General features: G+C 40.0%; 1 protein-coding gene and 3 non-coding genes across 11 annotated transcripts; 1 reads left to right on the top strand and 3 right to left on the bottom strand.

The window, feature by feature from the left end:
• Window positions 1–190,030: 190,030 nt before the first annotated feature.
• On the bottom strand, window positions 190,031–190,164 carry LOC142447651 (small nucleolar RNA SNORA42/SNORA80 family). The gene has a single exon (XR_012784316.1). It is a non-coding gene; the product is annotated as a small nucleolar RNA SNORA42/SNORA80 family (small nucleolar RNA).
• A 69,894-nt stretch (window positions 190,165–260,058) lies between these two features.
• Window positions 260,059–1,120,693, top strand: RBMS3 (RNA binding motif single stranded interacting protein 3). 8 transcript variants are annotated; one of them, XM_075547113.1, is made up of 15 exons: window positions 260,062–261,126; window positions 461,334–461,506; window positions 528,162–528,220; window positions 633,992–634,083; window positions 807,582–807,739; window positions 838,371–838,450; window positions 950,657–950,763; window positions 972,996–973,042; window positions 993,553–993,649; window positions 995,923–995,973; window positions 1,032,998–1,033,108; window positions 1,041,306–1,041,353; window positions 1,101,891–1,101,971; window positions 1,107,746–1,107,873; window positions 1,114,254–1,120,693. In XM_075547113.1, the coding sequence occupies exons 1-15, from the start codon at window positions 261,052–261,054 to the stop codon at window positions 1,114,258–1,114,260; spliced, it is 1,314 nt and encodes a 437-aa protein (XP_075403228.1). In that variant the 5' UTR covers window positions 260,062–261,051; the 3' UTR covers window positions 1,114,261–1,120,693. The 8 variants fall into 8 exon arrangements, with proteins under 8 accessions (XP_075403233.1, XP_075403231.1, XP_075403229.1 ...); XM_075547115.1 differs by lacking the exon at window positions 260,062–261,126 and adding an exon at window positions 261,419–261,517; XM_075547116.1 differs by lacking the exon at window positions 1,041,306–1,041,353 and having other exon boundaries at window positions 260,060–261,126.
• LOC142447466 (U6 spliceosomal RNA) lies at window positions 383,102–383,208 on the bottom strand. Its single transcript, XR_012784166.1, has one exon. It is a non-coding gene; the product is annotated as a U6 spliceosomal RNA (small nuclear RNA).
• Window positions 1,120,694–1,121,323: 630 nt separating the features above from the next.
• Window positions 1,121,324–1,121,459, bottom strand: LOC142447695 (small nucleolar RNA SNORA21). Its single transcript, XR_012784355.1, has one exon. It is a non-coding gene; the product is annotated as a small nucleolar RNA SNORA21 (small nucleolar RNA).
• Between the last annotated feature and the right edge of the window lie 31,974 nt (window positions 1,121,460–1,153,433).

Raw genomic sequence — 1,153,433 nt, 5'->3', positions numbered from 1 at the left:
GGAGAAAGAATTACTCTAGGGAAGGTAAGTGGCACATGGAGATGGAGATATATGAAAGCCAAGGACGGCCAAGAAATGCCAGAGGGTACCATATGCTTGAAACGCAAAGGGAAGACTTTTCCTCGGGGGAAAACAGAGACCACAGTCCTATCAAAGCCCCGAATTCTGACTTTGAGAGTCCAAACATATAAGGTAATGCATTTCTCTTTGTTGATGCCACCTTTTTTTTTTTAATTGTAGTCAGCAGAATTTAGACAGGAGAAATTATTATCATTTTTGTCATGAGCTTTATGGTAAACTGAGGAAATATTGTCATTTTTCACTCATTCCAAGTACATATCTGTATTGAAATGGGGCTTTGGAGTTTCTCATAAGAAGCATATTCTAATTTCCTATCTAGTTAATTTATACAGACTTGATTTGGTCTACAGAAGTTATGCAGAGCCGTTTCATAGCTTTGGCCTCAAGAGACCTTTTCCCTGTATTATTTTGCCTCCTGGAGCCCTTGCTTAGCCTTAAGAAAAAGCCCACCCCTGCCTTCTAGAGGATGAGATAGCATGTTTTAAAGACTCATTCACCCGAACTGAAGCACTCCCATACCCTCCCATAGGCACCAACCTGTCAGCCAAGAACACTGGAGAGAAAACAGCAGAACTGCCCAGTTGGCCATGAGTCTCGTGAAAAAGAACTCCTGTTTTATTTTTATAAATACCTTCTTGGTAAACTTGGACAGATGAAGACAGTTTTTATTTAATGTATTCTCACATTCATCTCTTTGTTTGCTTATTTTTTTTATTTTTCTTTTTAAAAAAAAATTTTAAAACATTTTATTAGGGGCTCATACAACTCTTATCACAATCCATACATATACATACATCAATTGTATAAAGCACATCTGTACATTCTTTGCCCTAATCATTTTCTTTTTTTTCCTTTTCTTTTTTTTACATTTTATTAGGGGCTCATACAACTCTTATCACAATCCATACATATACATATATCAATTGTATAAAGCACATCCGCACATTCCCTGCCCCAATCATTCTCAAAGCACTTGCTCTCCACTTAAGCCTTTTGCATCAGGTCCTCTTTCCCCCCCCCCCTCCCCGCTCCCTTGGTAATTTATACATTGTTATTTTGCCATATCTTGCCCTATCCGGAGTCTCCCTCCCCCCGCCCCATTCTCTGCCATCCATCTCCCAGGGAGGAGGTCACATGTGGATCCTTGTAATCAGTTCCCCATTTCCAACCCACTCACCCTCCACTCTCCCAGCATCGCCCCTCACACCCTTGGTCCTGAAGGTGTGTTTGCTTATTTTTATATTTATTTCTTGTTTATTCACTTATTTTCTCCTTATTCATTGTTTAAAATTTTGCTTCCCCAAAATACCAGAGTTTGCGGTGGTTTGTTAACTGATATGCAATTGAAGCACATCATCACTGGATTGATTCTTTCTGTGTCAATGTGAAAGAATGGGCAGTGGTGTACACTCTGTAGATTAGCCAACTACATCATAAATCTCATAGACTGTCTCTCAAAATTAGCATGTTCTCCAGTTACCAAATTTGGTCCTCATTTTTGGCCACTGTGTTATTTTCTGTTGCTCTTGCATGTAAGTTTTGTGACTTGCAATGCATATTTACTGTATTGCAGTTCCACAGCTGGAAGTCCTAAAGTCAAGAAGCTTTGGACAGAAGGATAGGTGGAGAATAACTTGTTAAGTCCCTTTGTTGTTGTTATCGTTTTGTTTTATTTTTGCTGAAGAGTTCTTCCCCAAACTCAGCTCTTCTTTTGCCTCTCTGTTATCTACAAAAGAGAAAACACAGTCCTCAGCAAAATATCCAAGTTTATTACTTACAGGTCTGCTTTCAACACAAATTTAGGTAGCTATGCAGCTAAGATTTCTGCCTCATATACCTGGATCCATTTCCAATGACCTAGTCCTCATTTCCTCAGAGTCATTACCAGCCGCACATTTGAAGCCCAATTTTCTACCAGTAATCTAGTTGTGATGATTTGCACTGCACACACTGTAATCATAACTACCTTCTGAGTTTTCATACTTTCATATTTGTGTGAACAACCAAGAAATTTAGGTCTTTTCTATTGTGTACGTCAACATTTCTTCCAACCTCCCCCACCCAATTCCAAAGCCACGTCTACTTGTTTAGGTATTGCCACAGCTGCACCCATCTCTAGTACCAAAGTCTACTGGTTTCCTATTGCTGCAGGTTCAAATGACCTCTTTGGGTGGGTTTCAAAGCAAACAATTACAGGGTCTCACAATCACAGGTGTTCAGAAGTGCCAGATTCAACAGTTGGCTTGTCTTCATTTCCTCTAGAGACTCCAGGGGATAATTTGGCCCCTTCCTTATTTTAGCCTCCAAAGGCCTTCTGCATTCTGTGTTCCTTGACTCCTTGGCTCTTCCTCTAAGTTCTCAGCTAGTGGTGCAGTATCTGTAAGCCCTTTCTTTCACCCTCTCTTACCTCTGGCTTTCTTATCACATCCCCTGCTCTGACTCTGGCACCTGCCTCTTTTTAAAAACATTGTTTTGATGGCATGTCATTCACCTAGCAGACTATTCCACCATTAAATCATATCAAGAAGAGTTGTACAGTCATCACCACGACCACGTTTCGGCCATTCCCTTCTTTCTTGTCCTCCTGGACTCAGTCACTAGCTTCTCTTTCCCCACCCAACTTCCCTGCCATTCCGCCAAGAAGCTATCATCCATTGATTGTCACTATAGATTGACCTAACCAGGACTTCACATATAAACATATAAACCATATAAACATACACCGTCGCACACGCACACAAGCTAACAACAATAACAAAGCAAAACATACAAACTCCAATCAAAAGAAAACAGAAAATGCTAACAACTAGAACAACGTTAAAATGGGTGAAAAGAGATCAAATATTAAGATACTTAATTTAATCCAACTATATGTGCATTAATCCACATCCCAAAATACTCTGCATGATTCAGATCCCTGGTCCACAGTCAGAGGAAATTCACAGGAGGTTTAATCCATGGTATTTCCCCTTCACTTAAAAAAATTAATTAAACTATTTTAAAATGGGTAAGAAGGGAGATCAAAGGATAAGATATTACTTTTCAACCTAATTATATTATATCGATAATCAACTTAACAGTGCTCTCTCTCTGATAACAAGGCTGATTTGCAGAAGGCTATGGATGACAGTGGAAGCCCAACATCTCTCTTCAGGGTCCACACAGGGGTTAAATTCCCAGAGAGTCCCCTCTGACCAGAGCTCAGGGATGTTAGGAACCAACCTCCTTCTTATAAAGATCCTTTTGATTCTATGTGGCCCATTCAGATAATCTACAATAATCTTCCCATTCCAGGACCTTGAGCTTCAGAAATCTGCAATGTTCCTTTTGCCAGGTATGAGTATAGGTCAAAAAATATTGCTACAAAGCCATACAAGCATCTTTTGCACAAAAATATCCAAATATGGAGCTACTTTTCTCAACATATTCTCCATATAGGTCTCGGTGTAGACACTGCTTGAGGCATGGTTTCCATCTCTTGGACCCATTCCCAAAGAAGTCTGTGTCCTCCTATTTGCCCCACGTCAAGATGGCATTTGGGGCATTCTTAAGGGACTCAAATAGGATTAGTTTTAAATATTCTTGCTTTTGGAGAACAAAAAGAAATATGGAAATTCAAGATTAGATGAACTCATTTTGGGGGAAATGAGGTAAGGTTTTCAAATTAAATTACTATAGATAGTGATGAAATTAATGTAACTTAACCAGTTCACTACCCTAATATTTGTTTTGAGTGTTAAAAAAAGATATACCAATAGGTAGTACAGTTAATACTTAATGGGAACAGTAAACAAGGAACACAAAACTAGGTTGTGCTATAAGAAACAGTTTTAATATGTTAATTTAAAACATTAAATAATACTTGACACCCCAAAATAATGAAACTGTTATTTAAAATATTTCCATATTGCTACTTGTTTGGCATCCTCACTTGCATTTTTCCTTGTTTTTATCCAAGCATCATTGGCTGTGTGAGTTATTCTTAGCCATATTTCACTGTAGGAAAAGGATGTCATTCCATTAGACAGTGATTCTCAGCCTTCCTAATGCCATGCCCCTTTTATGCAGTGCCTCATGTGGTGGTGACCCCCCAACCATAAATTATTTTTCGTTGCTACTTCATCACTGTAATTTTGCTACTGTTATGAATCGGGTGACCCCTGTGAAAGGGTCATTCGGTTGAGAACTGCACTTTAGAGGTAGGCCAATTAGACACCAGCCACTGTGTTTGATATATAGAAACAGTTAACAAATTTCTCTTCCCCAAACATATTTGTTCATGTTTGAAAGACCTCTTTTTTTCCTGATGAACTTAAAGCAATTGTTTAGACAATAATTTTAGCTCTTTGAACATTTTCAGAGTTGCATAATTCATAGTATCTTATGGGAATTGGGGTAAAACAAAGCTGAGGCAAACGACAGCATGTTACTCATTGACTTTTTGCAACTTTTCCTCTTACTGAAGTAGCAAATGCAAGGGAATAAAAATGTAGTGTTTCATCAAAGTATAACAAGTTTTATGAAATGATTAAATAAATATTACAAGCATGTCTATTTTTTGCCTGTGGACAGAGTAAACATTACTACGGTGCTTAGAGTAAACTGTTGTGCAAATAAATATTGTAAAAAGAGTACGGAATGTAAATTTCTGGTTTCCACATTGCGCAGCTGCCCAGCTCTGCCCTCTTAGAGAGAACTCTGATGACAAATGCCGTTTTAATAACCAGTACCCTGAACTCAACAAAATAACCGCTATAGGTTCTACCCAACCAGGGCAAAGCAGCTGAATCTCACCACCGATCTTTGGATGGCTCCTTACTACCCTTCATGAGGTAGTAAGAGGTTGTTGAGACGACCCAAAAACCTCATCAGCACAACTTTGTTGGCCTTTTCCTGATCAATGTGTGTGTAATTTTCTTTAAAATCTTCATAGTATGGGCCTGTGATCCTCCTCTACCCTTTGTCTATTGTTAAGTGCCATGGAATTAGTTCTGGCTCAGAGTGGCCCTATGGACATCCGAACAAAATTATCACTCAGTCATGTTCCATCTCACAGTTGAGCTTGTGTTTACGTCTATTATTGCAGATACTGTGTCAATCCATCTCATCGAGGCCCTTCCTCTTTTTCATTGACCCTCCACTTCAGAAATCACGATGTCCTTCTCCAGGGATTGTTCTCTCCTGATATCATTTCCAAAGTGTGTGAGACCAAGTCTCCCCATCCTTGCCTCTAAGAAGCATTTGGGCTGTTCTTCTGTCTGTTCGTTTTGAGTCCAGGTTACTGGCAATATTCTTTGACAACACCACATTTCAAATGTATCAGTTCTTCTTCTAAGATCTTCTTTACTCAATGTCCAGCCTTCACATGCATATGTAGCCATTGAAAATACCGTGGTCTGGTTCAGGTATAATTTAATCCTCAAAGTGAGAACTACCCCTTTTTAAGGCCCCACAAAATAGTCATCATGTTTCCTGAGCTTCTCTCTAAATTGAACTAGTTTAGCAGATTCCTTCAGAAACTGCTGCTTTGACTGGGTCTGTTTTGTTTTAAAGACACCTCACCAAACAAGACAGTGTATTTCTGAGAGAACTTGTCAATGGTAATCCATTGATCACAGAGACTTGTTTAAATTCTTCTTTGGGGGATAAACCCAGGCAGAGGTGAACTGGAGTCCTTGTAGCAATGCTTTTTTTTTGCTTACCCTTGCATAATGAGTAACATATTCATGGGATATGGAACAAGGTTATGGACACCTGTCTATCCAACCTTCCCCCTCCCACCCCCCGATGGTTTTCTTTGAATATCACACCCAGATCTAAAGTGTATAATATTCCTTCTGGCTATTGCAATGGACATGTGGTTCAAAATTAAGACACCGAAATAGCTAGAAACTCTTATCATAAATTGATATACAATAAAACATAAAGCAAGCCCCAAGAGGAAGTCTCTTTATATTCTAAACTACTCCTGAATAAATCATAATTGAATTTGTTTTGACTAGTATTTATAAAGAACAATGCACCCTCAAGATTTTAGGAAGACTCATTAATAACCTGCAAACTTCATTGAAGCAACCGTGCTTGCTTTAAAGGAAGATTTGCAGCATTAAATGATGAACGTCAGTGACTTGCAGTAAGAATAACACATGAGTGTGAAATAAACAATATTATGATAAAAGGGGAGGGGGAATAGAAGTTGAGAAGGAATTCATTCTACTTGGGCCAACAATGAATGCCCATGGAAAAGAAGTGAATAAAACTAGGTATATTTTATAGTGAACACACACCTGCTATAAAAAGTCTCTTTTGAAGTTTGAAAACTCAAACATGTTACTTTGATGGGTATTATGTGCCAGACTCAAGTTATTGTGTAACTTTGTATATATGTGAAAATTAGAAATGAAGACAAGAGTTATGCATTTACATTATAATGTTGAATTCACCATGGATTTCTAAAGAATAAGGAAATCTTACTTATTTTCTAAGACTAAGTCAATACAATCAGAATGCTCCTCACAAGTGAATATAGTGAGATTTCCTTTTGTTTATTTGCTACTTGTCAACAGAAAAGGCTCATCAGCTGAAAAGGGCATCATCTTTGGTCAAGTAGAAGATTAGCAAAGACAAGAGCAATACTCGGTGAGATGGACTAACACAAATCTCAACAATGGACTAAAAATACCAATGATCAGAAATTGGAAAGGTGCTGGCGATATTTTATTCTGTTGTCCAATTTGAAGGCAACTAACAACAACAACAATTTTTACTAGGAAGGCTATTCTTGAGAGAAGTCTGTCAACAAAAATCAAAGAACAGTTTTAGACTAATGGAAAGATAGAAATTCTCCATGCTATACCTAGTCTGTGATGGTTAAGCTTATATAATCTGCCCTCAGATTTGGTAGTGCAGGCAAGTAAAGTGATCTATGGAATCTCTGGGAAGTCTATGGCTTAGTCAGAAGGCTGGTTTATAAACAAGGCATGCAAGCTAACCAAATATTTCAAGATCTTTAAGGTTACTTGTCCATACTTTAGTTTAGGAGTTTGATCACTCTTCATTGAGCTATGACATCATCATTGCTACTGTTGAACTTAAATTTATTCAATGGCTTATTAACTCTATGGACAATAGTTGACATCCTGACCTCTTACAGCATTGAGTGCCAAAAGAGAAGAAACATTTTATTTTATAAAATTGTACCTATTTTTTTCCATGGAGCCTAGTTCTTGCATAAATATAAGTCAGATACCTGTTTTATTTTTTAACTATGGTTCTTGATAGTATTAAAATAGTTCTTCTTGATGTGTTTCATTAGCTAAAATGAAAAAAAAATATATTTGTCATTTCAAGTAATCCAAATGTATGGCCTTGTGTCCCACTGTTCTTCATGGAAGGCCGATGGATTTTGTTCTAAATATCACTCATTGTAAAGAAAAAGATTATTTACCTTCATTCTGAACTGATTCACTTCTGGTTCTAAGGCAAAAGCACTGAAATGAAATCTAATTCTCTAGCATGATGTTAGGTTTTCTCTGTTTTCACATTCCACCAAGCATCCTGTTTGCTTTTCGAAAATTGGTTTTTCACGGTGAAGAACATCATCAAAGTCACTCCAAAATAACTCAAACGATTTTTCTCCATATAACATTTGGTCAGTTTAGAGCCCAGCTGTTGACAGATGCAAGTTACAAGGGAAAAGTTATCTTTCTGATATGTACTCCTTTACATTTACATCGTACGCTCCTATGGCAGTGAAATGCTGTGAACTTTTTATAATAAGGTAAAAAGAAATTCAAATTCCACACCTGAAAGTTGATTTGATGTTTTGCCAACATGCATGAATTCTCTCCTGAGTTAATTTTCATCTGCCATCAATCTGCCTCCTTGCTCGATGCCTTGGGGTCCATCTGGAGTTCCTTTACACCGTCTGTTTGCAGGCTCCCCTCCTATCAAATCAAGGCAAGTTAGCATCATCGGAAACCTTCCAGTCACCATCTGCCACCTTTCTTCAGGTCTGGAGATGCCTACGGAATTCACAAGTCCTAAAACTAGTCGTGGTTGCCTCGAATATTTTTCACCTGAAAATCCTTAATGCTATCATTAGGTATTGATGCATTTGCTAGCATTTGCTTTGTATCCGTGTGTAGCTATTTATTTAATGCACAGCTTGACCTAAAATAAAATGTGAATTCCAAACTGTGGAAAATTCTAAAGAAAGCAGCATGGTTAAATGAAGGTTTAGGAGATCAGAATGTCTGAACATACATCATGATCCATGACTTACTGATTTTCACTCCTTAAGCAATTTATCTTTTTTGATAAGGTTCAATCCCCGCCCCTTTCAAATGGTGACAATGAAAGTGCCTCCGGGACAGAGATTTTTGATAGGATTGGATAAAATCCAACAAGTAACACCCTCAATCACATTACTTGACAGGTATTTGTGCTCTTAGTAAAGACATTGTACAAATGTTTAAGAAATCTCCACCTGAAATAGAAATAGGATGACAATTTTTAAAAGATAATTGAGGTGGATATAAAATCAAACTCTCTGCCTCAAAGGGATGGAGAATATAGCAGGAGAGGCAGGGGAGAATACATTTTTCCAACAAAGGATGCTAGCACAACTATAATGCACAATTACGATGAAGGCATAAGCAAGAAAGAGGAGTAAAAATGTTACTTCCCTACAATGATGATAACAAGATGGCAAGAAGTTCTTCTTGAGGGAAGTGAGCTCAAGGTGGAGAAATCAAAGCTCATCAGGTGAAGGGGAGGTTGTTCTAAGCATAGAAGAAAAATGACTCAATGTAAACCTAAAGAGTTAGATTAAGGCAAAGAACTCAAACTTCATGTTTATGTCCAGTGTCATACATTTGTGTGCCTTCAAAATATAGTTAAGAAAGCAAACAGCTGATGGGGCAGGGCTCAATAAAACTAGGGTCAGTAGCTGAGTTGATTTCAACTCTTGAACCCAAGAGTTTAAGAGTAGAGCTGGGCTCCGCGGGGTGTTCAATGGCTGTGACTTCTTGGGGACAGAGTGCTAGTCCTTTCTACCAAGGAGCCTCTGGGTAATATTCAAATTCTCAATCTGTGGTCAGTGGTCACATGCTTAACCATTGTGGTCGCTAGTCACATGCTTAACCATTTGAACTAGCCAGGGATTTCTAGGTCTCATTTAACTAACGCTCTAAATAGCTGCCTTAACTTCTATCATTATACAAAAGTCAGTGAAAAATAACAACTATGGTTTATTTGGCCAGTCTATGCTACTTGAGGACATTGTTCACTTCATTAAATATTGTCTTTCTGGTAAATTTAATAGATTGAAGAATGAACACAAAATTAAGAGACTGTAAATCTCTGACTACCAAGAACCAACGTTGCAATTTATTGATCTCGTGGTCACTTTAAACTATGCAGTTATCCTCTTGTGACATAATTTGAAATGTAGCTTATCTTTACCCACTAGCTTTCATTCATTCCCTTTCAAGGAATAGTGTGGAAGTTCCCCTTCTATCAAAGCCTTCTGATGAAGGGGGGAGGGGAGGTTTCCAGAAGGAATTGCATAAGATGGTTAGAAGCCCACAGATAGCACAAATAGTCAACTGCTAACAACAGCAAAGGCTACTTGAAGATATGCAATGACACCTTGGAAGAACATTTAGAATCTACTTCTGAAAGATGACAGACATCAGAACGTTCTATTACTGGGCAGCTCTACTCCAAACTCCACAGGGGCCCCATGAGTCAACTCTTGGACAACTAGCTGGTTAGTTGGTCCACCCCAGAGAGCATTAGAGAAATAAGACAAAGAATTGGAGCTGCCCTGTAATTGTGGTCAGTTATGTCGAATGTATAAGGGACTGCATCCTTGATGTTGTTTCCCTTTAGAAAGAAAGAGTACAGGCTGTACCTATAAAGTAAATGGAATATAAAGAGCCTGACTAACACTGCTGGACCCCTTGCTAGGATGACTTCGTTCGAATGCCAATGCTCTTGAAACTTTTGTAAACATTACTCAGATTCCTTATCAGCTGCAAATGGAAATTAAGCATCTTTATGAGTATTGACCCTCTAGGGTGCAGTTGCTTCCAGTGCTCACAGTGGATGCAACATGTATACTATTTCTAAAAGATTTAATTGTGATGGATTGAGCTAATAAAATATTTAAACAAGTGGTGCAGTTGGAGATTCAATTGTCTTAGCAGAATGTCCCTGCATGCCTACATCTTCCAGGAGCTTACTATAAACACCAAATATAACTCTAGAACCTTGATCCTGGCTCGCTGACAGCTTTTCTTCGAAGGACTCTACTGCTCTGCCTCTTCGGGATGAGAAAGGCCAGGAAGAAATGTATGACAAGGACAGCAAATAGCTAGCTCCCCACCTCTTACTCACAGAAGGCATCGTTCAAGGACCAGTTGGCCTATTTTGTTGAGCTGAGACTTGACTTCAGAATCTTCTTAATCTTTTGATCCTGATAGTCCCTGTTCTAGAGCTTAAATTCCGAGTACCTGATTTGCAGAAAGATATGGATAATAGGGAAAGCCCCAATTCCATTTTCAGAGTCCTCACACGGGTTAAGCCTCCAGAGAGTTCCCTTTGACTCTAGGCCTGTGAGCTGCCTTGCCCTCCAGCCAAGTGCATTACAAAGTGGGTTACCCCTACCCCCTGACAAGCATATGGGTGCAAAATCTCCATAGAGGCTTACCTGGATGTGTCCCTGACGGCGATCACCAGACAGGGGTATCATATTTAAGAGTCATGACCTGACAGCCTGGACCTGAATGCCGGAGACAATCTTGTTAGCTCTTTTATGTCACACAATTTCCCATCCTGGTCCCATTCCCACTTCTCTTGACCTGCCTGTAACTGGGATGTATTGGTTTGCTACCAGTTATTTTTTGTGAGTTTCCTTTGCTCTAAAATGTCTTTTTTAACGTCTCAGAATCTCTGCAAACCTTCAGACACTATTATGATCTCTCTCAATTGGATGATGTATCTTTTGTTTTGTCTTGTCATTGCTTGTTTGAGACTTAGTGACACATTCTCCTTAAATTCTATTTGAGATGTGGGGTATCTCATTATGCTCTGGAGGAACCCCGATGGCGTAGTGGTTGACATGGTAGACTGCTAGTCGACCAGTAAGCACTCAATGGCCACTTCACAGGAGAAATATGATTCTCTCGACCCCCATGAAGATTTACAATCTCAGGAACTCACAGGGGGCACTTCTGCTTTGCCCTGTAAGGTCATTCTGAGTTGGAACCCACTTGATAGGCAGGAGTCTGTAGTTTTCTTTTGGGGTTCTAGACCCTGAAACACAACTACCAATGAAAGATGGGTGACAGATGAGATGGACCAGTTGGTCTGTTCCTCAATATGATGGTTTACTTTCTTAAATTTGAAGAATCAAGTCACATTGGAAAGGTCGCTTAAATTCTAAGTAGGTAATTAGAAGGAAAAACCTATTTGTGTACGGTTATTCGTTTCTGTAGCTATCTAAATGTTTGGGATGGAGTCATTGTGGCAATAATTAAATCGCTTGGATGCTAACGAAAAGGTTGGTGGTATGAACCCTCCAGCATCTCAATGGAAGGAATATCTGACCGCCTACTCTTGTAAATATTAGACTGAGAAATCCGATGGTACAATTCTGCTCTGTCCTATAGGCTCACGATGACTCAGAATCAACTTGACAGCATTCTGTGAGTTAATTGCCTTAACATCAGTGAGGTTTTTTTTCTTGTTGTTGTTGAGATTTTGGAGGGGAAGCAATGTGGTTGAATATGTTGGAAAGCTATAGAGTAGAATACTGATTACGAATGAACAAAAATAACTAGGGATGGGTGTGTGTAAAAATTTCATAATCTAAAATATTAAATCCACTTAATATCTTATAGAAACTAATGCATTTATGATAGTCTTCATTATCCATATTAGCTATTAGTAGCTAAGAAGTGCTGTTTAAAATTGGCTTCCTTGCAAAAGTAAGGAATGCTTCCCTGTCTTCATGAAAAAATTAGCCTGCAACAAACTGCAGAGATTTCTGGTTGGGAGCCCTGACCCGTCTTATGGATTTGCAGTGTAGAGAATGTCTCTCATTGATTTGGCAATCAAACCAAAGTAAGCCAACCCTTTGTGCTTGTCATCGCTGTACAGGAAACACAACGATGGGTTAAGAGGAAAGTTGTTATAGCCTGGTGCTCCAGCACCGGCACAAGTGGATGGTTCTCTCTCTTTTGCTTTTGCGTTTCATTCAAAGAGGAGAGTAAAAAGGTTTTACATCACTGTAGGTCATATCAATTTGCTTAGCACTTTTAAAGTGTTTCTACATAGCTCGAAGTCATTTGAGCATCTCATTTCTAGTAAAGGTTTTCTGGGGAGTCTTCAATAGATTTATTTACCACTTGTTCAGTACATTTTCAGACAGGAGCATTTAAACTATCTGTCTAAAGTTTGAATTAATTCAGCTGAACTCCAACAGCTAAAAACAAAAAAAAAATATTTTGCTGCTTTTACTTCATGGGGAAAAATCTTTTACCTCTTTTTCTTCATGGAAAATTTTTTATATTTTATATATATATATATAAACTTTGGGAGAATCCTAGTACAGTAATTGATCTTTTTAAAATGCTTCAGGAACTTCTTCTTCCTCTCGATGTTATTTGTAAATAGTCTTGAGATCCAGGAAGTCCTCCTATGGCATCCTTGGGATACAGATTTGATTTTAAGTCTTGCACTTGTTTTCATTGTTCAAATGATATCATGATTAGATGAAACCCTAACCAAAAGAAGATTTCTACAAAGTAGGCAGAGAGGCCTGCATTTCAACCGTGTTTTTGTAAACTACTAGGAAAGAACAGGTTCTCCTAGAGAAAGAATAACTTCTGTCAGTATCTTCTCCTGGAAGAGGGTTTTCCATCAGCTCCATGGTCAATCTCCATGGAAAAACCATAGCTCGTTTGAACAGCTTATTGCTGTTGTGGTTGCAAGGCTTCCTAGCCATTTGCAATTGTAGGTGCTGTGATTCCACGGGACTCAGTGACAACCAGTAACATCCTTTTGTCAAGCTGTGAAAGAAGATCTTTAGAAAGGTCATTTAAAAGTAACCATATATATGGATAGTGATAAGAATTGTACCAACCCCCAGTAAAATGATTTTTAAAAGAATAATAATAAAAGTAACCATATATTAAAGCATGTTTTCTAGGGAATTTTAATGTCAGTCACAAATTTTAGATTTCTCATTACCCTAAAATGTCCAGAAAACTGACTGAGCAAAGGTTTGGGGGAGGAAGAAAAGGAAGTGGTAGGTAAGAAATCCCACCATCTTTCATTCTGGCATCTTCATCTGTTTACAGAATTGAGAATATACAAATTTTGGGTTTGGGAGGAAGATGGACTATGTAGAAGAAATGGAACTATAAGAATTTCAACTTCCTTCTGGAAAAATATAGTGCCAAATACAGATTTTTACACCAGAACTATAATTAGCATGTATGTCAACCGACTGTGGGATTCTATATATTAGAAAAATGGAATGTGGTTGCTCTGTGTTCATTCTAAGCCACAGAAGAGGGTAAGCATTAGATGTTTCCCCTATGTTCATCCTTATTTCCTTGTTTTTTGTTTTCTCAAAAAATAGATTCGATTGGGTTGGAAAATGATGTTAATAGAATTACTGGCACTAATAAAATTTTGATTTCATAAAACATAATATTTATGAAATTAAAAATTTCATCTGAAGTAAAATCATGTGGCATTTTAGAACACTTTGGTGATCTCTACGCTTGGAGTTTGTTTCACAAGAGAGTCAGGTCTTCTGTAGGCATCCTGAAATCAAGGCATGAGCAAAATCATGACTCTGGCAACATTCTGTGAAAATTTCTGAGCGTCGACAATCTCTTGCAGTGTATGACACTAAATAACAGGCTTCCTTGGTTTCCCTGGCTGAGTCACATTCAGTGACTAGATTAAGTGCACCAACCACTCTTTTTTGGTTGTTTTTTCTTTTTGCTGTTGTTATTTTTAATTTTCTTAGTCTGTTCAGGCAAATTCCTATTACTTGAGTGTATAAATGGTATTCTGTATACCTTTTTTTAAGTATAAAAATAATGACACTGAAATATCATCTCATATATTTTTAGATCTACTTACTTTTTTACATCTTTTTAATCATTTATTTGGAGCTCATACAACTCTTATCACAATCAGTACATCCATCCATTGTGTCGAGCACATTTGGACAATTGTTGCCATCATTATTTTCAAAACATTTTCTTTCAACTTGAAGCCTTAGTATCAGTTCCTCATATTTGCCCTCCCTCCACCATGAATCCTTGATAATTTATACATTGTTTTTATTTTTTCATGTCTGACACTGACCGATGTCTACCTTCACCCCACTTTTCTGTTGTCTGTTCCCATGGGAAGGGGTTATGTGCAGATCATTGTGATCAGTTTCTACTTTCTCTCCCCACCTTCTCCTTACTGTCCTGGTATCCCTACTCTCAATATTGATACTGAAGGGTTTATCTGTCCTGGATTCCTTATACATGTAAATGTATTTAAGTAAATATATTTTATTACATATATTACAAATGCATTCATATTTAAATATATTAAAGTATAATATATTTAAATATGTTATATATTTAAATATAGTAAAGTATAATATATTTAAATATGTTATTGCATATATTGCAAATATATGTAAACATGTACAAATATATTTTTATATGACAATAGGGAAATAGATCTATGAACATATATTTATAGTTTTAGTTTTAAGGTGGCAGACAGACATTGGGCCACTACTCGAGTACTCCCTCAACACAAGAGCACTTTGTTCTAATAACCTGGCATTCCGTGATGCTCACCTTTCCGCACAATCAATCACTGAAGAGAAGATGGTTGCATAAGCAAATGTGGTAAAGAAAGTTGATGGTGCCCGGCTATCAAAATTATAGTGTCTGGGGTCTTAAAGGCTTGAAGATAAACAGTCAACCATCTGGCTGAGAAGCATCAAATTCCACATAGAAGAAGCACACCAGTCTATGTGATCATGAGGTCTCCATAGGATTAGTTATCAGGCATCAAAGATCCGAACAAAAAAATCATATCATGTGAATGAGGGGGAGTGCGGAGTAGAAACCCAAAGCCCATCTGTACGTAACTGGACATCCCAGTACAGAAGGGTCATAGGGAAGGAATGAGCTAGTCAGGGTGCCAGTATAGCACCGTTGAAACACAGAACTTTCCTCTAGCTCTTTAATGTTTCCTTCCCCCACTATCATGATCCCAGCTCGATCTTACAATTCCGGCTAGACCACAGCATGCACATGGGTCCAGATAAGAGCCAAAAACACAGGGGATTTCATATTTATTTAATAGGAAAATTTTCTGCTTAGTATTAATGCAGTAGAGGCTCTGTTGTTTAGCAGCTCTTGATACTTTATAATGCCCTCATCTTAATTTTTGTCTAATTTTTCAAATTCTTGGGAGTTTCATATGCTCTGTGTCATTGTTATCAAACAGACTGCTCAGACCTGCTTATGAAATCAAAAACGGTGATCAGTAACTCTAATAGCTTTTAGGGCTTGCTCTTGTTTCATATACCTTAGCCACATTTTACAACCGTGCTGAAAAGAAACTCACTGCCACTGAAAAAATATTGGCCAATCCGAGAGATATGAAAGACCACAAAAAGTGAAGTCTCAGCAATAACTCAGATAAAGGAAAACACTGTATCAATGATTTGAGATCCAGAGATTTAATACTATACATTATTCAGTCATGTCAGCTTAAAACCTACTAACAGTGCTTAAGGATGCAACTAATTTGGTAGATGGTGGGACTAATGACTCCTAATGAATCCAACCCACTCTTCCTGTCTGCACATGCTGGGAATAGTCATTTCCACATTGACTCAACACTTGGCCACATGACTTAATTCAGCCCATGTGACTTTAGCAAACGTGACACAGAGCCTCAGACAGCACTTGTACTGGGGTCTAGCTTTTTGATAGGGTTTCAGTCTTGTGATGAAATCGGAGCTAAACTCTCAGAGATTCTGGGGCTAGCTTACAGCCACCGACAAGCAAAGTTCATTTTGCCAGCTGACGATGGCTATACAAGTGACATGGTGAGTCCAGTACGAATAAATATATGAATAAGTAGATCACAATGAGTTAGTACTGAGGAAATACGGATTTAATTCTTTTGGTCATTCTTGTAAACTGTGCCTGACAATAAGTGGGAGAGTAGGTGTTCCAGAATTGATGCAGGGACGAGTGAAGCCCACCAGGAGCTTGCTCTGCCTGGTGTCTTGTTGCTCGTGGCAAGATGACTGTACTGATTGCGGATATCCCTTCAGCACTCAGGGTAGAAAGAAGGGGAAATGACTTTGCTGCTGCTTTCATTTCACTAATTAGGGAAGCAGAACGTCATATATATCCCTGGAAGATTTTTAGCTCTGTTCCAGAGTGCATCATCCAAACCCTTCTAGCTGTCAAGGTAGTGGAGAAGAGACTACTTACCTTTATCTTTCCCTTTAGTCGAAGCAGCAATATAGTTGTGGCAATGGCTGTTGTGTTAGCCAGCTAATAATATCAGTTATGAATATATGTTCATTTTTCTTACAATGCTTTTTAAAATTTAAGCCTCTGAGAAAACCATATTTCAACCTATGCACTAGTTAGATGACACTTCTTGAACCGGAATATCTTTGTAGGTAAAAGGTAAAACAATACTGCGTACTTCAATAATGAACTTTTTGTATTAAATTATAGTATCAGTATTCATATAGAAACACAGTATCAATTCTAAGTAGGAGAATTTAGATACATTTTCTTTCATCCAATTATGTTATTCATAATGAATACTGGGTTCCGATGTTCACATAGATACATAAAACTTTTTAAAAACTAGGGTATTCTTGGCTAATTAGAATTAAACTCTCTTTGATAACCAAATTAATCTTTCAATCCTGGAGCACTTCTAACTTTGAGTAAAAATAGTTTGGGCATGAGAAAAATTAATTCATTTTGCTTGTTATTTTCAGTGTATAAATTTAGGAGGCTTAACGTTTTGGGTAAAGAGATGATTTACAGTTATGAATACAATACAAATTAAGTGATAAGTCTTTGGGGAAAAGATAGAAATATACAGACAAATATCTATTTCTCCTTTCAACCTACTTCTCCCTACCTTTGGCCAACTGATAACACAGGATCATTTTAGCATAAGTACAAAAATATTACCAATAAATTACTTGAAGATTTGTGAGGCAAACATCCTGTATTTTAATTTGCATTACCTTACAAATTTAGTAATCAATACTATGAAATAAAGAGTTGTTTTACTCAGAGCTTGTGGTAGAAACAAATACGCTCATAAATCTCAGTGGCCTCGCACAATGCATGCTGTTGTATGTATTGTAAAGTATTAGCTTGATCCATTGATACCCATGAGGTGACTCGGGGCTCCAGGAAGCTTCCATATTCTAATACAGCCAACTCAGCATGGTCATAATGAACAGGCAATGAGAGATGCTGAGGCACATTAGTTTGACTGTATTTGACCTAGAATACTACTTGCTACTCTTGATCTCCATCTACTATAGAAAAATGTCACATAACCCAACACAACTGTGAGGGCAAAAGGGCTTAGGACATATGTGCTTATTTGGTGAGCTTTACGCATCGTTGGCACAGCAAAAACCTCCTTGGTTTGTTGTCATAACTTTGAGGATTAAATTTGATGAGCTAATATTTGAATCATGTCTGGCAGAATATCTGGCTTATCAGCGATAAAGGGTTGTATGTTTTTTACAAGACCAACACTAGGCACAGTGTTTGGCAAGTAGGAGGGAGTATAAAGTGAATGAATGATGAACAATGCTAACTTTATTCCAACAGTGTTATGTTATATTTGCAAACAGAAAATGACATTTGCAATTTTGTGACTTCATAGTTGATCAGAGTATTCCTCCAATAGTTATGTGTTCAATAAATATTTGTTGATGATGAGCTTGATGGTAAACAGGTAAAACAATTGTCTTGAGTAATTTTCTTACATTTCTATAAAAAGTATTAACTTTTTTTAATAGAAAGAACTATGTCCTCGCATGGCAGTTTGATATATATATATATATATATATATTTTTTAAAGTAGAATCTTGAAAAATCCCCTTTAAGTTTGAAATATGGGGACAGACATTCACCATGTGCTGCATGAAGCTTAAGGCATTTAATATAACTTCCTTGTTTTTAGCACATAGCTTTTATTTTTAAGCAACATAAATTTGCTGAGATGGGCCTTTGAGAGGTATGGTTTGTTGACACGAATTCAACATGATCCCAGCCTGCAGAGTAAGAATGTTTTCATTCTTTTGCCAACTTTGATTCCTCCGCCAACTTTCATGGACCATGCTTTTTAGTATTGGCAACCTGCTGTATATTAGCACCCTCATTCCCTCTAATTTCCAGAAAGAAACGTTATTTCTCTTTACCCTCATGAAAGTTACACATGTAAAATTACTATGGAATAGCAGTTTTCATTTTGATTTGTTTTTCCTGAGACCGAGGATTGTTGAAAGTGCAGACTGGGGCTAAGTGGTTCTCTGTCAGTTAGCATTTGTCAGAAGTTTGATGTTTCGCCCAATCACAGCAAACACAAGTAGCATGTAGCGATTCGTTTCCATGAAGACCTGCCAGACACCTTGTCATTTCCACTCACAAGGAGATGGAGACCCTAGATAGTTGTGGAAATCTACATTCCTGAATTTGAACCTGAGAACAGGAACTGGAAAAAGCATTAAAACATAAGCTCTTGTTACTAATGCCCACCGAATTAGACCCCCCACCCTGGCAGATGAAAAAAAATGATATGAGGTGTATAGACAAAGAGCCCTCAATGTTACCACAAAATTATGCTGCAATTTTGTAACTTGTTTGTGGATTTGTTAAGTGATTTTTAAAAATTATTAATTAGGTAGGGGGTTTTGGCACTTAAGATCATCAACTTGCATCCACAGGTCAGACCATTCACTCATCAGTCACCCATCTATTTCACACCCACTCCCATATTCTCTCTGACCGCCTCCCCTGATTTCTTTGCTCTCCTTATTGACTTCTGTATTTCTTTTCACTCAAGTTAATAGCTTTGCCCTCCCACCTTTGCCCTTCCACCTTTGCCCTTCCTCTTTTGGAACCTCCCTTTGATTTGTTCTCTGGGAATTTTAAGTCTTCTTGCATTTATTTCTATGGTACTGGTCTCATACAAGATTTTTTCCTTTTCTTATTGACTGACTTCATTCAGGACAGTATTCTTTGATTCCATCTCTGTCATGAGCTGCTTCATGATTTCATCATTTTCAGTGATGTATAATATTCCAGTGTGTGCATGTTTCATTGTTTGTATGTTGCCTTCTTCTGCTAATGGGCATTTGGTCTATTTACAACTTCTTTCTACTGTGAGCAGTGGTGTGATGAATGTAAGAGTGTATATAGATCTGTTCATGTACTTGTACTACCTTAGATTATATACCCAACAGAGGTATTACGGATCATACAGGTTTTCTACTCACAGTTTTAGGTAGCACCTCATTGTTTTCCGCAATGGTTGTATATATTTACAGACCTACTTGCTAGCTACACACGAGAGCTCTGAAATCTACACACCCTCTCCAGCATTGATGGCTTTCTGAGTTTTTGTTTTGTTTTAATTTGACTGCCATTATTGGTGTAGTATGATGTCTTGCTCTGACTTGCCTTTCCAGAATGGTTGATGATCACATGTCTTTTTTCATATGTATGTTTGAAAATTGGATGCAATTTTTGGTAACTAGTCTGTGTCCTTTGCTGGATTGTGCGTCTTGTTTTTTTATTGAGGTATTACCGTGTTTTAAAGATTAAAAAGATTAGTCATTTGTCCAGTGTGAGATCCTTAGAGATTCCCCTCCCCAGTCCATGGGTTCTCTTTTTACTCTATTAATTAAATCTTTAAAATCCCATATGTGTATTTTTATTAATAAGGCCTAGTCATATATTTTGTCTTCTGTGTGCAGTTCCTTCTTTATGTTTGGCAGTGTGTCTGTGTCCTATAGTAGGGCCCTTAAATGTGTTACTATTTTATCATCTTTATATCTCTATTCATCTGATCTTGATAGCTCTGAGTTTTACATTTCAGTCTTCTCTACATGTTGAGTTCATTTTTGCTCGTGGGGTGAAATATGGGTCCTGTTTCATTTTTCTGCAGATGGAGATCCAATTTGGTCAGCAAAATTAGTTGAAAAAAAACTATCCAATTTAATGGGTTTTTTTAAAAAAATCTTTGTTGAAGATCATTTGTTTCTAGGTGGATTAATTAATTTATTTTGGGTTTTCTGTCCTGTGTCATTGGTCCATATACCTACCATTGTGCCCAGTAGCAAGTTGTTTTGATGACTGTGGCTATGTAATAGACTTTGAAGTCAGATAGTGAGAGGCCTCTAATTTTGTTGTTCTTAAGAAGTCCTTTTCTTTTCCTGGGTCACTTCCCTCTCCACATGAAGTTAGTAATTAGTTTTTCCATTTCTTTAAATAATGTAATTGGAACCTAAATTGGATGGCATTTTATTTATCAATTGCTTTGGTCAGAGAGTTTGGTTTGTTATTTAAGTAGTATTGACGTTTTCACAATGTTAAGCCTTCCTACCCATGAACATAGACTATTCTATAGGTCTTTTTGTTTCTTTTAATAAGACTTTTTGTTTCTTTGTATATGTCCTCTGTTTCTCTGGTTAGGTTTATTCCTAAGTATTTTCTCTTTTGTGCAGCTATTGCAAATACTATTGCTTTCTTTATTTCTTTTTCAGACTGTTTTGTTAGTAAACAGGCATCTGATTGACTTTTGTGTGTTAATCTTATATCCTGCCATATTGCCAATTTTTCTATTGTTCCCAATACTTTTGTCAAGTCCTTGGGGCTCTCTACATATCAAATCATATAATTTATAAATTGAGTTTTATTTCTTCTTTGTCCATTTATACTTCTACAATATCTCTTTGTTGTCTAATGGTTCTGGCAAAGACTTTCCAGCATAGCGACAACCAACAAGAGAAACAATTAGAGCAAAACAAACAAATAGAGAAACAATATTGAATATTTTAAAATTATGTGGTACTATATGTTTCATTTAAATTCCAGAGCAGGAACAAACAAAAAAAATCTTTAGAAAAAGTAGTACTACAAGAAATCCTGAAAGAATACTTCCCTGATACCCTAAAAGAGAACAACTGTTCAAAAAGCTAATAGAATTATAAACAAAGCACAGCCTTAAAAAACTACATTATAATGTATTCAATTTTTAAAATATTAAATACATGGGAAGAAGCCTGAGAACAGCTAGAGAGAACAAAAAGAGACCAGTTACCTACAAAGGAAAATCATGAAGTATCATTTCAGATATATCAGCAAAAATCATGTCAGAAAGAAGACAATAAAGTGTCATATATAAAATCTCGAAGGAAAAAATAATCTTGCAAACCAAGAATCTTACATACAGAAAAGCTATCCCTAAAGTATGTGAGGCAGGTAAGTGTATTCCCAGATGAAGAGTAGTGAAAGGAATTTGTTAAAATAAGATCAGCATTATGAAAATTATTGAAAGGAACCCTGGAAAATCAACCAAAACAGCAGGCAAACCTGAGAGCCACATACAGAAAACAATACTCAAAAAAAACCCCAGAAAGCTAGGAAAACCAAAGAAACCCACAGAAAAGCACACATACCCCCAAATTACAGCAACTAACCCTCCTATATCAGCCATGACAATACACCTCGCAAGAGACAGAGAGTAGCAGGCTGGATAAGGAAAAAAGACCTCGCTAAACATTGCCTACAAGAGACACACCTTAGATACAAAGACAACATCGATGAGACGTCACATGACAATGAAACATTACCCAAGCTAATGACATCCTAAATGAAAGCGTGAATGGCGACATTAATCTCCAGTAAAATAGGTTTCAAGGCAAAAACCATCATGTTAGACAAAAAAAGGAAACTACATAATAATTACTAAACAATAAAATGGCAGGACATAACCATACTTGTGTATTCCTTTGATGTAGAAAACAATGGAAAATTGTGTAAGCATGTCTATACCTTCTTATCTGCTTTAGTTCTACCACATTAGCAATGAGTGATAATTTGGCTAGCCCTAAATTATTTACGAGGAAGACTCCCAACAAACTAGATTGATACAGTGATTCAAACAATGGGCTCAAGCATGACAATTGTGAGCTGGGCAGAGGACCAAGCGTATTTGGTTCTGTTGTTCGTAGGGTCACTGTGAGTCAGAATGGACTTGACTGTAACTAACAAATGCCAGTGGTTAAGCAATTTGGTGTTCACTGAAATGTTAGTTATTTGAACCGACCCAGTGAAAAGACTAGATTAGATTAGAGCTGGAAAACATCTGGGGACATAGTACTTTGTACAATGGGACTGCAGTGACTGTCAATCAACTCAGTGGCACAGAACAACAATGACAACAGTCATTTATTTGGGGGTAATTTCAATAAAAATGTATACATCCGGTTTTCAATGTGTTAGTTGCTCCAGTGCAGTGATTGATAAACCGACATGTGACTAATCATCTATTGACTGTTAAGGAGGCAAATGAGTGTAAGATTAGTTTGATGTTGGAGAGGAAGGTGTTAGAGTCTCAATGGAATGGAGATAGTGAGGAGGTGGGGTGCAAGAGCAAATGACTTGCAAAGTGGAGAGTTGTGATCTTGTACAAGAGAAGCCTAGTTTTTAGTGTATACAAGTAGGGAGTAGTTGTTACATAAAGAGGTGTCATATTCAGGTTCTCAGTGTTCTTGTAAGAAATAACTGGTTAATAAAGCATTAATACTGAGATATCTGGATAAGCATCTGTTGGTTGAACAAAGAGGAAAATTAGTATTTTGTGATTTATAATCAAATGTCCTAATCATGCCATTTTGGATAAATTTAATATTTTGAGTATCCAAATATGAGGATAGCTTTATAAAAATAAACCTTTATTTTACATTAGTATATTATTGACATAAAACATCAGAAGCACTATGTTTAAAAACTAATAAATTTTAAAACTCAACTACTAATTTTCTCTGTTTTTTGCTTCTGCTTCTTTTGCCAGCTCCTTAGGGACAATTACATTTGAAAATTTCCAGAGTCTCCTTGATGGTGAATGCAATAAATTTTTTTAAAGTACCAATTGCTACTCTTTTTATTTATCACTGTTATACAATATCTGTTAGAGAGATTAGAAATTTATCACAGTATTCATTCTGGGACTCTCCCTATACTTTGCCTAGCTCCTAGTTTTATTAGTAATATTATGAATTATATAAATATTTGCCGATAAACTTTGGCCAGTCTCATTGAATAGTGTAAAAAATTGCATAACCTCTGACTATACTTCTGACCTCCACTTAATATGTAAAATTTTATTTATTTTACATCTTCCATAATTATCCTTTTTCCCCCACAAATAACTTGGGCCTTTTATGTTTGCTTCTTAAGTGTGCCCTTTCCCTGGGAGATATTTTTGTAAGTACTTCTATTCACTTAATTTATTTTTACATATTATAGTATAAAAAATAACATTCTATATTTGATTCTATTTTGATTCTCATTTCTTTGAAGATGCTTGGTTTTACTGATGGGAATACTTAGGATATTCGTTTATAAAGTGGTGAAATTTCCCCCAAATGAGTGTGTTAGAATATTTTTATGTTCTTTTCCAATTTAAATTATATTTTAATGTTTGTGTGCTATTTCTCCTCATTGTCTTGTTTCTTTTTTTCTATAACAATTTATTAAATTTGAGACTACATTCTGAATATGTTCTCTATGTCTTTTAACTTCCCTCCAATATTTGACCTCTCTATTTTTATACCATGCTTTCAGAGTATTCATATTATGCATTACTAATATGTCCTTAATCACCGTGCATTCTGTTGTTCAGTTCTCTCTACAATATTTTATCTTAACATAATTTTATTAAATTCCAAGATCACTTTCCAAACTTTTTTTCCCCAAATTATTTCCCCTTGTCTTTCTATGGTTATCCCATTTTCTCAAATTTCTCTGGGGAAAAATAAATATTATACCTTATAAAGAATTCTTTGTCTTTGCTTATTTCAAACTAGCCCATGTTTCACAAAAGGATTGAAATCAGTTCCAATTTTACTCTTCCTCCGTGCATAACTACTCTGACACTTGGCTTACATCTCCCATGGGGAAGAAAACTGATGGGTTTTCAAGCCAGTCATCCATCGCTCTCTCTTTTCCTTCTGTTGTTTGAGTGTAACAGATACAAAGAAAAGCATAAAACATCACCGCACCACCTATCTCATCAGAAAAGTGACATCAGAAAGGGCCATTTTAAGAGGCCCCTTCCAACTCTCACCCCTCCCTCCTCTCTCTACACCCTCACCCCCAGACTCGCCATTGTTCTCAAAGCCTGTTTATAAAGACGTTCACTTTTCGGCATTGTTTTTGTGTCCTCTGCATGAGTGTGTCTATTGCACACACTGGTTTTCCATTCAAAGTTGACAATATCCTCAACCACAGAAGGAGTCTTGGCTGACTCTCCAGAGTTATGAATGTAAAACTCTAGCGGTAGATGTAGGCAGCAGCCATGGATTTCTTTTATGATCGTGGGGCTCCGGACCACAAATTCTCAAATTTGGACAGTCAGTGAAGGCTGATTCCACATACAGATAATGCTTCTGCCAGTGTCCCTTTGGACTCTGAAATTTAGAGTCAGTGGTCAGAGACTATCGAGGCAGTCCTAGGACCACAACAGGGATCAAACTAAAGATTATTTTTGCTTTGTGGTTTATGATTTTGTCTTATTTTGTTGTGGGTGAGGATCTAAATTGCCGAAGAAAGAATCCACTCCAATTATTTTAACCAGGAAGAAGTTTATTAAGATATAGTAAGCACCTACTTGTTAGAGAGCTGGAGAATCCATCTCTAGAGTCTAGAAGAAACTGCAAGGAAAAGCCAGCTGTTGCCATGACCTCATCGAGCACCGACTGCTGGAAGCGCGGCAGAATGGCTGCCTGGGAACCAGTGTGCTGCTTGACGGAGCTCACATTCAGATTGAAATCCTCATGGGCTACACTTCATTCTGGCAACCAAAGTCACATATTGCATTCTCGTTTCAAAGGACATTGGGAACTAAGGACTTTAACATTTCTGATTTGGAAGGCAATGTTGACCATATGAGAGACCATCCAAAGACAGAGCCTTCTCAAAAGATTCAGTGTAGTCACTCGTCCAAATGCCCCCTATTTGTGGAAACACACTTGTTTCTGTCTCTAGTCCCTGAGCCGGCTGCCTTTTCTCTGAACCCTAATGGCCCAACAACTTGACTTTTGCTTTGCACATCCCTCTGGTCCCCAGTGCGCATGAATAGTCCTGGTACAGATGAATCTTTCTCCTTTGAAAGCCCTAGATGAAGCTGGAAATGGGATTCATTGTGACAGCCAACCAAACAAGAGGAAATTGAAGGGACTGACCAGCCCCAGCTGTGCACTATAAATCCATGAATTAGCTTAATTCCAACCCCCATTCACTTGTACTTTTGGTGACTGCTAGCTTGAAACTTGGAGTTCCTCAGATTTCTACCAGAAGCAATGAGGGCGCCTTTACTGAGTATTCTTGCTGAGCTGGCTTACGCAGCAGTTCAGCCTCTCGCTTCAATCTTGTAGAAAATTGGCAATGTCTGGTTTGCTGATGACATGCGTCTTTCTTTTCCCTGAATTATTACGATTAGATTATCTTTACATGCCCTTACTGTCATTCACTGAGACCTTGGAAGGAACTGGAAATAAATGTGGATGTTGAGACTTTAAAAAAATTATTTTAGACAAAACAAAGCACTCTTACTCCTCTTCTCTGTCTTCCGCCTTGTATTTGCCTCTATACCAGGGATTGAAATTCTCTATAAAAGTCACCTGGTGAATATACTGTGGTCTCTTTTGCAACTATTCCACTCTGCTGTTGTAGTGTAACGTCATAAATAATTTGTAAAGCACTGGGCATGGTTGTGTTTCAATAACACTTTATTTACATAAGCAAGTGGTGAAAATCTGACCAAACACACCATAATTAAATTACCCTTGGCTACATAAAATGTCATAAGATAAAAATTGAATGATAATCTCAGAAAAAGAAATACATATTTGGGCATGCATATTATACATTCAGGTTAAGTGGCGTGTAAAACATCCCATCTTTCATTGTCCACGAGTACTAAAGAGGTTTTGTTAGGAAAACATAGACTCAATAACACACCATCGTACATGAGGTTATTTCATTTTATTATTTCCTTTGGCTATTAAATGAAATATTATCTAGCAGGTATCGTTTTACTTTTGCTCCTCACAATATGAAAACAGCACTTAAAAATGATTTTTTCTGCTGATACTGTTAATGCTTTTCTGAGAAATTAGCATGCTTACGTGCAAAATGGAAGAAAGTTAAAAATCTTAAAATTAATTTTAGAAAACAGGAAGTGTAATGTTGCACACCCATGTGGCGAGTAAGCATGTGTGGTGGCACAATAAGAAGAGGATGCTCTAAATGTATCTGCATCTTCACTTAAAGGGCAACCATATTAATGTTTGGAAGCAGGGGAAGGACATCATGGGGTGGGTAGCTACAGTCTAAGGTATTTTGAAGTGTAAAAAAGGATTCGAAATTTGTTGGAAACAGACTTTTCCCAGACATTTTCTAAAGTAGATTTGTGACAGGAGCAGATTATATTTCCTTCTTATTTAATCCATGTGGTACTTTAACACCAATAAAAAATCCCTTTAACTCTGATGTTCACCTTGGCATTTGTATATGCAAACTGGAGAGAGAAAATTCATCCCTGCAGTTGTCTTGGAAAGAGCAATGAACCTGAAGGGTCAGAGCGGTAATCTTCCAAAGGAGGGACGGCTTTCACAAGGGCTGATTCTCCCTGCTTCACCAGTTACTGCGGTTACTGCTGAGGTGGTTGTTGGATGGCCTGGATTAATTTTCACTCACAGCTATTTATGAGGCAGACCTCACCTTGGGTGTAGCATTTAAGTCTACACTACCAATTTCTGCAGTTCTGTATTCCCACCTGCATCCCTGTCTCAAATATCACTAAGTGACTTTCTGACTGAGAACCCCACAGAACTGGAGTCTATAGGGCTCCTGACTTCTTTCTCACCTGTGACCGTTTTTCACTTGAGAAACGTGTAACACGGGCAAGTGCTGCCAACATCAACTTGGTTTCCTTATGGGTGTGATTTTTAATTGACTTTTGATTGCTGTATCTTCAGAAACTTTTAGCTGTTGCCCAATTTTTTACAGCCTCCTCATGAACGTATTCAATCCCACGTAGGCTTTGATTTTCTTGAGTGTTATTTAACATGTGACATTTTCTTTTCAACTGAAATATTTGAGTCCTAAATTCTTCTGTGCCTTGGTTTTCTTCCTCAACCTCTCCTTTTTCTGTATACTTAGAGTTCTTTCCCTACTATCCTTATTTTGTAAATATAAGGATTTTTTTTCAAAAACACTAAGTTCTTTGAGAATGTGAAGTATATAGTGATTTCAGAGCACATATTCCCACGTCACATCGTCTGGTTTCATGTCCTACCTGTGGGACCTTGGACAAGTCACTGGATGCTGTATGTCTTAGTTTCCCCATCTTTAAGATGGGATCATATGATAATATTTGCCTAATTGGGTTTTAGGAAGATTTACTAAGTTAGACATATAAAGAAAGCAGAATGCCTCAAACTTCAGTGTGTATGTAGGTGAATTAAGACTTTTTATCAAATGCAGATTCTAATTCAATAGTTCAGATTTTTGCTCTTCTTTTGCATGCACATATGTTCATATCTGAAGACGTTATTGACAATATCAAGGTGTTATGCACAGTGAACGTGATTGTGGGTGGTTAGGACATGCAAGTCTGTCCTTCTAACAAACTTCAAGGTGCTATAGATGCTGTTTGTCAGTGGCCCACATGTAAACACCCAGAAAGGAAGGTCAATAAGATTGCCCCTCCGCTATAGAGATGTTAGCATTGTCATTGCTTTCATCACCGTCGCCATAATCATCTGAAGTCATATTTCTTTGTCTCTGAAACATTCCCTCCGGTGCTCATAGTCTCACCCATTTTCATCCTTACAGACTTCCTAAGGACAGGGCTCCCGTGTGCCTTGTTACAGCCCAGTCTTCCACGGATGCTTGTTAAAGAGTAGGGGAAATGTTTCCTGGGGCTACGTGGGGGTACCAGAAAAAACAGACTTTTCCCCCAAAGCTTTGTATTTCATTTTTTAACATAAACCTTTTCACCTTCAAAGTGTTCTCCATGACACATAATACATTTGTCAAATCGGTGGTTCCATTCTTGGAAACATTTTTCATACTCATTCGTTTGGATGGCGGATAGCACCTTCCTTGTATTTTTTCTTTATCTCTTCTAAGCCATCAAATCACTGTCTTTTCATAAAAAGAAGTCACACAGAGGGAGGTCAGGTGAGGCGGGTGCGTGTTGCAAAGAAGGCATGCCACTTTTTGCCAAAAACTGGTGCCCAGAGATGGATGCATGAGCACGTGCATTGTCTTGGTGGCAAAAACCAGGCTCCCATCTGCCACAAATACAAACGAAGTCTTTTTATTCCCACACTATTACACGAGCTTTTCAAACCTCTAAAGAGAAAGTTGATTAACAGCCTGGCCTAGTGGAACAAACTCCAAATGCACTACAAGTTGATGTCTTCTGTTTGGAAAATTGACAGACATCCAGAAAAAAAGTTCATCATCAATCAACATTTCACCTTTTTGAAATGAGCAAATCTCCCATACACTTGAGTTTTTCCCATAGCACAGTCCTTATAAGCTGTGTTTAACGTCTCAACACATTCTGTGTCATTTTTCCAGAGCAGGAAACAAAATTTCACAGCTGCGTGCTGTTCTCTTAAATCAGCCATTACAAAAAACGAGATTCCAGCAAAACCTCTTTTACGAAAAAATTCCTTGTGACCAGAGAATACTTTCCCAGGTGATGCCACTGGGTGCACTAACTCAGAGCGAGTTGCTTGACGCTCACAAGGGGGGAAGCTGCATACTATGAAAGCGGGCCCCATTGTATTCTGGCTTCCAATATATTTACTTACGAAATCTGTTGATATTTTGATTCTTGATATTTTATGATTTTTCTTTTCCTCTGTGGAAATTTTAGGACCTTGAGTGTATTTGTATGTATATATATACCACATGTTGCATGATAAAGATTTGTTTTCCTGTGCTATCCTAGATAATGAGTGGGCCTTTAAATTTAGAAATCCCACGTTTCACTTCTGAATAGATATCTGAATTTTAAATGGATAGTTCCCTCCTATACTGTTTTATTCAACTTAGTTTCACTCTCTGGAATACTTTATTCAAACATTCAGTCTTGTTGATTAATTCATTTGAAGCTTGTATTTTCTTTCCTATGTGAATTTTTCCTATCTTTGCTCTATTTTAAGAGATTTTCCGATCTTGTTTTCTTTCACGTTTGTATTGGTATTTTAATTTCTACTAACGTGTCTTTTCCATCACCTATCTGCCTGTTTTCATACTAGGATGCTTTGTGTGGCGCTGTAAGTCTCAAGGGCATGTCACTGATATTTTAAATGTCAACAGCATCACCCTAAGTGAACAAGCTTTAGCAGAGCTTCCAGACTAGGAACAGATTATGAAGAAAGAATAGGCTGTCACGTGAGTAGAATTAGCAACTGAAAGCCAGATGGCTCACATCGAAATATTGTCAATTACTGAAAACCTAATGACTGGAAGCTGAGCATCGTCAGAGATAGTGCCAGAAGATGAGCCCCTGAGGTCAGGGGGTTCTCAACCTATGACTGAGGAAGAGCTGTCTTCTCAAAGTAGAATGGACGATAATGGCTTGGATGGAGGAAAGCCTGTGCAAGGAAGGCTTTGGGACTTTGATTTGCTGGTGGCTTACAACTCAAAAAGATAAAGAAACAGGCGGAGGCATCAATTAACAGTGGGAGGTTGGAATGCACTAAGTATGAAACTATGAAAATTGGAAATCATACAAAAGGAAGTATGGGTCGTATCCTCTCACCATACATATTCAATCAGTATAATAGCTAATCATTAGAGAAGCTGGGTTATATGAAGAAGAATGGGGCATCAGTACTGGAGGAAAGCTTAGTAACAATCTTCAATATGAAAATAACACAGCCTTTCTTGTTGAAAGGGAAGTGGGCTTGAAGCATTTGCTAATGAAGGTCAAGGATTGCAGCCCTCAGTATGGATTACAACTCAATTTAAAGAAAACCAAAATCATCACAACTGGGCCAATAGGTAACATTATGATAAAAGGAGAAAAGGTGAAGTTTTCAAGGATTTGGTTTTCACTGTATCCACAATCAGGGCTCCTGGAAGCAACAGTCAAGAGATGCAATGAAGCCACGCATTTAGTGAAAATACTGCACAAGATTTCCTTAAAGTGTTGAAAAGAAAGGATTTATACTTTAAGGACTAAAGTGCACTGTCCCAAATCACGGTGTTTCAATCACCTCATATGCATGTGAAAGTTGAACTTTAAATAAGGAGGAATGGACAAGGTTCAATGCCTTGGACTGTGGTGTTGGTGAAGAACATTGAGTGTATCATGGACTGCCACTAGAACAAGAGAACTGTCTTGAAAGGACAACCAGGATGAAAAGACTTCCTTGCATCCCTTTTGGATATATTATCAGGAGAGATCTGGCCCTGGAGAAGGATATTAAATAAAATGAATAATCATAATGATATTAAGTATAAATAGAGGGTCATGGAAAAGAGGAAAGCTCTCAGTGAGATGTGCAGTCCCAGGAGCTGTCAGAAGGGGCTCAAACATCCTTGTTTGAATGGAACAATTGTGAGGCTGGCGCAGGACCAGGTAGGTGGTGGTTAGCTCGGTGGGATACAGGTCGCACTGAGCTGGAAAGACTTGGTATCTCACCACAGCAACCGGCAGGACCTTTTTTGAGAAGTTCGTTTTGGTCCTTGGAATATTCTTTTATAACTTGAGTCTGAGTCAGGGATAAAATAATTCCTGTACTCTTTGGGGCATTATTGGTTACTTTTGATACGTTTTACATCATTAGTATTGGGCCATCATTTTAATTTTTCTGTTTTCCATAATAATATTTTTTCTAAAATATGTGAACAATCCTATTGTTCAAATGAAAGCGTGATACTACCAAGCTGATAGAAAATACTTACATGCAGATGACACCTTTCAAAGGCAGATTACCTGACTTGATATTGGTGTCAAGCAAAAATAAAATTCCGTCAATAACAGAAATTTATTGAAGCTTATTGCCTTTATTATTTGTAAACTGGAGGAACATTTCAATTAGAATAGAGAATCAAAACTGTTGTTAAGAAGAGAGGTGCTGTCAACAATTCTTATACCAAATATGTTGGTCATTTCCATCTAATTGACCCAGCAACAGTGCTTACCTAACAACGCAAGACACAACTTCCCCTCTGACCCGGTTTTTGTTTTTGTTTTTCTTGAAAACAACTGACTTCTTCAAAAGAGCACAATGCTTAAAGCTAAATGATCTTACTAATTAACAAAACTATTGTTTGGCTTGAGGAACCCTGGTGGCGTAGTGGTTATGCAATGGGCTTCAGTCATCAAGGTCAGCATTTCAAAACTGCCAGCAGCTCTGTTGGAAATGGATGGGGTTGTCTACAACCATAATGACTTACAGGCTCAGACACCAACAGGGGACACTCCTTCCCTGTCCTATTGGATGACTATGCATCAACATCGACTCTGTAGTGAGTTACAGTATTAGTTACACAGCAAATAAATACACACAACTACTTTTAGCTTGCCCACGTAATGCTCAAGGTTATTTTATGAATTTTCAAGTATATTTGAGAAGTTCTATGCAATATTGTTCAAAATGAAATTGACACTCCGTAGGCATGTCATAACTTGAAAAATGTCCCTGGACCTTTTTACTGTGTAGATATTTTTAGTCTGTCTTTTATGTAGATACGCTCTTGTCCTGTGTGTGCATACGCGCAGTCCTGTGTGTGCATACGTGTATGCCTGGGTGTGCACGCCTAGTCACTCAGCCAGTTAATGGACTAATATTGCAGATTGTGTATGTACCCCTGGGCACTGCTCCCCTCTGCTGAGTTACCGTATCACTCAGCAGGGTTGAGACCCTGACAGTGGCATAAGTATTATCACTATTTTCCAGAATATTACCATCTGCTCATTTTATCCATTAACCTCCTATTGTACCTCATAAAAGAACATTCTGGCCTGGGAAGCAGCTACACTGCATGCCAAGTCTGGGAAAACATGTTACACACAGTTTGCTTTGAAATCAGAGGTCAATACTTCTCTCGTTTCCTTTCTGTTTCCCGGTTCATTGTCCTTGCTGAAGGGAGGTTGCAGATTGTCCACATAAATGAAATGATGGTGGTCCAGATTGCTTATTTATTGCTACTAACAAGTGGACATGAATCAATTAGCTTTCAGTTTAGTTATTTGGTTTTGTCTAACAAGGGCAGAGAAAAGAAATCACCCAGTGAAGTGAGCATGCACGTGCTGCTCCCGCCACCCCTCTATCCTCCCAAGTTGACCTTTTAAACCTAGTGTGCTAACACTTGGTAATTTTTATTTCTGTCAGTCATATTGACACTCATCTGAGTTTGTAGAAGCTGAAGACTTTTGGTTTGGTGGTTTACTTGGAAGACTTATAAGGGCACTCTAGGCCATCATTTTGTAGTTAATAATTATAGTTGATCATCTTGTGATATACGCTCTGTGATCGCCAGTGTGGTAAGAATTGGGTATATCAATTTATCTAATCATAGCAAAGTCCCAAGAGAGATAGTTTTCCAATTCAAAACAAGAGGAGATACTCAAAGAATTAAGCAATTTTCGGACAGTCATACAGCTAGTAAGTGGTGGACCTAGGCTCTGAAACCACACCCACTGGCTCCAGAACCTGCCTTTTCCTATTACAGGATAGCACGGGAGCTCACTTTAAAGGAGACCAGGTGACCTCGTGGTTGCAGTGCCGGGCCAAAAGGTCGATTGTCAGGGGAAAGCGATGGCACTGTGCTTCCTGGACAGCCCGCTCTGTGCCAAAGGGTCACCATGACTCAGAGGGAACACGATACTACCATGTTTGTTTGGTTGCATTTTGTTTGTTTCGAATTTTCTTCCAAAATGAAATAACACAAGCTCACTTTGACTGAGGCAGAACAGGAGTTTTACTCCTTTTTTCTTGATGTTATGCTTCTGACGGAAAGAGAGGAACCCAGGGGTGGTAAAAGATATTCCATATAAATACGTGGCTGTTTCTAGACGGCCATGATTTCTTTTAGTTTGTGCAATGCTAATCTTAACATTAAGAAATTACCTTAAATTAGTGAAAATTCAAATGATTTGAATAATGGGTACATAACTGTGAAACTTTCTTTAAAGCCAAAGAAAACACCAAACCTCATAAGTACAAATTACACCACTGTGTTAGGTAGAGGTTAAAAATAGGACTTGGGGTTCAATATTCCAATTTAACTTTACAATGCTATTGTCTGAGCATTTTTTAGCCCATTGTTTCTGAATGCAATGCCCTATTTGCTAATGCGCCTGCATTAGTGAAAATTGAGGAAGTCACTGACCCACATTCTTTCCCCCTGAAAGGTAAAGCCTCCTACAGAAAATTGAAAATTAAAAAAAGTAAAAATCAATACGTTCATTCCTCCCAGTCACCTCCACTTCTGTGAAAATGAAATAAACATATACATAGATCTTACAGTTTTATAAATTCATTCCCTCTTATTCCAAAAGAGTCACCAATTTACGAGTTAGTTTTATTATGCAATATGTAGTTCACAAGGTGACCTTTTTAAAATTTAATTTTTTTATTTAAAAATTTTAATTACTTTAATTTTTTAAATTTCATTCTTTATAAAGGAGTGATATTTTGCCTTACACGGAATGCTTCATTGCTGGCCTCATTAGGTACCAACAAGTTGATCCTGGCTCACAGCACTGTGTGTCCAACAATGCCCCTCCCGTGCCATCCTCACAAAGGATAAATTTGAGACCATTGTCGCAGGCACCGTGTAAGTCCCTCTCTCGTACAGTCTTTCTCTTTTTGACTGAACCTCTGTGTTACCAAGACTAATCGTCATTCTTCGGGACCTGTCCCCGGATAATATGTCCAAAATATATGAGACACAGCTTGGCCATATTCTCTTCTAAGAAAAAGTTTGGTCTTGCTACTTCTGAAAGATGTGTATTTATCTAGAAGTCCATAGTACTTCCCATATTCTGCACACACATTGTCATTTAAAAGCATCAATACATTTCTGGTCTTCATTATTCATTGTCCAACTTTTGCAGGCACCTGAGGTGATTGAAAAGACCTGGCTTGTGTCAGGTGCACCATGGTCCTCAGAGTGCAGTATTTGCTCTTTACACTCCATAGAAGTCGACTGCAGCCAATTGGCGGCCAGTGTAATAGACAATTTGATTTTTCGAGTACAGCTTCTATGGGTGTTGATTGTAAATAAGCATTGATGGTGGATAATGAAAAATGGAGTGATTTAACAGGAGCTAATATGACTTGATGATGTTTGAATAGGAAGCAAAATGACTTAATAAGTTTGAGACTCCTCCAAGAGAAAAAGATAATAGAGAAAGACAGTATAGCTTGTCTTCCTTAATTTTTTAGTAATGGTTGAAAAAGAATTGTTACAAAAATTTGGGTGATAATAATGTAATTAAAATGTTTCCGAGACAAATGTACAATCTACACAGATATACAGATAGATGACTAAATATATATGTGAAATATGTGCATTATATGTGAATATATGTATACCTATATATGTATGCACACATACATATACACCTATCATTTAGGATACTGTGTGAGACTTTAGTTTACTGAATACAGTATACCTCTACTGCATTTGTTTTCTCTAAGACTAAAATTCACTGCTCTTTAAATTGTCTTTGTCTAAATCTACCTGATACAAATGATCACATTGATGTTACTTATGAGGCAAACATTCCTACCACAGAAACTACTTGTTCCAACACGAATTCACCCTGAAAACGACCGTGACAGATACTGACCAAGTACACTAGTAGAAAGTGAGCTTTATAAATCTGTATGCATCTCCCTGGTTTTTGAAGGTGTGGAGGATCTATATCAGTCAGTGTCCACAGAAACTATGAAGGCACTTCAAATAGAAGTGATTTCACATAGGCAATTGGTTACAAAAGAGTGAGAAGGGCAGGAGGAATAAATGGGGAACAAAGAAGACTGCTCCATCTTCCTCCAATGGGACAGCTGATGTGCTTCCACTATCAATCTTTCTGTTAGCAGCCAAGTGTGAACCACAGAGCCATCAACTGGTAAACACTGTCTGGTGTGGAAGAGGAGAAGGAACCCCTGTTCTCCAGAGGCCATGACTGCTGAGCTGGCTGTTGAGTCTGTTGGAGTACCTGCTGAGATGCCCATTGGTAATATATATAAGCCATAGTTTCTGTGTTAAGTCTATACTCTTGCCACAGTACTAGGTTTATATATATAAACCATCTTAGACATATATATAATTTTCTAATTATTTACCACTAGTATAATGAAATGTAATCATATCTTTTATTAAGTATCCAAAATATGTTCAACCTTCTTACCAATATTCTAATAATTAATTTATAATTTTTTGGATTTTCCACATACATATTTATGTCTCTTGCAAGTAATGAGTCTTCAATTCTTTGGAAATCTAGTTCATTTTTTCCCTTCCAAGAATTTATGCTTATTGTAGGTTTTAAAATTTGCTGGCTTAAAGTTACGCCCAATATCCTCTAATTATAATCCAATAAGTATATGCAGTGTCTATAGCTATGTATTAATTTTATTCCTGGTGTATTTCATTTTTCTGTATCTCCTTTCTTCTTCACGTGAGATTAGTCCCTATTAGCAGTCACTTCCAAAAAAAATTTTTTTAGCATTTTTCAACCCGTTTTTTCATTAAATTCTGTTCTTATTTCAACTATTGTCATTATTCTACTTTATTTGAGATTTGTCTGTTCGTTTTCTAGGTCATTAAAATAGATTCTTAGCTTATCAATATTTAGCCTTTCCTCTCTTCTGCGATAATCAGTCATGGGCACATACATAGTATTGTGATCATGTGACATGGAGCTGGTTTTTCGCACGTGGCTGGAATGTTCCTAAGAGCTGCTCACCTGGTTGAGCTATGTGCTGCCACTGGGTTGGTTTGAACTGCCAAGCACTCAATTAGCAGCCCGGGACATCAATGTTTGTGTTGCCAGTTATTATCTATGTATATATGTAAAGCTCAGTGTTTCAGCTGAACCTCGGCATCACTAGGACGATTCCCTACTCTCTCTCTCTCTCTCTCTCTCTCTCTCTCTCTCTCTCTCTCTCTCTCTCTTTGAGAACAGCTTAAGTGTCACAAATTAAACGAAAGCAGTTTAGATTTTGCTTTCCTTATTTATATCCACTCAGACCAGTGTTTAGATGAGTAAGGAATCTGGAGAGTTGGTTTATTATTATATCCCTTTTATTTGTGAAATATAAAACATACAAAGAAACATAATATGCAGAGATGCACAGTCCATAATATCAGAACAGGGTCAGTACCCCAGAACATGCCCTTGTGTATGTGATTCTTCTCTGTTTATCCTCGCCCATCCTTCCTCATTCCCTCTTGTCTGTCCCCTCTTCCCCTCCCCCAAGCACAATGTTTCAGTAGAGTCTTCCAAGTCCTTTCCTTTGATGTGAAAACTATTCTTAATTTTTATTTTTCCCGCTTTATAATAATGGAGTCATGAAGTATTTATTGTTATGAGATGGACGAATTTTGCTGAGCACAATGCCCTCCAATGTTGTCCATGCCATGAGGTATTGATAGACTTGTCATTATTTTTTAAATGCCTAATATTTTATTGTGTATATGAACCAGTTTATTCATCCCTCTACAATTTTTTGTTGTTTCCATCTTTTTTGCTATTACAGAAATTGCTGCAATAAACATGGGTGCGCATGTGTCTGCAAACACTTATGTGCTAGCATGTCTTACTATGGTAGCTTGTGTGTTACTGTGATAGTGGAAGGTGTATCACTGGTGTTTTCCAATACTAGCATGGTTATCCAACGTGAACACGTTTCAACAGAGATTCTAGACTAAGGACAGACTACCAAGAAGGATTGGGCTGTCCATGTCAGAGGAATTAGCCACTGAAAATCTTATGAACAGCACTGAAAATTTTTCAGATACTGAAATTCTCATGAAAACTAGCAGCAACATACTATCATATACAATACAAGAAGATAAGCCTATTTGCCCTTTTCACAGGGGTCACCCAATTCATAACAGTAGCAAAATTACAGCGATAAAGTAGCAACAAAAGTAGTTTTATGGTTGTGGGTCACCACAACACAAGGAACAATATTAAAGGGCTGTGGCATTAGGAAGGTATGGCAGCATAATGTCTGGTAGAATACTGTCTACTCCTCTCCAAGGAAATCCAGTCACTAAAGGTATTATGCAAGATCGTACGTGGAACACTGAAAGTAGTGATGAGGAAGTTGAAGGATTGTGCCAATGTCTTCAGCCAGAAGTTGATTGAATATGCAATCAAGGTGCATTGATAATTATTGGTGATTGGATTGGAAAATTTGAAAACGGAGGAACAGTGGTTGGAAAATATGGTCTTCGTGACAGAAATTAAGCTGGAGATCACATGATAAAGTGTTTTAGGACCAACAGCTTTGTCATAGCCAATAACCCTTTTGCAACCACACAGAGGGCAACCATGCACATGGCTGTCTCTAAATGGAATATACAGAAACCAAATTGACTGCATCTCTGAGCAGAGACAATGGAAAAGCCCAATATCAGCAGCTGCAGTGAGGTCAGGGATGGGCTTTGAAACCAACCACCAGCTACTCATATGCAAATTTTGATCAGAGATGAAGAAAATTAAAACAAGTCCATGACAGGCAAAATGTAGCCTTGAACATAGCCCGCCTGAATTTTGAGGACCTGGCAAGAACAGATTTGATTCATGGAACACTAATGACAGATGACCTGATGCGCTGGAGGGGGACATCTGAAACATCACACAGGATGAAAGAAGAAGGTCATTAAAAAGACAGGAAAGAAAGAGAAGATCAACATGTATGTTAGAAGAGACTCGAAAACCTGCTCTTGATTGTCGAGTAGCTAAGACAAAGGGAAGAAGTGATGAAGGCAGAGTCGAACAGACATTTCCAGAGAGCAGTTCAAGTAGAAAAATAAGATATGATGATGAAATATGCAAAGACCTAAGATAAGGAAACCAAAGAGAAAGAACAGACTCAGAATACTTTAAACTGGAAGACTAGAGAAACGATCCAAGCCTCAAGTGTAAATAATGAAAAAATTCTGTGGGCGAAATATTGAACAACACAAGAAGTATCTGAAGAAAGTGAAAATACGGTATAGTCACTGTCCTGCGAAGGACGACCGAGTGCTGAATGGTCAACATGCAGCCGTCTCAAGAGGTAGCATCTAAGCAAGAACAAGTAGCGCTGAAGGAAGAAAGCCAAGCTGTGCTGAAGGCACTACACAGAAGCAAGGCTCTAAGAATTGACAAAATACTAACTGAAATGTTTCGACAAGTAATGAAGCACTAAAATAATTTCACTTGTCTAAGCCAGGAAATTTGGAAGACAGCTATTTGGTCAACTGACTGGGAAAGAGCTGTAATTGTACTCATTTTTAAGAAAGGTGGCTGAAAAAAAATACTCAGACTACAGAACACTATCATTAATATGACACAAAAATAAATTGTACTGAAGATTGTCCAACAAAGATTACAGCAGAATATTGATAGGGAGCTGCCAGAGGCTTATGCTGGATTTAGAAGAAAAGTAGAAAAAGGGATATCATTGCTTATGGCAGATGGATCTTAGCTGAGAGTGGAAAATACCAGGAAGATGTTTACTTGTGTTTCAGTGCAGGAGCATCTGACTGTATGGACCCTAATAAACCATGGATAGATTTGAGAACAAGGGCAGGGCCAGAACACTTCCTTGTGCTTGTGTGGAACCTCTGGCTCAAGAAGCAGTTGTGTGACTAGAACAAGGTTATACTGCATGGCTGATTCATTTTAAAAGGTGAGCATCAACAGTATATCCTCTCACCATGCTTTTAAAATGTGTATGCTGAGCTAATAATCAGAGAAGCTAGATTCAATGAAGAAGAGCTGGCTATCAGAATCTGACGGCTTATTAAGAACCTCTGAGCTGCAGATGACACAACCTTGCTTGCTGAGCCTGAGAAGGACTTGAAGCACTTGCTGGCCAAAATCCAGGGTTGCAGCCTTCAATATGGATTACGATTCCCTGTAAAGAAGACAAATATACTCACACCTAGACCACGGATAGCATGGTTTTCAAGAATGTTTGTCTTGCTTGGACCCACAATCAATGCTCATGGAAGCAGCAGTCAAGAGATGAAAATGGAATATTGCGTTGGGTAAATCTGCTGTCGAAGAACTCTTTACAGTGTTGTAAAGAAAGGATGTTACTTCGAGAACTAAGGTGGACCTGGCCAAGCCATGTGTGTGCAAGCTGAACACGGAAGACCTAGGGACTTGACTGGTGGATCTGGTGGAGGAGAAGGAAGGCACCATGGACTGACGAAAGGACAAGCAAATGGCTCTTGGGAGAAGGGCAAGCACAGTGCTCCTTAGAAGAGAGCATGGTGAGAGTTCCTCTCACATCCTTGGGACATGTTAAAAAGAGAGAGCGAAGTTCCTGGAAAGGACACTATTCTTCTTGATGTAGAGGGTTTGCAGAAGAGAGGGATTCTCCGGACAAGCTGGAGTGCGACGGTGGCTCCATCGATGGGCTGAAACGTAAGAACAATCGTGACAATGGCTCAGGACCGGGTACACTTTCCGTCTCTTGTACATCAGGGCACTCTAAGCTGAAGCCAACTCGATGGCACCTAGCAACTCCTATAGCGTTGATGTTTGCTTGTTTTCCCTATAGTTCTTTAGGCCTATACCAATGAGAGAGAAGATAAAATGCACCCCATTTCCTAACAATATAAATTAGAATACAAGCTAAAATTCCCTGGGTAGATGAATGTTAAATAAATACGGAGAGTGACATCTATACTGTAAGACACGGGCAAGTCAGAAGGTCCTTGAACTGATGAATAGTTTTTATATTTGCTGAGGACATAGTGGATATGTATTGGGCTGCTAACCATAATGTCAGTAGTTCGAAACCACCACCCAGCTCCTTGAGAGAAAGACAAGGCTTTCTACTCCCATAAAGAGTTTCAGTCTCAGAAACTCCTAGGGACAGTTTTACCTTGACCTTTAGGGTTACAATTAGTCTTAATTGACTTAATGGGCTTGCATTTGTGTGATTGTTGTTGTTGATGTTTTAATATGCTGAGAAGGGAGCTCTGGAGGTACCGTTTCTGGTTGCTGATTTAGGCTGGGTTAGCTAGAAAGAGAAAACGACTGACAACTTGTCGATTTATACGGAGAACTGAATATCAAGAAGTAACGTAATATCGAGAAAGTATCACATCCCAGTGCAACTGAAGACACTGAGTTCGATGCTAGCCAGAGGTTTCATTAGCTATAGCCACAGACCATGACTCAAAGGTGAGGTAGGATGCAGGAAGGTCATAGGCTGGTGGGTGTCGTCGTGTGGATTCAAGATCACATAGAAGCATGGCAGGGTCCTGACAGTTCTCAGGTTTGGAAAGCCCACATGGGGCAAGCTCAGGAGACAGACCAGAGTCCCGATGAGGTTCCAGAGAGGAGGAAGGTCAAGGGCAAGAGAGAAGCAGCATCCTCTGTCTCTCACCCTTATGCACAAGGCCACACCCCCAAGAAGGTGTCATTAAGCTACTGCTTGATTGACATTTTAAGTTTCTTTCTTACCTCTACACCAGCCGTTCTCAGCCTGTGGGCCGAGGGGGAGCTCTACGGTATCGATCAGGGTGATGCATTTCAGGCTAAGTTCGGCTGCTAATATAACCTCTTTGCTATGTTCTTTGCATGACATCAGGGCAGTTCGCATGCCTACTCTGTCTATGCTCAGTGGGGATTCACCAGGACCCCGTCTGCGTGTTCATGAGTTGGGGCTCCTACTGTCATCCACGGTGTTCTAAAAACCAAGGTGTTTAGAATTGGGGTTTTTGTGGAGTTCCCTCCTCCAGGCTTGGATCTTTTATTTTGTGGTCCCTGGATCACGCATACTGGTGTGCCTCTGGGTGGACTTGGACGCCTTCTCAATTGCTTGGCTGCTGTTTGGAGTCAGGCCTTTAAGGCCCCACACACTCTTTTACCTGGTGGCTGTGCACCAGCTGACTTCTGTAGGCTTTGCTGTATTTTCCGTGATCTCAGCAGGGCAGATAGCGGGAAGACCATGTCATGCTTGCTAAATTTTCTTATATTGGGCCACAATGAGGTGAGAGCTCAAGATACATGCATGTAACTATGATTGCTATTTGCTCCTGGTTCAGGTTTGGAGACATCTTTCTTATTTTGTTGTAGCACATCATAGACAGTCTTCATGAGGCCTCAGGTAATTCTCTTGGTAGTAACATAACTTAGAACAAAAAGAAAGCAAAAACAATTGTGAGGATGATGCAGGATTGAGCAGGCTTTCATTTTGGAACCTGCTTGATGGTCCCTGTTGCCTTGAAAGGCAACCTAGCAATCTGCTAATGAACGATCACAACCTTGAAAGTTCTAGGCAATATAGTTTTATTCTGCGCACTCTCAGTGGCCTTGAGTGGAAGCTGACTGTGCAGCGACTAACAACAACCATGTAGTCAGTGCAATTATACAGGGTCCCTGAACTCCCAAGGCTATCGCCGGCGTAAAGGCTTACAGAAGTATCTGTCACACAATGGGGTTAATCCCTCTGAAAACAACTCATACCCTGCCCTCCAGTCAATTCCAATTAATAATAATACTACAGCACAGGGTAGAATTGCTTGTCGGTTTCTGAGACTGTAATTTTTTAATGACGGTTGAACACCTCGTCTTCTCTGATAGAGTTGCTGGGTTTTGAACAGCTAACTCTGTGCTCTGTAGCCCCGTTCACAGCCCACTACACTACCAGGTCTCCCTTTGAAAACTAAAGTGTGGATAGAATAGACTTAGGTTTTAAATGTTTTATGTATTCTGAAGACAGAGACTACAGATTTACCATTCTGAGAGAGGTGTTTTATTTTGGCATGAGGTCTCTAGGAGACGAGCACGAGCAAACATACACTTGGTTAGATACCGTTGAGTTCGTTCTGACTCATGGGGCCACACACAGCAGACGGAACCCCTGCAGAGTGCTGGACTACCCGTAGAAGCGTTGCTATTGTGTTGTCTGTTGTCTCAGCCACTGTGTAAATCCAGCTCCTGGAGGACTCTCCTCCTCTTTGCTGACCCTCTACTTCACCACGTGGGATGCCTTTGTCACCATAGGCCCCTCCTGATCACAGACCCAAAGTAAATGAGATTAAGCACCCCCCCCCCCCTTGCTTCTAAGGAACTTTCCAACTATACTGCTTCCAAAATAGATTTGCTCTTTCTTCTGGCAGTTTATCATGTACTCGATATATTTTTGTCAACAGTAAACACTATAATTCAAATGCTTCACTTCTTCTCTAGTCCTCATTATTCATTGCCCAGCTTTTATTTATAGATGAGGCAACTGCAAAGATAAAGAGATATTGTACAACATGTTTGTCCACTGTCATACCGCCATTGACTTCTTGACCAGTGCTTCTGTGGGCACCGTTGTGGGTCCAAGTGCTGAAAACCTTGATGGAATCAAGGTTTTCTCCATGTATCATTATGTTGTATGTAAGCCCAGGCACTTTTGTTGTCTTTATGTTCTGGTGTAATCCATAATATAGGCGATGACTTGGTTCTTCTTCAGTAAGTGCTTCAAGTCTTCTTTACCTTCAGCATGCAAGATTGTCTCATCTGCATATTACAGGTTGTTAATGAGCAGTTCCTCGGTCTTGATGCCACATTCTTCTTGCTATAATCCACCTTCTTTGATTATTTTCTCTATATAGAATTTGAAAAATATGGTGAGAGGATACAACCCTGTTGCCAACCTTTCCTGATTTTAAACCAAGCAGTTACCCCCTTGTTCTTTTCACACAACTGCTCCTTGATCCCTTTACGAGGTTTGCATGTGCACAATAGAGTGTTCTGGAATTCTCATTCTTGTACATAGTCTGCTATGAGCCACACAGTTGATTGCCTTTGTAGTGTAGAAAGCACACACACCACACACAAGTAAATGTCCTTCTTGTATTCTCTGCTTTAAGCCAGGATCAATTTGACACCGGCAATGATATTCCTTGTTCCGTGTGCTCTTCTGAATCCTGGCTGACCTCTGGTAGTTCCTTGTCAATAGACTGCTTCAACCACTGTTGGATGATCCTTAGTACAGTTTTACTGCCATGCAGTATCAATTATATTGTTCTATAGTTTGAGCGTTCTATTGAGTCAGCATTCTTTTGAGTGGGTGCTAATATGGATCTCTTCCAGCCATTTGCCCAAGGAGCTGTCTTCCAAATTTATTGGAATTTATGAGTCCGTGCATTCAAAGTGACATCGGCCTGTTGAAACATTTCAACTGAAATTCTATTATTTCTTGGAGTCTTTGGCTTTAGCTAATGCTTTTGGTACGGCTTAAACATCTTCCTTCAGTACTATTGACTCTTGCTTATAAAGTACATCCTGAAATAACTGAACGTCAAGTAGTTCTTTCTGGTACAGTAATTGACAGTTCTTTCTGTCTTCTTTTGATGCCTCCTGCGTGATTCAATAGTCTGCCCCTAAAGTCTTTCAATATTGCCACTCAAGGCTTGAATTTTTTTCTTGCCGTATTTCTGTGTTTGATAAGCTGAGTATGTGCTTCCCTTTAGGTATTCTGGCCTCTAGGTATTTACATATTATATTATGATATTTTCCTTTGTCTTCTTGACCTGTGCTTTGAAATTTTTGATCCGATTCTTTGACTTCCTCTTTCCTTCCATTTGCCTTAGCCACTCTACAATTAAGAACACATTTCAGAATTTCTTCTGACTTTGATCTTTTCTTTCTTTCCTGACATTTTGTTAAAATACTTTTGGGGCTCTTAAATATCTGATCACAATCCATATATTCATCCAGTGTGTCAAGCAGATTTGCACTTGTGCTGCCACCATCATTTTCAAAGCATTCTCTTCCCACTTGAGCCCCTGATATCAGCTCCTCATTTCTTCCTTCTCCCTTCCCCACCTGTACTCCCTCACAAACCCTTGATAAGTTATAGATTATTATTTTCATATCTTACATCGTCCTCCATCACCCCTCACCCACTTTTCCATTGTTCATCCCTCTGGGAGAGGGGTATAGGTTGGTCCTTGTGATTGATTCCTCCTACTTTTCCCCCACCCTCCCCTAATCCTTCTGGTATCTCTCCTCTCCTTGTTGGCCCTGGGGTGTTTATCTATCCTGGATTCACTGTGTGGTGGGCTCTTATCTGTAGCAGTGTGCATTCTCTGGTCTGTAAGGTTGAATTGAGGTCATGATAGTGGAGTCAAGGAAGCACCAAAGAACTAGAGGAAAGTTGTGTGTTTCATCGGTGCTGTACTGCACCCTGACTGGTTCATCTCTTCCCTGTGACTCCTCTATGAGGGGATGCCCAATGTCTACAGATGGGCATTGGATCTCCACTCCATGCACCCCCTCCCCATTCATATTGGGTATGGTTTTGTTTTGTTCTTGTCATTTTAATGACCTTTTGCTTCATTCGTGTATCATGTTCTTGAAGTTTACCCACAACTCACCAGGTCTTCTACCATTAGTGTTCGATGCATCAAATCTGTTATTGAGATGTTCTTGAAATTCAACTGGGACATACTCAAAGGTTTATGTGGGCTCTTAAGGTCTTAGTTTGATTTTCTTCAGCTTCAACCTGAACTTCTATATGAGAAATCAATGGTCTGTTTAACTCTGACCTCCTGGCCTGGTTTTTGCAGCTGATATTGAGCTGCTAAATTCTGCACTGTCTCCTGTAGTTAATTAGATATTTGTGTATGCCATCTGCCAATGTCCATGTGTACAGTTGTCTTTTGTGTTGTTGAATAAGGGCATTTGCTATGAACAAATTGCTAGTCTTGCAAAATTCAATCTCAAGCCTTGTTTATATCATCAAGCTCATATTTCCCAACTACTGTTCCTTCCTTACTGTTTCCAATTTTGCCGTTAAAGTGCTAATAATCATCAATGATTCTTAATTGAATATTTGATCAATTTCTGACTGTAGACTTTAGTAGAAATTCTTTCATTTCTTCACTATCTTTAGTGGTTGGTGCATAAATTTGAATACTAGTTGTATGGATTACTTTTCCTGGAAGGTAGATAGAGCTAACCCTATCACAGGCAGTATTGTACTTCAAGATTGATCTTAAAATGTCCTTTCTGACAATGAATGCAACATCATTGCTCTTGACTGGGTCCTCCCCAGGATGGTGAACCGTATGATTTCCTGGTTCAGAATGGCCAACACCAGCCTAGTTCAGATCACGAATGCTGAGGAGTGTATGTGGAAGAAAATATAAAACTGTATTGGTGAGAACGAAATGTGACCATTTTCAGTGAGGAATCTCTTCCCATCACAACTATGTACGTACTCATTCTTCAGAGATATAAAGGGCCATTATATGAGAATTTCATTGAGACCCCTTAACCCATCCAACCTCTACTGGTCCTGTTCCTTTTGGTTTCTTTTTGTTCTCTATACTTAGAAAATGTTGAAAAGTAACATAATTTGAGTCTCTGATGGATGTGTTACTAATCAAAGAACCTCATATACTTTGGAGAAGGGTTAGACAGATGAAACACCACATACAGATGGTGATATATGAAGTATATGTTTGAAAACAATAACTGCACATTGTGATAATTTTGTTTAATAAAGGTTTAATAATTTTGACTTATGCTTATATTACATACAAATACACATACGTATAAACTTAAAATGTTATATATTTCAATTGTGTTGGGCTGGGTTGACTAGAGAAACAAATTCAGTGACCCTCATATGTGTGAGAGCTTTATATCAAGAAGTAATTATATTTCAAGCAAACATCCAATTCCAATCCAATTAAGTCCAAGTCCATTAGTCCACAAGTCCCTCTTCAGACTTGCACAGCCGTACACACTAATACAGAATTCAGGAAGATCACAGGCCTGTGAACACAAAGTTGTGTGAATCCAAGGTCACGGTAGCATCCCAGGGTCCTAGCCCCCATCAGACTCAGCCAGCAGGAAGGTTAAAGCAGAGAGGGGGGTGTTGGGGGTGGGTGCTCCCAGGACCTGCTGTGTAAGAAGGCCATGTCTACCAGGAGGCACCACCATCAGGCTGTGACCTGACTGACAGGTTGACTACCACCCCAACACTTGTAGATATCTTTAAGTTGACATGAAATTATGTGACTCTCACAACAATATATTAGGTTTCTGGTTATGCCTTTCATCAAAGTTATCATTTGCCTTTCCTTATTTGATGTCTTAAACTTGCAGCTTTGAAATACTATAGATTTGTTGGCCAGAACAAAATTAAAGTTAAAAAAGCCTCTATCCGTTCAGAAAACAGTTGAACAAATTTCTAATGAGGATTTGGGTTATTAATTAGGCATGTTCGCTAACATTTACTAAGGAAAACTGATAGCAGGGCTCCCAATTTAAATTCATCTTCCTGGCCTCATCCTTCATTTATTCTTGCATATTCCCATTAAGATCCTGCAATATTAATATGATGGACTATATCATTAAGTGCTAATTGTGTGGCACATATCATCAGTGATGTAGGAATTTAAAGGCGGAGAGATATTACCCTTGAGATAGTTTAAAGGTTCTAAGTATGGGAAAATCTCAATTTTGTAGTATTCACTCAATACAAATGTCAGAATTGAGAAGTGCATTGTAAATAAACAAAGGAATTTACTGGAATATTATTTTTCTGTATTCTGGTATGTATCTTGTACTCTAAACACTGAACACCCATCTAACAGGATAATTATGTCCAATTTATCAAATTCTGTACTTTTAGAATTTACCTATTGTTCCAAATAGATCTTTCTTCTAGAAAGTCTCTTTGGTGTCACACTGTGGTCTCTTTGTGGGTTCTGTTGTGGTCAGTTGTTGTCAAGCCCCTTCTTACTCATGGGGACCCCATGTGTGCAGAGAACTGCTCCATAGGACTTCAAGGTAACGGCCTTTCAGAAGCAGGTCGTCACCTGTCTTCCAACACACCTGTGTGGTAGAAGTGGGGTCTCAAACAGCAAGCTTTGAGACTGGCATTCAAATGCTGATTCTATTTGTAGATAGTATATTCCACTTAAAAAAATCATTTTATTAGGGGCTCATCCAACTCTTATCACGATCCATACCTACATCAGTTGTGTCAAGCGCATTTGTACATTCGTTGCCTTCATCATTCTCAAAACATTTGCTCTCCACTTAAGCCCCTGGCATCAGGTCCTCATTTTTCCCCTTTCATGGACTCTTTTCAGTGAAAGATGTTGAGCATTTTTAAAGTTCAAGGGTGGTGGCAGAGAGGCTTATCTCAGCCTCCCTTTTATTTGCCTTTAATATGATTTATTTACATCATGCTCAAATCAGATATTCTTCATAGCATACGTAATTGTTGGTTTGACCCCTTAGGTACGACACAATTATTACCCTTTTATGGTACATAAAAAGAAATCCTGTAACTCAATGTTTGCTTAACATTATATAAAGTATCTGGTGACATGTTGTTAACAATTGATATGAAAATTGCATAAATAGGCGACACAATGGATTTTGTGAATAATTTTGTGGTTAATATATTTCATTCATTATAAAACAAACATTTTCACACCATAACATTTCTAATATGTGATATAACGTCTCTGTCAGTTAGACAAGTAATTCATCAAAAAAAAAGTTGGCTCTTAATTCAGCAAAAAAAAAGTTGGTCAATCGGTGGTGATCTATGGTGATATATTTTGGCAGCTTCAACTCTGCATTTTATCATACATACCAGGAATTAACCATTTGGGGAAATCTGATTCTTGCTTGTTGCTTAAAACCTTCCAAATGATACCTTTAGTCAAGATGTAGAAAGAGTCAACATCAAGACTGACAGAAAGGTGTCAGAAGTTTGGAAGAACCGCTCAGAGACACCAAGAGAGCATCCTTTGAATAAAAGCAGTATGACCAACAATCTTCCTGGTTCAAGAGTAATATTTACACATTAAAATTAGATAATAACTTTTAAAAATAAAAAAATTATATAGAAAAGCAGATTTGGAATGTCATGTTTTGTACCTACACTATGTTCTTCTTCCTATAATTTCACTAGTGTTAGAGTTAATTTACATACATAGACAAGTCTAACTGAGCTCTTTAATTCAGTATGGAATAAATAATCCAAATTCTAAGGCTTTGTGTAACATTTTAATCAGCAGCTGTTGCTATTCATTGACAATGGGATAATGGTGCATGGCAATCGCTTCTTGGAGCAGATAAGAAACGAGCATTCACTTTTATAAGTGCAATGTAGAGTATTAAAATTTTGCTTTTTATTGGAAAATCCCTATAAATATCCATTTTGGCTTTACCTATGGCCTATGAAGGTACAAAGAAGAAACAACATCGGACTAAACATAAGCCAGAAATTGAATCAGAAATTGCTTCTTTTGGTACCTGATAGCATTTCTTAATTTCTTTTGGCCTAACCCTTAATTTCAAGGAGCTCAGGTGGCATAGCAGCGTAATCATCGGGCCGTTAACAAGTTAGGCAGTTCCAACTCATCAGCCATTCGCAGAAGAAATAGGCTGTCTGCTGCCGTTAAGTATCAAAAATCCAAAAGGTCCTTTTAACTCTTTCCTATAAGTTGGCCATGACTTGGAATAGACTCCACGGTGGTGAGCTCAGTTTGGGTTAACATTTAACTCCAGGGAAAACTCAACCCACCAGCCTTCATTTTTTAAATATTATTTTCATCAGAAATTTTATTCTCCTTTGCTCAATGCACATGTTTTATAAAGTATTTAAATACTTACTATAGATAGTGTTTGTCCTATTATTCTTGTGATTTTTAGTGACTTATAGGACATTTATGGGCTCCAAGAAAAAAAGTAGTACAGATCAATAAGGTACTGTCCAAATATCTAAATCATATTATTGTAAGACTTCGTTCTCATAAACCTTGTTCCTTATTGAAACCATCATAAACACTTATAATGGAAAATAACATTTTTTGATGACAGCCTAAGTGTTATCATTTAATATATGCACTTTAAAATGCATCTCATTGGAATGGAGAAGAGAAAATGGGGATATTATAACCCAACACAAAATGAGCCTATGCCTTCTCTATTTAAAATTATTGATTTTAGTTTACCAGAGTATCTGTTTCCCTAGCTCATAAATTTGACAGCTGAATAAGACCTAACAAATACAATATTTCTTTGGGATATTAGAAATGTGAGAGGGATAATGACAACCATTGCATTATCTGGATAATTGGGAAGCAGTTTGTACAAATAACTGGTAGTATTTATCTCATCATGGAATTATTTATGTGAAAGTCTTTTGACAGAACCTAACTGTGCATTTATTTTTGGAAGCCAGGATGTGAACTGTTCCATCTTTAAATCCACAACACCAACTGTCATGCAGGCTCAACTTTAAGTGCTCAATAAATTGCAGGGTGTGGAGCGTAAGTTCCTTCAGGTTATGGACTTTATCTATCTTGTCTTTTTCACCTAATAGGTGTCTACTGAATATCTGAAATAGATGAATTTATGAGGAAAATAAGTTTACATTATGTAAACTTCTGTGCATCTGTGAAACAAATTACATCATAGGAGAGGAATATACATCTAACCACATCTGTGCAGCTCACCTTTCAAGGACTTCCAAGTTGCCTTTCTCACCAGATTTCCCTGCCAAGCCTCCTGTCCTGGCCGGCTGCAGGTCAAGGTAGCAGGCAGGCCGGAAGGCTTGCTCCCTGACCGTGCTTTCCATCCTCTCCAGGACACTGGCAGGCCAGGGCATGGTCAGGGTTTCACCAGGTCTGCCAAGTGGGCTCTCTGGGTTTAAATGAAAATACTTACCATTTAAAGGCTCTAATTCAATCTTTCATAATAGGCTATGTTGAGCTGGCTTTGCTCTGATACTCGGATTCCAGAGGGGGGTGGAAATGATATGTACATGGGAAAGTGTGTTGGGGTGGCTATGCCTGTCCTTAAAGACACAGCTTTCTGGGGTTGGTGGCAGGATTTTAATGTCTGGCTAGTGTTACTGAAACCATATTGCTTGCTGCAATCCTACCTACAGCTGTAAGTTCAGAGGGTTGAAAAGGAGTGTGTGCCCCGGAGAGTAGAAGCATATGGCCGAACAAAGGGACTTGAGTATCTTCAGTTGGAAGCAAAAAATATTTTATAGAGAGTGAAATTTATTTTTAAAACCTTGGCTCCTGACTTTGTACTCCGGTACTTCTATAATTTTGCCTCTTTTATAACAGGGTCCATGACCTACCCCCTGCCTTTTGCACATGTGTTGCTCTCTCTTCAAGTTCTAAGATTTTTCTTTCATTCCCACAGTTCAACAGTGTGATTAATGTGATTTAAATTCCCAAAGTTTGAGGAACTGATCATTTTGAGAAAGAACAGGCATGAGCATTTTAGCCATTTCTATAGGTCAATAGAGAGAGATTTCTAAAAAATAACGCTTCCTTTAAGCATTCTATGGATAGCCGTATCAGATCAACTTCTTTCACTGGTATGACTTGAGTCAATTACCCGGACAGATGTCTCTTTAATTATTGTTAGTGACAAAGTACTCACTCTGCTCAATGGATATTTCAGACAGCAATGGATATTATGTGAGAAGAATAAACAGGATGTATCTTGAGCAAAAATGGAAGGAGACCAATGAATAAAAAGGGGAAAATGAGAAAAACTTATTGACAGCTAAATTGCTCACTCTTGCTTATTCTTTTTTTCTCTTGAAAGGCTCAAGGGATTGTGAGAAAATTCTCAAAGGTTGCATTTAGGAAACAAAGCCCAAAGAAAGAATAAAGGGCTTTCTGAATCAAGAAATAGGGCAAATGGGAGAAAAGATTTTCATTGAATGTGAACTATAGCCAAATAATAGTTTCTATGGATTCCAAAATTTAGATATAAATATCACTCATGTTTAGCATGTATAAGGGAGTTTCAAAAAATTTTAAAGAAATTTAATGAAAAATAAAAAAAATTCCAGGAGCTTTTTGAAGCCCCATTATGACACTAATCAATGAAGCTACCTTTTCTCTAGATTTAATTCTCACATCAACTCTATGAGGTAGGGATTGTTATACTCATTTTTACAAAGGAGAATGGTTGGCCTCTAAAACTTAAGTAAATCAAACCAAAGAAGACATAAGAGAATGAGGACTATGGTGTTGATAACTTATATAAATAAGATTTGGGAATAGAGACAAAGGCAAAAAGTAGATCTTGAGCCAGAAATTTGATTCTTCACAAGGAAAAGCAAGTATGTCCGTATACATACTTTAAATTTCAAGTGTTCTTTGGAATTGTTCTATAGTAGGAGAACATTTATCTACCTTTGCAACATCTAGACTTTACAAGGATCCTAGATCATCAAATGGGGTGATTTTAGAACCCTAAATGAACTTGAATCATACGGTTTTGAATCAACATTTTTTATTCACTACTCTACTTCTAGCATTTTGTTATATTATCATTGGAAAATACTCCAATTACTATATATTCCATTAACATATAAACATGCCATATTTTATTTAGCTTCCTAAAATAGTATACATTTATTTTTCCCTCATATAAAGACAGATATCCTCACATATGAATCAGTGGGCACACCCTTTATTATTTCCTTAGGATAAGTTCTAAGAAGTGGAATTCTTGATAATATTGTATAATTTCTTCTTACGAAAGTTTTGTTAGATTTTATCATCACCAGTGTTGCTTGGGAGCAAATGGTCAGAGAATCTGGATTCTATGAGGAAGAATGGCATATCAGGACTGGAAGAGGCCTGTGAACAACTTGTAATATTGTTGATGGACATCAAGGGTGGAAGCTCTCATTGTGGACTATAAGTCAATGTAAAAAAATCCACACACTCATAACTAGACCTATCAGAAGCAGCATGATAAGCATAGAAGAGATCCATGTTGTCAGGGGTTTTGTCTTCCTTGCATCCACAATCATTACGCATGGAAGCACCAGTCAAGCGATCAAAGGATGCATTGCATGACGCAAATCTGCTCCACAAGACTTCTTTAAAATGTTGCAAAGCAAGGGTGATACTTTGAGCATTAAGGTGTGCCTGCCCAAACCATGGTATTTTCACTGACCTCATATGCATGTGAAAGTTGCATATTGAACAAGGAAGACAGAAGAAGCAATGCATTTGAGGTATGGTGCTCGTGAAGAATATTGAAAGTACCATGGACCGTCAAATGGGCAAACAAATCTGTCTTGGAAGCAGTACAACCAGAAGGCTTCTTAGAGGCAAGGATGGGGAGATTTTGACTCATGTGCAGTGAACAGTTTGTCAGGACAGCCCAGTCCCTGGGGAAGGACATCATGGAAGGGCAGCAACAACAAAAAGGCCCGCAAAAGAGGGATTGACATTGTGGCTTCAATTATGGACTCAAACATAGGAGTCCAAAAGATGATGGCTCGGGATCAGACAGTTTCACCCTGTTGTACGTAAGGTCGTCTGAGTTGAAACAGATTTGATGGCCCCTGACCAAAACAGTGTTGCTTGAAAATGCTCATCTTTCCATAGAATCATCAGCTTGGGACAGATACAAAGGACTATCAAATTGATTTATTTTGTTTACTTTAATTAGTAATAACATTAGTATAAGTGTAATCTTCAAATTTCTCCCATTGGTATATTTTTGGGGAGTTAAGAGACTGAGAAAGAAGCATTAATTGAAGTTTATACCTCAAGTACTCTTTCCAACATGGATATAATCAGTGAAATAGCAATACAAAGAAAACGGTGGTATTTTACTGTCCGATGCATTTAATCACCTGATCCTCTTGATATTGACCAAGAGAGAAGACCAAAAGAAACAAATGTGACATTATGAAGACAAAAGTGGGTTTATAATTATTAGCTGTAATGTTATTTGCTTTGAGATCATCAGATAAGAGACCCCTTGGCTAACAGCAATGGTTTCTGAATACATTCGCTCTGACTTAAATTCTAGTTCTATCATTTTGTTGTTGGACAATTTTGACCAAATCATCTATCTTCACCATAAAATGAGACTAAATAAAGAGATGCTCATGGGATTGACTTGAGCACGAACTAGCCATTAGAAATGAATACACGATTCTTTGAAGAGAAAAGACATTTAATAAATTATAGTATGAAGAATGGCAGTAACAGTTGATACTGATGTGCTGTGATTGCTGTTGCTTTTATGTTTTATGAGGTTGACACAGTGACAAGGTCAACAGTGACCTTCTGGCAAGGATGTGCTGTGACAGGGAAATGCTGTGTGTGCATACCCTTGACAACATCAGCTTCCCTCTCGCCACACCCAGCAGGTCACCATCGGCCCTGGTGGCCTCAAATCTACCTCTAGAAATGTGCTCATTCGCCTTAAACTTTGTACATTTTAACATGGAAAAATCTGGAACATTAAAGTTTATGTTTGTTAGTTTAAATGAATTGTTTATTCATGTATCTTTCGGTGTTAGTTGGTTAGATTCAGAGTGCAAATTTTAATAATGGAAAACTTGAATGCTTTGCCTGCCTGAAGTGGCAGTGAAGAATTATCTATCTTGGGGGTATCACTGACGTGGGAAGGGAGAAAACAAATGGTAGTGATGCATACAAATGGTTCTAAAGGAAACTTATTGTATTGGAATCAAAAATTTATTAGACGTAAGTCTAGTACAGTAAATATATTATGTAAAATTATTTGTTGAGAGGAACCTATAAATTGTATCATTTATTTACAAATTAGTAGGAATCAAATGGATTCTCAACATGAATCCAGGGGAAAATATAATATTAGACGAGAGATACTATAACTAGGGTGAGACAGGACTACCACTATAGCTAGGGGAAAAGGAGAGAGAGAAAGAAAAAAACGAGACAAATCAGAACAGCTAGGTAGGTGTCGATGTTGTTAGTTGACTTGAGTCCATTCAGACTCATAGGGACTCGGTGCCCAACAAAGAAAAGGCTGTCATGGCCAAGTGTCACCATTGCTATTCTTGAGCTTATTGATACTGATACTGTGTCAATCCATCTCAATCACAGTCTTCTTTCTTTGCTGGCCGCCGCCTTACTAAGTATATTGTCCATTTCCAGGGACTGGGCCTTCCTGGCAACATATCAGGAGCACGTGAGACAAAGTCTCCCCACTCTTCTCTCCAAGACATATCTGTTTGTTCTTTTGGCAGTCCATGGTGCTGTCAGTGTTCTTCATCAACACAATAATACACAGGCATCCGTTTTCCAGAGCTCTTCTTCATTCGATGTCCAACTTTCACATACCTATGAGCAATTAATATGACCATGGCATGAGTCAGGCACACTGTAGTCCCTGAAGTGACATATTTACTCTTCAGCACATTAAGAAAGGCTTTAGGCAGCCCATTTCCCAGTGGAATATGCCATTTGATTTTTGACTCTGTTTCCATGAGCACTGGCTGTGGATCCAAGCAAGGTGAAGTCCTGGATACCTTTGATCGTTCCTCTATTTCTCTTAATGTTGTTATTGTTCCAGTTGTGACAATTTTGGTTTTCTTCAGACTGAGTTGTACACCACGGTGAAGGCTGCAGTGCATAATCTTCATCAACAACGGTTTCAAGTCCTCCCGGCTTTCCAGAAGCGAAATTGTACCAACTCAATCACAGGTTGTTTATAAGCCTTCCTCTGATCTTGATGCCATATTCTTCTTCATATAGTTAAGCTTCTCAAACCTCTTCCACTTGTGGTCCACAATGACATCCCTGATTCTACGTTATCTTCTGAATCCAGCATGAGCCTCTGGCAGCTACCTGTTGCTATGCTGATGCAACCATTGTTGAATTAGCTTCAGAAAAATTTTACTTGCATGTAGAATTAAAGGTACTCTTCAGTAAAGTCCACATTCTGTGTGGTCATCATTCTTTTGGGAAGGGATCCAAATATGAATCTCTTCCAGTAGGTTGGCCAGGTTGTCTTCTGTATTTCTTGGCAGAAGTGAGTGATTGCCTCCAGTGCTTCATCAGAACATTTCCATTTGTATTCTGTCAATCCCTGGAGGCTCCCTTAAACCGGTGTTTTCAGTGTAGCCTGGACGTCTTTCTCCAAAACCACCAGTTCTTCATCCTATGCTGCAGCTTGAAACAGATTAATGAGAAGCAGCTCTTTCGGGTGCAGCTACTCTGTGCATCTCCTCTATCCTATTCTGGTGTTTTCTATTTTATCTCATTCAGTATTTTGCTCATAGAATCCTTCAGTGGAGCAACTGAAAGTTTAACTGATTTTCTTCAGTTCATTCAATCAGTTTTGATTTTCTACTTCTAGGTCTTTACATATGTCATCATAATACTTTACTTTGGGTGTGAACATGTTGAAGTTCTGCCATTGGCTCCCTCCATTTGATAATGTCATCTTAATAAAATAGAAGCTCTATCCAGTACAAGTTAGGAGACCCCACGACATGGCCTTTGGAACATATTGGAAGTTTTATGGATGAGGAATAAGATGAGTAATGTGTGAGTCAGCATTACAATGAAATTCATTTTCAGGAGAGGAAAAGGTTCAGAACTTCTTGGGGACACTTCCGACAAATTGCTCACCCCTCTCTCACACTGGAAATTATGTATGCACTGTGGAAATTATGTATGCACTGTGTGATCCCCTGTACTATGCGGACATTTCTCAGAATCCTGAAAGCAGACAGCAGAATTCCTTCTCCTCCTAACTCGTGTGGAGTGTTTCACGGTGCCACGTTTGTGGACAGCGCTTGGTGATGCGCTCTCGTGCCAATGCTGGTTTCCCACTGGCTTACAACCACTCAGCAAAAGTAGCACATTCACAGGGACAAGGATTTTCAGAAACAGAGATGTCAACAAAGTCATCTCCAGAATTATGAAGACTTGCGGTATTTGTAGTGTGTGTGTGTGTGTGTGTGTGTGTGTGTGTGTGTGTGTGTGTGTGTGTAACTTTTACACAGAAACACTGTAGTCACTGTGGATTTCATTTTATTCTCCTGGGAGTACAGTGTGCAATGGTTGCGGGAGTACATTGTCCAATGGTTTCTGAAGTTGGCCTTTGATGATAAAGTTGGAGAATGTGCAAATGCCTATTTAGAATGGCAGCCTCTATTTATATTAAAAGGTTTGGAAAAATAGACACAGCCAGTAAAATATTCTACTTTGAGAAATCAGGTCACCATTTGATATGCTATAAAGCTCATATTAGGGTAGCCACTCTATGTTTCACAATGAATAATTATGACCCAGTTATTTCAAATAATATTATTCAGAGTTCTCCTTTCAATAGTAACTTTTAGAAATCTGAAACTAAAGTGTGACGACTTGTTATTCATAAGAAGGCTCAGTCTTCAAACGTAGCTGCCTTTCGTTAATTCAAGAACTCATTGCTCTGCCCTCAGACTGGCTGTGTCCAATCCTCTTTCTTCACCTCTGTTCCCTCGACCTCTTGCCTACGGCTATGTCATTCCTGCTTTGCACTTTTACTATAAAATGAATCTGTAGAGAAATTGAATGAAAGAATTCATTTTTATTGCTTATAAAAGAGAGTTGATAGAAGGGAGGTTTAAATGAAGAGATGAGATTTAAGCCGCTTACAGATTTTATGATCCTAACCTTGTTTATTGATTACCTACATGATAATAGGTACCATGAGAGATGTAGTTGGTAGAAAGCAGGATCTCTGTCTTCTAAGATTTTGATCTTAAAAAAAATCTATATATAAATTTTGGTATCTTAACCTCTCTGTTGAATAAGACTGATATGCATAAACACATACTCATTAAAATTAGCTCCATCACCAATAAGTCTCATGAAAATAGAACAGACAATATATGATGGAAGATTTCAGTTTAACGTGTATGTGATCAGGAAAAAAAATACTGAAGAACTGGTAATTTTCATTTTAGAGTTATAAAAATATAACACCTGCAGTTATGTTAAATTTCTAGAAGTATTATATATTGATTATACATTTTTTTAAAAAAATGCATAAAAGCCAGGGGATAAAAATCTCCAAATTACTCATCTCCCCACCACCTAGTGAGAAATCCATTGTTAGTTTTATGATGTATATTGTTGTAGACTGTTTTCCCTCTATTGTGCGTGGCTGTTTATTTTTGCATTGCATCAGTCGGGGCCCTAACTGGAAACAGGTGGAATACTCAGGATGTCGGGTTGGGGAGTGCAGGGCAGCCACAATGATGTGGGAGTGACCTAGAACTAGTCATGGCAAAGGAACTATTACCAACTGTAGGATCTTTCTGAAGAGATGAAGCAACGATATGCGTATTGGAATCTAGCAGCAGAGTTAACAGCAAAAGAAAGCCACCTCAAGACCCAGCCGATCCAAACAGCTTTCCATATGATCTGATCACAGTTTTACAGTGATTAGTCTATGGGTGAATCTCTGAGAAGGGAACGTATAACGTAGGCCGGCCGTTCAGAGCATAGGACGTCCCTACCCTCAATAACTTCAGGAGTGAAAATGTGGCCCAAGTTAACGGAATCAAAGTGAAACCTGGGTGGTTTGTTTTGCAGCTCTTGATGGGACTTCGCTCTCTTTCAGTGGATTTAGGAATATGAAGGTGAGATTTGAATCTGCTGTGCGTCATTTTGCCTTCTTTGGCCTGCCTTCATTAGAGAGAGAGAGAAACGAATGTGAAGGGTGGACTGAAGAACTGAGTTGAGAGAAAAGCTGGCCCCGTTCACTTTCTTTATGACCTACATCAAATTGTATCTGAAGTTAAATAAGAAGCTACCATTTCTTTTTCTTTCTTTCTGTTTCTTTGAGTTAGTCTTTTTTCGGCTTCAGTGTGTTTGATTTTGAGTTTTCTGTCACTTTTGATTAAGTGCAGTTGACTACATGTTCTGGTGGTTTCAAACAGCTGGCCTTGCAGCTCTCAGCCCAACGCATAGCCAAACATACACTCCTTGTCATGGAGTCAGTGCTGACTCCCAGCGCCCCCTGGGGTTTCTGAGACTGTAACCATTGGCAGTACGAGACGGTCCTGTCTTTCTCCCTTGGAGATGCTGGGGGGTTCAAATTGTCGACCATGCAGATCTCATGCCTGGAAAAAACATACATGATATATACTTATTTTTTCCATGCAATGTGAGGTTATAATTAATAATTCATAGTTCCCAAGATGGAATTAAAATTTAAAGTCATGCTATTCAATAGAATTTATGAATCAGTAAGCCAGGATGTGTTGTAAATCAACACTGGAACCTATGGACTTACAGACACAATTTCCCATCTCTTATGCAGCGAAATGTTATCAGAAAGCCCTCTCCTTACTGAAAAAGTGGACCTTTTAAATAGATATGTTTGTATGTCAAACGGGAGAAATCCAGAGAAATCTCTTCATTTCATCAAAATAGAATCTTCTGAGGAGAGAGAAACATACTTTTGTTGGGCTTTTTTCTTTCCTTTCATAAAGTTAGAATTTTCTGGTCTGGGTGTACAATAAATCATTTGTGTCTTTCTCTGTAGTCTTTTCGCTCAGGATAAAAGCTACACATATAACTGCCAGCTCCAATCCACTCTCTGTCGACTGGCTCCTGGACTGCTTTCATCTCAGCAGTTGCTAATGTCACAAATAGGCAGACTTTGAAGTCTGAGGGTGGGGACAAAGCAGCACAACTCCTTCCCGGCACAGCCGCCCGGACACTTGTAAAACCGCAATTCCACTGCCCAGTTCACGCTCGGGAGCTCCTGCGTCAAGTTGGAAGGGATCATCGCTGGCAACTGATATCGAAGGCTAATTTCTTCTTGCTTCTCTTAGCCCTGGAGTCACTGGGAATGCATATATTTAGAACACTTAGGTACTAACAGCAAGGTTGATGGTTCAGCTCCACCCAGAGGCACCCATGAAGAACGTTCTGATAATCTACTTTCAAAACCTCAGCCGTTAAAAAGGTTCTGGAGCATAGCTCCTTCCTGATGCACATGGATTCACCATGCAACAGAACAGACTTGATAGAAATTGGCTTGGTTCTCTGTGTGTGGTGTCACTGGAACCCCCATTAGTATATTATTGGGATGAATCTGAAGCAAAAGAGGCTTAGTGAATAAGGATCTCTTGAAGAATCCCTGACCACTCCTGTGGGCATTTATTTCAAACACATTATTTCTATGTGACTTGAAAGAGAGAAAATAGGGGGAAAGGTTTGGTGTTTGCTTTCTTTCCCTTGGTGCATGCTTTTCTGTCTACGTCCTGCAGGGATATGTCAGGGGTCCTGGGTCGGGCAAAGACGTCAACCTCCTGGCAGACGAGATTAGTGTTCATTCAGAAACACCTTGGACGAAAGTCTAGCAATAATGTACTTGAGAAAAATTAGCCATCAAAACCCTAGGGGCCGAGTTGTACTCACTCTGACACGTGAGAGCGCCATGGGAGCGAATCACCAGCAGCAGGTTTAGACAACAGACACATACTTTAGTTTTGGACTGCACTGAGCTCCTGAATATAATGTGGTCATAAGGGGCTCCTGTTGTTTATTTCCTCTGCTCTGGGTATGTGAGAACGAACCTGACATTAAACGAGCAGGTAGAAGTCTTCAAATGTTCATTTTCTTAGGCTTGTCCTCCTTTTTCTCTCCTTTCCACTCCTCCAAATGTGTTGTATGTTGCTTTGCACCTCAGCACAGGAGGCAGTGTGGAGAATTCCTTCTACAAAAGTAGCCTGGTCTGTCCACATTCACTGAGAAAGCCCGTCCATGAAACCTGATCACATTTTATCCTTTCTCCCTCTGCTTTTCCATGTCTCCTACTGCTGTGCCTGATTTTCCTATCTGCTTCTGGTCCTCCCATTCCCTCTGCTTTCTGTCTTTATGGAGTCTTTACAAGCGTACTGTCACAACTGTACAGCGTCACTTTCCTCTCCCTCTTGCTCTCACCACATCCTTCCGTGGACCTTCCCTCCAGATCTCCCTTTCCTGGCATCTTCTGACTCCTAAAACACCGGGCTGCGACAGCCCTGGGAGCCTTAAAACATCTAGAGTCACATTCCAAATTCCGCATGAATGGCTGAGAATCCACAGTGCTCCCTGGCGTGAGCTTTGTCCAGAGGCCCTTCCATAATCTATAATGCTTTCATGCTAAAACTTGAGTTTCCAGATGTGACACTAGGGCTGCGAACTCAGCCTCTCCAACCTATTGAACTTGAGCTGTTCCCTTGAATTTCTTCCCTACTCGTATATGTGTACGCACATGCCTGGCCATGGACGGTGCTCACATTCAAACTGGAAACATGCTAGTTCTGAGTGCAATTGTTCCTTGAACCCACATCCAACAGCCATGCCTTCTCTGGTTTCCTCTCAATGCCAGTGTCAATGACACAGGTGTCGCTTAACCTTCACTTGCCTTTTCATGAGCGAAGCTCTTTCCCCTTCCCAGCTCCTAATTCCCCACCAGGTTGAGTATAATTGGTCAGTGTTCACAGCCCTGGTAACGGGGCAATTTCAAGTAGTAAGAAATAATCACGGAGACAAAAGAAAATCTATTAGGAATAGGAACGCCTAAGAGAGAATATTGCCACGTGGGTTCTGGAAGAAAGTGGCGCTGCCCCTTACCCCGAGGGGCAAGCTGTGGACAGAAATGCGGAGGCTCCCGTTTCAGCTCCGCCACCTCCTAGCTCTGATACTTGGCAAGTAACTGAGAGAAACCTAGCCTCATCTTTACAATAAACTCTGGGGCTACGAATGGTTGTCTTGCAAGTATATTCATAAAAGCACACCGGCCACTATTTGTAAAGTCCTCGGCACATTTGTATCGAAACCCTGTCTACCTGCCAGAGCAAATGCTCAGTACTCTACAAATCCTTACTGCTCCGTCCTGTGAGATAGTTCCCTATTCTCACTCTCTGTCTCATTTTACAGAGAAGGGAACGAATTGCAGAGGGTTAAGGTCACACACGTGAGTGAGCCACAGGGCTTCCAATGGCAAGCGCCTGACCACCAAGACCCTGCCCTGCAACCAAGACACAACCTTTAACCACAGGGTGGCGCCTTCCGCATACATGTTACTTGCCCATGCCAGCCCACAGTCCCATTTTTTTTTTCTTCAAGTTTTCCTGTGGACTGGCTTTTCATTCTGTGATTCGAATATTATGATTTTACCTTTCATGTGACTGTAATTTTAACATTTTACTTCCTGTCTTAAAGTAACTTTTCTTAACCGCTTCTTTCCCAGTGCTCGCTCCTTTTCTGGAAACTTAAAAATGTCCAATCCCCCAACTTATAAAGGTCCAGTTCCACCTTCTTTGGCCAACACACCTTTTGTAATGGTTCATTTCCCCAGTTCCTGGTCCTTGGTGGAGGACTTAAATAGAACTCAATAAATTGCTATAGAACAGATTACAGCATGCATCAAGCATAGAATAGCTTGCATTTACTGCTGCATGTCTTATTTTCTATAATTACAGTCTTGGCTAATGAATAGAGGGCCTGATTGGTTGTAAGATTTTTTTTTTTCTTGCCTTGCTTTTTAAGACAGGCATTCCCATGATAGGAGACTTCCTCCTAAACCTCAAGCTTCTTCCTTTGTGTGCTTACTCCAGTACAGGAAATTGGAACAGAAAATGATAGGTAGACTCAACTTTTAGAATTGAAAGTCCCCTCTGTGTTTAAAAATTGAATGAGGCTCCCTCTCTTAAGGCTTAGTCCCAGGTCCAACTACTCCATGTTTTCTACTTCCCGCCACTGGATTTCTACTTGTAATTTACCAGCCCTGCAGTCCTCTGAACTAGTAATTGATATTTGCATTTGATGCCTTTTGCCTTCTCTTTGCTTTGTTTCTTCTTGCATTGTATCTAAGTTTGACTTCATCATTCATTCATCCCCGGGCCCAAGATGATTCTGACGTTTCCCCACTTCTTGCGTGATTCCTGTCCAACTGCCTTCATTGTTTTGTCATCACTGAGTCCTGACTCTCTCACCTGAGCCCAGTGCCTTTTGGATCCCTCTGCCCTGTTCTCATGGAGCCCTGGTGGCAGTGGTTGGATTCTGCCTGTTCACCATCTTCAGCAGAACCAATACCTAGTTCTGTTGTTGAGTTCTGGGAACCAGTTGTTAAAATGGTACTTACAATAAGGGTTCTCTCTAAGTAGGCGTCTACCCAGGCACCCAATCTGGAAATCACAAATTTACATTCTTTACTCGTTTTTAATGTTCACAACAGCATATTCTAAGTACCCCAGAAATGGCCATTCTCCCATAGGGATAAAAAATTAGATGGACCTATGCTTCTAATATTTATTTTTCATGTCGTAAAACTCACTATGCCTTTGGTAAAATACTACCTTCATATTCCCTGCACTTTCTATTTCAATAAGCAAACATGTAACATCATGAAGTGCCAACCAACCAGAGGGTGACAGGCTCTCATTCATTTCAGCTTTGTGGTGTGCCCCAAGTTCTCACGAGATAATGAAAGTGAGTTGTGAAAATTCTGAAAGTGTTCAAAGAGCGAAAAATACTGTCAAAACAATTGCTGTAAGTTCAGCAGAAATGGAAAGAAGTCTTCCAGAGATGAACATCATATGTTCAGAGAAGAGAAGTCACCTCTGTCTCCAACAGATCATACACAGTGGCTGCTGTCGCACTGGTATAAGGAATAGAGTCTTGCTCCTTCAGGGAAAAGTAGGTGAACGACAAATCCCACAGCCATTGATGCCTGAACAAAAGCAAAGCATTTTGCTGCTGAGGATGCCAATCAAGAACCACTATGAACATATCTTAAATGACAGTTTTATTCGGGTTTTTTTGTTAGGTATTATTTAATATTTTTTCATTAATATTTTTTAAGTCTCATATCATAATCTACTCTTGTGTACTTTTATTGTTCTTAAGTATTTACTGTATGAAATAATAAACTACCTTTCGGTATCTTATTTTTTCATACGTAAAAGTTATTAGTGCAGTGAACTTGTGAAAATATTTTAATCCTACTACTTCCGGGTGGCATTATGGTGAATGTATCTGGCTGCTAATAGCCAGGTTGGCATTTTTGCCCCGGGAAAAATGGACAGCCCCGCCAACACTTTACAAGCTTGTGCTGCATGGAGGCTGCGGGTCTACCGGTTTAGTCTCCCAGCTCCCTCAAGGGCTTCTGGGCCTTTCATACACGGGGGGGGGGGGGGGGGGCTGTTTCCTCTTCTCAGAGTGTCCAGGCCTATGGGCCATATCTTTAGGAATTACACAATCAAAACCAATGCAAATGTCCTACTTCGGGTTGCTCTCATTGTGCTTCCAAGTAAGCAATATGCACATACCCTGGCAGGTATTGAATGTATTTATTTCATTCCCAGAGTACTCTTTGGCTTGTGTAGCAGAAGCACCAAAGAATCCCAGTTCGTTGAGAGTGCTTGCTTGCTAGCTAAACAGTGTATAGTGAAGGCCCACTCAAAGGTGCCATTGGAGAATCCTGGCAGTCTGCTCTTGTAGAGGTTCCAGCTTAAGAAACCCGATGGGGAAGTTCAAGTCTATCACATGGCATCCCCATGAGTTGGAAATGGCTTGATGGCCCATCGAAACAACAACAAAAAGCAGCACTATTAGTTCCTCCTTTGGTCAATTTACTGATGCAGGCATAAAAGCCCTATGCATGGGTTTTGGACTGGGCCCTTCTATATGTAATTTATGCCAAAAAAGCTGCGAGTGCAGGCCCTGAATCACATCCCAGAATCTTCTGGGGACAGGATGTAAATTCAATCCAAAAAGAACTTCTGGCTTTGCTACATTAATGTAACTTTGTTTAGTCATCCTGACAAGGGCAGTCTCTGAGTCCCATTAGTTCTTTAATATCTAACTGGACATTGCCCAGGTTAGCCAACAATTCTACAAGATCAGCCCCCTAGTAAACATAGAATGTTCTCAGTGACTACTGCACAATGTGGGGCAAACATGTTCCACATGAAGCAGAGAGGCATGAAGACAGGTCTCTCTTGAGCTCCACTTCTGAGTCAGGCTGCAGACAGTAGGGGTAGATAGAAGTACACTTGTGAACAGAGATGGTGGTTTCTTCCCAGCACCAGACTCTTGGAACAGGGCCAGCCCAGAGCTGTCCGGATGCTCTGTGAATTAATCCAAATGAACATTTTTATTATCAAAGAGGAAAACTCACCCCTTGTTAGACTGCTGATGTTTACCTTACACTGTTGGTTTTTTGTTTTTAGAGACAAAAAAAATATCCAAAAGTAATTGAAACAAATTTGGCTAGGAAATTACAAAAAATATATACAATTATTCAAGGACAAAATCTTAAAATATCTATCCTTATAAGTAAGAGAACACAGTTATTTACTTATAACTCGATTTTTAAAGGATGGGCAATACATCTGAAAAAAGGAAGTGAGTGACAAAATATGAAGAGCCAATACTGTTTTTTACTGTTTTGAACTTTCTTTGTTTTGAGCAGAAGAATTTATTTTTAAATTACTAGTTGGCCCCACTCTTATAAATATCTGCATTCTGTTGGTTCAACACATGAATCTTTTGTGGTGGTTTGGAGAAAACTCCAGACTTTCCAAGCCAGGAACAGATGGAACTCTAAACCCAACTGCATCTCACAACAGGGACGTGTGTTACTATCCGCCAGTCTGTTTTCACTTTCTGTGAGGTGTTTCATGCTCCAGTCAGTGAAGTTATTAAATGTCGTTGAGAATACAAGCTTTTGAAAGGGAAGTGAAACAAGGTTAGAAGATGTAAGAGAAGGGTACCTTGTTACCACGTTAACAGTCCCCAGTAATTAATAAGACCTTGGGAAAGAGTAAGGATCTAACAAAAGTGCTCTGTACCATTTAGGTCACAAAGCAACACAAACCACACGCACTACCATCACGCAACCTTATAGGGCAGAGCGCAACTTCCCCTTTGCGTTTCTGTGGCTGTAAACCTTTAGGGGAGCAGAAAGCCTCATATTTCTCCTGTGGAGCAACTGGTAGTTTTGAACTGCTGACCTTGTGATTAGATGCACAACTCATAACCCATTATGCCACCCAGGGCTCTTTAGAGCACAGGGTATTATTACACATGAGTCTATAAGATCTAGCGTTGGATGCTTTGTAAATATCTAGATAAAATAACTCATTTAAATCCTAAGCATTGTCATTCCCTTATCGCTGGTTAAAATGGGAACAATGACAGCTAAGAGGTGGTATATGGAGAGTACTGTAGATAGTGTATATTTTTTTATTTTTATAACTTTAGGTTGTATTCACAGATTTCTCAGTATTTGATTGTGAATCATTTCCAGAGCCATCTCTGAGTACCAAGTTTAAAATCATCCTCTATTTAAAGAGAATTATACACACATACACACACACATATTCATGTCTTGTAAATCTACTGCAAAGACCTCTTTAAAGGACTGAAAAGTGAGGATGTCACTCTGAGGGTCGCAGTGTGCCTGCCAAATCCTATTTCATTTTCCATCACCTTACATGTTTGGGAACGTTGGAAAACAAATATGAAAGACTGAAGAAAAAGTGATGCCTTTTTGGCAAAGAATACTGAATATATCGTGGACTGCCAGAAAACGGAACAAACGCAGGGTGGGGGAACCATAGCCGGAATGCTCCTCCGCAGTGCGGATGGTGACAGGGCTTCGGGAAGACCGGTCCCTGGAGAAGAACAGAACGGTTGGCAAAGTCGAGGCTCAGGGAGCGAGAAGGCACCTCAGTGAGATGGATGGACATCAAGGCCATGGCAAAGGAGAGCCCCAGTGATGAAGACGGCACAGCACTGGGCAGCATTTTATTCTGTTAGACTCTGGTTGCTCTGAGGCAGAATTGACTGGAGGGCGCCTGAGAAACACACACATGCGCGCACGCACACACGCCCACACGCGTGCGTGAGGCTTATAAAGGTTTGTGAAAACCTGGATTTAAAAGATTGTGGATTTTTATTCATGATTTAAAAAATGTTCTATTGATATGAATTCGCATATAGCCTTCCATAGTTAAATTGAATAGACATCATCACAATCAGTTCTAGTGCATCATTGCCCCCTCCTGCATTCACTGTTTGTTCCCCACATACTCTCGCCCACCCCACCCCACCCCCATCACTGATTAAGCATTGCATCTGTTATTGCCTCTGTGTTTCCACCCCTTCTGTGCTTTATAAACTGAGGAAACTAATAAATTATTTTAAAAATAGAAATAAATAATATGATAAAGGTAAAAATAAAGCATAAGAAATAAAAGACCACCAGCAATATTAATCAGAGAGGAAATTTCTGTCCTGGAATGAGCAAGAAATATTTAAACCTAGAGCAAGTTCAGCTTGGGTCTAGAGGAAGGTCCATTGACCAGGTATCATATCATATCTTAGTTTCCTCCACCATAATCCAATATAAAATCCTCTCTCTCTCATAGCAAAGCTGTTCATGTTCTTTGATAATAGTCAGAGGGGATATGCCATAGATTTCATTCAACTCGATAGATACTCTGCAGATGGATTCTGGGCTCCCACGGTCCTCCAATTGAGTGTTCACAATTTTCGCTCTGAGACTTTTCCCTTAATCCTATTTGGATTTTGTTATTGTCATATCTGGATAACAAAGGTTGGCATGCTTCCTCTATGTGTATGTTTCTGATGCCTTGCTTAGATGGCTGTTTGCATAAAAGCCTTTAAGACCCCAGGCACCATTGCAGTTGATAGCCGGACATGATCTGCTTTCTGCGCTACGTGTTGCTCATGTCTTCAGTGATCTTTTCATCAAGATGAATGTATCGAGCCGGGCCATGTTATAAGAACTAACTGTTCTTGGGTTTGGGCTAGATTTAAATGGGAGCCAGGATACATTTGCTTGTCTATGGATTATGAATGACTCTGGCTTACTTTATTGGCCTTATTAACATTTTATGACAAAGGAAATTTTTTAAAAACCATCAACCATCCCCCTGGGGTATAAGGCTATTCCCCTGATAACATCAATAATTTATCCAGTGGCCTCGAATGTAAGGTGACCTTGAGGAAAGGAGTTTATGTGAGCAGAGCGCAGCTGTGAGTCACAGTCTGCGAGCTGTTACTCTGTGTTCAACATTGAACTCTAAAATGACTGAGCTCGGCATACACTGAACATGGGGGCTGGTGATAGGGGAACACTGTCTATATAATTCCTGACAAGGGTAGATCCTTGTCTGCCAGATTAATACCTGTCATGTTCATGCAAGGAGGGCATTAAGATAGCAAACACATGGTGGTTCTCGGTTCCCTTTCATTGGACACCCACTAATCCAGGAACCCAAACCCAGGTCCAATGACATCCATTTCATCGAGTCTTGGGCTAGCTGCCACTTGCTTCACTTGCTTCCTCCCCGATCATGGAATTTCAGTCCCAATTCAAGGACGATAAGTAGTTTTGATGTAGGGCCCGGTGTGTTCAGTCATGCTTCCACATCGAGTCCTGCTGGTTTGGCGTGTGGGGGAAGTCACGTTCCCTGGAAGGCTGGTGTTATCACCGTGCTTAGCCCGTGGCCTGGTTCATGGAGGGCTGGATCGAAACACATTCAAACGTATCTACCCAGGGACATAGCCTGTTTGATTCTCCCCGTGGGCCCCCTCTGCAATGATGGTTGAGTGTCCCTTCCCAATGTGAGCCTAATCCTTACCATTTTCCCACCAACCGAAACATAAAAGCCTTCTCTGTGGAGTAGATGCTTCCCTCTCCTGGTCTTCACTTGATTCTCCACTAGGTTCCCCTCTCACTTGTGTAAGCAGGGGTTCTCAAACTTTTTAAACAGGGCTCTGATTCGCAGTCCCTCAGACCCATTGGAGGGCCAGATTATCGATTAAAAAAAAACTATGCACAAATTCCTATGCACACTGCTCATATCTTATTTTGAAGTAAAAAACAAAATGGGACAAAAACACCTGGCAGGCCTGATAAATGTCCTCGGCGGGCCGTATGTGGCCTGAGGGCCAAAGGTTGAGGATGCCTGGTAGCGTGTCCGTTGATTTGCCCCCGCCTTGTCTCTGTGCCAGGTGGCATCAAGTGGAGGCTCTTCTCCCTTTCCCCCTTCTTGAAGCAGCGATCAGCGGCGATGTGGGTGCTCCTCTTTTGAAGGTGGCTTTTTTGAGGCATATAAGGGCTTCGTGGTTCATGACTGGTAGGCAGACCTTCTATACCTTTGTTTGGCAGTTGGCCTCTAAGATTTGTTTAATTGATGTCTCTCCTTTGTTTAATTGATAGTAGTGGACTCATACACTATTTGTCCTTTTGCGATTGACTAACTTCAGTCAGCAACATTGTTTCTAGGTCCTTCCATGTCATGCAAGGTTTCATGCTTCCATCAACATTTTGTTTAGGGACACGTAGCATTCCATTTTGTGAGCATACCGGTTCTTCCGCCGTTCTTCCACTGTTGTGCATGTAGACTGTCTCCAGTCTCTTGCTATTATGAGCCCTGCTGCTATACACATGGGAAAGCACACATCCACTCATGTTGTACTTCTCACATCTTTGGCGGTATATGCATAATAGTAATATTACTGGCTTGGATGGGATTTTAATTTCCCGTTGCTTTAAGTATCACAGTGTCTTTTCTATGGTGTTTGTATGTATACACAAGTATTCCAAATTGGTCATTGTGATGTGGTGTAAAATGAACACGGGTGTTTTTGTTATTGTTTGTTTTGATAAAGCTACTGAGAAGGTGGATTCAAACCACCACCTTCAAAAGCATATACAGCTACGTGGAGGATATGTTGAGAAACAATAGCTTCCCATGTTGATGGTGTAGCAAAAATTCTACTTACCCCTGTATTTCTGCCTATCTATCTATCTGGCTGTCTATCTGTCCAGCTGCCCTAGTGGCATTGTGGGTTATGTGCTAGCCTGCTAACCAAAAACTCGGCAGCTTGAGCTCATCAGCTGCTTCACTAGAGAAAAATGAAACAATCGGCTCCTGTAAAGATTTACAGCCTTAGGAAGGTGAAGGGGGCAATTCTACACTGTTCCATGGGTTTTTCTGAGTGAGAATGAACTGAATGGTAGTGAGTTGAGGAAGTCAAACCAGAATTCCTTTCAAAGAAAGTTGCCTCCATCTTGCTAATCAATCCAAAGCAATATGTATACCTCTGTATGTGCATAGTTGTATCTCCGTTTCTAATGTGCCAAATTTTATACATCAAACAAAAAATGTAATAGCTGTTAACTTTCACTGCCCTGAGAACAGAAGAGTTAGATGGTGCCCGGCGACCAACTACCAGCCACTCTCATCAGTCAGTACCATAGACATCCTTCACAAATGAGAGCAAAATATATAGGAAAACTCAAAATTATAAAAAGGACCAGACATGGGTGTGGTCGTCTGAGACTGGTGACATATTTGAAATTGTGCCTATTAGCCACCTTTCAAAACTGGAGCCAAACTTATCCCTGAGCCTCCTCTTGTAGGCAAACAGCAGAGATGCCTGTCATATGAGGAACGACCGTCACGAGGAAGCGCTTCTTAGAATAACGAACCCTGTGCGACTGAGAGGACAGCAGGTGCCCAACAAACAGAGCTCAGAAAGTGGGAAGAGTGCTGTTACATTGCAACTAATATTATGAATCACAATCTATATTAATTGTTGAATAGAAAAGTAATTTGCTCTTTCACTTACACTATTAAAATTTTCATTTAAAAAAATCAAAGAGCAACTTCTAACTCAAAATTAGAAAGGTAACAATCAAGTGATTATCAGTCTGTCTTGACTATCAAAGACCCTTAGTACCTTTATGATATTTCAGCTGTTAAGCTATCCCCTTTCTGTTATTTCGTGTTTCTTAGCTGGTCCTGAATATTGACTGGGCAAAGTAATCAGTTTCAGGGATGGTGCTTTGTGCACGATTAACTGTCCCAGTATTAATAACTGTTAATTGTTCATATTAATAGGATGCAAATAGGATAACCTTGGCGAAAATTGCTTTTGAAATATGGGAAAAGGGCATAAATGTTTTAGTGAGTTGAAGATCTTAATGAGTCCCTTGCATTTCCCTTGTTCAAGAGTCTAGTCTCTGAAATTGAACCTCTTAAATAATTGCTGTGTCATTACACCTCCACTGTCCTTTGCCTTGCCCTCAGAATGCGCTGACATGTCAGCTTGGATCGGAAATAGTTGGATGAGTCTGTAGGTATGTGTTTGTTGTTGTTGTTTTCTCTTTGTTGAATTTTTTGTAGATGGAGTGTGATAGGGACTCCTGGGTGGAGCCTTAGCCTATGGTTCTTAGCTATGTGGTTGGTCCCCCTGTAACATTTCCTAGGACTTGGGAGTGGGGGAGGGGGATCTGCTCTTTGTCTTCTTGTAATAGAATGGACCATGACTAAACTTGATTGCATAGTAAGTGACTAATTAGATATACATTTTACAGAAGGTTCCAATTAAGCATAATGTGGTAATGCTCATGTTTAGGAGTGGTAGATGAGGGAAATGGATTAAAGAGTTGAGTGCTTTCCTGCTATTTTTGTGTCATGAAAAAAAAGGTTTCTTTGAACCCTTGTTTCTCAAAGTGAAATCTCAGGAAGAGCAGGGTAAGCCTAAACTGAAATGCACTTTTTTTTTATCCCTTCCTGACAAATCCTAAATAGTAAGTAATGCAGAACATGAGGGAGAATCTTCACCCACGTGTACCTTTAGATACCAAGGTGCTATCTGGTCAATCTACTTATTGGGTTGGGAAGAATCTTGTCAAAATTTCTCTCAGCCTGTATTCTGTTATGAAAAAACTATACTTTCATACATTCAATTCAATAGAAAACAATCCTATTTAAAAGATTCCACAGATTTTAAAATATTCTACTTAAAATGTAGCAGCCGTGTTCACCTTCATCATGAATCTGCTGCACAAGATGTCTTTAGAGTGTTGACAGGCAGGGAGATTACTTTGACAACTAAGGTGCACCTGATCCAAGCCATGGTATTTTCAATCACCTGATTTGCCTGTGAAAGTTGGGCAGTGAAAAAACAGAAGACTGAGGAAGAATCGATGCATTGTAATTGCGGTGCTGTTGAAAAATATTGAAGTACCATGAACGCCAAAAGAACAAACAAATCTGTCTTAGAAAAGTACAGTCAAGACTATTAATGCTTTGCAATTTATCATTATTAAGTTATAAATACCACAGGAGCAAGAATTGAAATGTTTTTATTCATTTGTGTATTTCAAGCATCTTGTCGTAGCAGAAATATATCATGTTTTTATAAATATTAAATAAACAGATTAATGAAAATATTAAACATTTTAGGTACAATAACAAAAAAGAAAAGTACAGTCAGAGTGTGCCTTCGTGTCAAGTGTGGTGAGACATCAAGTTACATAATTCGGCATATTTTCAGGAGAAGTCCATGGAGAAGAACATCCTCATTGGTAAAGGAGGGGGCATCAAAAGAGAGGAAGACTCTCAAGGAGCTGGATTGACACAGGAGTTGCAACAAGGATAGCCCCAATTGTGAGGGTGGCGCAGGCCAGGCAACATTTCAGTTTATTGTGCGTAAGGTTGCTCTGCGCCGGAACTGACTCAATGACACCTGACAACAACGACGACGACAACGCCATCTGAAAGTTTTCCAGGGGCTGAAGGGAAGCAAGAACATTTCCTTAAAACCATAATTTTTAAAAAGTAAAGCAATTGCTTAAACTCTTTGGCTTTAGCTTTAGACATTTGAAAATCGTAAGAAAACAGATGACTTACTTTTAGACTTCAAGCTTTTCCATACCACCTTCATTTTGCCAAGTTTATATTTCCAGGAGTTATATGCCATTGCTGTCAGGTGGAACCTGGGTTTCCAAATGCACATGTGTTGAAGCAAAGTTCTCCTGCACGAAAGATAGAAAATGACAGTTCTTTGGGTACAAAATTAGTTCCTTTTAATCCTCCCTAAGGTATACCATTTTGTGCTCCAACTTTTGTGGCCTGTAAACCTTGAGGAATTTTAATGTCTTTGAACATTATCCAGAAAATCTCCTCTAATTAATTTAATCCCTACGGACATGTGCTTGTTGATCAGTATAAATCAAGGCCAAGAATATCAGTCCTGTTTGGAAAGCTTTGCTTTTGGCAGGGAGAATCTTCCCTGAATTGGAAAGTTATGTAGCAAAGATATTCAGGTAAATGTTTGCCCCCCATCACCCCTTCCCACCTCATTGTTTGATGACAATTGGCCAATGCCCTGGTCTTCTCCTATGTGCGTGTCCCTTCTCTCTTCTCCAAATTACTAGGGAAAGTTTCTCACATGTTCGGAACGTTCCTTTGCATCCTAAGCAGGCTGAGATTCCAGAGAATTCGCTTACTAGAGTATATTTTAAAATCAATTTTCCTTTACATGATAGCCATGACTGACGCCACACCAGCAGCTCTAACCGTGAAGAAACAATTGTCTTCATAGAGAACATAGTTCCATGATTAACACCACACTTTGTGAGCAACATCTTCCCAATGTGTAAGCTCAGTGCCATCAACTATGACTCAGAAGTTATTGTTTCTGCCTTGGCTCCTGGGTGCCTGGAATCCCAGTAGTAAGTCATCCAGAATTTTCTCCTCTCTTCACTAAATGACCCTGATGCCCTTCCTCCCTTTCCATTTGTCTTCGTTTCTAGTTTTCTGCATTCTTCTCATTTCAATCTTCATTTTTACTAATTTTTTCATATAAATCAGGCAGTATTCTAGTAGAATTAAGGCCGTACTAACCTGAATGAGTAGAAGGATTGCCTAATAATTCTTAGTTTATTTTTTGTATGTTCTAGAGATACACTATAAAATAACAGAGTAGTGTAAATCCTTTAGGCTTTCTTCATCCTCTTGTTTGTGGCTTTAGAGGCACAGAACTGATGAGTGTTTTGTTGGGTTATACAAAATGTCACTGTGCTTTATATGGACCCCAGGACACCTACCCACAATGTATCTATTGGATAACTGGTCTCTCTCAAGCTTATTTGCCGGCATATATATCATTTTAACAAATCAGTGGAGTTACCACTGTGTCCTTTTTCTTTTTAATGGATTTATTAGCATATACTTCAGATATTGTATGATTTAATTATACAATCATACTAAGAAATGTTGTACAATCATCACCACACTAAATTTCAGAACATTTTTTTCTCATACTCATTGCTGTTATCTCCCCATTCCCCTCATCTGCCCGTGTCATTCTGTGGGCAATTCTCAATCTAGTTATTGTCTCTGTAGATCTACCTACCCTGGATTTGATATATCGAACTTCATACAAAACAGATGCAGGAAGCAGACAAACAAAAAAAAAACAAGGAGTAGGCATAGGATAGAAAAACCTTAATCAAGAAAGCAAACACCATTATACAGAGTAACAACTTTAGAATAGGTCAAAAGGGAGTATTCTAAAATGTAGCCTAACTACAGATGCCATAATAGACTTTATAATTCTTCTGAGAGGAAGGGTATTCACATTCCTAGGCTAATCAGAGGGCACGATTGGAGGCTTAAGCCCAGAGGAGACTGTGAATGACTGTTGAGATTCCACTGTCATCGCATCCTTCTGAAAACCAGGTGGTGTTCACAATTGAAGTTCTGAAGCCATTTCCTCCTTTGAATTTGGATTTTAATTTTTACAGTGTTTGTCTCACTTAGGCTGGTTGGCTTTTTTCCATGAGACTTAGTTGATGCAACACTTCGATGGCTGCTTGTTTGAAGACAAGCCTTTGAGGCTCCAGAAGCAATTCTCTCCTGGGAGCCAGGCATCATCAGGTGCCTTCCCCGCACTTTGCTGTGGCAGCCATCTCTCCTGTCACTGTTTTCTAATATCTCCTCCGGCATCAACATAGGGAAACTTAACCTACTCTGTTCATCACCATAAGAATATCTTGGAAATGTTCAAAGTATGTTGAGAAAGTAAATGGAATGGTTAAGGAGAGGAAGACAAAGGAAGAGACTACATAAAAGTGAAATAATATTACCCCTGCTAAAGAAATAAAATGTATACATGAGCCTTTGGAAGAAAGGATCTTCTATTTGCTCTCATCTCGATTTTTACTTTGACCAATGGAAAAATGTTAAATTGGATATAACTTCTTGCTTTTACTAACTTTTAGTGTTGTTCCAGGTATGTCGGCACATTTTCAGTTTTGTGGCCAAATGTAGATTGACAAACCTGTGCTGTTTTAAAAATTATGTTGCCATAATAATAAAGCTATAGTTCATTCACCCAATAAACACATTGTGTTAAAGAAAGAATACTTTTGCTTCCCATCTAACATGTATATATTGCTTCCACAGGAACATACCTAACTTGTAAATGTGAAAGTTTTATACATGTTTATTATTGAATAGGAAATCTAGAGAAGAGAGCTGAAATGGATCAGAATCAATCCTCTGTAATTGGAAATGCATATCTTTTTTTCCATGGATAAATGCTATTTTCATATTGATAAAGGGCAACCTATTTATAAAATATTCATAACACTATTGGTTCAATATATGATGTAAAATCCAGCATAGTCAATGGAAGTCATATTTTTATTAATCAGTCTTCTGTGAGCATGGCAAGTGTAAAAATACATTGTCTATATATTTATACTTTTCTATACATGTAGCTTTCATTATACTCTTTCATGGGTTTTTTTTTTTTACTTCTGAAAAGCAAAGCAGTTTTGAAAGTTATGGCAATGCATTCCTTTGTGATTTCTGGGGCTTCGTTCCTATTAGTTTGTAATGAGCCACACAGTGCAAATATGTTGGGTTTGTTTTACAAATCAGAAAGAAAACAGGAAACCCATCAGTTATGAGGTGCACAGGGTATTTTGTATTCTGTAACCTGTTACTTCTTGGCTGTGAAAGGGTTTGTCTCCTGAAAGAACAACCCGTGTCCATTAGAACAAGCTGATGAACTGCGCGTTCACAGGCCAGACTTGCTCTCGGTGAGTGAGCGACCAGCTCGCTCATAGATGAGTCAGGTATGCGAGCTGCGGCCACGGCTTTCGTTCCGCACAGACACAGGGTTTACTGAGAAGAGGTTAAATTTATCATTCCCGGGTTTTCCAAATACGCTCCGTGGAACTCCGACTCCATAAGATACAATCAACTAAAAGATCCGTTAGTGAAATTACTTAAAGTGACTCTCTGAGATAGGTTCTGTCACTGAAGAACCTTGGGGAACGTGGCGTGCATGGAATCTGGCTGGTAGCGCCATAACTAGCTGACATCAGGGACACAGCTTGGCGATCACTTACTTCCCTCTGTTCTTTATGACCCGAGCCCGGATGAAGCCCCCACCCCCACCCCCGGGCTGGTGTGGTTGTGCTTTGGCCTGAAACCACCAGCAGCTCTGAGAGGGAGACTGGACTTTCTACTCCCACACACTGTGATAGTCTCAGAAACCCACAGGAGGTCGCTGTGATTCAGCATTGACTCAATGGCAGCAAATTTGGTTTTTCGGTTTGATTATTTAGGAGAATAAAGCTAAGCAGCTTTTTGTTAACCTAATGTGTCGTTTCAACCCCTGACTTCGTTTTAAAAAAAAAAAAATCCCCCACAAGATAAGATCAAAAATAAAATAACTCTTTTCCCCTCTCTAAAACCATCTTTGTTTGCTTGGAGGTGCAGATTTATATAGTTATTCTGCTTTAAGTAATTGAGATCTGGTATTTTCTAAACTTGGATTTTTTTAAGGCTTTTGAGGAACTGGCAGTACAATGAGAAATAAAATACTACCTTTCCAAATTCAAAGAGAACTGCCAACGTGTCTCCATTTAACTGGGCCAGCTCTGAGCGCAGGTTAATAATCCAAAGTCCCAGTTTTGCAATCCCCGATGGTACCTCTGACTGTATTCGGTTATGTTGTAGAAATATTCACTTTTCATTTTCATGTACCTCCACATAAAGAGTGAATACCTATCACTCACATTTGAAAGATATATCTTGAAATGATGAGGTGTGGCAATATCCAAAATAAGTCTGTGGCTCAAAGGATCACCCACACGCTCTCCCACCTCAGCACTGTTACCAATTGAGCCCAGATCATTCCTGGGTGCTTGTGTATGTTGTGGGGAGGAGGCCAGGGCCCCGTGCTTTGTAGCATTTTTAGGACCAACCCTGACCTCAAGCAACTAGATGGCAGTACTCTTCCATTCCCAATGGAAACAACCTCACAGGTGTCTCCGGACATTGCCAATGTCCCTTGAAGGACAAATGCGATGTTGCTGGAAAGTCAGGTGATGAGCAACTCTGCTGTGGGTCCCCTCGGTTAGGTCTGTGCCGAGTTCTCTCTTTCATACAGACTTTCTGGCTTCAGCTTTAACTACTCCTAGGGTGCATAACTCATTCATCTGGAAACTGCATCCGAAGCAAGGCCTTTCAGTTAGGAGCTGCTCTTATTAATAATATCAAACTTTAAATTAAATCTCCATTTGCTATAGTTTACTGCATTATTATAAAATTTATATTTCATATATGGTCCCAGTTTCTCTTACTCATGATATAAGGCTTAGAGCAGGAACAGTTTTGATTCAATAACTTCTAATACAGTACTTAAGTGGTAGGTTAATATGTTTTGGAGTCTCAGATGTCTAAATCCCGATGGTGGGAAAGATGGAAAGAAAATTTGGGGGGAGGCTTCTGAAAAATCTGAAAGTGTGATTTTTATAAGTAGACACTTTATTTGGCCTAGGAATAAAAGCATAAATATAATTCATTATTTTCATAAAGCAAATTCTTTTTCAGATTAAAGAAAATCAATCTCCAAGCACAGTGAGAGCAGTGACAAAAAAGATCTTTTCAATGATGAACTTTTCACCCCAGATTCTTGGGTCTGCATCTTTATTTTCCACTGAAAGAGGTTCAGAAGATTTTTCCCCCTAAAAAATGTGGACTAGAAGGGACAAGTTATAAAATTAATGCTGTGAACCCATGAACTTGGTGAGCTCTGGATTTTGAAAATGACACGAAAGGAGAGCCTGGCAAGCGATTTAGGTGTCTGAGTTGCTTGCAAGGTCATACTTCATGTCCTTTTTTAACCATCAGATTCATCAAATTTCTACTATCACAACAATCTATGTAATATTTAGATTGTGCGTATTTTACAGTTTATTACTTTTTCCTCTCCTCATTATCTCCACCTTTCGATTTTATCCTATTACCCAGGTCAAAAGACTAACAGAGCAAAATGATCTGCTTTTAAAGAAATCCACTGAGCAATCACTGACATGATTATTTTTCACCCGAGGAGGATGTGCATGTGCATACACATCAAAAGGAAGAAAAAAACAACAGAGAGAAAGGGGAAGGAGAGCAAGACAACAAAACAAAGCAAAAAGTGAAGGGATGCTAAACATATGGGGTGTTATCTCAATTAAAACCAGATAAAGAAGAAAAAGACAAGACAGAGCTTTAGTCTTTAATGAGAGAAGATGTAAGAACCTAACATCTGATTCTTCTCTTGACTAGGCTGGGATGATGAAGCACAGCTGCATCATGGACATGGACTTTCAGATGTATGGGTAGAGGGATGGCCTTTGAATCTCATTAGTCTTTAAAGCCCCAGGAGTAGCCCTCAGACTGATACATTGAAAAATTACCAGGCTGGAAAAAGGGTCCCACATTTTACTGTGAACTCCCTTTGAGCCTTGGGTGTCTTCTTTGTTCACTGACCATTTATCCAAGGTGCTGTGGGAAGTTCAATTACTCAAAGGCATCAAATCTTTTCCTTATTCATTGGCGAGCTTTCATATGCATATGAGATGATGGGCCATGGCTTGGGGTCAGGCACACCTTATTCTACAAAGTGATATCTGAGCCTTGTAGCAATTTGAACATTTTTTAAAGGAATCTTTTGCAGCAGATTTACTAACATATAGTAGGAGCTTAATAAATGTTAAACTGAGTCAAGCTAAGAAATGTGATATGTGATTTCAAGATCATTAGAATCCATGATATATCTGTTAATATTTAAAGAATTGAAGTGTCTACTAAAATATGTGTACTAGTAATTAAAAATAGTCCCATTCCCTCTGCCCAACATAGGACAACAGTGGCTCTTGTCACATTGTCTAAGAAGTTAGCTACCTAGCACTACAAAGGAACCGTGAGCATATCGTTGTTAGCTTTCAGAGACGTGCATTGGCTTGCCTATTTCAGTCAATCCCCTTTCCCTTGACCATGGAAGAAAAGATTCTTACATACAGGGATGCCTAATTTTTCTGTTGTTTGTTTCTATCTCCCCTGGTTCCTTAAAAAGTGTCTCAGTTGAGAAACTACCTATAAGAATTAAGTGCCTAGTAATCACAGGGGCTTGAGTTTTCTGGTCTCCTCTGCTCTTTTCTTAATAAGTTTTGCTCTGAGCTGACTTCCAACTCTAGTTGCTAACAACATGTCAGGTAAATAATAAATGAAACAACATATGTATGTCTTATGTGCCATGGAAGCCTTGCTCTGAATAAATAATAAAGCCTTCAGAGGCTAGCAAGAGGTTATGAAGCATTGTTTCCATCAAGCTTTCCAGCCCATCTGGTATATCACAGACAGATTTAAACCCAAACAGTGTCTCTGTCACTGAGAACTGTGTTTCCCCGGTCCTTTTGGGTGGGAGGCATTTTCATGGTAATATGTAAAGTTTACCATTAAGTTCAATTAATGTTGAGGAACGGTAGGAAATTCAAGGAGAGAGGCTCAAAGTTTCTGTTCCTTGGGAACTGTTCCATTATAATGCTTGGATATCTCCTTACATTTGTGTCTTTGTACACAAAACAGGCTGTAAAAGAACTCCACTTGGCTAAATGTTGAATACTTAAAAGCAATATATCATTAAGTTCACCTTCCTAGTACAGTATATGTGACACAGTGGTCACAAGTTGGACTGTTAAGCAAGAGTCAAAAGTTTGAAACCAACAGATACTCTTTGGGAGAAAAATGCTGCTCTCTCCAACTGTAAAAGACTCAGAGTTTCAGAAATTCAAAGGCAGTTTTTTTTCTTTTTTTATATTTTATTAGGGACTCATACAACTCTTATCACAATCCATACATATACATACATCAATTGTATAAAGCACATCCATACATTCCCTGCCCCAATCATTCTCAGGCATTTGCTCTCCACTTAAGCCCCTTGCATCAGGTCCTCTTTTTTTCCCCCTCCCTCCCCATTCCCCCCTCCCTCATGTGCCCTTGGTAATTTATACATCGTTATTTTGTCATATCTTGCCCTATCCGGAGTCTCCCTTCCCCCCTTCTCTGCTGTCCCTCTCCCAGGGAAGAGGTCACATGTGGATCCTTGTAATCAGTTCCCCCTTTCCAACCCACTCACCCTCCACTCTCCCAGCATCGTCCCTCACACCCTTGGTCCTGAAGGTATCATCCACCCTGGATTCCCTGTACCTCCAACCCTCATATGTACCAGTGTACAGCAAAGGCAGTTTTACCTTGTCCTATAAGGTCGTTGTGAGTCGGACCAATTCAGTGGCAGTGAATTTAGTTTTAGAATACTACATAAGGATCCCAAGTGGGACAATGAGTAAGTACTCAGATGCTAACTAATGGGTCATCATTTCAATTCCACTGGCTGTTCCTCAGGTCAAGAGGTACCAGTCTGCAACCTCAAAATGTAGAGTCTTGAAAGTCTATTGGGCAGTTTATGCTCTATTCTACAGGGTTGCTGTAAGTCAGAATTTAACAACAACTGAATATATATTCAATGGTGTCATATATATATATATGTATATATATATCCATGTGTCAAATATATATGGTACGTTTCAATTCAGGGAAACAATATGTGGCTTGGTTCAAGTATATTTTAAACTTTGTAAAATCAATATTTTCTTAAATAGGGGTCAGCCAAGTTTTGCTGTAAATGGCTCGATGGTGACTATTTTAACCATACAATTTCTGTTATGACTACTCACCATTACAGCAAAAAAGCAATGGCACATAATGCAAAGTAGATGTGGCTGTGTCAGAATAAATCTTTATTTACAGGCAGTATGTGCCCCCTCCACCCCGCCTCCCCCCCTCCCCCCAGCATTACAGTTTCTAAATCCTCTTCCGAGAACATTCAGAGCAGGTAATATTCAAGAAAGAAATCGTCCATGTGTAGAAGAGCCAGTCTTGTGTGTGTAAACATGTTTATAATCAAGTTCCATATCCAGAAATGGTGAAATCCCTTGAATTGTCTATCTATTTTGTCTCCTCGGGCTACTCATGAATGGTCCGATTCAAATAAGAAAATGATACCTTTGCCACTATCAAGCATTACCCTCCCTCTCCCCGCCCCCTTCCTGTTAGTGTAGTTCTCTGTTTCACTTCACTGCTTGGTGATAAACCTCACTGGTGAGAAGGGACAGAGGATTTGCTGCCAGAATGACTTAGCATCTTCAGGCCCCTGCCTGCAACTCTTGAAAAAGCTTCCAAGCTCAGCTGGCCGTCTGGGCTGGCGCTCTGCTAGTGTGGGTTAGAGTGGATATCACATTTCTAATGGATTAGCTGACTACTGGGAATGCAGGAGGGTTTTTAAAGTCTCTTAACTTCTAAATGCAGCACATAAATGGAGTTCTATGAATATTTAATTTGAGTGCAAGACCTGAAGTTCTTTGCAATTAGTTTAACTGTTGCTTTCAAGAGAGACGGAGTCTTTCCTTGGAGTGTTTTAGGATTCAGAAGGCACTCTTTCTTTCCCTCATTTCAGAAGTTTCCTTGTGCTGCCTCGTGGCCATTTTTATAAGTGGTCAGAATCCATTTTTTTTCTTTGCTACACCTAGCACGTATCTTCTTTTAGTCCCTGATAGAGAGATTTGTATTTTCAGGTGTGCTGTCTCCTTACATCTTCCCTGGGGGGCAAAGCAGAGCCCAGGGGACTCCGGTTTGTCTGATGGAGAAGCAGTCTCTGCTTTAAACCTCACCTGCTGACTTTTCCCATGGAAGGAGCAGCTTATTGGAAACACAATCTGACTTAAAAACCAAAATGACTTTCTTTTGCCTTTGAATATACAAAAATAAGATAAGAGTGCCTTGGTTCAGCATTAGCCCTCCATAATGCTTATTTAAGAAACAAATCCCCCCATCCCAACCTTAGTTCTTTCTCTAACAGCATCATCTGAGCAACGTGCTGAATATTTCTCAAGTCAGACTGCACATTTAGGTTTCCAGCAGGTGGTTTTGCGTGGTGGTGTTGCGGTTGTGATTGTATGTCTTTTAGTCTGTTCCCATGCACAGTGTTCCTATGACAAAGTAAAACGACCCCAGAGGATTGTCCTGGCCATCATCTTGATGAGAGCGTTCTTCTGCAGCATCTCCGTGTGTGCTCTTAAATGTGAACGCTTAGGTCAATGGTCCAGTAATGTACCATGTGCCACGGGGGCTTACATTTGATCAATCTAAGGGCACACCACGTGACTGGGAACTTAAATGCCACTCTGAAACAGTGGTTCTCACGATTCCTCATGCCGGGACCCTTTCATACAGTTCCTCTTGTGGTAACCCCCAAACATAACATTATTTTCGTTGCTACTTCATAATTTCTACTGTTATGAATCAGGTGATCCCTGTGAAAGGGTCATTCGACCCCCAAAGGGGTTGAGACCCACAGGTTGAGAACTGCTGCTCTAAAATATTGGAAATCATTGATATATGGGAGGCACAGTGTAATTGAAAACACAATAGGAACATAGAAAACAGGTCAGGAAAATAAAGTGCATTCTATAATCAGGAATGTTTGCTGCTGCTCTCAGAAAGGATAGGTCATTTTGAATATGGGAGGAGTTGATAGACCAAAAAACTTAAGTGGATCACTATTAGGGATGTCATTGCATCCCCGTAGAAGACCTGTTGCTGTTCTCATTTCCCCAGCACCAGTATTTATGGTCTTATTTGGATATAAGGTTTTGAGTATATTAGTCAAATCAACATGAAGATATACTGGAGAAGGTGAAGTTAATCAAATTTGACAGGAGTCATCATACAAAGAAGAGACACAGGGACACACAGGGGAAATAATGTCATGGGCAGGTCAAGGCAGAGATGGTACTTCGGCGACTACCAACCCATGGGATACCTGGTTCTACTGGTGGTGGGTGGATGGCGGAGGGTGGGGGCGGGCAGAGAAGAAAAACACATTTCTTTCCTAAAGTCTTTAGAAGGAAAATGGCCTTGCTGATCCCCTGAGTCTGCACATCTAACCTCTAATTAAAACTATGAGATAGAAATTGATGTTATCTTCAACCACATTGCCTATTGTATTTTACTATAGCACCCTAGGAACCAAATGTAGCCACTTCTAAAGGCACAGCATTACTAAAGAGAAGTGGGGAAGCTTCCAGGAGAAAAGTAACCAAAGAAATCTGTTAAGGGAATACACACTCACTCTACATATGCATGGAGGCCCTCGTCATTGCTTGCTCAGACTATTGCAGCAGACTCTTCACTGGTCTCTGGTTCCCAGGTTGCACCTCCTCAGTTCTTCTCCTGTACATATTCCAGAGTAACAAAATCTAAATGATTTAATATATGCATCTTTCCAGGTTAGTTGCAGCCCAATATCTCAGTTCAAAAATATGCACATTTCAATAACAACCCCAGACCTTCTGTTTTTGCTGCCCTGTCATCTCACCTTGACTTCAATAAAGCTGGGAATACCTTAGTCTCCTCAATGTGCCTGATGGCTTCGCACGCCTGGCCAAGGTAACCCATCAATCCCTCGCTCTGCCAGTTCTCTACTTTGCTTGTTTCTTTGACATGCTTCCCGTAGTACTCTGCTGTTATTTGGTTGCAGCAGATGGATTGTTGTTTTATAAGATTACATTAAAGGAAGGCTTATACCATTACATCTTTGAAATAAAAATATCCAGCACACTCTTTGGCACATGGCAGGTGTGCAATTGCTATTCAGTAAATGTCCAGTCCTCTGTGCTTGGATACAAAGCTCACATTTTTGTCCCTCTATAAATAAGAATTGCTTATATTTCCCCAAAGTTTTAATATTGTGAATAAATGGTCTAATGCATTCAACATCTAATGTCTTAGCAATTTTCTATAATTTGTATCCACCTTCTGCAATCTTTGGTGGTGGATTCTGGATGGTGAGTCGTCATTTATTGGAAGATCTGTCTGGATTTAAGCAGCACTGTACTTTTCTTTCCCAATGTTCTCGTTACAACAGCAGGACAACATAAGACCTTCTATAGCAACATCTGTGGAGAAGGAAATCCTTTTGTGTGAGGAAGAATCTGTTTCGCATATATCACTAAATGGTTAGGACAGGCATTTCCCGGTATCTTTGTTTGTTTACCAGAAATGCTTCTATAGTACACAGGGTAGTGGAAGACAGATGACTATATAATAATAATAATAAAAATAAAATACAGTATACTAGAAATAGAAAACACCTCCCATATACACGTGCACTTTAAATAGGAATGGATAGTGAAAAATTTGCCATTGATGACATTCCAAAGTTAAGACCATAACATGGCTTTTTACACATGTACGGTCATTTTATTAACATTCGGTAGGATTTGGAAATATATATATATATATATATATATATATATATATATATATATATATATATATATAACTTCACCATTTACTAATTTTTATATTATTTTAACTAATTTCATTTTTTTACTTTTAGAAATACAAGAAATTATAGTGAAGATTCCCCTTTTCAGCGTCATCTTCCACTTTATGTGTCTCTCCAGACACCGCTCAGCTATGTTTGATACTTAGGCTTTCAGATCCATTTCTAAGCATGAGTTCACATATGTACACATATGTACTCAGAACTATTTTTTAGCAAAGTGCATTAGCATGTGTAGGTCATTTTGAAACTTGATGTTTAACTCATGTTTGAAAGGAACTTGTATATCACTAAATACTCTGCATCCACTCCAGTTTTGCCCTTTTTCCTTTTTTAGCCTCTCAGACCAACATGTAGATCAGAAGTGTAAGGAATCAGGGGGAGTGAAGCTGGCTTTTTACAGTCATCAATTTACGTTAGATATTTTTCGATATCAGTAAATAGAAAGGTATATGAGTCTCTTTAACACCCACTTACTTTTCCAGTTAGTGTACAGGGATACCTTTGCCTTTAAGTAACCAAATCTCTTAGAATAGCAGCTTAAACTTCTTCTGCTTTATGTTGTTTGTTTGTTTGTCCATTCCACATACAGGAAGACTGAAGGTAGGTATTTTCCAGAACTGGTTCAGCTGCTCAACAATATCATCTAAAGACTGTGGTTCTTTTTCTCTTTCTTAGCTCTCTTTACACATTGGCTTTTCCTTCATGATTTCTGACCGCCTCGGCTGTAGACATCTGTTCATATACTGTTTAAAAGTAGGAACAAGAAGTCTAAGAAAAAATAACTTTCCTTTCATCAGGAAACCCATTGCCCTTCCACATACGTCCTTTTTATCTTTGCTGACCAGAACTGGGTCCCACTTTATCCCGACTGCAATAGAAGGCTGGTGCCCAGCAAAGGGCGCACAGTTGTCATCACTGACCTAGACCAATAGCGAGAGAGTATTGCGATGTTACCTGTTAATGCAAATGAAACTGCTGTGATGATAAGGAAGAAGGTAGCAATTGCTGACGGGGAGGCAAACAAGCATAAACTGCCATGAAATATGTATTCGCTCTGTGGAGCACAAAGGATTATCGTTGTATGAGTGAATGTGTTTTCCATATACCTAACACTGTAAAACAAAAACAGGACCCTCAGTGGTGTTATGTTTATGCATTGGGATAGTAACTTCAAGGCCAGCAGTTCGAAATCACCAACCTCTCCTGGGGAGAAAGACAGGGCTTTCTAATCCCGTGAAGCAGGGGTTCTCAGCCTTCCTAATGCTGCAACCCTTTAATACAGTTATTCATGTTGTGGTGACCCCCCCCCAATCATAAAATTATTTTGGTTGCTACTTCATAATTATAATTTTGCTACTGTTATGAATTGAGTAACCCTTGTGAAAGGGTCGTTCAACCCCCACGGGGTTGCGACCCACAGGTTGAGAACCGCTGAAATAGAGAGACAGTCTCAGAAACCCACAGGAGCAGCCCTACCCTGTCCTATGGAGGTCACTGTGAGTCCACATTGACTCAATGGCAATGAGGTTGGTTTGGTTTAGTTTATTAAACTATGTGTTCAGATTCCCTAACATTGCTTATTTGACCTGTCAGCGTCTTAGAAATATAAGTTAAAATTTTCCATAGCTATGCATGTGTCTCCTCTTTGCAATACTCTTCTTTTGCTTTTTAAAATTAATGCCAACTATCTTGTATGCTTAAGGTTTCTAAGATACCATCGTTTGGTGAATCATGTCCTTATCAATTGGGTTTAGCCTTGAGTATCTTATTAACATTGGTTCTTTTGAAAGGCCATCTATGTTTTTCTATTGGTGGACCTTTAGACCAATCACTCACCCTGCTGGATTAAAGGCATAGTGATTTGGGGCAATTCATTTTGCTCTTGAGATTTCCGACTAGTCTTTCACGGCAGGCTGTGTCTGTCCCTCCACATGTGCCCAGAGATAGAGGTGAGACTCATGGCTGGGGAGTGTAAGTTTCTTCAGTTCATCAGGTCAGTAGCAGGAGAGAGGGAATGCTGGGAAGTGGGAAGGAACTAAGGTCAATCGAGTGGAATGAAGTGATCCCATCTTTGTCCTAGGTATCACCAGGCATTTGGGATAAAGATGAGTCTTTCAACTCCCATAAAAAAAGTTTGTCTGAGAGAACCACAGGGGCAGCTCTTCCCTTGCCTGGGGACTTGCTGTGAGTCAGGTGGATTAGTTTATCTTTGGGGATTAGGGATTGTCTCCTGTCCTTCCTATGTCATTGTGATGAAGACAGGCATTTGAACAAGCATAGGCCTCCCTGTTTCTGTATGTACAACCCAGGGCTCTAGGTAAGTTCCTTCCTCACACTGGGAACCCTTCCCTGTGGTCCTTTGCCTTCTCTTTTAAATCAAGCAACTACAGGACTCAAAGGGAAAGTCTCCTTCTTTTAATAAATATGCAATAAAAAAACACTGAGTTGTAGACATTTTTTAGTAGACAGAATCCCACAGTGAATAAGATATCTCAAGTCCTTGCCTTCCAGGAGCTTACATTCTAGTAGAGAAAGTGTAGGAGACAGATTTAAAAAAGATAAGTGCATTAGATAAAAGGGTGATGTATTATTATATTTAAATTGTTGTATAATCAATTACCCCAGATGTCACAGCTTATAATGATACACCGCTTTTATCTGTTGGATTCTATGAGAAGTCTAGCTTGACATACTTGGATTCTTTTTTTAGGAACTCACAGGGCTGAATTAAGTTGATGATCAGGGTTGCTAACTCATCTGAAGTTCATGGTCTATCTCTGAGTGTATCCAGGGATCGACAGAATCTAATTCCTTGAAAACGTAGAAATCAGGTTCCTATTTTCTATTGACTATTGACCATGGGTTATTCTCAGATTCAAAACCAGTGGTTCACAACCTTCCTACTGCTGCGAACCTTTAATACAGTCCCTCATGCTATGTTGACCCGCCAACCATAAAATTACTTTCATTGCTACTTCATAACTCTACTTCATAACTCTACTGTTGTGAATCAGGTGACTGCTGTGAAAAGGTCATTCGACCCCCAAAGGGGCCACGACCCACAGGTTGAGAACCACTTTGTTAGAGGGCTCTGTAGCATACAGGTTATAAGTAGGGAAGAGGGGGAAGTAGGGATATAATGTATAACGGCGAGGATCCGTTTACCAAGCAAATGGCATTTGCCAACAGCTGGGAGATTTCTAGAGGAAGAGTGGTCCAGGATGAGCAAGAACAGGAGTGCCAAGTGTGGAGGCAAGAATGTCTGTAGTGTTTGTAAGAGATGGCAACGAAGTCCCATTGGCTGCAACCTGTAAACGATAAGACAGTGAGAGGAATGCACATCATCCTGGAAGGTTCGGGCCAAGTGAAATCCTGATGGTTATCATAAGGCTATCAAATTTTTAATCCAAAATATTGCATCTTTGTATAACTCACAACATCCACCCAGGTTAGTGTTGTTGTTTCCAAAAGGCTTTATAGAGAGAGTTGAGATGTACTTAGAAACATACATTGGAAAAGTGAACCTTCATTATTGGTCCGTTGCCTGGGGCTGCAAAGTTGTCAGATGTGGTCATGGGCTGGGGGCTGGGGTGGAGGAAGTCTGCAAGCTATAGTCGGTGCTTAAAACAATTAACAAAAGTTGCATGTTCCTATGGTGAAGCTTCTGGAGGAAATAAGCATGCCAAGACTTGCACGCACGCACACAGGCACTTCCACACACATCCACACAATAGTCGCCTTACTTAGTGATCTTTCCAGTCAGGCTAAATATGTAGAACTTTTAATTTGAAAAGTGTTCCAATTTCAACGTTTGAAAACACACTTTCATGTCCTGCTTAATCTTAACCATGATTTACTGTGCGTTCTTTGATTTTTTTTAATTTATAGATTAGATCCTACCAAATTGAGATGCCTGATGTGACAGGAAATATATGATTAGCTTCTTTAATTGAGCCACACATGTTTCCTTTTAAAACTGCAAAACTCACTCTGCTGTATCTACTTAGACATCCTAAAGAAAAAGTAAAAAAAAAAAATCAAGATCAATTTAGCAAATCAAGGTTTCGGCTGGAAAGGGTGACTCTGGCATGCAACATACAAATCCTTTTGCAAAATTGGCGGTTCTCTTGACTCTCGAGATGCAGATAATCGCCATTCATTGTTCTCACTCATGCAGATTTAAAACTAATGTGATGAACCTGTAGGCATTTCTCTGACACTTCTCCTGAGTGTCTCAATGCATTTACCCTTCCTGACGATTTCCTTTTCTCGTCATTTCTTCGCTGCCAACTTTGTTCCCTGCTGGTGGGACACCATCTGCTACATGTGCAGTGATTGTGGCACCATGGAAATTCCACCATCATATTTAGCCCTACATCTAACCAATTACTTGCTTACTTTTTAGTTATTTAGAGTCCCGCTAAATTCCCACATTTGCACCACTTCCCTCATCCTTCATGTGAATATCTATCCCCTCATAGCAGATGGTCTGGTGACAACTTTTCATTGTCTTGCTTTCCACTGCCTTAAGTAGCGATCCACAGGGCTATTGAGTAGCGGTCCACAGGGCAAAATAGATGAAGGGTGTCTGGCCTTAGATGAGAGATACTGATTTTGACAACTAGCTTCATCTATAGCTACCTCTAGCGCCTCATTGGGAGAGCAGGGGCATGGTAAGTGCACACTGGACTGCCAGCCACCAGTCATTAGTTCGAAATTACCAGCTGCCTTTCTCTCAGAGAGAATGAGGAGGCTCTCTCTTGTATATTTCTATTGTATCTACAGCCTTGGGAATCCATAGGGTTTGTTGTCTATCCTCTCCTATGGGGTCTCTATGAGTGTGATCTGACTTGATGCAAATTGTGGTGGTTACATAATCTGGTGTCATTTTGGTACTTCACAGGATTAAGAGGGAAGGCGTGCGTCTAGTCTTTCAATCGGGCCATAGCCAATGAGACCTCTGTGTGGGCATGGCCTTCTCCTGAGAGTTCTGGGAACCTCTGTATTTTCATCCTTGGAGGTGGGAGACACTCTCTCTTGCCTCACTCCCTTGGCGACGTTCTACTGACAAGACATTTGGTGCTACACTGGTAAACCCTGCACCCTGAGAATTGGAGAAGGCACATGGGGACCCACGTCAGCGCTTAGATGCTTCTACCGCCACTGGAACCAAAAGAATTTGCACCCACTGGCCTGTGATCATCCTGCATTCAGAATCACTGCATGTGTTGCATCAGTCTGAAGAGGACCTTATAGATTGGTATTGGACACATGGGCTAATACTGGATGTAGGACTTAATCTGGACAGGGCTGGGCAGTTTCCCAATATTTAATTGCTCTTGTATATGAACCTCTTTCTTTTTCACAGATGCGTGCACATGAATATTTTTCTTTAGTGTATCCAGACTAACACAAAAGTCAGTTTGGTTTGATTTAGGAGTATCTTACACATGGCTGCTATAAAACATTCATTGAACAACAAGTACATGATCCTTTACTATGCTTTCTTTCTCTCCTTTATTCTGTGTATATATCACACATGTGTGCATTTATATATGTATTTGCAGTTGCATTCATGCAAATATGCCTACACACCGATGTATATGTATGTGCCTGTATGTGGGTTGTATGTATACACACACACACATATGAGGGGCCTTCTATCTATCTATCTATCTATCTATCTATCTATCTATCTATCTATCATCTATCTATCCATCTTGCATCTATCTATATGTCTAGCATTGAAGTCCCGATGGGTAGAGGTTACTTATTAGGCTGCGATCCTTAAGATCGGCAATTCAAAACCTTTCTCTGCAGGAGAAAGGTGGGCTGTCTACCTCTTTAAAGAGTTGCAGTCTCCAATGGTTAAAAGCTTGCCAGTTGACCCCTCTTTGATGCACATTAGGCCTGGTCTTCTTTTTTCAAAATTTTCTATATGATTTGGGGTTTGTTATTTTGTTTCTTCATGTTGGAGTTTATATCAGATGTGTTATCTCATTGGGGGTTACCCTCTTGAATTTTTTACGTGCTTTTCAGTATCTGAAACCCAGGGCTGATGCACCTATAGGGACAGCAGGTAGAATAAAGGTTTCTGGGGCTAACAGAGGTGGGGAGGGAGGTCAAAAGGAGCTGATTTCAAAGAGTTCAAGAAGAAAAGGAATGGTTTGAAACTGATTATGGAAATAATTGTTCATTGCTACTTGATGGGATTCAACTATGTGATAATATATTTGTATTAACTCCCAAGAAATGGTTTTGTAAAAAAATAATTATAGTCTCAGAAATGCAGAGGCACAGAGGGTGTTCTGCCTGGTCCTATAGAGTCTCTATGATTCAACATCGACTCAGTGGCAGTGAGTTTGGTTTGTGTTTGGAGGGAAAAATTATATATATAATAATTGAGCTATATATAATTAATAAAAAATAATTGTACCAATTGATTTTCTTTCTTGGTTCTCTTCTAAGCTCTCACTTAAGTTTCATTTATTCCCTGGAGGCAGCATTAACTCCTGAGCAAAAATCTCATTGAATCACATCTAAAGATCAGCCTAATGTGCATTAGAGAGAGGGGTCAATTGACAAAGTTTTAACCATTAGAGACTATAACTCTTTACAGGGGTAGAAACCCCATCTTTCTCCCACAGAGCGGTTGGTGGTTTTGAACTACTGACCCTAAGGATCACACAGTCCAATACATAACCAAAAGGGTTCCTATATATTTAAGAATTGTATATTATTTATAACTACCTATCTATCATCCTTATATATCCCTATACATTTCCTATTTCTTCACATATTTTTAGAATGAACTAGACTGGGGCAACACCATAGGAAAATAAAGTAAGGAACCTTGGACCCGCCTTTTCTTTGGTTAAGATTTTGGAATGAAATATGGCTGCTAAATATTGTAAAGATAAACTTACATTTAATTTGTAAGATATCTTTCAAATACAGTTCACTGATTACTATTACACTAATCCCTGTCTTTGCCCCATCTGTGACAGTCACTTGCCCCTTCAGAAGACCCAGGGTTTTGGGTCTTTATTCTGAGCCTTCAGATACCCTCGCTGCCCTCATCTTTTAAAAACGCGCTCATTCAGAATATAACCTTATAAAAGAATTGAAATTACTTTGTGTCTTCCCCCCTAGCATTATCAAAAATATACTTCTCAGGCACCTGAGGATAATGATATGTCTGTATTTAGACAAAGGAGCATCAAAAAGATTGTAGAAAATTACATTATCCTAGATTCCATGAACTTATTAAGATCCCTCATATGTGCGGTCAATATGTCCATTAACACAGAGGACAAAGTTAGACACATATTTTAGCCGCAACCAACACCCTAGTTCACTGGGCCTTGTAGCTCAGGGTCATCGTCTCAGAGGACACTGAGGTCAACTGTCATAATATATTTCACAACGATAATGTTCTACATTCCACGTTAGTGAAAAGTTAACGCAGTCTTAAAGTTTATGAATAGTCAGTCATCTTAGATGCCACTAGTGATCTCTGCTTATCTGGAGCAAAAAAAAGAAGACCCAAGGAGATGTTTTATCCAAAGAACTAATGAATGAGTTGAAATATAGCCTCTATGATCCTTAGACCCAAATCAGAGAGTTCCTGGTTACTACAGCCATTTATTCTGCAAGAGATCACATTCGTAGCTCTTACATAGATTAGGAGGAACATGTAGAAACAAGCTTACAATTATTATTAAAAAAAAGACCAGGCTTTCTAGTGTGATAGAGACTGGGGGAACTTCAGACAATGGGCCTTCAGCTGGGGACTTGAGACGCAGTACCAGCTTAAAATGGAACTCACGCTCATAACTCAACACTTCAGCAAACAATAGCCGGCGGAAGAGTACTCATCAGAACCATCAGCCAGGGAGATCCAATGGTCAGGATTTGTCCTCGTGTAAAGGGAAGGTGGCGGGATGGAATAGGGATGTAGATAGAAGTGAAAGACAATCACAGGGAGGAAGTGGGAAAAGGTTGTTATATTTGGGGGGTTGCCATAAAAACAAAGTATGCATTAATTCTAGAATGGAAAGCCAATTTTTTTTCCTGTAAACTTTTACCCAAATCAATCAATCAATCTCTTCCCCCCCCCCTCACACACACACACAAGACTGAAAGCCTCATCTACTCTGCGATCAGAAGAACTGTATAGTGTGTGGTTACCACTAATAACCTGTCTTTCAGCAACATAATTGATGAGTCCTCGCAGAAATGGAGAAAAATATGACATAAAACTAGACTTCCTAAAAATTTCCAGACTTCCTGGACTAGTTGAGACAAGGGGATGCTCCAAGACTACCGCCCTGAGATATCCCATAAACCTTGAACCAAAATTACCCTTTGAAGTCACCGTTGAGCTAAAAAATAGATTAGCTCATAAAATATAAAACAAAGAATATTATCAAGATAAACTACGCATCTTTACAAAATCATATAAATGAGACCAAATTGTTAACAATTACTCTAAAACAAAGAAGAAAAGGGAAAGCAATAGGAAGCCAGATTTTTCAAAATGAAAAATGCATAATTCTACTACTAACATATGGTGCAAATGTAACACCCTTGTCTGAACAATTTGTGTTGTTTGGTGCCAGCAAGTCAGTTCCAACCCATAATGATCCTGAGGGATACTACAGCCACACAATTGCTCTTGTGTGGGAGCCCATGCTTGCAGCCACTGTATCAATGCACCTTGCTGAGGGCCTTCCTCTTTGCCACAGCCCCTCCATGTTGCCAAGCATGAGGTCACAGATTGCCAACATAGGTAAGATGAAGTCTTGTGCTCCACTAGGGAGCAAACTATGTAATAATTGTTCACTGTGAATCTAGGTGGTTGTGTAAACTTTCACCAAAAACACTATAATAAAATATTATTAATCAATTCGTGGGTGATATATACACACATATTTCTACAATCTATAGTTTTCAAACATTTTAGACCTATTCATCTTTGCTAATGCAGGTGCTTCAAACTGGATATCTTGGTGATATCTTGCTAAGAATACAGATGAAGATGTGAATATGTTAATGTTGCCCCCATACTTGCATTCTTCCCTCTTATTTCCTTTCCTACCACGATTTAGCTCATTCCATAGAACTAACATCTTGGTGATGTTCGGCCTTTTCTGACTGAATTAAAAATCAATGATTTTCTGAAGTAGGATAAAGAAATTTATTAATTGATCCAAAGTCTTTCTTTCAGTGCCTCTTATTTCATTGTATCATGCTACTTGTTGGAAAGTGCAATAATACATTTAAAATTGGCAATCTAGAACTACACTTGGCAAACTAACATCAGTCAAATCCAACCCTCCAATTCTTTTTGTTAATAAAGTTTGATTGGAACACAGCCATGTTCATTTTTTACCAAAAAAAAATGATAGCTGGTTTCATGTGGCTACATTACATAGCAGAATCTAAAATGCATTAGTGTGTCTTGACTAGCTATAAAAAGACACAGGTCTATAAAAATTATAAAATACGTGTGTATCATAGTGCAGACAAGTGTATGGTATAAACACTTTCTAATAGTGTCACTCAGATACACTTACAGTGAAAAACAAAAAAATTCATCTCAATTTCAAAGGGATGTAGTAACAAATAAATATGAAAAATTACTATCTAGTGAAGGATTATAAATTGGGTATAATTTTACATAGTAGCTTGTACTTCAGTTGTATATTTGAAAATTTATTTTGATAACAAAAGACAAGAAATAACTTCTGTAGTAAACATTTACTGAATACTGCCATGTGAGTCAATTATGGGTCTGTTCATTTATTGTTTTTGTTTATTTATTTCTTCATGGCATAAGGTTCAATAGCCCCAAAATGCCAACCAACATCACAGTCGTACTCATCCAATTCTTTTCAAACTAAGGGTATTTTTCTTAGCCACTTAAAGCCTGCCTTCTTCACAAACCCTCTGAAATTGCACCAGCATCTGCTAGCCTTGAAGACGATAGATAGCATCCTTATTTAAAGGTATCTTAAGTTACTGATCCTTCTTGTAGAGGAAAATGCACATAAACTCTCCCCTCATCCCTTCTCTTGCATTTGCTTTTGTAGCTCTCTTTCCTTAGTGACTGTTCATCTTGCCTCTAGACGACTTCCTGTTGTGGGAGAACGCTCCTCTAAGTATTTTTCAGTATTGTGGCCCTGGAACATAGTATATTGTGCGTGCTTCAATCTTCAATGTCTTACTCACATCCATGCAATGATTTAATCTCTTATGTACATAGACCTATAAAACTCTCTCTCTCTCTCTCTCTCTCTCTCTCTCTCTCTCTCTCTCTCTCTCTCTCTCTCTCTCTCTCTGTGTGTGTGTGTGTGTGTGTGTGTGTGTGTGCGCGTGTGTGTGTGTGTGTGTGTGACTGTTTATCCCTGGTCACTCAAGATTTTTACAACTCACCACAAGTGTCTACTAGCAAACATTCAAACAGAAAGTTCCTCATGGAGACACATTCACTACTTTGTGCCTAAGGTAGGGCCTAGCATTGTACCTTGCACGTAGTATGTTGCCAATAAACATGTTATTTAATTAACTGTAAAAGTAGTATGTGACAGATGCATGAGAAAAATCTGTAGTACAAACTGTGAGCATGTTGAGGCTCATTGTCACTGCCGTTTTGAGTAGGTAGGACAGCTAGAGTACCTTTTTATTTTTGAGATTCATTTGTTACTCTAGGCTAAATTCTCTGACAACAGTTTCATTTTTCAGTCTGTACTGATTTTCATGGCTGGTAAAAAGTACATTGTTTGCTTTAGAATGAAAACTCCTGATTGTGCCCTTTGAAGTAGGAACTCAATAAGTGATACTAATATTAGAATGAGCTGATGCCAAAGGCAGGCTATTTCTGGTACTTTGCCATACTATACAGCATGGAACTGTAATTTTATAAAAATTTCCACTAATAAGTCACTCCATATGTCTTTGGCCTATGGGAATTATGTTTTTGGATTCTGGACCTAATTGAATTAGCTTATCACCGTAAGCTTATACTATTAACTTTGGTGATAGCCTAAAGTCTTCTGCCTTCTCAACTCAGTTAATTTGCATGTTTTTAGTTATTGATGACTTTTAAAGTTCCAGCTAAGAGCTTTCTGCTGAACTCACAGCCCACAACATTCTACTTAGTAGACTGAGCTTCCTTGTAGTGGCAGTGGGGCATTTACATAATATACTGTCAACTTGAGGAAGGGGTGGAGTCTGTCCTGTCAATCAGGTCGCAGCTTGATGAACTCATTTGGAGGCTCAGAGTAGATCAACAGCTCACTGGAGGCCAGATACACTCTCTCCCTGGGAGGCATTCCTGTTGACAAGCCACGTGGAGCTATGCTGATGGAATCAAAGTCCTGCAGCTGGAGGGACCATGTGGAGACCATGCCAGTGCTGAGATGTTTCCACCGCCATTGGATCCACAAGACTTTCCACCCACTGGTCTGTGTTATTTCTGCATTTGGAGTCACTGCATATGTTGCTGAGTCTGAGGAGGAATTTATAGACTGCTATCAGACATATGAGCTAATGTCAGACCTATGGACTTGATCTGGACTGGGCTGGGATGTTTTCTTAATATACAATTATTCTTTATAAAAAAGTTCTATATGATATAAATATAAGTATCTATGAATTTGTTTCACTAGTCAATCCAGAATAACACAGCCCATATATTTAAAATTAAATTTATTAACTTTCATTCTATTCCACTTCCCAATGATGATCATCTTTCTTCAATCTCTTGTCATGGGTTGGGTTTGGTACCCCCCCCCCCCAGACCAAATAGGTGTTAGAATCTTAACCCCTGGTATCTGTAGATTCCATCCTGTTTAGAAATTATATTTTATTTGTTAGGTTAATGAGGTGTGACCTCATTAACATTACATATTAGTTGATAACCCTAATCTGTTTTGAACTGTAAGTAAAGCAGATTAGGCAGAAGGACCTACACATCTGGAGGAAAGCGGATGTCTTGTGAACATTTATTGTCTTCTCCATGGAATCAGGGGTGCTAAGATGGCTAACATAGAAGGCATCCGCACAGCTGAGACTCTAATTTGAACTTATAGCTTCTATATGTAAGAACAATTTTTTTTCTTTGAAATCACCACGTGTGGCCTTTTTCACAGTGGTGTCAGTAGAATTGGCACTACCTAGTACATACTATTCCATGATGTTTCCCAGCCTCATGGACCAACCTCTTCTAGCAGCCCATATGGAATCTTTAGTGATATTTATTTCATCATAAGATAATATTTGATTTTAGAGTTATAAATTTCTGAAATGTAATCTTTATTAGGTTATATGAATACTAACATCAAATGTCACTTCTTATCTGTCGGTTTGTCATACTATGGTAGCATGCGTGTTGTTGAAAGGCTGAAAGCTATGCCTGTAGTATTTGAAATACTATACTAGATAATATATATATATATATATATATATATATATATATACACACACACACACGGTTATACACACACACACACACACACACACACACACACACACACACACACACACACTAAGACAGACTTGGCAATCTACTCCTAAAAAAGATTGACCAACATATTCTTATGAAGAACAGAGGAACAATGTCCAAAATGCTGCTGGAAGATGAATTCCTTAGGTTGAAAGGAACTCTAATGAGGGCTAGGGAGAGCAGCTTCCTCGGGGGTAGTGGCAACCTCAATGACATAGATGGAGGAAAGCTTTTGGGTTAGTCTGGGTAGTCTAGAGAAACAAATTCATAGACACGCATACGTGTATAAGAAAGAGCTTTATATTCAAAGGGCAATTATATATTATGAAAACATCCGAGCCAAGTCCATATGTCTGATATTAGCTCATATGCATTATGCTAGTCCATAAATTCCTCGTAGGCTCACACAGCACGTGCAATGATTTGGAATGCAGGAAGATCACTGACCTATAGGTAGAAGGTCTTAAGAATCCAGTAGCAGTGGAAGCATCTCAACACTGGCACAGGTCTCCTCCAGCACTCTGACTGTCTCCACAGCATGAAAGTGAAGTCAGAGAGGGAAGGTCTAGCCTTCAGTGAGCTGTTTATCTCCATCATGCCTCCAAATTAGGTCATCAGGCTAGACTCCACCCATTCTCCCAAGTTGACAGGCCATTGTTTAACTGCTTTCTAGTAGCATGTGAGTCAGCTTTCTAGCAGCATGACTCAAAGAGATTAAACAACTACAAATATTCATTAATAATTGGAATATGGAATATACAGTATGAATCTAGGAAACAACAGAAGTAATGTGAAATGAAGGTATTCATGAGCTGAAATGGATTGGTATTGATTATTTTTTATCAATAATTGTTTGGTCTATTATGCTGTGAATGGAAAATTAGAGGACTGGTATCACATTTATTATCAAAAAGAACATTCCAAGATCTCTTCTGATATAAAAAACTGTCCATGATAGGCTAATATCTTTATACCTACAAGAAAGACTGGTTAATATGACCAAATGCCTAGTTAAACCACAATCCACTACTACCAATTATGAAGAATATGAAGATCTTTTTTCAACATCTGAAAATAATAAATCCTGCCATCAATTTACATTTCTTGTTACTTATGATTGCAATGTGCAAGTTGGAAATTAAAAAAATGAATGATGGTTGAGAAATATGACCTTGGGAACAGAAAATACATGAACATTGCATGATCAAGATTTACAAGATAACTGCCTGATTCATAAAAATAAAAAAAATCTCTTCAACCACATAAATGTTTACTATACATGTGAAGCTTACCAGATGAATACATGGATACTTAATCAACTTCATCGGGATAGAGTGGCTCAGTATCATCATGAGATAGTGAAAGTTTATTGTGCCAACCTGGCTAATAAACAAATGTGGGGTTAATTGAGGGGCAGAGAGATAAATGGCTCAGTGAGCCTCACCTTTCTTATTCTCAGGCCTCTTGCTTTCTGATAGTCAGAACAGGGTGCAACTGCCTTAGCCAGTTCTGTGCTTCAGCTGGCAAGGCTCACTTCCTGGAAGATATCCCTGAGGAGAAGCCACAGGGACCTCCCCTGATGCAGCCCTGGGTGCTGGAGCAGCCGTGTGGAGACCCCTGCCAGCACTGAGATGCTTATATGTTCACTGATTTAGCTTTCCTCCTGCAGTCGGCATCATTGTGTGTGAGATGGAGGAGGACTTTGTGGATTGGTGTCAGACATATGGGCTAATGTTGGACTTGTGGGCTTGGGCAGCACTGAGTTAGGATATTTTCTTGATGTGCACTTAACCTCTATATAAAACCCTCTCTTATGCATATGAATTTCTGTTGATTTGTTTCTCAAATGTACCCAGAATAACACACATCAGAATAGGGTGAGGGGCTGACAGCACAGTATATGTTGATATACAAGTTGAGGTTGAAAATTTTAAAAATAAATGAATATAAGTCCACAACAGTTAAAGTATTATCTTGATTCCATGAAGAACATTATCAAATATGAATCAAGGAAAAGGCCATTTAGAAGACTTAAAAGAAAAAATAATATGATTTTTCAAAGAGACTGAAGTTTGCTCTTCGACACAGAGTAGCTATAGCAAATGGAAGAGATGATGAAGGGTGTCTCAAGAGACAAAGTAAGTTTCATAATGAAATGTGAAAAGATCTGGAGTTAGAAAACTAAAAGAGGGCACTTCATTCTAATGCTTGAAAAATAGAAAAAAATCAGGTAAAAATGTTGAAAGATTCTTTAAGCAAAATATTGAAAGACAGTGAAAGCATCAAAGAAAAGGGAAGGACTGCATAGAGTTTTACACAAAAAAATTGGTTAACCTCACATCATTTCAGGTGGTTTCATATGATCAAGAACTGAAGGAAGAAGTCCTAACTATACTGAGGCATAAACAAATTTTAAAAAGCTCCCAGAATGGACAGAATGCTAATTGAAATAGTTCAACAATTGGATACAACACTGGAAGAGCTCAACAATTTATGACCCAAATTTGAAGTCAGGTAACTGGGCAACTTACTAAAATATATCTATGTTTGTAGCAATCCTCCCCCCACCTCCGCCCAAATATTATACAACAAAAATGCAGAACATGTTGAATAATATCACAAAGTGTTGAGAAGTTATATCAATGCAAATGAGTGGGGTGGAATGGAGACCCAAAGTCCATCTGTAGACAATTGGGAATCCCCTTACAGAAATGTCACGAGGAAGAGACAAGCCAGCAAGGTTCAGTAGAGCTCAGAGGAAGCACACATTCCTCCAGTTCTTTGCTACTTCCTCCAACCACTATCATGACCCCAAGTCTACCTTCCAAATCCGGAGTACAGATAAAAGCTCTTGAATCCAGGACCCAGAATCCAGGATAAACCCCTCCAGACCAATAATGAAAGTAGCGAAACCATGAGGGTAGAAGGAAGGTGGTGAGGGGGGAGGTGGGGCAGAGGGGTGGGGGAGGGAGAAAGTGGAACCAACACAATGATGTATGTATAATCTCCCCACCCTCCCACCCTGGGGGGACAAACAGCAGAAATATGGGTGAAGGGAGACAGAATATGGTGCAAAATATGAAAATAAATAATTTCTAAATTATCAAGAGTTCATGAGGATATGAAGGTCAGGGAGTGAGGGGGGTAAAGAGGCCTCAAGTACCAAGGTCTCAAGTAGAAAGAAAATGTTTTGAAAACGATGATGGAAACACTTTTATATATAATTCACACATAGGTAAAATTTTGCTGATTCAGAAGAGGACATGGAACAAGATATACCATTGCTGATACATTAGTTGGATCTTGGTAGAAAATACCTAAATGATGTTTCCCTGTGTTTTATTGAGTATGCAAAAGTGACTATGTGGGTCATAAATAATTATGGGTAACACTGAGAAGAAGAATTCCTTTCCAGTAACTGTGCTCAGGCAAAATCTTTATATAGACCCAGTGGCAGTCATCCAAACAGAAAAATGGCATGGTCATTGGTATCAGATCAAAAAAGGTGTGCAGCAGGGTGGTATCCTTTCACCAAACTTAATCCATCTGTATGTTGAACAAATCACAGGAAAAACTGGACTCTGTAAAGAAAAATACATCATAACAATTGGAAATTTGTTTTTGTTTGTTTTTAGCAACTAGCCATATGCTGATGACATAACCTTGATTGTGGGAAGTGCTCTCTGATGACCTGAAGCACTTTCTGATGACAATCCAAGACTACCAGGCTATGATTACAGGCTGCGTTACAGTTCAATGTAAAGAAAATTAAGATTTTCATTACTGGATCAATAGACAATATCATGATAATTGGAGAAAGGATATAAGTTGTTGAGAATTTAATTTTACTTGGGTCTCTTGTCAATGATCATCAAAATAACAGTCAACAAACTACACAGTTCCCTGCATTGAACAAAATCTGCCACAGGTCATCTTTACAGTGTCACAGAGCAGAGAGGTCATTTTGAGGATGGAGGAGGACCAGGCCCACCCACGCCATGGTATTTCCGGTCTATTAATAGGCATGGGAAAGCTGTCTATGGGATAGAGAAGACTACAGAATAATAGATGCATTTGAGGTATGATGTTGATGAGGAAAGTTCCAAGTATTTTGATTGCCTGAAGAGCAAATACATTTATCTGGGAGGAAATATAGCCATAATTGTTCCTAGGAGTGGAGATGGTGAGACTCGATCTCACATATTTTGAGCACTTTATAGGACTCATCCATGAAGTATCATTCCTTGAAGAATAGCCTCATACTTGGTAACGTAGAGGGTCAGTCCCAAAGAGGCCTTCCATGAGATATATCAGCACATTGGCTACAACAACGTGCTCCAATATGTGACTGGGGGTGAGGATGTATATATCACTGTACAGTGTCTTGCACTTTTGACCATAAGGTTACTATGAGTTGAAACCACTCCATAGGCACCCAACAACAACAAAATTGGTTTTTTTAAAAAAAAATTCCAACACTAAATGACATTATCAATCACATTATTAGTAACTGAGCAGATCACTTTTATAATTTTTCTTTCTTTTCCTTTACTGCTTTATTTTCCAAAACAGTGTTGATATAAGTTTATCATCAAAACTTATCGATATATTATAATTAAGACACCAAAATATTGGATGAAATCAGCAACTCTAAAAACACTGGCAGCAAAGGAAACCACAGAGCGTGCAGACAAAGCCATGTGACTCAAAGTATCATTGCAATGAAGTCGTAATGACGCCTCTGGCGGCTCTTTTTTGAGAAATTTTCTTTTTAATAGCGTAGAATGCTAACTTTGTAACTCTATTGACACATAAAAACTGGATTTATGGAAAAAATCTGTTGTTATAACTACCTATAGGGATATTTTTATAAAAATAATAAATTCATTTTGAAAAACTACAAAATTTCGCAGACGGTCATTTTGGTGTTACATCCTCTATGTTGTCGTGAGGTGTCGTCCAATCAGTTTCCACTCATGGCAGCCCTACGCACGACAGAGCAAAACCATGCAAGGTCCTGTGCCACCCTCCAAGTGTGTGCAGGCCTGATCCCATTGATGCAGGCGTTGCGTCAACCCAACTCATTGAAGGCCTTCTTCCAGAGGAAGAGGCTCCTGGACTCCACTCTTGAGTACCACCCAATGTAGTCTGAATCCCTGCACACCTCTAACAAGGCCATTGATTTCAAATATAGCACCAGTAGGTAACTAAGATATCCCTTTATCAGTGAATGGTATAATCTACCAGTGTATTAATCACCATTGATTTTTTTTCTCTCCTCTGACACTATCTCTGACAATGTATTTCTTCCATTCGTTAAGCCTTCTGTGCCTGACAGTGTTTCGAAGCTCTGTATAAGGTTGTGTTTTTTTTTGGGGGGGGGGGGGTGGGGGCAGTGAATATGTTCCTTTTTTTCAAAACTGTATTTTTAGGAAGTTAATACAGATTTCATATCATTCCATAGTTCAATCACATCAAGCAGTACTTGTACAATTGCTGTCATAATCAGTTTCAAAGCAATCTTCTTGAACCCCTTGACATCAGCTACTATTACACCTCCACCTGCACCACCACCAGTGGACCCCCAGAAATCCTTATTCTACTTGCTATCCCTATAGGTTCAACAATCCTGGTACTCATATACTGAAAAACAGAAACACATGTACAAAAAGTCCAGAGGATGATTCCCCAATGACATAACACATCTGAGATAAAATCCAATGTGAACAAACAAAAAGACAACAAACTACAGACAACGTTGAAAACCAGATGAGGCCTAACGTGCATCAGAGGGGGGAATCAACTGGCAAAGTCTATCATTTTGATCTTCCATAGTCATCTCTCCAATGCACACTCTTTGGTATCCACTTTCCTCCCATCCATTGGTTATGAATCAAGGGAAACCACCAGAGGCTTTTCTGCCTCCATAGTTCCCACAGATGTACCTTGGGCTCACACTGTCATTCTACAAACCAGATTCTCAAAATTTAGTCTCTGATACTACCGCTCCTTCAGATTCAGATTATGTGATTTACAATTCTTCGGTCACTGATGTTGGTGTGCTTCTTCCATGTGGACTTAGTTGATATCCCACTTAAATGGTTGATTGTTTGGAAACAAGCTTTCAGATTCTATTTTATCTAATAGCCGGTCATCTAATTTCTTCACCTCACTTTGCTATAGCACCCATATATTTGTCTTCCCTTCCTGTGGGTGGTTATTGAGCAAGGCCAAAATGTAAGAATGAATTGTTCTTAAAGTGGAGTTAGGATTTAGTATGAGCCCCAAGGCCATTCCTAGATCAATGTTTTGCTGTTATTTATTTTTTAAATCTGTCTTTTGCTCCCTTTCAAAACCTCCTTGTTAATTTATGGAAGAGTGTCTTCTCAATCATCCCCATGGGGCATAAAGATCTCCCATTAATATTGTCTTTGATTAGCCCCGGTACTAATTTTTTTAAAGGCCTGTTGAGAGAGAGAGAGAGAGATTGGGCCAATGAAGGCTAACTCTGTATGGGAGTACCTGTATTATTCACTTGTACAGAATCAATTCTTTTGTGGCTGGACACTATTCACACAAACAATGGGAGTTGATTGTCAGGAACATTTTTTACTAATATTCACTGAGAATGTCAGTCACCAGTTTGCCGGACTAGTATATAACTCAGTCCAAGACCATGTTTTTCTCCCTACCAACAGTTTAACAATCTTGATACAGTTGCCTAAAAGATGAAATTAGGAAGGTCCTAGAAACAAATGTGACGATAATACAACATACAAAAACCTATGGGACACAGCGAAAGCATTTATCAGAAGTCTCTTTATAGCAAATAATTAACACATAAAAAAGAGGAGAGAATCATGGTCAATACTTTAACACAACACCTCTAACAACTAGAGCAGAGTCAATAGCATAAACCTTCCAACAGCAAAAGAAAAAAATTATAAAAACTAGAGCAAAGAGAGATGAACTGGAAAACATAAAAACAATGGGAAAAATAAACAAAGCAAAGGTTCTTTGAAGGCATCGACAAAATGGACAAACTGCTAGTAAATTTAACAAAGGCAAAGAAAGAGTAGGCAACAATATGTAGAATTAGGGATAAAACAGGAGGAGTCTCAACAGCTCCAAATGAAATAAAAAGATTAATAATGCAGTATTATGAAAGACTGTATTCCAACCAATGTGATCATTTGGATGACATGGGCAAATACGTAGAAACCATTCTTTCCTGATGAATGCATATGGACGCTAAGGACTTGAGCAGACCCATAGCGAAAGAAGAAATGGGCATATCAAAAATAATGCATCACGACCAAGTGGGATTCATACCGGGGATACAAGGATGGTTCACCATTTGAACACTGGTGAACACAATCCCACATTGATTTTCGATGCCTTTCGCACTCACAGTCCCAGCAGGATTTAATAGCATCTCCTCAGAAATCTATGGGGGAGCTTGTGTTTCCAATATGTCTACTTGCTCCTCCTGATCCAGACCACCACCACTACTTGTCTACATCGCTGAAAAGTCATCCTCAGAGATCCCTGTCCTTGAGCTGTCATGTCATCACCCATTTTTCAGGGGGCTTCCATTGTGGGTGTTGCTCAATGACAACCCCATCACGTCATTCACCTAGTTTCCTTTGTTCTTGGGTTAATGCTTGAACTGGTGAAACCTTTCTGTACATGTGCTCTTTCTGATTTTCCAGGCTCAGATTTTCCCCTTCATCTCCTTTAACTCTTGACTTAATGAAGTTTCCACATGATCCACCTTCTCTCTTGCTGTTGGGAAATCACACCATAAGGGCTATTCTATAGTGCTTTCAGACATTCCTGTTTCCTACCATTTACCTCCTATTGCCTATATCACTTCTTTCAGGGCAAACCCAGTAGTACGCAAATGCCTTCCCTGCCACCAAGTTGCAATAGACAACCCTATCTATTTTCATTTTACTCCATAAATCTCCTTTTAAGTAGTATATCACTATTTTAAAATACTTATTCAAAACACTGCCTTCCTTAAGAATTATTAATCTCTATATAAACCAGATTTTGTGTCTTTCTTTCTTGTGGTGGTTGTCCCAGCCTCTGAAGAATATTGACCTGTTGTAGGTTACATTAACGGATTCTTTAATGAGTGAATTAATGGGCTATTCACACAAAATACCTACTGTGTGCTATCCATGTCGTCTGGTGCAGGGATAAGAAGATTATTACATCCTGACCCAGAATCCTCAAGTTTAGCACCGAAGTACCTATTAAAACAGATATGCCAACTCATCTCTTGATGTTAAGCTATTAAAAGACATATACGAATCTTTCCCCCATTTATCTTATTGTCATTTTTATAGACTCATTTTATTTCAGGGAATCAGCCCATTCTGGTTGCAGACACTCTGGAGCTGTGGGACTGTCCTCCAGGGATGTTCTATGTGCTTCAATTTCCAGCACACTCATGCAGGAACAGTAGTGTGTTTGGGTCGTTGAAAGTACACTGAGCTAGGTATTAGCTGCAAAATGACTTTTAGTGTGAAAAAGAAAAATAAGTATTATAATCAATTACTAAGATATGAAAAAATTAATTTCTGCTAGATTGATTTTTTTCTATTTATGAATAAAGAGAAGTGCTGAGGAGGAAGAAACCTAAGGATAGAGGTGATGAGGGATGGGTGGAAGGCAAGGAATGGAGGAAGGAGGGAATTATAGAAAGAGAGATGAAAGGAGAGGATAAAGAAGAGAGGAAGGAAAAATAGAAGGAAAAAAAGATTAATAGAAGTTCCACAATGGTTATATGTACATATTGTTTCTTAAATAAAAAATAATATACAGTAGCAATTTGTTCATTAAGTTATTAAATCCAGTGTATAAGATCATCTATTAAGTATTTCATTAACCATTTAATTTCAATTATAATCTTAGGAGATAAGTTCTATGATTAGTCCAACTTTACAGAAAAGCAGATTCAGGACCAAGGAGGGCAAAAGAATTTAGCAAACTCATGAGATAGGGGTATCAGAACCCAGTCTTGATCAGTCTGCCCCAAAACCTGTACTGTTAACCACTTTCCCTTCTATTTTCTGTTCTTTCATTTGTCTTTATTTAGTATCGTTTCTGTTCCAGGAACCCTTGCATATCTCATCTCATTTTAACCTTCACAGCAACTCAGCCAGCCAGCCTGTTTAGGCGAAGAAAGAATATCAGATTATGAAGTGATTTTCCAAGATTGTGGAAGTAGAAAGAGAGAGATTCAAAATCCATGCCTAAGAGACATTTGCTTTCCCATCATAAGAACCTTTCCCTAGATAACAGTGTGAAAGCAATGGAAGGAATTTGAAATTTCCCCTCTATTCACATTCGAAGCCCTGAGTTACTATAACTGAAGAAGACTTGATTCCTTTGCATTATGGGGTTGCCAAAGAATATTGAGGATTCCAAGGAATGCCAGTTAATGAATGGATCTGTCTTGGAAGATATACACCCAAAAGGTCCTTAGTAGTGAGTATGGTGAAACCTCATCTCACGTACTTTGGACATGTTATCAGGAGGGATCAGACCTTCCTGCAGAAAGGACGCCATGCTTGATAATTCAGGGGTCAGCAAAATAGAAGACCCAAAGTGACGTGGAAGTGAGAAGACCCACACTGGCTGCGACGGTGGATTCAAATATAATAACAGTTGTGGGATGGTGCAGTGTTGAGTTCTGTTATACATAGTGTTGCAAAGCCAACGCCATGGCATTTGACAACAATCAAACAAACCACAGTGAGACAATTGACCTGTCTTTATCCAAATAGATATTTACAGGTCACTAAATATTGTCTGACGCACAGCAACCCTACAGGGGAAAGTAGATTTGTCCCTTTGTGTTTCTGAAACTCTAAATCTTTACAGGAGCATAAAGCCTCATCTTTCTGCCTCAGATTTGCTGGTGGTTTCAAACTGTTGACCTTGCGATTTGCTGCAGTGAACAGCCAACAATACATGATGAGTCGACATGTACTCCACAGCAGTAAGAACTGTTGCCAGGAGTTAGTGCTAATCCTCGTTTTCCATTCAGCATGACCCTGTGGGATAGAGTGCAACTGTCCTTATGGTTTTCTAGGCTGGATTATCGTGTTTCTTCCTAAGAATTATTGGGTAGATTTGAACCACTAACCTTTGGGCTAGCAGATGAGTGCTTAACTACTGTGTCATCATTGTTTCTTATTCACCAAGTATAGACTGGCGCTGTCAGGTTATTTCAGCTCATAGTGACTCTGTGGGATTGGGCTCAATGGAGCTATCGCGTTTCCAAGGCTGGAATCACTGTGGAAGCGGACGGCCACATCCTTCTCTCACACAGCAGTTGGTGTGTTAGAATTGTCAACCTTTTGGTTTCATCAGCCAAACTCTTAATCATCATGCCACCAACGCTCCACAGCGTCTCTAATTTCTATGAGAGAACACGTTGGCAGGTCAAGATGAGTCAGATAATTGCCTGGACCTCGAATATTCAAATGGAGAAAGTCACCTGGGGCAGAATTGCTGCTCTCTGGATCTCCTTCACTAAAGCCGTGAGAGCATTGAGCTGGCGAGGCAAGTAGGAAGCACATGTACTGGACCAGACAGACGGCTCTGTCACACCTTCCCTTGGACGTTTAGAAATCCAACAACCGCAAACTGCCAGAAAGCATTGTGTTTGATGGTTATTTTGTCAAAAGGGGACCAAGATAACTAAAATCCAGAGATGCTTTATATTACAATTATTTGAAAAAGAAATTTTGTAAACATAAAGACAATTTCCATGTTGCGGCGGGGAGGGTGGGGTGCAACAACAACAACAAAACACCTCTTTTTTCCAGCCAAGACCAAGCAAGAGATTCATTATTTGATGATTGTTACAAAAGATAATCTTTCAAAGAAGAGACAACTTTTGTAGGTTGGGTGAGAACAACTTAAAAGTTTCGACCAATTTCCTAGTGGGTCCTTATTCTTTTTGTGTGCCATGATTTAAATTCACATTAAAAGACTGACAGTATCTGAAAGAACAGACACGTCTTATATCATAGGGTCAGTGTGTATATGTCTCTCACTTTGGGGCTTTTGTAAATGAACAAAGTAACCCCTTGTCCCACACGGGGTGCAAAGAGAGGCTTGGTGTGGGTTTTACTGTCCATTCCAGCTCTGTATTCAGCTAGCTATAAGTGAAATCTTTAGAAACTACACAGCAAGAATCCTGTGCTTGGCAGGGGGTTGGAGGAAACTTTGAAAAACAATGAAACTTTGAGTGCTGTTGGGTAGGAACAATGCTTCCTGGATACCCTTTTCCACAGCATAGGAAATAAACACACACAGGAAGTCATTTAGCCTCTCTGTGAACTTCATGTTGATATTTATCATTCAAAACGTCTAGTTTGGGGTCTTAAAAATATATATGTAGGAGTGTGTATATAAATACATTTATGTTTTTGTGTGTACATACATTGAACATGTGTATAGTATATTCTCCATTCTCTATACCACACTGTCAGTAATGCTTGCTACTAGAAACAAAAATTAAAAGCTAAGTAACATATAATATAGCTGTATATAACTTTTACAACACTATATTTTAGGAGTATAAACTAGATATATATATCCAAACATATAATATTTATCCATTAGCTGACTGCCCTCCCTTAGATGTGCCTTGCAGCAACTTTTACTAACTAGGTAACTAGGCTTAACCTACAGTGTTGTTTTTAAGTCTATGGTAACTGGAAATGCTGATTTAAAAGCCAAACCAGAAGGTCAATAGACACGAAGCTGCTCAAAATATATCTTCAAAAAATTAAAGGGTAAACGTGCCCATATCTAAAAGATAACCACAAATGAGGTGGCCGTGTGGGCTATTTGGTTGTTAGGAAAATAATTCTTAAAGTGGTGCCAAGCAGCCCTGGTGTTTCAGTGCGCTGAATGCTCAACAATAGCCGCACGGTAGGTTCAAACCCACCAACTTCTTAGAGGGACAAAGATGAGGCTGTCAGCTCTGGTGCTACTTGACATTCTCATAAACCCCGTGGAGGAGTTCTGCTGTGGACTGTAGAGTCATCTTGAGTCAGAATAGAATCTATGACGGTGGCGTTTTCTCATCTGGTACACAGCATTTCTTTTCCAGGCTTTCCCATTGAACCTGGGTGTTTTGGGTCTGTCTCCAGCTGTGCCACACATCTCTCCTCTCTATTGTCAACACATCTGTACGTTTAACTGCCTGCTCATTGGTCATTCACTTACACATTTGAGTCCAGATTACCTCAGTAGCAGGAAGAATTTGATATCCAGATACAGAAATATCTTATGGAATTAATTAGGTGTTACAAGACCTAAAAGCCATCCAGAACTGAAAATTTTCCTTTCATTCAATTTGAACAAGACCATCTTTTGTTTCTGGTGGTCTGTTAGTATCTCTTTCTTTACTTTGCTCAGTCTCTCTTTTATTCGCTCATGTATTTGTTTCTCCACTTACCCAAACATATCCCAGCGTTTCCTCTATGTCTTCTCTTAGTTCAACTGCATCTTAAAGACAAATGAGTCCTAGAATGGAAAATCCAGATTTCTGAGGAAATGTCGAGTGAAGCTGATTCAAGGCGGAGTCATCACTTTGAATAACCATGTCTATAGACAGCTAAGAATGTTCCTGGGTAGCAAAAATATCTTGTACTACATTCCTAACCAGAAGGTTCTAACACATCCAGTGGGCCAATGGAAGAAAGAGATCCAATTTTATATTCCAGCCATGAAAACCCCGTGGGCACACTGCGACACTTGTGAGATAGCCATGAGTGGGAATCAGCTTGATGGCAGTGGGTGGGTAGGGGTATCTGGGCGGTGGTGGTTCAGGGGTAGAAATACTGCCTTCCATGGAGGACATCTGGTTCTGATTCGCACCCAGCACCCATCACGCATCACTTGTCTGTTGGCGGACACTTGTGTGTTGCTATGATGCCAAGCAGCTTGCAGCAGAGCTTGCACACAAAGATGAACTAAGAAAAATGGTCTGCTGAAATCAGCCGACGAAAACCTTACAGATCGCAACAGCAACTGTGTATAGGCACAGTGCAGGACCGAGCAGGGTTTCATTGTGTTGTGACTCGGGTCACCATGAATGAGGGGTGACTCAATGACAGCTCACAACAACAATAAAGATATGCGTTAGCAGCACTGGTCAGAGGGGTACATTTGGCGCCCTGACTGGTGAAATATGTCCATTGCAATACTTATACAATCCTTGGTCAGAGAGCGTACAAAACATATTCAATATATTTCAGTGTTATTAACTAGAAAGACATAAATCTCCCTTTATAATAACTTTATATCTTAGATTGACAATAGAATACTCTTAGAATAAATTTATTAAATATATTTCTGGAATTATCTTGTAATTTCTTCCTGCCAAGGAAGACATTAATTGAGCCACTTTTAAAGGTGACAAGTGTGGGCAGTGTGAGTTATGCATTGTGTCAACAATGATAATTAATTAAGCATATGTTAACTTTAATGTATTGCCATATGATAATGATATTATCAGTATGGAGAAATGATATTACTTCATAATGGAGTATTTCTCATGTCTCCATTCTAAAGTCTTTTATTTAATCCCAAACTTTTTATTATGAATTAGGCAGAGGGCTTACAAATCATGCTTGCTTCCAACAATTTAAACAACTTTGCACACTTACAATGACTTTCCCAGTTTCCTCCCAGGCTGCATTCCCCGTCCCTGGCTTGGTTCTCATTTCCCTCTTGAAGATTATATTCCCTGCACCCAAGTTAACATCTGGATAACCTCTGCTTCCTTTACCTTCTCTTCCACCTTCCACCACTGATCACTATTAAAGATTTGTTTCTTTTGGTGTGGATATCTTTTCTTGATTCTTTAAAAAAATATCAGCACGTATATAAAAGTTGTTTGTGTTTGACTAACTTCACTCATGATAAAAGGTGAAAAGATTGAAGTTATCAGCTTTTTTCTTACTTGAAACTATAATCAATGTTTATGAAAAAGCAGACAAGGAATCAAACGGTTCATTGAATCGTGCAGCTCTGCTGCGTAAGACCTCCATAAAGTGGTGAACACTAACGGTGTTTCTTTGACCTCTAAGGGTGCCTGTGAGCAAACCTATGGTATTTTCAGTTTCTTTGTATATTTGTCAACGTTTGACTTTGAATAAAGAAGAACAAAGAATTCATGCCTTTGCATGTTGGTGCTACCAAAGAATATTGAAATAACAGAAACTGCTAAAGGAATAAACAAATATGTCTTGGAAAAAGTAGAGCCAGAATGCTCCCTGGAAGCAAGGATGATGAGACTTTGTCTCACCTATTTTGGACATGGTATCAGTAGAGAGCAGGCCCTGGAACATGACATCGTGCTTGGTAAGGTAAAGTAGAAGGCCAGTGAAACATAGGAAGATCCTTGACAGGATGGATTGACACATGGCTGCGACAATGGGTGCAAACATAATTGTGAGCATTGTGCCGTACAAGACAGTGCTTTGTTCTGCTGCACATTGAGTTCTTATAAGTCAGAACTGACTGGATGAAACTTAACAACAGCAACAACTACACTCAACGTGATGTTCTCCACATCCACCCCTGCCGTGATATGTTTCTGTTTCATCAGTGCGCTTTAAACAGTGCGTTGTATGCCCTTGTGTGTATGCACCAAAGTTAATTTATCCGTTAGCTTGGACATTCCACCTTCTGGGGATGTATTTTCATCCTCTTTCTATTATGAATACATAGAGTATCAATCTAGCTATTCATGCAATGTTGTTTATTTCTGCAATGTACGTACCAAGTAGCTCTATCACTGATCACACACACATGCGCGCACACACATATAATTACCAACTGGTTGAGGAAGCAGAACACCACTTCAACAGCAATTACATTGATACAGCCCCACACGCTTCATCTGACAGTTCATTCTCTTGTCTGCATTTGTGAACCTTACTGTCAATTCTGGAGGGAGGTGGAATATCATTGTTGTTTTGATTTGCATCTCTTAGATGCGTAGCGACCAAGAACATAACTTCATAAATCTTTTGGCTGCCTGGATATCTTTTTTGGCAAATTTTCTGTGTTCTCTTGTCCATCTTTCATTTGGGTTTCACCTTTTCTCGTTGAGTTGTTCACATTTTCTACAGATTAGGCACTGACCTGGAATATCACTGCTAAATATTTCCCCAACTTTTGAGTTTTTTTTTTACAATATTGGTGAAGTATTTTAATATACATAAGTTTTCCATGTCATACATTCTCTCTTCGCTGTGTGTTTTTCATTAGATTAGGTCAATATTTATGTCATAGATTAGCATCTTTGTCCTTAACTGTTCATTGATGATTTTGTCTTTACGCTACCTTTAGTGTTTGATGGAGTGAGGTTTTGGTCTCGATTCAGTATTCTGCAAATGAAAATCCAATGTTGCTATCACCATTTGTTGAAGAGAATACTACTTTCCCATTTAATGTGTTTCAATCCTTTGTTTAAAATAGTTGTCTATGACTCCTAGAAACAGTTTCAGTCTTGGAAGACTAGAGGAGTCATTTTACTCTGTCCTACAGGGTTGCCATGAGTCCTAATTGACTGGAAGCAATGAATTTATTTGTAGGGATTGATTGATTCCTGGGTGCTCTATTCTGTCCCCTTCATGTGTGTATCGCACGTTGTACCAGTGCTGGTCTAGATTAACATCTGTAGTTGTGTGGTGTGTCCTGAGATCTGGAAGTATGAGGCCTGTCATCCTTGGTGGTGTTTTGTTTATCCTGGATCTGTCTCTTTCATTGCCAGACAAAGCTGGTATTTATTTTTTTGCCAATTTAAAGAATGATGCAAAGACGTGGTTCAGAAATATATGTATAGATCAGATTTGGTAGTATTGACATTTTCACAATGCTAAATCTTCCTATCCATGAACAGAACGTGTTCTTCCAATTATGGCACTCGGTTTGGTTTCTTGGAGTAGTGTTCTCTAGTTTTCTTTGAACAAGTCATTTGTTTCTTTGATTAAATTTATTCCTAAACATTTCATCTTTTGGATGACTATTTTATTCTCTTGATTTCCTTTTGAGAACTTTCTTCATTAGTATGCAAGAATCTGAAATCTTTTGTTTTGTTAATCACATTGTGAAATCTTTCAATTAGTTATAACAATTTTATTGTTAATTTAAAATTTTTTATATTAAGAATCAGACCATTTCAAAATAGTACAAGTTTGGATGCCTTTGAAAGCATTATGTTGTCTAATAACTCTGGCTAAGATTTACGGCACATTGTTGAATAAGTGAGGTGATAAAGGGCATCTTTGTTTGGTTTCCATTGACAAGAGGGATATTTTCAGTTTCTTCCCATTGAGCAAAATATTGGCCTTTAGTTTGGCATGTTTCCCCATCATTATGTTGATGAATTTCCCTTATATTCCTATTTTATTAAGTATTTTAATATTATATTTATAGTCATACCAATATATTAATATTAAGACTATTTTTCATATCATTGAATATACATTTCTAGGTTAATTGACATGATTATGTAGTTTTTTTCTTTTCTTCCTTGGTTTATTTATGTAGTACATTAAATTTTTTTTCTAATGTTGAAACATTCTGGAATACCTAGGGTAAACCCCACTCAGTCATGGTGGACTTTTTGTTTGATTGTTATTTGTTGGATTCAATTGGCTAGGGTTTATTGAGAAGTTTTGCAACTATGTTAATAAGATATATTGGTCTATAATTTTCTACTCTGATGATGTTTCTGCCTGGTTTTTATGCCGGTTATGGTTACATCATACAATGAATTTTGAGGTTTCCCCTCCTTTTGTTCTGGAATGGTTCGGGTAGAACTGGTGTTATCTCTTCCTGGTATGTTTGGTATAATTCCCTGGTGAAGCCATATAACCCTGGAATATTTTCATTGTGGGAATTTTTAAATTCTCAGTACAATTTATTCTCTTGTTTGGGTCTCTCCAGGCTGTTTTTCTTTTCAACCTCACGCTGTGTTAGCTTAGGTAGCGAGTGTGTTTCAAGAAAATGTTCAGTTTCTTCTAGATTTCTACATTTCAAAATTCTTACATCTGTTTAGCTCATAATCTTTTTGTCTATGTTTACATTAACCCAGGAGTCTTCTGGATTGTAATATGTGATTATTCAGAAATTGTATTTTATGTCAGGTTGTTAATATAATAATCCTAATGATGTATTCCTTGAATTTGTAATCATCAGTTTGGGATTCTTACTAGCTGGATGTCCTCAGGTAAGTTGTATAATATCTACTAAGTCTCAGTTTCTTTGGCAGTGCACTCTGAAAAATAATACCTATATTACTAGATGGTTCTGAGAACAGACGATGTGTGAACACACAGGGCAGCACCGCTCCATTAACCTTGGTTTCATGACTATCCTCCCTGCACTTGTAAACCTTAGAAAGGTGGTGGTAGCAGCTGCATCTGGTGAATTCAGTACATCCTCTCCTCCCCGACTCTGCTTCCTCTTTGAGGTCAGCTGTAACTGTGGGCTGTCTGACTCTTGTGATACGGACGGCAACTCACCAGAGTGTCCCCGTATCTCTCTCCACTTTATGCCTCAGGACCGTCTCTCACACTGAGAGAGAGCTCATTCTCTTATGCATAAACACTATTAGAAGTAATGGAGGTGATCATTCTTCCAAGAGAAACTCTGAGCCTCTGAGAAACAGAACAAAACCAGTTGACAAGTTCCCCAGCTTCTTTGTTAGTGCACAATTCTGAAAGCCATTGTAAACCTTCTCAGTAATGTCAGCAGAGTCCAGAGGAGTTTACCTAAGAGCGTAGATGACAGTAATGTGCATTCTTGATTTCTTTCTCTTCTGCTCTGTTCTACTCTCTCTGGTCCTTTCCTTTTGTGTTTTGAGACTCTTTTTTAGGAAGTATTCAAACTAAGCAAGTGCTCTATAATAGAGTGGTTGAGAACAATGCTTGGAGTCTCCTACCATCGCATAACACTGTGTTGTTATGATAAATATGTGAGCTGATGAAGCATCTGCATAAAACATTTAGAACAGAGATAGGTCGGGCATTACATGTAGGTTCTAGCTAGCTATTATTAGCTCTCTTCCTCCCACCTGCCCCCCATCACTCCTTTAGTTCTGTCTAGTAAGCTTACTGGGTTGATTATTCCCTTCTTCCTCATTTCATTTTTTTTAATGCAGCCTCCTTCTGTTCCTCCCTTTATGTTCCTTTTGTTTGCTAGTGCTGACTGAGTAGACAGATCAGCAAGTGTTCCCTGGAGCTTTGTAATTTCTGGAAGTATGTAAGAGGGCCTTTTTGTGCTATGCTCCATTTTTTCTTGCTTCAACAGCCCTGACCCCTGATCTTTTGGCAGACACCAGATGATGCTGCCAGCTCTTGACTATTCAAAGGCTCTTTATCCAGACTCTTTGCTCGCTTCTCTGGCTGCTGGCCTTTTGGCTGTGAGATGGGCCCTGGCAATGCTTGCAGAGGGAGAGCCAGGGAGAGAAAAGATAGTGAAACTTAGATTAGCCAATTATAGGATCTAGAAAATTAAGATTTTTGGATCATTGGGTTTCAGTATGCTTATCCATCTTTATTCATTGTTACCATGGAAAATTCAGAATCAGTCATTTACAATGCTGTGTAGCTGTCTTTGATTGCAATATAATTAAGTCATAAAATGCGCAGTTTGATGTATTTTGGCAAATGTATCCATTTACATAATGACCACCCAAAATAAGATAGCAAACATTTCTATCATCTCAAAAAATTACCTATTCCCTTTATAATGATTTCCTCATGGCTTACCTAATAGTGGATTTCTGATCTCTACTGCTTTTCCTTTTTTGGGGGGTGGGGAGTCAATTAAATAATACATGTTCTTTATTTGTGTGCCTGTATTCTTTCACTTGCTTATGTTATTGTATCTATCAGAAATTTATTCTATCCATTTCTGAATAATATCCCATAATAGGCATATGCCCCTCTGTTTTTGTCCAGTCACCTATTGATGGATTTTGTATAATTTCCAGATTGGAGTATTATGAATAGGGCTGATATGTACCAAATTTTGTGCTTTTTAAATTTTAAATTAGGTGAAAGCAGCTAAGTTTTTCATTCAACAGTTCTTACATCTCACTGTTTATTTCATCTCACTGTTTGGACTTTGACAATGAAACATCACTCATCCTAATTCCCTCCTAGTGCATCCTGTTACCATTCTTCTTCCTTTCCTAATTTCTCTATTTTTTACCTTACATGGTTCATTATCGTGAGATTCATGTATCACACTATTATTATAGTTCCACTTTTAGACCTATCTGTTGTTTGACTGAAAATCAAGCCATGGATATAAGTTCATTTTCAGACACAAAGGGGGACTAACGGCCAGAGTGTCAGGCTCTTCACCATTCTCTTTCTGGCCAGTAAGCCTTGTTTTTATAGTGTGGGTTTTTTTTTTTGGGGGGGGGGTGGATTGTTTCTCATTTTCCATTCACTATATTCCAGACTTTCTAATGTTATCCTTTCCATAGCAAGTAGTAGTGGTAGCTGGACACATTCCAGCTATTATGTTCTCAGGCTCCTAGAGAGTGAAAATCCTATGTTCCGTCTGATGTTCAGCTTTTGTGTCAACTTCATATACCTGTGGGAAGTCTGATGGAGTCCAAACTCTCAATCAGGACACAGCCTTCAGGGCACCTCCTGGGGCTGTAGCTTATCGTATTGACAATAGATGCTGTGTAGAGCTGTTCCTCTCTTGCACCTCTTCTTTCTGCTTACCTCGATCCCAAGCCTGGCTTCTGGGGCTGACAGGCCGTGTGCTCCACTGACCTAGGAAACTGTTGGAAAAATGCGATGTTGTTGCCAACCTTGGATCCACATGTCTCTGCAGCCTGGGGCTATGAGTTCCCAGCTTCACTTTCCTGCTCCATTGGGCAGCAGCTGCATTGTTCAGGAGGAGCCTCCAGATAGCATCTGATTCATAGACGAGTTGAACTTGGCTGGGTTGCTTCCATGATTTAAATTTATTTCTTAATATTAAGTATTGTACATATATGATTATCTCTGGTTTTTGTTTATCTAGAAAGCTCAGTTTAACACAATCTATGATTCTATTGAATTATTCCATGCATCTTCAATTTTCTAACATACACATCCTAATAAATATATTTGGACACTATGTTTGCAGCTCTTTTGGGATAATAATGAGAAGAATTGTTGGATCCTAGTATAAAAATATACTTACTTTAATATATATTTATATATATGGTCTTCTATGTCAGTTGTCTCTCTTACCCTGTCAACATCAATGTGTGGAAATCCCAAGCGCTCAGCAATCTCAACAATGTTTACTTGTTAGTTGCTTGACTCACATCCATTCTAATCGACCCAAAGAGATCTGGTGGCACAGTGAGTTAATTTCTACACTGCCAACTGTAAGTTCAGCTCCCCAACACCCCCTTACCAGAATGGTGAAGCCCAACACCCCCTTACTAGAAAGGTGAAGCCCAACACCCCCTTACCAGAATGGTGAAGCCCAACACCCCCTTACTAGAAAGGTGAAGCTGTCTGCGCTAGTAAAGTTTTCATCTAAGAAATTTTACAACACAGTCCTGTAACATCCTATAGAGTTTTTATGACTAGCAATCAACTAGCAATGGAAATGTTTATGGGTTGTTGGGGGGTTTTTTGTTGGGGGGAGGTTGTTTAGTGGGTATGAAATAGTGGTGTAGTGTGGCACAAGTTCAGCTGCTAGTCAAAAGGTTGGTAGTTTGTTTCTACCAGGCACCCTTAGGGAGAAAGTTGAGGCTATTGCGTCTCATAGATTGTCATTCTCGGAAACTATGGAGAAGTTCTACTCTTTCTGCTATGAGTCAGAATTTTCTATACGACAGCTGGCTTGAGTATGAACTGTTATCTTATTGAAGCTTCATTTATTTTTCCATATGGAATTGTGATTTTGAGCTCTTTTAAAGATGCTTACTGGGTCTCCCAATAATTAATTTATTTAAGAGAAAGAGAGTCAAGCCATTCAGGCCAAGATGTTAAGCCCATTCTTAACTAAAAAGGAAAATATGAGTACCTGAGGCTCGAGGGTTGATTCCAAGAAATTACAGAAGTAATTCTTGTAGTATCTGAAGCGCTTTTCCTCTGGTGATACATTCTTGGTACTTACATTTCTAGGGCTTATCAAGATAATTTGGGGACTCTAAAGCCATTATTTTGGTCTATGTGTTGATAAGGCAGAAGTGTGAATGCATTAATTTCCTCAGGAGCAGCTTTTAGCCAATGATAGCTGGTAACTGGAGCAGAAAGACCCTAGATTACTTTGAACATTCTGGGCATGTTCTATACATAATGGAATTGAATCTCTGTTTAACAACCGAGTTGCCAATATTTCTAGGCAATGATGCAAATTATTGGATCTCATCTCTTTCATTCTATATCAAATTTACCAGTCACCTGTGGATTTTCTTTTTTACCTAAAAATTATTTAATTTCAAACAAATTCTTGTGATAAAAATCAGGGACATTTAATGACAAAAATGTATATTTGAAGATAAGATCTGCTGTATGAAAGATAAATTAAGAATTATTCTTTTGCTAATTGAGTTGAGAGTTTATATTTTATAACAGCTCTTCATTTAACAGTTCAAACTACTCATCAATCCACTCACCTCTGTATTCTAGCCTCTCCCACTCCACTCTGAGTTCTCTTCTCTCTCTTGTGCTTTTCCATCCTCTCATGCACCCAAGTCAACAGCTCTCAGTCTTCATGCCATCTTCCTTTTCTTACCCTCCCTAATTTAGGAATCTAAATTGATATGCAAGTCGCTGTCTTGGTTTTATATTCTTGTAGTAGTTGTCTCATACAATATTTGCCCTTGTGTGATTCACTAACTTCATTTAGCATAATGATCACTAGGTTTATCTAAGTCAGCGGTTCTCTACCTGTGGGTCGTTACCCCTTTGGGGGTCAAAGGACCCTTTCATAGGGGTCACCCAATTCATAACAGTAGAAAAATTACAGATATGAAGTAGCAATAATAATTTTAAGGTTGGAGATCACTAAAACATGAGGAACTGTATTAAAAGGTCATGGGATTAGGAAGGTTGAGAACCCCTGGTTTAAATCATGAGATGCTTTATGATTTCATCATTATTTTTTTAGTGATGCATTTTATTCCATCATTTGTCAGTCAGTTTGTCTTACTGTGGTTACTTTTGTGTTTCTGTGATACTGGAAGTTATGCCATTGGTATTTCAAATGCCAGCAAAGTCACCCAAAATAAACAGGATTCAGCAGAACTTCTAAACCAAGTACAGACAATGCAGAAGGAATTAGCTGCCTGCTTGGGAGGAAGAAGCTGTTGAAAATCTTAAGCATAACTTGGAAACATTGTCAAATAAAGAAGGTGTAGAGAAACAGAATGTTCTCCCAGATAGTGCTGGAATATGGGCCCCTTGGGTGGGAAGGTGCTGGAAATGTGACTGAGGAGGAGCTGCTTTCTCAAAGTAGAGTCAACCAGGTGACATAAGTGTAGAAAACCCGGTGGGAATGGAGACTCTGCGATTTACAAAAGCTGATGGGGCACAACGCAAAATGAGAATAAAGAGCTATAAAAATCTACTAATAATAAAAACTTATAGCATATGAATTATGAATCCAGGAAAATTGGAAAAGGTCAAAAATGAAATTGAATGCATAAAGATAAATATCCTGGAGATTGGTTAGCTGAATAGACAGCTATTGGCCATTTTGAATCAGAAAAGTGTATGGTATGCAATTCCAGGAATGAAACAATGAAGAGGGATGGCATTGCATTCATTGTCAAAAAGGATATTTTATGATCTCTCTTGAAGTACAATGCTGTCTCATATAGGACTATATCTGTCCACCTCCAGGGAAATTCATTAAATACAACTATTATTCAACTTTATGAACCAAGTACCAAAGTGAGTAAGAAATTGAAGAATTCTACCAATGTTCAGTCAGAAATTGATCAAGCAATCGAGATGCATCGATAATTATTGGTGATTGGAATGCAAGAATTGAAAACAATGAGGACGGAACAATATTAGAAAATATATTCTTGGTGATAGGAATGAAGGTAGAGATCCCATGAATGAATTCCAAAAACCAACAACTTGTTCATAGCAAATACCATTTTTCAATCACAACAGTGCCTATACATGAAGATATCCCCAGATAGGATGCACAGAAATCACACTGATTACATCTGTGGAATGACTTGATGAAGAAGCTCAATATCAGCAACTAAAGCCAGACCCCTTATTCCCCAGGAATGACTGTGGAACAGATCATCAATTTTTCATATGTGACTTCAAGTTGAAGCTGAAGAAAATGAAAACAAGCCCATGAGAGTTAATTTACAAGCTTTAGTTTACCCACCTGAATGTCAAGGTCAGATTTGGTGTATCAAATACTAATGGCATAAGACCTAAAGAGCTTTGGAAGGACAGTAAGAAGAACATCATTCACGAAGAAAGCAAATGGTCATTAAAAAAAAAACACACTACAGAAAGTAAAGATACAAGTGGATGCTACAAGAGATACTCAAACTTGCTCTTAATCATATAGTAGCTAAGACAAATGGAAAAGATGAAGAAGTCAAAGAAGTAGAAAATTTCCAAGGGCAGCCCATGAGGAAAAACTAAAACAATATAATGAAATGTGCAGAAACAGAGTTAGAAAACTAAGAACAGTCTCAGCTTATCTTAAACTGAAGGAACATATGAAAAAGGCCCCAATTGAAATGTAGAAAGATTACAGGAGCCAAATATTGTGTAATTCAAGGAGCATCAAAAAAAAAGATGTAATGAATACACATTCACTGTCCCAGAAAGAACTAGTTGTCTCTCCACCATTTCAAGAGTTAAGAAAGCACCAATGACACTGACGGCAGAAGGGCAAGCCACACTGAAGGAATGAGCCAAAAACAATCTTTTCAAAACCTCTAAATAGACAGCCTGATTAACAGTCCGACATGGTGGAATGAACTTCAAATACACTACGAGTCGATATTTTTGTCGATTTAGGAAGTTGACGGATGTCCAGAACTAGGTTTGTCATCCATTGACATAGCACCTTTTTAGAAATGAGAAAACATCCCACCCTGACTGACCCATCTCCTCCCGTAGACCCCTCTGTGAGGGGATCTCCAGTGGCCAACAAATGGGCTTTGGGTCTCCACTCTGCACTTCCCCCTTCATTCACTATATTCACTATGGTATTTTTTTTGGATGATGCCTTATACCTGATCCCTTTGGTACCTCGTGATCGCACAGGCTGGTGTGCTTCTTCCATGTGGGCTTTGTTGCTCCTGAGATAGATGGCCGCTTGTTCACCTTCAAGCCTTAAGACCCCAGACCCTATCTCTTTTGATAGCCAGGCACCATCAGCTTTCTTTGCCACATTTGCTTATGCACCCGTTTGTCCTCGGCGATCGTATCATGGAGGTGTGCAGCCAGTGGTGTTAACAAACCCAGGGACAAGGGAACAACATGGGACCCAAATTGGTGGTGAAGGGGGAGTGTTAGCCCTGGTAGGGAATGATCAAGCATAAGGTTATGTAAAGAAGAGGTATAGCTATAACCCAGGTGGGGACAAAGCATGATAGTGGGGCAGGAGGAAAGTCAAGGGAAATAGAGGAAAGAGCTAGGAGGCAAAGGGCATTTATAGAGGTCTAGACAAAGACATGTACATGCAAATATATATATGAGGATGGGGAAATAGATCTATGTGTCTATATGTGTAGGTTTAGTATTAAGGTGGCGTAAGGACCTTGGGCCTCTACTCAAGCACTCCCTCAATGCATGAATACTTTCTTCTATTAAATTGTCACTCTATGATGCTCACCCTCCCAACACAACTGCTGAAGCCAAGTAAATGTGGTGAATAAAGCTGATGGTGCCCGGCTATCAAAAGAGATGGTGTCTGGGGTCTTAAAGGCTTGAAGATAAACAAGTGGCCATATAGCTCAGAATCAACAAAGCCCACATGGACGAACACACCAGCCTGTGTGAACACGTGGTCCCAAAGGGATCAGTTATCAGGCATCAAAGAACAAAAAATCGTGTTTTATTTTTAAGAAGTGTTTTGTTTATCCCTGTCTGTTCTTTCTCTGTATAAAGTTAGTAATTAGTTTTTCCATTTCTTTAAAAACAGAAGTTAGAATTTTGATTGTAATTGTGTAGTTTTTATATATTGCTTTGGGTAATGACATTTTCACAATGTTAAATATTCCTGACTATGAATGTGGGGTATTCTGCCATTTATGTAGGTATCTCTTGATTTCTGGTAGTAATGGGCTAGTTTTCTTTGTACAAGAATTGTTTCTCTGGTTAGGTTTATTTATAAATATTTAATATTTTATAGGGCTAATATAAATGGTATGATTTTCTTTATTTCTTTCTCTTTTTTTTAGTAAACAGGAATCTAATTAATGTTTGTATGCTATCTTGTATCTTTCCATGTTGCTGAATCATTTGATTGCTTCCAACAATTCTTTGTATAGTCTTTTGAGTGTCTTATGTGTAAAATTATATCATTTGTAAATAGTCAGAGTCTCACTTCTTTTCCAATGTTGATTTGTTTGATTTCTTTTTGTTCTCTAATGGCTAAGGCTCAGATTTCAAGTATAATATTGAATAAGGGCCATTCGTTTTGGGTTCCAGATCTCAGAAGGAATGCTTCAGCTTTTCCCTCTTGAGAAAGAGGCTGGACATTGGTGTTTCATATATGGCTTTTATTATGATGAGGAATATCCCTTCTATTCCTGTTTTGTTTATCAGGATGTTTTTAGGTATTGTCAAATTCCTTTTCTGAATTTTTTATATGATCATATGGTTCTTATTTTTGTTTTATGTATGTGGTAGATTACATCTATTGCTTTTCTAATGTTGAACCATCCTGGAATGAATTCCACTTGTTCAGAGGGTATTATTTTATTACTTTGATATATTCATCACCCTCTGATAACTGCTACATCCGTTTAGTTTTTCATATGTTATGGTTTTTGTTCTCAGTTATTTCAAGGAATTTAAAAAATGTCATCCTTTATTTTATCTATTGCCCAGGAATTTTAAAGAAGTGTGTGGTTCGCTGTCTATGCATTTTATCTTTCCCCCTTGTTCTTTCTGCTGTTGATTTATAATTTTATAGCATAGTGGTCTGAAAAGTGGAGTGCAGAATCCCGATATATTAAAATTTGTTAAGGTTTGTTTTGTGACCTAACATGTTCTAGTCTATACTGTGCTGACTTGGGTGGAGTGCTCTCTATATAGCTAGGAGGTGGAATTGTTTTGTTTTTTCCTCTGTCTTCATTGAATTTCTTTCCTGACGTTCTGCCTTTCCTTGAGAATATTGTACTGAAGTCTCCTACAGTGTCTGTCTTTCTTTTCAACCCTGTGAGAGTATGATTAACATATTTTGAGGGTCTTGCATTGTGTGTATATGTTTATTATGGTTATGTAATTATTCCTTTAAACATTTTATAGTGTCCTTTTTGTTGATTGTTGTTTTCTCTGAAGCCTATTTTATTGGCTTACTACTGTCACCTCAGCTTTCTTTAATGGTTGTGATCAGGTTGGTAAATTTGTCTCCATTATTTGATTCTGCCATTGTGTCTAAGACTTCCTTTAGGCAGCATATTGATGAGCCTTCTTTCCTATGCAGTCTAGTGTTTTCTAACACCTGACAGGTGCATTTAATTTATTAATAATAACTGCCATTACTGACATGTGTGAGTTTGTTTTTGTCTTTTTGCTGTGTGTGCAAGTGATTTTTTTTGTTTCTTTATTTGGTCTTATATTTCTGTGCTGGTTGGAATACTGTCCTCATAGTCTTGTTTTCTCTGGTGTTGTATGTTGGTATCAGGGTTGTCTTCTTTTGTTGTTGATTCTCTGTCCAAAGTGTTCCTTCTATTATTTTTTAAAATGCTAATCTTGCTTTTACAAATAACTTTAATTTCTCTTAATTGGAAGCAGTCTGGTTTCTCACTAATATTTGCAGAATAGTTTCACTGAATATAAGATTCTGGGTTGGGAAATTTTATTTTCAGAGTTTATGTATGTTATTCATTGCCTGTATGGTTTATACTGAAATATCTGGGAGTAGTCCTACTTTTTTTTATAAGTGACTTTTGTGCTTTTTTTTTGCCTCCCTGTTGTAACTTTTAGGATTTCCTCTTCATTCTTGAACTTGAAGAGTTTGCTTGTGCTGTGCCGTAGTGGTTTTATTTTGGGGTTTTCTATGTTGGGAGTTCTCTCAGCTTCTTGAGTGAAGCTGTCTTCCTTTCATACTGCATCAGTGAAGTTATCTTCCATGATATCTTATACTGTTTTCTTTTAAATTCTCATTGTCTTCTTCTCTGGAACCCCAATGGCACCTATGCTGTTCCTTTTTACAGTGTCCCCCCCCCCATATTTGTTAAAGATTTAAATTTTTTCTTTGTTTTGTTTTTGTTGATAGTTTCTCTTGTTGGTTGTAATTGAAAGCATTATCTTCAAATTCACCAATTTAGCTTTCCATTTCTTTGATTCTATAACTCTATTCTTACCTTTTTGGCTATTTTTGTTATTATTTATCTTGTGGAATTCTAGTTGGTATAGAGATCTAATTGTTTCTGCTGTTCTCATGAAGATTTCTTACATCTGTTGAAAATACCTGATCATCAGTCTTCTAAATTTGATTTCTGGTGGTTGCAATAACTCTTATTCAGACTATTTTTTGTACTGGGTGTTAGTGAATTGTTTTTGCCTGCCATTTTTGTGTGTGTGTGTGTGTGTGTGTGTGTTTTGGTGTCTGTGAATGTATACCGAGATATAGTCCTATTTTCTTGACATTGTAATTTAGCTGCTCATGTGGGTGTGGTCTAAAGTTGTCAGAAAGGGGGAAGAAGAGACCAAGAAGAGTATAAAGATGAAGAAGAGGAAAGAGGGTGCAGAAAGGGATATCAGAGAAGAAAAATAAGAGAAAAGAGTAAAAGCAGGGACATATGCCTGTGAAAGTTGGACATTGACTATGGGATTGAAGAAGAGCCAATGCATTGAGTTGAGGGCTTGTTGCAATAATGGGCTTAGATTTAGGAATCATTGTGATGCTGGCACAGGGCTGGGAAATGTTTCTTTAGGCTGGGCATTGGATCACTATGGGTCAGAACTGACTTGATGGCATTGAAAGAGAATAAAAAAGGTCACTTGACAAGAATTTTTTAAATGAAAAAAGAAGGATTTTTAAAAAAGGAGGGCTCTGTGTGTGTCAGGTTCACCTTCTGCCCAGGAGCTTTACAGATGTAGACTGTGAGCACATGTGTGAGGAGCAAGATTGTTGTGGCATGAGGCACGCACCTCTAGAGGTCTTGAACTTGTGTGGTGGAGAAAGTGCTGCACCTAGCAGACTCTCCTAGCTTGTGGGATCATCGGCTAGGGCATTGGGCCTAGCTGCATGGGGAGCAGAAAGGGTGCCTAGCCTGGTCTGGTCCTCTTTGCTGACAGGGCACAGAGATCTCGGCCTGGTTTCTGCTGTGGCCCAGAAATAGTTCCTAAACTAGGCTGGACCCTACTTGCTGGCAATGCACACGGAGATCACCTGGCAGGATCTGGTCCTGATTTCTGGTGGGGTTTGGAATGAGTCTCAAACTTGGCCGGGCCCTGCTAACTGGTTGGGCATGGAGGGATGGCCAAAGCTTGTTTGGCTTCTGATGATAGCTGGTGGGGCCTGGGGAGTTTGCTAGGCAGTGTCTGGCCTTATTGCCAGCAGGTCATGGTGTGTGTCTCATGGGATCTGGTTGCTAGAGGGGGTTGAGCCGGCAAGGATCCAGAGGGGCAATGGGGAGCAGAGGAGCTCTGAGTGACTCCCAAGCCGAGTTGCCCTTTCCTCTGCTCCCTCCTGCAGACTCTGAGATTTCAAGTTGCTTTCTGAGATCTCCGTTCACGTGGTCTTTCCTTCTGTACATGCTGTCCTGTTTATTGTACAGGGATCCAGTTGGGTGTGTGTTCAGTCAGCCATCTTACCCAAGAATTCCCTAATTAAGAATTTAATCACCACATGATTTATGCTAATGGAGTTATGAAAATAATTTCCTTGGTGGCTACTGAAATGAAAGGAATTGATGAAAATTGGAAGAAAAACAGAAATTGCATTAAGTAAAAGCAAACGTACTGATGGGCTGATGATTGCATGTGTTGGAATAAGCTTTCCAGAAAATGCAGAGTCTGGGAGGGCCATTTAAATATTAATTGAGAAGAGGAGAAAACAAACAATCTGAGAGCTGGAAGGTTATGATAATGATATTGACAGGTATGTCATATTTCAAGAAATAATATATGTGGCATTCAAGATTATTAGAAAAGGAACAGCAGCAACAACATAAAGTGCCCTGCAGTTTTAGTTAGGAAAAAATTAGACAAAGTCTTAAATAAGATACTAAAGATCAGCCTTTGTTTGAGGGGTAGTGGAGGGACATTGAATTTTTTCAATAGCATGAAAACATAATGAGTGCAAGTTTTAGGAAGACTGACCTTGAGTCCTTAGATAGGGTCAATCAAGGTTTAAAGTAGAATGTTCTCAATGTAGTTTCCATCTCCCTGATATCATCAGATGTATCTTACTGCTATCAAGATGATTCTAACTCACAATGACAGGATAGGGTTGCCCATATGGGTTTCAGAGACTGTAACTCTTTAATGGAGTAGAAAGTCTCATTTTTCTCCCATGGTGCTGCTGGTGGTTTTAAACTGCTGACCTTGCAGTGAGGAGCCCAACTTTAATCACTAGTGGGTATTTGTGATGGGGATGGAAAACAAAACATTACGTCCAAAGCGTCATTAGTGTTGGGTGACTCTTTCGATGGAAGGTGGAGGACTCATAAGTGAATCATGGTGGTCTTAAGACTACAGAACAGTTAACAGCAGTATGAGGGCGTGATTAGCAAAAAAATAAAGCCATTTGAAAGGAAAGAATTTAGGGGAGGACAATTAATTTTGAGTACAATAATTTCAACCTTGATTTCTTTGATGGTGGTTCGTAAAATTACAGCAGATGTTTTAAGATTCAGGACTGCAATGTGAACTGTTGTTTCCGGGAGTCATGTTCATTTATGGAGAAGAAAAGAAACGCAAGAACAAGTAAATGATACAAGAAGGAAAAATGAGAATGATCATGCTTAAAAAGAAAAGATGCTTTCTCCGAGTGAGGTTTATAAATATCAGAGGCCTCACAGGTCAAGCAAGGTGAAGAATCCTTAGTTAGGAGAAAAGTAATTCAGGATCTTGATCTCAGTGGGGTCTCAGCCTCTGAGAGTGCTTCAAATTCTGGGAAATTTCCACTATATTTTAAATTAACTGTCCCATGACCTTTTTAAGTCCCTTGGGATTAAGAACATGGTAAGATGCTAAATAATTTAAGGAAAGTAAGGGGTCAGCCGAAACATCAGGAATGGCCCCACATTGGACGTGAATCTTTGGCATGATCATTGCAAAATCAAACACCAAATCACTGTCACTGAATCCATTCTGACTCATAGCAACCCTACGGGACAGGATAGAACTGCGCCCGTGGGTTTTGAAGATGGAAAACCTTTACTAGTGTAGCGAGCCTCATCATAGAAAGCTTCCCACAGAGTGGTTGATCCTTTCAAACTGTGACCTTGGGATTAGTCATCCCTGTTGTAACCCACTATGCCGACAGGGGAAAACCACCATAAATAACGTTCAAAGAACACACTGATGCCGTTTGGGAGAAGAATTAAAAGATGAGGACATTTACAAATTTACTTAAAGATGCTCTGCTTCCATTTCTAAAAAGTTTAAGGCATCTGGCTTATTTAAGAAGCCCTGTGATCCACAATGTTGGTAGTTCAAAACCTTTAGTCTCTCCTCAGGGGAGCGTCACCGGGGCAGTTCCACCATGCCCTGTCAGGTGGTGTGAGTTGGAACCAACTCGATGGCAGTGAGTTTGGTTTTCTGGGAGAGAATCTAAATGTTCAAGCAGATAAGGGGCTGGCCAACTATGTTGTCTTCAGGGTCATGTATTGAGGGATTACCTACAGAAGTGAATTGAGTTACTGAGAGTTATTTATTTTAAGAACCATAGATATAACTCAGAAACCAAGGCATTTCTAGGCCAAAGGTAAAATTTGTGGTGGATTTATTTACTTTTTGAGGTGGCAGTGCAAGTGGTACATATAACTGAAATTATTATTTACATACAGAGCGACAGTACTTAGTGCCACCCAAATGCCTTATTGTTTATAAAAGCCCATACTTACTTCTCCAGCATGGTTTTGTCCTGGGGACATATTCAGCAGCAGTTGCCTTTTTATGTCCACATCTGTACGTCGACTTAAACTATTCACTAGTTAGTGGGGATACACACATGATTAGGGGGATGATGGAGATGCACATGAAGCAAACCAGACAGCTAGTTACTTTTGCTACCTTAACAATCCTCCCATTAGGAGTTTTATATTTTTAGATGGCTCACTACTGCCAAATTGCAGATTTAAAATTTCTTTTCAAAATACTTTGAGGCTATTGTGAGTGAGCTGGCTCTACCTAATGTGTTTGAATTACTGAGCTGCTTACTTTCATTGGGTTACCACAGGATGCCCAAACCTGACTTCAGAAACGTTGTTCCTCTAAGTATCTAATGGTATCAGACTCTAACCCAATGGGAAACACAATCCCAGATAAAAGTTTCTTCCCCACCGAGTTTCCTGAATATAATGGCAACGAGATTAGCACATTTTCCCAGTGATTGAGTTGGCAGGTGCCCATAGATTTATAAATAGAATTTATTGTGAAAGTTACTCTGCTGCTTGGGTAAGTGGCTACTGCAATTTGATGATAGAAAGTGTTCTCTGAAAAGAAACTATTATATGTCTTCTATGCCATGGCCATCTGAGGACATGGCGAAACAGAAGTGAGTTTTGTTTTCAGTGAATTTTAGCCTATATACAGTTATGAATAACCACATCAGTTTGACACTTGACAAATTGGTTGATATTTTCCTACTCCTGTACTGACCTTTTCATTAACAATGGTAGGGTAGGCTGGGGCTAAATGTTCATTAAAAATGCTGCGGCATGTTGCTGTCTTTAGGCAATGGAATAGTGACGTGTTGGAATGTCTCCAGACTTCTGCTTGGGTCTTGTGTGGGAGGGAAATTGACTCATGGAATCTGAAGGCAATGTAGTTCACCAGGTATCTGTGCTTCCATCCAATCCATATAGATTAAAATTTGTGTTGACTTTATTAAGGTGGAACTAATGGTGGATTTCTAAGGTGAATGTTGTGATGAAAAGGACATTTATATCATTGAACATGTCACTTTACTGTCACCATTACAACATATCTTGTTTCTGAGTCACATATTATATCTAGGAAAAAATATGTGTAGTAAGATCAATTTCCATTGACCTTGGTCCTTTGTGAGTCAGCTTAAATTTTAATAGTGACAGAGCACTCTTGTCCTAGTCAGGTAGTTCGTATTTGGTACTTCTTCTTAAAATACCAGACATTCCCTTTACCAGTTGAGTCTAGTGCCATGATCGTTTAAATGAGATATAGCAGATGTGGGTTTTACACAGACCTGTCTTTACATTGCATTTCTTTCTTCTTGATAGTCTAGCTCCACAGTGAGAGCCTATCCAGCTAGTAAATCCCGAGTGACCATGAGCCCTGGCTTCAGCTCCCAGTGGAACAGCAGCCCACCAGCTTGGAACACATTCGCCTTCCCAAGAGCAAGCTTGCACTACCAGTCCCATGCCAGCTACACCTACTGTGCTGGACACCCTGCTGTGAGTACGCCACTTCCTGCAGTTATTAAATTGGATGCATTTCTATGTCTATTCTGAATGCACAGTTAGTAGCTTGCCATTAATTGGGTTGCTTTTGCAATGCGATGACTCTCCTAAGGCAAGAGTAGGCTGCTCTTGAGTAACAGAACTGAGCAATGGAGGCTGTCGTAAGTGCTTAAATAACATATGTCTGAATGATCTCTGCTGACATTGGTGCTTCATTTGAAGTTATTTCTAGGTGGTGTAGGTTGGCAGAATTTTTGGAATGTGTTGGTATGGAAACCAGTGTATGTATATCTCTGATTTTATTACTCTGACTTCCTCTTGGTTGTGGCTTATGGATTCAACTGAGTTTGCATTAGAAAAGGGGGGTTTTCAAAATAGTTTAGGGGAGAACAGATACTTGGAGGTCACTACCAACATTAATGGCCTTGTTGGGACAGTTATTTAGATGCAGGTGTATCCTCAATAGGGTATTTACCAGAGAATCTGAGGATGTTGTCATAGGTGGCTTAAATGGTGACAGAAAGCAGAGGAGAGAGAGAGAGAGAGAGAGAGAGAGAGAGAGAGAGAGAGAGAGAGAGAGAGAGAGAGGTTTAGTAGGGGAGAAATGAATTCATGAAATTTGAGGACATTTTAGAGTAGAACACCTGTTTCTACTAATATGTTTTTCTCTATCTCAATCTAATCTTCAAAAACTAAGCTTTTGTGTTGTTATGAAGTACATTTTGAATGATTTGAAAAGATAACAATGAATATTACTAAGGAATATCATTGCTTTTTTTTGCCAAAAATTTAAACACAAACGTCCTAAGTAATGAGAGCCTCTCATCGAAACTCTTAGAAATGGTCAGTATATGTAAGCATATATTCCTCAGGCTTTCAGAAGACCCATTGTGGACTTCTGAGTTTTGACAAAGTGCATTTTAAGTGCATTTATGGAATTATATACATCTGCGCTTCAAAAATGAGAAACTGTGTCTCAAATATAATGTCACAGAGTCACTAAGAATATTCAAGAAATCCACTCAAAATGTAAATTAGTATAACTTTGTGAAAAGGCAATTTGGAAATCACAATTTAAATTGCACATACCTTTTGACTCAATAATTAAACTTTTTGGAATTTAATTGGACATGTACAGGGTTGTATGCATAAAGATAAATTAGCAACCCTCTAAAATGACTTGGAAAAAGAGCCCAAATAACCATCATTTATTTTTATGCATCCATCCTTTCATAAAACACTCATTAAGTATTATTGAACATTTGCTATGTTCTAGCAGCTTCACGTGAAGGGGACAGAGGACTGACACAGGTGAAGTCTTTGCTTTCAAAGAGTTTTCATTCTAAATAGTGAATACTTTTGTGAGTGTCAAAGTGTGCATATCAACAATTACAAGAGGCCATCATAAAGAAAATGTACAATAGCCTGTAGTGTTTTGCAGAGACTTAAAATAGGTTGGAGCGACCGAGAAGGTCTCAGTGGCTACTTGGGAGAAAGCACAATCAGCTCTGGAGCCTGGGTTTTCTCTGATCCCTAAAAGAAGGGAGGGTGGGAGGAAGAAGCAGGCATTGCAAACAGAGGGGGAAACGTGAAAGGCCTAAGGTGAGAGCGCGCATGGACGTTCGTGGTGCAGAGGAAAAGGCAATGTGTCTAGAATTCAGTTGGGGGAGAATGAGCAAATTTGAGGCCAGCGGGAAAGTCTAGGGTCAGAGTCATATTTCTGTGTAGCTTCCAGACGAAGAACAGACAATGAAGAAGGATTCCGCTGCCTGAAAATCTTATGCATGGCTTCAATACATTGCCAGATACTGAGGGTCTAAATAATCAAGGATTGAAGCCTCCAGGAAGGATAATGACTCATTATAAAGAGACCCAAATCCTCACAACTGGACCGATAGGTTACATCATGCTAAATGGAGACACAGTGGCTGCCAAGATGGGCTCAGGCATCGGAACAATTGTGAGGATGATCCAAGACCGGGCAGTGTTTCCTTCTGATGTCTCCGTGGGTCAACACTGACTGGATCTCAGCTGACAACAATCTTGCCGACAGACATCAAGAGATGCATATTTGTGCCCCTTCCAAAAAAAGTTAAAAAGCTGGTCCAATAAAATGTGAGAATTATTCAACAGTATCATTTTGATCGCACACAGAGAATTTTTTTTTAAGTTGCAGCAGTGCACGGGCAGCAAGATGCCAGCCGTTCAACCAGATGCAGAACGGGATGCCGATGAGGAGGTCATTGCTGCTGTCGAAAGGATCTAGGCTGAATGCAGAGACTACTACGAAGGGGTTTACCTGTGCTTTATTGATGATGAAAAGGACTTCAACTAGGTTCATCAATCTAAATATTGAGAAGAACAAGAATTCCAGAGCACTTAATTGTGCAGAATTTGTACATAAGCCACAAGGCAGTCATGTGAATATAACAAGGGGGTACTGCATGATTTAAAGTCTCAGAAAAGACTTGTTTGCTTTGACCATATGTATTTGCACTTTAAACTAAGCAAAGAATTGGGCTATATGAAGGGGCTTTTATAAGTCCATGGGGTAATTTACTTATTTTTTCATTCTATTTCCTTGAATGTACTGAAACCCCTTGAATGAAGAAGATTACGGCATCAGCATTGGTGGAAGACTCATTAACAACCTGTGATATGCAGATGACACAAGCTTGCTTACTAAAGGTAAACAGGATGAAGATCAAAGACGATAGCCTTCAATATGGATTATATGTATCTCAACATCAGGAAAACAAAAGTCCTTACAACTGGGAGCAGCAAGAAGCAGCATTGTGATGAATGGGGGGAAAGGTCGACATTGACCAGGATTTCCCTTTCCTTAGCTCCACAATCAGCACTTACAGAAAGCAGCCGTCAAGGAGTACGGTGGCATGTTGCCTTGGGTGAAGCTGCTGCATAAGAGTTCTTTAAAATGTTCAAAAGCAAAGATGCCACTATTACGGGGTTCAAAAGCAAGTATGTATGCCCGATCCAGCCAATGTAGTTGCTTCCTGTGTACGCAGACCCTGGACAATCAAGGAGAAAGAATGAAGACTAACTAATGCCTCTCAATTACGGTGTTGGTGGAAAATAGTGAACGCTGGTGTACAGTGTACTACCAGAAGAAAGAACTACTCTGTGTCACAGAATCACCGCTACCTGTTCCTGGGGGGGAAAGATGGCAAGCCTTAATCTTATGTACTTGGGCATGTATCAGGAGGAACTGGTTCCTGAAGGACTTTCTGATTGGAAAAGGAAAAGGTCAGGGAAAAAAGAGGAAAACACTCAGTGAGAGTGATTGACAAGTGTCGGCAGGCAGTGTTTTGTTCTTTTGTGCACAGGATTGTTATAACTCAGGACTAACTCTGTGATCTCTAACAACAATAATAAGTTTTAGATAACCTTCCGGTCAATAAGACACGGTGTGTGTGTGTGTGTGTGTGTGTGTGTGTGTTTCTGAACAGTGGAGTTGAAGTTCTAGGATGAGAGGAAACCTCTATTTAAAAAAAAATCTTTCATGCTGTTTGATGTAACTTGTTTTCTTAAAATAAAAATGAAGCAAAATCGCCTTCAGTAACTGGTTCCATAAAAAAATGTCTCATTTGCTTTTCACTCCGTCATTATTTGTCAAGCCAGAAGATGACAAATGACGATTTAATGAAGGATGTCCTTATTGGTTTCAAGGTCATCTAAAAGTAGCTGACATTTATTGAACACTTAACAGTTCTGAGCTGTGTACTAAGCACCTTTATGCACATTATTTATCTTTTTTATTTCCACAGTAGCCGTAGGAGGTAGGTACTATTATTATCATCATTTGAGAGATCAGTAAAATTAAGCTCAGAAAATTAAGGACTTGCCCCCGGTTACACAGTTAGTAGTTTGGCCTAAGATTCTAACCTTAGCTGTCTTACGTGCAGTATTTTTTATCTGTTTTATTATATTGCTCCCATGCCGTTGACCCCGTCTGCTTTTATTTACCTGCTGGGGGTAATTACAAGTCGATACCTAAGATAGAAGTGTTTGGAACATCACGGTCTTTCAATGTGCATGTGACTTCTGAGAGAAGCATTCATCTCTGCAAAATCCGTGATCTATGGTTGAGGGTTAAGGTTGAAAATAGATGTTTTACTGTATTAGAAACCACTGGGTTGTCTACAGAATGGTTACCCACCTTGTGTCTCAAAGTCCAGCAGTGGATCAGCAGCGATCCAGCCGTGGATCCTTTCCTTTATCAGACACCTGAGAATAAAATGGGCTACATATGGGAGCTAGAAAAAAAGGTCGCAAGATACTTAAAGGCAGTCATTGACTGAGTTCAAGGATACGATAAAGATCCATTTTAAAGCCTGCTTGACATTCTTCTATTAGTTCAACATTTTAACTTTTCTTCGCTTTCACATTTCTTTCCATATCTCATGAGATGACAGTAAATTCTTGACTGTGAGGTAAGTGTTCACTTAGCTGTACTACGGTTTTGTAAAAAGGATTGCCTCAGGAAAGAAGAAACTAGAGTACTAGTGGAAGGAGACTTCGAGAGGTGGGTTAGGACGACAACAACCAAAAATGTGGGCTAATTCCTAATTTGTACTTGTGCCTACTCTGTGCTTGAGTACGATAGAAATATTTTCTGCTCCAAAATGTGAGAGTGGATTCCAAGGTTTCCATGCACTGTAACAGTGGTTCTCAACCTTCCTCATGCTGCGACCCTTTTGTACAGTGCCTAATGTGGTGGTGACCCCCAACCATAGCATTGTTTTCATTGCTATTCCATAACTGTAATTTTGTTACTGTTAATGAATTGCAATGTAAATCGTAATATATTTTCCGATGATCTTAGGCGACCCCTGTGAAAGGGTCACTCAACCCCCAAAGGGATCGCGACCCACAGGTTGAGAACTGCTGTACTGTAAGGTTAACAGGTTTTGTGATTAAAACCGTAGAAGCTGGCTTCGTGTCTGAATGAATTCCCCATGATGGTCTGGAGTCATATAATTCAGGAGTCCTTAAAGAAGCTACTTGCCTCATGAGACCGTGACCCTTGTTTCCCATTGACTACTCTCCTTGTGGACTTCTACCTCTTTACCTCGTTTCCTGGGATTACAACATGCTATTTGTACAGAGAGTAAATGTAACTTAAGGAATTCCGATAGCCCATGCATGTCATTCAGTTCATTTGAACTTCATTGTATTAGATTCCTTTGGCTGCTACAAGAAATTACCACAACATTTACCACTTCTGGACGTCAGTAAAAGTGAGTTTCACTGGGTCAAAAGCAAGGTGCTTCATTTTTTTATTTTTTGGAGTTACAGCTATCTTCCTTGACTCATAATTACTTTGTCTATATCCAAGATCAATAGCCTACTCTCTTCCAATCCTACTCTGTCTTCTCATGTTTAGTCCACTGTATTCTACCCCTTGTTTCTTCCCTCTTATAAGGATACTTGAGATTACATTTAGGACCCACTAAGATAATTCACGGTACTCAACAAAATATATGAACAAAATCACATATGCAAAGTTCCTGTTGTTATAAAAATAATATATACTGGCCCTGAAGTTAAAGAAGCCTGTCTCAGTGAGAGACATAATGTAAAAAGGGGCTCTTTGAGTTACGGCAAAAGGACCATAAATTAAGAAAAGAAAGATGGAACAGGCCATCTCTGGAAAGCATGAGAGATGCACTGGGAGACACGGCAAAGGAGAGAACATGTGAGGCTGGGTCTTCACTTTATAAACCCTCCTTCCCTGTCTCCTCTCACACCCGCTAGGGGGTGTGTGGTCTTGTGTGTTGGATGGCTCCTAGTGGATGCACTCAGTGTGTATGTGATGTTTAATGTCACTGGTCCTTACCGTGTATGCCCCTTTCCATAGCCTTCTCATGTGTACCTGATGTCTTACCAACTCACTGCCATCTGAGTCATTGCTGCCTCATCGCATCCCCTCGTGGGTTTCTGAGACCCATGACTGTTCCTGTGTTTCTGAACTGTGAATCGCAGCCCGGTGCTTAACCACTACATTGCCAGGACTCCTGATCTCTAAGGAAGCACCCTTTTATTTATGGGGTTGGCTAGTTATGCCTTGCTGATTGGTGGACTTTCAGAGAACAACTCCTTTTCCCCTAAGCTTCCTACCTCTCTCCCCCACTCAAGGAGTAGAACCAAATCATTGGGGAATGGGCAACGGTTTTTTGACAACTTCCTGCTGAACATAGGCACTGAAAGGAATTTTGGCCCATTCCTAACCTACTTTCTGGGTAGGGGTTGCCCATCTAGGGGCCTAGGGTCAATGAAGATTGAGAGAGGATAGATAAATTGCCTTGACTAAATATCATTTCCAGCTTCAGCTCTGGAATAAGCCAGGCAGCTGAACAGTCTAGGTAAGGCGGGGTCAAGAGCTATGAAAATGATAATGCATGAGGATATGTTCATTAGGCTGCCCCTCATGCTACTTGGAAAAGCACTTGGGCACTTAGTAGAGGTTAACAGTAAACACTCTAGTATTTTGATGGGTGCTCCTTGAAAATAATTAATTAGAGTTTAGAAACAAAGAGGGCCCTAATTAGCTCCCATTGTAGTGGGAGCACGTTCTATCAGTTCCTTCTCTGAAGGGCCATGGAATGTTACCTCTTACAGCCAAGCTTTCAGAGTAGTGCCTACACTGGGAATTCAGCTAGTGTTAGCTTATCAGCTCAGCTCACTGGCGCTTCAGTAACCATTCATGTATTAGCCCTCATTAAACGAGGTTCAGACTTTGTTTATGCTTTTATTTTTTCTCTCCTATTGCAAAATTAGTACTGGTTCTTTGAGACAAACGCTCACTCATTATAAATATACATTACAGTGAATGAAAAGCGCTATTTCCTCCATCCCTCACTGTGAAGAGCATTTGTTTACTTTTTCTAGACACTTTGTCGTTCATGGACATTATTGTCCTACAATAGTTTTTAATGTGTCCACCTTTTTATTGTGATTTAGGTGAGAGTTGACACAGCAAATTAGTTTTCCATTCATTCTTCTATTGTCTTTAAATTTATATATAAGAGAGCTTCAAAAGTTTCCCAGAAAAAATGGAATTAAAAGGTAATGGAATTTTCCTATCAACTTTGTAAAAGCCCCTGCCATATATTTCAATATCAATAATTGAGAAATAATTTTTAAAGTAACAGAATGTATAATTCTAAATCTAATAGCTTCCAAAAAACCCCATTCTCAATATTTAGTTATTAAATTCCTTTTGCTATTATTTTTAATATACCAGGCAAACATACATAAATTCAAAAGTTTCCACATGTTCAACCCGTGACTATGATTACATTCTTTTGTGTGTGTCTATGTGGTAGGAAAAACTTATTTATTTGAAGACATAGATTCCACAGAAAATTATGTGTATCCTTTGATAAATTTCAGAGTCCTGATAGTGCAGTGGTTAAATGCTGGACTGCTTCCTCACCAGTCACTCACTAGAAGTTACACGATTACATTCTTGAGCTTTGAGTTGTTCCACCATGCTCACTCTCCTTGTCTGTTAACCAGCCCTCATTTCCATAAAATCACTGCCCCTTTAGTTTCCTATCTCTCAAGTTGCTGATGTCAGTTTGAGCTCATACAAGTTAAGCTAAATTATTGTTTGGTTTTAAGGAGAGTCCAGGGAATGTTTTGGGGTTACAGAATATGGTTTAAAGACTTTCTCAGAGCAATCATTTTAGGGGATCATCTGATCTCCATGACTCCAGAAATTCTGCATTCATGAGAACATGAGATTCTGTCCTGTGTTTTTCCTCTTTGGGTCAGGATTTTTCTGTAGACTATTTGATAAAAAAATGTTTAGTGAAAAGCTGAGCACCATCCATTTTTCCTGGTTTAATGTAAAGTTTTTAAGGAAGACAGCCAGATATTGTCTTCTCTTCCTCTGCTGCTAAGGTAAAGAGGGAACAATTGTCTGATTTCTTTGCATCTTCTAAGACTCCAGTCACTACTCAGCAAACCAGTAGGTAGAAGAGAAGCATTAAGCACGTTGTAAGATCAGTTCATTGGCATGTGCTTTAAACTTTGAACCTAAACCCAAGAAATCATATCCCATGTGTTGTTTGCTTGAATATAAACAGCCTGGCTCTCAGATTCCTCCCCTTTGCGCTGTCATGTTCCTAGATCCTGTAGGGAACCACAATCTGGAATTTTGTTTCAGCGCGTTATTGCCTTTTGTCACACTCATTATCTATTGTCATGTAGCTGATTCCAACTCATAGCAATTTCGGGATTCCAAGACTGAACATCTTTCCTGGAACAAGCAGCATCATTTTTCTGCTGCAAAGCAGCTGGTGGGTTTGAAACACTAACCTTGTGGTTAGGCACCAAATGCTTAAGCTACTATGCCTCCAGGATTTCCATCCTTTATCATCTTATCAGACATTAGATACATCAATATCTTATTGTCTAGTTGTGGATTTAGATAAATGGAAACCATGCTACATGTAATTTTGCGTTTTGTTAAACTTGGCTAAATGTTGTTTATGAGGTCCATCCAGTGTGATGGGATGTCGTCACGGGTTGTCAAGACGATTCCAGGTCATGACAATCCCATGTGTACAGAGCAGAGCTTCCCTGTAGCATTTGCAAGGCAGTAAATTTTCAGATGTAGTATATTCAGTCTCAGTTTTGTGTCTATATTATTATATACAGATATTCTGATTGATATTTCCCCTTTACTTGTGATGGATATGTAGGCTGTTTAATATTTTTTACCATTATGAATAATTTTGCTGTGCCTCTTTCTCTTCATGCAAATACTGCCAAGGAGTGGAATCACTGTGTTGTATAATGTGGTGTGTTCAGACTGTGTAGGAAATAGCAGATATGACTGTACCACAACTTATGACTAATTGTGAGTCTTTCTTATTTTCTCTGTGTGAAATGCTTATATGTCATTTACTGATTTTTTCCCCATCAGCTTATTTGCCTTTTTATAGGGTTCGTAAGGTTTATTTATATAAATGACTTCTCTCAGCTTGTTCTTTATAGTTTTGCTGCTTATATCATTTAAAGGTACACACACATACTTGATTGTAAGTCAATAAAATGAGTCAATCTTTTTTTTCATGGTTTTGTTCCTTTTTGACAAATTCTTCTTCATAGTAGTTGACAGCTGTGTCTTTACTTTTCTGTCCCCATGTAGGAAAATGTTTGCCTTGTTCCTATAAAAAATTTGCTGTTAGTCATCCCTTGTTATTTTTATATTTTAAATTTCAATGACTAAGCATGCCCCCATATTCACAGCATAGTTTGTCATATTTCCCACTCTTTCATCATCTGTTTTCCTCCGTCCTTTCTATGGAGCCCAAGAAGTTCTCTGGAGTAGAAATGTCCCACAGTTACCAGTGCACCCTTAGGACATTAGCTTCTACCCCACTCCCAATATCAATTTATTTCCTTGGAATAATTATACTGGTATCCCTGTAAAAAATCTGGTGAGCTGGAAATAAAGCACAACAGAGACGGAGGTCCAGTATTCTGACTCTTCTCAAATTAACCTTTATTTATTGAGGCAGCATGCACATCCCTCTTTGTTGAAAATATAGACATTTTTCCTTTTAATTGTTGTATAATATATAACAGTAATACAAGTTCACGGAAAATTGTGTGTTTCTGTGTATGTTTACTTAAATTTTATGAGAAGAAAGAATAATTAGAGACCACCTTAATGCTCCATAATAAGCATTTAAAGCATCCTTACTAATGAGTATTTAGGTGGTCTCTAATTATTCTTTCTTCTCATAAAATTAAAATAAACATTGTATAAACGCACACCTATGAAGATTATTTATGAGAAGTGCATTTGCTATGATACCATGGTTTTATGGAGACTGCTAGGTTCTGTTGCTACAAATGTCATTGTGAAGATCCACTTTACCACACGTTAGCCTGTGTTGTCCGCTAATAATCAATTATTGTTGTTAGGTTCCATCAAGTCTGACCCATAGCAACCTTGCACACTACAGAATGCACCAGTACCCAGTCTGCACCATCCTCACAATTGTTTTTGTGTTTGAATCCATTGTTGCAGCCACTGTGTCAACTGACCTTGTGAAGGCTCTTAGTCTTTTTCACTGCTCTCCACTTAACCGAGCTTAATGTCCCTCTTTCCTGACAGTATGTGTATCAGGAAAAGGCTTACCATCCTTGTCTCTAAGATGCTTTCTGACTGTACTTCTTCTGAGACAAATTTGTTTGTTCTTTTGACAGTCTGTGGCACATTCCATATACTTTGCAAGCCTCGTAATTCAAACCCATTGACACTTCCTCGTTCTTCTTTATGCAATGCCAAGTTTCCCACACATACCAGATGACTGAAAATACTGTGGCTTCAGTGAGGCACACCTGAGTCCTCAAAGTAATCGCCCTGCTTTCAACCCTCTAAAGAGGTCTTGTGCAGCAGATTTATTCGTACAACACCTTTTGATTTCATGACTGCTGCTTTTATGAGCATTGACTGTGGAGTCAAGCAAGACCAAGTATTTGACAATTCCAATCTTTTCTCCATGTATCATGATGTTGCCTATTGCTCCCGATGTGAGAGATTTGGTCTTCCTTACACTGAGTTGTAATCCATACCGACAGCTGCAATTCTTGATCTTCATCCACAAGTGCTTCAAGTCCTCCTTACGTTCAGCAAGCCAAGCTGTGTCATCTGCTATCACGGGTTGTTACCAAGCCTTCTTTCAAATCTTGTTACCACATTGTTCTTCATATAATCCTGCTTCTCTGATTCTTTGCTCCACAAACAGGTTGACCGAGCACAGGGAGAGGATCCAACGCTGAAGCTAAACGTTCCAGATGTTAAACCATGCCCCATTCCCTCACTCTGTACTCACAACGGCCTCTTCCTCCATAAACAAGTTTTGCCTGAGCACCATTAAGTGCTGTGGAATTCCCATTCTTCTCAAGGTTAAACATAGTTCGTTATGATCCACACTTTCAAATGTCTCGGTATAGTCAATGAAACACAAGTAAACATCTTTCTGGTACTTTAGTATTCTCTACTTTCAACCAAGATTCATCTGATGTCAGCAAAGATATCCCTTGTTTCATGTCTTCTTCTGAATCCAGCATTCACGTCCGGCAGCTCCCTATCAATATACTGCAGTACTTTTGTTGAATTATCTTCACCAAAATTTTGCTGGCATTTGAAATTAAGGATTTTGTTCTCTAATTTGGGCATTCTGTTTGGTTGCGATTTTTTTAAAAGGGGTTGCAAATATGGATCTCTTCCAGTCAGTTGGCCAAGTAGCTGGCTCCCAAACCTTGGCATAGATGGGTGTTTCATGAGTGTATTGAAATGTTTCAAATTGTATACCACCAAGTCATGGAGCGTTTTTAATTGTGTTTTGCTTTTGTTGGCATATACTTCACATATACAGAATAATCATTCAGTCATATTAAGCAAAGTATGGTGAAAAAACTAGAGTGAGATTGATGATCACAGGGAGTAATGTTTGGGGTCTTAACGGCTTATTTTCAAACAAGCAGCCATTTAAGTGAGATGTCTCTTAAGTCCACATGGAAGAAGCACACCAGCCTGTGTGATCCAAGGATTGCAAATAATATAATCCAAATGGGAAGGAGTGAATATCATCAGAGCTTAAATTGTGAACACCTGTAGATGACAGGAGAAGTCCAAAATCCGTTTGCTGGGTCCACACCTGGATTAAGCCACCTAAGAATCCCCTTCAATCATAATGGGGGATACAAATAGACCTGTTATAAAATCACTTGTAAAATTGATTTTGGCAGATGTACTTATCGCAGGTTAAATTGTAATATCTTTTCATTTGATCTCCCTTTAACCCATTTTAAAAGCTGGTTCAGATTTTTTTTAAAAAAGTGAAGGGGAAATACCCATGGATTAACCCCTGAGGAATCCCTTCTGTCGATGGGCCAGCGGTGTGGATAGCCTTGCTAACATGCAAACTGCATTAGAAAGTGGATTGATGTAGATGCAGTTAGGTTAAAATTTAGCAACTTATCATTTGATCTCCCTGATTATCCATTTAAATTTGATCTAATTTTTAATACATACTGCTTTCTTTTCTATTGAGGTTTTATCTGTATTACTTTGTTATTCTTGTTAGTTTTTGTTTGTTTGATTTTAATGTTCTTGTTAGTTTTTGTTTGTTTGATTTTAATGTTTTTGGTTTATCTCCCTGTCTATGAAATCCAGGATGGTTAAATCTATAGAAACAGCTTGGTAGTTACATAATCTCCTGTCAATTTGAGACTTACAAGTATAGGGGTGGAGTTTAGTCTGTCAATCAAGTCACCACTTGATGACCTCATTTGGAAGCACTAAGGAGATAAATCGCTTGCCGTGGGCAGGACCCATTCTCACTCCCTGGGAGATATTGCAGCTGATAAGACACATGTAGTTATGCTACAGCCCTGGATCTGAAGGAGCCACTTGGAAACCACTGCCAGGGCTGAGGTGATTATAGCGCCACTGGACCCACAAGACTTCCCACCCACTGGCTTGTGATCTGCCTACAGTCGAAGCATTGCATGTGTTTCGTGAGTCTGAAAAGGACTTTATAGATTGGTATCTGACATATGGACGAATAGACTTATGGACTTGATTTGGATTTGGCTGGAACATTTTCTCAATATTCAGTTGCTCTGGTACATAAACCTCTTTCTTATACACATATGTGTGTTTATGAATTTGTTTCTCTAGCAGGGGGTGTTGGAAGCAAATGGCAAGCTAATAAGTAAAAGTATGAAGAAAATGTTCTAAAACTGATTGTAGTGATGATTTTAGACTTATTCTTGACATTATTGAACTATTGAATTGTTTGAAATGTGACTTAAATGCCAATGAAATTGTTGGGGGAATATTTTTAATTATGACTACAGTCATTTTCAGAAATATCTCTTCTCATGCTTAATGTACTTAGCTTCCCATGTTCCCCACTCCTACCCTGTCTTCCAGTTAATGTCTCTGAAGTTCTATCTAATCTTGATTTCATATACAGAAAATCATACAAAATGAGATACAATCACACAAAATCATACAAAGAACACATACAAATGAAAACGAACAAACAAACAAACAAAAACAATGACTAGACAAGACAGAAAAATTTTAATCCAAGAGTAAGCAGACAATGGGAAAGTCAAGTCAGTAGGGAGGAAAAGGAGTATATATGTCTGGGAGAAGACAAGTACATGTCTACTGGTAGAAAAATAGGGGAAGGACCCACTTTCTAATGGCGAAAAATGACTAGCAATAATTTTAAGGGCTCTAAGAGGAAGTATGCCTGGCATTATGAACCTAATAAGTGAGCCACAATGGCTTGAGTTTCTATACACCCCCTAGAGACCCACACCAAGGGCCATAGAACACTGGGACATTGGATCCAGGATCTTCAAGGCACACAATACTCTCAAATGGCCATACATGAGGGATCTGATGTGGGAACCCCACTAAGTGAACTAGACTCTACTTACGTAACCTAAGGATTTAAGACTAAAATCACACGGTGTGTGAAGAAGCAAAAGGCAGCTCTACCAAGAGTATTGAATTGTCAGCAGGCATACCAACAGTGACTTACTATTTCATGCCCTGCTAGCTATATTATGATACATATTATTCTGGCAAACCAATGCCTAACATTTTTGGTGACTATTATGTTTAGCCTGACAATCTACTTCCATCGTTTGTGTAACTAATGTCCAGTCATGTAAGGATTTATTCTGTTACAGGTGCATAATACAGATATTGTAATGTGTAATTTGCCTATACTCATTTGATGTCCCTCACTTATAGTGTCTTAAAAATTACTATAATCAGCTAATCAATAATACTCTATAAACGAAGTTCCTCATGCTCCACAGAGATGATGAATAAAATTTCCTACCATAAATTAGTGAGGATTATTATAAGGTGATCCAGAGGCAGATAAAATACTTCGATTCAAGAATCTATTTGGGGGGCATACTTAATCCTAGTTCTAATCTAAGTACAATTAGTCCTTACATCATAGTTTTTCTTGATACTTTCCCTCATAAAAAGAACACAGAAGATACAGGTGCTCCAGAAAAGTGTGATGAAGAAATTAGATGGGGCCTGACTGTCAGATAGAATAGGGTCTGGGGTCTTGAAGGCTTGTTTCCAAACAAGCAGCCATCTAAGTGAGATGTCACCTAAAGCCACACGGAAGAAGCACACCAACAACCTTGATCCAAGTATTATAAATTATATAATCCAAATCTGAAGAAAGCAATAGTATCAGAGCATAACATTTGAAATTCTGGTTTGCAGAAGACAAGGGATGACAGTGGAAACCCAAAATCCATTTGCAGCATCTACCCAGGGCATAGGCTTACACTGATTTCCCTCTAACCACATTGAGGGATCGGAACCAACTGGCTACCCAACAGAGAGCTGGAGTGAGACTACAGTGAATTGAAGTGATAAATCTGACTTGGACGGTTAAAATCTTGTCCCTTGACCTCCCCTCTTTTGGCTTGATCTTGTTTCTAATATTTTATGTGTTTTAATTTTCTCATATTCAGATGTATCTCTGTTGTATTTTGACATTGTGGGCCACTGCTTTGTTATGTGTTTCTCTCTCTTTTTTTTGGTATATGAAACCAAGGACAGATGAACCTATAGAGACAAAACAGTAATGAGGGTTCCTGTGGGGTATGGTGGGGAAGGTGGGGGCTAAGAGGGAGCTGATATCAATGAGTTCAAGTGCCAAGAAAAGGTTTTGAAAGTGATTTTTGTCGTGATTGTAGACACCTGCTTGATGTAATGGTATGGAATGGTATGATCTCTGGATTACCTTCTAATAAAATGGGTGTGCAAAAAAGAGAGGAAGACGAAAATATTAAAAACTGAAACAACTTTAAAAAGGTCCAAAGGGAGCTCAAATGATAGATTATTCTATTTTAACCTAACTACCTCTGCCATAATTGAAGTGCAGTGCTTTCTCTCTGATATTAAGGCTGTTCACAGCCCTGGACAATGGTCAGAGTGATTCGCTGGAGGCTCAATCCATGGGCGGACCCTGTCTGGATTTTAAGCTTCCACTGTCCCTATCTGAAAACTGGGTGTTCAGGAGCCTAGTTTTTAGCCAATGTTTTCAGTGCAGCTGGAACGTCTTCCTTCAGCCATGGGATTTTGCTCATATGCTTCCTCTTGAAATGGTGGAATAGCGACTAGTTGTTTTGGGTACCGTGACTCTCTGTATTCTTTACATCTACTTTTGATGCTTCCTAAATCATTCAGCATTTTGCCCTCCGACTGTTTCAATATTACAACTCGAGGCTTGAATTTTTTTCTTGAGATCATTCAGGTTCCATTATGCTGAGCATGCTCTTTATTTGTAGTCTTCTTACTCTAGGTCTTTGCACATTTATTCATAATATTTGACCTTGTCTTCCCATGCAGCCCTTTGAAATGTTCAGTCCAGCTCTTTGACTTCATAATTCCTTCCATTTGTCTTTGCTGCTCTACAGTTAACAGAGTTCTCGAGTCTCCTCTGGCATCCTTTCTTTTCTGTCTTTTATATAAATAGCCATTTGCATTGTTCGTGAGTGATGTTCTCGACGTCCTCCTCCAACCCATCAGGTCTTCTGTCATGAGTGTTCAATGCATGCAATCAATTCTTGAGATATTCTTGAAATTCAGGTGGGAAAGATTTAAGGTTTTGTTTGGGCTCTCATAGACGTTTAGTCTTAGTCTCTCAGAGCAGAGTCTTTGGCTCTCATAAACTTTTTCATAGTTTTAATTTTCTTCAACTTTATCCTTAACTTACATATGAGCAATTGATGGCCAGCTCTGCAGTGGGCCCCAAACCTAGTCTTAGCTGCTCTCCATCATCATCAGCCACAGGTTCAATCAATCGAGTTTCTGTGTAGTAAACCTGGAAATGCCCACATGCATAGCTTCCATTTGTATTGGTGGAAAAGATTTTTACTTTGAATAAGCCATTGGTCTTGTAAAATCCTATCATGAGTTGTTCAGCTTCATTTCAAGTACCAAGATTGTATTTTCCAACCACTCTTTTATTTCCAACTTTTGTGTTCCAATCACAAGTACTCCTCAATGTGTTTTGATGGCAAGTTTGATCAAATTTAGATCGAAAACATTGGTGGAATTCTTCAATTTCATCAGCACCAGCATTAATGGTTCATCCATAAATTTGAATAAGTTGTATTGGATTTCCTTAAATTTGGATAAATAAATGCACATAAATTGATTGGAGTTCCTTAAATTTGGATAGATATTATCCTATCACAGACAATATTGTACTTCAAGGTAGATTTGAAATGTCCTTTTTTGGAGATGAATGCAATGCCATTCAGTTGATTGTGCTGTTCCTGGCATAGTAAACCATATGGGTTTCTGGTTCAAAATGGCCAACACTGGTCCATTTTAGATCATTCACAACAATGAGACTAATCTTTGTGAATTCCATTTAATGTTTGATAACTTTCAATGTTCTTAGATTCATACATCCTACACTCCAATTTCTGACCGTTAATTGAGTCTTGAATCCATTTCTTCTCCTTTAATTTGTGTGCCATCAGCAAAGGATGGTCCCGAAGGCTTCACGTCACTCACATCGTATGGTCCACTTGACGTTGAGAAGGCAGCTCTGCCTTAGTCATAGTTTAAGAGCCTTTTCTCATGAGGGTCTCATCTTCTGGCACTATTTCTGACCATTTTCTTCTCCCATTCATTAGCTTTAGTATATGACAATGTTTTGATACTATACTGAAGGTTTTTTTAAAAAAATAATTTTATTGGGGGCTCGGACAACTCATATCACAATCCATACTTCCATCCATTGTGTCAAGCACATTTGTCCATTTTTTGCCATTGGCATTTTCAAATCATTTGCTTCCTACTTAAGCCCTTGATATCATCTCCTCATTTTGCCCCCTCCCTCCCTGCTCCTCTCTTCCTCATGAACCCTTGATAATTTATAAATTATTATTATTTTGTATTATTATTTTGTCACGTTTTACCCTGTCCAATGTCTCCCTTCACCTATTTTTCTGTTGTCCACCCCCCAGGGAGGAAGTTACATGTAGATCCTTGCAATCTATACCAAAGGTTTTCAATGACAAAAGTCCTCTACAGTGGGCAGTCAATTCCTGGTCAGTTCTTAGTCTGGAACTCGGCTGAAATTTGTTCAATTTGGGTGACTACTGGTATTTGAAATACTAGTAACATATCTTCCAACATCACAGAAACACTGTACAACAAATGGACAGACAAGCGGACCCCTTGAAGTGATAATAGACCCAGTTCACCCATTCCTCGAATCCTGAATGTTTGTACCCAATCAGGAAGAGGTAAATACTGTAATGATAGGAATTACTCTCAGTTAAGATGGCCCCATACATTGTCAGCGGCCTCTAAGTTACCTGCAGAATCAGATGAAGAATTGAGAGTGTATATGACTCAGTAATTCTACTCAAAAGCACGTTTGTAAAACGTAAAAAAAAAATTTTAGACAGCTATTTCTTTAATCAAAGATTATATATATATATACACAAACACTCATATATTCTAATAGAGACAATGAGTTTATTAGTGACTCGATGATTTCTTAAATCTCCTAAAATATGATTGGAATCAAAGACTTAGAAAAATGTGATTGGCTTCATGTGGTCTCCTATTGGGAGAACTGGCTCATTTTGAAAGATTAATAAATTTAAAAGCTAGTAATTATCCCTTTGGGACTTAATCATTAAAACTTAAGCATTAAAATAGTCTTTTAAGGAACTTGTGAACATTTTGCTATTGTTGTTGTTTGTTTTTAATGATGAATGCAAATAAAAATGTAGCCTTAGTTGAGGGACATATTTAATGGCTATACTTTTGAAGCTTCCATTGGCTGTGTTTTCACCCTCAGGTACCACAGCAGAGATTCCATCTGCAACGGTGTTCCATTATAGTGGTGTGCAGCACCACTTTCACCGGCAGTTAACATTTATGACACAATTCATTTAGGTTTTAATGAGTCCTTCTCATTCCCTTTATGATCCCAAACAGGAAATGTCAGTGTAGGGAATGAGTGACACTGTACAGCAAAATCTCTTTGATTTTCATTTTAATGTTAATATTCATAAAACCTCTAAACCCAAGAGATGATCTTTCTCATTCTTAGGCATTGTGTATACTCTGGACGTTCTCAAGCATCATTTGAATGGAATTTCTTACTGCAGAGCAATAATGACTTATTCTATCAACTTTGACATAACACTGCTTAGAGACAAGGATATGATTTGGGGAAACTAAATAAAACAAACACACTCATTGCCATCAAGTCAGCCTTGACTCCTAATGGCCCTAAAGCCCGCATAGAAGTCTCCTTGTGGTTTTCTGAGATTGTGGTTCTTCAAGGGAGTAGAAAGCCTCGTCCTTACCCAGTGGAGCAACTGGTGGTTTCAAACTGCTAACTTCGTGGTCTGCAACCCAAAGCTGAAATTAATGGAAAACTTTCTCTCTTTTTTTAATTCTATTTTTGCACAAATCTATTGAAGTCCTGTTATATAATGAAATATAATACTATTATGTTAAATAACTTGCTAATTTAATAAACACTTTTTGCTGATTTCTTGAAGACTTGCTTTGTGCCAGTCAGGTTTCTGGGATCTGTACTGCATTTGGTATTCAGATGACTTGTTGCCACAACAAATAGTCCCCAGTTACCAAAAACTCACTGCTATTGCAGAGTGATCGATTCCAACTCATATCAACCCTATAAGACAGGGTCGAACTGTTCCTGTGGGTAAAGCCTCCTCCTGTGGGGCAGCAGGGGATTTTGAACTGCTGACGTCATGGTTAGCAGCCCAATGAGCACCCAGGATGCCTCCAGGGTTCTTTAGGTTCCAGCGATTACAAACTACTTACTGAGTAAAGAGTTCTACTTTGTAACAACTTAAGTGCTTTGAAAGAGATAGAGAATATGGTGGCACATAATGAGACTGTATGGAACACTCCTAATTGGTTCACTGTAATATGTTACTTCATGTGATACGAGTGTATCCTTGGTAAACTATCTTGTCAAATCAAGGCTATCAACTGATGTGAGGTTGAATAGGGGCTCAGTGGTTTCCCACAAAATGATATGATCATACTTTGATTCTCCCTAAAGAGAGGTGATGATATAGTGTTTTATGCATTAGGCTACTAACAGCAAGGTCAACAGTTCTAACTCACCAGGTGCTCCATGGGTGCAAGATGAGGCTTTCTGCCCCTGCAAAGACTTACAGCTTCACACTCCACAAGGGGAGTTTTAATCTGTCCTGTTATGTCACCATGAGTCACAATTGACTTGATAGCAGTGAGTCTGGTCTTGTTTGTTGAGTCTGCTTCTAACTCTACAATCACAAAAGGTCTTGAAGTCATCTCCAGAATCTTCTGCATCCATCCAGCAAAGAAGGAGGAGAGTTTGAAGGATACCGATTGGGAAGTCTTTACAGATCCAGCATTTAAAGAGTTACGCGTTATCATCACCCATTTGCCATTGGTTGCCAGGCTGACTGCAAAGAAGGATGAGGACCTGTGGCAAAACTATGCTTCTAGGAGAGTAAGAAACTGAGGAAGATCATCTTTGTAATGATTTCTGCAACAATAGACCAGATAGGTGAGGCTCCTTCTTGGAGGGCCTCTCTATCCTGTTATAAGATGGTAGGCAGCAGACATGTTAACCAGGTGGTTATTGTCTATACTAGAATGGAGGGCCATATGAACTGAATTTACTGATAAGTTCAGTAAAGGAAACAAATACAGTAAGGAATACAGGTAATTGGAGCAATAAGGAACACAGGATGAGCAGCAGAGAAAAGAGAGTTCTTTGGGTCATGTGGTCAGAGGAGGAGTCTATTGTAATGATGTTCTCTCAGACCTGAATGTGCATAAATAGTCAATAAGGAAAATACCTACGGAGAACTTTCTTAGGCAGATAACAGGCATCATATTCTCAGATTTCAGAAGGAAGCTGGCGGCTACTACTTGCTGGGTGGAGAGTGGAATGAAATGGAAAAACATGTGGGAAAGCAGGGACCATGTTGTGCAGGTCCTGAGAGCCTTTGCCAATACCATGTATAGAGCTTTGAAAAAGCATTTGGAAGTGTTCATTCTTTCTTGTCAATGTATTTGATAGTTGGATGTTATTGTTCTTTCTTAGAGAAATAAGAAAATGAAAGCTAAGAACATTTCCTTAACAATCTAAGGTCACATAGTTGATTCAAGATAGTGAGCCACATGTACACCTGTGTCTATCTGATGCCAATGCTCAAGCTGCTCTCCCGGATACCGTTATGTTTTTAGCCCACCTCTCAGTAAACACTGGACACTTATGTTCTATTTCATGAGTGAGATAATACAAAGTGATGGTCCAATGAGATGCTACAAAGATGATATATGCTTTCCCACATCTACCTTAATGCTTCTGATAACTCGATACCAATGACATTATTCCGAAGCCAGTGTATATTTAACAAGATTTATTTCAATTTTAAAATCTCCTACCAGGAGTAAGATTGGTTTTTATTTAACAATTTAGTCATTGTCAGTGATGAGGTTATTACGATGAAAGGGAATTTTTGAAATTCAATCTAAATCCTTTCATACCAAAAGACTTTTCAATACATACCTACCATTAGAATGTATAGGGATCGGCTCTGTAGCGTGATAGAAAGCTCATTGAAATTCTAAACTGTATTGGAACCTTATTCCAAATTGAATTCTTAATGATACCCAAAGCATAATACTTTTTTTTAACCTCTAGCTAGTCTGCTGTTTGGGGGTGATATATGTTTAATATATCCCCAACATAATTTCCACCTTCTCTTTCCTGGCCTCAAATTTCCCTTCAATTTAGCTGATTAATTTGGAACTGATTCTGAAACATAAACTAGTAACGTAAATGATTTTCCTCTCATTGTTCTTCAAAATCTCTGTGTTCAGCCAATTGACAATGAAAGCTTGCACAGGTGGCTCTTCTAACACCATCATTCAATTTTCGTCCAGTGCTCTCCCTTTCATCGCTCCTGCTGCTTGCAGCAACCCTTATCTTCCCAAGGAGGACAGGTGCAAGCTTACCCTGGAACTCCAAGACACAAATGTAATTCAACATGAGCCAATTTATGTGGCAGATTAGTTCATTGTTTCATTTTCCATGAACGAGGTGGGTTTGCCAGAGGACAAAGAACTCTGCGAGGTGATGCTGTGTGTGGAAAATATCTACACTGACAACCTCGTTGGTTGAACTTTGAGATTTTGGTATAATGTGAAAACCTCAGGACAGGAAGGCTTCCCTTTGTTCTTCTTCATCTACAGATGTAAGAAAGCTTCACTAGATCTTTTAAACCCTTCATTTATTTATTCATTTTAAGATAGGGAGTACTCCATACTAGTTTTCAGGGGAAGTTGAAGAGATGCAATCATTTCCTAGTATATGGCAGGAAGAATCAAATAATAAATTTTAGGTGGGAACTGAAAGCATATAGACCCGATGATGGGTCTGGCTAGCGCTACCAATTGCTCTCAATGAGAGACCATTAGGACTTCTTCGGTAGAATGGGCAGGAGAAAGATGAGGCTTTCTCCTCTTGGAAAGAGCTACCGTCTCAGATTAGGACTAGGAGCAAAAGGAGCAACAACACTCAAAATCAAAATATAAGCTTTCCAAATGTTCATGCAGATAGGGCATAAAAAGGAAACGGGGTTTTCCTAGAACTTCTGAACCCCTTGTATGTGGCAAGTGCCACAGAAACATTAAATGTGGGATGCTTAGCTTTGCTTTATAATCTTACATACCTTGATGGAAGAAAGAACCCTGTAATGGAGTCTTGCAAAGTAGGCATGTGTGGGAGGTCAGTAACCAAAAGCAAAACGCAAGTGCAAACGTATATTTCTTCATGCAGCGTCAGATTTTCTCAACCCACGTTCATCCACAATATGAGAGTCGAATTAAATGAACTTTCAGACCCCAGTCCATGTTCCATGCCACACACACTTAAGATTCAATGTTGTGCATATTCATTCTATGCAAGGCAATGCTCTGTGTCACCTGTGGAAATATTAGTGCTAGCCTTTAGGAATTTACCTTGTAATAAGACTGGCCAAGATACTTCCCTCCCTTCATCTAGCCAATTGACCACAGCTTCCAGAAAGGCAGTGTTAAGAAGAATTTGGTGATCACGTACAAGTTCATCAAGGAGTGGAGTTGGTATTGATTCCTGCTGGCTGCTCTAGAGGAGACGGAGCAGGGAAAGCACATCCCACACAGATTTCCCTTCCTCATTATCATCTCAAAGGCAAACTTTATTTGCTTGCCCAAGACCTTATTATTACAAGGGAAAAAAACGTGAAAATTTAATTAAGCAAGCAAACCAATAAACAAAAAACACTTACTCTGGAAGATAGTGTCATCGACTGTGGGTATTCATCTCATGCAACACAAAATCCTCAATTTTTATATTGTATGTTTTTAACTCCACTTCAGAGTTTGTTGCCAGTAAAAATGCTTCTGTGTTTGTGAATGTCAAGGACAAGTTCAATATGAACTCAAAAGACAAATTAGATTTCATGTACTCACCTAACAGTAATTAGTCCAGTACAACCCCCTGAGATAGCTCCCTTTGGGGCAGGGAACACCGGACTGACCCCGGGCTCTCCAGCAGTTACTGCAGAGCCTGCACACAGGAAGTGTTCACTGCATAACCGCCATTGGTGAAGAAAACAAGATGTTTTTGAGGATGGATTATATATTTTGAGGCTGTCAAGGTAGACGCAGAAAGTTCATATCTGCAGAAGATAAAGACGAAGTGAGAGATTGTCACCTGTTCTGCTGAAGCCCGCAGCGCATGAGGAAGAGAGGTGTAAAAGTGATGCTATTTCAGACATAAACAGTTATGTATCTTACATATAACCAAATAACAAGCCTGAGTTTTCATTTATACAATGGGAATGAAGTATTCATAAAAACTACTGAGAAATATAAAGTTATTCTGATGGAGTAAAGTTTTAAATGCAAAGAATTAATATATTTCACAGACTCATCTCAGCGTGTAACAGATTTTGCTGAATACAATGTAGACCACAGGTGTAGAATTCATTTATGCAAATTCTTATGGTACAGCCCATTAAAATTTTAAAAATATTTTTAGTTCATGTTTAATAAAAAATTATCATTTCTTTTGTGTCTCTGCCTTTCCATTTTTCTCTTAACCTATTAATACAAGACAGGCAACTCCTATTGTTGGGTGTAACTTTGAGAGAGATTTTATTATTCATTAAATTGTTTAGATGAATGTTTTTATTCCAGGAAGTGCTCCTTTCCAGCTAGACCTCAGAATCTTTTAAAGTTAGCGACGCTTTAATGCTCGTACCACAGTAGAAAAATTCCTATTTAAACCTTCATTATAACACTTTTGAGTGTGAAAACTTCAACTGAAGTACTTATTAATTATAAAGTTAGATCCTTCATCTTCAAAGTGCAGCATAGTACTTCAAATCCTATTGCAATTGCTTTGCAGGAATTCTTCTCCAATTTCCCTTTTCTACAGCAAACCCTGGGGCGGAGTGGATACATATTGGATGGCGGTTCGGAGGACTTGCCCTTCTCAATCCCCAGCCTGTCCACATGAGGAACACGAGGCCTTGCACTCCCGTAAGCAGCTGTTATTAGGTACCAGGGAGTCCCTCCAGACCCACAGTGACATGATGCAAAACAGAACGAAACGCTGCCCTGTCCTGACCTATTCTCACAATTGTTCCTACATCTCAACCAATTGTTCCAACCATGGTGTCAATAGATATCACCAAGGATAATCCCTGTGTCTGGCCGCACCTCTACTTTACCAAGCATAATGTAGTTCCCCGGGGACAAGTCTCTCCTGACAACGTCCACAGTACATAAGATGAAGCCTTGCCACCCCTTGCCTCTAAAACGCACTGTGGTCGCATTTATTCCAAGACAGATCTGGGTGCCCTTGTGGCAGTCCATGGTACGTTCAATATTCTTTGCAAGCACCACAATTCAGATGCATCTGTTTTTCTTCCTGATTCAATGTCCAACTTCTACTCTCATCTGAGGAGACCGAGCATACCACGACTTCAGTCAGGCACACCTTAGTTCTCAAAATAACAGCCTTGCTTTTCAACTCTCTACAGAGGTCTTACACAACAGATTTACATAATGCAATGCTTCTTGTGAACTCTTAACTACTGCTTCCATGAGCATTGATTGTGGATCCACGTAAAACAAAATCGTTGACACCTTCAGCCTTTTCTCCATTTATCATGATGTTACAAGTTGGTCAAGTTATGATGGCGTTGGTGTCCTTTACACTGAGTCATAGTCCACACTGAAGGCTGCAATCCTTGATCTTCATCGGCAAGTGCTTCATGTCCTCCTCACTTTCAGCAAGCAATATCTGCGTATCACAAGCTGTTAGTTAATAAGCCTTCCTCCAGTCCTGATGCCATATTCTTCTTCTTCAAAAAATCCAGCTTCTCTGATGATTTGCTCAGCATGCAGACTGAATAAGTATGGTGAGAGAATGCAACCCGCATGCACACCTTTCCTGACTGTAAACTATGCAATATGCCCTTACTCTGCTTCCACAACTGCCTCCCGAGCCCTATACAAGTTCCCCAGGAGTGCAATGAAGTCTTCAGTAACTCCCATTCTTCTCAAGACTCTCCATAGTTTGTTATGATCCACACAATCGAATGCCTTGGCATAGTCAATAAAACACAAATAAATATATTTCTAATATTCTGCGCTCTCACCCTAGATCTTTCTGGCATCAGCATTGATATAGCTTGCTCCACATCCTCTTCTGAATCCAACCTGAACCTCTGGCAGCTCCCTGTCAATATACTGCTGCAACCACTGTTGGATCATCTTCAGCAAAATTTTACTTACATGTAATATCTATGATATTATTCTATAATTTGTGCATTCTACTGTGTCACCTTTCTTTGGAATTCGTACACATATGGATGTTTTTCCATCAGTTGTCCAAATTTCCTGACATAGATGAGTAACTACTACCAGTGGTTCATCAGCTTGTGGAAACATTTCAGTTGGGATGCCATCATTTTCTCAAGCTTTGTTTTGGGCTAATGGCTTCAGTTCAGCTTGAGCACCTTCCTTCCAATCCTTGGATCTTACTCATTTGAGTCCTCTTGAAATGGACTCGCTCCTTTTGGCACAGGGATTCTGTGTGGGCTTTGTATCTTCTTTGGATGCTTCCTGCATCCCTCAATAATTTGCCCACCGAATTTTTCAATATTTAATTTTTTTCTTGAGTTCTTTAAGCCTGTGCTTCTTTTGGTTTCAAACTCTGGGTGTTTGCCCATTTATTTATAAAATGTGGCTTTTTCATATTGAGCTGTCCTTTGAAATTTTCTACTCAACTCTTTAACATCATCATTTCTTCCATTTACCTTAGCTTCTCTATGATTAAGAACAAGTCTCAGAGTTTCTTCTAGCATCCACTTTGATCTTTCCTTTCTTTTCTATATACTTAATGACCTTTTGCTTTCTTCGTGAATGATGTTCTTGATGTCCTACAGTTTTTCAAATTTTCTGTCATTAGGGTTCAATGCATCAAATTTATTCTTGAGATATTTTCAAAATTCAGGTGTGTAGACTAAAGGTCACACTTTGTCGCTCTTCGTTAGCTTTATTCAGCTTTAAACTGAATTTACAGATGAGCAATTGAAAGTCTCTTCCACAGCACCCCACCCCAGCGTGGTTTTAGCTGTTAATATTGAGCTTCTCCGTCATCTCTTCCCATATATGTATAGTCAATTTTGTCTCTGTGTATCCCATCTATAAACATACATGTGTACAGTAACCATTTGTGTTGGTTAGAAAAGATTTTTGCTATGAAAAAACCTTGGTTTTGCAAAATTCTCATGGGAATCCAGCTTCGTTTCCATCACCAAGTATATATTTTCCAACAACTGTTCCTTCCTCCTTGTTTCCAATGTTCGCATTCCAGTTACCTGTAACTATCAATGCATCTTGATTGTTTGATCACATTCATGCTGAAGATGTTGGTAGAATTCTTCAATTACTTCATCATTAGCTTTTGTGATTGGTACACAAATATGCATCATCATCGTTGTATTGACAGGATTTTCTTCAAAGAAGATAGATATAATCCTATCACAGATAACATTATACTTCAAGAGTGATTTTGCAATGATCTTTTTGACAATGAATGTCATGCCATGCCTCTGGATTGTGTTATTACTTGCACAGTAAACAATATGATTTTTTAAATTCCAAATGGTCATAACCAGTTCACTAATGCTTGTGCTATCGATTTTTATGCATTCCACTTCATTTTGACCACTTCCAATTTTCCTAAATTTATACTTCTCACATTCCATGTTCTGATAACCAGCAGTTTTTCGCAGCTGTTTCTCCTTACCTTGAGTCCTGCCCCATCACAAATGAACATCACAAAGGTTCCACTCCCGCAGGCTTTACTTGATGTGGGTCACCATGGTAGCCTCCACTGAGAGTACACAGCTCCTCTGAACGGGGTGGCCTCAGAACACAGAAGCCCATCCTCTGGCACTATCTCTGAAAATGTTCTGCCTCCTTTCATTAGGCCTTCATTTTCTGACAGTGTTTCAAAGCTAGCCAGAAGATTTTCAGTCTTGGAAACTCACAAGGGTACTCTGAATTGTGCCTGTCTGACAGGGTAGCTGTGCGTCAGCCCAGACTCAATAGCAATGAGAAAGGAGATAACAAGCAAAGCATTTCACAGGGACACCATTTGTAACTTTTCCAGCAAGCTGTCCTTGAGCTGAACTCCATCCCATAGGATGAAGTATAGTGGTGGCACTTTATTATTTCCAAACACACACACACACACACACACACACACACACACACACACACACACACATCTTTGCATGGGTAAAGGTGGAGTAACCTCATTTTGCACTTTTATGTGGAACTGCTTAGATAATTTGAGAATTCTCAGACACCCTATTAGTATCTATTAGTAGCCATCATGGTGTAATAATTACACAAAGGACTGCTAACTGAAGCAATTGGTAAAGTCCACTGCTCTGCAGAAGAAAGATGAGGCTTTCTAGTCCCATAAACATTTAGTCTCAGAAACCCAGGGGGCAGTTCAAACCAGTTCGGTAGGGTTTCCTAGGAGTCATAGTTGACTTAGTGACAGTGAGTTTGGAGTTGGTTTTAGGATGTACTCACAATGAAGCATGCGTACAACTTTTTCTTTTGTTTCGTGCTTATGTCTCATTGTTTGTAATGCATACCACATACAATACCAACATATATTTTTATGTGTAATATTTCTAGCCTTTGAAATGAAAAAGATCACATTTCTAAAAGATGCTGATAATAAAAGGCAGTTATAGTGGAAATTGGAAAAAACAAAACTAAGATAAACAATTTAATGACAGAAATGATGGGTAACTGCCATTGGAATGAAGTGGGCCATGAGACAAATGTACGTATTATTCAGTAAGATTAAAACCAAATAAAATGTTTGATTATTTATTTTGCAGTGTCTTTTAGTCACCAAACCAAAACTCACTGTCACTCAATTCACTATCGATTCTGTGACTGAAATCTTTACAGGAACACGCAGTCTCATTTTTCTCCCCCGGAGAAGCTGCCAGAATCGAACCATGAACCTTGAAGTTAGCAGCTTAACGCCTAAACTGAACACTTTGAATATGCTTCTTTAGCAAATTTGGGGCCGAATCTGTAGAGAGGTCACAGGCAAAATCAGTTCAAGCAAAAAGAATGAAGCAAGCAAGAGAGAATTAACTTGAACAGATATGAACAATTCATTTTCCCACTCTCTCTTCCAGAACTCAAATGCTGGACATTATGGACAGAGATAAGGAGGTTCCTGAGCTTGACTTATTTGAGTTTAACTGACATTGCATTGAATGCATTTCTCTTCTTCCTTCCTACTTTCTTTTTTAAGTGCCTTTCTTTAAGATGAAAGTTGAAGTGTGTGTTTTAGTATAAAATAGCCTAGGAGTCTATGTTGCCCATGAAATCCACATGATTAAACATAACAAGGGTCTGTCTTCCACAGAGTAAATAAGCTCTTTCCCATGTGCATATTGACATAAACTCTCGGTGCATTTGTGTTATGATTTAGCACAGATGGTTTCTCCCTTGTTTGAAACTGAAAAATGGATTTCCTTTTGGCTTCCCTGGAGTTCTTGGTCTTTGATGGTAAGATAGTAGGTGTTAGTTTTATTTTGAAAATCACAATGAATGAAAACAATTGTTATGCTTTTAGTATTTTTAACATGTGTATATTTTTATTTTATTTCATTTTATTTTCTCCCGCCCGCCCGCCCTGGCACCTTGTGTGTGTATATTTTTAAAAGAAGGAATGTACTATTATATCTGTTGATAGCACACATTACAATTTATGAACATAAATTTCCACGATTGGAAAAATCCCCAAAGAGCCCTAAGAAAACCAGGTGAATTTAAGAAAAATCACATCAAAGTATATTAATACAGATGCTTTCCATTTACTGTACTGTCTAATTCATGTATTTTATTGGTGTTAGCATTATATTCAAAGGTGTTTTATTTTATCTGCTTATCATGTTTAGATGGAGATAATAAAATTAATCAAAATAAGTAGGCTATAATCTGAAGCCGTTTAGCAGTATGGCAAAGATATTTAAGTAATTCTTTCTCTGTTTTATCTAAGCTATTCATAATTGCTGGATATGTTTCTAGGTCAATATCATTTCATCTGGCATAAGTAGTTGATATTGTCTAAATTATTTAAAGATATTTCTTTATCATTATCAGAACCATGCCAGTAGATAAGCAGAGTTAATGTTCTTTCCTATCATAGTTACTGAAAAACGGAAGGTTTCAGAGGCTTACGTTACATACCCCAGGATTTAGGGGAAAGAGATAAGTAAATATTAGTTCTTAGTTTTTGCTTGTTTGTGTTTTTGTTTGAGGAAACAATCCTCTCTTCTGAGGCATGTCATTTGACTAGATCTCCAGTTAGCATTGCATGTCCTCCAAACAGAATACTCCTTAGACACAGTCGGAAGTCAGCCATGAATCATGGGCCACGATAGTAGTGGTGCTCATGGTGCTGGTGGTATTTAAAGTTGACCTTGTAGTAGTAACAGTCAAAGAAGTTTTGATGGCATAATTCTTAAAGTTAAGGGATCACTGTTAACAGAAATATGGGACGTTTGAACCCACCTACAACTCCTTGGGAAAAAGATATGATCTATTCCTATACAGATTAGACATTAAAGCAAACAAAACCAAATAAACATAAAAAATCTAAAGCACCCTATGAGACAGTTGTCCTCTGTCATGTAAGGGACACCCTAGTGTCATTGTGGGTTTGATGGTTGACTGCTTGCTATGCTCAAGGTTGGTTGTTCAAACATACCCTCTACTCCATGGGGAAAAAGTGAGCTTGTCTGCTTGTGTAAATACTTCCAGCCTTGGGCATTTTAAATAGGATCACCATAAACCCAAATCAATACATGACACTAGGTTATGAGTCCGAGAGGACTCTACTCAGTATCCAAAAACCTCATAAGAGTTGGCATTTATTGAGTATGGATTATACATGGTTATCCATGTGATAGGCTGTTCTTGTCACTATTTCACAAATGAAGGCACCTAGGTTTAAAGAGTGGGAACCAATCCACTATTATGAAGCTGGATAAGTCATGTAGTCTAACAACAGATGCTCCACTTGCCTCTAATCCTAGACTAAGTTAAAAAGTATTGCTACACACCTGGTTTAAAAAAAAAGGAAAATATTGCTACAGATTTAAAGAAACATTTTTTTAAAATATCACAACAAAACTATTGTTTCTTAGCATATCCACCATCTTGTTTGGTATATTTTTGAAGGCAGTGTTTCCATCTCTAACCCTTCCCTGTGGGCTCCGAGGAAGAACAATTGTGAAGATGGCACAAGGCAGTGTTTCATTCTGCTGTCGATGGCTCTTAGCGACAATAACTTTTCCCAAGAGAATTCTGTGCTCATTGGTTGACACCACCTTAAATCAGCAGTTTTAGCATCCTCGAGGCACGCAAACATGCTCCTTTTCAATGTTTTATTCAGGTTTAGTATTTGGGGGGTGGGGGGAAGAAATCTGAAGATGCGGGCAAGATAAAGGTTACAGTGAGGATGGGGTCAGGTGGTCCAAAGAAATATTGCAGAATAGCCTTTCCTACTTGCTAATAATGAGCAGGTGCATGGTTGGGATGGAAAAGAATTCCTTGGTGCAAATTTTTGGCCTTTCCCTCACCAAGGCAGTTTCCACTTTTTCTTCAAGCTTCCTCGTAAGAAAGTCCCAGAAGAAAATATATCAGAGGTAACCCCCTTGAAATTGCAAAAACAAAATCAACCAACATCACCATCATCTGAACTGACTTGTCAGCCTTGGGTGAAAATGGCTTAGCAGCACATCCATGGAGCCCTAATGGCCTAATGGTGAGGCAGTGGGGACACGGTGCCAGAAAGGCAAGGCTTTCTACTTGTGCTCAAAGAGAAAGTCTTGAAAACTCACAGGGACAGTTCTACCCTGGCCTGTAGGGCCACTGCTGTCAGAATCGACTCGATGGCAGTGAGTTTTTGTTCAGCAGCTCCTCCCAGAAGCCCCTGTGTAAAGGCATCCAAACATGACACAGATACCCACGCTACTGAAAGAACTAGTCTACGACCACTCGCTGTTCTAGAGACGTGTCTACAGATGCTTTGTTTGGAATAAACTGGCATGTGTATGATCTGGAATTCTAGTAGCAATACTTTTAGACGTATGCTCATATACGATGTCATGTTGAACAGAAATAATCAAGACCCCATCCATCATTCATAGGGATATTGTGAAAGTTCTGTTCTAATACATTAAATCATTGTTGAATAAGTATCATTAAGCCGCAAAAGAAAGTCATCGGATTAAGATTTTACATTATGATTTTAATCCTTTTGGGGTTTGCTGGTAGGCTAGAAGCAGAAAGTTGTGGTTTTTGGTTGTTGTTGTTGTTGTTGTTGTTTTAAATATGTGTGGCTTCACAAATCACATGAATTAGCCTTTCTGCTTTGCTGATAGTATATCTACCAAAATAAGGTCACACAAATAGAGAATCCACTTTTTGCAGGTGGATCTTGCTCAAACTCATTTATTGTTTTTCCTGATGCTCTCTGGTTGTGGATAAGGTTAGTTTTCCTCTTTGAGTCTACATCTTTGTTTTTACAATCTATTTGGAGTATATTCATTTGGCTCCACTAGACATCATCTTCAACTCCTATTCACAACCTTATTAATTTAAAATATATGTTTCACCATTTTTATCCATTTCCAAGGGTCTCCAGGGTCTTAGTCCCACTAACAATGTTGCACAATACTGACCACTATTTGTTTGCAAAACTTTTCACCCATCCAAGTTCATTAAGCCATAATTCTCCACTCCCTACCCCCTAAGCCTTCTGTAATCAAGAATTCATTTCCTGTCTCTCTGTGTGAGGCTAAATCACTAAATGTTGCCACAAAATGATAGACATATCTAATAAACAAAGGTATCAAAATGTAGAGCTAATGTTTCTCACTGGCTGTGCCATCTCGACTTCCGGAGGGGAAGCTCTCATATCCCTAAATGTTTCCCCAAGAATTCTGTGCTCTTGGATTTACACTACGTCAAACAACAGTTTTGACATGCATGAGGGACTCGAATCATGTTCCATTTAAACATGCTTTGAGTCTAAGAACACAATAAAATATGAAATGACAACAGCAAGGTTGTTGGGTGATAAGGTTTCTTGATGAAGTTCTTATAGAATAGCCCTTTTACCTTTCACAGAATGAGCAAGTACATTGTTGTGATAGGGGAAAACATCCTTGGCAGAACTTCCGGGGATTTTTATTACTAATGCATTTTTTTATTTTCTTAAACTTTCTTGCTTAGTAGCCCCTGAAATTATGAAGTACCATTAGATGAAATGTGTCCAGAGCACCCCACTGAAACAGAAGACAAAACAAAAATGGTTCCTCTACCTTCTGAGCTGACCTGGCCTTGAAATTAACTGGCCCAGCACATGCTCTGAAAAGACACTGGTTTGATAAGCTTTGCTTTTAAGGTACCCTAGGGTAGGGGTTCTCAATCTGTGGATCGTGACCCCTGGGGGGGGGCGTGGAACGACCCTTTCATAGGGGTTGCCTAAAATCATCAGATAATTTCTGATGGTCTTAGGAACGGAGACACCGCTCCTCTCTCATCTCCAGGTGAGTCCACCCACATGCAGATTCACCTACATACGAGTACTCAGAGTGAAGACTGTTACCCATGCTACACCCTGCTTCAAGACAACATTTCATTTATTTGTCATTAGAAATAAATATTTCACAATATATAATGACATTTGTTTTGTGATGAATCACTGTGCTTTCATTATGTTCGATTTGTAACAATAAAATACATCCTGCCAAATACATCAGATACTGACATTGCAGTTCATAACAGTAGCAAAACTACAGTGATGAAGTGGCAATGAAAATAATGTTATGGTTGGGGGTCACCAGCCCATGAGGAACTATAGGAAAGGGTCACGGCGTGAGGAAGGTGCAGAACCACTGCCGTAGGGGAACTCTTACAATGTTACTACTGAGAGAATTTGCCTGCAGCCACCCATGGAGCAGACAGACATGTTGAAACAGGTTTTGTTTGGAATAAGTTTGTGAATTTGTAAATGGAACTTGAGTAGCGATACTTCTTGATAGACCTTGTTTTTATATATATTGTGTGTTTCCTATAAATGGGATCACACGATATTTTCCCTTTTGTGTCTGTCTTATTTCAGTTAGAACAGTGTCTTAGAGGCCTATCCAGAGTATAGCATGTACTAGAATGGCATTCTGTTTACTGATAAGTTGTGTGTGTGTGTGTGTGTGTGTGTGTAGTTTGTTTGTTGTTTTATTATTCTTTCATTTGTTGATTGATACTGTTTAATTACACCTTTTGGCTAGTGTGAATAATGCTACAATGTCACTTGGTCCACCTATTTGAATCTTCTATATGCTTTCTTATCAACCTGTTCGCTGTCCCTAAACAATCCTTAACAAAGCCTAAACAATCCTTAAGGATTCCAAATGCCACGGGCATGTGATGGGGCAGGGTCTATGGAGTCAGTGAGCACGTTAAAGCCTACTTTAGATGGGTTGTACTTCAGAGGCAGTGGTGGGTGACATGGTATACATGACAAGTTGTGCTGTAGATGAAAGTGAAACGAGCATGTGCTAACCGACTGGACCCCTTTAGTCTTCCTGCAGCTTTATCAACCTCTTGTGTCCTTTGGGTGGTATTTCCTGTCCCTAAGATGGGTACCTAAATACCCCGTGCATTCACTGTGCATACAGCGGGGCCTTTTCCCTACCACCTTAAATTTTTGGATTGAGAATACTTCTGCTCATTTTATTAAGAAGCGAAACAGCTTTGCAAAGAAAAACCATCCATCAAGAGAAAGTAATGATATTTTTGTGTGCATAATACACTGGGGCTTTCTTTTTCTACCATAAGTTGCTCATAAGCCACAAGTACTGTCCTTTCCAAGTCGGCTGAGTTTTATTTGCATTTACTCTGTCACAGAAGAACTCTATCAGATTTTATGATCAAAAGCTCCAAATGGCCTCCCTGGGTGAAATTATATTAAAACTCAAAAATAAAATACAATTTTTCAAAATGAGAATAATGAAAGATTCATGTTTAATGCATTTGACAATTATTGAATTAACAGCTTCCATTGGTTCTGCATGGCGTTGGCAGGGACAGGGACACAGTAAGTCAAAAGAAATAATCCATTCATAGAACAGTCTCAGCCCGGAGAATTTTTATTTTCACATTTCACATTGTTTTCTTATGTACATCTTTCCATCTACATATTAAGCAATGGGTTAATCTGCATGTAATTACATAGAAAAATTATAGCATAGGAAATAAAAAACAATAAGCAGAGTCCCTACTTTCTCCAAATATCCTATTCTATACCCTTGTAGTAAGGGTACCCTATTAATATTTCTGAATGATTGGGGTTTTCATCATCTACATATCTATTAGAGGTTTTTCATTAGTATCTTCTACCACTGTCCCTACTCCCAAATGTCTAACACATATTTGGCTGAATTTTTAAAAACAAACATTATTTCTTTTTTAAATTATATTTGTAAACCTGTTATTGAATACATGGGCAGTTTCTGGAAGTGGAAGGATGGACTTATGCAAGCAGAGCTGTAGCTAAACTTGACGTAAAACATGAAGAATACCTGAAGACATACCTATGATGATTTCTTCATAGGCTTCTGCAAATCTAAGATTGCATTTCCATATAAGTTCCTTTCATCTTCAACTGCGTTTCTTTTGGTACAACTTTGGTTTCTCTCCATATCAAATAGAAAGGAAGCAGCAGTGCTGTCATCAATATCTCAAAGATGCTCAAGCGCACTAAGCTACCTTGACCTTGGGTAAGTTTACTGAGTGTTTCATGATCCCAGAGAAAGAACAATAAATGTTACTCCTCTCTCCATCCTCTCCCTGCATGGCCTCTCCCTTGATTTTCTTTCTTTTCATACCAATAGCAACAAACACATGTGTCTTCTGAATTTCTTCAGAGTAATCAAAACTCTTTTTCAAAACTTGGCAATAGCCTGCAGTTATGCCATAGCAGAATCATCTATCCAACCTGGATGTAGGAGAATATTTTCTCAGAAAAAGCAGTTCTCCAAGCAAGAATTGTCATACTAGCTATTAAAAGAATTAAACTTATAGGTCACACACAGAAAATAAATAAATAAAACTAAGCAATGCTAGGAAAAATAAAAAAGAAATCTTACTGAAGAAAGAGGTCCAACTACACTTATGATATTGGTAAAAACAACAAGGCTCCAGCAGTGGCTGAAATATCAATGGAGATATTTCAACAAATCAATTTGATGCTATATGTCATTTGGACATGAAACTTGGAAGACTGTTACCTTGCAATCAGGAGATGTATGTAGGTGTCATTCCAAAGAAAGGCTACCCAGCAGAATGTAAAGTTATCAAATATCAATGTCAAGGAGCCCTGAGAGAACTGTGAGTTATCTATTGGTCTGTTAACTGCAAGAATGTGAAAACAGCATTGGAGGAAAGCTTATTAACAACCTGGGATATGCAAGCTTTGCTTGCGGAAAGTGCGGAGGACTTGAACTTGTGGATAAAGATTAAGGGTTGCAGCCTTCAGTACGGATTACAAATCAATGGGAAGAAAACTCACATCTTCACAACTTGGCTAATAGAGGTGAACATGATAACTGGAGGAAAGTTTGAAATTGTCAAGGATTTCATCTTGCTTAGATCCACTATCAGTGCTCATGGTAGCATCAGTCAAGAGATCGAGAGATGCATTGCATCTGTTAATCTGCTGCCTAAAACCTTTTTAGGGTATTGAAAAGCAAGCATGTTCTTTTGAGGACTAAGGTGCACCTGACGCAAGTCATGGTATTTTCAATCATCTCATACGCATGTGAAATTTGACATTGAATACAAAAGCCCTAAGAAAAATCAATTCATATAGATTGTGGTGCTGAAGAAGAATATTCAAAGTACGACGGATTGCCAAAAGAGCAAAGCTATCTTGGAAGAAGTACAGCCAGTATGCTGCTTAGAGTCAATGATGGCAAGACTTTGTCTTATATACTTAGAACAGGCGCTCAAGGGAGACCAGTGTCTGGAGGATGACATCATGCACGTGGGGAGGCAGCAAAAGCAGAGGAACATAAATCAAATAAAGAGACGAGGAAAGCCCTTAACCATTTTATTATCCAAGCGGAATGCCCCAACCCTTAGTTAATTCGTGAACCATGCTCCACTTGCTTTATAACATTTATTTTCTGTCCCTTAAAAATCAATCCTATTTATAACTGTATTTTTCACGAACCACTTATCCTGACAAATTACAGAAGAACTAATGATTCCCAAGACTACAGAGAGTTCTTGGGTTGGTTGAATATGACGTGCTGAAATATTTTAGACACATCTACTGATTTTTTCCGTGGACATATGAAAGGTTCAAATCTAAGGAACAGTTACAAATGAATGAGATTTTATTTTACAAAATTAAGCAGTTGAGGTTTGAGAGACCGCAGCTAGACAGTCAAATGTGCCCCACCACCCGTTGTTGTAAATATCGATCTATTGGCACGCGCACACGTCCGTTCACGTGTGCAAGCTCTGTGGCTGATTTGGCACTATGCGGCAGAGTGGAGGGGCTATGGCAGTGATCATATCTTCAGAATGTCAAAATGACGTTCTGTTTTCTTTTTGGCTCTTAAAAAAACTGTTTTCACCCTTACCCCCATTTCAATATACAGAATAACTGAATTTAAGCCTCAATTTCTAATCCTGTAAAAATCGGTTGTGGTGTAGGCATTGTGTTGCCAATACTAAAGTGTGTACTTCAAATCATCCTGCTGCTCCAAGAAAGAAGTTTGAGTGTGTCTACTCCTATAGAGATTTAAAGCCTGAGAAATCTTTTAAAGATTTCACTATTAGTTGGAATAGACACAATGGAAATAGATTTTATAATATTCAACATAAGAGAACCAAGCCTTTTCGGACTAGTATAGTTGTATATATTGAAATGTGGTACAATGAGACTGCCTATTTTGTCCTTCAGTAGCGCTTTATTTATCTGTGGATTCTTTCCCTTCCGTGTACAATTGAAGATTCACTTTGCCACCTCGTTTCAGAATGTTCTTGGGATTTTGATCAGGATTGCAGAGCATCTATGATTGCTTTTGGAAGTGTTAACCTTTCACCGTGTTAAGTCTTCACATCCATGACAAAGTCGATGTTATGCAGCTCTCTGTGATTTCAAGTAGCAGTGCTTTGTAAAGGTCTTCTACATGGTTAGAGTTCTTGTTCAGTGTTTTATATTTAGGGGTACTATTGTAAATGGTATTGTTTTCCGGATATTTTTTTCCACAGTTGTCTTTGCTGTATAGAGGGATTCAAATGATTTTTATGTGTTGATCTTGTATCTTGCTGCTTTGCTGAATGCTTCGATTACTTTCACTAGTTTTCTTGTGAAACCTTTGGGATTTTGTCATCTGCGAAACAGCCTAGTTTTTCTCCATACCAATTTGGATGACCTTTATTTATCTCATTGCTCTAGCTAGAACTTCCCGTACAGTTTGGAATGTGAATGATGATGAAGACATGGTTCTTGTTCTTAAGGGGAATCTCAGAATGCTGTCTGTTGGTTTTAGATAAATACGCTTTATTATTATTTTTGTTAATAGAATTTACCTTCTACACCCATTTGACTGTAAGTTTTATCAGGAGTGAGTAAATGTTTTCTTGTGTGTGTCAATTGAGATGATCATGTGATTCTTTTCCCTCTGGTAAGTTACTTTATTGATTAACTCCTCCTGAAACACTAGCCCGACTCCCACTTTGGCATGATGTGTTACTTTTTTATATGCTGTTATATTTTGTTGAGAATTCTTGTACCTATACTCATTAAAGACATGGTCCATCATTTACCTTTTGTAGTGTATTTTTCTGGCTTTGGTATCTGGACCCTACTCCAAATCATTGGCTTTGGGAGGAATATAATCAAACAATGTAGGTTTTGTCTAAAACATCTAACGAGAACAAGATTAATCTCATGTACTTCACCTTGCCTTAGCTTGTACATTGCTCTTCTGGGATTATCCGAGCGGACAGCGAGCAATTGGAGTCCTAGGCATATCATAGCAGTAGTGTGCCTCTGAATTTTTTTGAGCGTTTATTTTCCCCTACTCTCTGGCACTCAGTTGTCTTTTTGTAATACGGAAGACCTATTACAAAAGCTGCCTGTTATGTCCTGTTTGCCAAGTCCAAACAGCTGAGTTTCAACAATGTTGTGAATCAGTGTGGACAAGGCCTACATAAAAATAAAAATCTTGGTGAACCAGATGATAGCAGAGTAGATGAGAGTTGATATAGCTATGAGGTAAGAGAAAGAAGGTGTATACTCTTTCCCATGACACATAAAAGACTGCCGATCTGTGTCAGTATTAATCAGTGAATAATAAAACCATATATTCAGTAACGAGGCTGGATAAGTTCACCTAAAACATGAGTGTAGACAAAGAAAACTGGAGTAATTACTAAGATCAAATTAACTAAATTTGCTGTGCCCGTAACTGCTACGCTTTCCTGCGCCTCCAACGGGAAGGGGTCGGGAAGGGGTCATCATAGGAGAGATTCAGGTTCCTAATTTTCTTTAATTCCACCTCTGCATTTAGTGCTCAACCTGCAGAAACTAATCTATTCAGAAGAGGGAGACATAGAGAAGTTCTAAACTTGAAGCAATGGACTTAGTTAAACTAGACATTTGCTCGATGGTGTATTGGGAGTCCCTGGATGGTGTAACAGTTAATGGACTTGGTGCTACCACAAAGGTGGGAGGCCTGTGTCAAACAGAGTCTTGTCGGAAGAAACGTGCAGCGATCTATTTCGGAAAAGTCAGCTATTGAAAAGACAGCTTTTCTCTGACAAATGCTTACTGGGTCACAGCTAGATCTGTTTTAGAATTTACTACATGAAGGTATCATTTCCTAATATGAAGAAGCTAATTCTTCCAGTCGTTGATAAGGCCAGGTAATCTGGTTGATAAGAAACACATTCTGTGAAGTCAACCTTTTTATTTTTTATATATAAACAGTTTTATTGGGACACAAGCCAAATATCATACAATACAATAGTTCAAATTAAGAGGTGTTGTACAATCATTTCCATAATCAACCTTAGAACATATTTTTTTCCTGTACTCCTTGTTATTAGCTCCCCATTTCCCTCCAACCTATCTTGGAAGAATCATTAATCTAGTTATTGTCTCTATAGAGTCACCTTCCTAGATTTCATATACTGAAAAACATACAAATATACAAAACAAGGAGTCAAAAAATGCTAATAACAAAATAGATAAAATCCCTGGTTGGGAAGAAAACAAAAAAAGTAAAAAATAAAATTGAACAACTTTAAAATGGGATAAAAGGGAGATCAAATGATAAAGTGCTAGATTTTAAGCTAGCTATAACTCTCATATTCTACTTTTCAATGCATTTGTTTTGATACTCAGGCTGTCCACATCCCTGGGCTATGTCCAGAGGGTATTCCTCAGAGGCTCCATCCACATGTATTTTCCTTTCACATATTTTTTTAATTACTAGAACTTTTAGTTGTATCAAAAGGGAATAAAATCAGATGTTACATTTTAACCTTTCAAATCAGATGTATCATTATAATCTGCCATAATTATCTCTATAATATTCTTTGTCTGAGGACCAGGCTATTCACATCCCCTGACTATGGTCAGGTGCAAATCACCAGAAGTTCAATCTATGTGTAGATCCTGAAAATGCATTTTGGAGTTCCACAGTCATCCATAGCCTTCTGCAAACCCGGAGTTCACAGTTTAATATCTGATACTATTCTCTCCTTTGAATTTGATTTTATTAATTACAATCCTTGGGTTACACAGACTGGTGCTTTTTTGGTTTTTTTTTTTCCTATGTGAATTTAGTTGACTCCTCACTTAGATGGCTCTTTGTTTGAAGTCAAGCCATTAAGACCCCAGATGCTATTCTTTCTGAGAGCCAGGCACCATCTAGTTTCTTCACCACATTTTGCAGTAGCACCCATAACTTCAGTGATCTCTTCATATCAAGCAGAACCATGTCATAAGAGCTAATTGTTGTTAGATTGGGGCTAGAGTTAAGTGCAAGTCCAAAATCCATTCATATATCCATGGTTCATATATGTCTATTTCACTTTAGAGACATACATCATTGTCCTTTTATGTTAGAGAGCATTATCAGTTACCTCCCTTTAGCATAAGGTTGAGAGTATACTTAATTTAGCCAATGGTAAGGAATTGAAAATTTCAATTGAGAAAAGGAGATTATACCGTGTGGACTGTGAATGAACTTGTACCGATTAAATCATCAGGTGACTGGATTCTGCTTACACAAATAATTGTGTGATTAGTAATAAGGCAAAACTGTCAATAATATTACTTGACAGTGGTAGAACCAGGCCTACTAGATTAATATGTATCTTAACAAAACAAGGATGTCATTGAAGTAGTAGGTAAATGCCAGTCTGATGACCACCAGTTCCAAACCCATGGTCTAGTTGTCTTCTGGTTCTTCTCACATCACGTAGCTTTAACTTAAAGCCCAAAGGCGACAGGTGAGTTTGAGGCAGAGCCCCGGTCACTTAGTGCGACTTCTACACCGGGTCGTTCTGTTGTGTCCCACAAAGGATGTTGTGCGCCTCAGAAACATAGGGTCGAAGGTCCCATTGATCCATAGCAGATGATCATGGTTTCAGGGGCTGAGTGAAACTGGATCTCCTGTGCCCAGTAGGGGCATACTAAGCATATTCTCCCCTGGGCTTCCATGGAAGTTTCCTTAAGCACTTTTTTCCTGTTGGGAGGTTGGTCCCCCTAATTTTCTACAGAATTTCCTATGGGATCTCATCATTGGTAAGATTGTCTGTTGATTTGGGGTGACCTTAGCACAGTTTTGTATGGCAGCCACTCAATGGCCATCTTCCTCTCCCTTGAACTTGAAAATCTGACAACTGAAGTGAGGTCTCTTTTGGCATAGTGGTTTATAAGCTTTAGATAGTACGAGTGTGCTGTCTGCTTCCTGGGTGCTAGTCTGTGTCTCTTCTGCTTTGCTTGGCAGGCAGGGTTAGCGGATTGGGAGACCTGGAAGCAGGAGTTTGCCTTGGTGTTTAACCTTTAGTAGGGGACGCAGACCATATTTGTCCTGTTGTGATTGTGAACTGAAATTCCAGGTCTGCTACTTCCTAGCCAAGTTACGTTACACCGGGTCTTAGTTTCCTCATCTCAAAAAGTTTGACTCTTAGCAACGATCTCATAGAATGGTTTGGTAAATTGAATCCATTTGCATGTACAAAATGTTTAGAACTAGATCTGGTTTAATAAGCTCTTAACCAGTGTTGACTCCTATATTCTTTTCATTTTTGGTAAATTTTATCGAGTCTGCCATAATTTTCATGGTGCTTGTTTTGTTTGTTTGTTTGTTTGTTTGTTTGTTAAACCCCCGAGTTGAGGACGGTCTTTCCTTGAGCTTCCTTGTGCTTTATCGTATGTGACTTGCTAGCTTACCAAAGATGTGAGCTTCCGGAATAAATGGATCCAGACAGGATTTATTGATACTCCAAAAGGAGTTATTTTTACCGTCTTTACTTCCTACCTTCCCTCCCTGTTTTTTTTCCTTCCTCTTTTATTTTCCCTTCCAGGAATGTTTTATTTAGCTTCCAAAGTGATTTTCTTTTCTTTTCTTTCTCTCTTCACCGCTTTCTTCTTATCCCTCTTGGAAATGAGGGAATATTAGAATAAGCGACTTTTCACTAGAGTGACTAACTATCCCTGAAATCCCAGGGGCTTCCCACAATGGAGTTTTCCTTTTCTCTGGGTCTTGCTCGGCCTGTTTGTGTGCATTGTTAGGGGCGGTGCTCCACTTTGTATCCTCAAGAACCTGGCTAATCGGAGGTTCTAGCTTCTCAGTAAGTGGCCTCTGTGCTCACAGTACCAGAATAAAGAAGATTTGAGACTATGTTTCTTCCTTTACTTTCTCTGTATTTTCCTAGATTAATTATTTGGGAAAATGTGTTTGTGTGAAAGCAAAATGATTTCATTGAAAAAGAAATAGGCTTCTGTTATAGTGGTATACATACTGAAAAGAAACAAAAGCTTAAAGCTCATAACATCTCAAAAAAGAGCATTAGTAGTAATTAAAAAAAAACCTTTATGATGTTATAAGACTGAAGAAAAAAATCAAGTTATTGATGCTTAAATGACATTTAGTCATGATAAAAGGTTCCCCATCTCTAATACTATATAATACGATGAAACAATGCCAGTATATACAAGAAGAGAAATTCAAGTTTAGTAATACATAAATGCTTGTGAACTTTGAAATTTAAAAAATCTCATTTTGCTGCTCATGCGCAATAAAAGTGCTGAAAAAAATAATGATCTATTTAAGCCTATTTCATTTTTAGTAATGCTGTATGGCCACTCAGAATTATTTTTAATTCAGCAGTAATTCCTAAGTACTTAGATGAAATGCTCTTCCCATACTGCTTTCACTAAGTACTGCCTGGCTTAGAGAAAAATAGATTATTCTTTGTTTACAATCAAATAGCTACCATTAATTTTGGTGGAAGTTCCTGTCTAAGAATGCAAAATGAATTAGAAAACAATTATAAAGAATGAATAAACTCTTGATCTTTTTCCCTGGAGTATTAATTGTACATCTTAGCAGATAGTATATTACTTTTGTATCATTCTTGGTATGCCAAAGAAGCAGGATCCTTAGATTTTTCATTCTGCTGTCCTCAGCAATTACAGACTCCACTATTGACTAATATTTTTTACTTTAAGTGGAGATGTTGAGAATATTTTTCTTTCTTTCAGTTCTTTTAAATTTTTAGTGTAGTTTTCTATGTTCATAGCTAATACAGTATTTCTAAAAGGAAAACTAGCGGAGGTGGCAGCTGATAGCAATCCTCTGTGCGGACCTCGTTGGGGTTTCTTTCTCAGTTGTCTCCATAGTTCTCAATAACGCTATGCTTCTGGTTGAACTTTAGATTCTATGTACTGTGCTTCTGTAATTGAGCCCGCTTTCCCACACACCTATGCACATACTACCCGGTCATGCCTCTTCGATGCTGCCAAGAAGATTTGAACTAATTTAACACTGTAGATTTCAGCTCCATGTGACAGAGAACTGTCCCATGTGTCTCTAGGCTGTCGTCTTTATAGGCGAGGACAGCCACCTCTACCTTCTACAGAAGCCAGGCACGTTTGGATCGATAGCTTTCAGTTAGCTGATGACCACGCCACCATCACGTCACTAGGACTCCTTTTCCTCATCACGTGTCTCTCCATACAGGCATATTTTAATATTTACTTAGGTAATTACGTAGTCCTTAAAGTATTTCAGCACAGCGGAGACATTTTATCATCAAATTTCACCTTTTCTGGGTGATAGTTATCGAGACCTGTCATTAAACATGCCTGTTAACACAGATGAACTATGTAAACACATCACTTTACAGGTAGAGAAGTATACCTGTATGGTAAATATCTCAGAGTAAAGTTAAGGCATATAGTTAACACATTTGTAACTTGGATAGCTTTCTTTTGTTGTTCTTGCTGCTCGTTGTTTTAATGTTGATTGGTTTCCTGGTTAAGCAATTAGATTAGAAAATCAAACTGACATGGGCTCAAATTCTAGTTTAACTACTGTTACCGCTCTAAGATATTGCTACATCTGAAAGTTGGACAAGTTTCACTAACTCAAAGTTCACCGGCTAGACTGGTTGCCATTCAACTGTGGTTGAGATCCAGCATTCCGTTGACGGAAGGTATGGACATCCGTGAGGGAAACTGTTCCCAACGGGTCTGTGAAATGAGAGTCCGGAAAGCACTTGTGACAGATAAAAAGGGGTTCTCAAGAGAGTGCGAGACCCGTTGCTGTTGGTGTCGTGGAGTTAGCTCCTGTTCACAGCCGCCTGTGCACAGCAGAGTGAAGAACCCCCCCCTGCCCTGCACCGTCCGCATAACTGTGTTTAGATCTGAGCCCACTGTTGCAGCCACTGTGTCAGAGCATCGTGTTGAGGGCCGTCCTCTTCTGAACAATGATGCCCTTCTCTAGGCAGTACTCTCTCCTGATGTGTCCAAAGTACATGAGAGGAAGTCTTTTTTAAAACGTTTTTTAGGGGCTCATACAACTCTTATCACAGTCCGTACATACATCAGTTGTGTAAAGCACATTTGTATATTCATTGCCCTCATCATTCTCAAAACATTTGCTCTCCACTTAAGGCCCTGGCATCAGCTCCTCATATTTTCCCCTCCTTCCCTGTTCCCCACCCCTCATGAACCCTTAATAATGTATAAATTATTGTTTTGTCATATCTTGCCCTGTCCGATGTCTCCCTTCACCCACTTTTCTGTTGTCCATCCCCCAGGGAGGAGGTCACATGTAGATCCTTGTAATTGGTTCCCCCTTTCCAACCACTCTCCCTCCACACTCCCAGTATTGCCACTCTCACCACTTGTCCTGAAGAGATCATCCGCCCTTGATTCCTGTTCTTCTGGTTCCTATCTGCACCAGTGTGGTGTAATCTTATCATCCTTGTCTCCTACATAGAATTCTGGCTATTCTCTTACAAGTGATCTTTGTTTAGCTTTGGCAGTCCTGGGTAGCTTCAACATTCTTTGCTAGCACCATAATTCAAACACATCATGTTTTCTTTGGTCTGATTTATTCAATGTCCACCTACTACATGTATATACAGCGATTGAAAATACTCTGCCTTCGGTCAGGCACACCTTTGTCCTATGGTAACCTCCTTGCTTTAAAGAAGCTTTGTGCAGCAAATTTATTCCATGCAACGTGTCATTTGATCTCTTGACTACTGCTTCCATGATCATCGGTCGTGGATCTAGGAAACATGAAATCCTTTCAAATGTGATCTTTTCTCCATTTGAGATGATGTTACCCATTGATCCACTTGTGAGGATTTGGGCCTTCTTTCCATTGAGTTGCATTCCATAGCAAAGGCTGCAATTCTTGACATTTATCGGCAGGAGTTTCAAGTGCTCCTCACTTTCAGCAAGCAAAGTCGTGCCATCTGCATATCACAGGTGGTTAACAACCTTTCCTCCAACCCTAAAGCTGCATCTTCATGTAATCCAGCTTCTCTGATTATTGCTCAGAGTATATATTGAATAGGTATGATGAGGTTATACAATCCTGCCTCACACCATTCCTGATTTCTAACTATTCAGTATCCCTTATTCTGTTCACACAACTGACTCTTGGCCATATACAGGTTCTCCATGAGCACAATGCAATGTTCTGGAATTCCCATTCTTCTCAAGGATATCCATAGCTTATTATGATCCACATAGTTGAATGACTTTACATAGTCAATGAGTCACAAATAAACTTCTTTCTGCTAATCTCCCCTTTCAGTCAAGAACCATCTGGCATCAGCAATGATATCCTTGTTCCACATCCTCTTATGAATCTGACCTGAACCTCTTGTAGCTCCTAATGTACTGCTGCAACAGTAGGAACTTCAGCAAAATTTTACTCGTAATGTTGTGTTAGCAATGATAGCATTTATAATTTGAGGAATCCATTGGACCACCTGTCTTTGGAATGGCTACAAATATGGATCACTTCAATTTAGTTGGCCAAATAACTGCCTTCCCAATTTCCTGGCAATAGATGAATGAATGTTTCCGATGCTTTGTCAGCTTGTTGAAACTTTTGAATTGGTATTCCATCAATTCCTGGAGCCCTGTTTTGGCTAATGCTTTCAGTGCAGCTTGAACACCTTCTTCAGCACCACTGGTTCTTGCTTCCATGCTACCTCCTACAGTCGTGGAATGTCGAACAGTGAGTGTGTATTCTTAACGTCTTTTTTGATGCTTCCTGTATCATCCAATACTATGCCCATAGAATATTTCAGTACTGCAATTCAAGGTTGAATTTTTCCTTGAGTTCTTTCAGGTTAAGATATGCTGAGTGTATTCTTCCTTTTTTGTGTTCTAACTTGGTCTTTGCACATATTATAATATTTTACTTTACGTTCTTGAACTCCCCTTTGACATTTTCTGGTCAGCACTTTGAATTCATAATTCTTTTTCTCTTGCCTCAGCTACTCTAGGATTAAGAGTAAGTTTCAGAGTCTCCACTTTGATCTTTTCTTTCTTTTGCTTGTCCTTTCATGACCTTTTGCTTTCTTTGTGAATTATGTTCTTGATTCCTTCCTGCATCTCATCAAATACTGTGTCTTTAGTGTTTAATGGAGCGAATTTGTTCTTGAAATGTACTTGCATTGCAGGTGGGATATACTCCAGGTTGTGTGTTGGCTCTCATAGACTTGTTTTAATTTTCTCCAGCTTGAACCTGAACTCCATATGAGCAATTGGTATTCTGTTCCACAGTCAGACCTTGGTTTTAATTTAGCTGCTGATATTGAGCTTCTCCATCATCTCTCTCCAATAATGTAGTCAATTTGATGTCTGCGTATTACAATTTTAGAAGTCCACAAGTATTGTCACCATTTGGATTGTTGCAAAACAGTATGATGAACAAATTGTTCTTGTAACATTCTGCCATTCAGTCTCCAGGTTCATTACTATAACCACGATCATATTTTCCAGCTACTGTTCCTCTCTGCTTCCAACTTTTGAATTCCAATCACCAAAAATTTTCAGTGCGTCTTGATGGCATGTTTGATCAATTTTAGACCGAAGACCTTGGTAGAATTTTTCAATCATTAGATTTCGTGGTTGTTGCATAAAATTGAATAATAGTTGTATTAACTGGATTTCCTTGAATGTTAACAGAATCATGGATGAATATAATCATACCACAGACAGCATGCCACTTCAAGATAGGTCTTGAAATGGTTATTTTGAAGATGATTGGAACACTGCTTCTCTTGATTGCTTCATTTCCAGCATAGAAAATCATATCAATTTCTGATTCAAAATGGTGTAAACCAGTCCATTCACTCATTATTACGTGGGATATCAATCTGCATGTGTTCCATTTCAGTTTGAGGACTTCCAGTTTTCCTAGATCCTTACCTCATACGATCCAAGATCCAATTGTTAGTAGATTTTTGCAGCTGTTTCTTCTTAATTTGGTTTGTGTCCTATCAGGAAATTAAGGTCCACCCTATTCATGCCCACTCTATTTACATCATTATTATCAACTCTACTTTGAGAAAGCTGCTCTTCCTCAATCATATTTCGATCAGTTCCTAAGGAGAAAAGGAACATGAAATTACCAAGGGAAAAAAGGAAGGTAGGAACTAAGGAAGAAATAATGGGATCCATTGGACTTGCATTGTTAAAAATCTATTCCTCTTTCATAATAAGAGTGGTCACTGGAGTCAAAGAAAGTGAAACTTGGAGTGGAAGGGTGCTAAACCATTGCCACCTGATGCTTGCAATTATCTACAAGACAGAATAAAGGAGTAAGGTGTTGAGATTAAGATATCAGAAGTTGGACCTTGGAAAAATACCTGTTATTGCAGTGAGAAGTTGAACTGCTTAATCTTTTTAAAAAAGGAGGATGATTGCCTGCTAATACTAGGAGCCTGTTGAGTTTGATCATAAATTTAAAGGATCCAGAAACCCAGCTGTGACTTCAGCCATGCTCAAGTCGTCAGGTGCAGACAATGTTCTATTGGTAGCACATTCTTAGTAAGAAGTTAGGGAGAGCATGACTCTCCAAATATATATTTTGAAATATGGGCCATAAAGTGAGGAAAGAAATAGATTGGAAGAACGTAGAGAACACTGTGACCAAAAAGGAATTTAATAAAGTAAACAGGAAGAACGTGATTTAATAATTATCTGTAGTGTTAAATAAGATGATGAACACAAATCAATTAGAGCCAACTTGTGAAGAAGTTAAATTGCTTAAATATGGTTCTTCTACCCATGTCTTTGTAAGTCCAGCCAAATGATTTGAGTGGGGCCATGCAAATAGGGCAAGCAAAACAGTAATTATTCAGTTTTGTCCTTCCTCGAAGTATTAAGGAGCCAGTTGATAAGTAGGAAGATAGAAAATCATGTGATCATCAAGAAAAAAGAGCCATCAGAAAACCATGTGCGAGATTCCCATCTGAAGATGTGAAGGTACCAGTGACTGCAGGACCAAGATTATGAGACAGGAGAGTTCAAGGTGGAGACCAGCCGGCAGAACAGTGGTACCCTTCCTGGAATGAAGTAGAGGCTAAGGGACTAAGTGATGGAGGGGTCAAGAACCAGAGGGAGACATGACTAAGGAGAGGCATTGCGGACAAAAGAACTGTATCCTTAACATTTTGTAACCTGTTAGCGTCCCCAACAAACCCCATAATCATAAATATTGTCTGTGAATTTTGTGTGGCCATTGCAACAAGTTATCAAAACCAACAGAGAGGTGGAGTGCCTGGAGAGGGATGGCTGGTGTCGGAATAGGGTAATGAAGGAAGGAAGGGGGAGGCACGCCTCATCTTTGCCTTATGGCTATCAGTCTTGGAATGGTGGGGAACAGAATTGTTCCTTTCCTTTGTAGAGTCAGAGGTGATCAGATAATACCCTCATGCTGTCTCTTCACTCCCCTCCCACCTACTTCATGTTCTCTGTCTGTTAGCGGCTGTCATCATCATAAATACACTTGTTTTATACATTTATCCTACCTAGCAGGTCTCGTTGAGTTCAACAGTAAAATTCTCTAAACAGCGAAAGTAGAAGAGTTAGCCTTCAAGCCAGTGCTTATTTCAAAGGTGTAAAATCAATCTACTTTTTCAATCTGACAAGCCGACAGGCCGGTTCATTTTGGTTTTCCTGATTTCTATTGCAAACACGTTGCACTAGCTTTGAGAGTGATAAAAGTACAAGACAAATGAAAGGTGACCAGGTCAAATTGAGCATTTCTGGTATAGCCTGCACAGGCTGCCACAAATTGGATTTCTGATTCAAACATGGCGTGATTCCCCTTCTCTTACCTGCCATCTTTGATGAGGTGGAGTTGAGGAATTGGACACTGGAAAAGTGGAAGAAGATGAACACATGTGGGACATTTGATGCTGCTGGAACTAGGGTCCGTATTGAACAGTTTGGGTTAGTTGACCCTCTTGCAATTCTGCTCATCTAATACATACGAATCCAAGTCTGCGACTTCACGCGGTTTTGCCAAACCTTCTCCTGTTTCCTGGGGAGAAGATGAAGGGCGTGAGGAACAAAGATACAAAGCTGAGCCCCAACAATGAAAACAGGCAACACCGTGGCAATCATCTAATCTGTTATTTACATGAATGTGAACGCAGAATTTTTAGCAGTCCTGCAGGAGAGATTAAAGTAATTCAGAGTGATTTGTTGCAAGCTTTGGGACAGGTCAGCAAATTTGAATCTCATTTGAATTCAAAAATGATCATAAGAAGTGTAAGCAGAATATCTTCCGTCAGCTGTGCTTGTGTTTTATAGGCAATGTAAAAAATAAAACTCTGTTGTCCTACCTGGGTGTAGAACTTACGTTGGTCTGCTGTTTGCTGCTGCATGCTTTCCAGTGGACATAGACTTTCCCTTTTTTTTTTTCTGAAAGTTTTGTTTGTTAATTATTTTCCTTTATTTTCTGATTCCCTTAATAAAGAGCATGGTCTATGTTTATATCGCTCCATTTCTGAGAACACTGTCTAGACTATCTTATTAGGGCTCAATAAATATTTGTTGAAAAAATTATTAAGAAGTGTCAAATGAATGTCTAAATTGTACTTTCATCCTAAAACTAAATGCTATTTTTCAAGAAAATATTTGATTGGAAGTATATATGAAAACTTTGTGTTAAAATTGCCTTTAAACATAGCAATTTAAAAAGATTTATTAGGTAGATCCAGTGTGTGTGAGGCAGAGATCTTGAATCACTGTCAGTGACGTAAACATTTACAAAACTCAACTGATGCCAACAAGCCCAGTGGTACCAGCTGTGGGAATTGTTACCTGGCTTAACCACAATGGATGGTGACACCTTGTTTTAAATGCCTTTAGAGTAAAAATAATCCAAAAGGATATTTACATGTAATTTCTATCATTTGAATATGATCCGGGGGGAGTGTGTTATTCTGCAAATATACAACTTACAGCAAATTGTGATTTCAATTATTGTAGTTATACACCATACATGATTATTTTAAATAACATTACACACATGTATAAGGAGAAGCATTTATTTTTTCTCTCCTAATATTCCTTTCCTTTTCCAGTGAATTCTTGATTCTGTAAAATATCATATCAATCCAAAATCGGTAGAGAGTATGTTGTAATAGTCCTGGTAGAGCTTGATTGAAGGCAATGCAATGTGAGGAATTACTGAAACCCAGACAAATGCTGAGCATGGTAGTGGGACAAGAGGAAAGTAAAAGGAAATAGAGGAAAGAGCTAGGATGCAAAGGGCATTTATAGAGGTCTAAATGCAGACATGTACATATGTAAATATATATGTGATGATGGGGAAATAGATCTATGTGCATATATTTATAAGTTTCGTATTAAGGTAACAGATGGATATTAGGTCTCTACTCAAATACTCCCTCAATGCAAGAACACTTTGTTCTATTAAACTGTCACTCCATGATACTCACCCTTCCCACGTGATCGCTGAAGACAAAGAGGGTGCATAAGCAAATGTGGTGAAGAAAGCTGTTGTTGCCTGGCTATCAAAAGATATAGCATATGGGGTCTTAAACGCTTGAAGGTAAACAAGTAGCCATCTAGCTGAGAAGCAACAAAGCCCACATGGAAGAAGCACACCAGCTAGTGTGATCACAATGTGTTAAAACAATCAGGTATCAGGCATCAAAGAACAAAAATCATATTGTGAATGAGGGGAAGTACAGATTGGGGCCCAAAGCCCATGTGTGGACAACTGGACATCTCCTTACAGAAGGGCCGCAGGGAGGAGATGAGCCAGTCAAGGTGCACTGTAGCACCAATGAAACATACAGCTTTGATCTAGTTCTTAAATGCTTCCTGTCCCCCACTATCATCCCCATTTTACCTTAAAATTCTGGCTAGACCAGAGGATTTACACTGGTACACATAGGAACTGGAAACACAGGAAATCTGGGACAGATGACCCCTTCAGGACCAGTGCTAGGAGTGGCGACACCTGGAGGGTGGAGGGACTGTGGGGTAGATAAGGGAAACTGATTACAGAGATCTACATATAATCTCCTCCCTGGGTGATGGACAACAGGAAAGTGGGCAAAGGGAGACATCAGACAGTGTAAGTTATGACAAAATAATAATAATTTATCAAGGGTTCATGAGGGAGAGGGGTGCAGGGAGGGAGGGGATAAAATATGGAACTGATACCAAGGGCTCAAGCAGAAAGCAAATGTTTTGAGAATGATGGCAAGAAATGTACAAATGTGTTTGACACACTGGATGTATGTACGGATTGTGATAAGAGTTGAACGAGCTCCCAATAAAATGATTTTTTAAAAAGTAAAATGCCATATTTTTTGCACCATAGTATTCTAATATGAGAAGGAAATATGTGCTTATATCTAGCTTATTATTTATTCATGAGCAGCATTTATTTTATACAGAGCATAATTTTTTGAGCATGATTCTTTATTAAGTACTTTTTTTGGTTAAACAAACTGAAGAATCTATACTTACAGATGATTTAAGAAATCTAATAAAACCGGGAGAGGATTGTAAGACAGTGACCACTTTTCAGAGATAAGCTTTGTGATTACACACAGTTGTTATTTTTTCTTTTTAAAATAAATCATTTTATTGGTGGCTCTTACAATTAAAACAATAAATTTTGGGGGTTCATATAACTCTTATCACAATCCAATTATCTATCCATTGTGTTAAGAACATTTGTACATTTGTTGCCATCATCCTTTTCAAAACATTTGCTTTCTACTTGAGCCCTTGGTATCAGCTCTTCATTTTTTCCTCTCTCCCCCATCCTCCCTCCCTCACAAACCCTTGATAATTTATAAATTATCTTTATTTTTTCATGCCGTATACTGATCAGTGTCTCTCTTTATCCACTTTTCAGTTGTCATTCCCCCAGGAAGGAGACTTATATTTAGATCTTTGTGATCAGTTCCCCCTTTTTCCTTCCACCTTTCCCTTTCCCTCCTGGTATCACTACTCTCATTATTGGTGCTGGAGGGTTTATCTGCCATGGATTCCTGTGTTTCCAGCTCTTATCTGGACCAGTGTACATCCTCTGATCTAGCTGGGTTTATATGGTAGAATTGGGATAATGAGAGTGGTGGGGAGGAAACATTAAAGAACTAGAGGAAAGTTGTACGTTTCATTGGTGCTATACTGCACGATGACTGGCTTGACTCCTCCCTGAGACCCTTCTGTAAGGGGATGTCCAGTTGCCTACAGAAGGGCATTGGCTTTCCACTCTGTACTTCCCTTCATTCACAGTGTTATGATTTTTTGTTTTTTAATGCTTCATACCTGATCCTATCAATACCTCATGATCACATAGGCTGGCGTGCTTCTTCCATGTGGGCTTTGTTGCTTATCAGCGAGATGACTGCTTGTTTATCTTAAAAATATTATCTTTTGGTAAACAGGCACCATCAGCTTTCATTGCCATATTTGCTTACGCACCGGCTTTGTCTTCAGTGATCATGTTGGGAAGATGAGCATCATAGAATGCCAGATTTATAGAACAAATGGTTCTTGCTTTGAGGGAATACTTGGGTAGAGGCCCAATGCCCATCTACTTCCTTCATATTAAACCTATAAGTATATGCATATAGCTCTATTTCCCCATCATCATATATAATTATATTTATGAATGTATATGCCTCTATTTGGACCTCTATAAACACCCTTTGCTTCCTAGTTATTTCTTCTATTTCTTTTTACTTTCCTCCTGTCCCATTGTCATGTTCAGCCTTCATTTACATTTCAGTAATTCCTCTCAGTTACATTGCCCTTGATTAAGACCTACCAGGCCTCCTACACCCTCCTCACTGTAGATTTTAGATCACTTGTTGTTCCCTTATCCCTGGGTTTGTTAACACTCACTTCCTTTCTCCCACCTACCCCTCTCCCATGTCCCCCGTAACTATTGGTCCACCTATCTTGTCTATATAGACCTACAGAGATAATAGTATACACAAAAAATAAGACAGAACAAAACCAAGCAACAAAAGAAAGCAAAACAACATAAACCAATGACAAAAAAATGAAAAGCCTATAAATATTTCAAGGTTTGTTTGTTGACCTTTAGGAGTGTTTTCCAGTTGAGTCTGAACGGGCGCCACACGCCTAAGTCTATTTTTGGTATTCCTTGGCGACTTCCTTGCTCTGCTCCCCTTGCTGTTCAGTTGCATTGCCTTAGTGTTTCTCCTCTGTGTGTTGGGGTCATATTGGGCGTAATTCCTGCACTGTCTCCTGTGTTGTCTCATAGTGGGGCCATCCCTATGGTCTTTCTGTGCATTGGCTGCTCTGAGCAGGGATATCTTCCTCAAGGCTTGATGGGCCATGATGTGCTTCACTCTTTCTTCTTTCCCTTAATTTGCTCTTGTGTGCTCTGATCAAACATTCTCTCTCCCTGAGCTGTAGCTTCAGTGCTGTCCTCTGAAATGAATTCTTCTGTGGGGAGCGGGGGGCTGCCCACATAATTGGGATTGGGACCAGCCCCTCAGACCTCTCTATTGGCTCCCTGCTTCTTGCCAGTGTGTTGCATTCACCTCTTGGAGCACCAGGTTGAAATCTGGTCCCTCTTTATCCACATAGTGTCCTTTCTCTGTTCAAGAACACTTTGCCCTTTTTTCTTGTGACTGACCAGTTTTGTGCAAGAATCCTTCATGTAATGAGGTGTCAAATACAGGGTTTCAAAGTGGGGTCCAGATAAGAGAAAGAGCATGATCAGATAGTTTTGACTAATACACAGTACTTCTCTCCATTACACATATCATCCATACTGTATTTCTAATACGAAACCTTCTCCAGTTTTCAGAACCTGTAGAAACTATGTAAGGAACCTTGGTCTCAAAGTGTTAAGACTGGCCTGCTAACCTACAAGATTAGTGGTTCAAACCACCAGAATCCCCTCAGGAGAAGGTGAAGTTGTCTTCTCTTATAAAGATTTCCAGCTTCAAAAACCCTCTGTCTATTGGGTTGCTACGAGTGGGAATCCGCTCAACAATGAAGGATTTTGCTTGGGTTTTAGGTATCTTCTGGATAATTCAATGAAAAAATACCCTGTTCTTTAAGGCATATTGATATACAGGCATAATTCATTTTGTTGTTTTTTACTGGGTGGTGCTTTGCAGCTATTGTATTTTTAACATGTGAAGCTGTGGCAACACTATGTCAACCAAGCCTACTGGGACCATTTTTTCCAAGAGAATGTGCCTACTTGGTGTTCTGTGTCACAGTTTGGTAATAATGCTCAAAATATTTCAACATTTTATAGTGCTATTGCACATTTAATACACTACAGTATAGTGTAAGCTTCACCTTTCTGTGCTCTGGGAAACAGAAAGTCCATGTGACTTGCTTTATTGTAGTATTGTGGCACTGGCTTTATTGTAGCTATCTGAAACCTAGTCTACAGTATCTCTGAAGTATGTCTACATATGAGCTAAACAACAGAACATTATTATTTAGTTATTAATATAAATGTGTAAGATTAAAAAATACCTGTAGAGTACATTTTTATTCATAGTCATATTAGTTGGTTTTCAAAGTCAAACACTTACTACAGTTTATATTTGTATGTATTTTGTGCATCTTTCCAAGTACCCTAGCATCAGTTACCTTCATTTTGATTCTATAATTGAGTTATTTTAGTAGCATTGCTTCCACTTTTAGAACAATAACTTACTTGGATTATTTGTTGTGTTCATAGATTTGAGCAAAATCCCAGTTAAAAAAATTGGCAAATGACTAATCTTGATTTCCATTTTGTTTTATATTAAGGTGTGATATACATAGAACAAGATCTACCATTGTCACTGTAAAGCTCTGTGGGTTTTTTAAAATAATGTTTTAAGTCTAAGTTTACATAGGAAATTAGGTTTCCCTTTATCAGTTTTTATGCAAATTGTTTAGTACTGTTGGTTACATTTTTTCCTAGTTTGTTAGTATTTTTCTATTCTGTTTCCATAGATTTAGCTTCCTTCATCCTTTTTGCCTTTTTGCCTTTGTTTTAAGGGAGCTGTTGCCCTTTGGTCTCATAGAATTGATCAAATTAAAGGAGGACCATTTTATGGGGTGTCATTCTATGTTTTATAAGTCAAGACATTCATTGGATGAAAGGTGAACTCTGGGAGTGGCTTCCATTGAAATTCAAGGGTAATCATAGGGTAATAGTTTAGGGTCCCTCTAGTCTCTATTGGTATTGGGATTCCTCTAGTTTTTAATGAATTATTTTTTTTTAGGAATTTGAGTTTTATTTTATATTTTTCTCACAAACTAATTGAGACTTTGTTTAAGGAGTCTTCAAAAAGGTTTTGGAAAATCTTTATTATCTTTAGTTAAAATGTTCCTTTCTTTTTTTTAACCTCCTTATAATCCTGAACACAATGGTCAATAGAGAATGGCAACTAGGCGCCATCCAGTTCTTTTGACCTCAGGCTGGCAACCACTGCAGGTTTTTTATAGCAGGTGTTCATTCTGTGGAGTCAGGTCTTCCTTCAAGCCGTGGCTTCCTTAACTCCTTTGCCCCAGCTAGACTGAAATCAATAGTTGTACTTAGTAACTCACACCACTTTAAGACCCCAGAAGTTATTCCCTAAAGCATCATTCACGATCTTTATGAAATAAGCGATGCCAACTGGCCAAGATGGTCCCCAGCCTTCAAAATCGGTCTATTTTCAACTCAAATGGACTGGTATGGGCAATCATATAAACTATTACAGTAGGATTGACAACTTTCAAAATAATGATACCACAGTAATTGTCGAAAAAGAACATTTGAAGATATGCCCTGAAGTACAAGGCTATCAGCGATAGTATACTATCCACACACCTTTCTATAAAAGACACCTATCATTAGTGAACAATATGCATCAATTTCTAATGTCAAAAGTGAATAAATATTAAGTTTTTGGTTTAGATCTGAAGTCTGAAATTGTTCAAGCCTGTAATCAAGATGGTGATGATAGTTATTGGGGCTTGGAATACAAAAGTGGGGTAAAAAGAAGAATGATAAGTACTTGGGAAATATAGTGTTGATGATAGAAAGAGTGCAGATTGCATGATAAAATTGGGAGAGACAAATGGGTCTTTCATTGTAAAGACTTAGTTTTTGAACAACATAAACAATGACTATCCTCACTGAATACAATGCATAGCAATCAACTACATATGTAGGAAGAGGCAAAGGAGAACCTCACTATCATCCATCAGGACAAGCATGGGTATTAACTGGAGAACAAACCATCAATTGTTTGTTTTCAAGTTTATATTAAAGCTGAATAAAATTAAAATAAACTGACAGTCATGATACCCAAAGTACAACCTTGACTACATCTCACAAGAATTGATTTTAGACTTGAACACTTGTAACAAAGATGGGATGGGTGGGAGAATGTCAACAAGGATGTTATACGTAAAGAAAACAAAATGGCCATTGACAACACAGTAAAGAAAAGATGAAAATGGATATGAGAAAAAACTCATGAAATCACCCTTGAATGTAAAGGAATTAAAACTCGTGGAAGATATGATACAGTAACACAAAGGCAACTCAAGGAGATGAAGCATTATGATGAAATGTGCAAAGACCTGGCATTAGAAAACCAAACGGGAAGAACATACTCAGCATTTCTCACATGGAAACCAAAGTTCCAACCAAATTCACTGCCAGCGAGGCAGTTTATGTTTACTGAGAAACCCTGTGACAGTCCCTCTTTATGGGTGGAAAGCCCCTCTTTTTCCTGCAGGGTGGCTTGGCTGGTGCTTTCAAACTGATGGCCTTGGGTTACCAGCCCAACTGAGCATCACTGCACTACCAGGGCTCCTAATCAAACGGAATGTACTGAAGACAAAAGTTCAAGACTTGAGGTGCAATATAGAAGGGCTATGATACATGGCCCAAAATATCAAACAAGCCAGGAGTAAGCAAAACAGATGGAAAGAATATATAGGGTCACTGTAACAAGATGAAGTGGTCGATTTTTCAACCTTTCAGAAGATAGGATATGATCAAAAGCCAATTGTATTGAAAGCAGTTAGGCTGCACTTCAGGGACTGGTGACACATCAGGCTCCAGGAACTCACAACACAACAAAGGAGAAGTTTAAACAAAGCAATACCATGCTGGAAGCACTCACTTGTCTATGTCAAGCAGTTTGGAAGAGAGCTACCTGGCCAACCAGATATCTTCCAGATCCATATTTATGGCCACTCCAAAGGAAGGTGATCCTAAGCGAATGTGGAACCTACCAAACCATGTCATTAATGTCACACACCTGTGAAGTCTTGCTGATGATCATTGAAAAGGTCACCAAGACCTGCCATGTCACACATTCCAGCCGGATTTAGAAGACGGCCTGGAATGAGGAAGCAGTGTCATCGTTGGTGATTCATCAGCAGCCAGACGAATCCTGGCTGACAAAATGAGACTGTCAGAAACATGTTTGCCTGTGTTCTATTGACCACAAAAAGGTATTCACCTTTGTGAACAGTAACACATTTTGGATAACTGTGAAGCATGGAAAATTCCAGAACACCTCCTTGTGCTCATGGATGACCTGACATAGACCAAGAGGTGGTTATTTGAACAGAAGGAGCATATATTATGTGATTAAAATATAATCAGGAAAGAAGTTAGATTGGGGTTGTATCCTTTTACCTTTCAATTGAAGCAGAATAGAATGTGACTCTGAACAAAGTGGTAGCAAGAAGTAGTCCACTATTTGATAATTTTGAAGATCAATGTGACAGACTTTCTTGATCTTTGGAATGTGCTGTGCGAAAGAAAGAGAAATGTCAAAGGTCTATGACCTGCATATGACCTGAGCATATTCTATGACCTGAGTTCTTGGAGAGATGAAACGTCCATTCACTCAGGTAATAGTGAAGACATGGGGTGGAACACTTGTTCATTTGGAAAAGTCGACTGGTTCTCGAAGTGTTTAGATGAAGATGTAAAGTAAATATTTGAGTGTGGTTATCAATAGTCATTATAGTACAGCGATTCAGAGTGTGGGATTTTGAGTCAATTTGCCTATGTTCAGAGCTTACCTCTAATAGCTTACTAGAAATGTTACTTTGCTTATTTGTGCTTCCAATGAGCAGTTTTAAAATGATGAGGGAGTTTATTGTGCCAATCTGGCCGATAAACACATGTGGGGTTAATTGAAGGGCGGATGAATAAAAGGCTCAGTGAGCCTCACCTTTCTAGTTCTCAGGTCTCTTGCTTTCTGATGGTCGCACCAGGGTGCAGCTGCCTTAGCAGTTTCCTGCTTCAGCTGGCAAGGCTCACTTCCTGTAAGACATCCCTTAAGAGATGCAACATGGACTTACCCTGATGCAGCCCTGGGTGCTGGAGAAGCTGTGTGGAGACCCCTGGCAGCGCTGAGATGTTTACACATTCACTGACTCAGCTTTCCTCCCGCAGTTGGCATCATCGAATCTGTTTTGTGAGATGGAGGATGAGTTTGTGGATTGGTGTTGGACATATGGGTTAATGGGCTTGGGCAGCACTGGTTTGGGATGTTTTCTTGATGTGCACTTCACCTTTATGTAAAACTCTATCTTATACATGAGTTTCTGTGGATTTATTTCTCTAAAGTACCCGAACTAACACATTATGATACAACATCTGCGTACAAATTAACCCAATGAAGATTCAGAAACCCTCCACCTCAGTAAAATTTATTGGGGTCCAGGTGTGGGGCATGTTGAGGTATTCCTACTAAAGTGAAGAATAAGCTATTAAATTTTACACACACACACACACACACACACATACACACACACACACACACACACACACCAGTGACTAAAATGGAGGCACAATGCCTACTGGGCCTCTTCGGATTTTTAAGGCAACATATCCCTTACTTGGGTGTTCTTCTTCAACCTATTTATCAAGTGACATGAAAAAAACTCCAATTTTGAATGGGGCCCAGGACAAGAAAAGACTCTTCAACAGGTTCAGGCTTCCATGCAAGCTGCTTTGCCACTGGGACCATATGATCCAGCTGACCCTATGGTGCTAGAGGTGTCAGTGGTAGATAAAGATGCAGTGTGGAGTCTTTGGCAGACTCCTATTGGTGAATCACAGCAAATGCAGTGAGGCAATGGGCCCATTCCCATTGAATCCACTGGTGGTATTATGTCCCTCATCATTCTGAAGCTGCTGACTTGATAGAACAATGGAATGGGCTCCTAAAGACACAATTACGCTGCCAACTAGGTGGCAACAACTTGCAGGGCTGGGGCAATGTTCTCCAGGAAGCCGTATACACTCTAAACCAGCGGCCAATGTATGGTGCTGTGTCTCCAATAGCCAGAATTCATGGATCCAGGAACCAAGGGGTGGAAGCTGGAGTGGCACCACTCACTATTACTCCTAGTGATCCACTTCCAACATTTTTGCTTTCTGTCCCAGCAATCCTGTGTTCCTCAGGCCTGGAGGTCCTGGTCCCGAAGGAAGGAACTCTCCCACCTGGAAACACAGCACAGATTCCACTGAACTGGCAGCTGAGAATGCCTCCTGGGCACTTTGGGCTTCTCATGCCTGTGGATCAACAGGCCAGGAAGGGTGTCACTGTACTTGGTGGTGTGATTGGTCCTGATTACCAAGGAGAAATTGTACTGGTGCTACATAATGGAGGTAAAGAAAAATGTGTCTGGAATCCAGGAGATCCCATAGGCTGACTCTTAGTGCTACCATGCCGTGATTAAATAAATGGTAAATTACAGCAACCCAATCCTGACAGGACTTATAATGACCCAGACCCCTCAGGAATGAAAGTCTGGATCACCCAGGGGCAAAAAAACCACAGCCAGCTGAGGTGCTTGCTGAGGGCAAAGGTAATACAGAATGGGTAGTAGAAGAAGGTAGTTCTACCTATCAATTATGACCACGTGATCAACTGAAAAAGTGAAGTTTGTAATTGTCAGTACATTTTCTTTATATGTGCTTATTGAATATCTTTCCTTTGTTCACATATGATATATCAGATACAATTGGATTCAGCATGTTTTCATGTACATGTATGGTAGGTGTTTGATGACAAGTATAAGAATGATTTCATTAATGTCCAGAAAATATTTAAGGCTAAAGAATTGTGTACAGGTGCCAAGTTGGCAAGGGGCGAATTAAGGTAGTTAGTTTATTGTGCCAACCTGGGCGATAAACACATGTGGGCTTAATTGAGGGGCAGAGAGGTTAATGGCTTGGTGAGCCTCACCTTTCTTGTCTCTTGCTCTTGGATCATCGGACCAGTGTGAGGCTGTCTTGCTTGATATTTGCCTCAGTTTATAAGCTACACTACCTATTGGACACCTAATCAGTGGACCGTGTCACTCTAATTTGAGGTTCCTTCAAGACCTGCTTCACCACACCATTGGAATTTAACTCTCATGAGCTGGAGACTGTCGGACCCTGTCATCTGGCTGATGGTTGGTGACCTGCTTTGCTGTTTGCTGCCTGTGCCCAAATAGCCGGAATTGCTCTACAGAGGACTAACTGGTGACAATCAAGACTTGAAGGACTGCCAATGTCTCCCAGATGTCTCATGGGAGTGAGTTGCACTGAGCCATTTGTACTGCTTTAGAATTTAATTAACTGTTTATTTCTTATGTTATATATCAATTTATCTGTATAAATAAATATATAGAATTATTTGCATTCTGGTTTTGTTTCTCTAGAGAACCCTGTCTAACACAAATAATAATACTAATTTTACCTACTGCGTAGGGTTCTTGAACTTTTTTTTTTTTTTCCCATTGTGCAACCCGCTTCAGTGCCTTAAGCCCACCAGGTAAAACCAGGCAATGGTTCGGGGTGACAGTTTGCTTTGGCATGGGACACTGTGAGAGGCCCATGGGATCGGACCTGCCACAAATCCAAACCCATGCACTCTTGAACTTCTTAGATGGATTCATATTCTATAAGAAGCATCACAAATGATCTTCACTAAATATTTTCAGCTTTTATCATCATAGTCATCAACAACATTTTGTTTAGAAGTTTGGAGAGAAGTAGGAGCTGGAGATTAAAAATTTAGAAGACATCTACTCATAAATAATATTTAAGGCTATAGAATTGAATCCTATCATCAAGGAAACTCATATATGAATGTAAATACTATAAAAATTTCACACCTTTTTAATCTAATATTTTGTATCTTTCAAAGTACTTAGTAGCTCTTCTTCTTGTTGTTGTTGTTGTTGTTAGATGCAATTGAGCCCATTTTGGTTCATAGTCGCCCTTTACACCAGGGAAGAAACACTGACCAGTCCTGCACGATCCTCAAAATATTTAATATATTTGAGCCCATTGTTGCAGCCACTGTACTAATCTACCTCTTTTCCAATGACTCTCTACTTTACCAAGCATGATGCCCTTCTTCGGTTAATAGTCCCTCCTGATAATATGTCCCCAATATGTGAGATGATCTCTCCCCAAATACTAAGAAACGTTCTCACTGTACTTTTCCCAAGGCCAAGTTATTTGCTCGGGCAGTCCATAGCGTATTCACTATTTGTCAACACCATCATTCAAAGGCATCAATTATTTTCTGGTCTTCCTTACTCAGTGTCCAGCTTTCACATGCATATGAAACAATGAAATGTACCATGGATTGGGCCTGGCACATCTCGATCCTCAAAGTAACAGTGTTGCTTTTGGACACCTTCAAAGAGGTAGTTTGCAGCAGATTTACCCACTGCAATGCATCATGTGAGTTCTTCCCTTTGTTTCCGACATGTTGATTGTGGGTTTAAAGAAATAAAATCCTTAACCTCTTCAGCATTTCCTCTGGTTGTCATGATGTTGTTTATAGTCCAGTTGTAAGGATTTTTGTTTAAAGAATATTATTGAAGGTCCTGCGTGAATACTCAGTGAAAATGCTTTGATTAGAAAATATCAATTGCCTCAAAAAACTTGGAAATGAATCTTTAATGTTCCTTAGAAAGTCAGTAAAATATCTTGGACACAGAACAAGAGGTCAACAAGTTTGTGGAAAAAGCAGTAGACAGAACAAAATCAATGAACTCCCTGGCAGATACGGTAATTACCTCCTAACTATGTGTATTTACTTCAGTTATTCCTGTCTGTACAAATACATGTAGAATTTTTCAGATTCGGATATATTGTTTCCTACAGACACAAAAGTTGACAGATGAATTCTGTGCTATCAGCAATTACAAGTAACTCTATCATTGGTTGCTGAGCAGCTGCTTAAACTGGGGGGTAGAGGACTAACGCAATATCTCAGTCATAGAATCCAGCTCATGTCCATAGTTAGTTCTATGATTGTCAAACCTTTCCCAACAGTCTGCTCTATAGTCTGCTACATTTTTCCTGGACACAAGAACTTTGATTCTTTATGCATGGTGACGTGACTGATGCATGTCTTGGTCGGAATCGTTCCTTTGGTATCGGTTGATGAATTTGCAGTGGTGTTTTAATTTACTCACATCTGTCCTCAATTCTGGCCAGATACTAGAATTCTCAGAGGATGGGCTGAAGCTAAGAATTTGGTCATCTAACCACAGATCAAAATGAAACTGATTCATTCCTATGAGGCTCCATCAAATCTCATAGCCTGGTCAGACCTATGTTGCAGCCAGCATTCTTCAGTGCTTGAGAGGATACTAGCTCTTTGTGGAATCCACGATTTTCAAAAAGAACACTTAAGAAATTGATATGACTTTATTAACCTCATATTCCTTTTATGAAATTTATAAAAAATAAAAATCCCAAGGTATTATTAATTTTTCTTCTCTCTGACAACATTTTACTAACCACTTCCCATCTATTAACTCACTTAATTCTTAGAAAAATGTTAAGATGTTATCCCATTTTCTCAGTAAAACAACTAAACACCTCAACAGAATTCCATCTGGTCCCATAGCTAGTGTATTAGTCCGGGTTGACTAGAGAAATGAACCCAGGGACACTCATATGTGTATAAGAGAGAATTTTATATAAAAGAGCAATTGTACATTAAGTAAACATCCCAGCCTAGTCCATACTAAGTCCATAAACCCAATATTAGCCCATATGTCCGATACCAGTCTATATATTCCTCTTCAGACTCACATAACACATGCAATGGCACCAAATGCAGGAATATCACCAGCCAATGGGTAGAAAGTCTTGTGGGTCCAGTGGCAGTGGAAGCTTTTCCGTGTTGCCAGGCGTCTCCACATGGCCCCTCTAGCTCCAGGGTTCTAGCATAGACCCATGTGTCTTGTCAGCAAGAAGACAAGCAGAGAGTGCCTATCTATCCTCCAGTAAGCTATTTATCTCTATAATGCCTCCAAATGAGTACCTTCAAATGAGGTTATCAAGCTGTAACCAGATTGACAGGCTAAATTCCACCTCTTCACTCTTAATAGTCTCAAGTTGACACCAGATTATGGAACTACCACAACTAGGCAGAGAAGAATATGGAGTGGCCACACTTTCATGTCTCTCCTACCTCAGAGTCTGGTTTTCTATGGTTATAGGACTCCTACAACCTAACATTTTTGGTCAGAGACCCAGTAAAATTGTACTCCCTCAAGTTGACACATTCTATGATTGAGTTATGGTGGTTAATCTTGGTCCTTTACAAACATGATTTGAAGTATCAATGGACAGCATTCTCCCATGAGATGGATTTTCCCACCCGGGGTTGTCTTGCTAATGTTTATATTTTTTATGTGCTATACAAAGTCCCTATAATCACAAGACTTCCTTGAGGTTGTTTTCTTTGTCTATTCCATTAGTCAGTGTGTCATACTGTACAAAGAGCAGCCAAAAAGATGTAAAGCTTGTACAGTTACATTTGGAAACATATCACTACGGGATTTCTTTGCAAGGTCATTGCTGGCTTTGATATCTGCATACACGTACCATTGTGAATGTATGTGTGTAGATATTCACAGATTCACACATAACCACTTAGGATTTCTGTATCCTGCACACTTACATATGTACTTGTATTTCATTTGGTGAGATACAGAATTCATAAATAAATAATTTCATGCTACCAGTCCTAACATAAAAATATGGAATTATTTCTGTACCTAAGGAAGTTTTCTTTTGCTTTTTCAATCAATATCAGCCCTGCTCCAACCTCCACAAAGACATACACTTGGAATTAACCAATATTTTAACTTCTATCACCATAGATACGTTTTCTCAGATCTTAAGCTTGATATAAATAGAATCATAAAGAGATTCTTTACGGTCTGGCAACTTTGACTAAACCTGTATACGTATTCTGCCATTTAGCATTATTTTTGTTGTTATTATTTGTCCATTGTCTGACTATCCTTCCATTTGTTGATATAGCTTTGGGTTGTAGACACAGATTAAAGTTACAATGGTCATTCTTATCATATGTAGTTGTAAAAACGTAGGCACTATTTATTTTGGTTATGTACATATGAGTGGAGTTGCTGGGTCATAGGTTTGTACTTGTATTTTCCCAAAGTGATTTGGAATGCTATTCAGAGTGGAGGAAGGCAAATCGAATGATTAAAGTTTAGTAAAGGAGTACTGAGGACTGGAGACAGAGGAATTGGGGTGACTCAGGCTGGAAGATAAGGCTCAGAGGTGATTTCCGAATTCTCTTCAAATACATAAAGGGTAATTTTAAGGAAGAAAGGAGCACACTATCAATTTATATAAAGTACAAGATGAGAGAAAATGGGATTAAATTTCAACAAAAGAGTGCTTTGGCAGAGTATTATCATAATTAACATAGAAATAGGTTACTGTCCCCAGGGTGTCTTCACGCATATAATGCTCTTCTTGGGAAAAAGGCTTGGAAGCAAACTTTTCTTACCTTCACATGAGCCCTTATTATTTACGTTTTCCGAAAGACACAATGTTCTTGCGAAGAAGCCTTATATCTAATGAGTGACTATATTTGTTACTGTCCAAGCCAGAATGCTTTCATTCACTACAAATGCTAAAGTGAATGCTATGCCAGGCCAAAGCTTATATGTGGAATAGCCAAGAACTCGAAAGATACACTCACACGCTATGCATGATCAATAGTTTGGGGCAAACCAGTTACACCTGAACACATTTGATGAAAGTACAGCTAAAGACAAATTGTGTTTCCAGTGTGACACCCACTCACTGCCATCAAGTAAACTCACAGAGATCCTAAATGGGTTTCTAAGGTTATCAGTCTTTACAGGAGCAGACAGCCTCATCTTTCTCCGAAGGAGTCTCGAAGATTTGAGCTATTGTCCTTGTGGCTACCAATCCAATACTTAACCCATATTGCCACCAGGACACCTTCCAATATGGCACATTATTGTTTAGGAACCAAAAAGATTCCCTTCCCAGTACATAAAGAAGAGCAATCGCTAGACACTGATAATTTACAGAAAGGAAATGTCTTTATTGCAAAGCTGGGCAAGTTGCTAGGGGTCTATTCCTCAAGTCATCCTCCCTTACACAGTCTCTGGCTTCCAGGGATTAGACAGGTGCGATAGCTAAGGATTTGTGTCACAGCCTAAAACAACAGGTAGATTACGTATACTCATCAAAGGGGTGGGTACAAGTTGAAGTTATGCATGCTTCGATTTAAGGGACTTTGAGCATTTTAACTCACTGCGCAGGCATACAGGAAGCATTCGGTGTTTTGCGCTATGGAAAACAAAGGCCTTTTGCTGGGGGTTTGATATGGTTCCCTTGGTGGAAAGGCTCAGCACAAGTGTGGGAGCCCAAATTAATTGGAGTTTGTTTGGCTTCGTTATCTTCTGGTCATTGCTATTGATATTCATAAACCAGCTAAAAGGGACCCAGTTATTCATGGCAATGAATTAGCACAAAATTGGGCAATATTTGCCCCAGATGTGGTGAATTCAGTATCTATTAATAGACCAATATTTATTATATGTAGGGAGAGAGACTCTGGGCAAATATAAAATACCACCAACTGAAAGCATTGGTAAGAGACTCAAAGCAGAGGGGATTCACAATTAGAGAAATGGAGTTGCCTCGGGTCCATTTCTCACTCTCTTGGCTTCTGCTTGAAAATGATGCTCTCACTGTGATCGAGTCGATTCAAATCTGAAGACTAGATGAAATCACCGGGATTCTCCTCAACTTCCATTCATGCAGAGACATACATTCACAGGGTTTGATGAGAGGGGGAACGCAATGCCCACTTTCCTTTAAACTCTTGGCAATTCCTGATTTTAGCTTTCATTGTCTAGGGCTAGCATAAGCTACCTTGTGATAGAAGTAACAGATACAGTCAATTTACATGCCCAGTGGTAGGTGAGTCAGGACACTGTTAGTATGTATAACCGGCTGTGAGGATTAGAAAGCACTACATTTTGCTTAACCTAACTAGAGCATGTGTTGGTATACAATTTTGAAAAAGATATGTACGTCTACTGCATTGTACAACTACATGCATGCCGTGCTCACAGGGTTCCATATAAATAGCACCTCTTGAAGTTGTGCTGAGCATAATCTATTCAGACATAATATGTTGCTCCTCCTTTATAGGTCGCTAACCTATGACCAAGCACGTGACTTTGTGAGCAGAGTGTAGACTGGGTTTTAGCAACACCTTGTTTGTTAGGCACTGGATGATCTCCGAAGTTGGAATAGGCCCTGTGGGCCAACTTGTTCTTCCATGGCTATGGACATATCCTGTTTCAATTACTCCCCAAGTGCTCATCATGCACCATAATTTCTTGTCCTTTCTTCCTGCTCCCTCTGATTCAGAAGTCTCCCTGATGGTCAAACTTAGTCTGTTAGGGGAACTCACTGCCGTGGAGTCAATGCCAACTCATAGTGACCCTATAAGACACGGTATAACTGCTCCTGTGAGTTTCTGAGACTTTATGGGAGTAGAAAGCCCTGTCTGTCTCTTCTGGAGTGGCTAGTGGTTTAGAACTGCTGAGGTTAAAGTAGCAGCCCAGTGCACAACCATGACTCCACTAGAGCTCCTGTCTGCATGGATGTGGGCATTGAGTAAGTAGTCATATCAGGAGGGATGAAGGTTGGGAGGTAGAGGGGGAGAGGAGGAAAGGAGACAGGTTCATGTAAGATATTGATATAATAATAATTTATAATTTATCAAGGGTACACCAGGGTGGGAGGGCAAGGGAAAGAGGGAAAAAAGAGGAGCTGATATCAATGGCTCAAATAGAAAGTAAATGTATAGAAAATGATGATGACAACATATGAACAAATATGCTTGATACAATTGATGTATGGATTGTTATAAGAGCTGTAAGAGCCCCCAATAGAAAGATCTTTTTAAAAAATACACATTTACAAAGCTACAAGTTGCAACTTGAGCAATGCGCTAAAACAAATTATCCAATCACATATTATTTTGAAGGTTTTTATATATGCTTTCACTACTAAAAATTTTTTGCCCTAATCATTTTCTTTTTTTACATTTTATTAGGGATAAAAATTTTTTAGAATGGAACTAAGCTTCTATTTTTTCATATCCTTGGTTGAAAAATAAAGGCTTTGCATTTTTTGGAAATTCCAAGGTAACAAATTTTCCTTTTGGTCATGGTAACTCATGGCAGACATTTATTTTGACGAGGCTCCCAATAATACACCTACTATGATAATAATATTTATTTATTCTGTATCTAATTACCACTGATTAGTGACTTAAACAATACAAATGCATTCGACTTCAGTTCTATAGGTGAGAAATTTAGTATGGTTCTCACCAAGGCAAAGTCAAAGTCTTAGCCAGCTGCATTCTTTCTTCAGTTTCTACTCATTTTGAATTGTGGAATTTAGTTTTATCTAAATGGCAGACTTTTGTTTCTCAAGTGTGTAGGACTGAGTCCTGGGTTTTCAGTGGTCAGTTGTGAGCCATTGTTAACTTCTGTGGGCTTCCTGTGTGGGGTCCTTTCTTTCTCATGGTGGTCCTCTTCTTTTTGACTTGTGTCAGTCTGGGTAGACTAGCGGAACAAATTCATAAACACTCATATGTGTATAAGAAAGAGCTTTCTATACAAGATCAGGTGAATACTGAGAAAACATCCCAGCCCAGTCCAAATCAAGTCCATAAGTCTGATATTAACCCATATGTCCGATACTAATCTATAAAAGTCCTCTTCAGACTCATCACTCATATAGTGATGCCGAATGTTGGATGATCACAGGCCAGTGGGTGAGAAGTCTTGTGGATCCAGTAGCATTATAAGCATCTCAGCATAGGCAAGGGTCTCCATGTGGTTCCTATAGCTCAGGGTCCTGTGGCTTCTCCTCAGGGATGTCTCCCAGGGTGTCAGCCTTGTCAACAGAGAGTCTCCAAGGGAGTGAGCAGAGAGAGAGAGTGTCTCCTTATTCCAAGGAGGGAAAAAATAGGAGTTCTCAGAATCCTCAGGAGAAGGTAATGGCCACACAGAGGCCTCATTGGCTATGACCCTATTGACACACTAGAAGCCACCCCTTCCCTCTTAATCCTCTCAAGTTCCAAATTAACACCAGATTATATAACTACCACGTAGCTTCAAAGCAACCCAAACCAAAGTGACTGTGAGCAGGTCAATGTTGACCCAGTGGTTCTCCAGGATAGGGTAGAGCTGCCTCGATGAGTTAGTGAGACTGTAACTCTTGACAGGAGTAGAAAGCCCCATCGTTCAAATTGCTGACTTTGCAGTAACTCTAACCGCTACTCCCCCAGACTTCTTCTAGCTTCCAAGCAAGCAACGGTAAATAGAATCTTTCTTAAAGCATATGTCTCCAATTCATTCAGGGGCCAATTGCCCAGTTAGCAATTAAGTTAGCTTACTTACACGTATTTACTAGTGTTTAGTGACCATTTGTCATATGTTTCTCACAATTTACGTGACATTTTTCACTACAGATTAGTACATAACTCAAGTAAGCATGCATTTACCTTGCTTACTAAATATTAGATCTCTTTCAGGGATTTCAAATTTGAAAACCGATTTTAATGATGTAGGAAGGTGCTACCAGGTTGGCAAAGAGCCAGATGCCAGCCATAGCTAGAAGCAGATTCTTTGACATGAAGGTAAAAACAATGTGTAGTTGTCCGCAACATATTAGAAAGATACCACACGTAGTTTTTACCTTGCCCTCTTTACCTTGCTTAATGGATAATTATCAATCTATTGTAATGAGACACTGTACTCAATTTGAGTTTCATCTTCTCTGCATTTTTAAGGACTTCTATGGTTAGCTTGGCCCAAGTGGCCCATCTTGACACAGGATAGCCTTGCCATCACAAGGACCTTAATTTTGATCATTTTTGCAAGTTCCTTTTGCTATATGAAATAACATATTCATCTAGCCATACCATAGACTTAATTTCTACCCAAAGCGACCCAACACAGGATAGAGTATAACTGTTCCTTAGGCCTTCTGAGACTGCAAATCTTTACAGAAGCAGACAGTTTTATCTTTCTTTCTCAGAGACCCTGTTAGGCTTGAACCACCAATCTTGTAGTTAGCTGTCCAACACTTAAATAACAGTGCTCCCAGGGCTCCTTAACAGGTTCTTGGCATTAGGATCTGGGCATTTGGGGTGGATTGTTATTCTTCTTACCACAAGCATGCGGTATTTTGCACTTATTATTTACCACGTACATTGATATGATGAACATTTAGTAAACCCTTAATTTGAGCAAAGAATACAGGGATGTTGAACTTTGATTTTGCTTCCCAGATGCTAATAATCTACTACAGAAGATACTCAGATTCATAGATAAATACTGAATTCATTATAAATGTTAGTTTACCTGGCAGGTTCCTTAATATAATGTTTCAGTCAATGGATGTCCAGTGCCATGTATGTCTCTCTATGTGACACATACAATGGCCTCGCTATGTCTTGTTGAGTTCATTCATTCTAAAAGTATTTGTTAGGCATTTAGTTAAAGCCATCTGCTCTTAGCAGTACTAGGTAAACATTAGTGAACAAAATTAATAAATGCAGACCCTCGTGGCGCTTCCATTCTAGTGGGGAATCTTTGTTCTCCAGCTGAATGTTTAAATGATCAAATATATGAGTGAGGTGCAGTGACAAAATGGATGTCAGCATATCAAAGATTTTGAATCACCTGTTTAGATGCCCGCACTCTATTTGGTAATCAGTGAGACAAGGGGAGGGGATTAGACAGGCCTGAGTGGGCAAGAGTTCCTTCTGGAAGCACCTGACAGTGCAGTGGAGGAGGATGGATGGTTAAAGGGGGGTGTGCTGCAGTAGTAATGTGCTCCATGGGGTTTGAAATGGTTGTGTTTTTCTCAAAAGTAGATCACCAGGCCTTTCTTCAGAGGTGCCTCTGAGTCCATTCGACTCTCTAACCTTTCAGTCAGCCAGTGAACACATTAACCATATGCACCGCCCAGGGTGTCTCTCTCTGTCTCTGTCTCTCTCTCTCTCTTTCTCTCTCTCTTTCTCTCTCTCTCTCTCTCTCTCTCTCTCTCTCTCTCTCTCTCTCTCTCTCTCTCTCTCTCTCTCTCTCTCTCAATTAAACCCTTTCTTCCAGAGATGATCGCTTGTTGTTGTTCTCTTATTAAAGTGTGCATTGTGCATACACAGCATCACCTCAAAGTAAAACAATCTTTTTCCTTTGTATGAGACGACTAACAGCCAGTCGTCTAGTGTGCAGAAGTAGAACATACAGTATCCTTCAACATTCAAACAGGAAATTTAGACAATGATTCTTTTTGAAAGCAGTCGACTTTCTGTGCAGAGCCATCAGAACTGAAAGCTTGACATGGGGAATTTAGCAGCGGAAATGCAACCAAGAGCACATCAGAGGTGACCTACATAAAGAAACAAGAGTGATTCCTCCTTTGGGGAATCTACTTTTGTTCTTTCTTGTTCCATAGGGGCGAGGCAAGAAATCCTGTCAGTGAAAATGCTGAGAAGGAAACTAGGCTGTGGCACTGCTGTCGGAAGCCCATTCGTATTGTATTTGTGGGGTTTTTAAGTTAGGTGTTAAAAATGCATCCTCCCAATCCATGCCTTCTTCACGGATTATTTAATGACAGCTCCTTTTGTGCTGTCTGGCCAGTGTCCTGCAGGTGCAAACTCATTGATCAGGAAGTGCTTCTGCCATAGAAGGATCCCGAGGTATCCAGCAAGTCCACTGGAATCTTTGAAACAGCAGCCTATCTGCTGACCCTCCCCTGGCATTTGCCATCTCTTCACACTGACAGAGACCCGTAGTTTGAACTACAACCAGAAAGGAAGTCACTGTCTCTGGTTTTATAATTGCTGAGGTAAATATACACACACACACACACTCAGATTCAGATATATTACTAAAATTTCACCACAGTACTATTAATGGGGACCCAAATTTAAGGCGCATAAAATATTTCTTCGTGTTATAGTGAATATAATGAGATAATTGCGGTGAACTACCTCAGTCCCCTGGCTAGGAGTTTTAGAGTTAAAGAGCCAATCATCAATAGCATTATATCCAAAGTAATTTTATTGAAGGACATGAAATATTAGGGTTTTACTATTTCCCCCATAATATATTCACATATGTACACATATATGTATATAAAACCAAAAAATCAAGTTCACTGCCCTGAAGTCAATGGTGACTAATAGTGACCCCCTGTGGGTTTCTGAGACTGTATCTGTGTACAGGAATGGAAAGCTGCTTCCTTCCTAGGAGCTGCTGGTGGTTTCAGTCTGCTGACCACGTGGATCATAGCCCAACATGTGTATCTAGTTAAAATATATACACAGACAAATGAAGAAAACAGTTATCATTTTGCAAATTACAAAACCATGTGAGATAATCTCGAATCGTCCTAGCTCATAAAGACACAATATACCCAAAACCTGGTACACAGGGTGAGTAGGAAACCCATTCTGTCAGTTCAAAATAATGGAATTCTGATACTTTCCAGCTGGAAAGGGTTAGTTGAATCCACCTAATCGAGAGAGTCCTATCAAATATTGAGAATCTGTCAAGTGTCTAAAAGCCAAATCCACTGTTACCATGTCAATTCCAGCTCCTAGTGACCCTGTATAGAGTCTCCCACACATAAATATGGAACCAACAGCTTCATTTTTTCCTGAGGAGCAGCTGGTGGGCTTGAACCCCTGACCTGGTTAACAAGCAACCAATGGTTAACCCACAGAACTGTGCTGAGTCAATGGTGATTTACCGTATAGAACAGGGTACAACTGTCTCTGTGAGTTTCCAAGATGTTAGGAGGAACGGAATCATAGTAGTTTAAGGACCAAAATGAAGGGAAATACAAGGATATCTGTCTTCTTGTCTGTCTCTCTTCTGCTCCCACTCTGCTATTCTATTATGTCACTCTGGAAAGTTTTATTCAAATAGATTGTAATTCTAAGTTTCATTATTCTTGAGTAGCAAAACCCCTGGTCTCGTACTCATCACATGATTGTATTATGATAACAAAAGAGCCAATTTTTAAGAGTTGGGGATCCTTGAGAGAAAACTGTATTCAGTATTAAATATTGTATAAATATTGTATAAATGTTTTTCTATTACCTGATCTTAGTGCTTTGAGGAAGATAAAGAGTCAAAATAACCAAAATCAAAGAACCAAAAAGCAGAACAAAGTTCCTAAACTGGGAAGGTCAGGAACATTTCAAATGGCAGGGTCATTTTCTTATTCTCCACAGCTGGCGTTGTGACTGCATTAATCATGAGGTGTAATATTCCTGACTTGTTAGGCAGCGACTGAAACCAAACAAACAGAAAGACACGATTGCACTAAGAAAATATTTACTTGTCCTGTTTCTTTCTCTTAAGTCTTCTACATTGTCTACTTGCCTTAAAAAATATTTTTAGTAGGCATAGTTCCTAAGAAAGTTGAGAATGATGAAGAAATTGCATTGCCTGACAAACTGAGGGAATTTTGAGTCCATTTGGATGTCCCTGCATAAATTGCTGAATGTAACTTTGTTGAAATACTCTCTGCTATTATTTTCAGATCAAAAAGTTAAGGGCTAAATAGATTATAAGCCACTTAAGGATAGGAACCATGTCTTATTCAATTTTCTTTTGTCCTAAGACTTTTATGTAGAATACTCAGCAGACACAGATCTCCTGAGCTGTAACTGGCTTATGGTTCAGTTATAGTAATTGAAAAGAATGTGCACCTACTATTGCTGCCAATTTTTCCATTGCACTCAATTGTTCGGACCAATTTTCAATAGACCATTTCACCAGTCAATCAGTCAATATCTGGATTTAAGTATAGTAATCCATTAAATGTGCTTAACTTAAATGTGCTTAACAATAACAACTAGCTTTCAAGAATGGCTTCCAGGAAGTTTAAATATTATAGGATAGAATCAAACAGAAGGGGCTCTAGAAATTTTTTTAAGTGGGGAGGGGCACTTGAACTTATTAAATAATGTATTTTAACTTATATTGAACCTTTAAACAGTGTATTGTATTTCTTTTTATCATGGATTGCTTATTATTTTCCAGAATGTATTATAGTTGAAAAGAAAGAGAAAGACTTAGGAGTATCTAATTCTGCCTCCTTTTTTGGCAAAATATGAGAGGAAAACAACGGGTTTTGCTCTTCAATATTAAAAAAAATAGTTTTATTGGGGATTTTACAACTCTTATCACCGTCCATCCATCCATCCATCCATCCATCCATCCAGCCAGCCAGCCAGCCAGCCAGCCATTGTGTCAAGCACATTTGTATGTATGTTGCCCTCATCATTTTCAAAATATTTTCTTTCTACTTGAACCCTTGATATCAGCTCCTCATTTTCCCCCTCCCCGACCTTCCCTCCCTCATGGACCTTTGATAATTTATAATTTTTTACCCCATGTCTTACACTAACCCCTGTATCCCTTCACCCACTTTTCTGTTGCCTATCTCCCTAGGAAGGGGTTATATGTAGATCACTGTGACCAATTCCCCCTTTCTTCCCCAACTTCCCCTTCAAGCTCGGGGTATCTCTACTCTTATTATTGGTCCTGAAGGGTTATCTCTCCTGGATTCTCTGTGTTATGATCTCTTATCTGTAACAGTGTACATGCTCTGGTCTAGGTGAATTTATAAGGTAGAATTGAGGTCATTATAGTTGGGGGGGGAGGACATTAAAGAACTAGAGGAAAGTTGTTTTTTCATCAGTGCTATATTGTACTCTGATTGCCTCATCTATTCCTTGTGACCCTTCTGTAAGGAGATGTACAATTGTCTACAGATGGGCTTTGGGTCTCCACTCCACACTTCGCCTCTTTCACATTGATAAGATTTTTTGTTCTGGATCTTTGATGCTTAATACCCGATCCCATCAACAACTCATGATCACACAAGTTTGTGTGGTTCTTCCAAAAAGGGGTTTGTTGCATTTCAGCTAGATGACCACTTGTTTATCTTCAAGGCTTTAAGACCCCAGATGCTAGATCTTTTGATAGCCAGGCACCATCAGCTTTCTTTACCACATTTGCTTATGCACCCACTTTGTCTTCCATGATCTTGTCAGGAAGGTGAGCATCACAGAATGCTAGGTTATTAGAACAAAGTGTTCTTGCATTAAGGGAGTACTTGAGTAGAAGTCCAATGTCTGTCTGCTACCTTAATACTTAACATATAAATATATGTACATAGATATAGACCCCTATCATTATATATAAACATATTTACATATGTACACACCTGTGTTTAGTCCTCTATAAGTGTCCTTGGCCTCCTAGTTCTTTCCTCTATTTTTTTTTTACTTTCCGCTTGTCCCACTATCATGTTTAGCCTTCATTTTTGTTTTAGTAATTCCTCTGTGTTACATTGCCCTTGATTAAGTCCCATCAACATCCTATGCCAGTCTCATCATCAATTTTAGATCACTTGTTCCCTTTTCCCTGGGTTGGTTGACATCTCCTTCCTTTCTCCCATGTACCCCGGGAACCGTCAGTCCATTGTTTTCTCCTCTGAATTGTTTATCCTGCCTATCTTTTCTAGATAGGCATGCAGAGACAAAAAAACATGAAAATAAGACAAAGCCAAACAAAACAACCAAAGAAATCAAAGCAAAATAACAACAACAAAAGAAAAGCCTATATATAGTTCCAGGTCTGTTTGTTGAGAGATAGTGCAGGAATTGTGCCTGATCTGACCCCAAAACACTGAGGGCAGGCAACAGAACAGCAATGGGAGCAAAGCAAGGAAGTCCCTGGGGAATACCAAAAATAGACTTTGGGGCCAGAGTGTGGCACCCATCAGACTCAACCGGAAAACACTCCTAAAGGTCAAAAAAGGACCTGCTTAAGAGCTCTAAAACTTATCCTGAAGCAGTAATCCAGGCAGGCTGGAGAATAAAATGGGGGAAAAAAACTGTTACTGGAGCCCACACTAAGTCAGTAGTAGCTGAAACCACAGAACACTTCATTGTGCTTAAGGGAACCTGGACATGCATCCATAAGCAGTTGTGCAAAGAGAACAAGGACATACTGCATGGTTTAAAATCAGGAAAGGTGTGCTTCAGGGTCATATGCGCTCACCTTTCCAATTAAATTTGTATGCTCAGCAAATGATCTACGTGTTAGTCTGAGTAGAGTAGAGAAACCAATTCATTGACAGTTATATGTGTAAGAGAGAACTTTATGTCAAAGAGTAATGATATATCCCAGCCTTGTCCAGATCAAGTCTATAAGTCTGATATTAGCCCATATGTCAGATATCGGTCCCGAAATTCTTCTTTAGACTCACACACCCACACAAAGGTGCTGAATTCAGGAAGACCACAGGCCAGTGGGTGTTAAGTCTAGTAGATCCAGTGGTGAAAGAGGCATCTCAGCCCTGGCTTGGGTTTCCACATGTCAGTGCTGGTTTAGGTCTCCAGAATCCTCAGGAAAAGCCCATGCCCACACAGAGGCCTCATTGGCTGTGACCCAACTGACAGGCTAGACTCCTTTCCTTCACTCAAGTTGACAGGAGATTATGTAATTGCCACACAGAGAAACTGAATTATTTGAAGACGAGGCATAAGGATTGGATGAAGGCTGATTAACAATCTTGAGATATACAGATGACACAACCTTGCTTGCGAACATGTGGAGGACTTGAGGCATTTGCTGAGGAAGAACAAGAATTTCATGATAAACCAAGAAAAATTGCAGTTGTCAAGAGATTTCATCTTGTTTGGATCCACAATCAATGCTCAGGGAAGCAGGAGTGAAAAGATGGACTAACCTTGGGTAAGTGAGCTGCAGGTGACCTCTGCAAAGGGTTCATCCAGGGATGTTCTGTGCGGACGCAGGATCACCGGAGAGCTGTGTTCACCCGATACTATTCAACCTAAGCAGCCATGAACAGACAGGAAGCGCAGGTCCCATAATGAATCTCCCTCTCTAATGGGGGGTTGGGAGTAGCAAGACATGGCTATGGGGGCGACTGACCAGGGACTTCCTGTACGGGAACCATTGATGGTAGGAGAAAAATCTAAATTTATTCTTAAGTGTTTGTTCCTCAGCACTGCCAGTTGTACTTATTCATATATCTAGAAGGCCAAAAACATTTGAGAAAGCCAAACAGGCTGAAAATCATCGCCAAAATCATGTATTTAGTATGTTCTCCCCCAAGTTTTAAAGCAACTAAACCCTGTGTTTTAAAATTATACCCGCAAAGGTATCATAATATTAAGGGAAAAGTATATTTTCATACTGCTTAAAAATGCAACTACATAATACAATTTTCATCTTGTATTCCCTAGATTGGAAGCCATCTTGTAGTATTCTGGCCCACAGGTATCCAATATTAAGTATGATTACCCCTAGAGAGGGTATATTATCAACTAATCATTGTGCTAAAGCACACAATACGCACTTGAACTCAGGAACTTGTTTGCTTTTATTTTCAAAAAACAAAATGGAGGAAGCCAGGTTGATGCTGCCAAGTCTATAGCCCTGAAGCAATTGACTGGCTAAACTGCAAATGGTGCAGGAACTGAGTCACCAGGTGTATGGACCCTCCCCCAGCCCCTCGCCAGCTGCTCCTGGCATCTTGACACCTGCTCTCACCTCTTTGGTCCTTCCTCTGCGACACTTTGTCATTTCTCCCTTCACTCATCTGATTGCCAAAAGAAAACAGCTGGCACAGTGTCTCTTACCCACCCCAGGAGGCTTTTTTGGAAGCTCCTCTCGTATGTCTCAAATATCACACATGAAAGAAAGCACAACGCAGAACACATCCCGAAAAACAACTCTCCAGAGGGAAGGTACGCACACTGGGCGAAATGAAAATGAGTTCATGTTTTAGGGGCCTGTGATGCTAGGCAGAACAGACAGGATTCCACTTGGGGTTTCAATCCCCCTAGACCCATCAAGTAAGGGGGTCAGGTGGGCTGAGGAGATGCCATTGAAAGAAGCGATTGATCTACTTTGAAAAGAAATAGATTGGGCATATAAATCAAGGGAGGGACGTAGTACAAAATAGTGAGTGAAATATTTATGCATCTCTTGGAAGCATGGCCTGCGTACAAGGAGATGTCCTAGCAAGACGGGTCTCCCTCTTTGTTCTGAATCTTTGTCGAATTGGTCTGAGACACCTTGATTGGCCTTATCATCACTGGAGTCGTTTTTGGTGTTTTTCAAGTCACAGAGGGTTCTCTCAACTGCAATGCTGCTGCATGTCTAAGTCAGTTGGGTCCTAAATCATGTAGCTTAATGCACAGTGCTTATACTTGCATAAACTCTACCAAGTGAGTTTGAAAATGGCTTTCAGATTTATGGAGCATGACTATAATCACATTCACAAGAATGCTCAGCTCAGAGCAGCCAGAGACATGTATTACCTTTGTTTTGCGTGCTTTCATAAAACACTTGACTTTAAGGGAGTAAATTGTTACCTATTGTGAAATGTTTTTGACTGGCTGTTGGATTGATTCAGTGCTTCCAAGAGATAGGGTTTAGTTGAGCAAAGAAGCAGATTCCTGTCTGTCTGAAGGCTAGAGATTTATAAAAGATGGCTAAACATAATAAGAGATTTTCTGCTAAATGTTTTTTTAACCATTATTTCCCTTAATCTTTACAAAGGCCTAACAAGAGGGAGAGAGAGATATGGTGGGTTTCCAGTCTCCATTTTTACAGATGTGGAAATTGAGGCCATATACAAATCTTTCCTGCTCCCCACTTAATACAGATTCGGACCCCAAGTGTGTCCATACCTCGTAATAAAGCATTCTTCTCCCTCAAAAGGAATTCTTCTTAGAGACTATCAGCTTTGGTCTCTGTGACCATGGGAATGGCCTGCCATAGTTGATGCTTCGTCTGTGTAGAGCCATAAGAGACTTTTCCCCAAACAGCAGTATTTCTGCTTGCCTCCCTCAGGTTCCATTGTCCGACTGGCATCTCCAAAGCGTCACCTTGCCAAAAGTACTTGGTTTGTAAACATAGGATAGAAAGTCACCATTTTAATTGTGTCACCAGGAGTGGTCAGCCGAATTAGTACATCATACTTTAGTTGGAAATGACTTTAAAGTGTATGTGATATAAACCCCTCATTCTTTAGGTGAGGAGCTTGGTCTCCAGGGGAGTGAGGGATTAATCTAAGAGTCCCTGGTGATGTCTCAGGTAAACATTGGACTGCTCGTTGCAAGATCCGAAGTTAAAACTCACCCTCTACTGTGTGGAAGAAAGACGAGGTCACATGCTCCCATAAAACTGTATAATCTTGGAAATCCTATGTAAGATCATGATTCAGAATCAATTTGATAGCAATGGGTGCTTGTTGTTAGGTACTGTGCAGTGGACTCTGACTCAGCAATTGTATGTGCAATAGAACCAAGCAGTCCTGGTCCTGCATCCTCCTCGCAATTACTCACGTTTGGGTCCTCTGTTACAGCCACCGTGTCAAACGATCTCATCGATGGCCTTCCTCTGTTTCACTGCTCCTCCACTTGACCAAGCATGATGACCTTCTCTAGGGGCTGGTCTGTCCTGATGACAGGTCTGAAGTCCATGAGATGAGGTCTCACCAGTCCTACCTCTAAGGAACATTCTGGTTGCACTTCTTCCAAGTTGGGTCTGTGTGTTCTTTTGGCAGCCTATGGTATTTTCCATTTTTTTTAATTGTTGAGGTTTTTAGTATATTTTATATATTCCACCCTTGTCAGATATATCATTGCCAATTTTTTAATCCCTTTGTGTAACTTCTCCTTTTACTCTCTTGATCATGTGTTTTGTTTGTTTGTTTTAATATCCCCCTACAGAATTTTACTGACACATAATTTTGATCTCATATAATTCAATAGTTCAATCATATCAAGGTACGGTCACCACCACATCAATCTCGGAGCACCCCCTGGCCCCACCCCTCAATGGATGCACGGTGTTCAACATGAGTCCCGCAATCCCAGTCTGCTCTGGTCTCCCTACCTATTACTACCTTAATTATTTATTCCCAAATATCCTTTTCCTCCCATCGCCCATCCTGCATTCCCTGTAACCTAGTTGTTCTCATTATGTATCCACTTCTGTGCTTCTCAGCTGGGAAACTCAACGGAAGAACAATTTTAAAAAATCATACTAAGGTGGTCGTGCTAAAATCGTAACAGTGTAAAGACAAATAATGCTTCAGAAGGAAAATAATCCATTAACATTCAAAAGGGCAGGGAGGAAGTTGCTGTCATGGACCAAGTAAGCGATACTTGCCCCCAGTACAAATTCAGTTCGTGTCTCTGGGGGTGGGGTGGGGTGTCAATTGCCCATGTATCAGTGTCTTTGAAACTGGCCTTGGGTTAGAATGGATCTGCCAGGGACTCCGTCTGACAAGATACTCTGCAGATGGGTTTCCGGCTCCCACTCTCATCCATAGACTTCTACAAATTGGATATTCATAACGTTAGCTCTGGCGTTTATCTCTTTACCATACCCGAATATTGTAGATATCATCTTTGGATCACACAAGCTGGTGTGCTTCTTCCGTGTGGTATTTTCAACGTTATTTGCCAACACCCGAGTTTAAATGCATTGATGTTTCTTCAGCCTCCTTATTCAGTGGCCAACTTTAACATGCCTGTGAAGCAATTGAAAATATGGCTTGGGTCACTCACCTGTTAGTCCTCAAAGTAACATCCGTGCCTTTCACCCCTTTAAGGAGGTCCCATAGAGCAGATTCACCAGCTGAAGCGTGTCATTTAAACATGCTGTTTCCTTGCGCATTGACTGTGGATCCAAGCAAGACAAAGTCCATGATAACTTTAAATGTTTCTCTCTTTATCGTGATATTACTGATCGGTCGAGTTGTGAGGGTTTTGGGTTTCTTTTATTAACTTATAATTCATACTGAAGGCAGAGATCCAGATCTTCCTCAGTGAGTCCTTCCAGTCCTCTTCCCTTTCAGCAGTGAAGGCGGCGTCAACTAGGCACTGCAGGTTATTAATGAGCCTTACTCTAATCCCCATGCTTCCTTCTTCATATAACACAGTTTCTCAGATTGTGTGCTCAGCGTGCAAACTTAATCCGGATGATGAGAATATAATATTCCAGTCCACACCTTTCCTAGTTTGAAACCATCCGGTATTTCCTCGTTCCGTTCACACAACTACCTCTTGATCAATGTACAGTTTTCCCTGGAGCACAATGAAGTATTCTAGAATTCCCACTCTCTCAAGGCTATATTGTGTTATGAACCACAGTCACATGCCTTGGCATAGCCAATGAAGCATAAGTACGCATCTTTATGGTATTCTCTACTTTTAATGCAGATCCATTTGACATCAGCAATGATATAGATCCCTTGTTCCACATCCTCTTCTGAATCCAGCCTGAATCTCTGGCAGCTTCCTGGCAATGTACTATGCCAACTGTTGCTAAATAATCCTCAGTAAAATTTTACTTACATGTGATGTCAATGATACATTGTTCTATAGTTTGAGCATTCTTTAGGGTGGCCTGTTTTTGGAATGGGCACAAATATGGATCCTTTCCAGTCAATTGGCCAATTAGCTGTTACCCAAATTTCCTGGCATAGACAAGTAATTGCTTCCAGTGCGTCATCAGCTTGTTGACACATTTCGATTGGAGCTCCATCCAGCTTTCTGGCAAAAGCTTCCAGTATAGAGCGCAAGGTTTTTCCTTCGGTTCCTGTCTCTTTAAATGATGGACCATCCATGATTTCTTTATGGCATGGTGACTGTGTGTTATTTCCATCTTCTTTTGATGTTTCCTGCAAATAGCATTCAATATTTTGCACATAGAATATTTCAATATTGCAACTCAAGTCTTGGTATTTTTTCTTTATTCCTTTCCATTTGAGATAGGTGACCATGTTCTTCCTTTTTTTGGTTTTCTAACGGCACATTTTGGTATATTTTACTTTGTCTTCTTGAGCTGTCCTTTGAAATTTCCTGTTCAACAACTTGACTTCATCATTTCTTCCATTTGCCTTAGCAACTCTATGATTAAGAGCAAGTTTCAGAATCTCTTCTGATATCCACTTTCACCTTTACTTGGTGTGTTTTTAATGACTTTCTGCTTTTTTTTGGAGATGATGTTCTTGTTCTCCCAGAGCTGAGCAGGTCTCCTGTCACTGGTGTTTTATGCATCCAATCTGTTTCCTGAAATTAGAGTGGGATACACTGGAAGTCATATTTTGACTCTCTTAGACTGTTTTCAATTTTCTTCAACCTCAACCATATGAGCAATTGATAGTCTTTTGTACTCTCGGTCCCTGGCCTGGTCTTAGCTGCTGATATTAAGCTTCTCCATGGTCTCTTCCCAAACATATAGAAAATTTGATTTCTGTGTTTTCTATCATGAGAAGACCGAATCTATAGTCACTTTTTGTGCTGTTGAAAAAAAGTATTGATAATGAAGACTTAGTCTTGCAAAATTCTATAAAGAGATCTTCAGCTTCATTTCTATCACCAAGTCCATATTTTCCAACGGCTGTTCCTTCCTCTTTGTTTCCAACTTCTGTGCTCCAATCACCCAAAAATGATCAATGCATGTTTTATCTCTCTCAGAATGAAGGCTTTGATAGAAGTCTTCCATATCTCCATCACCAGCTTCATTAGTTGGTGCATACATTTGCATAAGAGTTGTCCTGATTGGATTTCCTTATAAATGGATAGACATTATTATTTTATATTATTATTATAGATAGCATGATACATCAAGTTAGATCTTAAAATATCCTTTTTGAAGAAGAATGCACTGCTATTCCTTTAGATTGCATCATTTTTAGCACAGTAAACCACATCACTTGCTGATTCAAAATGTCCCATTCTAGTCCCCTCCAGCTCACTAACGTCTGGAATGTTGGTATTTGGGTGTTCCATTTCATTTTTAACAACTCCCAATTGTCCTAGATTCATACTTCATACTTTGCACAATCCAATATTAATTGATGTTTTTAGCTGGTTTTTTTTCTTTCTCTCAATTTGTGTCCTCGTCCATCCGCAATTGGAGGTCCCGCGGCTTTGCTCCATGAGCATCATTACGGTCTCCTACTGTGAGAAGGTGGATTTTCCTCCGTCGTATTTCGAGTGTGTCCTGACCTGAGGGGCTCATCTGCTGGTACTAGGTACTAGGCCTCATGATATTGTGCTGCTATTCCTTGGGTTTTCAGTAACGGGCAATGCACTGATGCACTCTGTAGGGTTTTCAGTGGCTCGTCCTTCTGAAGAAGACAACCTATTAAGCTCTGCTGGAGCACGTTTCCTTTGAAATACGTGACAGCTTTCAGCCATGTTAACAACAACACATAAACCACCAAGTGTGCAAAAAATGACAGACAAATGGTGAATTTTTGTCCTAAGATACCTTAAATAAAGATAAGCATATTGAACACAAGAATAGTCATAGTTTTCTTTCTTTTGTTGATTAAAAAAAAAAACGCTTCAATGCTACATCTGTAGGAATTTCACTCAAGAATCCTAAGGCCAAAGCCAGGAGCACGATCCCCTTATACTGTTAGAGTTACAGCAAAGCGCAGTGGGGCTCTGAGGGCGCTGGCATAGCGCATCCATTGACTGTTTCTCTCGCTTTCAAGTGCAGATTCTTAACCCTTCATGGTATTTTAGAATTTGACGTAGGTTTTATTTTACAGCTCTGAAGAAAAATAAAACAAAACAAAAAAGTAAAACACCAAATTCAGATTTAAACAGAAAATTACTTTCAAACATGCAACCTTTATTTCTGGAAGATGCTCAGATACTGCTTTTTACACCTGTTTTGAAGTCCAGGGCAGCAGCCTAGCCAAGTATTATATGTGTGAGACCTTGTCATGGGCCAGACGAAATACTCAGACAATTAGGTAAACCTTTCTGTGTGCATGGCCACTCTCTTACTTTTGCTTTTGAAAATTGGCTACCAAGATGATTTCTTCATAGGAAAAGGTTGTTTCAGATAAGTGATAGGTACAATACCTTTTTTGTAATATGCTGCTTCTATGTTTGAAGTAGTTAGAGTGAAGTGAAAAGACAGTAAGTGTCTTTAAGGGGCTGAGTCCTAGAAGGAGCAGAATACAGAATACCATGCAAGTGAAATCTGGCCTTCAGGGTCCTCCTCCGGAGATTAGGTTTGGATAACTGAATGGAGAGACGGAGAGAGTGTGTGAACATTTCCTCCAATTTGTAATATTGGATCAGGCCCATTTTAAACTGTGCTAATTTATTCTTCATTGAACCATGGAGATTAATTAATCTTTTGTTTTGCTGGATTAATGAGTAATCAATATGCCAAAGGGGGGAAAGGAGAACGATTTTTTCTCAAGGAACAAAGAATTCAGGTAGCCAAGTCATTTTATCTGTTATGTTTACAAAGTACACGACAAAGCTTGAGTTAAAATGTGTGGCACTCAAGGAGATTGAAGCTCTTTTTGAAAAAGCAACAACAAAAAAGCTCAATTCTCTCTTGGGGTACGTGACTTTCCTGTGTGTTGTGAATAGCAAACTCGCTTCTTTGCCAATGGAGAAGCTGGAGGTTTGCATCTCCCTGAAACACCTAGGAAAGTTGATCTGCTGATATCATACTATAAGTAATAAAAATAATAATAGGAACCAAAAATCTTAGCCCTTGACATTCTACGGAGCAAAGGTCTACTTGGCCATACTTGGGGTCATCGTGGGTCAGAGTGTACTCAATTCAAACCGGTTTGGTTTGGGTTATGTTGCCAATCCAACTCCATTCCCTGTAGCTGCAGAGCTAAATCAACTACTCTAAAAGCAAAGAGAGAGAGAGAAAGAGAGAGAGAGAGAGAGAGAGAGAGAGAGAGAGAGAGAGAGAGAGAGAGAGAGAGATGCTGATTTGGCTAAAAAGAGGTTCACCTGGCAATGTATTCCATAACGGAGATTTCTGGAGAGGCAATTCAATTTTGTTCTCCTACCTTGATACGGGGTCCCAGTTGGGCTCTCCAGTCAGTACAGCTTTTGTTGCCGCGTTCCATTCCTTCCACTACCAACATTACATTTTCCTTTCACTCTTTCTGTGGCCTCTTGGACTACATCCTGCGTTTCCCCGAGCCAACAGGAGCGCATTTAATAAGACTTAACCGTCTCTGTGGGGTGATGGGTAGCTACTAAAAGAGAAAACTAGCCAGTCATGGCAAAGAATGCGCTCGGTAAATTGGCCGTTTCCATCTCTACTTGCATGAGGTCTTTGTTGCTGCCCTTGGTGCTGTTGAGTTGACTGACTCCTGGCGACTGTGAACAGCAGAACCAAGCACTGCCCACTCCTGTCCCTGCTCACAGCGCCGCTTATGCTTGAGCCCATGTTGCAGCCACTGTGTCAATTCAGCTCCTCAAGGGCCTTCCTCCTCTTTCCTGCTCCTCCACTCTACCTTCTCCAGAACACTGTGCTTCCTAAGGGACAACACACATAACGTAGAGGCAGAAAAGGGCCTGTGTGCTCAGTCAGACACGTTGGCTCATTTTCCTACTCCAGGCTGGAAAAGCGAAACACAGCATGTCGAGTTTCCAGTCTTTTCAACCGTTTTGTCAGAAAGTCATTAAGCATTCCACATATATTTTCTCATCACATTTGGTAGTTTTTACAAAACAAATTTAGTTGCAAAATAAGATTATAATTACCACGCCTATTTTCCAGCTAGCGTGCACCACCTGTACGGAATCCTGTGGCCACACAGAATGCTTCACCTTTTTGTAACCCCAAGGACCTCCTCGAAAATAGATTGTTTTCCAAGATCCCATGGAATTCACTTCCAGAACATTCTTCCCATTTCCCTTTTCTCTTCTGGTTCAGGGTTCTCCTCTCCCACCGTCCCCTGTCCTGACCTGACTGATCTATCTGTTTCCAGAGTCTATAGGTTCTGACACCAAAGTTCTTACAGGGTATTTATAGTTCCCTGAGGACAGTTTACTCGTGTGTGTGTGTGTGTGTGTTTGTGTGTGTGTGTGTGTGTACTCTTTCTTCTATGAGGACTTGATACCTTGAAGTCCTTTCCAGGCTCTGATCATCCTAGAGAGAGCTCTATAAGCAGGGAAGGGGTGGACTGTCTCTCATCCTGGGTCCTTTCCAGAGCCCAGCCCTGAGGGAGATGGAACAAATGCTGCAATAAAAAACCAACTGTTGGGGATCAATTTGGTCGCTACAAACACAATGGCTCCAACAATGGGCTGCAATAGAAGAACCATGGTGAAGATGTAGTGGGCCTGGGCACCTGTTCCCTTCTGTTGTACATGGGCCTGCTCTGAGTTGGTACCCGCTCAGTAGCCCCTAACAGCAATGGCAACGTGAGTTGGTACCCAGGAACAGAAGAGTCAATTCACTACTTCCAAATTATAGAGAAAAAGAGAAAATTTGATTATACCATCCTGTTTCAAATCTGAATACCTAGAGAAAATACACTTCTTACTTTGGTCTTCACACCCTGGGTGAGTCATGGACAGATGTTTGACATGAACTCACATTTCAAGTTGTTGACCATGAGCAAGAAAATAGAACAAGAAGGTTTTTAAGTCTTATGCCATCCAAAGATCTCTCTGCTTACTAACCAGATAGGGCAGGACCTAGCTTTTTTGGTCATCAACTGCTATGTAGATAAGAGGATATTCCCAGAGTTAGTTCTTCCAGGTGACCCCTGCACTCAACCCACTTGCCTGTAAGCATTTTAGGGAGGTTTAAAAGTCCCATAGATATTGCATTGAGTAATTTAGGCTAATTGAAGCAAGTAAAGTAACTTGGGGTACAGGTATCCTAAATTGTCACAGTTCAATTGAGTATAGGCACCTAAGACATGTGTACCATGGTAACCAGCACAATGCGGATGGGTTTGGGGGCCTGTGGTGACGTGGTGGTTACTTGTTGGACGGCTAAGCACAATGTCAGCAATTCAAAGTCAACAGCCACACTCCACGGGAGGAAGACCCGGGCTTGCTACTCCCATAAAGTGTTACAGCCTTGAAAACCCACAGGGGCAGTTCGACCATGTCCTATAGGGGCCACGGTGAGTCAGAATTGACTCGCTGGCAGTGGATGTGGAGCTTGGGAGGTCTGTATCCAACATTGAAGTCCGTTTCCGCAGCTTTGACACTTTCCTATGGGATGAAATCACCTCATTTCAGAGGCCTTCCACCACCCAGACTAAAGCTGCACATCTCTCCCCACCAAACCAACGAGTGCCTCTCAAACAATTCGCTTGCTTTCGTTTTAGTTCTAATCATTGTGTGAAATTACTTAGGTTATTTATTTATTTAGTTGGGTTATTTATTTACCCGCCAAGGTCCATTGCAGTTTCCAATGTAAAAGCAGGGACTTTGTCAATTTTGTTCAGCGCTGTATTAATGGAGTCCACGAAGAAGCTTTGTCCACAGCAGCCAAGCAATAAATGTGTTCATTGAATGAATGAGCTCATTAGAGAATGGACTTGACCTGGAGCAATGCAAAGACAATGATGTCGGGAACTATATATGACAAACAGAGCATTTAAAGGCTTCATGTTGAAAATATGACAGCACCTGAAGTGGTGCCTGTAAGGGATCCTGGAGGTGTCGTGTGTTGTGCATGGTCTGCTAGCTACAAGGTCTGAAATTTGAACTCGCCAGTTGCTCTGCCACCGCAATAAGAGAATTTCTTCTTCTGTCAAGATTTGCAGTCTTTGAAGCCTATGGGGGGGGGGGGGGGGAGGCAGTTCTATTCAGACCTATAGAGTTGCCGTGAGCCAGGATTTACTTGATGGCAGGAAGTTAGATTTTGAGCTTGGAGGAGCTTGCACTTGGCTTTTTTAAAGAGCCCCGGTGGCCTGGTGGATTTCACATTGAGCTTCTGATAAAGGGTGGCCATTCAAAACTACCAGCCATCCCATGGGAGAACGATGCGAACGTCTGCTCCTGTAAGATATAAAGTCAGGTGAGACAGGTACAGATGTTTTACATGAACTCGGATTTTAAGACCTTGACCATGAGCAAGAAAACTCAGTTTGCTGAATGCAGAAAAAGCAAGAAAAGTTTGTTCTCTCTTCTGGAAGGTCACTGTGAATCGGCATTGAATCGATGGCAGTAGATTTGATTTGTATTTGGTTCGTAGACTAGTGTAGGCCTTCTGCATTCCCCTGTGGTGGGGGTTTTTCTGGGTCATTATGCTAAAATTCCTATTGAAGACCTGGTCGCTTCTTGGGTTATCCAGTCTAAACAGACTTAAGTGTAGGCCAGGGGTGGAGTAGGCTATTGGTGACAGGGGTTGGGTGGGGGAGGGCATGTCTGAAAGGATGGCCTGCTTACCTGCAATTCTCCGGATCCTACCTAGCATCTTCTGCCACTTTCTTATTCCTACTTGGCAGTTTTAATAGCAGAAAGGAAGCCACACCCCGTGAAATAATGCATCGTTAATTTTACAAGGTACATTTTTAATATATATTCCTATAGCCAATCATACTTAGTTCCCTATGTTTCCAAACTGAAAGATTACATATTCTTTCCCCCCCTTTAACATGATTTATAAAACACTTTAATGAAATATAAAAGTAACAAAGGGACTCCCTGAATTTTTTCTACATACATAATGTATTATGAGGGTTTTAAATATATTGAATTAAGATATGTAATCCATTGAACTCAGAACTGGCAAGCAATCTAATATGTCAGAAAAGCATATAAAACCCAAACCCTCTGACATCAATTTAATTCTGACTCATAGCGACCTTATCAATACAAGGTTTCTGAGGCTACACTTTTATGAGGACACATCACCTCCTCTTTCTCCAAAGGAGTAACTGGTGGGTTGCTGAGCTTGTGGTTAGGGGTCTAGTGCTTACCTGACAGTGACACCAGGCCTCCTAGACAAGCAAATATGAGTTCTTTTGTCAATAATCCTAAAATAAGTCCTTTCCAATAAATTTGAAAATGTTCTTTTCATTAGCCGTTGCTTTTGCCATTTCGCTTTAGAATAGATATTCAAATACCTGATTTGATACTTTAATTATTCGATATTTTGCTGCTTACAAGAGTCATTCTTTATCGAGTCCACTAGTGGCAAACACTAATGACAGCTAAAGGCAAGAAAAGCTATTTATTGAAATCATTTGTGGATTAGAAAAACAGACTTTTCTCTAAAAAGATCTAAATGAAGGGCACCTGGAAGAACTGCCAAGGACTCTTTAAGACATCACTGAAAGGTAAACTGTTCTAGCTCATGGTGACCCGGCTATGTCAGAGACGAACTGTGCACCATCAGCTTTTTAATGGATGATATTTCAGAAGCAGATCCCCTGGCCTTTTCCCCAATTGTCCTCTATGGGATTCAAACTGCCAACCTTTCCATTGGAAGCCATGTGAGTTCAGTGTTTGCATTACCTTATCATGTAGAAATACTAATCATTTTCCACCCTGAGTTCATTTTGCCCAAACCATCCTTCAGGAGATGAATCTACTTGGTACTGTTTCCCCTTTGTGCAGGAGGGAAGCATTTTGTTCTCAAATAAAAAATCTTACTGCCATTGAGTAAATGTTTATGAGAGCAGAATGCTTCATTTTTCTACTTTGTAAGGGTTAGTGATTTTGAATTGCCAACCTGGCAGTTAGCAACCCAGCACATCACCTATGCACCACTGGAGCTTCTGCTTAGGAAGCCTTCCCTCTGGGATTCTATAACCTTATTATAAGCTACAGCTTTGGTGGTACTGTTGTTTAAGTGTTGGACTGATAACCACAAGGTTCATGGTTCAAATGCACTAGCCAATGCATGAAAGAAAGATGAGGTTGTTTGCTTCCCTGAAGATTTACATTCCTGGATACCTATGGAGTTGTTGTATGCACTCTGTCCTATGGGGTGTTTATGAGTTTAAATTACATACCATTATTTGTCTTCCTCCCCCAAAGGAGGGGAAAAAAAACATAAGGAGGGTAGGTAAGGTCCAAACCATGGGTATCTCCTATAGTAACTGTGTCTCCTTTTGTTTTCAGAGGTGTAGGGAATAGTCATTCATACTAATCATGTCACCTTGAGCAATGATAAAAGAATAAGCTTAGATTAAATCTTAGTGTTGATTAAAGTACAATACAGCTGGTGCTTTAAGAGACACATTAATTGATGGTGACAAGGTAAGAAAATGGGAGGAAATTAATATTTAGAGAGAGCCAACTGCTATACTAATTGCTTTACATGAGTTTCTCATTTAATATTCATGGTGATTATAGGAGGCATGCATCTTTAAACTCATTTCTTTGATGGGGAAACTGAGGATCAGGGTGATTAAGTGATTCTTTCAAGGTTACATATTTAGTGACCTGAAAATATAACAATTTGCTACAACTCTTATACAAGTCTAACTGTCAATCCAGTTTTAAAGGAAAACACATGTAATTGTTAGCCTGTCTTGCTGATGTGATGTTGTAGTTGTCACAGATAATCACTACACACTCCTCTCTGGAGCACCGTCACAGTATCTGGAAAACAAATAAAATGTAGATGGCCGCTTATTCTGCCAGCATGGTGAGGGCTGTAAGTATGATCACTGGATGGGGTGTGCTGTTCCCACCGTCCCTCCCTTCTTTCTCACTCTTATTCATTAAAACTCAGTTGAGTTTTTATTGGACGCCGGTCATATTGCATCCAACCTCTCTGTTTTAGGTTCAGCGTCCTGAAAGCAGATCCTGAGACAGGGATTGACGTGTCTGTGTTTGTTGCAAGAGTGCTTTGCAGGAAACTGACAGATAGCAAGCAGGGTGGGAAAGAATCAAAGAAAGATGTGCTCTCAGATTAAAACACAGCCATGTGCTGATCCCCAGGGAACCCTGGAGCATAAATTGTATTATAAAACACTTCTTGTGTAAAAAAAAATGAGGTAGAAAATCATTATTCATGAGAAGGACAGCTATGAGCCTTCCACAGGTGAGGCTCACCTGATCTAGGGGATGTCTGACAGCTTGGATCCAAGCAGAGGATATCTGAGCTACTGTACTCGCACGTGACATCCAGGTTGGCACTTTTGCCATCTCCTGCCTATGAACAAAAAGAGAGTAGCTTTTTGCTCCCCTTTTCTCATCTGTTTGTGAGTAATATTTCTACACGTCAACAAGCCTCCTCTCTAACAGGAAGATGCAATTCAAAGCTAAAACTGCGAATTCTCGGGAGAGGGCACCATGTTCTGAGTGCGTAGCCACTGTGCCTATCAGGAAGCCTGGTGACACAGTGGGGTTCACACCGATCTGTTTACTGAAAGGTCCGCAATTCACACTCACCATTCACCCTGTGGGAGAGAGATCTGCTGTCTACTCTAGTAAAGACGTAAAGTCGTGCAGCTCCAAGAGGTGGTTCTAGTCTGCACTCAGGGGTTGCTGTAATTAGAATTGGCTTCCTGCCAGTAAATTGAGTTGATGGTTGAGGTGAGGCTGCTCCTTCATAACTGGTCTCATGCTGTGGCTTCACCAGGAAGAAGCAAGGAGTAACAGCAATGCTGTGGAGTTGGGGTTCATGGCTGTCACTGAGCTCCTGTATTCTAATGAAGAAATCATGTCATAGGGAAATAAAGTGATACAGTGGTTATTCATCTCAACTCATTCAATTCCATGTTAGAACAAGAAAAAGTCTGAGAACGGAACATATTTTTCTTATACAAAATAGTAGAAAACCAAGTGGTATAGAAATAATAGAAATACAAATAATAGAAAAGCAATTGGTTCAGAGGCCCCCAAATTACACTTATCCATTCAGTTTTCCGGGACTTTAAATCACAATGGAGGCTTTTAGCCTCACTTACCACCATCAAGTTGGTCCTGGTTTCTCCCAATTAACAGTGACCTTTCAACCTCTTCAACGATCTGTTTCTTTGTTCCCTGGTTCATGATTTCACAACTTTCACATTATAACTTTAATCACATTTCCTCCCCCAAAATGCTGATAATGTTTACTTAGCCATGTTGTATTCAGCTGACAAATTTCACAATGGTTTCTTTCTTGAACTCTACTGTGGTTCTCACACTTGATTTCTTACCTTTACCGACACTACCAATAACTTTCTTTGGAGCCAAGGTTACAACGTTTTACATAAAGCCCCCAAAAAGCACAGTGGTGAACACACAAACACAAGCACTGTCTCTTGTCTGAGCATGAGTGCCTCTTGGACTGAAGAGTCCCTCTTTGTGTCCACGGCGGGTTGCTAAGCGTGACACACTCCAAACCGGCACTGGTTTTTTCAAGCCGGATTTCCCAGCTACGTTTCAAGCACTAAGCAGGTATTTTTTGTTCAAACGTTGCTGTTTGAGTACTGGAAAGTGGAAAGCGGACGTGTGAATCTGTTTGACAACTGATCTATCACTTTAGTACCTTGGGTTTGCTTGTTTTCTTACGTGATGGACCTAGCCTAACATCTCATAGCTTCGTTTTGTAGTTTAAGAAGATATCTTTGTTGTATTTCCTTCTATCCACTTCCCTCGTCTTCCTGACATTGACGTTTGTGAGAGGATGCGTTGGCACAGCCTCAGACAATTCACTCTTGTTGGAGCATGTTCGTGCTAGCATTTCGAAGAGTATGAGCTTTGGAAAAAGTGGCACAGATAGCAATTTCATACCTCCCTTCACTGTATTTTCAAATGATAGCCAAGTGGCATTTCTTTATTCATTTAAAAATAGTTAATTTTGTTTTGCTGAAAATATAGACACCCAAAGATGCCCCAGTTGGAATCATTTCCTCACGTGCAGTTCAGTTACACAGAGTACCTGTTTTGCATGTACAATCATTTTCCCTCTCCTTTTCCATGTTGTTCCTCCCCCATTAATATAAACTCACGGTGCCTTAAGGTTCCCATCTAATCTTCTGGGTTGCTTTTGTCTCCTTGTCCTCATATCGATAGTTCTTGACAGAGCATGATGTTAAAGAAGACAGTATGTTTGGTTGTTTGTTTACTAAGCGCTTTGGTGTTTGGTTTCAGAGATCTGCTTGGTTTGAAGATGATCTCAGAGCAGTAGTTTCACCTAGTCCCCTTGGCTCCAGCCATCCAGTTCATCTGGTCCCCAGGCAGAGGGGACCCCAGGTTATAGAGACAGTTAGGCACACATTCCATCTCTTCCTAGTCCCGACTCTTTCTAGTTTCTGCACTTTTCTTTTGCAACCAACTCTCTCAATTGTTGACTCTCCCTTCTCCTGCTCTAGACCATTGTCTTACCTTAATCATTTATGCCTTGGCACTAAGGTGATAGATTACTATTTGCTTGTAATTGTGAGGGGCCTTCGTGTAATTCCATTTTTCTTCAACCTTTCTGAATGCTTCTATTGATTTACTGAGAAATAGAAGCAGCCACGTTTCTTGCATATGAATAAAAGATGATGGAGATGGCTGTACACAGCCAGCGATTCAGAGGGATGCTATGCTGATAACAGGGCGTGACAGAAGAGTAAAAACATCACTTCTTCAAGAATTCATCCTTGCCATGTTCGCCACGGGGGATGTACTCACTGGCTCTTCTCAATGTCTTAGAGTTTAGGTATGTGCGGCTTACCCACCAAGTGCAAGAAAGGCCTTATAAACATCGGAGTGCTTATCATGAGAGCACCTTGTGGATCCATTTCTCTGGGTCCTGCATCCTCCAGCTCTGCTCCATTCTTGTCTGTCTTTACCGATCTCATTCCCTGTGGGATCCTCTGCGTTTTCACCCATTCTCCATACTGCCACTACGGTCCTCTATTATTAAATTCAGTTTCTATATGTGTTGTACCTCTTGAATTTTCCATTGGGTAAGCTGTATCAAAAATTAATTAAATAAAATATATACTATGAGTAATTTAAAGTAATTCTTAATTAATTAACTCATTAATAGATTTCCATTTTTTTATGTTAGTTTCTATATTTTCATACCTTTTTAATTTTTCCTGGTTCTTCCTTTTTTAAAAGCTAATTAAGTTTTATATAGATATATCTTAAATTGGCATTTCATAAAGCACGTACAAGGAAAAAATCCTAAAGGCTCAAAAGTAAATTTAGCACTTTATAGTGTTAAATAGCAAAGATATAAATTGGAGGACTAAGGTGCACCTTCCCCAAGCCATGGTATTTTCCATCATCTCATATGCCTCTGAAGGATGTCAGAAGGCAGAAGAATTGATGCTCTTGAGTTATGGTATTTAAAACAAATTTTAAATATACCATGGACTGCCAGAAGAGTGAACATTTTGTGTTGGGAGAAGGAGAGCCAGAATCCTTCCTATAATTTGGATTCATAAGTGAGACTGTGTCATGTCCTGCAGACTTCCAACTGCCATCAGGATGGACCGGTTCATGGAGAGAAACATTATACATAGTGGAGGGTCAGAGATAAAGAAGAAGACCATCAGTGAGACAAAGTTCAGCAGGAGCTGTAGCAATGGTCTCAAAACTAGCAATGGTGGTGAGGATGGCACCGAAAAAGGTGGTGTGTGTGGAATCACTATGAGTAAGAACTGGCTCAAACACATCTAATAACAACAAACGCAAACAAGGGGACATTTAGATTTACTGGGGAATTGTCAACTTTTCATTTTGCTTTACTGCAAGTATTTGAGGCCACCTCATATACAAGGGTAAATAATAATAATTTTAAAAGCCTTGCTCTAAAAATCATACAAATTATTAATAAACAGAAAAAAATGTTAATGTGAAGTTAATCTTTCTTGACGCGTCCTCCACCTAGATCTATGTGCTTCTGAAAGGCAGGCTCCTGTCTCTCTGACCCTCTGTGCGCTCGGATTCACACCTCATCAACACGGCAGGCCTGGCAGCCTCGAGGGATGGAAATCATGCTCCTTGGCAATGTTAATGGAGTTTTGGGGAGAACGCGAAGGCTGAGGAGGAGAGATTGCGGCTGTAGAGGGAAGGAGATAAGGTTATCCGTGATTTTTTCTGAGGCTGCTTCTGCTACCCTCCCAGAAGAACTGGGTAAATTTTTGTGATGGAAAAAACAAATACCTTTGTGCAACTTCCTTGACATTTTACTCACCAATGTGCTTTTCTGTTTATTTAAAACTTCTTCACAGTAAGTCCTTGTGACTGGTTTTCCATAGTAAGTTCCCAGAAACTGCATCAGGAGTACCCCATTAGGGTCCCCCAAACAGTTGTCCTAACTTTGAGAACGGAATTCCCTTCCTTGAGTGGGCCAGCAGACCCCTTCCAGAAATTTCTCTTTTCATCTCACCTTGCTCTCAGGATTGTAGGAGTAGATCCCCAAACTGGTCCACGTTATGCTTTGTTCCACACAGTTGTCTTCATGAGCATCAGTTTTGTTTGAAAGACCCATGGAAAGATCAGCCCATTGAACCAACTGATACTCATTCAATGTTTTGAATAGACCTGAACATTTGCTGAGGCCAAAATGACCGGTCAGTGTAAGAAATGAAAAAAATAATAATTTATAAATTATCAAGGGGTTATGAGGGAGAGAGGGGGAAGGAGGGAGGTGGAAAAAAGAGAAGCTGATACCATGGGTTCAAGTCGAAGGAAAATGTTTTGAGAATGATGATGGCAGCAAATGTACAAATGTGCTTGACACAGTGGATGGATGCATGGATTGTGTAAGAGCTGTACGAATCCCCAGTAAAATGATTTTAAAAAGAAAATGCAAACCCATGTGCAACTGCGACATCAGTGATAATTCTACAGTTTTCTTCCACCAGTTGCTTCACTTCAACCACAGTGTCTTCATTCATGGAGGTTGACTGTCTGTCCTCTCTTGGTTCATCTTTGAGGTCTCTCTTGATCATCTTTAAAACACTATATAGGGCTGCCTTCTATACACCCATTGCCAAGATTCAGTGATTTTGGAAGATGACCATTTGAATTTCATTTAAAATTTGATTTTAACCCTGACCATAAAATTGTCTTTTTCCTTAATTTGATGCAAAATCATTCTTTTTTCTCTTGTTTTTGAAGGCATCTTAATCAGACTAAGACACATAAACTACAGTTCCTGATAGAACTTGTCTGCATCAATCACTGATTATAGAGACATGGTCAAACACACTTGGTTTAGAATACACCTGCACATGTTTCAACTGGAACCTTAGTTAAATCAAAACATGTGGTTTTCTAACTTAGCTTTCACTGGTTCTATTATGTAATTAGCAATTAATAGTTGTGTTAATTGTATGTGTGTTTATTCATAAATAAAGAAGCCTGGGTAGCATGGACAGCTAAGTGGTCAGCTACTAGCTAAAAGGCTGGAAGTTTGAGACTTGGGCACTATGGAATAAAGGTAAGGTATTCTGGTTCCATAAAAATTACAATTAAAAAACCCTATGGGAAGTTGTACTCTGTCATAAAGGATCACTGTGGAAATCGGTTTGATGGTACCTAGTCACAATACAATGCATATTTGGAAAGAGAAGCTATCAATACAAGGAGTTTTCAAAATTTTTGTGGAAAATTACACTGCAAAGATGGTGGGATTTTTACATGAACTTTTGGAAGTCTCCTCGTGTGGGTGATGACCGCACAGTCATGCACTAGTCAGGAGTTGAACTTGATTCTTCTACACAGAAGGTGAAAAATCTGCAATTAACCACCAAAGTCTCCACTTTGATAGAAGGTAAAAGTTCTCATTTGTTGAAAGCCCATCCTTGGACCCTTTGATGCTCTGTCCTGTATTGTCTTCCTATATTTATTTGTGCTTGATTAACCTTCTTCCCAAGGAGCCCTGCTGGCACAGTGCTTACGTGTTGGGCTACCATTGGAATGGTCAGCAGTTTGAAACCACCAGAAGCTCCTAGGGATAAAAACAAGTTTTATGCACATGAAGAGTTATTGTCTGATAAACTCAGAGGGCCAGTTCTACTCTTTCCTATAGGGTCCCTATGAGTGGGTTACTGAGGGAGAAATAACCCCATATGTCTGTTCTTCATTGAACGTCAGAAACTCTGAATATAAACATATTATTTCATGATCGATGACTTAAACCCACTGGTATTGAGTTGATTCTGACTCCTAGTGGCTGTCTTTGTGTCTCTGAGACTTTTAATCTCTACCAAAGTAGATAGTCTCAGTTTTCAATTTGTAGAGCCACTGATTAGCTTGAACCCGCAACTTTCTGGTTAGCAGCTCCATGGGTAACCCACTGCCCTGCCAGACTCTTTGATTTTCTAATGGGAGGACGTAACAACCCCCCCAAAAATGTTTCTTATTACTGTATAACTTAGTACATTGATATTGCTCACTAAGTGACACTTGTTTTCCAACTTGTTTCCCGAGAGCACCAATTAACTAATCAAAATGTGGGCATGAAATCTGAAAATTTATATATGTTGATAGGAAATGAAAAATAGAAGAAATATATATTTAGAATTATGTACATTTCATATCACTGATCAGGTTAACCTTTATGAAATTCTATAATGTGTAATATACAATGATTATTACAGATTGTACTAATATAGTAAAAAGTGTTTGAAAAATTATATGTATTTCTAAATAAATCACAGGGAAATATTTTGATAGATTCTTGATTTACTTTCTGTGATTTTTTTAATTTGATGTAGAAAAACTATATTTTGTTTTTACATCATTGAGTATATTATATGTCTTAATTATGTCTGAGAAGAGATCATTAATTACAATTATCAATAGTTTCATGCACTATTGTGGAATATAAAGCATTGCAATTATGATTCTTGTTCATGTTCTAAAAATCTCCAGCATGAATCATACAACCAGGGAGGCCATTTATAATTTTCAAACTAATTGTAAATAAATGAGGCTAAATCATGGTTAGGTTTGTATGCCATAAAAGCTTCACCTACTCCTCAAGTGCTTCCAGGGCTCCGGCACATTTCAAGAGGTAAAAGCTGAGACCACGACAACCCCAAAGGGATAATCCTTGTGTCTGAGTTGGGGCAATGGGACATTCCATTCTAAATGGATGTTTTTATAATTCTCAAACACTAATGTGACCATTATAATATTAATTATAATATTACTATGAACATTGTAAGGATGAATGATGTTCCCCCTCCCCACCCCCCCAATGAACAGTCTTGGAGTAGCAGCCAAATGAAATGAAACAGCTACACTTGTTATGGTTTGGTTCCATTCGTTAATTAAAATAGGAGAGATTTCTTTCTTTAATCTGTGTTAAAAAGTGCTTATTGCCTTAGCCAGCTAGTTGCTACTACCAAAATTAAAAACTATATAAATTATACAAAGCTATCCACAGCAAAAAAATTACTGCCCCTGCTGAGGACAAAATGATGTCTTTGGTTGAATTGCTAGATAACAAAATAACAGCGAGAGATAAATTATTTTTTGGACCATTACTAAAGGATCCAAAATCTCTGCTGACCAGACTCATTTTCTCTTCTGTGACAAATACAACTTCGCTTGGTTTTGAGTCATTAAAAAAGACGTTTCTGTTACGTTAAATAAAGCTGAGTTAAAAAGAAAGTGACTCACAATTATCATGCTATTTACTGGTTTAGTTTTATCTGTCGTTATCAGAGTCAGCTTTAAATTTATTCTCCAAATTATCAAAATTCCCAATTGCTTTGATGCCTAGACTAATAAAAATACCTAAAAGCAGATCAGGGATCAGATTCAAATCTATTTGCAATCAGATATTTTAAAGTCAAGATTTGAAGGTTTATTTATTTTTTTAAATTTTTGTCACTGGTGTAGGGGTAGGAGACTGGGTAACAGGGGAGAAAAAAGTTCTTATCTCATAGCTTTGTCTTTAAGATTATATATATATATTTTTCTTTTTTTATAGATAGAAGTTTCAATTTTTCTCCCACCCAAGAAATATTTTAGAAGAAAGCCAAAAGGCAAACCTTTCTAAAAGAATGTGAGAGAATCATTCTGCTGGACCACTTGGCTGGGTCTGTGATAGAATTGTATCATAGAAAAATTGAATGCTTCAGATGTTATGAAATCGAGCCATCTCCCACCATTGTGATTGATCAGAAACTACTCACAATTCATGGGAGTAAGGCAACCTACGGAAATCACTGCACGCTTCGATGCACTTTGGGGAGAGTTTGATTAAATGATCGCTCAAATACATATTCATCTTTAGCTTTTCTTTATTTTGAAAACAGAAGAAATGTAGTTTGTTTTCCGGGATAAAGCCAAGAGTAATAATATTAGCAGTACAATATACACTTTCCCTTTTATTCATTCTTATGATTTTAAAACAAATAGGGAATTCTGTTAGGTTTGAAATCTGAAAAAGCGGGCATCACAGTTGTGTCTTTTCACCAGGCTTGTCTTATTTACATGTCGAGCAAATAATTTGAGACAGTAAACAATAAGTCTAAGAATTGACATCAGGCTTGGAGGAAAACTCATGAACAACCTGCGATGTGAACTTTCGACAACGTTGCTTGTTGAAAGTGAAGATAACTCGTTGCACTCACTGATGAAAATTGTAAGGATTACAATTCAACATAAAGTAATAAAAGAAACCCCACACTATTGGGTCAATAAATCTTGTGGTAAATGGAGAAAATTATAAAGTTTTCAAATATTTCATTTTACTTGGCTCCACAATCAACCTCCATAGAAGCAGCAGCTGAGAAATCAAATGATGAGTAGATTTTCCAAAAAATACCTCTTTCAGGTGGGAGTATTACACATATACATATATAGAGATTTTATTGGATATTTATATAACCCTATTTACCTTATATTGTGCCTATATCCATGGTTGTGCTGAAGCATATAGGGAGTAAATTTATGAAAACATCTTAGAAATCACCAGGCATGATGGGGACATGAGTCACTGTGCCAGGTGGCTCCAAACCATGCTAGAGGACACACTAAAGTCCATTGGCATAACATGGTCCACAAAGTCACCATTACTAAGATGCTTCCAAGGTCTTACATTTTGGAGGAGTGTCCATCTAAGGAACAGCTATTAGTTGCTCCCTGTCCAGAGGACAGAAGAGTGGTAAAATTAGAATACCTGGGCAAAATTAGTCCAATGAACTAATGAACATCCAACTCCATGACTCTGAGATAGGAAGAATTAGATGATACTCACCTGCCAGTCTCAACTTTCTAAAAGGGATAGAGTGGGAAAAAATATATAAGGGTAAAAAAACCTCAAAATCATTTAAGAGATCAGGTTTTCTGGTTTGATAGAGATTTGTAGAACCTAGCTCCCACTGTCCTTGGTCATCCTTTGGCTAAAGAACTGAACTCACTTTGGTGGCTCAATTTTTAGCCCCAAACTAGGTCTATGAGGGGGAGGAATAACTTTAGACTATTTTGAAATTGATGAGCAGCATTGACAAAGGACAAAGTTCTGAAGGAGAGGAGAGAATGAGGAACAGCTACAGGCAACAGGAAGGAGTTCAGTTGGGTGATGTTACATGACTAGGTCTACAATGAACACAATGATGCACAATGTATATGAATTGTTCAATGTAGAACTGATGCTATGGTCTATAAACTCTCATTCAATTCACAGTAAAAATGTTTTAAAAACAACAAAAAATGTTACTCTAAGGACTAAGGTGTGCCTGGTCCCTGCCATTTTCAATTACCTCATATTCATGTGAACGTTGGTCAAAGAATCTGGAAGAGTAGCTAAAAATGGGTGCATTTGAAATACGGTGTTGGTGAATAACATCTAAAATACATGGATGGCAAGAAGAACAAACAAACCTGTCTTGGAAAAAATGCAGCCAGAATGCTCTGTAGTAAGAGGATGGTGAAACTGTGTCTCATGTTCTTTGAATACATTATAAGGAAGGAGCGGTCTCTAGAATAGTATATCATAATTAATAATATCCAGGGTTAGTGAAAAAGAACAACCTCAATGGATTGGTAAACATAGGGATTACTCAGAACTCAGCCAAATCCCGTCTGTTGTACGTAATGGAATGGTCATGATGAGTCTACACTAATTCAATGGGACCTCAAAGCACTAATGTAAACATTTCAAGAGGAAAATAAAAATCACTTATGCAGGGTCTAGAACCAATAAAAAGCAAGTAAACTTTTCCAAGGTATCAACTTATATAGGAAGCTGACCACACCCTCAAGGAAACTTCCTGTCCATTGCTTAAGAGCTGTGACCTAAGTAAGAGTGTTGCACACCACCTTATCTTCTTAGGACTGTTTGGCTGCTCACAGCAGAACATATGAGGTTGATTAAATCGTGAAGTTGCATCATGAGAGATTACTAAACCATCACTGCTAAAACACTGAGAATCCCGACCCAGTTATATGGACACACTAATGATCACTGTGTTTATACATATTATATTGAGGTTGTCATTATAAACTACCTCCAAATGTATACTTTCCTCCCCATTTAATGTAACATATATCATGAAATTGGAATATGTGTACTCATATGTTGTTTTAAATATGGGTTTAAAGTCTATGTATGAAAGCTATATAACAAGTCAGACAAATCAAATACATAACAAACTGAAAATTGGGTGAGTTCGGTCCAAGAATGGGTAATGGGTAGTGGCTTGTAGAAGTCTTCCAGTAAGGCATTTGCTGCTGTGTTTTCATCATACCAGTTCAAAGTTACTGTAACTTACCAGATTTTCCAAAGGGTTTCTACATTCTTCTCTGAATGTAGGGTGGGGGGCAGGTGTCAGGGAGCAGATAATCGTTCTTTGGCAAAGTGCCCTGTTCTGAGGTAGATGTGACCTCACTCTCCTCCTGTGTTGGTGACAGGGCTAGTCCCACCGACTGTGTGGCCAGGCAGGCTGGTCACGCTGGTCTTTAGGAAGACGAGTGGACCCACATGTGCCTCTTCCACCATTGTTGCTGCACTGACAGTGGGAGCAATGAGGTGATTCTTCAGGCTCTTTCTATGCTATCTCAGATGGGCACTCCCTCAAGTGCTTGGCTATGGGATCTGGTTGTCTTCCTTTCAATTTAGTACGTTGACTAACAGCGATTGCCATTCATTTCAGGCTTCTATGTGTGTTTCCTTGTGTGTCGTTTTCTAAGTCTAATACCAACTTTTTCCAATTGGCAATTATGTTCAGTTGTTCGTCACCATTTCACCTGGAAATCTCTGCCCTCTGGCCCCTTTTTAATGGCTCAAGTACAATGTTAAATGGAAACTCCAAGTCATAGTAAATTTATTTTTCATATTACTGTTGAGTAATTATGATACCTTATTTCATTGTGGCTTTGAGATATGTTTACATAAGTATTCTGACATGCTACGCACATGTAGATTAGAATTGAAACTCATTTTATAATTAGAGAGGATTATGAGTTTTACTATATGTCTCACTACTCAAAGTTAGGATTTGCCTTCTACTTCTTGTTAAGAAAAATAAGGAGTCTTCAACTTTCAAAATACACAGCACAGAATGTGCTCTAATTTACCCAGATGAAATTAGATAAAAGAAGAAAAATAATGATTTCAGTAATTATTATAAAAAGTTTTTGATACATGAGTAGGTACAATTTGACTTGTGTTTAAGCAAGAGGAAGAAGGCTATCTCAGTTTCTCATCACCAGAATATTTATCTATATGTCAATTAATTCTGCACATGTTTATTGAATCCTTAATATCATATATGATACTATTCTACGTTCAAGGGCACCAGCAGTGAACGAAGTATGGACACCAGTCCAGAGACAATAAAGAAATATATATCGTGTCGGGTAGTTCCACGTGTCCTACAGAAGGTTTCAATGGGGAAAAGAAGATAACTAACCCAGTAAAAGGACTATGTTTGATAAGACAGTTAGTCAGAACATCTTTATTAAGGGGTCATTTGAGTAAAGGCCCATTGAAAATGGGGACAAAAATTATGTTGTTATTTAAGGAAAGCTTATACTAGAATGCAAACTCAGACAAGGCAGGAGTAGGCTGAACTAATGGAGGAGCAGCAAGGAGGTAGTGTGTGGTGGTAACGAGGAGCAGGAGAAGCGTGGTAGGAGATGAGGTAGGAGGTGCTGGATCATTTTGGTCTTGAATTTGACATTACCTACCATTCTACTGAAAGTGTCTTATTTCTGTAGACCTTGAAGAACTTTATATCTCTCAGAGCTTCCTTTAAGGATAGAAAATTCCCCCAAGGAAAGGGAAGACTTTAAGCTCAGTATCACTGTTACATAGTTTTCAGTTACTTTCTTGGAGATTAGTAGATGGTCAGCAAAAAATTTTAAAAAAAGACATTCAGTTGATTCAGAAAAATTGTTTCGGACTGGTGAATTATGTGGAATAACGCTATTGGGAAGAGTGTGATAGAGTTGGTGGAAGAGTAACAAAATAAGTTTGATATTGGAGACAAGAATATTTTTCCTGTTCAAATTAATTCTTTAATTCCCCCATTTTTTATTTCCTTGTGAACTCAGATTTTAGACTAGAGTCGTGTTCCATCTTTCATATATGAAGTTAAAAGAAGGTGCAATCATTTGCTATGAAAAACAGTGATTTTTTTCACTCCAAGACTCAGAGGGTGGGTCTTGTGTTATCTTAGTCAATCATGAAAATTCCAATTACAGACTTTAGCTTGGAAAACTAAAATCAACTAATTATGTCCAGTGAAACACAAGAGCAATGCTGTTGGGGGCGGGTGGCTTCTGACACAGGTGTCTTAAATATTTCCAAGAGTTAACATCTCTAGATGTTGGTGGAAGAGGGTATGGTGCCTGAAGCTGTTGCAACTCTCTGTGGCCTGGAGGCCTGGGATGAACAGTTGCCCCGGGACACTATCTACTGAGAAGTATTTGCCTGTGGATGCTGACTCTCACTCTTTGGCATGAGTCAATTCTGATGCACAGTCATCTGATGGGATAGAGTAGAATGATTGGTCTTTGTGAGTGTCTGAGACTATAAACCCTTCCAGTTGATCCTCACGGGAGTAGAAAGCCTCATTTGCCTTCATGGAGCAGCTTGTGGTTTTGAACAACTAGCTTCATGATTGGCAGCCCAACATGCAACCCACTATGTCCATGGAATCCCAGAGTACACTCGAATGAGAGGAAAGCCCCCAAATTTACAGAAAGGCAGATATTAAACTATTTGTCATGGGGTTAATGAAATATATGGCGGCTCCATATCTGATAGCATAGAACTTTGCTCCATAGATTTTCAATGCCTGATTTCTCAGAAGCAGATTGCCTGATCTCACTTCTGAAGCCACTTTGGGTAGACTAGAAAATACATTATCTCAGTTGAAGCTCCACGTGTTAATTGGTTGAAGTACCAGAGACTTTCATATATGAAGTCCCTTGTATACTAACAAACATGAGAAACCACCACGCAGATCATAAAACAATACATTAAAATACAGGAAAAATGTAAAGGATAAGTGATTTTTCATGGTGTGAATTGAAATCAATGACATGAAAAGAAGTGTATATTAGTGACTGATCTGTTCTATAAGCCTTCACTCAATGCACAAAAAACACTTTTAAAAATTAGGTATCCAATTAAATAGTATTTCCAAAGAAAATTCTCACAATCTGCTCTATGAAGAAATGTTGGCATGCAGGTTTCATATCTATAAAGAAGAGAGATGAGAAAGAAAAGCACACAGAAATATATTAATATGTTCATAGGCAAAAATGAAATAAGCTAAAAAATAAGTGATTACTTCTGGATGATATGCTCGCATGTTGAATGTGTGGGTAGGTATGTATTTCATAAAGATTTGCATTTTGACATTTTTATGTAGAGCTCTCATAGTCAAATTACAAGTTATTAATTCTGCAAAGTTAAAAATAAGCCAAAGGAAATCACTCCCTCCTAATACACACCTTCCCTAATAAACGTTTTTACTGTCTTGAGGTTTTGTCCTTGAAGCTGAGAAACACTAAGACCTTCCATCCCCCTCTGTCTCATTCTACCTCCAGCCTCAATTTGAACAATTCACGTAAGTCTGAGGTCTAGACCCCAGTGCTTTCGAGGGGAACATGGACCGCTATCTACCTAGTTAACTGCGTTTCTCCATCTTAGGGAACCACTGCCTCCGTGAATGGGAGGCTCCAAGCTGTCTGTGGCATCTTGCCTTTAATTTCCTGAGCCACCTAGACATAGCATGAGAGAGTCTGGTCTTCCTCAAACCGTCTTCCCAGGTCTCAGGACTATGCACTGGTGACCTCTGCTCACCAAGGGGGACAGTGATGGGTCCTTATGCAAATGGCTTCGCCAAGATTGCCGCAAAGCCCCAATTAGCATTCAAGTCAGCTTGAGTCATACAGAGGCTTGGGGATGCTAAGCAAATTGATGTGGTCTGTGGAGGCTAAACTGAGGCCGCATCTGGACTTTTTCCCTAGTCATGAGGCTTTGGGAATGATTCCTGAGTTATTGGTAAGATACAGTGTCTGCAGTTAAGTTATTTTAATGTTTCAGAATATACACCAAGACACAGTCTTATTCCCTCTCCCAATTTCCTGTCATAAACATAGCATTAATCTGTCCATCTATACTGACAGATTGGGGTATTCTAGGTATGTGGTTTATCTGCTGCACAATAGAGGAAAAATGGAATGATGGCCGATCAGGTAAATGTTTATGCGATAGTTTGCCAGGATGGTTGTCACTGTGGTTGGACTCACAGTGACAGAATTATCAGAATTTAGGGTACCCCAAAAGCAGAGTCTGAGGCAAAGGACATGGGTGCATCTTATGCATTTCATAGATGATTTTCTGCAGCAGATGGAGAGAATGAGGAAATGTCAATATGATGCTGTTATCAAGGTCAGGGTTACTTTTACTGCGACTCATTTTCATTAAGACTCATTGAGAAAGAACTGATGGAGTTCTAGCATTGTCTGTCTGAAGGCTGGGAGGCAAAAGCATCTATCTACCTGCTCTTTTCCACCACTGGTTTAGTGTTGTCTTGGTAAAATAACTTTGAACTTGCAGGCCGGTTGGCACAACAGCCCTGCCACTTCTGGTTGTACTGTAAGAGAAGGTCCTGCTTCAGAAAGAAAAAGGCAAGTGGAACTTGCTTGAGTCATGAATTGTGATGTAAGGTGTGTTAGTCCAGGTTGACTAGAGAAACAAATTCATTGGCATTCATATATGTATGAGAGAACTTTATATCAAGAAGTAATTATGCATTAATAAAACATCCGAGCCCAGTCCAGATCAAGTTCATACATTTGATACTAGCCCATAAATCCGATGTTAGTCCATGAATTCCTTTTCAGACTCTTGTAGCACATGTAATGATGCCAAATGCAAGATCACAGGCTGGTGGATGGAAAGTCCTGTGGATCCAATGGCAGTGGACACATCCCCAGGACTCTGGCTGCCATTAGTGTGGCTCCAAGTGGCTTGCCAACAGGAATGCGAAAGAGAGAGAGAGATGCTTTTTCTGATGGCAGAATCAAGAGAGAGAGAGGGATTTCTCATAATCCTCGTGAGGAGGCCATGCCCACAAGGAGCGGTCATCAGGCTGTGACCTGATTGACAGGCTAGACTCCACTCCTTCATTCTTCTATCAGCTGACATGAAATTGTGTCACTACTACTACATAAAGCATAGTAGCTGTGCTTGCATGGAACTGCCCTTTCAAGCTGTGGGTGAATTGTAGGTGGTCAAGGGAATGCGACCCGAACTGCCATTGATCCTGGAGCTTTGTAGAGACATTGTGTGTACCTACATAAATAAATGAATGAAATACAATTTTACTTGAAGCCCTTAGAAATAGCCTTTTTATGATAAGGGTTTGAAACTAATTAAGCTTGGCCCATAGAGCCTGTGTTTTAATTTATTTATTGAGTCCCTCTTATATTCCCAAGTGCTAGGGACATATAATGGATAGGACACCTTTTAAGGTTCCAGTATGTCACAGGAGATAAGTTCCTCTCAATTAGATGTGTTACCTGCTTGAATGGTATCCCTAATGAAGTTTCATGGGAAAAGCCATCCTTGTTCTTGATTGAGGATTTAGGTGCTGGGAAGATTCCATAGAGGATGCAGAATTGGAATGCACACACACATGTAAATGTACATGCATATGTGTGTTTATATCCAACATGTTTATGTGTGTTATTTTATACGAAGACTGGCAGTCATGTAAATTTTTAAAAAATTATTTTCATCAAAATTCAAATCTAGAAACCTTTTAAGATTTATGGAGTACAAAGACTAGTTGTAGTGAGTGTGTATTTTTCATATTTATGCTTTGGATACATTAAATTTCTTGTTTTCCAGTTGTTACTTATTTTTATTGCAAAAATAAAAAGCATCCATGAGGCTACTCCTAGGTTAGAATTTATATTCGGCAGAAGAAAACCTTTGCACCTGCCACTAAAATGAAGCCACTTCTCGGGCAGAATGAGCCAGCTGTTCTCCAGTCTCCACTGGCATGCCAGGCAGTGCAGGACCAAGAATGAGGTATTATGTCCCAGGCAGATGAAACTGGTGGGGAAATTTCAAGTCGACAGAATGTAATTACCCGAAGTGAAATTAGGCCACGGGCATATCAGGAGGCCTTGCCCATCTGTTGGGTAAAAAGATCAGCGATATGTAATAAGCAAAAGTGGTCAGGATCTTTGTTCTAGGAATTACTTAAAAGGCAGTAAGGTGGAATTGTCCAGTAAGCAAGTCAGGCAAGGGTTTACTTGTGCATATTTTTAAATTATTTCACATTTGTCACCACATCAGAGATCTACTTCTGGGTATGGCTGGCATCTGTCTCTTTCGCAACCCCCTGGCCCCTTCCTTCAGAATCTGAATCAAAGATTCTTCCCCTTAAAATCCCTGACAGGGAGGGATTGAGTACCTAGCAAGCAAGGTAAGCATGGGCTTACTTGTGCTTAGTTACTAATCTATAGTGAACCTTTTTATATATTTTTCATCACCTCAAACAAGTAAGCTGGTGCTTCCCTGGCTTGCTGTACTTATTGGATAATATGCCTCTGAAAGGCAGACACTAAAAAGAAAACAAAACACAGAATCCTAAAGGAAAACCATACCTGGCCTAAAAATCATATCCCTTCACTGAAAATAAATAACATGAAGGCCTTGAGGAGCTCAGCCCTGCCCTGCTCTGGGAGGAACGAAATGTTTATGGATGGAGAGGTTAAATATTTCTACATCAGCTCCTCTTAGCAAGGACACAGTGTAATGGGCAATTGGTTATACTGAACTGACAAAAAGAGATTTCCCAAACCAAACATATTGAATCCAATACATTTATCGCTGGTCATAATGGATAGAACCTTCCATTACTAGCTTATGGAATGGCACCATGCAATTTTTCTAGGGCCCTTGACACAGTGCTGTTTCTTAACCAGGAAAATAAACTAAGTTTGAGAATTTGCGCAGCAGAAAAATGCTATGGGTGTACCTCCGCTAGCTGCTGTCGGACAATGGCTGAGCAGATCCATCTGAGCCCCGGGTCCCTTTGAGAACGAGGCACCCCCGGCCTGTTCCCTTGTCCCTGGGAAGTTGGATGTGTGTCACCTGGAGGGGTGACTTTCAGGAAGGAAAGAGAAGAATCTGTTCTAGGCTCCAAAGCAGAACACACCAACCAGGGGCACAAACGTCCCACACTCAGGTGGGAGATTAGGGGGCGGGGGTGGGGGTAGGGAGTGGGGAGAGGTACAGACAGATAGGAAGCATAGTGCATCTCCCATCGCAATCCATCCCAAGAGCAAACAGACTGCCTGCCCTATGCTCTTCCCAATACTTGACTTTGAGAACTTAGCTGCTCCAGCCTGAGGCAGGAATGAGGAAAAGGCATTTCCTGCTCCAAATGTCTCCTTTGCAAATATGTGCTTTCCCTGGGCTTCCCACAACCAGTCCTTCAAGGAAGGTACCAGGGAGTGCCCCCTGTCCCCAGCCTTCAAGGCAATAGTTGTGTGAAGGTTGGCAGTCCCAGGAAGCTTGCCCTTGTGTGGTGTGCGCCCCCCCCCCCCCAGGAAGTGTAGAGATAAAGAAAAAGAAATGAGCCTGGCCACTCTCATTCAGCATTTAATTCATGTTTCCTTTGATGAGATGGTTCACTTTTAACTCTCCTTGCTTGCAAAGAGGCAGCCTGCTGGGGAGTGAGAGCACTTGGCCATGGCTGGAAGGGACAGAACAAGGGGAGCTGTCAAAGGTGAAGCAACCCCTTATGGTGGGAGGGAAGCTTCAGCAGAAAGGCCGCTTCCATGCTCCCGGCCATGCCCACCTCCATCATAATTTACACATCCCTGTGGCAGGTAAGGTGGGAATCCATGGGTCACAAAGCCCCAGTGGCTTTTCTCTGATCTCTTTACCATGAGATGCCAGAACTTCTGCCTTATGAGACATCACCACTCCCTGGTGCTTGCCAAGAGAGGTTTACCACTCTACTTAAGGGTCAGGACAAATTTCCTAACCTCTCGGTTTTCATGTCTTTCTCAAAGATGCGTGAGAAACACAGTTATTTTTCTCTCCCAGAGGAATACAGAGAACATACTAGTTCATGTGATAAAATCTGGCATTCGTATTTGGAGGCTTAGCTGATACTAATTACCTCTGAGTTTTACTAGCCCCGATATAACAAGCTACCTTCCACACACTTTATGTAGACAGTGACTTTTTTTTTAGGGGGGAGGGGTACGGAGCAAAGTTGTAGGAGCAGGGAATGAAATAGGTGCTAAGTTTTATTTCCTCCTAAATAATCCTCCTCAAGGTGGGTAAACTTTTAGTCGTTAAATTGCGCACACAAAAAAAAGAGAGAGAGAGAGAATTCTACACTACAAGAACAAATCTCCAAGTGACAATTATTTGTCTGTGTTCTTAGCATTTATGAGTCTCAGTAAACAGTCAGTACATTTATGATCCCCCCATTACCTTCAGCTATAAACTTCCTTAAAGAAAAACGAATGATTATGTTTCCTGACTGCATAATGAGCATCAACATGCAGAATACTGAAAGCCCCTTGGGGGCGGGCGGTGCATCCTGCATCTCCACTGTTTGCCAGGCTCCAGTAAAAGGATCAGGCTGAACAAATGACCCCTGGTGAAGCATTGTTCTTCGTGATGTCATTTCTACGAGGCCAAACAGAGCAACTGTGCTAGTTTTAGCATCTGGACCACCAAGGCAGTTAGCATGGCTGGGGGGTCGCACAAAGCCTCCTGTTCAAGTGTGCTGCTCTCCTTGGGCTTTCCATGTACTCCTGTAACCAAAAAGGTACTCACCCAAGGATATCTCAAGGCTGCCTTGCTATAAGTTTATTCACAGGGTGTTTAATCCACCCCCTGATGTCACCTTGATTCTGGCTCATAGTGACCCTGGACAGGGTTCTCGATGCTAGAAATCTTTATAGTAGCAGGCTGCCTCATCTCCATCCAAAGGAGCAGCTGGTGGGTTTGAACAGCGTACTTTTAGGTTTATCAGGCAAATGCTCATCCCTAGGCATCATGAGAACACCTTAAAATGATACCAGCCTCATCTTATTTCAGTAGTTGCAGCCTGTGTGAATGATTGACATTGTCAACAACCTTGGTGACCAAATTCAAGCCTGCACTTTTCACAGGACCTGCCCAGAGTCACAGGTCCATCCACACCTGGGTTGTTGGCATTCCACACCACCTTCCCTGGGAATCACGAAGGCGGCACAGATGAAAGAGAACAGTGAGCTCAGAAACAGGGAAAAGCAAATGAAGCAAATTAAACTTTTCCTTTGTCTCTCTTGTGCATTTAATTACGCTTTGTATTGCAATCAGAAAACAAATCAATGCAGGCTGTTACTAGAAATGTACAAACGAAAATGAAGGAGAATAAGCCACCTTCTCAGTTTCCAGATTAGCACTTTTCGTGTGTGTGCGCGTGGTGTGTGTGATCAAAGAACAGTTTTTGCTTTTAAAATAAATTACTTCAACGATAATTTATAACAGCGAAAAACATTGCTAGAACAATAAAAAGGCGGATATTGAAATACAGGCCCACACTTGTATTGCTTAGAAAGAAAAGACATAAAATTCTTCAGAAAAATTATCTTAAAGTTGCTCTCCATCCCTGTACTTGTTGGAATCCACTCGATGGCCGTGAATTTGGTCCTTGCTGGTTGTGGATACAGAAGACTCTGTCTCCCAGCATCACTTTTCTGTGGACCACACTCTGAGTAGCACGGCCCCTGATTCTTTTTTGCATTTCTTTGTGTCTTGTGTTTTGCACATCCGCCTGGTTCCCCTAAATTGGATCTTTCTGATATCAGGGATAAGGCTCTCAGTATCTGTCATTCTTGACAGCCACGGTATTGTGTTGAATAACAATTTAAGAAAGTGCTTCAGTTTTCCTCCCCCGGCACTAAAAAGAAAAGTGCCCACTTAGAACTACAACAAAAAAATGAAACTTCTGGATTTCCACACAGATTCATATCTGGTGCAGGACTGTGGTTTTAAGTCTTCCAAGGGGACGTAATGTTGGGACATTTTTGGCTTGCCCAATTTGATCATGAAGAGTGCTGAAAATGTTCATCAGCATCAGGTATCATTACATTCAGACTCTCTTATGAAATCTATATCCTCCAGAAGGTTGAAAATGCTCTCAGTGCATCAATGTGAAGTAGGCTTGCCAGATTTAGCAAATACAAATATAGAACGCCCAACTAAATTTAAATTGCCAACAAGAAATACTTTTAAAATTACAGATGTGTCCCAAATATTGCATAGATCATACGATATGCAATATTCAGGACATGCTTGTACTAAACGTTTGTTCATCATTTGTCTGAATATCAAATTTAGCCAGACATTCTGTATTCTCTTTGGTAATTCCATTGAAATAGCCTTTCAGTCTGTGGTTTTGCAACTCTCGATATTTTCTTTTCTTTTTTTTTTAAACGTTTTATTAGGGCCTCATACAACTCTTATCACAGTCCATACATATACATACATCAATTGTATAAAGCACATCTGTACATTATTTGCCCTAATCATTTTCTTTTCTTTCTTTCTTTTTGTTCCCCCTTTTCTTTTTTTACATTTTATTAGGGACTCATACAACTCTTATCACAATCCATACATATACATACATCAATTGTATAAGGAACATCCATACATTCCCTGTCCCAATCATTCTCAAAGCATTTGCTCTCCACTTAAGCCCTTTGCATCAGGTCCTCTTTTTTTTCCCCCTCCCTCCCCGCTCCCCCCTCCCTCATGTGCCCTTTGTAATTTATACATCGTTATTTTGTCATATCTTGCTCTATCCGGAGTCTCCCTTCCCCCCTTTCTCTGCCGTCCCTCTTCCAGTGGGGAGGTCACATGTGGATCCCTGTAATCAGTTCCCTCTTTCCAACCCACTCACCCTCCACTCTCCCAGCATCGCCCCTCACACCCTTGGTCCTGAAGGTATCATCCACCCTGGATTCCCTGTGCCTCCAGCCCTCATATGTACCAGTGTACAACCTCTGCCCTATCCAGCCCTGCAAGGTAGAATTCGGATCATGGTAGTTGAGGGGAGGAAGCATCCAGGATCTGGGGGGAAAGCTGTGCTCTTCGTCGGTACTACTTTGCACCCTGACTGACCCATCTCCTCTCCTAAACCCCTATATGAGGGGATCTCCATTGGCCGACACTTGGGCCTTGGGTCTCCACTCTGCACTTCCCCCTTCATTCAATGTGGTATATATATATATATATATATATATATATATATATATATATATATATATTCTTTTTTTTTTTTTTTTGCATGATGCCTTATACCTGGTCCCTTTGGCACCTCGTGATCGCACTGGCTGGTGTGCTTCTTCCATGTGGGCTTTTTTGCTTCTGAGCTAGATGGCCGCTTGTTTCTCTTCAAGCCTTTAAGACCCCAGACACTATCCCTTTTGACAGCCGGGCACCATCAGCCTTCTTCGTCACATTTGCTTATGCACCCATTTGTCTTCAGCGATCCTATCATGGAGGTGTGCAGCCAATGATATGATGATTTTTTGTTCTTTGATGCCTGATAACTGATCCCTTTGGGATCACTCGCTCACTCAGGCTGGTGTGTTCTTCCATGTGGGCTTTGTTGCTTCTGAGCTAGATGGCCGCTTGTTTATCTTCAAGCCTTTAAGACCACAGTCACTATCTCTTTTGATAGCCGGGCACCATCAGCTTTCTTCACCACATTCACTTGTTCACCCACTTTGGCTTCAGCAGTTGTGTCGGGAGAGTGAGCATCATAGAGTACCAATTTAATAAACGAAAGTATTCATGCATTGAGGAAGTGCTTGAGTAGAGGCCCAAGGTCCATCCGCCACCTTAATATTAAACCTATAAATGTAGACAATTAGATCTATTTCCCCATCCTCATATATATGTTTGCATGTACACGTCTTTGTCTAGACCTCCATAAATGCCCCTTGACTCCCAGCTCCTTCCTCCCTCTCCCTTGACTTTCCTCCTGTCCCACCACCATGCTCCGTCCCCACCTGGGCTACAACTATACCTCTTCTCTACGCAACCTTACCCTTGATCGTTCCCCATCAGGCCTGTCACTCCCCCCTCACTACCATTTTGGGTCCCATGTTGTTCCCTTGTCCCTGTGTTTATTAACACCACTTCCTTACCCTCCTCCCCCTCCCCCACCTGGATCTGTCTGTCCCCCCGGAACTGTCTGTCCTATTGTTTTTCCTCCAGATAGTTCATCCAGCCTGTCCTATTCAGACAGACCTGTGGAGACACTAACATGCAAGAAAACAAGACAGAGGAAAACAAAGCAACAGTATACAACCAGACAATAAAACAACAAAAACAAACCACTGACAAAGAACAAAACAAAACACTTCACAAGAGAAAGGTTTGTAGTTCTTTCAAGGATCGTTTGCTGGCCCTTAAGAGCGTTTTCCAGTCCAGTCTGTTGGGGCACCACGCCCTGGCCCCAAAGTCCACTTTCAGCATTCCCTGGGGCCCTTGCCACTCCATTCCCTTGCTGTTCCACTGCACTCCCCCAGTGCTTTGCCTCGGTGTGGTGGGATCAGGTCAGGTGCAATTCCCACACTGTGTCTCTGGTGCTGTCCCTGTATCGCCCTTAGTCACTGAGGGGCCTCATGTCTCATAGTAGGGCCAGCCATGTTGTTCTTTCTGTGGACTGGCTGCTCTACTCAGGAACATCATCCTCACGGCCTCGTGGGCCAGGCTCTGTTCCACTGTCTCCTCCTGCACCTTCATCTGCTCCCATGTGCTCTGATCAGATATGTCCATCTCCCGGAGCTGCAGAATCAATGTCATCCTTTGAAACAAATTCTTTTCAGGGGAGGGGCAGGAATCCACTTAATTTTTGGTGCTGGGCCCTACTCCACGCCGGGATATTGCTTTCACACCTTGCGGCACTGGGTTGAAGTCTGGTCCCACTTTCCCTGTGGAGATATAAACAATACCCTCCCCTTGGGTGGATTAGTGCCCCATGCCCCCACTTCCCTTTTCTTCCTTATATTCATCCTTTTATTTTCCTTTCCCCACCTCCTCCACTGTTGTCTACCATGTGCATCCCTGGTTTTGATCTGGTCTCTGCCATACTACACAGTCTTCACCCCAGAAATGTTTGTATACAGTAGCTTTTTACCCTATGCCACTTTTGCATTAAATAAAGTTTTTTTTTAAGATTTTTTTTAATTAAAAAAAATTTTTTTAATACTTACCTCAGCGGGCTCATGTTGTACTTGTCCTTTTGTGCCTGACTTACTTCGCTTAGCATGATTTCCTCCAGTTCTTCCCATGCAGCTATGTGCCTCATACGTACATCACTGCTTTTTAGTGATGCATAGTACTCCATTGTATGTATATACCACAGTTTTTTAATCCAATCGTCAGTTGATGGAAATTTGGGTTGCTTCCAACTCCTTGCAATTGTAAACTGTGCCGCAATGAACATTGGAGCACAGATGTCTGGTCTTGGTTTGTTCCTTGCCTCTTCTGGGTATATGCCCAGAAGGGGAATTGCTGGGTCATATGGTTACTCTATTTCCATCTGTTTTAGGTATCGCCAGATTGATTTCCATAGTGGCTGTACATACTTACAGGCCCACCAGCAGTGGATGAGAGTTCCTGTCTCCCCATAGCCCCTCCAACACTTGTTGCTTTCTGATTTTTTTGAATTGGGCTACCTTTGAGGGTGTCAGGTGGTACCTCATTGTTGTTTTAATTTGCATTTCTCTTATGGCTAAAGATCGGGAACATTTTCTCATACGTTTGTTGGCCATTCGGATTTCTGTCCCTGTAAAATTTCTGTTCAAGTCCTTTGCCCACCTTTCAAGTGGGCTATTGGTTTTTTTCTTTTTGGAAGCTATCAGAGTATTGTAGATTTTAGTAATAAGACCTTTGTCTGATGTGTCATTGCTAAAGATGTTTTCCCAGTCTGTGGAATCTCTTATTACTCTCTTGGTGAATTCTTTAGATGTACACATGTGTTTTATCTTCAGTATATCCCATTTGTCGATTTGTGCCTCCTCTGTGTTTGTGTCCTTCCCTATTTCTGATAGCCTGTGTATTCCCTGTGCCAAAGTTCTCAAATTGGTCCCAATTCCCTCATTGATGGCCCTAATAGTTTGGGGTTTAACTTCAAGTCTGTGATCCACATTGAGTTTATTCTTGTGCATGGAGTAAGATAAGGGTCTTGCTTCATTTTTCTGCATGTGGATATCCATTTTTTCCAGCACCACTTGTTAAAGAGGGCATTGGCTTCCCATTTGATATATTTGGGGCCCTTATCAAAGATCAGCTGTGTGTATGCTGATGCTTTTATTTCTGGGTTTTCAGTTCTCTTCCATTGGTCTGAGTATCTGTCATTGTACCAATACCATGCAGTTTTGAGAACTGTGGCTGCATAGTATGTGCCAGAGTCAGGTAAGGCAAGCCCTCCCACGGTGTCCTTCTTGAGGAGTTCTCTGCTAATTCTGGGTTTCTTCCCTCTCCATATGAAGTTGGTAATCAGTTTTTCCATTTCTTTGAAGAAAGATGATGGTAATTGTATCGGGATGGCATTAAACTTATATAGTGCTTTTGGCAGAACTGACATCTTAACTATATTAAGTCTCCCAATCCAAGAGCATGGGATATTCTTCCATTTGTTCAGGTCGCTCTTGCTTTCTTGTAACAGTGTTCTATAGTTTTCCCTATATAGGTCTTTTGTTTTTTCAGTCAGGTGTATCCCTAGATATTTCAATTTGTGTTTGGCTATTGTGAAGGGTACCACCTTTTTGATCTCTTCATCTGTGGTCTTATCTGATGTGTATAACAGTCCGATGGACTTCTGTTTGTTGATCTTGTATCCTGCCACTCTGCCAAACTCCTCTATTGCTTCCAGTACTCCCCCTGTGGAACTTTTGGGATTTTCCATATATAGAATCATATCATCTGCAAATAACGATAGTTTCACCTCTTCCTTCCCCAGACGAATACCTTTGATGTCACTTCTTTGCCTTATGCTGTTAGCTAAAACCTCCAGCACGATATTAAATAGGAGTGGGGACAAGGGGCATCCTTGTCTGGTCTCCTTTTTCAGTGGGATTGTGTTAGTCTTTTCTCCATTGACTACCACTTTGGCTGTTGGTTTTTCATATATAGCTTGTATTGTCTTGAGGAACTTTCCTTCCATTCCTATCTTCGCTAGTGTCTTAAACAGGAATTGGTGTTGGATGTTGTCGAATGCTTTTTCTGTGTCTATTGATATAATCATGTGATTCTTATACTTTTTCATGTCAATGTGATGAATAATACTAATGGTCTTTCGTATGTTGAACCATCCCTGCATCCCTGGTATGAATCCCACTTGGTCATGGTGAATTATTTGTTTTATATACTTTTGTATTCTGTTGGCTAGTATTTTGTTAAGGATTTTTGCATCAATGTTCATTAGGGATATTGGTCTGTAGTTCTCGATTCTTGTGGTATCCTTGCCCGGTTTGGGTATCAGAGTTATACTAGCTTCATGGAAGGAGTTTGGGAGTTTGCCATCTTTTTCTATGTTCGGGAAAAGTTTATGTAGGATTGGTATTAGTTCTTCCCTGAATGCTTGGTAGAATTCTCCAGTGTAGCCATCTGGTCCAGGGGATTTTTTTTTTGTTGGTAATCCCTTGATAACCTTTTCTATTTCTTCTATTGCTATGGGTCTGTTGAGATTCTTGATGTCCACCGAGGATAGTCTAGGGAGGGATTGTTTTTCCAGGAATTTGTCCATGTCTTCCAAATTGTTGAATTCATTGGAGTACAATCCTTCATAGTATTGTGTAACTATCCTTTTGTTTTCATTAGGGTCTGTTGTAATGACCCCTCTTTCATCCCTTATTCTTGCTATTGAGATTTGTTCCCTCCTTTCTTTGGTTAGGTTTGCCAATGGTCTATCGATCCTGTTTATCCTTTCGAAGAACCAACTTTTAGCGATATTAATTTTTTCCATAGTTTTTTTATTTTCCCTCTCCTGAATCTCAGCCCTGATTTTTATAATTTCTTTTCTTTTGCTATTAGTAGGGTTGTCCTGCTGACTCTGCTCTAGTTTTTGTAAATTTTGTGTCAGCGTATCCATCATGATTCTCTCTTCCTTTCTTAGGTGTGCTTGTATTGCTATGAACCTTCCTCTGATGACTGCCTTTGCTGTGTCCCATAAGTTTTGGTACGTCGTGTGCTCATTTTTGTTGGTTTCTAGAAATTTCCTGATTTCATCTCTGATCTGCACCAGTATGCACTCCTTTTGCAGTAGAGAGTTATTCATTCTCCAATTATTTGCTCTTATTTTCTTTGTATTCTTTTTGTTGATTTCCAGTCTTATGGCACAGTGGTCAGAGAGAGGGGTCTGTATTATTTCAATGTGCTTAAATTTATGTAGATTTGCCTTATGCCCCAGCATGTGGTCTATCTTTGAATATGTGCCATGGGGACTTGAAAAGAATGTGAAATTTTTTTTATTTGGATGAAAAGCTCTGTAAATATCTATTAGGTCAAATTGTCTAATTGTGGAGATTAGCTCCCTAGTCTCCTTGTTGAGTTTCTTTCCCTGTGATCTATCTTTCTAAGTGAGTGGTGTGTTGAAGTCGCCCACTATAATTGTCGAGTCTGTGATTTCTTTCTTAATCTTTTGGAGTGTTTGGTTGACGTATTGAGCTGGTCTCTCATTTGGGGAATATATGTTTACAATGCTTAGTGGTTCATTGTCTATGATTCCCTTGAGCATTATATAGTGTCCCTCCTTATCTCTCTTTATGGTTTGCACTTTGAGGTCAATTTTATCCGAGATAAGGATTATAACCCCTGCTTTTTTTGTATTGCTGTTTGCTTGGTAGGTCCTTCTCCAGCCTTTGATTTTCAGCCTATTTTTGTCTGTAGCCTTGAGATGTGTCTCCTGTAGGCAGCAAATTGATGGGTTGTGTTTTCTAAGCCATTCTGCTAGTCTCAGTCTTTTAATGCCTGAGTTCAGGCCATTGATATTCAGGGTTATTATCTCAATGTGCGGACTCTGTGATGCCATTTTATACCTTTTGTGTTGGGAGTTTTCCTACTTTCTTTTATCATTAGTATGTGTTTTCTGTGTGTTTCATTCTTGACTTCTTTCCATCCTTAAGCCATTGCTTTCTTGGGGCCTGTTTTCTCTTTGTTGTGGTCTGGGTGAAGTTGTTCTATGTGTTGGTCTCTTATTTGTGCTTGGTGAGTGTTGTTCTTCTGCCCATACTGAGTCGGCAAGGATCTTTTGTAAGGCTGGGTTTGTTGTAACGTATTTTTTGAGTTTTTCCTTGTCTGGGAAGACTTTTACTTCTCCATCGATCTTGATCGATAATTTGGCTGGGTAGAGTATTCTTGGCTTTGCGTTGTTTTCCTTCAACTTTTGGAATATGTTACTCCACTCTCTCCTTTTTTCCATAGTTTCTGCTGATAGGTCTGAACATATCCTTATGTGGTGACCTTTATATGTGATTGCTTTTTTTGCCCTAGCTGCTCTCATGATTTTCTCCTTTTCCTCAAAGTTGGATAGTTTAACTATTATGTGCCTTGGTGTTTTCTTCTTGGGGTCCCGTCGTGCTGGTGTTCTTTCAGCCTCCTGGATGGTTGCTTGGTTTTCATTCATTAGGCTGGAGAAGTTTTCCTCCAAGAATTCTCTCGCTACTGTTGCAGATGACTTCTTTGTTGTGTCTTCCTCCGGTAGGCCAATAATTCTAATGTTGTTCCTCTTCATAGCATCAGACATAGCTCTTAGGTTTTCTTCGGCTTCTCTGGTGCTCTTATTAGATTTTTGTTTACGTTTATTAAAGTCTGCTTGGTTGTCCTCCAAGACACTGATGCGGTTCTCTGATTCCTCCAGTCGATTCTCAAGGAACATGATTTTGCTATTGTTTTTCGTTATTTCCTCCCTAAGCTCCTGTATTTCCCTTTGGTGTATGGCTTTTATCTCCTCTATCATTTCATCCTTTTTCTGTATTGTTTCTTTCATATCCTGCATGACTCCAAGCAGCATTCTGAGAGTTTCTTTGTATGGCTTCTCAATGTCTGCTTCTTCTATGTATGTTGCTATGTTCAGCACATCTTCTGCCTTTGTCTTTTGTTTCTCCTGTTTTTTCGTTAAGGTCGTTGGGGCTGATGGCTGTTTGCATTGAATTGTTTTTGAGGGACCAGGTGCCATTTTCTAGTCTCTCTCTGGAAGACTTATAGGAATGCTTCTTCGAATGGCCTACAGCTGATTTTGCTAGGTTATTAACCTACCACTTTATCTTCCTGTGGCTTCCCTATCAGGGGAGTGCCCCGGATGGCAGGTCGGCTGTCTGCCCCAGTGTTGCAGGGGCTGTGCTGAAGTTCCTGCTATTGGTTTGAATATTGATAAGTGTTGGCTGAGCTGCCTTATGTCCCCAGGTACACAGGCAGGAACTCCCTGGTGAGGAGTCAGAGGAGTATCCACTGGAGAGCAAGCAGGCCTTTCCCTAGCCTTGGGCTCTATGCAGGGTGGAGCTCACCTCGCTGGGTGTGACCCAGGCGCAAATGCCCTAGGGCAATGGGAGTGTCCCGTAAATCTGCAATGGTGTGTGAGAGAGCAGTTCAGGAACAAGAGGGGGAGCAAAATTAAACAGTGAGACCAGACTGTGCCGGGGTACAGGGAAGGGAGGGAAGGAAAAGCAACTATGCGGCTGACTCCCACTCCCTGCCTGTGGACCTGCAAGGGGCCACTCCCTGCCCCAAGCCCCAGCGGCAATCCGCAGCTGAGCCCCAAGAAGAGTCACAAGAAAGCTGCTGAGCAGCCCCCAGAGAAGTGGGGGGACAGAGAGCAGAGATGTTAACTGATGCCGCAGTGTAGCTGAAGCTTGATCCCTGCCTATGGAGCTGTAGGGGTTGGGGTTCAGTCCCTGCTCAGCCCACGCGGCGGCGTGGCAAGCTGTGGCTGTGCCCCGAAAAAGCCCCTGCGCAGCCCTCCAAGGCTGCATGGGAATATAGAGCAGAGACGCAAACAGAAGCAATGATGCAGCTGAACACCAATCCCTGCCGGTGGAGCCTCAAGGGCCCTGTCCCTGCCCTGAGGCAGGCAGGGGAAAACTGTAGCTGCGCCGAGGCCAAGCCCTGCTACAGGCTCCAAATGGTCCCGGCTTGGGCAGACATAGTGGCTAGGCTAGGGTCGAGCCCCAGCCGGCTTCCACTGAGGTAAGCCAAAAGCCCCCAGCCCCTCAAAACCCCATGGATCTGAGCCTACTTATCTTTATGATGCGCCTCCTGCGATCCAGTGGCGTTGAATTTCCCTCTGAGCAACTCTCCTGGGCTGGATTCTGCGGAGTCCCTCTGGTATGTGTTACTCCGTCGCCATCTTTCCGGAAGTCTTGATATTTTCTTAGAAGCAGCAGCAGCTACAAGAATTCTAGCCACGTTGACTTAACTTGCATAGCTATTGACAGTTGGAAGCTAAAGTCAATAAAGGGGGATGGTATTCGTTTTAGGGGAAAAAAATGTTTTCCCTGTGACAAAGCAGGTGCACCTCTTTCCTTTTGAGACTTTCATTGTATATCCTGTGCACGAGTCCACAAGGGCTGGAATCATGACAAAGTGTGCTCGTGAGGCCAAAAATGAACCTTACCACTCACTAGTGACCTGGTGTGTTGGAATAGAACCGTGCTTCACAGGGTTTGCAATGGTTGGGTTTCCAGAAATCATTGCCAGACCTTTCTTCCAAGGTGCCTCTGGATGACTCCGACCTCCCATCTTTTGGTTAGCAATCTAGCAAATGAACTGTTTGCAAACACTCACACATACACCACACACCAGCTTGTCAGAGGACAAGCTAATAGTCTAATCTACCAGGTGCAGCCAGACACAATTGGATAAATGGACAGTCCGGTCGTTGTTTGGAATTTTAGTAACAAGAAGGAATACTGAGAGAATGAGGGGGGAAAGTCCTATTCCTATAGCGTATCATAAGCAAACTGTCAGAGATGAATCCGTGTTTCAAAAAATAATTTTTTTGAGAAAATTAAAGTCTGAAGACAGAATTAGTGGATGTAAAAAATGTGATTGATAAAATAATTATTAAGGTTTATTTTAATGCTTCTAAAGATAAACAGACTTAGAGTCATTGATTCAACGCCGTCTCATAGCGGCCCTGTAGAACAGGGTCCAATTGCCCACATGAGTTCCAAGACCTTGACTCTTTGCAGAAGAAGCAGCCCAGCCTTTCTTCCTCTGAGCTGACGGTGGATTCCAAGAGCTGATTGCAGCCCAGTGCACAGCCACTCCTCCACCAGGGCTCTAGAGATATATCCTCCCTCCTCTCCTCCTCACCTACACCGCCCCCCCTTTTTTTTTTTGCTATGGGAAATGTTATTCTTTGATTAAATGAATATACTTATCTTTCAGTTGTGAGACATTTGATATTATTGGGATGTGGAGTTAGTGATCCTAGACTAAAAAACAGACATTTTGTAAGTTGACTTTGATCCAGGTAGGATTCCACATTTGAATTTCTTTTATAGTATGACCCCTGGGCTTTTATAGTATGACCCCTGGGCTGACTGAAGTTTATTTCTTTTATAGTATAACCCCTGGGCTGATTGAAGTTTCCTCTCACCAATACTAACTATATTTACATACTTATGATGTAATATCAAATACAACATAACAGACATTAAAATATTAGGCATTTTAGCTAATGCAATATATGCTCATTTTCAGAAAAATTTTAAATGCCAGAAGTCATCATAAAGTAAGCCACTGATAGTCCTACTACAAAGAAACACTTTAATTGTTGGAATTTTAGTGCAGTTCTTCTATTCACTTCTCTGTGCTTATTTTATATTTGGGAATATATATATATATATTTAATTCTGATTAATTTTTCCATTAAGTATTCAACTTAAAGGGACAGTGGGTGAGGCGTTGCATTGCTAACCAAAAGTCTGGTTCAAACTCACCAGTGACACCACGGAGAACACGGAGGGCATCTGCTCCGATCTGGATTTAGTCTGGGGCAATCAATACCGGAGACAACTCATGGCCACTCAGTGGCATAAGGTTTTTGTTGTCGCTGTTGTTTATTAACTCAATGCAAGCATTTCCCGTATTGCGATTTATTTATGTAATCTGCTTGTGAGAGGGGGGCATTTCAGTTTTTCCAATGATTCAGTCTTAAAATTCTACCTTGATGATCTGCTTAAAACAAAGTCCTAGTTCTGAAAATACCTGGTAAAAAGTATGCGGGCTTATAACTATACATTGTAACAACCATTGGAAAGCATAGATCTTTACTAGGAATCTAGGAGAGTGCCCATCTCACTGGGCCTTCAGCCGCCATGCTTCCTTTCCCTTCATTCGTGTTGTGCATCTATAGAGTGGATGCTGCATGATAGAACATGCATGTTCCTTCCAGTTCTCTCTAGGTTCAATGCCGTATATCTCTTGGAAAACAAAGACTTGATAGCAACAATGATGTAAACATATGCCAAAAGCACAAAGCCACCTCCCACCAGGTGTGTAGTGCTATATATGTGCTTGTCATTTCTGTAACACATTATTAAACAAAGGTATTGAGAACATTCATTTTTAAAAAACAATTTATTAGGGTTCATACAACTGTTATCACAATCCATATATATACATACATCAATTGTATAAAGCACATCTGTACATTCTTTGCCCTAATCATTTTCTTTTTTTCCTCCTTTTCTTTTTTTACATTTTATTAGGGACTCATACAACTCTTATCACAATCCATACATATACATACATCAATTGTATAAAGCACATCCATACATTCCCTGCCCCAATCATTCTCAAAGCATTTGCTCTCCACTTAAGCCCTTTGCATCAGGTCCTCTTTTATTTTCCCTCCCTCCCCACTCCCCCCTCCCTCTTGTACCCTTGGTAATTTATACATCGTTATTTTGTCATATCTTGTCCTATCCGGAGTCTCCCTTCACCCCCTTCTCTGCCGTCCCTCTCCCAGGGAGGAGGTCACATGTGGATCCTTGTAATCAGTTCCCCCTTTCCAACCCACTCACCCTCCACTCTCCCAGCATCGCCCCCTCACACCCTTGGTCCTGAAGGTATCATCCACCCTGGATTCCCTGTGCCTCCAGCCCTCATATGTACCAGTGTACAGCCTCTGTCCTATCCAGCCCTGCAAGGTAGAATTCAGATCATGGTAGTTGGGGGGAGGAAGCATCCAGGATCTGGGGGAAAGCTGTGTTCTTCATCGGTACTACCTCGCACCCTAATTAACCCATCTCCTCTCCTAAACCCCTGTATGAGGGGATCTCCATTGGCCGACACTTGGGCCTTGGGTCTCCACTCTGCACTTCCCCCTTCATTCAATATGGTGTGTGTGTGTGTATCTATCTATCTATCTATCTATCTATCTATCTATCTATCTATCTATCTATATATACACATATATCTTTTTTTTTTTTGCAATATGCCTTATACCTGGTCCCTTTGGCACCTCGTGATCGCACTGGCCGATGTGCTTCTTCCATGTGGGCTTTTTTGCTTCTGAGCTAGATGGCCGCTTGTTCACCTTCAAGCCTTTAAGACCCCAGTCACTATCTCTTTTGATAGCTAGGCACTATCAGCTTTCTTCACCACATTTACTTGTTCACCCACCTAGGCTCCAGCAGTCGTGTTGGGAGAGTGAGCATCATAGAGTTCCAATTTAATAAAAGAAAGTATTCATGCATTGAGGGAGTGTTTGAGTAGAGGCCCAAGGTCATTCCTCCACCTTAGCACTTAACCTATAAATATAGACATATAGATCTATTTCCCCATCCTCCTATATATGTTTGCATGTACATGTCTTTGTCTAGACCTCCATAAATGCTCTTTGACTCCTAGCTCTTTCCTCCATCTCCCTTGACTTTCCTCCTGCCCTACTACCATGCTTTGTCGCCACCTGGGCTAGAGTATACCTCTTCTCTAAGCAACCTTACCCTTGATCATTTCCCACCAGGCCTGCCACTCCCCCTCTCTACCATTTTGGGTCCCATGTTGTTCCCTTGTCCCTGTGTTTGTTAACACCACTTCCTTACCCACCCTACCTCCCCACCCCAAATCCCCCCGGAACTGTCGGTCCCGTTGTTTTTCCTCCAGATAGTTCATCCAGCCTGTCCTATTCAGACAGACCTGTGGAGACACTAACATGCAGGAAAACAAGACAGAGGAACACAAAGCAACAGTATACAACCAGACAACAAAACAACAAAAACAAACCACTGACAAAGAACCAAACAAAACACTTCACAAGAGAAAAGCTTGTAGTTAGTTCAGGGATCGTTTGCTGGCCCTTAGGAGCATTTTCCAGTCCAGTCTGTTGGGGCACCACGCCCTGGCCCCAAAGTCCACTTTCAGCATTCCCTGGGGCCCTTGTCACTCCATTCCCTTGCTGTTCCGCTGCACTCCCCCAGTGCTTTGCCTCGGTGTGGTGGGATCAGGTCAGGTGCAATTCCCACACTGTGTCTCCAGTGCTGTCCCCTGTATCGCCCTTAGTCACTGATTGGCATCATTTCTAATAGTGGGGCCAGCCATGTTGGAGAACATTCATTTATAGTGTAACTTTTCAATTTGAAACATACAAAATGATTTCACCCAATTCTACAATAAAGCATTTAACACCTTAATGAAATGAAAAAAGGTCCAGGCTTTGGGTCCATGTACATCCAGATCATTCCTAAAGCAAGATATAAGTGTTGTACTTGGATGGAGGACTTCACCCTCTCCCAGTCAAAAAAACCAAGTGGAAATTATGAAAAAACTATATTCATGTTGCAGGTGCATTTCAACCAAGGAACATTTATGATCTTCTAGGTCCCTGTGGAGTTCTATTCTGATGTGCATGGGGATCAGCATGACTTAAAACCAGGTTGATGGCAACTGACTCCATTGGTTTAGTACAGTGTCTATTTTGTAGCAAATTACCTATAGCATAGCTAATTTCAGCCAACACTGTCTTTCCTCACTGTCAACCCCGTGCCCCAGCACCTACCTCCAAGTGTCAATGCAGAAAAACCATTCCCCTTTTTGGATACAGGGAAGCCAAAAGATATAATAAAAATAGTCAAAGAGTAAGTAATATTGTATTAGGAAGGTTGTTAAGCTGTGGTAACTGTACCCAAGTGTCAGTCATTTAATATTCCAAGATTCATTTATCACTCAGCATAGTCCAGTGTCTGTACAGGCAGCTAAGGCAGGGGTCTACAGACTTCCAAGATGCCTCCCTTTGAAGGCTCCTGCCTATGAGCTCATACTTCTGCCAGGAGAACCAAACATCAGAAGTTAAAAACATTTACACGCATCACTTCTGCTTGATGTTTTATTGTCAGGTGGCCATGCCTGCTGGCCATGCATTCGAGACACAGGAGTGTTAGTTATTGCTGTGCGAGAGGACCATTCTGTATGCCTACCATGGATGCGCACTATGAAAACATGCATGGAGCGGAACGAGAGATGCATTTTAGAAAGATTTACCATAAAAGCAAAACAAACACGGGACTTCATGTGTATGATTTCTTATGGTTAGGTTAAAGTATGTATTCCTGTGTGGGGAGCAGATCAAGTTAAAATGATTTATTATCTCTTGTTAAAGTTGGCAATCAGAAAGGAAACAGTATGAAGGTCTTTAGTGAATGGCTAGACTTTAGTAACCACTGAGCTTTAAATCTACTTCAGGACAAGGCAATACTATTTATATTGATATCGTCAATTATCTTGGCACAAAGTAGGTGTCCAATAAAACTTCACTGAAGTTAATGCTATCCATGGTTTTACATCACTCTTGCTTTTCTGCTTGATTAATTGTCTCAGATTGCATTCTTTATGAAAATTTTGTCCTGAGGTTGAGATTTTCTTCCGGAAATCCAATTTTATTATCTTTACCAACATTAATACTTTGCATTCAACTAGAACTTAAACCTCATCATATACAATGGAATCACATGCTGTCTCTCTCTCCAAATATTTCTCAAGACTGTTCCTGACTAGGAGTCTGTATTCTGTAAAAGAAAAGAGAGTTATTATGTTACCTTAATCATGAAAATTTACCATTTTGTCTTTAAACATATAATGGTTACGTTTATGTTCAACCCATTTGACAAATTTTCATATTAGAAAATTTCCAAATAATTGAATAAGGAAGGCAGAGGATGCAGTTGGTTTAATTGTCTTTCAAACTTATTCATAATCACATTTGTCCTTTTTACTGAGCATATTACAGTTATATTTTCTCTCTCTCTCCCTAGATATAGATGTAAATACACTGTTCTTTCCTTTTAAGGACTGTGGCAATGAACTCCACACCGACTGAGAGTGACACAGGGTGACAACTTCGAAGGGCTCCGTGAATTTTCTTTTAAAAAAATTAAAAAAAAATTTTTTTTAAACATTTTATTAGGGGCTCATACAACTCTGATCACAATCCACGCATATACATACATCAATTGTATAAAGCACATCCATACATTCTTTGCCCTAATCACTCTCAAAGCATTTGCTCTCCACTTAAGCCCTCTGTATCAGGTCCTCTTTTTTTTTTCCCCCTCCCTCCACGCTCCCCTTTCCCTCCTGAGCCCTTGATAATCCACAGATTGTTTTTTTGTCATATCTTGCCCTATCCGGAGTCTCCCTTCCCCCCCTTCTTTGCCATCCATCTCCCAGGGAGGAGGTCACATGTGGATCCTTTTAATCGTGCAAGCAGAGCTCTGGTCTTTCCTGGTGGTTACTGGTTAGGTTTCAACCTCCAGCCTTTGGAGCCATAACCAATCACAAACTGCTGGAACCATCTAGGGCCTTTCTTTACACAAAAGGCAGTTTCACTTATGGAGGATCCCTGGTGCCATTGTGAACTACTCTTGGACAGCCAGTCTCAAGGTCAGCTCTTCGAACACACTAGCCACTCTTTGGGAAAAAGATGAGGTTTTATGCTGCTATAAAGGTTTACTGCCTCAGAAACCTTAAGGAGCAATTCTGTTCTGCCCTATGGGGGCTCTGTACATCAGAATCAACTCACTGGGGGAGGGTGGGCACTTAGGATACAAAGAAATTAACAAAAGAGAGTAGATGGCTACCCTTGCAGCGGATAGGACATGGGTAGACCAGGCGAGCCATCGTCTTAATGCAATTTGACCTTTCAGAACCAAAGGAATATATATATTCACATATCTAGATGGCATGTCTGGGCCCTTGTCTTAGTCTCATTAGCCAAGAATTTTCTTAACCAAGCGACTCTCCAGCCTAGAGTGTGAATCATATTGAATCTATAAGAACTCACGCCCTTTGATACCATTTACTGTTCTAGATTTTGAACAAAATCTGGTGGCTAGTTGGTAAAGGAGACACAGCTGGCTTTCAATTTAGAGAGTGCTTTCAACTAGTTACCTCCTACCTTTAACTTCAGCATTTAAGTGGACAGGGCTTCTGTTCTCACAGAGCAGAAATGATTTAAAAACTATTTCCGGCATGAGTATCTTGACTTTAGAATTGCCATGACTACTGGTACCTCTGACGGAAAAACAAAATAAATAAAAACAGAGGCTTCACATATCTCAAAAGTGGTAGGACCCTCTTTGAAGGACTTAAAGAAAGCGCTAAATGTGCAGCGAGTGTTCTTCGGCTAATGACGGTTGGTTCTGGGAAGATACCAATAATCCCACGAAGTCAAATAGCATTCCGGAAAGTAGCAATTTGTGTCGAAATTGCTGAGAGCTCCACCATATGCTGAGAACTTTATGTATAAGTGAAAGCCTGGGCTGAGAAGTTATTCATCTGGCCTTTCATTTGCCAATGAGATTATTCTCATCACTTCAAGGAGTATCAGGGCCCGTGAGTAGTATCAAGAATATGGCCTTGTTTTTTCCTCCCTCCTGGCAAACATACAGAAGCAATTTAAGATGCGGCCTTTTTAATTCAAGATGACCGTAATGCATCAGTTCAGATGACAACATTCTATATTTGAAGATAACCAGATAAGGAGTCAATATTTGGATAGAGTCTCTCTTTCCTATCAGCGCTCACCAATTTAATGCTTCATACCACTTCTTCACCAGATTATGCATAGGATCTGGCCCAGGGCACTTCTCCAGCCCCGTTCTCTATTTTCAGCCCTTCATCTACTCCATCGAGCCTCCTTGCCAGTTTTTGTACAGTCGCTGGACACATTGCCATTTGCAGGGATTTTTGCGCTCACGGTTCTCTCTGCTGAAGAAACTGCCTCCCTCAGAACAAACAGAGGATGGGTGGAATATGCCCAGCATGCATCCTGGTCTTCGAAAGGCCTCACGTGATTCTCTTGGTTAATCTTTATGACCACTAAATGCAGTGGGTCGTGCAGCTGCTGCATGAAGTCTGAGAGGCACAGCGGAGGAAGACTTGGCCCGGAGGCAGTCTGTATCAGGACCGAGGCTTTAAAGGCTGATTCTTCTCTCGGGAGCCGGCCATGCTCACCCCTTCTTTGACAAACAGGTCTCTTCTTTGGAGAGCAGTCTCAACGTTCCTGTTGCCTTTCCAAGAACCCATTACTCTGCTTTTCGTTATTAGACTTGTATTTCTTTAGCGTGCTAAATGCCACCTAGTATTGCACCATATATTCACCGTTCTATCCCTTTGTGTATCTCCCCAACTATATGATACCAGCCACAAGAGAGGGTTCCCTTTCTGCTCTTTGTATAATTATATCCCTGGCTGATCTCCGACAAGCACTGGAATGTACTGAAAGAAGGCCATCCATTTGGGTAGAATTATTATTGGGTTTAAAGTACCAACTAAGCACCCGTTTTTTGCACCAGAATCCATGCTGGTCTTTGGAAAGAGGAGCGTGGATGAGAATGATGTGGCCACCTAATCCCCAGGAGTGCCGGACATTATGGAAGAGAAAAAGCAAACATGGTGTGATAAGCGTTGGAATTGACAAATATGAGAGATAGTGGGCCATCGAGTCTCCCAGGGGATAATATCAGACTGAGACCCGAAGAATGGAGCAGGGCATGAAAAAGGTGGCGGTGGCCTATGTACGTACCCTAGAGTCTTAAAAGCAGCGACTACCACAGACACTTGTCCGTCACAGTATTCCTTGCTGCATTGTTCACTAGAAGGTGAAAGCCCCCTAAATACCTCTGAGCTGATGAATTGTTAAACAAAACGTGGTCTCTTCATGTCATGAAACATCATCCTGCCCCAAAGAGAAGCAGAGCCCTGATTATATGTTATTATCATGAATGAACCTTGACAATTGTATGATGAGCAAATAAATCAGAATGAAAGGACACGGATTATGTAATTCTGCTCAAGTGACTGTTCTAGGACAGCCTCATCCAGAGAGACCACCCATTTATGAGTAATTGCCAAAGGTGGGACAAGGGGAGTCAAGTTTAGCAAGTACTGAGTGTCTTTTATTAGTGATAAACATTTTGACCCTGGATACCCCTGACGATTGTACCTATAATGTCATCACTGAATTGCATTTGTAAAAAAGACTGAATGGGTAAATGCTGTGCTATATGTAAATGCTGTGCTATATGTAAATGCTGTGCTATATGTGCTGTTACCACACTGACATGAAAAGGGGGCCAAGGGGGTGAGGGAACCACTCTGGACAGAGGGCATAGCAGGGAGTGCCAAGAGAGTCTGGCTCAGGTGCCGAACAGTGTAGTGCAAGGTTGGAAACTGGAGAGGAAAGTGCCAGTCCCCCAGTTGTCTAGAAAATTATCCCAGGAAGCAGGACTTGATTGAGCAAGAGAATGTCACAAAGGATTTTAAATCAGCATAATGTTTACTATCAGAATTAGTATTTCATCGCTCTCAGTCAGGTACGCTGGCAGTATTTCCATTTTACAGGTAGGATGACTGAGGCTCAGAATAACGCGTTTAAAACTTCACTGGAATTGATTTGATTTTTCCAATGAAAACACTGGCAAGGTGCCTAACTCCTGCTCTCTCACTTGCCGTCCTTCCTTGCTCTGGATTGTTATTCTCGTCAAAAGATCCACAATCCTTGTCGTTCTCCAAGAAGATACTGCAGGCACGAGCTCTGAGATACCACAAGCACCGTGCATGGCCAGTTGGCCCAGGGCTGGTGGGATGTGTTTCTGGGTGGACACCATATACACAGCATGGCCACCACGTGCTAAGCACGTGATTGTGACTTACAGAGATGCTGTTTGGCAGAGCAGAAGTGCCCCATAAAGTTTCCATGGCAGTAATCTTATTGGAAGTAGGCTGCCCATGACCTTCTCTGGCTAGTGGGTGTGAGCAGGAGACCTTTTAGTTCTTGCCAAGAGTTTATCTACTATCATGCCAGGGCTCTGTCACCCTGAGCGCAACGGGCCGGAAATCTCTATTCTTATTGACTGGGACGCTGGATTCAGCCCAGGAACCTTTTATCTGAAAAGTCGGCTGTCTGCTAGTGAGAACAGCGCCGATTTGAGAGGAGCTCAATATTGGTCTGCCCACGCTTTGGGCATGCGTGAACACTCCCAGCAAAACACAGCTGGCACGTCTAATTTTAGCCTTGCCCGCCTCGAAAAGGGACCCTTTAAGGAAATATATTTTCGCTCAAAGAATTTGTATTACAATGTAGCAGCTGATAGACATGTCAGAATATTACTTATTACTGGTGGAGTAGAGAGAAACTCAGTCAAGTAATTATGATTTGTGTTCTTTTTCTTCCTTTGAGATGATATCTGTAACACAATTAAAACACCCCTGAATTAAGACGATCATTATAATGATTTACATGGGGATTTCATTTATAAAGAAGTGATAAACCTGAGGGTGGGAGGTTACTTATGGTTTTGGGTTTTTTTTTTTATAAAATGAATGTAATGATAAGGCTTTTTCTTTCTGATATACTAAGTTCATCTTTGCTGTCTGATGCTACCATGGCTTGTTCATAGTTGTCTGGCATGAACCCAAATATATTTATTATGTAGTGAGCATCCTTTATGTCTTGCAGGACTTACAAGGTGAGTTTCTAAACCAAGTCTTGGGTTCGTCTGGTTTTAGTGTGCTAACAGGTTTTGAAAGAATTCGGGACATTCTTTTTCCATTTAAAGCAGCGAGAATAGTCCCTCTGCCCCTTTGTCCGTCCGCCGCTTCCCCCCGCCCCCCCCCCTCACACACACACTTCCCTGCCTTGCCTGTTCCTCTCTTCCATCTCCCCATCTCCGGTGTTTTGTTTAGCCATGTGGCTTACCTTGGAACTTGGCGAGGAAAGCCAAGCAGGCGGCTCTTGTGTGGAGTAGGTGGAGGGCGGGCGAAGAAAGAATCCACCGCCTGCGTTCGGGTTCCCCAGTTCAGTTCCAGCGGCGGCCGCGGCGCTGCAAGAACCGCTCTGCTATTGGCGAGAGGCCGCAGGGGGAATCGGAACTTTGCTTGCAGCAGGCGGGGAAGCAGCTCTTTTTTTCCCCTTGGAGGAAATACTGCAGCCTTCTGGACTGCGTACGCCGCTCCCCGGAGAGGCTCGCTCGGTTCCACCCACCGGCTAGAAGGAGGGGAAGTGAATGAAAGAACACCATGTCACTCTGGGAGGGAGACGGCAGCAACTAAGCTGTGAAGGTTGTTTTTGGTTTTTTTCCCCCCTTTTTTTTCTTTTCCCATTTCTTTTTCTTTCTTTCCGTTTCTCTCCCTTCTTTCTTTTTTGTTCGGCCCCCACCCCCACTCCCTTTTGCTTTAAGGTGGGGAAAGAGAAACAGGAGACTGGAAGCTGGGCTGCAAGGATTCTGAGTAGTGCTAAAAGGACTTTGATTTTTTTTTTTCCTTCTCCTTTACAAACGCTGGCAATTGACATCACTACAGACAGCCTGGCTGGAGAGAAACTGCTTCCTCCCAAGTGGACCCCGGCAGCTGGGAGAAGACAGGAAGAATTGGGGAGTCCCTCCGTGGGGGTTTCCTTTCTCCTCCAGATCCCACCCGCCACCTTTCATCTTCCTCTTTTTTTTGGGGGGGGTGTTTCTTTTTTAAATTCTTGCTGTGTTGGAACTAGCGAGCGGTGGAAGACGGGGAGTCTCCGGAGCCTCATCAGTCACCAGCACTGTCAGGAATAGTGGTTTAAGCGGAAGCTCGACCTGGGGCACTATACCCTGTCATCCAGTTCCCCGCCTCGGAGATAAAGATTCCAGCTACATGGGCAAACGCCTGGATCAGCCACAAATGTACCCCCAGTACACTTACTACTATCCTCCTTATCTGCAAACCAAGGTATGGCTCGGCGCACAGTCTGGCAGGCAGCGTGCTATCGTCTGCACTTGGGAAGGGAGTCATAGACGGGCGTGTGAAGTGTTATTTCATCCCCCCCTTCCCCCTCCCCCGTTCCCCCCCCCAGCCCCTCTCCCTGCAGCTTTGAAATTAGTAGCATACCAGTGGAGTTAATGAGGTAGAGGAGGCTGGAGGAACGCAGCCGGCACACCCCAATGGTGGCTTTCTCTTTAAAGGAGATAATAGTTTCACTCCACTTCCTTTGTTGTTGTTACTTGGCAGAATAAACCTTTCTGATGCCCTGAAATTCCTTTTGCAGATAGGGAGGGCTGTTAGAAAGGAGCTCACAACAGTGATGATCAGGCACAAGAATGCTGTTTCAGGGGCTTTTCTGGTGAGCTGTTCTGTTTCTGGCTCTCCCAGGGTTTTCCCCACTGGATAGGACACGGCAAGGTGGGGGCGACTCAAACTTTTAATCGCCGAGCGTAGAGTGCCAGGGTGTGCGCAGACAGAGGGCAGCTTCCCGACGCCTCTTGGAGTTTGTTCGGGTGCCTTCTTTCTGCTCTGTTTGCCTTGTGTGTTTTATTTGTATTTAGGATGAGCCGGCTGCTCGGGATTGAATGGAGGGGCTTTGCTGTAGATATGCTTTACTTTCAGAGACTCCTTTTCCGTACCCGTGCCACAAGGAGGCCCAGGTCTTGAAAAGCGAAGGCAATATAACTGATGGTAATGGGACTTGAATTGGTTAAACACTTTAGGCTTTATGTGTCTGAGCTCAAATGGTCGTGAGGGGCTCAGAGGCAAGCCCACATAGCTAAGCAGTGGGCAGTGCCAACCCCGAACTTCATCCTACAGTTGAAAGACTCCGGTGTGAAATCACAGCTCCAATTTGTCAATTAAATTAGATTTGATTTGGAGGCGGGGGCAGGGGGAGGGGGCGCCGGTGTCTTGTTGGTAGAGTTACTACCTTGAGTCCATGGATTATGTTTCTTTACAGATGATAGTACTTCGATTTACATTAGCCAGACTCTCCTGTCTTCTTAATAAATACGCCGAGAGTGAACAAGGCGTGCCGGAGTCATCCGTGCTTGTCACCAGGACTCGTTGATATGATTAGGGTCTGGTAATCCGTGCCCCGGTTCTCTCTCATTTAGTCTGGCTCATCAAACAATACCTATTTGCAAAACAGATCAGGCAGGAGACTTTCAGTATTATACTAAAGACGGTTGCGTTTTATATTGCTGGTGGGTTCCCCCCTCCCCACACCCCCTTCTTTCTTTTGCAATTGCTCTATGATCTGGCTTGCCCCCTCCAAGGTCGACTCACATTGCTTTTTTCCTTTGTGAGCATTTAGTTTGTACGGTGGCGGCGACTGTTGCTTAAATAGAGGAGCCCTTCTGCCTTGAGTTTTAACTCTTTGGGGAATTGGGTCAAGAGGCTGCCTGCCATTCCTCAAGGAGATGGCGAAGCAAGGACAAGTTAAAAAACGGGAAATATATCGTCATTTCTCATCCCCACCCCCACACACCAAAGAAACGAAAACAATAACCCCAAAGGTGGGATAAAAAATATTAGACATTCCATCCCTTTGACTCATTTGCCTAAATTTTTTTTTGCAAATGTTTCAAACATTACACTTTCGTTTTGGGTACTTGGTGGTTTTTTGTTTTGTTTTTTACTATAGAGCATATTCAGAAAGGAAACTTTAGATTAAAAAAATGAATGAAATTATTTGCTCTTCTGCATGAGATTTCTTTTAACCTCTTGCTAGCAGGAAATAATTAATGCTGTCCACATTATATTAAAAACCTAGGGTCTTGGATGACCTAGACTGGCGGAGAAAACTCTATGTGAGTGTGTACATTTTGACGGTAAAGAGATAAAGTGGTGTGGTGCAGGGAAAGAGGAGAGCCTGAAAAACATGGCAGAGCAAAACACACACACCCACATTAGGGTGTCCTCTATAATTTGGTGTTGTATAGACAGGCAGCATCTGTTCCTTGTTACCTTCAAACTAGCCAAAGCCATCAACTTCTGGAACATTTTTCAAGAAGTTAGTTCTATTAGGCATCTTAAACTGATAATCGAGTAATCAGATACCGGGTGGTAGGGTGTATAGGAGGTGCTATTGGGGCCATCATGGTAGTTCTTATTGATTATCATGTTGTAAAGCAGTGCGGTGAAGTTGTTATGGCGGCTCTGAAGTGGCAGATATCGAAAACATTCCTGGAAGCGAAAGATGTGAACATGCGCCCTTTTTGGAAGTTTGGGTACAGGGAGAATGGGAGGAAGGGTTATTGTGAAATTATATTTAAAGTGTGAGGACTTTTTGACAGGTTCAATAACATGTAAAAATTGCTACAATGTACTCCAATGCCCCAGTATAGCAGGAAAACAATTAGAGTATTTTAACATTGTGCTGTTTGACCCCTACGCACTTATTTATAAAATTAAAATTTGTAAGTAAATACATGCTGCTTCCACTTATTTAGTAAGGCTGGGTGGAATTCATAAAAGTCAGTGTTATTTTAGCCTTGCTTGCAGTTATAATCCACTTTTCCAAGCCATTTAAAATGATGCCAATATATAAAGGATTCAGATAGTGGATAAAAATGGAATTCTACGGTTTGTAGCAGAAAGCATATTCTGGTGACATTAAACCTAAAATTGTTCTCTAGGCTCAGATGCATTGTTTCATTTCCCCCAATCCACAAGAGCTATTTGCTGACATTATATTTTAAGAGAAGTTGTTCACGGGATTTTAAAGAATTGCAAAGGCTGCCATTGCATTCATCCAGACAAATTTCTACTTAAATATGAGTATTGTTGAATATCGCTGCTATCTTCAAAACTACACTACACTACAACACAATGAAAATAAGAATGTTGTCAAAGGGCTTTCTCTTTCCACAGAAGGATATAAAAGTTTCAGGGACACTTGTGTCACTTCTATGCCTTCCCTTGCCCTTTTCAATAATTTAGACCCAATTTCTTACCTCTTTTGTTAAAAAAAAAGTGATGTATTCACGCTCCTGTTCTTTGTGTATCTTCCCAAATGCTTGAAATAAATGATCAGATTAGAAAAAATACAGATATGTAATTTTTTTTAAAGACAAGACAAAAAGATGCCTCACTTGAAATGCTCTGCGTACTTTTTAGCACAGTTGTTACAGGGTGTTCCCTCACCCAGATGTTACCCCTCAAAAGTCTCACTCCTCTTCTCGCCCACACCGCCTATTGATTTCTCTCCCAACGAGTCCTTTCAAGAAGGAACATTACTTTTGGTTATGGTATAATAAAAGTGTCCAGTGATGTGTCACAATATTTAAATAAGAGGCATGATACCATTCAAAAATATATATCAAAGTAACTTTGAATTAGAAAGACCACCCAGTATACCCAGCAAATGTCAGGAGGACTTAATGATAAATCTATCTATCTCTCTCTCTATATATAGTATAATAATATAAATATATATTTAATGATGCTTGGGCTATAATCTACATTTTTTTCTACTACTTGTTTTCAGTCTATTCAATACAACCTGTAACTATTGCATGATGGGATACAATGAGAATTTCTTTTAGAACTTGAGACTCTTTATCGTAGGGAAGGGGATTCTTAGAAATACAGATTAGTTGAACTAGGAAAGTCAGATAGAATAAAAGATGGTCACATCCTTCAGAGTTGACATGCTGCACTTGAGAAATTGATGTTGCTCATGTTGGTGATATTTGGAAAGTTTTAGTTATCTTCATAAAGCTGAAACATTGGCTTCAACACTCAGAAAGTTTGTCCTTTCTTCCCTGGGCATATGCTTACCAGTTCACCGTGTTTTCACCCTGACCAGTTTACTCTGGTCTAACCAACCGAGTGCTTAAGCTCTAACCCCATTACTCTTAACATGCATTAACTACCTTGCTTTCTTCAGCCATCTCATTCCCCAGAAGGTCTAGCAAAAAGGGGTTCAAACATGTGTTTCTCGCCTGGTCAGACTCAGATTGCGCTTGGAGCCTGGTGTGAAGTAGGGGTCAGGTGTAAGATGCAATTTATCAAATGCACTCTGATTTCAGGCCGAATTTACAATCATCTGCAGCCTGGACGGCCACCCATCTCTAAAAGTCTAGCTGTAGTCCAATTGATCATGCCATAGACATCGCAAACACTTGAAAACACCAGGGCTGATGAGTAGGTAAAAAGAAAGAGACTCTGATGTGAACTTACAGAGCATCCAACAGCGAAACCAAACAGCTCCTTGAGCAAACTTCTCACACAGGAAAATGTAGAAAATCTTGCAGAGGGAGGGACTACGTTTCGAATGTCCTTAGTACTTCCTGAGTCAGATTTGCATTGATAGCCAGATTTGGTAACTTGCCAGCTGTTTTAAAACAGCCTTGAAAACTCCCAAGTTCTGTTTTCCTTTGAAAGCCTGAAACATACAAGACTGGTTTTCTAAAAATCTTCCAGCAACGGGATTTTTAGGTACAACTTAAAATATTTCTCCTGCTTAAGGGGGGTAACATGATAGCATGAAACTATGATAAATCTTGTTTGCCTCAGTTTTGAACATATGGAACTTTAATTGGTTTTACATCAGAGAAAAAGAGATACAAGAGTCACCATCTCTTCTTCGTGTATTTCTGTTTTGACCCCCTCAAAGCTTTATTCTCAGTGGGCTCTACCCAGTTTTGAGACACATTGTGCAATCTTTCTTACATTGCAAACATTCTTTAACAACACTGAGTTTGGGGCCTCCTTAAAAGTAGTAGACATGTTAAAAAAAAAAAAAGCCCCTGTTGATTTTGCTTTTTTTTTTTTTTTTTTTTACAAATGATTCCATCCCTAAAGGAAACAACATAGATCTCTTTCATCTTCATCATTTGGAACATTTTCCTTTACTTTCGCTTACTGTGCAAGCATAAAAAGTAACAGCATTTTAACTCAAAATGAATCCGATAAAATAATAGTCGATTCGTGTGTTGGGGTGGGGGTGATTTCTCGGCGGGGACTCAAAAGGAGAAGGGTGGATCCAAGTTCATTCCAGGTCTTTCTGGCTCCAGGAATTCTGGCAAGCTTCACTTTTGCACTAATATGATTTTACACAATTCCTTTGGACATTATCAGTCTGGATTTTTTTGTTGTTGTTGCTGTTGGCAGAGAGAGAGGGCACAGTTGCAATTATTCCCACATCGGACTCTCAGAAAAGCAGGCTTTTCCTTTAAAAGAAAACTTGTTTCGCGTGGAACTTTTATTCAGAGTAAATAGTTGATGTTTATCCACAGTTGGCTTAGTGTACTACATTCAAGTTGTGTTTTGTAACAGTCTCATAAGCCACAGCTGCATGTGATTAAATAGTGTAATATCAAAAGCATGTGGGAATGGCCATTTTTATGCTATAGCTGCTGCACAGCGCGAGTGCAGATGGAGCTGAAGGGAGAAGCAAGGGCAGAACGGTCGTCACGTGGTTCAGTGTGTGTGTGTGTGTGTGTGTGTGTGTGTGTGTGTGTGTGTGTGTGTGTGTGTGTGAGAGAGAGAGAGAGATCTGTGCTGCTGCGTTTTTGCTGTCATTGGGGAAAAAGGTGGAACCCTTCTTGATGTGCTTAAAAGATGGGTTTTCCAAAAATGGAGATAAACCCGTCAGACTAATCCCTTAAACAAAAAACATTGTGTGTGTGTGTCATTTTGTCAGAAAACACAAAGGTATTGAAATGTGTCTGACGTCCAAACAAATGGAGAGATCAAAATCCCTTCCCCCGGAGCCCACCTTCCAAAAGCAAAAAGCTCATTTCTCCCGTGTGCTCTTCCAAATGAGGGCAGTTTCTCCTCTCGGTCCCGGGCCACTTTGATCAGTGGAAGTCAAGAGCTACAGGCCAAGTATACTTAGCGAAAAGGAGGGTAGGTACGGACTGAGGACCAGCAACTTTAGAAATTGATGGCTGAGTGTTTCTTCTCTAAGATGGTGGGAAAGAAGCGAGTCCTCTTTTCCTGCCACTGTTCCCGTTACATAGCTACCTACTTTTGCTCCTGTTTCTTTATCCAAGGCGCTGCAGTAAAGAGCTCTCTCTTTCTACTTGGATTCTTACCTGTGGGGCTTTGGAAAGAGTGTTTGCGCATGGCAACAGTCATCTCTAGAATTGTTAGGGTTGTTGGAAAGTGGTTGTTTCCAAGGTCTTGAGAGAGAAAAAAAGCCTACCGAGCCGACAATTAGTTTTTAGAGCTCAGATTTTATGCACTAAAAAGTCATTCTAAAAACAACAACAACAACAACACACACACACACTAAGGAGAGGTGTTTGTTACTATTAAAAAATTTTTTTTTACTTTCAAGCTGGGAGAATTGGGTCTCATGTTCATTTTTTTAATGATAGTTTGTTAGGAAATAGATGCTTTATGAATTTGGATCTATAAAGAAATTTTTGCTAATTCAGAACATCGCTTTCTAATCTGTGCCAGATTTCAAGGAGGAGGAAGGATAAGATGTGGAGTTCGGTGTTTTCTGGGGGGAACTATCTGGTTGATGAGTCCCGGCACGGGTTTCTAGGTCAGGGTCTCTAAGGTTCCTGCCTGGTTTCACATTTGTGACTAACTTCGTGAATGATGAGCCTTCTCTGATATGGTATTGGATTGGGGAGGTGACCTCACTTTTGTGCCATTCATGAGTTTGTGTTGGGCTCCCCAATGTTTTACGCTGAGCAGCTGAAACACTGCTTTGCGGGCTCTGGTGATTTGACAGATTTCCCTGTCTGCATCCTTGGCTACATCTAAATCCAGTGCACCGTAAGAAACGCATCCATCATTTGGGAGTGGGTGGAGAGCAGCTCCCAAGGGTGGAACAAAATGACAGGCATCATTTAATCATGATCATCGCTGGCTTTGTTGTGGTGGCTAAAGTTTTCTCCTTCGAGTGGGTCAAATTAGGGCTTATCCAAAGCCTTCATAGTGCCTTCCTTTTCCTCCTTGAGAGTCTTCTCTGTCGGTGGTGTCAGAGCTGAAAGGTGATGCATGCGTTTGGCTAAACCAGTGGAGCTGACGACTGAAACTGGGCTTCCCAGAGTCCGGTACTGACCACCCTTGTTTCATGACTGCCTAAAGTAGCCGGTGTGAATATGGAAGTTACAATTTGTAGATGAGATGCTAGTTTGACTGGACTTTCCAAAACCTGGAAGGCTTGAATCTAAACCTGGGAGAAGTACACTATCGTCCCTAAATGATGTGGTCTTGCAGGAGGGAAATAACCATTTCTCCAGAAAATGGTCGTTTCCTTTTTTTCCTGCTAAATGCCATATTGTTTCCTCCAGTGCCTCCTGTTAATGGAAGTAATTAAAGTGAATAGACCCCTGAAGCAATTGCCCACATTGTTTTTAAGTGAATGACAACAAAACCAAACCAGGGGACTGTAAAGGGTCAAGGTCACCTTAAGGCTGACCTTTCCTGTTCTAACAGAGGAAAAAACTCCATGAAACTAAAATATTTGGTGACTGCCTTTTTATTCCGTTTGGAGTTAGCCTTCTCACCATCACATGGTGGAATTAGTAAATTGATAGCTATTGACTGAGTGTAAAGATCCCTGATGGTTCGGCATTCAGCTGCAGATGGGACACACTCCAAGAGGCAAGGCATGACCATCGAGTCTACAAAGGTGACTGCCTTGGGGCTCTACAGGTGTACTATATGCTGAAGTGTTGCCGGTTCCGGTTGATTCTATGGCAATGGTTTTGAGTTGTAGAGCATTTAACATGTGAGATACAGATGCATTTTTGGTTTTCCCATTCTTAGCTGACACTTTCCAAGCTGAATACAAACGATGTGTTAAATTTAATGAGGGTGTTTTAGAAGTCTTATTGTTTCAAAATCGAATGCACCGCTGTCTATTTAACTTGTTAATTGATGGCATGCTAACGAAAGGGAAAATAGACCGCTCACTACCTGGTTGTCTGGAAATGGTTCCGGTATCTTAAACACCACTTTTCTTATGTATTTGAATCACGCTTGAGGCTTTTGTTGTTGCCTGTAAAGTCTCATGCTATCCGTGTTCTTAAGCGCCCTCGACTCAGTTCCGCCTCATAAGGATGCTGGGGACAACAGAAGCAGACATTGCCTGGTCCCACCAGCCTCACATGTTTTCCTGTGATGAGGCTATCGCTGCAAGCCACTCTTTCAATCTATCACATGGAAGCTCGCCATTTGTTCTCACTGATTCTCTCCCTTAACAAGCACGGTGTCCTTCTCTCTCAGAACATATCCCTGGTGATCATTTGTCCAAAGCAGTTTGTATGTGGAATGAATTCTTATCATCCTTGTTTCTAAGGAGCATTCGTGCTGCACCTCTTCCAAGATATATTTGTTTGCTTTTCTGGCAGTCAGCGGTACATTAAATATTCTTTATCAACACCGTAATTCACATGCATCAATTCTGCAGCCGTCCTTATTCGTTGTCCAACTCTCACATGCATTCAAGGCAACAGAGAGCACCAAGACTTGGGTCAAATGTACCTGAGTCTTCAAAATTGTCCATCTTTGCTTTGAGAACACTTTTTCAAAAAAATCATTTTATTGGGGGGCTGATACCACTCTTATCACAATCCATACATACATCCATTGTGTGTCAAACACATTTGTACTTTTGTTGCTCTCATCATTCTCAAAACATTTGTTTTCTACTTAAGCCCTTGGTATCAGCTCATTTTTTCCCTAGCACCCCACTACTCCCTCCCTCATGAACCCTTGATAATTTAAAAATTGTTATTATTTTGTCATGTCTTACACTGTCCGATGTCTCTCTTCACACGCTTCCCTATTGTCCATCCCCCAGAGAGGAGGTTATATGTAGATCCTTATAATTGGTTCCCCCTTTCCACCACATCTTCCCTCCACCCTCTGGTATCGCCACTCCCACCACTGGTCCTGAAGGGATCATCTGTCCTGGATTCCCTGTGTTAACAGTTCCTATCTGTACCAGTGTACATCCTCTGGTCTAGCCAGATTTGTAAGGTAGAATTGGGATCATGATAGTTGGGGGTAGGAAGCATTTAAGAATGAGAAGAAGGTTGTATGTTTTATCATTGCTACACTGCACCCTGACTGGCTCATCTCTTCCCCGTGACCCACTGCAAGGGGATTTCCAGTTGTCTACAGATGGGCTTTGGGTCCCCAATTTTCACTCCTTCTCATTTACAATGATATGATTTTTTGTTCTTTGATTCCTGATACCTGATCCCTTCGATACCTCGTGGTCACGCAGGATGGTGTGCTTTTTCCATGTGGGTTTTGTTGCTTCTGAGCTCAATGACTGCTTGTTTACCTTCAAGCCTTTAAGACCCCACATGCTATGTCTTTTGATAGATGGACACCATCAGCTTTCATTACCACATTTGTTTATGCACTTGCTTTGTCTTCAGAGAGCTTTGAGAACACTTTAAAGAGGATTTTTGTAGCAAATTTTCAATTCAATATGCCATTTAATGCCTTGACTGAAACTTCCATGAACATTGGTTTCCAATCATTCAAATTGCATAGTGACACCTCGAATCTAATTGAAAACAAAGTAAGTTAGTATTCAAGTAATATACATACTTTTCATTTATCGAATGGTTTTAAATAAATGAAGTAATTGGAGAAATGTGTACCACACTTGACATAATTTTAGTGACAACATTGCTGCTAATCTATATCATGTTAATTTTTATTTAAAATTTCAGAGATTATTTTCTGGATACTTAAAATATATATATATATATATATATATATATATATATATATATATATATATATATATATATATATATATATACCTTAGGTACTTTATAGATAATGTGTATATTTAGGAGCCCCAGTGGTATAGTGTTTATGCATTGGGCTGAGATCTGCAAGGTCTTAGTTTGCAGATCACCATACCTTCCACAGGAGATAGACGGGTCTTTCTCTTCCCCTGAACAGTTGCAGTCTTGGAAACTCACAGTAGCAGTTCTGCCCTGTCCTACATGGTCACTTTGAGTTGGCATTGACTCGATGGCAGTGAGTTTTGTTTTTAGTCTGTGTTTAATTATTTCTGGAGTTATGAGAACAGATCATTTTTTATATTTATAATGTGATGTGCTTTGAGTCTCTCAAAGGCCCGTGACAGTTCCAAGATTAACCTTGGTCTTGGCTTTCATTGCCTAGGTCTCTTGTTCACTGCTAAGTACACAGTTCAGGCTATATTTTTGTAATATAAGTTATATATTTTTAATCTAAGGTAGACTGGAAATTGTTGTAGGAGGAAAATCATGATGCTTCTTTTACAGGTTGTTCATCTATATTAAGAGCTGAGCTCTGATGCCACAGAGAATTACGCTCTGGGATGCTAACCGAAAGGTTAGTGGCTCTATGGAAGAACAATGAGTCTTTCCACTCCTGTAAACACTGACAGTCCTAGAGACCCAAAGGGGCAGTTCTGTTCTGTCCCACACGGTTGCCTTGAGTCAGAATCTACTTGATGACAGTGGGGTTTTCTTATTATGATGATGTTTTTACTTTTATGGTTCATTATTTTTTCCTGCTTAGGACAATTTTATTTCATCTGGGAAGTGAAGTTTTTCCTATTGCTTCTTGTGTTTACATTTGTTGGTAAACTAGAAAAAATGAAAGGTGAGAGGAGGGCAAATAGATGAGTGAACATGGAGAGATTTCCCCCCAGATCAGTGACTGCTCACAGTGTGGAAAGTTCACTGTCATCGTGTTTTCTAGACTCTTTTCCTCTGGGAGGCCTCACCCCAACCCTGACCAATGCAGTTCAGTGCACCCACATCCCGCATAAAATGGAGCCTCTTTGCAATAAAATATTGAAAGAACTTTAATAATTTTGCTGGTGAAATTCTGTGAGTTCAAATAAATGATCTTGTATACATGGGTTTTCTTGCAAAATTAAAAATATATGCTATAATGCTTTTAGAAATATCATAAATCTAAAAATGTGTTTGAAATATGAATAGATTATTAGAAGAATCAGTAGAACGTGGATGGAATGGAAAATGAGTTATATTTTGTAGCTGTATAAATAAAGGTCTATTTATTTTTACCTTTCAGTGTTCATAGAATTTCAGACTTCGTATTCCCCTAGTATTTGTGTTACTCCTTAAAGATCAGACAATACCTCTTCCTAATTTTTCCTTTTTGCATTTAACAAATCTCTGCATTTTATTAATCCTAAATTTATGGGGAGAGACGTATAACAGAGTATGGGAAATGTCATTAGTGTTCCATCATTACAATATCTCAAAAGCAGACACATTGGATTGACCTTTGGCAGGAGAGAAAATGGGAATTCCAGATTTGGGTACAAAAATTCTTTTTTTATTGGGCAACTGGTGAGGTTGTTTGCAAGAGAAAGGGCCTGAATATAACAGAGGTTTCCCTGGGCCCCATCTCAGGGACCAAAGCAAGAAGCAAATCTATGGCACACTATTGATTGCATACCATAACCATTGTACATTCTTCTATTTCCAAATAAGGTCATGGAGTCTTTCACATGCGTTATATCTGTTGCCTTCCTCTTCCTCCAAGCTCCCCTCATTAGTAACCCAGCATCATTTCTCTTGGTGCCCAGAAGTACCTTTCCGCTTTAAAGCGCTCCATCATCTGTTAGAGAGTACAGGTGAAGTCAACATCGGGCAAGCAAACTTCTGGCTGGCCAGCCATCATTCTCCGTAGGGTTTGGGCCAAACATGATGTCTTCATGCCTGCCTCCCCCTACCTCTCAACTTTTAATTAGAGTCTTGCTTAAAATCAGAATCCAAGACTCAGTTTCTCCCTTTCTGTGTCCATGCATGCTTTCCGCCCTGAAAACTCCCACCGCACCAAGTCCCGGAGGAAGCATTCTCCTGCAATCAGTGCAGGTTTGGATTCTTTGCCTAAATACGCAACTTTTCTCCCCAACTCTCCAGAACTCACCAGATTTCATCTGCATAATCAATACATCAACTGTGAATGATCGCTCTTTTACACATTATGCATGTGTTCCTAGAAACTCTAAGAGTTATTCCAAGTGTGTGCTTTACTCGGAGGCTCGACGATCACGAAGAAATATGGAGTGGTCTTGAGAAATGTGTCTATCCTTTCCAGTTCTGCTAAGCCTTTCCCCGTCTTCCTTACTTCCAGATAGTTGTGAAAGAGCTCACTCACAGCAAAATGTGGGTGACTAACAGTTTTCACTGATGTTCCAGAGTAGTAGCTTCCACTGATTTGAAGTAAACCTGAGTGTATTTAAATATACGGCACTTCCCTTTCAATGATTTAATTTTGTTTTGTTGTTGTTGTCGAGAATAAATATAACAAAACATACCAGCTCGTTGCATTCTTCACGGCGTGCGACCATTCTCGTGTTTTCTTTCTTAGTCTAGCCCGCTCACGTAAGAAACTCACGGTTCCCCGAGGTTCCTGTCTAATCTTTTGAGTTGCTCTTGTCAGTTGCATTCCATACAGATGGCTCTTAAAAGAGCGTGGTGCGGAAGACAGCTATTTGTAACTAACTAAGCTAAACCGTGGTCTACTTTTAAGAAAACTTCAAGGAATATTTTTGGTTTAAGTTTTCAAGATTACTCTAGGGCACTAATTTGGGGGTGTCCTTTTCTTTGGTATGATATTCTTGAAAGCATCTTTCAGAATTGTATTGATTGATTGACTCTAATTTTCCCTAAATAATTTCAGCGTAGTTGTTTATACTGTGGAGAATCTAATGATGCTCAAAGCTTTTAGTGATGAGCCTGTCAACGGCATGGAAGAAAAACAATGAAAAGATGGCAGGGCTACAATTTCCATTTAATCTGTGATATATGAGATATGCCAAGAATAGAAAAAGAGAAGTTAGGATGGCAAACAATTGGATCACTTTGGGACATTTCTAGAAGATGATTATTTATTTATAAACCTTTCCGTAGCAAAGGTTTTGGTTAGGAGTTGATGGGTAAAACAATGGTAGTTTAAAAATGCCTGGGGTGGGGTAGATTGGTGGAAGGGAAGAGGGTAGGGTTAGAGTTGGGAAAACCTTTCAATTGAATACAGAACTGGATATGCATGGATTGTGTATTCGAGATGTTGGGTCTTCTGGATTAAAAAAAAAATCTTATGCTGGCAGTTTAGTGCTTTGTTTTGCTTTTAATATATTGGGGTAATGCCCAGATTTTGCTTTTATGCTTTGACTTATTCATCAGTAGTTCTTAGGGAGGACCTGAATAAAAATGTTATTGGTAACTCTGATCGGAAGTCAAAGTGTTTTTCAAAAAGTAATTTTAGAATAAAATTTAGTATGTATCTTGAACTTTTTGGTATATAGAATGTGCACCGAAACACCCTGAAGTGATTAAAAAATGTAATACTTTTTCTTGGTGCCTGTGGTATTCTGCAGAAAGGATCTGCTTTTTGTAGAGGAACGTAACCAAGTATATTAATTAGGAAACCAGCAAGTTGTATGGGCATGAGCATCATATAGTGCAAAATTCTAATCAAACAGCCATGCTGTTTCATGTTACTTAGAGGCCTAAGATGGGCCTGACCCCAAACCCTGGTGTTTTCAATCAACCCCCAATGCTTGTGAAAGATGAACGTTGAAACAGGAAGACTGAAGAAGAAATGACGTGTGTGAACCGGGGTGCTGGCAAAGGATAAGGAAAGTACCACGGAGTGTTCAAAGGACAAACTGATCCATCCTGGTTGAAGTGCAGCCAGAGTGCACTTTAGAGGTTGAGGATGGCAAGATATCATCTTACATACTTTGGGCATGTTATCCGGTGAGACCAGCTACAGAAGGACATTATGCTTGGTAACGTGGAGAGCCTGCCAAACAGTGGTAGGCCATTGATGATGTATATGAACACAGTAGCTGCAACAATGGGTTCAGACAGAGGCCCAGTTGTGAGGATGGCACAGGACAGGGCCAAAGAAGACCACCAATAAGAGGATTGACAAAGTGGCTGCAACAGTGATGTCAAATACAAAAGCAATAGTGAGGATCACCCAAGACCGGGTGTTGTTTCACTCTGTTGCTCATTGGGTTGCTATGAGTTGGAACGGATTCCACAGCGCCTTACAACAACAGTGTGCCTGAAGACCGGAGAGCGATGCGAACATACCTCTCATTCAGACACGCTCTGAGCTCCCCTAGAAACATACAGCAGAGAGGTGGAACCTGATGAAACAATCTTGATTTCAACATGTGTGTTGAGTAATTTATGTCAGTACAGGTGTAAGAAAGAGTAGCTATTGTTGTTTTTATTCTTCATGGTTCCTCTTTTCTGCCAAGTTCATTTCATGTGCTTTTCCAGGTTGATTCAATTAAAGGTGGCAGTCTAAGTGACCTTGCTTTTACATTATGCCGTCTAAATCCTGTTTTCCAGCATCCTTGCGGATCACATCCTGTTATTCCATGTAATGTAGCTCCTACTCCTCTTACCTGTTCCTGTGTACTCCCTGTCTGCCCCTTCTCAAGTCTCCTTTTATAGATTTGCCTATTTTGCCTCCCTGCCTGCGGATCCTAGACTTCTGCTTTAGCCTTTGTGTTCTTTCAAAGTTCAATGCCCTCCTGCCTTATATAACCATTGCTTTATGTGGTGGTGGTGGTGATTTTGTTTCCTCATTCTTTTCCAAGACAAAATAGAATTAGGTTTTAGATTCTTCTTTCCTTGATTGGTTGTGAATTTATTTTAGACTTTTTGAACATAATATTAGGATCTTTAGGATCACATGTAAGTTAGTCTTTGAACTCTCTGAGGACTATGATTATATAGTCTTCTTCATCTTTACATGTCCTTTGGATGTGCCTGACATAGATGAGTATTTAACAAGTTTTCAGAAGGAATTAATGTCTCCAGTTCTGTATGTCTCATTTCATTATTGTTGAAGAGAATGATTTTCCCCCCCAAAACCAGTTACAGAGCATCATGGTGCTCTTTAAAAAAAAGGCCCATGTCCCAGAAACATTGAACTCTCTCTCTACATAGCCTAGCCCATGCGATTGCTCCATCTCCGTTGTTCTCAGCTTTATACCTCAATTCTCCCCATTCTTTCACTGTCTTCTACATTTTAAACCTTCCGTGGGTCACTAATTCTTCATCCCTTGAGCTTTGGCTGGAGTTAGGTGACATCCCTATCTAATGCGGTGCACTATGAAAACACGAGTTAAGCTAAGTAACTGCAAAAGAAGGGGGTGTGGCATTAAGAAAAAGAAAGGGACCCGCCATGGCGCTGCATTCCCAGATGTTGGCAAGGGAGTCAAGGCACATGCCAGCTCAGGGAGGGGCATCCACGGATTTCAAAACAGCCTAAGTAGCTGTAGCTTGGAATGTGGGAATGAGAGTGAGCAGTAGGAAAACACGAAATGGTAGTGGGGAGTGTGGTTAGGACAGGATTGGAGAGGCAATTCCTGAGCGATTGCCAAGAATATCAGCTTGTGCGTGTGGCTTCCATTCATGGATTGGCAGAGTGCTGGACTTATCAGGAGATCAGCTTTGCTTAAAGAGCTAGGAGGTGCATAGCGTGTAGAAAAAACTTCTTGTCTATTTTGTGTATGCAGGATAAAGGATCATGATCATGCACACTAGTTATTTATCGTTAATGCATGCCAGATACCTATCAAGAACAATGCGTTGTTTTTCAAGGCATAATTTTGAAAAACTAGTTTCGAGGATCACATGAAAATTACAAACTCTACCATTTGCAAAGAGATTCCCTTTACCATCAATTCAGTTTTGCTATGTAGTAATTTCTTTATACAACCAAATACCAGGTATAAATACATGTCTAAAGTAATAATAGATGATACGGTGTGGGTTTATGACAGAAACTTCAACGCTTCACTCACTGAGGAACGTAGGGAAACAATGGCCCACTTGTGGCTAAGAGAACAAACTGTTTTTGGTTTGGATGCCTCTCGGTTTTTCCAAGTTATGTTGATTTTCTTATGTTTGTTCTGCAATTTTCCCCTCTATCATGTTGCTCATTGGCTTCATGCTTCTCATTGCGTTTTGTAAGAAATACAATGTTTGTTCACAATTACTCAAGATTTAATACGTTTTTCTATTACACAATATCCTTTACTCTTTGAATCCAGTGATACATAATCAAAATCTTAATGAGTTCCCTCACACAGCACACCATCTCACACCACTCTGTCAAGAACTATATCTGAAGCAACCATATTTGTGTGTATTCGATATTCAAGTTGAAAGGAAACCCACTTCTTTGTAGAATGAGGTGTGGCTCATTTCCTTTGCAGTGTCTCTCGGTAATTTTCAACGGGGGTGGGGGTGGGGGTTTGGGTTACTCATATAGGTCAATGTCCTTTGTTCGACAACTTTCCTCCCCCGTTGACAGAAGAACATAAGTAACCGGGCCTTTCTGATAGACTAAAATTCCATTAAAACAGTTTTGTCGTAGAGCAAATGTTTCATTGTTCCTAAAGCTTTGGAAATGGGATTTTTCTTTTGGAATTATTACCTTAGAAATACTGCACAACTCTATTGACTGATAGCCCCCTTCTGTCAGACGTCTTTGGTACTACTTAGAAGTACTTCTTTGATAACTGTAGGGGAAGATGCCGTGGCATAAAATTGAACTGGAAAAATCACTCTGGTAAATCAAATAAACCTAGGAGAATATAATTGTATTTCTTCTCTTTTTTTCTATGCGTCTTTTGCTTGTCCTGTTTTTCACTTTCAATGCCAACTTTAATTAAAATAGACCATACAAATGAGAATAATAAAAATAAAGTTTACCTGCTATATTAAAGTGAGGTAAAAACATTTCCTCCCTAAAATCTACCTAGAAGTCAGTAGATCATAAAGTGCAAAATGTTTGTTTTTCCCATAAGAAAAGTTAGAAAAGTGTTTGTATTTCTAATAACACTTCATTATCTCCATAGTATCACATTCCACCACACCTGCAACGTTTAATGGTGAGGTCTCTTATAAGTGTACAGAGCAACATTTGTCATGTGTTCATGAGTTTTCCTCATCTAGAGAGGAAAGCACAGTGGTGATGCCTACGTGCAAAGGAAGTGACAGGAAAGCACGTGGCTGATAACTCCGGATGTACATGCAACACAGTGGTATCGATTAATGTAGAACTCACAGTATAAACTCATACGAAACAATGGACTACCCCAAACCCCAAACCAAGCTCACTGCCATCCAGCCAGTGCTGACTCATAGCAACCCCCTGTGGGTTTCCAGGACTGTAACTCTTTAGGGGAGTAGAAAGCCTGATCTTTCTAAGCTGCTGGTGATTTTGAACCGTTGGCCATGCAGATCACAGCCCAACACCTAACCACCACACCATCAGGGCTCCTATAAATTGAGTACATAAACTCCAGACTTAAAGAGGACCTTTGCTCAGGCCATTCCACATGTCTAAATGCATGATGAGGAGAGCAGTCAGCAGCAGCAACTCACCAGGTGCCTACCTTTGATGCACAGCCTCACAAGGACTCCTAGAGTCTAGAGAATGGGCAAGGACAGCAGCGGCGGCTTAGCTTGGGCTTACTTCCAGAACCTCACTTCCTCCAACTTGACATCCAGACAGTGTATCTAGCACCACACATTGCCCACTGGCTTGAAATCAACATACTGACTACCATGTGTCATAACTGAAAACTGGCACCAAACCATCCAACAGAAATGCTTCTGGTGAACGTTATATCCTCTCTCTTAGCCGGAAAGTTGGAGTGTCCCTTTACCCATCGCCATTAGTGATGCGGTTTGTATTTTCCAGAAGAGAAGAGTCCCGGATTTATTGAGTACGATTTGACAAATGTAGGGAAGGTTTGATTTTTCATTAAACCCGATGTTGTGGAAAGACATAAATTGAGTACTCAGAATTCTTGATGCCCACAACACCCCTCCTGAGTGTCCTCAACAATTGCTAGAGTTGGTCGGTTATATTGATTATAGATAATCTTTATAATCTATGATACAGCATCTCCATATCATATATACATATGTAAAACATTTTCATAGTCAATGATTTTACTGAGCCCAAAACGTCAAAATCAATAAAACATCTATTTGAATATCCCTAATTTGCTACAGAAACTGCTGGTGCCTATTAGAAAGAGCTAACTCAACTAGCTAATCTTTGGAACTACTTTCATGTTACTATAAAGAATTTTAAATGTTATGCATAGAGAGAGAAGATGAGAAGTTGAAGTTGGTTCTTACTACCTATCATTGGGTACAGTGGAAAGTACATATTGGAAAGCCAATATATTATTCTGTAAAGCACCTAAGTAAAAGATAATAAAATTTATATTATATATAATACACACACACACACACACTAGGCTTAAGAAGCCATGCACACAAAAATGTGCTATTAACTTAAACAAGTGATGCTTAAGCTATTTAAATTAAATTAGCAAAATGCAAACCTAATCACAAGGGATTCATGGCACCCTATGAAGGACATAATACAGAAAAATGTACTTAATAACACAATAGATGATGTTAAGAGTAGGCCTAAGGACAACCTCAATAATGTAAATTCCTTGTTAAGAAGGGCCAGGAAAGATGAAGTACTGCCAAAATTGCTGAAAATGATATCATAATTAGAAGAGGACAGACATAAAGAGATGCCTCACAAGAAGAATCTAGATACAGCAGATGGGATGAGACCAGTGATCCCCTCCAGAGTCCCCCACCTGGAGAAATGGGAGATGGTAACTCTCCCTAGTTGTGGGGGTGAGGGTAAGGGTAGGGGAATTAAGTTAGACCTTTGATCATAAGAGAGCAAATAATAGACTATTATCATAGTATAGAACAACCTACGCAAGATATTGAAGGAACTGGATATAGCATGGCAGAAATTACAGTTTGTGAGAACTAATTTTATCCAGAAAGCAAGAATATATGTGGATTGGCTTCTCCATATATGAGATAAAGGAGCCAGGCTTTATAATTAATCAAAAGCAGTCTGGTGTTATATCCCAAGCTTAACATACAATAAATAACCATAACAAAAAAACAACCCATAAATGATAGCATTATGTGACTGGATACACACAGCGTGGAGAGTACATCTATATGTAATTCCAACCAAATTCTGAGATGTGGAAAAATCTCAAGCAAGCACACAAAATCCATGGGAAATTAGTCTTAATTTTACTACAGAACACTACTAAATTCATAAGATTATTTGAAATAAAATGGTGCATGATACTTAAACTCAATCTGAACAGCATTACCCCTATTAACACCATCACAAGTAAATAATGAATTTGAAAAAAAAATTATATGCAGTACTTGGTCACCTAAAACGGTCTTATGCAAATTTCATTGCCATTGCCTGTGCAATGCAGGAAATTCTAGAGGAAGTTAAATACAAAATTAATGGGAGTCAACAGAATATCATCCCCAGTGAAACAAACACTTATTTCCCATGGCAGAATCACACCCTAGAGAAAAATTAAACTAAGACAATTTAAAAAATACTTCTCATTTAAGTATAGCAGATATACAATACACAGTCAGATTTCCTACCTAGAAACCCAAATTTGAATGAAAAGTTTAGAAAACCTAAAAATGAACCAAATCAAACTTATAAAAATCAACCAGAACCCCACGTGACGAAAGGTAACACACCACTGAAAACAATAACAGAATATTACTTAATTCACAAGATTTCCTTTTTCTAAAAGAGAAAACTAACGGAAAAGAGCCGGAACTGATCCAGCTGCCCGGGGACAGTAGCTCCTACTCAGACAACTTACAAGAAAAACACAGCAAACAGAATTCTCTGTCATGGTCCTAGATATTGGATCCCAAATACCAATCTTGAAATTTGAACCTGGAATAAGACCAGGAAGCATTTCAGATAAGGGCCTGGGAGGCCACCCATCTGATGGAGGCCACACCTGTAACTAAAAATGTTACTCTAAAACATACCACAAATATAGAACATTTATATTACTGCACCTCGTTACAATATACCTGGGATGGATATAATACCCAGCTAATATGCTTTTTGGTAATTGTTTTTTAAAAATGTAAAACTATACCGATATGCATCTTTAAAGTAATTAAAATGGAATCAATAATACAATTTAAATTTGGAAAATCATTCAGAACACCATATACATTTAGAAGGAGATATAAAAAATACCAAGCAAAATACATGCACTATCAAAAGAAAACATGAAGATTGACATTCTATAATAGTCCTTTTTTTCGCAATAATAAAACCAAGCTACTCAACATATTAACTGCAAATTATAGAAACCTTTATGTAGAATCATCACACTTTAAAGCATTATGTTACCACTTTCAGTTCAGACATGTTCTTTGAAATACAGTTACTTGAGTATTCTAAGGGGTATACCCCGTTCTCTTGGGACGGAAAACAGTATCGATTCAAGGGACAACCACAAGGATACCTTGACAGCCCAGTGATAGCACACTTAATATTAACCACACATATCAATGCATCCAGATATTTTAGCCTTGTAATCTCAAACATTGATGGCCCCATGGCAGTTAACAATGACAAAACAATGATACAGAAAAAAATGAGTTAATTAAAAATAATAGACAATGAAAATAAAACCACAGGCTAATCAACTGAAGTAAAATTTCTAGGCATATCATGATCATAACAGAAGAGAAAGAGTAAACAGTTGTGGATAATATCCAACACATACCAACATCAAAAACAAACAAGGAGTACAAAGACTAATTGGACTATTTGGTTATTGAAGACAACATATCTTACCTAACAGTAATGTAAAAAACCAACATGCCAGGTAACTAGGAAGGCAGAAGACTTTATGTGGACCAAAACACAAGAAGAAGCCTTTAAGAAGCAAAAGAACACACTAATACAACATATCCTCAACTACCCAATTAAAAACTCAAAATGAAATAGCCTTGCTGTAAATTAACAACTGTTTTATGGGCATTGGGAAAGTATGATAAGGACACAGTTTCTCCCAGTAGGGAGTTTGTCTGACAATAAATACTTGCCATATGAAAACATATATGGCTTATCTACAAGGGATTGAGACGCACAGAACTACCGACTGGTACTCACTCATCATCAGAAGATATCACGCTGGGTAAAAATGATGCCAGAAGAGTTTGCAGGTGTTTAAACAGACCCCAAGCTACTGGCATGGAAATGCTACGTGAAGTTCAGAAACCCGATGCACCAAGGACAACAAGGAGGCCTCATGGAGTAGCTGGCGAAGGATGAGCTAGTACTCCCAGGGAAACTGTGAGTGAAGGGCACGCCCATACACGTCACCTTGGGAAACGGCACCTCTTGACCCCACAACCTCACCCATGCCTAGTTTGCAGAAGCATCAGCCTCTGGCAGCACAGAATGAATTACAGAAGCACCTAGACCCCTGGACTAAATGACACTGACGAAGAGGAAGAAGTCCAAGTCAGAACCACCTGCAGATGTAAAAGCCATAGTCTTAGTAGCAAGACAGTCCTTCAAAGACAAAACCACATCACATACGTACAAAATACACCCTGGACTCATGGGCCATCACCCCTGGCATTGGCCTGTGATCCTTAAAATGGAGAAAAAACAATTGGCAACTAAATGGAAAATGAATATTTTCTCCAGACTACTGGAAAGAATTAGTTGTGGCAAATAAAAACAAAGAGAAGCCCTTGTCACACATCTCTGCCTACAGAAGAGACCATAGTAAAGGAACAGAATGCAATCACGCAGGCCATAAAAAGCTCCGCAGATTGGTAGAAATAGATACACTGGTCCTCATCCCACAGCAGAAAGACTCGGCTTCGGACTCCTGCAGAGCTACAGTGTCTGAATCCTGCAGGGCCAGTCCTCCCCTTGTTCTGCAGGGTCCCTCTGCGTTGACATCAGCGTCTTGTCAGTGAGATGAGATGAATCACATCACAATCAGAGAATACAAAATTAACTGCCACTCACACTTAAATGACCGAAAGAGAATGGGAAATACCACCAGTTCCTCCAATTTATCTTAAAGGAAAAGGAATAAAATGAGAAATAAGAAAGGAGCTTGAACATGTAAGGAGCAGACAAGATATATTGAAATACACACAATAGCAGTACGGCTCCACCTTCATTATTTCAATGGGCTAATGATAGAAATGGGGTAATGATTGGCTTTTAAATGGTGTCAAAAAGAAAAATGTATGTGAACATGGACACCCTCAAACATAGTCATGCACCATAGTAGACATTTACTCCAGAATAGGAATCGCCCCCGCAGCAATGAAAGGAACGGGACACGTAGCTGTCAGGACACTTGAGCGGGATTTAGCTCAGATGGAGTAGCCAAAGGAATAATCAGGTCAAGGTTCAGCAGTTACAGCCAAGTACACCCAGGAATACTCCAAAGAAAAAGACATAATCGAATTTTCATCTTACATACAGGATACACAGAACCATTTAACAGACTGCTTAAGAGGCACTGGGACACCAGACAGATTAATACAAACTTCCAGTCTGGCTTGAACTTTGCGTGTTTTGAATTAAATCAAAGGAGTATACCATATAAACCAGCACCCCATGAACTAATAACTAATGTAAATGTAAAATCAGAAAGAGATCCCTCTCCAAAAGCAAGAGTAACAACCCCATACAAAGTTTCCGTTAAAAAATGAGATAATTCAATTATCTATCCACAGGAATTGCTTGCTTGAGGAGATGGGAATACATTCTGGACAACAGGACAAAAAGACAGAATGGAAGACTGGAACTGCACAAAATACAATATATTAAACCATGACAGAGTAGATTTCTATAAATAGCTTCACATCTTTTTACCGACAGAATCATTCTTGGAACTGCTTCATATTGGGTTTGCTATTTCTGTTGGATATAGTGTACCAATCATACTACTTGCGTAATACTATTATACTTACTCATGTTTGTGCTATTAACTCTAATAACATAACACTGCCATCAAGTCAATGCTGATTCATAGTGACCCCTTGTGGGTTTCCTAGACTTTACTTGTTTACAGGCGCAAAAAGCCCAGTCTTTACCCCGCAGCTACTGGTGGTTTCGAACTGCTGACCCTGTGGATCACAGCCCTACACATAACCACTATACTACCAGGGCTCTAGATAGTAATATATGCTGTGCACTTATTTATTACTAGCAATGATAAACCCTGTAAATCTGCGGACAATCTTAGCTACACTCTTCTTGCTGTTTTCTTCAGAGAAACACAATGTGATCCAAACAGCAATACTATAGTTTCACTGTGAAATCTCGCCCCTCCTCTCCAAACATTAGATATCTATCATGTGATAGCACAGGTAATCCATGTCTAGCACATTGGAATTCAGACTAGACTGGATCTTTGGTCTTGGGTTCCTGATGTAATCAACATCATTGAATGCTACATTCAAAATGAGAACATGGCATTAACCACACTATCACAATACCCCCATTCTTCACAGAGGCTCCAGATCATCAACCAATGGGACTCGTCAGCAGTATCCCTCGACCTGGCACTGCACACAAGCAGGCCAAACTTGAAGTCACACTCACCCAGCTCATGGCTCAGCAGATGCACATACTGAAATACTCTAACAGAATCTGTTCCTCAATACAGCCACGCCATTATCATCGCAAATTAATCCTCTCGCTACATGCCCCTGGTACAATAACTCTCACTGACTCCCCTGTAGCCAGACTCATGAATTCAGACCAGACTCATTTATTCACACCCTTAGTGTGGTCAGACAAATAAAGACATCACAGGACTCACTTTATCATATCAACTAGGACTGTAACCTTAATGTTTAGTGTCAATGTTTCAGGCTAATAGTGTCCAAACTATTTGTGAGGAGGTTGTGATTACCGTATACTTATCAACGTGTTTGAGACAAAGTTTAAAAACATGTCCATCATGATACTGTTTCCTTTTATTATAAGATTCCATCCTCTCTCACCCTGTCATAGACAGACAGACATATCCCATGAGAACTTAGACTCACTTTTAAAAAAGCACAGTCTCAGGCAATAATGCAAACAACAGGCATCTTGCAGAATCACCTTCACTGAACTCTCCTGACCAGAATCTTCACTAGAATCAAACGTAGGCACGAATGCTCACTAAGGTAATAATAGCTGGAATGCCAGAAGGCGAACGAGCTGAGCTAAGAGGCAAGTTGTTACATTTTGAAAGTTTGGTAACTTCAATTCAATGTGGATTTGTGAGCACTCAAGAACAAATTTCCAAAGCCACACTCCAATTAAGCAAATGCCATACAGGCCAGATACACAATACTTACTATAGACTTCTACTACAACATAAAATATAAAAGAAACATACTAAAATGAACTTACTTTCTTACAAGATACTATGGTTGACCAGCAACTGAAATCCTTGTGTCAACAACTACGTTCCCTTCTGTAGGTTGCTAGCAGTTGTCCTTGACTCGGGGGCAGGTGTGAGTCTAACGGCTTGGAACAACATCAAAAATCTAATTACCTTTCGTAAAGGAGCATCAGATGCATCTAGACACTGTGATAGTGTAATTAAACCCAACCATAAATCCGGGTGCGGTGACAATGGAGCATATGAACTAAACCTTACTGAAATCCTGGCATACAACACACTGGCTATTTCTCAAAAAGTAGGAGCGCAATCAGTCATCCCTCTCTCTGCTTTCATTTCTATTGATGGATATTACAACAAGGGAGACATGATAACTTGGCAGTCTAAACAGACTTACTGTACATTCTTACAGGTTACTCCATAACTAATTGAAATACAGACTGGCATCAGAAAATTCCCAAATGAATAATACAATCTTGGTGTTTTCCAGGGGATTAGATGGTGCAGAAACAATATACTGACCTTAAATAAAGAATGTATCAAAAATAAATTAATAAAAAAAGAATATCTCCATCTCAATAATCTGATTAATATCACACACACACAAAACAATACCGCAATAAAAAAGTTATCCATGTACTTCTATACTGTCACCTATAGACATTCCCCTAGAGCAGTGGTTCTCAACCTTCCTAATGCCACAACACGTTAATACAGTTCCTTATGTTGTGGTGACACCCCAACCATAAAATTACTTTTGTTGCTACTTTGTAGCTGTAATTTTGCTACTGTTATGAATCGGGTGACCCCTGTGAAAGGGTCATTCAACCCCCAATAGGGTCGTGACCCACAGGTTGAGACCCACTTCCCTGGAGCATATCACACCAACATGAAGACCACCCCATGGATTGATACTTTACAGTACACGGAAATATAACAGGGAGTATGTATGCACGTTCATAAATGCATAGCATCACCAACCAGAAAATGTTAACCCGAAACAGCAAGAAATTGGTTTCCGAGATGCATTAGCAATCTAGAACACCAATTTGGTAAGATCCAAAAAAAAGAAGAGTTGCCTTCTTGAATCATCCTTGCTCACTCGGCATCAATGTTAGGGAATTTTTAAAGCACCTGAGGGCTGTAAACTAAAGGATCATGGTCACATCGACAGCCTTACTAATTGGATACAGTATGGATTCTAGAATGTCAAAAAATATCTCCTTAAAAATCTATATGCATAAGTAATTGGTTTTTGACCACAAAAACATGAACCTATATTTCATTCACTGCCCTATGGTTATTTCCATTTTTTCAACTTGATTTTGGTTATGTGTGACCTCTTTCTTTTATGATTTGCTTGAGATTTGTACCTTACGATTTGATCTTTGGATTTAACTCCTATCGTAATATTGTACCAGCTACTTGTGGCTATATAACCACTCAGGGACTGGAATCAGGAGACACAATGTAAAGAGAAAACTGTCCTTAATTTTAATGAAGGCTCTTCATCTAAAGAGGAAAACATAGACACCATAGACATATCATCTCCATACCCAAAGGGTATGGCGGGAATTTGTTTCACTTCTAACTCCATCATTAAACACCACAGAATGGTACACACTGAAGTAGGACTTAAGGTACAAATGGAAACAAATTGGCTATGTCAATGCTCAACTTCAAGAGCCTCATTTTCCAGGGCATTGAGAGCAGACAGCCACAGCAGCTCCCTGGAGCTTACCTCTGAATCCACGCTTCTGCCACACAACCCGACAGACCTGCTTCTCTTGATCCTCATCTTCTCTCTCTGCTATGTGAGTCGGATTGACCCTCTACCCCATTTGTTGTCCTATTTGTGTTTTGCGCCACGGAGTAGACCTTGGTTTATTGTGTGAGAGTTAGTAAATGCCACTAAGGTTTGATTCCTCATTGACCTGGACGCTGTATAGAGGCACAAATGGAGTGCCTCCGTATTCTTGACATTGACAGCTATCTACCTGTGGAGTCCACTTGCCAGTAGTAGGTCTTTCTAAAATTGCAGTCTTCTAAGGGAAGAATATGCAAATCTTATTTTTCTCCCTTGGATATGTAAGAAGTGTGGAGGTAAGGAGTTCAGTTCAGCCTGCTCTAGAGCCAAGTTTTCATTTCTTTAAGCAATTGAAGTTTATTCATCTTTTACCCATACTTACAGCTCATGGCTGTGCCCTTATAGAAGCAGATTGCCAGGACAGTCTTCTTAGGAAACTCTGGGTGAATTCTATTGGCCAACCTTTATTTCACATTTACTCTAAACTCACTGCTATCAAGTTGATTCCTACTCACGAGACCTCCCATAAAATGGAGTATGACTGCCCCTTTGGGTTTAGCGCCCTATTAGTCTTTATGGAAGCTGAAAGTCTCACTGTTCTCTCTTGGGGCAGCTGTTGACTCCAAGTGCTGCCTGGTGGTCAGCCGTCAAATGCATCACCCATTGTGCCACCAAGGACCTGTTATTTCATATGTATCACACACACACACACACACACACACACACACACACTTCCACGAAACCTGAATATGAAAACAGTAGATATCCTATATGCCAAGAATGGTTCAGGAAGACTCAATTTCTTGATTGTGAACCTAGTTTCAATGTTGATTTTCTTGGGTTCCGTAATCTTTGTATATATTTGGCTTCTTGATGTTTCTTCCCTCACATGAATATTTAGTTGCTTCCTAAGAATGTCTTGAGGATCAATGCTAAACTGGTAGCAATGTGTTTCAAAGTTTCGCAAAGAATGCCAATACATTCATGTATTAGGAAGGTGATGAAATATGAATAATAACCATTAACTCCAAGAGATTGCTATTAGTGATAATGGTAAGAAGAGGGTGACTGAAAGGCCTGGAATTGACTTGATATGTGAATATAATGGAACACAAATTTTTCTGTTGGCTCAGATCAATGCCATTCATTGAAGACACTTCTTTGCACTTCCAGGATCCGTCTCTGCAATCTGCTGCACTAAAATTTTGTGGAGAGATTTGCTTTCAATATTTACCATGTTTCCTGAATTATTATTATTTTTTTTATTGCTGCTTGTTTGGGAAAGCAAAGAAAGTTTATCTCAGCGCTCAGTAGAAAACAAATCACCCTGCCTGCTGTCCGTGCTGTCCGGGATGAATATATTGGGAAATTGCTTGGTTTTTAAATTGCCATATTTCACAATCCTTGTGTTTTCTTCATCTAAATTCTCAGGATGCCTTTTGTCTCTGAAAGTAACTAAATTAGAGAGGAGTGTGCGTGTTGCTGCTGGCTCACGGGATGTCGGCTCTTGCTCCGCTGGAGCTGGATCTCATGTTTGCAAATGCTGTAAGAGGGGATGGAATTGGGTTTCAGACAAGATGATTCCCCAGATTATACATTTGGGAATAGAGGGATTGGCTTTCGTCAATTTGTTTCTCCAGTTGAACATTGAGCTTAGAAATATGCGTCAAACTGGCTCACATTTAGAGTTTCTAGACTTTAATTTTACTTTTATTATGCATTTACCTTTTATTAATTTCCTTCCAGCTCCCCTTGCTACCCTCAGGGTGTAGCATGTCCATGCACTTACTTCAAGGGCCATTTCACATCCCTACAACCGTGTGGTCCCCTGGCTCCTGGCCCAGGCACATAGTAGGTGCTTTAAAATGTTAACTGACCAAATGTTTCGTGTGCCTACATCTATATTCTGAACTTTTAAGACACCAGATATCAGTAGGGTTTGTTTGTTTGTTTGTTTGGCCTCTCCTCAATATAACCTATTCGCTCCCAGAGAAGAAATGTTTTTGTACTTCATGCTTACATTGCTTTCAGATCATACATCAGCTTGCCCATAATCAGTGCTAGTAAATCTCTCCTGAATGAAAAAGTGGATGATTTTACTCACTAGCCATCTTTTGATGGATTTCCCAAGGTTTAGGAAAGTTTCAAGGATCCCCGGTGGCGCAGTGTTAAAGCTCTCTGTTGCTCAGTGACATGTGGCCATTTGGACCCAGCAGGGGTAACGCAGAGAAAATACCTGGTGATCTGCTCCGTGAAGATTGAAGCCTCTGTGGCAGTTCTCTGTCACAGGGGGTCTCTGTGCATTAAAATAGTTCTCTGTGTTTCTTAGAGTTTGAGCTGTTCCTTTTCAACTCCAAATAGTATTTTACTTCCAATTTCTATAGTACTCACATATAGCCAGGAAAAATGCAAAGGTAAAAAGTCCCTAACGTTTGGAGTGTTTATTTTTTTTTCCTTCCCGTAAAGTATTTACATTCTTGCAGTTTACTTGCATGTTTACTCCCAAGTCAGTGTTGACTTTCCAAAAACTTGATGTCTTAGTACATCTACATTCTTCCATACCTTTGTTTGTATTTTGTCTGAACACACTTTAAAAAGTAAAAGATGATTATTCAGACTTGTGTAAGATTAAAGTTGACTATCCTTCAGTATATTCCGTGTCCATTCATCTTGGATTCTACAGTTATTAAAATTTTCTCATCATGTAATTTTCATAGATGAAGTCACTCACATCTATTGATTAGTACAGGTTTCTGCAGCTTTGCCTTTAGTTTACCACAGTGTCGAAGTATATACAGGGGGCCGGGGACAGGAAAAGCATACAATATGCTTTTTGACCTTCCAAAGCTGGTGATTTTTTTCCCCTTGAAATGGTACATGGAACGAAGGAGAGTAATTAAATACAGGAGGGTGTGCTATTGATGGAAAGTGAAGAAAACAGGCTGTTTGGAACAAGAGTCGTGGAGGAGAGCAAAGTGGGGGACAGATTTGGAAAGCTAGCTGATTGTGTAGGTCATTGCACAAAGGAGGGTGGTCCTGCTGGAAAAGGCGTAGGAACATAAGGCAGACCTGAGGGTAGCTTGGGAATAATGAGAAAGCAGGTGTGGCTAGCACAGAGAATCAGGGGAAGAGAACTAGGTTAACTAGCCAGAGAACAGCAATTACTGAAAGGCCTGGAAAGGTATTAAAAGGTGCATATTTGTTTAATATTTATATAAGAAATAGATTTTTAATTATCATTTCAATGGCATAAACCATAAATAGGAAGAAGTGTAGATTTAAAATTATTATTATTCTTATAAATATCATGCTGTTTTGATGAAAACGATAAATCTTCATCTATCCAAAGGCCCTCAGAATGGAAAATAAAAATCAAATGAAAAATTTATAAATGCTTGTGCAATATATGTAATAAATATTTGATCCTCTCCCCATAGATAGTCATATGTGTAATAAGCTGCTCCAGCTCCAGGTGGGGAAGGGAAAACATGCTAATACCAAAGAGGACACATTCATGACTGACGAAGTAGAAATCATGAAAACACACTTCCAATTTTGAGGGGAAAATCAATCATGAAATATTACTTTCTCCAGCTTATTTGAAAGCTAATCATTTTATAATGCTTGGTTAAGTTGAGTTTGGGAGATACCAACTCCAACACACTGTTTAGATGCAGGAGAATATTACAGGATTGCTAAACCACATCTTAAAATAGATGAATTTTTGAGTCACATGTAAAAGAATATATCTAACACTTAAATGTACATAGACCCTATAATACAGCAAATCCATTTCTAGAAATATCTGCAAGTGATCAGAGGATTCAAAGGCCTTCAAAGCTCACAAGAAACCTTCTAAAGTGCCAATATTGGTATATCCCTGTCCAGAAGGAAGAAGAATGATGAAAATGGAAAGACATATGGAAGCAGTTCCATGGAATATAGAGCCATGCAAACACTGCTCTCCACAACCTTAAATCTAGAAGAACTAGATGATGCACTCACTAACACAACCAACTTCTCTGAAATGGATCACATTACAAGGTCCTTGCGGAGTGGGAGAACAATGCAAAACAGAACTCAAAGTCATCAAAGAGACCAGACCTACTGGTCAGATAGACACCAGTGGGACCTCTAAGACTGTGACCCTTACTCTTCATGTCTAGAACTGGAGCCACGCACCTGCAATCCTTTAAGATCAAAACAAACCCAAAGTGTTTGCCCCAGGACAAAGTTCAGAGGGTAAGGAATAGAAGCAATGCATAGAGAGAAAGTGGGATTAGTAATGGTACCTTGAAGGGTTTATAATGAATGAGTTAAATTAGAATGCATATGAAATGTTGAAGGTGAAACTGTGACCTGCTCTGTGATGCTATGATTTTCATGTGATTCACAAAACTTTATTTTAAAGAAAAATGTGTGGGAAAAATCCATTTTCTTTCAAATCCATTTCCTACAAACTTTTTGAAGCTCCCTCATATCTATATAAAAATACTTCTTGTAGCACTGCTCTATTTGTTGAATAATGGAAATAATCCATCAATAGGGAGCAGATTAAATAAATTAAATTATGCTTACACAAAGTGATACAATGTGGCCATATAGTGAATGAATATATATATATATATATATACAATATATACCAATATCATATTGTTATCCTGGAAAAATCACACAGCAACATTACACCATGACCCCAAATCTGTGTTCATTGTCTGTGCATGTCCATGTGCTTGTTTATTTCTGTGGGTATATGTTCCAAGAAAAACATAGGGAAAATTTTGGTTTGAGGATGAATTGATGATTATTGCAGAAAATTAACATTGGAAAGTAAGTTGCCTTCTGAGATAAATAATAGCAAATTGAGAGATAGTCAAGAAAAGAAGGAAATAATCTTCATTCATTTAGTTGAAGGGTCCCATTCCAACTTGTGTAGTTGCGAGAGGTTACATGCACAGATGAGACAGAGGCTGTTAATCCACTGCTCATATTTTCCATGATGGGGCTCCTACAGCTTATCTGAAAAAAGAAAAGAAGACCCACTTTTCAAGGTTAATTTTTAAAAAGGTTAATTTTAAGATGAGAATGGTACAACAGGCTAAGAATGTGCTAGAGGCAAGGAGACAAGCTGGTGGACACATGAGACAGTGCCAACGGAAGGCACGTAGGTATCACCTATTTAGAGAGTCGTTTAAGAAAATGGTTGTGGGTGAGCACGAAAGTGAGACAACAGCCACATTTGTCGACGTGGGCTAATTTAATGGAGGAAGTAACAAGAGAACTTTATTCTCCCGTTTTTATCTGTGACCTCTTTCTTGACCTAGAGTTTAAGAAGATTTTCCTCAGCATGACCAGAGTCTTTTCAAAGTTGAGAATTACCAACTAACAAAAGTATTCAAGTGAGAAACTCCAGAGAGCTTAGAAAACCCATGTAACAGAGAGGCTTATCAAAACCAACCCCAAACCCTTTGCAGTCAAGTCAGTTGGGACTCATATCAAGCCTATAAGATAAGATAGAACTGTCCCTTGGAGTTCCAAAGTTGTCATTGCTATGTAAGCAGAATGTCACATCTTTCTTGCACAGAGCTGTGGGTGAGTTTGAACTTCACTCAGGCTAACATCTGTACGCTCCAACTCCAGGTTTAAATTTCATCCTTACGTGTAATTGTCCCTAGACATTCACTTCCTCTTTTGTCCAATGATTCATTTGCATGTGTATACGCTTATTTTTTAAATAAGAGGCGGGGAAATGGATAAGAGTAAGTTACATGTATTTCATTTTCTTCCTTTTTTTGTAGGCTTATCTGAATGTTTTGTCAGTTTGTTTGAGTGACCAATCAACTGTTTTATGAAAGAGTAACTCTATGAATTGTATCTTAGGGTGCTGGTACTAAATTTTTGCTATAGCTAAGGCTTCTCTAGAGAGCTTATTAAATCATGGATTTATGTTTATTCCCTCCACAGTTTCCACTCAATAGGACCTGGGTGGGACCCGAAGGTGTACATTTCTCACACTCACCTGAAGGATCCTCTTACCGCTGAGCTTCTAACCACAACCTGAATTTTCCTGGTCTGGGAGATATGATTTAAAAGCTCAGTTCCATTTTCAATTAGCCTTTTTTTCCCCATGAAGATATATAAACTATATTACCAAGTACTCTGTTTAAATTTATTGATGGTGGCATTTTTTGATTATTTATATGTACAGCAATTTGGAGTCACTGGGTGTTGCAAATGTTGTTAATGTGTCATAGAGTCTGTTCCTATTCATAACGATTCTGGGTGCAGCAGAATGAAACAGTGGCCCTGCACCATGTTCAAAGTCAGTGCTGTCTTTAAGCCAGTTGTTGCAGCCTCTGTACCAATCCATCTCATTGAAAATATTCCTCTCTTTCTGTGACTCTCTACAAGTGTGATATGCCTCACCAGGGATTAGTCACTTCTGAAAGCATATTCAAATTATGTTCGATACTGACTCACCAGTTGGCAGCTTGAGTGATGTAAACAATCAACTTACGTGGTTAAAAACTAAAGGACAAGAAGTTCAAGTTACCTAGAAACATCTAATAGTCTACTTAAACACCCCCACGGCCATTGAAAATCCTACTGAGCATAGTTCCACATTGATACCTATGAGGTCACTATGAGTCAGAACTGGCTCAGCAATGGTGGTGGATCTAGCTATTGATGCAGATTACAATTGATCTGTAATTTAAACCATTAAAATTGGTTGAGAAGCTTGCCTTCTGACTTGGTGATTTGATTGGGAAGAGACTTTCAGGGACTCTCACTGAGTGGTCTACGGGATCTGGACAAAACAAGGTATTAATTTGCCTTCTAAGAGTTACTGATTTATTAGGCCATAATGGGGAAAATAAATATTCCAGGTTCATTTGACTCATTATACTTTAAAGGTGTCTGATAAAGGGATGTGTAAGAGGGTGGGCTTACAAATGTAGAAAGCTTATATTGAGTAGAAATTTACTGCCCTGTTCAAGGAAGTAGAACTCTGAATCTTGAGATTCAGTAGAAAGGGTTGCTTTGCTTTGGTCCATGGGGGGAAAAATATCCTTTTTTCCTGTCAAAGGGCAACTGCTCTTTAGGGGCTGTTATTTCTACAAAATGCTGGTTATCAAGAGATCTCTTCTCTACTTCCGCTGGGGTTACCATCATAGACACTCGCAGGGGCAGTTCTGTCCTATTCTCTAGGGCTGCTATGACTAGATGGCAGTGGGTTGGGTTTGGGTTTGCCTCTGAATTCATTGATAAATTAGCCTCCTGTATGATGCATTCGTCTCATGTGAACTGATATACAGCGAGTCTGTCTCCAGGATTCTCACCATTTCCAGGCATGCTGGTAAAGCCCAATTCCAGGATGTCTTAAGATGGAGAGAACAAACTATGAACCGCCATAACTACTCTAACCTGCAGTCAACATGCTACAGTGGACACTAATTCACTTTTCTGAGGCGGTTCACTGCAAAAAAGAACCATCCTATTTTAAAGAGTAGAAAGCAGCTCGGAAGTCATCAGAGCCAGGCCTTTCAGTGTGGTAGTTAACGGCATTACTTTCCGTTAGAATCACATCTCTGAAATTTGGTAATTGACATGACTCCAAAGCTAGGTTCAGGATTGAGGAATCTTCCATTGTTGTGGGTGTTTCTCTGTTGTGCTATCTTAGTTTGAAATGTGGTGCTTAGCATGGGGTTCAGGTGTTGATATTAGAGGGAGAATCCATCAAACCTGAACCCCTCCACCCTTTCCCTGAATTAATTTTACAATTGTGTATCTGCGTATGAAATATGTCTATACTGTGCTCATCATTCCAAGTGGGCTTTTCATTGAATGTCCCTTTTTAACCTTTGTACCATTGGATGACGCTCCTTGATAAAGTGTGCAAAATATTAATCCCATTGACATGAATGCATTCTTTTTAAAAAATCATATTATTGGGGGCTCGTACAAGTCTTATCACAATCCATACATGCATCCATGTGTCAAGCACATTTGTACATTTGTTGTCCTCATCATTCTCAAAACATTTGCCTTCTACTTGAGTCCTTAATATCAGCTCCTCATTTCCCCTTTCCTTCCCCATGCCCCCTCCCTCATGAAGCCTTCATAATTCATAATTATAATTTTGTCCTGTCTTATACTGTGCAACATCTCCCCTCGCCCACTTCTCTGTTGTTCATCCCCCAGAGAGGAGGCTATACATAGATTCTTGTAATCGTTTCCCCATTTCCACCCCACACATGAGTGCATTTTTAAGGTCATATCAACGGGAAATATATCGTATCAACAAATAAGGATGGAAAGATTATAACTATTACGCGAGGACAAAATTAAGGGATACATTCATATGTCCATTAAAAAGTAGGATAGAAAATATATTTTATTTAACAGTGAAGGCTTAATATTTGTTGACCTTCATTTGCAAAATTCACTTTCATGAGTGGAATCTGTTCATTTGGTTCATTTCTGCCATCTTGGGGTTTGGGCTTGATCTCCTCTGAAAGAATTGTTGCATATAAGTTCCCCAGCAGATAACACTGGTAGGCGTTTATATGATGGTAGTGACACCGAATTGACTATATTTTAAAGTAAATTATGATTTGGAATAGGTGGTAAAACGGAGTGAAGATGGGTTGTGAATTACTAAGAGAATATTTTTGGACTCAACCTTTTCCAGCCCTGCCTCTGCCTTCTCCAGCTTTTTATAGTTGGTTCCTATGATATCAGGTCACTGTCAACTTAGAGCTGCCCCATATTGATTTCTGTAAGAGGCTAATACCCCACCACCTGAAAGGTCCCAGAAATAATGAATCTATCCATGGATGCAAGATGGGATTGCAAACATAAATATTGGCAATGGCCAGCCTTCCTAAACACACACACACACACACACACACACACACACACACACACACACACACACATCTTTAAGTAGGAGTACTGCCTATGAGTCTTAGTACAACAGCATTTTTTTTTTTATTAAGCCCGTTCTCGCTATCTACTTATTTCCCCTGCTGTCTCTGTCCTCTGTGTGCTCTTGTTCTGGTTTCTTCAGACTATCTTCCTCTTTGTTCCATGCAGCCCAGTGACCTGCCCCTTCCCTGAGCTCACACCCTGATTCCCAGATGATGGCTCTTTCTTGACTTCCCTCTCCTTTCTGTATTTGCCTTCTCCACCATCTCGCTATATAGCCATAATGACTCCTTCTTGAAATGTCCTTTGTGTTTGTTCTTTAGAAACCATATTACCAACACCCCATCTGGCCCCAACTCAGCCACAGGAACTCAGTGCCTACGACTGGGCTGCTCATGCTCCAATAGTCCGACCCCATGGCTTTTCTTCTGGTGCTCAAATAAGCCTAGCACTTTCTAGTTAAACCCACAACTCTGGCAAGAGCTGTTCCTACTATTTAGATCCCCTACTCCCAAGTCTTAACACGAGTAGATTCTTCCTATTTTCCAGATCCCAGTTGACATGCCTTTGGTGGCCACCCTGTTTCAAAGAAGCCCCCAGATAAGCTCAATTTCTTCACATTATGTTGATTGTTTGATTCTTTTCCAGTGAGATAGCCTTTATCATGATTGGTCCTTTCTCAGCGTATTTTCTTATTTTCAAACTATCTGCTTTTTGCACGAACATGTAAACTCTACTCGAGCAGGACTCTGACCCATCATGAGCTTTGCTGAATCTCTAGAGCTTAGAAGAGTGGCTGGGAAAATAGTACTGTGGGCTTGTCAGTTGGTTCTGGCACACAGCAACCATATGAAATAAAGTAGAGATGATCTCAAGGTGTTTCCAGGAGGGAATCTTTATGGAAGCAGTTGAATAGGTCTGTTTTCCATGAAGCCACAGATGGGTTGGTGCACCAGACCATTCAGTTAGCAGCCACTTGCTTAAACACTGCATCATATTGTTAAGAGTAGCCAGCTGCCCATCAGATTGACATCTCTATTTGCCTTTGTTCTCTAAGCCAGCGGTTCTCAACCTTTGGGTGACAACCCCTTTGGGGGTCGAAAACCCTTTCACAGGGGTTGCTTGATTCCTAACAGTAGCAAAATTACAGGTATGAAGTAGCAACAAAAGAAAGTTTATGGTTGGGGCGTCACCACAACATGAGGAACTGTATGAAAGAATCACGGCATTAGAAAGGTTGAGAACCAGGGCTTAAGCCTCTGTTCCATCACAAACTTCATTTGCCTTTGGTTTACAAAACATAATAATGAGCTACAGACTTCATATACACCGATCAACTTCATCCGCCCCCCACTCTTAGCAAAAGAGAGAAGATCGTGGATAGCTATTCCCAACGGATCCTCAGTGCTCCTGGCAGCACCGCTAGTTTAGCTGAGCGTGTGAGCACGACATCAAATAACCCGTCTGCCTGCGATTCTTAGTGATGGTTTAGGTTTCCATTCTATCAGAAATGGATTGGTGATAGCTGCAACCAATTATTCACATCCTCTTTCAGTCGAGTGATGTTCCCAGTGAACTTTGTTTAGGATAAGTGTGCTCTTCATTTTATTACTATCTCCTGGAAGTTATTAAACTAGTGAAATGGAAAGATCCAGAGTCTGGGCTCCGCTAAAGCTCTGTGGTCTCTACAGGAAGAGTGAACAGAAAGCGGATGAACTTCAACCTTCTCAAAAGTGGCATATGCACACACATTTAAAGAGACAATGACACGTGTGTGTGTGTGTATGTGTGTGTGTGTGTGTGTGCGCGCACATACTCCCAGACACAGGGTTTTATTTGCCTGGTCTGTTCATGTCTTGTTTCCAGGGCCTTGAGAGACCCTCCGTTAATTGTGGGGTGTGGACATCTCATTTTGCTTGTCTAGCATCTACTCTTCCTTGCTGGTATAACGGCACTCTGGTGTTCATAAATAATCTCCATTACTTGTGAAGTGTCAGGGGATCTAAACACAAGGAAGAACTTTGATACAATGTAGGAAAAGCAGATAATCTTTCTGAACACAACTATCTGTTGATTTTTAGCATCATAAAGACACTGTTAGATCCTTAAGCTTAGACATTCTCTATTGCTATATTCTCAATAAGTTAGTTCTTCAGAAACACTTTCCCTTTAGTTAACCACGGATTTTATTTGATCTTTCTTTGGCCAAAATTGAAGAAGGTCACTAGCAGCCTTGGAATCATAACTGACTCAGAGTGAATTTTTAGTAAATGTCGAACAATATAACAAAATCTTGCCACTTGGTATGATGGGTAAATACATCCGTGCCCCCAATTTTCCCTGTCACTTGTCTCCCTTCTTTCTGCATTTGTGGCAATAATCGCACTATCTACTATCCATATAAAGATGAGGAAGCTCATGGTATTTACAGGAATGCTGCGTCCCCCACTGGCAGCCTCCCTTCAGAAGATCACCTCGCAGCCGTCTGCGCCTTCCCTGTGCTGCTGCTTTGTTCATGGCCCACTTCAGCTCTGCCTTCTCCACGACCATCTCTCGTGTGCAGCTCCCCTCCCACCCCCTCTGGCATCGAGTGTCAGAGAGGAAAATGTCCCGTCTTTCCCGTGTCTGCCATTGAGTCTTATTTACGGTGTGGGCTGTAGAGCGCATCTTCTAGAGTTACATTTCTTTTTTTTTAATCATATATTTATGTAATCAATTAAACGAAGGAAAAAGACACAGAGGGAAATTTGCACACACACATCTATTCGCTGTGGCATGTGTTGACCTTGTTTAAAATAGCGCTGGTTGTGCTATCACACTTTCCATTTCACTCATCGAACGCTTTTGGCCTTAAAATAAACACTCCTCCTCATGTGCACTCTCCTCTCGTTACAGAAGGGCCCCACCTGCGCTCGCATCCTTTCCACGGCCAGTCAGGGAGCTCAGCAATGTATGGCATTTCATCTAAGAAATCATAAATGGAAGCTTGGGGGAAGGTCAAGAGCTCTCTAATGTAAATATTTTTGCATAACTTGTAAGCAGTTATGCGTGTGTGAGTGTTAGTCCTATTTTGAGTATTTCATTTACAGCTAGTATTGCAATGCGTCGGCGTGTGAGTCTCTATTGATAAAGCAGCTCCCGCTCCTTTCACATGCTCGCTGGATTAGAAGTTGTTGTCTCTACAGAGAGAGAGGTTTTCTGAAGGTCCTAATTATGCTGGGAAGGAATAGGAACGTCTGGGGGGCTTCAGGGGGCTATGAAGTCATGCCCCCTCTGTGTTGCATTGGGACCAGCGTGTTCCGTGCAAAGTTGGATTCTGATAAGAACCGATGTGAAAATGAACCTACAACACTAACCATAGGGAGTACCTTCCCCGGGTGGTACGATTTCAGGAGAAAATAAAAGAGGGTTCACATCATACAGAGTGGAATAATATAACCTTAGACCCTAGGTTGTTTCATTTTAGCAACGGAGAAAATGAAGTCCTTGTAAAGCGATTGAGAAGGTACAGAATAAAGCTTGAGGACAAGCGTGACCTGTAGTATAATTCCCGCCTTCCATGAAAGAGACTCAGGTGTGATTCCAGGTCAGCTCTTCTCATGGGCATCCACTACCTGTCTGTTGATGGAGGCTTGCACGTTTTTATGATGCTCAACAGGTTTCGGTGGAGCTTCCAGACCAAGATGGACTATGAAGAAAGCCTGGTGATCTACTTTTAAAAGTCAGCCAATAAAAACCACACAACTTTCCTCCGGCTCTTGGTGCTTCCTTTACCTCACTATCATGACCTCAGTTCTGCCTTACAAGTCGGATTAGACCAGAGCATGCACACTGCTACAGATAAGAGCCTGCATCACAGGGAATCAAGGATAGGTAAACTCCTCAGAGCCAGCAAGGAGGGTAGAGATTCCAGGAGGATTAGGGGAGGGTGGGGGGAGATAATGATAATGGTGACATGTGTGCAAATATACTTGACACAGAGTAATGTATGGATTTTGATAAGAGATGTAAAAGCTCCCAATAAAAGTATTTAATAAAAAACTATGGCTAACAATGATCCAAATGATAGCCAGTCACAGGAATGGTGTTTTATTTTTTTGTGCATGAGGTAACCAGGAGGTGGGAGCTTATTCAACAGTGGATAACAATAATAGCAAAACTACTATTGAATATAAATCAATTATTGATTTCTTTGGTATAAAATACTTGATTTATGCATTAAACACATTTTGTTAAATGAATGAATCAATCAATACATTTATTAATTAAAATATAAATCAAGGAACTGATAACTTCTCATTTGCTTTTGAGTTAAACTTAGTGAAAATACGACAGATTCTTTAGTTCTTAGAAATGATGAAGCCTGTCTATAGAGCAATCGCCGGATGATGCAAAAAGTTAAATAATACTACTAGCCCCAAAGTCGACAGTTCAAACCGACCGGCTGTGCCTTGGAAAATAGGGCTGCCACCTGCCTCTAAGCTATGAGAGTCTTGAACACTCTGGGGAGAAGTTCTGCTTGGCACACATTGAACTTGTCCCGAGTCAGAATGCATTTGATGGATGGCAACTAACAACATCTATAGAGAAACGCAAGTATTGTGAATGAATATGCTATGGCCCTGTAAAACAGTATACGTGCCTCCCCAATTTATGAGGAGGTCCAGTTTGACAGCAAGTACACTTGCACCTGATGAGTGAGCTAAGCCCCTCATAGAGTTGCTCAGTGGTCATGTACATTTGAGAAGTGTTAGACTTATCCGTGCGTTTATGTCACTCATCCTGTTAGGGACATATAGATATTTATTCAGCAAATACTATGTTCCAGCCCACCCAAAATGACTATGAGAATTAAATTACTAAATGATTGCTGCTAGGTGTTGTTGAGTCAATTTTCAACTCATATTAACCCCATGTGACAAAATAGAACTGCTCGATAGGATTTCCTTGATGGAAACTTTTAGGGGACAGATTACCAATCTGTTCTTCCAAGACCCTGCCTGATGGTTTGAACCGCTAGCCTCAGCGTCAGCAGCCAAGGGCTTTACTGCGATCCCCCTGGGGCTTCTTAACTTGTTAAACACAGCACAAGAATATAGTGCAGGAAGTAATTTACGCCAGAAACATGCACTTCTAGTGTAGAATACAGGGTCCGTCTGTACCCATCGCGGGCAGAGAAACAAAGCGTAGAGATCACATCCAGAAGTGATCAATGGTAGAAACTTCATTAAGTTGTACTCTTTGGAATGGATTTTAAAGAAGAGCCAGGATTGTGTGGAAATTGTTTGAAGAGATGGCATGCCCAAAGACTGGAGATGGAAGAGTGGGCTTTGAGAGGACGATAGAAAGGGTAGTGGTGAAAACCAGAAAGATAAAACTGGCATCGGAAGCCGGGCCAGAAATCCAGAAACCCCTGCATGCCATGGTAATGGTGGTATTTTTTCTCTGGAAGATGATCGGCTTGGATCTTTTTTTCTAATATGGGACTGAAAATAAATAAAGGTCTGGATTTTTTAGCATAAATTAGCATGGAAAACGGAAGAGAGATTGAAGGCAGGAACTTAGGTGAGATGTTGATAGAAATCACGCAGGTAAGAATTCGTGGAGGCCTGGTTTCAGAAGTGAGGAGACATTCTGGAAGGAGCTTTGGCAAAGCAGTTTGATTCATGGGGATGTGCCATGGAAAGGTTTTAAAAGTAAGTCCCACATTTCATAGTGAACTCATTTTGAAGTTAGGATACTCTCACCTGAGAGAGAGAACACAGAAGGATGAACCAGCTTCCAGGAACTGATGATAAACTAAGTTTATGGACACACAGTTGCGGATGTATTTGTTGGTCTAGCTCCTCATCATAGTTTTCAAAAAGTCTGTGGGTAATTTAAATTGAGGTTTGTAAAAAATATCTGGAATAAAGTTTTTAATTTAACAATATCCACATTTATTGACCTAATTGGGTTCCAAAAACCAGGTTGTTGCGTGAAAATTGGCATTCTGTGAAAATGGAGGATGATTGACCAGATCACATAATGGAGAATGACCAGATAATTTCAGAACTATCAAATTACATAGATACATAACTGCCAAATTACATCATTTTGTAACTGCCAAACACGTCCAGCCAAGTGGACACATTTCAGCCAGCAATACTGTTACCTTGCACTTCAGCATTTATTACTGCCAGATGAATATACTTAAATCATAGAATAGTTCGTAGATATTTTAATTTTCCTAAGTGTGAAATGACTGATGAGGTGGTCATGACGTCCATCCTAGTTTTACTGGTGTTTGGAAATGATGGACACAACTGTAAGAAGAAAACAAACCAGATTAGCCTACTCTTTCAAGAGTGAAATTTCAGGATAATAGAGGTAGTTGCGATTCTTGAGACTCAAAGTTAGAAGAGACATGAGCAGATATGAATAGGGAGTAACAAAAGGAAGGGGGGGTGTTATTGAAATAAGAGCCGCTGGAGCAGTCTTCTGGCCTCAGGTGGAGGAGCAGGCTGCAGGTAAGGGTTAGAGATTTGAGGAGAGGAGGTGGGGCCACCGTGAAGGTAAAGTCTTTGTGGGGTGTGGCACACCACTGAATGTGTCCAGGGCACAGGATGGCCTTAAAAGCAGAATCCTTTCCTCCATGAGAGGAGGAATGAGAAGGTAGATGGGGATGAAGGTAAATTTTGACCCGGGGCAAAGTGGAAATAGATCACATCTAAAAGCTTTAATCTTAGTAAAGTAGGTCATCTTCTCTGAGTGAGCCAGGGGGCCCAGGGGAACTCCTAGCTAGAGAGAGAAAGGCCTTTTTTTTTTTTTCCCTCTCTTCCCAGCAGAACTTCACGCTTTATCGTTCTCAATAATTAAAGGATTTTTGAAACAGAAGAAAACTATTACCAAACGCACAAGAAATGTGTGTGGTGGAATTGGATCCTTTCACTGAAATCCTGAAATCCAAGATCTCCCACTTCTGTAGTTTTACAAAAGCTTTTTTTTAAAAAGTAAGATTCTGAAATCTGTGCTTTAAAAGGAGAGGCCTGTAAACCATACGTAGGTTTAATCATGAACATTTTAGTAAAAAAAGTGTGGTGACGACTTTAATGGGAAGGCGTCCCCAAAGAGCACTAAAGAAAGGGAGGTGAAGCGTTCACTCCTTTGATCGCCCTTGCCCCATGCCTATCGGGGCGCATCACTCAGGACGCCTCCTCTGGAGAGACGATGGGAGGACACTTTACAGTCAGGTGGTTCTTCGGGGAGTCGCGGCTGGTGTATTTGTTTGTTTTATGGCTTTGATGGTCATTTGGTGTTCTATTTTTTCTTACATAGAATAACGAGTGTTTTATCTTCACTAGTTTTTTTTCCAGTTAGTTGATAAGACAGAAGCAAAGCAAAATAAAACAACCCAAACCTGTTTGGTTTGCACAAATGCCGCCCCCCTGTGAGTCCAGTCCTCTCTCTGGTGTATACAACCTCAGTGCCATTGTGCTAACAGTCTGGGTGCTCTCTTGCTTGAGGTCCAAGTCAAAGGCATTTCTGATGCAGTTGGCGCACCTGACTACTGCGCATGGCACTCGTTGATAAACAGAACTAATAAGCAAAGCGAGACATTATCTTTTATGTGCAAACAGATTTCGGGTGGGTTCGTTTGCTCACGTTGTTTATTCCCTCCGGAGACCGCTGGCAGAGGACCATCCTTCTCTAGTTCTCTGAAGTGAAACGGAGATCTCTGGTCAGTCTGGCTTTGCGGAAAGTAGCAACAGTCTCCATAGGCATCTGGGTGGAAGGGAGCAGGAGGGGAGAGAATTAGAACAAGGTCCGAGCGTGCTGTCCAATTGGACCGAAACATTTGGCATCCTTCTTTCTTCATAATATTGTGTGCCATATCGCAATAGGAGCACCACCGAAAAGAGTTAGCATTGGGCCAGGGATTGTACATTCCAGAAAATCTGCCACATGTTGCTGGAGTGCCTGAAGAATTCCAGTCCTTGGGAGATGTTCAGAATTTACTATTTTAGGCAACTTGAAGTTCAGAGCCACGGCGGCAGCGTGGTTACAGGTTGGCCTGCACTCTTCACGGTCAGCACTTCAAAGCTGTCGGCAGCTCTGCTGGAGACAGACTGGGCTTTCCATCCCTGAAAACAAGTCCTGTCTCAGAAACCCCCAGAGGGGTCACTTTGAGTCAGCTTTGGCTCAGTGGCAGTGAGCTTGGTTTCTTTGGTTGGTTGATTATACAATGTGATGGATTTTACATATAGGAGACTGATCATGGTGATGACAAGCAGACCTGGGTAACAGGACCCAGTGGTTCCAAAGCACCAACTGCCCTGGAGTAGAAAGATGAAGGGTTGGCTCTCATAAAGATGTCCCACCTGGGAAACCTTGTGTCAGGGTGGCTATGAGTCATAATTGACTTAGGGATGGTGGGTTTGGTTTGCGTTGCTGCCTAACAGAAGGCAAGTCTAAGGGAACTGGCTATTTCTAGTGACCACGAGGTGCACGGCACAGAGGAGGCCACTGACAATCATGTATTTTGCAATATTTCAATTTCTAGGTGTCCACTGCTGGCGGAGCCTCCGTGTTCCTATTTGGATAAGAGGGGGCTGGGATTGGAAATCCCGGAAGTGTATCTCACAAGGCACTTGACCAATGATGGATACTTGGTGAAAGGAAGTGACTTTGGGACATGCTGCCCCCTCTGTCTGGCTCCCTCTGTGTGCACCTGTCCGTACCAGTATCTGTTTGTCCCCTTCTGTCTCTTGCACTGTATCTCAGTGTGTTTATGTGTATATCTCTGCTTCTTCATTTCTGTCTCCCCGACATTTTCCCTTTCTTTATTGGCTTGTGCTCTCCCCCCCACCCCCCGCCTTCTGTTTTCCTTTCCCTGGAGCCGGCACCATTACATATGTGGAGTTGAACGCTCATAAATGAAATGTGCATATGCTCAGATGCCCTGCGTTGGGCTTTGCCATGTGGCTAGCTCCTAGGAGACACGGACACTGAGGGACCCCTACAGGCCCCGCCCCTTTCCCCTCCCCTTTGCCCTCAGTGCTGTGCCCCCTTTAACCTTGCCACCAAAGCCCCTCTCCGCCCCATCCTTGCAGGACAGAGAGGCTTGGCTAGAGATGAGAGCGGCCGCCCTTGCTCTCACCCGCAAGCAAAAATATTGCGGCATTTCTCAGTGCTGACTTTGAAGGCATTAAGTTGGTGGATCCTATTATTAATTACTTTTTTGAAGGAATGTTCCCATTTCTTATCTCGCTGGTTATGCACCCCATTTTTCAAACCTTGGAACAGTGAACTGGCATTTCCACTAAGGGTGGTCCCACAAATCAAATGCAGTGTGACTTTGGTTTCAATTCTTTGTTGAAACATCTGGTCCTGTTTAGTGCAGGACAAGAAAGAGGTAGAAAACACGTAAAAGCCTCACTGCCCTCAGCCCCGATGGCTTTCTCTTTGTGCCATTGTGTTATGAGACCTGCCACCTCCAATCGAGAAAGGAAGTGAACTCCACAGCAGCTGGATTTGCCAAGAGACTTTTCTGTGACCGTGGGCAGGAGCATTCTGTGTGGCCAGCTTTTCCAGATTGCAGCCTGGGCCTCATGCCTTGAACACAGAAGGGTGAGGTCCGATCACCGGTGTCAGGGTGACATGATTTACTTGCAACACTGTCAAGTTAAATGCCAAGGCATTAACAAGGATTATGGGAATCACTGCCATCTCTCAAATTCACTAGCCGCAGAGCAATGCTCCTTACCCTCGGGAATCCTGAAGCTTCCTCTTAGGAAGGCTGTTCTATAGTTTGTGGTGCATAGACCACAAGTTGGAGAGTCTCAGTGAAGATGGTCTGATGCCCACAGGAAGGACAGCTCTTCCCTCCAGAACAAGCCATGTGTGCCAAGCTGGTGGTGGCTTTATAGATGGGCTACGTGCTTAATGTGCGTCCACTCTCTTTTGCAAAGTCTGCCTTGTATACCAACCTCTAGTCTTGGCGACACTCCCTCCCGGGTTTATTTGTTGGCAGTTTGGGGCAGAAGGAAAGAGCGGAGTGGTTGGAGAGGCAGACTTAGAGAGGTGACTATTGAAATAATAGCTGACAATCTTCTGGCTGTTGCTTCTGATTATCTTATTGCTTTTCGTTGACAAATTCTTTCCCATTGTTTTTTGGTGACGGAGAGGGAGTAGACATGCGACCATGTTGGCAGAGATGGAAGTCATTCTAATATTACGGCTGCTTTCAGGTGCTGCCCAGTTGATTTTGAGTCAATGTCACGTGTGAGAGTGGAACCACCTCCTAGGATTTTCTTGTCTGCACTTGGTACCAGGTTGGCTGATCCCCGGGTCTTTCTCCCACAGAGCCGCTGGGTGGGTTTAAACCATCAGCCTTTGGGCTAGCTGCTAAGAGTTTAATCATTTGCCAGGCAGAACATTACAGGCACCCACTGCCATTGTACCAGTCTCTAATCTCCAGCAAAACTCACTGCCATCAAGTCAATTCTGACTCTGAAGAATCCTCTGGGACAGAGTAGAAAGCAGTTCAAAGAAATTTCCTGAGTATTCTGTTGCTCAGTTCAAAGAGATGAATTTCCAGGACTGCACATTTTTACAGGAATACAAAGCCTTGTCTTTAGGACTGTTGGTTTTAAACTGCTGCTCATGCCGTTAGTGGCTCGGTCAGGGTTCCTCCAGTTCGATTTGAGGCTCACTCAAACAGAACAGACCAGAATAAAACTCACTGAGTAGTACAAATGCTTTGCACTCAACAACGAAACCAACCGATCAGTGATTTGAATCCCCCCAGCAGTGACACAGAGGGAAAAACCTGTGAAGTTTCCAGGCAAGAAAGGTTTACAGAGCAGAGCTGCTCGCCACCTGGAGTCACAATCCACCCCACAGGTTGGTTTGGTTTATTCCAGGTGTTGTCCGTATGGATTCAGTCTATACAGTTTTCATGTGCTTAAACCCCGTGACATAGTACCTTCCTTACACATTCTGATTATAAGACGATCTAATTGATCTTTGGCTCCAGGACTCAGGAGAATGCTCAGTCAGTGAGCTGTCTCTGAGCATGACCTTTGTTTCATAGGAATACCTCTCATTTTATGGAATCAGATATTTAAATACTATTCATAAATCTGGTTTTACAATATCGTTAGTGCCCTTGGTTTACAGAGAAGGAATTTGAGACACAGAAGTCTAAGTGACCTTTCCAAACTCACAAGGTTAAGAGGCAACAGCCCTGGATTCCTGTTGTTTTAGTGTGGCTCCAGAAGCAATGGGGTTCCCTTTACAGTATACACTGAGGTTGATGGGAGGACATTTAAGGAATACAGTTGTTAAAGGTCAGGAGACCATGGGCTTTCCCTTGTTTCTGGGCAGCCCCCTATAGCCACCCCTACCACTTGCATGCTATGGAGGGAACCAGACCTCACGTTCACGGGTCCTACTGAGGAAGAGACACTGGGGAGCTTGTTTATCAAGGGGCTTCAATGTTGAGTTCATGTTTTATCGCTTGGTGGGCTTCAAGATCTGGGGGAGTTATTCTAAATGGAACGCTATGGTACGACAATGTGTTTTCTACTTTCTTTCTTCCTCAAGTGCCACCAGCAGCCATGTGCTTCCAATTGCTAAGGTAATGCCAGTGGTTGGCATAGGACATAAGTAAGACAGGCCAAAGAGCGTAGAATCTTTTCTCTGAATCTGGCTTTATGAAATCCAGGGTTGGGCAACATTTAAAATGTCTACAGTCAGAAATACAGAGTGCAAATGTTTACAACCAAAAGCTTTTAGGCTTAGGAGCCTGGCCATCTCTGGGGCCATGCATGTGCCCTGATTCTACCTCTGTTTAAATTTTCACTTGGAAAAGAAGATGTGTACACTGCACACTATTTGCAGTATAGAAAATCAATATGGTGATAGTTATGAAAACAAAGAATGTTCATAAGTTTTCCTCTTATAACCCAGCTACATTCAGTGATGTTCTATGTAGTGCTATTCATTAATTTAATTAACATATATCATTCTGGAGGAATATTATTTAGTAGAAACTTAGAATCAAATGTGAATGTGTTTTCCACTCACAACCCACTATCTCAATCACTCTTAACAGTTCAATCACTCTTAACAGTTTGGCATATACTCCTAAACATTGAAAACACTGTCTTCATTCTATTCTTATCTCATGTTCACACACATGCATGCATACTTATACAGATTTACATATACACATTTACTTACACTTTTACTCAAACATCAAGTAAACTATCATTAGGCGATAGTCAAGGACAGCACAATAAGTCATTTTTCCCACTGAATTATGGATTTCTTTGTTGTCATTGCATATGTATCTATGTGATTATTTTCTATAGCCATATAGTATTTTAGAGTTGGGCTGTCTTTAAGCATATCCTGATTTAATCATATCTCTTTTAAACATGTCCATTAAAATCAAGTAGTAGAAATATCATCAATTAATTGAAAAGAAGTTCAATATTTTCACAGATTCACCTATTTTTGCCACTTACCAACCTCACTGCTAAAGGCCTAATGATTTAATTTCCATGAAAAATGTAGAATATATTATATTACCATTCTTATGATTCCTCCAACTTCCTAAGGTGAATGTTCCACCATTTACATTTTATAGCACAAGGGTTTAAGACTATACCTTTTCCTAGGGGAACTATGCTGGCTGCTTCTCAAAGTTCTGACATGCACTTGTTTTTTGTCATTAGTTGCCATTAAATAACTTACCCAGGATGCCCTATGTATAGCAGAGTAAATGTCGCCTGGGATACTATTAAAATATTAAGGTATTGATCCCCAAATCACTGTTATTGAGTTAGTTCTGACTCATAGCAACCCCGTATATGTTTTCTGACCTTGTCAACCTATACTGGAACTGATCGCCTCAACTTTCTCCTGCAGAGGGGCTACTGGGCAGGAAGCCCAATGCCCAACTCCCACTGCCACCAGGGTTCTTTGAGAACAGGTTACAGATGTTCAGAAAAGGTATCATGATGATAAGAAGTCAGGCATTAATACCCGGAATAGCTGTAGTAGTGTGAATCGGCCCGATACGAGACACATGACACTACCTACCATCTATTTCCTACAACCTATTGCACCCCCAAAACTATTGATATTGTATAAGTATTCCAAAGATATCATGTCTTTATAGGTTTAAGCTGACTCTTACTTTAGCTGAGATTACTACTCTCAGCAAATATGTGGGTTAAAATCCCCATCATTGCTCACCATTAAAGCCCACTGCTGTTGAGCTAATTCTGATTCATAGAGTAGAACTCTCTCCTCTTTGGTTTCCCGGGCTGCCGATCTTAATGGGAGCAGAAAACGTCATCTTTCTCTGAGGGTTGATCCCTGGGAGCTGATGTGCTGATCTTGTGGTTAGGAGGCCAACGAAGAAGCCACTATGACATGGTGCAGGGGCAGGTCGATGGTGCTTCTCTAGAAAAGCAGTGCTCTGTGAACTACATTGTCACTTTGTCACGATATTAGTTTAGAAACTTCAACTTCACTAACGGTCAGCAAATTTGTCTCTCAAAGACTGCATCCTGAATAGTTTGGACTTGCTGGGTTTTCATTCTCTATTGCATTCGGCTCTCTTCTTACAGTGGGAAACAGCCTCAGATAAGGCTTCTACAAGGGGACTTCGAACACCATCTGATTTACAAAGTCACTGGGCCTCTGTTGTGTTTTTTCTGATTCAGAGAGCTGCCCCATTTGGTAGTGAATTTGAGATTGCCTAAGATATATGATTATAATTTACCAGACGGTTTTATATTTGTATGACTTCCTATTTCATTTGCCTGATTTAGGGTACTCTGTGAGTTTCCTTTCTCTCCAAAATATTTTTAGGAATAAAAGTAATTTAGAGAAAGAAACAAAATAAAATGAATTCTATTATTTGAAAAAGATCCCAAATAAAAATATGATAGGTCTAAAAAAGAAGAAAAGAAAAACAACTATCCAAATTGAACAGCATGTGTTCCTATCTAGAAACATAAATAAATGAGTATCGCTACTCTGAGTTAGTTTGCGTGAAGCTATGATAGTTTTATAGTTAAATAATTACATAGCAAACGCAACATGTTACGTGAGATTATTTCACACTTTTACCCGTTCTGTTTATAACACTATCTGAGCAGCGTGTTCTTGGCAGGAACATAGTGACATGTGCAATTTTGTTCAGTGCACCCATCTCTCTGATTTTAAGCATTACCAGACTCTAAAGACTTTAAGTCCTTGAGGAGTGAGGTCTCACCTATTCTACCCTCAGTATGTCAAGCTAAGGAATGTTCCTGTGAAATGCAACCACTCAGAAGCGCCAAATTCAGAATGCATATATGCGATTGTATTTTGGACAGGAAACACAAAATTCAATACATACCTACAAGGCACAGAGAGGGTGAGAGTGTGGTCGTGACAGCGAATGAGAGAATCAAAGTAATGAAGCTAGGCATAAAGAATTAAGAACTGATCAAACGTATAAAATATGAGCACCATTGCCTATTTATGTACTTAATGTTTCATAGGAAATACGTCTCCCCTCTGAGCATGCGGTATAAAAAAAGAAGAGAGAAAATTGTAATGATATATCACTTAAACTACATCATATGCCTTCTAGAAGGAGTGGGATTGTTCTTTATTCATCCCTAGTTTTTGTCTTACAAGACTACACTTGTTCTATCCACTCATGGAAAGAACAGCTTGTCTTATTACCCTTCAGTGGAAATGAGTTATGAGCCTTTTATCTAGAGTTTACAGGACAGCTTTGACCTCTTTATAGTTGAATTCCACTTATGAATGCATACTCTTATTTCATTTTATTTAACTTTTTTTTCCAAGAATTCTTTTTCCTGTTCTGATTTGTAGATACATACAGGACCATAATTGGAAGGATCAAATTACCCTACTTGGGATCATGTTAAACACTTTCCTATTGTCCTTCCAGTCTCCTGTATTAATTTCCCTTTTCTTCTTCTATTCATGTCTATTCCAATAGAAATAAACAGGCATTTGTGACTTTAGTAACAATTTAGTCCTATCACTATACCTCCAAGGAAAACTTGCATCGATAGCTCCTCATTTAAAAAAGGAAAGGCCTTATGTGTTAATTTGGCTGGTTTCCTAGGTGTATTAACGAGGCTCTGAACTATCTTACTACCTAGAGCTGTAAGGATGGGGTCTCTTGGGTAGCACTTGCACGTGAAGGTGGTGAAAGTGGCCACTCAGCATGCAGAAGGCCTTTGCTGTGCACCATGAACAATAAAAGGAAGCATGAGCTAGATCGAGTGCCTAAGGCAAAGGAACGTCTTTTAGGCCAGCTGACATTGTCCCCTTCTTGAAAGCCTTCAAAATGCAAGTTCCTAATTATTTCTCAACATCAAAAATAAGAATCCCATCCCATGAAACATTGTCACCTAGCACTGATGAACAGTTTGCCATAAGTGACCACTTTGGAAGGTCGGAAAGAGCAAGAGATTTATTCAGTCAAAGTCAGGGGAGAAAACCCTAGAGTACCTCTTTTCTTTTGATATGTTATTAACTCATTGATACACTCATCATTCACATGTGAACTATGAGTCAGGTATTGTGCCCCATGCTGGAGATACAAAGTTGCAGGAGACAAACTGCTAGATTTTGTGAGGCTTAGCAGAGTAATAGGTAGGCAAATTAATGTGTATATTGCATTTTTATTAATATTATCATGGAAGCATGATTAGTACATGAGAAGAACATAGGGGGTGGGTATCAAAATCAGATTCAGGAAAGAGCACTCTGGAGGAACTTATATTTAAACTGTATTTGGAAGAGCAATTGGACTGATAGAGAAGCAACGAGACAACATTGCAGCCTGTACACATCAAGAAGAAAGAAAAGCTGCACCAGATGTTTGAGTAATGGCAAATACCCCGTGTCTTATGCAATGGGTACTAGTGGGTGGTAGGTGTTGAAGTTATGGGTAAAGGCATAGGCCAGGCTCTGAAAGGTTGAAATGTGGCTCTGAAACTTAGAACAAGGTGGTATACATTAGAGACAGGATTCACATTGCTCGTGCCTTAGGGTGCTGGCATCAGGCCACTTTCCACGCCTCACTGCACAAAACTCATCTCTTATCTCATGTATGGCATGAGCTCGGGGTTTCAGATCCAAACCCTAGGTATTGACTAACATAAAAGGTCCACGTCTCTTTCAGTGAAATCCATAAACTGCTGCTATGTGAATATATTCTTGGTCTAGTTTTTATTGTTATTTTACCTTCTCAAGCTATGGGAGTCTGCTTAAGTTGCCCATTCCTTGTGTACCATTCTGTCTTTAATTAATGTGAATTTTACTTATGTATTAATACAAAGAGGGGGATGTCTTTGATGTTGTTAGATGCTATTTGAGTGACCCCAACTTTGCCAAGCACGAAATCCTTTTATAGGGACTTGTCTCTCTTATAATGTGTCCAAAATAAAAAAGACAAAGACTTACTCTCCTTACTTTCAAGAAACATTCTGGCTGTACTTCGTTAAAGACAGATTTGTTTGTTTATCCACAAATCCATGGTCTCACTCATCACTCTGTCGATGATTTAAACTCATGGACATCATGTAGGACAAGGCAGAGGTGCCCTTTGGGTTTCTGAGACTGTGATTCTTCTCGGGGTTCCCAAATGCTGACCTTGTTGTTAGCAGTCCCACATATATCCTACTATGTCACTAAAGCTCCACAATCCACGACACTCTATTTTCCTTGGAAGTTCCATCATTGGATGTTGTTGCTAGGTGCCATTGAGTCAGTTCTGAACCATAGCAACACTCTGGACAGCTGAAAGCAGTACCGCCTGATCTGTGCCATCCCAATTGCACTAATGTTAGAGTCCATTCTTGCAGTGACCACGTGAAACCATCTCATCAAGGGCCTGTCTATTTTCTCTGTCTCTCCACTTTGCCAAACTTGATGTCTTTCTCCGGGGATTGAGCTCTCCTGACAATGTGTCAGAAATATATGAGACAAAGTCTCACAATCCTTGCTTCTAAGGTGCATTCTGGCTGTATTCCTCCAAGAGAGATTTGCTTGTTCTTTTAGCAGTCCATGATACCTGCAAGGAGATATATTCATTGCCAGCACCAGAATTCAAATGCACGAATGTTCCTTCCATCTTCCTCTTTCAAGGTCCATATGTCACGTGCGTTTGAGGCAATTGAAAATAGCCTGACTTGGCCCAGGTCCTATTAGAGACATCATCTGCCCAAAACTTACCCAATGTTATTTGACCTTTTGACTGCTGCTTCCATGATCATTGATTGTGCATCCAAGCAAGATGAAGTCATTGACGAGGTCAAGCTTTTCTCCATGTATCATGATGTCACCTACTGGAGCAGTGTGAGAATTTTGGTTTCCTGTACAGTGAGGTGTAATCCATACTCGAGGCTGCAATTCTTGATCTTCATCCACCAGTGATACAAGTCCTCTTCCTTTTCAGCAAGCAAAGTTAGATCATCTGCAGATTCCAGGGCGTTAATAAGCCTTGCTCTGATCCTGTTGATGCTGCTTCTTTAGAACTTAGCTTCTCTGATTGTTTGCTCAGCAGAAAGATTAAATAAGTATGGTGAGAGGATAAAACCCTGACACACAGCTTTCCTGATTTTCAACCACCCGGTGTTCTCTTGTTCTGGTCATGCAACTGCCTCTTGATCAATGTCCCAGTTCTGCTGGAACACAATTAACTGTTCGATAATTCTCATTTTTCTGAAGGCTATCCATAGTTTTGTTTTGATCCACACATAAAAATGCCTTTTCCTAGTCAATAAGATACAAGTAAACAGCGACTTTATACACCAACTAAGGCTAATGATGCATAGATCAAAGACGTCCACAAAGTCTTCAGTCTGAAATTCATCAAAAAATCAATAAGATGCATGGATAATTATTGGTGATTGGAGTGAAAAATTTGGAAACAAAGAGAAAGGAAGAGTAGTTGGAATTTGGTACTAGAAATGACATTGGGGATAGCTTGATAGAATTTTGCAAGACCAACAACACCTTAATTGCAAATACCTTTTTTCAACAACACAAGAATACATGTTGACTTCTCCTAATGGAATGCTCAGAAATCAGATTGTATACATCTGTGGGAAGAGATCATGGAGAAGCTCAATATCAGCAGCCAAAACCAGGCCAGGGGCCAACTATGGAACAGATTATAAATTGCTCATATGTAAGTTCAGGTAAAAGCTAAAACATGAAAACAGGTGCAAGAGAGCCAAAATACTACCTTTAGTACAACCCACACAAAATTTGAGAACATCTCAAGAACAGAGTTTACAAATTGAGTACTATTGACAGAGGACCTCAATGACTGTGGTCAACAAGACATCAAGAACATCATACGCGAAGAAAGCAAAAGGTTATTAAATCAATCAGCAAAGAAAGAAAAGATAAACTGGGTATCAAAAAAATCTCTGAAACTAGTTCTTAATCATAGGGTAGCTATGGCATATGAAAAAAATGCTGAAGTCAAAGAGACTAATGGAATTTTTCAAAGGGCACTTCAAAAACATATAATATTATAATAGAATATGAAAAGACCTAGAGTTAGAAACCCAAAATGGTAGAACATTCTCAGCATATACTAAACGGAAAGAACTCAAGGAAATTTCTGCCCTTAAGTTTAAATATTGAAAGATTCAATGCAGGAAACATCAAAAGAAGATGGAAAGCACACATCGAGTCAGTGAACCAAAAAGAACAAGTCAACATTCACCCATTTTAAAAGGCAGCATTTGAGCAAGACCCACTGGTACTGAGAGAAGACATTCAAGCTGTGTGAAAGCATTCCTCAAAAACAAGGCTCCAGGGATCGATGAAACACCAATGGGAATGATTTCACAAGCAGAAGAAAGACTGGAAGCACTCATTCATGCCCGGAAATTTGGCAGACAGCTCCTTGGCTAACTGACTGGAAGAGATCCATATTTGTGCCCATTCCAAAGAAAGGTGACCCAATAGAATGAGCAAACTTTAGAACAAGATCATTACTATTATATGCAGGCAAAATTTCCGTGAGGATCATTTAGTAATAGTTGCAGCGTTGCATTGACAGGGAACTGTCAGAAGTTCAGGCCAGAATCACAAGAGGTCATGGAACAAGGGATATCATACTGATGTCAGGTGGGTTTGGGCTCAAAGTAGAGAATACAACTAAGATGTTTGATTGACACTGTCATTTAGACATTCATCGTCTCGATACTCTTCTTACTCATTGTCCAGCTTCCACATACATCTGAGGCTCTTGACATTAGAATGGTGTGGGTCAAGTGTACAATTATCCTTCATTGTTGTCTCTGCTCTGGAACACATTAGAGAACAGTAGAGTTTGCCAGTGGCTGCAACAATAGGCTCAGAAGTCATTGTGAGGATGGCACAGGGTCCTGCAGTGTCCCTATGGATTGGAACTGACTCAATGGCACCTAACAACAACAATAAGAATCATATTTTCTTTGAGTTCTTGACTCAGTAAAATAAACATCCTGGACAACCTCAATTTTATCTGCACTTATCATGATGGTCTCTATTGGTCCAGTTGTGAGGAATTTTGTTTTCTTTGTTTGTTGTTGTTCTTTTTTTGCAATTCAAACAAATAATCTAATGAATGTATTTCAAAAGAGTGAAATGCCAGTATTAGAAGAGAGAACTGGAGCTTAAACATAGTCTCATATAGCTAGCTCTTACTTATATTAGCCAATCCAAAACTCACTGCCATCAAGTCGATTCTGGCATTTTTCCCCTTTACTTTAGTGGTTACCCATACTGAAGGCTAGAGCATTTGGGTTTGCTCAGCAAGCATTTCAGGTCCTCTGTACCTTCAGTAAGCAAGACAGTGTCATTTGTGTACAGCAGGTTGCTGATAAGCCCTTCCTCCAATCGTTAGGCCATGTTTATCTTGGTTTATTTGCTTGGCAATCACATAAATATGGTGAATGTATGCAACCCTGGTAAACAGCTTTCTCATTATTCCAAATGTTACCCATAGTTTGTGATGATCTACATAATCAAGGACATTTGCATAGTCAATAAGATATCAGTAAGCCCCTTTCTGGGATTCTTTACCCTTAGCTCAGATCCATTTGACATCACCAATGATGTCACCCGGGCCATATCCAGTTCTGAATCGGACTTGTATTTATTGAAGTTCTTTGTGGATGAACTGCTGCGACTGCTTTTGAACTGTCTTGAGCAAATGTTTACTTCCTTTGGATATTAATGACATTATTAGACAGTATCCACATTCTGTTGGCTCACCGGTTTTTGGAATGATCACAAACACAAATCTCTTGATAGCCAGGTGGTCGTCTTCCAAATTGTTGCATTGACAAGGAAGTGTTTCTGCACTGTGTCAGTTATGTGAAACATGTACATTGGTTATTTCATCAGTTTCTGGGCCCTTGTTTTCTACTAATGCTAATATGGCTTGGACAACTTTCAATACCACTTATTCTTGATCGTATAAAATCTTATGAAATGGTAGAATAGCTTTATTGGCATAAATTTCACATATATGGTTTAGTCATATTTAAAAGATTTGTAAAATCATAACTACAATTTTAGAACACTTTATTATTTCTTGGACTCATTGTAATTAGGTCCTTATATCCCCCAATCTCTTTTACTATAAAGCTTAAATAAATAAAAAAATAATTGATCCAGTTACTCTCCATAGGTTCCCTATCCTGAATTTCAGGTATAGGAAAAAATACCAATTAGAAACAGAGGAACACCTCAAGCAGAAAGTATTAACATTATAACACTTTTAAAATGGGTTCAAAGGAGAACAAATGATAGGGTATTAATTTATAACCTAACTACATCTGCATCAATCTACTTTCTAGGGCATTCTGTCTGATGACACATCCATTGAGATTTCTGGTCAATGATCATAAGGGACCCATCAGAGTCTTAATCCACGTGGAGATCCTGAAAATGGATTTTGGAATTTCACTATCATCCATAAGCTTATGCAAATGGGCTGATCAGATTTAAGCTTTAATACAATTTTCTTCAACAGTCTGGATTTTATTATTTATAATTCTCGGGTCACACAGGCTGGTGTGCTCCTTCCATGTGGACTTAACTGACATCTCACTTAAGTGGTTGCTTGTTTAGGTTGAGCCTTTAAACCAAAGACATTAGTTTTCCTGATAGCTGGACACCATCTGATTTCTTCCCTACACTTTGCTAAAACATCCATATCTTCAGTCATCTTGAGGCAAAATATTGAGTAGAAACACGGGTTAAAAACTAATTGTTCTTAATAGATTAAGGTTTTAATTAAGTACAAGCTCAAATGTCCTTGACTCACTTTATATTATTGGGAAATATTATAAAGTATCCCAATGGGGTATATGCTAATCTAACTGATAGTATCATTAATTTAGCCAGTGATATAGAATTTTAAATACTCTTGACAAAAACCCCCACATAAATGTATGGAACAACGTTTTAGACTAAAATATATGGATAGTTGACTTGTACAAATTAAAAACTTAAGTGACTAGACACTGTTTACATAAACAGCGTTGGAGATAGGGCAGAACTTGCAATAACGCTCATTCACAAAGAGAGGACTCTGCTTTTGGACTAAGACATGTCATAAAAAGAGCAAAGAAAATATGAAATAGAAAATATATGGTAGTCGTGAATTACCATTTATTAGATCCCCGCCAAGCAAGAGATTTGAACAAGTCCAATGGCTTCCAAATGCACAAGCTTGGAATAGTAGTCATTTCAGCCTGAAGTCCAAGGGAGTATTTCAGTTCTTTTAATCTGCTAAAGGTGCGGTTGGCCAAAACCAGGTATGTGTAGGGGGGTCCAAAGTGGGATCATTCTTCCACCAATTCCTTTTTATACTTCTTGCCTCATCCAATATTCTAGCCACAGAGCCTTCAATATCACAACTCAAGGCTTTTTTACCCCCAGTTCTTTAAACTGGAGATATGCTGGGCTTGTTCTTCTCTTTTGATTTTTTAATTCTAGATCTTTGCATGTTTCTGGTCATATTTTACTTGAATGCGCCCTTTGAAATGTCCTTTATCTGCCTTTGCTCTAGTTCCTCTGTGTTCAGAGCAGCTTGGTGGCAGGGTGGTTCCATGATGTGCTGCTAATTGCAAGGTCATGTGTTTGAAGTTGTCCCTTGGGAGAGACAGGACCTCCTACTCCCATAAAGAGTTACAACCCATGGAAACTCACAGGGGAAGTTCTACCCTGTCCTGTAGGGTCTCTAGGAGTAGACAGTGAGGTTGAGTTTGACTCTTTGGTCAAGAGTAAATTTCCAACCCTCTTTTGACATTTGCTTGGTCTTTTCTTCCTTGCCTGTCTTTTTTCAGTACCTTCTCCTTTCTTTATGTGTATTTTTTATGTTATCTCACAACCCACCTGGTCTTCAGGGATTAGTTCAGTGTTTTTGAGATGGTCTCCAAATTCAAGTGGGATGTGCTCAAGATTGTGTTGGGGTCTTGTGTACCTGTTCTACTTTTCCTCAGCCTTCACGGTGTGTTCCACAGTTGACCACTGTTGTCCTCTGCTCTTGCTGTGGCTGATGATGGTGAGCTTCTCTTCCTATGGATTCAGTTTGTTTGATCGCTCCTATATTCAATCTTGAAAGACTGCTATATATAGTCACCTCTATTATTATCGATACAAAGATATTTGTAATGAAAACGCTTGTACTTGCAAAATTTTATCATGTGTTCTCTCATGTTCTTTTTGTCCCCAAGGTCATATTTCTGCACTAGTGATCTTTCCTCTTTGTTTCCAACTTCTGATTACATTCTAATTACCAGTCATTAGCCATGGACCTTGAGTGCATTTGTAAAATCAATTTCAGACTAAAGAAGTTGGTAGCATTCTTCAGTGTACTCATTGTGGACTTTCTTGGTTGGTGCATACATTTGAATGATAAGTGTATTAGATAGTCTAGTTTGTAGGTTTGTAGATACATGGACCAAGATGATTTACCACATGCTAGGAATGGATCAAGTGCTATGCCAGACCATCTAGATGAGTATTCTTCAAGGCTCGTCTTTGGGTATCAGTGTGTCTGTCAAAGAGCAGAGCTGGTGGCCCCGTGGTGAAGAGGTAAGCTGTTAGCTGAAAGATTGGAGGTTCAAACACACCAGCAGCTCCACGACAGACCGAAACTCGGTTTCTCCCTGTAAAGAGGCCATTGACGAAGCCCTAGGGGGCACTTCTATTCTCATCATCAATCAACAGCCACATACCTGTGGTGACATTTCCATTTTACAGAGAAGTACGTAACTTGCTTAAATATATACAGAATATAGGAAATCTGGTTTTCAAAGTCTATTTCATTTTTGGTTCATTTAGTGATCAAGCCAGTGCTTATATCTACATGTATTCTTATTTGAATGACTTGGCCAGCAAATGGGAACTTTGCTAGGGTAAGGTAGCCTCTTCTCCCCATAACTCCCCATTTTCTTTAAACCCCTGCAGTGATATTTCAGCATGCACATTATTGCACAGAAGAAAGAATTTGTTTTGAGATTCTTGAGGCCCAAGTTTTAAGCCTCTTGCCAAACCTATCGGTCTTTGATGAACCCAAATCACTTGGCCTCTCTGGGCTTCAGCCCTTATCTTGCGGAAGAGGCACCTCATTCACTTATTCAAGTCCTTTAGCTTTTAAGTTCATGGGAATTTTTCTTCTCCAGTTGAGACATTAGCTACACATTCTATCAAGATCACCTTTGTCCATGATGCTGAGTTACTTTTAGGTAGAAAAAGGTTGATTTCACTCTCCAATTAGACCTTCATTGATAGTGCTTGGGAAGGAATGGAAGGTTCTACAAAATAGGAGCGCCTTTGTAAATTCCGACTTCTAGGAAACGTTCAGACTACTTCCTGTTTTAACTTTTAGATATCAAACTTCTTGAAAATATTCAAAGGAATATCATGAAACTATTTTTTCCAAAGGTGAAGGGAACAGTCGTTGTTTAACAAACTAGATGGTCTTCTCTCAGAGAAATGTTCTATGGTACATAAGCATGGGTATATATATGATCACAATGAAATGTACCCTTTCTTTTGAAGCATGCTAATAAAAGAGAATGGAATTAGCTGACAGAAACATTTTTAAAAGATACATTTGCTAGCAGGTATATTTTCTTTGTCCACTATTTTTTAGTAAAACTGTAACTTTGCTTTTCAGACATGCATTGAAGAAAGTAAATTATGTTTTGTTATGGATTAAGGGTTGGAATACATAGCTGCACTTTTGTTGTTGTTATTGTTTTTTCATCTGGAATTTTTTAAGTCAATAGGCTTTGAAGCCAGGAAGGATAGAAACCATAGCTCCCATGCTTTGTTTCTAAATTTGGGGGATAACTTTGACCTTTCTTCCTCTGTCATGAAAATGTGTGCTATCAGGAATAAATTGAAGTATTTACTTAGTGACGGGACCAAATGACTCTTACCTCTCCTACTCTGTCTTGGGCAAGAGTTACAAGATAAACTTCCCTTAAAACAATTTCTTTAATTTACATATTAAGTAGCCTCCAGAAAGTCACCTTGCATTCAATAGCTTTGTATTCCATAAGTGTTACCCAAAGTTTTATGATATAGAAACCCTTTTCATTGAAATACATAGTCCCAGAAAAAAAATTCTTAGGAATTCCAAAAAATATAATTTTTGACATTATTACCTGGTAGAAAATAAAATTAAGTAGCAAGGCCAAATTTGTGTGGTCTTTATTTAGCAAGTGATATAGTTTTAATTTACTGAAAGTTAAGTTTGTGAGAAAACATATTGATGGTTTGACACCCTCCTGACACACAAGGGGGCTTCAAAAGTCATGGAAGAATTGAGTTCAAAGATAATGACATTTTTAATGAACATTCTGAAACCTTCCTCATATGTGTGCATATATATGCATCACAGATTGAAATGTATTCTGTGCAACTGAGTTCAATTATTTCCCTAAATTGTTTCTAAAGAATGAGATGAGAGGCACATTTCAGGTTTCACATTTTCCCCACTTATTGCCTGTTTCTGGAGCTTATTGCCTTTCATAGTAACCCTGGTGCTGCTCTTGAGTCAATGTTGGACGGCTAATTGCAAGGTGGGAGGATGAAGCTCAGTAGCCACTCTGCTTGAGTAAGTGGAGGCTTTCTGCTCCTGTAGAGATGGAGAGCCTCAGAACTCTAGCAGGAGGGTCTTAATGAGATGAATCCAGCCTATGGCCGTGGGTTATGGGTGTATATATTCCTATCAATGAAGATAGAACCATGGGAGCATAGTGACTGCACATTGAGCTTTTCACTGCAAGGTTAGCTGTTCAAATCCTCATCCACTCCACCAGAGAAAGATGAAGCTTTCTACTCCTGTAATGAATCACAGTCTTGTAAACACACAGGGACCATTCTACCCTGTCCTTAGGGTCACTGTGAGTCACAACATACTGGATGGCAGTGACTTTCTCATGTGTACACTTGTACACCCACACATATATGTGAATGAAGACGCACATTGTAAATATATCATCAGTTTTTTCTTCTTACTTTTGATTACAAGGTATTAGTGTCATCTTAAGGTGCTTTGCAAGAAAAATGTAAATTTAATCTCAGTACCCATATGCCCTCCTGCCATTTAAGTAGTGATTCACAGTATGAAGCAGAGATCATACATGCCTCTACCCTTCAGCCATGTGTCCACTTTTCTTCTGGATTCCATAATTCATTGTTTTGACCAGAGAGAACTCACAGACCATACACACAATTTGGGGTTGTTTAGGAAAGCAGCAGGTTTCAATTCAGTACCAGGAATGAGTCAAAATACAGTTTTTAAATTAAGGCAGTCTCTTTTAGGACATGCCCAGAGAAAGGCCTGACCTCAAGCTTGTTGGCCCCTTGGGCCTTTGGGGCCACTTGCCCCAACCTCTGTCCTGCAGGGGCAAATGTTACAAAGCTATTTAACTCTACCAGCAAGTGCCCAGGGGCACTGTTCTTTGCTAGTAAGCCTTGGCCTGAAGACCTACTGCTGGGAAACTGGCAGCACCGTCTTGCATTGGTTGCCCAGTTATGTTGCTGCCATTTGTTTGGCTCTACTCATTACTGCCCTCTTTCTCTGCATCTTGGGTCTACGGGCTTGTCAGTGGAGGTACCTCAGGTCTTAAAAACCTGCTTGACTCCTGTTGCTTCTTGGTGATAGTCCCCCAACGCATCACCTCTTTTGATACTGGGTCTCTTTTAAATGTAGTGAGATCGAGAAACTGACCAATCCCTGTATTCGAGTCCCGTATACCATATTGCGGGGTCCCTTCCCCATAAAGGTACCGTGTACTTTACATTCTTAGCTAGTGACCCCATACCTTAAGTGGGACACAAGACACTCCATTGCACGGACCCTTTCTATGCCATCCACCCCCAGGCGTTACAAAAAACGGTACCTAGAAGGGCCACGATAAAGAATTCATTGCACAACCCACAGTACACCCATTTTGTTGTGCGTTTGAAACCAAGTCTATTTCAACTCACAGAGACCCCATATGACAGAGGAGGACTTCCTCGCAGGATCTTCTAGGCTCTGATCTTTGCAGGCGCAGGCCACTCGTGTTTCAGCCAGGAAACTGCTGGGTGGGTTCACACCGCCAACTTTTGGGTTAGCAGCTGAACACTTAGTCACTGTGACACCTGGGCGCCTTCTGGACAGAGGTAAATGATGCTAAATGGTTTCCTTTTAGGAAGAAATACATGTTTAATGCACTTCTTATTGATTGGTATTTGAAAGTTATGTATTATAATGGATCCCATTAGTGATGTTAATGACAAGAAATACCTAGGACCTCAAGTTGAAAAAGCGGAAAAAGAATTAGCCGTGCAATTTACGTCAATTGTTTTGCATCCTAGTATAGCAAGTAGTCTCTAGGATCTTACAGTTCCGAACAGCTACCTAAGACATAATTAGTGGTCTCAACTCCTTTTCCAAACAGGCAGGATGGCCAAAACCAAAATCTTAGAAAACAATTTGTCTACAGGACTGAAGCCAGCTGCATCTATTATGAGATCAATAAGCCATGATAGAATGGGAGAAGCATGCAGTTTACTAGACCGATTGAAACTGGAGGTTTCTTGAGATTATCACAGTTTAAATCTTGAACTGAGCTATACCTTGAGGTGACCTTTTAGGAAAATAACAGATTGGTATATAAAATGAATGCACTCCCGTGAATCCAGTTTTCCATTTTTTAACGCCAGCTACAGAAGATCAAAAGTTCCACAATTACTCTAAAGCAAAGATGAGAAGTCACGGGCTCAGGGAAACTAGAGTACTGGAAGTGGAACAAACAGAAGGTAATTAAAAAGAATGTTGGCACATTGTACAAAACGTCACTAATGCAACTGAACAGTTTGTGCAGAAATTGCCAAATAAGAACATAATTTGTTGGGCAACCTTTCACCAAAAACATAGTAAAATACTAATGTAAAAAATTTCATCTTCCAGGCACTGGGACTAGTGTTCTGTAGAACTTTCTATAGAGCACTCTCTCTGGGATGAGTGCTTCTTTCCTTTCTGTTTTTCCCTTTGCTGTTTGCCTCTTATTCTTTTCCGTTTTCCTTTCCCTTCGGGTCTTTCTTCTCTGATACTCAACCATTGTGTCGCTGGGGATCAACCATGAGTCGGATGCCCTGTGGGACTAGAGAGGATATGACAAATTAAAGAGGTTCGAAAGTAGTGAAAACATTTTCTGTTGCTTCACTGTCAATTTCCCCTGAAAGTTGTTTGATACGCTCAACACAGGCGTGCCCACAAGGAAGCTTCGAAAGATTTGTAGAACAATGGAGTGGCAAGATGATGGAATTATTCAAACGAAACAAACCCCAATGTGATCAGTACGATTTCAACTTGCCCAGATCAACATGGGCCAATATAACTCCATCTTTAAGGAAGTGGACAACCTCTTTTTTCTCTCACAGAGTAGCTGATGGGTTTGAGCCTCCAACCTTGCAGTTTGCAGCCCAAATGCCTAACCCGCAGTGACACCAGAGCTCACAGATAGACTCGAGGACAATGGATTTGGTCTTGGTTCGGGGATCACCTAATGCCAAGCTCTCACAATCCACAGAGAGCATTTACAAGTGTATCTCCTAACATCCGATTAGGTTCAGTGATTATCGGGGCTCCATCCTGTGAGTCAAGAGCCCTTGTAATGTGGGCGGGTAAACATTGGACTGCTACGAGGTTGGTAGTTCAAACCCGCCGGCTTCTCTACAGTAGAATGATGAGGCTACCTGCTCCCCTAAAAAATGTATAGTCTGAGAAACAGTCTGTGTGGTAGCTATGAGGAAGACCCGACACAATGGCAGTTGGGTTTTCTTTAATTTTATGAATAGGACATTTTTGTCTGCCTGTTCTTGACTTTATTTCTCTGAAATCATGTCCTCTAGGTCAAGTCAATTGCCATGCTAATAATGGTTATTTGCTAGACTTGGGGGATGGTCAGAGTTCAGCGACTCGTCATTCCATTTCAGGAAATATGTCATAAAAATAAACTCCACTCTAAGCAAAAGATTTGCAGATGGATCCTTGGAGTTAATTTTCAAGGCCTTTTGAAGGTACTTAAACTCCAGGATACAGAGAAGGTATATAAATGATTGCTATAAGCTCTTTAGCGCCTTACATTAAATCGGGCAGTGGCCCTTCACATATTGAATGGACACTGTGGAGAAATGTGGAGGAGTGCTTAGAACTCTGGAGAAGCCCGTGGTTTGGAGATTGCGGTTCTGATTTTTCTTGCTAGAAGTCATTCGTCCATCTAATAAATGTTATCTGAGGGCATGCAGTGTGCCAAGAACTGAACTTGACATTACCATGGAGACAAAATTCTAGTTTCATCCATCAGAACCTATCATAAGTTGGTGCCATTAATGCCCAAGGCAAGTTCAGAATAACAACAGAAACTCAGAATGTCATTGGGAAAGGTGCCCTGACTTCAAATGTTTGCATATCTTCAGGACTGCCAAGCTAACATATAGCTTATACTTTGATTATTTACTTAAATAAAAATAGCAATGTGCTTTGGTTCACTTTTAAGCAAAGTGGCATTTTTAGGATACAAAAGAAAATAAAATGAAATTTCCATTAAGTCTAGCATTACTGACAACCACCATAATAAAGGAACAGAGCTGTAAATTGGCTCACATTATCTCTTTGGTCTTTTTAATGTTTAAACAAAGCAGTGTTTTCCTTGAATAACTTGGCAAGCTATTATCTACGGTAACTAGAAATTGGAAAACGGTGACATTCATCTTTTATAGATTATATACATTATTCTGATCTAGATGTGCCTAACACAGTGTGCTTAACACCAGCATGCACCTTGAGAGAAATAATGAGAGGTCGTCGGGAACATGGCTACTTTGCTTTGGCTCATTTCTTTCTCTCTTTTCTTCTCAAATGTGTTACTCTTCCGATCATTTAATTGTATAATTTTAGATGTCTAAATGAGTAGGTGTAGATAATTTGGATGTATATATACACTCATACATATATTTATACATAGACATATATGTTATGCATATGTGTGTATGTGTAAAATAGAGGCAGTTTTCTTTTTTTTTTTAAACGTTTTATTAGGGGCTCATACAACTCTTATCACAGTCCATACATATACATACATCAATTGTATAAAGCACATCCATACATTCCCCGCCCCAATCATTCTCAAAGCATTTGCTCTCCACTTAAGCCCTTTGCATCAGGTCCTCTTTTTTTTTTTCCCTCCCTCCCCGCTCCCCCCTCCCTCATGTGCCCTTTGTAATTTATACATCGTTATTTTGTCATATCTTGCTCTATCCGGAGTCTCCCTTCCCCCCCTTCTCTGTCGTCCCTCTCCCAGGGAGGAGGTCACAAGTGGATCCCTGTAATCAGTTCCCCCTTTCCAACCCACTCACCCTACGCTCTCCCAGCTTCGCCCCTCATACCCTTGGTCCTGAAGGTATCGTCCACCCTGGGTTCCCTGTGCGGCAGTTTTCTATGTGATTTTAAAAATCAACTATTTGATATCTTTTAGTCTCATTAACACCCTTGTCCTTTTCCTCATGGTTTCCTTTGGAGCATAGCAACCATTTCAGATGCAAAACAAACTTTTAAAGGCATTCTGCTGTTTTCAGCCCTTGGGGAAGTTCCCAATAAAGCTAGCCCTGGAGCATCCCTGGTCAGATACTACCCTTGTGCCCACAGGGGTCTGAAACTGGCCTGTTTGCTTAGATGTTTTTGTATAGTGTATATGCATACACAATACAATTATAATAAGTTTACAATAATAAGTTTAGATTTATTGACAACTACCATAGTTAATTTTTTGTATACAATGTAAAAAAACTAAGAATAAAGTCAAGAAAAGAAAATGGAAGAAATATTGCAAGCCAAAATCACTATTTTAATAAAAACTAGAGACGTAGCAGTCATGATAGTGGTTGAAGTAAGCGGGAATGTGTTTAAGGGAAACCCACTGGGGTGGGAGTAACAGATGTTACTGTGCAGTGAGTTGGCATTTCCCAGAGGCACTCACGAGACCCGATATCAACCTTTCAGTTCCGTCAGCAAACACTCATTGGGGACCATTGGTCAGCGTGGCTCAGGAGAAAATAGTTGTTGGTCTGGTCCCTTTAGATGGTTCTTTCCTTCTATACTTTCTTCCTTGTCTTTTTCTATTTGCACGGCTCTTCTGAACTTCCTATAGCAGTGGTTCTCAACCTGTGGGCCGCGACCCCAGTGGTTCTCAACCTGTGGGCCACGACACGTATTTCTGATCCTCTTAGGAACTGAGACACTGCTCCTCTATCCGTCTCCAGGTGGATTTGCCCACCTAGCATGAAGACTATTACCCATGCTACACCATGCTTCAAGACAACATTTCATTTATTTGTTACTAGAAATAAATATTTCACAGTATATAAGAACATATTGTTTTGTGAGGAATCACTATGCTTTCATTAGGTTCAATTTGTAGCAATGAAAATACATCCTGCCTATCAGATATTGACATGACTATTCATCACAGTAGCAAAATGACAGTGAAGTAGCAACAAAAATAATGTTATGGTTGGGGGTCACCATCACATGAGGAACTTGTACGAAAGGGTCGCGGCAGGAGGAAGGGTGAGAATCACTGTCCTATGGGAGCCTGGTGATGCAGTTGGCCTGCGATCCTCATGGAACCACCTGAATCTCTGTGGGAGAAAGGCAGGCTGTCAACAGTTACAGTCTTGGAAAGGCACAGGGGCTCAGCACTGACTTGATGGCGGTGCGTATGGGTTTGGATTATGACTGTCCTCTAGTTATTATTGTGGCCATCCAGCCGATTCCTGTCCCTAGTGCACCTCAATCCAGAGGAGCGCTAGCTAACTCATGGCATGCCCAGGGCAGAAACGCTTTCTAGGAGCAGCTTGTCAGATCTTTGCAGTTGCGATTGGACCATTGCACCTCCAAGGCAGCTCCTTATTGTTTGGGTTCCATGACAAAGTGCATATTATGCTTGGTTTCTACAAATAGGATTAATGGCTGTTGCATGAGCCAAGGCTTTACATGTATTGGGCTCTTTTTCCCCCAACATGTGCTCTCAGTGTGGATGGCCGTGTCCCACGTCATCTGTTCTGACATGTCTGTCTTGTGTGCTGCCCATTTGCCTGGGGGTAGAATTTCCCTGTGGACAGGCTGGTTCTTCCAGTGTTGGAAAGCTTTGTTCTGTTCTTCCAGTGTTGGAAAGCCTTGGGGTGTTTCCCTTGTGCCTTTCCATTAAGCCTCCCAACCCGCTACATGGTTCTAGCACTTCTCTGTAAAATCCTTTTTTTTTTTTTTTGGCTCCTCTGTTTTTCCTTTTCCTCTCTCCTTTTGTTTCTTTGCTAGCATGGTGTCCTGCTTCTTTTTCTTTCTTCCAATGTTGCGTCTCTTCTCCCCTCCCTCATTTTCTTGTTCCCTTTTCCTGTAACTCTAGGTGGTACTCTGAGTAGCACTCCTGAGCTACGTTTTGATTCAAGCTTTATTCATTGAATGCACAGCCACCGATGAAGCCTGTGTGGTTACCATTGAGACTGAGTATTTTTCTCCTGAGAGGTTACTCCGAATTCCAGATTTTTCCCACTGCCCTCATCTTCTCATTCCCACCAATGTTAACTTTCCACAATGCAGCTTGTATCATGGTAAGCAAGGAAGACTGAACAATGGATCCATTTGCATCATGGCATTGGCAAAGAGTGTTGAAAGTCCCGTGGACTCTGAGAAAACTGTCTTGAAATAGAGTACACGCAGAATGTCCCTTAGAAGCAAGGCTGGCAAGCCTCCATTTCATATATATTGGAAATATTATCAGGAAGGATTATTCTCTGGAAAGAGACTTGTTTGGTAAACTGGAGGATTTGTAATAAAGTGGAAGACCCTCCATGGACGGAGTAGGATTTCTCCTTAGGGTGTTCAAGAGTATCCTTAACAGAGCAGTGAGCCTCAGCTTTCTTCCACGGAGCAGCTAGTGGATTGGAACTACTAAGCTTTGGTTAGCCGTCCAGAGCTTAGCCCATTGCACCAAGAGCACTCTTAACCATCCATCATATTACTCCTGTTGAAATGCACCTCCTATCACTTTATTGCTCATATAATAGATGCTGATCAAATTATTCTGAAAGACTATAGATTCACCCTTGATGTTAACTGCACTCCTTTGCACGAATACTGTATACCTGGTCTCTCCCTACACTTAATAGAGTTCCCTGGTTTTCCTAATCACTTTCTGTTTACCAACCAGATTTGAAGGCCTCGTTCGCCCTTATATTCCCTGTGCTTAGCCCAGTGCATGGCAAAAAAATATTTTACATAGTACATATTTGTACACTGAGGAATGTTTCAATATTACCATTAAACTCCTTTTCCTATGTGGATATATTGAAGGTGTGAAAGTAAGGTTAAGGGTGTTCTTGGGAGAGGAGAAATAAAGGCCTTTAAAGTTTAGAATATGTAAGTTCAAAGTCGAAAACACATTATCTAGTTTCTTCATTATTTGCCACAAGGCCAACCTTTCATTTTGAAAGGACTCTACCAGGTTTTCTTTGATTATCTTCTCCGTTTCATGTGTGTGTTTATTTTGAGGATGATTAAGACAGTATGTTAGTACAAAAATTGTTTTAAATCATTTTTGTTGTTAATTATGTCTTTAAACATTTGACCCTTCCTTATGCTTTGAAGTTTGTGTTCATATTTCATTGTAAAAATTCAGACTGTCTTAATGTCATGGATAGAACCATGTGGTCTCTCAAGAGTTAAATCTAAGAACTCGGTGTGAAGGAGAGATCCGTTTGCTTTGCCCACTTCTTTCCCCTTTCCTGCTTTTCCTTCTCCTCCGGAAACTGCCTTATGTTAGCACGGTTTTTATTATTTTCACTTAATCTGGAAAAATAATAGCTTAGAAGTCTAGCCTTTCTGAATTGGACTTGCGCCTTTGCTGGTGATGATCAGGCTATTATTATGTAAATACTCATTTTAGAATGTGAATTATTCAGTGGTTTGAGCGTCCTACTGATTACTGTAAAAGTTGGTGTGACACTAACTGTAAAGGAGTGTTAAGCTGCCCAAGAACCAGGCTCCTCATATAAGTTAGTATTTGTATATAATAATATTGCCCTTTTAGGTAATCAAAATTATCAAACAAAAGACACTGTTCATCCCTTTGTGGTGTTAATGTTAGTGGCTGCTTAAGGGTACTAGAAGAAGTGATCCTGAGCCTTTAATTTTGGATTCTTTCCTTTTACTTTTGTCAATAAATTATTACACATGGCCAAAAAAAGAAAAATCAATGCCATCCAATTATTCATGTGATCAATTAAGTGGGCCTGAATCTGGTCTAGTTTTTGAGAGCACCTATTTCATCTATTAGGGCATCTACATGTATGCTGATGGTACAATGGACAGCATTGCCATTGGACACTTTTCAGAGTATTTCTCCATTTAAATAGTATAGGACACTGGAATGACTTAAGTGAAGTATAACCTTTTTGCTTATTGTATATTAAATTACCCCCCCAATCCTTGTATTTAGACCAAAAATATATAATAAAACTCCATTCTCACAGCCATTGAGTTGACGCTGACTCATAGTGATTCAGTGGGACAGGGTCGAACTGCCCCTGAGACATTCAGAGACTGTAACTCATTGCAGGAATAGAAAAACCTGTCTTTCTCCTGAGGAACAGCTAAAATGGTTTTGAACTGTTGACCTTGATGTTAGTAACCCAATGCATAATCAGTGTGCCACCAGAGCTCCTATAAAATAGAGAATAGTTGGTATGAATTAAATTTTGAAATAGCAAGACTTTGAGAATGGTGAGATGACATTATGAATTAAATTGTCTCCCCCTCAAAAATGGGTTGTGCATTCTATAACTTGTACTTGTGAACTACCTCTGGTCTCTGTGAGTTTGTTGACTTGTATGTTGCGGTTATGTTGAAGGGTATGTCACTGGTGTTTCAAATACAAGAAGGGTTAGCCAAAGTGAATAGATTTCAACTGAGTTTCCTAAGAACAGACCAGGAAGTGGGAATAAACTCTACATTTCAGAGGGATTAATCACTGAAAACCCTATGAACAGCATTGAAACATTGTCAGTTACTGAAAACCTAATGAATAGACATGAGACATTGTCAGAGATAGTACTAGAAGACGGTGCTCAAAATGTGACCAAGAAAGAGCTGCCTTCTTAAGGTTGGGTCAATCGGAATGGCTCAGATGGAGTAAAGTTCCATGAGCATCATTTGCTGATGGGGCACAACTCAAAATGAGAAGAAACAGTTGCAAACACCAATAACCCAAACTGGAAATTTACAAAATATGAATCTCAACAATGAAAATTCACTAAAAATGAATTGGGATGCTTTAAGATCAATGTCCTGGACATGAGTGAGCTGAAATGGACTGTTCTTGGCCATTTTGCATTGTAAAAAAAATCATTGTTTCTATGTGGGAAATGACAAGAGGAATGGTTTTTTATTCATCAGAGAAAAAAGGTCATTTAAAAATGGATCTTGAAGTACAATGAATCCAAGCAATATAATTATTATTCAAATTCATGCACCACCCACTAAAGCTACTGAGGCACAGACTGAAAAAAAATTTACCGACATCTTCCATCTGAAATTGATTAGATATACCATAAAGATGAAGCTAGAGGTTGCATGATATAATTTTGCAAGACCGATGACTGTTCATCACAATACAGAAGGCAACTATACATGTGGACCTCTCCAGGTAGGATACACTGAAATCCAATCAGCTACATTTGAGAGAAGAGGCATTGGAGATGCTCAGTAACAGCAGCTAAAACCAGGTGAGAGGCTGAGAGTGGAACAGGAAGCTGCTTCTACGTAAATACAAGTGGAAGCTCAAGAATATGAAAACAAGTCCACAAGAGCCAAAAGAAGACCTTCAGGATATCCAACTGATTTCTGAGAACATTTCAAGAACAGATTTGATGCCATGAGGACTAATGCTGGAAGGTGGAGGACATTGTGGGAGGACATCAAGAACATCATACACGAAGACAGCAAATGATCATTAAAAGGACGGGGGGGGGACAAAAACAACTATCAAAATGGATTTTGGACGAAAATAGGAAACTTTCTGTTAACCTTAGAGTGCATAAGACAAATGGAACAAATAATGAAGTGAAAGGCTAATGGAAGAAATGATGGAGTGAAAGAGCTGAACAGAAATTTGCAAACGGCAACTCGACAAAACAAATGTAATATTATAATGAAAGGTGCAAAGACCTAGTTAGAAAACAAGAAGTTAAGGACATGCTCGATATATTTTAAAGTACAAGAACTGAAGAAAAAATTCCATTTTCAAGGTGTAATATTGAAATGTTCTTTGGACAAAATATTGAATGATGCAGAGAATATTAAAAGAAGATGGAAAGAACATACAGTCACTTTACCAAAAATAATTAGTGAACATTCAACCATTTTAAGAAGCAATTGACAGCATGTAGTACAAATACTTTTAAAACTTAGTGGTGGTATCGTTTGGCGGGACACAGTTCAATAGATGATAGTATTATCTCACTTGTTTGATTTTTACCATCTCTACTACCCACTTTTCCACCTCTGAAATGTATTTGGTTTGTTATATTCCACAGGATCACTGAAGTAGTTTGATGATTCAAGAATTCTGTAATGTGAAATTCTTTTCCCTCAAACTTCAGCTAAATTTATTGGCACCTAATCTTGCCAGTATTTCCATGGCCTTGAAGGTGGGCTCTGTTATTCTTCATTTAATTGATGTCTGTTCATCCCACTCACCTTACTTCTAGTTTCTGCTCCTAGGTTAGCATTGCCTCTCCTCCTGGATAGGGGCAGAGCCTCTGGTCTGGACACTCTGGACACCTTACTTCCTAGTACTTGGCATAGTTAAAGGTGTATATTTATTTATCCTATAATTATTACTTCAAGTATAAAGTCAAACAATGCCTAAAAGGTAAGACAATACTAAACTCATCATTTTACGGTTAGTTTTTAATATAATGTACACATGTAATAGCCCTGAGTAAGCAATTTTGAGAATATGAATGGTTCTTTGCATCTAAAACTATTCACTGAAGTCTATGTTTTTTTTACTTTGGGGAATCTCTATCAAATGTATGCAAGACTATGATTTCATGATATTTTTAATTTACTGAACCAAATGAGAATCGTTTCCTTTTTCTAAAAATTTATTAATGGTGAATTTTAAGTGTCACTATATAAAAAACATAAGGCAACAGAAGGTTATTTTTTTATTCATAGTGTATTGTATTTTTCCTTCCATAACTCAGTGAAAAGCTCTGCAGTTTTTTGAAGATAATCTTCCTGGTTCCAGAGCATATCCTCATCCACATTTTGTAAACCAATGATGAGTATAAGCATATGGTCTGTACAATGTATAGTGAGACTTCCAGAGCTCAGAGGGTAATGCAATGTTGGAAGAACAAGTGTTTGAGAGGTTCCAGTAATTTTTCATGATGGTCAAAGGTCAGGATCCAAACTTGTAACGGCCCAGCAGTTTTCCAGAGTTAGCGTGTTTCCAGTGGATATGCAGTGAAAGCATCGGTCTCCACAACGAGGATTTATTAAAAGACTTAGTATGAAACCAACCTAAATCATCTATATAACGTGTTATGTCATAAAATGGCATCATAGAAACCTGCATAAGGTATACAGAAATATTTTATCATCAACTTTCTCCGTCGTTAGAACATTAAGTAGGTGTACTAACTACTGCCTCTGTCCTCTCTTTGAAAGAAAAAGAGGCGCTTCAGTGTGCTGTGCGCTGAGCTTGGTAGACAAAGTATAAGTAACCACAGGCCCAGCCCCTGAGTGAATAACTGGTCCTCGACTACTTAGTGTAATTTTACAGTTTCGTTCCTTGCCTGAACTAACTCTGCTTAGGTCTGGCATTTTGAACTCTTTGACACATCCATTGGATGCCTGAATTTTTTATACATTCTTCCAACTTCTTGGGGAAAAAATTGTCCTATGCTACTTTTCTTTTTTGGTAAAAATAACATTTTATGACAGTCACTGAGCACCGTTGCCAGAATAGACGAGGTATTTGGCACTCTGTATTTCCACACCACACATATTCAGAGAATGTTTGGACGAAGTGCAAACCCAAATATGTACAACTGATGCTCATTACGGATCCCCAAATACCTGAGTTTCAAATGTACTACTCTAGGGCACTTTGGCTCTATTTTTGCACACTACAAAAAATCTGCCTTCCCATATTCTCACTGTCTGATTCTCAGAGTGGGCGTTTGTTTCTTGGTGCCAGCCTTGGGTTATAATTCCAGTTATGTTTGTCATTCAATCGCTGCTGCTCCCAACCATCCCGGATTGCACATACTTTAGAATAAATAATACTTAATGAGTAAGATTTTTAACCAAACTACTTTATCTTATTTATGAAATTATGGGGGCTGGCAGAAATCAATGGTGAAACACATAGCTCATCTCTTTTTGTCTAGAATAGTGGAATAGATTTTTATTGTCCATAAAATGCATTCTGGGTGGGTATCTATCCTTAGCCTTCATTACCTCCAGTGATAGCAATTCCACGGCCTCCCTTGGCAGCCTTCCCTATTGCTGAACTAGCCTTACTTATTAATCCTATAATAATACCTTATGTTCTCTAAATAGTGAAGCCATGCTTAGCTCTCCCTTGCTAACTCATTCCTCCCTGCCCACCCAGTGAAATGCTTCTTGAGGGACACGAATTATGTAAAAGCACAGCACCGAATGACGTGTGGTGCATCCTTGCCCGGAGGCATTCTGCCAGGGACTTGTTAGGATGGATGTTGTCAGTCCATAGAAAATTAAGCTATTAAATCTGCAGCACCAGGGTGGCGATTGAATTGCTTTTGCCACTGGGATGAAGTTGCTTTGCAGGCACATGAATTTCACAGCCGGTAGTGTTTTTCCCTTCTTGTGTGCTCTAATTGTACTGTGAGATTCATGTAATGGTTGAGAGGCTATCTAGAAATGTCTTTTCTAGTATTGGGGAAGAGGGCACTGCCTGACACCTCTCCTAGGTGGGTGTGGTCTAGGCATTGACCCCACATAAGAAGTCATGGTGAGTAGATCAAAGATTCTCTCCGATTTTTCATCAACTATGCACTATGCGTTGTTGGCTTTCTGTGCTGATCTTCTTGGTTATCCTATATCATTCATTCGATGCCCTCATCCATCCAGCTTTGGTATTCTTTGCTTCGCCCACCAAGCACTTGGAACCGCCTTTTGAAGGGCTGTTCCAGGACTACTGATAAACGGACTTAGCAAGGAGGTCAGCTCCTGGTGCTTATAAAAGCCTAATGCACTTGCCTTCTGTCGGGACAAACCCTCATGCTAACTAAGTTCTCATCAACGGGTGGGTTTAAAGAACAATTTTATTTTCAAACCATCTGTCCTTGGGGGGTCCTTTCTGGTGGGTAGCTCCAGCTCTGTGGTGTCCCGTGGCCTATAGACCATGGTTCCTTCTTCTCTTATGTGCGTGTGGTCCAGACTTTTTACTTAAAAATCAGAACTAATCAGGTGTAAAGTCCCCCACACAATGGTATAACCTCTTTAACAAGTAAAATTAAACCCTGTTTCTAAATAAGACCCTATACAGAGGCTAGGCATTCCACATACATTTTCGGTGTACCAAGTTTAATCCACAAATGTTTGACATGTAATTTACAGACTATAATTCTTGAGTGAGAACAAATCAGAACTATTCTTTATAGCACTTCATTTCCCAGAGGCCTCGTGCGTGGTTTAGCGGCCAACCTGCCCAGTCCTACCCACAAAGCTTGCACGAGCGCACATGCGCACTGACACAGTGCTTCACAGCTCTATCACAGAGAAGTTTTCTACTAAGTTGGATCAGGGATCCTTATCTTGAACTTGGTCTCTTAGAATAGGACTGTAGCAATCTGTCTCCAGTCTTGGATGGGTAATTGACCTGGTATACACAGATGTTTTTCGTATGGTAAATGTACGTAGTCCCGCACATGGAGCTCACAGCTTGTCTCAGGTTAGAAAGAGGCCTTATATAGATGTATGGGTGTGTGTGTGTGTGTGTGTAATTTTTTGAGCATTCAAAGTTTGCTTGACATTCAAACCAATGATGCTCTTTGTTCTCAAGTGTTTCTCCAATGTTGCATCTAGCCTTTGGGCCCCGAGAAAGAACTGTGCCATCTCTTAGAGCACTGGCTTCAATGACAAAACTGACCTGTCTCCCTAACTCAGCCGCGCATTCTTTGGGGGCACCCATGACCATCCGTCCCTCTGCTACACACCTCACACGACGCCCCCCACTCCAAAGACAATCGGAACTGTGGGCGGCCTTCTGCTGATGAGACATGATGCATCCGCATGCTCCTGGTTGCACCTTGAGCGTGGGAGACCTGATGACCTTCCTCATCACGGCTGCTCTGCTCTTGTTTAAGGTTATTCGCTTACATATGAAGGGATTGTCTGAAATATATATGTCATATATATATATATATATATATATATATATATATATATATATATATGTAGTTGGTTAGATATGTATACATAAATATTTGGTTATATGAATGCATATATAAATCTAATAGTTTATATTTCTAACTAATAAATATTACATCATTAGAATAAGCAAATACAATGGATAAAGGAAGAAATGTATATTTGGGAGCAAAACAATCTGGACCAACCATGGACATTTTCTTTCCTGCTTTTTCTCTTTCCTGTGGTTCTTTTCTAGGCATCTGCAGCTCTCTCTTCCTGGCTCTCCCTAGAAGCTTTATAGAAATATTAACTGGGAAGCATAATTTATCCTAGAAATAAAAGCCTTTCCAAGAATGAAAACTGACCTGAACATGTCATTTTAGTCTGTGAGCACCTAGGGTAACTTGTCTGGACATAGGTGTCCCAAATTTTATTACTGAAACTTTAGAATACCACACTCTTGTGGTATCAACGTCTCGTTCATTGTTGAGGTGTTTTGCTAAATACTTGAAGGATCCACATAGAGTTTCTCTTGGTAAGAGTATTTTCTACGCAGGTGATACGCAATAAATAGTTTTCATATGGATTTTGAATAAATAAATATTAGATGAACTTGGAACCATGTCCATTTTATTTGTGAGCACAAACATGTTTCCTAAGTCTTGCCCCAAATGCATAATTTATAACATTGGAAAATAAATAAGGAAATGATATTCATGTAACATGTCCCTGCAATCATTAGCAGGATGACTTTGAAATGAAAATTCAAAGTATAATTAAATAATGACAATATTCTAAGATGAATTCATATGCTTGTTGCAGGCTAGCATATGGTTGTGCTAGTTATTAGTTTTTCAGCTAGTTTTTATTTTAAAATTTAAGCAACAGGAAATCCCTACCCTGTTACTCAGTAACCTTGTAGCTGTTCTTTCCCCTTGGGTTGATGCCTCCTTATGTTTGCATATGGTTATGGATCAGAAGGAGCCCTAACGGTGTCGTGGTTTAAGGATTGAGTTGCTAACGACAAGAATCCACCAGAGACAGAAAGACCAGTCAGTGCTCTGCTCCCATAAAGGTTATTATCTGGAAGTTCCGCACTGTCCTTTAGGGTCACTATGAGTCAGAATCAGCTTCTTAGTACACACTCACAATACCTTCTGAGTATATAGTCTGCATGTAGAGCTATGCTTTTATTTGCTGCTGGTATATCAAACAAAGTGGGGGAGCAAAGGCCAGCCTAAAACTAGAAGACAGTCAATCCTCATATTAGTGGTCTGCATTCTCCATTGCATGGTCCTTGTTGGTAGGGATTCTTATCACCAATGGTAGCTAATCAGGGAACCATTGGCCTTCAGGTTCTCTGGAGAGTTTATGTGTAATTAGAAGCAGGGATGTCATTATGTGCAGTCAGTACTTCTAACATTACATGTTGAGAAAGTGACTTAAAGAAAGCATGAGGCCACATGACATGCACACATTTAAGACAAATAATCTGTTAGAGCAACCCATTCTCCTTCTTTAACCCTGACCTTGTGGGGTAGGGCTGGGGAGTAAATAAAAACAGGAACAATCTATTGGACAATTTCACTTTCAAATTTATAATATAGCACCACTGACATCACACTGGCATCAGCCTCTGCTTTCAGTTGGCAGTTACCCTGGTAATCATGGTGGCTTAATCCTGAAAATTGGAACAAAGCTCATGAATGAAGTATGTCTCGATGGCATGCTTACTGAACAGACAGAGAGGCAGATTAATCTTTGTGACTTTAGGCTGGACTGTAATTTTGACACAATTAACTCGTGGTTCTTTGTAAGTTCGTCTGACAACCCTATTGAGTTTTCACGTATGCGGGAAAATCCCCCTCTTCGTTCAGTATAGCAGGGGAGGAGAGTCACACAGAATGTTCCCGTGCTTCTGCAATCAGGAGGCTTAGACTAGGATCTAACCGCAAACTTGCAGGCAAATCATGCAATTCCAAACTTTATTTTCCTCATTTGTACAACGGGACTCTACTTAGAGAGTTAACATGAAAATGAAAATAAAAGCAAATATGTTTAAAATGCTCAGCATAATACCTAAAGCCTAGCCTGTGATCTTGAAATAGCAGTGCCAGTAATCATTTTCATAATATATTGCTGTTGCTGTTGTTAGCTTCCATTGCACCGGGTTCACTGTACAATATGATGAAATGCTGACTGGTCCAAGACCATCCTCACAATTGCGCAACCCTTAAGCTCATTGGTGCACCCCTGTGACCGCCCGTTGTACTGAGGGTCTTCCTCTTTAAGGCTGGCTGTATGATGGCCTGATGTCTTTGTCCAGGGACTGATCCTCTCGGATAGCATCCAAGCACCAGAGAAAGGCTTTCACGAGTCTCCCTCTTACTGAGCTTCCTTAGACCGTCTCAGACAGATACTTATTCTTCTGGCGGTCCGATGGATGTGCAACACTCCTCAACAGACCGTAACTCAGATCTAGGCTCTTTCTTTCTTTGACTTGTGTGTGTGTGTGTGTGTTTGGTTTTGCATGCTTTGAGACAATTAAAGCAACATGCTTTGGGGTGGGTGCACCTTAGTCCTCAAAGGAAGATTTTCACTTCTCGGCATTTTAAAGAGCTCTTTTGTAGTATATGTTCCCAATGCAGTATGTTGTTTGACTTTTTGACTGCTGTGCCAATGGATATTGATTGTGGATCCAAGTAAAATGAAATCCTTGACAAATTCCTTGTTTTTTCATTGATCATAATATCGCCTGTTGGTCCAGCTGTGAATATTTTGCTTTATATTTATATTCAAGCAAGAGACTTTGTTCTTCCCAGCGAGCACTTCAGGCCCTCTTCACGTTCAGCAAGCATGGTTGTAACATATGCACATCACAGGTTGTTTGTGAGTCTTCCTGCGGTCCTAATGTGTGCTCTCCATGTAGTTCAACTGTCTAGCTTGTTTGCTCAGCGTAGAGACTGAGTAAATATTGTGAAAGGATGCAACCCAGCCCCACACTTTTTCTGATTTGAACCATATTGTTGGCATGTTAAATTCAGTGACATTAATATTAATATCACTCACCATATTGTGCAACCATCCCCACTATTTTCAAGTTTTATCCATTGTGTCTTCACCTCTAACAGCAGTTCCCTTAAGCCAGTGGTTCTCATGCTGCAACCCTTGAATCCAGTTCCTCATGTTGTGGTGACCCCCCGACCATAAAGTTATTTCGGTGCTACCTCATGCTGTAATTTTGCTACTGTTATGAATTGGGCAACCCCTGTGAAAGGGTCGTTTGACCCCCAAAGGGGTCATGACCCACAGGTTGAGAACCGCTGCCTTAAGCAGTATCTCTTCATAGTCCCCTCCTCTTATTCCTGGTAACTACTAAGGAATTTTGTTCTCTGTGAATTTGCCTATTATATATATTACATTTTAAATAGTTTATATCTGTTTATATCATATGTTTCCTATTTCTAATCTCACAAAATACTTTTTTGTATTTGAATTTTTGACTCGGCATAATATTTTCAATGTTCATCTATTTTGTAAGATCCATCACAATGGTATTCCTCTGTCATGCTCTGTATGTACATACATTTGTTCATTCATTGATGTGCCCATGGACGTTTAGGGCCTTTCCATCTTTTTGCCTGTTATGAATAGCACCGCAATAAAGATTGTAATACTGATCGCTGACCCCTTGGATTCACTGTTGGTGGGGATACACCAAAGTGTGGACTCGTTATGTCATGGGGTAATTCTATGTTTAATTTGTGAGATACTGCCATGCTGCTTCCCATGGCGGCTGCGCCATTTTACAATACCAAGAGCAGCGGATGAGCATTTTAGTATTTCCAAATCGATAGCAACATTTGTTTGTTTGTTCTTCCTTATAATAGCCACACCTTGAGGGAGAAATAGCCTCTCCGTGTAATCTGCTTTGTATTTTTCTAACTTTGAGCACCCTAAGTATGAATGAGCTGCTGCTCACCCATTGGGACACGCCAGTTGCTCCTTTAGGAGCAGATGCAGCCATCTGCTCTCTGAGAGAGTTGAAGTCTCAGGAATCCGAAGTGACCATTCTAGCTTGTCTTATAAGATAGTCATGAGTTGGAATTGACTCTATAGCAGTGGCTTCTGGGGGCAGGGGGAGGGGTTGGGTTTGGAGGTGGATCATGGCTTTCAGCATCTTCTCAGGTGCTTGTTGCCCATTGGATTACCTTCTCAAAGTGAAATGGACATTCAAGTAATTTGTCTACCTCCCTTTTTTAGAAGCAGCTGCTTTGTCTTTTTGTTGTTGATAATGTGTGTGCATATATATCTATATATATCTATTTAAAGTAAGTTTTCTCCAATTTTAATAATTTGTGTTTTCCCTCCTATAAGAATATTTGTAAAAACACACGTGTCCATATTTTAAAAGAAATAACTGGTGTTCTTTTTAATACTCGGTTTAATAGTTTCTTTGCAGCTATGAGACATCAGATGATAAATCAAAAACTAATATTTCCAACCACCTCAAAAAAATTAAAATCCATGGCAGACCAAACACAAGCTAAATGAGGCTCATTGATGTTTTGTGCTAATTAGATAGAAGGTAAATGCCCTGCCATTGTGACTTTCATTCAAGTTAGAACATGTGGTTGTTCAGGCTTTCTTGCATTGCCCTTTAAAAAATCATTTGAAAATTTATTTTGGGTCTGCTGTCACTGAGACAATATGGCTTGGCAGTGTATTGGTAACTTAATAAGCTCACCACATTTGTCATGCAGAGACTGTTCTTTATATGCAAAGCTGTCAGGCAGATTGAGTGTATAATTCTTCTTTGCATGAAATCATATGATAAAACTCCAGTATCAAATTGAATGCTGTACTAGCATTTGGAATCTTTCATGCATAGGTTGGAATTGTTTTACAGTGGAAGCATTGTTTGATGACAAATACTCTTTCTGTAACATTCATCAGTTATGTTTCAATAGCAAGCATTATCCTCCTGACTACAGGTCTGTCTTTTTCGCTGTTAACACACTGGAAAGTGCAGCCAGCTTCTCAGTGATGTTTGCTGTAGTTTAAGTGGTGAACTACTCCAATCATATTACACACTGCTGCAGGTGATTTTATTCTTCCTACAGGAGTGTCTTATATCGGATTGTCCCTGTTTGTGATAGATCAGACAATATTTACCTCCTTGCAGTGATATAGATTCCTGGGTTTGATTTCATCTCCGATGATAATGCTCCCTACTGTCATATTTTAAATCTCCCTGCAGTACATGGGGTGGGGCCAATATAACGTGTGTTGGCCTAAGCAGGGGCGAATGGGAGATCCTAAAGAGCTGGCCCTAGCAAAGGCTAGTTTCATCAAGTGAAAAGAGAGCGAGATCACTACAAATAAGCATGCAGCAAATGTGCTTAAGTAGTTCTTTGCCAAGCAAGTTCCTGTTACAGAGTGGCCCTCCGCCAAAGCTCTTCCAAGCACTCCACTCTACTTAATGCATTTGGTATGTGGGAGCGACTCAGAGCGCTAGGACGGCCCACGGTACAAAGTCTGTCACGTCTGAAGTGTGAGCATTCCAAAGACACAGAGCCACCCAACTCAGGGGTCAGCAGGGACATGTTTTAACTGTGGGAGGGTTTAAACCGAGGAGGAAGAAAGAAATGTTATTTGTGCACTCTCTGATTTATGTCTTCACCTCTCCCTCCAGCCCTCCCTGTCGTCCTCCCTCCTCTCTCCATCTCTCTGCCCTGTCTTCCCTCTCCTCTACCCCGTTTCTCCATCTTCCTTCATTCCTCTCTTCCGTAGTCCCCTCCCCCCCATCCTCTCTCCCTCTCTAGTCTTGTCTCCTCCCAGGCTTTCTTTGATTTTTTTTTTAAAAAAAATTCTATTTTGCTCTTGAATGGAGCTCTCCTCTCATTGTATTTTTTTAAAAAGATGAAAACATATTCATGGAGCTCCATAGACCAAGATTTGGCAAACCTTTAATTTTCAGCTGATCCGCCTTTCCGGTTGTTTGTAACAAAAGAAAACTAGAGGCATGTTTTTTTTTTTGCCTCCCATAGCTTCATAGAGACTTCTCCATCTGGAGTGAATTCAGCATCTTTAACAAATATGTGTTCTCTATTCAAAAACCTTCTAAAAATAGTACTTGAGCAAGTAAGGGAAAAAATATTTTGACATTTTCTTCATGTTTTGTGTGGTAAGCACAGAGTGAAGCAGACTTTCTGTTAATTTTCACAGATTTAAGAGCCATTGTACTTTGTATGCACGAGACTAGAGTGTATTTTGCTCAAGAATGAGTTCCTGATCCAAAATACAATCCAGCAGTTGAATTGGTTAATAAGTCCGCACTCTTAACACCCACCACCATTCACATAGAAGCCTGCCACGCATACAATCATCCAAAGCGAAACGTTCAATACTGGTCTGCTGACACGTGCCAATACTGGTTTTCCTTATGTAGTTTTATGTGAAGGACAACATCAGGCAGCATTGGCTAGACACAAAAACCTATCCACAGATGATGCTGGATGGCAGTGGGGAGTCACCAACCAAGGGATTCCCTCCTAGGAAAGCAGACCCCTTCGAAGACCAGTGATCACTCCTCTGACTGATTGAGCAGCTACCTAACATGTTGAAGCAGATCGAGTCTCTTACCATAGAGTCACTTCTGACTCATGGCGCCCCCGTGTGATAGAGAGAAGTTTGCCATAGGGGTTTCTTGGCTGTCCTCTTTAGGGAAAGCAGAATGCCAGGCCTTTCTTCCACAGGGCTACGAGGTAGGTCTGAAATGCCAACCTTTGCATTCCTCGTTAAGTGCAAACCATTTGAACCACCTAGAAACTTCCCAAATATATCGGTGCGTGTTGTCCAGTTGGCTCTGATTCCAGTAAACCTGTAAGACAGAGCAGAGCTGGTCTAGGAATTAGAATGAACTCGAAATGCAGCAGTAGCCATCTTGAGCGGAACAGGTCCCCAGATTCGGTCTTTGACAGAACTGCTTTTAGGCCGTAGCCAAGTGCTTTAACCTCTGTGCCATCTGGGCTACCAAATATATTAGGTTCTGTGCTACGCACACGATGAGAGGGATTCAGAAACATTGCATTACCTTTGAATTCCTTGTTTCCCCATACACTTGTAAAAGCCTCTTTTGTATTTTTTAAGGAGTCTTGGTGGCAATATTGGTTAAGCATTTGACTGCCAACTACAAAGTCAGTGGTTGCTATCCACCAGCAGCTCCACCGGGTAAAGGTGAGGCTGTCTGCTCTGATAAAGATTCACAGCGTCAGAAACCCTATGCAGGATGCTATGGCTCAGTATCGACTCGATGGCAGTGAGTTGAACACACATTTCCTTAAGTAAAACATGGGTTGCTCTGTATTGAGAAGATTGAAACTCAGAAAACTTAGCAAATTGTCAAAAGCAAACTGACTGAGAAATACTACACAAGACACAGCACTCTAGTCTTGATGCTTTATAGACAGGAATAAATGCCAAACTATTGATCTTTTTGGTCAGATTTGTACCTAAATACTTTTAAAATGTCATGCTAAATTCTGATCACCTACCTCCTTTTCTTAATCATTTAACAGTAGTTGAAAATTTAAAGGATCACATTTTAGAAAACTGGAAACTGTGCTTTATCTGTCATTTAAATATTTTGAATGTATTTAAAATGATAAAATTGTCTCTGGGTGTAGAATGAATATAGTATTTTGATTAGTGTTAACCTTCAGTTGGCCTTTTGTTATTTTTGTGGAGATGTTGAAGAAAAAATTCTCTAAATTAAAGGTAGTGACCATGTATAGAGATATTCATAAATTAATGAAAACATAGTTATCACAGGCTTAATTTCTAGCAGACAAGCATATTGTCCTAGGAATATCTGATGCAAAATATTCAAAGTCCTTCATCCAACAAAACTATTTCTCCCGCTAGAGAAATGCTACCTGCATTGTTCAAGTGCCCCATAAGATTTTGGGAAGTCGTAGGGGAAAAGTGATTCAGGCGTGTTCTAAGGTCATGTGTGGCTGCAATGTAATGCGAGCCAATGTAATCAGAAGACACTCCGCTAAATCTAAGACACAAATGGGAAGCAACCTCGTAGCAGGACTTGTCTCTAAAAGTGCTTACTGTTCCTAGGTATATCGTTAAGGTTTGTTTTGGTTAAGATGGTCTCTCTAAGTTACATTTATGGCACAAACTAATATCCCAGGTTTCAGTTGGAAGAAAGTGCAAGTGATTTAAAAAATAAATAACTCGTTCTCGAAGTCTCATATAACCGGGTTTAAAATGAAACATCTGGGAGATGTCGTCTGACCTCTTCTTCCGTTTCAGGAGGGAAGACTGTGGCTCGACAGTATCGAGGGGCAGGCCCCACATGTAACAGCAGTTAAAGATGCAGGGATGGGAGACAAGCCCTGCCACATCATCTGTGCCCCCCACTACTGATTATCAGTCTTGAAGGCACCCTTGAACAAGCTCCACATCCACTTTATCTTGATTTGCATTTGTTTTATTTGCCAGCTATAAAATATCAATCCAAGCATCTTAAGTATCATAAATATCATAAATGAGGCTTAGAATGTATTTTAAGCTTTATCTGTGAGTTGCATAAAAGCAAATAAATTGTTCCATACTTTACAGACTGATGTCAACTCATACACACACACAGAGTAATCACCTGCCTTCAGCCTACCAGTAAGTTCTTTGTCAACTGCTTGAATTGAATCTCTCTGGTAAAGGCTGTGATCCCTGATCCTCCAGGTGTGATCGTGGGCTGGCAGCAACAGTATCACTTACACGTTTGTTAGAAATGCACATTCTTCCAACTATTCTTCAAGTAGGATGAATTAAGATCTCTAGGATTTGGGTCCAGTAATCTGTGTTTTATATAGAGTGAAGCAAAGTTCAAGAATTACCGTATATACGTGAATATAAGCTGTTCTGCGTATAAGCCGAGGTACCTAGTTATTACCTGGGAAACCAGAAAAACTGATTGATTTGAGTAATAAGCCTAGGGTGGAAAATGAAGAAGCTATTGGTGAGTTTCAATAATCAAAACAAGTGAAAATAAAATTACTAAAAATTTGAGACATTAGTATTTAAATATTTATTTTAAATAAAAACATAAATAAAAGGACAAGTCATTTAACATTAGTAAACCAGCACAGCAAGTGGAAAATATGTTCAACAAAAACAATAAGGTATCAACAATGATACCTTAAGAGTACTATTCCCTGAGCTCAATCAGCAACCAAGCTAAAATGAAAAAAGTTAAAATCCTTCAAAACTGGATTCCTCATCATCATCCATATCCCAATGCAGCGCTTCAGCTGGTGTGAGGTCATCATAGACACTGTCCTCACTGAGATCACCGTCATCACCATCACTGCTGTCATTTTCATACAAAGCGCAGTCTTCACTGCCATCCATAGCATTACTAATGCTACATTTCTGGAAGGCACGTCGCACCATGTCTTCTGGAATGTCTTCCCAAGCATCTTGAACCCACTTTCCTAGTAACTCTATGTCAGGCTTCATGAGATTTCTTCTTTTTGTTAGTTGGGCTGGACCAGATGACATCCATTCATGCCACACCCTTCACACATGGTCTTTAAAAGGCTTATTCAAAGATACACGTCATAGGACGGCTCTGATTGGTTAGATGTGAGAAACAAACATTCAAAGCCCTGCAGTGTCAGCGGGGCTTTGAATGAACAGCAGAGAAATGGCAATCACCCGCGAGATAACTGGCGCTCTTCCTGTTAACAGGGGGGAAGATGTTACACCTCGCTGGTGTACCACTGACCCATATATAAGCCTAACCCCAGATTTTTATCACATTTTTGTGCTGAAAAACTCGGTTTGTACATGAGTATATACGGTATTTATCTATTGATCTATATTTAAGGTAGTCCTTGATCGAAGAAGTGATTCTGTCGTGCTGCCCACTGTACGCTAGGGACTACCTGAACACTTAGCCAGTCTTCTTACCTCACTCATCTCTCCTTTCCTTATTACGTAATTACTTGATATCCCCCTCTGACCCCTGTTTTGTTTTGTTTTTTGCTTATGTGTAATCAATGCCGTTTAGGTCTGATTATTGAGTGCCCACTATAGCAGCCATCACTGTGGACTTGTAACATGTTTCAAATGAATTCCACCGCCCTTAGTGTAGGACTGGAGCAGCAGCAGCAACTTTGATAAGCGTCTTATAGGATGTTTTCCTTGCTAAATTCGAATGATCAGCTCTCCTGTTTATCTCTGCCTCACCTGCTGTAATTGGCATCGTTGTGGGCCGACCTCACTGAGGGGTCCCCTCAGGGAAGGGCATGCCGGGAGAGTTCATGGTCCTCTCGCTCACCTCTACGTGTGGGCTCTCCTGCTCCGTGCTCCGGGACGGGACATCTGATGGCAGGTGCTTTGCCAGGACTCCCAACATCACGCTTCTGGAAATAAACGGAGAAGCCTCACGCCTAAACTCCCTTTACACTGACTCTAAGACACTAAATTCTCTGCATTATACTCGTGTGGCTGCCGAAAGGCCAAGAGAAATGGCATATGAAAATGCAAAGAATATTGGGGGCAAGGCTTTGGAGTATGCCTCATAAGAATCAGCATTTTTTCCTTCTTTCTGTCAGTATTCAATCTGCTGTTGGAAACTCGGGAAGTGGTGGTGGTCCCTCCTTGATGCAGATTTTCTCATCTTGTGTCATCCAAAAATGGTGGGAGAGCGCCCTGCTCAGAGGAGTCATTAATCATGATTATGAAGCAGGGGAAGAACTGTTTGAAAGTTAACTCCTCCCAGCACTGGGGAGCGGAGCGGCTTCCAGGAGGCCTTGACCACTTTTGTAAAGAGATGAGCACGATGTTGACAGGAAAGCAATCTCTTGGTCGTGAAGAGGCCAGTTGTATTAAATAAGCAGCTGCCAAACCAGTAGTCTCTACTGTTTAGCAAGAAATGCTATCTAAAGTAATGGGTTGTTGACAAATTGCAGACGCCAGAAATTCTTTTCACAGAAGGGGACAAACTTTGAGTAAATTAGTGGAAGAAAGAACGTTGGAATGTCTTGTCAGGAGAGGAATTATTGACGGCAAGGGACAAGGTGGAGGCGAGCCCTAACGTGACCCTGAGTTGGAGGGTGGGCACATTGCGTGGGATACAGGCAGAAAGAAAATGAGAGCGGACGTGCCCTCTGCCTCTAAGATGCTGAACAGAAGGGGAAGATTGTTGAGATTGCGGCACGTATTTTGCCTTTTTTCCTGGTGTCCATACTGATATTTACATATAAATTCATTTTATTAGGGGCGCATACAACTCTGTTCACAATCCATACATACATCGATTGTGTAAAGTACCTTTGTACATTCATTGCCCTCATCATTCTCAAAATATTTGCTCTCCACTTAAGCCCCTGGCATCAGGTCCTCATTTTTCCCCCTCCCTCTCTGTTCCGCCCTTCCCCATGAACCCTTGATAATTTATAAATTATTCCTTTGTCATACACTGGCAGATGTCTCCCTTCACCCACTTTTCTGTTTCCATCCCCCAACGAGGAGGTTATATTCAGATCCTTGAAATCGGTTCTCTCTTTCCATCCCACCCTCCCCGTATCACCACTCTCACCACTGGTCCTGAGGTGATCATCCGCCTTGAATTCCTTGTGTTTCCATTTCCTATCAGTAGACCAGTGTACATCCTCTGGGTTAGCCAGATTTGTAAGTTAGAATTGGGATCGTGATATTTTAATGGCACTTGTATGTATTCCATGAGCCACTGGTTGATGAAAGTGCGTACACACTCAACTATCAAGCAAGAAGTTGGTAGTTCACACCCACACAGAGGCATCTTCAATGAAAGGACTGGAAATCTGCTTCCAGGATGCCAAAGCCTTGGTCATCCATCCTGTGGAGGAGTCTTCCTGGGGCAGCCAAGGGGTGACAGAAGTCAGCAGGGATTTGACAGTGATGGGGTGCTTTTGTTTGTTCTCCCTGATGCCCACACTGACTACATAATTCGGAGACCCAGGGCCAAATAAAATTTGAGATTCCGTCTCCAAAAACTATTAAGAAATATAAGATACTATTTGTGAAGGTTTAAACCAGGAGTGGTGTCTTTCTAAGCACGGAGAACTTCACATAGGCCGTATGTCAATGGAGACGGCTTTGTCTTCTCTGTTTCACTATGGTTTTTCCTTTATTTTACCCAGTTTGCATCCCCAATGGAGTGCTACTTTTAGGCAAAGTACACTCTGTAAACTCTTATTTGGAAATTCTTTTTAAAAATTCTCTCTTGACTTAAGTTTTGAGAAAGGAAGAACATCTTCAAGAATGGCCCAATCCAGTGAAAGCTAAATATGTTTTACAATATGAAGCAACAACAGGATCCCTGTTGACCTGGTGGTTCCTTGCTGGACTGCCATCTGAAATGTCAGCAATTCTAAATTGCCAGCTACTCGACAGGAGACAGATGGGTTAGCTAGTCTAGTACAGCTACCTTCTTGGAAACTCCCAGGAGCAGTTCTACCCTGTCCTACAGGGTTGCTGGGAGCCAGTATTGACTCAATGGCAGTGAATTTGATCTTAGTACCATAACATCACATTCTTTAGTCCTAAGTTCATTCCGTAAAAAAGTCAAGTTCACTGCAGAGAGAGAATGGCTGTTCCTGATCCCACCATATCAAAAGCAAAACTTATCTTCTCATAAACTCATCTAAATCTAATTCTGTTTATAGTTCACTTATAATGTTTCAAATTACCCTGTTACCTTTGCTGATGCTATGTTTTTATGGTTGTTTTATTTTATAAGAAAATTATGTCATAATATTTCCCTAGTACAGCAGAAATTGTAGTATAAAAAGTGTTTCTTGTATTTTCAAGTATCCATTCCCATTGTCCACTGAGTGCTAGTGGTAAAGTTGTCCAAACACAGGTTTTCTACCCTTAAGGTCAGTGGTTCAAACCCACAAGCTATTCTTCGGGAGATTGATGAGGCTGCCTGCTCCCTTAAAGATTTTACAACCTTAAAACCTAATACAAGCCCATTGAAAATTGGAATAAACTCAGTGGAAATGGGTTTTGTTTTTGGTGTTATTTTTTTATTTGCTATTTGTTGATTTTTGGCATTTATGCACACATATTATCTCTAAGGAGTCCTGGGGAATAAAGAAAATTTTATTTTTGTGTTTCTAAAGTCATTTTATTTTGTGCTCATACAGCTCTTACCACAATCCATGTCAAGCACATTTGTACATTTGGTGTCATCATCATTTTCAAAACACTTGCTTTCTACTTGAGCCCTCGGTATCAGCTCCTCATTTTCCCCCCTCCCTCCCAAACCCTCCCTCCATCAGGAACCTTTGATAATTTAGACTTTTTTTTTTCATGTCTTACACTGACTGATGTCTCCCTTCTCCCACTTTTCTGTTGTCCGTCCCCCAGGCAGGGAGAGGGTTATTTATAGATCATTGTGATCTGTCCCCCCTCTCTCCCCCTACCTTCCCCTTCCACCCCTAGTATCCTTACATTCATGATTGGTCCTGAGGGGTTTACCTGTCCTGGATTCCTTGTGTTTCCAGCTCTTATCTGTACCCGTGTACACGCTCTGGTCTAGCCAGGTCTGTAAGGTAGAATCGGGGTCATGATAGTGGTGGTGGCAGCATTAAAGAACTAGAGGAAAGGTGTATGTGTTTCATTGGTTCTATACTACACCCCGAATGACTCAGCTTCTCCCCACAACTCTTCTGTAAGGGGATGTCCAAAAGTTATTTTTTTAACAGATAAAAGATTGTCTTTTAAAAAATGATTTTAAAGCGTGTTAATATTAATCTAATGACTCTCAATCTGTGAAATATCATTGACATCATCTCCATCGTCTTTCCAATGAAAAAGAAAAACCACTGTCAATAACCCTTTTTGACTTGTTAGAAGAAAATAATCCCCTACAAGTTAAAAAGTGTAGTTGTATGTGCACATATGAAAGTTCTTTAAAAAGCATGGAAATATTTCATTTATAATACATTTACTCAATTTATAATGATAATTACATAAAAGCATATTAAGAGATATTAAGTTATTAATATGTTACACAAGTATATATTTTCTAATTTCATTTTGGTAATTTTATGAAGTCAGTATTATGAATCCCTCTCTAGAGGTGTAAAGAGGCTTATAAATTCTAAGTTGTTCACTGTCAGACATTACAAAATTTGAGCATAAATCTATGAATTCCTTTCATACTATGTATAGTCTTAGGCAAAACATTTTTTAAAATAAGTATTTTAACTCAACTCTCTCTTTCTACTTATTCTGTTACATTGGGTAAGCCAGGTGACAAATATTTAATTTGATCAACAAGGTTATTAAAGCTCAAGGAAGTAAGATAGCTTGTTCAAACTTGCTCAGCTCTGTATTAGCAGACAAGTGATTGTGGGTTCTGTGTTCTTGCTCTTACACAAGGCCATCTCCACTCGGTTTCTTGTCCTCTTACTACTCAACTGAAATAGATTGTCATTGAACTGATTCCAAACCATAGCAGCCCAATAGAATCTTTGAGTCTATAACTCTTTAGGGAAAACATAACATCCTCGCTCTTCCACAGAACAATTGGTGGTTTTAGAACCATGACCTTGCCATTGGCAGTCCAATACTTGACTGACAAATAGCTTTTGCTTACTTTGAATCTTTCATGAACCTGAATCGAGTCTCTATGTAGTCAGTATCTCCAGAATTATCATATGTACATGTGTATAAATCGAGTTTTTCAGCACATATGTTACACCGTTTGGGGGGTAAAATTACGTGCTTTGACTGATATTCGGTTCAGCTTATATGCAAGTATATATGGTATTTTTATTAATAGTTTCCCTTTCTTGAATTTCAAATAACAATTGCTTCCCAAGGAGAAATATAAACGATTGCCATTTTCATTCAGAGAACGTAGAACAGTTTAGGGACAATGCAAAACACCGCTAAATGGATTTTCTTTAATTGGATTAAAACCAAAGGATCACATTTTCTCTTGACTGTGTAATCTTACTCCTCTTGTTTAATCTTCAGAAACCATCATGTGTTGGTAAGACCACATCCTTGGGGACACAACTGAGGTCACTGGTGACTCAGAGATGACTGAGAATAAGATAGAATTTCCCGGTGTGATAAGGAGATGAATTTTCTTAAAAATAATGTGAAATAAATTGGGAAGAGACAGTGATGAACTTTGGGCTGTTCCAAGGAGTGGGTGCTTCAAATATGAACAGAAAAAAAGACAGTTGGCTTCCAAAGTGAGCGAGTCAATCTCCTGTTGTGGATCAGAGACCTAGTTCTCTCTAGTATTCATGGTCCACCTGAAGAGCTAACTGATCATCAGGTTAATTTGGAAGTTTATTTGAAATGGATAGAATAGGATGACATTTATTACTGGCTTAAACGTACTTTTAGAATGCATCGAGTCCATTCTTGTTGATGGTCACTCTGTGTAGGGAGGTGGAACCATAAATACTTAGAGAGTAGATAACCTCATCTTCCTCCTGTGGAGAACTATGCTGATAGCTTGAGGTAGCGTTTTCTTTTCTTTTTTTAACTTATTAATGGGGATTTAATAAATATACCATATCATTCCATAGTTAAATTAAATCAAGTAGAATTGTACAATTGCTTACCACTGTGGTGTTTCTCTAGATTAGGAATATGTTAAGAGTTAGCTTATTTGTGTTTTACTCATTGTGTTCTATGATCTGTACTTCTGTCTTCTTTTTATTTTCATAAGGTATTTAGAAGTTAAGAATTACTGAAAAAAGCATATTTTAAATATGTCCTTAGGTATGACAGAATAAAAATAGCTAGCTGAGTGTTCTTAGATTACAAAATCACAAGTCAGCTTACTTTATGCCTGGGGTACCATCAAGTATGTGAGCCACCTACTGTCACAGTTTTCAAACATAATCATAATGAACCTTATGCCTATCTTTCATAAGCTACATAGTCAATTGAGTGTATATTAAAAATCTGTGATTTCATCATGCAGTTTCCGCACGTAGCAGAAAATGTCTATGCTCACTTGCGGAGAAATTGGAGAAGATTCCCTCAACTCTTTCTCAGTGTAAAATTATGTCATCCTAAACTTGTAAAAAAATGTTTCAAATGACACAATGGGTTACACATTGTACTGCCAACCCAATGGTCAGCAGTTCAAGACCATCAACGCCCCATGAAGAAAGTTGAGGCTGTCTCCTCTCATAAAGACTTTCAGTCTCAGAATCCCACAAAGATAGTTCTACTCTGTCCTAGAGGGTCACTGTGATTTAAAGTGATTCAATGGCAGTAAGTTTAGTTTTAATGATTAAACATAGGACTTACTCATTTGTCCTAAAGTGGAGAATGAATTCCCAATCATATAAATATCACCTTTTACATGTTTAAGCCATTCAAAAAGTTTGGTTATTAGGAAAGACTCAGTGCAACTGATGTCTTACATAGTTGCTATTCAGAATATGATAACTTCTGCAATAAGGATTGTATCCACCTGGACATAGCTATTGTTATTATTGTTGATTTTAGATGTCCTCGAGTCTATGCTGATGCACAGTGAAACGAAGTACAACAACATAAAATACTACCCGGTCCTGCAGTGTCTACGTGACTGTTACCATGCCCGAACCATGGTTGCAGCCAGTATGTCAATAATTAATAATTAGTCATCATTAATCTTGATTTCATGCTCGAAAAATTTCTGACAGCAGAAGTTAGTCGTTAGGTTCTCATTTCATCAATAATGAAATGTGAGGTATGTGGTATTTGCCGAAGATCTAAAATGAGGTGGCAAACCAGGGAACTGAATACAGTAGAACCATGCCTTCTGGCCTGTATTCACTTTGAAATCTCTGGGTGGTACCAGTGGAGAAAATGCTTGATGGTTAACCCAATGGTGGGAGGTATGTGTTTACCCAGAGATATCTTGGGAGGAAGGCCTTGAATTCTGCTTCTAAAATCTCCACATAAATGTGGTGCCCATGACTCACATCAACTCAAGGCAATGAAAGACCCATATTCTGGCTCCCGATAGTGCCAATCCTTTGTTTCTCATTCCCTTCTCCTTCTCTCCTTTCCTATTACTCTATTTCCCTCACTTAAAACAAAAGAACTAAACTCTTTAACTTGTAAAGGAATGCCTTCTTATTAGAATATGTATTTAGCATGCAGTAGCATCAAGTCTGTACCAAGCACCATGGAGTACTGAAAGTTTTTGAACCCTATGACAATACAAAGGAGCATTGAACATGAACTACAAAGTCAAGTGGTTCCAATCCCCCAGTAGCTCAGAAGGAGAACGATGAAGCCGTCTGCTCTCATAAAGATTCAACATTCCCAGAAATCCAAAGGGGTAGTTCTCCTCTATTATATCAGCTTGCTATAAGTTGCATTCGACTTCAGGAAGTGAGTTTGGTCTAACGGGTTTATGACAATATAATGTTATCTGTAGAATTTGAATACACAATAGTGGTAGCTTGGCTCCTGGAAGATATAATAGGCATTTCCTTACCTAAACAAGGGCCAAAGGGGAATTGTCCTCCGTTCTGTTTCAGTTCATCAGTTCTGAATCTTCTTTTGGTAATGGCTGGAAAAGAGCAAGTTCCACATCCCCGCTGCTATTTTTAGTTTCATAAGGAGTCTTGTGTCTATAAATGGTATTCCCTTTGTTGAGACTAATGTCTTAGATGCAGTTCAAAATCAATCAGCTATTCCATGCAGGAAGGCTCCTCATTCCAAAGGTAACTCTTCTCTCTCGTGCATGTTCACTTGTATGAGGCATCAACACCACAGGGTGTACAATGAAGTCAGTTACTGTTATTTTTCTGGAAGTAGTTTAAGACAACCATTTTCATGGCCCTATTTTTCTTTCTGTCTTTCCAAAAAAGGTCATTTAAATGTTTAAGCATTTAATCACAGAGGAAATTAATAAAATAGGTTGTCATGCAATTTCTTCATGAGGAAATTCTCCAGAAAAGAGAAACTACAGACTCCTCCCGTGCCTGTCATCTCCGACTCCTAGCTCAGCACCCCTGGCTTTCCCTGCAGGCACTTCAGTCCCAACAAGATGTCTTTACACAAAGACTGTACAGTTCTTAATGATCAAATGTCAGCCTCTAACCACCCTACAAAGGCCATTTAGTCAACTGTAATGGCAGCAGGATTTGTCTTGCTAAAGACCCTGAAGTTAAATTATGGCTAGATTTTTTCTTCAAGGCCAATTTGTTAAGCGATGGTGCAGTCTTCTTGTTCATCTATACTTCCTTTACTATTTTAAATGATCACAGAAACTAAGGGGTAGTCACTTAAATTCTTTGTTCAATTAACTCGACTTCACAGTCCTGTCTGTAATTTTTCTTGTGAAGAGGACAGAATGATCGAGAATGAAGAAATGGTTCTTAAAATTCAGTTTTATCTACTAGCACAGATACACTATCAGTTTAAATTTTCTTGAAAGAGGAGGAAATCCTATATTTTAACAGTGTTGGAAAGGACAAGTCATGGTTAAACCAGGGATTTTTTTTCTGTCATTTTTTCTTTCTTTCTGCTAGGATTCCACAAAATTTTGTTTGTACCCATTTCTTTAAAAAAAACGAAAACAACCCTTTTGTAGGAAACCGTTCCTTCCATCTGTACATTTTACTTGAATTGCAAACCATGCCTTGCTACAACTTTCTAGGAATCTCCATGAAAACACATGTTAATAGGCTCATGTGTGAGTCTCATATTTTAAGGCCTAACTAATATTCCATGGCCGGAGGAGACCATTAAGGAATCAGGTTTGATTGAAGTCCTGACACAGATGTTGACAGCATAATTAAAATGATTAATTTGGAGTCAGAGAATGTTTCAAACTAATTAGAAAAGTGATGTGGCCATACCCCCACACTGGTCTGACCATTAGAAGGACCACCTCTCCTGGTCTCTATGCATACACAACTTTGTTTAACATTTTCTCAGCTTCTGTAAAAGCTTACGTTAGCTATTGTGTGTTAAAGCAAATAGTACAGGCGTTTAAAAATCTAAAAGAACTCCCTTGACTTGAAACTATAGCATCTCGATAGCAATTGACTGAAAGTTTCTCAACTAAAAGTTAGATGGGGAATTAAAAAAGAAAAGTTCTTTCCAGAGTTCCTGCTTTCCTTTTTATATGTTCTATATAATCCGATGGCGGAAATTTTAGTGAATTTTGGTGAACTGAAGAAAGAGTCTTACCTAGAATGATGAGAATTCTTTTGTTGCCAAAAAGGCAATGTGGTGCCTCGGGACAGGTGAGAGAGATGAACAATGGGGAAGCCATAAACCTTATGCTAATTGCTACAATTTATTTCATTTTCTCCTTAAAATAAGAATGGAAATTGCTTCTTAAGAGAATTTTTCTTTGAAGTTTCTAGTTAACTGTAGAACTTTCACGTTTAATGCAGGTTGGTATTTTTCCAAACGTTTACATGCCGGAAAGCTTGCCATTCCGTGGTACACCATCCCTAAAGGTATTTAATACATAGGTTCTCTGTGGGATTACACGGAGGAGCCCTGGCGATGAGGCAGGGCTTGCACATTGGGCTGCTGACCACCAAGCCAGCAGATAGAAACCACCGGGCACTCTGCAGGCGAAAATGCGGCTTTTACCCCATAAATAGTTACAGTCTCAGAAACTCACAGGGGCAGTTCTATCCTGGGACTCAACACATTGCCAGTGATGTGTGTGATGATTTGTTACATGAAGGTACTCTGGTGGCACATTGGTTACATCTTGGGCTGCTAACCATGAGTTCAATAGTTCAAACACACCAGAAAACGGCGACTTCCGACTGCGATCAGGAGTTACAGCCTCGGACGCACTGTTCTGAGGTAGTTCTGGTCTGTTCTGAAGACGCGGGGAGTCCCCTTCAGCTCAATAGCAGTGAGTTTCTTCTTCTTGATTAGATGAAGGATCAACTATAAGGCATATGGAATATGGTGGTTTTAATCTACCTTTGTATTCAGTGATTTTAAAAAAGAATAAACACATGTAATTTTGTTAAATACCCCGCAGGCATAGGGGGTTATGACTTGGGCTGCTAACTGCAAGGTCAACGGTTTGAAACCAAGCGGCAGTTTGAGAACAGCTCTGCTGGAGAAAAGTGAGACTTTCTACAGCCCTGAACATTAGTTTCAGAATCTCACCTGGGCAGATCTACTCTGTCCCATTGGGTTGCTGTGAGTCAAAATAGACTCATTGGCAATGAGTTTGGGTTTGGGAGACAGCTTATGCTATGGCTCATATACTGCAGTTGTTGAATGGCAACTTGAATATGTATAAAAGTGAAGTAGTGAAATCTAACCACTCAACCTGATCAGAGCCTTCTGGTGCCTCCTTGTGCGCATGATCTTCTCATAAAGAACATCCTGGGGACCTCCCTCTTTCTGCCACTTTGCCTTCCTGCCTGCGCAGACTGGGTCACTGACCCCGAGAGCTGCTGAAACCTGCCCTGTTCCCATGGCCCTTGGATACACATGACTCTGCACCCACCAGCCTGTCATCCTCCTGAACTCTGCATCATTTCATGCAGCTGCGTGAATCTGCAGAGGGACTTCTGGTCTCCTATAAGACTATGGGCTTGAATCTAACAGGGTTGGGATGCTTTCCTACTATAGAAATACTTCTCGAGGTAAAGCTCTTTCTTATCTATGAATGCGTATCCTGGGTTCATTTCCCTAGTCATCATGGCCTAACACATAGACCAGCGGTTCTCAACCTGTGGGTCGTGACTCCTTTGGGGGTCGAATGACCCTTTCAGAGGGGTCGCTTAAAACTATTGGAAAATACATAAATACTCACAATATGGAATTACATATTGTTTTGTGATCAATCACTATGCTTTAATTATGTTTATTTATGTTCAATTTGTAACAATGAAAATACATCCTGCACATCAGACCTTTACATTATGATTCATAACAGTAGCAAAATTCCAGATATGAAGTAGTATTGAAAATAATGTTATGGTTGGGGGTCACCACAGCATGAGGAATTGTATTTAAGGGCTGCGACATTAGGAAGGTTATGAACACATATATACTATAGATATATAGGTAAGCTGTAGAATATATATATGAGAAAGATGAGGCTTTCTACTCCCATAAGGATGTAGGGGTAATTATACCCTGTTCTATGGGATCACAATGGGGAAATGACTCAATGGCAGTGAATTCAAGAATAGGATATATACCATTATATATATATATACATACACACATATGTACATATGTAGGTCTTCATGTGTGCATACTTTTGTGTGTGTTTTTTATGATAGAAAAAAATGGACTCTGGAAAAAATGGCACTGTGATGGATCACAGGAAATAGTGCATTATGTAGATTCCATATACTTCCCAAGGTTATGACAAACATTTTACCCCTGAAGTCCATGAATTAAGATCCTAGGGGAGCTTGGAAGACATAGAAATGCCACTTTGGCTTACTTTGAGAAGAGTACAATGTGGTGACAGAATTAAATATTTAGCTTACTTCTCCACACAAAACTTCCTTGTGAGAGCCAGTCCTAAGGAGGAGAGAATGCACAATTGGCCTACCCTTAAAAATGTCTATCAACAGGAAGCACTGAAGCATGCAAGACGATACCGACCTGAACAGTATTTTGGTTGGTGATTATAGACATAATCTTTGCAAAATATTTCAGGGAAGTATATAAAGACCCTAAATAATTTTCACTGTGTTCTTGGCGTAATGGTGAATGAAACAATGCACACCTGCTTTTATGAGCTGCTTCTGACTTGTGATAGACTTTAGAGTCCCTTCACAAATAAAGTTACAAGCCTTCTTTCTTATTATTACTTTAAAGAATTCTGATTTCCTCTCATTTCAAGTCTTTTGGCTGGCTGATCAATTAAGCTAATTAACACTGGAACCAATTCCCCAAAGGCGATATTGAACTCAAATATTTTAGGCAAATTTTTTTGAAGACTCTTTAATCTGTTCAGGAAATATTAGTGATATGCAATGAGAGTTATGCATAAAAAGCATGTTGTAAAATGCTTCACTGTTCATGCTGCATAAAGTCAGACACAACACTGACTCTACTGTCTCCAGAAAATGAAAGTTAATTTATACAGTGCACCAACAGGCTTTAGTACAGTGACACATACATGTGGTAGATGTGAGGCCATGGGAACTTCCCAGGCTTGATTCTATGCCTAGATAGAAAATAGCTAGCTAGCTAGATAAAAACCACACACGCACACACACACACACACATACACCCATTATTTTTTTTAAGAATGGGCAACTCTATACCCATAGAAATGGAGTGGGTAGCTTCAGTTTTCCCTAAGTAGCTGAGTGGCAGTTGGTCAAAAAAGGAAAATTCTTAAATCTCAGAAACCTCGTGTCCTCATTAAGTGAAGTCACGGGAATCTATGATTGACTTTAAATAGAAAATAGAAGCTCAACTCAGAAGTCCGAATGTGCACCTTGCCTCTAATAATCAATCCCATCTTTAATAAGGAGCAGCTTCCCATTAACTGTCGTCCTTGCACCGGTTGCATGGTTCTGTAGAATGCACCTGTCAAGGAGGATAGAACATTCCCAGTAATTCTCTTGCTCCCTCTGTCCGGTTGTTGGTGTGTGGGTGTGTGTCGAGTGAATTCACACAGTGGCTTTATAGGACACAGCGTAATGCCCAGAAGTGGTTTCCTACACTGACCTTTGCAAAGCCGACCATCATCTCATCTTTCCTTCAGTGGTACCATTGACATTTCGGATAGCACTGAACCCTTTGGCAGTCAGCGCTCCTGTCCCTGACCCACTGCCTCTCATTTTTGACTCTTCCTCGCGGTCCCTGGTGTCAAAACGAGAGGGAGGAAAGGGAAGTCACGGGACACAGGCCCGTTCTTAATTGAGCGTATCCTCTATCCTTATATCTGTCTTTCTTGAGGACGCTCTTAGACACATTAGACGCAGTAGATGCAAAGGTTTGGAGGCACGACTGTGATATGGATGATGGTATTTTTCATTAGCTGGCCACTCTGCAAATGCTCTCTGTAAGAGTTTCATTAATTTTCCAGTGGTTCTGGACAGGAGACTGAAGAACTGCAGCCGGGGGCTCATGTTACTCCAGCGCTCTCCGCATCTTCGGTAACCATTTTCTGTAACATAAAACTTCTTAAAACTCTTCCCCTGAGAAACTCTAAGAGAGTGGGTTGTTCTTCCAAGCTTTGTCTCCTAAGAAACTCATCAACCGTTCACTTTTCCTACCAGGAATTCTGACTCCTGGAACACTGAGCTGGATGAATGTAGGAGAAACACATTGCACTTTGGAAGGGAGCTTGGAGTGGAGGCCACCGGCGATGTCCTCCTAATGGAACTTCATCATAAGGCCTCTCTTCATCTCTGTTTCCATGGCTTCCAATACGCAGTGTATGGTTAAGCCCGCCTGGCCATTTCTATTGTCATTCTACACTGACCTTCTGTGAATTCTACTATAGAGTGTATTTTCCAACTTTCTTTACTATTTGCTGTTTAATCTTGGTGCTTTGTTTAAAAAATTCAATGTAAATACAGTTACAAATATATGATTTAAATTCTAATAACCTTTACAGTCTCCTCTAATTCCTATATTCTCTTCATGAATCTATTCTATGGATTCCTATGGATTTCTACAATTCTAGTTTTTCACTGGGAACATTTTTGGAAAGTTTTGGTGTTTTTTATTGTCCTTATCAAAGTGCTGGGAATTAAAGGAATATTACTATTAGTTGACACTGATGGTTATTTACTTTGTTTCTTTAAAGTGAATGACCCGTTGAGCTAAAACTGGTCTTTAAGCCACTGTGACTTTTTGTACAGGTAGTTGTAGGTCTGCCCTTTGTTCATGAACATGAAGTTGTATAAATAACATCCAGTTATTTTACGTGATGTAAAATGAAAATTCAATTTAACTTGATCATTTTTCCTCTCCAGAAAATTGTAGAGACTCTCTTATCTGTGCAATGTGTGGTAGTCAATGGTACATGGGCAGCAACGAACGATTCTGAGGTTTCAGGTGCTTCCTCTCCTAGGAGAGAGCTTCCAAACCTCCAACCTCATTGCCGTTGAGTTGATTTTGACTGATAGTGACCATATAAGACAGGGTCAGACTGCCACTGTGGGTTCCTAAGACTGTGACTTTTTACAGGAAAAGAAAGCCTCACCTTTCGCCCATGGAGCATCTAGTGGTTTTGAACTGCTGACTTTTTGGTTAGCAGCCCAACACATAACCTACCCCACCAGCAGGGCTCCTGCGAGAGAACGATTAAGGTGATTTAATATAGATTTTGTTTAACACCACACATTTGTAGTAACATTTTCTTTGTTCTTATAGTTGACAATATGGCGTTAAAAATTTAAATGTATCATTAAATAGTGTTTTTAATATTAAGAAAAATATAGAATAGTTCAAAATGTAGCACATACACCACTGTTAGATAACTTTTTTGAATGAAAGACTAACACAATTTTTAAAAATCCATATAAACAGGAAACTAAGTATCATAATGAAAATTATGAAAGGAAAGTGAACATCATCATTCTTTACAAATATATCTACTATAAAGATTTCTTCTGGAGAATGTACACACACACACACACACATATATATGCATAAAGTAGCTTTCTTACTTGATTTCTCCCTTCTCTAAATTTTTCACTTTGGTTCCCTTGCTTTTCTTAAATCTCAGCATCATTCTTTGTCCATCCCATGGCATATTCCTTAATAAAGCTGGATGATGATATAGTTAATTACCCCACACTGATGGACACTTTCATTACTAATATAAACATGGATCTGATGCACATTATTATACATATGTCCTCTGAGCCTTGGGACTTACATGATATAGTACATTTCTAACAGAATATAAGGTCAGAGTACCAGTGAATTTTCAGGGAGATTTACAAGTTGATTCTAAGACCTCATAAATTCATAACCCAATCAGTGTAGCTGTCTTCCAAATTTCCTGGCATAGATGAATAAGTGCTTCTAGTGCTTCATCAGCCCGTTAAAACATTTCATTGGCATTCCAGCAGCTCATGGAGCCTTGTTTCAGGCGAATGCGTTTAATGCAGTTTGAACGTCATTCTTCAGCACCATTGGCTCTTGCTCACATGCTCCATCCTGAAGTGGTGGAATTGCAAACAATTCTTTTAAGAACAGTGACACTGTATTCTTTCCAACTTCTTTGGATGCTTCTTGCATTATTAAATATTTTACCTATAGAATCTTTCGATGTCTCAACTCAAGGCTTGATTTTCCTTTGGTTCTGTCAATTTAGGATATGCCAAGTGTCTAAAAGGAGAAAAGATTAAAGTTGTCAAAGATTTCTGTCCCCTTGGATCCATAATCAATGATCATGGAAGCATCAGTCAAAATAATCAAAATGCAAGTTACATTGGCTAAATCTGCTGCACTGGATCGCTTTAGAGTATGGGAAATCAAAGACGCTGCCTTGAGGGCTAAAGTACACCTGACCCAAGCCATGTCATTTCAGTCGTCTCCTATGCATGTGAAAGTTGGACATTGAATAAGGATGGCTCCGGAAGAATTGATGTTTTTGAAGTGTGGTGCTGGAGAAGAATATTGAAACTACAATGAAGTGCCAAAAGAACAAACAAATCTGTACTGGAAGAAGTAAGACTGGCGTGTTCCTTAGAGACAAGGATCGCTAAACTTTGCATTACGTACTTCAGACATGTTGTCCGGAGAAAGCAATTCCTGGAGAAGGACATCAGATTTGGTCAAGAAGAGGGACAACAAAGAGGGGAAGGCCCTCCAGCAGATGGATTAGCCCAGTGGTTGCAATAATGGGCTCAAGCAGAGGAGCGATTGTGAGGAAGGATGGTGCAGGACCAAGCAGTGTTTCGTTCAGATGTGCATGACCACTAGAGGTCTCAACGGATTGGATGGCACCTAATAACAGTTAACAACACACATCAGTGTTGTTGGATGTGCATTTTCCTATAATAGCTCTAGCACTATGATCATTGGATTTCTAATTTATTGCTACCAAGATCTATGAAATATACTTTTTAATGATTTACATAATTTTCTGACTGACCTTTTACGGGTTTTAATTTGGACTCTGTCTTTTTAGGAACTTGATTGAATCTTTTGCAACTTATATTGGTTCTGTAGCTAACAGAATTGTGTGTCGTCTTCAAGTTTATTTGTGGTATTTGATTTCAGTTATGATATTTTTTAATCATATAAACCAAAAATCCACTGCCATCAGTCAATTATGACACAGAGAATGACTACTCCTTAAACAAGGGCTGTCAATGTTTAATGTAACTGCTCCTTAGGGCTTTCAGCTTTCTGGGTTCTAGAGAACCTCATCTCTTTCACTTTTACTATGTAGACATTTAAAATAACTGTCAAGTCAAATATTTGCCTTTTTTTGTCCTCAATATTTTAGAATTTGAACCCTACTGAAAACAGCTCTTACTCAAATTACTAATAAATTTGACTACAGTTTATTCTAATCTTTGAAATTTTATTTTTATATTTTGATGTAAGAGCCAAATCAGGCAAATAGATGTAGGGCCTTTCAAACAATTTTAGAGAAATGGAATTTAAAAATGATGTCCTTTTCCCGTAATCTTATTGAAGATCTTTTGCATACATCTATAAATGTATTTGTATATGTACATATAATTAAAAAAATAAACCAAGTAGAACTATTTTCATGTTACTTATTATAAAAGCCTCCTTTGAATATTGATTTGAGATATAGTTTTATCAAAAACTTAATTTTCACATATTATATATAGTTATGAATTTTGTTTTGTTCCATTCACTATAACTCTATTTTTTCTAGAAAACAATTTTAATAATTATATATTTTTAATTAGCTATAAACTATTAAATCTAGTATCCTTTCAAAAATCCTAATTTAAATATATATTTTATACATCCTTATACATATATTTTAAGGATTATTTCCACAGACATAAACACTGTGTTTAGTCAGCATTTTAATTAGGATTATATTTACTTATAAATTAATTTGAATTATTTGACCTATTTATACTATTAAATCTTCCTGTTCTTGTGCTTGCTGTACTTATTGATTCACTAAAATAGTCTGTTTTGTAGTATAACTTTACAGATTAGTTGCATAAGTGATGCAAATTTATTTTACATTTATACTTTGTGTTTTTTCTTGTGCTCATTATTGATAACTGGTTTATTTCTTGCTTAATTTTATATTTTTACATTTTAATGATAATATTTTATACCATTCCTTTGTACAATATTAGGGTTTGGACTTTATTTTTAATGAGATATTCTGGGGTTTCCTCCTGGCATATCATATAAGATCGGTATGATTGAACTACGGAATATGTTGTTTTTATAACTATTTTTGCTTTCCCTTGTCTGATTATATTTCCTGGAAGCTCCAGAATTGGATACAGTTTACGAGAATAAGAATGGTTCTTCTCAAAGATATATTTGGGAGATCTATACAGGAAATAAGCCTCTGGTGATTTTCCTTTGTACACAATGGAGGGATGGAAATAAACTGGTTACTAAACAGAGTGCATTGGAGATATGACTCTAGGAGATCAAAATGATAGGCTGACTTCAACAGTTAAAACCTTGTCCGTTGATCCCTATAATCCATGCTGGATGTGAGATGATTTCAACATATTATCTGTTTGGGTGTTTTCTTTTTCCTTTTCATATTGGGGTTAAACTGCTATATTTTATCATTGGGGATAGTCCTCTTGAATTTTTGTTTTATACTTTCCTGGTTTTTGGTATATGAAATTCAGGATTGATTAATTTAAAAGACAGCAAGTAGAATAAGGGTTCCAGATGGATTTAGTGGAGGAGAGTTGGGGGTAAAAGAGAGATGATCTCAAGGAATTCAAGAAGAAAGAGACTGTTTTGAAACTGATTGTGGGAGGAATTGCCCAAATCCTGCTTGATGTGACTGAATTAGGGAATAATATGCTATCTGTATTACCTCTCTATAAAAAGGCTTTGGAAGGAAAAAAAAAAGAATGGTTCTTCTGTTTCCCCATTAACCATGATGCCTTTTATTTTTTTATTTATCTGTATGCAAACATATATGCATATAAATGATATTTATTTCTATTAACAAGGGTTATTTTAATATCTATATTGGATGGGAACTCTGTGCCACTCTAGAATAAATTTAGAAGTCAGATTCATAGGAACATTTATTTCTTAAATGGCCACCAGCCCCTTTGCTGATGGCAACTGGGCATTTTTACTTGCATATAATTAAGTTTGAGGGAAGAAAGATTTTGAAATCATGCTTCATTCTGCCATCTGAAACCAGAAGTCCTGGTGGGAATGTTTTAATTATTCATCATGCAATCTTTGTATAGAAAATCAAATAGAGTTATGTATTTTTCACTTGGTGATTTTGCTAATGGGATTCTAATATTCATAACTTACAAAACCCAAAACAGCCAATAATGTTTTTAAACAACATAGTTAATTATTGCCTGGAAATTTCTACCACTGGGCATATGTACTTCTATCAAATGAAATTATAAATTAGTAAAAAAGGAACACTCTTTATATTTCAATACTTATACCATTTCTTCTAAGCAAATCTCATTGATAAATACCTACAGTTATTTTAAGTATAAACTAAATGTCTGCTACAAGTACGTCCTGTCTACATCTGTGGAGGCTGTAGCTTTTGAAATCACATGTCAGATTAGTATTAGATCTAGATGTGTCACCAACAATTCTAGTCACCAGTGTAAATGAGCAGGGTTTCAATTTGCATGTTTTGTTTCTTTGTCTTTAGTTTCTGATTTTTATTTAATGTTTTAATAAATAACTAAAAAATTTTCAAATTATTGATTAATAATATAACACTTTTTCCTCTACCTAATGATTGTATTCAAACTAAAATTAGGAAATGCCTACACATTTGGGCATTGGCAGTGTTTATGTAGTCACACGGAAACACATTTGTTTTCATATGTATATACATGTGCATATATACACATATAGTTATATCTTTGTGGTTAAGTATTTGATGCTGTTAATAGTCATACAAAGATAGGCTCTTATTCATATGAAGGGGATTTTAAAAGTTGGTGAAAAAATTTTGAATTAAAAGAGAATAGAATGTTTCCATGAACTTCATGAAGCCCCCATATGTGATGTGGAATAAATTTAAATATCAAGTGACCATTTCCTTGTACACATGGTAGAAGTATCACCTATCTATCCGTCTGTCTGTCTGTCTATCAGTATTCTAAACAGGACGCCATGTTTTCAGCAGCGGTCATGGATTCAAACAAAAAGAGATGTATGATGTAAAAGAAGCACCTTGGGGAACATAGTGGCCACATTTCCTGCATGTTAAGCTCCTGACAGTAGATGCTGACCAAGAGGAAGTTCTCACCCACGTGTTTTTATTTAAAACACCAATGGTGTCCCTTTCCTTGGAGGCCATAGTCATCCCGTTGGGACTTATTTAGAACTCGTTCTGCAAGCCTGGTTTTATTGTGTGTGTGTGTGTGTATATAAAATACAATATATATTATCTAATATATATTATATATAATATTTTATTTAATATATATTAAATAAATACTAAACATGTCTTAAATATAATATCTAATTATATGAAGTAAAACATCGTATCTATATATAATTTTTAAATGTATAATATTTAATATATATTAAAATATTTATTTTATTTTATTTATTTGCTTAACCATTACAGAGCTTTGTGAGTCAGATACTACTTATTAATTTTGTTTTAGATGGTCAATTGAAATGTTCCAAAGTTGGGCAGTAAGTGTAATCCAGAATTGTGAGCAAGGACTTTGGTTCCAGAGTCCACCCATTTAGCCACGATACCGCGGTCTCATGCGTTGCTTGTGCTAGGTAAGCTTGACTCTAATGACGCGAGCATCTCTGCTATATGACTTCTTTTCTGACTAAGAGGGAATGTTGATCTTGCCAACGTATCTATTGCTATTGCCATCAGAGTCTGGCATATAATTACGAATGCACACCCTGCTTTCCTTGTTAATGGAATTAAAGTAAAAATGTCTCTACGAAACACATTTTCTCCATGTCCCACTAATCTGCAGCCCTAGTAGTGAGGGGGCAGTGTGGGACTGCTAACTGGAAGGGCAGTGCTTCAAGCTCACCGGGTCCTCCGATGTAGAAAGATGGAGTAGTCAGTTCTCATAAAGTCTGACAGTTGCTATGTATCAAAGTAACTCATAGCAATGTCTTTTTGTTTGTTTGTTTTACAATAAACATTGAAAAGATGAAGCTTGGTAAAGAAAAAATACAAATAAATGATTCACATTTCTCTAATAGATTCCTCACCTGGCCTATTGTCAAATTTGCATTTGTCATTAGCACACTTTAGAATTGGTAGGACGAAGGGCCGTTTTTATTATCTTGGAGCTTTGTAATGCACTATACTCATTCCTTAGACCAAACAAGGCATTTCTGATGGGGACATCTCAATACCCTAGGAAAATAGAGGTAGAAAATCTCATCATCTTTTGACAACGCTTGTGACAGTCATTTAATTAGGATCCAGGGTTGCTTTTTGGTTCCATTCCAGTGAAACAAAACAAACCCCCAGTATCACAAGAGCATGAAATGTCCCCCACATCCTCCCTCCAGTACCATTGGTGTCTCAGTGTGCTGCTTTGATTCTGAAATCAAGGCAGAAGCATTAACTGTATGGAAAGCCCCACCCCCAAATCAATCATCATGGAAATTACTTTGAAGAAAAATTACAAAAACAAGCACAACTCTGAAGTGTATTATCCAATCACTATTGACATGCATACATGCAACCATCTCCCATTTAAGATATAACTGTTTACCCAGATATTTTCTATATTCTCACAGCCAGGCAATGTTCACATCTTAAAAACTGGTCTGACTTCTATCAAGACAACTTCATTTGACCTCTTCTAGAATTTCGACAAATATTCAATCACCATTCTTTCTATAAACCTATCTAAAGACTATTAGTTGACTACATCATAAATATGTCATTCAGAAAAAAAGTGCTGGCGAAGCACAACCACTGGAATCTGAGTTGTCAAAGTGGTGTGAAAAGTAGGCATTCACAGTGTTTCCAGAGTAATCCTGAACAACCCGTCTCACCAGCCTAACCATTTTCCTCACCTCAGTTGTGTGGCCCTGTTTGATTGAATAGCTGCTGTGTACAGTGGCTTCCCAACACTCGCAATAAAGTGGAGATGGAAATACTTTCTGTTGGTTGGTTGTCTGCTTGGTCAAGGCTGTGGTATCTGGTTGTGCAGTGAGTGATCATAGTAATTCCTTAAGAAGGAGCTCTGGTGGGACAGCGGTTAAGTGCTTGGCTGCCAACTGAAAAGTTGATGCATGGAACCCACCAGCTGGAGAGAGATGGCGGTTGGCTTCCTTAAAGACTACAGACCTTGGGATCTCTGTATGGGAGTTCTACTCTGTCTTATAGGGCCAAGAGAGGACATGTAAGAATTTATTTGTTGGCAATTATTTTTTGTGTTTTGTTTAAGATTGGAAGAATCTGTTTTCTTAAGGCAATTTATTAGGCCAACAAACCCACTGGAGAACTGATGATATCCTTATTTCCAAATGCTTTGTTAAACTTTCATTTGTCAAGACGATGCAATAAGTGATCTTAGCAATTTTCCTTCTTTTAAATAAGGATTCACAATTTCCCAGACCATTTTAAAATAGTTCTTCAGTAAGAGTTTAATCAAAAGAGATCCATAGTCAGTGTATAAAGAACTGCATTAAAAAATCATTTTATCAGGGGCTCTTACAGTTCTGATCACAATCCATACTTATATATATTGTGTCAAGCATATTTTTACATGTTACCATCATCATTTTCAAAAAATTTACTTTCTACTTGAGCCCTTGATATCAGCTCCTCATTTCCCACCTCTTCCCCACCCTCCCTCTCTCATGAACCCCTGATAACTTATAATTTTTTCATGTCTTACACCAACCGCTGTTCCTGTTGCATTGACCGTTTTTCGACTTTGCGTATTAGAATAGTATGTTCAATATCATTGTTAAATTAGCCAACTTTTTGCAATTTGGTAATTTGTACAAATTTCTGTGATTGGTCTAAAATGCATTCAATAATCTTCCCTGGAAAGCATACATGCACTTGTCAATGAATTTTTGCATGTGTTCAGGTACTCTGATGTGACTACAGTCATCTCTTTTTTTTTACTACAAATTGTTACTGATAGCTCCATTGCATCAAATTGCTGGGCAGCTAGACTGAGATAATGCACTCAATACGTGTTGAAGGTTGAGCAATTTTCACATTGCTACACCTTCTCCTCTAAAACAGGCAATATAAATTGTATACTGCACAAATGACTTATGGTAAATGTCATATTGACTATATTTGAGTTTACACTGATTTTCGAATTGTTCCCTAGGTCAAAGATAGCTCAGTAGTATTACATTTCTTTAGCCTGTTGTGCAGAGTGCCATCTGGGAGAACATTTCATCTTCAGTCCTATTTAACATGTTTATTTATTTATTTTAATACATGATTTCCTTGCTTTTGAGATTTTAGGCCACCTGAATTCTCTTCCTCACTCTCATCTGCCTGAGACTGACTTCTGCTAGATTCAAGTCTGTCTCTAGCATCTCACACTAGCTTTATATTCAAATCAGATGTAGATCATTGCCTGTGAGCTGGTTTGGTTTAAATCTTATTATTGTTGTTATTGTTGTTGTTATCTCTTTTGTCTTTATTATTATTGTTGTGAGATGCATTGAGTCTGTTCCAACTCATGACAACTCTAGGCACAACAGAAGGAAGCACTTCCCTACCCTGTGTCACCCTCACAATTATTGTTTGATTACATTTTTGCAGCCAGTTTTTCAATCCTCTTTATCTAATATCTTCATCCAAGTGTGATCTTGGTGCTAATCCATTATGTCTTGAGAAGAAATGGAGCACAGTATATGATACACAAGGGATACCCACCAAAACCAGAATTTTTCTCAAAGCTGTGTATTTCATTGATTTTTTTTTACAAAACAGCCTTAGAACCTTCAAAGTACTCTGCATTACACTTAATACATTGGTCAAATCTGTGACTCCATTCTTGGAAACATTTTTCAGACTCATCTGTTTGGATGGCTAGCAGCATATTTTCTTCACCTCTTTACATCATCAAACCACTGTCCCTTCATGTCCCTGTTCATTCACAGAAACAAAAAAGAAGTCACATGGAGTGAGGTCAGGAGTGTCAGGTGCATGGGGTTGTTTTTTCCCCCAAAACTGACACACTGAGATGGCTGTGTGAGCAGGTGCATTGTTTTGTCATACACTGTTATGCAATCTTTTTAGAACCTCTAAGTAGAAAGCTTGATTAACACTGACCTGGTGGAACCAACTCCACATGCACAACAAGTCAACATTTTCCTTTCGGGAAGTTGACAGGTGTCTAGAATGAGGTTTGTCAACAGTTTGCATTTCACCTTTTTTGAAAAGAGAAAAGCCCTCCTACACGTCAGCTTTCCCATAGCACTGTCCTTGTAAGATGTATTCAACATCACAACAGTTTTCTGTGGCATTTTTTTTGTCTGAGCAGGAAACTAAATTTCACAGTCACATTTGTTCTCTGAAATCAGCCGTCACAAAAAATGAGATTTAAATGTAAAACTGCTTTTCCAGAAAAGTTCAAGGTGACCAGAGAGAACCTTCCCAGGTGATGCCACTGGGTGCACTAACTCTGAGTGAGTTGCTCAATGCTCATCTAGCTGGGAAAAATATGTACTATAAAAGATCTGTTCCACCCTGCATAATTCCATTTGTTTGGGTGGGTCGGGGTGCCCTCATATATTTAAGCTGGATAAAATGGACAATAACGTGTTATTTGAATTTGCCAACGTTGTTATCAGGAAGTCCAGTGCCTAGAGAAGTAGAGGGGCAGAGAAAAAGAGGAAGACTCTTGACAAGATGGATTGACCATGGCTGCAACATGGGGCTCAAACATAGGAACACTTGTGAAGATGCCCCAGGGCTGGGTGGTGTTTCTCTCTGTTGTAAGTAGAATTGCTGTGAGTCAGAAACAACTCTATGGAGCCTAAGGCTGACAACAGCTCTGGGAAGCAGCATCTTTACTGCAATAACCTAACAAAAACTCTCCAAAGAAGACATTTAGATTGCGCACATTATGTGTTGAGTAGTTCTATAAATATATGTCCATAGACATTTACAATTACATGAAGACATCAGCAGAAACCTGAAGAGGAAATGTATTCGGAAGAATGAGAAAACAAAGAAGGACAAAATTTTGAGGCTCTAAAGGTGTTTGTTACAGTCACAGTTAATGAAGAGGGAACATCATGGAAATTTTAACACAAACACAAACCTCTCACCTACAGATTGAGGGGGAAATATGAATAATTTTTGCAAAAAAATCCAAAATATTTTAATGCGCACTTGCCGGTCAAAGTTGGCTTCCGTTTTGAGGAATACTGGTTAAGACAGCTAGTAGCAAAGTAGTGTGTATAGTATCAGTTTTGAGTCTTTTTTACGTACTTTCTATTTTTCCATCTATTAAAAGCCGCTCCGAAAACAGCCACGAGAGTCCTTCAGGAAGAGCCCAATCTCTGCTGCCTTATAAAATGCAGAGATGTGTATCTCCTAGTGAGAGTATCATGCTGGGAAAGCCATTAGAATAATGAATTAAACCACTTTGTACAAAGGCATTTTAAGCTTCAGGTGCCTCGTCCTTTTATGATTTGTTCCATTTTCCTGTAATGTGAAGTATTGGGATTATCGACTGCTTTTTTTCGTCCGAAGTTTCCCCAGAATAATGACTTCATGGAGTCACCGATGCCTAAAATAATGTGTGGAGTTTGGATTGCTATTGCTCTACACAGCCCTCCTTTTTCTCAATTTCTCAGAGCTCAGTAAAACAGATAAGACCTAATTAATGAAAATAGACTTCACAAGGGGAATGGAAATGAAAGAGAATGCAGAATAATTTTTAATATTTCGTAATAGAGTCTGACCCTCCCAACTTCTACTATATCAATGTTAAGATCATCCAAAGCACCTATTCATATATATGGAAATTCTTGCACTCCGTTGCAATTTTCAAGCAGAACTTTTGGAAAAAGCCTCCGGCATCCCACGTGGAAATTTCCCGTAAATAATGCAATATGAGGAGGGCTTTGGAAAACAATCATTTGTAAACTTTAACGGAAAGCTTTGCTTTTTCAAAGTAAAACCCAAGAACCTACTTAAGGGAGGAGGACTCTGTATAAGGAGGCCCAGTGGCACAGCACTCCTCTGATAATCCAAAGGTCAATGGTTCAAACCCACCAAATTCCCCTGCGCAAGAACGGGGAAGTCTACATCCCTAAACACTTCAGACTTGGACACCCGCTGGGGTACGCCTCAGATGAAATCTGACAAGAGTGGTTTGGGGATTCTTCTTCAACACGTTTATACAATTGGAATGAGTATTCTATTTTATTTATATACTTGGAGATGTAAATGGTAAGGAAAAAATGGTGTGCATCTGAGCATTAATTAAAAACAAAGCCCATTGTAATCGAGCTGATTCCTGGTCATATTGACCCTATAGGGTGGAGTAGAACTTCTCCCTGGGGTTTCCAAGGCTGTAATTTATATGGAAACAGAATGTCTCATCTTTTTCCTGTGGAGCAGCTGGTCAGTTCAAACCACCAACAGGCCTATTAGTAACGGAGCGCCTTAACCCTGTTATACAGAACACCGCACCATGTATTGTAAACAGAAAAACTATTTCTCCTAACTCTAGGGATATGCAAGCATTTTATTATATATCTTGATAAGTGTCCCATTGCTATTATAGTACATGTTTGAGAAGAATATTTAGTGATCTGAAAATAATTGGGCCCTGTTTGTAACAAAGGGACAGAAAGGGACTAAGGAAGGAGATGAGACTTGAGAATCTTGAAGTCAAGGCTCAGGAGGAATATGCCAAAATAAGCAGTGGTGGTAGACTCACAGATGATGTATTTTTTCTTTTATAGAATTTTGTATTTCCTAAAATTTCTGTAGTGAAATGTATGGACCACAATCAGGAAAACATCACGTTATTTAATTTATTAAAAACATAAGTGCAAAAAAAACCCCACAATTAAATACATTTAAAAGATGATCATATTTATTGATGAAAACATGATTGTTTTTTTTTTCTTTCTGACTTTATGTGTTTTCTATTTCTCTCAGAAAGAATATATATCCTCTACGAAGAAAATATAAACAAATTTTAAAAGGGGGCAAGCAGAATATTTCTCTCTGTTTAATCAACTGTTTTTATGTAACTTGAAAATAAAAGACAGTAATGTACTTTCTCTACAAGTAGATTATTGCTAATCAGGAAGGACAACAGTGCACTTTATCTTATTATGCATTTTTCCTCTGTTCTAAGCCAATAAAACCAAGGAAATATTGAGGACAGAAAGTTCAAATAGTCATAAAACAATGATGGAGATTTCCATTTTATTACAAATAAGAAAGTCATAGTTGCCTCTTCTTGTTAGACAGAGAGGCTCATTTGAATATGAAACTTGCTGAAATTATAACACTTTCTTTAATCCCTGCATTAGAGAATGGCAGAATGTCTTTTTGCAGTTAGATTTGAGGTAGTTATATGGTCATCAATTTATTTAATTTTCTTTTAAAATAGATTGCCATCAACCTAAGTTAGAGACAAGTACAGCATCGCATGAGTTTGTGATTGCATTAGTTTGTGTAAAAGGTCTACTAAGGTCCCGGTACTCGTGCGTGGAGCAAATCTGATAGAATACTATGGAGTAAACTAACTCTGCTGGTAGTTGACCTGATCATCTGGAGACTTGGATGTGTCATCAGTGACATGCAGACGGCATTAAAAATAAAGCAGGTCCATCTGTGCTTGCTGGAGCCAATGGCAGGGGACCAGATTTGTTATCACGTATTTCCTGATGATGCCTCATTGATTGCCTTGCACTTAATAGATGCCTGGTAAATAGTTATTAACTTAATTACTTAATTCTAGAATGTTTGATGTGAGCTAGTTCCTCATGACTACTATCAAAGGGGGATTGATGATTATCTGTGTTTTACAAAAAAGCAAATGGAAAAAGAAATGAAAAGTCCAACTTCATTGTAAATCTAAAGAGAACATATAGAAATAGTATCAGAACTGTCTGGATATTTTGATCTGTGATATTCACAATTTTTACTATTGTTTTAAATCTTAGGTCTGTATCCCATAGTTTAGATGAAACACTCATAAACCACTGTTCTCAACCCTTCAAAAACACCTACATGCAGGTTCACACACGTGCTGGTTAGGAGTGGTGCAAACTCATGCTGGTTAGGAGTGGTGACGAAAGAAAGACGAAGAAATAAAGTTGGGCTAATAAATAGAACTGTTTAAGGTTCCTTCTGTTTCTCTTGGTGATGGTTGGGTTGCATCCAGAAAGGAGGGAGCATAGGGACAAGGTGGAAAATGCCATAAATAAGTGAGAGAATAGAAAGATTATTCCTTCTAATAAGATAGAAAAAGAGAAATATGAGACAGCTCTGTAGAATAAAAAATGGCCTATAGAAATAAACCTGTATGAAATCATTTCTGGCCAGGAAAGCTCACTGCCATGGAGTTGCTTTGGACTTACAGAGACTGTACATTGGATGGAGCAGCACTATTCTTCAGTGTTTCTGAAAAAGAATCTTCTGGCCTCGGGCAGTCTCAGCTTTCCTATGTGGAGCGACTGGTGGGTTTGAACTGCTGACCTTGAGGTTAAGAGCCCAGTGCTGTGCCCAGTAAAGAGATCCCAAGATGCTAACAGTGAAGACAGCCTCCTAGGTCACATTGTCCAGTTCCAACTCTGCACCACAGAGAATTCCCACCGCACTCGAGAAGCAGCCCTGTCCCCAATATGAATTCCAAGCCTCCCAAGCAGCTCCACTTGAATTATTCAGCAGAACCAATGTAGACAATTAATCAATGTAGACATCCATGTTCTTTCTTAACTGATCATTTTCTCAACATCTAAAATTATGTTTCTCTAGCAAATAGTACAGATTAATGGCTCTTGGTTGTCTTTTTGTACAATTAGGGATGATGGAGAGGCAAGCTATATGTAGATGCGTGTCCACAGACATAAAACACCAACAGCCAAGTTGCCTGCTTGTTCTGTCCCTTCCCAGTGACTTCTTTTGATGGGGCAAGTAGGCCATGAGAGACGTTTGTATTAAGAGGGGTCTAGTTGAGTCTATCAACTTATTTGCCCTATGGTGCTGTGTCTCACATCTCAACATTTACATAAACAGTTTTTTTCCCCGAAAGTGCTGTTCAGTCTGGAAATCCATCTTATATCCTAGTAAATATTTGACTTTCAATAAATTGTTGTACTTCTGATTTCTATATATTATAATGCTTTTGAATTCAACATGCATGTTCCTGGGATCATAGTACTTTGCTCTTAAAGCATATTCAGACGCTGTCCTTTCTATCGGTTAGTACGGACATACTCACACACCTGGCTTCTCCATGCATAAGACACCTAGACTCAGAGTGTGTAATAAATCAAATCACCAAAGGAGGAATAATTAAAAGCTTTTTAAGTTCTATGATTAAATCACAAGGAATGCCCAGACTTGCGTCTAGATGTGCTATAATTTATACTGTTAGTGTGGAGTGTTTGGGTTTTCTAAAAATAATGAATGACCCACTGAATAGTTTTTGGCCAGAGGCGCGCAAGAAGCAATCCATGGTATATAGATTTGTTCAATGACATTTAAAAGACCTTGATTAGAATTCAGTCTGGGCTGGAGTGGTGAGAGCGCTGTTTACTGATGGCTGTTTGAAGTCCTCCTATGTGGCAGAGGCTGGAGTGATTCACAAATAGAAACATTTCTTACCTCCAGTGGCTGGATACAGCTGTCGGGAGGAGCTGACATTTCAAAAGAGAGGTATAAGAATGTCTGAATGTCATGATCGCTGATGCCATTTTCATTTTTTGTTTTTATGCTGCCTTTGTTTTCTCAGAACTCTCGCACTGAGCAGGGTCGGCATTACAGAGCTACTGTGTCCTTCCGCATCCTTCTGAAACTACTGGAAGTCAGACACCAAATAGCTTCTCTGACATGCACACACACTCACAGCCCACCTAAAAATTATCTCAATATGCTCAGTGGTTGGGGTTGGTGGTGGTAGTTTTGAAAATCAGAGTTCGAGGACGCAGGTAAGGGCAAGGGGATATATTTAGGTAGTTCATCATTGAAAGGGGGAAAGAGGCATTTGGTTAGGTTTCTAATTGAGTGGAGAGATGCCTGATATTGATAAGACAAACGGGTATACTTGGTGGGCTAGGGGAGGGTATTCTCCAAGAGTGAATTTACATATTCATTTCCAAATCCAGGTTGGAAGCACACACGTGCTTTACTGAGTGAGCAGATGAGAGAGCCGTGCACAATTAAACATGAGGGTTCCAGTTAAGTATTTTTGTGAATGTGAGCATGTGGGCACAGAATGGCAGAGAGCAGCAGAGAGTGACACAGGTAAATTTGTCTTGATGTATATATACATTTACATAAGGCATCATGCCAGAGGGTCCAGAATGGAGATGGAGATGATACTACAGAGGACCAGGAAGAGAATGCAGCACCCCTATCAACCCAGCACTTAAGAGAAGGAGCCAGTGTGCCAATGAGCTGCATATGAAAAGAAAGCATTGTCCCGTACCATTATCTCTTTTTAAATGAAAGATAATTATTCTGGAACATAGATTTATAAACATAGTTAAAAATCTCTCATTAAAGTTGTGGGAGAGGCGCCATACATATTGGCTTCCAGTCATTACTGAGTCTTGGAATGAGGTGCCTTTGAGTGGGTTCCTATGCATAGCAACCCTGCATACTACAGAGAGAGCGAGAGCGAGAGCGAGACAGAGAGCGAGCGAGCGAGAGAGAGAATGCATAGTCACGATTTATCCTCACAATCAGTTTTATGTTTGAGCCTATTGTTGTCGTCACTCTGTCTACTTACCTCCTAGATGGTCTTCCTCCTTTTTACTGACCCTGTGCTTTACCAAACATGTTCTTCACCAGGGTCTGGGCTTCCCTGACAGCGTGCCCAAAGTGAATGAGGAAAAGGGTTGCCATCTTCACTTCTAAAGAGAATTCTGGCTGTACGTCTTCCAACACAAATGTCATTGTTCTTCTGGCAGCCCATGGTACAGTCAATAATTGTTGCCAGCACGATAATACAAGTGCATGGCTCTTCAGTCTTCCTTAGCCAATGCTCATCTGTCACATGCAGCTGACACGATTGAAAACACCATGGCTTGGGTCAGGGGTGTCTTAGATCTCAAAGTGAAGTCCTCGCTCTCAACGCTTTAAGGATGTGTTGGGGCAGATTTACCTAATGCAATGTGTACTTTGATTCTTTGATGGCTATTTCAATGAGCATTAATGGTGGATGAAATCCTTGACAATTTCAAAATGTCTCCGTGTATCATGATATTACCCATTCGTTCAGTTGTGAGGATTTGGATTTTCTTCCCATTTAGTTACAATCCATATGGAAAGCTAAAAGTACTGTAAGTCTTCCTCTTTTCAGCAAGCAAGGTTGTATCATCTACCCATCACAGATTGCTATTAAGCCCACCTCCAATCCTGGTGCCCCATTTATCTTTCTGTACTCTAGCTTCCCAAATTATTTAATGGATAAGTTGATTAATTATCTAGTAAATAAACAAACAGGAATATTTCAGAAATTCCTGTGAACATTTCTGTAATGTGAGAAAAGAAAAAGAAGATTGGCTTTGCTTGTAGCCACCGATCCAATATCTTCATGAACCGATGAGTAATATATGTGTATACATTTATGTATATAATATGTATATATTCCACTCGACTTCTGTTTCGATTGCAGTGTTTTCAAGTCGTGGCTTTTAGTTCCTCCCTCTTTATTTTACTGGTGCTCCTCTACAAATAAATGACTCTAGGAGATGAAGAACACTCTCCCCTGGGGACGGAAGAAAGATAGCAGTAATTGAGATGTCCCTCTGCCATTGCAGAAAAAAGAGCCTCTCTATTAAATGGAGATGATAATAGAACCTAACCCCGCTTGATTGTAAAGTCATTGGGAGGCGAACAAGAAAGCAGGCTAAATCCTTAGAGCAGGGCCTCGAAGATGGCATGTGCTCCACAGTTGTAGCTTTTTCTATTTGACATTTCTATTTTAATAAATCTAAGTTTTAGATTTTAGAAGGAAAAATGGAGACATTAACTCATGCTTCATCACACTCAAACTTTTTTTCTCCTAAAGATGTTTGTTTGTATTTTTTCTCCTCACCATAAGCAGAGTGCTTGGATTAATATCATGGATGATCATTTGGGGTTCTCATAATGTAGTGACTATCTGGAGTGAGATGGGGGAATTCCTGGTATCTCGATGTGTTAGTCTCGAATTCCTTCAGTCATGTTGCTTCTAGCACCCATTAGTCATGTGCAATCCAGTGAATCTTTAGCCCTGTTACTCTGGCTAAAGCCAGCTTTCTGGAACTGGGGGTGGGGTGGGGTGGGGCGGGAATGGGGCAGGGGAAGAGGATAATGTTTAGCCAAGGCAAGGATTTTTTTTGGTCTCCTCTTAAAAGAAATTTTGGCTCCTCAATAATACCAGCTGGGCAGTCTCCCTAACCTCCTGGAAGCACATATGTGATGAATAATTGTGTTTCATGAAAAGAAAGTGAATGGAAATGGAACAAATTGAATCAATTAACTAAAAGATGTAAAGAGTCAATCTTGGCCCCAAGACTTGTGGGAAGGAAGCTCTGGGTGTTGGTTGAAGAACTGGTAATGATCACTTCCCTGGTTTGCAGACTGTTATCAGTGGTTAAGGTCCTTAGGATTTGGGCTGGAGACAGGAGGAAAGCGAACATCTGAAACCAAGCCAAGAAGTATCAAGTAATTGAGCCTCCAGGGATCCCTTTGGAAAACGCCCTGTCATTTCCAGGACTGAACTGGTGATATCCATCCTGCTGGTTTCTGGAGCGCCAGTTTGCAGGAAATGAAATTCTAGGCTTTGCTGTTTGAAAAGGGCTGGGTGGGGGTGGGTAGTGTTCTCAGAAGTAATCAACGCCCCTTCCGCATTAAAAATGACAGTGGAATGCTAGCCACAATGATGCACATCAAATGGGGTATTAGCATCCTGCCTAGGGAGTGTGGAAGCCTTAAAACGTGTGCTTGTGGTTGGGTGGTCAGCATTAGACATAATGCAGTGAGGCAAAGAGACTCAGAAAGCCTTGCAGACTTGCTGCGGGTAGAAGTTTTGATGAAGGGGCTGGGAATTCCAAGGACTTGGCAGGAAATGAAAAGGGTTTGTGCTAGGGTCGCTGTTCACCTTGACTTTCCCCCATCCTGAAGGTACAAGCAATCCCAAATGGCAAAGAGCCTGAAGAACAAGACACTCAAATTTGGAAAGCCAGTCGTTCATAACCCAAATAAAATATTTCCGTAACTGTGAGTTGATTTATAAAAAGATGAGTATTAAAGCGAAGACGCTATCATTTGTTCGCTTAGCTCCTATTGGCTTGCGAGAGCCATTTAAAATTGCTTTTCAAGAAACTTCATGAAAGGTTTTAAACATTGTCATTATAAAGGTGCAGTATCAAAACCTTACAATTAAATAAATGAGACTAAAGAGACAATGTTAATAAGTACTCAAAATCTGAAACAGCATGAGTTTACTGAGTTTTTCTAATGCTCTAGAAGATATGTTCGCAAATGGTCATGTATGTGCTTAAGTATGTGGTAGTGCTTTGCTACTGCACATTCCTTCCCATCTTGGTATTGTATGCATGCTGCAAATCCCCATTTCCATTGACCCCACTCCTATGCACACGAAGTAGCATCAAGGTGGTACTACCAAAGGTTTCACAGGGACAGTTGGAAAGACACAATCTGTTGAATCAAATGCCCTTTGCTAAATCAGCATCTTTTTTCACTCCCCTTTTGACTTCTTTCTGTGAGGCTCCACTTTTATCAGTTAATGAAGAACTCTTAGCTGCAGCAGTGTGCTCCTACCCAAAGCACCAGTAGTCCTCACACATGCATGAACTTTGGAATGACTTGGTGCGCTGTATGACCTACCGAGAACTAGTTCCACCTAGAAGTTCAGCTTTAATTGGTTTGGAGTGAGACATTGGCAAGGAGATTCCTCAAGGCTTTCAAATGATGCTGTGAAGGAGGCAAGCTGGAGACACGCTGGCCCAGGCAAAACCTCCAGTGTCTTCTCCTTCCCCCTTGCTGCCTGCACAACCAACCTGTGTTCACTGTTCTTGGGGTTCTCTGTGCCCCACAGTGCTGGGTGCCAGTGCATGGATTGCATGTGTCTCTCTGAATACGGTACTGCTGAGAAATTTCATTGACTTGACTCAGAGCCTGTGCGTTCGCCTCTCCACCAATCCATGTAAGCCGGCAAAGGGATCATCTCCTTCTCAGTCATACTCCCACATCCACTGAAGCAGGTGCTGAGCAAACTGATACAGGTCCACATCAACGAAGGAGATACTCACGTTAGGCTGTGGTCCACATGGTTGGCAGTGCGAAACCATCAGCAGCTCCACGGGAGAATCCCTGTGCGTTCTACACTCATAAACAGGTGCAGTCTTGAAACTCCGCAGGGGGTCGCTATGCTCAGCCTGGACTTCATGGCAGTGAGTTTTTGTTGTTTGTTCATTAGAATCATATCTGTGAACGGTTTCGTTTTGCTGATCAGCACATTTGTGGGGGTACACACATTTGATCCCTACTGTTGCTGTTGGGTGTCCGCGGTTCTGTTCTAACTCATAACAACCCCTATGTTCAACAGAACAAAGCACTTCCTGGGTCTCTGCCCTCCTCACAATTGTTCTTATGCTGAACCCATCACTGTGGGCACTGTTTCGATCTGTCTTGTCTAAAATCTTCCTCTTTTTGCTCCCCTGCTCTACTTTACCAAGCAAGCATAATGTCCTTCTGTAGGAACTGGTCTCCCCTAACCACCTGTGCAAAGTACATGAGATAAAATTTTGACATCCTTGCCTCTCAGGTGCGCTGTGGTTGTACTTCTTCCAAGAGAGATTTGTGTATTATTTTGACAGAGAAGGGTGTTGTCAATATTCTTTGCCAGCCCCGTCATTTCCATGCGTCACTTCTTCTTTGACCTTCCAAATTCAGTGTCTAACTTTCGATGAAAAACACCATGGCTTAGTGTTCAGTCTAGGTGACGTGAAGTCTGTTTTTTCAGCCAGGGTCTTGTTGGAATAGTAGTGAATCTTCGCTTGCATGTGCTTTTGTTCAGCAGCTGAACACAGACGCCATTTCAAACATCGCAACATCAATACACCGTGGTCCTGATTCTTCTAGTGGGGACTGGTTGCCAAGGGAGGGCCAATGTGATCATGGGAGAAATACTGAGAACCATCCCTAATCTGCCTCTAATGAGCTTTGCGGCCTTACAGGAATCCCTTCACATTTCTCTATCAGCTGTCTTCTCTGGGCAATCGAGATAAAAATACCTATGCATTTATCTCACTGAGGTATTGTGAGGATTAAATGAGATAATGTTGATGAGATAATTTTTGAAAAGTGTTATCAACCTACAGCTGTAAAGTATTATTCATACTTTACTGGCTAGCCAAGCGGTATTAGTTGGTACAAGCAAAGATAATAAACATGCAAATAGATTGGTGCATATGATTATTTTAATGAACTTTTTCTCTGATATTATATATATAAACATATATTCTTATGTATGTTCTTTTACATGCAGATATTAATTGGTTTGAGATACTGTCTTGGATACATCAGAATTTTATTGAAACTCTTAAAATGATTTCTTCCGGTCTTCTCATTCTTTATCATTAGGTACAGCATCAGCATTAAAACAAAAACAATTTTATATCGAAATAGGTAACTTCGTTTTCCAAATAAGCTCCATTGGGATTCAGGATAAAATCTCTCTCTTGATTTTATTAGAAACAGACTTGCTGGTTTAACTCATACTTCTATAGCATCATCTCTAATTTGTCTGTGTGCAGATGTTCTTTCAAGGTCAAACTCCGATTTATAGCCTATTTTAAATTTATCGTGATATATTTATTTCTGCAATTTTCTGCTTTCTCCTGAATTTCCTGTGTTTTATCCACACACCCACACACATACTGAGGATCAAATATAATATAACACATGTTGTATTTTATAAGGTTATAAGTTTGTCCTTTTACTCTCAGATTCTTTAAAGCAATGGCCTGATGGTTCATTGTATCTCTTTCACCTAAAAACACTGATACGTATTTGTGATCCAGTAAAAGTTATACGTATTTGTGATCCAGTAAAAGTTGAACGAGTGATAAAATCACAAAAGCAATTTTTCAAGGTGTTGCAAAGTTAGCATGAAGGGCAAAGAAGATGAATAAACTGTATTTTATATGAATACAGAAATGTACTTAGTCCATTCAATCACATTTATTGAATAATTACTCTATGCTAGAGATTCACCTGGGTATGGGGTTTAATAATAAAAACTAAATGTATTGGCTTGATGTCTATTGAGGTAGACAAGCAAAGTGTCCACAGACAAATAAATGATTTCTAGTTGTTATAAAGAATCTATAAAAGAAATAAGCATGGGATAAGGATGGACAATAGTAACCCAAACTCCAAACTCACTACCGTACAGGTGATTCCGGTTCAGAGACGCTCTATAGGACAGAGGGGAACTAGCTCTGTGAGTTTCCGAGGGATCGTTACAGGAACAGGAGGATCCCTTTCACCCTTGTAATGGCTGGTGGTGGGTACACACTGCGGCCCAACACACAATCCCCTGAGCTCCCGAGAGGGGAGACCTGATTTTGTCAGTACCGTCAAGAAGAGACATCCTCCTGTTTGAGACCTGACAGTGATTGAGTTTTGCCACGTTCCAGAGGAGGGCATGCCTGACAGAGGGAAGAGTCTAGGGACTCCAGAGGAGACAAAGGGAGCAGAAAGGTCATGAGCAAGAGACCCAAATGAGTAGCCGTTCATGTATTACTCAAGAACTTTCAGCCAGATTGAAGATTAAATAATATCAGGAGGTTACTGGATGGTTAGTGGGGGAATTACACCCGTGTGTGTGTGTTTGTGAATGTGTGCATAATTGATTTTTATACCTCCTTTGTGTCCCCCACACATACAGGTGAGCTCTCTTTTCTTGGTCATCCTTGCTTTTCTTGTGCGCAACTTAGATTCTAGCAGTTTCTCCTCAATGTAAGGTTTTGCCTTTGAAGATAATATCTGTTTATATAAATGGATTATGACTACTTCTAGCACCTTACCTGAACTCTCATTTTTGTTTTAATTGATATTATTTTAAAGGAGTTATAGATTATAGAAATATTGCACAGGAAGGACAGAGTTCCCAGATACTCTGTTCTTCCCTGAACACTGTTAATCTTACTATTAATATCTCGCATATCTGCAACTAATTGTTTTTGGTGGCCTTTTACACTTGCATTTTAAATCATATGAACTTACTTATTCCTTTGGTGGTGGTGTTGCTGTTCAGTTAGCTTTGTCTCATACAGAGCACATAAAATGGATTATTATGCTGGTGTACACCATTTGAATGATTATAGTGTGTCTGGTTCTATTGTTGTGGTCTTTTGGTCAATCAATCTTACTGAGGGTTTTTCTGTTATATCTGACCTTCTACTTTCCTAAGCATGATACCTAGACCCTTTTCTAGCAATGCAACTTAATGATTTGCCCAAAGTTTGTTTTCCTTGCTTCTTTTTTTTTTTAAATATGGTACGCTTCACAAATTTGCGTGGCATCCTTACGCAGGGGCCATGCTAATCTTCTCTGTATCGTTCCAATTTTAGCACATGTGTTGCTGAAGCAAACACTTCCTTGCTTCTAAGAGGCATTTACATTATATTTCTTTTAAGATGTATTTGTTTTTTATAGGGTATTTAAATGTGGCAAGGAATGCTGATATGTTCTACTACTTGTCCTGTGCTGGTTATGGGGCTGCTAACAACAAGGTCAGCTGTTTGAAACCAGCAGCTGATCTGTGGGAGAAAGAAGAGACTCTCTACTCCCCTACAGTTATCATCTTGGAAACCCACAGGGTCAGTTCTTTCCTGTCTTCTAGGGTTGCTATGAGTCGGAATTAACTAGATGGCAATGCTTTACCCATTTTGAGATCCACAGGCACCGGTTCAATAGTTCAAATTACTTACTAATGTTCACTCTTTTCATTGTCACACCAAACCTTTGAGCGAAGTATTTGTGCCATCATTTTACAAAAGACACAAGGGGTGATAAGGAACTCTGTTATGTGTGCTGACATCATCCGTACTTCTATTGTTTGTGTCTGTGAGTGGATTGGACTCAGCGAGAAGTTATAGAGCATACAGGCCTTATGGACTGCGACTGTCCCCCGTGGTTTTCCTGGATGAAATATTCCTGGAGCAGCTGGCCAGAGCTTTTCTCCTTCAGAGTACAGGTGGCCCAACTTTGGTTACGACTTCAGTGCTCAGCCACAGCGCTACCTTTTGACCCATTCTTAAGGAAATCATGGCGGAGGACTCGGGTGGAGCAATCACGACATGGATCCTGTACTCTCAGATGTGGTCTGCGGACTAATCTCCGCCGGCCAGCTGTTCACTATTGGTCTGTGACTGATGAGGACAGACATTGACAGCAAAGGTGTCGTCAGTGGCCTTGTTTCATGGAATGAAGCATAGACTGGGTTAGGTATTGTCAGAGTAGGTGGAATTGCATGTGACATGGCTTGAATATGAGTCATGATCAGTAGAACCACAAACCGACTCCTGATGGATTGGGAGAAAAATGACCCTTCACTTCAGATAGTTCAAAGTCTTGCTCTAAGCCATATGCTCTGCTTCTGTGGATGAGATAAGGTGTTAAATATACTCTCCTGTGTCTCTGGATAATCCACCAGATACATCATGTTCAAAAGTGCCGTGTCATTCCTAATTTTCCTCCTGAAAGTGCAGTTTCTTTCTTCTTCCTCCTCGGTTTTTAAAAAAAATTTTTTTTTAACCTTTCTCTTTTCCTCCTGGGCCTGTAAGGAAGTAAGCAGGAGAAAAAGGTCAATAAAAGGAAAAGATCATCAGGCACCGTGCTGGCCACGGACACGGCTACCCAGTCATTTAATTCCACAGGACAGTTGTGCCTCCTTCCCAGGGCTCTTCTGCGGGATGGCCGGGAGTGTGTGCGTGTGGGGAAAGGAAGGCAGCGTAAGTGCTAGGTATGTATGACCACTGTCTCCAGTCAGGCGCTTTAGAAGACTTGAACATGAACTTAACTAGGCCAGCAGTCTGCCCTCCCTTATCTCTCTAGTAAGGTAATGCTTAATCCTCTACCCTTGACTTAGCAGTCTACAAAAATAAGACTGGATGGATTCTTACAGTGTTATTCATGTGATTGGTATAGGCTAGGGAGGCTGGAGGCAATGGGAAGGGACAGATTCTCTGGTGCTATTAATATGAAGAATAGAATAATTATTACCAAGTGATGAAAACAATCACAGAGTAGCTGAAGTGGTGATGATCCGAATATTTTGCAGGAATCCAGAGCCAGCAGTACTTTATGTAAAATGTGCTAGCTTTTAGTCCATTCTGATGACCCTAAACTCCTGTATCTCTCCTTTGCTCTATTGGTTAGGGAGGCTGGTGTGTCTTGTTCCCAGGGCTCTCGCTGTGAGTCAGATATGCGGTCCTGGGTGGCAGTGGTTAGTTCAGGTTTGTGGTTGTGAAGGTCCCCTCCTACGTTTGGTGTTCTACCTTCTCTGTGGAACAGGACTCTTCTCTTCGCTGAAAGAAGTTCAGAGCTGTACATCCTAGTGGAGGGCCAGTGGCATATGCCTGTCTCTTGAACTTGGTTGAATGTGGAGAATTAGGACCCCTTCTGATAGAAGATCATGATGCTTAGGGGATATTACCTCTAGATGGCCATTTCATTACACCTGGCAATCATTGAGGCCTGTCTGATATTCTGAAGGTTGCACTTCTTGAAAAGTTCAGCTGCTTCCACAAACAAGTCACATCCAAGAAAATTACGGACCATTGGGAGACATTTTGTTCCCATGTTGTCTTAGTAAAAAACGCGGAAACGTCAGTTTCAAATCAACCACCAACGAATTATCTGATAGGAAAGAAATTTTTGCCGTAGATACTTTGCTTCATGGACCGTGAATGAAAACAGATATCCTGCGACACAGCAACCATGGGAGCAGAGCAGGGAGCCCCTGAGGGAGTACAAAGGACAGACTCTGGGGCCAAAGCTTGGTACTCCATTGGACCTGACTGAAGGACACGCCTTGAGAAAAAAAATCAGACCTTGATCTATTTACAGGTTTTTCTTTCTTTTTAATTTTTTTCTTTTAATTAATTTATTCTTCTATGGGTAATTAGTTTCCCTTTTTATTGTCATAGCTGTGTTCTCACTCATTGCCTATCTTTCAATGACTTGATTTTTGGTGCATATTATTATCTCTACAGATCTACAGGCAGGGCAGGGGAGACATCGGACAGTGAAATATATGACAAAAATAATAATAATTTATGAATGATGAAGGGTTCATGAGGTAGGGGGAGTGAGAAGGGAGAGGGAAAATGGCTGCATTGATTTCTTCTTTGATCCTTACTGCTTCTTGTATTCTCACGATTAAAAGGTCTTGTCATGTTGCTTTATTTTCTAAATTGCCTCACGTAGGAAGTTTGTTCACTGTGGGTGAGGAAAAGGAAGGGTTATAAAAATATATAATAACAATACTCTGAAGCTTCGCTTTAGAAGTTCTTCCATTGACTCTTAGCAACAGCAAGGATCAAATAGCATTTACTGGTTGATGGCCATGTTTACTGAGGTCCTGGAAGTAGCTTGTTGTTTTCATTGAAGAGGCAATGACCTAAATTATAATGTGATCTTCCAAGTCAATTTTCCCAATGCTATTATACAGTCAAGGAGTATGTTAAATTAGGAATTTGTCTTGTTTTTATTTCACTCCCTTTTCCTCTACCACCTTGTAAATAAATCAAAACAAACATATGCTTTATATTGTAGAGTCCAGATATAGACTTCTCATCTCTGAGGTGAGAATGTCACACATGATATATTCTGTTAAAATATAATGCCTTTGGTTTTAAAGTTGTTACTAAAAATAGAAGGCTGACCTTTGGCAAGATAGCTATGACCATTTTGATTCCATATATAAGTGAAAGATACTTTTCTAGATCATAAAGATAAAACTTTTCTTTTGGTTTTTAAAGATAGAACTTTCAATGGAACTATTTATTCTGTGAGGATATCTCAACTTTTAAGGAGGAAGAGTTGATTTGTAATGTATTCCCTGTTCTACTGATACACGGCTTTGGGCTACCACTGTTTTCTGATGCTGTTTACGCCTTTAAGGCGGGGGGGAGGGGTGGGGAAGGCTGGGGAAAGTTATTTTTGTAATACTAATCTTTCTTCAGTGACACTTGTGAATTGATTTGCCTGGAAGCGCTCCTTTCAGTCTACTAGTATACTCTCAAAATCAATGCAAATTGCTAGTTTAATTATTGTGGTTCAAACTTAAACTCTTGTACGTGTACGTGGGAGTGGGACTTTGGTGTCAAGAGAAAGGAAGGTATTGTTACAATGAAATAGATAGTTCTTTGTTGGACTTTGCACTCATTTCAGCCATTTGTCATACTTGACTTCATTCTATAGTGCCTAACCCAGTACCTGGCAGTCTAGTGCAGGCACTAGAATAACTAGGCTTTGGAAATCTAGCAAAACCAGTTGACCTAAAATTGACTCTAATTTATAGTAATTCCAGGACTGTCAGAATAAAACTGGGCTTTGTAAGGTTTTCAGTGACTGATCTTTTGGGGACATAGTTAGACTGCCCTTTCTTCCGAGAGTATTATGGGTAAACTCAAACCTCTAAACTTTCAGGCAGTGTTTGAGTATTTGAGTACACTAACCATTTGTACTAGCCGGGCACCCTGCAACCTGAGTATACAAATTCAAAATCTGGCTTTGATACTTATCAATAATTTGATCTGAGGTCCTAAGTTTCCTTTATTTAAAGTGTTTTAACAATTTCATCTTTAAAAGGATACAATATTTTTACTTGCCTTATAAAAGTATTTGATTTAAATAAGATAATGCATATAAAATGTTTAGTCATATATCTATCATACTTACTGTCTTAGTTTCTCAGTGCTGTTGTAACAGAAAGCCACAAAACATTGGCCTCCAAGAACAATCTATTTTCTCATAATGTAGGATGCAAGGAGTTCAAATTCAGGGCATTGGTTCCAGGGGAAGGCTTTCTTTACATTGACTTTCGGAGTGAGTGGGAAATAATTGCCTTAGCTAACCATTCATATACCATAATTCCTAAGTTTGGAGACTGGTCTGCCTCTGCTGCAGATGGTGTTGACCCCTGTCTCCCCAACCCCCCATCCCTACTGTGCCTGCTTGCTTCTGCACTTTTTATATCTCAAAGGCGATTGGCTGAAAACAATTTTACACTGATATAACCTCATTACCATAATAGAGAAAACACTACTTGCAAATGGAGATCTTAACCCACAGGGGTTAAAATTCACAACACATATTTGGGGAGGACTTAGCATTCAACTCATAGTTTGAACCAGGTCCCTGAAGTGGTTGGTAACATTAGAATGAGAAAAAAAAACTGAAATGTGAAGCTGGAATTCCACCCTTCTTTGAAAACAAACAAAAGAAGCAAGCAGACATGTGTCCACCCTAAGAGAGATAAGCCAGGGAGTTGGTAAAACTGTGAGCTCACATCTGACAAGATTGGAAGGGCAGTGATGTAAAATGGTGGAACACGTGTGTCCCCAAATGTCTACCTGATCACTGGGGATAATTCATAACCTCAGAGTATTCATAGGGAAAGTGTGATGCTGTCCCAGCGACTGCAGTCAGAGTAATAAAAGTCAGAAGAGAGACCGGGACATTTCAGAGGCTGGGAACTGTGAAACCAACAAGCAGCTTCCTGCCTCCCAGGCTACTCTGTCTCAAACATCCTGGCTCCTAAGGGACTCGGACATTCCTCAATGTTGTGAGCGCCAGGAGGGGAGGAATGCTTTTTAGTTGGCTCAGATTACCTTGTTCTGGTTAAATGAAAAAGTATTAGCATACGCTCCTTGTCACCACAATTCCAGCTGTCCAAGCCAGTGCTCTGGAAGCACAGAGATATACGATCTCCTAACTCCCCAGGATTAAAAATGAATGTGCTGGGGAAGAAAAACTCCCCCTCTCTGACACCCTACTTCCTGCCTTTTTTGTGCTTCCAGAAGGTAAAGTCTGCATAAGAGATCCTCCTCAGTGACTGTGTAGACACTAACATTAACAACTAGTAAATGGCCTTTGTCATTCATAACATCATGGATGGAAAGGCACACTCCTCCAGGAGAAAGAGATGCCAGAGGTTTTTGTAGGGCTGTTCTGGAGTGGATCCCTCATGGTGTAGTGATTATGAGCTGGACTCCTACCCACAAGTTCAGCAGTTTGACTGCCAGTTACCCCTTGGGGGAAATGCCAGGCTTCCGATTTGCCCCAGGGCCAATTTTACTCTGTCCTAAGAGGTCACTCTGAGTTGATATTGATGTAACAGGAGTGGGTATTCCTGAGTAAGTGGTAAGAAGATGTGAGTTGTTTTTAATGCCTACCTGCAAGGCCTTCATCTTCCATCCCATTACCACAAGAAGCCAAAGACTGTGGGGTCAACCCTCAGACCCAAATCCCCAGAACCTACTCCCTTCCCTTTGACTCCATAACTTCTCTTCCCCCCTCAGAAATGCCAAGAAACCAATACACAAAATCTCTTTCCTCCCTAACCTTTCTTTGAATCTTTTCTTTTTTCCCTTTCATTTTCTAGCTTAAATTACAATGTGTACATATATCCCAGAAGTCACTCGTTCCTAAAAGTCAGCTCATACTGGGATGCTGTTCAATCCTTGTGGCAGAAGGTCTTTCTCATTGCCTTTTCTACGTGGTCCTCTCTCCCTCGTTTGTGCAAACATCAGTGTTTGGGTCTCATATAGCTTCAAAGCATATTACTCACTAACTGCCCTTTATTTACTACTCTTCTGGTCTGATGTGTCCTACCCTAATTCTATCATATGCTTTTTATTATTTTAAACTCGCTGTTCATTGATCGCTTCTTTTCCAACACTTCTCATTTCTGATCTAACCCCCTCACCCAGGTAACGGCCATAGCTTGGGCTTTGTCCTTTCCAATTCCTACAAACCTCTCGAGTCTCAAATCCAGGCTTCCACACTTGGCTCAGCCCTTTCTGTTTTCCCAGCTCATGATGGTGTGGATCTTGATCCCAAGCCTTTTATTTATTTATTTGAAAATGTATCAACCACTTCTATCGACACCCCCCTCCACTCAGCATTTTCTTGAAGCTCTTGTTCACCTTTGAACTGCTGTAAAAATCCTAGTCTCTCCCATTTTCGCGAGCACAGTTGGAGGAAAAACACTTCCTAGGCTAATTGGTCTCCCTTTAAATTCATGCTTATTAACCTCAAGTGGGCTCTTGTAGCAGGCCCAGAGTCTTCTATTTTCCAGGCATATCCATTCATTCATTCATTCACTAATCTGCATGTTTCCTCTCCTTTTTCCACTTCAATCTCTGTCTACAGCTGATGATGTTTCTTGGTATTTCATTGAGAATGTAGGAGCAATCAGAAGAGAGCATCAAGTTTCTCCTATCCAAGTTTCCAAATGCTCAGCACCTGCACAAGCATATTCTTCATGCTTCCTGTTATTGTGGGCCAAGAAGTGAGATCTCATCAGAGGGTGACCCTCCACCGGGGCACTGGATCTCATACCTCCTTCAATAGGTCCGGCAATGCCTCTGTCACTCGGTCCCTCTTCTGCAATACCAATGTTTGCCCCTGTAATCACACAAAGATTCAGTGATATTTTCCTATGTCACGGGGGTAGGGGGGATGACTTCAACTCCTTTTGCTCCAGTATTTGAAAAACTCCTCCTCCTTTTTAACCAAACCCCCCCCCCCCAAGATGAGAAATCTGTACTCCCGGCGTCCATTTCCTTTCTTCCCATTCCCAAGGGAACCCAGCCAAACATGGTTTGGATCCTCACCAGTTCCAGCATCCTCATGGCTCTTCGTGCTGCCCGTTCCAAAGCCTATACCTAGCCTTCCACAAACCTTACGCTGCTTAATTTTTCTCTATAGCTTAAATGGCTTACTATGTTTTTATATGATTGAATATATTCAATTTGTTTGTCAAATTGCCTTACTCCAAATCTAGAATGTATGCTCCTGCAGGACGACCCCAATATTCCTATGTTTTGTTCACGCTTTGTCCCCTAGCAGGTGCATAGTAAGTATTTGCTGGATGCATGACTCATTGAAGACATGAGTGTAAGTTTAGAGTTAGCAGATTGATCTTTTTTTTATCACTGCAATATTTACTCCAAATTTTGCATTCCAGAAAGGCCACAGTTAAGAAACATGCAATTAGAGAATTTGACATTGAGTAAACACTGTTCTGTGCCCCCATCTGTGTAGTAGTAGAATGTTTCCACTGAAACAAGACACCGTTCCCCACCCCCACCCCACCCCCACAGTAAGTGCTTGCAGACACTGTCCCTTCCGTACAGACACATGATTAGATAGAATCTCCCTATTGGGGAAAGGGTATAGCGCTTTAATAAGGATCAAATCTTCATTTAACTGAATCCTTTTTGGAGGATTCGTCGACCTCAGTAAAAATAGAATTATACTAAGAGTAGGATCAGTTGGATGCGCCCCCTAGGCAATAGAAATAAAAGAAAGTAAAGCATCTATATAAAGAGCTGGTTCTCACGGTCCCTCCTCTCCCTCTGATTCATAGCTATCCTTTCTAGTTGTGCCTTTTCAGTACCTTTCTTTGCCCTTAGCACAGCTCCTTTGCCCCTCCTATGCTCAAAGGCCTTGCCCTTGGGATTGCCGTGACGGTGTTTCCAAGTCCACACGTTTAAGAAGAATAAAAAGAGAGAGGGGCCACTTTTTAGCTTACAGCGCAGCATTTTGCTGGCCTTTGCTGCCATGCCTTTGTATTTAAGCCCTAAATGAATGTCTTCTCCGAGACTGGACTGTTGAGGGAAACACAGATCAAGGAATGTCCTTGGATATCATGTATTTCTGGACTGAACCCCTTTAAATAAGTTCTGACCCCAAGGTCAAACTACCAGGGGTTGCCTTTCCTACTTACTCTCTTGGCCCAACCCCTCCCGTCTAGCTAATTAATGAGCTTTGCCCTCAGTTCGGGTGTGTCGCTAGGACCCGGGGTCTCGGTGGTGGCAGATCCTGGCTGGGATCACAGGTCACATAAAAGCAGTGATGACTCGCCAGCCTCCTTGGTGGCTGCAGCCTCTTTCATCCATGAAAGGAAGAGCATGCCTTATTTCTGTTTCTCAGACATGGCTTGGGCTTTGGGGACACCTATTCGGAGGAGAGTAGATCTGAGTTAGTAGTGGCTTCAATATTGCTTGGGGGGGGGCGGTGAGGGGTAATGGCCATCTGGGAGGTGAGGAGGGGAGCACCACTGCTCTTGAAAGTGAGCGCTTCACCCTTTCTATGTGGTGGACCCTTGTCGGCTTGGGTTTGCCAGCTTCTGAGGGTTTGGTTCCGTGGGTCAGGCTTTAAAAAACCCCATGGAACCACCTAGGCTACCAAAAAAAAAAAAAAAGGATTTTGTTTAGTTTAAATGGCTTTCTGTAAAAGTTCATGCTGAATGCATATACAGCTATGGAGACTCTATATTATTATTATTTTGAACTTTAAAACTGCAGAACTCTTCACCCTTTCCCTCTCCTGATAGCTTTGGGATTTCCAAAGTCAGGATGAACTGTCATTGTCCTTCAATAAATAGACTTGGGAAATGTGATTTTGTCCGAATAGTTGCCAAAATGTGTTCTATTACCACTTATTCAAGGAATTGCTTTGTCTTTTGTTATTATGGGGCTTTCTGTATGGTTTTTCTTTGTATGAAATCCAGGATTGGGTGATCCATGAAGACAGTAGCTGGACACGTAGTTCTTGAAGGCTATGGCAGGGGAGGCCGTGGGTAAGTGTGGAGCTAATAATAATGAGCACTAGAAGAAAGAAAGCATCCAACAACCCACCCCCCCAAAAAAATCCAAGTCTAGTAAAGGAGATCGACTCATGAGAGGTTTGAAGAAGTAGGAAGAAATGAAAGGTAACCTTAAAAAGAAACAGATGTAATAAGTCAGGTTGAGCACCTGTTAAGAATTTACCAAAGAATCAAAGAAAATATTCTGAAAAAATACAGACTTTGTGCAAAAAAGTTATCTCTAACTCTGCCCAGAAGAGTTCAACGAGGAAAAAAAGGTATGAAAGAAATTGCCTATGATTGTGATTGGTGAGTGTTTATGGGGAGAGATACAATCATAAGGCCTATTATTGTTGTAGATATAATGTTAGCTATAATTGTAGAACGTTTTTAGGAAGGCTATTTAAGATGACTGACAGCAAGCGGTAGAGCAAGTGACATTTGTGAAAGTTCTATTGAAAGAAGAGAAGTGGAGTTCAGATAATTGGAAAAAGATATAAACTGACATTGCAGTTGCTAGTTTCCTGTGTGCGTAGTAAACACACAAACAAAAACAAAATAGATCCTCACTGCCATTGATCTATTATGACTCCTTGTAACCATGTAGGGGAGACTAGAACTACCCCTTTTGAATTTCCAATACTCCAACTCTTTACAAGTGTCAACAGTGTCATTTCCTTCCTGTGCAGTTGCTGATGAGTTTGAACTTCTAACCTTGTGATTAGCCGCTGAATGCATAACCTGTTACATCACCAGAGCTCAAGTAGGATGAATAACATGGAGTAATGACTCTCCCTTAGCGCATGTAAGAGTTCAGTAACTTAGGAATCTAAGAAGTTAACATTCTGTCCGAGGAGGTAAGAGACTGGAGAGTGACGGAGAGACTTCCAAGAAGCCACTTCCTTCATGACATAGTGCTTTGACAGAAACCTACTGGTGATAAAGGAATAAACAGAAAAGGGTAGATTTTGTACATGTACATGACAAATATATATGGGGCAAATATACTAGCACTTTAAACACTTAAATGAAATATTTTTTTAAATCTAGAACAATGGCATTATACACGTGGCTAACAGCTAAATGATGCATATAACTTTGAAAGTCATGCTTAAAGTAATAGATGAGACACAATCAAAATTATAAAGTTAAATTAAGTTCAAACAGAAGTGCGTATTCCAACATTGGAGACTACCTTGTGTTTGCCTGGTTGCTTGCTCTGGCGTCCATTTGGGAAGTATCACTCCTGAGGGAAACTTGACCTCTGTTCATCCTGGTATTCCAGGTCTAATTCGAGTGGCTGCAATATAAGGGTCACTCAATAAATATTTGCACAATGACTGAATAAATGAGATGGAATTGAATGTATAGCATGTACTACTTATTTTATAATGTATTTTCCTTAATACTTTCAAACTCTGACCTAGTACATAATATTTTTCTGATGGTTTTTTTAAATAGCGCATAAGAAAATATTGCAAAGCATCTTAATGTGATCATCCATAATAGCACGTGTAGGTGACAAGAGTACCGGAAGAGTATCCGCTGTGTCCTTTATCCAACTTGAAGGAGGTCACACCAGGCTTTGCTTTACTATAGTTGCCAGTATAATTTTGCAAAATGTCATGGTATTTGCAAAGAAACTAGATAGTGGAGCTCTTTTAATTTTTGTTCCAAAGCTAAGGACCACGTGCGTCCTACTGAATCAAAATGATATTTTTGATTGTGCTTTAGCTGAAAGTGTACACGGTAAACCGGGTTCACAGGCAGCAATTATAAACCCCATGTCTGGTGACATAGTCACTATTTTCTTCATGTTTCAACCTCCTGAGGATTTGCATTTTGTTTGTTCTGCTTGCGTTCATCTAGCTTCCCTGCCCCTCCTTGCCTTTTCACCTTGCTTCTGGATCAATGTCAACTGTTGGTTTTCATAGAGGAGAGTGCTTAAAACAGCACATTACTCACGGGTGGTAGTCTTGGTTTTACTAGCAAATTATCTGGCTGAAAGCTGACTTCCGGAGACACTTCTTAGAGAATCTTAAGGTAGTCCCCTCAGGAGTTCTTCGAGTCTCTACGGGTCACGCAGATCTGGCTTCTTTGAGGAATTTCGTCTTAAAGGAACCCTGTGGAGATGGAGACAACTGCATCTAAGAATTGTCTTCAGGCTTCCAGGAATTGCAGAAGGGTGTACCTTTGGAATAAAGCTATTTTTGTATGAGCAGAAACCCGACTAGTGATGCTTTGTCACTTACCCTCTTATTCGTCCATGACATGTTTCACTCAAACAGTGTCCTCCTTATTCATCTATGCAATGAGGTATTTATGGATTTTCCACTAATTTTTATAATTGTGTAGTGTTCCAAAAGCTTACCACACTTCGTTTATCCTTTGGTGAGACGATGGACACTTAGGCTCTTCCCATATTTATGCTATTGTGAATAATAACTTTAATGTATACAGGTGTGCAACCCCTGCTGAAATTTTCTTTCGTGTGTGTGTGTAAGAGCTCTCATTTCTATATTCTTAATAACAGTAAGCTTCTGCTGTTTCATGTATGAAAACTAGATAAGAAGGCAAAGCTATGTATTTGGAAGTTAATAATGAGATGGGTAAAATGAAGTCTCTTCATTCAGAGGAGATAGATAATTTTGCTCTAAATCATGAGACTTGGATTCATACAATTCCAAAAAATCTTAACGTGAAAATATGTACTGTAACAGAGAGTATCTTGAGCTCTCTGTCACTTTGCATTTTAATGCTGTCTCAAATAACCGTTGAGCCTTTAAAATTGTCAATATGAGCATTTTCTTTCCTTTTTTTGTAACCTTTTAGTTGATTCAAAATTTAGTAGTGAAAATGCTCAAGACGATCTGGATTGAGTTTTGGTATGTATGTGTGTGTACGGATAACTCTAGTGGATTTTTGTTTAATCCTTAAAGGCCAGAATATTTTCCATGTAATAGATGTATTTAATTTAATAAAATATAGTATGTAAACTATATAATTTAATTTAATAAAATATAGTATGTAAACTATATAATGCAACTCAATGAACTATGTAATAAAATATAGGTGCAGATTTGTCCCATCTCGCTTTATATAACAGCTCTAGTTACACAGTCATGTACTTAATCCTGTGACCCAGAAACTCTTTCAGATTCTGGAAATTAAAAGATGAATATTATGTAGCCTACCTTCCTCAATGAATTCATAATCAGGATATGAATAACTAATTATAGCATAAGATAGTAAGTATAAGGAATGATACTTTTAACATTACTATGGAAGAACTTAAAAATTAGTCAGTTTAAGACACGTGGTATCCCCAAATTTATACATGCATGCACACACATACATACACAAGCACATACACTCAGTAAATTGATTAATTGTATTATGGCATGGGACATAAGATGGACTAATGGGTGATGAATTACACAGGTACTCAGCTGATAGCATAGTTAACCTATCGTGATCTATCTAGACCCGCACCATCACACTGATCCTACATCAACATTTAAATGAGACCTCGCATTCTCAAAGCCATCCCATGAGTCTCAGTGTCTCATCCTCTTCTTCCACCTGCAGCTCTCTGAATGATCTTTCCGTTACTTTCCTGCTTTGCCCACTTGCTTCCTGCCGCAGTGCCTACAGTGTCTTCCCTGATGCTCCTCAAGCACAGTCTGCCTCAGGCTTTTGCTGTCCATTCTGTCTGATTTTTATTTTTTTTTAATTTAAGCAGTCAAACCTCCAACAAAACTTTTCTTATATGCCTCTATTTCGATACCAGCGGCCATGAACACTTTTTAAATTAGCAAGCTAAACGTCTTGTCCCAGAAAGGTGAGCATGAGTTCTCTTGTATGGAGTCACTCCTGTCATCTACAGCGACGGAGCCCAGTGGTGTAGGGCGTGCTCATTGGGCTCCACTGCAAGGTTCGCAGTTTGAAACCACGCGTCATTCTGCAGGAGAGAGTGAGGCTTTCTATTGCCATAAAGAGTTACCATCTTGGCAACTCGTAGGGGCAGTTCTTCCCTGCCCTATAGGGTCACTATGAGGTGTAATGGACTCTCAGGGGCAGTTCTGCCCTGCCCTACAGGGTCACTATGAGTTGAAATGGACTTGCAGGGGCAATGCTACCCTGTCCTGTAGGGTCACTATGAGGTGAAATGGACTCGCAGGGGCAGTTCTGCCCTGTCCTATAGGGTCACTATGAGTGAAATGGACTCGCAGGGGCAGTTCTGCCCTGTCCTGTAGGGTCACTATGAGGTGAAATGGACTCACAGGGGCAGTTCTGCCCTGTCCTGTAGGGTCACTATGAGGTGAAATGGACTCGCAGGGGCAGTTCTGCCCTGTCCTGTAGGGTCACTATGAGGTGAAATGGACTCACAGGGGCAGTTCTGCCCTGTCCTGTAGGGTCACTATGAGTGAAATGGACTCAATGCAGTGAGGTTGATCTGGAGTTTTGGGGATCTACAGTGAATAATTTCACATGGTTTCATGGATCTCTATTGGAACTGTTTTTACTCTCTTCTTGCCTGTGTTTACTATGTGTTCTGGGTCCCTGTCAGGGATTGTAAATTTGAAAGAGTTTTTGGTCGGCAGGAAGAGACTGCAGGGATGGGAGACCGGCCACAACCAGCCATGCTTAGCTGCAGAGTGTGGTGGAACAGGTGAAATTGTTCATTACAAACTAGTAAGCAAACCCATGCGTACCCTGCTTGTTGTATAATCCAGCGCACACCCCACCTCACCCTAGTGCCACTTCCCCACGCTTACTCTGTTTAGTTGTATGCTGGGTTGAAAGTACATCTGTAGGGAAGAATAGAACCTTGTTAAATCTCCATTGCTATTTTTTAATTCAAATGTGAAAAGGAAAACTAGTCAGTTACCATGGGCCATCACGACTCCCTGCTGCTGAGCATACACTAGCTTAAGTTTTTGTTTCTTGTTTGTGTTTGTCCTTAGAGCTAACTCATTCCCAAACTCCAGAGTTAGGTACTTGCTCCTGTTTTGACCATAAATACCTGGATACGATCTGAATGTGTGTTAGAAAGGCATGTGGAAAACAGTGGGTCAGCAGGCCCAAGAAATGCTTATGGTCCAATTCCTGTGTGGAAAATAGAGCTAATATCTGTCTCAAAGCATTCCACTGGGTGAAAATAAGTGACAGTGCTTTGACAGCCAGAGAGCCCGGTGTCATTTCTCAGTATTGTTCTAGAATGGCAGCGCTCTAACATTAAAGCGCATGCTTACATTTCATAGCACCCTGTACGTGCGCATACCATCCCACTTTCAAAGGCACATTCACATGTCATCATTTTCGTTCTCTTAAAAGATATTATGGACTCTATTTTACTCATTAAAATGTAACCCCAAGAGAACCAGTGACTAATATATAATCAGTGGATGAATTCCTACTACGTGATAGTGTCCTCTCTCAATGTGGAGTGCATTTTCTCCTCCCCTGTTTTCTCTTTTGCATACATATTGAGATACCATGATGGCGCCGCCAGACACTAGTTGGCTTGCTCCCGGGAAGGATGATGAGTCAAACCCACAAGCCGCTCTGAGCAGGAAAGTGAGGCTGCCTGCTTCTGCGAAGGCTGCAGCTCTGGAAACTCAGGATCGTTCCTACGCTGTAAATAGGTTTGATGTGAGGGAGAGTCAGCTTGAGGGCGATGGGCTTTTCCGGTTGTTTTCTTTTTTCCCAAGGGTAAGTATGGAAGTCACGGGAAAGAATCCTCAGTGGATATTCTTATGCAGAGGATAGTGTGTGCTCTGAGGGCACCTCTTTACAGTTGCTTGTTGAATATAAGATAAATCACAGTCATTGTCTAAGGGGGAAACTGGGCAACACTTTGCGTTTTCCAAACCAGCATCCCCACAGAGATACAAGTTCTTATCACCTAGCTCTAAGTGTGATATCCTGAGAGAACTCAGTGTCATCGATACAGAGGCCCAGCAGGGATGAATGATCTAAATTTAATGACAAGGAATATGATCGCTAACTAAATCACAGGTAGTCCCTAACTTACAATGTATTTGAGTTAGGAATTGAACTTAGGACAGTCAAGAGTCAGGTATTGTTCCATATTGCCCCTAGACATCCTCCTTACGTCAGTGGTCTAAATCCAGGTATGAAGGAAGGTGGAGCCTCTGACTTATATGTTAGCAGTGATTCGGCCAATCACCCCCTTCAAGGGTTCCTGCCCTGCAGACTGTACTCATGCATGCATTAGCTGTAAAAGATGGCGGTTCCGTCACCTACAATGGTTTCTGGGTGGGTCATAATAGTGTTCACTGCATCAGAATACTGGCCCTCCCAGGGAGGATGGCACAGGAAAAGTGCATGCAGGGAACTTGGAAAACGTTTGACTGCGTTACATGAACACGCTTCAAGCATCTAATGAAGAGACTGTGATGAAAGGGATCAGTGGGGAAATCATCCATATGACAAGAACAAGAGCACTGGATTTTAAACTTGATGTCATGGAAGGGGAAGGACTCATAGATCACAAAGAAGGGGGATTGTTGCATGGGGACTTCGTGGATTTTTAAGAGGAAAGAAATGCTGAAGAAGAAAGGAATATCAAGGAAGAGAAGGAGATAAGCTGTAAAAGTTTTCCCAACTAAATCAGGGATTTCCGTTGCCTGACAACATGAACCCAAAGGCTGATTGCTTTGTGGGAGTCGGTAGGCAGATTAGCACAGCTGGGAGATGTTGCTGCAAAAAAATATGTTGCGGCAAAAGAAAAGAAAGGGCTAAACAGACAGTTCTCATCAATTGGTTGACTAGAAGCATTCTTCTCATTCCCAGGGATAACCCTTATGATCCAGAACTTTCCATGAGTAGGGTGATTAAGGCAACTGACAAATTTGCTACACTGTCATTTTTGAATGTTTATGGTTTGTGCATCTTTTTTGTTTGTATATTGTAAAATGTCTTTAATTTTATAGGTGATGTTTGTAATCGCCAAAGACAAAGATAAGTGTTAGTAACTTTATAATTGCAAGAATAATGACCATTAAAAGGGAAGTTTTCAATGTACATCAGAATTGGTTATAATGAAATCATCTGAATGGAACTTATATCCAAGTAAATTGAGGATTGCTTGTAAAGAACATTAATCAAAGCCCAAAGCAAAAACAACCCCTAGAATGTGTCCATATCATGAAGGACAAAGAAAGGCAACCTGTGTCACATTAAAGACGATGTTAGAGGCATAGTGACGTGTCAGAATTAAATCAGTGGCAGTGAATTTCGTTTCTAATTTTGATCTAGAGAAAAGCCACATAACAGAATCCTGTCTTAGAGGAAAAATGATATTAAACTCATTATTATGTTCAATGGAACATTTGAAGTATGAATGCCAGATTAAAGTATTGTGTAAATGTTAACTGCACTCCATTTGATAACCATAATGTCATATATTTTTATATATTTTGGGGAAGTTTACCCTCATTATTTTGAGGGAAACATTTTAAAATATGTGCATTGTTAGATTGAGATGTGTTTAGGCAGCAAATAGAGCAAATGCAATAAGTGAGCCCGGAGGAAATCCATATAGATAATATTGGATATTCTGGTTACCTCCTTCCAAATTTCCTGTGTTGGAAATCGTTTTTCAGTAAGAGATTTTAAACCACGAGAAACTAGGTTACCACTTAGGGTCCGAGGTTTCTGCCTCGTTGACTCGTCTGAGTTTATTTTCATTACTAAATACCTAACTTTCAATCATGCTGGGCCTTAATCTCATGGGAAGATAAGATATTTTTTACATAAAAATAGCAATAAGGAGGTGTTTGATATGTTAATATTTCACTGCATTTTCATTTTTTATTATTTATTATTAATGAAATGCAGTTGTCTTTGAAGCCTGCTGAGTGTTTAATAATGAAATTGTGCATCATTCATATCCAAACGTCTGTGCCCCATATGTGTTAGGGACCCAAATTCAATATGTGCTCCAAATCATTTCATAAGAGGCGAATGAAAGAGCAAACAATTGGTACCTTTTAAATGGATCCTGATATACACAGACGTCAGATTCACTTGGTCGGTGATGAACTTGCGCCTCATAAATGAAGTGTTTCTACTCTAAATGTTGTGTTCCATAGTCTTAGACAACAACTTAAACAAACAGATAAGGAATCCAACAAACAACTAAGTTGCGGCCAAATTGCTCCCGGTTCTTGACTCCGGCCATGAATTCAGTGCCCGGGATGAGCTTTCAGGGCTGCGACCACTTGGAAGTGAATCTCCAGGCGTTTCTTTTGAGACACCTCTGGGTGGATTCAAACTGCTAACATCTCAGCTGGCACCCGAGTGCTTTACTCTTTGCTCTACCAGGGATTCTACACAATTCAACACGGTGTCGTACAGTGTGGTCTGTGTCTCTCAGTGGCTCTTATTCATGGACAAAGATAAATTTTATCCTCTGTCACCATCCCAGAATTCATTTTGTAAATGAGTGTAGTTCTTGTTTGGTGAGTGTGTGACTCAAGACCGTCTTGTGTCTTGAATTACTATGTTATCGTGCAGAGTGGTTTTCTCCTTTTAATGCCCGCTCAGTCTGCTCAGCCCAGCACACCTGTTTTAGAGGGAGGGAGGGAGGGAGTGACATTGGTTTTATCCCCCAGAGGGACAATCACTGAGGAAAAGGCATGCCCCTTCACAGGCCCCCTTTTCTCCTCTGATTGCTCCATTCCTTCTTCACTTGGCATTCCCAGCTCCTCCCTCCAAACGCCCTCTCCAGCAGGATATCCCATGCCCACAGGGCCTCGCTCTGGGACCAGTGACAGGATAAATGAAAGAAATGCTTCCAGGATGACTGAGGAAAGAAGACCAGGGGGGAAACTGCTTGGACATTTCGTCACAGCCTTTGGAGAATCGTGCACGTGGCTGCTCCCAGTGCCACTAGGGCGAGTGGAAGGCAGTGAGATGCCAGTGCACCTGGGTTGTCATCTGTTCACCATGTGTTAGTGACCTGAGGCTCATCAGCCATCTCTCAGCACCACCGGCTCTCCATCCAACCATCCCACCGGTTCTTGTGGGGGATGACGTGGGACTGCACCGAGAGATGAAACGACAGCTCCAAGGGCCGCTACGCTGGTGCCTCACCTGCTGCTTACTTCGTTCTTTCAGTCAGCCCTGCCATTTCCTTGACTTCACTCTGGTTGCGGGGTGAGTGTTGAACAAGGTGAAGGCGCACCTGGATGAATGATGTGCTCAGCCCAGAGGAGGCTCTGAAGCGAATAATCTCAGAAACGGCTCTTCCCAGAGCCATGTGGCAGCGGTCCGGGTGAAGACCAGCAGTCACAGATAAGAATAGCCACCTCTCAGAGGGGCAAGCTGGAATGCTGTTTTGATCCCAGTGACTTATGGTTTCCTCCGACCTTCCCTGTTGGCAGGATTTCAGCTGGCGCACATGGCCCCGGTCCTCATGGACCGCTGGTGACAGGACTGCGGCCACGCGGTCACGATGGCTGCACAGGAAAGCGGTGGGTTCCGTCTCTCAAAGACGCCCGCCCTCCAAGCCCTTCGTGTGCTGCCAACAGGCAAGCGCGGCCCCAGAATCTTACCCAGTGCGCGTCTTTCTCTGCCTGATGCTGTGTCAACACGCTGGGCACGTCCGAGGGGCAGGGTGGGATCGAGGCCTTGGCACGCAGCTTTGTGGAGGATGTTTGGGTGTCGTTCTTACAGGTTCCCGCTGTGCGTGTGGGGAATGTTTGTTGGGGTGGAAGTCACCTTGCAGTCTCCAGAGAGGTGTTCCTTTTCTGGGGCTGCTATGGCGAGGCGGGCGCACTGGCTGGACACCAGCGTCGGAAACCCACTTCTTTCTGTCTTGTCCTCTCCTCCGTCTATCACTTCTCTTTCATTGTCCCCTGAAGTGTTATTCCTTTTCCAACATAGGGTAGAATCGCTTAGAACAAAAGCAAACCACTGTGGGTCTGCGTGCGCACACACACACACACACACACACACACCTGTGCACCTGTATCGGTCTTCATCTCAGACTCACACCAAGGGTAGCTTAGGCACTGAGAGCTTGTATTTGAAGGTAGTCCTCACAAAGGCAACTTTCTTGCATGTGTGGACTCAGTGTCCATTCAGTTGAACATTGGGGCTTAGAAATAAATGATCTTAAATATAAACAAGAAGGGGGAAATGCTGTCTCTTGGAAACCTCACATATGCAGACATCTGTATTTTATAAAAGATGCTCAAGAAAAGCTCCCAGGCCTGCAAAGCTGCTCAAACTGTTCAGATAAACACATCGATTTGACTCAACGTCTCAAAATAGCTGCAGAAACTCACAGGCATCATGCTCAGATTCCTTCAACATCAGGTATCGTGACCATTGTCAAGAGTGCAGTCGGAGAAACCCATGGGGGCGCATCTACCCCGTCCTGTAAGGACCTTTCTTGAAATACATTCTGTTATCTCTCTTTCCCATTTCTAGACACTAAGGCTATTGATATTATGTTAGGCAATTGCATCGAATCTCTAGCTGGCTTTTGTCAGTATTGGCATCTTAACCATGTCAAGGTATCTGTAAACATTTTAGCAATCTTAAGTCTATACATATGAATACTTTTTAATTTCTTTAAGATTTTAAAATTTCTTTAGGTCTCCTTTAATTTCTTTTGATAATATTTTATAGTGTTCAGTGTGCGATCTTTTACTCTAGTTACATAAGGCTTTTAGATGACATTATAAATGTTTTCCCAATTTCCTTCCAGCTTTCTCTGCGCTGGCGTATAGAAACCCAAAGAGGTTTTTACGTTGACCTTGGGCTCTGGCACGTTGCTGAATTCATTTATTAGCTCTAGTAACTTTCTGTGGATTCGTTGGCCTGTTCTATACACAGGATAATGTCAGTTTCAAAAAAAGGAGAGTTATACTTCTTCCTTCCTGAATTTTATTTTTTTTCTTACCTAATTATTTTGGCTCAGACTTCCAATACAATACTGAATAACAGGTGTGAGAGTGGGCACGCCACACAAAACTTTCTTTCTTCACTGAGAAGGATTTTAGCTCTCAGATTTCCGTAAATGCCTTATAATATGTTGAAACATTTCCCTTGAATTCCTAGTTTGTTGAGTGTTTTTCAGATGAAAACGTTTTGGATTTTGTGAAATACTTTTTTAACATCTATTTTGATGATCTATTTTGTGATTTTTTCCCTTTGATATACTAATGTGGTGCACTGTATTAATTGTTGTATTAGACCGGGTTGACTAGAGGAACAAATCCAATGACACTCATATGCGTGAAAGAGAGCTTTATATCAAAGAGCAATTGTCTATAAAGCAAAAATCCCTGCCCAGGCCAGATCCAGTTCATACGTGAAGTATTAGCTCATATGTCTGATACTAGTCCATAAATTCCTCTTGGACTCACACAGCACATGCATTGATGCTGAGTGTAGGAAGATCACAGGCCGGTGGTGGATCCAGTGGTGGTGGAAGCAACTTAGCCCTGGTGTGGGTCTCCACGTGGCTCGTTCATTACCAGGGCTCTGGCACCATCAGCATGGCTCTATGTGGCTTGTCAATGGGGATGTGAAGCAGAGAGTGTGTGTCCTGCCTCCAGGGAGGAAGACAGGTGTTCCGCGCATCCTCAAGGTCGCAGAAGATTATGTGAACCTGCCACAATAGTTATTTTTGGTGTTGCTTTGCCTTTTTCTGAAATGGAACCACTCACTCCTAGGATAAATCTCACAAATTCACAGTGTAGAATCTTTTACTCTGCTTTTAGATGTGAGTTGTCAGTATTTTGTGGAGGATTTTTGCATCGATATCTATTAGGTATTTTAGTCTGTCTTTTTTGTGTGGCAACTTCCGGTTTGCCATGAAGTTAGGCTAGGTATGAGTCACAATTGACTAAATGCCAGGGGTGTAGCTCCACAGAATGGGTAAGAAAGCCACTCCTCCACTTCAGAGTGGTGGAGGTGGGGAGCAAAGAGAGATAACAGAATGTATTTCAAGAAAGGATGATAACCTTCATTACGCTGCATTCCAGTAACATCATGGGGTCCTGGTGTACAGGAGGTGACCATATCTGACCTTCTCTGGGTTCCCTGTTGTCACAAGCCAGAGGTCAGCGATACCTCAATCCTCCATCTTCTTTACCTGGTCTGACAACCACCCTTTTCCCCCTGGCATCCTACTTCTATGCTGGGCTCAGTAATTCATTGCAATGACCACACAGAACTCATAGATAATACTCACAATTGGGAATTAGGGAACTGAACAGGTTAACACAGGTCAGGATCAGTACACAGGAAGGATAGAGTCATTGATCCACAGCAGCACCCTCTCTGCCAGCAGCTGAGCCTCTTCCTGGTCATCACCCTCTCAGCCACGTGATCTCTTGGCTTCGCCATGGGGGTCAAGAAGTCAGGTTGCCTGTTGCCCTGCTCTGTCTCACAGCCCCGCTGAAGAGAAGGTGACACAGAATCCAAGTGCTGCTCCCCTGAGTACCTGTGCCACAGTCTCTGGGGCCTCCGGCCTAGGCCTCCACCTTCTCAGAAATCGATTTGGAACAGTCTCTTCCATTGGCCATCTCTCGGGCCAAGATGGCTTTGCTACACAGGAGAGGGGCTTTGATGAAGGTGTGGTTTTTGTCTCTCAGTTGACCGTATCCCTAAGAAAACAAAGTGTGTGACTTGGTTCATACCCTCTACTAAAGTCGAGACTTCATCCTTCCTTCGTCCTCTCCATTGGGATAGCGGAGGATTTAATCAACAATGGGATTAGAGCCACAAGCATAGTGGGCGAATTATAAACCTCACAGAAGGGATTGTGCCTAGACCGGCCGTCCTACCTATTCCTGACCACCTCTCACTGGGTCCTCCTTAAATGCAAGGAGGATGAAGCCCTTCAGTATGTTTAGTGTGCCATGAATACAATCAAAAACAAACTGAAATTACATTTTTCACCAAAGCGAAGTCACTGTCATAAGGTCGATTCCAACTCATAGCGCCCATCTAGGACCGAGTTGAACTCCCCTGTGGATTCCTGAGACTTTAATCCTTATGGAAGGAGGAGCCTCACCTTTTTCTTCAGTGACTCATGGGTGGAAACTGCAGACATTGGCGTTACCAACTCCATGTGTAGCCCCTATATCAGCAGGGCTCTTAAAAACAATTGCAATAAGGGATTGCTAAGAAAGAAAGGGGAGGAAGGAAAGAAAAGAAAGAAGAAAAAGGAAGGAAGAAAGAAAGGAAAGAGAAGGAACAAGACACACAATGAGAAAATAAATCAAATACTTAAATGTAAACCAGTTGTTAAATACGTATACTAGTCTCTGGTCTATCAGTCAACGTTTTAAAAATCCTGCAATATCTTTTACTCTGGGCACAAAAAAATATTTAGTGAGATGCCACCAATCAGTAAAATGAAATGACAAACCGTTCTGTGTCCCTCTAATAAAGAATCATGCAAACTAACTAGTTCAGGCTTTCTGGATTTGCTGTCTTTGCATTTTCAGGATGGCCTGTGTCAGATGGGTGAATGTCTCAGAACAAGGGGACTTGTGAGAAGCTACGCAATCCCCTCATTGGGACAAGAAGCAAATGTGCTATTACTGTTGCTTATTTAAACCCAGGAGGTATTGTAAAGAGAGGGGATACAGCCAGACCAGGGCTTCTTTTTATTTAAACAATCATAATCATTTTAGACCATAAAAAAACAGAGATCTATAGAGTGACATCAGTGGGAAACACTGAATGAAGATTAGAGACAGAAATCTGCCCTTGTTCAACCCTGCTTTCTATTACCGCACTATTGAATGGTATGAAATCTGAATTATGTCCTGATGCGATGATTTGGAAACAAACAAATATCTTTCTTCCTTATAAGCAAAACTAAATTTGAACTTAATCTCTTTTGAACTTTGTTTAAAACAGAATTTCCCTTTAGAGACCAATGCTAGTGCTGAGAGTTGGTCCTCCTCAGGATCCAGGCAGCTGCTATACGTATTTTCTATCTCAGAGACATGAGTGCAACATTGAATTTTTTTAAAGTGATAAACAGAAAATTGCCTCAAATGAAAGAGAGACTGTTTTCAACAAGCTCCCCCAGAGCAGAGCATTTTAAACATCAAGAGTGTTGATGAAACTGCTTATACTGTAATTTAGATAACAAAACACACATACACACACTCACCCCTATGCTCTGATTGTGTGTTAGTTGTGGAGACATGAAAGGGTTTCCACATTCGGTAGTCTTTATTGTATTTTGTAGTACTGGCTTTTTACACTGTCAGTGACAGACAAAGTCCTTGATGACATATTGAGGAATAAACACAAAACAAAACAGGTAAATACTGTAGTCTTTAGATTGTTGGGGGCATGTGTATAAGAAACATACTCTAATGGGAAAACAGCTTGCCGTTAACTGAGACCCCAAAGTAGTACTGGGAGCACCCGTAGGACCATACATTATGCTAAATACACAACCAGCTCAATCGCCTGTCTTAAGAATAAGTCAAAATATGTCAATAAATTGTACAATGCACTATATTGTTTCTTTTTTGTTTTTGTATTCCCTGCAGAGTTTGTATTCAATAAATGTTTCTTGTGTGAGTTAGGTAGTGATGTACGTTTTAAAACATCAAAGCCCCCAAATATGAGTAAAATTATCGAGTAGTTGTGAAATATGCTTTGACAGTCTTTTGCTAACATGGATGGCTGTGAGTGTGCTCCATCAATCTTTTATGAGAGTTCTTGGAAATACTTTCCCACTTGATTACAAAGTATTCTTGAGCATAAATTGAATTGGTTAAAAACCTGTATATTTTGAAGCTTCCTCCTGTGTATTCTATACTGATCCTAAATGATAGCATCTTTCGTGATTTGGGGCTGATTTTAGAATTGAATTTTCTCAAAGTGAAGGCCATTGCTCTGTGTAATATTTGCAGCACCGAACTTTACCCCAAAGATAATTAAAGCTGGGTTTAAAGAAAGAAACAATCAAATCCGGTGCAAGCATCAAAACCTTGAGTTTTTGGCACACATCAACCCAGCAGGTCCAAAGAGAAGCAGGCAAAGGCACTATGACCTCATTCAGTAGTTATCTACTGTTCATACTTTATTTATGGGGTATTTAATTTGTGCAAAGCCCTGCAGTGATACCAAACGTGTAAGAGGACTTTTGAATGTTTTAAGCTGTGAAAGAAAATGGAAGAGAGGGTTGAGCTTTTGACCATAAATAAATCAGATGTGACCTCTTTTCAAGAGTTAGAAAGCAAGCAAGCTGAAAGAGCAATGTTTTCAAAAGGACATCTATTCCCTACCTTCCTATCATTCTTAGAAAACAGTGGCGATAGCAGATGGTGACAGATGATTACAAACATGCCTGTCCGGTTGGGAAAGCCCTGGCCATTTCTAATGTGAGTGCAGGAGAGGTCCAAAGGAAACCAGTGCACATGGTATAGGTGAACACAGTCCTTTTCCCAACAGATATTGGTCTCACCTTAGTTTAGAAGGTTGTTTAAAGCAGAACAAGTAGAACATCTGGTGTTTCATTTTTTTCAGGTATGATTAAGGAAAGCAAGATTGTACAGTGTCCAACCATACCAACCCCAGTTAGTGGGACAGGCGCCATGGGGTAGCCAGCTTCCTCTCCCCCTTCACTCTCTGGTGGCCTGAGCTGGGAAAAGCCACTCGAGGACATGTAAGAAGGGAACCTCTAAGGATTAGCCAGTTTCACACGCAGGGTGAGAACTGTGGAAACAATGGGATTTCGTGAAGAATGCTTCAGAGCTCTTGAAAACTCAGCCAGGTGAGTGTGATGCCTGGGAACTTTCTGGAGAGAAGATGGTGAAGTAGAGTAAAGAATTGTCATTGAAATTTAGGAAAAACAAGTATTTCTAGTTCTCTCCTCTTTGGCTATGTTAAAATGACTACAGAGGTGAAACCGTGGCTCTTTTTTAGTAAAGAGACAAATTCCTTCTCCCTGCTTTTAGCGTAAGAAAATAACCCACGGCCCGCCCATTGATTCCTCTCACCACGACCTTGTAGGGCACAGGACAGACTTGCTCCCAAGGGTTCCTGTGGTTGGAAATATCTAATACAGCAGAAAGCTACACCTACTGAGGTGGCTAGTGGATCCAAACCACTGACCCTGTGATTAGCAGCCCACCCCATAATCCACTGTGCCATCTGGGCTCCTTAATCAATAATAGACAACTTTCAAAAAGCATACCACCAACCCACAGGCAAGTGTTAGGTAATTCCTAAACTGCCAGTGATCAGTCCCTTCTCCCTCTTAAAACTACCGTGTAATAGACATTTGAATTGTGTTTAGGTTCCTTCTGCAGAATGATAGACGCGACCTCATCTTTCTTCTCTATGGATTATGTATTTTCAGCATGCGTAGGCTACAAGAGAAGAGCCTGTGAATATTGTAAAAGGATCACTCGCCTGTTGTCAAAAGGGGTGATTTCCCGCTGTTTGTTTGCAATTACCAAATAGAACTACCAAACTCTCCCCCCACCCCCCGCCCCCCACACCTCCCACAAACCATTACGAATGAGGACTTTCATAAAGTGTACATTCAAACACTTGGCTGCCATGGCAATGTTGACGTGGCATCACAAAGGTTGCAGTCCCTGCTCTTACTTTGTGTAACGAACCCTATTCCAGACCTGCCATCCCTGGACATGGGCGCCACCCCGGGCACCATACTTTGAGCAGCACTGGGTCCGACTTCAAGCTCCGCTGCTTGCATCTGCAGCCCTGGTGGCATAGGGAGTTACAGTCGGACTGCTAACTATGAGGTCAGTGATTCAAAACCACCAGCCACTTTGTCAGAAGAGATGAGGTGTTCTTCTGGCCTAAAGATGGGGCAGCTCTCTGCCCTAGAGGGCTGCTGGAATTCACTTGATGATCATGGGTTTGGCTTTTTGGTTTGTCCGTATTGAGCATAGTAAATTTGCTGGCGGTCATGATTAATCTTGAAGAGATTGTGTTCCCTCAATTAGAGGTGAAGACTGCAGTAAGGATGGCTGAAATTCTATGATTCAGGGAACATTTTCTTTTAGGTTTACTAGTGAAGAAGTATTTGTTAGATGTGAAGCCTACTAGTAGAACATCTGGCGTTACATTTTGTTCAGGTATGTTCAGGCCCAAACTCACTGACACTGCACTCAACTAATAGCTACAGGACAGGATAGAAGTGTGGCATAGGGTTTCTGAGACTGTACGTCTTTCATGGAGCTGATGGTGGGTTTGAACTGCTAACCTTTTAGTTAGCAGCCCAACACTTTAAGCATGTTTTACCTGAAAACATACAGTGTAAATATATATGTGTGTGTATATTTATATATATATGTATACTCAGAGAGAATATACGTGTCTGTTGTGTGTATTATTCAGAATAATCAATTGATTTTGGTTTTCAGAGTCGCAAGTATTTTTTGCCAGCCACTTGGAGGAATGACATAACTGCCTGCATTTGAATTTTCTTTTGATATTCTTTCCTCCTAATGCTCCCTACTGCCCCGAAGTGCTCTGGGTAGTATAATTAGTATGGCCTGCTTGGTCAAGATCAACCCTCCATGATAATCTCCCCTTTGATTCCCTAAAGGAAGCAGATGTATAAGGTTCTAAGGGCCCCAGTGGTGCAAACGGATAAGAACTCAGCAGCTAAAGCATGAGGCTGGTGCCAACAAGCCCAGCGGCTCAGGAGTAGAAATCCCTGAGCAGTCGCCCCTATAAAGATTCCAGCCAGGAAAAGCTTACAGGGCATTTCAACTCAGATGCTGTCACCCTGAGTCAAGGACAGCTTGATGGCATCTATCAGCAGTGTGCCAAGTGAATGCTTCAGTTAGCTGATCCCTCCCAAATCTGTACTGGAAAAGATGTATATGCTCAAAATGTGAGAGTAAGAGATACTTATACTAACTGGTAAATAAGAGATTGGTCTTCAAATGGGGAATGGTTATAAAGTTGTAAATGTAGACTGTCCCCTTATCTACTCTGCATATTAATGAAGGATAATGAAACAGGGAATAAAAGTTAAAGCATCAACTGAACAAGCATTTGTGTCTAGAGTTAAAACCACGATAACCATGGTAATAGATTTGTTGGATGGGCTTAGAGTTTATATTTTTAAAATGTGTTTTAAATGCCAGGGCCCAAGCAGACATTTTCATGGATTTTAAAAAGAGTTCTGCTGCCGAGGGGTTAGACTATAATGAAGGGGTCAGTTGCTGTTTCAGTGTACATTTTCGGGAACCTCTGTGCTGTCTCTCAGGATCCAGGGTTCTGCAAACGTTCTCTGAAGTGCTATTTCAGCTTAAATGTCTCTAAGGAAAGAACATTGTATTTCTCTACTAATATTTCAAATCCACCAATATTCTATCCATTTGTCTTGGTCTGGAGGCAAATTAGAGCATATTATTTTCATGAGTGTGACTGATCTTTGATAACATGTCACTTGAAAGACATGCAGTGGTCATGTATCCTGGCTAAAGTGGGAGATGGACAAAGTGTACTAATTATAAGTTGGATGGGGTATGATAATTGGATAGAGTATGAACCCAATCACACACACCCATTCACATGCGGCCTGTCTCAATGTTTCTTGCTGAGCACACTGTGAAAATTGTGTAGCTATCGCTCACCTATCTGCTGCACTTCTCACATACACCTGTGGAGAACGTGTCATGCTTTTACATGCACTTCTAGTCATTCAAGAAGTACTTGGTGACCGATGGAGTGATGTGGACACTAGGTTGTTTGGGCTCTTTGATGTGTCAGTATTCGGGAGAGGTGAAGAGACTGCTCAACTTTGGAACTTACTTTGCCATCTTGAAAGAAGGTTATTCAATTCGATAGATGACAAAGGAATGGATATCCCCACCAAAACTCCACCTGGATGCAGACAAGGAGGCTCCCCAAGTGCAGATCTAAATTATTGAATTTAAAATAAAGAATGTGATTTCTCAGCTCTTTTCCAGGGAAATGCAAATAAACACCAAGACCAATGTTTATTGAACCTTCGAGGGCTACTGTCAGCCATCACCGGTTTGCCTGGAGTGGCAAGGACGTCAGTGTCTTTGGTCCATTTCTAAAGGAGACCTTCACCCAGCATTGTGCCCGCACATGATGCGAAAGGGCTGTGGCCCTCAGTTATGCTGCCTCCACATTCATTCTGCTGATTCTGACCTTAAAATCATGGGAAAAAGCAATTAGTTTTAAGCAGCAGGGGGGCCATCAGTGTAAAAGAAACAAATTACATGGTGGGGTGATACTTTTAGTGATTTTTAAGGAGATTATTAAAAATGAATTCTGCACTAAACCTGTGATAGCAATCTTTAAAACTGATAGAGAGCAGTACATTAATTTTAGAATGATATAACTCCATAAATGACAGCCCAACCCCTTTCGGAGTCCTAATGAAAGGTGGATAGCTCATTAAGCCACATCACAACTCCCACTGAATAATCAAGCCAAACATTCCTTATCCATGATTTGTTACATTACCCTTTGCCTCATCGTTTCAAATTCTCCGCAAATAGTTTCTGTGCATACACCATGAGCCAGAATGGGGCTCAGAATTAGTAACAGAGTGGATATCCCTGAAACAGACCCTAAACATGTTTTAGAATTGTATGTGTGTGTCCCCATGGTGCTGAGGCTTGAACTTTGCGTGCTAACTAAAGATGTGTGATTCAAATCCACCAGTTGTTCTGATGGAGACTGATGGGGCTGTTTGTCCCCTAAATATCACCCTCCTTGTCAACCTACGGGACTATTCTACTTTATTGTCGATGAGTCAGAATCTACTCAGTGACAGGATTTTTTTTGTGTGTGTACACATACATACCTTTATAGTTGGACACTGTTTATTAAATATGTCTGCTATTTTCAGATTGTGTACATTCTGTTAGAAAGAGCAAAACATTATTATTTTGATGTTTTACTTATTTTTACTTGGGCGATAAGGCAAGAGCTAAATTTTTTAGACATTTTAAAAACTTAATTTTCAGTTTGAATTTAAAATGTACTGCCTATATTACAGTCACTGACCTATCTGTAGCTTTATATTTTCAAAGACTACACAGTGGCTATCGTGTCCATCTCAGCTCAGTCACCCTTCACAAACCATCCTTGTGAGACTTACACACATGCTGACCTTCTTCCAAAGGTGTCTCCAGGTTGAATCTCGGAAGATGTGGAAGGGGTCTTGTATATTTTGTAGAATCAATGTAGATGCTCATTAGTCCCATGATAGATTTAAAAACAATATCAAATAAATAAATGACCACTATGAGTAACAATGATTGCATATTTCTTGGTAGCAGGATAGTTATGTGATTTATTTCTGTCCATTCACTCGGTCATTATAACTTATGAGGTAGGGATGGTCATGAGTGTCTCAATTTTAGACAGAGAAACTGAGGCACATAGAAGTTAAAACAACTTTCCCAAGGTCATGGGTGTGATAGCTAATAGAGCATATATGTAAATAGGGGCAGTCTCCAGATCCCCTAGTTGATAGTCCATGCTCCTTTTTGGTTCTATGGTTGAAGAGTAGGTATACACTTTTGAGAAATAGATTTATCATAATATGATTAAAATGTTCACAAATAATTATATAAACTATATATTTAGCATTTGATTTACATCTGTAGAGTCAAATAATTTTAATATACATAAATGTAATATATTTATCCTTACTTGAAAAAATGTATAGTCACAGGACCTCAGTATTGTAGTCAAAGGATGCTTCCAGGTTAGAGTCACCAGTCATTCCATTAGGCACTTATGTGTCCAATGACATGCTCCCTCTCCACCCTATAAGACAATTGAGTTGGCTTTGAGCATCACCTTAGTTTCTGTGGTCAAAACGACATGTTGCCACTCACATTATTTTACTTTGTAAAACCAGTTTGATTGACATATAATTCTCATGTCATACAATTCAGTAGTTCAAGTACATCGAACAGAGTTGTGCAAACATCACTACAGTCCATTTTAGAAGGTCTTCTTTCTTGTACTCATTGTTTCTCCCTTCCTATTTCTCCCAACCTCCCCTTGCCATCCCCCTGAGGGACTATTAATTCAGTGGTTGTCTTCATTGTTGTCTTCATAGATATTCTGTATTCCATATACAGAATATATATATAGATATACACACAAACAAAACAAAAATCAGTAACAAAAGAAAACTAAGAAAAACCTCAGTAGAAAAGAAAGCAGAAAATAATAAAAATAGAACTAATTTTAAATGAGTCAAAAAGGAGATCAAATGCTAAGGTGTTAAATTAAAAAATCACTTTATTGGGGGCTCATACAACTCTCATCACAATCCACCCATCCGTCCATTGTGTCAGGCACATTTGTACATTTGTTGCCATCATCATGTCTAGAACCATGCATTTTCCCATGCACTGACAGGAAGACTAGTCTCTGGTCAGTGATCAGAGGGTGTTCACTGGAGCCTACTCCACAGGGGGGCTTTGCAAACGGGGCCTGTGAACAAGACATGGGTTTATTTATAGAGCAGAACATCCATTTCACATGCAACAAGTCCTATGGATTTGGCACCCCCTCATCCATTGCAGGCCTCTCAATGCGCCCCCACCATGAGGGCGTTTCTGGTTTCCACGCCTCCTTTTCTAAGGCCCGTGAACTTTGATGGTGGGGAAATCCTAGCGTTTCACTCCCACTCGGTTGACTTTGACTGATTTATTTGTCCCACAGGTGAGAGTTGAGTTCTAGACCTGAAGAGTGACGAAGGGCCATAATCTCAGGGTCCCCATTGGGTTTTTTCCAACCAGCCAACCTGGTCTCTTTTATGAGTTTCAGGTTTCTTTCACATTTCCGCCCACTGTGTCTGGAAGCTTGCAGTGTGACTCTGGAAGAGCAGTTAGTAATGGTCGCTGGTCACCATGTAGTTCTTCTCCTTGCAAGATCGTAACGATGATGTCCAAGTAGTCTATTAGCACATGGGACTAATTGTTGGTGCATATCTCTTGATTTTCACCACTTTCCTTTCCTCCAAACGGGGGAGACGAAGGCTCCAACCTTAGCTGGGCGGCATTATATTTCCCGTCCCAGGAGGCACTCACCCAAGCTGGATATAGAACTTTGTGTTTGTGAACTATGCCATGCTAATCGACCTTGGTGTCCCCCAGACTGTGATCCTGACTCCCCAGAATGAGCCTAGGGACGTAGTCCCTCAAGAAATGTGTTCATCCTGATTCTTAATAGAGTCTCAATAGAGTTTTTCTCAGATTGAATGCAAATCATCGTTTCAATAGCTTATCTACATAAATCAGCATCAAGGGAGTTATATTTGTATATAAATAGTCAAGCGTTGAGAGTAACAATATTAATGAAAGTGAAATTATTGTTCTTAACTGCTCTGAGTTGGTTTTGAATCATAGCAACCCCACCTGACATAGTAGAACCGCCCCCGCTGGCCTTCATCCTGATCCCAGCTGCTCTTTTGCATGCTCTTAGTGTTTTGACCCTGTGTGATGGGGTCTCATTGTGCACAATTCCCACACTGTGTCTCCAGTATTGTCCCCCTTAAACCAGTGTTATGGTTTAGTGAGGCAAGTCATGTCTTGTGGTGGGGCCAGCCCTATGGTCCTTTCTATGCATTGTCTGCTCCGAGCAGGAATAGCGTCCTCAGGGCTGGTAGACCAGAATGTCCTCTCCAACCTCTCCATGCTTTTCCATTTATCCTGTGTGCTGTAATCAGATGGGCCCCTCTCCCCAAGCTGTAGTCCCAGTGCTGTCCTTTGAAGTGCATTCTTTTGAGGGGGAGAAGGGGTGTCCACGTAGTCAGGTTTGGGGCCAGTCTCACAGACCTCTCTATTGGTTCCCTGGTTCATGCTGGTATGTTGTATTCATGTCTTGGCACATGGGTTGAAGCCTAGTCTCTATATATGTATGTAAATCCATTCATTGCCATCATGTCCGTGTCGCCACATAAAACCTTATTGGACAATGTAGAACTGCTCTTTGAGTTTAAACACACACACGCATGCACACACACACAGAGTTTTATATGGAGTTTCCATATATTTAAATTTCATGTACATTTATTTCCATATACACAAAATAATAAATATATAAATTTCCTTTTATTTCTAAGTGATAGAATGAGCTTACAGTAGCAAATCTCAGCCCTTTTCAAAAGCGTTCATCCCATTATATTGTGTAATCACTTTACCAAACAATTGTATCTTTTTTTCCTTAAGAATATACATAATACAGAGCTGGAGAATCTGCATCAACAATTTCTATGATAAGGCGTTTTTTTTCAAAAAGAATATTTTGTTATCTGGTGGATTTGTATTAACAGCATGACTACCACATAAAATTTTAAAACATACATGTAATGCTACATAATTTGTTGTTTTAAACGAGGCACTAGAAAATTTTAAAGTAATTATTATTGTATGTATCTTATGACTTTTCTGTTGTGATTTGGTAAAGTTTTATAGAACAAATTAGGTTTTCAGTCAAGTGACACACATCTTATTTTATTTTATATTTTTATTAAAAGATCATTTTATTGGGGACTCTTACATCTCTTGTAACAATCCATACATCAATTGTATCAAGCATATTTGTACATATGTGGCTAACATTATTTTCTATACATTTGCTTTCTACTGAGGCCTTGGTAGCAGCTCCTCTTTCTGCCCCCCCCCCCCACTTGTTTTATGACTTTGATTGCAATCCCCACATTCTAACAGCATGCTTCTCACTTCCTCTTCCCCGCTTGTCACTTTGTCTTTAGTCCTGTCCTTTCCTGCTTTGGAACTTTATCTCCAGGAAAACGGGGTCCTTTGTATCTCCTATAGTTGATTATATGAGGAGTTTGTACCTCCCTGGTGTAATTGTTTACCTTGTAGGCATGTCTGTTGTTTAGTTAAAACTTGAACCATGGGGATGGGTCAGTTCCAGCCACCAAGATTAAATACCTGGTTGCCATTTGGTCATGGAGTCCTGAGGGTGGAGTGGTATACAGTTGGCTGTGATCACCCCCTGCCCCACCACCCCCATGGTTAGCAGTTGAAAACCATCAGCAGCTCTGTGGGCAAGAGAATGGTCTTTCTATTACCATAAACAGTTTCAGTGTTGGGAACCCACAGGGGGTTGCCATGGATCAGCATTGACTCTATGCAAGTGAGTATTGTCTTGCTTATCTCAAGACTTGGTTACACTGTTCTCTATTAGATCAGTGAGTCTGGTGTTTTATTTTTAAAAGATGTCCATTATTTTAATTTTCCTTTTTGACAGTTGAACAGAAATTGAGGAAAATTCAGAGCAGGGCCTGGATATTTACCAGGGAAGGCTTTGTCTCTGGGTTTTCTTTGGAAGGTCTCACAGTCAGAGAGGAGGGATCAGTTCTTCTCTCCATTCCAATGATAACAGATCCCAGGGAAGAACTTGGATTGATCTTCACAGATTATGGATTCAATCCAGAACCAGGTAACTTTGACCATGGATGGGCTAGGGCAGTAGTTCTCAACCTTCATAATGTTGCGGTCCTGTAATACGGTTCCTCATGTTGTGGTGACCCCCCCCCCCAACCATAAAATTATTTTTGTTGCTACTTCATCCCTGTGATTTTGCTACAGTTATGAATTGGGTGACCCCTGTGAAAGGGTCATTTGACCCCCAAGGGGTCACGGCCCACAATTTGAGAACCGCTAGGCTAGGGTCAGGAAACTCTCTCTCTCTCTCTCTCTCTCTCTCTCTCCACTTGGTTGATTTCCAAAAGAAGAGGGTTCCCCTGCCCAGGGAAGCCAGAATGTTAGCATTTGTTTTGTAGGTGAATATACTGAGATTAAGGGGACAGATTAAGGAGTCCTGGAATGTGGATCCAAAGTCACGTTTGACTCCAGTGCGGCCTTCAGAATGATCATGAAGAAGGTCGCATTTCATTCTGCTCTAGCTGGTACCCCAGGAGTCAGAGCCAGCCGAACCGCAACTGACAACAACGAGGAGTTTAGCAGATGCTAAATCCTCCTCCACGTCATACTTTCAGTGCCTGACAACAGGATCTCCTGGACAGTCATGATCCCAGCAGCCAGGTCCGCGCAGAGGAGTCTGGTCTTTTTAATGATTTTGAGTTTTGTTTCACATTTTTCTCTCAATCCATCCAGAGCTTTCTATTGTGATCCCTTTCAGTGTGGTCTGTAATAGTTGTCTGGCACCATCTAGTTCTGGTCTCATGGTGATGAAGGCTAAAGTTCAGGAGGTCCACTTGTCCTTGAAACAATTATAATTTGTATTCCAATCCAGTGTAAGGTGAAATTGCCTCTCATGGCTAGGAGGCACCTTTGAGGTTATCATGTTCAACTTGTTAATATTAGACATAGTGAAACATCCTTTGGAAGAGTAATATCTTAGCAAGTTGACTAGTTGTCTGTCAGAATCTTAGAACAAAGGTACATATTAAGTAACTATTTCAATGACCTCTTCCTGCATAACAAGTAGCAAGAGATAAAGTTGCTAAAAATAATGGCGAATTATTTGTCTCATGACATAGCCACCCCTCTGCCTGAAGTAAAGGTCTTTGATGGCATAGCGACTACATGTTGGGCTGTGAGCCACAAGGTCTGCTGTTCAACACCACCAGCTGCTCTGAGGAAGAGAGTAGGGTCTTTCAACTCCCATAAAGTGTTACAGTCTTGGAAACTCACAGGGACGGTTCCGCCCTGTCCTAGAGAGTTGCTATGAGTTGGTGTTGACTTAATGGAACTATGTTTGGTTTTCATTTTCTGTTTGAAGTGATGTCATATACGTACAGTTCCCTTTATATGGGAGCTTAGCAAGAGAACCTTGGTCCTCTTCCACCTGGTGTCTTTGACCACATCCTGTCTCATCTTCAGGATCTCCCATTGGCCTCTCCCCATAGTAGGACAGTCAACATTTCCTTAGAGCATGGTAGCTGGATCCAAAAAGAGACCATCCCAAGAGATTAGGTCAATATGGTAGGATACTCTACTGGAAGACATGGTTCACTTGGTGTTACCAATATGTCGCTGTGTTATAGTGGTAGATAATGTCTATGCTGGTGGTCAAGATCAAAGGAACAAGCTAGGTTAGCATGGTATAAAACAAAACAGTCACTGCTATCCAGTCACTGCCAACTCATAGAGAACCTTACAGGACAGGGTAGAAGTGCCTCCATGAGTTTCTGAGATTCTATCTCTTTAGGGAGTAGAAAGCCTTGTCCTCCTGCGGAGCAGCTGGGGATTTCAAACAGCTGACCTTGTACTTAGCAGGCCAATAGATGATATTTAGTGCTATGCTACCTAAATTATCCTTTATGCACTTTCTTGGCCATTGCTTTATTGTATTCATTTTGCTGTCATGGAACAGTTTTGTGTTTGGAGGATCTTTGAAACTTTCCTGAGTAGGATGTTTATAAGTAATATTCACCTTGATTTGGGCATATATTATATATTTTTTATTTCATGACATAAGATTGTAAGGTAGCCAGACTTTTTTCAACATTTACAATTTTAGCTAAAAAGTGAAAGAAAGCAAATATTTTGGGAGCTTAGGAAATAAAAAGTGAAGGCATCTGAGCCTTTCATTATTTGTGTGATTTAACAATCACAAGAGAAAGACCTCTCTATTCATCTTTTCTAGGGATGAGAGTATTCTGGCCTGCACCTATTCCAAACTGCTCTAGTCTGTATTGGCGAAAGAAAAGAAGCCCTGCCAAGGAAATGCCAGCCTCCTCACCAACATCACCGATTGGCATGTTACATACAAACCAATCTGCCATGAATCGTTATTCCATGTTAGACTATCGCTTGACCTTTCTCAGATCCTTGGCACACACCTGAGACAGCCAGCCTGCAAATTGCTGGAAAGCTGCACTAAGCCGTCTGTCAGGTTCTGTGACACTTTCTCTCTTGGGGTCTCAGGTGAGAATCTGCCCTTGAGATGCCCAGATGGATGAATTGACACCAGCAGTCCCACCACCCTCTGAGGGAGTTGCCACTAGTGCTTGTTTGTGCTTTAAGTATTTGTACCGTTTTCCATCTTACTCCCACAGAATAATGTTTGAAGGCTAAAATTGAAATGTGTGGTAACACATTTGAAAAATTCAAAATGAAAATTGTCTCTCTTTGTTCTTTAAATGCCCGAAGATGGAGCAAGATGAGCTTTCTGTTGGGGGAAACACGGTTTGTGCTGGGTGGTTTTCAACACAGTGTGGGTGTGTGATCTGGTGTTGACAGGAACACACACAACCACAGATGAGCAGGTGCTTGGCAATCAGTGCTACACTGTCGGAATCTTTGGGGTAAGGGGGTGGCGTGGCACTATTTTAGCGAACCTGCTTATTAAGGGTATTTGGGGGATTCCTAACCATTCCCCCAACCCGCAAACAGAAGCCATAATTACAAAAACACTATTGGAAAAGGACATTCAGCCCTCCGTTCTCCAGTGATTTAAAAGTAGATGCAAATCTGTTGCTTACGTCCAGTTGAAATCCCCAGGGAAATGTTCGAAGTGGCAACAACAGATTCAGAAAGGTATTTTGACAGGATAATTCGTATATGATCTAAGGAATGTTCATCATGCACCGGGTATGTTCATCCATCTGGCAGAGCACAGAAAGACCCACTCAGACTTCATCTAAATTAAGGTGAGGTGACATAAAAGGAAGGGGACGGTAGACATGAAACATTCAGAAAACAATTAATGAAATCACGCTATGCATTTCAACCGAATAGAAGAACGTGAAAGTGAAAAATAAAAACAAGGAAAATCTCCCAAATGTAAGGCAGATACTCTATTCAGGCATGTGTAAGGTTTAAGATGGGGCAGGACTGATGCCTTTGATCATTTTGGCACCTGAATGATCCATCATTTTATCAGATTAGAGATGGCTTTCCATTTTTCAGGAAATGACTATTATACTTTGCTAGCCATATTGTGTTAAAAGTCTGAGCAGAATGCCTTGCCAGAGAAAAAGAGTGAAACTTTTGTGCCAATGGTGTTTGGATGAGTACGATAACGATACCCCTGCCCACACCAAACGCTCTGTTCTTCACGTTGGCAATTCCTCTGTCAGTGTGCAAATCATTTTCTCTACTACCATTTGTGCTTATTTGCTTCAAATATATTTCTCCTCCAGCAAAGGATGGATCTTTTCCATCACCAGTCACAAATAGCAACTGAATGGATTAGAGTTGTTATTGTTTCAAACACAAGTAAACATTTGATGTGAAGCAAAAAAACAAAGTTCAGTTGGACGCCTCATGCCCATCCAATGACAGGATTCCAGGAGAGGTGTTTCTTACTGACATGGTAGGAAGACTGAGTGTCACAGCTGTATCAACACTGAAGAGGTTCTTGTTTGTTTTGTTTTGCTTTGCTTTTAATAAGTAGCAGTGTTGATGGTCAAATAAATCTTTTAACTCAAAAGCATTTAAGGCCAATTTTTCAAGAAAAGACTTTTCTTTATGTGGGTTTACAAATTCATGAGCTCTCTCTAGGCTACATCTGTAGTTCTGTGGCAGGCTCAATTCCCAATATATGGTGATGTTTAAAATGCAGACTTAGCTTCCTTCATGGTCTGGACATGTATGTATGACTGTCTTATGTTTAAAATGAAAAATCAAGTCCACTCTCTGTGGCCAATAATCAGCCAATGACATACTTCCTTAAGCCACGATACTTTCTTCTTATGGGATAGCCCCACTGCGGGGCTCGTGCAGGCAAACAGCAGACTAGCAGGTGCTTGGCAGAAAAGGCCGAAGGAGAAAGAGGGAGGTGTGTGCTCTGTAGCTCCCTTCTCCCCCTCTTAGCAACATCTGAGTAGCAGGCCCTCCGCAGTCCGCAGGCAAGTATAAATATTCCTCAAATTGATATGTTTTCACAACCAAATACTTTAACATACACTTATCTAATAAAACTAATAATGTCTTTGGAGGTTAGGTTCCTGAATGAGCCACATACCCCATGTTCTCCCATCCAAAAATAATCATTCTTGACAAGATTCTTGTGGTGAAATCCAGTGCCCAGCACATGATTATTAAATACCAAATGAAGGAGTTGCCCACAGTATAGAGAAGTTTTATGGACCAAAGTGTACTTGGTCATACACCATGTCCAGAGCAGGCCAAGGGTGAACTTGCTACGGAAGGACAAAATATTTCCAACCAGCCGAAGCATGAGGCAAATGTTCACCAGCAGGGAGGAGAGAAGTCTGCCTGTGATAACGGTTTCTCAGAGGAGTAAAATTGGAGTCAGGCCTTAGGATGGATAAATGGTCCCCTAGGGAAGCCACGGGAAGAACATCCCATGTCAGGCAACAGTCTGAATTTTGAAGAGCTGTCAATTCCAATTTTACCATATTCCTTTATCAGAACAAGCTTACCTGCTATAATTTGCCATCAAGTCATGCGTCATTCATGTCTACAATGGGCTAAACCATTGCCCCATGATGCAACACCTGTTCTATCATGGTGATGCTCCAGGCTGTTATGCAGCCACTGAGCGTTTCAGTGCCTTCCGTTCTATGGGGCTCCTCTCCTAGCACTCTACTGAACCATATTCTGTTGTGGTCCATGGGGTTTCATTGGCTAAATTTTGGGAGTACATCATCAGCCATTTGATTTTCTAGTCTATTTTAATCTGGAAGCTCCACTGAAATCTGTCAACTAGGTTGATCCTGCTGGTATTTAATACAGAGATTTAAAATGAAAGTGTCTGTAAACATACGTAATTCTACTATAACTTAGTTATCATATTAGAGTTATTTGCTATATAATGCAAAATGGTGGTACACATAAATAGAGGTATGATAGGATCTTAAGTACATCCAGATTCAATCATCTGTTTTTCTTGTTTCCACGGCGCCATGCTAAATCTACATTCTGGGGTCCAGGTGAACAAAGTTGCGTGTGGAAGGGCTCTCCTAATACTAAGTACCCAAATAATTTAAAAAAAAAAAAACTCTCCCTGCCATCAAGTTGAGTCTGACTCATAGCAACCCAATACGACAGAGGAGAACTCCCCTCTGAGCCTCTGAGGTTGGAAAACTTCATGGGAGCAGAAGGCCTCTTTGTTCTCTCCAGGAGCAGCGTGCGGGGTTCAAACAGGCCAATTTGTAACCCACTGTGCTCCCATGGCTCCTGAACAGCTGCGCAGGATCCTAGTTAAATATGGGGCTTACTTTCGAGTGGAATAACCACGCCTTATTTGGGCAAGATGTTTTCCTCATTGTTCTGTTTATTTAACCTTTCTCAAAGAGTCTCAGCAGGGTGGTGTGTTATTCATTGGATTGCTAAACACAAACTCAGCAGTTCAAGACTACCGGCCGCTCTGTGGGGAAAAGATGAGTGAGATTTCTACTCCTGTAACGAGTGACAGTCTCAGAAACCCACAGAGGCAGTTCTTCCCTGCCCTATTGGGTGGATGACTTGGAATTGGGTGTATGAGTTGGACTCTTTGCCCATGAGGTGTTGTTGTTATTTGTTTGTTTTCCGTTTCCCCTATTTTAGCTCCGTTTCTTAGTCACACACACCTAGGTGCATTTACACCTGTGTGGCCTTCCCTTTCAGGAGTTTGTTTAAAGGATGCACTAAAAACAACCAACTTGGGTTGTTATGCTCTCCTTTTTTAAAAAAAATCATTTTATTGGGGGCTTGTACAACTCTTATCACAATCCATCCATGCATCCATCCATTGTGTTGAGCACATTTGTATATTTGTTGCCATCATCACTTTCAAAATGCTTTCTTTCTACTTGAGCTCCTGGTATCAGCTCCTCATTTTCCCCTCCCTCCCTCCCTCCCTCCCTCCCTCCCTCCCTCCCTCCCTCATCAACCCTTGATAATTTTTTTTCTTGTCTTACATTGTCCAATGTCTCCCATCACCCACTTTTCTGTTATCCATCCCCCAGGGAGCGGGTTATATGTAGATCCTTGTGATTGGTTCCCCCTTTCGACCCACCTTCCCCTTCCCCTCCTGGTACCAATACTCTCATGATTGGTCCTGAGGGATTTGTCTCTTTTGGATTCCCTGTGTTTCCAGCTGTGATCTATATCAGTCTGCATCCTCAGGTCTAGCCGGATTTGTAAGGTAGAATTGGAATCACAATAGTGGGGGGAAAGAAGCATTAAAGAACTGCTAGAGGAAAGTTGTATGTTTCATCGGTGCTATACTGCACCCTGACCGGCTCCTTTTGGTGAAATCTTTTAAGATTTGAGAAAGATGCGCGATTGGCAGACAACCTGCATCCACTTCTAATCACTGTGCAATCATTCCCCCCAGTTTCTATCTTTATCCTTGTCCTAGTCATAGCAAATATCAATTTTATAGTAATACAAATATTAATTTGGGACTTTGATCAAGATGGGAGTTATTACTTTATTTGATAAGTTTCACAAAGTATTTAGAAAAAAATCCTTGCCAGCAGATCAAAGTCAATAAAAGACTACCCACCTCCCTTTCTGTGGAGGTGTGTGAAGCTGATCCTTCCTGCTCCTTCTGGTCTCTAGGGATCACCATCAAGGCCTATTGGGGGTGGGGTGTGAGTTAGAACAAAAAACAAAGGAGCATCATTCTTTCCAGAAGAATGTAATTACTCAAAAATGCTTCTTTTTTGTGAAAAAATTATGTCTAGCATCTTCCATCTTCCTGCTGTTTACCCATACTCTGTATTACCTCATTCATTAGTCCTGACAGGGACTGTATGAGTCTCATTGCCTGACAGATGTGTTACATGTTTCCATCCTCAAGTATTTGACTCTGAGCTCAGTACTGCATTCTTGGGAGATGATGTTAAATCAGCGTCAGCGACGGGCTGCTGTCATCATTCCAAATAACTCAGGAGGAAAAAATGATAAGGCTATAAAGAGATCAATAAGTCAAGAGTACCCCTGCCTTTCAAAAGTTAGGCAAAATATGAGTTAGATTATCAGTCAGGCATTGGGGTGTAAATAAGGAAAGAACATACCATGTTGGGGATGCTCTTTTGCTACAGTGAGTCATTACCTTACAAGCAGTAAATCTCTTACGTTTGCCTAGCTCCTTTAATATAGGTCATTCTAAAATACAGCTGTGAGATTCCCTGGCACACTGATCAGGTTGGTGTTCGTCTTGCTTCCCTCCTGATAAAAGGCTGATGTGACTGTGAATGCTGAGCTCCCACACAAGCCCATGGGAACGGGCACATTTCAGTGTGCTCTTGGTGAGCATTTGTCTAACTCACATCTTTGCAAAAAGGAATTATGCAAATGCCAACCTGCCCTTTGAGATGATATTACTAAACAAGGCCCTCAGAAGTGTCCGGCTGTGTTAAATTTTTAGATGGGAAATTGTAAAAAGAATTTAAATTGGAAGATAAATCCTTTATTCAGCAATAAATACTCAGACGTGCATCAGAAATCAAAAGCTTCCATTTTACCAGCAAAAAGCATGACAGCAGTCTAAATTTGAAAAAAATGAACAGAAATAATTTCTAGATGCATGACAATAAAATGTATGATCATTTGGAAATGTCAGTTTACTTTTATCTGCTGTTGGTCAAGGAGAATTCGTGAAAATGTCCCTGAGCTTTTAATGGCTCTGAAACCCCTTGGATGTCTATAGCCTGTGAAGAGGCTTAAATATTTCCTTTTTTACTTTAATTTTTAATATGGAGATGAAAGATGAAAATTCTTTTTTGTTTTAGGAAGACAAAGTTTCAGACTGCATGCAAGAGACCAATATTTTGAACACAGGAACAGGAAACATGATTTGTCAAATGTTAACACTAATGCACGTGTGAAGTAAAAAATGCCAACACAGGAATAGGAGGTATACAAATGGATGAAACATACACTTATGACATACACTGGGAAGAAGCAGGATGGCTGGATAATACCTAGCTACAAAAATAATCATCAGATGTGTATAAATATGAATTCACCAGTAATGCAGTTGATCTGGATAATATAATCGCTAAGTTCAAGTTGAAAACTTATTCAAGTAATGAAATATATCGTCTGTAAGATTTTAAACTCAATTAAAATAGGCTTACATTATGAAAATATAATATTGTGGTGTGAAATGTTTATATCATGATGTGCATAGCATTCAGCAGAAGGAGCCCTTAGAGAGTGTCCATTAAAGGACGGCATGCTAAAAGCCCCTTGTAGACAGAGAGCATCCAGTGGGAAAGCAGAGGTGTAAAGGTTCCCGGGAAATGAGGACGTCTGATGATGGGGGTCAAGAGAGTGGTTGGGGATCGGTGGGAGGAGCTATGGGAAGGCAGGTGAGGAGTCATTGGAGGCAAGCTTGCGCAGCAACTGAAGACATGGATGATGAAGGCCTCTCTCTTCCTTGAGTCTCTTCTACCAGGGGACTTCAAAACATTTGCAGAAAATTCCACATTTTCCAGTACCATCTTTCCACTGTTTGAACTCCTCATTTATCTGATGTTCTTTCACTGTCCTGCATTCTTCTCTTGAAGATGGCCATCCACATTGTACAAAATGTGGCCCCAACCAAACCTTCCTTCTCCGATTGCTTAGCAATGTGTTCACATCGTGATGTGTGACCTTGTAGAAGAAAGGTTTGTAATCACGCTTGGTTAAGACCCCCTTTTCTTTTTCATTCTAGCTTCCTCATTTCCATAATTAGAAACCTTTTTTCTCTCATGATGAATTTGGTGAATGTTTACATCAACAGCTTTGCATATCTTGTTTTATCTCCTTGGTTGCAATCTTTCCAAGGTAGCACCACTTATCCCACTTCCTTGCTATGGTAGCTCTTTCTATTTTTCCAAATTATCCAATCCTTCTGAATGTTCTCCTTGGATAAATGCTGTCCTTTGATCTCAAATGGCTGCTTATTCTAAAGCAGACGAGCCTCACTTGTGTCTTCAATCCCTTTATAAACCTATAAATGCCACAATGTTGGCTGAAAGTTGAGCTCTTGGGGATAAGTTCAGATGCAGATCTGAAGAGGAACTAAAGGCCATCATGTCGGGAGTGCCACCAGTGTTTCTCTGAGAAGAATGCCTGGTCTTTTAGGAATTTTCATTTTCTTCCACATTTTTCTTCAACTGTATCCACACCTTCTAATGTAATTTCTTTCAGAATAATTGGTTGTGGTAGTCGAGCAACTTTTATTTCATCTGAAGCTAGAGTCCTGGAGACTGGTGGTTTTAGTGAACTGGACTAACTGTTTTTATACATTTTTTATTTTCATCATATTTTTCCCCTGCGGACAGGGGAGATCAATAGTTGCCCCTTAGGTGATTATTCACAGACTTTTAGAACCTAAGGCACTAATCATCAAACTAGGAAGTAGAAGATTGTCTTCATGACCTATGATATGCCAGTTCATCCCAGTGTGTGTGTGGCCCTGAGGCTCCAGACTTACCTACTCATCTATTCAAGGTCTTGGGTTATGTGTAAGAAATTTTCATAACTTCTCCATCTCTGCTCCACAATAAATACAGATACATTAGCAGACAAGGTACAAATAGCCTTTCATATATATATATATATATATATATATATATATATATATATATATATATATGTGTGTACACTCCCATTTTCCCTTCCATGCTCCTTCAGCCTGCATGTCTACCCCACTCATCTACTTATAAGTCAACATTGTTACAAGATTGTGTACCTAACAGTATTTACTTATGTTGCTGATAAAATTTTCTTTCCTATCAGTTCTTTTCCCCTGCTTCCATATATATATGTTTTGTTTGTTTGTTTTTCCAACCTACATCTTATTGCATATTGCTTTCCCCTCTACCCAAGTTAACACATACTACTTTTTGGTGTGATCATGTGTCTATCAGTTTATTGTACAGTGGTAGCTTTGTGTTGCCGTGATGCTGGAAGCCATGTCATTGGTATTTCAACAGCCAGCAGGGTCACCCAAACTAAACAGGTTTCAGCAGGGCTTCCAGATTAAGAGGGACTTGGCTCCCCACTGAAGACCTTATGCAAAACTTCCAAATGTTGTCAGACACTGGACGCCTAACGAATGGAAACAGAACATTCTTAGAGAGTGTGCCAGAGGATGGGGCCCCTCAGAGCTGAGGGCACAGGAACTTATTTCTCAGGGTAGAGTCTTATATATGGTGACTTGAGTGGGGTAAAGCCTGTGGAAGTGGAGTCTTCTTAAGGATCTCAATTTACTGGAGGGGCATGACTCAGCAGAAGGAGAAATAAATGCAAAAATCTGCTAATGATGAAACTTTAGAATGTGAAAGATATGAATCTAGGGAGATTGGAAGTCATCAAAAATGAAATAGAAAGTTTGCTATCCTGGGCATTTGAGAGTTTAATATCCTCGGCATTTGAGAGCTGAAATGGGATGGTATTGGTCATTTTGAAGCAGCAATCATATGATTTGCTATGATGACAATGACACATCCAGAGGAAGGCTGTGATAATTATTATCAAAATAGACATTGCAAAATCAGCCATGACGTACCGTGCTATCTGTGGTAGAATTATATTTCTCCAACATCAAGGACATCCAATAAATTCAACTATTATTCAAATTTATGTACTAATCAGAAAAACTAGTGATCAGAAACATTGAAGAATTCTAACAAGCACTTCAGCTGGAAATTGGCCAAACATGCATTCAAAATTTATTGATAGTTATTGACAATTGGATTACAGAAGTTGGGGAAAAAAGTAAAAAACCTAGTTGGAAAATATGGACTTCCTGATAGAAATGAATCGAGAGAACTCATGATAGGGTTTTGCAAAACCAATGACTTGTTCATAGGAAATACATTTTATTCACTAACACAAAGGGCAACTTCACACATGGACTTCTCCAGAGGGAATCCAAGAAATCAAATTGAAAATATTTGTGGGAAGACACGACGAAGAACCTCAATATCAGCATGCTGAAATGAGGCCCATCAATAGCTCACATGTAAACTCAGGGAAAAGCTGAAGATAATTAAACAAATCCATAAGAGCCAACATACTGTCTTATGGCTCTCCCACCTGCATGTCAAGAAACCTTCTAAGAACAGATTTGACACAGTGACCACTAATGAAAGAAGACATCATGAGCTGTGAGAGGACGTCAAACCATCATTTATGAAGAAAGCAAAACAGTCATTTAAGAAGGCAGGAAAGAGATGAAGTTCAAAGAGACCCTGGTGTCAAGAGACCCCAAAACTTGCTGGTGAGTAGCTACTATAAATGGAAGAAAAGAGGAAGTCAAAGAGCTCCATAGAAAACTTCAAAGGGCAGCTTGAGAAGACAAAGCTAAATATTTGATGATTCATGAGAAGATCTCAAAGTAGAAAACCAAAAGAGAAAAACACACTCAGCATATCTGAAACGAAAAGAACTCAAGGAAAGCTTCAAGCCGCTAGCTGAAATATTAAAAGATTCTTTGGGCAAAATATAAAATGATGCAGGAAGTATCAAGAGAAGATGGAAAGCCTACACAGAAATGCTCAACCCACAAGAACTAGTCAACCTTCCACCATTTCAAGAGGCGCCATATGAACAAGAGCTAATGATGCTGAAAGACGTTGAAGCTGCACGGAGAGCATTAGCCAAAAAGAAGCCTCCCGGAATTGTGGAATACCAATGGAAATGTTTCAACATGCTGAAAAATCAATGAAAGCACTTACTCGCCTAGGTCAGGAGACAGATATTAAAAGAGAGCTGCCTGAAGTTCAGGCCAGATTCAGAAGAGGCCATGGAATAAGCGATAGCAATACCGGTATCAGATGGATCTGGGCTCAAAGCACAGACTGCCAGGATGATGTGTACTTGTGTTTCATTGACTATGCTAAGCTATTCGACTGTGGAACCTAATGAAGTATGGAGAAACTTGAGATAAATGGGAATTCCTGAACACTTCATTGTTCAGCTCATGGGGAACTTGTATATGGACCAAGACCAGTGGTACAAACAGAACAAAGGAATACTACATGGTTTGAAATCACCATATTTATTTAATCTTTATGCTGAGTAAATAACCAGAAGAAGAAGACTGTGGATCAAGATTGCAGAAAGGCTTATTCACAACCTGCAATATGCAGATGAAACAACCTTGCTTGCTGAAAGTGAGGAGGACTTGAAGCACTTGCTGAGGAAGATCAAGGATTGTAGCCTTCAGTGTGGATTACAATTCACTGTAAAGAAAGTCAAAATACTCCCAACTGGGCCACAAGAAAGCATCATGATAAAGAAAAAAGATTGAAGTTGTCAAGAATGTGGGATCCATAATCAATACGCATGGCAGAAGCAGTCAAGCGAACAAAAGTCATATTTCCATAAATAAATCTGCTGCACACGACTTCTTTCGAGACTGGAAAAGAAAGACGTGACTTTGAGGACAAAGGTTTGCTGACCCAAGCCATGGCATTTCCAATTGCTTTTTAAGCGTGTGAAATTGGACGTTGAGTGAAAATGACCCAAGAATTGGTGCAGTTGGAGTGTGGTCTGGAGAAGAATATAGAAAATGCCGCCACGGACAGTTAAATGAGCAGACATATTTGTCTTGGAAGAAGTACGGCCAGAGTGCTCCTTAGAAGAAACGGCGGCAAGACTTCAACTCATGTATTTTGGACATTTGCAAGGAGACCTCAGTACCTGGAGATGAGCATCATCCCTGTGACAGCAGAGGAGCAGCAAAGGAGAAGACGGATCTCAAGGTGAAGGGTTGGCAACTTGACTCCTGCAATGGGCTCAGGCACAGGAACCATTGTGAGGCTGGTGCAGAGCTGGGCAGTGGTCCTGTCCGCTATGAGCATGGTAGCTATGGGTTGGAACTGACTGGATGGCACCTATCAACAACAAGAACTCCTCTCTGGCCAGCAACAATTAGTGCAGAGTATTTTAATTTGTTAAGGAGAAATCAACAGGGAAATATTTCTCTTGGATATAAAAGGATGTGTTTTTGTATCGTGCTTAGCTGTTCTGTGGTAGAAAGGGCTCCCAAGACTATTCCTAAAGCCCACTGTGCCCATGTTCTTAGCATTGTAGCAAGAACGTGCTGGGCCAAGATCTTGTTTTAACTGGAGTGTGTTGGGGTTATCTGTTGGGCTTGTAACTGCAAGGTTAGTGGATCAAAAATGCCAGCTACCCTGTGGGAAAGAAATGAGGCTTTCTATTCCCATAAAGAGTTACAGTCTTGGAAACTTATACGGGCAATTCTGTCCTGTCCTATATGATTGCTATGACTGGAATCTAACTCATCGTAAGTTTGTTTGGTTTGATGTTTTTGTTGCCCAGCACTATAAATATGTAGGAAATGTCAGAGAAACTTTTTCAAGCCAAAAACTAATCTATAAAATAGCCACCACAATGGATATCATCCCAGATATGAACATCCCTGTTGATGGTGTAATGGGTTGTGCATTTAGTTGCTAACCACAAGGTTATCAGTTCAAATTCACAAGCTACTCCAAAGGAGAAAAATGAAGTTCTACTGTTTAAAGAGATATAGATTTAGAAACTCACTTGGGCTGGTCTAACCTGCCTTATAGGATTATTCTGAGTGAAAATTGACTCTGTGGCTTTGAATTTGAGTTCAACATTTAAAAGGGAGCTCTGGTGGTGTACTGGGTTACATGTTGGCCTATTAACCATAAGGTTGTTTTTTCAAACCCACCAGCCATTCAGTGGCAGAAAGAAGAGGTCATTTCTTTTTGTAAAAGTTTACAGTCTCAGAAACACACACTGGATGTATCCCAGAGGATTGATATGGGTCAGAATTGGCTTGATGGTAGTTAGGTTGGGTAGTTTTAAAATTTAGCACATAAAATCCTTTGTCCTAATAAGTCAGTGAAGCTTAGGATAATCTTTATTCATCTTTCATTAAAAAAAGAAAACCACCCCCAGATTTTTATCAACCACTGCAGGACAAATTGTCTTTGGACTCTCTCTATATAATTCTAGGAATATTGCCTTATAAAGAGAAAAATCACATTGTACATGTCCAAAAACAAAATAAGGAAAAATTAAATTTTGAATGTGTCAGGAAATTCTTGTTTCTATTTTCTGTTTGTTTTTATGTTTCTGTTGTCAGCTTCAAAAATTGGTAAATTGTTGCAATGTTTTCTATTCTAAATAATATTTATATTCTATTTGAAATTTTATATCTATAAATTACATGCTATATATAGAAACCCCTTCCAAAATTGTATTTGTTATAAATATTATAAAACCTGAGCCCATTCCTCTGGTTAGGCCTTATAACTATAATCAAGTACATCACCCATACATACACTTTTGTAGGAAAATATTCTTTGATCTCAACTTTCAAGATAATTAGGATTTTACATCACTCTTTTTCTTTAACAATAGAGACTCAACTAAAATATTCCCTAATTCTACTTAAAAAGAATCGTCTCTCTTTCACCAAGGTATATTATTTGAAATGCATTATGTGGATATTTAAAGACATCTATTTAAAGATTTTCAGTTTTTAAGTGTCTCTTTAAAACTTGCTCAACACATAGATTTAAAAAGTGTCCCCACAGTAGAATACATACCAACTTCAGGAAGACCTCAACATGGAAAATGATCCATTTATTAATTTTCATTTCAGTAATTTTAATCACTTTCACTAAGAATAAAAATGTTTACTTTCCGAGGTATATTTTAATAACTTGAAACATTGTGAAATCAAATATTCTATTTTTATCAATCCATTGTCAGCAAAGAAAACAATAAAAACTAATCACAATCATACCAATTCCAACGCTTAGAAAATCTATTGGTCAGAATAGAACTGCCCATAGGTTTTCCAAGGCTGGAAAGCTTTAGAGGCAGAATAAACATTGAATAGGAATATTTAATCCATTGCACATTTGAACCTAAAAGATATGTTCTGACTCTAGAGAACCACCCACCCAAATTTAAGCTGTGTAATGAATTAATTTGAAATGTCTGCAATTTTTTTCTGCTTTCATTTATCCTGTCTCCCCTGAGAAGTAATCTATTTTTAATTTACCCTCGTTTCTATTATATACAGAACAAAAGACGGCTGCATGGTTTAAATCAGGAAAGGTATGCATCAGTGTTGTATCCTCTTTACATGCTGAGCAAATATTCAGACTAGCTGAAGTACATGAAGAACAATGTAGCATCAGGATGGGAGGAAGGCTTATTCACAAATTGCCATAGGAAACAACCTTGCTTGCTGAAGATAAGGAAGACTCAGCACATGCTGATGAAGAACAAGGATTGTAGCCTGAATTCTGGATTACAGCTCAATGTAAAAAAAAAACCAAATCCCTATGTTTGGTTCAATATACTTGATAGTAACACAATTTCATGTCAACTTCATAAACAGAATGAAGGGGTGGAGTGTAGCCTGTCAATCAGTTCACAGCCTCTCTTCCTCCCTGGAGGTGGAACACACTCTCTCTGCTTCCCCTCCCGTTAACACAGCACATGGAGCCACACCTATGGCAGCCTGAGCCCTGGAGATGCTTCCACCACCACCGGATCCACAAGACAACATACTCACTCACCTGCGATCTCCTGCATTCGGCGTTATTGGAAGGCTATGTGAGTCTGAAGAAGAATTTATAGACCAATGTCAGACATGTGGGCTAATATCAGACGTATGGACTTGATATGCACTGGGCTGGGATAGTTTCTCAATATACAACTGCTCTTTGATAGAAAGCTCTTTCTTATACACATCTGAGAGTCTCTGGATTTGTTTCTATAGTCAACCAGATTTAATACAATGGGTAACATAACAATAAATGAAGAAGAGACTGAAGTTATTGAGGATTTCATGTTGCTTAGAAGCAGCAGCCAATAGGCCAATGGAAGCATTGCATTGTGTAAATCTGCTACAAAGACCTCTTTAAAGTGTGGAAAGCAAGGACGTTACTTTGCGGACTAAGGTATGCGTGATCTAAAAATACCGTGGTATTTTCAGTCACCTCCTGTGCATGTGAAAGTTGGACACTAGATAAGATGCGTTTGAACTGCAGTGTTGATGAACATTGAAAGTACCATGGACTGCCGAAAGAACAAACAAGCTGGTTTGGGAAGAAGTACAGCCAACAGGCTCCTTAGAGGCAGCGATGGTGAGACTTTGTTTCACATACTTTAGACAGGTTAGTAGAGACAGGTTCCTGCACAAGGACATCGTACATGGTAAAGTGGAGGGGTGGCGAAAAGTTAAAAGTGGATTGACACAGGGGCTGCAAAAATGGGCACAAACATAGGAACAGTCGTGAGGATGGTGCAGGACCAGATGATATTTCGTTTTGATGTACATAGCGTAACTGTGAGTCAGAACAAACTAGACAGCACATAACAACAAGAAGTTCCTGTTAGATTGGGGTTTTTCTGTGTTGTTTTCTCATTATTGTTTTGCATTATTTTCTTTATATGAAATCCTGGGTAGGTAAATCTATAAAGACAGTTAGTAAATTAATAGTTCCTAAAGGTTAGGTTAGGTAATAGGGAGCTAACAATAATGAACTAAGAATATAGAAAATATTCTGAAATTGATTGTGGTGGTGGTTAGAAAATGATTTTTTAATATAGTTAAATCATTAAATGGTATGGGATGTGAATTATACATCAATAAAACTTTTTTAAAATTTTTAAGTAATTTATAACCTTGGGTAGGGTTTGATATGGGACCTGATTGATCATTAATCCAAAACCCACTGCCAGTAAGTCAGTTCGGCTCCACTGGCACCCACTTGGGGTTTAGAGGCTAAATCTTTACATGAACGGAGTCCAATCTTTCTTTCACACAGCCATGCAGCAGCAGGTGGCACTGAAGCCCTGGCCTTGCCACTAGCCGTTGGATGCTTACCTGACAACTGGACCAGGATCCCCTTGATTGGTTACTAGAAATAGCATATTGGCTCAAGCTTAACTTTCATTTCCATTCTTCTCATAAACAAGTATCATCTTTACCATTATTTGACTAACTAGCATGTTAAAACTAGTTCAAAGAGAGTGAGTTATACTATTCTTTGTCTTCTAATGAAGGGAAAGAGGGTGCTTGTAGAATATTATACTTCAAACAATGCTTCTTGGCCAGTATTAGATGTGATAGAAACTAAATTTCTAGACCTAGAAGCTTCAGACATTAAGAGTTTGTGCTTCACAAATTAATGTGTGGCTCTTTACTTTCCTCTGTTCCATGCAGCCTTAAATATCAATGGCTGCCAGCTGAAACTGGGTAAAGCAATCCTGTGCCCCAAAAAACAAAACAAAACAAAACAAATTCTCAAATATCAGTCCACCAAAAAATCATTACCCTTTTGAGTGAAAGTCACCAAGCTTATATAGAAGCTCTATATTGCCATTGTCATTTCTCTGTTTTCGGTCTTTTTTTTGGTCTTTCATATTGCTAAGAGTTATTTTCTCCAATTTCAACAAACCACATGAAAGGGTAAATTCAGATTATTTCCCCTTATTGTCATTGACAATTCTCGTTATAAAACTGGAAGTGTGCATAATTCTATTCATTCTCATACATTACAAGGTCAAATCCGGTTTTCTTTTATTGTGACGAGCATAACAGTAGAAGAAATGGACATTCTACAAGGATTGGTTTAGATTGCTTTTACTCTTATCCATTACATGCGATAAATATAGACCACATTTTGGTATGTATCAGGTTTCTGTCTTTTTATTTTGTTTATGTGCTGTAATTACATGTGTTGAGAGTTTTATGCTTTCACTTTCCTTATATCCCTTTAATTTTGTTCTTTTAAGACATATAAAGGAGTAACTATTGGAAATTATGTTTTATCCTTTAAAACATTTTCTCACAATAACTTTTATTTTTTAAATGTTGAGTTTACTTGATTTATTTCTAAATATATATCCTGTTTTATACACATAAAAGTAGGGAACAAAGAAAACATATTGATCGCATGTACCTCAGAAGCTAGATTATTAAATATTTACTAGAAAGTATGTATTTGAATAATTTGCATTCATATAGTGAGTGGTTACTTTATGATAATTTTACCTTAAACAATGCGAGGATAAGGGAAAGGCAGAATATTTGTTCTTTCCTGAAATTACATTCACTGGTGTGCTCAAGTATGCATATTTATTGAGCATTTAGTATGTTGTTAGGAGCCATTGCGTCAATTCTGACTCAAGGTACAGCAGGCGAGTCCTGTGGCTTCTTCACAAGTGGATTTATTCTTGCAGCCACTGTGTCAATGCATCTTGTTGCTGGCCGTCCTCTTTTTCACCGCCCCTCCACTTGACCAGACACGATGCCCTTCTTCAAGGTCAGGTCTCACCTTACCTGTGTGAGGCGGAGTATCGCTACCCTTCCCTCTAAGGAGCACTCAAGGTGTGGTTCTTCCAAGACAGTTTGCTTGTTCTTTTGGCAGCCCAGAATACTTTAAGTGTTCTTCATCAGAACTATGGTTCAAATGCATTCATTTCTCTGTGGTCTTCCTCATTCAACGTTCAACTTGCATATAAATATTGGTGATTGGAAATACCGTGGCTTGGGTCAGGTGCACCTTAGTCCTCAAGATAATATCCTTCCTTTTCAATACTCTAAAGAAGTCTTGAGCAGCAGATTTATACAATGGGATGTGCCCTTTGATATCTACCTGCTACTTCAATGACAAATTTTTTATCCGTTTATCCTGATGAGACCTGTTGGTGAATTTGTGAGGATTTTGGTTTTCTTTACAATGAATCTTAATCCATACTGAAGACTGCAATCCTTGGTCCTCATCAGCAAGTGTTTCGAGTAAGCAAGGTTGTATTGTCTGCATGTTGCAGGATGTTAATAAGTTTTCCTCCGATGCTGATGTCACATTCTTCTTCCTATAATCCAGTCTCTCTGATGATTGGCTTAGCATATAGATTTGCTAAGTACACATAACCATGACTCACATCTTTCCTGATTTTAAACAAGGCGGTATTGCCTTGTTCTATTTGTGTAATTGCCTCTTGATCCATGCACAGGTGCCCCATGAGCACAACAAAATGTTCTGTAATTCCCCTTGTTTTCAAGGCTGTCCATCATTTATTATGATCCACACAATCAAATGCCTTTACCTAATCAATAAGACAGAAGTAAACATCATTTGGGTATCTTCTACTTTCTGCCAAGGGTCATCTGACATCAGCAATGTTAGCCCATTTGTATCACACACTTTTCTGAATCCTACTGAATTTCTGATATCTCCCTGCCAATTACTGTTGAAATCATTGTTGAATGATCTGATTGATCATCAGCAAACTTTTACTTGCATGTTATATCAATGATAATGTTCCATGATTTGTGAATTCTGTTGGGTCACCTATCTTTGGTATGGGTACAAATCTTCCAGTCTGGTGGTTAAGTAGCTGTCTTTAAAATTCCCTGCCATAGAGGAGTGTGCGCTTCTAGCACTTTATCAGTTTGTTGAAACATTTCAATTGGTACTCCATCAATTCCTGCAATCCTGCTTTTGTTCAAAAACTTCCATGAAATTTGGATTTCTTCCTTCTGTACCATTGGTTCTTGATCACATATCTTGACTGGCTGAATGTAAACTAGTTCTTTTCGGTGCAGTGACTGTGTACTCTTTCCATCTTCTGCTCATGTTTCCTGCATCAGTTAGTATTTTGCTCATAAAATCCTTTGACATTTTAACACGAAGTTTGAAGTTTTTCTTGCATTCGTTTGGTTTAAAATATACTGAGTGTGTCCTTCCCTTTTGGTTTTCTAATTATAGGTTTTTGAAAATTTCACTGTCGTATTGTATTTTGTGTTCTCACGATGCTCTTTGACTATTTCTATTCAGCTCTTCGACCTCATGATTCCGTTCATTTGCTTTAGCTGCTCTAATAGTAAGAGCAAGTTTGAGAGTCTCTTCGGACACGCACACAGAGCTCTTCTTCCTTTCCTGTTGTATACTGATCTTTTGCTTTCTCCATGTGTGATTTTCTTGCTACACCACAGCACATTCGGTTTTCCATGAGTGTTCAAGGTTTTGAATTTGTTCTAGAAATTTAAGTAGGATAGACTCAAGGTTGTAATTTGGTTTTCTTGGACTTGTTTTAATTTTTTCCACTTCACCCTGAATTTACATATGAGCAATTGGTTTTCTGTTCCATGGTCAGCTCCCGGCTTGCTTTTAGCTGCCAATATTAAGTTTCGCCAGACTCTCTTTGCACAACTAAAGTCAATTGGATTTCTGTCTAGTCCACCTGGATAAGTCCATGGTTATAATACCTATTTGTGTTGTATAGAGCAGGTATTTTCCAAGAAGAAGTCATTGGTCTTACAAAATTATATCATGTGATCTCCAGTTTCATTTCTGTTACCAAAGCCATTGTTTCCAAATACTGTTTGCTCCTCTTTGTTTCTAACTTTTGCATTCCATTCGACAGTAATTACCAATGCATCTTGATTGCATGTTTAATCAGTTGGAGGAAATGTTGATAGAATAGCACAATACCTTTATCACTAACTTTCATGGTTGGTGCATATATTTGAGTAATGGTTGTATTAACAAGATTTCCTTGTATGGGAATAGAGATTATCCTATCATAGAACACAATGTATTGTAAGATAGATCTTGAAATATCATCTCTGACTATGAATGCCAGGCCATTCCTTTAGATTGTGTCATTCTTAGCATAAAAAACCATATGATTTTCTGATTCTAAATGGTCCATACCACTCTATTTCAGTGTACTATCACCTAGGCTATTAATCTATCTGTGTTGCATTTCATTTTTGACAGCTTCCAATTTTTCCAGATTCACATTTTGTACATTTCAAGTTCCAATTATTAATTGTTATTTTCAAGGGCTTTTTCTTATTTTAAGTCTGCCTCATCAGTAAATGATGGTCCTGAAGGCTTTACTCTATCCACGCCATTTTGCTCAACTCTACTTTGATAAGATAGCTCATTTTCAGTCATATTTTTAATGGTTTCTGATTGAGGGGCAAAAGACAAAGATCATTCATGATCTTTGATAAAGTTCTGCTTCTGTTGATAAGGTCAGTAACTGACAAGATTTCCCTGCTAGCCATAGGGTTTTCCATGGTTAACGCCTTTGAAGTAGACAGGCTAATCCTTATGTGGGAAGTTCTGCTGAAGCCTGCTCACTTTGGGTGACCCTGCTTGTGTTTGAAATACTAGTGCCAAAAGTGCCATAGCTTCCAGTGACACAACGACACATAAGTCACCAGAGTAAGACAATGGCATTTAGTACACGCAAGATTAATTTAGACACCACAGATCAAGAGCAATACCAATTCTGCACTATCAGAGCTCACAATCTAGAGCAGGGTCTTAATTTCCTGGAAAGGAATCCACAGAGTTTGTCAAAGGAGTAGAGAGGACATCTAGGCGGAGTGTGTGGTTTCTGCATCTGTGTAGAGACTAAGATGCACTGGGTAGAATAGGACGCCGAGGAAGTTGACTGAGAAACACAGAGGGTGGAAGAAAAGACTGTTCTAGGCAGAGAGAACAGAGGCTGAGCCAGTGCGTAAAGGCGGGTGATGTCTCTGGGCTGATGCAAAGGCTGAAGCCAAGGTGAACTAAAAGTGTGTTGACTTGACCCATCAGCCTCTTTGTGGGAGCAACCCCTGGTGATTTCCTCCTTCCAAGATGTCTAGCACACCTCCTGGGGCAGTTCTATGGTGCTAGAGGGGGTCTCTGTGAGTCCAGATCAACTTGACAGCACCTAACAACCACAACTGCAGAAGAAGGGAGCGCTGGTGGGCAATGTTTAAACACTTAACAGCTCACCGAGTGGATGCTATGGGTCAGTGAGGGATGTTGTGTCTGATGGTGGGGCCTGTCCTATGGTCCTCTCTTTGCATTGGCTTCTCTGAGCAGTAATATCATCCTCAGGGTTCGGTGGGCCAGGATGTGGTCCACTCTCTCCTTTCTTCTTAGTTTGCTCCCATGTGTTCTGAGCAGACCCTCCCCTCTCCCCAGGCTGTACCTTCAGAGCTGTCCTCTGTAGTGCATTCTTCTGGGGAGGGTCCACATAGCTGGGATTGGAGCTAGCCCTGCAGACCTCTCTGTTGGATCACTGCTTCATTCAGGTATGCTTCTTTCAAGCCTTGGTGCACCAGGTTGAGGTCTGGTCCCTCTCTCCCTTTCCTGTGGAGATATAAACAATACCCTATCTCGCCGAAGAGTGACCTTGAGAACTTGTTCAGTCTCAGATTCCATGCTCTAAGCCAGAGAATCTTCTTCAGTGGGTTTGTGGTAGCACCTACAAACTTTGTTCCTTATTTATTGTTAGATAGAGCTCGTGATGCTGGTCTGCCTTAAGTGGAACTGCATTAAAGTTTTGGGAGGGACATTTGTTAATTGTTAGATAAGAAATAATACTGATATTGATTGATGACAGTGATGAGATGGTCATGAAAAGCCAAGGCATATGATGTGTGATGATGACTACATGAGGATGATGTTGATAATTCACATTAGGAGTCTTTATATAGTTTTATAAATGGGAAAATGCTTCTTGAATATTTAAGGACCCAGAATATTTAATCACGAAGGACATTCATTAACTTTTATTATTATATAACACATTATCTTATTATAATTTATAATTCATTTTCCATGATGTCATTATTTCCCAGAGTTCACTTACTTTGTGTCTGCCTTCAAGATTTTTACTACATCCATATACAACAGATACTATCATTTGTCTTACTATTTTTAGTCACTTTTAAGTTTAATCATTTTTAATGTCACTTATTCTTGTCATTGTTATATCCTGAGTTTACTAAGATGGCTTGACATACATTTCTAATAATTATGAAAATATTAAACTATTAAAATCAGAATAGAAGCTTCTCTTGATATTCTTCAGCATCATTTTCCCTATATTTAAGATTTGTGCTCCATTATTTTGATGACATTTTACAAGTCTACAATTTACAGAATATGTGTTACAAAAAAGAATACACAATGGTGGCTGTGGGCTTTTTGCTATTTGAGTAATACTAGTCAAGTGAATAATTTAATTAGTTAATTTCTATAGAATTATGTGCAAATGATTTATGTTTTCATTCTAGGGAGTTGATCTTCGATGGTTAAACATTAGTGTCTGATTAAGAACAAAGGCCTACCATGACTGAAATAGACCTTTTAGGTCATACTTCCTTTTGTTTATTTTTCTTTTTCTTACCCTAAGAACCCTGCTGTGAGTCCTATGATTAATGAATAAATAGTGCAGTCAAGGTAGCAGGTTCAGCAGTAGTAAGCTGACTGTAAGCTCTCCGGTATTTGGGATTGAGGGGTCTGTTCTTGGCTCAGTCACACCTATGCTGGCTTGAAGGAGAACAATTTTGAAGCATTTGTTCCATGAAGGAGCTGAGTAATCATCCTAATTGTGAACAAACAAATTATCCTGTCATTTAAAATTGGCAGCATTTTCAAGGTGGGGCTGGGGGCTATGTTTTGCTAGCCAGTACAGCTCCTTCTGTGATGTAACAAGAAATAACCAAAATATACTTACCGTAGATATTCAAGTATAAGCCAACCCAAATATCAGCCGAGGCACCTAATTTTACCAGCAAAACTGCATAAAAAATGTGCTGAAAAACTCGGCTTAGACATAAGTATATACATTAAGTTATACGGTGAATTAAATTTTTTAGCCATTATGTCCAAATTAAATATTTTTAATCATGAGTAAAAAATTTAGCTGCTCACCAGTAGGTTGGCATTTTAAACCAGCTCACCGTTCTCCAGGAAAAAGATGTACAGTGTGCTTTCTCAACGACAGACAACCTTGGAAACCCTATGGAGCAGTTCTCTTCTGCCCTCTGTTTTGAAAACTCCAGACTAACTCTCATTGACTCAGTACTGACCTTTATAGTGAATCTCTAAATCAAAACAGAACTGCCCCCTGTGGTTTTCCGAGACTAACTCTTTACAGCAATAGAAAGCCTCATCTTTCTCCTGAGGAGCAGCTGGTGGGTTCAAGCTGCTGACTTTGGGTGTGCAGCCCAATGTGTAACTGCTACATCACCGGGGCTTCTCTTCATGGGGTCACTATTAGGCTGAATCAAATTGATGACAATGAATCTGGTCATTCGGTAGCATCGTATAATAATGTGCTTCTAACTAGATTCTCCTAAAAGTCAAATATTGGACATAAATTCATAAGGTATTGAAGTAATCTTAGGAATTAGATCTATAGGAAAGAAGCACGATTTACAAAATTATAATGACCTGTAACTCTAGACCGCTTTGCTTCCCTGTTCTCTACCAGAATTTTGGGTTCCATGTGGCAATGGTTATGGATAGAAGTGGTAATGTGATATGCATATGTTTTTTAATATGTGTGTAGACAGGTATATATAGAGTCATGCTGTTGATTGGACCTATTTCCTGAACTGAGTAATACTCAAAAATATACCAACATGGTTTAAGGAGCTGCTTTACCATATTTTTAAATAATTGGCAGTGTTGTGGTTACGCGTTGGGCTGTGATCCATATGGTTGGCTGTTCAAAACCACCTGCAGCTCCCTGTGGGAACAACTCAGCTTTCTACTCCTGTTGACAGCATCACAGCAACACTCGAGCCACTTCCGTGCAACAAGCTCACAGACATGTTGTGCTCCCTCTCCTCTGCGACCTAGAACTTCAGTCCACCAGTAAATCCCAATCTGTTTTCTGTTTGCATCATCCACTTCAACTGAGCAAGCACCGAGCTTTCTTTGTTGGAAGCAAAGGCATTGTCAGTCTTAGAAAAGTCTCTCTCTCTCTCTCTTTTTTTTATAGCAGTTATACTTCAGAAAAGTCCAAGTCGACATAGCACTTTTAAAGCAAAGTAATAGCAAATACAAACATAATCCTCTGGAATATTAACGAGGTGTGTAGCATTCCGGTGGAATGAATAAATGCATGACTATTTCATTTTTAAACTATAAACTAATTGCTTCACCCACCCTAAGGCATGCATGTAGTATACAACTTGTACAATAGATAATTAAGTTGAAATAAACTACTTAAACCATTGTCTACTCACAGAAAATTCTTGCAGTTTAGCAATTTTTAAAGAAAGCTAATTATTTTTATTTTTAGTATTAGCAGTTATGACATTTATATAGTTCATTATCTATAAATAAAACTTCTTTCTGTAAAGTACATGAACTTGTAGTAGCGGGTGGGTTATTTAACAGAGATATTTTCCACTGACAATGATATAGCTCAGTTTTTTGCTGACTTAAAATTTATTAACTTTCCCTCAGAATCTATATATTTTCTGAGAAATACCAGCCTTGTAACTATTTACATTTATCTTAGACTCTTCTGAGGTCCTTATCATTCATTTATCTGAAGGCAAGTATAAAGTTAGGATAGTAAAAGTTGAGACTAATGTCTTATTGAAGAATGATCAATCTTTCTGATTTTGAATCTAGAAAATTTCAGTTTGATCAGTATCAGTGTCCTTGTTACTTTTCACCATGAGGTTTTCAGCCAGGCAAACCAATATTTGACAGATCATTTGATGGACAATTCAAAAGAAGGTTATCTCAATGGAATAATATACCAATTATTCAAAAGACTATTATCTCTCCTGGTAACACACTGAATTGTCAGGAGACTTTAGGATCTGGGTCGTGGTAACAGCTCACACTTAGGCTCAGTGTGTGTCTGGAATCAGTCTGGTGATCACTCGCTTGAAACTTTTAACACTCATCTGAATGCTTGTGAACCTGATTATTAGAGAAGAGAAGGCTGATGTGGAGGAAGACTAAGCAAATGTCCAGTGGTCACGCAAACAGTACATGATAAAGCACAAATTCGACATGGGTGGTGGAGTTTCAGGGTGTGTGGTTTTACTCACCATGCAATGAGGTCCTCTGTTCTCATTGAGGCTTTGAGGTAAAAGGACAGTGGCAGTACACGTACCAGTTGCTGCCAGTCAGTTCGGACACGGGAACTCCATGTGTGCCAGAGAAGAACAGCGCTCCATCAGTTTTCAAGGGCAGGCTGTGCAGAAGTAGAGTGTCAAGCCTTTCTGCATCAGTGCCCCTGGGGAGACGCAAACCTCTAACGCTTCGGTTGGCAGCTGCTCTTTGTTCCACACAGGGATACCTTCAGAGAGCACAGACCCTCAATTTACTGATCTGTGACGACTCAGTAAATCGATGGGCAATCTGGAGGAAGCAAAGCAAGATTGTCTTAATATCGGGGAGAGTTTTTCACTTGACCATGGAGAATAGTATTGGGTGAAAGGAATGTCCCAGTGATTGTATAACAAAGAGAAGATGACTTAGAAATTGGCTATCTCTTGATTATTTTGTGAAGTTCTCTAAGTTCTCTAGTAGCCATCCTTGCTACCATCGAGTCATTTCTGAAGCGTGGCAATCCTAGAGGACAGAGTTAAACTGTCCCCTTGGCCTTCTGAGACTGAAACTCTTTACGGGAGTAGGCAGTCTCTTCTTTCTCGCATAGAAGTGACAGATATTTAAAATGTGCTAAATATGACAGTCCTAAGAGGAACCTAACAACAATAGAGGGTTAGAGTTATGACAAATAGGAGTCTGAATGTATAAATATTTCATAAATTCCTGGTTATAAAAATTGTATTAAATTTGGTAATAATATAAATTGCCTAATTTGAATTTTCATCATCAGCTCTCCTTTTTTCTTGAACTTGAGCACTAATTTATTCTCATAGTTAACATTTCATGACCCAAAATACAATAAATGTTGAAAATGAATTCACAGAAAATTATCTGTGCAAGTGTTCTTTCCAATTTTTATAATGAAGCCATTACTTTGCATATATTAATTGCTGTCACATTTTTCATCTGGGTTCTAAGGTACTCTTCTTGAGGAAATTACTTTGTTTTATAGTCTAAATTTCTTAGATTTAGGACTTAAAAACCTTGGATCTGTTTACATTTAATTTTGCTGCATCAATAAAATATGAGTGGATTAGCTAATAAAACAAAAAAACTATTTCATGGCATGGAATATAGGTTATTGTTGATGGATTTGCGGAATTGTTGTGGTCATGTACTTTGAGAATGCTTCCTTAGTGCCTGCTTTGGTGGGATGGCATGTGTGGTAGGGGAGGGCTCTTCGCTCCTGCAACACAAAAGGTAAAAAGTGCATGAGGTAAGAAGCTTGGTTGTCAAAGAAAGATTGTCAAAGACATTACATTGATTCTGTGATAACAGTTTAGCTTAATTGTTCCTGTTTTGTTTTTGGTTTTTTTGGTATTTATCAGTTTCATAGTCCAAATGAAATTTGGGGTAGTGGTTAAAAGCAAACAAATAAAATACATCTTGTTCTCCCCACAAATTCCCTTTTGTTTCTAGGAAACCACTTTTACAAATGTCCACTTTCGGTAGGGGAAATATCCATTGCAAGACTAATTTGAAAAATCCAAACCTAGACTTCTTCATACATAAAATAACAACAACTTAAAATAGGATGCCATTGAGGGAAACTAATGGCACTGAAAAACAAACAAGGAAATCATCTGTGTAGGGCACTGTGTGACTACTGATGGCATAGGGGTACAGTGCTACCAACAAGGTTGGCTGTTCAAAGCTATCCGCCACTCTAGGGGAGACAGACAAGGCTTTCTACTCCTATACAGAGTTTGGGTCTCGGAAACCCACGTGGGCAGTTCTGTCCTGCCCTATGGACACTATGAGTGGGCATGGGTTCAGTGGCAGTGAGAAAGCACTGTCCAGTGATGATCTTTTTTCTCAGCATACTTGGGTACTGCAGGTGGGCACAACTTGACGGGGTGGAGCAACAGTGCTGTGTAAGAGTAGGAGTGATCCATTTCAACAATAGTGATTGGAACTGTTTTCCCCCAACAGTTTTATTGGCATGTCATTCACATATCTTACAATTCAATAGTTCCGTCACATCAAGATGAGTTGTGTAATCATCACCACAGTCAATTTTAAAATATTTTCTTCATTCTTGTAGTGATCATTATTAGCTCCCCATCTCCCTTAATCTACCCTGACAGTTACTGCTATATAAATTTACCTATCCTGGATTAAAACAAAACTAACAAGAATGACAAACCGATAAAACCAACAAACTGATAAAACCAATAAACCGATTAAAAACCTCAATCTAAAAGAAAGCAGAAAATATTAAAATCTAGAACACATTTACATGGATCAAAGGGTAGATCAAGTGATACAGTGCTAAATGTTGTCAGACGGCATCTGCAACAATCCGCTGTCTAACGCGTTCTGCATAATAACAAGGTTATTCATATCCCTGGCCAGAGGGGGTTCCCCAGTGACAAAATCCATATGTATTTCTCCTTCACTTAATAAAAAAAAAGTGAAACAAGTTTGAAATGGGTCAAAAAGAGATCAAATGAAAAGATACTGCATATTAACATAACTATATTTGCCATTATCAACTTTACAATGGTCTCTCTGATAACAGGGCTTGAAGAGGCTTTTTGTGAAGGTGGAAATGCTCTGTCTGCATTGTCTAATACACCCATCAGCATTCACTCTGAATGGAACTGAGGAAATGATTTTAAATATATATGTTTTCATTACGTTGGATGAAATCATATATGTTATTTATGCTATTATGATTTTGCTCCCGAGTCAACGCAGACTCACAAGCAGAAAAACAAAATTCAACCGCACTTGATATATAAAAAAAAAACCCTCTTACTGTTTGACATTCTGATGGGCTTTCCAATATTGATAGGGTTGATTTGAGTTCTACATGTTTGGAAATAAAATGTTTTATTTCTATCATGCATTAGCTACGAATAATCAAATCAGAAATATGATCGGGTTAAAGGAAAACTATTTAGACATTTGAGTGGCAAAATGAGTCATTACATCTGTTTTTATGACTGAAGGAGGAAATCAGGAAGAGCCTGTTAGCTGCAATGCAGAATGTTTTCAGCCTATCTTAGTGATCTTGAATCTTGTATCTCCATCTCGGGGTCTCCATTCAATTTAGAAAGGGATAAAGCGTGGAGCTATGCGAGTTGTTTGCGGTGTGACAGATTGTAATTTTGGTTGAGCAGAGAAAGCATTGGACGATGGAACCTAAAAAACTGTAAATAAGAGATGTTGTTGTTACCGTAACGAAAACTTGCTTCCAATTCATAGCAACCCTATGTGCAACAGAATGAACACTGACTGGTCCTGGGCCATCCTCCCAATTGCTATGTTTGACCTTTTTGTTTCAGGTCCCGCGATAATCCATCTGGTTGAGGACCGTGTCCTTTTTTGCTACCCTATTACTTCACCAAGCAGATTGTCCTTTTCCAGGGGCTGGTCTCTCCTGATTACATGTCCAAAGTATACAAGACGAGGGCTCATCATCAGGATTGTTAAGGAGCATTTTGGCTGTACTTTGTCCAAGACCAATTTGATTGTTTTTCTGGCAGTCTGTGGTACATTCAATATTCTCTGCCACCACCAGAATTCAAATGAATCCATTGCTTTTCAGTTTTCCTTATTCAATGACCATCTTTCACATGTATATAGTGATTGAAAATACTGTAAATTGGGTCAGGTGACCTAAGTCCTCAAAGTGAAACACTTGTTCTTCAACACCCTAAAGAAATCGTGTGCAGAAGATTTGCCTCCACCCTGCCCCCCAACCTTTGATATCTTGACTGCTGCTTCCATGAGCATGATTGTGTATCCAAGAAAGATGAAATCCTTTCCAACTTAAATAATTTCTTCATTTATGATAATGTTATCTATAGGACCAATTGTGAGAATTTAGCGTTTTTACATTGGGTTGCAATCCATACTAAAGAATACAGTTTTGTTATTTGTTGGCAAGGGCTTCAAGACCTCCTTGTGTCAACAAACAAGGTTGTGTCATCTGTATATTTCTGGTTGTAAATAAGCCTTCCTTTTATCCTGCCAGCTGCTTTTTCAGAGAGACAAGTTTCTCAGATCATTTAGTTAGCAGACAGATTGAATAACTATGGTGAAAAGATTGAATCCTGATATGTTGTCTTACCTGATTTTTAAACCACTCAGTATCTCCTTGCTCTATTTCAAAGACTGCCTCTTGGATTTTGTGCCTTTTTGGATTCTTCGTGGGTAGAATGAATGGGATGAAGTGTTTTGGCATTCCTAATTTTCTCAATGTTATCCATAGTTTGTTCTGACACACACATTGGAATTCCTTTGTATGGTCAATAATACACCAGCAAATATCCTTCTGACATTTTCTGCGTTCAGCCATCTGACATCAGTAGTGACAACCCTTGTACCATGTCTTTTTTAAAAATACAGCTTGAATTTCTGGAAGCTCCCCGTCCATGCAACCATTGTTTGAATTATCTTCTCGTGAAATTTACTTGCATGTGGTATTAATGACATCGTTCTATAAATTCCACGTTCTGCTAGGCCACCTTTCTTTGGAATGGGTTCAATTATGGATCTGTTCAAGTCTGCTGGCCAGGTAGCTCTCTTCCTAATTCCTTGGCAGAGACAAGTGAGTACTTCCAGAGTTTCATCAGCTTGTTCAAACATTGTACTTGGTCTTCTTCTGTCAATTCCTGGACCCTGGTTTTCCACAAATGCCTTCAATGCAGCTTAGTTAGCTGTCTCCTTTCATGTCATTTTCCTTTGCATTTTGATCACATGCTATCTCTTGAAATGGTTGCCATAGTGACTCTGTGTATTGATCCCCTCATGGAGGGGTTTAGGAGAGGAGATGGGTTAATTAGGGTGTGAGGTAGTATCGATGAAGAACACAGCTTTCCCCCAGATCCTGGATGCTTCCTCCCCCCAACTACCATGATCCGAATTCTACCTTGCAGGGCTGGATAGGACAGAGGCTGTACACTGGTACATATGAGGGTTGGAGGTACAGGGAATCCAGGGTGGATGATACCTTCAGGACCAAGGGGGTGAGGGACGATGCTGGGAGAGTGGAGGGTGAGTGGGTTGGAAAGGGGGAACTGATTACAAGGATCCACATGTGACCTCTTCCCTGGGAGAGGGACAGCAGAGAAGGGGGGAAGGGAGACTCCGGATAGGGCAAGATATGACAAAATAACGAGGTATAAATTACCAAGGGCATATGAGGGAGGGGGGAATGGGGAGGGAGGGGGGGAAAGAAAAAGAGCACCTGATGCAAGGGGTTTAAGTGGAGAGCAAATGCCTTGAGAATGATTGGGTCAGGGAATGTATGGATGTGCTTTATACAATTGATGTATGTATATGTATGGATTGTGGTAAGAGTTGTTTGAGTCCCTAATAAAATGTAAAAGAAGAAAAGAGAAAAAAATGATTAGGGCAAAGACTGTACAGATGTGCTTTATACAATTGATGTATGTATATGTATGAACTGTGAAAAGAATTGTATCAGCCCCAATAAATTGTTAAAATAAAAAAAAATTAAAAAAAATATTTGCACAAGTTTTCTAGACTTTTCCCCACTAGTGCAGCTTATCATTTTCTTAAAACTTCTTCATAATAAGGAATATTCCATTCCTCTGATTAAAAACATCTATCAAGTTTATCCCTTTGGAGTCCCAAAAAACAGCTGCCATTCCCTTCTGAGTTGAACTCTCTGCTTTGACTTGGTTCAGCAAGTCTCTTCAGAAGCTGATTTGATTGAATGCGTTTTTGTTAATATTTCTCCTCCTCCACGCCCCACTCCCCAGAAAGGCACTAAGGCAAGTATAGAAGGAAGATGAGACTTTCTACTGTAAAGAGTTACAGTCTTTGAAACCTGCAAGGGTAGGACTGCTGGTTGCTATTCCTCAAATTTACTCAATGGCATTGAGTGAGCGAGTGAAGACAAGGGTGTTATTGAGAGCGAGTGAAATTGTCTGCAGTCATTCAGTGGTTTCAGAGACATGTGTAAGCACCTTTTGTTTGTAATACTTGTATGAACTAGAATCCTAGTAGCAAAACAATTTTAACTTACGGTGGCATAATTGATAAGCTGTTAGAATGTGAGTCTAGGGTAATGGATTCGGTCCTTACAAGACCTCCTGTTTATAGCTGTCATAGCATTTTTTGAGATACTAATTTTAGTTGAGATACTAATAATCACAGGGATTCCTGTCAATAGTTATTAAGATATGTTTCAGGTTTTCATACTATGCCAAATGATATTCTGAAAGTAGGCATTTTCGGTGACCTCTGAAGTGTTCCCTGAACAAATGGGACAGGCAACTATGCAGGATTATAGTCACCTCTGGATCTCTGAATACCCTGATTTAATTGTTCAAGAGTTGGGCCATTATAAAAAGGGGCTGAGGCAAGGACTAGATGCCATTGGTAGGTGGAGAAGTGGGCACTATTTATAAAAGCCAAATGTATTATTTATAGCAGTCAGTTTTTCTCCAGCTTGTAAATAAATTCATGGTATTGTGTTGTAGGTACTTGGAATGAACCATAATTATCTACTGTATTCCCAAGTACCATGAATTTTTAAATGACATTTAATATCTAAATCTCTGACTGGAATTCAATGACTTATATTAAGCCTATTTATAAATAATACAGAAAATGTGTGATCATTATGCAATCTGCTGAGGCTTCAAAAACATTAATAAGTAGAGCAAAAGTGAATCGCATCCTAACAGAATTTTAATAAAAACCGCATCATGATTTGTAGAAACCTTGCAACTAATTAGCTGTATTGCAGTCCCAATGCTAATGTCATCACTGCTTAGTTGTTATTCTTTGGTTCTTGATGAAAATGAAAAGCCGCTCCCCTAATGACGTAAGTTGATATCAAACATAGTAACTCTCATGTTAAAACAAAACAAACCCCAAAAGATTCATTGTTATAACACCTTCTTTAAGCTAAATTACCGCCAGCAGAACTGAGAGAACAATGCCATTTTTAAGGATATGCCTCATGCTACTGCTGCTGGTGCAAATGATAGAAACAAAATGGATGTATTGAGTATTGACTATGCGCCAGTCATTCTGATAAATATTTTTCAGGTAATTTATACATTTCAGCTTCAGTGTTTGTATGGTGACATGATCATAATCCTGCTTTTACTAAGCACAAGATGTTGAAATGCCTGGTTAGTGGACTCACAGCAGGCAGTCTGGATCTCTGAAGAACCATGTTACCACTATTGACAGCAGCTATTACCTAGGCCAGTTGACAGAGAAGTTCAAATGATTGCCTTTTGTGAGAAGTTTTGCCCTTCGTTGCTTATTTCCATATCTGAGCTGTGAGTTGTAAAAGAGAAGTAGGACCGGTTTTCACCAAACTCTATTCTGAGAGGAATAATTGAAATGATTGCTTCCCAGAGTCATGTTCTAGATAACGGCAAGGCAGTTGCCTAGCGTGGACTGTAAGAGCCACGATGCCTGTGGTTCATGAAACTATGGCTAAAATCCCATGCCTTGCCCAGACACTGACTTTGCTGTATTCCTTATGTCTTGCATGAGCAGATTCTTATTCACCCTAGTTTGAGGCCATGATGGACACACCAGTGACTGTCACAGTTCTTGCCAGGCCACTCTTTCATTTTGTGCTCACATTAAAGGAGGGGTCTGTGCACGCAAGGTTACGTCTGAGAGAGGAGTCCAAGAGCCGGCAGCAGCAGTGTCATCCACGGAACAATGGATTGCACGTATCTGCGCAGGCTAAATAATGCATGATCTAAGACAGGAATGCGGTTTGCATCCATCGTGGGACAGTAAAAGGGTTGGCATGTCATCCCAAGGGAGGCTCTAGCCAAGGTTTTACCCTGGAGTAGATAACAGAGTGCAAATTCTATTGCACTGGAGATGAATGAAAGCAAATTGGGGAAACCATGAGCAGCACAGACTGCTGTGTGGTGGAGTCCAAGGCCACTCCAGAATCACCAGCCCAACCACCTTCAGATCTTGCCAGCAACCAGATGCTGGGAGTAGAGCGGACTGTCGTTTGGCATCAGTAGCTCATGATTCCTATCCTAGGGAAATTGCATGCACAAAATGTATAAAATTTCCATTGTAAAAGAATTACAGGAAATAGTGCCAGCCCGAGTCTGCTACATATGCAATGTGGCACGTCAACATCCTGGTTACAGTGGCTGGAGCTGTGTGTAGGCAAGGTTAAGAAGATGAGCTTGGGGTTGTGATGGGTTTTTCAGTAAAGTGGTTGAGATCAGATGATTAGTTGTATCATCAAGCATAGGGACTTAGCTTTAATCAGTTTTAATCAGCGGTCCCCAACCAGGAACAATTATACCTCTGAGTGGATCTTTGGATAGATCAGGAGGCATCGAAGGGATACAGTTCAGAGATGCTGCTGGCTAGTCGATGTTGCAGACTTGTCTTCCACAATAAAACAATGTCTTATCCAAAAGATCACTGGTGCCGGCATTGAGAATTCTGGTTTAAAACAAAATGAAATATTCTCGATAGTGTACTCATATGACAATCCCTCTGTGGAAGGGGAACCCTGGTGGCGTAGCGGTTACGCACTAGTCTGCTAACTTTCAGCAGGTCCTCAGGAGAGAGATGGGATTTCCAGTCTCAGAAACTCACAGGAGCAGTTCTCCTCTGTCCTATGGGGTCGCTATGAATCAGCATCGACTCAAGGGCAGTGACTTTGGTTTGGGGAGGAACGGATCATCAAGTAGAATATGATATTGTGTAAAGCAGGATCCTGGATGATTTACTTTAATTTGCTGATATATGACTAAAAGGATAAAAAACATTGGGTGTACCAAAGCTTTCTGTTAAAATGAACAAGGTGAAATACTGACAACTATTTACATCTATTTCTAATCTGACTGCAGTATAGAAATAATGGGGCCGCAGTCCTGGGAGAAACCAAAAAAATCCCTGCCATCTAGTCAATTTCCACCTGTAGCGCCCCTAGAGGACTAAGTAGAATAGTCCCTTTGGGTTTCCAAGACTTTACATCTTTGCTGGAGCTGACAAATGCATCTTTCTCTCATGGAGTAACTGGTAGCTTTGAACCACTGACCTTGCAGTTAGCACAGCGTGTGATGCTACTTAGGACTGAGAGAGGGAAGGGTAAAGCGCTAGCAAACTTCCAATCCTACATGCACAAACTACCCATTTCACCAGGATGTAGGAGGCCCCTGCTGATTCACTTTTCAAAATTGAAAAATTAGGCATATTAAGAAAGCACACTAAATGACTCAGCTGGTGAGGATGATGTACCAGCCAGCTCATTTTCCTATTATGAAACTGCAGACCATGAATCCTGACCTTATTTGAAAACCACGTATTACACTTGGTTCTGATGGCCACTTCTCCTTTGTAATGCAGAGTTAAGATGCACTCGTCAACCTGGTTTTGATCCCGTATCTTCACTATTTTCTTGATGCTTGTACTTGTACTTGCTAGAACTTGCTTCTCAGAAGGCATTTCTTCTTCGATGGGGCCATAGCATGAATATTCATACGAAGAATGTAAGTCTTAGAGTATCATAGAAGACTGCCTGGCTTTGGGAGCCAGCCTCTCTTGGTTTCAAGGGAGTTTGAGTTGTAATGACCTTGGGAAGGTTTCGCCCCCTCCTCTGTGCCTCAGAAAGTTTCCTTACCCCCCAAAAGAAAGGATGATTGTTTGATTCCTAGAACGGTTACAGGATAACCTATAAAACTTTTGTAAACACACAATGAGGGATACCTGTAATTATGAGAGGCACTATTTAAAGAAAGACATTTTCCATCCTGGGTGCCCAGTGAGTTTAGTTCATTTCCTGAAGAGGATACTCTGCTCAGCCAAGCTAAGGGCCCCCGCATGCAGTTGTTGCTGCTTTTGTGTGCCCTTGAGGTTATTTTTATCCATTGTGACCCCATGTGATGGAACAGAACACCCTACAGGGTTTCCTAAACTGTAATGTTGACAGACGCAGATCACAGGTCTTCTGGGTGTGTCCCCACAGCCAGAATTCCAGGTACCGGCTAAAGCACTCAACTGTGGCTCCAATTCACCAAGCGTATTCACATATGATTGCAAATGAAAAACAAAGGAAAACAAACACTGTAGCAACCCTATATGAGGTAGTTAGTTTATTGTGCCAACCTGGCCTGCCAATAAACACATGTGGGGGTAATTGAAGAGCAGAGAGATAAATGGCTACGTGAGCCTCATCTTTCTAGTTGTCAGGTCTCTTGCTTTATGATGGTTGGAACAAGGTGCAGCTGCATTAGCCAGTTCCGTGATTCAGCTGGCAAGGCCCACTTCCTGCAAGACATCCCTGGGAAGAAGCCGCATGGACGTACCCCGATGCAGCCCTGGGTGCTGGAGTAGCCGTGTGGAGGCCCCTGCCAGCGCTGAGCTGCTTACAGGTTCACTGATTTGGCTTTCCTCCTGCAGTCGGTGTCATAGTGTGTGTTTTGTGAGATGGAGGAGGACTTTGTGGATTGGTGTTGGACATATGGGTTAATGTTGGACTTGTGTGCTTGGGCAGCACTGGGTTGGGATGTTTTCTTGATGCACACTTAACCTTTATATAAAACTCTCTGTTATTCATGAGTTTCTGTGGATTCGTTTCTCTGAAATACCCAAACCAACACATGATAGAAGAATTAAACTGCCCATAAGGCTTCGAGAGCTGTAATCTTAAACATTCCAACTGTTCTGTCTTTCTCCCGTGGATCAAACAGTCCAATCACACAATCCTTAACATCTTCACCCCACAAGGCCAAGAAGGGTAGTAGCTCTCTAAGGAAAAACAAAGCCAAACCCTGTGGTTGCCCACGGTATGTAGCTTCAGGAGAAACCCTCTATCTCCCTCCTTCTGTCAAGGTGCTGTCATAAGCTTCTTTTCTGAAAATCTGCCTTTTCTACTGGGGCTAGTGGCTGAGACTCTAACTTCATAGCAAGCCTGTGTCCGTTAGAGCACCGTGCTGTGGGACTCAGTAACCATAGACAGGGTGAGTCTCCAGAGCCCTAAATGGGATTTATAAAGTGTGATTCTGAGCACAAGAGGAAAGTCAATTTTATCTGAGGAATATTTTTGTAAAAATTAACTAACCTTTCTGTGTTATGACTTAATAGCTAATTGACAAAATTCCAAATCAGCCTTCAGGCAGATTGATTTCAGAAAGGAACTTTTAATCAGGAAAGTGCCTGGTGCGACCTATTAACCCTAGAGAGTTTTGCCCCTCCCCCTTTGCTTGTTGTGTTTCTTCCCACTCCAGCCAGCAAGATGCTGAGGATAAGGCTTCTGCTTTTGATAGGAAAGGTTAGACAATCCTTTCACTTTTCCCAAATGACTCATTTAGGCCTGTGCATCCCTGGAACCTTCTGGCTACTTTCTGTTGATTAAAGGATGTGTATTTTCAAAATGGGTGGAGATGAAGGAATTTATAATTCTTAAAACCAGGGAATGATTTACAATGCAGACGATTACCTGAATTATTCAGTGGATCATCAACAGATAAATGAAAGAATAAGATTTGGGGAAAGCCCCTCCACCCATTGTGTCTTGAAATTCATAGGTTCACTGGTTCTGTAGCACTGGAAAAAAAAAACCCAACTCATTTCAACACAATTTTTAGAATACTGTAAGAAAAAAAAATTGCAATTGCATATTTCTTTCAAAAGCCTTCTGAAATATATAATTTCTCCACAATAATGATTCAGTTCTCATTTATAAATGACATGCCCCATCTCCATGCACACAGAGTTCTTTATATCCGCACCAACTTTGGTTTAGCTCTGGTTGTTTTGATTGATTTTATTTTTTTCCCTATGACTAGGTTGGGTCCTCTGGAGGTTACACTATTGTTTGGGATGCTATGCCACCTTCTAAATGGTGTTCTAGTTATGGAAATGGTGTCCCAGAATGCTGAGGAAAAAATAAGAACTAAGGAAACACATGCTGATGACTGTGTTGGCATTTTTTCAAACTTGATCAGCCAAGGGCTCCTTCTGGTTTGGTCTAGCTGATACCTACAGCTGGAGACATGTTTCTGGCTCCCTGGTGGTTGAAAGGCTGGGCAATGGGAAAAACTGCTTTAAACAAAGCCTCATTTTAAAAGAAGCCTAAGTACAGAATGGAATTCAAAGAATTTGGGGCAAGGGGTGATGAAAGTGGTAGCAGATATCTTTTGAAAGGCCCTGGGAAGTTTAAGTGAATAAAGCACATAAGAGAAGTACAAGGTCAAGCTAGTCTGGTTTTGAGATAGAGACCAACAGACCACTTCAGCAAGAATGTGTTAAACCCCTACTATGTGCAGAATTTATAACAGACACACAGATTTTGTTTTATGGGAGGGTTCAGAAGGAGAACAGAGCATTTTGGATTAGGAAGTAACACGTTTTTATGCTGGAAAGAAGTGTGTGCTGAGCATAGATATCCAATGCCCAAGGTCGTGCTTACATGCATTTTAGGTCAACACTGGGACCAGAAGGAGCATAGCCCTCTCCAACTCTTTCGAATGTTCCCATTTTAAAATACGGGTCCTGTTAGGTTTGGGGGCGACAGGGGAGTGGGGGATTACCTCTGGTCTTGCTTCTCAACCCTGAAAGAATTCATGCGGCAAAGGCACTTTGGTGAATCCAAGTAGCTTTAAGAAGGGAAAGGGAAGTTTCAGGGAATCCGGGCTCAGGTAGTATGCTTTCTCTGGCTCTCTGGAAAGTGTGCAAGACCGTATGGCAGGTCTGTGGGAAAGTTTGACTGAAAATGGCCACTTACGGGGGATCTTGAAAACCACACCGTAAAATGGCCCTTAAGAGGAGCCCACAGAACCTAAGTGGACTCCTGGAACCAAAACAAAAACAACAGAGGGCCCTCTCCGGGCTTGTACGTGCTCACCTCATAGGTGGGGGAGATCCCACACACTGACCTGTGAGAGAGCTACCTGAGAGACAGCAGCCTGCCCTCAGTCTGATATGTACCCCTCTCTCCCCAAGGGCTAGGGTGGGAGGTGGGGGTGGGAGTCCTGGGTGAGGGTATTGGCCAATCTTAGTGGCTGAGTTTAGATGCATGTGTGACATAATATTGCTGGTGTCTAATGTGGCTATGCCCAGACTGATCGCTACCTGGTCCTAGGTGACCTGGGTCTGAGCATGCTTAGCTTGGGAATGTCCCCATAGGTTTCTAATGTGTGACTTATTTCTTTGTAACTCCTTTATTGTGGCATGGTCAGAAAATTTTCATGTAGCTAGGTATATGGTGGAGACACACCCCTTTATCCCTAAACTTTCAGTATTCAATTAAAGAATCCTAAAAAAATATGTTTGAGAAACATGTTCACTGCAAAGAAGGGTGTAGGTCCTCTCAGTGGCTTTTTTCATATCTGGTCTCTCCTTTTTCTATCCCTCTAATGAACAAACAAGGATGAAAGAAAACAAAACAAACAACCAAGCCGACCTTGGCCAGTTTATGTTCCTCATGAACTCTTCTGTCATAGTGAACTGGGAAGCGTGAGGTAGACTAGATAAAAGGCTTGAAGCCCGTAACTTTGCAACGTTGCAGACACAGATCTACGGAAACAATCAGGATTCAGAGGAAAAGATTCCTCAAGAACCTGTGAGCAGTTTCGGTGGCTGGCTCGACTGGGAAGTCAGAATAGGACATGGGATAAATTGACACCCAGGTTTCTAGCATGGAGCCTGGAGGGATGAGATCACTGTGATAGGTGGTTGATGTGGTAAGTTGGGAGGTGAGTGATGTACTGAGTAGCATTTTGGCCAATGGAATATAGTCCTTCCCTTTTGACCAGTCGGAAAAAGGGACTTGAAAAAATCAGAAATTCTGGGAAGGTTAAGAAAGATTTAGAAACTGATTGTGGTAGCAATTGGACAATACTGCTTGACGTGATTGAACTATGGAATGATATGATATATGTATTACTTCCCAATTAGTAATAATTTTCTTCGTAAAAAAACAGACTATTATAGCAATGAGCAAGACTGGATGCTGGTAAGACGTGGCCCTTGGAAAACACTTGTAAAGGCCAACAAACAGAACGTGAACTATTTATAGGCTTTTCCTTTTTCATCAGTGGCTTTTTTTGGTTATTTTGTTCTTGCTTTCTGCTGTTGTTATTGTTTTGTTGGTTTTGACTTCCTTTGTTGTTTTATTTTAGCTTTGCGTGGGTTTAACATTTATTAATACATCAGCATGTCTATCTAGATAAGATAGGCAAGATAACAATTTAGAGATGAAAAGAATGGGGCCAATGGTTCCAGGGGTTGAAGGGAGAAGGGGAGGTGGGAGAAAGGAAGGAAGGTTGGGGGGTGAGTGGAAACCAACTCAAAGGAAGGGTGGGGGGAACCGACTCAGGGACAAGAGAACAACCAATAACTAAAATCAATGGAAGGAAGGTCACCAGATGCCTAGTTGAGGGGTCAATCAAGGGCAATGTAGCAGCAAGGAATTACTAAAGCCAAATGAAGGCTGAATATGATGGTGGGACAAGAGGGAAGTAAAAAAGAAATAGAGGAATGGACCAGGAGGAAAAGGACATTTTATAGAGGCCTAAATGTAGGCATGTACATATGTAAATATATTTATATATAACGAGAGGGGAATAGATGATGCACTCATATCTATATGTTAAGAACTAAGGTTGCAGATGACATTGGGCCTCAACTCAAGTACTCCATTAACACAGGAACACTTTGTTCTAACAATCTGGCATTCTGTGATGCTCACCTTCCCAACACTATCCCTGAGGACAAAATGTGTGCATAAGCAAATGTGGTGAAGAAGCTGATGGTGCTCAACTATCAAAAGAGATAATGCCTGGAGTCTTAAAGGCTTGTAGATAAATAAGCGGCCATCTAGCTGAGAAGCACAAAGCCCACATGGAAGAAGCACACCAGCCTGTGTGATCATGAGGTATTGATAGGATCAGGTATCAGGCAACTAAGACCCAGAATAAAACCAAACCCAACGTGAATTGAGTAGGGGCATGGAGTGGAGACCCAATGCCCATCAGTAGACAGTTGGACATTTCCTCACAGGAAGGTCATAGGGAAGAGGTGAGTCAGTCAGGGTGCAGTACAGCCCCGAAGAAACACACAATTTTCCTCTAGTTCTTTGTTGCTTCCTTCCCTCCACTATCATGACCTCAATTCTACTTTACAAATCAGATTAGACCAGAGCATGCACACTGCTACAGGTAAGAGCCCGCAGTACAAGGAATCCAGGACAGATAAACCCCTCAGGGTCAACAAGGAGAGTAGAGATAACAGGAGGATTAGGGGAAGGTGGGGAGAAAGGGGGACTAGATCAAAAGGATTGACTTTGAACCCCCTCCCAGGGGGATGAATAGAAAACTGGGTGAGGGGCAACTGAAGATGATGTAAGATATGGAAAAAATATAACTTCTCAATGGTTCGTGAGAGAGGGTAGGGGAGGGAACGAGAAGAAATGGGGAGCTGATATTAGGGGCTCAAGTGGGAAGAGAATGCTTTGAAAATGATGATGGTGGCGTATGTGCAAATGTGCTTGACACATTGGAGGAATGTATAGATTGTGATAAGAGATGTAAGAGCCGTTAAAAAAGGTATTAAAAATATGGCCCCTTGTTTCTACCAGCTGAATGCTGTGCTTATTATTTTTTTATTTAACTTATTTATTAAGCACCTAGTTGGGCTTCTAACGGAAAGGTCAGTAGTTTGGAAGCACTAGCCATCCTGAGGGGTAAAACAAGGCTTTCTATTCCCAAAAAGAGTGACAGTCTCGGAAAATCACAGGGGCATTTCTACTCTGTTCTACAGAGCCACGATACATCAGGGACAGTGACTTTAAATGATAGGTGTGAGGTAAAGCTCTCGATATAAAGTTTGGAACTCTGCAACCCGGGGATATGTAGATTAGGGATAGAGACAAATATTAAAAATTAAACACATTAGGTAAGGACCATATATATAAATCCTAGGAAAGAAACCATCAGGCTTTGAAGTTGATAATTGATATGAGATTGGAAGCCTATATCAGAGTCCAGCTGAACAGAGTTGGACGGAGAGTGGAGGTTATAGGTTTGGGAATGGGGTTGGTCCAGGATATAATTGGAGAAATACTCAAAGATTCATGTGGGGCTTTGAGGTTAGTTTTAATACATTTTGGATTATCCTCCATTCAGTGGGAACCCCTGTGGGAAACTCTAAGCCAGTGATTCTCAACCTTCCTATGCCTCAGCCCTTTAATAAAGTTCCTCCTTTTGTGGTGACCACACACCCCCCCAACCATAAAATTATTTTCATTGCCTCTTTGTAACTGTAATGTTTCTACTGTTATGAATCTGGCGACCCCTGTGAAAGGGTTGTTCGACCCTCAAAGGGATCATGACGCATACGCTGAGAACCGCTGCTCTAAACTAAGGGTTCAACTGTCTCTGACCAAGAACATGGCAGCCCCTGTTCAGGGTATCCCCTCATCTTCCCCGGCTCAAAAGGCTATTGACTTAGGCTTCAGCACACTGCTTTAGGATGCAATGTCTGCACTTGTTATTTGTACTTGTGTTTATTTGGCTCTTTTAGAATGAGACTGTAGAGACATAAAGTACACCCCCCCCCCACTTCATTTTCATCTCTCATAGCGAGTATTCTTTTCAAGATAGATATGAGCCATCCAAAACTACAAACTCACTGCCTTGGGGTATTTTCTGACTCATAAACCTGCAGGACAGAGGAGGACTGCTGCTGTGGACTCAGAGGCTGCACATCTTGAGGAACAGAAAGCTTCATCCATCTCCTGCAGAGCAGCTGTTGGGCTTGAATCTCGGACCTTGCATCAGCACCCGATGCACCGCTCGCCACGCCACTAGGGCTGTGAGCTCTGTCCATAGCACGGTCACTGTTATTCCCACAAAGTATGTCACTGCTAACAGTCACCGTGCGTTTTCTCCTTTTCGCATATAATTTATTTGCATCAGATTTGTAGACCTAAGTGTTGAACGGGCCCTGTGATTTTTAAAATTACACATTTGGTCCTCTTGTTATGAATGGAAATGCTGAGTCTGAGTTATGATATTGGAAATTACACATTTGGTCCCCTTTGTATGAATGGAAATGCTGAGTCTGAGGTAGTTAAGGAACCATCCAAAAGACCCAGTCGAGACTGAAACTCAAATAGCCAGTGTGTGTCGAGGGTTTACGTGATATGCCTGTATTCAATAATGATAACGTAAAATAAGTATCTGTATTTGCTAATAGTGATGTAATAGCATTTCTAATTATAAACATCCTCAGATCATTTCCATTTTTCTATAAAATGGCATGACACATTAGAGAAGTGTTTCCAAACTGGAGAGAAATTTATCCCCAGGGCGCTAGCTGAATACATTTTCTGTTTTCACAGTTAGTGGTGAATGTTACTAGCATCTAGTGGGCTAAGGCCAAGGATACTGCTAAAAATCCTGCAATCTACAGGACAGCCCGTAACCAAGAATTTTCTGGTCCAAATGGTCAATGCTGCCGAAGCTCGATAAGAGGATGTTGTATCCAAGAAGAGCAAGACATTTAGTCTTGAAACAAGGGAGATTCACTACAAAGGAATGGACGTTGTGGGAACCAGGGCAAAGTACTGCCATAGATTCATTTATTTCTTCATAGAATTACTATGTATGGAGTGCTGGAGAGTGCTGGTGATGAAAGCAACAGAGGCAGAGCAAAGATGCCTGATTCTTAAAGATAAGTTAGAGCCATTCTTTTGGTGCCAAGAGAGCCATTTTCAGTTGAAAAGATACCATCTTACATTATGACTCTAAAGAGAATTGCCATGTTGTCAAGAGACCAACTTAGAAGCCTATGCTGCTTAAAGCAATACCTAGTAACATTATTACTATTACTATTAATAATAATGTTGTTGTTATTATTATCGGCACCACTTCAGACTGACTGACTTATCCAAAGACAGAACCATGAAAGGAAAACAATGCTCCTCTGAGAAGCAGTATATGGAAGGAATCTCACTATGTGTATGCCTGTGTGGATCGGAGAGGTCGATAAACTTACACAGCTTTGGAATTGCTCTGCTGGCCTGAGAACAGGTGTGACTTTACTTTTCCATTTTCTGTTTTCAGCAGTCCTATGCACCAGCTCCCCACCCCATGGCTCCTCCCAGCCCCAGCACAAACAGCAGCAGCAACAACAGCAGCAGCAACAGCAGCGGGGAACAGTTGAGTAAAACCAACCTGTACATTCGAGGTCTTCCACCAGGCACCACTGATCAGGACCTAATCAAGCTGTGCCAACCGTAAGTCCCCTTCTGTTCTCTGCACTGGGTCTAGGCTACATACTTGCCTGTGAGATAACAAGCCACAAGAGGACAGGCTATTTCATCCCCTCACCTCATTTGCTGGTTCTTGATGAGGAAGGCTTTGCTGTGCAAACAGAATGTAGCCTTGAACTTGGAATTCAGTTTGCTTTAGAGATTAGGGTTGTATAATTTGTGTTGTGTTGAAGAAAGAGGGTCAAGAGCAGGGTGCCCATTGACATGGCAGCCTCAGCCTGAAATTGGGCAAGTATTGGTTTGAGCTTTCCAGGCTCATTTGTGGAACCAGTGAGAAGTCCCATGAGAGCAGCGGCTTTCTTGAGAAGTGTCAAGTGACCATCCAACTCAGGAGTGGTAGCTCTCAGGATGCTTACTTCATTTTCCCCAAGGCTTTTCTGGCCAGGCTATGGTAAATGTAGGTCTAAGCCAACAATCTCACTAACCCATTGCTGACAGGCCAATTCTGATGCATAATGGATCTGCTGGACAGGGTAGAAAGGTCCCGTGTAATTTCCATCTTTACAGAAGCCAACTGCCAGATCCTTGTCCTATGGAGCAGCAGGTGTGTTTAAACTTCTGACTTTCTGATTAGCAGTCAAACAATTTCTCCATTGCTCTATCTGGATTCCAACCAGAGCCAGGTACTTGGAGAATTTATTGCTTATTCTCCAGTTTCCTGAAAACATCTATTACCAAGTCCAGAGAAGATGTCTTTCAACAAGTCCATTCTGCTGTGCATAAAGTCTCACCAAGTAATTTTTGTCTTTGTTAGGAAAGATACATATGATTAAACTTCTTTCCAAAATAATTTTATTAATCTCTTACCTATTAACATATATTTTATTAACTCTTTTATAGGTATGCAAGTAAATTTCACATATGTAAGTTTACCCTACAAATAAAATTAATAATTGAATAAGAATCATAAAACTTAGGTAATATTTATATTATTGTCTGGTTATTTTCAAAGTAGTATCGGTACTGAGGATTTGATTGGGTCTTAGGTGGGTATTTGTACAACTGGGAAACTATTACCCAATTTTTTTTCTCTTTTGCAATACTTGTACAAGCAGGTTGAGAGGGTACTCATTTTGTGAACTCTTCAACCTCTGAAATACTTACTGGGAGTAACACAAAGTAGAGAATATTTATTTGCCTTTGCTCTGGATTTTAAGCAGGGGAGTAGATATCAAGACAGCAGAAAGTAGCAGGAAAACAAAAACACAAACACCTAACTCTATAGTCAGCTGCCAACCACAGGTGTGAGTTAGGGGGAAGGGACCGGGTGCTAGTGACTGCCTTGATTTATGAAAAAGGCAAAACAGAACCTTTGAAGTAAATATTTATTTAAAATCAGTTACAAAAAGAAGTTGAGACATTACAGGCTTAAGATACCATGGCATACCAATGACTATTAGATTTAGGGCTGAGATGATTATAAAATATTAAGGTTGGATAATAGCGGATAAGTGACTCCTATTTAGAAAAATATCCACTCTTTTGGAAAGTCAGGTCTTCTGAACTGTGAACATTTATAGGCTCTGTGATAGAAGCATCAGATAAAGTATCTCCTTTAATGGATTCTTATGTGAATTGGAAGATTAAATGTCACCTTGATTTGTATATCAATCTCATTCGCTAAAAATATTGGTGTTTGAGCATTCTGGGAACTCCTGTCTTCTACCTTGGAACTCCTGTCTTCTACCTGGGACACACATTCTCTCTGCCTCACCTTCCTGTTGACAAGCCACGGGGAGCCACTAATGGCAGCCGAGCCCTGGAGATGCTTCCACTGCCACTGGATCCACAAGACTTTCTGCCCACAGGCCTGTGATCTTCCTGCATCTGGCATCACTGCATGTGTTGCTTGAATCTGAAGAGGAATTTATAGACTAGCATTAGACATGTGCTCTAATATCAGACTTATGGACTTGCTCTGGACTGGGCAGGGATGTTTCCTTACTATATAGTTACTCTTTGATATAAAGCTCTCTCATACGATATATAGATGCTTATGGAGGAATCGTGTTTGTTGTTGTTTCTAGCCCTACACCTCCTGGAAAGCTAGTTGAATTCACCACAGATTCCTCGAACCAAGGTATTCTCCTTCATCAACCCCGGGGTAGACTCCAATGTCTATTAAGAGGATCTGGATACTGTTCAATATGGGTCACAGGTTGAGAAGCCCTCTCCCTGCTGTAAGAACAGGAACACCATCAAACGTCTCTTTACCGGACCGAGGGAAGCTGAAGTAGAATTCTGCACACTAGAAATTGCTAGGCCACTCCGGGATCTTAAGGCTCCTGGAGCCTCAGTTTCCACTTTATGAAAAAGTGGGTTAATTTGGATTAACTCTAGGTTAAATGGTAATATCAGTGGTATGAAGGAGCTACTTCTGACTAGTTTTCCAGAGGCAACTGATAAAAATTCAGTAATATTGTGTGCTAGTTGATGCTGACTTGGCCTAAAATCAGTTGCAGTGAGAGGGAGTATTTCTGCCGTGGAAATGATCAGAGATTACAAATCAGGGGTTCTTTGCTTTTTTCTTAGGAGAGCTGGTTTATGAATACATCACCAGGTAGCGTCAAACTGTGTATTTCTCTCTCAGTCTGCGTCTGCAGGTAAGGCTGCCAGGAATGTGCACATGGAAAGTATTATCTGAAAGTTTGTAAGAGTGTTTTCAACCTAAGAGCCAGCTGCTGTTGAGGAAAAAAAGTTTAGTGTTTCGTGTGTGCCTTTGAGGAATTTAAAGAAAGTTAAGTGAACAGAGGGAAATGTTCATACGCTCCTATTAGTATTTGTTTACTATCAGGATCTAGCCCATGGCATAGTGTTTTGTTTGTTTGTTGGGCAAATACGTTATCTTTCCCACGACTGGAAGTGGACATGGCTGTGTACTAAGAGTGTGGGTTGCCTTCCTCATCAACTGCATCTGTGGCTTTAGATAAATTTATTTGTCCCCTGCTAACTTTGATTTCCTGCATTTGCAAAATACTGCATCTGCCTTGAAAAAGCTTTCCTGTTTTTGCCTCTCAAAACTTCGGTAATGTGACTGGAGGTCCTATTATTTATCAGTGAAACTTTCTCCAGGGTCACCTTTCATGTCTCCACCCAGTCTTCTCGTACAGAGGAATTGGCAGAGGTCCAGCTTGAATTGATTCAGCTGCTTGGATTTGACCTGATGGCTGGGAGGCCTGTGGTGGGGGAGTGGTGTTCATCTGCCCAGACAGGCCTTCTCGTTTGCAGTGTGTTCTCTACGAGGAGTCGTTAGTAATTTATACGACCATATTCTAAAGATCCAAATCACTTTACCTTGCTGCTGCTCAGCTGACCTTTGAAAGTAAGTTCACCCAAGGAACAGGTACTATCCATAGGTTTGAGTGCGATTACCATCAGGATCCATTTGCCATGTGCATTCCTATAAAATGAAAAGTACTTTTAGATTAAACGCTTTCTTTTGAGAAATGCAGTATTTGCTAATATCCATGGTAATATAACGCTAGAAAGCAGAAATACAGGGAATAGCAGAGACATATTGAAGTATCTGGTATTCATATAGAGCACTCATATTCATACTAATGAACAGCAAAACATGGCATTAGTGAAAAATAAATTACATTATTTTTCTCCACAGAATCTAAGAGAAAATCCTAATTGAGCAATTTCATTCACATTCATTGTCAAAACTCCTGTGTTAGGATTGCAAGTCAAAGCAATGGAAAAATACACCACCGCCACCACTACACACACATACACACACACACACACACACACTAACACACACACACTCACACACACTCACACACACAGGCACACTCACACACACACATGCACACTCGCACACTCACACACACGCACACACTCACGCACACGCACACTCACGCACACTCACATACACACCAGAGAATAATAAACACAAAGAATGATTTTGCTCCAAGGAATACCTTTCTAGCTATACCTGTCTTTTGGGTGAAAGAATACATTCCAATCATGTGTTTTGAGGGCAAGGAGCAGTCAGAATAAGAAATGGTTGAAAAGCAGATCCAGAAGAAAAATTTGTGTTCAGAGAAGGGTTTGAATTCATAATATGGACACTAGAATAATTGTGTGTGGCAACTGATGTCTTTTGTCATTGCATTCATTTATCCTTTAAAAGATAAAGTACCTGCGAGGCAGTTAACCAAATGAACTCCACCCTCCCCCAAAGAAATAAATAACAATGAGGTAAGACAGAATAATATCTGAAACATTTGATTTTCAGTTACTCTCATTTCCGTGCTCTGCTTTGGATGGATCCGCAATGTGCTATTAAACATATAATGGCTGTATTATAAAATATAATATAATAAACACATAAGCAAATATATTGACAACAAAACTCCAATGGACTATACACAAATATTCATAAGATAGGGCTATGACTCGGAGACCATGGGTGGAACACGTTGACTACATTCCCCCATTCTTACAAGGAGCCTGGTATCAAGGTGGGCTACACGGCGAGTTTCTAACCACAGGGCCAGCGTGGTTTGAACCCACCAGTTAGTCAACGCGAGAGAGGTAAGTGGTCTGCCCAGGAGAAGGAGCGGTTCTACGTTGGCCTGGAGAGTCCCCATCACCATCCGTTGGAATCCCATCCATAGCAAACAGCTGGTCTTTTTGTCTTTTTACGCTTAGCCAAAGGAGTCTCGTGGTGCTGTGAGTGAGGATGCGGAGTGCCAACCATCAGGCTGGTAATGTAAATCTACCAGAGCCTCTGTGTGAGAAAAAAGAGTAATCTGCTCCTATCTATCTCTACAGCCTCAGAAGAACTCTCTAGAGTGGCTCTGAGATGGAATTGATACGACAGCAGTGGGTTTTGCTTGGTTGGGGTATGCGTATCTCAAGAGAAGCTGATAGAAATGAGGATAGATGGAAAGAATTCAAGGAAGCAAGAGAGAACATTTCAATTTGATTCAAATTTTGATGGTGTGGTAATTTTTTTAAAATATTGAGTTATATTTCCACATTGTAAAAAATTATTAACTTTCAATATAGGTTCGTAAACATTCCACTGAAGCACATTGAAATTGCTCTAAAACAACAAAACATATTTGGTGTAATGAATAGAGTTTAATCTGGAATAAACCATTTATTTATATAGTCCACCTATACAGTTACCTTTTATCTAAAAGTCATTTGGGTTTGTATATTTTACTTAATCCATTTCTCCCAAAGAGTATAGGACGTTGCCCTCACTTCCACTTGAGTAGCTAAGCCAGAGTTCATGGCGAGACTGTCCACACAGAGTGCCTATGATGAAGTGAATGGACGCGTTGCTGCTAAGGCTGCTGGTAGGAGACCAAAGGGAAAGCGAAAGAAGCTCATAAACAGGACCACACATATTTCCAGTCATCAGCAGAAGAGCAGAGGAGTCGATTGGGCTGCCCTTCATGGTTTTGGGTAAATGTTCTCTCTGCTCCAGGTGTGACACCCTAGAGGGAGCTGTGAATGTCACTTTAACATTTAACAAGTGAAAAACTGGGGAATAGAGGGGCATGCTGTGCTTGGGCGCTGCAGGGTCTGCCCAAACTAATCTTCCTGACTTTCCCCCAATGCTGCTGCATGTCTTGGCTTGGTGTGCACTGAACACTGAGTCGTAAGAGCAGACTCAGGTGCCATCCGGGCTCCGAGTGTAGAGTCCATTATACACCGTTGTCAGACAGTTTTGACAAATGCACCGACACAATCAAACCTTTTATCAATTTAAAAGTAACCTTGTCACAGTTATCTGTCAAACTGTTCAGATACAACCAAAGGAAAACAAGTCATCATGCACTCTGGGGTAACCAAGTAAATAAGAAAAATGTGACTGGAAAGTCTTTGCGTTCTGTCTTACAGTGTCGTTCAAGATTTAAAAGTCCCCTCTAATAAGACCTGGGAAAATTTATTAGTAGCTTTCTTCTCCAAGTCAGACTCAAATTACACAGCTCCTTTCGCAGTGCCATAAATTCGTGTGATGGCAGGTGTGAGCAGGAAGTGAATTCAAAGATCTTTGAACCCAGCCTTTGTGTAATTTTCATGAGGCAAGTGCCTTAAAGACCTAAACTAAACACTTGGATTCATTGAGTCAGCAGAGATCAGGCATTGGATTTCATGTATGAAGGCAATAGTAGGTTCATTTATTTTAGCCGACTATCTATTGGAAACCAGATACAGTATCCATATTTGATGAATAACTTTAACTATCATTCACAATAAGCACCTGCAATATTCATATGTGTGTATCATTAGCAGTATTTATTGTGTATTACATACCACGTACTCTGGGAAATTTCATTATTTGTTTATTTAATATTCACAACAACCCTATAATCATCTAATAACTAATTACCTATTACTTAGCAGTCTTTGAGTAAACTGAGGCTTGAGAGCATAAGGGACACAATCTGAGTTTACATAACCACCAGGATCCAAAACCTGGTTCTGACTTCAACATCCTCATTCACAACCAAGAAGACATTCATTGAATGGGCACAAGGGTAGCATAGGTCAGAGGTTCTCCTATGTGCATATTAATAAGGACCCTTTGGGGAATTTTAAAATTACTGAACCTCCTGGATTCTCAAGAGGGACTCTCAGTAAACTGTCATGAGATTTTTTCTCTTGGTTATCAAGATTTTTTAAAAACCTTCAGGTAATTCTTATATGTATCAACATTTGAGATTACAAGAAGTAAAGGGCACTTGCAATGATGGAAACTATAAATTAATCCTTTGTTTTACCTATCTGACTAGCATTCAAAAGATCCAGCATAACTGGTTATCCTATGACACTAACCAAAGATTTATTCAATTATTTCTATTAAGAAATTTGAGGATTAACAAAAAAGAGAAATTTCAGGATGAATTTAAACTTTGGATCATAAAACTGGACCCATAGACCAGGCATAAGGAAAAGGTTTCTAAATATGTTTTAAATGTAATTGGGAGGATTTTGCGCTCTCGCACATGATTTTTATATGTTAAACATACTTTCTGACATTTAACTTTTTGATACTTTCATTTAATTGAGTTTAGCCAAAAATTTTTCTATTTTGATTCATTTTATTAAAATTCGATAGGCATTTTTACTTTTATTGCTGACATACATTCTAGTGACTAAAAGTCTAGTGAATTTTGAAAATAGTATGCCTTTACCCGCATCTTTGGGTCATCTTGAACATTTTTGTCCTATTAATCCATTGGCCTGGAAAAAAGACATCATGATTGGTAAACTGAAGGGTCAGTAAAACAGAGGAAGATCGTAAATGAAATGAATTAATACCAGTTGGCAACAATGGGCCGAAACAGAACGATTTTGAGAGTGGTGTAGGAGTGGACAGTGTTTTTGTTCTGTTGTACATGGATTAGGAAGGAGTCAGAGATGGCTTAATAGAAATCAACAACAACAAAGAGCTATGGATCTTTCTTTATTGTTTTAACTACATTGGATTAAGGAAGTGATGCTGAGTGTTTACTTACCTAATGATTTACCTGAAAATATATTTATCCAAATTGCCTGATACCTGATCATTATCTGCTCTTTCTCTCATAGAAATAGAGACCAGTGAAAATAGAATAATGGAAAGGTAATTCAGGTTTTGTTGTACCCACATGGGTGCTAGCACAAAAGAGCTGGAGATAGGAAAAATGACTGTCAACTTTTTCTGAATGAGTCAGAGTCCTGGAGCTCTGGGAGAGGGTGGTATTCCACATCATATGGATTGGATAGAATTTTGAAGGATTGGTATTCAAGACCAAGACTTCGGCAAGATCTTATGTCATCCTGATTCCCAATTTGCTCAGTGATTTCCTTATTTCCAAACACAGCTGGTTCTGTTATAGTTCGCCTTCTATTTAATCTCCCTGTGCCATCGGGCACTGATGACCTCACCTGACTCTTTAACAACTCTCTCCTTCCTGGAGTGTCATTCTTCCCTTTTGGAGTGCTCCCGATTGTTCGTTTATTGTTTGTTTCAGAGTTTAATTTTCAACTTCTCTCCCTCCAACGGCCTCTTGAATATTCCGTTGTTTGGAAGAGGCGCTACATTTCTCTTCCCACTCTTCCAAGTCCCTTTCCCTCTTTGCTTTGTAACTCTGGCTTTCCAATCATTAGCACATTTCTGCCTGGAGCCCCTGGTTACTCGTTGTAGTTCTAGATGTTGACATGTATCCTAAGAATCACTGAGCCAATTCTCCATAAGGGGGTATCCCTTGACTTGCTGTCTCTTTACTTTCTACTTCTTCGTGAATGCCACCATCATCCACCCAGTCAGCAATAACATCCAGCTTTGGGGGGCATTCTTACCCTCAGTTTCCAATTAGTTCCCCAGAGCCCTTGATTTATCTGCTTCATGTCTGGGGTATCCAGAATTTCCTCTGTTTCCCTGTATTTATATTCTAAGCACTCACTTATTCAACAGTAATTTTTGGATGTCACCTATGTGCCTAGTACCAAAGATACCATTTCTACTCATAGAATTTCTGATCGTGTGAAACAATTGACAGATAAATTAATTAAGAAAGTTACATTTTTTAAATGTCACGAAAATTATTCATAAGTAATGACTAAAAGGTTAGTGTAGACTGGTGACTTTTTAGGTAATATCAGTTTCAAAAATCTAGACATATACTAATTAGCCGAAGGGAAATTTTAGAGCTCAAATAGCCTGTACAAAAGTCTCAAAGTACATCTGACCTTGTATTCCAGAGAACCAAAGAAAGTCAGAGTAGCTAAATGATGGTGAGTACAGGTGACCCATTGGGCTGCAATCTTCATGGCAGCAGTCGGAAACCACCAATAGCTTTTAATGAGGAAGAGGGGTGGGTGTCTTTGGTAAGCACTTCCAGTCTCAGAAACCCACAGGAGGTTGATGGGCGTCAGCACTGACTCAGTAGCTGTGAGAGGGAAAGGTGTGATAAGGTGTAGACCAGACTAAAAGATGAATTTGTGAAGATAACTCATGGCTAAATCAAAGGGTTAAGTGTGCCAGTGTAAGGAGATAGAATTTTATCCTTAGTTAAAGAGAGATCACCATTCAGACTTAAAGCCTGGCTCTGGCTTCAAAGCCTTCATTTATGGCCACTAGAACATTCCTTTAGTAGAAACAAGGGTAGCATTGGTTTGCAAAATTAGGTGCTTATCTTGAAGGTGAACAAGCGGCCATCTAGCTCAGAAGCAAATAAGCCCACATGGAAGAAGCACACCGGCCAGTGCGATCACGAGGTGCCCAAGGGACCAGGTATAAGGCATCATGCAAAAAAAAAAAGATATAAGTGTGTGTATGTATGTGTATATATGTGTATATGTATATATGTATGTATATATGTGTATATATATATCATATTAAATGAAGGGGGAAGTGCAGAGTGGAGACCCAAGGCCCAAGTGTCGACCAACGGAGATCCCCTCATAGAGGGGTTTAGGAGAGGAGATGGGTTAATTAGGGTGTGAGGTAGTATCGATGAAGAACACAGCTTTCCCCCGGATCCTGGATGCTTCCTCCCCCCAACTACCATGATCCGAATTCTACCTTGCAGGGCTGGATAGGACAGAGGCTGTACACTGGTGCATATGAGGGCTAGAGGCACAGGGAATCCAGGGTGGATGATACCTTCAGGACCAAGGTGGGAGGGACAATGCTGGGAGAGTGGAGGGTGAGTGGGTTGGAAAGGGGGAACTGATTACAAGGATCCACATGTGACCTCTTCCCTGGGAGAGGGACAGCAGAGAAGGGGGAAGGGAGACTCCGGATAGGGCAAGATATGACAAAACAACGATGTATAAATTACCAAGGGCATATGAGGGAGGGGGGAAGGGGGAGGGAGGAGGGGAAAAAAAAGAGGACCTGATGCAAGGGGCTTAAGTGGAGAGCAAATGCCTTGAGAATGATTGGGGCAGGGAATGTATGGATGTGCTTTATACAGTTGATGTATGTATATGTGTGGATTGTGGTAAGAGTTGTATGAGTCCCTAATAAAATGTAAAAGAAGAAAAGAGAAAAAAATGATTAGGGCAAAGACTGTACAGATGTGCTTTATACAATTGATGTATGTATATGTATGAACTGTGAAAAGAATTGTATGAGCCCCTAATAAATTGTTAAAATAAAAAAAAAAATTAGGTGCTTATGCAGCTCCTTTGGAGAGTTTCACAAGTCATTAATGCCTGAATCTTACATCACAGACTCTGATTTAACTTGAATGGTTTACTTTTAAATAATAGATTTTAGGAAAGATTGAGAGGACAAGCACAAAAATGATCCAGAAGCTGGCATATGAGTGAAGAGCAATAGTACTTAAGGAAGAAGTCTGAGATTCACGAAGGCATTAGCCCAAAACTGCAACACTACCAAAGGCTCTAGGGGGTTGATAAAATACCAACTGAAATGACTCAGCAAACTGATGAAGCACTGGAAGCATTCACCAGTCTATCCCAAGGAATTTTGAAAACATCTACTTGGCCAACTGACTGGAACAGATCTACATTTAGACCCAACAGAATGTACAAATGATAAAACAATATCATTGATATTACATGCAAGTAAATTTTTTGCTGAAGGTATCCAACAAAAGTGGCAGCAGTACATGGACAAGACAAATGGAAGGGTTAGGCAGGGTCAGGCCACAGGTTCAGGCAAGAGTTCGAAGAAGACATGAAACAAGATATCAATGCTGATGCCAGGTAGATCTTGACTGAAAGAGAATATCGGACAGATGTTTGCTTGTGTTTCATTGACTTTGCAAAGTAACTAAACTGTGTGGACCATAACCAACTATGAAAAACCTTGAGAAGAATGGGAATTTCAGAACACTGTATTTGTGCTCATATGGAGCCTATAGATAGATTAAGAGGCAGTGTATGAACAGAAATAAAGGTTACTGTATGGTTTAGAATCAGGAAAGTGTGCATCTGGATATGTCCTCTCACCATACTTACTCAATATATATACTGAGCAAATTATCCGAGAAGCTGGATTATATGAAGAAGAATGCAGCATCAGGATTGGAGGGAGGTTTATTAACAACTTTCGATATGCAGACGGCACAATCTTAATTGCTGAAAGTGAGGAGGACTTGGAGCACTTGCTGATGAAGATCAAGGATGCAGCCTTCAGTATGGAGCACCACTCAATGTAAAGAAGACCCTAAACCCCTCAAAACTGGACCAGTAGGAAGCCTCCTGAAAAAGAAAGAAAAGATTGAAGCTATCAAGGATTTAAACTGTCGTGTTGACTGTTGAATAGATGGCAGAATGCCCGATGAACAAACAAATCAGTCCTTGGAGAAATAGAATCAGAATGCTCTTAGAAACAAGGATCGTCAGAGGGCTGGATCTTAGCCCTGATCTTAGACATGATATCGAGAAAGGGACCAAAGCTGTTTCCTGTGAAGGCTGTTTCATTTTGTAGAAAGCAAGGAAAGTCCTGGAGGGAAGCCCCAGACTAGCCGGAGTCACGTGCATTTAATGAACAAATAAGGATCCATCTTTTGCTTACACACTCAATATTACTTCTGAGACACGGACTAACCATTTGCTTGAACCATCAAGGCTTCACCGAGCATACTACTTCCATACCTAATGCAAAATTATCTAGGGTCAATATGTTTTTGGTGGGTTTTTTTTCATTCTGAACATTTTCTACATATTTCCATTTTCAGTTGACTTTTGGGGGCACAGAATAAGAGATTGTTGAGGAAAATCACACAAAGCAAACGTGTACTTGGCCTATTCAAAATGATACCCTCTTGCTTGAAAATACAAAATAGCATGATTGAAATAAAATTTTAATCATGAGATTGAGAAGAGTTATAGTTACATCTTTATTTCCAAAAGACAAAAAAGTTATTTGTTTTTTTAATTTACCTTCTGTCATTATATTCATTATATATTCTAATTGGGATATCTCTGAATAAATGAGTACCCTATTTTATACAATGAATATATCCTGATGTTATTTTTAAAATATGCATGCTTGGCTTTTAAATCAAGATTATAAGGGAATCAAATTATTTTCACCAATTTAAGTAAGAACTAAATGCAGATCTCTGAGTTTCAACAAATAGATGCATCTAAAAAATCACTAGAACTATCCAAAAATAGAAAATTTCCAACACCTCAAAAAGTTGTTTAAAGCAGCCATGTTCACAAACTTAGGATTTAAAGTTGACCAACTTGGAACTACTTTCAAAAAACCAAAGGCAGCACACCATGAGAAGAGCAAGAGGTGTTGAGTCTGTTGTGAGTTCTAATAACTCAAGTCCTAGTTGTGTGAGCATGGCCAAGTCATTTAGCCCTTCAAAACCTAATAATTCTTGGTGAATATTAAATTCTTAAAAAATATTAGTTATCATTCATTTTTCCAATCTTGGAAAATGCATTATTGCCATTCATGTATTTATATGGTAGAATTAATTAAATGTAACTCACCTGTAATTTTAAGGCTGATATAGTAGTTACACTTCATGCTGCTGTGTTAGTCTGGGTAGATTAGAGAAACAAATTCATAGACACTCATATATAAGAAAGAGGTTTATATACAATAGCAGTTGAATATTGAGAAAACGTCGAATGTTGAGTAAACCTCCCAGCCAAGTCCAGATTTAGACCATAAGTCTGATATTAGCCCATATGTCCAATGCTAATCTATAAAGTCCTCTTCGGATTCATGAAACACACGCAATGATGCTGAATGCAGGATTAATCCCAGGCCAGTGGGTAGAAAGCCTTTGGATCCAGTGGTGGTGTAAGCATCGGAGCACTGGCAGGGGTCTCATGTGGCTCCTCTAGTTCCCAGGGCTGCATCAGGGCACGTCCATGTGGCTTCTCTTCAGGGCTCTCACCCAGGAAGTGAGCAGAGAAGTGTCTCCCCACTCTGCAGAGGAATGCAGGAGTTCCCAGAATTCTCAGGAGAAGGCCATGCCAACACAGAGTCCTCATTGGTTATATCTTCATTGATAGACTAAACTCCATCCCTTCACTCTTAATCCTCTCGAGTCCCAAAATGACACCAGATTATGTAACCAGCACAGCTGCTAACTGAAAACAGCAGTAGTTCAAAATCACCAGCCATTTTGCTTTCTGAAGCAGACAGACTGGGCTTCCTCCCATGAAGACTTACAGTTTCTGGCGCACACAAGGGCAGTCCCACCCTTTTCTATAGGGTCACTAACAGACATCAGCCACTTAAGGGCAGTGAGATTTATTTTTCCATATAAATAATCATTTTATTGGGAAAACTTCCCTTTGTCCCATCCCTCTCCCACCATACCCCCAGAGATTTTGTTTTCTTTAGTAATCAAACAAATACTTTTTATGGTTAGCATATTATCCCTATCACATATATGTTACATATGTATGTGTTATGTGCATGTGTGTATATATATGTATGCCTGTGATCACATGTATTATCATTGTTAAGCCATTGTATAGCAGGGTGAATATATACATGTTATATTGTTTTTGAAATATGAAAATAAAATATGTTACAAAGGAAATCTTAAAACGTTTTGGTTGTATTGTGTATTTCATTATAATATGCTTTTAAAAATTCAAAAGAAATTTTTGAACCAAAGAGAAGCCAAATATTTCAAATATTGAATATACAAAAGCAGCTTCAAGAAATATTTGATCATTTTAGTTACTGTTCATTTGTGATTTTCTGTTATCATTTTCACCTTGTTATTTTGATTTTAAGTTGAGACAGTTCCCATCCACCACGTGTTTTTAGAATGTAGAGATTTCACAGAGTGTTATTTTTGAGTCTTTTCTCATTATATTTTTTTGTGTGCTGGAGACCTCTACTAAATTTATCTCTTTATGTTGATATTCATACTAGATTGAGGAGGATCAGAGAAAAAGATGCTTGACTAGTCTCAACCACTGAAGTATTCTTTAATAAATGTTTAAATCCAGATGCACTCCAAGCTGGCTTAATTTTGACGATTGTCTAGATGACAGAAAGCTTGCTGTTCCTGTGTGGAGCTCTTGTGACGCGGTGACTAAATACTAACAAGCAACCCAACTGTCGGCTCCTTGAATCCACCAACTACCCCACGGGGGAAACATGTAGCTATCTGCGTCTGACATGATTTACAGCCATGGGAACCTTTGGGGCAGTTCTCCTGTGGCCTGTCAGCTTGGGGTAGGCAGGAATCGACTCCCTTGTAGTGGGTTTGGTGGTTGAGTGGGTCATCTCTAGACTCTGTACTGGTAACTCATCATCAGCAAAGTCATTCTGGGACCCAGATGTCAGGGTTCGATCCCAGATTTGTCATTCATCTGAACACACGTTACACACCCTCTAGTCTATAAAGGGGGTCTACTATACTAAAGTCATTGTGGGTGGTGACTCCTGGGGAGACATAACTGCTCCATGCCATTTTTATGGCCGTGACCTTTTGGAAGCAGATTGCCGGTTCTTTCTTCTGTGGTGCTGCTGATGGAGTTAAACCTCCAGTCACTTATCACAGGTACCATCCAGCAAATCCAAATGTACTAAGAGACTAACCCACGGCATCTTGGAAAGAGAAAGAAATGATTTATCAGTAAAATACTTAAATCGGGCAGAGTATGGGGTGATCACCTAGTCAGTATTATGTGTATGAGAAATTTTCCAATATAAACTGAAGTTAATTTACACTCATTTCAAACATCCCATTTGAAGCCAATTATCATTTGTTCAAATGACTTCTAGCTGAAAATCTGATACACTCTGCTTATCAGAACCTACTATCCATAGTCCTTTCCAGGCCCTAAAGTCAGCGTCTTCAGTGCTAGTGCACATGCTAGCATGGAAAGAAAATACAATGCTTTCATTGTTCAGGAAACAGACCTCAGTCTTTGGTAATTGCAGACTCGTGCACACATGAGTTTTCAAAGGCGCCGAGGCTAGCATGCGTTTGTTGCCTGCAAAATTGAGCCTTGCCGATTCTTGCACTGGATTCTTGGGAAAGCAACCAAGTTTAAGATAAAGAGCTGACCTGTTTCACCGACGCATGCTTCAGCCTCACAGGGCAGGCCAGAGACATGATCTCTGGATGAGCTGCATGTCTCAACACAGAATGATGTGCAATCACAGAGTGAACTCCCTGATCGCTAAACTCCCCGGGGTGTTTTATTGGATATTAAGTGTCCTTAGGACACTTTCATTTCAAGACAACAAACCAGAAAAAAGGCCGTGAGCACTTCAAGTAGGAACGAGAAATGAGGTTATCAGTGAGCTGTAAGAGGTTCTCGGATTCACAATTTAGAAGAGGAGTCATCTTGCACTAATAATGAATGACACCTCCAAGAATGGCAAGGAGGCATATGTCCAGGGAACATTTTCATGTCAGGATCTTATTCTCTGAGCGGAAGGTGATTTGCTGGGGGCCTTTTAATAAACATCCAGTTCTTGGCTCTATGCTGCCCTATGGGGCTCTGCTATGTTTGTCTCCAAAGCAAAAAGGTAGTATTTACTAGGTTCCCACGATGTGCTAATTTTGTGGAAGGCCAATGTCTCATACTCATGGCAGGTGTGAAGAGGACAGCCTTGATGAGTGAAAGTAACCAATTCTGTTAAGAACTTTGTAGGGAGTATAACAACTTGGTGGCAGACTGGGTTACACATTGGGCTACACAAGGTCAGCTGTTCGAAACCACCAGCCACTCAGCAGGAGAAAGACAAGACTTTCACTCCAATCGAGACTTCCAGTCCCGGAAACCCACAGGGCAGGTCTACCCTTCCCTACAGGGTCTCTGTGAGTCTGAATGGACTAGATGGCAGCAAGTAGTAGGGATGACCAATTTGGCTAGGTTTGTTCGGGACATCTCCATATTCAGAATTACAGCCTCACATCAAAGGATCCCTTCACTCCTGGGCAAACCAGCATGCTTGGTTTCTATATATTTAAATGATTATGTCACTTATGTTTTGGTGTTCCTCCTGGAGAAAGCATTATACATTCTCTCCCCTCACCCCCACCCCCACCCCAGCTTAGGTAACTGAGACAGAGATACGTTGTGTTACTTTCTGAAGGTTACACAGCTACTGGCAGTCCTGCAGAGTGATTAAACAAAGGAACTCAAACACACACACACACACACACACACACATACACACACACACACAAACACATTCTATCTGGTCCCTCAAACTCTACTTGACTTTAACTACTGACGTAAGAACATAAGGCTTCTGTTCAGTTGCGGGCATAAAAACGTAGCCTGCAACTAGGTACCCCAGCCCTCGGACCTGTAACAAGAAAAGGAAAATTATTTTCACGTTGCTTTTCTGAGGGACGCAAACATATTATAACTCCATTCTCAGAAATTCTTGTTAAAAGGCAAATAAGTGCATTTCTGAGCCATACGGAGGAATCAGTTACAAGTTACTTGCAAAATTCTGCCAAAGCAACATGCCTGTTATCTGCAGATGATACAGTTCCTTGCATGTTAGGTTCTTAACACAAAGTGCTGTCTAACTTAGAAGGAAAAGCACTTCAGCGGAATGCACTTGGTTTATAGTGATTTCCTAGATCCATTCATTGAAAAGAGCATGACAGTATCTTCAGACAAAATACGATGGATTCTCTGGAAATAGGAAATTGTGCCTTAAATGGCAGTTACTATTTCCTGGTTATCAGTGTGATGTAAGTGTTTCTGATCCACTTTATTCTTTCTATTACTCACCATCTCCAAAAATTACCAATTGTTGTAAATAGAGCGGCATCATAATTCTCAGACTTTTACATTTTGGTTTGAATTGCAGTGAATCAATAAAGGGGCGGATCATCCCTGCCTGGCCAACTTATAATTGTATTGAATAATGACATTAGAACAGAACATTTATCGTTAACATAGATCTGTCTTTAACTCATTCAAGAAATAATAAAAGTTAATTTTAACACCAAAAGGGCCACCACCTTAGTGTATTAGACAAGAAAGTTAATGGTATACCAACATACCTCAAAATTAGGTGCTATGCTGCAAGTGAGAATTCTTTAGTGTTAAGGTTGAAAAGCTATGTTCAATGTAATACCTCGTGGACCTTGTCTTTCTCACTTTCCTCGAGGTTTTGTATTTTACTATTATTATTGGAGAATTTCAATTTGATATCTATGTATGGATAGAAATTAAAATAATATTTTTCATGCTGTTTCACTCAGATGAGAATTTCCCTGGGCAAATGAAGAGAAACTGAGGAACCTCAGTGTCAAGTTAGTGCCCAGAAGGAAGCAATCTGTAAGAGGCTGAGAACCCGCCTTGTGCCTACCAGCACTGGGGAATTCCCTTCCCCTCCTGGAAGCTCCCAACTGGCCATGGGGCAGTAGGGAATGTCTTTAGAAGGCCTGTATTCTGCCAGGGAAAACATTACGAAGGACTGGTCATTAGTGCAGTGGTAGGAGATTGGGAGACGTGGAGTCTGTTCTTGGCCTGTCGCAGAAGAGCTCCACAGCCAGGCGAAGTCTTTCCCCTGCCTCAACCTCTGTTCCCTCTCAGGATTCGATGATCTTCCAGACCCTTTCGGAAACTCCACCCAACAGTTTGATTGCCACTTCTGTGATACGGTTACTTCTCGCTAATGAAATGTATGTACTAGAGAAGTGATTGATCTTACTGAGTAAATAAGTTTCTCTTTTTAACTACAACAAATAAAAATGTACCTGGATTTTAGTGATAGTGGCTTCATGAAATTAAAATTTCATTTTGCACTGATGCACAGTATTGTTTGGTATTAATGCGTATTTGCGAAAGTTAAAGTTGCTGCAAACAAATTGTTTACATTTAGTACCTGAGTGCATTCATTCATAGGGACAATTTTGGAACTTGACAGAGGTAAACCATGAGGATAAGTAAAAAACCAATAAAGATATCATATTGTGAAAAACGAAAGCATGTAAATATTCCATTTAGGAAAATTATATAAGTGGGACAAATTGAAATCCCATGATTAGTTTTCCAAAGCAAAGTGCTATATCCAGAACCTATAAGTGCTTCTCAAACATACACCCAAGCACTTCGATACACAGCAATATGCACACACCAGGTCTTTATGCTTGTTAACATCTCAGGCTTTTATATTTGTAGACTGTCATTCCCCTGAGAATGGAGGAAAATGCCTTATTTACTATTTTCTCTATAACATTTAGCCCAGTGACAAATATCAAGTGCCCAGTAATCTGTAGAGTAAATGTTGTTAATTATTGGAATGAATTTCTAGATCGTGGCATGATATAGAAATGTTTAATTAATTTCACTCTATGGGATATTGTTGGAAGAAGTTGCGCTTTATGGAACTAAACTTCACTGGAAAGTTGATTTCTGTTAATACTCATCTGTCTATAAATATGATATGAGCAACCTCTTAATGACTATAGAATGCTGAGCCAGATTATTGGAAAAATAGAGGTGATGGTGAAGAAGACAAAGCAGGACAGAAGTTCTTATAGAAGGTTGTCTTCAAAATCAAACTGAAAGTCACTGCCACTGGGCTGATTCCAACTCCGAGTGGCCCTATAGGACAGGGTAGAGCTGCCTTGTTGGACTTCTGAAACTTAGTCTATATGAGAGCAGATAGCCTCACCCTTCCACTGTGGTGTGACAAGGTGTTTGACATACTGTCCCAGGGGTCGCCATCTCAACAGCAGGGCTTCTTTGGTGATTATCTTGGGTACTTTAAAAAAAAAAAGCACTAATTCTCCTCCTTGGGGTTTTGAAATAAAAGAAAGTAATGCTCAATTTTCAGGACATCAAAAGAGAATGGAAGGATATTGCATTCGCACTTTAGCATCTCGCAAGAAGACAGACAATGGTGTCCATCAAGATGTCAGCAATGGTGGGTTTTACCCAAAAGCGGTCATCTCTGAGGGATGAAGGAAGCTGGCCCGTTCTCTTTCCTTTCCCGATCTCAGAGCTGGTGGCAATGTGGCCGGTCATTCATGCCTGCATAGCTCTATTAGATTTTAGCTAATTGACAGGTACCGTGCTATTTTTGATTAAGGCATTTAGATGGTAAGTAAAGGACTCAAGAAATGTCTTTCCTGGTTCTCTACAACCACACACTTCCATAAATTTTATAGTGCATCCTCTGTGACGTGTGTGAACAAATCATGGTCTAAGTCAAGTTTACTAGCATAATTTTCTATCCCTTTTGCTTCCCTAACATGGTGTACGTGCGTGTGTTTGTGTGTGTGTAAAGGGTTGGGGGGGTTAATTGCGTAGTGAATGATGTAAGGGGGTAATTGGGCCAAGAGTCTTTCAGAGCAGATGTTCTCTGGATGCAAACGTGCTCATTATATTAACAGGATGTCAAGGTAGACATTTAGGAATGACATCAGGTATAGGGAGTTTCCTCTGTATGTAGTTCATAGCCTTTCATTGTGCTCTGTACAATATTCATTCTCTGGTAGGAAGTGTCTCGCTTAGCTCAGGCTCAACTTACTTACCCCCCTTTTGTCCCTCTCATGTACACAACCCTCAATGCTCCTGGGTCACATCTAAACAAATACAACCAAGAGATGTTTTCTTGTAACCTGGGCCAATGGAAGCAAAGCAAGATAAGAGAGAATAATTGCCTTGCTCTTGGTGGGGCAGGGGCAGGGGTGAGGGGGTGTGCTATGTCTATATTCTAATTATGGACATCCTCATATTTGTTTACTGTGCCATGTAACATCATCAAGAATTTATATAAAATCTATAGCAGCATTCAGATATTTTTAAAAACAATTTGGGGAAGAGAACTCTGATCCCAAATGTCAACTTGATGAGCAAATAAGTGATTCTTCTCCCAAGAGTGCCCATAAGCACATGTATTAGTAACATTATGCAAACATCTCGTGCTGTCCAGTGTGTTTTGTACAAGGAATTTAAACCTGTTCAGGAAAACAAGAGAAAAGAAACCATTTTGGCTGTTGAGTCATGCAAACAGTCATCCCATTAATTGATTCAACTTTTGTTTGCTTGTTCTTTTGTCGAGGACCGAGGTTTCTGAAAACCAAGTCATAAAAATGTGATGAAATTAGGGGAAATATATCTAGGCACTAGACAATTTCAAATAACTCAAACCGAACTTTTTATATTAAACAGAAAAAAAATTCGGGGGGAGTCAGGTTCTTAACTAGCATTCCAAAGAACCCCTAAAACTGTATGCAAACTTCTGAAAGTGTACCTCCAAGTCCGTTTCTCCCCTGCTATGAATGAGTTAATAAATCAGAGAAAATCTACATATTGATTGGATTTACATGGAAAATTCTGAATCCCTACTGCTTCCAGTGCCTGCTAAGAGAGAAGCCACTGGGACAACGACAGCTGTTTCAGGGACACCAAATCTAGCTAATTACAAACGTTTCACTTTCAACCCATTTGGAAGTTAACATTTTTTTAGTGCCATGTGCTTTCCAACCCTTTCCTGTAGAATGGTTCGCCCTTAGGTAGAAACAAACAAACAACCACAAACCAAAAGCTCTGGATTTCACGTTCCAACGGAAGGAGATTGCATGGAGCTTGGTTTTAGACATGGAAGTGCCCTGTATCTCTGGTATGGCAGAGTCTGGGGAAAATTGTTGAACTGCAGCATTGAAGATATGGTGCCAGCCTGTGGCCTGATGCCAAGATTGCTCTTTGGCAAAAAGCAGGCAGACAAGCAGCTGGTAATTATAGCAGACCCAGCGAGCATGTGTGGGGCCACGTCTCCAGAGCCAGACACTCCAGCCCTGTTAGCAACCTGTGCTCTGGAGACGTTGGCTGGCCCAGTGCCCTTCCTCCCTAGCTTCCTCTCAGATTTAGCCCTGGCAAAAGTGGTCTTCAATAGGTTGTCCTGCCTGGGTCCTGGGCTCTGGCATCTGGCTAAAGTAGAATGCTGATAGACCACCTAAAGCTAAAAGAAGACTTGGCAGCTGTTATTGACTCTGTAGGGGGCACTGGCCAGAGCATGCTTTCACCAGAGGCTGACTGGAAGCAGGCAGAATCAATATGGGCTGCTGGCATCCCACGTTAGCCAGGGGAGAAGTGACAGCCTGCTGGCATTTGCCTTTGACCCTGTTGGCATCGATTGGGTGGCATTCTCTGTGAAAAGCACTAGTCAGGGAAACTGGTCAGGAAACGTATCAAAAGGCAATGAGTAAGAAGTAAGGGACAAGGAACGAGCCCTTGAGTATAGTCACAATCAATGGGTACAGTGAGATTAGCAACGGGTGAGTAGGGTAGCCTTCATTTTTGTAGGTGCATCTCAAAAGGGGTCAAAATCTTTTCCTGGGCATTTAAACTTTCTTTTTCGGGCAGAACTTATAGAACTGGAGAATGATTTGGTGTCAGGCTTTTGGGAGGAAGAAAGTACAGCTTTTGAGGAGGCCTGGCCCCCCGGAGATGTTCCTCTCCTGGGGTTTGGCACCATGTGCAGGTTTACTGCAGCTGCTGATGAATTTAAACCGAGTTAGCAGGCATGAGACAAAGCCTATTTGGAAAGTACTCTTTGCTCATCCTATGTTGGGGTGGGAGCGAGGAGAAGGGACTCTGGAAATGTATTTTTTTCCTGGTTCTCTAACAAATCCCAGCAGACCCACTTCAGCACTGTAGCCCCCCGTGTGGACTCCCTGGAACTTAGGGAGCCATTCAGAATGCTTTGAAAGAAAGTCTGACTATTTGAACATAGCCACTGGGTAATTTGCAGCATCTTTCAAAGGATGCCTGTAATTTCTCCCGAGTAAAGTTGAAGCATATTACAATGGTTGATCTATTAAAAATATTGGCACGGAGGAACAAGGACTCCATTGTGCTTAATTGCTGGGATTCCCGTATCACCACATAGGACAAGCACCAGCAGGATGCTTTCTATGAAATGTGTCCTTTTTATTTTTAATACTTGATCATTCTCTGGAATGAGGCATTGTCTAGCCTGTCATGTAGATGAAGTAAATAGAAGAGAGAAATAGTTTCACTGTTTTGAGGCAACTGTGATTTTTTCCCTCTGTTTTCTTTTGAGAAAGCATGCCACAGATCTCCCCCCCCCCCCTTTTTTCTTCATTTGGTCATTATCCAGAAAATATTATTGTTGTAACCCACCATGTACAATAACACTCAGGGCTGTATGAGCCACAGAAAAAGCAGACTTTCATATAAATTGTCAGGTAATATTTCATCCAAAACAATTTTATAATTTTAAGGCTGATTCCCTCCCTATTTTAAGAAGGTACACATCTGCTATTAAAATTGCATTTTTTTCATGAAGTCATACATTATTTTGCATTTTAGTTTTTTATTTTTCCATCTTTATCTACCAACTACCTGCTGAACCCTTATCTTCAGCTTAGAAGGCAACTTCTATATGTTCAATCTATTGCATCATGCACTACCCTTGACTTCTCTGAGTAGAATTACCGTGTATACTGTTATATAAGCTGAGGTTTTCAGCACATTTTTTGATGCAGTTTTTGTGGTTAAAATTAAGTGCCTTGGCTGATATTCGGGTAAACCTATACTCGAGTATATACGGTATTGGCCTATGCATGTCTATGCCTATTCCATCTGAACTATCCCTTAATTATCTATACTTCAATCTATCTATACCTCAATGTATCGATATGTCACATCATTCACTACTCATGCTCTCACTGATTGTAGAATAATCTTCCTACACATGCATATTCCCATTCCACTTTATCTGTACCTCAGTCATCATGCTGGGCCCTGGTTCCTTATAGCCCACTCATATAGCTTGCTAGACTCTGAGCGCTCTTCAGGCAGAAACAAACTTTGATGGAAGCTTTCCTTTCAGTGATGTCAAATTTTTTATAACCAGTTGCTGCAAGAGTTGTTTTGCTTCAAGATCTAGAGATATTATATGTTACTGGTATTTTGATATGGGAGTCATCATTTTGTTTCATCAATCTGAGAGAGTGGCGAGGTGTCAAATTAGAAAACTCAGCTTAGGCAAAGATAAAACAAGTTGTAGGGAGTTCTAGAGAGAAGTAGAGGAATGTACAAGTAGTACAAGGGCTACAACTTCAAGCTGGTTCGAACCAGGTCAGTCATGACTAAAATAGCCAAATCAGACAGACACAAATGTATAAACTGGGTGCGTACTGGAGTGATAACCAGAAAGGGAAGAAATCACAGGCTGGGGTCCTGGAATGGGAGACTCAGAAGAGTGTATTTAGTTAGTGTTTTCAGGACATTGGATCAGTACTAGGACCATGGAGACTGACAAGCTCAAAGTGAGACAGTTGACTACCATTTTTGAGCCAGATGCCATAATTTTCAACTCTGCTGGTCAAGGGATTCGACCACTTTGCGCGGCGCGCGCGCGCACACACACACACACAGAGTCCTTGTTTTCTGGGCTAGGGCCTACATTTCTAGCAGGACATTGGCTTGTAGTTTTTCCTGTTTGGGTTATTATCCTTGTATACCCACAATGTAGAAATGAAGATCTGTTCCAATTTTACCATGCTGGCCATGACTGGACCAGGAACAAGCCATCTGAAGAACTTAGTAGGTAATTTTCAAATTACATGGCATTCATATTCGTTATTTATCTCAACCATTTAATTGAAGAAGAAAAAAGAATAAGCCATTTTGAAATACGTTTTTCCCCTGAAGATACTCCATCTCACTGTAGTTTCCTAATAGAAATTGATAAGGCATTCTACTAAAAAAGAATTATGGAACTCAAAAGTACATTAAGCATCAATATCTGAACAATAAATGTGCTTTTTCAGAATCATCAGTTAATTTGACTCAGAGTAGACTAAGGATGTCCATGTATCATTGATGACGATTCACTCTGGAGAACTTTCCTCTACAGTTTGTCCGATGCACCATGTATCACTGGACATATTACATGTTTTTATATTCATCCGATGTGGATTTATGAACAATACCAGAAGAATTTATTTATTAAGACTCAAGGTAAAGGAATGACCATTTTCCTACTAATTGATTTTTTTTCCTGAAAGGGCACACAAACATATGTTTCCAAGGTATTTTTTTAATAGGTGTGCATGCATGGATGGTGAGACCATTTCACCAACTTAGGTCACACTGTGAAGAGAATCCAGGCCTGGAAAAAGACACCATGCTTCCTAACATAGGAGGGGAGTGAAAAGGAGGAAGACTTTCAACAAGATGGGATGACAGTGGATGGATTCACACAAGATTTGCAGCAATTTCTGTTGGTTCACAATGGGTGCAAACCTGGCAACAGTTGTGAAAATGGCCTGGGACTGGCAAGGCTGTGTTTCGCTGCATGCAGGGTCTCTAGAGGCAGGAGCCTGTATATACAGCACCTACACCAGCCACAGCACGCACGTGCAAATGCATATTTAAGGTTAATTGTTTAAATGAGATCAACATTATATGAAACAGGTAAAAAAAACTTTGACATGAAAAAAGAGATATTCCTTAAAATGTTTTATGAAATATATGGATTGTTGTGTTACAAATTGCTCATGTTTTTAGAGAAAAATGTATTGAGATAGTTTCAGCAGGATGAATGTAAGCAATAAGTTATCAGTTAGGTATCATTTATAACTTAACATGGAATTTAGGAGCTATGCACTTTCATTCAAATTACGTATGTTTCGTTTCTTTCACCATTAAAACGTTTACCCGGAGATGAGCAGAAGACTGCATGGCATAGTGAACAACGGAACAGCACACAGAGGGCCTGCTCTTTGGGTTCTTTCATTTTTCTAACGTTGTTTTGTTGAGAGTTTACTTTCTAGACACACGTTGGGGATGCCGGTTAGTCTTCCAGTTATACTCCATTGGCACCGTCTCATTAGCAGAGGTCTTGTTTTTATTGGTCGAGTAGGGGAATTTTTTTTTTACACTTTGGACCTGAGATTTCTCCTCATTCAAAAGAATTTCAGAAGATGAAAAATCTACTACTGGCACACTCTTGTGTGCACAACGCTTTCCAAGTTCCATTGATTGGCATAAATCATATTGTTCAATTGTGTTTAAAAAGTAAGCTGATGTAGGTTAATTCACTTAGTTCAGGATTATGAACTCTATCGCTCATTATTTTAAAGTCCTATAGCATGTAATATCTTATAATTCTATTTAGCTCTGAGAGTATGCCTCACCAGTAATGTCGTGAGTTGGAGCTTGTGTACGGTTTTAAAACTTTATTGATGTACCTTTTTGTTGTTGTATTACTGACAGCTGAACAATCATATCAGAAAATGATATTCCCCTCAACATCTGACTGGTGCTATTTTTTATCTACCTTTCTATGATCTCGTAGCAAGTATGTCTTGCTTCATGGCATAAGTGTTTGTGACCATGAAAATATTCATTCATTTGGGTTTTCACAGTTATAAAATTATAAACTCTTACTAATTGCCAGCTGAACTACAGTTAAGGTTCTGTGACAGACCCTAAGGATAAAACGTGGTTAGAGCAAAGACCTAGATGGTGAGGACCGTAGAAATGGAGGAAGAAAGCACAGAAGGGAAGGAACCACACCAGTGTGCTGTTAAAGTCTGATTTCAAACTTAAAGCATTTCTCTGTTAGGTCCTTTATTTTAATACAGACTCTCTGAACAAAAGCGTAATAACCACGTGGATGAAAATAAGCTAGTGCGCCCCAAGAATCTTGAATTGAGGAAAGTATGAGCTCAGTGTTAGAAAGAGGCATTAAAAGAACAGTATCGTCAAAATCATTTTCTCAAGATTGACTTCCGCTTGAAGCCAAAGTGTGGAGAGATCCGCTGGGTGAACTTGAGCAAATGTCCTGGTAGGTTCCTGTCATCATGGATCAGCTCTCATTGTTTATAAAGCTTCTTTTCCCCCTTCTTCTTCTTTGTTGTAGCGATTCTAAATCTATCTTGCTGTACAGAGCAAAGCTAATTCTGGTTCAGCGTAATGGCCTTGCAAATATAGCAAGTTAATTGTCAGTGCCCTCGGATCGTCTTTCCTCTAGGCTTAAATAAAATCAACACAGCATTGGTAGACCAATCACCATTCTAAACATGCCTTTCTGAATATTTGCAGTTGTATTTTCTCAATGTGCCAGTTATAGCCTATAGATAGTGAAATTTCTCCTTGGCCTAAGGATTTGGAGAATGTGTGTTACATCCCATCCCTCTCCCTCCCCTCATCCTTGTCCTCAGGCAAATATACTATTGACACACTATTGTCTGCACAATACTTTCCGAGTTCCATTGATTGACATACATCATGTTTTCTTAATTGCCTTTAAAAAGCAAGTGGATGTAGGTTAATTTACTTAGTGTAAGATTGTGACCTCCTTCCTCTGATGGCTTTAAAATCCCACAGCATGTAGTCCATTAAGAATTAGAATAAAATACAAAATGTTTTATGCTAAGTAAACAGAGAATTGTTTCATGGAATATTTATTTCAGGTGTGTATGCATTTCTGTGTATACTGATGCCCCAAATAAAATTTATTTCTTAACGTGACTCACAATAACTATTATAATATACAATACTACTGAGATTTTCACACGGGAGACTTTATGTCCCTAATCAGTGGTCCTTGATTTTCAATGTGTAGAAGAATCACCTAGATGGGGACTGGGGGTGGACAGCGTGAGGGGAATTGCAGGGAGGAGGGGAGACAAAAAATGTTGGTGGGGGGAAGAAGCATTAGAATTGATTGTGATGAGGTATCTACACAAGTCTTTTAAAGAGTGGTTCAATGATGGAAGTATATGATACATGAAAATTATTTTTAAAACTACTAAAAATTTGACCAATAGTTAAGAAGATGAAAGATTTTTTTTGCTTGGGGGCATTGAATCTCTGTTAATGGTGGTGGGATAATTTGGAAAGGGCTCTCCATAATGGTTGTACAACATAAAGAAGGTCTTCAAGATCACTGAACTGTCCATGTGGAGGTTGTTGGAGAATTTTTTGTTGTTTATGTTTTTGACACAATTAAAAGATAATTACATGAATAACAATGAGCACAAGGAAGGGGGAAATGTTCTAAAATTGACAACTCTTTGTGATGAGGTTGAACTATTGAACTGTATGTGTGAAGGCAGTACTAACAAAACTGTTAGAAAAAAGAAAAAGAAAATGCCACGGCTTGGGCAACGGTAGCAAACACTTCAAAGAGACATTTCTGCTTTTTAAAAATCTAAAGAGCTTTGTGTGTGTGTGTGTGTGTGTGTGTGTGTGTGTGTGTGTGTGTGTGTGTGTGTAGGAGATTTGCCCAATGCAGTACATCCTTTGATTTCTTGGGGGGAAAAATAAAGAATTTCTGAGAGATTTGTTTTTTATTTTGTTTCTTTAATATAGGTTCTTGCGTCTCACGCTCTCCCCTTCGATTCTGACTCACCGTGTCTACTGGGAAGTATAGGAATTGCCTCTCTGGCAAGCTTCCAGGTGGTGTTGCTAATGGTCTATGAAATCTCCTGAGTCAACCACGAGAGCCAAACTGATTGACATGGAGTCAATTCCAACTCGCAGTGACCTTAGATGACAGAGTAGAGCTGCCCCCAAAGGTTGCCAAGGTTCTAATCTGAACTGAAGCAGACGGCCCCAGCTTTCCACTGCAGAGCAGCTTGTGAGTTGAAATCTCAGACCTTTCGGTTGCTTGTCAAGCACTTGAACTACTACTTCAGCATGGCTTCTCCCACTCTGAATAACACTGCACTAAGTGACACTGAGTAGTTACATAAAAATTGAGCAATGACAGGCTCGCATCTGTAGAGTAAATACATGCCTAGCAATGACTATTTTAGATAGTAATTTTTCTTTCTCATTTTAATAAGCTAAATTCAATTAGAAGTTGAATGATGACTTCCGACACCTCATTTTAAAACAGCTGGCAACCTGAGAATAATGATTGAAAGGGGAGAAGAGGGTTAATAACAGACATGCAAGAAGGACTCACAGACAATAGTGTTCAAATTTCAGGACTTAACTTATTTATATTTATTAACTTCAGAAAGATTCTAGCTTATCTTAGTTTTCCCAATGTGTTCTTTTGACTGTCCTTAATTTTTCTTAATGAGAATTTATATCCAGTTGACTCCATTTTTCTTTAGGATCTCACCATTAATAATATCTAAGTTATTCAGTCTAGAGTTGATATTTCCAATTTTCCCCAAATTCATGCTTCCCTTGTCTCAACTTCTTATCATTAGAAGATTTGTGTAACTGTTTTTCTTTACCTGCAGTCTTCAGTCATATTCCATCAGCAAATGAAGATTGAAAAATTGGAAGTGGTTGAAATGAAATGGAATGCATAAAGATTGATATCAGTGAGCTGAACTGGACTGGTATTGGCCATATTGAACTAGAAAGCCATGTGCTGTATTATGCCAGGAATAGCATCATCAAGAGAAACAGTGTGGCATTTGCTGTCAGAAAGGATTTTGCTGAATCCATCATGAAGTACAATACGATCTTTGATAGGATAAGATCTGTCAGCCTTCAAGAAATCCAATCCACACAAATATTACTCAATTTTAGGCACAAAAGCTAGTGATGAAGAAATGAAGAATTCTACCAATGACTTCAGCCAGAGATTAATCAAACATATCCAAGATGCATTGATAGTTATTGGTGATGGGAACGGTAAAGCTAGAAACCAAGAGGAAGGAACAGTAGTTGGAAAATATGGACTAGATGATCGAAATGAAGCTGGAGACTACACGAGAAAAGTTTGCAAAGTCAATGACCTGTTCATAGAAATTATTGTTCTTCAGCAACACAAAAGGCACCTACACACATGGACTTCTCTGGAAGGAATCCTTAGAAATCCAGTTGACTACATCTGTGAGAAGGCACAATGGAGAAACTCAATAGCAGCAGCTAAAATTACACCATTGGCCGACTGCGGAACAGACCATAAATTGCTTATATGCAAGTTCAGGACGAAACTGAAGAATGTTTTAAAATTCCATGAAAGCCAAAATATAACGTTGAGTCTATCACTCCTGATTTTCTATAACATCTTAAAAACAGATTTGATGTATTGAACACTAATGTAATGATAGAAGACTTGAAGAGCTGTGGGGGGCAGGGAGAGACCCCCCCCCCCCAGGACCAATAATGAGAGTAGGGATACCAGGAGAGTAAGGGATGGTGGTGGGAGAAAAGGGGTACCGATCACAATGATTGGCATATAACCCCTTCCCAGGGGGACAGACAACAGAAAAGTGGGTGAAGGAAGACAGTGGTTGGTGTAAAACATAAAAAAAAAACAAAACCCTAAATTATAAATTATCAAGGGTTCATGAGGGTAAAGAGTTGTTGATTTTCTTGGACAGAGAACTTAGATTCCCAAGAACTTCAAAAAAAAAATTAAGCCTCCTCTTTGTTACTCTCCAACTTGAAGCTTCAAGTTCATAAATGGATGCCCTTTCTTGATTTTTTTCACTCTCCCTCCTTGATATGCTTTAATATTGTGGTTTCTCCTGCCCAGTCCTTTCTTGACATTCTAGGATTATATTGGGATCATCCAAAGTTTTCTTTTGAGAGCACTCAGATCAGCCCTTGTCATTTGGAGGGATTTCCCCACCCTCTAACGTGGACTGCCCTTGAGGACTAAAGTTTTAGCATCCTCCCCATTTCTCCATCTCCATCCCTATTCCCATCTCTCCTTCTGAAATGCAGAAGCTGGACTGACTTGTCTTTCCCTTTTAACTCCTCATGGCCCTTCTGATGTCAGTCTAGCTTTCCAGGACACTTTTCTTGTGAAGATGACAGGAATAATGGCAATGTTAACAAAACAACACCTGTAGTATAATACAATTTTTAAAAACCACCTATTCATAAAGTGTGACACTTGCAGAAAGAAGTTATGATAAACCTTATTGGGAAAATGTGAATTCTTGGTAAATTGTAGTCTTATGGAGGGCTGAGTGCCAGAAATATGGGTATAAAGACTAGAATGTGGTGTTCTACACTTGAAGATATATTTTTTTAATCTTTAATTTTCAGGGTTAAAGTGAAAGCAGGACTAAACTTGGAAAAGGAATCTAATCTTTTGAGTTAAAACCTACCACTTATTAGCTTAGTAACTTTAGGCAAGATTTTTAATTTCCAGTCTCTTTAAGGAAGGCGATAATTTGTTGTGGGTCTGAGTGTTCTAAGTGCATGATAAAATAAAAAGAATGGCACTCGTGATAAAGAATTAAACTCATGGAAGATTCTGCCTTAATTGCCACTGTTTATTGGCTTCCTGATTAGCAATTACAGCTTCATTTGCTAGTCTAAATCCCACTTTTCTGAAAACTCTTCCTCGATGATATGAGCATCATCAGGTGGCATGCCCCCTTAAGGACCCGTGGTGGCAGAGTGAGAAAGATGGAGTCCTAGGATTCCTTCAAGACTTAGTCACAAGAAGTTAGAAACAACTTAGGGAGCTTGGTTTGGGTTTTTGTTTGTGGATATCTTTAACATAGACTATTTCATCATTGAATTTTGTTGTCCAGTCCAGATATCTAGTTGAAAAGTATTGGCTTCTGTGCCTGTAAACTGTGTATTATCATTGATAGAATTGTGTTTCCCTGTTCATAAAAGTACATGAGTACTTCTCTAGGCCCGATTTCTAAGCAGTTATGGCATGATCTAACCGGCTTGATGATGGGATCCTTCCCCATGATATGACCTGATGTTATCAGCCACTCCATTGTCGGGGGTGGGGGTGGGGGTGGTGGATGATGAACTACAATGACCTCATTCACATTCACGTAGAGCTGATCTGAAACCAGGGGAGCTTCCCTGGGGCTGGGATGTGCATCATCTTTTATAAGCACTTGAAGGGAAAAGAAGTGAGTACATAAATGGGGACCTGATTGCCGCCAAGAAAGATGAACCACAAGTGAGGTGCATCTTTTGGATTGATGGCTTTGTTGCTGAAAATCTCCTGGCCCATGGAAATATGCCAAGACATGTAGAGATTGCCAAGGGAGCCGGGCCCCCAGATGTTGAAGGAGACCAGGTTCTCTCAGAAGCAGGAGCCAGAGAAAGCCTTCACCTGGACCTGGCGTCCTGAATGAGGACCTCTAGCCAACTTTGAGAGTGGATTTCATTTATTTGAGCCACCTACGTGTGGTGTGTAACAGCAGTAGATAACCAAGACAGGTGGCATGTCATATTCTCATTTACCGCTGTTGTCCATTTAATAAGCTTTCTGGGAAGTCTAGACTAAATTATTAGCAGCTGTCTGGCCTCCGATGAAATTTTTTTTTTTTTGGTATATCTCAGTTTTCTTGGTCGCTTCTTACATGCAATGTGGTGCCTCACGCAATGATAGCCCCAGTTGGTGTTCCCCAATGCTCTGCAGCCCTTGGGAGAATGGAACACGGGACAGTTTGCTACTGTCGCTAGTTTGTTGAGAATGATAACTAGGAGGTTGAGTTTGGCTCGTGAATTCTATACTTATTACTTTTGGCTTAGAAACATAAAATGATTTAATGAAACTAAGATTAGAATTACAAAATTAAACCTACTTTTCAGGTACTCTTTGAAAAAGACATACTTCAGCCATACCTCCTAAGAATGTCATCATCTGTTTATGAAGCAATGTGTGCTGTGCTACACATTGGAAACGGAAGGGACAACAATATAAATAAGGTGTTGTGCTTGTGATTTTCAAATCTAATGACGGGAAATTGTGAAAAATTATAAAAGCCCAAGCTATTATGGGAGGAGATGCTGAAAGTGTCTGATTGCAACTATAGAGAAGTAGAACCTCATAGAAGGACTTGCACATCAAAGCAATATTCAGATGGCAGGTATCTGTCAGACTTTCATATCGAATGACATATTTTGTACCTTTGTAATACTTTTAATAATTTTTAATAATTCATTTTAGGCAAACATTTGTACATTGTTGGTGCTTGGATTTCAAATGCCAGCATATTTATCTATAAAGCATAACTTTAGATGAGCAAAGAAAAAAGGAATAATATAGTTGGCACTTCTCCATCGTCCTACTTTGCAAAGAAATGTCACTCAACTACATGACTAACATAGACCCAATACCCCTAGCTTTTGAGATGCTGCGGTGAATATGCTGAAATTCAGAGGCACATTGTGGTGCTGAAATTATTCTTTATAGTTAAAATCTTTCTCTTTCCAGGCCTAGCATCATGTTGTGGTTCTTTCCAGACTTGTCCAATCCTATTAGTATGTGAAGGAGCGCTGATGGGGCAGTGGTTAAGAATTTAGCTACTAAACAAGCCAAAGAACCAACCACGTCCTTGGCGGGAGAAAGCCACATCAGTCTGCATCCATAATGAGTACAGCCTTAGAAACCGGATGAGACAGTTCTATTCTGTTCTCCAGGGTCCCAACTTGGAGAGAACTTGATCATCATGGGATTGTTGTGCACATTAACATGGTAGACCATGGCATCCTTTGGTTTGGGAAAGGTTTTGAGTCCTCTGTCAACATTTGAAAACTTCAATGCTGTGTGTTTGTGGCTATTAAATCCAACATGAAAGTGGGTTTTGGGAAAATGTCTTATCTATAAGTTATACTAGGAACCAAGTTAAACAAAATGCAGAATTATAGTTTGGTTTGGTTGCTTTATCTGTTCCTAGGTGAATGAATGCGTGTTGTCTCTTCCTAAATTCATACATCAAAGCACAATTCAAATTTGTGAGTTAGCTAGGTCCTCTCATTGTCCAATGAGACTTTTGCATACAGATAATGCATAATTAAGATGTTTGAGATTTTCTGTGACATAAATGACCCCTGTGGGTTTCTGAGATTGTAACTGATTGTGGAACGAGAAAGCAAATTCTTGATCCTGCAAGGCTGCAGGTGGTTTTAAACTGCTAACCATGTGGATCACGGCCCAACAAGTAACCACTACCCCACCAGGGTTCCTTCCACGTACACCTACCAGCCTTCAATAGGCAGATGGGAAAAATTATCCACAGCTCAGTTCCAAGTCAGCACAGCACTCTCCAGGGCTTTAAGGTTACAAAATGTCACTGGAAATGAAAGCAGAGAAAGACAATCGTGACTGAGTCTTTGGTGGCCTCCAGTGACAATCAGAGGTGAGACCCCTGATAAATACAGGAAGCAATTGATGCTTTCTAACCACTTTATATTGTGGGTGCATGCTCAACTATTAGATGTATGTTTGGGTTCAAAGTCATCTAATGGAGTTATTTGCTAAAAGTATACCCCTAGCTTGGCCACGGATTCATCCATGCCGGCTCTTGTTTCCTCGTGGAATCTCATTCCGTCTAAGTCAATCTCAGCAACTGTACCCCTAATGTTATTTTCTTCTGATTTACTTTCATGTCTGTGTTCCTGGCAAGTACTTTTGGGACAGAGCTCATATCTGATTCATCTCTGCACTCCCAGGACGATGATTAGAACATCAAAAGTGGCTGATAGATAGTTATAGAACACATGGATGAATTGTAAATAATCGACAGGACAGTGACAAGCACCTTCATTCACCTTTCTAGTTCGATCTCATTTCTCTAAACAAAGTACAGCATCTACAAAGAGAGATGATGATAACGTGGGATTTTGAAGCAAGGGAGTGGAAACTGAACCAGGAAGCTCCTGTCTAAAATTCACAGCAGAAGTCTCATGGATAAAATCTATGTGTCAACAAATGGATTGTTAAGCCATTCCAGTTTTGTAAGGCCCTGCTTTAACATTAGTAGTAGACAATACACTTGTATGACTGTTTTTAACCTTCAAGTGTATATTTATAGACGGGAATGTGAGAGCCCTTAAGTAATTAACAATGAATAATTAATATACTCTTCCAGAGAAATGCCTTCTCTTATCTCTGGCCTATTGTGTAGTTTCCATTTATCTTTTCCAAAGGGCTTTCTGATTTGGATCAAAATAGAGCAGATCAAAATAAATGTAAATATTGCATTCCCTTCATTCCAATTTTTTAATATTTTCTTCCCAAAGCTAGTGAACTGCTTGACCCTGAAGACCTTTCAGAAATATTTCCTGGGTAGCCTTGGAAATTCATATGGTAAAAGATCTCTTTAACTGGAATGTTTTCTGTAAAGCCCTAAATATGGTATTTTCTCAAACAAAAAGGATTGCCAGCTAGTTGTATGCATCCAAAGCAACTGCCGGTACTCCACATTAACACTGTTCGCGTTACCTTGAACTAATGGCTCTTCCTGCCAGGCAGTAATCTGATCTCACTTGAAGGGTATCTGAAATATGTGTGTGGTTATTTCACTCCCTTAAATTCCATCATCACTTGGCTCGGACAGGTTGTGGTGGAACTGACAAGGAGAGAACGATTTGGTCATTCTGGCTTGCCCTGGGCCATCGAAACAGCTGTGTAAGCAGCAGGGCCTGGAAACACTGGCTTCACGACTTTCGGATGAGATTCCGGGATCAGTGTGACTGCACCGCGGGACCTCACTGCCTGCCTGTAGCTGTTCCTCTGTGGTCATTTTGGAAGTCAGAATTCAATATGAATGCCTCTTGAGAAATGCCGTTAATGAACTATAAAAATCAGCCGTCTGAAGAGAAGGCCATTCCTGAGACAGTGATTATACTCATTTCTGTGCGCGGATGCCAATTAGAGACTGTAGATAGGGAACAAGCAGGAGATGCCATATTGCAACTACAGCTGAATTATGGTAACTGACAGAGCACAAACCTTGCACATTGGAGATTTCTGTCTGGTATGAGAGCTCAAGGTCCTGCACTTTCCATCCTTTCCTTTCAAGTGCTCTCACCACCACGAACTCTCCAAAATGCTTTTACTTGAAATATGGACCATGAATTCACATGCCTCAGAATTTATTTAATTCAGGGCAAGGGGATAGGGGTGGGGATGGGGCCCTTTTTTGAATGATTAAAACATTCAGAACTTTTTTTTTTAAGATCCCACATTTGCACAGCTTTCGGATTCTTTTGGAACAAATTTGCTCTTAATGAAACATCTGAAAACATGAGCAAATGCTGCACAAGCCGAGTTCTTTGGAATAATGATGCTATTGTTAAGTGATTGAATACTTTCAAGATTAATATCACGCTGCACTGGCATGTTGGTTGATTCCAGCCATAATTTAATGGTAAAGCCTTCTTTTAAAAGCAGGAGGCTGAGCAGCATGTCAGACACAAGGCGTGCACACAGAGCGTTCAACATAATGACAAATTAAGCACTGTTTATATGCAGACATGGCTGGCCTTGTTTTTTACTTAATCTGTGATTTAGGTAATAATTACACTGTAATTTTAACTCTGTGTGCAGCATGAATGTTTGCTAAATTGTTTTATTACCATTGTACTTACTGGTACGAATGCAGGATGCCAGCACAATTTGGCTGTGCGTCCTAAGTCTTTATTTACATAAGACTGGCATTGATTGAGACTTGATAACCCATATCCCATTTCCATTAGATTACTCTAAAATTGTTTGACCAAAGGCTATGGGGAAATTTTAGGCCAAGTAAAAATGTATAATTAAATTTGTGGTGATTCTCGCATTCTCTAAGCGAGGCTTTCTTTTTTTTAACCATTGCATATATTAGAGAATTCCCCAGATAAGCCCAGACTGCCTTTAGCTCAAAGTTGACATACCATGAGGGTACATATCTATTAGCTATGGTACTCTGTGAACATGTCAGCTGAAAAGCCATATAAAATTTTTAAATGGAGAACACAACAGCCCCACATAAAGTTCAAATCCACTTTTCATCCACCTTCATCTTTGGCAAATACAGTTTTACTAACATTCTCAACATGAAAGTTATGTTGACTATGAATACAAAACTAATTTTTCAGGTCCCTGATGGCAGCATAAACATTTGGAATCGCATGGCTTTTGTCTACACAACATTAAGTGGTATGCTTATTGAATTAATATGCATATGAAATCCTGGAGGATCTTGTTAAATATAAAATTCTGAGTAAGTAAGTCGGGAAGGATCTCATGATTTACATTTTTTTAAAAACCTAAATGATGCCACTACGATGGTTCCATGGACCATATTTTGAATAACCAAGTCATAAAACATAAGAGTGGCATGTCGGAGAGGTAAGAAGGCATGCTCGCAGTCTTTCCAAAAAGATGGATTGTTTTGCTAATAATGCAAGGCCGTGCATGACACCGAAAGCTATAACCAAAAGCTTGGTCCTTCAGATCGACCTGGAGGCCTTATAGAAGCAAGACGTGGGGAGCTACCTGTGACAGGGCACAGCCATTGAAAACCCTCTGAATAGTTAGTAGTACTCTGAAATGCATGAAACCACCAACCACAGAAATTAACTCAACAGCAACGGGTTGCATGTCTTCATGTTGTTCTTTCAGATCCGATCAACTTGACACAGGGGGGCCTCTTAGGGCTTTGTTTCCTGGTGGAGGACCTTTGCCTGCTCAGCCTTTTGAGGAATGCTATCGATAGCTTTAGTTATATTTTTCTCTACATTTATGGGTAATAAAGAAGTATTTATGATACTGGCTGTGACTTCAAGGTCATAAGAGGGCTCATAAATTGGGTTCCCTTTGTTGGTTTTAAGCTTTTAAAATGAACTTTGGGGTCTGCCAGTGATGTTCTTGCTAAACGGTTGATCTTTTTGAGATTTTCCATCCTTAAGAAAGGAATGACACACCGGAAGAGCTGCCTGTCCTTGGACTTTTGCTGTGGCATATCCCCCTGAAGGCTTGTGGCTACAGGAAACCTAAGCTTATTTAGATAACCTTGTGTAATACCCATATGTTACCTCCGGAATGGCTTAGCTTTTTATATAGCTAATACACTAAGAAAAAAACAAAAACCATCTTGTAGCAGTAACTTAATCTGGAATAAATTAAGTGAGGGATTCTGTGTACTTGATAGAATGCCAAGTAGAACTTGTAGGACTTTTGTTTCTAGATTTTTCTGTATAAAAAGTTCTGTGTTCAGTTATCCTCTCAATGGGAAATAACATTGACTAAGATGACTATCAGTCTCAACTCTTAATTTTATCTCAATGATAACACCAGCAATCATGGTTCTATTGTTCTTTGCAAATAAAACCAATTTGCTAAACTAAGGAAATATTCTCTACACCTCAACAGTTTTTAGAAAAGATACTTCTAAGGGTAAGAATTTGGAACATGGCTACTCCAACAAGAATTCTCCCTGAAGTTGTTAATTTTACGTGTATGATACCCATGCACCGACTTCCTCTCTTTTTCAAGATTCTGCTTTTAAGTATGGTGCGTTTTAGAAAGATTATAAGACATACTTCACAAACACTTACCCTTTCTAAAATCAGACTATACATTGGAACTAACTTTGTACAGTTATAGTTCACCTTCTCATAAATAGCAGACACACACGTTTGCCTAATACAAATTCTCCATCACATTTCATCAGTCCATTGTTTATTGATCTGTAAAACCTTGAAATGTTTTTAGCAGCACAAAGTAAGATATAATTCCCAGACCGTGTAATTCTCCCGTCCCTGTACCCTCCAGTGGTTTTTATTTTTAAAATTGTGCAACTGTCACCAAAATCGATTTTAGAACATTTTCAGCATTTTAAAAGAAATACTATTAGCAGTTACTATGTGTCTCCCCCACCCCCCGTCGTCCTCTCCCATGCTTGCTCTTGGCAACCACTGAGTTCCGTTCTGTCGCCGTGGATGTGCTTGTTCTGGCCAGTTCAGGTAAATGTGAGCTCTGTGTCAGGTTTCTTTCACTGAGCATAGCGTATCCGAGGCTTATCCATGTTGTAGAATGTACCAGTACTTCATTTAATTGGTGGCTGAATGCTATTCCATGTCATGGGGATATCACGTTTCATTAACTCATGCATCAGTTGGTTAGCATTTGAGACATAGTGACTTTTAGCTATTATCACTTACACTACCGAGAACGTTCATGTACAAGTTCTTAGGTCGGTATAGAATGATTGAATTTTAGATTCGTTACTTTGGGAAATGTTAAGGAGCCCTGAAACATTAAGCACTGGCAAGACTGTGAAGCAACTTTTAGTCTGTAGGTTGTACAACACTGTGAGAAGCAATGTGTTTTGTATAACTCAATAACCCTTCCCTGGAGCATATGCCCAAGTAAAACACTTGTACATTTGTACAGGAGACTGATACTGGGCATCTGATCAATGTTTAAAACTGGAAAAAAGGAAATCAGAAGAAACAGCAAAACAACAGCTAGCAATGACTTAAATGTGAAATGGCAAGGAATTCCTGTCGTGAGTTACTGTTCAAATGGAACAGTAGAGAGTGAGAAACAAACCCTTGTTCTTTGTATCAATCCGTTTGGAAATCATGATTTAAAATATTAAATGAAACTACTAAGTCCATTACAATATTTTCTAATCTGTTAAAGTTCCTGCATGGCCTAAACTAAAAATTATATTTTAGATACATATGAAAAGTAATAAAATACTGGGGACATTCTTTTCCAAACCCAGGAGGAGGATTATCCAAGGAGAAGCGCAGATGTGGATATCCATAACTAAGCAATATTTTAAGGATTACAACCAAGAATCTGTTTCTTAAGCTGTGTAAAGAAGTATCCATTGAACTGATATTCACTCTTTGCATATGTTATAATCGTTCATATATTCAGTATTTAGTATGATATACATAAAATGGAAAATGACCTCAATATAACTAACTTCTTTTTACACATCCATAACTATATTTAATGGAATATAGAGTATGATGTGTATGTTTACATTTTTTGATGGTCTTAAAAATGTAGTTTGATGGTACAAAACAAAGCAAACAGACAATAACAGTTGCTGTTAAATAAGTCTTGAATGAGGCCAACCCCATTTGTCCAGAGTTTAACTGTCCCATAGGACTCTTGCTTTCTCCTTTTGTGCAATCCTGACCATTTTCCATTATTTTGTCCAGCTGTTTCCTCTTCCACAAAGTCACATGCTTCTTCTTACAAAAAGGAGAGCGATACCCCTTATTTCATGCCTACATTGTTCCAGTGGGACTGTTGTCACCATGTACATGGGGTGTGTGCCTGAGGTGGTGTGTGATAAAGAGGGATACCCGTGAATCTCTCGTTTCTTTCACATATTGGCTTGGTGATCTGGGAGCGTTCACAACCTTGGCGTAAGCCTCAGTTTCTTCAGCAGTAAATTAAAGTTTGGGGTTTTGTTTTGTTTTGATTTTTGTAGAGACAACTTATCTAATGGAAACTTTCTATGCTTGTGTTCTATGGGGGTGTTAAAATACACTTCTCAAGACTGTCCAGGAAAGCCACATAATAATGATGGACAATTGATTGTATCTGATAGGGTATAAAATATATCTTCTATCAAAAAGGACAGTTACACTGAAGCCACTTGTAAACTGCCTTTTGTTCAATGTCACGCTCTTGGTTTATTGTGGTGTTTAACACCCAGGGAAAAGCACAAACACACAGTATTCCAGAAAGCGGCCAGTGTATGTGGCTCCATAGGATTTTTTTTTTGCTGACGGTGTTGTTGATTTTTAATTCTTTTATTTTTTTAAAAGTCTAGAGTAACTGTGAATTGAATCTTTTTGAGTTGTTTGAAATGTAAACATAAATTTAAATCTTGTGGTTTTGGTGAAAGTTTACATTGCGGCCGTTTTCACATCCATTAGCTATAATGTTGTCAACATTTTCTTTCATTGTGTTCTGGTTGTTCCGTGTCCAGACATCGTTTCCCTGGCCCCCTTATCCTCATCTTTAGTTGTTTAGAGTAGGACCCCGTTCTTACAGGTAGCATCCTTTAGTTTGTCTGCTACTCTGGCAACAACGACCTCAAGGTACAGTTTGGGATCAAGATTGAAAGAGTATCTCAGGGGAGTCGCCTCAGGGTATCTTCTGGTCTCAACTGGTTCAGTTATTCTGGCATTTTTAAGAATTTGAGTTTGATTCCCATTTTCTCCCTTTTTATAGGATGCCATTTTTTAGGGCTCCACACAAATTGGGGAGTGGTGGTAACTGGGCATCCTCTAATTCTTTTGATCCCAGTGTCGGTAAGTTTGTGGCTTTAGTAGACTTTAAGTCTTGTACACTTGTTACTTTACTGATATCTTGGTTAGCTTCTTATATTTCTGCGGGTGAGTTGAGACCAATAGTTTTACCTTAGATCAGTGGTTCTCAACCTTCCTAATGCTGCGGCCCCTTCATATAGTTCCTCATAGTGTGGTCACCCCCCTAACCACAAAATTATTTTCATTTCTACTTCATCACTGTCATTTTGCTAGTGTTATGAATCAGGCAACCCCCGTGAAAGGGTCATTTGACTCCCAAAGGGGTCACGACCCACAGGTTGAGAACCACTGCCTTAGATGGTCATTCTTATGCTTTTAAGACCCCAGATACTACTTAATTCACTAGGATGCAAAATAAGAACTTTGCAGATTTTACCAAGTTGTGTCAGGATACGCTGATACTAAATTTTCAAGCTTTCAGTTTTAGAAAACCAATCTCAGAAAGTGTGTTCTGTAGTAATTTTAAAGGCAGAGCCCCAAACGAATAGAAACTTTATGTTCTAGAATTTCAAGAGCTCTTTCTAGTCTTTAGAAGTCGTGTCGATATTTGTATACTATGAATAAATTCTTTAAATGATCTTACCAGCTTTAAATAAAGTTACAAATTATTTCTGAGCCCAAATTGAATGTTGGGTCTTAGTGACTACACAGAGAGGCAATGTGGAGGCACAGATCTTTTCAGAAGCTCACATCCACAGATACACAGATTTTTATGCTTTCTCGTTTTTCTAAAATCATGTAATTTCCAGGTGGAAGTAATAAATATCAGGTAAAAATGTACCCGTGGCAATGCTATTTACAAAATAACTATTGGGTATGCCCATGTACACCCCCCACCCCAGATGGACATTGTTGCCAGCTGCCTCAAATGTTACCCTGTTGAAGTCTCTATCTTGATTTATTACACCCAGGAACGCTGAGTCATTTAAAACAAGTTGATGGGAATGGATTGTGTGATTAGCATCCATCTTTATTTCCCTAAGGACTTTTTTCTTTTGATATTTCCTCAACATTCTTATGACATGCCAGGTAGCTGGTTCTGATCCACAGAGACCTTTTGCCCACAGAACAAAGCGCTGACCCCTCCTGAGCTGTCCTCACAATCGGGCCCAGCTAGAGCCCCTTGTTGCGGCCATGCGGTCGTCCATCTCCTGGAGGGCCTTCCTCTTCTTCACTGACCTGCCATGTTACCAAGCATGGCGTCCTTCTTCAGAGACGGCTCTGCGGACAACATGCTCAAAATGTGTACGACGAAGTCTAGCTCTGCTTGCCTCTCAGGAGCCTTCCTGGCAAACTTCTTTCAAGGCAGATTTGTTTGTCCTTTTGGCAGTCTGTGGTTCATTTTCTTCTCCTGCACTGTATTTCAAAAGCATCCATTTTTCTCAGGTCTTTGGTGGAAGTCAGACATGATATATTTAAGCGTTGCAAAATAAGAACTGATCAGATTCCAAAAAATCATTAGACTCTTATTGTCTTACTGATATGTGGAGAATAGGTGTTTTTTTCTTTCCTTTTCCCCTCCAGTCCATAACCTCCCAATGGTTACAGACTCAAAAGAGCATCGTAGGTTTTCTCTGTCATGCAGAACATTTTCCATGATGAAATGAAAGAAATGTACGTAGGGGCTGGGGATGGGTCCACCTGAAATAATAGTGGAAATGGTGAAGACATGTTATTTTTATCTTGCAATGAACACACTTTCTTAATTATATCTTATGAAATCTAATTATAACATTAGCATGACTTCCTGATTTTTCTGATTAGTAAACACTTGAGAGTCCCAGCTACTAATGTGGAACAATGGTCAAAGGCTCAGCTGCTAACTGAAAGTTCGCCCACCAGTGGTTCTGTGAGAAACAAAAAATAAGCAAACCCAAACTAGTGATCTGGTCCCATCAAGGACATTGCCAATGAAGCCCTGCGGAGCAGTTCTGCTCTGTCTTTTATACAGTGTTGCTATGAGTTTGCATTGGTTAGACGGTACATGACAATAGCCACAGGCCAGCCATTGGATTGGAATGCTTGACATAAATAATCCTTTTATTAAGACTTCTCATCTACCCCTTGCATTTGTTACACTTCACCTATAATTTTTCCAAGATTAGTTGACAGTAATTAAAAAATAATAGATGCTCTCTTCTCTTTCCTGTTTATATCCGCTTCCTAGTTTCATGTGTGTGACCTCAAGTTTTCCTGGGATGCATATGCATTACTTTATTATAAATGTAGTTGAAATATACAAAGCAAAGGATGCATTATTTCAACAAAATCCTCATCACATACTGTTGCAAATGTTTTGTGGATATTGCAGAAAGTCTGTAAAGCAAGTAAGACAACTTCACATAAGTGATTGGAAAACATATTGACTTATGTTGTTACACATTCTTGGAATAGTCATTGGGCAAGCCTTTCTGCTCTAAGTCCACAGACTGAACCTTCTGTGGGGTGACGCAGAGTAGCTCTACCTAGTATGCTTCTCCAAGTGTAAAGCAAAGTTAGACATTTTTTGACAAAGATGGCTATTGTGCTCTCATTTGTTGGTGCTTTGTTTTTAAAAGTTTTGTGGAGTAAGAAAGAGATGAAATGTTTCTATTAAAATTTGGCTAGTTAGAAAATATATATTTCTTCTTTTTATAGAATTTGTGTTTATGTGAGATTTAAACAAAAAAGAAAATTGTCTTTGTGAGACTATTTTTTTCTAGACAGCTTGTCTAGGTTTTTTCCTTTGTGGGCTTGATTTCTTTTAAATAAAGCTGCATTCTTTTATTATTTAATCACTGAAGTGAATTTTTAAGTGTTATAAAGTTCAGAAAGATCGTCCCAGAAAGCTCAGGGCTATCATTCTTTAACAGACAAATCTCCAAGAGAAATATGTCAGTGAGTTCTTTGTATTAGACTGTTACTCATACCCAACAGTAAAATCATGTAACCTTTAAAATGCTGAGAGCAGTGGCTTTACTACATCAAATTCCAGCATATAAATGTCTGGAATTTTCCTCATTTCCCCCCTTAGTGTCTTTGTAGATTTAAAATAATACAGTGTTCTAAACCATTTTACAATAAAGAATTTCTTAGTTGGCCCTTGAGTGATATAACAGCCTACTCTATCTTTTTAAAATGAATTAAACAATGTCAATCTCCGATCTAAAGAATTTTTTATCATCAGTAGGAGATGCACTGTCCTGTCTTGCTAAGTGGAAGATAAATCTGTATCCAGACAAATCTGTATCCTCACTCCCATTCACATCTTCTGATGTCAGAGGTTAGATATGGGACATTTATTTATTCAACAGATATTTATCAGGCATTATATGCAATATCAAAGAACCCTGGTGGCATAGTGGATATGCATTTGGCTGTTAACTCAGCAGTTAGAACTGACCAGTGGTCCCTAGGAGAAAAACCAGGCATGTGCTCTCATATAGAGTTTAGCCTAGGGAGGTATATCAAAAAAATGATAATGCTGCTACTAAAATGGAGCAGGGATATATGTATCACTAATATATATAGTAATAATATAGATATGCTAATAATATAAACAAATAATATAGTTTTGCTAATAGTATAGATATATATTACTAAAATGGAACAGGATCATATATATATATATATATATATATATATATATATATATGATCAGATTCAACTGTACGTCTTAAGAACAATCAGTTCTTATGTAGCCCCACTTAAAACTTACCTTCATGAAACAAAGTGTAGTGAAGAAATCAGATGGTTCTCAACTATCATAAAGAAGGACATCTGGGTTCTTAAAAAGTTGTGTTAAAGCAAGTAACCATCTAACGTGACAGCTCAGCCCACATAGAAGAAACACATCAGATGGTATGATCCAAAGATTGTAAATAACAAAATTGAAGATCAGGGAGGGGAATGTATTCCAGCTTACATTCTGAGCACCCAGTTTGCAAAAGGCTATGAAGGACAGTGAAAGACCAAAATCCATGGGCAGAAAATTTACTAGGAATTCATTGAATATCTTTGGACCATTGACCAAGTGTGGGAGACAGAGTACATTAGAAAGTGAATTTTAGAAATAAAGTCAAGTTAATAATTAACATCTTGTCATTTGTTTTCATTTTTACCTTGTTCAATTTTTAAAATTTTCTGCTTTCTTTGGAATAAAAAATATTAACCAATTCCACTGAACAAATTGTATAGAAAGTATTAGGTGAAAACCTAATGTGCTATGTAAACCTTCACTGAAAACATAATAGAATTTTATTTTTTAAACAGTACAGTCTTAGAACATCTATGTTTTCTGATTTTTTTGCATTTTTTTAACGAAGTCTTTTTTTTCTGTTGTGTAGGATTTTTCTGAGTAAGAATTGCCTAGATGTCACACAATAATATATGTGTGTTAGTCCGGGTAGACAAGAGAAATCCATAGACACTCATATTTGTATATGAAAGAGCTTTATATACAAGAGCAGTTGAATATTGAGAAAACTTCCAAGTCCAGTCCAGATCAAGTCCATAAGTCCAATATTAGCCCATATGTCCAATACCAATCTATAAAATCCTCTTCGAAGGACTTTAATGACTTTAAAGACTCACAAAACACATGTAATGACTCTGAGTACAAGAAGTCCACAGGCCAGTGGGTGGTAAGTCTTGCAGATCCCGTGGCATTGTAAGCATCTCAGCACTACCAGGGGTCTCTATGTGGCTTCTCTGGCTCCAGGGGTCTGGCTCCATCTCCATGTGTCTTCTCCACAGGGATGTCTCACAGGTAGTGAGCTGAGATAGAATGTGTGTCTCCTTCCTCCAAGAAGGAAATACAGGAGTTCCCAGAATCCTCAGGAGAAAGGCCATGCCAACACAGAGGCCTCATTGGCTATATCCTGATTGACAGGAAAGACTCCAGCCCTACACTCTTAAACCTCAAATTGACACCAGATTATGTAACTATCACAATATGTAAAGCCAGGAATATTTCAATACATACAACCTATGCTTTATCCTTGAAGAATTCAATTTCAATCAGTGTAATCAAAAGGTATAATATAATATAACGCAGTTTAATAATACTATACAAGATTTTACATCTCATCATCACGACATTGTCTTTATCATTGATTGACAATACAATAGAGTAGTATACAATACAATTGCTGAGACAAATTTTGCCAACATTATGATGGATCATAGCCAGACATGAAATTAATTGCTTGAAAAAGAGAGTTGAGCTGAGGTGCAGAAGCACGGTGGTAGGGCTGAAGACACCGTGGGAGGAGAAGACCTTGTAGAGTCAAGTGAAGTGACCCCACAGGAAGGCTGAGAAGGGCTTCTTCCAGAGCAATCGCAGCACTGCACTGTTTCTGTGTGTGGATGATGTGCGTAGTGTGTTTGTGATTATGCTGAAGACTGGAGGATTCAGTGGAAAACCAAGTGTGTACCAGGCTCCATAACCTACTGCAATGCCTCGAACATAGGTACATATGTTACACATTTTAGGAAGTTTTCTTTTAATGCTACTGAGACTATAGATGTCTTCAGAATATTCCAAATTGTATACTTGATTTATGTCACAAATGATGTTACTGTGTGTTGTCAAGGTGATTTCAACTCCCATGGACCCTGTTTGACACAACATGACTGCCCATAGCTTTCCAGGCTATAACCTTTACAGAAGCAGATTGTCGACCTTTCTTCCAAAGAACCACTGCATGGGTTCAAGCCACCAACCTTTCAGTTGCAGCCAGGTGTTTAACCAGGTGTTTAACTGGAAATCATGACTTTTCATCATTCACTTAGTGGATGTTACAGGCGTATATATACTGGAATGTGCTATGTGTTAGGAAAACACAAGCATCTTTAAATGTCAGGTTTCATTAGAAATGAGTTGTAAGTGATCAGTGGCAAGTGTTTGGCTACATTAATTCCAGTGAATGACGGGTTGTCCCCCTAACTGGGAATAAATTATGTTCAAAATCTCTAAGACCAACAATGTGCTTTGTGACTCCTTGTGTAGCTGGATAGCTCACTTTTATGTTGACTTGCTCACTGTACACTTGGGACAGGGTGGTATTAGAGTAAGAATAGGATTTGGCAGCAGGTGACTTGAGTTTAAATCTAACCACTGCAACGTAATAGTAGTATGATTTGTCAAGTAATTTAGTATAGCTTTAGTTACTTCAGCTTTAAAATACTGAAAATAAAAGGATGAGTACATTAGGTTGTTGTGAGACTTGAAATGAGATACCTCATGCAGTCTGTAGTGCTTGTCACCTGGCCAATGCTTGGTGAAGTGTACTGCCAATATGTGCGTGCCCGTGTACGTGTGGGTGTGGCCTGGTCCACCCATCCTTAGACTGTGTTTATGATTTGGAAAAGAACGTTCTCAGACCGGTAAAACTTACATAAAAATCAGCACCCTCTCATGGAGATCTATTCTCCATCAAAGTCTATGATGGATATTTTGGGGGTGACCACACAGCCATCAAGGAAATCAGACAGTTTATCTTTGGAGAGCCTGCTATTTAGGAAGAGCAAGGGAGACTGGCTGGAAACCATCAGGCTGAGGTCACAAACTGGCAGGTTTTAGGCTAAATCCCCTGGGGCGGTACATTTGATTTGATTTATAAACGTCCCTGAGCCAACTTTCAAAGCTCCAGCTTTCTTAAAAACAAAACAGAAAAGCAACAATAGCAACAAGAGCGCCCCAGATGACCCAGCAAGAGTGGGCTGACATTGCTTCATGGAAATAAGGGCAAGGACTGCATGATAGTTGTCCCTGAGACTGGATCTCGAGCTTGGCATAGTGCGCCTTATATACATGTCACCAGCCGGCTGCTTTTGCCCCGGAAATATTCTCAGAGATGGAAGAAAGGAGAATATAGGGGTCTCAGCTTCCTTAGGCTGCATTTAGATGACCATTTACCATCCATGGGAAAACACTTTTTTAAAATCATTTTTTTCTTTTTTAAAAAATCATTTTATTAGGGACTCATACAACTTCTATTAAAATCCATACATACATCCATTGTGTAAAGCACATGTGTACATTCGTTGCCCTCATCATTTCATTGAGGGCTCGTACAATTCTTATAACAATCCATACATCCATCCATTGTGTCATGCACATTTGTTTATTTGTTGTCATCATCATTCTCAAAACATTATTTTCTACTTGATTTTGATATCAGCTCCCCATTTTATCCCCTCCCTCCCCACCTCCTTTCCCTTATGAACTCTTGATAATTTATAAATTATGATCATTTTGCATGTCTTATGCTGTTGGCTTTCTCCCTTCACCCACTTTTCTGTTGTCGCTCCCCCAGAGAGGGGTTATCTGTAGATCCTTGTGATTGGTTTCCCCTTTCTCCTCCACCTTCCCTTCTACCCTCCTGGTGTCACTACCCTTATTTTTGGTCCTGGGCATTTATCTGTCCTGGATTCCCTCCATTTCCAGTTCTTGTCTATACCAGTGTACACCCCCTGGTCTAGCAGATTTGTAAGTTAGGACTGGGATCATGATAGTGGGGGAAAGGAAGCATTAAAGAACTGGAGGAAAGTTGTATGTTTCATCAATGCTACAATGCACCCTGAATGGCTCATCTCCTTGTGACCTTTCTAGGAGGGGATGTCAAATTGCCTACAGATGGGCTTTGGGTCCCCACTCCACATTCCCCCTCATTCACAATGATATGATTTTTGTTGTTGTTGTTCTTAGATGCCTTATACCTGATCCCATCGATACCTCGTGATCCCACAGGCTGGTGTGCTTTTTCCATGTGGGCTTTGTTGCTTTTCACATGGATGGCTGCTTGTATATCTTCAAGCCTTGAAGAACCCAGACATTATCTCTTTCGATAGCTGGGCACCATCTTCTTCACCACATTTGCTTATGCACCCACTTTGTCTTCAGCAATCCGGTCAGGAAGGTGAGCATCATGGAATGCCAGTTTAACAGAACAAAGTGTTTTTGCATAGAAGGAGTACTTGAGTGGAGACTCAATGTCCATCTGCTACCTTAATACTAAACCTATAAATATATGCATGTAGATCTATTTCCCCATTGTAATTTATAAATATACTTATATATGTACATATCTGTATTTAGACCTCTATAAATGTCCTTTGCTTCCTAGTTCTTCCCTCTATTTCCTTTCACTTTCTTCTTGTCCCAATATCATGCTCAGCCTTCAGTTGGGTTTCAGTTATACCCCTGTGTCACACTGCCCTTGATCAAGCCCTACTAGGCCTCCTACACCCTCCTCACCATCAATTGTGGATCACTTGCTATTCCCTTGTCCTTGGGTTTGTTAACACCCACTTCCTTTCCCCCAATTCCTCCTTTCCCATGTCCCCCAGTAGCCATAGGTCCTGTTGTTTTCTCCTCCAGATTGTTAATCCCACCTATCTTATCTACATAGACCTGCAGAGATAATACTATGCCCAAAAAATAAAATAAAGCAAAACAAAGCAACAAAAGAAAACAAAACCAATGACAAATAAAGGAAAGCCTGTAAATATTTCCAGGTCTGCTTGTTGACCTTTAGGAGTGTTTTCTGGTCTAATCTGATAGGTTGTCCGCCCTGACCCTAAAGTCTATTTTTTGGTATTCCTTGGGGACTTCCTTGCTATGCTCCCCTTGCTGTTCTGTTGCACGCCCTTAGTGTTTTGCCTTAGTGTGGTGGGCTCAGAGCTGTGGCAATTCCCACACTGTGCCTCCAGTGTTGTCTCCTGTAGGGCTGTGGGTAAGTTAGGGATGTCGTGTAAGTTAGGGATGTCGTGTCTTGTAGTGGGGCTGGCCATATAGTCCTCTCTGTGCATTGGCTAATCTGAGCGTAGATATCATACTCAAGGCTTGGTGGGCCAGGATGTGCTCCACCCTCTCTTCCTCCTCCTTCATTTGCTCCTGTGTGCTCTGATCAGACATGCCCCTCTCCCTGAGCTATAGTTTCAGTGCTGTCCTCTGAAGTAAATTCTTCTGGGGGGAAGGTGACTGTTCATGTAATTGGGATTTGGGCTAGCCCCTCAGACCTCTCTATTCATTGGGAAGCACTCTAATAGCTCTTTCTGAGCATTTTGAACTGACATTTGAAAAAACAGTCAGATCTAGAGGAGGAAATGAGACTGGAACACAAATAAAAGAAAGTGGTAAGCATGGTAATGAAAGATATAGTAATTGCAAAAGTTCTCCAACTGTGGCCCTTGGACCAAGAGAATCAGCCTCACCTATTAACTTGTTACAGATTCTTATTATTTTGCTAATTACAAATCAGATTGAATTTTTAAAACATGGAACCCAGACAACCACATGATTCCGATTGATTGTTGACATGAACAACATGGGGGAGGGGGCATTCAGATAATTCATCTCTTGAAAATTAAGTGATAATACCTCCTTGTGTGTACGGCCTGCCTCCTCATGAGGATTCTGGGAACTTCCTCTCATTGGCCCTGGAGGTGGGCCACACACACTTTCTCTGTTTCACCTTCCTGTTGACAAGCCACTCTGAGACTTTCTGAGACCTGCCCTGGAGATGCTTCCAATGCCACTGGATCCACAAGACTTTACAGCTACTAGCCTGTGATCATCCTGAAGTTTGCATCATAGATGGGCTGTGTGAGTCTGAAGAAGGATTTATGAGCTGGTATTGGACTTATGGGGTATTACTGGTTTATGTACTTGATCTGGACTATGGTGGGATGTTTCCTTAATATACAATTACTCATTTTTATAAAGCTCTTTCTTATAAGTATCTGCGTGTCCCTGGATTTATATGTCTATTCAGCAAAAGCAGTCACAACTACATGAAAAGATATTCTCAACCGAGGGGATTTCAGGAGCAAATAAAGAGGGTGGACTGGTAGAAGAAGCACTAGAAATGATCATTTGTGCACAACTCATTTTAAAGGGAATGTAACTGGGGGTGGGGGATGCTCTAAGATAGATGTGGTGGTGATTGTACAATTCCCCTTGATATGGTGGAACTATTCAATTATATGATATGTAAATTCCATGCCAATAAAACTTGGAAAAATTAATATCTTACTGATAAATGTTTTATCCATGTATATAAATCATCCAAATATTCAAGTTAAAACTATAATAAGGTTATATAATAATTCTTTCCGGTGCAAACAATTGAAATGATAAAAACACAGAATCTGATTCACTCGTGGAGAGAGTGGAACTCTCATACATAGCTGGTGGGATTTTAAAATGGTATAAGCACTGTGGAAGACAGTATGACCCTTCATGAGAAAGCTCATTATAGACTACCTTATGATCTAACCATCCCACTCAAGTATATATTCAAAAGATATATGAGCAGTGACACAAGGAGACATGGGCATATCTATGCCATAATAGCCAAGAAGGTGGAAACCACCTAAGTGCCCATCAAAGGATGAACAAGCTGTGGTACCTGCGTCCACTGGAGTTCTGGGCAACTCTGAAGAATACCGCAGAGTCCATGATCATCTTGACACCATGCCTGGGTCTGGGGGGCATTGTGATAACTGAATGGGCAAAATAGACTCTGCTTGTCATCAACGTGAAATATCAGCTATTGGTTTAGGTTACACGTGCGGTGTAGGTGGATTGTGCATTTTCAGGAGCTGTTGTTGACTATTCTAGGAGATAGTACTCTTCCAGTAAATACAAGGCAATGTTTAGGAGCAAAGCAAACCTTTGCTGATGAGAAGGCGGAGGGAGCAGAGGCAGGTCGGTTATTCCAGAATAGTCCGAATGAAAACAAGGACACCTGGTGATAGCTCGTAGACAGAGCACAAGGGTCCCCGAACAGCCCAGCTCAGAGAGGGCAAGGAGCACTGACAGTGGCAATGCCATTTAACTTTTGTAAAAATGTCAGTGATGTATAAGGAAGTAAAGGCACTTCATGGTAGTGATGAATGGGAGCTGGAGGAGAGACAAACAGGAGCCGTAGCTTGCTTTCAGTGATAGGAGGGCTGCAGGCGCTGGCTCCCACGCACAACATATGGACGTGGAGCTGCAGCACAAGCTTTGAAGCCAAATTGTTGGGTTTGGGTCTGGTTTTTGCTCCTTCGTCACGGTGCAATTTAAGAAAGCTATTTAGGTGGTTGTCTTCTTTTTGTCCTCATTGATCAAATGAACCTGTCATAATAGTACCATCCTCATTAGGTTGTGGTGAAGATAGACATAAATTGGTTTATTTAGAGGGCTTAGAATAGGGACTCACCTATTGCTGTTGTTTTAAATTGCCTTTGAGTCCCCATCCATTTCGTCGCATCATTTTCCTGACCCTTCATTTTGCCAAACATAATGTTCTTTTTCTACTAACTGGTCTTTCCAGAGGTTTCTAGAAAGTTTTATACAAGTAAGTGTTAGCTGAAGAAACTTTGGATGGAGATACAAAGGGCTTCAAAGAGGAGGACCTTACTTCTCTGACCAGATGACATCTGTCTAAACGGGAATCATTAAAATATCAAATATAAAAGCTAGAAACATGTCTTAATATATAGAGATAATTGGGCACTTGAAGACAAAATGGTCTGGGTAGTGGGTTACTCTTCACATCAATCCTGGGTAAATAAACAAGGAGTTGATAACAGTGAGAACCAATGGGTGCCTGGCTAATGGTGTGGCGGATCAAGAAAAATCAGCTTCTGGGTTGAAGGCCAGGAATGGTGATAAGTTGGGGAGCCTGAAGCATTGAACTAGACCAGGGTGTACAGGTGGAAGGCTAAGGAGGCAAAAGAAAGTCTCTAGGTTGTGTGGGTTACCTCATCGGCATGGTAACCATGGACTGATTTGTACTAATTTACTAATCTATAGTGAACAAGTTCTCATTTTTTACCACATCAAGGATTACATTTCTAGGTATGACTGGTATATGACTTTTCCCAAAACCCATATAACCTTCCTGCAGAATTAAAAGTTTGAGATTGTCAAGGATTTTGTCTTGCTTGTGTCCACTATCAATACCCATGGAAGCAGCAGTCAAGAGAGCAAACGTCATATTGCATTAGCTAAATCCGCTGCACAAGACCTCTTTAGCGTATTGAAGAGCGAGGATGTTACTTTAAGGACTAAGCTGCATCTGACCCAAGCCATGGTGTTTTCCATTGAATCATATGCATGTAAAAGTTTGACATTGAATAAGGAAGACCAGAAAATAACGGGTGCATTTGAATTGTGCTGGAGAAGAAAATTGAAAGTAGGATGAAGCAGTCTGTCTTGGAAGAAGTATGACCACACTGCTCCTTGGAGGCCAGAATAGCAAGTCTTCGTCTCACATACTTTGGACATACTTTTAGGAGAGATCAGTCCCTGGAGAAGGACATCGTGGTTGGTAAAGTGCAGGGACAGCAAACGAGAGGAAGGCCCTCAATGAGATGGAGGGACGTAGTGGCTGCTGCCATGGGCTCAGGAGTAGGAGCAGTTGTAAGGATGGTGCAGGTCTGGGCGGGTTTTGCTCTGATTTGCACAGGGTCACTATGGGTGGTAGTCAACTGGATGATACCTAACAACAGCGATAGGATCCCCAGGAAGCGAGGAAAACATGGGCTTTCCTGTGTTTGCTTGCTTATTTCTAATCACCCTTTTGTTTTTAAATCACTTCAAAGATGTGTTGGCAGGAACAATGTGAAATAAGCAATGTTACAATGCAGAGATTACAATCAATGACCTGAAACAAAATATGCATGAATTATACATAGGAAAATTATTCGTTAAACCTTCACCTAATGAACGAGAAGAAACATTTTTTTAAGAAAAATGAAAGATCACTGTCTTGAACATCCTAGGGTGAGTCATTTTCTTCTAATTCATGGGTTGACCATGAGTCAGAATTGACCCAACAAGAACTAACAGCAACAGCATAAATACCCATAGGCCTACTGCCCAGATAAACCGACATTGACAGCAACCCAAAGCCACTTTGTGACTCTCCCAGTCACTAATTATATCCCCCTAATCACTAATCTAACAAATCTCACCATTTATTAGTTTTATCTGATTCTGAGCCTAATGTAAATGGAATCATACCAGGATGAACTCGTTCATCTGGCATCTTTTGGCAAGAGTATTCTATGATGTTCATAGATATATGTAGCAACCGTTCCATTATTTTGTGTATCACCTTCTATTATACTAGCGCATCAAAACAGACCCATTCTAGTGCTGATGAGACCAGACCTTTTTTTTTTAAGTTCAGGTCATTGTGAATAATAGTGTTACTATCATTAAAAATATATACTTTGAAACTACTGTGAAATTGTTCACTGCAGAATAGTAAGTAAGCACAAATAAACCTCTGCTTGCTTGCTGTTTGGGCAGTTCTCCCCTGCATCAAGGAAAGTAGAGGAGGCAGCATTATTGTAGCTGAACCTGGAGAACAAATTGAGCAGGTAGCTCGGCAGCGTCTGATGAAATCCAAGAGAAAGGAGGGAATGGCACACATTGGCCTGGGAGTTCTGACACTCACCACACTGATTGCCTCTTTCCAGTCACTATAGAAAACATGGCTTAGCAGTAACAGCAGTTGGGGAAGAGATCAGGAAACAGGTGCTGAGGGATTGAGTTATTGGTCCCACATGGTGGTAGAACACAGCTTCAAGTCCGTAATAAATGATTCTAAGGTCTATTCTGCAGATTGTGTATTAAAGGCTGCTAAGCATGTGTGGTGTGTTTAGTCTGCTTATGGAAAAATGCTTTAGAAAGATGTGATTTAAAAACATGCTGGCATGGAAATCCCTTTCTCACTAGATTTTGCTGAAGAGGGCAAGCTACTTACTCAAACTACATAAGTTAATGTACTATTTAAAGTTACTAATTCTGAGAACTAGCCACTCATTGAAATTTTTTTAAGTTTATATTTTAAAAATATCATTTTGATCTGCTTCTCAAAATTCACACAAATTATTAATTAAATCATCAATAAAAATCACTAGATCCTGATTATCATCTACTTACCAATTTTTCTCATTAGATTAGTCCTTCAATACAATCAGTTCACTAAGTATCAACTCTATTTCCAGTGAAGGATCGGCATTGTGTAGGCATCGCTCACAGGTTTCCTGTGGACTTTCTAAAAGGTGAGTCAGGACAACACATTCTTGCGTTGTGAATTCTCACTATATTGAAGGAAGACTGTCGACAAAACTGAAAAAAATCATCTGCCTTTGTCATGAAGACTCATTAAACAAAACAAATATTTTTAGTTCTCAAAGCAGTTCTCCAAGTCTGCAGAAAGCCACCGCGTTCTTTGGAGTTTCAGATAATAAATAATTTGTGTGTCCTTCTCAGAGTATAACCTGGAGATCACAATACCTGCATAATCTGGTCCCCGGTGACAAATGCACATTCTTGACCTTCCTCTTAACTACTGAATCTCCTTTTCAACAAGTCCTTCAAGAAAGCATGAGACCCAGGGAAGACTGGCAACCGTTGTCAGAGTAGCTGAGATTTTACATGCAGCACTCTAACTCCATGTTGATCATGACGGCTGTACAACTTAAGGAGGGGAATTAAGGTCATTAAATTGCACATGTGAAAATGGGTAAATAGCAGATATTTTATCATTTATATAATTTGCAAAAGAAAATTAATTTTTTTAACTAAGAGAATTTAAGATGGTATCTTCAAAGAAGTAGGGTTGAAGAAAGGGGGAAAATAGCCAATTAAAAATACTTGTTTCTACTTTTTAAGAATAAGCAAAACAGTTCACTATGAAATACATTGTTTCTTCTTTCAGGTCAGTGTATAAATTTATTTTAAGATCACAAACAGGAATCTAGCACTCTTTACGCAATAACTCCCCTTTCACTCATCCCACCTGTCCCTTTGGTCTCCATGCATTTGCCTAGTGTAGCTATTTTTATGAATGGGATTATATAATATTTGCCCTGAAGTGTCGGACTTATTTCACTGTGTATGTTCTCAAAGTTCATCCATGCAGAATCACATGTCAGAACTTCTTTTCTCTTGATGGTGAAGTAATATTCCATTTTATATACATATCTGATTTTGTTTACACTTTTTCCTGTTGATAAACATATGTGAATAGTGCCGAAATGGACATCAGTGGAAAGTATCTACTTAAGTTCTAGTTTTCAAGGCTTCTGAGTATCTACTGAGAGGTGAAATTACTGGGTTACAGGTTACCATATGGTTAGCTTTCTGAGACACCGTCAAATGGTTTTCCAGAATGACTGCACCATTTTGTTATCTTACCGATAATGGATTAATTTCTTGATATCCTCATCAACACCTATCCTATCCCATTTTTTTTCTTATAAGAACCATCCTACAAAGAATTATGTGATTTCTCATTGTGGTTTGAGGTAATTTTCTCTTGAATTTTTAAAAAGGAGCCTTAAAGCCTCCATTTGGTAAGCAATGGATGATTTACCACGAGGTTGTAGACTGAAACCCACCAGCTGCTCTGTGGGAGAAAGATGAGGCACCCTGCTCTCATAAAGGGTCACTATGACTAGTAATTACTTGAGAGCAATGAGTTTGAAATGACTAAGGAGGAGCTCCGGTGGCATAGTGGTTAAAACACCTGGTTTACAGCCTCAGCAATTATATGGGTCAGATTATATGGTCCTTATAAGTTGGGGTTAACATAATGGCAGTGAATCTGCCCTTTGGTAAGGACTAAAATTTTGAGAATGTTTTCAGGTACCGATTGACCAAGTGAATATATTATTTCCAAATTATTTATATCTATTCAAATTATTTGCTCCTGTTTAATTGGGTTGGCTTTGGCTTTGAGTTACATAGACAGTTTTCTTTTACTTGTTGCTTTTTGTAATGTGCCGTTCCCAAGCTGTATGTTCAAAATATATGGTTTGGGTTCTACAGTCATCTTATGAAATTTATTTTGTGCAAAGCCATGATTTAAGAGTTCATTCATTTCTGGACAGAGAATACCCATACCACAATCAACAACCAGAATCTGCATTACTTATTTATCTCCCTAACCTCGGTATCTCTTGGCAACTGATATCACAAATATTGGATGATAAAAATGATTGGAAGACTGAGGCAGTGATTTTGAGTATCATCATGAAAGATAATTAAAGTATTCTGCTTCCTTCTTCAGAGCTCATCAGGCCTTGCTTGAAAAAGAGATTGTGCATGATTTTAACCCTTTGTGGTTGATTAAACTTGTTAATGCTTCAGGGTGTAAGTGGGCTGTGATCTTATATTATAGGTGGTATGTGTTTCCCAGAAGCACACCCATCACATCCCAGCTAAAGTAAAAGATAAACTGCTTTATCGCCCCAAAACGCCGAGAAATGAATGAAGTGTCTAAAATTAGGCAAACACAATTTTTAAATGATAATGTTTCATCCATTAAATAAACATGACACCTTTTCCTAGTCTGGTATCAATGCAAATGGAAAGTGAAATGAATTAGCTGAGAGTAACTTGACTGGAGAGTCTGCCATGTATTTTTGAATAACTATACACCATGGTTGATTCAACAACAGAGTTTAAAAATGAACTTTTATTTTAAACATTTTATTAGGGGCTCATACAACTCTTATCACAATCCATACATATACATGTATCAATTGTATAAAGCACATCTGTACATTCTTTGCCCTAATCATTTTCAAAGCATTTGCTCTCCACTTAAGCCCTTTGCATCAGGTCCTCTTTTTTCCCCTTCCCTCCCTGCTCCCCCTCCTTCATGAACCCTTGATAATTTATAGATTATTATTTTGTCATATATTTCCCTATCCGGCATCTCCCTTCACCCCCTTCTCTGTTGTCCGTCCCCCAGGGAGGAGGTCACATGTAGATCCTTGTAATCAGTTCACCCTTTCCAAACCACTCACCCTCTACTCTCCTTTTATAAAAAGATCCCACCAATTTTGACTTCAAAATTCATGAAGAGTAGACCTATAATATCTCTAGTTTCTCTTCGACTCATGAAGGTAAAATATGCCATTAGTTTAAATTAAGTTTGTATATTGAGTAATCAGTATACAAACAAATGTAGTCAGATTCAAATGCTGTTTACAAATAAGAATAAAGGCCAGGTAGAACTGGCTATTTGTTTTAAGTACTGCATATAAAACTTTCATTGACATATTTTTAAGAGTTGATAGACAATATATAAATCTATAAAAGTAAGTTGTGAAAACTCAAAATATAATAAATGGATTAAAAAAAAAGTAAACTCCCTGCCATGGAGTCAGTGCTGACTCAGTGACTCCCTGTGGGTGTCCTAGACTGTAAATGTTTATGCGAGCAAACAGCCCAGTTATTAGACAGATTTTTACAGAGCGCTCTACTGATAGGGTAGGAACTCTGTTGGCGCAGTGGATTGCGCGTTGGACTGCCAACATCCAGGTCAGCAGCTAGAAACCACCGGCTGTTCCATGGGAGACCCGGAGGCCTTCCTTACTGTAACATGTGCAGTCTTGGAAATGTACTGCAGCAGTTCTACCCTAAGTATAGGGTCACTGTGAGCCACAAGTGACTCCAGAACAATTCTACCCTACCTTTTCGCAATACTATGAGCCAGAGTTGATTCCATTGCTTTTTGTTTTGGGGGGCTGTAGAAGGAGTGGGCTGATCACCTAGTGCACTGTGTGTTGGCTTCCTAACTGCAAGGTCAGCAGCTTGAAAGATGGGGCTTTCAGGCCCCGTCCGTATTTACAGCAATGGATGCCCACGGAGTAATTCTGCTCTGCCCTGGAAGATCACTGTGAGTCAGTGGCAGTTATTTTGCTTTGTTTTGTTCTGGGACCATTAGGATGTAGCGTGTCTGCAGGTCTGCGTTTTTGAGTGAGTTCTAATTCAGAACAATGCTATGTACAAGAGAAAGAGGCACTGCCCACTCCTGTGCCATCTCACAATTGTATTTGAGCCCGTAGTTGCAGCCGGCGTGTCTGCCTATCTTGTCCAGGGCCGTGCCCTTTTTCAGTGACCCTCTACCACGCATGGTGCCTCTTAGATTCCCAAAGGTCATGAGAATATTCCCAAAGGTCATGAGATGAAGTCTCACCATCCCAGCTGTTAATGAACTTTCTGACTGCAGTTCTCCCAGTACAGTTTAGTTTCCCTTTTTGGCAGCCCATGAAATTTCAATATTCTTTGCCAGTACCATAACTTGATTGCATTAATTCTTCTCTTGTTCTCCTTATTTGTTGTCCAGATTTTATGTACACACACACACACACGGCAGGTATGGGGAGGTACCAACCCCCCACACCCAGAATTTATTTTTCAAAGCTATGTATTTACTTTTTTTTTTTTTTTACAAAACAACTGTATCACCTTCTAATAGGCTCCATTACACTTAATACATTTGTCAAACCTGTGAGTCCATCCTTGGCTACATTTTTCAAACTCATCTGTTTGGGTGCTGACAGCGCCTCCACTTCTTTTTTCTTTACCTCTTCTATGTCATCAAATTGCTGTCCTCTCATGGCCCCTGCATTCGTGGAAACAAAAAGAAGTCCCATGGAGCAAGGTTAGGTGATTCCGGTGCCTAGCACAAGAGAGGCATGCTGTTTTTGTCCAAAAATTGACACACTGAGATGCCTGCATGAGCAGGTGCATTGTTGTGGTGGAAAAATCACCCCACCATCTGCCACAAATCAGGCCTTTTTTGTTGCACATTGTAATACAGTCTTTTCAGAACCTCTTTGTGGAAAGCTTGATTAATAGCCTGGCTTGGTGGAATTAACTTCAAATACATATTTTCCTGCACATCAAAAACTCAAAAGCATCATCTTGATTGTTGATTTCACTTGATAATCTTTTTTGGGGAGGTGGCGAGGTGATGATAGCGTCTTCCACTGACTTGATTGATCTTTGCCTTCAAGGTCATAAGAATAGCACCATGTCTTGTCACTAGTAATGACCTTGGGGGAAAAGTCTGAGTAGCTTTGGAGTGGTTCCTTCAAAGCATGGCCTGTTTCCAGTCAGCGCTCTTTTTTGCTGGTGAGTCAGAACTTGAGACACAAGTTTTGCAGGGACCCTTCTCATTCCCAAATCTTCCATGAAAATTTGCTTGACGGAACTCCAAGATAACCCAGGTAACGTCCCCTTCTCTTCACTGCTCCGATGTTGTTCTTTGAGCACAAGGGCACAGATTTTGTTGACATTTCCTCTGTTCAGGAAGTTGAAGGATGTCCAGAATGAGGTTTGTCATCAGTCGACATTTCACATTTCTTGAAAGGAGAAAAACCACTCGGACACTTGAAGTTTTCCCATCGTGTCCTAGTAAGCTGTGTGCAACATCTCAACAGCTTCTGCAGCAATTTTTCCCAGCAGGAAACAGAATTTCACAGCTGCAAGCTGTTCCCTTAGTCAACCATTACAGAAAATGAGGTTAGAGTGAAACTACATTTATGAAAAAAATTCACTGTGACCATAGAGACCCTTATTTGGCGACACCACTGGGCGCATTTAGAGTGAGTTGCTCAATGCTCACCTAGTGGGGAAAAGGCATATTATGGAAACCTCGCCCAGTGGATATTTTTATTCTGTTTTTTTGGGGGTGCTCCCTGATGTCTACAAAATATATGTGTGTGTGTGTGTGTGTGTGTGTATGTTTCAAACAATTTGTGTTGGGGATTGAAATGAAAAGATACTAAAACATTTTAGAAATTTTTAAAATTATACAAAACTTGATTATCAGTAACATCAAACTATTAAAGTATCATTTTTAGCCTATGAACTTTTGAAGGTAACTGTTCCATCTCTCGAGCCCTTCCCCAGTTGTCCTGTGTGTCCAAAGTTTTGGCATCCTTAGGGGACTCAGTGTGCGTGCCTTTTTTATTTTCTTTGAACTGGGAGAACAGTATTCTGAGTAGGCAAGATCAGGATTGTAAGATAGATGTGGTCACTTTGCTCAACAAAATTCTTAAAAGACAGCCTTGGCTCCCTGGAAGAATGCGCAAATACATTGTTGTGGTGGAAAAAATAAAATCCTTAAAACAATTTACCTGTCCTTTTTCTCACCTATGTAGTTTTCAATTTTCTGATAACTTCATAATCCCCTGTGATCATCCTGTTTCTTTAAGAATATATATGATAATGATCTTGTAGGGATCCCAAAGAATACTTCCCTAACTTTCTGGGCAAACATCTCTACCTTAAATGTAACGGGTACAGTAGGTCTCCTTAGAAGCCACTGTGTTAATTGGACGCCCTATTTGAGACAAAACAAAAACAAACAAACAACCCCCCGGTTATTGAGTACATTCAGACTCACCAACTAGTATATTACTGAGAGAAGTTGTTTGCAGCCATTGATTCGCTGCAGAGCCATATTCAAACTCATTGTGTTTGGAGTAAAACTCACTGAATGTGGGGGCTGGAATCTGTAGTAACAACACTCTTTGGTGTGTGTACTTACATACGTGTGTGTGTGTGTGTATGTGAGAGAGAGAGAGAGAGAGAAAGAGAGAGAGATTGTTTGTAGGTTAGGTATTTACAGTCAGGATAGTGGGGGAACATGTTGATATGATATACAATTGCAGATTTTTTTGCCAAAAAAAGGCACAAAATATGTTCTGTTTATTTATTTACTTCTCACTACATTCTAACTCTCAGAGGATTGGACTCTTCATCGTAGTTTACCTTTTCTAGAAGCCTAGAGAAAGGAATTGGGTTATCTGAAAGCTTCCGGAGCCAGGAGGCAGACAGGGCCACAGTCAGATGTCTACTTTCAGGCATCATCTGCGTGGGTCAGTACAGATATTTCTCTCACAGACGCGTTTGTTTTCCACTCCTGGGTGGCTTTGTGGTAGAAAGGCTTTTTGGAGATTCACAGGCTTCTTAGAACCCTTTAGAAGGTGAAGAGTAAGTACGTGAGATAATTTCAGTTTAAAAGTATCTTTATGTCCGATCTTCCTTTACTCAGAATGAATAATATAATGTAAATTTAGGTCTGTATATTTGTTTTTAGTCTATTAGCATATTTCCACAAATCATCAGGGAGAGATTTAATGTAATGCTTCCCAGGTATCTTATACTGGTGGGTTTTGTTATGTTTTTTTGAGCCTTTAAAACAAAATCTAAACTTTATTTACCTCCTTCGGTCGTCAACTTTGCAGAGCATGGAGGATAGAGCCCCAGCCATGCAGAACGTACCTTGTTATCACTGAGAGTTCAGACATGAACTGTGACTGCTGCTCCATTAAGTACCTTCCCTTGTCTGAAGCAGATTCTACCTTTGCAAAATAAGTGTTAATATAGAATGCTATAACTGAGCCAAGAAATGAAATCCCTATGAAGCCATTCTGAGTAGAGACTGTAAAGTACCCTGAGATACATCGTATTGATGGTTAGATTTTCGTACTATTAGAAAATCTCTCCCAGAATGTGATTAAGCACATGGAGTCAAGATGTAGCACAATTTGCTGCCTCCTGTGTGTGTGTACTATTTTTCTCTATATAATAATACCTTAATACTTTCTAATATATGTATATATAAATATATTAGAGAGAAAGAGACTCACAAAGGTTTCCCATGAGAAGAAGGTTTCCCAAAGACTCACAAAGGTTTCCTGTAATAAGTAATAGTTGGCTTCATTGAGCTGTCTAACCAAAATTATAGCCATTTTGTACAGACTACATTTCATGAAGGAGGTGAAATTTCGTAATATCCATATATTAAGGTGATGTCCCTCTATAAGTAAGAAGTCCCATCATCTGTGGGATTCCCCAATGAAATGGATCATTTTAAATTTCCTCTTTCAGCTGTAGCTAAATTTTAATTTAGCAGGCTCCTATGCAAACATTTAAGGAGTAGCTTTTGAAACCAATTAGGAAGGAATGTTGTCACAAGGGTTGATGTGCGATGGTTGTAAACACTGTGAATGTTCTTCTCAGTGTTGACCTCTCATGTACTCTGTTAATGGCACTTCCTGGTGAAAGAAAGGTTTCTCCGATCTTCTCTCCCCCTCCTTCTGCTCTGTCTGTTTCCTAGGGCTGGCATAACAAGATTCTTATAAAGTAACTGGGTTTAAAGGACATTTTTATTTTCTCACAATATTGGGGAGGTTAAATTCAAATCAGGTTACCATGCGTGTCAGTTCTTTAGGAGGATTTTGAAGAAGGACTGGCCAGTGCCTGCCTCCTGGTCTGGTAGCAGCAGGTGACCTGGGGCGTAATTGTGCCTCTTTAAGATCAATCTGTTTATGCAAAGGGAGTGAGGCAATTCATGTGAAAGGGGTGGAAAAGAGAGGGGGAGTGTTGATGGAAAGCTAGCATTCCAAGAAGACAGAATGGACCTTGTCCATCAAAATCTGCTCCCTGGAGCAAGTGGTCAACCATGTTTGAGGCTTGGCCGTGGGTGAAGGGGTCTTCTGGAGGCAGTCTAGTCTATGTGACAAAACCTCAGGTTCTCTTTGTTTGGAGGGGCGCGTTACCACACCAACTGCAGCTATTGTTTGGCAGAGCCCCAGTGATGGAATGGGTTATACGTTGGCCGGCAAACCCCAAGATCAGCAGTTCAAGCCCATGATCCGCTCTACAGGAGAAAGATACTGCTTTCTGCTTCCATGATTTAGTGTCTCTGAAACCCACAGGGGCAATCCTACTGTGGACTTTCGAATTGCCGTGAGTTGGAATCACCTCACTGGCAGTGAGTTTTTCAGTTAGGTCCTTCCTTTGGAGAGATACATTACTCTTTACTTCCAAAGGGAAACGGCAATGGTGTATTTGTTCATCATGAATCCTTAGCATATTCAGAAAATGAGAACAAATGGGGACTCCGCTGCAGGCCGCATGTCTGCTCTCTGACAGCAAGTATCCTCGGCTGAGTTGTGCCGTCCCGATTGCGATGCGGTCACCTGAAGTTCTGCAGGGAAACAGAGCAGAAGAGTGTAAGATGTCTTGGCTAAATGCCGATTCACAGAGCAGCATCATATCCACTTCTTCGCCTCATAGTGCCTGTCTGCCCTCTGTAAGCAACTTTTTGGCTTTTTTTTAACAAGACATCATTCAGAAGAGATTAGAACACACCCTTCTCTACTATAATATGGATATCCTAATTAATGCTATCTGTAAAGGAATGCTCTATTTCCTTCGACAAAGTCATATTTATGGGTATAGTCGTGAGAAGCTCAGCCTGTCAAATCCACAATATTCTCTAAAACACATACAGCTTTACAAGTACTTATTGCTTACAAAGCCCAGAGCCAGTTTCACTGCTTGGCAATAGATATGGCTACACCTATGTTAAGCCAGTGTCTACTGAAGAGACTGCTCAAGTCGGATTTCATTTTTCTGGCAATTTTACCAAATAGAAATTTGGCGATGAAAGAGCTTTGGGAAAAAGTGTGTGTGTGTGTGTGTGTGTGTGTGTGTGTGTGTGTGTGTGTGTGTGTGTGTAGGAGAGAGAGAGATGTGGGGAGAGTGAAATTATATGATGATCGAGTGAGGTAATAGCTTGTTAATATAAAATGAATGTTTTGAACCTACTAGCACTTGAAGCTTAAGTATAATGTGGCTATAGTCAATATATTCCGTGACTGTAAAAAATAACTAAATTAAGAATGTAAACCTGTTGGGGTTCATTTTTCTTGCCAGCTTTCTAGGTGGGAAATTTTGAGAGTCAAAGTAATGTTAAAACTCTCATTAGGGCCAGAATCCCTTTCAAGTCACATATGACTCAGGGAATGCCAAGGATTAGACATTTTTCAATAGCAGATTCAAGGGCGAAAGTAAGGGGAAGAAGAGCGTGCATTTAATGGGCACTTACTCTGTGCCAACCAATGTTCTCAGCACTTAAAATAAACCACATTTGGCTCCTACGTCAACTCTATGAGGGACATACAATAATCTTCAATTGTGGAAATGAACAATGATGCAAAGAACAGATGCCATTTAGCTGAGGGAAATACACCTAGGAAGAATTGCGATTTGAACCATGCAAGGTTAGTAACACAGTTTGTTTTTAAGCCAATATACCTGAGTCTAATACCAATTCTTTGAAGGTTGATTGGATCAGAAAATTTGGTGTGCGTGTGCGTGTGTGCATGCGTGTGTGTGTGTGTGTGTGTGTGTGTGTGTGTGTGTGGCTTTTCTGAGGCAACATATGATAATCAAGCCCTTTGTAGAGTTTTCAGTCCCAAATCAAAGTCCTTGTTGTAACTTTAGCAAATAATTTAATTGGTTTAAGACCAAGCTTTCCTTATATATAAAGAACTAATGAAAAATTCATTTGGTAGCATCCTTTGACTGGAAAGTTATAATGATACAGGAAATGCAATGATATCAGGGATTGAAAAGTACTTGAAATGTCCTTTAAAGATCTGTTCAGTTAGTTCAGCGTGGGAAAGCCCCATCGCAGATTTGGCAGACCCTGACAAAGGACGAGCTTTTAGGGGACATGTGGCATTGCCCTGGACCCCTTTGCTTGGTCAAAATGTCCCTGAACAGATCCATCATCAACTGCCAGTACCTCAGTTCCAATCAGAATCACTATCAGGCTGCAACTTGGATCACATCCCTCAAAGGATTAATGGCAGCAATATAAGGCTCAATTCATATTTGCAAAACATCATGAATTTACATGATGCCATCATCACTAGTGATTTTTTTCCAAATCATTTTATTTGGAGTTAATCCAGATACCATGCTTGAAGTCTCATTATATCAAGCAGTATAGTAAAATTGCTACCAAAGTCAGTTCCAAAACGTGGCGCTTCTTTCTTGAACTCCTGATAGCAGCTCCCTCTTACATATAAATTTATTCTAGTTGTTGTCTCTGTAAGTTCATTATCTGGCTTTGGTTTCATACACTGAAAAACAGAAAAAAAAACATGTAAAGAGGATTTGAGAAAGTTACCTACAATGACAAAATGCAACAGAGATAAACCCCAATATGAAACAAAAAAAGGAAATATTAAATTAAAAAAACAGATCAAGCCCAAAGTGTATCAAAGAGAAAATTCCATGACAAGGTTTGAACTGCTGGGTTAGATTTATTGTTCTGATGGACTGTATTATTTTCTCTTCAATACTCTGTCTGATAACCAGGTTATCACCATCCCTCAGCTGTGGCTAGAAGGATTACTCGTGGGTTTTCATGGTGGCTCTCGTTAGGTGCCCTCCAGATGATTTTGACTCATGGTGCCCGTGGATACAGCAGAGCAAACCACCCCCCAGTTCTGCATCATCAGCACAATCAGGTCCAAGGTCGAGTTCACCCTTACAGCCACTGCGTCAATGCATTTCAATAAGGGTCTTTCTCCTTTTTTCTGTGACCCTCTACTTCCCCAAACAGGATGTCTTTCTCTGGGGACTGGTCACTCCCGAGGACATTCCTGTGAGATGAACTCATTGCCCTTGCTTTTATGGAGTATCCTGGTTGTACTTCTTCCAAGACAGATTTGTTATTTCTTCTGGCAATTCATGGCATAAATACTATTGTTGGTTAACTCCACGATTCCAACCCGTAAATTCTTCTTGAGTTGTCCTTATTCATTGTCCAGTTTTACGTGTATATGAGCCTATTGGAAACGCCTTAGCAGTAGGGAAACTGGCGCATTTTAAAAGAAATTTTAAATATTTCTTATAGGTGTAAGTCTTATAAGTCTAGTAATTTTAAGTATTTCTTATAAGTGCTTTTAAAAGTTAGAAATGTTTAATAAAAATTCCTCATGTTAAAAAACAAACATTCCTACAGAAGTATGGTCTGGTCCCCAAATGAGGGAATATTAGGGAACCTCAACTTCATCCTATTCATTTGTACCAAGGAAATGAGAGATGCAAGGTACTTGGTGCCTTTACCAAAAGTATCCATCACTTAAAAAAACGAAACTTTCTCTAAGTCTGTCCCAAAGATGACAAAGTAAGTGTAGTCATAGTGCATATAGATATTCGTGGTAGACACTACTGCACTACAAAGTGTGTTAGGGTAAATTATCGCATTCATTTCTGTACTAAAAATATGTATTGAGTTCCTTCAGGATCAGACTGGAGGCCTAGTAACACAATGGTCAATGCTTGACGGTTAAAAGAAAGGCCAAGGATTCAAACCCACCAGCTCCTCAGCAGAAGGAACACCCTGAGCTCTTGTTCCCATAAAATGTATAGCCCCCCCCACCAAAAAAAATCATCATGGGGCTGTTCTACTAATTCCTATAGGTTACTATTAGATGGAATCACCTGGAAGGCACATCACAGCAACAGTGTGGCAGAGACTGATCATCCAAAGCTCAAGCCTTATCCTAAGTTAACTTAGAACCAATTCTTAGTCATGAAAATGTGCCCATGTAACCAAGGACCACTGTTACTAGAACTCAATTTATCCCTAACCTGCTTCCAAATCCTGAATTGGGAACCTTAATTAAAACCCTCATTGTTACAGGTGAAACAACTGGGAGTTGGAAAAAAAATGAGGAACTCTCTCCCAGTTCACAGCACTGGGTAAAACTAACGTTGAATGGAAATCCAGAGCAGCGTGGTGCTGCGTTTCGTGTGAGTGTCCTTGACTGAGGAGGTAGGATTGGATTTCATCACAGTCACAAGCAATTCCCTGTCAGCCACCTATGACATCCTGACAGTTGGTTTTTTCTTAAGTAAAGACTCAGCGCTTACGTAGGAAAATGCATTCCTGAGTTAGCAGGAAGCACAGGTGAAGAGAGCGTCCAGGTGTGAAATGAGAGCACAGAACGTGTTTGCTTGGTTTGTTACTGCTCAACTACGTGTGCACCAGTGTTCATTAAGGGGCTTCATTGGAACTATAATAACATGGAAATTTCTCTCCCTTTCTGTCTCTTTTAGGTATGGGAAAATAGTGTCCACAAAGGCAATTCTCGACAAAAACACAAATCAGTGCAAAGGTATGTGTACAAGCGTCTGTACCGCTTCTCTTCTGTTCCCGAGTCCCGGGCACAGGCTGCCCCCTGATCGTAACGTATAGTATATGGCAAGCCTCCTTAATAATGTCGATGATTTGATGAGTTGTATTTCTAGCAACATTGCTCATTAATTTTTTTCATTAACAAACAAAATGAAAATCACAAATCAGAACAAGTATCAAATTGCTTCAGCATAAAACTAAATTACCTCCTAACAGCTTTGGGTTGTCTAACTTGAATGATATCATCGGTGATGCAAATTGATTTCCTATATAAAAATGAGGAGCTCTTGGGGAAAGTTTGGCATGCAAAACACGTTTTAATTTCTCAATTCTTTCAAGCTGAAGCAGCATTGCTTGAGTAGGAATGAATCTGCTGATGGATCTATTGTGTCTGTGTTTTGACTGTATGCTCCTCACGGGATCTGTGCAGTGGTATCTTATTAAGTCAGATTTTTCTCTCCCCTTGGAAAATATTTTTGATGTGATTTGACGCTATCTATGGCTCATGTGTCTTCATGTCTGGGAATCTCAGATTCTTTTAAGGGCTACATTAAATTATTTGTGAAATCTAGATGTTCTCTCTTGCCTGGCTCAGTTCTTACTGAAATACTGGATTGCTTCTTGTCCCCTGAGCTATTTGCTATCCTCGCATTCCCAGACACTGCTGTGATCCTGGGTCTACGAATCCAGGAAAGCCAACATCATCCTAAATATGAGTAATGGCCCTATTTCATCTATATTTGCAATGTGTTCAAGAATCAGGAAAGAGAACCCCAAATATATTGTAGCCCACATGAGACATTTTAGGCAAATTCAAATCTGCAGTAAAATTACTTTTTCTGTATGCTCCATAAGAGTAGAAATGCATTAATACTCACAGATAAATCATAATAAAATATAGTTTCTACCACCTAGTAATTCAACTTTTTATTGAAAAGAAAGTATTTTCTGGGCTGACAATGTTCAATTTACACATAAATCTTACTTTTATATGCGCGTGTAATGGAAGTACCTATAAGTAGGCACACAAAAAATACTGTGAAAGAGAGAAATAGAGATGCATTTTGAGAGATGACGTTTATATAGGCGAGGCAGAATTAAGGGACTTGGAAACACTAGTATTCAGAAAAAGAATTTTAGGTCTTTGAGGAACAGTGAGTAGACCTATATAACTGGATTATTTTTAAAGCATGTGCGAGGATATTGATGGGGAATTGGTCAACATCAAGTTTGGGGACCTATTGAAATGTCCCCCCACGATATCACGAGCTTCAGCTGGTATTCAGCATGTTATTGCTGTTGTTATTAAGTGCCGTAAGCCAGTCTCACATCATCCTCATAATTGTTCCTCCGCCTGAGCCCTGTTGTATGCATGGTGTGGTCCAGGGCCTTCCTCTTTTCCCTGCCCCTCTGATGTACCAAGCCTTCTGTCCTTCTGCAGGCCCAGGTCTCTCATGCCAACATAGCCAACGTATGTGAAATGAAGGCTTGCCACCCTTGCCTCTGGCCATATTTCTTCTCGGACAGATTTGTTTGTCCTTTGGCGGGCACGGTATCAAGCATGGATCCCGCAATCGGTTTTGGAGCTGACATGATACGATCATATTAGTATTTTGGAAAAATCATCTTGACAAATTTGGCATAATTCAATGTAGATTTTATATCCATATTAAAGGAGGAAACTTGCAAAGGAGTCACACAGGCACCATGAAGGGACTCGAAAGGGAGGCACCAGGAGTGCTGTGAAAGGTAGAATTGCTGTTAGCCTGGTTCATTGTTTCACTTTCAGACATGTCCAACCCATTCCCATGTCTTCTCCCTACAAATACCGAAAACATAGTTTCCTAACGTATCTGGCCTACTGCCCCCTTTCACAAAAGAAACAGAAAAAATTAAAAGGCACTCAGTGCCCTCCTGGCAATGACAAGCATTTGTGCTCTCTCCCCGGAATCCAGGACAAAGTTTAGGTGTCTGCTTTTATCACACTTCCTGGTTGTTTCAGGGCTCGCCTCCACCCTTGCCCCCCGGGTGAAAAACCCTGATCTATGGGACAACCAGGGAAAAAGGAGGCGGTCCAGGCACACAGTCGATAATGTTGATTGTGCACCAATCAGCACACACCTTTGCCTTCACAAGCAAGTGGCAACCGTAGACCACAGTGGATTTCATCGCATCTAATTCCTGGAGGGCTGATAAATCGGGCTGCTTCTCTATGTACACTTCTCCATTAATTCAGATACCTCTTACCATGGCCTTACTTTGTTGTGAGGGTTTAAAGAGCTTACTCAGAAAGGGCTGTCAGGATTTTCTAAGCAAGTTTTCTTTGGCACCGAGCTATGACCTGGGCAGACAGTACTGTGAGTATTCCTATCTTACCTGCTCAACACATTCTTTTGTGACTGCCTACGTGATTCTCTCTCTCCAAAGTGACTTTTAAGCTCCAGGCATATGGATCGTATATGTCCAAAGTGGGATGTATGTATGACAGTGCTTGATTGTCGATTGGAGGCACAAGAAGAAAGTATCATAAAACTTGGGAAAGCCAGAACCTGTGTAAAGAGGAAACATGCCAGGGAAGAAACCAAAACTATTTCCCCTCCACATGAGCGCTCTAAAAGTGGCAGGAACGCACCCCGTCAAATGCAGAAAACACGCAAGGCTCATAAAAGCATGGCAATCCGTCGAGTGTGGTTCTCATGGGTTTCACTGGGGAGAACTCTTTCTGTGTGTTTCTTATCATGTACGCATTAGTGTGATTACACAAAAACATGTCTTAAATAAAAATATTGGGCTCGTTACTATGACATGTTTCTTATTCATAGGAATAAGCTTCAAAACTACTGTGAGGCACGGAGACACTTGGGTCAAACATAAAAGGCAATGGTAACTATGAAAGGAGGAGAGAAAGAAGGAAGAAAGGAAAGACAGAAGACAGCAAGGGTGCAGAGAAGAAAAGAAGGAATGAGGGAAAGAATCAGGCAAACACCCAGCGTAATCATTTCAAAGACAAGCAGCTCAAATGAGATTTCAAGAGACGGCATCAGGCCTGTCCAGGTACCCGAGCTGCTGGTGGGTCAGGCTGATGACTGAGAAAGTAGCAGTCCAGACCCACCGATGGCTCTGCCGCAGAAGAGACCTGGTGATTAGCTCTTATAAAGACTGAAGGCTGCAGAACTCTGTGATCTGCTTTCAAAATGATCAATGGCACTCAAAATGGTCTAGGGCCACTTGGTGTCCCCAGGGGTTGAAATCTCACCTGCAGGATACACACAACAAAAACACAGTGCTGCTTAGACCCCGGGTCCTGGAGGGTCAAGTGAACAAAGTAGTGTGATTTTGTAGCTGCTGCATGCATGTAAATGCCCCTGCATGCCTTGTGGCCTCAGCATTTGCTTGGAGCTTGTAATTAGCCTTGGTGAATGTGAATGGGTCTGTGGAGGAGATAACCCACAGGTTCGCTCTCATGGTCAGAAAGTTACCACTTGACGTTACTTTCATGTGTATTGGGAAACACTAATTATCTACTGAACATTATGTGGAGTATTTCATTGTAGGGAAAAATGTCTCTCATAATGGTTACAATAGGAGAAACAACACAATAACAACTATATATATGGAAAACATTTACATGTTAAACCGTGAAAATAATAAAAGACTTGTGTAGGCTTGTTACCGAGCTCTAAGAGCCCTCGATAAAATGTTTCCAATAAAGTAAAAGAGCTGTCTAAAGCAGAAGCCTTTCAGAGAAACCAAACACACGGGTTTTATATGAATACACAGTAACAGAAATGTCTTCAGACAGTACCCTGCGGAAGGCAGGGAACTTGAGGGTCCTGGCAAAACAAGGCAGTCCTGTTGAGTCCTGACATTCGTAGGCTTCTCTGTAGTTGAACATGAGAACCTGGGGGCAAGTGACTCAGGTTGGGTGTCCAGATACAAGACTTTCCAGGAGTTAAAAGAACTACTAAGATAGGCTGTAAAGAATACCATCTAAGTGTTTATTGACAAAGCGAATGCTCTAGAAGGTAATTGGGAAGAAAGAAAGGATTCTAATACCAATGACTTGTAAATCATGGAGAATAACAAATAACTAGATGGTCATAAAATATGAAGACATGACATTTTAATTTGGAGCATTTACATAGGAGATTTTGATGACATGAGAAGAGCAAGGAGTATCCTTCCCTTGAAGGAGAGGAGGTAGACAAGAGAGAGAGAGAGAGAGCGAGAGAGAGCGCACACAGTATCCTCATATCGGAGTTAGATAATGATCAGGAAAATGTAAATTAAAGCAATTTGCAAGGATAGTTTATAGCATTTGGATTAAAAAAACAATAAAACAAAGCTTATAAAACATAGACTTTCCATTGCTTATGATTAAAATCGTTTCGTTTCTTTTTCATTAGTCTCCCATTCATTTTGTCAAAGTGATTCCCACTGCTGTGGAGTTGGTTCTGACTTATAGCACCCCACGGGTGGTGTCTGAGGCTGTAAATCTTTGTGGGAGCAGACAGCTTCATCCTTCTCCGGGGAGCAGTTGGTAGTTGTGTGCTCACCCCCGTTGAGGGAAACATTCCTAGTTCATAGTGCCACCAGAGTTCCTTATGTCCAGCTGGTGGAGCCTGTTACAAAGAGAAATATAGATGTGTCATTGATACTAATAATCCTACTGAGAACATTTTCCAGTTATTTTATTCCAAATTATTAATAAAATACACATGTGCACAATTCTGGGCATCTTTTTATTGTTTTTACTGAACAACAACCAAAAAAGAAATATCCAAATATTAGCCTTAGAAAAATAATTCAATAACTCATGGAGCATATTAAACTGTATAGAATTATAGTCATGAGAACTAAAGACCATGTGAAACCCTGGCAAATGATTTTTATGTGAAGTTAATATAGGAGAATATAAAACAATACGTTTAATAGATATGGCACTGAGTAAATTCAATAGTTGTGAGTCAGTGTTGCCTAGGGTTATCGCTGCTTTGTTGGAGTCAGAATCCCTGATTTGAATATTGCTTTTATTACCCAGTGTGAACGGATGAGCATTACTTTGTCATGCTGTGCCCCTGTTTTCTCATCTCTCAGAAGGGAATAAAATAGAACCCTCCTCATACCTAACATATGTAATTGTAATGACTAACTGAGTTGATTAAATCTTCATAGGAGCAGAAAACCTGATTTTTCACCTGAGGAGCAGCTGGTGGTTGGGAAGGGCTGACTTATAGAAAGCAGTCTCCTGTTCCATTGTGGCACCAGAGCTTGTCAGTAGAGAACTTACATTGAATTTGTGCTTTTCAGAAACACGTGCTACTGACACATTTGCAACTGTGCCTCCGGACTAAGGCTATAAAATTAAAACTAAATAATATGAAGACAGGGCTTATTTCTCTTTCTCTTTAAAGACATGACAGTATTCCACTTTTAAGACCTGTTGTACAGACAACATATTATATATAAGATAGTATTTAGTGAAGTATAAGAAGGTATATAAGAAGGTAATGTCTTCAGAAATTTTTTAAAAAGAAACGAAAATAGACCCTGGTGTATTAGTCTATTTTGAAATCTGAAAGAAAAGCTGTGTTCCTTCCTGCATCCCACCCTTCCCTGCAAGTTAAGTATAGTCAGCCCTAGATCCACATGCCCACTTCTCTGCTCAGCAGGGGGGTCATCGGAAACCCTTTCAACAACATAACCTCTGGTTTTCAAGAGTGTTCTTTCTGGGGTGGCGGCTGCGGCAGCTTTCATTCTGTCTAATATGGGAACATAAAACAAAACAGTCACCGCCAGGCCAAAATGGCCAGAAATCGCTGAACAAAGCAGGCCCCAGCTCCAGATGGAGAGTAATGAAAAACAGAGCACAGTTCATTCAGATATTCAAACATCAGGGTGGAGTAAGAGTGATTATATAAGTCAAGGATTTCCTCTGCTTTATTGAGGTTGGGGTTTGGGGTTTTTTTTCCCCTCCCCAAGTGTTTTCCTCCTGCGTCTGGAGTATTTACTAATTTAAAAATCAGGGACAAGTAAATGAAAGCAGCCATTGAAGTCATGGTGTAAATCCTAAACGAATTGACTTGTCTGTCCCTGTCTTTCACGCCTTTTTAGGTTGGCTTCCCTTCTCTCTCTCTCTCTCTCTCTCTCTCTCTTTTCTGATAGGCTCTGCGTGTGAGGCTGAGGGGGTGGGATGAGTACTGGTTATACCACAGAACGTTTCCATGCCCCATAGCCATAGGCTCTAAGAGAGAGTAGTCAGTGTGCACTGCAGCTCGCTTCTATGACGTTGAAAGACTCTTCTGCCTTTATTGTCATAAGCTTGCTGAATTGTATTTATGGAAGTGTATGTTACCCTTAACATTTCGCTGAGCCCTTAAAATCAAAGCAGAAGACAAGTATCCAGAAGCTCTGAAATCATCCATGAAAGATATCATTCATTGTTTTTCAAATGAGTTCATGTGTTGGAAACTGCATACTCCACTCATTTCATAGAGATAGAAACAATTTCTAGTTTCAAGCAAAGATATGGATTGGAATGAATCTGTTTAATAGTCCTATACTCACCCTGTATACATTTTTTTCACAACAAAGGGATGAACAAATTAGAGGCTATAGAGCTGACTGAACTTGAAATTAATTTGATTTTTCAAAAATCTTCCCTCCCCACCAAGAGGTTATTTTCATAACAAGAGCAGGATTGTGGAATTCTATGTTCATCCCCATGCGCCAGGACAAAAGGTAGTTTATTCTATTTTACCATATTCTTAGGCAGGTCCGTTACGGCCTATGAAGCAACCCTTAGGTACGAATTAGTTCTGACAGTGTCGCTGACATGCTCCCCGAGTGAAATGCAGACATGTAAGTGGAGCGCTCCCTCTTTCCGCACATAGCACACCTTTTCTGAACTGGTCTCGGGGAAACAAAAGCAAGTAGAAGGAGAAACAAGATACCATGGAAAGCTCCTTTCCAGGTATCTTTTATTTCCTGAAATTGGTACACACTAAAATAAACATTCCGTGAAATTTATGAGTCTGAGAAATTACATCTTGAGAAGAATAAGCACCTTCCCCAGGTGGGCTCACAGTCTATGGAGCAAGAAGCCCATGAAGCAAAATGAACTGAAAAACACATTTATTCAATTTTCCAATAATGAGATTTAAGTGACACCGCATCTCCCACCCCCTACCCCCACTCCCCCACCCCTCATCAGTGATAGGAAACAGTTCTAATCTTGACAACTGTTTTTCTGTTTTAGAATAGGAGGTACGTGATATGTCCCTGCATTTTTTGTGTGCGTTTTCCTTTAAGCAGTTTCAGTATCAACTTTACCACTAAGTCACAAAACCATATTCAAACAAAGTTATTGTCATCAGGTCAATTCTAATGCAGAGTGACCCTCCAGGACCGAGTGTGACTGTTCCTGTGGGGTTCAGAGACTGGAAGTCTTTATGGGGACAGAAAGCCTCTTCTTTCTCTTGGGGAGCTCTGGGTGGGTTCAAAACACTGACCATGTGGTTAGCAGCCCAGTGCGTTGGGAATTCACCCTGCCACCACGGTACGTATCCCACAAGTCACTCCTGATCGGTGTATACAGCTAATTCCTTTATCTGACTTTGCTATTGACTTTCACTTTGGTAACATCCGTGTATCCTAAACTCAGATTCCTTCCATATGTTGAAATCTCTTTTGGTGATCTTATAACCAGAATTGATGGAGCCCTTGTAGCACAATGGGTAAGCACTCAGCTCTTACCAAAACGTTGGCAGTTTAAACCCATGAGCCTCTTTGCGGGAGGAAAAGGTGGAGTGGTTCTGCTCTGTCTTGAAGGGCTGCCATTATATGGAATAGACCTTCTAGCAGGTTTTGGTGAGTATTTATTTAATAACTTCAACTCAACCAGGCCTTTTATCTTAAATCATTTTCTTGGGGCCTCATACAATGCTTCTCACAATCCATTGTGTCAAACACAATTGTACATTTCTTGCCATCATCATTCTCAAAACATTTGCTTTCTACTTGAGCCCTTGGTATCAGCTCCTCATTTTTCCCCTCCCTTCCTGCTCAGCCCTTCCTCATGAACACTATCCGACGTTTCCCTTCACCTACTTTTCTGTGGTCCATTCCCCAGAAAGAAAGGAGGGGGTTATATGTAGATCCTTGTAACTGGTTTCCCCTTTCTACGCCACCTTCACTCTACCCTCCCGGTATCGCCACTCTCACCACTCACTGGCCCTGAGGGGTTCATCTGTCCTGGATTCCGTGTGTTTCCAGTTCCTACCTGTACCAGTGCACATCCTCTGGTCTTGCTGGATTTGTAAGGTAGAATCGGGATCATGATTGTCGGGGGCAGGAAGCATTTAAGAACTAGAGGAAAGTTGTATGTCTCATCAGTGCTACACTGCCCCGTGACTGGCTCATCTCTGCCCCGTGGCCCTTCTGTAAGGGATGTTCAGTTGCCCACAGATGGGCCTTGGGTCCCCAATCTGCACTCCCCCTCACTCACAATGCTGTGATTTTTTTTGTCCCTTGGTTCCTGATACCTGATCCCTTCGACACCTCGTGATCACACAGGTGTGTGATCCATGTGGGCTTTGTTGCTTTTGAGCTAGATAGCTGCTTGTTCACCTTCAAGCAAAGGCAATTTTTCTGACAATAATAATTCTTCCAAATATATTATGTCCTATATCAGGGTATTAACTATTAGAGCATTCACTCAGTTCTTCTTCTAATGAAATACTAATATTCTGAAGTATTATAATACTTCATTAACTGTGAACATTATTTGAAATAAGTATCAAACAAAATGAATCGTTAAAACATTTTATCCCAGCATTTGATTATAATCACTGTCCAAAGATATCCTGGGCAGAGTTAAAATGGTCGCAAACATTGCAGCATGATCGTTTCAAGTATGCACTTATACTTGAAAACATGTCTAACTTACTTCTCTAACTCATTTGCACCTACAAGAATGATATGGTTTCATTGGGGAAATTTTGCAGACCTTTTGTGGTTTAAAATGGCTTCATCAAATAACAGTGTTTGATTGCTTTAACCCAAATCTGAATTTTCATTTTACTAATCCCTGTTTCCCAACTGAATAGAAATTCCCTGTCCAAAATATTTATTTGTTTGATTGTTCATCTCTTCCAATTTCTTATTTTTAGGCTTTTTAACTTATGTCAATACACACAAATACTGGCGTTCTCGCCCTAATTCCATTGTATGATTTTCCTGCATATATTCGCTTTCTCCAGATGTTTCCATGGACTTTTCTCACCCTGTCCAGCCTTTTAAAACACCACCGCCTCCTGTAGACACCATCTGGGAGCAAAGAGCTCGGGCTACTCTCTGTCTGTGCTTCAGTAGATACTTTGTGCTCTTCATTTAGACTGAAATCCTCAGGATCAGAGGGAGTCATATGTTCGGTTATCAAGGTAGTAAGGACATAAGATAGTTCAGAGTAGTTCCTTAGATTCCTCCAGCTTTTCTCCTGGGAACATTTGATGTCACATTTATGTAAAGCTAAAACATGTCCTCCAGGACTGTAAAAATGAATGACAAAACAGTCATGTACACACGTTTTCCATAGTTATTCTTTATAAGCAGCATGTCTAACTATAACTGAGAATGTTGATTATATTCATCTGTAATGATCTTTTTTACTGGTTTGAAGTGATTCATTTTGAATCGATGGTTTTTTAAATATATGTTAAGGTACATATAGGAATTAACATTTATAATAATATTTAGCATAAATGTGTATATTAATGTACATGTTCACTTCATTAAAATCCATATAAGCTATGATACCATATATCCTTTTAAGTATTAAAGTCACTTAGTCCATGACACCTATACCAACAAAATGTCTAAACAACAATATTAGTGTCCTTGAACATGTTATATATGACATCTCTAGTTCTTTCCTCACCTGTGCAGTGAGATTATTTATACCCATAATTAAAAATATATATTTTTTCAAATCCCATGGAGCTGTGTTTATGACTTGCTTGGCAATACATTAAATAAATGTCTAGGCCCTTGAACCTGTATTTCTTCTCAAAGGGGCCCTACTGCTCGGAACGTCTACATACTTATGTAATCTAACACAGCTGAGTACATATTAATGTGTTCAAGGAAGGTGCATTTTTAGGGACTCTAACTGCAGGTTCAGTGTTGGGCTGAAATTGCAAAGTTGACCAATAGTTCCCATATCTGTCTGAGAAATCATAAGGAGCAATTCTCCTCCATCCCTTGGGGTCTCTTTGTCAGACTCAACTGTGTGGCAGTGGGCTGTTACTTTTGTGTGTGGGACCCTGATGTCCCTAAGAAAAGTGCTTTCTGTTACAGTGGGAGGTGGTAGACTTCACTGAAAGGAATTGGAAAGAGTCTAAAAATGTACTTCTTCGTTCACCCTTTGTTATGCTGTCTACTCTGTGATGATGTTTTACAAGTCGAAAGGTTAAAAACAGAAAGAAAAGAAAAAAAAGTGTGAAGATGCTGACTTCCTTAATGTCAGAAACCATAGTAAAAAATATAGTTGCTGAAGGCATAGTAAGTAAACGTTTGGTCTGATGTTTGCCATTGCTCTCTTGATGTGTGGGGTTAACAATATTGTTATTATAATAGCTATGTTTTCTTTCCTTTGGTAAAGAAATTCAATGAGGAAGCATGCTCTTGGTTAGTAAAATAATCATGATAGCCTCAAAAGAACATGAAAGCTAAATGTATCATCTGCTATAGTTAAGTGGTTACTTTTAGTAGATACAGTTTTCTGTGTGTCCATAGAATACAGGCAACATTAGATGTCTACTTCATAACATCATTTTCACCTGATAGGATTTTCTACGTTTGTTTTGAATTGAGAAAATGGGGAGATTTGCATTTAATATCTATTATTTCCCTTAAGAGAAAGGTCTTCTATTTTAATCACTGGGCAGCTAACATTTTGGGAGCATCTGCCCTTTGTTGTCTTTAAAGATATAATCTGTGTCAATAAGAGATCATTAGCGCCATGCAATGCTCATATAACCACTGTTCCAGTTGTGTCCAGGATAGGGAAATCAAGAGTTATGACAAGAGCATTTTGAGAAGCAGTGTTAGAAATATGCAGGGTTTGGGGTTTGTGAATATGAAGAATAACCATAGTTGGGATCAAAATGCATGATTCCATGAGACATATTGTAAAACATTTTGGAATCTATTTCTTTGGGGTACTTTCACTACCATGTTGTTATTTGTTGGTACCAGTGAGTTAGTTCTGATTGGCAGAGACCCTACATAAAATAGAATCCAATGCTGCTATGTTTAAAACCTTGTTCCAGCCATTATGCCGATCCACCTTTTTAAGAATCTTCCTCTCTTTTACCAATTCTTGACACGTCTGGTTCCATGTAGTGGTCACTCCCTATAAACCAAACCCAAATAAGTGAGGTGACATCCTTCTATCAGTGTTTCCAGGGAGCATTCTGGTTGTCTTTCAAAGACAGGATTGTGGTTTTGTTTGCTTGTTTTTTTATTAATCTTTTTATTGGGGCTCATACAACTCTTATTACAATCCATACATACATCAATTGAGCAAAGCACCCTTATACATTCGTTGCCCTTGTCATTCTCAAAATTCGCCTTCCACTTGGGTTCCTGGAATCAGCTCGGTTTCCTTTTTTTCCCTCCCCCTCCCTCCCTGCTCCCCCCTTCCCCCTGCACCCTTAATAGTTTATAAATAATTATTTTATTGTACACTGCCCGGCGTCTCCCCTCACCCACCTTCCCATTGCCCATCTCCCAGAGAGGAGGTTACACATGGATCTACAAGATCGGTTCTCCCTTTCTACACCCCCTTCCCTCCCTGTGTCACCATTCCCACCACTGGTCCTGAGGGGTTCATCCATCCTAGATTCCCTGTGTTTCCAGATCCGTACTGCACCGCTGTACATCCTCTGGTCTAACCAGGTCCGCAAGGTAGAATTGGGGTCATGATAATTGGGAGGGGAGGAAGCGTTCAAGAACTAGAGGCATGTTTTGAGTTTCATTGTTGCTACACTGAATCCTGAGTGACTCATCTCCTCCCCACTGCCCCTCTGCAAGGGATCAAGACAGGATTGTTTGTACTTCTGTCAGCTCATGGTATTTTCGATATCATTCACCAATGTCACAATTCAAAAATGTTGATTCTTTTTCCGTCCTCCTAATTCATTGTCTACAAGGAATAGTTAAAGTGAAAACTTTACCTTCTTTTGAAGGAATTAGCAGAAGAAAGGGGAGTTTGAAGTTTTTTTTTAACCTGAAATGAAGAAATATTTGAGGTAATTTATGGTTTCATTTTTTAAATATATTATTTAAAAATGGTGGGTATAAAGTATTTAGGAGTTTCTTTCAAGTTTTTTGTTTGGTGATAAAGGGGCTTGAAACCATAGAATCCATAATTTCATATATAAAATATGAGGACATATGACAAATCAAATATATTTTAATAGACAAATAGATGATAAATTTGAGAATGATTAGACAAGAGGGAAATATAACAAACCAAAGATTTTCAGATCTCCATATGAAAAGTGGACTTTTCTCAACCTCTCTTTCAATGTCTTACCCGTTGTTTGAACAAGTGAGAGTAATTCCAAGTATGGGGAAAGGGGAAAAAACATATGGTTTGTACAAATGTTTAAAATTTTTATTTTTTTATAGTTATATATTTGCAGGATCCCCAATTGTGTAGTGCTTGCCGTTGGGCTGCAAGGTCAGCTGTTTGAAACCACCAGTCCCCCCAAGTCAGGGCTTTTTACTCCAGTCAAGTATTACTGTCTCCAAAACCAACAGGGGCAGTTCTGCCCTGTCCTAGAAAGCTGCCAAGAGGCAGCATTGATTTCATGACAGTGAGTTTGTTTTAGTTTGATATGTAATTATATTTCTATGTCCTTATGTGAGCGTGTGGACCATAGGAGAAATATTTATAAGACTCTTGAGCTCTAAGAGAACTCAAGTTTTAAAGAAATCATAGAAGTCTGATTACCTTGAAGTTCATGTGTCAACTAAAGAAACTGTAATTTGTTTTCTTTAAAGGCCTTAGGGTGACTAAGCCTCTACTCTGTTAGATCAAAGAACCCAGGAGGAAGTGTTGTGCATTAGACAACTGTCAGGTCCTTTGTGGCTTTCTTCAATTATGCAGAGATAGTGAAGAGTGAATAATAAATGAATGAATGGCCCATATACAGCTATCAAATAAAAGTGTTTGTAATCATTGCTGGAAGGTGCATATGCTTGAAATGCGTGACTTGGATGTTTCCACAATTCTGCTTTATTCATGGAACCTGCCATGCTGTCCACTTTAGACCAGTTTCATCTAAAAAAGCTCAGGTGTTGCTGTGAGTTAAGCATTGGCCTGCTAACTGCAAAGCCGCTAGTTCCAACCAGCCCCTCACTCCCCGGGAGAAAGGTGAGACTGTGCTCTCCTAAAGATTGACAGTCTCCAAGACTCAAAGTAGGCGCCTACTCTGAAATTAGTCAGCATCGACTTGCCTGCAGTATTGCTTGGTTTGTTATTTACTTCTTCCTGTGTCCTTTAAAAGCTCCCAGTTTAGACTTGCTGATTTTTATTTTGCTTCATTTTAGCCAAATAAAATAAAAATTAAATTGATAAAAAGAGGGACTTTTCCATTATGCAGACATACTTAGGTCAAAATGCAATGTTTTATCATTTGATCTCCCTCTTGCCTCATTCTGAAACGGTTTCAGTTCAAAAACGAACAGAGAAGGTGAAATGCATGCAAGGTAAGCTCCTGGTGTCCCTGTGAGCACAGAGCAGGCCCTGTGGATCGCCTTGCTATCATGCAGAATTCACGGAAAAGCACAGTTGAATGAAAATTTATCACCATATCTTTTGATCTTCCTTAGGATCCATTTAAATTTGTTCTCATTTTTAATAATTTCTGCTTTCTTTTCAGGTAAGGTCTTTTCAATCTGTTTTACCTTGTCAGTGTTGTTTGTTTATTTTCATGTTTTTCTGTATGTGAAGTCCAGGATAGGTAAGTCTACAGAGCCGGTCACTGGAGTAATGGTTCCCTGGGGGTATGACAGGGAAGATTGGGGGGAATTGGGGAGCGAATAATGATGACCACAAGAATGAGGCAAAGGTTCTAAATCTGATTGTGGGGAGGATTCTGCAACTCTTCCTGAAGTGATTGAACTGTTGAATCGTATGATATTTGAAGTCAATGCCCATAAAACTGCTGGAGACAGAGGAGCATGACTCTCCGGAGAAGATGGTGACCCTTTACACCTGACCGTTTACAGACACTGAAAGCCGTCGTGGCACGGGAATGAGGAAACCCTTAGGGATCATGTTACGTCCAAAAGAATTCTTCCTCAGAGGGAAGAAAATGCACTGTATCTCTATTAACTCAAAGTATTTTGTCATATTCAGGGCCAGGCCCATCAGTGTTCATGAATTTATCAAGTTTTTCCCCTACTGAATCAATGTGAGCACAGGAGGTAAATTTGTAGTCCTCTTTCCCACCAACCAACTCGTGAATTATATATAGCCAACCAATTAATTAAACAAACTAATAAAGCTAGAAAAGGGAAATGAATCCTAAGTGTAGGAGTCAGGTCTAGCTCCACTGGTTTATTTACCCAGGAAAGACTGCCTCCTTCATGCTTAGCTGACCAGCTGTTTCCAGTCGAAACTCTCCCAGGCAGCTGGCTCCTACGCACACTGATATTTCTTTCAGGCTTACAAACTGCAAAAACCAGTAGAATTACAAACCACTAAAGTAAACTGGTCACTGGTTAGTAACCAGTACTCTGAAAGCAGGCGTATCCTGGTGAGCTGTCAGCAAGGTGTGTAACAGGGAGGGTCAGAGACGGAGTTAGTATTGAGAGGTGGAGTTCTCCTCCCAGACATGCAAGAGCATGACGTTGGTGTCAGCAGCCATACTCCTACCAGTATGTCTTGTTGCTCCGCTCTCTCAAATAGCTGTTTGGCTTTGGGGATCTGGGAGTCACTTAGACTATCCCTTTAATCTATCATAAGGGCAACATTTGTCAAGCAGAGGAATGTGGTTTGACTTTGCTACTTAATGGTGAATGTGTTTTAGGGGCACTTAAACCACCCCCTGCTCCCTAAAAGCAGCCATCTTTGCTCCACTGTGTAGCCACTGAAAGCACATATGTCTTTGACTTCATTCTTACCATTACTAGATGGCTATTAAGTGACCAAGAGCATTATTAGGATGCCCATTTTACTAATGAGAAAAACAACCTATCAGTGCGGAACACTGTCCAATATCCTATCGCTGGCATCCAAACAAGTGTGCTTAACGCCAATGCCCTACGTCTCAATACAAGTGGTTTTTCCTCTCTCAAAATAGCCGTTATAAGTAAGACTAGAAATGACCCTGGGTGTTATCAATGACAAGCCGGCACCCGCAAAATGTTTTGAGTTTTTATAAAGATGGGGAGCTTGAAAGAAATATGCAGACATTCCGACCCCCCATTTCAATCCCACTTTAGGTCTTCTTGATTCCGGTCTCCAGTTCAGTTTTGTCACTTATATAGAGATACAGAAATCACGGAGGTTGTGTCTCCAAAACATAGGTACCCCTGGAAAAGATCTTGACACTTTTTATGTAGCTATCTCCACCACTCCTTAAATTAAAAAAAAAAAAGGTTTCCGGTTAGCTACCATTCTACTGAGAAATGTCCAGCCTTCTTTCTCGGTTCCCTTTATAGCTGTAACAATTGAATTACTTTTAGGTGGCGAAGGAACCACAGAGTTATGGGTGGCCAAAGAAATAAAGTGAGGTCAGTAATTTCTCTGACTTTCAAGACTCAGACCAGGGCTTGTGCCCCTACAAGAAGCTATGCTGTGGAGTTCCAGGGGAGCTGCTGTCTGCATCTTGTTTACATAGGTCTGTTCGGCTTGCCTCCCTGTGTGGTTTGCTCAGGGGGATAAGGTTGAGACCTCTGAAGAGGCCACTCCATCCACATTACTTACCAAGCCCTTCTCTTTCCTTTAAATAGCTCTGTGTGCTCAGTTGTGAGAGTGTTTGGGGGAGAAGAGCATCATTATCTTCTGATGGATGAAACCAAGGGTAAACGGTTATTTGCCATTAAGATTGTCAAGATAAAATAAAGCTGAATCCAAATGACTTTCCGATTTTGAATTTATCCAGAAACCAGTTCCTGTAGGAAAACATCCAGATGCCTGCTCAGGCCGATTCTTCTTTCTCCAATCTGTTCTTCCTCAAAGGGTTCTTCAGTGAGCCACATGGATTCCTATGGGCTCAAGTTTTCCACTCTCCAACTCAACTCCAAAATCCCCCCCGGCCATTCATTCGCTCTGTGTTGTGCAGAGTCTTGAGTTTCTTTCTGTGTTTAGTTTTCTTCAACAGGTATTGTCAGTAATTCCCCGATGCTCACTCTAAACCGCACCCTCAGATATCCAGTTAGAGTTCTTATCACTTTTTGGTCATAGTTACATTTATTTCTTCTGTAATCCCTGGGATTCATCAGGCTCAACCCTGATACTCTACACAGATGTGAGTAATTCAGATTTACTTATTGGGGCTATGGACAGAACTGCTTCGGTTCACCAACACTCTCAAGCACATTTTGTCCAGGTAGTTTTTATTTTTTGTTTAGGATGTAGCTTAGCAGCAAGGCAGTCAATTCATATTTGTAACCAAAATCAAATCACTCACAGGCCAGCAGCGTATGGATGTATTTTGCCCTGGGTCTTGTCAGTCAGAAGGTGCTTATCCTTAGGTGACCATAAAGCCCCTCTGCTTTGGAACCAGTCACATCTCGGTGGCAGGCTATCCACACTCCTTTATGGGAATGCTGGCTTTGACGTTGTCAGAAATCTTTGAGTGTGTCTGACAACCAGTGGGAAATTACGTGAAGCCGCTCTGTGTAGCTTTAACTCCCATAGCCAAAGCATGACCCGAAGCTCTGTGCAGCAAATGGTTTCCCTGGGCTTTGTTCTCTAGAGAATTTGTACATGGCTGTGTTCAGAATTCCCAGCCCTCATTAGCTAACTGCACACATGTGGAAACACTGAGAGGTGACCTCCAGATCCACTCCAGAAATAAAAACTTGAGGAAATGCTTCCCATTCTCTAGCCAGGAGTTGGGACTGATGCTTTGCCCAGGTCACAAACACATATCAGCTGCCATTAGCCACTCGGCAAAAGAAAATTATCTCCTGGGGACTGTGTGCGTCATGAAGACGTGACGGGGCCTTTGGCCAAGTGAGAAGTGGCTCACTTGAAGTGGACTGGCCTTTATTACAATTGCTTTAAGCCACAAGTATGGACCCAAACAACATAGTCGCATCCATAAATGACTCCCAAGAAAAACAAATATTTCATTTGCGGGCACGCCACTTTTCTATCAACTTTAATTTTAAAGAGTTGTTCTTCGTGGTGACTACATTGTAAGCTGACTAATGTTTCCTTATCTTTTGAGCAAATTATACCAATTAATTTTTTGTAAAGAAATAATATTTTAGGAATGGAAAATCTATACATAAAATTTAATCTTTGCCTCACATAACCAAAACACACCAAAAAATTTAAATATGTAAAGAATTCATAAAGGACGACGTTTAAAGCAATGGAATATTGTAAAGTCACATTAAAAGTTAATTCTTAAGACTCTTAAGACAGTATAGAAGGCTTCTTGTAGGATGGTGTTAAACAAGAAAAATAAAAAAAATAAGTAAACTACTTATGTTCTGTTAATAGGTAGGTCAAACGTGATTCATGGTGACAAAGGATCATTTTTTAAAAATATATAAAATGTTAGGTTGGCAGGACTGTCTCCTTTGTTCTGTAAATTTGTTGAGGAGTGGGACATAGTTTAACATATCTGCAAATCCCACACCTAGCATGTGATAAGGGTTTTGTATTCCTCAGTCCCATGCAAGATAGCTAAAACAAGTGACAACTTTCTTTCTATCATCTCATCACAGTTCCAGTAAAGGAATGCATTCAATAGGGGACTTGAAGACCTTGTGACCCAGTGACTTCGGGGTTTTTTTGTATAGTAGGATGGTAGTTTTGAATTCCTCTGGTGTGTGTGTGTGTGTGTGTGTGTGTGTGTTTATTTAAGGCACTGGGTTATTTAGAGAAACAAAAATCACATATAGTGTCAGTATAATTTAACAGTGTTCAAATGCAACAAGGAACTACTCAATATCCAATCATTAGAAAATTTAAACGCATATATCCTCATTACATTTCAATTATATGTGCAAATACTTAAATCACTATAATTTGGAAAAATGATAGAAGATGAGACATTTCTTACTATGATCATATCATGATTGGGCTATGATCTTTTCATGATCGGGAGATCCTTTGTTCTCTAATATTTGGGCTACTCTACGTTTTGCATAACAGGACCCTGCAGAGCTCTGGAGCTGGGGCTGCTCATGTTCTTTTCTATGTAAACAGCACCACTACACTGACGCAATACGCTGCCGCTACGCCATCATGATGGTCCTGCTACGTTCATATCTCTTCCCCCATGTTCTACCTTCCCCACGTCACGTGCAGTCACTTTGGGGCTTCCTCTTGTTGCCTGAGCATCACATCTGACTCTTCTCAAGGATGGCTGAGAGCTATTGAGTACTTACTATAGAAGAAATTATGCTAACTTCTGCACACACACACACACACACGAATGAAAAAGGCTTTAAAATTCGTGTAAAAACCCATCATCTTCTAATTTGAAGCTCCCTCGTATACATATCCTTGCTGATTTATAAGTATCATCTCCATATCATAGATGGCACAAACAAGACATTTGACCAAATCCACACAGCTGTGACAGACCAGATCTGAAATACAAATTCCAGTCACCTTCAGTCTGGAGCCTGTCGTCTACATCACGGGGGCATCCTGCGGTCCCTTCCTCTCTGCTCCCAGGTGACCAAGAGACTCCGCACAAGAGCACCAGGTCGTCAGCGCCTTTCCCTTTTCATCTGCTTCAGCCAAGCTCACTGAGATACCCTTCCTGTGTGTCCCTTAAGAAGCCTTTTGGTTCTCCCAAAAGGATCACCAGCACTCAGCAAAGTGGACACAACCAATTATTACTTCTTTCCGTCTTCTTCATACATGCATGTATGTATATGTACATTTGTGTATGTGTGTGTATGTGTGTGTATAGTGACCATGTTCATGTCTTAGGCACTGGTGTGTAGCACACACTTGGCAAGTACGTACTTGTGATTTCGGTTGTGCTTAGAAACTGGGAGAAAATGATTGCCTTTCAGCACAGACATGTTGGAAGCTTCAGCTCTTGTTGGGAGCGTTTGGAGTTCAGGTATTCTTGCAGATGGCTTGGCTCCTTGAAAGAGTGCTTTAACTGTATCAATTTCCTGCTTAAAACTTGTGTTTTACTGGTATCATTCCTTGTCGAGCTTGAATTCCATGGTGTTTCTTGAAAGGGCCACCAGAACCTCGTCCCACCCTCAGATTTTCCCATTTCATGTTCACATTTACATTGAACTCTAAGGAGGTCGCTCATTTCATTCATTGAGCATGTCATGCTTAGATCACCCTGGGTCTTTACCCAGCGTCTTCAAGTCCCCAGAAGGCCTCGTTCTGCAGCCTTCCTCCTTGCTTCCCCTGGCTGATCTCACGGGGAAAATTCATGTTCTCCGGCACTTACGGAGGCTCCCCCAGCCGGGGTCGCTTTTGGGAAACCATCTTTACTGGCGGTTCTTCCTGCCTACACCAGGTACGTTGCCATTTGACTATTTCTGGCAGTGCTTCGGCTGTTTTAATAATGTTTTCTCTGCCAAACTAAAATCGGCACCGTACAATTCTCTTCTTGCTTAAAACTACCAAGCATTGAATCCCCCCATTAGAATCTAGTCTTCCTGCTTTACAATTACAGGATTAGGAAGCGAACAAAAGAATTGAGTTTTTCTTGTGGCTAATGACAAAGAACACTTTCTACAGGGAAAGGAACAAATGACGAGAGAAAGGTCGCAGTTGGTCTCAAAAAGTAACTTTGACTCTCAAATTTAGCAGTGACCCTAATGCACTGTGTGTGATAATGTTGGACAACCAAAATCAGAGTGACTCTCAAATCTGGCAGGGACACATACATCGTCCATGAAAGGGATAATATAAAACGAAGTGTGTGCTGGAGTGATTTGGCTGAATTTCATATTCAGGAGCTATCTGCACATGGAAGTTTGTCGTGGTTTTCTGTTTTTACTTTCCTCTGATAATGGTCGGTACCTTGGTGAGTATATTTTATCTATTGACTTTCAAACCCAAACAAACTCGCTGCCACTGGGTTTGTAGGACTTGGACTGATGCCGCATGGCAGGACACAGCTGCCCTGGGTGTTTTCAGGGCTTTACATCTTCGAGGGAGCAGGAGCCTCATGTTGCTCCTGTCGTGTGGTTGGCAAGTTTGAACCTTTGCCCATGTAGTTAGCAGCCCAATGACACATAACCTATTAAGCCACTGGAGCTTGCCCCCTATTGACTCTACCCTATGTTAAAGATCTCAACCTTGCGTTTAGTTCAACAAGGTTCCAATATCTTCAGTAGGTTATAAAGGGACAGGTAGCTTGACTTGGTTAGCCGTAAACATACACACATACAAATACACCCATACGTAGTACATACGACTTTACTCATAGAACCTTCAAAAATAAAGAACAACACTTTTCCACCTGATTTGGAGAATATTACTCAATCACTGATTGTTTCTAAGAATAATCACTGAGATTTTCTTATTTGGACTTTAAGACCAGGGGCTGCCGCTGTGCCTTAGAAAAGAGCAAGCACATGTGTCACAAGATGAACAAAAGCCAGAGACGTCTTTTCTGTTGACGTTCAGAGGCACCGTGCAGACCCCGTGCTCCTGGGGTTTGCAATTCCTGGGGGAACTTAAGTTGGGAAGCAAAAGGCAAGGCTCGCCAATCACATTTGGTCTAAATTTACATGCAATTAAAACTCTCGTGTTTTGATATTTATTTTTCCTTTCTGGTTTCAGGCATGTTAGAAGTTTCTAATACATGGAGCAAGTGTCTCCTTTCTCTTATCATTTCTGATTATTCACACAGTGTTATTAAAAATAAAAGGCACAAAATAGTGAAACAAAGGCAATGTCTGCATCTCAGAAAAGCTGCCTATCTCCCACCAGATAGTTGTTAGGATTCTTTAATAAGGGGAAGCCTTCAGAGTGCATTGTTTTGTGAATAAATGCACTGCAAACTTCTAAGTTTTATACCTGAGCATTTGAAAGGGAATGTTGGTGGTGCAGTATTTGAAATGCTCGACTGTTGTTGTGATTACCTGGTACCTTTGATTCGGTTCGGAACCATAACAACCGTATGCACAATAGAACGAAGCACTTCATGGTCCTGTGCCAGCCTTACAATCGTATATATGCCTGAGCCCATTTCTGCAGCCACGACATCAATCCCTCCCCTTGAGGGCCTTCCTCTTTTTCACTGCCCCTCCCTTTTACCAAGCACACGTCTTTCTCCAGGGACTGGTCTCTCCTGACAATATGTCCAAAGTATGTAAGACAGTCTTGCCAACTGTGATAGTTACTTAATCTGTTGTCAATTTGAGACTTAAGAGTGAAGGGGTGGAGTTTACCCTGTCAGTCATGTCGTCACTTGATAACCTCATTTGGAGCCATTGAGGAGATAAATAGCTCGCTTGGAGGCGGGACACTCACACACTCCCTCTGAGACTTTCCTGTTGATAAGACACATAGAGCTATGCTATGGCCTGGTGCTGGGGGAGCCACATGGAGACCCCTACCAGTGCTGACATGCTCCCACTGCCACTGGATCCAAAAGAATATCCACCTACAAGCCTGTGGTCTTCCTGCGGTCAGCGTCAGTGCATGTGTTGTGTGAGTCTGAAGAAGACTTCATAGATTGGTATCAGACATTTGGGCTAATATCAGAATTATGGACTTGATCTGGACTGGGCTGGGATGTTTTATCAATATTCAATTACTCTTGTCTATAAAGCTCTTTCTTCTATATAAAGCTAATAGACGCATATGAGTGTCTATGAATTTGTTTCTCTAATCGACCTGAGCTTACACACCATCCTTGCTTCTAAAGAGTACTCTGACTTGGCTGCTCACCGAAATGCTGGCAGTTAAAATCTACCAGCTGCTCCACCGGAGAAGCAATGAGACTGTGGGCTTCAGTAAGCCCCGTGGGTTGCACTGAGTCGGAATTGGCTCTGCAGCAGTGGGAGTTTGTTCTGAATCTGCGGATAGTACAGTACACATTAACTTATAATCAAGAAATTATCGGATATAATTTAAACCCTCCTTTAAGTGAATAATTACACATCTATAAGATTGTTGACCAGTACTCTGGGGATAAGTAACCTAAATAGTTCTAAGACTTGAAGATTAGCTATCCAGAGACTTTATTCAACTCATTTGCACTGGCCATTCGATATTTTATCCAGCCAGTTTTATGATCTCTTTTCCACCCAGAAACTGAACTGGGGATTGGAGAATTAACACCAAGAAACTTTCAGGGGGAAAAAAAAAGAAAAGAAACGAAAGGAAAGCTGAATAAACAAAAAGCAGCGGTGGGTAGAGTAAAAACACTTCCATTTCCCTGTAGATCCGTTGGGGACGGAGGCTGTCTAGCACGTCAGATTCTGTGGCGAGTGAATTACCCGACATGCCCTGGGCTTCCAGCACTGGCCTTGAGGACCCGTACATATGAGGGGAGGAGGGCTTTGACAATCCATCTTTTCTTTATAATCTTTTCAGCAGTTCCAAAAGTCCTTAGCTGGAGGATATATTTGGAAAAGTGCTGCTTTTCTGCTCTCTTCCACATTCAGGTAACCATTCCAAAGCGGCTAAGGTTCCACTTGAGAGGTAACTTGCTATTACCACTTGTGCTGTGTGTCATAAATGAGCCCTATTATTTTCAGCAAGACCCCTTAGCAGCAATTCCAAGGGACCGGCTAGAGGATTTGATTATACAGGTCTCCTGAACACATCCTTTCACATTTGACGTTTACGCTGGTTGCCAGGTTTTATGTAACTCGTTAGAGAGCCGTCTGAACCTTAAAAAGGTGTTAGTCTTCCTAGAAGCCTCTGGCAAAGGAGAGGCCTTTATTGGCCTTAAATGTTTTGAGTTGAAACCAGAGTTGTCTGATTGGAAAGCGTTCAGGGACCACAGTTTGTTATTTTTCTAAGCGAGGCTTCAGGAATTGAGTTGGAGATATCACTGACCAAAAGGAATTTTTCCCCCCTCAAAGAGCTGAGAGGAAATGACTCCAGTGTTTAAGATCCTTTTATTTCCTCTGTGGACGATATCTGTGCGGCTGAGATGAATGATTCCAGTTGGCCCCCGCCCAGACTTTATGGGAACTGAGATTAGGAAGTAGTTTGGTCAAAATAGTCATTGTACAAATTGCTTCCAGTTTAAAAACCTCAAAGATTTCACAAAGGCAGGATTTCTTGCCACATCCCCATCCCCCCCCCCCCAGCCCCCCAGAGGATGACTGACCTGGCGCTCATTAATTGCACGGCCTGAATTTCATTTGGTTTTTCTGTAATTTCTGCTTCTATCCCCCACCCTCCACCCCAGCCCCATTTCTTTTGGGAAGAGGAAGCAGAGCTTATGAGAGAAATATGCAGGGCGTCTGTAAAATTTGTGTAAAAGTGAGGCACCACATATTTTGTCCCATTTCCCTGGCCTTCCATCCAAAATAAAATATGGCTGGACCACAGTGAAGCTTCTAAAAATGTGATTTTTTTCCTTTTCTCGTTTTATTCTACACTTCCTTTCCTGCTTTTCTTTTCTGTATCTGAGCAGAATAAAATGTTCAAAGCTCTCTAGAAACTCAACACCCATAACTCCCTTTGACAAACCATGCCCTAGGGAAATAGAATGGTATCCGTCACTCTATAAAGCTTTCTCTGTCTTCCGCCTCCTTATCCCACCCTCAAGATATTAATCATCTCTGAATTCCTGGGGCCTAGCATACTGCTTAACATGGAACTACTTGTGCATTTAAAGGGCAAAGCAGACTACATAAAATAGGGTACCATCTTTGAGATGCTTTATGTAAAGTAAGTATCTCACTGCCATCCAGCCAATTCCAACATACAATGACTCTACAGGATAGGGTAGAACTGGCCCTGGGGGTTTCTGGGACTCTAACACTTTATGGGAATAGAATGCCTCACCTTTCTCCCAAAGAGAGGCTGATGGATTTCAAACTGCTGAACTTGTGGTTTGCAACCCACCGTATCACCACTATACCACCAAGGCTCATAGAATAAACATGAAAGAGGTTTATTATATGCCTTTAAGAGCCCAGCAGTGTTCTCTGTGTTGACAACTGTGTCCATATTGGACTCTTAACTGTAAATGTAGCTATTTGAACCTGCTAGCTGCTCCACAGGAGAGAGAAGAGGCTTTCTGTTTCCAGAGAGATTTGCATCTTCAAGCAAGCTCCATGACCATTTGTGGAAGAATGGAAGCGCAAAATTTGGTACATACTATGCATCATTAAAGACTAATTATTAAACACTTCATAATATGATGAACTTAGAGGACAATGTACTGGATGGCGTTAGTCAAACGCAAAGGACCAATGTGGTATGATACCAGAGTTATTAAAAAAAATAACTCCTACCAAAAGAAACAGGCTTAATGGTTACCAGGGTGGGAGGGGAAATAGGGAAAAGGGACGCTACAGGCTCACGGGCAGGTGGGTGTTAGCTTTGTTGAAGAGGGAGATACTGGGCACGGGGTGACAACTGGGAATTGGGTAAGGGAAACAGCATGTCATTGGGAGGGTGTGATACGTTGTTTCAAACACTGAAAACAAGAAAAGATGATCTAATATATAACTCTTCCAGCTAATGCACAATAAAAATAAATCTTTAAAAGCTAAGTGGAGGAAGATGTACTGTCTTAATGGTCTGTAATTTATCTCTTCGACTGGATCTCTAGGTTCCAATATCCATTACAATGGCTACATAGAATCCAACAAACAAAATCCACGCTTAAAGGGTTCATGAAGGAAGGGAATGAGTTGAAATGCCTGTGAGAAAAGCTCTGGGAGAGTTGTGCACCAGGACAGGTTACAAGGTTCTGTCAAGTTTGCTAACGAATGCCTGAAGCACATACCTCTCTGCTATAAACCCCAAAGCTCATTGTGAGGGCAAACCAAGCTCCCTAAACTGAGTGTCCAGAGGCACCTGCTTCACAGTCCCGACTCCGGCACAAAAGCAACTCCTCTTTGACTTGTGCCGCGGATCAGGAAGGCCCATCGCTCTGTCCAGGACTCTGCCTCCTGGCTGTGCTGCTGCACCTCTGATGTGGCAACTGCAAGGTGGATCCAGGAGGTTTGGGGGGGGGTGTGCACACAGGACTTTGGGCCCACGGATGCCCTGCACTTCTGATTCTTGTGGTAATGCAATTATGAAATTCCCTCCTCTTGTTTCTCAGGGGACTCATTTTAGACACAGCAGGATGGCATTCCAGGGAAGTCTGTTTACAATTACTCACAGGTGAATCCTATCAGTATCTTCCCTTACCCTCTTACCGGACCTATGCCTGGAAAGGTCTTTGATGGGAGGTCAGGGACTTTGGTGAGAAGAGCCAATTAAATAATTCATGATCCATGCAGAAGGAGATGCAATAAAATTCTGCTGGTTTCTAAAAAATAAGACTTATTTCTTATTCTTATGTGTTAAAAGCATTCTCACCATTTTTTTCTTCATTCAGTCCCAACCCCAAACTTTCTTAGCCTTTCTTGAAGTTAGTTGCTCATTTATTTTAGTTACTGTCTGTTTTGGGGTTTCTGCAGATTGATAGCATTTCTTTGAATCAACATATATACCATGTTACATTGGAAAGCTAGCAGCCTTACATTTAGCGTTCAGTTGGATGTGCACATCATATTTGGTTAATTCAATTTAATTTTTTTTACCATTTGTTAAATATGTGCCTTCTAAGCACAATGTGCTTGGTACTGGGGTTAAAAAACAACAAAGATGTGTTCCCTACTCCCAAGAGCTCATAGGGGAGATGACCCTCAAGTGCTCACAGGGGAGATGAGAAAGACATTTTATGCATAATGAAGCATTAAAAGCGAATGTTGTCATATAATCAGTTCCAACTCCTGCGTGTCCCCATGTGTTAAATAGAACTGTGCTCTATCACTTTGTTTTTGCTAAGACTTAATATTTTTGTTATACTTAAGACTACACAGCAAGCCATAGACCAATTTAACAGATTTTAAATGCACAGTTTAGTGATACTGATTGCATTCTACAAAGTATGCAGCCATTTTCACAGGGGTTTTTTTTGGTAGTTGTTTCTCCCCCATTAACGCCAACACAAGTCCCCTAAGATTTCTGCCGCGGATTTTGACTTACTGTTGTAAATGTGATTCCTTGTGGAGTTCTCAGAAGAGCATCATCTGCCTCAAGTTTGACCTTTGCTCATTTCAGACATTCATCTACCCTCCTTGGGTCCAGAGAGTCTGCAGTTCATGAAAATTTGTAATTCTGTTGTACATCTCACTCCACCCCACCCTCTTTCATCATAATACATCTATGGACGTTTTTAATCAATATGTGCAATAATGGTACCTGGACACCATCGTTATTCTGGTCGCATGCCAAAGGAGGCAGTTGTTTATGGGGGCAATTAGTTACACATTCCATACCCAACCTCTACACCCGAGTCTCTTTCTTTCTCTGTTCCTCCTGCTGAAGAGAGTGCCATTGCTGCGGCTTATCTGGCTCTTTGATGGTTGTAAGACCTCAGACACTGCACAAGTTAGAGGTAGAAGAAAAGCATTGAGCATGTGACTAAGCCAGTTAACTGGGATAGTCCATAAAATGATGACCCTGAACTTGCAAACCCAGAAAGACAAATCCCATGAGGTGTTGGTTGTACATAAGCAGACTTGACAACTACTTCTTTGTCTTTCCTGTCAATTCAGCTGTCACGGTGTTTGCTAATTTAGCCTTTTACAGGTATACAACTTACTGTTAACAATTTTAAATCACTTTGCAACTCACTCTTTAATCCATGTGGTTTTTCTCCCATCACTGCTAGCTCGTCTATATCCCTGTCCCTCATTCCCCTGATAACCACTAATAAACTTTGGTCCCTACACATTTGCTGTTTCTTAAGTTTTATATAAATGGTATCATACAATATTTGCCCTTTTGTGATTGATTGACTTCACTCAGCATAATGCCTCCAAGTTCCATCCACACTGTCACTTGAATCAAGTGTTGGATTGAGTCTGTGCTTCTAAAGGCTTTGGTTACATACCTAGGAGTGGAATTGTTGGGTCAAATGATAGTTCTACTTCTAGTTTATTGAGAAACTGCCACATTTCCCCCCCCAGGTTGCTGTACTAGTTTGCATTTCCCCCAGCAATGAATAAAGGTTCCCTAAGTCATCAACATATGTTGCTTTGTGTCTTTTCAAAAAATGGTAACCATCCTAGGAAGAGTGAAATGGTACCTGATTGAAGTTCGAAATTGGATCTTTCTTATGACTCATGTCCCCGAGTCTCTGTTCTTGTGTCTGGTCACCATTTGAAGGCCTCTTCTGGTGAAATGTGCGTTCCAGTCCTTGGTCCATTTCATGGTTTGGTTTGTCTTCTTATGGTTTTATCTGGATCTTACTAAAATCCTTTTTTTGGTGATTATATTTACCTTTTTGTTCATTGGCTCATGTTTTATGTATAGTTTGGTTTTGAGATTCTTATCAGATATATTGTCTTTGAAGATCCCTGCCAGTACCTTCTCTTCGTCTTTTTCCTTTGTTGACTTTTAATGAACAAAAGTTTTAAATTTGTAATATCTGCATTCCTCAACTCATACAATCCTCTTGCCAATCCTCTGAGAAAGTCAAACTTTTAGTATTGCACAAATAAGGAAGGGTACCTAGGCAACACAACACAGCACTTGATCCACCAAGCCAACTCCAGGCCATACAGGTCCAAACTGTGAAGCCCAAAGTAAAGTTTTCTTAGAAAAAGAAGATGAAGCAATTACATTTTCCCTACATTTAGAACCACTCAGAAGAACGTTTCAGGCAAGAGATGATAGGCGAGCTTGCCTCTGAAGGATGATGTTTATGTAGCAGCGGGCAGAGAGAGGTTTACTTCATTAATAAATCACATGCATTTGGCAAAAGTAACTGAATGAGCACAGGGCATGTCCTGTGGCTAAAAGATCTGAGGTTTGAGTAGAGGTGAACGGTGAGCGGTAGAGCCTGAAATGCTGGCTGGAATCCTAGAGGGACTGTATGGATTTCCCATAAAATTAGTGTAAAGAGCCTGTCCCAAAGGCAACGATAACTCAAATGAGGCAAAAAGAGAGGAAATAAAGTGGCCAGAGGTATGCTTTGGAATGGCAATGCATTAGGAATCACTACACCCAAACCAAATGGGTTGCCTCGAAGGCAACCCTAAGTGTGTCGGAGTAGAACGGTGCTCCGTAGTTTCCAGAGGCTGAGCTTTCAAAGGTAGATTGCCTGACCTGTGGACCTGAGGCTCTCTCTAACCTTTTGGTTATCAGCCAAGGGCATGCATCTTTGTGGCTTCTGAGAACTCCACCCTATGGCTTAGAGATGATATTTCTCTCTTTGCAAATGAAGACATAGAGGTACACATGGGTAAAATTAGCTCGCTCCCTTTCACAGAACCTAGCACTTCTGAATCCCAGTTCTGTGTTCATTGTATCATGCCCCAGTGATTTCCTGGAAGCTATACTCTGGCAACCTTGGGTAAAACCCATCCCCGCTGCCGTCACGTTGACTGTGATCCACCACGACCCAAACCATTGAAGAGGAACTGCCCCATGAGCTCGTGTGGACCGTCACTTTCACAGCATCACATGGCTGGGACTTTCCCCCGGAAGTATCGCTGTGTAGGCTCTAAGTGCCCAGGAGCCATAAAGCTTGATGCAGCCACACAGGCTAGGAGGACCTGCCATTGAGTCTTCTGTTTGCTAGAGCCATGCTCTGTGAAGTTGTTGTCAACACTTAATTAGCAATACTGAAACATTGCTCCTGGGGTAAACAAAGAGGTGGGTTCCTACAAGCCTCTGCTCCTAACATTTTTGTCAACCAATCAATACATGACCTTGTTTTATGCTTTTGTTTAAAAACAGCTTATTTAGTATATATTGTTGATTCATTAGCATTGAACTCAAGCCAACAGCAAAATTACTCATGCCTGAGTGATGCTTCTAGCCTTCTTGTGCTCAGGAACACTAAAGAACACTTCAACACTAAGCACAGAGGTCATTTTAAACAGTGGACTCACCAATTAAAAACACAAAAATATGAAAAATGTGGCACTAAATAGACTGCAAAAGGGACTCTTGTTTACAGTCTGAGAGCTGAAGCAAGAAAGCACGAAGTGCCCTTGTCACCCTCAGCTGAGAACACGTGCTTCAGGTAACAAAATCTGCCAGTGATGGCAAAAGCATCCTGAGTATTGATTCTGAGGTTACAAACGCGTTTTAGCAACTGCAGCCATTTGCAAACGAAGTCTTCATGAATAATGAGGAACAACCACATCCTTTAAGTTACATTTGTTACTTTAACTTAACTTCGTTTTATTAATAGAAGGAATTAACGGTGATTAAAATGATTTCCCCCTTTAGCATGGAGCTAATTTAGTGACTGTGATTAAGGACATACCACTCAATAGTCCTAGGTGGATGCCTCTTCCATGTATCCCGTTGCTTGGTTCCACTAGTGCTTTGCTGCTGCATTCCAGGTAGGAAGAAGCAGGGAAAGTGAAGGGCAAAAGGCAAGTGCTACTGAGTGGTCCTCCTCCAAGAGATTTTAAATTGTACGGCATTGGCCCCAAACTGTAACATGGTCATGGGCTACAAGATACTCAAGGGAAACTGAAAATTGTACTCTTTATAGCAGTGCGCTTTGCCAATCATTAATAAAATTAGAGGGCTTGTAGGCAGAGAATTGTGTTCGAGTGGATATTGCAATCGTCAACAGGAGAGTTAGGAGGACATGAAATATGGGACTTGAAAGTAGAAAGCAGGTAAAATGGAAGTGAAAGTTCAAGTTGACAATCAGTCAGACCTGGAGAACACTAACACGAAGAAGGCAGAAAAAGTATAGAGTCAAGGATGATGCTGTATTTCTATTTTTGACAAGTGAGTCTGCAGCAGTGGTTTTAACTGAGGTGGAGAGAGTAAAGACACGTTGCTTTTTATGACCAAAACAAAACATTTGGCTCAGCCTGAGTTTGAGTATTTTTGGAAGATCCACATAAACACTCTGATAAGGTGCCATTCCATCAAATCTGATTCACCGTGAGCCTATCTGAAGGAGTTGATCTGCTTGCTAAGGTTTCTGAAACAGTCATCTTTATAAGGACAGACATCCTTGTCTTTCCCCATGGATCAGTTGGTGTATTTCAGACTAGTGACTCCGCCATTAACAGCCTGCGCATAACCCACTATACCAGCAAAAGGCTCTTCTAAATTTGAGAATGATAATCTGAGTATCTACATAAACAAATTGATCAAATCACCCAAGGAAAACACACAGAGCAGCATAGAGCAGAGCCAAATGCAAAGGGCAAGCACATAAAGTTGGGAGAAGGCAAAGAGAGAAGTGCCCTAAGAAGTAGGGGGACAATTTATCCAATGACATGGCCCACCATACCGGTGGCTTAGCGGGTTCAGAATGCAAAGAATTTAATTAAGAATTAGATCATTACTAGGTTCAAAAGATGTTGGAAATAATGAATGATTGACACATGATATTCCTAATGTTGTATGTAGCTTAATTTCATATGTTTTGCTAATACTAAATGTATTAAGATCAGAGGTCACATAGAAGTCAAGACACTGCAAAAATCTGTTGAAAGAAGGGCAACAGTGGTTGGTGTGAGACATGAAAAAAAAAAGATAAATTATCAAGGGTTCATGAAGAAGGGAGAGGGGGAGGAGGAAAACTGAGCAGATACCATGGGCTCAAGAAGAAAGGAAATGTTTTAAAAATGATGACGGCAACATATACACAAATATGCTTGACACAATGGATGCATGTATGGATTGTGATAAGAGCTGTAAGAGCCCCCACTAAAATGATTTAAAGGAAAAAATCTGTGGAATGGCAGAAATGATAGGTGTGAAAGGAAGCATCAAGGACACATGGCACGAGCAAAGTTCTAAGTAAAGACTTTGATTTTCACGTGCTACTTTTAGTGTCTCGAAGCCCCTCTGCATGTTTGAGTTTTTGTTTTCCTAAAAGCTCATTCATGTAGATTAAAAAAAATCACTGTGCTTGGTGATATCTTATGATAACTGAAAGGGGTCTACTCTGCATAATTTACAGGCCGACATTTTTAGGTAGTCCTTTTCTGTTGTTTCTCCCCGAGTACAGGGCATTCATTCACCAGCTATCCAAAAGTGTACTCGGAAAGACAATTTAATGTCTCGGCACTTTGCTGGGCACATACTTCTGGGTATAGTTACTACCAGCCTTATTAGGAAGCAGTCACATTTCTAGTGGTTTATTTGGTAGAAATGCTAACGTATACCCAAGTGTCTTCTATGGACCCTCAGCCACAGAAAAATAGATTTGTTCTTTGGATTTCAAATATAGAATACCTATTGTTTTAAGAGGCATTCTATGATAAGAGGCATTTTACTATAAGTCATTGATATTTAATCTGTTCAGTGAGGTTATGTATCAAGGACACCTACATTTTGAAGGAATCTTAATGCAGTACCTGGTGAGGTCAAAGTTCATGCCAGCACCAATATTAACTCTTCTTTCTGCCGGTAGCACTTTTCCCAGCAAGTCTCATGGGTCACTCCCTTTCTGTATTCTAATTTCTGCTCTAATTTCCTCTTTCAAGGGGTTCTTAGTCATATCATCTAAACAAGCCCACTGTCACCCTCTTTCATTTCTTGATCATTTCTTTTCAGAATATTGACCTTCACGTCGATTCCATTCCATCCTATTACATTACACATTTAAAATTATATTACGTAGTAAACATTATTTCTGTGCCCCCAACTAGTGCACAGCTCTTCAGTAGCAGCTCTGTTTACAACAGAGCCCACAGGGCCCAGAGCAGTGCCTACTGCACAGGTTAATTTGTTTCGAGCGGGTGCCCAGGCAATTCGCTTCATCGTGAGCACGTTCGCAGAGTTACACTATTCCCTAGGATTTCTAAGGCTCTGGCCCTTTGCAAGCAGTTTGTCAGATCAGCCTTCCAAGGTGCTTCTACAGGCATTTAAATCGGCAATTTGGGGCTGGTCATTGAGCTCATAATGGTTTCTGCCTTACCCAAGCATCCTCTTTCTTATGGAAATGTTCAAGAAATAGTTCTTAGGTTTGATTTTATGAGTTTTCTGATAAGTCCTGGTGCATTTTTCTCTATTCTTTCATGTAACCCAACATCTTATGTTTCAAAAACCAAATTTATATTGACATTTTTCTCTTGGGAAGTCAACAAAATAATTTTATTCCCCCCCCCATATTGATATCTCCCTGTGAGTTAGAAACGTGGTAGATGCCATGTCCATAGCAGTAATCCATGCAGATGGAGCTCCAGAACTTAGTGATGCCGCATTCTTGTGACTAATCTCTCTGTGACTGGTTTCAAACTGCCTTTCTAAACTGCCATGCCGGCACACTGACCTCACGATGTGTGCATCTGTGCCAAACACAAGAAAAATGTGTGTGTTCACTGTATTTCAATGCAATCAAATAAGAATGAAAATATAATACTTGATAGTTATAAAGAACTTGTTTCAGCCTATTCTCAGCTCTTTGTGTAGAGTAACTCATCCATCTCCTTTAGTCTTTTCCCCGTTGCTCATGTGAGGCACTGAGACACTGCTTGCTCAGGTCACACATGCAGGTAAGTGACAGGAACAGATTTGCATCTGGATTGTGTGCCTATAGAAACTTCATAGCCTGAGTACATAAGGTTGTGGCACAAGTTTATATTGTTGCCAAAAGATAACTGCTGGTGACCTCTTCGTTGAAAGTTTAGAATGGCGAATTATTTAATTTGGCTTGGGCATGCCATCAGTTTGCAATGTCCTTGATTTCTATCTTTGCATAACCAGGCATGACCCATTTTACAAGACTCAGCATGTCGTCAGATCAGGTCCAATCAGGAAAACATAAATGCCTATCAAGAGTTCACCAAAAAGATTATTTGCAGTAGAGATGGGAGAGTAAGAAGCTAAGCACAGGCCAAAATTCCGCCCCGGGTTTCGGATAGCAGGTTTCTACTAGTTTGTGTGATGGCAGCAGCAGCAGAAGGTGGAATTCACACAGCACAGACCTCGGTGCCATCCGTGAGACCAGAAACGCAGCTGGAGCATCTGGTGGGAACCAGCACTAGAAGAGAGATCCCCGGAAAGGAAAAGCTGTTGTCTTCTTCTCTGCTTCAGCTGTCCTTCTTTGGTGAGGCCCTGCCATTGGCCCAGCCTCCTGCAATCTAGCTGGCACAGGACATTGTGAGATTTGTTTTCCAATGGTAATGAGCAGGGAAGTAGAAAAATAATGAACATTGACAAGTAACGAACAGTAATCATGTGGTTTCCACTGAACTCTCAATTCCCACGATCCTTTCTCTGTACTTCAACCCTCTCACCCTATGCAGTCACCCTTCTTATTGAGTATTGTTATAGTAAATGCTGCCTATGTATAAAGTTCTCTACTCTTCACAAGGGCCAGGTAATTTAGCTAAAATTATTGTGCCCGTTTTTCAGATGATAAAACCGAGGCACCTAATAGAAGTCACTTGCTCTCATCTCGATTACAGGGTACTGTATATAGTAGCTGTTCACTAAATATTAGTATGAGGAGCAAAGTGAATTTTCTGATTTTCATACTATGTAGTAGTCTTTAGATTCCTACACTTTTGTAACCACTTAGTTTCTCTGTTGGATTTTACCTTTCTTAATACATGCTTGCATACTTGCATTTGTATTTCTATGTCTTTTACCATCTGTAGGCAGCATTCACAGGGCCAACTAATTACCCTGGGATATCTGATTTAGAGATCTCCAATGCCATTAGGGAAGTGACATCATTGTAAAAACCAGTCTGCATTCTTTGGAACACAAGCCATTGGATTGCTAGAATATTAACTTTAATGAGGCAGACAATCTTATAAATGCTACTTCATAGGTAGCATTGTACTACCACTGGTTCCTTACTGTGTTTCAGAAGCTTTACCTGGGTGATCGCTTAAAATCCTCATGCCAACTCAAGGAGCTTGTTGATAAAGGTTTTGCACATCAGTTTTGGGTCCTTTCTGTGATCTCAGTCTTAATTAAGATCTCGTTCACTTTCAAGATGAGAAAATTCAGGCTCATGTGTGTAATATTTAATAAAGGGGGTTTGATCTTATATCTGTGTAGCCACAATGCCTGTAAATATTGCCGGGACCCAGGATGCTTTGCAGCATGAAAACGTGCAGACCTGAGGGAACTGTAGCCGCTGCTTCAGACTGTGCGGACAGAAGGACTGTGCGCCCTTCACGCACACACTCCCCATTGATTTGACAGTGCATTTTGCCCGGGATCCAGGAAGATCCTTTACATTCTTCAGAGCGATCTGCTGTGACCACCAGCAGCTTAAGAAAACCATCGAAAGAAAATGTTAAGAACAAAATTTAGTAAGCTGATATTTCAATATAAGTGGGAAGGACAATTAACTAAGAAATTCACAGACTTCTCTCTCACGTTTGCTTTGGCCTCTTCTTTTGCTGCGTTTCTGCACTTGGCTGTGTGATCAGAGACTGTGCCTGAAAATGGAAGAAGATGGAGCGGGGAAAGCCCACCGTAGCCCGTGAGCAAATGGTAATCCTGCCTCTTGCCTGGAGAACTGAGTCCCATGAGGCTCGGCGTCAACATAAAATCCAGAAAGGCATTCCTTCACTGGGACCTTTTGTGTCAACTCACTTCCTGTTGACCAAGTGACAGCCTTCTTTCGACTGGCCTGCGCTCAACTGTTCACCCAGAATAAGGAGCCGTGTTCTTGAGGGCAGGACAGCTTTGAAGCTGATTAAAAGTCCATGGGAGGCAACAAGACACCAGTTCGTTTTCTCTTGGGGTTTTCTTAAGTATAAAGGTCAAGAAGAATAGGGTGTCATTCAATGTATTGGTTTGTCAGCCCACTCCCACAGCGGCGCCTGCCTCGGGCACCTCGTCTCATGAGCAGTTCTTCGGTCTCGGTTCTTTGTCCCCAAACACAGGCTTGTGGGAACATGCTAGGAGCTGGCGGGGTCTAATTTCAATATTGGCTGTGTTACATTCAGCTTCAGACTCCTTGCAGTTGTCTGTGCTGGGTATGAATCTGGAACTACTGCCAATTCCCTTCGATGGCATTTTAGTATCATTATCCCAGTGCTTATGTTATCATCTCTGAAGTGTGCTTTTCCAGCTATTTTCTGCCTCTAAAAAGACAGGACTGTTTAGCTGTTTTATCAATGAAATTGGAACAGGCAGGGCCGCTGACTCGTGACGTGTGGCTCTCTTGGTTTCTCTGGGTTCCACTGTCTAGGGGAAGAAGCAATCCCCATTGCCAGTTAGAAGGCAGCTGGAGGACCATGGAGGTGCTAGCTCTCAGAGTGTGCTTCGTGAAGGAGGAGTCTGTGCATCCTGTGGGATAGTGTGGACCACACACAATCCCAGGCACCACCCAAGCACCAACCACAGGCTGAATCAGAATATGCATCTTAACAGGTCGACTCCAGGGTGAGTCATGGCCTTGCTCTCACCCATATGCCCCGTTGCAAAGGAGTCCCCTAACCAGTCCTCAAAGGAACCCAGCTACTTCATAGACACTTCCCCAGTGATGGGGGCTCACTTTTGTAAGCTAACTGAACTTTGGCTCTTCCAGGACTGAGACATTTTTTTTTCAACTCTTGAGCGCACACAAAGTCTAATACAGCTATTCTGATATTTCAACGTAGCAAACATATTTTAACTACCTTTTCATTTTCCCCCATTCACTCTCTCCCTCTAATATCCTACCTTTGGCCTGACCCCCACCATTTTCCCTCACTCATTCTCATTTTATTTAATGCTGAATGGTTTCCCAAGCTTGCTTCCTGTTGCCATGTTCCAAACTTTTCGACATAATGGTTAATGCTTCACTACTGGTCTCTTAACAGTCTGCCTCCCTCCTACCATGGGATATCTAAAATGGAATGTGACCTCCAACTTGATGTATCAGTATGGATATTTTGTATAGAGTTCTAGGGATGTTTTAGAGCTAAATAAATGAGGGAAAGAGTCGCTACTTCAGACTATGATATCCCGAAAAGCATCCTCCCAGAGGATCTTCTAGCACAGCGGTTCTCAACCTGTGGGTTGCGACCCCTTTTGGGGGTCAAACAACCCTTTCACAGGGGTTTCCTAAGACTGTTGGAAAACACATAAATATTTCACTTTATAGAATTACATATTGATTTTTGATTAATCACTTATGTTCAATTTGTAACAATGAAATCACGTCCTGCATTTCAGATATTTATATGATGATTTCTAACAGTAGCAAAATGACAGTGATGAAGTAGCAACGAAAATAATGTGATGGTTGGGGTCACCACCCCATGAGGAACTGTACTAAAGGATCACGGCATGAGGAATGCTGAGAACCACTGCTCTAGCAGAATCCAGCAAGTGGATACATTTAGACAAGATGATCACCAATTAGTAGAATAAAACTTGATGAAGGATAGCTATTTAAATGAGAGCTATGATTAGTAGTGCTAAAGCGACAGTGGAATTACATGGTGGACTTCTATTGGTCTTACTTACTCCCTAACACCATTTAAATAAAACCCTAAAGTATGATTGAAACCATTCTTTGTAGACTTTGTGCATCGTTCAAGCGCAGACATATTAAACGGCATGACTCAAAAGCAGTGAGTCCTGACGCCTATTCTCGAAAGGAAACAGGTGTTAAACTGTGTCCACCAATTGGGTACCTGGAGTGTGTTAGGCTGGGTTCTCTAGAGAAGCAAAGCCAGTGGCGTTTGTATGTGTTGTCTAGAGAAAGAGATTTACACCTAGAAATGACTCACACAGTTGGAGAACTAGGTCAGTCCAGTCCAGTTCAAGCCAGGCTTCTCCTGACTCCCGGGAGCTGACAAACAGGAAGCAGGATGCTGAAGGAGGGACAGCCAGGAGCACAGACTGGTGGATACGGAAGTCGTATGAGTCCGACCGAAGGAAGCCAGGTGATCTACGGCTGATGTCCCCTGGATGAGCAGGTGAAGATATAACAGGAGATCGAGAAACCAGAACCAAGATTCAGCTCCGGGAGAAGACAAACGCTCAAAGAAGATTCAACTCTGTCACTCTTTTATTCAAATGCTCACACTCAAGGAAGTGCCATCAGGCTGTGAGTTGACTGTTAGGTTGGGTTCTAATCCTACCCATCCCCAGGAGTATCTAGTTGAGATCATCCTTAACCATCACATGGCAATTCAGTGTGTGTAGGACTATCACATTATCTACCTGAAAGTAGATACCAGTCAGCCATCCACAAATACAAGGATTATACTACCTGTCTTAACTGTGGCTTATTTTGTTAAGATATGGAGACACTGACAGATTCTGACAACAGTGAAACAATGCATCCATCATAAGCTTTTCAGAAGAATAATTTAGATTTATTTTGCAATCTTACATAATCTGCCCTAGAAATTTGAGAGTGTTGAAATAATAAGAAAATTATGATTAAATTTCATATGACTTAAAATCATAATTTATAAACTGTATTAAAAATAATTAACCCTAGAAAAAAATTGCAGGACAGTTCAATAACAGTAGAAATCCATTGAGGGCACATATAGAAAATTGATAAAGACACAGAATGACCAAGTGCAGTTGGTTTGAAAAGTGTTTTGTATAAGTTAGTTCATGCTCGCATAATATCTCAATCTCTATATTCATAAATACAAAACAAAATGTCTTGTGGGCTAAAAAATGGAGTCTAAAGTGTGGGGTCAGCATGTTCCTTTTCTCAAGAACTTAACGGGTAATTAGGGTCTAAGGCTACTTAGATCTTTGCATTTTGTACAATGCTCAAAGAATGAAAATTAACTGGACTATTTCAGCCTTAAGCTTCTGAGGGATGGAAGGGAGGCAGATATTTGGGGGCTGTTGCCCTGGATATTGGTCCGTCTCTCCCACTGGTATTCCAAAGATGGTTTACACCAGCATCCACGAGGCACTTCCCAGAAACACAGAATTGCGACCCTCAGCTGAAATGTACTTAGTCTACATTTAGACAAGATCCCTAGATGGTGCAGATGCACATTAAAATTTGAGTCCTGCTCTTTTCCACCTGCCCCTAACACCGACCTCATCCAATGAAAGCGCCAACGGCTTGCTTTCATTCCGGTTGTTAAAGTTACAGCTGGCTGGTGGTACTCCCCTCCTTCATGCATCTGTAAAAATCTATGTCTTTTGTTCCTTGTTTGTTCCATTTTTCCACTTCATTTATGAGGACACATAAACAATGTCATTTGGGAAGAAGAAAACCTTGTGATCTGTTTCAGAGCTGTTTTGTAGCCTGAATATTTATAGACTTAACAAACGCCAGTGTGCTGTGTCCTATGATGCGGCGTCTGATGTTTCTGTTGCTAATAAGCACCCACCCCTTGGTGTCGGAGCATCTCAGGTGTTCTTGCTGAGGCAGCAAGGAAAATGCAATCCTTTGCTTATGCAAGAATGTTGTCCTGGTAATGAATATGGTTTTATACCTCTCTCCCTCTAACATTAATCAAATCTTGCCATCAAAATTAAGCACAAAAATAGTCCTTGGACCAAGGGAATCTGAACTACGCTTGGCTAGCCCCTGCAGGGGGAAGGTCTACATTGTTTTTTGTCATAGAGCCAGTCCCTAATCTTTTCCCTTTTTATCCTTTTGCTTGTAAATTCTTCTAGAAGTCGAGTCAATTAAGATATTTTGAACTTCAATTGATTTACTCTGTTTCTTGAAATGGCAGAAAGAGTGTAATTCGGAGTCTTACAAGGCCTGCATTTGTAAACCACCCCAGTACAGAATGCCTCACCACGATGAAGTCCCTCTAACTCCAGGCAGGGGCTGGAACGCGCCCAGCGGAACTTCCTCGCAAGGTTCCCACGGCCGTGAATATTTCACGGGAGCAGTGGCCATGTCTTTCCCCTGTGAACTTGGAACCACTGACCTTTCGAGTTAGCTGAACTTGCACTTTGCCTGCCAATATTGCAGACATTCAATAAATGTTAGAGCCTGTCATCATATTAATAGATTTGTGACTTTGAGCTTACTACTTAAACTTTTCAGCTTTCATTTTCCTCATCAGTAAAATGAGAATTAGATGAACAGACCATTTGTTTGGGGAGGGCTTCCAAAAAAAACATGGAAAATGAAATAGAAAGATAATGGAATTTTTATAGCCACGCATCCAATTGAGATGTCATAAGTTTCGTTTGGAGTCAGAGGACATTACTGAATGACCTAGGCTCCAGACTCCATATTCTTAAGCGTTAAAATCCTTACAATAGCTGTACAAGGGAAGGGACTTTAAAAATGGAAAATGGAAAAGTGAAAGGAAGTGACAATGGAGAGACTGCGAGAGAAAGTTTCCACAGTCTCAATAATAAGACTGAGAGCTGACTTTCAAAGATATAAAAATTACTGATAGTACAAAGAACACCAATATCGCATTAACAAGAAACAAGGAACCACCGTTTTGTGAATGGTGTTCTCGTTTTCCATTTATATGGTGCTACAAATAGAGAAAGATGGCCACTAAAGGGATTTTGAATGAATATAGCCATTGGATACCTATACACGTTTATTACCTGGGACTTTACCCCACTCTCTGTTTAAAAATTACTACCTTTAAGGTTCACGAAGATCACTTTTCACCTGGGCACTTCCTCCTTATTTTGACCTTTTAAATGGTTGTGCTTTATGTCAATCTAGATGAAACCATCGCAGGTCAGAAGCATTGAAAGTCGTATGATCAGCTTAGATATCATTGTCATTTTTCATTTTAATGCAGTGTTTTAAAAACTCCTCTGTTGAATATCTCTTTTGTAATTGACACCTCTGCGCAGTTCATGCTTTGAAGATTTAAAAAATTTGACACCCATCTATTTGTTCTGGCAAGCATGACCTGCCAAAGAAGCATTCACCAAGTGTTTCTTGATCAGCATTATGCAACAGTTGCTAAAGAATCCCTAAAGTTATTATCTTTTCCTGTCCATTTTATTGATAGAGACATAAAGGCCAGAGTAGTCAAACACACTGACTGAGATTGAGAATGGAGAGCAGGCTGGTATCTTTGTAGCTACATGGTTACAAAGGGAAATGAGTTTCCCTGTGATCCTGCTACATGATGCTCTACGTTCACATAATACCACCTTCCGCCTGCAGATGAAGGAAATACATTGAAAAGACCTAGTCTTTCTTTTCAATAACTTGGGGATAAAGGCCACATTCCAGCAACATCCTCCTAAACCTTGACTTCAGGTGCATGCCGCGTGGACACCTAGTCAGAGATCCTGAAACAGAAATCTGAAGTTGCGATAGAAGGAAAGAAAAGATAACCGAATACCTTACTCCAAATGAGTAGCTTTTTCTTCATATCTACAGAGGTTTACTAAAACAAATTTGCACTCATTCTTTTAAGAAATATCTAATGTTTCAAGTATATGCAACCAAATTCATACTCTGTAGAAAACACTAAAAATGCCTTTATTTCAAGCCTAGCACAGGTGAGAGATCATCTACATCCGTTCAATGTGTCAGGCTTTCTATGAAGGTCCTTCGCACCTCATGTTAGAGATCTGAGTTTCGGATTTTGTCGGGATCCTTTGGACCTCTTGGATCATAGTAGGAATATAAAATAAGTATTTCAGAACTTCTGGAGAGTGATGAACCAATTACACCTTAAACAAGTGTTTAGTATCCACCAACCTGTAAGGACAGTTCCCCAGATTTCAGTGGCCCGCCTGGCATGTCATCCACTGATGTGATATGTCATCGTGCATGCTTAGCGAATTACAAGGGTGACACATGCTAATTACAGCTTTTCGATGGAAACAGCTAGAGATTAAATAGAGGCGTTTGGAGAAGAGAAAGCCAACACATTCATTGAGAAAAGAAACTGCAGTCAACGCTATGATGTGTGTGGCCAGCTGGCTTTGTGGGAACTGCCAAGCTAAATGTTGAAGATGTAGGTTATTTCTAGGATTAAGACCAACTGCCAATAATAGAGTAATTTAGCATACAGTTTTACCTATGAATCTCTAATAAGGATATTTCATCGTCAGAGAAAGAGATTGGTTTTTCTTTAATCATTTTATTGGTGGCGCATACAACCTTTATCACAATCTATACACATATCAATTGTGTAAAGCACATTTGTACATTCATTTCCCTCATCATTCTCAAAACATTTGCTCTTGGGATTTGCCCTTGAGATTGTGTTTTTGCTAACTTTGCTTAATGGTTTTCTGAGCAATTCCAAATTGAAACAGTTAAATCTACTTTGATTATATATTGAATATACTCATGTTAGAAATGATGATGGCAAGATCGAGACAGAGATTTGATACATGTAACTGAATCATTATTTTTATGTATCATTCTGAAATCTTAGTTGCTGGATGTGTGTCCCCTAAGATCACTTCCATTGAGAGTTTCTCCTGACACATCAAATGTTAAAATTATGTGAAGACTGCTCAATAGCAAACAATTGTGTTCCCTTTAGTTGTGATCATTCTCCCGATTAACTTTTTCAATCTCTCATGATTTCTGAAAGCACAGGATAAGAGAGTTGCTTGTTTTTTGTGTCTGTTTGCGTTTTATTCAGTATACTCAAATCTGGAGTTTGGTAAGGCCTATAATCTACCACAGCCCCTTCCATTAGCTTTCCTTTCATACTCTGGTCCTATAGAATTTTTTAAACTCTTAAAAAATAGATGTCTCTCTCATGAAACGCTTAAGTCTGAGATGAGTGGTTGATGTCACTCTCACTTGATGGCTGGGATAGAGCCATCCCTCAGGTTGTATTCCACATGAAGGCTTGGGGTGCTTGGCTTACCTCACAGACCGATGAAAATGCAAGGAGGAATTCTATTAGAGTAATTTCCCACTCACTACTGGTCTGTTCTCTCTATCGTGTTGACCCATCAACAAAGCTTGAATATATCTGTTTGAGATGGAGCTGCTAATCAATCTATAGTTTTCAAGAAGCACTATCATAATTTCTCTTTATTTCTTCTTTAAAGCTTTGAATTTTTATTATAGAACGAGCCAGGCACATCAATCCCTGTCAGTGAATATGCTCCAATATTCTGAATGAGGGAAACACAGGACCTAGAAAGAGTGTCTGGGGTCTAGTTCCAAAGCTCTTTCGGATTGGCGTGACTCTCTCACATAGCAAATCCCTGGGAAAGGCAATGCTAAGAATTTCTGGGTTGCTATGCTCCGGCTACACACACATACACACGGCAGCCACAGAATCATTAGCTGGAAGCCTGGCATTCAAGGGAAAGAAGTGTATGTGTGAATGGATCTGTTTGTTTTTCAATAGCCAAGTGACACTAGCATACAGAATATGCCAGACCAGCACATTTTAACTTGCTCCGACTAGCCAAAAAGGAATTTACCAGTCCTTCAAATGACTTCCCAAGTTGGTTCCTGATTATTATGATTGCTCCTTTTTTACATATCGTATAGTTTGCAGCAAATGTTGTTTTAGCTCTGCTATAGCTATAGTTCTGTTCTGGTGGGTTCTGTCTTGGACCACATGCTAGTGCAACGACACCAAGATATCAGTCATATTTCACTACCATAACCTTGCTGGAGTTAAGAGGACTAGGAGACAGGTCAAAAGAGCTTACTGACGTCATATGTTAACCATGCAACACGGCAGTGCCATAAAAATGAGCTGTGAAATCATCGTAAAAGAGTGAGTGCACAACTTACTTGTTCTCTTTGCAGGTCAATTAATTATTTCACGATGCCATCCTAAACCATAAACAGGAAGACAGGGCATGGATTGCCACATTCTGCACCTGTCTCCATTGCCACTTAGAATGACAAATGCCCCGAGACTGCGGGGAGGGATAACATGACGTTTGAGGATCGTATTGGATTAAGAAGTGTTGGTCATTTTGTCTCAGTGGTGCAGTTTGAAATAACTTCAAAGTTGCCTTACTAATTCTTTCTTGGCACTTAAGCTTTTAAAGGGGTATTAAGAAAAAGGAGACGAGTACTTTGTGGGTGATACGTGCTGTCACTTGTATGTCCTTTCTGGAAACAGGGAGTGACAGTTTTCTCAAATTTTCCAACTGAGTTTTCCTAATTGCCTTGTTCAGTTAAGGTAGTCATTGAAAAGTGCTTCGAGGTCTTTTGCTAGAGAGAAAAGGCAGAAAGAGGATTAGTAACAAAGGAAATGCTAGCTCACGGGGTGGTGACTAAAAGCAAACAGCTGTTAAAAGTGGGCCGGCTACATTGTACACCACTACGTGGTCACCTCAAACCCTTTGCAAGTAATTTATCTTTTTCCCAACTTGAAACTATATCTGTGCTGGCAGAAGGTACCACTGGTGTGTTTTCACCAATAGAGGGTGAATATGAGCTGGTTTGTCAGGGTCTAGCTTTGCCCCAGATGGCTGTTCATTAGGCGCAATATTTCTTTGCACGTGAAATAGTGAAAGTTTAAGCAGAAGGACATCTGGCTTCCAAATCTCTCCCTTTTACAACTGGCATTTGAAGTCAGAATGTACTGGTGGGTTGCATGGACTTGCTCAGCGTCCAGCGTATACACTGGAACCAGAGAGTTGCTCCAAGAAGCCTGTGGACCAAGTTCAGCAGGACCACTTCCGAGCCCTCCTCCAACAAAGTCTAACTCCAACGTCTTAGCTTTTCATCTCTCCTGTTTCCTTTATGCACAGTGAGTCATGACTGACAATGGATACACATTGTTGGAAAATTCTTCAAATCTACTTACGGTGCAGTAAAATCATCTGACTATGACTTTTCTAGCTATAGTCTTGGTCACGCCCCCCATGGGACTGCGTGGGAGCTTGCAGGCAAGCTGCAGATGGAGGGCTCTAGCTCTAGGAGTGGTCAGTAGGTCATTGTGCTGAGTATAACGCAAGCCATCTCAGAAGCAAGCAGTATAACACCACCATCAGGAGCGAGCCATGCTTCTCTGGGATTCCTGTGAGAAGAAGAGAATATGAAGAACAAGCCAGTGTCGAGATCATCTGACAGAGCGCTGGGCTTCCCGATCATCGGGATGAGTAAAGATGAGCGCCTTCAGGCAGGAAGCTGACACACAAAGTAGGATGTCCCGTGGCACTTTTCCATGCTAAAGGAGCTTTCTAAGAGGATGAGGCCAACAGGATGTAGAGATGAGAGGCTGAAAGCCCGAGAGAGACATGCCTGATGGCATGACTGAGAAGGGGATGTGGGGAACAAAAGAACTGTGTCTTTAATGCTTTTTGATCCTGAATTGTGGTAACTTATTAACTTTCCTAATCAATCCCCATACTATTTAGTATTTTTTGTGAGTTCTTTGTAGCCTTTGCAATGAATTATCAAGTCCAGCAGAGAAGTAGAGTCCCAAAGGAGGCGTGGTTGGTGTCAGGATGGGCTAAAGACGGATGGTGGATAGAGGCTTGTCTGACTTCTGCCTTGTGGGAGTTGAGCTCATGCAAAAGTGGATTATCCTTCTCCCTTATGAAGCCCGAGGAAATCAGACATGAAGAGGAGGAAGTAGGGCATTTTATGATGTCTGTTGAAATAGACCACGATCAGTATATCATGCTTGGACTTAACTAATGCCTCCCCTATCATCTTGAGTAATATATCATATGCCATATAAAAACACTGCCGTGTTGTTGTTAGGTACCACGGTGTCGGCTCCAGCTCATAGAGAACCATGGACGACGGAGCCAGGTTCAGATCCATCCTCAAAACTGATCCTATGTTTGAGCCAATATTTGCAGCCACTGGGCCAGTCCATCTTGTTTTGGGTCTTTACCTTTTACTCTGCCCCTCTACTTGACCGAGCATGCTATCCCTTTCCAGGAACTAGTCTCTCCTGGCAACATGGCCAAAGTATATAAGATGAAGTGTTGCCATCCTCGCCTTGAAGAGCACTCTGTTTGCACCTGATGCAAGACAAGTGTCTAGTCCTCTGAGCAGCCCATTGTACTTTCAGTATTCTTCACCAGCACTGCAATCTGAATGCATTGATTCTACGTTGGTCTTCCTTATTCAATGACCAAATTTGAAATGCTTACGAGGCAATTGAAAATACCCTGGCAGGGGCCTGGCACACCCTAGTCCTCAAAGTAACATCTTTGCTTTTCAGCACGGCAAAGTGGTCTTGTGCAGCAAGTTTCTCCAGTGCAATGTGTCATTTGATCGCTTGACTGCTGCTTCCATGTACATTGACGGTAGACACAAGCAAGATGAAATCCTGGACAACTTGGAACTTTTCACCATGGATCATGGTGATACTTACTGGTTCAATTGTGAAGATTTTGTTTTCTTTACAATGAATTGCAAACCCTACAGAAGGCTGCAATCTTTGATCTTTGTTAGTAAGTGCTTCAAATCCTCCTCTTCCAGCAAGCGAGGTGATAGCATCTGCACTGGCATTGGACATACATTGGATTTTACTCAAGAAACATGAATAAATATAGTCAGTCAGGGTGCGATGCAGCAATGATGACAAATATAACTTTCCTCTAATTCCTAAATGCTTCCCCGCACCCCCCACACTATCATGATCCCAATTCTGCCTTACAAATCTGGCTAGACCAGAGGATGTACACCGGTACAGATAGGAACTGGAAACACAGGGAATCCAGAGTGGATGATCCCTTCAGGACCAGTGGTGAGAGTGGCAATACGGGGAGGGTGGAGGGAGGGTGGGATGGAAAGGGGGAACCGATTACAAGGATCTATATATAACCTCCTCCCTGGGGGATGGAAAACAGAAAAGTGGGTGAAGGGAGATGTCAGACAGGGCAAGATATGACAAAATAACAATTTATTAATTATCAAGGGTTCATGAGGGAGGGGGCAGCGGGGAAGGAGGGGCAAAAATGAGGCGCTGATGCCAGGGGCTTAGGTGGAGAGCAAATGTTTTGAGAATGATGAGGGCAATGAATGTGCAAATGTGCTTTACACAATTGATGTGTGTATGGATTGTGATAAGAGTTGTATGAACTCCTAAAAAATGATATAAAAAAGAAACATGAATGAATACTAGAGAAAGAAAGTAAATAATCAACAATATACTGGGGCTACTTGTGTTGCTATCAAGCACATAGGCACATTTTTTAATATTCTGGTTTCTGTTTATTTTGACTTTTTCCACAAAATGTGTGAGGTAAGTTACAAATAATGTATTTTATGGTTAACACTATAAATGAGCCCTGGAATTAGAAAATCAAGAGCCCTGGCAGGAAGAGGAGGCCATCATTGAGTGCTAAGTTTCCTGGTAACCCAAACCAACAGTGAGGCAGACAAGGACACTTTCGCCCTTATTATTACTGAGAGCATTCTGCCACACAAGCCTGAGTTTCCTCAGCAGAAATTTCAAAAAATATTTTTCTAATTTGTTTTAGTAAGATTTGATTACAAACAAGCGGGCGTGAATTTGACATAGAACAGCAGTCTTCTGGGTATATTTAAGTTCCTATAATATAGACCATGGAGTGTTCATTAATTCCCATGTTTTCCGACGAGAGGACGACAAGCATCATGTGGTTCACGTTGCACACGGAGTCCTTGGGTCTGTTACAGCACATGCTGTCAGGCAAACTGCGCCATGCTGAGTGAACCTGAGTTCACACCCTAGCCATGACCTTCAACACCTCTCCACCTGTAAAATAAAAACGCGAGGTGACAGGCATAGTTTTTGACATTACTCGAGGCAGTATAGGTAAAATACTGAAGAATCACTTGTACCCTCTCAAACATTGCTCACTTAAAATGGAAAGACAAGTCCCCGTTCCATGCTTATACTTTCCACTGATCACTAATTTCGGGGTAAATAGTAGAGCAATAACACACACCAAAAAGCGAGTGTAAACAGCAAATATGATGACTGAATCTAGGTCTCTAACTCAGAGTTCCATTAAACCTTTACCCCCACACCAGACTGTAGTTACTTGGGACTTGCAGGAAATTAATTGTTATGGGTATGTAAGCTTCCAAAGAAAAAGTTAAGCCTTTTAGAAGCAAAATATATTGTTTTTATTTTTTAAAAAATAAAAACCCTATATACTCATGCATAAGGTGAGTTCAGTAGTTTCAGAGCGAAGACACATTTACTTGACATTGAAGCAGGGCTTGGACCAGGTGAGCAGAGATAAAACCTGGGAGGCCGTCACAAAGATAGGGACCAAAGGCACGAGTTTAATGTGTCACTTTCCAGGTCCCGCCAATAGCCCAGTCGCCCGCATCAGGCTCTTCAACAAGCTTGAGTCGGGTCTTCCATTTCATGGCTCTGGTCCATACTTTTCCCCTTTTCCTGTTACCGTGATGGATCACTTACACTGTAAAACCCCAGGTATGTTCCTGTTTCACTTCCCTTCCCTGCCATGACAAACTGGGTGGAATTCCTGATTCAAGGGCAAGTTGGAGTTGCTCCTAAGTCAGCCAATCATTACCGAGGACTGTCTACAAGTAGGATCGGCTAGTCTACTATGTAGCAAGTCACTGGATGTTTAGACATGAGCTCACTGACTTTTAGCTCCTCGGGGCTCCGTTCAACTTGAGTGGTTAGTTTTCGCTGTGCTCTGGAAAGGGCAATACTGTTGTAGTTTCTGCAGGAGTGGTTGAAGACTGACAAGTTAAAAATCATTCAAACGGTCAAATGCGTACATCTTTAGTTATCTTCACCAATAGAGAAACATCGTCCTTTGTCTCTGTTTTGGAGTTGTCCACAAGAGGCATCGGTGTTTTCTGCAAAGCTTTTGAGAGAAGGAAACTCCCATCTTCTCTGTTGGGGTCGTTTCGATTGTTAGGCTCATCAAATTGACTCCAACTCGTAAGGACCTTGTCCACTGGGACAAACTCTGGCCCAGCCTGCCCACCCTCCCAGCCATTGCTGTGCTTGATCGCATTGTTGCAGCTACGGTGTCAGCCTATAACCTTGACGAGTGCCTTCCTCTCTTCAGCTGAGTTTTTATTTTACCAAGCAAGTCCTTCTCCAGAGACCACTCCTCTCTCCTTATATACCTCAAGTATGTGGAACAAACTTCTGCCATTGTTACTTCTTTACCCAACCACTTGCCTTGACTACCCAGTACAGGTGGAACTGAACCATGCACAGGCAGAGTGGGACATCACCGCTCTGAGTGATGCCATTATGCCTGATCATCATTCTGTGTTGGTGCTTGGAATAGAAAGGTGATGCTCATACCTGGAAAAAGCGACTCACACATATATGGTTTCTTAAAATTATATTCCATTTGAAAGGAGTGGATGTAAGCACGTCTCCACTTGATGTAAGCATCCATTTCTTCAGGGAAGTTAAGCAAACTCACTCACATTTCTCACAAGTGTTTCCTTAACTTGTCGAGTTGCATTATTGATTTCCTGCAGCCAATCTTCAATAAGGTGGTGTCAAGGACTCTGCATTTCATTTCACGTGAGATAAGAAGCCACTTTGTAAGTTTCCAAAGAGAATTTTCATCCAGTGAATAACATTTCAATAAGTGGATTAGAACTGCTGACCTTTAGGTTAGCAGCTGAGTGCTCAGTCATTGTGCCACCAGGGGTCCTTTGACCATGAAAGGAAACCATGGAAGTGAAACCTTCTCTCTGGTTCAGTTGTATTCCCATGATCTCAAAGCATTCTGGGACATAGTGGGCTGTGAAGTATTATTGAATGGATGATCTCTGGGCATGACTTATCCCAGGTCAAAAAAGACCGCATTTTAGTTTCTTCAGGAAAACAAAATGTATAATGTACTTTTATTTTAACATGTTATTTGTTCCCTTTCACATCACTGATTATAGCAAGCAAATGATTTTCTTTATTCAAAGCATTCCCAAGCATTAAATAGCAAGGAAAGGCTTTCTTCAAGTTAAAGAACATCCTATTCACTCTAGGAAGGGCCAAGCCCATCTCTACATTGGATGACACACATGTAAAGTTGGGTAACTCTCCTTTTCTCTTACTTTACCACCCTGGCAGGGCCTCTTTGTTAAAGACGGGCTTCTTTTCTTGCCTTTTGTAAAAAGATCAGAGAATCTCTTAAGTAATGTATAAAATTCTCTTCACCATTTTCTGCAAAGGAAAAATTTAATAGTCCACAAGAGTTTTCAGAAGCAATAAAAATACTTTTAAAGTTTTAACTTTAAGAGAAACGATAAAGCCTTGGTAATTGTCCCACAGGAGAGAACCCGCTGAAGTGTGAGGGAGTTTCCCGAATGCAGGCCGAGGAGCAGCACCAGGATGGAGAGGGCTTTGAGGGGCTGCCATATTCCTTCTTGACTTCTAATTGCAGGTCTGTCAAGGTTGGGGATGAGACATGGTCTTTGTATCAAAAGACCCACCCAAGTCTTACTAAATGTACCAGGCAAAGGTTTCTATTTTCTGGATCTATGAATATATATATATATATATATATATATATATATATATATATATATATATCAAGAGGCAAGAAAAAAAATAGTCCACAAAACTGATAATCCTTAAGAGTCCTGCTTACATGTTAGGTTTAATTGTTTGAAAAGAAAATGTTTTGAGAAAAAAATACATAGAATAATATTTTTGACTTAATTAAAGGACCAGTTAATAAGTTATTTAACTAATTCTCTATATCAGGAAAATGTTGCTGTACATTATTTAAGATGTACCCTCTAATTAGGAGGAATAACTGTAAAATGCAGGGTTTTAATACTCTATTTTATAAAATATTTTTAATATTAATAATAAATAGAAAATGCATAATTTGCAGTAAAGGGACTTGGGCATTAATTATGTGATCATAATGTTTGTAAAGGACATAAGGTTAAAGATAATTGATTAATTCTGTTATATTTTTTCCAGAGTTTAATATTACTTAAAGAAGGAACAAATTGATGAATGGAACAAAATAAAGGAAGGCAAGGGAGCAATCAGATCATGGCGGTCATTTTTAATTCATTTCATATTTAGAATTTTCTTGAACTGATGATAAAATTGAATTGCTCAATATTCTCTTGAGAGCTTTAAAATTTTTGGCTTTTTTAACAGATATGCAGGGTAAAAGTATTGCTACATTAGTTTTTATATTAGTTGGTCCCTTCCTCGGAAACATTCAGATATAGCGGGGATAAAAAAACACATTAAGGCTAGCATATAGATACTTGAGTTTATTTTATTAGTGATTACTAGATATTACTTAGCCCAGTCTTATTTGCTATCAACTGCTAGTCTGTAACACAAGAAAATTATGTTAAACTTCATGATTTTTAGTAAGATGCTCTCCATTCAGTTGGAATTCATCTTAACTAAATGTTTTAGGCTAGAAAGATAAGAGGAAAGAATATAGGGTGGAGGACACGTGTGTGTGTGTGCGTGTGTATTTTGATGACAGCCCAATATGACAAGAGAATGGTTCTATAAAGGATCAGCAAGTATTTCAATTTTATTAATTACATTGTCTATGTCACAGCCATTCAATGCTGCCAGTGTAACTAGAAGATAGCCACCAACAATATGTCGGAGGAAACTTTAAAAAGGTCATGGAAAACATGAATGAGATAATAAAAAATAAAAACACAAACTTTAGTTTTTAACATAATCTCCATAAAGACACATTAAGTGATTTTACCAGCCATTTAGTCTATCTCCAAAGAACTGAGGGTCCTGAGTGTTTCTCCATGTCAGTAGTCTTTTGACATTATCAACTGAAGGCAAATGAGCACCCTTTAAAGATTGATAAAGCTAAGGAAAAGGAAAAAAGATTTAAAAAGAAAAGAAGTTCAAACGAAGAATCTCACTGCCATAGAGTTGATTTGAACTCAGTCAGAAGGAACCGAATCAGCACAGTGAGATACGTATATACCTAATGACATCTTGTCAAGCGTCTCTCGAAATTGCCCTTGTTGATGAGCAGAGTGGACAGGAGAGTTGTTAGGATGGAGAACTATTCACTGGGGAAGTTTTACGAGGAGTTTTCCTGCTGAGGCGGCGTCTGCTTTTCTTAAAACCCTCATGCGGTGCAGGTTTGTTATTCTTTAGTCCTTGTGTGAAGCCAGGTTGACTTCAGAGACACTCATACAGGTGTAAGAAAGAGCTTCATATCAAGAAGTCAATCTACATCCAGCAAACATCTCAGCTCAGTCCAGATCAAGTCCACAAGTCCGATACCAGTCCATAAGTCCCTCTCCAGACCCAGGAGGCCACATGCAATGATGCAGAATGCAGGAACATCACAGGCTCCTGGTTGAAAAGTCTTGTGGATTCAATAATGGTGATGAATCTCCAGGCCGTGCCAGTCTTCAGGTCAGTAGGCTGGAAGGCAGAGAGAGAGAGTGGGTAGGTTTCCAAACGCTCCTTATGAGATTTTACGTGTAGGTAATATGTGGATGTGACCTGATTGACAGGCTCAAATTCACCCCTATAATTCTTTATCTTCAAGTTAACAGGAAACTTTGTAACTACTACAACTCTCTAGAAAAATCAATAAATAAAATGCTTTGAGCATAAAAGAAAAAAATGTTACCATTATCTTTGCTCTCAATCAGGCTGCTTTTGCTTTCACTGGACCACTTTTAACTCTTGGTGTCCATGTCTTTTCTCGTGCCTTTTCTCCATAATTATACCGATACAATCATGTTTCAGATCCTATAACGTCTCTTCCAATAAATGGTTCCAGATTGTGATCCCACTTATTAAAACTAACCTTGTCTGTCTGCAACCAATCTAAGAAAACCATTTTATCACCCACAAAGTTGGCTCAACTTTAATTTTTCAGTCAGAATTGTGTAAGCTGGACCAATTGAGATGCCTATAGTGTTGTCTATGGTTACTGCTCTTAATCATTGATCCTCTTCAATTAGGGCATTAACATAATTATTTTTTAACTAGCAAATTGATGTTGATCTGCCACTCATGGCTTCCTTTTCAATAGTGCCTCATCAATTCTTAAAATTAGTTAGCCATTTGTAAATAAATTGCTGATCTCTTTGAGACATTGCCCTTACACACTTTTTGCAAAGTATCAATGAGTTCACCATTCCTCAACTGGAACTTCACCATAAATTTAATGTTTTTTTACTTCAATTTTAATGGAATTTATATTGCTCTTATAGAGGATCTTTTGAAGCTAACATCTTACCTCTTAGTGCTTCAAAACTAGAGCCTATTTCAAATATGTTATAACAGGTTAGTATGGATGTGTTTTGGTGCAAAATAATTTTGAAATCTATGCAGTTTTTCATAATATACATTTTCATTCAATGTATATTTAAAAACTCTCACACAATAATGTGTGTGTCCATATTCCAATTAAAGCAAAAAAAAAAAACAAGCACAAAGATAGAAATGGTCCATTTGAGTGTATGGCTGACACCTGATCTAAAAGGACAATATTCTATATGCTGATGAAGGTGTGATAGCTTTTGGATAGGTTATTTTGAGGTTATATAAAAGACTTTGCAGAAGTGTTTGCAGACCCTAGGTGGGATATGTGACTAAGATATTATAAACTGCTAAATGAAAGATTGTAAGTGGGAATACACCCAGAGTCATCTTACAAGACAAGCCTGATGATCTACTTGAAAACACAGCCATTGAAAACTCTATGGAGCACATTTCTAGTCTGACACGTCTGGGGGGACCACCAGTCAATTCAACAGCAAGTGATTCTGGTTTAGTTTATAAACAGAAGACCCTAGCCTTTGGCATTGCAACTTTATTTCTAACACTTTATCCTACGGAAATATTTGGACAAATATAAAGAGATATGTACAGAGCTGTTAATTGTGACCTAAGTTATACTAGTAACAAGAGAAAAACAAATTAAAACACTTCATTAAGAAATAAATTACATGTATATTGCAATTTAGGCATATTATAACATACTATGTACCTTTTAAGTTATGCCAGTTGTCTATATGAATTGACATAATATGAACCCATGCAACATTGCTAAATGGAAAAGGAAAACTTAAACATTAGTATGTTATGATTCTGTGTTTTACTATTATCTCCAGATTATGAAATTAAAAGTAATTTTATTTGCTTAGAATTCGATATTATAATGTGTTATAAAGAAATGTAAATTTCTTGACAACCAAAAGAAAGCATATAAACAAACACAAAGTATTTTGGTTTGGAAAATAAACATGTAAGATTAAAAAACATTATTAAATGAAGATGAAGGAGATACTTAAAAACATTTTTCGATGTATTAGAAATGAACCCAAACCAAACTCACTCTCGTCTCGTCAGTTCCGACTCAGAGTGAGCCTATGGGACAGGGGAGAACTGTCCCTGTGGGTTTCCAAGAGTGTAAATATTTCCTGGAGTAGAAAGACTCATCTTTATCCTCAGGAATGCCCAGTGGTTCATTTGGAGCCCACATGTATCCCACTTTGCCGTTAGGATTGCTATGAATGGGAATTGACTCAATAGCAGTGAGTGAATATATTAGATAGTCACCCGGATATTTCACTCCAGTTAATTTAGTATTTATCAGTGAGATGTCAACTATCACAGCCTCAGAAAGACAAACTCTGATATGGAGAGAATCATTTCCACTCACTGTATTTATTCAACATTATAATTCAGGCTTGCTTTGGCTTGTCTCAAATGAAAAATGGCGTCCTCTTGTCTCATTACAGCATTGTGTTCATATTATTTGCTCATTCTCAAAGAAGAGTATATGTCACAAGTGTATTCTTTCAAGATTGTGATAAGGCAGGCATTGAGTTCTGTAGGAATATGGAGAAGGCTTAGAACGGTGTCCAATAGCCCCAGTTCTGTACCCCTCTTTCATTTTTTCTACTTCAACCCTAAAGTACAAAGTGTCACCACGCCTTACGCCTACCCTTATGAAAACATTTCTCCATAGGTTAGCAGCAAGTTCTGTAAGAATAAGATAGACTGGCACAAACAGTAACAGCGCTTCTGAAAGTCTTTATATAGGGTTAGTCTATTGCAGACTCTATGTCATGAGACATATACACATACAGATTAGCACATTTAATCGCCATGATAACCCCACTGTCTGTCTTGTAATGAAGGAGAAAACGTGGCCCAGCGCGGTTAAATGTATTACCAGGTGGCGCATGTCCCTTACCCAGCGGGGCTAATTCACGGCAAGGAGCCTGCGCTATGCGCCTAGACTACCAGGCCACCTTCCTTTCTCTTGGGCACCTTCTTTCCACCTTTGAAGTGACAGTATTTTAGGAAATTCTGGCACCTTTTCCCAACAAAAAGCAAGGAGAATTGATAACAGTGAATCCCAGAATGCCAAGAGGCACTGAATGTTTCTTACAAACACCTGCAAGTGACAGCAAATTACTTCTCTTTCCTTTCACTTGATTAAGATTTACCCTTATGAGGGTTCTACTAACTTCAGTTTTACTGAATTCTTTTTCCCTTTTTCATCCTAGATGCCATTTAGAGAATTATTACATTATTGCAAGAGACAATTTTCTTTACAGCATCAACCAATGCATGCAATGTAGGTAATAATTCAGTTATCATTCTTAACAAGATCCTGAACAGTTGGTCTATCACCTATTTTCCATCCATCCATTTCAAGAGCAATTTGAAAATAAACACAATTGCCCCCTCATCCTTAGAAATCCCATTATCAAAGCAAAGTAACTGAAAAAAAAATAGAAGTGCAAACCCATGATAATTTTTATCTCTATTTAAGCTGTTCATGATGGTGGCATCTTTTTTCCCTCAAATTCAGAGGTTTCACTGGCCATAATTAATGGAGACAAAATTACTAAATAGGTTCCCAAAGAATAGAAAAGCTAATACATATTTTCAAAATATTGAATTCAAGCCCTTTTAGAGTGTAGTTTTTATGAATTTGTTAGAAGAATGACCAGGTCTCATTTAGTTTATAATTACTAAGTAAGCCTTTCTGTGATTGAAATGTTTTTTTAAAAAGAACTCTAGCATTAATATCCTACTCTGCTTTCTACAACTTTCCCACAAAAAGAAAGAAATCCTGAGTTTTCCAAGCAAGCCCTTTGTCCGATGTTTCCACTAGCAAGAACAAAGGAAAGGCAAAATATCAAGCTCCAGAATATTAGGTATTTGTTGAAATTGAAATTCTTGGTTAATTGTATTGTTATTTTTGTAGTAAGTCTAGAGTTCACACATAAACTTGCCAAAGGACAGAGAGGGAAATCATGTCAAGTCCAGATATATATTTCTGTTAGATTGGTCAGTGCTGTCAACTCAGTTCCAACTCATAGTGAGCCCCCTGGACAACAAAATCAAACACTGCTAGGTCCTGCATTCTCCTCACAATGGTGGCTGTGTTTGAGCCCACTGTTGCAGTCACTGTGTCCATCTCATCTCCCATATCCAGGTTAGCATCCACTACGCTCTACTAGTCAGGATAAGACAGGCTTTGCTGCAGTAACATTTTAATCCATGAAACTGCCTCAAGGATCCTTTGTTTCCTATTAAAATGGTATAATATAAATAAAAAGATACTCTGCTATCTGGTGTCAGATTTTTAAGTTCTCTCCATTTTATGCTGTATTTCACAGTGACTTAGCAAATAAAATATAGGCTGCCAAGTTAAATTTGAATACAAGGAAACACAGTTTATTTCTTTAGTATATGTATGCCCCATATAATAATGGGATATACTTATGCTTTTAAAATAGTTGTTATTTATATAAAATCCAAATTTTTATAATAACAATGTTAGCATAATGAGAGAAAAATAACATCAAATAAATTACTTTGGCATAAAAATAATATGATTAATTATATGACAATTTAGTATATGTTATATAAAATTTAGTACATGGAATTATGGTATATTTTCCTATAAGGTGCATAATAGCATAAACATTTAGAATAATTATTTTTAACATAAGTATGTCCATGAATTATTGAAGGCATCTTAAGACATTGCTGTTTATGAACATTTTCATTTGAACTAAGAGCCTTATGTTTTACCTGGCATGTTTATCTGGCACATTTCAATAAATGGAAAAAGGGGACAAAGAATATCACTGCTTCTTTTATCTTCCTTGTCCTAGAAATGACACGTATCAATTCTGTTCGCAGTCTACTGGATAAAACTGAGTCATGGCCTCAGTCTTTCTCAGAAGAGACACGTAGTGTAGAGGAGTGTTGTTAGGTGCCTTTGAGTCTGTTCTGACTTATCGTAACCCCATGTAAAACAGAATTCAACACAGCCCGGTCCTGGGCTATCCGCACACTTGTTCTTATGTTTGAGCCCATGGTTGCCTCGACGGTGTCAATCCATCTTGTTGAAGGCCTTCTTTTTTTTCACTGCTCTCCACTTTACCTAACAAGATGCCTTCTCTAGGGACTGGTCTCTCCTGATAACACTGTATCCAAAGTGCTTGAGATGAAGTCTTCCCCTCCTTGCCTTTAAAGATCACTTTTGACTGCATTTTTTCCAAGACAGATCTTTTTCTCCCCTGTTTTGAAGCCTATCATACTTTCCATGTTCCTCACTCACACCAAAGTTCAAATCCATCTGTTTTTCTTTCATCTTCCTTATTCAATGTCCAAGGCATTAAAGTGATAGAAAATGCCATAGCTTGGATCAGGCACTGTGTACACCTTAAAGTAACATCCTTGTTTTTCAAAACTTTAAAGAGGTCTTGTGTTACAGATTTACTTAATGAAATATGTGCTTTGATCTCCTGATGGCCGCCTCCTTGCGTCTTGAGTGTGGATCCAAGCAAGAAGAGATCTTTGAGGATGTAGGATTTGTTTTCTTTACATTGAGTTGTAATCCAAAGTGACGACGACTATCCTTGATCTTCATCAGTAAGTGCTTCAAGTCCTCCTCATTTTCAGCATCAAAATTGTGTCCTCTGGAGGTTTCAGGTTGTTAATACGCCTTCCTCTGAGCGGAATGCCTCATTCTTTGGAATATAATCCAGATCCTTTGATTATTTTCCCAGCATGAAGGAAGAAGACATCTGGTGAGAGGAGACAGCCCTGACACACACCTTTTCTCATTTTGAACCATGCAGTGCTCCTTGGTCTCTACACGCAAGTACTTCTTGATCCACAGACAGGTTCCCAGGGAGCACTATTAAGAGTTCTGGAATTCCTATTTTTATCAAGGCTATCCAAAGTTAGTCAGAGTCCCCACAGAAACGTTCAATATTGCAACCTGATGTTTGGATTTTTTTCTTGGTTCTTTCAGTTGAAGAGAAGCCGAGCTTGTTCGTACCCTTGGGTTCTCTTCCTCTAGGTCCTTGCCCTTCTAATGATAAGATTTGACCTTGCCTTCTCGAGCTTTCCTTGGCAATCATCTGTTCAGCTGTTGGACATCATTTCTTCCATTTGTCTTATCTGTGCTACAATTAAGCTCAAGTCTCAGAGTCTCTTCTGACATTCAGGTTGACAGCTTTTTCTTTCCTGACATCGGACAATGTAAGATGTGACAAAATAATAATAATGTATAAATCATCAAAGGTTCTTGAGGAAGGGGGAACAGGGATGGAGGGGAATGAAAAGAGGAGCTGATATCAAGGGCTCACATCGAAAGCAACTGTTTCGGGAATTATGAGGGCAACAAATGCACAAATGTGCTTGACATACAATGGATGGATGTATGGATTGTAATAAGAGTTGTATGAGCCCCCAATAAAATTATTTCTTTTTTCCTGTGTTTCTTTTTTTAAAAAACAATTTATTAGGGGCTCATACAACTCTTATCACAGTCCATACATATACATACATCAATTGTATAAAGCACATCTGTACATTCTTTGCCCTAATCATTTTCTTTTTTTTTCCTTTTCTTTTTTTTACATTTTATTAGGGACTCATACAACTCTTATCACAATCCATACATATACATACATCAATTGTATAAAGCACATCCATACATTCCCTGCCCCAATCATTCTCAAAGCATTTGCTCTCCACTTAAGCCCCTCGCATCAGGTCCTCTTTTTCCCAATAAAATTATTTTTAAAATATTTTAAATTACCTTTTCATTTCTTCATGTATGATGTTCTTTCATTAGTGTTTAATCCATCTAATCTGTTCTTGAGATGTTATCAAAATTCAATTGGGATCGACTCAAGGTCATATTTTGGCTTTCTCGAACGTGCTGTCGTCTTCTTCAAATTCAGTCTGAACTTAGGAATGAGCAATTGATGATGTGTTTCACGGCGGACCTGGCTTTGGCTGCACATAATGAGCTCCTCCAGCAGCTCTTCCTACAGATGTAGGCAGTTCCGTTCCTGTCTGTTCCAGTGGGAGAACTCCACCTGCCTTTTGTGTTGCCGGAAACAGGGATTTGCAGTGAAGAAGTTGGTCTTACCAAGTCTACCGTGTGATCTCCATCTCCTTTTCTATCACCACAGCCATGTTTTCCAGCTGCTGCTCAGTCATCTTTGATTCCAACTGCCAGTGATTATCAATGCATCTCGATTGCATGTTGGATAAATTTCAGACTCAAGACATTTTGGTAGAGATTTTCAATTTCTTCATCACTGGCTGTAGTGGTTATTGCATCTATTTGAATACTAGGTGTATTGTTTGGATTTCCTTGAAGACAGATAGCTGTAATCTTACCAGACAGGATTTACTTCAAGATAGTACTGGAAATGTCCATTTTGAAGATGGATGTGAAGGTATTGCTCTTCATTGTGTCAGTCATGGATATGTAAAATATGTGATTTTCTGATTCATGGGTGCCAGGACCAGTCCATTCCAGTTTATCAATGCCTAGAATATCAATTTTATGTGTTCTGTTTACTGTTTAATAACTTCCAATTTTCCTAGATTCAGACTTCATACATTCCACGTTTGGATTATTAATTGATGTTTGCAGCTGATTCTTCTCATTTTGAGTCATACCCTATCTGCACAAGGTCCCTCGGGCTTTACTCCCGTAGGATTATTCCGTCCTTCTCATTACAGTGGACTTGACGTTCAGGAAAGTTCTTCCTCAGTCATAATTTGAGGGCCTTCCACCTTGAGGTGCCCATCTTCTGGCGCCGTCTCTGACAAAGCTCTGAATCTATTCATCGGGTGTTTAGGGCCTGATAATGTGATGCTGTGTATTGGATTTTTCAGTGTCTACGTCCTCTGAAATGAACAACCTCTGTCTGTTTTGTAGTCTCTTGTACGCCTGGGAGTTTGGTGAGATGTGTTCGCTTTGGGTGGCCCTGCCGGCACTTGAAATATCACTGACATATAGCTCCCAGCATCATAACACCACCCGAGCCACCGCAGTATGACAAACACAGAGACAAGTGGTGGAGTCAAGAGTAATTCATGGATATTTAGTGACCTGCAATGCTTCTGATAAGGACCTTGATGTTTCTGCCACGAAGGCATGGGGCTGAAACCAGAAAGTTGCTGGTTTATATCCCCCAGCAGGTCCACAGGAAACCCTGTAAAAAGCCTCTAAGCATTGATATCGATTCGATGATTTTGGTTTGGTGTGGGAAGGTCTTGGTTACATTCACCAAGAAAATGAATATGGCAGTAAAACGATCGGGCAGGGCTTTGAGCATTGACAGGCAGGGGCAACCTCTTCCACCAGCGTGCTGCACTCTACAGTGAGCACTAAGGACAGGCGAGAGAGAGCATAAAGGAGTAATCCATGAGCAAACATTATCACATGGATAAAACAGTCGAACACAGAAGAGAGCCAGTGTGATTTGGCTACAATTTTGACAGGCCTGAGCAATCTCTTAAATTATGTCCATCATCATTATAATCACCATATTGAAAAGACGATTTCATTTTGGATTGACAAAGGATATTCCATGAAGTTGATTTGGAACTGGTGGAAAGAGATTTAGGAAATATAGATACATTTGTGAAGCACTTATGTATAATAAATAAAAATATTATATTAAATTAGCAAATTGTAGGAGTTGGTTTATACTTATAGGTATAAGAACAAATTGGGAGAAGGGAGGTCAGATTAGCAACTCGGAAGCTTAAAGTTAAGGACAGTTTGAAATTACAAAGCAACTGGAGATATAATGAATAGAATTAGACTCATATGTATTCACATTTCTACCTTGTATATCTGTTGTGAATTCTGTGATTTTCAAGTAGCAAGTTTCATTTGCAAGAAATGTGTCATGTATCTATAGAAACTTAAAAGAGATTAACTGGAAAAGTTTGGGAAAGAAAGGAAAACTTTTTACTTTGTCAGCATTTAAAAAGATAATCTGATATGTTAAGTAGACAAATCAAATTTTCCTCTCTTCTGGAACCATTCAGTCCATGTACAGAACATAAATACGAATTCTCATCACAAACATCTGGTAAGATGGACACATTCCCTTAACCATGTAAAGATTGACCGTTAGTCCTAGAAAAGGCAAGTAGGAATTTTTCACTTCTCTCTCTTTTTTTTTTTTACTGCAGATTCACTAACTGCTAACTCGAATATTGGTTTGTCTTAATAACATATATCTAAAATTAACAGTAAGCATTCACACTCATAAGTGGTTAAGAAAATAGAACTACTTGTGGCAAATGCCCTTCTATTCTTGAACCCCACATTTAGTTTAGAGGGCATGCCAGGGCTTGTCGAAGGAGTTTTGAGTTTCATGATTGCCAAGGAGAACCCGAGACACTTCATGGCTTTCAGAGATGAACGGACTACACTTACTGGGGTTGGTGGGAAAGTGCCAGCACCACGTGCACACACACATACACTTTCAGTTCTCAGGACCAGGTTATCTCTATATTTTATGTTCTTGTCCTTTTTAGTAGCTATTGTCTTTCCTCTAAAGTCAGCCTTTATGCAGCAGTATCTGTATGAAGAGTGTTGCCTTTAGGCAGCGGTGCCTCAGCTGCTCTCCCTTTCTGAACGAGGCGCCCATCGGAAGGACATGCAGGTTAAAAATGGCCTCTCGTGAATGTAAATAGCATTTGTACTCTAAAATCTGCCTTGCAGCACGACTCAGAAAAGGGCCTGGTCTTCTCTGCACTTGAAGTTTGCAATCCCTGAAGCGTGCAGGGGTAGCGTTTTATTTCGCTGTAAGGCATATTGAGAATAACGTCGGTTGGTCATAAATGCACCAATCACCATCTCTAGGTAGCAGTGAGTAGCTGTATTTTCCTAATGGTTTTACGTTGAACCTTTTCTTCCCTGAACTTTCATCGGATATTGGCTGAAGAAAAGAAAGGATCGCGATTTCACCACCTCAGGCCTGAGTCTCGTTTATTCATAGTTTGTTGGAGCACTGTGTGGGAATGCCATACAAGCACATCAGTTGTACTTGTATAGGTTTCGTACAGTGATGTGCTCTGTAGAGACCGCATATGGTAAGTGCTCACTGCATCCCTGAACTACAAACCTGGCTCCACTAACTAGTTTTGCCACTTTTGTAAGGTCAACATACAACACAAAGTCTCGGTTTCTCATCTGAAAATGGAACTAATATTGAAATAGCATCAACCTCATACTGTTGAGACCATAAAATACTGTTATCAATATTAAAAATATTCATATCTCTAAAACACTTGTACTTTGGGCACAATTCCTTGGAAATAAGGAAGAATAACATTTTATTCCCAAGCTGGAAAAGCATACTTCACAGAACATACATTTTCTTAAATATAATCAGTTCCCAAATTTCAGTTTGAGGCTAATTTAATTATCTTAGATCAGAATCTCTGGAAAGCCGGATATGAGGTGGATATCTTCAGGCACAAGTTTAGTGGACAGTAGAAAGGTATAGGAAGCAGAAACAGGCAGAGGGAGAAGTTGAGTTGTCTCTCAAACCTCTCAATCACAACGGAACTCTAGAGCTGAGATGGGCCATTCAGGTGTCTCAGTTTGGAGCAAAGAGACCAAGACATAATGTGTTTGCTACATCATGGCTTCCTTGGCTGCAAGTTGCTTCCTCTCAGGCAAAGGGCCTAATCTTGATCAGGCGACTTTCTTGAGGATTCTACCTGGAGAGTTAACCTTGTGACAGCCGACAGCTGCCAACACCATCAGCAACTGATGACGAGCACCGCAGCCCTGCAGAGGGCAGGAGATGACACATCCCCAAACCTGCCATGTGTATATCAATACTAGTACCCTTTATTTGCCATCAGTATCTTGGTTTGTTTTAATAGAGATCATGTATGCCCTGATGATGACTAATGTAAAGTAATTTTCTTACAATACCAAAACTGACCTCTAATATCAAAGTACTGAAAAGGAGCACTTCCCCAAGATAATTTCCTCCTGGTGACCTGAAAAATCCATCATGCAAATTAGTAAATTGTAGCTTGTTATATGGTTACAGGGTGGATACAGTCTCTGAGTTTGTGACTGGGTAATGTCAAAACGTGGGCCTGGTTTGCAGTTAGCATTTCTTCCTACTTCCATGGCATAAATAACATTTTAAGAAAAGTCAAGGAGATATACAGTAAATATATAAGATTTTATACTAAGCTATTATACATGTGCATATTTATTCAAGTGACTCATTGTCTTCCGTAGTTAGATGTAGCTGCCACAGGCACGGCTATTGCATGCAGAGTTGTTGCACCACCTTCCCCCTTAACCGGCCATTGTATTATACATCTCCCCATGTTGCTATTCGCGTTACACTGATAATTTGGGGGAAAGCACCAGATCTGTCATTGTTGCTGTGCTAGATATTGATTAACAGCCACCACAAAAAGCACATAGTCATTATTCAAAAGTCATAAGAAATTTCCTGGAAGACCAGGCCCTGTCGCCCCGTCTGTAACACAGAAGAACCGCTCCATCGCCATAACTTTATGCTGTGGTGGCATTCAGATGATTTAACAGGTTCATCGTCATGATGACCGTGCCAAGTATTTAAAAAAAAACTTTGGGTATCACAAGGTATTTATTATTTCATACAGCTAATACTTAAATAAGAACATTAAAAGAGGTATGCAAAATTAAATCATGCTAAAAGAAATATTTTTCAAATATCAATGGAACATTAATAAAATATTAAATAATACCTGACCAAAACCAATAAAACCTTTGATTGGTGTTCTGGCTTGCAATATTTTTGCTTGTTTCCAAGCATCTCAGACTGTGCAATGTATCCTTCATCATGTTTTCACTACAGGAGTGGGACCTCATTGCTTTTGAAGTAGGCTAAGTAGACAATAGCCATTGTGTTTGACCTACTACAAGCAGGCGACTTGTTTTCTCTAACTATATTATGTTCATCTTGGAAAAGCCCCTTTATACATCTGCTGAACTTACAGCAAGTGTGTGACAATATGTTTAGCTCTTTGAACACTTTCAGGAATTGCATTCATTTGGGGTGCAACACAAGGCTGATCGACACTTTTTCTCTTTACATTATGTTTGTTTACTGAAGTCACAAACACAAGGGAATAAAAATGTAAGATTCATCAAATGTGCGACAAGTTTTATGAAATGAATATTACCAGCATAGTTCTAAGGTTTTATACCTAAGGACAGAATAACTATGGGCACGTAGAATGCACTGTTCTGTAGGTAGTCATTAAAAAGTAATAAGGAATGTAAAATGGTGATTTTCCAACCTCGGCAGCTGCCCAGCCAACCACCTTAGATAGAATTTTGATTGTAAGTGTCCCGTTAACCATAGGTTCATTGAACGCAGCAAAAAATTAGGTATGAACCGGCAAACTGGGTGAATTCCATCACTGACTGTGGAAGCAGACTGCCCAATCTTTCTTCAACAGCGCCCTGGGTTGGTGTAAACCTATTATTTATAAGTTTGCAGCCAATCACATATAATTTATGCAACTCAAGGAACACTTAACCATTTTCTTATTATCTGGTGTTCAGCTTTTTTCCTTTCAAACAACAATATAATGAAATACTTCTGAACTCAGCAAGTCATTTTTATTCACAAAAGAGCAGTCAGCGCTTCCTTACTTAAAGAAAAAATAAAATAATGATAAAAATCGGTACTTCAAATATACTTAATACTTAAAGTTAAGCACACTCTTACATATAAGTGGCCACACAAACACACACAAAAACATGCTCAGAGACTGGGGGCACAGAGACAGGAGTGGTTAGCCCTAATTCTGTATGTCAGAAAGGCTTCATAGAAAATAAATATTTTAAGCTGGGTTTGCAGGATAAATGAAATCCAAAAGGGGGTGCCGATTATTGGGCATTTTGAGCTGAAAGAAAATTATTATGGGGGATGAACAAAGAAACATGGGTGAAGGGAGACAGGTTGATAGAAGATATGAAGACAATAATAATTGATAACTGATCAAGGGGTCATGAGGATGGGGATGGGGAGGGGGGTGAAAAAAGGAGCTCAAGTAGAAAGTAAACGTTTCGAAAATAAGGATGGCAACATATGTACAATTGATGCCTGGAATGTTATAAGATCTGTAAGAGTCCCCAATAAAATGATTAGAAGAAAAGTATTATTATTAAAACCCAAACTTAAAAAAAAAACCCAACACAAAACTTACTTCCGTTAAGTGGATGCCACAGACTTACGTCCATTAAGTGCATGCGGACTCATAACCCTAGAGGGTAGGGTAGGCCTGCCTGTGAGCTTCTGAGGCTGGAGCTGTTTATGGGAGTAGGAAACCCCATCTTTCTCAGTAGAGGGAGAGTGGAAAGTGTGACTCGTCTGGCATTAATCAAAATGCAAAGGTGAAGGGAAAGACAGTTTGTGGTTATATATTCCAGTGAGTTAGCTTCCATATTAAAGAGCTTGGATTCCTCCTTAGGGAGAAGGATTATTTTAACAGAAGAGTGCCTTGGTGAGATCCGCGTTTCAGGAGGAAGTAATTGGCATTAAGATGAAGCGTGTAGGCTTCATTAAGATGAAGATGGTAGGCAGGAGACTAGCATATCCATGATCAGATGTTGCACCAGTTCAAGAACAGTACATTAACCTAAGCTTCCTCCCCTGCCCATTCTTTGAGCATTTGTGAATGTATAATTACCTACCAAGGTGTTAGGTCCTGACACTATTAGGATGAAGCCCAAGAACTATGTAAAATTACACATCGATGCAGCAAACATAAATTGATGGCCTACTTTATTGATAGTCAGATCAGAGTTCAATTCAGCTTGCTCTTGACATTGAGTCCTGAGATTAGTGTCTAGAAATGCCCTTTGATGATTTAGGTTAATATGCCAAATTGACAAGTTATCTTCTTCATCAAATGAAATTCTACACTTGAGAGTATATAGCATTTTCAATCAACTCTTCTTCCAATACCTCACTTGGAGGGATCAGCTGCATCTTGTCAGGTTTTGCTTTATTTACACAAGCTAGGTCCTAACCTAGAAATCCCAACCCCAAATGAAATCAAAAGCATGCTAAAACATATGGCTTCTTTGGAGTCAGGAGGGATTAGAATGCCTTGAGATCCTCTATGTTCCCTTGTTGAGACATTCTAACTTCTTGGAAACATACAATGCTTTGGGACTCGGTGGTATTTCTCCGTGGCTTGGCCCCTCATTCCGTGGGGTGCCCTCACACTTGCTTTCCTGTGGGCACAAACCCGGACACGGGGCCATCTCCACTGCCTCATTCAGGACTGCGTTCATGGGTGATCCACTGCCCTAAAGAGGAATACCTTGTCTCAGAGAATGAGACAATTAATATAATAGCAGGAATGCCTTCTAGCACACTGCTTGTGATGGCCATATCAAGTGCCGGATAAAATATAAGAAAGATATAACCTGAGTTTGCCAGAAATTTGTCACAATGGAATAATTTTTTTTATTTGAAGACATTTTGAACATGGTGACGGACATTAAAGATTTCAAAACATGTACTGTATTATTCAGATGCAATCAGAAACTGGCTACCAGCCAGCATAAACTTAAATTTTAAAAAGCTTCCAGAAAGTAAAATGTCTTCTTTCTTCAGAGGAGACAGTTCTGTGGGTATGTTAACACAAGCTTGTTTTGTTCAATTAATGTGATTTCACTCTACCTGTTGAGGTAGGAGAGAACAGCTTTCCTGTTGCTCTGTGAGCTCACCTGTCCCTGCAGGGAGAGGACAACAAGCTGTGGAGACAAGGGGCCAGATGGGGCAATGCCCACAGTCCCTTGCATCCTGCTTTTCTGTTCTGAGTCTCTCCCTGTCCTTAAGTGTGCTTCTGCTTCCAACTTCTCACATCCCTGGCTCTTCTTTGTGGAATGAGGAAGGCTTAAAAATCAGCCTGTGATATCCAGCCAATACAAGCTTGCTTGTTGAATGTGAAGAGAACTTGAAGCATTTGCTGGTGAAAATCAAGGAAGACCCAAATCCTCCCAACTGGACCAATAGATAATGTCATGATTAGTGGAGAAACATCGACAGGGTCAAGGACTTTATCTTGCTTGTATCCATAATCAGTGCTCAGTCAGGAGATCAAGGGAAACATTGCAGTAGGTAAATCTTCTGTGTACGACCTCCTTAAAATGTGGAGAAGCAAGGATGTTTCTTTGAGGATGAAGGTGTGCCTATCCAAGCCAGGATATTTTCAGTGCGCCTCACATGCATGTGAAAGTTTGACAGTAAATAAAGAAGACCACAAATGAATAGCTGCATTGGAATTCTGGTGCCGACGAAGAATATTGAAAGACACAGAGACTTCCAAAAAGAACAAACAAACCCATCTTGTGCCAAATGCAGCCAGAATGTTTCTTAGAGGTAAGGATGATGAGATTTCATTTCATGTAATTTCGGGATATGGTCAGGAGAAACGGGACCCTGGAGAACGACATCATGCTTGGTAAAGTAGTGGGGAGCCCCAAAGAGGAAAGCCCTGGACCAAAGAGATTGGCACAGTAGCTACCACAAGAAGCGTGAATGTAAGAACAATTGTGGGGATGTTGAAGGACTGGGCAGTGTTTCACTCTGTTGCACACGGGGTTGCTATGAGTTGGAACTAGTTCAACGGCACCTAACAACAACAATCCATTTCGGAGATACGGTGTGGGCTACTAAATATTCTAAACTCTGCAACTGTGTATGCCCTGACTGTCTATCCTCAATAACCTAAAGGCATGCAAATCCAGTCAACAAGCGTTTATGGAAGAAAAGCCAAGCAGTGTGTACAGTGATGTGTTTAAGGAACCAAAGCACAATCCCCACCATCTTGAGTCTACCTGTACCCACACAGAGACTGCAATTGTAAAAGCTCCTGTCTAAAGTTACAGTCGTGCCAAGGTTAAAGCAAGTGGGTAACCAGGAAGTTGGTACTGAAATCTACTAACTGCTCTGGTGGACAAAGATAGGACAATATGATTCCATAAATATTAACAAACTTTGAAACACTACTTGAGATCTATTCTGTCTTATATTATCTATATGTGGAGTAATTGACTGGAGAGCAATTGGTTTGGTTTGGTTTCTAAGGTGTTATCCGAAAAACCAAAAACTCTGCCATCAAGTTGATTCGAACTCACAGTGACTATGGGACAGGGTAGCATTGCCCCAGTGGCTTTCCAAAATTATAACTCTTTAGGGAAATAGAGCTGTCTGTCTCCTAAGGGGCAGGCAATGATTTTTGAACTGCTGACCTTGCAGTTAGCAGCCCAATGCATGACCACTATGCAACCAGGGCTCTGTTGAAAGTGCCATAGACAGGGTGATAGAAAAAGAGACCTAGTCGAAAGGCATGGTGGGACTGAAGGTTTTAATGCAATTGATTGGTCCAGAGATTCAGGTAAACAGCACAGGGATAAAAGAGTCACCCCGTGTCTGGGATCACCACACAGATGGGCAGTGTACAGACACTGGGATTGGTCTAGCCGATTAGAGTTTAACCCAGATATTCAGACCCAAAAGAAATCCAGTAACTGTAAACACTAAGTCTGGGTGCTTTTCATCACAGTTTCAATAAATGGAAAAGACACACACACAAAAATGTAACCTACGAACCCTTCCTGGGGCAAAATTGAAAGGGAACAACATCCTGAAGACAGCAGGAAGAGCAGACCTCTGAGCGTCGTTTATAATGGAAACCAGGAAAAAATTTAGAAGTCTATTTATCAGGCTTAATCTGATTCAGGAAGACAGTGCTTTGGTAAACAGGAAAAGAAAGCCACAAAATAGAACAAGCTGAGATGAAGGGACAACGGGTTAAGATGAAAAAGGGGGGCAGGATATGAGGCCAAGACACCCGGCTGAGATGAAACAAGAACTCCGGGAGACAGAGGAGGAGGAGCGCAAGGATATCAGACTCAAGTCCACCGTTCAAATCCCGTTCCAGCCATTCCGCCCATACACGTCCACATTCCGAACCAGCACACCGGTCAGCTGAAAGTGGCATGAGAGAAAAATAAAAGTTAGAAATGACAAAGGAATGAGATAAACAAAAACAAACGGCTCTGTCTTTGCCTGCCTCTGACGCACGGAGCCATCCGTTTGGGAGTAGTAGTGTACGCCTCAGGATTTTGAGCACTGGGTTTCTACAAGCAGTTCGCCAGGCCTTTCCTCTGAGTTACTTCTCGGTTGAGCTCAACTCGAGGTAAAGTCAAATAACCAACCTTTTGGGTAGCAGTCAAGACGTTGCCCCTCCCAGGGATGCCAGGAGCGAAATACAGACAGATTATTGTAAACGTTCAGTAAGGAAACTAACGTAAGTGGGACTTGTGCACTGGGGACCTGCAGGAACCTGTGCTTTCTGGGGCTTTAAGAGAGAAGGCAGGAGAACTAAACCTGCAAATCAGAGGCTTACCGTCAACCAGACCGGAGGGTTCAAAAAGGAGTTAGAAATGCATTCTGATGCTGTTTTTAAAAGCACAATTAAAAAAACCTAACGCAAATTCAGAAAGGGAAACATAAGCTTTCTAGACAGCAAAAAAGGAGATGTAGTGGCGCCCGGCATTGAGCACTGGACTGCGATCAAGGTTCAAACTCCGGGCTGCTCCCGGGGAGAAGGATGAGGAGGTGCGCCAGCAGGGAGCTCTGCAGACTGGGTGCCCTGTGGGCCTGTTCTCTTCCCGTCTATGGGTTCACTGCGAGTCTAAAGCAACGCCACAGCAGTGAGTTTGTTATAAAGAAATTAATATTAATTTGGCCCCCTAGAACCGTTTGAAAAACTAAATTACAAAAGATAATGAGGCAAATTCAAGAAGCAGGCATTCAATGAACAGTATTAGCCTCTTCTGCAAAGGCTGCCTGGGTTCCTGGAAGGGGCACTCCGCTCCGAGCCCAGAGGTTGTCGGCTCAAACGCACAAGAAGCACGTGAGAAGATAGGTGTGCCAGTCGGCTTATGAAAAGTCACAGCCGGAAGCAGGAGAAGGCGGTGGCTAAAGTAGTTGGGGTTCCGTGCCGGGGGTGGGTGTCCCTGCGTGCTATGAGCCGGAGTGAAAAAAAAAAAGAAGAAAGAAAAGTCACAGCTACGACACCTCTGTGGCACACAGATCCGTGCAGCAAACGGAGTTGTCAGCACTCCGGCAACCAGTTCTTCGGCTACATTTTGACACACCCTTAGGTCAATCAAAACACCCCCACGGACGGCAAGTCCTTTCTGACTCAGAGTGACATTATAGTGGGTTTTCAAGGCCGTAACTATTTTGGGAAGCTGCCCGCCTCATAGTAGTTGGGTAGTTGAGAACTTACCCAAGAGCACCACAAGCACTCCCTTTACACTATGCTAAAGGTAACTGAAAATGAACACTAGAAACTGTTAACACTTTAGATCAATTTCGCATTGAATAAATAATAATTAAAATAATTATAATTGCATATTAATATTTGTGTGATGGTATGATCATATTATGAGTTACATAGTACCCTCTAACCACTGATTTAGTGGGTTTAGAATGGGTCCTTAAAATGTCTCTACCCAGAATAAAACCATACCCAAGGTGATTTGGGGGGTGGTGGTAGCAATGAGTGGAGACCCAGTGCCCATCTGTAGGCAATTGGACATCCCCTCACAGAGGGGTCACAGGGACGAGATTAGCCAATGAGGGTGCAGTACACCTCCGATGAAACACACAATTTTCCTCTAGCTCTTTGGTGCTTCCTTCGCCCCACTATCATGGCCTCAATTCTACTTTACAAATCGGATTAGACCAGAACATGCACACTGCTACAGATAAGAGCCTGCAACACTGGGAATCCAGGATAGATGAACCCCTCAGGGCCAACAAGGAGAGTAGAGATAGCAGGAGGATTAGGGGAGGGTGGGGGAGAAAGGAGGTATCAATCACAAGGATCAACTTAGAACCCCCTCCCAGAGGGACGAATAACTGAAAAGTGGGTGAGGGGCGATGGAGGATGATATAAGATATGGAAAAAATGATCTATAACTTATCAAGGATTTGTGAGTAAAGGTGGGTGGGGAAGGAGGGGAAAGAAAATGGGGAGCTGCTATCAGGGGCTCAAGTGGGAAGAAAGTGCTTTGAAAATGATGGTGGCATACGTGCAAATGTGCCTGACACACTGGATGAATGTATGGATTGTGATAATGAGATGAAAGAGGCCCTAATAAAAGTACTTAAAAAATGAAGAAAATATTCCAAAATTGAGTGTGGTGATGATGTACAACTCTTCTTGATGTAATCAAACTATGAAACTATATGATATGTCAATTATATGTATGCAATAAAATAAAACTGTGAAAAAAGGAAAATACTCCAAAATTGATTGTAGTGATGATCACACAACTCTTTAATAAAAAAACATTGACTTATTTTACATGAATTATGTTACGAAAACTTAATTTTTTAAGAAAATAAAGAATGTATATGAGCTCAATTTAAATTCATATGCCCTACTCTAAGTAAAATTAGATCTTATGATATGGCCCACCTTAATTCTTGCTCTCCTGAAGTGATTACTGAATATATGGTTGCTATAGCACCGTGTGGTGAAGAAATCAGATGGTGCCCAGTTACCAGAAAGAATAATGTGTGGAGTCTTAAAAGGTTGTCTTAAAACAAGCAGCCATCTAATTTAAGTGTCAGGTAAGTCCACAAAAGTGCACACTGAACTATACTATCCAACTATTATAAATATTCAAATCCAAGATCAGAGGAAGGGATTACATTAGGGCTTAAATCCGGTGCATTCCGTTTACAGAAGGAAACAGATGACATTGAAATCCCCAAATCCATTTGTCAATCCCCACTTGAATTAAGCCTCCATTGAATTTCCCTGGAACATTGATTAGGGATGTGAATAGTCTTTCAGTGCTTTGGAAAGTGGCTTACTGTGGATATAGTTCGGTTAAAATTTAACATCTTATCCTTTGTTTTCCCTTTGACTCATTTTTCGTTTGCGCTAATTTCTATTGGATTGAGGTTTTTCTGTGTTTTGTTGCCATCATTTTTAAAATTTAATTATCTTCATATGAAATCCAGCATAAGTAAATCTAGAAAGACAGTAACTAGAGTAATAATTCCTTAGAGTTATGAGGGTAATGGGGAGCTAACAATAATGGGTATAAAATGGTTTAAAATTGATTGGTGTAATGAGTATACTTTTAAATATCTGATACATGAATTATATTACATGTCAACAAAATTGTTAGAAAATAAACACACACACAAAGAATTGTCCCTCGGAGTTGTCTAGGTGATGTGGATGCTGCTAGTCCTGGGACTACCTATGAGCAAGAACCAATCCCTGAATTTGTTTGTTTGCCTCATTTGAAAGGAAAAAGAACTGAAATGTTTAAGTGCAATTGAAAAATTAAATAATTATAGCCTCTTAAGTAACATTCTGGAAAACTTCTTCAGGATATAAAAAAAATAAGTCAGCAGGCATGTAATTGTTGGATCATGCTCTTTGACTACATAAACAGATCAGGTTAGAAAAGGAAAAATGGGTATTTTATAACCTAACATGGTTAGAAGACACACACATTTTACAATAATTAGTTTAGAACACATTTCTTTTTTTTCATATTCCAACCTTTCTGCATTTTCTAAATGAGAATGCATGAATTTTATATGGAGAAAAGGAAGACGTCCCCCAAAGCCTAGTTCAAATGACAACTCCTTGGTGCAGCCCCTCCTGGTCTCCCAAGCCATTCAGCCAAATGCCATCTGAAAAGTCCCTATTGTCACACCTTGAAAGCATTCATCCTATTTTATATCACTCATTAAAAATTCACTATGCACATTATGGTTTAAAGGCTCTGAAAAGTCTCACTGTGTGTGTTTAAGCGTTTAATATTGCTCCTTTCAGCTTTTTCTGCAGAAGCACGCAGAACCGCTCTTTGTGCTACAAAGTACATCTTTCGTGTAGTGGGCACGAGGGTCTGGTTCCCTTGGCCACTTATTGGATGAATGGTGGAATCAAGGAGCATCGGGTGAAATTGTTGACTATTAACATTTTCTAATAGTGAACCTAAACCAAATGTTTTCTTTCAAAAGCCATTCATTTGTAGATAGATAGATAACTAGCTAGATAGGCAGATAGATATAGGTATAGGTATAGATATATCATTGTCATTGAGTCAGGGGTGACTCACAACAACCCTAGAGAACAAGGCAGAACTACCCCTCTGAGTTCTCCCAGACTGGAACTGTTTACACGACTAGGAAGAAGCCACTGGTGGTTTCAAACTGCTGACCTTGTGGTTAATGGTCCAATGCAAAACCACTGTGCAATGAGAGCTCCTTTTTATCTATCACTTATTTATCTATCTGTCTGTTCTGTCCGTCTATCGGTTCGTCTATTCATCCATCTCTATATCATCTATCTATTTACCTTCTCTATAGAGTGGGAAGTTGCGTATACATACACACACATATGGACATACTTTTTCAAAATACCTATTAACATGTTAAGGTATTTTATAAGGTCATATTTCATTCCACTCCTAATTTAATGTGTCCTCACTTATCTCAGCCATTAGATATATTTTAATCACTATGAATTTGCATAAACTTTATTTAAATTTAACCAAGAGTGAGAGATTTGATAGATATGGGTGAGAAATGACAATGGGAGAATCCAAGCATCTTCTCATCGAAACATACAAATACCAGATGGAGTTTCCTGCCTTGTGAAACTTAATGACAATGTATTTCCAAACAAATATTGCATGCCAAAAATAAGAACCCATCTGGAATTTTATAATTAATTATTTTCCCTGCCAAAGAATCTTTTTTTCCCCACTGTAATGGCTGCATTCCATCCCAATTACTACCTCAGATCATGGGATTTCTCATGAAACGTTATGTTTTGCAACTATATGAATTATTTTAAAAATCATATGAAAAATGTTTGGAAATACTCATTTACTTTGCAGGGAAAATGTTATGGAATGTCCTCAAACATATAAATAACAATCTGCCTACGTATTGTACACACACATACATACCTCCCACCACCACCACCACCACCACCGTCTACTACCAAAAAAAGATAGGTTGAAATGAAAGTCTCCAACAGTAAGCAGGTCATCATTAATACTATTTAAATTAACTGTCATTTTCACATGATGACTGAACAATACTTTTCCATAATCATGAATAAGCAGCAAGTGCCATTACATAGAATAAACGATGTTATGAGTTTGAAAGGGAAGACGGGAGCTAAAGATGGCTATTTGATTATATGAACTATGTTTTCTAAATGGCTAATACGATTAAACAATTCCCCATAAGAAGATGACAAAAACCAGATCTTTTAGTATAGGAAATCATAATTTTTTAAAAATCAGAATATTTTAGAAACGTTATCTTCTTTTAATAAAGATAAGCAAATAAAACAGCCCAGTTAGGTTTAAAATTAAGGTTAAAATCATTCAGTGAATTAGAATAAATAGAATGGAAATGACCATTTTACCTATTCCAATTTAATAGTGGTCTTGATATCTCAATGTCAACATAGACAAATCTGTGATGCACTTGCAGGCAACCACAAAACAAACAAAAAAACCCACTAACCAAAAAAAGCCCAAACCCTCTGGGATTGGGTTAATCCCAGTTCCTAGTAACCCTGTAGGATAGAGTGGAACTGCCCGCATGTGATTGCCAAGGCTGTTAATTTATGTTTTATAGTTAACTTTTAAAAATTATTAAAATGTAATTTTATTGGGGGCTCTTATAACAATCCATACATCAAGTGAATCAAGCATATTTGTATATATGTTGCCATCATTATTTTCTAGATATTTACTTTCTATTGAGCCCTTGGAATCAGCTCCTCTTTTTTCACTTCTGCTCCATCCTTGTGACCCCTTGATAAATTATAAATTATTGATATTTTCATATCTTACACCAATGACTGTCTCCCTTCCGCCATGGTTTCTGCTGCTTGCCCCCTGGGGATAAGTGGGTTATGTGTCAAACACTGGGATCAGTTTCCCCTTCCTCCCCTCCTCTCCCTACCTTTCCCCCTACCCTCCTGCTATCACTAGTTCCACTCCTGTTCCAGGATTCCATGTGTCATGAGCTCTTATCTATACTTGTGCATATGCCCCTGTCTAGCCAGCAGTGAAAGACAGGACTGGGGTCATGATGGTAGAGGGTGAAGAAGCCTCAAAGAACCAGAAGAATATTGTCTGTTTGATCGGTGCTATACTGTGCCCTGATTGGCTCATCCCTTCCTTGTGACCCTTCTGTAAGGGGACGTCGCATTGTCTACTAATGGGTTTTGGGTCTCTGCTCCAACCCCCTTGTTCTCAACAATATATTTTGTTTGTTTATGTGTTTGAGGTCTTCTGATGCGTCTTATCTGGTCCCGGGAACACCTCATGATCACACGGGCTAGTGTGCTTCTCCCATGTGGGCTTGTTTCATAGATGGCCACTAGTTTATCTTTGCACAAGGCTGTACACCTTCATGAACACAGACTGTCCGTTCTCCCTCCCGAAAAGCAGTTGTGGATTCAAATCACCAACCTTTCATTCAGTAATCGAGTGCTTGCTCACCATAGTTTAATTCATAAAGTAATTATCAATTTTTTTTTCTGACAGAAAAAAATTTACTTATAAGTAAGATGTGGCGGGCATTATTTTGAGTGTTTTGCATTTATTAACTCATTTGACCTACATCCTATAAAGTCTATATAAATACGGTGATGACTTTCATTTGACTAATACAGGAAGGAAGTGGAAGGAGGTTAATCACCAAGATGTAACATCACATGGTCTAGTTGAAGTTGACCTGATTAACTACTGCACTCTGAGTCTTTCTAAAACAATGAAAATTCCATTTAAAATGGATCTTTCCAAAGCAACGTTTGGGCAAACGTTGAGGTACACTCAGGGTATGGAAAGAATAGTGTAATATTAACTGGTAACAAAGGGTAGCCCATGTAAAATTAGACTTACTTCTTGAATATGAGTCAGTTATTGAACTTTTGCATCTGTATTTCTCAATTCTCAAAGCGTAGAATCTCAGAAATGGAATTTAGGGACTGATTTTGTGGGGTGGCCAGGGTCAAGAGGTGTGGTGAGTGGGGACTCGGGTAAACCGATGTAATCCAAATCCAACTAAAACAGCCATCCCTACCAGTGACTATCACACAGCCCAACAACAACAATGTCTTTCGCTTTGTCTTGGTTTGTAGAACTGTTCCTGAGGTTATTTGGGACACCAATTTTTTAAAAAATGCATTGGATAAACCTTATCAGCTCCAGTTTCTTAGATTTGCTATTCTACCATATATTCAGCTGTTAATTTATACTAATTTATTAATTTATAACCCTAGTTGTAAATATAAGAATATAGACCCACAGCTTATAGGATAAGACACAAAAGGTATGAAATAGCTGAAGAAGAATTAGCTATTAAGGGACTTCCAAGGGAAGCTGTATATGAACCCAGGGTGGCTGGGTGGTTATGCGATAAGCTGTCAATCAAAAGACCACTGGTTCAAGCCCAACAGTCACTCTACAGCCTTTAAAAGAGATAAAGATTTGGAAATCCAAGTGACAGTTCATCTCTATCCTATGTGGCCACTATGTGTTAAAGTTGATTAGATAGCAGTAGGTTTTCCTTTTGGGTGTGGGAAGCTTTGCAATATCCTCATATGCAGAGGCTACAAATTGTATCCAGCAATGCCAGAACCCAGCTTGATAAGAGTGGAAAATAAAAAAAGAAAATCGAAAGGTATGTAGATGGAAGGTTGGAGGATGATTTAGCGTGTTAAAAATGTAAGACTTCATATCAGTTTTCATATATATTTTTAAAGTCAAAATGTTCTTCAAATTATGCAGTAAACATTTTAATATATAGAAATCTATGTATAATTCATATTAAAGGTTTCATAGGTGAGGTTAACTCCAAATTTCTTTATAGGAATATAATCCAATTTTTAAACGTTTCTGTACACAGATGAGGAGCCCTGCTGCCATAGTGGTCAAACCCTGGGCTGCAATCCACCAGGGCAGCAGCTTTAAACCACCAGCTGCTCCAAGGGAGAGAGACAGGGCTTTCTACTCCCACAAAGATTTACATTCTCAGAAACCCACAGAAGCAGTTCTACCCTGTCCTGTAAGGTCTCTATGAATCCACATCAACTGGATGGCAGTGAGGTTTGAGTTGCACAAATGAAGTTGTGTCATCTTATAGCAAGATTGGAGTATGTTAATTTTAATAAAGGAGTTTGAGTTCTGACAAACCTATTTGGGGTTTCAGAACATTTTGACTTCTGTTTATTGTATAACACTACCGCTTAGTGAGTTACAGTTAGTTACAACTCACCATAACCATGGAAGGGAGAATGAAACTTCTCTTACAAGTTTCTGGGTCTGCAAATTTTATGGGAGCAGAAAATCTCGTCTTTCTCTACCACTGAAGCTGGGAGACTTGAATGCCTGACTTTGTGGTTAGCAGTCAAACACATACTCTACGACACCATGAGGACTGCAGCTCTTATTGTTGACACCCCGCTTTTTTAATCATTTTATTGGGGGCTCATATAATTCTTGTCACGATCCATACATCCACCCATCATGTCAAGCATATTTGTACATTGGTTGGCATGATCATTCTCAAAACACTTTCTACTTGAGCCCTTGATATCAGCTCCTCATTTTCCCTCTCCCTTCCTGCTCCCCACTCCCTCATGAACCCTTGATAATTTATAAATTATTGTTTTGTCATATCTTACACTGTCCAACGTCTCCCTTCACCGACTTTCCTGTTGTCCATAACCCAGGGAGGAAGTTATAGGTAGATCCTTGTAATCGGTTCCCCCTTTCTACCTCCCCTTCCCTCCACCTTCCAGGTATTGCCACTCTCACAACTGGTCCTAATGGGATCATCTGCCCTGGATTCCCTGTGTTTCCAGTTCCTATCTGTACCACTGTACATCCTCTGGTCTAGCCAGATTTTTAAGGTAGAATTGGGATTATTATAGTAGGGGGAGGAGGCATTTAAGAACTAGAGGAAAGTTATATGTTTCTTCGTTGATACCCTGCACCCTGCCTGGCTTGTTTCCTCCCTGTATCCTTTTGTAAGGGTGTCCAGTTGCCTACAGATGGGCTTTGGGTCTCCACTCTGCACTCACCCTCAATTACAATGATTTGATTTTTTGTTCTTTTGATGCCTGATAATTGATCCCTTCAACACCTTGTGGTCACACAGGCTGGTGTGCTTCTTCCATGTGGGATTTGTTGCTTCTGAGCTAGATGGCCGCTTGTTTACCTTCAAGCCTTTAATACATGACACACTTTATCTTTTGATAGCTAGGCACCATCACATTTCTTCCCCACATTTGCGTGTGCACACATTTGTCTTCAGCGATCGTGTCAGGAAGGTGTGTATCATGAATTGTCAATTTAATAGACCAAAGTGTCCTTGCATTGAGTAACTACTTGAGCGGAGGTCCAATGTCCATCTGCTGCCTTAATACTAAACTATAAATATACGCAATAGATCAATTTCTCCACCATCCTATGTAAATATAGTTATATATGTGCATGCCTGTATTTAGACCTCTATAAATACCCTTTGCTTCCTAGTTCTTTCCTCTATTTCCTTTTGCTTTCCTTTTGTCTCACTATCATGCTCAGTCTTTATTTGGGTTTCGGTAATTCATCTCGGTTACATTGCCCTTGCTGAATCCCTACCAGGCCTCTAACACCCTCCTTGCCACTAATTTTGGATCACTTTTGTTCCTTTGTCCCTGGACCACCTCCTTTCTCCCGCCTCCCCTTCTCCCATGTCCTCAGGGAAACATGGGTACCATTGTTTTCTCCTCCAGATTATTCATCCAGCCTATTTTATCTATATAGATCTGTAGAGATAATATGCACCAAAAAACAAGGCCTAGCAAGACAAAGTGACAAAAGAGAACACAATGATGACAACAAAAAAGAAAACCAATGACCCAGAGATGAAGCAATTCATTGTTTTTAAAAAAGAAAAAAATTTAAAAGAAAGAAAAATCTGTAAATAAATCAGTGTCTGATTTTTTACCTCTAGGTGTGGCCTCCAGTCAAGTCAGATGAGGTGCCATGCTGGCCCCAGGTCTATCCTTTGCACTCCTTTGAGACTTCCCTGCTCTGCTCCCCACATTGCTCTGTCTCACGCTTTTAGTATTTGCCTCTGGTCAATCCTGACACTGAGTCTTCCGAGTAGTTGTCCCCCTGTAGTTGTCCCCTGTAGGGCCCTGGGTCAGCGAGGGATGTCGTGTCTCATAGTGGGATCAGCCATATGGTCTACTCTGTGCATTGGCTGTTTGGAGCAGGGATATCATCCTCCAGGCCTGGTGGGCCAGGATGTGCTCCACTCTCTCTTCCCCCCCCATTCATTTGCTCCCATGTGCTCTGATCAGACATGACCCTCTCCTGGACCTGCAGTTTCAGTGCCGTCCTCTCAAGGAAATTCTTCTGGGGGGAGGGGCAGTTGTCCACATAGCTGGTATGGGGGCCAAACCCTCACGCCCCTCTGCTGGCTCCCCTCTCCATGCCAGCACACACACCCCTACTTTAAAGATAACAATTTGGGACTATCTGGTATGTAACTCCTAATAAAGGTGAAATGATAGTTGGGGAAAATTCCAAATTCTTGCAATTTTCCCTGTTCAGAGATACTTTTGGATCAAAAAACACTATTTGAAGTATATCATTTGACCTAACTACTTAGGAACACATCTACTTTAAATAAAGCCAGCATGAACTTTCTCTAGCTCAGCTTGCCAACACTACATTAAAATATTCTGATATTTTGTCTGGGTGAGCAGAGTGAACAGTGGTACATGACATGCATTCTGTATCTCAAAAACTAAAGCTGGCAGGGAAAATGGGGGTCATTTTTGGAATCAGCATGCCAAATATACCCTGGAATATACCTAACATTTGAGGCAGCAAAATACGTATTAGCCAGTGTTGATAAAGAGAACCTTACATTCTGATTGCTATGTGAAATTTCTCAATTTTGAAAATGTGCTGCAATAAATGAAACTTCAAATCCAAACAAAAACACACATAGTGTATCCCAAAGAGATCGCATCAGGGGCCAGCACTAGGACATCAGCCACTAATTGACCCCTTCCCATGGGGGCAAATGAAGGGAGTCTAGAGCAGTCTTTCCTAACGTTAGCTTGGCATTGAGATCACCACAGAGCTTTTTGAAAAATGTGCACTTGTTTGGGTGAAGGTGTGTTTGGATATTGGGGTTTGAAAAGTTTCCCTCAGGTGACCAGAATACAAGAGGGGTTTTTTAAGTTGCTGGCACGTGGAATTAAGAGAGAGAATATGTCTACAAACATTTGGTGCATTCCTATATTAATATTTCTGGCTGGGACTCAATGTCAGAGAGGGAGGAAGAGGTTCCAGTCTCTTCCACAGCCTGTCAGACGAGTGGCACCCTTGAGGTTGACCACCGAGCCAGTTGTGTGAATGCCGTTGACTTGCCTCTAGTGTAATCATCCATTCACATCAGCAGCTCACCGAACACCTTACCTGTTATTTCTTCTACCCACACACCCAAAGAGCTCTCTTTTCTGTACTGTTAGACTTTTTGCGGGTCCACCCTGAGTTGTTCATTGCCTGCACAGAAGGTCTGCTGTCACTACCATTGTTCCCTTATAGATTTTCCTTGAAGCACATGTCCTCGCTCAGCTTTGTCTTCCTCCAACTCATTCTCGGTCCTCGGGGGCTGATTAAAATGCCAAATCCATCTCAACCACAGTTATTGTAAGTCACAGGTATGCTACCTTTGGTGGAAGCAACGTGGCTCAATAGATCAATGACCCACAGATGCAGTTTCACTTTTGCTTCCCGTTTAAGAAGTGAAAGGTGATGGGAAATGGAGATGGTGGAGATCAGTTTGGAATGAAAGGCAAGAATGAAAGGGGAGAAAGGCAAAGTAGTCCTAGGTTCACAAAGGACAAGACTTGATCATCAAACAACAACTTCTGGAAATATAGTTCACTGCTTTCTAAACTTAATCTCTTCCCTCTCCCCTTCCTGGGAACTTCCTAGAGAGGAACCTGTAAAACCCGTAACTATGTCTTAGCTCATTGATGAGCCAGGATTATTTCTATTAGTTTGAAATGCACAGAGGAGGAAAGATTCAAAAGAACAGATAAAATAACTTCCTAAAATCCAGAGATACTATGTGTTCATGCCGGACTGTTATCCGAAAGGGGTGGTGACTACAGTGTTTCCATTCTTTACCACTTCAGAGATCATCATTAATCCATTTATGCAACAAATAGTTCTTTGCTCCTGGGTTTACACTACGGACCTTGCAAGTTCTTAGCAGGATGTATAACCCCGCAGGCCATAATGACTTCGTCGCATGTCTTGAGTGCCTCATAAATTCCATGCAGCAGTTGCTGGATGGAGCGGTTGTCCGGTGCCATGAGCTGGTTCTGACCCATAGCAACTCTGTGAGCAGCAGAAGGAAACACCGCCTGGTCTTGCATGCTCCCCACACCTGTTCCGATGCTCGAGCCCACTGTTGCAGCCACTGTCAATCCGTCTCATTGAGGGCCTTCCTCTCTCAGGTGGCCGCTCCACTCCACAAATAAGACTGGTCTCTCGTGACAACAGGACCAAAGTATATAAGACAAAGCATCCCCATCCTTTCCTCTAGGAGGCGCTCTGGCTGGACTTCTTCCAAGTAGTGAGGCCATAGGAGCGAACCAACTCCTATCTGAATTCGCACCCAGGACATGGGAGTAGGGAGATTCTTATGTCAATGAGCTTTACTGCTAAATTGGGAGCCCCCGGTGAGAATGTAATATTTGGATATTACATTTTCATACATTTATTTATTCAATTAACATTTATTCTGGACTTAAGTTATACCAGCAACTTGACTATGCACTGAAAATCTATAAATAATACTGTTTATGTTATGTATAAGTATTATAATTAAAGCAGACTTCTAGAAAATACTCCTGAATTTATGTAGATATATTACATAGAAGCTCAGCCACAGTGCTTAATATTGCTTATTAAGCTCATCTATGTTACAATGAGAAAAATTTACCTTTGCAACTAGGTAACCTCACGTGCAAAATGGAATTAATAATAGTTGACTTATAAAGTTGTTATGAGATTTTAATGAGATAAACTATCAAGCACAGTACCGTGTTCCATTTAGATGAGTTTCCATTCTTCTTATTCTTTAGCTTTCAATATATGTAAGTTATTTTGCACACTAGAACATAGTTTCTTCCTTAAATCAGGAAGTTTAGCCTTCAGAAAGTTGCTAGAAGTGATAGAACACCACCACCACCACCACCCCGCTTTCTTTTCCAGTATGAAATTCACCCCATTGTCAGGAAGTAGCAAACTAGTCCAGGCAACTTCTCAAAGAAGTGCCCTCATAAGGTGACCAGACGTCCCACTTTTGGAGGGACAGTCCCGATTTTTAACAATTTTCCCACACCCTGCAGTGTTTTTATAAAGTCCCGATTTTTGGAAAGAATGCACGACAAGCTAGGGTATACGGTTTTCGGCTGCCATGTGGCTATTTCGCCAGGATGTGAGTTTTATCAATGGTGTCCCGCTGGCGTCCCGCTTTACCAATGTTAACATCTAGAGTGTGGACATGCAACCAGTCAAGTCTGTAATTTCCAAGTAGAGGACTTAAAATAAACACAGAAACAACAACATCCCCCAAACCCTCCAAATAACTGAGGATCCCAAAGCTCTCCTCGCATGGCTTCCTAGAAGAGGGCATTGGGGCAGCTGGAGTTTCCTTCTATGTTTTTCTTCCTCTCTGTCTCAGTTGTCAAAGAAGCATCACCAGGGGATGCCTTTCACCCACTGTCGTGTTTACTGGGGCTTCACTTGGGAGGTGCCAAGGAAGCAAACCACCTCCCTGGAGTCTCTTCCAACACCAATTGGAGGGAGAGGTTTTTCTTCTGTGCATTCTGGAGGAAATGCCTTGCCTCTTCCACTTTTGTTTCCTGGTTCCTTGAAGATTTCCATATAGTTTAGTATCTCTTTACTCTATCAATTTCTAGTTGCTTTTCCTAATCTGTTCTTTGTATGTTTTCCAGAGCTCTACTCCCCCTGCATTAATCCTGTCTTATTTACATAGCAGACATACCCAGTTCCATATGGTGTTCTAAACATTAGGCATAAATGTTGGACTTTGCAGTCCATCGTTGGGGAGTGGGGTGGGAGGGGGAGGACAGTTCAATCAATCCAGAGCATCTCACCCTTTGTACCTCAACGAGTCACAGTCTTGTTTGGGGGATGATGCTGCTGCCTTCGCAGGTTTCCTTCCCCTGCTCCTGCTCTTGATTCAGTTCCACCTCCTTGCAGGGGAACAAGTTGGTCGAGAAGCTGCTCCCCTGACTTGGCATCTGAGGACACCGGAAAGATCCCTGTGGAAGCAGAGGTGGCCATTCACTGGATCAGAATTACTCCAGCCAGCTGCACAGGCACAGTAAACTCCCTGGAGATCGGGTCTGCTGACTTGAGTAGAGGCACATAGGAGAAGAAGAAGAAGCTGAAGGTGAAGGGACCAGTCGGGATGCTGACCATGACTCGGACCATCACGACTGGGAAAACCCCTTGGGGGGGAGGTTCTAAGACCTGGGATTATTTCTAGATGAGAATCCACAGCGTCTCACAGTTCTAAGAAAAGCAGATCACTTCCATCCATATTGCGTCTGGAGTAAAGGTTTGAAGTCACCAGTGAAGATGCTTCACATCAATGGATAACTGTCCCTGTAGTGTTTGGAACCCTGACTCTAGAGAGTGGACAGCCTCATCTTTCTCCTGCAGGGTGGTGGGGGCTTTGAACTTCTGACTTTGTGGTGAGGAGCTGAACACGTACCTCAGTCTACCACCAGGACTCCAGTTGAAATAGGATTAATTCTTCCAAATCTGTGTAAGAGGAAACCATTGCATTAGAAGGTCCTGGATAATATGGAAGAAGATCTAACTTATCAAAGAGACCATCCTTAATTCATTCCGTCACCTTCTCCCCAAAGGCTTACATAAACTCCAAGTCTAGAATGTTATCTTCTGAGAAGTCTAAATCAAATGTGGGTGAGAAGTTAGATGTATTCGATCCTACACCAAACTTCCTTTTCATCTTTGAGCTTGTGAACATAGAGTACAAACTATTTGTTTCCAAGTCACAGTGGTGGAATAGGCACAGGGTAGACATTTTTATTTCACGTGAGAGAAATTGTAGGGAAATTTTCATTTCATGTGAGAGAAATTATAGGGAAACAAGGCAGAGCAGGAGCCAACCAAGCTCAGAACCCAGTAGAACAATTCACCTTAGCTCTCCAGGCTTGAAAATAACCCCAGGTTTTAACCATTCTCTCTGCATCTGAGGTTGAGGGCCCTCGGCCCTTCAGCCTCAGCTCCTCTTTCCAGACCGTCTGTGATGACAACTATGCTCCCTTTACGTTAGACACGTCTATTCTCCTACTGCATGTAAGTGGTGACTGCATCTCCTCCGCCCCCAGAAGGCTCCATTTTTCTCATGCTTGCTCGTGGCAGCCCCACTCCCTTGACTTTGGCCCAAGATCTCAACCACTGGACATACTTTCACATTAGCCCCTCACTCTGGATCAGACAACATCAACAATAACAAAAACCTACCAACTCTTTAGACCCCCTGTGATCTGGTAGCGTATGCCTTTGTGCTACTAACCATAAGAACAGCTGTTCAAACTCACCAGTTTCTCTTTGAGAGAAAGATGAGGCTTTCTATTCCTGGAAAGATTTGCGGTCTCAGAACGCACTGAAGCAGTTCTACTCCATCTGGTGATTATGAGTCTCCAGAACAGAGCAGGCCAAAATTGGACTTTTAGAAACCTAGGAAGGAGGCTGTGTACCTACCCTTGTCATCCCAAGAAAATGTGGCCCCAACTTTGTGAAACGGAGAAGCTCTGCTTCCTGTGATCTTTCCAGCGCTTCTGAGGATCTCTGAGCGGCTTCAGGTGTAGTCCTTTTGGGATGTGGGGTGAGAGGTAGAGATGTAGCTCCTTTCGCACACTCTCTGCCTGTGGAATTCCAAGAGGCAGGCGGTGTTTTGTTCTTCTTTCTGTCTTTGTCCCCTCAACCTAAGCTGAGGGGTGTTCTGTTTGGGTAGTTGGCTTCATAAAGCAGTCTTAATCCCTTGACCAAAAGATTGTGTAGAACATTCTAGGATACACAAGTCCTTCCTCTGTACAGCAGAATTCCCCTATATGTTTACTTCTTTCTGTTTTTTTACAGTGATTTTTATCTCGCTCTTCTTATATTTTACATTCTGTAGACCTTTTAAGATCTTGCTCAATGATCGCAGCTGTATAACTGAGCTCCTCATTTATAAGTTCTGCCTTCCACATTTGAACACAATTCAGATAAATAATTTGCCACTGTACTCAAAGCATCGCCCTTCCTCCCTGGTTCAATCACCTCTAAACCACTTTCTTTTAAAGCCTCACATCTTTTGCCTACATGTCTAGCAGCATCCTGTTGCCGGTGCCATATGTGTGTTCTAATACGCCGGGGACTTTATAGCTCCCCTTGCTTTCTCTTGAGCTTTCATCGGCTTTCCTGTTGAGGCCCGTAATTCTGCCAAGAGTCTCCTCGAGGCAATCTAGGTTTTCACAAGTAGGCATCTTACAGCTCATCCAACCTCTACTATTGACCAAATTTCAAAGCAGCTTCTACATTTCAGTTATGCGGTAGAGCGGGCACCCCAATCTTCTGGTACCAAATGAGAGTTTAGTTATTTGGTGCTGCGGTTAAAGAAGAATGACTTCTCTGCCCCCCGTACTTTGGACATGTTATCCAAAAAGACCATCCCTGGCAAAGGGCATCAGTGGAGAGACATCGCAAAAGAAGAAGACGGATTGACACAATGGCTGCAACAATGGGCTCCAACAGGGCACCGATGGTTAGGATGGCACAGAACGGGCAGTGTTCCTTTCGGTTGGATACAGTCACCAAGAGTCGGAACCGACGCTACAGCACCGTAACAATAAAAGAATAGAAATGCCCAAATGGATGACAGTATCAAACAGCAAAGTGTCTTCTCCCCGGTCAGGCTGAGAGAGCCAGCTTGAGGGGAAGGCTCTCTTTGTTAGCGCTCGAGCTTCTGCTGACTAGTTCCTTGGAGACATTATCTTATCTCATCTCTCTTGCTTGCTGGTCTTAATCTACTTTTGATATTTTTGTAAGAGACTACTCAAAACGTACCCTGCTCAAATTGTGTCTTATTAACATAGCAAAGACAGCCCATTCTCATATCGGCTAATAACCGCAGAGGATAGAATTTACAAAACTTGTTTCTGAAGACCAATTGCTGTATTTTCTTTGTTGTGTTTTCTTTTCCCCGTGATTATTTCAAACCCAGAGCGGTCCCCAGGCTCCCTGTTCTCCAGCAGAAGAAAGTGACAGCAAATGATGATGAGGGAAATGTATTCTCCCCTCCCCTGCAGTTTGGGGGGGAAAGCTTGGTGTAGGTTCCAAACGTGGATGTATCTTATCTGTGTTCTTTGTTAAACTGTTAAAGGATCTGAGTGGCAGGGAAAAGACAGCTTTCGGGAGTTCACAGGGAGTAAGTTATTGATGCGATGGGAATGCGTCAGAAAGAGAAAAGAAATTCGATTTCTGATCCGTGCCACTGTTTGTGAATTTCGTGTGTGTTTGAAAACATTTCCAAGGTCACGTTGCTGAGGATTTGAAAACAGGAGTTGTGCTTGATTTGCAATTAGCCAGTTTCACCTCCGTGTTTGGGCAGGATCTAAATAGCACTTCCTTGTGAATACCGATGATCTTAGTGGTCCCCTTCCCTTGAGAAAGAGAGCTCAGTTCACTTGATTTTCTTGTTCCCAGGCCCTTTTGTTTAGTCGCAGTAAGCTGCGCAAGCAGCTAGTGGGTCCCTGACATGGCTCTTCATTCATATGAAAATCGTGCTGGGCTAACCTTACCTTACCACCCGGTAGCATAAACCTCTGGTTCCTCAAACACAGCCGAGCATGCACACCGGTACACTTGGCATTCTTGTTCCAGGGCAAGCGTGGTGTATTCTTAAAAAGAGGGCCTGCCTGCTTAAGATAAGAATGGCTTGCTTTCTTTTTGTTATTGTTGTTATGGTGACTGCTGCATCCAAGTTCTGGGCTCCTCAATAGATCGCTCTGGTGTGCCCCAGATGGAATCAATTCAGCTCACACCAAACAGTGTGATTTGAGGGTTGGGATTACACATTCTGTGAGGTCAGCAAAACTGAGAGAAACTCTCCGTGAAATAGACGGACCCACCAGCTATGACAATGGCATCAAACATACCAGCAATCATGAAAGGGCACACATCTGGACAGCCCTTTGCTCGATTCCACATGGAATCGGCACGAGCCGGAGCTGATTCTAAGATAACTGACAATTGCAAAGGCAGAAAGGACCACGGTTGTCCAGTGGGAGGATCCTCTCCTTCCGTGTGGTTTGTTTTGCAGCCGGGGCACACTCTGGCCTGTCCGTGGACGTCTGTGCGTGATTATGAGGCAGAAGGGCTTTCAAGGAGCCTTGAAACTGGCCAAGGGGACCTGACCAGGGAAAACCCGATGGTCGCAGTGCTCAGATCCCGTTGTGTGTAAGGTTGTCATGAAAGAGGGGCAAAGAAACTGACAGTGAGTTCTATAGGTATATCGTTAGCACAGTGACTTCACCACTGGGCTCCCACCCAGCAGTGAGTGTGAAGATGGCACAGAACCCAGCAGGGCTTCCCTGTGGTCCGCGTAGAGTTGCCAGGAGCCAGGGCTGTCTCCTTTGCCCCTGGGCACAGCAACCACATCCCTTAAATTATTTTATAACAAAGGGCATATTAGAAAAAGAGCGGTAAGAAATTGTTTGTCAAAGATAATTGCGTGAGAGTTATAAATGCCTGAAGATATGTATGTGTCTGCATAAAGGCGAAGGGGTTTGAAACTTTTAATGACTTTCCTCATTAATGTATGATCTCATTAATTCTTTCCCTGACTAAGATGAGCCAGAGAGTACAGAGTGTTCGGGTAATACTCTTGTGAGTAAAACCACCAACTCTCTATTTTTACGTCACTTACGGTCTCCGGGTAAAATGCAGTGCTTTTATAAACAAATCAATAATGCAAAATCAATAATGCAGTAGCCCAGAGATTGTGCTCTGTGCCATGAAGGACGGAAACACCAAGTGGCGATCATTGCTAATGGTGGAGAGGAAGAGTCGGGCTTCTCCACGATCTGTGCGAGGAGCACTGCCAACAGGGGGCGTAGCGGGTCCCAGAGCCCTGAGACCCCATGGACAAAATGTAGTGAGGAAGAAGGAAGGAAGCATGGGATTTGGTGTAAGAGTTGTTTAGAAGTTCAACATGAACCGGAAACGTTATCTGTTCTTTATTGTTTCACCGATCACCTTCCCCAGCTTCTCCCCTTTGGTCTGGTTCAAATGTCCCCTGCTATGTTTTTAGACCTATAATGGTATTTTCTTCTTATAGCTAAATATTTGCATTATGCTTTCAAAAAAAGGGAAAATGTGTGAATCCATCTATGTAAAATTATAATATAGTTAGAATGCAACTAACAAGGCAGATCAGCTGTGGCTTGGAACCAGGAAGTTGAAGAGTGGGTTGAAGGTTGACGACAAAGAGGCACAGGGGCCTCTCTTGGATGACAAAAGTGCTCTGTATCTTGATTGTGATGGCAATTACATAGGTGATTCTATTTGTCAAAACTCTTCAAACTGTATATGAACTGGTGAATTTATGATATGAAAATTAGACTGCAATTAAAAGTAATAAAATAAGAAAAAAATTCCCTCAAGAAATCCACACATGTATCTTCTCCACTTAGCTCTAATGAATCAGAAATAAGAGACGCTTCTACCATCCTGCTAGGTTGTATAGGCTTTTGTGTTTGGGGCAAAGGATGTCATTGATAGCCTTTGGAGGCAATCACGCTAAGCTGTGTGTCCTTGAGACTTGTAGACACCCTTAGGGAGAGAATCCATGCCCGAGTTGTCTTTCCTCCACAGTAGCAGCAAGCTCAGAATCCAGAAAAGATCTCACTGAACCTGTATTTTATCAACAGTAATACATGTAAATATGCATCCTACCCAGCTCCCAAAAGAATGGGAAGGAATCGAATGGATTTCTAGAGGTGCAAGTGTGAATGGGCCTGTTTCTGACCCTGGCCCCCACATCCTGTGTCTGTGTGTGAAAATTGGGGCCATACTGTGTTTCGACCTACCTGCTCCCCACCTGTGCTTGCTTATTGATTTAAGGAAATGCGTGCGATGGCGTCTGTGTTCTCCAGTAGGCAATTGCTCTACAGGCCCTCTGCGTTAGCCTCCTTAGTGGTTCATTATTTTGCTGTTGCGGGTCCAGTGGTAGAGACGTGTTGGCAAGCCACAAAGGTGGGCACACGGTATAATAGGAGGGAGGCTATTATGTCCCTTTATTACATCGAGTGAAAGAAAATCGAAGGAGCCTAGTGGTCTATTGCATAACTGCCACTCTCGGGTGGTTACGCGGGGGGAAAGCTGTGTAAATCAGCCCTCCTGTGCTTATTCTTGAGAAGCCCTCTCTCCCTTCCAGCCTCCCCTCTCCCGATGCAATTTCCCCTGTCCTCAACTGGCCGATTACCTGGGATATTAGCTTTTCAAAATATGACACAGAAGTTCACCAATCCCTTCCAACTCATAACACTATAAAATTGCGTCTCCAAATTATTCCTGTAAAAATAGCTGATCTTTATGACTCCTAGGGGATTTCTTATTTTAATCTGAAACCTTCAGAAATGGTTCCGTTCTGTGAAAATGACGGGGATGTCTGCTCTTAGCAGGTTTTGCGTTCAAGGGCAAATCAACCTCTGTACTTGCTAACTCTAATTTTGCTAGGGTTATGAGACTTTAATTTGATTCTTTATCCAGTGTGCATAAACTGTTCACTAGAATTTGCATAATACATTTATTGTAGAATCACTTTTCGCATTGGATACCTGCTTCCTCCAATGAACATTGCTTTTTAAGGAGATATATTAATGTAGGGCCAATTTGAACTTTGTAACTAAACAGAATTAGGTATATCTCTGAAGGACAAACATAAACCAGAGGAGGAAAGAGGGCATGTAATTGTTCTGAAATTGGCCATTAGGTAGAAATAGCCCGGATCCTGCATTTTCGGATGCTCATTTTATAAATAGAAGCTACTGGAGGAATACATATTTAAAAATATTAAAAAATGTATGTTATGAGAAGAAGGGAATGCACTTGTTTTGCTTGTCTCTTAAAATTACTTTAAGATAAGTAGATTAAACTAGAGGCTGGGTTTCAGTCCGATCCAGAGAGAAGATACCCTTAACACTGGACCAGGGGTGATAAATGAATACAAATTCATTCAGTGCCTAGAATCAAAGTATGGATTAGGCCATGTTAGTGCCCTTAGTTGTGGTTGCTTGCTCTATTCCTATGGAGTCCTGGTGGCACAGTGGTTAAGTACTCGTTTCTAATCAATGTCAGCAGTTTGAATCCACCAGCTGTTCCCTGTGAGAAATTTATAGCAGTCTGCTTCCATAAAGATCACAGCCTTGGGATCACTAAAGGATGATCCTACCATGGCCTAGGGGTTCTCTGTCTTAGAATCAACTGCACAGTAGATTTCAGCCCTGTTCATACAGAGTCCTCACTATCAAGTAGGAGCAATGTGATTTGAACTGGATGTTATCAACACCTGTCCTCTTTGACTACACTGTTCAGTTTGCCAATAACTATTCTTATCTGGAATGGACTGTTTCATACTCCAGAACGTTCCTTAACATGGCTAGGTGGAATCTTGAAATGCTTCATGGGGATGCTGTTGGGAGGTTTGAAGATAAGACAGAGATGGATATGATGAAGATCCCCAATTTTCTGAGAGTGGTAGGTGCAGCCCTGACCTGACTGGTGCCTTATGGTAGACCAGGATGTCTCCATGTTTAACGTGAATACAGATTACCTAGGGAATTTGTTCAAATGCAGAGTCAGATTCCATTCCGGGGTCGACCTGAAATTGTGTATTCCTAAAGCAATCTCAGCAGAAGCCTTGGCTGCTGGACCACTGACCACACTTACAGTAGCCAAGCAATTGACCTTCCAAGAGTGGTGCTCTTCTATCTCCTCACAGAACCAGTTCTGTATAGTTCAAGGTCCTGAGTATAGTAAAGACACTTTTATTTAAACATCCTAGACATGGTCCCCTAAACTGCACCTCAGGGGACACGTCAGTCCCATCCTCTTTATACAACTGGGTTTCCTTGAGCAAATTCTACTGACAAAAGACAAAACCTCAGCTTTGAGTCAAGACTCCACAGTTATTTAAAAGTACATTTAAAAAATAAAAGTGCTCACTATTAGCTAGCACATTATGTAAAATCTTCTTCTGAAAGGCATAGTTTATGATTGTTGTCAAAGAAGTTGACTTTCAGCTGATTATAAATAAATATGTAAATGTGCACGATGACATGACAATTCAACTCCCGGCATGCTTTCTGAATCACAGATATCAAATTGTTTCCTAGAAGATCCTGAACTAGCTCCAAATTCCTTTGAGGTGGACCTGACGTAATGACAATAAGTTCAAGAGGGGTGGTTTGGACTGGACTTCACAGACGTCTGCTGTCTCTGTATGTAGTGAGTAACAGGCCATGTTAGAACCGTAGGTGAGAAAACAAGAAAAATCACTCTCCAAAGTCTAGACTGTTTATGACAATATTGTGTATTCTTCATTTATTCATTAAAAAGAAACTCTTCAGAAGTTAGAGTAAGACATAACAAATCTCTCAGGCATTTTGTACTACTCAGAAATCTTTAAAAAGAGTTGGACAGTAGACTTGTTGAAATGACCAATAAACTGTTAGGATTATGTTGCTGTTATTGTTGTTATTAGTTGCCATTGAGTTGGTATTGACTCATAGCAACCCTATAAATGAAACAAGACCAGGTCTTTCACGATCCTCACATTGCTCTTATGTTTGAATCCATTGTTGCATCTACTGTGTCAATCCATCTTATCAGCAGGCTTCCTATTTTTGCTACCCCTCCACTTTACCAAACATGGTGTCTGTCTCCAGGGACTGGTCTCTCCTGATAACAGTCTAAAGGACATGAGCTGAAGTCTTGCCATCCTTGTCTCTAAGGAGCATTCTGACTAAATTTCTTCTAAGACAGACCTGATTATTCTGTTATCAGTCCATGGTACTTTCTATATTCTTTATCACCACGATACTTCAAATGAATCAATCTTTCTTTTTTTTATTAAATCATTTTATTAAGGGCTCATACATTTATCACAATCCACACATACATCCATTATGTCAAGCGCATTTGTATATTTGTTGCCATCATCATTCTCAAAACATTTGCTTTCTACTTGAGCCCTTGGTATCACCTCCTCGTTTATCTCCTCCCTTCCCACTTTCCCCTCCCTCATGAACCCTTGATAATTTATAAATTATTATTATTTTGTCATATATTTTATTGTCCGACATGGTCTTTCTTATTAAATGCCCAACTTTCACATGTATGTAAGGCAATTGGTCTTATTAGTGTTATAGAACTCCATACTTATTGGCCAGTAAAGGCAACTGCATATGTTGTTAGGGGAAAGAAAGTACAATTACATGATGATACATGTCATGTTTTATAATTTTTATCAACTGTGGAGAACATTTGTTAAAGTGTTCTCTTTTTTTAATCTCTGGTGATACCTTCATGGCTATTTCTCAGTGTTTTTCTAGGTATCATTTTCCACTGGCTGAAATTTCTTCAATAAAATGTCTACCCTTTTACAATAGAAGACAACAACTCCATTACTTACTTTTTTTGTGGGGGGAGGGTTGACAAAGGGTGAGCTGCTTTGAAAATTAGCATTAGCGGCCCCATGGGAATTTTATTAGGAAGCCTTACTCTATCCGTCCTATCCTGATCTTGCTTCTTCAGATTTCTTGTTTCCCAAATTCAACATTTCAAAAGAATATGTTGTGAATTTCTCATGGTCCCCCAGCTGCCATTTGTCAGGTGTGACTCACAGAGCGCAGCATTCTTCAGGTTAGACGGATGGAAACAGCATTCAGAAGTGTAGGAGCCTGGATAGAACATGCGTCAAGAAACAAGAGCTCCACATGCTGATGTTTTTGTTTAATAAAGGTTTCTATGATGTTGTGGCCAAAAAAAAAGCGAGTAGTTCTAGAAACTCCTTCCAGTTGGGACATCATAATGAGTGATAGGACAGTGTTTATAGAGTGAATGGACCGGGGTGGGAAGGCAAGGGGATTACATTTTTTCTAAATAGGGCATTGTTTCCCTTTAAAAAAATTACATGTATGTGTTCCTTTCAATAACCTATATATCACTTAAGTTTTCATGTAATTTTTATATAATATTAATATTGTACTTACTGTGTTGCACAGGGTGGAGAGAGTAGTTCGGGGCCTGAGATGATGCAATAGCTCATTATTGATGAGGATAGTGCTTGTGCACATTTACTTATGAGTATTTGGAATAAAGTCTATAAACACATAACTGGAGATAGTAAGGATCCCTGGTGTGCAGTGGTTACGCACCGGTCTGCTCACCGGTATGTCCGCAGTTCAAAAAGCATCAGCCACTCTGAGGGGAAAAGACAAGGCTTTCTACTCCCACGCAGAGTGACAGTTTGAGAAATGCACAGCGCAAGTCTACCCCACCCTACAGGGGTGCTGTGCCGCAGAATCACCTTGATGGCAAGTTTGGTTGATGGGGTTTTGATTTAGGAGACGATAAGCAGGGAAAGATGGGTATTCGTTAGTAAATGTTCACCTGCACTGAACTGAACGTTTCCTTAAGATTTAGAAGTGATCTTTGACAAACCTTTAGAACGAGAGAGTAATAGTTGGATCCTTTGTTCAGGAAAATAATCGTGTTTGAAGGCAGGGAGGCCTCTAATTGGAAACTTGGTTGAAATAAAAAATTAGCGGAGGGATTTAACGTTGGCTAGAACAAGCAAAGGAGATTATGGAACGTGCACGCATCCTGAAAGGGTTGACCTGAGCCTCGGGAGACACAGTCTCTTCCTGCACATGGCTGGCGAATGCTCTGAGGACTTGTCCAGATTTCCTTAATTGTGCATTCCTTAGGATGACGGAGGGTTAGGAAGTGAAAAGGTCACTGGAAAGGACTTCGTCTTTCCGACAAAAGAATGCTGTAGATGACAAGCTTGTTTGTATGTTTCTGGTGCATTAAGTATGCATGCAGATTCAAATATTGGTGGTAAACAGGATTGTTGAGTTGGAATTGTCTCCATGGCAGTGAGCTAGTTTGGTGGCTGGGAGACTTATCCTCCCACTTATTCTCACATGCGAGGGGGTACCCCCCAAAAAACGGAGGTGTTTTTTTTCAAAGCAATGTGTTTAAATTGTTTTTATAAAAACAGCCTTATTACCTTCAAAGTATTCTCCATTATACTTGATACCTTGGTCAAATCTGTGACTTTATTCTTGGGAACATTTTTCAAATTTATCTGTCTGGATGCTTGACAGCCCCTTCCTCATTCACCCCCCCCCCCACTGCTCTGGTCATCAAATTAGTGTCCTTTGTGTCCCTCTGCACTCAAAGAAATAAAAAGAAGTTGCATAGAGCGAGATCAGTTGAGTAACCTGCCTGGGGCAAGAGAGGCATGCTGCTTTTGTCCAAAACTGGCTCACTGAGATGACTGGTGAGCAGGTGTATTGTCACGGTGGGAAAACCAGTCCCCCGACTGCCACAATTCAGGCCAATATTGTCCCACACTGTTAGGCAGTTTTTTTTAGAACCTCTAAATAGAAAGCTTGATTTATAGCATGACCTGGGGGAGCAAAGTACAAGAACACTGCCCCCCTCACATCAGAAAAACAAATGAGCATCATCTTGATCTTTGATTTCACTTGACAAGCTTTTGGGGGTGAAGTGACGATGGTGTCTTCCGCTGGACTGATTGATGTTACCTTCAGGACCATTAGAATAGCACCATGTCTCAGTGTTGACCTTGGACAAAAAGCTGGTCCCTTTGAAGCTGTTCTCTCTCTTTCTTTCTTTCTTTCTTTCTTTCTTTCTTTCTTTCTTTCTTTCTTTCTTTCTTTCTTCCTCTTCCTCTTCCTCTTCATCTTCTTCTTCTAAAATAAATCATTTTATTGGGGGCTCTTACAGCTCTTATAGCAATCCATACATCAATTTTGTCAGGCACATTTGTACGTATGTTACCATCACCAGTTTCAAAACATTTTCTTCCTACTTGAGCCCTTGGTATCAGTTATTTTTTCCCAATCTCATGAACTCTGGATAAATTATAAATTACTTCTATATCTTACACCATCCACTGTCTCCCTTCACCTTTCTGTTTTCCGCCCGCCTGATAGGGTGGGGTTGGGTTGTGGGGCTATACATCAATCATTTAGATCAGTTTCCCCTTTCTCCCCCTTCTCCCCCCGCCTTCCCCTACAGTTATGGTGTTGCTACTCCCATTACTGTTCTGGAAGGGTGTGTTTGCCCTGGCTTCTGTGTATTATCTGTACTCTGGGCTCTTATCTGTACGGACTAGCCTGTTTTGGAAGGTGGAACTGGGTTCGTGATAGTGAGGGGGACAAAGCATTAAAGAACTAGAGGAATGGGTGTTTTGTTGTTGCTATGCTGCTCTCCGCCTGACTCATCCCTTCCTTGGGACCCTTCTGTGAGGGGATGTCCAATTGTCTACAGATGGGCTGTGCGTGTCCACTCTGACCTCTCGTTCCCAATTACATGATTGTTTGTTTTGGCTCTTCTGATGGGTCATACCTGATCCTGTGGATGCTTCACGATCACACAGGCTGGTGTGTGAAGCTGTTCTTTCAGAGCATGGCACATTTCCTGTCGACACTCTTTTTCCTGGTCAGTCAGAACCTGAGGCCCATGTTTTGTAGCAAACCTTCTCATTTCCAAATCTTATGTTAAAACTCACTGAACAGAGTTGCAAGATCGTCCAGATAGCTCCCCTGTCTCTTCAATGGTCAGTCTGCGAGCACCAGTGCACAGATTTTGTCGACGTTTTTGTCTGTTCAGGAACTTGACAGACCTCCAGAATGAGGCTTATCATCAATCGACATTTCACCTTTTTGGAAGCAAGCAAACTATTTGTACACTTGAGTTTTACCCATAGGGCCATCCTTGTAAGCTGGGTTCAACATCACAACAGTTTCTAAGGCATTTTTCCTGAGCAGGAAACAAAATTTCACAGCTGCACACTGTTCTCTTATATCGGCCATCACAAAAAAAAATATATGAAGCTCCAGTGAAACTGCTTTTACAAAAAAATTCACTGTGACTAGAGGGAACCTTCCCAGGCGATGCTACTGGATGCACTAATTGAGTGTGTTGCTTGATGCTTGCCCAGCAGGAAAATTGCTGACTATGAAAGCTCTTCTCTTCCTGGTGCAATTCCCTTTTTATTTTTTTTTGGGGGGGGTTGTGAATCCCATGAGATGGCTACTATCTCTCATGGGCTTTGGTCTTCTGATGGAACTACATTTCTAAGCCTGTCTTAGAGAGAGACGGTAAGAGGAACACTTGGAGATAAAAATCAGGGTTAGGCTTGCCTATCCTACTGTGGCCTGGAGATTAGAGAAGTATAATTAAAGTTTTTGCTTCTAGCTCTATTCCATTAGAGTAATAAACTCAGTGGAATTGTTTTGTAGCTACCCTGGTCTTGTTCCTGCAATAACCACTACATATGTGTATCGCCTGCTGTTAGTGATGACAGAGACGTGTAGGACCAACCAACCACACGGGACGCCTGTTGGATTTGAAACCCAAAAACTGCCTGTTAGCAGAAGAAAGCTTTTCTAGCTGGTTCACGGAGGTTAATCTCCCATTTACAGCCAAGCAGACTGCTCCCTTAATCTCTGTAATATTATAATAAATTAATGTTTGGGATAGACAAAGAGGTTGGTAAATCAGTGAGTTTCTTTAATCTCAATAAAGCACTGTGATCATGCTCGGCCCATAAATAATGATCTCCTTCCTAATTTTGACTTCATTCAGTATAAAGAAGCAATTTCTCTCATTTAAAAATCAATTGAATGGGGTGAGAAGGGAAGTGAGTTTAGGGATTTGAATTTGTGTTTGGTTTAATAAGACTTTTTGTGCAACATAAATGAAATGAGAATGTGTCCCATTTTCAAGTGGCATACTACTAAGTACTCTGCTCCCTACATTTGTCTGCTTTTGTAATTGTTGTATTCTTCCAGGAAATGCCTTTGGAGACCCAGTGTCTTTTCCCCAGGCCACACTTTTGTCATTTGCACACCAAGTCTACGGGGTTTGCCACCACCTGGACGAAATCGCTCCTATGGTAGAATGCCAGCACTTCCCCCCCCCCCTTGTGGTACTGACTTTGCCCACCTTGTATTTAACATAAATGACTTCAGCTGTGCTCACACCCTGAACGAGGCACAGAGAGACAGGAAAATATGTGCATATGTAAAACTTAGCATGTAATATGTTCATAGCTTCGACCTCTCTGAAGGGGATCTGGGCTCCACTGTGCAGTTGTGTTGAACAATGCACACACACACAAAGCCTTGCCCATTCTGTTGTGGTCGGGTGCCTTCAAGGCAGCGTGGGCTCTCTCTCTTTATGGGACCAGATGGCCAGGCCTTTTCTGTGGGATCCACTGATAGGTTCTTATCACCTGTCTTTTGGTTTGCTGCAGAGTGCTTAATCATTGATCCACCCAGGCTCATTAGACATGACATCGTGAAGAAAATGATTTCTATAATGGGAAGATAGTGTTCACTCTATGCAATTTTACATAGAGGTACCTGCGAGGATTTGAGTCCTCCCCCCAGAACGCATGATCCATTCTGGCCTACTGTGTGTTGTAATTCCTCTGTGGATGGGCACTCATGGGAGAATAGGGCTCTCTTGTTATATGAATGAGGTCCTATCCTGTGCACTGTGTCTTCAAGCTAATCCCTTTTGTGATAAGAAAGGAGCATGCCAGGCACAGAAGCCAGGACAAAAGGATACAGTTGGTGCCATGGGAGGGACCCCAAAGAACCAGGAGAATGGTCTTCCCGCAGAGCTGACAGGCCATCCTGTAGGGCCAGAGTCCTGCATTTGGCCTGCTAGCCTCCTGATTGGTGTGAAAATAAATTTCTGTCCATGAAAGTCACCCACATGTGGTATTTGGCAGCACTAAGCTAAGAGCCGAGGAAGACATCACCTGACTTCACTCCCATGTATCAGAGGCCATCAGTGTATTTCAATGTATGGATGTACCTGGCTCAATCCCAGGATCTCTATGGGGGCCTTAGCTAAATACTCCAAAGTTGGCCCTTTGCAACCACGAGCCACACCATGGGAGACCAATGGGACAGTCTTAGATTAACTACCCTGAGAATCATCTGTGGTGGTGCTGTGTGCTGAGTTAGTCAAGGTCTACTGACTTGACAGCAATGGTTTTGGAATGAGCTTTATTGGATAATTCATTCTTTCACAGGAAGGACCAGCTTGGTTTGGAATCATCTTTCCTTTCCCTCACAATCCAGCACGCTACCTTCCTTAGACATAGTAGTTTCTCATCCAATTAAATAGTAATTATTGCTGGAGAATCACATCTTGGCTCAAAATTGAAAAACTTCATTTTATTGCATAATGTTTGTAGTACTCTAAGTATTTCCCTGGTTACACGTTGAGCTGGGATCCTCAAGGTCAGCAGTTCAAAACCACCAGCCACTCCCCAGGAGAAAGATGGAGCTTTCTTCCTCCCATAAGAGTCTTAAAAACTCCCCAAGGCAGTTCTATGTGGTGTAGGGTTGCCATGAGTTGGCATTGACTCAATGGCAGTGAGTCTGGTTTTTGGTTTGTGAGGGCTCATACAATGTATTCCTATTTCTTCTCAAGCTAAGAAATGCTTTGTGTTTACAGCCTCAGCTGGTTGATACAATAAACATGTTACTATCCCCTCCCCGATAAAAAGTGTGCCTAAACACAGTCAAATCTTAGTTCAAAAGCTTAAAACTATTTTAGAGAATCTAGCACTATTAGGCCAGAATATTAAGGCAATTAAGCTCAGACATCAGGGGAACATGGTGAAACATCTGTTTGCCAGACCACGGACCTTGTCACCCATCTTTCTTTGCAAAATAGTGTAGGGTGGCAGTTTTTTCACAGTAAGTACACACATAAATTATTTACTCCATAAACTCTTTGGATCCTGTTTTCCAAAGCAAGATTTGGGATTCCAGGAAAACAGGATATTCCCCCTCTAAAAATAAGCACTCTTGTCTCTGGGTTCTTTATTCAAGCAAGACCTGTCTCTTGCTTTTGTTTTTGCAAACATCTAGTTTTGGACACACGGTTAATCCATTGCCCATCAGTAGTTCTCTTATTGCACTGAAGTGATCTGGACATGAATGCCAAAGAAAATGCTGAAGAAATGGCTGTGAGCCTTTCCTTCATTTGTATTTATAAGTAGAAAAATAACAGCGCAACGCTCAGTACTGCCCTTCCACGCCTTCTTTGATCACGTAATGCAAAGAACGAACAGATCTAATTAGAAGAAGATAAATAGAGTATTCCTTGAAAGCAGGAGGGCTGCTTAGCTCTGCAAGAGAAACTCAGAGACAAGCAGAAGCAGGGAGGTGGCCCTGACCCCACCAGCCTTCCAGGGAGACTGCAAAGTATTTCTCCTTCCTTGAAGCTCAAGTTTCCAGTTTAAGCCTAGTTAATCACCACAAGATATCATTAAGCCTAAGTAAAAAAGCAAAACAAACACCTGTGGTCTACTGTATAGACTCATGTTTTGTTTTGTTGTTTTTTTTTTTAATGTAGTTTTTGTGGTAAAATTAGATACCTCGACTGATATTCGGGTCGACTTAGACTCGAGTATATACGGTGATTGACTCTTGCTCACGGTTGCCTCCTGTGGCCCTTTGCTACATATCAGTTCCTCCCCACTGGCTGGTTTTGGGGAAATGGATGAGCAGGCATTTCTTCCAAAGAGGTCCCAAGTAAACTTGAGCTTTCTGCTGCAAACCAAATGCCCAACATTGTGCAGCACCCGGGGCCTCCAAACCGAACTGGAGGGGAGAGGCATTTTTTAAGCAAGGACGATTTAAACCCACCCGCAATTAGTCAGTTTGAGTATCATTTCGGTTGAAAGTACAACTCCTCCATGAAGGATTCCTGTACCCTTTTAGCACTTACATTTAATTCACAGATGGATTAGCTTGAGATGAAGGTGGGTATTGCACCAGCCATCTGGGCTCCGAGTGGCTTCAGGGACAGTCCACGTGAAGAGGGGCAACAGTGAACACGTGGTCCAGTTATGTCCCGAGGGTGTGTCTCCCGCCCTTGGCGAACTCTATATGCTGCTGAGAATCAGAAGCAGGAGTTCTTGTTTTATTCTTGCTTTGGTTTTCCCGCCACATGAAGAACAATTCCAAGGTTGGTAAACGGGTCGATGATTTGCAAGGAGAACTTAAGGGAGTGCTGAAGAGATGAGAGGGACTTTCCATGAGAGTCCAAGTAGCCTGGATTGTTACACAGTGCTAACTGGATTGTTACACAGTGCTCCCTCTGACGGGAAAAAGCCACGGGGCAGGTGTTAGCTCAAAGTATACATGGAAACAAACCATGAACCTCGGGGCAATAACTTTTGGGTGCACAATTCTGTTACAATTTATAAATCCATACAGGATTCTAAATTATATATGTATATATTAGTTTGAGTTTTCATTCTGTAAAGTAACCAGGCCTGTCATGGAATGAAAATAGCAAACGTGAAGACCCAAGGTTTAAAGCATTTCAGGAAAGCATTGATTAAATCTGCCAATAGAATGAGTGTGTTTGGCCGATGACCTAATTAGCGAAGAGCTGGTTCTTGCTCACTGCTCGGTTACCCGCTAATTGCGTACTGTTGGCCTTCTCCCGCCCCCCCCTGACAAGGAAGAGAAACAAGGACAGGGATGTGTGGCGAAAACAGTGACATTCCGTTTTAATTCATTTGAACCAGCTGCCAACCTTAATTATGTAATTGAGAGCCCGAGACGGTGGGCTTCTAGCTACTGCAGCCAGAGTTTCAGATGGTTAGCATATTCTGGTGATTTGTGGGGGGTTTAGCAGTTACCATAAAACATCCTTAGCTGGAGCTCAACTAATCTCCCCGCCCTTTCCCCTGGCTAGCTGCAGGTACACAGGTTCCTGTGCCCTTGATCGTTTGTCATTAAGGAAAGCAAATTGAAACCAAATTGTAGCGGCTTTATGCCTTAGTTAACTGCATCGTGATTCTTTAGGGCAGCTTCATATTTCATGGGCTTTTCCTCTGACGGCAGTGCGTGTGCCTTGTCCCATCAAACCCAGGAAGGCAATGGCTCTTTCTAGAGCCCGAGCAGTTCTCCAGGGCTCCTAGAAGCAGTTTTACCTCTGAACTTGCCATTTCAGCGAGTGAGCAGATGCCTGACAAATGCAAACACCGGGAGAAATCTTTTGTTGACGGCTTCGTTTACCTGTGTGTTCGTTAGCTTCTTTAAGGCTCCGTAGGCCCCGTGCTGACTGGTGGCCACCAGTGTGCAAAGTGTTTTGTAGGGAGCTTCCAATCTTTGAGGACAAGTTATCGCTTTAGAATTCCACTCTTCTTAAAGTTCGCCCGTAGCTTCCTCTATCAGAGAGAACTCAGTGTCTCAAAGCCCTCATGGAGAGTTTGTTTGTTTGTTTATGGGCCTTGGAGTTCCGCCCTGGAGATCAACAGAGGGATTTTGTAACATCCTGTGTAGTGTGTGGGGGTAGAAAGAAGGGAGAAAGCCGGAGAGAAGAATCCAAACTTGAAAAAAGGCGGAGAGTCTTGAAACTGGGGGCCTTGGGACGGGGAGGCATGGCTGAATCCAAACTACCATGACGGGTGCAGCGTTTACATCGCTCTTGAAAGAGGACAAACAAATGTATCAGTTTGTCCAAAAGGCACTGATCCACGGCAGCATCTTGCCTCAGCCAGCAGCCAACTCTCTTTGTCATCCACGCCTCTCAGCCATGTGGTCCCTCAACCTCTGCTTCTGTGGGCCTGCAAGCCCGCCTGCTGCTCCGCATCACTGTCTCCTAGGCTTTAAACTGCTCCTCTGCTCGGTCTCATGGTCACTGACCTCGGCCCGGATACGTTTTGTGGCTCCATGGCCCATGCCTCAGCCTCCCGTGCCTCTCGTCTGTCTCCACTGCTTTCCTTGTCCATGTGCTCTGCTGGGACCTCTCTTTCCTTGATGGTCCTGGGACTCCCTGCCCTTGCATCTGAGATGGTTCATTTTTATACCCAGAGGAGAGGCAACAAAAAGGGACCCATCCTTCTATTAAATCTTCTGAGGGCCCTATTGGCGAAATCCCATCCAATCATTCTTTGTGAGGATTACAGACCCATGGACCCAGTTTCATGCCTAGGGCACATTAAAAACAACACCCAAAAAAGAGAACTGAGACTATACACCTTTACGGGAAGAGAGAGGCTCATTTATCTCATAAGGAATTTTAGCTTAGAGTCAGTTTTTATCAGAGATTATGGTTGCTATTTTTTGTATTATTGTTTTCTCTGATGGTTAACCTATTCATATGTCTGAAGTATTTCTCTTATTGGCTGCGCATTGATGGTTTATATTTCCTTTAGTTAGCCGCAGTGCTCTAGTCTCTTGACTAGTATGTTTAATCCATTTACATGCTATGTGGTTATTGATAGGTATACATTCACAGCTGCCATTTTGTTACGGTGTTACGCGGGTGTGTCTTCAACTAGTTCTTCGATTGCTTGATTTTCTGTGCTGAGTGCCTCCCCATTCCCAAAGAGAGTGATTTAATTCTCCTGAGCATGATTTCTGGACATGATAGTTTTTTTTCAGCTTCCCAAACGATTCCAGTGTGGGGGCTACCACCATCAATCTTAGTACCGCCTATCAGGAAACAAACCCCAAAGATGCATCTGGCTTTGTATTCCCCTCTAGCTAAAATGCTCTCTGAATTCTCCTTCCTGGCCAAGATTCCTGCAGAGAGGCCTGTGAGCATCTATGTACTTCCTCTTCCTTTTTGGGGGGAGGGGGAACCAGGGTGGTCTTCAACTGCTTGAGCAGCCTTCTCAGGTGCTCCCCCCCCCCCCCACTATGCCTTTTTCACACGCCTGGAGCAAAGCTGGCTAATGATATTCCTGTTCCTCAACACATCAGGCCCTGGCAGCTCTCATCTGGCGCATACTCTCCGCAGTATTTGACCCGGGTGACCTCGCCCTCATTCTTGAAGCCCTTTCTTCCCTTGACCTCTGAGACCCCCTCTTCCTGTTTTAGTTCATCATCCTTTCCCACTCTCCTTCAGCCCCTTCAACCGCATTTTATCTGACACCCAAGTGCCAAAATGGTTCCAACGTTAAACCAGGATCACTTTAATTTTTTTTTTTACTCTGGGCATTTCCATTTACTTCCACCTCTGTAAATATTTTCTTTATGTTGTTGACCTTCCAATCTATGTTTCCCATTCCCATCCACCTCAGCGAGAGTTCATCTAATAGATCCAACTGCTTCCAATCGTTTCTACATACGTGCCTCACAGTGTTTCTCGCTCAGTATGTCAAACATTGAATTTTGATTTTCTGTCCCTCACTCCAGTACATTTTATCTCATCCACGTGGCGGCCTATGCCACACAACAGTAACAATCCCGTCTCTACCTCCCTGCCCTCAGCCCAATCCCTCCTCGCATTCTGTTTGCTCTGTCTCCAGAGTAACACTTAAAGCATCCATTTCTATGTCATTTGCCATTTTGTGGCTTGCTGAAGTAGCTTCTAATTTGTTTCTCTTATTCTAGTCTCACACAGAAAAGTCAACTGGAGTCATCTTTAAAATAAAATAGAATTTTATGCCACTTTTTCTTAAAAATGCACTAATGAACCCTGAATTGTTGGATGTGAAATTCTCTCCTTTCTTTCAAAGAAAGCGCGTCATCCGGTAGGTAGAGATCACTGACTGTTTTGCTAATGTTGACCTTACAGATTGACTGGAACTTTGTTGTTCACCACTGCCCGTTCTAAGGAACCCCAGTGGCAATGCGGTTAAATCCTTGGCTGCTAAACCAGAGGTTGGAAGTTCAAACTCACAAAGTGCTCTGGGGGAGGAAGATGAGGCAGTTTGCTTCGGTAAAGATGCGCAGCCGGGGAAGCCCTGTAGGCTCTTCGGATCTGTCCTGTGGAGTTGCCGGGAGTGGAAGTCAGAGCCGAGTTGTTGGCACATAGTGGACCCTCAGACAGCACTCTGCTGCTGAATAGAGGAAGGAACGCATGGGCGGATGAGGCAGACTAGCGAAAGCATGACGTGGAGGGGCCTGCCCTGTTGTGCTAAGAACCCAGCCACCATGATGGTAACTGTTCCGCCTGAATGACAAACTGACGCTTTTGTTCCTGAGATTACTTAACCCCTTTGCCTAAATCAAAAGCCAATCAAGCTTTATGTTCTCTCTCTGGTGGGCATTTGGCCTACTTGACTTCATTTCCTGGAGCTGTCTGTCAATTGGCCTTTAGTATTAGGTCAGTTCTGCCACTTCACTTCAGCCCCAGTTTCCTCTTCTGTACAATGGGCATGTGAGGTTATAAACTTACCAGGACTCCATGTGTGAATCTCCTAGTACAGTAACTGGCATATAAGAAATAATATATGTTAAAATTTTGATTTTACCTCCCTTCCTTGATTTAGTTGATTTTTTTCTTTGTTTGTTTATTGATTGATTCGATCTTACTCATTGTAGTAAGAAGGCTCATGTTACCCACACAGTAAGAATTTTGTTGAGAACTAGCACTACTTTACAAAGCGAGCCTCCCTGTGGATTGGAAGGATAAATTTACCAGTTTGTCTGCCCTGCTTCCCGAGAGCATCTTGTGGTGCACTGCTGTGTAACAAGTTCATTTTCAGATCGCATGCTGGGAAGGAAGAAAAGAGGACTGGATTTGAGGGGAGAAAATTAAAAAGTTAATTAAAAGAAAGAACTTGGTAATGGAGTTTTCTTGGGCTTTTTGGTGGTGGTGGTGGTGTGTGTGTGTATGTGTGGTGTGAGCAGTTAGAGTGAAGGGTTGGTAAGTTTGTTTCAGTTGCTTACCTCAAAACTTTAAATTTTATGAGAAATATGAGGCTATGGGGCAAAACTATAAGTTACAAGTGCAAAAAGGCCCAGGATATAACTGGTGGACCCTTAGGTGTGCCCAACAGAGCTATCTTCAGTGCATGCTTGTGCATTTTTACTCTGAAATCATCTTGGCAATCGATCATGGAATTTAACCAAACCCTGGACTCATATCCGCTACATTGAAGAACATGCTAAATGCCCCTTTCGTGGGCTTGATGCTAGCTGTCCCTTCGACCTTACCATGTGCTCACATCCAACACAGGCACCTTGGTGGAGAAGAATATAGGCAGTTCCTGGGCCCTTTTCAGACTGCACCGTAATGACAAATGAGTGATCTTGATATCTGTTTCCTATTTTGAAAAGAAGCTCACAGATTCACCTGTGTAGTCATTCTTGATCACAGATCACTTACGAGTTGACATAGTTGATGTGAGATGTCATCACTCACATAGACAAGGTTCTGTTTGAACTTGGAAGTGCCTTGGGACCCTTTTCTGACTCCCCCAGACCATCGTCAATCTTGCAGTCATCGTGGACGTACTGGACAAATATGACAGACCCGGTTGCAGTTGCTGCTGATAACTCTTTGCAAGTCACACCATGCCTTTTATCATCTTTTTTCCCCTTTGATAATTCACATTAGAAATAGATGTTTTTTTTTCTCCAGGAAATTCAGGCTCCTCCCTCTTACAGAAAATTCACTGAAGGAAGAAGCACAGGGGTAGAGAGTGTACTATCATTTTCCAAATTCATGTGAACCAGATGGCAGAAAGTAATAATTTACAATGCACATTTATCAAAAATGTCAGATGAAATTTTGGGACAGTAGGGGACACAGTCTCCAAACCAACTCCTAGAAGATAAGAGACTCACTAGTTTATATGTAGAGATCCTCCGGAAACTTCTAAAATGTTAAAGAACATTGCTTTGAGAAATGTTGCGTTCAGCCAGGGTCATCTGTCAGAGGAAATGAATTCAGGGGTGACTACAAGCACACATTTCATCGACCTGATAAAAATGCAGCTTTTCAAGAATACTAACAAGGGGCTTTGTGTTTTCGCAGGTTATGGGTTTGTAGATTTTGACAGTCCTGCCGCCGCCCAGAAAGCAGTCGCATCTCTGAAGGCCAATGGGGTGCAGGCACAGATGGCCAAGGTAAGACAGATATTTGGATTCTGTTAGTGACTTTTGCTTCCTCTTGATATCAACTATGTTTCCTTTGCTCTAAGGTGACTCAGAATTGGAGTTTGCAACAATTTGGACAATACACGCTTGTTAGGTAGAAAAAGGAAATCTCAAAATAGGCTTAATCTAACTGGTCTATTTCATCATTTCCTTGTGTATTTATTAATTTGGTCTCTAATCATGGTAGCCTCTTTTGTACTTAAGGGCACTTGTAAACTATTTTTCCTGAAAATGGAGTGTTGGTTGTTTGGCTCTGGGTGTCTACAGGTGTATGTAGGATTGTCACTGGGTAAAGGTGGATGAGGGGTCCGAGCTGTCTCTCGCATGGTACCGGAACCACAAGGCTCACTCTCATGTGGTGAGATCTAATGGCTGTGTGATGGAACTATTCGGTCTGTGTGGGAACATGAGGTTCCCTTCGTGTGCCTTGTCTATATTGCTAGAATTCTAATTTGGTTTTAATATTTAGTGTTTCCCAGAACGTCAGACTCTCATTGCAGAGGAAATGTCTCTTTTTGAAACATTTGGGGAAAATATTTGAGGTCAATTTAGTAGCTGGTGATGTAGTCTAGAACTTTTATCTGAAAGTTTAATGCATCTTTACATACAATAAACTAAATAAACTAATTTATAATGTTTCTCTTATGTCCTACGGATTACAGGAATCGACACCTATAATAAAATATCTATATAGACACATTCTGCCAATATCAAATCCTGGTTTGGATATTTTACTGTAAGTGTGTTAGGCATACGTATTAGGAGCAACTGTAATCTTGTAAGATGCAATTACTATGGGGCCTTAGGTAAAAGGTACACAGGTTATCTTTTCACTATCTGTGTAGCTTACTGTAGACATATTTTTAGAAGGCCAAAACCATTAGAATACATGGGCATTTGTTTTAAAGATGTTTGCTTTGAAACAATGGCTTTTGAGGTCTATTTACCTGCAACTTATTTTAAAATATTCTCTTCTATTAATTTTGCGTAAAATAGCCAGCACATCTTGAAGTCCTGATCTAATGCATTTATGTCCTGTTAATTTATAAAACTATCCATCACTAGTCCTATAAAACCTGAATGATACATTTGAGTAAATGATGATGTTGTCAGGTATATTAGTCATTTGGATTGTTGGTGTAATCACTAATGTTCACTAACATGAACATTTTATAATATCAACTTCAAATAACTGGAAGTGGGATATTTTGTTTTTGCCAGAAACTTCGCTGTCTTATAGAAGCCAAGTATGGCCCATATCTGTTAACCTTTTGTGGTGGGTCAGTTCCTGTATAAATTACTTTGGTGGACCCATTGCCTTTTATGACACATTGATTGTTTTTCAAGATGCAATAAATTAGAATTTGAATTCCCTCAGCTGCACCATCAGCCTTCCTCATCAAGAGTATGCCTGAAAGCTTTCAATGTGGTCAAGAACGCACATTGATGAAATTAATATTTTTAATTAATAAAATAATTAAATAAATTGCATCTTTGGTTAAAAAAATTGCTTGGCAAAGATTAAGTGGCATAAGGAGTGACTTTCATATCCATGAGTAAGTGATAAAATATAGTTGTAAGGCATATGCAAAACTTAAAGCTTTCATATGAATTGAAAAGTTAATATGTATTGACAAAAACACTTAATTTAAGAGATGTGATTGAAGTATCTTTGGCCTTCTATCTTAGCAAAGCTCCCAAACTTGGAAATGTCTAGATGACAGTAAGATAGGAATATTGAATATAATGTGCAAAAGCTCTTCTGACTCAAATATTCCCCAATGTTGGTGCTTACACACACACACACACACACACACACACACACACACACTACCTCACCTACTCAGGAAGCTGTGAAAAGGAAACTATTTCAAATGCCTTACTATAATAACTAATCATTTCAGTCTACATGTTTGCCCGTGGCACATACCCAAGATATACAGTAAGGTGAGTCATATTAAAATGTTTCAAGACCTTTATATTACTTATATAATTGCAAAAGGGGCTTATCTTTATCCATCCAGCTGTTGGTAAAATAACACTTTCTCTCTTTTCTCACAAACTTTGAATCTAAAACTCAGAGCTGTGGGTTCATCACATCTGCCTCCTGGGAAACTTTCAGTACTAAATGACACTGTAATTTAACTACCCTGAAGCAAGTCAGTAGCCTCCCTATGACAAGGAAATGGAAGAAGCTTTAGCACCTGTATTAGCAGATTTCTGACAGAGCGATCGGATTGCTTGACATTTTTCCCTCCCTTTGTTCAGGTGATAACTGTTATTTATTATCTTATAAACCTGAAGTCTGCAGGGTGTGTGTGAGTTGCCCTGTATTTTGGTCCATTTAAGTATCTAGTGAATCACCTCCCACAGCCTCATTTTTATCAACATCCTACCATGTGGGTTATGGCACCACATTTTAATGACGCTGGACGTTTAAGACACAAGCGCTGCTAATAACCGAGGGCCTAATAGCAACCTGGAGTGAACACACAACACTTCAGGAGCATTCCCTTTGTCGCACTAACTGGTGCCTCTCTGTGCATATGAAAAATTCAAGTGGTTTGTCAACTTGGGGGAATTTAAAAATACATAATTCAGTAAGTGGTAATTTATTAATAATGAATAACCTTTAACACAGACAAACATTTTCTAGACACTTGCTGTTCTGCCAAAAAGATTTTTAGGGATCAACGAACATGTTTCCCTCATGCGCGCAGGTTTGGAATACTTTAGGAATGTGCCGTGGTCAAGAGCACAAGTTGGATTCCTGGGGGTCTAGTGGTTAAAAGCAGGCTGTGATCCGCACGGTCAGCCATTTAAACTACGAGCTGCTCTGTGGGAGCTGGACAGAGCTTTCTACTCTGTTACACCGTTACCGCCTTGGACACCCATAGGGTGAGGGGTAGGGGTCTCTGTGGGTATATAGTAGACGGAGATAAACCAGGCCTAGAACACTGGTTCTGCTACTACCTGACTCTGTGACACCAACTAAGTGTTAAAAATATCTTTGACAGACTTAATTAATTGTATATATATGTGACAGATAATATCCACCACTTGTCCAGCAGTTTGTCCTTCCCTGGTGACTTGTGTGTTGCTGCAGAAACTGGAATTTCAGTGACATATCTTTCAGCATCATAGCAACACCCAGGGCCCGTTCTACCCTGTCCCACAGGGTCAGTGTGAGTCGGCAAGGACTCGGTGGCAGTGAGTGTTTTTTCCTGTTCTTATCTACCCAAAGACAGGTATAACGTGCACTATCAGGTGACTTGAAGACAAACAGAACAGGCTATGGACAAGAAATAGATAGACAGAGATGGAAGTGGTGGTGGAGGTATTCATTTTAGGGAGAGAGGTCAGAGAAGCCTCTGTACCTTAATAATACAACATAATAGAGAAGTATCAAGATACGTGCATTTAAAGAGATAGTGCTATTTAGGAAAGGAAAAAACAGTGTACAGCAGAAATAATATTTCTGTAACACATTTGAAGTCCGGATGGGCAGAAATAGATCTCTTGTTTGGTTAGTGCATTGTGTTCCTTAGGTAACCAACTGTATATATCCTGGATCTGACTTAGAGAGGGCTCTTGCCCATTCTTTCTCAGGGCCCCATCAAGGTTTAACTTAAGGGATTTATAAACCGTGTGTGTGTGTGTGTGTGTGTGTGTGTGTGTGTGTGTGTGTGAATTTTGGAGATTTTGAAGTTGCCCACTCCTAGTTATTGAATAGTGCTGATTATCAGTTGCTACTCCTGTTTATTGAATATTGGAAAGTGCTGATTACTTCCTGTCAAATACATAATCAAAGTTCCTTCACACACTTTGCTGCCTTCTTTCTTATCTGCTCTCTGGTCCTCCACATGAGTAAGTACAATTCATCACTTTCTAACTAAAAATTCCACAGAGAGGGAATGTCCCCCTCCCCAGGTCTTTGGATAAAGTATCCTCATGTCCACAATCCTGCCTCCCTTTCCAATTCCTCAAAGAGAGTCAAACCACTGTGGGATATGTAGAGTAAGTCAAATTTAACTGCTCATAAAAGGGACCATGCATCCTAGGTTATGTGAAGCATTTTGACAGGGAGAATGTCAGGAAAATCTATCAACCAGGACTAAGAGCCAGATTGGAACCAGAAGACAGGATTGTTTTCATAAATCAATCACCTTGCTGAGGGGACCCGTGGGGAAAAGGAAAACAAGGGACCGATTCTTGTTGGCCAAGAACTGACATGATAAAAATGCTGGGAGTACAAATTCTGTGAGCACATAAGGAAATGCATGCGGGACATTAAAATACCCTATGTGCGTATCATTAAATTCCTTTATGAAGGTCGCCTCGGTGGAACTGGAATTGCGTGCCAGTGGGAGGATTGTAGTTCGTGACGGCAGAGCTATTTCTATACAACAGTCCTTTCTTCCTCTCTTTCTTTAGAACTGCAACTAGCAGTCTCAGCGGTGTATTCTCTTTCCTTCTCAGTGAGAGGCTACACGCGATGATAAGGCAGTCACATTACTCTGCTCGAAGGAAGCATTAGAACTTTCTGCAATTATGTTTTCTATGTGTAGAAGAATGAATAGGCAATTTGCCGTCTATCGTTCATCACACTGGATGGAGTCTGTTGGTAAACCAAACCAGCTTAAAAAAGCTCTCTCAAAAATTCTAAAGCGAGAGAAGAAGAGATAGATAATTTGAGTAGGGATTTCGGGAGTTGTAGAACCCTGCAGTTAAGTCTGAAAACCCAGCATTATATTATATAATGATAGAGTAGGTGCTTTCTGGATGTACTAATATCCCACAAAACCTTCAGGTCTTCTTTTTTAAAAAACAAGAACAAGGAATCATAAAAACCCATATGTTCTAACTTGCCTTTATCCCAAGTCCACCCTCTCCCCTAAGGGGAAACCAAGAATCATAAACTAGAATTGAGGCAGAGATGATTATTTTTAAAAATCCTGGTTTCTCGACACCTTTTCCTGGGACACCTACTGTGCACTAAGGATTGTTGCAGATGCTGAAGACAGAGCAGTGGACCAAAAGAAGTCTTATGAATATCAGATTCTACTTTAACGTAAAGCTTTATGAGATATTGGGCAATATAAAGTGACAGGAAGGCAAACAGAAATGGAAATAAAATGGGCGAGAGATGGACGTGGTGGTGGAGGACTCCTTTCAGCTAGAGCCATCAGAGAAGCCTCTTTAGTGAGATGACGTTTGAACGGGGACCAGGAGAAAATTAAGGGAAAAGTATGTAATGTATTTGCTTCAAGAATATGGAATTGTATTAAAATTATGAATATATTTTATAGCAATTCAGTAGAGCAAACATCTTTATGTTTGAAATTGGTTATCTCTATCATATACCTTTTGCTGAAAATTTCAAAAGTTTCGATGTACACAATCATCTTCACCCATTAGTTTTTGGGGAGCTTCTCAGGGCTCAAATCAGACGTCTCTTATGTGCACGGAGTTCCTGTGGAGTCAATAAGTATTTCTTCTCCAGTATTTTACATCTTCAAATTATGTAATTCTGCTGAACTAGTGTATGTAGATAGACGGCAAGGTAACCTATATCATTACTGTGGAATGCCTTTTAAATAACTGTGATTTCAATGAATGGCAGTTTAATGCTGGGTGTGACATAGTCCATTACTCTTGGATAGCTGATATCATGTAATGAAAACCTTGCTCTATCTCATTTCTTAAAGTGAATATTTCAGATTTGGCTCACAAGTTCCTGTGGAACATATTTTCAATAAGAAAATGGTCTAACAAGTATGCACCAAATATTATGTCCCCCCCTGTTTTAAACATTCCAAGTTGTCAGTAAAAGAAATACTCAGTGATTTGCCTTTTACCTATCTGTGAATTATTTGTGAATAATTTTGTTGGCTATTTTCCCATAGATCAATTTATTTCCTAATCCTTATGCTGAATTCAGGGACTCAAAACCTAATATTGAAATTGTCTGTGTTGATCTTCATCCTATGTGTTACTTGTTTGAAAATTTGAAGCAGACTCCTGTGAAACTAAATATTTGGCTTTGCTTCCACTAAGTGATTTGCATAATCTTTTGTGGGTGCGAGCCCATTTCCTCCAGGATTCAACTGTTGCCTTTTTGCGGAAATGGTGGTGATGCACTAATAGAATCAGTGCTTTCCTAGAAGTGGAAATTGACCAAAGGAGGTTTTTAGTGACTGAAATTGGGGTATTTACTAGTTAACCAAGCAATTTGTTACATCGGGATCTGCTGGAATTAACAAGTTCTCTTCAATATGTAAGAAACATGGACCTTTTATCCTGCCCTTCTAAAAAGAGTGTCTACAGAATGATTTCCATCAGTCACTCATTGATCAATATCCTGTTGAGAAATCTAGTAATGACCAGACTTCATTCAAGAAGTCCTTCAATTGTAAAGGAAAATTTCTTCAGGCACGATTGTTTTGGGATAAAGAGACCAAGTTAAAATAATGTCCTCATTCAATGTAGATTCTGAATCAATTGCAAAAGAGTAAGAAGCAGGTTTAAAAAATCAAAATAAAACAAAACTCTCAGTTAAATTAGCCAGAGGACTCTATTGGGAAAATACAGTTTAGATTGGCAGGAAACCCTCCTCTAGCAGCATATGCCAAAATTGGTTTTAGTCATTATAAGCAGGGAAGGAGAGCTAGGGGCCTCTTTATTCTTTGTAGTTTGGTGCCTTAGAGTCGGTTCTAACTCATAGCGACCCGATGTGCACCCTCACAGTTGTTTGGGCCCCTCTCTGGAAAGGACTACATGCTCACCACCAGAGCTGCAGTGTGGCCATCTGTAAATGCTAATGTGAAGTGTTGGAGGACCTGACCCATACTGGCGGAGGGTTTGTTCTCAAGTTCACCCATCAGTGAAGGTTCCCACAGACTCTGAAGTAAAAAGTTCCAAGTTAATTGGTAGCTACCCCAATTAGGTCACTAGGAAGCATTCACTCATTTGTATTTTCTTTTGCATTCACTCATACCTTGTATGTTTCAGTTTCAAGGTCAGCAGGCAAGTCTATTAAAGCCATCTCCTTAGCTACCGTTTTCACTGGAAAGGCTGTCAGTGTGTGCTTGGTAACGGCCATAATGAGATTATGCAAACGTTTGATTGGAGTTGATACAAATCCACAGTCTCCCATTTGAGAATCAAAAGTAACTGGACAAGAGATGGAATAATCCTTTTGCATGAATATGCTCCCATATGAAAGTGCAATGGAAAGCAAAGGGTCACTCATTCTATTCCTAACCAATATCATTGTTTTCTCCCTCATGTCTTGCCCTCTCACACAGAGAAAATGCCTGGAAAGATGGAGTGTTAGAATCCTTATAGACAGCATGCTTAGTGGTGTCATGTTTCAATTCGGGGAAAACCTACTGAGTGCCCAGTGGAGTCACTCCCATGCTCTCTCTGCTTTGACCACTGCATGACTCTCTAAGTTGGTTAATTATATCTATTATAAAGGATGGAAAGAAGCAGAAACGAAGATGCACGTGATAAAATAAATGCTTTCAAAACCATTACCTTATTTAATCATTGCTAGAATCTCTGAAGCAAGTATCATTACCTAAATTCTAAAACTGTCAGAACAGGACATAGTCCAAGTTGACCAAAATAGTCGATGGCGAGATGTGAACTTGAACCCAAGTCTATTTGGTTCTAACGCATTGTTCTTCCCAGGGACACCCCCAGCCTGCTAATGGTACTCTCTGGTCTTTTTAGTGCGACCTGGCTACTTGAGATGGAATGGTAAAGAACAGATTTGACAAAATTATTAACACTAGAGACAATTGAATCTGTCATGATACTTGATTTACAGAGTAGAAATTTAATGAATCTTTGTTGAAGGAATGAATGGGTATGATCGATGTTGACTATATTGCAGTGTGTTTGAGATTTGATAAACCATTACACTACAACCTTAATCTTAATTTGCCCAGGGATATTCCTTTTAACTCATCATCCACACCTCTTACCCAGGAAGACAGATTTCTGGAGCCCACAAACAATGGATCACTGGTTAGTTAGGACTAATTGTGAAGGAAAGAGTAGAGGTGATACTTAAGGATGGATATTTTGGGTTTTTTTTAGACACACTTGCATGTCAGGGATTTGGAAATGAAAACAAACCTTGCTTAAATTTTAGAAACTTTAAATACAATGTGTATGCAATTTCATATGTGCCATACATGTATAGACATGAGTCTATAGTTAGACTAAAAGATGTTTAATTATAATAAGTTATCATGATTTTGTTCATGCCTTTATCCAATAAATATAAATGTGTCATATTGTACGAGGGTACATCTGCTTTTTGCTTGAAAATAGAGTCCAGCGTTAATTAACAATAATAGCCATACCTCATAACAACAGAGAGCCACTAACAACCCAGGCCACGGTCAGCTCTGGTTTTTGTATATTTACTGCATTACAGTCTACCTCCCTTATACACTGTGGCAGCTATTGGCAAAAGCATCACAAAGCAAAGGAAAACAACAGATACCGGACTGCTCTGAATGAGTTAGGCCCACGCTCAACTTGATTCTTTTTCACAACCAGTTCCAAGATATCCTTTTCCCTGATACACACCATTCTAAAGGAGCCTGGTGGTGTAGCGGCAACAAGTCGGGCTGCTAACTGCAAAGCCAGCCCTTTGAAACCGTCAGCAGCTCTTGTGGAGAAAGATGGAGCTTTGTCTGAGACAGTCACCGAGGCGGTTCTGCCCAGTCTCTGAGTTGCTGTAAGTGGGCATCTACTCAATGGCAGCGAGTTTGGTTTAGGTTTGCTTGTTTTTGTTACTGCTTTGAGGGAGAAAGATGGGTCTTTCTGCTCCTCGAAAGAGTTAGTCTCAGAACCCCACAGGAACCTCTGTACTCTGCCTTGTTGGGTCGCTGTGAATTAGAATTGAGATGACAGCACTGAGTTTCGTTTTTTGGTTTTGAATTATTCACTCAAACCCTCGAACTCAGGGCCTGTTGGACAGATCAGAGGGAACTGACAGCCCTCCTTTTGTAAGTGCCATTACCCCTTCTCCATATTTAGGGTATATTCGAAACATAAAGAATATAGTCAATTTAAAAAGAAAAATAGCCAAAACCCAAACAAATTCGGACTTCTTTTTTTATTGGTTGCTTAAAAATCTACCTATGGGAGAGTGGCATACCAATTGTGTCTTTCTATAAGGAAATACAGTTTTAATTGAAGTCATGCCAAAGGTTTCTTTGCTCATGCCGACAAATAATTTTTAGCGCTACAGAATCATTGGGAGTCATGTTCATGTATCAAACATAGACTGTCTTCCCCGGTGTTCACCTTTAAGGTAACTGAACAGAGCGACTTGATAAGCCCAACGCAAAATGAATTTTACATAAAGATATTTTCTAATTCAAAGGTAAATTGCTGGTAAGGCAATAGACTTTACTGAAATCATTATCATTCAAAATGTAACTCACCTTTGAGAAGACTGGTATGTTCTTTGAGGTGCCAGTAAGCTCACATGCATCCTGAGGAATCTGGCTTCAGACGTAGTCAGAGTTAGAAATTCATGTGAGAGATTATCACTTCATAAGGATATAATATCAAATGCAATTTTATAAAGTTGGAGAACAGTGTGGCACTGAATAAAATGTGCAAAAGACTATGTTCTTAACTCCTAGAAAATAAGGAATTGAATTACTAATATAAAATCATGGAAAGTGTACTGTCATTCCTCTTGTTTAATACGTTCCTGGAAAAGCCATTCCTAGTTTTCATAGGAAATATGAAAAGATAAAGGGAAAAGTAAATAAATAAAGGCCAATGCCTAACTTTCAGCCCTAACTTTTAGCAGATAATACAGAGTCCCTGAAGTATTTAAGAAATGAGCCGTGCAAATAAATAAATAAAATGTGTACCAGATTTGAGATTTCTCACATCCCACTATTGTGCTATCAATATTTATAAGATTCATTTTATTGTTCTGTAAGTGAAATGTTGTGGAGGAAGTTAATTTCCCATTCAACAGTTTGTGAATCACCTGCTCAGCTCACTGGGTTGCGTTTCACTGGTCACCACTCTCCATTTCTGCCCAGGAGTCCTGTTCCCCTTGCTTTGAAGTTTCTGCCACTGCTGGCCTCTCATCTTTGCTTACGGACAAATGCTACACACGGGATGTCGTATAATTGGTTGTTTAACAAAACATACACTTCCCATGTGTTATCGTTTATTTTATGGACAAATGTTATAGGTTGGGTATTGTATAATTGGTTGTTTTAAGAAACATATTCCTAACAGGTGTTATTGTTTATTATATGGGCCTGGTTTTAACTGCAAGGTCTAGAGTTCAAGCACTCTGAGGAAGAAAATGAGGCTGTTTTCTCCCATAAAGATTTCCAGTCTCAGAAGCTCTATATGTACGTACTAAGCATCATTTTCCACTGGATGGAATAGAGTTTAATTTGGGTTTTTTTGTCTGATTGACTGAAAAGTAGTTTCCAGGCATGGCTTCCATTCCTGGGCAGAAAGATATTTTAGCCTTAGGAGTTTCTCTAGATTCAAAGAGACCAAAGACTAGTCATTTTTCTTTAAGTGGATTATTTTTTGTTTCATTTTGTTCTATTTATTCTTCCACTCAGTCCAAGACCCTGTGCTGGGATTCCAATCAGGAGCCATACTTGTTGCTATCTGGCCCCTTCTAATGGGCTTGGTCTCCAGGTCATGGAGGCGGCCGTTCGTGTGGTCCATCTTGGGGTTTTTTATTTTGTTTTGTTTGAGATGAACTTATTTGTCACTGAAGAATTCAAATCCATTTTAACTTTGCTTTTCCATTTTGATGAGCTATAGAAATTCCCTCCACATTTTAGATATTATCCCTTGTCAACTATGTCAATTCCAACAATTTGCCCTTCCCAGTTTGTAAGGTCTCTTTTCACTCTGTTAGTGCCTATGACCAGCACGTAAGGGTGTAATTTGGGGAAACATATGCATCAAGCTTGTCTTCAGCTATATGAATATTTTCTGTTATCTTTGATACTGAATTTATGTGATGTATTAGATCCCTTAAGTTTATTCCTATTTTTTCATTGAAATTTTTATACCTTTAAGTTTTCAGGATAGTTCTTTCTTATATCTGGAGTTTGTCTTTGTATGTGGCATAAATTATGGGTTCTGTTTCCATTTCTTATAAATGGCATCAAGTTTCGAAATCATTTTTAGTGTGAGATTATAATTCTCCTGTGAAAATCTAGGTTAATAAAGTTTTCAAAGATGAGATTCAAAATATATTTTAGCACAAATTACAAATGTAAATATTTCAAATTACATCAATTTTCCAAAAACAATCCAAGTAAATTAGTAGTTTGGTAAATTTTGGCAAAGGTGTAAATTGCAGCAATAAAATGGTATTTGTTAAAACATTAAACCTTAAGAGAAAAAATAGAATGGTAGACTATTAAGTAGTAAATTTGGTAATAATAATATTGTCATATTTTAAAATGTAATTGCATAGAAAAGTACTTAAAAATACACATACTACAATCCTAAACAAGGCTATATAGATTGAAAAGTATTGGTGATTTTGATTGTCCTCCAGTGATTGTATTTATGTTTCAAAATTCTCCACAGTAAATGTTGGTTAATGCATAATAAAAACCACATCGTGATTATAAAAAAATTCTATTTACAAGCATCGACCTAGGTGAGTATATGTAACAGAGAAGAAACTTGTCACATATGAGATATACTGGTTAATGGATTGTTAGAAAAATAAACAATGATCTTAGCTATCTTGATAAAATGCTAAATCTAATTAAATTTAATGATTATGGCAATGAGTTCTCTCTGTTGAAATGATATGCCTAGTATAAAATATGTGTATTATGTGTCATATACAATGGATACATATATGTATAAAACCATGTAACTATATAGAGATTATTTTTGTTATGTTTGATACTGAATTTATGCTGTTTTAAAACAATACTTTTAAAAACTATATAATAGTACATATCATTCTGATTAGTGCTAATAATCATACAATTTAACCACAAAAGTTAAAGAAAAACCATGTACCGATTCTATAGTATAAAACTATGGGAGAGGCATAACAAAGTTTTTGAAAAAATGGAATTAATATAGAATGGGAAATTTTCATGAACTTTTCAAAGGCCCCTGGTGTATAGCATCTTTGTAATTATGCAGTTTGGATCTGTTACAGTTCAATTTTTGTGTCAACTTGATGAAACTCTGTGTGAAACTAAGTGTGGGTGGAGTCCAGTGTTTCTGTTTCCATCACGACCCAGCCTAAAGACATTTCTTGGAGGTTGTGGCCTCTTTATAAGCAATACTGTGGAGACAACTCTCTCTAATGCCCCTCTTCATCTTCCTGCACCCCTGGATTCTGCATCTCCCTGTCGGCTCGTGGTCTGTGTGGCCTACTGACCCTGTCAGTGCTATGTCATGCATGCTTCTGTGGAATTTGTACCCACCAGCTGTGTGATCTCTGAATCTTGCTTCTCTTTCCTACTTCATTGGCAGCTGCTTGAGTCTGGAGTGGCCTCTAGCTGCCATCTGACCCATGGACTTGAGGTGGACTGGGCCGGGCCGCTTCTTTGATATAAATATCTTTCTTGGTATAAAGTTCTTTCTTATATATATCTCCTGGTTTTATTTCTCTAGCAAACTCAGTCTAACCCAGGGTCCCTCTTTCTCTAATATATTTAATAATTGCTTAAATTCTAAAAGAATATCAAAGATTAAATGAATAGCATTATTTATCACAGGTCAAAATTTACCAAATGGTTTTCATGTTCTGACAGAATTTTTTCATTGGACAGAAGTATAAAGAGATTCCAGAAAGGTCCAGCATCAGGGAGTAATGTAACAAGGCATTTGAGCATGTTACATACTTAAAAAGTTAGTGTTTATGCTAATAAAACATTGCCAGTAATTCTCACTGTTAGAAATCACACTACCCTCCTCTTATCTTGCTGGAATATTTAACTGCCCCCATAATTTTTCACTATAAACAAAATAGTAATAATCTTCTTTACATTAAATAAGTCAGCAATTAGGATACTGAAAGGGAAAAAAGTATAACTCTCTGATCATGCACATGTTTAATTGAGGTGCTCTGTATTGGGGTCCGGGGGCTTGTGTTAGTCTGGGTACGTTAGAGAAACAAATCCACAGAAACTCACTTGTATAAGAGAGAGTTTTATTTAAAGGGTAAGTGCACATCAAGAAAGCATCCCAACCCAGTGCTATCCAAGCCCACAAGTCCAACATTAGCCCATATGTCTGACACCAATCCACAAAGTCCTCCTCCATCTCACAAAACACACGCAATGATGCCAACTGCAGGAGGAAAGCTGAGTAAGTGAGCATGTAAGCATCTCAGTGCTGGCAGGGGTCTCCGCACAGCAGCTCCAGCACCCAGGGCTGCATTGGGGTAGATCCATGTGGCTTCTCTTCAGGGATGTCTTGCAGGAAGTGATCCTTGCCAGTTGAAGCAGGGAACTGGCTAAGGCAGCTCCACCCTGGTCCAACCATCACCAAGCAAGAGACCTGAGAACTAGAAAGGTGAGACTCACCAAGCCATTTATCTCCACCCTTCAATTAACCCCACATGTGTTTATTGGCCAGATTGGCACAATAAACGTTAACTATCCCCACCCCACCCCCTGTCATGACTGAGGCTACATAGACAAACTGAGAGATGAGATGGTGGCAGCATCACTTATGGGTGAGTATAGACAGTAGTGGTCTTGAGTGGAGTTAAGGAGAAATAGTAGTTCCTTCCTCACCTTGAGATTCCTGCCTTGCTAAAGAGTAGCACTGGTAGCTGAAGAAGAAATAATAATAATAATAATAATAATAATAATGATAATTGGATCACACTCTCGTCCTAATAAATTTCTAGATGCTCTATGGAATGTGCTTGGTGAGTCATTCTATTATATACTGCTCTCACTGTATATAACATTCCCATAACCCTCATAAAGAGTTTTTCCAGCAGAATTATTGGCAGGCTTTGTTTTATGCCTTTCCCTTCATGTAAAACGACTGGCATTTTGCTATGTTTGTGACCAGGGAACCACAAATAGAGAATCTTATTTAATCTAGATGGAGAGACCGGCCCATGGACAAGTGTCTGAAATGTTCAGTTTTGGCAATCAGGCTCACCTCAGCCTTTGCTGGGAGACAGGAAACCAACTAAGAGCTGATAATGTGCAGGAAATTAGTAACCTGTGCATATGGTGACCGCTGTGTTCCTAGCCAAATGATTTGTTTAACTGATGCCTGCTGCTCTCATAGGGACTGTTAACACAGTTGAATATTAGAGTTTTATTAAGTGGACTGGGCACTAATCCTTGGTGTCCCCTACTTTAAGAATTGAACCACAATTCCCAATACAGTGGGAAATTGTATATCCAGCGAGCCAAAATGTTAAAGACATCAGAATTCTATGTTCCCAAAAGGCCTTTTTATTTAACAATATTATTAAATGGGTGCCCCTGGTAATGCCGTGGTTATGTATTGGGCTGTTAACCTCAAGGTTGGCAATTCTAAAACACCAGCCTCTCCATGACAGAAAGATGAGGCTTTCTCCTCCCATAAAGAGTTAAAGTCTTAGAAACCCACACGGGCAGATCTACCCTGTTCTACAGGGTCACTATGAGTCAGTAGCAACTCGATGATTGAAGTTTTGGGTTGTTTGCTTTTTCTTTGCTGATGATACGGTGATTAAGTGATCCGAGCCTAACCCAAAAGTAGGCACCCGCTAGCCCACTGCATTGGAGAGAGAAATGTGTCATTTACATCAGTAGATTACAGTCACAGAAATCACCTGGAACAGTCCTCCTCTCAACCACAGATGCTTGGATTAGCATCCTGGTTTTCTCATAACCCTATTGTCTAAATTATATCATAATTCTGTCCAAGGAACAGTGAATACTTTTAAGTCATGAGAAAGACACTAAAATCCAATGTAAAATTGCTTGTCCTTCTATCAGTTTACTTAGAAAGTTATGCTATTACATCTCCATCACTGGAATTCACGGATAACTGCGCCGTATACTTCCGCTTTCACGTATGATCTAGTTAGTTTCCTCACCCTTCCTTCTCCTCCTCCGCTTTCATAATTTAAGCTTTCATTTACCCCCCATCCCAGCTCAAGGGTCAGTTATCATGAGAAATCTCACTGACAGTCCAGTCTGGGCCATGGTCCTATCTATTTATATAGGCCAAGCTCCTCACAGAACCTTGTTCACCTTCATAGAAGTTTTGTGCAATTGTTTGTAAGCAACCCATTTTTCGGGCAGGACAACTCTTGGATTGCTGTCCATCTCACACTCTAGATGTGTGAAATTCCTAGGCAATGAGGCCATCACTGTTCCTGCCACCATTGTGTATCTCCTGAGCCGTCCTGTCTGCCTAACAAGTAGTTCGTAAAATGACTACTTGGTAAACGAAGGGCTGCTATGATTGCTATCTTCATTCTAACTTAAAAAGAAAGTCCTCGAAGCTCACAAAGCTTCCTTAATTTACACAAGTTCACACAGCCAAGCGACATATCAGCATGCCATCTTGAATCTGACTACAAAGCCATTAATGTGTCAGAATTATTTTAAATACATCTTACAAAATGTATGCTTCTTTTTATAACAAGTTAGATTCTTACTACACACTCCCTGTTGTTTTTACATTCTGATAGAGCAAGGCTTTTCAACCAGGGATAATTTTGTCATTCCCTAATCCTAGAGGGACTGCTAACTACAAAATTGATGGTTCAAACCCATCAGCTGCTCGGACAGAAAGACAAGGCTGTCTGTCCCCATAAAGATTTTCAGTTTGGGAAGAGTCACAGAAGAGCTCTGTTTTGTGGAGTTGGAAGATGCTAGATGGCAGAGGGTTAGTGGAACTCAAGAAGTCAGTAGGCAAAGTCTGGAGAAAACGTTAATGGTCACAATTGGGATGAGGGTGTCCTACCAGTATGGATTAGATGCAGGTCAGCTTCCTCTTCTGCTCAGGACAGCCCCCTCCAAATAAAGAGTAGAGTCATCTGAAATGGCAGGACTGCTAAGACTGAGATGCCTTATTTTAGAATGCAGAATCACCATTGTGATTTTTAAAATCTACCTTAATTTCCTTACCCTTAATTACTAACTTTCTCTATATGCATATATACACACACATGCATATGTACATAGATATGTCTATAAATAGATTACATATGTTGACTAATATAATGTATAATACTTATATGTATGTGTGTATATATATGTGTGTGTGTATATGTATGTGTGTATATATATATTTTCTTATATTCACCCTTTAGGGTACAGTATAACAGCTCCTGTGGGTTTCCCAGACTAACTCTTTGTGGGAGTAAAAAGCCCCCTCTTTCTCCCTTGGAGCTGCTGGAGGTTCTGAACTGCTGACATGATGGTTAGCAGCCCTAAGTGTAACCAGGGTCTTCACTGTTCAGATGTATCGATTCTTCTTTTGTTTTACGGATCCACCTTACATCCTTTGGGCGGGCTGTCAGGAGGTGGTCCTGGAGAAGGGCCTCGTGCTTGGTAAGGGGTGGGGGAGAGGAAGAGAGGAAGGCCCTCAGTGAGTGTCAGAGAGTGGAAGGACACAGTGACAGCAGCAGTGGACTGTGACACGGGGACGGGGCGAGCAGGGCTCTGTTCTGTGAGGCATCAAGTGGCTGTAAGTCAGAGCCATGCGAGGACCCCTAACAGCAGCGACAACATCAACTTTCCTTTGAGTTGCTATCATGTTCTGATTCTCACCATCTCATACCTCGATGATGTCTCCATTTTTATTTTATGTATGTCTTTATTTTAAAACCATTTCATTGAGGGCTCTTACAGCTCATAACATTCTGTACATCAACTGCATCAAGCATATTTGTACATATGTTGCCATCATCAGATGTTTCCATTTTGAAAATAATTCTATGGTTATACTCTTCTCGAAGGAATAATCCATTCCTGATTTATCTTCATAACTCCTGTAGGTTTCTGCATATTGTGGATGCTTCCGATTTTTATTGAGTGGCTTAAAGCAAGCTAATTCTTTTTCAGAAACTCATAAATTAAATGCGTGCTGAAAAGTGAAGAATGATTCATTATAACACTTACATTGCACCATTTATAAATGGGCCCCAGATATTAGTTTTTTATCACTTAAAATTTCTCCAATTAGAGTTCAAAAATCATATATGATTAAGCATCTGGATGATTTGCAATAAATATTTGAGGATTTTCAGCAATTTAAAAAAATACATCCATCATTCAGTGGACCTTAGTAGTTAATGATAATTAGTGTTCTTTCAGCAGTAAGCCAGGCGAGGAGAGGAAGTTTGACTGGCATCTGCTTATCAAGAAGGAAAATTAGAATTTGATTTTGGGATGCTTGCAGATATCTTCTGATATATAACCTCTACTGATAATTTTTTACTTTGTCCCCAAACCAAAAAAACCCACAGTATGTTACTGATTCCAACTCATAATGACCATACAGGACACAGTGGAGCTGCCACTCCTTTTCCAAGAGGGCAAATCTTTGCAAAAGTAGACAGCCTCACCTTTGGCCCACAGAGCTGCCAGTGCATTTGAAATGCCAAACTTTCATTTCGCTACCCAAGGCTTAAGCCACTGTGCCACCAAGATCATTTTCCTCTCACAGAATATAAAAATAAGTCTTATGTTGACTTCCTTTCCATGTTTTTACTGATATATGGGTAACTTGCTTTGAGCTCTCTCTTTTTCCCACGGATGCCACAAGTTACCCGTGGCTGGTTGTGTGGCTTGGCCAGAAGATGATAGTCCTCCTCCTGGTCCAGATGTTTTAAGGGGGACATTTATGGTCTGTTTGTATTATTGTAAATTGTGTATCTTCCTTCCTTTTCCTTCTATAAAATGCAATCTGAACATAGTTTTGGACTTAGTGGTATACCAGTACAGAATGTACATTTTGAAGCAGAAGAAAAAATATGAAGTAAACAATAAATATTTACTGATTATTGTCATTGGTCTGATTGTAAAATAAAAAATAACAAGGTCAGTGCATCCGTGTAAGGATGTGCAGAGGTCTAATACGCCGGGATCTCATCTCTGATTGTTGTATTCTTCAGTGTACAAAGTAATTCAGTAGGAATTCCTTTGAATTTTCCAAAATTCTAAGCAATGCAAAGCCATAAACGTTTCAGGGCCCTCTTTACTAATGCTGCAGCTTGTAGTGTGGGCAGTGGAACCTCCTAGGGACGATGCATCATTCCTGGCACACTCTGATAGGAAAAGGAAAACACAAACTGGTCGTTGAGATTTGGTGCAGGTAGTAGGCTGAATCATCCAAAACAGATACGGAGAAAGTACAAATAGGAAGTGAAATATCTTGCTTCAGCCAATTAAGGAGTGATCATTTAAAAAAACTCATCTCTGTTACAGTTGGGTCTTGGCAGTACAGATTCTACAGAGGAGGAAGGTTGGCGGGGAAAATGAACCTTTACTGAGGTTTCCTTAATTCAACTTCAAATGGCTGACTGATCGGGCTCAAAGGAATCTTCTTATTCTACAGCTGCCAACAGTTGCCAAATGCACTGACATTCCTAAATAGGAGCCTGATGTAACAGGTGTGCTACCGAGAATTCTTGGTGTCTTTCTTCTTCGTGGCTTGCAGACAGGATACAAACTGGATTTCTTTTGATCCTTGGAACTACGTAGCTAAATTAGGAGATACTCTTTGGGTACTTTTTTCACATTGCATTTCATCTCTCATGTCAGATTTCGTGAAACTGTGTACAGTGTTTGACCTTTCTTAGTAAGCTGGAGTCTTGTTGCATTTTCTGTTGCTGAATCATGCATCAGTGCCATGAGCTTGTGGATTATTTAACCCTGGATACCTCTAGGCTGTTTGTAGAAAAATTACATCAGAGTGAACTGCCCTTTTTTGCTCCCCGTGTTTATCCAAGACACATTCAATGGTGTAATAGCACTCCTTTAGGATGTCCACAGAATGGATGGTAAAAAATAGTGATTTAGGACCTATTCCCTATCTTGACATATGCAAATGCACTAAAGCTTGGTTTCCAGGCGCTGATAGACATATTGTCTCATCTTTGACACTCCAACATTATTGCTATTAAGGCTTTTATAAGTACATCTGCCTTGCTTTAAGTATTAAAATAAAACTCACTGTTTCCAATAGGCTTTAGTAACACATATAACCTTGCATGGAGGTGAACGGTTCACATAGGAATTGTTCTTTATCCTCTCAAAGTACAAAGCGTGCACAAGAAGCTGAAATTTCTTATAATAACTTGGGTTGATTTTATGACTAGAACATATGATTATTTTATGCCATACAATCTAAAATCACAACCAGGCATAAATGGACATGTGAAAAGCTAACAGCCAAGTTAAACATCCACATCTGTTTCAGAGTTTTCCTCCAGCATCCTTTGCTGATTGTTTATTCATGCTTTCATCTTCTAGAGCTCACTTGCAGACAAATGGTACAGATGCTAAGGTTTGAAGAAAAGTATGTGGAAAAAAACATTAAAAATTCTATTTCTATACCAGCTTTTTCTTTAAATCAGGGGGAGGGAAATTCCCATAATATTTCACATGAAATACAGCTGTTCTGTGAGGGAAAAAACATGTTGTCTATTTCATAATAATTGGTGAAGACACAATAAATTAATAAATACAATTATTTGTGAAATGAAATATTGTCTTTTTTTTCCAGAGCTTGACTCAATGTAAATATTCCAATAGAGTCAGTGTGTTGAGATAAATTGAGAAATGGCAAGCATCCTGTTTATTATACTATAATTGCCTTAATGGGCACATTTCCAAAATATCATTAACTTAGTTTATCTAGCTATTATAGGATTTACATAGTGATTAGTTGAAATAGTATGCCAGTACATTTAAAAATTGTAGCTGATTGTAAAATCTGTGTTTTCTAGGCAATGATAAAAAATATATGCCTATTTTCAGGTTTCTGGAATTTGAATATTTCTCTAGATCTCTTTACTACAAAGACATTTTTAGCATTCTTATTTTCACTCTATTTTTAAAGATCTGCATTTGTATCTTCCTCTGTTGTATTTTTTGCCTGATTTTAGACATTGTAGCATATTGAAACTGGAATGAATAAGAATAATATAGTTTTAAAGATATTTTAAAAATAAATATTACTTCATGTAATTCCTTTATAATGCTGCTTTCTAGATGTTGATTTGCAGGAAAAGACAAGCATTCTTGAAAAAGGTGTGTACACTATTATTTTACCTTTATGACAGAAATGTAAAAGTTTACAAAAGCAGAGTAAGTAACATAAGAACAGAGTATAAGGAGCCCAGTTTGTCTATCACTGAATTTAACATTTATTCTGCCCTCAGTCTTGTTTCATTCAAGGTTTTACTCAACCTCCTCCAATCCCTCTCCTTTAGAATACACTGCAGACATAATGTAACTCTCAGGTATTTCAGCTTACCTCTGCAGACAAGCATTTTATGCAGATTTTTAAAAATTTGTTGAAACATTTTTATTGAAATTTAAGAGAGTATTATAAAAGATCAGCCCTTCAATGCATAGATCTATCACTTTTAACCTATATATGTAGTCTTGCTTTTTAAAAAATAATTTAATTCTTATGGCAATCTTTCATGACTTTTATTGAGTGTCCCTAGTCAAATCAAATGAAAATCTTTCCAGTGAAGGATTTAAGAGTTACCTGGTTGCGGGGGGGGGGGGGGGGATTTACCACCACCACTTGCTTGTCACATGGTCATATACTGTGGTGGTTTGCGTATTGCTGTGATGTAGGAGAATGTGCCACCAGTATTTTAAATATCAACAAGTTCATCCACGGACAGGCTTCAACAGCTTCCAGACTAAGACAGACTAGGAAGAAGTAATAGGCAGACCACCTCTGAAAAATCAGTCACTGAAATAGTAGTAGAACATTGTGCAGTGTCAGAAGATGAGTAAAACAGGTTAGAAGGCACTAAAATAAACGATAGATAGATAGAAAAAAACTCCCTCAATGAAAGAATATTTTCTTCTATTAAATTGGCATTCTATGATGCTCACCTTCCCGACATAATTGCTGAAGACAAAGCGAGTGAATAAGCAAATGTGGTGAAGAAAGCTGATGGTGCCCGGCTATCAAAAGCTATCGCGTCTGGGGTCTTAAAGACTTGAAGGTAAACAAGCAGCCATCTAGCTCAGAAGCAACAAAGCCCACATGGAGGAAGCACACCAGCCTGTGCGACCATGAGGTGTCAATGGGATCAGATATCAGGCATCATCATACAAAAAAAATCTTATCATAGTGAATGAAGGGGATAGTGTAGAGTGGAGACCCAAAACTCAATTGTAGGCCACTGGAAATGCCCTTACATAAGGATCTCATGGAGGAGACGAGGCAGTCATGGTTCGATGTAGCAACGATGAAACATCCAACTTTCCTCTAGTTCCTAGATGCCTCCTCCCCCCACCACTATCATGATCCCAATTCTGCCTTGAAAGTCTGACTAGACCAGAGGATGCACACTGGTACAGATAGGAACTAGAAACACAGGGAATTCTGGGTGAATGATCACTTCAGGACCAGTGGTGTGAGTGGTGATACTGGGAGGGTAGAGGGAAGGTGGGTTGGAAAGGGGGAACCGATTACAAGGATCTACATGTGACCTCCTCCCTGTGTGACGATTAACAGAAAAGTAGGTGAAGGGAAATGTCAGACAGTGCATGATATGACAAAATAATAATTTATAAATTATTGAGGGTTCATGAGGAAGGGGGAACAGGGAGGAGGGGAAAAATGAGGGCCTGATGCCAGAGGCTTAAGTGGAGAGCACATGTTTTGAGAATATTGAGGGCAATGAATGTACAAAAGTGCTTTACACAATTGATGTATGTATGCATGGATTGTGATAAGAGTTGTATGAGTCCCTAATAAGATGATTAAAAAAAAAAGATAAACCTGGGGAAGAGCTGCATTCTCAAAGTGGAGTTCACCTTAATGACGAAGAGGGAGAAAAGTTTGGGAGACTTTCATTTTTTGTTAAAGAGAAAATTCAAAAGAAGGAATAACCGCTGTGAAATCCATTAATAATCAGAACAGGGTGTTAGACAATATAAACCTAGGAAAATTAGAATTTGCCAGAAATGAGAAAGAGCCCACACACAAAAATGATATTCTAGACTTTAGTGAACTAAAATGGACTAGTATTGTACATTTGAGTCAGACCATCTATGGTTTACTGAGCTCAGGACGGTAAATTCAAGATGAATTGGATTCCATTCATGGTCAAAAAGAATATTTCAAGATCTGCTAGGGAGTAGAAGAATATTTAACTGTATGCCTTTAAGGAATACCTGTCAATACAGCTATTATTTAACAGTAATATACGGCAAATAAGCTCATTTACATACCAACTACTGAAACCAACAAAGACAAATTAAAATATTTTTGTCCACTTGCCGAGTCTGAAATAATCACACATGGAATCAAGGTGTGTTGGTAATTATTGGCGTTTGGAATGCAAACATTGGAACGAGATAAATAAGATCAGTAGGTGGAAAATATGGCCTTGGGGATAGAAAAGACACAATCCCATGGTAGAATTGTCCAGACTGTCTATTCGATATAAACCTTTCTGCGTTAACATAAGCACTGAGTATACAAGTGTTCTTTGCCAGAGGGGCTGCCAAGCAATCCCATCATAGGAATCGAATGTGCTCCATTCCTAGTAACAGATGATGGAGGAGTTAAGTGTCATATCAGAAAAAGAGTAGGTGCCAACTGAGGAGCAGTTAATTGCTCATATGCAAGTTAAAGTTGAAGCTGAAGAAAATTAAAATAAGTCCATGAGAGTCAAAATATGACCTAGAGTATATCCCACTCATTTAAAATTTACGGACTATGTCAATAATAGATTTGGCATACGGAGTACCAATGGCAAAAGAACAGAAAAACTGTGGAATGTCATCAAGGATGTCACACACGAAGAAAACACAGAAAAAGTAATGGAGGGAAAAAAAGATGAAAATGATGTCAAAAGAGTTCCCTTTAAATCAAAAGGGAAGAAATATTAAAAGAGCTGAAGAGGAGATTTTAAAGGAAATCTTGAAAAGAGAAAGTAAAGTGTTTTAATGAAAAGTGGGAGGGGAGAAGGGAACTACAGAAAGCATCCATTTGCTCATTTGAGCAATTACTGAAATGATTGACATTCAAACAACTGAGGAAGTAGTATATGATCAGAAATGCCTAGTATTGAAAGAAACCCAAATAATAATGAAGGCATTGCTGAAAATAATTTTCTGGGAATTGATGGAATACCAATAGAAATGTTTCAACCATTGGCTGCAACCCTGGGATCACTTGCTGACCTATGCAAAGATTTGGAAAACAGCAACTTGACCACCCAGCTGGAAGAGATCCATAAGAAAGAAGACCCATTAGAATGTAGAAATTGCCTTACAAGATAATTAGTATCATATTTAAGTAAAATTTTCCTGAAGATAATTAAAAATAGTCACAGTCGTATATTAACAGGGTGTCACCAGAAATTGAAGCTGGATTCAGATGAGGACAGGAAATGAGGAATCTCATTTATGAATCAAATAGACTTTGATTTGAAGCAGAGAAAAAAAGAAATGCTTACTTCTATTTTATTCACTATGCAAAGATCATAACAAACTATGGAGAACATTGCAAAGAATTTAATTTCAGGATCTGTAATTCTACTCTTGTGGCACCTGTACATCGACCAAGAAGAAATCATTAGTATATAACAAGAGAATTACTGAATGGTTGAAATCCTGACAGCTGTGCGTAAGAACAGTTTGCAGAGCAAATAGTTCAGGAAGGATTGTATGAAGAACACAGCATTGATATTGGAGATAGTCTCATCGATGACCTGGGATATGCAAGAAAAGCAACTTTACTTGCTGTAAGCGATGAAGATTTAAATCATTTACTGAAATAAAGGTAAAAACCACAGTTTCCAGTATGGGATTATACTTAAACAGAAAGAATACAAAAATCCTCACAACTGTACCAATAAAGAACACGTGTGAAATGGAGAAAAGACTAATGTCGTCAAGAATGTCAGTTTTCTTGAATCCACAGTCAACCGATGGAAACAGCAATCAAGAAATCAAACGACAAATCGCATTGTGAAAATCTGCTACACAAGACCTCTTGATAATCTTAAAAAGCTAACAAGTCACTTTGAAGACTAATGTGTGCCTGACTTCAGCCATGGTATTTTCAATAGCCTCCTATGTGTGTGAAATCCAGACAGTAAAGAAGACTGGGGAAGAATTGATGCATTTGATTGGGTGTTTGTGAAGAAAACTAAATACTCCAGGGGCTTCCAGAATAACAAATACATCTGATGTCTTGTAGGAAGCACAGCCAGAATGCTCCTTAGAGGCAAGGAATTTAGGACTCTCACATATTTTAGACATGTTGTCATGAAGGCTCAGTCCCTGGAGAAAAACGCCATGGTTGGTAAGAGGAACAGAGGATTAAGATCGGACAGAGTGTCTTTAACAATGGACCCAAACACAGTGTCAGTTGTAAGGGTGACACAGAATTAGGCAGTGCTTTCTTTGGCTGTACAAAAGGTCACCATGTATTGAAACTACCTGAGGGACACCTAATAACAGGAGAATGCTGACAGTGAATCACTAAAGAATATGGCATGACACTTTTCTGTATCCTCATTAGTTTAATTGTTTCTAAGTTATATTGCACCGAAAGTAAAGACCATGCAGCTTCTCCGATGATGTCCTAGGTTAATTCTCTTGTGTTGATTAAATGATAACCTGGATGCTATCATTCGAACATTCAAAGGAATCAGAATGTACATTTTTTTTACTGACATACATCATTATTCTAAATATTATACATATATTTTATATTTAAACATCGTGGAACAGTGGGGCGTGATGAAAGAATTGTAGTCAGGGCAAGAACAGAAAGCTGAATACAGTCACCAAAACAGCTCAGGGAAAACTTCTGCTTTATTTTTATTTTAACCAGAAAACCTGGGAGGACAAGAGGTCCCAAATGTCCTCTTACCTAGGCTGGACCTCAGTGTATTTATGACATATTTCTATGGGTATATGTTTCCGCGTATCTTTCTTTTTGGTTTTCTGTGTTAGGGAGCCTTAGAGGGCATAAGAGTTTTCTCTTATGTTTATAGAATCCCATCTTCCCTCTCATTTCTTGTCTTCCACCATCCTCCCATCTCTGCTGCTCTCCTCTCAAGTTCAAATCAGGGCATCAGCCCTCGGAGAAGATCTCTCCAAGCCAATAGCCCTAGCATTCCCTGGTTTCTCACATGGTCTCTTTCATTTTGGTTCCATCTGTTTTAGATTACTCTTTTTAATAGGAACCACTCAGATGAGGCTCATGTAGGGCCCATCTGACTGTGCCATGACCTCATCACAGAACAACAACCACAACCCACTACAACAGCACTTTAATTTTTAAACATGATAACGTTTACAGATATAAACTCAAAATAGCCAAAGTCATTGCCAGGAAGACGATTCCAACTCTCAGCGGCCCTGGAGAATAGCGTAGACCTCCGACCTTAAGGATGCCATCTTTGCAGAAGCGGACTGACAGATCTTCCTTCCATACCATCAGGATTCCATATTTTAACATACTGAAAAACAAAACCAAAAACAAATGTTCTGCTCTGGGGTAGATTTCCACTCATAGTGACCCTATATGACTCCCGCTGCTTCCCAAGACTTTAAACACTTTCAGAAGCAAATGGTCCTGTATTCCTTTTGTGAAGTGGCCATTGCATATGAACCTTCCATCTTTAGCTTAGTGAATGAGCACTTACCTAAAACTGTACCACTGGGCCCTCTGTATAAGGGTTAGAAATTCAGCATCTCTTTTTAGCGGACACATTTCAATCAACGACAGGTAGAGTTATCCAGATACCGCACTAAGGTGTACGTATGCCAGCTTACTTTCCAATCAGAGGTAAGGAGGTGAGAGCACACAAAGGGCAGAGAATTGTCTTGAACTCATTCTTGTCCAAAATGTGTTGTTGCGTATTTGTTCGGAGCTACACATGGGATGTTTAATTTGATTTAATCCTACTAGCGTGTTTGCAGCTATAGAGATTTGCCTTTCTTGTCATAAGTAGACATGTGATTTTTAAAGTTACTTCCAAAATGTATTCTTGATATTTTCTACACGATGTTTTAAAAAAAAATTAGGGGATTAGTAACAATGTGGATCTGGAGTATTAAGTGATGGAAGAGGATAAAAGCTACATCTGGGTCTAGTTTGATAGAAGTACAGTCTAGTGTCAATGACAGATTGATACATACATATTCAACTAGAAAAATAGGAAATACCGAAGACCAAATTCCCACAATCAATAAGGAAATTTTATACAGAATCACCGCGATTTGTCATTGTCATCTCAAGACCAGACCCGTGTGTGAGGCGCTCCCTTGCCCTCCACTCTCACCCCCTTGATGAAAGTTTACGTCTAGAAATGGACAATGATACTTCTTTGGGCTATGTGTTCTTGTATTCTTTCTTTACGCCTTCCCATCGCATCTCACTCACTTTGTACTTCCGGCCTCTTTCAAGCATTAGCATCATGCCTGGCATACAGGGATTAGATGTGAATTAAAAATTGTACCCCCTCCAAAAAAAGAAGTTGAAGTCATAATATATTTATATGGAAATATGACCCTATTTGGAAATAGGATATTTGTCATATTAACTAAGGTGGTTCCTAAACCTAATCACTTCTGAGAGGTGTCTTATTAAAAAAAAAAAGTGGAAAAGACATAGACATACACAAAGGCAGATTCCAAGGAATGCCAAGTGACATCAAAGAACCCCAGGGGCTGCTGGCAAAGACATAATTCTTAGAGTTGGTGCCCAGATTTAATGTCTAGCCTCTAACTGTGAGTCAAAAAAAAAAAAGTCTGTTCTTAAAACCACCTGGGTCTGGTAATTATTGCTGCAGCAACATTTTTAAAATAAGACAAGTCTTAAGTGATTGAAGATATATAGATGAGAGACAGAGATAGATAGATTATATAGCTAGAATGAAACTTCATGTAAATAATAGAACTAGTGGACATTCAGAAACATGTGATCTTATTTTAATTTCCTAGAAAACACTCTGGTTCAATCCTGAACTCTTCCTGGGCACAGCTATGGAGAATGCCTCCATCATGTAGTGGCAGGAGAAATGATCCTGTAAACTCTATTCTAATTGAATTCTACACATATATTTTAAAACTATAAAGAACTCTCAGACTCTCAAGGTATTTACATTTCAAAGAATGGAAATTCTAGAACATTTAAGTGTGCTCTTTTAGCATTTGTACATAACTAATTGGCAATGGTTCTAACAGAACATGGTCTAAAAAATTTAAAAAGTGTATGTCAGAGTTGTATCCTTTAACCATACTTATTCAATTTATGTACTGAACAAATAATTTGAAACACTGGACTAAGTGAAAAATACATTTGTATCAAGGCTGCGGGGGAGCTCATAAACAACCTGCTGATGATACCACTGTGCTTGCTGGGAGCCAAGAATACTTGAAAAACTTACTGATGAAGTACAACGACTACATTAACCTTCAGTGGAGATTGCAACGTGCTATAAAGAAAATATTTTTTCACAACTGGAGCAATAGAATAATAATAATAATAGAATAATATTATAAAAGGAGAAAAGAACAAAGTTGTCAGGATTTTATTTTACTTGGGTCCATAATCAATGTTCATAGAAGCAGGAGCCAGCCACCAAAGACTTACTCCATTGGCAAAATCTGCTACACAAGACTTCTTGCCAGTGTTAAAAAGCCAACCTGTTATTTTTAGGTTCTAAGGCACACCTGATCCAAATCATGGTATTTTTCAGTCACCTCATCTGTATGATGGTACAGTGGATACACCTCAGCGTGCTTGTGGTAAAGTCAGCAGTTCAAATCCAGCCGTTCCTCAGAAGATAGACAGGACTTTCTACTCCTGTAGAGAGTTTCAGTCTCAAATATTCGCAGGGGCAGCTCTACTCTGTCCTATAGGGTCACTCTGAGTGGGCATCACCTCAAAGGCAATGAGTGTTTCTTTGTTGTTTTGTACTTCATCTGCATATGAAAGCTGGTCATGAATAAGGAAGACAGAAGAACTGATATGTTTGAAATATAGTCTTGATGAAGAAAATGGAAAGTTCCAGGGTTACCAGAACCAATCAATCTCTCCTGGGAGAATTCAGAAAATTCTCCTTAGAAGTGAGAGTGGTAAGGCTTCATCTCACGTACATTGGACATGCGATCAGGGGAACCTAGTCCCTGGGAAGGACAGCAGTCCCTCTTAAGCAGAGTGTTAGCAAAAAATAGAAGAAATCTTATTTTATGATTGGACACTTGACTCTTGACAATTGTCTCTTCTTGTAAGGAATTAGCCCCAACGATGGGCTCAGGCATAGTGACAGTGGTAAGGCTGGTGCAGACCTGACAGTGTTGTCCTTAAGCTCCTGATGAGCCAGAGCCAACTCAATTGCCTCTAACCCTAGCAACACAAAAGAAATAAAGTTTCTATGTACATCTATTCCACATCCCTGCCCCCTTTCTGTGAGAAACTAAACTCATCCTGCTTTGCGTATGTTTAATAGGATTGGTCAAGTCTTTTGTACAGACATGATTTGTTTCCCGAGTAATGAGATACTTCCATTGTGGTAGAACATCTTGGCCTGGCCCGACTGAGATCTGCCAAGCCAAATGTGGATTGGAATGCGAAACATTATGTCGTATGTGCTTGTCAGGTGTGTGATCTATTTCCCTAAACTCAAATGCAATGCAATGGCATATTTTATTATTTGTGAACTTTACCTTCTGTTAATATGATTGAAGCAACTGGAAATGGAAATTGTCAGGGCAATTTAACAAAGAAGCCTTGTAAAACTTATTACAGTCCAGGTAGTAAAAATCAGTTTAGAAGGCATATTCTTCAAACCTGAATTTTATTTGGTCAAACACACTGGTGCCTGACCTTTCAAAAAGCATACCAAAAAGGAGTCATTTAGAGGTCCTGTCTTAAATTATAAACAGCAGCCTGATCAAATTTGGCTGTATTTTTCTCCTTGTGTATGATAGAATGCGTAAGTACCCCAAACAGACAGCTAAACGACTAGCTATTTGGATGAGCTTGATATGTGCTGTATGTGATTGCATACACTACACAGCAATGAAAAGTCAGTCTTGTGTACCGGAAGCATATTAGTATTGAGTAAGCCAAAGACTCTCCACAAGTTTGTAATTCAAGTTAATAAGTCAACAGTTAAAAGTCAAGGCCAACTTTTCAGATTTCTATGGGAGTTTCAGGAGAGAATACAGTATGTGCTCCACATTAACTTGTTTGTCGGGAGCACATTTTCTATATTAAAAAAAGGTATCACATTGTATAGCTTTAAAAAGTTTCAGAGTATAAATTATAATGCAAGCCTTTGCGGCCCACCCCATTGGTCCCCAGAGATTACCATTGACCAAGTCGTATGTACACATACAGCCCGACATTTAACAAGCACATGTGCTCCGCCCGAGTGTATGGTCACGAGAGGTAGAGCAGCATCGTGGTTTTGAGTGCCACATCTGGAATCCAGTTACTGGAGCTCATCTCTGACTGCATGACCTTGAGGGTCTTGCTCAGTGTCTCCACCTCACACTCCTCCTCCCCCCTTTGTAATGGAGAGTGATTGAGCATCTAAGTCATGAGGTCACTGACAATAAAATTGTAATGTTAAGAGCACCTATCCTATTGCGAAAACAGCTCATCAAAGTTAACTACTGCCCAGTCACTGAGCTGCGCCAAGGACTCAGCAGCCTCCACCTGGAGCCCCCTGGCTTCCCAATGCTCCGTCCGCCTGCTCGTGGTGTCCGTGAGGAAAAGGGATCGTGTGTCCGCTATCCGGAACCTCCACTCTTTCCACCCCTCGGCTGATGCCAGTGAGGGTGAAGACCTGCTGCCCGCGGGGACCGAGGATCGTATCCAGATAAGAATTCAACATCTCAGCGCAACGGCAGGAAGACCCCTACCACTGTCCGAGGGATTGCTGACGTGGACGACGACAAGAAGAAACTATGACGGCATTTGAGAAGACATTTGCCTGCAATGGTCCTGTGATGGAGCATCCAGAATCTGGAGGAGGGATTCATCTCCAGGATGACCGGTGCAGGAACACAAGCCAGTGCCTTGTGGAGATTGGACGGGCGAAGGAAGACCAGCTGAAGGTGCATGGGCTTGAAGGGCTTGTGGCTCAAGGAAGCTGAAGTGAGGATTTCCTGGCAATAAGTAGTAAAATTCCCTCGGTCCCTTGTCACAGCTTGTATGATGGAACCACTTGGGGTCCACTTTTCACTTGAACTAGTGTAACATCTTCATGAAATATACTGAAAGACCCACAAAAAAGTTAACTATTGGCTAATATGTTATTATGATATGTAAAATAATGAACGTGTATGTACTAAATGGTTGTCTCTGTATACAGGCATCTTATATTTAAAAAAATGAGTGCTGGTTGATTCTAGTCTAGTACTGGCTCTGGAGTGTGTATATTTAGGTGCATTGTCATCTGATTGCATTGTATAGCGTTCTTTGTAGTCACTGCATAGAATTTCTATTTCATGATGATACTATGACTTATGAGTTCTCAATTGATAACATTCATTTTTCCAGTCCTGTGCTATAATACAAATGTTATGATAGCATCTTTGTTTGCATTTAATAGTGCTCTTATCAAAACAAAATCTGTGTGGTAAATAAATAGTTGAGGTTCCCAGAGCACATGCATTTAATTTTTAGTATGCATTTAGAATTTGGTTAGTAAATGACAGATTTTCTACCATGGAAGCTTATTGACAAGTTTTTTTTAAACTGGCTTCGAGGGCCTACTGTTTATTTTTAGAAGCAGATGACAATAGCTCAGAGGTAGAAAACTCTATGAGATGCTCACCAAATTGGTTTCATTGGTATGGTAGCACCTGCTTGCTTTTGCTTTTTGTACCAGTAATCATGCTTCAGTAAGAGAAAGAGGGGGCATGTTGTTTCTGCCCAGATCTCTACAGAAACCAAACTCTCTGGCACCGAGTCATACCGACGCCCCGTGGGTTTCTGAAATGAACTGTTTACGGGAGTAGAAAGCCTGACCTGCGTCCCGCAGAGCTGCTGGTGGTTTCCAACTGCAGACTGTGGATCACAGTCAAACCACTAAGCCCAGATCTGCAGCCTTGGAACTGCTAAGGGGCAGTTCTCCTCTCCCTTAGAGGGTTGCGAAGAGTCTAATCAACTCAGCAGCCGTGGGTAGAGAGTGCATTTCTGAAGACAAAGCTGAAGTAGAGAATTGCATTCCAAACATCCAACTTCATTGAAGTCTAACTCAAAAAGGTTATAAGCAATGATCTTTTAAAATTGAACAGTGATGGCATAGGGCTGATTCTGAACACAGTTGTTACTTACAACTGTTTTAAGGAAATGAGATAGTTCGTTTGATTCAAGCTATTCAGTGTGATACCTCATCTTGCCTTAGTAGCATCAGAGCCAGCTTCCTGGCCGTGAAATGTGTGCCCTTGTCTCCTGCTCCGCACTGGAAAGGGCCCACACAGGATGGCCACTGTGCCATCTTGAACTTCATCATAATTTCTGAACAAAGGATCCTTGATTTTCATTTTGCACAAGATCTCATGGATTATGTAGCCAATCCCGATTTACCCTCGATAGGTCTCCTGCGGATTAGGCAGGCTCCAAAGACAAAATCAGTATTTTGCATGTTGGCTTATTTTTGTTTGTTGGGAAATTGTTGTATCCCTGCCTTATCCGTAGAACATGGCATGATTTCAATGTCCACACAACACACAATTACAAATGTTTATCAACCAAGCATTTGATGCAGAGAACTGAGAAAAGAACCGTGAGTGAGACTTGTCATAGATCTATTTCAGGGAGATTGTAATTTCTGAGCAATAAGTGGCTTGCATTTACCTACCTGCTTATTCTACATGGCTGTGGGTAGAATATCGCAATGTGTGGGAAGGATGTTTCCCAACTACAGTATTGGACTGAAGAGAAAGGTGCTCGGTTTGTACTGATGACGTATGCTTTCCAGATCTAATTGCTCCCTAATCCCAATGTAAAAAACAAAGCTGAAGCTCAGAGAATTTGCATGATTTTCATCCAGTGACATTGCATATTAAAAGCAGGTTTTGAACTTGGGCTGAGTGGGCTTTGCCACCGTTCCCGTATTGCTCAGATTGTGCTGACATTGAAATGGTTTGAATTTTGATGATTAAATAATGATTTTGATCATTGGCTCTAGTTCAGCTCAATTGGCACCATTTTATTTTATAACTGAGCTCTCCCACTTGATACTGAAATTAAAAGCAATTGAGGGAAGGTCTTCCAAACAGCTGTGGGAGATGAATGCTGCTCATATGCTGAAATAAAGCAGATGTGGGTGAAGGGAGACAATGGACAATGTAAGATATGAAATAATAATAACAATATATAGTTGATCAAGGATTCACGAGGGTGAGAGGGTGGAGTAGGGAGGGGAAAAAAGAGGAGCTTATACCAAGGGCTCAAGTAGAAAATATTTTGGAAATGATGATGGCAACATACGTACATATCTGCTTGATACAATCGATGTATGGAATGTTATAAGAGCTTTAAGAGCCCCCAATACAATGATTTTAAAAAAATTCTATTCAAGGTCTTATTCCTGTGACTTTGAGCCAGTCAGACCTTGGGCTTTAAGTTACTGAAATTTTATAAAAACATAATAATAATAATAAAACATACCCTGGTGGCTGCCAATCACAAGGTCAGTAGTTGGACACCATCAGCGACTCCTCTGGACATTCTACTTCTGTGGTCTCAGAAAGCACAGGGGCAGGTCTGTCCTGTCCTGTAGTCACTTTGAGTTGAAATTAAGCTGATGGCAGTCTGAGCTGTTGGGCAGTTTTTCTTCTTCTTTTTGATGCCATAGAAATGTGTTTTAGATTAAAAGAGATATTCTCTGTAAGATGTGAACCAGGCATAGCACTCAAAAATGATTGCTTAAGACAAACAAACATGTTTCACATAAATGGGCTTTCATGAGTTTCATGTGTGCAGTATAGTAGGACAGTAAGTAAGATGTATTTACAGTCAGATGTTGGATTTTAAAAAATCTGTCTAAGAAGTCTAGGTTGAGCAGAAATAAAAATAAAACTTAAATCCTAAGACTCAAGTGCCCATCACAATGTGTATCTAATGTGCATGCGTTTGGATTAAAAATATCACAATATTATAAAGAAATAGGTTAGAACATCTTTAAATTAACATATTTGATTGTCATTATATGTGTATTTATTATGTATAATATATTAAGTCCTCTAGGCTACAATTTCTGTTGGTGGAACAGAATTTTAATAGCTTCCTGTCACTTTATATGATTGGCAGACATAGACTCAGTATTTGCAGGTCAGAGCATTTTATTTAGGAGGCTTTTTTATTGCAATAAAATGCATTATAAATCCTTAGATATAAAATATGTACAAATGAGAACACTGAGACCCAAGAAGGTTGCTCACTATCAGACCACACATGGAGGCAATGACAAGTTGCATTCTTCAACTGGGGCATTGTGGGAAATTGCGTTTATAACCAGGATCGCCGTCATGTTCAGCAGTGAATGCCATGTGCGGTCACTGTGAATTCCACCTCCCAAGTGACCCAGGGATTTTCAACAGGAAATGGCCCGGCTCCTTGGCACTGAAATCTATTTTTATTTTCCTTTATCATTTCTTCGTATGACTGAAAGACGTTTTGATGAATTTACTTTTTTTTAATAACCAAAAAGTGATGGGAGGGCATATGGCTTTTCAAAATTACCAGTAACCATAAAGTTTATAAGTCTAGGATTTGGGGAACTTTAGCCACTCTGAAGGAAAGGAAAACTGAGCAGCTGTGGAAACCACTGGCTCACAGCGCAGTTCCTATCAGGGTTCAATGTCAGAGAGACTGATAGTGTTTGGTGACATTGTTTGGGGTAAAAAGAGAAGTTGTTTACAGGAGACCATGGTAGAACAAATAAGTCGGTTCTTTTGCTTTCAAGTCTTCTGTTTAAAAACTCAGTTTCATTAAAGTATATTTATATACGACAAACTGCCTTGTGGAAAATCTGCAATTCTATGTTTGGATAGATGTGCACATCTATGAAACACCAATGACAATCAAGGAAAAGAATGCATCTGTCCTCCCCACCCCCGCAGCATTCCCTGTGTCACATTTCTGCCTGCCCTTCCTTCCCTGATGTGCTGCAGCTGCATACCAGAAGCTAGGTCTTGCAGCCTGCTATTATCTCTCCTCATATTCCAAATTAAGCTTATCTGCTTCAAGTACCCTAGGGATTTTTTTTAATCAGTATGTTCTGTGTATGCCTGAGAAAATAAACAGTATAGGCTTCAGAGTGAATTGGCCAGCTCCATATAATGATTAGAAACACTTTTAGTACAAGCAGTGTTTAAAATGTATAATAGTTAAGCCAAAATGTTAGCTTAACTATTTAAAAATGCACAAGGTTATGTGGGCAGTAATATACAGGCCGATGTTTCTAGGAAGATCATTCGGGAAAAGTAGAGTTCCTGGATCCCTGCAGACGTGTCCGGAGGAAAAGTTATTTTCATTTCCTCTGCAGTGCACAAGGAGAGGAATCGTGAAATAACAGGAGAGGTAGAAAGATGAAGTTAGATGGTTATACTGTGTGTGTGTGTGTGTGTGTGTGCGTGTGTACATGCATTCATGCGCTAACTAGAGACAAACTTTAGTTACACAATGCAAGCCACACTTTGTTGCAAACACACACCCTCACAATGAAAGCAAGGAGTGTGTGATCTTTACTTACTTTCTTTTGACATTGGGTCCTAAAATCTCCCCAGGTATTTAAAAACATAGTTTAAGGTAAACATATGGGGAAAGGAATAGAAAGCCATTCACAGAATACTTCTGAAAATGACTTGGTGTTTGGTGTAATCTAAATGTCTGATCTAGGTAGCGAATGAAATACAATTTAAAAGTTAGCGTAAAGTTCCATTTCCCTGGTCCTCCCTCATAAAGCCAATCCCTCTGTTACTACACTTAGTGCTTTAGTGATGGAGCTACCAACATATTTGAGTCCCTGCCAAATACATATGTAAGCCAAACATGTAGCCCTCTTGTTCATCATTATGAAGTCATATGTGCTTTATGTTATATTACTGGGTATAGTAAATTCTAATGCGTGCAGGTTTGTTTTTTATTTTGGTTGTTTCATAGAGACTCTTTTTCTTTAACATGAGACTTGTGATTCTCATCTGCCTACGTACTTCCTCGAGTATGCTGCATGTATTTAATAAAAGACTGTGATCCTTAATCTTAGAAGATAAAAAGCATGGGACCACAGGGTGGAAAGTCTTGTGGATCCAGTGGTGGCAGAAGCACCTCAGTGCAAGTGTAGGTCTCCATGTGGCTCCTCCCACTCCAGGCCCCATTTCCCAATGGCCTATACATGACCAAGGCGATTTTGGTTTCAAAGAATTTCTCTTAAGAACTGTGGATAACCCAATGCCCATTAAAATACTGCTTTTTTTTTTTTTTTACAAATACCTACTCTTAAATCTTTAGTAAGCAGCTGAAATGCAGTTTTACTTTATTTTGCACCCCCCTCCCCATACACACACACTTTCTCTTCTTTCTATCCAAGCAAAAACTCTGACAGCAACAACCACAATTAACTTGGAGAAGCATCTGCAGAAGGAGTGGTGATTATTTTGAAGCCAAAACAAAATTAGGTAAAGAAATTATGCAACAGAACATTCCTCAAGATGTTCTTGTAAAGTGTGTGGGAGAGTATGTGAGAAGGGAAGTGAGCATGTAAACAAAATTTTTTCATTATACTGGGAAAATGATAAGGAAATGAAAGTCTTAAAACACAAACACAATTTCTGAATGGAAGGAAAACTCCATACATTTATGATTTCTTAATCCAGGGTAGTTGTAAAAAGCTTAAAGACAGAATGACGGACACGATCTGGCAAGCTCATTTTGACTTTTAGAGGACCATATTGTGGATTTCCCTTGCGCCTCTGCTAGTAAGAATATAGATGTGTGCAGGGGATCTTTAGATTCTCCTGTGGCTGACAAGGTGACAATAGATAAAAAAATAAAGAAGGAATACGTCTGATCTCTGCTGAATTTGGACAAGTCCCTTCCCTCTCCAGGCCTCGGGATATCCATCTATATGATGGATGCGTTGCTCTAATTGACTTCTAACAGCTATAAAACATGATTTATAAGGTACATCTGTTAAATGAGGGCGAGTTGTTTCTGATTCCCGACTACCCTGTGTACAAGAGAATGTAACGGCCCAGTCCGTAGCTATGTTCACGTGTGTGATGTCTGTGCCCATTTTCGCTGCTAAGTGTCTATCCATCTAATAGAGCGCCTTCCTCTTTTACCCTGACACTCTCCTTTCCAAGGATGACTGCCCTTCTTCAAGGTCTGGTCCTTTCTTATAACATATCCAGAGTGAAATGGCATTTCTCGCCATCCTTACTAAGCACGGCCATTTTAGCTGCACTTCATCCAAGACATATTTATTTGTTCTTCTGGCAGTCTGTGGTATATTCAGTATTCCTCATAAATACCACAATGCAACGATCAATCCTTGTTCAGAAATCCCAAGGATTTCTAGAGTGTACATCTTTACTTGAGCAAACAGCCTCGACTTTCTTCTTTGCAGTGGATGGCTGGCTCGAACTGCTGACCTTATGGCTAGCAGCCCAACATGTAGGCCTCCTCTTCATCATTATGAAGTTATATGTGCTTTATATTATATTAGTGAGTATAGTAAATTCTAATGCATGCAGGTTTGTTTTTTATTTTGGTTGTTTCGTAGAGATTCTTTTTTTTTAACATGAGACTTGTGATTCTCATCTGCCTATATACTTCCTCTAGTATGCTGCATGTATTTAATAAAAGACTGTGATCCTTATTAATCTTAGAAGATAAAAAGCACGGGACCACAGGGTAGAAAATCTTGTGGATCCGGTGGTGGTAGAAGCACCTCAATGCAAGTGTAGGTCTCCATGTGGCTCCTCCCACTCCAGGGCTCTGGCTCCATCAGCATAACTCCATGTAGCTTGTCAGCAGGAAAATGAAACGGGGAGCATGTGTGGTCCTCTTCCCAGGAAAAAAAGAGGAAGTTCTCAGAATCCTCCTGATGGGTGTTGTCACCTGATTGACAGGCTAAACTCCACCCCTTTGCTCAAGTTGACAGATTATTTAACTGTCACTTGGACTCAACCCATTAATGGTTAGATTTGTATATTATATTTTTGTTGGTATCCGTGCATCTGTGCCTTGCTAATAGTTCCAAAGTGCTAACGTATATTTTCGCATGCATTCTGAATTGCATATTCCATATGATTGGCTATTTTCCAATGAGCATATAATTGTTTAAGGAGCCTTGGTGGTGCCATAGGTTGTACCTTGGACTGCTAACCACATGACCAGTGGTTCAAACCCATCAGCTGCTCCAATGAGTGACAAGGTGCCCTGTGAAGATATACGGATTTGGTAACCCACAAGGACAGTTCTCTTTTGTTTTCTAGGGTTGCTGTGAATTGGAAAAGACTCCGGGGCAGTGAGTTTACCTTTTTGCTTTTGGTATATCATTTTTGAAGGAATCTTCACTTTTTCTTTGCTATTATATCTCTCATCTTTTCAAGTTCATGTTACAGCTAACTTCCTCTGGGAGCCATATACATATATATCTGTTACCAATGACTGTCAATTACAACACAATCAAAATAATTTCAGTGGCTTTAATTAGGATAAAGTTCTAATGTGACATAGATTTTTTTTTATGATGTGACTCAGGTGGCCCACCAAATAAATTATTTTTTAAGACAACAGATTAATTTTTCTGAGTATTATAATTATGGGTACATTTTCACATGCTATTTGCAAGCTAATACAATCTGACTATAATGCATGGTAGAATGCACTCAATTTCCACAGTATACATATTTTAAACAGTGTGCTTTAGCTATAATTTTATTTTGGCAAATTTCACAGATAAATTTCTGATATTCTGTAAAGGACTTTTATATATGGGGGAATGAATTTAAATGGCTTTTTTCTTTCGTACAGATATTTCCCAACAAGGTCTTCTTTTTAGGAAATTGGGAAGTTTTATCCATAATTGTGTCACTGTAATTAATTATTATAAGACCTGAACATATCTATTCAGGCTGAGAAGTCAAATATCCCTTGTTTTTAAATGAAACACTACCTCCATGCCCCTAAACATACCCAGGAGACATATTAACTGTTATGGTCTACTGGCGCATGCTATCTTACTTTAGAATTAGGCCCATAGTGTCCCTGATGCTCTGTCACTGATTGTGATGGGTCCTCTAGTGTTGTTTACTCATGCTGTCTTATGCCAAATAAATGCCTCTTTTCTTTATCTGTCTATTGGGTGAGAGAGTGTGAATATTCTCCTTATTAAAATACTACTTGTATAAACAAATGATGGAGTAGAACTTTCAGCTCTTTCCTACTCCAAATATCTTAGAAAGGGCAACACCAAAAAGTCACAGTAAAGCTTGGCCGCGGCAGTCACTGTCATTGTAAATGTTGGACTTCAGAAGGTGGCCACTCTCGCCATCCCCTCGTGTCTACTAATTGGTGAGCAGGGACAGATAGGAGCAGACGGTCAGGATTGCCGTGGACTTTCTAGTTCTGTGGATTGTGAGGTCATGTGTATGGCTTTCTGCCATTGGTGAAATAAGCAAAAAGCTCAGGGTTCATCTCATTGGTAAGCCATCGAGTGCTTTGTATCAAACGGTTAGTAAACGTGTCTATCATGTTACCAAGGTTGGATGTGAAAGAAAACGATATCCAATTAGAAAATTCTCCTGACAGCTGGGATGAAAATAAGATTCCTACACAATACTTGGTTTGACCAAGATTGAGGTTGCATTCCACTTCATTGAAGCCATGCAAGCTACCCTGTACCGTGTAAAAGAAAAGACTTTCAAAATAGAGATAGAAAAGCTATCAACGCATGTGGAAAAATGGAAAACTCAACTCATGGAATCAACTCCAATCACGAATCTGGGATGCCTCTCTTGGCCGTATGTCCTGCATTGACAGGACATCTGCTATGTGTCAGACTCAAACCCAGGACCCAGGGAAGCAATGAAAACTAAAATTTGGCCCCTGTGCCCTTCCTCTGTAAGCCCTCACCTCCTCTGTCTGTGAACTGGAAGAAATTAATGACCTGGAAACTCCCCGAGCTCCGGTATTTTACTTTAAATAGCACAGCGGAAATGTCTACTTATTCTTTCAACATATGTTTGTTATGATTTTAAAACTGTGCTGGATTGGTAATGAGGAGAATGTTCCATAGAATAAAACTATATTCGTAATGGGGAGAATATTTCTGATCTTATCTGGTTTATATTGGAATGGGGTGTGGGGGGGTGGAGACAGGTCCCCAAATAATAAACAAGTCAATAATAAGATATCGTTTCAGGTAGTCCTACATTCAGTAGATAACAAAATAGTGTGAGCGTGCCTGGGCAAACTCAAGGTGTGATCAGCACAGCACTCAGAGGGCAGGTATCCTTGTGAGTGAGCATGCACATGCGCCATTCATACGCAGATCATTCTAAGGGGGTAGGATGAATTGGAACGAATAGGGGGTAGTATGAATCACAAAATAAATGCAGCAAGGCAGATTGAGAGATAGCTTTCCATGAAAGTTTTCTAATAAAACCATTTCCAATTACATGTCATGACCTATTAGCCTAGCTTTCCGGTATAATAGAAACATTCAATATACAGAAAATTAACATGTGCATATGAAGGTTCCTGTAGGTTCTATAAATACAGAGGACCATCAAGATGATACTAACCATGGAGAGACAGTTAGCAGTGACCTAAAGCACCGGTGATGGAGAGACTCTCCCCACAGTCACCCCCTCCCCGCCCCCATGTCTACCATTTACTGTGGCACGTTGGACAACCTCCCATGTATTCATGTGCCTCAATGTCCTCATATGGAAGATGGAGTCAAATGTAGTTCCAGCTTCAAGGAGGTGTTGTTAGAATTGGATGAAATCATCTGTTTTTAAGGGTTCTAACTTATTTTGAAAAGGAGCGCTTACTATGCAGTGGGTTTTGCATTTTCTGCTAACTCCAAGGTCAGCAAGTTCAATCTCACCAGCTGATACATGGAAGAAAGATGAGGTTTCCTCCTCTCTTTTACAGCCTCAGAAACCCACAGGCCCAGTTCTACCCATCCTGTATGATCGCTGTGATTTGCATCAAATCGATGGAGATGAGTTTGCTTGTTTGTGTTTGAAGCTTACTTTAAATCTTCTATTTTAATATGTATTTGGAATGTGGTGTTTAAAACCATTAAGCTTTCTGAAGTTAATCAAAAGATTAATTTCTGAGTCTACCCTGAGTTCTGAGTCTACCCCGAAGTTGCTTATAAGCACATTTCTTCTATTCGCTCCTGAAAATATCATCCACTAAAAAACTGAGTCCTACCCTGGTGCCTATGGAGTAAATAGTGACCGTATAGAGCAAGGTAGGAATCCCCTGTGGGTATTTGAGAATGTAATTTCACAAGAGTAGAAAACCTCAACAAACCCCACATGGAAGAAGCACACCAGCCTGTGCGATCACGAGGTGCCGAAGGGATCAAGTATCAGGCATCATCAAAACAAAACATAATATCATTGCGAATGAGGGGGAGTGCAGGGTTGAGACCCAATGCCCATTTGTAGGCAACTGGACATCCCCTTACAGAAGGGTCATGAGGAGGAGATGAGCCAGTCAGGGTACAATGTAGCAATGATGAAACATACAACTTTCCTCTAGTTAATAAACACTTCCTCCCCCCCCCCCACTATCATGATCCCAGTTCTATCTTACAAATATGGCTAAACTAGAGGATGTTCACAGGTACACATAGGAACTGAAACATAGGGAATCCAGGGTGGATGACCCCTTCAGGACCAGTGGTATAAATGGCGTTACTGGGAGGGTGAAGAGCGGGTGGAGTGGGGGGAACCGATTACAGGGATCTACATATAACCTCTTCCCTGGGGGACAGACAACAGAAAAGTGGGTGAGGGAGATATCGGGCAGTGCAAGATATGACAAAATAATAATTTATAAATTATCAAAGGTTCATGAGGGAGAGGGGAGCAGGGAGAGAGGGGAAAAATGAGGAGCTGGTGCCAGGGGCTTAGGTGGAGAGCAAATGTTTTGAGAATGATGAGGGCAGTAAATGTACACATGTGCTTTACACAATTGATATATGTATTGATTGTGATAAGATTTGTATGAGCCCCTAATAAAATGATTTTATAAAAAGGGTAGAAAACCTCTTTTTTCCATGGAATGGCTGATGTTTCAAACTAGTGATGTCACCGGGGCTCCTCTGACTAGGGCAGCTGGTTTTTGTTTTAATATATGTAATTTTAAGATGACAATAAATCAAGCAAACCACCATCGCTAGCTATGTACTAGATACTAGAAAGTGCATACATTTTGTAAACCATTTATTTTCTCCCCTCCCTTTTGTGTTACACAAACAAGTAATTTGGTGAAGGATGCATTGATATGGGACAAGTGGTGATGGACAGAGAAGGAAGCTCCACCTACATCAGCAGTTTTCAACCCATGGGTCATGACCCCTTTGGGGGTCGAACGACCCTTTCACAGGGGTCGCCCAATTCATAACAGTAGCAAAATTATAGTGATAAAGTATCAACGAAAATAATTGTATGAGTGGGGGGACACTCCATCCACATGACTTGGTGGAGCTCTTTTATTTGGTGTTTTGTTTGCATGGCAGGCTAAACCTATAAATAATACACTACTCCTGAGACCTATTTGGACATTTCACAAGTCTATGTACTGTGGCCTCAAGGCCAGGATGGTGGGTGTTGTTGGGAACCTTACATGGCTTTCAGAGATCCTCTGCTTACAAGGAAGTGAAGGGCTTTGATATCACTAGTATTACTTCCCCCTGGGTGTCTGTCTGTCAGTTCACCACCCGGGCAGCTTCCTCACGGACCCCTGTACCAGATGATGGCTCTGTATATTAATGGGCGTGTACTTTGCAGCTGTGGGGGTTCTGGGAGGCAGTGTGGCAGCACCTCTTTCTCTAGACAAAGCTTCAGCACAGGTACTTGGGCACCCGGCTTACATGTGCAAGAGCTTTTTCTTCCTGGACTCATGTCACCACCCGGTGAGTCTTGGGTTGCCACTTTTCTTGCTCATTGGCTTGGGCTGTCTCTGAACCATGCGAGCTCGGCACGTTGGGTGATCACCACTGAATTAAAAGGTATTAAAGAGTATTAAAGGGTCATGGCATTAGAAAGGTTGAGAACCACTGACCTAGAGGAAAAATAACCCAAAGATCTTTCCTCACTTTGTTGGAAAGTGCAATGCTCCCATTTGTCGGTGCCAGTGGGCACCAGCTATACCGTCAGCATGCAGTTCAAGTGAGCGTGGTTCACAGAGATGGTGAAAAGAGCAGACAGATGGACTATCAGCATATGTTGTTTTACTTTAACTTTGCAGTCCAAAGAGTTACACTGGTTTCAAAATTGGACTCTGAGACTTAAAAAGACTCCAACAACACACCTCAAAGTTACTTGTAAACACACACAGCTGAGCATGTGTGCAGGAGCAGCCATTAAACTTCACCCACAAAGAGGATAGCAGTCATTTAAAATAATAATAATTAGGCATTTTTCAGCGCTTTTAAATGTTCTTTCTAATATAACCGGCAATTAAAATTATTCATTATTTTATGCCCTAGGTCATTGACATAAAAGTTGAACCCCCTACTTTTTTAAATGCCAAATTGTATAAGGTAATAAAATCAGGAAACTCAGTTGCTAGAAATGGTACATAACATATGTGTGTAGATATAAAGTTATATACATATATATTAAATCCATAGCTAGTAAGTCAATTCCAACTTCCTCCAAAAAAATAAGTTCACTGCAATCGAGTTCATTCTGACTCCTAGTGGCCCTGTAGGGTGAGGTAGGTCTGGCCGCTCTGGGTTTCTGAGACTGTACCTCTTTAGGAGGCTGGACGACTTCCTCTGTCTCCCACTTCCAACTCCTAGTGACTGTGGAATCAATGTATTTCTTTGATCATTAGATGGATCATTTCTCTTCTTTCTATGGTTTAGTGGTATTTTCTTAATTTTCTCTCTGATTCCTGAGTGGAAAAGAACAATAAAATAAGCTGATAGCTGCAAAAGGTTACAGTCCATTCTTGGTATCTGAGAATTGGGTATCTCTTCATTTCAAAACATAAAGAGTAAGAGGAGACACATATGAACCTATATAACATATTCCTTTTATGCCCCCAATGCCCAGCATGTGAGGGCATCATTGTTGTAAAAATGCTAGGGTTATAGCACTTGATCCCATCAAGGTTTTCCATGGCTTAATATTAACTCCAAATTGTTATAATCGACAGGAAAAGAACCATCGGTACCATGGATGAGAAATGGTGTCATTATGAGGCACAGTTGTCTTGTTTCTTTTTCTACAGTGTTTGTGTAACAAACCCCATGAAACCAACTTCACACAAGCATAGGGAAAACCTTTGATCCTTGGGGAAGACATTTTGATCCAAGAAGTCCTTTCTTGGTGAATCTCTGTAGAGCTAGCCATTTATCAGATTTGATGGCTTTCTCTGATCTACGGCCAGCAGTCCCTGCCTAATCGCCAAGTGAGAACTCCTCCTGACCTGCCAATGTGCTCCCCAGGTGTTAAGAAGGTCACCAACCCAGTTCATTTGCTGAGATGGAAGCAAACAGCTGCCTTGGGGACCTATGCCTCCCTGAAAGTCATGAGAGGAAAAAAAATACTTTCAGAATATTGACACAATTACTAATTTCAGTGAGAACAAGTCCTTTGAGAATACAATAGCACATGCGCTCTGGATGCCTGGCTCCCCTTGGTGTGACCCACAATTAACTGGCTCAGTCCATAACTAGAACTCCTGGAGGGTTAAGTACACCCAGAGGAGCGTGGAAGAAAGGCCCAGAAATCTATTTCCAACCAAAGAATCACTGAAAATCCTATGGAGCCCAATTCTTGTTCAATATACACAGAGTACCAGGAGTCACGGTCAACTCCTCATAACGAGCTTCTACTTTCCATCATGCACCTCTGCAAGCTCTGCTTAATCACATGAACTGTTGGTTAAAATGATGGCAGAGTGCCTCTTATTTCAGGGATCTGAAGACCACATTGAACATTTGGGGTCATTCCAATGTAAACCATGCTGAACAGCTCTGATGTCAGTTAGTTACTTGATCTGCCATAAGTTTCTTAAACGGTAAGTTTCTGCATCATTAGGAAAACATGAACTAATACTTGGCCCACATCATCTTCAAAAGCTATTGTGTGAACAAATGAGAAAGAATTTGGGGGGAAGCATTGTAATTCTTTATAAATGTGAGGAATATACACTTAAAAATAAATTTAAAAAAACTATGAATTTTAGCCATCATCCTCCCTTAGTTCTATTGTTTAGGTGCCGAGAAGTCAATTCAAAGTCAAGATATCTTAGACCTGTCACTTAGAGTTCCTACTCGGTAAAACTTTCTGGGAGAAGAAGACTGTATTGATTCTTTTTTGTTTTTTTCTCTGAAGGCACGTGTGCTTCCTCACCTCTAGCCTTTGGGTTAGCAGCTAAATGATGAACTGTCGCACCACGAAAGGTTTTTTTCTAGACTTCAATTCTCGTCTTCATTGTTAGCCACGCCAACCTGTGCGAAAGGGAATTTAAGGATGAGCTCTGCCGTTGGTGGGCAAAGAAGCAGTGAATGATTTATGGCCTATGAATTAAGAAATAATACTTATCCATAGTAGTGGCCAAACTAAAAGTTATTGTGAGCATATGACTGATAAATTGACCATTCTTGTTCTGACAGCCATTGACCAATAAGGGTCCCTATGTACATAAGTAACATAGTAGAAATATTGGTGTGAGAAATAAACAACACAAATTAATCCACCTACAGTATCAGCAACAAAGAAACCTAGTGGTGAGCACTCCATAAAGTTGAATATAAATGTTTAATAAGTGTCACCAAGTATAATGACCGGAACAAAGATCTAGAGTAAAGTTTAAGCAACTGAACAGTAGCTAATCTGACCATGTTACTAATCATGAAATTTTTCAGGTCTTCTGTCTTCTTTATGTTGTTTAATATCACATTGTTTTTCAGGGCTCTTCTTTGAGAATTGTCACAAAAGCAACTGGTTTGGTTGTTGGTATGACTGGATGCTATCAAATTTAGTATATATCACTTAATGGAATCTGACGGTGTTTGGAATTATTCTTTTTTTAATTTCTGCTACCAGGAATTTTGAATTTTGATCAAGGCTAAATGGTGAATCAGCAGGTAGAAGAATTGATTCTATCCTTTCTCCACCTACACCCCTTTGCATTCCATCTTTTAAACAAATGGTAGCTCGGAGACTAACTCACGTCTTAAAATGCAGTTGAGGTGACAAAGCAGTTGTCATATTTTAGATGACCATGCATCATTCTGAGTATAGTGTTAGGTAACATAGCTTGAATCTGAGAGGTCGAGTCGAGTCTGTCAATCAAGTGGTCTCTTGATGACTCCTCCTTGGGGGTGTGGCCTTTTTGTAGGAGAGTGAGGACTCTGGGAACTGCCTTTCTCTGCCCCTCTACTTTCCCGCCTGCCGGATCTCTGCCTGCTTGAGGGCCACCCCACCCCTGAGAGTTTCTGGTACCCTGCCATGTTTCCACTGACTCTGAACACATGTGAGTCTACATCTGCCAGCCTGAGACCCTTCTGCTTCCTGCTTCACCGTCATGTATCACCGGGATGTGGCTAGCTGAGTCTGCAGAGGGACTTATGATCCAGCCTTGGACCTGTGGATTTGAGTGGGAATGGGCTGAGGCTCCTAAACATAACGTTGGTTCTTGACATTAAATCCTTTCGTCTACATAGATGAGTGTCACTGGATTTGTTCTTCTAGACCACCTCGCCTAACACATAAACTAATAATCATTAGTACACCTGATGAAAACCCAAATCAAAAGACTAGCACTATTATTCTTGGTGTGAATTTTGTAATGAATTCATAGTACGTCAGAGGAAATACATCATCAGAAACTTTCTATTACATGGAAAAACATATAGAAAAGTATTACTGAGTGTCTTTTTGGTTTCTTTTAGGTGTAGAGGAGGACTTGCATTGAGAGCTACTTTAGTTTGCTAGTGGCTTGTTTTTATTTTCAATCTTAGGACAAACAAGCCCGTGAAGGGCATTTTCATAGTCAATTATAAGTACATCTAAGAAGAATTTGGAGAAATGATTGTTATTACTATTTCAATGATTTGTATTGTATTGTACATATTTATTCCAATAGGAGACTATGAACAGTCTGGAAGCAAGAGTTGGGGACTAATTCATTGTTAATTCTCCTGTAGCTCATACCAAAAACCACTGCCATTGAGTCAGTTGCAACTCATAGTGACCCTATAGGACAGAGTAGAATCGCTTCTTTGGGTTTCAAAGACAATGCCTAACATTGAAATATCACTCAGTAAAATTTTGTTAATTGGCATGAAAGTCAGAAAAGAAACAGATGGAAAATAAGCCCTTCAGAAAAGATTATTTAATAATTTCTGAAGAAAACCCATATTCAACTAAAATTATCTTATATATTATCAGTTATATTTATAGTTATAAATATAATCCTTTAGTCCCACCACAAACCCATTAAATCCAAATAAATCTTAACGGGTAAATCTTGGAACTCTGTAGTTTAGAATTACCACACTTAGTGATTTTTATGCTCATGCAAATTTATAAAAACACTGGAGAATAGTAGTAGTTAAAAAATATATCTTTAAGTTAATAGGATGTGGCATGGTTTATTTCAGATCAATTTTGTGATGAAGAATATTAAAATATGATGTAGGGAAGTAAAGTGATTGAGTGAGGACTCTTATTTTGGAATGGCTCCAATACCATCATTTTAGACTTCTTCCCAAGCTCCCTATCACTTATAATTGAGGGAAAGAAGCCATACTCAATTTTACTCTGATTTCATTTCCTAGTATGTGACAGTGCTCAGAAATTTAGAGTTTTTTAATGGAAATAAGTTGATATTAAGCCAGAAATTAAAATGATTTTTCTGTGACCATTAATTGCACTATATACATTAGTATAAACATAATCAACATTAAGTGTTTTTGAATATTGTGAAGTACATAAGATCACATAAAAATAAGAATTTTCACAGGAGCAATCTAAGAGGGGAGGAGAGAGAAAAGAACACATCCTGGCCCACTGAGCCCCAAAGATGACAATACTGCTCGGGCAAGCCAATGCACACAGGACCATAAAGCTGGCCCCACCATGAGACACAGCATCCCTCAATAACCCATTGTGCTACAGGGGACAGCACTGGAGACACCTTAGAAGAATTGTGCCCGACACCAATGCACTAGGGCGAAACACTAAGGGGGTGCAGCAGAGGAGCAAGGGTAGCAAAGAAATGAAGTCCTCAAGGAATCCCCAAAATAGACTTCAGGGGGCAGGGCGTGGCACCCCATCAGACTTGACCAGAAAACACTCTTAAAGGTCAGCAAGCAGATCTGGAACAATTTATAGTCTTTTCCTTTTTGATGATTTTGTTTTGTTTTGGTTTGGTTTTTTTTTTGTTGTTTTATTTTTGTGTTTAATATTGATTTTGCATGTCTAGCTAGATAAGATATGCAGGATAAACAATCTGGAGGGGAAAACAATGGGAACAACAGTTCCTGGGTGACATGGGAGAGGGGGAGGCGGGGGAAAATAAAGGGGAGCCAACAAACCCAGGGACAAGAGAACAACATGCGATGTAAACTTGATGGTAAGGAGGATGTAGGATGCATGGTTGGCTTTGATCATATGCAGTGTAGCCGAGAGGAATTAGTGACAAATGAATGAAGGTCAAGCATGACAGTGGGACAAGAGTAAAGTAAAAGGAAATGGAGGAAAGAACTAGGAGGCAAAGGACATTTATAGAAGTCTAAATACAGGCATGTACATATGTAAATATATTTGTACATATATTGATATGTGAAGTATTAAGGTAGCAGATGGACATTGGGCTTCCACTCAAGTAGTCCCTCAATGCAAGAACACTTTGTTTTAATAACCCAGCGTTCTGTGATACTCACCTTTCTGACATGATCCCTGAAGACAAAATGAGTACATAAGCAAATGCGGTGAAGAAAGCTGGTGGTGCCCGGCTATCAAAAGATATAGCATCTGGGGTCTTAAAGACTTGAAGAAAACCAAGTGACCATCTAACTGAGAAGCAACAAAGCCTACATGGAAGAAGCACACCAGCCTGTGTGATCTTGATGTGTCGATTGGATCAGGTATCAGGCATCAAAGATCCAGAACAAGAAATCATCTTGATGTGAATGAGGGTAAGACCCAAAGCCTATCTGTATACAATTGGACATCTCCTCACAGAAGAATCACAAGGAAAAGACAAGCCAGTCAATGAAACATACCACTTTCCTCTAGTTCTTTATGCCCCCCCACCCCATTATCATGACTTCATTTATACTTTACAAATACAGCTAGGTCAGAGCATGTACACTGGTCTAGATAAGAGCTCACAACATGAAATCCAGGACAGATAAACCCCTCAGGACCAATCATGAGAGTAGCAATACCAGGAGGGTAGGGGGGACGTGGAGGCAGAGAGGGGAAATCGATCACAATAATCAACATATAACCACTCCCAGAGGGATGAGCAACAGAAAAGTGGGTGAGAGGAGGCAGTGCTCAGTGCGAGACATGGAAAAAATATTAACTTATAAATTATCAAGGGTTCATGAGGGAGGGAGCATTGGGAGTCGATACCAAGGGCGAAAATAGAAAGAAAATATTTTGAAAGTAATGGCAACATATGTACAAAGGTGCTTTACACAATTGTTGTGATAAGAGCTGTAAGAGCCCCAATAACATGATTAAATAAGTAAATCAGGATTTTCGTAAATCTCTTTTGTTTGCACAGCTCGCCATGGCAGTTTGATAAAGAGATACATAATAACCTTGTCAGGCTCTGTTTGTACACATTTCCTGTCTGGAGACATGTAAACCATTGGAACTATCATTTGTCTATAACAAATTCTTTTTCTCTCATTAGTGTGAGAGTTCACTAATGCTTTGTATCATTACTGAACTGTCTGATAGCTCAATCCCAATGGGAATAAAGAGGTTCAAATGTCCGTGAAAGATTTTATTAGCATGTATGGAACTAAATGTACACATAGCAATTGTTTAAACTGTTTTAGCATATTGTTTATTATTTTCTTCAATAAAACTTGGAGCTATACCATAGGTCAGACAGCAGACTCCCACTAGAAGAAAAGTTGATCATTCCAAAATAATCACACATGTACAGAAACACCATCCGTTTATGGATTTGTTTATAATGAGATTTTCTGCAGTGAAGAGCAGTCTAAGCATGTCATTTCTGGTCACAATTTGTCTGTCTGACAAACTCTTTTGTCCTATTTGTGAGGCACTTTTCACTTGCTAATGATCTGTGCAAATTAAGCAGTAAGGACTGAGAGGAGAGCAAGGTTAACTTTTCAAAACTTTTTTGCTCGGGTGAATGGTAAGCAAGAAGCAATTAGCTTCGGATATTCGACTCCAACTTGCCAGAGTTCTCAGTGCCTCCCCAGGCCAACCTTCCAGCCACCAAGAAGACCCAGGTATGTATCACAGGCACACAGAGGTCACCTGAAGGAGCAACTGGGTGGGAGGGAACATTCACAACGCCTCATTGCAAAGAAGAGCATTTCAATTCGTTGTCTCTTGGAGCCTGTGAAATCCAGGTTTCTACTGCTGTTTGCTTTGTTGTTTGTGTTTTTTTTCAAGTCCCTTTAGTTCAGGGCCTACGCCTCTGTTTTGATTAGACTTCCCCCCAAAGTTCCAACCTTTGGGACACAGTGAAATCTCACCTCAACAAATTTATTGTAGACGTAAGTGCTGAAGATCCAAGGAATTAACAATTTCACACACACACACACACCCGCAAGGCTAGTGACCTTTTAAATACCCACCTATCTTAGTAGTTGGTTACATGCCTTCTACATACCTTCTATATAAGGTAAATGGCATTATCTTGACTCCAGGTCAAAGAACTCAGCTAGTTTTGGTTTGTTACCTATGTACTCCGCAATATTGCTAAAATGTTCTGTTAGTTCCAGCAGTTTCTTGTGGACTCTTTTGGGTTTTTTTTATCTTCATATTACCATATGATCTACAAATAAAGAGTTCTATACCTTCCCTTTATATTTGTAAACATTTTATTTTTCATTCTTGTCTCATTCTTCCAGAGTGAAGTGGACTGAGATGGATGAGAGTAGTGATAATAAGCATGCCTAGCTCTCGCCTTTTCTCCACTATGTGCAGTTTGGGCTGTTAGTTTGCACAGATGCACTTAATTATGTTGGCCAAGTTTTTTCTATTGCTATTTTGCTGAGAGATTTTTTTTTCAATAAGAAGCAGTGTTAAATGTGATTGAATGCCCTTTCCCCATCCCTGATATGATCATATGGTTCTTTCCTTTGTTCCGTTTAGTGGGTTCCATTGTTTCTATGGTATACTACATTGATGTTTAACTGCACTTGCAATCCTGGTACGAATCCCATGCGGTCATGGTATATGATATTTTGGGAATATGTTTTTCAAGTCTGTTGGATACAATTTGGTTAAAAAATTGCATATATATTCATAAGGACAGTCATCTGTATGTTTGTATTTTGTCATGTCTTCGGCTAGCTTACGAGTTTCTGGGGACACTGGGTGAAGTGCTGAGCTGGAAAGCACACAGGGTGCCTCTCCTCTCCCTGCCCGGGCGCTCTGAGTCAGAACCCGTCCAGCAGCAGAGGGCTTGGTATCATCTGAGAACCACCAGGAGACGCTCTTATCCTTAGTTTGTTTTCAGTGCTGACTTAGGGGTTCTAGAAGCTTCTTCGGGATTCAGTGTGCTTGCATAGAGAGAAGCTTAACTAGTGGCAGGCATTGATGTGAACGGTGAGATTTGACTTTGTTGTGACCAAGGTAGGGTGTCTCTAGGGCTCTTTGTCATGGTCACCCCTGCACAACATGACCTGTGGTATGCTGCTCCTGTCTGGGCTGCCCTGTTGTCACTCTGAGGTGGTCTTCTCAGCGACTGCCCAAGGCCTCTCGGTGCTCATGACAATCTAGCTGGGGACTTGGCGCGAGTCAACAGCACTCTTTCACAGTGCAGGGATCTCCCTTCACCCCCTACCAACTGCACTGCATGGGAACTCTCCTAGCCAGTCTTTGCTGCCTTAAATATTGGGTTCTAGCTTCCTCAGATTAGCTCCACTCCTCCTTCCCTGTTAGGGTGTTTTCCAGGTCTATCCCCAAATGGCTGGGGGAAAATCAACCAAACCAAACAAAAGATGACTGTTTGCAGTGTCAACGAGTGGGTTCTTTACTGCCATGCTTGCTCCCCCTCCTCCCAGCTTCTGGGCTCACCCAAACGCCTCCACAACCCACTGCATCTGGGTCTTTTTTTTCTGATTTTGACTTGGTTTGGGCTTTGCTGATGGAGGTGGTGAAATGGTGCTATGATCAGTTCACCATCTTGCCCCACCTGCTCCGCGCAGCTAGAGCTTTAGATTTGATCATTAGGAAGAGAATTTTGTGGTGGTTTTCAATGCTCCGTATCATCATAACATTTTGCTATCCAAAAGCCAGTAGGCAATGGCTAAATGAATCTTTGTGACATTTTAAAGACATTTAAAAGATTACTTTTCTGATATAAGATTTGTAAGTGAATGAAACTTAATAAGCCAAGGTGTTTATTTATGTGCAACTTTATTCTTTCCAACTCTGAATTTAAGAGTTCTTCTGCCATTAGAAGAAGAAGGCCCTGTTCATTTTTCTCTGCTTATTTCCAAACACCTTATATGTTACTGAATGGCACTTTCAATTTTCTTCTGAATAAAGGACACAACTAAAGGCCTTCCCCTTTGTCCCAGCAAGTTTCCCTGTGTGCTAAAAAAATAGTTTGATAAAGATCTCTTAAGTAAACTGATTACTCTGTTACTCTAAGTCATACTTGATGATATTTTAGATTTTAAAAATTCTAGGTTTTTCCAATGCTCATATGATGTATCAAAGCGCTTTCACATAGTGTTGCTATTTTCTTCTCAGGTCTTCTATTTTAAAGTCCAGAATCGAAATGGGTGTGAAGTACAAATCACACGTTGTGCTGAGCATCTCAGTCCCCTTTTTTTGTTGTGCTCAATCCTGTAACCTTTTAGCTTCCAAGTGGTTCTTTCTTGAGCCATTGCTGGTTTGGCCAAGGGCAGAAAACTAGCTCTTCCCTGAAAACTCTCCAGCTAGACAGTTCTTTATTTGCCCTCATTCTCAGAAGCAGACTGCGAAAGAGGAATCCCCAGATAAGTACCTGAAATCCCTGCCGTGTTGCTATCATTCAATAAAAGATCCAATTTGTACTATTGGCTCTTTTCCTGGATGGATTATGATTGGCCTGACTCCCATTCCAAGTTTTATCAGCTGAATATTAATACTGTGGAGCATGCAAAAGCTCCATTTAAACGACTGCATGTGACCATCTATTTTTTATAGAGAGAATATTGCATGGGGTTTTAAATGGAAATGTTAAGTCAGAAGGCATGCCTGATAGAAAGTTGTCAGTGAAGGAAGATTCCAATAATTTCCACTAAAACAAGTGAAAGAAAATTGGTCAGACAACACCCTGCCAAAGGTATTGACCAGGACGACCAGGGAATTTGCAGTAAGTTCTAGCTCTTCCACGTTGTCTTAGGCATGAGGGGCTTTCAACAGTCTTTGGGAAAATGAAATGAACAGGTGATTGTTTTCATGAGTGCTCAAGCCCCTTTGCATGTGTGGGTGGACACACGCTTACACATATCTATGGGTTGGAAACCCTATTCTCTTTTAATTCCATTTTTCCCATGAACTCTTTGGAGCCCTTATGTACACATAGACATATCTGGCAATATATATAAATATACATACACACATATGCATATGCTGCTTTCTCCAGAATTAGAATGTTCCTATAAAACCGTTTTTTGGCAAAGTGACATAAAACAAAGAAGCAATTACTATTAATTTATGGGAGAAGTTTTTGAGTCTTTCCAGGCCCCAAATATAACCTACTAAATCATAAGAAATAACATATAAAAGCAAGCACTAACATATAGTGCACACAGACAGTTCAAAACTAGGGTGGCTGCATGCTGAGATACGGAGTTCCATGGCCGGGGAAGGAGGATGGTGGAGCCTATCTGGCTGCATACGGTACCCAGTGCCTCTTTAACATCCTGCTGACCGCTAGTTTCGCTTTTCACTTCTTTTCTGTCCAAGAGAAAAATCCTCTTCATAACTCTTTCAGTTAGCAAAGCAGGCACTGATATAGATCTCTCCTAAAAATCAAGTGGTATAAAGAGTGGAGGATACTTTTGTTTGTGTATATGAATGTGCAAGGGGATGTGGGGCTTTGTGGGAAACGTCCATTATCTTTTAATCTTTTTTTTTCCCTCAAGAACTTTTTGAAGTCCTCTGGTGTCACAGTGAGGACACAGCAGGCTGGGACACAAGATGAGCATTCCCAACCCACAAGTGGGAGATAGGGACAGCTTTTGGCTCCTGTAAAGAGTTAAAGCTTCCGAAATCCACTTGGGCAATTCGACTCTGCCCCATCGGGCACCCTGAGTGCCAGTCAGCTTGATAGCAGTATTTGGGCTGTTTGTCCAGGGATGGATGGCCATTTGGCAAAATGGAGGATGCACCCTGCTGCTACATCATTCATATCCTAGCAAGGTTGGGTTATTTTAATACTGGCAGTTCTAAGAGTTGTTTCTGGCCAAGAGAGATAGTTCTATTATCAGAAGAAGAAAAAGCAACTCATTTAACAAGCATGATCGATCCCTAACAGTGTTTGGGCATTGTGCTGAGACCTGATGGGGAAATGCCATGGTTTTGCCCAGATGTTGCCACTCTTCGTGGGGGCTTATCACTACTTACTGTTGGGGTTGTATTGCATTTCCCCATGATAGGAATTATTTTAATATGCAGAAGCATGTACAATTGCCAATTGGCATGATGCATTTCTCCTTTAAACAAGAGATAAATGCTTATTGTCATCAAGCAGGTACAGGATGCCTTTTTCACCTACCACGCAGACTGTTGGTTGCTTGGTCATGTGCCCTTGCTGTTGTCTCTGTACCTCAGGGTGCTTACCACGCACACCTCAGATTGTCTAGCTGCAGGCTGCTTCCTGGACATCTCAGCCCTTAATCACAACAAACGACAACTTCCTCACACTTTCTTTGGATAATTCTGGGATGTGTGTTATAAACCATTCCTCAGAGGCCTCCCGTTTTTCCATAAAGCTAGTTCATTTGATACAGGCTTTCATTGGCTTCTTTTCTTCCCTGAATCACATTCCCTCCCTCCTCTTAGGATCTCCTGGTTTCAACTCCCAAATAAACTGCTTGAACTTCAGTCCTTGATTATGTCCGGAGTCTCTTTTAGGGTGGGGAGAAGCCTAACCAGGAAAATAACCTTTTCTAATGTCTATTCACTCAGGTTAGAAATGGAATTGATGAGCCAGCTTGTCCCCAGCACTCACAGACTGACCTCCACCATGCTGGATCCACTCATTTTGTCTCATTGAATCCCCTGCCTGCACTCGACAGCAGTATTCTAGCCATCATTTCTGCTTCTGGCTTCTATACATTTCAAGTCCACCTGTACTTGAATACACTCAGATCGCTGCCCTCCCCCACCCCCATGTTTTACTAATCTTCTACTAATCATTTACTAATTCCACGATTATAGCATTTGTGAGTTTCCTACATTCACTATTTTGGTGATTCAACCACCCAATTTAATGCCTGAAATACTCTCCCTATGGCACTGATTTCTGTTTCTACACCAGACCTTCTTGTCACACACCAGACACTTAGATCTCACCACCTGCAGGACATCCACATGCGTGTATCTTCTAGACACCTCAACCTCAAAATATGACAGCTCGACTCCTGGTCTTGTCCCCACCGACCCGCTCCTTCCACAGCTCTCTCCGTCTCCCTTGAGAGTTAATTCACCCTTATATTTGCTCCACCCTATAGCTTTGCTTTTATCTTTTTTTTCTTTCTCACACCCCTCCTCCAATGCCTGTCATATCCTTGCCCCTCATTTCAAAACATTGATTTCTAACTCTCTCCATAGCCAACACAGTGACACGGGCCCATATCCCCTTTCACCCGGGTTGCTGGTTCTCCTGGTGATGCTGCATGCTTCAGGGCCCGCCTTCTTCCATGTATTCTGATAGAGACAGAGAGATCCTTTTTAAATCTAGACTCCGAGCCTGACTTGCCCTGCGAAATGCCATACACTGGATCCCTGTCACCCTCTGGGCACAACAGACTGCCCACATGGACTGTATCAGGTTCCCTTATCACTGTGACCGCCATCTTCACTACCAGTCCCTTGGCTGCAGCCATACTCATTAATGAATGAGCCAGATTCACGAATGACTGCGCTCTTTCATTCAGTTGGCTTTACTACGCACTTGGTGCTAGCCACTGAAGATATGATCATGGGCAGTGCCCTCCCTTTTCTTTCCTCCTGAAGCTTCGATTCCAGTGGTTTTCCAGATGTAATGCTAATCCGTTATACAGCTCAGTGTCGTCCCCCCCACCCCCCACGCCGCCCCCGAGCTCTTTATTCCCCGAGCATTCCATCTGGTCTTTAGAACGACGGAATGACGTGGGGAAAGCAGGGGGAGCGGGTCGGGGACAAGAAAGGAAGAAGCCGTCTCTATCAGGAGAAAGCAAATTGTCCCACGCCATTGGTCAAACGATGCCATGCCACCACGGCCACTGCAAGATGCACCTGGAAATGCAAGTGTTTGCAACGATCTGTTGCTGCTCTAGACAAGCTGAGGAAATAGTTCTGAAGAAAGGGGGCGTGTAAACCGTGTAGATGATGTTGTTTTAGATAAACAGTTTCTGCCATGAATAGGATAAAATTACTGGTAATTTACGCTGAGCCCAGGTCCTGCCCACTTCTGAGCATTTTAATCAGAAAAGCATTACTACACTCACTTGTTTTTATATTAGCATAAGGGCTATTTATTACCATCAGCTCAGGAAGTGACCCAGTGTGGCCCTGTAAGACAGAATTAATTTGTAGTGACTCCGGCTGAAAGTTGGCTGCCTTTTAACTTAATAACTTGAGGACTGTCCGTGTCCTTTGAAGTTAATAATAGTTGTAAAGTGAAAATAAAAAATGTTCCTCAGATCAAGCTCCCTGAAACTAGTAAATGAACGCTCTGTCACTGGGGCTATGACGGCAGGTGTGTAGGGGTTGGGCTGTGTTTACAAGGAGGACACTGTTATTTTGTTTTGCTTTGGCTTTTGGATTATAGAATGCCAACCATCCCCTTTGCCTTCCCCCTTGGAAATGAAAATTCAAAAAAAGAATAAGAGTAATAGGGTCTAAGGAGCCCTAGGGGCTCGACAATGAAAGCACCCTTCTGCTACTAATCAGAAGAGGTTGGTTTGAGCCCACCAGCTGCTTTGCTACGTAAAGCCAAGGTCATCTACTCCTTTAAAGACGCTCGTCCGGAGACGCTCATTAGACCCTGGCCTGCGGGGCCACGGTGAGCAGCACTGAGCTTGATGGCTACACCTACCGAGATCACAACAGTGAGGTCAGGTTGTTGGGTGGGCTGTTGGCGATGCCAATGTGTTTTTGTGGGAGCATGTTTGTTGCAGTGACTTCAAGTTCTGTCACCTCCTGCACACATGTGTTTGCCCAGCAGGAGCCACACAGTGAATACATGTGCTGGTGTTTGCTTCGGTCTTGTCTGCCTGTGATCATCTGCATATATGGAAGCCCATTTTAAGTACTACTGGTCTGTATTTGTGTTTTTCTCTAATTAGAAAAGCAGCAGGCTGAACCAAGAATCCTGGATCCCACCAATGTACAAATAACAGGCAACTGTTTACCTAAGTTATGTAAAGTTGTAATGGGTCATTGCGAGGGAGCACCCGGCAATATATTTCCTAGTCAGCGCGTGACAAGCCTGGCTCCTAATTTCCATTCCCGGTGATTAGTGGTGTGGAAGCTTCTAACGAGGCTGGAGAAGCTTGCAGGCGTGGGGACATCCCAGCCTTTCATGTACAATGATGCCACTCGAAGTCTGTCTCAGCAGAAGGCTGCACTTTTGATTCTGGTCGCTCATTTCTGGGTGTATTCCTACTTATTTTGCTGATCCCATGAGATGCCATATTGCTGTCCCTGGGGACCGCAGTTTCCTGTTGGTGGCGGTGCAAATGGAGGCGGTCGGAGCTTGCCAGAGCCGCCTGATGAGGAGGTTGCCATAGCTGTTCTCCCACCTACCACCCCCAAGAAATGCATCAAAGACACAGTTAATTTGGCTAGGGCTGGTTAGGAAATTAAAGGGTTTTTTTTCTCTCATTATGCCTTTGTCAGATATAACCTTTTCAGAACCCCGAATCTTTACTAAACTCATTGTTTCTCCAAGTTGCTGATCTAAGAGAGATAGCTGCTTATTTAATTATAAGGTAGATTCCAAGAGTCTTCCCTGGGAGATTTTGTTCATTAGGGCCCGAGCGAAGCCCAGGTTTCTCTATTTTTAACAAGCATGTCAGATGTTTTTTATCATCAGGCAGGTTTAGGAAATGTTTTCCTCAAATGAAAGGGCAGCATGATGGAAGCTTAGGGTGAAAACAGTAGGCTTAGTATTTTACTGGAGAGTCCCTTATTTCCTCATTATGGAGTATTTATTGCCAGGATATATTAAAGAAGCATTTAGTACCCATAACCACATAGGCTCTGGAATAGACCATTTCCTTCTTCATAAAACAGGAGAAATAGCTTTCAGAGCAATAAAGAACATGCCAAAAGGACTATTCTCTTTTGTTTTGTTTTTCTCGAACCATTTGGACGAGCTGTGCATTGTGAAAGCAAGCATTTTCTAGAAAGCTAGGTTTGCTGTATTGTGAAACACAGGATGAAGTAGGCACGGGCATATTACGTAATGCTGGCATATGTTCTTGGAAAGCACAGACAAGCATAATGCACAGACAAAGAAAGGAGCCACACACACATACACTCAGTAAATGAAGATGATGCGGGTGTTTAAAGCCCACTCTTTTTCTTCGCTAGCTATAGAGCGTGAGTGTCATATTTGGGTTTGTGTGTTGTAAGCATTTTACAAAAACATGTCAGGACATATGTATGAGATTTACGATGCTTTAAGAGCAAGAACACCTATTAAAATCCCACCCAAGTCAATGAGAGTAGGCAATGCATACATACTTTAAATTAATCAAGCAATGTTATGGTTCATCCTTTGCATATTCTGATATTATCTCAAGAATTCTACTTAACATGTGGTTGACAATATTTTCTGTCGCAGTTGCAGACTTGGTTGGTGGTTTATCTATCACTAACTTCTGTTACCCAACACAGCTCAGAAGCTATTCATGAGAGTCTCCCAGGCACACATGAAGGATGATTCCCAGTTCTTGCCTCATCCCAGAACTAATGAAAGATAACATCAATCCCAAAATACTCAGTTGCCTTTTACGTGAATGATTTTAGAAGCATTCAAAGTTTGCAAAGATCTGTATAGAAGAAACAAACCACTGTTTCTTGGACTCTAGTATTTCGTTAACATTTCTTGACTAGAAATATAATAAGGTCACAAAATATGCTATTAGATATTACAAATTAGGTCTTTTTTGAGTGCTGGGATTTTGCTTTTATGTCTCATGTTGTAACTAGCCCAAAGTTTGTTGTTCATTAGTTTTTACTTCCAACTTAGAAAATTTCTAAATGTAAATCATTATAAAATAAGATTGGAATTTTTACTTTGAAAATTGGAATAGATATTTCATAGCAGGAGCTTTGGTGGCACAAGGATTAAGCACTAAGTTCTTAAACTAATGGTCAATGACTCAACTCCATGTAGTAGCTCCATGAGAGGAAGACTTAGCAAGATACTCCCATGATGATCACAGCCTTATAACCTTGTGAGGCAACAGCTACTCTACTCTGTTACATCAGTGACTAATGGGTTGGGCTCAACTGTGACATGTAATAACATGTTCATGTGTTTATATATTCTAAAAATATGAACCAGAACAAAACCTACTTCCAACCTAAGCATTGTGTTTCTTTTATTATAAATAGAGTATATAATTATTTTTAAATATATCATATTCATAGCATGTGTTTTCTTATGAAATATTTTATTATTTAATTGTGTTCATGTTAAATATATTTCATTCATATAAAACACATTTTACAAAGGTGCAAAAATGCCATTGTAAAGAACTAACCAATGAGATATTTGGGGGAAAATGGTGGGTTTTTTGAGCTTTTAAATTACCTCCCTTAGCAGAAATTCAAAGCATTTTAATTTTTGTATGAAAAGCAGCACAGTTACTATATCTATGTTTGCAAAAGTACTTATAATGACTTCATGTTCAGAAAGAAGAAATAAGGTCATACACAGTAAAGATAATTTGAAGGCACTCATTGAAATGTATGTATCCCTAAGTCGTATCCCAGATATGTGAAATAAAAATATTCTAGGAATTTAGAAGTTGTATTTTTTTAAAACAAAACATAAAATGAATACACTTGAAAATCCTCATCATTCTGAAAACTTTGGAAATGATTTATTGTTGCATCAGCAAGGTAGAATTTTAATTGACCCTTATTTTATGTTTTTAAAGACTTTGTACAAAGATGAAAACTTCCCAGTAATGTAGTTCAGGATAATAGAAAATACCAAATTATTCCTATAGCATGATCAGAGTGAAACACATTTAAAAAAAAAATATCATTGTAGAATATAGTCTCAAAAAGTTTGTCTCTCTCTCTTTTGTGGGGGAAAGTACTTGAATATCAGTAGAAAAACCAAGTTTAAGTCTGAGGAAAAGACTAGTGTAAAACAAAGAATAACTGACAGAATTTTTAAAAGTGGCAGAATGGCAACATATGTACAAAAATACTTGATACAATTAATGTATTGATTGTTGTGATAACTTATAAGAGCCCCCATCAAATGATCTCCAAAATGTAATTAATTACCATTAAGTTGTATTTAAAAAAAAAACAACAGAGCTAAACAAAAAGAGTATCCTTGGAAATCCCTATCACTCTGAAAACTTTGGAAGTGATGTATTGTTCCATCAGCAAGGTAGAGGGTATCCTGACTCTGAGGGTGAGGACAAGTAGGTTTAAAATAGAGGAGATGGAAAATGAATGGTGAGGAGAAAAAGGAGAAATTATTAAATCAGATAATACGGGTGATGGACCACATTAAGAGGCATGGGATCAGGAATGTCCTACACTAAGGATTCAGTATTTGCTATTCAGTGCTGTCCTGAGCTTGTCCCTTTGGGGCCTCCCCTTTCAGTGAGCATGGTCCAGGAAGATGTCAAAGGGAAGGGACTGCTGTGCTCCATGTCCATGATGTGGATGCAGGACATGGAGGGAGGAACACGGCGGATCGGGTACTGGGTCCTGGCCTCCGTAATTATATCCCAAAAGATGCGACGGATGACTCCAGAAATCTGAGAGACTTAAAAGTCCTGTGCAACTCGGTGGAGTTGCTCAGAGGAGGGTGCGTCACACCAGGTGATACTACCTGAAAGAGGGACGCCCAAGTGACTGCCTCTCAAGGTTTTAGTCCATGTTTCAGCAGACATTGGTTATTTTTAATAAAAATGTCCATGACTAGTGATAAAAGCAAAGGGATTCTTTTGTAAGTCCAGTTCACATGTATCAATATAGTTACAAGAATAAAATTCTATGCTGATTTTCTTTTCATGCTCTGATGAGAGCTGTCATTGTACCCAATTACAATGATGCACTGAATTGGTCTGCTTCGGTCTACCCTGGATAAAAACATGCCTGGCTGTTTTTCTTACACAGGCGTTTTTATAGTTAGAGGTTTTGTCAAATTATCTGGTGTTTGACTATAATGTTTTGGTAAGTAGTTTTTGTGAACCCACATCAACCACTTTTTTTTTGGAATGAAGTAGTAATTAAATAAAAGGAAAATAACCCAAAAAAAGTCTTCTATGTAGTTTTTAATATTGTGGAAATTATGAATGTGCTATATAATTCAGTGTGGCAAGATGTCACACAACTGTGTTGTGAGTTGTTATAGAATCTAAAATATAAGCTATTACTTGTAAGCAACCTAGAACTATATCACCTATTGTCATAGGAATAAACCTAGTATAAAACTAAGGATTCTGGGGGCTCTGGTACCAGAGGAGGTCATTAGGGGGTGACATCAAGAGTCACTACATTGGGTTGTGTCACCACTAAGGCTGTTGACATTTTGGTTATAAATACCCGCAGAGAAACTGCAGGAACAAGCAGCAAAAGGTAAAAGGATTATATCTGGATGTTGAGATTAATAGTAATCCATATTTGTTTTGTTATTTTCCTCTGTTGAAAATATTTCACCTGTGTAACAAACGGGGACATAGCTTCAACTTGTAGAGCAATAAAAATCATGTTCAGCCTTTCTAAACTGAAGATAAATTCTAAATTCGATCGGGGATAAGCCAACTGTGATGCTCATTTAATATCCTATGGTACTGAGAGCTACGCTGACTAGGTAATGTTTCAGAAAATTCACGGATTGTCCAGTCTATCATAAACACATCCAGGTCACCAGGTTTCCAAAAACAGGTGTGCTACACAGAATAACTGACCCCAAACTATTAATCCATGCATAGACTCCACTGCTTCAAAGCAGGGAAATGGCAAAGTAAAGATTCCATATTCATCTGTACAATTCCTTTTGCTATCAATCATACAGTGACTTGTGTTCCTCCCCCTTATTTTACAGGTCACCTTTTCTCTATTTAATACTACTTATGAGGTAGAATTGCCTACAGTCTCTAAACATTCCGCTTCTATTGTCAGATGCACTGAATTTGATGTCCTCCTCTACCCTTTTGTCCTTGGTGACTTCGGATAAGTTACCTGTCTCCAACTGTGTTTCTTCATCTGTAATGGGATAATGCTTCTTACTTTATAGGTTTGTTTTGATGACGATCATATGAATTGTTGTAGTTAGGGCACAGTCTTTAGCCACTTAGGCAAAATAAAACAACTATAATTATTGGGATTTTTTTTCAACAATAATTCAGAAGTAAACCAACCCGAAGGAAATAAAATTAATCTCATATTCTCTCTCCTAAGGTAAGTAGAGCATTATCATTGTAATATCTTTAATCATCCTTCCTTGTTTACATATAAAATACAAAAAGGGATCGTCTCAAGCATGTTGTAGTGTAACCTTCTTTTAGCGCTGTTTATAAATGAAATCGTTTTCTCTGTGGTTAAACTTTCTGCTAAAGAAGTATTCTCAGGGTCCATCTCATTGTCCATGTCTAAGGTGGCACCATACTCTATTTAAACAATAATTGGGCCTAAAGGCTAATTGTTGGGCCTAAAGGCTAATGCTAAAGTACTGATATTTGAAGAAGGCTAAGTGACTCTTTTGATAACAAATCTTTGTACATGTCCACGATTATCGCCTTAGAATCAAGTGGCTAGAATTGGAACTAGTCGGCTGATGGTTATATTTCACACATTTTTAATATGCATTGCTAGCATACCCCCAGAAGGCTTTCACCAAGGTTCACTTCTACTAATAGGACATAAAAATCATCCTTAAATAATAGGTAAAATTCTCCTCAGTTTGCAAAAGAAAATGAATGGCAATGTCCTTTTTGTTAACTTACTCTGTGGAGACGAATCCCTTAGGGCAGATGACCTCTCAACCTAAAGGAAACAAAAGTCTCAAAACTACTCCAATAAGCAACCTTATGACAAGTGTTTCCTTTTACTTGGATCTCCTATTGAGCTGCTTGGATGCCGTGGTCAAAACAAAACAAAACAAAACAAAAACAAGAAATGGGATTCAATGGCTTCCTAGATGTAATATTTCTTCCATTCTAGTCAAAGTTTCGTTCTATTTAGGTGTTAATGACATCTTGTATTGAAGCACATTTAGAAAGCTCAAAAAGTAAATTTTCACAGAGTTTGATGCTTGTAGGTATATTGATACATGGAAGCTGGATTTATAAATAGATGTTTGAGTTCTTATCACTAATTGTGGGCTGTTGTTTGTTTTTTACTGAAAATCATAAATTTTGGTTGAAACCCACTAAGAGGTTTTTATGAGTCATTTTGGTGTTACCCCCTCTGATCATGTCACCTTGTGTAATCTACACCCCATGTCTCTCAGCCATGTCACTGACATACTACATTGGCCAGTATACTCCCATGTCTCTCAGCTATGTTACTGACATACTACATTGGCCAATACGCCCCATGTATCTCAGCTATGTCACTGACATACTACATTGGCCAAATCTGCTGCAAAATACCTCTTAAAAGAGGAAATGTCACTCTGAATCATACCAATGTGTTAATCTGGGTAGACAAGAGAGACAAATTCATAGACACTCAAATATACATAAGAAAGAGCTTTATATACAAGAGCAATTGAATGTTGAGAAAATATCCCAACCCAGTCCTGATCAAGTCCATAGGTCCGACATTAACCTATATGTCCAATACCAATCTATAAATTCCTCTTCAGACTCACAAAACACATACCAGGATGCTGAATGCAGAATGATCACAGGCCAGTGGGTGGAAATTCTTGTGGATTCAGTGGTGGTGTAAGCATCTCAGTGCTGGCATGGCTCTCTTAAGTGGTTCCTACAGCTCCAAGGCTGTGGCTGCTATCAGCATAGCTCCATGTGGCTTGTCAACACAGTGAGTAAATGAGGGTCCAGCCTGCGGCAATCTTATCTATCTCCTTAGAGGCTCCAAATGAGGTCAGCAAGCCAAGACCTGATTGACAGGCTAAATTCCTCACCTTCACTCTTCAGTCTCAAGTTGACAACAGATTATGTAACTACCACACCAAGCAATGTTTTGTTTTGTTTTGGTCTGTTTTTTTCAATTGCTTGAAGTATTTCATCTATGATACTTCCAACTTAGAATTGGAACCAACTTGTTAGCACCTAACCATGGTTGGCACTTTGAAACCACAAACAGCTCCTTGAGAGAAAGATTGGGGTTTCTACTCTTGTAAGTTAGAAATCCACAGGGAGTCATGATGAGTCATCACTGATTCGATGGCAGTGAGTGTCTCTATAGAAGAACGAGGAAGCTGTCAACTTCTGTAAAGATTGACAGATGAGGCACCTCAAGGAACACTTCTCTGTACTAACTGGTTGCTAGGAGCTGGACTTGACTCCTCAACCGTGGGTGGTGAAGACGAAAGCATTAACTTGTCCGTGGGTACTGGGATGCATCATCAGACCCGATACCAAGGTCTCCCTCATTCCTTTCCACTCAGACTTGTCCATTTTAGTCTGCCAGCTCCCTAAATGCGTACAATATCTGCCTGGTGACACTAGAGAGGGTTTCCAAGGCTCTAAATCCTTTTGAGGACTGATAGCCTCAACTTTCTCCCGAAGAGCATCTGGTGTGTTCGAACCACTGACCCTGTGGTTAACAGTGCAACTCGTAACCAATAGCATCATGCTACATTTTCTTCAGTCAACTCCCTATCACTTTGTTTGTCAAAGGAACTGCAGTAAAAGGAAAATTCACAAGACAACGGGACTTCAGAAATCCATGAGGGGGTTTGGGAATCCATTTTTCAATGAACCTTTTGAAGCAAGCCCTTTTATTATTAGCCATTTATCTAGAAGAAGAAGGAGAAGAAGACAAGCTTCTGCCATCACCTACAATCACGTTATCCGCCTGCAGGCCTCTCCCATCACCTGCCAGCAGCCAGAGAATCCTATCTGGGCAAACTCAGCCTTCTACTGTGCTTCTCAAATGGAGAAACAGCACACAAACACAACAGCAGAGACACTAGGGAGACCAGAGCAAGTCGGTGGCAAGCTTGTGAGACCCTGGGACCTTTGCACTGTTCTCGTGTTGGTGTCTGGTCTTGTCCTCCTCTGTGTGGTTTCTAGGAGTGACAGGAGAGAACTTTCACAGCAGGAGGAGTGAGCCTGCTTGTCATGCAGAGGAAGCAAAGAAGAGCCGGGGGCTCCGCGAAAGCTCAGAGAAGGTGTACACCACACTGGTTTAACTGGATTTGAGCTGCATTAAAACAGAACCAGCCACTTTATGCTTTCTGGGAACTTCGTGGCTGCCTTTCCATCCATAGGCCCCAAAGATTGACCAGTGAAGGCTGGTAATTTCCATTTACAGATTAAGCATGTCTGGCCTGGCTTTGTCTAGTCCTCTTTTTTTTCTAATCAAATATAATGACCATTTGAATAAATACTTCAGTCCATTGAATGTTTTCCTTGTTTTATTATTGAAGGAAAAATAGGCACTTTAATTCTTTGGACACTTAAAAATACAAGAAAAAGGACCTTCTTCGCTGTCAGTCATTGTTTGTTATTGTGGGACATGACAGTTATCTGAAGAGAACCAGCCGGATTTAATCTGACAGCCACAGGGAAGAGTGCTACCAATCTAATTATCCAGTAATCTAGTCAGAATGGGAGTAATTCTAGGCCTTTCTCGGGCAGCTAATCGCATTTCCCGTCATTAGCAGCCACACATGGGGAGCTTTTAGGGCTGAGCTTCTCAGCCTGCCTGGGTTTTGTGGGCCTCAAAGTGGTAGGATTTCTTTGTTGACTTCTCTCAAAGTGAGTTCTTCAGGAGGGTGTGTGGGGGCGGGATAGGGTTCGTGTGTGTGTGTGTGTGTGTGTGTGTGTGTGTGTGTGGCGTCTCGCTCTCCCCTTTCCTTGCTGAGGTCATCTCAGGATGGTCAGCACCCACTTCTGAGTTTGACAAGTTCCTGACTCTTCTCTTAGACAGAATGTAGCTGAAGACAGGGAGTAGATTCTTGGATCCTTCTGCATTTGTCTCCAGCAGGGATAAATGAAGGAGTACATAACAATCTGCAGGCTCAGAGGGAGAGAGATGGAGACGGAGACAGAGACAGAAAGACAGACAGAGAGAGAGAGAGAGAGAGAGAGAGAGCACTGCTAATGTGCAGCCGTTTCTCTACCTATGTGGATGATTTTCCAGTGACGGTTTATAGAGAAAAAGACAGTCACAGATATTTAGTCTGTGTCTGAATGTCAACACTAAGCAGTACTGACCATGGCTCATTTTTGTCATCACCGTTGTAATATGGATGTGTAGCAATTGACAAAGAAAGGGACTGGGGCGTAACTGTGCCCGTACCTTGACAGATACCCGGCTACTCCTTTTCTTTAACACCCCCCTGCCCCATTTAGGATAACTTTATATTATTCCCATAAAACAAAAACCAAACCCACTCCCACTGAGCTGATTCTGACTCGTAGTGGTCCTAGAAGACAGAGTAGAACTAGCTGCCCCACAGGTTTCTGTCTGTACAGAACCAGGCTGTCGCTGCTTCCTCCCCAGGACCAGGAGATGGACCGAACGACGCTGCTTTCCCTTACCGACTGTCCACGGGGCTCTAAGACCTCGAAGACAGAAGGTCTCCTCAAGAGCACTGGTTTGACACTTTAAAATGGAAACGTCTCTGAGAACGCACTTTACTAGAAGTCAGCTTCTCTTCTCTGTCCCTGTGTTTCGAACTTATCATCACAGCTTGGTCAGTCTGAATCAAAACCAATCATCTGAAAATAGGAAATTATAGGTTTATAATATAATAATTTATCTCCATATTATCTGTGCTACATGGGCTTCCCAAATAGCCTCTAGCAGGTATAACACATTGGGTGCAATAGCATAAAAAATAGCGGGTTATGAAATGTTTTTTAAAAGTATTGTGTTGTAATTTTGAATAGATTTCAACCACAGTTTGCACCTTCTCAACTGAAAAATTTTGTGGGCCTAAAAATGTATTTCTGTAATCTTGGGAGGTATCCACCCTTAGAAGCTGCATTATTTGGCTTTGCCTCTGAGCACACACGGTGACTAAGGGGAATCCTCTCTATTTGCCTTTGGTTGGAAATATCTCCAATGGTACATGGAGATTGGCCTCAATCCTTATTGTTTTGCTTTTAATCATGTACCTTTCTTCTAGGTTCTGGGTTCAGGTTCCCTACGACCTTGTATAAGGAATTTCACCAAAATTCTTAATAAGTCCTACTTTTGAGCCCTGGTAGCATAGTGATTACCAGTTAGGCTGCTAACCACAAGGCCAGCAGATCGAAACCGCTAGCGGCAGCTCCATGGGAGACAAATAAGGCTTTCTATTCCTGGGATGAATTACAATCTCAAAAGCCACAGAGGCAGTTCTACCCAGCCCTACAGGATCACTATGAGTCAGCATCCACTCAGGGGCAGTGAATTTTTGAGCTTCAAACTGGGGACAATTGTGGGTCAAGAGTAGAATTCTAGCTTTCCCTATGGAAGACCTAAATTCTATCTCAGGCCAATACACCTCAGGCACAGCCATCATCCAACTGACAGTGTTGTTTTATGGGTTGCTGAGAAACTAAAGAGCTCTCAGTAGCAGTTCTAGACTAAGACAAATGGAAAAGCAAGCTCTGGCAACCCACTTCTGAAAGTCAAAGAAAGCCCTATGGGGCACAATGGTCCAATCCATAAGTAATCATGGGGTGGCCACGGAACTGGCAACCTTTCACTAATTCCATTGCACACAGGATTGCCAGGAGCTGGGCTGACTGGATATGGAATGATTATGCAATATAATATCATAGGAATTTAGTCTCTTATGGCAATCATTAGAATTGTTTGACTCTCCAGTGCAAAGCTAAGAGTAGTTTATCTTAGATATTGTTATCAATGCGTCCAAGAGCTTGAATGCCAGGAGTCACGGTGGCATCAGGGGTTATGTGTTGGGCTGGTAACCACAAGTTCAGCAGTTGGAAACTATCAGCAACTCTGCAAGAGAAAGATGAGGCTTTCAACTCCCATAAAGAGTTACAGCCTTAGAAACCCAAAGGCCATTTCTTCCCTGCTCTGTGGGACTGCTGTGAGTTGGCACATCAACTCAATGGCAATCAAATAAGTTGGATGTACATGAATGTGTATTTCAACACAGATGAAATATATTCTCCAGATCACCAATTGAAAATGTGTTCTGGATAAAAATCCTATTTAAACATGTCAATATCTTATCACTTTAGATAACGTTTTTCATCTGGGACTATGCAAACATTCCTAGAAAATTAATGCCAAGGTGGTTGATCCCTACAGAAATGTTGCTTAACCCCAGTTCACTTCTTGTCCGTTCAATATGAGAACACAAGTATGTTATGGTAATGACTTGTAAGGACTCCAGCATCTCTTAGTATGTAATTGGCACAAATAAAAATAGCTTCACTTCTTATATTTCTCAAGGCTATTTCTCCATATGAGTTGAACTTATTCCAGAATGTAGGGGCTGCATATTACAAACTTATCTAAGCCATGGGGCCTCCAGGTATTTATAAATCTGGCACTCTTTTCTCTGAGTCAAACCCTGGACCATGAAGTGCTCACGGGATTGTGATCTGAAAATCACTATACATGGTTGATTCCTCTGTGAAAATTAATATCTGCTGAATGAGTTGGGCTTTGTAAAAGTTCAGCTTTGTGTGCTATTCATTCTCTGCCAGAGTGTCTGGTGCTATCCAAGGAATGTCCTGGGACAAAGGGGTTATTGTGTAAAGAACAATAATAAATGCCATTATTGCCATCTATGAATTACCAGTTTTCTATCAAGTTAGTGTCTGTACAAAGGGTGCCACCGACTTTGAACTTTGATTAAATCAGATTGGGGCAGCCATTCCAAGTTTCAATCTAATGAGCAAGGGACCTTCCATTTCATTGGCATTTTCAATACTGTTTATTTACTGACAGTTTTGTTTTGCTTTTGTGTTTAAGTCAATCCAGGCTACATATTTTCATTTGGATGTAGAGTCTGCTTTAGACTTCTGATCTTCGCCCTTTCTCGGATGATTAGAAATGTCAAAGGAGACCTTCAGTGTTTTTCAACACACCATACCAACCGTACCTCATTTTCAAGGTCTTTGATAACGTTTTAAGAATTGCTAGTTTCAACAAATTACTGCTGATATGATCCCAATTCCCCTCAATACCAAGTCTTTAGATTTAGATTGTCTGGGAAAGGAGTCCTTTGATATGACCCACATTCTGACCCTCTTTTTTTTTTTGTAAACATTTTATTAGGGGCTCATACAACTCTTATCATAATCCATACATATACATACACCAATTGTATAAAGCACATCCATACATTCCCTGCCCCAATCATTCTCAAAGCATTCGCTCTCCACTTAAGCCCTTTGCATCAGGTCCTCTTTATTTTTTCCCCTCCCTCCCCGGTCCCCCCTCCCAATGTGCCCTTGGTAATTTATACATTGTTTTTTTTGTCATATCTTGCCCTATCCGGAGTCTCCCTCCCCCCCTTCTCTGCCGTCCCTCTCCCAGTGAGGAGGTCACACGTGGACCCCTGTAATCCATTCTGACCCTCTTGCCAAGGTCAATATCCCCTCTACTCTATTTAGGCAATCCTGCTGGGCATGAGTTGATACTTTGTATTACTAATGTGGCCAGACTACTGCCCTTCAGAATATTCTCGTCCTTCTATGCTGTGTAAAATAGTAAACATTTGCAGATATGCTGATTTAAATTTAAATTAATTTAGTTAACTAAAACTGAACATTCAGTTGCTCAAATATCTATTGGCGGGTTCCAGGTTGAACAGTGCAGATGAAGGATATGTCCACAGTGCAGATATTCCCAAGGAAAGGACTGTCTTACATGTGGGCTAAACTTACAGCAGAGGGAACAGCGACATTGACTTAGGTAGAGAGCAATTGTGAGCGCACAATCCCAATTTCAATAACAGAAACCGCAAAGTCAATACAAGTGGCACATTTGTAATTACTCTTCCTCACGAGTCTCACCGCAATTAAATGAAATCATTCAAATGTTGGTTTTATTAATTCTTTAAAAGGAACAAGGTAAAAGGCCACTAGACAGTTCTACCTTTTCATTTCACTACTGTTAACAGGTCACCTAATGATTCTGACAAATGGCTCTACCTTTAACCATCAGTTGATGTTTCTTGGGAGCCCTGGTGACACGGTGCCTAAGCTATGGTTGCTCTCCAAAAGGCTGGGAGTTCGAGGCTCTCAGGGCGAAGGCTATAGGGCTGTGTATCTTTCAGTATCACAACTTGGAAACTCAGTGTTGCTATGAGTCAGAATCAACTCAATAGCAATGAGTTGATTTGGGGCTAACTCTTCTTACCGATTTTTCTTTTCTCAATTTATTCAAAATTATTTCAGTGCCTTGCTAGACAAGGACTCATATTTCTTGCCCTGCCTTAGCTAATCATCTCTGCCCTTTCCTTCCTCCTCTTTCCTTCTTTACCTGCTCATCTCCTCTTCTTGAAATTCTGTCGTGATGCTTTGTTGTTGTAGGGAGCAGAGAGGAGAGTTAAGTATACATTTGAAAATAGATACGCCTCCTTCTTTTTGCTTAATCTCCCATAATGTATCCCGTTTGCACTCATCTACTGATCTAAAGGTTGTGTTAGCCCATGTAGACTAGAGAAGAGAGTCTCTCAGGCCTCCAAGGAGGAAAAAACAGATTTTCCAAAATTCTCAGGAGAAAGCCATGCCCACACAGAGGCCTCAATGGCTATGATCTGATTGACAGACTAGACCACACCCCATCACTCTTAATCCTCTCAAGTCCCAAATTAGGTACCTACCATAGCGGTTCTAACTCACTCAGTAGTGTGCCTAGGAAAAAAGACCGGGTGACCTACATTCTGAACACTTACTTTGTAGAAGACAGTGGATGGAAATGGAAATCCACAGGCTGGTAATGGTAGATCCCCTCGGGGCATAGCCCAGGGTTGTAAATAGCCTTGTTATCAGAGAAAGAGAATCACAAAGCCAATTATGGCAGATGCTGGGAGGTCAACATGTAACATTTTATCATTTGCTCTCCCTTTTGACTCTTTCAAAAGTTGTTTCAATTTGTATCTATTTCTGCATTCTTTTTGACTGAGGCTTTTCTAGGTGTCCCCCATTGTATTAGTTCTTTGGTTGTTTTGGAGTTGTATGATTTTCTGTATATGAAGTACAGGAGAGGTAAATCTGTCACGACAGTAACTGGATTAATAATTACCTAGGGGCATGGCAGGGGATGTTGGGAGAAAATAGTGAACTAACAACTAGTACAAGAAAGAAGACAGTGTTTGGAAATTGATTGTGGAGATGATTGCATAACTCTTTTTAATATGATTGAACTATTAAGTTGTATAATATGTGAATTAAATGCCAATGAAACTCTTTAAAAAAATTAAAGACAAGAAAACCTTGGGGTAGCAGTTTCTAATTGTAATTCAAAGGATAAACACGACTTGGAATGGACTCAGTTTCACTGGCTAATCCCCCTCATGGTTTGGATTAAGTTGAGAGTCTCTAGAGCCTGGCATCTATCTTGCACATGTTTCTTGCTCTTCGTGGATGGCTGGGAGAATGTGCACATGTATCTGGGGGCACATAACAGGCTTCCAACTCATCTTCTCTGTCTTTTCTCTTCTTCTAAGGGCTGGAACCTACTTTCCTCAGGAATTAGCAGTGCTTGCTATGCAAGGTCCTACCTCTCTGTGGTCATTGCTGCCCATTCTTCTTTCGAAATAGGTTCTTGTCAAATGGCAAAACAAGATGCAAACTTGTCTACAGTTCGGAGTTCTCCCACATCAACCTTAATGGTCCTAGAATAACCCAGTGTAGAAACAAGTACACAGACTAAATTGTGCTTAACAAAAGCTTTGCATTTTCACCAACAGGGAATTGGTAAGAATTTTCCATGAGCAGGAGAATGCTATAGGGCAGCCCTGGCTGTGCACATCAGAACTGTCGCGAATCTTTTCAAACACGTGCTTAGACAAACCTGGAAGTTTACAAATTGGGGATTTAATAACTGTTATAAATAGGATTTTTGCTGTAATTTTTTACTGACCATAAATATTTATTCTAAAATGTAGATAAAGGCAATATATTTCATTAATTTTGTTTTAAACCCTTGGTGAATGTCCTACTGCTTCCCTTTACTGCCTCATCTGCAACCACTCTCTGAAAGTCCCCCACTGTGGAAACTCTAGCCCAGTGGTTCTCAGCCTTCCTCAAGCTGCGACCCTTTCATACAGTTCCTAATGTGGTGGTGACACCCCAACCATAATATTCCTTTTGTTGCTACTTCAAAACTATCGTTTTGCTGCTGTTCTGAATCGGTGACCCCTGTGAAAGGGTTATTCGACCCCCAAAGGGGTTGCGACCCACCCGTTGAGAATCCCTGCTCTAACCTGTGACATGGGAGAAAGATGGGGATTTCTCCTCCCAGAAAGATGGACAGTTCTGCCCTGTGCTCTAAGGTTGCTATGAGTTGGAAATGGCTCGGTGGTAGTGAGGTTAACCCCTGGCACGTCCCCACAGGATGCCAGGCATATGGTTGGAACACTTCCTTCCCATCAATGACTGAGGACAGTTATTCACCATTCCACTTTGCTCCGGGGTTCCATTTATAATGGACTGTCCCCCAAGCACAGATTAGTCACTTATAAGAGTGTAACAAATTACCCTCAAACTACTACTCCTTCTTTTGCTAGGTGTTGTCAGGTACCAATTTTCACTGACAACGATGCCATGTGGCAGAGTAGAATTGCCTTGTGCGTTTTCTGGGCAGGTGGTAGGTCATCTCTGTGGGCCCTCTTATCTTCCATTTTTCATCCCTAGTGACTGTGGGACAGAGCAGAACTGCTCCGTGGGATTTTGAAAGTGGTGATTGTTATGCAAACGATGGCCATGTTTTTCTCTCAAAGTGGCTGGTTGGTTCAAGCCTCCACCCTTTCAGCCAGCAGCCCAAAGGCAAGATGTTTAAGCTTTCAGGTGCTAACTAAAACACTGGCAGTTCAACCCCACCAGCATCTCCATGAGAAAAAGATAGGATGTGGCAGTCTGCATTTGTAGAGATATATATAAATTTTTTTTAAAAAAAAACCCCAAATACCAAACTCACTGCCATGGAGTCAATGCTGACTCTTAGTGACCCCCTGTGGCTTTCCAAAACTGGAACTCTTTACAAGACTAGAAAACCCACACTTTCTCCCCTGGAGCTGCTGGTGGTTTCAAACTGCTGCCCATGTGGATTGCGGTCCCGTGGGTAACCGCTGCACCACCAGGCTCCCTGTACGGATAGACAGCCTTGGAAATCCGAGGGGCCAGTTCTACTTTGTCCCAAAGATGTGCAATTAATGGCAATATACCTGAGGATTAATCAGACAGGGGAAGATCTTCAGAAACACTGTGTACATTCTAACTGCCGATCTTTCAGTTAGCAGCCAAGAATTTAACCATCGCACCACTAGGAATCCTATCCCCAATTTTACTGGTACAATACAGTAATATCTATTTACACCCAGTTTCTGTTCACATGGCTGGGAGCAAGATTTTGCATTGACTGTAGATCAGCACTAGCACTTTGCTACATGCGCTTCTGTATAGGCCGGCCCACAACATGACTACTTACTTCATCAGCTCAGCATAAGCTCAAGAAGAATCAGGGAGAATGAGAGAGAGAGAGAGAGAGAGAGAGAGAGAGAGAGAGAGAGAGAGAGAGAGAGAGAGAGAGTTGGAAACCAGTCTTTTGTCAGCTTATTTTGGAAATGTGATCCTATTCTGTTTGAGGTGCTTCATTTGTTCAGAGTCAGTCACTGGGTCCAGCGCACCCTTGAGAAGAGGAGGTTCAAAGGAATGTCACCATCAGCATATGAGGACACCAGGGAGCCCTGTCAGAGTGTCCTGCAATGCTGCTTCCTTGCCTGTTCTTCCTGGCGATCCTAAACATTGAATCCCAAACGACACTCCGTGCCATCGAGTCCGTTCCGACTCATAAGGACTTTGTAGGACAGGGTGGTACTGCCCCTGCGTGTCTGAGACGATAACTCTTTTACAATTTTTATCTCAGAGCGACTGCTATTTTCAAACTGCTGACCTTGCAAATAGCTCCCCAACACCTCACTCGTCATACCCTCAGCATTTGTGTCCCTGGGGGACGCACAGCCTTCGATGTCTGGCTCCTCCCCAAAAGAGGGATAGTGGGGACCCACACGGAGGCTTCTCAGGTAACCAAGAAAGCCTGGTGACCCGCTTCTGAACTGGCATAACCCTGAAAACCCTGAAGCCCAATCCTACTGCCACATGGTTTCCTGCAAGACCTCCCCTTCTGCAAAATCATGCCTGAAAATAAGGAGGCTCTGGGGAAAAGTAGGGATGAGGCAAGCCATACAAACCCCGTGGAACTGTTCCGGTACAACGCGGAGGGAAGCACTAGCAATCTGCAGACAAATAACCAGCACAAGTAAAATTCTACCGACATCTGTCTTGGGAGCCAGCACCATACGCACTCCTCGACAGCCGTAAGCCCTGGGGTTTTGCTTGCTGCGTCCTGATGTGGGTGCTACTGAGGTAGGTGTTACGAGAGCATTCTGTCCCCACACAAGATCTCTTTAGCACATTAAAAAATATATCAGAACCACGCTCTTTCCCCTTAATCTCTTGTTTCAACATGGGGCAAATGTCTAATAGCTACTTGACCTGCACTCCCAGCTATGGCAGAGGAGCGAATATAGCGCACAGCGACAGGTACTTGAAGTTTCTAAACCACCTGACATTCAAGGGAGGCAATTCTCTACAATTGCTTGATTCTTCTTTTCCAGAAGTATCTTTACATGAGTGTTTTCTTTCTTTGTAAAAGAGTGTTAGGCCCGGACACTTCCAGACATGGACATAGTCATTGGGAGAGTCCCAGAAGAACCCAGAAGCCTTCCCTGCTGTCTCCCTATCATGCTCTTATGTTACCATGACAAATGAGCATCACAGCCCAAACAAACTCATCCAGTGGCTTCTGGCTCAAAGCAATCCTAGAGACGGGTAGAACTGCCCCTGAGGGTTTCTGAGACTGGCATGATGGGTGTGGAAAGGCCCACCTTTCTCCCAGGGAGAATCACAGGAACACCCAACACAGGAGAAAAGACTGTGATCCATCACAGGCTTAGGAAAGTCCCTGTAGGAGGAATGCAAAGGCACCCACCTGTGTTGACAGACCCCAAAGTGCCCTATGGCCATTTGGCCCCACAAACATGGTGGCTTTGTCCTCGTGCTTTAACTTCAAAAGCTGTATCAGTTTTAAGTAACATGATTTCTTTGGCCCAACGCTTTCTGTTACTCACTGTGCCATTTTCTCCCTTCTCATAAATGTAACATGTTACCATGTTGTTAGGATTATTTTTTGTTTCGTTTCCATCAGCTTTTTTGTTGTTGTTGTTAATATAGTTACTTGTTTAATACAAGTCTCCCGGTGGTACCAACCGCTTGTATTGGACGACTAGCCAGCAGGTTGGCAGTTAGATCTGGTCGTCTGCTTCCATGACGTCTACCAGGGAGCAAACACTGTGGAACCCTCCTCTTCTGCCACACTTGACATTGCCATGAGTTATGTCTTGACTGGGCAATCTACCTACTTCATGGAAAATATACACATTTTCCTCCTTAACCATTGTTGCTCTTGAGGGCAGTCTCAGTCCTAGAGCGGAAGGATCCTTGTTATGCAATCCCGGGGGTACAATTTCTCCATGATGGAACTGAGCAAAAGTCGTGTGATGCTCTCATCACATTTGGACCATGTCATCACATTCTAAGTCATGGCAATTTTTGAGAGTCATGCTACTGGGTGAGCTAAATAAGTGAAGTACACTCATGATTTGTGGTCTGGGAAGGTGTGCATTGCTTGAACTCTTACAAGTTGTAAAAGAGAAAAAGAGTGGGGGACAAAAAAATCCCTGGAAAGTGATGGCTATTTATTATATGCCTAAGGAAGACCTATGAACATGTTGAAACGCCTCATTTCAGAGACAGAAAAACCAACATCCCAGAAAGATACGAAATGTACTTGAAATCTTTCTGGAAGGAGCTAGCCAGCAAGTCAACTGGGTTTCTTTACTTTTTATATTGGAAAATGTAGCCTCATTTTGATAAAGTGTCACGTGTACTATTTCACAAGGTGCTTTCCCAGTACTCAGAGGAATAGAATTAGTCAAGGCCATTTGATGACGTTGGTAAGGGAGCTCTTAAGTGATTAGAAAGCAGCCCTAAATTTGTCTTTCATGAATGTTAACTAAAATTGCCCAGTTCATTAAATCGGCACTGTTGTAAGCCGTTCTAATACTACAACCCTATGTTTACTTGCAAAGCCAGTGATCTTAGCCATATTTCAGGAATTAGGTATCATATTGTGTTCAGGAATACAAATTTATTCACCAGGGTGTCAAAGCAACTTCTTTTATTAAACCTGAAGTCTTTACATGATCATATATCCCAAGATAAACCCCAACTACCTTAGTTGTTTATGTCTTTTGATTTCTGCTTTTGTTTATCTTTTTAAAGCAAAACTACATGCTTTATCAAATCAATAGGCCATCAAGCTGTCGCATGAAAAGCTGAGACTGACTTAATAACACTACTCTTGATCAAGAACAAATGTGCCCTCAGCTACATAGCGCACAGATTTAAGGGCATGGAAATTAAAATAGAGATCTTGCATGGGCCTCTGCCTGGGTAGACTGAGCCACATAAATTACAATGAATGGGCTAACTTTCCTATTTGAAAAGAGCACTACATTTTCAGTGGAAAATTTGGAGGAAACTCAGAACAAGAGAAAACAGCATGCTTTAGAATGGACTGTGAACTCTGGATGATATTTTTTTCCTTTGAACATGTCAAAATGGTTGGTATGACCTCATCTTCCAAGACAATTAAAGCATCTTTTCAAAATGACAATCCGTGATAGGGATGGAGTACCTGGTAATGAAGGTAAACTCTAGTTTACTTGTGTTATTTACTAGTCTGTAGTGTGAACAACTTCACATGTAGAGAGTTCAATGGGTGGACATACTGTCAAGCCTCCTAAACCTGGACAATACCTCCATTACAATTGTACCTTGTTGAGCTTTGATAAATTTTTCATGTTCATAAAAATGTGTACACCATAAACAGGTGTACAGAGCCTCTAAAATTATCAAAACCATATTCTTATAGGCTGATGAAAGATGAAGTAGACAGATAGCAGTTACTGAGAATAACACCAAGGGGTCCTCTTAAATGTAGTGAACACACAATATTATGTAATAAAACTAACACTATATTTAATTTCTAGGCTTTCTATCAGTTATGTAGTATTTATCACAAATCAATCACTTTATGTCCCTCTGCTAAGCCAAAAAGGTAAGCCAGTTGCCTGACAAGATGAGTGGCAAAACCCCCCTTGCAAAGCAGAGCTGCCCTCCGCAGGGTTTTCTTGGTTGTGGTCTTTTGGAAGTTGCTCACCAGGGCTCTCTCCCCAAGGTACCTTTGGGTGGATTGTAACCACCAACCTTTAGTTAGTAACCCAGCCCTTCACCACATTTCCAGCCAAGTTGAACATCCGCCACTTGTGAGGCTATTGGTAATCACGTGCCTGGCATACATCTGAGAAGGAGTTGGACAAAAAGGTATGGCAGAATTTTATTATAAACATACATAAAATAAGACTCCTCCCCAACCAAGGAAGTCCTTGTTGGATATATATAGATCAACTCCTGAAAAAGAGAATAGAGACAGTATTTGAGCAAGCCAACTAATTTGGAAATTTGTTTCTCAGATGTCTCTAAGGTTAGTTTTGTGGCTGAAACTCCCTGATCTTGCTTTATTCCCCAAATCCTGAGGGAATCTCTTAACCACACCACATGTGCTCTTGTGAATTTCTAAACTTCACAGAAATGCAAACTTCACTAGCATTAATGGGTGTAAGGCTAAAGTGAAAAGTCTGTTTTATTCTCCTTGTACTATACTTATGATAAAGCTGGAAGAGAAATAACTGATAGAGGGCAAGCAAATCAATAGTAGATGATTTTGTGTAGGTTGACATGTGGAATAGAGAACAACTTCTAAAATCAAATTGCATATGTTGGAGAGGATTAAGACGATGATAAGGCATTGTTTGAGAAATAGCCATTATTGTTAAAATAAAATGGAAAGTTTGAATGGCCTTTGTTGTTAAGAATTCTTTGATGGCATCCTGGTGAAAGTATATTCATACATACTTAACATCTGATTCCCGATTTGTTGCTCACTATCTATGACTTCCACAAGCTCTGGTGACACTGTCAGGTAAGCATAGGAATGTTAACTATAAGGTCGGAGGTTCAAATCCTCCAGCCACTCTCTGGGATAAAATTGAGGCTACCTACTCCATAAAGATTCACAGCCTCAGAAATCTAGGATCCTTATGTACTTGATGGCAGTGGGTAACTAACTTCAGTTAAGCCACTTAAACACATATATAAAATTGGGGTACATATATTAGTGATACCTGGTTCTTTCGAGGATTATCTATCGTGACCAGAAAGGTTTCATGTAAAACCTGGCAAAGACTAAGTTACAATAACCACTACTTATTACATTCTAAGGTCAGATTCACAGTAATTTCAGGATTAAGATTGTTTCCAGCCAAGCGAAGGATTATAAATCTTGGACCAGCATAAGGATATGCATTTATGGCTTCAAGATGAGAGTAGTGTTTGTACCTAAATCTTAATGAACGTAATTACCTCTTTACCCTACTAAGGTTTTCACTGTGTAGGGAGTGCCTTTTTGTTCACCAAGCTTTCACATGCAGCTCTACTAGCCATTTCTCAAACCGTACTGTGTCTCTCATAATCATCCCGTCACAAGTCTGTCCTTCCTGATTTTCCCGTGAGTCATATTTTCTTGACCAAATTGTCATGCTTGGAAAAATTTAATTTTTTTCTATAGAACAATATCTTAGATTGTTCTAATAGAACCAAAAATATAGATTAAGTTTTTCTCTAGCAAAAACTAGGGATACAAAATCAGTGGTGATTATATGTATATATATATATGTGTGTATATATATTATATGTATATATATGTGTATGTATGTGTGTGTATGTATATATATGTATATATATGTATATGTGTATATATATATATATATATATACACCTAGAGAGAGAGAGTGAGAGAGAAATGGCTTACATAGTTACAGCTTACATAGTGGCAGAAGTCCAAATCCAGGCGGCGCCAAGTCTGTGGGTCACATAATAAGCTGGAAATTTGTCCTGACACATTTAGTTGTTGGGGCTGATGAACCCTAGATTGGCAGGAACATCACAGACTGGTGGCTAATGAGGTAAATGAATCCACGGTCAGAGGTCAGGCTTGTGGCTGCAAAGTCCAATGAATCAAAGGTTGTCAGGTGAGATGGCAGGTCTCTGAAGACTCCCAGGATCAAGAGGCAACAAGGCAAACTGTTGTTTCCAAAGAACTGTTGGGCAATGAACCAGCTGCAGGATCCAGAGCCCAAAGAGCAAATGAAGCTTTTCTACATTCTATTTGGAAGGACACACACCTGAAGAAACTTTCATTAATTGTATCAGGGCTGATGCCAGACCAAGGTGTGACATTCCACCCTGATCTTATCTGTTAGGGAGGTTTTTCACTTAATTGGCTGTGCTTACATGGCCTTAGATCTAGTTATGGGGGATTACTAGGTGCTGATTGCCAAACCACCAGGAATCCTTGTCTGGCCACATGAATACATCACATTAACTGCCACTAACAGAAATTGTTTCATCCTCAAATCCATAATCTGCTTTCTACGATCCATGTTCTCACTGTCTGGATAAGCATTGTGCTTTCAATCTTTCATTCATTGCATATTCACTCTTTAGGAAGTTATAAATATTATCCCTTCAGAGAGGACTTTCCCCCTGCTCATTTCCACAAAAAGAAAGGTTTTTTTTTAAGATATGATTTTACAACAATCCTAATTATGATATTTTAAAAAATGCCTACTACTCATGGTACAACTGTGATGTAATAAGAAAAGGATTTGCTGATGGAAGAAACTAGAGTTCTTACCGCTCTAATTTCTTAACTCTTTAATGATCTAAACTGACTGCCATTGAAGCAATTCATGGTAACCCTAGCGGACAATGTAGAACTGCCCCATTGGGTGTCAAGACCAGAAATCCTTACGGAAGTGGTCAGCCTTGATTTATAAACCCTTGCAAATATTTTAAAAGATAGAATTAGCTGAGGAACACCAGGGCTGTTGAATTTGTGGACCATGAAGATTGGGTTTTTACCTTGATAGCCAAACTATTTACTAAACAGACCATTTTAACTTCTCCCCTGTTATTTTATTCAGTAGCTTGCTCCTCACATTCTTCTGAAACGTCTTCATTTGTGAAATAGGAATAAGAGCTTTGGTTGTTTTTTGTGAGACACATACACACCCATATACACATGTAGTATGTGATGTGTGTGTGTGTGAATGAGTGTATGGGAGAGAGAGATTGGGAGAATGTGTGTGTCTTGTTTCCAAGACATCAAGGATCATGGCGCCTGTGAAAATTAATGAGGTCATTTGGTTAAGTGCTTCTTGCTGGGTGGAAGAGCGATGGCTCGTGAATACTAAGTAGCATTTGAATCATGTGTGCTTTCATGGAAAGAGAGCTGGCCCATTTAGCTCCCCCTCTGCAGGGAGTTATAAAAGAGGAAACAAGGGAGGAGGAAGCTGGATATATTTCTTCGTGACTATCTCCTGTGGTGAACTATGAATTGGCATTGGGGTTTCTGAGAGTTTATTTGAATGCTCCTATAGCCCCTATTATGCGGTGTGATTTGAAAAGAGCAACACCCTCACAATGTCAACTTTTGCGTTCATATCTGTTGACGTAGAGTGAGCAGGTGTACCTGAGAAGGTGTGACCTATCTGCCTACAGTTCATCCCCAAATCCTTTTTTGTGCTCTACTCAAATTAGTTTTTTCTCCTTGCATCCTTATTCTCAGCTGGTACGTGGATGAGGCTTGACAAACGGATGAAATACTTCCCACCTTTTCATTAGACCAACCCAACCACAGGTCTTTCCTTTCACAAATATTTCTGGATGGAATATTCTACATTATGATTCAGGAGACCAAGTTTCTTACATCCTATGGATCCCCCAGCCTCATGATCTCCTCATTAGCCGATGATGGAGTAAGGACATCGTGAATTACATGTGAAAGAGTATTGCGTATGGGCCAAGCCTGTAAGTGGCTCCTGTGACTAGCTAATTAACTAGAATTAAGTTACATGGCCACAGAGAGGAAGCAGGGAACTTTACTGCCTCTGTCCCAAAGAGGAAATCATGTTTTTTTTTCCTGAGGCTGTCCATATTTATGGGAGCAGATAACCTCCTCTTCCTCCTGTGGTTTGAACTGCTGACCTTGCTGTGAAACAGGCCAAAGCTGACCCACAGCACCACCAGGACTCCTTTGTAAGCCAAGCCCACTGCCAAGTTTCCAAGGCTGTAAATCTTTATGGGAGAAGACAGCCTTATCTTTTCCTTCAGAGCAGCTGATGGATTTAAACAACTGACCTTGTCATGAGCATCCCAAAGATTACTAGACAGCATCCCCAGAGCTGCTTAGCCCCCGCCAGAGCTCCTTAGTAGCAAGCCTTCCGTGCTTACGATCCTTTCTGTCTTTCTACTTTATGAGCCGGTTGACCTCTTTTATGTCAGATACCAGAGATTTATCCAGTAGTGTCTTGACTGAAACTTTTGGGCTGGTGAACTGGTCCTTGGTTTTCTGATACACCTGGCTGCACAGTTTGGAAGGTAGTGAAACCATGGATGAACTGCATTATTCGCGTTATGACAGAGCAGGGAGGTTTCTTTTTCCTTGAATTTGAGTGTCTAACTTAGAAAACCTTTGATGTCAGTCAGCATGGACAGTGACTCAGATGGCTTGCTCCTCTGGGTGAGTGGCCCCACCAGGGAGTTTGGGAGTCACTGTGGTTAGCTGCTTGACCGCAAACTCAAAAGTTGATACTTGGAACCCACCATCCCCTCTACAGAAGAGCCATGAGAAGGCCTGTCTCCATAAAGATGGCCAGGCTTGCAAACCCTATGGGGACACATCCCCTATACCCTATATGATTGCTATACATAGAAATTGACCTAGTAGCAGTAGGCTTATTTGTTGGTGTCTCTGGTGGCCAATGTTGATTCCTGAACTGAAACCCAACACTCGAGCTGATGCATTGTATTTTGTTTGTTTTATTCTAAAATGGTCTTGTGACACAGGGAGTGATGGCTAGTTTAAAAATAAAGTGACTGAATATTGGGAAACAATATTGGTGGAGGAAGTCAACACTAATCCATGCACACAAAACAATACAAAGGCTATTGCTCTTTGAATGATGCTTTATAGGGTGTGACTGTTGATGTTTGACTAAGAGGAATGAAAAAATAGATACAAATACACATTTTGATCTGATTCGTGTCATCAAGTTTGACAACAGGGGTATCTACTAAAGGAACAGAGATTGAATGAACCTTTTGGTAACATTTCTGTTTACATAGCCATGAGAGGTGCCTTAGAAAATTGTGGAAATTATACCAAAATTCCATTTTCCCCCCACACACATATTTTGATTGCCCTTCAGATGTGAAAAAAATAGAATCTTCCAGAAATTGACTACTCCTCCACAGTAAAGTTGCATCATTCTGAACTCGATGGATGGAATAAATCTGAAGAACTCAGTTGTTCTCAAGTCCATTAAACTTGGCCACCTCAAGTGCATTGGAGTAGATGTGCACACCATAGGGTTTACAGTGGCTGATTTTGCAGAAGTGATTTGTCAAGCCTTTCTTCCAAGACACCTCTGGATGGGTTTGAACTTAATTTAGCAGTCAGACATGTCAACCGATTGTACTACCCAAGCGTCCCGTAAGTGGACTACTCAGGTTTAAATGTTAGGCACCGTCTGCATGATTCCAGCACAGATTCACTCACTATCTGTGTGACTCCAGTAAGTTAATACTGGGATTCACCTTCCTATTATGTAAGATGAAGCTCATCACAAGAAAACACATCCTGGTTGTAAGTTGTGGAGCTGCTCTAGCTCAGGATCACCCTGCAAATGGCAGAATGAAGGGTTAACTCAATGCTAGGCCATCTCTATGATCTTGGTATGCTTGACATCACGGTGGTTTCAGGAAAGATCCAAACTCATTGCCATTGTTATTTCTGACTCATTGTGACCCTATAGAACACACAGAACTGCCCTGGTAGATTTCTGAGACTAAATCTTTCAGGATTTAAGAGACCATAAATTTTTACAAAAGTAGAAAGCCTCATCTTTCTCCTGCTGGGTGATTTCAAACAGCTGACCTTGTGGTTTATAGCCCAATGTCCCTGTCGTGGCTACTGATAACAAAAATGGAACGAACTCATGATCTGAAATTGGTTCCATGAAATCATGTTTGTAAGGAGCTTAGAACAATGCAAAATAAAACTCACCTTGATACATTTACTTCTAAGAACCATACAGAGATGATACTGTATTTTTAACAATGTAAAATAGTTTTAACCATTGCATTTCAAAATATTATGGACACAGCAGGAATTTGAATAGCATGTTAAGAGAGAGATGCTTGTTCTGAGGATTACCCTGATATTTTGTACTTCTGACGATTTTATAGCTGCTCCTGGTTTTTCGGGTCTATACACCCCTAGTGGTGTAGCGGGTACATGCTGTGCTGCTAACCCAAAGTTTAGCAGTTCTAGAACTGCCGGCCACTCACTGGGAGAAAGTTGAAGCTTTCCTCCCCTTGAAAGAGTTACATTCTCAGAGACCTGCGGGGCACATTCTACCTGGTCCCACGAGGTTGCTGTGAGTTATAACCGACGTGATGGCAGTGAGTTGACTTGATGGTTCACACTTTAAACAGCAAAGATTTCAAGTTTACTTACGGTTACATCCTTAGCTAAGTCTTGGGTTCGCTGTTACATGTGATATTGATCATTTTCTTGCTAAAATGTGATGGGCAAATGGTCGTCATGGGCTAGAACATCTGAGAATCTTCCAAAGAATAGGAACAACAAAATAATTCTTACACATTTCCATTTGTGTTTAGCCCAAACATGATATCATTCTCAAGACTGGTCCCTCCAGAAAGGAGGTCTAAAGGATAGGAGGGAGCTTCAATAAGTTGGTGTAAACTGCCGCTGTAAAGGGCTCCCTGCCATGAGAGGCCAGTAATGAGAGAGGAGGAAATGAGAAGAATTTTAAGAAAAAATAACAGATCCACCAATGTGTTCACTATAGGCAGCTTGGACTGCTAGGGCACCATTTTAATATTTTATTTAGCAGTGTAAACTATGTAAAGCACCGAGTCCTTCCAAGGACATCTTTGGCATGATGAATCTGACCTGTTTAAAAGCAATCTCTGCTGGTTCTGCTGGTGCACATCTGTGATCCACCAAGATCGGAAGTAGCAAGGCCCTTCAAGGCTGGGTTAGTCCTCTGAGGCCAAGTTCTTTGGGGATAAAAGCTGGATCTGATTTTCTTCACAGCCTCACTTATCCCATGAGTTTCTCAGAGTAGGTACTTAAAAAAATTACATGTTGAAACAATGTTTCCTCTTCATAGTTGCCACTACGATTCATAATGGAATAGTTTGAAATGGTTTTAAATGACCTCTGTGACCATTTCATGAAGCAGAGACTGAATAACTGTCACCTCCCTAGAAGAACAAAAACAGCCAATGACTCCTAAAACCTGTTGAGTCGCCAATGTGACCGTAGTGAACAACTGAAATGAATTTCTTATACACTGAAGACTTCAACTTGGATTGTCACATGCTTATTTTTTTATATGAAGAAAAGACAATTTTCTATCATTTCAACTAATAAAAGGCCCCTGGCACATAGTATGGCCTTGAATGAAACTTTTTCCTGACTTTCTGAGAATTTTATGTCATTCTTCCAAAATGCACAGAGAAGTGTTTCTCAGTGCCTGAGAATATACAATATGGTTTGGGGAGTCCCTTCATGAGTCCAAGTTAAGATAGCCACCAGATGGAGCTTCGGGTCATTTAAGTATTTCAATATTTTAGGAGGCCTGGTTATCTAAGAGCTTGTGTAATCCACTGGGCTGTGTCGTAGTGTCCATTGGAAGCTGCTCTCAAGTTAGGTGACATCCATAGTTCATTTCTAAAAACAGTGTGTAAGCTAGGACATGTTGGCTGGTGGCTGGTTCATATGGCCTCTGGGAGCAAGAGCCGTGTCTGTTAATTCACTGCTGTTTCCAGCTTCTGGATTAGTGCCTCGTGGATAGGAGTTCAATTAATATGTTAGAAGAATGAGTGAATGAATAATCAATGAGATAATCTCTATGTCTTTGTGGTTTTTTTTTGAAAGTTTTAGAAATAGAAGCTGTTGAGATTTTTTTTTTAACTAAGTAACGCAATTAGATCTATAAGGAAGCATAAGCCATCAGGAAAATGGTGACATTATCTTGTATTCACTTTTGATCACAACTTTTACCACAGAAAGAATATAATGCCTTTAATTAGGACATAGAACATTTAAAGATGTCGGATTTTAAGGGGGTTGGATAACAACTGCAGTTGATGATCAGGTTATTCTTAGCCTATATCTTTCTTATAACTTCTCATTTTGTTCTTAAGTTAAAATTATGATACTTTATACATGTATTAAATGAAATGGAATCAAGGAAGAAAATTCTTTCTTACCAAACACCAACTTGATAATAGGTTTGATGAGAAGGAACTATTTAATGTGTCTTTGGAGCAATAGACTTTGAACAAAAAGCATCATTAAAGACACTTAAATACTTTGAACAAGAACCCGGTTAATTGAAGCCCTATGATATAAGTAAATTGAAGCCAGGTTGAGAATACATATAAATATGATTAGCAGTTTACTTCTGAAATTATTTTATTAATTTACTTTTAAAATAATTTAAAGTATATAATTATAATTTTCCTGGACTTCTGTGTACTAGAAAAATACAGAGGAGATGAAGGGGGAAAGTGATATTGCTTGAATTAACTAGAGGCAGAGAGAGAGAGAGAGAGAGAGAGAGAGAGAATACTTAAAATCCAACTAAGCAGTAGAAAGAGTAGAAGCCACTGTGAAGAACAATGTCTAGTGAGTGTAACAAGCTGGATGTCTAGGTAATATGAACAAAATAAATACATCGAATAAGCAGTAAAGATACTAGTAACTACACTTAGACATATCTAGTTTTTAGAAACCAGTTTCTACCAGCTTTCTGAAAGATAGTTATATATTTATGTTTGATGGTAGACTGATTCTCTTCTCCCCTATTTATATTTTCTGGTATTTTATAACATGTGCCCACCAAATAAATAAATTCTACACTGCCAGCAAAGAAAATTTAACTTATTGCATATCTGTGACTTAAGTAATATGCTTAAATGCTTTACTCTGTAAGGCATCAATGTATTCTGAAAGAGAAGCAGTTCACTTATTTTAACCTTAACTGAATTTAATGACTATTATTTTTCATCAGGAAACTACTTCAATAATCCATCATTCTTTCTCCCCTCTCCCTTCCCACACCCTCTTCTTCTTTTCCCTTGCCAGCCCAAACTAGTCAATTTGTCAGGAATGATATCATGAACATAAACATTCCGATAATAGCCACTCTTTGCAAACAGCTCTGATGAAAATATAAACAGTTGCTCTAAATCAGTATTTAAGTTCTCCGTTTCTCTTTAGAGTTATACAGCCTCCTTGTAATCCATTTCAATTTATGAACAACTTTTTGGTAACCAGTTAAAAATAGATCGATCTCTTTCATTTCAAAGGTTTTATATGCTCAAAAAATAATTTAAAAAATTCTCTCTCATATCTATTCTGTGGTTGGTATTCTATATAAAACTTTCCAACTGTGCAGTGTAGATAAAGTTTCTAATCATCATTAAATACCAGCACACTTACTGCCAGTGCCAGTTCATATCCAATGTGTAATAAAAGTCCCGTCAAAGGTTTCCATCGCAATCACAGTAAAAACCAGTACGCAGTACAATCTATATGACTCTACAATCTTACTGCTTTGTAATTAGCTCACACAATTCAGTTCACTCTGGTTTTTCTACTTCCTGTTGGATCTAAGCAATGCACATGGTACTTTTTCTCCCTGAAATGGTAGTCTTACAAATACTTTATTTCCTATTTTTGTTCAAATGTTACGTTCTCAATTAGGTTTTCTTTGGCCATATTGTTTAAAGTTACCCTTATTCCAGTACTTTTTATATACTCCATCCTCTCTATTTCTCTTCAAACCTTCTAATATATTATGTCATTTACACTTTGAATTGACCATTCCCATAGACTGAAAGTCCCGTGTGGGGAGACGCACTATGAGGGATCCCCACGTTTGTTTGCTCATGGCATAGAGCAGTGTTTGGCTTTTAGTCTCACTCAATTTTTCTTTAGATATTTCTTTAATTGATTAATTCATACTTCATTTCTGTGTGCTGCAGTTTGAAATGCATGTCCCCCCAAAACAAATATTGGAATCCTAACCCCTATATCTCCAGGTGCAATCTCATTTGGGGAATAAATTTTTCTTTATTACGTTCATGAGTCAACATCAATGTAGGGTGGGTCCTACACCTAATCACTTCTCAGTTATAAAAAGAGCAGGTTGGAGATAAACACAAGACTTGTCCAAGGAACACAGATGCAGTGCAAAGATGGACCATAACCAGGATAAGAACCAGCAAGGGACTTCTGACCAGGAAAGGGCCAACCCAGCTGAGGTTCTGATTAGTGATTAGGAATTCTAACCACCTGAACTATGAAAATTCCTGTTCATTAGAGCTACCCACTTCTAGCATTTTTCTTACAGCATCACCAAGAAATGAGGGCCCTTTATCTTATATTTTTACATGACTGTTGAACTTTTAATATATACCAAAAACTAAAAATAAATGATAAAAAGATATATTTTTAAGTTGCTGTCAAGTCAGTGTTGATTCATGGCCATTCCAGAATCGCATATGCCAATCGGATAGGCTCGGAGAGAAATCAATACCTTCTTATGCCTGAATGGAGGAAAATGACACATACATGTAAAACCAATATTCTCTTTTAGGCACTATGGCTATTAATAAAATATTTCTATTGAACATAGTTGAGTCATGGCCAACACAGCAAAGTCATTGCAAACTAGAAGTTGTAAAGATGGGTACACCAGAATGATAACTGGAACAAGAGCAAGTTCAGGGTTGCAGTTCTAGAATGGGAGACTCAGAAGCCCTCTCAGGAATCCGATGTGGAAGAAGGGGTGTGGAGCAGGGAAGTCCATTCAACCTTCCTGAATAACATATTCTACTAGAACATATTCATATTATGTGTTGCTACCGTGTATTGACAGAAGGTCTTCTACCTTCATTTGTTAGTGATCCTAACCTATAAATCCAAATCTGTGTATTAAAATGTATAAGATGAACATTTTTAAAAAATGTTAAAGTATGTGTTAAATATAAGAGTTTTTATTTTATCCTCAGGACAGAAAATCATATGCATGAATGCATGAACAAGTGTCCTAAAGAATGCACACTTTTTCTCACAAGTAAACAATTTTGACTCAGAAAAGAGGACAAGGGGTATCCTAACAGAATTAGAGTAGAAGAACCGCCCCCCAGATACCTCCTTTACTCTTTTTGAGATTTAAAATTAATCGCTAATTCAAATTCTTCAGTATTATTCCCATTATTATCAGTATACAATTACCAACTTATCTGGACTATAAATGTTGAACAATGTATCAGTCAATGTCCAGACACTCCCAATACAAACAAACCCCAGAAGCTACTCTGATTACTTCCAATGAGGGGCCTTTCATACAGGGAATTCTTTATTAAAGTGTTAAAAGGGATGGAGGGATAAAGAGTGGATGATGTAACTCAGGGCTTAATAACAGCAAACCAACAAGAAACCACCTAGGCATAGGGCTGGCCACAGGGAACCAAGGCGATGGTGCTAGCAGATAACAGGGACATTGATGTCGGATTCTGCGACTGTTTGAGCTGCCTCAACCTGACTGCAAGAGTAGCAACATCTCATGTCTCTGCTCAAAGGGCCACGCTGGTCCTGTCTTTGGTTCAATACTGCTGGAGCTAGAAGCAGAAGTAGACCTGTCACAGGTTGCTGGAAGCTATAACTGGCTACTAATACTATCGTGACACTTTCAGTTAAAAGGTCAAAGGTGGTGATTTGGGTTGAGGGAGGGTGGGTAGGTTGCTTTCCCTGTCTTCTGCTTTCCAATCTCCCCAAAGTACCTACCATTGACAAACCTAACCAGAAATAGGATGGGAATGTCTAGGAAACATCGTCTGCAGAATCTCAACCTTGGTGATACAGAAAGCCAAAGAAATCACTGGAACTCACAATGCCATAGAATGCCAGAGACTCAATGGTCCCTGGCGTCCCAACAATGAAACAGAAATGTTGAAAAGGAACCTTATGTAGAAGCTTGTTAGAAAACAAGGAAAGGCAGAACTCAGGCAGAAACTGATGTTGGTACGTTAGAGCCATGCCTGTCATGGCTGCCACCGGTTTTCCATGGATTCTGCTAGCTTAGTGACCCATTCCCCCAGGTGCTGGGGGAGTGTATTTTCCGTGTCTCTTAACCACCTTTTCGCTGGAGAAATTCCCCAGGCTGAAGAGAGTTGTGTCACACACACCGGGGAATCAGCTGCTGGCTAATTGATCCAAGTTGACAAAATGCCAGTCCTCTTGTCTCTAGGTAGAATGAGCCTATAAGGAGGAATGTTCAAGAGTCCCATATCAAGGAGGTCATGGCTAGGCTGTCCCTGAAAACAGCTTCACCTAGCTCTCCTTTCCTTACCTTTTTTACCTCCTAGCGGCTTTTTCATGAGAGTGCTGGCCCTAGATCCTTGTCTTTTTTCTAAGGACTCCACCTAATGCATTACTCATCTGTGCTCCTTCCCCTCGTCCTTCACTGGGAGCCTCTCAGGAATTGGCTCAAAATCCAGATGACAACATGTGAGTTGAAGAAAGGCAGTGAAGTGCCTTGTCCAAAATTATGTTTCTTCTTTGAAATAAACTTAGCGTCGCTGCTTGAGCATCGCTCTACAAGGCTCGCACTTCTTTTGGTAAAATGGAATCCGGTCGGGGCTGCTTTTATCACCTTAGTGATTTCCCTCAGGACCCACTGCAATAGGAGAAGAGAGAGCTGGTAGATTAAAATGGACAATTTAAGAGCAGATACTTCAGTGGGATGTTCGGTGACTCCCAGAAGCACGTTCAGGGTTTATAGGGTGATTTTTTTTAAGCCAAAACATGATTCTGGGTTCTCCCTTCACTGGGCTTTCTCTCTTTTTTGAGTCCATGCACTGTCTGAGTCTCTCTCTGTGTGTGTGTCTGTTTAAACCACCTATGCCAAAGGGAAAAAAAGACTTGGCTTCTTCCCGGAGCAGACTAAACATGCACATCCATCCAGCATTGTTTAACGTTGACTGACTTGGCGTGTGCTTAGCTGTTGTCTCTCTGAAGGCATTCTGCATCTGAATCCTTGGCCAAACTTCAAATGGCTGGGTCTGGTCTAGGGCCTTTCTCTGTGAGATCCGTCAGTTTTTGTTTGTGCCTCCTGCCACCTCCTCCAAAATGGCTTCTGAGTTTGTCTGACACCGAAGGATTGTTATAGTCAGCCCTTGTTAATTAGTGATTGGTGTCTGGTGATGGTCAGATTTTTCCCTCCTCAGTAGTATCAGTTGCCATCAAGCAGAGTAGAGAACTAGCCTCCCCACTGTGTGCAGATCACAACTGCTTCTTAGGGCTTTCTTCTTCTTTTTTTAAAAAATACTTTTATTGGGGGCTCTTACATCTCTTATCACAATCCGTACAGTCATCCAGTGTGTCAAACACATTTGCATATATGCCGCCATCATCATTTTCAAAGCATTCTCTTCCCACTGGAGTCCCTGATATCAGCTCCCCATTTCTTCTCACTCCCTCCCCCACCCTCCCTCCCTCACGAACTCTTGATAAGTTATAGACTATTATTTTCATATCTTACCTTGTCCTCCCCCTCACCTACTTTTCTATTATTAATCCCCCCTGGGAGGAGGTTCTAGATTGATCCTTGTGGTCCATTCCCCCTTTCTCCCCCTACCCTTCCCTAATCCTCCAGGTATCTCTACTCTCCTTTTTGGCCCTGAGGGGTTTATCTATCCTGGATTCTGTGTGGTGCAGGCTCTTATCTGTAGCGATGTGCCTGTTCTGATCTAATCCAATTTGTAAGGTAGAATTGCAGTCATTATAAGTGGATTGAAGAAAGCACTAAAGAGCTAGAGGAAAGTTGTGTGTTTCATCAATGCTATACTGCCCCGTGACTGGCTCATCTCTTCCCTGAGACCCCTCTGTGAGGGGATGTCCAATTGTCTACAGATGGGCATTGGGTCTCCACTCCATGCCTCTCCCCCCAATTCACCCTTAGGTCTGGTTTTATCAACACCTCATGATCACACAAGTTGGTGTGCTTCTTCTATGTGGGCTTTGTTGCTTCTGAGCTAGATGGCTGCTTGTTTCTCTTCAAGTGTTTAAGACCCCAGATGATACATCTTTTGATAGCCGAGCACCCTCACCTTTCTTCACCACATTTCCTTATATACCTGCTTTGTCAAGGTTTTTATGGCTGTGCCTTTCCTGAAACAGAATCTTAGGCTTTTCTTCCAAAGTGACTTTGTGTGTCAACCTTTCAGTTTGTTGTTGAATCACATGTACCACCCAAGTAAATAGTGCTCAGTGTATTTCTACCTGTGCTCACTAAAGACTGTAAAATCATAAAGGAGTGTGACTCCAGATCTCCTGCTACCTATGTACAAAGGTGAACTTCTACTCCAGGAAGGTGTTTTACAGGAGAGCATATCAATTGTTGCATAAATGGAATCTTGTGAATGCATTCTGTTTTCAGGCACTTTGCTTTGTTCTATTTATTTTGTGCCATGTACTGCTACATATTTAGTTGGTGGTGGTTTCTGTTGGTTTGGAAGGTGTTTCATGCGTTCAGCTATCCTGTGGGTCACTTAAAAAATTAAGCTACAGAGATGCATCTGTTTTAGGCAGTTATGAAAGACAAAGAAATTAGAAAACTTACATTTCCTCTTATTAGCCCTGTTTTCCAATTTCCAAATCCAATGATTCATATTATTGTCTTTACATTGTCTGGTTTCATAACACATTTTTTCTCTAACCATCTTAATCAAATTGCTCAGCTGTAGTTTTGCATTTAAGAAAGATCAGTTTTAACATGTAGTAATTTTAATAATGTCTATGCAAGTATCCAATGATTATTTTTATTTATGTCACAGTTTTCTGAATGTCATCAATTAGTAGCTTTTTACAGGAACTAATGTGGGTGTAATGTTCCAATGCCTGGCGTATTTCAGAATATATTTATTTTGCATTTACACATGAATGATAACTTTACTGAATAGAAAATCTTTGAATAATTTTTCCCTTTCAAAATGCATTGCACTACAGGATTTCTTTTTTTTTTGTGCTCATCTTGTTGTTTAATTTTTCTGACACTGAGAATTCTAGGGTGATGATGACTTTTCTCCCTGATGGGGAAATTCCTTTTTCTGAATGAGTGCCTCAGGAATCCATGGCGTCACTGGGGTGGGTGCGTGTAGGAGGAGTAGACTCTTCCAAAGACATGGTCAGGGAGAGAGTCCCCCAAATAGCTGTAAATTCAATTTTTGACTCACATTTCAACAGAAATGTATTGTTCTTAATAAAAAGGTCCTGCACTTAATTATAAGAAAAAAATATTTTTGTTTGCCCAGCGTATGTATATTCATATACCCACAAGGCTAAAAGTCTATCTTTGTGAACTTTCCAATGCACTGCAGAGTGGCCCTAGTGATGCAGAGGGTAACATCTTGGGCTGCTAACTGAAAGGTCGGTGGTTTGAATCCACCAGCTGCTCCACAGGATTACGATGAGGCAATCTGCTTCCTTAAAGATGCACAGCCTCCGATGTGCTATGGGCCAAATTTGCTCTCACCTGTAGAATCTCTAAGAGTCAGAAAATACTTGATGAGCGTGCTTGTTTGTTTTTAGTTTTTTGGGGGGAGGTAGATATGTTTGGTCAGAAATGGCATTACTCAATTACACGGACACTCGGAATCACATGGTTTTGCCTGTCCACTCTCTAACACACATGCTATGGCTTTGCTGGCTGCATGTGTTTTTCAGACACTGATTTTGTCAATGTCCAGGTGTTTTCAGCAATAATATCCTGGTAAGTAGTAGTTGTGAACCTATATCAATAGCTTTTGTGAATATGATCTAAAAAACTAGCCGCTCAGTCACTAACAATATTGTAATTAAATATAGAGAGATATTACAAGTGATATTTCTCAAGACTGTGATCATGTCTGTCTTAGGCAGGGCTCTCTAAAGAAGCAAAACTAGGATTTTTGTGATTTAATCTATCTATCTATCTATCTATCTATCTATCTATCTATCTATCTATCTTCTATCTATCTATCTATCTATCTATCTATCTATCATCTATCTATAGATAGAGAAAAGGTATATAACAGCAAATCAGTCCACACAGAAGCACAGAGAGCTAAGTCTAACTCACGTTTGTGGGACAGTTAACACACTGAAAGTCCTTCCAGCTCACTCAGCCGAGGAAGCAGTCAGTGGAAAGATGAAGTGGTGAGGTGTAGCAGTGGACAGTAGTGTTGCATAGTGATGTAGGTCATGAAGGAGCCTCAAGGTGTAGCTAGGTGAAGTGGCTGGTAGGAGGTTCGGTGTCTGGAATGGTGGCAAGATGAGCAGAGTGTGCCTCAGGCAGCAGACATGGCAAGGTGGAGTGGCGCAGAGGCATGGAACAACACGGCACAGCAATGTGGTCCACTGTGGTTCACGGATTGGCTCGGCCCACAGGTAGGTCAGCACACATGGTGAGACAGGTCAGATAGCTCAGGCAACACACCGATCTGACCACCAGGGAAAAAGAGAGAGGAACTGGCCTCCAGGAGCCATTCATCTTAGGACAGCCTCCAAAAGAGGTCATCGGGCCGTCGCCTGATTGACAGGCTAGACTCCACCTATATCTTCTTATGGGTGCCATGTTGGCACAAAACACCCAACCCTCACAATATCTTTTACTTTATTTTCAAAAGGGTACATTCAATTTCCCATATTGCATGGTGTCTGCATTTGGCATATATACTTCAGCATTTTGTCTGGAGTTGTAGCATTTTCTTAGTTTTATTGTAGGTAGTATCTGCTTCTCAATTTTCATGTTCTTGGTTTTATTGAATTCTCCAGAACACATGCCCCCTTTCCCACGGGCATTCTAGGATAGATTTGTTCAGAATTAGATATCATGAAGGGTAACTTCATAAGAGTTATTAAACTTTTGGAGTTAGTGTGATACAATAGAAAAAAATTCTCATAGTGAGAGTCATATGGCCAAGCTTGTGTACTAGCTCTGTGATCTTCATGAAATTATTTTGATAGTCTCAAAGACTTAATTTCTTTTGTTATGAGGTTAACTAAATTAACTTACTTGAAATCGTGAATTAGCCATGCATTTATGTACTAACTATAAAAGAAAGTGTTAGCTGCTGTTGTTTATTTAAAAAGACCAAAAATAACCTACACAAAAAAATGTCAAACCCACTTCTATTGAATTGATTCCAACACAAAGCCACCTTGTGGGACAGAGTGGATCTGCCCCCGTGCGTTTCTAAGATTGTCAATCTTTACAGGAGCAGAAAGCCCATCTTTCTTTTGTGGGGGTCTGATGTTTTTGAACTGTTGACCTTGTGATTCTCAGCCCAATGTGTAACCCACTACGCCACCAGGCCTCCTTATAGAGCTTTAGTAAGATGAACTTACACAAGAACCGTGAAACAGTCCTTCCAACCTCCTCACCTGGGGTTGTTGTTAGGTAACCTGAAGTCAGTTTCCCTCATAGTGACCCTGTGTCCAACAGTGCAACTCACGGGCCGGTCCTGTGCCGTCCTCACAGCTGCGGCCATTTTTGAGCCACTCGTTATAGTCACTGTGTTAATCCATCTTGTCAAAGGTTCGCCTCTTCATTGATGCCCTTCTACTTTACCAAGCACGATGTCTTTCTCCAAGAACTGGACTCTCCTGATCACATGTCCAAAGTATGTGAGCAGAACCAAGAAAGGCAAGACTTCATCTCACTTGGACATGTGATCAGGAGAGTCCAGTTCTTGGAGAAAGAGGTTTGGAGTAGAGATTCAAGCAAAGCCCATCTGTAGACAACTGGATATACCCCCACAGAAGGGTTATAAGGAAGGGATAATTCAACCAAGGTGCAGTATAGTAGTGACAAAACACACATCATTCCTCCAATTCGTGAATGTTTCTTCCCCCACCACTACCATGACCCAGTTCTACCTTACAAAACCATGACCCAATTCTACCTTACAAAACAAGTTCTACCTTACAAAACCAGTTCTAACTTACAAAACCAGATAAGAGCTCCTGACACATGGAATTTAGGACCGATAAACCCCTCAGGAACAGTAGTGGGAGTAATGATATCATGAGGGCTGGGGGATGATTGAGGAGTGGGAAGGGTGGGTAAGGGGGACCCATCACAAGGTTGGATATATTTTCCCCCCCACAGAAATGTGGGTGAAGGGAGACAATTGACAGTGTATGATACAAAATAATAATAACAATATATAGTTGATCAAGGATTCATGAGGGTGGAAAGGTAGGTTAGGGAGGGTGGGGGAGAGGAGATTATACCAAGGGCTCAAATAGAAAATATTTCAGAAATGATGATGGCAACATACATACAAATATCCTTGATAAAATTGATGTATGGAATGTTATAAGAGCTGTCAGAGCCCCCAATAAAATGATATTTTTAAAATTCTTCCCAACTTCAATTTTCAATCTCCATATATAGAATGTTACCCATTGGTCCAGTTGTGAGGATTTTATTTTGTCTACATTAAGTTGTACTCCATATCATGTGTGCATGGATTGTGATAAGCCCCAATAAAATTATTTTTTTTAAAGTTATAATCCACATAGAAGGCAGTAGTCCTTGATGTTCATCAGCAAGTGCTTTAAGTCCTCCTAAATTTAAACAAGCACAGTTATGCCATCTCAATGTTGAAAGTTGGCTATAATGCTTTCCTCTAATCCTGATACGGTGTCCTCCTTCACATAATCCAGTTTTACTTATGAATTAGTCCAACTTTTCTAACCAGCCTGCTCTGCTTTGACCTGTGTTAAACATTGCTTTCCCTAATTTTCAGCTCTGTTAGCACATGATTCACTGAGCCTTTGTTTGATATGAAATCTTCTATTGGATTGGGGATTACGGGAGGAAGCTAAAAACTAGAAGGGGTTTTAAAATGTATCGAAGAAGAACTTTGCTTTTAAGTATTTACATGTATTCACTTTGGAAAGAATTCAAAGTTGCCTTTATAAATATTTGAGGGGATTAGGATGCAATCCATATACCAAACTGTAAAGGATCTATTAATATTTTGCTTGGAGAAGTCAGAGGAGAGATTTAAGACTACTTTTTTATGAAACAGAGGAGATAAATCACCAGCCAAGATTCTTTGTCCTCTGTGATTTTGGGGCACAGGAACATTGGCTTTAGGTGCATGGACAATAATCTCCAGATAGCGAGAGTGTGGTTGGACTCCCCTACTAGGGAGGGGTCGCCTATTTGTCATCATATCTAGGGATTGGGAAGAGCCACTTGCTCCTTTATCCTGTAAATGCCTCCCACATCCCAAGGATCTATGTTGTAATGACGACAATTATGATTTTATTGCTTTGGTTAGGCAACAAAAATATTTGTCACTCATAAAGAGGCAACCACCCCAGGGAGAGGTGGTATAACAGTGAGAAATCTGAGAGAATGAGTTAGTTGATAGTTTTGCTAAAGCAAACAAGATTTACCATGGGAATAAGCTTACATCACCCCAGAGTGGAGAATGGCTGCAGGAGTGTCCTGCAGGGCTCTCTATCAATTCTCGATGGGAGCTATTGCCCTTTGCTTGGCTGTTAAGGAGATGCCATGATCATGTTTCCGGACATATTTAACATCTTGATAAATTACATCATTTCACCTGCAGTATCTCCCTTGGACAACCATTCGTGGGACTTGCCTCCACCGGGGTGGGTGCAAATCAGGGCTTGAACCTGGGTGGCCCCAAACCAGGCCTTCCAACAGGTTGATTCCCCCTGGGGATCTTTCATGATGTTGGTTCTGATTCAAAGAATCTGGCAGGGGAATGCACGTTCTCATGGAGTGGAGGGTTGAACCAGAAGATCACAGCATCAGCATCAGGCATCATGATGGAGCAAGTTAGAGACGCCGTCTATGGCCACCACCCAGGTTGGATCAGTCAGTGTCCTTCACATGGGATGTTTCAAGATTTCATATTTTAAGATGCCCAGGTGGTCTTTATCCCTGTGAAAGGTTGATAACCACTGACTTCTCTTATTCTTTATTACTTTCAAATGTTACTTCTTCCATTTGCTTATTTATTAATTAATTATATTATTGGGGTGCTCTTACAAATCTTATAACAATCCATCATTCAATTGTGTTAAGGACACTTGTACATATGTTGCCATCAACACTTTCGAATCATTTTCTTTGTACTTGAGCCCTTGGTATCAGCTCCTCTTGTAACCCCTCCCACCTCGACCCTCCCACCCTCATGAATCCTCGATCGATTATATAGTATTGTTGTTATTTCGTGTCTTACACTTTTGTTGTCTCCCTTCACCCACATTTCTGTTATTCAGTCCCCTGGGGGTTGGGCTGTATATCCAACCTTGTGATGGGTTCCCCCTTTCTCCCACTCCCCCCTCCTCATCCCCTTACTCTCATGATATCATGACTCCTAATACTGTTCCTTAGGGTTTAACTATCCTGAATTCCATGTGTCAAGAGCTCTTACTGGACTAATGTGTGTACTTTTGTCTAGCCAGATTTGTAAACTAGAACTGGGTCCTGGTAGTGGGGCTGGGGCGGGGGAGGAGGAGGAAGCCTTCAGGAACTAAAGGAATGATGTGGGTTTTATCAGTGCTATACTGCACCCTGGTTGAAGCTTGACTTTTGGCAACACAGGTGCAAACGACTTAAAACAGGGTCAAATGTTTCTTTGCAGCATCCTTCCATTTTTCTTTTCGCCGGCCACACTTTCCACAGTATTTATTAGGGTCCGTTTGGCTGTGCAATAGATGGCCAAGATCATGATTAAGAAGCTTATTCAAATGAATTTAAAATGTTTAAATGGAAAGACCTGGAAATGTAATTGCCAAAATTTAATCAAGGATTTAATTTGTAGCACAGGCCAGCCAAATAGATTTTCCCATTTTTCAGCTTGCTGTTTGTACAAGGAAATGAGAAAGTATGGAGCCACCGGCCCACAGTGAACCCTGGCAGCTGAGTGCAGTGTGCTCACTTATTCTCATTAGCTGTAGCAGAGCAGGCCTGCTCCTTGGGGCTGAGAGTTCCCAAGGCCAGACTCCAGTGAGCAAAAAGGAAAGAAAGAGTGATAGCATTCTATTTTCCTTTTAGTCGAGTGTAATGAATTATTGCCAGAGCCTTCTTGCTCACACCTTCCTATGTGCATTAACAGGATAGTCACTGCCGTCGCTTTCGAAACGCCTTTGCTTCCGCTGTCTGGCCGAACAGCTCTCATGACAAAAACTGCCGAGGAGCATAATTTCGAGTTAGAACACATTTCATGTGAATTCGATGATGGCCGCCGCTGGTGAAATACCATGGCTTTGCCTCTGCCAACCTGCCAGTGATAATAGGTTTTCACTGAGCTCTTCACACTTGTTTTCTAAAAACTCAAGCTTTGACTACTTTGCGCACCACAGTATCCATCATTCAGGCTCTCAGAGCCACAGCGTGGGATTGACAGGGCAATAGTTTATGGGCCAACGTTTGCCAAGTCAGCGTCACCGTTTGTGTGGCCAGAGAGAAAACAAACCTGTGAAATAAGTGATGCTCTCATCCAGGTGAGGACAAGGCGGTGTTGTATTTGCCTCTGTATGCTGCATCACCTAACAAAAGGGCTAGATGAACACACTGCCCCCTGGTTACGTGCTGAGCTTGTTAATTGAAAGCTTGGCAAATCCAATCCACTCATAGGCTCTGTTGGAGAAGGCCTGATAGTCTTTGCCCACAAAGATCAAAGAACATGCTGTGTGTTAGTTCTACCATGTCACATGGAGTCACTATATAGAATTCAACTCAACGGTTGAGTACAAGTGTGGACCACTTCTATTGTTCTTGGGAACAAGAGGGGAGTTGATTCTAAGTCAAATCGTGTGTGGTTTTTCTCCTCTGGCTTGAGTTGGGCAGATGCATCTAAACACTTGATTATAAAAAAGAAAATCAGGGCATTGCAGAAGCAGGTAATTCGATGAGCTTTGATTTTCTCTGGTGAAAATAAGCCAATGTGTTTCCTGCTCCCAATCAAAGGAGGCACGAGGTCGTCACTGTTTCCTGATAAGGTTAGTATTTTTGCAGGTTTCCCGCGGTATTTTATTACAGACATTTTTCAAGTATAGAGAAAAATGGAAACAATGCCATAAGGAATTCACTGATCTCACTACCGAGATTCTTCCATTGATCTTTTACTATTCTTGTGTCATTATATATCTATCTCTCTAGAAAACCATCAGTTTGTCTTATTTATACAACATTAATTATAGACATCTGTATATGTTATCTCCCAATACTTCACATATGTCGTTAACTCGAGTTCAATTTGCTTTACTTTTTTCCCCTTTGGAGATAAAGTTTTCCTTCATACTCAAATCCTGAGTCTACTTTTCTATGAGTTTTGTGGGTTTTATTCCCCTACCAAAAATATCCAGTGTAACTGAAAAAGATAGTCACTATTAAAAATATTGCCCTCATCCTATAAATTAATGAGTCAATGCCAACTCATAGTGATTCTATAGGAAATAAAAAAAAAACTGCTCTTTCAGGCAGTAAAGATATTAAATCTTTACAGAAACATAGCCTCATCTTTCTCCCATAGAGCAACTGGTGGGTTCAAGTCACTGACCTTGTTCACTGAGCTCAAAGCACAACCCACTGTGTCATCAGAGCTCCTTAATTAACACATGCAGGTCTAAATTAAGGTATATATACTCCTGGCCTTCCGACAGTTTAGGATGAGAGTCACCTCTGATTCTACTTACCCTCTGTGGGGGCCATGTGTCTCTTCTTTCTGCTAGCTTTCTCTATTCTCTTAATTAATAAACATGGTCTCTTTGCTCTGCCTAATTGTCAGCCTACATTTAGCTCATCCTTCATCAAAATCAGTAGTAGCACACAAAACTGAATGAAGAGAAAGTCAACCAGCCTCCTTCCCCATCACGATGTTCCTCTAGAGTGAATGGGCTCTGGCCACAATGTTTTCCATGCACATTCATTTTTTAAAAAAATAGCTAAATCAAGACAGACAATTAGATACCATTAGAAAACAACAACAGCCACAAAAGTGAGCTCTGGTAGATTGATGACGACTGCTGGGAGCTCTCTGTTGAGAAGGCGTTGAGCCTGTGTCTAGACTGAATGGGAACGAGCCCGAGTTGCTTGGTTTCTGCCAGTGTCTGCAGTGGGGGCTGGCAAGCAACAGGATGAATCCATTTGTTTTCTGTTGTGTATTTGGAAAAGTCAACTGCCGAACTTTTCCATGTGGTCCTCCCAGAAGGCCTCTGGATTAAATCAGGCAACTGAAAAAGGCAGAAGAACACTGGGTGTCTTTTAAACAGGACTTGCTTGGCTTATACCTGTTTCTTATTCAAGTAACCAGTGTTTCTTATTCGGTAATCCTACCCATAAAAGAAGTGCCTAATGGGTGTTAGGCAACGTGTCAAATTCTAAGGGGTTAAATACTTGGCTCCCTGCTACTGTGGATAAGAATGCTCAGTTCAACGTGCCAGCTTTTCCCTAAGAAGCAAACAGACATCGGGTCAGTCAAGATGACTCTCAGCTTGGGGGATGCGGTTGGGAGACAGGGGATGGATGGTGTGATAGAGAATCAAGCATTGCTTTCATCTTTTTACCAGCCCACATTATTTGTAACACTTCAGCAGATGTCAAGGCAATTGGTTTTGTTCCGCGTGGCCTCTGTGTGATCTCTCTCTTCTCGGCAGCATTCCCCATGTGAGCGTTGCTTGGCGCAGGATCATTTCCAAAGACTCAATTTTCAAAGCAAACACACATTTACTATCAGTAGTATTTTCAAAAACAAAGGTGATCACATGTTCCCAAGTGGGGTGGAGGAGAGAAGGGAAGGAGGTTGTTGAGAATAGAGTGTAAGTTGATTTCACATGGCGGGTCTGATAAAGGTTGTGTCCATCAATGTGCTGCCAAATTGAACAGCTAGGAAAGAGGAAGAAAGGGCAGGGGTGAGTATGGCGAGACTCAGATGAGAGCAAAGCAGGAGAAAGGCACAATTTAGCAAAGTGTAGTGTTTAAGGAAGCAGGTCTGTAGGGCACATTTTCCTACCAAGCATCTAGCTAACTCTGGACCAGAAGGCATGTGCACATTTGTGGCCGCATTCACGGAAACACACACACGCACACATCTTGAAGGGAGCAGAATTGCTGAGGAACGTTGCTGCTGATCAGACTACAGAAAGTATTGCATTTTCAGAACTTGGGAACAGAGACAGCCTGTCTCTACCCGGCTCAGCTTTTCTTTTTTATCACTTCTTAAAAGTATGTGAGCCAAATTGACATTTCAGGATATGGTTTCTCAGCAGCCAGCCCTTCGGCATCCAAAGGCTGGGCAGGAATGACTAGGCAGCTCTTAAAGAGGGCTCTCCCCAGAAGTACTTGCCTTGAGTGTTGTGGGATCCATCGTGCATTTAGACTCGTGTTCCCTTTAAGATGCATGTGACTTTATTAATACAGAACCGTTTGTCCCATGAAGGTGTCAATAGTATATTTCGGGGAACAGTCAAGTAATTATTCACACTGACTTGTTTAAAACATAGCTCATTTTCTGTCTTGAATATTATTTTGCATATAACCGCTTCAGTGCATTTAGAGATATACTTATTAATGCTTTGGGCAGCAATTTCTATAGTTAATATGCTATGTTAAGATGTCTACTAAATAAAAGAGAAAAATCCCATCTTATTAAGATGTGATTTCTCATATTTAAATGTTGACTAATATTTCACTTTTGACATCACCCTCTATTATTCTGTCATTGAAAAACCTCAAATTTCAGATTATAAGGGACTATATTATTTTAAATTTGTGGGATTTTTCAGAAACACATGATTTCATATTTTTGTAGGTCAATATCTGAAAAAACATTTTTACCACATGGTTATAGCATTTAAATCATTGCACGTAACTAACTTTGATTGGTGAAAATCATTTCTAGATTTAGAGTGCTACAGAAGACTTACGGAAAGCATTGTGTTGATCATTCTCCGCCCTCCACCCCCAATTTATTTGCTAAATACACTCGAACAACAAAAAGATCCTCATAAATTCCAAGATGTATATTTTCTACACATGATTGCTTCCTTCTATTTCTTAAATGGAATCCAATTTTTTATTATTACATCTTATTATAATTTGAATATCCCCATGCTACTGAGTTTCTAATATCTGGTGATATTTTTAAAATACAATGATATGGTTCTGGATCAAAATATGAACAGTAAAAATTAAGATTCATCATCTACATGTGCACACACAAACACACACCTACCAGGAAAGGAATTATAAGATTAAAAAGCGTGTTGTATACGTTATAGAATAATACTCTAATACACCTTCTTTTTCCTCTTATATATATATATTTTTAAAACCCAAATGGAATTATTTTTTATTTATGTTGCATGTTTTAATTTTGTGGTAGTTACATAAACTTGTATCAACTTGAGAGGATTAAGAGTGAAGGGTGGAGTCTGGTCTGTCAATCAAAGTATAACCAATGAGGCCTCTGTGTGGGCATGACTTTTCCCCTGAGGATTCTGGGATTTGCTATTTTTTCCTCCATGGAGGTGGGAGATACACACTTTCTCAGCTCACTCCCTTAGAGACTCTACAGACAAGACTTACTCCCTGAGAGATGCTCTACTAACAAAACACATGGCAGTACGCTGATAGATCCCATGCCCTGGGAACTGGAGGAGCCACGTGGAAACCACTGTCAGCACTGAGAGGCTTCTACCACCACTGGATCCAGAAGACTTTCCACCCACTGGTCTCTGATCTTTCTTCCTGCATTTGATGTCATTGCATTTGTTTCATGAGTCTGAAGAGAACTTTATAGATTGGTATCAGACACATGGGGTAATATCAGATTTATTGACTTTATCTGGACTGGACTGGGATGTTTTCTCAATATTCAACTGCTCTTGTATATAAACTTTTTCTTATATGCATATGTGTATCTATGAATTTGTTTCTCTAGTTTACCCAGACTAACACAAATTTCTTTCATTTGTATTTACTTTTTATCTAATATGTGTGTGTGACTACATATACTTTAAAAATAAGTTTATATAAAAATTCCAATTATCTTTTAGTTACATTGTTCAAAAAAGTTATTGAAGTTCTCTCACACATGTACACATACAAACATGTACATATATGTATATGTATATAATTTTCAGTGGTTAAAAAGAATCTTGGAAGAGTTTTTTTATAATTTCAATATTTTTAAGGTATGAGTTTCTCTGATTTATTTATACATTTGATATGATACTCATACCCAGGGTAGGATTCAATCTCTGTGCCTACTTCATCTCCTCCATTGGAATCCATGCAAACAAAAACCAAATCAGTATCCCATCTTCTAAAAAAATGGAAGAGAATGAATTTTGTTCTAAGCTCTCCTGTATCAGCGGTGCTAATATCCCTTTATAGACTTATTATCTGACTGAAAATTGAGCCACGGGGGGCGGTTCATCGCCTGAAGGGAGATCAAGGATCAAACCTTGGTGGTCCCAGCAGACTCCCATCTGGCCAGCAAGCCTCAATTCCGTCATGACATTGAGTTTCATTCCATGTCTTTCTCTCACACTAGCCGGGCTCTTCTTATATGGTTCTTTTCTGAGCAGTTGGTAGTGATCATTGTGCATCATCTAGTTTTTCTGCTCTCAAGATCATGGAGCCTCATATTCCCATGGTCCTTTACTTTTTTGGACTAATTGTTTTCGTTTGTTTTCCATTTTTTCATTCTCTCCTCCGTACAAGATGAGACCAATACTTGCACCTGTGGCACCTCCCAAGATTTTAAGGTCCCAGTCACGACTCACCTAAGTAGATTGTAGATTCATAGATTATGTCACTAACCTAGGTATCCCCTAAGATAATGGTGCTGAGACCTCAGGCCCAGAACCTCATCTCCCCAACGTGTTCAGTTATGTCCAAGAAGTTCCTTGCGCCATCATTTTGATAAGAACTCTACAGGTCCATTTCTAGCAGTGTTCTATGGATAATTCTATTGTCATTCCCACTTAACTCCAGCATCGATACCACTATCACTACGACCAGTACCACCCCACATTTGCAGGAGCATGAATCAGGTTAACTCTTAATACTGTTTTTCCATTGGTTGTGTATTTTATCAACAGCCTTTTCAAAGGGGCTTGAGGTGGTTGTCATTAGATGCCACCAAGTCACCTCTAATTGTGCCTTTATACAACAGATTGAAATGCTGCCCTCTTTTACCCAATCTGCATGATAATTGATGTGTTGGAGGACACCTTGCAGGTTATTGTGTCAGTTCATCTCTGTGGTAGTTACATAATATCATGTCAATTTGAAATTATATAGAGGTGTGTGGTATGCAACCTGTCAATCAGGTCACAGCCTGATGGTGACTCCTTGTGGATGCAGATCCTCATAAGGAGGGTCCTGGGAACCTTCTCTCTCTGCCATCGCTTTCCTGCTGGTGAGTCTTGCTGAGACCTGCCAGAGCCCTAGATCCCTGGATATGTTGCCACTGCCATTGGAACCACCCAGTTCTGCACATACCAACCTGTGATCTCCCTGCATTCTTCATCATGCTTGTGACTGTGTGAGTCTGCAGAGGGACTTACGGACTAGCATTGGGCTTAAAGACTTGAGTTGGACCGGGCTGCGACCTGTTGGCAACAATAGCTACTTCTTGATACGCAGCTTTCTTCCACATAGAGGAGTGTCCCTGGATTCGTTTCCCTGCTCAGCCCGGCCTAACACAATCTCTGAGGGTTTCCTTCATTTTTGCTAACCCTCTACTTTATTAAACACGATGTCCTTTTATGACAAAAAAAACACATTTTTCCTGATGACATGTTCAAAGTACATGAGTTGAAGCCTCTTCATTATCTCTCGTAAGTTTTATTCTTTGGGTCAAACTGTGGATTGACAATTTTTTTATTTTTAAGAGGTAGCGCCTAACATTCCTAATAGACCTGGCTGCTGTCTTTCATTCTGAGATAAAATGGAGGCTGGCGCCTTCCATGAGAGGCTTTGCGCTCCTCCACAGGCATTTGTGTTCTGACTAGTAGCAGGAAGGAATGCAGTCAGACAGTTTGAAAATGCAACACATCTCATGGATTTTCTTTATACGTGGCTTTTTACTTTCTTTTCTTTCTTTCTTTCTTCCTACTTTTCTTTCTTTTTCTTCTTTTCTTTTCTTTTCTTTCTTTCTTTCTGCAAGTTGGGTCTTTTCCCTGCCATTGTGGGACTCACTTATAGTTTTATGTCAAATTGTATAAACTGCATCTCCTGAAGACATGTCTATGCATAGTAGACCTATTTTTTTACAACCACAAATTTAAATAAGTTTTTCTGAGTCTCCAGAACATGCAGGCGTTTTCTTTAACGCAGTCTGCAGAATGTATCTTACACCCCTGATGTTCACAACCAGGTGATAATCTGCAAATATTCAGGAGAGACTCTTCAAGAATCCAGACTACTGGCAACACGTGTTTTGTTATTTACCATATATACTCGAGTATAAGCCGACCCACCTAATTTTACCACAAAAATCTGCATTAAAAATGTGCTGACCAGCTAGGCTTATACTTATTTACCGCAGTTAGTTTCAACAAAAACCCAACTATATATTTAAACATTATTAGCCACAGTATCTTTTTTGCTTCAACACATAGAATGTATCATATTTGACATGAGGTGCCTCAATGTAATCCCTATTTTCCTTCATTAGACAGGCACTGATCTAATTATTTTTGGAGAAGCAAATGATAAAGAACAACTGTTAATTAGACTCGGGCGTTTGAGGTATCCTGTGTTGGCACACTTGGGAAAATGTTTCTTATTTTATAAATGTAAGATTTTATATCATAGAAAGAATTGGTTTGAAGGAAAATTCCAGGGGTCTCAAACTTTTTATTTTCAAATGCTAAGATACTAAAAAGATACCAATATTTTATGATTGTAATTTGCTAGAAATAAATGATAAAACATTACCAAAATATTATCTCACTCAGTACTGACTCACAGCAACCTGTGTGTTTCTGAGATTGTAACTGTTTACAGGAGTAAAAGGCACAGTTTTTTTCCGGAACAAAATGTTACGGTGCCTCTTAATTGTGGTGACAACTGGCTTCAAAGGGATTATTAGTCCCATGAACTGAAGTCCGATGTCTAGATCACAAAATAATGATTAGCTATGTTGGATCATTTCCATATTACAGATATGCTGACATTTTCTTGCCAGCCAAGACCATCAGGTCACATTGTTAGTTCACAGTGCTTGAGGAAACGCCCCGAGCAGGGAGAATGGCTGCTCTGAGTTCCCTGGCGCCTCCACTGATTTTCACTCAGCCTAACCCTGACTGGACAGCACTTTCCTCAGAGGAAAGGGCTGATTTCTCATCTTCTCTTTGATAAAGTGGATTTTTCAAAGCTCCTTGTTTTCTCTTCATCCTCCACATCCCCTTCTTTTTTCTCTTCTTTTCCTCTTACCTCCTATTATGCCGAGGCAGTACCGTATCACGGAGTGATGGAGAGTCCACCAACAATTTCACGTGTATTTGTTTCGTTTTTCCTTTTACTGAGTGAAGAGATATCATCTCTTCTGCCATGGGTCCCCAGATTTTTAGTACAAGGTGAGGAGTTAATATATAGTTATACATAAGAATTCTTTTGAAAAAAAAAAAGAATTCTTTTGCTGGTTGAACAGAAGATAGAGATGGGGACACGTTTCTGTCCATCATTGTAGTACCGTCCAAGGTTGCATCCATCCCCCTTACACTTGGCGGGAGGAGTACATTTTGTTTATCTTTAGTTTTTAAAGATCACTTTATTGGGGGCTCTTACAGCTCTTGTAACAATCCATACATCAATTGTATCAAGCATATTTGTACACATGTCGTCATCATTATTTTCTAAACATTTACATTCTATTTGAAAGTATTAGTTCCTCTTTTCCCCCTCCCTCCCCCCCTCCTACCCTCGTGACTCCTTGATAACTTATAAATTATTATTATTGTCATATCTTATACCAACCGCTGTCTCCCTCCAGTTTCTGTTGTTCCTCTTCACCCCCCACCCCGGAGGTGGTGTTATGTGTGATCATTGTCATGGGTTTCCCCTTCCTCCCCTCACTTCCCTACCTCCCCACTGGATTCCACCTCCCCTTGGATTCCATGTGTCATGAACTCTTATCTGTAGCAGTGTACATATTCCGGTCTAGCAGAATTGAAAGGCAGGACATGATAGTGGGGGGACGAGGGGGAGTTGAGGAAGCCTCAAGGAACCAGAAGAATAGTGTGTGTTTCATTGGAGCTATATTGCGCCCTGGTTGACTCATCCCTTCCTTCTGACCCATCTGTGAGGAGATGTCCCATTGTCTACCGATGGGGGTTTTGGTCTCTGCTCTGGCCGCCTCGTTCTCAACTATATGTTTTTTAGTTTTTGTGTGTTTGGGGTCCATGCCTATTACTTGATCCTGTCTACACCTCATGATCACACAAGCAGGTGTGCTCCTTCCATGTGGCCTTGCTTCTCTGCTAGATGTCCATTTTTAAATTCCAGCCTTTGAGACCTCAGACACTGTATCTTTTGATAGCCAGGCACCATCAGCTTTCTTCACCACGTTTTAGATTTAAGCTTCAGTGCATTAAGATCCCCCCCCCCCCTTGATTAATGGCAATAACCAAGTCAGGCACAGAAAGTTACAGGGTAGTTGTTATATATATATATATATATATATATATATATATATATATATATATATATATATATATATATATATATATATGTGTGTGTGTGTGTGTGTGTGTGTGTATGCACACATATATATCAATGGAAAAGCTTGTTTTTACAAGGGAAGTAGGAGGTGGGAAATAGTGAAGAGGAGATCTTTGATCTGGAATAACATCACAGTTCTGCTATCTACTGACCCTGTACCCGATGCCTAGAGGTCATGTTTCTGTTTCTATCATATTGATTTCCTACATCGCTTAGAGTTTATGGACTTAGTCAAAGTCTTTTTATTTTTTAAGGAATTTAAACTTATTTACTTAAGGAATCTGAACATGTTTTATTAGGATTCCCTTTGGATATTTGTTTTGCCTTTAAATACAGCAGCATATGTATTTTTACAAAAGGATCTGCATCTTATGTCTGTCATTTCTTCTTTTCTCCATGCATACAGGGAACGATTCAGGTGGAAATTATTTAGGATTATTTTTCTTTGAAATGCTTTCAAAATACATAAATGAACTTAGGAGAAAGATGACCTTAAGCTTAACTTTATGATACATACATTTTAAGTACTTTAAAGCAGGCAAACGAAAACAAAGCAGTAGATATTCTCAGGAGTTTAAGAAGTATGAAAAGAATTCATGGTTTTTGAGTTTCATAGCACTTCATTAAGGAGAGTTTTACCTAGGAAGCAGAGTGGAATATATTATATATACAAAATGTTTCCAAAACTGCTGATATGGAGCCTCTATAGAGTAGGTGACAAACATGAATGCTTACCTTGTGCAGAAGCACTATGCAATTAATTTTTTATGGGAATTAACAGAGCAAGAAAGAGACAGAAAATGATACCATTATTATTGGTATATCTTTATCTTAGAAACCATATTTTTAATTCTCATATAAATTTCTTAAAAAGAAAATACTATAAGATGATTATCTCTTTAATAATGTAGCCATTGGCTGCCCAAAATAAAAGATACATGCTGCAGACACTGACCTTCCAGTGCATTTTGGGAGAATATGCTTTATTTATGAGAAGTCAATAGAAAACTTTGAGATAAATTATAATGACAGAAAACTTTTTCCCCATACTCTATGATAAATTTTAGATTATAATTTTCCTTCAAATTTTGATCTTGGCGCACAGTATTTCAGTTTAATATTTTTGTCTTGTCTAAAACATTTGACCTTTGTACTCTGTCAGTAAACTTCTATTTCTATTTTTGTGCTAAATTTTAAATATTTGAATCAATATTAACCTATCAACATTGACTAGAAAGTTATGTTGCTTTAAGGATTTTTATTATTTAAGGAAAATTATTGTTTTAAGGCTATGTCACTGTAACTCATTGAGCTTCAACTGTTTCATGTCTCACTCCAAAAGATGGGAATATATCTTTTATTTCTTAAGCAGCATCTTAAGATTTTTATAGTCTCTGTGTTAGGGTTCTCTAGAGAAACAAAACCAGGACACTTGTGATTTTTAGCTAGCTAGCTAGCTAGCTAGCTAGATAAATATAGCATAAAGAAATAAACAGCTAGTTAGTCCACAGAGCAGTACACAGGGCTCAGTTCAACTCACTTCTATAAGACAGCGAATACACTGGCAGCCTTTCAACTCACAAGGGCTGCTGGGTGCAAGTCAAGGAAGCAGACAGCTGAGTCTTCTGTAGAACAATACAGGCAATCAGGCCATAGAGAGCAAATAGCAGGGCAGGTCACCAATAGTCAGCCAGATGACAGGATCCAACAGTCCCCACCTCAAGTGATGTATACACCAGCAGTGTGGCAAAGCAGATCTTAAAGGAACCTCAAACTATAGTGGCACAGTCTATGGGTTGGGTTTCCTACAGGTGGTGTAGCTTGCAAGTTGAGGCAGAGAACTAGCTATGGCAGCCACACACTAGGCTGATCATCAGCGATCAAGAAAGGTGAGGTTCACTGAGCCATTTATCTCTTTGCTCTTCATTTAAATTCTGACCTTATTAATCCAACATGTGTTTATTGATCTCTATGTGTAATATTTAGCAAAGTTTTTAAATATATATAGGGTTAAAAACAAAAACCAAGCCCACTGCCACATCGACAGTTGACTCATGGTAGCCCTGTAGAATATGATAGAACTGCTGCAGCGGGTTACCAAACCTGTAAATCCTTATGTAAATAGACCGCCTCATCTTCATCACAGGACTAGCCGGTAGAATCAAACTGTTGACCTTTCACTTTGAAGTTGAGCATTTTAACCGTTGAACCATTGGAACTTTTGTAGAGGTGCACTCTGCCACGGGGTCAACGTTGACTCAGCAAACCCCTGGGGGGTTCTGAGACATAAACTGTGCAGGAGGATTAAGAAATACCAGTCTTTCTCTGAAGGAGCTGCTGGTAGTTTCGAACTGCTGACCATGCTTATTGCAGGCCAGTTCACATCCACTACAACTCTGTGGTGGGAAATACCATTTTAACTCCTCTAAATTACAGGCATGAAGATATGTACAAATATGCCAACCACATTTTTACATCACCATATTGTAGCATATTTCTATCAAAAATAACTCAAGGCATAAATCCTTATAAATAATCTGTACAGCAAAAAGTTTCTTTTGTATTTATATGAACTATTCTGGGTCAACAATGTATCAAGGGAAACACAACAAAACTGACAGTACTTGTTCCTTCGAATGCATGTTCTTGACCTGAGGAGTAACTGATCTGATTGATGCAAAATACAGCTAGAAAATATCCCTTCTCTCTGCTCTCCTATTAAGAAATATTAGAATGTGCTGAGCCTTGGTAGGTTTGTGGTTATGCTTTAGGCTGATAACTGCAAGGTCAGCAGTTCGAAACCAACAGCCACTCTGGGAGAAAGATGAGACTCTCTTCTCCCATAAGGAATTACAGCATTAGACTCCTTTGGGGCAGTTTGTTCTACTCTGTCCTATAGGGTCTCTCTGAGTCAGTATCTACTCAAGGGCAGTGCATTTGCTGATTTTTGGTGCTAACTTCTCTTTTCATGACTTTTCAGAACTGTGGGTTTCTAGGCACATAAATCAAGAAGTGTTTTATGCCAGCGAGCTCTTTTTTAGTACAGTGGTTCTCAACCTGTGGGTCATGCCCCCTTTGGGGGTCAAATGATACTTTCACAGGGGTCACCCAATTCATAGCAGTATCAAAATTACAGTTATGAAGTAGCAACGAAAATAAGTTTATGGTTGGGGGTCACACCAACATGAGGAACTGTATGAAAGGGTGGCAGCATTAGGAAGGTTGAGAACCACTGGTTTAGTGGGTTCTTCACCTTCGTTCTCTAGGGAAGAAAGGCCAACAAACCCCACAGAAATATCCAACAGGGAAAACAATAAAAGCACCAGATTCTTGGCATTTGTGGTTATTGAGTAACAAGTGCTCATGTCAGGGTACGGTTTTTGTTTGTTTGTTTTACTTTTAGTTTGGTTTCTCTGACAAATAACTCATATATGTCTGCCCTAAAATTCAGTGTCATGAAAAGGCACTTATTCTGATACATGAGTATCATTTTCTCTGAAAAGTTAAATGTTAACACCATGTTTTTAATCCACAGATTTTGTATTGTCCCCAATACAAAATAATACAGATTATCTCCTACTAGTTTCTTTTTATGTTTATCAAACCTGACACTGAAAGCAAACAAACAAATAAGCAAATACTTAATTTATGTGTGACTGCTTCTTCGTATTTCAAAAAACCTCTTTGGTTTATTTCAAATTGATCTTGGGTATCCAACAGGTCAGCACATCTTTGCAAAGACTTAAGAAGAGTTTAAAACTTTGGCTCTCTTCCACCTTTTACTAAAGGAGGACACAGTTGGTGTAATGAGTTTCAAATTGGGCTGCTAACTTCAAGGTTAGCAGTTCAAGACCAGTAGCTACTACTCTAGAGAAAGATAAGGTTTTCTACTTCAGTAGAGAGTTACAGTCTCAGAAACATAGGGGGTAGATCTACCCCATCCTTTAAGGTCACTGTGAGTCAGAGTAGACGGCAGTGAGATATAGGAAGATGAACCTTTCACTACTATCAATTATCTGGGGTCTTCTTTATAATGAATTATAATGATGGACATTAGAGTGCTTAAGTCAGCTCATGTGGAATATATTTGAGTGACCTAATTTGCTGACCTCGAACACAGAAGAAGAGAAACAGCACCAATCCAAACTCACTGCCATCCAGTTGATTCTGACTCATAGCAACCCCGGAGGCACAACTCTTTGCAGGAGCAGAATGCCCATCTTTCTCTCCCAGAGCAGCTGTTGGGTTGGAACTGCTGACCTTGCAATTAGCAAGCCACTATGTAACCCACTATGCCGCCTGAGTTCCTAGAACAACAGACTAGGAAAGGGAATAGAACCTTAGGTTAGTCTAGGGAACCCTGGCAGTGCTTTGCATTAAACATTGGACTGCTAACTATAAGGTCAGCAGTTCAAATCCAACAGCTGCTCTGAGGGAGAAAGATGGGGCTTTCTACTCCCATCAACAGTTACAGTATTGGAAATGAACAGGCAGTTCTTACCTGCTCTATAGACTTGCTATGAGTTAACATTGACTCGCTGACAGTCAGTTGGATTACAAAATGAGAGATTCAATGTACCATTTGCTCCACAGGTTAAAAAATGCTTTTATATTCCTATAAAATTTTTAACCTTGAAAATTTTATGAGGCTTTTCTACTATGTCCTATCTCAAAAACTCACTGCTATCAAGTCTATTCTGACTCGTGGTGAGCTTATTGGACAGGACAGAACTGTCCAGTGTGATTCCCAGAATGTAACTCTCTCAGGAATAAGAACCCTCATCTTTTATCCCAAAGAGCATCTGGTGGTTTCAAACTGCTTACCACAAGGTTAGCAGGTCAACACATAACCACACCACTACCAGTGGGTCTCTATTAATTAAGGTTTAATTTGACAGTAGCAGATTCTGTTCTGGGTTGTAGGTTAGTCTTTAAGTTCCCAACAGTAAGAAAGCTTATCGGTACCCAAGTCAAATAATTTGTGTTCTCCTCCCAGCACCTTTAAGGTATTCACCAATTAAATTCATAGCATCATTTTTAGCCCTGGCATCAATGGGGAATAAATGGAGAGAAGGAGGGGTACAAAATATAAATTATACAATCCTCTACACAGCCCTACTAATAATATTCTTGTAAAATACATTGCAAATGCAAATAGCTATATTGCTTCAGCATAATAGTAGTTGATATACTGGGAACTCCAAAGGAGCTGCTAGTTAAAGTAAGTCTGTTACAAAACAGGCAGCATAATAAAATGTTGGAAGTAATTATAGTCTCTTGTCTTCTGGATAAATGATTAGTGCTCAAGTTCACTGCTTATATTTGCTTTTTGAAAAGTTCACTGTGCTCAATATATTTTTTAAATTTTCTAACTGAAGATCATATTTTATATGTATATTTTCAAAAACATATGCCATAACTTATTTTTTAAATGCTAATACATTACTGCATGCCCACCTTCAGTCCTCTGCCAAGATACTTTACACTTGCATAAATAAACATTTTCTTTCCCAAATTACAGAATGGATGAAAACTTCCACAGAAGAAAATAATATTTGATATTATATAGGGCAATTTCAGACTAACATATAAATTTCAGATTAATGAATATAATTTTCTCCCCAAAATTAAAATATATTTCAGATTGTTACTGTCTTCTTGAATAATAATGACATTTATTAATTATAGATTTACATACAAAGATGTTTCAAGTTTGTGGGGAAATGGCATTTTCATGCCCCTTGTATCATTGATTTGAATGCTTTTTTAGGGCCATATATCTACATATATATGACTCAAATTTTAGATATAAGTACAAATGTTCACTAAGATTATTGAAACAGAGCTGTTTGGCATACGGTGGTCTATCAAACATTTTTGCCCAGAAGCCTATTCTAGGACAGTGTCGCACAAAGATTTGTAAAGTGTTTATTTAGTCACTCATCCACATACTGCAAGTAGTTGAGTACTTGGTCCTATATCTGTGTGCAGGGGGGATAGAATGTTCTCAATCTCTTAGTTATCACAGTACAACCGGGGAACAGAAAGGCATCCAACCATGAGGAAGATCTCTGGGTCACAGTGGTTAAATGCCTGGCTACTAATCAGAGATGGGCACTTTGGACTTATGGGAAAAGATGTGGCAGCCTGCTTCATGACTCAGTGTGTGTGTGTGTGTGTGTGTGTGTGTGTGTGTGTATGGCAGAGGTGTAATTATACTCTATCTTCCAGGGTCAATACGAATCAGAATAGACTAGACAATAACAGGTTTCGTTTGATTGGTTTAATGGGAAAAATATACTTGTTTATCTTGAGTCAGACTCTACTGAATACATTCATTTACTCACTAAATTCTTGTACAAATGAGTAACTCTTCTTGGCCTTTTGTTTTCTTATGAAACAGACTATGTTATTACACAAGAGTTGGGCATGTATTAGAATGATCTAATATTAACATGTTATGGAAAGCTAACAGGCTTCGCGTATTCCCTTATCCCAATCCTTGAGGGAGAAGAGAAGAAGGCCATCAGTAGACCAGGTTGAGGCTGAGGTTTCATGTGAAGGTTTCAGTAACTTGAACAAGGGATGTCACTTTGATTTCTCACAAGATGAAATTGTAAATTTTTTTTCATTTCTCCCCTGGATATCAAGATGGAAAGTCCTGCTGTTATCCAGCTCTTTAAAGAGAGATGATACTGTGATTGTAGATGCCATTGAATACTTGTCAGCTCAGAGCTACCTGGGTAACAGAACAAGACAGTTTCCTAGTCCTGAACAGTCTTCACAATGGTTGCAAACTTTGGAGTTCATGGTTGCAGCCACTGTGTCAATCCGTATCACTCAGGTGCTTTCCCTTTTTTACTGACCTACTTTACCAAGCCTGGTGTCCTTTTCCAGGGACTGTCCTCCCCTCCCCCCCCCCCCCCATGAAATGCACAAAGTATGTAGGATGAAGTCTCCCGATCCTCGCGTCTTAAGAAGCATTCTTGCTGTATTACTGCAAATAACACGGACTTGGTTGTTTTTTGCCAGACTCTCATCCTTTCAATATTCTTCACAAATAACAACTCAAATGCATCGATTCTTCTTCAGTTTTCCAAATTAGTTTTTTCAGCCTTCATGTGCATATGAGGCAATTGATAATACTATGGCTCAGGTCAGGCGCACCTTAGACCTCAAAGCGACGTCTTTGCTCATCAACATTTTAAAGATATTGTATGTAGCAGATTTATCCATTAAAATAATTCGCTTATTTCTTGACTACTGCTTCCTTGAAGCTTGATTGTTCATAGAAAATCAACATGATTCATTTGATATTTTGACCTTTTCTCCATTTACATGATAATACCTGTTTGTCCACTTGTGAGGATTTTGGATTTCTCTACCTTGGCTTACCATCCACGGCAGTCTTTGAATTTCATCAGTAAATGCTTTAAGATCTACGCCCCTTCCATAAGCAACGTGTGTCTCCCGCGTATTGAAACCTCTGGAGAAGTCGTCCTCCAATCCCAAGGCCCTAGTGTTTGTTTGTCCTGTAGTCCAGCTTCTTAGATTTGCTCAGCATTCAGGTTAAATGTGTAGTGAAACCGTTCAACCATGATACATGCCTTTCCTTATTGTAAACCTCGCAAAGAATAGTGGTGGGGTGGGGTGGGGTGGGGTGGGGGTGCTGGGAGCACTCCATTTTTTAAAAGGCAATGACTGATTTCTCTATTTTGTATCAACATGATCAAGGTTTAAGTAATATAACATTTTAAAGTTGACGATAGCACACTTCTCCATGGTGGCTTCTTCAAACGCCACTAAAAGACCAGACCACAGCTTTATGTATTGTCACATAGAGTTGCTTGCCATCCTGGTACTTGAGACAGTTTGGGAGGAAATTCTCTATGTCAGCCAAATCACCTTTCTGGGAGGAAAGCAGTCCCTCATGACTGTATTATTCACATCGTCTGATAGCTACATATTAATTCATTATATCGTCTCTTTGTCAGCTACGTTTCAGACCAATGTGGGACTTTGTTTTCTCTATTATTTCCAACTCCTACTCCCACACATTATGAATGGAAGCCTTTACTACGATTGTATGGAACAAAATTTATATCATTAAGAAAAAAAGCAAAACTTTTAGCCACTATTAATTCGTGAGAAAAATTGTTTAGAAAGTTTTAAAGAACTAATGCTATTCTTCTTTTTGAATGAATTATTTACTAGAACTAATTAAAAGAAAGAGGCAATCTGTTCTGGGGTCATTGGGACTCACTGCTAGCAAAGCCTAAATATTAGTTTAAAAATCAAAATATATATGTATATGCTCACAGTATTTTTCTTCTTGACACTCTAAATTCTAATCGATGTAAGAAGTTGCTAGAATTCTTGGCAATGCAAGATTTCCAGAAGGTTAGATTTCAATTATGTTGCAAACATATTCTTTATACAAGACAGAGCGATGGATCTGGTCTGAACAGGAAAAAATTAACAAAAGAAAAATCTGCTCTTCAAGCACTTTAAAACTTAGCAAAATAAAAAATATGCCCTTAAAAGAATAAAGTTAGGCAAGGACTTTATAGACTTTGGTAGTTGTCAGGCACAGGGGTTGTATGTGGAAAACCTCCAGATATGGTTGTTTATATTTCCACTCACTACCATGCAGGCGATTCCAACAGCTCTGGCTTATCCTCCAGGAGCCTGGTGGCATAGTACTTACCAGCGCCCTGTGGGAGAAAGCGGGGCTTTCTACCCCTGTAAAGAGTGACAGGCTCAGAAACTGCCTGTCCTTACTTGATGGCAGTGCATTTGGGTTTGGTATGTCTCACCACTGCGGTTTCAGGCTGCGGAGAGTCTATCAGTGCGACCTTGACTCACCACTGGGTAGCTTGTGCAATTGTATTGGAAACACAACCTTGTTTAAAGGACACTGAACATTCCAACTTTGTTTGCCTACTTTAGTAGAGTAACCTAACCTGCATATATTAGTATCAGAGTCTCCTGGATTATAGAGGAGGAATGAATTCTTCTTCTTCAACAAAGGGGTCAAGAAGCACACTTGTGAGGATGATTCAGCCCTGCACTGGGTTTTATCCTGTTGTACATGGACTCTATGAGAGACAGAACGCACATGAGCTATTCAGGGGCACCTAACAACAAGTTTCTGTGTTGACTCTGTGACTTTTCCCTTCCGTTAAAATAAAAGTCAACGACAATAACTTTAATTAGAATCCAAACCCACTGCCACCGAGTTGATCCCAAATCACAGCAGTCCTGTAGAGGGATCCCAGTGCGGTGAATCTTCACGGGAGATTAAAACAGTAACAGCTCGCTGTCATCCGGCCGATGCGAACTCCTAGCCACACTATAGCAGAGAGTAGAACTAAATGACAGGAGGGAAAACCAAAACCAAGTGCATTGCCATCACGTCAAAGCTGACTCACAGTGATCCTCCCCCGCATCCCCCTGCCCCCTGCAAAGAGACTGTAACTCCTTACTGGAGTAGCAAGTCCAGCCTATCTCCCCCAGAACTGCTGGTGGTGTTGAACTGCTGACCATTGCAGCCCGACGTGTAACCACCGTGCCACGAGGCCTCCTCATGGGGATAGATAGCCTTAATTTTCTCCTCCGGAGCAACCTAAAACTCAGTACGACATCGAACCAGGTAGCACTGCCCCTGTGCGTTTCCAAGACTATACGTCTTCCCCGTAGAGTAGAAAGCCTCAACTGGTCGTTTCAAGTGCTTTGAACCACTGACCTTCCCGTGAGCAGCGCCAGTGGGACTGGCCTTGGGTTCCAGTAAGGGCTAAATGAGTTCAGTGAAATCATGGGGACATACGCCTTCTCCCTTCCTCACATTCCTAGGCTGCTGGATTTCCCTGCCTTCCCACGTCCCATGTCCCTTCCGTATTTTGAAATTGTAAGTCTGGTCCCAGGCAACCCTCCGGTCACAATTTCATGTGATAAATTAACCAGAGTTAAGTGGTTATCAGAGGAATAGTTCCAGCAAGTTATGAAATGTTGCTCACTTTTGCTGACAGATAATGGTTTTATTTTATTTATTGTTTCGGTCCGCAGCACTGGAGAACAATCCCTGTATGCACATAGTGCCAACTCTTGTTGAATTTAGTCTCACAAACAACCGCAGGCTTAATTTTAGCCAAAATGTAAACCAGTTCTCATACCCTAAGCTTTCCTAATTTGAATTGTATTTATTTTCATTTCTCCTTTGACTACATTGGTGAAGCTGAGCGAGGTGTTTCACTAGCTGCCATGTCTCCCCTCTACGAAGGCAGGCCAACTGCAGCTGTCAGTATTTTCTCTCCCCCATGCCCTGGTGCCAGAGCGGGCTATGAGTTGGATTCCTAACCAATGAATGGGGGGGGGGTGGAGGGGGGGGGGGACGTGAATCTGCCAGTAGCTCCTGGGGAGAAAGATGAGGCTCTCTGTTCCCGTGAAGATTTACCATCTTGAAAACCCCAACCGGGTAGTTTTACTTTTGCTATGAGGTCGCTATGATTGGAAATGATTGAATGGCAGTAAAGTGTACGTTAAGGAGTCCCAGCAGCTCTGTGGGTTACGCATTGAGCTGCTAACTATGAGGTAGGTGGTTCAAAACCCAACAGCTACTCCATGGGTCAAAGAAGAGGCTGCCCACTCCCAGAAATATTGTTAGCTCAGAATCCTTATGAGTCACATCTACTCAGTGACAATGAGTTTGATTGGGGGGTGGGGGTGTTCATGTACTTTATAAAGATTCCTGGTAGTGTAATAAAGAACCTTGATGGACTTGTGAGATTGGGCTGCTAACCTCAAGATTGGCAGTTCGACCCCGCGGGACACTTGGCGAGAAAGAAAGAACAGGCAGCCTGCCTCAGTAAAGATCTGCAGTCTTGAAACCCTATTTGGCAGTTCCACTCTGCCTTATGGGGAGACGCTGAACCAGGGTGGACTAAAGACTCCTTTAAAAGGAGCCCTGGGGCACAGTCCTTAAGTGCTCAACTGCTAACTCAACTTTTGGAAATTCAAACACACCAGGGGGTCTTGGGAAGAAAGACTAGGGATTGCTCCCCTTAAAATTATACCCTAAGAAACTCTACAGGGCAGTTCTATTTGGTCCCCTAAGATCACCATGAGTTGGCATTGACTCAGCGCCAACAGGAAGCTCCTGTAGGCACAGATGTGATACAAATTCTCCTTTGGGGAAATAAAATCCAACAACAATCACATTAGGCCCGTGCACCCTGTGACAGTACTGCGTTGGGACATTTACTTGGGGAAACTCCCATTCCAGTCACCCCAGCTTCCAAAGCCAGCTCTGGCCTTCATCGGCTGTGTGAGCTTGGGTAAGGGAGACTCAGTTTTTCATCTTTAAAACATGGGACTGCCAAGGTAAACATCTTAAAGGTAAAATAAATAGAGTTAGTACACAGCCTTCAAGGTAACTGTTCAATAAATGCTACCTGTCAATATCATGGCAGGTTAAGTAAGGGTGATTATGTAAATTCACTTGATATTTTATTGAGAGAATAGTGCTCTCCCCAGGAGAACTAAGCATGTATTGCTTCAGCAGGTACTATTAAATTTTACAAAGAACTAGGAAGGGGGCACCTTGGGCTAGGTTAGCTAGATTGCCTCAGGTGGCTGCGAGAGTGTCCTTTCTAAGCAGATGTCAGAAGAGGGTGATCATGTAGGTGGCTACAGAGTCACTTCACTGACAGCAGAGGAGCACTTGTGGTGTCGTGGTTTACACGTTGGTCCAAAAAACACAAAGAAAGCAAATTGAAACCACTGGCCCCTCTCAGGGAGAAGATGAGGCTTTCTGCTCCTGGCAAGGGTTTACAGCCTTGGACAACCCCAGGGGCAGCTCTCTTCTGTCCCCAGGGAGTCTGAGTCAGAATGGACTCCATGGTTCTAGGTTGGGTTTGGATTCAGTTTGTATTTATAATATCTGAGAGTTAGTGATAATCATTGTATTAGCTTGGGTTCCCCAAGAAGTAGACCCTGAGGACAAGATTCTTAAACAAGTAGTTCATTTGAGGTATGAAAGAAATGCTGGCAGCAGAGAGGGAAAGGAAAACAAGAAAGATGAAAGTTTCCGAGTGCAATCCTGTTAGAAACTCAAGGCTGGGCATACACCTCACATGCAACTCCTGACAGTCACTAGGTCAGGGGTCCCCTTGCAGGTTGTTAGTTCTCCAACGCTTCCAGATAGTAACAAGGTGAGGTAGTTTACTGTGCCAACCTGGCCGATAAACACATGTGGGGTTAATTGAAGGGTGGAGAGAGAAATGGCTCTGTGAGCCTCACCTTTCTAGTTCTCGGATCTCTTGTGTCCTGATGGTCGGACCAGGGTGAAACTGCCTAAGCCAGTTCCTTGCTTCAGCTGGCAAGGCTCACTTTCTGCAAGACATCCCTAAGAAGAAGCCACATGGACCTACCCCATGCAGCCCTAGGTGCTGGAGCAGCTGCGTGGAGACCCCTGCCAGCACTGAAATGCTTACACATTCACTGACTTGGCTTTCCTCCTGCAGTCGGCATCATAGGGTGTGTTTTATGAGATGGCAGAGAACTTTGTGGATTGGTGTTGGTCATATGGATTAATGTTGGACTTGCGGGCTTGGGCAGCACTGGATTGTGATGTTTTCTTGATGTGCACTTAACTTTTATATAAAACTCTCTCTTATACATAAGTTTCTGTGAATTTGCTTCTCTAAAGTACCCAGACTAATACACAAGGGAAAACAAAGCCTTTCTGGCCAGCAAGCAAAGTGTTTAGATAAAAGAATACTTGTTCTCTGTACCTTGAAACGATAAAGATAGGGAATTTAAATTGGTACAAAAGGTGTCTTCATAGTAAAATGACCATCTATAGTAATTTTGAAATATTAGACACCTTTGAAATATTAGAGTAGGTATTAAGCAAATATACTGCTAGTTAGGCAATCTATAAACATACTTATGGAATCTCAGACAACTAACTTCCCATTAAAATCACAATGCCTTCACACTTTTATCTAAGTCATATCAATCCTTGACACTTACTTGTCTCTCTCTAAAATGTTTGGCATGGCGCTGGTAGCTTTGATGACTGTGTACCCCCACTTGATGGGATCAAACAACAAAATTGTATGTGAATGGATACATTGGATGTGTAAGAGATGGCAAGAACACAAAGGGTTGCTGGGGGCGGTGAGGGAGGGGGTAAAGGGAAGCACATATCAAGGAGTTCAAGAAGAAGGAAACTGATTGTGGTAGCAATTGTACATTCCTGCTTGATGGGATTGAACTATGGGATGTTATGATCTCTCTAAGGGCTCCCAATAAAATGATTTTTTTAAGTGATGGAATGGAATGATCGGTGCTTTACTCAGGTTCCTCTTATTAGTATTGTTTTATCTACATCCAGGTGGGAGAAACACTTTGTTTTACCGAGGGCCATTTGGATATTTACAGCATCATGCAAAATTATCAACTTAAAAAATTAGCCTGCTATATATTGATTGAAATTTTTAATCAATTCACTTCTAATGTGATGTTTGAAACTGCTTCTCTTGGATAGAGTGTGTGAAGTTAGCTGGTACTGGTGATTTCACAGGCCTTACACGTCCCTGGAGGAGCTCTGGTGGCAGAGTGGTTAAGTAATGGTTTTCCAACCACGAGCTCAGCAGCTCAAAACCACCCTCAGCTCCTCAGGAGAAAGATGGGGTTTTCTGCTCGCATAAAGAGTTACAGTCTCAGAAGCATTCCTACTCTGTCCTGTAAGATTTCTATCCATTGACCTCAACTCCATGACGGTGAGCTACACAGCGCTGGAGTGCGGAACAGTCCCCATCCCTGATCGATGTGTTTGATCTACTGTGCCTATCAATATGCGATCCCTGAACTGTCACAATAGGATTATTTTTTACCTAATATTCAGCTACGTAAATGAAGGAACCAGTTAAACCAAAAATGTCGATAACTACTCTGTGTCCTGGCCAGGGAGGCCGCGCATGCATCTGCCGATTCTCCTGGCTACTGTCCCTTTGTTATGTGGCTGATGATTGTTTTCCTTCGGCTACATTCTACGTGCATCCTGGTCTCAATAACTAAGGTGGAAAAGCAACACGGAAATCTTCATACCTGGTGCTTCGTTTTATGTGGGCTCCCTGAAGGGACAGGCTTGTGACTGTGCCTGCATTCCTGTGAAATTAATGCTGCTTCTTCATAGTCCTGCTATTCTCTTTATAGCCGCAGGGCTTCAGTGTTCTAAATGTCCAGAAAGTTCTGCGCAATGCACAGAGTTCTACATACACAGCAAATGCAGCCTTGGCAAAATTGAGTCCCTGGTGGGAGAGGAAAACGGAGGATCAACAATTCTCTGCGTTTATTGGAATAATAAAACCGGAGCAATTGTTTGTGTCTGAAACACTGTAATCTGGATTTTTTTGTCATGTAAATCCTACAGCCAAGGCACAATAGACATTGTCATGAATGTCATAAATGGAGAATTGTAGCATACACAGAACACTCAACTTTTCTTTGTTTGCTTATTCTAATGTGCCTATTTATTTAGATGGTTACTCAAAATGTGGGCTTACCTGGAAAAGTATTTCATGTGAGCAGGAAAAGAATTGGAGTGTGTCTATCAAAATATTAAGGGGAAAAAATTAGTCCAACCACGTTCTGTAGTCACCTCCCAGGACTTCACCAGCAGTTTCATCTCATTAGCTTTTTTAATGCATCAAAACTTTCAAAAGAACTCTCTATGATCTATGCTGGTCTCAGTGTTTATCAGAGCACCGCTCACTGCCCTTCAGTTGATTTCTACTCACCGTAACCCTGTAGAACAGAGCAGAGCTGCCCCCATGGGCTTCTGATACTGTAAATCTCTATGGGATTAGAAAGCCTCATCTTTTGCCCACAGTGAAACTGGTGGTTTCTAACTGCTGAACTTGTGGTCATAAGCATAACACATAGCCCATTATTATGTCATCAGGATTCTGATAATGTTTACAAAGGAGGCATTTCACTCAAACCTACTCTTATTTAGTAGCTTGACATTAAATTTATATTTCTCTTTCAAGAGAAATTAATATCATCTAATATCATAATATTAAAGACTACTGTACATGCTGATCTACAAATACTGCTAGATTTGGCTTAGAGATAATAAGAGTAGAGGTGTTGGACTTTTGAAATGCAATATAGAGTGAAATGGAGCCTTCTGTACTATCACGGCTGGTAATTACTGGAATGATTTCGACACACCGATGGATAAAACACTCTGAAGGAACAAGTCCAGTTTTCACAAGAGTAGATGTGATTTTGGGGGTCCATAGTTGGGCTTTGTGTGCTTCTGATCTCTCTCTCACTCTCACTCTCTCACTCTCTCACTCTCACTCTCTCTCCATGTAATGGTATGGATGGCTTGCTCTTTTCTTCAGTATATCATTTTATCATCCGTTCAGAATCAGTTACTTCCTAGTGAAACCATAAAAGAAGAATATCCCACTTTGCAGTCAATTTCGTTTAAAACCAGCAATTATCTAACGTGGGCCGTATCAAGGAAGTCCTGGGGAAGGGGCTATATACAATTATCCCGGGACCAGCGCTCATGCCAGCATGGCCGTTTGATCTGTGCCACAGTCAATGGTCTCTAAAGGAGCCTCCACTGCTCATTTTGGAAATTCGTCCAAGAAGAGAGTGAGGTTTACTTTGTTTCTATGTCCCAGGCTATTATGCTCAGAAACAGAACCTACCTTTTAAATCTTTATATTAATCTGACAGATTAAAAAATAAGTGCAGATTTTGCTCCATACATTTTCTCTGTATGCTGATATTAACATTCAACATCTGTTTATTAGCCATTCAGTTCCATAAGTTATCGGCTCATAGGCTTTGGTCATTTTTCTGTGAATTTTTTTGTGTCACGTGTAGGGTTTTCATGTTTATAGTGCACGTGGCAGACAGTTTAATATAATGGCCTTGTTTTGATCACTTAACAAGTATTTACTCAGAAACAGTCTTATTTCATCTGTCACTCCACTCACCCCCTTCCCTCTCAGATTATTATGAAGCAAATTATTTACGGTTACATCTGTGATATGTTTTAAATAAAGTCACCTAAAAAACCATGCCAGAAATAATAATCCATTTATAAATCAGTATATAAAACTGATGTTTAGATTTCTCTTAAAAGTTTTAGCAGTTCCTTGAATCAGGATCCAAGTAATTTGTGTACATGTGATTGGTCGAGATAACACTTAAATAACATTTAATTTATAGGCCCTTTCTTCATGTCTCCTCCATCCCCTTTGTTATTTGTTTGTGAAATAATCCACAATTAATTTTTTGTAGCATTTGCTATAGTTTGGCTTTTACAAAAAGCTACCCATTGATTAGACTCCACTGAGCTTGTCTGTCTTGTGAATTAATGACTAGATTTATCTATTTGGAAAGATGACTTCATAGACAATGGCATGTGGAGGATGTGCTGCCTGGCAGTCTCCCTTGGGTGTAACGCAGCAGTCCTTGGTGACCACTGCCATGATCCATTGTCCCATCAGGAGTAGCAACATGATGCTATGCCAATTGTGTCATTCATTCTTTCTCGATGAGGTTGAATAATTCCATTAAGTACCAGAGCTACTTTTTCATCAATTCTGTAGTTGAGTTTGTACAGGAAAAATAGGATAAATGCTGATTTCTTTCCTTTCTGAACAAATATGAAGCTTGGTTTCTAGTATTTTGCAAATGTGACTAGGGACAATCCTTTTGTTATTTTTGCTTTGACTGTCATTGTGGATCCATGGATTTAAGTGGATTCGCTGTTTCTATGACATTTGCTTAATAGACACTTAGATTGTCCCAGTTAAGAAGGTCAATGGGAGTCTCTTAAAGTTGGCCTCTGAGTCTTTATTGCATGGTCATTGTAATCCCAGAGAGCCTCTTTGCTTTCAGGTAAAACAAGTTATTTTAAGCTTTTTTGGTACGTTCCTGTTCCAGCCAACCAGTCAGTTTTTCAAAAGATTGATTCTTTGTAGTGGAAAACGTTCCTTACACATTGACCTTAGTTTGTAGATATTGCTAATGGGCTTCATGAGTTCATAATACTTCCAATTCAGTTTAGGAATTGGATTTGAACATGACCACATTGTACTTACTTTATATCCACCCCATATTTTTTGCATTAAAAATCATAGAGTCTGAAAGGACTGCTATTTATTCATTTATAAAATATTTTGTCTCAGAATAGCCATGCAGACCAACCAACAACAATAAGAAACTGAAACTTTTGTTGTTTACATTTAGTTTTGATTCTCACTTAGGGATTATTTTCATTGAAGATTACAGCCAAATTGCTGTGTTAGAATCATTTTGTATGAGTTCTACACTGTTTGTTTATGCTACTAAGTGTATCCTCCCTTGAGTTGATTTGTTTCATTTGATTTTTACTTGTTTAAAATCACTTATTTAACTAAATTTTATATAAAACATGCATATAGTTCCAAAGTAAAATGAGAAAACAAAGTATATTCAAATAACTCATATTTTATAATGCATCCTCCATCATGTTTCTAATATTCTACACATAAGTCATTTAAACAAATTCAAACTTTACTACCATAAGCAAATTGCACATGTGTATGCATTAATATAATTCCTGATTTTTAGATTACTAATAGTATGCTCTTAATCATTCTATTTTGCCTATCAACATATATTGATGCCCCTTTCTTAGTAATCTGTGAAAACATTATTCATTCAACTTTGAAAACACAAATAATTTTATTTTGTGACTATACCACAAGTTCAATAATCAGTTACCTATCGATGGACAGTTGAATTGTTGTTGTTTGTTATTAAAATACTGCCCTGATAATAAATTGCCTTTGGTATACACACAGAAAAATCTTTTACGTACATTTTGGTTTCAAATGTGGAACTGTTTTTCTAATGTTAACATTCAGAATATATAATATGGAAATGAAAACCTTCTGTGATATTACAATTCCAGTGAACTGTTATTAACATTGTTTTCCAACTTTTGTAGGTCACCTTCTGAATATGATTCAGTGTTTTGGGAAGTACCCCAAATTATGCCTTTCTTAGAGAGACTTAGATGAGCTGATGGTAGTGATCCTAAAATAGAACAGCGGATGGAGGAAGATATAGCCCAGTATTTTATTTTACTGCTTCAGAAACAGAACTAGACTTGCCTTGAGTGTTGTGATAAAGACAGAGGCTTTAGACGTTCTGAGGGAGCCTGGGTGTTATTGTGGCTAAGCTTGGGCTGCAAGTGGAAGCCCAGTAGTTTGCAATTGCAGCCACTCCATGGAAGAAAGGCAGGGCTAACGCTCCTTGTCAGCCTTGGAAACTCACAAGGGTACCCGGACCCTGTGCTGAAGGGTCGCTATGAGTCAGATTGAGTCGGTGATAGTGATTGTTTTTTACATGGTAGAAGTTATGTTTATGAAACTTTCTCAGAGACCTTTGAAGGTAGATACTTTGTCTCCGCTCTTTTTGCCACATCCGAAATAAAATCCCACCAGTGCATCAAGTGACCTCTTAATAGTCCTTCTTCCCGCTGTGTCCTTTGATCTCAGAGACACTTTCCTTTGTCCGTTCCGTGTCTGTCCCTAGGCCTATTTTAGATGAGTGACAGTCACACATCAAGATCTGAAGATGGCTTACTGTGAGAAGCTAGGCATGCTTTCCTAGTGAAACAGGGCCGGTAAGAAAATACTTCTCATCCTATTCCAGGTGTCACTAAATCAAAGCCAAATGGTATTCCAGTAGGACAGGTCATTCCTTATAACTTGATGGGACTCTGGAATCTCGCTGGAATATATTTTTCCTACACCTCTTGTGGGCCCATGTTCACAAATTATGCACTATATAAAACTCCCGTCTGACTGATGCTAGGGATAAAATTGGGAGAAAAAAGGTAACTGTCCTCAAGGACCTTTGAGTATTCATGTTTAGATGGACAAGAGACTCGGTAATTATAGAATGTCTCCATGAAATTGACATGAGAGTAAGGAATGAGTAGACACAAAAGAGGGAATTCAGGTAATGAGTGATAAGATAGAGGATGGGAGTTCTGAGAGAAGAGAATATTTATAGGCAGGCTTATCTGTGTAAAGAAGAAGGAGGAGGAGGAGGAGGAAGAAGAGGGGGAGAAAGGCAAATTGAGGAACTACAAGTAATCTTTGTAGAGAACACAGAGAAAAATTGCGTGTGTGTATATGTGCTCTCCCCGTGCATGCATGTCCTTGTGTGTTTTTGTGTGCTTGTGGGCACAGTGGCTTGGAGACCATGCTGGACCTGGCCTCCTCTGGTTTCAGTAGGAGAGAATTCCCCCTGCACATTGGCCAGGGCTGATTTATGTAAGGCAGGGGTGGACATGCCTCCACCCTCCAACCCGCTGTACCCAATTCTGACACCCACCATCCTCCACTCCCACGGGCACACTCCTTCTCTGCTGGGTTCAACAATTCATTGTAATGGCCATACCAAACTCACAGACAATGCTCACTATTATGGGGGATATGAGGGAGGTTAACAGGTTATATTTCAGAGTTCGAAATGTTAAGAATACAGTTGTTGTTGTTTTATCTAAAGCACCTATTTTTAAATCAGTCGTGTTTGACCTCTGACTTGCTTGGCACGTCTTCTGAAACTCCGTTACCGCTGGCAAGTGCCCCAAGGATACCATACCCTTCAAGCCATCCACTCCGGTTTACTTGTTCCATGGGCCAAGAAGCTTCCTCCTCTGTCTCAGGATCTCGACACTGCTCCTTTGCAGGTATCTCAAACGCACCTCCTTCCTGGCTCTTAGTTGTCTGCAACCATGGGATTCTCCATCCCTGCTTATGGTATGGCTGACTGCATACCCAGTGGCATAAATAAACTGGGCAATGCCCAATCAGAGATGCATAAGCCTTGTTTGCCCCCATTCAGCCATTTGATAAGAGTTATAAAGACCACGGGGGAAGAGCCCATCCCAAATAACTTCCCTTCACTGGAGGGAGTATGTGCTGTGGGAAGGGCGGGATATTCTGCTCTTGAGAAAGATGAACTTAGAACTATAAACTAGGTTCAGCTCTTAAAGGATATTATTAATTTAGCTAAACTTTTAGAAAATAAATCTGAATATAAGTTTTAAATAGGGAGGTATCATACATACTTACACATTTCAACAAAAAGCCTATTCACTGGAATTTGGAGAATGAATTGCTGGGTGTCATGCCTAGGGGCCAAAAAGACTAATTAAGAGCCCTAGGCAGCTTCATAATGACTACATGTTTACATGTTTATGCCAACAGTCTCTGTAACAGTAGCAAAATGATAGGAAGTAGCAATGAAAAAGAATGTTATGGTTGGGGGTGACCACAACATGAGGCACTGTATGAAAGTCACAGCGTTAGGAAGGTTGAGAAGCACTGGTCTAGGGGATGGCCAAAAAGGCATCGCGCTTGGTAAAGAAGAGGAGCAGTGACAAAAGGAAAAGCCTCACCAAGGTGGACGGAGACACTGGGTGCAACACCGGGCTCAGCCATATGATGGCTTTGAGGATGACGCAGGACCGGGCCGTGTTTCGTTCTGTTGTATATCGGGTCACTCTGAGTCAGCGCCAACTCAAAGGGGCCAAAGAACAAAACCAACAGAAGCATACTGGCATTGAAAAAAACAATGGGCCAAGGCAGTTCAGGATTCAAATCCATTTCTACCAATGTGATCCAATGGCGTGGCCTTTTAGAACTGCAGCTTTTTCCTCTGTAAAAGGTAATAATTATCCTATTTCACAGGCCTATTGGGAGAAAACACATGGAAAGCAGTGGACTTTCAACCAGTTTTAGTTCGGTTCTTTCTTTTTCCTGTCACTGCTTATGATATTGTACCATTAGTTAAAATACTGTGTCCCCTTCCAAATGACTCAACTACTTTCAAAATTTGCAAAAACAATAAAAAATTTTAAAGTTATATCAGAATGAAGATGAAAGTTTTTAGCTAGGTAAATAAAAATGAAACAAACAAACAAACGGAAAACAACCAATAATTTAACTCTACCCCAAAGGCCAATCCATAAAAGGTGATTTTGTTCCCCCCAGAAAAAAAGGCTCATTTCCCTCAACCCGGCATTTATTATTGATGGCTATTTGCCAAGATTGTTAATTGTAAAATAATGACGTTAATAAGACTCTTGTTTGTCACAGGATCAGGTTGAACTACAGTAAGGCCCTGTGTTTTACAAGAGGACGGACATACTTCTGGATGTCCATGTCTGTGTGTTGGGGTGTGACAGGAGCTCTCGGCTCAGATTGAGTGGTGATTTAGCAGTACTTGGGCAATCATTAGTATCAATTTCAGGGTGAGGAATTGAAAGTTTTTTCTAGAAACTAAAATCCACAAGTGACTTGTCACGTAGATCTAGTATCTTATATACAACTTAAACACACACACACACACACACATTTTCTAACCAGAAAAGAGTATATGGGGCTACATCATCTCCCTTTGGGTCATGACATGATCCTTAAAGGCATACAATGAAGTCCTCTTTCTTCTCTTTCCTTTGAGTTTTCTTACCAGAGAGACGCACAGATGGCAGGAAATTCTCTTCCCCTTCCTCGGGCCCAGAGCCCCAGAATCCACGCCCCCCACTCCCCCGGTGCATCTGAAAGTGTTTCAGTGTAGTAGGTCAGCCCAAAGGATGGAAGCCTAAGGCGGTTGAAAATGACAAATATGAACCATGGAGCTTAATCCACCTGAAACTGACCAGATTGCACTTTTATTATTGTGCAGAATAATAATTCACCTGCGGCCTCTTGTGTTTTCCTTGGCCATCCCCTAGACCAGTGCTTCTCAACCTTCCTAACGCTGTGACTTTCATACAGTGCCTCATGTTGTGGTCACCCCCAACCATAACATTCTTTTTCATTGCTACTTCCTATCATTTTGCTACTGTTATGAATCTGGCAACCCCTGGGAAAGGGTCATTCGACCCCAAAGGCGTCGCACCCACAGGTTGATAACCGCTGGTTTATATGGCCTCGTTGTTACATCCCCCCACTCTACCCCTCCATTTATGCAAACCTAAATGCACAGAGGCAGCACCATGATCTCATAGCCTAGGAACTCTGGTAGCCCAATGGTCAAGCTCTTGGCTGCTAACTGAAAGGCTGAGAGTTTAAACCCACCCAGCTGCTCCGCGGCACAAACACCTGGTGATCTGCTCCCTCCAGAGATTACAGAACAGAAAGCCTTGTGGGGCGGTCGTCCTCTGCCACATGGGGTCACAATAAGTAAAAACTAATTGCGAGGCTCGGTACAACATCATGGCGTCATCACAAACCACACGGTTGTGGTGAGGGAGGACGGTGATGGTACACCTTAGACGCAGATGTCAGGGATGAGTACTGCTCCTCTTTTGCCAGAATTGAGAATTAGGGATAAAGTAATATCTTACAGTTGCTATTACTATTCCTGAGGCTGGTTACGATCATGTCGAGTTAGTTTACTGCCTGAGAGCAGGAGAGTCGAGGTAGGGGCTGGTTTTGTCCTAGTCTTCAACAAAGCAGCAGGGTACTGGCAAGGGCACTGCCTCCCCCTCCGCGGCTGTCACTCACATCAAGCTGGTTTTAGCAATTGTGAGCCACGGAAGCTCCAAGGACATGATGTCACCTGCCGAAGGTTTCCAGTCTGTTGTGACAGAATAATTGGTCCCTGGCACAAAGGAAGCATATGCCTGTGATTGTGAGAATTCTGCTACTTGTTGTCAGGGGGAGAAATCATAAACAGTGGCAAATCCACTGTCTGCCTGAAAGTGTCATGAAAATCCCTCACGCAGAAATGGTCTAGTCTTAACAACCCTAATCACGTCCTTCCCCACCTACAGTCCCGGTGTAGTATTTTCCTGCATTGATGCTTAAGGGTTCCCTCCACCCCTAACACAATCTCCAAAAACACTGACGTGCCTAGCCCCGGCTCCTTCCGTGCTGCGAGGGAGGCTCCGATGTTGTCATGACATCAATCAAGAATGACATATTGTCCAGACTGCCTTGCTCCGTTGTTTCTGTCACGGGCAAGCCCAGAGAGGCTGTGCATGAGAGGAATAGGCTGGGTGTGGGGCCGCAGGAAGGACAAGAAGGGAACTCTATCCAGGAAAGACATCTCCAAGGAGATCCTTAAACGAAGCTTAGACTGAGAATGTGGAGGCTCTCTTAGAGCAGGACAAGGTGCCCCGGCACACTGCTCTTTCTTAAGAAACCCTTCCGGCTGGACCACCAATGATAGAATGTACGACAGATCTTCAGGGAAGGAGCCACGGACAGTAAGGTGGTTTCTAGCTCAATCGCCATTCTGGGAAAACTTGATCTCTGACAGAGAGAGATGTTGTAGCAAAATGGCAGTTTCTTTCTCAGAAACCTGTGGCTGCAGCCCTTGAAGCTGATAAAAGAATGCTGAGGTGAGGCACTTTATGGACTTTTAAAGTTCAACCTCTGCCATTGTGTTAGACTGGGTGGACTAGAGAAACAAATCCATGGACACACATATGTGTTTAAGAAAGAGATTTCTATACAAGAGCAATTGAACTGTGAGAAAACATCCCAGCCCAGTCTGTATCAAGTCCATAAGTCTGATACTAGCCCATATGTCCAATACCAATCTGTAAAGTCCTTTTTAGACTCAAGAAACACATGCAATGACGCCGAATGTAGATCACAAGCTGGTGGGTTGAAAGTCCTTGGATCCAGTGGCATTGGAAGCATCTCAGCGCTGGCAGGGGTCTCTGCATCAGGGTGGGTCCATGTGTCTTGTCAGCTGCTATATCTCCCACGGTGTGAGCATTCTCCCACGTCCCAGGAGGAAATACTGGATTTCCCAGAATTCTCAGGAGAAGGCCTGCTATGATCTGAGTGACAAGCTAGACCCTACCCCTACATTCTTAATCCTCAAATTGGCAAACAATTATATTTCTACCATAGCCATGCTGTCAGGAGACATTATTGTGTGTCATGGGGTCAATCTATGGAGCCATGGCGACTCTATAGAACAGAACAGGATTGCTCCGTGGGGTTTCCAAGGCTATGCTCTTCACAGGAGTTAATCCACTAACTGATCTTTTCTCCCCCTGAATGGCTGGTGGGTTCTCCCTAGCCTCTCACCCAGCAGTCAAATGCTAGCTATTGCACCAGCAGGGTGCCTGGGAGACAGCACGTGCTATAGCTTACATGTCTCCCACCTTGAATGATGGCTTTATCCTGGCTGACAATTTATCTTTTCTATATCTTAATTTTCTTTCCCTAAATAGCAATTAAATACAAAAGTGTTCTAATATATATTTTAAAGGGATTCTGACAAGCCTGAGGAGCCCTGGTGGCAAAATGGCTACAAGTTGGACTGGAATCCACATGGTTGGCAGTTTGAAACCACCAGCAGCTCCGAGGGAGAAGTATTGTGCTTTCTACTCACATAAGCAGTTACAGTCTCCAAAACCCACCTGGGGGGGGGGGGTCACTGCGAGTCAAGATTGACTAGATGACAGTGAGAGAGTGTGACAATGTAGATTTCCTTTAAGGATTATTAGTACAAGGTAAATAAACTGACATCTACTTGTATACCTGGCTTTACTGGTGGGTTAATGAATACAAAGCTAGAAAAGTCCCATGAAAATCATCATTTCCAAATGTTTCTGTAAAGATGCCAATTTTTCGGGACCTATTTATTTTAGAAGCAGCATTTAATGTTTGCATGATTGTTCACATACATGACAGTAGGTTAATACTCACTGTTTCAAATGAAAGAAATATCTGACCACCCCCCAAAAAGAAAACGACATAAAAATTTTGCAAAAGTGGGCTGTTTTTCTATTTTTCACATAAAGGAAAAATACACCTTGTTCCCCCCCCCCCCCTTTGCCTATCCCTTCAAACCCATGTAAGGGTAAGCTAGACAGAATTCATGTTTATGGGAAGCAAAGACACTTTTATATTTGGGGCACCTACCATTTCCTCCTCCACGAGGAATTTCTTACTGCTGTATTTTTGTTTTTGTTGTTTTACCCCAAGTGGGTAGACCTGGAAACCCTCTGAAAAAAAAAAAAAGACAAGTCAAGTTTTTTCATTTTGGAAAAGCATACAAAACAGACACTAGGTTATAGTGCTAGGCGGCAGGGCTCCCAGGCGACACTTTTATTGTGGAGTGTTTTATTGTAAGTTATAATGAACGTTAAGTGATTGCCCCAACCTATGGGTTGGCCCTCCAGTGTGACAATGTCAAATGGTCCTGGTGGCAGGCCTGACACGGCTGATTGCTCCTCTATCTATTGTGCCTTTTGCAACAAGAACAACTCACAGGCCCTGCTGATTGGCAGCTACACTTGCTGCTTCTGTTTCTCATTCTATAGCACTTGACACCCTCACATGGTGCTTTCTTTCTACTAGAAGGAGGCTAATTTCCAAAGAAACCTTTCTTTGGAATTCAAGAAAGGAGGAATTCAAGATTGAGGATGACCTTCGGTGCTAAGCATCTCTTGTGTTCGTTTACATATCAGAAGGGAAGTTTTGAAGCATGCTGATTATGTTATTCAATAATTCCTGACCTCCCTCTTGGGAGTTAAAGTAGTCTCCACGTTAGAGGCACCACTTTTTTGTTGCTATGTGTAGGGAAGATGATGAAGAGTCCCCCAAATGATGGAGGGCAACAGGTCTTTTATTTGATAAAGTAAAATCATAAACAGTAGAACCCTTGGATACTTGAGTAACAAACCAATCATTTTATTTGCCCACATCTTAGAAATGGAATAAATGTATTTCTTCATCATTGTCACTCTTGAGTCTGATCATTTCACCAGGATGCTGGGAGAACTGGGAAGGCATTTGGGGGATTTTATCCAGAGCCTGTTGCTCCAGCAGTAGACATGGACAGACGGATTTCTCCTAGGTAGTGACCCCTTGGGAGCATTGAGTGAGCTGGTGAACTGGGATGTGTTTCCCAAGTGCCCCTCAATGACACACTTGTTGCCTCACCTGCTGGGAGGACTATTGACAGGTAGATATCCCTCAGCTGTCAGCTCCTTGAGGGATTATCTCAGCTGCAGAGAGCCTCTTAGCCCAAGGTCATCCCCTTCTTGGGACAAGTCCCAGTCAACAACTGTTCAGTGTAGTGGTATTAAGGTCTGGCCATCGCAGCCTAACTCAGCTCAGGAAGGACGGTTTTGGTTCCAGAACTTCCGGGAGAGCATGACCGCTGTGAGGTCCCTCACAGAGACATGTCTCCCCATGCCCACTGCTGCTTTCTTGTCCTCCCTTTCCTAAGTGAAGCCCTCAGTGCCTCTCCCTAATGTCCACCCGGCACTGGAAACCCTGTCTCAGGGGACCACGCACTGCGGCAGAGATTAATCTGATACATTTAGCATTTGTGTGCTCAATTGTTGGCACACCTTAGGACAATGTGTGAGCAAGACGAGGCTTTCCGCTCCTGTTACCTGCTCGGCTCTGAGAAACCCACAGGGGCAGGTCTCCTCTGTCCTTGAGGGTGGATGTCAGTCACGACTAACTGGTGATCAGGGACCTTGATGTGGATCCTGCACTGTGTTTGACAAGATGTTAGCGATGCCAAGAAATTCACAGCTAATATTAAAAGTTTAAAACATTATGTAAATGAGCCCAAGGACGGGCTCAGACCTTTCTCTTCAGCCCTAGGATTAAATGTCAACTCCTGACTGGGTTGCAGAAAGTCAAAATACTATTTTTATCTGGTGAGAAGTATATTGACTTTAGTGGTATGCCAAGACTTTAAAGTGTTTGAGTTATATTCATGGCACCTATGAATGTTTGCCTCTTAAAAAACTTGTGCTCTTCTGATATAGGATTTGAAAGAATTATGGCCTTCATTATCAGTACTCACTGATGCTGCCAATTCAATTATCCACAATGCAAGGCGGCAGTGGCCACGATAAACTAAAACAATGAATTCTCCAGGAGCCACTTATGTTTGTCTTTAGAGGACTCCAGCCAATCCCCCCCCCTACATTTAAATACAAAAGTCATGTATTACAAATCTGAAAATATAACTTTAAAATAAACTTCTGGTGGATAATTGAAAAAAAGGGATATTTATATTTGATTTAGTCTCTAAGAAAACTATAATTGTATATAACCATAAAGTGAAATGATTATCTTACATAGGAAGCATAGTTTTCTTCTTATATCATCAATCACATAGAAAATTAAAAGGCAATAAAATGAACACGGGGCCAGTGACTTGAAAGGGGTAATTGATAGATTGTCGAAGAAAACATAAGTGGCCAGTTGTCAGATTGCAATACTAATTTCTTTAGCAATGGCAAAAAACGGGGAGGAGATCATTTGCATGGGAGATGGCATCTTCTAATTCTGCAGACTAATGTGGGAGCACTTTTTGAAAAGAAAAACTTCAATTCTGCTTTTCACTTTGAAATTTCATCTGTCCTTTTTTCTAGATACTGTATTTATTTGCTTGTATGGACTGGTGGAAACAAAGAACTGCAGATTTATTCATTTAAATGGACCTTTCATTTTTTCCATTCAAGGAGGGCATTCTTTAGGAAAGAGCCCTCTGAATGCCCTTGTTGGTCTCCGTGGCAAATAGTAACAGCGCAGTGCTAACAGAAGCTAAAATCTGCATCGCATGACTTCCCTGCCCTCGTGCTCTATCAGCACCTCAAGCTGGTTCCCAAAGCATTTCGCCAGGAGTCTTGTGAGGTCCATCATTTAATTTACTGAACGTCACACCGCTAAAGGGCAGCTCATGGAACGCAGGGGCAGTTACTTGATTCTGGCAGCCACTTCCTTTCCAAAGCAGGGACCAGTGGCAGCCAGTGGCAGCCAGTGGCTGTGTGTCACCAAAGGAATGGAGTCAGCATGCCGTGGCAACATCGTGCGCTTGCTCAGAGAGGGAACACAGTTCCATGGAGTTCTCTTCAGCCAATTGGCTTGCCAGGCACAGTGTGCCACCTCTTCTTTTAATTGAGTCACCTGAGATTGAATTTCGGGGGTTACTCTGTGCTCCATAGGCTTCTAAGAAAGGATCAGGCTGCGGGGTTCACATTCTCTTACCTTGTTACAGAGTAACAATGATTTGTTACTATGCTTTGCCCAATGCTTTAGATTCTGCTTTAGTTGTTTACCCCAGTATCATTGATCATTTATACCTTCATTATACTAAGAGACGTCAACTCATTATCATGAAATATTTGAGCACCTGCCTTGTGTGAGGCACTGGGCTAAGAACTGAGTGCGGAACAGTGCTGAAAGGAGGCAGCGGGCCTCTGCCTTGGTGTTTCTCTTTCCGTGGGGCAATGAGACAAGCGACCTGAGTTCTAAGAGCCAAATTCTGGACAGAGAAAGCCATTTTGTAATTTGTTCTAATGAATTCATCTATAAGGTGGTAACATTCTGAGCCTGAGGACATTCTGAAATCAAAGGGATTTGCTTCTCCTAGAGAAACTATTTTTTTCTCATTGTGACTCAAAAATAATCAAATATAAAAATGCACGTGTCAATATAAAATCATATCTGAAAAGCATGTGTTTGCCAATCAACATGAAGTAAAACTTCACGGTGTTATAGATACTAATGGCTTTTGTTATATGTAATTTATATAATTAATTTTTAAGTATGTCAAACTATACAAATTATTTTCTTTTGTTTTGAGCCCCATTTTACCAAAGGCTGGACTATGAAAAATAAAACAAAACCTAGAAGCAGTAAGCACTCGACTTTTCCATAAGTTGTTCCCAAACATTGGGTCATCCTTCTCAGTCCATTAGCTCAGACAGCAGCCAGTTCTGCAAACCACTAATCCTCCTTAGAACTCTTTCCAAAGCTTCATGTTGTCTTTCAATTAGTGGGGCTGGATTTGATCATGACACCACCTGTACCAATTTGACGTGCAGTGTTGGCCAGGTCTTGAATGTATCTTTTAGATTGTTCCTGGAAATGATTTTTTGCACATTTGTTGGCTCTCGCTGTGAGCTGTTGTGAATATGTTTCGAAGGAAAGTTTCAACGTTCGGGGTCTGTAGCTTTGGCCGGAGGGTTAATAACTGGATCATGTTCCCGGGCTGTAGGGAAGTTGAAGCAGGACCTGAGGGACTGTGTAATGGATGCAGTCATGAATTTGGAACTAGAAGGAACCTTAGTGACCACCTAAGCCAGCCATTTCAAACAGATGCAGAAACTGGAGACTCAGGAGGGGTCATGGCTAAAGAGGGGCCAAGCCCAGGCCAGAATCCACATCTCTCCTCCGCAGGTCACCCTCTTCCCACGTCTCTACAGACTCTCCCTAAGCTTTGGCATGAGCGAGCGGACCTTATTCTGGTAAATAAGATGGATAATTTCACAGGGTTTTGGACAGGGTTTTAATGAGGGTTACTGATTGTTGTTCGTGATCCAGCAAACATCTGACGTAAATCTAGTATCTGATGGAAAATAAAGTAAAGCTAAACCAACTATATTAAATATCGATGTAAAAGCGGATTCTGCCGGAACTGTTGGCAAGGATACAAGTCTATAGATTAGACCTAAGGTACGCATAGCTCTTTTCTCTGTGTGATCATGATACAAGAGTAGTTTCCTTTAAGCTTGTCGCTTTGAGAATCAGAAACTGCCTGCTTAATTTGTTTCAGCTAATAGAAGGGGATGTTTTCTGTTATTGGAAAGGAGATGTAAACATGATTTGGGCAATCTTAATACTTTATTACTTTCTTAATAATGATATATTATTACAAATATGAGTATCTAGTTTTTAAATGAACAGTTTATTAAAAAATAAATTAGTTTATCCACAGATTACATAGTCATTATAAAATCAGACTGTAGACAAAGTATTAGTTCTCTGATTCTTCCACTTTCTTCTGTTATATTAATGTCCTTTTCCATGATGTGGGAGATCACTTTTGCCCTCCCTTGGCTTTTGAGTGTTTTCCTTAGGAACTCATGTAAAGATAATTAAACTCCTTAAAGTAAATCATAATAAGTAATTTCTCTGAAAATAAATGAAATGCCTAGTGTCCTATTTTCCTTGGCTGCTCGAATTTTCCCATGCCACCAATCCTAGAGTCAAAGAAAGGAACCTCTAGTGGACGCCTAGAGACAGCATTGTGACCGCAGGACATTAACTTGTTTCATACTACTTTGAGGAAACCAATAGGTGGCTGATCAGATCACGTGCCGGCTTCCCTGTACAATCGACACTATGCCCTTTCCATCACATAAGAAACCATCTTCGTACTTGTGCCCTTTTGGCTTGTGGCTGAACAGCCTCCTCTACTTCCTGTCTTTCTACTTCTTTTCATTTCAGCCACGCTAGTCCCAAAGATGAGTGACAAGGAAGGGAGGGGGCGTGGAATGAGGAGCCGATACCAAGGGCTTAAGGAGAAAGAAAATGTTTTGAAAATGATAGCAACAAATGTACAAATGTGCTTGACACAATAGATCTATGGATGGATTGTGATCAGAGCTGTACGAGCCCCCAAGAAAATGGTTTAATACACAAAGCAAAACATGAGTGACAAATTGTTTTTTACCAGGGTGCATTCATAATATCTTTGCTTCTTCAAAGCTATGCAATGTCTTGAGAGCAGTGGACCTAGCCAGTGTTCCCAAATTTTGCTTGAAATATGTTCTATCCTTCAACCAATATTTCTTGAGCATAAACTATACTCTAGGATGTTTTGTATGAATGGAAGCCACATCAATGAATAAGACAAGCAAATATTCCTGTAGAGGAAGTCATTTTGTGCCCCATTAAGATGACGTCAAGAGCTAGAGGAAAGTGAGCAATGGGAGATGACTTGATGATACACCCAGAGAGGAAACAGGTCTAGGCAAGCTAGGTTTTGCAGGCCAATTGATGGATGTTTGCCTTTTATTTTGTGTGAGATGGAAAAACCATTGTACACGTACAGCAAGGAATAACATTTGTAGTGTTGACTGGATCACTCAGTCCGGGAAGCTGAGAAAGCTCTCTAGATAAGCAATGATACAAGCAGGGAGAGCAGCCAGGGGTCTACTGTGATAATCCAGGCAAGAGATGATGATGAACTGGCCATTGGAGTTATGAAGAAGTGCTTGAATTCAAGATGCTTACAAAGGTGGAACAAACATGATTGAGTGACAGATTGAATTCCAAACATAGAAGGAGCAGGATCAATAATGGCGCCAAATTTTGTAGCCTAGTTCTTATTGAATGAAAGAAAATTCTAATTTATAATCTGGGGAAGATTGGGGAAAGAGCTAGTTGAGATGTAAGAGAACAAAGCACCCAAGACATGGAAATATTGATCACACGTGTTGGTAAATGAGTCTAGCAATAAGGAGAACGGATGGGGCATTTGGTATACTGTCTCACTGGAATTTAAAGGCAGGAAGCTTGCTACGAGAAGCTCCTGGAGAATCACACAGAGGGTATAAAAGGCAAAAGGAAGAGGAGAGTGCTATTCATCTAATCCCCTGAGCTCTTCCTCCTAGAAACCAAAACCAGTGGTGCCTTTGCGGTCCAATTGGTCGCCAGCTCGTGGAGATCCCATGTAACCCAGGCCAAGGCACAGATGTGTAATGCTCACTTAGTTCCTTTCCATTTGACATGGAAGGTAGGATTAGGTTGTAGAGAGTAATCTTAGACATGTAGGTGGGTGGGCACACATACATAATAACTGAAGAAACGGAGACAACCATTGACTGGTCTCTCTGAAACTTGGCCTACAATGAATATAAAGCCATGGCAGCCTGGAGGCAATCTTTCTTCCTGGGCCTACGTCTGATTATTTGGGTACTGTGCTACGTATTTCCATCCTACAGAGCACAAGGGAATCTTGTGTCGTTTCATCACCCAGAGATAATAGAATATTGTTTTAATTTTTTGTGTGTGGAAAAATAAGAACAGCAAATTATTGTAGATAATTCTATCCTCCTGTTCCACTCACCCCACCCCAGCCAAAGTCAAAGTTTTGTTTGAAATTTGGTTTGGGGAATACTTTCCGGAAAGTGGTTTCATTTTCCTTTGTGAATTGTCAGATAATGTCCTGCAGTCATGCAAGATTTACTTCTTTAATGAGGCTCTGCGAAACACAGGGTTCCTTACGGGGAGCCATTTTGTACTGATCACTGTCCTCCGCATTTCATAAAGGCCCTCATCGAATTCACCAGATATCCCTGGGATTGCAGGATAGAGAACTTTGCATCCAAGAAAGTGAGATTCAGAGAAGCTAAGTGGTCAAGGTAGTAAATTGGGTCTTTATAACTCAGATCTCCAGGTCTCATGTTCTTGTCTATTGACCACACTGTCTTACCGCACCTCTACCCTCCTATGTGTTTCCCAAACTTCTATCACTAGCTTAGACCCAGTAGGTCACCCTGAAGTTATAAGTCCCACTGCTGTTTGTTTCCTCCCTGGAATTGGTGTGTATGAGCTTTCAATTGCATGACATCCATATTGATAGTACATTGGATAAGTCTGAGTGGTACCAATGGTTTGCACTGGGTTGCTAACCAAAAGACGGAGGTTTGAATTCACAACAACACAACAGAAGAAAAGCTTGCCATTCTATTCCTGTAAGCTCATCACGATGGGAAGCTCTGCGTCACGTAGTTGTACCGTGACACACATGAGAGTTTTCATGAGTTAGAGTTGGCACAAAGACAAGAGTTTTTTTTGAGTTTTGTGTTGACAGCATCTTCGCTTGGAGAATTCTGCTGTGTATTCAGTGTGCTAGTTAAACAATCTCTGATGCTTATGAACTACCACTTTTATAATTGCATAGATCTGGATACTGAGACATAGAAGTTGGTGGGAGGGGGGAGTTCTCAAAGTCAGAGTTGAAACCATTGCCCCAAATATAACTCCCTTGTTATTGTGGACTCTTTTTCTTTGTGTTTTATCTTCTTGGACTTTCTAGACATTAAATGAAGACCGAAGCCCACTACTATCTAGTCAATTCCAACACATAGAGACATTATAGGACAGAGTAGAATTAATTGCCCCATAAATTTTCCAAGGCTATAAATCTGTACAGGGGTAAATAGCCTCATCTTTTCCCAATGGTCCAGCTGCTGAGTTTGAACTGCTGATTTTGGGTCACCAGATCAATATTTAACCCACGGTGCCATTAGGGCTCCTATTCAATGAATGGATTGTACAATATAGCACATCAAATGACTCTTCATAAATAGGCATGATGGGCATGTATCTAGTGTTTGTTTCCTGAGCCCCCAGAAATTTCAAACTAGACTGACTACCTCTGAGTGTTTTCTTTGTTTCGCTTTTTTCCCCCTCCCTTATAATTCCTAAGAAATGAGGAAAAACTTTCTTAAAACATGGAGTGTCTATTTTGATGACTCTAAAATCAGAAGATATAATTGGCCCCTAAATTCACACTTTTCAGCAAAGAGATTGGCAAAGATTAAAAAGATGGCTCACACTATTGTAGTTGTTTGAGAAAAATGGACCTTTTATATACTGTTGGTAGAAGTGTAAATTGGTACAAATATTTGGCAATACCTCAAACATTGCATGTACATGCCGCTTCATCTAGTAATGTTTGGTTCTAGGTCTCCGGTCAGTCTGTTTTCATTTGCTTCTCCCTTGGTCACCCCCCTGTAGGTCTGGGATGGTAAATCAGGGTGCTACCATCATGACGGGAAGTGCACGTTTCGCCTTTTCCATTTCAGCAGCCACATTTACTTTCAAGGCAGGGTTTTCGGGTGACACATGTTATCTTACCGGCTGCTTGGATTCTGGAGCCATGAGGCAAGGTTTGAATCTCGACTCTGTGGCTGTGTGCTTTTATATGGACCAGAGGCCTCTTTTTCTCATGTATTTACAGCGATGGCAGCATCACATACTTTAAAGACTGGAAATAAACAGTAGAGATGATACAAGGCACAACGCTGAACAGCACACCAGTTGTTGTCAAAGTCAATTCCAGTTCATGGCAGCCCCTGGGGCGTCTGCGCAGACCTGCTCGCAATAGAGTTGTCAATGGTGGGTTTTCAGAGGCAGCTTGTCAAGTCTTAACATTCGAGGTCCCTGTGGATAGACACCGACCTCCAAACTTTTGGTTAAGCTGTGAATCAGTTAACTGTACCACCCAGGGATGAGGTTCAACACAGGTTGCTGTGCACTACGAAGCCACTTCTAACACACAGGTAGGAACCGCCGCATCAGGTTTCCCAGGCTCTACTTATTTGCAGAAGCAGACTGCTGCATCTTTGGACCACAGAGAGACTGGTTAGTTTAACTGTCAGCATTTAGGTAGGCAGCCAAGTGTTTACGCACTGTGGTGCCACCGCTCCTTTAATAGTAGATGGTCATCATCATTGTTTGTCTGTATGCGCACTGTTCTTCTGATTGTATTGCAATGCTTGTTCTTTATCCTTCTCTGATTCTTGACTCTCCTGTGTTGCACCAAGCAAATGGAGACGATTGTTGTCCCCTGGATGATCACTTGCAAGCTGTCTAAAACAAACTTCATTCGGTTGTTGTTGGCAGTGTGCATAGAAAAACACATCCACCCAGCTATTTATCCATGTACAATTCAGTGACACCAGTTATATTCTTCAAGCACTGGGTCTGTCCTCATCCTCTTTTTCTGAATTGTTCTTCTTCCGGCAACATAAATTCACTGCCCTGAAAGTTTTGCTCTCACTTTTGTTTGGTTGTTAATTTTCAGTTTTCACTGTAATACTCAAGACTGATCTTTTATTTACTAGTTAATCTGAATTTTGCTTCCTAGAATGAGTTGTACCCCTGAAAAACCTCCATCAACTCTGCTGAGCCACGATTCACAGGAGTTTGAATGGTGTCATCTTCCCCCGTGGTGTGATCTGATGTAATCAGTTCTGAGCTGATGCTGAGCTCCGGCCACAGTTCTGATCTAGTCTAAGGTGTCTTTCCCTGGTGTGTGACCTAAAACACCTTTCATCTTAACAAAAACATAAAGAGAAAGGAGAAGAGAGCGGGAGCGCCTCCCACTAAGAAAGAAGAGTCGGAGGCAGAGCATGTTCTTTGGACCCCTAGATCCAGGGGGAAAGTGGTGGCAAGGAACTTCTTCCAGAGCCAAAGGGGAGAAGAAGTTCTTCCCCTTTAGCGGGCACCTTGACTTCAGACTGCTGGCCTCCTAAATTGTGAGAGAGTAAATGGTGTTTGTTAAAGCTATCCGGTGATGGTGTACCCGGTATAGCAGCTTGCAGTAACTGAGGTATCATGGTTGGCTTTAAGAAGCCTCCAGAAAATATTTTTAGTTTGATGCTTAAAGATTATATCAGGAATATTTTCAGGGGTTCATCCAACGACCATGAGCCCATTACATCAGGGTTGCTTAAGCATGTTCGTTTTGCTTTGCTTTCTCCTGTACATTCCTTTATTGAAATTTAATTCTACCCAGACACTATAGAGTTTGTCTGGTCTCATGGCAAAAAAGGTAGCTTTTCATGGATGCAATTATCCACACATTGTGTTTCTGATTCTCCTGCTTCCTCTGTCACCAGGTAAATAGAGACTTATTACTGTAGCTTGGATAGTCAATGGTTTCTATTTATTGGCAGCATTCTTTGTTTAATTTTAAACTGGGCTTGCTAATCAGCTGAGAGAATACAATGCCAGCATTTGTCCTCCTTTTACTGTGTGAATGAAAATACAAATACACTAAATAAACCTCTTTAAAACCAAGTATGATTTTGCTTTCTCTAAATCATTGCTGACCCTGCTTGCTGAAAGTAAGGAGGATTTAAGCCCCTCACTGATGAAGATCAAGGATCACAACCCTCAGTATGGTCTTCTTCAATGGCAAGAAGAACAAAATCCTCCCAACTGTGCCAATAGGTAATGTTATGATAAATGGAAGACAAGATTTGATGTTGTAAAGGATTTTTGTCTTGCTTGAATCCACAATCAATGCTCATGGAAGCAGGAGTTGAGATTAAAGGATGTTTTGCACTGGGAAAATCTGCTGCACAAGACCTCTTTAGACTATGAAAAAGCAAGGATGTTGCTTTGAGTACTAGAGTGGGCCTGACCCAAGCCATGGTATTTTGAATCCCCTCATCTGCACATGACAGACATTGAATAAGGAAGATCAAAGAGGGATCGGATCAATGCATTGGAATTGTGCTGGTGAAGAACATTGAAAGGACCATGGACTGCCAAAGGACAAACCACTCTGTCTTGGAAGCAGTAGGACCAGAATGCTCCTTAGAGGCAAGAATGGTGAGACTTCATCTTCTAATATACGTCAGACATGTTGTCAGGGGAGACCAGTCCCTGGAGAAGGATATCATGCTTGGTAAAGTAGAAGGGCAGTGGAAAAGAAGGCCCTCGCAGAGATGGAGTGACACAATGGCCATGGCAATGGGATCTCGCATAGGGACACTTGTGAAGATGACACTGGAGTGGGCAATGCTTCCTTCCATTGTGCATCGGGTCACTCTGGGTTGGAATTGATTCAATGGCACCTAACAAAAACAACAACAAATCATCGCTGCAACTCATATGCACACAAGAAACACCCACAAATCGTGCAAAAGGCCAGCTTGTATTCAAGTAGGTCTAGGGAATGGCCTGAGAATCTCCATTCCTAACAAGTTTCTAGGAGACCCTGGTCCATAAACCACTGTTAAAGATAGAGTCATAAAATGTATAGATTGCATATTATGTACATATTCTTCATAAGAGTCTAGAGAGTTTTCATGACGGTTTTGAACTAAGTATCTAGATTCCAGAGAGTCACTTTCCTTGGGAACATTCATAAGCCTTTCCCAATATTTGTGAACATTTTAGACACTCATGTTGGTTCCAGTTTAGTATTTTGTGATTCAGTATGTGCATTCCTTTGCTTACAAAGATAATTATGCTTCCGATCTTTCTAGTTCTATTCATGTACAGGGTCAAGCATATTCAGTGGATTTAGGATATTCCAGGATCCCTGAGTGTTTATACACATCAGTACTCTTATTAGTGGAAACAAGTTGGGTGAGATAACAAGCCAAGATGTCAAACAAGTATTTCACACTTATGGACCCAAAAGAAAATGATTGATTTCCTATTCAAATCTGGGCCTCCTCGTGTTTGGTCATATGAAATGTGAAATCCCCGAGATTGCCTTTGACCTTCCTTTTTCAGCTTCCTCTCATGGGACACATCAGAATCTGCTTGCAAATCATGTCTTTTGTTGTGCATTTTTCTGCAACATCACCCCACAGCTTTATCCATTATCCTGTCTTTTATTTACTATGATAGTTTTCCAGTTAACAGGAGCTTGACCCTCTGTCTTAGCCTTTCACTCCTTACAAGGTGTGCCTACGGAACTAAAGTCTTGAAGACTCATTCAGCCGGCGTGAGTACCGGGCAGATGGACTCTGGACATTTCACAGGAAGCTAGTACATTCAGCCGGCGTGAGTACCGGGCAGATGGACTCTGGACATTTCACAGGAAGCTAGTACATTCAGCCGGCGTGAGTACCGGGCAGATGGACTCTGGACATTTCACAGGAAGCTAGTACATTCAGCCGGCGTGAGTACCAGGCAGATGGACTCTGGACATTTCACAGGAAGCTAGTAGCTAGTTCCTCTCTGAGAAATTGGGCTAGGCTGGAAAATGTTTCCGTTCTTTGAATTTTTCTAATGTGAAATCCATCAATACTTTAGTTTTCAAACCTTATTCAATATCCCAAACCAAACTCGCCACCATCGAGTTGATTCCAACTGCTGGAAACCCGGTCGGAGAGGGTAGAACTGCCGTGTGAGTTTCTGAGACTAACTCTGTCAGAGTAGAAAGTTCTTTCTGGCTCTGAGAGGCATGGCCATTACAAATCTAGTCTGACCCACAGGAAAAAGATTCATGAGAAAATAGAATCGAGCAAAACTCCAAAGAAGCCATCATTTCTGTTCTTTTGTGTTTTTCTTCTCTGTTTGTGTCCCATGATTTCCAATTTGCTGTACGCTGAGGTAAGTACAATTAAATCTAATAAGTTGAAGCCATGCCTTGTAAATAGATATATTTTGATGTAGTGTTTCCTTTAGTAAAAGTTTCAGAAGTTGATGTAGTAATATATTCCCTCATGTGCTTAATTTTTTTCTCACTCATTGGAAAAGAAATATGGTAAGGCACCAAATGAATGAATGAATATGTCTAGTAAACGAATAGAGTAAAGAAAGGTATCTATAAAATGAATTCTCAGAGCAACTTTAGGGTAACATTAATTCTGCCTTAGACATCTAGTACTGCTATCACTGAAATGCCACACATTAAAACAAACATGGTTGGTGTAAGATATTAAATAGCAATAATAATAATATATAATTGATCAAGGATTCACAAAGGTGGGGCAGGGAGGGGAAAAAAGAAGAGCTGATACCAAGAACTCAAGTAGAAAGAAAATGTTTTGAAAATGATGGTGGTAACATATATACAACTGTGATTAATATAATTGAATGATGGATTTAAGATCTGTAAGAGCCCCCTAATGAAATGATTAATAAAAATTAAACAAACAAACAAAAAACCCCAAAACAGCTCACTGCTATGGAGTTGATGGGTCACCACACATGTGGCTTTAAAGAGCCCACTTTCTCAGAGTGCAGGAGGCTAGAAGTTCAAATCCCGGGCACTAGCTCTGGGAGCAGGCCTTCTCCCTCTGCTTAGGGAAAGATACTTGTCCTTTCCAGCTTCTGTAGCCCCTGGATCTCTCCACAATCTTTAGGTGTCTCTTGTCCACCTCCAAACCCATGCCCCTTGGCGCTTGCTCAGGTGTCCCTGGCTCCTTTTATAGCTCAGAGGTGAATGAATTTCAGGATACAAGCTTTACTGATTGCCTTCATTAACATAACAAAGAACCTATTCACTGCTTGGCTTAAAGTCCCCTTAAAAATCCCAAACCAAACTCACTCCCCTCCAGGCAAGGCCAACTCATAGCTGTCCCTTAGAATAGTATAGAATGACCAGGTGAGTTTCCAAGAGGGCATCTCTTCACAGGAGTAGAAAGCCCTATCTTGGTCCTGTGGAAAGACTAGTGGTGGCAGCCCAGTGCCTAACCACCATACCCCAAAGCTTCAGGTATCTAAAAATCCCACTGCCAGCTGTGGGATGACGGTTCATAGAGACCCTTTATAAGGTTTCCTGGAGTGTAAATCTTTACAGAGCACATCTCTTTTTTCTCCAGGAGCAGCTAGTAGGTTCGAATTGGCCAACTTTGCTGTTAGAAAACATTGCCTAACCTCTAGTTCCACTGTGCTCCCACAACCTTCTGGGGTGTGTGTGTGTGTGTATGTGTGTGTGCAATTCATCCATAACAATCCTTAAAAAATGAGAACATAAATACTTAAGGACGTGAGTTCGTTATTTGTTGTGTTCACGCAAGTCAATTCCAATCCGCAGTACGCCCGGAGAACAGTAGATGTGCTCCCTAAGGTTCCCCAGGCGGTCAGCTGGACCGGAGCAGTCCTCCCCGAGCGCGTTATCCTGGGAGCTGAGGATGGTTTGAATTGCAGACCGTCTATGAAATGAAACTGCTTGGTAGGGCTCCTCTACCTACAGTCTTATTCACTCCAAGGAATGACTAGGTTGGAGCCGGTAAATGAGGCCTAGAGGATGCTCACTCAGGGGTTGGTGAGTTTTTCCATTCCACTGGGTTCAAAGGGAACCATCTGAGAAGTAAACACAGAAAAATCTCACAACCAGCACAGGCTCCAGAAGCAAGAGCTCAAAGATCACAGGAAGCAGCAGAGGCGTGCAGCATGAATGAGGTAGAGGCCGAGGAACAGACACGTGCCAGTCAGCACCACTGAGAAGAAGCACTGCGGACAACAAGACGAACAAGCACACAAACAAATTAAACCGCCCTGTTTCCCTAGCATGTTGTAGCCTGGTAGGTTGGAGACTTGTCTGATCTCTGCCTCTAATTCATACTTCAGCACATGTGGAGGGAGACTCTTCTCCCTTGTGTAGCCAGAAATGATTAGACTTAGCCCCTAAGTCATTTCTTCAAGATTTTGAGGTTAACAGTTAAGCACTTTAGGCACTATACCAAAGCTACCAGGTTTCCTTTGTAGATTGTAATATATATATATATATATATATATATATATATATATATATATATATATATATATATATAATTTGAAAGCATTTCAGCCATGGAAATTTCCAGTGTCTTTTCATTGTATTGTCATTGTTCACACTGAGATAATTATTAAAAATCATGCTTTCCTCACGAGAACATTGAATGTGGAGTTTTTCTTTTCCATGATTATGGTTAACTGCTATGAAAGCATACGGGATATATCCTGGCTGTCTGTTGATGTCACTGCTTATGTCTGTAATCACATGATGCCAGGGCACGCGTTGTCATTGTCTGGGGATAATGAAGAAAGAAAGATCTAATAACTATAGGATATGTTTAAGTCGAATGAAAGTTGTAATCCTGGCAAGCTCGGCTGAAATGAAGCCTTCGCAATATTTGAGTCAGAGAAAAATAGTGAAGGAAACAAACTGTCACGTGGCCCACAGGTCTGAACATTCAGTGCTTAGTCACCAAAGTCACATTGCAAGTAATAACTTGTGGTTAGGTATCATTGAGTCGGCTCTGACCCACGGGGGCCCGATGCACACACAGCAGAACCGGACCCGGCACATTCTTGCATCCTCCTCCTCATTGTCCTCACGCCTCAGCCCCTTGATGCAGCCAGTGTGTGAGTCTACCGTGCCTAGCTGCTTCCTCTTTTGTGCCACCCCTCCACTTTACGGAACATGATGTCCTTCGACAAGGACTGCTCTCTCCTGACAATGTATCCACAGTACGGGAGACATAGTCAAAGAGGCCGTCCTTGCCTCTAAGGAGCACTCTGGCCTTACTTCTTAGTAGCAACTTAGAATTGGCAAATGGCATCATCCGTAATACCAAGTTAATGTTTTTAATTCTAATGTTGTTGGCAATTCAGGTTGGCTTTTATATAAGTTTAAGTGTTTTTGGTTTAAGTTGTAGTTGAGCTCTAAACAGAAGCACTTACATTTTATTATGTTTGTGCTAATTTAAAGCTCCTTAATAAAACTAACCAAATCAACACTAGGTAGGCTAGTATATGCATTCATACATGCTACACAGTCTATAATGATGTATTTATTATATAATATTATATATATGTAATTTATAGATGCATTCTTTTTTAACGTATATTAATCTCAGGGGGGGGGAAGACACTTTGAACCGCAAAATTCTCATTTGTGGGGGGCGGAGGCTATCTCGTACAGTATAAGATGTTTAGCAGGGTCCTTGTTCCCGCTCACTAGATGGCCAGCAGCAGGCGCCTCCCTTCAGCTGTGACAATGAAATATGTCTCCAAATAATGTCTAGCATCTCTTGGGGATAGCGTTCCCATTTCAGAATAACTTTACTGTGCATTTCCCACAGACAGGAAACATGCCTGACTTCCTGTTATGGAGAGGGCTGTACTTCAGGAAAACAAAACTATCAGTCAGATGTCTCTCCTCATACCAAGCTCTAAGGATCAATTTGATTCAGTTATTTTCCGCTTTTGTTCTGAGACCAGCAGGCAGCACTTCTGCCCTCCAAGACCCAGAGCTACCGCACACCTTACAGGCTGTAGGGCACACTTGGCCAAACTATGCGCAGGACTGCAGAGCCAACCACAGACGTGGGAATCCCACATCGCACTCCTTTCGGATTCACTGCCTATAAGTGTGCTGCCTTCACGCTCCTCTTCCAGGAAGCCAGCTGCAAGCTCAGGATCTCCAGAATCCACCTTCGCTGGAACTTGCTAACTACATATTTAGAAGGCAGCTCTGTCCCTTGGGGTACCAGCCTTCTACCCAGGTTTCCAGGCCCCCTCCCACCTGACCTGAGGGCTCCCGCTCCTCCTTTGGGTTCAGTAATTAGCTAGTGTCTCACATATTTAGGAAAGCACTGTACTTTTTATGGCAGCTGTATTATGGTGAAAAGAGGAGGCCTGGTGGCGTAGTGGGCTAGGTGTTGGCTGGTGACTACCAGGTCAGCAATTTGAAGCCACCAGCTGCTTTGAGCTCCAGTCGAGGAAACCCACAGGGGCAGTGCTGCCCTGTCTCACAGGGTGGCTCCGAGTCACAAACAACACGATGGCAGGGAGTTGGAGTTGTTTATAGAATAATAACTAAGAATGGAGAGACATATAGAGCAAGATCTGGAAGAGTTCTCAACAGGAATCTTCCATGTTCCAAACATGTCACCATGTCCCGTGCATCAGTGTTTTTCGCCAGCATGGAAGCTCATTGATCTTCTGTGGCCAGAGCCTATTTGGGCCTTCTGGTACAAGTATGACTGGTTGAGTCAGCGCACCTACTCCGAGGAGAGCTGCTATCTTGAGACGCTTTTCTGGCTTCAGTAACATAAGCTCTCAGCTATAGACTACAGATGCAAAAGACATCTCGAAAATGGGTCAAGGGAGACTCCGGGTGGCGCAAGATATGACAAAATCATAATTTATTAATGATCGAGGGGCCATGAGGGAGGGGGAAGCGGGAAGGAAGGGCAAAAATGAGGACCTTATGTCGGGGGCTTAGGGAGAGAGCAAATGTTTTGAGACTGATGAGGACAATGAATGTACAAATGTGCTTGACACAATTGATGTATGTATGGAAAAGAAAAAAGAAATAAAAAAACAGAAGCCGTCTCAATAATTCAGGAAATTCCAGGGGTTTAGAGTTAGCATTTAGGAACCAAAGACAGAGAGACCAAATCACTATAGGGAAGATTACTTCAACATCACAACCGGCAAACTAAAAACAAGCACCATCAGCTCCCTTCTTGCGTACTGATGAATAAATAGTCCTGAGAAACCACGGATGTATTTGTTAATGTACTGCTGTTGAATCAATTCCAATTGTAGAGTTCCCAAGTGGTGAATCATTATTGGAGCAGATTGGTGAGTTAGAATTGCCAACCGTCATTTAGCAAGTCAGCATCGCCACCAGGGCTCGTGTGAAAGCCCATAGGATGTAGGCTGAGTATTTTTGAGGAAGGGATTGATAGTTCAGTAGTACAATAATTTCCTTAAATGCCGGAGGCCCAGATTTGTTCCAGGGTAATACACACCACACACAGCCCCTACTCCTCTAACAGGGAAGGTTTGCGTATTGCTATGTTGCTGAATAGGTTTCTGAAATTTCCAGACTAAGATGGATTAGGATGAAATATTTTACCATCTACTTCCAAAAAATCAGCTCATAAAATTCCTTTGGATTGCAGTGTTTCGATTGCTGTTGGTCACGGGCTTGGTAGTGTCCTGGGCAGTGTTCCTTTCCATTGTGCATGAGGTCATGATGAATTAGGGCCAATTTGATGCCAGCGAACAGCAATGTGGTGGGGGGAGGGAGGAAAACTGACAGGTATTCAGGGAACATGGTAGTGGTAGAGGGTAGTTGACTGCATTTAAAATATATACCTGATTTTTCTTTATGCACCACTGTATACAGATATGGGGGACCCAGCATGAATCCAATCTCCATTCTCTGAATAGTTAGTTGAGGAGAAAATTCTCCTATGGGATCTAGTGGAAACCTTGAGATAATATTGAAAAACAAAAAGAACACGGAGTGTTCGTGTTGTTAAGTGTGATCATCAAGGTGTATGGACAGAAGCAGATCTGACCTTCATATTTTTTTCTTTCTGATTTGAAGGCATGCAGTTTGATGGCAGAACAAAGAATTGGCACTGTGTATACTGTCCCGTGCTCTTTTGCAAAGTACACGACATATGGTGAATAAAATCGTGGTTTTTTTGAAGTGTGCCTTTTTAACTATAAAGACAAATAACTTTTTTTATTTTCGTTTTATCTTTCATTTTTAAACTGTGAAAGTTACCAAAAAAATCTCCACTGAAAAGTTATTGTTTCACCTCTCATAATTAATACATATCTTTTGGAGAGGTCTATTGAGATGATGTTAATTTCTTAAGTGGCATCAAACTTCCGCCCACTGGTCTTGGCATCGCTATGGTGCTTGCTGAGAAAGTTATTTCTATTGTAGTCAATAAGTGATCGTCTAGTTCCAAGGTTTGTTCTGCATTTGTTAGCTTGCGTTTAACCTCAAAGAATAGCTTTCTTTTTTCCTTCATTTGCTTTTTCACGTATATAACTTTGGACTCTTGCTTTACTTTTTGGGATATAATCATTTTATATTTTGATGCTCAAGTATCTGAAAAGAGCACCAACAAGATACATGGCCAATAGGAACTACATTCTCTTTCCTCGCGCTTGGCGAAGTTCCCCACTGCAAGACACAAGGATGGGGTTAAAGTCAACCCACTGGTACCTGTAAGCCAGCTTTGGCTCTGTGCTTCTGAAAGGCCACCACCTTTAAATTCCTGTGGTTTTCCATTCTCGGTGCTACTCTGTCACATGGGGTTACCATGAATCACAGCTGGCTCCTGGCAATCAGCATCCACAGTGCCCCACATTAATCTTGACACATCCAGATCTCAGAGGCCCTTGAGAGTACAAACAGCTCACATGCTCCGCTGCTAACCAAAAGATGGGAAGTTCTAGTCTACCCAAAGGCACCTCAGAATAAAGACCTACAGATTTACCCCCGAAAACCCCACGATTGAAAAATCTATGGAGCACAGCTATCGACCTGTCATGAGTTAAAATTGCTCCCAGACAAGTGGTATGAGTTTTGGCTTTGGGGGGAGGTAGGGATTGTGTTTCTATTGTATTCGATTCCAGATGGTATTCCACTGAGGAGCCCCGCTGGTGCTGCGGGACCAGCATCAAGCTAGTAATTGCAAGGGTCAGTAGTTGAATCCATCCATCTTCCTCTCTGGAAGGAAGGCGGGACTGTGTGGTACCATCGATGACAGTCTCAGAAACCCTGGAGCGGCTCATGGAATGAACTTGCTGAAGGCGATGGGTTTGGTTTGGGTTTCCTCAGGTATCAGGGGAGCCGAGCAGAAACTCCACGTGCCCAGCAGGCTGAGAGCCAGTTCTGCCTCACTGGTTCCTGGGAGTGGAACTGAGGGATCAGAATTCATGCTCTTCTTGGAGGCTGGGAGCGGTTTGTTATCCTTAACTGTGCCGACAGTGCCAATGACACTGATGCTAAGGGAGAAAAAAGACTCTTAATGAGTTTCAGCATTTTAATGTACTGCAGGTTCCAAATCGTGTGAATTTAAGAAGCTTAGCAATTGGGTATCTTCTGAACAATAGCATTTATATTATACCCTAAATACTCCTGGGGAAGTCTGCAGAACATTGCAGCTTCTTGGGTGTAATAGCTTTGGTGGGCTAATTGACGTGAATGGTGGAATTGTTCCTTTAAAAAAACAGAAAGAAAGAGAGCCGCACAGTTTTGATTAATGAGCCCAGTAATAAATCATTAATCTTTTCAGCTCATAAATGATCACAGCAAAGGTCTCTTCTCCCCTCTGTGATATATTTCTAGGTTCTCTTGCTGATATAGTGGCCACACTTTGAGAATCTCATCCTCAATTCAATATGCCCACCTCCATATAATTTAATATAATATGTAGTATAAGTTTACACCTCTGAGCAGTGTAACAAGGCACATTCTAAACAGCAATATTATTCTTTTAGGAAATGGCTTATACTCAGTAGCTATCCTCTTGCACTGCCCTAAATGTCTTTACTTAGTAATGATAATTATAGAAATAACAATGTCTGCTCAGGTTCTCCTAAGGAACCCTGGTGGCACTGTGGCTTAGGCATCGGGATGCTAACAGCCAGGCTGGTGATTCAAGTCCCACCACCACTCTGGGAGAACTGGCAATGTGCTCTGCTCCCATAAAGACTTATGGCATGGGAAACCCTATGGAGGTTTACAATGAGTGGGGATTGACTGAATAGCAGTGGGTTTGGGTTTCTGAAGTCTCTCTCTGTACCAGGCCCACTACAGAACTTTCAGGATACGATGTGATTGCATTCTCACAATAACTTTCTATAGTTATTAGTATTTTACCTCCATTTTGCACTTCATAAAAGTCTCTGGGAAGCATTAAGAACTGGTTAATGTCATAGAACAGGTAAATGCCAGAAACTTCATATCACTGGATGTTCATTCCTCCATAAAGTTTTCTGAGGTTTAGAAATAAAATATGTAAATACAAATAGCCCTCTGCTTACAAATTCCATCATAATTGGTTCTGACATAAAGCCAAATACACTGGATTTTTTAAAATCATGACTGTCTTTTACTATCTTTCTTTTCACAAATCCTGTCTTTATTTTTTCTTGGGGAATAGGAAGCAGTCATATAAATTTCAGATACGGTTTAATGAATACATAAAAACATGTCATAAAAACTTATTCTGATGGTTAAAACATGAAACAACATTGGCACTTTTCAATTGTGGTAATAACTCTACTTGTGGAAGGTTCTGGGTTATCTGCATTATTCTTGGATTATCCCTGGGACAGTGTTTCCAGGCAGAGAATTACTAGGAGCTGAATGTAAGATCTTTTCCTTCATGTATGTTATGTGAGTCCCCGCTGTTCCAGTCTTGCACAAGTTACGTGAGCCAAGTCTGATTTTGAAGTGGTGAAACCAGCCCTTGCTTGTATTGAAGTACTTGAGGTACTCTTCTCCTTGCTGCTTCTTCATGTGATGTCATTTGAATCATCAACAAATGCACAAAAATATCTGCTGGATTTGGTCTTCGATCCAAATCATCCACTGCTTCACCCTGCCTTCCATATTAAAATGATCCATTTTATGCTAATTGCTCCTTTAACAGCCTCCCAAATCCTGTCATTACCCTTAAAGATTGCTGAAATGATTGAATGAAAGAATCATTGAATGAGGCAGACTTTCCTCCCATGCTGGTTCCTGATTTCCTTTCCATTATCACTGGCCTTGATGAGCGTCGTCTTTCTATTCGTGTCTACAGCCTGCCTCGCCTTCTTTTCTGGATTAGAACTCCCCCGTGGTGTGGCTGTGTTTGGTGGGCAGATTGGTTGTAGAGGCAGTGTAAGCACTGCATCAAGGAAACTTGAACAACTCAGCTGATGTGACCTGATGCTTCTGATGGTGTAACATTCTGAATAAGATCACTGGAGAGCCCTGGTCTACACTGACGTTGGTGTCCTTATATTGACATTGCAAATGGATCTTCATAGCTGTCAAACAAATGCGTAGTTTAATTGTCATATATGTCTTTAGCATTTATCACTGCCCAAATGTATACCGGTTACTATTTCAGCCACCAAGAACAACTTCATGGTAGACCAGGTCAGAGATTGCTGTAAAGCAGTGTTTTGAATAGTAAAGAATGAACTAGAAAATTGAAAGCCTGGGAGTGAAAAATCTAAGGATAAAATCATCACTATAAACAGAAGGCCCTTATATTCCAGGGTGATGATTGATCAGAATCTCTACCATAAATTAACAAAGATATCTCGTAAGGTAATCCAGAAGCAGATAAAAACATAAATTCAGGAATGATTTTGGACTCACATTTCATTTAATCCTAACTCCGATCTAAGAACAAATGGTTCTTACAACATGGCCCTTTTCCATACTCGCCCTCATGACAGAAACACAGAAAATATGGATTATATAGCAAAGCGTGGAGAAGAAATTAGATGATGCCCAACAGTCAGATTCAACAGTATCTGGGCTCTTCAAGGCTTGCTTCTAAACAAGCAGCCTTCTCAGGGAGACATCAACTAGACCCACAGGGAAGAAGCACACCAACATCCATGATCCAAGGATTGTAAATTAGGTAATCAAAAGCAGAAGGAGGAAATCGCATCAGAGTTTAAATCGTGAGACTCTGGTGCGCAGAAGGCTATGGATGACATTAGAAGCCCAAAATACATTTGCAGGATCTCCACAGGGAATACGGTTCCAGTGCCTGCCCTCTAATGATACTTAAGGTATTGGAGACACGAATATAGTAGTTTAAACGCATCAATCTGACTAGAACAGTTAAAACCTTGTCACTCAGTCTCCCGCCTGGTATCCTTTGGACGTGATCTGGCATTTAATTTTTTTCTGTTCTTCGTTTTCTTTCATGTTGAGGTTTATCTCTATTGTAGTTTGTCATTTTGGCAGCCTTCTTGGCTCTTTTTATGTGTTTTTTCTGTTTTTGGTATATGACACTCAGGATAGTTGAATCTATAGTGACACAATGAGAATAAAGTTTCCTGGGGGGGGGGATGATGGGGAGGTAAGGGGGGTCAGGGGGAGCTGATATCCAGGAGTTCAAGAAGGCAGTGACATTTTGAAACTGATTTTGGCATCAATTGTATAACACTGCTTGAAATGAAACTACAGAATGGTATGACGTATGGATTAACTCCCAACAAAATGGCTTGAAAAAATTAGCATATTATGTATTGCAGCATGGTATACAGTACACATTAATAATAATAAAATATACGTCTCTTTTTAAAAGCATAGGTTGTAAGTTTGGTTTGTTGTAACATGAATTAATTGTAAGTGAGGAACTACCTCTCATTATGTGGATAGGCAACCTGGACTAGAATTTATGATTGTCTTAAGATTTAACACATCCCATGAGTTTTTATATTTTGAGTATAATTTTCATGTTCTTTGTGTAACTGAAACACCATTGGGAAATTGTTTAGCTTGCTTGATCATTATTTTTAGGGAAATGGAAATTCAAGTTATGATTTATGAGATTCTGACTGTCACTGCCTTTGAGTACATTTTTACTCACAGTGGCCGTGCAGAGCAGAGTCCAGCTACCCCTGTGGGTTTCTGCGGCTGTAATCTTCATGAGAACAGGACATCTCATGTTCCTTCCATGGAGCAGCTGGCAGGTTTGAACTCCTGGTCTCATAGTTTGCCCACGGTGTCACCAGAGCTCTTTATTGTGAGGATCTAGAGAGAAACTGTGTTAGGTAATGAATAGTATCGTTTAATTAGTAATATATAGCGTGGGAAACTCCCCACTGATCTGAACTCTTACATCGACGGGGAATGTGATCTGTCATTCAGGGTCCTTCGGAAGTAACTCAGGGGCTGGTTTACACTAGGACCTTCAGGAAATATTGACTGAGTGGACTAATACATGGTCAGAAGCAAGGAGGGGCTTCCTTTATTAAAGTATCCTGCGTCAACATCTATAAATCCACAAGTGGCTTTGGCATGAACTAGCGTAACCCTAAATGCTCATCTACGAAGCCGCAGGTGTCCTGTCTGAGAAAATCTGTGAGTGGCAGGAAAAGGGAGAGGGAGGATCGAGTTGTTCCACTTTCATTGACCTACTAGGCAACCAAACCTTAAACCAGCCGCTGTTGAGTCTGTCCTCACTGATGGAGACACCCCGTGTGCCAGACTAGAGGTACCCTCCCTAGATCAGGGTCCTGGGGTGGCACACATAGTGAAGCACTGCAGTAACAGAAAGATGGGCGGCGTGAGCCCTCCAAAGCCTGCCTCGGAAGACAGGCCTGGCAATCTTCTTCTGAAAGGCCATCGCCAGGAACACCTCGTGGAGCGGTTCTACACACACCACACACCAGGTGGCAGGAGCTGGAATCAGCAATGAACCACAGCAAGGTGGCCAAGCCTTTCTGTTGAGGCACCTCAAGCGTCCCATTTAACAACCACACACTTACACACGTCCTCTTTACTGAGTCATATGAAGAAGTATTTCTTTCCATGGGTGAGTTTGAAAGGTATTTATTAAGCTCCAAATAAAGGCTGGACCTGAGGAAGGACCTACTGCTTTAAAGGCAAAGTGATTATTTCTGTTGCACACCTTCCACCGTCTCCTGCCCTGTCTTGTTGCTATTTCTTTGCTCTGCTACGGTCAGCATGTTAACTCGCACCTTCAAACGCGGAAGCAAGAGAGCACGCCTTGCTTTGATCTGCCCGTTTTCATTGCGTAATAAGTACTCACGTGCCCACACTTTCCCCTAGCTCTTGCCGATGATCCCGGGCTACCAAGTGCTTTTCAGTCTGCTAGACGCATTTTGGAAAGGGTAGGATCAAACAAAGCTAGACTATGCCTCTTGGGCTCGGACTTGACAGGGCTTTAATGCACATCTAAATTTCTCTATAAAATTAAAAAGGGTTCGTGTCGGGCTGACAGCATCCTATGTAGCACGTGGAGCGTCCACGGCCTGAGAGTCCTTTTCCTGTGAAATCGGTGACAGTTTCGTGGTAAAAGGAGATTCCAGTTAGCACAACAGCCAGGTGTTGTATCGCACAACCTGGTGACTTTTCCCTCTTGTGGATGTCAAACATTTGTAAGGTTTTACTCTTGTGTAATAGAATTTAAAAGAAATCCTCAAAGAAATAAAACAATCCCTGGTGGAGTAGTACTTAATCACGTAGTTTCTAATGGAAAGATTTGGATCACGCAGCTGCTCTGAGGAAGAAAGAGGTGGCAACCTGCTTTGGCAAAGACTGTAGACACAGAAAACCTATCGGGTACTTGTATCTCATAGTATCTCTTTGTTAGAAATGGACTGAATGGCATTGAGCTTGCTTTATGGAGTAGACATTAAAGGAGCCTGGGGGCACGACGCATTAGGCATTCAGCCACTACCTCAGAGGTTGCCAGCTCAAGCCCATCGCTGCTCTGCAGCAGAAAGATGAGGCTGTCTGCAGCACCCTCCCCTCACCACAGAAAAAGAAAGGACAAGACATTCTACGTAGGGTTATGACTCGGAATCAGCTCGATGGCAGCAGGTGTGCTTTGGGTTGGTTTGGGCTCTCCTGGATGACATGGTACATATCATTGCTCCCGCTTTGTAAGCAAAAGCTAACAAAATGATGACTCATTTCCCAGGACAGTGAAACAACAGCTCTTCTCCGGACGGGGAATCCCATACCTAAGTGCACTTATACATTGAACAGTTGATTGGATGGCTCCATCCGTGAGGGTGGCTGCTTCACCTCGCTCTCTTGGGAAACGTGTGAGCACTGTGTTGATATTAAAACCCTAGGGTTTTAGGTCAAACAAATCGGTGTGGAATCTGATTGGGCTGCTTCAGCGCTGGTTGACTTCAGTGGATTGCTCTTATAACCTCAGTTTTCTCACATTTAATGGGATAATAATGATATTTGCTTCAGGGTTATTGTAAGAACTAAAAGCATAATGGATTTAAATGACTTTCATACCTAGTCCTTGACACATAGTAAGTCTGGAATAAGCTTCAGATAAGATTCAAAATATTACCACATGACACAGAGTTTCCTGATTTAGCAAATACAACTTTAGAGTTGAAATCAAATCTGAAGTTGAAATTAGATAAACATGAGTGATGTTAACTGTATGCACACACCTCATGCATTTGGCCATGTGAAATTCATTTTGAATGGATCATCCTGTTTTTATTCACTACATCATACATACAATGGAGTCTTTAATCGTGCAAATGGTTCAGTTGCTGTGTTAGACTGAGTTGTCTAGAGAAGCAAAACCAATGATACTTCCATATGTATCAGAAAGAATTTTATATCAAGAAGCAATCTTATCTAAAGAAGACACCTCAGCCCATTCCAATTCAATTCCCAGCCTTATGCAGGCCTGCCAGAGGGTCACTCTGCATCAGTGGGCTGTGTTGAGTATAATGAGTATGTGTAGATTCATGTTATTTCCATAGTTCCCTAGTTGTTTGAAGGAAGATCATGGTCATTATCAATAAATCAGGTGACAACTCTGCCTCAAAGTTCACAGAACGCTGATGCTTATCAAACAGACAAAATAAAGAGCTCCTTTAGAGCAGCAACCTTGACCAGAAAAATGTAAGGAGACATCTTTACAATATTGAGTAGTTCTCTATAGTTTTGTTCCCAGCTCTCATTTTCAGCCATCAGGACCCTGAATGCAAAACCATATCTATCTAGGCAATAGTACACCATTAGACTAAAATCACAGAGAGATCTCAATATTGTAAAATGTTCATTTAGCATTCTCTCACAGGAGAAACCACCTCATCAGGGCTGATAACTGGTGATACTGAAATCGAGTTCATGAGGTGCTTGTGGAGGGAGAAGTCAAGGGAAGCCAGGAGTCCAATTTTGCCATCTATCCCAGGACCACAGGTAATTCAAATGCAGCCATAAAGACGTACAAAGTGCATGCCATTATCGTGCACATCAGGCTTGATTGGTCCAGAAGCCAAAGCTGCCCCCCTCCTCCCCCCACAGCGAAAGGAAGAGTAGAAATGACTGGTGTTCAGGTGACCAGGAACTCTGAGTGTTCTCTCACAATTAGCCCTCCACAGAAATTTGCACCAGGGTTCAACTCACCAACTGAACTTGAGGACTTGCACTCCAGTTGCCAATGGAGTGCTTTCATTGAATCTGTAAACATAAGTGCTTTTTGTTTATCCGAAACACCTTTTCTTAGAGACATGGCTCTTATTGCTGCTTTACAAGGAACGTGTGGCATCACCTGCCTGGAACTCCATCAGTGCACAGATTGTCACTATGACTGGGTGCGTGAGCTTTGATTGTCCACTCGGAGCAGTGCAGTGTGATAGAATCGAACTGCCTCCACGAGTTTGCTAGCATGTAAACTCTACTGGAGCAGATTGCAAGGTCTTCTATCAGTGGAGGGGTTCAAACTGCCAGCCTTTCTGTTAGCAACTGAGCGCTTAACCTGTGTGCCACCCAACGTCTCCATCCAGAAGCAGCGGGAAGGAAACCATTAACTCTCTTTTCACAGAGAAAGAGGGCACTTTAAAACATAGGGGAGCCCCTTTTCTCATTTAGCAAAGAGGTTGTCTGCCTAGGCCATCATTTAGAGTCACAAGCTGACTTGGGCATCCTTCCTTACATCCCTGCTGTGGTTTGTACTCTTGTGTTTATGCCTATGGAGCTCCTGTCTCAGGATCGTTCCAGACTTGTAGTGACCCCAGGTAGGACGGAACCACTGCGTTTCATAGACTTTTCCTTGACTGATTTCTGGGAGGTAGATTCTCAGGCCTTTCTTCCTAGCTTGTCATGGTCTAGAAACTTCACTGAATCCTCTTCAGTTCCCTAGCAACTTACAAGTCTCAATACAAAGGGATAGGGACTGCATTTGAAAAGAATAACCAAGAATTGAATGGGGGTTCCCTCATCGAAGGCAAAAATTCTGTCATTGAACCACAAGCTGCTCCTGTCTGTGCCTGATCCAAGGCAGTGTGGCCTTTGTGATGCAGAATGCTGAAGTCATATTATGGAAGTCAAAACATTCAGTCCTTCATCCCTCACTAACCCATAACCCTACAGGAAACAACACTGGAGACACAGGGTAGGAATTGCACCTGATCTGATTCTACCACATCGAGGCAAAGCACTAAGGGCGTGCAACAGAACAATAAGGGGGAACAGAGCAAGGAAGTCCCCAGGGAATACCAAAAATAGACTTTAGGGCCAGGACTTGGAACCCCATCAGACTCGACCAGAAAATATTCCTAAAGGCCAACAAATAGTCCTTGAACTAACTACAGGCTTTTCTTTATTGTTGTTGTGTTGTCATTGACTTGTTCTTGTTTTGTTTTCTTTCATTGCTTTGTTTTGTTCTGTCTTGTTTTTGTGCATGTTATTGTCTTCACAGGTCTGTCTAAATAAGATAGGCTGGATGAACAATCTGGAGGAGAAAACAACAGGACTCATGGTTCTGGGGGGACGTGGGAGAGGGGGAAGTGGGGGAAAGGAAGTGATGTTAACAAACCCAGGGACAAGGGAACAACAAGTGATTCACATTGGTGGTGAGGGAGGGTATAGGAGGCCTGGAAGGGCATAATCAAGGGTATGTAACTGAGAGGAATTACTGAAATCTAAATGAAGATAGAGGGACAAGAGGAAAGTCAAAGGAAATTGAGGAAAGAGCTAGGAAGCAAAGGGAATTTATAGAGGTCTAAATAAGGGTACATACATATGTAAATATATTTATATATGAGGATATGGAAATAGATCTATGTACAAATATTTAGAGGTTTGGTATTAAAGTAGCAGATGGACATTGGACCTCGACTCAAGTACTTCCTCAATGCAAGAATACTTTGTTCTATTAAACTGGCATTCCAGGATGCTCACCTTCCCAACACGATTGCCGAAGACAAATGGGTGCATAAGCAAATGTGAAGAGGGCTGATGGTGCTCGGCTATCAAAAGATATAGCGTCTGGCGTCTGAAAGGCTTGAAGGTAAACAAGCAGCTATCTAGCTCAGAAGCAACAAAGTCCACATGGAAGAACCCCACCAGCCTGTGTGATCACAAGGTGTCAAAGGGATCAGGTATCAGGCATCAAAGAACAAAAAAATCAAAACATTGTAAATGAGGGGGAGTGAAGATTGGGGCCCCAAAACCATCTGTAGGCAACTGGACATCCCCTTACAAGATGGTCATGATGAGCCAGTTAGTGTGCAGTATAAAACATACAACTTTCCTTTAGTTCCTAAATGCTTCCTCCCTACCCCCACCCCCACCCCACCTACTATCATGATCCCAATTCTACCTTGCAAATCTGGCTACACCAAAGGATGTACACTGGTACAGATAGGAAGAGGAAACACAGGGAATCCAGGGAGGATGATCCCTTCAGGACCAATGCTTAGAGTGGTGATACTGGGAGGGTGGAAGGAGGGTGGGGTGGAAAGGGGGAACCAATTACAAGGATCTACATATAGCCTCCCTGAGGGATGGACAATAGAAAAGTAGGTGAAGGGATACGTCGGAAAGTGTAAGATATGACAAAATAATAATTTATAAATTATCAAGGGTTCATGAGGGAAGGGGTAGTTGGGAGGGAGAAGAAAAATGAGGATCTGATGCCAAAGGCTTAAGTGAGAGCAAATGTTTTGAGAATGATGAGGCCAATGAGTGTACAAATGTGCTTTACACAATTGATGTATGTTTGGATGGTGATGAGTTGTATGAGGCCCTCAATAAAATGATTTTTAAACAAGCATCCAGTTCTTATCCAATACAGGCTTGACAAAATTAACACAGGTAAGGTATTGAAGCAAATATGAACAGCAGGTTCATGCTGAGTCCATCTAGAGGCACCGCAGTTCCTATAGTCATGAGTCAAACAAGCTGATAATATTATCAGGACTGTGATAATATCTTTATAAAAATTTAATGTGAAACCCATTTGAAATTAGCCGGTTTCTTTTGGGAAGCTTGCTAACATTGGAGATGCTGCCTCCCTGCTTCTGTTTTCTTGGTGAGAGGACGCATTTAGATTTTATTTTTACTCATCTTCAAATTGCTATCACTTTAAAACACACTATTCCATTAAAATAAAATTACTCTTCCATCTCCTGTTGATTTTCCTTTCTACAGGGTTTTATCCATTCAAGAGCAGTATTTATAAGTTATCTGCAGGACCAGTTGTATTGTGGTAGAAAGAGCACTGGCTCAGGAATCAAAAAGTATCACTTATGATGGCAGTTGAATCACTCGCTAGCCATTGACTTGGTTCAACTACTCAGGTTATGGGGACCCATCTTCTCATCTGTACAAAGAGGATAATACCCCTTGTCCCATCTACTTCATCGGGTTACTATTAAAGGCCAACTGAGATACAATAACCTTGAAGCACTCTGAGCAGTACAAAATGCCACTTTTTATAACATAGTAATAGTACAATCTTAAGGCTACCTGCAATTCGCTCTAGATGTCTTTTTAAACACCTATAGTTACAGACTTGCTTTAGTGTTCTGTCACCTCTTAAGGATTTTTCTGAATGTTTTGTCACCACTTCTCAGGGTAATTCATCTTGAGAAAGCAAAGTGACTGTAAAAACAAAATAGGTTGTACACAATGTTATTGAAAAAGAGGACTTGCAATACGAAACAGGGGAATTAATGACCTAGTCTGAGTCCAGGTGTTGTATTTGGGGTAAACAACTAGGGAATCTGTCCTCCAATACAGTGCTGTTTAAGGTTCATTCACAGACTGTTTATAGCTTAGAAATCAGGGTCAACATTAAAACCTTTGAATTCACATGGCATCAAATCTACAATGTAATTTTATGTTTATGGAATGTTGTAGAAAAACTCTGGAGCTTGAATTTTGGAAACCATTTTATTTTAAATTCTACCAATTCATTTGCATTACCCTGTACAAAATATTGATCTAGTACAGATTGGAAATTTGAAAAAAAAAAAACAAACGTCTCATCCCTCAGTAACTTGAAAAATAACATTCTAACATGTCTATTTTGTGTAATAACTATATTCTGGATATTTTTACAATTTTTTCTAAATTGTATACTTTCTCAGATTGTTATGAAATTTAGGAAGAGTTTTCTGTTCACAGAATTTTCAGGGTCTGGTTTAGGTAAATGTCCTTATGATTGGTCCAAAGCACAGAAACAAACATCTTTAATCCACATGCGGACCACAATTTTGACCAGTGTATGTCCTCATTTGCTTACACATCTTCAAATGTTCTGAAAAAGACATTTGTGGCAAGAAATCTTACTTTGGCCATTTACATATGAGAAGAACCCTAAGAAAAGGGAAATCATTTCAGGCAGAAAATATTTATATGTTTTTGAGGGAGGTGATAGGTCTCTACTTCATTAAAAATGAAGAAGGTACTTATCTCTTATTTTTCTTGAGCACTTGACAAAACTGAACAATAAATCAAGAGATTCTTGTAAAGTTGAAAAGCTGGAGAAACAGATCGCAATGGGACACTTACTTACCATGATGCAGTTGTATAGCATGTAGATGTACATTGTTACAAACTAGCCTATGAGACTAGTGTATTCCTTTGGCAGCTATGTTATAGCATGCTGACTGCAGTGAGGAACTTTTGTTCACAGCCCTAAGTCTGTTGCTAAAGTTCATTGATGAATAAGAACACATGAATAGAACAAGGAGTCCAGAGATATTTTAAAAATATTTTTATTTGGGGTTCTTACATATCTTATCATAATCCATACATTCATCCAGTGTGTCGAGCACATTTGCACATATGCCGTCCATCATCAAAGAACTAGAGGAAAGTTGTGCGTTTCATCAGTGCTTTGCTTCACTCTGACTGGCTCATCTCTTCCCTGTGATCCCTCTGTTAGGGGATGTCCAATTGTCTACAGATGGGCATTGGGTCTCTATTCCATGTCCCTGCCTCCCCCAATTCACCTTGGGTATGGTTTTGTTCTGGGTCTTAAATGCCTGATACCTGATCCCATTGACACCTCATGATCACACAGGCTGGTGAGCTTCTTTCACGTGGACTTTGTTGCTTCCCAGCTAGACTGCCACTTGTTTATTTTCAATCCTTTAAGATCCCAGACACTATACCTTTTGATACCTGGGCACCATCAGCTTTCTTCACTACATTGCTTATGCACCCATTTTGTCTTCAGCTATCATGTAGGGAAGATGAGCATCACAGACTGCTGAGAGTCCGGAGACTTTTGTCAGCACAAATATTTCTTTCAAATACTGTCATGGATTAGAAAGGATAATTGAACAATATACAAGCATATGGGTTCTACTCCAGACCTCTTCCTAATTGGTTGGGTGACCTTGATTAAATCATAATCAAGCCTTTATCTTCTGAATTTTTCATCTATTAAATAATCAGATTGGATAAGATGCTTCCTATTGTTCATAAATATCTAAGTTTAAAAATATTATTTTAAAGCTCTCTTGCATTAAGGTTATCACAAGACAAAGTTATTTTCTGAAATGGCAAATCAATGAGTCTTTTGGAAGTGTCTATCTACTTACATAAACCTGATAAGATAATTGAAAATGAATATATCAATAGATATACATTATTTTAAATTCTATTCTATAAAATAGCATATTCTGTTATTAAAGCTACAAATGTATTCAAGTAGTTCTATATTTCAAAGAAAATAATTACTATGAACACTATCCAACATTATATGCTCTCTACAAATACAAATCAAGAAATACCACTCAACGTTGTATTTTATTAAAAAACTGCCTTGTTGGCCTGCTTGTTTAAATTTATAATTGGAGTTAAAATACCTTACTAAGGAATCTAATCCAATAATGGTTAAAGCTGTACGTTGACAAGGAGCTGCCAGAGGTCAAGGCCAGATTCAGAAGAGGTTGTAGAACAGAGGTTACCCTTGACAATGTCTGTTAAATCTTGGCCGAAAGCAAAGAACACCCAGAAAATGGTGACTTGTGTCTGATTGACTTTGCCAAGGCACTCAACTCTTGGGATCATAACACACCATTAATAACCTTGATATGAATGAGAATTCCATTTTGCTCATGCAGAACTTGTACATAGATAAAGATGCAGTTGTGGGAACAGGACAAGGGAATACTGAATGTTCTAAAATCAGGAAAGGTGTGCCTCGGGGTTGTCTTCTTCCCATACTGATTCATATGCTGAGCAAATTAGCAGAGAAGCAGGATTATGTGAATAATGTGGCATCAGAATTCAAGGAAGGCTTATTAACAACATGCAACATGCATGTGCTACAACCTTGTCTGCTCAAAGTGAGGAGGACTTGCAGCACTTGCTGATGAAGATCAAGGATTATAGCCTTCCGTGTGAATTACAACCCAATCTGTGATATGAAATTAGCCTACCTTGGCCAAATATCCCTTTCTCAACAGGACTTTAAAAAATTAGTACTAGGGACTAATCAAAGTCAATAATGACAGTTATACCTCGGGGGGATGTGAAGACTCTCTAGCATCAATTAACAAGGAAGTTGTAAAAGGGTATCAAGGGCATATAAGAATAAACAAACAAACATAGATTCAAGAATGGGTTCGGGGCCCACACTAAATCTTTGCTCCAATTTCAGAACAATTAGTCCTTACCTCATGGCCCTGCTTGATTATACAATCTCAGGAAGGGAACACTGAAGATGTGGGTGCTGTAGCAAAGTGTGGTGAAGCAATTAGATGGTGTCTGGCTATCAGGTAAAATAGTGTCTGGGGTCTTAAAGACTTGTTTCCAAACAGACAGCCATCTAGTGAGATGTCCACTAAGTCCACATGGAAGAAGCACGCCAACATCAGTCACCAAAGGATTGTAAATCATATCCTCTGAAGTCAAAGGAGTGAATACTCTCAGAGCCCAAATTCTGAGGATCCAATTTGCAGAAGGTTATAGATGAAAGTGGGATCTACATAGGAAATATGCCTCTGTTGATTTCCCTCTATCCATAATAGAGGGATGGAAGGAAACTGTTTACTAAAAGGAGTACATTCGAGAGATGGCTATAAAAGATCTAAAAGATAAATCTCTCCCCCCTCTGTTGCACATTAGGTCTTTTCTGGTCTTAACATTTTTCTGTATTTTTTGGTTTGATCATATTGGGATTTGTCGCAGATGTGCTCTTGAATTTTTATTATGTGTTTTTCAGTATATGAAGCCCAGGATTGATGAACCTGTAGGGACAGCAAGTAGAATAAAGGTTTCTGAGGGCTACAGTGTGTGTGTGGGCAGGAGTGGGGGTGTTTGAATGAGAGCTGAGTCAAGAAGTTCTAGAAGGAAAATAATGGTTTGAATTGATTGTGGTAGTAATTGTATAATACTATTTGATGTGAACTATGGAATGATATATCTGTAGTCACTCCCAATAAAATTGTTTTGATGAAAAGAAAGAAAGAAAGAAAGAAAGAAAGAAAGAAAGAGAGAGAAAGAAAGAAACCCAAAGTCTCACAGAACCAGGTGGCTGTCAGGAGAGACCAGTCCCTGGAGAAGGACATCCTGTGTGGAAAAGCAGAGGGGTGGGGAAAGAGAGGACGGGCCTGCAGGAGATGATGGACTGACACAGTGAACATAGCAGTGGGCCCTGGCATGAGAACCCTCGTGAGGGCAAGCATCGCCTAGGACTGGGCAGTGTTTCATTTCACTATGTGTGGGTTGGAACCAGCTCACTAGCACCCAAGAACAGCAACAAGAAATCTCTAATGTACTAAGCTCTGTGGGATTATAGCACACCACTTGGAGAAACTTCTATGCATTCCATGCTCAAAGACTTTGGAAATGGATTTGAAGCAGGGTCATCTAGTGGCTGGCTGCCCAGCAAACATGATACGAGTTGTATAACACCTTGGGCCAATGGGAGAAGTGGTATTTGGTTGTTTAGCTTGATGGAGGGTTGCAGAAGGCTAAGCCTTTTCTGAACCATTTATGGGGCTGCCATGTGTTCATGTGAAGCCTGTGCACACACCAAGAAGCAGCATTTGAACAGGAAAAGGGGTACTGCGTGCTTTAAAATCAAGAAAAGGGTGTGGCAGAGTTGTAAGCTTTCACCCTACTTATCCCAAGAATCCAAGAAGTTGGACGTTATGAAGAACAGAGGTGTTCCACAGGGGTGGAGGGAGACTGGTGAATAACCTGCACAATCTGATACCTGGCCACTTGACCTCCCTCTTGACCCATCCTGAATTTACCCTAGCTTTAAATATGTCTCCCTTGTTCCTCGACAGAAAATGTGTGGGTTTTTCCTTTTTATTTATTTTTTTTCTGTTTTGTTTCATTTATTATTATTATTGTTCTATGATGTTTACCAGTTTTTGAAGCTTAGAAGGAATGGATGCATGGAGACAATACTGATGTAATATTTTTGGGAGAGGGTGGAGGAGGTTGAGGGAAAATGGGGAGCAAATGAAGAATATTGGAAGGTGGAGGGAGCATTAGAACTGATTGCGAGGATGTAGCTACAATTCTTTTTTTTAAAGCAACCTAACTGTGGAAGTATATAATGTGAATTTTTTTATAAATAAGACTATTGGGGGGGGGAGAAAGAAAGTGCGATATGTAGATGATGTAATCTTACTTGCTAAAATAGGAGAGGGCATGAAGTACTTGATGAAAGTCACAGCCCACAGCCTTCCTTAAAGATTGCACCTCAACATAAAGAAAACAGAAATCCTCCCACGTGGAGCAATGAGCAACATCAATCAGGATAAAAGGGAAGCGTGTCAAGTTGTGAAGGATTGCATTTTACTTGGATCCATAATCAATGTCCATGGAAGAAATAGTCACTGAGTCAAATACTACATTAAATTGGGCAATTTTAATGGAGATCCCCTCATAGAGGGGTTTAGGAGAGGAGATGGGTTAATTAGGGTGTGAGGTAGTATCGATGAAGAACACAGCTTTCCCCCAGATCCTGGATGCTTCCTCCCCCCAACTACCATGATCCGAATTCTACCTTGCAGGGCTGGATAGGACAGAGGCTGTACACTGGTACATATGAGGGTTGGAGGTACAGGGAATCCAGGGTGGATGATACCTTCAGGACCAAGGGTGTGAGGGACGAAGCTGGGAGAGTGGAGGGTGAGTGGGTTGGAAAGGGGGAACTGATTACAAGGATCCACATGTGACCTCTTCCCTGGGAGAGGGACAGCAGAGAGGGGGGAAGGGAGACTCCAGATAGGGCAAGATATGACAAAATAACGATGTATAAATTACCAAGGGCATATGAGGGAGGGGGGAATGGGGAGGAAGGGGGGGGGGAAAGAGGACCTGATGCAAGGGGCTTAAGTGGAGAGCAAATGCCTTGAGAATGATTGGGGCAGGGAATGTATGGATGTGCTTTGTACAATTGATGTATGTATATGTATGGATTGTGGTAAGAGTTGTTTGAGTCCCTAATAAAATGTAAAAGAAGAAAAGAGAAAAAAATGATTAGGGCAAAGACTGTACAGATGTGCTTTATACAATTGATGTATGTATATGTATGAACTGTGAAAAGAATTGTATCAGCCCCAATAAATTGTTAAAATAAAAAAAAAATTTTTTTTTAAAATTGGGCAATTTTAGTACCAAAGACTTCTTTAAAGTATGGAACAGCTGGCCCTTCAGAGTTAGGTACGTGATGGAAACCACAGTCTTTCCACTCATCTCGTGTTCATGAGAAGGTGGGAAGTTCAAAAAACCAAAATGAATGACGCCTCTGAATAGTGTTGGTGGCGAATATTGGCTATACTACAGGCTGTCAGAAGAACAAACAAAACCTCCTTGGAAAAAGTAGTGCCTGCCAGAATGCTTCATGGAAACAAAGATGGCGAGACTTCTCACAAACTTTGGACATGTTATCAGAAGGGACCTGGACCCAGAGAAGGAAATCGTGTTTAGTAAATTAGAGGGCCAGGGAAAACAGGAACCATGAACCTTATAGCATATATAAGTCTCCTTTTTTGATTATCTTTCTCTCCTGGTTTTTTCCCCAGAAGAAAAGTTCCTTGTAGTGCTAGTGTGTTTTGAACACCTGTCTTATTTACAAATCACCTTTGTAACAAAGGGAAAATCAACTAAGAGACTCAATACCTGCTGCACAAAAAGTTATCTAGTTACAATGTTTAAATATTGACATGTCTGCTATTTTTATAGTCATCTTCTATTTATGACACTTAACACTGGCTAGTTAGTAGTGGGGACAGCATCTTTTCTCTAAAATTGATTTATTTAATTCCCAAATGAATGTCAATTTAAAGAAATATTATTTAGAAGACAATGCTATCTAGCTGGGGAAGATGTCCAAGATGAAATATAAATGATTGAAGTATGGGAAACAGCAAGCTGATGGAAATAAAGTTAACGACAGTAAGAAAGCAGGTCTGGTGACCGAGTGGGTTGGGTATTGGACTGCTGAATTCAAGGCAGGTTCAAACCCACCAGTCACTCTATGGGTGAAACAGATATAAAGCTATCTGTTCCTGCAAAATGATGACAGTCTAGGAAACTCTGTGGAGCAGTTCTCTGTCCTAGAGAATCACTATAGGTTGAAATGAGACTTATGGCAGTGAGTTTAGACATGACACTTTGTTACTATATCAAAATCTGCTGCTGTCATTAGTTATTGGATTGTTCTCATGCAAGATGATGACTCTGTCATGCCTCTGTTTCCTCATTATCCTGTAGGTGTAATTATTTTCTAAGCTACCTTTCCAGTAATGATATAAAGATTAAAGCTCAATTGTGGAGAGTGAAATATGATAAAAGTTAAAATTGAATTAATATAGTTTTAAATTATTATCATTACATATTTGAGAGTTCTCTCTAATTTTTTCTATTCCAACCAGAAAATAAGATTATAATTATTTAGGAAGAACATTATATCTGTTTTCCAGCTAGGAACTTGCCAACAAGATTAAGAGTGTGTGTGTGTGTGTGTGTGTGTGTGTGATAGAGAGAGCGAGAGAGAGAGAGAAAGAAGACAAAGACAGACTGGCTTCGGCTATATAATTTCTACTTTGTTATTTCTAAATGTAAAACCTGAGTTGTCTTTTTCAGATTGAATAATTATTTTCCTATTTTTTACATGATAAAAGAATCTTTACAATGGAATTATATTTTAAAATAATCTAATTATATATTTTTCCTCTTGGATTTTAATAAAAACCAGTATAACCTGCCTGAATATTTAGAAGTGTAAAAATAATGGAAATTTAGTTGTATATTAAAATTTATCCTTAACTTGAATTAATATTTGAAAATTTGCTAACCATATAGTTTTATTGTGCTTTAAAACTTGCATTTTTGACATAATATAAGGCAGCTTTTCACAGAAGTTATTTTACTATCATATAATGTAATTTCCCATAGACTTCAAATGTCATTTTTCAATTTAATACCTTTATTTGCTTTGAAATAAAAGTTGCTTTTTAAGCTAAGATATAATGTTCAATTAAATGTCTGATATGTTTTAGTATCAACTGATTTACTGTATTGGGTCATAGCTATAGTTTATGCTGCAGCAAAAAATACAACTCATTTTTAGCTTATCAAATTCATTGCATAAATAAAGAACATCTGTGCACATGTAAATACAGATAGGGCCTGGGTTATGAATCACACCTACTATCTATATCTGTCTATCCATCTATCTATTATTTATATAAGCCTATTTTATGAAAAATTTAAGGTACATTCAATGATTTGTAATAACTAAAGGATGTTAATTTTGATTGCACAAAACATTATTATTTATCATTATGTTAAAGACATTTTAGTGTATGTGGAATTCTTCCTTTGTGCCTAGAGAAGTATACTGCATATGATATACTAAGTCACACACTTGACTAACTAGTGTCAGACACAAGTTATACCTACCTGCTCTTAGATACATACAGACTAGACGTCAATCAGACCTAAAAACAGAACATGTTCATAATCTGGGGACTAACTACCTTGTCAACAATTGTAGTTTCCTATCCATTTTACTAAGCAATGTCTATTGGAACCCTGTTGCTGCCAAAGTAGGAAAAGTAGATGGCCTATTTTGTATAGAACTGCTCATGTGGTCTACAGCCGGGATCCTCAAACGAGCCGTTATCAGAGTTGCCTCTGAAGCTTGTCCAAAGACGTTCCTGGGCCACAGGCACACTTAGAATTTCCGACTTTCCAGGTCTCAGATGGGGCCAGAGAATGTCCATTTCTAACAACTTTTCCAGCTATGCTGATGACGCCTGTTCAAGAGAGGACCACACATTGAGAACCATTGGTCTAATGGAAGGCAGGGACTCGCAGAGTGGTGAAGATAGTGGTCTTTGGTGATAGGTCTACATTTCAGTTCTAGTTTTGAAACCCGCTAGCTTTGTAACTTGGACAAAATAAAGGTTAACTTTGCCGTCTTCAAAACAGCAACTGGTGCTAATGGCGATAGTGAATGAAATAATCTCCGGTTAGTGCTTAGAACAATGCCTAGTAGGTTACTAAGTAGAACATCATTAGTAAACAGTGAGAATTACATTTGAGTGATAATAGTAAGAATAGTACATAGTCTTCATAGAAAAAAATACATTTCTCTTAGTTCAGTTTCAGCAAATTTATTAGTATTTGTCAGCAAAGTCTGGGCAAAGATATTCTAGGAGAAACATTCTGAGCCAGAAGTCAATTTATAGAAAAAGTAGCGGCCCAAGGAAAGGCACGTTCGAAGGCAGGTAGGAAAATGGAATTGGAAGTCTGCATGTAAGTTTGTGAAATAAGTCTCCTTTTGGAACTCACTACCTTTGTTTCTTTTATTCCTTTAGCAACAAGAACAAGACCCCACAAACCTATACATCTCCAATCTCCCTATTTCTATGGATGAGCAGGAGCTGGAGAATATGCTGAAACCCTTCGGGCACGTCATTTCCACCAGGATACTAAGAGACGCCAACGGAGTCAGCAGAGGCGTTGGCTTTGCCAGGTAACCCCCCTCCTCTGGCTGTGCTTTCTTCTCATTGTTTCCTTTTGAAATCATGTGTTTCTGGTCTTAGGGCCAAGCCAAGAGACGATGCGCAACAAAACAAACAAAAAAGAGTTTATCAAAGCGTCTCTCTTTGTGCCTTTGCTTTGAACCCTGAAATTCCAGTGTAATTATAAATACATTGTGCTTGCTAAAGTATGTACATAGAATGTTTATATGTGTCTTGAGCCATAATGATATGCATACTCAGCTCCCAGGCCTCTCTGCGCCTGTAGATCAACAAAATCAGATGCTGTCATTTTCTGTTGGGAATAATAAATGGCCAGAACCTCAAAGCAAAGAGCCCAGGTGGTGAACAAAGCATCCAAATGTTTTTATACCGCCTTACCAAGGAGAGAGATGGTAGAATTTCTTAGCAGGGAAGAAAGAGGAATGTTTTAGAGAAACATGAATTGTTGGGAATTCCCAAGGAACCCAGACTTTTAAGGGGAGGTCAAGAGGGTATTTGCGTTTAAATGGCCCTCGCTGGGTGCTTTTGATGTTTTATTCAGGACATAAAAATAATAATAAATTGCTCTTCTTTCATTGCTGGAAAAAGAAGAGTTGTTTTCATTTTAACTTCAAGGAAATGTTTACAGAAGAGGATCACAGCCAGGAATGAAGTCAAAAATGGTTGTACCTGCTGTGTTTTCATGACAAACAAAGCTAGAAAAGCCACAGACAAAAAGACTGCGGCATAAGAAAGAAACAAAGCAGAAGACTTGTCCCTGGGTGCGTTGATGTGTGTCTCCAGCTGACTTAACAAGGATGAGTGGAAGGATGTTATGTGCCACACCTGAAGCCAGTCCGTTGCTGACATTGACCGCTGAAGATGAACCCACTTCTCACTAACATCGAGCTGATGGCAACCCATAGCAACCCTACAGGGCAGAGTAGACCTGCCCCTGTGGGTTTCTGAGATCCAAACTCTTGACAGCAGTAGTCTTTACAGGAGTAGTAGTGTTTCTCCTGCGAAGCAACTGGTGGTTTGAACTGTGACCTTGCGGTTAGAACCACATTGCCACCAGGGCTCCTTAAGATTAATTCTTCTATGATATAGAGAATCTTCCCAGCCAACCTTAAAAGAAAACATTGAGTTTTAACTTTACATCCTTGAGATTAAGGACATTGTCTTAAAATGTATGTTTTTCCCCCAAATAGTTTGTACATAGCAGCAAGCAGATATATAAGCAAGGTGTATGCTTGATAACATGACAGGAAGTAAGCAGAATGAGGGAACTTTTCTAGACTTGAATGTATCAGGGAGCTTCCAAAACTTCCTGGAATCATTCTGTTATCTCTTAATTCCATTTTCCTCAAACTTTTTGAAGCCTCCTCTTTTTATGAGCCAGTTAGAGTTTAGAACACTAATGTTCTAGTTCTCTGTTAACTGACGGCTGTTGATGTTTTTCTTGGCCAAGACAGAGCTGATAATATGCCCGGGTCTCTGGAACTTGCCCAGTCGGCAATTTCTGAGAGTATGAGCAGGACGTGTGATCTGGATGGCAGTTCACCGAACTGACCTGTGTGTTTCACTGTATGCCACCTACCACTTCCTTCAGGTTGCCTTCTTTCAGCCCTCTGTGCACTGAATTCCTTGGTGTGGCTCCTCCATACATCATCTTTGTGACTCTCCAAATAATTGGGTGGGAACATGGGAATAATTGTATCGAGGACACTAAGAGCTTGGGGGTTGTTCAGTTTTGCTATTGTTCTTTGTATCAAGTCAGCAAACACAGAAGCGGGAAAAGAGAATCCCAAGCCCGGCAAGAGAGAGGGATGGGGTGAAGCGTGGGGAGAAGCAGCAGTGAGCCCATGGACACAGCCGTGGAGTAGCAGGATTCTGGGCCCACAAGACGAATGAAGTTGAATGCTTCACGCAGGAGGCTGGCTTACCGAGTAGGGTGCTCTTGGGTATTTATCAGCCCTAAAGGAGCCACATGTGGGAGAAAGATGAGGCTTTTTACTCCTGTAAATATTTCATCTCAGCAACACGGGCAGGTATACTCAGTCCTATAGGGTATTTTTGAAGTCTGATTCAGAGTCAATGGCAGTGAGTTAAAGGAGCTCTTGGCCAAGAAGGAAAGAAGCCATGGACCAGAGAGAGCCATGCTTGTCAGCATGGCAGAGGAGTAATGTTGTGACAAAAATACTGTATCCTTTTAATACTTGCTGATCCTGACTTAGGGTACTCTTACCTTTTCTTTTAAATCCTCATACATGTATTGTCTGTCCGTTTGGTGTGGATAGGCTATTGGGGTTAAGACAGGAAAATGAGGTGTGCCAGGCCAAAGTATCAGTGTCCTCTGGCTCAAGGCAGTCATCCGTGGCTGGCTGTAGAGTTGGTTTCCCCACACCCTTGATTGGCAGTGCTGGGGAAGACCATTGAAAGTCCCGTGGACTGCCAAAAGAACAAACACATCTGTCTTGGAAGGAGTACAGCCAGAATGCTCCTGAGAAGCAAGGCTGGTGCCACTTCATTCCGCGTGCTTTGGACAAGCTAACAAGAGAGGCGAGTCCCTGAAGAAGGACAGTGGGCAAGTAGAGGGGCAGTGCAGAGGGAGAAGCCTCAATAAAATGGATGGAGACAGTGACAGCAACAATGGGTTCAGCTAGAAGGTCTGTTAGGAGAATGGTACAGGCCTGGGCAGTGCTTCATGCCGTTCCATAGGGTCACTCTGGTTTGGAACTGACTCGATAGCCCCTATCAACATCAACCCCAAAGACAACTTCTTTGTGTAGCCAGAGGAGTCCAGACCTGGCCCCATCCAGGCCCTTATAATACCACCCCCCAAAAAGAGAACTCTGTAACATATTAGTTTCTTTGTATTTCCTGCTCCTAAGAAATGTCCATATTTCCAATTCATCGAGATGATGTGTAATGATCTTTTAAGACAATATGTTGTAGTGCTTTTAAAACAAAAGGATTTTTTTGCTATAACGTTTTCGGTTATTCCTCTCATTTACATTTATCTTTTCTGGACCCAGAGCTTTTTAAAAATAAATTATATTCTTCTAAAGTGCAGAGCCAAGTAATTAATGCACATTGTTAAAGGCAAAACTATAGCCATCGCCTACCATGAAGTGATAAAACTTAGCAAGGTTATTTTCTGTAGGAAAATGAAGAGTGGGGATTTTACATTATTTTATGTCTGATCGGAGTGCAGCCTCTCATTTTACTATTGTTGCAAAAATGGCCCATAAAACGTGCCCATCAGATCTAGTCAGAGGCCTGCAAGCAACCTTTCAATGTAACCTAAGTGATTGGACCTCCAATCCTCGGGCTCATTCCTACCCTGACTCACCTTTCAAGCTGTGTGTCTTCTCCTCATGTAGTGTCTTAGGTGCAAGGCAGAAACTGCTCTCACAGTGGCTATTTCACTGCACATTTAGACTTACATGTCATTTCTTCGAAGTGGCCTCAGTTGGCTTCAAACCCCAGTCTCCAGGTGCTTTTGTTTCAGTTTCTTTAAGAGTTTTTTTTGTTATTTCTTGTTCACTTGCTTTCCATACCATTTAAAACAAATCTAATCATTTCATTAATTTAAATGTTAACTGACTGAATTTCTTTGTTTACCCACTAGATTGGAGTTAGCCCTAAGTAATGAATCATGTCTAGCTTTTCCATTTCTAGAACGGAAATCATGGGGTGGATGGTTGATTGCACAATTACCATTCTATGAAATCCTTGAACGACTAAACTGAAAACAAATTTTGAATATAAACTATTGAAATTTAGGTCTAATACTAAAATTTAGGACTTTTCAGTTGATGTCATGTATTTTCCAATTTCACAATCTGGCATGTTGTTGGAAAGGAAAGCATAGGCTGAACTTGAGCAATGATTCCTTATGCCTAAGAAGTTAAAAAAGGAGGCAGAGGTCCTCTCAATTATGTAAAAAGCCAAAATCAAGACAATAAAAAATAAATATTTCATTGCCCTTTTGATATTAAACCTTAACTTGTTATAGTAGACCTTAAATTGAAGAGTATATTCTAGAGATTTATTTAACTTGATGAGGCAGCTCTTATTAATATATCATATATACTCGTGTATAAGCTAAATTTTTCAGCACAAAAATGTGCTGAAAAACTGGAGTTCGACTTATACACAGGTCAGTGGCACCCCAGCGAGGTGTAACATCTCGTGGGTGATTGTCATTCCTCCGCTGTTCATTCAAAGGCCCGCTGACACTTCAGGGCTTTGAATGTTTGTTTACTCACATCTAACCAATCAGAGCTGTCCTATAACATGGACGGCTCCAATTCGCAGAAGCACCCATAGTGATTCACTTACGCTGGCAGCTGAACTGGTAAGGATGTGTCTGTGGCTGCCCTCCGTCTCTCCCCTCTGGTCTCTGTGTTAATTCACATCCTGCATTTCCCACCCTAGGCTTATACTAGAGTCAATTGGTTTTTCTGGTTTCCCAGGTAATAATTAGATACCTCACCTTATACTCAGGTTGGCTTATATTCGAGTATATATGGTAATTTTAGCTGTACAATAAATTAGATCTGCTAAAAGTACCACTCTTTGACGTTCTATAAGGAGCTCTAGTGGTGCAGCAGTTTAAGTATTTGGCTTCTAACCTCAAATCCACCAGTTATTCTTCAAGAGAAAGATGAGACTGTTGGCACCCTTAGATATACACTTTCCAAAACTTGACATATATAGGATACCATGATTTATCATCAACTCCATGGCAGTAGGTGTGTGGGGGACACACTATAACTTTAGGACTCTTGCGTGTGCTTTCTTTCTCTCAAATTGTGAGATAGTTAGTGGGACTGGCCATAACTTGGATCTAGTAGTCTGGAGCAACAAGCCTCCTAAAATGTAAGAATCTTATATTAAGAAGGTTTGGTTGCGGTTTAACATTGGAGAACCTCGTCTTGTTGACATTGAGACGCATTAACAAGGTTGTTTGACTCTGTCTACTCTATTCACACACCCCCTGCCCCCATGCAGTACAATCTCCAAAGAAGAACTATCGCCAGGACTGTGAGAATGGTCACCTTTGTGATATACATAGTGGCAGGCCGAGTTCCCTGCTGAAACAGCCTTTCGATAGCCCAAAGAGTAGCTAGCCTGGCATGCATTATCACACTCAGAGTGTCTGGACTCCCAGACAGTGAAGTCGATTTGATAGCCTGAGTAGGCACATAGGATACTATTCTTTCAGCATAACTTTCAGGAACATGGGTCCTTGACCTGAATGAACCGCGCAAGTGTGACATCCCAGAATAAGTGGAAGGGACTGTGTCATGCACACCCAAGTCACACGGCTATGCCTAAATGGACTCTTTCCCAGGGAATCTTAGCCTACCTAAGGAATAAATATAACATCCTTTCCCATCAAAAGCTTTACAAACCCTGCAACACTTTTGTCGCAGGAGATGATTGTTGAACCCTGCATAGACACTCCCTATCCCGGTGTACACTCTATCACCCTAATAAATAGTTTTGCTCCTGTGGAAAATCTCCTTTCCTGGCCATTTTCAGCTGGCAAGTGAAGAGACCATCCCCCTTGTACTGTGGCCTGAGGCCGAATGTCCCAGTAATAATACCACCCCTCTCCTTTTTCCATTCAGCCTTTCTTGTCGATAGTTTCTTCTTTGCATTGCAGGACACAGTTGACTTGAGTTATTATTTTCTCAGTTGTTGAAGGATGGAACAGCTAGTGAAACAAATTAATGGATTATATCTTAACGAATATCTTGGGACACAGCCCACTGCCATCATCAGATCAATTTTAACCTATAGCCACCCTATCTTCATAGGGATTCCAAGACTGCACATCCTTCTGGAAGCAGAAAATAGAAATAGAAAATCTTATCTTTTCGTTGTAGTGGTGCAGCAGGTAGATATGAACCACTAGCTTTACAGGCAATATCCTAATGCCTAGCTGGAAGTACTTTCAGTGGGCCTTGGGGCAGTGATTCTTAAAACAGTTCTCTGATCATGAGTACCACCTGGTAACTTGCTAGAAATAAAAACGGTTGCTCCCCATCTCAGATACTTTGATTCTGAAATTTGAAGAGTGGAGTCCAGCAATCCATGAATTCACAGACCCTTTAAATTCTGTCAATCGTTTCTTCTAGATTTCCATGTGCCCCTGATGCACAAATCTTATTAAAATACAGATTCTGATTCAGTCTGCGTAGGCTGTAAATGCAGCTTCTTAGCAAGGGTTAATCAAACAAATCTATTCAAAGACTTGCAGTGATAAACCAAACACCTTCTCGTCCCTCAAAGTTAGTGTTCCTTGTTCTTCAAATATGTTCCAGAACCTAGAATGTTACCTGACATTTAATTCACCTTCATGAAAGCAACATTAGGCTCCAACCTAAGAACAATTGAGAGGCTGTCACAGGCCGGGCACCTGCTCATTCTGTTGTAATAGTGTCGCGATGAGCTGGCACCTACTGCCCAGCAGCAACATCAAAAGTTCTGATGATGAATGCACAAAATCACTTTATCATATGATCTTCTTGATTTGCATGCCATGCAGGAAGACCGAGAGCCTTTGATGATAATGACAGGGCAAATTCTGACACAGGGGGTGCAGGAGAGTTTCAATAGGATCAGCTCCACTCTTATTGGCTCACAAGTAATTTCTTCCTCTGAGAGTTTACAGTATTATTAAAATAATATTATTCTTTGAGAACACAGTCAGCTTTTTTGTGCCCAGTACATTCTTATGCACATTTCTTGAAGTTATGCCTATCTTGAGTCATGAAACCTGAATAACTCAGCAGGCTTCACTTTGAATATTACCGTTAGTGACTTCTAACCGCCAGATGCACTACCTGATCCATATGCAGGAGGTGGGAAAATGCCTCTGACTGGAAAGAGCCACCCGCTCCCATTATTATTTTACTTGCAAGCTATACATTAATCTTCTTTGATAACCAGCTCTTCAAAGTAAAAGAAGTATCTTCATTTTATATTTAAAACACTGAACTTCAAAGCACTGGTTTGAGTGCCAGTAGGGTGCACACACAGCACAGTCACAGGCTTTTCAAAGTTTAGAAGCACTTGTTTAGCGTCTGAAATTGCACACGTTTTATTATATTTTTGTTATGTTTTGTCTTTCTTCCTCTTTGTAGCTTAAAACAATTTTGTAAGATCCGCTCCTTTCCGGGCAGCATTTTTACAGGCAGGTTATAAACCTCTGAACACAGGGATCATGGTGGGAATGCTGACAGTCAGACCCACTACTACAGAGCTTGTGGGTGCCAACAGGCTCCTTTGCCCATCAGGGCGAGCATCATCGGGCCATAAATCAGCTGGAGTCTGGAAGGACAAAACTGTGTGTGCATGTTATCCATTTCCAGTTCCCAGAAACACGAGACTGTTTGTCCAACAAAATTCACATTGAAAAGAATGTTATAAGAGGCCAGTAAAGAATGAATTAAAGTGGAGAAGGACTGGGGGGAGCTGGGGTAAGCATTCACAATTAATCCAGCTGCAACATCTGGGAACATAGACCCTCTTTGAGAAAGGCATTTACTGTCCCCTGGTGAGCTAAAGAGCGTGAGAGACTGATGAGAGCAGAGACCTTTAAGTGATGTAGGATTTTTCACCCCTCTTCAGTGCTCTTAATTTGATTCTCATGGTGCTTTGTTTCAATGACTTTCAACATATTGTGGCTCTGTGGTCCACATCTCCCCTACTGAATTAGCAAGATTTCTAAATAAATAACCAGAGTTCTCTACTCTTTCACTCGGCTTTAAATAAGTAATTATGGTTTTAGGCAGACAAATAGCATCCTGATTTTTTAAGCTAAAAATATTACTTTGTGTGTGTGTTTTCTTTTAATAACTTTGAATATCTTTTACATTGTATTGATTTATTCATGTATTGCTCAATACCTCTTTCCCCCATCTCTGCTCTCCTACCTACTGAAACACAATGTAAACATTGATTCTGAATAAATGCAATCAAAATATAGAAACTGAAAATAAATAAATAAATTAGCGTACATCTTTGGCGGATAAATTTATGGTTTTATAAAGTCACCATCAAATCTTTCAAATTTTGTTTTCATTATTTGGGATTTGTTTTCACTGTCTACCGTGAGCTTGTCTTTTTTTATTAATGATACTTCCCTTAGCTGTTTGGGCACTTCTTATGTCATTGCTATCACTGATTCAAACATGTGGAGCCAGGAAATCAAAGGTGACCAGACAACATCTCTGAAAAATAAATAAGTGATTAGTAATCTCCAAACCACAGCTGGGTTTTCGCAAAAGCAGATTTTAGTGGTAATTGTCGAGATGAAGGAAATTAGGGCTGTTATTTTATTCTTTTCTGGTAACTTTAATGCCTCTCCCGATTGCCCACAGATGTGATCCACTGAGGAGTAGACACACCATTCACTTTCCAGCTTCTTCATCTTTATTCTTATTTGTGTCCGTGAATCTTCTTTTACTTTCATCTGTTTCTTGTTATTGTCTCTTTGATGGTCTCTCTTTTGCCATAAGAAAGTGGAACATCAACATTTATGGCTGAGAAGGCAGCACAGCTGCCTTCTCTCTCCATAGACGCTGATTGCTGGATTCTAGAACCATAGTTCACTGATGGATCCAACAGACAGATTAATTAGTTTTTATTTAAATTTTTATTAAATACTTTTATTGGGGGCTCTTACGTCTCTTTTCACAATCCATACATTCATTCAGTGTGTCGAGCACATTTGCACATATGCTGCCATCATCATTTTCAAAGCATTCTCTTCCCACTGGAGCCTTGATATCCGTTCCCCATTTCTTCCCCCTCCGTCCCCCGCCAGCCCTCCCTCATGAACCCTTGATAAATTATAGATTATTATTTTCATATCTTACATCATCTTCCATCTTCCCTCACCCACTGTTCTGTTGTTCATCCTCCTGGGAGAGGGTTCTTTCTAAGTTGATCCTTGGAATAGATTCCCCTTTTCTCCCTAATCCTCCTGGTATCTCTATTCTCCTTTTTGGCACCAAGGGGGTTATCTATCCTGGATTCCCTGTGTTTCGGGATCTTACCTGTAGCAGTGTGCATGTTCTGGTCTAATCTGACTTGTAAGGTAGAATTGAGGTCATGATAGTGGCAGGAAGGAAGCACCAACGAACTAAAGGAAAGTCGTGTGTTTCATCAGTGCTATACTGACCCCTGACTAGCTCATCTCTTCCCTGTGACCTCTCTGTGAGGGGATGTCCAACTGTTTACAGATGGGCATTGGGTCTCCACTCCATTCCCCCACCCCCATTCATATTGGGTATGATTTTGTTCTGTGTCTTAAATGCCTGATTCCTGATCCCATCGACACCTCATAATCATACAGGCTGGTGTGGTTCTTCTATGTGGGTTCTGTTGCTTCTCAGCTAGATGGACACTTGTTTATCTTCAAGCCTTAAGAAGACCCCAGATTCTATATCTTTTGATAGCCAGGACCCATCGTCTTTCTTCACATTTGCTTATGCACCAATTTTTTTCTTCAGTGATCATTTCAGGAAGGTGAGCATCACAGAATGCCGGATTATTATAACAAAGTGTTCTTGTGCTGACGGAGTACTGAGTCAAGGCCCAATGTCCATCTGCAGCCTTAATGCTTAACATATAGATAAACGTACATAATTCTATTCCCCTCTCGTTATGTAGAAATATGTTTACATATGTACAGACTTTATATATGTCCTTTGCCTCCTGGGTCTTTCCTCTATTTCTTTTTACTTTCCTCTTGTCCCACCATCATGTTTGGCCTTCATTTGGGTTTAGTAATTCCTCACTGCTACATTGTCATTGGTTAAGCTCACTAGGCCTCCTACACCCTTCTCTCCATTGATTTTAGTTCCCTTCTTGTTCTCTTGTCCCTGGGTTGTTTCCCCATCCCCTTCCTTTTTCCCGTGTCCCCCGGAACCATCGGTCCCATTCTTTTAATCCCCAAATTGTTTATCCTGCCTATCTTATCTAGATGGACATGTAGAGACATTCATAAGCGTAAAAACCTGACAAAGCCAAATAAAACAACAAAGGAAGTCAAGACCAATAAAACAATAACAAAAACAACAACAAAAAGACAGCCTCTGATAAAAATGAAGGGGACTATAAATAGTTCAAGGTCTGTTTGTTGACCTTCATGAGTATTTTCCAGTCAAGTCTGATGGGGTGTCACACTCTGTCTCCAAAGGTTATTTTTGGTATTTCCCAGGGATTTCAATACTACGCTCCCCTTGCTGCTCTGTTGCATGCCCTTAGTGTTTTGCCCCAGCGTGATGGGATCTGATTGTGCACAGTTCCCACACTGTGTCTCCAGTGTTGTCCCCCACAGGGCTATGGCTTAGTCAGGCACCTCGTGTCTTGTGGTGGGACTGGCCCTGTGATCTGGTCCTTTCTGTGCATTGTCTGCGCTTTGCAGGATAATCATCCTCAGGGCTTGGTGGGCCAGGATGTCCTCCCCTCCCTGTCCATCCCTTTTCATTTCTCCTGGGTGCTCTGATCAGATATGCCCCTCTCCCCAAGCTGTAGTCCAGTGCTGTCCTCTGAAGTGCATTCTTCTGCTAGGAAGGGGGTGGGAGACGGCGTCCACATAGTTAGGTTTAGAGTCGTCAGATATTAATTAACTGCATCAAAAAATCTGTACTTCCAGTAACTAGAACAATTATTGTTCTACGCATGTTTGGAGAAGGGGACCATACCATACGCTCTTTTCTATCATTAGGATAAAGTTAAGCTGACTAGATTCCAGAGTTTCTCTCTTGGCAGGATGAATGAGGTGGTCTGGAAATGTAAAGCTATTCAAGGGACTGGAAAAATGTGTTGCCAAAGTGTTAACATAGAAGCCAGTCAGCATGCAGGGAAGATTTCTTTGTCTTAGACCTACTGAACATACAAACCAGGACGGGGACTCAGTTGTCAGAGACTGTGTGGCCATGAGGGAGGTGGTGGGCTTCTGGTCTGCAGAGAAGAAAGCCTTAAATCAAGCACAGTGTCCTCCAGACTAGGAATTAGAATATCTTTTAGTTAGTTCTTATTCCAATCTATTGGCGAATAATGAAACTTTCTACTCATATAAAGATTTACAATGCTGAAAACCCACAAAGACAGTTCTACTCTGCCCTGTAGTTTTGCTCTAAGTTGTCAGTGGATGTTTTCAGTTTATCCCAAACTATAAAGAAATAAGTGGCCGGCTTTCTGTGAGTTGAACCAGTGCATCACATTTTTATATCTCCTTGGTAATTACAAAATCTGGGATCAGTTTGAGAGGATTATGAGTGAAGGGGTGGAGGCTGGCATGTTAATTAAGAGGTAACCAATGAGACCTCTGTGTGAGCATGACCTTCTCCTGAAAATTCAGAGAACTGCTTGATTTCCTCCTTGGAGGTGGAAGACAGACCCTCTTGCTCTGCTCACTCCCTTGGAAACTCTCTATTGACAAGATTCAAGACTCACTGTCTAAGAGATTCTCTACTGACAAGACACATGGCACCATGCCCCAGGAGCTGGAGGAGCCACATGGACCTACCTTGATACAGCCAGACCTCTGGAGCCAGAGAAGCCATGTAGAGACCCCTGCCAACACTTAGATGCTTACAACGCCACTGGATCCACAAGACTTCCAACCCACTGAGCTGTGATCCACCTGCATTCAGCATTATTGCATGTATTTTTCTGGGTCTGAAGAAGACTTTATAGATTGGTATTGGACATATGGGCTAGTATTGGACTTATGGACTTGATCTGGACTGGGCTGGGATGTTTATTCAATATTCAATTGCTCTTGTATATAAACCTCTTTCTTATATACGTATGAGTGTCTATGAATTTGTTTCTCTAGTCTACCCAGACTAGCACAGTCTCCATGACTATAAGCCTGGTTTAATCTGCTTTTCAGTTTGGCACCTCCTAGCTATGTGTTTCAGCTCTACTTACTCAGTTATTCAGTTATCAATGTGTTTTATATGCTATAAGGGAACATCAAAACACTCATGAGAAATTAGCCCCCTGATATCAGTATCCCAGTCACTGTTCCTAATGAAAAAAATGAAAAGATGTGTCAGAAAAGAAAAGATCTGCTTTTGTTCAGCGTCCATCCTACTGACTGGGAGGTGCAGTCACACAGCAATTAATTAATTAGTGTTATAAAACATGAAAGGCTTTAAAGGGAAGCAAATGGGTATGATGCAGAGTCTAGTGGGGGAGAATTGGGAGGCTAGGGACAGGGAGGCTTTTGGAAGAGGTAACACAAACTGAGAAGCAAATGATAAACAAAGCCAATCCGGAGACTCCCTTGGTTTGGTAGGGTAGGGAGAAAAGAGAGTTACCTGTCCAAGGGCAAGTGGAGTAAGATGTCTGAAGTCAGAACGAATTTAGCATGTCTGAAAACAGAACTAAGGCAAGGTTGTTTGACTGCAGAGTATGTGAAAGAGATACAATATCACAGAATGAAAGATGGCTGTCCCTATAGAAACTGAATAGAGATATAATGTATGCCACTGAATGGCTGGGTTTTTCTGCACTGAAACATACTGTGCTTATTATTTCCTTCTTTATCTCAGTTTTAGTTTTTAATTTAACGTCCTTTCTCCCATTATTAAAGGTCCTTTTGAAAACATAAATCGATGGTTAAAAGATAGATTTAGAGTATTATACCTCTGGACAAGAGTTGTCACTGGGGGTTGGCAAGTAATGTAAACAAGAGAAGGAGTTCTCAGCTGCGGTGTAAGAAAAACATTTCCTTGTTACATATTTCTCAAAGCACACAGCCTCTGGGATACCTTTTGCTCATATGTCTGATGGTTTCATGCTTTATCTGTCAGGGTGCTGGCTGAAACAGAATTTTGCCCCAGTGATTAAATTCTAGGGAGCAAGGGTGAAGATTTATTCACAGAAGTATGGGCAGAATTAAGAAAACTGATAAAGGATGCTGAGACATTCGCAGACCAGCAAATAAGGCGAGCCCTTGCCACCCCTGGAAGTAAGGGAGGAGCTGTGGTTGGTGTAGTGGATTGCACAAGGTCGAGGGTTCGAATTCACCACCTAGTCCTTAGGAGAACAATTAGGTTTTTCACTTCTGTAAATATTTATAGTCCTTATATGCACCTTTAGATCTGTGAACTGGTTTATAAATCTAAAATTCTCATTTAACTGGAAGCCCTAACCTGCGCACAATCAATTCTTATTATGTGATGCTGCTTAATACTTACCCTCGTCAAAGGATCACCAAAGACATGGGTGTCACATTAAAGTGTGTGGGAGAAATCAGATGGTGCCTGGCTATCACAAAGAATTGTGTCTGGCGTCTTAAAAACTTGTAAAGCAAGCATCCACCTAAGTAAGATGTGGGCTATGCCCATACATAAAACGCATATCAGCTTGTGTAATTCAAAGACTGTAAATAACAAAAGTAAGATCAAAGGAGGGAACTAGAGCCTAAATCCTGAGCACCCAGTTAACAGACGGAAATACAAAGTCCTGAAAACTCAAAATCCATGCACAGAGGCCCCACACGGAATGAGCCGCTATTGAATTCTTTCAGAGCTTTGACCAAGGATGTGAAGAACCTTGCCCTCAGACAGAGTGGATTAGAAAGTGAATTAATGCCAATAGAATTAGGTTAAAATTTAATATATTATTATTTGTTTTCCCTTCTGATCCATTCGTAATTTATTTTGTTTTTAATATGTCTGCTTTCTTTAGGATTAAAGTTTTTCTATGTTTTATTTTGTTATTACCAATGGGGGTTTTGTTGATTGATTTTGTTTATATGAAGTCTATGATAAACAAATCTGTAGGGATAGGAACTGTATTAATAGTTTCTTAGGGTTATGACAGGGAAGTTGGGGGTTGAAGGGAGCTGTGAGTGCAAAAATGAAGAACATGTCATACCATTGATTACGGTGTGATCACATCACTGTTTTGAATCTATTCAAAACATTGGATTGTATGGTGCATGAATTATATATGAGTAAAACTGGTTTTTTAAAGATATACTGTCTGAGAAATACACAGGAGCAGTTCTACTGTGTTCTACAGGGTTGCTATGAATTGGAATTGACTAGACTACCGTGAGTGCGAAGTGGAGGAGCCAGTGGAGAAATCTGAGGGAGGATCTGCCTGGCAAGAGTCTTACTAGGGAGAGGTGAGAACACAGTCAGATCCTTCTTAATCAGATGTGCTTGCAAAGCAAAGAGAAATAAAGACAATGTCTGACGTCTCTTTCCGTCAGCCTTCAAAAGTGCACGACGCCTCCACGATCTGAATCTAGTAGAAGGAGCAAATAAGGGAGATGATGCAATATAGCCCAGATAAGGATGCGTTCACAGGGATCGCAGTGCAGGGCGGAGAAGGTGTGGTCGTGTTGGTGTGGTCGTGTTGGTGCTGATGTGGTCGTGTTGGTGTGTGGTGTGGTCGTGTTGGTGCTAGATGAGGTGGCGTTGACTCCAACTCACAGGGACCCTTTGTGCAAGAGCGAACACCTCCTGGCTCCTCCTGTCCTCACAGCTTAGCCTCTGTCTGGGGAGCTCTCTTTTGCAGCCACTGTAGGAGTTTCCTCTTTGAGGGTCACCCTCCTTTCTGCTGACCCTCAGCCAGCAACGATGCTTCGCTCCAGAAGTTGGTCCTCCCTGATAATGTGTGAACAAGTTCCACTAAGTCTATTTCTCCTCACTTCTGCGAGCACTCTGCTTCTGCTTCTTCCAAATCAGAGTCACTCATCCTGGTGAGAAGACCTCTGCGGTACAGGATGCAGCCAACAGTTTCACCGGCACCTTCAGGCAAATGTGTATGTTCGGCTTTAGGCCTTTTCTAGTGTCCGGCCTTCGTGTGTGAGTGCACGATTAAAAAGACCGTGGTTTGTGTCAGGGTACCTTTGCCATCAAAGTGGCATCTTTGCTATTTGCTACTGGAAAGAGTTCTTTGGTGGAAAATTCACCAAATGCAGTACTTTGATTGCTTGGCTGCTGTTTTCATGAGCATTGATTGCAGATGCAAGTAAAATGAAATCGGTGGCAATTTCTTTATTGTCTCTGTTGGCCGTGATGATGTCTCTTGGTTCAGTTGTGAGGACTTTGGTTTTCCTTATCTTGAAGTTCCATCCATCCTGGCAGCAGGAATCGGAAGCTTTATCATTTTTTCCCACAAGTTCTCTTCAATCTCAGCAAGCCAGGCTGTGCCATCTGCATCTTGCAGGTTGCTAACGAGTCTTCTTCGAATCTTGATTCCTCATTCTTCTTCATATAATCCAGCTGCTCAGATGGGTGTGTTCAAGAAGTAGATTCAATAAGTATGGTGAAAGGACACGGCCCTGATTTGAAACCATGCAGTACCCCTTTCATTCTATTTCAATAATTCTACAAGGAGAAAAGCACGCACAATTTTAAAAAATTGTTTGCCTCTAGACTCCACTAAGTGCACGATCTGTGATCATGGCATCTGCTCCTTCACCTCAGCACCGACAATTGAGAAGGGCTGCTAGCAACGAAGGCAACCTGTCTCCAGCTCATGGTTACCATTCAGAAAAACATGGTTAGGCCACCCAGTACTTTAAGAAGAATCAAAAATTAAAATGTTCATGTGGAGTTTTTAATTTTTACTGTTGAAAACTTTCCATTTTTTCTGAAGACACTGTAGTTCAAACAACATGTATGTGTAGGATGAATCTGACCAGTGATTTGCAGTTTGGGACTGCGGTAGTTACATAATCTGGTGTCAATTTGAGGATTATGAGTGTAGGGGTAGAGTCTACCCTGTCAAACAGGATATAGTCAATGAGGCCTCTGTGTGGGCAGGGCCTTCTCCTTAGGCCTCTGGGAATCCTGTATTCCTCCTTGGAGGCGGAAGGCACTCTCTCTGTTCACTCCCTGCAACACATCCCGGAGGAGAAGCCACATGGGCCTACCCTGATACAAGCAGAGTTCTGGTTGCTGGAGAAGCCACTTGGAGACCCCTGCCAGCCTTAAGATACTTACAATGCCACTGGATCCACAAGACTTCCCACCCACTGGCCTGTGATCTTCCTGCATTTAGCGTCATTGCATGTGTTTCATGAGTCTGAAGAGGACTTGATAGATTGTTATTGGACTTATGGGCTAATATCAGATTTATGGACTTGATCTGGACAGGACTGGGGTGTTTTCTTAATGTACAATTGCTCTTTATATAAAGCTCTTTATTATACACATATGCATGTCTATTACTTTGTTTCTCTAGTTTACCTGCACTAATTCATGTAGAATTTCAGAATAATCTTTGAACCCAGACTACACATTAGAATCACCTGGGTAGCTTTAAAAAAATATGTGCCTGGTCCTCTTGCCAATTCAATCAAATCAGTAACCCTTAGATTGAGACTCAGGCATTGATAACTTAAAAAATGTCTTCATGATAACATTAATGTACAATGAATTATAATAATCTTTTTATCTTTAAATCATTTTAGATTGTCAATAAGAAAAGTTGCAATGATAATACTAAATTCTCATATGCTTCTAGCCCAGTTGCTTCCTTTGTTAATGTCTTGACATATTTTCAAAATCAAGAAATGGACTGTGTTAGACAGGGTTCTCTAGAGAAACAAAACCAGGATACTTGATAGATAGATAGATAGATAGAGCACAAATGAACATAAAAGCTAATTAGTACACACGGCAGATTAGAAGGCTCAGTTCAACTCACTTCCAGGACTCCTTCAACTCAGGAGGGCTGCTGGGTCCAAGGTAAAGGAAATAGTCAGCTGGGTCTTCCTAAGGACAATGCAGGTAGTCTAGCCACAGGCAGCAAACAGCAGGGTAGGTCACCAACAGTCAGAAACTCAGGAGGTTAGGGAAGCAGCCCGGATGGGATATCGAACTCAAGCAATGCAAGATGACAGGATCTGCCAACCGTAGCTCAAGAGATGTACACACCAGCAGTATGGCGAAGCAGGTCTCGAAAGAACCTCAAGCTCTAGTGACAGTAACCATGGGTTGGCTGTCCCAGAGGTAGTGTAACTCACAAACTGAGTCAGAGAACTAACTAAAGCAGCTGCACCCTGGTCAGATCACCAGAGAGCAAGAGAGAGAGGGGTGGGCTTAGCTAAGCCATTTATCTCTTTGTCCTCCAATCCAATTGTGACCTTATTAAATCCACATGTTCCTATTGGCCAGGTTGGCATAATAATCCTAACTATCAAATGGACCATGATACATTGTTATTAACTAAACTCCAGACCTTATTTTTATTGTGCCAACTTTTCCATCAATACCCTCCTTTTTTTCCAGGATCCAATCCAGTGCTTCATATCACATTTAGTTGTCATGTGTCATCAGTTTGCTTTAATCTGTGACAGTTTTCCAAGATCTCCTAGTTTTTCCTCAGACATACTGAGCAGGTGTGGAGGACTCATCCCCACCACCTCCTATCAGGTTGTGTAGACTGTTTATTCCATGATTGCAATGGGATTTGTGAATCTGGGGAAAGAATGGTGCAAAGAGAAATGTCCTCTTATCACATTAGATTTTATATCAGGAGCTTGTTACTATATTTGACTTGGCCAAGTGGAGATAGCAGGATGACTCCAGCTTCAAACTAGATTGACATCCATTAATCCATTAATCAAGGAGCTAAGACTAAAAAGCCAGTGATGAGATGCCAGCTCTTCCAAATTTGCCATTTCCATTGACACTTAAAGGACACCATTTATTTCCTAGGCTTATCTAATAACTAGTCGTTAGGAAATCCAACCCAAATCCCCCAGTATTGTTTTTCTTTTCTTTTTTCTCCTTTGTTTGTTGTTTTGGTTTTTTCCCTTCATTTAAACAATATAAAAGTGACTATCTAAAGCCATTTCCAGTCCTGAAAGTATGCAGTTCTAGGACTCTGCGGTGGGTGCTCCTTAATCAAATAGCCTCCACCATTACAGATCCTGTGAGGGGTGAGTTGTTGTGTTGGATAAAGTACCACCCAAATATCTAGGTTTCTGCAATGGCAAACAAGCCACACCTCTTCATTATTTATCACGTATGTAACACTTGTAACTTAAGAATGTCAGGTTCCTGGCAGGAAGAAAATGAATCAAAAACAAGTCTTGTATTCAGACTAGTTACCCTTCTAAGTGAGGGATCAACCATATAAGTCTACATGGATGAAGCAGTCAAGACTGTGTGATCTGATGATAAAACTATCAAAGTATGAAGGGAAAACTCTCAGTGTTTAAATTGTGAACACCCAGTTTGTAGAAGGCTGAATGGAGGATGATGGGGACCCAAATGTCATCCGCACGGTATCGAGTCAAATAAGTCCCTGACAGCTCCCCAACCCTTGTCATAGATGAAGGATGGGAACAGCTTGACTATCAGACAGAGATTATTGTAAACTTGGTCATAGAGATCCAGCCATGCTATCATATGATACTTGGTCTTTTGATCTGTCTCATGACCCAACCTGAATTGGCGCTAGGCTCAAATATTGCTCGATTGGTCCATGACAGAAGTTTTTCTTTTAGCTTTTAAAATATTGTTGCTGGTCTTTCCTTTCTTGGTCTTTATTTTTATCTTTATAATTGTTTTCTTCTTTCTTTCTGTTTTGGTTGTTTCTGTTTCTGAGGTTCCCAGTTTCTGAAGTACAGAAGGAATGGATGCATAGAGGCAATAATCAATGCATAGAGGCCATGATTTATCAGGAAGTGGGGAGGTGGAGGGGAACTGGGGGGCAATCCATGAATGCAGGAAGGGGGTGAGCATTAGAACTGACTGTGGAAAGGTATGTACAACACCTTTTCAAAGCAATTTAACTATGGAAGTATATGATATCAAGATACTTATAAAAATTTTTAAAGCATACTTGACCCATGGTTACCATGGGTGAAGGAGGAAGAGTATTTGCTTAAGGAGCATTCAATTTATTTTAATGGTGGTGGAATAATTTGGAGAGGAATATCAATAATGGTTATATCACATGAAGAGTATAATCAATGACACTGTATTATAATGTCAAAGTTGTTGAATTGAAGTATTTGGTTGTGTATATTTTTGTCAAAATTGAAAAAGTTTACACAAATAACAAGAATCAAAATCAAAAGAATATAATTTAATGTATCTCCTTGTCATTGTTTCTTGTCCTCACTATTATTCCTTCTATTACATAGATTAAGAAATATATAGCATTATTTGGTTTTCAAATATCAGAATAAATTCTTGCATATTTTAGTATTTTTAAAAATATTGTGTTGACCCTTTGAATAAATATTGTCAAATGCAAAGATGATGGCCGTAATGTTGGATGCTCTTAAGTTGTCCATCAATTGTGAAAGACCTGTGATCACAAACCATAATTTTTTTTATGATAGTGGAACTATCTAATTAACCTCCATAAATTTCAGAATGGATTTGTTTGACTTACATGTGTAGCCTTGCTTCTATGTGTACGGTCTTAAACTGAGGAGTTCTTTATTGAGGGAGGTGAAGAATGCGGGGATCATGACTTTACAAGAGTTTTCCAGTACGGGGGGTTAAGTCTGACGCAGGCCGTTCTAATGTGGGATCAGGCACTTGTGATGTAACTTACCTGTGCGAATTGCATTGACTCTGAGCCTAGCTCCTATTAATAGGGCTTTTTTTTAAAGTCACAATTCACTAAGTGCAATTTTGAATGCTGGCAGCCAGAATCCTAAGCATCGGTACAAGCAGAAAGGATGTCAAACGGGACCTTTCATGTGTGGAGATATTCAAACAGCAGACCTAACAGCAACCCTGAAGCTTTACACAATGACTGAAGCTTGTAAGAACCTAATTAACGTTTTGTGGGGTGAATGGTTGGCTGGCACCGGAGCTGTTCCGAAGCCCGTGAACGGGTTCATGTGCCTCCAAGAAGAATAGATACAGCTGCAGCGGCTCGGTGATTCGGAAAGAGACCCGCAAAGGCCGCGTGGTCTGGCAGATGCACTTGATTGTGCTGGGGTCTGTTTCAACTGGAGCGTGTGCCAGATTCCAGGTAGTTCGAGCTGGCATTTCAGCGCGGTGAATTGTGCAACTTGAGAAGAAAATGGGCACATGCCTGCAACGGTGGCTATTCAAAGCCGGTCTTTTTCCTGTCTGAGCTCTGTGGGTCTCACTTTTGTTCTGTTCTCACATAAAATGCATGAGGCACACGGAGCCTCTCCCTCTTGGCAGCTCCTCCCCCGTCGCCGTCGTTGCTGGGACTGCTTTGCCTTGTTCAAATGGGCCCCGTGTATTAAGATGAAATTGTCACTGCGGGGTGGTGCAGCATAACATGGTTTGACACTAAGCGCCGGGAGCTACCGACAACAGACTTTTATTGCATTTATTCTTTCAGAGACGACAGTCTCTAAAGGCTCACTGCCGACATTCACTTAGTTAAATCTGAATGAAGCAAACGTGAACAATCTAAGCTGCTGTCTCTGTGTTCGTAGAAACAGCCCCCATCTGGCTCGATACGGCTGTCAAACAGTGCTAAGATGATCAGACTTTGAATCCAGGAGGGACGACTTGGGGTTCCCAAACCAGGAAAACATATTTTAGATGAGTCAAGTGGGTTTTAGCCCCCAGATTCTCGTCTTTTGCTTCTTTTGTATTCTATAAAGCACATTATGTAGAACAACACACACACACACACACACACATCCACAAACTAACCTCCTTCCAGCTTTAGTTTTCAATGAAAATTCGATGCCATTTTAAGACAAAGAGAGAGGGTTTGATTGGTAGGCCTCTTGCAAGCCAGCTTTAGATTCTTAACTGCCTTTTATCCACCTGAGTACCAGAGAAGGGTGGAGCTGGAGGTGGGGGGTGGGGTGGGGGGCCTCTGGGGCATAGGCTTTTCATTTTGTAGCTCTCTTGAAATAAAAATTCCATAAAGTAACATCTGTAGTAATTAAGGGCTTACATTTCCTCTCCATTCATGTCTCTGGTAGGAGAAGGTTATTTTCCCTAAGAGACAATGGATAGTGGATCCTGTGGGAAGAGAGGAAGAAGAGAATTAGAATTATTTTTTTCTTCCTAGAAGTGGAAGTTTCCTATCTCAAAAAATAATGATGATAAGTTAGAATAGTTACTGTAAAAGACTGCACTGGAAATAAAACATGAACGTTATGAAGATTGTACTTAGCTACATACAAATATTTGGATCATTCTTGATTTTTCTAGTCCAAATATCTTCTATTTGGGGAAAATTTGTTATTAAGTAGTGAATTCACAAAATGCTCCACCATTTGTATGTCAGTCGATCATACTGCGGTGGCTTGCATGTTGCTCAGATGCTGGAAGGTGTGCCACTGATATTTCAAATGCCAGCAGGTTCATCTAAGGTGGACAGATTTCAGCAAAGTTTTCAAACTAAGAACAGACTTTGGGGAAAGAAGAGGCTGTCCACTTCAGAGGGATTAGCTACTGCAAACCTTAAGAATATGAGCAGAACAGTATCCAATATACTGAAAATTTCATATAGTGGAATATTGTCAGATATACTATCAGAAGATGAGGTCCTCAGATCAGAAGGTACTCAAAATTTGCCTAAAGAAGAGCTGCCTTCTCAAAGTCGAGTCAAAAAATGAGAAGAAATGATTACAAACATCTATTAATAATTGGAGCATTGAATATTCAGAGTAGGAATCTAGGAAAACTTAAATCCATCCCAAATAGAGTGGAACACATAACGATCAATATCTTAGTCATCAATGCATGGAAATGGACTGATATTGGCCACATTGAATCAGACAGCCATGAGATTTACTATGCTAGGAATGACAGACTCAAGAGGAGTGGTGTTTCATTCATCACCAAAAAGAACATCTCAAACTCTATCTTGATATACAATGCTGTCTGTGAAGGGATAATATATATAAATATTAAAGAAACCCAGTTAAGACAATAATTTTATGCAACTACCACTAAGGTTAATGAGTGAAGAAATTGAAGTATTCTACCAAATTTTTCAGTCTGGAGTAGATGAGATACGCAGTCAAGATACATTGATAAGTTATTGACAATTAGAATGAGAAAATTAGAAGCAAACAAGAAAGAACAGCAGTTGGAAATCATGGCCTTGGTTGGTGATAGAAATGAAGAGCACATGATGGAATGTGCAAGCCAATGACACCTTCATTGCAAATACCATTTTTCAACTATGTCAGTGGTGGCTCTACACATGGATCTTGCCAAATGTAATGCACAGGAGTCAAACTGACTACAAGAGATGATAAAGCTGCTCAATATCAACAGCCAAATCCAGGACAGGGTGGAGTGCGAATCAAAGCATCCTTTGCTCTTACATAAGTGCAGGCTGAAATCAAGGAAAATTGAAAAAGACATTGACTATATCCCACCTGAATTTCAAAAATATCTCAAGAATTTAAGAAATTCACTACATTGGCCACTAATGAAAGACGACCAGACAAGCTGCGTGATGTCATCGAGAACATTATGCATGGATAGAGCAAATCATCCTTTAAAAGAAGGGAATGGAAAGACCTAAACTTGTGTCAAAAAGAAACTTGCTCTTTTACACAGAGTAGCCAAGCAAACGAAAGGAACGATGAAGTTCAAGGCTGCATAGAGCATTCCCAAGCTCAGCTCAAGAAGGCTAGGTAACGTGACAATTAAATGAGCACAGACTGAAGTCACCAAGCCAAAAATGAAGAACACAATCAGCATGCCTCAAACTGAAAAATAAAAACATAAAGCAGTCCCAAGGTACAATCTTATAGGATAGTTTAAGCAAAATATTGTACGATGCACGGAGCATCAAGACAAGCTGGACAGAATTCACAGACTCTGCAGGCCTTCAGCAACAGATAATGTTTCAAGTCTGTGCTGTAAGGTTTGCAGCAGCTACTTCCTGTGAGGCGGACAGTCAGTTCCTGCTTTGGAAGCTCTGCTGAAACCGCTTCCCCTTGAGTGACCCTGCCCGTGTTTGAAATGCCAGTGCCGTGGCTTCCAGGCTCACAGCTGCATACAAGCCACCACAGTATGACAAGTGGTATCTGGAGTCTTTTTACATTTGAGTTAGTCTGGGTACTTTAGAGAAACAAGTCCACAGCAACTCATGTATAAGGGAGAACTTTATATAAAGGTTAAGTGTGCATCAAGAAAACATTCCAACCCAGGGCTGCCCAAGCCCACAAGTCCAACATTAACCCATCTGTCTAACACCAATCCACTAAGTCCTCCTCCATCTCACAAAACACATGCAATGGTGCCGACTGTAGGAGGAAAGACAAATCAGTGAACGTGTAGCCATCTCAGTGCTGGCAGGGGTCTCCACACGGCTGCTCCAGCACCCAGGACTGCATTGGGGTAGGCCCATGTGGCTTCTCCTTGGGAATGTCTTGCAGGAAGTGAGCCTTGCCAGCTGATGCAGGGAATTGGCTAAGGCAGGTGCACCCTGGTCCGACCATCACAAAGCAAGAGACTGAGAACTCAAAAGGCGAGGCTCACTGAGCCATTTATCTCTCTGCCCTTCAATTAACTCCACATGTGTTTCTCGGCCAGGTTGGCACAATAAACTCAACATTTCTCCCCCCACCCCCCATATAATTTCTCCCCCCCCCCATATAATTTCTCCCCCCACCCCCCATAAATTCCCTCATAGGGAATTTTCATCTGAGGACAAAGCTACACATTTAGAATCATGAAATAATGCGCTGTTGTTATGGTATGCTGCTAAGTTGCTTCTGACTGATAGTGATGGTTTTTACAGACTAACTAGAATTCTCTCAGAGTTGCCTAGACAGTTTTCTTTGTGGGAGCAGATTATCATGTCATTCTTCCTCAGAGTGGCCTTGAACGGCTAGCCTTTCTATTAGCAGTGGGCGCGTTGCAAGGGCAGTGAATTATTTAATGTAGCATTTCTAGCCCAAAACTCTACCACCCACCACATGTCCCTTTCCTGCATGGCTCTGATAAGCAGGTGAAGGAAGATGCCCATAGGATTTTCCTGTGAGGAGCTGTGAACAGGGATTCCTGGGATGCCAGCCTTGTGTGTATACAATGAATCCTGCAAGGATCAAAAGGTGGGAATCTCTTTGCAAGGAAGAACCAGGGGTGCCGTGCCTCCCTGGACTTGAGAGACCTCCTCATGCAGTGAGCCTCCTGGATCCAGGAGACAGCTTTGGGCGCTAAGGAAGAGCAGCAGACCATGAGCCAGACCCTAGAACCGAGTAGTGGACTTCCAAATTGAGAAAGCAAGTTCAGCTGGGTGCTGTGGTGCACGAGGATGGTTTGCAGAGTGGAGTGCTTACTTGGGTACTTAATTGGGGTAACTGGGCACCTGACCCATGGAGCTTCAACTGAATACCTTTGGGTTAAGGCTTCCACTGGACTGATATGCCCTTTGGGCATTTATTAGCAGACTGGAAAGACCTTTGGAACATATTCTCATAAACAGCTATCTTGAATGTTTTTCACTATTTATAACTTGTTAATTTCCTTAATAAACCCTTTCATTATGAATTTCTTCTGTCAGTTCTGTGTAACCATTGCAGTGGATATTCGAACCCATAAAAGCAAAATAGAGAACATTCTTTAAGACAACACACACGTGCTTAACCGTTATGCCATCATGATACCTTTTAGACAAGAATTCTATTTCCTCACATGGATTACACCTAATACCATCTTCCAATTCCTTAACCTAATTATTCCGACTCCCTTGTCTGTGTGTCAGCTACTCTCAAAAGTTTCCCAGTGGCCTTTCTACTTGATCCACAGGCACCTGCTCACTCTTCCCCATTGTTCACATAGGACACAAACCCTCTCATGTGTGTGGTTCAGGACTCGGCCCTTGTCTGCTCTTGGGTGGTTTTCTGTTGTTGTTTTGGTTTCATTTGGGGTTTTTTTGCACTGACTTAGAGTCTCTCTGGTTTTGGGGACCAGGTCTATTTTTGATATTTTAGAGACGTAATAAGTCATAACTTATTTGACATTTGTTAACATATTTTTCCTGTATCTACTTTCCTTGTGTGCATTATATAGGCTGAACACACTCAAACTGTAGATGCAGGAGAGCTTTTCCAACCTGGCTCAGGGCTCCCTTCCAAGAAATGCATATGAACAAGATAGCAGACAGTCAGGAATCAGACTCTGCCATTCAGACAAATTTCACATATTTCACACATATTCATCCAAGTGCATGTGTGATGTTCCTCAGAATGTATGTATTTCCTTATTACATTTTGTGAATTCATCTTTCTCATCAGAATCCATGCTTTAATTTGATCTCTCGCACCCCATTTTTTACCACTCCTCTGCCAGTGTGTCTAACTCTGGTGGCTTCTGTGTGGCTGGCATACTGGGAGCTCTGCCCCCAATATTTCTAATTCCCCAGTGGTCTCACTCATGAAGGGAAGTTTCAGCAGTGTTTCCAGGTTGAGACAGACCTGGAAGACGCACCTAGTGATCTGTTTCTGAAAAAAAAATAAAATAGATTTAAAAAAATTGGCAAATACGAAAGCTATGGCTAGGAGGGGGTCATTGTTGCATGTAGCACAGGAAAAGGAGCCCTTCAGGTTGGAAGCCACCCAAAATATGACTGCAGAAGGCATGCTAACTCAAAATGCCATAGACCCTAATGGCACAGAGGAAAGCATTTGAAGCATCCATTTGCTGAGGTGGCGTGACACAAGCACTTCTGTAATAGCCATTAACCATGGGGATGTGCAATGAAGGATGCGTGCATCTATAAAAACTGGAGGTTGATTTCCAACAAAAGAAATGGGACCCCGGAGGACAGATATCCTAGGCATTAGTTGACTGGAATGAGATTGGCCATTTTGAATCCAACAAGCATCTGGCCTCCTATTCGGAGAAATGATATCAGAGAAATGATATCAGAGTCATTTTCGAAAAGGACATTCCAGCATCTATCCTAAAATACATTGCTGTCAGGGATAACACCCATATATGTATAAAGGAGACAAGCTAATACAACTACTATTCAAAATCACACACCAATAATGAATGCAAAAGGTGAAAAAATAGAAGATTTTTACCTCCTTCTGCAGCTTAAAGGTGATCAAGTATACAATCAAGATCATTGGGGATCATCTGGTGATTGATAGGAAATGTGAAAGTTGGAAACAAAGAAAAGGATACACTAGTGAGAAAATATGGCCTTGGTGATAGAAGTGACTTAAAAATCACACAAGAACACTTTGCAGATCAATGTGGCCAGATTGAATACACAGGAATCAAATTGGCTGTATGTGCAGAAAGAGACGATGGAGAAGTTGGTATTTCATCAGTCGGGACAGGATCAGCCATAGCAGGAGAAATACCATCAACTGCTCATACGCAAATTTAAGTAGAAGAAGCAACAAACTAAAAAAAAAAGTGCATGAGAGCCAAATTACAACCCCGAGTCTAGTCCACCTGAATTTAGAAACCATCTCAGGAATATATTTAGCTAATGGAAACTAGAGACTGAGAATTAGGTGTGCTGTGGGACAATATCAAAGACATACTTGAAGAAAACAAAAGGTCTTAAAATGGGGGTAGGAGGAGACTTAGAACTTGCTCTTGAGGAAAAAGAAACTAAAGCCTCTGGAAGAAATGGTGAAAAAAGTTGAACAAATGTGCAAAACCTGTGGAAGAATATGCTGGACATTCCTCAGGCTGAAGTAACTGAAATCAAGATCAAGTTGCAGTGCTGAAGGACTCCATGGGTAAACTATTGAATAATGCAACAAAGCGCCCAGAGAACGTGGAAGGAACACTCGGTCACTATAAGTAAAACAATTGGTTGATATGCAACCATTTCAGGAGGTTGTGTCTGATCAGAATGCATGTTACTGAAGGAAAACTTCATGGAAGATGCTGGTCAAAAATAAGGCTCCAGGAGTAATGGAATACCGATGAAGAGGGTTTCACAAAAGGATTCCGAGCTGAGAGTACTCACTTGTCTATGCCAAGAAATGTAGAAGACAGCTACCTGTTCAACAACTGGAGAGATCCACATCTGTCCTAATTCCAAAGATAGGTGACTTTACAGAGTGTGGACATAATCAAACCATAGAATTAATATCAAACACAAGTAAAATTTTGCTGAAGATAATTATTGTCGTACATCCACTAGGAACTACTGGACATTTGAGCAAGATCTGGAAGAGGAACCAGGGATGTCCTTGCTGCTACCACGTGGATCTTGGCTGAAAGCATACAATGACAGACTAGGTTTTCGTGTGTGTGTGTGTTTAATTCACAAAGGCATTTGTGTGAGTCACAAAATTTTCTTTGGAGAACATTATGAGGGATGGGAATTCCAGAACACGTAATTGTACTCACACATAAACTGTGCTTAAGCCAATAAGCAGTTCTTCTAACAGAACAAGGGATGCTGGGTGGCTTCAAATCAGTAAAGATGTCTGTCAGGCTTGTTTCCTTTTACCATATGTGTTAGTCTGGGTTGACTAGAGAAGCAAATTCATAGATAATCAAATGTGTGTGGACAGAGTTTTATATAAAAGAGTAATTGTATATTAAGAAAGCATCCCAGCCCAGTCTATTTCAAGTTCGTAAGTCCGATAGTGGCCATATGTCTGATATCAATCTATAAATTCCTCTTCAGACTCACACAACACATGCAATGATGCTGAATGCAGGAAGATCACAGGCCAGTGGGTGGAAAGTCTAGTGGATCCAGTGGGTAGAGGACTCTCAGTGGTAGCAGGGGTCTCCAAAGTGGTTTGTTCCTTCAACTCCAGGGCTCTAGTGTAGCTCCATGTGTCTTATCAGCAAGCATGTCTGGCAGGGAGTGAATTTGTCTTATGCCTCCAGGGAAGTGTTTATCTCTTTAGCACCTCCAAATGAGGTCATCAAGTTGCGACCTGATTGACAGGATAAACTCCACCCCCTCTCTTAAATCTCAAATTGTTAACAGATTGTGTAACTATCACACCATACTTACTCAATCTGTTTGCTGAGTAGATAATTCTGAAGACTGGATTGTGTGAAGAAGAAGGAGGTATCAGAATAGGAAGATTTATTAACAACCTTCAATATCCAGCAATTACAATTTTTTGTTGTTGAAAATTAACAGGACTTAAAGCATATATTGATGAAAATCTAGGACGGCTGCTTTTAATCTGGATTACACCTCAATTTAAAAGAACTCTTCATGACTGGGCCAATAAGAAGCATCATAATAAATGGAGAGAATCTTGATGTTGTCAAAGATTTTATTTTACTTGGATTCATAATCAACGTCCATGGAAGCAACAGTCCAGAAATAAATAAGAAAACTTATCAATATGGGCAAATCTAGTTCAAAATTACTTCTTTAAAGTATTTTTAAATGTTACTTTAAAGACTAAAGGGTGCTGACCCAAACCCTGAAAATATTAATTGTCGCATTTGTCTGCAAAAGTTTGACAGAGAATAAGGAAGGTTAAAGAAGAGCGGATGCATTTGAACTGCAGTGTTGGGAAAAGAATATTTAATATACTATGAAGTGCCAAAATGAATGAATGAATAAATACATACAAACAGAACGCTCACTGTAAGTGAGGATAGCAAGACTTGATCTGACGTACTTTGGACATGGTATCAAGAGGAACTGGTCCCTGCAGAAGAATATCATCATTAATAAAGCAGGCAGTCAAAGTCAACATCAAAAGATTTCAATGCGATGGATCTACATAGTGGATGTTAAAGTGGGTGCAACCATTGCAGAGAATGTGAAAGTGGAAGAAGCCAGAGCGGTGTTTTATTCCACTGCAAGTAGGGGTGCGATGAGTCAGAAGGAACATGAGGGCACCTAATATTGATCCTACCATTTAATTTTAAAAAATAATGATGGGAAGATATAATTTATTATTTAGAAATGTGGCAAATAGTACAATATTTAGGGTAAGACAATATGCCAAAATTGGCATTACAATGGTAGGGATAAAATATCCAATCATTTATTTGTCTATGATATGCCAATATTTGGCACAAGAAATGCAATTTAGGAATATTAATAGCTCTCTCATATCATCGGCTCAATTCAAACTCAGTGACCCCATAAGACAGGGAAGACTTATCCCTGTGGGTTTCCAGGACTGGAGCTCTTTACAGGAGTAGAAAAACCTCATCTTTCTCCCAAAGAGCAGCTGGTGGTTTCAAACAACTGACCTTGTGGTTAGCATCCCAACTCATCACCACTGTTCCATCAGGGCTCCTCTATTAAAAGCTAGTGTAAAACAGAAAATTACTTGACATCGATGACATTGATGGTTAAACATTATTTGTGAGCCTTCTTCCCATAATTGTGGTCCCAAAACTGGTTTAGGTAAATATCACTAATTGTGTTTCCAATGAAACATCATATTAATGCTGATATTTCTATACTAACCACTCAAATAAACTGAAAGCTGTTCAAATAAAGCACCTACCATCAACGTTATCTGTAGAGTACCTTGGCGGTATGCTCAGAATTCACATACAGAATTTAGTATTAGGCCCAAGTTTAAATTCTAATGCTATCATTCTTAGCAAAGTGGTTCATTTTCCTAAGTACTGGTGCTACCACTGAAATGAATTACAATAGCCACACCTTCTTTTCTTCTTTTCTAAGGAGTGATAGTGGCACAATAAGCTAGTGGCGCTCGGCCGCCAACCAAAACATTTGCAACATTTCGTTTGAAGTCACCGGGTGGTTTCATGGGAAAAAAGGTCTAGGGATCTTGCATCTAAAACGATCACCATCTGAAAAACTGCAAGGGATAGTTCGACTCCACTGTGGGCATCGCTATGAATGTCAGTCAACTATCTTCTAGACGTTAACAACAGCAAGTCAGTCAGATAATAAGTACTTAAGGACCTCCAATTGCCAAATTCATTTGTGTGAATTCCATGAGATAGTGTTTTAGAGTTGTATCTGGTAAGGAATTGTATTAGTCTGGGTACTTTAGAGAATCAAAGCCACAGAAACTCATATATAACAGAGAGAGTTTTATATAAAGGGTACGTGCACATCAAGAAAACATCCCAACCCAGTGCTGCCCAAGCCCACAAGTCCAACATTAACCCATATGTCCGACACCAATCCACAAAGTCCTCCTCCATCTCACAAAACACACACAATGATGCCAACTGCAGGAGGAACATCAAATCAGTCAGTGTGTAAGCATCTCAGCACTTGGCAGGGGTCTCCACACGGCTGCTTCAGCATCCAGGGCCTTGGGGTAGGTCCATGTGGCTTCTCCTTGGGGATGTCTTGCAGGACGTGAGCCTTGCCAGCTGAGGCAGGGAACTAGCTAAGGCAGCTGCACCCTGGTCCAACCATCAGAGAGCAAGACATGAGAACAAGAAAGGCGAGGCTCACCGAGCCATTTTCCCCCACCTGTGTTTATGGGCCAGGTTGGCACAATAAACTACCTCAGGAGGATTCCAATTCACCAAATCACAGCGCAGTTGCTTTCAATAGAGCTGGGATACTGTGCAAGGCAATGAGGTGTTTGTGGCACGCACCTACTTGCCATGATGGTCTTTGCAACGGTTGACCATTCTGGCAAAATAACATTTTCCACACCCTCTTATTTCCACCACCGCCCCTTTTTTCACTTGTTTTGAGTCATTTTCCCCTCTGCGTGTACAACTTCATAAAAGTAAATATATTCTATTTGTTTTCTTTTCACAGAATGGAGTCTACTGAAAAATGTGAAGTGGTCATTCAGCATTTTAATGGGAAATACCTGAAAACACCACCAGGCATCCCTGGTAAGAAATGTCATGAAATAATCACAACCTTGTGTTCAGGCTTACTGCTTGCAGTATAATCAGTGCAGGGCAGGCCCTTCGTTGGTTACTGAAGGGAGAAAAGGTTGCTGTTGTCAACCTGTATGTTTGGAGAATGCTATGTTGCAGCTCCTCTTCCTCGAAATGACTTAAAATATTTTGGTTAATTTCTGTTATGTTCTGAATTGTGTACCAAAAATCGTTGTGGTCAGTCTTAATCTCTGTGCTTGTGGTTATAATCCCAGTTGGGAATGCGTTTTCTGTGTTATGTTAATGAAGCAGGATGCATGTAGAGTGTGTTTTAATCACTCTCTTTTGAGACATCAGAGATTGAGCAAGTCAAGCGAGCAATGCAGAGATGGAGGAAAATAGATCCCAGCACACTATAATCTCCAAAGAACCACGAAGACGCAAAGCAGAAGAGACGAGACCGTCCCCCAGAGCCACCAGATAGAGAAAGCTTCTCCTGAAGCCAGCCGTCCCCAAAGGAGAGAAAGCACGTTGGTGTTTGTTAAGCCCCCTGTGCTTCTGTTCTGGCTGCACAAGTGAACTAAGCCTCCCTGATGCTTCTTTGGAAACTCTGTTTTGAATTATCTAAAGTGAGATGGAAGGGTAACAAAGCAAAATATAGGTCAAATACACACTGAGGTGACACCCATTTTTTACACTTATCGTTAATAATGGTATCCTACGTTCTCATTTACAAAGTATCTAAAGAGTGATGTTCATAACGGATTCCTCAGTGATACCAGTCCCCAAATGATTTTTTACTGGCCCACAACCAGATGAGTACACAAAATGAGGGCAAGCATTTATAGACTTTTCACAGAGCAATTTGATGTCATAACATCAGAGTACAATCTTCTACATTGAATAAAAGTATCAATCACTGACAGATTGGAAATTAGAGGGGGGAAAATCACAAAAACAGAAAACTAGCCATTCCTCAAAGACAATAGTCATAATGTAGGTTATGCCTGGATAACATTGGATTCACAATGTGTTAGAGATAGACAAAATGACACCAGTTCAGAACAGACTGTTACTCTGCATATTAAAATTGAATACATCATATTTACTATGGGTTCAATACATAAGCTGAAAACATCTCAATTTCTCTTCACTTATATTAACCAGTTTGGGAAGATGCCTTCGTGAGTATGGTTCGGTGCTGGCAAATTGTGACCAACTCAGTGTGCTTACACTTGACAGAGCGGAACTTCCCCAGACGGTTTTCTGGGCTGGAAACTTTATGGGAGCAGATTGTCACATCTTTCTCTCCTGGGGTTTCTGGTTGAATTTGAACTGTCACCCTTTTGGAGAGCAACCAAGTGCTTAGTGCTTGTACTACTAGGACTCCTATTAGCATATAGGATAACTGTATAGTATTGTAGGAAGATTTTTTTTAATTTAATTGAATTAACTTTATTCGATTAAATAATACACAATCTATGATTGAGAGAAATATGAATATTACTTGATAGTAAACTCTAATGTTAAGGGAAAATTTTTTCTGAGCTCTGAAAATTCTGCTAAATTATTCACATTGATAAAATTCATTGATCTTCATCAATTTTCTGAATTAGCTTCCCTACGTAGTCAGAGCTTTCAAATGTACTTTCTTTTATTTTATCTTTCTTCCTTTTTAAAAAAATATATTTTGCGAGCTCATACAACCCTTATCACAATCCGTACATACATCGATTGTGTCAAGCACATGTGTGCATTTGTTGCCATCATCATTTTCAAAACCTTTTCTTACTGCTTGAGCCCTTGGTACCAGTTCCTCTTTTCTCTCATCCTTCCTCCTCCCTCCCTTCCTCATGAACCCTTGATAGTTTATAAATTATTATTATTTTTCCATGTCTTGCACTGTCCAATGTCTCCCTTTACCCCTTATCTGTGGGAAGATTTTTTAATGTATCGTACTCATTGGTTAAGGAACTTCTTCAATCATATAACATTTTGCCTTTGGTTCTTTATAAGCTGAATGCCAATTATGTTTGAATATATCTGTTTAAATACATTTGCTTAAACACCGTGGTTGAAGAGTTCCAAGGTAAGGCATTTCCGTGCTTGAAAACGTAGCGAGGTTAGAGAGCAGAGGGAGGGAGAGCAGAAGAGGAATGTTTTTGTGGAGGAGCCAGGAGGCCTTTTAGGACTTGAGTGGTTTGGGGACAATGTTGGGAAAATAGAAAGCCCCTAGGGATCAACACTGGGAAGATCTGGAAACTCTCAAAGAGCGGATCCCTGGCTAGTGGGTGAGTCCATCTACAGCAAAGGCTGCTCCTCGCTTTGGTTCACTTCCACGCATAATGTTCCCTTGGGAACCCGCTGCATTGCGATCCAGTTGGAGACATATGGTGTTGTCACGGAAGGAGTTGGCAGTTTTCATCGCAGCATGTAAGCCGCCCTTGTATTTTAGGAGAAATACTTCTTTCTCCTTTCCTTTTTAGCTGCATCGGGCATGTTAAGACACTGCTCAGACCTATTATTGAATAAAAGAGTTGCATTGTTAGTGGATTTCCCCCTTACTTAGCCTGTTTTTATCTAACAGAAGCCTATTTATGAGAAGTCATTCAAAGTAAGTGGATTGTATAGTTAAATAAGAAAAAAATTGAAGAATAAGCAACTCATGTAGAAATTAGCGTTCATTCAAGTTTGAATATGAATCTGTGTACAGTTTCTTCTTTCTCTTTTGGAAAAAGCCCTGAAATCTTACTTGCAATGAGTAATTTTGAAAGTATTTCATCTTGTTCTCTCCATTGAACATATAACTGACTAATAGAATTTAAAGCTAAAACAAAGAAAGTCACTACATGGCCCCAAATGTCTAGACATCCTTCCTGAATGCTCAGCCTTCAATTTTAACCTATCTGACATCATAGCTACACCCAATGGAAGTAATGTGAATAGCAAGGACTTACTTAGGAGTTTCTCACTTTATCTCCATGGAGCATGAGAGGCAAATTAATTAAATTCAGTTATCAAACTCTTGAGAGGTAAAGCGTCACACTTCTGAGATATAAACCAGTGTAACCGAATTCAATAAACACTCTCGATCATCACCTGTGCTTGGACGTGCTTATATGCACATTACTGTGGACATTAACTAGTTTAATAAGTCTTTGACCTATGAACTAAAGATATTAATTTTTGATTTTTAAATTTGATACGGAATTTATAAAATGATATATGACAAGATTTGGGTATTTTGGAAGGTGCAGTAATAAGCTATCCCTTTTGGGGCACATTTACTGCATCATCAGAGATGCAACCACATTTTCTTCCAGGTTATGACCCCATAATAATGGTTTATGATTTTGTGTGCATCTGTTGATCCCTGCTGCTTTTTTGTTGGGCTGGTTGAAACCATATTTACAGAAACCCATATCTTTGTATAATTTCTTTTTGTATTCTGACAATTGAGACTGAGATGGGATGCTGAGCCCTTATATGAGATTAAAAGTGACTCAATTGATATTTTCAAGTCTAGTGGCTGACTAATATGTTAAAATACTACAGTGTCTTTGGATAGATTTTCCTTGTTTGTAAGTGTGCTGATTACAACCAACTATAATTGGACTGATCCACCTGCAATTAAACCTGGTTTTTTAAAATTCTCAATGTGCTGAATTATCAAGTTCAACATCTGGAAGATTGTTGGCTCTGTCAAGTTGCATATAGAAAGTTTCAGCGTGTTGCTCTCACAGTGGTTGGGATGAAGGACCAGCAATAACACCGTGGTTACCTGAGAGCTTCAAGCCTTAGGAAAGCTGTGGACGAGGTTGTACATGAAATCAACCCCTTTCTCACAGCTGTAAGCAACCTGTGAGCAAATGCTGCCATAGTATGGTTCCTCCCTTCTCCATGTGGGCACACTGGGGAAATATGCTGGTGCCATTGGGCAAGTACAGTGCAATTTTGCTTTCTAGCACTCCCGACAATGATGATTCGTCTTAAAAGAAGTTTACAATTAACTCTTTTCCTAAGAATGATATTTGAGGTTCCAGCTCCAGTGTCATAGTGGTTACATGTTGGGGTGCTAACAGAAAGGTCACCAGTTCAAAACCACCAGCCACTCCTCAGGAGAAAAATGAGACTTTCTACTCGCGTAAAGAGTTAGTCTTGGGGCAGTTCTATCCTGTTCTATGACGTAGCTATGAATCAGAACCAACTCATTGGCAGTGAGTTTGGTTTGGTTTGCCTTTTCTGTAAAGGGACAAGAGAAAATATAAGCAAATACAACTACCCCCCCCAAAAAAAAACCCCAAATCTCCTTCAACCAAATACCTTAACATTGCTCTGAATTTCAAAATCTAAAATCATCGTGTTGTAGTTGTTGTAGTTGTCTTCGAGTTGATTTGGATTGTGTCAAGAACTTCCTGCCCTAGAGGGGTTTTTTGGCTGTAGTCTTTATTTATTTATTTATTTTGTAAGAAGTAGCTCAGACGGGCCTTCCAATCTTTTAAGAGGGTCCGTTTCATCTTCTCCCGCTTCTCTTCGCTCTTGGAGCCACTGCCGGCGTTCTTGTCCATCGGTCCGCGGTATTCGTGCTGGACAGCCAGGAACATGGTACTCTGCATGACAGGCTCCTCGCTCAGCCTCTGTTTCGGCTGTAGTCTTTATAGAAACAGGTCTTTCTTCCACAGAACAATTTGATTGGTTTCTACCAACAACCTTTCAGTTGGCAGCAAGTGCTTAACCATTATGCCACCAGAGCCACAGGCAGGGACATTTAAAAGGACATATGGCACGAGCCAGGCTTATCTTGATGCCTTCCTTTTTATCTGAGTCATTTAGAAACTCATTCAATATGACTCAGTTCCTAGCAGATTAGCTGGGTTGTAAGGGAACTGAATAGATATCTTCATTTGGATCCCATTTTCTCTCACAGGGCTTCAGCTTGTTTGTAAAAGGTCTATTTTTAATGAATACATCACGGATTCTGAATGCCTATTTGAACCTGCCACATCTCAGCATGCTCTGTACACTTTCATTTATAATGTTATTCCCCAGATTTTGGTTTTCTGGATCAATGAAGCTCAATATTCATGCTAAAAATCAAATTATTTGAGTTCTCATATATTTGGATACAAAGTTAATAAGAGCAGGCGTTTCTGTTGCTACTGGCAGGTGGGAAGGATGTAAAGAAGGAGCCAGAAGGCACGTGTTAAGCAGTGTCAATCATTTGAATGCGGTGCCCAGCAGCAGCGAGCGATCATCCAGTCTTGTCGCCCTCCCCTAGAGGGCAAAGAAAACATAGGGTTCCATAAATGTTGCATGTCCTCCATATTGATCGCCATGTTTCTGGACAAAATGAAGGATCATTAGTTGCTTGCTTGTCTAACTCCAGACACTTCCTTGTCCCATAATGAATTGCACCACAGTGCGGTGCAGCCCCAAAGTGGTCCGTTTTCAAATCTCTGGCAAAAGCAAAGCATAAGTGTCTCTCCGAGACACTTCGGGGATCTGCCGGGCACAAGCTTGAAAGGCTCCCTTTCAAGGAGGCCCCAGACCAGCGGGATATACCCACGGGGAGGAAGAGGCTTCCACAGGGAAAGACAGGTATTAATGAACAGAACATGCAGGCCAGTTTGTGGAAAAATAAATCACATTTTGCTCTCAAACTAGATTTTTTTTTGCCTGTTAGCACATGTTCCCATCAAACTAGCTTTCTCTTCAGAATACAATGGGATAGCCCAATTTCTGAGTACAACTCATACAAGCAAGGGAGGGTTCAGAGGGAGCTCGCATACCGTGGGACTTTTGAATATTAACAACTGTGACAAAGAGAAATTTAGGCAAATAACGAAGCACTTAAAGAAGTCTTAGTTTTCCAATAAATAACATGAACGTTGTGTGACTTCTTGATATTTTGACAATGTGACTTTAGTGTCTGTGTTTATGGAAATAAAGGTGCTTCTGATTGTGGCTACACATATAATTCAGGAGGTGATGTGAGGGGAAATAATTATTGTCTATTAATATATTAAATCAAATAAAATAGTTGGTTTACATTGAAAACTTTCCCAGGGTAAAAGATCAACACTGTACTTAATGAAATTTATAGTAAAAGACAGAATTCCCAAATCTGAATATCTTAGCAAAAATTTACATTTTTAAAAAATCAATGGAAAGTGTTGCAATCTTAGAGCTTTTGTTTCCTCAACGGGAACTCAATTTCCAACCAGTAGACTATGACTCATAGTGACCTTATGCATATCCAATTAAAACAGGGCTTCGTAGAATTTGTCAAAACGGATTGTTGTTAGATACATATTACCTAATCTTTCTTCTAAGACATCTCAGTGTGGCTTTTGACCTAGAGCCTTTGGTTAGCCACCCAGAGCACTAACTGTTTGTATCAGACCGGGTGTTTTCCGCAATGGTCCCAATCAATAGTGAGACCATAAATGCAAACAGTCGAGAAAAAGGCGACAAGTAGAAAAATATATCTTTATTGTTTTCTTTAGGTGAGGCATTGCCCAACTCTCATATATTCATTTCCTATTGCTTTAAGGAGACAGCATTTATAGAATGTGTTTTGTCACTACTACAATTCCTAGTTAGGTATCAGTTTAGAGTTCTCATGAGTAAGAGGACTTCCACAGTCCTTGGAAGCTATTTCCAGGAATTCTGTCATGTGTAACATTAGTGGTACCTTCTATCTAATTTCTATATATCAAAGAGTTAGTTGGTTCATGATGAAGCAACCTTAGAATAATATGTATGTCACAGCTTTAAGACCTACATTGTCAGAGAATCCGTGTGAATCTGATAGTAGTGGACATGGCCCTTCGTTTCTCAAATGTTCTACGGATCTACAGCTGATCATGTGAAGGTAAACACAGTAAGAGTTGGTAACTAATTAGGTACTGGGAAAAGGGAAGGTGATTACATTCCTAAATCTGAATAATGAAAAGCACGATAGAGACGGTAGGAAGGACCATTTTTAGATGAGGAGAACTGACTGGTATCAGTCTTTGCCCTGCACCATATCCTCCCTATCCACTTTTGATTCATCTGCAACGGAGATGGCCAGTCTCTCAGTACCCTGCAAACATCTCGAGTCATTTATCTGGATGTTTTACCTTTCCATCTCCAGTCAAAATCCATAAAGACTGTCTTACAGGCCATCAGTCAAGTTTGGGAGAGAATTCAGTCCTAGAACAACCCTCAGTCAATAAAACATGATTATGTTTGTTGTGACGGGCCTAGTCCAATTCATAGTGACCCTATGTATAACCGAAGAAGACATTACCTGATCCTACACTATCCTCAAATTATTGTTAACTTGGAGTTTTTTGTGTGTGTCCGTCGACCTCATGGAAGACTTCCCTCTTTTTCACCAATGCTCATCTTTTCCAAGCATTGCGTCCTTTCCCACACACTGGTCTCTCCTGATCACATACTCAAAATACATGAAAGGAAGTGTCGTGCTCATGACCCAGGAGCATTCTGGCTTTACTACTTCCAAGACAGATGTATTTGATTCTCTGGCAGTTCATGGTACTTTCGATATTCTTCACCAACACCATCATTTAAAGGCATCACTTCTGCTCCAGTCTTCCTTACTGGTTCCCTAGTGTCCCATGTATAAGATGAAATGCAATGCAAACATCAGTGGGGAAAATGCCAGTCTCTCACCTTCAGAGGAAGAATTCTGAGGCCCATCCCATAGGCTTGCTACAAGGATGCTGCAGTTGATATTAAACTCAACAAAACACCCTCTTGGCTCCCCCCCACCCCCACCCCCTTGCCTCTCTTTGCTTTCTGCATACTATTTGCCTGGCTCCGTCAGAGGAGTGATGAAGGAAAACGTGTGTACTTGGAAGCAGTTGGTACATCAGGGTTGAAAGATAGAAAGAAAGGGATGATGGAAAATAGACACAAAATGCTGCCAGTACATGTCCTTCGAGTAGATGTACAATTCAGTACATTTCAGAGAAATTAAAAAATGATAGTGTAAGGAGATGGACCACACTGGACTCCTTGCCATCAACTCAGTTCTAATTCTGAAAGCTTCGATGGGACCTAACAAAACTGATCCTTTTGGTTGAACTCTCTAAAACTTTAAGAGGACAGACCACCTTTTCTGATTCCCTGGGAGCATCTGGGGGGTCTGAACCAACAACCTTGCTGTTAGAAGCTCAATGCATAGCCCACTACTTTGCCTTTAAGGAATCCTTAAAGGTGAGGTTCAAGGTTTTTCTGCAGGCATCCTTAATCTTTCTTTTAAAAAGTCAATCTTGGACAGTGGAGTAAATAATTTAGTTTTCTGACTGGGCAATTGCCTTGTCTAATTTCTATTTTTAAAAGGTCTAGATCTTCGTATTTTTGCCACTGAGCCAGTTAACAACTATTTTTATCTTGTACTGTTGTTGGGGTTTTTTTTGTATTGTTTCGTTTCCTCTATAAAAAGTAAATATGGATAAATGGGAAAGGATGGTTTTGGACCTATAGTGTTTCATTCCCTTTGACATAATTTTGCATCTTTTTGCCTAATGAAATCTGCATTTCTATTATAATAATATCGTGTAACCTATATTTATCAGTAGGTTATGGTAAATATATGCTACTATCGTATCTTTTCTATAGTTATGTATGAGGCACCTTTGAGTCCTGATAGGACTTATTTAGAGTGTCTTTTTTACTGCAGGGTCCAGTTATTTAAAGCAGTGATGATTTCAGAGGCTAGTAAAGAAAGCATGAAGTATGGGGTATTTTTTATACATCTCCAGAGTCGCGAGCCATCTTCCTCACTTATTCCTAAAGTCATCCTTTAATTCAGATCTGCACAGAGTTTCTGCATGGACAATTCCAGTCTGGAAACCTACAAAATAAATAATCCACGGTAATTGTATTTCTGAGACGATGTTGGGATTTGCCTTCTGTCAGCAGCACTGATGAGATTTCAACCATTTAGTGTCTGTGTGAATATGAGGCCTGCCAGCAGGCCGAGAGGGCTGAGCGCCTTTGGACCAATTAAGATGCAAGCCAGGGAGGCCAAGCACTGAATAATTGAGTAATTAGTACATTTCCAACTCTAGAATCTCATTTAATAGAATTGATTTGGAAACACACTCCAACCTGTTTTATGATGGATAGTAACTGAACTACTCACGATGTTCTTCCAGTAACTATTAGAAGTCTGTTACATAAACAACTCGCTCATTATTAACTAATTTTCTTAGACTAAGTGTGAAAACTTTAAGAAAATATTTGAAGAGGAATATAAATGAGAACATTCATTAGACAAGCTCTGAACAAGGCATTCGTTGTTTACTTATCTTATTAACAGGTTCCTCTGATTTCGTACCTACTTTAAGTCTATAACTACTGAATCAACTAGTTTACTATAACTTTGGTCTTTTTTTCTCCCTTGTACAAAAAGCATGATTTTTCATAAGAAATAGACATGACTATGGTCGCTCTTTTTCAGACTTCATGCATTTCGAAAACATATACCCCATTAGATTATAGTTTTTTCTAGGAAAATCCTTTGATATTCTCTAGTACTTTCTCTTCAGCAATTGGTCCATAAGGCCTTTAACCGCAAGGACTGCAGCCTTCTGTTCATGTTTCTAGTAACTCCCCCAGTGCTTGACCCCGAACACGCATCACCGGTGCCGAGTGGTCTCAGGCAGCGCAAAGGATTGTGAGGACGGCACATGACGGTGCAGCGTCTCGTTCTTTTGTTCACAGAGTCACTATGGGTCTGCGCTGACTCAATGGCACCTAACAGGAACAACAAATAGCAGATATCTAGTGTGGTAGGCAAAATCTCAAAAAATAAATCATTGTCATTGAATCAGTTCTGACTAGCAATCTTAGAAGACAGATATAAGCATCCCTTACTGTTCATACAAGGCTGTAATTCCTAAGGAGAAATCAAGTGAGGTGTTGAACTACTCAGTGGGAGGTTGACTATTCAAATTCACTAGCCAATAAAAAGTAGAAAGACTAGGCTGTCTGTGATTTTAAGATTCACTGTCCCTGAAATTCTATAAAGGATCCCTATGACTTTGAATTCACTCAATGGCAATAGGTTTGGATTTTTCATTTAATCTTTATGGAAGGAGGCTGCTCTTTTTGTTGCAGATTAGTTGATGGGTTTGAGCTAATGATCTTTAAGAAGTTAGCAACTGATTGATTACCCACTGTACCACCAAACTTACTTTTGTAGGCAAAATATTCCCACCCCCCAAAGAGTTCATGCCCTAATCCCTCTGTGAATACATTAAGTATAATACAAGAGGGATTCTGGATAAAAATGGAATTGAATCCTTGAGAAATGTTTCTATTACTAACAGTGAAGAGGCTTTTAAGTCAGAAAACATTAAATGTACAGAGAAGCATGGACTATTTCTTAATATGTTGAATACAGATTTTTAAATTTCTGGTCCAAAATGCCTTGGAGTATGTTGACCTGATTTCATTGCACTGTAAAAGAACAGAGCTGGAAAGATCATTCACCATGGCCTGGTTTAATGCTTTGCGGTTTGTGGTGGGACTCCTGGTGCCCAGAGGTTGAGAGACTCTGATCAAGATCACACTGGGCCGAGTGAGACCAGAACCCAATGCCCGGGTTCCTAACTGAATGCAATTTACTTTGATTGTAAATTAAAACATCGTATATCCGCAAAAAATAATGGAATTAAAGCTGCTAATCAGGTAAAAGAGGGAATTGTGGATAAAAATGGAATGAAAGTTGTTTATCAGGTGAGTTTAAAATGGGAGACCATCTTAACTTGGAGCCCTGTGGGCATAGTGGGTACTCATTGGGCTGCTAACCGTAAGATCAGCAGTTCAAACCCCTCAGCTGCTCTACAGAAGAAACACAGGACTTTCTACTCCTAGAGAGAGAGTCGGTCTCTGGAAACTCACAGGACAGTTCTACCCTACACATGGTGGGTATACTTTGGCATGGACTCACCAGCAGTGAGTTTTGGTTTATCCCGATTTATCTGGATGTGCTTAAGGTAATCACAAAGCGACACTGAGCCATTGAGTTGATTGCACCAGAGGGTTTCCAAGATTATAACTCTTTATGGCAGTACATCACCACACCTTTCTCCCAGAGGTGTGCTGAGTGTGAACCACCAACTTCTACCACTGTGACACTGGGCTCCTTAATGCAGTCATCAGACTCTTTCACAGGGGAAGGGGAGGTCCAAGCCAAGTCTGTGTATTGCAGACCTGACCCATCACTGCTGACTTTGAAAACTGGAGGAATGGAGCCATAAACTAAGGAATGTGGGTGGCCTCTGTAGTTGTAGTCACCTTCAAACTGGTCCCAACTTATAGCAAAGCTTTGACTAACAGAAGAAAGCACTTCTCAGCCCCTGTGCCATCCTCAAAACTGTTACTACGCTTGAGTCCATTGTCATGGCCACTACGTCTAGTCACCTTGTCAAGAGTCTTCATCTTGGGCTCCTTTCCCAGGGACGGGTCTCTTCTAGTAGTATGTTCAAAGTATGTGACATGAAGTCTTACCACCCTTGCTTCTCAGACACTTTCTGGCTGTATTTCCTCCAACACAAATTTGTTGCTTTATTTGATAGTCCATTGTGTTTTCAATATTCTTTCCAGCATCATAATTTAAATGCATCAATTATTCTAAGTTCTTCCTTATTCGTTGTCCAGCTTCTCTATGCTTATTAGTTGATTGAAGTACTGCCTCTTGGGTTAGACACAGCTTAGTCCCCCAAGTTTTGCTTGGGTCAGACTAGCTTATTGGATCGTCCAGGCTATCTTGCTTGTTAAAGAAGTTTTATGCAAGAGATTTCTTCACTATAATGGATCCTTTGAGTTCTTGATTGTTGCTTCCACGAGCATTGCTTATAGATTGAGGTAAAATAAAATTTTTGATGATTTCAAATTTTCCCCATTTATCATGATGTTGTGGGATGTCTGTCTTGCTTTCCTTTACATTGAATTGGAATCCATAATGTAAGGCTGTAGTATTTAATCTTCATCAGACATAGCTTCCAGTTATTTTTTTCTAGCCATCCAGGTTGGGTCATCTAGTTATTGCGGCTTGCGAATGACCATTCCTAGTCCTAATGCTGAGTTATCTTAATGCAGTCCACCTGCTTGGGTTGTGTTTTCAGGGTACAGGTTGAATCCAATGTAAATGGGAAGGAACTACATTCTCTATTAGGCCCTCCGAAAAGAAACTCAGACCAATGAGCACTGATTGGGTCCTGGGATGATGGACATTGGAATTCATCTACAGGAGAGCAGGGTAATGCATCTGTGCTGCTTTTGGCCTCTGTGTGTTAATTTGTTGCAGCAGCAATGAAATCTAATATGATAACATAAAATAAAACCTTTTGTCCTAAACTATTTCTACATTGTATTATTAATCAGCCTCTGGATAACTTCATTTTTTCTATTTATTTTACCTTCTTTGTGAGTATCATTTGAGTTGCTTGCATGTTGAGCTGAAAAAGAATAGTTCATTAATCATTTTGATTCTCTAGAGTCCTTAAAGCAAAAGAGACAAAAAAATTACTAAGAGCCTAGCCTTTATTATGCATCATGCTTACCATAAATAAAACACAGTTCCTCACACATGGGCCCATAACCAACATTGAGATAAAGAATGAAGTGATTGACGCTTTCATTTTCCTTAAATACCCAGGCATCATTGATGGGGACCACAGCAGAGATATCAAATGACACAGATAATCTGTTTCAAAAGACCTTTTTAGCATGTTAAAGAGCACAGGCAAAGACGACTGAGGAGCTAGTAACTCAGTACTCAAGTCATGGGATTTTCTATCATCTCACAGGGATTTGGAAGATTGGCAATCAATAAGGATACCTTTGCTACATTTGAATGATGGTGTTGCTGAAGAATATTGAAAGTGTCATGGATTGCGAGAGAACACACATATTTTCCTGAGAAGAAGTTCAGCCAGAATACTTCTTAGAAGCTAGAATGGAGAGACTTCATTTCATGTCCTTCGGATATGTTATGAGGAGGGAGCGGTCCTTGAAGTCAGTCAGTGAAAAAAGAGGGACTCGGTTAACCAGATGGGTTGACCCAGTGGCTATAACAGTGAGCACCGATGATGTAGCAATAATTTTGAGGATGGCGCAGAACTGGCAAGATTCAGTTCCTTTACATGCTGTTGCTGGAAGCCAAAACTGGTGCTGGAATGGATCTGAGAGTCCTACCATCTGCTAAGCATCCTTCCTTACACCTTCTTCTAAAGATGTATTTAGGTGACTGTTCAACTTACACTGAGAGAGGCTTTGAGAAGTAGGTCTTTATATCTCAGCACACACAGTTTTGGAGCCAAAGGAATAAAATATTAATATAAACCATCTGTTATCATAAAATATGCCAGGGAAAGTAGGCCAACTTCAAATCTAGGTTCAGACAAAGGTGATTCTCCCAGGTGTCAACCTCACTACTTGTAAGAATTCCTGTCCTTAAATATTCTTCAGGATTGGGAAAGAAAATGAAATTCTTGGAAGGTACATAGCGGATATCAGCTTGAAGTTTTTGGTGATAATATCTAAGGCATAGATGAGGCTCCCTCTGCAGCTCACTAGCCCATGAAATACGGAATGTCTTAAAGACTGTAAATACTTGAGCTCCATAAGGAAGATTAATTTTGAGACATGTAACTACTGAGAAGGTAAAATTGGTTAACAAACGTAGGTAACTCTAATGAGTCAAATGTTTAAAAACTAAAGTTTTCCGTGGTTTTATAAACTTGTGTTTCTTAGACAAAGGTATATTATTTCATCTAGCAAGGACTTAGAGTGGGACATTTTTGGACCAGGGTTTTACATTGACCAATAGCACTAGTTGAGTCATTTAAAAGCTTGATGATAGAGATCAAAGACTACAGCCATCAATATGGCTTGAACGAAAATTCACTGTTAAAAAACCACACAATTAAAATCCTTACAACTAGACCAATAAGCCACATCATGATAAATGGAGAGAAGACCAAAGTTTTCAAGGGTTTTATTTGAAGTAGATCCACAATCAGTGCTCACGGAAATGGTAATAGTCAAATCAAATGATATGACACTGGGCAAAGTCACTTCACAAGACTTGTTTGGACCGTGGTGTTTTCAACCACCTCGTGTGCATGTGGCAACTGGCACTGACCAAGGAAGACTGCAGAATTGATGCACTTGACCTATGGTGTTGGAGAATATTGAAAGTACCATGGATTGCCATAAACACGAACCAATCTAGCATAATGTAATAGACTTTTAAAAAAGAAACTCTTAACTAATTCCAAAAGCATTGAAGTCAGGTATTGAATTTGATGAATATTTGTATACAAAATTTTAAGATGATGATATACGTTGGTATGGTCTAGAGCAGCAATTCACAAATGTGGGCCTCGCTGGGATCTTAACAGCTGGTCTGCACGGTCAGAGAGCTTCTGATAATGCTACTAACACTCGACGTGCCTTTATGACTTGCTTTTCTCGTAAGTGTTGAGTGGTTTCTCAGCAGCCACATGATGTGTGATGTGGCCAAAGACGGAGTGCAGAAGATATGAGAGTCTGCCTTCCGTTAATGATAAAATCATATGCCGAGATATACATCACAATCAGCTCTAATTATTATTTCTGAGTTATATTTTCCCCAAAACTTTAAAATATCATTTATGTGCATATATGTGAAATATAGCAGGTGAGTTACTGTTCTCTTAGAAGAATAAAGACGTATCTAAAACATCTGTTTAAATTTTTTAAATGGTATTTATCAGTAGGTACAAACTATATAAAGAAAAACTCTTTGGAATCTGCAGTCATTTTTAAGAGTATAAAAAGTCCTGAGGCAAATAGATTAGATAGATAGATAGATAGATAGATAGATAGATAGATAGATAGATAGATGGATGGATGATAGAGGCAGCTTTGAGAACCACTGAGGGAAATGCAAGCCCTTCCACTTTCTGCGGTCTAGGGAAGATTTGGGAAGTTATCCAGGTAAATAGTGAAGTTTAAAATGTCTTCTCGCTTTTCCAATATTATTTTGAACACCCAAATGTCTTTCTGGAGCGCTATCTTAAATGGAGGAGTAAGAAATCATTGAAATTAAATAAAGATTGTGACTCTGTCAGGAAACCAGCCTTTATTTATAGCGACGACTTTGATGTTATTTTTTAATACAGAAGCAGCCATCACCTTTTTGAATATTTATGTTATAAATTGGATAAGCAAAGAGTATAGTGTTTCACACAATATGGGACTTGTTTTTACTAACAATGTGCATATATTAGACAGCACAGAGTGTGCTGGGATTGGGACTGTGGGAAAGAAACGCTGAGAATTTGTGAGTATAGCTTTGTAAATGGCCTACGAGACCTGCAGAATTCAGGGTGGGTGGGGCTTTAAGACCAAAATTAAGACCCAGAAAGACAGCCACAGATATTACATGAGTACTTTTATTATCATAAGATTGGTCCATTGTTGCTGTTGTTTTTAGTCACATATGATTTAGTAGTGCTGATCTCACAGAGGACTGAATGACAAAATACGAATCTCCACATAGGATGTGTCTGAAATACAATCTTCCAGGCTTGTAAGTTGTAGCAAATAATAATACCAAAGTAAGGTTAATACAAACTCTAATGTATTACTAATTTAACTGTGTATAATACTAGTGCTAAAATGTTTAATATCATTAATTTTCTAAGTGGTAAATTCCCCTATTACACTGTGACATAATCATGATTTATTTCAGCTTATTGCATTGTAACCTAATATTTAATATTTCTAAGGAAGGGAACTGTCTAGTCGTCCTTAGTAACCCACTATGATTTAAACTAAATCAATCCAGCTCGCAGGTGGAAGAGTACAAAATAGAAATGTCTCCTTTAGTTTACATTACAAAGGCACAATTTGATATTAGTTTGCACCCTTTGGAAGCCCCTCCTATCCATAATGCTGAAGACAAGTATTTTACATCCTGCTATGTTGATATGATATTTAAGAAAAGAACAGCGACTGGTGTTTATGATGTGCTTTCCATCTGAACCTCATGGCTGGGTTCTTCTTTTCTCGCTGTAATTTAATCAGTGGAAGAACACACCGAGAGATGAAGACAATTGGTTCTTAGTTTAAGACTTGACTCTGTCTCTTTTAAACTTCTGAATTTGTGCTGCTTATTTAGCACCTCTGTCTGCCAAATTTCTGATGGTAAGATGTTTATCATAGCTCCTTCATTGAAAGGATTTTAGAATTCACTGAGAACTTATTAATTGTTCTACACAGAGTTCTGATAGGAAATGAGTGATATTACCAATATTCATATTATATGTTAGAATCGTGAGCACAGTTTCACCCACATAATGTCCAACCTCTAGCTGGAAATATAATGTAACCTTATAATGTAAATATAAGGTAAAGTGTCTGTATGGAAGTCATTAATGGGCATTATATGATACCTGCAAAACTAAACACAAACACACTATAAATAGTTAAGGACTAACCCTGACATGTGAAGGGTCTACATAATCCTTTTATCTCACCCAAAGAAGCGATTAAATAAATCCAAAGTGTCCCCATCACTATCTAGTAAATTCAGAGTAGCACCTCAGATACATCAATGTATCTTTCTACCCCCATTTCATAAGATCTAGAATTCCCCAAAGAAACTCTCTTGCTGTTAGATCCCATAAGTTGTTTCCGACTCAGAGTGACTCCTGGTAAGAGAGTAGAGCTGTGAGCTGAAGGGAGCTGAGCATCAGGTCTTCCTTGCACAAAGTCTCTGGATGGCTTCAAACTCCGAACCAGTTACAGATGAACCCTTAACCAAGGAACCACCCAAAACCCATGACCATGAGGTTGATTCCAACTCATGGCCCCAGAGTGCAACTGTCCCCATAAGGTTTCTAAAACTATCAATGGTGAGGAAGCAGACTGACACCTCTCTCAACTCTTTTTCCAATGGAGCAGCTGGTGGGTTCAGACCACCTGCAGAGTGCACATGAGTGCTTTATCTACTCAGCCACCAAGACTTCTCGGTTTATTCTACCCCAAATCAACAAAAAAAATCATTGCTGTTGAGTCTATTTTCACCCAATGACCATGGAGAATAAACAGAACTTCCCTGTAGGATTTCCATAGCTGTAATCCTAATAAACACAGGCTACATATCACGCCTAGTGAGTGGCTGGTGGGTTTGAACCGCCGACCTTCTGGTGAGCAGCCAAGCATTTAACCTCTATGCCAACAAGGCTACTTAACAAAGTACTGCTCAAATCTAAATGTAATCTTTTTGTTCACATTTTTCTGATTTCCAGTTCCCTTTCCATGAACTCTCACCACATCCCATAGACATTTTTCCTCCACTTACGATGAGTAGCTTCAGATAATTCTTGCTATCTCGTTATCCTATTCCCTCTGGATAGCAGAATCATGCCCTTTTTATCTTTGTATCCCTTCCAATGCCTAGCATTTGAACAAAGGTCTGCTTAATTTAGATACAATGAATCGAATTAAAAATAGCTGAGCACATTATTTCCAATATGATTTCTTTGGACTCTCTTAATCCTGTCTTCATATTGCATTTGATTCGCAGATGCTTATAAACTGGAAGCAGAAGCCTTCAACTGCAGCTACTTGGCACAGTATATTTTGTATAAAATCATCCATTTTGTACACTTAAGAATATATTTGACATTCAGAAACTTATGGGTGCAGGCATGGAGGCAATGTTCAAAATCACAAGAATCCTTTTCTTTCTCATAAGAGGTTCAAGGGTCTTTTGGTTTCGCCTTCTAATTTCCATTACACCTTCTCCAGATTAAAAGCAACAACAACAAACTAATGGCCTATGGAAGTTAAAAGACGCTAAAGGAACATCTCATAAGTGTATGTTAAAAGAATATAAAATACATGTGTTGGAACACTAAACATTCTGTTGACTGTTACAATTAATTCTACAATGAGCAATTCAATAGATATCTATTTTCCAACTAAAGATCATAGAGAAACAACTCAAGTCTTCTCCAAGATTTCTCTTTTCTTGTAGCTTCCTGCAGGTGGGTCTGTCCTTGTAGAGCGTAGAAGCTGCCGTTCCACATGCCATCAACAAAATTGATTCATTAACCTTTACATTTATTTGAACTGCTTTCAAATAAATGTCCCCCTTTTCCCTGATGGCTTACATGAAGTCCTTTATCAGGACCATGGAGATCCTCTCTCCTGTTAAGGCAGAATGTTTTCTTCAAGCTGTTTGATTTACATGATTAGTCACTTGCCTTCTCTGACAGGTCAACTTGTCACAGATGTACATCCTCCTGAAGTCAGCAGAGTAATTTTCTTTGAGGCTTTTGTCTCGCTCTAGAGTATTTCCTTTATTACCCTTCATACATATTTCAAGTTCACATTTTGATACCAATGTCTTCTTAAAGATATAGCTCCAAAAATCAAACCCACTGCCATCAAGTCGATTCTGACTCATAGTGACTCTCTATGGCAGAGTGGAACTGCCTCTTCGGATATCCAAGGCTATAAATCTCGACAGGAGTAGAAAGCCGCATCTTTTTTTCCCTCAGAGTCGCTGGTGAGTTTGAACTGCGAACCACAAGGGTAGCAGTCTCTCTCATAATCCTTCATGCTACAAGTGCTACTGAGGAGACTGTAAATCTCTACGGAGGCAGACTGCATCATATTTTTTCTGAGAACCTTTGGTTAGCACCTAAAAGCTTAATCCACTGGGCCACTCGGGCACCACTGTCCCCCTTCATGCCAAACCCTAACTGCCATGTGGATGCTAGCTTCATTATAAAATGGCTAAGCTGCACATCTCTTCTCGGAAGGAGAGGAGGAATACTATAGCAGAAATCAGCAACTTCGATAATATCCCTGGATCCTTCCCCTATGTGTATTTTCCCTCAGTCCCCAAATTGGTGGACCAAGTTTCTTCCCTATTTGTTAAAAGGAATGGCTATTAATACTTTATATTGGTGTCATTATCGACTTCCTCTAGACCAGTGCTCCCCAGAGTGAGTGATACAGTGCCATGGGGGCCAAGGGAAATATCCAGGGGGGCGGCAAAAAGTAGATACCTACACTTTATCTTGGGTTATGGGCTATACTACAGAAGCTTTCCATTGACAGAAGGGCAGAGGGTGCTGTGTTTTTGATTGTTTTGTTTTCCTTGGAGTGGCTGTGGTAGGCCACATAAGCTTGGAAGCTGTGCTCCACTAGGTTATTCAATGCCTTCTTCCCTGAAATTCAGCTGCTGCTGGTTCCAATATTCATCCAAGTGTTCAGAAAAAGTATTTGACCATCATATGCAGCAAATGTAAATAAATGATTTCTGTCCTATCTACTGAAGTCTTATGTACATATTCTTTTACGTTCCTCAAATTTCTATTGTTTTTGGTCAATTTGTGTGATCTTAACTTACAGTGATCATAATGAGTACTTCATATTATGTTTGAAAACTGGGAGGGTGATACCCACCATCCCCCAGGCATTTACTTTAGTTTACTAATAATTCTAACTTCATTTGATTTTCCCATTTTCATAGTAATTTTATAATTAATTTTCTATCTTTCTACTCCAAATCAATGATCATTTTAATGATGTGTGCATCTATAATTTTGAGTGAGACCATGCTATCAGTTTCCTGCTATTATTTTGTTTGTTACCAAAGGAAAACAATATCATCTTCAAAAGATAGCCAGCTCAAGACAAGCAGAATGCTCTTGAGAGGCAAAGGTGGTAAAACCCTGTCTCGTGTACTTTGACCTTGAGATCAGGAGAGACTGGGACCTGGAGAAGGACAAAGGGACAATTGTATTGGTAAAGTGATAGGTAAAGTGAAGAGCCAGAGAAAATGAGGAAAGTTCTGGATGAGATGGATTTCTACAAAGGCTACAACAGTGGGTTCAAATGTAATGACAAGTTTCAGGATGGTGCCGGCCTGGGCACTGCTTCCTTCTCTTTTCCAGAGGGTCCCTATGCGTCAGAATCACTCTAGGGCACTGAGCAGCAACAACATAGGCCATGTTCCGAGAGTCTGTTGACTAGGCTGTCTTCCCCATGCTGGACTATAAACCATCTGTTGATAGAGCTTTAGCCGCCTTTGTATCCCAAGGAACTGACTTAGTGATTTGAAGCCACTCGATATTAAAATAAAGGGTGCAATCAAAAGATGGTATGTAATTATGTAGTTAGACAAGTCAGTAATCTCAAATTAGACAAGGATATAGAAGGTACAAATATAAGAGGGCAGTGTTAGAATAGTCTATAAAAAGTATATAGCTTTTTTATTAAACAAATAATATATACATTGTCTAAACACAACTTAAGGAAAAAAGATATCCCATTCTCTTTATTCTTTGACCATTCAAAAAAACATATAGATGTAGCATGAAATCTAGTAAGATCCAGTGTGTTCGTCTGGGTACTTTAGAGAAACAAATCCACAGAAACTCATGTATAAGATGGAGTTTTATATAAAGGGTAGGTGCACATCAAGAAAACATCCCAACCCAGTGCTGCCCAAGCCCACAAGTCTAACATTAGCCCATTAATCCATATGTCCAACACCAATCCACAAAGTCTTCCTCCATCTCATAAAACAGACACAATGATGCCGACTGCAGGAGGAAAGCCGAGTCAGTGAATGTGTAAGCATCTCAGCACTGGCAGGGATCTCCACACGGCTGCTCCAGCACTCAGGGCTGCATCACAGTAGGTCCATGTGGCTTCTCCTGGGGGATGTCTTGCAAGAAGTCAGCCTCGCAAGCTGAAGCAGGCAACTACAAAGGCAGCTGCACCCTGGTGCGACCATCACAAAGCAAGAGACCTGATCACACGAAAGGCGAGGCTCACCAAGCCATTTATCCCTCCATCCCTCAATTAACCACACATGTGTTTACCAGCCACGTTGGCACAATAAACTAGCTACCTCTCCAGATATCAATTTTATCGAAAATAAAGATTATATATTTGCTTTGCTTAATGCTTAAAATATGATTGCAATCAATTTTTCCATTTTCTCAAGGTCATTATTAAGGCAATGTGATTCTATTGTTGCAAAGCTAGAAATATAAATAAAATTTATGTTTAGAAAAATTAACACACACAAATATATAGTGAGCTAGAGAATAATTTCTTGCCACCTAGATGATGCAACTTAAATCACTTAGCATTATATAAAAATGTTATCTAGTCGCATAATAGATACATAGTAATGATTATACATAGAGTGGTTATGTGATTTTACTGGTGGAAAAACTTCCATGTGGAGATTCATCCTCTCCCCCGATTTAAACTCTACATATTCAGAAAGATGTATCTGGCTTCTGAATGGATATAAACGTATTTTTTTCTTGTCTGTTTTTTTCAGATATTGGAGAGAAAAAAAGTTGGTAAAATGTAATATGTGATATTTAAACCACCATATCAAAACATAATTGTGAAGAATGAGAACATTTCCGTTATATCACTTAATTTAGTGAGGCTTCGTTTGTAAACAGAGTCAGCCGTGATGGGCACTCCATTACATACTTTTACGCTTTGTGGTGTTCAATTCCATGAGTTTTCCCAGAGAATGGGTCCCTTTATGAGCCATCTCTAACCCCTACTCCTTGGATAGTCATCGGAAAAACCTGCCTTGATGATTTTTCATGGACGAGCAAAGCTCTCGATGGCCATTTGCTTGGTGCCGTATCAAAGCTCTCAATAGTAGGCCATTGGGAAGAAGTCTCCGCAGATGTCAGAAACTCTCCTCAATGACCCGTCGAAACTTCCTTCGCCTTTCATTGCTCTGCTATTGTGATTTACCATGTGCTTTACAGGAAGCGATCAAGCATTCGTTTTTTAAAAGACTGCCTTTCTTTCCCCCCTTGCTTTTTGGCCTGCCCCACTTTTCTTTATATAGGAGTCCATGTTAGTGGATTTGATGCTCAGAACACTGTGGAATTTTACAGTTCTGATCACAACATATTTATGCTTTGATATTGTACAAAATCACCCAGTTTGCATGATCTTTGAAATACAAATTTGATTTACATTTTCATTTCAAAGCCTTTCATTTTTTCTGGTGAACCTGCTCTGACATTGTAGTTTACGGACCCAGTCTCATAGATTACAAGAGCTTCAGCTCCCCCCCTGTCCTGGGCCTCAGTCTTGGCTGGAGACGGGCAAGGGAAATACACTGGTCAGTCACAGCCCTGTAATGTTACTCTTTTGTGCCAGCATGTTTGTGAGATCTTGTAAGAAACTGCTTTTAGAAACCCTTCTGTTTTATGTTTTTACAAAGCCTCTCATACATAAATGGGGTGAAGAGGTGAATCAGATTGATTTCTTTCAAAGATGGGTGTTATGTAAATGTCACTGGATAGAATTGCATTTCCATTTCCTGCATTGATCACAACTGAAAGCCTTGCAGTCAATCCATTTTCTTTCTTCTTCTTCTTCTTTTTTTTTTAAATGTATTGCTGTTTAAACAGAAACTCCATGTTACAAAATGAAAGTGACTGGCCAAAGATGTTGAAATGATGCTTAAAAAGCTTATTATCTAGTATTTTTGAGTTTCAGGATGTCATTACAAAAAATTATAAAAAGAACAAACAGTTGTGTACTTCAGCTGACATGATTATTCAAAAAAAACTAGCTTCTCCGTGTGTGTGTGTGTGTGTGTGTGTGTGTTTCTTTCCTCTTGGAAAAACCATATTTGGAAGACAGCTTGCAACTCTAGGCAAGTTGCATTACTGTTTATATGTAGGAGGAGAGGACTCGCTTTCCTAACAGTAGTAGAATGAAATTCATCATTAACACACTAAAACTCTATCTCCAAATTCTAGATGTTCTTTGATGTGAACAAATGCAGAGCCTTCTGCTCTACTTAGACATTCTTGTGTAGGATCCGTTAAGTGGCTGTTTGTGATTACAAAGCGTTTTCCTTTATGTGCAGTGTCTCAGGCATGAAATAGGAGGTCTGAGATGGCACTAGCATGTGATGGATATTCCTGAACTTCATTATTACTACTAATTTATTTTCTCCCTAAAATGCCAAATTCCAGCTTTTTCATCATTAGAAATAAGGATAAATGTTCATCTTGAAATTTGCTTTAATGCTTATTGTAGTTTAACAAATGCGTTTTCCATTCATCAGAAACATCTGTGATTTACCTTTCACTCAGATTTATAAAAGTAGAAAAAATATCAGATGCATGGACCAGAATTAATAACACAGCTGTGCACTATAAAATACTATGATTTCTTCTTCATGCCTTCTGGTATTTTAAGTCTAAGCATGAAATGTGAAAAAAGAGGAAAGAAGGTGGATTGAGACCAGTGTCCAAACCATAATATTTTGCTTCACTCCGTAATTGTTCTTCATTTCTTATAGTCTCATCTACTGTTATCAGAAGAGAAGGGCTCACCCAACTTGCATTTCAGCTTCTGAAATAGAATATATATATATATATATATATATATATATATATATATATATATTCCCTATTATTAGAAATTTAGAGTTTTCCAATAATAGGGAATATATATATATATATATTCTAATCAGTGTCTTGTTTCAGAGCACATGCTCCTTGTGTAAGAGCAGTCAAAGACACAAGGCACAAACCTGTGTTAAAAGACACACAGCTAGAACACCCTGAAAGTGTGGTAATAAATTAGTAATGGTCCCTATGTTCCTGATGGCTGCCTGAAAGATATCCAATAGTTAAGGAAATGTACACTTATACATTTAGATATTTCTAAAGTAGAAAACCACGACTCATCTGTGCGTTAGTCATACTGGGTTGGTTTGTGAGTTGCTCTGGTGCTAAAAGCTAGGCCAGGCGCCTTTCAAATACGAGCACTGCCAAAATCTAAGAAGAATTTGTTGTTAAACAGGGCATTTCAAGATGTGTCTTGGAGGACCGTGCTGTTTGTGATATCTCTATGCCTGTAAGGAAATCCAGGAGCAGGCAGTGTTTTGTATTGCACATGAGTCTCGATGGGTCAGAACTGTCTTGATGGCATCGAACAGCAACCACAAGTTCAAGTTCAACTTGAAGAAGATGAAAACCAGTCCACAAAAGCCAAAACAAATCTTCAATAGATCCCACCTGAATTTAGAAACCATCACAAGAGGAATTTTGACACATTTACACTAAAGACCCGATGAGTTGCGGGATGATGTCAAGAATATGGAAAAAAACATGCAGAAATCAAAGGTCATTAAGAAAGACAAGAAAAGAAAAAAGTGGATGCCAGAAGAGACTCTGAAACTCATGCTTCAATGAAAAGGAACTCAAGGGAATGGAAGAAATTATAGAGTCAACCTGAATGGAAATCTTCAAAAGGCAGCTACAGACGACAATGTACGGCATTCAAATGCAAGATGCAAAGCCCTAGAGCTAGAAGGAAAACCTGAGGAAAGTCCTCTGCATATTTCAAGTTGAAGCAAATAAAGAAAAGACTCAAGGTGAAATATTGAAGGATTTTATGGGGGGAAATGTTGTATGATGCCAGAAGGGTCAACATAAGTTAGAAGGAATGCACAGAATTACTTTGTGAAAAAGAACTGGTCAGCAGTCAGCCATGTAAACAAGCAGACTGAGGATGTCAGTGCCAAACAAGGCTGCAGGCATTGACGGAGCAGCTATCGGAATGTTTCCACAGCACATGCAGCACTGGACACACTCACGAGCTTATAGCAAGGACACGCTGCAAGGTCAGCTACCTGCCTAGTCGGCTAGGAGAAACCAATGTGTGTGCCCATTCCAAAGAAAAGTGACACAACAAAATGTAGAAATCACCGAGCAATATCAATCGTACTCCATGCAAATAAACTTTAGCTGATGATAATTCAAAAAGGAATGAAGTCGGGTGTGAATGACAGGCAGTTGTCCGGAATCCAAGTTGGATTCAGAAGAGAATGCGGTCCGTGGAATAGTATTGCAGCTGTCACCATAAATATGTTCACTTTGGTCATTTGACTTTACCTAGCCCTGTGGGGATCACTATGCACTATGGAAAATATTGTGAAAAATAGGAATTAGAAAACACTTGTGCTGACGAGGACCGTGGACATAGACCAAATGGCGATCTTTGGAACAGAACAAGGAACACTGTGTGGTTTAAAATCAGGAAAAGTGAAAGCCTTTCACCATATTATTCATGTCTGCGTGCTGCGTGGATAGTCCTTGAAGCTAGACTGCATGAAGAAGAACGAAGTACCAGTATTGGAGGACAGCTGATCATCAGCCTTTGATCCACAGGTGATACCACCTTGCTTGCTGACAGTAAGGAGGACTTGCAGCAATTGCTGATGAACATCTACGAGTGCACCCTTCTGTGTGGATTGCAAGTCAATGGAAAGGAAGCTCAAATCCTCACAACTGGACCAATAGACAACATCATGGTAAATAGAAAAAGGACTGCTGTTGCTAAGGACTTCATTCACGTGGATCCACGTTCAACACTAACGAAGCAGCAGTCAAGAAACCCAATGATGCATTGCATTGGTCAAACACCCGAACGGCACCTCTCTAAGGTGTTAACAAGCAAACATGTCACCGTGAGGACTAAGCTCCACCTGATCCAGGCATGGTATATTCAGTCGCCCGCTAAGCATGTGCAGGCTGGAAGATAAGGAAGGAAGACTAGAGAAGAATTGGTGTCTTTGAATGATGATATTCTGGTAAAGAGTAGTGAAAGTAACATGCATTGCCCAAAAAGCGAACGAGTCTTTGCTGGAAGAAGTACAGTCAGAATGCTCCTTGGAAGCCATCCTGACATTGTCTCCAGTGCTTTGGATTTGCTATCCGGAGAGCTCAATCCCGGGAAAAGGTTGTCAGGCTTGGTAAAGTACATGGTCAAAAGAGGAAGGCCCTCAATGACATGCCTTCCTCGGGGCCTGCAGCAAAGTAAGGGTGGTGAGTGTGGGGCAGGACCAGGCAATGATTCACTCTGTTATACACGAGATCACTCTGAGTTGAGGCACAGATGATGGTACCTAACAACAACAAAAACAGCAGAGAGTAAATGACAGCGTACAAGCCAAGAGAATACGCTATGATGTCATTTAGATTTAGCCATCAAAACAGGACGTCTTGGACATAATATTTAAGTGGATACCTGAAATGTACATGGGAAAAGGTAGAGGTGGAAGGAGAGGCATTAGAAGTAGAAGGAGCATATGTGCAAAGATCCCATGGTAGGAAACAATGGAAGGGTTGGAACAATTGAAAGATTGGTGATGCTCCTGGATTAATGGGAACAGAGGGCAGAAGAGAGAGCCAGGGACATCACTCAGCGACCTCAGAAACCTCAGTGTTGATTGGACTGGATTCTATGTACAATAGGGACTTTTTAAGGAAATGAGTGATATTGTCCAGTATGTATCATAACATGCATGGAAACAGGAAACTTAAAAATAACTGAAAATGGGGAGACCATTTGGAGACTGTTTCTATGTTGGAAATGAGCTGGTGATGGTTTGGCCTTGATAGGCAGTTACTATGGAGGAAAATAGAAACATCCAGAATAAAGCTCAGAGCTAGAAAAGGCAGAACCTCGTGAGAAATTGCATTTTGATACTGGGAGAAGGGAGATGTCTAGAATGACTCTCAGATGTCTCTTAGATTTAAAGTAGACTAATGATATAGACATGGCCAAGCGGTCAGTGCTCAGCTGTTAAATGGGAGGGCCGTGGCTCAAACCCACCAGGTACGCACAGGAGGAGGAGATGGCAGTCTGCCTGTGTATCCTTGGAAATCTTATGGGACACTGTCATTCTATCCCATATGTTCACAGTGAGTTGGAATTGGCTTGACAGTTAAGAGTTGTTTTTGTTGATTTAATTAATTAATTTATTATTTATTTTATATTATAGATGTTGCTTAATTGCTTCTCGGCCTTTTGGCTAAGATCGAGTATAGTGTAGATGTTGCTTGAAACTGTAGTTAATGGAAGACATTCATCATCTATTAAAATGAAAGATGCTTTTGAAGTAGATAGAGAAGTGTGTTTATATTTCTGACTGGGAGTCAGTATAGAACACTCGCTTTTAGTTAAAATTTTAGTTAACTTTTACTTGAGATATGCATAACCATCTAGCAAAATGCCTGTACATGGCAAATGTTCAGCAAAGATGAACTGAGGCTTACATTTGGGGTTCACATCCTCAATATGGACACAAAGAAGGGCCTGCAGCATCAAAGACCCTCATTCACTGACTTGGGGAGGGGGGAGGCTGTTGTATGTGTGTTGGGATGAAGTCATTTTTGTCTCCCTGGCAGCGATGGGAGCGCCTTGTTTGTTGTGAACACGCTGATAAAGGTGAACGCACTTGGTGTGTGCTACATTGCTCAGCCTAGTTTCACTACACTGAGATTTAAAAAGAAAGAAAAAGGGAAATATGAGAAACGCCAGCCCGTCCCTTGATGTTTGAGGGGTAACTCCTCGCTGCCCCTCCCTCTGGAAACATGCACGTACGCACGCACGCACGCGCTTACTTCTCTCGCTCGCTCCACAGCTGCTGTTCAGAACCCAGTTTCGCTCCAGGCTGCGTGCTAAGTAAGCCCGGATGCAGACACGAGGTCCTCAGGTTGGCCATTTGTCCTGTGAGCCAGCGGCACATTTCTTAGTATCTGAAAGGTTTGCTCTGAGAGAAGCTTCCACTCTCACATGGAAAGCAAATTGTTTCTTAAATCCCTCAAGAATACCTTTAGAGGAAAATAAATAAAATGAGTAAGAAATTATCTCAAGAAAATATGTTCTCCTTTCAGTGATGAGAGAATATCTGGGTGGATTTTAAAATCAATTATTTTCATTTGATTAGATGAGTGAAGGGTGCTGTAAGGGGAGAATGCAAAGCCGAGTCTCCATCTGTTGTCCTCTCCAGGGAAGGTGGTAAAGTGCTAAGTGAGGAAGAACTTTCTGGAAACCAATAGCAAATAAATAAAGTGGCACAGTATCTGGAGAGCACCATATCTGTGCCACTTCATTTATTTATTATTGGTTTCATCCCATTCTTATGTTGGTTCAAAACTAGATTTATGAGTGTCCCGTCAAGGTGTTCAGATTAAACATTTAATCTCAAGCAAAATATTTTTACCAACATGTTTCTGGGACCTCTGAAGAGCCTCTCTGTGGGCTCGATGTCCATAACACTGGCGCTAACCCTTAAGCCGGCAAACTGACTGTGGTTCAAACCGACCTCCGTGTGAATCTTCGGCATCTTGACTTGAGAAGCACCTGGATGAATTTGAGCATAGCTAGAACTTGAAAGTGTTTCCTCTTCCTTCATGTGAACATGAACCACACAGGTAACAACATCTCACCAGTAGCCTGAGCTCAATTTGATTCTGCCTCCCCCTTCCTCCCTACACTTGAGCTGAAGTAGCAATGGTTAGTGACTCAGAGAAAAGAGGCACTGGAATCAAACCAGGAATTTAGAACACGATGCTGTCACACACTCGCGGTATCAGCTCCTTTGTATCCTGGGAATGATCATGGTTGTAGCTAAGGATGTCCCTGAGTTTCCAGGGAGGCCAGGTATGTGAAGGCCACCTATGCTGTCTACTGGTAAGTGGTCAATAAATGCAATCGACATGCAGTCCCTACTTTGTTATTGTTGTTGTTAGATGCCTTTGAGTCAGCTCCGACTCATAGCAACCTGCTGGGCAGCGGAAGGATGCACTTCCTGGTCCTGCACACGGCTCGAGGGCGAGTATCGCTGTGCTTGATTCCATTGTTGCGGCCACGGTGTCCATTCGTCTCCTTGAACAGAGGCGTTCCTCTCTTTCAGTGACCGTCTAATGACCAAGCGGGCTAGGCTTCCCAGAGCCTCGCCCCTCCTGACACCACATCCAGCATACACAAATCAGTCTCCCCACCCACGCTTGAAAACCCATTCTGGCTGCACTTCGGAGACAAAATGGTATTTGCTCTTCCGTTCACTACTCTTCCCCAAGCCTGTAACTCAAAGAGCAGTGCTCCCAGCTCGTCCTCACTAGCTGGGGTCAGGCATGTCTTACTCCTTTCCTCAAAGTGACATCTTGCTCTTTGAACATCCAAGGAGCTCTTAGGAAGCAGATTTGCCCAATCCAATATATGGTTAGATTCCTTGAAACCTTCAATATCTTCCGCATTGATCATGATCCATTTGTGAGAATTGGTTTGTTTTCTGTTAGTGTGCTTTGATCTACACTGAAGGCCATCAGTTTCGGGTATTGATAAGTCTGGGAGAGCATAGACAAGCTGTTATTTTAATTTGTGGATTCAGAGATTCCATATGCTAGGATAAATATTATCTTCAGCCTATTTAATGGTTATCTAGAAGCCCTGTTGTGATAGAAATCTCATTTTGGCTTGCTACAAATAAATGTCATTGCCTAGTTCCCATTTCTCCTTTGACATGAACGATTATTAGGAAAAATACAATACCATTTGAAACCCAAACCAGACATGTTGTTGTGGGGTCCATTCTGACTACAGTGAATCTCTAGTGTGTCCAGGCTGGAATCTTCCTGAAATTGGCCTGCTACACATATCTCCCAGGAAGCAGCTGACAGGCTCAAACGCTAACTTTTCTGTTTAACCACGGCACCACCAGTTGCTCCGTACATTAGAGAAATCAGAACGTGAGTAAATTATATACAAGGGAGGGGGGTGGGTTCAAAAGTCATGAACAAATGGAATGAAAGTATAATGGAAAATTTCAATGAACTTTTGAAATTCCCTCACATTTATGAAACATCTATAATATTATATCTTGTCCCCACAACAACTTATATCCTAATTACTGTTGGTTTGATTAAACCCTGAAACTCAGAGAAATTGAAATATTTTCCTCAGACATCTAATAAGGAGGGAAGTTTTTATTAGAATTTTATATCAGCTGAGATTTGCCTCCCAAATCAGCTGTTTGAGAAAGCAAAATTGTAATTCATTTTTCTGCATAAACATGTCTTCATAATTCAATGATGATTTTATATCCCACCAACTTGCCAACTTAATGAAAACATACGTTTACTTAATCACAGGTAAAATAGAACATATTTATCATTTGAATCAAATCCAAGCAATGATTAGTGAGCGGAGATCTCAGACTTGCTTTAGAGTGTTACTATTGAGGAACTTCGGGAATTAAAACCAAAAAGAGGAATTCAGCAAGGTACACACAGTTCAGCCTTGGATGTAAGCTTTTGGATGGTCAAGGATTTTTGCCAATTGTTTTGTTTTTTTAAGTACTGCATCCTAAGAATGTGAATGACCTTTGGCAAACAATTGTTGTTCATTTCATATCTTCTGGATGAATCATTAAATGAGTGAATTAATAATTAAATGCATGTCCCTCAGTCAGTATGTCTAGGTCAGGCTTTCATCCTCCAAACTGCATCTTCTGACATTTAAGATGGATAAAGATGCCCTATGTTACTTAAGAAATCTGTTCGATTTTGAAATGCTTAATAGAAACAAGTTGGGCTCATTGCAAAACTTGTCCAATCCCAGCACTTTTTAACAATTGTATCTTCAGTCACGCAGAGGATCAGATGAGCACATGGAAACATCGCTCTCAGTGAAGCTTGGTTTTACTCCTGTTGGTTCAAAGGTGTGGGTCCCTCTGTGGCCTTTCCTGGTGCAAGAACTCTGGTGACCCCTCAGAACTTGTCATTGACTACCGAAACGGATCACCCCTTCGCTCTCTCCAGAAAGGAGCATCTTCACCCCACAGGAATTTGGGTTTCTGTCACTCACGCCTACGGATGTGAATGGATTGTCTGTCAGAAGCCTTGGTTTATGACAATTTAAGGCCACATGTGAAGCCAGGCTCAAGAGAGCACTGCTCGTCACTGACAAAATGCCTCGACTGCCTTAGGAAAGCCTTCGTGTAAGAGATTCACCATGTGAGTGTGCGCAGGAACCAGCACCTGGCACATCCACAGGGCCCAGAGCCAAGAAATTTGCTAAAAAGGGTGGGGGGAAATCTATTAGAGTCAGTTTTTATTCTCGCAGGTTCCCCTGAGGGGAGGGCACATCACAGAAGCATAACTCTGTGCTTCGTTCTCAACTCATGGAGGGTATTTGTTTGCACTTGAGGAGAGTTTGTTGACATGGACATTTTTAATTTTATTACTGGGCCTTCTCAGACCCCTCCCCCCTAGGCTGCATGTATGTTATCAAAGGAATATTGTTCGCATCTTCCAAGTTTCATAAGGCTTCGAAAGGGACAGAAGACGGGTGGACCAAATCTCATTTGCCGGTGACGTTCTTGGTCATTTGCCTTCACTGCACGTGCTTTCCCATAGCTCAGATTCCCCCAGAGGGAGCAAAGGGACACAGGCATGAACTCTCGCAGGAAGTGGGAACTGGTACCTTTGAGAATTTCGGACTCCATCATGGAAGTACTTCAGAAACACGCTCCATCTCTATAAACTGCAAGGCGGGGTACTAATTTGAAATTTACCTTTCTGTTCCTCCCCACCCCCAATTACTTATAAGCATGATAGGCAAGAGGAAATCATGCTTTTATTGTCTTTGTATCACAAAATTGTCCTCTTATAATTGTAAATCTGGTTAGTTTGCTTACTGATTAATTCCTGTGTCCTTGTTCTAGAGCATCAACTCTTTGAGCTGAGAAATCATGTCCGTTTCATTCCCTCATAGATTCCTCAACTGAAACGGTGTGTATTGGACGAGCTCAGCAAATGTTTGCTGAATTAATTAACAGATACAGGCTAGTGGAGCTGGAGTCCAATCCCTGACATACTGCTAGGAAGTGATATAACCTCGGGTACTACTTCTGTGTGCCTGTTTCCCCTGCCTAAATTAGGGGATGAAGGTGAACAACAAAGATACTTTCAGCACCACCATTCAGTGCATCGTTTGTAGGAAATGATAGCGTGCTCGTCTTTGCTTCACTGGTTCATGGATTCACTAGGCGTTAGAATGCCATAGACTAGGAATATAACCAAATTGCATTTAGTACATTCTGGGTCTGTGCCAGCAAAATGTACTTAAAGCACAGCTTCTTGTCTGGTACAGCTCAGCGGAATGGGAATTATATTTGCATCCACATCTCACTGTATTGCTCTGTATGATACAAGTGGGAAAGATGACCAAATTGCTATGGGAAATTTAGGAAGTCTTAACCTGGACATGGCATATGAAACATATCTTGAAGGTTAATTTGGAGTTTTCTAGTTTGAGAAAGAATAAAGAATGGATAAAAAGATCCTATTAGTAGGGAACATGGGAATATGAAGTAGCTTGTGAGATTGGACAATAGGAGGAACTTGAGCAAGGTTGACATTATTCTACCATTATCTGTGGTTGGACAATTTGAGATGAGACTAGAGAGGCAAGATTGAGTCAGATGGACACATAAAGCTACACATTAAGAACGCGACATCAAATGGCAGAGTTTGAACTTTGGCCTTCAGGATACACTTGCTTAATATAATACTAGCATTTTACTGATTAAACAGAATCTAAGCCAGTTACAGTGACTGAAGCCATATAGTTCTTACATGTCCAAGATAGAGTAGGGCTAAATCCATGATTCTTTGGCCAAAGAGGATATCAAATGTCTTACTTAGATTCCAGGTTTTCTCTTCATTTCAGTTTTACATGCAGGATGATACACATAAAAATAGAGAGAAATTAGAAAAATCAGTGTAGGTTGATATCCAGGAGTCAATTCTGTCTCTTGGATCATTGGCAACAAATAATTCCATAATGTTTGCATGGATGGAACACAAAGTATTTCCTTGCAATTTGAGAATTATTAACACAGTGCCATCTGTCAACATTCTGTACTTCTCAAACCATTTAAAGACATTTTCAAGATCGGACTTCATAGGAGACGGCAGTGACGGTGCAGTTGGTAGTACGGCTTCCAGGCAGGAACTGCAATTCCTATTCAATGAGCCTGATGCCTGGTCATCACTCATCTATCAGTGGGGAGTTTTGTGTTGCTGTGATTTAAATAGGAGGTTTCAGACCAGGATATAAAGTAGGAAGAAAGGCTGCAAAAACACTGTATGAAAATCACCAGTCTAGACCATATGGATCACAGGAGTACAATTTTATTTTGCATGATTTGGGGGCTGATTCAATGACAGTCACCATTAATTTTACAGAACAATGATAGCTTACTGCAAAGTAATTAGACCACATGGAACAGAGATGCGGAGTGATGCCCATTACAACCCTGTACTACCGCATAGTATTTCACTGGTGGGATTGAGTTCATCAATGGAATTTGGCAGTTCATCATCTGAGTCTTGTAAAGTAATTTCTTATATCTAGATTTTATCAAAACAGTACTATAATGCTATGGACATTTTGTTATTGGATTATTTATTCTATCACTTTGAACTATGTAGTCCTTTGCATCAAAGACCTATTGTAATTTCTTCGTATAACTTTTAGTATATACCAAATATTTTCTAACCTTTGCTGTTGGAAGAAATGTCATTGATTTACCGACGGCAACACTCAATGTTTCTTACTGAAATAATAGCGAATGTCTCTCAGCTGTCCATACATGCAGTTGCCTTAATGCTAAGCTATAGTTCCAGAAAAGATCGCTGAAGATACTTCCAACCAAGATGATCAAATTTATGAAACCATTACATAACCCTCTATCTTCCTCCACCAAAGAACTGAGTTCCTAAATTATCAAGGCCTGAATTTTTTTCTGAGTTATCTGGGTGACAGAATGTGCTTGAGTTTCCCACATTTCCATATTTATCTTTAAATGCAACCCCTTTGTGCATGATGAGTAATCACATAGCTATGCTTCATAAATATTTTTGCAAATTTCTTAGCACATCCAAGTAAATTATGTTAGTACTCTTGTACTTAAAGCCAATGGCACATTAAAAAAAAAAAAAGATCCTGGAAGAAGGTCCCTTTTGCTAAGTCAATTTAAAACTTCTTTACTCATCTTAAATATTTCATTGCATTAATTTTTCAAAGCAACAGAACAAACATTCATCAAGTGAAACTAAGCATGACCCCCCTCAGATGGGTACATCTGTTGCTTTCCTGCTGTGTCCCTGAATAATTCATTTTAATATGTTTAAAGTATACACTTGATTAAAACGGGTTATACTAATTTACATATAAAATTTACATTGATGGAAACAAAAATAAAAGATGTCAGAAAGCTGACCCTAGAATTGTGTTACACTCTGTGATTTATATCTAGCTGCCTCCCTTTGCCACTGCCAGGAAGGTAGATAAGCATCTACATAACCACTGATCCACTGAGAGCATTAGTTATATCAGCAGATATGTGGGGAATGTTAGTGCGGATATTTGGTTATCTTTCTCCTACAGTCTTTGTTTCTCATGAGCACTTTTAGCAAGATTTGTAGGCACAGCTTGTCCCACTTAGCTTGCTCCGCTCGCGTTGCATAATAGATGCACTATCTCTATGGAATGACATTGAGAAACCAGTCAACACACAAAATACTAATAAGTATAAACTTTTTGGCAATCAGCCAAGGTGAACTCTCCAGCGGATGCTCAGAAAAAGATTTTCAATTTCATTCACTTCTCCTTACCTGTTTTGAACTCAGTTAAATGATGGTCCCCACTACCACTGTCTCGGTTTTCTGAACTTGTGTGTTGCTATGGCACTGGAAATTAGGCCACTTTATTTCAAGTATCAACCCATGGTGGAAATATGTCAGCAGAGCTTTCAGACAATGACAGGCTAGAAAGAAAGGTCTGATGCTCTCATGAAACCCACGTAGCTCACAACAGAACGTTAGCCAACTCGCTTGCTCGTGCCATGCCATCGAGATGAAGCATGTACTTTAGTAGGACATCATGGTTGGTGAAGTAGGATGGCCTGTGAAGTTAAGGGAAACATTGGCACATAGCTACAATAATGGACTCAAATATGCTGGTGATGTGAGGATGGCATAGAACCAGGGAACATTGTGTTCTGCTTTATGTGAGGCTGCCACGAATGAGTGGACTCAAAGGCGGCAATTGATCTAACTGATTACCTGAAGGGTTTGCAGGAAGGGGGTGAACGTTTTTCATCCCTTTATGCTTTTGCAAAACATGTTGTGGTTATGCCTTGAGCCTAAAATGTTTGAAAGAAAGAAGAACAGATAGAAAGGAAGGGATGGGAGGGGGGATGGAGTTTTATAATCAAGTCTATGTTGAATCTTCATCTTCAAAGTTGTTATTTTCTATATACATTTTACTTAAAAAACAAAATAAAAAGTTAAAGATCCCGCTTTTGTCATAGAAACATACCCGATAATGTTTCTATGAAGTAGAATCAATATAATCAATCATTTCTGGTACATTCTCTATTTAATAATCTCACACGATTTGGCCCATGATCTATATTCCTATTCACTTGAAAATGATTCCATGTCAGATCTTGAGAGTTAGGTACAAAGAGTGTAGTCCTACAAGGGTCTTTATATATATAAACAGCTGATTTTAACAGTATAACTTGCAATTTTTCTATTGTTTCCTGTACATGGAGCTCTGGGGGTGTAGTAGTTACACGTCGGGTTGCTAACCTCAAAGTCAGCAGTTCAAAACCACTAGACATCTTCATGGGAGAAAGATGAGGCTCTTTGCTCCTATAAAGAGTTATCAGAAACTCAGTCTTAGGAACTCCCAGGTAGAGTTCTATCCTGTCCTTAAATCTTTATGAGTCAGAATTGACTTGCTGGCAGGAAGCTTAGCTTTTGATTCGATTATTTCCTGTGGATACATTTTGTCAACATTAAATGCTGCCTACTTTTAGCAAAAGTAGGAGTAAATGATTAAACAAAAAGGCATGACATAACTTTTTTTTTAACGGTGAGTGATTGGAAACTTACTTTTCTGAAGGTTATCTTTGTAATCATACATTTTTCCCCACCTCAACATATTTCGACCTATTCATTTTCATTTTGATTAAGCATTCCCAGTGCATAAACGTCTCATTTCATGGAGATGCCCTGGAATTGTTTACCCTTATTGAAATCATGTGTGTCATCAGAATAAATGAGGCAGAATAATCTGGTAATGATACACTAATGAAAAAACAAAATCACATTTTACATTATTTCCTTAAAGTAGGATCAAAAGCCAACATGCTATTGTTTTCCAGTCACATTGCCCAGATCACTTGGATTCCCTGTCATTCAGATGTGGTACATATGGCATGCTTCAGGGACCATTGTTCTTCCTGTCGGCATCCTAGTGTGCTATGGGAAACTCTGGGCAGCCCAAGCCCGGCTAGTTCACTTTGGGTGTTTTTTCCATTTGTGGGTTCCTTGATAATGAGGAAAAAACATCCTGCAGGAAAAAGTTCCACTCACCACATGGTTGTTATCAGACACTGTCACACAGAACCTTCTAGAAATGGGCAAATTATTAGACATGTTATACCTGGGATGTATTAGTGAAAAGATCCAAGTCTTACAGTGAATCTGGTATGAATTCAAATTCAGCATCCTTGGCTGACTACATGCTCTTATTTTCATTTCCTAAATTACCAACACAGGCTAGTCCTGCCTTCCTTCTGGGAGTATTGTAAAGAGTAGAGCATAAAATGCATTGTCACTTCGGGACAGTTGCTATACTTTTTATTGCTTATTAAAGCTGTCTGCACTTTTCAAGATCTCTATAACTTTCAATCTTCAAACATCTCAAACTCTCATTTGATTTTCCACAAGATAATGTACACTTTGGAAAACGGATCGATACTAGTTGCCAATCCTAACTCATAGGTACCCTATGTGTGTCAGAATTCCCAATGATTTTTGTTTGTTTGTTTGGGAAGTAGATCAACTCTTTCTTTTGAGATACCTCTGGGTGAACTCAAAATCCAACCTTGCAATTAGCAGCTCTAACCAGCCATGGTCTCCATGGGGAGAAACAAGGAAAACAGTGGCTAAGTCCATTCTGAGTCCTGTGATCCCGTGTGCTCCCGAATGGAATTGCTCCAAAGGGTGGTAAGACTGTGACGTTTCAGAAGACCATCAGATTTTCCTTCTGAAGCTCCTATGGGTGGGTCCGAACCAATAAACTTCTGATTACAAATCGAGCACTTAATAAATTGCATCATCCTGGGACCGAGTGGGAAAAACAGAGGACCTATGTATATGGAATAGTTAGAATCAGGTATGTTTACACCTGAAATGTTTTGTTGCTTTTGTTTGGTAATTTTCCATCCTTTACACTCATGAAAGGAAGCCTAGGTGTAAGCCAGGAGCTTTTCGGCAACATCACATGCATCTAATTTGTAGGGTAGTTGATCACCAGCAATGATATTATTTCATTTTATTTATTGACAAAGTCAAATTCATCCACCTTGGCTTTTTGACATGAATTCTTAGAAGACCTTCAGCTTTTCATTTCATAGTACAATAGTGTCACAGGTGGTCTTACGTAAAGGGAGTTGGCACATGAATCCACCCTAATGCAGAGACCCCTGCCAGCACTGAGATGTTTCCAATCCACTGGATCCAAAGGCTGTCTACCCACTGGCCTGTGATCTTCTACATCCGACGTTATTGCACATGTGTTTTGTGAGTCTAAAGAGGACTTTGTGGATTGGATTGGTGTCGGACGTATGGGCTAATGGATTTATGGAATTGATCTGGACTGGACTGGGATGTTTTCTCAATGTCCAATTGCTCTTGTATATAAATCTCTTTCTTAGACATAAAAAAAGATAAAGGGTGTTGGATGGATATAAGAGGAGGGTTCAAAAAGTGAATGGATAATGAAATCAAGAGCTACTGGAATGTGTCCATGAACATTTTGAAATCTCTCCATGTGGTTGTATCTAACATATCCCAATTCTCATTGTGATAAGAAAAGCTGGCTCAAATGAGGAGCTGCTACAAGGGCTCAAGCAGAAGGCAGATGTTTTGAGAATGATGAGGGCAACAAATGTACAAGTGTGCTTGACACATTTGGTGTATGTATAGATTGTGATAAGAGTTGTAGGAAACCCCATTTAAATGGTTAAAAAAAGCAATGTCGATCAAATTTTTTGATTCGTTTGATAAAGGCCTTTTAAATTCTGAACGAACTGAATACTAACCCAAATGCTAGCCCCTTACACAGGTGCTTTGGCAGCGTCGTTGCTAAGTGCTGGGTGGCTAACAGAAAAGCTGGTGGTTGGAACTCCCCCACAAATCGGAGGAGAGAGATGAGGCTGTCTGCCCTCAGAAAGATATGTAGCCCCGGAACCTTGTATGCATGCCCATGGGTCAGCATGGACGCGATGGCAGTGAGGAGAACATTGCTGCAGGATTGTCCAAAGACCCACATGCCAACTGGTTGGGCTGCCACCTGCAAGGTCAGCAGTTCAAAACCACCCTGGGATCTGTAGGAGAAATATGGGGCTTTCCGTCCCCGTGAAGAGTTACAGTTGTGAGATGTTCCCAGGAAATAAGCCTCCGGTGACTTCCCTCTAGCCATAATTGAGGGATGGGAATAAACTGTTTACCAAGCACAGAGCATTGGAGAGATGACTGTCGTAGATCAAAATGATCAACCTGACTTGACTGGTTAAAACCTTGTCACCGATCCCCCTTGGATACACTGTGGGCTCCATTTGGTTTTCAATATTTTCTGTGTTTGTTTTTTTTCCATTTGGGGTTTATCTTTGATGTGTTTTGTCATTGTGGGTAGCCTTGAAATGTTGTGATGAGTTTTTGCTGATGTTCAGTATATGAACTCCAGGATTGATGAACCTACAGAGACACCAAGTAGAATAGGGGTTACTGGGTTGGTGGGAGAGGTGGGCATAGGGACAGGAGAGCTGAGATCAAGGAGTTCAAGAAGGGAGACAATGTTTTGAAACTGATTGTGGTAGCAATTGTGCAATACTGCTTGATGAGACTGAACTACGGAATGATGTCTGAATTAGCTCCTAATAAAGTGGCTTGGGGAAAAAAAGTTCAAAATTAAAATAAAACTATGGAAGGAAGATGACTAAGTTAACAGTGGTAGACTAGAAATTCATAAAGTATTTTTGAAATACTAACAAAAAGAACAGAGTTACAGTCTCAGAAACTCACAGCTGGGGCAGTTCTGGCCTGCCCCCGAGGGTGCCGAGGACTCTGAATCCACTCTATGGCAGCGCAAGTTTAGTTTTCAGTGTGTTCAGGGTGCCTGGGTTACTTTTAATCTAAGGTTTTTCCTCTCCATTTCTGAGTTAGAACGAAGGTTGGCTGAAGGTGACACTGTACCAGAGAAGCAAGACATTCAACTAACCGCATTAGGACCCTGTGATTAAACAGAAAGAACTTTAACTAGCAACCAGTACAATGTTATCACTTACAAGGTGGGACTGTAAATGTAAACATATTTTATCTTTATAGTAAAACATTTCCCACTCTTAAGGCCCAGCATTTAAATGCTGAATACTGAAGGAGAAATACCCTCCAGGGAGCTGAGGAAATAGAAATGGGAGGGCGAGCCGGGAGACACCTTGACAAAATTAAATGAGTCACCACCACACCTGTTCCACTTCATGAGGACGCCATGTGTTGCAGAAGAGAACTGCCCCCGCCCCACCAATTGGGTTTGTAAGCCTGTGATCTTTGGAAGCAGATAGCCCAGCCTTGCTTCAAGATGGATTTTAATGGCAATTATTTTCGCTTGAAATTGAGAGCATAATTGTTTGCAACACCCATGAACATGGTGGAAATATTACATAGGATTTTGTCTAATAGACTTCCTTTAATCCTCACAACTCCCTTAGGTAGGACAGATCAATTTCCGTGTTGTACAGATGGAAAAACGGACTGAGAGTAAATAAGTGACAAAACCAATATCCTACCAAATACCTAATCCTTTTTACGAGTTGTATGATCAGGAAGTTCAAGTTCTAGTTGGACTCTAACACTATATTTTAGAGACTTGGGCAAACCAATATTTTCATCTGAACAATGAATACTAATACTCCTCGGCAATTCTTATATGTCCGGGTTGGTTTTTACTTTGTCCAAGGTTGACTGTGAAGAAGTTTAATGAAAAACTTAAAGATATAAAAATGCTGAATAATATATATGAAAACCAAACCCAACCCACTGCCATCAAGTTGATTCAGACTCATCGTGTCCTTTTATAACATCTCAGACAATAAAGTCTTGAGTGTAACAGAATCCTCATCTTGCACCCAGAGGGCAGCTAGTGGGTTTGTACCACTGACCTTGCACCTATCAGTTCATTACTTAGCCCACAGTGCCACCAGGGATCCTTGAATAATGACTTTCAAAAGTTTGTTGGAATGGAAGGAAAAGCTAATGGATTTTTCCATGAATTTTTTAAAACCTGGTCTTAATAACACACATCATGTGCGTCTATTATTAATTGCAAGGGCGATATAGAAAACCATGTCTGCTTCACACTGCTGTATTGAAAGATTGTTTGTAGACAAAGGAGTGTTGAAGATGAAAGCTAAAATTGATTAGCGCATCCATCACCTTAATGCAGTCTTTACAGTTCCCAAACTGATTGGGTCCTGTGTTTCTGAAAATAGAGCCAGAAAATATATTTTGTCAGCACATTGACAAATTTTCTGACAATCTCAAGCTTACAGGAAAATCACAAGTACAGTACAAAGAACATATTTCAAACCACTTAAGAGTACGTTGCTGACATATTCTTAATAAATAGGATAATTATAACTGTTATCAAATGATTACTTGCTATTAACAGTAGAACCACATTTAATCTGGCAATTATTTATATGCATACAGAATAGGCAAGAAGCTATCTTATTCTTAGATGTGCAGTTTTCTTGTAAACAGTTTCTGACTTTGAATAAAAACTTAGAGAGTCAGTAGGAAACACAATCCAAATCCATGGTCACAGATAAGTAAATACATGCTAAGTTAAGCAATTTAAGTCTGCTGCACAGGGCTGCATGTAATTTAGTTCATATGAACTATGATAAAACTTGACCTCTACATCAATAGTCTCAGAAGAAAATCTGACAGATAAGAGACATACATACATAGATACCAATACGGAAGCCATTGATTTATTATAGTCTGTTTCTGTCTTGACTGAGAATTTTAAGAGGAAAAGAGGATCATGAAACAGACCAAATACTTTTTTAGTGTCTTAAAAATATGGAGACATATTATTTTGGGGTTCATATTTTCAAATAAATGCTAAGGGAACCCAAGACAATAGGACACTGGTAAAAGGCAAATGAGAAGCCTTTCTGTGCTTTAAGATCGGTCTCAAGAACTCTAAAAATTGGGTTAGTAATTGGCGTGAAACTCTGCTGTTCCTTTGCTCTGACGAAATAGTGAAGACTGATTCTGTGATATGGACGCTTTACCTCTTTGTTAGTCCGGGTTGATCAGAGAAACAAATTCATAGACACTCCTGTGTAATAGAGAACTTTATATCAAGAAAACATCCCAACCCAGTTCAGATCAAGTCCATAAGTTTGATATTAGCCCATATATCAATACTAGTCCATAAATTCCTCTTCAAACTCACATAGCCATGCAATGACACCAAATGCAGGAAGATCACAGGCCAGAGGGTAGAAAGTCTAGTGGATCCAGTGGCGATGGAAGCATCTCAGCACTGGCGTGAGTCTCCACATGGCTCTTGCAGCTTCAGGGCTATGGCTCTATCAGCATAGCTCCATGTGGCTTGTCAACAGGAATGTCTTGCAGGGAGTCGAAGCAGAGAGAGTGTATCTGGCTTCCTGTGAGCTATTTATCACCTTTGCGCCTCCAAATGAGGTCATAAAGCTGCGACCTGATTGACAGGCTAGACTCCACCCTTTTGCAAGTTGACAGGAGACTATGTAATTGCCCCAACCTCTTACACTCTAGGTTCTATACATATTCACATACTATTTAATTCCTAGAAACTAAAGATAGGTAGGTCATTTTAAAATGGGAATTTTCAATGTTTTTGTCTTTTTCTCTCAAAAAGCCATTTCATTCACTTTTAGATCATGGTATAAAAGAGAATTCATAATGCCTTAAATAAACAAAATCAATCTGATATGTGAATGAGGATGCCAGTTGCTTTGGATGATTTAATTAATCACATACCTGTATATATTCTAGCATGTATTCTGAGAAGCGAAGTGCATGTGTATATTATAAAAATGAAATAAGTATTCATAGCATTACTCAGTAGCAAAATCCTGTTGAAAATCCCTAGCATATGTACTGAATCAGTTTAATTTCTGTTCTGAAACAACTAGTGATGTTAATACTTTGTTGTTTATTCTCTGAGTTGTTGAATTTCTAGGTATATTACAAATGGATACATATAATATAATTACTGTTAACTCCTATATATTCCAAATATGGAATTTCACTCACCTTAATTACTCTCTAATATCTGTGTTCAGCATTAATTTATCTACAAAATATATGAGATATAAGAGTGACTATGACATGTTAACTATTTTTTTATTCCAAACTATAATGGATATTTTAAAAATCAAAGTTTCAAGCTGTGAGTCAGATTTTTTCTTTATATATATCATACCATATCATATATCATGATATATATATATATCATATCATTCTGTAGTTTGATCGTGTCAAGCAGAAATGTACAATTGTTCCACAATCAGTTTCCAAGCATTTTTCTACATAGACTCCTTGATATCATCTACCCCCCCCCCCCTTTAACCACTGCAACTTTGCCCTTTCCCCTTAAACCCTGATTCTACTTGCTGTCTCTATAGATTCCTCAGGCCAGGATTTCATATATCAGAAAATGGAAAAACATATAACACAAATTCAAAAGGGTTACCTCCAATGATATGACACATCTGAGATACACCCTAATATGAACAAACAAAACAATCATACAAAACAATACAAACCAAAAATACAGAAAACTTTGGAAACCAGATCAGGTCCAATGTGTATCTTAGGGGAGATCCACTGATACAGTTTTAACTGTTCAAGTCAGATGTGCACCTTTGATTCTCTATCCTCATCTCTCCAAAGCTCTGTGTTTTGTAACCTCTTTCCTCCCACCCCTCAGATCTAGACGCAGGGAGTTCTCTGGAGACGTCTGTACTTCCATAGTGCGACAGGTGAATCTTGGGCTCCCACTGTCAAGCCTCTGCACATGGAATTCCCACAATTTAGGCTCTTTGCATCAGAGCCAGCAACCCATACCTAGAACCAGAACCCAAAAGAATGCAAACTAAAAACAGCAGAGAGAAGCTTAAAAGATCCTTTGCCAAAATAACTCCCCAAACTACTGGTTTATTTTGTCGTTTTGATATCGCCACGTAACTGTAAAAGTATTTCCAATGGCCACATGCCCATATACCTGTTCTCCCCTGGGAAATCCCAGTCAACGGAAGACAGCACGGACACAGGCTCCATGCCACACTTATTCCAAAAGTCACCAACACAACGTCTTGGTAGAACATAACATATTTGTCATTGAATTGTGTTGTTAATTTAGTATTATTTTGTACTCCCTATTGGCCATACTAGCTGACAAAAGTTTTGATGGACGAAACAGCGAACCAGAATGCTTTTTAAACCTGCTGGGATAATTTTCATACATAACAACTTAATGTGAGATTCAAATCTAAAGTGTAAAATTTGGTGGCAGAAGGAGGGCAAGAGGGATCATGATGGCTTCAGATATTCCACTGTGTCTGTTTGTTCAGTCCAGCCCAGAATATTATGCCTTATTAATAATCATCACATGCTTATGTCAGAGGTTTGGACCAGTGTGAAGTGGCTCCCACTTTATTCTGGTACACTATGATTTCTATTTATTTTAGCACATACTGATTATTCTACATTGGGCTCCACCCAGACATTGATTAAGGACATATGCTTTGACTCTAAGTTGCTTTTCATGAGCTAACAATTTATAGTTACTTTAAAAAATGTACTCTCTCTTCAATGCAATTGAAATAATCAAGAGATGATATATATATCACTGGGGTGCACTTCACCCCAATTTCATAAATGTTTGAGCCCAGAACATCAACATTCATTTTCAAATATCAAAGTCTATCCACTTTGTTATGTGTATTATTATTCTGCAAACTGAGCCGTGGTGGAGGTGGGGATCTGTTTTAATTTACAAACGGATAATTTAACAACAAGGAAATAAAAGCTTTAGAAGCAGAGAAACAGACATCAGGTCTTAGTTGTGTAACAGGACAGGGTTATTGAGGCATCAGAGGGGAGAAAAAAAATCTACAAGCACCTGTAATAAAGAAGTAAGAACATAAAACTGTCCGCATCAAGATTGCTTTTTCATATAGCAACATGACAAAAATCCCACTGTCTCACTAACTAAGCCACTGTCTTTTCTACTCTGCATAAATCTAGCTTCTAAGCTTCTCAAAATCCCCTTCAAAATGAGGCAGAGATCCTCTGATTTGTATTACATTAATAAATAAATTGAAATGAAAAAAAGAATATTTTATGATCTTTGCCAAGACATAAAATTTTGCTGGGAGGTGATTTTGCAGTATCTGTTCAAATGTAAAGTATTTATAATCTACTAACCCTGCAATTTTATATGTAGTGCTGCCCCACAGAAATAGTAGACTCTGCATACAAATGATTGTACAAAGATGTGCATTGTAGCATTATCAAGAATATCAAAATTTTGTATTACCACTCAATAAGAAAATTATTTTTCAAAACTCATAGTTCACTTGTACAGCAGAATACTAAGCCGGGTTTAAAAATAAATGAATGAAGACATCTGATGATGTGAAAAGATAATTCACATCCTATCATTTCATGAAACAGCAGGTTACAGATTAGTAGATTGAGCTCCACCCACGAGTGAAATAAGATAGTATGTAAAATGTGTGTGTTTGTAATGTTTTCATATATCTATATTAGTACTGGGAAAAAGATCTTCTAATTTTCAAGTTTGAACCTTTTCATTTTTTTCCATATGTAATTTCATCAATCCCACATTTCAATGCTTACTCTTGCTAAGGGAAATTGGCTCTGTATATGCAAAACCAAAAGCCGTTTTCCCATATCTATGTCATTAAAATGTGGGTCAAAGCTCAATCACACGCCATAAATGATTATACATATTTTAATGGACAGATAATTGCTGCAATACCAGATTTCCTACAGATTATGGAGCCCCGTAGTCTTTGACACTTTAGCCTCTCTTTTTTTTAGTTAAAGCACAATTAGCAGGTCACTACTTGGTTATCACCAAGTGTCAGGATCTCATGCTTACTGGGACCATTTTTTATAGCTAATTCCTTTTGTTAGCTATGTCCACAGATAATATTCATATTTTAATACCTCTGTAGCTGAGCATCAAAACCCATAACTTCAGCGGTTTTCCTTCCTGCTACCGGCTCACTGACCTTTTACAGATTTAATTATTTATAGCCAATTTGGCTTCTTCTCTCTCTCTTTTATTTTTTTGCTCGCTAATGTATCGAATGTCGAATTGATATTGTCAACCATGCAAGGGAGAGTGCTCCAGGAAATCTCTCGCCTTCTAAAGCCAAGTGACAAATGAAAAGGAAAATGCCGAAGGATTCTGCAATTTGAGACAGAGAGTGGTAAAATGAGGATGCATTGCGGAGGTGATGGGGGAACACATTCATTTCCTCCCCTTGCAGGGAGGAATTGTACACAATATGTCGGGCAGATCTTCTGATCTGTTATTCAGGAAAGCGTAATGCTGAACCTATAATCAAGCTGTACCCATAAGAGTACATTATGTAACTTAATGTCGAATCAACCTGAGACTAACTTCCTACTCTCAGATGTTAAAGTGTAACAACTCTTATTACCAGACCTATTCTTGTATTTTGAGAGAATTTAATTATAAAGAAAAAGCGAAGGACTTTAGCTGTGGGTAGCCCCAGCACATGGATAACATGATTTGAAAATCATTGACAAGAAAGGGCTGATAATTAATGAAGCAAACACTCTGTTTTACAAGATAACTTTAAGAAGCTCTCCCGAATTCTGTCTCGTTAAGGGTTTTAAATCAAACAATGTAAGAAAACATTGATCCCCAAGGTAATTTGTTATAATGATGGAAAAGACTGAAATGTTTTGTTTTCTAATCAGGTGTTCGCTCTTGTTCGGTGATGTTAGGTTGTCAGATGCTGACTCTTGGCATCCCGCTGGAAAACAGAACAAAGCTGGTCCTGCAGCCACTGTGTCAGGGCATCGTGGGACCTCTTCCTCTTTTACAAAGGCCTTCTGTTTTACCAAGCAAGGTCTGCTTCTCCAGGCATTGGTCCTCCTGATACCACGTTCATTGGTGTGAGATGAAGCCTCGCCACATGTGCTTCCAGGATATGCTGCCTGTCTTTCTTCTAATACAGATTTGTTTGTTCTACTTGATAGAGCCAATAGTCTTCGCCAATACCATATTTCAAATACAGAACCTCTCCCGCCTTCCTCATCTGCTGTCCATCTTTCACATGTGATTGAAAGTACCACGACTTGGGTCAGACATGTCTTAGTCTTCAAAGTAACATCTTTCTTTGCTATCACTTTTTTCTTTTCTTTTTACATTTTAAGAGCGATCTTTTGCAGCAATTTGTCTGATGCAATATATATCCTTTGACTTCGTGAATGTTGCTGCCATGTGCTGTAGACTCTGAATCCCAGGAAAAGGAAACCCTTAGCAACCTCGATGTTGTCTCCATTTGCCCTGATGTTGTTTGTTGGTCTGGTTGGAAGGATGCCTTCTTGATATTCATGAAGATGTGCTTCAAGTGCTCTTGGCTTTCAGCAAGGTTGTCTCATCTGCATGTTGCAAGTTGTTAATGAAACTTCCTTTGATCTTGATGCTCTGCTCTTCTTTATATAGTCCAGTGTCTCAGATTATTTGCTCAGCATACAAATTAAATAATAATACAACCCTGATGCACACCTTTTTCAAAAATTGTATTTTAAAACATGTAGGATGCCCTTGTTGTAGTCAGCTGACTGCCTCTCGGCATCATGCACAGAGTCTGCATGAGCATCAATGAGGGCTCTGGATTATCATTCTTCTCAATGTTAGCCATAATCTGTTCTAATCCACACAGTCAAATACCTTTACTAGTCAATAAAACAGAGGTAAATATCTTATGTGGGAGAATAGAGTTCACTTTTTTGATCAGTGTCAAACAATTCATTTTGATTAGAAATATAAAGATCACAGAGAACACTTGATTAATAGAAGTAATTATTTTCATCCTGATTATAATTAGCGCTGGTTCCTTATAAATACACGGAGCTTGAAAAGGTGATTTGGCTGTAAAGGAGTAAGAGACATAATAAGTAGTGTCTAATTACAGTAGGTGGTCTCTTTAGCTTTAACCTCTGCATCTCTAATTATTATTATTTTTATATCTAATTTTAAAATTAAACTTATTCTGGATTCTCAATTGTGTTTTCAAGGTAGCTTTGGATACCTATATGTAATTGCAGCTCATTTTAATTTAAGTGGGCATTGGAACTCTCCAAACGATCTTAGAGTTGCTTGAAGTTGTTGGCAAGTCTCCTTCTATCTAAAATTTTGGATGTACATAGAAACAGTGTATTGAGCACAGTATATTACATATGTGTATGCATATATGCTTAACTTTTAATTTTTAGGATAATAGTAAGAATTTAAATTAAAGATGAATATTTATCTTCCAATCTTAGGAACAATTGTTTTCCTATCACATAATAGACTCATGATATACTGAACCTCAGTTTTGATTGCTTTGGGATTTTATTTTATTTCCATTAAGTGTTATATGCATGTGTGGGGGCATATTTGTGGGTTTGTGTGTATGAGACAAAAAGTACACCTGAATAATACAACATATTCTCCCCTAGAGAAAACATATTGCAGGATTTACTTTTGATATCGGTATATGCTCCAAATCCATCTATGATAATGAATATTGTCTTATAAAGTTACTTGTGGAGCATTTTGACTGTGTTCTGGTTAGCTAATATTGAGTCAACTCCAATTCATAGCAACTTTATGCAAAGTCGAATCAAATGGTGCTCAATCCTATGTCACCTCTGCAGTCATTAATTTGCAGGTTTTAATCCATCAAGGCAGCTATTGTGCCAGTCCATCTTGCCAAGGGTGACTCTATTTTGTCAAACATAGTAGTTCCTACTGATGAAGTGCCCAAAGCACGGAAGTCAGACCATGTTCTGTGATGATCCATGTGTAGTCAGTGGCTAAATTTTTGTATGTCTTACTAGTCTGTCTTCTTCTGAAAGCTCCATTGAACTCTGTCACAATAAGTAATCCTACAGGTACTTGAACTACTGGTAGCATTAGTATTTCCATCAAAACACAAACATTTGCAGCATGGCAAACTGACAGAAATACACTAAAGTTAGCAGCAATTATCACATCTAAACCTAGGAATATTATGTTTTTTTCTTTTTTAAAAGCCTAAATTGCATGGGCTTTATTTAAGTCTATTTTGTATGAACTTAGAACAAGGATGAGATTATAAAAAGGTAAGCAATGGATGGGAGAATTTATTTTTTTCTTTTCATTTATAATGTTATCACTGTAAAATTAAAAGAGTTATATACAAGAAAATGTAGGTATGTGCCTTATTAGCATTTTTCCATGCCAATTATACAGAACCATAGCTACTTTTGACAACTTGTCTTTTCTGCTTATATTGTTCATATATTGTTCCATGCTGAAATGATACACGCACTGTAAATATAGGCCCATCCCAGTTTTTCAAAGTCTTCTATTCTATTACATGGTTATGCCAAAGCCACCTCTCTATGTCTTTATCCATCTCTTTTTTTACTATAATGCAAATAAGATAAATAAGTATTCAAATACTCCATTATTGAGAGCTGAAATTTTATATTTGTTATCGCACTTTGATTTTAGAGCACCTCTCAAAAATAGGAAACACTTTAGTAAATATCTTTATATATATTTTTTCTATTTTGGCCAGAAAAGCTCCAAAAATTGGGATTGCAACGCTGTAAGGAAGTGCATTTACCATGTAGTTAGGTCATGCCGATTCAACCTCCCAATTTGTAGGAAAATTTTAATGAGAATGCCTAGTTGCAGAGAGATGATTTATTTTACACAAGAAGCACGGAGATGGTTATTTCTGGACCAGGCAATCACTAGAAACTCCTCGTAGAAAAACTCTAATTTTGAGGACTCCAGGATGAGCCAGAATAAAATCATCTCCTGGAATTGGCTGGATTTAAGAGCTACTTCGGGTAGTATTAGTCATAGCTACATCATGTAGTAATCATAATCCTAAAAGTTCATAATATTTTTTCATCACTGTTGGATTCCACCTGCTTCAGGAGATTCTTTTCTTGGTAAGAAGTAAAACCATATTGGTTCCATCTCTTACTAAGAATAAATGCCTAGGGAAGATACCCTGAACCGTAGTATACAAGGACTCTTGCAATGGCAGAGATTGCCCAGGAGCACTCGATTGAGCATCCATGCAACCTGTCCCCTCATCTCCGTTCTAGTGTCTCATCCATCTGAAGCATGTGTGTAGAGTAGACTTGATTTTTGTTTTGCGTTGCTTTGTATGCAGGGGTGAGCATATAAGACAATTCTCAGATTGCTAAATTTCCCTGCGTGAGGCTTCCCCCCATCTGCACTCCATTTCCCATAGACACCCAAGCCCTTATAGATTGCTCCATTGAACTATTCTGCAACAATGATTATTTATAGTTATCTATTGTACCACTTTAAACAAAACTACAATTGTATTTCTGATTTCATTTCTTATCTACATATTGTAAATGAGACAGTGATAATTAAGAATAAGGGCTTTACCTGTGTAATCATTAGATGTTATTGTGAAGAGGTATCAGAAGTTCAAAAACAAGCAACCAAATTGATGTGAAGGGATGTGGATGTAGTGGAGACCCAAAACCCACATGTAAGATAATTAGACAGTCCCTTTCAGAAGGGCCACACAGAAGGTATGAAAAAAGCACTGATGAACCACCTAACTATCCTCTAGTTCTTTAATAATTCCTCCCCTTACTATTATGGTTTTTGTTCGTTTTGCCTCATTAATTATGTTATATTTGTGTATGTTCATTTGCATATTTAAGAGTGCTCCATATGTGAAAGCCAAGATAGGTAACCCTTCAGAAATAGTAACAGGAGTAATGGTTCCCTGAAACTATGGGAAAAGAGGGTGAAAGGTGGAATAGGGAGCTGATAACATTGATGACTCTATAACCATACTCAATGGGTTTGAACAACAGAATTATGAATAGATATATTGAATTGTATAAGATATGGAAAAGAAAAAATAACTATTATAGGGGGGGAAATAAGGGTTCCTATTGGGGGTGTAGGGGAGGGGATAAGGAGGAGCTGATATCAAGGAGTTTTAGATGAAAGAAAATGTATTGATACTGTTTATGGTAGCAATTGTACAATACTGCTTGATGAGATTGAACTATGGATTGTTATGATATCTGGAACAGCTCCCAATGAAATGATTAAAAATTAAAAAGGATAAAAGAATATGGGCTTTACCCTGACCCTAGGTTGGAAGCTGTCATCCTTCTAAGCTGCAGTATTTTCCTAGTTCTAATAGTGTCCAAATCAGAGGTAGGATTTTATGAGCTGAAACGAGATCGGATATTAGCTATTATTCTTGCTACATAGCTGTTGCTAGAAGTGGGAGGAATGTGGGTTATAATGCATGCAGATGTTCAGACCTAAACCATTACATGATTCCACCACTTCTACAGCCTCTGGGCCCTCAGCTGATTCGCGTCCTTTTTCGTGTATGCACAAAGGATGAGATGAAACACAGAGAAATGTCATCTTAGCAAAGCCTAGATATCATGCTCATCACGCCAACACACATTTCATGTGACCTTCCTCCCTCCACACACACACACACACACCTTCTTAGTACAGGAGATCTGGTAAATGGAATCTGGTGTGGCCAAGAAAAAGGAAGCACGCGTGTTGGTGAATAGTCTAGTCTGCTACTACTATGGTTAGCATTTGTACATAAAACCCTATTTTGGGTAATCAACACAACCTCTAACTATCCCTTTGAAACCTGAATAGGCAGTTCATTGACTCAATGGCAGTTGGTTGGGTTGTGGTTGGTTTTTGGTTGGTTAGTTTGGTATTAGAGAGAAACTTTGTCTGCAGTCATCCAAACTCACAGAGACATGTTGGTACATATTTTGTTTGGAATAAACCCATATATATATGAACCAAAATCCTAGCAGCAATACTTTTTCACTTACCCATGTAGACAGCCTGTAAATGGGTAGAGATAGTGGGGTTCCTGAAAAATTTTGTTTACTGCGACAGGTCAGTTAGCCTAGGTAGGCTAGAGAAACAAATACAAAGGCACACACATATGTGTGTAAGAAAGAGCTTTATATAGCAGAGCAATTGAGTATTGAGAACACGTCCCAGCCCAGTCCAGATCAAGTCCATACGTCCAATGTTAGCCCATATGTCTGATACCAACCTATAAAGTCCTCTTCTGACTCACAAAACACATGCAATGATGCCAAATGCATGAGGATCATAGGCCAGTAGGTTGGAAGTCTTGTGGATCCAGTGGTGTTGTAAGCATCTCAGCCCTGGCAGGGTTCTCTACATGGCTTCTCCTCCTCCCAGAGTGTAGTCCCATATTTCTGGTCAGTAGAGCATCTCTCAGGGAGGGAGCAGAGAGAGAGAAGTGTCTTCCGCCCAAGGAGGAAATCCAGGCATTCCCAGAATCATCAGGAAAAGGCCGTGCCCACACAGAGGGCTCATTGGCTATGACCTGATTGACAGACTAGACCCTACACTCTTAGTCCTCTCAAGTCCCCAATTGACACCAGATTGTGTAACTACCACACGAGGTGACAGGATGGACCTGTTGTGACAACTTGTTGTTGATGGACCATAGTGTGACAGCTACTGATGTGTAAAATAGGATTTCAACGAGTGTGTGGAAAAACAGAATTACAAAATTATCAAATTTCTGGAGCCCCTTTGAACTAATTGGTGTATTATTTAACTTCTTGAATAGCATGACTTTTATTTTTATAAAGAATAGCATGACTTTTATGGCAATTCTTTTACAGTGAACAGCACGGCTTTGCAATTGATTCTAATTGGCTCATATGGATTTATTTTATTCATTTAACGTACTATTTACAGTTATATGTCCACCCTTCTAATGATGCTTCCTGATGTCTGTGTGATCAGCAATGATACAGTGATCGTAGGTCACCTTTTCTCCACGTGCGTCTGTGCTCAACATTCTCTAAGGGTACCAAATTGCTTCTCATGTCATACCCTGTAGTAAGTTAGACATTTTCTCCTATAAAAAACTAAAGATGCAACAGCATCTGTCTAAATTTTCTGATGAATCCTGACAGAATCAAAGGGTTAAAGGCATTTGCTTTATCTCCACTACTCTTATTTAAATGTTTAGTGAACGAAATGGTACATTTATACTGTGCTTTGTTTATTTGATTGGCATGTTATCCAATTAAAAACTATTTTAAATAACAACTTTTATTTTTTTGAAGTGAAAATCTGAATCCATCGAATGAAAAGGCTTAAGATTGTGCTGTAGTAGAAAATTGATTTCAATGTTTGTTTTCCTGGTGATCCAATTACACACCATTTAATTTCTCTCAGCTATCATATTCCTATCCTCTTGACATTCAAACCAACTAATTGAAAAGGATTGCATTTTTTTTCAAATTGTAAACATTTGTAAACTGAGAACACAAAGTTACCTTTCTTCCTCAGACGTTTTCTATCACCACTTAGACTTTGGGTTGCAAGGTAGTTCAAGGGTCATTGCCTATAATTCACATGAACTACCACGGAGCAGTGAGTGCAAGGTGTTGCATTTAAACTAAATCGTGCTACATATGGTGCTGCAAAGTCCCAAATGCATAAGAGAGTTCAGAGTTGTAGTGGAATGAAATTTCTTAATACGGTTCTGATATCCATGTCTCTATAACGTCGACCAAGTCGTGCGGTGGGGCAAATAGGGCACGTTTCACACTAAGAGAGGGGTTTGGCAGTTTTCATTGCCACTTGCCTGGTTTTCAGGATGAGCCGTCTCAGCAGGAAGAGAAAGAGCAGGGCCACTGCAAACAGAGCATGTTCAAGATCTCTGTCCGAAGCAGCATGGGCCAAGCCCAGTGGAACCAGACGCTGCAGCCTGGGGGACCATGGAACAAAGCATAGGAGCCAAGCTATGACCAGAATCCAAGGCAGGGAGATCATGTGACAGAACAGAAGAGCAATGCTGAGACGATGGCACTGTGAGGCAGAGCAGCAGGCTGGCTTCCTGGTCTCCAGAGTCAAAAGCCAAGAGACCACAAGGCTGGAGACCGAAAACTAGAGGGAAAGAAAGGCTCTTTGCTGGCTCAAAGAGGTACTGCTTTGTACCAACGTGCATCCTTACTCTTTACTGATACTCACTTGTAAGAACAATAACTGACGTCATTGTGAGGACTCTCTCTGAGTCCTGTGTGGCCGTGGCAATGGATTACCGAACTCAGCATAGAAAGAGGGTGTTGTGGGAGGACTGGTTGGTATCTGAGTAAGGTAAAGAAGGATGCAGGGTAGAGGCATGTCTGACCGCTGCCTCACAGCAATAGGAACACCCCCAGGGAGTCAGATATGCACCCTCCTCCATGTTTTTAACTCAATAGTGAAAGCAGGTCTTCTTCAATGAGTTCTCTTCTGTAGAGGCAGCCAGTATTAGGTTCTAAGCCCTCTTCTGGGGTGATCAGTGCATGGAATAGAGATTGGATTTGATTGAGACACACATGCTCACCTACTTCCTTGCTCACCCAAGTCTGCAAAAATTGAATGTGATGTCCAAATAGCAAAGTATGGTAAGATGTATGTCGGAGTTATACCCTATGATTATACTTATTTCATGTCTGCTGAGCAAATAATGCAGGAAGCCAAACTATATGAAAAAGAATATAGCATTAGTGTTGGAGAAAATGGACTAATGAGCAAAGGACACAGCCTTGCTTGCTGAGAGCAAAGAGGACTTGAAGCTCTTCTTTTTAAAAAAAAATCATTTTATTCGGTGCTCATAAAACTCTTATCACAATCCAAACATAGATCCATTGAGCCAAGCACATTTGTACATCTGTTGCCATCATCATTCTCAAAACATTTGCTTTTGACTTGAGCCCTTGGTATCAGCTCCTCATTATTTCCCTCCCTCCCCACTCTCACCTCCCTCATGAACCCTTGATAATTTATAAATTAGTATTATTTTGTCATATCTTACACTATCCGATGTCTCCCTTCACCCATTTTTCTGTGGTCCATCCCCCAGGGAGGACGTTATATGTACATCCCTGTAATTAGGTCCCCCTTCCTACCCCACTTTCCCTCAACCCTCCCAGTATCACTCTCACCGCTGGTCCTGAAGGAGTCATCTGTCCTGGATTCCCTGTGTTTCCAGTTCCTATCTATACCAGTGTATATCCTCTGGTCTAGCCAAATTTGTAAGGTAAAATTGGGGTCATTATATGTGGGAGGGGAAGGAAGCATTTAAGAACTAGAGAAAGTTGTATGTTTCATCGTTGCTACACTGCACCCCGATTAGTTTGTCTCCTCTCCATGACCCTTCTGTAAGGGGATGTCCATTTGCCTACAAATACGCTTTGGGTCCCCAATCTGCACTCCCCCACATTAACAATGATATGATTCTTTGTTCTTTGACGCTTGATACCTGATGCCTTCAACACCTCATGATCACACAGGCTGGTGTGCTTTTTCTATGTGGGCTTTGTTGCTTCTGAGCTGGGTGGCTGCTTTGGTTTACCTGACATGAAGTCCTGCTAATCAAGTTCAAAGAGGACAGTCTTCAGTATGAATAGCACTTCAATATACATAAAGGAAACAAAAATCCACACAGCTAGGCCAAGAAGCTGCATTACGACAAATGGGAAAAAATATAGGCTTTGTCAAGGATTTTATTTTACTTGGAAACACAGTCAACAAATCAAGCAGACAAAAACATCAAATGACTACAGTGTGCCTGACTCCAACCAAGCTATTGTCATTTGCTTCATCAGGGAGAAAAAGTAGGGAAAGAATTAAGAAGACCAAAGTACTGATGCATTGAGATTATGGTGTTTGTAATGGCAATTGAATATACCATGTACTGTCAGAAGAACAAACACATCTGTCTTGGAAGGAGTATAGCCAGAAGGCTTTTTAGAAACAAGGTTAGTAGTGAGAGTTATCGTCAGGAGAAACCAGTCCCTGCAGAAGGACAATTTGATGGTTAGGCTTTGATTCTTGTTGTTGGGTACTTGAGGCACACATCCCACTCCCACCCCCACCCCTCGATATGATCTAACAGAATGTAAGAATTCCATGCTAAAACCTGCTGTGAGCAGTAAAGCAGGTCATGGTACCTGGATTAGAAAAGAGAGCAGCCTCCTTTCCCAGGTCACTACCCAGCAGGGGCTTCCTTGGGGGTGTGGTCTCTTATCATTTTAGCAGACTCTGAGAGGGAGTCCTTCTTTTCTTACTGCTGGTGAGGTTCTTGCATCTGTCGCATCAATCTCTGGCTGCTTGGACTTGAATCAGGGCCCACCATATTGCCTGCCAACACTGGGAGCTATCAGTAGCCTGCCAAATTGTGTGCTAACCGCGGATTCATTGGATTCTGCTGCCGCAAGCCTGACTGGGTGACTGTGCATTCATCTTGTTCCCTAAGCAGGAGGAGCAAAGCTAAGAAAGCATCAATTAGTGAAGAAGATAGGTAAATATAGGAACTTTGTATGCTGTCACCTAGTTGATATTTTACAAATCACAGGAGAGGCAATCTGTGAGAGAAATCATGATTTCTTAAATACATTATCTCATCTAGTATTTTACATGTAATCTCTTTAAAACCCACTGATCTTTTTATTTGTTTGTTTTTAAAATTCTTATTGTGAACTGTATGAAGGTTTACAGAGAAAATCAGTTTTCCATTCCACAATTCATACACATTCTGTTGCGTGTCACTGACTGCAGTTTCCATAATGTAACATTTCTTATATCACTTCTAGTGTGTGTTTCCCATTTCTATTCTTTCCTTTCTAACTTCCTGCTTTCTGGATTTTGTCCTTGGGCAAATGCTGCCTTTCTAAAAATATCAGATAGTTGATTGATTCTAGAAATATGTACTTGTAGTGTAATTGTTCATCGTAAAGATGTTTCTATTGTTTGGCTGAAAATTGTTCCATGGAGCTGAGATTTATATGATACTTTAATCAATTGGATTGTTTCCATGTTCTTGGATTTTCATCTTTCATCTTTGCTCTGAATGGGGAGAGACCAATAGTTACATCTCAAATGGCTGCTCACAGCTTTTAAGACCCCAGTCAGGACCCAGTGAAGTAGGATGTAGAGTACTGTCTTTCTGCATTCTCTGAGGGGGATATCAAAAAGGTCATGGGAAGTTTGAGTTAAAAGACAAATAAATTATATATATATAGTCTATTGTAATATGTACATTGTAATGTGATATATTGCAATATATATTTGATACGTGCAATGAGTTTGAGTTTGAGAAGGAAGTTGGATCAGCTTTGAATGTTCATTCATACTTATATATAATATATATAAATTATATATACATGCACACATATTTATTTATTTCTCAACATAAGTTATATCAAGGTCAAGACAGTTTTAGAAGTGCTGATATCAGTCATTTCCTCTATCCCTTTTGATCTGGGGTTCCTGAGAACTTAACCAGGCCATTATAGTCTTTTTTACATTGTTAACTAAAGAGAAATGGTTACCCTTTAACTACTTTTTTGAAGATGAGATGAAAAAGTCTGAAGGAGCCGAATTAGCATAAGAGGATGTATGTATATATAATGATTTCCCATGGAAATGCTCACAAAATTGCCCTCATTTGATAAGAGGAATAAGTCAAATCACTGTTGTAGAAAAACAGCCCCTGATGCAGCATTCCCAGGCATTTTATTGTCAAAGCTTTGGCTAACTTTCTCAAAACCGTCCATAAGCAGAAGCCTTCGTTCCTTGTCCCTCTTTAAAGGTGATAAGCATCTCAGATAACTATTGCCTTAACCTTTACTCACAACCAGTCTGCTCCTGCTGGGCCATTGCTTTGAATTTGCTTTGTCTTCAAAATCACTGGGAAGAGATTTTGAAGACAAAACAAAATCCCACTGGTGAAGCAGTGCTTCCAAGAAATGCTTCCGGATCTTGATGATCCCACTTATTTAAATATGCATTGAAAGCAGCTGGTCTGGACGCAGCGTTTGCACCCATTGAGAAGTATATTGTAGGAACCCCGGTGTTGGCCGGTTAGTGCTAGGTCAGACTGACCAACCACTCCAAGGGAGAAAGAGAAAGCTATGTGCTCCCGTCCAGATTTTTACAGCCATGGAAATGCTACACAAGGTCCCTTTGAGTAAAAAATTGATTCTGTGGCAATGGGTTTAAGTTTGTGTGAGAAGAAAGTTTGATCAGCTTTCATTTGTCATTCAGAATGTCTAAACTGAACCTATTGAGATGTTTCTGGCTTTAGCTATTATTGATGCTGGTAATTGCTGGTCCTCTTCAATGAGAGCTTGAACAGTATTCATTGCTTCCTCACAAATTGATGGGGTGATCTGCCACTGTAGTAGCATCTTGTCCCTTGTAGTAAACATTTCTAGACTGCTTGTTTCTTTGGGACATTGTCCCCATACACTTCTCATGAAATATCAAAGATGTCGTCATTCTTCCCCTCAGGCTTTACCATATACCTGATGTTTGTTCTGGTTTCCAACTCTAGCAGAACTCAAGTTGCTCTGATAGGGACTGGTTTCAAAGTGATTGTCCTTCTTAGTCCTTCAAACTAGATCCTGTTCAAATATATTCTAACATGTTAACAGCACAGGGTATTTGGTTCAAAAATGGTTGAAGTCAATGCATTGTTTTTTTCTTAATACACATTTTCTATGAAGTTTGTGGATACCTCTCTTATTATGTCAATTGCCCTTGATGCCTTCTGTACCTGACATCTAGAACCTCAGGATGTCCAGGCCCAGCAACTCTTTCCCCTCGGTGTTTGGTTATGCCGAAGAAGCTTTATAATGTCCTTCCCTGCTGTTCCTGTAAGATGCTGCCAATTGGGTTTTACTCAGCGTGACCAGAATACAGCAGAAGAAAACACTATACAGTCCTGCTCTCTGTAGGCTGTGTCATATTCATGATTATATTCACTGAATAGGTAAATGCATGTGAGGGGGTTTCAAGAATTCATGAAAATAAAAATTGAATTGAAATATAATGTAATTTTTCCAGAAAGTTTTGAAGGCCCCTAGTCTATAGAAACATCCTCCGTGAAATCTGCATATACGTATGGATGTAGTCACATTCTCCTCCTGTGTGTACAGCCTAGGTGTCTATCTGTACATCCACTTTTTAACTTATTGTTAATGCAAGATTTTGAATACATTAGTGTTTACCTCTGATTCCTTTATCTCTTGTATTCCTCACAGTCTTCCTGTGACTTCTTAATTTTTCACTGCCCTCCCTTATTAGATAGTACAATCTCTGCCACCTGTGTTAATATAGTCCCCCCTCTAGTTAGTGATGTACCTTCTCTTCCTCTCCCATCTCTAGAAACCATCAAATAAGTTTCATTGGTGTGAAAATCTTTGCTTGACATTTTATAATAGTGGTCTCATGCAATAATTGACCTTTTGTGATTGGATTGTTTTACTCAGAATAATATCCTTCAGGTGAAGTGATTTGGAAATTCATTGTATTTTTTGATCCTGTATCGTATCCCATTGTGTCTGTGTACTCTGGTTGGTGTATCCATTCCTTAGTTGATGGGCATTTCGATTGTTTCCACCCATTTGCTCGGCATATATCCGTGTTGCAGCTCACATTCTCAAGGAGCTGTGTCTAGCCAGGGGGTTCTGGATTTCTGTTTCCAAGTGTTTAAGGAGCTGCCACATTGTCTTCCACATGGGTGTCCTACTTTGCAATCTCACCAGCAGTGCATGAGGGTTCCGGGACCTCCACACCGCCCCGGGATTTTTCTATCCTCTGTGTGTGTGTGTGTTTGTTTTGTTTTAAATCTTTAGACTTTGATAGAAGATATAATGACCTTTTATGTTGTCGAGCACAAATAACGCAGTGGTAACCTATATTCTGATCCTAAGAAATAGAACAGAACACTTTCCAACTTAAAAAAAAAAAAAAAAAAGCTAAATGTAGGCTGGCAACTAATTCACCCACTTCTTTCATTTTACTATCCCGGCAGTAGACAGAGATTGTCTAGATATGTGCGTAATCATCAAATGCTTGCCATAGTTCTAAACCTTTCTTTCTGCTAGTGGGCATACCAGATTTTGGTAGAAAGTGTACTGTTCTTGATTGTCATTCAGAAATCCAAATCTGATAACAGATTATTAGCAGTTCTCCCATTGTATGCTCATCCAGTGGGTCATGAATCCATCCTCAAACCCACACTGTCCTTTTGCACAGCACACAGAGACGGCCACCCACAGAACACTGAGTGGAAGGCTTTCTGTGTGCTTTCTATCCAGCTGATAACTCCTGCTCTGCTTCTCACACTTGCTCAGGCACACTTCATTTTTCTTTTCTTTTTTTCCCCACACTTCATTTTTCAAGCCACTCGATGCCATTTGGGTCTTCCTGCATCTAAATTTGTAAATCCACACATTTGAAATTGTATTCCTCCCCCCTTCAAATCAGGGCATACCTAATTTTAAATGGAATCTTTCTGCCAGTTTCCCACTTTAATCCCTGTTTCCGTGATTAAGCAGTCCAAAACATTCTTCAATGACGTCTGAGGCTTTGGAATTTAAAAGTAAATTGCTTCTGGGAAAAACAAATCAAACTTGCATGGCAGACCCACCGAAAGAGCATTAAAACATATTATGCTGCACTTTCCGGGTCGAATAAATTGAGAGTCGCTGTAATGTTTCTTCGAGCAATGTCAGATTGGGAGACACTTCGATTAATTTCGGCTTTAGATTGAGTTTCTCTCCAACATTCCATTCTTCTATTTGATGTGTCTACATTTTTCAATGTATCCAATGACAATTTATGCCATAAATTATTGGCTATGGGGCTGAAAAACCCAGACTAGAAGGGGAAAGCCATACGCTGGCGAGTGTGCATGGAGAAGATGGGAATTGGACTGGATCAGCCATTACAGATTTTCTATGTAGCGTTGGGCACACTATCCAACCTCATCAGGTCTTCTTTAATATCACCATGATTAGCTACCAATTGTGGTGTCATGGACTGCATTATTACATTTGAGACATATTTTCTGATCATTGATCAATGAGATTGGTGGCAAAGAACATTCTAAGCTGTCACTTTGCAGACTATGGTTCACCTGGCCCACGGCGTGGTGTTTTCAGCCACTTCGTGTGCATGCGCAAGCTGAACAATGAATAGGGAAGCGTGAAGAATTGATGCATGTGTGTTTGGGTATTGGTCGAGCATATGGAAAGTAGCATGCCTTCTAGTGTAATAGACACATCTGTCGTAGAGGAAATACAGCCAGAATACATGCTTTGCTAGGATGGATGCTCTTCATTTTACATAGTTGAGCATGCTCTCAGAGGGGACCAGTCTATAGAAAAGGATATCTTGTTTGGCAATGTAGCAGACCTGCTAAAGAAGCAGGCCAGTGTAAGAGAGAAAACCCCAGGGAGAGCAACTGGCACCGTGGGGGCAGCATTGGACTCACACATAGCAATCATAATGAAGATGGTGCAAGACTGGGCCGAGGTTCGTTCTGCTCTGCGTACGGTTGCTATGAGTCAGAACCTACTGGGTGGCACCGAACCACATTCCTTGGAAGACTTCATACCTGGAAAACTTAGTAAGTTTGAGAAGGAAACCGGTTTCAATATCCAGGAAATGTGTTTGAGAGCTATTTTTTAAAGGTATGACTTAAAAGTATTCAATTATGTGTGTGTGTGTGTGTCCATAAAGAATAAATAAATATTCTAACATATGAGGCTGTAAAACCATATTTAAATAGTTGATTGGCATTCCTAACATATTAGCCATGGACACATTTTTTAACTTTCAAAGCAATATCAGAAAAGGATTGATGTTTCTTTTTACTTCAAGTAAGCAAAAGTACATCTGCAGAGGAAATACATTGAGGCCAGAGTAGCCCTAACTTTTAGAGAATATGAAGGGGTACCAGAAAACCCAGAATTTTTCCTGCTAGACGAGCATCTAGCAACTCACTCGGAATTAGTGTACCCAGTGGCGTCACCTGGAAAGGTGTGAGCAGGTGCATTGTCATGGCCACAGTGAATTTTTTTTGTAAAAGCAGTTTCGCTTGAACCTTGTTTCTTGTGATGACCAATAGATAAAAGAAGAACCTGCAGCTGTGAAATTTTGTCTCAGGAAAAGTGCTGCAGAGACTGTTGTGCTGTTGAACACAGCTTAAAGGACAGCACTAAGGGGAAAACCCAAGTCTACCAGTGGTTTGCTCCCTTCCAAAAGAGTGAAATGCCGATTGATGACCAACCTAGTTCTGGATGTCTGTCAACTTCCCGAGCAGAGGAAAATGTCCACAGAATTGGTGCTCTTGTGCTTGAAGACAGATGAAGGACGATTGAAGAGATGGGAATATTATCTGGACTATCTTGGAGCTTGGTTCAGCAAATTTTAACGGAAGAGTTGGAAATGAGAAGGGTCACTGAGACATGTGTGTCTCCAGTTCTGACTGACCAGGAAACGAGCACATCAAGTGCAAACATGCTGGGCTTTGAAAGAACAACTCCAAAGTGACTCACATTTTTCCAAGGTCATTACTGGTGATGAGACATGATGCTAATCTGAAGACCCTGAAAGCAACCATCAGTCAAGCCAGTGCAAGATGCCATCTTCACCTTGTCCAGCAAAGCTTGCCAAATGAAATCAAAGATAAAGAATACACTGATTTGTTTGTTTGTTTGTTTATATGTGAGGGATCGTGTATTTGGAGGTATTAATCAAACTTTCTATTTAGAGGTTCTGAAAAGAGAACATAACAGTGTGTGACAAAAAAAGACTTGATTCATGGCAAGCAAGACTGGTTTTGCCACCACGACAATGCACCTGCTCGCACAGCCATCCCAGTGTGACAGTTTGGGTCAAAAAACAGCATGGCTCTCTTGCCCGATGCACCTTGTTCACTTGCTCTCACTTCGTGTAACTTCTTTTGGGTTCCGAGAATGAAGAAGGACATGAACGGACAGCGATTTGACACCAAAAAAAAAGTGAAGAAGAAAAAAAGAGATACTGTCAGCTGTCCAACCAAATGAGTTTGAAAAATATTTCCAAGAATGGAATTGCAGATTTGACAAATGTATTAAATGTAGTGGATAATACTTTGAAGGTGAAAAGTTTGTTTTGTAAAAAAAATTTTAAATACATAGCTTTGAGGGAAAAAAATTCTGGTTTGGGGGTGGGGTGCCCCTCATATGTCCAAACAAATCCTTTTTCTAATTGTAACATCCCAGTGAAGGTTAATGGCCTTGGAAAGCCTCCAATGAAATATAGAATTATTTTCTTAGTGGTTGTTATTATTTTCACCACTAGCTCCTGTCATCACTTAAAAGCCAGGGCTACCACTCTGGTTTCTTATTCTTAAAATGCCCCAAAGCTTTCCAGGTTGCCCATAGAATTCTGCAGACTTCTACCCTCTAACATTTAAACTACCAAGTTAAAGGGCGAGGGGAGTGTCCTTTGGGCATCTAACTCCAAAATGTCACTGAGGTAAAATGACTTAAATAGAAAATATATATATATTTAAGAGAAAATGAGAATGTTATGGATAATTCCTGCAATTAAAATATGCAATTTTATAGGATTTCGTCTCAGCGTCTTTCCTGTGATTGTTACTAGAAAGATGAGGTCAATAAGCTGTATTGCAAATAACAAGGATGCGTGGGTAGCACTGTTTCACAGAGTGGTATCTCCCCCAGGAGTTTTCATCAAGGCAAGCCAAGTTCCAATGACACACCAGGACCTTCTTCTTGGAGCCCTCATGGGCCTTTAATCCACTTATCCTGTCATTCTGATGCATATCACCAAGCTTTTAATGACTTACTTCCTTGGCAACAGTACTAAAAAATAAACTATCTCACTGTGACCTTTCCATTTATCTCTCATTTGAATCACTTCTTTGGGGGTAGTTGACTAATTATATCTCTGACAAACAATGAGAAATGGCCAGAATGAGTTACTATTCAAGCAAAGAAGTCTAGCGATATATTTTTTTAATCATTTTATCAGGAGCTCTTAAAACTCTTATCACCATCCACACATACATCAATTGTATAAAGCACATTTGTACATTCATTGCCCTCATCATTCTCAAAACATTTGCTCTCCACTTAAGCAGTGTACCAATATTATTCAGGTATCTTATTCTAAAAATACTAACTATAGTGAGAATAATGGATGATATGAAAAATGTATTCTTAAGAGCGTGATCCTAGTAGTAGAATAGAAAATGTGTGTCTACTCTTCAACCACAAGGGAACTTTTTCAAAATCTAATGATACTACATGATGTTGTGTGCAAAATTAATCATATCATCTTGTGATTTTAAAATTTTTCTTAGTTCTTCTGGAATCCAGATTTATTTTTAAAAGCCAGTTTCATTCTCTTACCCCAATGATTATGTTTTATCTTTTTTGGTAGCTGAGCTAGATTTCTTTGGAATTTGTTACTTGTGATTCAATTGTAAATTAATTCCAAGTCCCCCATGTGAATCCCTCAGTATAAATACATTGGTATTAACTTCAGCCAAAGGACACATTTCTGCTTCTACACGTGGCATGGAGATATTACGCTAAATGAAGAAACAGAGAAGTTGGTGTATCTTTTATTTGGTACACCACCAAGTTGCTCATATTGGGCATTGTTTGGAGTTGAATTATAATCTTTAAAAATATATACATTGAAATCTGCTTCCAAGACGTTACCTGTGGTTTGGAACCTGTAGGGATGACTGCGAGTTTGTTATGTTAATGAGATCGTGAGAGATTAGGGTGGGTCCTAAACTGAATCTATCCTCCATTAATAGAAGGTCAGAGTAAACACAGAGGCATCGACAAGGTAATTGAGGGTGAGGATGGGCTTGGGACATCGTACTTGGTACAGCAGTGGATCCGTGTAAAAGAGAAGCACCCTGGAGGTGAGGAACTCACAATGGGCTTGAACCTAACAAGCATTGTGAAGATGGCCAGGGCTGGGCAGAGTTTCTGATGCTGCGGGAGCTTCTGTGTGAAGAAAAGGAGTAGCCACGGTAACCAGCAGACAGCAGAAACTAGGAGAAAGAACCTCAGAAAGAATCGATACAATTGAGAACCCAATTTACACTTCTAGGCTCCAGAAGTGTGAGAACATCTCTTCCGTTATTTAAAGTCGAACACCGTGGGAGGCCTGTTAAGGCAATTCTGGGTAATCAACGCATCTTTAAGCTTCTATAATTCATCTGAGTGTACACTCACTTTACTTCTCCGTGAGTCACTGCCATTTCTGATGTCATCGACTAGTCATAGAGGACAGAGGTGTGAGTGGGGGCAATGGATAATGCATGATCAAATGAGATGTTGTTCTTCTGGAGGACCAGGTTGGCTAGCATAGCTTTACTGTGTGGTTGACTGCTGAAAAGAGAGGCCTGGGGGAAACTGATTGGTCTAAGAATCAACGGTTTTAAAATGAGAATGTACCTCTGGTGAAGCAGAAGACAAGGAATTGTGTTTGTTGCCCATGGATTCAGTGCCTGATCCAGGGGATACCTCTGCTACGGGGTCATGGCGGCGAGAGCCTACATCTCCTTTCATACTTTGCTGGTGCAGCTTCCATGAAGTTCAGGAATGTGTAAGTCTCCTTCATTCTCCTGGGAAGACCCCTGTAGCTGCGGCATAGATTGAAACCGTCAATGAAGTTCAGCAAGAGCCATTGACCTGGGAAACGGGGAAAGGGGGTAGGGTCTGCTTTAGTTTCTTAGGGCTGTCACAGCTTCACAGGGTTTTCTATGGCCCTACCTCCCTGAGTATGCCTGATCTTATCTCATCTGATCTCAGAAGCTACACGGGGTTGGACGACCACCGGGGAATAATGAGGGCCATTGGCTGTAGACTTTGAAAAAAGGGACAATGCTGTCTCTATCTGGCCAACTCTGGGCTGCTAACTTTGAAGTGGGTGGTTCGAATCCACTAGCCACTCTGGGGGTGAAAGAGGAGACTTATCTGTTTGCATCAGGACTTACAGCTTCGGAAACTCCCTGTAGGGACAAGATGAGCTGGAATCTATTCAAAGGAGGTGGGAAATAAGTGAATGTTTGGAGGCCGAACTTCCAAATCAGTGGCTCAACCATGTTGATGCTTTTTGAAAACTTGGAGAACCTGCGTCATGTCTCGACAGATTGGCGAGGATTGCTGGAGGACATTCTTTTTGTTGCGTCTCTCATCCCACAGCATCTGCCTCCCCCCGTGTGTATTCCAACGCCCTGATCTATTCTGCTATTTGATAAAATACTACTCCAAAGAAAGTAGGGTTACGATCCACCCGACTCCCCTCTAGCATGAGTTAACGCATACTATCTGCTAAGAAAAACCCTCTTTCTTCCAACAAGGGCACTCTCGCAGGTACGCGGGTTCGGGCTTCAGCATATCTTCGGAGAGGGCTGCATTCAGTCCATAACAAAGCCCGTGGATTCAGTGGTTTTTCTTAAAGACCACATGGCTGTCAGGATGGCACTCCTAGTGTTTTGGTCAAGGGCTTCCATGTGACAATTATTGTATTGGTTTCCCGAGCAGAAATATTTAAGTAAATATCCTGGATTCATAGAAATGGAAAACATGAAGATACATTGTTTTATTCATCTTTCACCTTCATTTTATAAATATGAGACTAGATTAAAAAAATACCGCTACTCGGGTTCCAGTTTACACAATACACAGGTTTATTCCAAACCGAGTGTGTTTGCGACATTGGTCGGCGGATAACCGCAGACAAACTCTCTCAACAGTGCACTTGTGTTAGTCTTGTTTGGGTGCCTTCTCTAAAAAGAGACTTTAAAAAAATGTGTGGGAAGATCAGTTAGCTCAAAGACTGGATCTTTCCATCAGTTTTCTTACGTAGGACTGTTTTCTGCGGAGGAGGCTTGGAATTGCTAGTGCAATTCACACGGCAGGCTCTAATAAGACCTGGGGATTTGGAGGGAATCTACTAGGAGTTCAATTCAAGCGGAGAAGTCAGTTCAGAAGGTATGGCAATCGTGTTGCTTATTTGTTTGTTTGTTTGGGGGTGGTGGTGGCAAAGGAAGATTCCAAACAGGGAATCTTGGTAGGTTTTCTGAAAGAGCACAAGGTGACCGTGGGATGGGGAGAGAGGGGGAACTGGTCAGGAAAGCGGCACTGGGGAAACTTCCCATCATGACAATGAGCCTGCTCATTTTTTGAGGATACTAGCGGCTGTCCTATGAGGGTTTCATTAGAAAAACGTTCTTCATCTAGCCTCGTTCCCTTATTATTCTTCCTTTGAATATAGATGATAGATAGATAGATAGATAGATAGATAGATAGATAGATAGATAGATAGATAGATAGATATGGAACGATATTTAGCTCCCTGAAGGAGGGCAAAAAGAAATCATGTGGTATGACAGGAAGACCATAGAGTAGATCAGGGATGAGTTAAAGAGCTAGGAATACGACCTTCAGAAGTGTCCATCCAGAACTAGAAGGAGGATATGTTGAGAAACAATAACTTCACATTGTGATATTCCTGGCTAATAAAGCTTTGTTTGTTTTTCTAACTGTCCTTGTTGATTCACCCTCCGATGTGGGCAGAAGCCTCACTAGCTGAGCTTGACCAGAACACACAGCTCCTTTCTTGGTGACTGAGCTAAGGCTGGGAATTCTGAATCTTGACTTTGCTCAGAGCCTTTCCCTCCAACAGGGTAACCTGGCTATGTTTCTCAGACGGAAGCACAGATGCATGTCTTTAAATATTACCCTGGATCTTGCACACGTTTCAGGAACAAAAGATCTTGCGTAAGAAAAACAGGGATTTAATCCCAATAGCCCACTCAATAGAAATGATAGTTGGCAAGCTGGCAGGCTGAAAAAAACAGAACGAAAACACGATGCAGATTGACAAATGGTAATGAGCACTCCGAATGTATGCTTGTTCATTGCTGTTGTCTAGTGAACAGTTTTGCCTGATCGTAGCTTCCTAGCATCCAGAAATTCTAAGTCCTTTCTTTCTTTTCCCCTTGTTGCTCTTTGACTTCACAAGGGTACTTTGATTCGGCAAAAAGATATTTGCCTTTATTTTTCTCATAGAAAGAAATATGAAACAGTACAGCACAGAATAATGCAGCTTCTAAGTGAAAACTTTCAGTTTCAACCTCCTGGAAATCACTTCTCAACCATGTGAAATGTCACTGGGTCTCCTGCCCCAAAGAGTCCTGTCTTGCCACTTCCGTCTCATGCTCTGGAAACTCTTTCTTTATCTCGAGAGATGATCTTCTAGTCTAGCTGTTGGCTTTGTGTCTTTTTTCCTTTGGTTTGTTTTGTTGGCTTTGAAATAAACACACTGCTTGACAATGTTTAGTCGAGCCACTTACTTATGCTGTTAGGTCAATAGGCACACTTAACTCATCTGAAAGGAATTTAGCACTAAGTAGCTTGGAACCTAGAAAATATGTGTCAAGTATATTGCCTTCTATTATGCTTTCCCCAGAGATCCAGGAGGCTGGAAGGACAAGATATACACTTTTCCTTCAAGTGGATTATCCACCCTGCTGCCACTATGACCTGATTCCTTAAATAAGAAATGTGTACAAAGAAAAGTATATCATAGTCAAAGAGTTAAATATCACACACTTCTGTAGACAAGCCTTAAAAAGAACAATCTCTGGCAGATCACAAACTAACAAAGATAACAGATGTTGGATTGGAAACTGCACAGTCTGCAGAATGAAAAGAAATTTATGAAAAAGTAGTTCCCCTCATTCCCTCCCAGCCTTCTGGGTGTGTTTTTCAATGGTCTTAGCAAAGCAGAATGGAAATATTTGCATTCTCTGCTATCAACTTACATGTTTAAGCCTTTGTTTTTCTGTCCCTCCTAAACATAGCTGTCAGTTCGGTAAGAGCCCACGTAGTGAAAAGACAGCTTACAGCTCCTCTGTGTCTTTGCATTCAGCCTGCTGTTTACAAGGGTGTTCCATAGTCCACAGTACTAACGTGGTGCTTCGTTGTTTTTTTATTTCTGGATACATGACTTGATGAAAATTCTGCTAAGATAAAACAGATAATTTCCCATGTCTCTTGCGAAATCTCCTCTCCTTGTGTCATCGGACATAACTCTTCCATCTCACTTCTCCAGAGCTGCCGACAAAACAGTCTGGTTTTTATCTGCAATACATTTTGGAGTTTTGTGGAAATAGTGAAGGCAGAATAGTAGTGGAGGCCGTCGGGGTGGAAAGAAACAGAGTTTAACCCTTCTCTGAGCATATGTAACTTATTGTTTTAATGTTCGTTATCTACTTAGAGCTAATGGGAAGAAACCTTACACAAGTGGCCAAACAGTTGTGACTGAGCCACTTAGAACACATTCTCTAAAAACCCATCCCGTCTGCTTGTAATGCCAGGCATTAATGAGGAGGGCAGGCATGAAGATGGTCTCCAAGAAACTCACAGCACTGGATTCACTGGCAGAGGAGCATCAAGAAGAGTCTGCCTCTGCAAAGGGAAGTTGTCTAGTTATGACACCTTCTGTGTGGGGTTCTCTAGAGACTCAAAACCATTGACGCTTGTATGCATTGCATATAGAAAGAGATTAATATCGAGAAATGGCTTGCAAAATTGTAGAAATAGTTAAGTCCAGTTTGATTCAAGCCAACGTTCCTTTGGCTGTTGGAAGCTGATGAACAGGAAGTAGGACGATGAAGCAGAGAAAGCAGGAGACACAGGGTGGTAGAATCAGGGTTCCGGAGTTGGCTGAATGAATTCACTGTCAGCTCCTAGGGAGCAGCTGGCAATGTGACAGGAGATCAAGAACCCAGATGCAAAATCCAGCTCTGGCAGAAGGCAAAGGGCCAAAGATGAGTCAACCCCGCTTGGTCTCTCTCTTTTACAAAAGGATTATAACACCAAAGAGGTGCCATCAGGCTGCAATAGAATTGATAGGTTGAGCTCCACACCTACCCGTACCCAGGAGGGTGTAGCTGACATAATCTCTAACCGTCACACATACCAACACCAATTTCTGTGCCGATGAGAACATGCAGAATCCATACGGGCCTCCTGTCTCTCTAAGGAGCCCTGGTGGTGTAATTGTTAAGCGCTCAGCTGGAAACTATAAGGCCCACAGTTCAAAACCCACCAGCCACTCTGTGGGAATAAAGGACCTGCCTATCTCTTTCCATGGAGATTTCAGCCTTGGAACCCCTACGGGCTGTACCAGTCTCAATGCCACGCACCAACCTAATCAGCTGTCTCTCGTTTCTTTGATCCAGGATATTAAGCACCCTCAACTTGCCTTTTGCTAGAGTTGCTTCAGAAACTCTAATTTCAGTATGAAATATCTACCATGTTAGCTTGCTGTGTAATTTCTCTTTTTAAAAATTAATTTATTTTTTAATCATTTTATTAGGGGCTCACATAAATCTTATTACAATCCATACATATATCAATAGTATACAGCACATTGTACATTCATTACTCTCATCATTCTCAAAACATTTGCTCTCCATGTAAGCTCCTGGCATCAGCTCATTTTACCCTTCCCTCCCTGTCACCCCATCCCTAATGAACCTTTGATAGTTCATAAATTATTGTTTTGTCATATCTTGCACTATCCGGCATCTTCGTTCACCCACTTTTCTGTTGTCCATCCCCCAGGGAGGAGGTAATATGTAGATCCTTATAATCGGTTCCCCCTCTCTACTCCATCCTCCCTCTACCCCCCCAGTATCAACGCTCTCACTACTGGTCCTAAACGAATCATCTGTCCTGGATTCCCTGTGTTTTCAGTTCCTATCTGTACCAGTGTACATCCTCTGGTATAGTCAGATTTGTAAGGTAGAATTGGGATCATAACAGTGGGTTAGGAGGAAATATTTAGGAACTAGAGGAAAGTTGTATGTTTCATCATTGCTACACTGCATCCTGACTGGCTCATCTACCTTCCCGTGACCCTTCCATAGGGGATGTCCAGTTGCCTACTGATGGGATTTGGGTCCCCGCTCCGCACTCCCCCTCATTCACAATGATATGAATGTTTGTTCTTTGATGCCTGATACATGATCCCTTCAACACCTCGTGATCACACAGGCTGGTGTGCTTCTTCCATGTGGGCTTTGTTGCTTCCAAGGTAGATGATTGCTTGTTTACCTTCAACCCTTTAAGACCCCAGACACTATATCTTTTGATAGCCGGGCACCATCAGCTTTCTTCACCACCTTTGCTTATGTACCTATTTTTCTTCAGTGGTCGTATCAGGGCATGGGCACACATTGATATGATTTTTTGTTCTTTGATACCTGATAACTGATCCCTTTGGCACCTCATCATCACATAGGCTGGTGTGCTTCTTCTAGGTGGACTCTATTGCTTCTCAGCTAGATGGCCGCTTGTTTACTGCTGTGCAATTTCTAATAGCTACATTTCTGTATGCATATCAGTTAGTTGTACTGATAGTGCAACACAAAGAAACGAACATCCTCACTACTGGATTGTTCCATAGAAGCAAGGTTAGTCAGTCGTCTCATCTCATTTCGACATGGTATCAGGAGGGTTCAGTCATGGAGAAGGCCATCATACTGCATAGAATAGAGCATCAGTGACCAGAGCATCAGTGACCAGAACACGATGCATTCATTGTCAGCAATGTTTGCAGCCCACTGGATCTTTGACACTCAGCCGAAAGTGGAGGCACTGCAAGCTAGCGTATTAACTCACTAAGTGTGGACAGCAAGAATTAAATTGACCTTCAAATTTCTCTGGCCTTCCTTAAATAAGGAATTTACAGAGGTGCTAAGTTGATTTATGTTAAGTTGAAGCTATTTCAGAAAAGCAATGACCTTGTACCAATAAATGTTTAAGGATCTAGTTCTTCAGGGAACTCTGAAAAAAAAAATACCAAGCTTAAAATAACACAGCTCTTCTGCGAAAGCTTGTGACATCCCGAGAATTTATTTAAAGTGGATTTTAAACAAACTTACTGTGCAAATAAACTAAAACATAATCACTATATGCTTTTACTTTAACTGTTGCTTATAGGTTAAATGATGGTAAAGATGAATGAAAATAAAAATGAAAACACTAAAGAGCAAGCTGTGTATGTTCGTTCATAATATGCTGATCGGGTCCTTCTTATGAGGACTGAGTCAGAGTGCTGAAAGTGGGTTTCAGCCTCACAGCTCGTTTTCTGCTTGTTAGCCTTATTCACTGTTACTCACTGTGGGGCCACCTGTCCTTCTATCTTCTTTGTTACAAAATCAGAAAGGATGGGGACGTTCTATCAAACATCGTATTAAGCTCTGAAAGATCTGAATTTTCATGTTTAAAATTTTTTTATATTATCCCTGGTTCAAGATGTGCCTCCAATAAGATCTGACATAGAAAAACGTTCAACTGCATAAAGGGAGTATAAAATAAAATAGGAAGACTCATGTACTGACAATTATGAAGATACTGTAAGACTGGGTCATGTTTATTTTGTTGTATGTTGGCTCATTATGAGGCCAGCTGACTTAACAGGGAATAGCAACAGCTTCATATAGCTACAGTAATTAATTATAATTACCTCATAAAAACTTACCATAGAAGAAAACAATTCAAAATCTCAGAGATACTTTTGCTGAGTAAAAAGAAAAAGAAACTTTTAGCAAATCCTTTAGAGATGTTATTTCAGTCAAAATTCTGTATAAAATTTTGATATACTAAAGGCTGCTTTATTGATATTTCCTCTTGCTTTTTTTTTCTGGGGGATATGTTGATATGGAGTTTGCTAAGAATATCAATACCTTTTGGATTCATCCTCAATTCCTGTGAGTACATAGTCACCTTAAGCAATAAATCATAGTTGGGGAATAAATAGGGTGAGATATAATCCTTCATAAATAACAAAGGTTATCCAAAATTAGTTTTGATTTTGTTGTTAAGGAATTTCAGGACTGAACACACTGAGACAGCGAGAAAAAACAACAACAACCCAAAACTAAGAAGTCAGGGATTGCAGCCTTTAGCCTGTGCCTTCCTGGATCTCAGTCTTCTTAGTGACCAGTGCATGCCATATAACATTGTGATAGCAGAGCAAGGGTAAGTCATCTGAGTAAGGCTGGAGATGTAAAGAGTCTAATGATATTGGGTCCAGAGATAGATTTAAAACTAGGAAAGATGCAATCCTGGAGAATGATAGACAATAGAGGGCAGATGGTGAGGGAGAGGGGAGCCCTGCATTTGTTATAGCTAGAGTCTTCCCCAAAGATGCTACTTTTTGTCCATCCTTCTATTTATTCTCAGTGGACAGTGGCTTACAGATTTCTGTCTCTCCTCCTGCTTTCAAGCCCCCCCTGCTATCAAATAAGCTGTCTGTCAAGGTCACATGGGCTGTTTATTCCCTGCTGGCCAGCCTTCAGTCACTGAAGACTTTTAGCAAATGAATGCTTTTGTTCCTAATTAAATTGTTGCCATTATCTTAGATGTCTTCTGTAACTATTTACTATTCTGAATTTGTTTGTTGACTGCTCCCTAACTTGACCTCTTAGCTCCTTGACTTCCTTAGTTCCAATAACTTTCATTTCAGCCACTTGCTCTTAGAGTCACACATTGGAGTCTGCCAAGTCCTCAAATTGCTTTTTATTCAAAATCGTGACCTCAACAACCTACTCTCTTTGAATAACCCCATACTCTTCAACTTGATTTCTAAAAAATAATTTTTCTACATCTCCTGTCGATTGACCCCTCTTTCTTTGCCCTACCCATCAGCAATGACTTGTCATTCCTCTGGGAACCTACGGGATTAAATTCCAAACTGGGAGGAGTCCAGCTGCCTTCCTTCTTTGTGTGTCCATCTACAACATGGATAAAAAGAGTCAAATGAGGAAATAGATTAATATCGCTATATTCACCAACCTCACTTGGGTGTCGAATGCCTCTAACCCTACTGTTTACATAGTGACAGAAAGTAAAGGACTCAGAACACAGCTTTGTGTGCACCACACGGATGATATGACAGAAAATTCATTAAACTGGTTCTGTAACTCATTGGTGTTTTCCTCCTCCGACCTCCAGATAATGCTGACATTTTCATTGACTGAATGGAGAAGTACAAGAAATGGCCTAATCTTTGAGCTGATATATAATCCTTAAATAGTGTTATACTCAGATGTTGGCTTCGATAACATTGAAGGCTTTGGTCAATCCTTGTTAATATCTTGAGACTGTAATTACAGCTACAACTCAGTGACTCTTCCAGAACCATGCCTGATGTTGTGAGTCTGTTAGCAAGTCTTTTGAGCATATAATACTGTAAAACTTTTGTCGACCTTTAGAAACATTTCTTTCCTTTTAAAAATCAATTTATTGGGGGCTCATACAACTCTTATTGCAATCCATACATACATCAATTGTATAAAGCACATTTGTACCTTTGTTACCCACATCATTCTCAAAATATTTTGTTCTCCACACAAGCCCCTGGCATTAGCTCCTCATTTTCCCCCATCCATCTCTGCTCCCCTTCCCTCATGAATCCTTGGCAATTTATAAATTGTTATTTTGTCATATCTTACTCTGTCTGACGTCTCCCTTCACCCACTTTTCTGTTGTCTGTCCCTCAGGTAGGAAGTTATATGTAGATCCTTGTAATTGGTACCCCCTCTCTACCTCACCCTCCTTTTACCCTCCCAAAATCGCCACTCTCACCACTGGTCCTGAAGGGATCATTCATCCTGGATTCCCTGTGTTTCCAGTTCCTATCTGTACCAGTATACATCCTCCAGCCCAGCTAGATTTGTAAGGTAGAATTGGCATCACGATAGTGGGTGGGTAAGAAGCATTTAGGAACTAGAGGAAAGTTGGATGTTTCATCGTTGCTACACTGCACCCTGACTTGCTCCACTCCTCCCCATGACCCTTCCATAAAGGGATGTCCAGTTACTTACAGATGGGCTTTGGGTCCCTACACGACTCTCCCCCTCATTCACAATGATATGGTTTTTTTGTTCTTTGATGCCTGATAACTGATCCCTTCAGCACCTCGTAATCACGCAGGCCGGTGTGCTCATTCCATGTGGGTTTCGTTGCTTCTGAGCTAGGTGACTGCTTGTTTACCATCAATCCTTTAAGACCCCAGACACTATATCTTTTGATAGCTGGGCACCATCAGCTTTTTTCACCACATATGCTTATGCACCTGCTTTGTCTTCAGTGACCATGTCGGGAAGGTGAGCCTTATGGAATGCCAGTTTAATAGAACAAAGTGTTCTTGCATTGAGGGAGTACTTTAGTGGAGGCCCAACGTCCATCTACTACCTTAATACTAAACCTATAAATACATGCACAAAAATAGATTTACCTATCCTCCTATATAAATATATTTGCATGCCTTTAGACCTCTATAAATGCCCTTTGCCTCTAGCTCTTCCCTCTATTTCCTTTGAGTTCCTCTTGTCCCACTATCATGCTCAGCCTTCATTTGGGTTACAATAATTCCTTTCGGTTACATTACCCTTGATCAAGCCTTATCAGGCCTCCTACACCCTCCTCACCACCGATTTTGGATCACTTGTTGTTCCCTTGCCCCTAGGTTTGTTAACACCACTTAATTTCCCCCCACCTCCCGCTCTCCCATGTCCCCCCGGAACTGTCTGTCCCATTGTTTTCTCCTCCAGAGTGTTCATCCAGACTATCTTATTTAGACAGACATGTGGAGATAATAGCATGCACAAAAACAAGACAGAGCAAAACCAAGCAACAAAATAAAACAAAACAACAACAAAAAGCCAATGACAAAAAAAAAAAACCACAACACAAAATCAACAAAAAAAGTAAAGCTTGTAGTTAGTTTAAGGACTGTTGGCATTTGGGAGTTGAAACATTTCATATTAATATTTCTTAAGCCCTATGGTTGTTATGGTTTTTGTATACAATGTTTGTTTTATGCCCTGGGTATGCACATATACTTAGTATACATTTGGAACTCTTACCTCTAATTTTCTATCTTATTTAATAAAGCTTGTCAGTCTTCCCACATTTATCCCTGTGTTTATCTTATTTCAATTTTGAAACCAGATAATAACTAAATCTGGATGAAATAGTATGCCCCCTCACCCCCACCGCCTCCAAGTTTAGTATAATAAATCCTTCTTCCAAGAAATAAAGCAAACTTACTTGGATAAATATTTCCCCTTCCATAATTTACAACCACTACTTGTCAGTCACTTTGTCATAATGTGATAGCTGGTGTGTTGCTGTGATGCTTGAAGCTCTGTCATTGGCATTTCAAATGCCTGCCAGGAGACCCAAAGTGAACAGATTTCGGCAGTTTCCAGACTGAAAACAGACAGTGAAGAAAGACTCAGCTCTCCACTTCAGAGGAAAGGAGCTGCTGAAAAATGTATCCACAGCTTTCAAACATTGTCAGGCACGGAAGGCCTCGGGAATAGAAGCAGAAATTGTCGGAGATAGTGCTGTCGGAGATAGTGCCCGGGATGGGCCGCTCAGATCAGAGGAGATGCGAAATGTGACGGAGGAGGAGCCGATTTCTCAGAGTGGAGTCAACCATGGTGACGTGAGTTGGGAAAACCTGTGGGAGGAGCGCCTTTGGGACGTGTATTTGCTGATGGGGCAGGACTCAAGGTAGAGTACCAATTGAAATATTTCAACAAGCTTATGAAGCATTGGAAGCACTTCCAAGTCTATGCCAGGAAGTTCAGAAGAAAGCTACTTGGCCAACTGATTGGAAAAGATACATATTTGTACCCATTCCAAAGAAAGATGACCTAACAGAATACTCAAACTATAGAACAATATCATTGATATCATCACATGGAAATGAAATTATACTGAACCTCATCCAACAATATTTGCAGCAGGACATTGACATAGAACCGCCAGAGGTTCTAACTGGATTCAGAAGAAAACACAGAACAAGGGATAGAATTGCTGAGGTCAGATCGATTTTGGATGAAAGCAGAGAATACTAGAAAGAAGTTTTCTTGTGTTTTATTGACTATTCCAAGGCATTTAATTTTGTGGATCATACCAAACAATAAATAGCCTTGAGAAGAGTCAAAATTCCACAACACTCATTGTGCTCATGAGGAAGTTGTACAAGGATCAAGATGCAGTCTGAACAGGTGTGCCTCAAGTTTGTATCTTTTCCCCATACTTATTCAATCTATATGCTGAGCAAATAATTGAAGAAGCTGTATTATTTGAAGAAAATGTGGCATCAGGATTGGAGGAAGGCTTATTAATATCCTGACATATGCAGATGACACAATTTTGCTTGCTGAAAGTGAGGAGGACTTAAAACACTTGCTAACGAAGATCAAGGATTGGCACCTTGAATATGGAATACAACTCAGTATAAAGACCAACATCCTTACAACTAGACCGATTGGTAGCCTTGTGATAAATGGGGGAAAAAAGTTGAAGGTGTCAAGGATGTTTGTCTTGCTTGAATCCATAATCAATGCTTATGGAAGCAACAGTCAAAAAATTAAAAAGTTGGATTGCATAAATCGGCTGCAGAAGACCTCTTTGGAGTGTTGAAAAGCAAGGACGTTACTTTGAGAACTACAGTGAGCTTAGCCATGGTACTTTCAATTGCCTCATGTGCATGTGAAAGTTGGACAGAGAGTAAAAAAGCCTGAAGAAGAAATAATGCATTTGCATTTCGGTGCTGGAGTAGAATATTGAAAGTACCATGGAATGCCAGTCTGTCTTAGAAGCAGTATGTTCAGAGAGCTCCTCAGAGGCAATGATGGAGAGACTGTGGTCAGGAGAGACCAGTCCCTGGAGCAGGACATCCTGTTTGGTGAAGTAGATGGACAGAGGAAGAGTAGATGGACAGAGAAGGAGAGGAAGAGGAAGGCCCTCAATGAGATAGATTGACACCAGGGCTTCTACAAGAGGTTCAAGCATAGGAACAATTTGGAGGATGGTGTAAGACCGGGCAATGTTTCATTCTGTTGGGCACAAGGTTGCTATAGGCTGGAACAGACTCCGTGGCACCTAACAATAACAACAACATATTGTATGAGGCTCAGATAGATGACTTATTTAACTGCCTGGCCTCTGTATTGTTTGTGGAATTATCACAAGAATGCAGTGGACATTTGGTCTCGAAAGCAATAAAACAAACTCATTGTCATCAAGTCAATTCGGACTCAGCAACCCCAGAGGACAGGGGAGAATTGCCCTTTTGAGTTTCGGAGAGCATAACTCTTTAAGGCAGTAGAAACCTCATCTTTCTCTTGAGGAAGTACAAATGGGAAAGACCAACATCACGGCAATAGTATGGGGAGTTTAGACATCAAAGATGAAAGTAACGTGGTTGAGAAATGTGATATAATTGGTTGGTTTTTGTGTGTCGATAGTCATATGGTCTTCTTGGCTGTAGTTGATGATCCATTTCCTTATACACAATGCCTTCCTGCATTCTTGTGTATAGCTTTGAAGCTATAAATATTGGAAAATACCACAGAGCTCCAATGGAGGTACTGTTTCTAGGAGATTTTCCGGTGATATGTGAAATGTGCCTAATCGTCACAGTCTAAGCTAATGTCTTGGCTGACTGGTGACCTACTGGGTTATACATTGGGCTGTTAATTGCAAGGTGACTAGTTCAAAAGCACCAGCTGCTCCCCAGGGGAAAGCTGAAGTTTTCTATTCCCATGGGGAGTTTTACTCTGTCCTATAGAGTCACTGTGAGTTGGAATCAAGTCGGTAGCAATGAGTTTGGTTTTAAATCTGATGTCAGGAATCTTGGTGACGCAGTAGTGAAGTGCTCAGCTACTCTATGGGAGAAAGATGAGTCAGTCTGTGTCCATAAATACCGCAGTTTTGGAAAGCCTGTTCTGCTCTATTATTTATTTGTTATGAGTTAAAATCAACTTGAAGCCTTTGAGTTTTACTTGGTTTGGAATCTAAGGATCCAGAGTAGTTTTTTATAACCTTTAGTCTAATCCTTTCTTCTCAATGCTTGTATATTAATTAGCCTATTTTTACAAAAATAGATCCAATAGTTTCTACTAAAAACATTATATCTGTTATTTATTAGAAACATTGGAATGGTGAGACCATTTAAATCATTTTTAAGACTAACTTAAATAATGATATACTCTTCATTATTATATTGATTTGGGTTGAACAGGATATTTTAAACAAATGGAAGACCTTAAAATACATTAAATAATAAGGGTAAGAAATATATTACATTGTTCATTCCCCACTTACTTTCTCATAGCATGATTTGATTTCTATTATGCCATAAGTCCATTTTTAAATCTGATATTTTGATTCACCTTCATTTCGGAAGGTTTTAAATTCTGGATACTTGCTGATTCTTATATAGTCTATTTTTTGTTCAAATTGAAATTATGTCTTAGTTTTAGTTTTTTTATTTTATTTATCAAATAACCAGGATGACCAAATACAAATACATGGACCATCAGTGTCAAGTTTCTATTTCTATTGTCGAATACATTTTTGTCACTATAACAATCGGAAAATTAAATCACAAATAACAAAGCCAGGCTAATAAATTCTGCAATATTGACTCCCATTAGGTATCTCTCAGAACACCTGTGCTTTCATCATTCACTAGTTTTAATTCTAGTTTTGAAAGAATGTTTTCAATTCACTCGTTTATTAATGAAGATTTTTATAATGACTGCTGAGAGACAGCTTTTATTGAACTTATCTTTCTGTGAGTGCTCTTGATGAAGTGCTCTACATTAAGTCTTGCTAAAGTGAAAAACTAGTCTGCGTACCAGAGCACTGGTGCTAAGCATCATGAGCGGATTTGTTAATACCTTCTCCAGCCAGCCCAGTCCTTCAGCGATATCCACTAACTTGGTGACAGCAATTGTTCTTACTGGTCCCTGATGCTGAAATACACAGATGGCCCTCTTCCTGTGTGGTACTAGATGCACTTTAAATTTTCTGAGAGGTTTCTTGCTAGTCCTCAAGAAATTTTGTGATCGAATAGCATTTGTTCTCATTATGTCTTCTTTCTGTTACCAAGCCTCCGCGCAGTGGTCTTCATGGTCAGTGAGTATCTGCTGCTCAGAGCCACCTACCAACATCTGCTGCAATATTTTTGCTTGAAATATCCTAACGTTCCTTTAAAAAAGGAGGTTCTCATATCTTAAGCTTTTAGGCTATTTCCCTAGAAATAATGTCATCGTATTATGAATGAAGCTCTTCTCAAAATTACTATGAAGAAAACCTTTAAAAATCTGATTGGGATAACTTGAGCTTGTTTATAAAATACTACCTAAAATTGCAGATAAAAAAAGGAACTCATTTTTATTTCATGAATCACTCATTTAGAATAAAAATACCAATAGGGAATATAGTGAAGCTTAACAATAATTTGTCTCAGCAGAGGAGGTTTCTGCTTTATGCATTGTTAGCAGAGATCATAAAATAATTTTTTATTTTAAAACATTTTAGTTGCTAAAATAATGGTTATAAAAGTAATCATGAACATAAAGGAAAACACTATACAATATCTTTCAAATAATTTCACTGTATAATCATACTCGAGTTTTTGTCAGTGATCTCTTTCACACAGTTCAATATGGTTTGAAAAAGATCTAGGAGCACAATTAATTCTTATAATTCCCTTCTTTTTGTTGTGTTTGTTTTTTATCTTCCCTCATTTACATCCTTCCTCCTGTCTCCTTCATATATTTCTGTACTTTTAATATCTAGCTAGACAGGAAAGAAGGTTATATTTGTGATCTCTAATCAGATATGGGTGTTTCTCAAAGCTTTTGGTATTAGGACCCTTTAAGACTTAATATTAACTAAGACATCCCAAAGGCTTATGATTATATTGGTTATGTATATGAATACATGCCATATTGGATGTTAAGGCTATAGATTTTGAATTATCCATTAACCTATTTAAAATTATTAAAAGTACTTGACATTAATATAACATTTTATTAAAATAGCCATATATTCCAAATGCATTCATATACCAGTAGTTAAAATGATAGAATGTTATTTTTACAAACCTCTTCAATGTTCAAATTTATAGAACATAACATACTATGACATTTTAATTCATATTTGGATATTTGCTGAATCTGGTACAGTCAAATATTTGTATCAGTAGAGTCAATTATTTTTTAGCTCAAAATGAACTGTCTTTGTATTTACTATTTTATTATATGGTCTTTTGTCTACCCTTAAAACTTCCATTGTACCTGTAGAAAATGAGGGCCAGAAAAGAAACACACACACACAAACAACAAAGAAAACAAATAATATGTTAGAGTTTTTAGTATTCTGATTGTTATACAATGATTATTATTATTATTATTAAATAATGTAATTAAGTATTTTTGACCTTGTGAACCCCATGTGTTAGGGTGTCAGAGACATCCAAAGATACTTGGACAAAACTAGAAATTAGGCTAATACAAATATATTTTATATTTATAATTTCCTTTTTATATCTATATATTTAATCAATTTGTTGTGTTTACATTAACTTCCTTGCAGATGGATATTTCTTCTACTTAAAATTCTTTTTTTTTCTTTTCAGACAAGATTGTTAGTGTCCTTATTAGGATGTACTTGTCCACATGCATAGATTCTAAAAGTTAGATATTTAAATAAATGTGAATTACTGAGTGTACTTTAAAGTATGGTAGGTGGCCCCATCTTTAAGAGGAAAAAAAGGAGTATTTAAGTCACCAAAGTAGTATAAGTTTCTGTTTTCTAATTTTTACAATACTCATACTGAGCAAAAATCAATTTTAATTTTCTGCCATTCTGACCATTTAAAGATGTTAACTTTTGGTTTTAATCATGATATTTTAATTTACTAGTGACTTTGCACATCCTTGCATGTGTGTAATGTTCAGTTATGTATTTAATTTTTGTTCATTTTTCTTTTGGTTTGTTTAATTTTACATATTGATTTGTTAAAACTCTCTGCCTGGTAACCAAATAAATCTTTGATTTGTTATAAATGTTTCTCTCGATCCTTACATGTGCTGGTTTTGATACACCTTCCTCAAATTTGTAGTTTGGGATATTCATAATGTTAAAATTTCAAAGATGATCCCTCTACTTGTAGTTTTTAATACGTAGGTGGTTGCTAGTAGGGACATCAATTAAATATTCCATTTCTAAATACCCAAGAGCACTGATGGGACAGTGCAGTCAGCACCTGGATGCTCATCGAAGGACTGGGACTTGGAATCCACTGACTGCTCCTGGGACTCTGGTTCCATAATGCTTTGCAGCCCTGCAAAGCTTGAGAGCTGTTCTTTGCTGTCCCATATGTCAGTATGAGTCAGAACTCAATTAATGGGAGAGGGTTTTTGATGGTTCTCAGCCTCCATTTGCTGAAAATTCCAAATATGATACATTCAGTTAGAAAATCTTTTGGAACTGCTTTGTAGCTTGACAATTTCATCAGAAAGTGGTGGTTTCTATAATTGGAGTAAAGCATCAACATAGATGAATTGCAAAATTATTATAATTTAGGAATTTATCCTGAGGCAAAATTTACTCTGCTTTCTAAGTGTTTCCAATTTCCGGTTAGGGAAGAAGAGACATAATCGGAAATCCAAGTTTAATTTTTCCTTAGGCATGAAAGGGAAGACCTTGGTAATTACTTGTCTTTTTTACCAAACCACTCAATTCTGCTCTTCCTGGTTTTGCCCATGAGTGCAAACTGAGGATCCCAAGGAGAAGAGATTCTCCTACTAGAAAAGCTTTCCTTTAGTTTTATTTTACCTTCAACTCATTCTGTGCTGTTTCCCCACTTTTTCCAGTACATTTTTTTCTTCACTTCATATTTTTTGAGCATTTCATTATTTTGAAGTTATCATTTACCCTCCTATGTATTATGCTATATCATAATTAAGTGTGTTCTAAGAAACTTAATAATGATAGTTTAAAATAAATTTTCTTTTTTAAAAACAATTTATTGGGGCTCATACAATTCTTATCACAGTTCATACATATACATACATCAATTGTATAAAGCACATCTGTACAGACTTTGCCCTAATCATTTTTTTCTCCTCTTTTCTTTTTTTACATTTTATTAGGGAATACATTTTCTTTTGTATTAAAGGAATGATTCACCAGGGTTCCCTTCAAAACATTTCCTTGAAGCTTTGTTCAGAATTTGTTCAGATATTGATTCAGATTACAAGCAATGGATCTAATTTCAGAGTGTCTATCATGTTCAGAATGCTCTTTTTTTCCCCCAGAATGCTCTTAAGATGATTTAATGACTCAATAAATATTTGTTGAATCAATGAGTGAATGAATACTAATAAGAACCAAATAATCCATTGCCGACAAGTCAATTCAAAATTATAGGACAGAGTTAAACTTCCTATGGAGATTTCCAGTCTGTAACTCTTAATGGAATGAGGTTGCCTTTGCCTTTCCCCTGGGATACTTGCTGAGTGTCAACTGCTGGCTTCCTACTTAGCAACTGAAAGCTTTAATCACCAAACAGCTAGGGAGCCTAAAGTATTATAGAGTTCCTATTTTTATTGTTATCATTAAATTAATACTTGCAGAACTTCTCCATATTCCCCTTTCTTCCATTTCTGTCCCCCTGTGATCGGCTAACTAATGGCCTCACAGAGATGAGCATGCCAACGCCCAGAACCTATGAATATGTCATCTTACTTGGCCAGAGAGACTTTGCAGATGGGATTAATAAAAGGACCTTGAGATGGGAAACGTAGAGACTTTACAGATGAGATTAATACATGGATCTTTGATGGGAAATTTATCTTGGATTTTTTTAATAGATCAGATGTAGTCACAAAGTTATTCTTATAAGAAGAAGGCAAAGGAATTGGGGTTAGTACTTCAAGACGTTAGGACAGAAGAGACTGGATGACATGGTAATTGAGACTGTGAGCTAAGAAATGCACATGGTTCTAAAAGCCGAAAAAAGCGAGAAATTGAATGTCTTCTAAAGACTATCAGAGGACTGTTCCCTGTTGTCTTGTCAATTTTAAAATTCTGAACTCTAACACTATAAAATTTCACCATCAGATATTAGAGCATGGTGTGCTTGTTACAGCTCAGAGTACTGAAATTTTCCATTAAATAATTGGGTAATTTGGTCATATTCCCTTGCAAATATCAACTCTACTTGAAGCCTTTTAGTGCAGACTATCTGAATTTATGCAACATACGGCAATGGCATTACAATCACCATCAAATAATTCTGAATTATTTTCTCCAAATAAAAGAGTCCCATAAATGGGGCTGAATATATGAGGGGGTACACCCCCCAAAAAAACAAAATGGAAAGTAGCTGTGCTGGGTGGAGCTTTCATAGTGTGCATTTTACCCACTAGGCAAGCATCAAGCAACTCATTCTGAGTGCACCCAGTGGCATCGCCTGGGAAGGTTCTCTGTGGTCATGGTGAATTTTTTCATAGAAGCAGTTTCACTCGAATCTTGTGTCATTGTGATGGCTGATTTAAGAGAACAGCGGCGCAGCTGTGAAATTTTGTTTCCTGCTCAGAAAAAGTGCTGCAGAGACTGTTGTGATGTGGAACACAGTTTATAAGGACAGCACTTGGAGAAAAAAAAACTCAATTGTGTGAGAGTGGTTTTCTCCTTCCCAACAAGGTGCAGAATAAAGACGAGGCTTTCTGCTCCCATAATGATTCCCAGCTGGGAACCCTAGTTAGGGTGGCTCTGAGTTGGACTCGAATCCGTTGCAGTGGTTTGGTCTGTCTGGTTTGAATCTTTATAGAATCACACTGCTACGTTTTACTCCCATGGATCAGCTGCTGAGTTTGACCTATCTCATTCACAAAGAGCACCTGACCACTCTGCCACCCAAACCAACAACCTAATCCTAGTACCATGGAGTCATTTCCAAACCCCTGTTGGGGATTTTTTTACAGAGGCACACCATCTCATCTTTCTCCTGAAGAGCAGCCAGTAGGTTTGAACCACCAACCTTGAGGTGTAAGGCACTGTTGAATCGTTGTTTATCCTGATGTGTATATTCTCAATGAGAGCAAAACAAATCATTTTTTTAAGACAAAGAAGGTAGTTATAAAGAAAAGAAAACTCCGAGATGTAGGGGATTGAGCACCTGCGTGGTGGTGCATAATTGAAAAGTCTAAGGAAAAAAATGGATTAGAGAGACCAAAACTTCTACTTAGAGCCAGTAGTGTTTGAAATGCCTCTGAGACATGTAATCGGTTGCTGTTTTTATGCAGATCTCTTGGCCTTTCAAGTAATATAACAAAATTACCTTAAAATTGTATCTAATTTTGGACACTGCTTGATACGCAAATCACTAATGTGATGAATCAATACCTTTCCTTTTAGGTGCTATTTTACAAGAAAATTCCGAATGTAACTTAATTTAGAAGTTCATAAGTGTCCTCTAAGGAACGACTTGATAGAATTTCCGAAGAGTTTATAAACCCAGACCAATAAATTCTCCTGAAGAATCAGAACGGGAAAACTTGTTTTCAGTTGAGGATCTGTTGAGGAGTCAAATGATTGATTAGCTAGGAAGAAAGGATCGTTTTAAATCAGAAGAGGTTTGTCTAGCTGTCTTGTTTTAAAGAGTCATCCATTTGCTGTTACTGCAGCTGCTGGTCCTGATGCACGACACTATTGCACTTGAATTTTCAGTCAGTTAAGTAGTTTGTGGTAGTCTCCACTCTCATGGCAATCTGATGTGGGTCCCAGGCAGAAGGGAAAGGCACAGGAGGCCATGCTGCGAGGTTCACATGATAACAAGGTAGCAGAAGGTACATGCATTTTTCATCTGGGGGACGTTCTTACACGGCCCAGCCTTGGGAAAGCCTGTTTTGGAGAGATAATGGATGATGCCATTTAGAATGATGAATTAGACCTGCCCTTTATCTTTTCAATCGTGTCTAATAAAATAATTTATTTTAAGCAGGGGCCCCGACCTTCACTGATCTAAGCTATAATACTGTACAAGATACACATTGTGCGGATACATAATCGGATCCATGTTTGTTTATATGACTCCTGCAAGGAGAGATTCGCTCCCAAGTCCTGGAATCTTACTCTGTGCTCCCAGTTATGACTTTCTGTCTCAGGGTCAGAGTTCCAGTTTCAGCACACAAAGCACTTGCCTTTGGCAGCTGAAGGCCTTTTATTATGGGCAGAGATTAAAATTACCCTAGGCCACGATCTATAATTTTCTATATTAAATCTTGGATCGTTGCCAGAGTGCTACTAAAGCGAAGTATCAGTGACTCATTTAAAATTCCTCTTTCTTCTGAAGCAGACAGACTAGTCATTGTGTAACAGAGATAAAGCGGGGCTACTCTAGTTTTTGCTTTTTAAATAATATGCCAGGAGTACACTCTGTGGAGATGGCATCTCCCTTCCTATTTTATAGAGTGGCGAGATACTCTTTCTCAGAGACAAACTCAGGTTTGGTTTTCTTTTTGCCGCCTGTTCTCTCCATCTCTGAATGAAGATCTTTGATCCACAGGCATGCCGGCCATTTAGGGAGGGCGAGAAGGGGACCTCACCGACTGCCTTTCTTGCAAGGACAACTGCTGCAAGGTCTTCACAAGTCTAGCCCATGCCCACTGGGCACTTCCGTGCTGATGCATTTACAGCATCTTTCCCCAGGATGTCCGAAGATTACCTTGTAGTTCCACTATGCCAATTAGCATGGCTCCAGTGCTGATGGACTCAGTTATAATTCATGTTTAATAGCAGCTCAGATGTTTCTTTCTTTCGCTTGAAGTTTATGCATATAGTTATTCTGTGCTTTAGTGCCTTAGAATTTGTTCAGAGGTAGCTATAGTTTTTCTTGCAGAAAAATTTTGAGAGAGAGGGTGGTGGTAGGGGGTAAAAAATAAATTTAGAGCTTCTGTTTAGAAGCATACACACACATATTTGTAAACTGCTTGAAAATACTTCATTGAAAAAGGTTAGTTTCCATAAAACAAGATAGGCAACGTATGTCCAATCATTATACTATTCTCTCGACTTGTGCATGAACTTCACATTTGCATAAAGAAAAGCTATTGCAGGATAAAAGGAAAGCGATGTGGAAGGATGCTCAAGCAGTTTCTGTGTTATTTCCAAGTTTAGTTTTGGTGTGTTTTAGTTTGTTTATTTGTTTATAAGTAGTAGTGGTAATTGCTAAAATTAAACTATTGTAAGATTTTGTGCTTAAAAACCTCAGGTCCAAAAGATATACGAAACATACTAAACTTTAGGTACAGATTTATAGAGAAAGGTGTTATCGCTCTAAGATGTTTCGTTTCCCATTTGTGGCTCATTGTGGTATTTTGTCTTTGGAATGTCATTGAGCTCCTTTTTATGTTGACCAAAAAATTCACAAAGTATGATTTTCTACTAGTTAATATATTTTTAGCCTCCAAGAGACCATTTGAAGCCCCAGTGCTGAAAACTCACTGCCAGGTAGGCGTTTCCAAGCCTACAGTCCCACCACAGGAGGAGGAGGAGGCAATCAGCCTCTGTAGAGTGATAGCAGAAGGAAAGCTGGGTATGCTCACTATGAGTGAGAATTGACTAGATGGTGGTGGTTTGGGGACCGTTTGATATCCTTTACTGTAAGCACAGGAATAGGGAACAAACATGAGAAATACTCATGTAAATCTCTTCCCTTTTCAACATTTGCCTTCTCACACACACTTACCTAAACACACAAACAAATACACGCACACACAATTCCTAGCTTTCCTTACACTACTTGTACCCAGAGGAAGCATCGTTGTGTGTATGTCTCACAATTAAAAACAGGTGAATTAAAAATTTGTTTTATGGTTGAAGTTTTATAAACTCAATACTTGGATTCATCAGATGAGATTTTAAATAGGCTATTGCTCCATGATAAAAGAAGTTGTGGTGGTCTAAGTGTATTTAAAAACAACAAAGAAAGAACTTGCATTTATGGAAACTTGGTTAAAAACAGAAAGCAATTGACAGTGGATTTTTATGTAGGTGATCACTGTAATAAGGAAGATGAGTTAGAGTGAATCGCATCCAGGTAACAGAAAATTTCTTGGTGCCCTAAAGGGAATAAGTACTCTCAGTAAGTGATCTCATGAGATCCTAGATGTGTTTCAGGGTACAAAAAAAGGGTTCAAATTTTAAATATATATTTAAGGAGAACGTGTCTTAAGCCTTAAACCTGAACAAACAAATGAAGACAAAGTTGCACCATCTGGATGAGGGAGACCATTAACAAGAGGTTGTATTGGTGTCCAAAGGTTTGCAGAAATTCAGAGAATTCACTAGGACATTGGAAAACTGAGCAACACACGTGACAAATCAATACATCAACGTTACGTGTTTGCCCATAATCGGGTGCATCTCAGAGGTGTTATGTCATTGGAGGTCACCCTTGTGAAGTGGTCTTATATGTTATTTCATGTATATAAAACCCAAGATTAATGACCCTATAGGAACATAAAGTAATGGGAGGAGGTTATAATGGTAGTGGAGGGGCAAAAGGGAGACAATGCCAAGGAGTCCGGAAAAAAAAAAGGTTGGAAACTGCTGCAGCAAGTGTGCAATTCTACTTGATGTGATTTATCTATGAAAGGATATGTATCAACTTCCAACTCCGGATTTTATTTTCTCTAAAAGGGGAAAAGATGTTACTGACAGCACTATACAAATGAGTATTGATCCCTTCAGGACCAGGGGTGTGAGGGGCAATACTGGGAGGGCAGAGGGTGAGTGGGTTGGAAAGGGGGAACCGATTACAAGGATCTACATGTGACCTCCTCCCTGGGGGACAGACAACAGAAAAGGGGGTGAAGGGAGATGTCGGACAGGGTAAGATATGACCAAATAATAATTTATAAATGATCAATGGCTCATGAGGGGGAGGAGTGGGGAGGGAGGAGAAAAAAAGAGGACCTGATGCAAAGGGCTTAAGTGGAGAGCAAATGCTTTGAAAATGATGAAGGCAATGAATGTACAGATGTGCTTTACACAAATGGTGTATATATGGATTGTGGTAAGAGTTGTATGAGTCCCTAATAATATGTGTTTTAAAAAAATGGGTATGGGCTCGTGACTGGGATACTTACATTCTGCTACATAAGCTTACAGGGCCTTATGGGCCCAGATAGTCTCTTGGCATGACTGTGCCATCCCAGAATGGCCATGTCCATCAAGGACACGCCCAGACAAGCCCTTAAAGGAGCCTCTCCCTCCCAGGGCTGTTTAGGGAAGCGGTGCTAATCTAATTTCCAATTCTCTGCCTCAGGACCAAATTGCTTACCTTCCTATTTAAGGGTCAGATGGAATTCTAAGGAGGCTTGATCCACAGGGGTGCTCTGCCAATGGATGTTGGGCAGTTCACTGTTATCAGTAGCCTTCAGTAAACCAAGTGCTCAGAATGTAAGCTCTAATACAGTTTCAAAGGCCAGGGGCTACAAAGATAGTCTAAGAAATAGAAAAAGCTCTGGGAGATGGGATGTGCACAGAAAGTGAAGAAAAAAGAAAAGATGGAGAGGCATATTAATGGCATCTCCTTGGCTTGAGGATATGAGGTTAGATTTTTAAAATATTTTTTCTTCACACCCAATCACCTGATTGTACAACAGGGCAACACTCTTCTTGAAATCAACTTTCCATGTGAACAGCCAAGGGATGGACTGTAGGGTGAGGACCCTGCTTAGAATCAAATTTCTGAACATTCTAGGAAATTTCAATGAGCTTTAAGGCCCATGCTGAGAATGGACTATTGAGGAGGCCAGCTTTATTCAGGCTACATCATCATTCACAGATACATATTTGATCTGCTTTCCTGGTTACTTTTCACTGAATATATATATGAGGATGAATGTTTATAAAGAAAGCTAGCGTCTTAGTTTCTACTTTTATCTCCTCTCCCAGTGAAATGGAGTTCTTTAATATTACCTTAGGGCCACTTTCCTGGAGACCTTTGGTTCTAAAGGAAGGACATTCCCACTTAATGCTCAACTGTTATTGAAAAAATGGGAGGCGCAAGATAAATAGAAGACTTCCACTGATTTCCAGAAAGAGAGGCCTTATATAACATCTCCTCCAGCATCGTCTTTTAAATGTGAAAAGACACAAGGGCAGGCACATACCCTAATGGAGTTTGCTATCATTGTAAACACATTTTTGGGTCTGCATCTAATTGGAGAGTTTAGCCTCAAAGTCAAATGCTGATCCCATGACCTTAAGATCCCAATGGCCATGACGTCTGATATAAAAGAGGTCACAATCTGACCACTAATAACTTTCTAGTCTCCTCACTTACCATCTCCCTTGCTTCGATTCGCTTCCATACTTCATTGCTCGCTTCCAGAATGTCAAGCACAGGCAACCTCAAGATATTTGTTCTGTCCCTTTGACTGGAACACCTCATATCAAACCTCTTCAAACTCGCTTACTCATTTCATTTAAGGTCTCTACCAAGAGCTTTCCTGATTCTCTCTAAAAGGGTATCCCCTACCCCGTCACTTTCTCCTACTTACCCGGACGTGCCTTTCTTTTCAGCAAGAAAAGAATATGTGTGATCATTTGTGTATTTGCTAACTCTCGTTAGAACAATATAAAGTCTGGGATGGCAAGAGTTTACTAATTTAGTCCTTTATAATCGATAATAAACCTGACACATGGTGGATGCTCAGTAAATACTTGTTGTGTGAATGAGTGATGTTCCTTTGTTGTTGAGAAAAGGCAGATTATGATCAGGGGTAAGTAGGAGGCTTTCTATACTGGGAGCAATATAAGATGAACTGTGGACTATTGAAGGCAATCAGTCCTAGTCTGATTCTTGTTAAATTTGCTTAGTCTCTTTGGCCTTTTTCCTCTCAGCCCCACTCAAAATGAGTTTCAACTAAAAACCATTGTCATTGTTATGGAAAACAAATGTGAGCATGCACTAAAGCATCTAGTGCAAGAAGTCTCATTGCCAAAATGGAAACACTGTAATACATCTTACAAAAGTTTATTTCTTCTTTAGAACTTTCCATTTATATCAAAAATAAATTCTAACTTGTTTTCTTACAATCTCGGTATCTACCAGCCCAGAGCTAATTCTGGTTACGTTTCTTTTATATTATGAAAAAGGTGAGGGATTCTCAGGTGTCTGATTCTAGATATGAGCATCCTGCTTGAAATCACTTTACCAGACAAGCAACCAGAGGATCGTTTCTGGATGTGAGCCATCTTCAAAAACCTCTCATCTTCTTGAACCTCGAATACTTCCAGGGAATAGACAGATAAGGTGATAACATGACAATTCCCCAGGGCAAAAGAATAACATCTCACCAATTTTGGTAGAAAGGATTTTTTTAAAAATTCTTACAAAGGGGAAGACAAATGTGGACTATACGTAAACTACATTGCTTCAAGAATAGTTGTACTTTGTCATTTCTACCCCATCTGGCTAATTTCACAGTCTCTCTTGGGCGATGTCTTTGACAGTGAAACCAAAATAGTGTGTGTCGTAACGTAACACATATGAATCCTTTCACAAAGTCCACACCAGGGAGTCAGGCACAGCCCACGTTAAGAAGAAAGCGCACCTTTCCACCACTTTAAGTTTTATAGTCTAAAATAGAACCTCTGACCTCTCTTCCCTTCTGGAATCCATCACGGGGAAGCCAGCAGAGGATAAGGTCTATTTTCTGTTGACGGCACCCTTCCTATAACGGGAATGGAAGGAGAGAGCTGAAAGGGTCCAGGAAAGGGTCCCTGAAAGTGGTGTTTCCACATGTGCCCCCACAATGCTAATGACACAGAAAACATTTGTTTTATGGGCTTCGTGGCTCATACGTTATTCCTCTGCCTATCTTTCAGGACGTTTATGTAATTACTAGCAATCTCCCATCCATTCATCAAATATTTACTGCATGCCACTGTGTACTGGGTTTGGGGCTATGTGCTTGACTGTAGAGTCATCCCAACCTCTGAGCTCAAAGTCAGCCACATTTTATAAATAAGTTCCAGGAATTTTAAGTGGCTGTTCCAAATTTTTATAACCAATATGTAATAAAGCTGGGGTTGGGTATAGAATTTTATTCTCAGCTATCAGACACTTAACCGTCCTCCTTGTGTGAGAACCACATTAAACCTGACTTTTCCTTATTACTATTTGAGTAAAATATTTATAAATTCCTGAATAGTTAAATGTGACTCCTTCTCCACACTTTATATCTAGCTGCATACCTCATATTATACTGTATAAACATGTGTATGTCCAGACCATGCTTGCTAAGTTCGAAACAAAATAGCTCTTTCGTTGTTTGTGATTATTTGTCGGTAGAAAATGAACTGTTAGGAAATGATCATTACTGAGAGTGTGGCTAACACTTGACTAGCTTAATTTTTAGGAAACCGAAAACTTCCTCCAGAACACATGAAAGCCTTCTCCACAGACTTAGTATGCATTAAGTGCATTACCAGGAAGTTTAAAGATTGTTTTTGCAACGGGTTCTAAGACGCTGATGGATTTGCTCCCTGTTGCATTTGATTCAGGGCAATCTTGGTTTATTGAGCCAGAGGGGGGCCACTGCGGGGAGCAACCAAAGAGTGCTCTGACGTGCCATAGTAGAGCAGCTTTAGGTGGTTTCTACTCTGATGGAAAAAAGAAGAATAAGAAGGAGGAGGCGGAGGAGGAGGAAGAAGGAAAAAAGCTTACTGAAATTGTATGTCTGAGTATAGGTGTGTGTGTAATCTGCCATGTTCCAGGAACTACATTATTTTTAAACTTTGGAAGTATGAAAATGAATAAAGCAGAGGTCCCATTCTCAAGAGGCATTTAAATCGTAGTAAAAGACCTGTAAACACATCAGAGCTGAGGTATTATACAGATGGTGATTTTGAAGTCTGAGTGGTGGATGCATAAAGGAAGAAATTGGAATTGACTGTGTGGTTTTTTAATTACATATTTTCTGTCTGCCTTGCTTTCAGAAAGGACGTTCTCTAAGGCCTAGGAGTGCGTCTGTTTATTCAATGCATATCCCCTCTTGGAGTACACAGAGCCGAATACAAAGTATCATGTTTGGAAAGGCACACGCACAAATACACGTACAAGCTGCAAAACGTTCACGGGAACATGGAATTTAAATATCCACAAACGTTTTGAAGCCCCTTCATTGTGTGTGTGTATTTGTATACACACACACGCACTTGTATAGGCACACACACTCATATAAATGTGATAGGTTCTATGAATGGGAACATGGGATATGAAGAAGGGTGTCCATAAGGTAATTAGGTATATGTGGGGGGGAAGGGGGGTGTCCACTCTCAACTGACAGAAGGGGCAGCATAAGAATCCTAGGACGTTGTGAAATCCCTCACTCCTCTGAGAGAATTCTGTGAGGTAAAGACGGAGCTATATCTAGGAGTATTTGCACTAAATGATGATGTCGGGGCCTTTCGGGCTCAGGTGCTTGGACCTTATCCTGTAGCTGGACAGACAGAAGATTCGTGTGATAAAGTTTGAATGTTTGAGTGATCTAATTGAAAACCATTTCAGATTCCTTGCAGACCCGGTCCCAACCTGTCTAAGAAAAATGGGTTCTAGACAGCCATTCAAGCTTCACCAGGGGTGGGCTCCGCCACTATTTTATCCCTTTGTTCCTTTGGGGAAAACAATGGATCTGCTATTTGAGACCAATTAGCGTGCACGGTTTTAATACTGAATTCCTCCATAGTAGTCACCACCAGAGTTGGGGGTTTGGGGGTTTTTTGTTTGTTTTAATGACTTCTTAAATAGATGTCTAAAGCAAATACAGGCTTTAATACATCTTTGGGGAAACAAACAGATTCAGCTTCTGGGATTTGGGTTAAATTTATGTTGTATCGATTAGTAAGTGATTCTAGCTCCACGAAAACACTCTGCAAAGTGTCACATTTCTAGGACTTTGACTCTTGATTTTTAAAAAGGCTCAGTCCCAAGTCCTTGCCTGCGTAAATCCTTCACAGACTGAAAGCGAGTCTCTCTTCGCCACTAAAGCCTCTCGCCTTGTTAACTGATACCCACAGTGTAATCGAGAGCTCCCACTTTGGAACGGGAATCCTATTTATTTCTACTAACTCACTTCACTGCCTTTTGAAAATTTGTTCAGCCTCCAGCACGGGAATTGAGATATGTTTTCGTGAACCAACTTTGAGCCCAGTTTGGATAGGCAGGTGTGTTTTCTTCCCTGAAGACGGACACCGGAGCGCAGCCCGATGCTTTCCTTTATAGGACTGCTCTTTCCTGCCTCCTGTTCTCTTTGCTTTGGCTTCGTAATTCAGTTAGCAGGGCCATGAAATTAGGATTATACCTGAGTTTAGAACTAAGAGTGCATTCTGGGTGTCATTTTGTTTTTGTTTTTTGCCCTAAGTCTAGATAGTTATATTTAAATATGGAAATTATGGCACAATCTGCTCCCTTGTAAGAGGGAAAGATTCTCCCCACTCCCTAATGACTTAACATTTTCGTAAATAAATGGAATCTTCATAAGCTGTTCTGCCCATCGGTCCGCATTTACTTAATAACTCGATCAACAGATAGTGAGCTGGCCATTACCGTCAGCCACTTTTAGAAGCAACGGGGAGGATGGCAGGCAAGGGTGAAAAGCATGCAGCTCCCGACAACAACCAAATCAAATTTTCATAATACTGGAGAGGAACATAGAAGTGCATTATGGAAATCTAATGAGGTTTAGTTGGTCCCCAATTGATGGACATCTGCAAATTATGATGCATCTCAATTACGCTGCAACACAGTGTCCCCGTTAAAAAGAGTAATATAGACTGACATGGAAAATGCTTCATATAGAATTCTGGCAAACAAAATGAACAGGCTGAATCACACTATCCCCTTTGAAAATTAAATGGTAATGATAATAAAATGAAGACGTTCAGATGTATGTATGAGTGTTCATATTCAAAGGCTTTAAAAAGTACTGGTCAACATGGAATCAAAGAGAATGGTACTTTTCTTTACCATTTAGAAAGCTCCCTCATGCATTCACTGTTTAGATGTCAGGAAAGAGCAATAAAAATGAGGGACGAGGGGAGATCTTGGACTTTTTCCTAAAGCCTTGGGGTAGTCTGCATTTACCAACTTTGTGCATGTCCTCTGAGTGGGTTTGAACTGCCAACCTCTTGAGTTACTAGTGGAGTGCTTACCTTCTGAAAGATCCTGGTCTTGAGAGTCCTGTAGCACAGGTCTACTATGCACACGCAGGGTTTCTGTGAGTCAGAATGGGCTCAACAGCAACTAACAAAGTGCCTTCAACGGGGCACGGGTTAATGTGCTGAGCTGCTAACTGACACATTGGAGGTTCTACTCTGCTCCTAACATCAGCCATTTGAAACGCTGGAGAACACAGATCTACTGGGATACATGCGGTCGCCACGAGTTACAGGTGACTCATTGCCACTTGATCTGCTATGCGTGTACAGTCCTTTTCCACAGCTTGTTGTACTCCATGTGAGTGTCAAAGGGGTGTCCACACTCTGAGACTAGAGCTCGAGTTTTTGGAGTTCTAGTAAAAAGGCCACATTATACATAGTATATCATAATCTGTAAATATTATGTAAGGTATGCAAGACTCTCCGATAGAGATAAATACAGCACTTTGTAGAAAAACTAGAGGAGGGAGTAATGAGACAGGGCCAGATGTGGTCCGTCTTGCTCAATTATGGATTGAAATGTGTCTTTCACCAAGTTACATTGAAGTCCTGGCCCTCAATACCTTTGAACATGACCTCAATTAGAAAAAGTTTCTGTGGATGTTATCCATTAATATAAAGTCTGTCAGGTGTAGAGTAAATCCTAATCGAGCATGAGCGGAAAGAGAAGACATAGAGCTGCAAGCGCAGCCATAGAGGGGAGAGATGCCGGGGAAGGCGATGCGGGTATACATCTGTAAGGCCAGCACACCCAAAATGCCGGCAACCATTAGACGCGATTAAGAAGCAAAGAAGTGTCTAATGACTCCGGCAACACCTTGAATCCAGGCCAGTGGCCTCTGTTGCTGTGAGAGAAGAAATCCCTGCTGTTTGAAGTCACTGACTTTGTGGTACTTTGTAGGCCAGCTCTAGAAAATAACATAGCTGGTTCGCTTTTTTTTTGTAAGATTCTCATATTTTCAAAGACTCTTCATCTTAAAAACTTTTACCTTGATGTTTTGCTTTCTAAGTAATATACGTTCCCTAAGTATCATGCAAGTAGGGAGGTAGGTACATGAGTTAATTTCTTCTGGGACCTACTAGAAATTTCCATTTTCTTAGAATTTAAACCTAATTTTCTCCAAGCAAGGAAGTCTTGGTCAGTTTTTTCCCCCTTGTAAAAGGAACTAAATTTAACCTTCAATGAGCAGAATGTGTCTCATATTTTTTCAACATGAACTTTCTCTATTGCATCACTTCCCTTCAGGGGTCCTTTAAACCATATTGTCCGAGAGGAAAAGAATTTTTACATGTAAAAATTATGATCCTTTCATCTGGAAATAGAGAAGTTCACGATCATTTAATTTTCTTAAAGTGATTTCTTGTTTCAAGACAAGCAACTGTTTTCTTCTTGTAGGCATTTTGGGGCATTTTCCCACAGGAGAGAATTATGTCTGAAACCACATAGAAAAATTGATCCACTATTGAGACCAGAATATAGATGCAAACTATGCTTTCTGTGTCATATGCTATTAATGTTTTATTCATTTCTACTTTTGAGTTTTTATTCATTTTCTCATTGTGGCTTAATTGAAAGAGATAAACATATGTTTGACACTTGCAAAATATAATTCATGGTATTTGTTTATTAAGCTAAAATGTGTTTTGTTTTTTTGCACGGCAATGTAAATCATTTCAGAATATCTCATTCATTGTTTACATACTAATCTCAACCTGTGGTCAGAAAAACCATTGTACATCATACTTTCTGAATACTAAATAATTTTTCCTCATCCCCAAACAACAGTGTCAATCCCAAGAATGGATTCTGAAACAATTTTACTTTACCTCTGATCCTAGAGGGAATTCGAAGTAAACAGAGATAGCATTGACTTAGAAATGAAGATAGTATAGTTCAGGGTGTGACTTTGCCACCAGCTACCTAGATTAACTAGAAATTCATTAAACATTTATTTTCTCATTAACAAAGTAAATGCTTTGAATGAGATAAATTTTAGGATCATATAACAGGCAGAGAAAAGCCTCATACCTTCCGGGATAAAATTTTATTACAGCTAAAATTTATCTAAATAACTACACATTACAAAATATAATTAAGTGACAAACAAAATACTAGGAGTCAAAAGGCAATGGGAAAAAAACAGGCACCTTTTCATATGCAAAAAGTGTTCCAAACTCTAAAATATTAAAATTCTGTATAATAAGACTACAGTAATTTATTTTGTGTAAATTGTGGTTTAAATTTCAAGCTTACTATCTCTGTATCTAGGTAGATATCTGTGTATCTCTCAATCTATCTGTAAAACCATCTATCTTTATCTCTGAGGAGCCATGGTGCATAATATGTTGGCCTGATACTCGAAAGGTTAGCAGTTCAAAACTACCAGCTGCTCCATTGGAGAAAGGTGAGACGTTTTTCTCCCATAAAGATTTACAGTCTAGGAAACCCACAGGAGCAATACTACCCTGCCTTACAGAGTTGCTATGAGTCAGAATTGACTCAGTGGCAGTGAGATTCTCTGTGCCTCTCCCAATCCTTTTCCCTATCCATCTCTATCTGAACCCTGGTAGTACAAATAGGCACTCTGCTACTAAACAGGGACCACCCAACAACTTGCCCATTGTTTCTATAAAGATTATATAGTGAAGAAAACCATATGAGGAGTCATAGGGACCGGGTAATAGGCATCAGCAGACACATAACAAACAAAAACATATTCTGCAGAATGAGAGGCTGGAGCAGAGATCCAAAGCCCATCTGTAGACAATGGAACAATCTCCCCACAGAGGGCGCACAGGGAGGGGATGAGTCACCAGGGTGCAGCAAAGCATCAATGAAACACTATATTCCTCTGGTTCCTTGAGGCTTCTTCATCCCCCACTACCATGACCCAAGTGCTGCTTCCCAGTTCAGACTAGACCAGAACATGTACACAGGCATAGAGAGGGATGGGAGGTCACAACACACACAGAATCCAGGATTGAGAATTGTGATGCCGGAAGGGTAGGGGACGAGGGGGAGAGGAAGGGAGAAAGGGGGAACCGATCGCAATGATCGACACATAACCATATAGCCCTCTACAGGGGGAAGAACAACATAAAGCATGGGGGAAGGGAGACAGCAGTCAGTGTGAGAGATGAAAATAATAGAAATGTACAATCTATCGGTGGATTATGGGGTAGGAGGGCGAGGAAAAAAAAGAGCTGGTACCCAGGGGTCAATAGAAAGTAAATGTCTAGAAGAGAATGAGGGCAACATATGTACAAACATGCCTGATCAATTGATATATGGATTGTGATAAGAGTTGTATGAACCCCCAATAAAATGATATTTTAAAAGGAAGAAAGAAAACAATATGGGACAGTTGCATTTTTGTCACATTGGACTGCTGTAAATCTTAAGTGAATTGATGCTATCAGAGCAAATTCTCTTCCGAAATCTGAGTATGTATGTAAATGCCTAAGAAGTCTATCATATATAAGCTCAATGTTGGGAGAATGTGAGCATTTTCTGCACAATTTTTGTCAATTAACGCACAGAATTTGTCTGCAAAAACGTTCTGAATGTTACAGAAACAATTATTTTGCATTAAGCCACAAGTTCCAACACATAGAAACCATCAACTGCATCTATACCTTCTATGTTTGCCTAATTATTCTTTATCTTGAGTGAGCACAGAAGACATGTTTGCTCTGGAGAGAAATGAGGGATTCTGGCCAGATGTGAGACAGAGGAAGTTTAAGTCCCAAAAGTGGAGCCCAGAGGACCAGAGGGGTTCAAAGTCAGTTCAAACTCAGTTCAAACAAACGACAGCTGGCGATTGTCCACTTGAAACTCTACCGAGAAACAAACAAACCAACAATCAAACTCACTGCCATCAAACTAATGCTGACTCTTGTAGATCCGAGAGCAATGGTTCCCAGCCTGTGGGTCGCGACCCCTTTGGGGGTTGAACAGCCCTTTCACAGGAGTAGCCTGATTCATAACAGTAGCAAAATGACAGTGATGAAGTAGCAATGAAAATAATTTTATGGTTGGGGGTCACCACCACATGAGGAACTGTATTAAATGTTGCGGCATTAGGGAGGTTGAGAACCACTGAACTAGAGGAAAGGGTGTTATTGCCCCTCTGGGTTTCTGATACAGTAACTCTTTGCAGGAGTCAAAAGCCCCATCTTTCTCCCTCAAAGCAGCTAGTGGCTTTGAACTGCTGACCTTTCGGATCACAGCTCAACACATAACCACTATGCCACCAGGGCTCCTCCTGTATAGCCAAAGAGGTTTTCTGTTTATTTGTTTGTTTTTTCTTTCTTTTTTTATTTTTCAAAGAGGTCTTAATAACATGTCAGCCCATCATTAGGATTATATCTTTCTTATCATTCATCAAATTTTGCTGAAAGTCTGTTTTTTCTGTACTTGATTTCAATCCTCCATGTTCAAAGAACCATATCCTTATTCAGAGAATATTCCCCAACTACAGTGCTGGTTGTTCACGTCCATTCCATGATCCCAAAATATTGTTTTTATTGTGAGCCGCCATTGATTTGTCCCAAATTTATAGTGACCCGTGCATGAGACACTGTCCAGGGCTGTGCCATTCCCATGATTGTTTATGAACTAGACCACTGGCATCTATTGGACTTGAAGCAGTTAAATTTCAGAAGTGGATGACCAGTTACGTCTTCCTACAATGTCTTCAGCTAAACACTGCTGAACTCTGTTCTGTGGTCCAGTCACACATGGACATCCCCTGACGGGTAGGTGGCTGCTTTCATTGAAATATAATGGCCAGGAAGCAAACCTGGATCTCCTATATGGAAAGTGTGAATCCTACCAGGGGGCTCCCAATGCTTCATATGCTACCACATATCTCCCGCTCTTTCTACCAGCACTCATAGGCATTAATATGAATTGTTCATATTTTTATACACTCCCCCTCTACACTGTGATCACTTTGTAGTTGCTATGCCAAAAAAGATCCACTAGAAGGGAACTGAGCAAACACTGCATAGTTTACAATCAGGAAAGGTGTGCGTAACGGCATCCAGTCACCATAACTATTCAGTCTGTACGCTGAGCAGATAAATTAAGAAACTGGACTGTGTGAAGAAGAACATGGCGTGAGCCCTGGAAGAAGACTAAGAACGTGTGAAATGCACACGGCACAGCCTTGCTTGCTGAAGTAACTACCGTAGGCAGTTACACTCCTGAAGATCCAAAACTACAGCCTTCGTATGAGCTACACTTAATTTAGGAAAGCAGACGTCTGCACCAGGAGACCAATAGGCAACGTTATGATAAATGGAGAAAATGATGACAGTGTTAAGGATTTCATTTTACTTGGATCCAAAACTAAAGCCCATGGAACAGCAGTGAAGAAATCAAGATTGTAGTGGGAAAATCTACTCCAAGAGAACTCTTTAAAGTAATAAAACACAATAATATGACTTTGAGAACCAAGCTGCACCTGATCCAAGCCATGATATTTTCACTGGCTCATGTGCAAGTATAAGTTGTGTAATGAGTAAATACTAAAGAAGAATTGATTCATTTGAATTATGATATTGTTTAAGAATAAGGAATATATTGTGGACTTGCAGAAGAGCAAGCAAATCCATTTTGGAAAAGTTCAGTCAGAATGCTCCTTAGAAAAGAAGATGGTGAGATTTTGTCTCACTTACCTTGGACATGGCATCTAAAACAACTTCAATTTCATGCCATTGAGTTGATTCTGACCCATAGTGACCCTACGGGACAGGGTAGAACGGCCCCTATGGGCATCAGAGACTCTGTTTACTAGAGTAGAAAGTCTTATCTTTCTCTAATGGAGCAGCTGGGTAACTACTGACCTTGTGGTCAGCAACCCACCCCTTAACCACGACACCACCAGGGCTCCTTGGACATGAGATTGGAGCGAACATTTCCTCTAGAACAGTGCTTTCAAAAGGAACAGCTGCTTGCCAATGAAGGGATTGTTCAGTCTGGAAAAGCAGACAACCTAAATTTTTATCCTGGGTGATAGGCTGCAGTACAAAAAACTGTTAATTCCAGGGGGACAATGACTCATTATATTCTGAAAAGAGGGCAGCAGGCCAAATAAGTTTGGGAACCTATGCTGTAGAAAAAAAACATACTGGGTAAAATAGTCAGCAAACAAAAGAAAACCTTCATCAGAGTGGATTGACAGAGTGGCTGCAACAGTGGGCTCAATGGCAGCACATTTTTAAGGATGAGACAGGCCTGGGCAGTGTTTTGTTTTGTTACACATGGGAAAATGAATCGGTCTTGATAGGATGGCAACTAACAATCCTAATCCTGGATATTTCCAACACAAAATTATGTACTGGATATGTCTTCTATTTTATTTTGTAATAGATTAATGTGTTAAATAGATTGCCAAGTCTGATTACCATTTTAAAATTAATACAACTTTGAATACATTGGTATTAAGAGCTTTTCTATGTACAAGGCACCTAGAATATCATAAGAATAATTTTGCTTTATTTTTTCATTGAAAATTAATTCAAGTCAACACATTACCCAACAGTAATTCCTGGAATAAAATTTTATCATATTTTCACTGTAAGTCTTTGACATTCTTGTTTGTTTCTAATTCCTTTACCCTTTCTCTCCATCCTCAGTTCCAGACCTTATGAACTTATATCCAATAAAAGACTTGTGTTGTCAGTAGCTCATTCTAGCTACCCAATCCCACCTACTCTATCATATTTCTCCTGAAATAAGATCTATAGTCTTATTTTAAGATAACAAAATCTGTGTATTTACTATTTAAACTACCAGACATGTCAATGCTGGTAAGATTGCTTTACTGAAGAGATAGCAACCAATCCAAAATAAATACCAATTAACTTTAAATACTAGATAGATGGCATGTAAAAACACAAATATTCAACTTCTCTAAGAACAATAGTGACTCTGGTATTGATATAGATTAATTAAAATCCATGTCAGTCTTATATGAGATTGAATGTGAGAGAACAGTCTTGGTGATTTATAAAACTGAAGATGTGTTCATTTTTAAACACAAAGTCAAAATTAAAAATTGACATTAAATGTGCTAATACAAATATTCTGTTTTCTTAAAACAATAAATCTTATAAGTCATTATAGGAGAGTATTAGTGTATGCTTTGACTGTTTCATGATTGAAATAAAGTTTCGAAGATGAGCGAAACTCCACTAAGCAAGCAAGCAAGCAAAGCGGTAATTACTCCTTCATAATCACCATGCAACTTTATTGCCATGCATTGTTATAATTATGTTTAAATACTCCCCATTTGCATGATAGACTATAATGTTTCCTGAGACATTTCAATCTGTAGCTTATAACAGCATCTCACTTCCATAAAGTCTTCTGTTTCATTTAGTCTCTATTTTAACTACTGTTTAAAGGGACTAAACAAAATTAATCGGCACCATAATCCCACAACAAGGAAATTACAGGCAATATAATATTTTTGTGCTATTGAAATCATGTAATTATTCAGAAGATTTCCTGCCTACCATCTAATATGTATTCTTCCATCAACAAAGGAGCCAGTCAAAATCAGACTAGTGTTTTGTAAATTTTAGTATGCAAAACAAATCACGTGGGTGCCTTGTGAAAATGTAGATTTTAGATCAAGTACTGTATGGAGGGGCTACAAAGTCTATTTTTCCCACAAAGCCCCAGGTGAGAATACCATTCCCCCAGCTCCATAAATTGAAAATGATCCATTTCAAATACTCTGTACTTTGATACATAGAATAAGGCGCTTTGTTGCTTGTTGAACTGTTGACTACAAGCTCAGTGGTTCACCAGCTGCTCTTGGGGAGAAAGATGAGTCTGTCCAGAAGTCAAATCTACTTCATGGCAGTGCTTTTGTTTTGTTTGGTGAAGGAGTGGTTCAATATATTGAATCATGGTGTTCCTGAAATGTGTGATATATACTATGGACTGAGAAAAATGAGCAAATATGTCTTGGAAAAATTACAGCCAAAACGCTCTTTCAAAGTATGGAGGGCAAGGCTTGACCTCACATACTTAAGACATGCTTTTAAGAGGGCCCACGTCCTGGAGAAGGAGGTAGGCTTGGTACAGTCGGTCAGCAAAAACAGGGAGCCCTTCATCTAGATAGATTGACATCGTGATTGTGGCCATGAACTCAAATTTGGCAACAATTGTGCGGATGGTGAATGACCCAGTGATTTTTTTTGTTGTTGTGGTTTGTTTGTTTGGGTTTTTTTAATGTGCCATCTAGGATTGCTCTGAGTCAAAACTGACTCATCAGTCTCTCACATACAGAATGCTGATCCACACTAGGCACATCCAGACATACACATGAACTTCATTCTGACCTCTGGTATAATCACTGTCTACAATAACCTGGAAATAAGTTGCTAATTTCAATGAATGTATGTAACACAAATGTAAACAACATTTTAAACAATTCTAAAAAGGTTTTATTTTTTCCTCCCACCAGAAAATTAGCAGGGTAGGTAGGAGTCCAAGAAGGCTTCTCAAAGAATATGACATTGGAGCTGCTTCTGAAGCGTGATTTCTAGTTGGCAAGAGGGAGGGTGTGCATAGGAAAGCAAATTTCAGGCAGGAAGAAAAGCATTCAGAGGGAACTGCAATTCGTTTATGGTGGTGGTAAGAGACTGAAGAAAGATGGGATTAAGGTGATAGATGCTTAATCCCCTTACTCTGTATTAGGATTTTTATCTAGCAAGTATTTGGAGATCACCTTTAAAAAAAACCAAACTAGACAATAATGTCAATCTTAATTCACACCATTTTCTAATGTCTTTTACTCTCTATGAAATATTTTTTGGGAAAGTAACAGAATGACAGACCTAGGATCCAAGATAATATTTTAAACACGTATCCATCCTATTCTTTATATGTTTTAAAATTTTAATGACACATTTGACATTTTATTTTTAGGTTTAATTTTTTAATACATGTGCTAAAGCATTAAGATCCATTCTGCTTTACCTTCATAAGTCAACTGTGCTCTAGTGATACTGGTAGGTTTGAACTTCTAGCCCTTGGGTTAGCAGCCAAGATCTTCACAACTACACCACCAGAGTTTGCTTTTACCATTATAATAATCTTGACATTAATAAAATAACAGCATATGTTTCAACTTAGAAATATTGAAAAGGTATGGTCAATATCCACACCTCATCTGTTCCCATGTGCTTATGAAAATCCTTAAATATCAGAGTGGTAAAGATTCAAAGCCTCCCAAACACAGCATAAATAAAGTTCTCAACCATGTTTAAGTTGAACTCTAAAATATTACTTTCAAACTTCTCCTTTAGGTTAACAATATTTTTTTTGAAAATTCTATGCATTACCTCAAGAAGGGTTTAAAATCCAAAAATCTAAAGTGTGCATAGACTTGATCCTATGTCAAGTATGAATATTGTTATTTGATAACATTTACTTTATCGATGTTTCTATGAATTTTATAAGCAAGTAGGTAAAAATTATATACTAAGATTTATAACTGGATTTCAGAGGTCAAACATCTAGAACTCCTGAATTGTCACTTAAAAAAAGGTAAGCTTAAGAATGTACTAAGGGTATTTACTAAAATTCAAAATTATTTCCTGATACAGAAACTCAGCAAAATAGAAATAGAAGGAAAAGTTTCAAAAATAATCAGGGGTATATATGCAAAACCAACAGATAACATTATACACCAGGAAAAAGGCTGAGAGCCTTCTGTCTGAGATTTGAATGAAACAAGGCCAGCCCTCATGACTACTCTTATACAGTGTCATTCTAGCTGGCGTAGACAAAGCAATAATGCAAAATACAAATTGAAAAGGAAGAAGTAAAATAATCTATTTGCAGATGACATAATCCTCTGAAGAATTCCCAAGAAAATAGCTGGATCTAATAGATGAATTTAGCAATGTTGCTGGGTACAAGATTAAAACATTAAAAAAGTTGGGCTTTTCTACACTATAGGGCAGTCCAAAAAAGAAACTAAAAAAAAAATTATAATAGCCGCAGGTTAATAAAAATACGTCGGGATTAACCTAAAGAAGCACATAATGAACATATGCAATGCAATTTATAGAACACTACTACAGGAGGATAAAAGAGACATATAAACTGAATAGATATCTCATGCTCATGGATTGGATGACTTGATGTAGTGAAAATGTAAATTCTACTTAAAGTGATTCATGATTGTAGTTATACAAGAGCATTCTCCAACAATATTCTTTACCAAAATGGAAAAACTAATTACATGGAAAAGAAAGAAAGGCAGACTAACCAAAGCAATATTAGAGAAAGAACAAAGCAAAAAATCTCAATACTCCCTGATATCAAACATACTATATGGCAATTTTAATTAGAACAGCTTGGTACTGGTGCAACAATGGACACATAGACAAGCACACTAGAAGTGAGGACTTAAAATTACACTCAGCCATCTATGGATAACTTATTTTAAAAAGGTGCCAAAGTCCGTACAGTGAGATAGAACCAGTCTCTTTAATGCTGACAAAACGAGACAGTCACATGCAAAAAAGAAGAAAAGGGAACTGGACCTGTATCTCACTCAGACTTCAAACTTATGGCCACTGAGCAATTCTGACTCATAGTGACCCTCTTGGGCTGGGTCAACAGCCTCTGTGGGTTTCTGAGACGAAATCTTTACTGGAGAAAAAATAAAGCCCTCATCTTTCTTTCACAGAGTAGCTGATGGACTGGAACTACCCACCTTAAGGCCAGTAGTCCAATGCATACTCCACTACACCACCAGGGGCCTTTTTAATACCTCATAACACACACACACACACACACAATAATAACTGAAAATATATCAAAGGCCAAAATGTTAAACCTGAAACCATGAGACTCCTAGGAGAAAACTGGGACCTAATCTTTTATAAAATAACAAATGCACAAATAGAAGACGAAACAGATAAATGGATAAGGATAAAATGTAAGATTATACAGCCATAAAGAAATATTTTATATTTTAGCAACATATAATGGCATAAATGAACCTGGAAGGCATATTGTTAAATGAAATAAATCAAGTATATTAAGGACAAATATATGATCTGCCTTTTTAAGAAGAAACAAATAGACATATATCATAAGACTAGTGTATATTAGTTATTACTGCTGGGAAGGAGGGTAATGCTTTAGATTATGGATATTTATTTCTCGTTTGTGTTTTTGTGATTTAAAAAAATGTGCCCCAAACTGTAAGGAACATCATACAGCTAACATAAAAGTAAATTGTTACACGTATGAATAGGTGTAAGCATATTTGTATATAGGTACATCTAGGTGTGTATGTAACTGAGAAGATGTCGCTGTGGCTGTGACTATGTGTAACTATGTAGAGTTAAGTATGTATATTTATGGAGCATGCAAATACAGATACTCCTCAGATACTGTAAAAACCTCTCCAGCATTGTTTTTCTGGGTTTGAAAGCTTAAGACCATGGTTTCATAGGATGACTCAATTGACTGGCATCAGATATTTCTTTAAAAAATCATGCTCTATAGCCTTGTGAAATAAGTATTGGCTGGGTTCTTAAAAGCTTCTACAATTGCCACCTAAGACACACAGATAGGTCTCTGCTGGAAAAGCTCACCATCTTGGTAAAGCAGAGTGGCAGCAAAGAAGAGGAAGACCTTCCACAGGATGGATTGATTGACACAGTAATTGCAGCGATCAGCTGAAAGATAAGAACAATTGTGGGATGGTGTCGGACCAGGCAATGCTTCCTTCTGTTGTCCATAGGTTCATTATGAGTCAGAACTAATTGACTAAGCCTAACAACAGCCATGATAGTCTGTTCATCAGGAACAAATCATGAGAGAGTAACCAAAAGCTCAGAGAAGAAGTAAGCGCCGTGAATCACAACCTTGTCTCCTCTGATACCTGAAGAACAAGGTGGTAGCTGTCTGAGACCACAGACTCTTCTACTACCGTTACGATGGACAGATTCCCCAATCAATGTTTACCACACGCTTACTTGTTATCTGTGCTGAGAAAGTTTATATGGAAATCCAGGCTGGAGAGTTGGAAGAAAGCCAGATGCCACCCATACATGGAAGCAATTATTTAATGAAAAATGTGAAAGGCTTCACTACAGATTATTAAGTAAGCCCAAGTAAACCTGTGCTTACCTACATTACAGGAAAACCAACACTGGAGGTCACAATATATGGTACCAGGTGGAATGGGAGAAAACTGTGAAACAGAATGCAAATGCTTATTCAACAAAAGCCAGACAGACAATATAAAATAGAGTACTCAAATGCCTTGAGATACTCTTTAAGCCTAGAATCAAGAGATCCCCTTTTCGTAAAACATCAGAGTGTCATACAATATAACGAATATCCTCTATCAAAGCAGTGCTCTGTTTCAGAATCGCCTCTGTGACGCTAAAAGGCCCACAAGACTCAAAAACTAAGATGAGAAGACAGGGAATAGGGAAACTAGAATGAATACAGGTACACCTAAGAGATAAGATGACCACTGTCATACCCAAATACTGTGTGAAACCAGTCTTACAATCGCACGGCTCCCCGTGCCTATGGAAGTGTCGTTTGCTCTGTATTGCAGTCTATTAAGAGGCGAGTAGTAGGTATGAGCTAGAGGATTAGCATGCCCAGTCAGAAGAAATGGGGCTGGTAGACTTGCCCTACGCACGCCTGCTACCAGCCTTTAGTGTGTAAAAACCACAATATCCACAGAGCCCCATAAAGCAGAGTAGCACAATACGATAAAGCACATTTGTACTGAAAATGGCACACAATTACAAAGAACGTTGACACATTGTGGTAAATGTAACTAAATGTTTGTTAAAAAAAAGATTTGAGGTGGCATTTGACCTCTCCTGACTCTCCAAAACACAAAGAGACTCCAACTCCACTTCAGTACAAGGCTAACTTCTCTGGGCAGAAGTAGGGCATGCCTCCCACCTCCGCCTTCTTCTGACACTGACCGTTTCTTCCATGGCACTGTGCTTTTGAGCTGGACTTGAGCATCTCTTCCAATGGCCATGCAGAATCCCCTGGCAGTACTCAGTGGCATTGTTCGTGAGGTTCACAGGTGGCCGCGCTGAATTAGAAATGCTCAGGATACAGTTGTGTTCAGGATAGTGTTTTCTTCTCCTTGTTCCCGGTGCCTCTTTTTTAGTGGACATGCTTCTCGCTAGTCTCTCGTCTCTTAACTAAGTGGCCCGTTGGCCTCTGCCCAGCTCAGTCAGTGTTAAAAGTGTCTGTAGTGCTGCCGGAAAGCATAGTTTCATTCATCTTGTGGGCTGGGAGACCACGTCTGTGTGCATTCTGATTCTTACTTCTGTTGTCACTGCTGTTCCAGGACAACTTTCCATTTCTCTGATGTCCCAGCTCTGTCTCCTGAATAGAAGTGGCTAAACACAGGGGTCTCGGGGTCCAAAGGACACACTGCACTCCTGGCTCTTCTTTCTTGATGGTTTTGAGATCTTCCCCATCCCCGCCCCCACCCCCATTCTTACTTTTGGGATGGCTTACGTTATACCAGCTGGGAGGGCAATCTCCTCATTAGAGTGCTATATAGCCTATTTGCAGGTTTCCACCTAGTTATTTGGTGAGAGTTACAATGACTATAGGTAGAAAGAGCCATATCAAGTAACTCAACTGAACCGCATGTCACTAAGCAATATGTGCAAACTTCATTACATAAGAACCTAACGGTGATGGGCAAACAGCACCCCAAACAGGAGAACAACTAGGGAATGAAAAACAATAACGAGGTGGATATAGAGATAAATAGAGGTGGCTATAAACACAGTTGAAGGGAAAGTCAGGAGAGTCATTATCTAAAAGATATGAGAAATAAGGTTTAATGAATTTAAAAGGAAATCAACATTTACAACTTTTCAAAAGAACCAGTGTTCCCTGTAAACACTTGTCAATGCAGTGTTCTAGCCAAACTACAGAGTAAAGTTCTAAAAATCATCTGGAATACGTATACAACCCAAATAAGCAGGTTATTTTTAAAGTCAAAGTATAAGAGAACAGAGTAACAGAAGCCTGATGACATTATGGAAAAGCTGACAATCTTCCATAATGATTAAAGCCAAGAAAATTTTATGGGGCAGTTTTACACCATCCCATTGGCTGGAATTAACTAGATAACTGTCAGGACTCGGCAGCAACAGCACAGGAGCTTCAAGAAGTCTGTGCATTATTTCCATTATCTTTTCATTCAATTTTCAACAAACTTTTTAAAGCCTCCTTGTATATGCATATTTGGACAAGAAAAAAATGCTGCTGCCCTTTGGGGATGACACATAGGTCCATCTCATGATTGCATCGATGAGGACATGGCTATCTATATGCACACACATGTACACACGCATAGATACCGAAACATACATGCACATCTCAGAACTTGTCATCAAATTCAATATTGTGAACACACTCTGTTTATTGTATGTCAGTGATACCTTGTTAAAGTTGATAAACAAAACAAAAGCTGTGGGTAAATGTGTGAATTCAGTAGCTTGGGAAATCTTGTAATGGGGTCAAATAAGGTTGACACCTCTCCTCATTAAAAAAATCGCACCTAGTTTTTTACAAGAAACATAAGACATTTCTAGATTGGTCTTCTCTTTCTGGAAAAAAATGTACTACTGCCAGCAACATTCTCATATATTAGCAAGTAGGAGAGAAAATGCTCCCTAGTGAAGAAATACTTTGTGGATATATGGATCTATCTATGTATTATACACACACATATATCACATACATACCCCAAGCCAATAAAACCAAACCCAATGCCATCAAGTCCATTCCTATTCACAGCAACATTGTACAACAGGGGAGAACTGCTCCGTGAGGTGTCGGGAGCTGCACATCTCTATGGGAGCAGACCACCTTAGCTTGCTCCTGCAGAACAGCTGGTGGGTTTAAAACCCTGACCTGGCAGTAGCAACCCAATATTTGACCCACTGTACCATGAGGGATTGCGTGCGCGCACACACACACACACACAGTTTTGTAATCATGAAGAATAAAATTTCCTACACAGTGTATTGAGGTCCAGTGATTATATTTGGCCTTTGTATTTTCTCCTGGAATAAGAATCACGACAGCTTCTTATATAAGGGAACCAACTGTCTAGAGACCTTCTAGTTGTTGCTTTTGCCTTGTTGGAATTTTTAAGCAACATCATCAAATCACTGGTCTGCTCAGAAGAGCAGAGAGATAAAAATCATCTCTGCTCAGTGAAATAATCATGCAGCTTGAGTTCTCTCACCATACAGAGCTCATGCCAGGGCAGAGTGCTGTATTCTGACTTCATAGGTGTTTTATAGGAAAAAAGACCCTAAATTCACATCTAATTCATAGAGACCACGTAATCAAGTCTTACACAGAAGCAAACTTACAAACAAACAAACAAAAGCCGCCCGGATGCAGAAATCATCAACATGAGGCCGGAAGGGTGTCCAGGGCTCCCAGTCACATGGTGACTTCAATGGGACACGGAGAACAGGAGCTGCCCCACATCGTGATTGGTAGTCTATCAATTCATCACAGCGGCTGGATGAACTATAAAATGGGGAAAGGACCACGATCCGAGTGTGTAAACGATTGCACATAAGATAAGCTTACAAGAGTTGTTGGTGGAGTGGGGTGTATGTCTCCTGACCATGTGCCCCCAATACCCCAATTTCCATCAAAGGCAGCCTCAGGCAAGTTCCTGAGGTAGAAGAAACAGACCCTCCCTGGACTCGCAACAATCTATGGTGTCTGAGGACAAAGTAGCTTACATCGTTGGTCAATGGTCAAAAAGAACTCCATGGACGCTGGATCTATCTGAAGCTTCCGAATGGACACAGGACTCCCACTGCAACCCTCTACAAACCTATTGCTCAGAATTGAAGCTCTAATGCTTCAAGCAATAAACAACATTTTGTTTTTCATTTCTCTTAGCAAAAGGTGACCTTCCCTCTCCCTTGGAGCTATTTCCTCTCATACTAATGAACGAAGTTGAGCTGCTAATACAAGGCATGGGACAAAACGATGAGGGAAATATTGCTGCATGGAGCCACATGATTTTTAAATATTTATTTGTATATGCCTTTTTGCCTGCATTCTTTTTCCACTATTGAGTTTGAAAATAATTCAAAGCCCTATGGTTTTATTTAGCATCTATATTTGACTAGAAGTGATGATTGAGAAGCAATAAATTTTGGGGGTGGAGAAATGTTTCTATTAAGATATCAATGCTGCGTATCAATTAGGAAATTGTAGTAGAATGTTGATAAAAATTTATATTGCTCACAAATTTATATTGGACTAGACTTGGCTGATCTCACTGGGGCCCATATATTTTTGTGCTACCAGTTGCAGGTTAATGGAGCACCCTGTTAATTTTGGATGAGCTGATTTGTGTATGTCTGGATGGCGGCTGATCTAAGTATTGGTTGAGCTAGTGGGGCCTTGGCTGGATGTTTCTACGCGACCCGTCTTCATTTGTGATTCATCCTCTAGCAGCCTAGCTGGACCATGCTCACATGGGCATGGGTTAGGAGCAAAAGGACCAATGCCTCACCTTTTCTTAACTTCTGTTGCTAAGAGTTCACTGACCAAACAATCCACGTGGGGTCAGTTCAGAGATCCGAATAAGAGAGCTGTGTAAAATGTTATGATAACCTTCATGAATACGGGGAGAAGGGACGAATAAGCAACATAATACAGTTGATTCTTTAACAGCATCTTGCACTGGGGGAGGGATGGGAAGACAGTGGGGTGGGGTTGTTATTCTGGTTTTCTTAGTGTGCATTTTTAATTCAACTTAGATTTATTTAAGCGAATAAACTAACAACCACAGCAATGAAAACCCTCCCAGCAGTCTTAATTTACTGACCAAGTTTGTTAATCCAAAGTGAGTTTCTCTTTTTAATTCAATTTTACATGTACTGGGGGCAAACATAAGTAGCTATTTCTCCAAAGAGGCCTATGGAAGAATTCTGAATGAATATATTTTTGTCCCATTGTATATTAAAAAATAGTCATTTTGAAATGTAATGTTGAAAAAACAGATCTGACATACTTCAGCTTTGGTCACTTCTGGGGGAGTACATTTACATAAGTTACTCAGGGCCTCTGCATTTCCCCCAGTGGTCCCCAGTAATTTATGTTACAATCCACAGGCGACAACCACAAACTGGGTCTCATGTGGTTGGTTTCATAGTCCAGTGCTTGCTCTCCCTGGACTTTTAGCTAGTTCTTTGGTTTTTATTTTTTGCTTGGGAAAAAGAGTAGAAGTGGTTGGAGGGACGATCATTTTCTAGCTTTTCTGGAGCGGCACAGGATTACTGAGAAAACAAAACTAATTTGGCTGTGCTTACCAAAAGAGCTCTCTTTTCCAGAAAGCCATTGCTAAGCTCCTCTTTCCCAAAGAGAATCCGACTGCTTCTACAGCAAAAACACAGATCCTTTGAGAGGGGCATATTTATTCACAACAAATAGCAGTTATGAATATGTTTCCAACATAACTGGAAGGAGATGACGCTTGCCTTTTTACTTCTAAGGCTAGTTCACATTCCACTTTGTTTGATTATTTTTTCAATGATATTTGTTATATTCTTTTAAGGTCTGCCAGTGTGTTTTTGAAGCCCAGTTAGAACAGTGGCCAACAGAACTGAGACAAAAAGGGGGGGCAAATAGCTCTCCAGAAGCAAGAGGTTACTTCAAAAGAGATGCATTACAAAGCTCTACTGTGACTCAAATAGTCACTTGTTTTTAAGAGAGGTTTGCTAATATGCAATTGGTTTCTTATCTTCACAGCCCCCAACGAGCCTTTATTATGCAAATTTGCGGATGGAGGACAAAAGAAGAGACAGAATCAGAGCAAATACACCCAGAATGGGAGGCCTTGGCCCAGGGAAGGAGAGGTGAGTCCTGATATCAACTGGGGTTTTGCCATTGGGAAGCAGACCTTCCTAGCAAGGGCCACAAGGATGATTTAGGTGCCCTGATGAAATCAGGTCCTGTGCAAAACCAAATGGCTACAAAGGGCGGTTATTAGCATGCCTATTCAGTGTGTTCAAATAAAATTAAGGGTATTAGTCTCCCCAAACCTGCCCTGGAGGAGTCTGTTTCAACTCACAGCAACTTTTTGTAGGTCTTGTAAACAAACCTTCCTGGAAGCAGCCAGTTTCATGGCTCTCCTGCAGAGTCTGATGGGTTTGAACCACCAACGTTGAGGTTAGCAGTGTAAACCTTACCTGACAGGGCTCCTTCAGAATTGATCTCAGTTACACTCCAGACATTTTTCTGTCTTTAAGAAATCTTGAATCCAAAAAGCACTCACTGAAAGACTTATCTACAAAGAATTGATCTCTACTTGTATAATGATTATAAAACGAGAGCATATTTACTTAATAACATATCCCAGTGAAATTGACATCGAAAGTTGAATGTCTTTTGAAAAATTCAAGCTCAGATTTAGATCTCATTCATTCTACCACTGAGATGATTTATCTACTCATCATGTTATGTGTTATAAGTATACGTATAATGGCATTTTCTGTTGATCAAGAAGGACTGAGAAAAGTTAAAACATGAGTTTTGCTTTCTACAGTCAGAGCTAAGGAAAATCATTCTACAGTTGCTGATCTATTTCTCCTTCTAGCACAGAATAGCAGAAAAATAGGCTTAGGATCTAATGCCACTTGGGGATGGATTCCCTTTGGTTATTTTTTATTAGAAGGAGAAGAGGGGGGAAAGTGCCTTGGAGTCTATGCGGTCTTTTCATTCTTGTGAAATGGAATCAAGTTCTTTGAATGACTTCACCGAACGCTATTTGTACCAAGCCCATCATTTCAAGAGAAGCTTTATTTCGTATTTCTATTCAAGAGACCTGCAGCATCCATTTATCATTTAAGGAACATCCTACCTAATGCATCATGTTATATTTATTTTCAACACTGGGCGAGCACTTGCAAAGAAATAGAGACGTCTGGAATTTTTCTCAGCAAACCTTTGAGTCATTTGTCAGGTTTTAAGACTCTTGTCTGCTTTGAGTGTTTCCAAGCAGGTCTCAAAGAGCCTCTAAAAAGTTCATAGCTGTAGTCAAGTACTGTGTAATCTAGTCACTCGTGGCATTAAAACATGTAGAAGAGAAACATTATTGAGTGCCTAAAGTTAATTTAAAAAGTCAAAATATTAAATATTTTCAAATTTAAGAAGCAGTTTATAATAGAACTTTAAAAAAAGGTGGAGGATGTATGGACTTATTCCAGGAGTTTAGGGCCTCAGTGGGCAGCCCGATTTCCCCAGCAAACAGCTGATAACGTGTCTTTCTTTATCTGCCCATAGTCTAGAAAGACATACTTGGCTTAAAAAAAATCTGATGAAGCTAAATACATACCTCTCAGAGATAACTGTGGACCAGTGGTCGTAACTAGAGAGCCCCAGGCTTAAGTTCTGCATCGTAGCACTTAGACCACAACATTTCTTCCTTTCTCCCCTAAAGGGGCTACAATATTATGTGCATACGATAGATGCCAATTGCAGGAAGACTGCTTGGCTGAACCTGCACTTCTTGGAAGCTGAGTTAAAAAGCATGAAGGATATGCAGACTTACAGCTTCCCCCTGCCACTGTACGAAGGATCTAGGCTTTGTGGTAATGAGCATAATTAACAACAAATATTTAAAGGCCTGGAAATATGGTTGAGTCAAGTTTAGGACCTAGAACACCTTATAATGTAAACGTTCCGAGGATGTAACTCTAATTTTTGCTTCCAAAACTTGCTTTGAAAGAGATATAGATTTTTGTTCTTGAACTGTAAAAATAAAGGGGCTATAATAATTTCTTTTATCGATAAAAAGGTACACTAAATGTTTACATACAGAGGAAAGAACTCAGTAAAAATGGCATTCGATAGCAGGAGGAATATTTCAAAGATCTTGTTTCAGGTGTGAACATACAAATAGGAATACTTTGATTATTATCTTAGGAGAAGATACATGTGAAAAGACAGTTGGATAACTCTGTAGACCTATTATTTTTCCCCTTGCCTGCTTACTTGTTACAGTCTCCGAAACTCACAGGGACGGTTCTACCCAATCCTGTAAGATTGCTCTGAGTCGACATGAATTCAATGGCAGTAAACTTATGTATTTTTTTTCAGTTTTGTACTTAGTAGAAGCCCTGAGGGTGTAGTGGTTATGTGTTAGGTCATGATACCCATTGTGTGCAGTGTGAACCAGCCAGCAGTTCATGGGACAGAGACTGGGCTTTGTATTTGTTCACAGGACAGAGACTGGGCTTTGTATTCCAGTAAATAGTGACAGTCTCAGAAAGCCACAGGGGGTCACTCTGAGTCAGCATTGACTCAATGGCAGTGAGTTTGGTTTGGTTTTGGAGTTCAAATGTGAGTGAGCAGCATGGTGGCCATCTCTGACCTCCCCTGTCTACAGGAGGGAAAAGGAGAAACCATCGCCTCACTGTGAGTCAGCCTTGAATTGATGACAGTAAGTTTGGAGAGCAATTTAAAGAATATTAGCAAAGTTGTTAAAGGAAGATATAATAATTAACATATTTAATAAAGCCAGATGCAATACAAATACATTTTATATCGGAAAGATTTAATTTTATGTACTAGTCAATTCTGACTATTACATTGACCTTAAGACATATTTTGGGTGTTAGCCATGCACACTTTCCTACTTTCCAACACTTCTGAAATTGATTCTCCTGTTACGTCCGTCAGTGGCATCTTCCACGTGTGCTCTATGTCTGTGAGGTCACTCCACATTCCCTGCTTAAGGTCGTTGACTCTACTGGTTTCCAGAATTGAAACAAAGAGAAGAGAGTGGGCCAAGTTCTCCAGGGAGTTTTTTAGTTGATGTCCCCTTGCTTCATCCATTGTCAACACTGAGACATGCAGCTTAGTTGTCCGATGGTTGTTTCTCATTTACCTGTACACTGGAGATACAGCCTTTGGCATCCTACACGGAGCAAGAGGTCATCTTCGGTGTTGTTTTTGCTTGACTCTGGGGGCCATGAAACAATGGTGCACGCGTTTTAGATGAGGTGACAGAGGGTAAATTTGATTAGACTGCTTTCAAATTTGAGATACCCATCCAGACTAAGGTTAATATTTACTTTCTCTTCTTAAAAGTTATGTTAATTTTAAAACGTTAGATTAAAAAATACTAATGTGAACAGTGTTTCTGATGAAATGCTTAAGAAACAAAACCAGAGGATTGAAAGTATATTAGAAGTACCATAAGAATAACAATTGATAAGCTAACGCTAATTTTAATCTGTGACTCAAAGCTATCTTCTGCCTGACACTTTGATCATCATATGAGCATAGTTTTGATGAAATGCATGCCCTTCTATTAAACTAATCTTAGAATAAGTAACTAGGAAGGTTTGGGAATGTAAATGTACGGCGATGAATATTTTTCACATAAGTGAAAGCGCTTGTGGGGTATTATAAAGAGATGCTATAAAAGTATTCAATCATCTTTTGAGTGGCAGCCAGAACTCTCTTAATCAAGAATCATCAAGGGATTGAGGCACTGAAGCCCCTTTTCTCGGACACTCTGGCACTCTTATCATTTTATTTTTTCAGCACTTCCAAACTCTTCCATATCTGGATCTCTTTCCACTTCAAAAAATTATTTCATAATTTGTTAAAATAAACAATAGTGGATCCACCACAAACCAGTCTATTCTTTTGAAAATTTGCTCTATATTTCAAGCAAATATACGTTTGTGATAAAGAGGCACTAGTTCACATGTTTTTTCAAATTATTTAATGTGTGCCTAACTATGCATTCTGTTGTTATATGTTACTTCAGTTTAAGCATGTAAATAAAATTTGACTTCACATGACTTTTAATTAGAAAAGGATAAACTTTATGGACCTCTAGAAAGGATACTGGGGACCCTCAGGTATTCTTAGCCCCAAATTTTGGAGGCATTATCTTCAAAAAAACTGGAGCCATAGACATGGCTGGTTTTCAGCTTCTATAAACCAGAACCATTCTAAAAATAGTTGGTTCTTCAGAATTAGGCCAGTAGAAGAGATATAGTGCTTTTTAAGTTATTGAAATATACTTGTATCATTTGGTAAATAGTTCCTCACCTGTGTTACCACTGTGCCGTCACTTTTCCTACCACTTATCCGAAACTCCCAGAACACACCATCTAGCGAGAATAGGGCGCTGGCTGATAGGCCAGGAGTTCTCTAAGATCTTCCTTCAGGATGTACAGCCTATTTGCCTGTGATAGCACTGAATGTTAACATAATTCCCACTCCGTTTAAAGGTAGCTTCACGTTAGTAATACTGTAGCCCCTGCCACACGGCATCTAAGGCCTTCGTGGCAGTCCTCATTGCAGGTAATTGATGACCTGAATGACTTTGTCAGTTCTATCCCCAACGACCAGTCTCAGAGCAGGACTGTTTCACAACAGCTAAAATGTGTATCAGGAATGTACAGGGAGGGTCTCGCATTACTTCCTAAGGGTGAGAGGATACAGGATAAAATAATAGATGCCTTTGAATAGTGGTGCCGGAGAAGAGTATTGAAAGGACTATGGACTGATAACAGGACAAACCTAAGTGGATTGCCAGAAGAAAGGCCACAATGGTCCTTAAGAGACAAGATGGCAAGACTTCACCTCACGTGCCTTCGACATATTGTGCAGAGAGACCAGTCCCTAGAGGAGGACATCATGCTTGGTAAAGTCGAGGCATGGCAAAAAAGAGGAAGGCCTTCAATAAAACAGATGCACACAGTGACTGCATCAATGGACTCAGGCAGAGGAGCAATTGTGAGGCTGTCACAGGACCTTGCAATGTCACATTCTCTTGTGCATAGGGTTGTTCTGGGTCGGAGCTGACTCGATGGCACCTTACAACAACAACAAAGAAGTCACCAAATATATGTGGACTCTGCGTCCCCAAAAAATAAGAACAGTTGCCCCAAAACCAAATTGTTTTAAGAATGTCCCAGATGACCAAAATTTGATACGTAAAACCTGCTTACCTCAGTAATTATAATGATAAACTAATACTACCAACACACATAGACATGCAAATTAAGTTATGATATGCATATTTTTCACCTTTTATGTAACTATGTCACAAAGGTAGAGCAAATGGAAATGAAAGGATAACCTCGTTACAGTGATGAGAGTCAAATTTTGACATATTTCTCTCATAAGGCTAATGGCATTACTTTGTAGTATAAGTAGTATTTGGGTTGCCTTTAGAATTTTCAACTATGACTAGATGCTAACTTTCATATCACAAAAGATGGCATTGTTTTGACTTTCTTTGTTTGTTTATGTTGGATGGGTAGCATTACATGTTGCAAATGTAAACAAGTCAGACTGCACTGGCTTCAAAACGTTGGACCAGCTTCCATGAAATCTTCCCAAGCCCTTTTCTAATCTAGGCAGCAAATGTCATTGATAACAATTGCTTGGAGGATTTGTGCTTCACATATTTTGGCCACAGACCCAAACAAAAGATGCAGCAAACGAACAAGAAATTACCCAGCTAAGTACTCAGATGTCTAGCGTATCTAGTGAAAAAATGCCAAGATTTCATTATCAAAACAAAAATCAATAAAACAACATTTCTTGCCTTTATCTTATTTACAGTTCCCTGCTACAGTCAATTTAAAAGCAATGAATACTAACAAATATTTATAACATTGGATGTGCTGACACTCTTCCTCCTTACTCTGGAAACATTTAACAAGGTTAGCTCCAGAGTCTGGATATGAAAATGAACTAATGGGACGAATGTAATATTGTTAACAATCACCAATCAGGTTTCCAGGAATAGGTTCCCTGTAAGTTGGAGAGAAATCAACTAGGCTCTTTTGGGAGGCAGGCCAGGGTGAGGGAGGGTTGAGACGCATTCACCAGTAACCCGTTGCTGCTGAGTCCACTCCCCCTCCTGTGTGTCCGAATACAATTGTGCTTGCAGAGTTTGTAAGAGCTGACTTTGCACAAGTAGAACGAGTCCGTTCCAAGGCCCGCCTGGGTGGACTTGAGTGTCCAGCCTTTCAGTGACTTTCAGGTAGTGTCAGAATGACCCAGGTACTTCTGAAATTCCTTAGCTATTCCCCGGAAAAGGGAGATTTTTAGGTGAGGCATAATGGCACGTTATTTCTTGAAGACATTTTGTTTAAGTAGCTTTTCATTTGCCCAAGATCCAAGTCTGAGTGCAGGGGAGGATAAGCACGACACAACTCCCGGCTCCATGCACACAACCGAACGCGCATGGCACCTCCTGCCACAGGGCAAAGCCAATAGTCCTGCGGGCACTGCCAGCTTGCAGAGCTTGACCGGATGTGATATACTGACGTCCTGTACTTCAAGTTTTCATAAATGGGTAGGCCACAAATGCACTATTATTGAGCTGAAAGGTCCATCAATAGTTACCGAGGTTATCAGTTTTAACAAAGCCTATTTTCACGAAGTTATTTGTTATGACCTATAACCTAGATCATGTTGTCTATTTCCAGACCCGAAATCAACTTGTTTTCAGTGATAGATGAAAACTTACTCTATGTTGTAAACTTTTATAACTCTTCTCCATTCAGAGCTACTATTAATAAAAGTTTTCTCTAGGGTCAGTTAGTAGATAAAGGACACCAAAGGTCATATGGGAAAATGGGATTTCCCGCACTATTATGCATCCACGGCCAATGTTGCTTAATCTCATCCCAAACATGCATCCTCCCCCTTGTTGAACCTCAAAGCATTAGGACTAATTGTTACCAATGACTTAATTAAATTAGATTGAAGACAAAATTGTCTATTTAGATTTCTGAGTCCATTCATAGCCATCCTCCTTAACACAATTGTATATCCTATATTCAGGCTCAAGATGAGTAAATAGTTCCCACCAAAGATTAATTTTCTAGTTTTTGTTTCTGTAGTTTTTGTTGATTTATATGATGGTAACCAAAAAACAAACAGACAAAACCAAAAAATTCACTGCCATCAAGTCGATGCTGAAATACATACATCTGGTATTGCAATGATCAATTTCAACAGTAGCTTTATCGCCACACCATCAATATTGTTTAAAACGCAGCTATCTCCCACCAATAAGACTGCATAACGCTGAAGATGCATGGAGGCACAGGAGCCATCCCGCGCGCAACGAAAATCCTTTCCCGGTGTTCCCTGTTGGATTTCTTCCTTTAAAAAATGTGTGGTGATATTTTTTCTGTATATAAACAGTCTTATAAATATGTATAATTATTCTCTAAGAGAATTCTTTGGGGGAAAACATATGTTAATTTAATTAGATCATTTTGTTGGGGGCTTTTCCAGCTCTTAGAACAATTTATACATCAAGTGTATCAAGCACATTTGTCCACATGTTGCCATCATTATTTTCTAACGTTTACTTTCTATCGAACCCTTGGTAACAGATCCTCTCTTTCCCCTTCCCCCCACCCCCATGAGCCCTTGATAAATTATAAATTATTATTATTTTCAGATCTTACACCAACTGCTATCTCCTCTCTGGGGAAAATATATTTTTAAAGACAGTATTGAAGAATTACGTAAGTAATCAGAATTTGGTAGACATTTAATGAGTGTCCACTGGTCGTGACTTACAGTACTGGATGTTACAGACATAAGTTTATACACTCCCCTCCTTTTATTGGGTGCCATCGAGTGCGTAGCCACTCACAGTGACTCGGCATCGAACAGAGGAGTACTGTCCAGTCTTTTACCATTCTCACAACTGTTACAGTGTTTGAGTACATGGTCACAGATACTAAGCCAATCCAGCTCACTGAAGGGCTTTCTTGTTTTGGGCTGACCCCATGGCATGATGCCCTTCTTCAGGTACTGATCCATTCTGACAACATGTTCATAGTGTGTGAGTACGTCGTGCCATTTTCACTGCTAAGAAGCATTCTGACTTAACTTATTCCAAGCCCAAATATCCCCCGGGAACCAGCAATCTCAAAGGTTTTTCTCTGTCTATAGGGTAGGAGATTGAAAGCGGAATATAACATAATCTAGTATTGTAAGAATAGAGTCACTGGTAATGGACTACAAATCTATAAAAAGTGAAAGAAAATCAAAGGCCAGATATCAAAAATAAAAGAAACAAAAATAAGATAAGTAGCCAGAGAATATCAGTTCATATCATTCTTGTTGCCAAGCATGGTTTGTTGGTTTGTTTTCAAGGCAGGTAAGTTAATAAAATTGGCCGACTTGTGTTTGCAAACCAGAAAACCCCACTTGCCATTTGGCTAGGGAAAGCTTCTCCAGCTCCCGTCGAAGGTTCAGGTAGAGAAAAGTATGCTTCCAGAACTCGACCTTTGAGTGTAAATAATAAATCTTAAATCCTCAGATGCACATTGCAAACATAATTTCTTTCAGAAAGATTAATAGAAGACTAGTCCCAATGAGGTGGAAATTAAAGATGTCCCAAATGTTGAACTTATCTACAATACTATACCAAATGTTCAACTTATCTACGATACTACCAGGTCATTATCCTGACATTAATAAACACTCCTCCCCTTAGTATATTCTCCATGTCCCAGGGCCCTGCAATGCCTGCAATGTCTCCGAGAACTTATAGAGCATTCCAAAAATAGCTCACATGGTTGTGCAGGCTGGTTAGTCTCCAATCCCAAAACCAGATGATCATCTGTCTGGATGATCCGTCTTACCCACAAAGCTGTGGGAGCTGATGGATAAAGTAAGGTGACAGAGCACAACTCAAGTCCCAAGAACCAGAGATCAGGTAGAGGCAAGCCAGACTGAAGGATACAGAACAAGAGATGGAAACATCTGAATGTGAAACCAGATCACACTTGCTTACTCAAAGCAAAAATCACCGTAGGATCCACATCAAGATGGTCACCATCCCTTGGGACAGCAGCTTTTTAAAGTAGCAACTGGCAACTGATTGGTGTTCATCACCAGTGACTCAACACTAGTCTTCAGCACATGCTTGGTGGGAAATAGAGTTCAAAAAGATAGTGTCTTGACTGCACCCAGAGCTTTGATGAAGGTGTTGCTTTTGTCTTGTGCAGATCGTATCCCCAAGGAAACATAAATAAGGTGGTGACTTGTTTTACGATCAGTAATAAGAAAGTGAACTCATTGTCATCAAATTGATTCTGACTCACAGAGACCCTGAAGGACAGAGTAGAACTGGCTCTGTGGATTTCCAAGGCTGTAACTCTACGGGAGTAGAAAGTCACATCTGTCTCTTACTGTTAGCAGCCCGCTGTGTAACCCACTCTCCCACTAGGGCTCCTTCTGATAAGTTAGGGACTCAAAATATATCCCTCCAAAATGTAAGCCGCTGTGGTGGCTTGCTTGTGGCTGTGCTGCTGGAAACTGTGCCACCATTGTTTCAAATGGAACGCCCACGGTGAACAGGGTTCAGCAGAGATTTCAGACTAAACCAGTAGACTAGGAAGAAGGAATAGGCTATCCATTTCCAGGGATAAGCCACTCAACACCTTATGGATATCAGTGAAACTGGGTTGGACACATGGCTGGAAGATGAGCCCCTTATATTGGAATGTCTCAAAATATGACCGGGGAAGAGGTACCCCCTCAAATAGGACCGTCTGTAATGATGGAAATAAAAACTCTCAGGCCCTTCATCTGCTGATGGGACATGACGGAAAAGAAGAAGAGCAATTGTAAGCATCCACTGAATGCTGAATGCACGAAAGATGAACCCAGGAAAATTGGAAGTCATCGGAAGTTAAATGAAATTCACAGAAATTTATGTCCTAGAGATTAGTGAGGTAAATGGACTGACATTGGCTATTTTGAATTTAGAATCACATAATTTCCTGGGAATGACAATTTCAAGAGGAATGGAAACAGATTTATCAACAACACAAAAAGTTATAAAATCTTCCTTAAAGTACAGTACTGTCTGTAATAGGATAATAATTATATCCCAGCAAGGGAGTCCAATTAATATAACTACTATTCAAGTTTATGCATCAGCTACTAAAGCTAGTGATGAAGAAATTTGAGAAGTCTATGAATTTCTTCAGATTGAAATCAATCAAACATGAAAGTTAAATATGTTGATCATTCCTGGTGATTGGAATTCAAAAATTGGAAACACAGAGGAAAAAGCAATAGTTGTAAAATATGTTCTTTTGATAGAAATCAAGCTGGATGACACGTGAGAGTGTTTTGTAAGTTCAAAGGCTTCCTCATCGCAAGTAAGTTTTTTCAACAACATAAACAGCAACTGTATGCATGGAGCTTTGTAGATGGACTATCTATGGGAAGAGTCCTGTGAAATCAACTATATTTCTGGGACAGAGGGTGGAGAAGCTTAATATCTGTACCCAAAATGAGGGTAGAGACTGATTGTTCAGGTTGAATTTGAAGAAAATTAAAACAAGTCCACCAGAGCCAAAATATGACCTTGAGTTTACCCCGCCTGAATTTAGAGAATATTCAAGAGCAGATTTGATGCACTGAATATAAATGACAGTAGACCTGATGAATATCATATATGAAAAATGAACAAAGTAATTAAAAGACAAGAAAGAAAAGAACAAAGTAAATTTCAGAAGAACTAAAACTTAATTTGAACACAGAATAGCTATAGAGAATGGAAGAAATAATGAAGAGCTGAACAGAACATTTCAAAGGGCCGCTCAAGAAGACAAAATCAAAGTATTATGGTGAGCAAAGACCTGTGCTTAGTAAGTTAAAAAAAGGACACATAGTTAGTGTCTATCAAGCTGAACTGAAGAAATAATTTGTGTATCAAATTGCAATATTGAGGGATTCCATAGGTAAAACGCTGAGTGAATGCTATACCAAAAAGAGCTGATTGACATTCAGTCATCAAAAGGTACCAGATGATTTCAAACTTTGTCAGTAGGTCCCCCTGTGTTGCAGGCTGGACCTGATCTGATTTCCAAAATTTTCTGTATTTTTGGTTTATAATGTCTTCTTTGATTTTTGTTTGTTCACAGTAGAGTGTATCTCAGAGGTATTATGTCAACGGAGGTAATCCTCTTGAAGCTGTGTTAGATGAGTGTTCATTTTTCGGTACATGGAAACTAGGATTGATGAACCTAGAGGGACAGCAAGTAGAATTAGGGGTTTGCATGGAGGTGGGGTTAAAGGGAGATGATATCAAGGAACACATGTAGAAAAATTATGTTTGAGTGTGCTTGACACAATGAATGGATGTTTGGCTCGTGATAAGAGTTGTACAAGCCCCCAATAAAATGATTTTTAAGAAAAGAAGGAAATAATGTTTGAAAACTGATTGTGGTGGCAATTGTACATTCTACTTGAAGTAATTTAAATTTGGAATGACATATTATATTAATTCCCAACTAATAATTAAAACAATGAACATACATTGAAATTTAGCATGGAATAATAAAATTATAGAAACTAATATTTCTTACAAATGAGAAATAAAATTATACAGAAAAAAAAGAACGAATTTCAGTGAATAAAGAAATCTAAGGTATTCTGAAGGCATTGGCGAAAGATTCCAGGAATTGACAGAGCACCAACTGAAAATTTTCCACAAGTTAATGAAACACTTACTTGTATATGACAAAAAATTTGGAAGACAGCTAGTAGGCTAAACAGCTGGAGGAGATTCCTATTTGTGCCCTTTTCAATGAAAGGCAGACTGATGGAATGTGTAAGTCATTGAACAATATTATTACATGCAAGTAATGAAAGAACATCTTTCAACAATGGTTGTAGCAGTTCATCTACAGGACAAGTTGTATCCAAAAGACACATACGGAACAAAGCATATCATTGCTTACGTCTGGTAGATCTTGGCTGGAAACAGAGAGTACCAGAAAGATATTACCTTGTGTTAACTATACAAAGGCATTCAACAGTATCGATCGTAAAGAAAAAAAACTATAAAATAAACATTAAGAAAAATGGGAATTCCAGAGCACTGTTCTCTTGTGGAACCTGCACATGAACCACAAGTTAGTCGCTCAAACAATAAGAGAATACTGCATGGTTGAAGATCAGGACATGTGTGACAAGGATGTATCCTTTCACCATAACTTATTCAATCTGTATGCTGACAGAATAATGTGAGAAGGTAGACAATATGAAAAATAATGTGGTTCAGGGATTGAGGCAAAGGTTTATTCACAAACACATGATACACTGTTTCTTGCTTTACTATAGGTTGTGAGTAGAATACTTTGGTCTCTGTTTTCCTATTTATGTCCATATGAATTCATTTTCAAAATTGGAAAATCATTTTAATGATGTTATATTCATTTAAATAAGGATATGTTTCAATACAATTTTCCTCCTGTTTAGAGTTATGAATCAATCTAAAATACGTAGAAATGTAAATATTTTCATTATGATCAACATTATATTAATGTTATATAATATCAATTTCAGATCATAAAGAATTCTTTAGCTGTAAAATGGTACTGCTTTTAAAATAGTAGGCAGTTTTCTCTTGAAGGCCATGTACTGTGTCAAACCCTGTGGCCATGGCCGTATCTGCCAGGAGCCAGATGTCAGACAGGCCTCCATCTCCTTCTTTCTTTACCTCGTCACGCACCAACTGTACTTCTCTGCTGGATTCCATACGACATTGCAGTGGCCACACGGAACTCACCGTTCCTGAGGCTTATTAGGGAGCGTGTAAAAATATTGAAATTGTTGAGGTTTTTTTCTATTTAGGATCCAGAATCAATGGAAGCAGCAGTCAAGTCATCAAAAGATGAATTGAGTCACGTGAATCTGCTGCACAAAACCCCTTTAGTGTATGGAAAAGCAAAGCTATTACTTTGAGGACTAGGGTGTGCCTAACCCAAGCCATGGTATTTTCAGTTGCTTCGGCCTCATGCGAAATTTGGCACTGAACAGGGAAGACCAAAGAAGAATCAATGCATTTGAACTGCAGTGCCGGAGAGGAATATTGAAAGTACCATGGATTACTAAAAGGACAAACAGATCTGTCTTGGAAGAAGAATGGCCAGAGTGTTCCCTAGAGGCAAAGACGGTGAGACTTTGTCTCACATACCTCGACGTGTTATCAGGAAGGACGAGTCCCTGGAGAAGGACATCATGTTTGGTAAAGGAGAGGGGCAACAAGGAGGAAAGCCCTCCAGGACATGGGTTCACACAGTCTCAAGCATTGGAATTACTATGAAAAAGGCACAGGACCGGACAGTGTTTTGTTCAGGGTCACTAGCATGGGAACCGGCTCGATCACAATGAACAGCAACAATAATGTTATGGAGATCAATAGTTTACCAAAAGTCAGGATCCGTAAACAGAAGGGATTCAGTCCTGGGCCCACAGCAACATCTGTCCACCTCTCCTCAGACAGCAGCCCAGGCTACCCAACTCTCTCAACCGCACGACTTGGCCTCTGCTTTCAGGGATCAGGAAGCCCACATGTCCTTTCACCCAAGGTCCTAGAGTCTGTGCCCACAACCGTGCGCTTTCTTCTAGCCACAGAAGGGCTGTGATGGAGGTGTGGCGTTGTCCTTCAGCAGACCACACTCCCAAGGAAACCAAGGGTGTGGCTGGGGTCACACCATGGACTGAAGTCAGGACTTAATCCTGTTCATGAGCATTACAGAGAACACCCACCCAAATGAGATTATAGCCGCAGGCATAGAATCCATAATTATAATACAGCACATAAAGAATTATGGATAGTAGGGTCACATTAATAGACTGCATCTCATGTACTCATTGTACAAAGGGCAAGAACTGCAGAAAGAAGGGGCTTCCATGGAGGAGAAGAAAAAACAAAGGAAAATGTGAACGATTGCTGGAATTTAAGGAAAATATTGAGCTTCTGCTGAGAATCAATAAATGACAGTATTGGTGTTTTCAAAAGAAATGAGTATAAATGATCATAGTGACAAATAATGACAATTAATTTTGAATCCCAAAGATGCTTATGCCAACTTGGTGGCTATGAGAAACTTTAAGAAAAGACTTCTAATGATCAAGTATTTCCCAGCAGCCTTCGAAATAATTATTTTGGACAAAGGAAGTATCTTAATGACCCAGTGCCAGTGTTAATGGTTTTCACAAAGGATTGGGAAATGGATTCTCTGGCAGAAACTGTAACTAAAGCTGAGTTTGAATGCTCTTTGAACTTCTTCTTCCAGATGTACAAACTATTGAGGATGGTGTTACCAAATGCTTCTGGAAAAGGATTTTTAAAGTCCTTACAAAAATGGCATTAATGACACTTAGAACATTATTACTATTTCTTGCTGAAAGGCACAACGTTGGTTTCAGAAAGGTTTTGGGGAACCATGTCTGTTACATGGTAAGCTGCTCCATCCCATCAGCTGCCCAAGGGGAGAATGTTGCCTCTGTGTGACGACTGGGGTGTTCAGTTTAATATTCTACTAGTGCGCTCTTATTACATTATGTAAGAATTATACAGCAGGTGAAGTAAAGCACATTCTCCCACAGGTAGCAAAATACAAAAATTTAAAGATGATGCTACAAATTCGGAAGGCCAAGGTTTGGTCTTTTTTTAAGTGGCTCCTACTTCTGGAAGCCTATTGCCGTTTTTGGTTCTGAACCACGTGCTTCTCTTCCAGAACTACTTACTGAAATGGACAGGAAAGAGATTTTTAAAAAATTAGAACAAAAGTTATAGACAATATAAAAATAAAACTCATCCTGGAATTATACATCAAGATAGCTTTATGGACAATATATTTTGATGCACAATACATTTATCATGTACATTCTATTCCATGTAGCTTTGCTTAATGATATTGTTGCCTCACAGGTGTATTTTATGTATTCTCTTGACTGAAGTAGTGTCGCTCTAACAGCTTTGAAGGATCGGAACAACTTATAAAAAGAAAAGGATAGTTGCCAAATGGAAATACCACCCAATATCATGGCAACTCCAATTTCAGAAGTCTTGTCATGTAAATTTTAAAAGTGTCTTAAAATCCATGAAGTTCAGACATTTAGATCAAGATAAAACCAGAAGAACCTATATGAAATATTTTAGTATCCTCAGATCTGTTTTTATGTCTATCAATCAAGGCTCAATTGAACTCTATTTTAGCTGGCAACATCAGACTAGAACTCTTTCCTGCAAGATTTTGAGACTTTTAGCCAGCTACAATCGCACAAAGTTGTCATACCTTTTCATCTGTGTCCCGTTTTATCAAGATTTTTCTGTGAAGTCAGAACATTCTCAGACCTCTAGTCTTAGGTCTGTGTGATCTATCTGCCGTGTCCATCTGTGTGTGTGTGTGACAAGAATGCTTTTGCAAACACCAAACACGAAATATTGTATCCACGTAGTCCAGAAGAAATAACAAGGCTCCTATTCCCAAACATTGAGATTGATTTTTGTTGCTATCTGGGTACTTTTGCTATATTTTTTAGAAGCAACTAAATCCCTAATTCTCATTTATTTGGTTCCTGACAAACTCCTGAATGTGTAAAGCTGGCTTTTAATCTTGCCTCTCTCTTCCCCACTCTGGTTCAGTAACGTGGAGAAGAGGGGCTCTGAGTTTTCACAACTACCTCTAATTTCCACCAAGTCTCAGCTCATGAGTTGGTCCAAACACACCTGGCTTCCCATTCTTTGGCGTCAGGAAGGTCGCACAGCAATCTTGAATCATCTTGTCCCCTTGGCTAGACTATCTGTCAGCAAATGAAAGAGTTTCTTTAGAAGGTCATCTGGGTCCAGTGGATGTTTTTTACAAGGACATTTTCTATTAAAATACGGAAAAATGCAAAACCTACTCAAATGTACCCTTCATATATAAAATTTAACTAAAGTTCAACCTCATCATTTTTCCTAAGTCTCACGTGAGTGTGTTGGTCCCGTTCATGAACGTGTGATGAGCTCGTACTATAGTCGTATTCCAAAGGCTGCCCTAGGAAGAGGAGACGCCAGGGTGGACCCAGCCACGGGGGTGAGAGAAGCCCACAGCTAAGTGACACGCGCTCCCAGCCACAGGCACAGATAACACTTAATGCTTCCTGGAGAGTTCGAGAAGGCTTTCTGTGGCCCTGACAATTCCTCTGGAGCTCAAAGAGCAGAGCTGCAATTTCCCTGGAGACCAGAGTGAAGCAGAGAGTTTTCAGCAAAGCAACTGCAACTGCAAAGACCCAAAGGTCATGTGGAAGTCAAGATGTGGAAGGGTGGGGACCGCAGTTACGCAAGAATGTCTTGGAATTTGTTAGTTAACAGAGACTTGATCTTCAAGGGCTCTATTTCATCTCAAAGGCCACAGGGTGCCATGAAATGAAAGGCCATGCTGGGGTTAGATACCCATCTCTTAAGATCAAGCCTGACACCCAAAATAGCCTGGCTAATGTATTGAAAGGAAGTTATGACTGAAGGGGGAGAGATTATTATGAAAGCGTATTCACAAGTAAGAAATGGTGGAAGCTTTAAAAGAGATTAGTGTGGACTACAGGACGGATTCTTGAGTTTGAGACAAAGATTTGGGGTTCAGTGTACCCTCAAAAATAGGTAGAATCAGGGAATGTGTGGCGTGGCTGGGTAAGCATAGACAGCAAGTCTGCCTTACTGACCCTGCAAGGCTGACACCTTCATCACGTTATCAAGCTTACTTCTGATCATCCTCTGGTATATATTACTCTTACGTGATATACCTTTGATCTCCCCAAATTAAATTGATAAATCAGAGGATATAATTGTAAGTTTTCCAACTATTATAAAACTAATTCTCATTATACACACTCTCAGAAAGTCAGAAACAAAAGAAGGGAGAAAAACATTTTATCATCTTTGAACTGAATTTATAATTGTATTTCTAACCATATATAATTTAAAATATTTTTGGTCAAAATTCTGATCATATTGAACACAACCTGGGATCATTTGTCAACTTAAGGGATTGCTCAAGAGAAGCACTGATGAATAAATTCATGTTTAAAACAAGCAGACAGGTAAGCTTTCTCTAAAATAGCAAACGCTAAAATATAGAACACATTATCATTTTCAAGCCACATTTATACATGTCATCTCTGGAGTTGCCTAACTGCATCCACTAAATTTTTACCATACACAGCTAACAAGTACAAATATTAATAAAAAACATTAGCAAGAAACAAATTATTTAAAGACACATCTAGAAAGTTTTATTATCCCTGTCTTTGACGTTCTGAACTCATCTTGTCGCAACTCAGTACATGGCATTTGCTAAAAAAAAAAAATAATAATCTCAATTCACTTATGCACTTCCACAGAGTGGATTCCAATGCACAGTGACACTATGGGAAAGGATAGAACTGTCCTGGTAGGTTTCCAAACTGGAAATCTTTATGGGACCACTTGCTATTTTACTGAAGATTGGACATATTTTAATCATATATTTATAATATATCTACTTACAATGCCTCTAGTATCAAGCAAAAAGAGAAAATCTATGGTGAAATACCAATAGTTCAATTTTCTAGGCATTTTATCTTCCTGTCTGCTACCTCGATGGACATTGGACCTGCACGCAAGTACTCCCTCAATGCAAGAACACTTTGTTCTATTAAACTGGCACTCCGTGATGCTCACCTTCCCGACACAATTGCTGAAGACAAAGCAGGTGCATAAGCAAATGTGGTGAAGAAAGCTGATGGTACTCAGTTATCAAAAGATATAGCATCTGGGTCTGAAAGGCTTGAAGATAAACAAACAATCATCTAGCTGAGAAGCAACAAAGCCCAGATGGAAGAAGCACACAAGTCTGTGTGATCACGAGGTGTTGAAGGGATAAGGTATCAGACATCAAAGAACAAAAAATCATAGCATTGTGAATGAGGGGCAGTGTGGAGTGGGGACCCAAAGCCCATCTGTAGGCAACTGGACATCCCCTTACAGAGGGTCGTGGGGAGGATACAAACCAGTCAGGGTGCAGTGTAGCAATGATGAAACACACAACTTTCCTCTAGTTCTTTATTGCTTCCTCCCCCTGCCCCCCACTATCATGATCCCAATTCTACCTTACAAATCTGGCTAGACCAGAGGATGTACACTGGTACAGACAGGAACTGGAAACACAGGGAATCCAGGACAGATGATCCCTTCAGGACCAGTGGTGAGAGTGGTGATACTGGGAGGGTGAAGGAAGGGTGTAGAAAAGGGGAACAGATTACAAGAATCTACATATCACCCCCTCCCTGGGGATGGACAACAGAAAAGTGGGTGAAGGGAGGCATCGAACAGTGTAAGACATGACAAAATAATAATAATTTATAAATTATCAAGGGTTTATGGGGGTAGAGTGAGGAGGGAAGGGAAAACAGGAGCTGATAACAAGGGGTCAAGTAGAAAGCAAGTGTTTTGAGAATGAGGATGGCAACAAATGTACAAAAGTGCTTGATGCAATGGATGGATGGATGGATTGTGATAGGAGTTGTATGAGCCCCTAATAAAATGATTTTTTTTAAGTTAATTAAAAAAAATCCCAAACAATAAAAAGCCAAACAACCTCCCCCGCCCCTAAAAGATGTCTGATACCTCATACTCTTTGACCTCACCTCTCATTCATATTATAGTATAAAAATATTTTCAAAGGGGTGAAACAATTATTTCTGCTCATCTTCTCACTGGGCTTTGCTAAAATCAGTGCTCCTTTCTTCCTCAGGTAAGAACAAGCATATGCACACTGCAGAGGATCCACCCAATGTGTATGCTTTGCAATTATTACCTGTTTTTAACCTATCCTTGCAGCTATAAATATCAAATAGCTAGTCCTATGTCAAACTGCTCTTTTATTCCCCTCAGTGAATGCGTGCTTGTTGAAAATAATTAAGATACTCTATCCTAATAAGCCATTTATTTTTTTTCATCTAAAATATTCAGCTCCTATGGGACAGATTTTGTTCTGGAAAGTCCAGAAATATTCTCTTTCATGGCCAAAATACTAAGCCAAAACTCAACTGCTATTGAGAAATGACAAAAAATACCTCTTTATATGATAAATAAATTATAAATAGCTTCGATACACAAATAATGTGAATTTTAAAAATAAAAAATATTTGTGACTCTAATGTTTATTGAGAGAAGCCATGTTTATTTTATTTCCCTTTTGGAAAGAGAGTGACAGGATTAAACACCACTTTTCCACATATGGGGTGTGACATTTTTATTTCGTTACAAGTGATTTTTCTTTCTGTGTGACACTAGAGTTAGTAGACATGCCTTAATATTTGGTAATTACATAATGGTGATTTCATGGTTCGAGGTTAGGATAAAAGGTAGCTAGACAGCAGAAAAATCAATTCATTTTTCACTTTTGTTGGAAGACATGAAAAGACAAAGAATGCACAATAAGCATTTAGACCACATTAGAATTCTGCCTCGACAATCGGTTACACATGAAGTTGAACCGCGCACAACACTGCCTCGTGTGGTGCTGTTGATACTCAGTCGAAGGGTTATGTTCCAACGTTCTTGCTTTACCTTGTCCTTGCTTAGTTAACACAGACAGTGGGTCAGACACTTCTGTGGCTCCTCTAGACAAAGGTTCTAAAAGGCAAGACCGCCCCTCGGCAAAATCGTGGTGTACGTGAAATATATTAATTCCCTAACCCTTTTCAGTGAAAATCTCACCTCAGCTTCTCTCCATCTCCTGTCTCAAAGTTAGACCCTCTGTTTTCTAGGGGCCCCATGCTATTTCCTGTGGCCCATATCCTCTTTGATAATTTACCCCCTCTATTAAAGCTGCTTACTGAATCACCAAGTGAAGCTTGCCAATCAAGATCTTCTATCCTGACTTTTGGATCTTATTTTTTGTTGCACATGTTATATTATATGTAGACACATGTTCCCCTTCTGGTCCATTTGCCTAAACTCACCTTGACTTCTCACCTTATCTGTGGCAAATCCTACTCATTTTATTCAGTGGTCTGTACCGCTGACCCTCCTCCATCGGCCTTTCATGATCACCCCCAGTCTCCTTTCTCCACACCTCATGCATATCACTCATATGACACTTACTACATATTGCCTTGTCATAATTATTTAATTATATCTGTATATGCCTTATCTCTAGGCACTATACAGGGTGCTTTATAGACACATATTTCACAACAAGCCAATTAGGAAAGTATTGTTCCATTTAACAGCTGAGGAAACTGATGCTCAAATGGGTTAAATATATCTATCTGCCACATATGTAGCTGAAAATCATCATTTGCTCGAGGCCACACTCTAGCAGTAACTGATCCAGGACTTTAAGTCATGCCTGTCTGACTCCAGGTCTGTCTAACTCCAAACATACATTTTTTCATTCTGTGTGTTGCCACCTGCTTGTGATGGCCTATCTATCAAAGGAGGTGGAACGGCCCAAGATAAAAGAAGATATCAGCTTTGGTTTTTATGATTATCAAATATGTATTCAACAAAGAGCTAGGTTTTACTGATGATCACTGTAGTTTCCAAACTATAAGTCATCGATTAACTACCTTCCAGGAGGGATTCAGATACAGTGTGACGGGGAAAAACACAATTCTGGCATAAGAAGTGACCGTTTAAAACAGAGTATAATTCAAGAAGTATAATTCAACAGAGTATAATTAGACACCTTCGGTTTCTGAGCACCGCTGGAAAATAAGCAGTAGGAAAAGACATCATGATTATCTCATGATTTAAACAAAAAGCAGTGGTTTAGGGCCGGGGGAGATACCTATCAGGTTTAATCTCTTATGGTCTAACAGGATCTCTGCCCACCTCAGCATACTTAGGCAAATAATACCTGTGAATTCAGACTTGAATGTGGTCAGCTGCCCACTAGCCTTCAGGCCCTGTGTTAGGAAGCCTACCCGTTTGTATTTCAGGGAGAGCTTATGCAATGCTTCACGCAGTTTCCCCCAGTGGTAACATCCTGCATTACACTATCAAAGCCAGAAAATTGACTTCTGTTGAATTCACTTTTAAATTCCAAGAATAGATAGATAGATAGATAAATTCCAAGAATAAATGAACCCTGAAAAACAATGTAGACTGCTTTAAATATCGTTCTATACTCCGTTCCTGCTCATGACTGATGACCATGCTGACGGTCTGCAAAGTAAGAGGGTGACGCGTCCAGACGGTCACATAGACCAATGTCCGCGTCGAGGACTGAAAAGAAGCTTCCATGGGAAGATTTGGATTGAATTCAATTCTGCCTCCATCTGACCTTAGGCGAGTCACTTGACTTCTCCAAGCATTAGCATTTTCATCTATTTAAAAGGAGGAATTATTTCACCTGCCTCCTTCATGGGGTTGTTTTGAGGATAATTATAGCCTGTGAATTAGTATTCATAAAGTTTATTTTTTTCTGAAACCACTACCACATTATATAAGTATAGTTTTTCAGTGACATTGTTATTCTCAGAAACAAGTAAGACAATCCTTTGATTACCTAGATGGCCTTGAATGTCTATCATGTAGAAATGGCCTTCACATTCTCCCTCTCTTAGTAGGGCGACCTCACTCACTGCCAAGTCAATATCAACGCATAGCAGCCCTGTGAGTTTCCCAGACTGTAACTCTTCCTGAGAGTAGAAAATCCTGTGTTTCTCCTGAGGGGCTGATGATGATTTCTATCACAGTCCAACAGATAACCATGACATCACTAGAAGTCCTCTCTGAGTACGGTAGCCAATAGTAATAGCCTGGACAATCACTCTATGACTTATGTACATTGAAGCACATGATCTATTTTAAAATAAGGTGGTTTTTTTTACATTTTCTTCTAATGGATCAAATAAATTCAGGTAGCCTTTACTTTTATCCTTATGGCAACATCCATTATTACTTTTTAAATAAATAAATAAATATATATATATGATGGATTACGCAATAGATGCTTTTGGCAACAGTGACAAATTATAAGGATACTATATTAGACAGCAGATACTTTATGACGGAGGAATAATGGCACCATCCAAGCTGTATTGCTCGTTTGCCTGGATATATAATATAAACTACAAAAATCTTTAATTAGTACATATGTTAGTCATGGCAGTAAGAGTAGGTAATATGTAGGATAAATTGAGCTTAATTCATGTCATGTAGAGATAAAATCTTTGTGTATACTGAGTGGTTTGAATATCACAATAAAAATATAAGCTCTGTTTTCTTTCCTCTCCTCACTACACACAGGCTGGGATGGCTCTGACTTATGACCCCACAGCTGCCATACAGAATGGGTAAGTAGAGCACATTGTATGTATTCTAACTTGCATCTTGGTTATCTTAATACTGCAGAAAATTTCAAATTTGTCTTTAAACAAAAATTATACACCAAACTTGTCTCACCATTGTATTTTTCTCTTTTCTCCTCAGTGACTGCATGCATAGCACCTCTCATTCCAGTAATTCTTACACACTTCAGTTTGTCTTCTCCAAGCATCTGTCTGTTTTGAATCTACTTTTTCTCATTCTTGTTCACAGTTGCTCTCTGTTTCTTTCACTCTCTCTGAGAAAGAGTAAGGAACAGATTTTCAAGAGAGAGTGACGATAGAGCTGGGCTAAAAGAATTATCTGTAGTTCTCTAGGACAAGTGGGCTACCCTTGCTAATAATTCTATGTAGAACTTTCAGTAATTTTTAGAATGTGCTTTGGTTAATTTCTACATCAGTAAATTATTTTTTTACTCTTTTATTCTGAAATTCAGAGGAAAGCTAATACAAGTCAAGTTAGTAATTCAGTTGATTGTATCTTAATTGTTTGAAAATCATGAAATCATGCCTCTTACTTAAACAAGTCACATGCCTTTAAATGTGAAAACTAGGATGATTAAACTATAACACATGGCATACTTTAAGATCTGGATATCTTTGGTTGAATCTTTATTTCTACTTGCCAATCATGTTTCATTGCTTTGCATACCCTGCCAAAGAGAGAATCAGACTTTAGATAAGTGGTCATTTTTATTTTTTCTAGTCTTTAATCTTAGATCTACCTGTGGCTTTCAGTTGATTGTCTGAAAGTCTTCCTAAAGGAATCCACAACACGCAGGCCTTATTGAAGATTTCACCAAAAGGAGTAGAAGGCATAGAACTCTATTCTATGAGAATTAATGAAAATCTGTGAGCTACTGAAAGTGTTTACAAACATCATTGACTCTTTTTGTCAGACTAGTGTTGGTCTCTATGTTGCTGTAATGCTCGGCATGTGTCATTGGTATTTCAAATACCAATAGGGGCATCTCTGGTAATCAGGTTTCAGTGGAGCTTCCAGACTATGAAAGAAATGATGGGCTATTCTCAATAGTCGATGACAAAAATCTCATAAATGTCAGTGCAACATTGCTTGATACAGTAACAGAAGAGGAGCCCCTCTGGTTGAAAGATACTGAAAATGTGACTGGACAAAAGCTGCCTTCTCAAAGCAGAATCAACCTTCATGCCACGGATGGAATAAAACTCTGAGTACTTTTGTATGAGAAGAAACAGCTGTAAGCATCCATTAATAAATGGAATATGAAATGTACAAAGTATAAAGGTAGGAAAATTGGAATTGTATAAAATGAAATGCAACACATAAAATTCATATCCTAGGAATAATAGCTCAAGTGGACTGGTACTGGCCATTTTTAATCACATGATCTATGTCCAAAATGAGCTGAAGAGGAATGGTATCACATTTATGGTTAAAACCAGCAATATAAGATCTATTCTGAAGTAAAATACTGTCAGTGATAAAGTAATAGCCATATGCCTACAAGGAAGACCAGTTAATCCACTCTCCAACCATTAATGCAAAGATGAGGAAATTGAATATTTTTCGCAACTTCTGCAGTCTAAAATTGATCAATCATGTAATCTGGATTCATTGATAATTACTGTGATTTGAATGGCAAAACAAAAAAGGGATCCACCGAAACCAAATTCACTGCCATGAAGTCAATACTGACTCATAGACACCTGCTGTGGATTTCTGGGGGTGTAGCCGTTTACAAGAGTAGAAAGCCCAGTCTTTCTCTCACAGAGCTGTTGATGGTTTTGAACTACTGACCATGCAGATTGCAACACAATGTGTAACCACTATACAACCAGGGCTCAGCAATTGGAAAATATGGCCAGTTGATAAAAATTATGCTGGAAATCGCATGATAGAATTTTGTGAGTTCACTGACTTACTCATTAAAAATACCTATTTCTGACATGAATGGAACATTTTCATACATGTGGACCGTGAAACATGTAATACCAGGAATCAAATTACTGTAATCTGCATAAAGAGACTATGGAGAAGCTCAGTGTCCTTGATCAGAACAAGGCTTGTGGCCAACCACAAAACAGATCATCAATTGCTCATCACTTTCAAGTTCAAGTTGAAGCTGAAAAATATTAAAACAAGTGCACAAGAGACAAAGAATGACTTTGAATATCTATATTCCACCTGGATTTAAAAATCATCCCATGAATAGATCTGACATCAAAAATATCATATGGGAAGAAAGTAAAAAATCAATAAAAAAGACAGAGAAGAAGATAATGCCAAGATATATATTAGAAGAGACTCTGAAACTTGCTTTTGAATATACATTAGTTAAAAAGAGAAATTATGAAGACCTGAACAGGAAATTTCAAAGAGGACCTCTAAAACTCAAGGTAAAGTATTATAATGTAAAGCATTAGACTGTACAAAGATGCATCTGGCCTGATGATTCTAAGAGATTCATAGAAGAGTGATCCCGAGGTGTCAACAGATCAGGTATCAGGAGACAAAACAAGCAAACAATCATACTGATGTGAACCAGAAGGGTTGGAGTGGAGACCCAAAGTCCAATTGTAGACAACTGGACAACTCCTCCCAGAGGGTCACAAGGAAGGAATGAGTCAACCAGGGTGCAGTATAGCATCAATGAAACACACAACATTCCTCCAGTTCTTTAATGTTTTCTCCCACTGCTGCCCCCATCATGACCCAGTGCAATCTTACAAATCTGACTAGACGGGAGCATGTACATGGATATACAGAAGAGCCCTCAACACACAGAATTCAGGACAGATAAACCCCTCAGGAACAGTAATGGGAATAGTGATCCCATGAGGGTAGGAAGAAGGTGGGGGGAGAAATGAAGAGAAATGGAAGAGGGGAGAAGGGGGAGAAATGGGGAACTAATCTCAACATACCCGGGAATGAACAACAGAAATGTGGGTGAAGTGAGACAGCGGACAGTGTTAAGATATGAAAATAACAATAATTTATAATTTATCAAGGGTTCAACAGGGCAGGAAGGTGTGGGAGGGAGGGGGGAAAAGGAGCTGATACCCAGGGCTCAGTTAAAAAGAAAATGTTTTGAAATGATGATGGCAACATATGCACAAATGTGATTGATATCATAGATGTATGGATTCTTATAAGAGCTGTAAGAGCCCTCGATAAAATTAATTTTTTAATTGAGAAAATCTAATTGAAAAAACAAAAACAAGATCTCTGCTTCCCTAGTTGTGCCCCTGTCCATGATGCCATCTGTTCACCATACTCTTCTCCTCATGGACTTCTTCCCCCACTACCTTCCAGGGCCATTGGCCCCATTGCCTTCTCCCCAGACTTCCCTCCCATGGTTCCACCCATTTACTTAGGCAAACCATCCATGTCTTAATCTGAACAATAAGAAAACATACAGTTGAAGAAAAAAAGGAAAAAGAAAAAGACTAGAGAAAGAAAGAAAAGGGGGGGGGAAACCCCAACATAGGTCCAGATCTGTTTGCTGGTTCTCATCCAGGGGCTGCCCCTCCTAGCTCAAAGTCCATTTTTGGGGCTCCTCGGGGGCTAGAGCAACACTAAGCTAGTGGAGAGGAAGCACTAAGAGGTGGAAGAAGGGGAAAAGTGATGGCGGGGCAGGAGGAGGCAAAAGGAAACAGGCAAGCTGTAGGAAGCAAAGGCATAGATAGGGAGATTAGCAGAAGTGTCCACTTATATAAATATGCAAATCCATAACAATAGCGGTATTGGGCCTATGTACATATATTTATACAGCAACACACTGAAGCTGAAGATGGGCCTGGGGCCTCAGCTCATATATTCCCTCAATACAGAGGATGATGCCTTGCTATTAGAAGATATAGTGTCTGGGATCTTAAAGGCTTGAAGTTAAACAAGCGGCCATCCAACAGTAAAGCAACAAGCCCACATGGAAGAAGCACACCATCGTGTGATGTCATCAAGACCAGGCAATGGGCATCAGAAAACTCACAACAAACAATAAACAAACAGACAAAAATGCATTGGTGAGAATGAAGGTGGGGTTGGAATGAAGATCCAAAGCCCATCTATGGACAATGGAACATCCCCCCACAGAGGGGTCGCAGGGAGGGGTTGAGTCAATCAGGGTGCAGTGGAGCACTAATGGGTCACACAATTTACCTCTGATCCCTTGCGGTCTCCTCACCCCCCTACCCCACCCCACTATCATGACCCCAGTGCTGCTTCCCAATCTAGACTAGATGGGAGCATGTACATAGGCATAGGCAAGAGATAAAACTCACAACACATGGAACCCAGGAACAGGAGTGGGAATAGAGATAGCAAGAGGGGAGGGGGTAGGGGAAAAGGTAGAGAGGGAGGGGGGCACCAATCGCAATGAATGGTACACACCCCCATCCAGGGGAAGAACAACAGAAACCAGAGGGGAAGGGAGACAGCGGTCGTTGTGAAATTTGAAAATAATTAACAATCTATAATCTATCAAGGGGCCATGAGGAGTGGGGGCTGGGGAGGAGGGAGAAGGGAGGGAAAACAGAGGAGCTGATCCCAAGGGCTCAATGGAAAGTAAATGTCTTAGAACCATGGAATATATGTGCAAATATGTCAGATACAATTGATGTAGGGATTGTAACAAGAGTTGTAAGAGCCCCCCCCAAATAATTATTAGATAAAAGAAAGAAAAAGAAAAAAACCAAAAGAAAAAAGAAGAGTGATCCAATGGAATATGAATATTATCAAATAATATTGATATCACAACCAAGTAAAATTTTGTTGAAGATAATTTTAAATATGGTTGCAGGAGTACATTTATAGGGAGCTGACAGAAATTTTAAAAGAATTCAGATGAGGATATTGAGCAAGGGATATCATTGCTGATGTCACATGGATCTTGGCTGACAGAAGAGAATGCCTGAAAGAGGTTTACTGGTGCTTTAGTGACTTTGTAAAAGCATTCAACTGTGTGATCATAATAAATTATGGATAGGATTGTGAAGAATGAGAATTCCAGAGTACTTAATTGTGCTCATGCTGAACCTGTATGTAGACCAAGAAGTAATTGTTATTTGAGCAGAATAAAGGAATACTGTGTAATCTAGAATGGTGTGCATCAGGATTGTACCCTTTTATGACATTTATTCAATCTATGTGCTGAACTAATAATTAGAGAAGCTGGACTATATTCAGAAAAAAATTGGTGTCGGGATTGGAATCAGACTCAACAACAACTTTTGATGTGCAGATAATATGCCTTACTTGCTGAAAGCCAGTAATGTTTGAAGTGCTTACTAATGACGATAGATGCAGAATTTTTCAACCAAAATCTAACCAACAGACATCAGTAAAATATTTTTTAAAGCCTTTAAGAACCCAGATGCTATATCATTTGATAGCCAGACACCATTTGCTTTCTTCACCACATTTGCTTATTGTGTTAGTCTGGGTACTTTAGAGAAACAAATCCATAGAAACTCATGTATAGGAGAGAGTTTTACATAAAGGTTAAGTGCACATCAAGAAAACATCCCAACCCAATACTGCCCAAGCCCATAAGTCCAACATTAACCCATATGGCCAACACCAATCCACAAAGTCCCCCTCCATCTCACAAAACACACACTAGGATGCCGACTGCAGGAGGAAAGCCAAATCAGTGAATGGCAAGGGTATCCACATGGCTGCTGCAGCACTCAGGGCTGCATCAGGTTAGGTCCATGTGTCTTTTCCTTGGGGATGTCTAGCAGGAAGTGAGCCTTGCCAACTTAAGCAGGGAACTGCTAAGGCAACTGCACCCTGGTCCAATGATCCAAGCAAGACACCTCAGAACTAGAAAGGTGAGGCTCATTAAGCCATTCATCCCTCTGCTTTTCAATTAGCCCCACATGTGTTTATCAGCCAGGTTGGCACAATAAACTAACTACCTCACTTATGCAACCACTCTGTCTTCAGCAATTGTGTCAGGAAGGTGAGCATCACAGAATGCCAGATTATTAGAACTAAGTGTTCTTGTGTTAAGGGAGTACTTGAGTCGAGGCCCAATATCCATCTTCTACTTTAATTCTTAAAATATAGACATGCGTACAGAGTTCTATCCCCCCCTCGTTATATATTAATATATTTACATATGTACATGCCTGTATTTAGACCTCTATAGATGTCCTTTGCCTCCTAGTTCTTTCCTTTATTTTCTTTCTTTCTTCTTGTCCCACTATCATGTTCAGCCTTCATTTGGGTTTCAGTAATTCCTCACAGTTACATTGCCCTTGATCAAGCCCCAGCAAGCATCCCATGGCCTCCTCGCCATCAATTTTAGATCAGTTGTTTCCTTGTCCCTAAGTTGGTTGACACCCCTCTTCCTTTCTCCCAACTCCCTTTCTCTGGTGCACCCCCCCTAACCATTGGTCCCATTGTTTTCTCCTCTGAATTGTTTATACTGCCTATCTGATCTACATAGACATATAGAGACAATAAGAAGCAAAAAAACAAGGCAAAGCCAAACAAAACAACAAAGGAAGACAAACAAACAACAAAATAACAACAGTAAAAAGAAAGCCAATGACCAAAGCAAGTGGCCACCTAGCTGAGAAGCAACGAAGTCCACATGGAGGAAGCACAGCAGCCTGTGTGATCACAAGGTGTCGATGAGATCAGGTATCGGGCATCAAAGATCCAGAACAAAAAAATCATATCAATGTGAATGAGAGGGAGGGCAAAGTGGATACCTAACGTAGACAATTGAACGTCACCTTATAGAAGGGTCACAAGGAAGAGATAACCAGTCAGAGGACAGTATAGCACCGATGAAGCATACAACGCTCCTCTAGTTCTTTAATACTTCCTCTCCCCCACTATCATGATCCCAATCCTACCTTACAAATCTGTTAGACCAGAGCATGCACACTGGTACAGATCAGAGCCCGCAACACAGGAAATCCAGGAAATATAAACCCCTCAGGACCAATAATAAGAATAGAGATACCAGGAGTGTAAGGGGAAGGTAGGGGGGAAAAAGGGAGAATCGATCACAATGATTGACATATAACCCTGCCCCCAGTGGGTCAAACAACAGAAAAGTGGGTAAAGAGAGACAGTGGATGATATAAGATATGAAAATAATAATAATTTATTATTTACCAAGGGTTCATGAGGGAGGGAGGGTAGGGGTAGGGACAAAATGAGCTGATATCAAGGGCTCAGGTAGAAAGAAAATGATGATGGCAACATATGTACAAATGTGCTAGATACAATGGATGTATGTATGGATTGTGATAGCTGTAAGAGCCCCCAATAAAATGATTTATTAAAAATATATATTAAAAAATCATACATCCTGTTTAAGTTCAATTCCTATCAGGATTAGAAGCATGATTCCATATTAGAAAAGCAATCGATACAATACATCCCAAAAGTAAAACAAGGGGAAAGGACTATATGGTCACATCAATTGATGCTGTAAAGTACTCAATAAAACTCAACATTCTTCACTGATAAAACTCTATGTGAACTAGGAATAGAAGAGAAGTGTCTCAACATGATTAGGGCTAGATGTGCAAAAGCAATAGCCAAGAGTATGCTCATTAGAGAAAGCTCCGAGCCTTCTTTTTCAGAATGAGAAGGAGATAAGAACAGTCATTACCACTGCTCTCATTCACCATTTTGCTGGACATTCTAGCCAGAGCAATAACACAAGACAGAGAAAGAAAATGTATCCAAATTAGAAAAGAAGTAAAACTATTTGTAGATGACATGATCCTATAGCTAGTAAACCCCAAAGATTCTACAAGAAAACTGTTGTAACTAATAGCGGTGTTATAGAGTGTAAGATCAACATGCAAAAATCATTTCATTTCCTCTATACTACAGAGTACTCTGAAAAAGAAATCAACAAAACAATACCATTTACCGTAGTGTTCAAATTGATGCAATACCTAGGAGTTAACCTAACCAAACACATAAAAGTCACCTACAATTCAAATTATAAAACACTACTAGAAAGGACTAAAAGAGACCCACAGAAAATGGAAAGACATCCTGCTTTCATGGATTGGAAGACTTGATGTAATGAAAATGTAAGTGAGAGCTAAAGCAGCTTACAGATAGAGTATACTTCCAATACAGATCATAACAATTCTCCATTAAAGTGGAGAGACTGCTCGCCAGCTTCATATGGAACAGAAAGAAACTGACTAAAGCAATATTAAAGAAAAGGAACAAAGCAAGTGGCCTCGTGTTCCCTTATATCAAAATACATGCAACGGCCGCTGTAATTGAAACACTTTGGTTTGGGTTCTGAGGAGTTCTGGCGACATAGTGGGATATGTGTTGGGGCGCTGACGGCAGTTTGAAACCACTATCTGCTCTGCATTCAAATGATGAGAATCTGGCAAGATGAGAGGATGTGCACTGGTACAGACAGGAACTGGAGACACAGGGAATCCAGGGCGGATGATCCCTTCAGGACCAGTGCTGAGAGTGGCAATACTGGGAGGGTAGAGGGAGGGTGGAGTGAAAAGGGGGAACCAGTTGCAGGGATCTACATATACCCTCCTCCCTGGGGGACAAACAACAGAAAAGTGGGTGAAGGGAGACATCACACAGTGTAAGATATGACAAAATAATTATTTATAAATTATCAAGGATTCATCATGGAGGGGGTGAAGGAAGGGAGGGGGAAAATTAGGAGCTGATGCCAAGGGCTTATGTGGAGAGCAAATGTTTTGAGAATGATGAGGGAAATGACTGTACAAATGTGCTTTACACAATTGATGTGATGAGAGTTGTATGAGCCCCTAATAAAACAATTTACAAAAAAGAGGAGGCTTGCTTTTGCCTAAGGTTTAACAGTCTCAGGAATGCACAGGAGCAATTTTGCTCTGCTTTACGGGGTCACTGTGAGTTGGAATTGACTCGATGGGCATGAATTTGAGTTGCATTGGTTTAGCAACAGACACACAGTCCCGTAAGGTAAATTCAAACCTCAGAGTTAAACCAGTCCATTTGTGAGTGACCGATTGTTGGCAGGGTCAAGGTCCACTAGCGGGAGCAGAGTCTCTTTAATAAATGGTGCTGACAAAACTGGGTATCCATCTGCAGAAATATGAAACAGGACACCTATCTCACAGTTAAAAAAGTAACAGACTGGTTCAAAGACCTACGTATTAAACCTAAAACTACAATTCCTGGGGGCGGGGGATGTGAGGAGAAAACTATGGAAACTAGAAAAGAGAATCATAAATATTACAAAGATGCACAACTAGATAAACAGGACCCCTTGAAAATAAAATGTGTATGCCCACCAAATGGATTTATTTAAAAAGTAAATAGTAACCGATAAAATGGGTTTAAAATCCCATAAATGATATATTCAATTAGAATCTAATCTCTAATATCTATAGAAAATTGAAACAACCACACAAAGACAACCAGCCAATCATAAAATGGACCAAAGCCATGAACAAGGACTTTTACCAAAGAGGACATCCAAGCGTCCATCAGCAGATGAAAAGTTCTTAATCAAAAAGGAGAGATTCCATCTACACTGACAAAAAATGTGACTGGTAAAGAAGATAAATATTGGTGAGGATGTGAGAATATTGGAACTCTTATTAGTTGTTGGATAAGCTCAAAAATGTTACATTACTTTGGAAAATGTTACAGAAGATCTCTCTAAAAACACTTGATATAGAATTACCTGATGACCTTGCAATTCCGCTCCCAGGTATATACTCTGAACCCGGTGTCACTGAGTCCACTCTGACATATAGTGACCCTATGGACCGAGTAGAGCTCCCCCTATGGGTTTCTGAGGCTGCAAGTCTTTAGGGGAGCAGAAAGCATACCTTCCCTCCCACAGAGGGCCTGGTGGGTTTGGGATGCTGACCAGCTCTTGGCAGTCTAGCCCACAATCCACTATGTCACCAGACCTAAAAATAAGAACATGAACAGACAGACATACACTTTTGTTCAATGCTGCTTATTCACAATAGCAAATGAATGGAAATGACCAAAGTGCCCATCAACCGATGAAGGGATTAGTCAATTGTGGCACATAATTACAGTGGCATGCTGCTCAGCCATTGCTCCTGGTCTTTGCATACATTATTCTAATACTTTGTCTTTTCAAGTTTCCCTTTGACATCTTAGATTCAGCTCTTTTACCTGATCATTTCTTCTTTCCACTTTAGCGACCTGGGTGTTTTATAACTTTAGCTGTTGCTATCTGGATGTTTTGATGTGGCTCATTATCCTCATCAACCCTTTTTCATACAAACTAAACCAATTGAAAAGAAAAAACGTTCAGAAATACTACTTTTTGGAGGAATTCAGTGTAAATACTCCATATTATTGTTTAGGTGGGCCATGCTAGTTTTCAGTACTATCTCCTACTATAGCCTTCACAGACTCAATGGACATTGCTCTTGTTGGCTGCCATGAAGTTGATGGTGACTTATGGTGAATTGATGCCTCATAAGACAGGGTATCCTAGTGTGTGCAATTCTCAAAATTGCCAACAAGTGTGTATCCATCATGGAAGGGATGGTATCATCTCCTCTCACCAACAGTTTTCTTCACCCTGTTTGTCCCTCTGTCCCCCAGACATGTTGTCCTCCTCTAGTGATGAATCCCTCCAGATGATGGGCACAAAGCTAGCAAATCAGATATTGTTTGGTTGTGATCCATAACAGTTCCACTGGCTGTCTGTCATCAAGGGATGGAAATAGGCTGGCCATCGACAAGAGAGTATTGTAGAGATGATTATAGTAGATTAAAATGTAACAACTGGTTTGATCCTCTTTTTGACACATCTAAAAGTACTAGCAGTTAAAAAAGAGTGAAGGGGGGATGCATATGGAGGAAGCGTCTGGTGACTCTCCGCTGACCACAGAGCAGAGGTGTGAAAGCCTTGCTATCACACCCACTGCACTGGAAAGTGGATTGGGACAGTTGAAACAGGGTTCTCACACTTTAGCACTTGGTCTCTCTTTTGACCCATTGTAAGTTTGCTCTAGCTCTTAGTATTTTGTTTTCTTTCCAACTGGGTTTTTTTCTCTGTTTTATTTTGCAATTGTCCATAGCCTTTTTGACTCGTTGGTAACTTTCTTGGATTTTGGTATATGAAATCCAGGCGGGGTGAACACAAAGAATCAGTAATTGGGTTAAGGGATCCTCAGGGGTACCAAGGCAGGATGGTTGGGAGGAAATGGGGAGCTAACAACGAGTTCTAGAAGGAAGAAAATATTCTAAAATGGATTGTGGTACGTACAGTGCTTCCTGATATGACTGAATTATTGAATTGTATGATGTTTGGATCATGTTCCAATAAAAAAATTTCACTGATTAATTATAGAAGTAGATATCCAGTCCTTTCTTCCAAGTTAATCGTGGATTACAAACTCCTCTGAAACTTTGTACCATGACTGACTATGCAGACATTTGAAATATCTGTGGCAATACTTCTAGCCATACAGAAGCATAGAAGCCACCAGGATGTAACAAACAAACCAATGAGTGGTGGAGTGGGTCTGTAAATATGTACAATCATGGTGGAAAGATATACAGCACTACCTAGATTGATTTAACAATACTTCAGTTGGGTAAATACAGTAGGAAGTAAAAGCCATAACAAGAACAGGCATATGCGTTCTCATGTATATCACAGCAGTGTTTGCAATAGTAAGAAAAAGGAAATAGCCCAAATGCCTATCAGTAGAAGAATGGAAGAGGAAATGCTGGTACAGGCATCCAGTGGAATTACTACGCATTGCTAAAATACCCCAATGAAACCACAAAGCAAATCCACGACATGGATGGACCTGGAGAACATTATGCTGAGTGCACTTGGTCAGTATCAAAAGGACAAACTGTTAAGAAAAATACTGTGGAAGGATAAAACCCAAGACAAGGACTTTTGTACAAAAGGAAGCAGACTTTGGAAATTCCCATGGGAGGGAGTGCAAGTGGGGAATGATGAAGCAATAGACTAGAAGGTACAGACTTGGGTAAAGGGGAGATGGCAGGCCATGATGAACCAAACTCACTGCCATCATGTTGATTTTGTCTCATAGTGACCATATAGAGCAGGGTAGAACAGCCTGGATGGGTTTCTGAGATTAACTCTTTAGAGGAGTAGACAAGCTTGGTTTTCTCTTGTGAAGCAGTCGGTGGTTTCAAACTGCTGATCCAGCCCAACACATTACTATACGACCAGGTCCAAGAGAGGAAAACAGAAAGAAAGGTAGAGGAGACACATGGGGTAGAATGTTGGCATTGATGAGTGGTTTGGGCTATTGAATGGGAAGTTGATTGTCTAAAATATTAACTCTGCACATAACTCACAATAAATTTCATTAAGAAATAAGAAAGGACATACTGATCTGTCACACACAGAAAAACTCTCCAATCCATTCCTTCCTTCTCACTGGCGAGTTCATTCTATTATCATTCTTGTCTGTACTGGATTTTCTTCTACTTATTTCTTGTCTAACATTCTCTCAAACCACATTGCTTGTTGAAATTTTTTTAAAAATCAAATATAATCACAAAAATTACCTACCTGTCTCCTTTCAAATATTAACTGGCCTTCAGTAACTATAGAACATAACCCACTAACTCATAATTTACCATAATTTAAATGAACTATCTCTGGTTCTTATAATAAACCATGGTATTTTTCACTTCTATGGCTTGGGGCACCTGGGGTTCTTTCTGCTCACAGGTTCAGACATGACGATTTTCTTTTAGCACTACTCTCATTTCAAGAGCTCCCCCCGCCCCCCACAAATCTTACAACCTAGTCAGACTGTCACACAATGAGTCACGAGAGAAGCAGGGCAAGTAGCTGTTCAGCAAGAATACTCTGAACCATCCTGCCCAGACAGATATTCTAACACTATCATCATTAACCAGATGTGCGTTCATTCATACTAGTAGCCTTCTCTATGAAACAACAATGGTACTGACGCTAAACAGTTACATGGAACAAATGATAGCTAAAAATATAGTTGGAACTCTCGCCAATCTAGTCCATCTTATTAAACCTTACTTAATATTGATTCATCATGTTTTTTAAATGCCCATTATTTATATTAAGGACCCTTGGTGGGTTATGTGGTGGCAGTTCAAACCATCAGTTGCCCTCCCCACTCTCCCAGCCCTCCCAAAAAAAACCCAACAAGGAAAGAAAGGAAGACGAGGCTATCCGCGCCCATAAAGATGCAGAGCCTCAGAAACCTGTCGCTGGGCAGTCCTACCCTGGACTATGGGGTTCCTGGGCGTCAGATGAACATGATGGCAGTGATTTGGGCTTGTTTGTTTTTGCATTCTGCATATGGGAAGAAAGGCCTGGTTTTCTGCTTCCGCAAAGGTAGCCACGGAATGCAACAGTGTGATTCCTTTATGCCTGGCGTGCCATAAATTGGGAGTCAACACGATGACAGCTAATGACAACAGCACTACGTATAGTATACTGTTTGAGGTCGTTTTGGATTAGCACAGCCACCGTAACAATGGGCTAAATCATAGCCGTGGTTCTGAGGATGGCGTAGGAGCAGGCAGCTTTTCGTTCCGTCACAAATGTCTGAGATCGCTATGAGTCTGAGCTGACTTCATGCGACCTCACAACAAGAACAAAGCCATTTTATGGATGCAAATTTCAAAAAGAAAACCTTCTCATTATCAACTAAGGGATAAATACTTAATTCTAACCATACACAAGAGAATACAAGTAGTAAACTCCCAGCATAAAGCACTATACGGTTTATGTGTCTATTTATTTTTATTTACATGAACTAATGCTGGAAGACTACACAAGAGATTGGTGACAATAGATCTCTGGGGAGACATCATGGGGTACTGGGAAGTAGGGCTGGGCAAGAGACCCCTTTCAAACAAATAAAATGAGCACCGTTAGAAAATTTTTTGAAATAAAATCAAGAACACGAATACTGCAAGACCACAGAGGAGAAGCTACTCAGTTGCAGGGAGGATTTGGGAAAACGTCTTGACAGAGGTCCGATCCAAGGAGCTTTTCCTGGGGAGTTGCCCCACATCCTAACTAAGGAATAGATTTTATTATCCTGTGAAATCATCCCCTTCAGGAGACCTGGTGATGTGATCAAGTGCTCGGCAGCTGACCTAAAGGTCAGCAGTTTGAGCCCACCAGGCGTGCTGCAGGCGAAGGGTGTGGTTGTCTGTTTGCATAATGATTAAGCCTTAGCAACCTTGTAAGGAAGTTCTACTCTAGCCTACAGGCTCACTAGGAATCAGAGTTGGCCCGAAGGCAAGTCGCTTTTCTGCTTATCCCGTGGCTGTAAACAGAACAGGAAGGGTTCTATGAGCAAGCACATATGTGGTCAAGTTGTAAATTGCATAGTACCTGAAAGGATATAAAATATTTCATATTCTGAATCCCAAGACGTCTACATTAATAAGGTATAGCGCATTAAAGGGAAAGACCACAAGGCTTCTCAATTATTGACTAATGAAGAGTCCATATTGTGTAGACCTGGACCGTGCAGAATTAGGTGTGCATGGTAAGATGTGTTTCTGGCCTCTATATATTAGATGCTCAGTAGCATATCCCTCCCACTAGATAGCACCCCCCATAAATTGTGACCACCACAATTGTTCCTAGACAATGCCAAACCCAGGACGTGGTGGTGGGGACGGGCACCGCCATTTTCCTGGACCTCTGCAGACTAGTATGCTTCAAAATCCCTGCAGTGTCAGGACTCGCTAAGGCTTAGAAGGTTGGCGCGAATGAATGTCCGCAGTGTGACAGAAGAGGACAATGCTTTGTGCTTTTCTACTCTTGGCTAACTGGAACAATGCACTGCCAGCGAGTCCATTCTGACTCACAGTGACCCCACAGGACAGAGTGGAACTGCCCGGGTGGGTTCCCAAAGGTAACCCTTTATGGGAGGAGAAAGTCTATCTTACCCCTGGGGAGGTGCTGATGGTTTCAAAGTGCTGCCCTCTGATGCTCAGTCAAGGCATCACCCCTACACCCCCAGGACTAGCTTAGGAGGGCAAAAATGCCCATCCTCTCCCCAGAGCTACCTGGCAGGGCTCTATAATTTATTAGTATGGCTCTATTTTTTTTAGCAGTTAACTTTGAAATTCCATCACTCGCAAATATGAACGTTGGAGGTGGGAAATAATTCTCCCCGCCACATATTCACAATCTCATCTTTCCTCCGCCTTTTCACAAGGGCTGCTGTGTAAAAAGCCCCTGGGTTGTTTGATTTAAATAAAATGTATTCTTGGGGGAGATGTGAAAAGAGATTTTTTAAATGGCATTATTTTGCCAGCTGCTTTATATGGGCATTTGATATTAAGTGATACAGAAGCCTTATCTTATTACAGTAGGAGAGGAATCTAATGCAAAGGTTATGCTGGTATTACAATAAAAATGCCCAATAACTTATTAATCTTGTGCTATTGTGTTACCCTGAGGATAGTATTCACGGGTCTGACTCTAACAATATTGCCTGTGGACCTGAAACACAAGCCAACATTGTTTATTTCCATGTGCAAATAGGGTTTTCTGTGTTTCCCTACAGTAAGGAACATTTTACCCTGCGGTTATTGATAGATCCATGTTATTTTTATCGTCAGTGAAATAAGATTTCACCATATTACTACTGACTACCAAATCCCCTGAAGATGACTCTTCTGCAGGCAACGTAATGTCCCATTATGGGCCTAGAAGTGAATTTGCTGGATTTATGGGAGGCACTTCTAACTTCCAACGAACCAAGTAACTCTTTGCACTCCGACAAATATGAAGTATTCCAAAGGACAGCTGTTAATCCTACAGATCACTTAGTGAGCTTCACTTAACCACATGCCATTTGCTCTCCCGTCATGTGAGGTCATGAACTCACATGCCTAAAGCGAAGTTTCTCCAAATGGCCCTTGCGTTTCGCACTCGGTGATTCCGGGTCTCAAGGGGCTGTCCTGGTATTACAGAATATTTAGTAGCATCCCCAGCCACTTGCATGCCAGTAGCACATCCCCACAAATTGTGACAACCAAAGCTGTCTCCAGACATCTTCAAATGTCCCCTGGCAGGCAAAACTGCCTCTGATTTACAAGCCCTTGGCTAAGGACATAAAGGACATTTGCCAGACACACAAGACTGTATGACTCTTGAGAAAGCAGCATCTCTGAGGAAAGGAAGGTATTTTCGGGAAAAGAGTGTGCTAACAGACTTCATCCCCAATTCTATGTAACAGCATGGGCAAGGCATTTATCACCAGGTCCAAAAATATAAAGTCGCATTTTTCAAATTGTCTTTGCTTTGCTGTTATGGCTAAAAAGCTCTGCCATTTGTTCCCATCTCAGTTCCCCAATTTTTTAAAAAAAGCATCTATGCTTGAAGTATCTATTTGGATGCTCTTTTTTTTTTTTTAAGTCTGAAACCTATATGACAGTATTTTCAAATCATGACAGATCTACCGCATGGACTGAGGAAGAAAAAAAGAAACACCGAAGAGGTTGGGAAGCATATTTTGCAGTTCTCTGGTCCTGTGTATTTTCTTTAGATCTGATACTGCTAAGCTTCGTGGTTTAAGTAGAGGGTTTCCTGTAAATTCATCCAGTTTATGTTTGGGCTTGGGAAGAGCTTATTGCAGAATACCAGAATTAGGGGATCAAGACAGCGTGCCGACACTGTTCTCCCCAGTCCATTTTCCGTTCTAAATGACTGGGACTTGAGTGACAGCGCTGGAACGCTCTGGGAAGGATGACATATCATTCTTGTCTGATGGATAGGGTTAGAGCCAGAGAGAACAAAAATGCAATAAACTTTCCCTAAGGGTTCCTTTTGCTCGTGTCAGTTTACTTGGCTGAGTTCTTCCTGTTTATGCTGTCTGCTTCCCCCGTAGAATTTCCTGTAAACTCTGCCTGTCAATCCACACTCATTGCTTTCATTTCCAATACTCTAATTGGTGCCTTCTACAAAACAGAACAGCCACGGTAAAATCTGATGTGCGATTCGTCCTGGGTAGCATGAGAGGCTGAATCTGGGTTTGTAACAGAAGTTAAACCACAGCATGGTGAAAGAGATGGTCTGTCAAGAGTACCTGTCACATCGTTATGAGACTCAGAGTAAATCTTACTGTTCACTGCCTCATAAATAAAATCTGTCAACGATAAGTCCCAAGTGCAATTTCAATTTGCAGATCGTAAATGGAAACCATGATATTCCTAGGAAAAGACTGTTTCCCTTAGTTCCAAATACCCCTGCATGCTTAATATGTATGAATGTATTAATGAAGCTTCTACACTGAGTGTTGCCTAAGGTCCCTAGTGGAGCAAGCAGTTTGCAATTTGACTGCTTATCAAAAAGTTCATGATTCAAACACATGCAACCATAGCATAGAAGAAAGTTCCTGGCAGCGTGTTTCTGTTAACGCACTGAGGCAGTTCTGCTCTGTTAACACGGGGGGGCTCCCAAGAGGTGGCAGTGTCCCAACAGCAATGGATTGGATTTGGCTTGAGTTTCTTCAGTTATGTGACCATGGACTCTCTCATTGGAATCTCACCCACAGCTTCCTACACGGGCTAGAGACCTGTCTGCTAAAGTCCCAGCATGTTGTCATTGGACACTGTGTACTCGACTCGATGTTTGCTTTCCCCCAAGGCCAGCCATTCCTTCAGCAGCTACTTCGTAGATATCTACTGAGCTTCGGACTGTATTCTCGACAACAATATTGACGTGTCCTCTGCTTTCTTGGAACTGACCTTCTAGAGAGGGATCAATACAGAAATAAAGAAAAACATGTAAAGATGATGACAGTGTGATCAGAGAAATGAAGACAATAAATGAGGGCAAAGTGAAGGAGAGCGACTGGGAAGGAGCCGGTGGTAGTTTTAGACATTACTCTCATCAGTTGGTCTGACTAACGTAATAACTACAGAAAGAAGGTTAGAGTGCTGTGTTCTAGAGGGCAAGAGGCAGGAGAAATGAGAGAGGCAGGCAGGGGCCAGATTGGATTAGCCAATACAGGGTGTTGGCATTCTGTTCTCACTACAGTGAAGGATCCAGATAAGATATGATCTAAGTAGCCAAATCAAAAAATTTGGAGTGACATTAGAGCCTTGCCGTGTTTGGAGTTCATAGTAAATGCGCAGTAATTTTTTTTCTAAGTCAGAGGATGGTTGCTTTTCCTTGCATAGTAATTGACTTTTAAATGGAGTTATATATATATGAGTTTTCACAAATATATATGCCCAGTCTACTACAAGAATCAAGATACTCAAAACCAATCTCACTGCCATTAAGTTTGCTGTAGTTCACAGCAACCCTATGAGGCAGAGGAAGGCTGCCCTGGTGGATTTCTGAAAGTAGAAAGCCTCATCTTTCTCCCACAGAGTAGCTGGTAGGTTTGAACTGCTGACTTTGCAGTTAACAACTCAAGGCGTAGTCTACTATGCCACTGGGACTTCTGATCAAAGTACAGAGCAATTATAAATCTCCCCAAATTCTCTTCTGATACTCAGTGAAGCAGCATTCCTTTGACACTAAGACCTAGGCATCTATTGATGTATTTTCTACCTGTCCATATTATTACAAAAATTGAATCGTATTATCGAGATGCTTCCACACAGCATAATGTGTATGAGGTTTATCCCAGTGTTATAGGTATTGATCATTCTTTCTTTTTCATTATTGAGTAGTATTCCATTGTTCAGATGGACAGTGTTGGCTTATCCATTCAATTGAAGGACATGTAGGTTGGTTTCAGGTTTAGGTGATTTTGAATAAGGCTACTTGACACATTATATTAAAGTTTTCTTTTAAATGTATGCTTTCATTTGTCTTAGAACATTTTTGAGTGGAACTGGTGGGCCATACAGTAATGCTATATTTAACTTTATAAGAAATTGCCAATATATTTTCCAACGTGACCAAACCATTATCTGTTCCCACAAGCATTGCATGAGAGTGTTCCAGTTCTCTCTGAATTGTTTCTAGTGTTTGTTTTGTTCCATTTCGTTAAAAAAATTTCCCAAGTACTCTCAGGATGCTTTAAAATTTTAATAATAAACTTAGGGGTCTGCTGGGTATGGAGTAGTAAGAAGTTAGCACACAATGGGGGTGATCTTTCAGATCCATTTGTTTTCTTACGAAAAAGAGGATGATTTGTGGAATCCTTGTTGAGAGCCACATACACTAAAACTAAGATCACAAGTATCCAACCTTAGATCAAAGACTTTTATAAAACTCCAATATGAAGAAATCACTCCTTAAATCATGGCAATCTTGACACACAAGCCTGCCATCATCAATGCATTTCTTCATGAATTAATTCCTTCCAGGCAATCCCTGATATCCTCTATTCAAAAGGACAGTGACCACTCCAGTGTGATAAAATTGTATCCCCCAAACTCAAACCTCAGTCATATATATACATTCACACATGCATACATACATACATGCATACATATACTCCAAGGAAACATGTTTCCTTAGGGTATGGCAAAGTAAAATATTTTTTCTGCATTATCCCTTGTACACATTTTTTTTTTTCCAAATCCAGCTTTCACATCAGTAAAGTCATTCCTTTCTGGGCTCTCAGTTTTGTCTGCTCCGTGGCTGAGCTCTGTGGCTTTTCATTTTCCCTGTAAGGCAAGGAGGACAATGAGTTCAAAGTGCTGCAAATAAATATGAACGTGCAGTAAGCATGCAGATTCTAAGGAATGGGTTGAGCGGAGATACATGTGTCACTAATTTCCTCATCTGGAGGTTTCTGTGGGCCAGTTTTGCTGTGGGACAGGACATCCTACCTCTTATTTATATAGTGAAGAGTGAATACAGAGAACTAGAAAACAGTTGTTTTTTTTTTTCAATTTTGGGAGGACTCTACAATGGTATAGCACTAGGTCCTTGATGGTCTACCAAAACACACACACACACACACACACACAAACTTATTCCCACAGGGAAATAAAGTGATAAATTGTTCCCTTGTTTTTCCCTGTCTCTTAGAGAAAGTATGTAGCTCACTTGCTACATAAGGACACCGACCTCTAAGTAGAATAAAATATTTAGACCGTTCTAGGTGCTGCTCCTTCGTTTCTTGACTAAGTAGGTGGTTCCGCTGGGTCTGTGCCGCATCAGCCCCTTTCGGAAACTCAGTGCTGTCCTTTTGCGTTTCCTTCAGAGAACTGTAGAGCGGCATTTCCTTTAAATCTGTGCACCTGCCTTTTCTCCCCCTAATGGTTACAGACACGGTTACACTCGCGTGGCATAAGAGAGATTTTTGTGTGGCCCATTTTTATAAGAGGACTCAAAGTTGTCACTTTGTTCGGAACGATTGATTTCCCCGAGTGGGCTCAGAGACTGTAAATCTCGTGGCCGCTCCTGTGAACCGTCGGAGGGAAACGCGAGGGTGGAACGCTGTCTTTCTTTCCCCAGGGAGCTCGGTAGCACTTGATTCGCAGCCAGGCAAGCAGTCGCTTCATGAATCTTCTTTTTTTTGTTTTCTGTTTGCAGATTTTATTCTTCACCGTACAGTATTGCAACCAACCGCATGATTCCACAGACATCTATCACGCCATTCATTGCTGCTTCCCCTGTCTCCACATACCAGGTAGGTCCAATCCCCCGCACCTCCGGAGTGGCCTCCCTCGCCAAGGGTAGTCTATCCAGAGCCAGTAGGACAGAATCAAAAGGAAAGCTGTCTCCATACACTTTAGTTACGCCCGAATGTAATGATCCTCGAGTTAAATGAACCAGCCTACACTCTCGTGGGCCCGTTTGCATGCACGCCACTGAATAATACAATGTGCATACTCTTCATTCTTCCCGTTGGGTGCTGGCAACTGCGCTGCTTTCAGGCCAACATAGCTCAAGGACTACTGCGAAGTGATTTTATTTTCTGTTTTGGTTGTTCGCGAGCCTCACTGGGATTTTGTTTGTTTGTTTGTGTTCCTTAGAAAAGCACAATTCAGGGATTCCCCTCCCTCACTCCAGGAGACTGTACCATGTTCATCTCATTTTGTCACCGCTGTCCTGGTAAAGCTACATGGATAGGTGTTGGCTCAGGTTTCCAAAGCAAGCGGGAGACTGGGGCTGTGGTAAAACACTATACCCATGCCTCGCTCTTCCTTCATCCTCACTTCAAAGAGACTGTAAGGCTCTGCGTGTGAAAACTCTAGAACATCTCAGATTCAACGTGTGTTTTAAACCTGCGTTGATAGCCAATGAATTGGAGTGGGTAGGTGAATTGTAGCCATGCTTCCCCTTCGAAATAGCTTCCTCCTTTCGTGTCTCTGAATGATCAAATAGGATACACTCCCTGTTCCTCTCTAACTGTAAGGATTTCTGGAACTGCTTTTCTGTGCTAATTAGAAAATGCTTATGCATGCAGCCGACAGCAAGACAGTGTCTAGTCTTATTTTGTGAAAGTTATGACAGCGAGAGAAAGAGAGCGTGCAAGCGTGAGCATGGACATACTTCTAGATGTGTTGCAGATGGGGGGGCGGTATGGCGTGTTTCACGGGGGTAAAACTATACTGTTGTGACGAATTCAGTGAAGCTTCACCGTATTCAGCCATAACATGCTGCTTTTCAGGTTGTCCCAGCTACCAGAGCCTCAAACCTGAGATTAGATACAGTTTTGTTTGTTTGGTTTTGGTCTGACTGATTCCCCCTGAAGCAGATCATTTTCATTGTTTGTCTGCGCACAGACTCCTGCGATATGTCGGTAGTCCAGTGGAATAGACGAGCACTGGAATTGCACTCGAGGGTGTCCCAGGAGCGGCTATCTTAATTGCCTTTCCGAGGGACCTATGAGGCTCTGTGCAGATGCTGGGGGTCTCTGCACTGTCTGCAGGCCTGCCTGGTCGTAGAGTGTGTATATATCTACACACCCATGGATAAGTGTTTCCATTTTTTTTTCTTCATCTTGGCCTCTGTCTCAGCCAAGACCACCCACTGAGTTCCAGGGTAGAGCACTTTGGTGTCATGCATAACATATCCACAGAAAAGTGATTTCACTTGGGAGGGCTCTCGTGTGGAATTTAGTTGCTGCTCCCTTTTCTCAGAAAGGGAATCAGAGCAATTTCCTCTGTTGTTGATTCTTGCCACTCACTGCTTCTTCTTTCCTTGCTTTATTTTAAAAATCTAAATTGCCACTGGCAATTCCATTGAAAATTCCACATGGAAAGCAATACGGTAATTTCACATGGCAAAACACAATCTTCAGGGTTCGCCTCGTGACAATCTGCTCTTATAAGCTGACTTTCTTTACCTGGCACATGGTTCCCAGAACAGTTGGCGGGCCCCACCCTCCTTTTCATTTGCCACACAGATGGCTATAGGAGAAGAAGGTTGTGAAGAAGGTTTAACCCAAAGCCTTCCCCCAAAACTTCTAGATAAGCTATTTTGTTCTGGACCTAACTTTAACGTCTACTTCCAAGAAAGTATGGCCTGAACTTTTGAAAGTACAATCAATGAAGAAAAAAATTGCTAAAAGAGGAAGCCATAGCTGTTCACGCTTGCCTTGTTCGTTATGTTAAGAGAGCTCTGAGACCTGAGTACCATGTAGTCTCTGAGGCCGCCTAAGACTTGCTAGTCTCCATCACTAACCTCCAAATATGCCTCAAAACTCAACCTGGACCATGGGGCATCATAGTCAGCTCTAGTGGAACAGCTTCTAGTGAATCCTTTATCCTTGATCATGGTTCAGAGACCTAATTAATCAGCCCTCGGCACTTCCCTTCTATCCTTGGTTTTGAGCACTAAGTAGCTGTAAAGTCAGATGGACTCCACTTCCTTCTGTCCTAGTGTGATTCCACTGAGCACTAGACCCAAGTTGTCTCTGTGATTGCTTTGTGCTAACAAACGCTGTTTGATGCATAGGTCCAGAGTACTTCATGGATGCCTCATCCGCCATACGCTATGCAACCAACAGTAAGTGTTCTCAGTCACCTGAGGCTACATATTTCTATTATCCCAGTGCAAGCTTGTGTCATGCATAGAAGCTTTGGTGCAAAGCTTTTGCTGTACACCATACTTCGTTCAGGCAGCCATGTTTTCCAATGATACTGCTGCGCCTGAATTTCTAACGAAAGCAAGTAGAGAGACGGAGGGAGAGAGAGAAGGAAGAGGGAGCAAGGGAGGTGATAGGGACAAAGTTCACTGGAGGAAACAGCAGCCGGCCTTGTGAGTTGTTGTCAACAGTTGTTAGGATTAGGACATTTCTGCTTCTTGCAAGAACTTGAGCAGTTCAGTCGTTCTCGCAGGGAAGCCTTTTGGTTGTCCTTCTCTCTTGTGTGTTTTGCTTTCTTTGGGTGCTTTCTGTCGATGCGTTTCTTGGGGGAATTGTAATTATCTTGACCGAGCATTGAGTGTAAGGAAATAGTTGAAATTTGGAAGTAATTGTCTACTAACAGATGGACATGTACAGAAAGACAGCAAAGTGAATGGGTATTTCTAAGTTAATTATCATCACGATCTTCTTTAATGGTAAATATCTTCCCCAGATGATTAAAATTCTATATTTGTTCAATTTCCTATTTAGGGACCGAATATTACGTTAGCCCAAAGTTTTAAATGTGATGTGTTTCATTTGAATATAGACTTACTGGTCAAGGTTCCGTTGATCTTTGGTCTTCCAGGCTTTCTAGTTGATAGAGAGGTATACTGAGGAGAGACAGATTCCAGTCGCAGATGACTCAAGGGAGAGGCAGGCGGAAAAGACTACAAGTCTGGGACAAGGTGCTCCCACTCCTGGATATGCTCACAAGTTTGCCTTTGTTTCCTTTTCTGGCACTGGCCCCAAGAGACTTCTGGAAAGGAAAATAAGAGAGCATATGTAAAAAAACTTTTTAATAGTGTGTATTATTGTTATTATTATTGAAGATGCTAGTTATGCACAGAAACAATGTTACCATTTTACCCTTTCAGAGCTTGCTTTGACTAAGGGGAACAAAAACTTGTTGACATCAGGTTGATTCTGACTCATAGTGATCCAACAGGACAGAGTAGACCTGTCCCATAGGGTGTCCACGCACTGTCACATCTCTCTCCAGTGGTAGAGTTGAGCCGCTGACCTTTTGCTTAGAAGCCACAGGCTTTAACCACTGTGCAGGCAGGTCTCCTCTGAGATCAGGTATAACACACTAAAGGGTACACTTGTATTTTCTGAACAAAAGAAGTCATTTCCAGGCCCTAGTTTCCATAGTTGAGCTTTGTCCATTTATGCTTTTGATGTTCTCCTAAAATTTTGATTTAAAAAATTTTTAAATATTGAAATACACTAGGGAACTTCAAGAAGTTAATAAAAAGTAGAATGTAAAACTAATGGATTTCAGCATGAACTGTCAAACAATATATAGCCCAGACTGGGTCAACACAGGAAAAGGGAAGAAAGCCTGTCAAGTTTTAAAGAGGAGACTTAAGAAAGCAACAACCATCTTCGAGAGAGAGAGAAGTGTTCGTCTATCATACAGCCCTGCACTGAGGTTAAGTATCCTCTTTGTGGCCAGAAGGAATGCACATCTGGGAAAATCTGAGTCGGTTACCAGCTGTCAGAGTAAGGAAGGTTCTGTCGTCCTTCTGTAGCTGGAAGGAGAAGGGGACGGCTGCGGCATGGGTTTTTCTTCAGCACCGCTCAGGACTTTGGTCATCTTTTTCATGCACATCTCTTCCCATCCATATGGCTTCGGCTCCATGCTGGAAGACAGCAGGTCGCACGTATCTTCCTGCAGCATCAGCGCCATGTCTTTTGTCCCCTGGGGTCTCCTGTGCGGCAGCGGCTGCCCACCAGTACTCTGTTACCCCCTGCAACTAACTGGTGCCGTGTTTGTAGGACCACTCATTTAAATCCGTACTATTTGTGATTCCTGGAATCACCCCCATCGCTTTGTTGGCTTTAGTACTGGACATTGGTTAAACACCATCAAGTGATCAAATGTGCCACCGCTGTTATTGACTCTCGCGGCAGTCTTTCTGCTTTATCTCCTGTAAATAATTTTTATCAAGAGGCCTTTTCATCTGCATCATTACTAGATGGTGAAATTAAACATTCTATGATGCTAAAATGTAAAAAGACTTAAGGCCATCTATGGCAGTGAGACAAAATAACTTGAGTCTGAAAAGAATCTCTAGCCCTCCTATGAAAATTTAAAAAAATAATATGATAGGTATAAAATAAAATGATCAAACTGAGTGGATCTGGAAGTACACGTGGCACAATAAGTATTTGTGTGAATGATGAATGAATGAATGAATGAATGACTAGATTGTGAGCTCTGACTTAGGCTTTTGTCATAGCAATATTTGCCAATTAAATGCCTTGGGTAAGAAGCTTAAACTTTCTGAAGCACCGTTGTTGTTTTTTATCTATAACATAGTCATACGAGCACATAATGAATTGCGTGTTTTGGATATTATGTGAAATAAAGTATTAAATAAGTAAAATATTATTATTCTATTATTCTTTTTAAAAATCATTTTATTAGGGGCCCATACATTCGCAAAACATTTGCTTTCCACCTAAGCCCCAGGCATCAGGTCCTCATTTTTCCCCTCCCTCCCTGCTCTCCCCTCCCTCATGAACACTTGATAATTTATAAATTATTATTTTGTCATATCTTGCCCTGTCCGACGTCTCCCTTCACCCACTTTTCTGTTGCCCATCCCCCAGGGAGGAGGTCACATGTAGATCCTTGTAATCGGTTCCCCCTTTCCAACCCACCCTTTCTCTACGTTCCCAGTATCTCCACTCACACCACTGGTCCTGAAGGGATCATCCGTCCTGGATTCCCTGTGTTTCTGGCTCCTTTCTGTACCAGTGTACATCCTCTGGTCTAGCCAGACTTGCAAGGTAGAATTCGGATCATGATAGTGGTGGGAGGGGTGGGGGAAGCATTAGGAACTAGAGGAAAGTTGTATGTTTCATCGTTGCTACATCATACCTTCTCTGGCTCGTCTCCTCCCTGAGACCCCTCTGCAAGGGGATCTCCAGTGGCCTATAAATGGGTTTGGGTCTCCACTCCACACTCCCCCCCCTCATTCACTATGGTAAGATTTTTTGTTCTGATGATGCCTGATACCTGAATATTATTATATTATTATTCAACTTTAGGCTGATTATATGAAATGAATATTAGCATAAAATGAAAGCTGAGAAGAAACAAAAATCACTTATTTCTTCCACATCCATGCTGCTTATTTAATTTATATTGCCAGTAACATTAGTGAAGGTGGTCTCTGTAGCTGTTAATAAAATGAATATTCTCAAGTAGTAGGCTTCTAACTAAGCCATTCAATATCTAACACTAAAGTTATAAAAAATGTCTGTTAGGTATCCACTTTATAGCACTAGCTGGTACCTACTTTACAAATAAATTTAAGATGTCGATATTTGTGTGTCAAGTAGGTTGTCCATAATTCATCATTGCTTGCAACTTTTCTCCTCAATCCCATTTTTCCTACCTGCACTTGAAGAAATTCTCATGTAAAAGTCTCACTAACAGCCATACGACACCCTTATCACCTGCTTTAGAGAAAGAAACCTTGCCTCCACAGATGCCCTATAGGTTCTCGCTCAGGTTTGCCTCTAAGGGCTCTAAGTTCTCAATCAGAATTAGATCAAAAACAATCCTTAGGCAACAGGCACAGAGGAGAGCAGAGTACCCTGGTCTTTACCAAGGCAGGTGAATGGTTAAACTGGAGTGGGAACAGTGAGAGAGAAATGAAGCAGCATAGAGGAGGGAAGGAAGAGTCAGAAGGACAAAAGGAAAACAGAAAGCCGAAGGGTAGAGCCTATGTTTAGTGACCTTGGAAAGTTGTCAAACCCCACTTAGGGCAGCAAAGTGTTTGTACTTTGTCATTGTTCTCCTGAACAGACGCTGAGGAGAAAGTACTGTAAGACTAAATTAGGATTCACGCTTTGCTTTCAAAGCAAAATCGCTGACTTTGTCAATGTGATCGGTTATTTGTGTTTGCTTCTTAGCACAGGGCTCTGTACTGTGCGCTCAAGTCTCACCATTACACTGACAGCATTTTAATAGATGATGGATTGTACCAAATATCTGCCCTGCATAGCTGCATAATGTCACATTGCACTCTCCTATGAATGCACAATGGCGGAGCTCATGTCGCCCTGGATGGGACATGGCGTGAACTACCAACAAAGAGGAAAGATGAGAGGGCCACAAGAGAAGCAGAGTTCTCTTTTCTTAAATTCTATTTAGGCTAATTTGAATCATAAATCCTTTGTTCTTCATAGAGTTATTTCATCACGAGGAGAAAGGTTAGCTTTCCTTTTTACTTAAAAGCAATTGGTTATCTATTTACAGCTTTCTAAGAAATGTAGGTTGACTAGGTTGTTGCAGTGCAGGGCTGAACTCTGATTTTTTTATGAGTAGTAAACCCCAAATTTAAAGCTGAATAGTAAAGGCAAGTTTCCCTTGTTCAACGAAGCTATTCAAGCTGCAGAATACTTGACCTTTCTTTAGTCTCAGTGTATAGGGAAATCATTTCAGAAGTTGTATTCCCCCAAATCACAGGTGCGTTTTCTATAAAAGCACATTAGTAAATGTACAAAAGAATGTTGTAAACGGTAGAATTCTGTTCCTTAAAAATTATGGTGATCAGATACCACCTTTTTAGCTAAAACCTAAGTAGAACAAAAAATGATATATCTTAAGTCTTCATTTTCAAACCCTTGACATTTTGCTATTAATTTAAAATTTATTATTATTTCAAACTTCTGTTAGACGTTCTTAGAGATATTGTAACTATGCATAATCCACTTAGATAAAGCATAATTGTATCAGTTGCATAAGCTTCAAAATGTCTTCTTTCTTCTTGAACCCTTTGATGTCAACTCCGCCCCACCCCTACCCCCAGGAACCCTTGTTGTTATATATTATTATCACTGTTGTTGTTTTCCTTGTTTTATACCATCCAATATATCCTACAATTCTGTTACTCATCCCCCTCAAATGGGATTACACATCCATCATTCTTATCAGCTCTGCCTTCTCCCCCTCCCCACCCTCTCTTCCAATACTCTCAGGGAATCATTACTCCTGTTACTATTTCTGAAGGATTATCAATCTTGGGTTTCATCCATCAAATGATCTTAACTGCACAAATGAACATACTAATGTTTACCAGGATTAATGAGGTAAAATAAGAACCATAATAGTGAGGGGAAGAGATGTGAAAGAACTAGAGGATAGTGTTTCATCAGTGCTGTTCTGCACCCTGCACTTAACGCATTTTCTGTGTGGCCCTTCTGTGAGGGACTGTCTGATTGTCTTACAGCTGGGTTTTGGATCCACTTTGTCCATACGCCTTTATGCCTTTTGAGTGCTTGTTTTTGAACTTCTGATATTTTCAAAGTACCAAGTGCAAAATTTTTTGCTCTCTACCAAGTCGAGCTGGTAAATATGCTTGTGGGCCACATCTCTTTTAAGTGAATAGCAAAAACAAAACAACAACCTGAATCCATAGGCATGCCCTCTACGGAAAGAAAATTCCAAGGAGTGAGAATAACCTTCAAAGGGAACAGGCATGAACCTATGAGCGCAACCTCCTTTCCTATACACTATCAGGTAAAGTCAATACAAGAAGCAAAACAAAAGCAATTTCTATGCCAGGGCAGCACATTTCTGGGCCACCCTAACTACTGTGGGAAATAGTACTGGCTCTACCACCGTGAGATGCAATTTCAAAAGGCTCCAGTAAATTATCAAAAGAAATCTTAGATGACTTTAGAATAAGAAAAAAAATCAACTTTAAATAATGAAATTAATAGACTCTTAAGTCAGAAAGGCATAAAAGCCCTCCCACCAAGAGCTCCTCCCCATCAACTGTGCTCTCTATAAACAAACTTATTAAGTCCTTATGTTACCACCCAGTCACGGTCTAAACACACAAACGTATCTCTATGCACATGCGTAAATTGCGTGTGTGTGTTTTAGATATATACACAATGTTATTCTATAAATCTTGCAGCTTACTTTCTTACCCCACGGTAATAAAACATCCTGCATGTCAAAACATTCAGGTCGCAATAGCAACGCCATAACATGCCTTTGTGTAGATGCACCGAGCTGTATTGACCAGGTTTTTCTCCATAGCCTTTTAAGTTGCTCTGAGTATTGGCGCATGAGCTCAGGGTGGTAATTTAAGCATTTGTGGGAAAATAAGAATAGGATAAATTTCTGGAACAGAGTATTTGTCTAGCTTTGCACTTCACATTGATTATTATCAATTTGCATGGTAAATGAGCGTTTTCATTTCCCCATGGCTTCAATTAACACTGGTGACCTATGTTTTAAATACTTGGCTAAAGTGATGATGAATGGTATCCTGTTGATATTTTACTTTGATTTCTGTGAGTTTTCGAGCTGTTGAGCTGGGGCCATACATTATTGCCCTGTTCTCCTTATTGCACGTTAATTTGCTTTGTGTTTTCTTTTGGGTGATGGAACCTTTCTTTTCTAAAAAACCTTATTGTGATCAGTTAACATCATCATATTCAAACTCACTCCCTGCTATCCAGTCAACTGAGACTCATAGCAACCCCACAGGACAGAGTAGAACTGCCCCGGTGGGGTTCCTGGGCGGTAATTCTTCACTGGAGTAGAAAGCCTCATCTTTCTTAGAACTGCTGACCGTACGGCTAGCCACCCAAACTTTTAGCCCATTATACCGTAGGGGTCCTTCTAACATGGTCATAGATACATTAAATGTTTATTGGTTAATATTATTTTGAATTATATTGTTTTTGCCTTATGGGATTTTAATATGTATATATTCAAATATATCAGACTTTCCCATGAGAGTATTTATTATTTTTTTCAAACCACGTGTTTTTTTCTCTGCTACTCAGTTTGCCATTGTAGTTCAAAAGCAGCCATAGACTGTACTTGAATGAGGGGGAATCTCTGAGTTCCAATGAAACTTTAATTACAGAAATAGAGTCATGAACGTGTTTAGCTTGTAGGTTGTATTTTGCCCGCCATTGTTTTCAGAGCATTCAGATTCCATACACAACACTTTCTCCACTATAGAGATTTAAATGTTGTGTATTCTCTTACTGTGTTTACAGAATAATTTCAATATGTATTATATTGTTTTCAATATTTGTTACTTTTAGTGTTTATTTTGTATTATGAGACTATGAACCAGATTTTAATATTTTCCCTCAAATGACTAACCAAATACCATAACAACTTCTACTTGACAAGTCATTTATGTTTTCACATTGATATAAAATTTTATGGCAATATTTATCGTTCAATAAATAGTTTTGTACCGCTGATAAATTTCTCCATTAGACTATATTCTATTGGTCTATTATTTCAGTTATTAAAATGTATAGACCTTATAAACCTGGTAGGCTCTGTCACTGGCATAGTTTTCTCATGTTTCAAAATCATTTTTCATGGATGTTAGTATGGTTTTATGAAATTAAAGAATCCACTAGAATGTTGACTGGAATAACTTTAAGTTTATATGATTATTTATGAGGTATTTCATAATATGACATATTGGCAATGTTGTCCTGTTCTGTGTAAGAAGGAAGGATGGCTTCCATTTACTCAAGACTGTTTTCTTTCCTGAAGTACTTTCAGAGAGTGTTAACCTTTCTCCGTGCTCACCTATGTTCTTTACATTTCTGCAATGTGTCATTTGGTGTCTTAATATTTTGTGACTGCTGTATGCTTCCTTGAAATTCTATTTCTCACTGGTCACTTTGGCATGTAGAAAAATAACCTATTTTGGATACCAATTTGATTGATCGTAAATTAAGAGTAGTCTTTATTCCAAAAATGATCGTCAAACATTGGGGAATATAATCAGCAATACAAATATTAGAAACATTTATTTTTTTCTAGTCCAAAGAATACTCATGTTAACATGAAATGGCATATATTTCCAGATGTATGTATGTATCAACTGAAGCCTTTCTCCCTGTTTACATTTACACACAGACATCATTGAAGGGATTAGAGAAGAACAAGATACATACGCATGTATTTTAATTTTGTATGCACGTGTGTGGTATGTATGTGGAGATCTATGGATACATTTCTTTCCCCCCCCCCAATGGGATCACATTGCATATACTATTGTGAAAAAAGATTTCAACTGCCTCGTTAAAAAGAAATTCTCCAATTAAAAGAAGAAAAAAAAGAAATTCTCTAATACTCAAAATTTCTTGAAAATGACCACTTGAAAAGTTCATTATAGGCTGTCTCCCCAAATCAGGCTCTAATTTGTGACTACATATTACCTCAGGTTGTGATGTCCTTTACCTCTCTGAACATGGCATAGCCTTTTTCTGCCTTCATGTTCAGAACAGACAAGCTTGACTGCCCAGCTGAACGCCCCACATTTTGGTATGTTGGGCTGATTCTGTATGGCGGTGTGATCACTGTTCTTCTAGCCTATGTGTGGGGAAAATAATCCAACCAATTATTTTTCTTAATTATCTTATTGTTTCCAATAGACACTTTTGTTGATTGTCTTGGGTTTTGCAGGTGATCAAAAATAATGTATTTTCTACCGTACTTCATATATGTACTTTTCTTGCCCATTTGCCTTGTAGTGCATTCCTTTTATACCTTATCATATGAGAATGCTACTATAAAAAGCCTTTTTTTAAAAAAAATCAACAATAGGCGTTGAATTTACCTGAAAAGCTTTTGAAAACTATTGAGATTCATTTTTTCCCTCTTCTTATGCATCTTATTTTGTGAATTTATTTTCATCTTATTATAATTAATATTATCAAATTTGTTCTTAAGATGTAACCACTCTATACAGAACTCTAGAGAGTCTATGGTCATAATGTAGCCTTTAAAAATGCTCTTCCATTATACTTATTCATATTATGGTTTTGACATTAATATCAATGAAATATACCATTGCTTTCTCTCTTACATGTCTTTTTTTCCTTGTATGAATCAGAATTATAAGGCTATCATAAAATAATAATTTAGAAGAGCTTTTTCTCTAAATTCTAGGAGCATATTAAATAGTATTATAAATATTATTTTTAAAGGATTCACACTTGACAATAACATGACTTTTGGGATAGTTGTATTTATTTCACCAAAACCTGTATTAAGAAATTATTTATTACTACTTTGAGATATAATTCTAGGAGAGTAGGAAATATATAATAATCCCATTATGAATTTATGACCATTTTGCCAGAGCCTTTTAAGGGTTTGTGAATATCAGACCTGATTATTATGTCTCTATTAGATTGTTGCACAGTTTATAATGTAGTTGATAAAATAATCGAGATAATTATGTTGTGAAATGTATAATCTTAGCCAAGTTGACATCATTGATGGTTTAACTATTAGTTGATTTTTTAGAACTTATAAATCTAAATATAGTATGAATTAAAGGTAGTTGTCAATTAATAAATAATTGCTATATATTAGCATTTGTAGAGCAACCACTGGCAATTTGGCGATCTTTGGGAACTCTTTCCCTCAGATGGTCACTTCAGTTCTTTTCCATTCCTGAGGCCTTTGCTAACCCCTAATTGACTCTTCATCTTAGGAAACATAGAATCTGGAGGTCAGTGAAAGAATAGGGATAATATATATTTAGCATTATGCTTTTGTTGAATATTCTAGGTGTTTTTGATACAGAAGAAGTAGCAAGGACTAACCTGGCCTCAAGTATATAGACTGATCGTAGATACTATTCTCACGTACATAGGGAACTTATATTTACACGAATCATCTCAGAAACATCAAATATTTAGTAATTGCATAAAATTAAATCGAGAGGTATCTATCAATAGTTAAAGGACAGAAAAGAACAAAGATATAAACATGAACTTAAAAGATATAAGTTACATTTATATGTTAAAGACAAAGGATTTCATTTTATTTGTTTTCAATTTTGCATTCAACAACCTGATTATTCATCTTACATTCAATAATTCATACACACTTTGTTTCAACTCATTTATTGCCATCTCTTAATGTGCCCTCATTTACTTTTTATTAGAAGTTGTAGATCAGCAAATATAGTTGAGGTTAAAAAAAAGTGTGTGTGTGTGTGTGTGTGTGTGTGTAGTTGTTGTTGCTGATGTTAGGAACTATTATGTTGGTCCAAGTCATAGTGACTCTACGCACAACAGAAAAAACACTTCGCTGTCCATCACCCAGCATCCTTACAATCATTGTTATTTGAGGCTGTTGTAACCACTGCAACAACCCATCTCCTTGATAGGCTTCTTCTTTTCCCTGCCCTTGTACTTTACCAAGCATGATGTCCTTTTCCAGAGAGTGGTCTCTCCTGATTAGACATCTAAAGTATACGAGTTGACATCTCTCTATCTTTGCTTCTCAGGAGCATTCTGTCTGCACTTCTTCCAAGACAAGTTTAGGAACTTTTTTTCTGGTAGCCCACAGCACTTTCAGTATTCTTTGCCAACATTATAATTCATATGCATCAATAGTTCTTCCTACTGCCTTCCTTATTCATTGTCCAACTTTCACACGCATGTGAGTTCATTGAAAATAGCAGAGCTTGGGTCAGGGATACTGTAGGTGAAAAAATACAAATAAAATATGTAAATTATTTTTTCAGGAACAAAGGGGCAAATAGCTTGCATTAAGGGAACAGATTTGTGTTCCGAGACAAAGGAAATATCTAGCTGGAAAGGTGAATTGCGATCTTTTAGAATACAGCTTTTATTAGTTAAATCTAGAAGACTTTCTTATACACTTTTTAACTCGGCAATCTAAAACTATTGTCTAGGATTTAGGCTTAATTTGTAAAATATAAAACAGCGTGAAATTATTTCACTTGTATGTGTGAACACATAATATTTTCCATTGAAGTAATGAAGAAATCAATCACAAAAGGGGAAAAATTAAACTGTGCTGCATTATAAAAGTGCCATTTTGAAAAGCCTGTGTAACAAGTATTTTCATATCCATAGAAGTCTGATTTTTTTTTTGCTTCTATGTTGATATTCTGAAAGCTTCTTGGAGGGATAGTCTCCTGAATCTAAGATACTTGCTTCCTAGGCACAGTAATGGCTCACTGCAGCAGGGTGCCAGGTCCTTTTAAATCCCCAAATTTGCTTTAATTTTTTAAAAATTTTGATATCTTAGTAATTTGGAACTACCAAGTGATAGGCGCACACCATATAACCAGACAATCTAGAAGGCTACTTTTATATATCCAGTAATATAAAAAATGCCACTAATTGAAATACCCCGACTTTGTACTATAGGAATGTATAAAAATATATTCTTGTCTAGTATATGTGCATATGGGCTATCTGTCTGCACGTGCTTTTACATTACTGTAGAATGTTGGGAAGAAAAAGTAAATCAAGTAATAATGCATTCAATACTTTAGAACAGTAGGCCATCTTGAAAAGAAGACCAACAGCAATAGAGATATTCAATTATATGTGATTCCCAATGTGAGCTTAAACAGTATGTCACATTTTTCATTATTGCATTAACAGCAATCCATAGCACCACTACCCAGCCAGTTTCTTTGTAACAATATTGACAACATTATTTATTTAGTAGCTATTTAGCATATTAAACATAATTATATAAAAACACGATGTAAGTATCCAATTCATTAAAGCCTTATTTCCTTAGAGACAGTAAATACACAGCTAAAAGAAAACCCAAGTCAGATTTTATAGAAAAGACAAGTTACCAGGGCAACACAATCATATAGAGATAGGGTAAATCATTTATTTTATGAATGCTGCTGGGGAAACAAACAAGTTATGAAATTACTGAAGTGTTGAGAGTGAAGGTACATTGGTCCCATTTGAGTCCAGTTCTCTGAATACTGTAGCTGGAAATTGTATCCCTCCGACCTTCCTCAGAACAAAACCTCCAAGACAGTTTAGTATGGCAACACTAGACGAATCGTTTGCTTCACTGTTAAGCACGTCAAAATGCTCGTGTAAAAGAGTGGAAATGAAGAGATACCAGACATATACGCCCAATTTAGTAGGATTTCGTGCATTGCTGTTGTTGTTTGGTATTGTTTACTTTTGAAGGGCCTTACTTTGTCTGCATTGGATTCATTGGGAGAGGCATTTTCCTAGGGTGCTAGGGTGCTGCGTTGGGCGTTTTTTTTTTCTTTTCAGAAATAGTTTATTAATCATATAATTAATATTAATGAAATTTGTCTTTGAACAAATTTTAATTGAATATTCCCTTTGCCAGTTGGTACATTTGAAAAAAATCAATGTGGACAAGATTATATGGTCATAATATATAACTCAGTGCTTCCCAGTTACAAATTTGCCCTTATCAACTTAAGCAAAAGTATTATTCATCAAATATATATTTTCCCTCACCTCTGACCTCTCTCCCTTACAGGAAAGTCATTAGAATGTTTTGAGGGTATTGTGTATTTGTTATAAACTCTGGAATGAAGTGTTTATCATACATTTATGAATTTGATAGCCATGGTTGATCAGTATCTGCAAAGGGTGTAGAATAGGTCATAAAGAATTTTTCTTGCTAGTCTCTTCTCTGTCTGCCTTTTGTCTTCTGGAATTTTAGCTGATCCACTCGGTAAGATGAGCAGCAAACCTTGTTTTCACAAGGATGAAAAGGTATTGAAGAGAATTAAACAAATTGGAGAAGTTTGTACTGTTTGATATCTATCTGAACAAGTTAGTTCTATGCTCTATGACACCTAATTTTCTACTAGGTGATAATATTTTAAAATAAAAATAATAAAAACTTAATTAAAAAGTATACACCCTCCCCCTTTCTACCTAAGAGAATGCATACCATGGATTTTTACCGCCCCCAATTCTTAGGAAAAAGTTGAGGCTACTTATAATTGAAGGCATATTTTAAAAGTCAAAAGTAAATTAAGAAAAAAGAAATGAAGATCCTATGACAAAGGAAATAAACCTGTTAGACTTTGGGAGTTAGATTATGGGTAGTTTTTCCGGAGAAACAATAAAATTTTGTCCATATTTTCTGAAAGCCGGGTCTAAAATGGTAGTAAATTGTGTATATTGCCATATTCTCTAGTGAAGAGAGACATGCAGGAAAGGTCATTGATCATTGTTTTCGTTGCTAAAGTCTAGGAGGTGGAATGTAATATTGCATCATTTCTTAGTCAAATGTCTTAAATATCAGTTTATTCTTTGGTCTTCTGTATTTTACTCATACACGCAAAAAATAAATAACCCCCAAAATCGAGGGTTAAATGTTTAATTTTATGGGGGGAAAATTCCAGGGAGCTGTGTTAGGCCAGGCTGACTATAGAAATAAATCCGGTGACACTCATACATGTGTCAGAAAGAACGTTCTATCAAAAAATAACTATATATCAAGAAAATATCCCAGGCCTGCCCAACTCAAGTCTATAAATCCGATACTAGTCCATTAAGTACTTCTTCAGACTAGCAGCCACATGCAATGATGCAGAATGAAGGAAGAACACAGGCTCGGTGCAGAGTTGTGTAATCCAAGAGGTTGGTGCAAACATGGCAGGACTGCAGCGGCTCTTAGTGGAGGACCAGAACGTAGCAAATTGAGGGTGAGAGAAGGGCCTCCTTATGAGAAGGCCAAACCCCGAATATGCACGCACATCAAGCTGTGACTTGATTGACAGGTTTAACTCCACCCCTAGCCAGGAATGTCTGGTGGACATAAAATCATGTTTAACTAACACAAGTACCACAAGGATCTAGGGAGACCTGATGATGTAGGGGTGGGCTGCAATCCTCATGGTTGGGAGTTTGAAACCACCAGCTCCTCCTGGGTGAAAAGACTGGGCTTTCCACTCCCTAAACAGTTGCCAGTAACCAGACATCACCTCGAGGTGGCTCTGAAGTCATTGGGCACTTTGGACAGTATTCGATCAACCTGAATGAACTTGTCTATATGAACCACGTGTAAAATATAGTCCTAATAACAAAGGGAGGATCCCTAGTGGCGTTTGTGGCTACACGTTAGGCTGCGAACCTCAGCAGTGTGAAACCACCAGCCATTCTCAGCAGAAAAACCAGGCTTTCTACTTCCATAAAGAATTACAGTCACAGACTCCCAGGGCCCTCTTTACCCTGTCCCACGTCACTGTGAGTCGGTATCAACTACATGGCAGTAAGTTTACTAACAACTGAAGCAGCAGAATCAATTATGTGCTGTGCACCTTGAGAATTTTAAAGTGTCTGCCTAAATTGATTACCGTATATACTCAAGTAAAAGCCAACCTGAATATCAGCTGAGGCACCTAATTTTACCACAAAAACTGCATTAAAAATGTGATAATTGGATTGTGATAAGAGTTTTATGAGCCCCTAATAAAATGTAAAAATATAAAGAAAGAAAAAAATGTGCTAAAAACTTGGCTTATCCACGATATATACGGTATTTGGATTCAGATATAGCAGATACCATGCCATACCATCTAACAGTAACTAACTCTACACGTTTAGCTGTCTCTGAAGACTGCACTTCAGAGGTGAGAAAATACCAGAGAAACCATGCCTTTGTCCCGCTGCCTTGGTCAGGAAGTCACTCCATGACCCGGGTTCTCTTGACATCACTGTTTCTGTACAGTACATATATTTTTAAATTGGACTGATGCTTGACCCTGTTGTACATCATTTAATGTGGTATAAATATATCATGTATGGAAGAAAATAGTAGGATCAAACTAAGAAAACAGAAGCAAATTATAAGGAACATAATTAATCCTGTCCATGTTCAAAAAGAAGAGTGCTTTTATTTGTTTTTGTTTTGCTTTTTGAATTCTCACTTATCACAGAGGAAATCAGACTAATTACCACTGGGGTTCTGAATAATATAAAAACATCTACTCAGAACAGAGAACTTATATCAAAGAAACATTCCTAAAGGGCTTTAATCAATATACACTAGACACATGTCTGCATGACAGTGTTGTATATTAAAAATCAATTCAGACTTTCCTATAAAACCTTTTATCTCCTTAGTCTTGTATCTCTAAGTATTTTCAATCAATACTGAAAAACCATTATGAGACTAGGTTTGTGTTACACGCTACATCCTTATATTTAATATTACTTTCCAAAATTATTGCCCTCCAACTTTCTGAAATAAACATACATACCTATCTATAGAAGATATTTCAAGAAGTGGTTTCTGCTATGTGTTCGTGGACATATGGATGGATGTACAATTAGTTTTATGTGACTGACCTACACAGAGAGAGTACCAATAGGTGTTCATGTGAAGATGTTCAGTCATTAAGGGACCACAAAAGACTGATGGACACTATTGAGTCATGTATAAATGAAAATAAGAGGAGAAAATATAGATGGTAGAAATATAGATGGTAGAAATGAGGTAAAATAGAAAAACTACAAGAGAAAGGATATGAGAGGTGTAAAATTCAAAATTGACTGTAGACAGTTTCAACCCTTGGTATCTAGGTAGTAGGCAGTGTTTCTGAACTGAATTAATATGTGTACTATGTAATTAATGTGAACTATGTATTAATATGTAAAATTGAATGCATTAGAGAAGTTCAAGATCAGGGACATGGAGGTCTTTTTGAGCGTGATGAGTTTGAGGGACCAGAAAATAATTTCAATATCTGGCTTGAATTGTAGTTTTGCTGCCTACCGATGGCAGTGGTAGACTGGACTCATTCATTCTCACAGGAGTGAGATTCTCACAGGAGTAGATGGGATTGCTAGTAATTCCTTTATTTTTCACTAATAATTATGAGGACTGATCTGTGCAATAGCTCTTTAACTTAGAAATATGAAATAATATGCATATAGTGACATCATATTGAGTGAATTAGCCATATGTGTACTGTGCTTATATTGCTTGCAAACAAGATTATTTAGCAATTTAATTATAATTTTATTTTCACTTAAAATTTCAAAGCTGATTATGAAAGAATACCACATCAATCAAAATGCTTATGTAACTGATGTTCCTATTTTGGTCTCTGACCTCCATGAGAATTTAGAAAATAGAGACAGATGCTTTCAACTGAAAGAAATCTAACGAGCCCTTTAATCCAGCCCCAAGGAAACATAGGAGTCAAATTAAAAGCTTCAGAAATTGTTCTTTATATCCATCTATAACGTCTTTCATTTAAATCATGTATTTCATAAGCATTTCATCTTTTTTTTTTAACCATCTTTCCAATAGCAACACAACTCCAACAAGAGGAAGATGGATTCAATTAGGTGAACACAGTATTAACCCTGAACTAATACAAACCAAGAAGGCAGTCAACGCCTTTGTCGAGTCCATAAGAAAATCCTAGCTCTGTAACTATGACTTTCAAAAAGGTAGAGACCTCAATATATTAGATTTATATATTTCACTGTTAGGTCCCTATGTGCGCAAACAGTTTGTTCTTAACTGCTAACCCCATTTTCCCGAAACCCCCCCTGCCATACCCCCAAGAAACAATTAATCCAGTTATCATCACTGTAGATTCACCTCTCATGGCCGTCGTATAGTGAGAACACTGTAAGATCGCTGCAGTTCAAAACCTTACAGAAGGGAAAAAATGAAAATGAGCTGATTCCCGGAACCCAAGCGGAAGGCGAATTTTGAGAATGATGAGGGCAACGAATGTATAAGGATGCTTTACTCAATTGATGTATGTATGGATTGTGATAAGAGTTGTATGAGCCCCAATAAAATGATTTTTTTAAAGGAATAATAAAAATAATAAAGAAAAGAAAACCTCACAGAACCACGAGTCAGCATTAGCTGGAGGCAGCCTCCTGGTCCCTATTTGTTAAGTAGAGACTATAAATTCTAGGCTGTTACCAGTGAAGTTCCCTAGCCCTTATAAAATTGGGTGGTCTCTTCCTCATGCTCTGAGTGGGGGAAAAAGTTTCTTCTTTTTATTGACAGGATAGATTATTATTTCAGGCTTTGCTGGGTAATTTCAGTCTTGGCATTAGGGACTTTAAACTCTAGTGTGTTGATGCTGGTAATAATAAGCACTTTTGCTGGTCATAAAAGTGTGTGCACAGAATGACTCAATGATTCCAATGTTTCAAATGGCCAACTTGAAAAAGCTGCACAAAGAATATGAAAACTAAATTATTGAACCGAATCATGTTTTCCTGTGGGATTTTCCATGCACAGAGTACTTAATATGTGTTGTTCTTGGTGTTTTCTCTCTGTCCTATTTGGCAGGAGAAAAAAAAATCCCCAAAATGTAAGAAAATAAATAAGTTTCTTAAGAACCTAAGAGTATGTCTGTTTAGACAAGTATTTACAAATTGGATTGCTGCTCAAAGATTTAACTTCCCTTCATGTCTTTCTCTAAAACTAGGCTCAATATGAAGCTGGGGAGAGTGAAAGCTTGTTGGCTGCCAGGCAGCAGGAGGGTATTTTAGTGACTAATAACTGACATCTTGAACTAGTATCAAATAATTCTTGTTTTTTACTTTTTCAAAAGAAGCTCATTAAATTATTCCCCTGGACCACCTTCCTGATGCAAGCAGCTACAGCGGTGGTCTTTTCTTTTGAGGTGGCCGTGGTGCGTCCCCATGGTTCCTCGCTAAGGCAGCCTTATGAGTAGCACTCATCCTTGCTTAGGAACGTGCCCAGCAGGCCGATGAAAATCAGAATGATCCAATCATTTGCTCACGGATGTTTCTATTGCACGTAGCTAGGCATGTGATGAGAAACCCTCTGGTGGACGTGATTTCTTCTTACAACTGTCCTCGAATAATGAAATCAGTTACTCCCGCCTTGGTTGCCTAGCAGAGTCAAATTAAGCCAGACGAAAGTAGTCCTCTGCGATGTCTCTTTATCCTTTCATTTTGGCTTTGCACCCGCTATAATTTCATTAGAAAATTGCTGGATGATACGACACTTTGATATCTTCCCTGCTTGATTTCAAGTTTAATAATCTGCAGTGACGATCCATTAGAAAGCACCCACGTTCTCCTTTTTCTCACCTCATGGTGAGCTGTTTAACTGTTTGACAGTTCAGGATTTCCAGTGTATCAGCAAGTAGTTAGATATTTCTTCTATTGCTGTCGCTGGAAACCCTGCTTTTTTTTTCCGTTCGGGTGAAGCAGAGGGCTTTCAGGTATCACTTCAGTCTAACCAGAATTGTGACGGAGCACTGCAAGTGTAAATGCATCAGAAGCATGCGGATTCTATTTCCAGGGAGGGGGGGAGTCTTTGGATTTGAAAAGTAAAAAGGTTCCTTAGGGGCAGAAAATATGTTTTCGATTTTATAAATCTCAGAGTATGCAATAATGCTTCAACTGGAGATTCAAAAGCATCCAAATTATTACTCTGAGCATTCCGTTAACTTTTGGGACTATTTCCAGGAGACTCAAGTAGATTCCTTCTGTGGCACCTTGGAAGAATAGCAATTAAAACGTAAATCCTTTTTCAGTTCTTCCTTTTCCTAGAACTAAAATATTATACTCAAAATATTAAACTTAGTGGAATTATAGAGCCAGTGTAATTCATTCCTTTACTTATTCATTTATTAGATATTTACTGTGCACCACATAACCTTTCTAGACACTTGGGATATCACCAAACCAAACAATATTTTTTCCCTTATGGAAATTACATCCCAGCAGGGAGGAAAAATAACAAGCAATATACTTACAAATTTTGTTATATATGTAAGGTTATATTTTGATAAAAGCTGTCAGGCCTATATAATTTATCATCGTGCATCTCAGCTGTTATTTTCAATTTTCCTTTTAACTTGGCCTGCCCTTTCTTCAGGACACTCAGCTATTTGGAAGCAACATCTTTCTTTCCTTTGCTTTTTAAAAATTTAGCAATATTTATATAGAAGTCACTTTTTGCCCAGTACTGTATACACTGTGCCAGATTTAAGGATAAATTGAAAGCAAATGGAGTACAATCCCTCCTTTTATGAAACTTAAAGTCTATGGGGAAGAGACAGTTTAATCAAATAAGCATTTTAAAGAGTCTAGAAGTAAATTGCTGATACATACTAACGTTGAATAATGCATGAGACTCTGATCTCATGCATTAAAAGGTCCTGAATGTGTGTGTGTGTGTGTGTGTGTGTGTGTGTGTGTGTGTGTGTGTGTGTGTGTGGTGGGAGTTAGAGACAAACCACAAGAATCGAATACAAGAATCCAGTGCATCTAAGCGTATATGGTGTGCACTTCTCTCCGAAGGTCTCTTGAGGACTTTAATGTGATCACTAGCATCTTGGCTTAAATGGGATTGTTAGTGGGCTTAGCTGTGGTGCTTCTCTAACTATGTAATAAAGTGTTCATTAATGTCTAGAGAATGTCCAACAGTCCGTGGGTGGTGCAAATATTTAAGAAGTGCACTACTAATTGAAAGTATGGTGGTTCAGTCCCACCCAGAGGTCCCTCAAAAGTAAGGCCTGGTGATCTGCTTCTGAAAGGTCAAAGCCTTAAAAACTTCTTGGAGCAGGTCTCCTCCATACCCTTGAAGTCCCAATGGCAGCCAAGAGCAGCCACAGATCATTCTAGACATCAACAAGCATGGGTACTAGAGGTTTTGATTTTGCTGATTTGGTACATTTGGGGGAACTGCTTGCCATTCAGGCTACCAAAAGAAGACCTTCACTTTCTTCACATGAAAGAATGTTGGTGGCCTAGTACACATTGGGCTACTAACCACAAGGTCAGCAGCTCGAACCCACCAGCTGCTATGGGGAGAAAGATGAAGCTTTCTCCTGCCATAAGACATACAGCATCTGCAACCCCAGGAGGAAGTTTCACTGTCCAACAGAGGTAGTTTTGGGTCAGATTTGTCTCCAGGGCCGTGGGGGGGAGGGGGGGGTTGGGTCTTCTGATGAGGCTCTTGAGGATATGATAGTCTGTCTTATAGGGTACTTAAATACTCTGATTGAGAGTCAGACTTGAGTTAACAGCAGTGGCTTGCTCTTGGTTTATTATACACTATACACCTGAGTTGTTGTTAGCTGCTACTGAGTCGTTTCCAACTCGGTGCTGCGATGTGCAACCTTGTAAGTCACAGCTGGTCTGGTGCTCACCCCATAGTATTCCTCTCTTTGAGGCTATGGTTGCAGTACTGTGTCAATCACTCCCCTTGATGGTCGTCCTCTTTTTACCCCAAACTTGTATTTTACCAAATGTGACATATATGAACATTTAAACCTTAACAGTACATATTTTTACAAACGAAGAAAGTAAAGGCTCAGAGCGGTTAATTGACTTTTCAGATATTAAACAAATTGGAAGCAGAGTTTGGACACCTATATTTCAATCCAGATAACACCGGTTCTATTTCATTATAACTGTCTGATTCCTCACTGCGTTTTAATATTAGGATTATATCATTTAGCCTGGAGTAAATCAAATTGAAATGAATGAAAATAGAGTCATTGGGTTCTTGTGTATAGAATATAACATATTAATAAATTAACTATGTGCGTCAAAACTGATTAGCATGAGAATGTAAACTGTATTTAATCTTTTAACAATCCCATCATTCTGTAAGTAAAAAGAAGCTAAAAGGATTTTGTTAAAAACTTTGATTTTTGATATAAATATTTATTCCAATAGTATCATTTAAATCGACATGTCTCAGAATATCATCAGATTAGATGATAGGTCTAAGGTAAAAATGCTTGATTTTAAAATCTTTATCGTTATTGAAAGTGATCAGTATTAATGCTATGAATATTGTCTATATACTTAATAAATGTCTTGCATTTTAAAATGTGCATTAGAAAAATCACCTACAAATTATATTTTATTTAAGCCTATGTTAATTAGAGCATTATTTTAAAATTACATGTTAAAAAACCCTTATCGTTTTCCACACATAGGAAACTTTATTTATTCATTTTGTACCATGAGCCTTGAGTAATCATTTTGATTTAATTTTATTTTGGAATAGCAGAGGGGTCTCCCCCCCCCCCCAGAAACTCCACATGTTAAAACAAAAGCTCAAGTAATTATGAATTAAATAGAAACTAAGGAATTTCTTCTTAAAAAGGGAGCATGTTATATCATTTTCCTTACTTTATGTATTGTCCATTTTATAATCTGAATAAAAACACCCCAAACTCTGAACCTTCTCACGTCCACTGAGTTGATTCTGATTCCTAGCAACCTGATAGGACAGGGTAGAATTGTCCCCAATTGTTTAAGAAACTATAAGTCTTTTGAGAGTAGAAAGCCTCGTCTTTCTCCCACAGAGCGGAGGATGATTTCAAACTGCTGATCTTGCAGTTCGCAGCCCAAAGTTTAACTATTAGGCCACCAGGGTTCCTAAGTGAACAATAGTCATTCAAAATAAAACCAAAAGATAAGTATCCAGCGTTTCTGTATTTGTTTTGTTATTTTGCTTTTCATACAGACTCGCCTTATTTTTAAATGAGAAAGAAAATAGGGATGATATATTCCTTACCTGTTTTGTAAAATAAACTTTAAAACTTTTAAGGAGGTTTTACTTAAACCTTTATATCAATAGATCTGCATAGTTAGGTTAAAGAAGTTTCCAAAAACAGACTTTTAAAATTTTATTTTTTTAATCATTTTACTTGGGGATTCTTACAGCTCTTATAATATTCTCGACATCAGTTGTATCCGGCATATTTGTACAAACACACACTTTTCATACCTCAGAAGTAATTCCAGCAGTGACTGGGTTTTGTGACCTTCTCCGGGTACCCGGCTCACTAAATAAAAGGCAAGGCTGGGTGCCACCCACTTTTAAAAAGAAAATAGACCAAGGAGCTCATTACCGATTTCTGGAGCACCTCTTTCAAGAAGGTATAGATGTACTGGTAAAATAAAGGGCCAGAAAACTTTGAATTTCTCAGAGATTAAAGAAAAGGCATGACACCTCAAGGAAAATATAGATGTCAGAAATGTAGGCTCTCTGGTTTGAGTACGCAGCTACTCAGCTCCCTTCTATGTAGGTCTGTAAAAATTGCAAACTATACAGTTTACTAACTCAATAATCACTATAGTTGTTGCCTATTCTATAATCACATTTTTAGTTAACTGCTAACCTCAGTCACCATTTATGTTAGCTGTCCATGTCTCTTCTCATGGTAATGTCCTGTCCCTCAGTCGTTATAATGCACAGCTCCTTCACAATGTTGTGTGTGTTTGGAAATTTTGATTGAACTGTTCCAATATCCCCATGGAATAAGCTTCAGGGGACTCCTCCCAGAGCTACATTTTGGTACCAGAAATTTGATATAGCTGCAGCTTATACCTCCCGATGAAATAAAGAGTCCCAGGTTCAGAATGGTGATGTCTTTGGCTTAGGCAGCTGCACCTGCTTTTATAAGTTCTGACATTTCCCCTACATTCACAATCTTTATTCCTACCTTGTCAGCCCAAGATTTCTCCCTGGCTCTTTCCACTTAACAGAACATAGGAATAAAATTAATGGAATAATTTGATTGGCTTAATATTATCTTGGAACGTTAGCTCCAAGACTCTTCAAAAAGTCTGGTTGTACTCTCATCGGCCCCTCTCATGATATATGCTTTAAAACAAACCTAGATTTAAAACAATCTTCGCCATCATAGGAATCCAGATTCATGTTAGTTCATTCCAGGTAGTAATAAAAAACACCAATCCCATGTCACTGAAACTACACCATACAAAAAGGTGAAGGAAGTTGAATAAAATGAAATTTGAACTGTTTCTTTAGCTGAAAATGTTCAAAAATGGGTCTGCGTGTTTCTTATTCTCCCCCGTGTCTGTAAACACAAATTAAAATTTTGAGTGATTTATAGTTTGGCTTTTCAAAATTTGTGAAGTAAAATTTCAAAGATTACTGGTGTTCAAATAAACTGGTATTTAGATACTTTTTTAAAAATGCTAAACTAATTGTTATATTCAAAAACCAGTTTCCTATCCTTTTTAGAAACCCCTGAACACGACTACCTTTGTTCAAAAACAGTTTATTACCAATGGAAAAATGGAGCCCATGACAGAGTTCAATACCCTGTTTTGGTGACGAAGCTCTGGGAAAAGTTGCAAAAACACCTTAGAGCTAACCAAATAACTAGAGGAAATGAGTTCCTTGGCCTGCTACGCTGGGCTGCTAACTACAACATCTGCGGTCCAAACCCACCAACCACTCTGATGGAAGCAGAGGAAGCCCTTGACTCTCTTCATGACTTGCAGCCTTGGGACCCCGAAAGGCCGGTTCTCCATGGTCTGTTAGGGTCATGATGAGTAATAGGAAGAAGGGGGCAAAGGAATAGTAAACACAGGGAGAAAGTGGCAAGAAGGATGTTGTTTTGTGGGAATTGCAATTAATGTCACAAAACAAAATGTGCATGACTTGTTGAAAGGAAAAGCAGTTTTCTCTGTAAACGTTCACTCAAATCACAATAAAAAGACCACCACCATGCCCCCGAGACAGTGTTTTTTAAAAATCTACTTGCCCATCTGAATCTAAATTATAACCATGCCAAGTAGGTTGAAATGATATAATTAGTTATTATAACTGGAATATCATTTTTATTTTTAACTTTAATAATTGATTAATAAAATTCCCCAATGAATATATGTAAAAATGGTTAGTATTAAAAATCACAAGAAATATTAACGAAATAATTTTCATTATTTTAATAAGTTCTGAATTTTCTGCATTTGATGGCACTGCATTGACATAATTGCTTTAAAGACTTTATGACAACTTACTAGATATTAGTATTTGTTAGGTCTATGTTTTAGGAGTTTCAATCTTACTTAAAGCCCACTAGAGTCAGCATGGTCACTTATAATGCATTGGTTAGCTGTATCTGCCATCCCATTGCCACTCAAATTTCTACCAAAAATTGATTGAGGAAACGTTTTTAGTGCACATGTTTTATTTTCAGGAGGAATGACACAGCACAGCTTTCCTAGTCGATTAACAAGTGGGTTGCCAACTGGCATTCATCGAAGGCTTGCCCCATAGGTGAGCTATGATTATTGCTGTTAGGTGCCATCGAGTCGGCTCCAACCCAAAGCGACTGTCTGCAGAACAGAAGCAAACATTGTACAGTCCTGCGCCGTTTCCTATGCCTGCGCGAATTTATTCAGCCACTGTGTCCGTCCCTTTTGTTAAAGACCTTCCACTTTTTCGCTACCCTCCACTTTTCCAAATATGATTTCCTTTCTCCAGGGACTGTTCTTTCCTGACAACATGTCCAAAGTTAAGTAAGACAAAGCTTTGCCATCTTTTCCTCGAAGGAGAACTCTTCTTCCAGCACAGATCGGTTTGTCCTTTGAGCAGTCCATGATATTTTCAATATTCTTCTCCAACACCACGATTCAAACGCATCCATTTTCTATGGAATTCCATATTCAGTGTCTAGAGCTATGATCTAAAATAGAAATTATGGTATCTGGGATTATTTCCTGCTCTTTAAAGATGAGCCATTCATTTCTGGAAATGTTAGGGCTGGTCTCCTACAAAGATGTTTTTGACCTTGAGAACTCCTGAGTCATTTTCAGATACAATCTGGGATGTCTACAATTCTCCTTTATCTTTTAAAACTATTTCCTTCCTTTATTCTGTATTCTTCACTCCTGTGATTAGGGTCTGGTACCCATGACCTCCGGCTGCAACTCAACAGTCAAGTGTGCTTAATGAGGAAGGGACTTCACCTGTGACTTCAAGCGCTGGGTTTCAGCAATCAGCCAGTAGCAGGTTGAACTGTGAAGACAGAAATGGACATAGTATAGCCAATAATATTTATTTCTATGGAAACTTTAATCTCTTCAATTACCTCGCTACTGTTATATTTTGAAACACTGTTATTTACGATATCATTTTTAAGCTACTTAACTATTGAACTTTAAGCTCTTTGAAAGCCAGACACAAGAAGTGCCCAGTAATGATTGGTGAGTGAATGAATTTGTAAACTTACTTAAATCTCAAATTCCTAACTATCACCTAAATACTACAGGAATTTAAAAAGTCCATGTAACAAATGGAATTAATAGATCATGGAATTTTCCGACTAACTTTTGAAGCCCTGTCATATAACTTTTAAAAAGTTATATAGCTCCATCATATCCAGGTCTATGAAAGTCCTTAACATCTGAGCAGTCTCTCAACGTATGACAGTGATATACTTTTAATACTAAACGCTGTGTTTTAATTTTAGGTAAGTCAAGATAAACTTCTTTTGTTTTAATTTTAGGCAAGTCAAGATCGATTCAATTTGGGGTCCTAAGGATGTATTTTAATGACAAGGTATAATTCCACCCCAAAGCAATTCATGTTAATTCTCTGTCGGTTTAAGACATAGTTTACTATCCCTGTGGTCTTTCAAAGAATTGGATTTGTTGGTGGTATGGACATTTCTTCGTGGGAACTCGTACAACCAAAGGGAAAGAGCTGACTGACAGATGCATGCTCTCGCTAATTGACGTGGCACAGAGTCAACCAGATGTTTTCAGCTGAATCGTATTGCTTTGTTTTTCTTTAATCTCGGGATTAACCCAATCGACTAGTTTGGTGATGCTTAAATGTTCCACACGAGCTTGACTATTCCGTGTGGCACATTTTCAAGCCCTCTTGGCTGAAGCGAGTCCAAATAAATAAATAAATAAAATACAGCAGCAGCGAGTCCACCTCTTGTCCTGGAAACGTTGTAAAGGAAGTTATGGCGCTGTTTGTTATTCCTGCACTTGGATGTGGCCTTCATTGAGGTCAGGGGAGTGGGATGATACTGTCCACAGATGACACTGGTACTGTTGCCTCAGCTGGCTGCAGACAGTGGGTGTCCCTTACAGATGAACTCGCCTGTTGAGGTAGATGATATGAAACATCTGTCAGAAGGAAATAAGCAAAAACAACGAGTCTTTGAAGATAGCCTTTTCATGATGAGATGGGGGATCTGTCTCCATCATGGTAAGGAAACGTGTAGCTGTTGGCAGGCACCCAGCGTCAGGCTTACTTTTGCATGAAATAAAGTAAAAGTATATATTGAAGACATCGCATGCTAGTCAAAACACCTGATTTTGCTGGACATTCATTTCCCCGCCTCTCTGCCTTATAATCTATGAAAGCAGAGGGAGGGCCAAGGGGAAAAGGTGGGGTACTGCCTGTTCAGAATAGTTCTCCCTTGGACAACTTTAATACAATATAGTAATTTCAGCAGGGTGACTGAGAGGTCAGAAAAAGGGTATTTTTGCAATATGTTTATATTCATATCTTTGCAGCATCGCACTGTTTTTAATGGCAGTTTGAAACAATATACAAATGATATAGTATTAAAATTACGGAATATTCAAATGACCGTGCAAGTGCACGGTGGTAAGTGCCGCAGATTTGAACTATCAGTTGGTGGACAGAACATTCTATTTGTTCCCCTTCAAGGGACCCTAGAAAATATTCAGTTTCTTAGTAAATGATTTTTTTGTTTGTTTATTAGTAAACTAATGTTGAGAGGAAGATATTAGCTTGGTTTCTCTCTCATCCATTTATCTTCACTTTATTTTATTTAAAGCAATGAAATTAGTATATGGTTTATTTCATAAAAATAGTGGTTATAGAAAATGGAACCTTTACTTCATCTGATTGTCAGTGAATGCTGGATGGTATCAAACAACACAGTTCTGAATAATTCTGCTGCGTGACCATAAGGGCACTATTGACACTGTCCACCCCAAAACCACATTTCGCCGGTAAGGAAATGGTCCCTTCTATTGCCCACCAGGCGTTGCCACTTTCTGGGCTGGCACAGTGGAGGCCGGTGCCTTCTGCTGCTCCTCTCAATTGGCGCCCAGGTCTAGATCTGTTGGGGGAGCTTTTGTCACCAGAAGTGACATATCTATATCCAAATGCAAGAGAGTTTAGACAATGCAGCGCCCTTTTTGTTTTTTATGATTCCTCAAAGGGTCTCCAAAAAGTTTGTGGGAAAAAATTCCATTATCTTTTATTCCGGTTTTTCCCATGAACTTTTAAAATGTTTTATACGATAAAAGACAGGAGCCATGTTGTGGAAAATAAGAAGATGGGAAGACCGGCCCTGGAACTATACACGATGGAGCTGGAATGAGCTTAGTAAGAAATGGGTACAACCGGCTGGCCCTCCTTTGAGCAGGTGAACACACAATGACTGTGCCACTAGCTCCCGAGGAATTAACTGGATTGTTATTGGTGGCAAGGGAGAATGAGAATATAAATGACTTAAAAATCCCTGTATTATTTTGAGAATGAAACAGAAGACAAAACATATTCTGAGTTTGGGAGTTTGGAACTCGGAAAACAAACTAACAAATAAATGCAAACATATGAATATTCATGATTGCTTTGAGTTGCCTAAGAGTCTGAGTTTGGTGAGGAGTTGGAAATTTGGTTCCGGAGTTTAGGGAAAAGCACAAAAGAACTGGTAAACCCTTTCGTTTTAAAAGTGTTTTGAGCATTGGTTCATTCCAGCTGTCCCCAACAAAGTAGAACCATTTTTGAATGTTGCTTCTAATACTTTAAATCAATGCCATGCTTCTAGGGCTAGTGAAAGTACTTAGACATGAGCTCTTATTCTCGTACTAGGTACATGCTCAGACACTGAAGCGTACACTTGTTGCTGTCGAGTGGATTCTCACCCATAGTGACTCTGTAGAACAGAGTGGAATGGCTCCACCGGGCGTCCGAGGCTATAATGCTGATGGACACAGACCGTCACCAGGGGATCAGATGGTGGGTTTGAACAGCCAGCTCTTTAGCCAGTAGCTTGAGTGATTAACCACTGCACCAACGAGGCTCCTTTTGACTGCAATGGTTATTTCTAATTTGTTGGTCGAGCAGAACATGTTGTTTGAAAAGAATGTATGTTTCAATTTGAAGGGTAGCATGAAGTTGTGTCATGTACCATATTTACTCATGAATATGCCGAGTTTTTCCAGCATATTTTTAATGCAGTTTCTGTGGCCAAATGAGGTGCCTCGGCTGATATTCGGGCCGGCTTATACTCGAGTATATATGGTACATTAGAAAGCAGTGGAATGGATACAGGCAGAGATTATTGAGGAAGTGAACTAAATAGTGATTGGGTGTTTGCAGTTACACTGAGGAGGCGTACTGATGTCCCAAGACCTCTGGCGAGATGGATTGACACGGGGGCTGCGTCAGTGTACTCAGACGTCAGACAGAGCAGTGGCGGCGAGCACGGCCCTGAACCGGCGGTGTTTCATGCCATTGCACATCGGGTCTCTGTGCGTTGGAGCCCACTTGATGGCACCTAACAACAACAACAACAACAACAAGAGTATTTGAAGCTGCATATGCCTCGAATAAGAACCAATTTTAAAAGAAAAATTTTTAAATGGTTAAGAATCAAACAAAGAGAAGCAGTGCAATACAAGGTTCACGCAAAACCCTGGAAGGCCTAAACAGAACACCAGAAGGGTTTCTTTTAGATCTTTACAGACATAAGTGATTGGTGGGGGTCGAACTGACAGGCAGAGGATGAGTTGGTGGGTCTGGGAAGGAAATCTGCATAAAGAGTCTGAATTCAGCTCCCACATGATGCTGTCTTGAGGCCAACCCCATTGTGGAATGAGGGGTGAATGAATTTAATACCATTCATATCCTGATTGTGGCAAATGGTGACGTGCTAACTGCTCACCAACTGGTTCCAGGTTCTGCTCCACCAAGTGGTAGCTCGGGAGGAAGGCCAAGTTTTTTGGAAGGATTTGCTTTCCCCAAAAATACCATTGAAAACACTATGCATGTGGGGTAGAAAGGGGGAACTGATTACAAGAATCTATGTATAGCCTCCTCCCTTGGGGATGGACAGCAGAGAAGAAGGCGGGGGGGGGGGGGTTGATGTCAGACAGTGTAACATATGACAAAATAATAATAATTTATGAATGATGAAGTGTTCATGAGGTAGGGGGGAGTGGGGAGGGAGGGGGGAAATGAGCAGCAGATATTAAGGGCTCAAGTAGAAGGCAATTGTTTTGAGAGTGATGATGGCAACAAATGTACATATGTTCTTGACACAATGGATGCATGTATGGATTGTGATAAGAATTATACAAGCGTTCTGAACCCCATCCCTAGGGTGTCTGGGGTTGTGATGATCTGGGGGGAGATAATTGTACAAGCCCCCAATAAAATGATTAAAAAAAATAAAACGCTATGGAGTGCTAGTCCACTGGGACCCGCGTGGAGGCGCCATGAGTCATAAACAACTTGATGATAAGTAGTAGAGGTAAACTTACTCATACTGGATTGCTATTTGAGGAAAATAGCTGTAGAACCTAAGGGTAAGAAAACTTGTTTCTGGCAGAAATCTTCTAACATTGTCAAATAAAACATAAATCAGGCTTTCATCTACGAGGCCACTTTATGTATGTTCATTGAACATCTTGCAGGCTGAAGAAGATGTGTCAGTTGAGGATAATACATAAACTATGACCTTAGAATGGAGCCATTCCACCAAACATATTTCGTCTCAGATTATCTAGCACTTCATCAATTGGGTATAAAATAAATGTGAGGGATATTAATACAAATAATAATAATAGAAGTGCACTTTAAAGGAGATGAATTTGTTCCTAAATAGGAAAGTGTACTTTAAAAGGGGTGAATTTGTTCTTAGGTTGGGTTATGACTTCATGCCTGACCCCTTCTGTTAAGTGGAGTTGCTAGCTCTAACCAAGCAAATTCCACAAAATGTCTTAAAGGAGAAAACAAATAGCTAGAAATGTTCTCTGAGGGACCACAAAATAAAGTGCATTTTGTAGCAAATTGCCAGACAAGGAATAGCTGCTTTTCTAGTAACAGACAGAATTGAGGTGCCTTGTGACACATTTAGACAATTTGCGGTCTAAACAATGGCGGTAAGTAAGATAACAGGCGGCTTTCCCTCTTGATCACCACAGTGGTTTGAGAAATGATTGCCCAGACTCATTTAGCATCCTGCAAGACCTTGAAAGCGATCTACAGCCAGGTCTCCAGGCCTGTTTGTCAGTTCGGAGATTTTAATGAGAAGCTTTATGATAAGTCAGTCTTGAGTGCTAGTTAAAGCCAGATAAACATTTTACCAGACAAAAGATGGGGCCTTAAATATTCAGTCGTCAGCTGGGAACCCGCTTTGCCTTATCATCTGGAAGATGACTGCTCTTGAATATTGCTTCTGACATGCATTTAAAACTTTCTGTGCATTGAAAGTCTACTTGGAGGTATATAAAGTGATTGCTGTACTAGTGAATAAAGAATTTCTTCTCTTATCACCAAGCAAGGTTTGACAAGGATCTTAGACAGATGCGTGACTATTAAAGCAGTTCATGCAGTGGAGAGGCTGAATAAAAATAGCTTATTCTGCATTTGTGGCAGTGCACATTGGTTGTGATATAGACAGGAAATGTGGCCACATTTAATCTGGTATATTGCATTATTGCATAAAACAAAAATCATGTAGGGAACTCCAGTATCAAACTCACGTGGTAGGTTGTGGGTCTCAGAAACCCCCAAATCGTCATATTAAATGGCAAGAGCTGACAATGGTCAGAAAGGGCCTTTTTTTTTTCTTCAGGGAAGCAGAGCAAATGGATGGGTGGACCCTCAATGCATCTTTCAGCCCCATCCAGAGAGTACTTCTGTTGATCCTGCCCAGTTTGAGCTTGGAACTGCTGTGACTCTTTTGCATTTCATCCAAGCCATGGCAGGCCTGGCTGCTGGGCAGATCCCGTGCTCTCATTTAGTCAGCCACCATTCACTGAACATCTGCTTCGTGCTATGAACTGCGCTGGGTGTCAGGGCCATTAAAACTAGAAAGCACTGTGAGCGATGCCAGTGAGCACAGAATCTAAGAAACCAAGTGCAATGGTGGTCAAAGTGTGCACTGCGTGTTGGGATAGATGAGAGTGCACATGACCTGTAGGCTGGGCAAGTCTAAGGAGATGTGCCCTTGGACGTGGCATTGGATAAACATCTTAAAAGACACATCCTCATTGGGCAAAGATGACTTGGCACAACAAGCTCGGGGAGAACACAGTGTGTTAGGCAATGGGAAGTAGGTCACTGTGGTGAGAGGAGAGGCTTCATGTGGGTAGACGAAGGGAAGTAGGTTGAATAGTAAATTGGAACCCATATCATCTTTATATGCATAATATCTGTGTACTGTGCTCAAGATACTACCCTGGCCACTCCGGTAGGAGTCTTCTAGTGGGCAAGGGGAAGGCAGGGACAATGGAAAGGCACAGGTGGCCCTACTTCTCAGCCACTCTTAAATGCCTGAGACAGGGAAACCCTGAACAGAAAATGTTTCAATCTTATCAGTATTTTGCCCATTTACCTTTACACTTTTCCAAAACACAACATACAGCATCTATTGGCTTAATAGTACTGGCATCGCTGAACAGATGATGTTTTGCGACTATGAAGTTTCTTTGACAAGTGACCATCTAGCTCAGAAGCAACAAAGCCCACATGGAAGAAGCACACCAGCCTGTGTGATCACGAGTTTTGAAGGGATCAGGGATCATCAGAACAAAAAAAATCATATAATTGTGAATGGGTGGGGGGGAGTGCAGAGTGGAGACCCAAAGCCCATTTGTAGGCCACTGGACATCCCCTTACAGAAGGGTCTCAGGGAGGAGATGAGCCAGTCAGGGTGCGATGTAGCAACAATGAAACATACAACTTTCCTCTAGTTCCTTAATGCTTCCTCCTCCCCCACTATCATAATCCCAATTCTACCTTACAAATCTGACTAGACCAGAGGATGTACACTGGGACACATGGGAACTGGAAACACAGGGAATCCAGGGCAGATGATCCCTTCAGGACCAGCGATGTGAGGGGCGATGCTGGGAGGGTGGAGGGAGGGTGGGTTAGAAAGGTGGAACCGATTACAAGGATCTACATGTGACCTCCTCCCTGGGGGATGGACAACAGAAAAGTGGGTGAAGGGAGTCGTTGGACAGGGCAAGAGAGGACAAAATAATAATTTATAAATTATCAAGGGTTCATGATGGAGGGGGGAGCAGAAAGGGAGGGGGAAATGAGGACCTGATGCCAGGGGCTTAAGTGGAGAGCAAATGTTTTGAGAATGATGAGGGCAATGAATGTACAAATGTGCTTTACACAATTGATGTATGTATGAATTGTGATAAGAGTTTTTTGAGCCCCTTATAAAACAATTTAAAAAAAAGAAAACGATGATGGCAACATATGTACAAATGTGCTTGAGACAATGGATATATGTATGGATTGTGATGAGTTGTATGAGCCTCCAATAAATTTTTTTTTAAAGAAAAGTTCGTTTTAGAATGCAAACTCACCTGTGAAAATGTGGACATTTTTAGGGAGGATGGTTTAACACTGTTTCTTATGCAAGTAGGAAATGGGTTAGGAACTGTTGCCTATCGGTAAATACACTTCTTTATTATAGAAAATGTTTGATAAGTGGCAATTTTGGATTTCCTTTGTATATTTGAAAGTCTGAAAGGTGTTGAAATATACTGTGATCAATTCATTTATATGATAAGCATGATAGCTTAATGGTGTATGTGTGTGTGTGGGGGGCAAATCTTTTTAGTTATTGGGGAGCTGGATCGTGCATCTGTGTAGGGAAGGCAGATGATGACTCGGTGTCCAGTGACGTGACACTAATGTAGTAGGGATAGAGCATCGTTCTTTACTGATTCCCTCACATCATCGACACCAAACAACACTGGTTTTATGGTATCCAAGCTTATGGGTGGCGCACCCCCACAACTGAGAACCACCTATTGATTATGGAATCAGAATGGGAAATTGATGACCTTGACTTTACCCTTTGCGGTGGAAGCTATCAAAAACTCTCCGAAGAGAAACTGTGATCCGTGTGTGAACAATTAGTATCGCCAATGATGATCTCTTCAATTGGCAATAGGAAAGGAAAACATATTGGATTACAGCCATCCTATAAAATTCCATTCACAATTGCAATTGGATCAGTTTTGAAAACCCAGTGTATGTGTTGAGTGAGAGAAGAACTAATTTTTGGCATGTTGACATTCAGGCAACAAAGCCATTTAGCCAATGGGTTCGGGTGTTTTCAAATGTTTGGATGGAAAGCCATTGTTGCTATTATGAGTCTAAGCACGCTTGGTGAAAACATCAAAAGTCATTGTTAAACAAGTTTCTTCAGTTTTAGGTGTAAATTGCTAAAGGATTTTTTTAAAGCATTCTTAGAAATCCTAATTATCTGTGTACCTGCTTTGGTGTAAAACTGCTTCACTGTGACATATTTACTTCATAGCCTCATTCAAAATGACACACTTGTATAAATAGGTACTTAACCAGTAATTGAAGCCATTATTCACAGTTGAATAGGCATGGTATATAATTATTATTCTTTTAAAGGAAACTCCATGGTTAAAGTAAATCTGTTCTTTTAATGCCTTTTAATATTGCATATTTACAAAGAAAACCAAATAAAGCCTTTCTAATTAATGCTAACTGGATCAAAAATCAACCTGAAATTAAGCATATTTCATTTAGAAGCATATTAAAATTTTGTTTTATAGCTAATAGATATTCCTTCATTAGGCAAGCTAGAATGCTGCTCTTCTAACTTCACCATCGAACAGTGTAAAGCATTCTACTTCTATGCATCAGATGTCCAGGCCATGACCTGCAGACTCCATGTGGATAGAAAGCACTTCAAATAGTATGCCAATGGACTCCAATCATCCTGAAGCACAGGAAAGAGCAGCCGAGTGGTGGTTGACTACAATAACAAAACAAATAGAATAAGAAAGGTTCACTAAAAAAATTACTGTATAGCCATTAAACGTCACATAGAAAATTTTACTTCTTTTCTCTGCTCCATTATAGGACTTGGGGAATTGACTCAGATGCCAGGGCTTTAAGAAGCTGGTTTATATCAGTCATATAATCTCAGCACTGAGCCCAAGATTTACTGCTGCTTTATGGAGCAGACTCAGTGCTATATGCTGTTTCTGAATAAGGCGGTAGCCAGTTCATTCTTGTTTTATACAAATGGAGCTCACAAATATGCGTGCGTATGAGGTTTCTGAACCTCACTTTGAGTGATATTTAGGGGTGGGTTTTCCTTTGTTGTGGAGGTGGTTCTGTATGTGATAGATGGAGAGCAGTCTCTCCAGCATCTACCTACTAGATGCCAAGAGCAACCCTCCTTTAACTGTGAAAACCCAAAATGTCCCTAACTGTTGCTGTGTTCTCCCCAGATCTTGCAAATATGACCACAGCCGAGAATCTATGATATCTATGCATACACAAACACAATCAATTTTTTGTTTTAATAAATTTAAGATATGTTTTATGATTGCATTTTTGGAGGCCTTTACATTGAATGAATTCCATATCTAATTTTTTAAGGTGTGGATTGACGCACATACTTGAACAGAACAACTCTTTTTAAAATGATTACCCCTTGAGAGAACAAGCTTTCTGAAAACATTTGGGTTCACTAAGGAAGAAAATATATTGAAACAGATTTGGGTGGCAATTCTATCATAGTACTTGATGGGATTGTCCTGTGGAATGGTATGATGTCTGGATTAGCTCTTAATAAAATGGTTTGGGGGAAAAAAGACAAATTTTGGAATGTTTCCATTTTGATTCCTAATCTCAAAATAACATTTCTAAATACTTTTTGATTTGGGGTTTTGTCCTTTCATTATTGTTGCAATCAGAGTTTCTGAAGCTATATTCTATGTCTTATTCTACAGGCCTTGTAGGCCAACAGCTGGGAACAAAACCAGTAGGATTTCAGCCCTCTTCAAACAAAAAGTCTAACTCAGAAACGTCGGTAAATGTTCCCTGGTTCTAATTCAGCTGATCAATTCATTAATGCATTCATTTACAAAGAATTTCTGAGAATCTGTTGCCTTCAATCCCTACTTATAAGAATAATGAAGGGTATCTAGGTGTGATCCTTGCTCTCTTGGATGGTGTGCCCTTGAACAAACAGCAATTGGGGGATCATACAGGAGAGGAAGGGAGGCAGTGCTAAGATAGAATCACAGGAGCCATGTGGCTTCCAGCACAGCACAGCTATATTCTCACGTCAGTATTCGTGAGCGATCAGCCCAAATGTCTCCAAAGTGAACGTTGCAGCCACTTTCCCCGTCAAGCCGAAATTTATCAAGGTAACGGAGAGTTAAGTAGCTCGGTGGTGCAGTGGGTTAGATACTGAGCCGCTAATGACGCGGTCTGCTCTGAACTATCAACCACTCCCGAGGAGAAAGATGAGGTTACCTGCTCCCGTAAAGATTTACATCATCAGAGACCTCAGGTTTCTGGAAGGTCATTCGGAGTGAGAACTGAACTCGATGTCTGTGAGTGGGTAAGCGAGTGAGTGAGTGAGTTGAGAATTAATACGTATTTATAAAGATGGAAGATCTTTCCTGGTTTTCTTTGTTTGATTCCCATAGCAGTCTTCTGTAATCTCTCTCTCTATCTGCCCACTAACACCCCCATCATTTTAACAGCCCCATCATTAATAAATAGATAAATCTCACCAACATTAACAGATAGGAAAAGGTGACAATGGGCCGAGTATAAATACCTAGGAATCCCTTTGAGAGTCCTGCCCACGTGGTATGACTTGTCTCCACAGGGACCCTAAGGCAAGAGATGCTGCCAAGTCATATTGTACAACACTGCATCTCGATAGTTACTTCTCAAGTGAAAGCCTCCATGATACTAGTATTGTGACGTCACTTTTTCTAAATGAAAATCATTTACGCTGACCAGATGTCTTATAAGCTCTTAATATTGACTACACTCTTATTTTCATGTGCTAAAAGTACAAACACAAAACCCACCCACTGCCATTGGGTTGATTCCCACAGAGAGTGATGCTGTGTCGTAAATCATCTCATTTTTCTCCTGCGGATCAAGTACTGTGTTTGAACTACAGTATTTGTGGTTAGCACTCTAGTGCTTACAAAAGTAATTTGGTGTACAAAGATCTAACCAGAGGTAGAAAATAAACTGATGAGAAAAAAAGTTTTTAACTCATGTCTTTTTAAGTCATAAACCAAATGTTTACTCTAAAAATGTCCTACTGGTCTGCATGAAGTACTATTAAAAAATAACATTAAATGGGCCAAGAACATTTTCACCTGAGGGATCTAGATACACAAGAAGGAAAACAAAGGTGATATATGTTTCTTTCCTACCATGTTATCTAAATAATTTTCTTACCATTTGTCTTGTATTTTCATAATATCACCTACTGGACCTATTAAAATTCCATTCTTTTGCCATATGAAATCAGGAAGTGCCAACAGGGAAGGCTGAGTGGCAACCTACTCCTTTGGTTGACAAATTTGGTCAAAGGTTTCAATTTTGATAATATCTTGAAAAATTAATCACTCTACGTCAAGAATTTTCAGGAAACATTTGCTTGTGAGTAATTAGCTCGGATGCTGAAATCATTCCACCTTCGTGCATTTGCCCTCATTATATTTCTGAAAAAGATTTACTTATGTGGGGCAAAAATATCAATGAGCCAAACAATGTTTAGGAAAAATATTATTTTTTCCGGTAATAGTTCATTTTCACTGGATCTTTAAATGTCTTTTTACAGGCTAGCATTTAGCCTTTATCACCTTTAAATGAAATAACTTCAAAGATCACATCCAACCTTAGCTTTATAATTTTAATTTTAAACCAAAACAAAACTAACTGGGGGAAACAATCCCAACAAGCTTGTTTCATTGTCTAAAGTAGTCTAATCGAGGGAGGAAAGTGAGGAAGAAGAGGAAGCGCGGGGAGGTCCCTGGTTCAGGGCTTTCCTAGTTAAGCGATGCTCTGTATAGGAACTGGACTATGCGAGTGTGTGCGGCTTCTTGTATCCACAGTCATGTACATCTAAAAGCATAGTTGAGGAGCAAGCCTTTCATAGTGTAGGATAAAAATTTGACCTTGGTATTTAAAAAAATTTAAACGGTGTTGTGTTTGTTTAGCTGTTACAGAGTGTCTATTCCGCTCTAATGGACTTTGTGTGTTCTTCGTAGGGTGCTGTGATTACACCAACAATGGACCATCCTATGTCGATGCAGCCAGCGAGCATGATGGGCCCCCTGACACAACAGATGAATCACCTTTCGTTGGGTACAACAGGAACGGTGAGTTTGCCAGGTGGCTTCGTTTTCCTAGACTTCCTATGTGAAGCAGAGTCCTCTGGTTTTACTGCCATGACTAGCGACACATGTTCTATACCGTTCCGCCTTGACTAACACACCATCCAGTTTCCAAGGTGAACACGGCACATTCTGCATGCAGGTGCATTTCCAAGACACGTTTTCCCACTGTGACGAGGCAGAGGGGTCGACTGTGTTGCATTTCAATGTCATGGACTTCTTGTTTCTTTCACCCAGTGCACTAGGTAAATGGCTGGTTTGGAAAGGCTGTTTGCATGCATTTGCAAATCTTGGTCCTGTGACCTAATATACTTGAGCCTGGTTTTCTTTTCCCGGCTGCTAACTACTTCAGTTAATATATCATTCCCAGTCTATTCACAAATCATGATCAGCCTTGACTAGAAGTGAAGGGCAGGGGTTTTTATTTACTTTCAATGCTTAAATCAATAAAAAGTCATCGAGAACCTGGCATATTCGAGTTCTTTTCATTTTTCTTTGGATGTGCACACAGATGATGTCTCAAAGAAGGAAGAGTATGTAATGCATTTGATCTTTTCTTGTCGTTGGGATATTTTAGACTAATCATACTATTCTTTAGGGAACAAAAGTATGTTGAAATATGCCTATTTCAGTCTTTTTAAAGAGGCATTAGCAAACACGAGTAAAACTCTTGTGTTTTAAACCAAAACAAAAGCTATTCAAAGGTCTAATATAGCCTCGCATACTGTAAGTGCATTATTATAGAGAATTATGTCACCCATTAAAAGCAAGTGCTGGCGTGCCCCAGAAGCAGTTTTCTTTGTTACAGATGTGCGTGCAGATGACCTTGTCAGTTGTAAGGATGCTGAAAGGGAGGGAGAGGGGGCTTTCCTCTGGCTGACCAAGCTTAAATATCGTGGAAAGAGCCTCAGACAAGGAGTCAGGAAGCCTCGATTTGAATTTTGATTGAGCTCGCTGGTTTCCATCTGCCCCTGTGAAAATAAATGACAATCTTTGCGTCTCAGTTCCCCTCCCTCTCCTGGAAGTATTGAACTTCATACCATTCGAGGGCTGAGATGACTCAGCGTCTTTAAGTTTATAGATGCTCCGGTCACTACCCAGCTGTCAGAAGCTACTCTTCAGGATCACGCTGACAGCGTCTCCAAATACGTTCACTGTTATATATGGGGGGTTTTACTTTCTAGCCGTGCCTGGCTCGCCACATCGCTGTGGTCGGCTCACAGGCTTCTCAGAATGTAAGAAATTGCTGACAGGCCTACTGGTGCCTCGCCAATCTTCTCTAACTAGGAAAAAAGTCCATATAACGTAATGAAAAGTGTCACACTTGCTCAATGAAGAAATTTCGTTTTACTAATAGAAGCAAAGGACCTGTCTCTACGGCTTCAGTTGCTGAACCTGTAGAAAGCAGTTGGTGATAACTTGTCTGCCCAAAGGCTTGGGATGAATCAACTGCTTTCTTAGATGTCAAAGTCGCAGCTAAGATGACCTCTAACTGCACACCATAGCGTAGCTGCTTTTATAGAGGAGCTGGAATTCAAAGATGAGATGTCGTTCCTGCTTTTAACAATGTGCAAGTATTGTTTGTAACTTTTTTTTTTGGCATGTTACCAGCAAAACAGATCCAGAGAACAGTATTGGGAGGCCAGAAGTTTCTTGTATCACCCACTTTCGCTCCATATCAGCCTCCCTTTCCTTAAAAGATCGCAAATGCTGAATGACTGAAATAATGTAATTTTCCTGTATTGAATGACAGTCTTCAATCTGACCAAAGAGAGAGTTCTTACAGTGCGGAGCACAGAACATTTTTTTTAGAAATCCTTCTTTTGGAATCAAAAGCAGAACCAGTCGACCTCGTCCAGCTCAAGGAACTCGCCTACCATGTAAGAGTTGCAGTAACTGAGACGGTGACTGACTCCATTAGGAAATTGAAAAATTAGATGAGAGATAAAAAGCAGTCGGGATTATGCTAGTCCGCGATTCTTTCAAAGAGAAAATTGTCTACTTGAGCATAGTCCATAAGAACAGATTTAGATGAGGCCATGAGTTTTACCAAGGTATCGAGAACCAAATAATTCCAAAATAATATATAGACACTCTTTCTTAGACAGTAAAAAAATTTAAGCACATGTCTTATTTTTAACAGTATACTTCCTTCCCTGTGTTTTTCATTTTTTCCCAACTTCATATTTATAATAAATAATGCTGAGATAAATTGTAATCTCCATGTAGCATGGTATTCTGCAAAGATTTAATATTTAATAAGGTTCTAGAGAAACAGAGAGTGAACAGTATTAATTGTGTCGATTCATTCAACAAAATATCATTGAGTGTTTTAGTGTCCAGAATGCTGTGCACAGTGTTCTACTCTTTTGTTAAACCATCACTCTTATACGTTGAGATGCCATCATAAATTCATTTATCTGAATTTTTGATGGTCATTTGGAGTAGCTAATCTGAAATGGAGGCTATTTTTTAATAAGATGTTTCCAACTTATTGCATCTTTCCAAAATACTTTATCCATCACTCAGAGGGCAGCATGGTGGCACGGAAGATCGATGGGCTCTGAAATCAAACTGGCTCTGCCACTTGTTAGCTATGCAAATTTAGACAGATGACTTCACTTCTCCAAAACCTTATTTCTTCTTTTAAAAAGTAGGGAAACTAATATTTACCTTCCACTGGTGTTGTCAGTGTTTAATGACACCATATATATGACATACCTAATAGCCCCACTCCTCACTTATCTGCATGGTTAAGTTCCAAAGACCAGGTTGTTTTATGAAAAACAGACTATGCAAAAATGCAGGATGCCCACTTCATATCACAGGATGGAGGATTATTACATCATTGCACCAATGCCAAATTACATCATTACATAAGAAAACCACTGAGATTTCATGGCCCAGCCAAGTTGACAAATAACCGTAATCATCATAACCAGTCATTCATGGTTGCCAGACATAGATCATTATTGTGAAAAAGAGCCAGATAAGTAGATATTTTGCTCTATCAACACAGGTGTAAGATGTGAGATAAGGAGATAGTAAGTGGGGAGAAGGCGTAGTGTGTGAAACGGAGTAGCTGCTTTCTCAGAGGAATAGCTGCTCCGCCCCAATGTCCTTTACCAAAATGGAGGGTTTCTACTTCTGAAGCACCCTCTGAGTCTGCAGCACAAGCCACTGGCTACTGTGTTTCATTTGAGGCAACTCATTTCTTTAAAATCTCTCCTTCCTTAACTCCTAATACACCATTTCAGGGTTTAAAAACCCAAAAGCTATGGAAGCCAGTCAATGAATGTCAATCAATCCAGTTGGTTGAATTCCAGCAAAATCAAAACAAACAAAAAAATAAAACCTGGAAGTGTAAAATCAAATTTGCCCTACATTTATGTAACTACGTTTATAAGTATACTCATGTAATAGATTTGCGTGCTATTGGAGATGATACTTTAAAGTAGAGATTTTTTAATGCCATACCAATGGAATCCTGTCTAAGGATGGCGTGAACAAGAGGGAGAGGTAGCGACTTGGGCAATCTAGACACGGCTGCTTCCTCATCTGGAGTGGGTGGCCTTCATTCATGTGACATGCAGTCAGTGTTGGCCATGAAGGCACTTAGGGTTCCCGTATATTCCAACCTTTCAAGAGAAAATAAACTATTTAGATTCTAATATTGCTTCCCTAGAACTAAAGGTTGGACTCCATTTGACCCCAGAGCTTCCAGTTTGTGGTCCTTGCCCAAGGTTTGCCTGGTTCGCTATTGACCATCCTGACCATTTCTTCTTTATCTTCTCCTCTGTCTCACTGTCTTCTTAAAGCTGGGCTTAAAAAATGTATCTATTTATTTTTATGTATCTCTCATTAAACATGATTTCTCTGAGCAATATCATTCACTTTCTATATTTGAATCCTGAACACTAACTTACCTTGTCATAAGACTTTAGATTCATTTATACCACTACCTGCCAAGCATTTTCCATGCAAATCTTCCTCAAAGTTTCAAAAGCTGCTCCACTCAAACTAATCTCAAGATCTGCCCTGAGCCTCCTCCCCTACTGGCCTCCACTCTCTGGAATGTTCCTCCTCTCCACGGCATCGTGTGCTAACCATGTAACCATACTGCCCCCACCACCCGCCAGGTACCCAAACCTAGGATCCAGTCTATATTCCTTCCTTTTCCCTCACCACCCTATAAAATTGTATACAAATTCCCACCAATTTTGTCTCATAGCCATTTGTCAAATTCATCTTGCTCTCGGCATGCCTACCGTCTCTGGCCTGGACCTGGCATCATGATTAATTGTGTCTGTCTCCCAACTGGTCCCCTATTTCTAGTCTCCGCTTCCTTCAGTCGCTCAATCTAAAATTATCCGGCTCTGTTTCACTGGGCCCTGGAGCTTTTCAGAGGTTTTCAGGTGCCTGCCTTCGCTGAAAGTCTGCAGAACAAGGTGGAAGCCGTGACAAGTCTGGATTAAACCAAGAACCACAACTTCTAAAACAGATGGGCTCAAAGGACAGAGCAGAGGGGGATGCAGTAAATAATCCCGAGCAGCCAGTGACTAGGGCTGTGGGGCATTTGAGGTCGTTTGGAATTTTCCATTTTTAAAACAGAGGACTAAGGTCACAGGCTATGTCCCACTTTGCTTTTTGAAGATCCTACAGTGCAGGGCTGGGGAGGGGAGGGCTCATCTTCAAAGAAAACAGATAGGTTTGTTCGCACATAACCTCGAGTTTTAAAATGGAGGTCATGCAGTTTAATTTGCCGTCCTATACAATTTGACATGTGAATGCTCATTGTTCAATCCCTACCTAGTTTAAAACGGGACAGAGGCTGCTGCCTTGAAAAGAAATGACTTTTATGAAAGTAGTTTAATTGTTTTGTGTCAGGGCTCTGCTACCCTGAAAGAATGTTCTAGGTATTTTACTTTTGTTGATTGTTAACACCAGGAATTTTTATATCGATCCAAAGCCACCCATCATTTTTCATCACTTGAGTGTGAGCCCCAGCAGAGACCGCAGGGGGTTACTGTATTGCAGTAACCCCCACAGCGTGTGCCCATCATGGTTTACTAGTGTCTGATCACACTTTCATGTGTTCAGTTCATACTTCACGAGTGGCTTAGAATGTCCCCCACACCGATGGAATTAAATGAAAAGTTTTTATTCTGCATAATACTTATCCACCATTCTGCTTGGTTCCCCAGTCCACTGGTGATGTGTGGCATCATTGGATTCCCATGATGTAACAGTAACTTCTTATAAAGATCACCTGACCCTTGTACTCCATGTGGTCGCCAGATGGATGGCATTCCTCACTCGTACTGTTCATCTTCAACTGCCCTCAAATGAGGGTGGAAGATGAAAATCCTGAGTTATTCATGCTTGGATAGAGTTCTTCTTTTTCAGTTCTGCTATCAGAGTTCAAGTCATGAGATCGAGAGTGTTAATCAGTAGCATAACACGTTAAATAGACTCATGACTCAGTAAATAGTATGAATGGTACTAAGTATGTCTCCTTAAATATTTTTTTCAGGGAAAAAAAATCAGTTAATTAAAAAAATAAAATACAGGTTTCCCCGCTATCTGAAAGTAGAACATGTCTGTTAAGCCTTTCATGAGCTGAAAAGGCATAAAGCAAACATGCAATTACTGTTAATTTATAAAGGAAAAAATTTGAGCATTCTCAGACTCAAAAAATAAGCTACTCAGTAACTCATCAAACCTAAAATAATATTAATATTGAGTGCTCACAGACCTAATTCAAAGTGATGGTCCCCTGATGCTGAGTCTAGTTTTGGGGAAAGAAATTTCCTGGTAGATACCACACTCACTGCTCAGGGTGCACGCTGCTTCTTTAATGGTTCACTGCGAAACAAACGCTAAATGCAGAGTGTCCCTTCCCACCCTGTATTCCTAAACACCAAAATCCTCCTGAGCTTTCTTCCCGTTCGTGAAGACAAACGCTCATATCAGTCTTTTGTAAACATGAAGTGGCATCAGGTAAGCCTTGGGAAGGCAAGGGATACCTGTATGAAGGAAAAGAGATAGGAAAGAAAGGGAATCAGAAGAAACATGTTGCTTCCTATGACATATAAAATATCTTCTTGTAAGTTATTGTCAGATGGATAAAAAGAAACTCTGAAAGAGATATTACACTACAAACAATGCCTAAGTAGAGTTTAGGTGACACTCTGTTATTATGTGATGGTTTATTCACAAACATTAAACTATTCCTATTTTTTAAAGTCAACTTTGAATACAAATAAATTAACAAAATATAAAGCCCCAATAGACAAAATGTCAAATAATATAACCATAAATGTCATTTAGAAAAGAAGAAATACAGAAACAAATTTTAAAACTAGCAATCCCAATATGTAATTGGAAGGCATTTAAAAAAATACTAATTTAATCAAATACACATATCTTCTATCAAATAAGACAAAGGGATAAAAATAATCCACATTGCTGGTGAAAATATAGAAAACCAAGCATTGTCATATACTAATAATGAAGAGAGGAGAGTCTAAGTGTCACGTGGAGAGTGGGATAGTTAGTCAAGTCCTTTGATTAGTACTGATGATCCAAACAATTACAGTGTTGTCAAGTGAGTCTATAGGAATACTCTAAAATATTAGAAAAAACATTATGTCTTAAAAATTTTCCTCACATACACAAAAATATTCCTCACAGTATTCTCCATTATTCCTAATAAATAAGAATAATTAAATACAACATAATTCCTCCATAAACCACAATATAATGCAACATTAAGTTATATTATATGAATTTAAAGTAATTATGAAAAATAAATTCATGACATAAATTTGCCTCTGTGGAGTTTAATATCAACCATGGAAAAATATTTATGATAATTCTATAGAGAAATATAAATATTGTTTCTGTATGGGGTATTAGCCATACTTTGTATTTTAATCATTATTCTTTTAAATATCCTCCTATTACTGAATAATGAGCATGATTTACTTTTATAACTTAAAAAATGTTATGAATATATTCTTGGAAAATCACTAATGGCATAGCCCAAAATTTATCTCTTTTGTAAAATTAGCTTTTTAGGAAAGTGGTTTGGAATGGCAGAGTGTGCTTGCAGTTCTTAAGAAGATGCCAGGAACTACTTACTACCCTTTCTAATGAACATTTGGAGACGCTTTAAAAATTGTTTTATTTACTCTAGATCCCGGAATTCTAACCAACCTATTAGCTCATATATCTTTTGCAAGAAACAAAATAACTTTATGTCTATCATTTATTTGCTTTTGAAACTTTTGATCAATGTTTGCTTTTGATGGACAAAAGGTTTTTACAGAGTTCTATTTTTAATCTGACTTCTCACATGCCAGAGACTGATTGACATCATCCTTTTGTGGCAAATGAATGAAACAGAACGTTTTTAGAGTCTAAAAGTAACCAAATGGGTAGACAAATAAGGTTCGAGATTTCAGGATCTAAATTGGAATAAAGATCATTTCAGTGGAATACAAGTCACAGAAGAGCATCTATTTGAACATTTTTAACTGTTAATCTGCCCGTGAGCAATACCTGGTCCCATTCACACAGCTTATGCCCTCCAAAGGAGAATTTAGGACACATCAGAAGGCCCAGAAAATGTGGTTCTGTGGCTGGATCCAAGAGTACATGCCTCAACTATACCCTGGGGTCAGAGCTGGGCCCAGTGAATAATAATAAAACCTGAACTTCAAAATTTTCATTATTGTCAGGTTATGAGAATTTATTCATTTTTCATTTTAAATGTTAGTACCTTCTTTTTTTTTCTCCAGGATTTTTGTTGCATATTTGTTGTGTGTCCCCCCACAAAGTGGGTTGCTTCAATAAACACTTTTGTTAGCCACAGAGGATGAAAAATGTCCCACTGATGCTCTGGGGACAGGAGAAACCAAAACTATGACACGCTGAGGGAGATGGCATTGTTCAGGGACAGCCCGCTCTGTCCTTTCAGGTCACCCTGGTTCTAACCGTGTCTGCAATGGGGACCGCTGCATCAACGGCAACCTAGGGATCCCAGAGCCTTGACGGAATGTCAAGGAGTTAGGTTACCATGCAACATACAGTTGGCCCTTCCAAGTTGTAGAGAGCTAAGATCTATTTTATTTTCTTTTGTACTTCATTGCATTCTTTCTCATGCTCTTTTCATTCAAAGATTCAGTCCCAAGACAGGATTATGATACTCCACCAGCTGTTGTGTCAGGTAGGAAAATTCTAATTCCTTTAAGACTTGATGAAAGGGGAAAGATGGAGGTTGCCTGGTTTCCTCCAAAAGTCTTTAAAGCAGTGATTCTCAACAGTGACTGTGAAATTCTATTTGGCTAGTGGGGTATGGGGAAGAGGTGCATCGGATCCCAAAAGTATGCTTAATATTGTATCACCAGTTTCACGTCTGGAAAATAAATATGCTGTTCTTGAAATACAAAGTAATTTGTTATCCAGAGTAAGCAAAAGAATGAGACTGGTCTCTCGGTATCAGTGAATCTGACAGCGAGAAAGGTCATCAGAATTTTGGGGAAGTGGGAGAAAGGGATTTATGTTTTTCAAAAGAAGGCATGGATTCATAAAAAACAGTTTGAAAAGCACTGCTTTAGAGACTAGAATTCTGAAATCAGAGAATCATCCCATTTTGCTTGTTCAGCATCCAGCACAGTATCTGACACATAGTAGGTGCTCAATATTATTGTTTGTTGAATGAATCAAAACTTCAAATTTGTTCCAAAGAAAACATTTCTGGATATTGAAAGATAAGCTGCTGATGTTACATTTGACAACGAAATGAAAGGGTTTATTTGAGAATACTTTAGTATCATGAGGGTTTTAATTAGCAATATTGAAGTTCGTTTCTAAAATTTTCTGATGTGGTTTTTATTTAAGTATACGTATATGAGGAAATGTGTTTTTATTTGAAATACCTTAGTTTTCATATTCATTTTGACCTTTGGTTTTATGCAAATCAGAAAGCGGGTACAATTCTTTGGGATTTGTTGCTTTTCATTAACTAAAGAGAATGCTGGAGTGTGATGAACTTTTAACCTCTTGATTCTTTAACTTGTCAGATGACAAAGACATAAAATTCAAACCAAGAAGGGCAACGGAGAGACAGAGTAAGAAATCAAGGGCAGAAATAGAGGAAAGCCCACGTGGCAGTTGAGTTGAGCAATTGGAGTGTGGTTTTCAAGTGGAGAACATCTTGTTCTTGGCCACGCTTTGTCTGACCCACAATCCAAAGGATAATCCTTTCCCCATGTCTTATGGATTTGTTTATTCATGCTCACAGTTTTAGGATACTCATCCTAAAAACTTCAATTGAGAATGCACCAGCAAGGGATGATGATTTACCTTTCTGCTGTGAAGTAATGATGCTTTGGGATAGCCCTGTAAATCGCCATTAATTAAATTATCACTTACCTTTCCTAAGAGTATAATACGTGTTGATGTGCTAGTTTTATTTGGAAGATGAGGCCCCAGGGAAATGAATTTTATATAATGTTTATAGTGTCCACTTTATGTACCGTATTTGGCATCTATTATTGATAATTCGCCTATATTAACTATAAGGAAAGACCCAGACTTACAGTTTTGCTGAAACTAAGTTAGCTGATTTCATTTTCAAGAACACAATGGGAAATCAAACAAGCCATCAAATGCTCTTACTGGACATGGGCCATACATCAGATTTTACACAAAGCAATTGAGGCAGAACGCAAACCCAACACAACTCATCGCTGTCTAGTAGCTTCCAACTCAACAAGCCTGTAGGGTGGGAAAGATCTGCTCTGTTGTTTTCCCAAGACCAACAATATTCACAGAAGTAAACTGCCACATCTTTGTCCCATGGCGTGGCAGATAGGTTCAAATGGCCAGCTGATCTTCCTGTAGTTAGTGACCAAGTGCTTTAAACTCTGCAACACCAGTGTTCCTCTGAAGCAGAGCATCTGATTGGAAATCTAGGTTTAAGGCTTTCCACCAATTTCCACAGGTAGGGATTACTAAAAGTTCATGATCAGACAAATAATTCACTCCAAGTACATTATTAAGAAACATTTCAGCGATTTTATGTAAACTGAAAAAGAAACAGGCCTGACAGAGAAGAATTAGAAGGGCCTGTACATGACAAAATTCAAATAAAGCATTGTGCTGACCTTCTAGCAGTTGAATGCAAAGGATATGGAAAAATATAGAGAAGACTTAAAATATTATAATTTCGGGAACTTGGTGTGGATTTTTCCCTTGACAAGATATGTTCGGTGATGTTGCATTCTGTAAATTGACATAAGCTCCTTTGGTCTGAGTTGCCCTGGCGGCATAGTGGGTTGCAGTTGGGCTGCTGCCGACAAAGTTAGGAATGTGAGTCTGCCAGCCACTTTGCAGATGTGGCTGAAGATGAAACCACCGGTGCAGATGTACTCTGTCCTCTAAGGTCCCTATGAAGGAGAGTGGACTCCATGGCAGTGATTAGCGTTGGTTTACCTTTAAATTTAAGTAAATGTGCCTTCTTAACATGTTAACAAATATTTCACAGACGACCTGATAGAAACAAATTGCATGGCTTCTGAAATATGGCGTATGTTCCTGTTCAACCTACAAAAGCCAAAAAGACAAGGATGCTACCTTTCTCTTCTGAAATATAACAGAACTCACTACGATTTAATTAATTCTGGCTCATCGTGACCCTATCAGACAGGGTTGGGCTACCCCTCTGGGTTTGGGAGACGTTAACTCTTTACAGGACGGCAAGCAGCTGTGATGCAGCTGGTGGTTTTGAACCGCTTAATGCGTAATATGCCATTATGAGATGGTTCAAAGAATGACTAATTCTTTGCCAACCTAGGAGCCAAGGAAACTGATGTAACTTGTTGCTGTTGAAGATAATTGCTTGTTAAACTATAGAACTATAACCCACCCAATGTCATTCATACAGTATGTAAAAGATCTATTGAACATTTTCTGTTAGACACTATGTTCAACTACTTGAGATGCAAAGATGAAAGCATAGGCCCTTGGTACACACACACACACACACACACACAATTTTATATATTTCTAATTTAATGTTGTTGCTGCTGCTGTTATTTTTAGATGTTTTGTTTTAGATGTTTGTTATTTTTAGATGTTTCAGATGTTTGCTGTTATTTTTAGATCCTACAGAAATGAGGATCTATAAAGATTAGAATAAGATAAAATTTTAGCTAGAAACTTAAGAATGGAGTTTGCTGGTTGGAAAAGACAGAAATGTGCATGGGATGGCCGGGACAGGATGCTTAAACTCCTGATGGCACAGAACAGTGTGGAATGATGAGGTGACAGCAAATCATTGGGAAGCATTGGGGCAAATCACTATGGCTGACATCGAAACTGAGTTAAGATGGAATGGATTTTAGACAAAGATTCTTCTTTGATTTCATGTCACCATGTTATTTTATATATTGTCTTTATTGGGAAGATATTTTGTGGTAATAATTCTGCTAGGTGCTAAAGATATAACTTCTCTCACAGAACTTTGACTCTAATTAGGAAGCTTCATGGAGGAAAGTTATTACAGTATCATATTATTTGACTGTAATAAATTATTTAATCAGAAACCTGAATTCAAAATCTACTTGTGTCACTTACTAGCAGTGAATCCTTGGAAATATTAAGTTACCTATACCTTAGTTTTTTCTCACCTGGGATACAATCATTGCCTCAAGCGTTTGTTATAAACAGAGATGACTGGAGTATTGAATGTTTCCGTTATGATAATGGGAAGAATATTGAATACAGTGGAATGCCAGAAGAATGAACTAATCTGTACTGAAAGAAGCATAGCTGGAATGTCCCTTAGAAATGAGGTTGGTGAGGCTTGGGATGCTATTAGGAGGGGCTAGTGTCTGGAAACAATATGCTTGGTTAAGGAGAGGGTCGACAGAAGCAGAGGAAGACCCTCAGGGTATGTGTTGAAACAGTGGCTGCAAGAATGAGCTGAAACGTAAGATCGACTGTGAGGATGGTGTCAGATGACGCAGTGTTTCGCTCACTTGTACATGGCGTCACTGAGAGACAGAAGTCATCTAAAGACATCTGACACAGCAACAGCCAGACTGTTAAAAGCATTAAATGACTTGCGATCTGCCTAGTACAGATATTTGCACAAAATCAGAGCTTGAATGTCATTGGTCACAACTATATGAATCATCACTATTCCGCAGGGCTACAGTGATGCAGGGAAACAAGCAAACAAGCAAACAAATAAATAAGCAAAACTATAGGGGATGTCAGAGAAAGAGTTCTAGTACAAAGAAATGTCTACAAAGAGATATGTAAAAATGTAGAAAGTAAGTGATTGCCAATGAGTTGATTCTGGCTTGTAGCAATCTTACAGCACAGAGCAGAATTGCCCCATAGGATTTCCACCTGTATGGAAGCAGACTACCAGATCTTTCTCCCGAGGAATAGCTTTGGGTTTAGATAACCTTTCAAGTAGAACATAAGATGGAGTCAGAGAGTTTCATGCCAAGGGGACAGAATATACACATACTTATATTCATTATGAAATAAGAAATTCAGGACACTACAAATGGTTCATTAGGGTAGGGAGATAATCGATCTGATCAGGATAACAATAGATATCCAGACAGAGTTGGGGAAGATGCATAGAACAATTCGAAATCATAAGCAAGACCAGAAGTACTCATCTGATGGAGACTAGTGAAACCACAAGTCTTGGTCGTTAGCCACCCTTTAAATTTGGAACTGAACCCATTCCTGAAGATCCCCTTTCAGCCAAATGATAGATAGGATTATAAAGTAAGCAATAACAACCACGAAGAACATGCTTTTCAAAACAATCCACCATAAAGAACAAAAGGGCTGCTTTTGCCTGAGAACAAAAATTCAGAAGACAGGAAAGAACCAGAAAGCTAGGAGAAGGGAAATAGACACCCAAAGAGGAAGTGTTGTTAGATTGAGGGGATTGCAGCTCATGTTATGAGACAACATTTGTATAAATTGTTGAATGGAAGACTAAATGTTTTCTGTAAATTTATACCCAAACCACCATAAAATGTTGAAAATAGAGGGGTAGAAAACTGAGTCTAGAGAAATAAACTGGAACAATATCTCTTTGTATACAAGTTTTTAACTCTATCTTAAGAGCAGTAGAAAGACATTAAAAAGTTTTAAGAGGAAGAGCAACTTGGCCATCCTGGCTTTATGGTATAAATGCATTGAGAGGAAGCAGAACTCAAAAAAGAGGAACATAACTCAAGAACTGAATCAAGAAATCATTATGGACTATATTTAGGTTATATAAATTAGAATGGAGAGATGTCATATTTGTAAAGCTACTAAGCACATAGAACATGCAAGACTTCATATCTGAATTAATGTCAGGCTAAAACCAGAAAGAAGGCACCAAGGGAGATCTCAAGCCCACAGAGACCGAGTAGCCCAAGGTGCCAGACGCTGAGATTTGAACCACTGAAATTAGAAAGAGGCCAAGTTCACTATTGTACCTGTTAAATTTGAGCTGTCTGTGATACATCAAAGACACATAATGGTACAGGTGTTATGCGCTTGCTGCTAATTGAGAGCTTGATGGTTTGAGCCTATCAGCAACTCTCTGGAAAAGTATGCGACAGTGTTGAGTTTGTAAAGCATTGTAGCATTGGAAAACCTCATAGGGAAATTCTACCTGTCTTATGGGGTCCGTCACCATGAACAACCTACTCAGTGACCATTTTGTTTTGTTTTGTTACACATCCAAATGAAGCTGTTCAACAGATATATTTAGGGTGTGTGTGTGTGTGTGTGTGTGTGTGTGTGTGTGCGTGTGTGTGTCTCAGAAGAGATAGCTCTTAGCAGCATATGGATTTTGATGTTATTCACCTGAAATCAAATCATGTCACGCAAAGAATGTGCTTAATGTACAAAGAAGTAGAAAGAACCCTGAAAATCATAAGAAGAGGCAATGACAGTAAAGATGAAAGTGAATAACTAAGGACGTCCAAGGTCAACTAAAAGTCTGAGGTTTAAAAGGCACTAAAGGGAAGAGAGAATGAGGGAGTTTCAAAAATTGTGGAAAATAGAAGTAAAGAGAATGGAATTTTCAAATGGGACACCTTTGCAGTAAGATGTGTCCTCAAAAGTAGCTATTGGGCACTTTGTGTTATGGGGCAATTTTAGGGGGACAGACAAACACAGCAAAATGACATAGCAAATTTAGGAAACTCAGCAATTCGGCTTTGGAAAGTAGTAGCAAAGACAACAAAAACTAAAGAGGCGAATGGAACTGGGTGATTTATTAATATTTTTGAAGATTGGAAACGGTTGTTACATGAAGACAGTAAGAGAGAGGCACTGCTACAGATTGATGGTGTCATTTATAAATGAGATTATTTACAAAGGTAATGACTGATAGAGCAAGGTCCTTGATGAAGCTACACATCTTATCCAGGAGTATTGAAGGACACGGAGAAGAGATGAGGTGGACACATGTAAGTCTGAAAATGTTAAATGACAGAGTTCATTTCAACGCTGGTGGAACTATCTGGAAAAGGATAACAACAATGGTTGTCCAACATGAAAAATACAGAATAATCGGTCACTGACTTATACATGTAGAATTTAGTGAATGTTTTGTTGTGAATATTTTTGGCAAAATTATTTTTAATTTGCACAAATAATGAAAACATGGGAAAAGAAAATGTTCTAAAATTGATTGAGGGAAAGATTGTCTAACTCCTTTTGATATGGTTGAACTAATGAATTGTATGCCGTGTGGAGGAAGTGCCAATAAAACTGTGGGAAAAACCCCAATAATTTCCTCCATGAAAACCGTTATTTCCCTTAAGGTAAAGTATCGAGTGACATTTTCAGAGAGTTAATAAGAGATTCTATGATAAGAAACATAAAAATACTTTCTAATGTAAAAGTGTGGCATGAGAAAGGCCACTAGAAATATTGATGGTTTGAGAAGAAGTATTGACGAAGTATTAAAGGTCCTTTTGAAGCTTCAGCCTCTGGAGGATTTTTTTTGGAGACCCATCAGTAGGGATGCTTGATTTTTCACTGTAGTTCTTAGAAGCAGAGAAAGGAGAGAGGATTAACCAGGGATTAAAGTTTTACTCAGTGAGGTAAAAAGAAACACCATGTGCATTGACGAAATTGGCAAAGAGTATTCCGTGACAAACTGGTTTCCAAGAATTGGAAAGGAGCAGTCAGCAGTAGGGAGTGGAGTGTAGGAAGAAAGCAGGAAATCACTAGAGTTCAGAGAAGCCCTAGGGGCATAACAGGCTGCTAAGTGTAAGGTCAACAGTTCGAAACTGCCAGCTGCCCTGCAGGAGAAAGATGAGGCTTTCTAGTCTCCTAAACAGTTACCCACTATGACTCAACTCCACCGCAGTAAGTTGTTTGCTTTGTTTTGAAAGGTCTCAGTGAAATGTATGAATACAGTGGTCAGAAATTAGACACATGGATGTAAGATTTTGAATACTTAACTATTTCTTAGCAACATCTAGGTCATAGGACAAGGGGTCAAAGTAAGCTTGGTGTGAAGATAACAGCAAAAGGAGATACTGCTGTCTAAGAAGGTCCCTTTTGTACGTTTGGCTTTTTTCTGTTTTTGTCTGGTTTTGTCATTAGTAATGTAAGCACTAATCATCCAGGAAAATATCACAAAGTCAAGGGTGATTCCCAAAGAATCATTTTTCTGGACTAGTAGCAGAGGAACTGAAGACATTTCCTCTGAGAAGTTTAAGGGATGAAGTTCTTTCCGGCACATGTGGATTATGGATCTGGTTGAGGTTAGGTAAGTGCCACAGATTAGTGTTTCCAGGGGATGGTTTATGCGCCACACAGGACAGGCAAAATAATCTTAGGGAAGACAGACCCCAAACTATGTTTTAATTTCAGCAATCATTAAGAAAAAAAAGTGGGGAGCAGTAAGGGAGGGGAAAAAATGAGTACCTGATGCCAGGGGCTTAAGTGGAGAGCAAATGTTTTGAGACTAATGAGGGCAATGAATGTACAAATGTGCTTTACACAATTGATGTATGTATGGATTGTGATAAGAGTTGTATGATCCCCTAATAAAATGATTTGTTTAAAAAAATAAAAGAAGAACTTGAAAAAGACTGCATATTTTGGACCTGGGAACCTTCTGTTGAGGACCTCATAGACCCAAGGGGCAGAACAACACAAAAAACTGGCACAAGGTGGCAGCTGCATCAGAAGCAAGGCATCTGAGCTGGGCGCCCTGACCCATGGAGGGAGCAAGCTGGGAACCTTTAGGCAGACGCCTTGTCAATGGAGGAAGCTGCCTTAGGACACATTCCAGGGGAGCTCAAAAGCTGCAACATCATTTGCCCAAACACAGGTAAAAAGAAGCAAAGAACTGTCATATTTGGAAGCTTCCTGATTGAAGAACTGTATTCTATCCCTTGAGTTGCTCCTTTCCCTTCCAAATGGATCCTGACCTGAGTTGTATCCTGGGATTTCTCTAATGATCCCCGGAACTGGGGGGAAAAAAAACACAAAACTGCCATTGAGTCAGTTCTAACCCAGAGCAACCTTAGAGGACAGGGTCGGACTACCCCTGTGGGTTTCCAAGACTGGAATGCGTTACAGGTGTGTAAAGTCTCATCTTTCTCTTGAGTAGCAGCTGGTGCTTTCGAACTGCCCACCTTTCCTTTAGTTGCCCAGGATTAATTATAGAGTTATGTTCATTTTAATTTGAATAACTTATGGTAATTATACCAAATGGATAGGATGTTTGTTTGGGATGAATCTTTTGGAAATAAAACCAAGACCAGACATCATTTTTGAGTCAATTCTGACTAACAGTGATCCTGTATGCCAGAGTAGAACCGCCCTTTTGAATTACCAAAGCTATAAATCTTTGTGGACGCAGAAAACAGTAAATATACCCCAAAAAATCCCTGATGCTTTGATTGTCCAGGCTTAGGAAAGAAGAGTTGCTGAGCTCAAAGTGCTAGAATCTCATTACATGGGTTCAAATGCGTATCCTCATCATATAACAACTCTGGGTATCTTTAGGCAGATTTCTTCATCTCTTTGTATCATATAGTCTAATATGAATATTCAAGGTGTTCATTGAACTGGAACATGTGAAGGTGTTAGTTCATGGTCAGTAAATGTTAGCTGGTTTTGATGATAAAATAATCATAGTGACCTAAGGCAAGAGTCATGTTTACAAAAGAAAGTGTCTGAAATTTGGGGGGAAACTTCAGTTTGGACAGATTGGTTTCCTCTGCTTGTCATGAGCTGAACGAGATGGAGCTGAGATGCGGGCAAAGAGCGAAGGCTGCCTACATCTCTGCTCCACCTTGTTCAGCTCATCACACACGACGGAGGAAAGAGGGCTGGAACCCCTCACGTATCCCCTCGCCAGAGCAGGATAGGGTTCATTTTCAGTGCTGCTTTTACACAGCAATGGTAGTTGCTTAAAGATTCAAGGGATGATTTTAGGAGTCTGAATGTTTCCTCCTATTTTAGGAAATCTTAAAACTAAGAAGATATGTTATTGAAGAACAAAATATCATTTTTAGTAATTCACCTATTATTGGATTTTATGAGACACATATGGAAGCAATAGCTACTTTATAGTCAAAATTGTATTTCATTCCCCTTGAACGTAATAGCCTATAAGGACATCAACATAAAATCAAGGAAAAGGACAATGTGAGGCAGATAACAACTGAGGGCCAAAATGCATCTCCTCTTAAGTTTCTATCTCAGAATTTGAATCTAGACTTAGAAAAAGGAAAAACAAAGAAACCCAGGACCAAAGAAGAACACCGCAAAGAACCCACAGAATTTCAGGGACAGACAGACTCTCTGCCACATCCTTCCTGTGCATTAGGTGACCTCAGATGAACATAGTAAATATCGATACAACCGCACAGTGAGATCGCTGAAGCAGTACCAGAGTAAGTAAATCACACTAAAGCACCTTCCATGTCTCACTATCAGTCACTTCTGACCCGATAGGACAAGATAGAACACCCACTGTGAGTTTCCAAGACTATAGATAGCTCTTTACAGGAGTAGAAAGCCTCATCTTTTTCCCACACAGAGACTGGCCATTTAGAACTGCCGACTCTGTGTTAGCAGCCCAACATATAACCAGTCCATCACTGGGACTCCTCTCCATGCAGTTGTATATCGTCATGAAATATTAGATTCCTAGTTTAGGGAGCTGTGCTAAAAGAATGAACTCTGTCACAAAGGTACTTGCCTTAGATTAGGGCAAACTGCCCTGTAAAAGAGAATAATCGATTTTGTTCGTGTTATTCTTTGCTAGGCAATCACACACGTTTTCACTGAATGTTTCCGAAATCCTCAACTACAGATTTGGTTGGCGCCTACCTTTATGCTAGCTCTTCTTGGGTAGGAATTACTTTGTAAGCCTGCGTCGTATGGGATAACACTTACGCTATTTCAAAAAGTAAGGCTATTTTTCAAACTCTAGCAGCATCTCTCTTCATGGATACTAGGAGCTAATTACACATGACTTCCATATCTTAATGAAAATTAGGTCCATTAATAACTCTAATTAGCAACAATTAGTCTTTAAATTATATTTACCGTAAAAGACCTAACAAAGAGACATGTGTTCACACAAGCCACACATGAACATCAGTTTCACTTCTCTGCTCAAATACTGTACATCTATTTTGATTACAAATTTGAATTTTAATGTGGTAATTAATTTATAGTTTGTTTCTCTTCAATACATTTTAATTAGAGAGCGATAACTTTGTTTCCTTCATCCACTCATTCAACTAATATTTATTGATTGTATACAGTATGACAAGGAACCAGGGCTTGATGGTATAGAATCATATATGTACCCCTTGCCCTCATTGAACATAGGATCTAACCGAAAATGAAACGCATTGCTCTTGACTCGTTTTTGACTTGCAGAGGCCCCAGACGACAGGGTAGAACCACCCCTGCGGGTTTATGAGACTGTGAAACTCTGCACAGCAGCAGAAAGCCTCATTTTTCTCCCACAGAGCAACCGGTGTTTTTGAACTGCTAACCTTGTATTTAGTAGCCCAACAAGCACCCACTGCACCATTTGGACTTTCCCTTTGTGCAGCACAAAATTATCAAGAACTGGCACAGGGCACAGACTGGACAGATGTCAGAAGAACACTTTACAGAGCAAACTTAGTATAAGGATATTTGTCTGGGAATGCACAAATAGGCATGTGCATGCTGAATTATTGTGTTCCTGCTGATGCATTTACATTGTTCACTGAATTACAAAAATGAAATCAGAAGTTCCCTGTGAGGCTGCCATTGTTGTTGCTCTATTTAAATAATATAGCCAGAGGGAGCTGAAGCCATTAGATTGCCCTTACATATAAGGGACTTCAAAAGTTTGTGGAAAAATTCATTATCTTTTCATTTAATTTAGTAACTTTTTCAAGCCCCTTCAAATAAACATCACAGTTACTTAGCTCAGTTGTTTTTGTGAAGGGAAATTATATCATTTATCTTTTTATCCAGGAGTCAGCAATTATTTTCCAGAAAGGTCTAGATAGAAAATCTTACCATTTTGCAGAGGGTGGGGTCTGCATGAAGGAGGCCTGGTGGCACTAACTCACAAAGCAAACGTCTGAACCAAGTAGCAGCCACCTAGGAGGAAGGCAGTCCACTGCCCTCCAGATTAAGCCAAAACCTCACCTCACTGCCAGCAGCTGATTCCCATTCATAGCAACCCTGTTGATAGGGTACAACTTCCCGGTGTGTTTCCCACTGTATGGGAGTAGAAAGCCTCCTCGTTCTCCCATAGATCAGCTGGTGGTTTTGAACTTCTTGTCGTCTCTGTGGAATAGTTCTACCACATCCTGTAGCATCTGTCTGAGTCCTTATGAACTTGATATCGATGCCTTTATGGAAGTCACGCTTGCTGAACTCTGCCTTTCAGTGTGAAAGCAGCCACGGACACTATGTCAACGGTAAGAATGGCTGTGCTCCAATACAATGTGGCCAACCAGCAGAAGAGCTTAACAACTACATGTAGTTACAAAACTTCATTTACAGACATAAGATGAATTTCGCCTGTGAACTATCGGTTGCCTATTCTAATGCATCTATTTCTATAAACATTCCAAAGTGAATTCTATCATTGACTATTTTATAATAAACACAAAGTGCCTTTCATTTAAAATGAGCATTTTCAAGCTTTTTCCTACAAGAAGGACAGAGGTAGGAGAGACTGAGAGGCATTTCTTACTGTGCTTGTGCAGAACACGGTGGTATAGCTGCATTAAGACACTCTACGTGTGCGTTCATCCCTCATGCTTTGATCATCTACTTCTTGGAATTATTTGCGTACATTAGCAACAGGAGATCATCAACCAGGAAAAACAAATACATGTTCTAATAGGTTCTTACCAACATTTAGAATTTTGTGCTCTTGAGAATTTAGAGAAAGGCAAACAATTATTCATCCCAATGGATATTTGTAGTAAAAAGGCAAGAGTAAGTCAAAATTACAAGGGGAGCTCAAAAACTATACAGAACTTTATTAAACAAAAGTATCAAAATATAAAGCTCTTTTTTCTCAACCCGCTCTCCATCTCAGACCGTGGTTTCCAAGATAGTGTTTTCCTCTCTCTAACCCTCTGTGTAGAATTCTACTCTCTTCAATTGACACCCCATCAAAGTGGCACTTACGACTTCCTGGATGTATTCAAATCACGTTCCCCTTCAAGGTTCTCTGAACTTGGGGAGCTAACGTCATTCAGAAGGGGCAAGATTAGGGACGTAGGCTAGATGAGGGAAGGTCCCCCAGTGACGTTTTCATCCGCAGCCCTTGCCCCTCTCAAGCCAAAAGCATACCTGATCAAACTGGTGTTTTGGTCATTCGTGTAGATTTCAATTAAGAAATCTTAAAAATCCTTCATGATAAGCCCCTATGATCCTCCTGTGTCCTTCAAGAAAATCTAGCGAGACAATCCTTTGGCAGAAAAGCATAAGCGAAATAACAACAAAACGTCCACCATAACCTCTGAGCTGACTTCTCTGCCTTGAATCTAATTGTCCCAGGCACTTACCTCAGAAGCCACTTGAGGTAAGTTTTCATGGGATGCCTACCCACCCCCACACGACTTTTTTATTTTAAGGCATACTAAGGAAACTAAGACAAGAGTATTTCAGAGAGAATGTGTCTACGACCAACCACTGACCAGAGACATGTTCATATACATTTGGTTTGGAGTAAACACGGACATATATGAACCCTAGTAAGAGCATTTTTTACTTTCTCTGGTATTTCTAACTTAAATAGGTTTTGTTGCTGCTGTTGTTAATTGGTACCCTTTGAAGTTACTTATGATCTGTCAGTATTGTTGTCTTTGTTATGCACTGTGTTAGTACTGGTCGACTACAGAAACAAATTTATAGACACTTATATGGGTATAAGAAATAGCTTTATATAAAGAGCTTTAAGAGAACATTCCAGTCCAATCCAGATCAAGTCCATATGTATGATATTAGCCCATACTATGATACCAATCTCCAAAGCCTTCTTTGTATGATACCGATCTCCAAAGCCTTCTTCAGACTCATGCAACACATGCAATGATGCTAAAATGCAGGAAGTTCACAGGTCGATGGGTGGGGAGTCTTGTGCATCCAGTGGTGGTATAAGCATCTCAGCACTGGCAGGGGCTCCATGTGGCTCCTCCAGCTCAGGGCACTAGCCTAGCTCAATGGGTCTTGTCGGCTGCTATGTCTCCCAGGGAGTCAGCTGTGCTCCACCTCCAGTTAGCTTTTTATCTCCTTGGTGCCTTCAAAAGAGGTCACCAAGCTGCTAAACTCCATCCCTTCACTTGTAAGTCTCAAATTGACATGTAACTACCATATGCACCGTTGAGTAGATTATGATTCACAGAGACCCTCTTTTACACGGAAAAAATACTTCATAGAGTTTGTGAGGCTGTAACTTGATGAAAGCAAGCAGCTGGAGCATTCAAATCACCAACCTTTTAGCCAACAGTACTCTGACTATCATTGTTGACTATTCAATCTTTCTCTGGTTCCTGTCAGTAGTAGCATTTCTATTTTTATCTGGATAACTTTTTCCTCTCAGAATTGTATCCTTCACACTCTGATGGGGAAAGAAGTTTTCCTGGTCTTGTTTAAGAATCGAACATCGCATAGGACAGGCCTAAGTCAACTGAAGACACGACTGCCCTTCTGGGACAATGTCAGAATCTTTGGGTGGTGTACATGCAGTTAGAAGCTAACCTAAAGGTTGGGAGTTCACATCCTTCCAGAGGTGCCTCAGAAGAAAGGACTGGCAATCGATTGCTAAAGCATTCAGGCATTGAAAACTCTATGTGATGGATGATAGCAAAAGCACGTTTGTGTGCAATCTCTCTGTGGATTAAGCCTCTGTTTGGGTCCCTCTGACCATTGACCAGGGATGGGAATAGTCCTACCATCCTCCAGAATGCCTGGAAAGTGGGTTACTTCCATCAGCTGGGGTGGCACATACCTCCTTAGGAGCTTCCCTGGGCATTCCCTTGCCCTTTGAAGGGTCACATAGTCATCCTCTGTCTGCCTCAGGAAGTCCCTACAGCAATATCTTAAGTCCCTCTGATTTACAGAATGCCCCTGATCCCACGCTGGAAGTCCCACTATTTCATATTGATCTGCCACCAACTGTGTTTATGCGACAGATTTTTTGACACTGCCGCCACCCCCCCTCCCATGAACCTTTAAAAGCAATGTATGGCAGCAAACTCTTAGACATCATTATCATCCAGATGATAATTCTTTTTTGTCCTATCCTTTCCCTGCATAAGACTTAATAAATATTCTCTGAAATAAAAAAGGGGGAATAAAAGACTGGTGGCCTCCGAGACAATGACACTGAGTCACCCTTCAGATCTGGACTTGACCTCACTCCCAGGTTAGAATAATCAACCTTTCAATATCCAAGGGGCAGCGTTCCCCCAAGGACAGAGTTCAGCGGGTTAAGGAAAACGGCAGAATGGAAACAGAAAACACAGCAGGTAGTGGGACACGTGCTGGTACTTTAAAGTGATAGCACCATACAGGCTGAGGCAAAGGTGTCTGAATTGCTGAGTGTAAAAATGTAATCTGGCAATCTGCTCTATAAACTTTCACCTGATTCATATTTTAAAAGTAAACAAGAAAAACCACTGGAGCAGTTCTACTCTTACATACATGGTGTCACCATGAATTAGAATCATCTTAATGGCAATGGGGGCCAATGGCAAAGTCAAAGCAGAAAGCCATTGGGGATGCAGCAAATGGAAAGGGGGTATCCTCAAAATAGCAACGGTCTCTTACTACCCATATTCTATGAATGGCAGCCACAGTCCTTGAGAGCACAACAGGAGAACATGGTATCACTTGGTACCCGGCCGACACAATAAGCAACACAGGTAGAGAGTGGAACACTTTCAAGGTAACATTAGATTTTAAACTCAGCTAATTACTTGTGCACAAGCCAGCACATCTGGTGCTGAAAGCACTTGGTTCCCTGTTTAATCAAAGGTACAAAGTGGGCACTTGAGGTTCTTGTCAGAGAAACCAACCATGAATTGACTGTGAATTACCACTTGCCAAACACATCCTTGAGACATCTGATACTGAAGAGATAGGCTGCCTGGCAGACATGTTAACCTTTCTCTAGACTCTATGTTAACTTAGCTTACCAGAAAGCAAAACTACCTGAACTATATGATTGTACAACCCTATAGAAATGCCTTCCTTAAGACAATGTATTCCAACCTCTTTCTTTCTTAGAAGATGATGTATTGCACATACATCTAAACAATATTTTTCACCTCTATGAAATATCACTGTGGAAATTATTTTCCATTATTTTACCCAATGTTCTTTATCAAAAGAAGAAAAAGAGAACGTACCCTCGAATTCAGTGTCTCAGTAAGTAACTCTCTCCAAGTGAATGGGTATATTCCCTTTTTTGTTTTTTAAACATTTTATTAGGGACTCATACAACTCTTATCACAATCCATACATACATCAATTGTATAAAGCACATCTGTACATTCTTTGCCCTAATCATTTTCAAAGCATTTGCTCTCCACGTAAGCCCTTTGCATCAAGTCCTCTTTTTTCCCTTCCCTCCCCACTCTTCCCTCCCTCATGAGCCCTTGATAATCCACAGATTGTTATTTTGTCATATCTTGCCCTATTGGCATCTCCCTTCACCCACTTTTCTGTTGTCCGTCCCCCAGGGAGGAGATCACATGTGGATCCTTGTAATCGGCTTCCTCTTTCCAACCCACTCTCCCCTTATCCTCCCAGTATTGCCCCTCACAACCCTGGTTCTGAAGGGATCATCCGCCCTGGATTCCCTGTGCCTCCAGCTCCTATCTGCACCAGTGTACACCCTCTGCTCTATCCAGACTTGGGTATATTCCCTTTTAAATGACCATGGAAAATATATAGCTTAATTGATTTCCCTTTTGGTCTTAGTTACCAGGATATTTGGAATAAGATGCTGTACATTCTAAAAGTTCCATGTTCCCTTGTCCTCATCTATTTCTTGTTTCACTTGTTGTTTTAAAAATATATGTTATTATTTTGCTAGTGCTTTTCATTGTGGATTTTTTTTTGCTAGACCCTTTGCAAATTCAACTTGGGAGTCATACAAAGAATCTGTTTCCCATAAGAGAAAACCAAGTTCACTGCCATTGAGTCAATCCCAACTCATAGCAATCCTATAGGGCAGGAGAAAGTGCCCTGTGTGTTTCCAAGACTGTAACTGTTTAGGGAAGTAGAAAGCTTCTTCTTTCTCCAGAGGAGCGACGGGTGGTTTCAAACTACAGATCTGATGGTTAGCGGCCAAATGTGTAACCACGATGCTACCAGAGCACCTTTAACTCCTGTAGTAACACCTAAATGAAGACATGTTAACGGGCTAAGAGAAACTTGAATGTCATAGCATCTCAGTAGAAAAATGAAATGAAAGATGACTGTGTTTGTGTACTGACTGTGTTTCAAAAATATCATCAGCAGGCACTGTGTTTACTTTTGTGCATGCACAAAGTTCTGAATAAGAAAGAGGATGATGTAATAACTAGAAAAGGCTTTTCCAGTCAGAAGGGCACATGTGATTTCCAGGCCCATTATTTAATAATTATTTGACAAGCGTTATTTAAATGCTCTGAAGCTTAGTTTTCCTCTAATTAAGCATAGGTAATAGCCTCATAACAACTCTTGATGTGTACCCAGTACTATGAGGATTACTGAGATGACATATTGCCTAACAGTGTGCCTGCCTCACACATTAGATAATTCAGGCTTTCTAATCGTTTTCCTTCACTCACTCAAGGTAACCCTTTTAAGACTTTGTGAAGTATCTCTACTTTCATCTTTGCCATTAGAGATTGGCAGAACCAAAGGGTGTGTTTATTTTTTTCTTTTGTTAAGGTCAGTCCATATCAGGTTTAAAATAGCATCATTTGTACAGTACCTTTTCCCCCCATTTTCTTGGGAGATCTTACAGATATTATAACAATCCTTAGTGCATTAGATAAAGCAGAATTCTACAATTGCTGCCACCATCATTTTCAAAACATTTTCTTACGTCTTACAAAAGAGTGTTTTACATACATTTCTGTACATGGTAGCAACGACAATATTGGCTAAACTAATATGGTAACCATAGTATATGATTTTTTATAACAACCTAAAATTAATATTTGTAACATATGGTTTAAATAGTGGCAAAGTTGAAATCATTGTATTTTTGACTCCTGAGGTGTTCATATATGCTAAAAGGGATTCATAAAGTTATCACCACATGTGTTTGAAATGACCGTTTTTGAACATTTTGGAAATGTTGCTTTGCAACTTGAATCACTTACTTCAATTTTAAAATCTCTTTGAAAATATATCAAACTCTACCAGAAAATGGGATCTTACTAATCCGCAGATGAATATAAAGAGAGTAGTGATGACAATACCGATGGTAATGACGAACTTGGTGGTAGTTAGTTATCTCTAAAATGCTCCTTACTTCTGCCCACCTCTTTAACTCTGGCATTCAAGCGGAAGTCCCCAGGAACAGCATAGACGCAGGAGTCATTCTGTAAGTCGAAAGCCACTGTTGAACTGTATGTGAATATATGATCTACCCACCAGAAAGTCAGCACCTCAAAAACCAAGTGACTGCTTCTCTTGCTATTTTCCACATTGAAAGCGCATCGCATACTATAGATATTGTTTCCCGCATGCAGTAATCAGAACCACCTACTGGTCACAACAGTTTATTCAATGTGAGGCTTCCAGTGCCTTCAGTTTTGTGGAATTGATATGACACACATGAAGTTGGCATCATGTATAATATACCTTAGTTATACTTATTTTGAAAAAGCTATTTCTATATACATAAAGCTTTTCATTTTTCTGATGAAGATAAAATTTCTTATGGGAAATATTTTTCCCCTCGGTTGTAGTTCACAAAATGTTCCCAAAATATTTATCCCTGCCTAAATTGAGCCGATGTGATCTCAGAGTGGATTTGCCACCCACCATCCTGATTCCCTCCACAAAGTTTGGCCCATTTTGAAAGTGCAAAATACATCACATTGATTTTTAATAGGTCAGTTTTCCTTGTACACTTGTAAAGACTGCACTTTGGTGCGTTCACTGTGATTTAGCTTTGATAAAATATTGATTGGAAAAACATTAGCTAACCCAATCTGGCATTGCATATCAAAGCTCTGGTTATTCACATCAAGTTTTCTTTAAAAACAGAAAGCAAAAAGCTGAAAGGATTTTAAACCAAGAGGGTCTTCTGACTTACATGAAATCAACACATTTTACTCAGCATCAAAACCACGTCTGTGTTCCCATGATGGGTTCTGACCCCTGCTCAGTATAAATGGAATTGCTGTTTGTGCTTGCTATGGTTTCAGCAATCTGCCCAAGAGATCCCTGTCTTATGAACCACAGGATATTAGTTCGAGGAAACATGAATTTTGTTCATAACTGAGCAGTTACTTGAGCCAGTGAAGTATCCAAGATTAGTAAAAATCATTGAGATTTTGAGCTAGTTGCTGGGAAAGGTTCATGTGCCTACTGGCCCACGAGGAGCAGGGACTGATCATTGTCAATGTTCGGCTGACAAACTGGCTAAAACAAAAGAGAGTGTGGACCAGCTGAACAATGGAGGAGCACAGAAGATTACGTTTCAAAGGGTTTGTTATGAATTCATGCTTATGTAGTGCATAGTAGGTTATGCTTTTGAATGCCAGCCACAGGGTTGGTGGTTCAAGCCCATCAGCAGGAGAAAGATGTGCTTTCTGTCTTCAAAAGATTTACAGTCTCATAAAGCAACAGAGGCAATTACACTCTGTCCTGTCGGGTCGCTGTGAGTCAAAAAGGACTGTCTCAGTGGCAGTGAGTTGAGTGTGATTCTGTGAGCAGCCTAAGGAAGGCGAGCATTTGTCGTACATTGGGTGCTGTTGAGAAATAGACGGAAGTTCAGTAATTGGATGCCATGATATAATCTAGCAAATGCAAGGATAGAAGTAAGGATAGTGTTGTCGTTGGTCAAGAAATAAGAGTCACTCATGTTAGACAGTAAGGAAATATTTTAGTTTTTCAGAATGTACTTGTCTCTAATTTAGTAATAGTCTGCCAATTGTTGATAATCTTTGAAAATGTTGTTTACATGTAGCTGTCAATCCTATGATCTCACTAATTAATAGCTGCTAGCTAGTTAAAGGTCATGTGAACATTTTCTATAATGATTTTCTTATCTCAAGAGTAATTATAAAGCTCTTTGACAAAAATATAAAACAGTGAATGGTTTGGAGAAAATGTCAATACAAATGTGAGATAAGTCAAAACAGCATGTCACTCATCACAAGGGTTTAGTGCATGTGGAAGGTGTAGTGACATGAAGGTGAATTTATCTGACCAAATAGCTATACAGTTGTAGAGGCAGCATTGAGTGATTTATGTAGACTAATGGTCACATTTAACTGTCACAATCCCACCTTAAGGAAAGTTTTTTACCTCTACAGAAGTATTCTTCATATAGGTCAAATTGTATCTGCTGATGTGCCTTTTATTCATCTACTCGTTTCCCCCAGAAGATGTTTTAACATCTTAAGTTTCAAACTCAAGACCTGCCATCTTTGTTGAAGAAATGGCAGTCTCCACCTTCTGGACAGATAATCGAATCCAATGGCCCACAACTGTCCCCCCTTCACCTCAAATGTTGATTTCTTCCTCCTCTCTCTTTCCCTAACCACCTGGGGTTGTTAGCTTCGTTTTTGTCTAGTTGCGGTCTTCCTTTTTGTCACTGCTGATTCTTCCTTCTATATTCTTGATCACACCTACCTTGCCCCTTTTTAAAGGTTCGTCGACAATTAGTTATGGACGGTAACTTCCTTTTTCCTCTGCTCGGTGAAATGCTTAGACATCTGGTGTGCTGTTTCTCAAGGCGCTGCTGGGGGAGTGCTTTTTCTGCTCGGTCCTCTCCCTCGGTAAAATCTGCTTCCGCAGCTTTAACTCTCATAGGCTTGCCCTTCAGATCTATATTGCTACCCCTGCCTTCTCCTCTGGTTTTACATGAAAGAAACAAAGTGGAGGCCAGAAGAAGAACATGAAATCTGCATAAACTGGTTGCCCATGAGTTGATTTCAGCTCCTGGCAGCCCTGTAGGGCGGAGAAGCCCTGTCACAGAGAGCTTCCAAGGCAATTTGTACGGAAGAAGACTGTCACATCGTTCTTCCATGGAGTGATTAGAACTGCTGACCTTTTGGTTAGCAATTGAGTGCTTAACCATCGCACCATTAAGGCTCCTTGAAGTTAGCATGGAGCCTAGTACTATAAATGCTATTAAAACTTTTCAGAATTAGACAACAATGAATGACTCTCCATTAAGTAAGAAAATAAACCATAATCAAGAATTATCCAGCTAGTGTCCCTCCTCTGTTCTTATTACTCTTGGATGACCCACCGGAAGTTCAGAGTTCCTATGCACAAGTTCAATCTCATCATCTTCTCTCCTATTCTAGTTTCTTTTGCAAAATTCACTAGAATCTAGACAAACGTGTATAAATTTAATTTTTGTAAGTCAATGTTTTGAAAGGCACGTGTAGCTGTGATTTTGGTGTTGCTGTGGTCTTAGAAAGTGGCCTGGAGTATATCTGTTATTTTTGTGTGATAACAATACGTTCCAATATTCAACTGAGATCTCAGTGGGACAGATGATCTCTTTCATAAATTGACAAGCCATTTTTCTTCTAGCCAGCGACCTTAGAGACATCTTGGCTTACTCTATTTCACATTCAATCATGTTTTGTTTTGTTTTTCATGTCAATTCTGCTTCCAAAATATATGATATGGCTTCAAAATGTGTGTGGGAAAATCCCATGATTTTTTAACTCCTTTTTCCCCCACAAACATTTTGAAGTCCTGTCATATTTTGAGTCTTTTCTATCCGCTTTATTCTGTTACCTCTGACTGTCCCTGGTAGGGTCTTTGATATATTTTAATATTATGTCTATGACCTTCCGCTGTCAACACCCGACCTTCCCTTTTCTTATTCATCATTCATGCAATTGCTTGAATTTTTAGGGTAAGCTGTTTTTGTTTTTTAACAAAATCATATCTGAAAAATTATCTTAAGATCACAATTGAAATTCATCTTAGTAAACTATCCCCTTCCCTTGATTAATGTCAAAAAGAATAGGACAGATCAGATATGAGAATCTTAAGCCATCCTTTCTTATAGCAAACCTCAAACTTTGTAATGCCAGAAATAGGACCTCACTCAAAGCTGTAGATGAATTACAGAGATTATTCTACAATGAGGTGAGTGTTCATATATAGAAGGATGTGTATATTGGTGAAGGGAGAAGCAGAGTGAGTGAGTTCTCTTGAATTCTTCTTAAATTCTTTAACACAAGGATATTCCATCAGTGCCAAGTGCAGCTGATCATTCAAACATATAGTCCTAGGTGTAACCAGCAACAAAGAAAGCTCCACTCCAAATACTTGTCAGAGAGTATAATAATTCTATAGTCACTGCCACTCATATCTCTTGTAAGTTTGGGTAAGAGGGATCATATTTTTCTGAGGAATATTGGGACATTATGAAATCTATCTACTCTCTTTGGATATTTTAAATCATAGCCTTGGGTCAAGCTGAGCAATCTGTTTTACCTGGATGACTGCATCTCATTGGCTTCCATATATTTGTATTTAAGAAAAGCTTTGTCCTGTGTATGCACTGGCGCAGTGCCATTCACCTAGGTTTGAAAGACACTAGAATAAATATCCTTGGAAATTGGCTTTGCTTCCTTAAGTCTGCTGTTGGTTAGACTACATAGTGTCTGCTCCAATCAGACCCATGGACGAAAAATTATTTTGCTTCCATATTCTTAAGCATAATGGAAGTTCCTTAGCATATTTGGTTGAGTTTATTTGATTTCAGTTACCTAATGGACACTGTGGAATGGATAATTCATTGCTGCCTAACTCTCATAAGGTTGTAATAGCATATATTTTATTAGCTTCCATGCTGTCTTAATCTTATTTTCTGTGTTGCCTCATTTCCCCCCCACTTATTTAATGCTACATGTTATACAACTTTGGAAGCTGCCTTAAGTTTGTGTGGGGAACATGGCACTACATAACTCAATAAATCAACTTCTGTACATGTAAACTCCTAATAAATACTTCCCTAGTGAAGAATCACAACTCAAAGGCTAAATGAGGTGGACTGACCTCCAAGTGGGATGGGGGTGGGGGAGATGACTAAATACTTTTGAAGAACCTAACAGCAAAGTATCCCTGGTAATTATGCACCAAATAAGGCACATTGGCCCAAGTTGGCACACCCTGGGAACTCAGGTCAAGTACTGTAGAACACTGGGGCATTGAATCCTGGGTCTTCAAGACATACAACAAGCTCTAAAGGTCGCACCAGAAAGAAGCAAGGCAGAAACTCCACTAGGTGGACTGAACTCAACCACAAACACACCTGTAACCTGAAGAAGACTTAAGACTGAAAATTCATAGTGTTTGAAGAAACAGAAGACAGCTATATCTAGAGAATCTGTCTGTAGACAGGCAATCATTGACTTGAAACACCCTTGCCCTGTGTGCTATATTAAGGTATATGCTATTTCTAAAAACCTGTGACTGATATTGTCAGTGAATATTATTGTAACTTTTCCCTGACAACCAACTCACATTGTTTGTGTAAATAGTACCCAACCGCCAAAGGATTTATTCTGTGCAAGTGAGTAGTTCAGGCATTGCGATATAGTTAGCCTACATTGGCCAAATAAGCCTCTCTCAACATTGTTTTAAAAATTGGTACCAGGGACTAATCAATGACAATGTGAATGGAAGACATTAATGCTCCAGATGAGCGATAAAATTCTCTATCATAAATTAACAAGGAGGTCTCCAAAGGGATCCAAAGGCAGTTAAAAAAATAGATCCAAGAATGGGTTTGGGCTCATACTAAATCCTAACTCCAATTTCAGAACAATTAACTCTTTCATCATTGCCCTGCTTGATACTCACCCTCAGGATGGCAACATAGAAGATATGGGTGCTATAGAAAAGTGTAGTAAAGAACTTAGATGGTGCCAGCTATCAGATAGAATAGGCTCTGGGGTCTTAAAGGCTTATTTCCCAACAAGCAGCTACCTAAGTGAGATGTCAACTAAGTCCACATGGAAGAAGCACACCAATATCAGTGACCAAAGGATTGTAAATCCTAAAATCTGAAGCTGAAGGAGGGAATAGTATTAGACCTTAAATTATGAGATTCTGGTTTGCAAAAACCTATGGATGGCAGTGGAAGCCCAAAATACATTGCGAGAGCTACACAGGAAATAAACATCCGGTGATTTCTTTCTATCCGTAATGGAGGGACGGGAATAAACAGAGTGCATTGGAGAGATGACTGTAGGAGACCAAAATGATAAGCCTGGCGTGAAAAATTTAAATCTTGTCACTTGATCCCTTTTCTCCTACGCTCTGGGTTGGTTCTGGTTTTCAACATTGTCTGTGGTTTTTGTTGTTTTTTCTCATATTGGGGTTTATCTCTGATGTATTTTGTCTTTGGCCGTAGCCCTCTGGAATGTTATTATATGTTTTTCTTTTTCTTTTTTTAATGGTGCATGCAACCCAGGATGGATGTTTCTATAGACACAGCAAATAGACTAAGGGATCCTGTGGATACAAGGGGTGGGGGCTGGGGGAGCTGATATCAAGGAGTTCACAAATAAAGAGAATGTTTGAAACTGATGGTGGTGGTTTCATAAGTTCCTGTCCACTTGATAAATAAGTAGAGAGGTGGACCCTAGCCTGTCAATAAGGATACAGCCTGATGATGTCTCACTGTGGGTGTGGCCTTCTCATGAGGATTCTGGGAACTTCCTCCTTTTCTCCCTGGAGGTGCTCCATACTCTTCTTTCTCAGCTTCACCTTCCTGTTGACAAGACACTTTGAATCATGCTGATTGCAGCCAGAGCCCTGGAGATGGTTCCACTGCCATTGGATCTACCAGACTTTGCACCCACCAGCCTGGGATCTTCCTGCATTAGGCATCATTGCATATGGTTGCATGAGTCTGAAGAGAGATCTATGGACTAGTATTGGACATATGGGCTAATATTGAACTTAGGGACTTGATCTGTACTGGCCTGGGATGTTTTCTTATATAATTCTTTGACATAAAGCTCTCTTCCTTATACATAGATGAATGTCTCTGAGTTTGTTTCTCTAGTCAACCCTGGCTAACACATTGATTGTCTTAGCAAATTGTACAAATACTACGTGATGTAATTGCACTGTGGAATATATGATCTGTATTAGCTTCCAATAAAATGGTTTTGAACAAAATTAAGACTCATCAGTCTTAGGTTCAAGACCAGACACAATGTGATAGCCAATCTCTTTTTGCAACTTTTCTTACTATTTTCCTGCGTAATCATATACTTTTCATCGTTCACAATTATTTATAGGAAGTATGTCATCAGCATTTTCTCTCTTTCTTGCTACATACTGACCCTCTGCCTGAAATTTCTTCCCTGCCACAATTGAAGTATCCATTAGTCAACTTTTATCCATTTTAACAGGTCTACTTCTTCCATGAATCTCTTTTTGATTTGCACAGCCAGTGTGATTTCATTTTATTTTGAAAACTTTAATTAGCCTCTATTTCACCACAATGATATTATAGACATCTGTACATATCTTAACCACATCCATCCACCCACCTTATATTGTTGGTCCCTGGAGAGTTGAAGAGCAAGGGCAGTATTATTTCATTTTTATTCCTTATAATACTAAAGCTCCATTTTTTAAAATGAGAGTAAAAGTCCCCGAGTTCAACATTGATACTTAATCTAAATAAGTTTAGAAAATCAAATTTAGAGGCAACAGTGAGTTACTCCGGTCTGTGAATTTTCTCTAAAGATTTGATCCTTTGGTATTCTTCACTCCTTTCTCCTCAAGTTATGCCAGATAACCGTCTGCCCTTGGTCAAGCCAGGGTAATATTCTTCTAAGTGGCCTTGTTGGTTCAAGCCTTATCACACCCTGATTGCTCTTCTGTAAGCCGCCAGAGATGTCTATAAAAAGCAAACATGGTTTGTTTAAATTCTTTCTGCAGACATATTCCTCATTGATTATCCTGTTAGCCAAAAGGGTTTACGTAATTTTGATGCCTACATTTCCAGACCTATTTTTTATACTCCTATGCTATAGGCAAAATAGCATTATTTCAGTTCCCAAACTGGTCCATACATAAAAAATATAAGATAAATAAGAAATATGAGCACTCCATTGGTCAAGAATTCTCACCCCTCCCATGATAATGCTGGAAGACTAGTTTTCTTGTCCTTGGAAGTTTCTTGTGTTGTACATAATGCCTTATGTGATAAATTATCATCCCGGATTCCATATGCAAGTGGATACAGTCCCCCTTTTGTAAGGCATTACCTGTTAACCCGCAGGAATAGGATGAGATTAAGATCTGACCTTATAGAGCATGGGAATCAGGCCATTCTTTGTTTGTGGTTTTCTTGGTTACTGTTAATTGTAATGGATGTAAGGAATGATATGCTGCAGCTGAGAGAAGACAAGCTGATTCTGGGGTGCCCTGGAAAAGAAAACTGGATGAATAAGATTAGAATGCCAATGCCTAGGAGAAACATACTGTCAGAAGCTCCAGGCCATATGTGCATAAATGAGATACAGTCCAGGGTTGGAGAATAGCTTATATTTGAGTGAAAACTTACATGTTAATTTGATTGCACTCTTGATACTCAATGTAACTCTCACCAAATGACCTTTCCACCATTCCCTGCATGGATCTGGTAAGAAGGTGGGGGATGTTACTGTTAGGATTCACTATGTTTGTGAATAACATTCTTTACAAGGCCATCTTGCTGCACATAAAATGAGATCCCTGAGAAGCAGGGAGTGTGATCCATGACCTGTAAGAGTCAGGAGTAGAGCATGTCCTCTGGAATGTCCCCGGAGGACATGCTTACCCCTGGTTTACCCTTGCTTGACCTTGTGGAACACTGCCGTGATTCACAGAACCCAGAAATGTGACGGCGTATACTCAAGGGCGGAGGTGGATGGGGAATGGAGAAAACTAGCATTCTTTGAATGGTTGGATATTTAGGCTTTTTTCATTCTCCAAATCCTTGGGATTAGTTTCGTATTCACTGTTACAAAGGAATTACCACACCTTTCTTACTCATCTACCTTTTCTTGCTGTTTTTAGGTACAAATGAGTCGGCCCGGAATTTTAGAAACCCTGGTGGTTATGTGGTGGGCTACTAAATTCAAAGTCAGCCGTGCAAACCCATCATCTCTTCCATGGGAAAAAAGATAATCCCATGAAGAATTATAGCTTCAGAAACTCACAGGGGCGTCTCTGCCCTGCCCTATCGAGGTGCCATGAGTCAGAATTGAGTTGATGGCAGTGATTGTGGTTTGGGTTATGTATAGGAGAAGGCACTCCAGTGATGGAGTGGGTTGTAAGTTGGGTTAACAACCATCAGGTCAACAGTTTGAACCACCAGCTACTCCTCAGGAGACAGATAAGCCTTTCAACTCCCATAATGATTTCTCATCTCAGAAACCCATGGGGCAGTTCTACTCTGTCCCATTAAAATTTTATTTATTTATCATTTTATTAGGGGATCATACAAATCTTATTACAATCCATACATACATCAATCATGTAAAGCACATTTGTACATTCATTGGCCTCATCATTCTCAAAACATCTGCTCTCCACCTAAGCCCCTGGCATCAGCTCCTCATATTACCCCCTCCTCCCTCCCCTCTCCCTCATGAACCCTTGATAATTTACAAATTATTGTTTTGTCATATCTTACACTGTCCAAAATTTTTTTTAACAAAACAGCCTTATCACTTTCAAAGTATTGTCCATGACACAACACATTTATCAAATCTGTGATTCCATTCTTGGACATGTTTTTCAAACTCAACATATTTTCAAACAAACAACTTTCATGTCCCTCTTCATTCACAGAAACAAAAAAAAGTCACATGGAGTGGGGTAAGGTGAATAAGGTGTCAGGAAGGAGAGGAGGAGAGGCATCCTGTTTTTAACCAAAAACTGGCACACTGAGTTGGCTTTGTGAGCAGGTGCATTGTGGTGGCAAAATCAGTCCCCCACCTGCACAAATCAGGACTTTTTTTGTCACACACTCTTAATAATATTTTCAGAACCTCTAAATAGAAAGCTGATTGACAGTCTGACCAGGTGGTTCTAAATGGCCTACAAATTGACGTTTTTAATCCATTCAGGAAATTGATGGACGTGTAGAATGAGGTTTGGCATCCATCGAAATTTCACCTTTTTGGAAACAAGAAAACCACTCGCCTACTGGAGTCTTGCTCATAGCGCTGTCCTTGTAAGCTGTGTTCAACATCACAACAGTTGCTGTGGCGTTCTTCCCAAGCAGGATGCAAAATTTCACAGCCGCATGCTGTGCGCTTAAATCGCTCATCACAATAAATGAGGGTTGAGTGAAACTACTTTTATGAAAAAATTCACTGTGACCAGAGAGAACCTCCCCAAGAGATGCCAATGGATGCACTGACTCAGAGTGAGTTGCTTGATGCTCTGCTAGTGGGGGGGAAAATGTGTACTAAGAAAATTCCCCCTGGGGCAATTTAATTTTGGTTTGGGGGCAGAGGGCTGGGGATGGCCAAGGGTTCTCCGCCTTTAAAGTGGTTCAAAGTGCCCTGGCTTGGACTAGGTCCTCATAATGGCACATGTGCTTTTTAACAGTTTCAAGAGCTCTTTCAAAACATACCTACCTCCCCAGTGCTCTATCTTGTTTGATTTCCTTACTGCTGCTCTCATGGGCATTTTATGGATCCAAGTAAAATAAAACTCCTGACAGGTCCATTCTTCTCTCTGCTTATCATGCCGTTGCTTATCGGCCCAGTTGTGCGAATGTTGGGTCTTCTTTGCATTGAGCAGTAATGCTACTGAAAACTCTGTTCTTTGGTCTCCCGCAGTAAATGCATGCGTACTCCTGACTTTCAGCACGGATGGTGGGACCATGGACGTACTGCAGATAGTTAAGGAGTCTTCCTCCGATTTTGATGCCACTTTATTTTTCATACAGCACCTTGGATTATTTGTTTACAATATACGTTTTAAAGCATGATGAAAAGAGATAAGCCTGATGCACACCTTTCCTGATTATAAGCCATGCAGCATCCCCTTGTTCTCTTAGAACTTGGCCTCTGTACCGGGCCTGCATGAGCACAATCAGGTGTTCTGGAATTCTCATTGCTCATGTTATCATCCACAATTCCTTAAGTTCCACACTGTTGAATGCCAACATTCTTCAAGAATCCTCTGCTTCCAGCCAAAATCTATTTGATGCAGAAATTGTATCCTTCATTTCACATCCTCTTCCAAATCTGGCTTGAGTTCCGAGAAGTTCCTTGTCCATGTATTGCTGCCATCATTTTTAAATTCTCTTCAGTACAATTTTACTTGCATATGATATTAATAGTATTGTTAGATAGTTTATTGCCATAGAATTCCACTGGGTTTAGAGTTCAGTATTATAGCTACATATTTTTATTAATTATTCCCTGGGGTATAAATCATTATAACATTTAGCAATCTTGATGATCATTTTTTTAAAATACTTTTATTGAGGGCTCTTATCACAATCAATACATTACTTCAATATATCAAGCACATTTGAACATATGCTGCCATCATCATTTTCAAAGCATTCTCTTCCCACTTGAGCCCCTGATATTAGCGCCCCCATTTCGTTCCCCTCCTTCACCCACTTGCACACGCTCAAGAACCCTTGATAAGTTATACATTATTTTTCCATATCTCACATCATCCTCCATCGCCCCTCACTGACTATTCCATCATTCGTCCCCCTAGGAGGGGACTCTAGGTTAATCCTTAGGATCAATTCCCCTTTTCTCCCCCTCCCCTCCCCTAATCCTCCTGGTATCTCTACTCTCCTTGTTGGCCCTGAGGGGGTTATCTATCCTGGATTCCCTGTGTTTAGGGCTCTTATCTGTAGCAGTGTGCATGCTCTGGTCTAATTCAACTTGTAAGGTAGAATTGAGGTCTTGACAGTGGGGTGAAGGAAGCACCAAAGAGCTAGATGAGTTATGTGTTTCATCGGTATTATACTGCACCCTGACTGGTTCATCTCTTCCCTGTGACCCCTCTGCGAGGGGATGTCCAGTTGTCTACAGATGGGCATTGTGTCTACACTCCATGCCCTACCTCATTCACATTGGGTTTGGTTTTATTCTGGGTCTTAGATGCCTGATACCTGATCCTGTCAACACCTCATGATCTCACAGACTGGTGTGTTCTTCCATGTGGACTTTGGTGCTTCTCAGCTAGATGGTTGCATGTTTATCTTCAAGCCTTTAAGACCCTAGATGCTATATATCTTTTGATATCTGGACACCATCAGCTTTCTTCAACACATTTGTTGATGCACTCATTTTTGCTTCAGCAATCATGTCCGGAAGGTGAGCATCACAGAATGCCAGATTGTTAGAACAAAGTGTTCTTGTGTTAAGGGAGAACTTGAGGCCCAATGTCCATCTGCAACCTTAATTTTTAACATACAGATATGAGTGCATAGTTCTATTCATATATATATGTATATGTATATATTTAGGCCTCAATGGAAGGAAGGTCATAGGATGCCTTGTATGGCTCAATCAAGGGCAATGTAGCAGTGAGGAATTACTAAACCTGAATGAAGGCCAAACATGATGGTGGGACACAAAGGAAGTAAAAAAGAAATAGAGGAAAGAACCAGGAGGCAATGGGCATTTAGAGAGGCCTAAATACAGGCATGTACAGATGATCATTTCTGTTTGTCCTCATTCTAGAATCAAGAGTATGAACCCCCTTTTAAAGCAGGAATGACTCATGCTATTCTTATTCCTGCCATAGCACCAGCAGTGTCTGGTATATAGTAGTAGTTTAATAAATTGTGTGTTGGTTGAATAAATTATGTATGTCTGTGAAAATGCTTATTTGTTAGAGATATCTATATAAAACTTGCCTTCGCCTCCAAGATTAAAGTTACATAAGAATCAAATGCCTTGAGAATGATTGGGGCAGGGAATGTATGGATGTGCTTTATACAATTGATGTATGTATATGTATGGATTGTGGTAAGAGTTGTATGAGTCCCTAATAAAATGTAAAAGAAGAAAAGAGAAAAAATGATTAGGGCAAAGACTGTACAGATGTGCTTTATACAATTGATGTATGTATATGTATGAACTGTGAAAAGAATTGTATGAGCCCCTAATAAATTGTTAAAAAAAAAAGAATAAAAGACTCAGAAGTCCTAAGAATTTAACAAGTTTCATTAACAACTAAAACCAGGAAGCTTTGTGAAAAGGAGAGAAGTGAAAGTCATAAAGAAGAAGAACACAGAAAAAGTTAACAAATACAGAGAGTAGAATCTCTGGGAAATCGCTTGCATGGTGTAATTAAAATTACTGGTGAGAATCAATAGCGTATCTAATATTTTTGTAGTTGTTTCCCCATAGTCAACTTCTTCATATACCTCTTTTATATCCGTTTAATGATGTAGGCTCTTCCCAAGCATACCACTACAAGTATGCCCTAATCCCAATGACAAATCATCCTTGCCTTTAAAATAAATTAACTCCTCAGTGGCTTTTGTCATGTCTTTCTCACATTCTCAGGAAGACACCCATTGAGTTGCCCCACCACCATCATTGTGAATGGTAATCAGCATAAGTAATGGCCTGTAGCTTTTATTCATTAATGAGATGGAAAAGTAGCATATCCAATCCATTAGTGATGCACTGCTGGATACATGGAGCATGAGCTGAAGGAAGGAAGGGAGGCAACCAGGGGACATGGACTGGCTCCCTCTAAATAAGAGTTTCAACTAGGATCCAACAAGATGCTCTTTAATCGCACAGGGAAGTTTGAGCATTAGCTCCCACCCTTTCTCATTCTCCCACTAAAAATATCCTGGCAGTCCATAGAAACTAAACGAACATTTTCTAAATGACATTGAAAATTCTTGTAGATTAATGGCATTTGCAATGATAAAATATCAAATAGTCTTTGAAATTTTTTCAGTTTGATTGTCCCTGTCTGTAGATTTTAGTGTTTTAAATTTCTTACTTTCAAAGACAATTATTTCTCCTTGATTTCTCTTATTGTAACCCTGAATATAAATGGAAAATAAGCAACCATTTTGTTGAGCTTATTATTCTTATTAGCATTCATGTGGCTAAAACTCCCCTGATATTTTATTTCCTTTAGGAAATTATGTTTGATTGGTAATCTTGAACTTTGCCAGTTCAGGTAAAACTTGAAGGGTTTGTTAATTCCCTAGACACAGGTAAATTATTTGCCATTAGTTCGGGGCTTCCAAATTGTTCAAATCAACTCAGTCATAGCCAACAAAGCAAGATCAGAAAAAACCCAGGTTTTTAAATTTATAAAAACCATTTTATTAGGGACTCATACAACTCTTATCACCATACACACATACATCAATTGTGTAAAGCACATCTGTACATTCATTGTCCTCATCATTCTTAAAACATTTGCTCTCCACTTAAGCCCCTGGCATCAAGTCCCCATTTTTCCCCTCCCTCCCCGCTCCCCACTCCCTCATGAACCCTTGATAATTTATAAATTATTATTTTGTCATATCTTGCCCTTTCTGACGTCTCCCTTCACCCACTTTTCTGTTGTCCGTCCCCCAAGGAGGAGGTCACATGTAGATCCTTGCAATCGGGTCCCCTTTCCAACCCACCCTCCCTCTATGCTCCCAGTATCGCCACTCACACCACTGGTCCTGAAGGGATCATCCGCCCTGGATTCCCTGTGTTTCTGGTTCCTATCTGTACCAATGTACATCCTCTGGTCTAGCCAGACTTGCGAGGTAGAATTCAGATCATGATAGTGCGGTGGGGAGAAAGCATTTAAGAACAAGAGGAAGGTTGCATTTTTCATCGTTACTATATCTCATCCTGTCTTGTTCGTCTCCTCTCTGAGACCCCTCTGCAAGGGGATCTCTAGTGACCTACAAATGGGCGTTGGGTCTCCACTCCGCACTCCCCCACTCATTCACTATGATAAAATTTTTTGTTCTGATGATGCCTGATACCTCATCCCTTCAACACCTCGTGATTGCACAAGCTGGTGTGCCTTTTTCATGTGGGCTTTGTTGCTTCTGAGCTAGATGGCCACTTGTTTACCTTCAAGCCTTTAAGACCCCAGACACTATATCTTTTGATAGCTGGGCACCATCAGCTTTCTTTGCCACATTTGCTTATGCACCCATTTGTCTTCAGTGATCATATCATGGAGGTGAGCACACAATGATTTTTTTTGTTGTTTTGCTTTTTTTATATATGATTTTTTTGTTCTTTGATGCTTGGTAACTGATCCCTTTGGCACCTCGTGATCACACAGGCTGGTATACTTCTTCCATGTGGGCTTTGTTGCTTCTGAGCTAGATGGCCGATTGTTTACCTTCAAGCCTTTAACACCCCAGATGTTGTATCTCTTGATAGCCAGGCACCATCAGCTTTCTTCACCACATTTGCTTATTCAGCCGCTTTGTCTTCAGCATTTGTGTCAGGAAGGTGAGCATCATAGAATGCCAGTTTAATAGAAGAAAGTATTCTTGCAGTGAGGGAGTACCTTAGTGGAGGCCCAATGTCCTTCTGCTACCTTAGTACTAAACCTATAAATATATGCACATAGATCTATTCCCCCATCCTCATATATAAATATATTTGCATATATACATATCTTTAGCTAGACCTCTATAAATGCCCTTTGCTTCCCAGCTCTTTCCTCTATTTCCCTTGACTTTCCTCCTGTCCCACTGTCATGCTCAGTCCCCACCTGGGTTTCAGCAATTCCTCTTTGTTACATTACCCTTGATCATGCCCTACAAGGCCTCCCACTCTCCTCACCACCAATTTAGATCACTTGCTGTTCCCTTGTCCCTGGGTTTGTTAACACCACTTCCTTTCCCCCCACCTCCCCCTCTCCCATGTCCCCCTGGAACTGTCAGTCCCGTTTTCTCCTCCAGATTGTTCATCCAGCCTATCTTATTTAGACAAACCTGAAGAGATAATAACATGCACAAGAACACCTGGAACAAACAAAAAGGGGTTTTTTTCTTGCGTTGATGCCCTTGTGTGGGAAACTCAGGCTGTGTACAGTAAGCCCTGTCAGTAGTCTAATTTATCAGATTGGTTTATTACCAAACTTGTGGAAGGGACACGCATTCAAAGCGGTGAGGCCTGCTGCCGTCACTTGGAGCAGAGCAATGTTGTTTCCCATAGGTTTGTCAGGAGAGTTCCTTGCTAGACAACACACACTGCCCTTGTTTGGGGGTTTGTTTGTTTTTGAGAGAGAGAGAGAGCTTAACAATATCAACCTTTAATTTTTTCCATTCCAGTTATTATTCTATGTCACATACATATTACAAAATCAGGTACATTTTGCATTTTTTAAAAATCAGGTACATTTTGGTTTCATTCATCAGCCATGATTAAATTTGGAAGAATGTGTTCATAGTTCTATATTGGTTTATACTTCATAAATGCCTGTTTTCAAGCCAACACTTATACTTATCACTCACATCATTAAATTTCAAGTTTATGTGGTGAGCTAATCCCATGCAACTCTGAAATATATAAGTCTATATGTGGCCCAGTCCCTATTACATTCCCTTGAGAAGCTCACAAAGAATAGAATGTTACCATTTAGTAAAAGCAAAGCCCATATGTTTCACAAGCTTTTTCTAATATTAATAATTTGTGTGTTGAGAAAATTAGTAATAAAGCAAATAATGCAGTCAATGCTTATTAAATAGAGTGCAATAAAGTAGTTTTTGGTGGTTGGATTTCTATTGTGGGTTCTTGTTATTACCTGTTCCTCTGGAGAGTCTACTGTCAACTGACTAGGCTGAATGAGAAAACAGCTCAATGTCTTAACTCCTTGCAGGGCTAGGCAAGCAGTAAACAGTGAAGAAATCACTCAGACTTTGAAAACACGAATACTTTAATTCCACTTCATTCACGTACTCTCTTTGTGGCCTCTGTGGCCCTTATTTCTGATCAACTCCCTATGAGATAATGCATATGAGATCATGATAAAACCTAGTGGAAATATACTGTGAGAGTTAGATGAGATGGTAGAAGAGTGGTAATGAATAATTATAATCACGTTCTGGAATTCTCAAAGCCAGCGGTTCTCTAAATAGGCTAGATAAGTGGTTCTCAACCTGTGGGTCGCGACCCCTGTGGGGCTCAAACAACCCTTCCACAGGGGTAGCCCAATTCATAATAGTAACAAAATGACAGTTATGAAGCAGCAACGAAAATAATTTTGTGGTTGGGGGGGGTCACCACACATGAGGAACTACATTAAAGTGTCGTGGCATTAGGAAGGTTGAGAACCACTGGTCTAGATCCTGATAAAATGTTAGAAATGAAAGTTCTCATGACTCCATTGAATGTAAAACTGGAGACTAATATTTGAACACACTATTATAACCAGTCAATCTGAAGCATATGTGTAAATGGGAGAGGCTTAAATAATTAAGACAATGGCAGGGAATTAATCTGATGGTGAAGTGAAAGCAGAATCATAATCATACTCTATTATTCATGCATAGTCTTTCTTTTCATGTCTCTGTTCTATCTTGTGGAGCCTGGTATCGTCGTGGTTACACATTGCACTGTGGCCCCAAAGGTCAGCAGTTTGTAACCACCAGCCTCTCCAGAGGAGAAAGGCAGGGCTTTCTACTCTTTTATAAATTCATGAGACAGTTCTACCCTGTCCTATATGCTCATTATGGGTAGACATAGATTCTATGGCAGTGAGTTTGGTGTGGTTTATTTTGTTTCTTTTTGTTTGTTGTTGTTGTTTCTTTTCCTATTTCTTTTATATTGTCTTAGACACCAAGGTAATTTTTAAAGCTTTTTATTATGCATGGGTTGTAGATTTACAAAGCAGATCAATTGACTTCAGTGACATGAAACGAAATGTGTATGCGTAAACACATTTTGTTTCATGTCATTGAAGTCAATCCTCATAATGTAACATGATCTATTCTACTTCCTACCTATGTTTTCTGTTTTCATTTCTCGCCACCACCCACCCCCACCCCCAACCCTTTTGAACTTTATCCTTTGAGAAATGTTACCCATTTGCTCTCACGTGCTTGGTGAGTCTAAGGTATACGTACCTCCCTGTGTTGTTGGTCCCTTTTTAGACCTATTATTTGACTAAAAATTGAGTGATGAGAAGTAGGCTCATAGTCTCCTGGGGTCCACAAGCCAACTAGTAAATAAGCTGGGTGTTTTTATTATTTTGAGTTTTGTTCCAACTTTTCTCTCACTTTATACAGGACTTTCTTCTAATGTGACCCCTTTGGAAGCATTCGGTGGTGCTACCAAGGCACCATCTCCTTTTTCTGGTTGGATTAACAGAAATTGGTGGTTATGAGTTCCATCAGTTAATTGAAATTAATTGGTTTCATGCAGCTGTGATTTTCTTCATTTTTTTTAACCCTGGGCAGGAAGAGACCAAGAGTTGCACCAGTAGATGGCTGCCCATGACCTTTTAAGACCCCAGGCACAAGTCACCAATGTGACTTAAACTACCAATAGAATTTAGTTTAGGTTGGGATATGACAATATTGAATCAGTAGGGGTGGGGACGAATCACTATTTGAATGTATACAATGCTATCAAAACTGATGATACAAATGATACAAAATTACATGAACTAAAATGATCTAATTAATTATTCACCTGAAAATGAAATAAGCTGAATTGGCATATGACAAAGTCTGGACACCAGGTTATGGAATGGTTAGTTACTAAGAGATACTTTGAATATCTAAGAGACACAAGACCATAAGTGATCGCAGTGACTGGAGATAAAGGAAGCACCACTCTTTACAAATGTAACTGCAATAATTTGTACATCAAGCGGAATCTTTCTGGTCTTCTTTTTACATGCTTGCTCTGGCGACGCTGAACCAATGTCATTCGTTAAGCTCTATTTTTCAAAAAGGGCGACAGGCCATATGACACACCTACTGAAGCATTTAGGCCATGTCAACAAGTTGCTGCCTCATTCACCCATATCTTTGAGCCTCCAAAAATTAATATAGTAACTATATTTTTGCTTTTCACTGGTGTCAATATCAGCTAAGAGGATTACACCAATGTGGATATTAAGTCTCTTTTCCTAACTGGCAGTATCTAATCCTGATTATTCACTGTTTGTATTTCTAAAATGTGTAACACTGGAAACAAAGCTCTCAACTGAATCCCCAATTTCACACCTAGGCTGACCTTCATTGTGTACAGATTCACTGTGTCTCGTTGCTAATGAGGACAGTTTTACTCCCCGCAGCCCCACCAGCACCTGCAGAAAGAACTGTGTGTAGAATTGGGAAAGAATACTGCTGTGCCCACAGTTATTTATTTCCGATTCCCTTCGCAATTGCTGTTAACTTCCTTTGCGTATTTTTTTTTCTTCTTCCATTTTGTTTCCTACATGCAAACTACAACTCTATGGTGGAAGGATAAAAATTCAGCTGTCCAACACAAATTCCTCACTTAAACTCTGGTAATCTTTTAGTCATTTATATAAAATATGGATTTTTCTTGGAAGACATTTAAGCACTGTTTCCAAAACAGTCCCCTAAGGTAGTAGATCTCAACTTTGGTGCCTTTTAGGAATCACTAGGGAATCTCTAAATATCCCATTTCTCAAACCCTACTCTGGGCCAGTGAAGTCAGAATATCTGCAGACAAAGTAAGGCATCAGTGTTTTGTTATAGCTTCCCAGGTAATTTCAATGTAATGCCTAGCAGATAAGGAGCCCCAATGATGCGGCGGGTTACACATCATCCTTTTAACCACAAAATCAGCAGTTTGAAACCACCACCCGCTTTGAGGGGAAAAGGTGAGGTTCTTTGCTCCCATAAAAATTTATAGACTTGGAAACCAATGGGGTCAATTCTGTTCTACCGAATAGGGTCACGATGGCTTGGAATCAAATGGACTGGATGGCAGTGAGGATTTTTGTTCATTTGTTTGCTAGTTAGATAACCAGGTCCTAGAGACTGGGCCTCATGTTTTATGAGATATAAAAGACATACTTTAAAATGAACCCTCTGTAGTCCTCTTCCTAGCTTGGTAAATGTAGCAAATTATACTTGTCTTCAAAGAGATTCACAGTAATATTTGCATATTAAAGACTTCAAGTAATCCCAGGGGGAAGAGGAGGAGCAATAATAAAGAAGAAAGAGAAGGAATATTTACCTGTATAAAAAGCAAATATACATGCCTAGCTTTGACTTATTCCATCATTGTTCCAATTTATATACTCAGAAATGTTTGTCTAGATGGGATACTTGTTAAAGAATTCCTTGAAAATTCCTCTCAGGGAATATAATTTGGAAGATAATTTGATTAAAATGAATCCATGGCCAAGTTTTAATTGCAAGGCCTATGAGAAACAGTTATATCTAGACATAGCTACCCAGTCACATAGCACCAGATGTGCCTAAAATAGCATTTGTCTGCACCATAAGGCACTGGAATATGTAGGTAGGCAAAAATTGGTGTTTGGTTCACAATCCCTATGTAAAATTGAGTTGAGTTCCCCCAAATTAGCAAAACAAAAGAACTCCAGTCAAAACTGCCTCTTGAACCCCAACATTTGGTAACACGGTAAAGCTCTGAGGACTCTGGTCAGTTAAGAGAGTGAGCTGCAGTGACAGAGGTGGTGTGGTGGTAGCTCTTTGGTGTAGTATTTAGTCACAGATGAAGAATCATTTGAAATGATTTGCTGTCCAATGAGACTGCCCAATGTATTCTATTTCTATTACATCCATTCGTTTTTCTTTAAATTTTATTTTGTTGTTGAGGGCGCAGCAAATCATACACAATTCAATGGTGTCCACCTGCGCGACTTATTGCCATCAATTCCATTCTCTGAGGTGTCCAGATGTCCTCATCTGTTTCTGAGTTGTTCCTTCCTCATGACAGGTCAACCCAACCCCCTCTAAGACTGCCTTTCAAGTTGTTATTGTCTGTTTAATCCCACATAAAACTAAAAAGAAAACAACAACAACCAAAACCAAACAAAAAGACCCCACTGCCACCAACACAATTCCAACTTATGTCAACTCTACAGGACAGGACAGAAAGGCCCCTGTGGATTTCGGAGACTTCAACTCTTCCTAGAAGTAGAAAGCCTCACCTTTCTTGTGAAGAGCAGGGGATTCACACTGCTAACCAGAGGTTACCGGCCCAACTAGTAACATACTACTCCTGATCCCATAAGTTAAACTGTAGGTCCCAATTTATTTGGCCTATCACCCTTTTTTAAAAAAAGTACTCAGCACCTACCTGGAAATTAAAACCTTTTTTTATTATAGCCTCTAATGAAGAGTAAAGTATGGGTACCTGATGTTGCAGCCCCTCTGGATCATTCTAGCTCCAACACCTCCCACCCCACCCTCACCTATCATCCATTTTGGGAAGCACTGAATTAAACTGTTTTTCAGTTTGAAGACTATTTTAAGGGATATTTTGAGATAAGGGTTTAAAGATTATTTTAGGGTAGTAAGTTCAGGCTTCATCCACCCTCCAGGATTCCAAAGCGTCTGGACATATGAGAATTCATTTTATGAATGGCTCTTTTCCTTTGTGACTGTTCCGTTGTCGTAGTCCTGTTCCACCTGCTCATTACATTAAATTCTCTTCTCTCAGGCTTTAAAAGGGTGTGTGAGAACGTTATGCTTTTAAAGTCTATCTAGTAATACCCAGTCTTATGGTTTCTTCTTCTTTTGTTTTTAATCAAAATTAACCTTGCACTCTTTCCTCAGAACTCTTTTATTTCCTTCTTGGGGGCATTTGAGGTGCACTCCTGGGTCGTTTCCATGTTAGTCTTCCGGCAGAACTGCAGACTGATGGGGTCGTTGTCTATGAGGGTTGCCTCAAGGGTCTCAAAAAGCAGTTTCAAGCAAGTCTCCTAGTTGAGAAAAGTCCTTGAGATTCTGTATACAGGGAAGAAAATTTAGAGTAAACTGACTTTTGATTTGAAACTTTAAATGGCCAGCCAATTATTGATGTTGGAGAAGATTCTATTAACAATTGAGTCACATTCACAGGATAAAAGATTAAGAGATGCCTAAGGGACAAGAGTCATGAGCCAGTGCAGCCCCAGGTATCTTTCCACCAACCCTATCAGAGCTAATCATTTATGTATTAATTTAACTCACTTTCCCTCAGGCCTAATTCTTCCAGCTGCGTGTAACTTCTCCACCCACAAGAAACTCACATTGTCTTTAAAAGAAGTAACATACGGCTCAGATCAACATTGTTTACTTTAAAGAAATGTGTTGACTCTGGTATCTGAAAAGGCCATAGGAAGAGCTGGCTCAGATGGTGTCAGGAAGGTTTGTTTCCTTGATCCTTCCCAGACCGTAGACTCACATCTGACAACCCGGGGCCTTCCGTGTCCTGGTAGCCAAGTGTCTGTCTTAATTATAACCTCACATGCTCACACATTGCAGTGCACCAGGGAAGAGAAAAGTCATTCTGAAAGACTCCACAACAGATAAACTGATTAGATGTCCAGTAGCCTCAGCAAATATATCATTGGTTCTGATAGGGTTATCTTCCTCTAAGTTCTGAACCAGTCACAGAGGATAAAGGATCAAGATACACTAACTGTAGTGGAAGTCAATCACCTTCAAACATCATGGTCCTGAAAGAATTCCCAAAGGAACTACAGATTACCATTAAGAAGGGAAAATAGAGGTTGAGTGGGTAAAGAAAGAAAAAAAAATCATTACACCTGTTCTTTGTTATAATTCCTTGTCTCTAGAAAACACACTTATTTTTGCTTTTGATTATTTTTACTTTTGACCTTGAGTCACAGTATAACAATGGGCCCTTCTTTTTAGTTTTCTCTTACTGTTTTATCTATATCCCATAGATAAGATTTTTACAACTTCTTCAACAAAATTGAGTCCCACATAGTTTTAAGAAGTCTGCAATACATTCCGAAGAAAGAAGATTGTTTCACATTTGTCAATGCATAGTAATAATATTTTAAACATTATGGATTCTCCATAAATATTTTTAAATTATTTATAGGAAACACAAGTCCTAAATCAATCAGGACTTAACACTCTTGAAGGATAGTGTCCACAATAGCCTGTGAACTAGTGAAGGAGTATTTTCAGGCGTAAACAGAAACTTGAGGTTTGGGGGTAGAGAAGTCAAAAACAGATCAACTAGATGGGACTGGGCTGAGCTGAGCATTAAGAGTAATGTTGATAATAAATATGTAGTATATTTTCTCTACTTTATTTGACTTTGGCTGTCCCACTTCTTTCACGCCACTATTTAGCAAGGATCACACCCCTGGCCCTTTTGTTTGCTTTTAATTTTTAATCCATGAGCTTTATTTGTTTTTGGAGGTGCTACTTAGCTGCTTCACATGATGTTTATTTCCTATATTTCCAAAGGATGGGAATTTTTGAAATTTGAGGTCACCTTTCAACTCTTTGGAGTTGATGCATTACATTTCAGTTGCTTTGTCATCCATATGTTTGGGGGTACCTTAAACTTTTGAAGCCAGAGAGGATGCCCCAACTCCTCACCTTTTGAAAGTCTGAAGCATTTATAATATTCATGTGCATTAAAATAAAAAAGGAGAAGAAGACAATATAGTCACTGTTGCCTGATCCTCCTATTTTTTGTTCTTGATAATGGTCTCTTCTTGCAAGTGGAGTTGGAGCCCTGATGGTGCAATGAGTTAAGCATTGGGTTGCTAGCATGAAAGTCGGTGGTTCAAATCTAACAGTGACCCAGGGAGAGAAAAATAAGTCTCTCTCCTCCTATAGGCATTTACATAGTCACTATCATTAATTTGCTTTAATGTACAGTGTTGGATTCATTTGCTTTTTAAATATTTTTAAATATTCCTCAAACTAATATAGCAGAGTCTGAGACAACCCCCTATTAGTTTTTTATTTTATTGTTCTGTAAAACAAAAAAAGCATTTGATGACAAAAGAAACGGAGAAGGAATTCCTAAAATGATAGCATTTCTTGTATGTTCAATTAGAAAGCAGCAGAAAATACCATGTTACTACATCAGTTTTCCCAATGACATAACAATTAATATGGTCTAAAGAAACAGTAACAGCAAAGACCCAAGTACAAAAAGTAGCACCAGGGGAATTCAAGCTTGGCCAGAATGCTAGATTATCCTGTAGTTCAAAGGTTTGACTATTTTCTAGTGAGGCTTCTCTGATCAATACCTCTGGTGGTTACATAATCTGGTATCAATTTGGGACTTCATAGGATTAAGAGTGAAGGTGGTGGAGTCTAGCCTGTCAATCAGATCATAGCCATTGAGGGTATGACCTTCTCATGAGAATTCTGGGAACTCCTATATTTCTTCCTTGGCGGCAGGAGACACTGTCTCTCTCTGCTCACTCCTTGAGACGATGCTCTACTGACAAGACACATGTCGCTACACCCTGGGAGCTGGAGAAGGCACATGGACCTACTCTGCTGCAACCAGACCTCTGGAGCTGAAGAAGCCACATAGAGACCCCTGCCAAGGCTGAGATGCTTACAGCACCGTGGATCCAGAAGACTTCCAACCCACTGGCCTGTGATCCACCTGCATTCAGCAACATGCATGTATTTCATGAGTCTGAAGAGGACTTTTTAGATTGGTATCAGACATATGGGCTAATGTTGGACTTATTAACTTGATCTAGACTGGGCTGGGATGTTTTCTCAATATTCAATTGCTCTTGTCTATAAACCTCTTTCTTGTACACATATTTGAGTGTCTCTGGATTTGTTTCTCTAGTCGACCCAGACTAACACAATACCAAACATAAGGAGAGTTGTTGCTAGATATCCTTCCCCCTTCCCTATTCAGGAATTGTGAAAACTCTGTTGAGTCAAGAATATCAATATGTAAGTTGGTTTCAAATCGGCAGTGTTCAAGATTTATTCATTGGAATTCACTCTGCAATCCAACAGAGAGAACATCTGCTTAGATTTAGATTAAACTTAAATTCAAATGTGCTGTCTTTCCTTCAGCTCTTCAGAATGAAGGGCCTCGAGGAATAAAGAGGTAGAGAAAAAACAAAGAAAGAATATTTACAGACGAAATAAGTAGTCGATTTAGCATAGCTAATAAGCATTTGCTGAGCAAGCTCTTAAAACACACTGAAGTCTTACCTGACCTGGATGGAACTTGGAAGTACTTCAATGTCAAGAAACCACTTTCCCTGTGTCCTGCAACACAATCCTAATTCAGTCCTACTACTTTTATTCCATTTTTATGCCCAGGGCATTCTGCTCCATGTCCAGTGGGCCCCACCCCTCATCTTTGCCCTTCTTAAAACACTATTAACCCCGAAGGTAAATTCCTTTACTTTGTCATGCTCTGCCCAGAAAATGATCTCTTCCTGCTTTAATTGAAATCGCTTTTGTCCTGTGCATATGTCTCCCCCAATGACACTGTCAGATGAAAACTTCATTTTTTCCTGGGACCAATGGAGTTGGATGGGGGATATTAACTGTCGTCCAAGTCACTATTGTGCCTTCTTGTTATCAATTCCTTCTTCCTTTGAGGATGGCACTGCCACAGTTCTATCATCGTTCCTTTCTTGTTATCTTCTTTGCCAACTCACACATTGACCTCCTTGCCAACTCCTGCGTTCAATATGGCCTTTGTATCCTCTCTCTTTTCTCCAACTTCTGCCACTTTAATACCATGCTATCCGTGTTCTGTAGCCTTCTGGATTCCAATCATCTTCATCTTAGGCTACTTCTAACATCTACCCCAAAGACTACATTTGGATGGGACCATCGTAGTCTCTCTCTGAAATCTGAAGGCCTTCACACTTGCTTCACAATCCTGTTCTCCTGTGTCCTTCACCTCCCTTTCCTCCATTTCCTTCCCCCTCGAGTCTAGAAAACATTGTGTCTCTCTGACTGGCCCCTTGCAAACCATTGCTACCATCGTTAAGAAAGAAGAATGGGGCTTGAAATCCTCTGATTTATCCTGAGTCAGATCCCTCTCTACTTTTCCAATGAAATAATCCAAGTATTTGATTTCAAAAGTTCACCTTACTCTCTCCGATTACAATTCGCAATGTTGCATCAGCCTTGTTGGCCAGTACACTTGACGCCATTTTTACTGAGAAAATCAAAAGCTATTATGTGTGATGTTCTTGAGTTTCTTGATCCCCAGATTGACTCTGGTAACCAGCCTTGCCTTCCTTCTCTCAAAGGATACACTGTGCTTCCTGTTTTAGGCTTACTTCTGTATCCTGATTTAATGCTCATTTCCCCCTGCCTCCTCTGGTACCTCATTCCCAAACTTGCATTATCTCATCACCATTGGTCCCAGTCTCAGCCTCACCTTCAAAATGCTCCTCAACAGAACACTTCCCCTCCTCTATTCTATTGTCGACCCCTGTGGCGATGATCAGATGAGTTGGCGTTGGCTCATACGATGGAATACCTTATTTCTACACTTTCATCCTGCTTCCTTTTGTTCCTGATCCAGTTTTTGTTTTGTAGTTGTTTAACTTGTATTGTGGGTTAGATCATGGTTCACAGAGCAGAGCACAGTTTTACCTTGACTTCATTCACATTGTGTTTCAACTCCTACATTGCAATCCTCTCATGTTTTCAGTTCCCTCCTGAGTGCCCGTCTTCATTCTTCCTCCCTTCTTAACCATTTGAACTTTGTCCTTGGATGAATGCCACCCTTTTGATTGTAAATGACTGGTTATTCTAACACAGGATTAATTCAGTTCTAGACTCGAATGGTGACCAAGTCTTGGAGTTTCCATCAACCTCTATCACACCAGTAAGCCTGGTCTGTTTTGTCATTTTGAGTTTTGTGAACAGCCCCCCAACCCTACCCCACCCTCACCCCACTCTGTCCAGGCAATTTGAATGTGAGTACAGTGGGTAGTTGTAGTCAGGTATTGTCCAGTTCGTGAGAGCTCAGGATTGTAGAGACTATATTGGTGTTTTCTCTAATGGTATTTTACTTGTGATGGGTTCCAATTTCATTTCAAATGGATGTAGGATGTATGGCTCCCCATGTACCCCCCCCCCCAATTATGAGGTCCTTTTCTCTTCAGTTTGCTTTAACTTTATTCTTTCTACAAAGAAACATTTTTTTTTCTCAGCTGACCTTATTCTCGATTGTCCTCATGTTTTTCAATTCATATACCAAATCCCTGCTTAATGTTAGTAAGATGTTGCTCCCGTGGTCAAAGTGGTTCTTGCATTTCCAATTACTAAATGAATATTTTAAAAATCTCTTAATGCTTCCCACGGTTTCTAGCACTTAAAAGGCCTAATCAACAGAATCAACAATTGTCAGATATTTTTACCAAATACTTTTGAAAAGTCTTAAGGTCATCGCCGTAGTAATTTTATATACTTTATTTTATGCTCTATGTGTTTCTAAATTAGTAACAAATAGTTGAAGGCACAATAGAAACATATGTTGCACAAATTAGCTTATGATATAGTCATTAAGATAAAAACAAAGGACACTCCAAACACCTAACAGTGTAGCCTCTGGGACCTCGAATTTTTCACCCAGAATGTTTAAGGATTCATTGAAATTTTAATTAATTCAAATGCATATTAGGTGCTGTCTATGATGAACCAAGCAGGGTCCTTCTAACAGCGTATCCAATTGGACTGTCACGAGGGAGAGAGGATCCACGTAAAGAGTTGTGAGATGCCCTGGAAGAGAGTGGTGAGTGCCACATCCCTGCCATTGGACCATGGAAACGACGCTTCTTAGAAAAATCTAAAGTTTTGATTCTCAGCCTGAAAGACAGATATCGAATATGTAATTTAGCTGCATAGAAAGAGGCTTCAAATGGGAAAAAACGAAATGATGAGGAGAGTCCTCGTAACTCTGAGCCATTACATTCAGGTACAACCCAAAATGGGGGTGATGTCGGTCACAATGGTTCTAAGAAGTTAGTGGGAGTGGCTGTTGTCATTGACCCCAGGTTGTTATTATTGACCCCAACGTCCTTGGGCTGTGAATGGTTCAATGGCTGTCTGCTCCAGGTGGTGCTGACAAGAGGCATCTACACGCTGGCACGGACAGTTTCCTTTTTGTCCTCCTTTGCGTCTTTTTGCCTTTGTTTTTTAACTGAAATCCTCATATCCTTTGACACAAGACTAATCATTTCTGGAGTCTTATGGAACTTATTCGTAAGATATTGTCAATGTTGTGCATGCTCCCATACAGAGTATTACCCTTTAGATTAGGATTGTTTTTACACCTCCCAAGGAGTACAATCCAACGGAATAGCACAGTCAAAAACCTGATTGTCCTAAGTCCACACTTCCCAAGTTGTAGTTTCTTTCCATTTTCTCTCCTAATTTAGAATTTTATTCTTATTTTGCTTCTCTTTTCCACTCCCTGCAGTACTTTCATTTGTTTCCTATGCTTCTTGGATCCGTTTCTAATATGAATATTCCAAATATTTGAGGTCAGGTTTTCTCTGTGGAAGTCTTCAGACTGAAAAACATACTAAAAAAACAATGTGCTTGTTGATTCTTGCTGGGACTTCACTCTGTTTCAAAGGACACTTTAGGGTCACTGTCTACATCACCTCTTGTTGAATGTTATTGTCTTTTCATATCCACTGAAATGATTACAGTTCACCATGTGTGGGCCTGAGATCATTAAGAGGATATGTTTCATGTGGAAATGGAATTTACTATGTGTGTGGCTGTCTGGATGAGTGCCTTTAACGTTGGCTGAAATTTCTTTACCCAACCCAATTTAATGTTTTAGCCTTAGGACTTAAATAGAAAACAAACTTCTTGGTAAATTGGGACCTCTTAGTACTTGATAAAAATCTATCTTCTTGATGAAAATTCTCTCATATCTTCCATTTACAAAATAAGGAAGCTAGCCTCCTAGAGAGATGAATAAATAGGCCAGAAGAGGCTGAAGAATTTAGTTTGGGGCTGTGTGTTCATATAATTCTCTGAGAGAACTATGCAGGCATCGATCGTCTAGGTCATTTGTTAAATTGATTTCTTCTTGGTGTATTCAAATTTAGAGAGTGTTTTAAATAAATGGTGATTTGGCTGCAATATTTCCTTTCATTTTAAGAGACCACTGCAGAAAAGTGTTGTTTACCATTGGTATACTACACTAATAAGGCCAAAAGAATAGAATATGCTAAGGAACATCAGGGAGGCTAAAAGCAGACAGGAAATTAAAGCTCAAAGTGGAACAACCCACAGAAGGAAGTAGTAATAATAGAAAAGGTTAACAGACACAAGTTTATAAACTGCTCTTTTGCTGGGTATTGTGGTGAATGTACGATTGGCAATAATGAAGTAGGACAGTAACAAAACCAGGTTTCTTCTGGACCGCCTTGGGTCTTCTTGCACAATCCGTGCTTTCACAGTATACTTTAATGCTGATGTAGTACAAAGTTCAAAGTAGTACATGGGTAGTACAAATGGTTTATACTTGACTACTAACAGGAAGGTTGGTAGCTCAAAACCACCCGGCAGCACTGCAGGAGACAACTCTGCCAATCTACTTCTAGAACAATTACAGCCAAGAACACCGCTTGGAGCAGCCCTCTAGAAGAAAATCGAGGCACCACCAGTCAGAAGCACCTCCAGAACCAACTTGATGCCGACAAGTTTGGTTTGGTTTTTAGGGAAAATATTCCCAACAGATCATACAACCATTCCACAATTTCTACCCCTGCAGTTCAACGACACTGGTTGCATTCTTCACACGGTGCCACCATTCTTGCCATTTACCCTCTGTTCAGTTTCAAACGGTATTCTCTACTTTTTCATTTAGGGTCTATAATTCATTGCAGTTGCCACGCAGAATTCACAGCCAATATTCATGATTAACAAGTTTATTAAGAGAATTAACAGGTTGCAGTGCAGGGGAGAAATGATCAGGATACAATTATTCAGGACATGCTACAAGGTATTTTCAGGGTTGCTAATAAGTGGCCAAAGGGCATGCCTCAAGCCAAAAGCACTCAATTCAAGTTCCAGGTGACAGTGATCCCAGCTCCCTGAATGAAATGCCCAGAGGCACTTCACTCCAGGAAGCCCCAAAGGGAAGGCACTCAGCTCCACCTCCATGGGACAGCAAGTCCACCTTTCCCAATTAAGTGCCCAGAGGCATCCCACTCTACAAGCCAGCTTCCTGCCCCAAAGCACTCAACTCACTGTGTGGGCTTGAATTTCCACCACTCTGTCTCATGCTCTGACTCTACTCTGCTGTTCTGACGTCACCATTGTCTTCTGGATCAAGGAGTTTCCCTACACAGAATCTCAGGGTCCAGAGTACATGCTCCACTCCTGACTCTAGCTGGTAGTGAAATCACTGTTCATGCTTGTCACAGGATTCATTTTATACCCAGCAGGATGCAAACCATTGAGTCCTGTTAACAATTACCCTAAGGTGAATCCTATCAGTGTCTTACCCCCTCCCCCCACCTTTGCCCCAGAGCCATGCAGGAAAAAAAATCCTTATGTGGGAGTCACAGAGACTTTGGCTAGAACAATCACATTCAATAATTCACTGCCATCGCATGCCCCCATATTGTTTCCCCACTGTTGACCCAGACTCAATGCCCTATAAACTATTTAACCTATGTTTTCAAGCTACTATTGTCAATTTGATCTAACATAGAGAATACTTTAAAAGAGTACAATGCTTAAAGTCAACATTCTTCACTAAATTAGCTAAACTACTGTGGAGTTTGAAGATGATTTCAGAGAATATGTTTAGTCAAAGTTGAAAAATGTTCTCAAATGCCAGAGATAGAAGGACTCCCTCTGCCTTCATAAGGATCCCAGGTGGCACGGTGGGTTAAGCATTGGGCTGTTAGCACAAGGTCAGCACTTCCAACCCATCAACTCGATGAGAGCAGAAACCCTATCTTCCTCCTTTGGTGTAGCTGGTGACCTAGCTGTTACCCACCTGACACGTATCGACTCCGCCACCACAGCTCCTCTCCTAAAGGAGTTCATCCTTAGGAATGCTAGAAGGCAGTTCTCCCTGCCCCATAAGGACAGAATTCACTCAACTGCAACTGTTTTTGTTTGATTATTTCTTATTCATAGAGATATTTAACTTATCTAGCACAGTTCATTGAAGGGACCAATTTTTGCCACACTGAATTGCAAGCTTGCCTATGTCTTAAATCAGATGCCTGTTAGATTATTTGTTTCAGTTATTCTATTCTGTTTCATCATCTACTTGTCTATCCCTGCAACAATACCACGCTGTCTTAATTTCTGTGAATTTTAGTAAATCGTAATATCTGGTACTGTATATCCTCCAAGTTATGTTTTCTTTTCTTACAGTTGTCCAGAATGTTCTAGGTCCTTTACATTTCCATGTACCTTTGTTAATGGGCTGCTTAATTTCACCAAGAAACTGAAATTTCATGGTGTGTTCAGATATCCTTAAGGAGAATTAACATTGTAGCGATATTGAATCTTCTAATCCATGAATATGGTGTACCTCTCTGTTTATGTAGGCTATTTTTTTAACCATCTTATTGGGGGCTCGTACAACTCTTAGCCCGAGCCATACAGCCATCGATTGTGTCAAGCATATCAGTAATTTGTTGATATTTAGGCTATTTTTAAGGTATTATTTAACTACTCTCAGCTGCTTTCTACATTTCAGTAAGAATTTGTTCGTGTATTCATTTCTAGATCTTTCTGTTGTTATGCCATACGTAGATAGTATTTTTCATTTTACTTAATGTTTTGCTGTGGAGATATATATATATATATGCACTTTTAATATTACTTTCATTTAGCAACTTTGCAAGTTTCCTTGTTATTCTAGGAACTGTGCTGTTTGGTGTATTCTTAAAATGTCTATATACCAATCACTTAATCTGTGAATGACACTTTGCTTCTTCCTTTTCCATCGTGTGCTTCCCTTTATTTTTTAATTTTCACGGCCCAGGACACCTAGATCAGTATTCACTAGGATTGCCAATACTGGGCTTCTCTGTCTCCTTCTCAACTCAGTGGTCAATATTTACCAATTAAGCATGATGTTAGCTGTAGTTTTCTTAAATATAGACATTCATTCCCAACCCCCATCTATTCTTAGTGTGCTAAAGCGCTTTATTAAACACTGATGCTGCAGTTTATCAAAGATACTTCTGATCTTTTCAAATGATAAAGACATTTTCTCCTTTTTTCTGTCACTGTGATTAATTATAATGAGATATTTTAAATGTACCTTACACTTCTGAAATAAAACCCATCTGGATGTAGTTTAATACATTTCCAGATTTGATTGACTGAAATTTTATATTAAAAATAGTATTCATTCCTATGAGAGCTATCAGGCTATAGTCCCAACGGATACTGCAGATTTTGTTCTGGGACGGTTTTTATGGATTCTGTTTCTTTAGTTTATGTTTAGATTTTCTGTTCCTTCTCTCCATTTCGCTCACCTGTACTTTTCAAGAAATTTGTCCACTTCACCTCTGTTGCCACCTTCATAGGTACGTGGTGGTTCATCATCTCATCTTGCTATCCTTTCTCATCACTCGCCTCGTGTGCTCTATGGGTCTCAAGGTCTCCTTTTCTGCCACTGCTCCATTCAAAACAGGCTTTCCTGAGTGCAGATGCCCTCTTTCTTTAACCTAATGGGCTCTTCATTTTCCTTGTATCTGACTTGTTGCTGTTCATTTCCTAAGCCATCTTTTGGGTTTACTCAATCTCTTCTCTACTACATCTCTCTCTTAATCTCGGTTAGAAGGGACCTAGCACAAACATTAGTTTAGATGGCAAAGCAGAGAACTAGGAGCTCACAGAGATAACATTGGGCTGTTAGCAGCAAGGTAAGTGGCTCCAGCTCCCCACTTGCTCCAAGACAGATGAGGCTTTCGGCTCCCATAAAGATGTACTGCTTGGGCCATCCACTGGGTCACCTTCACCAGGGTCACTCTGAGTAGAAATTGACACCATGGCAGTGAGTTGGTGAGTGATAGAGAGTTGTGTCAAGTTCAATTTTTTTAAGTCATCATTTCTTCATCAAGTACGTTTTCATAGTACTATCTTTTTATTCTTAATGCTGCTGTAAAGAGCTGTACAAATACTTAAACTTAATCAGTTTTCGTTCCTTTCCACACATTCATAACATTTTGTTGCTTCTGCATGTTCAAGCACCTCCATACTGTTATCGTGGCAGAAAAAAATGTGGCACTGTGCTTCTGTAAAATTATGGCCTTGGAAACAAGGGGGCAGTTCTACTCTGTCCTATGAGGTTACTGTAACTCAGAATTGACTTAATGCCAATGAGTGTATACCTGTTATCCCATAAGAATCTTTTCATATCACTGTGGTATAGGTGAGTAAGAGTTTATAAGCTTCCAAGCTAAGAGTAGTTTCTAAGTTTCTTCCTTATTTCTCTCAGCTGTATGTCACCAGTCAATAATCTTCACCAAAGACTGCAGTGATGGCAATCTGTATTTTCTATTCAGTAGTTTAATTTAAACATCTCTTTGAGTTACATCTATTCCTATTCTGAGTGATGGGTGGGATAACATAGAATGCTACTCACTCCTAAGAATGCTACCCAACTATTACCTAATGAGCCCACCAACTGCCCTTCCATCTTTAGATGCTTTGATTCCTACTAGGTGAACTGTATTCTACTGTCTGTATTGAATTACATCTACAATTCAGGGGCAAGTATTTAATCATTCATGATTATGGGCTTTAATAGGTTTATATTAATACTTTGAAAAGCCAATAGCTTACCTGGTAACTCAATTCTGATATAAAACATGAAAGTGCACACTATCCCTACTCTGGATGAGGATCTATTACATTCTCCAAAATTTCTTTGGGAAAAATAGGATATAGAAAGGACTGAGAAGTGAGGGTATAAGAGTGCCCTGTTGGGTGGCGCTCTCTTTTTCAGGGAGAACATCTCCAACTCTTTCCTTCCTTGAGGAAAATATCCCATGTACTTAGAGACATAGACATTTAGAAAGCAATCTTGAAATCAGACAGCCTTTACTAATCTGAGCAAAATCTGTGAGATAATATTAACTTGCCATCCCAGCTCCAGGTAAACTCTAGGACACACACCCCAACCAAAAACTCAGTTCAGTGCCATCAAGTTGATGCCAACTCATAGTGACATTTTAGAGCAAGGTAGAATTGCTCCTGTGGGTTTCTGAGATAGTAACTGTGTCAGTCCGGGTAGACTAGAGAAACAAATTCATAGACACTCATATGTGTATAGGAAAGAGCTTTATATACCAGAGCAATTGAATATTGAGAAAACATCCCAGCCCAGTCCAGATCAAGCCCATAAGTATGATACTAGCCCACATGTCTGATACCAATCTATAAAGTCTTCTTCAGACTCACAAAACACATGCAATGATGCCGAATGCAGGAAGATCACAAGCTAGTGGGTGGGAAGTCTTTTGGAACCTGTGGCGTTGTAATCATCTCAGCATTGGCAGGGGTCTCCACGTGGTTCCTCCAGCTCCCAGAGCTCTAGTTGCATCAGGGTAGCTTCATGAGCTCCTCGTCAGAACTGTCTCACAGGGAGTGAGCCAGTGTCCTGGCTCAAGTGAACTATTTATTTCCTTAGTGCCTCCAAATGAAGTCATCAAGCTGTGACCTGATTGACAGGTAAACTCCACCCCTTCACTCGCAGGTCTCAAATTGACAACAGTTTATGTAACTCCCACAGTAACTCTTTATGGGAGTAGAAAGCCTCATCTTTCTCGCAGCATGGGACTGGTGATTCTAAACTGTTGACCTTGCAGTTAGCAGCTCACTGCTTAACTATTGTGCCATTTGGGTTGTTTAAAACCCAGAATACCTCTACCTGAAAGAAGACTGTAACTCTCAGTCATTGCTCCAAACTCAAGGAACCATAACTCAGATTTTTCTCTGAATGCTCAATCCCCCCCCCCCCTTTTAAAAGAATTTTGTATTCAATGATTTGGGTAGTAACTCATGCTACAATCAGTTAGTGCTGCCTTCCACAATTGCAGCTTTTTTCCCCACTCATCTTCTTTTCTACAATTCATTTTCAAACTCTTCCTGTATTATTTTGATTGATTTTCTAGGTGGGGTAGGACTTGGGCAACTCCTCTTTCCTGCAATTAGTTTAACTTTTTAAATATATGTATATACGTATTATATATATATGACATATATATATAATACAGCTTAGAAACACCAGTTTAAAATGTATATAATGTAATAAGTAAAAACGACCCCATTTGGTAAATATTTTTAGGAAAGCCCAAAAGTTAAAATGTAAAAACTTTCTTACCAATTCCTTGCTCTAAATTATGTAATTAAATTGAAAAATTCTTACACAGGAAACACATTTTCATGGTCTTTTGTTTTGCTGGAGAAGAGGTGAATGATTCAGAATTAATAATTTGGGTTTTCATTCTCTATTTCCATGGAAATAATCAATAATTCCACAGTAACAGAAACATTTAGTCTGCCTCAATTTAAGTAGACAAAAACACAAAAGCACAATTTCTCTCTAATCTGGCCACTTTTAAAATTCTTGTTTCATTCTACGTGTAACTATATTGGTGATGTAGTGTCTAGACTTTTTGGAACAAGTGATGGCGTCTGGAATTTATTTTGTGGGTTTGAAATGACTAGTCAGTGCTCCTACGTATTCACATGTGCAAATCTTGTGTTTTCAAAGTAAGTAAAAATCATCACGTTGTTTGCCACCAAAATGTACCCATTGTTATTATAAATTTGAGCTCCTACAAATAGGGGGAAATCATAAAAGTTCACCACTGTATCTCTATTACCTTAATCTAATGTGGCTCTCATTAACTATTGATTTTAAAACATAAACGCAAATCATTTGCACTCATGAAAGAATTGGAGCAAATATTGGCTAGCTTTTGAGAGCCACCGTAAAGAAATTAGCATGGGAAAACACGCATCCATTCTTATTATGGTTTTAAAAGTCACCCATGGGAATTTATCAAATCCCGAAGGGCAGACTTTTGATATCACTGGTCACTCTCTTGATCCTTTGTCATTTGTTAGCCGGGAAAAATAAAAGCAGTCTTTGAGACACACAGATCTAACTGCTGTTCTTGTAGCCTAGATGATTAAGTTTGACGCTATTTTATCTGCCTCTCTAAGGAAATCAAATGTGCGCTCACAGAGAAAGCTGAGTGTCATTTGTTACACTCGTCCAAAGCGTAGGCTTGATCAGAGGCTCAGCTGCAGCTATTCCCTGCAAGTACTTGCTCCTAATTCGAAAGGGCTGCCCCTCTTTGACCGTGCACCTTAGAAAATGTGTCTACCACAGGAGAGTTTGACTGTATAAATATATACATAGATAGTGGTTTTAAGGGACAAAATGTAATAGGTTCATCATATTTAAGGACACTTCTAGTCTGAATTTTCAAGTGACATTCTCAAGTTCCATCTATTAGATGTTCTGTGACAAAAGAAAAGCAAACAGGAAGAAGAAAAAATTTCAATGAAAAGATATTCATATATACAAACAATACATTGACTTGAACGACTCGCATCTGTATTGTGAGATCTGTGTTGGCTTTGTTCAGAAGGACAACTTTAATATAAGGTACCAGCCATCCCGAGCAGTCCTCCCTCCCAGGAGGAATGTAAGCATCCTGTGTAGGTGTATGGATAAAGCAATGAAAATGTAGATTAGGGCATAGTTTCCGCCATCTCTCTGATTCTCTGCGTCACTCCAGCACCCAGCTGCCTTGGAGTCAGTTCTGACTCATGACCATCCCAGATGTTTCGAAAGAGAACTCTGCTCTATAGGATGTTCGGTGGTTTGCCAGGCATTTATTTATTATTTTCTTTTTAGTCTAGCAGCCCTGGGTGATGATGGAAATGGTCAACCATTTAGTTTGTAGTTCAGTGTACAATCATTGGTGCTACCTAAGACTCTCCAATGATAAAAATCCATAAAATAACAAGATGCCATGTATAGTACGTGGTAATAACTACATTATAAAACCTTGTTCCAGAAATGAAAAAAAGAAAAAAAAAACCTTGTTTACTCCACTTCCCATATTTGATTTAGACTGGGCGGACCTGTGGGTCGAAAGAACTGAAATCATGACCATTAGCCATGGGCCTTGACTCCTCCATCTGTAAAGTAGGTAAATGACCCTTCTTATCTCTGTATTGCTCAAAGAAAGGACAATGAGGAATTTTTCTTCACAGAAAGTTCAGTTTTAGACGTTTACAACTTGCCTAAGAGTTACAGGGGGAGCCAAGGTTTCCAGATTCAGTTTTACTGAATCAGAATGCAGATAAATGTTTGAGTAACTCGGTGTTATTTAAAGTGTAGCTAAGGATCGCATAAAATACTTTTTATTAGCCTTATTGTCTGGGTAGCTCTGTAGCTGGGCAAAAACAAAACCAAAACCTACTGCCAGCAAGTTGATGTCAATTCATAGTGACCCTCCTGGGTAGAGTAGAACGGCCCCGGTGGGTGTCTGAGACTTATCTGTTTACTGGAATAGAAAGCATTGGCGTTCTCCCAAGGAGTGGCTACTGATTTCAAACTGCTGACCTTTGGATCACAGCCCTCTGGTATAAACTATGCCACTAGAGTCCCTTAGCTTGGCAAGAGTGGTCTACGCAATGGGGCACGTTCTGTTGTGAACTAGTGAACATTGTCTGATATGACTATAGCTATATCACTAACACTAGTTCACAGAAGTGGGGAAGGGTCAGAATACTGCACACACACATATTTATTAAACCTAGTTCCAAAGTTTGAATCACTAACTCCAGCAATGACATTACTCAGATTGATGAATTATCCTGAAACCTTTGTGGTTAGGTACTGTGGAGTCAGTTCCAACTTACAGAGACCTTGTGTAAAGCAGAAAGAAAACAACAACACTGCCCAGCCTACCCTGTCTTCACAGTCATTCTTATATTTGGGTTCACTTACACAGTCTCCGTGCCAATTCTGCTTGGTGAAAGTCTTCTTTTTTCACTGACCCTTTACTTTACCATGTCTGACGTCCTTCTCCAGGGGTTGGTCCCTCCTGATCTCACTGCCATCTATAGATTTCAACTCTGTGAGTGACCCTATAGGGACAGTATAGAACTGCCCCACTGGATTCCCAAATAGTTACAGGAGCAGAAAGCCTCATTTTTCTTCCACACAGCAACTCGCTGTGTTCAAACTGCTAATCCTGAGGTTAACACTCCAACATGTAACCCACTATATCACCAGCGTTCCTGGCCTTCTGGATTAAGCATGTTCAAAGTATGGGAAATGAAGTCTGGCCATCTTTGCTGCTAAGGGCCATTCTTTTTTTTTAAATCATTTTATTGGGGGCTCATACAATTCTTATCACAATCCATACATATATCCATTGTGTCAGGCACATATGTACATTTGTTGCCATCATCATTCTCAAAACATTTGCCTTCTGCCTGAGCCCTCAAAATCTGCTGCTCAATTTCCCCCTCCCTCCTCACTCCCCTCTCCCTCATGAACCCTTCATAGATCATAAATTATTATTTTGTCATATGTTACAGTATCTGACATCTCCTCCAGCCCTCTTCTCTGCTGTCCATCCCCCAGGGAGGAGGCTATACATAGATTCTTGTAGTCGGTTCCCCCTTTCTACCCCACATTCCCTCCACCCTTCAGGCATCACCACTCTCACTACTGATTCTGTAGGAGTCATCTGTCCTGGATTCCCTGTGTTTCCAGCTGCTATCTCTACCAATGTACATCCTCTGGTCTAGCCAGATTTGTAAGGTAGAATTGGGATCATGATGGGGGGGGGGGGCGGGAGGAAGCATTTAAGAACTAGAGGAGTTATATGTTTCATCGTTGCTACCCTGGGCCCTGACTGGCTCCTCTCCTTTCCACAACCCTTCAGTAAGGAGATGTCTAGTTGCCAGCCAATGGACTTTGAGTCTCTACTCTGCACTCACCCACATTTAAAATGATATGATTTTTTGTTCTTTGATGCTTGATACCTGATCCCTTTTACAACTCGTGGTCACACAGGCTGGTGTGCTTCTTCCATGTGGGCTTGGTTGCTTCTGAGCTAGATGGCTGCTTGTTTATCTTCAAGCCTTTAAGACCCCAGATGCTATATCTTTTGCTACCTGGGCACCATCTGCTTTCTTCACCACATTTGCTTATGCACACGTTTGTCTTCAGTAATTGTATCAGGAAGGTGGGCACCACTGATATGATTTTTAGTTCTTTGATTTCTGATAACTGGTCCCTTCTACACCTCGTGGTCAGACAGGCTGGTGTGCTTCTTCCATGTGGGCTTTGATGCTTCTCAGCTAGATGGCCGCTTGTTTATCTTCTAGCCTTTAAGACCGCAGATGCTATATCTTTTGATAGCCGGGCACCACCAGCTTTCTTCACCACATTTGCTTATGCACATATTTTTCTTCAGCAATCATGTCGGGAAGGTGTGCATCCTGGAATGCCAATTTAATAGAACAATGTGTTCTTGCATTGAGTAAGTACTTGAGTGGAGACCCAATGTGCATCTGCTACTTTAATACTAAACCTAGAAATATATGCACATATATCTGTTTCCCCAAACTCTTATATAAATATATTTACATATGTACATTCCAGTATTTAGACCTCTATAAATACCCTTTGTCACCTAGTTCTTTCCCCTATTTCCTTTTACTTTCCTCTTGTCCCACTGTCATGCTCAGCCTTCATTTGGGTTTCAGTAATTTCTTTCCGTTACATTATCATTGCTGAATCCCTACCAGGCCTCTCACACTCTCCTTGCCACTGATTTTGGATCACTTATTGCTCCCCTGTACCTGGGTTGGTCAACATCACTTCCTTACATCTGCCTCCCCTTCTCCCATGTCCCACTAGAACCATTTTGGTCTCATTGTTTTCTCCTCCAGACTATTCATCCATTCTATCTTATCTAGATAGGTCTGTAGAGATAATAATATGCACCAAAGATCAAGCCATAGCAAGCTAGGCGATGAGTGAGAACACAACGATAACAAAAAAGAAAACCAATTACCCATAGAAGAATACATTAATAAAAAGAAAAAATTTTTTAAAGAAAGAAAGACCTGTAAATAGATCAAGGTCTGATTTTGATCTCTAGGCATGTCCTTCAGTCAGGTCCAATGGGGTACCATGCTCTGGCCCCAGAGTCTGTCCTTTGTATTCCCTCAGGAGCTCCCTGCTCTGCTCCCATGGTTGCTCTGCGACACGCTTTTAGTGGTTTGCCTCGGTGTTACAGGGTCAGTCCTGACACTTAGTCTCCAGTGTTGTCTCCCTTAGGGGCTTAGGGCCATTCTTACTGTTCTTTTAAGACTGATTTTTTCCCTGCCTCCAGCAGTCTATACTTAATATTCAATATGAAATCAATGCCATTATTCAAACGCATCAATTATTCCTCTGCCTTCCTCATTCATTGTCCAGCTTTGGTATAGCTATGAAGTGACTGAAAACACCAGTGCTTAGGTCAACTCTGTCACATCCTCCTGCCAGCCTTGTTTTCAAAGTGACATCTCTGTTTCTGAACATATGAGGCCATTGAAAATACCATGATTTGTGTCTGGTGAACCTTAGTCTTCAAATTGTTGAGATCCTTTAACTAGTCTGTAGTCAATCTTGGTAAACTCTGGCCAATGGGGAGTGTATGAGCCAGAATATTTATATACGCACACACTTTCTATGTAAATCTGTTAGGCTTTCTGAGATTTGATTAAAGGAACATTTCCGAATTAAGTTTTCTATGAATTGAATAAAAAACCATATGTTACCCAAAGCACTGCTTCTTAGCAAAATTGATAAGTGGTACCCACACCACCTCTGTTCCCATCCCCTGAAAAAAAGAGAAATGTTGGTTTGACAATCCTTAAATAGGTTTCTCTAAAACATGATTTTTCAGATGTTTTTAGTGAATGTCAGTATCAAGGAAGAAGGGATGATTGCATATTGCTCAAAAATATTGTCACAGAAATCTCTTTTCTTAGTGGGGATAATATTCTAAAAACTCATAGTAGGAAATGTTAAGTTGAAGACTAAATAAAACCACATAAATGAGACAAATCATCGTTGCAAAATGGCTAGGAAACCATTATTTATAGCATTCTCCTGTGGAGATGTTTTCTTGTCAAATCAGATACCTATCATAGAGTTCCAGGTATGAACTATTTGGTGAAATAAGAGTTCGGTTCTCTATTTATTTAAAGAATTGACAGTCATCATATATCTGAGTACGTATTGTCTACTTCAGGAAACAAGGACAATGATGAGAGGAGTTAACTCTGTATTTGTTTCAGGGTTACACGAATACAAATGGGGTGGTGACATTAATATCTATAACTCAGCATTATTAATGACCAAGGAGCGTGCGAGGTTTTTAACTTTAAATAAAGAAGAGTTATGTCCATACCCTTTCATTCACTCATTGAATAATTGTTTACTGAATACAAGGCCTTGAATTGGGCATTGGGAGATTCAGAGACAAATGAAACGTGCCCCGTGCCCCTAAGGAGAGAGCAATGTAGACACACTTCAAAGAGTGACGAACTAGAGGAGAACAAGGACACTAGGACTCAGCCACCTTCTCTGATAATCGTCCACTGTAAAGCTAAATTCCTAATATTGCAAGGCCTCTCAATAAGTGTTCTCGCTGCCAATTACATGTTAGTTTATTTGTATTGTTTTGCTTTAAGTGTAGATATGAATTGCACTCTATTACTCATGGTGGCAACACATGGATTAGAGACATTAGTTTGGAGTGTGTTTGAGCAAGAGTTAGTTCATTAGGGTCACCTCTCTTTGTGGAAAATAGATACAGCAGAAAACTACTTAACCAAAACGGGAATACATTTATTTCTTATTGCTAAGATTCTCCATCAGAATCAAGCCAAAACAACAGCAACAAAAAAATCCAGCAACCATAACTAATGGACTAGTTTCCATTTTGATACGTCTCTTGATTCAAAATAATCTTGTCTCACGGGCAGCAAGCATACTAAGATAGGAAAGTGCGGCAGGTTAGGATTTATATATTTATTTATACACAGCCTCAGACACTTTGCAATTTTTTCCAGCAAAACCATTCCTCGAACCTTTATGGAATAAGAGTCTTTGTTCATAAGATTTCTTGGGTTTCATGGTTTTATGATACTGGTCAAGTTTAGAAGCTTAGAAACATAGTTGATTCTATAAGAAAATTTAATTCTCTGAGAGTATAGATATAATTTTCTCTTATTAGGGAGAACATGCATTGAAAATAGGAATACAGATCATATCTCATGGATATGTAGATGAGCATATACAATTCTGAAGAACCATTTCTCCACTGGAAAAATACATATTATCTTTAATATGTGTTTTACTGAAAAGTACAACTTAGTGAAAAATTATTTGATTATTTTTAATTTACCGTAATAATTGAGATTTAAGGGTTGAAGGTGCTAAGCAGGAAATACTGACAGGGACATGTCAGTGGTCTGGGGGAAGGAAACACAGCTGGTTTCAGTATTCCCAAGGGGCAACAGCAAACTCCTAGCACTAAATCTGAGTATTGGTACGTATATATTTACTTTATTATGTCTCAAATTGTATGTGTTTTAGTTACATGAGAATGCATTACCAACAATTAATATGACGATTCATTCATTCAACAAATATTTGTTGAGAAGCCTACTATGTGATCAGTGCTATGAAGAAGGAGAAAAGAAAAGGAGAAAAAAAACAGACAACAACCCTGCCCCATGAGTTATGTTTTAGATGTGAACGATGAAATGTCTTGAAATCTGACACAGTGTTTAAAGAGCGAGGGATGGATAACTGGGAGGTGAGGGGCTCTTAGTATTAAATCTGGAAGCATACATTATTCTGAGTTGGTAGGAATGATCTTATTTTTGGTCAATATAGAGTCTAATTTCCATCATTTACTAGCCGTGGGCTGCACAGTTAATTCAGTCCTGTGCAAAGATCTGCTTTCGTGAATACTATCAACCCCACGTTCACATGCATTTTTCTTTGATTCTCTCTAGTACATGACTGCTGCCGCTCCTATGCAAGGGACCTACATTCCCCAGTACACGCCTGTGCCTCCGACAGCTGTCTCGATTGAAGTAAGTCCATCTCTGGGTGACAGGAAGGAGGTGAAGTTCAGCCACATCGAATATGGCCCCCCATAATCAGAGGAATCCTTGTGGGTGAATTTTGTACAGATCGAACGTTCAATGTTTCAAACTCAGCATATGAAAGTACACTTCCCCTTCATGTATCAAGACTATCTCTAACATCCAACATTTTTTTCCAGTTAGGACAATAGTTATACAATAAATCTGCTGGCCAGCTGTTTTGTGCATGAATTCCATCTGGCAGTAATGAAAACTGAGGTCCCCGAGGCACGTCCCTGACCAGACTCCATGTGCAGTAGAGAGTAACTCACATTGCAGTGTTTCACGCCCTGGAGAGGGGAGCACACACACTGCCTGGGGCACTGGGGTGCTGGGTCCAGGGGAGGTGGGCGGGCTGCGGTTGATAGGGATGAGATGTTGCCTGGCACATATGGAGTACCTACAGGGGACTGAGGCCAGGCCAGTGGCAGCCTGGCAGACAGTCTCTTGCTGATGGATCACTCTCGGGGTTTAGGAAGAAGTGGAACCCCAGGATCCAGCCCCCGCTCCTATCCTTGGGGGCCATGGTCCCAATGAGCCCTAAAAGAAAACACTCAGATTTGAGACTGTGCTAACTGACTGACACTTGTACACTCCCTTGTGCTTCCAGAGGTGGCAGAGGGGAGGACAGGTCATGCCCCTTTGGCGGGGCTGGGACCAGCTGGTGAGTAACCAGCTTGGATTATAGTTTCAGGTCAGAAGCAGAGGGCTGCCTTGGCCTCTGAGGAAGCTCTGGCTTGGGCAGGGCCAAATACCTACAACTGGCTGATGCTTTAGTGGGAGGTTGGCAGAGGGGCTTGACAGGATGTGTGTGACTCCCCTGAGGCCTACAGGCCCTTCTACCCCAGTTGGGGCGCTCTCTGCTCTTGACAAAGCATGGAAGGTATTTGGGGGTCTTTGAGGACATAAGATGGGCCATCCATCCTAAAAATACTGCCCTAAGAATACCAGAGGAGCCCAGAGCTGGAGAGAGGGACAAACTTGGGACATCTTTTTTTTGGAAGACTGGACAGCCCTCTAGATAGTCATGGGGGGAGGGGGGGAGGGAAGAGCTCTAGCAGGAGGGGAGGTGGCAATGACAGTGATGGGCTTGAGAGGACATTCACAGTACAGGTGAGGGGGTGAGGTGATGTAAACATCCTCCACATATGTCTGCACCATGCTAAATTTAGGAAACAACCTGGTCATTGGAATGTAGTCCTTTTGGTAAGTGAGGGGTGGGTTTCTATTCATGTACTCGAATATGCCAATGTTTTGCTTTGCATATGAAGTGAAGTCATCTGTATGGAGGTATAAAGAGAGGTCTATCATGATCCCATCAAACGGTAACCACAAATACTCATAAATAGGGAAGATATATAAAAGAAAGCTTTCAGCTATTTGAAGGCGCTGGTTATCTAGGGCTTTTTGACTTAAAAAAAAGAAGGCTCTGGAACATCACTTGCTTCACCAATCAGCTTGTTGAAGATCCCTGGGGAGCACAAATGGTTTGTTCCTGAGGATTAACCTGAAAGCTGTCACTGGGAACTTAGCTAACAGGCCTGGTGATCTATGTCCATAAAGATTATGGCCCCAAACACCCACTGGAGCAGTTTCCTTCCCTCTGTAATGCGTAAGCCTGCCACATGAGTGAGTCAGAATCATCTCAATAGCAGTGGGTTTTTCTTTTTCTTTTCTTTTCCCTTGAAGAGCTCTGGGAGCTTGTTGGAAATGCAGACCCTCCAACATCACCCAGATTTGCTGAATCAGGATCTGCACCTTAGCAAGATCACTTAGCTCACTAAGCTGGATTAAAATTGAACAGATACTGGATTCCTGTGCTGATTTTCAACCTTTTCTGTGTGCTCTATTTTTATGGGAAAATTTAACAAATAGTGAGGCCCGAGTGCCATCCCTAGTGATTCTGAATGATTATTCTGGGGTATGGCATGAGCATCAGGATTTATAAAGGCTCCCCCGGGGATTCTAACAGGTACCAAAAGCACTCCTGGTCCAGTAGACAAACCTGGGTGATTTTGTGACTTCCTCCAGATACGAAAGAAAAAGTTCATTCAAACTCATTTCTGTGGACACCATGAATCATGAAGACATATATCTCGAATGGAAGCTTTTCTTCTTTTCTTTCCATTGAGCTATATCTGTCCAGCTGCATCTCTGTTTTCTGGACACAATCATCTAGCTCGATAGGCCAAGACAGAAAGAAGAGCTGTGCCAATGGTGGGGAAACGTGTGTGTACTCTTGTGTCTGATACTTCTTGCTTCTCCCTCGATTCTCGTGTGCCCTCGCAGTCACATGTTCATGCTTTCACTCACCTGAAACCCCCTAGATCTTGTGACGGATACTTTATGAGTCGGCCAGCTAATATTTTGCCCCACAACACATGAAAGTCCACCGTGATTCTCCCAGCGTCCAGAGCTTGAGATGGGAGAAGGCAAGTCATCTCCTACAGTTTACCTCCTCTTAGTTCAACCTAGACACAGTACCTTTACAGATTCAGTGGAATCCTATAATACACAGTTTCATTAATGAATTAAAATCTGCCACAGATTTGTATTTCTCTGTTTCCAACCAGGCTTATCTATAAAACCTGAGCATTTTCTTGGCTACAAAATAATAAGGCACATTTGGTGGTATGGCTGATTTGAAGCAGTCTAATAGTAGTTAAATCTCAGATTAAGGTTTGTTGCTGAAAGAAATGAAAGTACACATCGATAGATGTTTTGAACTTATTCTTCAAAGTGAAAGCAGCCGCTTATTTTCTATGTGAAAATGTTCCCCAAAAATTCAGCAGTAGCCACACAAGTCAACTCAAATGGAAGGTTTAGAAAATATATAAAATAATAGGATAGAAAGACTGAATTCATAGAGTGAGGTTTTTCACATTCAAAAGGTAAGTCTATGGGAACATTTCTTTGACTTTTTTATAATAGTGGACCCTTTCAATACTTATTCTTTTATGATTAAATTATTTCACTCAGCATAATGTCCTCCAGTTCCATCCACACGATGAGATATTTCATGGATTTTCTGTTACTCTTTAATGTTGCATAATATTGTGTGTGTGCATTATATTATGTTTAAAGGAAACGTTTACACACAGGGGAAATAAAGTATTGTATGATTCCCAGGGACAGGCAGGAGGGAGGAAAAGGTTACTCACTATATAATAATAAACACACATTAATTTTGTGAAATGAAAGGCAATATATAATAAAGGGTGATCAGCACAAAACTGCTAAGGGAGAGGAAGCCCAATGAGGTGCATAAGAGTTTTAGATAACAAAAGCAAATACTATGATATACACTGTTTTACATTATCTGCAGTATAGAAACATTAATCTGCAATTAGTTACATGAGCAAACAAGCAGATTATAGCTATGTGTAGGTTCAAAGGACTATACTCATAATCTTGTGCAACTTTGACACATAGTATTTCTACATACACATTTTATGAGCTATAAAAGATATGCATTCCCAAGTGTATAAGAGAGAACACGGGGCAGAGGTGTGTGCATTTCTTAGCTATAATGAAATACTTTGAAGGGCTGCAATACTGGAAATGGGGCTTCAGATCCTGGTCTCAGAGGGCATGGAATCTATTGGACATAATGTAGTCCACAGAGACAGTGTTCAGCATCCTACTTAGCTCAGAAGCAAATGGGGTTTTAAGAGTTTGTGAGCCGCCCTCTGAGGTGGTTTCTCCTAGTCTGGAGCAAAGCTGAGTGGCTAAAGTCAAATAAAGAGACATGGAAACAGTCGCTCAGGAGATCCTTGGTCTTCATGACCTTGAGACCAGAAGCCCTAAATGTGGACCCAACAACACTGCTGACCGTACTGGGGGGATCATAACAGAGGATCCTGGGTAGAGGAGAAGAAAAATGTGAACAAAAAGCAAAAATCACAGAACAGATCCGGTTTAATGATCTAGCAGAGAAGAGAGAAACACCCCAGACTATGGATGGCCCTTAACCACCCTTCAGCCTTAGAATTTGTCTTCCCTGTGGCTTGTCTTTCAGGCCAACAATAGACGGGCCTCCAGGGTAAATGACAACTCCAGAAGGGTACATATGCCTTACACAGTCACCCTAGGAACTAAAAAGGGCAGCATTTGCTCCGGGCTAAATCTCGGATATCAGGAAGAAGAGCTAGTGGAACCGGTACACAGGGGTGGGGGTAGGGGTGGGCGGGTGGGGGGAGGGTGAGGTAGGAAGAGTGCTGTTGCTTTGTAGGGACTGCAAGCAACATCACAAAACAAAATGTGTCTCCATTGTTGATGGGAAACCAATTTCTCTGTAAATTTTCACCCAAATGAGGAAGAGTTTTATAAACACACATAAAGATGAAATCATGAAATGAAATGGCAGTGTATAGACAAAACCATAAAAGATCATTCAGAAGATAGGGTTCTTTTTTCAAGGATCTTTAGTTAGTGAATAAGAATTAACCAAGAATATTGGAAATTCCACACTGCCGCAAGTATCCCTGCCTGTAAAGAAAACCCAAAAGATGTGCTCAGAGAGCAGCCCTCCTTCCTGATGTTGACCTTGAATCTGTTACTGTTGAGTGGCTCCTGGCTCACAGAGGACAGCGTAGGACTGTCCCAGAGAGTTTGCAAGGAACTTTGTGGAAGCAAACTGTCATCTCCCACAGAGCAGCTGGTGGGTTTGAACTGGCAACCTTTGGGTGAACAGCCATTTGTGTAACCACTGGGTCACCTGGGCTCTTTTCCTTAAAATGGCTGAATACAACCACCTGCTCCTCTTTCAGAACCAAACTTTTGGCCCTGGTGATGATCAGTTCTAGAAATGTTATCCTTGCTGACACGAAATAGAAAAGTTCCAGGCTAAAGCATTCCAAAATTAAGGATAAATTCTTATTTTCTTATTTCATGAGTTCTCTAAATTAATTTTAGCCATTGGTTTGCCAAAATCGGGGGTGGGGGGTGTAATGATGACTGTATAACCCTACTCAAGGCAACGAACATCAGACTTTCACGTGAATGGATGCAGCGGATGGTGCAAACTATGGCATAAACAACAATAATAATAACATATTCAGGGGGCGGTAAGGTCAGGGATGGAGGCAATAACAGGAGCTGCTATCAAAGGAGTTCAAAAGGAAAGAAAATGTACTGAAAATGGTGATGGCAGCCATTGTACAATTATTCTTGATCTAATGGAACTATGGATTGTCATAATATCTGGGAGAGCTCCTAATGAAATACTAAAAAAGGAAAGGAAGACAAAAACATCACCAGATTATTGAGGAGAAAACCTGCTTAAATGGTGTCCTTTAAAGAGAATTCCAAACAATGATACAGATTTTTATTAAGGTCAGGTGCCGTAGTTTTCTCAATTCATACAGGAATTGTACAGTGTGTGACTCCAGGAGAATATTTGACTCTATGCTCTGTGTAGGAATCCTACATGATTTTTTTAATTTATACTTTGGTGTTCGATGTGACAATGTCCAAGCATGGTTAATAAGTCTGGCCCAAAGGGTGTTCTTCAGTGCGGCTACTCCAAAGACGTGGTGAAGACACACTAGAATGAATTCCTCAGTCTTTATCTGAATCTGCTCTGCTATTTGAATACTTATTGGGAGTATTTCTGTCAATGGAACTGACAACTTTTTAGATGAGAGCTATTCTCCCCCAATTGATCTGGGAGAGAGCCTTCTGCTAAAACCAGTTAAGTGTTGTATTCTGATTCACCTCCTTAGGGTGTTGTTGCCGATACCTCTCCCCAGACAGTGGCACCATCATCCCAGGACACCAGTGGTCAGCAGCAACAGATAGCAGTGGACACATCCAGCGAACATGCACCTGCATATTCTTATCAACAGTCTAAGTAAGTGCGGCTGTGCCAAGCTCTCGCCCTGATGGTCAGTCATTCTCCCATGTTGTATCTTCTAGCTTCTGAAGTCCTACAAATCACCCTAAGCTTAATGGCAAGCACTCACGTAGCTCAGGATTATGTGGGCCATCTAGGCTGACCTCCAGCAGATGGCTCTTCTGGGTGTACTTAGGCAGTGGGGGAAAATTACTGGTCACCTATGCAGCTAAATTCCTGGCTGATTTTGAGAGGGATGGACGACATGTTTCTTATCCTCCAGCAGCCTTATTCACGTGGTTGGCTCAAAATAGCATATGCGCAACCTACCGCAATACTTGCAATGCTCTGCTGGTGGTTCCTTTGCAAGAGGATTAGCTGGCCAAACACATCACATTGCCAAGCTAAGAGTGAATGTGGGGGGTGGGGGACTATCAAAAAAAGGTTGACAGGGGCACAAGAAGGACATTGCAGTCAATTTAACAACAACAACAAAATCTAACGACTTATTTTGGGGAAAACTCCAATATTTCCAGTAAAAGTAAATCGTAAAGCTGCGTTTTCAGTCTTGGTTTCCTCAATCTTAAATGTGCTCAGGATGTGACGTTACCGCCCTCACTGCTATTGAGTTGGTGCCGACTCAGAATGACGCAATAGCCTTGGACTTGAAAAAAAAATAACGAAAACACATCAAATGCTATCAAAAGCAAATAAATCCAGAGCCGGCCATCACTTCTGAATTTTAATAAAAGGAAGGAATGAAACAACTCTAGCCAAGTCTTGATAAATTTCTAGCAAGAGAAAGAGGCTTGTGTCAAGGCAAGAGATGAGATTTTTAGAGCTGTACAAGGCAGACCCGAGGAATTGAGCTAAACGCTTGCGTCTTGTGGACTCCTGGGTTCTATTTCATAGATTACTGTCACCAGAAGAGTCTGAAAGACACAGAGCTTGTAAAAAGCCGCGGAGTGGCACACATCATTAAGGACTCATGCTCTACTACAACCACGAGGTTTGCTGTTCCAAACCATCTAGAGATGCCTTGGAAGAAACATTTGCCAATCTGCTTCTAAAAGGTTGTAGTCTTGAAACCCCTATGAAGTACAGTTCTTTCCTGAACACATGGGTTCACCATGAGTTGGCACCATCTAGACAGCATCTGGTTCTTATGGTAAGGGCGTCTACAGAGACATTTTTTTGTTGTTAGAGAAGGAGCCCCAAGCAATAATCGAGTTTGTTCTGTAAGCTGGAACAAGTTCCCTCTCTTTTAAGTAATCTTACCGAGGCCTGACATAAGAAATCCAGTCATAGAATTCAACCATTGCTACAGGTTATCCTTAAAGAGGCCTCCAGAAATCTTCTACCCCTACCAAGCCTATTTTGAGTCAAACCGCAACCAATATAAATCCCTAAAGTTACAGGTTACAGACACCCCTATGCTTTACTATAGGTCCTTTCATGCAGAGAGGAAACTGTCCCTATTTTAGCCAATCCTCCTTCTTGGACACTCCACATTTCACAAATGGCAGCTCATTTCCAACATCCATTAAGCTAATTATACTTGCACCAGATAACCCATCTCTGACAATCATTATGATAATTGAGAAATGGATAACTTAAAGTACTCAAACAAACCTCTGGCCTTTCTCATTAAATGCTAGCTGACCTCTGGTGGGGTCTGAAATTCTGATTAGGGCAGCTGAATGCCCCTGAAAAGTAGCTAAAGAAATTGCACGTATATTTAACACTCCCATGTCTATATTAATTGCATTTGAACGTGAACTACAAGAGTAGGTTATAGGGGAAAAAATGTAACAGAGATAAATGGCATCCCTCTGACTAAAAGAATTATGTCCGGGACCTATATCTTCAATATTTTAATATTTCCAATTCCACATTCCAAGATAAAACACTGGTTCTCACATTTTATATTCATACTCCCTCCCCCTCTCCATCGTCAAAAAGAGGCTAGTGATGCAAATGAGACTGATCACTTATAAGCAGATGGCAAACTGCATAGCAGTTTTATTTTGGGAATTCTGTGGAAATTCCAGTGTCTATCCAAATAATTTTATTTTTCCCTGGGTTATTTAGGAAAACTTAAGGTAAGTAGAACGAAGTTCCCAAACTAAATTACATAATACAGAATAATTTTATTATTACTGATCAAAGTCTACCTTTTCCCCTTACTCATTGCCACTCTACCCTCTGAACCTAGTTTTCCTCTTCTGCAGAATGAGAGGGTTAGAGCAGAGTGCCCAATCGGGAGTACAAGAGCCCTGTTGACCCTGAGTTAAGCATTGGATTGCTCATGGCAAAGACTGTGGTTCAAACACACCAGCCGGAGAAAGATGACGCTAGCTGGTTCTGTAGATGTTTACCTAGCTTGCACTGTTAACTGTGCTCCACATAACTTTGCTCTGAGTCAGAGTCCAAGTGATGGCAGTGGTTTGGGTTTTCAAAGGATTGAAGAAGAACCGTGGCGATACGGTGCTTAACACTCTCTGCTGCTAATCATCAGGTTGGAGGTTCAAACCCACCGGCTGGCCTCCTGGAGCATGATGAGGCTATCCGCCCTCATAAAGATTAGTGTAGGTCTTGGAAACTCTGAAAGCAGTTCTCTTTTATCCCAGAGGGCCGATCTGAGTTGGAAACAACTGCACAGCACTGGGGTTGGTTTGGAAGAAGCTCTGATGATTCAGTGGTTAAGCGTTTAAGTGTTAAAAAAAAAAAAGAGGCTTGAACCCAAGAGCCCTGTGTTAACAGTGGGCTTGATTTTGTTTAAAGGGTATAAATTAGATCTCTGTTGCTGCAGGTCAATTTTCCTCCGTGTCCTGAAGTTGTGAGTTGTTCTCTCACAGTGATCTGTGAAAGAAGCATTCCCTGAGTAAATTAAATTAGGAGCCACCGAATTAAACTCTGCAAAAGGCACTTGTTAATTGTAGTTCATTATCAAGCTATTAAGATACAAATGGCTAAGACCTTCCATGGGGCCAGGAGAACACTTCCAATGCTTCCCTTCTGAAGGATTAGGGTATACACTGCCCTTCTCCCATGATATTATTTTTTGTTGTTTTTACATATTAATTCCTAAAAAGTCAATTATATCCTGATTGTCTACATGAGAACTACTTTAATACTAATTTTTAAAATTACATTCATTCCAAAAAGTGTTTATTCGCAGGCTTCTTCATTGGTAGGTTGTGCACGTGTGCAGTTGGTTTGGGATCGTAGCAGCCTGACTCATGCTGCTCATTGTGTTTCTCAGCAGAACTGTGCTCCCAGGCTTTCCGTGGTGTGCTCTTTCAGAAAGATGGCTGAGCCTGTCTTCTGGGTGCGTCCAGAGGCAAGCAAGGCTCCAGTCTTCTGGTTAGCTGGAAAGCACATTACCATTTGTACCACGCAGTGACTTAAAGGGCGAAAACAAATGTCTACAAACCAAACTCACTCTCTTTGAATCCGTTCTGGCTCCTAGTGAATCTCTAGGCCACAGGAAAACTGCTCCTTACGGACTGGGGAGCAGTGGGTTTTCAGAGGAACAGACTGCCACGTCTTCCTTCTGTGGTGTTGCTGTTAGTTAGCGACCTGATGGTGAAGCCATTTCCCCACTAGGGCTCCTCAGGAAGATTATAAAAACCGAAACCAAACTCCCTCCGAAGAGGTCGGTTCTGACTCATTGAGCCCAGAGGACAGAGCAGATCTGCCCCGTGTGTTTTCGAGACTGCCAGCCTTGCCGTGCGCCCAGCGTAGCAGCGTGATGCAGAATCAGCTCACTGCACCCTGCACTGTGCGTCGGAGAAGACACTGGAAAATGGTACACCCTTAATTGATCCCCCAGACCTCTTCACAACACGACCCCTTCTAACCCCGAAAGCCGCCAGCTTGAACTCCGCACTGGCCTCTTTCCCAGTCAGTTCCCTCCACTCGAAGGGGAAAGGCCGATGGGAGCGTTTCCAGTGATTCTATGCTCCTAAACGTCACCAAATATTCGATCTTCCAACATTCCTTCCAGTGCAGAAGGCCTTCATGTCAAACAAAGAGGGGCAGAGGATTTCTTTTATTTTTTCATCTTCTCCAATAACCCGCCCGAACATCAACTTCTTTACATTGTCAGTATACTCACGATGTGCAAGCTGGCTCCTGGATCACCACCCTTTATGGCCTCAACCTTATGAGTTCTAATGCATGTTATTTGCCTAGTGATTTACAGCTAGCAAATGGCTTCACGCACATGATCTTATTCATAATTATTTATTTTTATGCTGCATCCCATTTTGTTTCCCAAGTTGTCTCACACTCCTGCTGAAGACAATTTTTGTGGCTAATGATTACAATTTGAAAATTTACAAGTCTTCTGTTTTAGGGACATCAGTGCAATCTGTAAGCATATGTAAATGTGCGCTTTTGTACATCGTCTAGGACAGAGAAGGTGGGCAGGAGGAAATGAAGTTCTATTGTATAGTAACACACTTTCTCTGAAAATGTAAAGAGCGCCCATTTACGTCTCCTCATTTGTTTTTAGGCTGCAACAAGGTCACATTAAAAGCTAAGCAAGTCACGGGAGAGGGCTATGGGAAACATTTGTGCAAAGTTATAACATCTGAAAATAGCTACAGCATAGCTTATAAATATGAATGATTCTGAAGGCAATTCCTATGAAGTAACGGAGCAGTGAGGGTCTTCAGTGTCAGTTTAATCCATTGAGTAAGATGCCATTCATGGAGAGGTTAGCATAGAGGTATATACTGTCTGCTATTAAAGGCATTTTCTGCTCAGTTCATCTGGAAGCTGAGGGGGTGGAAAGAATAGACCAAAAAGAAAGCAAAAAACAGCCAATAAACAAACAGAAACCACCCAGTCTCCTCTCTCTCAGAGGAGGATAGACTTTTTGAAATTAATTGAGTAAATCTACAGTTTGCAAAGGTGTAGAAAGACAAGTTATAATGTAGATTATAATTCCCATGACTACGATAATAAACTTCCCTTATTGCTGCTATTATTAAAATTATAATTGAATCCCTTCTTTCGACAATCTCTATTTTCACTTGTAACCTACAAAAGAAAATATTTTTTTTCTAGAGATGTGTGAGTAAACTGTTGGCTGAAAAAAAAATCACAGTATTCACTTTTATCAACTACACATTTTCCTGGCAGGATCCTCATCAAGAGTTCACCAGGTCATGTAGTAATTTTGTTGTTGTTGTTGTTGTTGTTGTTATTGTTGCTGCTTTTGCATATTAGAAAAGGATCCTCCTTTGGGCAAGTCCAAGATGCTACACAGTTCAAAGCATTAAGGGTGGAAGGAAGCGTTTTCCAAACTGGCCTAAATCTCGTTGCTCGTTGCTGGATGCAGCCCAGGACCAGAGAAATAGCTGGGGAGGAGACTGAGAACTAAAATTGACCTTTCCGGCACTCCTTCAGTCCTAATTTTTATATAGTGAACAATAACTATGTCCACCAACCTTGAGGCATCAGAAAAAAACCATTGGTGTTTTCCCCCCTGTTGTCCTGTGCTATGAAAGAAGAGATGCTCATCAAAATGTAGCCTACATACATAAAGATCCTTGTTAGCACGCCTTTGTTTGTTTTTAGTAAAATCCTAATGTTTGGCCAAAGAGCGGAGAATAAAGGCAAACCATCATAGAGCTTGCCACTGCAGTGTAGATCGGGCCGCTGAAGAAGACAGGATCTGGGCTGGGCAAAAGTGGCAGCTGTCTAGTTCAACACTCACTATGTGCCCATCAGCCTTGAAGACTCCAGGAGCATTACAAACACAAGAAGCAAACCCATAGACTCTTATCTCGAGAATCTAAAATCTAGGCGGGGAAGGGATGTGAAAGGAAGAGAAGAACGGAGCGAGGGAAGAAAGCAAAACTTCATTGACTTCTTACTACTTGTTGGCTCAATAGGCTTCTGTGAACACATTGGTCAATATCACAAGATAGCATACATTCTTGGGTATAGAATAGGAACTCCGTAGGTGATGACTGAGTTAGTGATGCACCAACCCCATGGGACTTCTGAAGGTACAGAACAACAGAAATAGTCTGGGGGAAAGTCAGCACATCAACCAGGCACTAAACGTGTTTAGTTCTCTGCACATTGGAAGCATTGCATGTCCAGTTCTATTGGATTGTAGTACAGCTTTAGAATTGAAAGCTATTCCTAACTTAACCTTGATTTCTAACATAACCAAGCTTTTGGGCCCGAGTATATATTGTCTTGAACATTGCCAAATTTTGGCATCCCCAGAAGGCCAATGTGTCTTATAGCTTCCACGTGTAGAGCGTCCCACTGAAAGAGCTGGGAATCTTCCAGAGACCTCACTAGAAGCATCACAGCAAGGATGGTTCTGACGTCGCTTTGATTTAATGGCTCCTCGCCTTCTTTTGTCTTCACAGACCATAAATTGGACTGCAGAATGTCCACCTGAAACTTTGCCTTGAATGAAGAAACTTCATTGAACAAGAAGTTGGCTTCCAGTTTGCACAGGCATCAACTGAATGCTTTTTGTTTTTAATTTTTATTTTTTTAATTTTCTACTTTATCCAATGAAAAACAAAGCATTTTTAATGTGCCGTGCAAATGGTTCCTTCATGTGGTCTGACAGTTTAATTTTGCCATCTTTTTTTTTAATAAAGAAAGAAATCCCAGAAGAGGAAGAAAACAAACAAGCAAAGCAAACCTACAAACAAAGATAGAAGGTTGGCATTTTATCTGGAGGAACATGTGAATTCAGAATTACCTGAAGGTGTAGATAGATTTTTTTTCTTTCTCCTTTTAAACCTAATGTCAACAAGTGGGAAGAATTTGTCTTCCTCAGCAATTAAGCTACTCTTTCTCTCTTTTCCTTGTTTAAATCTAGTAAGGTTTTTTTTTTTTGGTTGTTGTTTTATTTTTTGGTTATTGTTTTTTCTTTTAAAAGTTTAGGTAAGATTTATCTTGAATCTTAATTGCCTTAATTTTAAGGACGTCAAAGGCTCTAGAGGCAAGCTGTCAACGTCTTGTTAAAAAAAATCAAGGAAGAATTGAAATATTGTGCCAGTTTTCACTGGCGCAGAAGTCTAAGACTATGAGTTTTTAGGGTGAAAAAAAAACTGTACAGTTTAAGAGAAAATGCTTTTCTTCATTTGAAGAAAATTCGTTGATAAAAGAAACCTTGGCAACTTCAAAAATTGGGAAAATGCTGGGACTTTTCATGAGCTTTGTCTTAACTGTTGACACAAATCATTCTGGAAGGCTAAACGTTTTATGGTAAAGTTTATTAATGTTGGTTTAAAAACAACTGCATTAGAAATAATGCGTGTTTGGGGGGCAGAATGCAGATTTTTTTAATTTACAAAGCGTGATTGCTAGCAAAGCGTTAGTGCTTTTTATCTGCAGTCTTTTTTATGAGCTTTACAAACTTTTTAGTCAGCTTTGCTTGTCACATTGCAAAACTTAGCTTAAGAGCATTAAAGAAACAAAAAACTTAAGTAGATAGGAGCTTATGGTCAAAAAGTGCAAAAAACAAAAAACAAAAAAAAGCAATAGATAGAGAAATTGTTGACAATTTCTGTAGTCTTTCCTAGTTGTGATCAAATTTAGCCTATGGATGGCCTATTTTATACCAAAGATGAAGTGACCCCTATTGCAGTCCAGAAGATAGAAGTTGTTTTTCCTTTTCCTTTTTTTAAAAATTTATTTGACCTACATGGCCGGACCAGTTCTTACTTTGTGTTTGTTTAAACTCTCTTCCACTGGTGTTTTACATACCGCAAAAGAAAAAAAAATGTGGTTTTTTTTTTCACGTACTTTGGTCGATCGTAGAAACTTGTATCTACTATCGTCAGCAGTCCCAGATGAAAAGTTATGGAGACAGCTAAATGGCTTTACCTTCTCTGAGCGTCTCTCAAAGAGTAAAGCCTAAACCGATGGCCACCGTTAAGTCAAGACTCTCGCTCTAATCGGTTGGATTTTTTTTTTCTGTAAATTTTAAACGGAAGACACTTCCTGAACCTGGTCTGAAAGGTCATTTGTTTTAAAAGTTTAGTGCTATTCTGTGCAATGGTGAATGGTCTCCTGAAAAAGGTCACATTGTATTTGTAATGACAGTCTTCCTTTAAATTCTGACACCTCTGGTTTTGTCTCCTCACCTCGGTCTTTGTCATCATCGAGCATGAAGAATCACTTTCGTTCTGTAGTGAGGGAGGGAGGACATCTTTTTGCCCCTTTCTACTGTATTTCCATATCCTGGTATTGCCAGAAAGAAGATAAAATAGACCTTTTTATTTTCATTTCACTCTCTGAGGCAAATCGGACCAATAAAGATTGAGTATTCGATTACTGGAATTTAGATAAGTTCTTAAAATGCTAGTTGACAATCAAGAAATTATGTGATTTATATCAATACGAACCAAAAGAATTAGGTTTAATCAATCATTAAGCCAAAGGAGAGATATTTGCATTTAAAATGATGCACAATTTTGTCTCAACTAAATTCAATCAACTTCCCTGGAAGATAATCTCTGCCTATTTGATTCATAAAATCCATATTCAATCTGTACAGCTTCACCTGAAATTAAGGGTATTGCGATTCTGTTAGTTGAATCATTCAGTAGAATTGCTTTCTGAATGAATCATTAGAATCAAATGGATGAAGCTTTTCAAGACGTAACAAAAACCTGCCTTCATCCAGAAGACATTCAGTGCACTATTAAGGAGTGGAGAATGAACTTTTTGAAACCAAAATTCAAAAGGTAAATAATATCTTTTGATTTGAATGAGTTGAAACGAGTAATGAGGGTTAGTTGTTTGAAATAGTCACTATTTCCCTGTTGATGACCCATTAAATACTGAACAATGCACCAGTCTTGACATAGAGCCTGGTTCTCCTAAGGGCAACCCCATCAATGGAAACTCGAATCTGGAGAAGTAGTCCCTATCCTTGCAGTTAAATCAGATACAAACGTGGATCCAGAAAACAGAGAAATTCCAACTGGCTTTCCCCTTCCTTGCGTTTCCCATGCTTTAGAGCGAAGCTTACGTTTATGCTTTTGTTTTCCGGTTCATCTTTCACCTCCTCATGTGTTCTAAGGATGGCACGTCACTTTCATCTTGATCAGTGGGACCCACGGCAGGGGGCGTAGAAGGAAACATATATGGGGACCCCAGAGTCTATGCTTTCCACTTTGGATTCTTTGTATAAATAAGGACTGTCCTGGGCAGGATTCATTTGAATATGAAACCAACACATTTTCATTTGTTAACAGATTATTCATGTGATACAAAGAAAGCCTCATGTACACAATCAATAATGAGGCTAAGAGGTAGCTACCATGTGGCTAATGAATGTGCCTGGGTAACTTCCTGTTTCTAATCACAGCTGCTGCTTAATTTATACATTCAGAAACGTATTTTTTTTTCAACTATGGACTTTCAATAATCTCCATTTTGCTAAGCCACTTCCAGCAAGAGGAGACGATTCTACCTGTCATTTATGTGTCCATGTAGTTTGTGTTTGGATTGTTCACATCATGCCATTCTGTGTATATTATTTCAAACTAAAAGAACCAAAAATGGGAAAATGGCACATGTTCAAACCACTCCTTTTATCTGTTATTTATCAGAATCAAGTCTGGGTAAAACAAACAAACAAAACCAAATCAAACATCAACAGGTAAGCAACACTGTTGTGTATGAAAAATAAAGCAAACCCATACATGAGTTCTATAAATGCAGACACCAGACTCCTAACTTAATATATATTATGGTGATTTTAAATTTCGGAGTATAAACATTTGTAAAACATTGAAGTTCATTTTTCACATGTTCTGGTTCACCAAACTTTTAAACATTGATTCAAATGTTTCCCTTTCTGCTTTTGACTTTAACTGCCAAGACATCCTCTAAACATCAGGAAGCAAATGAAAGCCACAGTCCAAATGGGATAAACGGAATCTCAACCAATCTCTAGCTATCTGGTCAGTGGAAGAGTAGATTCCCTCTTACTAATGGTCAGGAGATGTCAAGAAGACAAAGCCCGCACGCTTGGTGAGAACTCCCTGATGTGGACCATATCTTCCAAAGAAAATGGTAGCTTCTAATAGAGCTAAAGGCAAATGCTAGTAAATGGTGGTGAGAGTGTGTCTTCGAACACTAGCATGCTGTAAAATTGTCATGTGGCATGATATTCTCAAAGCATCCTCTACCTGACTCCTGTTGGCAAGAAATAGTCTGTTGCTTTGGGAGATTTCGGCTTCTCAGAATATTGTTTCTATGCTTCGCTTGAATCAATTTTTTCTGTGATCTCAGCGGATCCGCCACAGATCTTGACAGCATATAAAACTCACTTCTACCTTCTTCTGATGAAAAACTATAAGGTGTTAAAAGCACTCACACTAGAAATTGAAAGCTGGGAGTCCAAAGGCTGGCTATCAGCAGACGCTTACATAATGTCACCACACCTAGGGAATACATCACTGGCTAAACTGCTTGAAAGTCTCCGCCACCGTGTTGCTCCCCAAAAGTTTTCCACTCCTCCAGTTTATTGTAAATAATTGGGATGTACACAATGGCCCAATGAATTTTTTTTTTCATTAATGAAAATGGAACTCAGTTTCCACAGGGACTCGTGCAGTCTCTTTCGTGATTGAACGGGCTGGCTACACAGAAAAATCGGAGTCTAAATATGCGTTCGACAACTCCGTCTTCATTTGAGTGCATGGACCACCTCCGATGAGTTTATAAATACCGAGAAACCCTCACGTGGTTTCAGTGTTGAATATCTTTGCTTATGACTTCATATTGCAGTGACATCTATGGGTGTGCAACAACATCCGGCCCACGTGGCAAATCACACGCCACAATTACAGTGTTCTTTAAATGTGCCATAACCTTGAGCTGGACTATTGTGTCCACACTGGGGTGTCAAGGAGGTTGTGTTTGCTCATGCTGTTGGGGCTGGCAGGCCTCAGCAGTTTGAGCTCACTGGGCCTGACAGTTTCTCACTTCAATCTGATGCATTGACAGCATTTAAACTAGCTCATCGATTCCGCCATCCTCCCCTTCCTGTCACAGAGCGATCATGGGATCTCACTAATGAATAAATTTTGTTTTACAAATGATATCCACCGTGGCATCAGAAGACCGTGTGGTCTGGCTGAAGTTGAATATTTCTATTCGAGCATTCTTAAGTATTAAATCGGTTCCTTAACCCAAGTGCTCACCCAAGGATGATTGTCCTTCGTGGGTGACATCAATTCCAGGAAAAGTGCACAAGCTCTATATACTAAATCCCTGAGCGAACCCAAGGACCTAGTATGATGTGGGAGAGAGGAACCCCTGCCCATTAGTGATTTCTTGTCTTTTTAATCTCGTACCCCAACATACAAATGTTCACTGCATCACAATGGAACAATAGCTTCTTAAATATTTATTTCTCTGAGAGGAACAAATTAAAAGCTATTTCCATTCAGAAAGCTTTAAAGGGGATACTGAGGTGGAATCAACCATGGAACTGGAGGAAGAATCCCCAGGCCACTGAGCCATGTTGGAAATATCTCCCATTTTATTTGCTCCAGTTAGTATCTGCCCAGTGTTCTGAATCTTGCAGAAATGCAACCCCTCTTAGTTTTGGAAGGGCTAATAGCTAGTTTGTGGATTTGGTATCCCTCCTCCCCACCCCACCCCCCACTTTTCTATTTTCTTTCAACTATGAGAATTGAGGCCTTTGGCTCCGCTGGCTTTTGTTAACATTTCACCCTGAGGGTAGAAAAAGAAACCAATTGGAGATAAAATTGAATTTAGTCTCTCTCTCTCTCTCTCTCTCTTTTTATAATTAACTAATGATTGATCATTACATATTTTAAATCATTGGTAAAATTCAGGTCAGTGTTTTATATAATATGGATTTATATAATTATCCATAATGTTCCTTTCCCACCCACAGCAGAGAATTGCGAGTTGGCTGTATTTTTTCAGGATTTCAAGGAAAAACTAGCAAACCCTTTGGCTTCCCTCAAAAGGAGGGGCTGGGTTTTCAATTATGCTGCTGAGTTTTAAATCAATAGGAAAGGGAGTCAACTCAAATTTTGTTATAAGAATATAATAGCGGCTCTTAGTTAAATACATATTCTTACCCCTCTTAACTCTGACCAAAAGCTTTATTTTATTTTTATTATTTTTACTTTGTTTTACTGTATGAAGGCTAAGGCTAAATGGCTTTGACACTCCGGTGGATATTTTATGATCACTTTAAATAATGTCCTAAGGGTAACTTCAGAGTTATACTTTGTAATTTAAACCCTCTGATCTTAGATTATTACTAAACATGCTCTATCACCATGTCCCCAAAGTGTTATCTCCACATCTCTAAAAAGGAGCTAGCCTATATTTTTCAGGAACTGTAAAAAATCATTTCAAAGAGGCACCTGACAAAGTCTTCATCATTCTGGAAAATAATGACCTCCATTTACTTAAAAAAGAAGAATTAAAATGAATCCTAATTTTAAAAGTAATGTGTAAAAGTGTATTTGCTATGAAAGATTTCATTTCTAAGAAGAAAATGGGATACAGTTTCTTTTAAAATTCTTATTTCAGGCCATATTCTATTGGAACTTTGGAACATCATTCAATTTGAATTTTATTTAAGAGCATTTTTGTACTACTCTCTCTGTCATGGAAAGTTCTGTAATTCTACGGTGTTTCTGGTTTTATCTTATTTTTGTCATATGTACCACAGTCAAATTAGCTGCCATTTCCCCCTGTTCCTTGGGCTTTCTGTAGATCAGTGGATGTTAGGTTTAAACTTCTGTTTTCTTTGATGAAGCTTTCAATAAAAAATGAAAATAAAACCAACCAAGTAGGGTTGTTACGTTTCTCTGTTCTTTCACTAGAAGAAGAGTTGGAGAGAGGGGAATGGGATGGGGAGGACGGACTGTCTATATTTAAGGTGGTAAATTGCGTCATATATTTAAGCAGGTAAATTCCTACAAAGTTCTTCAAAGAGTCATCGCTGACGTTATGAATCTAATGGTGTCCTCCCAAATATGTGTTTGAATATTAATCTTTGTACTGATAGGGGAAACCCCACTTGGAACAGGAGTTGTCTTGTTTCTGAGGCCTTGTGAGTGTAAGGTGTGCCCCAAGCCCGGTGGTCTCTGAGTTTTCTAAGGAGCAGGCAGTGTAGTTATAGATCAGAGCACCGAAAGGACAAGATAGCAGTCTTGTGAAGATCACCAAGCGGTCTAGGAACAGAAACCCCAGAGGCAAGGCTCTTCCCACAGTGCCAACAGCGAGAGGACCTATTCCTAGAATTAGTCTTCTAAACTGTGAGAAATAAATTGTTCTTTGGAGCCAACCCCAATCACGTGTGGTATAGCAGTCGTAGCAGACAAAGGCAGTTGGCTAAAGGAAAGCAAAAGAGGAAAGGACCTTTGATTCATGGAAGGGGACTTAAGAAAGCCACTCGGCATTTTTTTCTTTTTTTAACTTTTGTTACATCATCGATTGTAGCGGAACAACACGAGATGTTGCTGCTTTACCCAAAAGTGGTGTTTTGCAATCTGCCCGTTTTGATGGCTCAGTGAGTCACTGGCAAAAGGCCCAATGAGTGCTCTGAAAAGGGGGAGCCATTCTGCATTTTATGGTGAGGTTAAGCCAGTTAGGGCTTCCTAGTGCCTCTCAGACCCTATGAGTGTATGTGCAATTCCTGTCTCCAGGAATGCCTATCATTCACTCTCTACTTGACGTATCTGTGTGCAACCCAGAAAGCATAGACAGAAATCACCAGAAAGCAATTTCATCTGGGACTTGTGGCTTTGGGCACACCTTACACTGCATTTCTCTCATCTGGAATCATCCTAACTGACTTGGAATTTATTAATTCGAGGGGTGGATAGTTATTCTTTAATACACCTTGTCTGTACCCTTCAAGCATATTCCATGTTCCTCTAGATGACAGGAAGATAACTGGGATGGACAAAACTCAAACAATAGTCTAAAATGGAGGTAAGTAACTAACATTTAAGACAATTAAACTCTACTGTAGAGCGTATGGAATATGGAGAAAAATAAGAAAGGCCAGAAAGGCCAAGAAAACAATATGCAATTATGAGGCACTAAATATGAATGAGAAATATAAAGCATTAACTTCTTTTTTTTCCCCGCCCCCCCCCCTAGCATTAACTTCTTGGCCACCCTTTGGCATACCCACTCTGGTACACATAAGCAGTTCATCAAACCAATTGGTGAACTTCAAACATTTGTCCATCCCTCCTCATGAATGTATGGACCAAGCATGTTTCATTTGGCTCCTCTGTTCCTTTAACTCACATGCTCCAACCACAAATCTGTATCTTTTAGCTCCCCATCATGGCAGAGGAAGCGGCAGAGCTATGAACAACCAGGTACTTTCATGCCTCTTGTATTCAATTTAGTCAACCTACTTTATGTCTTTCCCCATATTTCCTAAGGTATGTCAAGACTATAGACCCATTTCCTTTGAGTTGATTCCAAGTCAAAGTGATCCCCTGTGGTACCCTGTTATTCAAATACTAATCTAGACATCGCTCTGAATATATTCTCTAGATGTAGTTAACATCTACAATTAATTGATTCAACATAAAGTTTATCCTGGATCATCGCCTTGAGCTTCATTTAGTCTGTTGAAAATGTTTATTTCTTCTCTCCTCCTTTGTTCCTACCTTTCTTACTTCTTCACTTTTTCCCTATTTTCCTTCTTTTCTGCACTCCTCCGTTCCTATCTTCCTTCGAATCTTCCCTCTTCCCTTCCTTCTGTGTCATCAAGTTGCTTCTGATGCACAGTAACCCCAAAACGAAACCCTGTCAGTCCTGCACCATCCTCACAGTTGTGATATCGGAGCCCAGTGTTGCAATCACTGTCTCAGTCCATCTTGTCCAGTGTCTTCCTATTTTTCACTGGACTTTCCCAAGCATGATGTCCTTTTCCTGGAACCAGACTCTCCTGCCAACATTTCCAAAGACATGAGATGAACAGCCTTGTTTCCGAGGAGCGCTCTGGCTGTGCTTCTTCCAACGCAGATGTGTGGTCATCATTCTGGCAGTCCCTGGTGCTTGCAGTATTTTGCAGCAATACTGAAATTCAAATGCAACAATTCTTCTTCGGTCTTCCTTATCAACTGTATAACTTTCACAAGCATATGAATTGACAGAAAATACCATTGTTTTTAATCAGTTGCTCCTTTGTCCTCAAACGGACATCCTTGGCATCTCGTGCAGCAGATTTGCCCAATGCAAAATGTCCATGCACAGAAGACGAAGTTCAAATTCAGAAAACAAAATATGTCTGTGTTTCTATAGTTAGAAACCATTATTTTACCACTGCCTCGTCAGTACTTTTTCCAATATTTTCTGCTCTCGTCTAGGAATACAATGATAAGGTTGAAATGAGAGGTAGTGAAAACGCTATTTTGTAGAAAACAATGTATTGCTGACAACACAACTATGGTTCCCAAATAACAAAGGAAGAAAAGCTAGGTGATCCTAAATTTGTGTCCTTTCTTAACCATGAAAACAAAGTGAAGTCATTTAATTTCTCAAAACCCAGTTTCTCCTGTTTAAAATGCTGCCAGCATTTTCCTTACGTGATTATGAACAAGATCAATGGTAATAAACAGACAGCTGCTGTGAGTGTTACAAAGAACCCAGAGGGAGGTGTGGGTTCGGTGTTGGGTTGCTAAGAGGTTGGCACTTCAAACCCACCTAGGAGATTGTAGGTATGGATATAAGCACACTTATTTAGCTCATGTTTGAAACTACAAGATACCTATCTGTATTAGTCTGGGTAGATGAGAGAAACAAATTCATAGACACTCGTGTTTACAGGGAAGAACTTTATATACAAGAACAACTGAACATTGGGAAAACATCCCCGCCCAGTCCAGATCAAGTCCATAAGTCTGATAATAGTCCATAGACCTGATACCAATCTATAAAGTCCTCTTCAGACTCACAAATGATGATGCCGAATGCATGAAGATCACAGGCCAGTGAGTCAGAAGTCTTGTGGATCCAGTGGCGGTGTAAGCATCTCAGTGCTGGCAGGGGCTCTGTGTTTCCTCCAGCTCAGGGCACTGGCATAGTTCCATGTGTCTTGTCAGCTGCAATGTCTCCCAGAGAATGTGCTGAGGAGAGTGAGCTCACAGGGAGTGAACCTAGAGTAAGAGTGTCTCCCTCTTCTTCCAAGGAGGAAATACAGGAGTTCCCAGAATCCTCAGGAGAAGGTCATGCCCACATAGCTCATTGACTATATCCTGATTGGCAGGCTATACCCCACCCCTACCCTCTTAATCCTCAAACTGACACCAGATTATGGGACTACAACACTATCATTCTGAAAACTGCACATCTCTGTGCTAGCCAAATTGTAAAGATCTTTGCTTTCACAAGGAGCCCTGGTGGCAAACTGTGTCATGCATCGGGCTACTAACTGAAAGGTCAGCAGTTCTAACCCACCAGTTGTGCAAAAGGTATAGAGGCGACACTCAGTCTCAGAAATTCTATGGAACATTATTCTCTGGCAGAATTCTCCTTAGAAGCAAGGGTGGTAAGACTTTGTTTCACGTATTTTGGACCTATTCTCAGGGGAGATTAGTTCTTGAAGAAGAATATCGTGATTGGTAATGTAGATGGGCAGTGAACAAGAGGAAGACACTCGAGAAGATGGATTGACACGGTGGCTGTCATAACGGGCTCAAAGGTAAGGATAGTTGTGAGCATGGCGCAGGAGCAGACGGGATTGTGCTCCTTTGTACACACAGTCGTTAGGAGTTGGAACTGACTCGAGGGAACCTAGCAAGAACCACAGCACCCCAGAGGGTAACGATGGTTCAGAATCCACTAGATAACTCTTGGGGTGGGTTTGTTTTTGTTTTTCACTTTCAGAAATGACATAAATTTCCTTTGCAGTCCCTCTCAATGTTTAACATCTTTTACAACTAGAAAACACACTACCAGCCCTAAAATATGTGTCCTTGAAAGAGTGGTAGCCAAACTCATAAAAGGCAATCACTGAGTCTCAAGAAAAGTCTAATTGTAAAGCATTATTTAAGCATTACCCCCATGTCACTTATTGTCTGCTTCTTCGTACAGTGAGTGACAGGGATAGCTGATGCCAGACTTCCCTGGGAGACCACCCAGAACCGAAAATTTCCAATATACCATTGTTCACACGAAGTATGACATATGGAATACATTAAACTTGTGCCCACCAACTAAAGTGACACCTCCCTTGGCTTCTACGTATAATTTTAAACTGCTTGGGGCTCTCTTCCACTGGAGAGTTGACACCCACCTCTTTTGCTCCCTCCTGCCTCAGACTCTCACATCCTTGGGAACCAATCATTCATGTGATGGTACTGCAAGTATGTGCTCTGGGGTTTATAGAGACTCCCATCGATAGCTTTCTTTAACCAGTGTGGTCCTATAACCAGGGGCCAAGGCCTTTAGGGGTCCGACATAATACTTACTTGAATGCTTGACAGAGTTTGTATTCAAATGTGCCTTGAACTTCAGCTACATTATGAGAGTTCTGCTGTTCTGATTAAGCCTGTGTGGGTTTCAGAGGTGTGACCTTCAAAAGTGTTCCTGTTCTCTACCTTGAAGGAGCATTGGTATTCAGCATCCATCCCTCTCCCTCCAGAGAAGAATGCTTTTGTTTTACAATTGCGTTGCTATTTTGTTCCTTTCTCCTGGCTGCAAAGGATTTCAGACAATGCCTGAAGGCAGCAGTGTGGGTACTCCCTCAATGCAAGAACACTTTCTTCTATTAAATTGGCATTCTGTGATGCTCACCTTCCCGACACAACCACTGAAGACAAAGTGGGTGAATAAGCAAATGTGAAGAAAGCTAATGGTGCCCGGCTATCAAAAGATGTAGCATCTGGGAGCTTAAAGGCTTGAAGGTAAGCAAGCGGCCATCTAGCTCAGAAGCAACAAAGCCCACATGGAAGAAGCACACCAGCCTGTGTGATCATGAGGTGTCGAAGGGATCAGGTATAAGGCATCATCAGAACAAAAAAATCTTACCATAGTGAATGAGGAGGGGAGTGCAGAGTGCAGACCCAGAGCCCATTTGTCGGCCACTGGAGAGCCCCTTGCCAAGCAGTCTAGGGGAGGAGACGAGCTGGTCAAGGTGCGATGTAGCACTTTTCCTCTATTTCCTAAATGCTTCCTTCCCCCACCCCCACCCCCACTATCATGATCCAAATTCTACCTTGCAAATCTGGCTAGACCAGAGGATGTACACTGGTACACATGGGAACTGGAAACACAGTGAATCCAGGGCAGATGATCCCTTCAGGACCAACGGTGTGAGTGGCGATAACCTGGAGGGTAGAGGGAGGGTAGTTTGGAAAGAGGGAACCGATTATAAGGATCTACATGTGACCTCCTCCCTGGGGTATGGACAACAGAAAAGTGGGTGAAGGGAGACATCAGACAGGGTAAGATATGACAAAATAATACTTTATAAATTATGAAGGGCTCCTGAGGGAGGGGGGAGTTGGGAGGAGGGGAAAAAATGAGGACCTGATGCCAAGGGCTTTAGTGGAAAGCAGATGTTTTGAGAATGATGAGGGCAATGAATGTACAGATGTGCCTTACACAATTGATGTATGTATGGATTGTGATAAGAGTTGTATGAGCCCCTAATAAAATGGTTTTTTAAAAAAGAAAGTGTTTCTATCACAAAAAGAGTTGTATGAGCCACCAATAAAATAATTTTTTATTTAATAACATATAATATAGTGTAATGCAAAGCCAAGTCTAACCCAAATGCATTTTTAACATTGGAAGTGCTACTATTAAGGGAATTCTAAAATAATTTTTGAAGTTGTTATTGCATCTGTATCAAAATTTTAATAATTTTAAAATATTGTCATCAAAATATCTGAATATCATGTAGAAATTACCTAATTTAACTTACATAAATAAGTAGCTTTTGGTAGCAAGGAGAGATTTCTTCCTTAAGAAGAACTTTGTTTGGATATTAAAAATATAATTATAAGACATTAAAATAAATTAAAAGTATAATGATGATGCTATTGTTAATATTATATTAACTTCATTATGATTAACTTCATTAAGCATGATTAACTTCATTAAGTAAGAAAGATTTATGTAAAGTAAATATAAAATAAAGTAACAACATATGAATTTTTTTCAAGCCTCACAAAGGGAACAATAGACAACATCATGATAAAATGAGAAAAGATTAACGTATTCAAGGGTTTCCAGTTGTTTGGATCCACAATCAAGGCTCATGGAAGCAGCAGTCAAGAAATGAAATTGCGTATTGCATTGGGCCACTGTGTTGCACAAGACATCTTTAAAGTATTGAAAAGGAAGGATGCTACCTGGAGGTCTAAGGTGTGCCTGATGCAAGCCATCGTATTTTCAATTATTTGATATGCCTGTGAAAGCTGGACACTGAATACTGAAAAACCAAAGATGAAGGAATGTATTTGAATTACACCGTCGATAAAGAATATTGAAAGTACTATGGACTGCCAGGAGAGCAAACAAAGCTTTGGTGGGAGAGGTATAGCCAAATGCTCTTAGGAGCAAAGATGGGGAGACTTTGTCTCATGTTGTCAGGAGTTCAGTCCTGGGAGAAGCACATCCTGCTGCAAGAAAGAAGAACCTCAACAAGATGAACTGACATAATGGCTGCAACAACGGGCTCAAGCATATCAATCATTGTGAGGATGCTGCAGTGTTTTGTTCTCTTATGAATTGGCTCCCTGTGAATTGAAACCAACTGGGTAACAATAAAAAGACCAATCTGAGAGGTCGTAAATAACTAAATAGTTAGATCTTGTTGGCAGGCACACAGAAAGTTGGAATATCTTAGGTACCTCTTCTCTTAATAGTTTCACTCTGTTCTAGTTAGACTACTTCCTAATTACTCTACACCCTTTAATGGGGGAGAAAAGGACTCGAAGGAGTCATTGTCAGGATTTGACAAATAGATGAAAACCCATCTATGAAGACAGAGAACCTGGTTTTCTCTGGGACTCGGTGTTCAAATACAATGCCAACTCTGAAGAACCTTTATCCTGAGGGGCAAGCAAGAAAGAGGCATGTCCTTTTGCTGTTCTTATTGCTATATAACAATAATACAAATTAGTAACCATTTTAATAAGGTAACTGAACAATTCCTAAACTTGTTGTAGATGGAATTTCTTTCCTCTTCTCTAGACATCCAGGACAGCAATTCATCCCACCTTTATGTCAGATGATCGCCCTGAGGTTAAACGGCAAGCCCAGAGTGAGTTAGATACTTGAGCCATTATTGTTATATATTTCTAGGAATTAGTCCACAGTGAAGAACAGAAAGAATGTCCATATGCGAGTTAAAAGTAATGGTAAGACTATTACTCAATGCAGGTCTTCTGAAGAAGTACCTTATAGGATATACTTAACATATCTATTGAGCTATTATTATCTTAGCCATTGTTTATTTCAAACAAAAAGGGAAAACTCTAGTGTTTGTTGATATTTCTGTGCCTTTCATCCTCCTGGTTGCAAATTCCAACCTCTGTCTCTCCTCCCTGCTTTTCTGGAGAGTACCCAGGCCACAGATGCTGGAACTGACCATGTGCACGAGGCCTCCCAGACTACTTTCTCCCTGGTTGGCCCTAGGAGGGCATTCTTCACTTGAAAGTCTTTCTGGGACATGATGAACCCATTCTCTCTACATGTTGCAGACCCTGATTCTTATATCCATGTATCTATTACACATGCTGATGTGTGCGCAATGCTCACTTACCGCTATACATGCTAACAAAGGCTGTCTTTTCTACTAACACATCTCTCTGTCTTACTTGGGGAGTTGGATTCAGTCTTGGCTGCTAGAAAATTCTGCTGTTAAATTAAGCTTCTTGTATTTCAGTATTCATTTAGTTATGTAACAAAGCTTCTACATAAGTTTACTCTGGTGGACTGCCTCTCTCTGTTATTTTGTGCTCTGTTTGAGTTATTTATTCATGTAGTCTTTTTTCTGATTATAAAATCTGTTTATTATTGCTGAGAGTTTGGAATAACTATAAATGAACTTAAAGAAGACAATAAATATATAGCATAATTTCATAACAGAGAAAAATATTTTTGCTCATTGTCTTTCTACATACAATTAAAAAAAACAATTTAGGATTATACTATGCAATTCTGGATCATTTTTTTCATTTACCTTATGAATACTCTCACTAAATTATTTTCAACTGCCGCCCTTTAAACATTGTATTAAATTCCCTTGAATAAGACATGGTATAATATATCTTTGGTTTTGATTAATATAAAGGGAAAAATAACCATAAATACTAGTATTGAGCAATGATGGGCAATTTAGTTGTGAGGCACCAAACTTTAAAATACTTAAGTAAAAAGCCAGGTTCCATTAGTAATAGCCAGAAGACTGCCTCATTCTATTTACTCTAAGCTGCTTACATTGATTGGCCTTTGCACTGAGATTTCAGGCACTTAAAAAAAAAAGCCCTAAGATGGTGTATGGTGAAATATAGCTAGTTTTATATACATATGTGTGTATGTGTACATGCATATGTACATATATGTATAATGTATATGTGTGTTTTATATGTACATGTGTGGTGTATGTGTGTATTTCTTCTGGAGTCTTCAAATTTGGGGCAAATAAATATAAGGGAATTCTCATTTTAATTCCAGAAAGGAATTTTGGACTAATAAGAGAGCCATGGTGGTGCTGTCAGGAAAGGGTTGAACTGCCAAACATAAGGTCAATGGTTTGAATCCACCAGTTATTCCAAGTGTGAAAGATGAGGCTGACTGCTCCAATAAACATTTACAATCGCACAAATCCTGAATAGGGCCTCTATGAATCAGAATTGACTCAATGCAGTGGGATTTGGGGTTAGTAAGAGCCCTGGTGACATAGTGGTTACACATCGGGATGCTAAGCACACGTCAGCAGTTCAAAACCACCAGTGGCTCCTCAGGAGAAAGACGGGGCTTTCTGCTCCTCAAAGGGTTACAGTCTCAGAAACCCACAGGGCAAGTATTCCCCTATACTATGAGTCAGCATGGACTCCGTAGCAGGGAGTTTGTTCGTTTGTTTATTTTTTTAAAACAGTTGTTAATAAAGGAAGGGGCAGTGTATGGTGCACCATCAACTGAGTTGCAATGGAAAAAATATGCATACCAATGAGTGTGTTTGTGTTTGTGTATTCATATGTATTGTGATATGTTTAATAATGGTCCCTTTTCATCTATACATACATACACAAATTGCTTATGTTGGTATAGAACTTTTGGAATCATTCACAAGAAACAGCACATTAGTTTTTTTCCAGGATTGGAATTGAGGTGGCTAGGAGGACCTTGCTCTCTGTATGCTTTTATACCCTTAACTGTTCTAGTCCGTTATTATAACATATTTTGCTGTGGTTCCAAGATGTAGTTAAGCCTGTTTTCCACTCAGAGTGACTCCAAGCCACAGAGCAGAATTTCCCCAGGTGATTGCCTAGGCTGTAAGCTTTCTGGGAGCAGATCACTGGTGACTGCAACATGGTAAGGACTATGATGAAGTGCTAGCCCAGGCTGAGGGAAATTAAAGATTCACTGTAGGAGTGATTATCTAAGTTAGGTGTTCAAGGACAGGCCAGGATTTGCCAGATCAATAAAGAGAGAAAGAAATGGTACAGTCGAGGGAACAACATGAACAATCATACCATAGGGAATGGCGGTTCCCACGTATTCTGTTGTTCTTGCAGTGCAATTCTGAGAGGAGTGGGGATGAGGCATGGGAGGAGTGCGGGGGGGGGGAGGGGTGCAACGGCAACCCTTGTGTGCTTTGTGGAGCACATCGATTTTATTCCATCAGCAAAGAGGAGCCACTGTAAAACTGTACCCTGAGAAGCTACAAGGTCTGACCAGTGATTTCTTTTTCCTGGGTGCTCTGGTGCTGCGCAATGGAAGATGAGTTTGAGTTAGTGGGAGACCAGAAAAGAGGATATGTTAAAGTCTAAGCAGAGTTGATTAAGAGTGAAATAAAGGTATTCTAATTTAGAGCCAAAATAAAGATATTTTTGAGAGATGTAAAATAGAGGCATAGACAATCTCTGTCTCTATATCTATGGTTTTGTGGTTTCCTTGAATTAGAATTATACGCCCAACTCTTTGCCATGTAACATTGTCTATTAGAGGCTGAGTTTATTTCCTCCTTTCATGACATGGGGGTTAGTCATGTGGTTTTCTTGGGCCAGTGGACTTGTAATGACCATAGGCTTGAAATGTACTAGTGCAGTTCACTCTCTGGATGGTGTTTCATTATAATGAAATACACCACAAGTAGCCCCTGGTTCCAAGAAGATGAAGGATGTGTCGTACATACCTGAATATCACTCAGTCTGGTGTCAATCCCAGACTAGCCGTCTGAAGAGCCTCTCGGTAAGTGGAATCACAGTCCGTCTGCTGTCCTCTAGCATGAAAATGCATTCTGACTCAGCTACTGAAAAAATGAGATTTATTATGCAGGACATGACAAAGAATACACATGTACACTTTGAAGGAGTCAGTGGCTGAATGGGTTGGGGCAATAGTAAAGATCAGATGAGATTCCATAGGTGCTGTTCAGGCTCAGGTGGCTCTGGAATATGAGACCGGGGTGAGGAGAGGAGGGGCTTTTTGGTGGCCAACATGAACACCGGAATGAGAACCACTGTAGAGCTAGAAACGTAGATGATGCATCTAGAGGAGCCTAGGAAGCAGCGATGAATTGTGGACATATCTCCATGCTTGAGAAGAGATCAGGACTGAAGGTGCAGATGAGGAAATCATTAAGCGACAGTCGGCAGCTTCCAGCACGGGACAGAACATGGATGGCACCATGTTCCTCGTTGCTCACCAAAAGGTCGAGAGTTTGACTCCACGCGGTAAAAGCCCTGAAGTTTGGCTCCTGTAAAGATGGCGGCTGAGAAAGCTGGACTCGGGGGGACAGTTCGGCTCTGTCGTGTCCAGCTTCTAGACTTTGACTAGATGGCACGCAACAGCAACAGTGGCATGAGCCTGATGACGATGGTCAGGGAGAGAGTGAAATGTGAACACAAGATTGTGATAAAGACAGAACAGAGGTCACCCAAATATTTAAGGCCCGGATGGAGAAAAAGGCTACCTGAGGAGAAATCGTTTGTGGTTAAATGGAGAAACATCATGTTGCAAAAATAAATACGCATCAAGTGGATCCAGACAGATACAGCACAATACTAAGTACCACTGTGGTGGCCTGATGTAGAAGCCAGGTGGTAAATGAACTGAGTACCTGATTTTTATGCAAATACTGGAGAAGCTGCATGGTGGCATGGTAGTTGTGCATGTGTGCTCTGCACATGAATGGGGGAAATATGGTAGTGACTTCAAAAGAAAATCTTCCTCTGCCAGCTGTGTATTCCTAAACCAGCAATGGAATTCTGTATTTCAACCACAGGCAGGCGTTCATGCAATGGATAGGCATGAGTATATTCAGGAGATCAGTTTCCTCTATTAAATACATCTATAAAATATTTAAAACACAGTCTCATGGATTACTTTGAAACTCTATAGATGGAATGCATTCAGTCTTCAAACTCTTATCTAATATCTGGTTCTTTTAAAAATGCATAAACCAGAAGCAGCAGAAGAACTGACATTCAAACTCAGACATTCTGGCTTCAAATTTCATCATTCCTTTAGCTCCATTATGTCATATTGATAATGGCCACAAAATGGAACATCAGTTGTGTGGGACTGTGTTTCCATGTCTCGGTATCTGATGAATCCTTTTGATCTATGAGAATCATTTTAGGTATTATTGAAGACAGACAAGGACATCATGGTGGTTACCATGCTTTATTGCATCTGTGAAAAAGAAATGTACGAAATCTGGGATCAAGCATGGCAAATGTGTTTCCAGGCTTGTTCGAAAGCCTCATTATCTATTGCCTAAATGTTTAAACGTATTATGTTCCAACGACTTTAGATTTAATTGAGAGCTCTCTTGTAAAATGAGTTCAGTCGGAAGCAATTTGTACAAGCTGTTGAGAGGCTGTGAAGTTCCTGTAAACAAATACTGTGATGTTGACAGGATTGGGGGTGGAGCGCATGGAATAGGAGAGTCAAGACCAGGAAAAGAAACCTCTCCCTATTTTTTAAAAAACAACCTTCTGGTTACATTGTGCATTTATTTGGCATAATGTTTAGAAAATTGAGTTAATTAAAGGAATGTTAAAAATCGTTCAAGACCCACCACTTTATAACAAACTAATGCTAGATTTGTTGTACGAGGGGGTGCCCCCACAAAAGGAATTATTTCCCCAAAGATATGTATTTAATTTTTTTCTTTTTACAAAACAACCTTATCACCTTCAAGGTACTCTCCATTACACTTAATTCATTTTTCAAACCTGTAATTCCATTTTTTAAAATTATTAATCATTTTAATGGGGGCATCTTACAAATCTTATGACCCTCTATCATTCAATTGTATTAAGCACGCATGTACATATGTTGCCATCAACATTTCCAAATAATTTTCTTTTTACTTGAGGCCTGGGTATCAGGTCCTCTTTTTGCCCCCACCCCCCAAATCTCCCACCCTTGTGAATCTTTGATCAATTATATATTATTATTGTATCTTACACTTGCAAAAAATATATTATTTCATATTTCCCTTCATCCATATTTCTGTTTTTCTTCCCCAGGCTGGGGAGGGCGCTATATCTCCAAACTTGTGATGGGTTCCTCCCTTTCCCTCCCACTCCCTCGCCCCTCCCTCCTTGCAATTCTATTCTTGGAAACATTTTTCAAACTCATCTGTTTGGATGGCTGACAGCACCCCCCCCACCACCTTTTTACTTCTTCAAATTGTATCCTTTCATATTTGTTGAAACAAAAAGATGTTGCATGGAGTGAGGTCACTAGAGTAAGGTACATGGAGCAAGAGAGGCATGATGTTTTTTTGCCAAAAACTGGTGCACCAAGATGGCCTCATGAGCAGGTGCTTTGTTGTGGTGGCAAAATCAGTCCCCCATCTGCCACAAATCAGGCCTTTTTTGTTGTACACGGTTCTGCTATCTTTTCAGAACCTCTAAATAGATGCTTGATTAACAGTCTCACCTGGTGGAATGAATTCCGTATGTACAAGTTGACATTTTTGTTTGTTCTCTAAGTTGACAAACTTCCAATACAAGATTTGTCATCAATCGACGTTTCACCTATTTTCAAAGGAGAAAACCATTCATATGCTTTAGTTTTTCCCATAGTGCTGTCCTTGTAAGCTGTGTTCAACATCACAGCAGTTTGGGGGGCATTTTTTCGAAGCAGGAAACAAAATTTCAAAGCCCCATGCTGTTCTCTTAAATCAGCCATCCCAAACAACAAGGTTCAAGCGAAGCTGCTTTTATGAAGAACATTCACTGTGACGAGGGAGAAACTTCCCAGGCAATGACAGTGGGTGCACTAACTCAGAGCAAGTGGCTTGATGTTTGCCTAGCAGGGAAAATGCGTATTATGAAAGCTCCAATTCCAGTTTTTGGGGAATTTCACGTGTTGAAAATTCTGGCACTCTTTTGCTAGAATATCCAAAAATTATCTTTTTAAAAATATATGCTATAATACTATTGAATTTTTCTGAATTACTTTTTGAATGTTTTATTGTTAACTTGGTGAAGTTTTGCAGAGCAGATTATAGTTTACATTCAACAATTCATACACATTCAGGTTCAGTTCATCATTGCTGTCCCCCGTGAGTCCCGTTGAGTCCACATCCTATCTGTGTTTTCTGTTGCCATCCACCCTTCTCTCCTGACCTTCTGGGTAAATGCAGTTCTTTTGCTCTTCTGTGCTTGTTTATTCTAGCACACAGGTGGATTCCACTCCAGACCTGAAAGGTAGAACTATGTTCTTGAGTGTTCCATTAGTCTATCTGACAAGTAAACCTAGACTCATTGCGATTTTGAGTTTTGTTTAAACATTTCTCCCCATTTTATCCAGGTCCTTCTAAGGTGATCCCGCTCAGAGTAGTTGGAAGTAGTAGCAAGATGTCATCTAGTTCTTCTGTCTCAGGGTTATGGAGAGCAATTCTTGCTTGGTCCATTAGTTCACTGGTTCTGCTTTTCAATTTCTATCACTCTTCTTTCCTCTGAATGAGAATAATACTTGCACCTTAGATGGCTCTTCATGAACTTTTAAGGTGGTGTAGTGGTCAAGCATTGGACTTTTATTTGAATGGTTGGCAGTTTAAAACAACCAACAGCTTAGTAGGAGAAAGACTGGGCTTTCTACTCCTATGAAGTTACAATCTCGGAAACCAACAGGGGTTGCTTTGAGTCAGCATTGACTTGATAGCAGTAAGCTGGAGTCATCACCATTTTAGGATAGAGAACATTGTCTTTATGAACTTCACGTCTTTACGCAATTGACTTTGGAGTTCTTCATAATTATGGCCCTTAGTCCCCAGGTCCAAGACTCATTTCTTCAAGATGTTTGGTTATAGTTAACACATTTTCATTACTTTGTACCCTTTCTGCTCTACCAAATTCATGGATATATTTTCAACAAAAGTAAATAGACATATAAAATACCTTCTGTCAGATCAATATACATTCATGGGTATGTTTCCACTCCCTATCCTACCTATATTCTGTCTGTGTGCCTTTGAGCATCTATTTATCTATCCCCAATGTTGTCGCATTGTATATACCTAATATTTGCCTGTTTTCTTTAGCTCTTGTAAATCTCCCTGTATCTTTCTCTGCCTCTGTCAATTTTCCCCTAACATCTTTGATTGTGTGTTGCCTCCCCCATCACACAAGTTAATACTTGTCTACCCCTAGCCCATGACTTAGCCTCTGTCCCTTCCATGCCCTTGATTACCATTGAAGAATGTTTCTTCTCATGTAGTGTGTTGGGCAGGGTTCTTGAGAGAAAGAAAACCAGGATAATTATGAATATATACATCATAGAGAAGGACTATAACAGCTAATTAGTCCACAGAGCAGAACAAAGGGCTCAGTTCAGCTCCCTTTCGTGAAACAGTTAATATACTGGAAGTCCTTCAACTCACTTGGGCTGCCAGGCCCAAGGTCAAGGAAGCAGACAGTGGAGTCTTCCCTCAGTGTTTGTCCATAGGGTGGGTAGGCAAGTCCATAGCTCAAGAACTTAGCGAAGCAGCCCCTGATGGGATCTCAAACTCAAGCACTGTGACAGGATCCACCAGCCTCAAGTTCAAGCAATGTACACACCAGCAGCATGGTGAAGCAAGGCTCGAAGGAGCCTCAAACTCTAGCTACAGAATCCCTGGGTTGGCTTGGCCCACAGGTAGTATAGCACACAGGTTGAGGCAGAGAACTAGCTAATGCAGCAGCATGCTGGCCCAATCACCAGGGAGTAAGACAAAGTTGGGATGTCAGCTGTCTTTATTTATTGAGGTCATCCTCCAAGCAAGCTGGGACCTGATTAACATCCGCCCACATGTTCCTATTGGCCTAGTGGCACATTACACCTGCTGTCACGTGTGGAAACTTATTCTTGACTTCTTATAGTAGTGGTTGCATACGCTATTTGTCCTTCTGTGTTTGACTAGTCTCACTCCTCAAAGTGTCATCAGATACATCCCTGTTGTGAGGTATTTCTCCAATTAATTGTTATTGTTTTATGTGACATAATATTCCATGGGTGTATGTAGCAGAGTTTGTTTATCTGCTCTTCTACTAATGGACATGTATGTTGTTTCCATCTTCTTGCTAATGTGAATAGTGCTATGATGAAAATCGAGTGAATGTATATATTTCCATCATGGTTCTTATTTCTCAAAGATCTATATATCAAGTAGAGGTATTGCTGGGTCATTTCTTTTCTCAACATTTTAAAGAAATGCCATTAGTCTGTGGTGATTGCATTATTTCATGGTCCCACCAGTGATGGAAGAGAGTTCCAGCCTCTCCACACCCTTCTCAGCATGTTTTGTTTTCTGTTTTGCTTTTTTACAAAAACTGCTGTTAATTCTGAGTGAGGTGGTATCTCATTGTTGTTGTAGTATTGTTTTCTAAAGTTTAATTTGCAAATAATTTACATATTATGCAAGTCAACAATTCAAGAAGAGTTGTATAATCATCACCACAATCAGTTTTAGAATGTTTTCTTCATTCCCGTACCCATCAATATTAGCTCCCCACTTGCCCCCAACCTCCCCTGACATAACCCAAGGAACCATTAATCCAGTTACTGCCTCCATAGATTTACCTATCCTGTATTTCACATACCAAAACAAAACAACACATTAAAACAACAGCAACAACACAACGCTAATAAGAATTACAAAGTAAAACATAAACTCCACAATCATAGTTGTAGTTGTATTGATTTGATTCTCTCAAATGTCTAATGACCTATATTTCTTCATATGTTTGTGAGTCACATGAATGTTTTATTCCATTTGTGTTTTTTTAAAAGAATCATTTCTTTCCTAGTTCTTAGGTAAATGCTAAGCTATTAGATTTTGAGTAGAAACGACATAGCCTACCTTTCAGAATTTTCCATAATGTTCTTAATCTCCAAATGAGAAAAACACAAACTGAGCAAACAGAGTTGCCAACCTACACAAACGTACACTCACATACTGGGGTGAAGAGAACCTCTAATAGAGGGGACTGGCCAGTTTAAGTTGCCAATCTCCTGGTTATAAGAATGAACCAACTCAGAAGCAGGAACAGAGACAGACTCCCAGAACCATCAAGGAAGAAGAACCAGCAGTGAACAACATTTAAGATCTCCTCCCAACATAGGAGAAGCACACCAGCCTGTGTGATCATGAGGTGTCCATAGGATCAGATATCAGGTAATAAAAGATCCAAAACAAAGAATTATATCCATGTGAAGGAGGGGGGTTGGAGTGGAGACCCAAAGCCCATCTGTAGACAATTAGATGTCCCCCCACAGAAGTGTTACAAGGAAGGGATGATTCAACCAGAGTGCAGTACAGCACCAACAAACACACATCATTCCTCTAGGTCCTGAATGCTTCCTCCCTATCACTACCATGCCCCAGTTCTACCTTACAAATCTGGCCAGTAGTGGGAGTAGCAAAATCATGAGGGTAGGGGTTGTTCGGGGGAGGAAGGGAAAGGGTTGAATACGTCCCACCCCCCCAAAGGACAAATAACAGGAATGTGGGTGAAGGGAGACAATGGATAATGTAGGACATGAAATAACAGTAAAAATATATAATTGATCAAGGATTCATGAGGGTGGGAGAATGGCTGAGGGAAGGGGGAAAAAGAGGAGCTGATACCAAGGGCTCAAATAGAAAGAAGATATTTTGGAAATTTTGATGGCAACGTATGTACAAGTCTGTTTAATGCAATTTAATAATGGAGTGTTATAAGATTTTTAAGAGCCCCCCATAAAATGATTAATAAAATAATAATTAAAAATATCTTCCCAAAGGCAAAGGTCAAAATCAGTGACCCCAAAGGGACAAAGCAAAGGAGTCACACTGACCCCTGAAAAGCAAGAAGACCATGAGACAGAGCAGTGGAGCAACACAGAGACCATGTGAGTTTGGGAGGGAGCGCAGCAGGCAGACTCCTGGTCCGCAGAGACAGAGGTCAGGGTGCCCTGTGACTGAGAGCTGGAAGACTAGAGAGACTTGGCTGCTGACTGAGGAGAGGTAGCGCTCCGGACCAAAGCCTATATCCCCACTGTTCACTAACTTTGACTGGTGGGACCCTGTTAACATCCCTAATAAATTATGTTAATCCAGAGTATTGATTGTGAGGTCTGTGTGGGCATTACAGTGGATTATTGGACCCATCAGAGAAGAGGAGTGTTGTGGGAGGAATGATTAGTAGCAGAATAAGGTGAGGAAGGATGAAGGGTAAAAACATGTCTAATCGATGCCTTATGGTAATTAGGTGGTATTAGAGTCTCCTCCCTTGGATAGCCAGAGGTGGTCAGGTATGGCCTCTGAGCTATTTGTGTGCATGCTTGTATGCACACACACACACAAACACAGAGGCTAAATTTAGTCTGTCCCAAGAGTAAGCCCAAATGTGTTTGAAGAAACCATTTTCGACATTTCTATCAGAGTACTAACCCTTTGCTAATTTTCAAACTGAGCAGAAAAGAAAGGCAATGGTATGTAATTAGAGAAATCTATGATTCACACATTAACAAGAAATGAAATGCAACCCACAGAGGCGAGAATGAAATTGTACCCTGCTAATAAGTGTCTGTACTTATTAAGGCAAAAGCAACAACCTATGGAAGAAATCAAGCCTTTCCCAAACAGTGCAGGGCAATTATATTTGGCATAAATTCCACAAGGAAGATGCAGCTAGAGAAAGAAGGAAGAAACGGAAGAGGCATCAGAAGGTAAAACATTTTTCAGATCTATCACAGGCCAGGGGCAGAGTAATGGTGAGAAAAGAAGACGGGAGAGGCCATGGGGGAAAAGAGAATAAATGAATTTATCTTTTTAACTTCAGCCTTCATTCTGGAAGATGATGGGAAAATTTAAATTTCAAAGTCATTTACAAGAACTTAGAGAATAACCTTGATGGAAAATTTCTAGCGGGACTACAGAGACCTTTAATGTCAAGAATCAAAAGGAGAGATGAACAGTCTCCTGAAGATTTATTCCTCTCCTGATGGTAACTTTGTTAAACACTGACTCTTTTATTGGAAACGATGAAACAAATATTATTTTTGCCTTTGAGAAGTGACAGGGAAGTAGAAAGTTTATAAATACACACACACACACATTCTAGCCATCGTATAAAAGCTTCAAATAATTCTGAGCCTTTGTCTCATTGGGAGACTGAGGGTCAAGTCACGCTTCAAATCTTCCACTGAATAGCGGTTTTCTTGGCCAACACAAGAATTCAAACAAAATTGTTCTTGTTCTCCGGTCTTCCTTCTTCAATGTCCAACCAACTTTCATATGCCTATGAGACAATTGAAAGTACCGTGGCTTGGGTCTGGCACACCTTAGTCCTCAAAGAAACCTCCCTGCTTTCTAACACTCTAAAGAGGTCTTGTGCAGTATATTTACTGAATGCAACATGTCCTTTGATCTCTTGACTGCTTCTTCTCTGAGTATTGATTGTGGATCCAAGCAAGACACAATCTCTGACTTTAGTCTTTTCACTATTTATCATACTAGCATTTTTCCAGTAGTGAGGATTTCATACACAGTCGCTCTACCAAAAATAACTCATCTACATTCCACCATTTTAAGAGGTAGAATTTGATCAAGAACCAAGGGTGAAGAAGTCCAAAGTTCACTGAAAGCATTAGCCAAAAACAAGACTCCAAGAATCGATGTAATACCTTTTGAAATGTTTCAACAACCTGAAGAAGCCCTGGAAGCATTCATTCCTCTATGCAAGGAAATTTGAAGACAGCAACTTGGCCAACTGACTGAAGGAAATTAATAACTATGCCCAGTCCATGAAGGTAAACAAGCAGCCATCTAGCTCAGAAGCAACAAGCCAACATGGAAGAAGCACACCAGCCTGGGTGATCACGAGGTGTTGAATCAGGTATAAGGCATCATCAGAACAAATATATCTTACCATAGTGAGTGAAGGGGGGAGTACAGAGTGGAGACCAAAAACCCGTTTGTAGGCCACCAGATATCCCTTGCAGAGAAGTCTGGGGAGGAGACGAGCCAGTCAAGGTGCGATGTAGCAAGGATGAAAAATACAACTTTCCTCTAGTTCCTAAATGCTTCCACCACCACCCCCCAACACTCCCCCACACTATCATGATCCAAATTCTATCTTGCAAGTCTGGTTAGACCAAAGGATGTACATTGGGACAGATAGGAACTGGAAACACGGGAAATCCGGGGCAGATGATCCCTTCAGGACCAGTGGTGTGAGTGGCTGTACTGGGAGGGTAGAGGGAGAGTGGGTTGGAAAGAGGGAACCTATTACAAGGATCTACATATAACCTCCTCCTTGGGGGATGGACAACAGGAAAGTGGGTGAAGGGAGACGTTGGATAGGGCAAGATATGATAAAATAATAATTTATATATTATCAAGGGCTCATGAGGGAGAGGGAAGCAGGGAGGGAGAAGCAAAAATGAGGACTTGATGCCAGGGGCTTAAATGGAGAGCAAATGTTTTGAGAATGATGAGGGCAATGAATGTACAAATGTGCTTCATACAATTGATGTATGTATGGATCGTGATAAGAGGTGTATGAGCCCCTAATAAAATGATTACCAAAAAAACTATGCCCAGTCCAAATAAAGGTGACTCAACAGAATATGGAAATTATCAAATAATATCATTGTTATCATATGCAAGTAAATTTCAAGCAAGGTATTGAACAACATTTGCAGTAGCACATTGATAGGTCCTTGCCAGACATTCAAGCCAGACTCCAAAGAGGATGCTGCGTGAGAGATATCATTGCTAACTTCAGCTAGATCTTGGCTGACAACAAAAGAGTACCAAGAAGATGATTCCTTTTTTTTATTGACTATGGAAAGGTATTTGACTGTGGACTGTAACAAGCTATGGGTCACACAGAAAAGAATGAGCATTCAAGAACTCTTCATTGTGCTCATGCAGAACCTGGGGAAGGATCATGAGGCAGTTGTGCAAACAGAACAAGTGCATACTGCATAGTTCAAATTCAAGAAAAGTGTGTGTCAGGGTTATAGCCTCTCACCATACTTATTCAATCTGTGTGCTGAGCCTATAACCAGGGAAGCTAGAATATGTGAGGCAGACATGACATCAGGATTGGAGGAAGATTTATTAACAACCTTTGATGTGCAGATGACAAAACCTTGCTTACCGAAAATGAGTTGACCTTGAAGTACATCCCGATGAAGATCAAGGTCTGCATCCATCATTATGGACTGCAATTTGATGTAAAGAAAGTCAAAATCCTCACAACTAGACCAATAGACAACTTCATGATAGGTGTAGAAAAGAATGAGGTTGTCAAGGATTTCATCTCAATTGGATTCACAATCAATGCTCATTAAAGCAGAGTACAGAAAGTAAATGACACATCTCATTGGAAAAATCTGTTTACAAGGCCTCTTTAACGGGTTTAAGAGCAAAGACATCACTTTGAGGACTAAAGTATCCTTGCCCCCAACCCATGGTATTTTCCATTGTTGCGTATGCCTGTGAAAGGCGGACAATGAAGAAGGAAACCAAGAGGAGAAGTGATACATTTGGGTTATGGCATTGTCGAGGAATATTGACAGTGCTGTGGACTTCCAAAAGGACAAACAAACCTATCTTGAGAGGAGTGCCAGGATGCTCTTTGGAAGCAAAGGTAGCAAGACTTTATCTCATGGACTTTGGACATGTTGTCAGGAGAGACAAGTCCCTAGAAATGGATATCACCTTTGAAAAGGTGGAGAATCAGCAAAAAAGAGGAAGATCCTCAATGAGATGGGTTGTCAATGTGGGTGCAGCAATGGGTTCAAACATAACAATTGTGAGGGTGGTGCATGGTCAGGAAGAAGTGTTTCAGTCTATTGTACAGAGGGTTACAATGAGTCAAGATGAAAGCAAGGGCATAGAAGAACAACCTCTGATACATGTTGATTCGCGTGTAAGTGTAGAAATTTGGAATTGGGTGGCTGACATTATTTTAGAAGATTATGTGCATGAATGAATAAACTGATAAAAACCTAGAAGGCTAATTTATTAAGTGAAATTATCCTGACATCCCTTATGAAGAATTGGTACTCTTGATTGTATAATTAGCCTATTTTTTCTGAAAATACAGAGATTACTGTTATAATTAATTCTTTGGATGGGTCTCACCACACCTGGCTCAATTGCTTTACTGAAAGAAACCCTGGTAGAGTGTTGAGTGCTCAAGAGTTAAAATCTCACCTGCTTCTCTATGTGGGGTACCAGTACCCACGATCAAATGGGTCCATGGGGCAGTGTGTCATTGAGGGGTAAAATTAAAGAGACATCAGACAAGATAAAGCATGCAATTGCTCACCTCCAGGATGGCCATGATGTCAGCAGCAAGGTCCCCGTAGAGAGATATATATCCAATCACAGCTTATAGATAAACACTTCGGAGAAGTGCAAGTCCCCCGAATTACATCATAACAGGAAGGGGTTGTACCATAGGCATACATGCAATAGGAGGGGGGCAAGTTATGGGTGTACATGCAATAAGAAGGAGAGGCACTTGGGGTACACATGTAACAAGATGGGAGGACTCTAAAGTCAAGAGGGCAGCCTAACCTTGACCCTCCTTGAGTTGGCTTTACTTTGTCTTTGGGCTCTCCTTCAGAGGAATAATCCACTATTCTTATCAGCAGGGAGTGGGACCCCATCTAGGGTGGGACAGACAATAAGTCCTGATAGATGGCTGATAACCCTCAGGCAGATAACCTCTAGGAGTTGACCTCCAAATGTATAGGCATTGGCCATGTGTTAGCAAGCAGAATCTTAGGTATGGCATATACTATGGAGGGACAACCGAGGGAATATTCTGCCTATATCCCACATCCGTATCCCATACCAGGTTATCCACTGTATATCACAAGGTATTTCATCTCTGAGCCCAGATTATTTCTATAGACCTTAAAGACAATGTTCTATTTTAATTAATATGTGTTCTTACTAAAACTTTTTATGAAGAAAACAATAGTCTTTAAACTTGTTGTTGGCTGTTAAGTAAATTCTAACTCATAGTGACTGTGACTAGAACTGCTCCCTAAGGCATTCAAGGCTGTGACCTTTCACAAGCAGATCACCAGGCCTGTCTTATAGAACACCTCTGTGGGCGCCAACCGTGTGGGTCCCAGCGGCCAAACATTACACAGCCCAGCACTTAACATTTTATGCCAGCCACAGACATCTTACTCTTAACTATTGCGTCAGATATTTTCCAGTGATTTTGGCCAACTTTCTTATTACTGTCCCACTCCAAAGAACATATTTTGCATTTCAAAGGTAATTTAAGATGTTATTCTGGGGAATTCCATCTAATTCAATTCAAAGATTTCGGAAAGCAGGCTTTTTTTTTCTTTAGCTGGGAGGCTTACTGGAATATGTTTTATAATTTTTCATAATTATGTAACAAAGAGGTCATTTTATAAAAGGGATTACTAAATTATAACATCAAATTATATATAATTTTTATATAAATACATGTATAATTATACATATATATATTCCTACTTTAAACTATGTCTTGTCTAAGAGAGTCAGAGGGAAAGAGAGCAATATGGTGTAATAACAGATGTCAAACGTGCAATCATTGTGACAATGGGCAAACCTGCTGCAAATCAAGGTTGCAAGCGTTGGTAGTAGATCAGGAGTTTGTGTTATTTGTTTAATTTGTTTTCACACCTTTATTTCCAATGGTTCTGGTTATGTGGGCATTTTCTTAATTGATAATAAGTCCAAGTCTTTGAAAATCGAGTCTGGTGAAAGCACCTAACAAATCATAATATGAAGTTATCAAATATGAATTCTAAAACTCACAGAAACCAGAGTTACAGAAATAGGCTTTTGACAGATTTGGGGTGCAGTGATTGCACGTTGTGCTGCAATCCGGAAGGTCGGCAGTTTGAAACCCCAGCACCTCCAAGAGCGCAGACAGGCCTTTCTTCTCCTATGAACAGAAACCCACAGGGCGCGGTGCTGTCCGCTCGGACTTGACGGTACTGAGGGAGAAAGAAGTCATGCACATCTCAAATTCTCAACAAATTGATCTAAAAATAGAATGTTCCAAAAGGTGAGGATTTCTCGACATTAAAGAAAGAGAGAGAAAGGAAAAAATGCTAGCTTTACATTTCCTGGCAATCTTTCAAATCATGACCGACCTACATGAGTTGAATCTAGATTTCTTTGAAAGTTGACACCAGGTTTTAAGAATTAGGAAGTATGCTATAGAGTCCTTCCCAGCAGAGGGCACCATAGACTACAAGCCAGCCTTGGGTTGGGTACAGAGACAGAATTCTCCAAAGGCTTCTTTTAGATTTGATGTCTTTGCACCAAGGAGCGGTTTTGGTTTGTTTCTTTGTTTTTATCAACAAGTCAGCATTCCTGATTTGTCAGGTAGGTAGGATTTATTTTAAAAATACCAATCGAAGAACTCTCTGTACTCCACTGACATCTTTACCCTCCAAATGGCAAAATAAAACCAGGGACGTCATCTTCCATTGAAAGACACTTTCTCAGGCTTGCTCATTCACAAACTCCGCGATGGGAAACTGCCGCTGCTGTTTGACAGCTCCTCATGACGACGTCCACCTACATTTTGGGCTCTTGGGATTTTTCTGGGGCAGCTGTGTGTGGATTTATGGAATTGTCATCGATCTTGATTTCCAAGGCAGCAACAAAGGGGCAAGGCTTTGCCTGCCTCCCGCCCCTGATGCTTTAGCTCTAAGGGTCAAGTGTGCCCAAGTGTTTTCAATCCAGTAGCACCAGGGGATACACCGCCTAGCTCAGGAGAGATGATGGCCCAGCTCAGCAGCTATTGAAAAATCTAGGCTTCGCCCCAGTCGCTGACAATCACGTGACTGCAAGTCTCCCTTTAGTTCGTTTCAAATGCTGGGTCTGTAAAGACAGATTGACTTGCACCCCCTTTGTACTCAAAGGGACAGATTTTATGAGCGGAACGCTCGCCTGTAGTCTTCTAGGACTGTTCAGTGAGCTGAAGCGCGTGTGAAGTATCCCCCCCACGGCTGCTTTCTCCTGGCTGATTAGGACTGAAATAGTGCATTTGAAAATGGAGCGCCATTGGAAATTCATGGGTTGGCAGAGGATCACAGCCCATCATAATTTCTCCTGTGAAAATGTAATTTTCCTCCCCCTGTTTCCTCTTGTTATGCTGCTGAGGAGTATTAAGCAAGTGTCCCACCCTGAGACAAGGACTGTCTTAATGGCACTGGTGGGGAGGCACAATTAAGAGTAACAAAGGCAGCAGGTTCCCAGGCTCTGGCTTTTTCCACTTAGGAAGGGATGGCTTTCAGAATTATAGTTTGAGGAATCAGATTCCTCAAAAAAAAAAAAAAAAAAGCAAATGCTTCAAAGCAGTTTAGGGCACCCCTCCAGTTTAGTTGAATTTCCACCATCATTTTGCATCACAAAGCAAACCTGTGAGCATCTGAGACTTAGACCCTCAACCTTCCTGGAAATGGGGCTTCTCAGTGACCACTGAAATTGCCTCTCTTTTCATAAAAGCATCAGGAAACCCATTTAAATGTAAAACTAACTCAATATTCCACATAACCTTAATTATTGTTTTCCTTTTAGTAACTGTAGCTGATTCCTCTTGGCACCTTCCCTTCCCAGGAATGTCCGGGTTTCCCTTGGGTTTTCAAACTAGTTCATTCTGCGTCCATTCCCTGATGAGAATTTGCATTTCCATGCCAGATATACCGCATCAGATTCTATAATGTAACAACAGCCCCAGGTTGATTCTTATAGATGCCTTTAGTGCTTCTTCTGTATGCATAAGAGGAGTTCTGGTGGCATAGTGGTTTTGAAGCAGGCTGCTAACTGCAAGGTCAGCAGTTCGAAACCACCAGGCACTCCATGGGAGATGCACGTGGCTTTCTACTCCCATAGAGTTACAGTCTCAGAAGCCCACAGGGGCCGTCACACCCTATAGGGCCACTCTGAATCAGGATGGACTCAATGGCAGTGAGTGAGATGTACACAGAAGAAAGACTCTCCAGGGAGGTTTTATTGTGTCCTCCTCTGTCCTCATCTCTAGAAATCACTTCACTGTCTTTCTCCTGACTAGTCAATTCTTTCCCAGTAGACTCATTCACTATCCCAACTCCAGGCTTGACTTCGTTTCTTCAATTAGTTCTACTTAAAATATGCTGAGCTTAGTCAAGCTTTTTGGTTTCCTCTCCCTAGGTGTTGGCACTGTGCATTATCATCCGTTGCTTTGTCTTCTCCAGCTGCCCTTTGAAAGGTTTTGTTCAGTTCTTTGTCTTCATCATTTCTTCTATTTGTCTTAGCTATTCTAAGATTAAAAGCAATATTCATAGTCTCTTCTGACATCCACGCTGATCTTTTTTTCCCCTTTCCTGTTTTTTTAATAACCTTCTGCTTTCTTCACGAATGCTGTCCTTTGATGTCCTCTCACAGCTCATCAGGTTGTTGGCCACTAGTGTTCACTGAGTCAAGTCTTTCTTCAGCTGTTCTTGAAATTCAGGTGGGATAGACTCAGGTTGCATTTTGGCTTTCATGATGTATTTTTATTTTTTTCAGCTTCAACCTGAACTTATCATGTGAGCAACTGACAATATGGTCCACAGTCAGCTGGTGGCCAGAGTTTAGTTGCTGCTATTGAGCTTCTCCATGGTGTCTTTCTGCAGAGGAAGTCCATTTGATTTCTGTATATTCGATCTGGAGAAGTTCATTTGTATAGTCGCCATTTGTGTTGTTGAAAAAAGTATTTGCTATGAACAAGTCATTGGTGTCACAAAATTCTATTCTTTGAGCTACAGCATCATTTCTATCATTCAGATCACCAATAATTATCAATGCATTCTGATTCCATTTAATTTTTACAAGTTCCAATTTTCATATATTCATACTTGGAATGTCACGGGACATTCCATGTTGATTTTTGCATCTGTTTATTTCTTACTTCATCTCAATGAAGATCCCAACGGCCCTATCCCACAGGCTGTATGGCACTGATGTCTACAGTCAACCGTACTTGAGAAGGCAGCCCCTTCTCCTCAGTCATATCTCAAGTACCTTCTGGCCCGAGGAGCGCATCTTCTGGCACTAGCTGGGACAATGTTCTACTTGACTACATTAGACCTTCAGGACATGACAATATTTTTCATCTATTCATAAGATCTTCAGCAGCTACGTCCCTCTTCATGGTCTGTTCTGAGTCTGGGAGCTTTGGTGACCTTGCTGCCATATGAAATACCAGTGACGTAGCTTCCAGCATCACAGCAACACACAAGCCCCCACAGTGTGACAAGCTGACAGACAAGGGGCGATTGCATTATTCTCACTCTGCAAATATTCGACACTGAGGTGGCAGAGTATGCAATGATGATAGTTCTTAGGCTGTTCAAGGTTTTACATTTGAATGATTACATCTGGAGGTTAATAGTTATATTTGTGTAATGTCTATTTATATTTATATCAAAAAATTTTTTTTCATGATCCAAGTGAATTTAATGAAAGTTCAAAGAAGCATCAGGTTTTACGCGGCACCCATAGGATTCCTCTGACCACGCGGCCTGGCAGAGACTGCTCCGGGACACGCAAGGATCTCTCCTCTCCCACAAAGATGACCAGACCGCACAAGCAAGCCAATACAAGGCCCCTCTCCCTCTTGATTTATATCAAAAATTTATATCCATATTCTTTTTTTAAAAAACCAAACATTTCTTTTCACTATATTAAAGTGCATTATACAGTCAACATTAGTGGGGCATGTCCCTTACCAAACCTCTCTAGGTTGCTGCTCCAATATGGATTATATATTTATATATTTAGACTTCAACATATACAAATATGTATAATATAATATATAAATCAGTAATACTAAGAAACGAATAGAAAACATGGGCAACTATATTTACAAAAGAACAAGACAATGGTGAGTAAACACTTGAAATATTCCTCCATTTCATGAGTATTGCAAAAATAAAAGATTAGAAGATATTAAGTTTACTAAAAGGTGAAATTTATGCAGTCTTGTAGGGAATCATCAAACACCATTTCTCTGTTCTAAACTGTTAGGATCAAATCAATGCAATCTATTTATTCCTGCTAACCTCTGTTCCATTTCTGCTCTGACACCAAGTACCCACCAGTATGTTCTCCTTTGACCATCACCGCCTGCAGCGGAGGCACACCTCACATCCAAAGAGGCTGCCCTGCTGGCTCTGGACCTCAGATACTGGGTACATATTCTGGAGTCCCCACTATGTTTTATTTCTGATCCACTGGCTATAATTTCAGGGGTTTCACTAACCCCTGAGGGTGCCAGTCATACGCTTGGGAGTCAGCAGCCCCCTCGTTTCTGTACTGCTTAATCCGACTGGTCCCTTTACGTTTCTATGTTTCAATGGAAATATTCTCCTCCTACATTCACCACTTTTTTATTGTGGCCCAATTATGTAGGTATGATTAATTGAACTCAACTTTCAGTTCCCACCCATTATTTAAGTCAACTGCTATCTGTGACCTTTCTGACCCAGACAATCCCTACCAGTGTCAACTCACTAGCATACATGTATATTTATGCATTTGTTAGCAGTTTTCTTTCTAGCATTTAGTGATAAGAAATCAGTGCCCATCAATTGGAAAACACGGAAGTGAATTATGGTAGACTCATGCACTAGAATACCACATTGCAGTGCAATTAAATACAGTTATGTGGCAGTTCACATTCTTATGTTTATAGTGATAGAAACAATGAGAAGTATGCAGTTCCCAAAATTAATATGCATAACTCCTCAGGAGATATGAGGAAGAATAGAGGAGTCTGCTTTCTGTTCATCAACACCCAGTAAGAGGACAATCAATCATATATAATATCAATGACTGAAGGATTGGGATCATGAAGGTGAGATGCTACATATTGCAGATAATTAACAGAGTGTAGTATTAGCACTAGGGTCAGAAATATGCACACAACATTCATATTTTATTATATCAAAGTTACCTAGACTTTAGAGTATTACTTTTCTTTTGTATTGATCGCTTGAAACCCATGGAAACTATCATTTCTGGTAGATTGTATATTATTATTATTTCTATACATACCATGACATCTTCAAGTACTATCTGAGATGCAAATATTACTGCTAATTCATCAAGCCAACAGAACAGTTGTGGGGAGCCAGCCTCCGCACAACCAAATAGGCCCAAGGGGCAGTTGTATAGTTGAGGGGTAAATTAAAGAGACTCCAGACAAGACAAACCATGCAAGGGCTCACCTCTGCCATGGTGACTGGAACCAGAATGAGGCCATCATGTATTCTCTCACAAGCTTATATAGTCTCGGGCATGCAAGCCATGGTAAGCACAGAGGTACCAGGAAGGAGTTGTATTGAGGGATAGCTGTACCATGAGGGGGGCAAGCTAGGGGTACATATGCAATAAGAAGGGGCACACATGTGACAGAATGATACATACATAACAAGATGAGCAGATTCTTGAGTCAAGATGACAGCCTAACCTGGGTTGTCTCTGCCCTGCCTTGACCTTAAATGCCCCTACGATCATTATCAGAAGGGAGTGGGCACTACTTTGAGTGGGACAGACAATAGGGTCTGATTGTTCTCAATGGTAGACAGCCTTCAGGGTAGTAACCTTCAAGCAGTTGACCTTCAAGCCTATATGGTAGCAACCATGTGTTTTCAAGCACCTTAAAATTAGCATCTAGGGGAATAACTTTTCCTTAGAAGAATGTGACTGGAATGCAGCCCCAACCCATGAATGTGAAGGTGTCCCTTCACAGGAGCCCCATCTCCCAGAGGCCTTAAGGTATGAACATAGAGAATTTATCCGCATACACTCTCTTCCTGGTTCTGTCTCCCACAAACAGTGACTGAGACGGTGTGGCTCTTAACGCAGGTACATTAGATGATAAAGGCATTTCAATTAAAATGTCCTGCAGGCAATCACAGGCCCTGAGTGCAGTTTTCAAAGCAAGCTTGTGGGAGCCTGGGTCAATGGTTGTTTCTGCATTGCCGAAAGTTTCCTTTAGAACATATCTAATAGATACCTGGCCATCACAGCTAGCAGGTAGTGAACTCATCAGTAGTTTTTAAGGTTAAAACTGATACCATGCACATTAGACATTAGATGGCACCCCTTAGATCTGATGGGGATTGTGATATACATATGGCTAAGGTTAGATTGTTCCCAGCAAAGGAGAGCCACCTGATGTAGCCTCCTCACTAAGGAGTTAACCAGGTGAATCCGTTCCATGGTTGCTGATAGCACAAAGAGTGCTGCTTGTTGTGGGTTTGAAATATTAGTTAATTCTTCTTGGGTAATTATATTTAATAAAACAAGGTTTGTGTTAAGACTAAAGTCTAAATTATAGGCTAGATTTCATTCAGATCCCCAAAGAGGCCCTCTATCAATGCGAAATCTAGTAATAACAATTTCATCTAGTGATGATTTGTTTCTTTGTGCTATCTGTAGATTAAGATAAAAACAATGAGCTGCCGGTAATGAAGACACTCTCCAGGTGTGGTGATTACATAATCTGGTGTCAATTTGGGACTTGAGAGAATTAAGCATGAAGGGGTGGAGTCTAGTCTACCAATCAGGTTACATCCAATGAGGCCTCTTTGTGGGCATGGCCTTCCCCTGAGGATTCTTGAAATTTCTGCATTTCCTCCTTGGAGGCAGGAGACACACACACTCTCCACTCCCTGAGAGACGCTCTACTGACAAGACACAGGGCACTACACTGATAAACCTTGTGCCCTGGGAACTGGAGGGACCACGTGGAGACCCCTGCCAGTACTGAGATATTTCTACTGTCTCTGGACCCACAAGACTTTGCACCCACTGGCTTGTGATTGTCCTGAATTCGGTGGCATTGCATGTGTTTTGTGAGTCAGAAGAGGACTTTACAAATGGGTATCGGCCATATGGGTTAGATTGGACGTATGGACTAACACACCAGGAAAGGGAAGATGGACTTGCATTTGTAAGGATCCATGAATCCTACAGTTAAACCTTCTAAAAGGGTGAGTATAAATATCTTCCCATTCTAGGAAAGCACCAGTAGTAGTATGCCTGTAACAAACTTTAAAAGAGAAGAGGTACTCTTTCAGATGTGCTCCAGGATCCTGGGCCAGATGTCTGCCACTGGTGTCTTCCACGTCTGGATAACGGGCCATTTCAACAATACCTTCGATTCTGTGCTTGGTTTGCTAGTGCAAAGATGAGTCAACATTTTAAAACCGGCTTAGCAAAGAGATCTGAGATGTCCTTCCATTTCATTTGACTGGCAGGAGCCCTGGTGGCATAAAGGGTTACACAGTGGGTTGCTAACTGCAAGGTCAGCAGTTTGAAACCACCAGCTGTTCCAAGGGAGAAAGAGGAGAGTTTTTATTCATGTAAATATCTCGTTTCAGAAACCCACAAGGGCAATTCTGCTCTGTCCTGAAGGGTTGCTATGAGTTGGAATCACCTTGATGCTAATGAGCTTTTGGAGTTTTAAATTAACAGGACAAGGATCAGAGAAAAGGACTAAGTATAGGCCCTTCCAACTAAGTTCTGATAAATCTTTTATTTGGTGTCTCTTGCAGTATACATATTCTCCTGGGGTAGTAATTAGGAAAGGCTATAATAGGCAAGTTCCCATTAAATCTCTTATTAAGTGAACCATAGTGCCCCCATCTTCTGATACAATTTAAAAGTGCAGAGGTTTCGAAAAAGTGCACAAATATAGCTTTAAAAGTCCAGCAAATATCTACAGCCATAACATTAGTTGCATCTGTAAAGATATTGGGAAGTAGTAAATGAGGATTAGAGATTACTGGTAATCAAGGAATAACCATATATTTGATTGTATGCAAATCTTAAATCTCCAGCCTCTCTAATTTGTGCTTTTAAAAAACTTTTATGGACGATACCTTCAGGACCAGGGGTGTGAGGGGCGATGCTGAGAGAGTGGAGGGTGAGTGGGTTGGAAAGGGGGAACTGATTAAAAGGATCCACATGTGACCTCCTCCCTGGGAGATGGACGGCAGAGAAGGGGGGGAAGGGAGACTCCGGATAGGGCAAGATAGGACAAAATAACAATCTGTGGATTATCAAGGGCTCATGAGGGAGGGGGGAGTGGGGAGGAAGGGGGAAAAAAAGAGGACCTGATGCGGAGGGCTTAAGTGGAGAGCAAATGCTTTGAGAGTGATGAGGGCAAAGAATGTACGGATGTGCTTTATACAATTGATGTATGTATATGTGTGGATTGTGATAAGAGTTGTACGAGCTCCTAATAAAATGTAAAAAAGAAAAAAAAAACTTTTAAACCAGGATAGGAATACTATAAGGGCCAGGACAAGGGACAATTACATTTTCAGGAAGGATATCTTGTATGATGGGCACTAGTATTTCCTTTTCTTCTCAATAGACTAGACACTGGGAAATTGCTTTTTTCATAGGTTTATATAAATCTTTTTGAATTTTAATTGGCTCAACTGACAAAACTTGCCCTACATCTGTAGATGTTGTGGTTCCATCATATTTCAGGAATAATGTAAAATGTAACGTGAAGTTAAGGATTACTCTAAGTTGAATTTGGGGAGACTGGCAATTGCTTCCATATAGCAAATAGCTTTTTCTTCATGAATAAAGAATTTATCTTTAGAGATATCAGACAGATAAAAACAAAACAAAGAAATCGCTTCTTCTTTAAATTGTAAATGGTGATTCCATTTGGATAAAAATATCTTCCCCTCAAGTACAAAGAAAATGTTTTGAACATTTTGAACCTATGGCAACATATGTACAAATGTGCTTGACACAATGGATGTATGGATTGTTGTAGGAGCTTTAAGAAGCCCCAATAAAATGATTTAAAAATAATCTT

Source organism: Tenrec ecaudatus, chromosome 4, assembly GCF_050624435.1.
Source record: "Tenrec ecaudatus isolate mTenEca1 chromosome 4, mTenEca1.hap1, whole genome shotgun sequence".
In the NCBI taxonomy this organism is placed as follows: Eukaryota; Metazoa; Chordata; class Mammalia; order Afrosoricida; family Tenrecidae; genus Tenrec; species Tenrec ecaudatus.
Note: the sequence above shows the minus strand (reverse complement) of the source record. Positions and strands in the feature narration are given on the sequence as shown.

What these genes read in the sequence shown, in the direction of transcription:
- RBMS3 (XM_075547113.1), top strand. Translation starts at nt 261,052, where the DNA reads ATGGGCAAACGCCTGGATCAGCCACAAATGTACCCCCAGTACACTTAC. An exon ending in AGAGGCGTTGGCTTTGCCAG is followed by an intron (nt 807,740 to 838,370) that starts GTAACCCCCCTC and finishes TTCTTTTCACAG; the next exon opens with AATGGAGTCTACTGAAAAAT. An exon ending in AACACCACCAGGCATCCCTG is followed by an intron (nt 838,451 to 950,656) that starts GTAAGAAATGTC and finishes TTATCTTCACAG; the next exon opens with CCCCCAACGAGCCTTTATTA.